This window comes from Rhinatrema bivittatum, chromosome 1 (genome assembly GCF_901001135.1).
Source record: "Rhinatrema bivittatum chromosome 1, aRhiBiv1.1, whole genome shotgun sequence".
Lineage (NCBI taxonomy): Eukaryota > Metazoa > Chordata > Amphibia > Gymnophiona > Rhinatrematidae > Rhinatrema > Rhinatrema bivittatum.
In genome coordinates this window covers 686271505-687392125 of record NC_042615.1, presented here as the reverse complement: position 1 = coordinate 687392125, position 1120621 = coordinate 686271505, and the positions used below count along the sequence as shown (strand labels likewise).

General features: G+C 43.5%; 5 protein-coding genes and 3 long non-coding RNA genes across 15 annotated transcripts; 4 read left to right on the top strand and 4 right to left on the bottom strand.

Moving 5' to 3' along the window:
• Positions 1–147727: 147727 nt before the first annotated feature.
• On the bottom strand, positions 147728–733476 carry ARHGEF28 (Rho guanine nucleotide exchange factor 28). Of its 6 annotated transcripts, none has more exons than XM_029574889.1 (38): positions 733113–733476; positions 621448–621491; positions 578264–578411; positions 564588–564881; positions 456282–456465; positions 437985–438165; positions 431608–431677; positions 408019–408071; positions 407159–407219; positions 345136–345263; positions 331739–332037; positions 330324–330531; positions 304087–304198; positions 292212–292292; positions 291142–291184; positions 281859–281982; positions 277448–277580; positions 276373–276428; positions 274080–274131; positions 268848–268995; positions 261733–261851; positions 259239–259376; positions 251443–251690; positions 250756–250878; positions 243775–243892; positions 241812–242066; positions 237662–237738; positions 231298–231476; positions 229621–229712; positions 226286–226468; positions 210717–210836; positions 209157–209285; positions 186146–186249; positions 174967–175014; positions 171447–171932; positions 162412–162724; positions 151784–151897; positions 147728–149680 (listed from the first exon to the last, which is right to left on the bottom strand). In XM_029574889.1, exons 2-38 carry the CDS (start codon positions 621478–621480, stop codon positions 149499–149501), a joined length of 5436 nt encoding a protein of 1811 aa, XP_029430749.1. In that variant the 5' UTR covers positions 621481–621491; positions 733113–733476; the 3' UTR covers positions 147728–149498. The 6 variants fall into 6 exon arrangements, with proteins under 6 accessions (XP_029430749.1, XP_029430756.1, XP_029430765.1 ...); XM_029574896.1 differs by having other exon boundaries at positions 162436–162724; positions 733113–733475; XM_029574905.1 differs by lacking the exon at positions 292212–292292 and having other exon boundaries at positions 733113–733475.
• LOC115074940 lies at positions 701562–719360 on the top strand. Its single transcript, XR_003852384.1, has 3 exons — positions 701562–701709; positions 711342–711468; positions 718982–719360. It is a non-coding gene; the product is annotated as an uncharacterized LOC115074940 (long non-coding RNA).
• A 42644-nt stretch (positions 733477–776120) lies between the features above and the next one.
• UTP15 (UTP15 small subunit processome component) lies at positions 776121–880918 on the bottom strand. Of its 2 annotated transcripts, XM_029574857.1 has the most exons (14): positions 880785–880916; positions 866807–866891; positions 860544–860709; positions 859185–859277; positions 858917–859101; positions 853053–853231; positions 847756–847881; positions 836139–836274; positions 831778–831862; positions 819764–819919; positions 815618–815719; positions 812059–812192; positions 793009–793067; positions 776121–777191 (listed from the first exon to the last, which is right to left on the bottom strand). In XM_029574857.1, exons 3-14 carry the CDS (start codon positions 860631–860633, stop codon positions 776959–776961), a joined length of 1578 nt encoding a protein of 525 aa, XP_029430717.1. In that variant the 5' UTR covers positions 860634–860709; positions 866807–866891; positions 880785–880916; the 3' UTR covers positions 776121–776958. The 2 variants fall into 2 exon arrangements, with proteins under 2 accessions (XP_029430717.1, XP_029430713.1); XM_029574853.1 differs by lacking the exon at positions 866807–866891 and having other exon boundaries at positions 880785–880918.
• Positions 880919–880992: 74 nt separating this feature from the next.
• On the top strand, positions 880993–930164 carry ANKRA2 (ankyrin repeat family A member 2). Of its 2 annotated transcripts, none has more exons than XM_029574877.1 (9): positions 880993–881128; positions 882678–883081; positions 888678–888836; positions 893940–894005; positions 901614–901711; positions 914511–914636; positions 919034–919100; positions 928803–928883; positions 929821–930164. In XM_029574877.1, exons 2-9 carry the CDS (start codon positions 882796–882798, stop codon positions 929874–929876), a joined length of 939 nt encoding a protein of 312 aa, XP_029430737.1. In that variant the 5' UTR covers positions 880993–881128; positions 882678–882795; the 3' UTR covers positions 929877–930164. The 2 variants fall into 2 exon arrangements, with proteins under 2 accessions (XP_029430737.1, XP_029430728.1); XM_029574868.1 differs by having other exon boundaries at positions 881048–881186.
• Positions 930165–944795: 14631 nt separating this feature from the next.
• BTF3 (basic transcription factor 3) lies at positions 944796–984135 on the bottom strand. The gene is made up of 6 exons (XM_029574840.1): positions 983979–984135; positions 978604–978672; positions 970140–970253; positions 966595–966796; positions 953263–953319; positions 944796–945103 (listed from the first exon to the last, which is right to left on the bottom strand). Exons 2-6 carry the CDS (start codon positions 978670–978672, stop codon positions 945057–945059), a joined length of 489 nt encoding a protein of 162 aa, XP_029430700.1. The 5' UTR covers positions 983979–984135; the 3' UTR covers positions 944796–945056.
• A 70416-nt stretch (positions 984136–1054551) lies between these two features.
• Positions 1054552–1056392, top strand: FOXD1 (forkhead box D1). Its single transcript, XM_029574826.1, has one exon. The coding sequence runs from the start codon at positions 1054841–1054843 to the stop codon at positions 1055846–1055848; it is 1008 nt and encodes a 335-aa protein (XP_029430686.1). The 5' UTR covers positions 1054552–1054840; the 3' UTR covers positions 1055849–1056392.
• A 2221-nt stretch (positions 1056393–1058613) lies between these two features.
• LOC115074871 lies at positions 1058614–1067093 on the top strand. Its single transcript, XR_003852355.1, has 3 exons — positions 1058614–1059582; positions 1061531–1061638; positions 1066837–1067093. It is a non-coding gene; the product is annotated as an uncharacterized LOC115074871 (long non-coding RNA).
• Positions 1067094–1080444: 13351 nt separating this feature from the next.
• On the bottom strand, positions 1080445–1100830 carry LOC115081958. Its single transcript, XR_003854046.1, has 3 exons — positions 1100678–1100830; positions 1096812–1096929; positions 1080445–1080626 (listed from the first exon to the last, which is right to left on the bottom strand). It is a non-coding gene; the product is annotated as an uncharacterized LOC115081958 (long non-coding RNA).
• Positions 1100831–1120621: the final 19791 nt, after the last annotated feature.

The following is a 1120621-nucleotide window of genomic DNA, read 5'->3' as shown; positions in this document are numbered from 1 at the left end:
TAAGGGTTTACAGAAGGCAGGACCGATGTCAAAGGTCCACATCAAAGGGCATGCCCCTTTGTGCGCCGCTTCGTGTGCAACTTTGGGAGCAACACGCAGTGTTCCTGCCCACATCCCCCTTTCCTCCCAGCCTGACTACCACTTAACTGGGAGTATTGGCCCAAAACATATTATTTGGTCCGCTCCCATGATCTTATGGCCCCTAGTTAACATTCTCTGCCTGACTTTCTCACACTCTCATCCTACCAACACCATACCACCTCTCCCAAAAAGTAGAGGCTGGACTGATTCTAGCAAGTGATCTTGCTAAACTTTAACAGCAAGGAAGTCTCCATCTTCTGTAATTTTCTTCCTGGGAAGGAGGTCCTGCCTGGTCTTGCAAAGACTTACTCTCATCATTAATGTTACATTACAATACAAGTTACAATTACAATACAAGTTACATAGGGCAGAAGAAACTCCTTACCATCCAAACACCTTGGATGTGTCCAAGCATGGGCAAAGTTCTCATTCCTCATTGCATCTGGGTCTCCTCAACACTCAGTCAGCAATGGAAGAGATGTTGCCATAATATATCAACACATCATCTCGCTTGTCCTTGCTGCCTAGTGCTATACTTGCAAGACAACAAAGGTCCTAAGATTGCCCTGATCTATTGACCACCTGATACCCATCCTGACTCCTTTCTGAAACTCTCAGAGTTCATCTGCGAGGTATCCACTAAGTCCCAAGGATGTAGATATTCAAAAGACATTTAGATGGATAAATGAAAAGTTATACATCAAAATATCTTACCCAGGGGCATTCCAGGGGCAGGCAGGAGGCATTCCAAGGAGGAGCAGAGTTAGCCAGTTAATTTATCCAGCTAACTCTGGTTGGGCTGTAAGGATGTCCTAAAGTTAGCTGGTTTCACATAACCAGTTAACTTTAAGATAATCAGGTATATTCAGCAGCGTGACCATGCTGCTGAATATACCCTGCTAGTTAGCCAAATATATTTATCCAGCTAACTAGCTGAGCTGCTCAGTGGCTGAATATTGCCCCCTGAATATCATAGTTCTAAGTGACTTCAACTAGCATACTGAGAATCCCCTCATGATACTGCATTCATCTTCTCTCAAAATATGGATGACTTGGGTCAAACATCATGGTCCCCATCCACACATACGGTCACACTCTAGACCTAATATTTCACTCTGTAAATATTAATATTAACACTGATACTATAATAGTGAACCCTATTTCATGGTCCGATCACTATCTGCTCCATGTCACCTTACCAATCCCAAAACAAACCCTTATCTTTCCCCCTCAAAAGCCTCCCTCGAGGAGCCTCTCATCCATTACAAATGAAGACTTACTTCAACTCCTCAACATGGGGCAGATTATCAAAGGGGTCTGTTGAAATATAACATTTGGAAACTTTTTAGCTTATGAGCCCTCTGACCTTCCCAAATCCTCTCTTTCTAGTCTTTAGCATGTCAAAAGATGTTGCTGCCTAATCCTTATTTGCACCAAAACTCATAATCACATTTCACGAAGCAACAGACAACTTCTCCCCCTGTCTTTCGGGAACCATTAAAAAGTATCCTTATTGAACTTCAAAATCCTCCAGAACATTTTTCCTGCATTCTTGTCCAAACTCATTGTGCACCGTTTCTGCATCTTACCCTTTATGCTCCATTCCACAGCCTTGCAAAACTCTTTTCCTCCTCTGCTCCAACTGTCAAAATCAGCCTCCCCTGGAATGATTATTTGCAAAATTTTAGTAATTTTATTGGTGTTGGAGAAAACTGCAATAATGTTTATTAGACAAACATGACAATTATCAAAAGCTGTTGCTATGCACCTTCAAGACGGCACAGGTTCCTTCTTAATATCTTTCAGTTTTCAAATCCCAGTTGAAAATGTATATTTTTCACTTTTTCTTTTGAGTCTTCTGATATTTAAAGTTTTGGTCATCCTGCCTTTTCTGCTGTCATTCTCTCCACACGCTTGACATATAGAGAGTCATTTTCAAAAGGACATCTGTGGCTAAAACAGTGTTTTACATGCAGAAACAGCCTTGTACAAAAATTGCCCACCCGTTATGCGGGTAAACTGCCATGCATATGCCATGTTTGCACATAGATTTACCCAGTCTAGGCAGAAGCATTGGGGAGTAGAGATGTGCATTCATTTTTGCCGAATTGGAAAATTGCAACGAAATTGTCCAATTCAGCATGTTTCAGGGAGCCCCGAAAAAAATCAGGATTTTCCCATTTTTTTTGCAAAAATTCGTTTTTCCGATTAGTGTGCACTAACGGGAGTCAGTGCGCGCTAACTCCCCGTTAGTGTGCGCTAACAAAAACTAACAAAAAGTAACAAATCTAATGGTTTTTGTTAGCGCGCACTAACGGGGAGTTAGCGCGCACTAACTAAAAATCGATTTTTCGCGAAAAAAAAGACCCGAACCGAAAAAAACCAACATTTTCCATGGCGGCCGAAAAACGAAGAACGACACGAACACAAAAAATGATGCACATCTCTATGATGGGGAGGGATTTGGACTTATGCATCTACTTTGAATTTTAAGAAGTATGTGCATGAATTTTCACAAAAAGTCTGTGTAACTTGTGCAGGTAAGAGCTGGTGGGATAATTTTCCAAGTAAATGTATGGGTTTAAGTGTGTGCTTTGAAAAACGTATGGCATTTCGTACAGTAACTGAGATACATTTGTATAAATAATGCTTTATGAATGGTATTTTTATTTTGTTTAAGGCAAATTTACACTTTTGTTTAATTACTGCCATAATGTCTGTCTTTATCATAATGATTCTGTTATTGAAATTTTTTTTCCATTTAGAATGATAAAGAGGACAAGGGGAGTTAGAGAAACACCTGGAGGGTGGCCAGTCAAACATAACTTTAGAGATACATTTCAGAACTTGGCATGATAAATATAGTAGCACAATTGGTATGTAAGCTTCTTGGCCCTTGAACTATCTCGCCACAATTACAGGCCTCAGTCCTCTCACCTCTGATAATTTGGCTTAAGTAGTATTATGCCTAAGGTATTAGCACTGACATATGCCCTTCCCTAGAGTTTAGCACAGATTATCTCCATTGGCTCATAACAGTTGTTTTGTTAATCTAATGAATGGCTCTTTCAGAAATAACAGTGTAAGGGCTTATTAAAGGTGAAGGCTTCATCTATTATAGAGCTCCGTGACAACACCCACCTCCCCCCAAAAGAGGTCAGAAAAGAGACTAAACGTGGTGGTGGTGGGGGGGGGGGGGGATTAGACTTTGAACATACCCATCTGTCTTAATTATTTGCTCTGTCAAATGCAGTTATCTTAAGGATTTGAATTTTCTATTCCCAAAACATTTCATTTCAACAAATAGAAGGGGCTTGGATTTTGCCAATCCTGGGCACACCAGAGGCAAGCCAGGTTATCATAGACGGGCATTGATTGACTTTTTGTCTGTTCTCCAGTTGTGGTCTTGCCCGCTGTTATTGAATTCTGAGTTTTCTGTACCAGTTAGAAATTGCCTGGCTTGCTTTGGTGCAGAGTTATAAGTGAGTCTTTTCAGAACTTTAATGGCAGGCAGTCAGCTTAGATATCTCTGGTGTGCCATGTGGAGGAGGCTGGGTAAAAAAGATTTCCTTGTGATCCAGCAACACTCCTATAACTTTTGGTAGCAATCTTACAGGTCTCTGATATTAGCATCTGATTTACAATTCAGGATTATCCAGAATTCTGAACAAGATCAAAACAAGTTCTTGGAGGAGAAGTCCATTACCTGCTATTAATTAAGTTGACTTAGAAAATAGCCACTGCTGTTACTAGCAACAGTAACATGGAATAGACTTAGTTTTGGGGTATTTGCCAGGTTCTTGTGGCTGGGATTGGTCACTGTTGGAAGCAGGATGCTGGGCTTGATGGACCCTTGGTCTGATCCAGTGTGGCAATTTCTTATGTTGTCAATACATGCGGACTACTGTTAATTTCTTAGATTATAATCTATTTTTCTTAACCCAGGGAATTAGTATCAGAATATGTGCTCAATCGTTCAGGCTCTTGCCCTATACAGGGCTACAACCACTCTCATGGTAACAATGGCACTCAGGTTTTACTTCATTTACCAATTCCCATTCAGTACTCCAGGGCATGCGGCCTCCAGCCACAAAGATGGCAAGGATGGCGGCAGCGGCTCCAGCCGCTGAGAGGAGCAGCATGGAGAAGTCCGCAGCTCTGGCAGCGGTGAAGAGGGACGTAAGGGCGGCCTCCAGGCCACATGAATCCGTGGTTCCGGCCATGGTGAAGGCCTGACTTCGGTGGCTCCGTGCCGCGATGAAGAATGCAGTAAAGGTGACAAGCCTGCTCACGGGGGACTGCGGGCAGGGTTCTTAACAATCTATTATGTTGAAAGATACAAAGAAACAAACTGAAAAGTAGCAGACCAAGAAGATGACACAGGAAAAAAAAAACTGAATATCATCCACATAGAGTCTATAATGCACGTCCATACAGCATTCGTTTTTGCCAAATTGGAAAATTTCAAAGAAATTCGGGGAAAATGCGTTGTTCAGGTTAGCACAAGGGAGAGGGGCACATTTATTAAAAAAAACAAACCACCACAAGCCTTCAAATTTAGTTAATTACAAACCCAGGGCCGGCGGAAGCACTAGGCGAACTAGGCGATCGCCTAGGGCGCTGAGCATTAGGGGGCGCCGAGCCGCTGATGGCCAATGGCTGCCGGTGGACGTCATCCCAATAGCGGCTGAGCGGTGAACTACTGCTATGCTGTGTGCCGGATACACACAGCAAGAAGATCGGCAGGACCGTGGTACAGTCGTGTCTAAACATGCTAGTGCTCCTCCTCCTTCCTGCCCGCGCGGCCCCGGAAGAAAAATGTTGCCGGGGCCGCGCGGGCAGGAAGGAGGAGAAGTTCCTGCATTGGCTGATGCTCCTCCTCCTTCCTGCCCGCGCGGCCCCGGAAGAAAAATGTTGCCGGAGCCGCGCGGGCAGGAAAGAGGAGGAGCATCAGCCGCGTGCCGGAAGGAGGAGGAGCATCAGCCACGTGCAGAAGAGGATCAGCGCGGCTCGAGAAGACCGGGGCCGCTGCAGAGCCCATCCTGCAGTGGCCCGTGAAGAGGAGGCCCAGAGGTGAGAGAGAGACTGAGGGTTTGTACAGAGTGCATGTGTGCGTGTATGAGATGAGTTGAGAGACTGTGTGTGTGTGTGTGGGAGTGAAGACCTGAATGTTTGCAGAGACAGCATGGGAGAGCCTCTGTGTGTGTGAGAGACAGCATGTGATAGTGAGAGCCTGTGCTTGAGCAAGACAGCATGTAGGAGTGAGAGAGAGCCTGTGTGTGTGTGTGTGTGTGTGTGTGTGTGTGTGTGAGTGAGTCAGCATGTAACAGTGAGAGCCTGTGTGTAGGAATGATTGTATGAGAGAGAGCATGTGACAGTGAGAGCCTGTGTGTAGGAATGATTGTATGAGAGAGAGCATGTGACAGTGAGAACCTGTGCTTGAGCAAGACAGCATGTGGGAGTGAGAGTTAGACAGCATGTGCAAGAGAGAGACTGTGTATAAATGATTGTATGAGGGACAGCATGTGAGAATGAGTGCCTGTGTATGTGTGAGAGAGAAAGCGTGTGAGAATGAGAACCTGACTGTGTGTTTGAGGGAAGCAGACAGATGGAGAGAAAAGAAATATGTTATAAAAGGAATTGGCAAAAAAATAAGAAAGGGAAGGTGGAAAAAAAAAAAAGCCTGTGACCAACCGATTAGAAAACTAAGATCAGACAGCAAATGTAAAAAGAAATAAATTACTTTTTACTGATTGGCACATGTAATCTTTGGGAATGTGCAAGAGTAGCACTTTCTCTATGCGGATCTCACAATGTACGAGATCAGCATAGAGGAACTGGAAGCCCATGGGGCCTGCACAGAGGAGGCAGCAGAATGTGCTTCAGTGCCAATAGCAGCAATCAGCACCTCCGCAATAGCCATACAGCAGCAGTGACAGTGGCAGCAGAAGAATGAGAGAGGCTCTGAGGTTGCTGGCAAAAGAAAGAGAGGGGGTCTCTGCCTTTAGTGTGTGCATGTGTATGAATGGGAGTCTGCCTGGCGGTGTATGTGTGTGAATGCATGGGTGCTTGTCTGAGGGTGTGTCTGTGAATGAGAATGTATGGGTGTCTTCCTGGGGTTTGTATGTGTGAGAATAGGTGCCTGCCTGTTTGTGGTGTATGTGTGTGTGTGAGAATAAATTGGTGCCTGCCTGGGGGTCTGTGTGTATGAGAATGAATGTGTGCATGCCTGGGGGATGGGGAGGGAGTGGTGTGAAAATGAATGGGAGCCTGCCTGGGGTTCAGTGTGAAAATGACTAGGAGCTTGCCTGTGTGTGTGTGTGTGTGTGTGTGTGTGTGTCTGTGTGAGAATGAGTGGGAGCTTGCCTGGCAGTGTGTGTTTGTGACGGAGCCAGTAAGAGTGAGAGCATGAGTGTGTATGAGAAAATCCAGGGGAGTAAGAGTTTGTGTGGGGGTGTGTGTGGAGGGGGAGAGAGTGCCTTAGAGCCTGAGTGTGTCAGTGTCTGTGAGAGCGAGAGGTTATGGTTGGGTATAAGAGCATGACTGTGTATGTATGTGACAGTGTATGTGTGAGAGAGAATGGACATGTGAGTATGTGTGAGAGAGAGAGGATAACCTCCTAATCCTCGACAATATCAGGGTGACTGGAAATCAAGAGCTCCCATGTATGGACAGCAGGGGCTTTTTAAAATCCTTATTAGTTTTAATTATTGTGTGTTATTTGATATATGTACTGTTTTGAAATATTTTATTGGTGTTTGGGAAATTGTAAAAAATGTATATGATTTTAATTAATAGAAATTCTATTTATCAGTAGTTTTAAAATATTTTATTAGTATGGTTTTACTATTATAACTGATGCTTTGTTTCTTGATTTTATTTGTTTTATGAGGAATGGTTGTTCTGTTTTTCCATTGCTAATACACAGAGTCTGGCTTCTTGGGGTTTCCATTTCAGTTTTTTCTAATTTGTGCTCCTTTATTTTGTATTCTGTATTTGGTGAGGGTCTGTCTCTGCTCTGTGTGTGTGACCATGATGAGAGATTCTGCTATCATATAGTGTCTGTATAGAGATCTATAGCAATTGGGTTTGTTTTGTTTCCTCAGTAGGTGGTGTATTGGTATTCTAGGACCCAGTGTAATATTTACCCTTGCTTATTCACAGGTAGGGTTATTGTTGTTTGAGTCCTTGGTGTTATTACTGTTATGTTATGATGGGATTGCAGTATAGATTTTGGGTGTCTTTTTTGCGGTGCTTTGTGTTAGTTCACAATGTGTCTGGCAGTGGAAGGTGTTTGTGCTGCTGTTGCTGTGAGGTGACACCAGAATTTGAAAATATCTTTTAGTATGATGAGCTGTAAGGGAAACATCCAAGCTCCATTGTTTGGGGGAATTTCAGTGGGTGCACAGAGATACAGAACTGGAGGTGCAGGATTTGTATTGACATTCTGTCCCTTCCTATATATTCCAGACTTCACTCTCATAATCCATATAGAATTAGTTGAATGAGGCTATCAAATAATTTTATAGTAGTTTTACTAGAAGTGTGAAACTGGCCAGCTTTTTAAAATAATGCAGAGGACCCTTTGAACTTTTTTTAACAACACTTTTTTTTATAACCAATTTTAAAGCAGGGTGTGATGAAGAAATGTCATTTTGGCTCCCCCCCACCCAAAACAAATTCTTCTGTCTAGAGATGCCACTGATTTTCTGTGGCACACAAATGCATTGGCCCCTGGGCACCGGAGACTCTTGGTACGCCACTGGGTGCGAGCCATATGGGACCGCAAGTGGTGGCAAAGAGGAGTGGAGATTTGGCGGGCCGCAAGCAGTGCCCAATCTGCTCGCGACCCAGAAAACCCCAGTCAGCGGGCGTGATTGAGAATGAGGTAGGAGTCTGGGCCGAGACCGGAGGGGGGGGGGCGCAAGGAAGAAGGCTCGCCTAGGGTGCCAAATCCCCTAGCACCGGCCCTGTACAAACCCCCACCCGCCTGACCCCCCTAAAACTTGCCTAAAGTCCCTGGTGGTCCAGCTGGGGTCCCAGGAGTGATCTTCCGCTCTCTGGCCGTCAGCCGTCAGTAAACAAAATGGCACTGGTGGCCCTTTTCCCTGACCATATGACAGGGGCTACCAGTGCCATTGGTTAGCCCCTGTCACATGGTAGGAGCGATGGATGGCCGGCGCCATCTCGTTTACTTGCAGCCGACGGCCTGAGAGCAGGAGATCGCTCCCGGATCTCCCGCTGGACCACCAGGGACTTTAGGCAAGTTTTGGGAGGGTAGAGAGGGTGTGGGGGTTGTAATTAACTCAATTTGAAGGGTTGGGGTGGGGGGGTTCCTTTTTTTTTTTTTGTGAAAATTGCCGAGAAAAAAAAATGACCCGTTGGAAAACAAAGTTTTCCACGGGTCACCCAACCCGAAGCCCGACCCGGCAGATAAAAATGAAGCCCATCCCTACATAATACATGACAGAGAGGGGGTCATATAAATATTAAAAAGAGTTGCTGAAAAGGCTGAACCCTGCAGTACCTCAGACTCAATTGGCTGTCAGGTAGAATACCAGATTATTGCGAATCTGTTGCTGATAATTTGATAAATAAGATGCGAACAAAGCTAGAACGTTCCCATAATTCCATATCCTCTCAAACATTTAATCAAAATATCATTATTTACGGTGTTGAATGCTGCCAAGATGTCTAATAAAGCCAGCATCAAATTGCTGCTGAATAATTTAGTTAGATTTTTATAGTCTGCTCTGCTTATCAACACTTCAAAGTGGATTACATTCAGGTACTGGAGGTATTTTCCCATCCCCACAGGCATTACACTCTAAGGCCTGGATTTATCAAAATGCACTAAATATTGCATGTGATAGGAAAAGGGGTGTGTTTTATGGTAACAGGCTGTTTATTGCAAAGTGTGCTATCTTAGTGCTTTGCATAGGTATTACTGCAAACTGTGATAACTTTTTCACACCTGCAACCACAGAGAGAGAGAGAAAGAGAAAGAGAGAGAGAGCACCTAGGTAGGTATTTATACCTCTATAGAAGGCCCACCTAGTTACTCGAGGTGAGGTTTAGGTATTAGTGTAGGGGTTAGGGGACACTTTGACATTCAGAGTGCGACGTACGAACAGAACAGTGCAGTCTTGTGAAGATTTGATGACTTTTGGAGTAAGGAAACTCACCCAAAGATGAGATTTGTGCAATGTTCTTTCAACCTAACTTGATGGACTCACAAAGCACAATAAAGCCATATCACACAACTTAACGCAAATGAAAAAGGTGTAGTTAAAGCCATGCAATATGGCTTCACAAATTACAAAGCCAGCCCACTTGGCCACAAATCCCACCCCAAACTCCTCCCCTTTTTCTAATTTGCATCAAGCTATGCATTTTGGCGTTTTCACATGCGTTAAAGGTGTTTTTTGCATGCGAAAACACCTTAGTGCATGCGAAAACACCATATAGCACTTTGATAAATGACCCCCTAAGTTTATACTTGAGGCAACAGAAGATAAAGTGACTTGCCCAACATCACAAGGAGCAACAGCAGGATTTGAAGTCTGGTTTCCCTGAGTCATAGCCCACAGCTCTAATACCTAGACTACTCCTCCACTTATATCTAAAGTCCCAATTAACAAGGTCTCAGTATTCAAGGATTTCCAAAATCCAAACTGATATGGGACAAGGATTGGGAAATCTTCCATAAAATCATTCAACTGTTTTAAAGCAACTGCCTCAATCAGTTTTGATAATAAAGGCAACAATGAAATTAATCAATTTTCAAAACAACTAGGGAGAAGATGAACAGAAGCATAATTGAGAATTAGGAAGATTTCCCTGTGGCAATCTTTTTCTTCACAGATTAAGAATTAACTAACATAGACCTAGATTAATCAAATCACTATAAATATAGCGAAAATAACGCCCACCATAAAAAAGGGAGTGGTTAGGCTAATTTGCAGCCTCCTGCATCACATAGGTAAATAATGCACGCCGTGTGGTGTCAGCACACAGAGCATTGCGTCACCACGTGCCACATCATTTTACGCGACTAGCATAAATTAGTGTGTGGTGCGTTATCTTTTCGGTTTATATATCCCAGCTTCCTATAGCTGCCTCCTTGACAGTGTGTCAGGCACGGGAGAGAGAGGAGAGGAGAGTTGGTGATTGGTTTAGTGGGAGTAGGAGCTTTTTCTGATTCGATTACCTGAGTGCATTGTCTGGTCTTCTGTTGCCGTTTGTTTCCTTTTACCTTGGTCTTTTGTCTTGTTTGTTGGAGTGAATGTTTTTGTATGTTGGTCCAGTTTGTCTGTCTGTCTTTTGGTGTGGAGGAGTGGTGGTGGAAGAGTGGAGGAGTGAGGAGGCATGGTGGTGGAGGAGTGTGGAAGAATGAGGAGGAGTGGAGTGCATGGAGGAGTGGTGTTGATGGAGGAGTGTGGAGGAGTGGTATTTGTGGTGGGGAAGAGTGAGGAGGATGGAGTGTAAGAGGCATGGGGAGAGAGGAGAGGAGAGGCATGAGGAGGGGAGGAGGAAGGAGAGGATGTGGGAAGACGAATGGAGGAGTGCTAGGGGAAGGAGGAGTAATAGGAGTAGGGATACGGACAGAAGTCAAGAGGCAGGAGGGAAGGGATAGGAGGAGGGGGAGGGGGAGGGGGGAGGGGATAGGCAGGCAAAGACAGAGGGAAGAGGATGGCAGGCTAGAGATAGAAAGAAAGGGCAGAAAGGAAGGGAGTTGGCAGAGCAGGGGCAGTAGAGGGGGGAAGAAGGGAGAGGAGTGGGAGGGGAGTGGGAGGGAGAGTGAGGAAAGGGAGGACACCTCTCTGAAAGCGGAAGTAGCATCCCCTTCTGGCAGCCATGAAGCAGGATACCCTCATATCAGGGCTATCAAGTTCAGTGTCCAGGATAATGAAATGATCATTGCAGGGGTTATGGAGCATTATGCCATGTTGTTTGGCAACTGGGCGGCCAAGACCTCAAAGGCATCCAAGGGCAGCGCAGGGCATCTCCAGGCACAGCAGAGTCCAACAAAGCAGGTAGTAAGTGGCCCACAGGTACCAGGACATCTAAAAGCCAAGGTGGCAGCCAGAAATAAATATATACAATGGACTGGAAGAGGAACCCCTTGTCCCATCATCCGCATCCCCCATGGAGGAGCACCTGGTGCAAAGGCTGGGATTGGATGTCTTCGAGGGCATGGCTGAGCAGCTGGACACCACGTGAGTCACAGCCGGTAAGTTCACCTCACCTGTAAATGGGCAGGCAGCAATGGGTGTACACATCATTTGGTATAAGAAGCTCACAATGCTAAGAAGCAAAGCACACCTCTGATGCCAAATGAAAAAAGGATACTTACTGCCGAATTATCCCAAACAACTGAAAAGCAGGTTGTTAAAACAAACAAAAAACACACTTTGAAATGTCTGTATGCCAATGCCAGAAGTCTAAGAAGTAAGATGGGAGAGTTAGAATGTATAGCAGCAAATGATGAGATTGACATAATTGGCATCACAGAAACTTGGTGGAAGGAGGATAACCAATGGGACAGTGCTATATCTGGGTACAAATTATATCGCAATGATAGGGAGGATCAACTTGGCGGGGGTGTGGCACTTTATGTCCGGGAGGGTATAGAGTCCAACAGGCTAAAGATCATACAAGAGACTAAATGCTCAGTAGAATCTATATGGGTAGAAATCCCATGTGTGTTAGGTAAGAGTATAGTGCTAGGAGTATACTACCGTCCACCTGGACAAAATGGTCAGACAGATGATGAAATGCTAAGAGAAATCAGGGAAGCAAACCAATTTGGCAGTGCAATAATAATGGGAGATTTCAATTACCCCAATATTGACTGGGTAAATGTAACATCAGGACTTGCTAGAGATATAAAGTTCCTGGATGTAATAAATGATTGTTTCATGGAGCAATTGGTTCAGAAACCAACAAGAGAGGGAGCTATTTTAGATTTAATTCTTAGTGGAACACAGGATTTGGTGAGAGAGGTAACGGTGGTGGGGCCACTTGGCAACAGTGATCATAACATGATCAAATTTAAACTAATAACTGGTAGGGGGACAATAAGTAAATCTGCAGCTCTAACACTAAACTTTCAAAAGGGAAACTTTGATAAAATGAGGAAAATAGTCAGAAAAAAACTGAAAGGTGCAGCTGCAAGGTTAAAAGTGTTCAACAGGCTTGGACATTGTTTAAAAATACAATCCTAGAGGCGCAGTCCATATGTATTCCACGCATTAAGAAAGGTGGAAGGAAGGCAAAACGATTACCGTCATGGTTAAAAGGTGAGGTGAAAGAGGCTATTTTAGCCAAAAAATCATCCTTCAAAAATTGGAAGAAAGATCCATCTGAAGAAAATAGGATAAAACATAAGCATTGTCAAGTTAAGTGTAAAACATTGATAAAACAAGCGAAGAGAGAATTTGAAATGAAGTTGGCCATAGAGGCAAAAACTCATAATAAAAACTTTTTTAAATATATCCAAAGCAAGAAACCTGTGAGGGAGTCGGTTGGACCATTAGATGACCGAGGGGTTAAAGGGGCTCTTAGGGAAGATAAGGCCATTGCAGAAAGACTAAATGAATTCTTTGCTTCCGTGTTTACTAGTGAGGATGTTGGGGAGATACCAGTTCCGGAGTTGGTTTTCAGGGGTGATGAGTCAGACGAACTGAACGAAATCACTGTCAACCTGGAAGATGTAGTAGGCCAGATTGACAAACTAAAGAGTAGCAAGTCACCTGGACCGGATGGTATGCATCCCAGAGTACTAAAGGAACTCAAAAATGAAATTTCTGACCTATTAGTTAAAATTTGTAACCTATCATTAAAATCATCCATTGTACCTGAAGACTGGAGGGTGGCCAATGTAACCCCAATATTTAAAAAAGGCTCCAGGGGTGATCCGGGTAACTATAGACCAGTGAGCCTAACTTCAGTGCCGGGAAAAATAGTGGAAACTATCCTCAAGATCAAAATTGTAGAGCATATAGAAAGACATGATTTAATGGGACACAGTCAACATGGATTTACCCAAGGGAAGTCTTGCCTAACAAACCTGCTTCATTTTTTTGAAGGGGTTAATAAACATGTGGATAAAGGTGAACCGGTAGATGTAGTGTATTTGGATTTTCAGAAGGCGTTTGACAAAGTCCCTCATGAGAGGCTTCTACGAAAACTAAAAAGTCATGGGATAGGAGGCGATGTCCTTTCGTGGATTACAAACTGGTTAAAAGACAGGAAACAGAGAGTAGGACTAAGTGGTCAATTTTCTCAGTGGAAAAGGGGTAAACAGTGGAGTGCCTCAGGGATCTGTACTTGGACCGGTGCTTTTTAATATATATATCAATGATCTGGAAAGGAATACGATGAGTGACGTTATCAAATTTGCGGATGATACAAAATTATTCAGAGTAGTTAAATCACAAGCAGACTGTGATACATTACAGGAGGACCTTGCAAGACTGGAAGATTGGGCATCCAAATGGCAGATGAAATTTAATGTGGACAAGTGCAAGGTGTTGCATATAGGGAAAAATAACCCTAGCTGTAGTTACACGATGTTAGGTTCCATATTAGGAGCTACCACCCAAGAAAGAGATCTAGGCGTCATAGTAGATAATACATTGAAATCGTCAGCTCAGTGTGCTGCAGCAGTCAAAAAAGCAAATAAAATGTTAGGAATTATTAGGAAGGGAATGGTTAATAAAACGGAAAATGTCATAATGCCTCTATATCGCTCCATGGTGAGACCACACCTTGAATACTGTGTACAATTCTGGTCGCCGTATCTCAAAAAAGATATAGTTGCAATGGAGAAGGTACAGAGAAGGGCAACCAAAATGATAAAGGGGATGGAACAGCTCCCCTATGAGGAAAGGCTGAAGAGGTTAGGGCTGTTCAGCTTGGAGAAGAGACGGCTGAGGGGGGATATCATAGAGGTCTTTAAGATCATGAGAGGTCTTGAACGAGTAGATGTGACTCGGTTATTTACACTTTCGAATAATAGAAGGACTAGGGGGCATTCCATGAAGTTAGCAAGTAGCACATTTAAGACTAATCGGAGAAAATTCTTTTTCACTCAACGCACAATAAATCTCTGGAATTTGTTGCCAGAGGATGTGGTTAGTGCAGTTAGTGTGGCACAATTAGTTAGTTAGTGTGGCACAATTAGTTAGTTAGTGTGGCACAATTAGTTAGTGTGGCACAATTAATAGCAGTGACTATTCCCTAAGTAAACTTGATTAATAGCAGTTAATGGACTTCTCTTCCATTAGCTTCTCTTCCATTAGCTGGGTTCAAAAAAGGTTTGGATAAGTTCTTGGAAGAGAAGTCCATTAACTGCTATTAATCAAGTTTACTTAGGGAATAGTCACTGCTATTAATTGCATCAGTAGCATGGGATCTTCTAGGTGTTTGGGTAATTGCCAGGTTCTTGTGGCCTGGTTTGGCCTCTGTTGGAAACAGGATGCTGGGCTTGATGGACCCTTGGTCTGACCCAGCATGGCAATTTCTTATGTTCTTATGTTCTTATGCCATCGGTACTTATATATTTTGTTTCCACAGTTCTCGCTCAAGAAGCTGCCAGTCCCAGTCAGGAAGCCCTAGGGACCAGCATCGCCGCAGCCCTTTTGCACAGGCCCTTCCTGATGGATGCCCAGAACTAGGTGAGCAAGGAGGAGGAGGAGGAGCAGCAGCAGCCATAGGCTCAGGAGCCATTGCAGATGCTGCAACCCCTAGGTTCACCCAGCTCACTTAATGAGTTCCTCACCTTCTCTGGCTTCATGGAGGAACCGAGCCTTGAGTGGGAGCCAATAGATTCATCACAATCTCAAGTCAGCACACCACAGCGCCAGCCTGCAGAAGCAGCCCTACAGCCCCATCATGCCACATTTGGATGCCCAAATTCCTGCCCTCCACACCACCATCACAACACCTCCACCAGCACTGGCACCAGGCCTGGCACCAGCACCAACAACATCCCCACCACCAACAGAGGAGTCCATGCATGAGCACCTGGACCAGCTGGAAAGGAGCCATAGGGTACACCACCAAAACATATGGGCAGAACTAGTGTGCCTCAGGTGCGCTGTCAACAGGTAGAAGCAGATCCTGCAAGATCAGACTGCCGCAAATATGCAGAATGTTATGACACTGGCCACAGCAGTCAATAGCATGATGAACGTGCCGACACAGATTCTGCAAAGGATGCCCAAGCAGCCATCTGAGTCTTCCCCAGCAACACAAGTGTCCACACCCCGCAGCAGGCCCCGGCCTGACAGACACCTGAGGGACAGGCCTCCAAAAGACATGCCCCTCAAGTGGCAAGCCATGACATGGCAAGGAGCCATAAAAGACCAAAGGTGGTGACATTGAATGGCAAATAAAAAGAGTTGTATCAACAATCCTATGCAGGTTCCTGTGCTGGCTAGATGGAAGAAGCCTGCTGGGCCCATCCTCACTACAGATTTCCTGTGCCAGCTAGATGGAAGAAGCCTGTTGGGCCCGGCCTCACTACAGAGTTCCTGTGCCAGTTAGATCGAAGAAGTCTACTGGGCCCATCCTCACTTCCTGCAGCATGCAGAAGGGATGGTCTACTATCAGCCATTGTGGTCCAGCAGCCTAACTCTAAAGCCCTCCTCGATGCTTTGCCCGTATTCCATCCTCCTTGATGTGGCCTCCAGTCATGGTCCAGCTGCTGCCTCTTCTCATCATGTCTCATTTCCTTTTCTGGATGCTGGTGTCTCATCTCATCTTAGCTCATGCTGCTGCGGTGTCTTCTCCTGGCCCTCCTACCTCCATGCTGCTGTGTCTTCTCCTGGTTCTGCTGCCTCCATGCTGTGTTCTTTGATCCTGGTCTGGCTACATTCACTTAAACTCTGCTGCTTTGGCCCTTAGGCTGTCCCCTTGGTAGTAGCCCTGGGAGACACATTCTCTGTGCGAGAAGAGAATGCACCACCTGGAGAGCAGGTCCTTGTTACAGGATCATTTCCTGCTGTAAAAGGTTGATGCTCTCTGATCATGAGACCTTCCTCCTCCAAGGCAGCACCAGGACTGCCAGACTGGAGTTGGGACTTGGCTACTGTGTCCCTGAAGGTTTCATCTATATACCTCTCTGTCTGCCTCAGCTCCTCCAGGTCTGCCACTCTAGCCTCCAGAGATTGGACTCGTTCTCTGAGAGACAGAAATTCTTTTCATTGGATACACACGTACAATTTCTCACTGGCAGGTAAAAAATCATACATGTGACACTCAATGCAGAAGACTGGGACTCCTCCCCCCCCCCCTTGCTGCTGGACTGCTGCCTTTATCTTAAATGTGTTCAGATCCTAGTTAGGTTTTAGGTTGCTATTTGTGTTGGATTGTGTACAATTAGGGTCCTCTAAATATATTAGTGTATTCATTATATATCCCGTAGTGACCTATAAGGGAATGATCAATTCTTGATAAGGTGTGGGGAAATTCTGAGTTTACGTTAAAAAGCTGATTTTAAAAAAAAAAATGTGGGAATTATTAGAAAGGGAATGGTGAATAAAATGGAAAATGTCATAATGCCTCTGTATTGCTCCATGGTGAGACCACACCTTGAATACTGTGTACAATTCTGGTCACTGCATCTAAAAAAAGATATAATTGCGATGGAGAAGGTACAGAGAAGGGCAACCAAAATGATAAGGGGAATGGAACAGCTCCCCTATGAGGAAAGACTAAAGAGGTTAGGACTGTTCAGCTTGGAGAAGAGACGGCTGAGGGGGGATATGATAGAGGTGTTTAAAATCATGAAAGGTCTAGAACGGGTAGATGTGAATCAGTTATTTACTCTTTCAGATAATAGAAAGATTAGGGGGCACTCCATGAAGTTAGCATGTGGCACATTTAAAACTAATCTGAGAAAGTTCTTTTTCACTCAACGCACAATTAAACTCTGGAATTTGTTGCCAGAGGATGTGGTTAGTGCAATTAGTATAGCTGTGTTTAAAAAAGGATTAGATATGTTCTTGGAGGAGAAGTCCATTACCTGCTATTAATTAAGTTGACATAGATAATAACCACCACTATTACTAGCAACAGTAACATGGAATAGACTTAGTTTTTGGGTACTTGCCAGGTTCTTATGGCCTGGATTGGCCACTGTTGGAAACAGGATGCTGGGCTTGATGGACCCTTGGTCTGACCCAGTATGGCATGTTCTTATGTTCTTATAATTTAAGTGTGAAAGTGACACCTGCCTATAAATTAAAAGATGAGCTGGGGTGGTGAGAGGGATGAGAAATAAAACACACAAACTTCTCTTTGTTGAAAGCCTTTCTGACTACCTATTTAAAACAAAACACACAACTTCTGTTTGTTGCCTGCCCTTCTGACTACCTATTTAAAACAAAAACACACAACTTCTGTATGTTGCCTGCACTTCTGACTACATATTTAAAACAAAACACACAAACACACTAAATAACATACCCCATTAGTTTACTTTTCCCCAATACTTTTAAGTTTCAAAAATTTCTCCAAGCAATACTTACTGATTCTTTCCAGCCTCCAGCAAGGTCATCCTCTCTTCTCAGTGTTATGTGACACGGGTATTTCGTGTGCCCTTGGGCCTCGGTCTGACCCAGATGGATCCAGGACCAAACCAAGGGTTGGCGATGTGTTCCAGCATGGCAGAGACACGGTCTTACCGTCTGCCAGGCCTGCAAGCTCCCAAGGCCAACAAGAAGATGTTGGGAGATAAACAGTCCTTTGACCGTTCCAAGCCCTTTCAGACCTGCTGCTTAGAATCGGCATGGAGCAGCAGGCCGGCCTGAGGATGAGGGCAGACGGAGGCCTTGACATGAAGACATGACACTAAGATTGATGCGACGGCATCACAGATGAGGGTTGAGGCGAAGACATGACATCAAGGTTGATGCGACGGCATCATAGACGAGGGTTGATGTGAAGACATGACACCAAGGTTGATGCGAAGACATGACATCAAGGCTGATGCGACGGCATCACAAACAAGATGAGGAACTTGACAAAGTCCAGACTAGATGAGAAGCTGGGAAGGTAGACATTGGCAGTGTTTCTCGGGGCGCCCTACTCAACCCACCTTCACGGGTGGACCCAATGGGCTGGTCGCGGACCACCCTGTCCCAATGTGCGCCCTACACAGCCCAACGAGGCTGGTCACAGACCACGCGGAGAGCGGGACAAGCGCAGGAGAGAATCCAGCAGAGGTGGGGCTTCGACAACGGAGCCGATGTCATCCGGAGCTCCACAAAGGCTGGCAGGACAGGACGGCTCAGGAGCACAGGACAGAAGTCCACTGCCGGTATCTCCCAAGATGGAGAAGCGTCACCTGGAGATCCACGGCCGGCAGAACAGAAGGCTCAAGAGCACAGGTGAAGAACAACAAGGAATCTGGAACATCAGGAAGTGGAACGTCAGACGACAAGACACCAGGACATCTGGATGGGGACCTCAGGCAATGAAGACATGGCAAGACGAGACGAGACAAGGAGCTCAACGAAGAACACCAAAGACCTATCGGAGCACTGGAAGGCAGAATCCTCCAGGATCGAAGTAACTCCGATGCAAGGCAAAGAGGAATTACAGGAACAGCCCTTTTATAGGGCTGACACAGGAAACAGTCTCTAGGTGGGGCCCAGGGCATATCCGGCTGTGGGCCCTTTAAATCTTGAAGAGAGGCGCGGCCGCGCGCCTAGGAGGAAGAAGCAGGAACTGTGCAGGACCGTGGACAGCGGCCCTGCACCAACGTCAGCGCGAGAAGTAGGGCTGGGCCTAGGAGCAGGCCACGACGACGGCAGCGGCTCCAGCCACCAATCCAGACCAGGGCTTGCGGCCTCCAGCCGCAAAGATGATGGAATGGCAGCGGTGGCTCCATGGGGGTTGATGGCAGAGAAGTCCGCGGCAAAACAGGACACAAAGGACGGCCTCCGGGCCGCAAGGGAAACAAAGTCCGCGGCACCGGCCGCGTGGGAAGGCCCGATTTCGGCAGCGTCCGGCCGCATCGGGAGAGCAGCAAAAGGTGAGGAGCCTGCTCGCGGGCAGCCACGGGCAGGGTTCATAACACTCAGTGCTCCCACTGTATTGCTGAATGTCATTTTTGCAGGATTTTGAGTTGAGTTATTTCACACAATATCTGACAGAAGAACATATTTGTGTTGTTGTTACAGGGGTGTGACTTTGTTTGAAACAAAAGTGTAAACGTAACAAATGAGCCCATTTTCATTTTGTTTCAAACAAACTAAAACATTTTTAAAAAAGGAAAAAAAATGTAAATATTTTGTTTTCAGGAAATAGTCTGCACTATTTACAAATAGGATGCACTAGTACCAAAATAGTGTATCTTATCTGCAAACAGGGTATGCTATTAGCAAATAGTGCGTGCTCTTTGTAAATGGTTGATGCTATTTTCAAACAGTGTACACTATTAGCAAATAGCACGCACTATTTGCAAATAGTACTCACCATTTGCCAAAAATGAAGAAACAACAAGAAAAAATCCTGAAAACAAAAAACAATAACAAAATCACTGAAAAATGAAAAAAACAAAACAAAGATGAAAAAAAGTTATGTGCAAATCCCTAGCTGTTGAGGTTTTCCCAGTCCTGCCTTTGCCCCCTGGAACATGTCAATGTTCACGTGGCAAGTTGCCATATGCATGTCCCTATGAGTATTAGCAGTACCTGGTAGGGATGTGAATCGGATGCCTGATCGTTCCCGCTTTCGGGATCGTCTGGCCGCGGGAAAAAATCATTTTCCCGCGTTTCCCCATTTTCTTTTTAGTGAAAAATCGTTTTTTTGGGTTAGTGCGTGCTAACTCATGTTAGCGCGCACTAACAAAAATAGCAAAAAATAACAAAAAGTAACAAAAATAAACATGAGTTAGCGCGCACTAACCCGAAAAATCGGGGGTAAAATTGATCGTTTCTTTCTTGTAACCGATTTCTAACGAATTTAGAAATATCGTACGAAATTTCAATTCGTTAGAAAAACGATTCACATCCCTAGTACCTGGGACTTTTCAAAGTGCCAATTTTACCTTTGGACTCACAGGACTCAAAGTACCCGCTCCATGTTCACAGTGCTGTGAACATGTAAGCTGCTTTTTAAATTATTAACAATAGTGATAATATCACAGCACAGTCTTTGGCCAGTTGATTGCTTAACATTATTTTCTGCTGCTGACTCTCCATACAGGAACTTTTCTTTTTCTGTCAAGAATCAGAAAGCTCTGGGAAGATAATTAATGTCCAAACTGAAGTCTGGGATATCAAGTTTTAATGAAACCTGAGGTCCTTCCCTTCCTCGATGTGCGGTTAAAGGTCAACGTATATTTTTTAACGAAAGTTCTCAGGAATTCAACTTTATTGAGCAAGGAAGAAAACTGGTGAAAAAAAAAATGCATTCCATCCTGTTTTAGGAATACATTTCAGCCTATTTTAAGAATAAATTTCCATGATTTTAAATCACTGGCAAATTGAAGAGCATATGCAAAAAATAGCAAATACTATATTCACTTAGGTTCATTTCTTGTGACTAAATCATGCAAAGTCAATAGATTACAAACAAACAACTGAAATACTGCATTTTATGTTAATAGTGATACGTGAGGTACTAGGCTAACAAAGCTCCAGAAATTAGATTAACGTTTCTGAAACAAAGGAGGAAAAAGGAAAAAAGTAGTAATGGAAACTATGTAGTAAAGATTTTCTTGTATTTTGAGGGTAATTGTGGTGCTTGCTGATTTTCAAAGTAAACTCCCTGTTATGGAGTCTCAATTTAGAGGAGCCTTGGGCCGACCTGCAGGAGACTGGGAAAGGTGGTCAATGTCTCTAGTATGTGTCAGGCTGGGAGGCAGATGTTCAGGCAGGACGTAGAGGTGCTCTTCGCCCGGGAAGCTGGTACGCCCCTGGGAGGAGCCCGTAGGAGCCCAGCTGCTGGGACTTAGGCGGCTTCACCCTTGGAAGCCGAAGCCCCCCCCGGGGAGGAGCCCATAGGGGCCCGGCCGCTGGGACTTAGGCAGGTTGTTGATCAGGACTGAGAACTGGAACCAGACTAGAATAGTAGATCAGAACTGTAACAGGGTTCGGGTACTAGAACCAGGCAGGAACAGTAGCAGGACTCGCGTAATGGAACCAGGCAGGAACTGTAGCAAGGCTCGGGTAATGGAACCAGGCAGGCAGGAACTGTAGCAAGACTCGGGTACTGGAACCAGGCAGGAACTGTAGCAGGTAAGCAGGAACGGAGCGAGTAGCAAGGCAGCTCACTCCGGGGCACGACGCAACAGGGAACTGGGAGGTAAACCCGTTGCAAGGCAAAGACTGAGTGTCCGCGGCCGGCTTATCAAGGCTGCGGCGTTTGACGTCAGGAACTGGGCGGAGTCAGCACTGGCGGGAAACGGCCTAGAAAAGCGCCCAAGTGATGCATGCGCGCGTGTGCCTAGCAGCAGGGCGTCCATGGGAAGCCTCCTGGTGGCATGGCGCGGCCCCGGCGGGGACGCCGCCAAACAGGCCGCAAACCAGGCCTCCAGAAGCGGGAACAGGTCCAGGAGCACGGACGTAAGGGTCTGGTCGCGGTGCTCGCGGCCAGAACTGCAACACTCCCTGCAGAGTTTTCCTTTGAAAATCATGGGACAGGACTGGCAAGGATTTTTTACTCCATTATCTCTGAGAGATTTTTATTTTAACAGGCCATTAAGAGGGCAATATGCAAAGCCATTTATGTAGGTAAAGAGCATTTCACCAGCATAAATCATCTATCTGAAAATTGCCTTTTCTCAATGCGGCTAAAAGTACATGAATTGTCCCACCACATACATACTTTAAGTATATTAAAGGGATGCGTGTTTTGGTTTGGAGAGAAAAATAATGCAGGAAAATTGTGTTTTCAGCTCATCCCGTATATGAAAAGCAGGTACAAATGTCCAAGTACCAGCAGGAAATTTCCAATACCAATATGTGCAGACTTTTCACTTTGAAACCTGGGGGTAAAAGTGCGCAGATAAAAAGTTTTTGTGAACGTTGTCTCAAAACAAACTGTTTAGAATTTGTCCCCTGAGGCTCAACGTGCATAGGTATAGGAACAATAAACACAAAACAAGTATGATGAAAACAGAGGATAACCTTCCTCCTCCACCTACATTCTGTGTGAACATGCAGGAGATCTTAGCAGATGTCAGACATGTCTAGCCTAGAGGTAACAAGAGAATATTTCTAGACAGCTAAGTGTATAAATAAGACCAATAGAGCCACAGCGTCCAGGCAGAACATCAAATGATTATGAATAATAAGGAAACATGGAGAACAGAGGTTATGTGAAGGCTAGGATTATTAAACCTGTAAGGATGGGGGTTTTACACGCTAGCTTTCGGAGGACAGAACTAATATATAGGTTCCAAGCTTCATAAAATGCATCAATTCTGTCTCTGCCTTGTAATTTAGTAGATAAATATTCCATGCAGATTATACTGCAGAGTACAATTGAATTTTCCATGAGGTTTCATCAGGGGGTAAAGGATCTAATCATTGAATCATAATGTAATTCCTAGCTAATAAATAAGCTTTGCCGAGAAATAAATCATGTCCTTCCCCAAAGAATACTTTCTACATTTATCCACGTGTTATCCCAACATTTTTTGCTAGCATCTTTAGAAAACTGTCTCAGAACAGCAATATTTTAGTGTAGGACCAAATGCAATGTAGAAAAGAGCCTTTGTGAATCACACATTTAGGGTACTGACTGGAATGCCTGCTTTATGCACCTATATTGGATATTTGAATTCCATGTAAAAACTTGAATTGTAACTCTCTTTAAAGAGATATTATCTACTAAATATTTAATCAGCAAAATCCTTTCCTCAAAGGTTCAATTAAAAGATCCATGTTTAAATCCGCCTGACTTTTAAGTAGAAGATTGCCCAAATGCTTTGCTGATAGCAAATCCCAAAGTTATATAATCTGGAGATAGAGAAATAGGAAAATACCACCTGCAAAAATGTCAAACCTATAAGAAAGGCCTTTACCTTGAATGCTCATTAGCTGGAAAAACTGAGCCAGATGATTTGGAGGCATTCCAAGAGTGTTCCGAGGAGGAGATAAGTTAGCCAGATAATTTATCCAGCTAACTCTAGTAGTGACATAGAGTAATCTTAAAGTTACTGTAGGGATATGCAGGAAAAACAATTTGTTTTTGTTTTTTGGTTCATTTTCGGAACCTTTTTTTCCCATGAATTTCGGTTTGTGGATTGCTTGATTCATTTCATTCATGTGAAAAAAAAAAATCAAGAATTAAAAAAATAACCCAAAATAGCCACAAATGAAACCGAGCCCTCCCTCCCACCCTCCTGTAAAGATTCCGGGGCCAGAATCTGCCCCAGGCACCACTAACCCAGTCCAGTGGGGTTCCGCCGGCTTGGTCTAGACCGAAGCCTCAGACTTAAATCGCCATGGCTTCAGCGTATGCAAGGTCGAGGCTTCGGCCTAGTCCTAGTCCCAATGCCTGGGCCTCAGCCAGGGCCCAGATCCAGTCTCAATGCTGCGGCCCGCCCGAAGGCTGGGGTCCCGACGCTGGAACTTCGGCCATATCCCAACACCAGAGCCACAGCCTGGCCAGGCCTGATGCCACGACCTAACATGGAGGTTGGGTCCCAATGCTGGGACCTAGGCCTGGACCCAGGCCTAAAGCTGGGGCCTTGGCCAGGAAGTTAGATCCTAACATCTGGGCCTCGGCCCAGGGTAAGGCCCAGGCCTCAGAGCCCAAGCCTGGAAGCTCCATGCATCCTCTTCCTTTTTCTTTCCAAAGCGCAAGGACTGCATCCACTGAGGTCATGCCAGAGGTAATTAACTCCAGTGCTTTCACCTCAGCAGAAGGCCCCATTTTGATGTACGGCAATTGTATGGTAGTTGTACGCAATTGCCATACATCAAATTGGTGCTGTCCACTGGGGTGAATGTGCTGGAGTTAATTAACTCCGGCATGACCCAGAAGATGCTTTCATTGTGTTTCGGGAAGAAGAAAGAAGAAGATTTGTGAAGAGGAACATTCAGGCCTGGCTCCAAGTCCTGACCCTGACCCTGTGCAGAGGCCCAGGCATTGGGACTCTGCATGTGGGTCGGGTCATAGCATTGGGCCTGAGTCTGGGCCGAGGCCCCAGTGTCAGGAACCAGCTTCCAGGTCAAGTCATCCATCGGGCCTGGGTCCAGGCTTAGCCCCTGGCATTGGGACCTGGACTCCGGGTTGGGTCGTGGCATCAGGTCTGGGTGTGAGCCCCAGCCTAGGCCAAGGCCCCAGCTTCTGGAAATGGCCTCTGAGTTGGGTAGCAGAGTCAGGCCCGAGTCCAATCCAAGAACCCGGCATCAGGACCCAGCTTCCGTGTTGGGTCACAGCATTGGGACTCGGCCCAGGCCCCAGCATCGGGACCTGGCCTCCAGGTTGGGTTATGGCATCAGACCTAGGTTTGGGCCAAGGTCCTGGTATTGGGACCTAGCGTTTGAAGAATACCTGACATATCAGGTGAGGTTTTTTGGGTTGTTTTTTAATTTTTGGGGGTCTTGGCCAAGGTGCAGGCCTTTGCCAGCTTCATGCTCGGGCCTAGGCCGTGATCCTTTCTTTGAGCTTTGACCTATGTCCGAGTGCAACACCGGTGCCTCAGCCTAGGCCCGAAGCCAGGGCCTCACCTAGGGTATAGGCCACATCCCCTGCTTTGGGCCTTGGTCTATGCAATAAGCGAAGCCCTGGCTTCAGGCCTAGACCTAGGCCAAATGCATTTGTTTAAAATGAAACAAATGAATTAGGTTTGTTTCATTTGGGGCAGTCCCTGATTCATTTCAGGGAGCCCCCCCAAATGAAACAAATTAGCTTTATTCATTGCGTTCTGCAATTTTGTTTAAACAAATATACATCCTTAAAAGTTAGTCAGAAAAACTTATCTGGCTATCTTTAAGACAGTTGGGTATATCCTGTGGTGATGCTGTATTGCTGAATATCCAGACAAAGCATGCCAGATAAGTTTATCAGACTAAATTTGCTGGCTGGACAGCAGCTGAAAATGGATTCCTTAGTGCAGAGTTTCCCAACCATTTTGCCGCAGCACACTAGTGTGCTGTGACTAGAGTGCAGGTGTGTTGAGGCAACAGTCTCATTTCCTGTTTCCCTCCTGGCCTGCAGAATGCCCTCCTACCAACAGGGGCATTAGAAAGCAGCACTTATTGGCAGCTGCTTTTTCTTTCTCCTCTGCTGGCTGTCCTGTGCAACAGAAAGTGTACAGAGCTCTGTAAGCTTGTGAGACCTGCTGGCCCAGTGCAGTTCAGATTGCAGAGGAAGGCTAGCAAAGGAGGAAGAAGCAGCACTTGGTAAGCCTGTTCCCAGATTTTTGCAGTTCAGGGATTGCAGGTGGAGTGGGGAAAGGCACAGATGAATGTGTCACAGTTGGTGGGGGAGATGGAAGGGAAGGTGATGATTCCAGGGGTTGAGGGAAAAGGGCAGAGGGAGAGGGAAAATGATGATGATTCAAGGGGATGGGGAGAAAAGGTAGAAGGAAAGGGAAGGTGATAATGATGCCAGGGAGTGAAGTTGAGGGAAGGTGATGCCAGGGTGTGGGGGAAATGGAAGATTGATGATGATGTCAGTGGGGAAGAAGAGTGGAGAGAGAGGAGTGGAGAGAGAGGGAAGATGATCATGCCAGGGGTAAGGGGAGGGATGATGTTGATCATGATGCCAGGAAGTGACAGGGAGGACAAGAGATGCCAGGGTTGAAGGAAAAGGGAACAGAATGTGATTGGCATGGGGAGTGGAGGGAGAAGGAAGTGTTATGGTTTTGTAGTAAATTGTGAACCCCGGGCCGAGATGAGAGATGTCTCCTCCCACAGGGAGGAGCCCCATTTAGCCTCACTGTCAGTGGGTTTGGTCTCAGTGATGTAGGACACAGCTGAGAGATATACTTTATTAGAGAGAAAAAGATAAGGCATAACCCGAGGAGCAGGAAATGCAATACATACAGTTCTTGGGCAATAAGATATACCAGGGTGATACTGTAGATGAGAAGATCTGGTAGTGGCCCGCAGTGCGGGGTATGCCGAGGATAACTGTACTGTAGGTGATGAGGTAGATGAAGTCTTGAGATAAAGGAACCAAGCAGAGGATCTTGAGTAGCTGCAGCAATACCCTGTAGCTCAGAATATGTAGAAGCGATAATGCTGAAGAACGGAAGTGGCCCGAGACATGGGGTACACCGTGGAGACTTCAGCAATGTTGGTATTGTAGGAAACTGAAGAAGGTACTCACACAAGGAAGTTCCAGGAGAGAGACCCAAGGAGCGGGTCAGGTGAAATCCAAGGCAGGAAGGCCCTCGGATAGCCAAGACGAGGAAGGGCCCCCATGGAGCAGTTACCCAGAGCATCCAAATGCCATGAGGAGATACCGGAACAGGAGATCCAAGAGTGGAGCAGATTTAACGAGAGAACTCCTTGCTAACTCATCGTAGCAGTGGGCCGGTCAGCTTAAGTACACCAGCGAATTGACGTCATCGGGAGGGGATGCCCCCGAGGTTCCCGCCATGACGTTAGAAAAGGAGGCCCTGCGCGCACGTCTAGGTGATTCCAGAAGTAAGATGGCGGTCGGCAGTGCCCAAGCCATCCCAGGGACACCGGGGAGGTCGACATTGGTTGGCGGAGGCTGCCATTCTTCCCATGATTGACGGTGTAGGGAAAAAAGAGGTGATAATGAGAGGTCGCAGCCGTCTGTGACCAACGGGCGCAACAGGAAGAGAAAGCAATGATGCCAGGGAATGAAGGGAGAAGGGTGGAGGCAAAGGGAAAGTGATGATGATGGAGGGTGAAGAGAGAAGGAAGGTGATGAAGATGCAAGGGGGTGGGAAAGAGGTGGTGGAAAGTGATGATGATGCCTGGGGATGGGGAAGAGGGATGAAGGGAGAGGGAAGGTGATGATGATGCCAAGGGGTGATGGAGAGGAATGGATGCAGAGGGAAAGAAATGATGCCAGGGGGTGAGGAGAAGAGGGAGAGAGAAGGTGATGATGATGGGGATGAAGGGAGAGGAAAGGTAATGATAATGTGAGGGCATGGGGAAGAGGTTGTGATGATGCCAGGGGGTGGGGGAGAGGGGTGGAAGGAAAGGGAAGGTGGTGATAATGCCAGGGGTGAGGAAGGGGGGAGAGAGAAGGTCATGTTGATGTCAAGGAGTGAGGGAGAGGGAAGGCGATGATAATACGAGGGAGGGGGAAGAGAATGTGGGAGAGGGAAGGTGATGGTGATGATGCCAAGGGGGTGGGGGATAGGGAAGAAGAAGATGATGATGCCAGGGGACAGGCACAATTATGATGCTGGGGGAAGAGGGAAGGGAGAAGGTCATGATTCCAAGGGGTAGGGGGAGAGGGAAGAGAAGAGAAGAGAAAGTGATGATGGGGAAGTGGTGGTGTGCCACAACAAAGTGACCCCTGTGCAGGTGTACCACAAAACAGAAAAGGTTGGGAACCACTGCCTTAGTGATTAACGTCTGTTTATTGCCTCATATATGACCTCCTGCACAGGGTAACTTAATCCCTAGCTTCTGCTTTGGTATACATACAGTCTGTGGACTCCTTTTTTTCCACAATTTAGGACTCTAATACAGCAGCCCTTCATGGCTGCTGATTAGTCCACTTGAATATGTAGAAATAAAGGTCAACAAACAAGCAATCAGTGATACCTTTTTGTTGAACTAACTCCGTACAACTGTGACTAGCTAGTTTGACTAAACAGACTACTAGAAGAAATATCTTTCCCTCTTAAGCCATTATCTTCATGGGCTATACCCTGCATGTGGGGGAGAGATTTGGGACCACTGGCACACTTCTCTGGTCTCTTCGCCTAAGCCAGTGATGGCGAACTCCAGTCTTCAAAAGGAACTGTTTAGGCCCAGGGGTGTGAACTCCAGTCCTCAAGTGCCACAAACAGGCCAGATTTTCAGGATATCCATAATAAATATGCATGAGATAGATCTGCATACAATGGAGGCAGTGCATGCAGATATTTCTCATGCATATTTATTGTAGCAATCCTGAAAACCTGGCCTGTTTGTGGCACTCGAGGACTGGAGTTCACACCCCTGGGCCTAAACAGTTCCTTTCTCCTCTTCGTAATGTGTTTACACAATCTCATGACTTGCCAGTTATTTGATTTGTGACTTTACAGGAATCTGATTCTTTTGCTCACAGCCTTAAGATGTTGCTTTCAGGTCCATAAGTTGCTCCAACTGGAGCTCATTCTCCTCCCCTTGAGCAAATGTGCCAGTTGGTTCTAATCCTCTCCTTGCCAAATGCTCCCCCCTGCATCTTGCAGCTGGGTCCAGAGTTCTCTCTCACACCATTTCTTCTCTTTCAGAAGGAAGAAAAACTCTGGATCATTCTGTCTGCTTTCACAACCTATGTCCTGGACCCAGTCACATAGGGTCTCACTCCAAGGCTGTTTTTGGGGCAGGCCATTACCTAACCACAGGGTTATACAAACACATAACAGAGACATTTCTTGGAAGGCTTCAGTTCTGAGAAAAGGAAAGAAAGATGATGTAATAATAGATGGAAGAGGAGATAGCCACATTAAGACAAGCCACTCCTTTTGCACACAAACAGCACAAGCCCTTTGGTGACATACACCCAAAACACAGAGTCGGAACTAGGACACAGCACATATATGCAAAGCACAGACATACTAGCAATGGCATGCAGAATAGTGGACTATGGACAAGACGGATCACAGACAGCAGAGAAAGAAACGGTAAAACAGATAAATAAAGATTCTGGAAAACAGAATCTAGAAATGGTAATACATCTTGTCTCTGAGTGTACCATCAGAAGGTCTATATGCAAAAAGGCATAATAAGGTGGCATGGCTCATCCACCAGAAACTGTGTAAATAAACACTATAACATCAGAAAAGCACTAGGATCATGAACCTAAGAAAACTATAGAGAATGAAAAAGTTGTAATCATCTGGAACATTTCTATTCCAACCAATAAAAACCCTGATGAAAAAAAAAAAAAAAAAAGAACCCAGACATTGTGATAATGGAAAAAAGCATAACAGCATTGATAAAAGAAATGTGAGTACCAAGTGACTATTCTATACAGAGTATTGGAAGGGAGAAGATCCTTAGGTATCAAAAGATGAAATTAGAGACTAAGAAAATGGCAGAAAAGATACAGAAATTGTCCCAGTTCTATTAGGTGTCACGAGCCTGATTAAAAGGAACTTCCAGGCACAGCTTGATATGCTGTCTTTATATGCATATTACAGCTTATGAACTCCAGAAGGAAGCTGTGTTGGGGACAATGCAAGTACTGAGGCGAGATCTACCAATAAATTTGAGAGATTGAGATAGTATTCACCCATGGGCATGAGTGACTGCTTAAGCTGATGGTACTCTAGAAAATTTGTTGATGCTGTGTGGCTCAAAAACAAATTAAGCACATGCTTATTATTGAAATGAGGCAGAGCCATAGTCTAGCAATTTGGCACTTATAGCCAAGTGAAAAGTGCACCTTCACCTTGTACACATCATATGACACCACAAGCTGGGAGTATCTATTAAAAATTTGGGGGGAGGTGGTGTTTAAAATATAACGCTATTATTATTTATAACTTATACGTAGACACAAGTGTGACCCTGGTCCCAAATATGTGACCCTTAGGTTTATATGGATGAGATCTTTAACCTCTATCAGAACTGACCCTTAACCTCAACCCAACTGATTAGTAACCTATATCTTGTTACACAGGAGGAATTGAAAACGGAGTCTGTTCCTTTAAGTCAGTTACTACCTTTAACAGAAGGCTTATGGGTTTCTACCCTAAAAATAAGACTTTCTCGGAAGACTTGCTGGACCATTTTGGTCTTTATCTGCAGTCATTTACTATGCTATTTCTATTGAATTATATAATTTTTTGTTGTATTAGACTAATTAGGTTTTAGATCTTATTAGCAGCAAAGCAAACTCCCTCCACTTCAAGACACATTGTGATGTACCACAAAACACACTCAGAACCTTTATAGTACCATTACAGTACTAACGCCCAGGACTCACACAGCCACAGCCTTCCTGCAGGGTCTGTGGCTCCTGCTAGCGAAATCCCTTTACACAACAAGCTCCTCTCCCCACCTACCTGGCTGGTCCACTTTCTAAACACTTTTCACAGCTTAGTCTCATATTAGATTTCTCTATTTGCCACAATTTCAACATATCTTGACAACTGTACTTTTCTCCTTCACAGCTGGTGAGGTTTCTAATCTAATCTCTTTTTCCTTTCTATGAACAGGAACGGCACTTACCCCCACTTTGGAGGACACTACCAGGCCTGCTTACATTTCCAGTACATGGTGTTCCTATGTAGTCTGAAACAGCAAACAATCCCTCCAACCCTTTCCCCACCTAGTCACCTCTTTGCGTATGTCATACGTGGGAACCTTTGAGTTGCGGTCACCCAGAAATTCAATATAAATTGGAGGAGGGTGCACGCATCGACTTTCTCTTTTCCACAGCCCCTAAACTCACACTCTTACCTTCCCTCTTTCAGGGATGACCCCCAAGCACTCCCCCTTCTGTCTCCAAGTCTAACTCCAGCACTCTCCCCTTCACTAGTCATGGGCACACAAGAGTGCTACAAAAAATCTCACACTGCAGAGAACAGCCTTCTGCTTCCTGCTCCAGCCCTTCCCCTACCATGCAGTCTGCAGGGAAGGAGCTGGGTGGGGCTGAAGTTATAACAGAGATGAAAAGTGCCATTCTGCTCCTAATCCAGCACTCCTCCCTCCCCCATCCCCATTTTGCAGGGAACACGAGGGAAAGGGGAGATATTGGAGTGGATAAAACAGAACAGAACAAAGAAGAGCTAATCTGCTCCCTAATGCAGCCTCTACCCTCCTATTGCTTTTCTTCCTCTGGACTGCAGCAGCAGGGTTCCCTTCTGGAAATGGTGCCTATGGGCCCAGGCTATATTGGAGTGGAGAAGTAGCCTAGTGATTAGAGCACTAGACTAAACATTAAGAAGAGTAGGGTTCTTAGCCAGATGGCAGTTACGCCAGAGTTATGAAGGAACTTAAACATGAAACTACATAACTATTTCTGGTGAGTTGCATCCTATCATTTAAAATAGCTATGGGACTAGAAGATGAGCAAGGTTCAAGAGGTGTCCAGGTTAAACTATAGATCGGTGAGCCTGACATTGGTTCCAGGCAAAATGGTAGAAGATATTCTTAAAAACAAAATTACTGACCACATAGATAGATATGGTTTAATGAGGTAGAGTAAACATAGTTTTGCAAAGGGAAGTTTCACTTTACCAATTTACTAGATTGTTTTGAAGATGTAAATAAATGTGTGATCCAGTTGATATAGTGTTTTGGATTTTCAGAAGGCATTTGATAAAATCCCTCATGAAAGACTCCTCAGGAAATTGGGAGGTCATAAGATCGTGGATTGTGGATTGGTAACTGGATAAAAGACAGGAAACAGAGGGTAGGACCAAATGGTCAGTTTTCTAAATGGAGAAAGGTGGAGTGGAGTGCCTCAAGGGTTTGCTATTTAGTATATTTATAAGGAACAAATTTTGAAGTAATCAAATTTGCAAATCACACAAAATTGTTTTGAGTCTTAAAAACAGCATCAGATTATGAAGAACTGCAGAAGGACCTTGTGAGACTAAAGGGTCGATTTTAAGAGGCGCACTTGCATATCCATGTGTACGCGGTTCCCGGCGCACGCACATGGATGCCCCAATTTTATAACATGCGTACATCAGTGCACGCATGTTATAAAATACATTTCCAGCGTGTACATGCGTGCTGGATTTTAATGTCCACGAGCGCAAGTACAGGCGGGTGGCCTCGGCGTACAGGACGGGGAGCTTTTTACAATTACGTGCTGCGGCGTGATTGGGCTTCTTCACAGTTCCCTCCCAGCCCGCTCCAATTAAGGAGCAGACTGGTAGGGAACTTCCCTACATGCCTAACTAACCTTCCTCCCTTTCCCCCCTCTCCACCCCGACCCCTAAATCTAGCCTGGCTAGCCCTAATTTATTTTATTTGCATACTTACTGCTCCTCGGAAGCAGAAGTAAACTCCAGTGTATGCTTCCCTGGGAGAGTGGTTAATGGTGCTGTCCTGGCCCACCCCACCCCTCCCAGACTATGCCTCCAGCCCACCCCTTTCGCAGGGCCCGACACTTCTGTGCATAATGGGGGTTACACGCGTAGTCAGGCCCAATCTAAAATGCATGCGGCGTGTGTAAGGCCCGGCTATTGTGAACGTGGACCCTTGGACCGGCTAGAGTGCTGGGTGGATCTGCTAGAGGAAGACCTACAGTGGGACTCGTAGGCGGAACTGGACCAGGAGACCGGACAGGACCTTCACCTATACCAGCCCTCGTTCCCCGCAGGTTGAGCACTTGGGTACTGGAGCCGGCAGGACATAGGCAAGGGTCCCCTGGCAATGAAGAAGCCAGTGAACAGTCCGGGTCGAGGCAGGCAGAAGCGTTGGAAAGACAAAGACGGTCCAGAGGTCGTGGCAGGCGGCAGCGGTGCAAGACGGAAAACCAAGCCAGAGGTCAAGGCAGGCTGAAGATTAGCAAAACCGGAGGATGAGCCAAGGGTCAGGACAGGCAGCAGACCGAGAGTACCAGAAGCCAAGCCGAAGTCAAAACCACGGAATCAAGCCGAAGCAGGAGCTGGACCAGGAACTCAGGACCAGGAGCGGAGCAGGAACAGGATCACGGAGGTAGGAACGGAGCTGGAACAGGATCACGGAGTCAGGAACACAAGAACTGGAACAGGAACTGGAGTATGCAGGGAGAGCAACTAGTTACTCAGAGAGTCGACCTGTTGCCAAGGCAGAGAACACTGATCCAAGCTGGGCTTAAATAGCCCGGGAGTCTGATGTCATCTTCGGGGGCCGGGCCAAGGTTTCCCGCCTGGTGCATGCATGCACGCGTAAGGGGTTGAGCCTGGACCAGGAAGTCGGCGGCGTCTCCCTCATGGGGAGAACGCCACGGGATGGCCCCTTTACTACCCGGAGCCGCGTGGAGCAGGCAGCAGCGAGAAACGGAGGGGGGGACCCAGCCGTGGTTGCCCACGGTCGTGGTTCCCAACACTGGCTACACACATAGGGGCGGATTTTCAGCGCCCTGCTCGCCTAAATCCGCCCAAAACCGGGCGGATTTAGGCGAGCAGGGCCCTGCGCGCCGGTAAGCCTATTTTACATAGGCCTACCGGCGCGCGCAGACCCCGGGACTCGCGTACGTCCCGGGGTTTTCGGAGGGGGGTGTGTCGGGGGCGTGTCGGGGAGCGGGCCCGGTCGACGCGGCGTTTCGGGGGCGTGTCGGCCGCGTTTTTGGGGCGGGTACGGGGCGTGGCTATGGCCCGGGGGCGTGGCCGCGCCCTCCGTACCCGCCCCCAGGTCGCGGCCCGGCGCACAGCAGGCCCGCTGGCGCGCGGGGATTTACGTCTCCCTCCGGGAGGCGTAAATCCCCCAACAACGGTAAGGGGGGGGTGTAGACAGGGCCGGGTGGGTGGGTTAGGTAGGGGAAGGGAGGGTAAGGTGAGGGGAGGGCAAAGGAAAGTTCCCTCCGAGGCCGCTCCGATTTCGGAGCGGCCTTGGAGGGAACGGGGGGAGGCAGCGCGGCTCGGCGCGCGCAGGCTATACAAAATCGATAGCCTTGCGCGCGCCGATCCAGGATTTTAGTGGATACGCGCGGCTCCGCACGTATCTACTAAAATCCAGCGTACTTTTGCTTGAGTCTGATGCGCAAGCAAAAGTAGGCTGTTCGCGCACCTCTTAAAATCTACCCCATAACCCCCAGTTTTTACATTCATGCCCCTTTTAAAATCGGGCCTTAAGAGACTGGGCATCTAAATGACAGATGCAATTAAATGTGCACAAGTGCAAAGTAATATGTGTAGGAAAAAAGATCTCAGCTACAGATACACAATGGGGTAGATTTTCAAAGAGATACACGTGTACCCCCCGAAAACCTACCCGAAACCCCCCCCCCCACGCGCCGAGCCTATTTTGCATAGGCTCGGCAGCGCGCGCAAGCCCCAGGACACACGTAAGTCCCGGGGCTTGCAAAAAGGGGCGGTCGGGGAGTGGCCAGGGGCGTGGTTATGGATCGGGGGCGTGTCCGGGGGCGTGTGGGCGGTCCGGGAGCGTGGCCGAGTGCCCCAACACAGGCCTGCCGCGCCGGCGCATGTAAGTTACTACTGCCCGGAGGCAGTAGTAACTTCTCCGATAAAGGTAGGGGGGATCTAGATAGGGCCGGGGGGGGGGGGGTGGGTTAAGTAGGGGAAGGGAAGGGAAGGTGCGGGGGGATAGAAAAAGGTTCCCTCCGAGGCCGCTCCGATTTCAGAGCGGCCTTGGAAGGAACGGGCAGCGTGCGCGGGGCTCGGTGCGCGCAAGTTGCACAAATGTGCACCCCCTTGCGCGCGCCGACCCCGGATTTTATAAGATACGCGCGTATCTTATAAAATCCAGCGTACTTTTGTTCGCGCCTGGTGCGCGAACAAAAGTACGCGCATAAGTTTTTTAAATCTTCCTCAATGCTGGGTTCTGTATTAGGAGTCTCCAACCAAGAAAAGGACCTTGAAATCTTCAGCTTAGTGTTCAGTGGCTGTCAAAAAGGCAACTAGAATGATATAAATTATTTGGAAAGGAGTATAGAACAAAACTGAGAATAGCATAATGCCTTTGCATGGGTCCAATGTGCAACTGCAGCTGAGTAGTGTGTGTAGGTCTGTTCACTTCATCTCCAAAAAGAGTGGGATAGAACTAGTAAATAGAGAATGGTTATTTACCCTTTTAAACATCACTAGGATTAGTGGATGCTCCATGAAACTGAAACCCAGCAGATTTAAAATAAGTCATAGGAAGTATTTTTTAACTCAGTGAAAAATCAAGCTATGCAATCTATTGCCAGAGGATGTAGTCAAGTTCCTGAAGGAAAAGTCCATAAGCAGTTTTTAGCCAGGCCAACTTGGGAAAGCCAGCGCTTATTCTTGGAAGTGAGATACAAGAAATAGATCAATTATTGGGGACCCACCAGGCCTTCACAATCATGATTTTAGAACAGTTCTGCAAGCACTCCTTTTCTCAAAAATAGACTACTGCAATGCTTTACTCTTAGGCCTTCCTGCTTCCACCATTAGACCCCTTCAACTCTTCCAAAACTCAGCTGCTAGAATTCTAACAAATACTAAACAAACAGAACACATAACCCCAATCTTAAAGGATCTACACTGGCTCCCAATCATATATCGTTCCCAGTTCAAAACACTATCATTAATTCATAAAACCCTGTACAACAATAAAATAGAATGACACACTGCAGCACTTCACCTTTCACACTCCACAGAGAACTACAAGATCTGCAAGCAATGGGTCTCTACCTATACCTTCCCCCAAATCAGCACACCTAAACGCTGTAAGACAAAGAGTCATATCAATTGCAGGTCCACAGTTATAGAATTCACTTCCGCAAGAGCTAAGAATGGAGCCAAATATCAGAACATTGAAGAAGTGCAATAAAACCTGGCTCTTTCAACAAGATTTCACTTAACATCTGGCGATACACTTAATTCCTCAATTGTCATGCCCATAACTCACTTAACCATTTTACAGGACCATTAAGAATTTTAGATAGTTTTTAATTGTATTTTATGATATTGAATTGTATTTTATGATATATTGAATTTTTTATTGTATTTAATGTTTGTTGTGATTAGTTTTACTGAATTGCATATCTTGTTTATTGTAAACCGATGTGATGTATCCTACGAACGTTGGTATATAAAAATAAATAAATAAATGGCACCCAGAATGGCTACTGTTTGAAACAGAATGATGGGCCTTGGTCTGACGCAGCATGGCACTTCTTATGTTCGTATGATCTTATCCCACTGCTGCTCCTTGTGACCTTGAGCAAGCCGCTTCATCCTCCATTGCCTCAATTACAAACTCAGAGCCTGATTTACTAAGGCTCATCTTCCATTCCGTGTCTATGGGAAAAATGCTTAGTAAATGAGGCCTCTGGGGATACGGATAATGCTTGCTGTACCTGAATGAAACTCACCTTGAGTTACCAATGAAAAGGTGTGAGCTATATACACAATACATTTTTTAAAAAATAGGTTAGCCACATAGTTGAGAGAAGATTAACCACATGGGGGGAGGGGAGGGAAAGGTAGGAAGGGAGACAGTGAAAAAGGCTAATGTGCTGACCCTGCATCTCAGCTTCAGCGTGTTATCCCACCCTTCTCCTGCCCAACACAAGATCATGCAGATACTGTTCTCCAATTGCCATGACAGAGCAAAAAGACTGCTTAGATTCTATCCCCTATATCTCTGCCAAAATAACTTGGAAGCCTACCCATCCCCTAGACTTCCCTGATCCTCCATACTCCTCTGCAGACAGAAAGTGAGGTGCTTACCTGCTGCTGTCTTGCCCAACACTATCAAAATCATGCTCATACTTTGACCATATGCACATCAAAGTGTGAAGCACTGAGCCAGCAGCATTTTTACAGCAATGGGCAAGACAGCAAAACATAAACACCTCACGTCCTGCCAGGGGGCAAGGGAAGGGGACAGCTTGGACCCTGGGGAAGTTGAAGGGACTCGGGTGGCCTTGTTACAGGCAGCCCAAGTTTGAATTGTATACTTTAGGGAGGTAAGGAGCTGAGGTAGGGTGGAACAGGCCTGTATTTGAGTTTAATTACTCACTTTTCCCAGTCCAAGCTCAAGGCAAGTGACATGTCAAGAAGTTCCCTGCCCCAGAGGGCTTACTGTGTCTATGGGGAAAAATCAGGTCCTACGTTTGTACCTGAGGTAATGAATGGTGATGCAATGAAAGTAATGGGGTTTGAATACTGGCTTTCCTACTTCTCTTCCCACTTGGTTAGTCCAAAGATTACAACACTCACAACACCCTTCTCTAGGCCAGGGAAAGAACTTTGACGTAGTGGTAGGGATTGTAGAGCTGAGAAGTGGGTGTAGATGGGCAGGCTAGATAGGCTGCAAGGTCTTTTTCTGCCATCATGTTTCTACGTAACCCTGCCATGCCACTTGCTTTTTTAAATTGTACAAATGCATATTCAGTTTTAATTAATCTAACTTAATATGCCCATACAGGTTTCCCATGTAAAAAAGAGTTACATAAGGACTAGCACAGCTTTAGTGAATCAGCTCATATCATCATATATAAGTTACTGATATGTATTCCTCAACATATAGAGATTTTCAAATTAAAGGGTAAAATGATATCTGATTTGTAATCATGTTTCCAATGTAAAAATAGTTGCTGATGTGAACCTCTTATATTAAGAAAAACCTTGACTCCCAAAAATTGTTTGACCTAAACCAGAGGTTCCAAGATCTGTCCTGAAGGACCCTTAACCAGTTGGGTTTTCAGGATCTCCACAATGAATATGCATGCGAATGCATGCAGATTTAATTCATGCATATTCATTGTGGAGATCCTGAAAACCCAACTGAGTGAAGGTCTCTCAGGATAGATTTGAGAACTGCCGCCCAAAACAAAATGCATTACAAATTCTGTCTTACTCAATTTGCCATGATTTTTTCTTTGAGTAAATGTGGTAAATTCTACATTAATTTACAAATATTTGAAAGCACCCAGACTTTAATTACTGCTGTAAACTCTAGTATATAAGTACAGTACAGCCCATCCCCTATCAAGTTCAGCTGCTTTGTTCTTTGTTTTTAACATTCTTTTCATGGCATCTTCTGACTTTGATGAATATTATCTGGGTAACTCAATACTACAGGCCAGATGTCATGTCCCTATTGAACTCATACCTACTGCACCCAAAAGCCCTTCTCTGTATCTTTTCCAGTCTTCTTTGTAACTTCTTTCTTTAAGTATTGAAATTGTTTTTTTATTGATGTAATTTGGTATGATAATCTACAGAAGTTTCATGCTCCTTTTTTTCTTTTTGCATTCACATCATATGGTAATTGCCCTGCTAATCCCCCAAAAATTGCCCCTAGTTTGACTACTTTAGTCAAGGGATCTGATCATTCCCTACGGTTTTTGCATTAGCTTCTAATCTTGGGACAGTGCAATTGTCCAAGTAATTTATATAGGTAAATTTCCCCATCTGAACATGTCCCTTCTCTATCCAGCTAGAAATATGGCAGGCTAAAAAGAGGTGCTCATGTAGGGATACGGAGGTTGCAGGAGGACTACAGGGCACGTACATGCTATTTTTCAAATGCACACTCATTCTTTTGCCCCCGGTAGTCCGTCTACAGGAATAGCAGGCGCAAATCACACGGGAGCTTTTAGCATGCTTATTTTACTCTAACTAACCTTCAAAGGGAGCAGGTTCCCATTGAAAATAAGTAACAAACTACACATGAGAAAAAAGTATGCCTGCTCTGTAATGATGCAAGCTTCTGAAAATTGCCCCTGTATAGATCAAGAAAGATGAAATGTGATACCTACAAAACAGAATTTTGTATCAAATTGAGTGCATGGAATAAAGTAAACCTGGGGCAGGTAAAGAGTGTGGTTTTCAAAACTGTCAATGCATGACTAATTCTCTTTCAATCAGCAGTCTTTGCAATTAAGTAGAATGAGTCTTTGCTATCCAGCTCCAAGGCATTCCATTTAAAGAAAATTACTTTTTTTTTTCAGATACGAGTTTTCAGTACTTTTTCATTATTGTAGCTGGCCTTTGATTACTTTGTTTTCAGTAAATAACTAAATATAGAGCAAATGCCCACTGTTTAATAATATAAATAAAAGTATTGAGGTTTCTAAGTTCTTCATGCTGCAATAAGCATGTTATCCTGTAACAGTGCCTGAGGCGTGCAAGTCAACGTCTAGTTTTTAATTTGTTTCTGTGTAGTTCAAAAAAATGTCTTCCTTCTCCTGTTACAAGGAAAAGAGGATGAGATGCTTTTCAGATTGACTTGCCAGAAGGATGGTTGAAATCAGTGAAGCTCCTGTTTTCCATTTCTGTCAGGGAGAACAGTATTATCACAAGCGAGGGAGCAACATGCCAGATAAAGGCCAACATTTATTACTTTCCTTTCAGTCTTGGAGACAATGAAGGTATTGCCTACCTAATGTTTATGTTATTGATTAGCAAAGAACAGATTTACTTGGAAATCTGACAGTGGCTGGGCACAATGACATTTTGCTGATGCTTTGAGACCACAGGCACAGAATTCTGCCTTAAATTCAAAGACTTTCAAAGACTATTAATAGAAAGGAGAAAACTGCTGTACCCAAAACATGGCTTTTGAAAAAGGTTCCATGAGTTTTAGATTAACACATATACCATCTGGTACAGAGAACATCTAAAAATGGTGACCGAAGGAAATGTTCCGTGGCTCAGTGATACTGCTGTGTACTGTCATGCGGGAGACCTAGATTTGATTCCTGGACCAGGCTTCGGCTCCCCAGGCTGGCCAGGGCTGGGGGCTCTGCAGAGGTAGTATTTAGAGCCCCCAGGGAAAGGGAGTCCCAGCAATTGTGCAACAGCACCACCTTGAGGCCAGACGCTGGGCCTGTATTAGGTGAGTTTTGGCAGAATCTGAAGCTTGTGGCACCCGACCAAGATCTGTCACGGCAATGGCTGGCAGGGGATGGGAGGGGGGTATGAAAATAGGAGAAACTCTCTGAATAGTTGCAAATAAAGTGCTCTAATGAGGGTCTAGACCAATAGAAACTTAGTCTAATTGAGCTGGAAAGCCAAGCAGCAGAAAGAGTCTGCTGGATCCAAAAACCAACATGATGAAAAAGGAAAGTCTAAGCCAAAACAATTACACATAATATTCATAGTCCTCATATGTGGACTTTTGTAATTTCTTCACATATTATTGTTTTCTATATTTTACTAGAAAGTGAAGAACACAAATTTAATTTGGACTATGTTTTCTGCAGAATATTTACACATAATATTATTATTATTATTATTTGATACTAACAATATTATTTACAATGCTATTGTTGTTCACAGTTCTAGAAATATTTTTATCACTTTTATAATGTCAATCCCCAAAGATTAATTAGGCTGGGTCTTCAATAATCCTCATTTTGCAGCTTTTCGGAGTGATGTTCCATTTCTTAACCCTTCCCAGAAACATACAAACATATACAAAGAGGAGGCGAAATATTCCGAGCTTGAAAAATCTTTTAAGGGTTTTCAGTGAAATTTGAAGGGCAATGTTATTTGAAAAAAAATCCAGAGTTGTAAAACACATAAATATTTGGTCATTCAAAAGCAAAATATGAACCAAACCTAACAAGCAGATCTAGCATCATTCTCCCTGTCTCCATACTGACCCCAAGTGGATGAAACACATGAAAGGAATTTTATTCAGGCACTGACAACAAGTTCTGTTAAATAACTGATCCCCCGAACATTTCAATTCTGGATCTACTTGCAAGTTATTTCTAAACTACAGGACCTACCACAGAATGAAATTACATAAGTACTCATAAGCAAGCATGTTTTCCACACATGTAAAGGGTTAATTTGATTTAAGTAATATACAAATTACTATCTGGATGCCCAGCTTTGAAAATTTTTATTTTCCTGGTTGAGTGACCACAATACAGATTTCTTTTCCGATAGCCTGCAGAAATGTAAAGTACATGAGTGCTTTTTGTATACATTCTATATGTACATTTTAAATTAACAGCATGAACATAAAGTATGACCAGCCCACACAACTGTGGCCACAAATTCATGACTAGGTTAGAGCATAAAACAATTACATGAGACACTTTCAAATTTGTAGCTCAGTTGGCCTTGATGCTTTCAACACAACTGCAACATTTTTCTCTGCTTTGACCGCGGGGGAATTGGATTCAGACGACAGCCAATGTTGGGCCCCAATTTCTATGGTCCAGAGTACCGATACGCAGACACTTGGGAAAAAGCACTATGCAACACAGGACTGTTTCTACAGCCAAATCCAAAGGCAAAGCATGTTCAAGCAACATTGTCTGAATTATCAAGAAGGCTGCTCGCCCTGTAAAAATGTTGCGATATGGCCAGCTGCACACTTTCGTCCCCTGCCCCTTTTTTCACCTCAACTCATCATTCCACTATATTTATAAAGAAATGATGAATCTAGACTTTCATTTGTCAGCATTTTTCTTTTCACTTTGTTTTGTTACAGTACACACTAAATCAAAACAAAAAAAAATGGCAGCTTTTTGTATACATTCTATATGTACATTTTAAATTAACAGAATGAACATAAAGTATGACCAGCCCACACAACTGTGGCCACAAATTCATGACTAGGTTAGAGCATAAAACAATTACATGAGACAATTTCAAATTTGTAGCTCAGTTGGCCTTGATGCTTTCAACACAACACAACTTTCAACACAACTGCAACCACACCTCGAATATTGTGTGCAGTTCTGGTCACCCCATCTCAAAAGGTTAAACAGCCTGGAAAAGAGATGGCTGAGGGAAGATATGAAAGAGGTCTATAAAAGTTTGAGTGGGGTGGAATACATAAACAGGGAGTGGTATCTACCCTTTCAAACAGTACTAGGACTAGAGGACATGCCATAAAGATAATTGGTAGCACATTTAAAACAAATCAGAGATAGCATTTTTTCACTCAGAGCAGAATTGAATTGTGGAATTTCTTGCTGGAGTAGGTGGTGAAAGCAGTTGAGGTAGCAGAGGTTTAAAAAGAGTTTTGTTATGTTTGGCGGTCTACAGGCTACCCCCATGGACCGCCAGACTTACCTCAGGTCTCGGCCCAGCTAAGTAACCCTGAAATGTTGCAGCACGCCATTAGCACATACTGTAGGATGCCACCAACAATTCCAGCCCTGGGCCGGCACATTGCTTCTCGATGCGGCAAGACACCGCCAATGATCCCCATGTGACAGGAAGCTGGCAACGACTCCTATGCACGGTGTCCTTCTTAAGCGTGCACTCGCATCTTATGCCATCTTTAGTCCCTAATGATGACATCAGCTCCCAGGCCCTATATATAAGGCAATGCTCCAGACGCACCTTGACTCAGCAACAGGTCCAGCTATATTTGTAGTGCATGTTGCTTCCCAGCGTCTAGTCTCCCCTTCAGTTCCAGTCCTGCTTGCCTTCAGTTCTGCTTCAATTGTCTCCTTCCATATGCCTGCTTGTTCCTTTCTTTGCCTGCCCTGCCTATTCATCCCTCCTGTCTTCTATCAAACAGATACCCAATTTTGACCTTGGCTTTAGACCTTTTCTATGCTTGACCGGCCTGTACTTAACCATTGCACAGATCCTGGACACCTCTGACTGTCGCCTGCCTACAACTCAGCTTGCTACAGACTCCTAGCACCCAAAGGCTTAATCCGAGGGGAGCAAGGGCTGGTATAAGTGAAGGTCCTGATGGGTCTCTGCTCCCCCTGGGACCATTTGCCAATGGTAGGTACCTGCAGGGCTCATCCCTGCAGGTAGAGTCAATCCTGCCTCAACCCAAGAGCCCACTGATACAACAAGTTTGGATAAGTTCCTGGAAGAAAAGTCAAATCCATAAACTATTATTATCCCAGAATTGTAAATGGACGACAAATCATTAAAACTATATCAAAGCTTTGAAAACAATAAATTAGGATAAACACAATGCCACCCTAGTGTAGGTTAGAGTTAGGAAAGAAAGCAAAGATACACATTTTCTCTCAGAAGCAAATTAAATTAAAAGGAAGTGCAAAAGAAAAAGCACCAGGTCCTACCAGGGTAAATATGTATGAAAGAGAAATGGGTGTGGCTTTTAGGTCATGTTAAGCTGGAACATTCTCCAATAAACAAGTGCTGATGATTGGCATAATCTAAAGGACACACAAATATCATTTCTGAGAGGATGATGGATAAAGTCCTCGGAGGAAGGTTAGCAAACATGGGTGATACAATTATCGTACTGGCATTTCCACTCTGAAGGAAAAGAAATCCTCCAGGCAGAGGAATCTGTTGGCTGTGACATCTTATAAGTGACCAACAAAGAGAACGTTAACGTGCATGAGCTTGCAGGCTTCTTCTTCACAGGTTTCACGGCCTATGCGGACTCCAGTCTCCTCCAGGATCAATTCGATTTCTAGAACACACTTGGAGGAACAGGAAAAAGGGTTTTAGTTTCAGGTTCTTATATATGTACACTGATTATGAATGTCAGTGAAACCCGATAACAATGAATGCTGCTTTTCTTTTCTGTCACCCAGCAGTTTCCTCCTGCTCTTCTGGGCATCCAACTCAGTCGGAACAGGATTGGGATCTGGCCCCATCAGCCTTCATTTGCAACTACCTGGGGATTTGTTTCCTGCCCACATAATATCCCCTTGCAACTTATTTTAGTCTCATCCTTGCAGTAACAGTCCTTGGCCAGGGGCCCTTCTGGAACCCTGCAATTAGGGGCCCTAAATGTGGCCACCAAGTGTCTCCGTTGCACGGTGACTACGGCACCCTCCCTCCCAGGCTCTGTGAACACGGCTTGCATGGCCTCCCCAGGCCTGGTGGATCCGAGGAATCTGAAGACCTGAGCCGCGAATCCACTTCGGATCCCTCTGCTTGGCAGTGTGCAGCGCTGCCACTGAGCCATGGGTGAACTCCTACAAAAGAAGTTGCTCCACTAAAAAGGTTTAGCACAGATTCAGCTTCCCTAACAGTGAGCGGGACTTTCAAAATTAATTAAAATTAACCATGTAAGCAGTGGAAGGTGCAAATGAGTTAATTGGGCCTTTTCTCTTCCACCCTCTCACAAGGAGGGACCTATACTTGTTGTCATTCAACCATGCATCATTTCAGTTTGCTATTTATTACTTGCAAGGGACATTTCATGACAAATACATATCTCTTATAAGAAAGAAGCTTTTAATGCTAAAGATCCTTGACCACCAAACTACATTCAATGCAAGCTGTCTGAAGTTAGTCAGCCACGTCTTACAAAATGTGAAATGAACTCATGCATTTCTTTTATACTATTTAGTGCTTGGAGAAAATCTCTCTCTGTTTCTCAACAAAAGCTTCTTTCCTGCAATTGGCAAACAGAATAGAAACAATGGTAACCCAAGCTATTTTTTCTTCTTTCTGTTTGAATGAGCATATGTATATTGTGCATCTTGTTGGCTGAGCTTTGGGCTGTAATCTGAAATGTCTCTATTGATTTTTTGTCCTTTGTTAAGTAATCCTTGTACAGTTTGCAAGAATACTATTTCTCACAGCTTTCTTTCTCTGTCATAGGGCTTCCTAGACATATTCTCTGATAGTCATTGAGTTGGGACAGCTTAATGGCCTTTACAGAGACTTATCTGCATCTTGCACAAATAGAGGCAATCTTCATCCATTTTCCCTTGAAAAGGTTTTGAAATGCATTTCATTTGAATTTTGAACACAGTTACTATGAGAACTGTTCTATGGGTGAACGGGGAATGTCTTTATGCAGAACGGTGAACAAAGAAATATGGATTTCTGTTGCTTATCATAGATTTTCATTATTTGCCTATTTTCTAAAGAAAAAGACGGCTTGCCAGGTACTTGTAGCCTGATTGGCCATTGTTAGAAATAGGATGCTGGGCTTGATGCACCCTCAGTCTGACCCATAGGGCAACTTTTTATGTTCTTATGTTCTTATCTTTGTTTGGTGTGTGTGTGTGTGTGTGTGTGTGTGTGTGTGTGTGCATGCATGCATGCATGTATATAGGTGTGTGGCCCCTTAAGAATTTTTGTGTTCTGTGTTCTATATCTACACCAAATTTTCAGGACATGTGGGGTCATGAATATTTTGATAGAAGTATTTTGGGGAGGAATACTTCTATTCCATGAATACACAGGTGATAATTGTTGTCCTCTAATCACTTTTGTGTTTTGTATCCAATACTCACCAAATTTTCAGATGGGGGATCCATGAAAATCATGAAAGGAGTATGTTTGTTTTGGGAGTGGGTGGGAAATCTATGTGCAGTTAAGCCATCAAATAATGTTTTAGGTTTGCATCTGGTTTATAGCATATTTTCAGGCGATATCAAGGGGGTGGGGGGGTGTCCATGAGGATTATGAAAGGGGAAGTCATGTATTCTACAAATACACATGATAAACTACATCACCTAATAACATTTTTGTTTTGCATTCAATCCACACCAAATGTTTCAGAGATTCAGTAGGGGGTTTCATGAGGATCATGACAGGTATTTTTTTTTAGTACACAAATACTAGAGATGTACAGCCCCAAAATTTTCAGTTTGTTTTGTTTTTTCATTTTGGATTTTCTTTTCACTTTGGTTTGTTTAATGTTTTGGTTTCTTTTTTTTTTCAGTTTGTTTGCCAAACTGAAAATAACCATTAAACAAGGAAAAAAAAAAATGAAATGATACAATAAAATAGGCCTTTGGTGGGCCTGACTGGGTCTTCCCAGGGAATAATACTGCCCAGATCCAGGCCAGGCACTGGGACCTAGCCCCAAGCTAGGATCTGCCTGGAGCCAGCCCAGGGACAAGGTTGGGGCCAGGTTCCTCCTCCCTATTGAAAAGTTTCAGATCTTGGTGATAAAGAGGCAGGAGCAATGCCCAGTCAATCCTGCCTGGGTCTCGGCACTTTAAAAATGGCAAAATCCGCCTGGAGGATGGTGCTGAAGTGGCGTCACTTTGGTACCCTCTTCTGGTGTAGCCAGTGCCATTTTGATGCCACAAATATGAAAATACCCATACATTTTTGGATATTTTCGTAGGAGTCTCTTATTGATTTATACCATTCAGAACAAACCAAAAATACTCTCATTCATTGCATTTTTGGCTTTTGAAAGAAACAAATGTATTTCTCTAGCATACGTGTTAATCCATGTATTCCACAAATACATATGAACAATTGCTTCCTCCCCCAAAGCAGGAAAATCAGCTGGCCTCTCCTGCTGCCATCGGCCTCCTGCTATCTTCAGGCCATATGGCCCACCGAACTTCCTGTTTGGGGGGGGGAGTGGAAGCGCAGCACAGAACTTCTGCTTCCTCCCCCTCCCCCCAAGCAGGAAGATTGGCGGGCCATACGGCCCGACGCCCGAAGATAGCAGGAGGCCGGTGGCAGCAGGAGAGGCCAGCTGATTTTCCTGCTTTGGGGGAAGGAAGCGAAAGATGTGCACGTGCTTGAATGTGTATGTGTCGATGAGAATGGGAGTCTGAGTGTGTGTGTGTGGGTGAAAATTGGAGCCTGGGTGTGTGTGTGGGTGAGAATGAAAGCTTGAATATGTGGGTGAATGGGAACTTGAATGTGTGTATGTGTGGGTGAGAATGGGAGCCTGGGTTTGTGTGTGGGTGAGAATGGGAGCTTGAATATGTGTATATATGAGTGAGAATGGGAGTCTGGATTTGTGTGGGTGGGTGAGAATGGAAGCTTGAATATGAGGGTAAGAATGGGTGCTTGAATGTGTGTATGTGTGGGTGAGAATGGGACCTTAAATGTGTGTATGTGTGGGTGAGAATGTGACCTTAAATGTGTGTATGTATGGATGAGAATGGGAGCTTGAATATGTGTATGTGTAGGTGAGACTGGGAGCATGGGTGTGTGGGTGACACTGGGAGCATGGGTTTGTGGGTGAGAATGGGAGCATGGGTTTGTGGGTGAGAATGAGAGTCTGGGTTTGTGTGTGTGGGTGAGAATGGGTGCCTGGATGTGCTTCTATGTGTGAATAAGAATATAAGCCTGGGGAGGGGTGAGAAAGTGAGAGCTTGTATGTGTGTCTGCAGAGAATGTGAACTTGTGTGAGGGGGGGGGAAGAGCATATGAGAGTGAGAGCATGAGTGTGTGAGGGGGAGTCTGTGAGAGAAAGCGTGTATGTGTGTGTGTGTGTGTGTGTGTGTGTGTGGAAGGGAAGAAGACAGTAATAGAAGAAAGACACTGAAAGGGAATTAGGAAATGAGCGAAAGGGAAAAAATGGGAAAAAGAGATCAGGACCAACTGATTAGAAAATTACAAAGATCAGACAACAAAGGTAAAAAAAAAAATTATTTTGAGATGTTAGCAATTTAAATGTAAGCAACACAACCGCTCTCTCAAAATTTATGGACAGGTAGGAGCCGTGTATAAAATCGTAATAATAAGAAGGCTAAAGTACCACAAATCACCGTGAATTATGTTTGTATCATTAAGTAGACCTCATACTTAGGCGTAGATGTGAATGCTATGCTGCATAACGTTTTACACCAGTAGTATAATCATGGGTCAGAAAAGAATTTTATATCCTTAGTGAGTCCAAAGTAAAAAGAATTCAAAGTTGATGTAGCAAGACATTTCCCATTATATTCATTGTTGCAGAATCATAGTATTGATTGACAACATTCAATTTCTTAAGATAATGTAGCTACTTAGCTTTTTTTGCATGTGAAGAAACACCTGAGAGTTAAAGATGTTACAAGGCTCGAGGTGTACTAGCCCGACACGGACCGTGTTTCGGCGTCTGCCTTCATTAAGGAGCCGAAAGTATGTGAGATGATTTTCGTGGCATTTTCACCAACATGGAAGTAATGTTTCCTCACATTTCTACATTATCTTAAGAAATTGAATGTTGATGCATTAAGAAATTCTGCAACAATGAATACAATGGGAAATGTCATGCTACATCAACTTTGAATTCTTTTCACTTTGGTCTCACTAAGCATATAAAATTCATTTCTGACCCATGATCTGTGGCATAGCTTATGTAGGCCCTAACCCAGACCTACATCAGCTATGCCACAGATCATTTACTAAGGCCTTCTAGTCAGTGCACGCCATCTCAGACAATGTAATTGATTTGTTATAGTTACCGAGTTACCTTTCTACTTCTGGCTTCTTCATCTTCCGAATTCCATTACCCTTTTTTATTGTAACTTTTGCCTCTTCTTCTATGTTAAGGTTAATGTTATAACCCCCTATTCCTTGTAAACTGTTATGATATGATCTGTATCATGCATGTCGGTATAAAAAAAAGTACTAAATAAATAAATTATACTACTGGTGTAAACCGTTATGCTGAATAGCATTCACATCTACGCCTATGTACGAGGTCTACTTAATGATACAAAAAAACGTAATTCACTGTGATTTGTTTTGTTGATAATCTGTTGTACTTTAGACTTATTATTATGAGCAATTTAAATATGTCATCTTTGGGAATGTGTATTTCTTATATTTTTGTATTTTGCTCTTTCTTAAGTATTCCACTGTTCAGAAATTTGAGTTTCTCAGGCTTTCTATTTTGGTTTTATCTGCATGTTTCTGTTTCTAATTTATAGTCTCTTATTTCTATCGGGCCGATTCAGTAAAAATGCGGGAGAGCAGACGAACGCATGTTGAGGGTGCTATTAGGTGCCGCGGGTTGGATGTGCATTTTCTGCCCCTTACTGAATAAGGGGTAAGGGAGAATGCGCGTTCAAGAGAAGGCTAACAGTGCGCTCCGTCGGAGTGTACTGTATCGGCCTGTATATTAGGTAAGAGTCGGTCTCAGTTTTGCCTGTGTGACAGAAATGCAGTATTTCTGCTAGTGTGTAGTTTCTCTGTAGTAGTAGTTCAGCTTGTTCTGTTATTTCTGTAGGTGATGTAATAATGTTCTAGGACCTGGTATAGTATTTGCATTGCTGCTTTTTCATAAGATTGCTGTTATTTGAATCCTGAGAGTCAGTGCTGTGACTGTATGGCAAGGTTTTAAATGCCTCTTTCTTTGCAAGAGTTTGTGTTACTTCACAAAATAGCAGTGGAGGGTTATTTTTTGCTGAGGTGACACCAGAATTTGAATTTTTTGTTTTCATGTTAGTTGTAATGTGAATTGCCCTAGCTCTGCGCTGCACCTGTTCTGATGATTAATTATATTTTATTGTATGAAACTTTTCAAATCAGAATTTTGGGTGATGAAAGTCTGAATTGGCTAAGTATTCTATTTTAACACAGTTGTTGGGTTTAAACAGTAGATGCCTAAATAAGAAGGTTGATGCCTCAATAAAATGGTGTTTGATTATTAGCAATTTAAAAATTTTTTTGAAAAAATGTTGTTATAGCAAGAGACAATAAATGATTATAAGAGAGCTGCTTACAAGGCTGAAGACTGCCTGAGGCCCATTGCGGGCGAGAGACAGTAGATTACAATCTTTGAGCACATGCCTGTGATATTGTCTCTTGTCTTTCATACAGTGTGGTAATAGGATTGAATTCTATTCCCTCTCATTTGGAGGTTTGGTAGTTGAATTACTTAAAGACTGTCATTCAAATTGTGTTATTTTGACCAATATAAAGTGTGCAGAATTTTGCAGAATTTTAAGTTTTTCTGCACAGAAGTTTACATTTTTTTGCGCAGAATTCTGCAAGGAGTTCTTGTTTGTTATGGTTTGGTTATGTTTTATTTTGAAATCATAACTGGATCATACCTGATCATATTCTGCTCTGCATGTCCACTTCTTTTGCTTGCACTGGCATTGTGGGAAATCAGGCTCCAGAAGGAAAGATAATCAAGGACTAAAACAAACCTGTTATACCCCAGTTTTATGCCAGAATATAATAAATTCCATAGTAAAGGAAATGGTAGACTGGAATCTCATTCCAATAAAGAAATCATCTTTCAAAACGGAATGTATCAAAGAAGATCTTCAAAATAAATACATTTATTTTTGTGCTGAGGATGGAAGGGAGCACTAGGGGGCACTCCCCAGCGCAGGACAAGTAGTGTGTACCCTTGCAGGGAGACATACCTCATCTGGAAACAAAGCAAACCAAGCCCTGTCAACCTGCACGCCTCGGTGAGGCCAACAATGCAATGTTGGTCTCTGAATGGTCCTCCGACAATTCCGAGCACTTTCTGACCTGCCACTGGGTAATGGCAGAGGCGGCAGGCCGAACATGGCATAGGTGGATGAGGACTGGAACATGAATGCTGATGGCGACAGGGTTCAGAAGTTGAAGGATGAGACGAGGACTCAGACATTGAAGGATGAGATGAGGACTCAGGTTCAGATGGATTCAGGTTCAGACAGACTCAGGTTTTATCTCAGGATAAAAACTTGAGATGGAGAAGAGTCCGTGTAGACTATTACACCCTCAGCCGGAGGGAACTACAGTGGCCAGACAGGCCCTCAGGCTATCCAGTGGAGCTTACCACCGGGGGCTAGGCGTAGCTGGAGTCCAGAGCATCGGAGGAGAGATAGGATGAGCCTCCAAGGCAAGGATCCAGGACATCTGGGACAGACTCTCTGGACACTCGGTGAAGAGCAGCCAGGACGAATGAAGCGGATATCCAGAAGACTCCAAACCCAGGAGGAAACAGACAGGAACATGGAGATCCTCAGCTCCGACGATGGAGAAGACCCACCAGTGCCCTACACACACCCCAGCAGGGGTGGTCGCGGACCACTGGGCCGCAGCACGCCCTACCAACTCAGCCGGGCTGGTCGCGGACCACGCTAGGATGGATCAATGAAGCCTGGGACATCAGACAGGTCGGACATCAAGACATCAGGTTGGATGAAGGAGACATCAGGAACAGATGGACATCAGCAAGGACCAAAACAGACAAACGATGTTGAGGGTTCCCATGAAGAAGATGGAAGCCAAGCAGGAGCAAAGAATACAGAGAAGTCCACAAGAAGACCAGCTCTAGGAGGACAGTTCCAGGAAGGAACTTGCTCCTTGTGAAGGTGAGGAGCTTTCTGTAGGCTGAAGGAGCAGATCCAGGAAGTGAGGTCATCCAGGGTCCACACCCTCACTGGCCCTTTAAAGCTGGTGAGGAGGTGCGGCCCCACACCTAAGAAGCAGGAAGAAGACTGCAGGATCATGGACAGCAGCCCTGCTGACGCTGAAGAGAGGAGGAGCCAGAGCAGGCCGCGACCATGCCCGATGGGGAGCGGCGGCGTCCTGCCGCTGGAAGAAGGCAGAGAAAAGCGGCTCCTGCTGTGAGAAGGCCAGCACGAGTGGCTCCTGCCACGAGACCACTTGGGTGGCCTCCGGGCCGCGAAGAGGAGCAAGCCAACGTCTGCGGCTCCCTGCTGCAGTGAAGAAGAAGCAGGGAGCAGCTCCTGCTGTGAAGAACAGGCCTCAGTCCTGCTGTAAGAAAACGTGGGCGGCACGTCCTGCCACAAGGATGAAGCCTGGCGCATATCCTGCCACGCCAGCACAATAGCAGACTCCTGCTGTTGCAGGGAACCCCAGCACGGCTCTTGCCATGCCGGTAAGATGACATCGGGGGTCGGGCCGGCTGGCCTGAAAAAGGTAAGAGCCTGCTCGCGGCCTTGCTGCGAGCAGGATCGCAACATTTATGAAACAATGTTTTATGTATTTTATTTATGTTATTTCATCCAGTTTATTTCCTGCACTCTCCCAAAGACTGAGACAGGTTACAAATTAACACATCCACTAAAACAATCAATTGACACATTAATCATACAAAATTTAAAGACAAAATTGAAAGAAAACCACTTAACTTAAAAATACTGGACTAAGTGAAAGCTTTGCGGAAGAGTTCTTTTTAAAATTGTTTCAAATCAGTGAGAAAATGAAGATGAGCAGGAAGAGAATTCCACATGGATGGGTCAGCCACAGAAAGGACCCAATCTCTAATCTTGATTAGATGAGCAAGCATTGGTTAGGGTATTTCTAATAAATCTGTGTTAGCCAATCAGAGAGAGCGAGATGGTCTATAAATTGGTCTATAAATTCTCAATATGGCATTGTACCAGGGAATCTCTGAATTATTGATTATCTAAAGCACCAAAGTCACAATTTTAAGTTTGATTCTCCATGTTATTGTTAACTAATGAAGGGTGGCCAGAACTGGAGAGATATGTTCAAATGTGGGTGCTCCAGATACAATATGGGCAACTGCATTTTGTACAAACATAAGAACATAAAAAGATAAGATTGCCCTGTATCCTGTTTTCATCAATGATCAATACAGGTCACAAGTACTTGGCTGGATGCCAAAAGATAAATAGTAAGGATGTGCAATCGTTTAGGATGAATTAGGCAATTTCAACAAAATTGCCTGATTCGTCCTGGTTCGGGGAACCCGAAAACCGAACTAAATTCTCCCCAAAATTTTGTGAAAATTTGGTTTTCTGGTTGGTGCGCACTAACCCAAAATTCGGGTCCCCCGAATTTCAAAGGCCCAAACTACGGGAAAAACGAAATTTCCCACGGTGGGCAGAAAACAAAGCCCGAACCAAAAGGTTCGGGCTTTGCACATCTCTAATAGATAGATTCCATGCTGCTTATCTCAGGGATAAGCAGTGGATTTCTGAAAATCCACCTTAATAATGTTTTATGGGTTTTTCCTCCAGGAACTTGTCTAAACCTTTTTTAAATGCAGCTACACTAATAGCTTAGCTTTCACCTCATCCTCTGACAACAAATTCCAGAGCTTAATTATGCGTTGAGTAAAAAATATATTTTCTCTTATTAGTTTTAAATATATCACTTAGTAATTTTATTATGTGTCCCTTAGTCTTTGTACTTTTTGAAAAAGTTGTAAATGGGGTAAATAAAATTAAAATAAATACCTGCCCGATTGTTGCTGAGGCCATGGGAGCCTGGGAAGCTCCTGGAAGCCAGAGAGAGCCCAGAAGTTCTGCGATGTTTTTTAAATATATAAATGCCACACTGCAGTAGCAGTGCTGGGAACACTGCCCCTACTAGCTTAAGCCAGAAGACAGAGTCAGGGTTGTAATCAAAGCCCCGGCATGATTACAATGCAGGCAAGGGGTCCTCACAGACTTGGGACAGTGATGGTAGTGAAAAGCTGCCTACACAGTACAAGTAGGAAAATTAAAGTTTAAAAGTTAATTAAAACCTGTCAGAAACTGGGGTTTGGTGGCTATGGTCACCAGGTGAAATCATATAAATAAGGATTTAACCCTTGGTTTGGGAAAAAATGTTTATTATCAGGCCGATTCAGTAAAGTCCGCGGGAGAACATAAGAACATAAGAAAATGCCATACTGGGTCAGACCAAGGGTCCATCAAGCCCAACATCCTGTTTCCAACAGTGGCCAATCCAGGCCATAAGAACCTGGCAAGAACCCAAAAACTAAGTCTATTCCATGTTACCATTGCTAATGGCAGTGGCTATTCTCTAAGTGAACTTAAATAGCAGGTAATGGACTTCTCCTCCAAGAACTTATCCAATCCTTTTTTAAACACAGCTATACTAACTGCACTAACCACATTCTCTGGCAACAAATTCCAGAGTTTAATTGTGCGTTGAGTAAAAAAGAACTTTCTCCGATTAGTTTTAAATGTGCCCCATGCTAACTTCATGGAGTGCCCCCTAGTCTTTCTACTATCCGAAAGAGTAAATAACCGATTCACATCTACCCGTTCTAGACCTCTCATGATTTTAAACACCTCTATCATATCCCCCCTCAGTCGTCTCTTCTCCAAGCTGAAAAGTCCTAACCTCTTTAGTCTTTCCTCATAGGGGAGTTGTTCCATTCCCCTTATCATTTTGGTAGCCCTTCTCTGTACCTTCTCCATCGCAATTATATCTTTTTTGAAATGCGGCGACCAGAATTGTACACAGTATTCAAGGTGTGGTCTCACCATGGAGCGATACAGAGGTATTATGACATTTTCTGTTTTATTCACCATTCCTTTTCTAATAATTCCCAACATACTTAATACGTCAAAAACAGAACTTTTGCTTATCACTCCAGATGAGAACCTTCAGCCTACCAACAACCTAACCTCACCACCAATGATCAATTCCACTCAAGTAAGAGACCTTGGGGTCACCTTAGACAAAAGGCTGAACCTCAAAGAATTTGTCAAGAACACAACGAAAGAATGCTATTATAAACTACATATTCTGAAAAAGCTGAAACCTCTCCTGCATTTTCAGGACTTCAGAACAGTCCTCCAAACAATACTATTTTCCAAAATCGATTACTGCAACTCTCTGCTTATAGACCTTCCAACCATAACCACAAAACCTCTACAAATGTTGCAGAACTCCGCCGCAAGGATTCTTACTAACACCAGCAGAAGTGAACACATAACACCCATACTAAAACACTTACACTGGCTCCCCATCAGATCCAGAATCATTTTCAAAGTGCTAACTATAACACACAAGAACATCCATTCACAAACGTCGCTAGATCTAAGCCTTCCACTTCGCCTACACGAGTCTTCACGACCAATCAGAAACAGATACTTAGGCACCTTACACGTACCTTCAGCCAAGTCCTCACTCAAGAAACGTGCATTCTCGACTGCCAGCCCCCTTCATTGGAATGCCCTCCCCACGGACATTCGCCTCGAAACGTGTACTCGAACATTCAAAAAGAAACTCAAGACCTGGCTCTTTACAAAAGCCTACACTTAAAGGTCTAGCTCAGAACCACATCCCAGAACTTGAATCATTCTCGCTTTTATAATCATATCAAACAACTCCTAATTTTATCCTTGGTCTCACAATTCCAAATCATTAAATATTTGAACATGCTACACCAATACCTCTTAATCCAGATGTAACCTTAGTTTTTGAAGTCTTCACTCCTATAGAAATAACCGCCAGTTCTTATTTACTTAACCCTATTCTGTAGACGTAAACTTTTCTTGAAGACTGTAATCTGTAAACACCTGTATTTATTATAAGAACTTGTATTTACTATTTATATTTATTATTTAGCTATTAACATTGTTCTATTACCACTTGGTACTATTTCTCTCCTTCACCTCTAACTCTAAGTTCCTACTAAGTTAGCCATGTTATTTATACCCAATTGTTGGATGTAATTGTATATTTGTTTAATTGTTCAATCTGTTTGATGTAATTTTCTGTTCCTTGTTCCGTGTAAACCGAAGTGGTATGCACTAGTGCATGAACTCCGGTATATAAAAGCCTTTAAATAAATAAATAAATAAATTCTGTTTGATTTTTTGACTGCTGCAGTACACTGAGCCGACGATTTTAAGGTATTATCCACTATGATGCCTAGATCTTTTTCCTGGGTGGTAGCTCCTAATATGGAACCTAACATTGTGTAACTACAGCAAAGCTTATTTTTCCCTATATGCCACACCATGCACTTGTCCACATTAAATTTCATCTGCCATATGGATGCCCAATCTTCCAGTCTTGCAAGGTCCTCCTGTAATGTATCACAATCCGATTGTGATTTAACTACTCTGAATAATTTTGTATCATCCGCAAATTTGATAACCTCACTCGTCGTATTCCTTTCCAGATCATTTATAAATATATTGAAAAGCACCGATCCAAGTACAGATCCCTGAGGCACTCCACTCTTTACCCTTTTCCACTGAGAAAATTGACTATTTAATGAATCATTTTTTTCTTAGCACATCCAAAATGGAGGAATGGGAATAAGAAAGAGAAGAACTGCAAGGCAGACTGAAAGAACTGGAGTGGGAAAACAGAGAACAGGCTGAAATATTGAGAAGAGCCAGAGAAGACAGGAGATTTTGAAGGTTCAAGTGCACTTGCCAAAGCAGTATTAGAGAAGGTGGGAGAGGCTACCAAATATCCTGCACTCTAGGTTCCAAGAGATAAAAGAATTACAGATTTTAGTGGACAACCTATAATATCCAGTGTTACAACAACTGAAGAATGGATTAATCAAACAAGGTCTGCTCTACACATCTTAAGAATCCCGCCCGAGGATCAGTGAAAAGTAATCAAGGACCATCTTAAAGGAACAGCTTGAGATATCCTTAAGCTGCATAAAAGAGAGAGAGGAAGGGATGTAGATGAGCTGTTTTACATTCTGACAAAAGAATTTAGAGATCAGGTGCCCTTGAATGTCAGGAAGCATGAATTTTATGAATGGATACAGCTGCCAGGAGATACTGTAAGTTTTATGCACAGGCTTGTGAACCCTTGGGCCAACGGGAGGATGGTATACCTTAGGAGGAAGATCCATAGGTTCTCCCGTTGGGTGGTGAGGCAGAACAGAAGATGCGACCAGCTGACTCTCGGCAAGGGAGACTGAGGCGACTGTGGAAGCAGATGAAGAGTCGTGATGTCAAGGAGAAGAATGGAGTCTTCACCACTGGAAGTTTGCAGTCCCCCCAGGAGGAACCCATAGGGACCAGGACCGCTGGGACTTAGGTGGGTCCTTGGAGACAATGGTCCAGAAGTCCGAGGTCTAGTGCCAGAGGGTCATCGCTTACCAGTCCGAGGTCTTATACTAAGGGATCGCCACTTGCCAGTCCGAAGACACACACCAGGAATCACCACTTGCCAGTCCGAAGTTAGGAACCAGGAACACCAAGACGAGATAGGAACAAGGATCCGAAGTACAAGAACTTACCGAAGCAAGCAGATGTGACTAAGTGGGACGTTGCCAAGTCGAGGAATGAGCAGAGGAAGCCTCCTTTTCTACTTCCTCTGCTCTGGCTCATAGGGAACAGCTGTAGATGGTTAAAGGGATAAGGTCCCTTTAAATCTAATGAGGAAGCGCAGCCTCGCCTAAAGATGGCGGCAGCCATCTTGGATTTCCTCCATACAGGAAAGGCTGCAGGACGCTGCGAGGGAGCAGCAGGGACGGCTCCCCACCTGATGGCCAGAATGGGGACCCGTGCCAGAGCAACGGGCACCGGGCACCGGGTTAGGGGTTTTCCCCGAAGCTGCCACGGCAGGTCGCCACCGCGGGTGAGGTAGGGGGCCATGCCTGTGGCCGTCCACGAGCGCGGGAGGAGCAGGGATGGCTCCCCACCCGGCGGCCAGAATAGGGACCCGTGCCGGAGCGACGGGCACCGGGTCAGGGGTTTTCCCCGAAGCTGCCGCAGCAGGTCACCACCATGGGTGAGGTAGGGGGCCGCGCCCATGGCCGTCCACGGGCGTGGAACACAATAGTACCCCCATCTTTAGGGTGCCTCCCCGGAGGAATTGCTGTAGCAAGCCCCGGTCTAAGATGTTGGCCAACGGATCCCAGGTGTTTTCTTTGGGGCCGAACCGCTCCCAAGCTAACAGGTACTCCCGTTTCTTCCTATGCTTTCTCATGTCCAAGTCCTCTCAGACTTGATAGGTGAGGTCATCTTCGGAGGCAATAAGTTGGGGAGTCAGAGGCATTTTGGAAGGCTATGATAACACATACACATCAGTCATCTCCCTGAGCAATCACTTTCATTGTCTCTCACATATACACACACACAAAAGCTCTGACCAGTTTCTCTCAATCACACACATGCTCTCAGTCACACATAGGCTGGCTGGCTGGCTGCTTCTCTCACTCACTTCCTCTTCCCCCGCCCCCCCCGAGCACAAATGGTAGCTGCAGCAGCCTCCTCCTCCAGAATCCCAATGGCTGTGGGAGGCTCATGCTGCTGTCTCCTTTCCCGATTCCCAGCTGCTTCGATTGCTCGGGGGCTGATGCTGCTGCTGCCGCTGCTATTTTTCCATGCGGCACGGCTCTTTCTCCTTCCCGCACACCACGTATCACTTCCTGTTCTGGGTCACGGGGGGGGGGGGGGGGTGCGCGGGAAGAAGAAAAGGCCAGCCGTAGGTTCTTCTACCACTGCTGCCATTCCCACTGGGCTTGAACGTACTGATAGCCCGGTGGCAATGGCAGCAGGGAAGGAAGAGCAGTGGGAGAGACCGGGAGCATGCGACACACCTGCCGGTGCTTGGCGACACACTGGTTGAGAAGTGCTGGTCTAAGGTAACATCGAACTTCTGGCAGAGGGCCCTCCAGAACCTGGCAGTAAATTGAAGGCCTCAATCTGAAAGGATACTTCTTGGTAGGTCATGTAGTCATGTAGTCTGAAGATATGCCGGACGAACAGCTGGGCCAGCTGAGGTGCAGACAGCAACGCTGGGAGTGGCACGAAGTGCGCCATTTTACTAAACCAGTCGACGACCTCCCATATGATCATGTTGCCACTGGATGACGGCAGGTCGACCATGATGTCTGTTGCCAGATGGGTCCATGGTTCTGAGGGGGCTGGTAAAGACTGAAGCAAGCCTGAAGTCGCCCCTGGGATCCTCTTGTGACAAGCACATGACTGACAGGACTCTATGTAAGCCCGGACATCTTTGTTGACCTTAGGCCACCAATAGTATCGGTGCAGGTTCTGTAAAGTCCGAGATTGTCCTGGATGGCCAGAGCACGGGAATCATGAGCCCACGCCAGGACTTGTTTCCGCAAGTGCGGCAGAACTAGAGTTTTCCCAGGAGGGATGGTCGTGGTGGTGGACAGCAAGATACGTGACAGTTCGATGATGAACTGTGGGTCATCAGAAGTCTCAGTAGACTTGAATACATGTGATAAGGCGTCGGCCTTGATATTCTTCCCGGCAGGTCTGTAACGAAGAATAAAATTGAATTGGGTGAAGAATAAGGCCCAACGTGCCTGTCGTGGGTTGAGTCATTGTGCCCGATGCAAGTACTCTAGGTTTTTATGGTCTGTGTAGACCGTAAACTGGTGTTGTGCCCCCTCTAGCCAAGGGCGCCACTCTTCTAAGGCTACCTTTATAGCTAAGAGTTCCTTGTCGCCTATGGCGTAGTTCCGCTGTGCCAGAGAGAACTGGCGGGAGAAGTCTGGTGGGAGAAGTCTGGCTCAGAATGGCCCCTACGCCTTCTGAGGATGCATCCACTTCGATGACAAACAACCGCTGCGGATCCGGATGCCAAAGGCACGGTTGTTGCAGGAAAACCTCCTTGAGGTGACGAAAGGCGGCCTCTGCTCCTGGAGGCCAGTTCTTGGGATCCACACCTTTCTGAGTCAGGGCTGTCATCGGGGCAACGATGGACGCATAATGAGGTATGAATGATCGGTAATAATTAGCGAAACCCAGGACCCATTGAAGTGCCTTTAGTCCGGACGGCTGCGACCATTCCCAAATGGCCTTCAGCTTCTGGGGGTCCATACGGAATCCCTCGCTGGAGACGATGTACCCCAGGAACGGAAGGGACTCCTGCTCAAAAAGGCACTTTTCAAGTTTCGCATACAGTCTGTGTTCTCGGAGGCGTTGCAATACTTGGACAACGTGCTGACGGTGAGTGGCCAGAGAGTCCGAGAATATCAAAATGTCGTCCAGGTACACGACCACACACTGATAAAAGAGGTCGCGGATTATCTCGTTCATGGTGTTCGCACATAACCCCGAAAACCTGCCCCTGCATGTGCCAAGCCTATTTTGCATAGGCTCGGTGGCGCGCGCAAACCCCGGGACGCGCATATGTCCCGGGGCTTTGAAAAAGGGGCAGGAAGGGGGTGGGGTCATGGGCATGGCACCAATCCGGGGGTGGTCCCGAGTCCTCCGGCACAGCCGGTTGGCGTGCGCAAGATATGCCTGCAAGAGGCAGGCGTAAAAAATAAAATAAGATAGGGGGGATTTAGGTAGGGTTGAGGGGTGGGTTAGATAGGGGAAGGGAGGGGAAGGTGGGGGGGGGGAGCGAAAGAAAAGTTCCCTCCAAGGCCGCTCTGATTTCAGAGTAACCTTGGAGGGAACGGGGAAAGCCATCGGGGCTCCCCTAGGGCAGCGCGCCCATGTTATAATATCGGGTGTACATTTGTGTGCGTCGGGTAGCGCGCACAAATGTACCCCGCGCGCGTAGGATTAAAAATCTGCCCCATTGCCCTCGTCACCTTTCATTTTCAATATACCACTTTGGGCCTCTCTCCTTTCTCTGATAGATCTGAAAAATGTTTTGTCTCCTCACGTTGCTTTTTTGGCAATCCTTTCCTTCGCTTGGCCTTTTGCTTTCCTGATTTCTTTCTTCGTCTCCCTCAGTTTCACCAGGTATTGTTCCCTGTGTTTATTTTTTGGGATCTTTTATACTTCCTGAATGCTGATCTTTTTGTGTTTATTTTTGCTGCTACCTCTTTTGAGAACCAAATTGGTTTCTTTTTCCTTGCATTTGTGTTTACTTATCTGTTGTGCCCTGCCTAGAATCATGAATAGTGCAGATATGAAATGTTTTAAAATAAATAAATTAAAGCAAAAAGAGCCAGTTAACAAGGGGGATTTCTCATCCCTTCCCCAGCTTATGAATAAATAAATAAATGTGATAAATTTGTCATATAATAGCACTCCATATGCTACTACAGTGGAATATCTGTAGGCAAGGCAAGTGTCTAGCAGGGATTTGGATCGTTCTGTCAGGGAGCATGATATATTGTTACATGGCCAAAGGTCTGGCTAGACAGGGACAGCACCAAGAATATCACCCTCCTAGAGCTTTTCCTATAGCATCTTAGTATACAGTGCTATAAAGGAACACTTTAAAAATTATAATTTGTAGTAGTAGCGGTAGTAGCTGTCACCTTGGTCATCTGTGGTTAGAAACTACTGGACAGGAAGGTGATATTATGGTGCAATAATTTTGCCATTGTGGCAATCAGCTAAATACACCCGAGTAGCCCAACTGTTGAGGGAATTTGTGTCATGTTGCCTGCAGATTAACATTATGGCGTGGGCAAAAATTGTTTTGGGATATCAAAAACGTATTGCTAATTTTCCTGATCCCATGAGAAACATAAAGATGGCATAGATCATAGATGGGAGTAAGAACAGCAATTACTTTACAAATCTTTCTTATTTTTATCACTCTAAGGTAGTAACATGCTTGTGAGACCTTCTTAGTGAAACAGCTGGGTCTCTGATGCAATTTGATAAACACATACAAGGGCCTATTTAATAAACAGCGTTAATGCTAATACAGGCATTTATTGTGCCTTCCACATACATTTTCTATATTTTCCATTACTGTCTCGAGATCCTATATGTATACATTATATAAGTCTGTGTTTCTATGAACTTAGGTGGAAAAATAAAATGCTAAATGATATGGGGTTTTAAAAATGAATAACATTGAATTGAAATCTCTCATTCCGTGCTTGCCTCACAATGACTTGTACATAATTAATATAGGCTTCTGTGAAATTCTATCATAGAATGTCACAGATGCTATAATTATCCTGCAGTGATAATCACCTCGTTATGAAAATGTCACAGCGATGCTACTTCAAGGTCTTGCAGAGATTAGCAATGAAATAATAAGGCTCTTCTTCCCTATGCTTTATACCTCAAATCATGATGAAGAGCAAAAGCAATTATCTTCTGACATGAATAAATTATTAAATTACATATATGAAACTTGTTTTCCTTTTCCCACCCTAAATTTACAGAATTTAATAGGGTTTCTCGCAGGACAATTTCTCTAATTGGGTTTGTTATGCACATACCTTGACAGGAATGAACATCATTCCTAAGCCATGGCATGTTGGGGATGACATCAATTCTCAAATTTACTGCTAATGCCCTACTTAGTACTTGCATTATGCCAAAGAAAGCCTCCTTCTGGAGTTCATGGGGTGTAATCTTCACAGGAAACATATCAAGATGCACTTGAAAATTCTTCTTAATCAGACCAGTGGCACCCCATATGAGTGGGACTATTTCTGTATTTCTCCAGTATGAGTATGCTTCTTATTTGCAATACAAATGAAATCATGTACTAGTTATATAATGTAAATATTTGAAAATATAGATAGGCAAAATGTTTGGTAGTAGGTAGTAGCACTAGTTTCACTGTCCAAAATAATACTTCATGAAAAAGCTTTTCATTTGGTCATATCTACAGAAGTTAACTGAATATGACTATCAGATTCAAGTGATATTACGATCATATTGGAATCATTTTTCAAATTACAGAAGAGTTCAAGATATGAAAAACCAGTTCACAATACATTAAAAGTAGTTCCTGACATGGCTCATGTTTCGCCACAGCTTTCTCAAGGGGGCATAAACAGGTATATTTATAAAAGAAAGAAAAAACAGAAAATCAAGTACAGTAGACAGTGAAAACACAAGCACCAAATGAGAAAGAAAAATCAAAATATCAGATACTGTCTCAAAAAGTTATCTTGCTCCTAAAGTGAAGAACTTGAACAAGCAAAAATTGAACAAACAGCCTTGTGATTGAAGTCTGGTGCCCAGACCTTAAACTAGTCATTTGATTAGGGCAAGGCCAGGTCAGCACCATTTTGGAAAATGGCGCCAACCAGGTCCAGGGATAGGAGGCACACCGGGCCCTTTCTTGTGCCTCATTTGGGGATTTAGATGTACTAGGTAGTGGGAGAGGGGAAGTCCCCCAACTAGAAATCTATGATTTTTTTGAGCTTGAACAGGCCATGAAGAAAGAGGGAAGGGAGGCCTACTATAGACCAAAGAGGTCTTTAATTTGGGAGTTGATGAGCAGGATTCCTGGGGATGGGGATCTATTGACCATGTATTGATGTGAAAGGAAAGATGGGGAGGTCCATTGGCCATAATGGCCTACTTGGTGATTGGGTTGGGAGTTAGGGAGCCCCTTCATTGCAAGACTACCAGCATTTTTTTTAAATTTGGTTGTCAGGGCCACCTCAAGTGGTGTGGTGAATTTCTGGATTCCAGGCTTGAAATCCCAGTTAGGTTATGCTAACTGTCATCATAAAGTGAGACAATGCATTTACGCCTAGCTAGTAACAGCTACAAGTCAGAAGTATTGAAGATGATGTAGCCACCACATGCTAGGAATTATATATTTATATAATCTTTAGTAGCAAAAGCTTAACCATACAGGGAGGCAGATAATGTTGTTTACTCTAAAATGTAATGGTTCTTTCTTAGGAAAAATGTAAGCATAAGCATAGGTATTAGTTACACCTAAATAGGTGTAAAATTCTTGGAATTTAACGCATATTCATGAAAAGCCATAAATATGCTTGTAGAGTATGATAAACTGACCACTAACTTGTCCAAAGTTTGTTATATCTGTCCTAAGATCATAGGGAAGGTTTGAAATATTACTGCTCTCATTATCTTTTGTTAGCAGTTGGTGGCATTTTTGTACGTACATGCAAAATCAGATAATAAAATAAGGAAGTAAGCTAATTACCACCTGTTTTCTTAGAGATAAAATATATCTTTTTAAAGCTTTTAAATTGGTATAAACAGAGGTACACAAAGCCAGGCTAAGGGGCCTCTCAGCTAAGTCCCAAAAAGGGATTTTCCAGAATGGAGGCCCTGGGATGAGGAGGGGGTCAGGTTTGACCCTGCACACTTTTTATATTTTAGACCTTTTTTTTTTTAGGGGTCTCAACCCTTTAAGGCAATAGTGGTCCCATGTTTTGGGATGATGCTGCGTTGCTTTGCCTTGTGGGTTTTTTTTGCCATGGGATAAAACAAAACAGTTAAACAGCTGCAATATTTTTGGAGGGAGGGGATCACTATCGCAGCTACACCGCCGACAATAGTGGGACCATTCCCGTGAAAAAACATCGCAGCTTGATGTTTCTAGGCTTAAAATGTCCTTGATGTTTCTAGGCTTAAAACGGTCCTCGTTTAATGTAACTTTGTTTTTCCTTTTACCTTAGTTTACCCCTGTTCGATGTAAACCGACCTGATATGGTATTTAACCATGAAGGTTGGTATAGAAAAAATGTTAAATAAATAAATAAATAAAATAACTCAAATTCTCTGAAAAATGAAGGGTTTTTTTTACCTAGCTCTTATGTTGAAGAAACCTCAAGTATCATTTGATTAATGCAAGTGCCTAACTGTTGGTTTATTTTCAATGCTGTTCCCTAGGAAGACTGGAGAAACGGGTGAGCTCATAAAATCTGCTCTGAGCCAATCTGATCTCACAATCAGAAGAGGGTAGCTGGATCTATTAACAGATGTAGGCAACAGTGGTGATTTTCTGCCAAGTCATCAAACTTTTGTCTCTGACCTGGAATGCTTTTGAACCTTTTTGATTCTGCTTCTTTTTCTCCATTGGAGCTGGAGTAGTAAGTGGAGGCCATGTCTGGCCGCCCCCCTCCCCCTACTTCCAGAAGACCCCCAAGGACCACACTTCAAGTTGCGACTTAAATATTTGCTATCCATTCCTATAGTTATATAATTGGATTGTCTATGGTTTCCTGATGGGGGGAAGATCTCTTCCTAGGTACTTAGTGTTGTTTAGATCTTACTTATACCTTAAACTCTCTCCTTGTGAACATAGTACTAATAACTATGCTGGATTAAATGAGTGGTTTCCAATCCAGTTCTAAACAGTGCTTTCCTGTGGCAGAGAGCTTTTCCCGCTGTCGTGCCCAAGGTTGGTGGGGTATGAAGTGTTTCTGTGTTGCAAGATCTCTAGGTGGAACTTCACAGGGCGTACTGTTTGATGCCCTCTTACCAACTGAGTGTCTGGTAATGAAAAGGGATCCAGAACCCACATAGCAAAGTCTCTCAGGGGTAGGGAGGAATAGCAGAGATGAAGTTAGGATAACCATCGGGAGTGAGGATGTTATCTCGAGAACCTCTGAAATAACCAATTGCTTAGTAATTGGTTTAACCATTTTAATTTTCTAAAAAGAAAAGGTTACATAAGAACATAACAACATAAGATATGCCATACTGGATCAGACCAAGGGTCCATCAAGCCCAGTATCCTGTTTCCAACAGTGGCCAGTCCAAGTCACAAGTACCTGGCAAGTACCCAAACATTAGATAAATCACAAGCTATTATTGCTTATTAATTACCGTAATAACAGTTTATGGATTTATCCTCTAGGAACTTATCCAAACCCAGTAACACTAACTTCTGTAATCACATCCTCTCTGGCAATGAATTCCAGAGCTTAACTATGCGCTGAGTGAAAAAGGGATTTTCTTTGATTTGTTTTAAATTAGTTACTTGCTAACTTCATGGAGTGCCTTCTAGTCCTTCTATTGTCTGAGAGTAAATGACCGATTTACATTAACTTGTTCAAGTCCTTTCAAGATTTTGTAGACTTCAATCATATCCCCCCCCCCCCCCCCTCAGTCATCTCTTCTCCAAACTGAAAAGTGCTAACTTCTTTAGCCTTTCCTCACAGGCAGCCATTCATTCCATGCCACTTATTTTGGTCTCCTTTCTCTGCACTTTCTCCAGTGCAGCTATATCCTTTTTGAAATGCGGTGACCAGAACTGCACACAGTATTCAAGGTGCGGTCTCACCATGGAACGATACAGAGGCATTATGACATCCTCCGATTTATTTTCCATTCCCTTCCTAATAATTCTTAACATTCTGTCTGCTTTTTTGACCGCCACAGCACACTGGGATGACGATTTCAATGTATTATCCACTATGACATCTAGATCTCAAGAAGTAATCTCGTCATAAATAAAATAATAAGTATTCAAGTATTTTAGCATGCTGTAATAATACTTCAAAACCTTTTACTAACAATAGACAATAATTAGACAACAATTTGAAATTGTTCCTTCTGTTTCTTGTAGGACTTTCTGCTGAATTCACCCCAAGAGTCGGATAAGTATTACTCTTTTTTTAAAATGTATTTTACCCTGATTTTGTCTAACCTTTGTGTGTTATATATTTCTCTTTTAGGCTTTGCTGAGATAGACTCCCTTTTATGGTAAGTATCTCTTTTTTTTCTTCTTCACTGCATGCTTTTTCATTTTCCAGTGTTGTCTGTTTCTTATATCTATAGCGGGGTCCCCTTTTGGATTGTTTGCTGCATCCAGAGAGCTACATTTACCACTGTCATCTGGCAAGGGGTGGGGGGAGGAAGATAAACTTCCAGGGTTCTAGGCGTGTCTAAGCTAAACTCCACTGTTCCAAGCCTCTGGGGTGCCACTTAGGGATAGGGGTAACCATAATAACCACTGAAAAACATCAAACGCAGGTGCCAGAAACAAAAATAAAAAGGCACAGTCCATGTTGGTGTTCAAAGTAAAAGGTTACTTGCAGTATGGAAATATCAAACTGCTTAAAAATCATAATAGTCAAAACTGTGGTTTCCGTGTCCCTGTTGCACCACCAGCCAGGCTTAATGATCCCTTCCCATTAGAGAGTAGAGTGCTGGGCAGCTCCAGCATAAACTAGGAAAATAGAAAGAACAAAAATCCAAACATAGAATCCATGACTATCCCTATAAACCTCCTTGCCCTTGCTTTTGCATTGCAGCGTGGGCTTAAAGATCAGCGACTCAGCCTTTCTAGATACGGGGCAGGGGGAACCCTACCTTTCAGACTGGTCAATTGAAAATCCAAAAATCTTCTTCAAATCTAATGCAGACGCCTCCTCTTCCGATCAAAACCCCAAGGGGTGAGGCTATGACCATTCACGAAATTCCACGCCCACCTCTCTCCCTCTCTTCTCCAGGCCTGAGGGGTCTAGACAGGGATCTCCACCCACTCCACACCCTCTCTTTAAGTATCAACTGCTCTCTGACTCTAAACATGTGCTATGACCATCGGCCGCAGACGTCCGCAGTCAACCCAACTTACTTCCTGCCATGCCTGGCCCTCCATTCCAGGGGAACTCACGGCTCTGGCCAGTCATTGTCGCCACACTGTTCCTGGCCCTCTTTGCATGGCAGCTGGGACGCCGCTGGCCTATGCTCCGACTCTGGGCCTTCCTAGGCGCATTCCATCCCTTCTCTGTTTAAAGGACCATTGGCGGGAATCTCTGGGCCATCCCCGACTGATGACATCATCACCTTGGGATATTTAAGCACCTCCTTTGGCCTACGGAAACTGACTTGGCAACGAGTTCCTTCACCTCACTGGTGCTTGTTCCTGTGTCTCTGGACCTGTGGTTCCTGCCTTGGATCTCTGCCTGCTATCTAGACTCTGGCTCGGGTACCCGCACCTCAGGGGCTTGTTTGCGCTTCCTTTGGGAGACCTGGTCTCCAGGCTTCCCCGCTCCTCGGGGTTGCCCCTGTGCTCCTCACTAGAGGTCCTGCCGATTCGCTTGTCTGCTCCTCGGGGTTGCCTCAGCACTGCCTTCAGAGATCCCATCTCTACGCTTCCCCACTCCTCGGGGCAGCCTCTACCTTACTACACCAGAGACTTTGACTCTATGCTACCCCGCTCCTCAGGGCAGCCCCTACCATCACTTCATCAGAGACTTTGATTCTACACTTCCCCGCTCCTCAGGGCAGTCTTCATGTCATTACACCAGTAGCTTTTCTCTAAGCTCCTTGCTTCTCGGGGCAGCCTATGTCACTACATCAGAGACTTGACTCTGTGCTTTTCCGCTCCTCGTGGCAGCCTCTACATCATCACCAGAGACTCTACTGCTGCTCTGACCCACCCCTCAGGACAATCTCCATATTACCTCTTCAGAGATCCTGTCTCCGCACTCCCCTCTCCTCAGGACCTGCCCAGAGCAACTCTGCCCAGGAACTTCCCTTCTGGTACATCATACCTTCAACCCTGCCTAGTACTGTGACTCCCTCAGACTGAGCCTCTCCGTCCCGCTCCTCAGGGCGCCTCACAGTATATCCCAGTGTAGGTACCTGCGATCACGTGGCAGTGACGCAGGACATTCTCACTTTTCTGAACTATAGTCGTGTCCCTGCTGCAGCTGACCTCACCTTCCAACTTCGTCAGGGGGCATTTCAATGGGCATGAATGCCCCCCTCACCAAAGGTAAAAATTTTAAATTTTTTTTGTATTTTTATTTATCAAGTTTCAATATATATAAAGAAATTCTTTACACAGAAACTTCATGAGTGAATAATATAGAAAATAAAATAAAGGAAACATATTAAATAAATAATCGATCAATCACTCATTATAGCATTCAGAAAATTCATGGGGGAGGAGAAAAAAAAAGGAGGAGAAAAGAACAATAACTAAAGAGGAAAAAGCATTTTCATTGAGCAAATTTAATATAATAGACGTAACAACTCAAGGCTCTAGATATTATGGCTCATTTCTATTTCTGCTATCAATGAACACTAAGCTGCTCAGAAAAAAAGGAGTCCGAATTTAGCTTCATAATGCACCTACAGGAAGCCCCCAAGGCCAAAACCTCCAGGTGCATACCCAGAAATCCCTTCCTTATCTCATGAGTTACCTTAGCCAGATCTGGATAAATTGGTATTAACACCCCCCCTAGGAAATTCTCATTCATATGGCGGAAATATTTTTTCATTACAAAGCTTAATTCTTGATCATATATAAGGGAAATTGACAGTGTTGATCTTTCAATAATTTCACAGGCAGAAGACTCCAAAAAAAGCAATAAGATTCCCAAGAATATCTACCATTTGAGAGACCTTAGGTTTAAAAGGTAAAAGGTAGACCTTATTCAAGGAAGGCATTTGTTCAGCTGAAATCTATAAAATCAAAGTTAGATATTTACGTAGATAAATCTGGGGCGTTCACCCATAACTCTAGGAAAGTTTGTAAATTTTAAATTCAAGTGACAAAATTGAGTTTACATATTCTGAACTCTCCTGGTGAGAGAGGCTTGCTCCCAAATAAAAGTAGCATTGACTTCCTTTAAATCATGAATATCTTTTTCCACATCTTGAATTTTCTGTGAATGCTCCTGGGAAATCTGTTCTTGATCTGAGGCCAAAAAAATCTAACCTTTGGGAAACAGCCTGGAAGTTCAAAGAAAAAGCCGAAAGGGACTGGGTTAAAGTAGTCATTAAGTCCCATAGAGCTTCAAGAGTCACCACCGCTGGCTTAGTGAAGGAAAAGGTATGGGGAGAAAATATCAACTCAACCACATCCACTTGTGAATCCAAGTGTCCACAGTTGGCTTCTTCATGTATGCCCACCAAAAAAGCCTCATACACTGCCTCTAAGAAGCAAGTTCTTACATCGCTGGGAACGCAGACAGCCCCCTCCATGTGGGCACTCAGGATGACATCATCTTCCCGCGTCCGAGGCTTATCAGCAGTGCACAGTTCCAATCCTGGCACTCGAACATCTGTAGGGCTGAGTGAGACTTCCCCAGGTGAAAGCAGAACTCTTCCAACCACTACACCAATGGGGCTTTGTACTGAATCAGACTGAGACTTGGGAGATGCGAACTTGTCAATGAAATGCTGGTCGGAAGGTGAAGAAGCCATGGTAGGAAATATTCTAATCTTCCCTATCCTCTTAGTAGCCATCTTGGTCAAGGGAAAATTGAAGAAAGGAAACAAAGGAATACCAGTGTTGAGAGTGAGAGCCGCATCTTGCTCAGTGCCGCCATCTTGCTCTGCCCCCCCCCCCCCCCCCAATTTAAGTTTTTTATACCTGCCCACACAATTTTACTGGCTTTATGAAAATTGATACAGTCTGTTTACAGCTTGTAGTATTTACATTGTCCGGCTTCGCAACTTTGGGGTATAATAAATTTGTGACTCTTCTAAGTTATTTGATTGGATGATTAAAGCCTCATTTTGATCTAGCCCACTTCTTACTGTAAAGTCATTTGTTAGCTTCCTTCCCAATTAATGATGGGAAAAGTATGTAATTTCCCAGGTCCCTATTTCATACCTTTTACTGCTGTTGCTCTGCTTTCTTCCGCATGTCCATATTGCAGTACCTGAAGGGGTACTCTCCAGATTTCTTTTCATCCTTTGTGAATCTCCTTGAGATGGTCCGGGTCTCTCTAACTGGTGCCACTGGTCTTCTTCTCTCAACATACTCCTTCCCCAAGGAATATAAATAGAATCATTCCTCATTGAGGACACAGATCTATGTGAAAGACACCAACTTCTCTAATGTTCTGAACCTAAGCCCCTGGGCCTTAGTACTAGGTTAACATATAAGAAAACTTCTCACTCAAAAAAACGGAGGCAGGAAGGGTGGAAAACTTCCTCCTTCAAAAGAAAGGAATCTAAACCATTGGTAAAATTGGTTAAAATAATTCTGTATCCTTTCCTTGCCCAGGTCTCAACCCCAGTGACCTCAAAGTCCTTTTCCAGCAAAAATAAACAGGGAACAACAAAAGATCATGTTGCCCTTAAAAGATCAACTGAAAATTCCACAAAATAAAATGGTAGGATAGTCTTCTACGTGCTTGGAGCTCATCATTTACAGCCCCACATGGAGGACGATAATCCCACTCTGGAGCTAACTCTGTTCCCCACATACTCAATGGATAATTCCTTCTGCTACTACTACTAATACTACTACTGCTGCTACTTAACATTTCTATAGCACTACATGACATACACAGAGCTGTACAAACATACAAAAAGACAGTTCCTGCTCAATAGAGCTTTCAATCTAATAAGACAAACATACAGGACAAGATACTTGGTTAAAAGAAAAGAAAGTTAGCCAAGACTAAAAGCAGACAATCAGGCATAAGATTTAAAAGTGGTTTCAAAAAGCTGGGTCTTTAGATGGGATTTAAACATGGCCAGAGAGGCACCATGATGCACCAGTTCAGGAAGAGTATTCCAAGCACATGGCACAGTCAATTGGAAAGCATGGAATCTGGAATTGGAAGTAGTGGAAAAGGGCATGGATAGGAGTGACTTATCCGATGAGTGGAGTGCACAAGGAAGGGTGTAGAGAGAGATAAGAGAGGAGAGGTAGTGAGGTGCTGCAGAGTGAAGGCATTTGTAAGTGAGAAAGAGGAGCTTGAACTGTATGCGGGAACAGATAGGGAGCCAATGCAGTGACTTCAGAAAAGGGGTTATGTGAGCATAGCAGTGGAGAGAGATGGCTTGCTGGGAGAGCGTTGAGGAGCAGGTTGCAATAGTCTAAGCGGGAGGAGATGAGAGAGTGGATAAGGGTTCTAGTAGAGATTCATTAGGATCTCTACACAAAATTACCATTGGATGTAGGCTACTTTGTCATCCAAACAGGCGGCCTACAAGAATACAGAAGACTGGCTAATGTCAGTTATGTCCCCAAGTTACTCTCTAAGGAAACATGGTACTTTCATGATTTTCACATCCATGGACAAGTTGTGGGGATTCTGGACGAGGGCCAATAGATGTAACTTCAGTTGCTAGCAAAGCACAGAATGGAGATACCTAAACTAGTGAACCCTATCCAAGTACTCTCTATATGAGCTTCTCAAAATCATTCCACATAATCATTTCAAAGAAGGTCTGACATACTCACGTATGCCCCAGTATTCAATCACTATAATTGGCATACAAATGAATAAGTAATGATAAGCTTTATTTCAGTTAATATCCTTCTCAGCTGTTGGGTTGAAGCTGGCAGCAGACCACAAGGAGATTTATTTTTATTGGCTTGGTTTAATCAACTTTGCTTTCCTGCTCTACAAATTATATTAATCCCTATGACAGGGAACATCTTATTGGGAGTCACTCCATAAATCATTTCTATTTGACTGGATTGTGATAACAATGTGAAATAAGTAAGCATAAAATAATGTAGTTCCCCCCACCACTACCAGCACCTCTCTGACTTATCTGTGCATTCTGTGTGGGAGAAAAGGTTAGAAGTATTTCCAGAGGACACTTTTTAAAAAAAAAATTTTAACACCCATTTATTTTTTCACTTTGTAGGTCTTTTAACTTATTATACTAAGAGGAATGTAAACAAGCAATTGACATACAAAAGGCATAAGAAACATCTGTCATCATTTTATAGCTCCTGTACACCTCTCTTCAGCTCAAAATACAGCAGGGTCCCTGCAACCGGCCTGTTTTTGATTGTTTGGTACACTGCAAAGTCCATATTCAAATGGACCTATTTGGGCAACTTTCACCAACAGTTACCTGGACAAAAACCTTTAATTGAACATTTCTTCACTCTCACTGGCTAAATTTTACTTGGCTACATTTTTATCCAGAGAAGTTTTAGCTGGATAAAAAGAGGGAGGGTGGAGCCAGGGCTGACGTTTTGCTGGGTAGTACTGATATTGAGCGCCACCCAACCAAGCTTAGACAGGTCACACTGGTTGAAAAAAATGTTGAGATTACTTACCTGATAATCTCCTTTCCCTTAGTGTAGACAGATGGACTCAGAACGAATGGGTATAGTATCCGCGTGCTAGCAGTTGGAGACGGATCTGACGTCAGCACGAGCGTATATATACCCCCACAGGAAGCGTAGCAACTTAGTAATCTTCCTTGCAAAAGCTGTTATGGATGTGTGTACTGACGCTCAGTGAAAAGTGAAACAGGATTCCCCTGACCGATTGATAGTAGCTGGAGACCGCCAGCATTCCCAACCGGAAGGCGTTGACACCTGGTAGAGTGTACGCTTTTATGTAAACAAATGACATGGCTTACCTTGAATTGGTGAAACCCATGTACACAGGCAGCTGGGCGGGATGCTGAGTCCATCTGTCTACACTAAGGAAAAGGAGATTATCAGGTAAGTAATCTCAACATTTCCTAGCGTGTAGCCAGATGGACTCAGAACGAATGGGATGTACAAAAGCTTTACTCCCAGCCTGGGCAGGAGGCTGCCTGAGGACCATGTAGGACCGCCCTCTCAAATGCTGAGTCCTCCCTAGCCTGGACATTCAAACGGTAGAACCTGGAGAAGGTATGGAGGGAGGACCATGTCGCCGCTTTACATATTTCTGCAGGCGACAGCATCCTGGATTCCGCCCAGGATGCCGCTTGTGCTCTGGTAGAATGAGCCTTGACTTGTAGAGGCGGAGACTTCCCAACCTCCACGTAAGCTGCTCTGATAACTTCTTTAATCCAGCGGGCGATGGTGGGCCGCGAGGCCGCTTCACCTTGCTTCTTCCCGCTGTGCAGGACGAACAGATGGTCCGTCTTTCGTAGTTCTTGTGTCACTTCCAGATATCTGGGCAGCAATCTGCCAATGTCGAGATAGCGTAATAAACGCCCTTCTTCAGATTTCTTCAAACCCGCCGTGGTAGGCAAGGATATGGTTTGGTTAAGATGAAACTGTGAAACCACTTTCGGTAGAAAGGAGGGAACAGTGCGAAGATGGATAGCCTCCGGAGTGATTCTGAGAAATGGATCCTGGCAGGACAGTGCTTGTAGCTCTGAGATAAGGCGTGCTGAACATACAGCCAGCAAGAACACCATCTTCAAGGTTAAAGAACGGAGAGACAGGCCCCGAAGGGGTCTGAAGGTGGATCCCGCGAGGAAATCCAAAACAAGGTTGAGGTTCCATAAGGGCACAGGCCACTTCAGTGGCAGACGAATATGCTTGACTCCTTGCAGGAAGCGAGAAACATCTGGGTGCTTGGCGATGGTCTTGCCATCCCTCCTGGGGCCATAGCAAGACAGCGCAGCCACCTGAACCTTGATGGAGCTGAGGGAGAGACCCTTCTGAAGTCCATCTTGCAGGAAATCCAACACAACAGGGATTGTGGTCGAATGTGGATTGGTGCCATGAGTGTCGCACCATGCTTCAAATATTCTCCAGATCCTTACATAGGTGAGGGATATGGAAAACTTGCGAGCTCGGAGGAGTGTAGCTATCACGGGCTCCGAGTAACCTCTTTTCTTCAGTCTAGCCCTCTCAATGGCCAGACCGTAAGAGAGAATTGAGCCGGATCCTTGTGGAGGATGGGACCTTGACGTAGAAGGTCCCGGAGAGGAGGCAGGGGAAGGGGCTCCCCTGCCAGTAGTCTTCTCATGTCCGCGTACCAGGGTATTCTTGGCCAGTCTGGTGCCACTAGAAGAACTAGGCCCCAGTGTTTCTGAATCTTGTGGATGATGGCGCCCAGCAGAGGCCACGGAGGAAAGGCGTATAGCAGAGTCTCTGGAGGCCACTGCTGAACCAGGGCATCGATTCCGTGGGAGAACGGGTCGCGCTTGCGGCTGAAGTATCTGGGTACTTGAGCATTGGACTTGTCCGCCAGTAAATCCATGTCCGGAATCCCAGAGTGATCCACAATCATCTGGAAGGCTGTGGGTGACAGCTGCCACTCTCCCGGATTTAGACGTTCTCTGCTGAGGAAGTCTGCCGTGGTGTTGTCCTTCCCGGCAATGTGGACGGCGGAGATGTCCTGAAGATTCGCCTCTGCCCAAACCATCAGTGGGGCGATCTCCAGAGATACTTGTCGCCTTCTGGTTCCGCCCTGACGGTTGATGTATGCCACCGTGGTGGCGTTGTCGGACATCACTCTGACTGCTCTGTTCTTCAGTTTGTGAGCAAATCGAAGGCATGCCAATCGGACTGCCCGAGCCTCTAGACAGTTGATGTTCCACGCTGACTCTTCTCCGCACCACCGCCCTTGTGCGGTGAGTCCTTCGCAGTGTGCTCCCCAGCCACTCAGGCTGGCATCTGTGGTGAGCAGGGTCCACGTGGGGGAGGACATCCTCGACCCCTTGCTCATGTGGTCGGACTGCAGCCACCACCGTAACTGTGTCCGGACTCTGGCAGGCAGAGGTAGGTGCGTGGAATAGTTCCGTAGACGAGGGCTCCAGCGAGAGAGCAGGGAGTGTTGTAAAGGTCTCATATGGGCCCTTGCCCAAGGCACCACTTCCAGGGTGGATGCCATGAGACCGAGAACCTGCAGATAATCCCAAGCTATGGGCCGACTGGCTCCCATCAAGTACTGGATACGCGTCTGAAGTTTCAACCTTCTCTTGGTAGTGAGACTGACGGTGTCTGCCTGCGTGTCAAACTGTACTCCCAGGTATTCCAGCGACTGAGAAGGCTGTAGGCAACTCTTGCTGAGGTTGATTACCCAGCCCAAGCTTTCCAGAAGGGCGATCACTCTGTCGGTTGTCCGATGACTCTCCTCTCGTGATTTCGCCCTGATCAGCCAATCGTCTAGGTAGGGATGGACCAGAATTCCTTCCCGCCTGAAGGCCGCTGCTACCACGACAACCACCTTGGGGAAGGTCCGCGGTGACGTGGCCAATCAGAAGGGCAGAGCCCGGAATTGAAAGTGGCGTCCTAGAACCTTGAAATGTAGGTAGCGCTGATGATCAGGATATGCAGGTAGGCTTCCGACAAGTCTAATGCCGTGAGGAATTCTCCTGGCTGTACTGCAGTCTTGACGGAGCGCAGAGTTTCCATGCGAAACCTTGGGACCCGTAAGTATCGACTGACGGACTTGAGGTCCAGTACAGGCCGAAAGGTGCCCCCTTTCTTGGGTACCATGAAATAAATTGGAATAGTGTCCAGAATTCACTTCCCAGGCAGGTACTGGGATGATAGCGTTCAAGGACAGGAGCCTCGCCAAGGTAGCTTCCAATGCTGCCTTCTTGTGTATGGGACATGACGATTCCACAAACTTGTCCGGATGAAAGTCCAGATAATATCCCTCTCGGATAATGGTGAGGACCCACTGGTCCGACATGATCTCGACCCATCTGGGGTAGAAGAGGGTTAACCTGCCCCCTATGGCTCCATCCCCCAGATGAATCGGCGGATTCTCATTGGGAGGCGCGGCCGGGACCTGAGCCCGGGCCTGCTCCCCTCTTGCGCTGCTTGGTCCGAAAGGACTGATTCCTGGCCTGAGGATGTGGTGCCTGGTAGCAACTCCTGTAAGGAACAAAGCGCTGGGAACTCCTGCCCCTGGAGGGCCTTGGAAAGGCGTGCTGGCCCCTTCTGAACCGATCTTCCGGCAGTCTAGGCACTGGAGAGGCACCCCATGTACTGGCCAGTTTATCAAGGTCGCTGCCAAATAGGAAAGAGCCCTTAAAGGGCAATCTGGTGAGGCGTGTCTTTGAAGGCGCATCAGCTGACCATCTCCGGATCCAGAGCTGCCTCCTGGCAGCTACGGAGGATGAGATCCCCTTAGCTGTTGTCCGGACTAGGTCTGATGCGGCATCCGTGAGGAACGAAAGAGCTGACTTCATGTCAGCTGCTGGAGCGTTGTTCCTTACCTGTGACAAACAGGCACGCGTCACCACTGTGCAGCAGGTCGCGATCTGCAAAGATAGAGCTGCCACCTCAAAGGTCTGTTTCAGAATGGCGTCCAGTCACCGGTCATGAGGCTCCTTGAGGGCCGTCCCCCCTTCAACTGGAATGGTAGTGCGCTTGACCACAGCGCTAATCAAGGCGTCCACCTGAGGGCACGCCAGCAGGTCCTGGATAGCTGGTGCCAATGGGTACATGCCCGTCAGGGCCCGGCCCCCTTTGAAGGAAGCCGCTGGTGCCGCCCATTCTAAATCTATCAGTTGTTGTGCTGCTTGCAAGAATGGAAAATGGCGGGCTGTAGGACGAAGACCTTCCAGCAGGGGGTTCTGCGCAGAGGGTACCGTAGCGCTAGGACCTGTAATATCCAACTCCGCCAGACACTGAGACACAAGGTCGGAGAGATCCTCCTTGGGGAAGAACCGCCTCATGGTTCTATATGGCTCAATCCCTGGGGGAAGCTCCCCCTCGTCCGGGAGTTTGGACTCGTCCGGTGAAACCTCCTGGTCCGACTGATCTGGACTGTCCAGCGGCGGAAGGTCCCGCTCACGATAAGGGCGTGAGGGTCCAGGAACAGGATCCGCAGGAGCCGCCACCGCGGCAGCCGCCGCAGCAGCTGCCGCAGTCACAGCCACTGCAGGAACCGCAGCAACCGCAGGAACAACAGGAACAGCAGGAACCGCAGGGCCCGGACGGGAAGCCGTTTGCATCTGTACAAAGGCATGAATTCCCTTAAAGAGATCCACCCAGGAAATGGAAGCAGCCTCTAATCGCCGGGGTACAAGATCCCCCGGGATTCCCGATTGGTCGAGACTGCCCACTAAATCCGGGGTAGCCCCTGGGGAACTGTCAGCAAATCGTGGCTGAGACTGGTCCTGGCCCGAGGGTCCCACGGCCTCCTCACATTGGGCACATAGGGAGTCTGGCTCTTCACTGTGCGTGGCTCTAAGCTGGCATGCAGAGCAGAGGCCAAGGGCTTTAATGCCTGAGCCAGGCGGCGCCGCCGCTGAAGACGCTGAGGCATTCTGTTCCATTGAAAAGTATGTGCTGAATGAGAAGCGGCAATGATATATGCTTAATAGAACAGGCGCACAATAATAGTATGCGGCAGCAATATGCGCTTAATACAACAGGCGCACAATAATAATAATATGCGACAGCAATATGCTCTCAGCAATAGGCGGCCATGAAAACAGCTCAATTGTATGCAATATGCTCTCAGCAATATGCAGTTAGCAATACACGCTCAATGGCATTCAATAAGCTCTCAGCAATAGGCGGTTAGCAATACACGCTCAATGGCATTCAATAAGCTCTCGGCAGTAAGCGGTTAGGAATACACGCTCAATGGCATTCAATAAGCTCTCAGCAACAAGCGGTTAGGAATACACGCTCAATGGCAATCAATAGGCTCTCAGCAATAAGCGGTTAGTAATACACGCTCTATGGCTTTCAATAGGCTCTCAGCAACAAGCGGTTAGCAATACACGCTCAATGGCATTAAATAGGCTCTCAGCAATATGCGGTTAGCAATACACGCTCTATGGCAGTCAATATGCTCTCAGCAATAGGCGGTTAGCAATACACGCTCAGTGGCATTCAATATGCTCTCAGCAATAGGCGGTTAGCAATACACGCTCAGTGGCATTCAATATGCTCTCAGCAATAAGGAAATATACGCACAAGGAGGAATAGAGCTGCGCCTATTACGGGCACTCAATACCTGAACAAGGCCCACAAAATGGAGCCCTCCACGGCGTGCCACGCCGCCGATCCTCTGTTCCTCGGAGACCAGAAATAAGAGATGTACGCCTTACCTGATCCTCGGCACTTCCCGGCTGGAACCCGGGCGGTCTCCGGCTGCGGGGGGAGAGGGCCAGTACCTTCACCGCCGCGTTTGAGGATATGCACCCGCTGCCTCGTCCACGCCGGGACCAAGGCGCCTCGTATGCCTCACCCGAGCCTCGCCCGGGGGCTATGTCCCTGCCACGATTCAGCCACCGGACCGAGGACTTAGACCTCTGGGGGATCACGGAAATCACCCCGGAAAACTCTACTGGGGGAGGGACCTTAGGGTATCACTGCAGGAGTGCGGGGCTCGATGTTGTAAAAAAGTAGAAAGTAGAAAGTAGATTTGGAAAACACGCTCAGCAAGCGTGCAGGCTCTCCAAACTGCTTTGGAGACAGAAATTACTAAGTTGCTACGCTTCCTGTGGGTGTATATATATGCCCGTGCTGACGTCAGATCCGTCTCCAACTGTTAGCACGCGGATACTATACCCATTCGTTCTGAGTCCATCTGGCTACACGCCAGGAAATGCTGTCCTAAAATTACCTGATGGGACACTCTTATTATTGTAATTTTTTTCCACTTTTTGGTACTTCAGATTGGATTACATGCAGGTAGTTTCCCGATCCCCATGCTGCTGGACATGGACCTCTTAGCATCTGACTAGTAAAGGCATTATCTATGCAACAAAGCAGTGACCTTTTCTTGATGTAGTATGCACGGAAGCCATACATAATGGATTACGACAGAGACATTAGTAAAGTTCGTTTCAGTTCTGGACTAAAAAACATTTCCAGCAGAAAGTTAATCGCAGATCAGATGAACAAAAATAATCATATCCTGCACTGGAAAAAGGCAGTCAAGAGGTCTTGAGCATCTTGGAGAAACTAAACGAAGCCCCTTGACAAAAATTGCAGGCCAGCCCTATTCAACAGCACACTATAAATTATCAGCTTCATCACAATGGGGGCAAGGCTGAATAGCCTGTTTTGTTTGTAAGCACTTTTGGCCTACATATTATTACGTGTGCCGCCTGCAGCAGACCCGCGGCATGGCCCCTTTACCTCTCTACAGTAACTCCAGTACCTGGTTTCTCATCTCTGGCGGCGGTGGGCCGCCAGCTCCATCCTCAGGCCTCCCCTGGTGCCTCCGGCTCAGCTACAGACCCTGGTGTTCCCAGTCCAGCCACCACTTCTGCTGCTCCACGTAGGGCCTTCTCCACGTGGCCCATGGAGAGATGCTGCTACTCGGCACCGTACCCCTCCCTAGGCGCTCGTGCGCGCATCACTAATGCTTAAGTAGGGCCTGCAGTGGGAACAGAGCCGCAGCCCCGGATGATGACGTCAGTGGTGTACCGGTACTTAAGCCCGGGCTCCGCTCCCTAGCTTTGCAACAGGTCCCCTCGCTGGTCGAGTACTCGTTGCCTCCTGAGAGATTCATCTCACTCCGTGTTCCTGTTCCTCGCTGATCCTGGTTCCTGATTCCTATGCTCCTACGTTCCTGCTCTTTACCTTCCCTCAGATTGCCTACACGGACTTTGCCTCTGCTTTGCTTGACCATGCCGTTGACTCTCTCCAAGCCTGGACCACTACTTTGCCTAACCACCCCGTCGACTCTCTCCAGACCCAGACCTCTGCATTGCCTGACTACATTGTTGCCTCTCTCCATACCCAAGCCCTCAGCAATATTTGACTACACTTGACTATCTCCGTGATCAGACCTCAGCCTTGCTTGCCACCGCTTCCAGATTGCCGCCAGCCCTGCTCAAACTTGTTGCACGAAGCCTCTTCAGCCTACATCCTGGACTTGGGCTATTCAGGCTTCGGTCTGCTCCTGCTCTGGCACCCCCTTTCTGTCTTCGTACCATTGGCGCCCAAGTCTCCGGGACACTACCTTGTCCAGTGCAAGACTGTACCATCTCTCTCCTGCTGTCTCTGGGCAGACCTTGATCTCCTCATTGACAACACATAGAGGCCCACCTAAGACCAGCCGGCCCCGGCACCCAAACGCTCAACCCGAGGGGAACGAGAGCTGGTATTGGTGAAGCTCCAGCCGGCCTCTGTTCATCAGCCCACTCCGCCTGCCAACGGTGGGGACCCGTAGGTCCCTACCTACGGGTTGCATCAACCTCACTTTGGCCCAAGGGTCCACTTCCGGCGCAACAGGTGCAAAGGCCATGGACTCAGCAGAGCCACGTGCCCTCCAGGCCATTCCCGGCCTGGCATCCAGAGTACAAGAACAGCAGCAGTTTCTTGAGGCACTGGCCTCTTCCATTGAGCGTCTCCACGCCCAGCTTGATGCCCTCACCAGCAATCTGGTTCCAGTACCGGCTCCTTCTCATCCACAGCCGTCACCTTCTACACCTAGAGCCTTGTTGGCCCTACCAGGGCCTCCGTGCTTCAACAGTGACTCCAAGTTCTGCAGAGGGTTCATCAACCAATGCTATATGCAGCTCGCTCTGCAGCTTTCCGTGTACCAGGATGAATTGACCAAGGTCACCTTTATCTTGTCTCATCTTGAAGGGAAGGCACTGGCCTGGACTTCTCCCCTGTGGGAGCGATCGGACTGTCTCCTAAAGGAGTTGTCTTGGTTCATGGCCATGTTCCAACAGACCTTTGATGATCCAGGGCAGCATGCCATGCAAGCACTAGTTTGTTACACCTTTGTCAAGGTCAAAGAAGTCTTTTTGACTACACTATTGAATTTCAGACTTTGGCTTCTGAAATTGCTTGGCAGGAAGACTGCCTGCGAGCTACCTACCTGGATGGGCTTTCCCCACAGTTGAAGATGAGCTGGCTGCATGGGAGCACCCTTCCTCTCTTAAGGACCTTATAGACTTGATGGGCCAAACAGATCATCATCTCCAAGAGCGTCATCGGGAGAGTCAGATGCCCAAGAGGCCCTCTCGGGTTCGATCCCATTCACCACCCACCACCAGCCCTGCCTGTGGTAGGGTCGCTATTGGGGCCAAGACGGAAGAGCCCATGCAGCTGGCCCATGTGCGGCTAACCCTGGAAGAGCGCCTCTGGTGGAGACAAACCGGTCTGTGTCTGTATTGCAGAGCACCCGGCCACCATCTACAAGCCTACCCCGTCCATCCGGGAAACTTCCTGGCCTAAGTTCGGTAGGGTTCCTGAACTTGGGCGCAACATCTCCGGCCCCTCAATTGTCTGTACCAGTTATCCTGATCTGTAACTCCCGGTCCTTTCCAGTTCTTGTTCTGGTGGATTCCGGAGCAGGAGGTAATTTTATCCTCAAGGATCTAGTTCAACTCCTGGGTACAAAGACCCATCGTCTGTAGACCTCCTTGTGCATTGCTTCCATTTATGGGGAACCACTACCTGGTCGTATATTCCTCACTACAGAGCAAGTTCAGTTATGCACTGGCGCCCTCCACACAGAAGAAATTGAGCTACTAGTACTGGAGAAATCCATTCATCCGGTGGTCTTAGGACTACCTTAGCTCCAATGTCACTCCCCTCAATTTGATTGGGGGTCACTCCAACTGATGGAATGGGGTTCCACCTGCCACCAGTCCTGTCTACGTAAAGTAGTACCGCCAACTGTGGTTCCTCTGGCTGCCACATCTTCAGGCATACCTGCTTCATATGCGGATTTCGAAGACATATTTTCCAAGCAAAAAGCAGACCTCCTCCCACCTCTTCAGAGGTTTGATTGTCCCATAGACCTCCTTCCTGGGACCATGCCTTCCCGAAGGCATACCTATCCTCTGTCTCTTCCCAAGACAAAGGCCATGATGGAGTACATTCAAGAAAACCTTGAGAAGGGGTTCATCCCCCCTCTACATCTCCTGCTGGAGCAGGATTCTTTTTCGTAACCAAGAAGGATGGGTCCCTCAGGCTGTGCATCGACTATCGCGGCCTGAATTCCATTACTCATAAAGACAAGTACCCTCTGCCGCTGATCTCAGAAATATTCGATCACCTGCATGGAGCATCCATATTTACAAAATTGGATTTACACAGGGCATACAACTTGGTACGAATCCGTCCTGATGATATTTGGAAAACAGCTTTTAACACCAGAGATGGGCATTACGAATACCCAATGATGCCCTTCATCCTCTGTAACGTGCACACAGTTTTATAGAAACATAGAAACATAGAAATGACGGCAGAAGAAGACCAAACGGCCCATCCAGTCTGCCCAGCAAGCTTCACATTTTTTTTTCTCATACTTATCTGTTTCTCTTAGCTCTTTGGTTCTATTTCCCTTCCACCCCCACCCCTTCCACCCCCACCCCTTCCACCCTCACCATTAATGTAGAGAGCAGTGATGGAGCTGCAACCAAGTGAAATATCAAGCTTGATTAGTTATGGGTAGTAGGGGAAGTAACCGCCGCAATAAGCAAGCTACACCCATGCTTATTTGTTTTACCCAGACTGTGTTATTCAGCCCTTATTGGTTGTTTTTCTTCTCCCCTGCCGTTGAAGCAGGGAGCTATGCTGGATATGCGTGTAGTATCAGTTTTTCTTCTCCCCTGCCGTTGAAGCAGAGAGCTATGCTGGATATGCGTGAAGTATCAGTTTTTCTTCTCCCCTGCCGTTGAAGCAGGATATGCATTGAAAGTGAAGTATCAGGCTTATTTGGTTTGGGGTAGTAACCGCCGTAACAAGCCAGCTACTCCCCGCTTTGTGAGTGCGAATCCTTTTTTCTTCTCCCCTGCTGTTGAAGCAGAGAGCTATGCTGGATATGCGTGAAGTATCAGTTTTTCTTCTCCCCTGCCGTTGAAGCAGAGAGCTATGCTGGATATGCATTGAAAGCGAAGTATCAGGCTTATTTGGTTTGGGGTAGTAACCGCCGTAACAAGCCAGCTACTCCCCACTTTGTGAGTGCGAATCCTTTTTTCCACATTTCCTCTTGCTGTTGTAGCTTAGAGCGATGTTGGAGTCACAGTAACCATGTGTATGTTTATTGAATAAGGGTATTATCTCCAGGCAGTAGCCGTCATTCTGGCGAGCCACCCACTCTTTGACGGCCTCTTGATTTTATGGATCCACAGTGTTTATCCCACGCCCCTTTGAAGTCCTTCACAGTTCTGGTCTTCACCACTTCCTTCGGAAGGGCATTCCAGGCATCCACCACCCTCTCCGTGAAGAAATACTTCCTGACATTGGTTCTGAATCTTCCTCCCTTGAGCTTCAAATCGTGACCCCTGGTTCTGCTGATTTATTTCCTACGGAAAAGGTTTGTCGTTGTCTTTGGATCATTAAAACCTTTCAAGTATCTGAAAGTCTGTATCATATCACCTCTGCTCCTCCTTTCCTCCAGGGTGTACATATTTAGATTCTTCAATCTCTCCTCATAAGTCATTTGATGAAGACCTTCCACCTTTTTGGTCGCCCTTCTCTGGACCGCCTCCATCTTGTCTCTGTCTCTTCGGAGATACGGTCTCCAGAACTGAACACAATACTCCAGGTGAGGTCTCACCAAGGACCTGTACAAGGGGATAATCACTTCCCTTTTCTTACTCGATATTCCTCTCTCTATGCAGCCCAGCATTCTTCTGGCTTTAGCTATCGCCTTGTCACATTGTTTCGCCGACTTCAGATCATTAGACACCATCACCCCAAGGTCTCTCTCCTGCTCCGTGCACATCAGCCTCTCTCCCCCCATCGAATACAGTTCATTTTACAACGAATGGTGAACAAAATTTTCAAAGATTTGCTGTATACGAAAGTCTTTTCTAAAGATCTGGCCACACACCGCACTGATGTCCGTACCATCCTCCAAAGCCTTCGAGAGAATCACTTATTTGCGAAGTTGGATAAGTGTTTGAGAAATCCAGTCTGCCTTTCCTTGGGTTCATTATTTCCCAACGAGGATTCTCTATGGACCCTGCCAAGTTAAAAGGAATCAAAGACTGGCCACATCCCGTGGGTCTTAAGGCTCTCCAGTGGTCCTTAGGTAAAAGAAGAGTAGATTTGTACTACATTCTCTCTACCTAGCTTGATGCACTCTCAAGCTAGGTAGAGAGTAAATGTTACAAATCTACTCTTCTTTAACATTTCATCACTACAAATCACATTAAGTCTTCACTGAAGGCAACTGTGCTGTTCCTACCTATGACTGTGCATGTAAAACTGGTCCCCAAAACCCACCCCAGGTTACTAGTGTCCCCTCTTACAGTGGTATAAATAGTTAACTTTTTTGTAAGCCTACATAGAGTCCCTCTCTCTCATTCACAATAAATACATTTTTTGGCTAGTAATGCAGCTGCAGTACATTAGTCAGTGTGCATTGCAGTAAATACCTATGTGATGCTGTATCAGGAAAATTAGCCTAACCATGCCCCTTTATCGCAGGTATTATTTTGCTATATTTATAGCAAAATCATGAATCTAGGTCTTCATTTGTCCTAAAGTTTTCTGGATGGTTCCTAACTGTCTAAGGTTCATCCAAAGTTCAGGGAGTTCTGTGTAAAGTGCAGAACTCTTGCCTTCTGCAAGCATCCTCTGTAGGGAGGGGTACTAAGGGGGATGAGGTAATGCTTGTTTGAAGAGTGAGAGATACCTGGAGAAGATTAGGATGATGTTAGGGGGAGGTACATTTCCTCCATGGGGAATGAGTTGGGGAGAAGTTATTTAAGCTACTGTGAAAGGCAGCTTAGTGTGGAGAAGAGGGAAGGAGTACTCTGGAATGGAAGGGCTCCTTAGCTGGTAGAATTCTGAAGTCTGCAGATATTGAAGATTCCTGTTAGCCATTCAGAGGAAGAAAGCTGTAGGAAAAAGGGTGGAATTCTTGCTGGAGAAGCTCAGGAAAGAAAAGATGTTGTTATTTGATCTGAAAGAATGTTGCCCTGAAAAAGCTTTGGAGCTGAATCTGAATTGGAGCCTCATCTTCAAAGAAATATTTGAAGGCAGGGAAGACATTTATTTGAGTTGATGAACTGTAACCTGTTACTACAAATTTAAGAAGCCTTTCTCTGAAGAAATTATCTGTTTTCGTGTGGATTTACAGAATAAAATCTTCTATTTGGAATTAACTAGAAGTGTGGACTTTGGACTTTGTGTTTTGGTAAAAGCCTTCCCTTCGGCCTTCCAGAGTCAGTCTGATCCCCAGTTGGTGATCTCGGGTGGACTCTCACTCTTCCTGGGACTGCAGCAGTGTAACTCATCACCTCTGCAGCACCTGAAAGTGACTCCCAAGAAAAGGGCTGCAGTGGTTACATCTAGTTAAGAGCAATTTACATGAGTAAAAAGCTTCAAAAATTGTCATCCCCCTGCATAAGTCTTACTATCCCTTTTTAGAAATGCTCTCCCGACATCACTAGCACCTAGGATTGAGTAACGGAGGCACAAGGAGCATGTTTTAAACTTAATTGTCTGGTTAAGTGAAGGAAAAAAAAAAAAAAGCGCAGCCAAATAGGCCTGAGGGCTCCCTCACTCCCAATATGAAAATAAACGACTTAGCTCTGGGGCCTCCCTTCTTCCCAGGCATGGAGCTTCCATTAAGCAAACTAAGTGGTTGACTAGAGCACCGAAATTTGGGGGTACTAAAATCCCACCAGCACAAGGCCCAGCGAGGGCTCTGTACGAGAAGGGAGGGCTGTTCTGCCGTCACTGCCGCCGGAAGGAGAGGGAGTGTGGTGCAGGAAGTACATTGAGGGAGGGAGGGAGATGCAGGACCTCTTGCACTGGCTCTGCTCCTGCCCCCCACCCTTTCCTTCCGCCCCGTCTGGATCCTCTGTCCCCTCGTTCATGCTCCACCCAGAACCCGTCAAGCCTCCAATGCTGAGCTGCAAGGGGGTACATTTTTAGTGCACTCCTGGCCACATCCAGGTAAGGTTTTGACAGCAATGATGGTTGATGGTACGCTATCTGCTTTACTGTCAGAACAATGCTGGATGAGGCTGGTAGCATGGGTGAGACTCTCCTGCCTCTGACTCTGCTTGGAACATTTTTTTTTTGGGGGGGGGGGGGAGGATTCTGGGTAGGGCAGGAGGATAGGTTGGGAGACAGGAGAACACCTGGAGCCAGCCCTTAGGATGTGGGTTCCACAGGCGATGTGGCCAGCAGCTTGTTTTGATTATTTTGGGACTTGTGGGGGGAATCGGGTGGCGGATAGGGCGTATTTTGGCTGCTGTTTTTTTGCAGTATGTATTTGAAATAGTAACAAATCAAAGCAAGAGGGTGCTGCACAATCAAACTATAGGGTCTGTAGATTCACTCTTGCTTTGATTATTTATATTTGGTGTGCTTTGCTTTTTGTTGTCCACATTCACTTTGAAATAGTAACAACATTAATAAGACATTTTTAAAACAAGTCATTTAAATTCAACAATACAAGAGCTTTTTATCCTGGTTATTTGCTGACATTTACAAGATATGATTGTTAACTTTCTTGCTTGGAGACAGTTGTACCCTGAGAAACAGGAACCCTGCAATGAATTGAAAATGGTTTCTCAAGGCACAGAACAATTCATACCCAAAAATGGCAAAACAATGAAGGATTATGACCTATTACTTAAGGAAAGAACTTACTTTGGCCGTCTCTATAGCTGGCTATAGTTTCTTCAATAATTTCCACACTTTGTGATGCTCTAGGTACTCCAGTACAATGGTACAGAATCCATGATGTGTTTCATCAGGTTTCTTGCTATTCTTTGGGTTATTTTCCCTTTCTTCTTTATTGTTTAACTCAATGGAAACCACATGAAGACAGACTCTGTATGCAATGCAAAACCAGAGAGATCGAAAATGAATGTTTTTCCTCCTGTGCTGTGTAAAATGCAGAGAGATCAGAGATGTACTTTTCCCAAAGCTGACAGAGAAAATCCAAGACTCCCTCAATTTTTTCCCTTCTTTTCCTACCTTTTTATTTTAATCATTTTGTCTACCGCTTTAAGGTGAATTTTCAAAACATTACGTGCATAAAATTTAGTATATGCACATGTAAGCCTCTACTCCGTATTCCAAATTTTATGACAGTCCAAAATACGCACCTATTTTCACATTCGCACGCTCAAACATGCATATAAAAAAGGGGCGGCCTAGAGGCATTCCAGGGCAGGGCCAACAATGGCGCACAGATAGGTTTCCATTTTAAAAGACACTTACATACATTTCCCAAGTTACTTGTGTATTTTTTACACCTGATAATTATCTGGGATAAGTGATATTAGACGTGATTAGTGTGTAGTAATGACTGGGTGGGAGGTCTGGGTATATGGAGGAAGAGTTCAGGCTGAAGAACCAGGAGGGTCTCAATGACCTGGAGAAGGATTGGGCAAACTGATGGACTAATTGGTTAAACTAGTAACCAATTGTGTATGTTTTACAAAACACTGGTTTCTGCATGCAAATCCTGACTTACATAAGTCCTTCTTTATTTTTGCACAAAAATATACATGCTTATATTTTTTTAAATAGGTGGGTAAAGTATGCAAGTCCAATACATTGTGTTGGTCTACATATGCATATTTTATAATAGACATGTAATTAAATGCTAAAGTAAAACTATGCATGGCCACATACCCGCGTATATGCCACTGCGTGCAGTAGTTTGAAAGTTATCCTTCCTTTCAACACATGTAAAACTGTCATGCCCTTAAATTTATCTGAATCTGATCATGTGGCACATTTTTTTTTACATCTGAGGCCTGATTTTTATTTTTTATTAGATGTTGCTTTTATTTTTCGAGAGAGAGGAGTGTTGCCATGTTGGATTACAGTATATTATATTTCAAATATCTTTTGAAAAGGTTGTCTCCCTCTCTCAAGGGGGTTTTTGTACCTCCATAAATCTTTTAAATGTGTCATGACATTTTTCAGTATTTTTTTCCTGCTCCAGTTAAGGGACATAATGGGCCAGATTTTCTAACATGCGTGCGGTTGTAGATTTGTGCGCGCAACCCGGGGCGCACAAATCTACGCCCGATTTTATAGCATGCACGTGCAGCCACACGCATGTTATAAAATCCAAGGTTGGCGTGCGCACGCTGAGCCCTAGGGGAGCCCCGATGGCTTTCCCCGTTCCCTCTGAGGCCGCTCCAAAATCGGAGCGGCCTCGGAGAGAACTTTCCTTCCGCTCCCCCCCCCCCATCTTCCCCTATCTAACCCACCCTCCAGCCCTACCTAAATCCCCCCCCCTATCTAACCCACCCTCCAGCCCTACCTAAATCCCTCCCTTTGTTACGCCTGCCAGAGGCAGTTACGCGTAACTTGCGCGTGCCGGCCAGCTGCCAGCGTGTGATCCTCCAGCACGGCCGCCGTGCCGGGGGCCTCGGTCCTGCCCCCCCCCCCCCCCCCCCCGGACTGCCCCCGGACCGGCGCCCCGCCCACGCCTCCTTCCCGCCCCTTTTCAAAGCCCCGGGACATATGCGTGTCATCGATCCTATGCAAAATAGGCTCGGCGCGCACAGGGGCATTTTCTCGGGGTTATGCACGTTAAGTTACGCGCGTAACCCTTTGAAAATCTGCCCCTAAATATTTAAGTGCCACTAGCATGAAAGTCTCCCCTTCCTTGCACTTAAATAACTAGCTAGCACACTGCTTCCCACTAGCAGTCATTCAAACATGGCATTAGTCAAACATGATACACTTGTCATTTTTTTTTTTCATTTTTTTTTTTAACATGTATGGTTCTCTTTCTTTCTTGCTACCTCCTTTTTGTTTTGCTTTTGTGCTATTGTTAAAAATAGCTATAGTTTATAGTTTATTAGATTTTTTATACCGCCGTATTGGCGTTAGCCTTCACATCGATTTACAATATACAAATTAAAGATAATACAGTAAAGCAATTCCTCTTTAGAATAATTTCCCCTGGCCACTGCTCTAAAAGTAATCCCAAGATTCCCTTAATAAATCCTCACTTTTTACAACCTAGAAGAAATAAATCCTGGCAAGATGCACTTTGCATACTGTAATTTAATACGAAACTCTTATCTTATGGGCGACTCTTCTAAGTGCTCTTCTAATAACTTTAATTGTTTAATGCAGTTGATTGATCACAACCTGAGGAACAAAAGCCCCCTTTCAGTGACGTTCAAAACCAGAGCAGAGGAATGCCAGGGACGCCACTGAAGAAAGGGCCAAATCTCAGCTGGTTTTATAGAAGGGGTCACCCCTTTATTATTTTCATATTGGGAACAAGGTTAGGGATATAACAGCATCAAACACAGTAGTACCAAGGCATTAGCAATTCATAAAATACAGTGTTATTAAGAGTTTAAATTTACACAGTTCTTTGTATCCAAACATGAACCCCCAACCAATTTTATCATCAAATTTTTCAGAAAAATCATATCTGGGGTGGATGACCTGCCAGTATTTTTCTGGCATCAAAACTGTATTAAAGTTTCCAAAGAGATGAGGGAAGAAGGAACTGCTATTAATAGTGATAAATTATGTTCCTGTAATAAGTAGAGTAAACCAAGGAGCAGGCAAAAGATTTGTCTGCCCTAGCAAGAGATGACTTGAGCTTGTATCAAAGAGGTTTTCCTCCGGCACTAATGTGTGCATATAAGGCCTTTCCCTGCTATCCACCCATCCCAAACAGACTTTGGGCCTCATTTTCCAAAGTTGCACTATTAACCCAATTTGGGGCCACTTAGCAATAGTGATCATAACATGATCAAATTTGAACTAATGACTGGAAGGGGGATAATATGTACATCTACAGCTTTAACACTAAATTTTCAAAAGGAAAACTTTGATAAAATGAGGTAAATAGTTAGAAAAAAACTGAAAGGTGCAGCTGCAAAGATTAAAAGTGTACAACAGGCATGGACATTGTTTAAAAATACAATCTTAGAAGCATAGTCCAGATGTATTTCATGCATTTAAAAAGGTAGAAGAAAGGCAAATAGATTACAGACATGGTTAAAAGGTGAGGTGAAAGAGGCTATTTTAGTCAAAAACACATCCTTCAAAAATTGGAAGAAGGATCTATATAAAGAAATTAGGAAAAAGCATAAGCATTGTCAAATTAAGTGTAAAACTTTGATTGATAAGGCAGGCTAAGAGACAATTTGAAATGAAGTTGGCCATAGAGGTGAAAACTCATAATAAAAACTTTTAAAAATATATCCAAAGCAACAAACCTGTGAGGGAGTTGGTTGGACCATTAGATGACTGAGGGGTTAAAGGGGCTCTTAGGGAAGATAAGACCAAATTAATTCTTTGCTTCTATGTTTACTAATGAGGATGCTGGGAAGACAACGGTTCTGGAGATGGTTTTCAAGGGTGCAGAGTCAGATGAACAGAACCAAATCACTGTGAACCTGGAAGATGTTGTAGGCCAGATTGACAAACTAAAGAGTAGCAAATCACTTGGGCCAGATGGTATCTACCCCAGAGTTCCAAAGGAACTCAGAAATGAAATTTCAGATCTATTAGTTAAAATTTGTAACCTATCATTAAAATCTTCCATTGTACCTGAAGACTGGAGAATGGCCAATGTATCCCCAATATTTAAAAAGGACTCAAGGGGAGATCCAGGAAACTATAGACAAGTGAACCTGAGTTCAGTGAGGGGAGCAATAGTGGAAACTATTCTAAAGATAAAAATCACAGAGCATATAGAAAGACTCAGTATAATGGAACACAGTCAGCATGGATTTACCCAAGGGAAGTCTTGCCTCACAAATCTTCATTTTTTTGAAGGGGTTAATAAACATGTGGATTAAGGTAAACCAGTAGATATAGGGGTAGATTTTATAATTTTGCGTGAGGGCGTACTTTTGTTCGCGCACCAGGCGTGAACAAAAGTACGCTGGATTTCATAAGATACGTGCGTAGCCGCACGTAACTTATAAAATCCAGGGTCGGTGCACGCAAGGGGGTGCACATTTCTGCAACCTGCGCGTGCCGAGCCCGGCTCGCGTTGCCTGTTCCCTCCGAGGCCGCTCCAAAATCGGAGCGGCCTCGGAGGGAACTTTCCTTCGCCCTTCCCCCACCTTCCCGTACCTAACCCACCCCCCCCCCCGGCCCTATCTAAACCCCCCCCCCACCTTTGTTGCCAGATTTACGCCTGCTTTCAGGGGTAAATCTGCGCGCGCCAGCGGGCTGCTGGCGTGCCATCACCCGACCCGGGGGCTGGTCCGGAGGCCTCGACCACGCCCCCGGGCCAGCGCCACGACCCCACCCCCAAAATGCCGCGTCACGCCCCCGAAACACCGCGTCACTTTCAGAAGGCCCCCGACACGCCCCTTTTACGAAGCCCCGGGACTTACGCACGTCCCGGGGCTCTGCGCGCTCCAACGGCCTATGCAAAATAGGCGCGCCGGCGCGCAGGGCATTTAAAATCCGGTCCATAGTGTATTTAGATTTTCAGAAGAAAACTAAAAATTCATGAGATAGGACGTGATGCCCTTTCATTAATTACAAACTGCTTAAAAGACAGGAAACAGAGAGTAGGATTAAATGATCAATTTTCTCGGTGGAAAAGTGGAATGCCACAAGGATCTGTACTTGGACCAGTGCTTTTCAATATATTTATAAATGATCTAGAAAGGAATATGACGAGTGAGGTAATCAAATTTATAGATGATACAAAATTATTCAGAGTAGTTCAATCATAAGCAGATTCTGATAAATTGCAGGAGGAACTTGCAAGACTGGAAGACTAGGCATCCAAATGGCAGATGAAATTTAATGTGTACAAGTGCAAGGTGATGCATATAGGGAAAAATAACCCATGCTGTAGTTACATGATGTTAGGTTCCATATTAGGAGCTACCACCCATGAAAAAGATCTAGGTTGTCATGTGGATAATATGTTGAAATCGTCAGTTCAGTGAACAGAACTCGGAGCGGTCTCGGAGAGAACGGGGAAAGCCATCGGAGCTCCCTTAGGGCTCAGCGCACGCAAGCGGGTAGATCTTTAAAAACTACGCGATCGCACCAGGCGCGAACAAAAGTACGCTGGATTTTATAAGATACGCGCGTATCTTATAAAATCCGGGGTCGGCGCGCGCAAGGGAGTGCACATTTGTGCAACCTGCGCGCGCAGAGCCCAGCCTGGCCTGCCTGTTCCCTCCGAGGCCGCTCCAATTTCGGAGCGGCCTCGGAGGGAACTTTTCTTCGCCCTCCCCCCACCTAACCCACCCCCCCGGCCCTATCTAAACCCCCCCTACCTTTGCGCACGTCAGCCCCGCTCCGTCCTCCGGTCCCGGGGGCTGGTCTGGAGGCCTCGACCACGCCCCTGGGCCGGCACCACGCCCCCCAGGCACGCCCCCAAAACGTCGCGGCACGCCCCCGAAACGCCGCGTCGTTTTGGGGGCGTGCCGGCCTTTTAAAATCCGCCCCGAGGTGCACAAGTGTGCACCCCCTTGCGCGAGCCAACCCCAGATTTTATAACCTGCGCACGCATGTTATAAAATTGGGCGTAGATTTGTACGCGCCGGGTTGCGCGCACAAATTTACACCCGCGCGCATGTTAGAAAATCTGGCCCTTAGCGAATAGCCACTGCTATTACTGGCACCAGTAGCATGGGATCTAATTAGTGTTTGGGTACTAGCTAGGTACTTGTATCCTGGATTGGCCACTGTTGGAAACAGGATGCTGGGCTTAATGGACTCTTGGTCTGACCCAGTATGGCAATTTCTCGTGTCTTTGTTATAACATAGGTAATGTGAATTTTGGATGTTAACAGTGTTTTTGTTATTGGCCTGCTTTGACAGTAATTTGTGTTCTTTTTTCAGATCTTCTCTTTTGAAGATGTGCCAGCTTCAAATCATGATCCCTTTTCCATTGAAAAATATTTGTATGTTATTAATACCTTTCAGATGTTTAAATGTCTCACTCCTCTTTCTCCCTTCCCATCCCCTATTTCTCCTCTGCTCTAGAATATACATATTTAGGTTCTTAAGTCTCATCATTTTGGTGCACACCACATACCATACCAATTTGATTGCCTCTCTCTGGATCTCTAGCCTAGCTATGTCCATTCTGAGATATGGCCTCCAGAACTGAGGCCACTGTATGTCACTGGAGCAGACTAGGGGATGAATGTGTTACTGGAGTAGACTGGTGCACATTGGAGGGTGGGTGTGTGCCACTTGGCCAGACTGATAGGGGTAGCAGAGAATTAAAGTTCTACATGAGTGCTCTAAGTGTAGACTCTCACTAGAACTCCTCTAACCAGACAGTACCATCAATGGGGTGGAGAAAAAGCATACCAAGTTGTTTTCAGCTCCCCCATGTAGGCTGTTGTGTTGTTTGCTTCTTGTTCATATAAAAAGTGGAACATCTAGAGATGATGTGAATTTTCATTTTATTTTTCCAAGATGGAGAAGTTTAGTTGTGATATTCCTGTTTTTTTTCTCATTCTAGTAAATCCTTTTTGGAAGTAGGAAAGTGTTTTTTGCTTTCAGTTAGTATTTTTTATTAATCCATTATGTCCCAAATTTTTTAAGAAACTATCCTCTAAATAGGACACTGGGAGTTTATATTTATGTAAACAACAAGAATTTTGAGAGATCACAGCAACTTTATGCAGATGATCTGAGCTCTTCCAAACCACCTGTTAAAGCCTTGAAAAAAACTGCTCTAACAACTAAAAAAGTAGCCTGTGCCTTTTTGGGTAAAGCAGCTTTGACTGAACCTGTTCTCTCACCCTGGCCCTGTTGTGAATAGCCTCAGGGGCTATGGGACAAACATATATACTTTTTAAACATTTGTGTTTGTTTTTTAAAGATACAAAAAACAACTAGCTATGTATAAGCTGTTGAAAACCACTACAATTCGATAATTTATTTCTGTTAAAAATGATTTAACTTTATTAATCTTAATTAACCAATTCTTTTTTATTTTTAGAGAAAAGACCTCAGTATTGGCAAGAGATCTGATATTTCAGAAACTGCTTTATAGCCAATGATCTCAATCACCGGTCTTGTATTCTCTTATTTTTAATTTTAATAAAATTACTCTTTGTCAAAATAGACTACTTTATTCTTTATAGTCTCTAATTTTATTCAAACTGCCAATTATTTTTAAAACATGTTAAATCTCAATATATTTTAAATCTTATTATAACAGTACTGTTGGATTTATTTTTAACTATTGCAATAGATGATGTCCATTTATATGGTAGATCTTCCTTCTAAATATATCTACGTTGAAAGGATTAATATCCTTATAGCTCAATCGCTGTTATCTTGTTCTCAATTATAACTTAATTACCAAAATTCTCTCTGCTTTTTAACATTATCATTTTTCTTCAGCTGTTGTAATCCTTATAACTTTATCATTTTTCTTCGGCTGTATTTTTTATGCCAGTATATTTGAATAACAGTTGTTGTAATTGCAAACTTATAGAAACATAGAAACATAGAAATGACGGCAGAAGACCAAACGGCCCATCCAGTCTGCCCAGCAAGCTACGCAGTTTATCCTTTTTTTTTTTAATCTTCCCCCCCCCCTTTTTTCTCCCTCCCACCCGTCACTATTGGCTTCCAGCACCCTCCGGCCCCAATTCCCTTCCACCCCTCCACCAATGCAGAGAGCAGCGCCGTATCCGCATCCCAGTGAACATCCAGCTCAATCAGGGGTAGCAACTGCCGCAATAAACGGCCACACCCCTGCCCCATACTCTTACCCACCTCTGTTTTGTTTGTTTGTTTTTTTTTTTTGGAGATGGCAGCCCTCCATCCTTCCACTCCGTGAAGGTGGAACACAAACCACTGGCATCCCGCTCCGTGAATGCCTCTGTGGATACTGCCGCTCCGTGCAGTGTTTTGCTGCCTGAAGGTGGAACACCAACTACTGGTCACTGGCATCCCGCTCCGTGAATGCCTCTGTGGCTACTGCCGCTCCGTGCAGTGTTTTGCTGCCTGAAGGTGGAACACCAACTACTGGCCACTGGCATCCCGCTCCGTGAATGCCTCTGTGGCTACTGCCGCTCCGTGCAGTGTTTTACTGCCTCCTCTATATTTACGCCCACTAGACTTGATGGATCCACAGTGTTTATCCCACGCCCCTTTGAAGTCTTTCACAGTTTTAGACTTCACCACTTCCTCCGGAAGGGCATTCCAGGCATCCACCACCCTTTCCGTGAAGAAATATTTCCTGACATTGGTTCTTAGTCTTCCTCCCTGGAGCCTCAGCTCATGACCTCTGGTTCTGCTGATTTTTTTCCGACGGAAAAGGTTTGTCGTTGTCTTTGGATCATTAAAGTTTTTCAAGTATCTGAAAGTCTGAATCATATCACCCCAGCTCCTCCTTTCCTCCAGGGTGTACATATTTAGATTCTTCAATCTCTCCTCGTATGTCATCCGATGAAGATCCTCCACCTTCTTGGTTGCCCTTCTCTGTACCACTTCCATCTTGTCTTTGTCTCTTTGTAGATACGGTCTCCAGAACTGAACACAGTACTCCAGGTGAGGCCTCACCAAGGACCTGTACAAGGGAATAATCACTTCCCTTTTCTTACTCGATATTCCTCTCTCTATGCAGCCCAGCATTCTTCTGGCTTTTGCTATCGCCTTGTCGCATTGTTTCGCAGACTTCATATCATTAGACACTATCACCCCAAGGTCCCTCTCCTGCTCCGTGCACATCAGCCTCCCCCCCCCCCCCCCCCCATCGAATACAGTTCATTCGGATTTCCACTCCGATATGCATGACTTTGCACTTTTTGGCATTGAATCTCAGCTGCCATATCTTTGACCACTCTTCCAGTTTCCTTAAATCCCGTCTCATTCTCTCCACTCCTTCCAGCGTGTCCACTCTGTTGCAGATCTTCGTGTCTTCCACAAAAAGACAAACCTTACCTTCTATCCCGTCCGCAATGTCGCTCACAAAGATATTGAACAGGACCGGTCCCAAAACCGATCCTTGCGGTACACCACTTAAAACCGCTCTCTCTTCAGAGAAAGTTCCGTTTACCATCACACATTGTCTTCTGTCCGTCAACCAATTTGCAATCCAGGTCACCACCTCGGCACTCACTCCAAAGCTTCTCGTTTTATTCACCAGTCTCCTGTGTGGAACCGTATCAAAAGCTTTGCTGAAATCCAAGTAGATGACATCGAGCGCTCTTCCTCGATCCAATTCCTTGGTTACCCAGTCAAAAAAGTCAATCAGATTTGTCTGACAGGATCTTCCCCTGGTGAATCCATGTTGCCTCTGGTCCATCAATTCTCCTGACTGTAGATAGTTCACTATTCTCTCTTTCAGCAGTGACTCCATTACTTTTCCCACCACCGAAGTGAGGCTAACTGGTCTGTAGTTGCCAGCCTCCTCCCTGTTCCCACTCTTGTGAAGCGGGACCACTACCGCTCTTCTCCAATCTCTTGGTACCACTCCTGTTTCTAGGGATCTATTGAACAGGTCACACAGCGGACCCGCCAGAACATCTCTGAGCTCCCTCAGTATCCTTGGATGAATCCCATCAGGCCCCATGGCTTTGTCCACTTTCAGATTCTTTAGCTCTTCCCATACATTTTCTACTGTAAAAGGATTTTCATCTATTCCACTTCCCTCCAGTTTCTTGTTGTGTAGAGATGGTCCTTCTCCAGGGTCTTCTTTAGTGAACACACAGCTGAAGTATTCGTTTAATATTTCTGCCATTTCTTCGTCTCTCTCCACACATTGATCATTACCACCTTTCAATTTCACTATACCACTTTGGACCTTTCTCTTTTCGCTGATGTATCTGAAAAATGTTTTGTCACCATTTTTTATCTCCTTGGCAATCCTCTCTTCCGCTTGACTTTTTGCCAACTTGATTAATTTCTTCGTCTCCCTCAGTTGAAACAAATATTCTTCTTTGTGCTCCTCCCTTTGGGATCTTTTATATTTCTTGAATGCTGTTCTTTTAGCTTTAATTTTGTCAGCCACCTCCTTTGAGAACCAGATAGGTTTCAATTTTCTTTTGCTTTTCTTTACATTTCTAACATATAGAGCAGTTGCCTTGGTGATCGCTCCTTTTAGATTGGTCCACTGCTGATCCACATCTCTCTCATTCTCCCATCCTTTTAGTTCTTCCTCCAGGTACTTCCCCATTTCCTCAAAGTCTGTGTTTTTGAACTGTAAAACTCGGGTCTTTGTGGTTCTTTTCCATATTCTTTTAGTGATATTAAACCATACCATTTGATGATCACTGGTGCTGAGGTGGGCACCCACCTGGACATCAGAGACATTATCTGCATTAGTGAGCACTAAGTCGAGTATAGTTCCTTCTCTCGTGGGTTCCAATACCATTTGTTTGAACAAAGATACTTGCATGGCATCCACTATCACTCTACTATTTTTAGTTTCTGCAGATGGGATTTTCCAGTCTACATCTGGCATATTAAAGTCACCAACGATCACCACTTCTCCCTTCTTACCTATCTTATGGATGTCTTCAACCAGATCTCTGTCCAGCTCTTCCTTTTGGTTTGGAGGCCTGTAAACCACTCCAATATAAATGGACGCTCCGTCATCTTTTTTTAGGTCGACCCATAGAGCTTCTTCCTTACCCCAACTTTTTTGCAGCTCAGATGCTTGGATGTTGTTTCTGACATAAAGAGCCACACCTCCCCCTTTTCTATCCTCTCTGTCCTTCCTTAACAAGTTATAGCCTGGTATTGTTGTATCCCATTCATGAGATTTTGTGAACCATGTTTCTGTGATAGCAACAATGTCCAATTCTGCCTCAGTCATTAGGGCCTGCAGATCTGGGATTTTATTTCCCAAACTATGAGCATTTGTGGTCATAGCCTTCCAGGTACTCTCTTTAAGGTTATTGCTTTTCCTGGACTCCTTATGAGACTTTAGTTGAGATTTGTTATTCACTTCACTCTTTCCTTTTGCAGTTGTGCCACTGTTGACAGAGTTATCCATCTCAATTAGATTTTTTTTTTGGTTATGGATCTTGAAATTCTGCATGCATTGTGTTTTTTTTCTCTTTTCTGGTAACACTTCAATGTTTTTCTCAAGAACTTCTTCAGTTTTTAATATAGAGAAGGCTTTTTGTTCTTTTTGCATTTGGTACATTGTGTGTCTCCTCATCACAGGTCTAATTCTACCAGAGCCCACTGTAATCCTGAATTTTAAAGAATTTCTTAATGACCTGTTTGAGTGGGGGGGTATACCTGTTGGCTGCCCATCTGTCAAGAATGGGTGACTGTGGGTCCTACCTGAGCCTAATGAATCTCCTTTTCTTGACTCTTGGTTTTTCTGTGATATTGGGGAATTATTTTCTGAGTAATGCAATGTGGGTGTAATACTTGTAATTGAAGCTAATTGAGCTTTAACCTCAGTCGACTCCTTTTTCAAGGAAGAGAGTTGTGCACAAATTGGGCAAGCTCTAAGTTTCCAGATGCTTTCCCTCAGAATACAGGCTCCACAGCAGTTACATTGGATAGTCCTCATTTTGGTAATATTTGATTTATATTTCCTTGACTTATCAATGTACTAATTTATCTTGCTGCTAATGTTAAGTTAGGCAGTCTTTATTAGAAAACAAGCCCCAGGGGTGGGTGGGTAGAGGGGTAGGGTGGGAGGGAGTCAAACAGTTTAACCTGGGACAAGCTGGGTAAAGCAGGGCACTTCCTGGAACATTAACTTTCTTAATTACTGCTACGTGAAGATGCCTTACTATTGCAATAGGATCTTTATGCTGTTATCTTTCATTCACAAAGTCCAAATAGTACCGTTTGGTGGTTTCCTCTCCAGCAATGTAAAAATTATTCGACCCTACTTTTCTTCTTTCCTTTTAAACTCTCGATGGGATACATTCACACCGTTCAACCAAACATGTCTTTACACATCTTTGAAAGAATACTCCATTTTGACAAAAGTCCCGACAATTTCTAAATTGTAAGCAGAGCACTTATCTGGCGCTTGCAATATGGAACATCTCTTTTGCCGCGCTGCCATGCCTCTGGCCTAGAATGGTCCGTTTGACCGTCAAACATGTGTAAAGACATGTTTGGTTGAACAGTGTGAATGTATCCCGTCAAGAGTTTAAAAAAAAAGAAGAAAAGTAGGGTTGAATAATTTTTACATTGCTGGAGAAGAAACCACCAAACGGTACTATTTGGACTTTGTGAATGAAAGATAACAGCATAAAGATCCTATTGCAATAGTAAGGCATCTTCACATAGCAGTAATTAAGAAAGTCTGCAATTATAACATCTGTTATTCAAATATACTGGCATAAAAAATACAGCCGAAGAAAAATGATAAAGTTATAAGGATTACAATAGCTGAAGAAAAATGATAATGTTAAAAAGCAGAGAGAATTTTGGTAATTAAGTTATAAATGAGAACAAGATAACAGCGATTGAGCTATAAGGATATTAAAGTAGTCTTTTTTGACAAAGAGTAATTTTATTAAAATTAAAAATAAGAGAATACAAGACCGGTGATTGAGATCATTGGCTATAAAGCAGTTTCTGAAATATCAGATCTCTTGCCAATACTGAGGTCTTTTCTCTATATTGAAAGAGACATTCTTCGGCATCTACTTTCTTACGTTTGCTCACGACTTTTCTAGATTGCCTACCTTGTTGCTTTTTGGGCCCTGTTGTGAATAACACACCCAGAGACTTCAACACTAATTGCTCCTACAGTCCAGTTCAGGAATCTGGTCCAGGCTGCTGTCCCGAAGAAATCTGACAAGTGCCTTTGTCTTCCCATCAAGAGACTTACCTCCTGACTATTCTGTGTTGTCTTCCCAACTTGAGGGATTAGTTTCTGAAATATCCCCACTACGAGCGATGCCGGTTTCTGCCATACCTCAGTATCAGATTGAGCCAGCTTGCTCTCCAAGAATTTTGCTCCAAATGGGACCCAGTCCAGCAGATTTGCTTCAGAGGGACTTCAGTACACTAATTCTGTTCCCAAGGGATTCTGGTTCAGCAGTCCCACTCCAGAGTGACTCCACTCCAGTGGCCCCACTCCGGGTGGACTCTGGTCCAGCAATTCAGCTCCAGATGGACCGTGGACCATCAACTCAGTTCCAAGGGACTCTAGTCCAGCAACTCAGCTCCAGATGCACTCTGGTCCAGCAACTCTGACCCAGATGGACTCTGGTTCAGTGACTCCATGACAGGTGGACCCTGTTCCAGTGATTCCAGCTTCTGCTGCTCATGCAGCACACCCCAAGACTCCAGTCCAAGCTGCATTTGGAGATGTAATCTATTACATCTCCAAAGTAAGTATCTGCTGGTCCCAGGCCTTGCCTCCTGTTCCAGCCCTGTCTCCAGCTTCTGCCTGCCTTCAGTACCTGCCTGTGCCTCTTGTTCCAATCTGTGTCTCTGATTCCAGCTCCTGCCTCCAGTTTCAGCTTTGTCTTTGGTTTCTGTCTTATCGCCTGTGTGTGCCTTGTCTTCAGCACCTGACCTGCCTCTAGACCCAGCTTGTCTCCAGTTCCAGCCTGCTGGCCACCAAAACCCTTGGACTCAACCTAAATGGGAGGTGGCTGATTAGGCAGAAGACCCTGACTGATTTGGAGCAGCAGTGGCATTAGTGGTACTGGTGATTATTAAAAATTGAAACAGAGAAGTAGTAAGACATTCTGTACACTGCTCCTGTGAAAAGAACATATGTTTTCACACCAACTTTACTTAGTACAGCTGCTTTAGAAAGTGTTGCCTTATAAGTGTTGATAAATAGTGCCAAAGCTGTGTAATTGAGTCAGTTTCATGTACTATTTGGAAAATATCTCTGCAGGCAAAAACATTTAGCATTCTTAGGGACTGCTTAGTTTATTTGAGATTATTTCTGATCCTGTGCCTTTTCAATAATGTTTTAAATGGGCATAGTATGGGAGCAAAATCTTAGCACTGCATTTAACCTTTTGACTACTAATCATTTTAGTAGCCACCCTCTGGACTGATTCTAACCAGAGTGTGAGGAGTGTGATGAATTGTAAATAGCACAAAAGCCTAGACACGCCTTGACAGCAAGACATAAACCCATAAAAGAGATGGCGTAGGAGGAGAAACTTGTATTTTTTGTCTTTTATTTTACATTTTTTTCTGATGACAAAACACCCAAGTAAAATCATCAACCAAACAAACATGATGGGAGAACTAAGCTGAGATCCAAACAACAACATGGAGGCACCAAACGTTCCATGCTAGTACATAGTAGGCATAGGAAGTAGGCATATTAACAGCATGACCCCAAGCTACTATCAATGACTAGTAGCAGCAAGTGATGCTGAGTAGATGAAAGACTCCTAAGGTAAAGGATAGGAAGGTATAGCAGCAAATCAGAATGAATTGGAAGCACTTGCCAAATTTAGTACAAGAGAATGATCTCTCGTCACTATCCTTTTTGTGACATAAGCTTTTATTTCTTTTCCTGCTTGAACTTGATCTTGCTAATGAGTGGCAGTTTGGATTTCTTGTGAAATTTACTTTCTGACAGAAAATTTAGTCTCAATCACAACATGAAAATAGTCTCTCTTCAATGTGGCTTTCCTGGCAATTTGTGAGTTTGTTTTATTAAGGAAACTTTTCCCATGTTCTGTAGCTGAACACAGGCTCTTCCATTTCTTGATTTTCTGATTTTTCACGAGATCCCTAAGGTGGTGTAAGGGGCATGGCAGGTAGTCAGAACAGCAGCAGCAAGGCCTCAATGGTGGCAGAGCGTTAACAGTAAGATCGCTGAGGTGGTCTATCAAAGAAAGGGTGCAGCCTCTTCCAACACAGACTGGCAAACCTACTGAGGAGAGCTTTAAAGTAGAATCATTAGGGATGGGTGAATAAAACCCAAAAGGTAAGTAAAACAAATACTTGTATAAAAATGGGATAAAAGGACAATATCTGGAAAGCTATGTACACTAATGCTCATAGTATGGGACATTAAGTCCTGGATCTAGAGGCAGCCATTGAAGAAGCTAATTTAGAAGTAGTGGCTGTCACAGAGAATTGGTACACAGAAAACCATGACTAGGATATAGTTATACCAGGCTACAATTTATTCAGGAAGGACTGTAGGAAGGAAGGAAGGAAGGAGGCATGACATTATGTACAAAAAATAATATTAAAGCAACAGAATTGTAGTGCTTACAAGGTAAAGAGGAGGCACTGTTGGTTAATTTGGAAAGAGGAAATGAAACATCGATTTATATTGTTGTAATATACAGACCTCCATCATAGACAGAAGAGATGGATAGACATTTAATGGAGGATATACAAAATTTGCTATGGAAGGGGAGGTGCTATTGTTAGGAGATTTCAATTTGCTGGATGTTGAGTGAGGCATCCCAGCTGTAGTGTTTTCAAGAAGCAAGGAGATCCTGGTTTCTCTCTGTTAACTGGTAATGGAACTCACACAGGAGGGAACGATACTGGATCTAGTGCTTACCAACAGGAACAGTAACTCTGATGTTGTAGTTGATGATCACCTGGGATCCAGTGATTGCTGGATGATGTGATTCAGTGGTATAGCACAAGAGATGAAGGTTCATTCAAAGACAAGAGTCCTAGACTTCAGGAAAACTAATTTTGTTAAAATGGGGGGGTACTTCAAGTAGTCGGTTACTAGTTGAGAAAATCAAGGGGAAGTAGAAGAATAGTGGGCAAAAATAAAAAGAGATATTATAAGGGCAACTAACTTTTTTGTTAGAAAAGTAAAGGAGAGAGGAGAAAGGAAAAAGACGGCACTGTGGCTTTCTAAAGAAGTAGCTGAAAAGGTAAGGGAGAAAAGGTTAACATTCATAAATTTAAAGAGATCACAGAAAGTGAAAGACAGGCAACAATATCTGGAAAAGCTATGAGAAGCTGGGAAAGTAGTCAGGAATGCAAAAATTCAAAAAGAAGAAAAAATAGCAAATATGGAATCAGATACGTTAGTGATAGAAGAAAGTGCATAAGTAGCATTGTGATCTTCAGAGGTGATGGGGAAGAATATGTAGAGGCTGATGAGGAAAATGCAAAATTGCTTAACAAATATTTCTGTTTGGTGTTCACTATGGAAGGGCGAGAAGCAGGACCATATAAAACAAACACAAATAAGATTAGAAGTGAGGTAAAACTAAATTGATTTTCAGAACAGTATGTTCGTGAAAAGCTAACTAAACTTAAAGTAAATAAGGTGATGTAGGCTGGATAGGATACATCCAAGTGTACTGAGGAAACTTAGAGAAGTCCTGGCAGCTCCACTGGCTGACATTTTCAATTAATATTTAGAATCAGGAGTAGTTCCAGAGGACTGGAATTGGGCAGATGTGGCTTCTATTCATAAAGGAGCAGATTTTCAAAGGGTTACATGCGTAACCCTGAAAACCTGCTCCTGCGCGCGCCAAGCCTATTTTGCATAGGCTCGGTGGCACGCGCAAGCCCCGGGATGTGCGTATGTCCCGGGGCTTTGAAAAAGGGGCGGGAAGGGGCAGAGGTGTGGGCGTGGCGCCGGTCCGGGGGTGATCTGGGGGGCGGGGAAAAGGCCTCCAGCACAATGGCTGTGCCGGGGGATGGTATTTTGGCAACTAGCCGGCAGGTGTAAATAATTGAAATAAGGTAAGTGGGATTTAGGTAGGGCTGGGGGGTGGGTTAGATAGGGGAAGGGAGGGGAAGGTGGGGGGAGCAGAAGAAAAGTTCCTTCCGAGGCCGCTCCGATTTCGCAGCGGCCTTGGAGGGAACGGGAAAAGCTATTTGGGGCTCCCCTAGGGCTCGGTGCACGCAAGGTGCACAAGTGTGCACCCCCTTGTGCGCGCCAATCCTGGATTTTATAACATGCGTGCGGCAGCACGCACATGTTATAAAATCGGGTGTACATTTGTGCGCACCGGGTAGCACGTACAAATGTACCCCGCGCGCACTTCTTTAAAAATCTACCCTAAAGTAGAAGTAAGAAGGAGGCTGTGAGGCTGCTTAGTCTGACCTCTGTGATGAGCAAATTAATGGAATTGTTGCTAAAGCAGAGGACAGTGCAGATTCTGGAATCCACTAGAGAGTATATACTATCAGACGAATTAGACCAGTTTCTTTGATTGGATGACCAGAGAGTTGGAACAAGGAAGAGTGCTAGACATAGTGACTTGGAGTTCATTAAGGCATTTGACATGGTTCAGCACAGGAGAATTAAAAATAGGGATGGCAAGTTTCAAACCAGTGTGTGGGCAATCTTTGGCACATGTGGGTCGGTACACACCCAGATATATGGCCATTTTATAACTTGCGCATGTATATGCACATATGCTATAAAATAGCCTGACTGTGTGCATATGTGCACCCAATTTTAAGTGGGCATGCACCTATGTGCATAAATCCTGCTTCTACCACGTAAGAGAATTTTAAAAGGGTGCGCATCAATGCCATTGCCAATTTCACCAGTTTGTCCAGTTAACAGCTAGGTCCTCCAAACACTCGTGGTTTGATAGTCTGCACTCCCCCAGTTAACCCAGACCCTATAAATCCCTGAGAAATGGCTCTGTTTATTTTTTCACTTACACCTCGTCCCTAGCAGAAGTAAACTTACATGTCACTGGACATGGGCATGCACCCAGGTGCATAAATATTTACGTACACATCTCCCGGCTATGCCCTGAAATGCCCATGCCCTGCCCCTTTTTGAAAACTTTTGAGATGTGCATGCAGCAGCAGATACGCGCATATCCGTGCAGCTTTTAACATTCGGTTGGCGTGCGTCAGCCCGACTTGTGCGTACATCCCCCAACTGATGCACTCACTAGGGTTTTTAAAATTCCCCTCAAATTGAGTATCCTTGGTATGGAACCCAGAGTGAGTGACTGGGTTTGAAGCTGCTTGAGTGGGAAGTGACAAAAGTAGTGAAAAATGGAATTTACTCTCTGGAGGGGGGGGGGGGTGTTAGTGGAGTGCCTCAGAGATCAGTCTTGGGACTGGTACTTTTCAACATTTTTGTGAGTGGCATAGCGGAAGGCTTGTCAGGAAAGGTTTGTCTTTTTGGCAGTGCTATTAAAATCTGCAACAGAGTAGACATGCAAAAAGGTATGAGAAATATGAGGAGGGATCTGAGGGTGATTGAATGTGATGATCTTAAGGTGGCAAAATAGGTAGATAAAGCGACAGCAAAAGCCAGAAAGATGCTAGGCTGTATAAGGAGAGGAATGGTCAGTAGAACATGGGAGGTGATATTGCACCTGTATAAGTCCCTGGTGAGACCTCATTTGGAATATTGTGTGCAATACTGGAGACAACACCTTCAGAAGGATATAAACTGGTTAGAGTTGCTCCAGAGTGTGGTTACTAAAATGATCAGTGTGAGATATGACAGCAACATTTAAATATCTCAACGGTTTTCATGCATAGGAGGCTAGCCTCTTTCAAAGGAAAGGATGCTCTAGAATAAGGGTCATGGGTTGAGGGTGAAAGGGGTAGACTCAGGAGTAATATTAGGAAATATTTCTTACGGAGATGGTGGTAGATACATGTAATGGCCTCCCAGTGGAGGCAAAAACAGTATCTGAATTCAAGAAAGCATGGAATAAATACAGGGGATCTCTGAGAGAGCAAAGAGAATTGTAAGGGCTAGATAAATTGGATAGATGGGCAGACTAGATGGGCCATATGGTCTTTTTCTGCTGTCATGTTTCTACGTTTCTATGGTATAAGGGGCATGGTAGGTAGGTGAGCAGCAGCAGCAAGACCCCTGTGGTGGTATAAAGGGCCTGGCAGGAAGGCACATTTATAGCAGTAAGACCCCTGGGGTGGTGAAAAGGGATTGGCAGACAGGCAGAGCGGTAAAGGTAAGACAACTGTGGTGGTATAAGAAGTATGGTAGAGTGGTAACATTAAAACCTCTGAGGTGGTATAAGGGTCATATCAGGTAGGCAGAGCAGCAGCAACAAGACCCCTGTGGTGGTGAAGAAGTGTGGCAGGCAGGCAGAGCAGTAGCATGAAGACTAAGGGGTATAGCAGGTAGGCAGAGTATTAACAACAAAACCCCTTGAGTGGTATAAGGGTCATAACAGGTAGGCAGAGCAGCATCAGTAAGGCCGCTGTGGTGGTGTAAGGGGCATGGCAGGCAGGCAGAGCAGTAAGACCCTGGAGGTTGTATTAGAGGCATTGTTTGACAGCTTTGTCATTTCTTATGTATTTGTATTTTGCTCTTTCTTTAGAGTTCTACTGATCAGAGTCTGTTTGTCAGGCTTTCTATTTTGGTTTTACCTGCATGTTTTGGTTTCTAACTTGCTGTCCCTCATTTCTGTATTAGGTAAGGGTCAGTCTGTGTTCTGCCAGTGTGTGACTGAGAGGCAGTATTTCTGTTAGTGTGAATTTTCTCTGAAGGGATTTGTACCAGTCCTGCTTGTTTTCCTTACCCAGTAGATGGTATATTAGTGTACTGGGGCCTGGTGTAATATTGGTATTGCTGCTTTTTATAAATAAGAGTGCTGTCTGATTCCTGAGCTTTAGTGTTGTGATTATATGGAATGGCAAGGTTCTAAGTGGGTTTTTTGTTTGTTTGTTTATTTTGCAGGGGTTTGTGTTCCTTCAAAAAGGGGAGGATTTTAAAAGGCCTTGTGCATAAATTCTGGGGTTTATGTGAGTAACTGGGCCTTGCGCGCGATGCGCAAATTTTCAAAGGGTCCCGGCCACGCACGTAAACCCCAGAACACGCACAAGTGCTGGGCCTCTTCAAAGGTGCAGGCCAGGGGGCAGGGGACGGGTAGGGAGGGGCAGGGGACGGGCTGGGACAGAGCCATGGTACGCTGCCTTAATGACTCGTGCGCCGGCAGCTCCAGACCTGAAGTAAGTTGCGAAACAAAAAAAATAGATCAGTAGGGTTTAGGGGGTGGGGAGGAAGAGGGGAAGAGGGAGGGAGCTTAGATAGGGGAATAGGGAAGGAGCAGACCGGGAGGGAACTGGGGAAGGCCAGATTGTGTCACCACGTGGAAATTGTAAAAGTTGAATGCGTGCGCCACCCACACATGCGCGTGCGGATTGTAAAATCCGGTGCACATGCGAGCGCGGCCACCCGAGTTTATAACATGCGCGTGCCGGTGCGCGCATGTTATAAAATCGGTGCATCTATCTGCGTGCGCCGGGAACCATGCGCACATGGACGCACGCTCCTATGTTTGAAAATCTACCCCAGTGTTTTAGCAGTGGAAGGATTTAGTTTTGCTGAGGTGATACCAGAATTTGAATTTTTGTTTTGTTTTGCTTGTTGGGTTATAATGTGAGCTGTCCTAGTTCTGCTCTGCACTCTCTCTCATGATTATTGCTATATTATTGTAATTATGATGATCTTTCCCTTTCTTGAAAGAGGATTCATGAAAGAATACATTAATATTTGTTTTATTACATGATTGATTGGGTCTGATGTTTGTGGTGTTTGCTTTTTACATGATATTCTTGTGTATTTATAAACAATAAAATCAATAAAGATTAATAAGGTTTATATAATGTTGGTAAGTGCTTGAAATAATTTAAAATATTTTAAAATTTCAGTCAGGATGTGTAACAGCTATTGTAGCGTACTTAGAAATTCTTTGTCAGATGCACACTAAGACATTATTTATGGATAAGAGTTCAACTAATAGCACTGAAATCTGTATGCCTTCTGCCCACCCATATTAACCTTTGCCCCCCCCCCCCCCTAAAAAGATCAGTTCTGGCTACGCCTCTGCTGTACTGTAAACATATTTCCTTGCTGTTATCTCAGTTACTTGGTAGTAGTGTGCCTGGGGCTAATAAATGTCTTTGCCCTGGAGATGGTTTCCAAGGATATGATTATTACATGTAAACATACATATTTCTGAGTTTAAAGCATAGAACCAACCGTTCTGTGCTAATATCAATACCACTATACACTTTTAAGATCACTCATGGTGCAAACAATTATTATTATTATTATAGATAGTAATTTATACCTGTTTTACAAAGAATATTAATAGTAAAACACATGCTCTGTAATTAAAGTATGTACTAAATTATATACGATATCAAGTATCAGAGATGGCAGTCATAGAACAGCCTCTGCTTTACTCTTTCATGCCTAGGCAATGGAGATGTGTTTTATTATGAGGACTCGAACAGCAGAGACATGCCATTTATACAAAAACCTAAATAAAATAAATCAAATTAATTTCTTTGACTGGCAGACTAGGGAATTAGATCAGGGGAGAACACTGGAGGCGGCAAACTTAGATTTCAGCAAACAAGGTGATTTGCATTATGTTTTAATTTAAACTACCTTGGGGTGACCAGGGAAAAGCGGTCAATTAAGATGAAACAAAACTTAAATCAAATAAATAAAAGCTTTGACAATACTGCACATAGGAAGGATGTTAGCAAGGCAGCTTGAGGGCGATTCTTAAGATGGTAAACTAGGTTAACAGCTGGTTTAATGCAGGCAAGACAGAGTGATGGTAAGCAGAGTTCATGTCAAGGAAAGGAAGGTAATTAGCAGAATACAACAGAAATCAGTAGTGGCCTAAGTGATATTGCAGAGGATCTGTTAGACAGCATACGGTATGTCTTTTTTTGCAGAACAAGTTTTGGAAATCAATGATTTCTTCCTTCTTTGTGTTATAGCTTCTTAGAAGCAGGACCATCACCAAGCTAAATAGTGCCCCAAGTAGTCACGGAAAGGGGTGATCATCTCCAAAGGTGCTGCAAGGCCGAATCTTGCCCTGGAAGACTCTCTGCTCTCTCAGTCCCCTAGTCCCCACACACCTTGCTTGTCCCTAGCTGGTGCTTCTAAACCTCTGCTCCTCTTACTGCTCAGCCAGTGCCTCTGCTCTTCCTCCTGCAGTCACATGGCTCACTGGTCACTGTTGAACCATGCCATGCTCTGTGTCAACAGAGCCTAGCACAGTTCAAACAACTGCTGAGTGAACTGCATGGGCCGCTCGAGGTACTGCTTTTTTCTTTTGGCATCCATTCTCCACTTCTTGCCCACTCCTTGTGGTGGCTCTACTTAGAAATAAAAACCCTCCAATTTAAGATTATCAGTAAGCTATACACATGAAAATATTACATTTTAAAGAAATACTGCTTGAGTAGATGATTGAAGGTTTAAAGAGGCACTTAGGGAAGATAAGGCTATCACTGAAAGACTAAATTAATTCTTTGCTTTGGTGTTTACTGAAGAGGATGTGGGGAAGATAACCATACCAGAAATGGTATTGAATGGCAATGATTCAGAAGAACTGAAACAAATCACCATGAAGCTGGAAGATGTAATAGAGCAGACTGACAAACTAAAGAGTAGCAAATCACCCAGCCTGGATAGTATACACCCCAGCATTCTGAAAGCACTCAAACGAAAGTTCAGATCTATTACCAGTAATTTGTAATCTGTCATTAAAATTGTTTATTGTATCTGATGATTGGAGGGTGGCCAATGCAACCCTGATCTTTAAAAAGGTCTCCAGGGGTGATTCAGGAAACTATAGACTGGTGAATCTGACGTTCATGCTGGGAAAAATCATGGAAACTAATCTAAAGAAGAAAATCAAAGAAAATATAGAAAGACATAGTTTAATGGGACACAGCCAGCGTGGATCTACACAAGTAAAATATTGCCTTACCAATCTACTACATTTTTTGGATGGAGTTAATAAACATGTAGATAACGGTGAGACAGTAGATATAGTGGGGGTCAATATTCAAATCCTGGGTAGCTTAGTAACTTAGCCGGATAACAATTATCTGGCTAAGTTACAAGGATATTCAGAGGTAAGGCTATGCCACTGAATATCCGCATATATATTGCAACTTAGTTGGATAAGTGATATTCATCCAAGTTTAGAAGTGCTTTTGAGCAGGTCTAACCTTTCCAGCTAAATATAAATATCGTTACTTATTCGGATAAGTTGGCTTATCCAGCTATCTAGTGGCCGCTGAATGTAAGTGGATATTCAGCAGCTGCTAGATAGCCATTTGAATATCAGAGTCAGTGTGGATTTTCAGAAGGTGATTGATAAAGTCCCCTTTGAGAAACTCCTGAGAAAATTAAGAAGTCATGGAATAGGAGGCATTGTCCTATTATGGATTGCAAAGTGGTTAAAAGATAGAAAAAAAGTGTTAGACTAGTGGTCAATTTTCTTGATGGAGAAAGGTAAACAGTGAAGTGCCTCAGGAAATATTGCTTTCTAATATATTTATAAACGATTTGGAAAGGGAAACAATGAGTGAGGTGATCAGCTTTGCAGACAATACAAAATTATTCCAAGTTGTTAAATCACAAGCGGATTGTGAAAAAGTGCAGGAGAGCCTTGTGAGACTGGAAGACTGGACATTCAAATGGCAGATGAAATTTAATGTGGACAAATACAATGTGATACACATAGAGAAAAGGATTCTGCACTGTAGTTACACGATGTTAAGTTCCACATTCAGAGTAACCTCCCAGGAAAAGGATCTGGGAATCATAGTGGACCATACTTTGAAATCCTTCGCTCAGTGTGTGGCGGCAGTCAAAAAATCAAACAATGTTTGGAATTATTAGGAAAGGAATGGAGATAAAAAGGAGAATGTCATAATACTTTTGCATTGTTTCATGGTGAGACCACACCTGAAATCCTGCGTGCAATTCTGGTCACTACATCTCAAAAAAAGATATAGTTGCACTGGAAAAGGTACAAAGAAGGGTATCCACAGGGCCGGTGGAAGCTCTAGGTGAAGTAGGCTTGGGTCTAGGGCGCCGACCATTAGGGGGCGCGAACCATGTGGGGTTGCTCACGGCAGCGCCACTCACAGTGCCACATGGCTCGTGCCCCCTAATAGGGGTGGCGGCGCAACTGGGGGTTGGCGGCGTGACTGGGGGGGGGGATGGGAGGGGGCAGTGCAACTAGGTGGTGGTGGTGGCACGATGGGGGGGGGGGGGGGCGGGAGCAAGGCAGAAGGTGCCTAGTGCACCTAATCCCCTTGCACTGGCCCCAGGTATCCAAAATGATAAAGGGGATGGAACAGTTCCCTTATGAGGAAAGGATAAAGTGGTTGGTTAGGGCTGTTCAGCTTGGAGAAAAGACTGTGAGGAGGGATATGATAGAGATCTATAAAATCATAAGTGGAATTTAATTGATAAATGTAAATCAGTTATTTACTCTTTCAAAAAATACAAAGACTATAGTTATTTATGTAAAGCAAATTGTAGAAAATTCTTTTTCACTCGATGCATATTTAAGCTCTGGAATTCATTGCCAGAGAATATAGTTAAGACTGTTAGCTTAACTGGGTTTAAAAAAAGTTTGGCCAAGTTCCTGGAGGAGAAGCTTATAAATTGTTACTAAGTAAACCTGGAGAACAGCCACTACTTATCCCTGACATTAGTAGAATGGGATGTGTTCGCTGTTTGGGATCTTGCCAGGAGCCTGTGACTTGGAGTGGCCACTGTTGGGGACAGGATGCCAAGCTTGATGGACCCTCAGTCTGACCCACCGTGGCAATTCTTATAGGTATCTTAACCAACAAACCACCACCACCAAGTGCAATGTAGGCTAACATTTTTAAGCCCATACCTGATTTAAGTGTCTGCATTTTGAAGCAGGAAAATAAGGCGATATCCTGTCTTTCTCAATAAAGCTCTCTGCTTTGTGAGCCACAGAGTGCGGTTTCACCTTTCTGGAAGGTCCCCTGCTCCTCCATTGTAAACCACACAATCAGACTCCAGAATGAATTACCATGAGAACCAAGTTCTATTTTTTGAGCATTTCCCGTGTTTTCTCATGTGAAAATGGGCAGTGAATCAGCATATTCCAAGCAGAATTACTGTTTTCTTTAAAACTGAATACATAAGCGCAAGGCTGGGAAGTAGAATTTTACTATCAGGTCCATTAGTTTAATACTGAGTGACTATGAGAAAAGACTTTGGCTTCTTTTGAACAAATTCATAGTTCACCTATGGAATATAAATGAATTTAACAAAGTTGAGCGATGTGCAAATTCACTGCCTTCTCGAGGCCTAAAGAAGGCATTAAGACCGTCAGTACCAGTACAACTTTTCTCAAACACAGGAGTACATGACTCTTGAGAGCAGTGTTTTTCATTTCCTTTTTCATATCGGAATCCAAATAGCAGGGAGAAAAAAAAAAGTTAGCAGACGGCATTCATTTTTTCCCTCAGTAAAACATAAAGGGTCTCCCCTGAGAGGAAATGGGTCTCCTTTGTTGGCTGTTTTTTCTGCATGATATTTGCTCCACCACTGTAATGAATCAGCAGGAAGCAAATATGGTCTGGCATCTCTCCACTGCTTTGTCTTATCAACTGACTGGATGAACAAAGGTACAGTTTGGTATTTTCCAATAACGCCCACTTCCCCAGAGTAGAAACAAGATGCAGAAAAACAGATGTGCTGCATGTTTACCATGCCCAACTAGTTTTTCTATTTTAAGACTGAATGTGAATGATTCACTGTTTCATGTTTAATGATTTTTGCAAGTATTTTTGCTGCATTCACTGTACCAGGGAGAGATAAAATAAGTATTGAAAATTGGATCATAGTGTTAGAGAATGGTTAAATAGCTATCAAATTATGGGGTGCATTTACTAAGTCGCAATAAGCGCTTAACGCATGAAAAACAGTGTTTATCACACGATAATTGCATACAATGGCAATATTGTGAGATATTTGCATAAAATACCATACCTATTGAAATTTACTTCTTTCCATAGATCTACATATAAAAAATTTACAAATACATGCAAAACAGCTTAAGAACATAAGAACATGCATACTGGGTTAGACCAAGGGTCCATCAAGCCCAGCATCCTGTCTCCAACAGTGGCCAATCCAGGCCATAAGAACCTGGCAAGTACCCAAAAACTAAGTCTATCCCATGTTACTGTTGCTAGAAATAGCAGCTTGCCTCAAAAAAATCAAACCACATTATTCTAATGCAATCTTAAGCGTTGTAGCTAACTGATCCCACAGGCATCGGGATATGAATACACATCCTGATATCTCTGGGATGCTTCTTAAAGGGCCTCGTGGCCAAAAAAAACCCCTGCCTAATGTTGGCAAACTCTGCCTGGGGGTCTAGTTAGACCCCAACTTACACCCTTCACCCGCTGCCTGTAGAGATGGTAAAGCTGTAAAAACAAAAGTGTTAAAAATTGTTTTTATAAATCAAGCGGCAACATCTCTGTCCTTCTACCCAAAGCCCTCTCATTTCTGAAATGCTTGAAGTTGATCATACACACTCTCATATACTGACACACACACACACACCTCTTCACATGCACAATGACACACACACACACACACCATCACAAGTTCACTGACTCACATAAATGCTCAGTTGCACACACTCTCATGAGCTCACTGACTTACATAGAGACTCTCACTAACTGCCCACCTACTCGCACACTTTCTCTATTCCTCTCTCCAGAGCGCAGAAGGGGCAGCAGTGCCTGTGATTAACTAAAAATGTTTTTACTCATGTTGGTGGTTAAGGGATCGAGCAAAGCCCCTGGATAACAGGATCTGGGGGAGCTGCCTGGTACTGTGGGAGGAGCTGTCCCTCGCCAAAGGAAGGGGTGGGCTGCAATGCCCCAGTACTCTTTATTTAGATTTTTTTTTTTTGTCACAACCCAAGGATGAGGGAAGCCCACAGCAGAGTATTGAGCCAGCAGAGGAGAGCATGAGGCATGGAGCTGGCAGCAAGGAGCCATGGGATGCCTACTGGCTGCCTCCTTCCAGGAGGGGAGAGGTAGAGCCAGGGGAAGGAGGAGACTGGATTGTTTCCTGCCTCCGCAGCTGAAGGTGGGGAGGGGTTCCAAGGGAGCAGCAGAGGAGTAATAGGAAACCGCCACCACAGGAAAAATCATTGAAAAAATAAAATCAGGAACTGTAACTTTTAAAACAGGCGTGCAGGCGCACATGAGTGCGCATACGTCAGCCCGCGCCCAGGGATGCAGGCATTTTATAACATACGCATGTATATGCACACATATTATAAAATAGCCTAAACACACAAACATGTGCATGCAATTTTAAGTGGACACGCACCTATGCATGCAAACGCCACTTCTACCACATAAGTGGGTGCATTTTAAAATACACGTGCACCGACGCCATTACCAGTTTGATCAGCTCAACCAAGTAAGGAATAGCACTTCCAAACCCCCTAGTTTAATAGTCTCCTTGTCCCCTGCTAGTCCCGACCCTTAAAACCCCACTGATGTGTTTAGTTGTTTTTGTTTTACGACTTCCACGCCATCCATAGCAGAAGTAAAGTTAGGAGGCAGGGGACCCCGGTGTGTGCCTATAAACGTAAGTGTTTACGCACAAATTTCAAGGTGAAATCCAGGAACGCCCATGCCCCGCCCCTTTTTTAAACTTTTCTTTTGTGCATGTAGTGTGAGATAAACGTGTACACGGGCAGCATTTAAAATCTGCTTGGCACGTGTTGGCCCAACTTGTGCATGGATCTCTCGGTTTTGGCACTCGTCGGGCTTTTAAAATTCACCTGAGTGAGTGACCCTCTCAGGGGAGGCTCCCATTGTGCGAAAGACCTGGCTGGGGGCCTGGTGCTGGTAGCAGCATCCCCAAGGGATGGGTTCACTGCAACCTACACTAACCACGTGATGGGCCGGATTGGCACACCGAGGCATGCCCAAAGCCTAATAGGTCCATTTGCCCTGGCCCTGAAGGCATAATGGAATGATTGACAAAGGTAAAATATCTGTCTTTGTGATATTAAGTCTGTCAAGTGCCTCTAATACTATTGATTATTTGGTGTTGTAGGAAAGGCTGCCAAGTTCACAGGATTAGATGACTGAATTTTTGTGAATGCATTCTTTTCCAGAGGGGTGTTCCAGTTGTCATGGTGAGAGAATGTTCTCATTGCATCAAAAAAGCCTCGATTATGGACCCCTGCTTTGCCCAGCATTATCACTGCTTTTATTCAATATGCATGTGAGACCATTAGTAAGTAAAACTGATTATATGACAAGGACTAGATTCCTGTCCACACATGAATGCTGCCCAGATGTATTTCACCAGAATATGAAATAGCACTATTTTAATGAAATCACTGATGAAATGAGGGACAAATGTCTGTATGTCTTCATCAGAAAAACAAGAGATACTACAGGATGATCTACAGCCAGGGCCATACCTGGAGGCACAAATTGAGGTAACTGTCCTAGTTCCCCCACTTTGGAGGGGAGCATGTGCTTTGATCCTCACCATCTTCCTTACCTCCCACCCACTGGCAGGAGAGCAATGATTCTTACCTAAAACTGTCTCCTTCTCTTCCAGCTTCAATCTGAAGTTTAAAGTGGGCACTGCCAGTGGGTCCTACAAGATTATGGAGCCCTGTGTGATTCAGACTTTGGACGGATACTGACAGAGGAGGAGGAGGCAGCCACAGGTGGGAGGGATGGAGAGGGTAAAGGGTGCACTGGTTGATGATGATATGAGGAGAGGGCATTGAAGAGGATTATGGAGGGGAGAGGAGGGAAGATCAGGCAACCCCACACATTCATTAGGCTGATTTGACCCAGAGCTCCCCTCAGTGGGGTCAGCCCTGTCTACAGCAATCTCTACAAGACATCATGCAAGCAATTCTCATTCTAATTATTGTAGCATGACAACCCAAAGTGTATGATAAAGTTCACAACTAAAAAACCATTTGAAATGAAGGATTCACTTGACTACAATACTTATAACTGTTGTGTGCTACAGCCATTTAATAGAGAAATTGTCGCATTTCCTTTCTGATGTGGATTTACAAAGTAGTTCTTGTCATATCATTAAGAAACATAAGAACATAAGAAAATGCCAAACTGGGTCAGACCAAGGGTCCATCAAGCCCAGCATCCTGTTTCCAATAGTGGCCAATCCAGGCCATAAGAACCTGGCAAGTACCCAAAAAGTCTATCCCTGGCAAGTACCCAAAAAGTCTATTCCATGTTACCATGTTACCAGTGAACTTAATAGCAGGTAATGGACTTCTCCTCCAAGAACTTATCCAATCCTTTTTTAAACACAGCTATACTAACTGCACTAACCACATCCTCTGGCAACAAATTCCAGAGTTTAATTGTGCGTTGAGTAAAAAAGAACTTTCTCCGATTAGTTTTAAATGTGCCCCATGCTAACTTCATGGAGTGCCCCCTAGTCTTTCTACTATCCGAAAGAGTAAATAACCGATTCACATCTACCCGTTCTAGACCTCTCATGATTTTAAACATCTCTATCATATCCCCCCTCAGCCGTCTCTTCTCCAAGCTGAGGGGGGATATGATAACCTCTTTAGTCTTTCCTCATAGGGGAGCTGTTCCATTCCCCTTATCATTTTGGTAGCCCATCTCTGTACCTTCTCCATCACAATTATATCTTTTTTGAGATGCGGCTACCAGAATTGTACACAGTATTCAAGGTGCGGTCTCACCATGGAGCGATACAGAGGCATTATGACATTTTCCGTTTTATTCCCCATTCCCTTTCTAATAATTCCCAACATTCTGTTTGCTTTTTTGACTGCAGCAGCACACTGTACCGACGATTTCAATGTGTTATCCACTACGGCGCCTAGATATCCTTCTTGGGTTGTAGCACCTAATATGGAACCCAACATTGTGTAATTATAGCATGGGTTATTTTTCCCTATATGCATCACCTTGCACTTATCCACATTAAATTTCATCTGCCATTTGGATGCCCAATTTTCCAGTCTCACAAGGTCTTCCTGCAATTTATCACAATCTGCTTGTGATTTAACTACTCTGAACAATTTTGTGTCACCTGCAAATTTGATTATCTCACTCGTCGAATTTCTTTCCAGATCATTTATAAATATATTGAAAAGTAAGGGTCCCAATACAGATCCCTGAGGCACTCCACTGTCCACTCCCTTCCATTGAGAAAATTGTCCATTTAATCCTACTCTCTGTTTCCTGTCTTTTAGCCAGTTTGCAATCCACAAAAGGACATCGCCACCTATCCCATGACTTTTTACTTTTCCTGGAAGCCTCTCATGAGGAACTCTGTCAAATGCCTTCTGATAATCCAAGTATACTACATCTACCGGTTCACCTTTATCCACATGTTTATTAACTCCTTCAAAAAAATGAAGCAGATTTGTGAGGCAAGACTTGCTCTGGGTAAAGCCATGCTGACTTTGTTCCATTAAACCATGTCTTTCTATATGTTCTGTGATTTTGATGTTTAGAACACTTTCCACTATTTTTCCTGGCACTGAAGTCAGGCTAACCGGTCTGTAGTTTCCCGGATCGCCCCTGGAGCCCTTTTTAAATATTGGGGTTACATTTGCTATCCTCCAGTCTTCAGGTACAATGGATGATTTTAATGATAGGTTACAAATCTTTACTAATAGGTCTGAAATTTCATTTTTTAGTTCCTTCAGAACTCTGGGGTGTATACCATCCGGTCCAGGTGATTTACTACTCTTCAGTTTGTCAATCAGGCCTACCACATCTTCTAGGTTCACCGTGATTTGATTCAGTCCATCTGAATCATTACCCATGAAAACCTTCTCCATTACGGGTACGTCCCCAACATCCTCTTCAGTAAACACCGAAGCAAAGAAATCATTTAATCTTTCCACGATGGCCTTATCTTCTCTAAGTGCCCCTTTAACCCCTCGATCATCTAACGGTCCAACTGACTCCCTCACAGGCTTTCTGCTTCGGATATATTTAAAAACGTTTTTACTGTGAGATTTTGCCTCTACAGCCAACTTCTTTTCAAATTCTCTCTTAGCCTGTCTTATCAATGTCTTACATTTAACTTGCCAACGTTTATGCTTTATCCTATTTTCTTCTGTTGGATCCTTCTTCCAATTTTTGAATGAAGATCTTTTGGCTAAAATAGCTTCTTTCACCTCCTCTTTTAACCATGCCGGTAATCGTTTTGCCTTCTTTCCACCTTTCTTAATGTTGTTTTTATGATTTTTTTTTATGTAAACCGTTGTGATGTTCTCTTCAAATGATGTATACAAAAGTTTTATAATAAATAAATAAATAGTAAGCTAGAAGAGAATAAGGCAATGTTCTTTATTTTGGTCTTATTTACAAAAGCATTCTTGAACTATTATTTTTATAGAACACAGCTACTAGATTCTTTTTACAAGGTTAGCAACTGATTCCTCTTACATGTTTATTCATATGTAGTGAAATTCAAGGTTTTATGATTAATATATAACATCACAAATATAAAATATCTGGCTTTTCTTGGACATCATATGGTGCCAAATGTTCTAGTCTACCATTTAAGATATTAAGGGCCGGATTTTCAAAAGGTTACATGCATAACCGGCCTTACGAGTGCCGGGCCTATTTTCAAAAGACTTGGCGATGCGCGTAAAGCCCCGAGACGCATGTAAGTCCTGGGGCTTTACAAAAGGGGCGGTCTGAGGGCAGGGCAGGGGCATGGCCAGAGGCCTCTGTATGGCAGCTCAGCCGGCGTGCACAACTTACTTTATTCCCAGGGCTGAAGTAAGTTTTGAAATAAAAAAAAGAAATCATCAGGTAGAGGGGGAAAGGCGGGGAGGTAGGGGAAGGGAAGGTGGGGTGGGGGGGTAAGGAAGTTCCCTCTGAGGCCGCTCCGATTTCGGAGCGGCCTGGGAGGGAACAGAGGAAGGCAGTGTGACTCGGAGCGGGCTCAGCGCGTGCAAGGTGCATAATTGTGAACCCCCTTGCGCACGCATGTTATAAAATCGGTCATACATGTGTGCGCACACATGTAGGCCGCATGCGTACACTATAAAATCTACCCCTAAATATATTAGTCATTTCAAAAGTCAGGCTACTTTTGAAAAGAGCAGGACCCTCTTCAGAGGAAGATCTCTCCTCTGGAAAGATGTCTTTAATAGGCTTGTGCAGAATAAAACATTTTGTTTCGGTTCATTCATTTGTTTCATAGGACACCTCCATTCAGTTCATTGGTTTAAAAGAAAAACAAAATTTTAATTTATTCATTTTACTCATTCATTCATTTATTATTAAAGCACTGCTGCATATTTTGGGCTCTAAAAATTGGGGTTTTCTCATCAATTCTAATAAAACTGGTAGGTAGATATCATTAGAAGGGTGAAGGCATAGCAACACATCAAAACTATGTGGCACCAAAAGTGGCTTGAATAGCCTAGGGCAGCGTAAAGGGGTATCAGCAGTAGCAGGAGTTCTCCAAGGCTTCCAAAGAAGGAACCAACAAGAGTGACATAAATCCTTAAAGTTAACATGAGAGGCAAAGTGGCACCAAAAGTGGCATCAATATCCTAAGGCATCATCAAAGAGGGAATGAAGCAAAAAAGGTGGCAGGAAATCCCCCATGGCACAAATAAAGGGACAAAGCATAACAAAGAATGGCATTAACACATCAAGGCACCAAGAGAGGTGCAAAGCAGCCCCCCACAGTGATAAGAAACACCCCAAGCTGTAGAGTCTGGCATATGGCAGCAAAGTAGACTGGCATGGGAGATGTCTGACTTCCTGTTGAAGCACTTGCCACTTGTTTGACAAGACCAATGCGTCCATTATGCAAACCAAGTGGTCGCTTACAGCGCCAAAATTTGGGGGGAGGGGGGCAGCAAAATCCAGGTAGTGTGAGGTCTAAAGGGGTGCTAAACCAGAGCCCATGCTGTCAAAGAAGAGAGCGTTGTGGTGGAGCCATTGCTGCCTCTAGTTAAATTGGGTGAGTAGGGATAAATGACCAAAGGTTCATCTAAGGCACCAAATATGCTTGCACCAGCCCTGAGGGGGAAAGGGGGAACGGAAGGTGGGTGAGTTAGAGGGAAGGGGGTGGGTGAGTGCATGAGAGGGAAGGGGATAAGGCCTGGCCTGTTATGCCTAGTTTTATTTTTATTCTTTTCGGGGGTAATATTCAGTAGGGCAGTTAATGAACAAGTTATCCAGCTAACTTTAACCAGATAACCTGTTCATTAACTGCCCTACTGAATATTTCCCTCAAAAAGAATAAAGGCAAAACCAAGCATAACATTAAATCATATACACCAATAAATTAATGAAAATCAATTATCCTCATGATAACTTTATTAATTAAAGGCCTTAACAAATAAACAAACTTTGCACTTTTTCCTGAATACTACATCAAAGTCAAGCATGAAGTTTTAACCTGAATATGGCAAATGAAAAACAAATGGTGGGAGGAAAAAGCCAGAGAACTGCAGGAAGCAGCAGAGAAATAACATCACATTTTTCTGTCAAGGCCTCTGGAAGTGTCTATAGCTCTACATTAATGGCAATGCATCCATTCATTCAGCAGATGGTGCTAAACTCCTGACAGAGAAGACCAAAATCCTGAACCATTGGGTAGAACATTTCAACTAGTTTGTAAATATCCCCTCCGGGATATCTTTAGAAGCTCTGAATATACAGTAAAATATACAGTAAAATGGATTGCGCTTCATGGACGCGCGTTGGACGCGGCTTGCATTTGAATGCAATTTAAATACAGTATCGAGCGGTAGGTGATGCAGACTGTGCATGCGGCAAACGCGGGTGCGCCCGGCACTAACGCACCTCTTTCTACCGCTCCTTACTGTATCAGCCTGTTTGCTAGTAGGCCATTTCAGGCCTTGCCACTTTCAATTATGCTTCTTACTAAATCAATATTTAAGTCAATTCCCAAACCTCTTTTTAGGTCTTATTACCAAGTATTACAATAATCCCCAATGCCATCAAGGTTAGTGATGCGTTGGTAAAAAACAAAATTTGCCCTCCCCATGCTCACTGAAGTTTGGGGATTAACCATGGCCCTTCATGCAGGCCATGATTCATCTTGGAAACCCAATGCTGTTGTACCACTGTTATGGTTATTGGTGTTTGGGTGGATCCTTGGACACTGTGGCAACTTACCACACCCACGGGGGGCAGTCCCGTGAAGGACCACAGTGTCAGGCTAAACTCTGGACAGACAAACACAGATTTGAATCTTTTATTAAACAGTATTTGGAACCACCAGAGGTGGCAGTAGTGAATAGTAGTTGTGGAGCCCGGTTGGGCGCGTCTCTCACAGAACGCTGGAACGGTTCCTCTGTAAGAAGTGCTGTAGTGGAAAGAGACAGAGTTATGAGCACACAACAGAATTAGCATTCAGAGTCCCAAGTAGAATAGGAGAGCTCCAAGACAGGGAGAGCAGGCCCTCGAGAAGCGAGTACCTGATCCCTTAGAGCAGAGAGACTCGGTAGCGTTGTACTCACTAGCAGTAGCCAAGATTCCACTAGACGAGAGGTCTGGCACCGGAGCAGAGGGCAGGCCCTCGAGGAGAGAGTTCCTGATTCCGGCAAAGCAGTACTGTAGAGAGAGATGTTTCTTGTACTCACAGATGATGACTGTAGTTAGTTCTTCCAAGTAGAAGGTAGAATTTGCAGGCAGCAACACAGGGAACATGGGCCCTCGAGGAGCGAGTACCGGTTTCCTGATAGCACCTGAATGAAGCAGAGAGGCCCCCAAGGAGTGGGTACCCCGTTAGTGACCCCGAAGGGTAGTAAGAGTTCCAGTAGAGCTGGAGTGGCAGAGTAGCTTAGTAACAGAGAGCGAATCCCATCCGTATAGTTTTGTTTGCTAATTCAATGAGCTAGCAAATGAAGTAAGCAGATATACCCTGGAGTCGTGACATCAGAACAGGGGGACGCCCATAAGGTTTGCGCCAACCTGGAAATAAAGATGAGGGTGGCGTTAGCACGTGCAAGCCCTAGAGGTACCTTGAAGGAGCATGGTGGGAGGCAGCACCAAAGCCGGTCCAGGGACACCGGAGAGGTCGGCAAACAGTCACCATCAGTCCAAGGTGAGCGGGAGGAGCCGCAAGTAGAAAGAGGTAGGCGGGGCAAAGCCGTCGAAGACCGACGGATGCAACAACCACTATTGTTTAGAGTTGTAACTGCTGCCCCATGCATATTTATTCCAAGGTTTATTGGAGGTCCAATGCAATTCTACCTCTGCTGTTTAAGGTTGTAACCACTGCTCTATACAGGTTCCTTCAGTGATTTCTTGGAGACCCAATGCAATCATACCACTGTTCTTAGGGGCTGAAATGCTGTTCTATGCAGGATACTTCCGTGCTTCATTACCATTTTCTAATCTCCAGAGATCCTTTGTAGTTTTCTTACTATTTTTAAACTATATTTCCATTTTTGTCTCCACTAGCTCCTCTGGAAGGGCATTCTAGGTATCTACCACTCTTTACATAGCAATGATTTCCTGACGTTCTCAAGTCTGCCCCCTTGGAGCATTAAATCATAATCCCTTGTTCTACAACTTCCTATACTTCAAAAAAGTTTGTTTCTTGTGCATCGCTAATACCTTTCAGGTACTCAACAAAAGTTTTTTTTCTGTTACTGGATGCTGAAATATAACCATGCACACAGTACATTGATAACACCCACTACCAATCAATAAATTGTGATGTGATACACTATATATTACTTCAATAAAAAATATTTGAATAAGGAAGGAGATGGCTTCATATATTGTTGAATAATCATTAACCACCTCCAACCTCGTTTTTGAAAGTCAGTGTAGTGTATCAAAAAACATAATAAACCATCAGTGCATCAAAGCTGTGATCTGAAATCAGTGTAATGCTTCATTAAATATAAAAATGCTTTTGCAAGTGGTCTAATTAGCCAATTTGTTTCCCGATGAAAGCCGAGTTTTGGAACAACTTTCCTTCTTCAGGGGACCTGACACGGACAGATAAACATTCTTTCATCAGGTTTCTGTTGAAGGCAATAGAAGCATGGCCAAATAACCAACAAAATGTCATTAAACTTCTTCTCAAATCAATCATGCGTCTGGTGTCATAGCTTACGGCTATGTTACTGACAACAGCTTTGTGGGTATAAATAATAATCATGGGAGTCAGAAACTCTCCAATCAAATTGAATAGTGTCACAGCAAGGACAGCCAATCACAGTTCTCATTTCATCTTGCAGGGGATATTGTGCGTAAAGTTAATATCCACAATTGTTCACGATAATTTAATCTCTTTGACAAATTGCCATCACATGAAATTGAATTTAGTTGTTCAAGAACTGTCTAAAATGGTGCTGATTGGTTATGCAGTGGAAACACTATAGGTGCCGTAAACACAGGTGTATTAAGTCGTGAATGATGCTCCATTAATCTGATCTTTACTGGATGAACTGTCCAACCCACATATACTTTAAGGCACAGACAAATAATAAGATTGTCATTAGGTTAAAAGATAGAAAAGCAAGAGAAGCGCCAAATGGTAAATTTTCCCAATGGAAAAAGGTGACGTGCCCCAGGGATCTGTTCTGGGTTCCACTGCTTTTAATATATTTATAAATGACCTAGAAAGAGAAAACAAGTGAGGTGTTCAAATTTGCAAATGACACAAAATTATTCAAAGTTGTTAAATCACAAGAAGATTTTGAAAAATTGGAAGAGGGCCTTGCAAAACTGGGAGACTGGGCATGCAAATGCAAATGAAATTTAATGTGGACAAGTACAGTGATGCACTTAGGGAAGAATAACCTAAATTAATTATAGCTACATAATGCAAGATTCCACATTAGGAGTCATCACTCAGGAAAATGATCTAGGTATCATCATTGAAAATACATTGAAATCTTCTGCTCAGTGTGCAGCAGCGCGGCCAAGAAATCAAATAGAATGCTAGGGATTATTAGGAAAGGAATGGAGAATAAAACAGAGAATATCATAATGTCTCTGGATCGCTGCATCGTGCAACCTCATCTTGAGTACAGTGTGCAGTTCTAGTCACCACATCTCAAGAAAAATAAAATGGAATTAGAAAAGATACAGAGAAGGGTAATCAAAATGATAAAGGTGATGGAACAATTCCCCTATGAAGAAAGGCTAAAGAGGTTAGGACTCTTCATCTTGGAGAAGAGACGGCTGAGGGAAGATATGAAAAAGGTCTATAAAATAATGAGTGGAATGGAACGAGTAAGCGTGAATCAAATGTTTACTCTTTCAAAAAGTACATAATTTTTAAAAAGTGCATAATTAAGCTCTGGAATTTGTTGCCAGAGGATTTGGTGAAAGCTGCATTTAAAAAAGGTTTAGACAAGTTCCTGGAGGGAAAGTCCTTTAACCATTATTAGGGTAGAGTTGCAGAAATCCACAGCTTATTCTTGAGATAAGCAGCTTGGAATCTATCTACCCCTTGGGATCCTGCCAGGTACTTGTGACCTGGCTTGGCCACTGTTGGAAAGAGGATACTGGGCTTGATGGACCTTTGGTCTAACTCAGTATGGCAAGTCTTATGTTCTTATGTTCTAACTGGAGCAGAGCTGGTGAGGGATCATTGATAAGAAACTAGTAGCATATCCCTGATTCTGTAACAATCAACCAATATGGTGGTTTATCCCCTTGACTCTTCCAGTGTGTGTTTGCCTTCGTAGTTGATGTGCATCGTAAGAATAGAAGGATCTCAGTTGTTATAGGATTGTTTAATGTTTTTCAGGATGGTAATCAGTGGGAAGAAGGGGCAAGGAAAGGAGGAGGGGATTATTATGATTGTTGAGTTTAATTATCAGAATCATGGGGTAAACCCCTATGGGCATGAGCCCGAATTGTTTAAGTTCCTAACAATGCCTCTGGTTGTGAGCACTGCCCCTCCCTTTTCCTACGTGGCCCACAGGAGGGCCAAAACCTGTGCTGCACTCCACTCCCTTCCTCCATATGTGATCCTTGCAATCCAGCCACCCTCCTCAATCTATTTTCCCCCTGGTGATAACTGTCTTCACTGCTCATTCAGGCTGGCAGGAGGACAGCAGTGGTGCCTTCTCTGCTGCCAGGGGCTGACTGTCACCTTGAACCAATGCAGACACTGTCGTGCTAGGCAGCTCTAAAACAGGTGTCGGATCCTGAGCAGCAGAGGGAAAACCAGATTTGGACCGAGGCACTATCATTGCTGTTCTCACATATCAGTCCTGGAGATGGAGGTATGAACTGGGGATGAGAGTAGGGGTGGGGGTGGACAGGAGGCTGCATCGGACTGTAATGGCTTGAATAAGAAAGCATGCATGTCCAGTCACTAATAGCTCCCGGATTATGGGGTGAGCTAAAAAGGCAGAAGGAGTTTAAAGTGGCAGCACTAACAAATGTGTAGCTTTTAAGATCATTTAGTTGGTACTTGGAGCAAAGGAAGTCATTAAGATCATCCTTTTTCATTCAAATTCATATTCCATTCCCAAGGAGATACTGGAATCTTGATTGTTTTTTCCACTTAAGCTTCTCCCACCATCAATAATCTAACTATATTTGGAAACCGCTGTGTGGATCTTCTTCAGAGCACCCCAGGCAGGTATTATACTAATAAATGCACAATACTGACAAATCAGCTCGGTGAAGCTGATTTTTTTCTTTTTTTTAAACCAGGGGGATGTATTTCATTTATTCCCAAAAAAGTATGACTACAAGATATACAATATGTTAGAGCAAAACAGAAAGGACATGGGGAATAAAAGCAAACTAGCATTCAGTAGAGCCAGGAAAAGGAGGGACATATAATTGTCAAAGCTGCGCACCCTTTGGCATGTGTGTCGTGCGCACCTAGATACGCGGACATTTTGTAACATGCGGACATGTTATAAAAGTCTGACTGCATGCACTTGTGGCACCGAATTTTAAGCGGGCACACGTCTATGTGATTAAATCTCGCTTCTACCGCGTGAATCAGGGAATTTTAAAAGGGGCAGGCATCCACACCATTGCCAGTTTCACAGTTCATCTACCAGTTCATCCAGTTAATAGCTAGGTCCTCAAACCCTCCTGGTTATATAGCTTACACTCCCCCCCCCCAGTTACCCCAGATCCTTAAAACCTTTCAGGTATGGCTAGTTTTTTATTTTTTTTAAACTTACACCTCGTCCCTAGCAGAAGTAAACTTATGCGGCAGGGGATCTGTGCAACACGCCCAGGCACGTAAGTATTTACATGCACATCTCTTGGCCTGTCCCCGAAATGCTCATGTCCTGCCCAGACCACGCCCTTTCGCCACCCCTTTTTTTTTTTAAACTTTTGAGTTGTGCACGCAGTGGGAGATGTGCGCACATCTGGGCAGCTTTTAAAATTCAGTGGGTGCACGTGAACCTGACTTGTGTGCATATCAGCTGAGTTGGGCGCCCACCAGGCTTTCAAAACTCATGTCAGCATATATTTTAATAATCTAGAAAGTGCTGTTTTAAGGGAGAGGGAAGGATGATCTCAGAGAAATAAGATGAATTTGGGATAAACTCAGGAAATTGTCTTTCTTTTTCTTTAAATGCTGGAAGGATACAACAAAAGGAGCTGAAGCTGGTGTGAGTCTAGAAAACCTCAAATCAGCAGCAAATCTGCACTGTGAGAAAATGAAAAGCACGGTTCTTTTAATACTCCTAATGGGCATGTATAACTGAAACATGTGAAGTGTGTTTCAGGTTTCCCAGAAACACTGTATGTTATGCATGTCAATTATAGCCTCCATGACAAACACTGCCAAATTACTATTGATGCAGAACATTAAAAAAAAAAGACGCAAGGCTGGTTTACAAACAGAGTTAATTAGGTTATTACAAACCAAAGACCATTCCAGGCTTGGGTTTTGAAAGATAAGAACATAAACTGTGTTGTAATTGCTGGTGATAGGATTTCTTGGTTCAGTGATTTCTTTTTCTTATTGAGGAACGGTCACACAAAGTTCTGCCACCGTTCCCTGCATTTCCAGCTAATAGACTGAGCTTCTGAACAACCGCTCGCTCTGCAGATTAATCATGCTCCCTAAACACTGTTGACAGAGGCTTGATTCTCATTAAACTGCCTGAAAGCAGATCCGCTGGCAGTCCTCAAGAGGGGATAAAGGAAGAAAGGTATTTGTTTTCAGACAGGACTCACAGACAGCAAGGGTAAGAACCACCAAAACAGAAACAATTACCAGCAATTCATTTTTCAAATGGACAGACAAAGATAAATTGCACAAGAGCATCCCAACAGACAAACCTTGAATGCATCTTATCCTGGTAGACTGTATTGTATTAAATACAAAAATAATTTACTGATTTAGTTTTGCCTGTATGTTCACTAAAGGCTTTTTGGAATAAAATGTATATGTTTTATTTTATTTTAGATATCTTATCTCCTATTCAACCAATATAACTTCTGCACAATAATAATGTTGAACTAATTGACTACCATACCTTTACATATCTTCTACAGTACTTGAATATATCCAGTTAGAGCAGCTGCATCACGGAAATATTTCTCTTCCAGGTTTCCTTCTGAGGATTCCTGTTAATAATTTGCTTCCTAAAATTGGTATTATTTTGCTTCCTACATCCTCCCCATCACAGGAATCTACGCATATCTTAGCTTATACCAGGGTCATCACAGTCTGAATGAAGACAGCCAAGAGATTTTGTTGGTTTCAATATTGAATTGAGATATTAATGAGGAAGAGAGGGATATTTTTCTTGGTCTCCTCTTAAAAGAGACAAAAAGGGCTTGAATTAGCACAAGTCTGAAACTTGCGTGCATCCTTCCTATGCATTTATAACCTAATCATTGTTTTTAAAAATCTATTTAAAATAGGAAGCATCTCTCACATTTACTTATCTCGAACTTGGATCCAAAATGCCTGAACAGCTTGGAGCCTGTAAACTCTTAAGGGGTTACCTTGGAAAATTTAAATATCAATAAATTGGGATGAGTGGTGTGAGAATGAACCGCTGTTGCTGCTGGTGAATGCGCCCTGAAGTGAGACAGACCGGAGCTTCGCCTATACCAACCACCTCCCCTGCAGGTTGAACTAAGGATTCTGGCAGCCAGCAGGACTTAGGTAGGTCCCTAGGGCAGTGGAGAGAGCAAGAGTCCTGAGGTATGCCAGAGTCAGGACAGGCAGCAGACTGGAGAGACTGGGAACAGGCCAACGATTGGGGCAGGCGGCAGGCAAGTGTATACAGGGTACAATGCAAGTGGTCAGGTCCAGGTGGCAGGCAGTTGTGGTCAGGTCCAAAGCAAAAGGTCAGGTCCATGAGATCGGGCCAAGGATGAAGACACACAGGAGACACTGGATGAGACAGCTGATTAGAGGAAGGCTGGACTAGACAGACTGGGCAGGGCAAGGCAAGGCTGGAGCACAGGAACACAGGGACGACCAGGAATGCAGGAGCAACACACACACTGCTCTAGGCAGGAGACCTATTGCTGATGCATTTGCTGCTCTTCGGAAGGGGCCTTAAGTAATGAGGAGCTGGTGATGTCATCAGAGGCACCGTGACTGAGTTCCCGCTGTGGGCCCTTTAAGAGTGGAGCCGTCAGGCATAAGCGTGTCTAAGAAAGTTAGGGAGAGTAGCAGCTGACAGCATCCCATGCTGCGCTGAACAGCATTTGCAGTGTGAGGCAACATCCTGGCCACGAAACAGAACTGGTGGCATCAGCGGTGAGTGAGGGAGCTCGCGGGGCCATCCCATGAGCTGCCAAATATAACATAGGCAGTTTTGTAGGTGGATGCAATTGTACAAGGAGCAGGGAGGAGGGCAGGGTGCTGGTAAAGAAACACACAAGAAAAGCAGCTGTGTTGCAGTCCTGGGGGCTAAGGACAGAATTCCAGCTACTTTTAAAACTTTGTTCTAATTCAACCCTTTTTGTGTCTGGTACCATATACCCAATATATGTGTATATATCTAATCATCATCATCATCTATTTATTTCATGCTGTTCCAACTAGAGAGCTCAAAACATGTTACAGTATGTCAACATTACATTCCTAACATCTCAAGTAAATGAAGAAAAGAACAAATTTAATTTGCAAATGGCAAATTAAATTTAATGTGTACAAGTGCAAAATGATGCACCTAGGGAAGAGTAACCCAAATTATAACGTCACAATGCAAGGTTCCACATTAGGATCCACCATTCAGGAAAAGGATTTATGCGTCATTGCTGATATGTTTAAATCTGCTCAGTATGCAACAGCAGCCAAGAAAGCAAATAGAATGCTAGGGATTATTGGGAAAGGAATGGAGAATAAAACAGAGAATATCATAATGCCATAAATCCATGGTGCAACCTCATCTTGAGTGTTCACTGTTCTGTGCAGTTCTGGTCACTAGACTTCAAAAAAGATAAAGCTGAATTAGATTAGGTACAGAGAAAGGCAACCAAAATGATAAAGGGCATGGAATGATTCTCATATGAGGAAAGGCTAAACAGGTTAGGACTCTTCAATTTGGAGAAGAGACGGCTTAGGGGAGATATTATAGAGGTCTATAAAATATTGAGTGAAGTGGAATGAGTAAATGTTAATCAGTTATTTACTTTTTCAAAAAGTACAGACTAAGGGACACATAATGAAGTTACTAGGCGATATATTTAAAACTAATAAGAGAAAATATTTTTTTACTCAATACATAATTAAGCTCTGGATTTCATTTCCAAAGGATGTGGTGAAAGCTAGTAGTGTAACTGCATTTAAAAAAAGGTTTGGACAAGTTCCTATAGGAAAAGCACATAATGCATTATTAAGGTGGAGTTGCAGAAATCCACTGCAATCTACCCCTGGGATCCTGCCAGGTACTTGTGATCCCGATTGGCTACCTTTGGAAACAGGGTACTGGGCTTGATTGACCTTTGGTCTGACCTAGTATGGCAAATCTTCTGTTCTTAGGACAAGAAAAAGTGGAGCTCCTAATGTATCACCTAGCAAAAGAGATTGGGAAGCCAGACATGAGAAAGCAAATAGAGGTGTTGGCAGAGTGGGGCAGAATGTTTATGTTGGAGAGTAGCCAGCTCAAACTTCCAAAAGGAATCAATGACAGATTAATGCTCATTTGCATAAACATTTCCATGGGTAAGCATGGCACAATTTTTTGTGCCTGTGCCCTTACAATGATTAAACGCTGATAATGTCAAGGATGCCTTCTCTGAGCAGCTGGATGGAGCCATAAAGGACATCTCTCACAATGATAAACTGATATTCATGGATGACTTCAATGCCAGAGATGACTGTGATGTAGCTTTCTGGAATAGAGTGCTGAGGTACCATGGCATTGGCAATGCCAACTCAAAAGAACTCTAGCTTCTGTTCAAATGCACTGAACATAAACTTATAATCACTAACACCATATTCCAGCAGTCAAACAAGTACAAGATTACTTGGATGCACCCCTGCTCCAAGCAGTGGCATCTTTGTGGATAACATCATTGTCAAACAGAGAGATTTTAATGATTTAAAGATTACCCCCACAATGAGAGATGCAACTTGACAGTCTCAAACTAGTCAGAAGCAAATGTTCTTCCATGTATAACTGAAAAAAGCAGAATCACAGACAAAAAAACCTTTAAAGAAATTAAACATTGCTAAACTTAATGATTGAAGAAATCAGGAGGAGTTATAATATAAGCTGGCTGCATAGATCCCAAGCTTTGACCACATATACAGACTGTGAAGTAACCTGGTGAAAGATTGTGTTGCAACCTGCTCTGCAAGTGCTGATGTTCTTGGCTTAGTTAAAAGAAAACACCAGGACTCATTTGATGAAAATGAGACAGAAACAATTCAAGTTCTAGACAACATATACACACTTCAAATTAAGAACATTGCTGACAAGTGTCCAGGACAGAAGGCTTGCTACATCAAAGTCAAGCATGAAGTTTTAACCTGAATATGGCAAATGAAAAACAAATGGTGGGAGGAAAAAGCCAGAGAACTGCAGGAACCAGCAGAGAAATAACATCACATTTTTCTGTCAAGGTCTCTGGAAGTGTCTATAGCTCTACATTAATGGCAATGCATCCATTCATTCAGCAGATGGTGCTAAAATCCTGACAGAGAAGACCAAAATCCTGAACCATTGGGTAGAACATTTCAACTAGTTTGTAAATATCCCCTCCAGGATATCTTTAGAAGCTCTGAATAAAATCCCCCAAAAAACAATACTGGCAGAGGTGAATATACCATCATCTTTGTACGAGATAAGTAAAACAATTATCCAGGTATGATGACATACTATCCGACATCTTCATACAAGGAGGTGATTACATGCTCCTGAAACTTACACAATTCTTCCAATGTATTTAAAAGCTTGCATCTGTGCTCGAAGATTTAAAACAATCATTAAACATCTCATCCAGCTACATAAGAGGAAGGGCAACAGAATCACCTGTGATAACCACCATGGAATTTCTCTGCTATCGATGGGAAAGTGCTGGCAAGGGTAATTCTCAATAGAATGATGGAGCAACTTGTGGACAGCATCTTCCTGGAATCATAATGTGAATTCAGTCCTTATGAGAGACCACATCATGGTGTTCTCATCCAAACAGATTTAGGAAAAGTGCATTAAGCAAAATCAAGATCTATATATATAGTTTATAACCTGACAATGGCCTGTGGAAAATTTTCCAGAAACTTGGCTGCCCAGAGAAGTTTGTGTCCATCATTAAAACTTTCCATGAAGAGATGCTGGCCAAAGGGCTGGAATGCAGTGAATCCCTTTTCAGTCTCAAATGGCACAAAACAGGGTTGGTGTACTAGCACCAACACTCTTCTCGATAATCTTCTCCATGATGCTTCTAGATGCCATCTAGGACATGCATCAGAGAGGTTACATCCAGTCACAAGCATATGGAGGATTGTTCAACTTGAGCTATCTACAGACTCACTCAAGTGGTAGAATCAGTGGTTAGGAGACTTGTTGTTTGCTATGATTGGAAACTAGTAGCCTATTCACTGGGATATATCCAGATCATCATATACTGGGCTTGCTCCAGCAGCTAAATGCTTCAGGCTCACCATCAGCCTAAATAACACAGATTATGTAACATTCAGCTCCATCTAAACCCAATATGAAGCCTACAGTTGAACCCTGGGCTGAGGTGAGCGATGTCTCCGCCCACAGGTAGGAGCCCTGTGAGCCTCACCACCGGTAGGCATGGTCTCAGTAGTATCAGACACAGCTGTGGAATAGAGTCTTTATTAAGAAAGAAGAAAGGCACAATCTGTGAAGCAGGAGGTGCAGTAAGTACAGTTCAGAGTAGAGGGGAATATCCCAGTGATGATACCTCCGATGAGAAGATCCGGTAGTGGCCCGCAGACTGGGGTACGCCAGGAAGTCTCACTGTAGTGACACTGAAGCTCAGACGTGTAGATCCGGTAGTGGCCCGCAGAGTGGTGTATGCTGAAGAGGTGTCTCAGTAGTGTTGTATAGACAGTAGTCTGAGGTGCAGGAACCCCGAGAGGATCCTGTAGCGATGGTAGGGTAATACCTGCAGTGCAGGGTATACCAGAGCAGCTCCTACTGGGGATGAAGCAGTAGTGGTCCGAGGTACAGGGTACACCAAAGAGGATCCCACAAGGAGGTTTAGGCATAGAAGATGCTCGTAGCAGAAAGGTACTCACAGTAGACAATTCCAGGAGAGATCCTGGGGAGCGGGATCAAAGCAGTCCAAGGCAGAAGGCCCTCTGAGGAGCAGATAGCCGGAGACGAGAAGGGCCCCCGAAGAGCAGGATCCCGGAGCGTCTCATGCCAAGTGAAGGATCTGGAACAGGAAGTCCAAGAACGGAGCGGAATTCAGCAACAAGGAAACTCCTTGCTAACTCATTGGAGTGTAGGCCCAGTCAGCTTAAGTACAGCAGATAGATGATGTCATCCGGAGGGGACGACCCCGAGGTTCCCGCCATGATGTGTACATAGGCGGCCCATGGGCGCATGCGTACCTAACTAACTCCTGATTCAAGATGGAGGTCGGCAGCACCCACGCCATCCCAGGAACGTCAGGCTGGTCGGCGGTGGTTGGCGGAGGCTGCCACTCTTCCAGGAAATGATAGGGCAGAACAAAAAGAGGTGAGCTTTAGTGGTCACAGCTGTCTGCGACCGACAGGTGTAACAGTACCCCCCTTCTTAGGGCCCCTCCCCTGGCGTTTCGGTTTCCTCGGATGGGAGATGTGGAATTGCCTGATGAACTCCTTATCGAGGATGTTGCTTGAAGGTTCCCAACTATTCTCCTTGGGACCAAATCCTTCCCAGGATATGATATACTCCCAGCGTCTTCCATGTTTTCTTACATCCAGTATATCCTTGAGCTGATAAGTGATGTCCTCTTCTGCCGAGAGAGGTTGAGGTTCAGGTATCTTGCTCAAGAATTCCGAGAGGATGAGTGACTTCAAAAGAGAGATGTGGAAGGCATTGTGGATTCGAAGTGAAGAGGGTAGCTGAAGGCTGTAAGTGACTGGACCCAGGCGGCGAAGTACTGGAAACAGTCCAATGTATCTGGCGCAAATCGAGCGGAAGGCAGTTTTAAGCGAATGAAGCGAGTGCTGAGCCACACTTTGTCTACTGGTTGCAACTGCGGGGATACTCTATGATGAGCGTCATAAACCTTTTAGCCTTTTGTCCAGCTTTTTGAAGGAGTTCTCTGGTGTACTCCCAGAGTTGGTGCAGTTCTTGCGCTGAAGCCTGTGCTGCAGGAGATGACACTGACAAAGGCACAGGAAGAGGAGGCAAGGGTTGTCGTCCATAGATGATCTGGAATGGTGATGATCCAGTTGAAGCAGACTGGTGTGAATTTAACTCAAATTCGGCCCAGGGAAGTAACTCGGACCAATCGCTCTGTCTGGAGTTGACGTATGCCCAGAGAAACTGTTTTAGCGAACGGTTTGTCCTCTCAGTTTGCCCATTGGCCTGCGGATGGTAGGCTGATGTGAGATCCAAAGAGATATCAAATGTTTTGTATAGGGATCTCCAGAATTTTGCTGTAAATTGGACTTCTCAATCAGAGAGGATGTGTTTTGGAAGGCCATGGAGGCAAAATACGTGACGAATGAATAGCTTCACTAATTCTGGAGCTGAAGGTAACACGGGTAGTGCCAAGAAATGAGCCATCTTTGAAAAGTGATCCACAGTGACCCAGATGGTATTGTTGCCATTGGATTCGGGTAATTCAACAACGAAGTCCGTGGCTATATGCGTCCACGGTTCGCTAGGTGCGGGGAGTGGCTGAAGAAGTCCCCAAGGATGACCGAACGGTGTATTTTGTCGAGCACATGTGGGACATGACTCTACGTAGGTCTGGACATCTTTCTTCATGGTGGGCCACCAGTAGAATCTTTCCGAGGTAGATAGTGTCCTGGCTTGCCAGGGTGACCTGCGAGCAGAGAGTCATGTGCCCATCTGAGTATCTTTCTCCTGAGAACTTGTGGAACCACCGTCTTCCCGGCCGGAACCATGTGGGTAGCAGAAAGAAGTACTCTTGTGGGGTCAATGATGTGACGCGGAGTATCAGGAACATCTTCTGTGGAAAAGGAATGGGAGAGTGCATCAGCGCTTGTGTTCTTGTCCGCGGGGCGATATTGCAAGAGAAAGTTGAAGCGATTAAAAAATAATGACCAGCGGGCCTGTCTGTGATTCAGACGTTGTGCCTGACGTAAGTATTCAAGGTTTTTATTGTCAGTGTAAACCGTGATTTGATGTTGGGCACCTTCGAGCCATGGGAGCCATTTATCTAATGCCAACTTAATTGCAAGTAACTCCTTGTCTTCAATCCCATAGTTTTGCTCGGCAGGGGAGAACCAACGAGAGAAAAAGGAGCAGGGAAGTAGGGTGTGTTTGTCCGAATGTTGACTAAGGACGGCACCAACCCCAATGTCAGAAGCATCCACCTTGATGATGAAGGGTCATCGGGGGTCTGGATGGTGTAGGCACAGCTCCTGAAGAAATACCTCTTTGAGTTGTGGGAAGGCGGCTACGGCTTCTGGAGACCAGTGTGAGGGATTGGCTCCTTTCCGAGTCTTGGCTGTAAGAGGCACGGTCAACGTCGAATAATGGTGACCGTCGGCCCCTATGACATAGTGAGGGCAAAGGTAGCGCCGGCGCCATTTTGAATACTGGCAATACGGCCCGAGTGCAGGAGGTCGCTCCCGGACCCCCGCTGGACTTTTGGCAAGTCTTGTGGGGGTCAGGAGGCCCCCCCAAGCTGGCCAAAAGTCCCTGGGGGTCCAGGGGGGGTCCAGGAGCGATCTCCTGCACTCAGGCCATATTGCCAATATTCAAAATGGTGCCGGCGCTACCTTTGCCCTGTCACATGGTAAGGGCAAAGGGCCATCGGCGCCATTTTTATTAACGCAGCCGATGGCCTGAGAGCAGGAGATCCTCCCTGCACTTCCGCTGGACCACCAGGTAATTTTTAAACCTTTTTTGGGGGTTTGGGAGGGTGTTTTGATTATCAGATCGGGCGCAGCCGATAATCAGAACTCAAATCAGGCTGGGCGATAAAAATTTTAAGATTTGGATCGGAACCGGAACCGATCAGATTACGGTTCCGATTCACATCTCTAATGACCACAGAGACATATCTTTATTGTACTGCAACGTAGATGGTAACCTGATGATCGGGTGAGGGTTCCAGCTAGGAGAGGAGAACCAGATGATAATATTCCATCTGTATGTTGCAGAGTGGAATGGCAGTTCCACAGTCTCACCAGGCCCTCAGTGCAGGGTAGATCGAGAGTCTATGGAGAGAGAGAGATGAGACAAAGCAAAACAGAACTGAAGCGGCAGTACTCACTCTGATGTTGGTAATTGTAGTAAGACAGAGCCCCGAGGAGCAGACGTCTCGGACGAGCAAGGCCCCCAAGGAGTGGGTACCATAGGCATCCTGGTAATAGGTAGGCAACCCCGGAAGGTAAACAGGAGCACTGCAAGGCCCCGAGGAGTGGGTGCCTTAGGTGTCCTTGTTGGTAGCAGATAACCCCAGAGGGTAAAGAAGAGTGAGGCAAGGCCCCCTTGGAGAAGGTATCTAAGTCGTCCTGGAGCAAGAGTACACAGAACGGGAGAGTCTGGTAACGTGGAGAGATCAGCATGGACGATTTCTTGCTAACTTGTAGTTGGAAATGTGAAATGGGTTTAAATATCCTGAGCCTGTGACGTCATGTGGTGGGGTCGCCCCCAAGGTTCCCGCCATGATGCACGTAAAGGACGGGGCTGCATGTGCAAGCGTGCCCTAGGTGATCCCGAGAGAAAGATGGCAAACGCACTTGTCCATGCCAGTCTGGGGACGCTGCAGGGGTCAGCATAGAGAAGCGGAGGCAGCCATCTTCCCAAGATGAACGGAGTCAGGCAGAAAAAATGTAAGCAACAGAGGGAGCAGACATCTGTGACCAATGGGCACAACAGTAATCCTACAATTCTCAGGTTCTTCCAGTGAAATCTGTGCTCGAGGTCATCTATTTTTTGTTCTTGTGCACATACTTCTTTCTCCAGTTTTGGCCATATCTGATGTCGTGTCCTCTGCCAGAGAAATCCTAGCTTCTACATTCTCCATTCATCTTCCAAAATCCAAGATAGTATCTTTCAGTTCCATAATGTTTTGATTTATTTTATCCAGTTTATGATCCAAAGCATTTACCATACCACTGCCAAGGTTAGTGTAGTGATAACTGCATCTTTGAGAGTCAGAGGTCCTGGTGAGTCCTGTCGGTCATTTTGTTCTTGGCCTGTTTTGGTTTGTCTTTTTCCTTCTTTTGTCCACAATTGGACATTTTTGGGTCAATTTAGTAGGCAAACTGATGTAGGAAATCTTTAGGATCCCAGACCATGAGAAAATAAGCGGTAGTAAAAGATATTAAGGAAGATAGGTAAGATTTCATAGGGTGGCGCCCAGAGCTCTTCTGCAATACAACCGCTCCATTCACTGTATCACGTGGTTTTCAATCTTCACCCTTTTATGTAGTCTTTGGGCGTCATCCTTGAGTATCCAGACCACTTCCTGTTTCAGACATTTGTCCACCATCCACCTGATGGGACAAGAGCTCCAAGAGCTATGAACAAAGACTCATCTTCTACTGGACAAGGCGTCTCCATCAAATGACTTATAAGGAGAGGTTGAAGGACCTAAATATGTATATTCTGGAGGAGAGTAGGTACAAGGGAGATATGATACAAATCTTCAGATAGCTGAAAGGTATTAATGAAGCCTTATCAACAAACATTTTCCATTGGAAAGAAATCAGTAGAAGTAGGGGTCATGTAATTAAACTCCAGGGAAGATGACTCAGAACCAATGTCAGGAAATATTTCTTCATGGAGAGGGTGGTCAATGCTTGGAATGTCCTGCCGGAGGAGGTGGTAAAGACAAAAACAATGAAAAATTTCAAGGGGGCATGGGATAAATACTGTGGATCCTTAAAGGCCAGAGGATGGAAATGAAGAAAAGAGTGCATGAAGGGAACTTGCTGGTGTGGCAGTTACTAACTTTAACCAATAAGCCTTCATACTATTGATGCAACTCCATTATTGCTCTCTGCTTCAATAGCAGGGGGAAAAGAGGAAAAGGGGAATTAGATTCAGATAGCAACCAAAATTGAATTTTACTGTCTGGGAAAACAATTAAGCATGGGGTAACTTGCTAATGTGGCTGTTACGACCCTTAACTAACCTGATACTTTTGATACAACTATCATTGCTCTATGCTTCAACGGCAAGAGGTAACGGACAGCAACCAACAAGTGCCCTGACTTTGACAGTCTGGGTGATAAGTATGGGGATAACCTGTATGGTGTGGCAGATACTACCATAAGGTTGGTGCACAGACTAGATGGACCATTTGGTCATTTTTTGCCGTCACTTGGCATCTCATTTTCACCCCTAATCTGGCTTAGTGCCAGCAATCTGAGGCTCAAGATGCTCTCTATGAAATTTGTTCCATGGTTCATTTAATTTTTTGCTACTGACTGCCAGTTGGGCCCTGTAGCATACAAACTCAGATTACACCATCCTTAAGGGTCCATGGTGTCTTCCACATCTCTCTACTGAAACTTGCCATTCTCTCCTGGCCGGGAAGACTGCCCCTTCAGACCACTGAAATTGAGGCAGAGGAACCACTTCATTTAAGGTCCAGGAAATCTTAGACTCTAAAAGAATTTGTAACCATTTGTAGTACCTTATTACTGGAAAAACTATGGCTCTGAAGAAAACTCTTGGGAGCTAACCTCCAAACTCTCCAACTTGTAACAGAATTCCACAAATATTTTCACAATAAACCCAATCCCAGGAAGTTGGGGATGGGGCTTTGCAGAGGAAGTACTGTTACGTTTGCCAGCTCACACCCGAATGCCGTAACAGCAAGCCTCACTCACAAGACATGGATGCCGACATCCTCACATTGGTTCTGCTCTCCTTAGGCGTGTGTGCACACTGGCCACTCAGATTTAAAGGGACCATGGCAGGAAATAGGACACCAACCAAACACACACAGTCAATGTTATGGAGGGATCTACAATATATATTATCCAATAAACTCAATTATATCACCTCACTTCTATAATTTCTCTTTGATCCTTACAATTCAATTCAATATAACTGCATAATCATGAACTATCCACCACCGACCGGGGCCGCATTTCAGACCAGCAGGAAAGACCCCCTGAGGAAAGACCTTATTAGGAAATAGGACACGGCATTCGTGGATGACATCATAGACTTCAGCCCTTAAAAGGGCTTTTTGGACATTCAGACCTCGCCTCTGCAATGGATCTCCTGTATTCCCTGCAGTGCATGTTGCCAGCAATTCTGATCCTTGTTCCTTCTTCCAGTCTTGCCTTGTCTTCCAGCCCAGCCTCATCTTGTCACCCGGTCCAGCCTCATCCAGCCTTGTTCCCATCCTCAATGTCTCCTGTGTATACACATCTCCCTTGGCTTGCTGCTCCTGACCTGACCTCTTGCTTAGACCTGACCACGTTTACTTGCCGCCTGGACCTGATCTCTAGCCTGGACCCGAATACTCTTGCTTGCTGCCTGACCTGCCCTTGGCTCTCCTCTGACTTCTGTAAGCCTGCTGTCTACCTTGTCTCTGAACTCTAGCCAACAACACTGCCCTAGGGATCTACTTGTCTTACTGGCTGCCAGAATCCAAGGGCCCAACCTGCAGAAAAGGTGGCTGGTAAAGGTGAAGCTCCAGACTGTCCCACTACAGGGCGCATTCACCAGCTGCCAGTATGTACCTCAGGGGCTTGCTCTCAAGGTTACGTCAACTGCGCCGCAGCACTAAGGGCTCACATACCCCATATCCTTTACAACTGGAAAACAGAAAATCTTCATCCAGCTTGTTGCTGCCTAGATCTTTGTCACCCTAGTCACAGGCATAGAGTGCCTATTGATAAACTCATGCCTGCATTAATGGGCACATAAATAAACTTAGTTAAAGGTAGTTGTTGAAAACTCACATCATCAACAGGAGACTACACCACCATCATCATCACCATTCACCATATAACTTAATCCTACTACATTTTAAATTTTCTTCAGCCACATGTTCTTCCCTCGTTTCAGCATTCATGCTTAAAACCAGTAGGTGCATATGAAAAAGTGAAAGTAACAAAAAAAAAAGGGGTAAAATCTATTGGGAATATTCAGTGGACAAAAATAATATCCAAACAATCCAAAGTCCACAGAAAGAACATTTTTCTTCATTCAAAATGAAATAGATGTATTATTTACATTTTTTTCTAATTTTCATAAATTTTAACTGCACAAAATTCTCATAAGAATTTTGCTAAACAAGCAAAACGTATATTCATAGATCACCTGACTTTCTTGATTATGTTTGAGCACTACAGATGACATTTCTAATCATTACATACATACAAAAACGCTTGTGACTGAGTGCGTGTATAAAAAAACCTCTATGAACTATAGCTGTGATTTCAAATGAGTAAGATAATCTTCTTCCCAAATTTAATAAACAAATGTTCATAAGTACAAATATATGGAAACCTTTATGAGATAGGTATGTGGTTAGCTTTCATAAGAACATAAGACTTGCTTTACTGGGTCAGACCAAGGGTCCATCAAGCCCAGCATCCTGTTTCCTATAGTGGCCAATCCAGGCCACAAGAACCTGGCAGGATTCCAAGGGGGAGATGGATTCCAAGCAGTGGATTTCTGAAACTCCACCTTAATAATGGTTTATGGACTTTTCCTCCAGGAACTTGTCCAAATTGTTTTCAAACCAGTGAGATGGTTGAGTTCCCATAAGAACATAAGAAAATGCCATACTGGGTCAGACCAAGGGTCCATCAAGCCCAGCATCCTGTTTCCAACAGTGGCCAATCCAGGCCATAAGAACCTGGCAAGTACCCAAAAACTAAGTCTATTCCATGTAACCATTGCTAGTAATAGCGGTGGTTATTATCTAAGTCAACTTAATTAATAGCAGGTAATGGACTTCTCGTCCAAGAACTTATCCAATCCTTTTTTAAACACAGCTATACTAACTGCACTAACCATATCCTCTGGCAACAAATTCCAGAGTTTAACTGTGCGTTCATGTTTTATGTTCTCTTTACAGTTCATAAATTAAACAATGTGAACTACTCAACTACAATGTAAGTAATTGTGAAATATTAAGGGTGTACAGACCTTTCTAATCAACTCATCATTTATTTTGTAATTCACAATAAAAAATGGTGCATCTTATTTGCATATTTTATTATTTGTAATATATTTTAAATGACACTCTTAGGGGCAGATTTTAAAAACTTGCGTGAAATCCAACGAACAAAAGTACGCTGGATTTTATAAGATACGCGCGTAGCCGCGCGTATCTTATAAAATCCGGGGTCGGCGCGCACAACAGGGTGCACATTTGTGCAACCTGCGAGCGCCGAGCCCAGCGCGCGCTGCCTGTTCCCTCCGAGGCCGCTCCGATTTCAGAGCGGCCTCGGAGGGAACTTTCTTTCGCCCTCCCCCCACATTCCCCTCCCTTCCCCTACCTAACCCACCCCCCTGGCCCTATCTAAACCCCCCCTTACCTTTGTTGGCAAAGTTACGCCTGCTTTCAGCAGGCGTAACTTTGCGCGTGTTGGCCGGCTGCCCCGCTCTGTGGTCCGGTCCCGGGGGCTGTTCCGGAGGCCGCGGCCACGCCCCCGGAACACCCCCGGGCCGAAACCACGTCCCCGAAATGCCGCGCCCCGCCCCCCAAACGCCGCGTTATCCCGACACGCCCCCAACAGGAAGCCCCGGGACTTACGCGCGTCCCGGGGCTTTAGGCACGCCAGCGCGTGAGGTCCCTGCGCGCGTAAATCCAGAAGGATTTACGCGCGTAGGCCTTTGAAAATCCGCCCCAAAGGGCCTGAAGTCTGATATAGTAAGGGGGATTTTCCCCTTAGAACCAGAGTGAAAAATAAAGCCTTACCAAAAGAGAACCTTATTTGTGATCCATTATCATTTATACCCAACAAACTATTTCATGGGGATTTTTTTTTTTTTTTTTAGTAATAAGCAAGTTTCATGGAACTTTTTGTAGGTGTAAGCAAGTTAGACATATGCAATCTCCTCTACATCCCTTTAATTTCAAATAGAGACAGTCCAATGCAGCGATCACAACAACAGCTGTGTGAATTTTAATGAATTCGATTGGAACACCGTTGTCATAGACACAGTGCTTAGGAGACCTTGGTTAATTGACTCGCTCAATAAAAGTCATTCAGGGCATGTTTTATTCAAGGTACAGTCATTAAAGAAAACTTTCTATATTGCTTTTATCAATCACCATATTGATCTAATCTGATTGCAACCTTGAAGTAATGCAATGCTGGAATGTATGTTGAATATAAAGTGCAAAATTGCACATTTTTTGTTTGGGGTATGTGGTGGGGGGGGGGGTTTGTTTATTGGAGTTTGGGGGATGTTTCTGTTTAAGAGGGGAACTGATGCTGCAGATTTTACCTTCTTGTCGCTCTCTCTTCAGCATAGGACTCATTCTTCAGACAGTGAGAAAACTACTGGACATTTTAACTAGTAAACTACAATTACTTTGTATCTTACCATAGTATGCTTTATTGGCAATGATACTTTCTTTTGGAAGAATTTAAGAGAGTTTAGTGTTTAAAATCTGTGGATTTATGGACCCCTCTCTCTCTCTCTCTGACAGAATTATTTAGTATCCTTGAATTCATTCCCACTTCATGCCTAAATACATGTAAAAGAAGCAAATTAAAGCTACCAAGGACTAGAAGCTCCAAGCTATACTGCAATGAGTAAGGACACATGGAGGAATGTCTGACAGTTCAGTTTAAACATGTGGCTCAAGGCACTGTGAGGCATGAGGCTTATGGTATTCTCTTGTGCAACTTCAGCCACTGGAAAAGTCCAAATAAATCTAAAAACGATGAAGGGTGTTCAAAAGCAAGAAGACTGAGACACTCTTGACCCAACTTCCACATCACACACTTCAAGATGAATCCTGACATCTGTAAAATGTCACAGGTAAAGAAAAGTAAAACTCTGGGAAATAGAGACTAAGTAGCAAAGGAAAGGAACAAAATACTCACCAAAAACCTGAAAAGCAAGGAAAAGTAAAAATAATCTCTCTCTTTGTCCTAAGCAAAAGTTAAATACAGCAAAAAAAAAACAAAAAAAAAACCCCAACTCAAAATGCTCTCAGACACGCTCCATAAATATATTTGTGAATTCATTGTTAAACCTTAACCTTACAATCAAATATAATTGGAAAGAAATTCAGTTCAAGGAACTCAGACTGTTTATTATTTAAATCTTTTTTTTTTTTTTTCATTTTCAACCAAACACAATGGAAAAAAATAGCAATTACAAAGAATCGAGCCCTATGGTTTATTCTGCCCATAGGCTCTCAGTTTCAGGCAGAGTATAAGCACAAACAGAACAAAACTCAATCTCCGTCCCACCCCCTGATCCCCTCAGGGAGCTCTGTTCTCCTTGCCCTCTCTCCAACCCCAGCAGTCTGTTTATGTGCAATAAGGGGATTAGCGCCTCCACAACGCGGGTCCAGCTGCGGGTTAAACAGTGCGCCTCCTTGACAATGCGACCCCTAATTTAAATATTGCATGGTGCCCCCAGGAGGGGTGTCTGGAGGCGTGTTAGGAAAACAGGTGCTGAACATTCAGCACTCGTTTTCAGAGCATTTGAATTGTATCGGCCCCACAAATAAGCCAAGTTTTCAGGATATCCATAATGAATATGCATAAGAGAGATTTGCATACAATGGAGGCAGTGTATGCAAATCTCTCCATGGCTCTTGAGGACCAGAGTTGGCCGACCCTGCAATATGACATTCCTCAGGGATCACATTTTAGAAACTGTATGCTTGCTTATTGCTGCATGCACTTTTGTGAAGAGCATTTAGGACAATCAAGGAGGATTGCTAGGTTAAGTTTTTTAATACTGGATGTTATTATTGTTTGAAATTAATAATGTAGAATGGCTTTGTCACCATGTAAAGAATCTAAATTAAATACATTTTAAATTATTTGACCAGTCTAATGAACTGCATATTAGCTCCTAAACTTAAAGATTTTGGAACAAAACATAACATGTTTGATTTGAAATACAATTATTTTGTACATCTTGTTTTGATTTAATGTTCAATTGTATTTTATGTTTATTATTGTAATCCACTAAGAAGTGGTGTTTGGACTGGTGGAATAGGAAAATTTTGAAATTAAATAAATAAATGAATAAATATAAAAAAAAATAGGAAGATAAGAGATACCCTGGGAGGGGCAGAAAAATGTTCTCTCCGAGGCCGCTCCAATTTCGGAGTGGCCTCAGTGGGAACGGAGGCAGGCTGCTCTGCGTGCGCAAGTTGCACAATTGTTCACCCCCCTGCACGCGCTGACCCTGGATTTTATAACATGCGCGCGGCAGCTCACGCATGTTATAAAATCAGGCATAGATTTGTTTGCTCTGGGTTGCGCGAACAAATCTTCGCCCGCGCATAGCTTTAAAAATCTACCCCAATTTGTGCAGAATTCCCCTCTGTGCAGAAAATGGCAGAGGAGACCCCAGCATGCCACAAACGGAGCATGTGCCATTCGCAGCAAAGATGAAAGCCCCAGTGCTGTTTTCAGTGAAGATGAAGGCCTCAGTGTGCCACGAATGGAGCATGCATCGTTCACGGTGAAGATGAAGGCCCCCGAGTGCCTCGGGACGTGCTCCATTCACGGTGAAAAAGAAGGCCCCAATGAGAGTGAATGTGTGAAGAGAGGTGTGTGTGTGTGTGTGAGAGAGAGGAGGGAGAGGGAGGTGTGAGAGAAGGGAGGAGAGGATGAGAGAGAAGAGAGGGGAAGGGTGTGAGAGAGGGGAGGGGGAGGGGTGTGAGAGAGAGCAGGGGGGAAGGTATGTGAGAGAGAGAGAAGGGGAGTGAGCAGGAGAGTGTGAGAGAGAGCAGGGAGGTGAGAGAGCAGGGGGATGTGAGAGAGCCCAGGGAGGGTAAGCAGGGATGTGTGAGAGAGAGCAGGGGGTGAGAGAGAGAGAGCAGAGGGGTGCTTGAGAGAGGAGATTGTGAAGGAGTGTGTTTGTGTGTGAGAGATTGGGAGCTGGTGTGTATGAAAAAAGGGATCGTGTGTATGTTAGGGTGATAGCCTGTGTGAAGGGATTGTGTTTGTGTGAGAGAGAGCTTGAGGGGTGAGGGGTGGGTGAGAGAGAGACATGGGTAGCCTGTGTGAGGGTGTATGCATGAGAGAGAAAGGGAGCTTGTGTGGGTGTGTATGCAAGAGAGAGGGACCCTGTCTGAGGGGCTGTGTGTGTATGAGAGTGTGAGGGAGCCTGTATGAGGATGTGTGAATGTGCACTAGAGAGAGGGAGCATGTGTGTGAGAGAGGGAGGGAGGGACAGAGGGAGCCTGTATGAGGGACAGTACTGAGAATGGAGTCAAACTCTGGGAGTGGCGATAGAGTGGAAGAGGTTGAGCCTAGAGGTGGAGCGGGGAGATACTGGCAGGTGGAGGAATTGGGACTTGAGAGGGCAAAGTGGCCATGGGAGTAGGGAGAGAGCAAGTGGAAGGGACACTCTTACAGTGAATTTCTAGGGAAATTCTGCTCAAAATATTTACAGTTCTGCATCTTTAAGTAATAACTTTTTTCTGTATTAATTTAAAATGTAATTACTTAAAGAGTATCATGTAAATTGTGTTATTTTGACCAATATAAAGTTTGCAGAATTTTAAGTTTTTGTATACAGAATTTTACATTTTTTTGCACAGAATTCCCCCAGGAGTACAGAAGGGATGCACCTATATTAAATAACTGAAAGATGAAAGTGCATCCATCCTTCCATGACTGCTTCACTAAGGCATAGCAGATGATGGAAATAGATGTTCTCACGCATAAATTGAAAATAGTCTCACACTGCATGCAGCCTGCTGATTTTATAAAATGCGTGCGCCAGCACTCGCATGTTATAAAATCGGCACGTCCATGTGTGCTCTCTGGGAAGCGGCACCTTGCAAAATCTACCCGTTAGTGCATTGGCCTCCATACGTTTGTATAAATGAAGACTGAACTTAGCTCATAAGAATGAGGGAAGTGCATAAGACTCCTAATATTTCTTAAGCTCTTAGGAGATAATGTTGTAACTGCCCACACTGGTGGGCACTTTTTATCTGCAAATTTTACACCAGTTTGCACATCAAAACTACCTACATACTTGCTAATGTGTGCGCATTGTTAATCTGGGCAAACATACTCACACTTTTGACAATGCATGCAATTCTAAAACCCTCCCAAACCTTATCCCAAGGAGTGCTTCTGCTCATTGTAAGTAGAGAACAAGCATGTAGGCCATATGCACATACTTTTGCCCACATATTAGGTAAAAGCCCATTTCTGTGAGGAAAGCACAGTTTTACCTACAGAAATGGCTGTGAAAATTACCCTCTCAATGACATAAAATTATAAAAGTTTTTACGTTCTCAACTCTAAAACAGTGCATTTTACATCGAAATAGTGAGTGCACTCTCATTATCATTTAACGATCCTTGGTCATTTGGTTTCATTCAAAACTATGATGCACATTATGAAACAACCAGCCTCTTACAACTGTGTCTGGACAGACACTGGGAGAAAATTGGGCATCCGATCAAATCTTATGAAACTGAGGAAAAAAAAAATTCCTATCTATATTTATATCTTCAACTACACGAGAAAGAGCATTTTCCATTGCTTCCCCCAAAATTTGGAACACCCTACCCAAAAACCTGAGGACCCAGCACAACCTGAAAACACTTAAGACCTAAAAACATTTTTATTCCGCAAATTCTATTCTATCAGACACCTGATCATCCCAGTTCTCAACCAAACTCGCAGACATAATCCTCTTTCTTCCTGCTCTCCTAATGTACCCCTTACCCTTCCCTTTTCACCCCTCCCTGATCTCTGACTTGTTACGTTAAGTTTTATGAAAATGTTCTCCTCACTCTACTGTTTCTCTTCTACTAAGAAAAAATGTTTATTTTTCACAAAATCTCTACTGTTCCCAACTACTATGATAATTGCATTTTATTGAATGATAATTGCATATTTTGTAAACCGTTATAATGGCTCTACCGAATAACGGTATATAAAACTCTACAAATAAATAAATAAATAAATGAGATAAGGTTGAGCAAAGAAGCTTAGAACATACACTAAAAGTGTGAGTATTTGGAAAAGGGGGCCTTTGGCAGGTAACCGCAAAGTAAAGCGTGCAGTTTGCTAAGTTTAACGTAAACATTACAGGAATGCCAGACACCTGCATATCAAGCTACAAAATTATATAACAGAGTAAGTGCTGCACTTTGAACTAGATGTCACCTGCAGCACGTGCAACAGGACAGACTGCAGAAGGGAGAGGACAGTTCTTTGAAATATAATGCGTAAGACGGCAAGCAGAAAAGTCCTTTATTATATTATGGACATGGGAAAAAAATGGGTCAGCTGTATTGCAATTCAGTATTGAAATTCAGTGATCGTCTCTGTAGGTTGTATATGCAGTCTGCTGATTTTCATTACATTTTCCATGTTTATGTTTGATTCAGTTAAACATCAGGAATGTCTGAATGATGGATGGCGCTCGAGACTTACAATGGATCCTATCTGAAAGGCCACCTGCTTATAGTTTGGTGGTCTCATTTTTCAACATCTGCTTCAATTAAGTTACATGAAGAAAGAGGCCACCTGTTTTCTACCTAATTTTTTTAATAGTCCCTTTGGTTTTACTGTGGACACAGGTGAGCCAAAACCACATTGCCGGATTCCAGTCATTTTAAGAATTTCTGCACTTGTATGTAGTTTTGGCCTAATGCCCAAGAGATATTTTTATACTTTGTGCCTTTGGATATTTAATTAGAGAATAAGAACTAGATTTTTAGCTTTATAACAAAGTTCTATAGTGCTTTTTTTTTTTGTTGTTGTTGCCTCTTTTAGCTTGCACAACTTATTTCCTTAGGCAAACTTGTACTATTTCAAAATTTTGCAATTGTGACATTGCATCATGGTTTGCTCCATTTCCTATTGTACGTTTATTTATAGGGGGATCTATGTTAAGCAGTTTGATAGGTTTAAACATACAGAGGTGAATTTTAAAAGTATTATTCGCCCTCAAATGCCCATATATGTCAGTATCTGGGCCATGCGTGAGCAACACGTATTTTAAAAGCTGGAATTGCGTGCGTATATACGCATGCGCGGATAAAGAAAAAGGGATGGAGTTGAAGGTGGGGCATGGGCATTTCAGGGCAGGGGCAACAACTACACACGTCATTCCCTATTTTAAAACTGGCCACTGCAGCACATGGCAGCCTGCTAGCTGCGTATTTTTACTGATGCTCCTGATGAAGTGTAAGTCTGCAGAAATTGCTGTTTAGGCCTAACACCAGGGTGAGAGGTTAGTGTTAACTGAAGGGGAGAGTGCAGGATAAAGAACCAGAGGGATCTGGACAGATGTTGGACAAACTGGGAAATCTGGCTATCTCCTTCGTGTCAGCATGTTTTAAAATCCACTTAACCTGTGAGGGTTAAAGCAATTTCTTAAGAAAGATACACAAAAGTATGCTTGCTCGAGTAACAGCTTAAAATTAAGACTATACATATGCGTGCTAGGCATATTTTAAATCTTACAAGCGTATATGCACGCAAGATCTAAATTTCCAGCGTATGTTTGCTTGTGCGCCTATACATGCTTGTATGGGCACCCACGCATTTGTTTTAAAGCTTCCATTATGGGTTTCGGTTGCAATTTTGGTGGCGCACACATTTATATAAGATTTAAGCTTTGGGCAAAGAACTGAGGCACCTATATATTTTTTCTTTTTTTGCACTTTTGTAAAGATGATATGATTCAACAGCTTGATAAACAGAATATTGAATTTTTCACTTTTTACGTTTTTGGTATGAAAATATCTCAGAAGACGGCAGAATGATTTCAACATATAATTACTTTTCAGAAAACAATTTTGTGACTTGCAGAAGTCAATATAACTTGGTGGGACTTGTTATATAAAAATAATTTGCCAACATGTACATACCAATATATACCTTCTAGAAAGATGCAAATCTAAAGCACAAAATAGGTTTTTGGTGGTTTTTAAGTAAAACCAATTTATTCATTGTTAATCATTAATATTATTGGGGAAATAGTGTTATAAACTCCACATTTACAATTTGTATGCTAATTTTAGATACTATGCCACCTGAAAGAAGCAACCATAATGAAAAACAGAAAAGTTTCAGTGGGAAAAGTTTATTTCTAAAATCTTAAATTGTAAAACAAAATTAGAACAAAACCTGAAAAAATGTACATATCCAGAAGTATTGAAGTCTGTACACAAAAGCCTAGCACAGTTTTATTTCACTATTTAAGTTGCAAATGTTTGTACAATTACTCAGGGGCAATGGAACACTTTTGTGGTGGTGGTGGGGGGGGCAAACGACACAACCTCTTCCCCTGCCTCTCCCACCCAAGCTACATAGCTGTTGATGCCATGTGGGGCCAAAAATTTGATTGGGCCATGGTCCCAGACACCCACCCTGTTCTACTGCCTATGCAATTACTATTTCAGTTCTGCACAGTCCTTCAATCTGGTTCTAAATGCAATTGCATGCCAACAAATAGAAGAGAATTTCTACTAACAATTGGTCCTCTTTGTGTAACTGATAGATGTTGAAAAACATTAGTATAAGTGACCAAACCATTAATAAATTTAAATAGCAGCAAATTTGCTTGTGGCAGTACACTAAATAAACTCGCCTCACGTTTACAGTAATTTTACAAATGTTCCATTGAAATGGGCATTAACAAGTGCCCTTTAATAATTGCTGTCAGTTTTTGTGCACGGAAGTGAGTACACAGGCTACTGCAGGGCATGAAAATTAAGGCCCACCACGACTGTCCCCAGTGCAGGTTTCCTGGTTTAAGAATGTATTGAACTGTGGACTGTGATGTTTGTGCAATAAAATAAGCACTCACTAAGACCTTCCATTTTACTTTCAGACCATGTTATTAAAATAAAAGAATCCTTTTCATCTATGTACAGCATTAAGTATCACCTTCCTTAGTGATTTATGTTTTCATTACAAATAAAAATCTGCCCCTTTGTTTATAATAGAAGTCTGTCATTTGGTACATGTGCTTGGTAGCAGCTGGTTGGCTTATTATGATAACCTGGTGGTTCATAGCACTATTTTCTTCATAACATTGAGCCTACCTTAGAGAAATGTGCAGCTCTGTTGGGGCTTGTGAGCACATTTTACAGTGCTTGTTTGAGGCCTCGGCCATGTTTGTTGCACATTGCATGTGCTCGATCCATTCACAGATGGCTGGAAAAGTTCCTATGTAGATCTCGTAGGACTTTCATTACTCTCTCTAATTCACTGATAATTACAAACTATACACATATCAAATAATGCAGAAATAATAATTTCAAAATATGTTACCATAACCAGCATATCTTAATTACACAGAACCACAAAGTTAAAGTTTTAAGTATGAGGTATCATAATTTATTGGACTAAAGTATGAAAATATGTCAGAAGAATGGGTGCTGAAAAATTTCTTGGCTTGTCCACAAACCTAGTGGAGCTGTATTTATTGAGTCATGTGACAGCTCTTTCATTCTTCCTTTAGGACAAAATAATTTGCTGAGTCATACTTCAAAATCACAAAGTCAAGGCACCGGAACTCTAGAAATGTAATTTTTACATCAATATCAAAATCTGGAGCTTCTAAAAAGCTTGAGAGAAATGCAACTATGTTGTCCCATTTGGAGAGTTATCATAGCTCAGAACAAAATGCTCTGAAAACAATTATAAGTTAAAGATTTTTTCAAATAACTTAACTGTTATATTTATTATAAGAAAAACAACTTTCAGTGAACATTAAATACTATAGTTTTATATAACTTGGACATGTAGATAACTATACACATGAGAGAAAGCAAGATGGATTTTAATAATTCAAAGTGCTAATGTTAGAGCACAAAAAAAAAAAGACAATTAGAGGTAAATAATATTTTCTTCAATGTCTCCATTTTCTGCATTCTGCAGGGTGTTGGACTGTGGATTCACGAGGCCCTCAGAGGAATGCTGCAGCTGAAAGTCTCCAGAGTTTGGACTGTGTCTTCCGGTCACCGGCGCCAACAATGCATCACAATAGATAACCTGTGATGCACTTAAGTCTGTAACACATATTTAAACAAGAGATATTTATGTCCATATTTCTTAATGTTTCTAGAGTGCCATCAGCGAATACGATGGACAATAAAACAGAGATGAAAACAAACTAGAATAGAATAAAATAATTAAGAAGCACTACTGTGTCAGGTGTATACTCGTCTCCTCCTTTCAAATCACATACGATATCTCCAATCCCACTCTCCCCACCTCCCCCCAAAAATTCCAGTTAGTTTTTCCGTGAATAACGCTCTCTGGCACATTATTCACAAAAGAAGATCTTTATTGGACGATTATGGCCACAGCAAAGGTCAAATTACAATACTAAATTCAAACATGAATTGAGTCCTAGAACATTATGCAATTCATTTAGGGTGACTAGGCCCTCGCCTAAGATGCATTTTATAAGGACTCACTATCATGCTAATGCAATATTCTGGTGCTGGGTATGAGGGCCGTCAAAGTCTAGGCCCTCTGATGATGACCTGGTCCATAGCAAGAGCAGGACTCACTTGTTCAGGATGCAGCTGAAGTATTGGTGGTGGTGGTGGTGGGGGGGGGGGGGGTGGGTGATCAGGCCAATCTCAGCCGTCGAAGCCGAAGTCTTTGACAAGCAACTCATCTACACTTTCACCCACCCATGCAACACAGTGGCAGGAGATACCCACTTGGTATTCATTACCTGACCAGCTTTCACATTGCACCTGCTGTGTGCAACATAGCAGCAGGATTTCCCACTTGGTATTCTCTGAACAACTTTAAAATAGCACTTGCTGTGCTATTTAGGGTGTGATCGATCCCACCACCCCCCATGCTGCTACTGTTGAGCACCCTGCTATGCCATCTTGAGATCTTAAATTCTGTCCTGAGATGGGCGGGCTGGGTGGAAAACTGCCGAAAGAAGAGGCTGGTGGGAGGATGGTTCCTGGCTTAAATTGAACTCACCAGCCCTCCCATCAGCCTCTGTATTCATCCCCAAAGGTGGAGCACCTCCACTGTTGATGCCTCTCCCCTTAACCTGGGATGGGGGTTGGCTCCTTAGTAAAAGTAGTTAAGAAGAATAATATATGGGGATGAGGAGTGCTCACTATAGTCCAGCACTGACAAAGCAGGTGGGAATATTGTGAGAATACCAGTATAAAAATTCTCATGGAAGCAGTGAAGTTTGAGGCAGGACTTTGAAGACAGAGAGAGAGAGGGGCTTAAATGAAGTACAACCTATGCCAAAACTGGATTCTTTATGACTGATTTCCAATAAGCCGATGAGCAGCATGTTTTAGCTAGCTAAATTTAAGCAGATTTTCAGCCGCAGCCTAGCCAGCTAGATTGTGACTGTAAATGTCCCTAATTGCAGCTGACTAAAATGTAGCCTGGTTTTTTTTTCTGTGCACAGGGCTAGCCATGTAACTTAGCCAACTAGCAGTGTAAATCAGTGCCAGCCAGCTAGACTATCTCCCATGACCTAACCATGAGTGATGCTTGGATTGCAGCTGGATGGAAAATAGGAGATAGAAGAGAGCAGGGAATTATAATGTTGTAGCAAGATCCTATTTACTTCTTTGAAAATAAAAATGTAGGCCTTTTTTAGGTATTTACACAGAAACAACAACAAAAATCCTGTCACAAAACTTCAATTCCATGTCATGACTTCTCAATTCAATCTACGGAGCAAACAAAACCAGACATTTGGAACTAAAAGCATGGCTGATAATTTCATGATATCATCAATGCACAGTGCTTCTGAAAATAACATGCACTTGTGGCTCAGATGAGTGTGGAAATCAGGTTTGTTGTGTGGTGCCAGTGGATATTCACAAGATGGGACAGAAAATATCTGTAATATTTCATTTCATCTACTTCTTGAGGTCAAAAGTTATTGAAATATATTAATGAAAAATAGTTAATCAGGAGCGATGAAAGTTTTATACCCATAACAAATTAGCTTGTCCAAAGAAAGCTATCTGAACATATATGATACACCTAACTTTCCCTGAGTTCTGAAAAGGCCATGCTGCTCATAGCTGGGTATGTGTATGTAAACACTTATGTAGAATGTTTAAAGATAAAGTACTTATCAAATTTCATAAATGACAGTAGAATAAAATGACCTTGATGTTTTGGAGCAGTATTCTTCAACAATTGGTCGGAGTAATCTTCTGGTTTAACAATTAGGTCATCACTCAGCAAATCATTTTTATAATTTTTATCTTCAGTGCAATCGCCTATGAAACAAACAAAAAACATACAAAAAAACCCCCATTTATATAGTTGCTAAGTTTTTTCTTGGTTAATCATCATATTGAGAGACACTGTGCCATGGTCAATTATTGGGGGAGGGAAAGGCGGAAGAGAAACATTATGGAACAAGTATCTTTGGTTCCTTACATAACAGCCAGATACTTTGAGGCTGGCAGGTTTTCTCTGGATACTTGATTCAAAAAAAAAGAACAAGATGGACAGGGTTGTTAAGAAGAAAAATATATAAATTGTACCAATGAGTCAGCATTAATTGGGGAGAGAAGGTATGGAGGATGAGGCTGAGGCATTATCATTTAACAAACATGGGGGACCTGACATTTCTAAGTTTCGAGAAAACCTTCTTTTTCAGGAGTCTCTTCCCAAGGAACTGACGGAAATTTCTGCTCATGTTCAGCAGCATTGTTCATTGGACAGTGACTTCTGAAGAAGATTTTTTCCAAATGTGGACACATCGGGCCCTCCATTTTGGTTAAAAGATTTTCTGAAGCTCTTTCAATTCAGTTGGGTACATTTTAAAAAAGAGTGTGCGCGCGTACTTTTGTTCGCGCACCAGGCGCGAACAAAAGTACACCAGATTTTATAAGATATGTTACTACTGCCTCCGGGCAGTAGTAACTTACGCGTGCCGGCTGTCTGCTGGCGTGGCAGGCCCCGCTGTGTCGGGGCACTCGGCCATGCCCCCGGACCGCCCACACGCCAACACCACGCCCCCTGGCCACGCCCCCGGCCGCCCCTTTTTGTGCGTGCCGCCGAGCCTATGCAAAATAGGCTCGGCGTGTGCAGGGCCGTATTAGAAGGGTTACGCACGTACCTTATGCATGTAACCCTTTTAAAATCCGGCCCAGTAAGTTTAAATTGCAGTATTTTCAAAAAAACCTCTTCAGCTACTGGGAGAAAAAGGTGGTGTTGATGATATTAAGGCACCCAAGAGACATCTGTCATAAGGTAGCTACCCCTTACCTTCTTTAACATTTTTAGATGAGCAGGAAAATTAATTTGGGGGTGATGCATGAACATTATCTATTTGAGGGAAGTTTGAGCTATTGTTTAAAGCAATGCACAGTATGACAGGATAAGTCAAGTAAACTAATTAAAATTCCTCCTACTTCCAATACACATTTGGGCGGAATTTAAATGCCCTGCTTGCGTAAATCCGCCCGGATTTACGCAAGCAGGGCCCTCGCGCACCGGCGCACCTATTTTCCATAGGCCGCCGGCACGCGCAGAGCCCTGGGACGCGCGTAAGTCCCGGGGTTTTTTAAGGGGGCGTGTCGGGGGGTGTCAGGGGCGGGGCCGAATGACGAGGCATTTCGGGCGGGACGCAGCGTGGCGCTGGCCCGGTGGCGTGGTCGAGGCCTCCGGACCAGCCCCCGGGTCGGATGACGGCGCGCCAGTAGTCCGCTGGCGCGCGAAGATTTACGTCTGCTTCTAGCAGGCGTAAATCGAGAGACAAAGGTAAGTGGGGGGGGGGGTTAGATAGGGCCGGGGGGGTGGGTTAGGTAGGGGAAGGGAGGGGAAGGTGAGGGGAGGGTGAAAGAAAGTTCCCTCTGAGGCCGCTCCGATTTCGGAGCGGCCTCGGAGGGAACAGAGGCAGGCTGCGCGGCTCGGCGGCGCAGGCTGCCCAAAATTGGCAGCCTTGCGCGCGCCGATCCAGGATTTTATAAGATACACGCATAGCCGCGCGTATCTTATAAAATCCAGCGTACTTTTGTTTGCGCCTGCTGCGAACAAAAGTACGCGATTGCGCTCTTTTTTAAAATCTACCCCATTGTGACTTTGGGCAAGTCATGTCATCATGCAACTCAGTTTACCAAACCATAGTTCAATAATAATATAATAACTAGTAAAAAGCTGCGCACACATGGAGTGTAAAGGCTGTAATAAAAATAAATTGGTTACTTTTATCAACTCTGCACTTTTAGTCTATTTTCTTCCTTTCTCCCTTTCCCCAGGCATTCACTTTCCTATCTCCTGATCTTTATAACGACAAGGAAATAAAGGTTAACAAAAAAAAATATGATGTGATACCTTTATATTGGAGTAACAATATATTTTTTTGATTAGCTTTTGGGAGTTAGCACTCCCTCCCTTCCTTGGTTCCAAAAGCGTAACTGATGGTAGTAAAGTGTGCATACAAAAAGCCCTTTCTGCAGCACCCACTGCTTTTTAGAGGCCCTCCATCCATATACAGGCCAGGTCTAACCCTGCTTGAAGTCTAGGATCTTACACAATCGCAGCCCAAGCTTGAATGAGTGCAAGCTAGTACCGAAATGTTATGGAGCTGACACACAAAGGCAATCCAAATGGTTTAATTTTATAACATGATGTTTATCACCTGGGGCCATTTTAACATTATGTGATTAAAAGGCAAACTAGATTCCTTTTCTTATCCTGTTTTAGCATGATCAATGGCATTCTTTCAGATGATTAAAGAATTGTTACCTCGGAGAATTTAACTTTTTCTAACACTCATGTTCTTTCCTACGCTGGGAGGTATGCACACACCTCTCACGTCACTCAAGTCTTTGTTATTCTGTCTCTGCGGAGGCTTTGTGGGAACAAGTCTGGAGATCTTGGTAAAATTCTTTTTCATACACAACACAATTGCACTGTACTGTTCATTTATTTCAGCAACGTGTACCTCATTTGGTCTGAAGAAGAAATCTTATGATCTAACCTTTAAATATCATTTAAGCAATTAGGGTATGATCTTTTCATCATTTCAATTTTCAGGTTATATTATTCCAGGCTGTACTATGCCTGCATATAAAATTACAGTGCAGTATATTTCTCAAAGATAATTTCTCAGTAGTATGATCTTCTTTAGCATAACTCCTGAACAGCTGCATAATTAACACAATTATACTTTGATCTAACGCAATCATAGATTTGGCTGGAATCGATCAGTTCATTAACAAGTATCACGATTGATTTCTCTTAAAACATAAGTGAAAAGTCTACTCAAGACCCGATTCACACTCTTTACTAATAAAGATAATCTAATCTTTTTTTTTTCTGGCAAAACCCCAACAGGTACAAGACAGACTTTCATGTGGAACTATATCCTTTTTAGGAGCCCTAAAGAGCTTTTACATTATTCTCCCTCGGTTTCCTGTATTCTGTGGTAAAATCTGAACTCCATTTTCTACTTACAAGTGGGAGTGTATCTGTGTTTGCTCTGCTTTCTGTAAGTAAAATGGAGCCCTGGTTTTAAAAATCCACAATTTTGCCTAGATCCTTTTCCTGAGTGCTGATTCCCAACATGGAACCTTGCATGGTATAGCTATAATTTTGGATGCTCTTCTTTACATGCATCACTTTGCCCTTCTCCACTTTACACCGGGCCCTAGAACATGAATACACCACCTAGTGGGCAAACAGAACAAGCCAAACTGCTTCAAATCCCTACATAGAGAAAATACATGCTAGCCAACATGCAGACAAAACTGAAATGGAAATACTGGAATACTGCAGAAATAACAAAATACACATTTATAAGAAATGCACATTCCCAAAGATGGCATATTCCAATCTTTGAAAGTCAAAATATTTTTTTTTTTTACCTTTGTTGTCTGATCTTATATTTCTAATCAGTTCGTCCCAGTCTCTTTGTTCCCCTTGTCTGTCTTTTCCTAATTCCTTTTTCAGGGTCTCTTATTCTGTTTCTTCTATCTCCTTTTGTCTTCTTTCTTTCCTCCTTCATACACACACATTGACTCTCACATGCATTCTGTCACAAACATGCTTTCTCTTACACAGGCTCCCACTCTTGCATGCTGTCTCACATACACACAAGCTCCCACTTCCACATACTTTCTCTCACTCAGGCTCCCACTCTCATATGCTCTCTCTCACATATAAGCTCTCACTCATACACACACATATACACACAGGCTCTCATTGTCACATGCAGGCTCCTATTACCCCAACAGACACACACAAGCTCTCACTCTCATATTCTCTCTCACACACAGATTCACATTCCCACACAAACACACAGGCTCTCACATGCAGGCTCCCACTCACACACAGGCTCTCATTCTCAAATGCTCTCGCAAACAGGCTGCCACTCCCACACACACAGAGGCTCCCACTCTCATGCTCTTTTACATGCAGGATCTCCACTCCCATATGCTCTCTTTCATACACACACCCTAGGCAAGCTCCCATTCATGGTCCCCCAAAAGCAGGCTTCATTCACTCCCACCCTAAGGCAGGCTCCCATTCACTAACTCCCAAGGCAGGCTCCCATTCGCCACCCCTCCCCCCTCCCCAGGCAGGCTCCTATTCATATACCCCTAAAGCAGGCTCCCATTCACTCACAAATACAAAACCTAGGCAGTCTCCCCACTGGCAGCCGAGAGAGCTGGTTCTCCTGTTTCACCTCTGGCTCCATAATGGCTGTATGGGATTAAAAACTCTTGCAGCTAGCACTTCCTCTCTGCTGATCTTGTGCACTGTGAGATCAGCATAGAGCATGTGCTCTGCAAGATTTTTGAATCCTGCAGAGTCAGTATGGAAGAGGTGAAGAAGGAGAACTGGCACTCTCCTAGCAAGGATCTTTCCTTAGCTGCTAGTGGGATGGGATCCATTAGTGGCCTATCAAGCCTCTTCTTTCTTTGACTGCTGGTGGGATGGGATCAACTGGCAGCCTCCTGGGTCTCATCTCTTCAGCCACCAGTGGGATGGGAGGGCTCCCAAGTCTCTTCCTCTCTATGGCTGCCGCTTCACTGGGTATGTATACCTGGCAGCACAGGCCTTTAAGCAGTGGCCCTGTGACAAGGCTTTTCTTCTCGGACTATCAGGCAACGATGATTGGGTGGGCCTGGGCCTAAAGTGGATGGGTCACGGCCCATCCGTGGCTACACTACTGATCTCATGATTTTTTAATTTCCTCAAGAGTCTCTCATGAGGTATTTTTCCAAATGCTCTCTGAAAATCCAGATACCCTATATCAACCGACTCACCTTAATGCACATGTTTATTCATGCCTTCAAAGGCAGTAGTGGGAGACAAGGGCTGGAACTGAAGGCAAGGACTGGCCAGGACAAGACTGGGACTGGACAGAACCACAGAAACAGGGCATGGAAAGTACAATCACAGGAACTAGGAACTATAAAGCACAGCAAGGTACAAATAAGTCAAAACAGGGGAGAAACAGATCAGGAGGCTTAAGCAGGCTGCAAGGCAAGGCAGATCAAGACTAGGAGACCCAAAGGCTACCAGGCCAGGCAAGAAGGCTGAGGAGACTGCAGGTCAAGACAGGGAAGTCGAAGAGGCTGCAGGGCACAGCAGGGAGTTCAAGGAGGCCATAAGGCTGAAACGAAGCAGTAGAAACTGTGATTAGAGACAGTACACTGTCTGAAGGTAAAGACAGTCTACTGTTGTGTATATGATTGAAGCTGTCAATAAAGATTATGTTTTAAGGAAGGCTGGAGTCAGACCAGTTTTGTCTCCAGGCCTGTGGGAATCATCGCTCGTTCCCACACTCCCTTTTGAAAGTTAAATGCTGTTGCAGTAGATTTCCTTAGTGTCCTCCCTCTAGTTATCAAGTCAAATTTGATCATGTCATGATCACTATTGCCAAGTGGCCCGAACACCATTACCTTATTTCACCAAATCATGGGTTCCACACTAAGGATTAGGTGTAAAATAGCACCCCTCCTTTGTCAGTTCTTCTACCAGCTGCTCCAAGAAGCAGTTATTTATTTCATCGAGAAACATTATCTGTGACATTTATCCAGTTACTACTAGGGTAACTGAAATTACCCATTGTTACTATGTTGCTATTTTTGTTAGCTTCTCTAATTTCTGTTAGCATTTCATCAATCTGGTCAGGTGGATGGTAGTACACCCCACTATTTTTCTATTGCCCTTCTAACATGGAATTTTTATCCATAAGAATTCTACAGTGCATTTTGTTTCCTGTAGAACTTTTATCCTTTTTTTTGACTCTATGCCCTCTTTAACATATAATGCCACTCCTCCACCAATTTGATCCATCCTATCATTGCAATATAACTTGTATCCAGGTATCAGAATGTCCTATTGGTAAACAGCCTTCCACCAGGTCTCTGAGATGTCAATTATATCTAGCTCTTCATTCAGTGCTATGCATTCTAACTTTCCCATATTATTTTTTAGACTTCTAGCATTTGTATAAATACATTTCAATGTATTTTGTTTGTATTAACAACCTGCTTGACAGGAGTAATTTGGAATCTTTCTGCTCTGTTTGCTCTTTACTTAAAGGCACCTGAGCTATTTTAGCATTTATTGCAACCGTTCTATCAAGATGCCATAAAATCCCTGTTTTGTTAGTGTCTTCAAAGACCCATCATTCCAAACCATGCGCTTCTAAGCAACTGTCTGCTTTCCCCTATTATCTGCTCTATTTCCTTTTTAAAGATTAGTGCCAGCAGCCTAGTTCCACTCTGATTAAGGCAGTGGCGTAGCCCTGGGTGGGACTGGGTGGGCCGTGGCCCACCTACTTTGCACTCAGGCCCACCCACTCAGAGTTACCCAGCGCCTGAGAAGAGAGGCCTGATACAAAGCCATCATGAAACTCATCCAGTGCAGCCTGACCTGACCTTCGCAGGGCTGTCATGGAGGTCATCCTGTGTGGCCCAAGAACAGGCCTGACCACTCAGGGCCATCACTGAGCTCATCCCACGTGGCCTGATGAGAGCCCCCGACCGTCGCAGGACCATCGTGAAGTTCATCCCACACGGCCCAATAAGAGAATCCCGACCATTGCAGGGCCGTCGCGGAGCTCATTCCACGCGACCTGAGGCCCGACCGAAGGGCCTTTGTGGAGCTCATCCCACGCGACCCGACACCCAAGAAGAGGCCTGACTGTTGCAGGGCCATCGCGGAGCTCATCCCGTATGGCCCAAGAAGAGGCCAGAGCATTACAGTGCCGCAACAGAGCTCATCCCAGGAGTCCATACGCCTGAGAAGAGCCCTGATCATCGCAGGGCTGTCGTGGAGCTCATCCCGCATGGCCCAAGAGATGCCCGACCATCAAAGGGCCATTGCAGAGCTCATCTTGTGTGGGCCAATGCCTGAGAAGAGGCCTGACAATACATGACCATTGCAGAGCTCATCCCACGTGGCCTGAGAAGAGGCCCAACCATCACAGGGCCACTGCGTAGCTCATCCCGTGCGGCCCGAGAAGAGAGGCCTGACCATCACAGTGCCGTCGTGGAGCTCAACATGCACAGCCAGAGACGAGGCCTTGCAGTGAGGAGGCCTGGAAGGGATGAAGAAGTCCTGATAGAGTGTGGGTGTGTATGTGCGCATGTATGAGAGAGAGACAGAATGGGAGTAAAAAGCATCTGTGTGAAAGAGCATGGGAGTGAGAAGCTGGTGTGTGGGGGGGTGTGTGTGTGTGTGTGTGTGTGCGTATGTATGTATGATAGAGAGATCATGATAGTGAGAAGCCTCTGTATGTATAAGAGAAAGCATGGGAGTGAGAAGGCTGTGTGTGTTTGTATGAGAGAGAGCATGGGAGTGAGAAGCCTGTGTGTGCATGTATAAGAGAGAGCATGGGAGTGAGAAGCTTGTGTGTTTGTATGAGAGAAAGCACTGGAGTGAAAAGCCTGTGTGTATGAGTTTATGAGAGAGAGCATGGGACCGAGAAGCCTGTGTGTTATGAAAGACATCATGGGAGCAAGAAGCCTGTCTGTGTATGTATGAGCAAGAGCATGGGAGTGGGAAGTGTGTGTGTGTGTGTGTGTGTATGAGAGAGAGCACGGGACCGAGAAGCCTGTGTGTTATGAAAGACATCATGGGAGCAAGAAGCCTGTCTGTGTATGTATGAGCAAGAGCATGGGAGTGGGAAGTGTGTGTGTGTGTGTGTGTGTATGAGAGAGAGCACGGGAATGAGAAGCCTACCTGTGAATGTATGAGAGCACGGGAGTCGAGAGCCTGTGTGTGTATATATGAAAGAAAGCATGTGGGTGTGAGAGACAGTTGAGGTGAGAGAGAGCATATGGGAGTGGAAGCCTGCATGTGGGAGAGAGCATGTAAAAGAGCCTGTGTGTGTGTGTGGGAGTAAAAACCTTCATGTGAGAGTGGAAACCTATGTGTGCGAGTGGGAGCCTGGATAAGAGAGAGTGTGTGGGAGTGGGAACCTGCGAGTGAGAGCCTGAATATGAAAGAGAGCATATGAGAGCGAGAGCCTGTATGTGAGAGAGAGCATATGAGAGTGGGAGCCTGTGTGAGAGAAAGCATTTGTTTAAGAGCACATGTGAGAGGGAATCTGTGTGTGTATATGAAGGAGGAAAGAAAGAAGACAAGAGGAGAGAGAAGAAAAAGAAAGAATAAAAGAGACCCTGAAAAGGGAACTAGGAAAAGACAGACAAGGAGAACAAAGAGATTGTGACCAACCAATTAGAAAAATAAGATCAGACAACGTACAAGGAAACTACAGAGCACTATGAAGTCTCCACTAGAAGACTCCTGCCTTTAGTTATCAGCTAAAAGGGAGATATCATCCCCACAGCACCTCTCCCAGAGGATGTCAGAGACGGTAGAATCCCAAACTAGTAAGGGGGAGCTAGCCTTGGGTATTTTGTAGTAGAGTAGGTTTGGTTTTCGAAGGAGAAGGAGCTGCTACAGTGTGCTCTCCAAGTTTAGACCCCCTGCCTAGATAAGGAAGGGAGAGACACTGCCCTGCCAGGTCTTGGTTAGAGACTGGAGTGGGGAAGAGTCCCAGAGATATTTTTTGCTAAGATTTTAAGTCTGAGACCTGTGCTTTCTAGAGATGTGAATTAGGTGCTGGAATCAGTTTTGGAATCATGGACCCGCAGGAAATTTCATTTCCCGCGGTCTAGACGATTTTGTTTTTTGGCTATCCCAAGCCAAACCCCCCCCCCCCATCCCGACCCTTTAAATCTAATTATTTACAATCCCCCCCAAAAAAAAACTTTTCAAAAGTACCTGGTGGTCCAGCAGAGCGATGGACTGCCGGCACCATCCTAAAAAATGGTGTGGGTCATCCAATGCTCCTACCATGTGATAGGGGCCAGCCAATGGCACTGATAGCCCCTGTCACATGGTAAGGGCAAAGGGCCATCGGCGCTATTTTGATTAGTGGCAGCAGGAGATCACTCCCGGGACACCCGCTGGACCACCAGGTACTTTAGGAAAGTTTTGGGGAGGGTCAGGAGGGTGAGGGATTGTAAATAATTAGATCTAAAGGGTTGAGATGGGTTTGGTGTTTATTTTTCTGTGTGTCCTTTCCCCCCCCAAAAAAAATGATAAGAAAATTTCATGGGGTTTTCCTATCATTTTCGGGGACTCCCAATACATGACTGATTAGAAAATATCGTACAATATTTTCATCCGTCAAAAAAACAATGCATGAAACACCCTCTCCAGGAGTTCAGGAGGGATCTTTTGTTACTCTTTGCCCAGTTCAAGAGGAGGTTGCAGTAACCATCTGAGAGAAGAAAGAATATTTTTTTTTTGTTTGACTTGAGATTGAAGATTTTTTTCTGCCCCCTTCCTTACCCAGATCTAAAATTAAGAACTGGTTCCAGCAAAAGGCCTTTCCTTCCGGAAAGTCTGCCTGCAATGTTGAAAAGAAATTCAAGGGAGAGGAATGAAGAACATCTGGAGACCTCCAAAAGAGTTTCCACCCTGGGGACACAGAACACAGACAGTATGAAGATAGGGAGAGAGCCTTTGGACCTCAGGAACCATGGGTAAAGGAGACATCCACTACTAGGAAAACCCCAGCCACTTTGGGACCTTTGTCTCTCCACCCCATGGAGGATAACCAAGTTCCAAGCCCCTGCCCTGAGGGAAACTTCCACAGAAGTAGAGGCATTAAAAATATATATTCCTGTATGGATAAGAAACCTGAATGTATTGGGACACTTTAATATTTGTTCATCTTAATTCTTTTGAAATCTTCCACAGTAAAATTTAATTTGAACACACATCCAGTGATTCCAGCTTATCTCGTCAGTGTGCCTTTGCTGAAGATCTATGGTATTCAACACACAAGGGAGTTCATTCCAACCCTGTGCCTAGAAGATTATTCCCCCCCCCCACAATAGAAAGGACCCACCCCTTGGGACATGGAGGAGGGGGGGGGGGGGGAAGGAAGAGGCTGTGGAGTGAGCCCCAAAGTATAAATTAGTTTATAGACCCTCAAGATAAATGCCATCCATGGAAAAAGGGTTACATATATATTAAATCATACTTTACATTCCTTTTGGTATTATTTTCTTCTTCTGCCAAAATGCAGGCATGCAATTGTGCCCAGAATACTGCCTCAGGTAATGGCAATGTTGCCAAGAACATTCTTTCAATGAAATTGCTCAAACATCACCTATTATCCAGTGGCATACCATCTGACCTTATTCTTATCCAAGTACACTTGACTTCCTTTTTAGGAGTAATCCCTTTAAAGAGTGTTTTCCCTGTCTGCCTTTCAAAGTAAACATTTTTAAAAATATGCTATTACCATTGTTGATCATATTTTTGCTACCTTTGCAGAAAGGAGGTGGATTTTCTGATATTTCATGGCAGAGTCTGATGCAGTTTAAAGGTTTATTAATGGCTGTTGAATAAGAAGACGCGTCCATCTGGTGACTGGACTGTATTTCCGTAGTCCTCGTTATATCAGAGCTTGAGTGAATATTCTCATTAACGTGATCTAGATGAGCTAAAGGCGAGTTTGATCTGTTGCAGTTGTTAAATGACATGTGTACCAAGGCTTCATTTATGTATACTGAATCTTCATCAAGTGAACTGTTTGATTGAGATTGGCCTATAACCTGTGCAACACAAAACAAAGAAAATATTTAGAAATACTATTTTCATTTCATTTTTTGTTGTTGTTGTTTCACAGAAATATCCCATTGGCAAGGTGGTCTCATCTTCTTCCCAAAGTGAGTTCCATCCATAACAAATATTCTCTTTATTCTACTGATTTCATGAAAGGCCTGACAAAGAGGATGAGCTTTCTGAAAACAGCACTAGAGAAGAAAGTCAGATGTCACTCAAATAGGCAACAAAGAGAAAAAAATCAATGCTTGACTTCCAAGGTGGAGAAGCACTATAGCCAAAATCAACCTCAGTGTGTTATAATGTCATATTTTCTGAGCACATTCAACTATTATCTCAAGACTTGTTGAAGTCGTGTCATATTTAATTAAATTCATTGCTAGTCAAAAATAGAGCCCTGAGAAATAAATATCAGACATGCCCCACAGTGTAGAAAATGTTCACTATTTTATCATAGTTCATTCTATTTGGAGTGTTGGCTCATTTTCAAGACTGCAGTATCTTTCTAACAGATTGAAATGGTGCAAGTACACCCAAAACAAAATATAGTAACAGACAAGGAAATGATATGTTAAAAAACATTAATGTTAAGCTTGACATACGGCTCGATCCAGTAAGGCCGCGGTAAAAACAGTGAGGTAGTGTCAGGCGCACCCTTCCTCCCCGCACGCACAGTTCTCTTCACTAACTCCCCGATACTCTCCTCTAATCGCATGCAAATGCATGCCGCGGCTGTGAAGCGTTAGGGAAGGGTTATGCCCGCGCAACCCATTTTACTGTATAGGCGCTGTAACAGCGCCTATACAGTAACCTGGGTGCGCTGGTACCTGTCATTTCAAATGACATTTGAAATGACAGGCACCAGGAAGTGTAAAAAAGTTTAAAAAGTGTAAAAAACAAAAAACCTGTGTGTTATATAAAAAAATAAAACAATTTTAAATACCTGTCGGAGGGCCGTGGGTCCAGGCGGCCGGTGGGCGGCGGGCAGCCATCAGCGGCATCCGGTAGTCCCTTCTCCCTTCCTCCCTCCCTCCCCTGCCTGGATGAGCGCCAAAATCGCACGGGCGGGTCGGCAGCGGGGGGGGGGGGGGGGGGGGGGGGAGGCAGCAGGAGCCGGGAGCGGCGGGTAGGCAGCAGCGGGGTCCGGGGGGGCAGGGGCAGCGGCAGCGGGGGGGGGGGGCAGCAGCAGGGGGGCGGCAGCAGGATCCGGGAGCGGCGGGTAGGCAGCAGCGGGGGTCCGGGGGTGGCAGCGAGATCCGGGGAGCCAGCAGCGGCAGCATGTTCGATCGCGCAGGCAGGTAGGTGGCAAAGTAAAGATGGCCGCCAGCACGGGAAAATCGTGCAATTGGCCGCTGAAGACGTGACGTCACACCCCGTGACGCCAAACGTCGTGACGTCACGTCTTCAGCGGCCAATTGCACGATTTTCCCGTGCAGGCGGCCATCTTTACTTTGCCACCTACCTGCCTGCGCGATCGAACATGCTGCCGCTGCTGGCTCCCCGGATCTCGCTGCCACCCCCGGACCCCGCTGCTGCCTACCCGCCACTCCCGGATCCTGCTGCCGCCCCCCGCCCCGCTGCCGCTGCCCCGGACCCCCCGGACCCCGCTGCTGCCTACCCGCCGCTCCCGGATCCTGCTGCCGCCCCCCCCCCCCCGCTGCCGACCCGCCCGTGCGATTTTGGCGCTCATCCAGGCAGGGGAGGAAGGGAGAAGGGACTACCGGATGCCGCTGATGGCTGCCCGCCGCCCACCGGCCGCCTGGACCCACGGCCCTCCGACAGGTATTTAAAATTGTTTTATTTTTTTATATAACACACAGGTTTTTGTTTTTTACACTTTTTACACTTACCATAGCAGGCCCGAGCCTTGCTACTTTTTCGTTTGTTTTTTTTGCCCTGGTCCCGTCCGGTCTCCTGCAGCCCCGTCCGGTCCGGACGGGGCTGCAGGAGACCGGACGGGACCAGGGCGGGTAAGCAATGTTTTTACCCTACACTACACTACACTAACTCCTACTAGGGGGAGGCGGTAAACTAGCAGGTTAAGGCCGCGGCAGAACAGCGGGTTACGGAGGAGATAATATCAGCGCCCGTTACAGTATCGCAGGGGAATAGCTAATTCCTTCATTATACAGCTTTTTCGTTCATTTACATGCCGGGTGCGGAAAGGGTTATGCGTCTGTTTTCAGAAGCGATACGGACGCGTGAAACTGGACACTGTATCGCCGAACTGCCTTGCGCGCCCGAATTGTGCGCTACGAGCACGTTACAGACGGGCAATCCTCGAGCGGACGATACTGGATCGAGCTGATAATTATTAATCATGACAACCAATAATGCAGTAGTGTACAAAGTAGGAAGCACCACAAGTTCAGAAAGGGGATTCCTCCATCTCCCTCTTATCGCTGCTGTGGAAGTCAGTATGGCAGTGGCTGCAGACATGGCTACTCCTTCCCTAAGCAAGAAGTATGCACCATGGTGGAAAGGGAGGAAAAAGGGCTGTCATGGGAACAGGAAGCACACACTCACTGTCCTCGTGTTGCTAGCCAAATTGTAGCAACTGTCATTTTAACCTTCATGCAGGGGAATAGGGGGACACTACACCTCCTGCTAAGCATACCTCTTCTTGCTATTTAAAGGGTCCGTGGCCCCTAGAGATGACATCACCAGCAGTCCCTGGAAGCAACTTGCCTCAGCAACAGGTCCAGCTACTCTCTAGTAGTGTGTGCTGCTTCCCTACATTCTAACCTGTTTTCAGTCTTCATCCTGCTTGTCTTTATTTTTGTTGTCCACTGGTTCTTGTCCTTGCCTGCCTGCCCTGGCTATTCATCCCTTTTCTCCTCTTTCAGACGGATAGCCAGTTTTGACCTTGGCCCAGACCTTGGATACATTTGATCACTGCCTGCCTCTGACCATTACCTGGAACTTGGATATGTCTGACTGCTGCCTGCCTACAACTCTAGCTAACTACGGTCCTTGTCTTCGCTTCCAGGAGAGACCCCACCTAAGTCCTGATGGCCCCAGAAGTCAAAGGCTCAATCCTGAGGCCATGGATTTGATGGACTTGACCTCACTGCAGGCTATCCCTGGAATAGCCCATAGGTTGCAAGACCATCAAGGTACCTTGGTGCTCCTAGCTGCAGCAAAGGAGTGACTTACCACTCACTTGGACACCCTGATCACTCCTGCAGCACCTTCTCCACCTACACCAGTACCTCTATCTCCTCCCATAACCAGTTGGCTGGTTCTTCAACCGCCAGCTCCACCCCAGTATGCCAGTGACCCCAAGCAGTGTTGGGGATTTCTCAACCCATGTGAAATGCACTTCCAGTTACAAGCTCCGCTATTCCCCAATGACCAAGCAAAGACCACATTCATCCTCTCCCTGCCTGATGGCACAGCATGGGCTTGGGCATCTCCCCCCCTGGGAACAAGCGAACCCACTCTTACTCGATCTGCAACAGTTCATGGAGCAGTTCCATACCATCTTTTAAGAGCCAGGTCATGCAGCAGCGATGGCTTCTGATCTGCTTCACCTCCGTCAAGGCTCCCAAACCTTAGCCGAATATGCTGTAGAATTTCAGACACAGGCTTCCAAGCTAAACTGGTGAGAAGATAGCCTAGTTGCTATTTTCTTAGAAGGTCTCTCAGAGAAGATCAAAGGCAAACTTGCCGCCTGATATCTTCCTACCTCACTCATTGCTTTAACTGGCAAAATAGATCGTCGTCGGCAGCAAAGGGCTCGAGAGACCTGTCCGGCATGAAAGAATATCTCCAAGGCCTCTGATTCCAGCATCTGCTCTTGCCCCCTGACTGCCACACTCTTGACTTCTCTTCCTTCAGAAGAGCTGATGCAGTTGGAACACTGCCACTTGGCCTTTGAAGAGAGAATCCATCGCAGTTAGTAAGGTCTCTGTCTGTCTCTACTGCATCTCTTGAGGCCATTTCTTGGCTCAATGTCCACAGAGGTCGAGAAACTTAAATGCTTAGGGCCCTGCGGGGATATGACCCTAAGCCTCACCGTTCTGGCTCCCCAACTACCCCTACCATTCACACTAGAACTGGACTCACATGTTTTTCCATCCAGGCCTTTGTAGACTCCAGCTCCAGAGGAAACTTCATCCTGCAAGAACTGATCAATCAACTTCAGATTCCTTTGCTTCAGATGACTTCTCTGATGATTTCCTCTGTCTATGGAGACCCACTTCCAGATCTGGATACCCTGACCACGATGCCTGTAGTCTTTTGCACTGGCCTCTTACACATACAGATCAGTTTTCAGTGATCTCCAGAGCCATTCATCCCATCATACTAAGCTCCAGCAACATCAACCACACTTCAACTGGTTTGCCTTACAACTTGTCCGCTGGGGCCAGGGATGTATGTTTTCCTAACTGGTGCCAGTAGAACCTCTTCATCCAGTAACTATGGCTTCCTTACATCCAGGGCTTCCTTCCCAATATATGGATTACAAGGATGGCTTCTCAAAAAGAATGCTGAAGTCCTGCCTCCTCATTGCATGTATGACTACGGCATTGAGCTTATCCCCGATGCCACGCCCCCGCATGGCCGGGTTTAGTCACTGTCCCCCCCCAGAAACTCAGGCGATGTCGGCTATATTCAGGAGAATCTAGAACATGGATTTATCTGCCCTTCCTCTTCCTCGGCAGGAGCTGGATTCTTCTTTGTCACGAAGGTCGAATCTCTCAGGTTGTGCATAGATTACCATGGCCTGAATGTTTTTACTAAGGACCGTTACCCACAACCTCATCTGTAGAAAGGCTGGTGAATGGAAAACCGCATTTAAAACTCATGATAGACACTATGAGTACTTGGTTTTGTCCTTGGACTTTGCATTTCCCCAGCGGTGTTCCAGAAAATGGTCAACAAGATCTTCCACAATCTGCTATACACCTGCAGGGTCATATACTTGGATGACATATTGATCTTTTCTCAAACCCTGAGTTCCCACCAGAGGAATGTCTGCATCATCCTACAACACCTCTTAGAGAATAATCTCTACACCAAATTGGAAAAATGTTTCTTTGAACAAGAGCTCCCCTTCCTTGGGCACATAGTCTCACGAGATGGATTCCGCATGGATCCTGCCAAGGAAAAAGCCATCATGGACTGGCCTCGCTTCCTGGGGCTCCAGGCCTTACAAACATTCCTGGGGTTTGCTAATTATTACTCCCAGTTTATTCCAAATTAATTCAACTTGGCAGCCCTCCTTACTGCCCTTACCCGCAAGGGCACCAACCCTAAAGAATGACCACCAGAGGCTATCCAGGCCTTACAGAAGTTAAAGAATGCCTTTGCTAACAAGCCTTGTCTAGTCATCCAGACTCCACATGACTCATTGCTGTAGAGGTAGATGCTACTACCCTGGGGTTAGAGAATGCCTCAGCCTGCACAATCCCGAAGGGGTACTATGACCAGGTTTCCTTCTTTTCTAAGAAGTTCTTCTCAGCTGAACGCAACTACAACATTGGAGACCAAGAGCTCCTGGCAGTCAAACTGGCTCTCTAGGAATGGTGCCATCTTCTCGAGGGGGCTCAACACCATGTCACTATATAAATGGACCACAAGAACCTCGAACATCTACATCAGGCTCAGCAGTTTAATGCAAGACAGGCTCGATGGTCTTTGTTCGCTTTAATTGTGAGTTACATTAATGTCAGCACAAGAATCTACAAACAGACACCCTCTGTTATTCCTTCCAGATTGAGGATGTCCCAGAACCTCTAAGCACATCATTGATCTCACTAAGATACTCCTGGATACTATGGTTCATGTTCCTCCAGGGAAGACGGTAGTATCTTCCAGACTGCATGGGAAAGTGTTGAAATGGGCCCATTGTCGCAGGGTACTCTGGGTGGGCACAAACCCTTGTATCAACGGCACTACTGATGGCCCCAAATGAAGCAAGATGTCAAGGCCTATATTGATTCATGTCCTACTTGTACATAGCAAAAAGCATTATATGGCTGGCCCTAGGGGCTGTTACAGCCATTGCCAGCCCCTAGGGTACTCTGGACCCACTTGTCCATGGATTTTATTGTGGACCTCCCTATCCCTAACGATGCCATTGTGATACGGGTGGTGATTGATCATTTTTCCAAGATGGCACACTTTGTCCAATTACCAGGCTGCACACTTTGTTCCATTACCAGACCTTCCTTACATGATAGAACTGGCATTCCTATATACCCTCCATATTTTTCGCCTACATGGATTACTGAAGCACATACTATCAGAAAGAGGGGTTCAGTTCTTGACATCGTACTAGTGCTCTCTTTGAAAAAAATGTGGGATCACACTCGATTACACAACAGCCTACCACCCACAAGGCAACAGGGAAGCAGAGCATACCAACCATACTCTTTAGACCTTACTCTGCTCCTTTGTCAACAACCAACAGGACAACTGAGCCACCCTTTTACGTTGGGCCAAATTCTTCCATTATAATCATATCAACGCAGTATCTGGCTCCTCTCCCTTCCAACTGGTTTACAGAAAACAACCTCTGCCTCCTCTACTACTGTCCATGACAGTTCCTTCACTGGTGAGTCAGCTCTCAGCCCAGGAATTGCATGAACTATAGGCATGGACCACCACTTGTTTGAGAAAGCTGCCACCCAGGCTATGAGAACAGCAGATACACATAGAAGGATAGCTCCCCAATTCAAGATAGGGGAGAAGGTCTGGCTAAGTACCATCACTTCCAACTATGAATTCCATCAATGCATTTGGCATCATGCTTTATTGGACCCTTTACCATACAGCGGCAGGTGGGCTCTGTCACATATCAATTAAGGCTACCACCCACGTTAAAGGTCCATAACGTGTTTCATGTGTCTTTGCTTAAGCCAGTGGTGCCTTCGTGGCCCTCCAGAGTGCTGCTTGAACCGCAGGTAGTCACTACTGATGGAAGTAGTATAAGTATACGAAGTGCAGGAAGTCCTGGATTCCTGTTGAAGAGGAAAAAGGTTCAAGTACCTAATTTCGTGGAAGAACTATAGCCCAAAAGAAAATTCATGGGAGCCATCCTCCAACAGCTTAAACACCAACCTCTTGAAGGACTTTCATCAATGATACTCCAGGAAATCCAGAACCTCAGGGAGGGGGGCTTAAGAGGAGAGTACTGTTGCATTTAGTGGTCCGAGGGCTGCTCCCTCGAACTGACCCACTCACTTCTCTCAGGCTGGGCCTTCTGCTCTACAATGTGGCAAATGCCACCAGCCAGCCACGCAGCAGGATGTCGCTCTTCAACACTATCAGCAGGACACTAACAGTACATACCACACCTTCCCCTAGGTAAACAAGCACACCATGTCCTGCTATTTAAAGGGACCATGGCGAGAAACTCCCCATGGCCCCTAGAGGTGACATCACCAGCACTGCCCTATATAAGGGCAGCTCCCTGGATGCAATTTGCCTCAGCAACAGGTATAGCTACTTTCTAGTAGTACGTGTCGTTTCCCTGCATTACAGCTTGTCTTCATCTTTGTTGCCCACTTGTTCTTGTCCTTGCCTGCCCTGCCTATCCGTCCTCCTTTTCCTCCTTCGTATGGATACCCAGTTTTGACCTTGGCATGGACCTCAGATACACTTGACCAGTGCCTGCCTCTGACTATTGACTGAACCTCGGATATGCTTGACCACTCCCTGAATCTGACCACTGCCTGGTAATACCAGACTGCCACTTGCCTATGACCCTAGCTAACCATGGACCTCCTCTTCTGCCTCTATTAGAGGCGCCACCTAAATCCTGCTGGCCTCTACACCCAAAGGCTCAACACAAGGGGAACATGGGCTGGTATAGGTGAAGGTCCTGATCAGGCTCTGCTTTGCCTGGGTCCGCCTGCAGGTAGAGCTAATCTCACCTTGGCCCAAGGTTCCACAGATGCAACACCCACTGCATTTATTGCAAATAAAGAACAAAATCTATTGGGCACAAATTATCATTATCAAACTGAGACTTCAATGACTGAACATAAACTCACTTATATTTTATCACATGATATGACAGAAAATGTTACTAGATAAGCAATCAGACTCACCTAGCAGGAAAAAATGTGTTTCTCTTCTCTAGGCACGCTTAGAAAAAATTGTCTAAGCATGAAAACATAGTGGTGTCTAATCTTTAGATTAATGTTTTTTCTTCAGATACAGTACAAAGTAAATTCTGCTTATAGTAATCAAAATTCAATCAACACATTAAACAATACTGATTCTGACTTCAAAGCTACCGGTATCATCTCTTAAAAAATGAGTTCTTCATTGTGTGTATTTACTGTATGTCAGCAGGAACAACTTAAAAATAAAACATTGGTTGTTTAAACATCCAATATGTGGAATAGAATTCTGGTAGATGTACTGGTTCAGGAGAAAACAAGATTATTTTATTGGATCAGTATAACATTTATACCAAGATGATAACTGTACATGGTTTCAAGACCACATAGGTCAATTCTGCAGATGACATCTGAAGAAGGCCCTTGCATGATGTCAAAATCTCTTGTAGATCATCATCTTTGGATAATTCTTAGATAAGCTGTCCCAATAAAAGATCTCACAACCTGCAAAGAAGTAATTTCTCTCATTCTGTCAACATTAGAGACTCTTAATAAATCAGCCCACTTGCGCATAAACAATACTGAATTTTAGGGTATAAATATTGGAAGAATACTTGTGAGAGGGAAAATTACCTACCTCATTTTTACTTAGAGAAAACGAGGTAGGTAAACTACTTTGGCGGTTGTGTTTCCAATATCGCAACAGCTTTTGCTGCACTTGATATTTTTCCATGTCCTTTTCTACTAGCCTCTGGCCTTTCCTAAGTCGCTCCATGTTTTGCTGGTGTTCTTGAAGCTGTATGTCCAGTTCTTCTCTGTTCCTTTGAAGGAGCTCTTCCTGATTCTGGCACTCTCTCTCTCTCTCCAGCAGTAAGGCCTCTTTCTCATCCTGCTCCCACTCTCTTTGCTCACACTCACGGTGCCAGCGCTGCAGGTCCTGCTGAAACTGGTGCTGAAGTTTATGTAGATTGGCCAAATCTTCCCTATGTTTTTTCAAACTGTGATACTTTTCCTGTTCTAGAAGCAGATTTGCATGACTACAGTGGCCTTTAGAGGTTTTATCATGATCCTGTAGAAGTGCCTCGTGGACTGCAATGTGGGTATCTTGTATGATTACAGCTGCCTAGTAATCACAAAATAAAACACAGAGATTTCTCTTAAGTTTACAGAGGTTTTTTTTTTTACTACTTTGATTTCTCAACATTTCATCAGCCAGGACCTCATATTAAAAAATTCTAGAACATGAGGTCACAGTATGATACTCTAATGCAGAGCTTTCCAAACTTTTCATGTTGGTGACACACTTTTTAGACAAACATAATTTCACGACACGGTAATTCAGTCTACTAGTAAACCAGAGGTTAAAGGTTAAACGAACGAAACATATTTTGACAATTTATGTATGTTTCCTTAAATATATACATAAATAAAATGTTTCACGACACAACCTATCTCATGAAAACCTTAAATTTATATTAAAAATATATATTCCAAGATTCATGTTATTGTTATAATTTATGAAAAACAATAATAAAACAAATTGTCTGTCCCCCACACACTCATCTCTCTCCTCCCCCAGCACATGTCTGGCCCCCACACACTCATCTCTCTCCTCCCCCAGCACATGTCTGGCCCCCACACACTCATATCTCTCCCCCTCAAGCACATGTCTGTCCCCCCAGCACGTTTGCCCCCCACTCACTCATCTCTCTCCCCCCAGCACATGTCTGGCCCCCACACTCATGTACCTCGTCTTTTTGATTGTTGCCAGTTAAGTGCTTCACTCCCTTCCATGATCACCAGACACTGCTGCTTGCAGTCAGTACTCCTCATGGCCAGGCCTCATCGGCAGCAGCAGCCAATGCAAGGATGGCTGGGCTCATTCCACCCACCAAGCCCCCCAAAAAAACGCGATTGACAGCAAAAATCACCCAATAATAAGCAACCCATAAACTGAAAAAAAAAAAGTGAATCTCTAGAAAAAAAAAAGCCCAAACTCGCATCAGAGTTGACCGGGCTTGCGCGACACACCTGCACACTGCAGGCGACACACTAACGTGTCCCGACACACAGTTTGGAAAGCTCTGCTCTAATTAGACAGAGTCAGGAGACACATCATAAAATAATACATTCAAAATAATACATTGCAGAAAGGGTGGTGGATACATGCTATGCCCCTTCCAGGGGAAGGGCTGGAGGCAAAAACAGAAATGGAATTCAAGAAGGCAAAGGATCCGTAGCTGCAAAAATTGTGAAGGGAAATGATAATCATCTGGGATCTCAGGCATTGTACCAGAAAAAAAGTGGGAGGACTAAATAAGCCTCACAATCCTCATCCGCCATCTGATTATTCTGTGTTTCTATGTAGAAATGCTATTTAATAAGGATGGTATTTCCTGGCATTTATTGTACCAGCTGGAGTAGTAGAAAGATTATGTAGGGTTTCTATGGTAGAGCTGCCTGCATTTAATGTGATGATGATGTTCTATCAAACACCATACCATGAAAATATTTTAAGAAATACTATTATAGCTTTGATTTTTCTGGGCCAATAAGCCCCAGGGATAATGGTGCGGCAAACCTGAATGTACTGGTGAAGTCAGCATGAATCAGTTTTTTCTAAATCTTCTACAAAGTTAATAATCCTGCAGAATTTGGACTAGTGCTGAGGCCAACACGGCTCTGGAGTTTGTGATCATCTAAGACTGCCAGATGGCTTCAGACCATCAGGAAGACAGTGCACTGCTTTATTGTGTGTATTTTTTAGTCTTATGCCAAAGAAAAGCAACAATCTGCAGTCCTGCTACACCCAAAGAAAGTAGGACAACTAATGTCAGAATTCATTAAGACAGATGTTTAAAAAAAACAAGGATTTCCTTAGTTTCGATTATATTCAACCTTTCCACAATTCCAAATCATGCAGTAACACTACAGCAGCCCCACTTCATCTTGCTTTTCAAACATTTGACTTTAGAGTCTGAACTCTCATCAGCGACTTTAGAACTTATTACATTTTGATAACAATTTGCTTTGTTTAAGATCTGAATAATCTTCACTAGCACTTATAAGTTTTCAGTAATGGGAAATATATTTTGGGGGTTTAAGTGACAAAGTGCAAGACACTTAGGACAGAGGGTTGGCAGCATAAAGAGGACTTTATTTTCAGCTGGGAGTTGCACCTTTTGAGTGCTAGGTACTTCATAGAGAACATTTAGCCAGGGGTGCCATACTTTCTCCATGACTAGTATCAGACCATATTTAAATAATACTTTTGTGCACACAGTTATGAAACACTAAAGTCCTGCTGAAAAAGCGATCATATGAAATCATTCATAGTGCTTAATGTATTTCTCTATTAGCTTTCATAGATGGCGTTAATTTTACACATTTGTAAATGAAATCAAATCAGAATCATCAGATGAATAAAAATCTACTGTGAAATACTGGTGCTCATCATTGACAATTAAAATGGGTCTCTGTAACCGGTCAAAACAAAATAAGAATTCATTTTTTGTTGAACTACCAATAAAACTGCTGAAGAGCAGTCCTAAAGTTAGCTAGATAAACTTTAAGATAGCCAGATATATTTACTGGTGTACCTGATAACTTTCCTAGCCAGCCGGTAGCTGAATATGGACCTCGGGATGCTCATAAAACATTCAGTACTGAGAGCACTGGAGGCTAAAGAACCATTTATTACGCAGAACAGATACAGCAGATGCAACAGCAAGTAAAAGCAGTATCCTTTGCATTATTCCTCAGTCCTACTCTAGAGGGATAACATCCATGGATAAGAAAGTATTTCAGTCCCCCGTGGCTGTGGAATCTATGACCTCTTGTGCTGTGAATATCTGCAAGGGTGCCAATTAGGTGGAAACTGTGATGACAGATCTTTTAGGGGATCTGTTCAGTTCACTGGGAATTGGATTGAGACCAGCAACTCACAGGTAAGTAAGAACTTACAACAGACTTTCAAACCATTTAAAAGGGGCACTTGAATAGGACATGCCCTTTAAATAACTTCCAGGTTACCGTTGCCAAAATAAAAAATGCAGTACAGCACGTAGTTAGCGTATAAACATAGTATTCTTAACTCAGCTGAAATAAAAAACAAAATAAGTTGCATGAACTGAAACAAGAGATCAGTAAATAGTTACCTGTATGCTGTATAAAAGACGGGTTAAGCTGTGTAGTGCTTGAATGATCTGAAACACAGAGTAATTCTCATGCTTAGGAACATATAAAGGCTGATGTGATACAAAAGTGAAATATCGATAATACAACCTGAGATTGGTTTGTAATGAAAGCTTTCACTAGGCTTGTGTAGTACCTGAGAAACTTGAGTAATCTGCCTGCAACCTACTGTAAATGAGGTCCATATTCAGAAGCATTTAGCTGGCTAACTCAGAAGTTAAAATTATCAACACCACCTAACAGTGATATGTAAATGATCAACGAATCAAGTCTTGGAACAGTGCTGTTCTATCACTGTGAACTATGAATTTTTAAATATAATTTGTCAACTTGCTCTTATGGGTTTAATTGGTATTATAATGATGAATTTCTGAGCCTACACATAAATTGGTATAAATGGCTTTTTATCTCACTTCAATTAATCCATCTTACAAACTTTATGAGAAAAAAAAGTTTTTGAAGAGGGTTGAAAGTTTCATATACTTGTATAGGCGTCCCTACACCTGGATGCAAATTATAATCATTAACTTCCAACCTCCTCCTTATGTGAATTCTTTAAACATTTTTGTTTTGTCTTTTTGTGCAATCTAATGTCCCAAAAGCGTTATGTGACATCCAAGGGGCAACATTGCTAATCTATGGCCCCCTGCCTTTTTTTGGCTGCAACTCTTCATTCCGATATATTTATAGCGGAATGAAAAATCTAGGCCTTAGTTAGCTGGCTAACTCCAATTTTCAGAGTTAGCTGGACAACTTAGCCGGCTAAGTCTGGTCAGGCCAAAAACGTGCCCTAAACTTAGCCGGCTATAGTTAGCCAGCTAACTTTAAGACAGCTGGCTATATTCAATAGTGCAGCTGCAACTTTGCTATCCGGACTGTGACTGAAAATGGACCTCAATATATTTTGGCATATATTAAAAAAATACATTTCATGAGAAAGATAGTGATACTGTATAATACTTAAATATACTATTATGTACAGCAGATTGGATGATTTGTTTTATTTTACCTATAAAATTAAAAGATCTCCAACTTCAAGAGGCTGGAACTGAATACCTTCAAAATCTTCACCAAAACAATAAAGGTATTATTTGACCTTTCAACAAAACAGAATAATTCCAAAATAAAAAAGTATAATTTGTTTGGTATCCTTGATTCTGGGAAAAGTCGCGCATAAGGTATGCACGTAACCCTTTTAAAACCCCCTGCGCGTGCCGAGCCTATTTTGCATAGGCTTGGCGGCGCACGCAAGCCCCGGGACGCACGTAAGTCCCAGGGCTTGCCTGGGGGGGCGTGTCGGGAGTGACGCAGCATTTTCGGAGCGTGTCCAGGGGCGTGTTTCCAGCTCGGGGGCGTTTCGGGGGCATGGCCGAGTGCCCCGACACAGCGGCCTGTGTCGGGGCCTGCCGAGCCGGCGCGCATAAGTTGCTACTGCCCGGAGGTAGTAGTAACTTTTAAGATAAAGGTAGGGAGGAGGTTTAGATAGGGCCAGGGGGGTGGGTTAGGTAGGGGAAGGTGCGGGAGGGTGAATGGAAAGTTCCCTCCGAGGCCGCTCCGATTTCGGAGCGGCCTCGGAGGGAACGGGCAGCGTGCGCCGGGCTCGGCGCGTGCTGCGTGCACAAATGTGCACCCCCTTGCGCACGCCGACCCCAGATTTTATAAGATACGCGTGGCTACGCATGTATCTTATAAAATCCCGCGTACTTTTGTTCACGCCTGGTGCGCGAACAAAAGTACGCGCGCGCGTAGATTTGTAAAATCTACCCCATTGTGTGTAAAGAGGTTAGAGGCTCAATTTACTAATGGTCACTATTGTAACTCAAGCAGTAGTGGCTTGGGAACAGCCAGAGGAAAAAGGAAGCAGAATCTAGTTGTTTCTTAAGTGCAGTTTACTTAAAGTTAAACAGAAAGAAATGCACAACAAAACAAATTAGGCAGCTCACCTTGAAGTTCAAGTGTCTCACAAATACCCAAAGGACAGTACAAGCAAAATTATCAATGTAGGCAGCTCACATTGACTTCAGGCAAGTCCCAAACTTAAACATAGCAGGTCTTAACTTAATGTCACTCTCAAACCTTAAACATAGCAGATCTTCTCATATGGTGCTGGGTCTCTGTCTGTTCCCCGGGACCTGCTTAACCCTTCTAGGCCCTGAGGTCTTACACTCTGGTGAAAGGCTCCTCTCTTCACTCAGGATTCCTTGTGGGTCTCGACCTTAAAGAAGACCGGATGGGACAGCTGTGCCCAGTCCTTTAAGAAAGACTGAGTGTGTTTTCTGTACACTCCCTCACAGTCACATATGGTTTGTGTAGCTTCTACGTTACAGAAGTTCTTGATGGCTTACTTCTGTAGCAGGTAAAAAAAAACCCCAGACTGCTTATGGCTTTCTTTCACCAATTTTCTTATCAAAGATACCTACATCCATCCAGTATCTCAATACTGAGCAGAAAAGGAGGGAGATTGAAAGAAGCTTCTAGGAAATAGCACATTTCCCTAAGAAGATAGGAGTTATTGATTGCATCCATGTGCTTAACTGCATTATATCTCCTGGTTTTTCTAAGAGCTCAGGAAGTAAACTACTGGAGCCATAGGGGTCGATTTTAAAACATCTGCTTGGTTCCCGGTGCATGCACATGGACGCAGCTATTTTATAATGTGTGCGTGCATTAGCACACGCATGTTATAAAATACGGTTTCCGCACGCACATGCGCACCAGATTTTAATGTCTGTGCGTTCATGTGTGGGCGGGTGGCCTTCTCCGCGCATGGGGGGGGGGGGGGGGCTGTTTTGAAAAATATGCACGGTGACACGATCGTCTGATTCCCAGTTGCATCCCAATCCATTCCAATTAAGGAGCCCATGACTTTTACGCATACCAGGCTTTTAAAATTCGGGCGATAAGTGTTATTACAGTCTGATCATTCAGGTATGCTAAAACCATTGTTTGCTGATCACAGATGTAGTGGCCAAGTTTCCTAGGTCCTGCCATAAATCCCATTTTGTAAGGCACAGTCCCTTCTGTGACTGTATGTGATAAAGATTAGGGATGTGAATCGTTTTTTGACGATTTAAAATATCGTCCGATATATTTTAAATCGTCAAAAATCGTTAGGGCCACGATACAATACCAATTCCCCCGATTTATCGTCAAAAAATCGTAAATCGGGGGAAGGGGGAGGGCAGGAAAACCGGCACACTAAAACACCCTAAAACCCACCCCCGACCCTTTAAATTAAATCCCCCACCCTCCCGAACCCCCCCCCCCAAATGCCTTAAATTACCTGGGGGTCCAGCGGCGGTCCGGAACGGCCTCCTGCAATTGAATCGTGTTGTCTTCAGCCGGCGCCATTCTGCGCCGCCATTTTGCAAAATGGTGGCGCAAAATGGCGGCGGCCATAGACCAACACGATTCGACTGCAGGAGGTCGTTCCGGACCCCCGCTGGACTTTTGGCAAGTCTTGTGGGGGTCAGGAGGCCCCCCCAAGCTGGCCAAAAGTCCCTGGGAGTCCAGCGGGGGTCCGGGAGCGATCTCCTGCCGCGAATCGTTTTCCGTACGGAAAATGGCGCCGGCAGGAGATCGACTGCAGGAGGTCGTTCAGCGGGGGTTCCGGACCATACGCGTATGGCCGGCGCCATTTTCCGTACGGAAAATGGCACCGGCAGGAGATCGACTGCAGGAGGTCGTTCAGCGGCGGTCCAGCGGCGGTCCGATTTAGCTACGGACCGCCGCTGGACCCCCAGGTAATTTAAGGCATTTGGGGGGGGGGGGGGTTTCGGGAGGGTGGGGGAGTTAATTTAAAGGGTCGGGGTGGGTTTTAGGGGGTTTTAGTGTGCCGGTTTTCCTGCCCTCCCCCTTCCCCCAATTTAGCTACAGACCGCCGCTGGACCCCCAGGTGATTTAAGGCATTTGGGGGGGGGGGGTTCGGGAGGGTGGAGGATTTAATTTAAAGGGTCGGGGGTGGGTTTTAGGGGGTTTTAGTGTGCCAGTTCACGATTTTAACGATTTTCACGATACTCTAAACACCCAAACGGCGACGATACGATTCCCTCCCCCTCCCAGCCGAAATCGATTGTTAAGACGATCGAGGACACGATTCACATCTCTAATAAAGATCTAGGGGACAGAGTTCTACTGGGTAAGTGCCAGAATCAATGCATACTTCAGTAGTGTTTGAGATGTCTTCATAACTTCTAGCATTTAATTGGTGTGCCATTTTCTTTTCTGAGTTTGTAGGTGATAACTGTTATACCCTGTTGGCCTGGCTGCTAACTCTCTTCCATCTTCTTCTGACTTTGATCTTCTGAAAAGCTGGTTTTGCATTCTAGGCCATACTGGAGCTTTCATTCCCCTTGCTCCACTCAAACTAAGCAAGATCTTTGTTGTATGCTACTTAGCATGCAGCATACAACATCTATCTTCCATGTGTAGAGACCCTGTTGGGATCTCCTCTAGACATTTAGCCTAGTTTTTGGGTTTTTTTATTTCTCAAATTTTTCAAATATACAATCAATAATAACTTGATTAGGATGTATAGCCATCAAACATAACACCATATTAACCACATATTTTTCTAAAGAAAAATTCATCACATCTTGAGGGAACTTGGACAAGAAACATTTATAAAGGCATTGTATTCACTAAACAATACAATTGAAATACACGATCTCACTGGGTTTGTCTATTTCTATCTCTTAGAGCCTAGTTTTAAGATCCATCAGTGTAAGTTAGATGGGCATAGCACTTTGCTACAATACCTCCATTGGAGGCTGTTGCAGTGGTAGGCGCTTGTCTGCTCAAGAGCAGAGGAGCCTTAAGGCTGCTGCAGCATTTTTTTTTTTTTGGTTAAATGTTATAGAGGATCTGTTTTGTGGTTTCTCTTGCCTCACTCAGTATTGGCTCCAAAACCACTGTAGAAGGGGTTGGTAAGTAAGAAATCCTCCATATTTTGACTCACTACCAGTGGCTAGAGTGGATCTCAGTGCTTTAGAGATTTTAAGTACATTTGTAGCCAAAGTTTTTTATTTCCTTGTCCACATTTCCTACTTGTGAGAGGGTAGTGGATCAGACTATGGATGTTTCCCTGTTTATATTTTGTTTTGGATCTTTTGCTTGTTTTCCTGGGACTGTGCTTGATTTTGCTTTTTTCAGATGCTTTTCTATAAAGGAATTCCATTGCATCTATTCGCATTTACCTTCCTTTTGGCCTGATTTAAGTCTTATGTCATGTCAACCAGCACTGAAAAAAGTGTAATGCTGTTTCTTTGGAGGATGAGAAAGGTGCTCTTTGCCATCTCAAGTGCAAATATTGCACATAGGGGTTAGAACTAGGAATGCTGGGGATACTGCTAACTTTACCTGGATATAAACTGTTGCTGAATATATCTGGATAAAGTTAAATTAGGTCTGCCCTTCACCTTGACCAGACATGTTCAGATATCTTTAGGATAAAGGCAAGGAATATCAGTGGTGTCCAGCTACAGTCTTACTGCACGCCTGGAATGCCTCCATCCCTACCTCTTCTTATGCAGCAAATTGCGTCCGGTCTACAATTTGCCTGGACAAAATTTACCTCCTGAACATAGGGAAATTTAAAAAAAAACAAAGTTTGGTCTGGGTAACTGCCGAAGTTACCCAGACAAAACTTTGGATTATCAACCTCAGTATAGACATGGACAAAGTACCGTATTTTGTCTTTTTTTGTTTAGGTTTTGGTTGGTCTTTCATGACCGCAGTCCTTCAAGCTTTCTAAGGTATTGTCAGTTTACTGTTTAAGGCTAATAGAGGTTTTCTACACGTGTCCTGCTGTGATGGAGCTTGTCTGAGCATTTCAGAGAGTATTTAGGAGATACAGTGAGCCAGTATGGGCAAGTGTTCTTTTGGCTTCATGCCCACACTGCGCATTAAAGTCAAGCTATAGCTTGACTTTAATGTTGCTAATGTCAGAGTGGCTTTGCATGTCCAAAAAGAGGTAATGCATCTAAATATGCTGTAATGAAGTAAACAATGTAGCATGTGCTGGAGAGGAGGGGCAGGCATAAAAGGTCCTGTAAATTAGATTTACTTGGGGTTGCTGAGATTAATGCATTTTTAAAAATATAGGATACAATTACATTTATTTGCTCAAGATGGTGAATAAAATTGTCAGAAATTCTTCTAACATCCCTTAATGATTTTATTGTAATCTGCTGGGATACTCTGGGAATGATGGGTGATCAAATTGGAATCAATTAAATCACCAGAAGGTGTATTGCTAAACATAACATAATTTAGAGAAATTTAACATTTAAAATAAACCCAAAATGTCAGAAGTAATCAAATATGTTAACATTTTGCTTGTCATAGACAGCCCTCTTGTGGTAAGTATGTATAGTGACACAGCAAGAAATGAAACCACTACACTTCACCTGAACAACGAAGATAGACAATTTGTCATTTTTAGCATTGAGATCCAGAGAGAAATATTTCAGGAAGATTCCGTCATCAGTCTTGTTCTGTCTGGCAATGAAGTCACTCCCTACTCTTATTATCTCCTTGGGCTACAGATTTAGCCTTAATTTCAGAGACACTAATGACCTGCCAGGGTAATACTGCACCTACTATTTGTAGACCATTTTTAAGCTTTATAGCTCCAGTGATAATCACGTGGCAGAACAACTCTGAATAGTGAAGAACCTCTTAGATGACATCATAATATTAGTGTTGGAATTCATAGGAGGGAGCGCTCCCGATTCCATGGAGGAGTGCCCATGGACCACGACGCAACTGTAGAGAGGAGCCCCGTAGAAGCGTCGTGGCAGGCAAGACGTGTCCTAGCTTGGGAGGAATGGACTGGCCACCATGCCCTAACCTCCGCTGAACCTGCACACACCGGTAGAGACCCAGCAATGCAATGCTGGTCTCTGGGGTAGCCCTCCGGCCACTCGATAGCCCTTTCGGACCTGCCACTAGGGAGTGGCAGATGCGGCAGGATGGACAGAGGTCAAGGACAGGTGATGGTACTAGAACTTGGAACTCAGACGAGGACTTGAAACTTGGAAGGACGCAGACGAGGACTTGGAACTTGGAAGGGCTCAGACAAGGACTTGGAAAGTCCGGGCAGTGCTCGAAGACAATCCTGCTGGAAGAGGACTCCAGCCACCTGGAAAGCGGACACCGGATAGGATGGAATTAATCCTAAGATTGGTCAGCTGAAGATGAGATCTGGGGCAAGTGAACTATATAGGATCGGGACCTGACAATGGACATCCGAACAGACGTCAGGGAAGAAGCAGCCCCAAGACCCTCTGAGGCCGGGACGGGAAACAAAGTTCAGGATTAAAAACTTAGAACTCAGAACTTGAAACTCTAAAAGCAAGGGCCTCCAGAGGCGCAGGCTGCTATGAAGGAGAACATCAGGACTAGGAACATCGGGACTTGGAACATCAGGGACTACTTGAAGACATGGACATCAGAAACATCAAGAGATGGAGGGATGCCAGGACATCGGGAGACATGGACATCAGAACATCGGGAGACATGGACCTCAGGACAACTGGAGATGAAAGGACATCAGGAACGTGGACATCCAGACAACTGGAGACGAGAGAACGGGATCTGTCGAGAGACCAGAACACAGAACAAAGACGACAATGGATGTACAGGAATCATGGACGAAAGCAACGAGGAACAGAATGCCTTGAAGAAGTAGAGAGGACATCATCAGAGACTCCTGGACCAAGGAGCTGGAATGGAGGATCCAGGAGCAGTCCAACTCAGGAACTCACTCCTTGCAAAGACAAAGCTAGAATGAAGACAGGCCCTCTTTATAGGGATGAAGAGGAACACCTTGATGACATCACTAGGAGGAGCTCTGAATAACTGGCTCTTTAAATACAGAAGAGAGGGCGACCTCCCGCCTAAGGAGAAGGGCAGGACCTGGGAGAGCGCACATGCTACACAGGGGAAGCAGGCCTGAAGCGGAGGCAGCTCCTGCTGTTGAAGTAAGAAGATGATGGCGGCTTCCAGGCTGCATGAAGAGGAGCTCCGGGCGGCCTCCTGGCCACAGAAGAGAACATGGATGGCGGCGGCCTCCAGGCCGCGTGGTGAGGAACTTCGAGGTGGCCTCCTAGCCGCGGAAGGTACGGCGGCTTCATCGGCTTCTGAGCTGCGAAGAGGAGCGGCTTTGGCGGCGGCTTCTAAGCCATGAAGAAGGCCTTGTCAGTGGCATCCTGCTGCGAGAAGCAGCGATGAGGGCGGATGTTCTGGGCCGTGGCATCAGCGCCACCTGCTGCGAAGAAGAGAGGACGTTGGTGGTGGCTTCCTGTCCGTGAGAGAGAGTGCGGCAGCGGCGGCTCCAGGCCGCAAAGGGAACGGCGGCCTCTCGGCCGCATGGAAGCAAGGCAGCAAGGCCCACCGTGTAGGATCGGCATGTGGGCGGTCTCCTGACCGCGAAGATGGTGTTAAGGAGCTGGCTGGCTGGCGGAGGTAAGAGGCTGCTCGCGGCTAGGCCCGCGGGCAGCATCGCAACAATTATACCTGGACAAATGTACAAAGGAAACCTTCCTTGGAAGAAAACTAAGTAAAACTGAAAACATCTCTCTGTCTTAAGACTGTAATATAATGGAACTTGAGCAAGAAGATGTACTTGTACCCTTGATGATCTTCTGCATCTCCAGCTGTAGAACAGAATAGTCGCTTGGCACTGGCACCTCTGTAATATTGATCTTGTATTTTCTCCTATGAATTTCATTGGGTTTATGAGTTTTAGACCTAGAATATTCCTGTAAATCAAGATTTTATAATACATTTCCTGGCTTTGAGTCCATAATACCCATATCATTCATCAACTGAAATATTTTTCCATCCGTGTACTGTATCACACTGTACCATTATGGACATCAACATTCATAATTAATCTGCATAGCAATACCAAATTATTATAATCAATGTCATCAATGTGGCCAACCATTGAACTACAGAACATCAAGATCTTTGGTAGCCCTCCCTGGCAGACATGGCTGAAGGCACAAGATAATGACCTACCTTTCTGTGATTAATGGGTTAGCATTCCTGCTGATGTATACCTCCATGGTGATATTGTATTGCTATAAACACCTTCATCAATATGCCCACTCTTATGACAATGAAAGATTAAAGCATTAGATAGCCCTTGTTGGAGGAAATGAAGTTCCTGTACTTTGCCTGGGCCTTTTAGCTGCATCAGGGCAGCAGGTACAACACTGGCATTTCATAGTTCATAGGTTACTATTTTTGTTGGCATGCCTGATAATGCTGACCAGTTTTACAAGGTGATATTCAATTGCAAAGAAAGCTGGCATGAATAATTAGCATGTATTTTTATGAATATTCATATCAATATTCATATTAGTATGAAGTCTTGTAAGACTCAAGAGTTAACTAGCCTTTACTAAACTGAGTGGAAGCAAAAGGGTTACCTAAAACCTGATATTCTATGAAAAAAAAGTTGCAATGAGTGTCAACATATAGAAATACTATATTACTAGGAACACCATCATTACATTAAGAAATACCATACAAGTCTGAATATCCACATTGATAAGCACACTATATACAGTACATTGCGCTTGATGATGGTACTGTGCCTGAAAATGACGACATTTCAGAATTTCACAGTCATTAAATTGCAATAATGTATTCCAACACATCTGCTGCCCTCATAAGATACACAAATTTTGATGATTCCTTCTGTACATGACTACAAGCTTCAGCAAACTAGATTGAGGGCTTTTTCTTTTGCTGGCCCCTCCTTTTGGAACAGCTTTACAACTAAAGTTTAGGTGCAAGGTGACAAAGATCTTCAAGAAGTGTGTAAAAGCTTTAGTTTTTAGGGGTGCTTTTAATTAATATGGTTTTATATTATTATGTGTTACAATTTTTATGTTTGTTGTATTTGTGTTTATATGCAGTAGACAAAATTTTTTAGAAGAAGCGAACTAGAAGGCATTTAAATAAATACATATATAATAGAGAGATCCATATTCAAATTATTTGTCTAGCTAAGGTCGGGACTTACCTGGGCAAACCATGGGGATCTGAATTTCCTGCTGTACCAACCTCCACTGATTTATCTGGGCAAGTTTTTAGGTGGATAAAACCTGATAAATCAAAGATCTTCCTGAGTGGGTCTAACTTATTTGGATAATACTGACATTCAGCATATCTGGGCAAGTTTTGTCATGCTTGAAGTGATAAAAGCTATCTGAACAACTTAAACTTTATCTGAGTTTATTCAGTGGAACACATAACCGGCTGTGTTCCACTGAATATCTGAGTAAAGTTAACTAGGCAACTATATAAATATAACCTACCTGCTCACTAGCTGTCTGAATATGGACCTCAGAGTTTATGAATGTGCCAATATGTTTTTATCATCGACTGAATCATTTTATCTGAAGTTTGGAACAAAGATAAGGACAGTTTCAGATGCTACATGTATCTACTTTTAGTATAAGGTAAGCTTTTTCTTAGCAAAACTGAGTGAATGACTATCACAATTCAACACAGACATGACATTACAGCCATATTTATGGTGGTGCTAGCACCGTACCATAATATACTGCTGCATATGCTATGACTGTGTGTTTCTGGGTAACTGCATTTGTATTCTTTTCAAAGATTTTGCAGAACTTTGTGGTCTATAATACGTCAGTACAAATAAGTTCATCATGTCACTGATATTCAGAACAGATTGTCTTCTACTTAAATGAATTCTTATTATGAGAATATTCTGTTTATAGGAGCATCAGCTCCCAACACATTTTTTCCTATTGAACTATTTCTAGTTATAAGAACATTTTTTTTTATAATAATTTCATCCTGTCACAGGGATGTTAAATCTGCTGTACTGCCTTTTGTAAGATAGGTAATTATCTGGCGTTATTTGCAATATATTATTTGTAGTTGTTCAACTATAATTAATATATACTGCAGGTTAGAAAACTAATTTAGTGTGATTATCTCAAATGGCCTGTCACAATTCCCTTCTGTTTCTGTTACATATCTGTATTGATGCACTTCATTTTCTTGAAGGTAGCAGTTGACTCAATTTGCAGCATCATTAACGATGGAAAGCATGTGGCCTATTCTATTGTGATGCACATTTTCACATACAACAGTTACCTTGTCTCCCAAATAAGATTCTTGCACTTCATTTAAAATGTGATCAAGGCTAGGATCAAAATCACAGATTTCTTCTCCATTTTCTTTTTCTTCTGTGATCAGTGCTGAAAAGTGTACAGATAAGGAATTAATAGACAAATGCACTACCAGAATGCATACAGTAAACCTTGTGTACATTAGAACAACAGTTCTCAACCGGTGTGTCACGGCACACTAGTGTGTCTCGAAGCACCGGCAGGTGTGTCACGCACCCGCTGCTCTTCCCCCCCCCCCCCTTTCACTTCAGCGAGACGAACAATGCTGCTGGTTCCTGCCTGGGCTATCTACACATTCAAGCCCAGAGGGGAACGGCAGCAGTGTTTGTGGAAGCCAGCAACAGGAACGTGACCTTTTCTTTTTCCCGCCCCTGTGGCCCAGAAGAGGAAGTGATGTTTACCGGGCACGCGGGAAGAAGAAAAGGCCATGTATGCTGCTGCTGCAGAAATCGCATTTGATGGTGGCTAGCCATTTTGCCAGGGCCTGCAGGAGTACGGCGCCGCTGCCCTCCCCCTGGCTCTGACCTCTCCTTCTCTCGCCAGCGCAACACCAGCAAGAAAATATAAAATGAATAATAATAATCAAACTGCAAAAAAAAAAAAGGCTTGGGTGGTGAGAAAAGCATAGAATTACATTCTCAGCTAATTGCTCTGAGGCGCAATCCATTGCAGCACAAACAAACAGCTGAGTGCTGCCTTTTTAGCGTTCTGGGGCTGGGGAGGTCACTCCTGCTGGTTTCCAGCCTGTCAGGACACTGCTTTTAATAGCAGCATACCGGCTACCTTGTGCTGTAGCTGCTGTGTGCTGTGGGTGGGGGTGAGGGCGACAGAGAGTGAGCCAGCATGTGTGTAAGTGTATGAAAGAATGTGTGTGTAAGTAAGAGAAATGTGTGAGAGAAAGAGACTGGTCAGGCAGGTGACTGTGTGTGTGTGTGAAAGAGAGAAACTGGTCAGGCAGGTGACTGTGTGTGTGTGTGTGTGAGAAAGAGAGAAACTGGTCAGGCAGGTGACTGTGTGTGTGTGTGTGAAAGAGAGAAACTGGTCAGGCAGGTGACTCTGTGTGTGTGTGTGTGTGTGTGTGAAAGAGAGAAACTGGTCAGGCAGGTGACTGTGTGTGTGTGTGTGTGTGTGAAAGAGAGAAACTGGTCAGGCAGGTGACTGTGTGTGTGTGTGTGTGTGTGAAAAAGAGAAACTGGTCAGGCAGGTGACTGTGTGTGTGTGAGAAAGAGAGAAACTGGTCAGGCAGGTGACTGTGTGTGTGTGTGAAAGAGAGAAACTGGTCAGGCAGGTGACTGTGTGTGTGTGAAAGAGAGAAACTGGTCAGGCAGGTGACTGACCAGTGTGTGTGTGAAAGAGAGAAACTGGTCAGGTGTGAGAGTGAGAGAGTATGAGTTGAGTGAGTGAGTGAGTGTGTGTGTGTGTGTATGTGTGTGTATGTGTGAAAGAGAGAAACTGGTCAGGCAGGTGACTCTGTGTGTGTGTGTGTGTGAAAAAGAGAAACTGGTCAGGCAGGTGACTGTGTGTGTGTGAGAAAGAGAGAAACTGGTCAGGCAGGTGACTGTGTGTGTGTGAAAGAGAGAAACTGGTCAGGCAGGTGACTGACCAGTGTGTGTGTGAAAGAGAGAAACTGGTCAGGTGTGAGAGTGAGAGAGTATGAGTTGAGTGAGTGAGTGAGTGTGTATGTGTGTGTATGTGTGAAAGAGAGAAACTGGTCAGGCAGGTGACTCTGTGTGTGTGTGTGTGTGAAAAAGAGAAACTGGTCAGGCAGGTGACTGTGTGTGTGTGAGAAAGAGAGAAACTGGTCAGGCAGGTGACTGTGTGTGTGTGTGAAAGAGAGAAACTGGTCAGGCAGGTGACTGTGTGTGTGTGAAAGAGAGAAACTGGTCAGGCAGGTGACTGACCAGTGTGTGTGTGAAAGAGAGAAACTGGTCAGGTGTGAGAGTGAGAGAGTATGAGTTGAGTGAGTGAGTGAGTGTGTGTGTGTGTGTGTGTGTGTGTGTGTGTGTGTGAGATAGACTAGTCATGAGCCCTAAGGAAGAAGAGCATGAGGACAGAGCTTCAGCAGCCCTTGCTGCTTCTGGTATGTGCTATTGGCCTACAAGGGAAAGGAGTAGGAGAGTTACTGGAGAGGGTAAGTAACGGTGGCTTTTTAAGTTTATCTTTCATGAATGACTGCCATTTTATTGGTGTTTGGAGAATTTTTAATAATTTTGAAAAATTTTTTTATCAGTTGTTTTGAACCATTTATTATATTCTAGTTTTAGAATTATTTTATATTTCTCGGGGAATGTATAAATAGAAATGTGGAGACAAAAACTGAACTGGAAACAACAAGAAGCCAAACTCTGTATGCAGTAAAACAATGCAAAAACAAAAACATTAGCTTTATGGTCACTTTATTCTGTATTTGGTGAGGGTCTGGCTGTGTTCTGCGTGTGTGACCCAGCTAAGGGTGTTCTGCGAGCTTGTAGTTTCTTGGTAGGGATCTATCGCAGCTTGGCTTGTTCTGTTTTCCCTCCATCATCGCGAAACCCCTGTCCGACATAATCAACTGCTCCCTCTCCCATGGCAAAGTCCCAGACCCCCTCAAACTTGCTATTGTCAAGCCTCTACTCAAAAAACCTACCTTGACCCCACCAACCCTTCAAACTACTGTCCTATCTCTAACCTTCCCTTCATATCTAAAATTATAGAAAAGATAGTCAATTCACAGCTCTCTGAGTATCTGGAAGACATTATATTCTCCATCCCTCTCAATTTGGCTTCCGGAAGTCTCGTAACACGGAAAGCCTATTACTTTCACTGACTGACACTCTCCTCAAGGGCATGGACCACGGACAATCCTTTATCCTTGCCCTTCTTGACATTTCATCTGCCTTCGACATTATCAGTCACAAAATCCTCCTCACCCGCCTAACTGAGATTGGCATCTCAGGCACAGCCATCCACTGGTTCTCTTCCTACCTCAATAATAGAGGCTACGCTGTAAAAATTGCAAATTCCGAATCATCACACATCCTCCTTACCCAAGGCGTCCCACAGGGCTCTTCACTATCCTCCATGCTCTTTAATATATTTCTGTTACCGCTGTGCCACCTCCTCTCCGACCTTGGTCTTAAGTTTTTCTTATATGCAGACGATGTCCAAATCCTCATCCCTATCCAAGAATCCCTCACCAAATCTCTTAAGTTTTGGGAAACTTGCCTCGTCTCCATTAACTCCCTACTCTCTAACCTCCACCTTGCTTTAAACTCCTCCAAAACTGAACTCCTCATCATTTCAAATCACCCTGACCAGACGCCACCATCTGCTTGTGACCTCACCCTTCCCTCAAATGCTTTTCCCTATTTCGTGTGAGATCTCGGTGTCTCCATAGATCACCAACTAAATTTCAAAAACCACATTAACACAATCATAAAGGGAGGATTTTTCAAGTACCATATCCTCAAACAACTTAAACCCCTACTCCATTCGCAAGACTTCCACACAGTCCTGCAAGCGACAATGTTATCAAAAATGGATTACTGCAATTCCTTACTTCTAGGCCTTCCGTACTCTATTAGACCCCTGCAAATGTTACAGAATGCTATGGCAAGAATCCTTACAAATACACACAAAGCCGACCACATCACCCCTATTCTTAAGGAACTCCATTGGCTTCCCATCTCCTCTCGCATCAGATACAAAACCCTCACCATTATTCACAACTCCCTGCACAACCACAATCACTCCTGGCTTGAGGATGCTCTTCGATTCCGCTCCTCCAATTGTCCTATTAGAACCGCACTTTCAGGAACCCTCTATACCCCTTCCCTTAAATGTGCTCACCATACCTCCACCAGAGAAAGCGCCCTATCCATTGCAGGCCCCTCCCTCTGGAACACTATGCCACTTGAGCTCCAACTAGAACCATGCATTCAGAAATTCAAAACAGGGGTTAAAAACATGGCTCTTTAAAATGGCCTACCCTGATCTGGATCCTACGTAGTCCCTCTGCTCCCTCTACTCCTTCAGAGAAAGAGCCTTTGTCATTAATGTACTCATAGCCTTCTCCTTTATTCCTTTAATTATACTCTGTTTTGTCTCCCATTTCTCTTCACCTCCTTATTTACCCCCATTTATACCCCTTTCCCCTGACCTTATACTCTACCTTTTTCCCTATAGTAACCCTTTTATACCCCTTTTATTTTACCCCCCTCCGCTATCCTTTAAACCTTACTTTTTCCTATAGCAACCCTGCTAGTCTATATATAGTTGCCTTTCTGAATGTATAATTTGTAATGTCATATATAGTGTCTCCTGTATGTACTAGTTAAAGATAATGTATATTATTGTATATAATACTTTTTGGAGTGTATAATTTATTATAAGGTAATCCACAGTGTATAAGGTTATACACAGTCCCTTACTGAGTGTATAATTTGCAATGCTACTTATTATGTTCTGTTTTCCATCAGGTACTGTTCCTTTTCCCCTCTTCCTGTTTTTCCCTCTCTTCTCTTGCCCCTTCTCTCTTCCTATCTGCTCCCTCTCCCCCCACCCTGGTTTTTTATAATTTCCTCCTTCGGTTATATTGTAAACCGGCATGATGTACCCACGAATGTCGATATATAAAAGCTAATAAATAAATAGATAAATAAAAATAAATAAATAATAGGAGATGTATTGGTGTTTAGGGCCTAGAGTAATTTTTGCAGTGCTGCCTTTTCATAGGTAGGGTTGTTACTGTTTGAGTTCCATAATGCAGGTGTAACTTTGTGCACATTTGTGTACATTATTTCAGATCCTGGAAATCTGACAGGTATTATATTTTTGTTTTGCACAGAATGCAGAGTGGATTTTTTATTCATTTTATTTATTTATTTATCAGATTTTATATATGGTCATTAAGAAAATATTCCATCGCAACGGTTTACAAAATACTTAAAATTCAAAAATAATAATAATAAAAGAATAAATACATTTTATCAATTACAGTATTTCATACAATTCAGACATATTAGGAATTAGAAATATAACAGATTTAAAAAAAACCATAAAAATAATCAAAATACAATAGTAAGACAGTTAAAAACTAAATGAAATAAAAGCAAAATAAAATAAGATTAATATCAGTACTTGGTGAAGGTTGATTCTATGGTGTGACCGAGGTGAAGTATTTTACTAGCATGTAGCTCTTTGTATCAATATTATTTGTCGTGTTTTCTCAATGGAACATGCATTGGTGGTAAATTACTGTTTTTTCATAAGGAGGGCTATTGCACCTGGTAGGCGAGAGTATTTATGTTGCTGTTATTGAGATGTCACCAGAAATATCTTTTTTTGTATGGTAAATTGAATGGGGAATGTCCTAGTTCTGCTCTGCACCCATTGTTGGGGGTTAAGGGGGTTCCTGTGGAATGCAGAGTGCATGTTTACATTTAGCCCCGTGATGGTCACATGTTCAGTGTGTCACGCATGTGAGAATCATCTGTCAGGTGTGTCCCGACAGAAAAAAGGTTGAGAACTACTGCATTCGAATATGCTCATTATGCCCTTCATACAATAGATGGTTATTCTAGTTAATATGCCTGTAAGAACCACTACCTTTATTCATCACTGATGTCATGAAAAACTCATATTTCAAAAGACATGATGCTGCTGTCATAAATTACAAGTTTTCAGCATATACTTATTATTTGAAACATAACTATGGCAATTATTTAATCAAACTTAACTAGATATATCAGAATTATCTAATGCAATGAATACTATTGGAAGGATTTAGATAAAATCTCTGTTTTAGGATTTAGATAAAATCTCTGTTGAGCAGTTCTTTGTTTTATGTAAACCGGAGTGATTTGTAGTCCCTACAAGAACTTCGGTATATAAAAATTAAAAATAAATAAATAAATAAATAAATAAATAAATAAATAAATAAAATGAAGGCTAACAAAATGGTGCAAGGTGTGCATCGAAAGTCCTTTGAGATGAGATTTAAGAACCTAAACCTGTATATCTTAAAAAGGAGAAGAGAGATATAGTAGAAACACTTATAAACAATTCAGGGGTTTGCTTATTGTAAATAGGGATCTCTGTAGAAAGCAGGATGAATTAGCCATGACACATAGTGATGTCATACAAAAGCACTGAATGGACCCATCTCTGTACTTAGTAAAGTTTTATTAATGAGTGTGCACTGGAGTTTCCATGCCTGCACTACCTCATGAGCCCTTCAATCGATTGCAGAGCTTAGCTTTAGCTAGGTAGAGGAATCTCCAGGAAGTTGGGAAGGTATTAAGCATGGCTAATTCATCCTGCTATCTATGGAGAATCCCATTTACAGCAAACAAACTCATTTTCTCTGTCAACAAGCAGGGTCGAAGTAGCCATGACAGATCAGGCAAATTGGTTCAGAGACCCTGACTGATACCAGATCGAGAAACACTTCCATTTAAAAGCATTCACTATTCTACTGGATGGTTTCCTAGCTGAGAACATAATGTCCTCAACCTCCTTTGATAGTAACAGTGAAGATACTACTGAGTACTCAACATCTATGCCATCAAGTTGAGGAAGGGGAGGTTCAGGTGACATAGAGGACCCTTCTCCTGTGTCAGCAATGCTAGATTAATTCCCAGGGGAATCAGAGGGCAGATCAACAACTTGACAAGATAAGAGAAGCACATTTGTCTAGCCATGCTAAAGCAATGAGGATGAGTCATTCCCAATCCTTGAACACCTTATGAACTATCCTCATCACTAACAAAAAGCAGAGGAAAAGCACACAGCAGATGTGCATCCTTCCTCAGCAGAAGAGTCCGGAGCAGATCTGAATTGCTTCAATGAATAAGAACATAAGATGACCTTGAATGAAGCAAAAGTTTTTGACCCTTCTATTATGGATGTACATTTGTTTAAAACAAATGCACAAAATGCGACATTAAGCACAATTTGTTTCATTTGGGGGAACCAAAAAGAATCAGTAGCTCTCAAATGAAACAAATTGATTCATTCCATTTATTTTAAATTAATGCATCAGGGCCTATACATAAGCTGGAGGCCGGGGCATCACCTAGAATACAGTCCAAGTCCAAAGCAGGGGCCGCAGCCTACACCTGAGTATGATACCAACGCCTCGGTCTAGGCCAAGTCCAAAGCTGGGGGACCTTGTCTAGGGCACAGAGTGAGGCCCAAAGCAGGGGCCATGGCCTAGGCCTGAATGCAACACTGGGGTCTTGGCCAAGGTCTACCTGACATCAGAGTGTTGGCTGATACCCCAGAAAAATTAAGATGAAATCACCTGATGAATCGGGTACACAACAAAGGCCAGGTCCCGAGGCCCAGGTGCAATGCCATGGCATGGCATGGAGGCTGGGTACCAATGCCTGGGTCTTGATCCAGATCCAAGCCCAATGCCAGGACCTGACCCAGAAGCTAGGTCCAGATGCCAGGGCCTCGGCCTAGGCCAGAGCCCAGACCCAGGCCCAATACCAGGTCCTGATGGCTGGGCCTCAGCAATTTTCTTCTGCTTCTTCTTTCTTTGGCTTTTCTATGTCAACTGACACCATGCACTGGAGTCATGCAGGAGTTAACTCCAGTGCATTCACCCCAGTGGACAGCACCATGTTGATGTATGGCATGGCCTCTGGGCTGGGTCACGTGTCAGACCTGGGCCTGGGCTCTGGCCGAAGCCCAGGCGTCAGGATCAGGCCTCTGGGGTGGGCCTGGACTCCGGCCTAGGCCAAAGCCTCGGCTTTGCATAGTTCGAGTCCAAGGTTGTGACACCCTAACATGACTTTGGCCTATGCAAGACTGAGGCTTTGGCCTGGGCCTAGGCTTCAGCCATGGCATTGGATCTGGGCCTGGGCTGCAGCCTATCCCAAAGTCTCAGCCTTGCGTTGGCTGAGGCCAAGGTTGGAATGACCTACCACGCACTTGGCCTATGCAAAGCTGAAGCTTCAGCTCAGGGCATAGGCCTCGCTGGCAGATCCCCACCGGACCAAGTAAATGGGGGCAGGGAGGGATCCTGACCATGGCATTTTTCTGGGTGGGAGAGAGGGGAGTGATGGAGCCAAGAAGCCCCGTTTTCATTTTTTCCTTCGTTTGGGGTTTTTTTTTTTGTTTGTTTCGTTTTAGTCATACAAATGAAATGAATCAAACATTCCACAAACAAAATTTGTGTGAAATAAACCTCCCAAAACTGAACTGAAAAACAAAAACACATTTTTTATCCCTGCACATCCCTACCTTCTATTGCCTTCTGATGTGAACAAGTTAATTTATGGTCAAACAACCTGTCTGCCATTCCTTGGTCCAGGAACCACTTTTGTGGATGAAACACCCTGCTGAGGCAATCTGCCAATATGTTGGAAATTCTGAGAAGATAAGTTGCTTGAAGTGAGACCCCATGACTGAGAATACATTCCCATATTCTTTGAGCTTCCTGACAGAGGGGGCTCATGACCCTGTGCCCCCTTATTCACCTAGAGCAGTAGGCAATGTAGGTTCTGGCGTGCCTCAACCAGGTCTGGGTTTTCAGGACGTCCTCAATGAATATGCATGAGGTCTATTTTCTTGCATTGCCTCCATTGTATGTAAATATATCTCATGCATATTCATTGTGGATGTCCTGAAAACCAGACCTGTTTGTGCCACTCCAAGACTGGTGTTGTCTACCTCTGATGTAGAATATTGCAGCTTATTATTGGTTTGGATCTCTCTCCTTGAAGCAGATGAGTGAACATCCTTAATGCATACCAAATAGCTCACAATTCCAAACGGTTTATCTGGAAAAGATGTTCCTTTGATGACCTTGACCCCTGAGTTCTAGAGGAAGTTGTGCAACCCACAATTGATCGATGCATCCATAGTCAGAGTCACTTAAAAAAGTTGAGCCCATCTCTAGGACCACTGAACTCAGATGTCGCTGAATGAATGTTTTCATCACTGGGTTTACCTTCACTGAATATGACAGTAGTTAACTCAGCTGATCCCACTGAGAACAGTGCCCCACTGAAAAGACTGCATATTGAGGTTTGTCAGAGCAACAACATGCACTGCAATCACTGGCAACCAGAATTGCTTGGACTGGGATCTGATCTTGCTGTGACAGTTTCTGGACTAGTGCACAAAGATAGAGTGCCATTTCCAATGGGAAGAATGCTTTCTCCTCTAGCAAGTCTATCCAAGTCCTGAAGAACATGATTGTCTTGGTGGGAATGAGGTCCAACTTGGTGAAATCGACTATGAAGCCAAAGGATTACTAGAGCTGAATCATCTTCTTCACAAACTCTAGCACCCCCACTTAAGATCTCGTCACCAGCCAGTCATTCAGTTTCAGAAAGACAAATCCCCTGGCAGCAAAGATGCATCGCCGCCGCTGCCACCAAGCATTTCGTGATAACCCTTGGGAATGTGTAGAGGCCAAAGGGAAGAACCTTGTATTGATACTGTGTCTCCTCTACTGTGAACCTGAGGTATTTCTAGTGGGCAGGATGAATGGAGAAGTGAACAAATACTCCTTCAAATCCAGAATGCATATCCAATCCTCCATGTGAACAAAAGGGACCCTATAACGGGACCTGCTTCTTATTTTTAATGTTCTGGATATGTGGAGGGGTCAGGGGGATGCCTAGGCTTGCGAGGGATGAGGAGAGCTTCTCTGAATCCCATTTATTTAAGTTCACACTTTTAGGGGGTCCTGGGAGGACACTATACCTCAACGCACTTAATGCGTCTATTCGGATTAGGAGGGTGGGGATGTACCCCTGAACTCCCAATGACTTTTATCTGAAACTTTGGAGTGGTGGAGGTAGAGGGGCCATCACTGGGGTCTTTTGTCCCATGGTGTTTGGCCATGAGACAAAAGAATAAGCCATAGAGCTGCAATCTTTTTTCAGGGGAGGGGCCTCATTATTATGGCAACACCTCCACGTGAGAAAGGAACCCCTCCCATGAATAAACATTGCAACTTAGTGGCTTCTAGGCCTGGGTATGGAGTCTTCAAGCACAGTGGCAGAGTTCCAGGCTAGAAACTTTGGACATCCAGAGGGAAGAAGGAGAACCCTGTTTGCAGCAAGGACCCCAGTGAGATTCGCTGCTGGAATCACTGTTTGGCCATGCTGTCGTCGAGTGGGAGAGAGAGAGAGGGGCGTGCCCTCTGGAGCTGATGTCATCAGGTGGAGCCCGGAAAATCTCTACAAAATCAGGGCTTAGCGGCGTGCAAAGCCGCGCACCAAAGGGGCACACCTCTGGGTAAAAAATGGGGAAGAAGAGGAAATCAAAGAACTGGACTTCTTCCCCATTGCCTCTATCATCTGTGAATATTGGGCGAAGGATGACCACGTATTGCATCTGGGTGAGTCATCCATGAGGGACTGCTCCGGGATTAATTCACCCTCAGGGATTTCTTTGAGTCCAGCTCCAGCAGCCACCTCTTCAACCAGCAATTTTGCAGTTGGACACTGGGACATTTTCTGGGGTGACTATGGGGGCAATCCCCTCCCCTAGTATCAATCCGCAGCTTACAGCTGATGGGGGGAGGGCTGGGGAGGAGAGGGATTTGGAATCTGAAAATGTTCATACTTTTTTACCTCTACCCTCCATAATCCCAGATATGTCTGATTTACCTGAGTGTGATATAGAACCTGAAACGGTTTCCTTAAAAGATGTATGGAAATTAGTAGCTAAAGTGGACAAAAAGGTGACAAGTTCTATATCCCAAATACATGATTTTTCTGTCCAGTCTAGAGCTAAGATAGAACAAGATAGTAGATTAAGAAATGTAGAAGTTTCTGTTTCTAAGTTTAATGCTCAATTAGCCCCATTGCAGATGGCAACTACATCTTTTATAAAGGATAAACTATTCCTTTATAATCAGATTGAGGTATTAGAAAATGAAACGAGATCTAATAACTTGCGATCGTTGAATTTCCCTCATACTAGATTGTTATCCCCCAGAGAAATTTTAAGAAAGTATTTGATGGAAATACTGTCCTTTGAGGAGGACAAAATCCCAGCAATCTCAAAAACCTATTATATTCCTTTTAGAAAAAAAATAGTAAATCAGGAGGGTGGGGGGGGGGGGGGGGATGGATGTTTTGGAAAGCCCTGGCATCACAACTTACTTGAGGATTCCCTGGATAATTTACCTACCAGAGCTACTTTGTTGGCATCTTTTTCTTTAAAATGCGACAAAGACTTATTGTTTCATAAATATTTCCGGAATAAACATCTGATTTTCTGTGGGCAGAAAGTTCAGATATTTCCAGACGTTTCTAGAGCCACACATGCTCGGAGGAAACTTTTCCTTGCTTACAAACAAAGGGCTTTGGATATTGGTGCCAGGTTTTGTTTTTTTTTTTAATATCCTTGTAAATGTTTAATAACATATCATAACAACAATTTTGTGTTTTTTGATCCTCTATATTTAGATCAATTTATTAGAGATAAAAGTATTACTTAATTGCAATGCTGCTTTGAAGGTTAGTAAAGGTTGTATAAGGATAAATGATGATTTTGCTAAAACAGGATATTCTCCTTCTTTCCTCATGATGTGGGCTGAATTAATACATATGTGGATAATATGTTGATTGTGTTTTTGTTGTATGATTATTCCTTTAAATACCTGATTATTTCATTGTAATAATGTTATAAATTCAATAAATAGAAACTTTGGACATCCAACCTCCAACAAGGCTCTAGCGAGCCTGGAGTTTGGGTGGAAAAGAAGATACAGACACAAGGGCATCTTCAGAGCAAGGAAGAATGAGGGCATAGAATCAGGGGCCGCACAAGACCTTACTGGTACTGATCATGCTGAAACATTCTGCACTCTTGTTAAGTGCATGAAAGGGGCCAAGGGTCTCTGCATTGACAGCTTGCATGTCAGTGGCATTGGGGACTGGTGTATTGATGACTAGGGATGTGAATCGTTTTTCTAACGAATTGAAATATCATACAATATTTCTAAATTCGTTAGTTATTGGGAAAAAAAAAAAAAAAGAAACAATCACTTTTCCCCCAGAATTTTCGTAAAAATCATTTTTCATGTTAGTGCACGCTAACTCATGTTGGCACGTACTAACAAAAAATTGTTTATTTTTGTTATTTTTTGTTACTTTTTGCTATTTTTTGTTAGTGTACACTAACTCATGTTAGCACGCACTAACCAGAAAACCGATTTTTCACGAAAAAAAGTGGGGATACACAGGAAAACAAGTTTTCCCGCAGCCAGATGAACCCAAAAGCAGGAACAATTGAGCACCCAGTTCACATCCCTATTGATGACACAGGCGAAGGTGCATTGTTGACTTTGGCAGTGCCAAGGGCTCCCACGCCAATGGTAATGATGGTGCCAAATGAGGCTTTTTTGGCTCCGATGAGCCTTGAGAAGATGATGAAGCTCAGGAGTTCAATGCTCAGTGCTTCTGTGCCTTGCTTGGCCCTGGTATAAAGGCAGTTCCAGAACTTGATGCCATAGTAGGAGGTGCTCTACTCAAGGAGCTCTTACTCAGCATGGAGGGAGCCAAATGGGTCCCTGCTCTGGGATGATGAATGGCTGTGCCTCTCCACTGATCTGAAGAGCTTCACTATCTTCCTGATTTTGCTGAGTCCTAGAGGACATTCTTACACAATTATAACAGTCTGCGAAGTCATGATCAGGGCTCAGACACTTGTAATAGATGATGAGGCCATTAGTAATGCACATCTTGTGGCCACATACAATTCTTAAACTCACAGGGAGTGGCTTTCTTTGAACTAGACATTGCTCGATCTCATCTTTCCTTATTTTTTATTTTTTTAGGAGACAGATTATCAAAAGCAGAATTTATTTAAAAACCACATCTGAGCTGTAGCATAGCATAAAGAGACATAGGGGCTCATAAGGCAGTGCAGGAACTCCTCCTGCTCATGCTCAGTAGTAAAAACTAGGGATGTGAATCATTTTTCTGACGATTGAAAATATCAGAAGATATTTTCAAACTCATCAGAATTTGGGGGGCCCCCGAACTGGATAGGAAAACCCCACAACATTTTTCGTGGGGTTCTCTTATCGTTTTGGGGGGGGGCAGGAAGAAAAGGCACTTAAAAATAAAACCCAAACCCAACCTGACCCTTTAAATTTAATTCTTTCGCATCCCCCACCCTCCCGACCCCCCCCCCCAAAAAAATTTTTTTTAAGTACCTGGTTGGCCAGCGGGGGTCCTGGGAGCGATCTCCCACTCTTGGGCCGTCGGCTGCCACTAATCAAAATGGCGCTGATGGCCCTTAGCATGTGACAGGGGCTGGCCAATGGCACAGATACCCTGTCACATGCTAAGGGCAAAGGGCCATCGGCGCCATTTTGATTAATGGCAGCCGACAGTCTGAGAGCGGGAGATTGCTTCTGCGACCCCCGCTGGACCACCAGGTACTTTAAAAAAAAATATTTTTTTTGGGGGGGGGGGGGGGGGGTCGGGAGAGTGGGGGATGCGACAGAATTACATTTAAAGGGTCAGGGTGGTTTTTTTTTCCAGCACGACACAACCGATTAAAATGGGTAAGAATCGAGGGAACGAAGATTTCCCGCGGTTTTTACCTGAACTCGATACCGGAAACGAGTCCGGTACAGATTCACATCCCTAGTAAAAACTATCATGCTAAAAAAAATGGGTCTGTTTGGCACCGTCAGATAACGTCATCACGTGTCATGGCTGTAAAATGCATGTGTAGATTTGAAAATTAAATATATGCACCTATTTTTCCTCCCTTGATCTCCCTTCTGCCTTTTACAATGCCATTTTTCTCCATGGGTGAATATACTGTAGCAGCCTAGTAAAACTTGGCAGTTATATTTAACCATTCAGTGGGGGACACATTTTTAGCCCTGCAAGCTAGCCAGATAATTCTTGAGTTAGCTGACTACATCCTTTTGAAAATAGTTCTCCTAAATCATAGCTAATAAAATAACACCACGTATACAAATCAATGTGTGTTCTTTTATGATTGTGTCTCTTTGGAGTTTTAACAATTTTCTACTAAGTAAAAGTAATTGAAAGAGAGGGCAGTACTTGGCAGTTAATGTCCTAGTAAGAGATGAAACTGAGAGAAAGTCAAGTGCCCTTCATCATCAATATTTAAAAGAAAATGGCCAATAGGTTGCTTTTTGGTTTTTTTTAACTGATTGACCAGGAAATCCATATTAAGACACATGCCATCTTTTCAACTCTGGAGCTGATGATTACTATTATAAACCTTCCTCTGGAGCTTTTTAAAATTAAAACAAACATTAATAAACTAATATAAATATTGTTTCATCATGAGTTTGGTGTTTACTCCAAGAATGGCATGCGGATCTCTAAATTCAACAGAATGTTGGCAGAAGTAAAAAATAAAGCAGACTTTCCCTTCTTGTGCAGTACATTATGTCCGTCAGACAATAGTTATAATTAAGAAATAAAGACCACAAGTTGTTACAGGGTATCCGTGCACCTCAGGCTTATTTGTGAGACACAAAGTCAAAGATCAAAAGTTCAGTCAACTTGTTACTTTAAGCTGAAAAATTCCAGGTATTTGAAACTTAGAAATATTTTCATGATTCTGGGAACCAAAATAAGATACCAAATGCTAAAGAAAACCCAAGTGAATTTTAAAAGTCGTTGAGGTCATAGTAACATACTGTAACATAGTAATGACGGCAAAAAAAGACCAAATGGTACATCCAGTCTGCACAGCAAGTTTCTTATGGTAGTAACTGCCACTATGTGCAGGTTACCCCATGTTTCTGTTAAGGGTAGTAACTGCCACTATGTGCAGGTTACCCCATGTTTCTGTTAAGGGTAGTAACTGCCACTATGTGCAGGTTACCCCATGTTTCTGTTAAGGGTAGTAACTGCCACCTCATGCAGGTTTACCTCCAAGCCTTATGTTAAAGGTAATATTATTACCAATCAAAATCAAGCAACTGACAAACTCATAACAAATTACTGCTAGCAACATTTTTACAGGGTGAGCAGACTTCTTGATAATGCAGACAATATTGTTTGAACATACGTTGCTTAGAAGCAGTCCTGCGCTTTTTCCCTAATGTCTGTGTATCAGTACCCTGGACCGTAAAAGTCAGGGCCCAGAGTTTGCTGTCGTCTGAATACAATTCTCCTTTCAACCCCACCATTGAAGCAGAGAGCGATGTTGCAGTTGCATCAAAATCATGAAAACTAATTGGTTAAGTATAGTAATCCCCAAGCCTTCTGTTAAGGGTAGTAGCTGCTTCTCCATGTATGTTACCCCATGTACCCTTTTCTTCATTTCCACCTCTAGCCTTTAGGGATCCTCAGTGTTTATCCCATGCCTTTTTGACTTTGTTTATTGTTTTCATCCTCTTCGCCTCTTCCGGATGGGCATTACAGGCATTCACCACCCTCTCCATGCAGAAATATTTCCTGATGTTGATTATGAGTCGTCTCTCCTGGAGTTTCATTGCTTGACCCCTAGAATTCAACTGTTTCCTTTCCAATGATAAAGGTTTGAAGATCGTGCATCATTAAAACTTTTCAGGTATCTGAAGGTCTGAATCATATCTCCCTTGTACCTCCTCTCTTACACATATTTAGATCCTTCAGCCTCTCCTCATAAATCTTCCAATACACACCCCACACCATTTTAGTTGCCCTTCTCTGGACCGCCTCCATCCTGTCTCTATCCATTTTGAGATACAGTCTCCAGAACCGAACACAGTACCCCAACATTTTTTCGTTTTAGCTATCACCTTGCCACATTGCTTCACCGCCTTCAGATCGCTAGATACCATTACTCCCACTATTACTCCAGTCTGTGCACATTAGTCTTTCACTCCCCATCACATACAGCTCTTTTGGATTACCACACCCCAGAGGCATGACTTCTTGGCATCGAATCCCAGCTACCAGTTCTTCAACCACTCTTCACGCTTTCTTGAATCTCATTTCATTCTCTCTACTCCTTCTAGCATGTCCTTTCTATTGCAGATCTTGGTATCATCTGCAAACAGACAAACTTTACCTTTTATTCCTTCTGCAATGTCGCTCACAAAGATATTGAACAGAACCAGTCCCAAAACTGATCATTGTGTATTCCACTTAACACTATTCTCTCTTCAGAGTAGGTTCCATTTACCATTAAATGTTGTCTCCTGTCAGTCAACCAATTTTTAATCCATTTCACCACCTTGGCTCAGATTTCCACGCTTCTCATTTTATTCATGCGCCTCCTATGTGGGACCATATCAAAAGCTTTGCTGAAATCCAAGTAAATCATATCTTCCTTGATCCAATTCTTCAGTCACCCAATCAGAAAAATCTATCAAATTTAACTGACAGGAACATCCCCTGGTGAATCTATGCTGCCTTGGTTCCAGCAACCCGCCAGTTTGAAGATAGTTCTGTTACGACTGTGGACCCCTGTGTGGTGGTGTGGTTGACTCAATCACATGGGTGAATCCATGCTGTCCACACTGACCATGGATGGAAGAGCCTAGATGGGACTAGCGGAAGCTACACTCATACCAACCGTAATTACCGCAGGTTAAGCCCTTGGTGCGGACAGCCAGCAGGACTCACATGGGACCTAGGGACAAAGGAAGGGAGAATGTACAGGTCCAAGCAAAGGTCAAGGCAGGCGACAAACAAGGAAGTCCAGGGAACAAAGCAAGGTCAGGGCTGGCAGCAGAAGGCAGAATTCGAGGGACGAACCAGGGTCAGAGCAGATGGCAGGCAAGCAGTAGTAAGGTCCAAAGCTGAAGTCAGGTCCAAAAAGTCAATCTGAAAGGGCAGGCAGGCAGAGAAAAAACAGATGCAGGACACACAAAAAAGACAAAAGATGGAAAAGGTGCGGACACCAGACAAACCAGGAGCTGGAACACAGGAGTGGAAACAGAGAGCACAAGGCAGGAACATGAATTAGCAACATGCACTGAAAAGCAGGCTACTCAAGAGAGCTGTTGCTGAGGTGCTGGCTGATTGAAGAGACTTCCTTATATACTCCACGAGGATGTGACATCATCTGCCAGTGCCACAGGAAGTCCCAGCCAGGGGTCCTATATAGGCCATACAAGTCTTGTGAGGATTCGGTGGTGAAACTCCTGGATTAACTGAGGAGCCTGTAGGTTGGAGGCTGGATCTGAGGAGTTCTCCTCTGGTCAACAGCCCTTCCAGGCTATGAGGTATTGAAATTTGTTCCTCACTCTTCTCATATCCAGGATCTCAGCTACCTCATATTGAGTGCCTTACTCCACCGTGATGTCCTCAGGTTGTGGTTTCAGAAGGGAGATGTGGAATACATCATGGATGTGAAGCACAGAGGGTAGTTCAGTTAATAGGAAATGCTCCCCGCTTGTAAGTAAATTTTAGAAGGAGCAGGCATTGCCCATAAACATACTTGATTTTATATTGTGCATGTAAGTACATGCGTACCATTTAAAATATTCTTTCCATGAGTATGTGTTGGAGCCTTTACACGAGAGAGAGAGAAAGAGAGACAGTTAATCTGAAACTCTCTATATATCCCACTGTAAAAGGGGCACTTTCAACTCAGGGTGGGTTTGGGGGGGGGGGGGGGAGTGTTACAAGGGTCTACAGACCTTTGTGCCCTAGATTTCGGGTATTTAGCCAAACTAGATCCCCCAAATTGTAGCTGGGGTGCAGGCCTTCATCTTTTGTCCTCTTGGAACTTGGTGCAGGGAGCAGCTCGCTCTAGAAGTTGGTGAGTGGCTTGCTACAAGTTGAGAAGTTCCTGCCCTTTCACATTAGCTGCAGACAGTCACAGAAGTGGCCAAGGGAATGTGTATCTTGGGATGCCTGCCATACACTAAGTAGAAAGGTGAAGATCCAGTAGCTTGATTGAAATGGTTGATGTGATAGGCCTCTGCCAGGGAAGAAGGGAGGCCCAGTCGTCCTGTCATTGATTGATGTAGGAACGGAGAAATGCCTTTAAGGATTGATGTGTCCTCTTGGTCTGTCCATTGGTCTGAGGATGGTAGGTGGATGAGAAGTCCAGCATGATTCCAAAAATTTTTGCATAGGGACTGCCAGTACCATGCAGTAAACTGGATCCCACTCAGGGGCGAATTGGCCTATCGGGGGATCGGGCTTCCCCCGGTGGGCCGGTCGCTCCCATCACGTGATTTTTTTTTTTTTAAACTTCCCGGCCAAAGACAAGAAGAGGGTCTGCTGGTGCTGTGGCCCGAAGAAAAACCTGCAGGGAGGGCTAGTGGAAGCACTAGGCCTGGGCCTGGGGTGCCGCGAGCAGTGGTATACCGAGGGGAGCCAATGCCCCCGGGCGCAGGGAGGCTCATGCGGAGCAACGACAGGCAGATCGGCAGGGCCGTGGTAAGGCTCACATCACCATGGCCCGAAGAAAAAGATCGCATTTAAACGCACTGACACTCCTCCTCCTTCCTGCCAGTGCGGCCCTGGAAGTAAACAGTGCCAGAGCTGCATGGGCAGGAAGGAGGAGGAGCATCAGCGCGTGCAGAAGAGAAGCAGCGCTTACGGGATGCCATGAATCCCAAGTCGCAGTGGCCCAAGAAGAGGAAGAGGCCCGGTATCAGGGCCATTGCAGAGTCCATCCTGCGGCAACCCGCGAAGAGGAGGCCCAGAGGTGAGAGAGAGGCTGAGGGTCTGTAGAGTGTGTGTGTGTGTGTGTGCGTGCATGTATAAGATGAGTTGAGAGATTGTGTGTGAGAGTGAGGACCTGAATGTTTGCAGAGACAGCATGTGAGAGCCTCTGTGTGTGAGAGAGAGACAGCATGTGACAGTGAGAGCCTGTGTGTATGAATGATTGTATGAGAGACAGCATGTGACAGTGAGAGCCTGTGCTTGAGCAAGACAGCATGTGGGATTGAGAGAGAGCCTGTGTGTGAGAGTCAGACAGCATGTGCCAGTGAGAGACTGTGTGTATGAATGATTTTATATGAGAGAGCATGTGACAGTGAGAGCCTGTGTGTGTGAGAGAGAGAGAAATGCATGTGAGAATGAGAACCTGACTGTGTGTTTGAGGGAAGAAGATGGAGAGAAAAGAAACAGAAAAAAAAGACAATATAAAAGGAATTGGCAAAAAAATAAGAAAGGGAAGGTGGAAAAAAAAAGCCTGTGACCAACCAATTAGAAAACTAAGATCAGACAGCAAAGGTAAAAAAAAATAAATAAATTACTTTTTAGTGATTGGCATATGTAATCTTTGGGAATGTGCAAGAATAGCAGGAGAAAGTGGAAGCCCACGGGGCCTGCACAGAGGAGGCAGCAGAATGGGCTTCAGTGTCAGTAGCAGCAATCGGCACCTCCCCAATAGCCATGCGGCAGCAGTAACAGTGGCAGCAGAGGAATGAGAGAGGTTCCGAGGTTGCTGGCAAAAGAGAGGAGGGGTCTGCCTTTAGTGTGTGCATGTGTATGAATAGGACTCTGGTGCGTGAATGCATGGGTGCCTGCCTGGGGGTCTGTGTGTGTGAGAATGAATGTGTGCATACCTGGGGGATGGGGAGGAAGTGGTGTGAAAATGAATGGGAGCCTGCCTGGGGGTCAGGGTGTGTGTGTGAGAATGACTGGAGCTTGCCTGGGTGTGTGTGTGTTTGTGTGTATGTGAGGGAGCCAGTGAGTGTGAGAGCATGAGTGTGTATGAGAAAATCCAAGGGAGTTTGTGTGTGGAGGGGGAGAGAGTGTCTTAGAGCCTGAGAGTATGCCAGTGTCAATGAGAGCGAGAGGTTATGGTGGGTATAAGAGCATGAATGTGTATGTATGTGACAGTGTATGTGAGAGAGAGAATGGACATGTGAGTATGTGTGAGAGTGGATAACCTCCTAATCCTTGACAATATCAGGGTGACTGGAAATCAAGAGCTCCCACAGAAAGGGACAGCAGGGGCTTTTTAAAATCCTTATTAGTTTTAATTATTGAATATTATTTGATGTCTGCTCTTTTTGAAATATTTTATTGGTGTTATATACAAATTTTTGAAAATTTCCCTGAGTTAAATTACTGGAGGTTCTATTCATCAGCAGTTTTGAAATATATATTTTTAGTATGATTTTCCTATTGTGATGTTTTATAGTTCTTAATGTTATTGTTTGATGTTTTATGAGGAATGATGGTATTTTCTGTTTTTCCATTGCTGCATTACATACAGTCTAACTTGTGATTTCCAGTTCAGTTTGTCTGTGCATTTCTGTGTATATTTTATGGTCCCTTTATTCTGTATTTGGTGACTCACCAAATTGTATGTATAATTGGGTACCCATGGGCCAGTATGGAGAAAAATCCCCTGAGCCACTATTTTCCCACAATCCACCCCTGATCCCACGGTCCAAAAAAATGTGGTGAGGGTGCCTTTGTAGGCGAAAGACATGTTGAATAAAAAATTCACATCCAGAAAGGAAATACTAACTTGATTATTGTTTAACCACAAGTGCCACTCACCAAGTTTTTGTCAAATACTGGAAAACAATTTTTGAAAATATTAAAATTAAATTATTTTGCCGCATCATCAAGCCTGACAGTGTGCCTACCTCACTTTCAAACGGAGGCCGCCCGGTCTTCTAATCATCTGCGGTCACAGTCTTTTTTTTATCATTCTTTTTCTTTTTTTACTTAAAAAATGTTTTTGAATATATGGTCACGGTAGTTGCTGTGTGTTAAACTTGCTTCAACGTCCACACTTAATTCACTCTCAGCTCGCATTTAAAGAGGCAAGTTAAGAAGTTAAAGCATTAACTTGCACAACAAAGGTAGAGGGGGGATGCGGAAGGAAAGTTCCCTCCGAGGCCGCTCCGATTTTGGAGCGGCCTCAGAGGGAATGGAGGCAGGCTGCGCGGCTCTGCGCGCGCAGGCTGCCGATTTTGCGCAGCCTTGCGCACGCCGACCCCGGATTTTATAAGATACGCGCGGCTACGCGCGTTATCTTATAAAATCCGGCATACTTTTGTTTATCTTGTCAGTCTATCTTGGCTATATTGTAGCCCAAAGACTGTCTTTACCAGGGCGAAGAAACCTCAGGCCTGAAGTGCCACAAACAGGTCTTGCTTTCAGGATATCGACAATGAATATGCATGAGGCATATTTGCATGCACTGCCTCTGTTGTATACAATTAGATTGTTTAGCCCTGTTCTATAAAAATCATAATAATAAATAGTCATTATAGCACAAGAACTCTTACCTAGATGTAATCTGTTATAAGTAATCTTCTCCTCAAGAAATAGATTTTGTATACTTTGACCTGAGCTATATTTCTCCCCAGCCAGAACATGCCCTCAGGAATGCCTTCTTTACATGTGGCTAGTAGTGTGTACACTTTGGAAGCCAGGCATACTTTTTTTTGCCACATTTGAGGAGAGCAATTTTCAGTTCTGTCACTTTGCCCACGTAAATGCCTGTGGCTTTGAAAATTGCCCTAAAAACATTTTATCTTGTGTCTTTCTGTTTTAAGCTTCCTTGCAATTAACATGAGTCTATAAAAGTAACTTTATTAAATTGCAAGCACTTTATTACTGTCTTTCATTATAATTTACCTGATACACAAACAAGTAGAATTCTAAGTTGAGAAGAATTTCTGATTTTGATAGGGACAGAATACCAAAGGCCTGATTTTCTCCCACTTTGTCACTACAGAAATAATTATTGATAGATTAGGCTTCTAGAGAGAGGAGTGGTTCTCAAACCTGTCCTAGGACATCCCCAGCCAGTCGGATTTTAAGGATATGTGCAATGAATATTCATGAGATAAATTTGCATGTGATGGAGGCCGTACATTCAAATCGACCTCATGCATATTCATTCTGGATATCCTGAAAACCCGACTGGCTGGGGGAATCCCAGGAAAGGTTTGGGAACTACTGTCTAAGAGTGGAAAAAGTTAATTTTAATGAACAGTTTCTATGCATCTTTATAATTTTAATACACAATATTGATGAAAGGAAAGTACTAAACAAGGGGTCATGAGCTGAAAAGTGAAGGATATAGACCCTCAGCATTTCTCCAGAGAAAGGATAGTGGATACATGGAACAGTCTCCTAGTAGAGGTGGGGCCTAAAGACATCAGAAATCAAGAAAGCGTGGGACAAGAACAGAGGATCTCTAGTGGTGGGAAAGTGAGAGTAAGGAGAAATCAAGCAGGATTTGCAGTATTGCCGTAGGTAAAGAAATGGTCAGGTTATATGAACCTGGCAGACTCTAGCTATCATCATATTATGCATTTATATTTGAAGAGGGCCTCATTTGGATACTTCAAAGCACCAGTGCTTGTGTTTTCTTATTGGAAGCATTTTCATAATAGCACATTGTTCAGTACATACTGCATATTTTCTGCATTTAAACATCTTGCCTCACTTATGGAACCTGTAGCACAAATTTCTAGTAGCCATAATGGTCCCGGAGAAAAACAGAATATTTGCAAGTTTTGATAACTTTATTGGGCCAAGAAAAAAGATCTTGTAGTAGCAGGTGAGCCTGTGGGGGTCTAGAAAGCTCACACACTTCAATATCTTTTTTGTTGCTCCAATAGAAGGTAGCCCAAGCTGCAACTATTCATGGAAATCTGACATTCATACCCCATAAGGTTTTCCTGATAGAAAGGATTAGATTTATTAATATAAAAGGTCAATACTGAGAAAGCCGGGGGGGGGGGGGGAGGAATTACCCTAATTTTACCTGAGTAACTTTACCCCTATATTTATTTTTTCAGCAAAACATACCCAAATAAGTGCTTCACTGAATACACCCAGCTAAAGGTACCCAGGTAATTTTAGGGCAGCGTTTTCTCCGACCAGACCAGTTTATCTAGATAGCATTGAATATTGGATACATTTTATCTGTGCTCCAGGAATGCCCCCCCACCCGCCTTTTTTATTCAATTAAGTTTTCACAATTTATCCACTTAGTAAGGCAGGAAATTTAAAACTTGGGCTGTTGTCCGGGTAATTCAAAAAGTTACCTGGACAAACCCTTTTAATATCAATCTCATTCGCAGAGTTGCTTCAGTTTACACTTACAGTCAGCTGATGATTCAGGAATTTCATCAAAACTTTCCAGAGTTAAACTTGATTTTTCAGAACTGTCCTCTAGCGATCTGCCTTCTGTGTTGTCCATTTGTGATGCTTCAGCCATGGGGAGACTTCCAACTGGACAGAAAATATGCTTTTTACAGAAAACGACATATGAAATACTTGATAACTAAGGGATCTACATTCAAAATGTTTAGCAGCCCATGTCATCAAACTGTGTAAACTAAGTGGACTATTTCTCCAACTAAAAAGAATCTGGGGTATCCAAGACCCCTGGTTACTATGCATCATTCAAGCTGCTCACTACCAATGTATTCTCTACCTAAAGAGTCATATGTGCTGTGCCCACAGGGTGGGTACAAGGGTATTAAGCACCTTAGGCAAACCTTCAATCTTGTGCCATTCCCCTTAAAAGCCTGCTTATCAATAGCAGCTCTAGCACACCATCCCTTCTCTTTTGCCACCTCTCATCTTCTGCAAAGTCTTGCATCCCCCCTCCCTTTGCCCTCTGTCCACAGTACCCAGCATCTCTTCTCTCTAATCCCCCTGTACAGCATCTCTCTCCTTCTAACCCCAAAATATCCTCTTCTGTTTCCCCTTCATGCTCTGCTCAGCATACCAGTATGACCACAATCTTTGTTCCCTTTTAGCCATACCTAGCATCCTCTCTCTCTACCCCTACCTGCCCAGAATCCTCTCTCTCACTACAGCCTAACCTCACATGCCCGAGATCCTCTCTACCCAACTCCTCCACCCACCTAGCTTCCTCTCATATCTAGCAAGCCATGCCTTAAAAGTGAATAGGCAGCACCTGGAGGTTGCCAGAGGTTTTGCTTGCGCCCCCCCCCCCCAAAAAAAAAAGTGGTACTGGTAAGTGATTGCCTAGTTCACCTAATGGAAGGAGTTGCAAAACATAAAGCATCTCTAAACATGCACAAGTTAATGGTGCAGACAGACAAAAAGAGAGACCATGAAAATCACAGTAATATAACTCCATATGTGCGGGTGGTTCAGGGCACAGAAGTCTTCTTGTGAGAAGAGAGCCTTATAAGATGTAATCTTGGCTACTTCTTAGAGGGTGCCTTTAAATGTTTTTCTAAAATGTTGCTACAGGGAGAAGAAACCACTTTGGGGCTTAGACAGCTGGTAATGTTTATTGATCCCTAAATAGTTGGGGAAACTGCTCCTTCTTAATACACTTGTTTTTCTATGAGCACTGAAATAGACACCAATATGGTTTGGGGGTGCTTTTACGGAAAAATCTCTTTATCATCGAAAAAATATAAATAATCCATTAAGCATTGTTTTATGTTTGTATTTTATCGAGTGATTTAATTTTAAATCAGCAAAGTGGTTTCTACATGTTATTAAATAAATAAGGAACATACAAACAGTTCATTTATCAAAGACATGCACAAATATACCATTTCTGTTTTTCCCCCTCCCAACCAGCCCCTCCATACCCCTCCTAGGGAAGTATATATTTCAAATTTCCCAAGAATTTCCGATTTCACTATGTACTCGAGATTGTAATGTATCAAGAAATACCTTCCAAACCTTCTTCCAGTGCGAGAGAGTGACTTGAACAGCTGACATTTTTTCCATGACCTTGAAAGTCTGCACTTAATTTTGCCTCATATTTACTGTACATGGATCTGAGCTCAGCCACTGTATTAAAATAAATGTTTTAATCATAAGACATGACTTCCTGATAAATAACAAAAACATCTCAACAGGTGAATCATAGGCATCATATATATCCAAAAGACAGCCTATTTGGAAATACTAGCAAATACAGCTTCCGAAAAGGGAAAAATATGTGCGCAACTCCAAATGCAGTGTTCATAAGTTCCTTCAGAACTATCATGTTTAAGACAATGGCTAGACAATGAAATATGTGCCTTATAAGCATGTCTGAGATAAATATACGTTCTGTGTAGAAATTTAAATTGCATTTCCCTAAGATCAGCACTTTCTAGTAGGTGGTATATATTATCTAGAGAATTTTTCAACATGTCTTCCTCTATATGAGCCCCTATATCCATTTTTGTACTATTGGTGAAATATGGTCTACTGCAAAAACATCCAGAAAATTTCTGTATAAATTGGAAACCAAATCTGCTTTTGAATTATAAGATTGCTTTCAAACTTGTCAGCTCTAAAAATAGCTTTATCAGTCTTCAGTAAAGAGCTGTAAATAAGCATAGAATCCCCTATTTTCCAGGCCATCTCTCTCTCTCAGACTTCAAAGATCACATATCAAGGCCTGCTTTAAAATCCAAAAAAAGAAAATAAGACCTAATTTCCTTAGTAAGTTCCGACAAAGAAGAATGCAACACGGAGGCAAAATGCAATGGATGTGACAAGCTTCCATCTAAATGAAAATCAGTAAATCTCTCTATTCCCAACAGCCAGTCCAGTATAACCCTAAATAGACAAACAGTGCTGAACACTCTAAGATTAAGGAAATTTAAACACCCTCTTTCCTAGGTAGCTGTATCTGAAGGAGTCATAACTAAGGCTTTTTGCCACACCAAATAAAATCAGAAACAATTTTATTCCATCTTTTAATTGTATGTTGCGTGAGCCAGATCGGTAATTGTTGTAGTATGTACAATTACTTGGGAAGGCCAATCATTTTGCCACTTATTTTTTCAAACCAAGATACAGTTATATTAATCCAACTACGCAGCATCTTAGCAATCATCACTATCAATGGCTCTACATTCATTTGGTATAGCTTAGATAAATCTCTTGGAATCTTCAGACTAAATAAATATTATAGTCACCTGCCCAACTTAAAGGAAAGGGGCCCCACCAACTATGTCACACTTGCCCAGAAACATCTAAAGCTAACGATGTTCCCATAATAATCTAAATACCCGAGATTCTTGCAAAAGAATTCAACAGGTCCATCAGTATGGTTAAAGAATCCACTAGTTGAGACAAACATACTAACAAGTCATCAGCAAAAAGTGCCGTTTAACATCTACTGTACCACCAACACAAATCTCTAATAATAATTTCTTGGCTAGTGGCTCCATTCTCAAAATAAACAATAAAGGTGACAGAGGGCAACTCTGTTCTGTATCCCTTTTAAGTGAAAAATAGTCTGACACTAGCCCATTACAAATTACCGCTACCCTAGGATTTTCATATAGAATCTTCACTGTGGAGAGAAAGGTACCAGTAAACCCAAACTTATCGAAAGTAAATTATAAATAGTCACAGGAAATCAGAGGCTTTTTCAATTTCAAAACAAATAAGAAGAGAGTCTGTTTTATCCAGATTTATCTGTTGTATAGCTGCCAAGATTCTACACACATTGATAGCTGCTAATCGATCTTGAATAAAACCCACCTGTTCTTTGCCTATCAAATTTGGCAAGATCCCTGTTTGCCACAATTTTTGCAAAGATTTTGACATCTATATTTAAGAACATAAGAGGTTACTATACTGGGTCAGTCCAAGAGTCTATCAAGTCCAGCATCCTGTTTCCAAAAGCAGACAATCCAGCATACAAGAAACAAATAACTGGCAAGTACCCAAACAGTAAATAAATGCTACTAATGCCAGTAATAAGCAGTGGCTATTCCCTAATTCAATTTGATTAATATCAGTTTATGGATTTCTCCCCCAGGAATTTGTCCAAACCTTTTTTAAACCCAGTTACTCTAACCACCTTAACCAGATCCTCTGACAAATAATTCCAGAGCTTAATTGAGTGTTGAGTGAAAAAGAATTTTCTCCAATTTGTTTTAAATGAGCTACTTACTAACTCCATAGCGTTCCCCCAGTCCTTGTGTTATCTGAAACAGTAAATAAATGATTCACATTTACCCATTCTAGCCTCCTCATAATTTTATAGACCTTTATCATATCCCCCCTCAGCCGTCTTTTCTCCAAACTGAAAAATCCTAACCTCTTTAGCCTTTTCTTATAGGGGAGCCATTCCATCCCTCCTCATCATTTTGGTTGCCCTTCTCTGAACTTTTTCCAGTGCAACTAATGTATATCTTTTTTGAGATATGGCAACCAGAACTGTACACAGTACTCAAAGTAAAGTCTCATCATGCAGCGATACAGAGGTATTATGACATTCTTAGTTTTATTCATCATTCCTTTCCTAATAATTCCTAATATTCTGTTTGATTTTTGACCGATGATTTCAATGTATTGCCCAGATCTTTTCGTGGGTGGTAACTCCTAATACTGAAAATAACATCATGTAACTACAGCATGGTTTACTTTTCCTTATATGCATCACTGCATTTGTCCACATTAAATTTCATCTGCCATTTGGATGCCCAATCTTCCAGTCTCACAAGATCCTCCAGCAATGTATCACAATCTGCTTGTGATTTAACAACTCTAAATAATTTTATGTCATCTGCAAATTTGATCACCTCACTCATCATTCCCCTTTCCAGATCATTTATAAATATATTAAAAAGAACCAGCTTCAGTACAGATCCCTGGGGCACTCCACTGTCTACCCTTCTCCACTGAGAAAAATGACCATTTAATCCTTCTCATGCACATACCAACTACTCTGGGTAATGGGAAATATGACGATCTTGCCATCAATTATCGAAGTTCTCATAGACTTGGTAAGTCATCTCTGATTACTATTACACCCACATTTAAAGTTTCCACAATACTAATTGCTTCTATTTCCCTCAATTTTTAATGCACGATCTATAAGAAAAAAGTACCAATTATCTATGATCTAATTTCTTCTCAATCCCCAGATGCTGTCATGATTACTGAAACATGGCTTTTTGAATACGATGTTATTCTAAACACCATATGTCCCCCAGGCTACATTCCCCTTTCAGAACCTCATCCCAATCGAGAGGAGGAGGAGGTTTGTTGATCATTGTTAAAGCCTCCCTACAACCTTGTAAGAAAACTTTACCATCAAACCACCCCTTTGAACTGATGCTTGTTTCCACAACCATTGCTAACCTCTGCACTGTATACTGCACACCCACTTTACTCAATAATATCTATCTCCACTTACAGAATCAATAACCACATTGCCAGTTGATTTAACAAAAACTATAATAGCAGGGGATTTCAATTTACATTTTAACCAAAATCCCCACTTCCCATAATGTTTCTTCTTCACTTAATATCATGTCCAGCTTAGGCTGGGAACAACTTCTGGACATGCCAACACTCATAAAAGGACACACCTTAGATCTAATTTTCTACAACACCACCCATCTCGATTTCTCTGCATTAACCCATCAAGTCCTTTTGTCTGACCACTTCCTAATATTTGCAAATGGTAAGCTCAAGAGTAAATTGCAGAACAGCACTTTTAGTCACAAAAAAAATTATAAAAGAAAACATTTTGACCCTGAAACTTTTGCAAATGTTCTGCTTCCCAAATCTTATCACAGCCCTTGGTAATGACATTGACCAGTCTATAAGTATCTGGAACTCTTCTATGATTAAATCCCTAGATTCAGTAGCTCCTAAAAATATATCAGATCCAAACCGAACTCTGCCTGGTTTTCATCAACTCTGCGATGATTGAAAACTACCTTAAAATGCCTCGAATGTCATTGCAGCAAGAACCCAACTCCAGAAAATAAAACTGCCTACATTATTCACTCAAAAAAATACAAAAAAGTAATTGACTCTGCTAAAAAAAATCTTATTATGCAAATAAAATAAAAATGGCCAATGGTAATCCAAAAATCTTATTTAACATTGAAAACACTTCTCACAACAAGATTTCAAATGATTTATGTAATAAAATTGCCTATCATTTCCAAGAAAAACTTGTTAAAATTTCCTCAGAATTCATACACAGACAAATTCCAAAAATAAATCTGCCTGCTTTTATCCTTTTCTTGGTTCACCTTTTCTGAAATTGATGCCTCTGTCTCACATTTGCTTACCAAGCAAAAGTATCAAATTCACTGCATAACTCATGCCCAGGTCAACTTTTAAAGGACAAACAAGACTTTATTTCCCTATCTAGAGTGCAACTAGTCAATTTATCCCTCAACTGTGGAAAATTTCCTGACATCCTCAAACAAACCTCTATAACAGCCATACCCAAAAAAACAACATCTGACATTTATGACCCTCTGAATCTTCATCCCATTGCCTCTTTACCAATTTTGGCCAAAGTAATTGAATTTATTGTTCTCCATCAATTAACTGAATATATCACAGATAATAATATCCTACATCCAAACCAACATGGTTTCAGGAAAGGGCATAGCACAGAAACTCTGCTTCTCTCGGCTTTTAACACAATCATCCATGGCTTTGACCCCAACATTGTTTATATCATTATCCTTCTTGATCTTACCACAGCTTTAGACACTTTAAACCATGAATTACTTCTTGCAAGTCTTCAATTTATAGGGCTCCAAGACACTGTCCTCCAATGGTTCAAATCTTTCATGTCTGACAGTCAACAACAAATTATTTTAGACTCTTATCATTTCGACTAGTACACCACCACTATTGGAGTCCCCAAGGCTCCTCATCAGCAATTTTATTTAATATCTACCCTTTACCACTATGTCATATTCTAACTGGACTGGGCATAGATTTTAAGATATATGTGGATGATATACAGCTACTTATTCCATATACCTCTTCTTGGATTCACACCTTTTCACTAATTACATTCTATTTAGCAAGTATAAAAATCTGGCTGTCCCACAATAGATTGAAATTAAATCCAACAAAAAACGAATTAATCCATCTATCAACCATCCCCAACTCTTTATGCAGCCCACCTTCGATTCTAACATTTGATAATCACACTATACCAACAGTAACTTATGCTCAAAACTTAGGTATTATTGGTGACTTCAAACTATCCATGACAGAAAATATATCAAACTTATAAAAACCTCATTTTATACACTGAATCTTCTAAAAAAAAAAAAAAAAAAGACTAAAACCTTTTCTTTTCCCAGCAGACTTTAGAACTGTACTTCAGGTACTCATCCTATCTGGTCAAGATTATTGTAACTCTCTATAGTCTGGTCACCCAGACTCAACAATTCGCCCATTACAACTCATACAAAACTCTATAGTTCACCTCCTCACAGACACCAAAATGAAAGAACATATCTGCCCCGTCCTTCTGGATCTCCACTGGTTACCTTATTAAACAACACATTCAATACAAAATTCTATTAATAATCTTCAACTTAATCCATAATCCATCCTCCATCTGGTTATGTACTTCACTATGCCTCTATCAGCCCCATCGTCATTTAAGATCAATTGACAAAAACCTCCTTGAGATCACTACAATCAAAACTGCCAGACTAGAAATTACCAGGAAACACACTTTCTCTGCGAAAAGTATGGTATCGCATAGCACGAATGCAAATTTTGTTTTGGGGGGGGGGGGGGGGATTTAGTTAAAATAGGGGCAATATCGCACCATGCACCTATTTATATCTCTATGAGTGAGGTGTTAGTGGTGGTTTAGGGTTTAGGGGCCAGTTTCACATGTAGAGTGAGACGTACGAACAGCACAGTACACCTTGGTGAAGATTTGACGTCATCTGGAGTGAGGAAAGTCTCAAAAAGATGAAATTTTTACTATGTCCTCCCACCCTAGTTTGATGGTCTCTCTCTCTCTCTCTCACTCCTTAGCACAGGGATTATCACAGGGCATGCTAAATTTACCACACCATCCCTATATGAAGTGATAACTTACAAATTTCCATAAACACACCCCTTTTTGTTATCAATGCATTAACTTTTTTTGATGAATCTAGGGGGAAGTTTGTTAATTTTATTAATGTCACATGTTCAATCATGCTTTTAATTATTTCTTTAATTTCTGGATTCTAAAAAGGTCCTTAGATCATTAGGAATTAAAAAAACAATGGCATCTTTTCTATCCTTAACATTACACTTACGAGGATAACGTAAAACAAAGGAATAGCACATAGAAATAACTTGAGAACATAAAGCAATAAAGCTTTTTCACCATTTCTGAGTAGAGCGAGCAAAATCAGGGAATATACTAATCACTTGACCAAGAAAATGAGAAGAAAGATGCCTAAAAAATCTTCTCATTACCTCATTAACATCTGGCTAATAAACAAAGGAAACCAACAGAGTGGAGCGCTCAACCACCTCAATCCCAGAACTTTCAAGAAATTCTGACAAATTATCAACAACATTAAAGGAAACTTGTTGAGGATACGGAGCACTCCCTCCTCGTTGAGGAAGAAAAATTGCTTTATTAAAAGAAGGAGTTTTCCCAAAATCAATGTTTCAATGCCCTGTATTCCTCGCTGTACCTGCATATCCAAAACCTGTTTATGGAAAACAGACTGATAGAAACACACTGTTACATGCTCAAAATTTTCATCCCAGAAAATTGATGGAAAACATTCCATATGGCCAATTCCTGAGATATCACAGACTTTGTTCCTCATTGGATATGTACAAATCGTCCACAAGAGATTGCTAAGCGCCCCACCCGCGGTCGTCCCGCGCAAGGGACCGCTCACCTTCAGGGTCACACGGCGGGTCCCAGTCCTGTCTCCCTCGTGGCCCTTGCAAGTCCAGCTAGGCCCTGGCATCCCGCGGTGGCGGTCACTGGGCCTTTGGTCGCAAGCCAGGCCTCACGCCACGCCCCTACGCGCACGCAGACCAGCCGCCCTGATGTAGGTTCCAGGACAGGGCCTAGTTCCACGGCGCACCCTGATTGAACTCATGTTAAAAGGAAGTCCCTGGCCTCATTTCCTTGCCTTGGCAATTGGGTCGGTTTGTTCCTAAGATTGCCCTTGCTTGTGTTCCTGCTTGCTTGTTCCTAGTCTCGTTCCAGGATCCTTCTGTTCCAGTTCTGTTCCTGCTTGTACCTGCTTCCTTGCTCATCTCCCTGGTCTTGCCCTGGACTAACTTACTGGTAAAGACCTCAGCTTGTTCCTGACCTACCTGCCTGCCTGCCATAGACCTCAGCTTGTTCCTGACCTGCCTGCCAAAGACCTCAGCTTGTTCCTGACCTGCCTGCCTGCCACCTCCAAAGACCTCAGCTTGTTCCTGACCTGCCTGCCTGCCACCTGCCAAAGACCTCAGCCTGCTCTTCGACCTTGCCTGACCTCTGGATCTTGACCCTTGCTTCATTGACCACTCCTTGGACTGATTCCTGGACTTTGACCTTGCTTGCCTGACCTCGCTTGATTCTGGCTCTGTCCCTAGCCTTGTCCTCGCCATCTCTGCTCTGGTTCGCTTTCCTCCAACCTGTTTCCAGCCTCAAACCCTATAGCGCTCCCCCAGTGTCTGTTGGCACACCAGACTCTTTATCTCCCAGGAGACCCTGCGAGGCCCACCTAAGTCCAAGTGGCCCGGGTCCCTACAGGCTCCTTCCAGGAGGACCTTGGGCTTCCAGTGGTGAAGCTCTACACTGCCTCTGTCTCCCTCCATGCACTGTCCCCTGTGGACAGTTCCTGTACTGCCACAGGACAGGGATCCACCCCTGAGCACAACAGAGATGTGTCAAAGGTTTATGAATAGGGGTCACAATTCTAAAATGGTGAGGAGGGCCTATAAACGGGGCCTTTACGCTAACTGTGAGAATTTGTTGAGAGTAGAACATAAGGAACCTGTATCCAGGATCATTTGTACATTGCCATATTCTACCAAGATGACACAAATTAAACAGAGTATAGTACACCATTGGGCAGTGCTGAAATCTTTGCCATGTTTCCAAGAGGGCCCTATTGTTGCCACTAAGAAAGGAAAAAATCTTAAGAATAGGTTAGTGAAACTTAGGGATAATCAAATTGAGGAGTCAGAGAAAGGTCAGTGGAGTTGTGGGCAGTGTGTCCACATGTATTAGTGATTCGCCAGTACATACATCCTACGTTGAAATGTCCCTACATTCTTCCGGGCCGGTTTACTTGTGCTAGCCAGAGAGTGGTATATGCAATAGTGTGTCCGTGTCCTATTAGGCCAAACTAATAGATCCATCAGACAGCGGATTTCGGAACACAAAAGTTATGTTAGAACTAATAAGGAGAATGTTCCTTTCGTATCCCATTGGAATCAGTCAGGTCATGTCATTGATGACAAAGTATTTTATTATTAAACAGTGTCATTGTGCAGATGGAGACACCTCACGGTTATTGAAACAATGGGAGCAGAGAAGCATTTTTGAGAGGCAAACTTTAGCCCCAAAAGGTTTAAACAGTGTAATTGAATGGACTGTGTTCATATAGTTACATTGTTTGGATAAGTGATGTGGTGGCCAGTTTCAGCTTTAAATAGTTTCTTTTGCTATACAAGGTATGGAACACTTTTTGGAGAGGTGGTAATAATACAGAACCTTGAATCTGTGGCCCCTTTATAGTGATGAACACATGTATGCATGTATTTTAAGCTGATATTGATATGCAGGGTAAAATTAATCAATGTAGGTAACTAGGCACATCTATGAGTTCTTTGTGAGGAGGCAATATTGTAAGTATTAGGCATAGCAGTTCCTTGATTTTTTGAAAACACTTTGAGATGCGATCTGCTCCATGTTTACTGAAGAAATAGAGGGTGACGTAATGAGCGTCATTTCATAGGACGACGTAATTTACATCCTTGGGTGGGGTTCAGGCCGCCCGGGCGTAATGGTGAGCACATTTTGTTTAAAAAGGAATCGATTTAGGAAAAGAATTCCGTTGCTTTCTGAAGGTGAAAGGAATGATTCTGCACTTGAAAACTGAGAGCAAGCAGGAACCCGTTTAAAAATTCCTTTGGGTAAGTTTTTGATTGTGGTTGTAGTTCATAAAAATTATTAAAGGAGCTTTTGGTTTTGTAAAAACGAGGGAGGTCGTGCAGTAGAGGGGTTTGATCAATATATAAAGAATATGTTCTAGGCTGAGCAAGAGAATATATACATGATTTGAGGATTAGAATGTGATAATTTTTCAAAACAAGTTGTGATTTTTGTGCTTTATAGGTGGTGAAGATCTGATTTATAACCCGAGAAGTTGAATTGAGAATTAAAACATTGGTTGGCCTCCAAATCGTCAGTTATAGTTGCAGCTGATTCAGTAATTACAATTTTTTGTGAAAATGTATTTAGCGAGAGTGTGGTTTGAGTAGTGTTTTATGGATTGAATTATGATTTTAACATATGAGGTCAGTGGTTCGATTGAGATAATATATGCTGGGTTTCATTATAGATGCTGTATGTCCCCTGATGAAGCCATAAGGGAGAAACAAGGGCCTCTTGTAGGATGATTGATGATTATATGAAGGGAGAATCGTTGTTAGTCAAGAGATGTGAAAAAAGATTTCAACATCAATAGTTGACTTGTGAATAACATATAGGGAGAATCGTTGCCAGTTGAAGATGTGGAAAGAATTCAGCACTGATGGCGGCAGTACAAAACATATATAGGAGTTGAGGAGAAATTGTTTGTTATTTAAATACTGAAGACACAATAGTCATTGACAGATGTTTTTTCTCTATTAGGGGTTATAAATGACATTATAGCCAATAAGGTGTACAATACAATTAGTAGTATGGTAATTGTTTGTTCAAATTATTCCCTGTATTAAGAGTTGTAAATGGCTTAAAAGCCGTAAGGGTGTTCAAGGTTGTTATTGATGAAAAAACAAATTTGAATATACTTGCCAGCTTGTACAATAGGGCTTGTCATGAATGAGTATTGTATCATTGTTTTAATATTGAAGAATGAATGTGTATGAGTGTATATGTGTATACGTGAGTGTTGTCATGCCATGTGAATACATTTTAAGGTAAAGGTTATGTAAATTTTGATAAGTTTGTATGCTCTCATTCACATGTATGTTTTACAACTCAGACGTTAGCCAGCTAAATTAATATTTGGGCACATATCTGGCTAAATTCTAGCCAGCTAGTAAGTTAGGTGACTAGAATTTAGCTGGATAAGTTAGGGGCGTTCTGGGGGTATAACTGGGAGGAGCTGAGTTAGCCGGCTAAGTTAACCAGCTAACTCCAATATCCAAAGTTAGCCAGCTATAATTAGCCAACTAAATTTAAGAAAGTCAGCTATAAGCAATAGTACAGCTGCACAATTGAATATACCTCCAAAGTTAGTTGAATAGGTTTATCCAGCTAACCAGGGAGTCTCTTCCAAAGGGATGGGCTCCACCTTAACCAGGGTGGAACCAGACTGCTGGCGCTAACCTTCAAAAAGGAGATAGAGCAGCTTTTAAACGAGAACAAAGGGGAAAGCTGACAGTCGCTCAGCAGCGCATGGTTCGGAGAGAGGTATCTTCAAAGGATACTAATGGTGCATTAGAATTAAGGCATCCTGACAGCGAGGTTCCAATAATAAGAAAAGTAGTCCAAGTGCCTGTAACTAAAAACTCACCTGAGCTAAAAAATTCTAATTTATCCCTATCAATTAAAAAGCAGAATGAAAATACAAACGAAAAAACAAACTTTGAAATGTTTGTATGCTAATGCCAGAAGTCTAAGAAGTAAGATGGGAGAATTAGAATGTATAGCAGTGAATGATGACAGACTTAATTGGCATCTCAGAGACATGGTGGAAGGAGGATAACCAATGGGACAGTGCTATACCAGGGAACAAATTATATCGCAATTACAGAGAGGAGCACCCGGGAGGCGGGGTGGCACTTTATGTCCGGGATGGCATAGAGTCCAACAGGATAAACATCCTGCATGAGACTAAATGCAAAATTGAATCTTTATGGGTAGAAATCCCTTGTGTGTCGAGGAAAACTATAGTGATAGGAGTATACTACCGTCAGTGAAATGACAGTGAAATGCTAAGAGAAATTAGGGAAGCTAACCAAATTGGTTGTGCAGTAATAATGGGAAGACTTCAATTACCCCAATATTGACTGGGTAAATGTATCATCAGGACACGCTAGAGAGATACAGTTACTGGATGGAATAAATGATAGCTTTATGGAGCAATTGGTTCAGGAACTGACGAGAGAGGGAGCAATTTTAGATCTAATTCTCAGTGGAGCACAGGATTTGGTGAGAGAGGTAACGGTGGTGGGGCCGCTTGGCAATAGTGATCATAATATGATCAAATTTGAATTAATGACTGGAAGGGGGACAGTAAGCAAATCCACGGCTCTCGTGCTAAACTTTCAAAAAGGAAACTTAGATAAAATGAGAAAAATATTTAGGAAAAAACTGAAAGGAGCAGCTACAAAAGTAAAAAGTGTGCAAGAGGCATGGTCATTGTTAAAAAAAATACCATCCTAGAAGCACAGTCCAGATGTATTCCATATATTAAGAAAGGTGGAAAGAAGGCAAAATGATTACCGGCATGGTTAAAAGGGAAGGTGAAAGAAGCTATATTAGCCAAAAGATCTTCATTCAAAAATTGGAAGAAGGATCCAACAGAAGAAAATAGGATAATGCATAAATGTTGGCAAGATAAACGTAAGACATTGATAAGACAGGCTAAGATAGAATTTGAAAAGAAGTTGGCCGTAGAGACAAAAACTCACAGTAAAAACTTTTTAAAATATATCGGAAGCAGAAATCCTGTGGGGGAGTCAGTTGGACCATTAGATGATTGAGGGATTAAAAGGGCCATTGCGGAAAGATTAAATGATTTCTTTGCTTCGGTGTTTACTGAAGAGGATGTTGGGGAGGTACCCGTACTGGAGAAGGTTTTCATGGGTAATGATTCAGATGGACTGAACCAAATCACAGTGAACCTAGAAGATGTGTTAGACCTGATTTACAAACTGAAGAGTAGTAAATCACCTGGACTGGATGGTATACACCCCAGAGTTCTGAAGGAACTAAAAAATGAAATTTCAGACCTATTAGTAAAAATTTGTAACTTATCATTAAAATCATCTATTGTACCTGAAGACTGGAGGATGGCTAATGTAACCCCAATATTTAAAAAGGGCTCCAGGGGTGATCCGGGAAACTACAGACCGGTTAGCCTGACTTCAGTGCCAGGAAAAATAGTGGAAAGTGTTCTAAACATCAAAATCACAGAATATATAGAAAGACATGGTTTAATGTAACAGTCAGCATGGCTTTATCCAAGGCAAGTCTTGCCTCACAAATCTGCTTCACTTTTTTGAAGGAGTTAATAAACATGTGGCTAAAGGTGAACGGGTAGATGTAGTGTACTTGGATTTTTAGAAGGCGTTTGACAAAGTTTCTCATGAGAGGCTTCTAGGAAAAGTAAAAAGTCATGGGACAGGTGGCGATGTCCTTTCGTGGATTACAAACTGGCTAAAAGACAGGAAACAGAGAGTAGGATTAAATGGACAATTTTCTCAGTGGAAGGGAGTGGGCAGTGGAGTGCCTTAGTGATCTGTATTGGGAACCTTACTTTTCAATATATTTATAAATGATCTGGAAAGAAATACGACAAGTGAGGTAATCAGATTTGCAGATGATACAAAATTCTTCAGAGTAGTTAAATCACAAGCAGATTGTGATAAATTGCAGGAAGACCTTGTGAGACTGGAAAATTGGGCATCAAAATGGCAGGTGAAATTTAATGTGGATAAGTGCAAGATGATGCATATAGGGAAAAATAACCCATGCCATAGTTACACAATATTAGGTTCCATATTAGGTGCTACTACCCAAGAAAGAGATCTAGGCGTCATAGTGGATAACACATTGAGATCGTCGGCTCAGTGTGCTGTGGCAGTCAAAAAACCAAACAGATTGTTGGGAATTATTAGAAAGGGAATGGTGAATAAAACAGAAAATGTCATAATGCCTCTGTATCGCTCCATGGTGAGACCGTACCTTGAATACTGTGTACAATTCTGGTCGCCGCATCTCAAAAAAGATATAATTGCGATGGAGAAGGTACAGAGAACGGCGACCAAAATGATAAGGAGAATGGAACAGCTCCCCTATGAGGAAAGAGTAAAGAGGTTAGGACTTTTCAGCTTGGAGAAGAGACAGCTGAGGGAGGATACGATAGAGGTGTTTAAAATCATGAGAGGTCTAGAACGGGTAGATGTGAATCGGTTATTTACGCTTTCGGATAATAGAAAGACTAGGGGGCACACCATGAAGTTAGCAAGTGGCACATTTAAAACTAATCGGAGAAAGTTCTTTTTCACTCAACGCACAATTAAACTCTGGAATTTGTTGCCAGAGGATGTGGTTAGTGCAGTTAGTATAGCTGTGTTTAGAAAAGGATTGAATAAGTTCTTGGAGGAGAAGTCCATTACCTGCTATTAATTAAGTTGACTTAGAAATAAGCCACTGCTATTACTAGCAACGGTAACATGGAATAGACTTAGTTTTTGGGTACTTGCCAGGTTCTTATGGCCTGGATTGGCCACTGTTGGAAACAGGATGCTGGGCTTGATGGACCCTTGGTCTGACCCAGTATGGCATGTTCTTATGTTCTTATCCAGACTGTGTCTGAATATGGACCTCAGTAATAGGAAAAAGATACCCTGAGCCACACCCTCCCTGCGCCCTCCCTCCCAGCACTCTATTATCCTTCCTTCAAAACTTACCTAAGCGACACTAGAGGGAAGGGAGAATGTTCCTGCTAGGTCAGCTGGAAGCCCCTTGTGGTGAGTTTGGAGCATTTGAAGGGTGCAGGTGAGGGCAGCAGGGAGAAGATGGAGAGGGATTGGAAAGGTGGGGGTTGCAAATCTGGCAGGGTTTTAAATGATAATGGAGTGCCAGGAGGGAGTAGGATCACGGCTTGTGGTGGGTGTTTAAAAATGCTTTTTTGTTTTTTTAAACTTACCCGGTTTGCATTGATTTTCAGCACTATCCAGCTAAGTCCGATTGGGTACCCCAGCCGCAGAGAGCTCTATTAAATCTAACTGGTTAAATTTTTACCAACTAGATTTAAGAAATTTTCAGCAGTAAATCTAGCTGGTGAATTCAGATGAAAAGTTTCCTTAAGATAACTGGTTAAAATTAACTGGTTATTTTATCTGCTCAACAGCTGTCTGAAAATTGCACTTTGAGTTACTTTGCAATTTTTTTTATAAAGAAACGCCTGTATTATTCTTCATTTCTTTTGTTAATTTTAAAATGTACATCAGAACTAATGTTTCTATATTCATATTTCTGGAGGTTCTTTAGTTAGGTTTAGGCTTGAAAGAAACCCAATATTTAATCCCTTAGGGGTAGATTTTAAAAGAAGCGCGAGGGATACATTTGTGCACGCTACCTGGAGCGCACAAATGTACACCCGATTTTATAACATGTGTGCGCTGCCGCGCGCATGTTATAAAATCCAGGGTCGACGCGCGTGCAAGAGGGTGCACCCTTGTGCACCTTGAGAGCGCTGAGCCCTAGGGGAGCCCCGATGGCTCTCCCTGTTCCCTCCAAGGCCACTCTGAAATCAGCCTTGGAGGGAACAAGGCGGCCTCGGAGGGAACTTTTCTTCTGCTCCCCCCACCTTTCCCTCCCTTCCCCTATCTAACCCACCCCCCAGCCCTACCTAAATCCCCCCCCACCTTGTTTCAAATATTTACTCCTACCTCTGGCAGGCGTATCTTGCGCACGCCGGCCAGTTGCTGGCGTGCCATCCCCCGGCACAGCCGCTGTGCCGGAGGCCTCGGTCCCACCCCTGGACCGCCCCCGAACTGGTGCCACACCCACGCCCCCTTCCCTCCCCTTTTTCAAAGCCCTGGGACATACGTGCATCCTGGAGCTTGTGCACGCAGGAGCAGGTTTTTGGAGTTACACGCGTAACCCTTTGAAAATCTACCACTCAGTTTGTAAATGGATTTCCTCAAGGAACTTGCAGCATGATCAAGAATTGCAAAAGTTTGAACCCTAAACCAGGCCAGCTCTGAAGAAGAGAAATATCTGTGCTACATTCAACTTTTGAGAGGAGACATCCCCATCCTCTTGCCTCTAACTCTGGAACAGTACAGCAGAACACAGAAATTTGTAAGCATCTTAAGATGAAAGGTAGTGGGTTAACTACAGCCTCTCTGATATCTGTATTACAGTCCCTTCTCGTTTTTCTGGTCAAAAAAAAAATAAAAACAGTTGACATAGAAGTTTCAAGTCTGTCTGTGTTAATTTGCATTTAGGTATAAAGATGGAACACCTGCAAGCCCTAGTTATAATTCAAACAGAAACCTCATTACTTTACTGTCTTCTTCTATAGAAGAAGTAAACTTACCTTCCCGAAGGGCAGCTGTCAGCAGTGGTGCAACTTGGGGAATTTCTCCTGTATCTGGTTTGATTAGTAGATGTGATTCTAGATGCACATCCTTTCTGCAATTCATTCTTGCAAGCTTTGCTTGGATAAGCAACTTCTCCTCCAAATAATTACATAGCTGCTGATCCTGGTTATGCAGACATTCTGTGAACCAGAGCCCCACTCAGCAGGTCAGCAAAGACATAATCCAATTGGTAAATCAATTCCACTAACAGTAGCATAAGTTCAAATTCCAAGCTCCCAAGCAAAAAAACGTCCTAGGCGGCCCTCCCCCCCCCCCCCCCCCACCCCCAAACTTAGAGCAGAAGATTACTGAGTGGCAGAGAGATGGGGGGATACCCTCTGTCCACTCCCAATGAGCCAGGAGTCTACAGCATGGGAAGAGGGGATCGACCCTTTCCGGCTCCTCTAACCACTTCTACACACTCCTATGCCCCCATCCCAGGTCCTTCTCCTGTTCCACTTTTCTCTTGCCATTCCCTTACTTGGACTGGTCCTAGGCACAAGGGCCTGGTCGTAGCCCACCCTCAGTACGGGTTCCCTAAGTACCCGAGGCAATAGGAAATAAAGCTCTGCATAGAGGTGCATCCATGTTATTATGTTTTTCATGTGTAATTTTTTTTTAATAGCAACAAGAAATTCCTGTGAATTAAACCAAGGCAAAGAGTAATTACCTGGAAATGCATAGCTTACCATGTCTTTGCAGGGGAGCCTTCAAGCGCTTCTCTATAGTCACAATCTCAACAAAACAGTAAGAGTTTTCCTCTCCAAGCAATAGTCAAGAGACAATGATATCTAAGTCTTTCATGCACCATGTCTGTATTACTGAACTGAATGGGTTTATATGATGCCTAATCCACTCTAAATATACAATTTTCAATTCGACTTCCCTTTTAAAGAGACTGAGCTAATACTCATAAATAACAAATCCATCAGGATGTGTAGCTAAAGAATTAACTATATGAACAGATTAGATTTTCTACTCAAAAACCTTTAAGTAGGAATTCATTTCAATGTTTCAAGATTTTTTTATATATATATATATATATATATATATATATATATATATATAGTTTCTTTAATGTTACCAAGAAATTTAAAGTAAGGGCAATTAAGAAAGGAAATGTAATGACATTTAATTTAATGGACCCAAAAAACAAATCGGAAGCCGATCCAAGATTGCTGTGTAGCAGTAATAAAAAAGTGGAGATCGGTGTATATAAAAAAAAAAAAGAGACCTTTATTGAATTCTGCCCAACTCTGGCCAAGTTTCACTCTTTGTCAAGAGCTGCCTCGGGGGCTATGCATGTCAACAGGGTAGATAGTACGAGTTCTACTCCCGCTCTTGTCTATGGAGCCGTGTAATTATAGTGTTTATGCTCAAAGTGTTCCTTCTTAGTATTGCAGCTGCCTGTGTGATCCGGTCAATGCATTATCCAGCTTGGAATATTGTGATCACAATCTTTAATTTATATTTCCGGAGTTTGAATGCATTTGTATTCCATCTGACTGCTTAGAAAGAAACCGCGGTATGCGTTCAAAGGATTCTGTGATCACAATATTCCCAGCTGGATAATGCATTGACTGGATCACACAGGCAGCTGCAATACTAAGAAGGAACAATTTGAGCATAAACGCTATAATTACACGGCTCCATAGACAAGAGCGGGAGTAGAACTCGTACTATCTACCCTGTTGACATGCATAGCCCCTGAGGCAGCTCTTGACAAAGAGCGAAACTCGGCCAGAGTCGGGCAGAATTCATTAAAGGTCTCTTTTTTTTTATATACACCAATCTCCACTTTTTTGTTACTGCTTCATGACATTTACTTTATACAGGTTTCTGTGCTCTTTTAAGGGGTAATTTTCAGTGGAACATCTGTGTGTAAAACTGTGTTTACAAAACTGCCTGCCTGATATGCAAGAAAACTTATGCATGTATGTCCTTTTCACATGGAAATTTACTCAGACAAAGTGGAGGAGTTCTTGTGGGTTTGGACATATTCGTATGCTTTGTAACATTTGATCATAGGTGCACAAATTCAGGAAACTTTGTGAGCACCAAATAGCAGGTGTAACGTAGAGGGTAAAATTGGTGGAACAATTTTCAAAGTGAATTTATGCACATAAGTCTCCTTTGAAAACGGGCGTAACTTATGTGTTTACTTGCATCACAAGTTATGTGTGATGTTTGAAAAGTATACTCCTTATGTACAAATGGTTTCCAAGTCATTCACTCCCAAAAATGATTCTTTGGGGAACTACACTCACCTCAGCTCACAAGTCCAGAGTCTAGGCTTCATATTAAATTTCCAACTTGCCACCAAAGCCCAGGTCCACGCTGTAACAAAAATGGCATCTCTGCCTACTGCTTGACAACTCAGCTTTCATTACTGTTATTCAAGCCTCTGTGATGTCTCTTCTAGACTACTGCAACTCTCTGATGCAGGAATCCCCTGCTATCTTAGACCACTGCTTACAGTTCATACAAAATGCTGCTACTCGCATGCTAGCGAGGGTACACAAGTTTGACTGAATAACCCCTATCTTGAATAATCTACATTGGCTACCAACACTATACTGCACTAAATTCAAGATCCAATAAATCGCTCAAAGAACTAACTCCAGCCTATTTCATTCAGCAGCTCCCCCACCCTTTAAATATCTTCACGCTAACTTTGGTCACTGTCTCAGGCCTGACTTGTGATCCCCTCACCAAGAACTATGTGCCTTGTGAACACCAGAAAGAGAACTTTTGCAGGCTCTGCCCCGCCCTATAGAACTCCCTACCCCCCCACATCAGACTTGCCCCCGACTTCCTGACTGTTAGAAAATTATTAAAAACTGGTTCTTTGAGGCAGCTTTCAGTCCTACTCGCTAAATCCTGAGTGCAGTCACCTAGTCACTTAAACCATTACGGACTTGCTGAATACTTCCTGAGGGATCTTGTATTTAAATACTAATGAACTATAGTGTTACCTGTATTTTGTGCAACCCACTGTACTTGACTCTGTCCTGACTGTCTAAACTATGATGACACCTGTCTTGTGATTGATCCATTGTATAGGCCTTCAGCCTGTTTGTAATTCGTTTTGAACTCTCTTGGTGGAAACATCTATGACAAATAAAACAATGATGGTGATGATGCATCCATATATTCCATGACTATATCCGTAGAACTGCAAAGCATGCCGTTGAATATCCCTTGAAACTTAGCCAGATACGCTGAATATCGAGCCCCATATGGTTAAATACAAAATCCCTTTTCATCATTTCCATATATCTGAGAGACCTACCTTCAATTTTTTTAATTTTAGCTACTCTGGCCTCAGTTATCCGTTTATCCTCATCAGATTCATACATTTTCCCTTCTTCCTCTTCCGGACAGCTATAATGATAAAAAAATTTATCAAGAAAGATAAAGTGTTACGTGTAAAGTATGACAGAAAAAGTAAAGATTGATTGAAGCTGAAAAACAATTCAGTGTCAAAGTTTATTTTATTTAACCCCACCCATCTTCTCCTGGCAAAACAAAATTATGCAATCAGTGTATTAATCAACATCAGCCGCAAATTTTCTTGCCAATTCATTCATTCCGAAATTCTTTAAACTGCTTTGCGGGTATTCCCCTAAGCCCTGGAGAGCACCATGTTCAAAATAGCATTATCAATTGCCTCATATGGAAAGGGGTCTGATTGGTTCATTCAGTTTGTGTGATGTCACTTATATCGTAACAAATATGGACCAATCAGACTAAATGAGCATATTCTGCAGAAGGGCCACTCACAGAGGCTCACGAGAACTGCGAGGGAACAGCTTATAAATTATTTTTTGGGGCAGTTTTCAAACAGATGTCATTGTTTTAACACACGCACTTTACACAAATTTTCAAAGAGAAACAGTTTCTCTTTGAAAGTTTGCAAATGTAAAATATGCACAATAAAAGTGCTCACGTGCTTTGCACCTGCTATTGGTGTAGGCAACGGGGGGGGGGGGGAGGAAAAAACAGCAAGTGTACATTTGAAAATCAATTACTATTTTTTGGGGGGAGAAAAATTATAACTCACCGTATCAGATACAAAATTCTGTCTACCATCCACAACTTACTTTACAATGCTGATTCAGTATGGCTCTGTTCCATGTTATGTATATATAAACCCTCAAGACAACTACGATCCATTAATAAATGTCTACTAGAAATACCAACAGTCAAAACAGTCAGCTTAGCTTTAATCCGTAAAAGAACTTTTTCAGTAGCCGGTCCAATCTTATGGAACTCTCTTCCTGAAAGCCTCCGACTTATATCAAACCGTAAAGAATTTAAGAAAATGCTAAAAACATATTTAATGATGCGTACAATATAACATAACTTCAATAATTATATTATAACTGATAGACTTTTACTTTGTTTAAACCTATATTGTGTTAGTTTGTTTTAACCTTATGTATGTATATTTGTAAACTGCCTAGACGGACATGTAAATGTCTTGTTGTTTGCGGTATATAAAAACTTTTAAATAAATAAATAGATAGATAGATAAATAAATAAATTATAGGTGGATAAATAAATACATGTGCATGCATTGCTTTTCTCCCCAACTGAAACATGCCGCAGGAATGCCTCTTTAAATGGGCTGAAAGTATGTGCACTATGAAACCTGTGCATACGTTTAGCTGCATTTGAGGGCGACAATTTTCAGTCAAGTAATTTTAGCCGGGTAAATGCCTTTGAAAATTGTTCTCTGTAATTATGTAGGCCTAGGCTGCAATGAACAGAGCTGAACAGTAAAATGGCTTTGTCCCTGGCAACAGTCCCTCCCTTCCCCTTTTTTTTGTCTAGAAGGTAAAATCTGAATCCTACCCTGGGGGTCATTACTTGTTGACAGAAAGGGGTTGGAGTTGGGTCCCAGAGCTGCTTTAAAGCAGCACAAATCCAAATGTATTCTTGTTGTACGTGCGGGGGGACAGATTACCTTTGCACTGCCTCTTGAATCTGCCTCATCCAGTTGTTTCGTTCTTCTTTGGAGCTGGTATGAATTTCATACATTTCCGGTCCAGCAGATGAAGCACTGATCAAGAACATTCCTCTCTCCTCATTGGCCACTTCCCTTACTATTAGCTTCTGAAGGGATATAACTGGAGGCTTCTGATCCTGCATAGAACAAAATAAGAATTGTTTTAAGTTCCCACCATCAAATGTAAAAATATCTATTTTTATCTTCAAAAAATGATTTAAATAGCAGTTTTTTTACTGTCATATTTCTCTTTCTTGCCCCAATAAAACAAAGAACACAGAACTGCACAAATTGCTATAATTCTATCATACCCAACTCAGATAAAATATGTCCTAATTATAATTATCGAACATCATGAGTACTTCGTAAAGTAAAATGAGACTGTATGCAAAGTGACTTTACAAACAAAACAAAAAAAAAACAAAAACCACAAGATTACTTTGATTTTTTTTTTTTTTTAAGTTTAACATGTTTTGGATTATAAGATAAATGTCAGCAAATGTGTATCAAAAATATAGGGAGATGCATCAAACCATGGCAGGGCTCTAACATGCATTAAATATCATATATTGCACGATATATGCTGTTTATCACATGATGTGGCGATAGCACGTAAAATATATGATATTCTGCACAGCCCTGCCCAGATTCCTATTACAATGAGCTGCCTTGCTTGACTTGGAGGGACTGGAGGGAGGGGGGTCAAAGGGTTCCAACTACAGACCAATCAGGGCTTTTATGGATTTTGGGGACAGCGACAACCCCCCCCCATGATAGTGGGACCCCCCCCTCCCCCCACACAAAACAACATTGCAGTTTGGAGCATCTAGATCATGGTTTACAATATTTGATTCAAATAACAGAGGGGCATACACTTGGGGTGAATTTTCAAAGCACTTACGCATGTAAAATTAGCATATGCGCATGCAAGTAGCTTGTGTTTGCGTAATCACTATTTTATAAACATCGAAAGTATGCACATACTTTTGGTTCCGTGTGCTCATGCACATGTGGGAAAAAGGTGCATTCCAAGGCAGGGCCAACAATTACGCGTGTAAGTTGCTATTTCATAAGACACCTGAGCGCATACATTTGGCAACTTATTCCCATAATTTTACACCTGCTAATTATCTGAAAAATTAGAGGCCTGTGAGAATGTAGTCTTTCAATTAAAGATTAAAGGTGAATTTCAAAAGCCCGGCGCACACCTTAATTATGGGACGTGCAAATAAATTGGGCTTGCGTTCGCCAAGCAGATTTTAAAAGCCGACCAGATATACCTGCATCTCCCGCAGCATGCACATCTCAAAACTTTTCAAAAAGGGGTGAGACATGAGCATGCGGGGGCCTGACCAGGAGATTTGCGCGTGCATGCTTACACGGTCCAGCGCGCACCAAAGTCCCGTGCCATGTAACTTTCCTTCTGCAATGGACGGCGTGTAAGTTTAAAAAAAAAAAAAAAAAAAAAGATCAAGTCATTTTGTAGGAGTTTAAAATGTCTGGGGTAACTGGGGGGAGCAAAGGCTATCAAACCAGAGAGGTCTGGAGGACCTACATGTTAACTGGCTGAACTGGTAAACTGATAATAGCATTGGTGTGCAGCCCTTTTAAAATCCCCCAACTTACATGGCAGATTTGCGTGCTCATGTGTGAGCCCACTTAAAATGTGGTGCGCATGTATGCGCTGCAAGACTATTTTATAATATAAGTGCATATACGCGCGTGCTTGTTACAAAATAGCCGAGTACCTGGGTGCGGTTTGACACACGCACACAAATGTGCACCTGCATTGCAATTTGAAAGTTACCATCCCTGTATTTGGTCTTACTTTATCAACCGCCAGATCTTTATAATTCTGACCTAGGAAATTATCTAATATCCTTAATTTTAAAGTCTACCAGCATTTTGACACTAGGAGAATTCAATATACATATTGATTGTACCCCAAAGGCTCTTTATCCTGAGTTTTTGCAGTGGCTGCACGTGTTTCAGCTAAAAGCTGTGATTAATATTCCCACTTATAAAGCAGATCACATTTTGGACCAATTGGTGAAATAAATTTCATTGCTCATTTGAGCATTGAAGAGATGTTATAGTCTGACCATCACCTAATTTCTTTCTTACTATCCCTGTCGACTGTAAAGCGATTAATCACAAAGGCCAGATCTGTGGAAATACTGCAGAAAACCTTTAGGCTCTGCTCAGTATTCCATGATCAATGGTTTGCTCGATCTGATACTCTGTTAAGGATTCAGTTGACTCTCTTGTTGACTTATTTAATACGTCATTACCATTACTATCTACAATAACTGAAGTAATTCTCACAACCTTTGAAAAAGCAAATACATCAAATTAGTCAGTTCCTTGGTTTGATGAACAGTTAATTGTTAAGAAACAAGTTATTCGTCAAGCAGAGAGAAAATGGTGTAAAGAAGATAGAATGCTGATCATTTTCATTTGGTTCAAAAAGAATATAGAAAATTATTTTATCAAGTTAAAAAAGATGATCAGAACCAATTAATCGGTTCAATTAACAGTTCTTATGAACTGTTTCATATTGTTCAATTTTCCACTTCTGCTCCATCTTCTCCCAGATGTTTTATCCTAAAACCCAGTTATTTGCAGACTACTGTAACGCCAAGATCAACTGTTTAATAGACACTGAATGACTCAACCACTACAGTTTCTTTAATAGAGAATAATGCCAATAAGTACATTATTGATTCTATTATAAATAATAATCAGAATGATGGACCCCCATGTGAGAGTTAAAAATTATGTAAATGTGGAAATGGAACTCATTTCAATACTATCCTCAGTAGAAGTGAAGCAGGTACTTCAGTCATTACGTAGATTTTATTGCCTTTTAGACTCCTGTCCAATTAGTATTTTCTTAATAGAAAATTTCCCTTTGTTAAAGATTCTGACCGAGACAGTTAATTTTTCATTGCAGGAAGGTATTTTACCAGCAGCCTTTAAAAAAGCAATAGCTCGTCCAGTATAGAATCATGGTCTAGACTAGAGCCTAATGGGATTTGTTCCCATTGTAGATCAATATCTAACCTTCTGACTATGGCAAAGGTTATAGAAAAACTTATCCTAAAACAATTAACTCTTCTTACTGAAAACAAATACTAAACAAGCATCAATGTGGATTCCTCAGTGGACACAGCAGAGAGACGTTATAAGTCTCTGTGTCTGAATATGTCCTATGGGAACTGGATATTAACCATTCTGTAATTGTCAAATTTTTGGAATTGGCATCAGTTTTTTACATTGTTTCTTATTCAATCCTATTGCAAAGACTAGAAAAGATTGGTATAGGTGGTCGGGTTTTTCAACGGTTTAAGTTTTAACAGGAAGAAAGATACAGGCTAAAATGGCTGATGAAGAGTCATGTTGGCAAGATGTCCCACATGGATCTAATTTTGTTGGCCACATTGTTTAATATTTATTTGTATCCCATCACATCAATTTTGGAACAATGTGTCCCATTTTTCAAGATCTACGCTGATATTCAGCTGTTTTTTCCAGTTAATTCGGATGTGAATACAACGGAGGTTCAAATTGATTTATACATGCATTACATTAAAGCCTGGATATCTAAGCATCAATTAGTACTTAACATTCGGAAGACAGAAACTACATGGATATCTTATTCACCAGTACCAGATAACCGGAATGGTCTTTTGATTGAGCATATGTATATACCGCTTGAACTGTTCGTAAATTGGGTTTTCAGTTTGATGGCCAGCCAATGATTTTAGAATGCTTGTTCAAGCATTCATTCTATCATTGATTATGAAAATGTGCAACTGATAGGTCTCCCTAAATATAGAATCAGGGCAATCCAACTGCTCCAAAACAGTGAGGCTTGTTTAATTACATGTGGAAAGCAATATGATCATGTTACACCTATGCTCATTAAACTACATTGGCTGCTAGGAATTCAATGTCTAAAACTTAAAAAGTGAATTTTAAAAGCACAGCGTGCACTTTAATTAGGGGATATGTGAATAAGTTGGGCTCGCACACTTTCGCATGTAAAATATCCTGCCTCCTGTAAATTATTTTTGTAACTTATTAAACAGGATTCTCCTGAGTTGCCCTCTTTGGTTAACTAGCTAGTCTAATCAATTTTGTTGAATTTACTCTTTTTGATCCCTTTTTGGAAACCTTCTCTGTAAGAGCCTTGGTACCCCTCAATAGAGGATATGGTTAGTCCCTGTGTAAGGTTAGACTAAGGGGGAGGGAAGATTCTGCTGCTGTTTATCTGGCCTCCAGAGAACAGATCAGTCATGTATTTCCAATCTATTGGGACAAAGAGGTGTCTTTAACCTAGGAAGAGCCTGAGGAGTGGAGGTTTTATCACAGAGGAATGGATTCCTATCCATTACAAAGGAAAGGAGTTAATGTTATTCTGCAAGGATTGTTGGGGGGGGGGTTTTCACTGACTCAAATGTGCTACACTTGAGAGGAGAATGGAGGGTGCCCACTGATGATTTCAGAAGGAGATCTAAGATATTAAGAAGTCTGCAGTTGAAGTATGAGAATTGAGACTAGCCGTATTCTGATAAGAAATTGGGACTACATTTTATCTATTCTATAGTGGGGAGCAGATTGAGATACATTTGGGAGTTGGAAGAAGGATTACACTTTCTTCAATCTCTGTAATTGAAAGGAGAAGGAGATCAATTATTAAGGAATTGGTTTCCATAAATTAAAAGACTTTACTAGAAGGGTAAGGTCAAAAATTTATTATTCTTCATTACTGTTTATCAATTTTTATTTGAAATCTAAAAGGGTGATGCATCAAGCAGCAGTAGGGCTGAAATGCATGTTAAACAGCATATATTGTGTGATTTACATATCTGCCTATTTTTGCCAAGGTTCCTACCCCTATGCCAATGAGCAGCTTTGCATTGGATTTGCATGCATGAATATAACATATCCATGCAAGGCAGCTAATGCATAAGTAATTCTATGTAACTAAATTAACACAGCCAACTTAGAAAGTTTTCAGTCATGTTAATTTAATTACATCTCCTGACAAAACCATCTAATGCAGGAGCATGGAAACCCTATCGTGGATCCCAATACTCCTGTGTTAGATTGAAAGGGGCAGGAAATAATAAAAGAAAAATATGGTTAAAATAGTAAAAAGGTGTGCAGGGGTCAAAGCTGCCCCAGGGTCACCTCGAGTGGTGGTCCTGTCATCCAAAGTAAAAAATAGAAATCAACTGTTCGTGTGATGATGGTCCCCCTAACACCCACTCCAATTTATAAGAAATGTATATCCCCTCATACTCCCTTTTAATAAAATATAGTTCCAGCAGATTTGACCCCAAAAATGATAAAAATAATAAACATTGGTGCATAGGGTACACCTCTAATCCTCTCCTCTCTCAGACCCCCCAAGATTATGAAAACCTCATTGGGTTTCAAATTGTGACCAAGCCCACCCTCCTGCACCCCATTACCTCCAAAATAAGATTAGTATCCAGCAGAGGGGCCTCAGGTACCCCCCTAGCCCCAGTTGGCGCCATTTTCTGAAATGGCACCGACTTGACCACTGGACCACAGCCACATGGCCCAGTATCATTGTTTTATGTTTTCACTGACCAGTTTGTACTATTCACCAGTTTCAATATGAAACTGAAAACAAAGAATTCAGCAAGGTGTTGCAACACGGCTCACTGTATGCTATCCTGCACTAGAGAAGAGGGTGAAACTGGGGGCTTACATTGCTCCTTCCAATAAAAGTTATGGTAAGTTCAATTCAAACTGCCTGAAATCACAGAACAGCTATTCAAATTACCCATCATGTGGATTCTTGAATGTGAAGCTAACTGGGTGTCCACAAGTATACATTTTGTTCAGTCTTGATATTTTTTGATGCAAAGATGATAGACAAAATAAAATATTGCACTACAGAGCAAATGCTTCAAACAGAGGGCAATGATTTAGTACATGCAGTCTCTTACAAAGTCATAGATGGCGAGGGACTCAAGCTTCAGTAAAGGGAGAAACTGAACAGTATTTACAGGAAGGATCGGTTTTAAGCCTGAGTATTGAAGCAAAAGGAAATTAAATGCAAGAATAAAAACAAAAAGAAATGACACTCCTTTAACCAGCTGAACTTGTGAGAAAAGTATAATAAATACATATTGGATTTGGTCACCAGAGTTCAGAATGAATGAAATTAATTGTATTAAAAAAAAAACATGTTCCTGCCATATCTATAGTTGCTTTGGAAAATACATACGTTAAAATGACAACTTATGAAATTAAAATGTTGCTCTGTTCTCGATCATGTACTCACAACAGCAGCAAAGGTGTATCTTTGGTCTTTTTCTTGTAAAAATAGCAAGACATCAGTCAGCAGCAGAGCCAGGATATCTATCAGTAAAAAAAGCAAAAAATGGCAGATTTGGTCGAACATATGAAAACAGTAAATCAGTTTAGGACTGAAAATAAATGTGCTGACTTATTCTATTTGCCTGAAGATATTTATGAGCTGCCCATGAACTTGGCTTGCTAAATTGCTTTCTTTTTTTTTTTTTTTGCATTTTTAATTTTAGTAATATAGGAGTAGATTTACTCAATTTAAGGCTACAATGGAGAGCAAAGCAAATAGTTACTCGGGCTGTCTGGAAAATAAAAATAATTGTTAATCACTGCTGAATGGGGTCTACCTGGGAACAGAGAAATTTTATGCAAATGACCATATAATGAAAGAAACTGTATCTGCCCTGCCTTTACCACTCACAGGGTAATTTTAAACATGCGTGCGCCCAAAAATGCGCGCATCTGCACACGAGTGGAGAGTCGCTGCAATTTTAAATTGTGCTCGCAAATACACACATATCATTTAAAGTACCTTTCCAGGGCATATTTCGGCTAGGGCTTTAGAGGCTTTTACGTACATTATGCAGGCGGATTTTAAAACATGCTTGTGCAAGGGAAAAAAAAAATCTTTTCCAAGTAGTCCACCAGTTTGCCCAGTTCATATCGAGGTCTTCAAGATATCTCTGGTTCTTCATCCTGAAAGCACCCCATTTGACCTCCAATCCTCATGTTGTGCTAACTGCCTAAACACCAGGCTCCACAAAAAACAGAAAGCCTGGAGGGCCCCCTCATGGCCATGTGGTATAACGCGTGCCTGAGCATTCTCAGGGATGCTTGGTCAAAAGTTTCTATGCCGGGCTCCATCAGATGATGTCACCCATGTGTGAGGACTGCCATCCTACTCGTCCTTGGAAAAACACCACTTCTCCAGGATCTAACTATGCCGCACACCAGCTAATGTCTGCATGTGTCGCCTGGACCAGTAAAACTCCCTTTACTTGTCCTTTCTCTCAAGCCTGCTCTTTATAATGGCCTTGGCTTTGAAGTGCCAAGAAGACGACTATAAATCAAATAAATAAATAAATAATAAGAGCGCAGCGTGCCTCTCAGCTGTACCTATCCAGACAGTCAAGGGATCCTTAAGAACACTGAAAGGTACTGACCACACCAGAGAAAGGGAGAAACATAACCATTTTTTTATTTATTTTTAGATTTTTATATACCGGTGTTCCTATATGAAATAAAGATCACATCGGTTTACATTGAAACAGAACATGAAAATTGCCAAAAGGCATTACATAGAACAAGGTTATGAAACTTGGAACAGAGTACATAAGTTCAAAATTTAACAATAACGTTGTAACATTGATGACCAAAAGATAAAGGAAAGAAAAAGACTTAAACAATTAAGTTGACAGGTCTTATTGAGCATAAAAATTATAACGTATAAGTGAGAAAGTCTCAAGTGTCCTGCAGCAAGAGATTAGATACCGAAGTAGGTAGTGGTATGGAAAATGGGGGTTTGTGAAGAAGATATGCTCTTGCTGGTTGGAGGGGAAAAAATGATGATCATGGTCCTGGAAAAGCTTGGCTAAAGAGCCAGGTTTTAAGTTTTTTTTTGAATGAAGAGTGGCAGAGCTCAAGCCGAATGTCTGGTGGGAGCGCATTCCATTGAATGGGGCCTGCTGTAGATATGGCACGTTTATAATGCGAGGATTTTGTTGAAGGTACATAGAGTGTGCCTTTATATGCTCCTCTGATGGGTCTAGAGGAGGAGTGAGGGCGTAGTTGGTTACATAATTGAAGAGGAGAGATATTGTGAATGGATTTATGAATTACGGTGAGTACTTTATATAGGATCCTTTGCTTTATAGGCAGCCAGTGGAGGAGCTTGAGAATGGGGGTGATGTGATCTCTTTTATTTGTATTGGTAAGGATTCTGGCTGCAGAGTTCTGTAGCATTTGGAGGGGTTTGATGGATGAATATGGAAGGCCAAAGAGAAGCGAATTGCAATAGTCGACTTTTGATAGAATAATGGCTTGTAGGACCATCCGAAAATCATTGAAATAAAGAAGAGGCTTCAATTTTTTTAAGACTTGTAACTTATAAAAACAGTCTTTGGTGGTTGTGCTTATGAATTTTTTAAAATTGAGCTGATTGTCTAGATCTCGAACATGTGGTGAGTGATTTAATATGGGAGTGGATGAGTTGAGTAGGTCAGCTGGGTTTAGAAGTTTGATGTTGATGTCTTGATTGATGATTAGGATCTCAGTTTTGTTATTGTTAAGAATGAGGCAAAGGCTGGAGAGAAGATGATTGATCTGTTGCAAACAATTGTTCCAGTGAGTCAAGGTTTTTTGTAAGGATTCTGAGATTGGGATGAGTATCTGGATGTCATCCGTGTAGAGATAGTGAGTTAGGTTTAGTTTAGTAAGTAGATGACATAGAGGTAAGAGGTAAATGTTGAAGAGGGTAGGGGAAAGGGAGGAACCCTGAGGGACCCCCCGGTTGGAAGGGATCGGTTGTGATTCTTTGTTGTTAATCTTTACTTTGAATTGTCTATTTGCTAAGAAGGATTTGAACCAGCTGAAGACTGTTCCTTTAATGCCTATATCTGCCAGACATTTTAATAGAGATGAATGATTGACAGTGTCAAAGGCTGCAGAGAGATCTAGTAGTATCAAAAGATGTGGTTGTTTTTTGTCCATATTAGATAGAATAGAATCGGTAAGAGAGATAAGGAGAGATTCAGTGCTTAACGATTTCCGAAAGCCATACTGGGAAGATACAAGAATGTTGTTTTCTTCCAAATATTCAGATAGTTGTTTATTGACTATCTTTTCCATAAGTTTGGCGATCAATGGCAGATTAGCTATTGGGCGGAAGTTAGCTGGATCTGTGGTTGGAAGGTTAGGTTTTTTAAGTAGAGGTTTGAGAATGGCTAATTTAAGTTGGTCAGGAACTAGACCCTGGGAGAGAGAGCAGTTAATGATGTCTGCAATTGGTTTTGATATGGAGTTTCTTATTGCGATGAGAAGGTTAGTAGGAATTGTGTCTAAGGGATGAGATGACGGTTTCATTTTTTTAAGTATGTTTTCTATCTCGTGCTGAAGTGGTCTCGAAAGTTTCCAGCGTTGTATTTAGTTGAGGTGAGGTAATGTGAGGGAATGGGGGATATGAAAAAGATGATGAGAAAGAGATAGTCAGTTTGTCAATTTTATCCTTAAAGTATTCTGCTAGTTCTGATGCTTTGTTGAGTGCTTGATCATCAGGAATGGTAGGAGGTGATGGTTTAGTGAGAGCTGAAACGTAGGAGAAAAGTGCTTTTGAATCAAATATGAAATGATGTATTTTTTTTGAGAAAAAATCTCTCTTTGTTCTCAGTATGGTGATCCTATAAGCATTGAGGGAGGTTTTATAAATAGCTAATGTTGTGGGGGATGGGTTTCTCCTCCAAGTGTGTTCTTTATTTCTTAGCTCTTGTTTAAGCAGCTTCAGTTCTGGGGTGAACCAGGGTTTCCTGTTGTCTGGCGAAGGTTGTACTACTTTTGTGATGGAAGGGCAGGTAATGTCTGCAATCTTTTTGGTGATGTTGCACCATGAGGTGGTGGCTGTAGATGCGTTGGAGAGATAACCATCATGCTCACTGCCTGACTGAAAATGACCCAAGCCAGAGTTGCTGCCACCAACACCCCAATCTGCCAGCCAAAATCACTGTTTATAGGTAGCAATGTCAATCCCTACAATGGAGAGTACAGACCGGCTCTGCCTCCTATACATTGTGAATATATTCAAAAGCAAATACAGGAACCTATCAGGCCACAAAAAAAAAAAAAAAAAGAAAGAAAAGGAGAGACTTCACAACCAATAAAATCTTTAGGGACTCGATGATTATGACCAGGTCTCTTTTTATTTACCCAAGATATGTTTTTTTGAGAGTCCATGTGCTATGAGTGTATGAATTGGTAACACCACTGTGCTTTGAATTGTGTGGTGTTTAAGTGCTGTCCAATACTCTGAGCTCTAGGGATGGGGCAATTAAAGAAACCTAAATAAATAAATCTTTTCCATCTGGATCTTATGACATTTTGCTGTGCAACTTTTTTGTGCTAAAATATTGTACCTTTAAAACGTCCTGTTGCGGTTTTCCAATACACCAAACCTTCATGCAACAGTATCCTCTCTTTGCTTAGCAGGTCCTGCTTCTTAAAGGCGTGGCCATTTTTCAGCTTGGTATAGGTTTTATTTTCAATCTTATTCAGGATCTCCAGCAATTTTTGTTCTTTCTCAAATTCGCTGACCCTTAAATCTACTGCCGCAATCATGTCCTTTATTAGAGAAAGGGCTTTACACAAGTCTTTGTGCTCCTCTGTCCATTCTGTGGGAAATAAAAGATAGTTGTCATAAAAATATCCACACTACTCAACAAAGGAAATGTGAACCAAAAAAAATGTAAGCTTGATTAATACAATTGCCAGTATAAAATCCTAAACGACATCCAAGTCATAATAAACTGTTTATGATATATTTAGATGATGTGAAGGGCTGGGGTGGGTTTTTTTTTTTTTTTAAATAAATGTGCCCCTCCCCCCCCCCCGCACTAACCCGAAAAATGAATTTTCCCCGAAATTCGTGGAAAATCCGTTTCGTGGTTCGGGTCCCCCGAACCACTACGAATTTCATCGAAGTTGCCTAATTCATGATAAACGAATGCACATCTCTAGTGGTCACTGCATCTCAAAAAAGATATAGCTGAACTGGAGAAAATGCAGAGAAGGGTGACCAAAATATTAAGGGGCATGGAACAGGTGCTCTATGAGGAAAGGCTAAAGAATTTAGCGCTGTTCAGTTTGGAGATGACTGAGGGGGGATATGTAAGAAGTCTACAAAATCATGAAAGGACTTGAACAAATTAATGTAAATTGGTTATTTACTCTCTCAGATAATAGAAGGACCAGGGGGCACTCCATGAAGTAAGAAAGTAGCTCATTTAAAACAAATCAAAGAAAATTCCTTTTCACTCAGTACATAATTAAACTCTGGAATTCATTGCCAGAGGATGTAGTTATAGCAGTTAATGTAACTAGGTTTAAAAAAGGTTTGGATAAGTTCATAGAGGATAAATCCATAAACTGCTATTACAGTAATTAATAAGCAATAGTAGCTTGCATCTATCTAATGTTTGGGTACTTGCCAGTTGTACTTTTGACTTGGATTGGCCACTGTTGGAAACAGGATATTGGGCTTGATGGACCCTTGGTCTGACCCAGTATGGCATTTCTTATGTTCTTATGTATCTTAGTAAGAGCTATAGGCTTCCATGGCCAAGACTGATCAAAGTGTGCATGTGTCAGCAATTCAAGATTTCACACTGTTAATAATTATCGAAACATAATTTTAATCTTTTTTGGACAGGAGATATTTATTCTTTAGACAGATCTACTGGGGACAGGAGTGGGGGGGGGGGATGATCATCATAACAGATATAAAAACAAACATTTTTTTAAAATTTAGAATCCAAACCAGTGTAGTTTTCAACTATGCTGACTTCAACTGTGAAATGACAACCCTGACAGTATCCTGGAAAAGAGCATCAATCTATTAATAAAGGCCTTTCTCCAATGATAAGTCAGTCTCCATGACCTCATGGAACAGTAGCATGGCTGGAGTATTAATTATAATTACATATACTTTCAAGCTTCTGCATAGTCATGACTCTGTGACTGTTGTCCAACACAAAATATCTAACATGATTTCATCCAGGAAGAAAAAATAAATGCTACTCTGTAGGAAGCATATTAAATACATTTGCATCCTCTTTATTTAATGATCATTGTAAATGGAAGGAGGGAAAAGATGGACAGGCGTGGGAGTCATTCTATCACCGATGGTGAAATGAGAGCTACCTTTTCAATGTCTTCAGCACAAACACACTTCAGGGACAAATCTATCTGTCAGACAGAGCACAATATGCAGAAAAGAATACAGTACACATTGGACAGAGCTAAACATAAAAAATGATTTAACTTGTGAGCAATAACTCAGCAAAGCTTCAGTCTTCAGCCAAGAAATATCCAAATCATTACCTTTTGAATACTGAAGAATCCTCTCCACCAAAACAGGGTATTTAGTGATGCGTTGAGTGACTAGCAGAATGCATTCTGGGATTTCTCGACGTCGAGTCAAAAGATTACTGTTCCGCAGCTTTGAAAAATATGTAAATAGTTAAGATGGACAAAACGGAGTAGGATTAAAACTTTTTACAAACCCAAACACTACCCGGAGAGACTTAAGGAATTCAAAATGTTCTCTCTAAAAGAAATAAGGGAAAGGTGGGCAATGATCAAAACATTCAAATATTAAACAGGGTTCAATAAAGTGCAAGGCGGAAGCATATCCCATAGAAAAAGAAAGTCAAGGATAGGGAGACATGGGGCCAGATTTTTAAACTTATGCGCGGGCATAGATTTGTTCATGCAACCCGGCACGAAAAAATCTACGCCTGATTTTATAACATGTACACGCTACCTCGCGCATGTTATAAAATCTGGGGTCGGCGCGCATGCAAGGGGGTGCACACATGTGCACCTTGCGTGCGCCAAGCCCAAGAGGAGCCCCGATGGCTTTCCCCGTTCCCTCTAAGGCCGCTCTGAAATCGGAGCATCCTTGGAGGGAACTTTTTCTCTGCCTCCACCTTCCCGTGCTTTCCCCTATCTAACCCACCCCCCAGCCCTAACTAAATCCCCCCCCCAACCTATGTTGAAAAAGTTATGCCTGCCCAAGGCAGGCGTAGCTTGCGCGCGCCGGCTCGCCATCCCCCGGCACAGACCGTTGTGCCGGAGGATTCAGCCCTGCCCCCGAACCGCTGTCATGCCCCGGCCCACTGCCACACCCCCGGCCCCACCTGCGAACCGCCCTTAAACCGCCAACACGCCCCTGGCCCCGCCCCGCCCATTTTTTAAAACCCCAGGACATACGTGCGTCCCAGGGCTTGTGCACGCCGCCGAGCATATGCAAGTTAGACTCGGTACACGCAGGGGCAGCTTTTCGGGGGTTACGCGTATAACCCTTTGAAAATCAGCCCCATGGTCTGAAATTTGAAAGAAGGCTCAGAGGAAACATTAGAAAACATTTCTTTATTGAATGGGTGATAAATGCTTGGAATAGTCTACCAGAAGTGGTAGCACCAATCCTATGCCAGAATTCAAACATGCTTGGGTCAGGTACAAAAAGCAAATGGAGAACAATTATTACCCAGGAAGACTTGGGGATCAACACAACTTAATTCTACGAGTGAGCATCAAGGAATGGATCTGCTGGTTGCTTCCAAGTGACCCATATTGGCCTCTCTCAGAGTCAGGATGCTAGGCTTCATAAGCCATTGGTCTGATGCTGCATGATGCTTATTTTATCTGCTATCATATTCTGTTTTTATGTTAAACCATATCACAGACCCCTCCCCCATTTCTGTAACCTCTTTTTCCATGACCTTGTCCTCCAGAAACCTCAATCATATCCTCTTCTTAGCTGTCTCTACTCCAAGCTGAAGAGCCCTAATCTATGAAGCCTTTATCTATTTGCTTGTTTATTAAAATGTATATATTGCTTCATTCATACAGAATGCTCGGAGTGGTTTACATAAGGGAATTATTCCATGCCATTTATCAATTCTGTTGCCCTTCTCTGTACCTTTTCTAGTGAAGCTATATCTTTTTTGAGTTGGGGTAATCAAAACTGTACACAGTAAGCAAAGTGTGGTTTACATCATGGATTTATACAAAATAATTATGATATTTGCAGATTTGTAGTCTATTCTTTTCCAAATATTTCCTAACATTCTATTTGCTTTTTTTTTGGCTAGTACTGCACACTAAGAGGTAAATTTTAAGACCTGCACGCGGGCACTCATGTGCGCACATTTGGCAGCTTGCGCACATGGATGTGGCAATTTTAAAACATACGCTCATATATGCAAGTATACATGCGTGTGTTTTAAAATCAGCTATTCTTGTGAACATGTGCACACAATTTCACACCAACACAGGGGTTTTATTAGACACATGTGCTGACACAATTACCTCTTTTCCCAGTTCGCCTCAGTAAAGGAGAGCACTTACTAACCCCCCCCTAGCTAACTTGCCTCCCTATTAGTCCCAACCCTTAAAACCCCGCTAACTACCCTATTTTTCTTTATTTTACGACTTACACGCCATCCATAGAAGAAGTAAAATTTCGCAGTAGGGAACCCGGCGCGTACTTGTGCACATAAAAGCTCATGTGCAGACTTCAGGGTACAGACCTGGCCGGCCCATACCTCGCCCATGCCCCGCCCCCTTTCGTGAAAACTATTTTTGTGCGCATACCAGGAGATACGCGCATACTTGCGTGTTTTTTTAAATCTGTATAGCATGCGCCAGGCCGATTCACGCATGTATCTCCTGGCTTTGGTACACGTAGGGCTCTTAAATCGACCAGCGAGATGAGGGTTTCAATGTATTATCAATGATGATTCCAATGTCCTATTTCTGAGTGGTAAATTCTGATGTAAAATTCAGTATTGTGTACATATAGTTGGGAATATTTTTTCCTATTGCTTAGCACTTGTCCACATTGAATTTCATCTGCCATTTAGATGCCCTATTCCCCAGTCTTGCAAGGTCCTGTCGCAATTCCCTGTTGTCTGCTTGTATTTTAACTACTTTAAATAATTTTGTATCATCTGCATATTTGATCAACTCATTCAATACTCTCTCTTCCAAATCATTAATGAATAAGTCAAACTACACTGATCCCTGGAGACCTCAGCTATTTAATGTTTTCCAATGGAAGAGCTGACCATTTAAGTCTTACTCTGTTTCCTATCATTTAATCTTTATTTATTTTATTTATTTAAAAATTTTTATATAATGCTTATACACAAAATAGTTGACTAGGCGGTTTACAGACTAAAAAATATACATAATTAATAAAACAGAGAACAAAATTTCAAAAAATGTAATAGTAACAAAATAAAATGATTAAACCGGAAGGAAAATACAATAAAAGGCAAGTATTAAGTTTCACACAAATATATAACAAATGACTAAAATTATCAAACTAAGGGGGTTATTTTCTAACCCTATTGCACACGAAAAGTCCCTTTTCGCATACGATAGCTAGATCGGGGTGGAGTCGGCACCGGAAGAAGAGGAGTCGGGGCAGCGTCGGGGCAGACGCTGCGGAAACTTCGCTGGCAGCGATAAGGTAAAACCCCTTATCGCTGCCAGTAGCGCGCCCAATAGCGCCATCTTTCACGATGGCGCTATTGGGCGCGAAAGCCGGCAGTGATAACACCGCGGTGGTGCGATCGCTGCCGGCTTTCGCAGGCCCGCCCCCACTTCGCCCCCCCACCCCCGTTACCGCGCGATTCACATACGTCTGCGATCTTAGAAAATCCAGCCCTAAGAGGAGAACAGGAACATCAGTCTGGGATATCGAGTCCAAAAGCACAGGTGCATAAGTAGGTTTTTAATTTTACATTGCTTCCTAGCCCATAACACTTTAATTTCTTCAGGAGTCTCTCAGAAGAGACTTTATCAAATGCCTTCTGAAAATCCAGACACTCTATATTAACAGGCTTGCCCTTATCCACATGCTTGTTTGTATCTTTAAAGTATTCTAATATATTAGTAAGACATGATTTTCCTTTGCTAAACTCATGTTGACTCTTCTCCTTTAAGATTTGTTTATCCACATGCCCAGTAATTCTATTCTTAACTATTGCTTCCACCATGTTGCCTAGCATCAATGTCAGGTTCACTGCTCTGAAGTTTCCTGGGTTATGCCTGGAGCACTTTTTAAAAACTGGTATTATACTGGCTATCTTCAGTTTTGAGCTACAGTGAATGATTTTAAGGATAGGTTACACACTACCAATGTCAGGTTTGTAATTTCATATTTGAGTTCCTTTAGAAATCTGGGGTGAAAGCCATCAAGTCTATTTAGTTCATCAAATTTCTCTAGCATATCTCCCAGATTCACAGTTCCATATTCAAAATTTATTTAGATGGATAACTGAAAGATTATCTGTCTAAATGACAAAATAAACAAACAAAACCTGTAACCCCTTCCACAATTTATACCTAGGCAACCTACTTTACTTCTACTTATATGCAACACAGATCAAATTTTAAAGTGAAACGGTGGTAGTTCCATATCATTCAACATTTACAAACCTGCCATCCAGACAGTTTATATGGTCTTGTGTTCACTTATAATCATTAACTTACCCACCTTCCACCATTTTATAGTGAGCAAAAAATCCCCAGTAAATACATTTTGGGGTTTTTTTTGTTTTTCTGCTTAAAACTCCTTGTGAAATTTCAGCTTATTTCAAACCCACCAAAGCCTTAACTTGTTTGACACCAGACAAGTCTCTCATAAAATCTAAGCACTTAGCTTCCAAAGTTTGTTTGAAGATTATGCCATGTGTAAATGTTCCATCAAAATATTAAACACCTCCCGACACAGCCATGTTTCGAAAATCAACCTTCCTTCTTCAGGGGAACGCTTAAACAAATTTCCCTCTCAGCTCAATCTGGCAATGCATTTCGTTTGGTACGGGTTTAAAACTACCACTACTATCCTATATATACTCCTCCAAACTTAACACAAGATCATATAAACTGTCTGGATGGCAGGTTTGTAAATGGTGAATGATATGAAACTACCACCGTTTCACTTTAAAATTTAATCTGTGTTGCATATAAGTAGAAGTAAAGTAGATCCCCTAGGTATAAATTGTGGAAGGGGTTACAGGTTTGTTAGTTTTGAATATGGTAATAATCCCATAGGTGGAGACTGATATTGGGGTAGATTTTAAAAGGGTGCACGTGGGCGTACATGTGCACATGCTATCCGGCACGCGCACATGTATACCCGCTTTAATAACTTGTGCGTGCAGATGTCCCAGCTACCCCAGAGGCACAGTCATGGCAAATCAAGGCCAAATGAAGGCGAGCTTGCCTCAAACCACAGCTGCGACAAACTTTGCTGCACTGCGCAGAAGTCGGCATGCTGGGACAGTGGGGCCTGCACATGCGGTCAGACCTATAATTAAACCCTGCCAATGTATTCGCTCCTGCCGCTGTCCGGTGCTGAAATTGGCCAGCACCCGGCCCTGGCAAAGGCAGGTAATTCAGCCCGGTCCCTCCTGCCTGCTTCCCGGCAGGAAACCAACACTTGCCCACTTCTCAACCCTGCTCACACGCTGCAGCTGCTTCACTGCACCTTTTTTTTTTTTTTTAAATTAAAAAAACAGGACTAAAAGAAAAGGGGAAAGAACTGCTTCCCTGCTTCTGGAGGCTACACGCTGAGGGGCCAGGCACACTGAGGTCCAGAGGGGGAGAGGGAACCAGGCCCCCTGGCTATCTACCCTCCCCTTGCCAAGAAGGACCAGACAGGGGTCACCAACTCCCCCCCCCCCACACCCCGGCTTGCTCTGCCCCACCCGAGGGGTGGCTTTTGAAGGAACCTAACACCTCAGGGGAACTGATTCTTCTTCTTACTCTAATCCTAATTTATTTATTTTTTTTTTTTTTACAAGTCCAGACTGCAGGTTTGCACCTTTGCCATCTGCTGGAGACAGAGAAATATTGAGAGACTGCAGGTGGCACTCTCAGTTAAGTAGCAGTGTCTCAAAGTTTTGATCTCTGCCTCCATCTGCTGGTAGGGATGCATAAACCCACTTGTCTGAACAGGAACTTGCCAACAGTCTCTGCAGAGAAGACCGAAGCAAATAATTTATTTGGTTTTCTGTCATGGCCTTATCCTCAAGTGTGCCTTTTATCTCCTGGTGATCTAATGGTTGAATAGACTCCCTCAGAGACTTCTTACTTTTTATGTACTTGCAAAACAATTTTTGGTAGTTTTTGACTCTTTGACAAGTTTCTCCTCAAATTCTCTCGTGACCTAACTTATTAATATGTTATAGGGATGTGAATTGTTTTTTGACGATTTAAAAAATCGTCCGATATTGTTTAAATCGTCAAAAATCGTTAGAGTGCGTGATACAATAGAAATTCCCCCCGACCATATTTAAAATGGCCGGTGCCATTTACACCTGCCAGAGGTAGGCGTAAATCTGCGCGCGCCAGCGGACTGCTGGCGCGCCATCACCCAACCAGGAGGCTGGTCCGGAGGCCTCGACCATGCCCTCAGGCCGGCATCACGCCCCCGACACACCTCCCGCCCCGCCCCAAAATTCGCGCTGCCCACCCGACACGCCCCCTTTGCAAAGCCCCGGGACTCACGCGCGTCGCGGGGCTTGCTCGGCGCGCGCAGGGGCCTTTTAAGAGGGTTACACGCATAACTTATGCGCGTAACCCTTTTAAAATCCGGCCCAATGTGCTTCAAACAGTATCAGTAGAGCACCGCTATTATCAAATCATTTACCAGAGATCTCTCTACTCAATTATACTAATCTATAGAAACATTTTTATTCACTCTTTAAATCATCACAAAATTATACTTGGCTTGGGTTATACTGAGCAAGCGCCAAGCACAATTCATAAAGACTCATAACATGACTCAACTTGGTCCAGGTCTCGGCATACACTGCCTTCTTCAGGAATTCAAAATCATTATTCAAACATCTTAATACTGTCTCAGTTACAAAACAAAATGGGGGTAACGTAATTTATCCCAGGCTGTGCAACCCCCAACAGTTGGAGGAGGCAAAGTACTATTAAGCCCTTGGCAGACAAAAAAAGCAAGGGAGGAGAAAGCTGCTGAACTGTTTCCTGTTTGGAGGATTTCTTGCTGCCGAGAGTGGTTTGACCAGCTAAAGCATAACTCTGGAACGTCCCCCATCAACACCTCTTTTTGTCAAGGCTAAATTTTGACCGGACAACAATTAGCTCAGGCAAATTTTAGCTGGTCAGCAGGGGATATGCTTCTAATGGAAAGTTCGTCTAGCTGAGTCCAAAGGTTAGTTGGACAAACACTTTGAGCATTGATTCCCATACTTCTTTCTAGATGGTTTATTTATAACTGGTAAGATTTATCAAGATAAGATACAAAAGACTTACTTTGATAAAATTCTGGAACTTTTTGTTTTGCTGTAACTCTTTGAAGAGATTCACTGCTTCTTTATGGTGGCTGCAAAATTCTCCATAGATTTGCTTCATTTTATGAGCATTTTCTCCTGAAAACTAAATTGAAAAGGAAATTGTAAGCAATTTTACAGGGTTTGATTCATCCCAAATGTTGGTTTTTTTTTTACTTTTGGACAGTGGATGGAGGAAAAATCGCACATAGCTTTTAAAATCCCCTCACTTACGCGATAGAAGAGGCATCTGCGCACACAGGTGTGCGCATCCCCTTAAAATTGCATGCACCTGTGCACACAGTCAGGCTATTTTATAACATGCGAGCACATAAGCAAAGATGTTATAAAATGGGCATGTCCCTGGGCTGACGGATGTGCGCATATGTGCATCCACATGCTGTTATGAAAGTTACTGTCTTAGAGGCCTATTTATTAAGGGTTTCTTCCATTTTATCAGCATGAGAAACATGCTTAGTAAATAGCGCCCTTAGATTGTGAGTCCTTTGAGGACAGGGAAAATATTTACTGTACCTGAATGTAACTTACCTTGAGCTACAATGAAAAGGCACTTAACTTAATATACAGTAAATAACTAACTAAATATACACAAACTCCTCACAAAGCAATAAGCTGTCATTACCATAAACATGTTAGCAGTTCACCGTACCTGTTGCACTAAGATGTCACCTATCCTGTTGATTACAACATTTCTGTCAGTTCCCTCAACAGATTCCTGTCTTCTCTCCTTCATCCTGGAGAAGAACTGCCTGTGAATCTCCAGCAGCTCATCTAAGCAGGGAAAGATTTTGTCCACAATGCTGTGGTCCAGTTGAAGTTCCTCCTTCATTCCTCTCCTGAATATTTCGGACATGATGAACAGGGTCTGAATGTGATGCAGCTCTGTTTGCATCAGCTCTATAATCAAAGACAGAAAGACAGGACAGTGAAAGTGGAAATCCTCCTCACACGCACTTTTGAATGAATTATCCGCCTTCACTTTTAAAATTCTTACATTCAAAATGTGTTACACCAGATCTATGGGTCAACAGAATCATTTTTCTGGCAAAGGTCAGGGTTGTCATTAAACTCAGTAGTGAATTTTACAGTTTACCAAAAAGGTAAAGTTCAAAGCCATTCAAGTGGGTAAATAGCGATGAACCCAAGTAAACTGCCTGTTTAATAACGTCCCGCCTCTACCCGGCCAAAAGTACATGCAAGCTCCCGTAGCATGCATACTTTTAGCTGGATTAACAGAAGTGTGCCTGGAGGTGTGTTTGGGTTAGGGGAGTAAAACAGTTCACATACGTGAGAGGATCAGTGAGAGTGGGAAAGGTATCCAGGTACCACTACCTCCTAGATACTCAGCGAACATACTTGGTAGGTGTTTTGCTGAATATACCTGGTGAAAGTTAGCCAGAGAATTTTAGGGCAGTGATTTCTTAGACCAGACTTATCCAGGTAAGTTTAACCAGGTAGCACTGAATGATATTCAGCATTACCCAGGTAAGTTTAAGCTACTTCCACCACTCTGCCTCTTTTTTTCGGGGTAAAGTTTGTCTGAGTAATGAGTTATCAAGACAAAGTTTTGTCTGGGGGTGGGGTAGGGAATTCCAATTCATGTTTTTTGTCTGGGTAAGCTGAAAAGTCACCTAGAAAAAAATGTTTGAATATGGGGATTTTAAAAAATATGTGTGCTATCTATTCTACCCTTCAGGCATAGTTCCCTCTAAGCCGAGTGCGTGAGCGATTGCTTATACATTTTGGTGCATCAATCACAAGTTTTACACGGTCACCCAGATCATTTTTCTTTGTGCTATATACAAAAATAATACGCTAATATTGGTGCTCAAAAATTTTTGGTTTGAAAAAATTGTTGCTCACACGAAAAAAAATTTGCTCATACCTAATGCCATTCCTTGGAGGGAAAATTGCCTCCAGGTAGGTTTTTTATTTAAATTAGCTATGACTACATGCAATAAAGGTACCCATGTGCTTTACAACTATGCAGCTTATTTTAAAATTCTCCGTTCTCCCTCCAAATATTAAATCCAAGGCATGGGAGTTATGTATTCTGTAGTTGTTCTCTAAGGTGAGATATTTTATTTGAGACTTATGAATGAGATGGTGAGACGATTTGTCTGGCCTGTCACATAATATAGCATGTATTGCTTACACTTTTGTAGGACTTCTCAGACTGTCTTGAATTATTTAGATATTATTTCTTCTTTTCATTGGCCTGGTAGTGTCTTTGAACTTTCAGCTTAATCAGAATCAGCTTCTAATTAGTCTACAATGCCATGAGCCTTCATTCACAACTACCTGATGTTTTCTTCCATTTTTTAACCTCCTCTGGCCTCCGCCTCCTCCCCCCCCCCCACCCCTTCCCATATCTAGCCCATTCATTACAACAATACTCTGCCAGAGCCCAGAGCCCAGACCATGGACCACGACACCTCAATGTATGTGCACACTGAGTCAGGACTGGAAATGATGCTGTTGAGCGATGTCTGGGACTTCCTTCCTCAAAGGGGTTGTGAGCACCACCTCGGCAACATGCCCAGCCCTGGTGAATCTCTCTGAGAAAAAAGTCCCATCAGCATTGCCCATCCATTACATCTCATCCTAAGCCAAAAGTACAGTGGAATATTAATGCATTTTCTTATCTAAGCACTAACTGATGATTTCATAAATACCTTTTGCACCTCTAAAGTATGAACACTGTTATACTAATGTCAAAATAGCTGATTGTATCACTGTCTGCACTGTCTGAGAGAGAGAGAGAGAGAGAACGAACCTCTGTAGAGGGTCACATATAAATTAACTATAAGAGGGGCTACTAGTAACTCGGAGTGAGGCTTTGGTGGTGAGCTAGATTTTGGGGGGCAGTTTTACGTGCATAGTCTCAGATACGAACACCACAGTTGCCATCAGTAAAGACTGCATGTGATTTGGAGTGATGAAAGGTACAAAAAGATGAGATCTGTACAATGTACTCTCTACGTAGCTCGATAGCAGCTAGGCAGAGCGTGCATCAAACTAGGTGGAGAGTACAATGTACAAATCACATCTTTTTATACCTTTCATCACTCCATATTACATAAAATATTTACTGATGGCAACTGTGCTGTTCATACCTCTGACTGTGCATGTAAAACTGACCCCCAAAACCTAGCCCACCATCATAACCTCACCCCGATATCATAATGCGCCTGAATCCCAGACAAGCTCGCTGGTCCTTGCTTTTTTAGTCGCTTCAGTTTCTCCTTACGGTACCAACCAGCATCAAAGAATCTTCGTGCAGATGTGCTCTCCTGTACCTCAGACTGAGGATTCAACTGTTACACCACAGTACATCCTAGATCCAGCTAAGGTTATTGTTGCTGACTCCGAGATAGTCTCCACAGGCAAGACGCTTGCGGAGGAAAGTCCTCTCATGGGCACACGACTCTCTAATGGCTGGGCATCCGGGCAGAGCCCGAAACTTAGAGATAATAATTTGTTACTACTGGTGGCCGCACGTCAATCGGGATGTCCAGGAGTATGTCAGCTCCTGCCCCACTTGTGCTAGACAAAAGCCCTTACCGGGTTGCCCCTGGGGGCTTTTGCAACCTCTTCCCATACCAGCGGAGCCTTGGACTCATATCTCTACAGATTTTATAGTAGATCTACCACTGTCCGAGGGGAAGCAAGTCATCTGGGTCACTGTAGATAGATTCTCAAAGATGGCTCACTTTGTGCCTCTCTCAAAGCTTCCTACCACACTGGAACTTGCCTAACTCTTTACACAGCATATCTTCCATCTACATGGACTACCACTGCACATCACTTCCGATCGTGGCTCACAATTTAAAGGTAAATACTGGAGAGCACTTTGCAAAAAGTTTGGGATCCACTTGGACTTCACGTCTGCTTTCCATCCTCAAGGCAACGAGCAAGCAGAACAGACCAACAATTATTTGAAAGCCTTTCTTCGCTCCTTTGTAGGAGATAAACAAGTCGATTGGGTGACCCTACTACCATGGGCAGAGTTCTCTTACAATCACCACATTCACTCAGCAACTGGAGCCTCGCCCTTCCAAGTTGTCTTTGGTAAACAGCTCAAGTCACCCTTGCCACTGCCACTAACAGTGCCTTTGCCTGCAGCCCAGCTCAACAGCTTCATTCTCTCTGGGACTCCACCCAAGCTAATTTGCGGTATGCGGCTGCCATCGCAAAGAGGGACACTGATAAACACCGTCACAGAGCTCCTGTCTTCAACCCTGGAGATCGGGTTTGGGTAAGCACCCAGCATATTCATCTACGGATTCCCTCCATGCGCTTAGCCCCCAAAAACATTGACCCCTTTGAGGTCACGGAACAAGTGGGTACAGTCTCCTACCGCTTACGTCTACCACCTAGCATACGGATACACAACTTATTCCATGTTTCTCTGCTGAAACCATTAGTATGTTCAACTTTTCACCGCAAACCACCCAAACATTTCAATACAGTAGCAGATGAAGAGACCATCTACCAAGTGCAAGATATTCTGGATGTACAATTCTATCATCGACGATGGGAGTACTTAATATCATGGGAAGGATGTGGTCCAGAGGAGAACACATGGGAACCCGCCTCCAACACCTGGATAAGTCTCTCATCCATCAATTCCACCAAGACCATCCCAGTAAGCCAAGACCCCCGGGGAGGGAGCATAGGGGGGGTACTGCTGGGAACCTCGGCCGCGGGCAACCACGGCCGGGTCCCCCCTCTCCTGCTCTCTCCAGTGCTTGCCGCAGCCTTCCTCGCTCCACTTCGGGCCGTGACGGGGCCTTCTCGTGGCGTCCTCCTGACGAGGGAAAAGCCACCGACTTTCTAGTGCGGCTCTGCCCCTTAGGCGCGCGCGTGCAACAACCTGGGATTTAAAAGGGCCGTGGCGGGAAACCTTGGTCCGGCCCCAAATCCCATGTCATCAGCCAAGGACTATTTAAGGGCCCTGCTGACCTTCCTGCTTTGCCTTGGCAACAGGTCGGCTCTGAATAGCTAGTTGCTGTCCCTGCATGTTCCAGTTTCAGCTCCTGTGTTCCTGTCTCAGTGTTCCTGCTTCCATGATCCTGGTCTAGCTCCGCTCCTGCTTACGTGATCCTGTTCCAGCTCCACTCCTGCTTGGCTCCTGGTATTCTCTGTCTGCTGCCCGTCCTGACCCTTGGCTCGTTCTCTGGCTTCACTAATTCTCTGCCTGCCCTGACCTTTGGCCTGGTTCCTCATCTTGCACCACTGCTGCCTGCCATGACTTCTGGATCATCTTCATCTGCCCAGTTCTTCTGCCAGCCTCGACTCGGACTGTTCACCGGACTCTTCTTCGCCAGGAGACCTTCGCCTAAGTCCTGTCAGCCCCGGTACTCAAGGGCTCAATCTGCGGGGAATGAGGGTTGGTATAGGTGAAGGTCCTGTCAGGTCTCCTGGTTCAGTTTCTCCTCCTGGCTACGAGTCCTACTGTAGGCCTTCCTTCAGCAAATCCTCCAAGCACTGTAGCTGGCCCAAGGGTCCACGTTCACAATATCTCCTGAATACACTTTGTTTTATAAAATGTTATTTCAACTATCCTCATAAACACATCAACCATAGCCGCTCTCATACAGTTTTGCTCTCTATCACAAGTAAAGCCTAATACACACCCACATCTATATTTCCCCCAAAATCCCGCAGCTTCCTATCTTCTACACACACACACACTCCCAAACTACACATCCTCCTGTCTCAAACACAGCCTCCTCTATCATACACACCAGTGATGTGATTCGGCCAAACCTTTTGGTTCGGCCTTCATTATCGGCCCGCAGCAGGAAATTTCATTTTCCCATGGTTCGGGCCGATTTTAATTCGGCTGCCCCCAAAACGATATCCTAAACCCACCCCGACCCTTCCAATTTAATTAATTAGAACGGGGTTGTAAAAAAAATAAATAAATAAATAAAAATAAAAACCTATACCCACCCCAACCCTTCAAATTTAATTAATTGCAAACCCCCCCACCCTCCTGACCCCCCCCCCCCCAAAAAAAACTTGCCGAAATTCCCTGGTGGTCCAGCGGGGGTCCCGGGAGCGATCTCCCACTCTTGGGCTGTTGGCTGCCAGTAATCAAAATGGCGCCGATGGCCTTTGCCCTTACCATGTGACAGGCTATTGGTGCCATTGGCCGGCCTCTGTCACATGGTAGAAGCAATGGACGGCCGGCGCCATCTTAAAAAATGGCACGGGTCATCCATTGCTCCTACCATGTGACAGGGGCCGACCAATGGCACCAATAGCCCTAGAACATAAATACATCACTTAACAGAACAAAGCCCTACAGAAAAACTACATGCCAGCAGAAATACTGCACCTCAGTTACACATGCAGAACATAGACAGACCCTTACCTAAAACAGAATAAGGGACTACAAAACAGAAACAGAAACATGCAGACAAAAATAAAATGGAAAGCCTGAAAAACCAGACTCTGAACAGTGGCATACTGAAGAAATAACAAAATACAAATATGTAATGTACATTCCCAAAGATAACATATGCCAATCACTAAAAATTAAAAATATATATAATCTGTTAGTCCTGATTTTTTCCACTTTTCCTTTGTCTTTTCCCAATTCCTTTTACATGGTTTTTTTTTCTGTTTTTTCTTTCTCCACCTGTCTTCTTCCCTTCCTCCCTCTATCCACACTCACAATCTGGCAGTCACACACAAAGGTTCTCACCCAGCCACTCACTCACTCCCACACACACACACACACACACAGGCTCTCAAATCCCAACTCCACATATACATAGCCTCTAGCACACAAACACAGCCTCTCACCCAACCTACAAATACACACCCAGACTCTCATCCACCCACAAACACACACCCAGACTCTTACCTACCCACAGGCTCTTACCCCCGCCCCCCCCCGCACACACACCCACAGGCAGACAAGCCACACATACACACCCACCCATAGGATCTCACTCAGCCACACACACTCATACACAGCCTCTCAATCACACTTTATCTTACTCACCTAGGTAGTCATCCACACAGAGGCAATTAACCCCCCTCCCACACACATACAGCCTGGCTCTCACCCCCACACTCACGTACTCCTCAACCCAACACACACACACAAGCAATGACCCCCACACACAGGCAGTCACCACCTCACCATCCAGGTTCTCGCCCAGCCACACACACATACACACACACACACACACACACAGGGCCTGGGCCTCATCTTCAGCCACCAGTGGGATGGGGTTTGCTGGTATCCATCGCATCCTCCTCCTCTTTTTGGTTGCCAGCAGGATGAGGTCCACTGGTGGCCTCTGCTTCCTCTTCCTCTTTTTGGCTGCCAGCGGGATGGGGTCCGCTGGCAGCCACTGCATCCTCTCTCTTCAGCCACCAAGGAGCAGTGTTGAGAGGTAGGTGGCAGCAGGAGTCACGTTTCTCAGAACATCATCTCCTGCTGCCACAGGGCTGATCTCATGGTAAGAGCTGCAAGATTGACCCTGCGGCAGCTGGAGATGACTTCTGGATAAACCCAACTCCTGCTGCCCAGAAGGAGTTATGATGCCACTGATCAGATTGGGCAGGGCTTTGGTTTATCCCTGCGCAGGGTGGCAAAAGCCGTTCGCAGTGCACATGTGCACACCTTAGAGGGAACAGTGTTCAGCAGGATGTTTATTCCCCTGAATATCCTTTTTTTTATTTTTTTAAACTGACCTGTTTTATCTGTATAAATTGGCTCAAACCTTTAGTTTCAGCCAATTTATAATGTACATAGAGATGAGGTAGAGTGATGCCTTTGTGACTAGCAATTTTTTCTACCATAGTCAAAATTCTGGGCTCTGTATGAAGTTTCTGACTGTGGTAATTGCTCTGAGGTCAAAGACTGGTTCAGTGGCCTTGTAACAATGCTAGTGCACTCTGGGAATAGTGTCCACAACCTCTTGAGAGTGAAGGAGATCCAGATGTCTCTCAACAGTATCACCTACTAACCAAAGTGCATACTAGTACTGGGTTCTTGAGTGAATACTAGTACTGGGTTCTTGAGGGAGTAGCAGCCTGTGTCTCTTGGATGATGGTGGTAGTAGGAGCTCTGAGGAAAATTGTTGTCTAGATGCAACCAAGGACCCATTGCCCATCAGCAGGACCGTGTCCTCTAACATGGTAGTAAGTGGGATTGGAGAACACTGTGAAGATTTGATAATCCCCTCCTCACAGTTACTTGTATCCCCTGTTCCTTGTATCGCCTCCGAGCGAATTTGCAGTTTCATTGTAAACCGGTGTGTTATGTATTTTATACAGGAACGTCGGTATAAAAAAGTTATAGATAAATAATAAATAAACAAACACTATGATTAAGCTGGATGCCAAATTATGTAGAGAAGAATAGGTGAGCAAAAATTGCTTGAATGATAATAAACTTACATTCAAACATACTGTACCCACCAAAAATAACATCCTGCCTTTTGACAACATCTTTTTCTTGCTTATTACAAAACGCTGGATCAACATTAAGGCTCCAAGAGTCTGCTTCAAACTCCAATGCATCTGCTCGGAGATCACTCCAGAGTGGTGTATCCACATCTGCAGCAGATAGATAAACATACATGGAAACTTTGACATTTCTAAGATATCAATGCATGACTAATAAGTTTGTTATGCATATGTTCATTCACACACCGAACATATTGTTGAACTGAAATAAGCTTCTGTAGTAAAGAATCTAATATTAAAGAAAGATTAAAACAAGAGGCTCTGTATCATCCCAACCACATCTCCATTAAAATTCAGAAAAATCAAATAGTGGAGGCTTTATATCAAGGAAAGGCAATTTCAAATTTCAGAACAAATAAAAAAGCTAAGGATCTAAAATTAAATTTGATGAAATATAATAAGATATACCTACAGTCTCTAAATTTAGACTAGGGCTACAAGTATGTATGCATTACTTTATTTTTAGTCCACCTAACAATCTTTGTGATTTCTTTATAGCTGTAACTAGAGAACTGGAGTGCCATGCATTGCCACCTGTAATAGCCTGGTACTGCCCAGTTATGATGGCCACCTTATGCTGTCTTGTATTCCCCTTCCATCAATTTCCATACATTGTGGTGGCTGCTTCTGGCCAAAAGGATAGGTCTACCACCAGAGCTTGTCCTGTGTCTCTTTAGACTGGCCAGCTGGTGATGCTAGACAAATTTTATCTGATACTCCCTTGTGGACAGCTCCCTACTTGGCCAACAAGTAGGGAGCTGTCCACAAGTATTAAGTACTTACTTAATACTTGTGTACCTGACTTTAGACCTTTCAGAGTCAAATTATAACCAAACTGCATTTGATTACAGAATATTTAAACATTTTATATTTTCACAGAAGATGGCAACTAATGACCCATCTCATTACCAACTTAGGCTTCTATTTCCCATGTTGGCCAAGTAGGGAGCTGTCCACAAGGGAGTATCAGATAAAATTTGTCTAGCATCACCAGCTGGCCAGTCTAAAGAGACACAGGACAAGCTCTGGTGGTAGACCTATCCTTTTGGCCAGAAGCAGCCACCACAATGTATGGAAATTGATGGAAGGGGAATACAAGACAGCATAAGGTGGCCATCATAACTGGGCAGTACCAGGCTATTACAGGTGGCAATGCATGGCACTCCAGTTCTCTAGTTACAGCTATAAAGAAATCACAAAGATTGTTAGGTGGACTAAAAATAAAGTAATGCATACATACTTGTAGCCCTAGTCTAAATTTAGAGACTGTAGGTATATCTTATTATATTTCATCTCTACTGCTTAACCTCTACCATTAGTCATCCTGGGTAGATATTTCTGCAGTACTGGATAACATTTGACTATTCCTTAAGTGAACGTGCTCAGAGAAATTACCTCTAGAGGAAGTATAGCCCTGATATATAAGTCTGAGTTCTGAATGTGAGAAGAAGGATCTATATTATCTGAGGAAGAGGGAGTTTGGAGTACAAGGGAACATGACCTGTGTCGGGCTCTGAATATATCCCTTATGGCCTGCTAGGTCCTTCCGTCTAAAAGGGCTTCTTTTGTTAAATGGATGCTGGCGTAACAGAAAATTACTCCTAAGCCCTGAAGCCTAGTGTCTTTTCAAGAGCCATGGGGGAATTATGAATACAGCTGTCTGCAAGAATAATTCCTTGCCAGGAAGACCCTTATGCTGATGGACCTAGAGATACTAAGAACTAAGGAGTACTACTTGGTTTGTCAATGAGTTTTCAAGGAACTGAGGAAGCTCTAAATGTATTTTTTTATTGCTAACAAAAGTTAAGATCATCTGTGTGTATACAAGGCTGTTAGTTAAGATTTCCACAGTTTGGATCCTTTGATGATTCCATTGTTAATTTTACTGCTGGTAACACAGAAGCATGAATAAAAGTTTAATAAGCTGGAACCTTAATCATATGGTGTGAAATTCCCTTTGTCAATCCCAATGATTTTATAAGGAACAGGCAACTGAGAGACACTAGCAAAAGTTCCACCGAGGGGGCAGTTCAATGATCACAGAAGGGAAAAAGGGTGAATTTTTTCCTTTTCCCTGTCCTGGGAAAAAAGGACACAATTGCCCTCTGAGCCTGGTCCAATCCAATATTTTACCCAATCACATTTTTTAATCCACAGTCTTGGTGCCAGGAGACAACCCCTTGGCACCAGGCCTTTTAATTTATTTTTCTCTACTAAGGGTTACATAATAAAACTGGATTTCATCAAGAGTTTTATTTTAATTAATATTAATTTATTTGGAAATGGTACAAAAGCATAAAACCTAATTATTTGGGACATTAATACATCCTTTAATAATTTCTCAAATAATTAATGCATCTTTTAACAATAATAAAATGAAATAGTACAACATACAAAGTCCAAAATCAGCCACAACAAATGGATGCTTTTTGAGCCGGCTTCCTACCTTCAATTGCAAATGAATCCACAGATGAAGAGATCCCTACAGACTGTAACAGCTCTTCTGAGTGAGATCGAGATCTCCAAGGGCCAGAGTCTACTTCTGTCTCCAAAGTCTGCAAGGATCTGAAACAAATTAAAAAAAAAAGCAAGCACATTCATATCACAACCCACTTACTAAAGCAGCAGTTTCACATGCTTGAAAATATTAACATAGCAACATGATAGCAGAAAAAGAATATACAGCCTATCTAGTCTGCCCGTCCACACCAACTACTCAGCTTTATGATCCCTCAGAGATCACCTGCGCCAGTCCCATGCTTTCCTGAATTCAGATACTGTCCTTGCCTCCACCACGTCCACTGGGAGACACTTCGTGTTCCAAGCATCCACCACCCTCTCTGTAAAGAAATCCTTTATTTATGTATTTAAAACACTTCATATTATGCCACAGTTTATCCTCTTTTATCCTCATCCCATGACGGAGTCCTTTCCCTGAAAGAGATCTGCCTCCTGCACATTGATACCTTGGAAGTTTTTAAATAATCTCATATCTTCCCTATCCTGCCTTTCCTCTAAGGTACACGTTTACATCTTTAAATCTGTCCCTATAAGCTTTACAGCGAAGACCACTGACCAGTTTAATAGCCAACCTCCTATAAAAGGTGAGGTGTACAGAATTTAACACAGTATTCTGAATAAAGTCTCACCAGGGATTTATAAGGGGAGATATCACTGCCTTTTTATTGTGCTATAATAGGACCACAGACACAGATATACTACATTTGCATAACCCTATTGCATCCAACATATAAGTCCATACCTGTTCAATAGGGTTATGCAAATACAGTATATTTGTGTCTGTGTTACTATTACAATATAACTGGAAACTCCTGTTTCCACAACTCTCCCCAGGAAATCCACGATCCCATTTGTGAAGCCCCAAGTACTAGCAGCACAGCCCCAGGTCTCAGTGGCCCCTTTCAAATGGATGCAGAGATGCAGTGGCGTGAGAAAGAGGAGGAGCAGCAGCAGCTACTTCAACCCCTTGAATCACCCCTACACCCCTTGATGCCAGCCTAAACCTCTCCATCTTTAAGAAGGGAACTGGCCAGCCATGGGAGGAACCAGCCCAGTTGCCACCTGCCTCCAACATGCCACGTGACCAGCGGGATGTACAAGAGAGCCAGACAGTTCAACCCATGAGCCCAGTGATGCCAGCATCGGAGCCAAAGACAGCACCTTAGTGGCCACCAACCCCACTACCTGCAGTATCAGCAGTGGATCCAACAGTGCAGGCCACACTAGACCACACTGTGAAGAGGCATAGGCTGCAACTTCACTATATATGGGTAGAGATGATCTATGGCCCATGTGATGCTATGCATTCAATGTACATGTGGATATATTCAGATGCACACGGATGTCAGCTAGGGAATCTGGCTTAACAGGTCGAGTCTGTGATTGTTGATTGTAACTGTCAATTTGTAGCTTCTGGCTTTGCCTTTAAGCAGCTGAGCTACTTGTGAATTATTTCACTTATAGAGCACTTAGCCTCCATGTCATAGGCCCTGCTGGAGTTCCATCACACCAATGCAACTATCTTGCCAACATGTGAAGGTAGGACAGAGTCCAAGGCATAGCCAAGGCTAGCAAAAAGGCACTAGCTATGCCAAGCTATGTACACTGTGTTGACAGTCTTACACAAATTCTATGGCAAGACATGACTCTTTTTGACTCACAATCAATATGAATACATTAGGACAACCACATTTATTTATTTTTATTTATTTAAAAGAATTTATATACCGCAAATTAAACAGGATATGCCTGGCTAAGCGGTTTACAAAAATAAACATACATAATAAAATACGCAAAAATTAAAACAGGCATAATGTATCAAATAAAACAATACATCCAAAAACATTAAATTGAACTAAAAAACTACTTCTTAAAAAGATTAACAAAATCAAAAATCTCTTTGATGTTAGGTTTATTTTGTCTACTACTAATTGCACCTATTGCTCTATTAAGGCTATGTTGCCTAACTAGGCCTAAGTGGTTTCTGTTACATACTGACCCAGGAGAGAACTGATGAGAAAAAAGAAAGATACAGATTAGGGATGTGCAGACAAAAAGTTTATGTTCATAAGTCCATAAGTCGAAAAGGGGGGTCAATTTCGGTCAATATGGACATATGGAGAATTCCATAAGTTGAGTCTATGTCCATACGTGCACCGGTTCCCTAAATACAAATTTAAACCCCTCACCCTCCTTAATCCCCCCCCCCAAGACTTACCAAAATTCCCTGGTGGTCCAGCGGGGAGTCAGGAAGCCATTCCTCTATTCCTTTGCGAGGAGCACGTGACGTCCGCGTCACGTCGGAGTGACGCGGCCGTCACGTGGTCCACCGCGGTTCCGCTCCCGGACCCCTCGTTGGACACAAACGGAACTTTTGGCCAGCTTGGGGGGGCCTCCTGACCTCCCCAAGCTGGCCAAAAGTTCCGTTTGTGTCCAACGAGGGGTCCGGGAGCGGAACCGGGTGGACCACGTGACGGCCGCGTCATCGACGTGATGCGGCCGTCACGTCGATGACGCGGCCGTCACGTGGTCCACCCGGTTCTGCTCCCGGACCCCTCGTTGGACACAAACGGAACTTTTGGCCAGCTTGGGGGGGCCTCCTGACCTCCCCAAGCTGGCCAAAAGTTCCATTTGTGTCCAACGAGGGGTCCGGGAGCGGAACCGCGGTGGACCACGTGACGGCCGCGTCACTCCGACGTGACGCGGACGTCACGTGCTCCTCGCAAAGGAATAGAGGAATGGCTTCCTGACTCCCCGCTGGACCACCAGGGAATTTTGGTAAGTCTTGGGGGGGATTAAGGAGGGTGAGGGGTTTAAATTTTTATTTAGGATCAACGATCGCGATTTCCAACGTATTCAACATAGCTATGTTGAATAAGTTGGAAATCCGATCGTTTTCGCCTCATCACTTTTTTAAGTTAAAAAAAAAAAAAAGTAGCGTTTTACATATAAGTTCAAAACGAATGCACACCCCTAATACAGATGTGAGAAGCCAGAACCACTGCCGGGCTCTCCTCCATGCAATGGGAAGGATTAGATGATGACCAGTAAAGTAGAGTTGTATGACACTTTGCCAAAGCTGGCTGCCAGACCATGTGGTCTCAAGGGCATGTGCAGCGGGACATGGGGGGATCCTCAGGTAGATCTGGAACAAAATCAACTGGAATGCCTTAACACAGAGCAAGATTATGAAAAACACAGCAGACAAGCATTATGTCTGCTACTCTGGGTGGGGCATACATGAAAGTTCCTCCCGTTTTGTCCAAACAGTGAAATCTACTGTTGAAAACTCCGAAGGTATGTTCAGTGACACAACAAGGAAGAACTAAGGCTTCGTTGTACCTGGTTTCTGCTGGTATGTTGGGAATAGCGACAGGTTTGAGAAGCTAGGGCTTACAACCATATCCCAAATCTCTTGCGCAAAGAGAGAATGGCTGCATCTTTCTCACCACCATGATCTTGTTATTTCACTGCCAACCCACTGCATGCTATTACATACTAGAAGCTGAGTTATAGCTTGACATGGGGCTTAAAAGGCTATTTCCAAACCCAAAGTCCATGCTGCCTTTTCCTGTAACACTATATGTACGCTATAGCACTTGTTTAAACTGTGTAAGATCTTGATGAATGAAAAAATGCATCTTGGGCTCTTATACAATGTGTCCATGGCACCTCCAACCAAGCTCTCTCTACCCATTTCTAGCACTCTTCTAACACTGAAGCTGTAAATCACAGCTGCCACATATGTCATTGAGAAAGACATCAACCTCGTTGAATGGTTGTGCATGTCCCTAGATGTTCTGCAGTATGTCCTCCAGAGATATACATTTGTCAGACATGACACAGTACTAGGACTGACCCAAAAGGCACAGCCCCCATCTTCAACTGAACCTATGAACCCCTGCAATGATCAAGACAAACTGTGACTGACAGAGCACTAACAGGGCACACCTGACCTGGGAATCCCTGCACTGTGGACACAAAAAGATTTTGGTTGACAAGTGACATTTCAACAGCTCCAGTAGGGAAGATCTGAACAGTAACTTGCTTAAGGTTAACAAGTTAAAAGTCTGTAGTGCTCGGTCACACACAGAAATTTGTGGCATCTGCATTGTATGGGCACATAACATTAGCAGGCCTCTATACATGGAGAGATAACCCTGCGCCCTAGCATTATGGCTTGTTGACCTAAATGTGCAAGCCATTTGTCATGTAACTGATGGTGTCGCATCCCTGACACCCCCCCCATGTCAGTGCCATTTGCTGTAAACACAAAGCTATAGAGGGATGATGGAAAGAAGCACTGCTCTTAGCCAGCCGTCACCATAGATGCCATCTTCTAATTTTTCAAACAGGCTAAACTGCTTATGTATAAAGGAATTGTGCGCAGCCCCCAGGTACCTGGCGACCACATCGAGGATGCACAGTCGAGCGTCACAGACTACTTGCACATTGATGGAGTGGAAGAGCTTTCTGTTGCGGTAGATCCCTCCTTCCTGAGCTGGCAGGGTGGAGGGCATTATGGCTTTGTGAGTGCAATCAATAGCTCCCAGAACATTTGGAAAGTATTATTGTAAACTTTAAGTCCAGCAAGTCCTGCCTTTCACGAGGGAATCTGATGGAACGATTAATGTGGCCACGTATAGCTCTTATGACCTGGCCCAGACAGCGGGAAAAAGATGTTTGTGACAGGTCCCCACTGACCCCAACTGTTGTTTGGAATGAGCCAGATGCTATAAAATGCAGGACGTTCAATAATTTGCTGAGATCTGAATAGCATGGCACCTTTCTGTGACAGGATCCAGGTTCCCTCTCAGTTCTTGATATCCTGAGAACTCAGATGATTCCTCTTAACTACGTGTTCCTCAGGCATCCCTAGCAATGCTGTACGGGGATGAAAGATGCGCTCCCTGTACTGCCTGTGTGCCCTCCTGCACGGCAAGACCCGATGGGGGCCATCCTGCTCCATCAGTGTGGATACTTCCCTAGGAGGTGTTAGAAACCCCCCTTCCCTGTTCTTGTGGTTGTTGTGAGCTGTTGCAGTTGTTGAGGAGCTTGAAGCAGCTATTATCCCACCACTAGTACACTTTCACCTAACACTGTAAGCTTTAGGAAGAGGGGGCAGGTAAGGAAAGGTGTTTTTATTGGCTCACCAGGGCTGTGTAGGTGTGTCTGAGAGAAGGTATTATTTTATTGTGCGTGATAATTACCACTATTCTGCGGTAACGGCTGCTACTGGGCGATAAAAACGTCTTTTGTGCCCCCCCCCCCCCCCCCACTGCAAATCAAAGAGGTGGTGTTATTTCCCACATTAAATCCGGCATTACTATGCGATATTATACCATAAAATGTGGTAGGAGTCCTTCATTTGCGTAATTTTCTGGATTTTGTGCACTTATTATCATATTTAAATACTAACACGCATTGTGATAAACATCACGCATCTATCGCACATTAGACTACTTTTAGGGGTAGATTTGAAAGAAATACGCAAATGGCCGCTGTACTGACTGCCTCCAGCCCCGCCCCTCCCCGCTCCTTTTAAATTGCGCGCGGCATGTGCAAGGCCCAGCCACGCGAGCAACCCCTGGTTTTTTACGCGCACGGGCCATTTAAAATCGGGCCCTTATTGCTCAATGAGGCCCTATCGTGGTTTGATGAATGACCCTATTAACATGCTAAAAAGTGGAATATAAATCAAATAAAGACAATTAAAAAATGCCCATATTTAATATGCTAGTGAGCAGCTACGTTGTCCAGGTAAAGTTAGCCACATAGTTTTAACTGAATTTTCAGCATGATAATTCTCCCAATGAACATTCTCAGCTAAATTTACTCAAATACAATTACCCAGTTAACTTTGTCAGCTTAGTGAATATGGACTTTCCTTTCCTAAACCTAGCTAGTTAGCTCTAAATATTAGTACTAACTGGCTAAGTTAAAAAACCTAGAGCATGAAGCCGAGTGCCTCAAACTCGCTCCTTCTCCCCTTCCCTGCACTACAAAACAGTTGTTTTCTGCCTCTGGAATCCCCCTCTATGCCCGAGTCCCATGCAAAATAAAAGAGTGGTCTGCTGCCCCCCCTCCCTCCCCGATCTCTGTGAAAAATGAAAAAGTGGTAGGTTGCCCACCTAAAATCATCCTATGCAATTCTTTAAAAAAAAACAAAAAAAACAACACAAAAAAAAAAAACCAACCCTCTGTTGCCTTTGGCATAAACCCCCTAACCCCATCCTGCTTTAAATAATCCTTCAAGTGCCTCCCAACCCTGAACCCTCCCCCCAAACACCCCCCCTCCAGACCTGTCCAATACTTGTCAGAGTCTTTCTGAAGCTGAACGGAGGAAGATGCAGGTAACGCATCAAGCTTCCCACTCGGCATCCTCCATTCCTCTGACAATAGGTCTTTCACTTTTCTGGATAACATTTAGTTGGTTAGAGGGAGGAAATATCCAATTCAAGGTTTTTCTGGGAAACTTGAAAGTTAACTGGACAAAACATTTTGAATATCAACCTCCTTATGTCTCTCTAATATAGTACATATGGTTGCACAATAAGATGGCAACCGGCAACGCCTTTCATAATGGTTTCTTGCCCCAATCCAGGCTATTTCCTGTAAATCTGCAGGAAATATTTTCAATACTCTAACAGGGATGTGCTGTCCTTTAAAACATACCAAATATCAATGATATTTCTTATGTAGTTTTGTGTCTTTTTTAAAAACATGACAAGATGTGAACAAAATGCTGGTGGGTTTTTGTTTTAATGCATGCTATTTACAAATAATGTATGTCAAAATAAATAAAAGGAAACAAAAAAAGGAATATAGATGAAATAAAAAAAAAAAAAAAGAAAATGAAACAGAAAATGTGGCATGTACACACCCCTATACTCAAATGCTGCCGAAACTGATGAGAGAAAAGTAATCTGGCAATTAAAATACACAAAATGGCATGCGGCATGAAATTTCAATTCACCCTGTTGGCTTTTTGGTGTGTGTGTATAGAGAGAATAAAACAACTAAAAAATATTTATCTTTTACCTTTCAAAACTGGCAGTTGGAACACTTTTGGACAAGGGGTACATTTGCTGGGAGGTTTCTTTTCTCAGAGCAGACAATCCAACAGGCAGTGAAGATGAAGGGTGCATTGATGAGAAAACTGGTTGTGGGATATCCCTATGTGACGAATCTGTGGAGAGCAGCACACAAACATACTTCAGCTGCCTTTTAGTAAATCTGATGAACAAGACCTGCATCGCCAAAGAATCCAGGGTTCAATATCAGTCTAGTGCTCCTTGTGTCTTTGAGCTAATATCTCACCCTACATTGATTCAGGTACAAATTTAGGCCTGGATTTATCAAAATGCACTAAATATCGCATGCGATAGAAAAAGGGGCTGTTTTATGATAATAGGCAGTTTATCGCAATTTGTGCTAATACCTATGCGAAGCGCTAAGTTATCACAAATTATGATAACTTTTTCGCACTTTGAGATAAGTGCCAGAATTGTGGTATTTCCTATATACCACCACTGGGGGGACCATGTTTACTATCGAGGCCACTGAGGAGGGAGAGAGAGAGAGAGAGCAAGCGAGCCTACCCCTAATGCTCTCACACTAGATAGGTATTTATATCTCTATGGAAGGCCCACCTAGTAACTTGAGGTGAGGTTTAGGTATTAGTGTAGGAGTTAGGGGCCATTTTGACATTCAAAGTGAGACGTATGAACAGAACAGTACTCTCTTGTGAAGATTTGATGACCTTCGGAGTGAGGAAACTCACTCAAAGATGAGATTTGTGCATTGTTCTCTCCACCTAGCTTGATGTTACCCAGGTAGAGAATCCATCAAGTTTTTCTGTACTTCTTCAGTAAAAAAACAAACCTCGGCAGACCACAGAGTTATGAAGACAGACGCCGGTAAACTCGGCATCGGTTTTCATAACCATCCGTCTGCCACGAATGAAAATGGACACCGAATATATCAGCGACCCTAGTGCCTCCTTCCTAGTATGACTCCCTAATTTGGATATTGCATGGTGCCCCCCTTGAGGGCACCATGCGTGCGTTAAGAAAGAGGGCACTGAAAAGTCAGCACCCACTTTCAGCAAAAATTATTGCATCGGCGCCAATGGGATGCATTCATCAAGGGTAAAAGCATTGAAAAATCAGAACCCTTCCCCCTTCAAAAACTAAGTCCAAAACAGAAATAGAAGAACTGAAACCAAAAAGATCTTGCTGTCGACACATTTGCAAGCAGGATTTTATTGGAATTAAGAAAATTGAAAATGAAGAAGATAAAGCATAGGAATCAAGACAGGAAGATGTCATAGAAAGATATATCAGCTAGACAATCATTATCATCTGTAGTACTGCCTGTTTGATTGCCATGACGGCAATGCTATTGCACTGTTTCTAATCATCTCGTCTGTAGTACTACTTGTGTGATTGTCATGACAGGAATGCTATTGCACTGTTTCTAATCATCAACTACATGCTCATAGATCATTGCAAGAATCTTAATAAGGTTTCCAAAAAGAAATCTTCCCTAGGCACAGAGTGCTATCTAGTGAGGATGGCACAGATGACTGTTTCTTTTCTTGGCAAACATTCTTTATGGAGGAGTCATGCAATTCATGTACTCAACTATTTTGTTGTTGATGCTGGAAAGCTGAGAGAGACCAGGAAAGAAATCAGGATGGCAAAAACACAAGTAGAGGAAAAGATAGCTAAAGAGGCAAAGTGTGGTGACAAGACTCAGAGGTAAATTTTAAAAGGGACGCTCTTGCGCCCATATTGGGCACACAAGCAAAGATACTCTTAATTTTATTTTGTGTGCAAGTACACATGTATCGTTTAAAATGTCCCTGCTGCATGTATGTGTGCAGCCTTTACATGCATATTTTAATAACATGCTCACACAAGAGAGAGAGCAAGAGAGAGAGAGGGAGAGAGAGAGAACACCTCTGTTAGAGAGATAATCTGACACTCCATATATCTCCCACTGTGAGAGGGACACTTTCAACTCAGGGTGGGGTTTTTTTTTTGGGGGGGGGATTACAAGGATCTACAGATGCTTGCACCCTAGGCAGATCAAACCGCTCCCCCAAAACCCACCCTGAGTTGAAAATGCCCGTCTTACAATGGGAGATATATAGTGTCATTGTCTCTCTCTCGCTCATCAGGACCAGCAGTAAAGTTATGCATGTTCCCCCTTTGCAAAATTTGGGGTTACGAGAGTAAGTCTTGGCCCCACCCCAGAAAGTCCATGCTCTGACCATTTTCTGCCTCCTTATTCTTGACGTGAGCACAGGTATGTACACGCGTACTTACCCGGCTTCTTAAACTTATGTTGCTTGCACACGGCCCACATACACATGTATGGGGCTATTTTAGCACGAGCAACACTTTTAAAATCTGTTACTTTATAATGTATGTCAGTGAATGAAGGACAGAGGTGGAATTGTAAGGCTGAAGAAGCAATATCTGAAAAGAGGCAAGGAAAAAGCAGAAATGTTAAACAAATGCTCTTGTTCAGTAGGGATGTGAATCGTGTCCTCAATCGTCTTAACGATCGATTTCGGCTGGGAGGGGGAGGGAATCGTATTGTTGCCGTTTGGGGGGGTAAAATATCGTGAAAAATCGTGAAAAATCTAAAAATCGAAAAATCGCAAAACCGGCACATTAAAACCCCCTAAAACCCACCCCCGACCCTTTAAATTAAATCCCCCACCCTCCCGAACCCCCCCCAAATGACTTAAATAACCTGCGGGTCCAGCGGCGGTCCGGAACGGCAGCGGTCCGGAACGGGCTCCTGCTCCTGAATCTTGTTGTCTTCAGCCGGCGCCATTTTCCAAAATGGTGCCGAAAAATGGCGGCGGCCATAGACGAACACGATTGGACGGCAGGAGGTCCTTCCGGACCCCCGCTGGACTTTTGGCAAGTCTCGTGGGGGTCAGGAGGCCCCCCACAAGCTGGCCAAAAGTTCCTGGAGGTCCAGCGGGGGTCAGGGAGCGATTTCCCGCCGCGAATCGTTTTCGTACGGAAAATGGCGCCGGCAGGAGATCGACTGCAGGAGGTCGTTCAGCGAGGGTTCCGGCGCCTCGCTGAACAACCTCCTGCAGTCGATCTCCTGCCGGCGCCATTTTCCGTACGAAAACGATTCACGGCGGGAAATCGCTCCCTGACCCCCGCTGGACCTCCAGGAACTTTTGGCCAGCTTGTGGGGGGCCTCCTGACCCCCACGAGACTTGCCAAAAGTCCAGCGGGGGTCCGGAAGGACCTCCTGCCGTCCAATCGTGTTCGTCTATGGCTGCCATTTTTCGGCGCCATTTTGGAAAATGGCGCCGGCTGAAGACAACAAGATTCAGGAGCAGGAGCCCGTTCCGGACTGCTGCCGTTCCGGACCGCCGCTGGACCCGCAGGTTATTTAAGTCATTTGGGGGGGGGTTCGGGAGGGTGGGGGATTTAATTTAAAGGGTCGGGGGTGGGTTTTAGGGGGTTTTAGTGTGCCGGCTCACGATTCTAACGATTTATAACGATAAATCGTTAGAATCTCTATTGTATTGTGTTCCATAACGGTTTAAGACGATATTAAAATTATCGGACGATAATTTTAATCGTCCTAAAACGATTCACATCCCTATTGTTCAGTATTCACTGAAGAAGAGTTTAGAGAAGGAATGCTAATGATTGGCAAGTGTACATGTGACAGAGGGACATATATGTCACCATTTATGGAAGTGTGTGTTTCTGTGGAACTAGCAAAAGGGTAAAGCCATGGAATGCATTCTACAATACTATGAGAGCTTAGAGAGGTTCGGCTGGTCTTCTGAAGGATCTGATCCATAGACTTTTGGAGATGGAAGTGATTCAATGGAATTGGAGAAAGGTGAATGCAGTCGCTTTTGATACAAGTGATAACATTGGGAAGGTCAGAAAATACAGGCCATTTAGTCCTTCTTCTGTGGTGGGAAATAAATAATAGAAGCTCTACTAAAGGAAAGGAGAGTGAACTATGCAGTTAATTATAGGATCTGAGGCAGCATGGTTTTGCCAGAGACAGATTGTGTCAAACAAATCTGATTATTTTGGATTAGGTGGCTAAAGAATTAAATTAAGGGTGTGCATTGGATATGGTTAACTTGGATTTTAGCAAAACTTTTGATACTGTTCTGCATAGCTGGCTCATTAATAAACTCAGCAGCTTGGCAGTGGGTCCAAAGTGGTAGACTAGATTAGAAACTGATTGAGTGATAGGCAACAGACGTTAGTGGCAAACGGAATTCCGCAGAGTGAAAGGTGATTATCAGTGTGTGTGTGTGTGTGTGTCAAACTTGAGTAGAGAGATAAGATTCTTATTAATGCGGATTTGCAGATTAATGTCATGCAAATGGCCTACAAGTTTAATATAGCATGTTTTTTTCCATTTAGTATACTTTTTTCATTCATTGGCCATAAGCATGCCATTAGTTTACTGCACACTGCAGTATCATTGGTTTCTTCCACATGAGTTAATCAAAACTCAGACTTAAAGTTTTTGGATTAGTGCTCTGCAGTTTCTAAAGCTGACGCCCTGTGAAGGGGGAGGGGTGGTTTACATATCTATTTATTTATTTGAAATTGTTTATAGCCCACTTATAGAGAACCAGTTGGGCTAAGTGGGTTACACTACATAACACATAAAGATGATACAAAAACAATAAAAAAGCCAAAATCATTTAATAAAACATCCTAAAAAGAAAATTGCATTACCTTGTCACCCCTTATTCAAGCTCCAATGTTTCTTGGAATAGGAGAGTTTCCAACTGTTTAGGAGAGTTTCCAACTGTTTACATATTATTTTGCTCTTTCTAGTATTTGGACTGATTTTGCTGTTTTTAAGCTGGAGGCCAATGAACTTGTTTATTATATCACCAAGGAATTTTTATGTGGGTTACCAGTATTATGAAAACCCCAATATCCTGATGATTTAATTTTCTAGCAGTGTAAGTTTTCTACAATATAGAGATATTTTTGGTTATATAACAATAATTTTTTTTCTCTTATCATTAGATCATACTATGTTCATTACATATTTATTAATATTTTTAAACAGGTTTGTAATTACAATATATTGTTTCCATTTACATTTATTAATCACATACTTATTTTAATAATTATTATTTAAAACATTACCCATTTTGATATTTTAGATAGGGTATCGTAACATTCACAGTATCCATACATAACATAAAACAATCTCTTAATAAATCATTCGACGTCTCCTACTTACTTGTTAGGACAGCTGATTGTCGGTTCTTAGTATGGGATCTCTCTTTGACTTTCTGATATAGAAGACAATTTATTAAGTTAAATTTCATAAAGAAAACGCAATAAACAATACTTGATGAATGCGTATGCCCCTGTACAAGCCATGGGTATGGAGAAGGAAATCATGAAAACTATCAGAAAGCAAAATGCAAGGAATTGAAGTTATATGTGAAAAATGATTAAATAAAGAAGCAGTTACTACTGGACAGTATGAGATAGGATCAAGATCACACACTTAATGAAATTGGGTTTTCCTGGCTTGCTAGCTAAAATAATCTTGAACATCTGAAAAGGCTTATATAGCTTTATAGCATGGAGGCCATTCCAGACAATGGGAGTTTTATAATCAAAACTCCCATTATCCAAAATTCTTTTATCACATAATGGATGACATGAAGCCAACCAATTTTCTGATAATATATGTTTTCCAGATAATGGATTATGACCCAGGGTCTATGATTTTTTTTCTGTACAATGAAAGTTCCCAGTTAATGGATCTTTGGGTGAATAGTGCTTTACTGTAATATAATCATTTACCTTTACTATTTTGATGACAGGCACAATACATTTTACAACTGTAATACTTCAGAAATACAGACCCTCCCCTCCGAGGGGGGAGGGGAGGGCAGAAAATCTGACCAGCAATCGTCGTGTCTGCTCTGTGATAGCACCCAAAGGGCATTATTGGAAAGGGGAGAAGATTCCTTTGTCGGTGTTCATGCAGAGAACACCGTGTCCTTGAGATATGCTGACATCAGTGACACATTTTAAAAGATGTTCTTGTTTCTACACGGATCAGTCCAGACAAGTATGTTTATTCATCCCTACCAGCAGATGGAGGCAGAGAACAAAACTTTGAGGCACTGCTACTTAACCAAGAGTGCCACCTGGAGTCCCTCAGTATTTCTCTGTCTCCAGCAGATGGGAGAGGTGCAAACCTGATTTCGCTTCTACTAGCCAATTGTCCAGGTATGGGTGCACCAGGATACCTTCCTTCCTGAGGGCCACCGCCATTACCAGCATCACCTTTGAGAATGTGTGTGGTGTCGTTAAACCAAATGGAAGTGCCCAAAACTAAAAATGTTCCCCCAGGACCATGAACCTCAGGAACTTCCGATGTTTGGCTTGAATGGGGATATGTAGATAGGATTCAGTCAAGTCCAATGCCAGAAACTCTCCTTTGTACACTGCCTCTATCACCATGCGCAATGTCTCCATCAGAAACTACGGCACCTGGAAAGTAGCATTGACCCTCTGCAGATCGAGAATGGGCTGAAAGGTCCCCTCTTTCTTTTGCACCATGAAGTACACAGAGTTCCTACCTTGTCCCTTCTCCAGAGGGGACACTGGAACTATGGCATGCAGGAACTGTAGCCTTTGTAATGTCTCCCACACCATCTCTCACTTGCCTCTAGAGACAAGTGGGAGATTACAAAGGCGTCCCTGAATTGATGAGAAAATTCTAAGGCGTAGCCATCTCTCATCATCTCCAGGACCCACTGAAGGCTGTCCCTCTTTTATGAGGAGTTGACTAAGGGACGCCTTTGTAATGTGGATATTTGTATAATAGATCTAGGACCGATGTGGGGTGTGAATAGTGCCCTGGAAAAAATAAATGTTGTATGGTATTGTCTTAGAATTTTGTGCTATGAATTTGGTGCCCATTGGATGAAACTTTTGATATGGGTATGCTAGAAGATAAAAAACAGCCCTCCCAAAGGGGTGAAGAAAAACAATGCAGTGAGGAGGATAACATGGTGATCCCTTGGTGTCAGCGCATAATTGTAATTATTCACACACTGTATGGAAGCCCATGATGTTTTCGGACTTGTTCAGTATCTTGGCTGGCTGGTTATACCAGAAAATAAAACTGTAAGTTTGTTTTGAAGTTGATACAGTGTGTCAGTGTCCATTATTGAGCCAACCTGATCTTATGGATGGAGCCCGAGATCATGGAGGGGAGTGAGGGTATGTCCTCCCTGTCCGTACAGTAATAACAAAGGATAGGGGTGTTTCAAGCATGCTGTCCCAATCAGATCAGCTTCACCATCTGCATGACTAATTGAAGAATCCACATAAAATCTAGAAGGGATGACTCAAACATTAGGGAATTCCCCTCTCATCATTTTATGTTCTTCATTAGGGGATTACAGAAAGGGCAGTCTTTTTTCTGCTTTTCTTAAATTGTATTTTCATTCATTACTAAAGCACATACAACATTTCACATCAGTTAAAAGTACTTTTGCTTACTTTACCTTCATGCATGGAGGTGCCGAATCCTTACAGTTTTTATGCACATTTCCATTACAATCTGAAAGCAAAACAATTTCAAAGAATCATGTAAAACTCTAGGATTTTATTAGCAGGCATCAGGTAAAGGCATTCCCAAACATAGCTCACCACCTTTCAGAAGCACCAGCTTGCAGCTATGATGCTAAGATACGGTGGCTCAGCAGATGTCCGAGCAAATATTGTGTAACGGAAGTCAAAGAGCATTTTGCCCTCCACTCCCAACATTAAGTACAGCTCTAGAGAAGGCAGAATCTTAAATTGTTGGGGGGGGGGGGGTCTTGAGGAACAGATTTGGGAATTCCTTTTCTAGACAGGACACTTCAATCACTTTCAATAACTTCCTCAATCTCCTCCACTTTATTTTTTTCTTTTTACAAACCTCTCTGGTGGCTAAAGGGAATGTTAACTTCTAGTGAACCAAGTAAGAGGCCAGGAGAGGTGTGCATTTGTGCACCAAAATATGCATTCATGCTGAGAACGCCAATAAAGCACTCTTGGTATGCTAAATGCATAGAAATGTGACCCTAAAATCTCCTTCCCCCAGCTTACTGCATACAACACTGTAGGTGGAAAGGGCTTGGAAAAATCTCTCATTCTTTCCGTTCATTTGTAAGCTATGCTCTTCCTTATTCAGTGCCGCGCACAGATATTTACAGGCTGATTTCCAAAAGAAGCTGAGCACCTGACCTAGGCACTTCCGTTTTAGGCGCCTAAAATTTGGTGAGGTTTCATCTGAAGTTACGCACCTCCATTTTAGACGGAAATGTCATGCAACTCAGGGTCCTAAAACGGAGGCACTTATTTTTACACCTGCTGTACGCTTAAACTTCGGTGCCCAGCCCTGAGTGCCTAACTTACTTTCCCCACCCTGGCCCTGCCCACTTTTTAAGCAGCTCAGTTTAGGCATCCAGTGAAAAAGGGGGCCCTTAAATTGAGAGGCTCGGCCCTAGCGATTGTGAAAAAGGGAAAAATGATCTTGCCTAAGCCCTCTGAAAAATGATTTCTAAGTTTCCATCGCAAAAAACATCAGCTACTTGCTTGCACACTGGAGAGCTTCTTTCCCGAGCAGGGCCTTTTCACACACCAAACATGGGGCAACTCCTGCGAACGTTCCCACTGCAAACTGGTGCCTGCTCAGTTTCTCTTTCTCTTTGCTGTCCTTGTTCTTTGTCTTCATATGGGACAGTTAAAGTGAAACCAAAAAACATGAAAAAAAGAATTGAAACCACAAACTTAAATACCCAAGTGTAAGGACAAAAAAAATCCCTGCACAGAGGTGGCAAACTTAGCAGGAAATTAGAGAGACAATTTGCTGGTCATCTTCATTCAGGTGCAAAGTATACAGGTACTTTCTACCCGCAGACTTTACACTAATTTTCAAAATAAAAGTTCATGTGTACTTTTGCTTTGAAAATCACCCCAGGATAAGTAGCCACACACATTTACACCTGCTAAAATGTTCACCTAGTTTTCTCAGGGAAATTTATGTACATACTTTTTTAAAATTGAAAAATATGCACGCACATGCTAAGTGCACCCAATCTCTCCCCTCTCCTCCCCCAGAATGCCTCTTTTATATGCAAACAGGGCACATGTGCATATTTCACCTGTGTAACCTTGGCTAAGATGTTTTCCGGAGGATTCCTGCTCTCCAGAGGACACAGACTTCCGTCACTGCAGAGCTATGCAAGATGCAAGATCCTTCCTGTATAGGAGGGTTTGGAAGGATTTACTTATAGCTAGTGTGAGTGATGGTAGGAGCTCTCCTTCCCCCAAAGGGGATGGGCTGAGGAGAGGTTATCCATGGTGCTGACATAGGTACTTGACAGAGATCAGAGGAGGGAAACAAAGAAAGGAGCTGAAGTACGTTAGTGCAAGATCTGACAGCCAATCAGAAGGATTTTGCCCTAGGATCCAGGAGGGCTGTCTTTGCTGGGGAAGCCCAAGTAGGATTGTTTTTCTATTGAAATGCTACCCCAAAGACCTCGGGGTTGAAGTTGATTTTTGTGTCTCTACCAAAGAAATTGTTTTATTTCTTTGAGAACTTGGACTGTATCCAGTTATCATTCGAGTGAATTATTTTGTAGATTTGGAAACCGTTCTTGGACTTTCAATAAAATTCTGCTCTTCTGGGAACCAACCAAACTGTATGGACATTGAGTTTCTTGGTGATTCTCCCTTTGGGGAGACTCCTCGAAGACTCCCAGAAGATTTCTGGTCCCCATTTGGCAATCCCTGGAGGACTAAGACTGTTTCCGGAGCTGCAGAATCATCCCCTGCGGAAAGGGGGGGGGGGTTGTACCCACATATCAAGGGGCAATTTGTGCAGGCAAAGCACCATTTTACCTGCAAAAATGCCTCTTAAAATTACCCTTCCTCTGTGCATGATAACTACAAACATATTGAAAACAAAAATGAAACACAATACATAAGTTTACCTCTGGTCTTAACAAGATCCAGGTCCCTATGCTCATTTTTATGACCCAAGTGTGCAGACAACTTCTGCTGTGCAATTTCTACCATTATTCTAAGTGGTGAAGTGGTTCTGCAGTACAGATAGGACTTCTGGTCTCAGGTGTTTATAAATAGTAAGCGTAGGCAGAGGCCGCAGAATGCCTTTTTGGTTGGGGGGGGGGGGGAGCTAAGCCAATCAAGTTCAGCCACTCTCTTTCTGTCCCTCTGCCTCACATGGTCTGCCATCCTCCACACCAATGAACTCTTTTTCTTCCCCCACCCCTCCATTTCTTTTTCTCTCTATGTCTCTTCCCCTGCTTCACCCCCTTTCTCTCCTTTCTCCCCTCCTATGATCCACTCCCTCCCATGCTGATCAATAGCAGAAGGAGAGCGGTGGTGCCTCGGGTAGCATCCTCCTCCTCTGCCTACTGGCTCGCCTGCTGCTTTGAACCACGCCAATCTACAGAGTGCCGTGCAGTTTGAAGCGGCAGTCAGGTTCAGAACTGCACAGGTGGAGGACGTGGCTGACGTAGCGCTGCTCACTTCTTTTCTTGCTGCCCGCCTAATGTGGCCCTGGATCACCCACAGCAATTCTGTGGGAAGGGACAGATTTTGGTCAGACCATAGCCCCTGTGGCCCACCCCCTTTCCAACACCTAAGGGACAGACAAAATAACTATACAATATTTTAGAGACCCATCTCCATCAAAATCATCCCTTAAAGAGACATCAGAGGCCTGCAAAAAGTTGAAGGCCTTCCACTTCTTTTTGAATAACTTATAACCTGGCTCTTTACAAATTTCTAAAGGAAGTGTGTTCCATAATGTAGGACCTACGACAGAGAATACTCGCCTACATGTTTCTTGTAAGTGAGCATTTATTACAGAAGCTGTGATTTGATGTTATCGTTATGCTTAACTGAAGCTGTGACCATTGCATCCACAGAAAAGGAGTATTTGAGCTTTAAACTGTGGAGTTTTCTTATTCAGCAGCTGAGAGTAATGGGGAATGGTAAAAAGAGGAGGGAGAAGAAACTGGAATGGGAATTGAAGAGCTGGAAGTTAATAGGTACAACATGCCAATGTTAAGTACGGCGATTTGACAGCAAGCGAAAGGGACCTTACAGCAGGACGTCCATTTAAAAACTCCGTACGGGCAATTCAACAACGTACCTGAAAGGAACCTTTCTCCTGGCAATAATACAACAACGCGGCATTCTACACAGAGAAGTTTCAACTCTGTTTACAAGCTAAGTATCCTACTAACTTTCAAGCTAAGCATATTTCTAGCTTAACAAGAGACTTTGTATTCCAAAGCAACTGATGATTAAGTTCAAAGCACATAGAAGCTTTTAAGCTCTTATGGGTTACCCGGCTCATATCCAGGAACCCTGTGCAGTATGATGGTTGCTGGATTAACACAGTTTTTCTAAAGACCTTAAGTCCACCATTTAGTGAGAAACTTGTGTAATCTTTTTGTAATGTTAAGTTCAGGCAGTAGAGAATAATGGTTGGGTTAAAATGTCAAAGAAGAAATGAAATGAGGTAAAATAAAACAAAGGGGGCCGATGCCAAAAATATGCACGGAAAGCGGGGGGTGCCATGCAATATTTAAATTAGGAGGTCGCATTAGCAAGGAGGTCCTAGGGTCGCTTGCACGCTCTTAGCGCCTCCTTACTAACAAGAACCCGATCGGCGTCAGCCGTCCACCGGTTAGGAAAACCTCCGCACAGCCAGGGGGGTTCAGGAAATGGGCGCTTGTCAGTTGAGTGTCCGTTTCCTGCACCCGACTGCCGGTGTTTTTGGGTTTTTTTTTTACTTTATTTTGTTTTATTTTTCCTCCTACTTAATATCGAAATGATATTAAGTAGGAGGCAGTAAAGAAAAGCAGTTTTTTCTGCTTTTCTGTATTAGTTTTAAGAGCACTCAGCTATTAACGCCTGCTCCAGGCAGGTGTTAATTTCTGATCGCTAAATGTGTGTCCTAGACACACATTGGGTTGTTTTTTTTGCGCATCGGGAGTAAATGACTAATAGCCTCAATCCCATGCATTGTAGAGGCGCTAATCTCCTTATTGCATTAGGAGATTAATTAGCACCTCTACAACCTGCGTCTAACTGCAGGTTATACAGTGCGCTCGGCTGAGCTCACTGTATTGCATCGGCCCCAAAGTAAGGTATTGATTGAGGGAGATATGGCTAAAGCACAGCGCTCCCGACCAGCATCTTATCTATCATTCCCTACTCCTGCATCTTATCTTTTCATCGGATTTTGTCGAATTAAGAATTGACTTTCTTCTTTCAACCACAGTGCTATATAACTTATCAAACAAGAAATAGCATTGCAGGTCATACAGAAATGATCAGTGGGCTATCTATGCAGAAACCAAAGAGATGGGAAAAAAAGGTTAAACTGCTTTTCCTACCCACAGCTTCCTTTACAAAGGATTAAGAGAAAAGAATTTCTGATGCAAATGAAATGCAGGGTCTAACTAAAAGAGTCTAGCTGCAGTGGTGTGCACCGTCGGGTGGGAAAACTGTTCTCAAGCCCAGTTGCTGTTGCTGAAGCAGGTCAGAAACGGGAAATGTTAAAAGAAGCAGCATTCACCGTCCCTGAGGAGGACAGTGTCCCAGATATCGGGCAACATCAGCACTAACTGGCCAAGCTCAGATGGCACTCAAGCTGGGTTCCAGATGATCCATGGCCCCTAGCTAAAGATAGTGCTAAGCTGGGGTTAGGTGAGATGAGAGGGGTTTAAAATGAGAAATGCCCATCCTCCAGGTAGCTTCAAATGAAGGCTCACTGAGATCTAGCCAGAGTAGGGGTAGTATGCAAATTGTTTGGAATAGAAAAAAAACTTTTGGGACAATAAATGTAAAAGTAAATTAATAAATAAATAAAAAAGATACAAATACAAATTAAAAATAAGCTCAGTGACTCTTCTGGTGATCTTCTGTTCACTTTGAAAGAGTTGTTACATGCTGGGACTTGGGTTACCTTATTCTTGTTGCGAGTGCTGCTCATCCTGCTCTTCAGGAAGCTGAAAGTGCGGCTCACTTTATACTTTTCAGACTCTGATTTTATAGGTGTAATGTATTTGTCCCATTCCTCCTCCTCAATCCTAAAGGGAGAAATTTGTGAATATGCCTCATCATATAAATCATAATAAACATAATCATAATATTTTATTTCCAGGCACTTTGTCATTTCTGTGCTCCATTTTTAAAAGATGTTTGTCACAGAGAGGGATGTATGTGTGTAAAAGGTAGACTCTCAGGATACATTCGTTTTTAACAATATATCATCAAAATGTTAGTATTGATTTGTTGCTTGCTTAAAAGAGATTAACATACTATAAATTCCTAAGCAACAATACTTACAGGGCTACAATTAATTGCCAGCATTAAAAGACATACTATGAAAGGGCCATCAGATCTAAAAGTCAAAATAAAGCAGTCCTAGATCAAGAGTATTAATTGCTGCACCAGCCTCTACCAAACTGAGCTAGGCAACTATTTCAGGCTGACTAAAGGAGCTTTTCTGCTGCAGTCTAGACAAAAGGTTTGGAGGGAGCTTCTAGAGGTGGCAGGGAGGATCACATAGGCAGGGGGGTTTTCACCAGACTTCTATTCTTGAGTGAGAAGAGGGGAGGAATCATAGAGGAGATAATGGATCCACGACCAGACTTTTACTACCAAGCAGGAAGGAGGGAAGATCACTGGTTGTCAGTTTCACATTTAAGATTGTATTCAGTTGTTTAGGCAGAATATCCTAATTCTAGCTAACTAGTTTTTAAGCAGTTAGATTTCAACTGATTTTCAGACAAAATCTTATTTGGATAGATTTGGCTGAAAATTATCCTATCTTGGCTTGGCAAAATTTGACTGGCTAAGTTTGGCACTCTGCCCTTTTCTTGAAGAGACCTTAGTGGTGGAGGAGAGGAGAAGATCACAGATCAAGTAAGACCTGTAACAGCAAAATAGGCAGATACAAACAGACAGCTGCGTGAACATAATGCCATCTTTTCGATTTCTATACTAATCTACTCATGATGGTAGAGTACCAAGAAAGAAGACAAAAGATTTACAGGTGGTCACACTCTGTGGCTTACAGCTGAGATGTGAACAGAATACTGAGCAGATTACATGGGTTAATTGGTCTTTTTCTGCTATTATTTACTATGAATACAAGTAACATAAGAACATAAGAAATTGCCATGCTGGGTCAGACCAAAGTTCCATCAAGCCCAGCATCCTGTTTCCAGCAGAGGCCAAACCAGGCCACAAGAACCTGGCAATTACCCAAACACTAAGAAGATCCCAATCTACCGATGCAATTAATAGCAGTGGCTATTCCCTAAGTAAACTTGATTAATAGCCATTAATGGACTCCTCCAAGAACTTATCCAAACCTTTTTTGAACCCAGCTACACTAACTGCACTAACCACATCCTCTGGCAACAAATTCCAGAGCTTTTATTGTGCGTTGAGTGAAAAAGAATTTTCTCCGATTAGTCTTAAATGTGCTACTTGCTAAGTTCATTGAATGCCCCCTAGTCCTTCTATTATTCGAAAGTGTAAATAACAGAGTCACATCTATTCGTTCAAGACCTCTCATGATCTTAAAGACCTCTATCATATCCCCCCTCAGCCGTCTCTTCTCCAAGCTGAACAGCCCTAACCTCTTCAGCCTTTCCTCATAGGGGAGCTGTTCCATCCCCTTTATCATTTTGGTTGCCCTTCTCTGTACCTTCTCCATCGCAACTATATCTTTTTTGAGATGCGGCGACCTGAATTGTACACAGTATTCAAGGTGCGGTCTCACCATGGAGCAATATAGAGGCATTATGACATTTTCTGTTCTATTAACCATTCCTTTCCTAATAATTCCTAACATTCTGTTTTCTTTTTTGACTGCTGCAGCACACTGAGCCAATGATTTTAAAGTATTATCCATAAGAACATGCCATACTGGGTTAAACCAAGGGTCCATCAAGCCCAGCATCCTGTTTCCAACAGTGGCCAATCCAGGCCATAAGAACCTGGCAAATACCCAAAAACTAAGTCTATTCCATGTTACCGTTGCTAGTAATAGCAGTGGCTATTTTCTAAGTCAACTTAAATAATAGCAGGTAATGGACTTCTCCTCCAAGAACTTATCCAATCCTTTTTTAAACACAGCTATACTAACTGCACTAACCACATCCTCTAGCAACAAATTCCAGAGTTTAATTGTGCGTTGAGTAAAAAAGAACTTTCTCCGATTAGTTTTAAATGTGCCCCCTAGTCTTTCTATTATCCGAAAGAGTAAATAACCGATTCACATTTACCCGTTCTCGACCTCTCATGATTTTAAACACCTCTATCATATCTCCCCTCAGCCATCTCTTCTCCAAGCTCAAAAGTCCTAACCTCTTTAGTCTTTCCTCATAGGGGAGCTATTCCATTCGCCTTATCATTTTGGTAGCCCTTCTCTGTACCTTCTCCATCGCAATTATATCTTTTTTGAGATGCGGCGACCAGAATTGTACACAGTATTCAAGGTGCGGTCTCACCATGGAGCGATACAGAGGCATTATGACATTTTCCGTTTTATTCACCATTCCCTTTCTAATAATTCCCAACATTCTGTTTGCTTTTTTGACTCCACTATGATGCCTAGATCTTTTTCCTGAGTGGTAGCTCCTAATATGGAACCTAACATCGTGTACCTACAGCAAGGGTTATTTTTCCCTATATGCAACACCTTGCACTTGTCCACATTAAATTTCATCTGCCATTAAACCTATCAGCTTAGATCAGTTCAAAGCAAATTAGATTGTGTATGCTCTGACAGACAAGGAATAACATGGGAATGTCTGTGTCTGGGATAGCCAGGTTGGCTCTGTTTGAGGACCTGCCTAGATGATGATCCTTCTCAGATTTAGGTTTCTCTTGAAAACATCAGGCACACAGATAACAGTGTGAGTGCTCTCTTAAATTCTTCTACTAGCCTGCCTGACATTTGGAGGATTTGCAGAGCCCATTATTTGGTACACTGCAGTCATATGCACATCTGTCTGTAAGTACTTGAAAACATCTCAAATTGTTCTTTCTCCTCTTCCTCCTTCTTTGTACAAGAATCCCATCTGTAACGTTTTTTCAATGTGATCCTTTGGCATGATAAAGGATTTATAATTTAATTGGCACTTCTTGACAGAAGTATTTCAGGTAGCATCGAGAAGCAAGCCAATTATGGAGGGGGACCTAGCCAAAGTGACATTTATACACATCACACACACACACACCCCAACCGCCATTGACTTGGCTATAAAAGTCCCAAGGTCCTTCTATGCAATAAAAAAAAAAAAATCCAGCCAGTTTCAACCTACCAATAACACAACCCTTAAAATTATTTAATAGCCGCATTCAACCATTTCTTCTATATGGATATGAGAATGAAATCTGAAATCTATACAAGGGATAGAATCTCAATATAAATTCTATGCCTGCAGTTCTGTAACACAATCTACATCCAGAGAAATCCCCCAACAACAGACCTAAGATTTTGATCCTTACAATTCATCATACAAAAAAAAACAACTTTCAAAAATGCTCTTTTCACTTCATTAACAGCAGCACAAGCACCTTTGACTGCTAGATTACTTTGGGGTAAATTTTAAAAGGGCCATGCCAATTTTATAACATCCACGTGCTGCCACCCGTATGTAATAAAATCAAATATCCGCGCACACGTTTGTGCAGATATAAAATCGGGCGTGCATGAGAGAGTTTCTTTGTTTAAAAGTGTGCAGTGACACAACCAGGTCCTTCCCCGGTTCCCTCCCAGTCCGCTCCAATTGAGGAGCGGACTGGGAGGGAAATTCCCTAATCCCCTAGCTACCTTTCCTCCCTTTTTCCCTCTCCACCCCGACCCCTAAACCCATCCTAACTAACCTAATTTTTTTGTTTTGGAACTTACCTGCTCTCCTGAGCAGAAGTACGTTTCACGTCCCTCATATATGCATACACAAATGCTCTCACGCTTAGTGGTTTTTGCTTCCTCACTCTCAAACACAGACAGGTCAATTTTCAAAGGCTTGTACTCACCAAAACCAGGAGATACACGCGTGACTCGGACCCATGCAGGCCGCGCAGATTTTAAAAGGCCCGTGGCCACGAATGTATTTCCCGGTACGTGCATAAAAACGTTTTCTGAAAAAGGGGTGGGGCATGGGTGTGGTCTGGGAAGGGCACAGGTGGGACATGGGCAGGCCGGGACTGCACCATGAAGTCAACACACAAGAAGTTATGTGCACAAGCGCGTGCTGAGTCCCCTACAGTGTAACTTTACTTCTGCTATAGATGGCATGTAAGTCGTGTAACAAAATAAATTAGGCTAGTCAGCGGGATTTTAAGGCTCAGAGATAATAGGGTAAAAGGGAGGCATTACCTTGATGGTTTAGGAAGTCCTCTCTATTACTGGGGCAAACTGGTAGCAAACTGGTAAAAAGGTCTATTGCGTCGCCGCATGTACATACTAAAATTCCCCCCACTTACACGCTTGAGACAGCATTTGCACGCACATGCGCACGTCAATATAAAATAGTGCACACATGTAAGCAGGCATATACTCACATATACGTGTGTATGTTATAAAATTGGTGCATCCATGTGCGCGTGCATGCACCTGAGTTTTAAATTTTAGTTCATATGCTCTCTCCCATTTAGTGACTCTTTCTCTTTCACACATGCACAAGCTCTCTCACACTTAGTGGCTCTCGCTCCCTCAAACACACACACAGGCTCTCTCTCCTTCACACACACACACACAGGCTCTCTCTCCTTCACACACACACACACACACAGACAGGCTCTCTCTCCTTCACACACACACACAGGTTCTCTCTCCTTCACACACACACATAGGTTCTCTTTCCTTCACACACACAGACACAGGCTCTCTCACACTCAGTGACTCTTGCTCCCTCACATACACAAAAGCACACATGCTCTCTTTCACACTCATTGGTTTTCTCTTCCTCTCTCTCACACACATACACAGGCACTTTCTCACATATACAGACTTTCTTTCTCACACACACAGACTCTCATGCACCCAGGCTCCTCTGTCTCATACACATGCAGGCTCTCACAAAAATAGGCTCATTCCCTCTCTCTTTCTTATACATGCAGGATCTCACACAAACAGGCTCACTCTCTCTCTCTCTTTTTCATACACATGCAGGCTCTCAGACTCACACAGGGTCATGCTCTCTCTCTCTCTCTTACATATACAAGCTCTCACATACACACAAAGGCTTGCTTTCACTCTCAAACACATGTAGGCTCGCTCTCTCTCTTCCTCAAACATACATGCAGACTCTCTCACAGACATGCAGACTCTCACATACACAGGCTATCTCTCTCTCACACACACACAAGCACATTCTCTCTCTCTCATACATATGCACAGAGGCGAACTCGTTCTCTCATATATATGCAGGTTCTCTCTCTCACACACACATACACACAAAGATATCTCTCTCACACACACATGCTCCAAGTCTCCCCTTCTCTTCTGGGACTTTTCAAATTGCTCTCCCCAGTCCTCTTCTTTGGCCGCCACAGGGTAGGGTCTATGGCAATCCAGCTGGGCCTCTTCTTGAGCCACTCTGGGATGAGGGTCTGTGGCAGCCTTACTGAATCCCTCCTTCTGCCACTGCAGGATGGGGTCCTTTTCTGTCTCTCCTGCATCAGATGACATTTGAACCATTCACCACAGTAGAGATAGAAGAGGCGCTGGCTTTGGTGGTGCAACAGCCAAAAGTTGGCATTGGAATCCCACCTGAAACTGGTATAGCAAAGGAATGGCAAGCCATTTTTGGGGGGTGGCAGCTGCCATCCAATAGTGACATCTATGCCTTTGGTAGGGTAACACTTACATATCTTTTACATAGTTGTCTTCAGACCACCAACTGCCTCCACAAACCCACTATCTCTATATACAACTACATTGAGACATTTAATTAAAAAATGTATAGCAGGGTGCTATAAAACACACACAAAATTAATAGCACAATTCAATATAATAATGATAAAAAAATACATAAAAATAAGGATAAAAAGCCAATATTAACAATTAAACCTAAAATCAGACCAGTAAAATACTATGTGCAACTACCTTAGGGGGTCATTTATCAAATCTTGTTAGGGCCTTTTCCATAATGCATGTGATAAATAATGCATCGTGAGATGTGTATGCTAATTTTAAAAACTTATTCAACTGGGAGGAGTTAGAGTGGAGTAAATGAAAATGAGGGTTGTTTATCATTGCATGCGTTAGTCTAACAAATGTTATCAGGGTTTTAATGCCGAAAATAACTACACCTTTTTTCCTGGCATTACGTGTTACTGCCAAAACGTGCGTTACTGCCAAAACGGGATTTGCAATTTTATCACAAATCCCATTTCAGGCAGGGAGGGGAGAGAGAGGGAAGAGAGTGCCTTTGGAAAGGCACACATATTAGTCAACTTTTTATACCACTGTAAGAGGGGCCATTTTGAACTCGGGGTGAGGTTTTGGTTGTGGGCTAGGTTTTAGGAGACAGTTTAGGAGACAGAGGTACAGATAGCACAGTTACCATCAGTAAAGATTTTATGTGATTTAGAGTGCTGAAAGAAATAAAAATAAGAGATTTGTACAATATACTCTCGTCCTAGTGTGATGCACTCTCTACCTAGCTGCTATCACAAGCTAGGCTGAGAGTACAATGTACAAATCTCATCTTTGTGTACCTTTCATCACTTCAAATCACATAAAATCTTTACTGATGTCTATTGTGCCCTTCATACTTCTGTCTATGTATGTATAACTGCCACCCCCTCCCCCAAAACCTAGCATACCACCAAAACCTCACCCCGAGTTACTAGTTGCTCCTCTTACAGTGGTGCAAATAGTTTACTTATATGAGAGCCTTATAAAAAGGCTCTCGCTCTCTCTCAAACATATATGGAACTGAGGCTAACTTATAAATGCCTGCTTCAACAATCAAGTTTTTAAGGCTGTCTTAATTTTTTTTTTTTTGACAGGTTATCATATATAACTATTCTGGTAACATATTCCACAGTATGGGACGGGTAACTGAGAAGGCCCGTCACAAGTTTCAACCAAATGGGCAAGTCGAGGGTAAGGCACTTCCAATAATCTGTTATTTGTGTATTTTAAAGCCTGAGACAGACTTGATGGACTCTCTACCTGGGTAACATCAAGCTAGGTTGAGACAACATTGCACAAATCTCATCTGTGTGTGAGTTTCCTCACTCCGAAGGTCATCAAATCTTCACAAGAGAGCACTGTTCTGTCCGTACGTGTCAAAGTGGCCCCTAACCCCTACACTAATATCTAAACCTCACCTCGAGTGACTAGGCAGGACTCATATAGAGGTATAAATACCTACCTAGTATGAGAGCCTTATGGCTAATCTCTCTCTCTCTCATTGTAGAAGGGCCCTGATAGCTAGGCTGGATCTCCAGGAGCTTAAAACTACTAAAAATGGCATTTGCGAAAACAGCGCATAGCGCGATAAAGCTCTATCACACATTTACACAAATGAAAAAAGTATAGTTAAAATCCCGCCCCAAACTCCTCCTCTTTTTCTAATTTGCATCGCACTATGCATTATGGAACTTTGATAAATGACCCACATAATTTGTTGTTTTCAGCACATAATGAATTTTTATCATCACATTTGTATTGTGATGATAAAAATTGGTTTTTTTTTACCAGTGCTAAATCATCAGCAACTTTCTCAAGGGCCTTATTCCAATCATTCACAGCATTATGGATCATTATAAGTTGGAATAGTTTTCTAAACATCCAGCTGATCTTGAAGATATCCTTAGTAGCCCAGATCTCAAAGCTAAATTAATTAAGATGCTCTATCAGTAAAGGATTACTAAAGTCTGAGTGACTTTATCCAGAGTCTCATCTGGACTTGGGACCAAGTGATTAACAATGCATTTTGTAGGATGTGTATGTCATAACAGTATGATTTAGGAAGAAATGTTATGTACTTATTATTGCATTATACATACAGATTCATACTTCCCTTTTCCATGCTTAGACCTAGTAAATTGTGCTAAATTGTATGCACACTACTGATTCTGTGTGCTAAATTGTGTGCACACTACTGATTCTGTACACTATTTTTCTATACACACAAGTGTACCCTGTACAAAAATACCATGTAAAATTTTGCTGTGCTAAATTTTGCAAAAAAGAAAAAACACAAAAACTTTCGCTTTATAGAGATGTAATTATATTTTTTGTTAAATTTAGTCTGTGAAGCAAATTTCAAATATAGTTTACCTATGTGCTAATAGTTAATGAGCAAATTTACATGATTTTGCATTGCAATAGCTGATTAACTATTAATTTGAATAACATTTTTCATGCAGAAAACTATGCACAAAACACAAACCAGCTTTACATGCTGGTTTGTGTTTTTAGCTGTATGTAGCATAAATGGAGAGTTAAAAAAATAATAATTTTCTTGCCCTTCACAGCAAAGCACACATTTTTACACAATGACAAAGCCAGAAATCCACTTTTGCAAAAGATTTAATGAAAATATTGCACTTTCAAATAGTTTGCTCTCCACAGACTTAAAAAAAAACTTTTTTAAAACACTAAGGCCTGGATTCACCATTCTATTGCAGAATGGTGAATCCAGCGAAAACGGGGGGCGGGCTTGCGAAAGCCAGCAGCCATCGCACCATCGCGGTGTTAACGCTGCCGGCTTTCGCACCCAATAGCTCCATTGTGAAAGGTAGTGCTATTGGGCATGATACTGACAATGATAAAGTGTCTTACCTTATTGCTGCCAGCGAAGACATTGCGGAGTCCGCCCCAACGCCACCCCGACTCCACCCCTATCAAGCTATCACACATGAAAAGGGACCTTTCACACGCGATGAGCCTTAGAAAATGACCCCCTAAGTCTGCAAATTACTATCCTGCCTGTCAGGTTTTAAAGATGTCCACAATGAATATGCATGAAATAAATCTGCATACATTGGAAACCCAGTGTATACAAATTTATCTCCTGCATATTCACTGCAGATATCCTGCAAACTTGATTGGCTGTGGGGTCCCCAGGACAGGTTTGGGAAGGCTTGGTATAATGAATATCAAATGAAATGACAAAGAAGACTACCAGAGGGTGATATAGTGTAATATATGATGCGTATCTATCAGCAAAAACTAGGTTTCAAAGATCCACCCTGGCAAATGACAATACCTTTCTCCTTCTGATGGATCTGGCAAGCTGTAGGCTCTTTGTTCTGCAACACACAAGTAACAAATGAAGTTCCATAATGCATAAACATATGTGATTATGAGTCTAAAACACAAATCCACCACCATGATGTATGTTCAACATTATGCTGACATGCTTGTTGGAAATTTTGAGAGGCAAAAATGATTTACAAACAGCATTGCCCAAGAGAATACCGATTCCTATAAAAGAGAAAGCAAGACAAAAATGTACATACATCTTTACCATTAATTCAAACTAGCAATAAATTTGAATCGTTTTCATATTGCGATATTTCATATTTTACCATACACCTAGCTACACAAACAGTCCTCTCCAGTGAATTATGAGGAATTTTCCTACAGAGGTACATTAGTGAATCTTACCTCTTATTTTCCAGTGTACTGAAAGACATTATTACAGCTACTGTAATAGGCATTGTTTTGCCCAAGAGCTGAAAGGGTCAATATTTACCTTCACTTCAGCCCTAAATCTCTCTTCCTCAAATCACTTTCCTTTGGTTAGTCTTTTATACCTAGCATTACTGGAAAGCTTCCCCACATTTTTAGTTTCATTTGATTTTTTAAAAAGTCTTCCATCAAAAGTCGACCAAAAGGGTTTCATGGCTTATGTGTTTGATCGCAATCACACCAGAGCTCTCTCAGGCAAGTTGATAGGGTTCAGGAGGCTTTCACTGATCTACTGTAAACCTGACATGCCCAGTATCAAATAGGCAGCAAAGCAGCCATGATCTAATGCCAATGCTGGGATTTATTTTTTTAAGAAATAATAATACAAAAGAAACTTTCCAGTAATCGATTATTTAAGAGATAACTGAAGGCATATGGGGAGGAGAGATGTGATAGGGATATTGCCCCTTTGCACTTTCACTTAATGAGGCTAAAATCCCTTTTCAGTTAATGTTTAGATCGTAGCAATGCAACAAGATGCCCGTGTCCTGACTTTACCTGAAAAGAAGACTGTCACCATGCCCAAAGCCCAGTAAAAAGAGTCTCATGCAGTCAGGGCTGGCTGGTTGCCATTGCAGTACTTACTACAGGGATGGAGCAGAGACACTGACTTAGACAGTGAAAGAGCGTGGAGAAGGGATCGACCACTGTTGATGAATACGCCATCTACAGAGCAGGAACACATTCTTTATAATTCATTATTAGTTACTTAATCATTATGATTTATCTGACATGGATTAGGCAACAGTGCCTGTCCTGTCTTCATGATAGATCACCGTAGAGCCATCTTTATCTTGGTTCGCCTGGATATCTTTTTTCCTATAGGTCACTAATAATAATAATAATATAACTGTAACAAAACCTTTTGCAAAATTGCATTTTGCTGGGATTTTTATGCAGCAGACTTGAATGCTTGCTTCTTAATAGTCTAAGACCTGCATACTATACTAGGTTTTAAAATGAAAATTTGTAAATTTTTCTGTGTGGTGAAGTCACAGTTTTACTGCCCAAATAACACAAATGTTGGAAGAAAGTAAAAAAAACCTTTGCAGCAGAGTCGGAGTTGACTAGAGATTTATCCATTGTTTCACAATATATATCACTGATAATATGTAACTTTAAATCTATGCGGAACCTATAAGAACTTTACAACAACAAATGTCAGCACGGTTGTGGAATGTGGCTGTCATTTTCTGCTTAGTACATTACACGGGGAGGTAGATCTTTAAACAATACACGATCGCGTACTTTTGTTGGCGCACCAGGCGCCAACAAAAGTACGCTGGATTTTATAAGATACGCATGTAGCCGCGCGTATCCTATAAAATCCGGGATCGGCGCGCGCAAGGCTGCCTATTTTGGGCAGCCTGCATGCACAGAGCCGCGCAGCCTGCCTCCGTTCCCTCCGAGGCCGCTCCGAACTTTCTTTTCGCCTGCCCTCCCCTTCCCCTCCCTTCCCCTGCCTAACCCACCCCTCGGCCCTATCTAAACCCCCCCCCTTACCTTTATTTCGTGATTTACGCCTGCCCAAAGCAGACGTAAATCAACGCGCGCCAGCAAACTGCTGGCGCGCCATCATCCGACCCGGGGGCTGGTCCGGAGGCCTCGGCCATGCCCCGGCCCCACCCCGAAACGCCGCGTCCCGCCCCGAAACGGCACGCCATTAGACCCCGCCCCCAACACGCCCCTTTCCAAAAACCCTGGGACTTACGCGAGTCCCGGGGCTCTGCGCGCGCCGGCGGCCTATGCAAAATAGGCGCGCCGGCGCGGGAAGGCCCTGCTCGCGTAAATCCGGCTGGATTTACGCGAGCAGGGGGTTTAAAATCCGCCCCAACATTTGTAGAACAGAAAACAGAATGTTAAGCAAGGCAAGAAAAAAATGTTGCATCGCTAGTCACAAATGTATCAAGTTAACCCTTATAAAAAGATATAATCTACAATTTATTTGTTGATTTTTATTTCTATATATAGGGCACAAAAATCTGTGTCTTTTTCTGTTTTTGCAAAGTGCCACAAGATGTTTATTTTCCATGGCATAAACAGGACTTCCCTAAAATATACTGTGTGGCAGTGCAATGCAGCACTTTTCATCAGTCATGCCCTATCGTGTCAGCATAGCGTATGAACTTTATATCTGATATGGGGTTGGAACCCTGAACATTGAGGTTTCATCATTTTCTGTGTGTTTCATTTACTATAGACTGGAGTTCAGATCTTGTGGTCCTCAACCAGTGGCCTAAGCATCAAAAGTAGCCCATGGAGGAATTACAAGGAATGACAATGATTTACCATTAGTGAAATGCAAGGCTTCTATTCTGGTTCTGATGATTGTATTCTAAACTTAAAGCAAATTACAAGTTCTAGTTATAGTATTATCTGAAAAAAGTTTTAGTTTTATAACATCCACTATGCAAAACTGTGGAACAAGGGAAATTGTGATATGGAGCAATCAGAATGCTGCTGTGGGATCAAGTAATTTTGTCATAGCTTTTAAGGATTCCCTGATGATTTCATGCCCCTTAAGTAGGTTTGAAACAAAAGTATATGGGGAAACAGCTTGTTCAGTCTGTAAGTGGTGTAGCAAAACGAACCCATTCAAGCAGCTTTATCACAGAGAGATTTTGTCAAAAATGTCCTTGCTAAGTACAGTGCAGGCTACCACAAAACTTGCAAATTCTTAAGGATGGCCTTAGGGGTAGCTCTGTATAGAGCAGTTGAGATTTTTTTTATAGGTTCCCAATGATTGCCTGCAGAAAGTTTAGTAATCTGCTCCTTAGAACATAATGCCCTAACAACAAATGGCAATCAGCAATGATTAAAGATCAGATTTAACATTTTTTTTTTAATTGGACTAAAAAAAAATATGCAAAAGGCCTATGAGTCAGTTGCTTGCACAATTTTGAAACAGTACACTTTTTTTTTTTTTTACTTTATACATTTTCAGAAAGATTACATCAAAATAAAGCTATACCACTGGCAAAACAAGAAGAAAGAAACACGTTTACAAAAGAAAACCAATCAGCATCATTCAACTTAGTCCACAAGCAGGGGAATCCTAGAATTAAAACCATGAGGGGATGGTATCCAGGAAAGTAAGAAAAAAGAAAATTAACATTGAAGCTCATTATTCAAAACTATAATGCTGCACAGAGAATACATACAAATCATCCAATACCCACACTTCCCAGCCACCTACCTTCTTAGCATCCAAAAAGGAACAAAATTGTGTTGGTTTGAAAAAAACAAGTAGCCCTACTTCAGTACTGGCTGTGGTACACCATTTGGGAGATTTATGCTAGTATTTTATCAATCATACAGCATAATTCTATACCTGCTAATTATCTGGTGGAAGTGATATTAAATGTGTTTATTGTGTAGTAATGACTGGTTAGGAGGTCTGGGTGGATTGGAGGGAGTTCAGGCTGAAGAACCAGGAAGGTTTTAAGGATCTGGAGGAGGAGTGGGTGAGCTGGTGGACTAAATGTTAAACTGGTTAATTTCCTTGAGGTGCACATGTTTTGAAATTGGCTGACATTAAGTCCTTCACACGTATATTTTTTAAATATGTGGGCAAAGTACATGCATTCAGTGCATTGAAATATGTGGTTTGACTGCATTGGATGTGTTCGCACATTGGCCTATATTATTTATTTAGACATCTTATATACCATTGTTCCATGTAATGATCACAATGGTTTACAAAATTAACATTCATAACTAAAATCAGCAATAATGAAGGGGTTACAGAGGTGCCTATTTTATAATATGTGACAGCAAACCACTTCCTATCCACAAAACGTGGAGGTAATCCCAATAATATCACCTAACGAACCCACACACAAAGTTAATTTATTAACAATTACTTAAATGTTTTTTTAAATGTATATTTTTTTTACCCTCATAAGTAGAAGTGAATAATTGAAAAATCTTCTTGAATCACGCTCATCACACACACTAAATGAGTCCCATGAGACTCTAGCACATACCTTTCAAAAAGAAAAAATATTTAAAGGGTGTAAGGCGATGCTTCATAAATTTTCAAAAACACCATCCCAGTGTATCATATTTGTTTTAATCATAAGCACCACCGTCCACCCAAAAGTCCTTTTTATTATTTTAACAAAAAACTATTTTCTTAAAAACATATCATGAACTTTTTAGTTGATTATATCTTCATGTGAAAATGCAACAAGCACATAAACAGAGAAATGCGATACGCCAAGTTCACCTCTCAAAAAGGGAGCGAAAGTAAATGTCACTTAACTTTGAATATTGATCCCAACATCCAGTGTAATCATTGGCGAAACTGTCGCTGACAAGGCCCCGTTTCGAAATTCTTCATCAGGAGGTGCCACTTGAACACTGTTCAGCTCAACACATATCAACTTGCACTGTTAACTTTGTATAAAGCTCGCAAAGCGCTGCTCGATGCTCCTTTCAAAAAATGGCGAACCCCATTTTTGTTAAAATAATAAAAAGGACTTTTGGGTGGACAGTGGTGCTTATGATTAAAACAAATATGATACACTGGGATGGTGTTTTTGAAAATTTATGAAGCATCGCCTTACACCCTTTAAATATTTTTACCTTTTGAAAGGTATGTGCTAGAGTCTCATGGGACTCATTTAGTGTGTGTGATGAGCGTGATTCAAGAAGATTTTTCAATTATTCACTTCTGTTTATGAGGGTAAAAAAATATATACATTTAAAAAAACATTTAAGTAATTGTTAATTAATTAACTTTGTGTGTGGGTTCGTTAGGTGATATTTTATAATATGAGCATATGTGATACATGCATTTTATAAAGTACTGTAGCAAAATTATGCAAGACCACATACATCCATATATTCCACCATGCGCAGTTTTTTTAAAAATTATCCTCCCAGTGCATATTCATGAACGAGCAGATTTTAAAAGCCCTGCTCGCGTAAATCCGCCCGGATTTACGTGAGCAGGGCCCTCGCGCGCCGGCGCACCTATTTTGCATAGGCCGCCGGCGCGCGCAGAGCCCCGGGACGCGCGTAAGTCCCGGGGTTTTTCTTAGGGGGCGTGTCGGGGGCGGGGCCGAACGATGCGGCGTTTTGAGGGCGGGACGCGGCGTTTCGGGGGTGGGCCTCCGGGAGGTGTAAATCCATGGATACAGGTAGGGGGGGCTTTAGATAGGGCTGGGGGGGTGGGTTAGGTAGGGGAAGGGAGGGGAAGGTGAGGGGAGGGCGAAAGAAAGTTCCCTCCGAGGCCGCTCCGATTTCGGAGCAGCCTCGGAGGGAACGGAGGCAGGCTGCGCGGCTCGGCGTGCACCGGCTGCCCAAAATTGGCAGCCTTGCGTGCGCCGATCCAGGATTTTATAAGATATGCGCGTATCTTATAAAATCCAGTGTATTTTTGTTTGCACCTGGTGCGCCAACAAAAGTACGCGATCGCGCTTTTTTTAAAAATCTACCCCGAAGTTTATAAAATAGTATACAGGCACATACATGCTACTTACACATTTATATGCAATTTTTACATGTGCAACCCCCACATAAGGTCCAGACTATTCAGAAATAAATCCTCATCACTCAGTTCCCCCTCTGACCTTCCCCCTTCTTGCAAGAGATAGATAAATGATAAAGAGAATGGAACAAGTACCCTATGAAGAAAGGCTTAAGAGGTTAGGACTCTTCAGCTTGGAGAAGAGATGGCTATGAGGTGATATGATAGAGGTCTATAAAATAATGAATGGAGTGGAACAAGTAAATGTTAATCGGTTAACTCTTTCAAAAAGTACAAAAACTAGGGGACACACAATGAAGTTTCTAGGTGATACATTTAAAACTAATAAGAAAAAATATGTTTTTATTTAACACATAATTAAGCTCTGGAATTCATTGCCAGAGGATGTGATGAAAGCTATTAGTGTAGCTGCATTTAAAAAAAAGGTTTGGACAAATTTCTGGAGTAAAAGTCCATAAACCATCATTAAGGTGGAGTTGTAGAAATCATGTCTTATTACTGGGATAAGCAGGATGGTATCTATCTACTCCTTGGAATCCTGCCAGGTACATGTGAACTGGATTGGCCACTGATGGAAATAGAATACTGGGCTTGATGGATCTTTGGTCTGACCCAGTATAGCAAGTCTTGTGTTTTTAGTAAATTTTACTAAGGAGAGGAACAGCCTTCTCTGGAAGCTTCAAAGTTTCAGTCAAAGATCTCTTAACAAGCCCCCAGCCATTCTTCACCCATCAATGCTCAATAAACATTGGTGGGTGAAGGACAACTGGGGGTTGAACATTGTTGGGGGCTGTGGATGGATCATTAAGGTAAGGAGGAGGAGGAGTCATCATTTAGAGAGAATGGGGCCCTTTCTCACTATCCCAAGTTCCCTCAGCCCCCCAATGATTTCACAAGTTATTCTCATCATCCCCCAGTGGTCATAGAGCACCCAGTCCCCCAATGGTCATTAATTCCGCCTTCTTAGAACATTATTCCCTCAGCACCTCTCCTCCTCTTTCACCTTGACCAGTAACGTTCAAGTCTCTTCTTTGAGCTGGAATCAGCTGGTTATCCCTGGGGGGGGGGGGGTGTGGAGATAAACTAGCATGCTTCACCTGCTCTTTTCAGCCTCCTCAAACAGGGGGGAGGGTCTGGAATTCAAAAGTACACCCTGCTTTTTACCTCCTCAGAGGAGGAAGTAAGGAAACAGCAACACGTTCTATCTTCATTAACTCTCCCTTCCCTCATTCACTTTTTCCCTTCCTCTTCTGATTGCTTCATTTACAGACTCCCCACTCGTATCTCACAATTCATCCAATCCTCTCACACACACTTGTTGATCCCCTCACTCACTCTCTCTCCCTCACAATTCACAGCGTCAATCTCTTCACTCAATTTCCCCACATCCTTGCCCTCCCCTTCTACTGATCTCCTCACTCATTTGTGCCCCCCTGTATCTCATTAACTTTTTTGCTTTTCCCCCACCCTCACTCTGCTGAGCCCTTCATTCACTCTCCTACTGCCCACCATCCCTCATTCATTCTCTTTCCCCTCTTTTCCTGTAATCATCAGCACAGTAAGCAGTAACCTGGCTAGAAAGATGACACACCCAGGAGCAGCAGAAGCAGTGGGGCTGACAGGCATTTACCTCATGTCTCTTTCACCTTGGCCATTATTCCTCAGGCCCTCCTGAACAGTACAAGGAAACTGCACAAACGTTAATGCCACTTGGCTGCTCCATCTCAGTGTAAGCAGCTCCAACACACTCTAATTTGATTCCTCTGGGGCTTGGGGAGGGCAGGAATGATAATCGCCACCACCCACTCTACTCCATTTCTGCAGGGGAGTTGGAACTGATTTATAGCACCATCTCTGTTCCATTTCTGTGGGGGAACCAGAACTGAATTATACGCAGACTCTACTCAACTTCCTTGGGTCCCAGAAAGAAAATGGCAGAATGACATTCTGAATTGTCTGTCCACTACAAATTAAAGCCAGGGTAACAGACACAAACAGGGTTTGAATTAGTACAAGTTAGAAACTTGTGAGTTATAGTGCTAAATCATTAAGGCCAAGGTTGAAGCCTTGATGACTGACACTCTTGCTTATAAGTTTCAAACTTGTGCTAATTCAAATCTTTTTGTGTCTTTCTCCTCTGCAGTTTCTGCTTCAGTAACAACCCCTCCCCCTTCCTATTGCCTGTAGAACTGGAGGGTGGCCTGAAATAGGGAGCAGAGTAGTGGCTGATCTCTGCTCTGTCAGCTTCAACTGAACCCTTCTCCTCTTCTTCCCTACAGATTGACTAAAGAAGGGGCTAGAGAAGAAACCCCCTGCTTTCCAGACCATTCCACCTCAAATTAAGCCCTGCTCCTACACTATGGATCCGTCGGACCTCAGGGGTAAATGCTGCATTAACTCTGTGATGTCTGGCTGGTGATCTCCAGAAAGGTTCAGTGGTTTGGGGAGACCGCCCCAAACCTTTGCATTTCTTATTTTCAAGAACCAATTAACTGGTAAATAGAGGAAAATAGTTGCCCCCCGGCCCTGGCAGAGCTCAAACTCAGCATGGCTTTTATTATGTTGCCATCTTGGGACCAGTTTTTGAAACACCACCAATTTTGCTTCAAGATTTTGACTATCTTTAAACCATGAGTGAAGAGCACTGTGGAACTTTTGTACAATCTTTAAATTTGCATTCCTCTGGTACAAATCCAACAGTGATCTTTTGGGGGAGGTTTCCCTTGCCTCATTTTTTCTATGGATTGTTTTCAGTTCCTGTAGCTTCTGAAAATTAAATCCCTTGGGGGAAAGATGCATTATTTCACTATCATGCAAGAAAACGTAATCACAAGCCTCCAGCACTTTTTTGCCCAACATTTGCCCAAGATATAAATCTGAACCCTTCAAATTTTTATCACTCAAAACTTAAATCTGGTCCAGACATTACTGTCCATATTTATGTGGCCAATAAAATCTTGTGAGAGTATGGAAACTTGTACTGTGAAAGGCTTGTCAGATGTGTGGACCCTTATTGCTGAGGCGTGGTTGGCATCGCCTAGTGAGCAACCATTAAGCCCACACCGTCAGCTGGCAGAGGGCCCTGTGGCGGGACTGGCTGAAGCTTCTCCTATACCTGCCGCCTTCCCTGCAGGTCAAGGCAGGCGGCAGACAGCAGGAACAAGGAGCAGGCAGAAGTCAGGGAAGGCAGCAGACTGCAAGAATGAAGGACAGACCAGAGGTCAGGGCAGGCGGCAGACAGAGCGAAGTCGAATCCAAGGCGAGGGGTCAAGTCCAGGCAGCAGTCAAATGAAGTCCAAATGCAAGCTAAGGTCAAACCAGGAAGACAAGAGGAGGAAACAAAGGGCAAGGCACAAGACAGACCAACCAGGTGGACTAAAGGCAAAAAGGCTCAGAGAGACAAAGGCAGGGCATGGACAAGACAAAAGCAACAAGGCAGGCAAGATACAACATACAAGGCAAAGAAGATCAAGTAATGAACAGAAGCAACAAGCACTGGAACAAGCACCAGGGGACCTGTTGCTGAGGGAAGGAAAGGCTGGCAGAAGGGCCCTTAGAAGGGCTATGGCTGGTGATGTCATCAATGGGCACCGTGGCTCTGTTCCTGCCACAGGCCCTTTAAGAGAGTGCATGGGGAGCGATGGCTGGTGGCATTTCATACTGCGTAGAGCGACATCAGAGGTAATTGCAGCGGCTCACGGGGCTGTCCCGTGGGCCACCAAACAAAACAGACTGCAATGTTAGAATGGGTTAATGTGAGGCTTGTGTTGTTACTGGCTAGAATAGTCTATCAACAAAAATAAAGCCATCACTCTGTAATGCATTCTGAAAGAAACTGCCAAACCAACCAATAGAAAAAAAAAATTCTCCATATTAACCATTTTTTTAATCAATAATCTTCTTCTATGATATCATTTTCTATTATAGAACGTCTTCAATCATTTCCTAACAAGGCACTATTATTGTCTTAATAATGATCAAACATTTCTGAGGTTTAAAGTGCAAAACATGTGTCATCTTAATGATTTCATAACCAAAAATCAGGATTGCTTTTAGGGGGCTCATGATGGGGCAAGCAGGACAACTGCCTGGGGCCACAGCACTACAAGAACCATCCTTAGTAAGGTTGAGTGATATCACTGAAAAAGAACGTCAGGATGCTTGGCACTTGCTGAGCCCCATCCTAAATTTCTACCCTGGGCCTCAATATGTCTAATACTGATCCTGCCAACAATGAACATTTGCATATTACTGGTGTCAGGCACTAGCAACTGATGTCACACAGTAAACGTCCAATCTGAGCTTTGCTCTTACAAGTATCTTATAATGCAGTCACCAGGATAAATCATGTATAGTGGTGTCATGGGATAAATGAAAACTTGTTATGGCACACTGTGACAAGAAGGCTGCAGTAAGTCTCAGGTTCACATAGCTAGATGCCATCATTCATTGTACAAAAAATTTCTTTCAGAAATTCCATTTAACATGACACCATAGAACAATGTGTAGAATATGTTGTTAAAAGAAGACAAGTAACCTCAGTGTATCAGAACTATACTTTGATTATATGTATACATATTGAACACACCTTGGAGCAGACATTCAGTGGAACTTAGCTGGGTAAGCGTTCCACTGAATATACCCAACTAAAATATACCCAACTAAAGTTACCCAGGTAACATTAGGACAATGACCTGACCAGACTTAACCAGGTAAGTTTATCTGGCTATTGCTGAATACTGGTGTGTCATGGGATTGCTTGAGCTAAATCTGACAAGCAGGCTTAGGATGTATTCAGAAGGTAGGCCTCCTTGGACTCAGCACTCTCACCACGGACACCTGCTTCACGTGACTGTACAATTGTGGGAAAAGTAGAAATAAACAATAGATGCACAGACTCTGTTTTTAGGGAGTTAGTTCTCTCCCAGGACTATGTTTTGGGAAATCGCTTGTCTCTCTCAAATCATGGCTTCAGATGTGCAGACGAAAAGGGTATAACTAACAGAGGCATGGGAGGCAGAGAGGGAGAGACAGGCAGAGAGACAGAGAATCCTGTACCTTCAGCCACCATCCTAATAACTGTAAGAAAAGTATTTCTACTACATTATTACAATGACCGTATTTGCTAATCTGGATACTTTCTTTGCTGCAGTGCTTTCTGGAGCATAATTTAGCATTAATAATAAAATACTGCTTATCCTGGCATCTACAATTGTACTGACTCAGGGTATAAGTGTAGCATGAAGTGCTTTGTGTACCAGATCCTGTCAGAAAGGGAGCCTACACGATACTGGCTTGCAGGCCGATATAGTAAAGTGCATCCGCGGTTACCCCGCTTCTAACCCGCTTTCTACTCACAATTTTGCCGCGTTAGCCCAACCTGCGATACACTATCCCTTTTAACCCATCCTTATCGCTTCTTTAAATCAACGGATAACCCTTTCCGCCCGCGGCATGTATATGAGATGTAAACGATCGGATTAGCTATTCCCCCCATTCAGTAACGTGCGCCCCGACCATCACCTTTTTAACCTGCAGTTTAGCCGCGCGTTTAACCTGCTAATTTACCGCCTACCCCTACCCCTGCATTAGAGGCAGGGTTAAGGGTAGACGGCAAACTTTCCCCCAAAAGAAAACCTAAAAACCTAAAATCCCCTCCTCCCGAAGCGACTGGACATGTAAAATATGTAAAACCTAAAATCCCCTCCTCCCGAAGCGACTGGACATGTAAAATATGTGAATAAGTGTAACCAACTTACTTTTTGTTTCTTTTTCAGCCCTTTCAGCCTTCTCTGCCGTCCTCCGGAGGGGGCAGCCGGCGGTGAAAGCGGCTTCCAGTGGCCCCCGCTGGCGAAGACGGACGAACGCACGCCCGTAGTGCACGGGCGCTCAAGCCACCAAAAGCTCATAGACGGGCGTGCGTGACGTACGCTGTGACGTCACGCACACGCATTCATGTGCTTTCATTGGCTTGAGCGCCCATCAATTTGGGCGCTCTAGCCAGCGAAGCGCATGACTTCACGCACGCCCGTCCATGTGCTTTCGGTGGCTTGAGCGCCCGTGCACTAGGGGCGTGCGTTCGTCCGTCTTCGCCAGCGGGGGCCACTGGAAGCCGCTTTCACCGCCAGCTCCCCCCTCCGGAGGACGGCAGAGAAGGCTGAAAGGGCTGAAAAAGAAACAAAAAGTAAGTTGGTTACACTTATTCACATATTTTACATGTCCAGTCGCTTCGGGAGGAGGGGATTTTAGGTTTTCTTTGGTTAAAGTTGGGATCCACTTCCTGGTGCCTGTCAGTTGAAATGACAGGTACCAGCGCACCCAGGATACTGTATAAGCGCTGTATAAAGCGCCTATACAGTAAAATGGATTGTGCTTCATGGGCGCGCGTTGGACGCGGCTTGAATTTGCATGCAGTTTTAATACAGTATCGAGCGGTAGGTGAGCCGGACTGTGCGTGCGGCAAACGCGGGTGCGCCCGGCACTAACGCAGCTCTTCCTACCGCTCCTTACTGCATCGGCCTGTCGGTTTGTGTTTCAGGGCACTGGAGAGAGAGAGGGAGAGAAAGAGCAGAGATCACAGAGAAGGTGAGAAAGGTACAGAGATAGAGAGAGAGTGTTGAGAGACTGTTTCAGAGCAGACGATATGTGTCTTACCACAGCCACTGAATGAATCTGTAATAAATTTGGCACTGGTGAGCAGTCTTCCAGCCAGATAACTTTTGGCATTACTGCCAAAATGCACCCCCCCCCCCCCCCCAAACCTGCTTCTTTATCTTGCTCAATTTTAGTCGGGTAATAACTTCCCCAGCAAAAGTTTTCCTGCTGAGAGGGGTGGAAAATGTAAAACTCGGGGTTTATCCAAGAAACTCAACATTTCCCAGGCAAACCCTTTTTAAAATCAAACTCTATGTTGTTACCCCTTTGGCAATTTCAGTCAGAATAAGATGTAACTAAAGCAATGCTCACCTTCACTTGAGTCGGAAGCCGTGTTGTCACGAAAGATGCGAGATTTGCCTGAAAAAGGCTTGGGTGAGGAATATGAGTAGGAACGCAATCTAACTCCAAAGGGTGAAAAATCCTGAGATAAATTAAAAATAATGAAATAAAAGTTTATTTCCTTAAAGCTACCATGCAACACTTTAAAAAAACCAAAAACTTTTGATTCATTTTAAACCATATGCTACACATGTAAATCTAAACAAGCTAGAGTCTGCAAATGACCTTAAAAAAATATATTGCTTTTGTAAAAGGAGGCGACCCGGGCTTGTCCCGCGGGTCGCCGAGAATAAAGCGGGATCGGGTGGGAGGAATAGGCAGACAGAAGGGAAGGGGTGGGGGGGGGGGGCGATTAGGAGAGCGGAGGATAGGGGGCCAATGGCAGCAGGCTTTTTGAAAAGCTGTGCTGCCATTGGACGGGGGAAGTAGGGCAAGGCGCAGGGCTAGTTGAGGGCAGTTAGTGAGGCATTCGGCAGCGAAGAAAGCGGAGGCGATTTTGCTTCCCCTTTGTTTGCTGTCCGAATACTCAGTAGGCCCGGAGGTCCCATAGCTGTTTTGTGGCTTGGCTCCTCGCATCATGCGGCGCGCGAAGTCCAGGGCGGCGAGCAGGCTGCCGACGGGATCGCAGGCACACCCGCCTGCGAGGTCCCGATCGGCTCGAGTCGCGGCTGCAACTGCTATCTCCAGCCCCATCCGCGTGAGTACTGCTGTATCTCAGGGTACCTCGACCTCCCCCTCACTCCCGGGGCCCCCTATTGCCTCGCTCCTCCCGTATCTCTCCGACTCGGGTGAGAGCGGGCCGGAGGCGGAAGCCGGGCCTTGCCCCAGCCCTCCTTCCTGCGTCCCGCCGCCCCCCCCCCCCCCCCCGGACCGGTCGCGAACGCACTAACTTTTTCTTTTCTGGACCGGGAGCAAGGTGCTCTGTCCAGTCCGGTTGCCGGCTGCGCTGCCTTCCCACTCCTGCGTGCGACTTCTGCTCCGGCCGTTCCTGCCGGCCCGCGGGTCTCACGTGGTCCGCTCCACCCTCTCGATACGCGCTCTCACCGGCCACCGGCGCCCCCGTGCGCGCGCGGTCGCGGAGCTGCTCGCGGTTCTGCATCCCGCGCTCGACCCCCTACTACCCCCCCCCCGTGGGTCCACGTGGCGCCACCGGGCGCCTAACACTGCCGTGCCGGGCAGCAGGCGCAGAGGCAGCATGGTGCGTGCAGGGCCGCGATCCTGGCGCTCCCGTGACCACACGGCCGACTTGATACCGCCCCTCCCCGGCCTACCCCCTCCTCGGGCCGCTGCACGTGCCCCCCTGCCACCTGACGCGCTTACAGTCCCCAGTACCCCCCTGCTCCTGGCCGGGTTTCCGGCCATCAGCGCCCCCCTGCCTCCTGGGGCGTCCGAGGCCTCAGGTGCCTCCTTGCTTCCTGCGGCATTTGCCAGCGAGCATGAGGCTGCTGCGGTATCCGCCTTTCTAGAGCGGATGGCCAGGGCTGGATATGGCTTCGTCCCTGTCACTGAGCCTCCCCAACGGGATAACCAGGGTTTCGGGACGTGGCACGCTGGACCTGCCCCCCCACCCTCGGGTGGCCTTCTGTTTCCTCCCTGCGAAGATGTTGACGGACCCGGTTCCCAAAGAGTTAGTCGGAGACGGGACGGTTGTCATGCGGGGGCCACTGGGGCTGCGGTCCACATGGAGGACGAACGCCCAGGTCCGTCCCGCCGAGAGGCCTGGCGGGACCATGAGCCGGTTGCAGCTCTCCTGCACCCCGACGGCAGCGTTCTTCGTGGAGGTCCATCGGCAGGTGTGTCAGGAGTGAACCCCGGCGTTTGGACCGGTGCTGGTGCCCAGGACGAGGTGGCTGCAGGTAAGGCCCTTACCCCCCCTAGGGTTTCCGGGGTCCGTGTCCGGAGTAAGAGGTCCCGTCCCACCTCTCTTTCCCCTTCCTCCTCATCGGCCTCTAGCTCTAGTGACCGCTCGACGCGCCCGAGGTTAGCTGTGGACGAGGGTCCGAAATGCGATGTTGTTCCACCCAGCTTTGGCATCCTTAACCGAATTATGGGAAGAGGTGCCCAGGCGGCTGGTCAAACGCATCCGAAAACGGAAATTTGTGAACATTTTCAAGTTGTTGGAGGGTCGTAGGGGGGGGAAGAAAGGCTCCAAGAAAGCCAAGAAACGGACCAGGCAGCGAGTTACTGGGCCTAGGATTGCCAAAAATATTGTTAACTGGGTACGCGGTTTCCTTCGGCTAGCCAGCGTGGTTAGTCATTTTGATGCTTCCCAGTACGGCTCCTTACTATCTTATGCTGATAGTATCCTCGGCGCCTTCAAGGACTACGATGGTTGGGCTTGGCTCAATTACGACGAGAAGTTCCGTGACAAAATGGCGGGTAACCGGTTCATGTCCTGGGGGTCCCAGGACATCCACTTATGGCTCACGCAAATGACTAACAAAGGCGTGCAGTCCAACCGGAGTGGCCTGAGGGTGGGGGGGGGGGGGGCGGGTGCTCCGGTGCATCAGGATTCCCCGGTTGTCGCGGCGGCGCAGTCCTTTCGGACCGGCCCCGGCAAAAAATCAACTGACCCTGGGATTAAAAGTTCGGGAGGGGGAGCCGACATATGTTGGTGGTTCAATAAGCTCACGTGTCTCTTTCCCAACTGCAAATTCCGGCATGCGTGCACCACGTGTGGCGGGGCTCATTCCGCTCTGCGATGCACCCAGGGGCAAAGCGCTGGGGCCGGTAAAGGCGCCAAATGATCGGTCCATCTTCAGCAAAGCCGATTCTCCGATCATCTTGGGAGCGGTGCTTGCATCATTACAACTTTACCCGAATCGTCGGGCGGCTCGGCTTCTTTCTGACGGTTTTCGTTATGGTTTTCGTATCCCGTATGTGGGTCCAGGTTATGGGGGGCGGGCGAGGAATTCACGTTCGGCATCTCGGTTGGCTTCGGTGGTTAGGGACAAGCTGGCGGACGAACTTGCGTTGGGCCGTATAGCTGGCCCCTTTTCCAGCCAGCCTTTCGAGGTCATGCATCTGTCGCCCTTGGCGGTTATACCCAAGAAGGCGCCGGGCAAATTCCGGCTCATTCTTAACCTGTCGGCCCCGGACGGTTCGTCCGTAAACGACTTTATCCCTTCGCAAGCCTGTGCCGTTACGTATGCCTCCTTTGACGATGCGGTCGCATTGGTTCGCGCTGCGGGTCCTGGGGCTCTTCTTGCAAAGGCTGACATCGAGTCAGCCTTTCGCTTGCTCCCCATTCATCCACTTAGTTTTCCGCTTCTCGGCTTTTACTTTGACAGTCACTACTTTGTGGATCGGTGCCTGCCCATGGGCTGTGCGGTATCCTGTGCATTTTTTGAAACCTTCAGTACGTTCGTCCATTGGGCTACGAACACGCACAACGCTTGCACGGCTTCCGTTCATTATTTAGATGATTTTCTTTTCGTCGGCCCGGGGAACGATGATGCCTGTCAGCGTCAACTGAACGGTTTCCTTCATACTGCAGAGCGCTTGGGCGTCCCTATTGCACATGACAAAACGGAAGGTCCGGTCACCCGCCTGACCTTTTTGGGTATAGAGTTGGATTCAGTGGCCATGGCTTGCCGATTGTCGGTTGAAAAGCTGGTGCAGCTGCAGGGTTTGGTTTCTACCGTTAAGGGGTCGGCGAAAGTCACGTTAACCCAGCTACAAGCCTTAATCGGCTCTCTCAATTTTGCCTGCCGGGTCATACCTATCGGCCGTGCGTTTATTCGCCGCCTTTCTGCGCGGACGGCTGGGGTTCGGGCTGGTCATCATTTTATCCGTGTTACCAAGGCGGTACGCGACGAGTTGACTATTTGGGATGAATTCCTTGCTTCCTTTAATGGGGTGTGCATTATGCAAGCTCCGGAGGTCTCCAATGCGGAACTGTCCCTCTATTCGGATGCTGCGGGCGCGTCGGGTCTTGGTCTCTATTTCCGGGGTAAATGGTGCGCTGAACGGTGGCCGGCGAGTTGGGTGGGGGACGGCACGGTCAAAAATATTACCTTTCTGGAACTCTTCCCCATCCTCGTGGCGTTGACACTGTGGGGCGCAGACTTGGCTAACAAACGCGTGGTGTGGTGGTGTGACAATTTGGGAGTACTGCAGGTGGTCAATAAGTTGTCGGCGAGGTGTCCGAAAGTGTCGGCCTTAGTGCGGGAATTAGTCATGCTATGCCTCCGCTGGAATGTTACTGTTAAAGCGCGACATGTGCCTGGCACGCTAAACACCATTGCTGATGCTTTATCTCATTTTAAGTGGGATGTCTTTCGAGCGGCGGCTCCTCACGCCCGACCTATTGGGGATCAGGTTCCGCCATCCCTTTGGAAGCTTGGCACGTCGTGACGTCGGACCTCCTACAGCGCTCTGTGGCTCCTGCTACGTGGAAGGCGTATCTCTCCGGCAACCGATATGTGACCAGTTTTCTGTTTTCTTCCGGGTGGCAAGGGGGTGCGGTGCGGGAAGGCGATGTCGTCCGCTTTATCCTCTGGGCTAAGCGGGCGGGATTCTCGGTCGCTTCGGTGCGGCGACAGTTGGCAGGCTTTGCCTTCTTCCGCAAGCTGGCGGGGTTCGATAGCCCATTGCGTAGTTTTTTGGTGCGCAAGCTCCTGGCCGGGTGGGGTAAGGGGGCGGGCCGCCAGCGGGATCGGCGCTGGCCCATTCGCCTCCCTGACCTGCTACAAATTGCTGTGGCATTGCCCAGGATCTGCAGTTCGGGATGCGAGCTAGCATTGTTCCGGCTAGCTTTCGCGTGGGCTTTCTTTGGAGCTTTTTGGATTGGGGAGCTCGTGGCGCGGTCCAAAGGAGATAGGGGAGAGGCGGGCCTGTTAGTTCAGGACGTCCGTTTGTACGAGCATTGTGTTACGCTCTGCCTTCGGCGCTCCAAAACGGATCAAGCGGGTTTCGGAGCGTGGGTTTCCTTACCACGCGCCTCCCACGCCCTGGTCTGTCCGGTCGGCGCGGCCCTGCGGTATGTGGTGTGGCGGCCTCCTACCGAGGGGCATTTTTTAGTGCATGCGGACGGGACTCCGCTCACGCGATACCAGTTCATGGCAGTCCTGCGGCAGGTCGTGACTTTCCTAGGGTGGGACGCGGGTCGCTATACCTCGCATTCCTTTCGCATCGGTGCTGCAACGGTGGCGGCTGAGTTGGGGTGGGCGCCGGCCCGCATTCAAGCCTTGGGCAGGTGGAAGTCGCCGGTGTTCCGCAGATACGTCCGGAGGGGCCGGGGGTGGGGGACAGCCGTTGGCGGCCTGGGGTGGTAATAGATGTTTTTTCTCTTTCAGACCCGACCGGTTTCATGGCTGCTGCGTTGCCCCAGGATTGTGCTTGGATCGTGGGCCACTCTTTTGTACATCGGGCTCAGCGCCGCGCTCGGTGGCGCCCTTATGGGGAGAACCTGCGCGTGGCTGCATGAGAGGATGGCGTGGTGCGATGGCTGGGAAAAGGGGGTTTGAAATGGGATGCACTCTGTGACTTCTTGCAAGGCGAGGTAGAATTATTTGGCCTCCCGCGCTAATTGGTTATTCATTTGGGTGGGAATGACATTGGGCGACTCACATGCCGTGAGTTTATTAAAATTATCCGCAAGGACCTTGCGTTTCTCCTGAATCGGTTACCTGGTACTAAACTGGGATGGTCGGACATTATCATTCGCCTGCGCAACCGGGAGGAGCCTATGTGGCGCCACGGTGTCAAAAAATTGAATCGCCAAATTGGCAAATGGTTGGTGCGGGAAGGAGGGTTTTGGATCAGACATGACTGGTCTTGGGAGGTTCTGGAGGGGTATTTCTTGAGCGACGGGGTTCATCTTTCTGATATTGGCCTGGACCTCTTTAATAATGCCTTGGAAGAAGCCATACATTTGCAGTTGCAATCTTGGCCGCAGTGGGGAACAAGGGCAGTTAATTGCCGTGTTGGTGGCGGCAATTAATTGCCTTGTTAGTGGCAGTAAACCCGAGCCCTATGGGATTATGTATTATTTGTATGTGGGGAAGGGCACGTTGGAGGGAGTGGTAATGCTCGTGCAGTTTGGGGCTGCTGCACGAGAAGGCCTAAAGAGCAAGAGGGGGCTGATGCTCAGGCCGCAAACTTACCCTCGCCGAGGATGAGGCGGGGTAGGTCAAAGGGGGGGGTGGGTCCCAAGATGCTTACCATTGGGCCGCGATGGTAGGCGAAGAACGGCATGCGGCACAGGAGGTGGAGGAGGGGGAGTTTAATTTTGATCAATGTTAAGTTTGGCTCGGGTTAGGTTAATAAACTGCGGCCATTATTTATTCCAATTTGTTGTTGTGTTCAATTTGTTTTGGAAATGATGTGAAATGTTGATGGGCGTGCCTGAACGACTGATCCCGAGTACTTGCGTTATGATTTATCATTCACACCATCCTTGATAAAACTCTTACATCCTGTTAACACTTTGGTTGCATCGTTCTCACCCATAACTTGAATTGATAATGATTCCTGTTGACTCACCTAATATCTTTGTCCTGCATCTCTCTATACAATAATCTTTTTACTATGATCTCAATAATATTTTTCAGTAACATTCAGAAAGACCTTTGCACTATCTTACACAGGAAACTCAAAAAAGCTGGGCAACTTGTGGGTAGATGGATCCTGAGAGATCAAAATTCAAATGGTTTGTCCACATAATTCATTCATTCAGCTGGAGGAGTTAATGATTTGTCTGTGTTATTAGTAACAAGTTGATTTTTGTGAGAACAAAATTAAGGCAGGTTTAGGGTCTTCTTTTTTTTTTTTTTTTAATAGTTAATGACTATGGGGTCAGAGGCTGGGAGGACACCAATTAAGGGGTCACTTTTGCCTATGTGGCCTCTACTAAAGTTGAATGGATTCTTGCTAAACTTAAGTCTTCACATTGTTCTCTAAATTCCTATCCTGCCTGGATCTTTTATCAGTTTAAGTCTGATTTTTTTGAGATCCTTACCAATTTTGTAAATCTTTCTTTAGGGGGAGGTTAAAATTCTGGCACAACTGAAACATGTTGCTCGCCCTGTCCTTAAGTGTTGCAATCTTAATCCTAGCATGTCAGATTCTTATCAACCTATTTCTAATCTTCCAGATTTATTGAGAAGGCTGTATTAATCCAGCTTTTTGAATATTTGGAAGAACATGACATTCTGGATGTTCATCAAGTGGGTTTTTGTAAAGACCATAGTAAAGAAACCTTGTTAGTTTCAGTGTATGATTTTTTTTGTTACATCATATTGATAAAGGAAGTTTCTGTCTTTTGAGATCAATCTGCCACCTTGGACATGGTTAGTCATGTTTTACTGTTTGATCAACTTGCTGCCATAGGAATTGATAGGCTAGAATTAGATTAGTTTGGTGACTTTCTGTCCAAATGAACCTGGCACAAGTCTCAACTAGGGATCATGTATCAACGTGGAGAAATAATCACTGGTGGAGTCCCTCAGGGCTCCATGATTTCATTATTATTGTTTAATATTTACATGCAGCCTCTATGCCATGTTATATCGAAATGGAGACTGGAATTTAAAATTTTGTAGATGACATTAAGATCATCTGCCCAGTGGAAAAAGGTAATAAAGATTCTTTAGATCGATTGTCAAATTGTTTCAATGATATATATATGTATATATATATATATATATATCATTGGCTGGGACAAAACTGCCAGTCCTTGAATATTAACATGTCAAAAGCCCTATTGGTATGCCATTGTCCTGGAAATTGTGGTATCACCGCTACTTATTAATGGGACACCTATTCAATATTGCCACAGGCCAGGCAGGCTGGGCTGGGATTTCTCCCATAAAGAATAGGGCCAACTTTGCGGTATGGCCGGACTGGATCTTCTGCCTATAACAGCCATCTCCTCCAAAGGCTGAGCCCTTGGGCTCTGGTGGCTGGCAGGTCTTAGCTGGAACATGGCACAGGCTGGGAACTGGAACAGGCTGGGAACTGGATCACAGCTGGTACTGTGGGTAGAAAGGAGCTGGATACAGGCAAGGCTGGTACTGAGGGCAGGCAGAAGCTGAGTGCAGGCAGGGCTGAAGACATGGACTGGAACCAAGGGCAAGGCTGGGGCTGGAGACAAGGCCTGGAACAGAAGACAATGCTGGGACTGAAGACAGGTAAACAAGGGCTTGAAGTGAGAGCAAGGCCTGGACTGGAAACAGGGAAAGGAAAGGACAAGGACTAGCCTGGGCAGGACAGGACCTGACAAGACAAAAGAAGACTAGACAAGGACAGGCCAAGAACAATCAACAAGAAGACCCAAACAGGCCACAGGGAGGCCCAAGAAGCCCCTGAACAAGACAGGAAGGCATGAAAGGCTGCAGAGCATGGCAGGGAGGCCTGGAAGGCTACAGAGTTAGGCAAAAAAGCCAGTAAGACAACAAGGCAAGGCAGGAGGGCAAGCTAGACCACAAGGCAAGAAAGAACAACAAGGATTACCAGATCAATTAGCTGAGGTGACTCGATGAAAACCAAGGAGAGAATGGACAAGCTAGGTAAAGTAGGGCTGGAGACACCACCTCATGGGATCAGCAAGAGGGCAACTAAAGCAGCTGTGAAGAAGGCTCACTGATGACCTCTCCTGGGGAGGGGGCTGCGTAGAGGCAAAATTGTGACAAGTATTCTCATTGTGTTTGGAATTTAGGGGTGTTTTTTTGAGTCACACTTTTCTTTGAAGCCTCAGATTCATTTGGTGTTTAAATCTACCTTCAACAAGCTAAGATTGGTTAGGCAGTTAAAATGTGTTACCAATTTTCGATTTCTAAACCCTTATTCAAGCAATTATTACTACTTTAGATTACTGTAATTATTTGCCTATGGCGCAATTACAAGTGTTACAGTTAATCCAAAATGCAGCAGCTCCCCACTTTGAATATGTTATACCTATGTTGAAGAATCTTTATTGGTTGCCAATTTAGTTTAGGGTCACTTTTAAGGTTTTAGTTTTAGTGTTCAAGGTGATTATGGTATGATAAGCCACACTATTTGAAATAAGTTATACACCCCTGTATTCCCACATGGTCTTTACAATACCAAAGTCAGGAACTACTTCTGGTGCCTGTGAGAGAGTGTATAGAAAACTCCCTCAGAATTCCTTAAGGGACCTACCACAGCTATCTGGCCCAGTCTTCCTTAAGAACCAGCCCCACAAGGGATTCTGGGTGATGGAAGGCTCCCCTTACCATAGTATAAGGAGTCAGGGCCCAGAAGGGTTAGAGGGACTCCATGGAACAGACAGGAAGCTGGCATACAGATGGACAACTTTTCAAGCTGCATTTAAGGACTGCTGACGTAAGCAGCCTGTGGTTTTTTTTTTTTGTTCTGTAAATAAACCTTTGTATATGTGAAACAGCCAGCATCTGCCTGCTTCCATTCCACTGACTGTTTCCCAGGCTAATGCCACTCCCAGCTACCACAGTGCCTTCAGTCAAAGAGGCAAAGTTAATGTTTATGCAAAACATGCTTTTTCAATCATTGGGCCCATTTTGTGGAATGACCTTCCCTTTGAGCATCAGGTTACTTCTGATTTGAAAGTATTTTGGAAACATTTGAAATGCCATTTGCTTTTACCCAATAATAGATTGTTGTCATGTCAATGGTTATAGGTTCTTATGACAATAGGATATGTGTCATTATATATGCTAATAAGTTTTCTGTTATTTTAAATGATAACAGGTTGTGTGTCATTCTTATTTATTATCTAACTGGATTAATGGGGGGGGGGGGGTTATAATTAACATTTTTATTACTTTTATCAAACAAGACATACAAAAGCATGAACAAAGACCGCCATGTCCAAAAAGAGGACAGCAGCAAACCATATGCTTAGCATATAAAATATATAGTACCCCTACTACCTCCCTCATCCCTCCCTGCCCCAAGGAGTTCACAAAATGATAATATACAAATGTAAGAAAATAAATATCAGAAGCATCTTCTCCAACAGGCACAAAATATTAAAATCTCCAGATACATACATTAATGCAAAAACTCTGGGAAAATATGTTATAGATACCTACACTCCCTCTTGCAACTTGTGCCCTTTTGTCTCCCTTTTTGAGTATAACTGGATTATTGCTTTGTTTTTAAAATGTTCATGTTCATTTTTACCCTGCCTAGAATGGTGAATTGCTTTGATGAGAGAGTTCTAAGTAATTTCAATAAATAAATACCTGGACAAAACTCGAGATTTGAATATTTCCCACTGCTGGCCAGTTACATTTGATCCAGGTAACTCTTTACCTGACAAACTTTAGCCATATAAAACAGTCAGTGAAGGAAGCACTCTGGGGACATAACTAAATTTTTGCCAGTGAGTGCTGATATTCAGCATTACCAGACTAAATTTAACCAGCTATTCTAAAGTTACCTAGGTAAGTTTATCCATGTATATTCTCCAGAACACTTATTCACTATGTTCCACTGAACATAAATCGGATAAATAACATTAATAATATCTGAATAAAGTTACCAGAGTAACTTTCCCATTTACTGGCCCACTGAATATTGACCTCTACGGTGCTATACTGGCTTAACAATTTGCAGGTAGATTTGAAAAGTCTTTCTCATACAAAAACGGCCCCAAACTTGTGTATGTGGGCAGTGTGTGAGCAACACGAATTTTAAGAAGCCAGGAAGTACACACGTACATGCCTGTGCGTGCATCCCGGGTAAACACGTGCATGTTTGCTTATCTGCACATCAGGCAGGTAATTTAATAACAAGCCATTTCCATGGATAAAGCACAGTTTTACATGTGGAAATGTCTTTCAACATTACCCTCAGAAATAGCAAGTGCAGACTATATGCATCATTTTTATACATTTATTTGTAGCTATTCTTAAAAAAAAAAAAAAAACCTATAGCCAAATTTCTGAACAGTCTGAGATAGCAGGAGTTACACTAGATCCCAGGGATATGTCCTTATATAGTCCAGCAACCTAGGGGCATGGATTCTCCAAATGGGGAGTTGGGGGGAGGCTACATCTCTAGGGCCCAAGGTGTTGGGAGTCAAACTGGCTGTGGATGCTATCAGTAGGTTCAAGTTGGATGAGTCTAGGTACTCATAATAAACAGGGGTGGACATAATAAACAGGTTGGAGACACTAGATGGATGTTCCAAAATTAAAAGCTACTGTAAATCTTCCATGCTAATTACCTGGCACCATACACACTTGATTTTGATTACATACAGGTTCCAAAGTTATTCTCAAACTGCTCCCCTATCTGTGAAAATGTTCCTTGGTATTAGGATCCTGAAATGGTCTCACTCTATAGGCATGGAATAGTAAGCCTCCCAGGTGGGCTAGGGGTCTCCCAAATGAAGTGAAATCCCCTCCCCAGACAGTACCTGAGCTCCAAATTTACTTCAGATTCTTTGCACGCCCAAGTCTCTCTTTCACTGGGGCAGAGTCTCTAGTGGGAGTCTCCAGATGGAAAACAGCTCTTACTCTCACTTCTCCTCTCCAGATGGTAACTGGGGATCTTTCAGAATGAAAGGTCCGGCCAGCAGGGGAAAATAAATCTTCTTTTCTCCCCACTCTTGGGCATGAAGGTTGACCACAAACTTTCTCTCAAAACAAAAGACAAACATTTCCACAAAAATACTCAATCACTAGAACAGAATCACCCACCCATCTACTGGGGTGAGGTGGAGCCAAAGAGCTTCTCTCATCTTAGTGCTTCCCAGAAGCATGGGAATTTTCCCTATAGGGAATCCAGAAAAATACTGTAAGAAGTGGTATTGCACCTTCTCAGAAAATTATATAGTGAACACAAAGAGTTGGTGAGACAATTTATTTCTTTATTTAATGAACTTGCAAGTACAGGTGTCCATACAGAAGAAGTAGGCACACCCACAAAGTGATAACAACTTACTATTGTACATTCGCTTATTTTACTCCTCCCCATCTCAGGATACTAAACCTATCTGATGCCTTCATTTCAGTGTTATCTCTGTTTCAGGCATTTCTCATGCGTTTCAGACTTCCCATGCTCCTTTCATTCTGCTTAGCCAACAGATTCTAATGCCAAGTTTCAACTTTCAATTTTAACCTAAAAACTGGATGTCATTCATCCTGTCTGCCTACATGCTGTTCCTAAATGGCAATTTTTCTTGTTAGTTTGTACTGCTATGAGAAAGTCTTTGTTAGAACTAGGCACAGAGAGGGATGTGGGAGGAGATACATTATTACACATTGCTTTCCTTCTCTGTAACTATATGCACCAGCCTCAGCCAGCCTCAGCATGACCACGTTTCAAACAAACTGACCTTCCTCAGGGGATATCGATCTGTGCTGTATAAAGGATGCTTATTCTAGCAGTCAGCTGATCTTGAATGGCATACACGTTGAACAAAATGGCGAATTAAGAGAAGATGTTTGGAAGAAATATGTTTTTTCAGAAAGGACCCGCTGATTACAGCACAGTTCGATATCCCCTGAGGAAGAACGGTTTGTTTGAAACGTGGTCACATTGGGACTGTTAACAACAATATGGGACAGTAAGCGGGGCTGTTTATAACAGTGTGAAAGATTATGGGATAAGGAACAATACCTTTAAAAGTTTTAGCCATTCTATTTAAATTACACTTGATATTGCACTTTAAGAAAAAATATATAAGGGAGGTGGTTGGAGGTTGATGATTATATATAACAGCTATAGTGCCGGGGGGCACAAATAATTATATGAAATTTAAAACCCCTTCCAAAAGATTTTTTTTATTAAGGTGCTTTGAAAAAGGTAAAAAAAATTGATATAAAATAATTAAATTATGCGGTAAGGAATAGGAACGATTGAAGACGTTTGCATAAGAACAAGAAAAAAGAATATATTTATAGTATACAAGCAGTGATGGGACATCTTTGTCCAGTTTGATTTATTTAACTTCAGAGTTAGCCAGATAATGCTTTTGAATATGGACCGCTTGACATCTAATGGGATATAAGTCAGATTATATGAGCATACCTCTATACTTCTATATTTATTTGATATATATACTTCTATATTTATTTGATATATATATAAAACAAAAAACACTCCCTTTGGAGTGGAGTAAAAGCACAATTATTGTTATTGTTATTTTTCAAATACCTCTTTTATTCAATCTTTGTGAAAAATTGCATACAACAAGTACAACAAGTAGCATAAATTTAGACTCTTATAAAATCCACATGTTACATCAATACATCATTACATTATTAAAATCTACACTCATTCATACTCATCCATACCACTCTTCTCCATACATACTCACACACTGTGCAAAAATTGCTTTTAAACCCTTCAAGTAGAATAGATATGATATTATCCACACCTTCTTTTGTTTTTTCACAGTTGTACAAATTTACCAATTAATGTAAATTTTTCTTATAATTACACTCTCAGCTCAAATAACCTGATACCAACAATTCTATTTGTAATTTTAATTTTAACTGATCCCAATCGGGCCCTAGTTTCCCCTTCCGGCTTCTTCAGGGGAAACTTAAACCATTAAATCGCAAATAATCTTGTTCACACAACAATCATAAATTCTTTGCTGGTTTACAAAAGGTACCGATGATCTTCATTAAATCTCCAATTATGAATTGTGCTTAACCAATTTCTGCATCTTAATCATCTGTGTTAAAAAAACAAATCATATTAAAAATCTCTTATAATTTGTATTACGTGGTAAATGTTTAGTATTTAAACTATTTTAAATATATTCAAAAAATATTTGTTAAGTGTGATTAATGTACCTCCACAAGATATTACCTGAACATTAGAGCTAGTGGATATCTTGGTGCAATAATTGAGAAAGAAGAGCTTGTAAATAGATAGCTATAGTTGCCTTCAGTGTTGGTAAGTACCATATCATGATAAAACAATCCCATCCATACTTCCATCAGTGATAGAGCTGATTGCTTCTTTATCCCATGTAATAATACCTTTTCTAGCATTACTGGATAATCAAAAGGATTAAACTACTATAAATACACTGAAGCATACTGTTGCGCTGGAGGTGGACCCTTGGCCTGGCGCAGGATTGGTACGGCCCTCAGGAAGGTCCCAGAGGGCGCCTACCGCCAGGAGGCAGAGCACACGAGGAGACAGAGGCAAGCTGAAGCTTCACCAATAACAGTCTGGGGTTCCCACGGGTTGGGCCCTTGGGTACCCGGACCGCCTGGGCTTAGGTGATGTTTTGCTTAGGTGATGTTTTGCAAACGTGCCTCGGTATATAAAAAAAAAAACCCTTAAATAGGTGGGCCTCAGAGGGTCTCCCAGAGAGGTAGCGGAGAGGTGTGCCCACCACGAGCAAGGGTGCGATGCTAGTGGAGAATAGGTGAGCTAGACCGGAGCAGAGTATACTGGAAACCACTGGAAAGGAACCGGAACTGGAGGTCCTCCAGACAGGATAGGCAGTGCCTAGTGGTCTAGCTTGTAGAAGACCGCGGTTAGCATCAAAGCAGGCGGACCTGGTGGTCATGGGAGAAGCAAAGAGAGTGTCCGAGTGGAGTGCAAGGGTCAAAGCCAGGCTATCCGTTCGAGGGTGGTCAGCCAAAGCAAAGGTCAGTTCCAGTTATCAGTCCGAGCTCAGTAGCAAGCAGACGTCAGTTCCAGGTATCAGTCCGAGCTCAGTAGCAAGCAGAGGTCAGTTCCAGGCAGCGGTCCAAACGTGGTCAGAGGCAAGCTGAGGTCAATACCGAGTATCAATTCGAGAAGGTACAACCTGGGAAGCAAAACAGGAACAGGAACAGGCGCTGCAGCACAGGAAGGACCATGGGAACACAGGAACGCAGGAGCATGGAAGACACAGGAACGCAGGAACAAGTACTGGAACAGGAACGCAGGAACAGTGGAACAGGCAAGGAACAAGGAACGCAGGAACACAGGACAGCAACTAGCTTCTCAACAATGAGACGACCCATTGCCAAAGCAAGGAACTCAAGCCTGAACCCTGCCTTATACACAGGGCTCAGGTGACATCATCGTTGCGTGCCGCGGAGGAGTTTCCTGCGCTTGACCCCTTAAAGGGTCGGGTGTTATGCACACGCGCGCCTAGGGGCGGACCAGATGCCAGCGAGGACGCCGAGCCTGGACGTGAGGAGTAGTGCGAGGTCGAAGGCCCGGGATAGGCCGCGGGATGCCACGGACGCCGGGGGCTGGCTGCGGCTGCGAGGAAGGATAGACCAGGCCTTGCGGAGGGGAGCCCGAGGTGAGTAGGGCCTTCCGTGGCACCAGTGCGGCCGGGACGCGCAACACATACAGAAGATCTAATGGAAATGAGGTGAAGGATTAATTTTGTAGACTAAATAAACAAAGCAAATCATGAACAGCAAAAAGTAGTTATAATACCGGGAAAAGGGATAATTAATCGCACATGTACAGTATCTATGGTATGCAAAACAGAAAATAAATAACAAGATCTTCCCTTTTAATGTGCCTGTCTTATTATAAAGATATAGTTTGTAGCACCAGATTCAAAGTCCAGATTCAAGGCTCTGAAAGGAACACATGTAGTGGATTCAGCTGATAGACTACATTGGATAGAAATTAACATAAAAAAAGTCAAGGGCTGCATTCTGTGCAACAGTCTGCTTCTTCTAATAAGAAGCCAAAGAGCGAGTTAGTGTTACATGAAGACTGAACTAATTTTCACCCTAGAGAAGCTGGTCCATCTGAGTTGCTGGAAAGCATCACATTACAAATGAAGGCTTCTTGCCTGGACTGAAAATAAATGCAGGACCTTTAACTGAAGAAATGCAGCAACAACCAAATTGTAAGCTTGAGGCTTATGAAATAAAATATTACCATCTTGGTATTGCCAAAAGAGTTACAAATCTGTTCTGAATAATATTATGAGGAGAATAGTCAAGATTCACATTATGCTTTCTTCAAATACAACAGAAATAAAGGTTAACAGCTAAGTTACAGGTGAAGTCTTGTTAGTAAACTAACACTGCATGGGTGACTGACCTAACAAAGGAAGCTCAATTTGCAAACCTTAGTCACAACTGTGCAAAACTACTCCGATGTAAAATATCACCTGTAACTTGTTTGTTGACCCTTTTTTAATATGTTAACTGAACTAACGTTCTTAATAAAATAATAGTAAAAGGAATAAAAACTAGTCCATGATTTTTTCCAGTGCACACTGTATTACCAATATATCACAAAGAAGAGGCTGGAGAGAAAAAATACATATTGTCACCGATTGCTATAGTCAGAGCTTCAGATCATCTCATTATGGAGAATCATATTAATTTACAGTGATTATACTGTTTCTGTTATTTTTTTTACGAATAAACTAAATACAAGCTTAATATACTTATTACCTCTGCTTTACTGGATACATTAACAAATAATGTAAGAATTTAGGGGTAGATTTTTTTTTTTTTTAATAACAATTTTTATTGGAGCAACTTGTATACAACTACAAACACAGTTGGGTACACCATACACTTTGCAAGTACAACCCCAATACGTTTTTTCATTTTCTGAGAAATGCTTACTTTGAGGTTACCCATACCACCCCCCTCCCACCCTCCCATAGAGAACCATAAGGAGCAATGCAACTTAAAAGGATAACAAATGTCAAATGTCAAACATCAGCGTAAGGATGGTTGATAGTAGTCTTAGTGGGACGGCCAAGAGCACTCACCAGGCCCCAAGAAAGCCCATGAAAGGAGACCAGTGAACCGACCCTCCCAGGTCTGTAATCCAAATCCAGGGCATCGCATAATCACAAGTCCACCAATGGAGCCGCTTTCCGTACTATAGACGAAAGAGTTAGATAGAATGGAAGCCAAAGCTCCCGAAATTGTTGTCTCCGCTTAGTTGTAAAGCATCTGTACATAGAGCCATATTCCAGCTGATAAAGCTCCGTCAGCGCGGAAAGCCACATGTTGTGAGTGGGAGGGCTCGAGTCAAGCCACTTGAGCAGAATGCACTTTTTGGCAATCAAACAGGCTTTAGAAATCAGGCCGATATTGTCCACATTTAAACTTTGATCACCCACATCGTTGTAGAGAAGGCAGAAAGAGGTCGCCCAGTGGACCTCCTTGTGAAGAATAGAAGATAAACAACCTCTTATGGCATCCCAGTAGGATTGTATACAAGGACAACTCCACAGGCAATGGAACAATGTAGCCGACAACTCCGGACATTTTAGGCATGCCGCCGATGGCGCACACCCCATGCGATGGGCTCGGACAGGAGAACATATGGTACGATGGAAAATCCGTTGCTGTAACTCTCGAAGTCCAACATTATTCGTTATTGAGGAAATAGCAGCATAAGAATTCTTAAGCATACAGGCCTGTATATCCTCACCACAGTCCCGAGACCACTTAGCAGACAAGTCATGATATATCCGATACGATTGCACAGTTACATAAAAAGAATAAAGACAGGACAAGGAACCCTTCCGCAATTGGAAACAGGACATCAAATCATCATATTGAGAACTACTCACCCTGCCCTCTTGTCCCCGGAGCAACATGCGAGACCTGGCTCGCAACTGCCCATACTGCAGAAAGTGACTAGGTCGAAATCCCAGATGAGCTTGACAATGAGTAAAGGAATACATTTGACCTGTGTTGGGATCCAGCAAACCACCCAGGGGCCAGGTAGCCGGTAGTGAGAGCGGGTCTGGAGGAGTGTTTGCAGACAAGGAGGCCAACAAAGAGCCCCGCATAGGAAATTGGGGAGAAACATCTACAGAGAGCTTTAGCATCTTGCGCAGAATTCTCCACACTTTCCGCATTGTTTGAACTAATATAAAGTGACTGAAAGACCTGTGGGAAAGATGAGATGAAGTATGCAGCAGAAAACTGGGAACATATGGAGTACAGAGCGTGCATATTAAGGGGTAGTCAGAATATTCCGAAGTTCCAAAGAACCAGTCTCCAAGAAAGCGAAGGTTAGCCGCCAGAGAGTACAGATGGAAATTAGGCAGCCCATATCCCCCTTGAGACCGTGGTGCCATTAAAGTGGCCAAAGACAATCTCGGCCTCCTACCCCTCCATAGGAATCTGCGGAGCTCAGTATTAAGCAATCGCCGATCCCGCGGGAGAAGCAGGAAAGGTAACATTAATAGCTTATATAATAATAAAGGTGCAATCACCATTTTAATTACCGCAATGCGCCCCTGGATAGAGAGGGGGAGAGATTGCCACCCATGCAACTTGTGCGTCATTTTGGTAATCGTGGGGGGAATATTAAGAGTATACCATTTTGTCGGGTCCGCATGTATGGTAATTCCCAGATATTTTATCGTACTCGCTGCCCATTTCACCGGGAAATGTTCCCATGTGTCCCGAAGGGATCCCGACAGGTCAAGAGCCTCCGTCTTATCAAGGTTCAATTTAAAGCCTGATAGGAGTTGGTAAAATTGAAAAATTGTCACCGCCGCTGGGAGAGCAACTCTAGCCTGGGATAACAATAGGAGAATATCGTCAGCAAACAATAGGGTGAGATAAGAATTCGCCCCCACAGGAATACCAGTAACTTCAGGGGTAATTTTTAATTTACACACAAGGGGCTCCACTGTTAAAATAAATAAAAGAGGGGATAGGGGGCATCCCTGCCGCGTGCCGCGTTGAAGCCGAAATTCTTCCGACAGTTCCCCATTAATCAAAATGCGGGCTGTGGGATTTGTATATAACAAGGTAATATAATCATAAATTCTACCCACAAACCCCAGTTTAGTCAGTACCTGTTTCAGAAAAGGCCAGGCCACCCTGTCAAATGCCTTCTCGGCATCACAGGTCACCAATAGAGGATCACAAACCTGAGCAGATGAACAAAGCTCCAGGGCAGCCAGAACCTTATGTATGTTAACGGTAGATCGCCTCCCAGTTACAAATCCCACCTGGTCCGGGGAGACCAACGAGGGCATAAGAGATTTTAAACGGGTTGCTAAAATTTTGGCATATATTTTGATGTCTAAGTTAAGAAGAGATATCGGCCTATATGAGGAGGGAAGCAACGGATCCCTTCCAGCCTTAGGTAGGACTACAATAGTGGCAGCTCGCATTGTCAGAGGCATCTCCTGATTATCTGTCATCCTTTCAAACACTGATTGGAGAAGGGAGCTAACCTCCGTTTTTAAAGCCTTATAAAAAACTGAGGTCAGACCATCCGGTCCCGGGGCTTTTTGATGAGGAAGCGAGTGTATCGCGTCCTGCACCTCTTCCTCCGCAATAGGTCGCTGCAAGTTTTGAAGCTGCATAGGGGATAGACTAGGCAAAGGCAAACCCTGCAAAAAGCGGAGTATCTCCTCTTCATTGACAGGGTCAGCAGCATAAAGAGACCGGTAATAGTCGGAAAAAATTTGTGCAATGTCCCTAGTGTTGGACTTTATCTCCCCCTGTGTATTTTTGAGGTTAGCAATAAACTTTGAGGCTTCCTGTGCCCTTAAAAGACGAGCCAGGAGACGGCCAGCCCTGTTACCATATTGAAAAAAATTGAATTGACGATAGCGCAGGGCACGTGCCGCCCTGGCATGTAATAAGTCATTAAGGGCTACCTGGATTTTCTTAAACTGGGCAGCTATTGTGGGATCCCCAGAGATGGACAATCGTCTTTTGACACTTCTTAATTTCTTCTCTAGGCTAACAATCTCATTATTGAGTTTTTTCTTTTTATAACTGGCATAGCTGAGAATATCGCCCCGCAGAACCGCCTTCGCGGTTTCCCATAAAAGAACCGGTTGATCCAAGTGTTGGGCATTATTTGCCAGAAAGTCCTGCCATTTACACTTCAGAAACTGCGGGAACTCCGGGTCAGAAGCTAGTGCGGCAGGAAGTCGCCATTGTCCCCCCCACACCAGGGCCACCCACTTGGAGAGTCCCTGACACCGGACTGTGATCAGATATCACCAGGGCTTCGATGTCAGATTTAGTGAATTTAGAAAAGAGAGATTCAGATATAAGGAGATAATCAATTCTAGATTGTGTCGGGTGCGCCTTCGACACATGGGTAAATTCTCGCACACCGGGGTGTAGAACACGCCATAGGTCCATAAGACCAAGATGGTTACAGAGAAATCCCGGCCCCTTTCTGAGACTGCATTGATGCCCCCCTCTGGCTGGTTGCCTATCAAGCTCAGGATCAATTGCAAAATTGAAATCTCCCCCCAGGATCATAGGGCAATCCCCCAGTTTGACCAAATGCGATAGTAAGGTAGTGTAAAATGTGTGGTCATAAACATTCGGGGCGTAAATGGAAGCAAGAAGTATGGGGGAGCCCAACAAGCACCCCTTCACTAACACATAACGACCCTGGGGATCTTCTATACATTCCTGTTTGGTAAAAGGAACAGATTGATGAATCATAATGGCAACCCCCCGGCTCTTCGAAGACCCCGTGGCATAATAAAGTTGGGAGACCCACTTCTTTTTTAGTTTCAATATTTCTTGGGACAACATATGAGTCTCCTGTAAAAATATAAGTTTGGCACCTAGTTTGTTTAATCGGGCAAAAACTTTTTCACGTTTTATGGGGGTACCCAAACCCGCCACATTCCATGTAACAACATTTATCGCCATAGCAAAGAGCAAAAGAACTGTCCAGGAGGAGGCAGTGCCAATTCAGAGCTCTCTGGCGAGATCCAAAAAACCGCATTCTGCTCTCCCAGGGGAATACTACTGATGTACCCCATCTGTCCCTGCGCAAAGAAAACTCCCATCCAAACCATCAACCATACATACATCCCACAAATCCCCAAATAACATAGGTTCTCTTTATGTCCCCCCCCCATCCCCCCCCCTTGAACTCTCAAGTAAGCTGGGCCCATCCGGAACCAAGCCCAGGTTCCCAACGCTTCAGCCCACCACACCCACTCCCCACTTTAGTAAACCTGATTTATATCAGGGATAGATCACGTAGACTAGATTTACAATGTGTTCAGCTGCCTCTCCAGCCCCACTACACAAAATGAAGGCAAAGAAAGCCCCTACAGTGAATCACAGCGTGGCAACATAAGCCAGTATACACCAGGTTAATACAGTAACATAAGATGTAAAGAACAAAACGCAAACAGCAAACAGGAACAACTACCAGATGCCAAGATACAGAGGTCCACGCCGAAAATAGAGGAGAAGACTGAGTTCTGCTATGGACCACCAAAGGAGTCCCCTTCGCCATCAAGGCTTGTAGATATTCCATAGCGCCTTTCTGAGCAAAAAGGTAGTCGTGGTCACATCGTTTTTTTTTTGGTTTTTTTTTTTTGTTTCTGTTGTTGTTTGTCTTCTTTGCGTGCCAGCGTAGTCTTTAGCCAACTGGGAATAATGTAGATATATTAAGCTTAGCGGTGCGTACGATCCCCGTCGCATTGGACCACACACCATTCTATGGACTGGCAACTCAAGTCCCATGGTATTTCGTTTTGTTTTGTTCCATAACAGCAAGCAGGTACACATTTAGCGCCCATCCTGAGACACGGCCTCGTGGGGGCTCGATCCGACTAGGCCATTGACAAACCCACGAGCCTCCGATGCAGAATCAAACATTTTGGTTTGCCCCTGGTGCATAATCTTAAACTTAGCGGGAAACATGAGCGCAAATTTGATTTGCTTGTTGACGAGTTCTGAGCAAACATCGTGAAAAGTTTTACGCTGCAGCGTCACCCGAGATGAAAAGTCCTGAAACACCAGGATCCGATGTGACTCATATGAGAACTCACGCACTTTCCGAAAGTGTTGGAGAACGAGGGATCGATGCACAAAGTGCAAGAAGCGAGCAATGACCACCCGGTGCCTGCGATCCGACTCGCCCTCCCCTCTCCGGCCCAGACGATGTGCTCTCTCAAAAAGCCCGCCCGAGGGCGAGGCCAAGGTAGGGACAAGCCCCAGCAGCCATGCTTCCAAGATACGCGGAAGGTCTGCCTCCGGAATCGCCTCTGGGAACCCGACAAACCTTAAGTTGTTTCTACGGGATCGGTTCTCCAGATCATCGATTCGGTCCTCACTCGCCGCTGCTTGTTTAGTCAGCTCCTCCACTCGTTTTTCCAGTGCGGTGATGTCGTCTTCGGCAAGGCCCACTCGCCCCTCAATTTTCTCGGCACGGGCATCAAATTCAGTCAAAGAGGCCCTCACATCAGCGATCTGATCGGACAATTGATTTAAACGCACATCCAAAGCGGTGACCACTGCGTGCGATATTTTCTCTTCCAAAGTTTCGCCATCTGCTGAGAGGGCCGCCGTCGCAGCCGCGGCCATTTTGTTGCCAGGAGCTAGTGATTTAGGTTTGTCCTTGCGGAGGGTCCGGGTAGCCATATACCCACTGCAAATTCAGAGGATGGTGTACTGCGGATCGCGCTGCACCCGAGGATGATTTTGGCAGCCAATCAGTTAGTCATTTGGGCCGGATGAGGATGGATAAGGCCAGAGAGGCAGCCGGAGTGTGGAGGAACACGTCCTACCAGACCCACCACATCACGTGGTCTCTCAGGGGTAGATTTTTAAAAACAGCGCGATCGCGTACTTTTGTTTGCGCAGCAGGCGCAAACAAAAGTACGCTGGATTTTATAAGATACACGCATAGCCACGCGTATCCTCTAAAATCCTGGATCGGCGCGCAAGGCTGCCGATTTTGGGCAGCCGGCGCGCGCCAAGCCGCGCAGCCTGCCTCAGAGGAAACTCTCTTTCGCCCTCCCCTCACCTTCCCCTCCCTTCCTCTACCTAACCCACCCCCCCGGCCCTATCTAAACTCCCCCCCTTACCTTTGTCCGTAGATTTACGCCTGCGAGAAGCAGACGTAAATCTACGCGCGCCAGCGGACTGCTGGCGTGCCGTCCTCCGACCCGGGGGCTGGTCCAGAGGCCTGGACCACGCCCCCGGTCCTGCCCCTGAAACACCACGCCCCGCCCCCGAAACGCAGCGTCATCGGGTCCCACCCCCCGACACGCCCCCTTCCAAAAACCCCGGGACCTACGCGCGTCCCGGGGCTCTGCGTGCGCCGGCGGCCTATGGAAAATAGGCGCACCGGCGAGCAAGGCTTTTAAAATCCACCTGTTAGTTAACAGTCATGGTAATGGGCTTAATAGCTACTGGGCAAAAATGAATGTACTGCAATGTCTCACTGGATACCTATCTTAATTTTGGCTTCAGAAAACACTGTGTCAGTATTAATTTTAGAAAGGGCTATGAAGTCTTTAACTGCTTGAATCCTATAGATAATGTACACTGTAGATATCAAGAACTGGACCTCCTAGGCCACACACACACTTCCTGTTCCTGGATTTGTCACATTAACAGCTCTATTTTCTTTTCACCTTCTACTGCTATGATCACCCAAAGCAATGCTACCTGCAACCAAGCACCATACACCACAAATGTAGCCTTGACCAAAAGGATATTGAGGAAGGAGAAGCTATATCTTGAGATAAAATGGCTTATCATTTACTACTTTTTTCTTTCCAATTCATTTAAGGGCAAGGACTTCAGAGACAAGTATTGTTCACAGAGGGCACTGAAATAACATAGGGCTAGAATGTAGTAAAGATTTTAAGTGAAAAAATAAAGTGTGAATTTTCTGTATAAGAGTGGTAAAATGTTCCACTCTATCTTCATGTACTGTCACTCCCTCCCACATCCCTGAGGTCATGCATTGTCTTTTATTCCCATTCGCTAGTTCCTACTTAAGTTACTTAAGCAATCTCCCCTCCTCTGCCTCTCTCCTCCCTCTCTGATGATCAAATCCAGGTTTATTTAGGATAACTATAATTTATTCTGCATATTGTGGTACTTTATTTTGCTAAGAGTACTTTATGGCAAAACCCCCACAAAACTATTTTAGTCCTTAGTAGTAATAAGTACTTTGGCAGTAAAAGGATTTTAAAAATGCCCCTCTTCTTCCTTTTCCCATCCCTTAGCAGACATACCAATTCAGTACCAGAGTAGGAATTCATGTTCAGTTTGGTCACGTCAGTTTCTAACTTCATGCACAACAGATGGGCAAAACTGGTCACATTCCTAGAATAATGTCTAACGTATTTGATGCCGTACGTGATGTGGTATATTATGAGTAGTGACAGATTGAAAATATATGTATTATGTGTCCCTGCGATTTCACTACAGTGTGGTCTAATATGGCTTAAAAACATACAAGCCTTTTGTTTATACAATGTGATGTGCCTCCCAACTTCACCATTCACACTCATGAAGTGAACTCTCAGAGGCATGCATTATATGCAATGAATCTTGCTCCAAAGCACCATGAAACAGATGCAAATATGTGTAGTATGTAATATCTGAGAACATCTGATTTAAAATTAAAACTATAAAGTAGCTCTACTTTCGATTTTGGATTCATATGATTTTTCTAGAAAATCAGTCAGATTAAAAGTTTCTGCAGCCTTTAAATTATTTTCCTCCTTAGCTTGTTGTAAATAGTAGGCCTTAGATAGTTTTGGCATTGAATTTTCTGGATATTTTAGAATATTTTTTAGATAACTATTAAACAGGTCTACTGGAGTAACTAGATGGACTTTTGGAAAATTTAATATTCTTAAATTCAATTTTCTACTCAAATTCTCTATCATCTCTATTCTCCCTTCATGTTCTTGTATTGATTTTATTAAGTTCACCTGCGTTTTCTGTATTCCTCCCATTTTTTCATCGATAATATTAACATTTTTCTCTAAGGTTTCAATTTTCCCTTGCACACATACATTTTTATTCAAAACTTCCTGCACATTTAAAGTTAAGTTATTGATCGATTTCTGCATTTTCATTATCATTAATCCCAATTCCTCTAAAGTGAGTTTCTTTGGTATTATCTCCATTATATCTTGCCCAATATTTCTCGAAACAACATCCCCAATCTGTTGAGGAGTTCCATTTCCACCCACTATGTCCGAGCCATCCCCGGTCTCCCAGGACTTTTGATCTTCATTATCCATTGAGACTCTTGTTGGTTCTCCAACTTCTCTAGAGAGATCGAGTGGGCCTCCAGATGTTATTATGGCTTTCTCAGATTCCATAATGGGAGGAGCCGGTTTCTCCGGGGCACAGTTTCTATCCCACTCGGAGAGAGATGAAGTGTTAAAACTTCATTTCAGACAACAAAAATTAGATTTTTATGATGCACCGGTAAGAATATTTCCAGATGTTACACGAATAACACAATTAAGGCGAAAAAACTTTATAGCACTCCGAAAGGAAGTACAAGATAGGGGTGCACAATTCTCTTTACGTTACCCTTGCAAATGTCATATAAAATATCAACAAAACTCATATATCTTTAAAGTTCCCGAACAATTACGAACATTTCTCGATACACACCTCTAAGGGCTGTAATTATGGGATTACAAGAAGTAAATGAGGGAGTACTAGGAAGATTATCAGTTCGGATTTATTCTTAAGTATGCTCCATATGTTTACTTATTGTCAATATAGTGGGAACACCTCCTGAGAAGGCCCTTTTCTGACCAGCTGGATCTGCGCATCCCCTGAATCTGAGGAGGCCAATTCAGCCAGTCAAAGGGAAATTTTCAAGCTCAGAGAATTACTCACTTATCTTCTGACATTACATTACATTACATTACATGACATTACATGCACTACCGCATATCACCCCCCTCACAACCACCCCCTCCTTTTCCCCCCCTATTCCCACCAGAACTAATCGTAATCGTAACCAATTCAAACTGTATATATTGTATATAGGTTAGATGCTACAAATTATACTCCCATTCATTTGTATTCATATGTTACAATGTTTTTTACTTCAATAGTTTAATCAATTGTTATCTTGTTAAATGTAAAATAGGGCAGATCTCGCCCTATTCAACCTGTTACCTGGAAACCGATGTGATATCTCGATCGAATGTCGGTATACAAAATAAATAAATAAATAAATAAATAAATAAATTAGCCAGGTAAACCTTTTCAAAAATTGACTTGAACTTTACAGTCCAATATTTTAAAAATAAAAATCAAGGAGTCTCCTCTTGGGCTGCTTATGCTATATTAATAGGTTATACCTATCACAAGCCTGCATGGCATTAGAAGCATCAGTACAGAAGAAATCCGATGGCTATGTAGGAGGAGCTTTCAAGAACAAAATACAAGCCAGAGCCAAAAAAAAAAAAAAAGAATGATGTCAATGAGTTTGTTTTATCTACCAAATATATTATCTAAAAGTATATTTTGTTGGCACTGAAGCTACAGTTTTATGAAAACAGCAACAAATTTGATTTTCTATACCTTTGACTGTAAACTGCTCGATAAAGAGAAGGAGTCACATCCAGCAAGGTTAGCATCTAAACCAGTGGTTCTCTCAAAAGAATTTAATTCATCCTCACTAGCAGTCAGTGGCCCAGAGGAATTCAGATTTGTCAGAGGATAAGAGATTCTAGGTTGGTTCGAATTTCCTTCCCCTTCACTGTCTGCATCAAGACCATCAAGACTGGAGCTAAAATAGAAAATGACAGTGATAAGAATATATTGTAAAAGAAAATCTACAGCAACAGGATACAGACAGGACAGTAAGTAAAAGTTATTGCAAATGGCATTCAACACTAGCATGACCCTTGTAGAGCTTAAGGGTTCTGTCAGTATCTCCATATCTTTATCATTTCTGTTTGGCCTGGCAGTTCCCTGTCACATCTTTAGGCTTCCAGCTATCTGAGACCATCCTCTACCAGAGCTATTAAACCATAACAGAAAACAGTCTGTCCAGCCTGTTTTCCGTCAAAACTGTTATATCGATTTTAGTATATGTAATACCTATTAATAATGTCAATGTAAAGCCTGTTGCTAAGTTATTGTTAAATGTAAACCGCGGTGATGTATTTCTTTACGTACTGCGGTATATAAAAACCCTTAAATAAATAAATAAATAAATAAATAAATAATCTTTCACTCAAAACTTCCCAGAGTTTTTAACCATTTTATTACCCTCACCCCATCTAACCCAGCCATTCTTGGCTCCTTCTGGAAGCAGATATGTGTGAACCTTGAGTCTGGTCACTAGGTGTCATCATTGAGACTCCCTCCCCAAAGGCAGCTGTGAGGTTCCTTTTTATTTATTTATTTGTTTTTACAAAATCTACTCCATCTACATTTTTTTTTATTTTTAGAAAGTCTAGCTGCCTTCAGAGTATAACGTAGGATTCCTCTGGCAAGTTACCCTAGAATTTCACTCTGCCACAGACAGAGAGCAAAATGTAAACAACTGAATAATAATATAAAAACAAAAGAAATAAATCCTAAACACATTTGACAAAGTAGACACTTGTCTTTAAAAGCTTATGCCTCAATAAATCTGTTTGTCTATAAGGTGCCACTATTTTCTGTATTGCTTTTGGATTGTGAATGCTGGCATTTAAAAACAGACCCATCTCTGTTAATAGTGTTATTCACCAAAGAAAATACATTTGAGTGCAGTCAGTTTTTGGCTTAACCATCCTGCGAAAGTGCTGAAGTCACAATATGCTTCAGGGAAATTGTGTGGTGATACAATCAGTTTATCATGAGTCACAGGAAAATGAAGTGTTCAAAGGTCAAAAACCAATAATAGAATTACTACCTACTTTGGCATGAGGTATATCTTTCATATATACTACTTATTCTTTGAAATGATTTTTTCTTTCCTGACTTTGAGGCACAAAGCTGCATACCTTCTTTTTTTAATGCTGCCATACGATGGATCTCTATGGATCCTAAATCCGCAGGGCCTCAACGGCAGATGTGGTGCTGCTGATGCAGGTAGTTTAAGAGACGAAAAGAAAGGCTGCTGGTCCTCTTGGCTTGCTGATATTCTGCTGTGATCAGCATCTGTGTGTGTGACCTGGTTTCCTTCCTTAGGCGAAGGAAAGGCACAGCTCTCAGAAGATGGGGTGGAGTCAGCGGGATCTGTACTTGAAGTGTCCGTCGTGACACAGTCCAGATTAATGTAGTTAATATCTAAATCACCAACCTGGAGGGGAAAACACAAATGTGAAAGCTCTGTGAAATCTGTGCTCAAGAAACCTCACTTTAAAGGAGACCCATCATCTAGTCAGCACATAAGCACGTGGAAGGCAACATATATATGAAACTGAATGAAAAATATTTTCCATTCTCAGAACTCTATGCAACATTCGAACACAAAATCTACTAATATGGAAAGAGAGAGTTTGTTTGCTAGTGATGATTTTGCTGATGTACTTTGCTGTTCACTCTGGTGAAACTCAGTAAAATAGCAACATTTTTATTTGTATTTGCTGTTTCCTTTAAAATGTAAATATGTTTAAAACATGTATAACAGTCAAAACATAAAATATTATTTTAGCTCCTTTTCTAGTAATGACTTAGTCCAGACAACATTTCTCCAAACCCTGGCATAGATTATCTGAATGGGATAGGTAAAACACCTCCAGGGGCCAAGGTATTATGCACAGGTCTCTGGGGTGCCAAGGTAGACACAATGGAAGCCTACCAAGAGATACTAAGTCTGCACCACTAACCCTCCATGGTGTAATTTAAGGAACCTAATATATGCAATCTAGAAAAGGATGGAAACAGGGATATGATTGAAACTTTAAAATACTTTAAAGGTAGAAGTCACACAGAATTTTGGCTAATGCAATGTCCTGGGTTCTGTGCTATATTAACGAATAACTAGTAACTCTTCCCCTAAGTCTTCCCATAAGTCCTGGGTTCTGTGCTATATTAACTAACTAGTAACCCTTCCCCTAAGTCTTCCCCTAACAGAACCCTCATCACAGATCTTCAAGAAATCACTTAAAACCTGGCTATTCCAAAAAGCCTACACAACTAACAATCATCCCACCAATACAGATACAAATCATAACCACACTTAACCCGACAAAGCATAACACTCTTTGCGAATACCCAATATGCTACAATCAAGCTCACTTCATGATGTTATAGCACTAAATGCAACGATGTACTGTTAACATAATTCCTTAAAAATCACACTATCATACTAAGATAATTCATTAAATGTCATGCCATACCGTTATTATAATCTGTGAAAATTCACGTTATACAGTTTCAGACAACTAGCTAAAATCATGTTATACTGTTAAGTCGTTCTACAATGTTTCAATGTAAAAGGATAAGATGACCTGTTGTCAAACTATCCCTCAAGTTACCATGTAAACCGATGTGATACTCGTTTAGAATGTCGGTATATAAAAACAAATAAATAAATAAATAAAATAAATATAAGTCTAGTGAAGGCAGCTAGCTAAACTTCAGTATATAAAAACACTTAAATAAAATAAATAAAAATAGTCAGTCCTCCAACATAGTTCCTTCATATAACGTCCACGCTCCATGCATACAGTGTGCATGTCCTGACACTCTACTCTTTTGCTGTTAACAGCTATTGGAAGTTTTCAGATAATTTCCTTGTCCTCTCACCCCATAGCTTGTATTCCACACACTGTCTCTCCTCTCAACAGTAATCCACACTCCAGATCCTTAATAGCAACTCAAGATGAAGCACTGGATGTTTTTCCTCCAACCCCCTTTGGCACGGAGCCTCCAGACTCAGCTCACAGACTCCCTTCCTCAGAAACCAGCACTTTCATACAGGAAACATTATTTTATACTCTGTCACCATACAATAAGGTCATACTTGCCACTCACAACTGTGGCACGCATCTACCAGACTGTCCTTGCCCACCACTCTGGAATTTTCCTAGTATAAAGAATAAGAGAAATATTTAACCCTTTTAGAAACATCACACAATACCCTCCCCCCCACCCCCTCCATGGGAAGGGCGACCTTCTAGCCACCCCCTTCCAGTAACCTTACGATGACTTTTTTGACTCAAAACATTCCCATTGTAAAGTATATGTGGCATCCCTACAGGTTGGCCATTAGATGTCACTAGGTCCTTGTAAGGAACTCTAATATCATGAGCTTTCCATCCCCCTCAGCTCCTCCCCACCCGGAGGGCTGTGGTTGGACAATGTGCCTTATTTAGCCCAGACATTTTAGAACTCAATGTGATCAGTTTTACAGAGCCTTCAAACAACAAGGATATTTTGGTTTTACTCTCTGGTGAAGCCTCCCAGCTTCACTCTGCACCTTCAGTTTGAAGTGATATCTCATCGTGCACTCCCTGCCAGAGGTTCCTTCTCATATTAATTACAGAGAATTGTGAGCCCACTCTATACCCTAGGTGAGGCAAGCACCAGTGACAGATCCTGCTGAGAGAGAAAGTGATGGCTGAAGGTGTATCCAGTTTTACCTTTTAGAAGTAATTTTTTGGACATTGGCAGTGTGGGGAGGGTTTTTTTTCTCATTCACCCCTCCCCATAGGGATGCAGTGCCAAGGTAGCCTGATCCCTTTCTGACTTTTCCCCCAAGAGAAGTTCCCCAACCACTGAACTACAGAGAATGTGCAAGATCAGGAGACTCCAACCGGATTCTCCACCTTTGGGACCAAGATGGGCTGGGTGTCCAGGAAGGGTATGGAGTCAGGTGGGAATTTTTGCTGTGAATGTGGGAACCCCGCCAACAGGATTCCAGGTTAGCCACTGGGTGAGCTTTGCGCAATAAAAACCACCATGGGAGCTCTACCCAGATGCCTGAAATTAGACACCTACCTACATATGTAGGGCAGTCAGATGTAATTTCAACATTATAGACAAACTGGCTTTTATTTAATCATTGCCAAATCAATAAACTTTATTTTAACTCCCAGAGCCTGGTCCTGTCTGATTTGTCCCAGCATCTCACCCCTTGGGATGAAGCTACCATCTGCACACACTGAAAGCAAGACTCCATGGTCTGGGCCATAATAGAGAGCTATCCACCATGGGATAGAGAGTCAAGCATGGGATGTTAATTGCTAGCCAGAGCAGCCCCAAAGAAAACAAATATGTTTGTGTGCCCTTGGGATTTAAACCCCTCAGTAAAGGTTACATATAGGACAACCTTTTGAACTTCCTTAATAATCATAACTCAGTAAACGCACAGCCCCAGTAAAAACAGAGTTATTTCGCCATCTAGTGACACTTTGGGGTTACAAAACTAAGTAAAGAAAACAAAGAGCAGGAGTAGAGTCCTGGGTAAAAAAAATAGTGGTCCTTGAAAAGTTGAGGAATGGCTAATCGATCGGCTTGTATGGTGTATAATAATGGAATCTGCTAATCAGAGTAATCTTTATGTCATTTACACATGATTTTGTAGCCAAGTACTATATCATTTAAAAGTTATTCTTTAGGTTCACTACAAAAGCAGAAGCTATTCAAAGAAAAGAAACAAGATAGTGAACTGCTGATGGGCATAATTTTCTCCAATAAAACATCTGCATATTATGGGGTAATTTTAAGACAGTCTGCATAAATGCAAAGTCTGCAGGTACTTTTTATCCATGGGCTTTGCACTAACTTTTAAAGGGAACGTATGTGCAGATTTTTCCTTTGAAAATAATCCAAAGAAATATACCCACTTACATTTTACTCCTGGGGGAATTCTGCGGTACTGTGGAGCACAGAATTCTCCTCTTGTGTGGAATTTCCATTTTCTGCACAGAATTTGCAGCAGTGTCTGGTGGGTCACAAGCAGAACCCATCTCGCTCATGGCAAAGAGGGTGCAGGTCCCAGCAGCCATGAGAGGAGTCCATCCTGCTCAAAGCAAAGAGGGCGCAGGTCCCAGCGGCTGTGAGTGGATCCCATCCCGTTCACGGTGAAGAGGGCGCAAGTCCCTGCAGATGCAACTGGAGTCCATCAGTGGGTGGGTGGGCCTATGTGAGGAGATTGTGAATGAGTGTGTATGTGTGTGAGAGATTGGGAGCTCGTTTGCATGAAAAAGGGATTGTGTGTAGATGAGAGAGTGAGGGTGCTTGTTTTGTGAGAGAAGGTGTGTGTAAAAGGGATGTGTGTGTGAGAGAGAGTGGGAGGGGGGGAGAGCCAGTGCGCAGGGGTGTAAGAAATTGATAATATATGTGAGGGATTGATGGTATATGAGAGAGAAAGCAGAATTACCCAGCATGCCCTATATTATGCATCCACATCAGGCCCCTTTTCAATCTCATAACATAGAATTACAATTAAAATAAAAAGAAGAAACCCAACTCCACAGGATGGCAGGCGGGTTTCGTGAGGACCAACATCCTACTGTTCTTGGAGAACACCTGTTACAAGTAAGCAGCTCTGCTTTCTCCAAGGACAAGCAGTATAGGTTATTAAGTAGCTCCAGGCCACTCCCAACAAGTGCAGCATAGAACAGGTGCCAATGTGCACAACAACTAGAGCTGCAAGAACCAGAGGTGCAGGCCTGCACCCACAGCTGGAGATTACAGAAGAAGAGCTGGGTTTTTATGGCTGAAATAGATTATGGAGGATTGACTGTATAAACCTACTGTCCCGCCAGCCATCCTTATCCAGACAATAATGAGAGATGAACATGTAGAGAGAACTCCAGGTCACCGCTCTGCAAATCTCATGAATGGGGACTGCACGAAAGGGAGCCACCAAGACCGACATGGCCCACACAGAGTGAGCCTTGACATGACCTTCAAGTCTCAAGCCCACTTGAGCGTAGAAGAAGGAAATACAGTCCGCAAGCAAATGGGACAAGGTCTGCTTGGATACTGCAACCCCAAATCTGTTTTTGTCGAAGGAGATAAAAAGCTGTGGATATGCGGTGAGATGCCGTCCATTCCAAGTAAAAGGCCAGGGTCCTTTTGCAATCCAAAGTGTGCAGCGCCCGCTCACCCTGATGAGCGTGTGGCCTTGGAAAAAAGGAAAGTAACACAATGGACTAATTGAGATGCAACTCTATGACTACCTTAGGAAGGAACTTCAGGTGCGTACGCAGAACCACCTTGTCATGACAAAATTTTGTCTAAGAGGGTATGACATCAGAGCTTGCAGTTCACTGACCCTGTGTACTAAAGTAACCGCAACCAAGAAGATGACCTTCCAGGAAAGGCACTTCAGGTCGCAGGAATGCAATGATTCAAATGGAGATTTCATGAGCTGAGACAGGACAACATGGAGATCCCAGGAAATTGTTGGTGGGTGAGTGGGGGGCTTATATTTGTAGCAAGCCTCTCATGAACCACCCCACAAGTGGATGGGTAGCAATTGAAGTACCATCTGTATCCTGATGATATGCCCCAATGGCACTCAGGTGAACCCTCACCGACATGGTCTGCAGACCAGACTCGGAGAGAAACAACAGGTAGTCTAAAAGTGCTGGTGGCGAACAAGAAAAGGGATCCAGACTGCGTCCCTCACACCAAGCCGAAAACCTTTTCCACTTCAGAATGTAAGATTTCCTCATGGAAGGTTTTCTGGACTCCAACAGGACTCGTGATACACCTTCCGAAAGGCCCAGAGCCTATACAGTTACCCGGTCAACATCCAAGCTGTGAGAACCAGGGCTTGGAGGTTGGGGTGGCAGAGCCTGCCCTGGTCCTGAGAGATTAGGTCCGGAGCAGTCCCCAACCAGATCAGGGGGCATGCGGCCAGCTCCCGTAGAGTCGGAAACCAGACCTGGCGGGGTCAAATGGGAGCGATCAGGATCATGGTGCCCCAGTCCTGCTGGAGCTTCTGCTGTGTTTTTGAAATGAGCGGAAGGGGAGGGTAAGCTTATAACAGCCTGGTGCCCCAGTGAATCAAAAAGGCAGCCATCATTGATCTGCTGCTCATCCGGCCTAGGAAGCAGAAGCGGTCCACCTTCCTGTTCCCTAAGGAAGCAAAGAGGTCTATGTCCAGGGTCCCCCACAAGTGAAAGATCTGGTTCGCTACCTCTTGGTTGAGGGACCACTCATGAAGTTGGAAGGCACAGCTTAAGAAGTCCACCAGAGTGTTTTCTACCCTGGAAGGTACACCACCCTGAGGAGGATGCCGTTCTCTATGGTCCATGAGCAGGTTTGGACTGCCTCCTGACAGTGAATGATGCTGTTCCCCCTTGCTTGTCAAGACATCACACAATTACCTGATTGTCGATCTGAACAAGGACCACCCTGTTGAGAAGTTGTTCTCTGAATACCTGTAGGGTGTAACGAATCGCTCGCAACTCCAGGAAGTTGATCTGGGACTGTGATTCTGTGAGGACCAAAGCCCCTGGGTGTGGAGGCCTGCAACATAGGCTCCCCAACCCATCTGAGATGTGTCTGTGGTGAGGATAACCTGGGCCTGTGGGCTCTAGAAGGGCATCCCTTGCTCCAGATTTGATGGGGTTGCCCACCACCTGAGGAACTGGCACAGCAGCATGGTGATTAGGACACAAGCTCGTAGGTCCTGGGTAGCTCGACACCACTGGGAACATAATGTCTACTGAGCCCTGCGCATGTGCAGATGAGCAAACAGTGTGACATGCACTGTGGCTACCATATGGCCCAGTAAATGGAGAAACTGGTGCGCCGAGAGATATGGGAGCAATCAGAGACCACTCGAGCGAGAGCCGCAAGGGTTTCTCTGCCCTATCCTGAGGCAAAAAAGCCCTCGCCTGGACGGTGTCCAGCCGAGTCCCAATGAAGTCCAGTTGCAAGGACTGTTGGAGATGGGATTTTGGATTGTTGATCAGAAACTCCAGAGTTTCCAAGTCTTGGACCGTGATTCGCAAGGCACTCTGTGCCCCTTGTCTGCAGTCGCTCTTGATAAGCCAATCGTCAAGGTACGGGAAAACATGAACCCCTCACCTCTGAAGATAGGCTCCGACCACTGCCAGGCACTTGGTGAAAACACGGGGTGTGGATGCAAGGCTGAAGGGCAGCACTCGATATTGATAGTGTTTCCCGTCAACTAGGAACCGCAGGTACTGCCAATCTGCCTGACAAATGGGGATATGGGCTTATACGTCCTTTAGATCAAGGGAGCAGAACTGGTCTCCCACTTTGAGAAGTGGAATCAAGGTACCCGACGAGACCATTTTGAACTTTTCTCTGACCAGAAGCCGGCTCAACGCCTGCAGGTCCAGAATGGGTCAAAGGCCACCAGTTTTCTTGGGAATCAGGAAATACCTGGAGTAGAACCCTTCACCCTGTTGACTTGGCGGAACAGGTTCAACTGTCCAGGCCACTACGAGGGTGGAAAGCTCTATGTGATGTATCTGCAAGTTCTCTGCTGCTCTCCACCAAGGAGAAGGAGGTAAGCAGGGTGGAACTTGTTGGAAATGCAACTTGTGGCCCTGATGCACAATGGACAAGACCCAGAGGTCCGATGTAATCGAAGTCCATCGGTCTGCGAATAGCTGTAGCTGACCCCCCCCGCCGGGGATTTGATGCCACACAGAGAGGGATGGATCATGCTTCCTGGCCGCCAGTCAAAACCTCATGGCAGGGTTTGCGGCAAGACTGGGGATGGAAGGGTATCAGAGGTTGTCCCGACCTCGGTCTGGCAGAGGTCATTGAGGTCTTGCCCTAGGTGCCAGCGGATAGTATTTGCACAGCCAGTAAAAGCCACCTCGGCTACTGCCGAGGGGGTTTCTTGGGCGATTGAGGGTCAGAAGTACTAGCTGACAGTTGCTGAAGGGTCTCATGATAGTCCTTCAGTTGCACAACCGTCTCCTTAATTCTGTCGCAATCCTGAACCTCAGGACACAGATCAGAGGCATGCAGCCATGCCATCCAGTGAGCCCCAATGCCCACTGCGGCGGTTCTCACGGCCATCTCGAAGATGTCATATGCAGTGTGGACTTGATGCTTATTGCACTCAAGGCCCTGCTGCACTACCCCGTGGAATTCCTCCTGGAATTACTTTGGGAGGCATTCTCTAAACTCCTGGGCCTGTTTCCATAGGTTCCTGCAGTACTGACCCATATATAATCAATAACAAGCAATCCTGGCTGTTAACATTGCGCCCTGAAACACCTGGCACCCAAGGGCATCAAGAGCTCTATGCTCCCACCCTGGGAAGGCTGAGACATGAGTGTGAAGCCTCTTCGCTTTTTCAAGGCTGTCTCTAACACTACCGACTGACGAGGGAGCTGTCGGCACTCGAAACCAGTAGTAGGCTGGACCAGGTAAACTGTATTTGTCTTGCGCTTCACTGGCGACAACGAGATGAGGTGCTCCCAGATGCAGGCTATCAGCTTCTTGAAGATGTCATGGACCGGAACCACCACTACCTCCTTCAGGGCATCCAGAAATTGCAAAATCTCGAGCATCTTGTGCCTAGAGTCTTGCTCCATTAAAAGCTGGAAAGGCACCGATTCTGCCATGGCCTTTACGAAGCCCACGAAGGAAAGATTCTCCAGGGGCAGTTCTGCCACTCTCCAGTGAAGAGGGCTCCAAAGGCAAATCCTCTGACTCCTTTGTGGAGGACATGGATGCCTTCCCTTCGCAGAAATCATAAAGGGCCTCCCCCTCACTGTGTCCATCTGGGGATGCAGGAGGCTGAGCACCCCAACTGTGCCCTAAGCAGAGGCCTCTTTGGAACCAAAGAGGGAACTGAGGGCATCAGCGGGCCTCAAGGCCGCAAAAGCACCAATAGGTCTAACAGCGTCAGGGGGACCAGGGGTACTGATGGTACCAAGGGCACTGATGCCAATGGCCCTGGGAGAGCCGGGAGGTGGCAGGGCGCCATGCATCTCCGAGGCACCACCGAACCCGATGGCCCTTCCTCTTCTGAGGAATCACTCACTGGAATGGGCGCCGGTGGTGGCAGCAGCGATGCTCCCTTCAGCGGCGAAAGGGCTTGGGACATCGGCGCCAGCTGCGTCGGTAGGAAACCAAGGAGCATAATGAGCCTCACATTTGTGAGGGTACTTTTCTAGACAAAAAATACATATATACTTTTGAAAGTTAAAAAATATGCACTTTATTCCAAACTCTGCTCCCAGGATCACCTCTCCGTAATGTGGGTGAAAGTATGCACAAAGAGACCTTGAACACATGCTTTTATGCATATATACAGCAGGAAAGTTTCAAAAAGCCCATTTTTGCCGATAAAGCACTGTTCTACCCACATTTATGGCTTTTAAAACTCACTCATAAGGAGATGCTTTCTAAGGCATAACATGCAGACGATGAATCATGAAATCCTGACTGGCAAATAATATAATGGAGGATGGAAGACTTTTAGCATACTTGCCAACACTCCAAATAAGAACTCTACAGGTGCTTCCTGTTCTTGTTTCTATAAATACTGAGATATTATTTTCCATTCCACTAGGCATACACTTACTGGACCTTGCCTTGAGCCTCTAAAGAAAGGGCACTAAATATAAAATAAACGAACAGGTAAATAAAAATAAATGAATACATTTGAATATATATGGAATCTTCTGAATTTCAAAAATTGTCGTGTGTCTGAAAGTAAGGCCAGAATTAGACGGCAACTGATGAATGCTGAGAGGTAGCACTTCAATGCAGCGGGGTCCCCACTGCAAAGGGCCTATGAGCTGGGTGCTTCCCTAGAGAGAAAACAACTGGCGCTGGAAGCAATCCATGCAGGATCAACTTACAGTATTCCCTGCCACAGTTGGCATACAGTAGCAAAATGTATCACTGAAAATCAACTAAATCATAGGACCCATACATCAGAAAATCAATTAAGAAATTAAAAAAAAAATACTATTTGATTTGATTTAAATTTTGGGAAACCTGTTCACTCTCAATCATTTATCTCTGAGATTTGATCATGCTGGAACTCTATTATCTGTAGGACATTAATCATCCATACCCCGCACACACACAAAATGAAGTCAATGAATGGCTAAATACATAAAACAAACATTGAATAACCCACCACATGCGTCAAGTGACATAGTGACATTGTAATGACGGCAGAAAAAGACCAAAAGGTCCATCCAGTCTGCCCAGCAAGTTTTTTATGGTAGAAACGGCCATTCCATGCAGGTTACCCCTTGCCTTATATTAAAGGTGATCTATTTTGACAAAAATATGTGAAAAATAATAAATAGTGCAGAAAAATAATAGTTTTAAAAGTACAACAGTGCCATTTGTACTTTGTCTTTTATATTTATATTTTAAAGCTGATCCCAGCTGCAACAGTCATCAACCACACTATAGGGTGAATTTTAAAACCCCAATGTGTGCCGAAATTAGGGGATGCATGAATGTCAGGCCTGTGTGCTGAGCGGATTAAAACCTGCCGGGATACATGCATAACTGCTGCTGTGTGCACAAATAAAAAGTTTCCAAAAGGAGGCGGGGGTATAGGCATGGTCTGGGCGCGGCATGGGCGTTCTGGGATTTAAACATGAAATTTATGCATAAATACTTACACGCACTGGCGCACGCCAGGATCCCCTGCCGCACAACTTTACTTCTGCTATGGATGACGTGTAAGTAGTAAAAGAAAAAACTATAGGCAGATCAGCAGGGTTTCAAAGGGAAGGGATAACAGGGGGGAAGGGAGGCTATTAAACTAGTGGGGTTTAGAAGTCCTGTTCCTTAAATGGGCGAAGTGGGAACAAACTGGGAAAACAGCATTGGTGCATGTGGCTTTTAAAATTCCCCCACTTGTTCAGCAGAAGCTGCGGATGCGCGCACAGGCGCATGTCCACTTAAAACTGCATGCACGTTTGCGTGTGGACAGACTATTTGATAAACATGCGCACATATATGCATGTATGTTATAAAATAGCCACATCCCCAGGTGCAGGCCGCCAAACGTGTGCACGTGAACCTATGCACCACTATGAAAATTACCATCCCGGACTGTAACTTTCAACGTGGCGCACGGGTGCACATTGCCACGTGTTAGCGCAAGCCCAGGGACACGGCGATTTGATAACTTCTCCATACCTAGGTGCACAAATCCCAATTCTACCACATAAGTCAGGGTATTTTATAATGGCTGCGCAAAACACCATTGCTAGTTTCACCAGTTCATCCTTCAATAAAAGAGATATTTTAAAAAATAAATAAATAAAGAGCTAGGTCTTCCAAATCCCCCCTCTGATTTGATAGCCTGCAGTCCCCCCAGTTACCCCAGACACTTTAAACCCCTCCAAAATAGATGGCCTTTTTTTTTTTTTTTTTTTTTTTACAATTTATACCTCCTTCATAGCAGAAGTAAACTTACGCGGCAGTGGACCTAGGCATGTGCCGAGATGCGTACGTATTTATGTGCACATCTTTTGACCACGACCTGAAATACCCATGCCCCGACCAGACCATGCCCCTTTTTGAAACTGAGCGATATGTGTGCGCACAGTGGACGATACATTCACATATGGGTAGTTTTCAAATTTGGTGGGCACGCACAAACCTAACTTATGCGTGCATCTCCCGATTTTGGCGTGCGCCAGGCTTTTAAAATTTACCTTTAAGAGACTCCATAGAAAAGGAAGACTGTATGTAAAGTATTTGGCAAAGAAAACTAAACTGGCTAATAGCATTAACTTTGTGAACTGTGAAACTTACCAAAACAGAACTACAGTTATAAAATAAACGTGTCCTAGATGAGTTCAGTCTTTGTGATTTCCTACTCACTATAATCTCTATTCTGCAAATTTCTTGAGCTGCATAAATGGGTAATCTGTAGATATTTGACTTATGGCATTCTCTCTTAGGCTGCAAAAATCTATTAGGGAGATTTATTTAGCCACAATAGTTTATTGCAGGAGGGGCCAAATAACGCAGGGTGGCATTCCCGCAATATGTGGCCCCTCCCTGACAAATGATTACGGTATGACCGCAGCATGATTTTGTTTCCCCAAAGGAAATAAAACAGCCTGGGGATTGCTGTCAACCCTCGTCCGTCTGTGCCCCCCCCCCCTCCCCTCCCCTCCCCTCCCCACCACCATGGCAGCCCTGGCCACCCTGAGATTAAAAATAAATACGTGGAACACACGTGGTGATGGCTCTTACCCTTCCGCCCCATCTTCAAAGGCCAAAAGCCCCTTGCACAGTAGATAGCCCCCAACCTCTGGTTCATCCCAGCTCCCCCTTCCAAATAATAAAAAATCCCTGGTGTTTAGTGTCCCCACCGCACAACCCCAAAAATGATTCCCCGGGTGGTCTGGGAGGGTAATGTGGTCCCCCACCCCACCCTCTAACCCCTCCGTACCTCGGCAATATTTTTTCAGTAGCTCGCTGGGGGCCCAGGGTGCTCCCTTGTCCCTAGACCAGCAGGGAAATATTTTGTGGGGTTGGGGTTTGGGGGGATACCAGACACCAGGGATAATTTATTATTTGGAAGGAGGTATTGGGATGGGCTGGAGGGGTGGGGGGCTTTCTAATGTGTAAAGGGCTTGTGGCCTTTGAAGGGGAAGATCCATCACTATGCGTATGCCATGTATTTATTTTTAATCTTGGGGAGGCCAGAGCCACCTTGCTAGGTTTATATTGACCTCCGAGGTGATTTGTTTTGGCTTTTAGTGGGGGTGCGCATCAGGCTCCTTAGTCCTTTCAATTTTCCCGAGGGAGCACTCAGGACCCACATTAGCAGCCCAAAGCTTCCTCAGGAAATTTATTTACACCTTCCTGAAATAGAAAAAAGTAAGCCCCATTATTTTATTGTAAGTCAGCTGCATTATTTCATTAGCATTGGATTGACTATGCATAAGCTGCTTTGCATGTATTATACAATTTTATGCATGCAAATACATGCAAAGCAGCTTATTTTCAAAAGGGAAGGAAATCTTTGGTTATATCGCAAAACAGTTTCGCGATATGGCGATATCACGCAATAAACAGCATTTAATGTGCATTACATATCGTGGCTTAGTAAATTCTAGCTCTATATTTGAGCTGGTACGGATCGATATTACTGCTGCACATACATTTTTGCATACCTGATTTAGCTAGAGGTCAGAGGGCAGTTTAAGCAATCACAAGGAATGCATTTCGGAATTAAACCTACTATAGCAAAATTTTGCATTTAGACTCATACAACATCAAAGCCACTCATTTACTTTTGTCATCATGAGCTGTTTGTCCAGCTCTGATTTCCTAACTCCTGTCCCAATGCAGAATGGCAGTTTCCTTGCAGAATACATTTGGATAGGAGTTAGACAACTAAGACTAAACTAACATCTAAGAGTTATGTTAGTAACTCTGAAAATAAATTTTCAAAATTTGTATAGTTTTCTCAGACACCAGCTAGCAAAACACAAACCCAATTATCCCTTACTTTATCCACCACCATGTGGTTTGCATAGACTTCATCTCTTCCATTCAGCATGGCAGTGAGTCTTGATGCAGCAAAGAAAGTAGATGGATTTTTTGATTTTTTGAAGACATCAAAAGAGTGTCGTTTCTCTGTAAGACAAAATTGGGTAGCTGAAATATGAAATGGCTCTTTCCTCTTCCACTATGTCATACATTAGGAGTAAGTTTTGCCCTATTATTTAAATGTATCGGCTCTTGAGATCAACCAAAATTAGTAGCAAATGTAATTATGAAAGCAGAAGAGCAGTTTCAAACTCCCACATTTGTAAAATCCCTCTTGAACAGTGAGGAAATAAAGAAGAGAAAAAGTCAAACAATCTTTCTCAGGGAATTTCATTGTAATTATGTATATTTCCAAGTTAAATTCCTTAACGTCAACAAATAAATCCTGCATGCATATATTGGAACAGTAAAATAGCTGAAGAGGATCGTTTCTGACTGAAGCATGGCATTGCAAACTATAACAACTGCATAATTCACATGAGCTGGTGCTAAATCATTAGTAATGAATTGCTGGTGACGAGTATCCTTCACAAATGAAAGATGAAAGCAAATAATAGAAGACAAGGATCATAACTCATTTACAAGTATCAATAAAATCTGTACTAATTTTTTTTACCATAAATTCCTAAAATATTTATATAAGGTGCACAAATCTCACATTGTGTCATTTTTTCCTAGGCTTAGAGTCATTTTTTTTTAAAACTTATCTAAAAATAAAAGAAGAATATTGTTTTCCAAGTTAGCTTCCAGCAAATAAATGAAAACACTTAAATTTGTGCATATAGCATCCAAGTAAAAATGTGTCCAGTTTTGGCTGCTGTAATATTTCTCTCAAGAGCATAGATTATGAGCTTGATTATTAAGTATATTTCTTCTTTTGTGCTTACAAGAAAGAACCTTAGACAAATTGGGCCCTCCAAGCATTAATCTTAAGCAAAGCTCTTGGAAGGCACATTTTTGTGGTGCATAACCATAAGATTTCAAGAAGATTTATGGAAAAGATTACTGTAACATTCTCACAGATATTCTCTTGTTCTCTCCAAGAGAAAAAATGCACACCTTAGAAGCATCAGTGTTAAAACACTTATGGGTAGATTTTCAAAAAGCTGCATGCGTTGAAAACAGGGGTGAGGCGCGCGGCCCGGCCACACACTTAACCCCTGTTATGTGCAGAACTGCCGGGCCACTTTGAAGTGGTGGGCCTGGGGGCAGGGAGGGGACGGGACGGGACAGCGCCATTCATTGCTTTCCCGGAGCATGCAACTTACTTCAGGTCGGACACTGAAAAAAGGCACAGCAATTATGAAATTGTTTTTATTTGATAATTATGTTTCCAGTCATGGAAATTATTCAGGAGTCTCCCAAGGACCAATCAATAAAAGCACAACAAGGAGACAAATACGTGGAAAACACACATTTTCCAGACAGCTGCTGAATCTTATCAAAACATTTTAATTACTTACGGGTCTATCCTGTAAAGTGCGGCCGCGTTTACCCTGCTCCTAAGCCGCTTTTTACTCACTTTCCGGCCGCGTTAGCCCTTCCTGCGATCCAGAATCCCCTTTAACCTACTCCTACCGCGTCCTAAATTCCCCGGGCAACCTCTTCCGCACGCGGCATTCATATTGCATGCAAACGAGCGAATTAGCTATTCCCTAGCATCCCGTAACCCGCGCCCCGACTATCGCTAGTTTTCCCTGCCGTTTTGAGGCACGTTTAACCTGCAAACTTACCGCCTACCCTGACCCCTGCGGTAGAGGCAGGGGTAAGGGTAGGTGGCAAGCTTTCCCCCAGCCCCCGCTCACTGGCCCCGGCCGCGATCATGGGTGCCAGTCTCCGTGACAGCCCCAGTCCTCTCCCCTGCTCCCAAAGCCAAAAAAAAAAAGCGAAAAAAACGTTGCAGCCCCCCTCCGATGTCCGGACTGGGGCTGCCACGGAGACTGCAACGGCGAAGCAACGGCGAAGCAAAAAAAACGGCGAAGCAAAAAAAAAAACCTAAAGCAAGAAGTAAGTCGCTTCGCCGCTTCCCTCCTCCCGGAGCAAGGCTGCTTTTCGCGCCCTGCTCCGGGAGGAGGGAAGAGTGAAGCGGCGAAGCGACTTACTTTTTGCTTTTGGTTTTTTTCGCTTTTTTTTTTGCTTCGCCGCTGTCATCTCTTCTCCACTCCTCCCTGGTATCTGTCATTTCAAATGACATTTGAAATGACAGATACCAGCGTGGCGTGAAGCCTTAGGCCCGCGCACCCAGGATACTGTATAGGCGCTCTATCCAGTAAAATGGGTTGCGCAGACCTAAGGCTTCACGGACGCGGTTTACATTTAAATAAAATTAGTGTTCAGGATCGAGCGGTAGGTGAGCTGCACTGTGCGTGCGGCAACCGCGGGTGCCGCAGGCACTAACGCAGCTCTTCCTACCGCTTGGTACTGGATAGACCTGTCAATAGGGTAACAAATAAGGGCCTGTTTCACATTAAGGCTTTTCTCCCACACTGTGTCTAGGGAGAAGAAAGCTTACCGGTGAATTTTCAGAGGAGAAATGCTTGTAAATGTAACATATCATTGCAATTTTCAAAAGCCCAGTTACATAGGTAAAGTGCATTTACACGTGTAAAACCCAGTTTGAATTTTAAGCATGTAAATGCTTTTGAAAATCAGATCCTAAGGAAGGTCCTAAAATATAAGGGTCATCTGCACATGCTCCGTAACCTGACCTGCAGCAGAATGAATGCATCAGACCAAGCTGGCCCCACTTTAATAGAAAGAGAGCGGCTGGTCACTTCCAGTACCGAGGACATTGACCAGCCTCAGGCTTTCCAAGGACTGGGGGAATACAGAGGATCCACTGATTACTGGAAAGAGAGGACCAAGAACAGGAAAGCCTGAAAAGCCAACTTACATCCTTGGGAATTGGAGGTCTTGGCTCACAAAGTGATTTTGCATTTCTCAAAACTGTATGCGAAGCACTCAAGAACTAGTGGCAATGTCACTATTCAACAGAACTGGAACCAAGACAAGACTTCTGTCAATAGCATTGGAAATGCACACAGGGAGGTGGGGGAACTCATTTACTGGGCACAGGTGGTTAGAAGGGAACCAGGACGAGGTGTCACACTAGAGGAACTGGAGAGGGGTTGCCTTTTCCAGAATAACAAATACCCCTGAAGGAGCTGACTGCTAAATATACCATTTCTGAAGGGCTTATTCAGGGGCTGCAAACAAGATATACACCTAATTCACAGGAGTGCACTATATTTTACCATATATACCCCTGAAAGCTGTTATGCCTAACTTCTAGCCCACAGTGAAGCACAGGTTAATGACCGAAATGAATGTGTTTTGCAAGTATGCGAAGCCACTGACAAAACAAATTCCATCGGCTTTCATCTGCTGTATATCCTATCCGCTGCACAGACCTCACCTCCCTGGGCAACACATGAGGTTAGAGGGGTGTGGGTGGGTGAGTGTGTATGTGGGGGTGTGTGCGTGTGTGTGTGTGTGTGTGTGGAGAGGGCATAGGTCATGCTTCTGGTAAGAGAAGGTCTCCCTATTTTCTCAAATTGCAAATTTCTCTTGCAGCATCTTCTGAGTCTATCCAAAAACAAAGAGAAGTTCCTGTAAGGCTGTCAGCCCTTGAGTGTAAAATCTTTAGCAGTTACTTGATAATTAGAGGAGAGGTGAAGGAAGTTTCAAGGTTCATCAGGACTAATATCCATCAAGCAGCCGAGAACTGAAATAGATCCAGTTCACAGACTATAGACACCATAGCTCCTGAAAAAATTTGAAACCTGGCACTCAATAAATCAGCTGCTTGGTTTAATGAGGAACTGTGGCTTTTAAGGAGAGAAGGCAGTAAACTAGAAGCCGTATCCCATTCATGAGACTCACTGAACCGCGAATCTGTAATGGCAACAATATCCCAGTCTGCCTCTGCCATTAGGGTCTGCAGATCTGACACGTTATGGCTCTGACTCTGGACATTTGTGCTCATAGCTTTCCTGCTGTTCTTCCTTGGCTTGCTATTTTGCCTGGTCTCCTCTTCCCACCTTTCGCTGAAAAGTGGACTATTCAGCTGTCATCTTTTATTTTCTCCACCCATGTCTGGGTTGGGTGGGGACAATTTTCCAAATCCATTACTTTTATCTGCTACCTCCCTTCCCATAATAAAATGACGGGGATGGGAGATGGAAGAAAAATAAAGATTGCATTTCAAAGAAAACCTTAGAAATGCACAATATACAGAAGCTATACTCTTCTATTTCAGCACAGTTCCTATTTTTTGTTACTGTCCTATTATGTTTCATTATAAATTATTATGTATGTGACCCTTGTTCTCGGCCTTGAATGATGTTGGAAATGAGCGGAACACAAGTTTTTATAAATAAATCCCAAAGCTGTTTTTGATACAATAAATAATATTAAAATCCTATGTGGTACTGAGATGAAGAAAATAGTGGCTATGCCAACTTAATTTTTCAAAATGAAATACAGCATAACTGGGATGAATTAAAGAATCTTTGCCTACTGAGCCCCAAGATTTTTCTCTTTATCTACTGAATAGCCTTATATTAAAATCAAAAACCATCTCTAAGCAGTTGATTTAATAACCTTTAAAAAAAAGTTAAGGGCATTGTGGCCAAAGCCAAGTCAAGTAATAGCCTTTTTGATTCTGGACATGGCTGATTTACAATTCTATTTGATAGCTTCATTAAAGCCATTGCAAAATTATCATAAATGTATCCCCACAATAGGGCACTCATCTAGAACTATCGAAGAAGACTAATTAAAATTAAGATTTAAAAAACTTAGGGGTGAATTTTAGAAGCCTGGCGCATGCCAACGCAGGGAGATATGCACAGACGTCGGGCCAGTGTGCGCCACGCGGATCATAAAAGGCACCCACATGCACGCATATCTCCCAGTACGCCCCCCCAAAAAAATGTTCTGAAAAAAATGTGGGACATGGGCGTTCCTGGATTTATTCATGAAACCAGTGCATAAATATGTAGGCACACAATGCCGGGTCTCCTACTGCATAAATTTACTTCTCCCGTGGATGGCATGTAAGTCCTAAAACAAAAAAAAAATAGGCTAGTCAGTGGGGTAGGGTTCATTCCCAGTTTGCCCTTTACTTGGGCAAACTGGGAATGAACTGGGGAAACTGGTAAATGCGTCAGCGTGCCTGTCTACCAACATCCCCCCACTTACGCAGTAGAGGCGGCATTTGCGTGCACATGCGCACATCCATACAAAATTGTGTGCAAATATATATGCATACCGCCTATTTTATACCATGTGCGCATATATGCACGTGTTATAATATGGCAGCGTGCTTTGGTGCGAGCCAGTAAACGCGCATACATGTGCGCCTGAACAGCCTGTTTAGATGCTACTTTAGTAGAAAACTATTGTCCAATATCTAACCTCTCTTTTTTGGTAAATTAGTTGAGAAAAAGACTGCTCTTCAACTCAGTGACTGGTTAATAAATAATATCTTAGATTGCTGCCCATCCAGATTCCGGACTGGTTTTAGTACAGAGACTGCTCTTGTTTCATTGCTTGATGATTTCTGCTAAAATTTAGATAAAGGCATAGACTCCCTAACTGTTTTTTGGATCTTTCAGCAGCCTTCAACAGTACGGACCACAATTTGTTATCACAATTGGTTGTTCACAGTATTCAAGGACATAATACTGAAATAGTTTAACTCTGCTCTTTTCTTTTTTTTTTTTTTTTTTTTACAGTGCAGAAGAGAGAGACCAAATTAAGGCTGAGATGTTTAACATCTAGAAACTTAAGCATGGGGTCCCACGAGGATCCATGCTTTTTCCCATCTTGCTCAATATTTTCATATTACCACTGGGTGAAATAATATGGAATTTTGGATTAAAATACCAACTTTATGCAGATCACATTCAGATTTGGGTGCTAACTGCAAAGAATGGTTAGAAAAACGAAATTCATGCTTGGTTGAAATCAGTAGATGAATGCATATTAATAAATTAAAGCTTAATGCAACAAAAATGAAGCTAATTTGTATTTTAAAGCCAGCGATTTAAATTTGGTTGCTCCCCATTTACGGCCCGATTTTAAAAGGGCCACGCACAAATTACTGGGGTTACACGCGTGACCAGGCCTTGCGCGCATTTTACAATAGGCCCAGCCCAGTCCCAGGGACGCGTGTGCTTGTATCCGGCTGGCATGCGGAGATTACATCTGCTCCAGAGAAGTACGCAAAAAAAATTGGGGGATAGTTAGAGTAGGTTTAGGGGGCGGGGAGGAGAGTGGAAGAGGGAGGAATGGTAGGGTTAGGGAAGTTCCCTCCCAGTCTGCTCCTTAATTGGAGCGGACTGGGAGGGAACTGAGGACTGGCCGATTGCATTGCCATGCATAGGTTTTAACATTTCCCCCACTGCACGCACGAATCGCGGGCCGTCCGCACATGCAGATTTTAAAATCCGGTGTGCATGGCTATCAGATTTTATAACATGCACATGCTGGCACGCACATTATAAAATTGGCACATGGCCGTGCATGCGCGAGTCTTAAAATCAACCTCATACTGATTAATGGTAAGTTTTTCCCAGTAAATAGGTAAGGGTCACATGGTAAGGGAAAAGGGCCACCGGCACCATTTTGTTTACTGGCGGCCGACAGCCTGAGAGCGGGAGATCGCTCCAGGGACCCCCACTGAACCACCACGGATTTTAGGCATGTTTGGGGGGGGGGTCCGGAGGGTGGGGACTTTGTAATAAACTAAATTTTAAGGGTTGGGGTGGGGTTGGTTTTTTTTAGTGAAAAATCGCCAAAAAAAAAAAAAATGACCCGTTGGAAATAAAGTTTTACACGGGTCGCCCGAGCCGAAGCCCGAGCCAACATGTAAAAACTAAACACATCTCTAATACTCAAGGTGCAGTCACACAATGGGCTCGATACAGTGGCAATGTGAGATTTTTTGTTTTATTCTTGTATTCTTTTTGGATCATTCCTATTATTCTATTTGGTTTTTTTTTTGTTTTTTGGTTTGTTTGTTTTTTGTTGGGGTTTTTTTTTTTTTTTTTTTTTTTTTTTAACTACTCTGGCACACTGAGCAGAGAATTTCAAGGTATTGTCCACAAGGACTCCAAGGTCCTTTTCCTGGGCAGCAATTCCCAATGTAGAACCCAATATCATGTACCTGTAGTTGGGATTATTTTTCCACATTACTTTGCACATTTACGTTTGAGCTGCCATCCAGTTACTCAGCCTATCTAACAAGGTCCTTCCGCAGTTCCTTGCAATCCATTGTCATTTTAACAAATTTTGTGTCATCTGCAAATTTGATCACCTCACTCATTCCCTTTTCCAGATCATTTATGAATATAGTAAACAGTCCAAGTACCAATCCCTGTGGTACTCTAATAACAACCTTTCTCCATTTCGAAAACTATTTAGTTCTACCATCTATTTCCTGCCTTTTAACCAGTTACAATCCACACACACATGTACGCCCGATTTTATAACATGCGCACACATGTTATAAAATCGGGGGTCAGCGCGTGCAAAGGGGTGCACAATTGTGCACCTTGCGCACTGAGCCGCGCTGCCTTCCCCCGTTCCCTCAAATTTGCAGATGACACTAAATTTCTCAAAGTCTCTCTTTACCTAACTACTGTTTTACATCTAACGTGTTTATGATTATACACTTGCTTATTTCCATCATTTGGGTCTGCTTTCCATTTTTTGAACAATGCCCTTTTAGATTTAACTGTCTCATTTCCCCTCACCCATTATACCACACTGATAGTTTGGTCTTCTTTGAACTTTTATTATGCAAAAAATACATTTTATCTGGACTTTTAAAATTAGTAGAAACCCAAAAAAAGAGCTTTTACTGCAGTGGTGCGATTTTATCTGGGCTTCTAAAATTAGTAGAAGCACAAAAAGGGATTATACCAATGTAGGGCCAAGTCTTTGAAATTTAGTACAAAAAAATCATCAGAGCAATTACAGATTTAATATTTAGAAGATAATTTAAGGCTTGATGGTTTTAATCTATTTTTATCACATCTGATCCTGATTCCATCAAGCTGAGCTAAAAAAAAAGTATATTATTAAATATAGTATGAAAATGGGAATGGTCTGGATTGCCCTGTTGGAATGACTTTTTCTGGTTTACTGTTACATTTACACTAAAGGTAATACTTCATGAAGAGGCTTGTAGGAATGGATAGGACATACCTAAGATTTGCCACTTGGCCTAATAGTTAGACCTCTAGTTATTTTTTATTATTGTATAATTATTGTTTTGTCTTCTTTTATTATTTTTATTTATAAATATTTAAATTTCACAAAGTATAAATAAACTTTGTCATAGCAATCAGGACAGAGATCATAAAAGGATAAAGTTATTGAAATGTAACATTATTAAAGGAAAAGGATAACCTGGCTTCTTATACGCTATTAGTATTCAATCTAAACTAAGGGGAAAAGCAAACAGCAACAGGAGAAAAAAAAAAAACAGAAAACAAAAACTCAAAGTAACTGGAATCTAAGCATGATCCATCCTGGAATATGAAATATAGTGAACTAACATGTATTACCCTTTTTAGGCTCTGGCAAAGATGTGGTAACTTTTCTGGATATCCAGGAAAACTCTTAACAAATCTAGAGTAAACAATCCACAATATGTTACCAAACATTTACAGGGTTTAAGGCAGTATAAAAGATGCCCCAAGAGGATGAGTCCCCTGCTGCATTGCCAAAAAAAGGCTTCTTCTCTTCTGTGTAAATTTTGCATAGTCTGGACAAATCCAGATTCTTAGCTCCAAAAATAACTCATTACAATATAGGCAGATAACCATGTTTAATTCAAACACAAGAGAGACCAGGAGGGGGGCCCTATTCTGATGTTCCAATTTTTACTGCTCTAAAAGGGCTGTCAGATCAAGACTATTGATTGTGAGCTGTTCCACATCCTGCTCTTCTTCCATGTTCCCTTTACATCTTCCAGCTGGAAAAATAGATCTCATTCATCAGTAGGATGACCTTAGCACACATATGGAGAACTTCTACAAGATATATTTTTAAAAAGGCTCTCAAGGCACCATCTCCATGACTTTAGGGAAATTTAACAAATGGAGATCCAAGTGTCTAATACGATTTTCCAAATACTTCATTTTCTGATGTAAAATACTCTTATCTTGGATTAGAGCAGAGGTCACATCTTTGATCTCTTTAATGATTGTGAACAAATGCTTCCCTATTTTGTGTTAGGCAACAAATATCAAAAGTTCACTTCAAAAATGATCTCACCGGAGTCCCTTCATAAGGCATCCAAGATAACCACAGGAGACTTAACGAGCAAGGAATGAGACTTACTGGGCTTTGACACTAGTGGATTCTGGAGCACTTGCTCCTGTTGACTTCTCAGCAGCGTTCTTGCCTCCCTCAGCAACAAACTAGCTCTCTCCTCCACTAGTCTTCCACTCTCTCTCTCTAATCCAAGGATCCCAGCCTACCTCTCCTACTACAGCCTGTGATGTTATGCAAGAAGTACAGTGGAACCCAGCTCTTTACACAGCGTAAACAGCGATAGCATGATCAGTCTGTGCTGAAAACACCATCTGGCTCAGAATGCACTTCTGGCAGTGGTGGTGGCTGATCAGGACGACTTGTGGACACTTCATGACCCAGCTGGTCTGACAATCTTCTGACAAAACCTGCAATGGATCTCGAGTCCTCCATAGCTCCATGGGTGCAGCAGTGAAGCAGTCGATTCTCTGTTGATCTGATGGAAGGGACAAGCTTTCAGAGGAATAAGCTCTGGCTGTTCCCTTCCTCTGCACTGACATTTTCAAGAAACAAAAGGTATGTAGGAAACAAATTCAAGGGTCTAGCAAGGACCAAAAGTGAAAGCTGCTCACACCATCATCTTGGCTCCACCCTTTTTACATTTTAATTGGCTACTGAATTTATGATTGATTAATCTTGCTTATATAGCAAAACAACTGCATTGCTTGCCTATGTATTTTTATATTTCATGTAACATATGTACATCGCCCTGAGCTGCATTTGAAAAAGTGGTATAAAAATACAATACATAAATACCATTTTAAATCTAGCAAAACTAAGTAAATTGGGGGGCTGCTGTGCTCACCCTTAATCTTAAAAAACCACATGCAAGCATCACACTGGCACATGTACAGCATGAATACAGGGTGAACATCTCAAGCATGGCTGTAGCGAAGAGGCTGCGGCTATAATAAAAAGGCATACACCTCTTACTCAAAAGTGTAAAAACAAAACCCCAAGAAATGAAAGAGATTATAATTTTAAAAAATGGAGACATCTATCTGCTTTTGGATCACATGCACTGGGTCGTTAACTTTTAAACTGATGCGCGTGTGCAAATGTGCGCGCGTTTGCCAGCGTGCGCACATGGATGCGATTTTATAACATGCGCGCGTCTATGCACACTACCTACATGCATACGCAAGCACAATTTTATATCGACGCGTGCATGTGCGCGTGAATACTGTCTCTCGCGCTTAAGTGGGGGGATTTTAGTAGATGAACGCGGCGACACATTAGGGCCTATTTCCCTGTTCACTCCCAGTTCACCCCTGTAAAGGAGCAGACTTCCTAAACCCCCTCCCTAATCTGCCTCCCTTTTACCCTACTAGCCCTGGCCCCTAATCCCCTGCTGATTACCCTAAATGTTTTTATTTTTCTCCTTACCCGCAGTCCATGGCAGCAGCAACTTACGCGGTCGTCAGATCCCGGCACACGCTTGTGCGCAACTCTGATTTAATGGCGCCGTCCTGGCCCGCCCATGCCCCACCCTCGGCCCACCCCTTTTGCGAAATGCTTTCCAATGCGGCTTACTGGGAGATACGCGCGTGGCTGCAGGCCTCTTAACATTCGCGTGGTCTGCGCACATCCTAGTCATGCACATATCTCCCAGATTTGCTGTGGGTAGGACTTCTTTAATTCGCCCTTCAGCATTTTCCACACAGCCCAAATGGGAGAAAGACTTTAGAACATCTGACCCATAGTAATAAACCCAAAGCAACAGTAACAGAGACAAGAAATAGACAAGCTGATATTTAGAAGAATGTAGCTAGTGCTGTTAGTGTAACTAATGCTTGATGGTATCATGGTGTGCTTTTGCCATCTTCATATTTCAATAAAGTCAATTGAACACACAATAAAGAATTAACAATTAGCATTTTCTCATTCTGAAAGGAGAATCTGCGATTATTGGGTCAAAATGATTTAGACATGAAAGGATTTTGGCACACTGTCAGGTGCTAAAGGCACTCTGATTCATAATACATTCAGGGCATGACATAGCTGTGATGCACGCCCTATCAGATGTTATTGCTTACATAATGCACAGTGCACCTTAACATGTGAAATAGCTTCATAAACATAAACACAATTGGAGCAACTGACTTGGCTAAAATGATTTCACATCAAAACCCAGGAACAGCAGAAATAAGAAAACCTCAAACACCTTTCTTAACTTATTTACACGTAATAGTATCAGAAACCTACTAGAATGCTTTAGATTAAAATCAATAACAATTACAACATTTCTTTAAAAGCACTAAATCATAAGCTGCTTTAATCAGGGACTTCTCTAGTTGTTTCATAATATTAACAAGTTATCACCTCCCCCACGCACAAAGAAGGGCACACCCTGGACCTCCTCTTTGTCAACTCCAGCATTAGCCTACCCTCTAAACCACACTGTACCCCCTTGTCCCATGGTCCGATCACGCTATTGTCAAATCCTCCATCTCTATAAAGATACCCAACCAACCATCCAAATCCCCCTCCACCACATCTTTTGCCTACAGAAAATCCTGCCCCAGTGAGGACCTCACTTCAGCCTTTGCCAGCTCTTCTCTGAAACTCAAACTGCCTCAACTCCAAACACAGCCCTAGACTCTTGGAGCCCAATCACCTTAGACAATCGCAAAAAAACTGTGCCCTATCACCACACATAAAACTAAACTATCTGCAAAAAAAACAAAACCCATGGTACTTCCCCCAGACCTCAAACTAATGAAATTATTATTATTATTTAACATTTTTATATACCGACCTTCATGAAAGAAAATTCATATCAGATCGGTTTACAAATAACATGAGGGGAATAACAAAGTCAACCATATAACAAGAAATGAAAGTTACATATAACAAGGGGTATTAACCTGGAGGGCTAGGATAGCCGGAGCGATAGAGAAGGCATAACTGAACAAGTTAGATAATACAATAATATGATGAGAGAGGCATAAGTGTATAGGCTACATTTGTCAGAGAGTTTAGGTAGGAGTCAGTGTCTGAATTAGTGAGGAATTGCTGGATCTGTAGGTTAAGTGAAGGCCTGGATGAAGAGCCATGTCTTAAGTTTTTTACGGAAGGTAAGCGGGCATAGTTCTAATCTGAGTTCTGTGGGCATCTTGTTCCAGATGGCTGGGCCAGCTGTAGAGAAGGTTCGTTCTTTGGTTGATGATAGACGAGTAGATTTCGTTGTAGGGGGTTGCAGGGTGCCTTTATATGCTTCTCGAATCGGTCTGTCTGATGAGTATAATTTGAGGGGAATCTGGAGGTCTAGTTGTTGTTGGTTGTGAATGACTTTGTGGATTATAGTGAGAGCCTTGTGTAATATTCTATATTTGATTGGCAGCCAGTGCAGGTTCTGTAGTATGGGAGTGATGTGTGTTCCTCTGTTGGTATTAGTCAGGATTCTTTGCCGCAGCATTTTGGAGCATCTGTAATGGTTTGATAGATGAAGTAGGGAGCCCGAGGAGAAGAGAGTTACAGTAATCTGTTTTGGAAAAGAGTGTGACTTGGAGCACTGTCCTGAAATCTTGGAAGTGGAGGAGGGGTTTGAGCCTTTTCATGACTTGTAATTTATAAAAGCAGTCCTTGGTAGTGTTATTGATGGCTTTCTTAAGATTCAGACGGTTATCAATGATTACTCCAAGGTCCCTTACTTGCGTGATCTGGGTGTTGCCTGCTGGTGGATTGATTAAGGCCGAGTGGTCCGAGGAGATGATTAGGAGTTCAGTCTTATTTGCATTCAGAACTAGATTCAAGTTGGTGAGCAGACTGTTTATAGATTTGAGGCAGATTTCCCAAAAGGCGAGAGATTTAGGGAGAGATTCTGTAATGGGAATCAGAATCTGTACGTCATCTGCATAGAGATAGAATTTTAATTTTAGGTCCGTAAGCAGTTGACAGGGGGGCAGGAGGTATATATTGAATAGTGTGGGTGACAAGGAAGAGCCTTGTGGTACTCCTAATGTTGATTTGACATCTGGGGATTCGTTGTTATTGATTTTTACTTTGAAGCTTCTGTTACTTAGAAAGGAGTTAAACCAGCTGTGTGCAGACCCTGTTAATCCGATTTCTGCTAGGCGATTTAGTAGGATGGAGTGGTTCACGGTGTCAAATGCGGATGAAATGTCCAGAAGGACTAGGATAAAAGATTGACCTTTGTCTAGGCCCATGAGGATGTGATCGGCAAGGGAGATAAGTAGGGTTTCTGTACTAACTGCTTTACGAAAGCCATATTGGGATGGGTGAAAGATATTGTGCTCTTCCAGGTATACAGAAAGTTGTGTATTAACAACTTTCTCCATGATTTTTTGCTAAAAAAGGGAGGTTGGATATGGGGCGGAAGATGGAGGGTTCATTTGTGTCGAGGTTAGGTTTCTTCAGGAGAGGTTTGAGGGATGCGGTTTTCAGCCTGTCCGGGTAGATTCCTTGGGTGAGTGAGCAATTTATAATGTTAGCCAATGCTCTGGAAATAGTATTCGGGATGAGAAGCAGTAGTTTAGTTGGAATGTGATCTGTTGGGTGGTTTGATGGTTTTAGTTTCTTAAGTATAGATTCGATTTCCAGTGGTGTTGTAGGTTCAAAGGAATCAAGGATGGCCCCAATATAAGTCCTGGAATTGAAAATTATGGAGGGTGGAGTTGCATTGTTTGGTAGGCGTGCTAATGTGTCTGCAGTTTTTTTCTGAAAGTAGAGTGCTAATTCATCTGCTTTGGTTTGTGCTTGGTCGTCTGGAATGGTGGGTGTAGGGGATTTTGTGAGTTGGGAGACGTAAGAGAATAGGGTCCTGGCATCAAATTGAAGGTTGTGTATTCTGTGGGCATAGAAGTCTCTTTTTGTCTTTAAGATGGTGATCCTGTAGTTGTGGAGGGTGCGTTTGTAATCTGATAAATTAGTGGAGTTGGGGATCTTACGCCATTCGTATTCTTTGTGTCTGAGATATGAGCTCAGGCAGAAAGAATGCACATGGCGTAAAGACCCATCCCTGCAAAAAACATCCATATTCAAATCCTCACTACATCTCTACAGGCTAGCCACCCTTAAAGCCAAACGAGACTACTACGCCCTAAGAATCCACGATTACAAATATAACCCCAATGCCCTCTTCACCTATGTTTCTTCCCTTACCAAACACACATCCCCCCCCCCATTCCTGACAGCGAAGCCAGCAGCAAATGTGAAGAACTGGGATGCTACTTTCATGACAAAATCGCAACCATCCTTCTCTGATTTCCCTCTACTCCCTCCTCGCTCCCAGCTGCTACAGGCACTGACCCCACCCTCGTCCTCCTTTAACGACCTTGAACTCGTTTCATCCACTGAAATAGCAAATGTTGCTTACCTGATGTAACAGGTGTTCTCACAGGACAGCAGGATGTTAGTCCTCACAAATGGGTGACATCGAGGATGGAGCCCACCACGGAAAACTTCTGTCAAAGTTTAAACAGAACTTTGACTGGCCCCTACTGGGCATGCCCAGCAAGGCACTGACCCTGCAGCCAGCAGGGGTCTCCCTTCAGTCTGGTTTTCAAAGCTACAGGCAGTGCCTAAAAAGTAAAAACAAAACGAACCCAACACCGCGGGGGTGGCGGGCAGGTTTCGTGAGGACTAACATCCTGCTGTCCTGTGAGAACACCTGTTACATCAGGTAAGCAACATTTGCTTTCTCACAGGACAAGCAGGATGGTTGTCCTCACAAATGGGTGAGTACCGAGCTGAGGATGTTCCTGACCTGCACCAAATGTACCCAACGATGTGCAACAGGCACAACAACTGGGGTGGAATTGGGAAAGGGCATCCGCACCCTACCGGGAAGGTGGAAGGGTGTTGGTACATCATGTTGGAAAAAGGTTACGCAAGACAGATTGGCCAAAGATGGAGTCTTGTCTTCCAGCTTTGTCCAAACAATAATGGGCTGCAAAGGTATGGAGAGAACTCCAGGTTGCAGCCTTACAGATGTCAGGAAGCGGCACCGATCGAAGGTGTGCTACTGAAGTCGCCATGGCCCCTCACAGAGTGTGCTTGACACGGTCTTGGAAAGGAATGCCAGCTTGCTGATAACAGAAGGAAATGCAGTCCGCCAACCAGGAGGAAAGAGCCTGCTTACCCACAGGTTGTCCTAACTTGTTAGGATGGAAGGAGACAAACAATTGAGTGCTCTTTCTGTGAGCAACTGTACGGTCTAGATAAAACGCTAGAGCTCGTTTACAGTCTAGGGTATGCAGAGTCTGTTCCCCAGAGTTGGAATGGGGCCTGGGAAAAAAGATAGGTAGTATGATGGATTGATTGATATGAAATTCAGAAACTACCTTGGGTAAAAATTTAGGGTGAGTGCGGAGTACCGCCCTGTCCTGCAGGAGTTTAGTGTAAGGCGGATAGGTGACTAAGGCCTGTAACTCACTAACCCTGCGAGCTGAAGTAATAGCCAACAGGAATAATACTTTCCATGTGAGATACTTCAATTCACAGGAGTGCAGAGGTTCGAAAGGTGGTTTCATAAGACGACCAAGAACCAGATTAAGGTCCCAAGATGGGGCCGGAGGACGTAAGGGTGGCTTCAGATGGAGCAAGCCTTTAAGAAAGCGTGTCACCAGGGGTTGTACTGAAATAGGGACACCCTCAATACCTTTATGGAAGGCGGCTACCGCACTGACATGCATCCTAATGGAAGAGGTTTTAAGACCTGATTCCGATAGATGCCATAAATAGTCCAAGAACTTAGAGATTGGACAGGAAAGGGGATCAAGGGACTGAGAAGTGCACCATGATGTGTACCTTTTCCATTTGTATGAGTAAGACTTTCTTGGGGAAGGCTTTCGTGAAGCTATCAGGACCCGAGAAAACTGAATCCGAAAGGTTAAATGGTTGAAGGACTAACCTTTCAACATCCATGCCGTCAGGGACAAGGCTTGGAGGTTGGGATGGAGGAGGCATCCGTCGTTTTTTGAGTGAGAAGATGCGGGTCCATTCCCAGAGGAATGTGCCTGCGGATGGAGAGATCCTGGAGTATTGGAAACCATTACTTGGCGTGGCCAGTAAGGCGCTATCAGGGATCATGGTTCCTCCGTCCTGGCGTAGCTTCACGAGAGTCTTTGACACAAGAGGAAGTGGAGGGAATGCATAGAGTAGACCGGTTGTCCACTTGAGGGAGAATGCATCCCTCGGCCGAGAGTGCTGGCTCCGAATGAGAGAGCAGTAATCGTCCACTTTGTGGTTCTGAGGGGACGCAAAGAGGTCTATGCGGGGAGAACCCCACTTGTGAAACAGAGAGGTCGCTACCAGAGGATCGAGTGACCACTCGTGTGGTTGGAAGACACGGCTCAGCTGGTCTGCCAATACATTGTCTACTCCCGGCAGTAAGGGCCCTGAGGTACATGGAGTGGGAGAGGGCTTCCGCCCAGATCTGCGCAGCTTCCTGACACAGAAGGAAGGAGCCTGTGCCTCCCTGCTTGTTTATGTACCACATGGCCACTTGGTTGTCCGTCTGGATTAAGATTATCTGATGGAATAGATGATCTTTGAAAGTTCGGAGCGCATAGCGGATTGCTCGAAGTTCCAGGAAATTGATCTGGTGTTCGGCTTCCTCTTTGGACCATAACCCTTGGGTTTGGAAGTCGTCCACATGGGCTCCCCAACCGATGTGAGAAGCGTCGGTGGTTAGGATACTTGCGGATCCGGTGAAGAAAGGGTAAGCCCCTGAAGGAGGTTGACCCGAGTCGTCCACCAGGTTAAGGATAGGCGTAGCGCCTGTGTGACTGTGATAATGGAGGACAGAGGCTGAAAAGCTTGAATCCATTGGTGTCGTAGAGTCCATTGCGTTACTCTCATGGCTAGTCGGGTCATGGGAGTGACTTGAACCGAGGATGCCATGTGTCCTAGGAGAATGAGGAACTGGCAAGCCTTGGCAGTGTGTTGCGACTGGAGCTGGCGAGCTAAGGACATGAGAGTGTGGACTCGTTGAATTGGAAGGTAGGCTTTTGCCTGTAAGGTGTCCAAGTCTGCCCCAATGAAGGATAAGGTCTGAGATGGGACCAAGCAAGATTTCTCGTAATTGACAAGAAACCCTAAGGAAAGGAGTGTGTGAATTGTCAATTTTAGGGAGGATTGAGCAAACTGAGGGGTAGAGGCCCTGATGAGCCAATCGTCCAGATAGGGGTAGACGTGGACACCTTCCTTCCTGAGAAATGCTGCTACTACTACGAGACACTTGGTAAAGACTCGTGGAGCAGATGCCAGACCGAAAGGTAGTACCCGGTATTGATAATGGTCGTGGCCTATCAGAAAACGCAGATACTTGCGATGAGATTGTGTTATCGCAATGTGGGTATAAGCGTCCTTGAGGTCGAGAGAGCACAGCCAATCCCCCTTTTGCAACAGAGGGAGCAAGGCGCCCAGGGTTACCATCTTGAACTTTTCTTTTTGCAGATACTTGTTGAGGGCTCGAAGGTCCAGAATTGGACGAAGCCCCCCTGATTTCTTTGGTATTAGGAAGTATCTGGAATAGAATCCTTTCCCTTGTTGAGAAGGAGGGACGGGTTCTATAGCATTTGATTGTAGAAGAAGGAATACTTCTTGTTGTAATTGAGTCAAATGGCTGGTTAGACTCCATGCCTGAAGGGGCGGGGAGTCTGGCGGAAGTGTTATAAAGTTGAGGTGGTAACCCTGTGCGATAATTGCTAGCACCCACTGATCTGAGGTGACCTGTTTCCAACGGTGTAAGAAGTGGTACAGACGACCTCCCACAGGGATGTGTGGAAGAGGGAGTTGGCTTGTGCTCAATACAGGGAAGTCAAAGGCCCGCCGCAGGCCCAGGAGGTGGGGCTACAGTAGGCCTTTGCTTTCGCGGCTGACGAGGCTGAGGCCTGTTAGAGGACCGTACAGGACGAGCCCTAGTTGACGGAGGGTAGTAGCGACGTGGTCGAAAGAACGACTTTTTAGAGTCCTTCTTTTGCGGTTGCTTGGAGGTCACCTCAGGTGGGATAGACGAGAGTTGTTTCAACGTCTCATGGTGGTCTTTTAACTCTGCCACAATCTGTTGAATTTGTTCTCCAAACAAATTGTCGCCTAAGCAGGGTAAATCAGCAAGACGATCTTGGACCTCTGGGCGAAGGTTGGATGACTTTAACCAAGCCCAACGTCTGGCTGAGATGGCTGTGGCTGAAACCTTCGTGGAAGCATCGAATATATCTTAGGCAGTCCTAATCTCGTGCTTCCCTGCCTCAAATCCCTTGTGAAGAAGGGCTTGAAGTTGCGGTTGGTACTGGTCCGGTAACGTGTCAGCGTAGTCTTGCATCTGCTTAAGGATAGCTCTGTTGTATTGAGTCATATAGAGCTGATATGAAGCTATGCGTGAAATCAACATAGCTCCATGGTACACTTTTCGTCCCACACTATCCAGGAACTTGTTGTCCCTGGTAGGTGGGGTAGAAGAGTGTGGCTTAAGACGCTTGGCCTTCTTCTGCGCAGACTCAACTACAACACAGCGATGATCCAGTTGAGGCTTTTGGAAACCTGGTGCTGACTGGACAAGGTATGTGGAGTCAGCTTTCTTATTAACTGGAGACACCGATGAAGGAGATTCCCAGTTTTTCTTGAGCAGATCCAAAAACACCTGGTGTATAGGGATGGAAGCGATGATTTTTTGGAGCATCCAGAAATTGAAGTAGTTCCATCATCTGGTGTCTATCATCGGCTTCAGATTGTAACTGAAAAGGTACAACTTCTGACATCTCTTTTACAAAATTAATGAAAGAGAGATCCTCAGGAGGAGATCTTTTTCTACTCTCTGTAGGAGATGGCGGCGAAGGCAAATCTGTGTCAGAAGATGTATCATCATCATCACCCCAGGTATCGTAGGGATCATGTGGGGCTTGTAGCCCCGATGGACCTGGCTGAGGTTCTGAGGGCATCGATGGAAACCGAGGTGGAATCGGTGCCGTAGGTGGAATCAGAAATGGCATCGATGGCTTCGGTGCTGCCGATGGAATCGGTGCCTGGCGCGGAATCGATGGAGCCGAAGGATATATCGGTGGAGATATGCCAGGAGGTACCGATGGAACCACCCCGGAAGGGGGAATCCGAAACGGTGTTTCTCCTGCCGATGAGAATCCAGTCGGAGACGGTGGTGTTGTCGATGGCACTGGAATCACCGATGGAAGGGCCGTCATGAGCGCCTCCATACGGCTGAGTAGCGGTGGCTAACGCTTGTACAACGGCTCGGTGGTCGGTTCCCTCCTCGGTGGCGAAGCCGGTGCCGGTGTCGGTGCTGGGGGCGGCACTGGAACCGGTGCCGGAGACGGTGCCGATGGAGATTGTAATTTCTTCATCGCCTTCTCGATGGCCTCCTGGACCAGCCGGTCCAGTTCTGCCCGGAGACCAGGGGTAACTATACCCGGCTCAACGGGAGAGGGAGGCTGAGGCAGGGCCGGAAGGACCACCGTAACCGGTGGGATCACGGCCCCCGCACCCCGGGAGGGTGGGGGGTTCCTCGATGCCGGCGAACGAGACGTGGAGGGTGTTCCGGTCTGTTCGGCGGCTTCTTGTCGGTGGCTCGGCTTGAACAGAGGTCGATGGCTGTGGATCCTCGACAGGCCGAGACTTGTGCCGTCGATGGCGATGCTTTTCTTTCCGATCCCCTCGCCCATCCGGGGAAGGGACGGGAGTCGACGGCCGAGAAGCGATCGATGGCGGACGGTCACCGGAGGGTTGGCGATGATGGTACAACTTCGACGGTGCCGGTTCCGATGACGTCGATGCTATCGATGGCGTTGGGGTGGGTGCATGGAAGAGGAGCCCCATCTTCTCCATCCTGGCTTTGCGACCCTTGGGTGTCATTAAGGCACATTTGGTGCAAGTCAGGACATCATGCTCACTACCCAAACACATTACACAAACCCTGTGGGGGTCTGTGATGGACATAGTCCGGGTACAATCCGGACAACGGCGGAACCCCGTTGCCATGGCTGAAAGCCAAAATTTAGGCTGGGGATCGGTAAGTGCCAACAGGCCTCAAGGGCCAAAATCGACGGCAGTCGATGGAAGAAGGCAAAAAACTTACCGGGTTCCGAAAGATGACTAAAAAATTTGTCGAAGGGAGACCCCTGAGGGGCAAATTTTCTTAGGAAATTAATTTCCAGATTCCTGTCAGGAACGTGGTTAGAGAGCTCCTTTCACCGCGTGGCAACTGCTGCGCGGAAAAAAGAAGACTGAAGGGAGACCCCTGCTGGCTGCAGGGTCAGTGCCTTGCTGGGCATGCCCAGTAGGGCCAGTCAAAGTTCTGTTTAAACTTTGACAGAAGTTTTCCGTGGTGGGCTCCATCCTCGATGTCACCCATTTGTGAGGACAACCATCCTGCTTGTCCTGTGAGAACACATCTATCCTCAAAAAGATGAAACCTGTGACTCATTCATCAGACACTATCCCCACCAAAGCCCTCCTCACCATACCTGACATCATTTCCAAACCCATTGCAGATGTTATCAATTACTCCCTCTCTTCAGGCATTGTCCCTGACCCACTCAAGCATGCTGTGGTCAAACCACTGCTCAAAAAACCTGCACTTGACCCCAAGGACCCCGCCAACTTTCGCCCTATCTCCAATCTCCCTTTCATCTCAAAAATCATGGAGAAGGTCGTCAACTCGCAACTTACAGAATTCCTTGAAACTCACAACCTTCTCCACCCCTCTCAATTTGGCTTCCGTAAACACCTCAACACTGAGACCCTCTTACTTTCCTTGACTGACTACTTACTCAGGGGAATGGATCAAGGTCACAGCTACCTTCTTGCTCTACTGGACATTTCAGCAGCTTTTGACACCATAAATCAAACCCACCTCCTTGCCCGCCTAACCGACATTGGCCTTTCTGGCACAGCCCTTAAGTGGTTCTCATCCTACCTCGACAATAGGAAATTCACCGTGAAAATAGGCAATGCTGAGTCTTCCCACTACGCCCTCGCCCAAGGAGTCCCCCAAGGCTCCTCCCTCTCTTCCACCCTCTTTAACATTTACCTCACCCCCTTGTGCAAACTCTTATCAGAACTTAGCCTCAAATTCTTTCTCTACGCTGATGATGTGCAAATCATCATACCCATTCAAGGCTCCCTATCTGACACCCTTGAATCCTGGGGAAACCATCTCGCTGCCATCAACTCCTTACTTACCAGCCTCCACCTTGCTCTAAACACTGCCAAAACTGAACTCCTCCTCATATCCCATCACCCCCCTACCAATCCCGCACTCTCAATTGACTCTATCAAGATTCCTCATGCACAGCCCTGCGCAAGGAACCTGGGGGTCCTAACGACCAACAACTGAACTTCAAAAAACATATCAGTGCCATACTCAAAGAGGGTTTCTTCAAACTTAAAGTCTTAAAAAACCTGAAACCTCTCCTTCACGCTAGTGACTTCCGCACTGTTGTCCAGGCTACACTGGCATCCAAGATGGATTACTGTAACTCCCTCTTTCTTGGCCTACCTTACTCCTCCTTAAAGCCCCTCCAAATGCTACAGAACACTGTAGCCAGAACCCTCTCCAACGCTCACAAATATGACCATATTTCCCCTATACTGAAGGACCTACACTGGCTCCCTATTCCCTCCTGCATCCTCTTTAAATCTCTGACCATTATACATAAAGCCTTATATTCCCATCACTCCAACTGGCTGGCAGATCCCCTCCAATTTGCCTGCTCGACTCGTCCGACAAGGACCACTAACAAAGGGTCTCTCCATGTGCCATCCCTAAAGAAAGCACACCTCACAGCTACAAGGGATCGGGCGCTCTCCATTGCTGAACCTATGCACTGGAACTCACTCCCAACCCACCTCAGACTTGAACCTTGCCTCACCAAATTCAGAGCCCAGCTCAAAACCTGGCTATTCAAACAAGCCTTTCCCCAACACCCTTGATGAATTTTGAATTGTGATGGATCATGACCTGAATTTGACCATGACCTTGTTCTTATGACATTATAGTTCACTTGTTGTTTGTTCCTATGCTTATCTGCTCTCCTTATGGTTTTTTGTACCCCTTACCTTTCCCCTGTTACTTGTAATTTCCATTGCTTTTGTTCCATGTAAACCGAGGTGATGTTTCGACTAACATCGGTATAGAAGACTTTTTAAATAAATAAATAAATAACAAGACACAGCAGATCTTGCATCGCATGGAAAATTATTGCTCTTTTCAGAGGGTTGAGGGCACAAGTTCAAGCTACAATGAAGGTTATAATAATCCATCCAAAAAGCATTATTTCAGAGATATGGTAGCCAAATCCCAACTCTAGTGTGGCAGCCCCTGTTCTGCCTTGGAAGAACAAAGTCACTTGATCAAAGAGTGTCACCTTGGTGTAGCAGGGGGTGATCCTGTGGAAGGGACCTGATCTCCAGGTGATGCATTGTTCTCTCACACAGAGGATGAGCCTCCAAGGGCTGGTGTGTCTGGAAGGAAGGGGTTAGGTCAACCATTGGGGTTGGTGGTTCAGTCATTGGGAGTGTAGATAGCTGGGTGGCAGGTGGATGTGAGAATCGCTTGGTAACTTGCCTGCCTTGTGTGAAGGTGGCAGACCTCACACGTCACCTAGATAGGATTTTAGATAGTGCTAGGGAGGAGTCAGCTGTCATGATACATGTAGGCACCAAAAACATAGGAAGGTGTAGAAGGTGTTTCTGGAAGCCAAATTCAGGCTTTTAGGTAGAAAGTTGAAATCCAGAACCTTCAGGGTAGAATTCACTTAAATGGTCCCTGTTCCACGCGCAGAACCCCAGAGGCAGGCATGGATGCATGGATGAGACGATAGTATAGGGAAGAGGGATTCAGTTTTGTAAGGAACTGGGTAACATTTTATGGAAGAGATGCCTATTTCGAAAGTTTGGGCATCACCATAACCAGGGTGGAATCAGGCTGCTGGTGCTAACCTTAACTAGGAAATAGAACAGTTTTTAAACTAGAACATGGGGAAAGCCAACAGTTGCTCAGCAGTATGTGGCTCAGAGGGAGGTATCTTCAAAGGATATCAAAAACACGCAGTGGCATACCGAGAGGGGGCAGGGAGCCAAGGCCCCCAGGCACTAGGCTGTAGGAAGCACCTGGGGGTCCTTTTGTGCAAGATGGCAAGAGAACCCGCAGTCTCTGGGGATCCTATCCTGCCCTGCAGCCCAACTTGAGCAAGCCCTGTGGTCACTGGGGGATCCCATCCTCCCAGCAGCCCAAGTCGTGGAGGCTCTGCACCTTCCAGGAGATCCCATCCTGCCCAGTGGCGCAACTGGAGGAGGTCTGAGGCTAGTGGGGATCCCATTCTGCCTAGCAGTCCAACTCAAGGAATACCCGTGGTCACCAAGGGATCTCATCCTGCCCCGTGGCCCAACTGGAGAAGGCCCCATGGCCACCGGAGGATCACATTCCAGCCGGCGAAGGAGGAGGGAGTCAGCATGTGTGTGTATATGTATATGTGAATGCTTGAATGAGGGAGCAAGTGTGTGTGTGTGCCTGAGCGAGAGGGAGCAAGAGTGTGTGTGTGTGTGTGTGTGTGTGTGTGTGTGTGTGTGTGTGTGTGTGTGTGCACGCCTGAGCGAGAGGGAGCAAGTGTGTGTGAGAGAGAAAGAGGAAGCCAGTGTGGGTGTGCGCCTGAGAGAAAGAGGAAGCCGGTGTGGGTGCGCGAGTGTGTGCATGTGTGCCAGAGAGAGAGAGAGAGGGAAGCCAGCCAACATGTGCCTGAACCATACTCATGAAGATCTGCTTCTCGCTCACTTCGAGGAACAAGCTTTTTCTGCATTAAACTGGATTTTGACCATTGTTGGAAGCAGGATACTGGGCTGGATGGACCCTCAGTCTTACCCAATATACAATTCTTATGTTATTACACATTAAAGGTTAAATTTCTGAATAAATACCATAGTAAACTTACATAATGGAATATCATTAATATATAGTATTACAGGCAGTCTGAACTGTGCTCATGAATATCTGCTTCTCACTCACTTTGAGGAACAAGCTTTTTCTGGATATTATGGATTTAAGATCTTACAAAGAAAGCCACCATAAATTATATACTTTCTTCTTTAATATAGTAACAGGAAATGAAGGGAGATAAAGACCAAAATGATCCATCCAGTCTGCCCGGTAAGATGCTTAGGGTAGTATCTGCTGCTCCATGCCATCTTCACTCCCCCCCCCCCTTCCTGGTCCGAGAGGTTGCCTTTTCCAGGCTGCCTTCTCAGCACCACTCATCACTATCAGAGGCTATTGCAATAGATGCAATGATCTTCCTTTCTCACTGGATGGGAACATACTATTTCCATGACACACCTACAACTAAGCAGACCTAATAGATGGTGGATCCAAACTCAGATCCTCCATGCCACAGCATTAATATTACTTTTTTCTTACATTTCTTATAACAATGTTACCACTCATGCTCTCAATGGCCTCTAATACCTCACTCCCCAGACATTCTTGCATGGGTGGCAAAGAAACTGCTTGCCAATTCTCAGAGCTGGAGGGGTGCCTCTTTTAAAGTACACCATAAGCGCTGCTGGCTGGCTGGCAGCAGCAGCTATCCTCCCCTCCCTCCTCAGGCCTAAACACATCCTCTCAATGATAGGCCCAAGCCTGACCATGCCCACTAGACAGGTGAATCAAACCTGAACCACTTATACTGCAGCACAGATGGTTGTACAGCAGAGGTGGGCAAACTCTGGCCTATGGACCCAAACCAAGCTATCTCCCTCTTTTTAGCAGCATTTTCTATTGTTTCCAGCCCACTGATGTACCACTGCTGTCCTCCTGAAGATCACCCAGGTTATCAGCGACTGCCCAGCATCACGTGCATCAGCATGTCATTACGGGCCATTATTGATGACATCATCAATACTGGAGACAGAAATGTAAGCACTTAGTTATGATTTGGTGGTTGAAGACTGGAAGAGGCCATCGTTGGAGCCCATCTGCATCTGTCAGCGCAGAAAGGATTTGTCAGAATTTGAACCAGAGTCTACTTGGTCAGAGCCTTGTGCCCTGCTAGTGAGGCCACAGGATGGCTCAAATTGAGGCAGCCTCAGATCAATAAGCCTGAAACACAGCCATGCCCCAAGGATCCCGCTTGGTCCTCAGAAGGTTCAAAAAGAGATTGCTGGAAAAAGCCCACTGTTAAGGTAACTTGGTCGTTGTGAGCTGCAGGTTGGAGCTGGAATCTTATTGGAATGCTGGTGAAGTAATTTAGCATGAACATACTTGGACAAATCATTCACAGTGAGTAGTGAGCTATTTGGACCAAGTTCAGTACTAATTGTAAATAAACCTGTGTCTCGTGAATGTATCCTCCCCCCCAATCTGGGAACCATGTGACAAAGGTGTCACACAGTTCCCAGAATTGTCCATTACTGTCGTGGACCTCTCTTTCACTTAAACATACCTCATAGCAGCTCCTGGGAATGCTGGCTAGGGAAGGTTCAACCTCCTGGTCCCCTGGTGCTATAGTGGGTAACAGTCTCTGGCATTAACTCTCACCCCACTCTCAGTAAATACACACAGTAGAAGAGTCTTTTTGAAGGAAATAAAATATGGAGTCCAATGGTGGTGTTCAACTGAAAAAACGTTAACTTAATGATCCAGGATAAGATAACAAAAATCATGACTAGCAGTCGAAAATCATGACAACAAAAGCTGGGTTTCTTTATCCATGGTGGACGTCTACTCTCTCTCCTTCCTGTAACTGAATCAGTGTCCTCTTCCAAAATCTTTTTACCTAAGGGTAGGGTAGTTCTCTTCAACAACCAGGATCCAAACAAGGGCAGAATGGAAAAATTCCCTTTGTTCAAAAATAGGTGTCTCCAAAAATGTTCTCCAAGCAGTCCTTACAAAAATCAGCAGCTTCACCGACTGTTTACCGGTCATGGTATAAAACAGCCAACTTCCAATTACTACAGCAAGGGGATAGTGGCCTTACTGCAAAACTGGTCTCATAATCTCCAAAACTTATTCTGAAAACGTATCCCCACAGATCTTCACCTTTTGCTGTTAACTGATCACAAACGTGAAAACCAGAAATCCAGCCCTCCAAGACCAGAAACCAGACTGCAAGGTTCCAACAACAAAACTCTTCACCCCAACATCTTCTTCAAATCTCCAAACTGCTCAAAAATACTTCAAACTCCTTTCTTGGCAATCCTGGAGTCTCACCAGACTCCTTGATCAATCCACTGGATAAGCAGAAAGACCCTTTGCTCATGCTCAAAAGGCAGTTTATACCTTTGAGACACATCCCAAAAGGGGGATGACAAAAAGTAGGGGAACGACCTCTAAAAATGCAAACCCTCAAAAGCAAAAATAGTAGCAGGGTCTACATGAATAAAAACCCTTCTTACACTCAAGTATGAAAGAGAAATGTGCTGCATTTAAAAGGGCCTTAACCTGAAAGCATCCTTCCAATTCACTGACCCATAAAGAGCCTTAATCTGTGTTCATCTGGAGATCCACCCAATTTGCATTGAAATGTGAATTTTTACATGTAACTCCCTAAGTTGCTAAGTGGATTTTAATGCAAGATGATTCAGATTTCAAGTGTAAACTAGCTCAGTTTTGCCAAAATCACCTGGAATGAGAGAACATGAAAGCATACGAGAGAGAGAGAGAAGTTTAAGGGGAAACCCCCCTCCCCTTGAAGAACTCCAAGGGGACCTTCTTTCCCCCTGGCACAGATGACAGCCAGTAACATAGCCCTGGTTAAACATGTTTGCCTACCCCTGTTGTATAGGTCCAGCCTATGAGTCAATTTAATCCACAAAGCCAATTTACAAAAGCATTTTCATGTCTACCAATTTATATATCTTACCCATTGCAGTAGTTTGCATGCCTTTTTGGTTAAGTAAACCCATTATAATATATTATGAAACTCTGAAATCCCCGTGCTCCCCTCCCATTGTAAATATAAATCAAAGTGGAATCCCTGGATTCTGCGGAACCCAGGTTGAAACACACTGTCCTATTGTATTTCGCATCTGAATACTCAAGGACCAACCAGTATTTATCACTCAAATACCGTTAATAAGTGACTGGGTTACTTTCTTTAGTGGTAGCCATTAATCACAAGTGCAAAGAACACAAAATAAAACTATCCTTCAGCCAGAGGCTTAAAGCTGGTTATCTTAATGATTCTGGAGAAAATGCTATGGATATTTTTGGTCTGACATCGCAACTCTTATTGATTTCATGATTAATTGGTACTAGAGAGGTTAGTAATCTAATGCACCCATACAAAATGAGAATAAGCTTCCACCCACAAGAAAACTTGCAAAGAAAGAAAGTTAGAGATGCATACTGGGATTGGGGTACAGAGTAAGAGTCAAAATAAAGTTGTTAATTGTGAGGAACAATATGTAAAACTTGCCCAGCATGCCTCGGTGGACGTAGTATTTTCTGATGATACGTCCTTTAATAAATTCTGTTCTGTGGGTACAGTTAAAACCCCAGGTGACTTTCAGACAACCTGCATGTTCAGCCAACCAGCATGAACTATTACCCATGCATGCTGGATAATGGGGCTTTTATTGTATTTGAATTAGCAAAAATATCCTTCAGGCTTAAAGACACAACTGCAGATTCATGTAACACAAGGCAAATTGCTGGGGATCAAACCTATTTCCCTTACTGCACATGGATGGTAAACTGCAAATGAGTCTAGACATCTGTTTTAAGAACAAATACCATTTGGAGACTTATTTGTGGACAAAGGTCTTTCCAAGTAGTATCTGTAGCATAATATCAGGGTTTTTTTTTTAATATTGAAGAAATGAATTTAAATTAAGAGGATTTATTTTTTCAAAGTTTAACAAATATTAATAAAATACATTATCCAATGGAGAACATTTATTTATTTATTTATTTATTTATACAATCACTTTTATACCACAAAGTCATAGTATATCAATGTGTTTTACAAACTTAAAATACAGACATAAAAGCTACAAAAAATAAAGGACAAACAGCTCAAGATGCTGTATAATCAGGGCTAATATCAGTTCCATTCTCTACTTCTGCCTATGACGCCATATGTCCAAAATATCTCAGAAATAGCCAGGTCTTATATATGCATAAATGTAACATTCTTAAATTTGGGAGTAGATAATTCATCTCTCTATGATTCTGGCATATTATTCCATAAGATAGGACTACCTATGGCGAACGTTCGGTCTCTAATCTCACCTATATGCGCTGTTCTGATTGAAGGGATTTCCAGCAGCCCCTTGTTCTGGGATCATAAAGATTGTGAGGGGATATACATTCTTACAGCTGCACCAAGCAATGGGGTGTTTACCTGACTGATTAATTTATGGAGGAGCATGAGGATTTTGTAATCAATTCTTAATGATATAGGAAACCAGTGTAATTTAGCAAGGACTGGGGTAATACATAGAAACAAAGAAATGACAGCAGAAGACCACCAAATGGCCCATACAGTCTGCCCAGCAAGTTTTCACACCTATTTGTTTTCATACTTATCTGTTACTCTGACCGCTGAGGTCAGGGCCCTTATTGGTAACTTTTTTGGTTCTAATTTTCTTCCACCCCTGCCATTGATGTAGCTCACTGCTTCAACAGCAGGGGTCAATGAAGAAATAGGATTTACATCCAGACAACATCTAACAAGGCATTGATCTGAGCAGTATGAGTATACAAACATCGGGGTAACTTGCTCGAATCGACGGTTACTACCCTCAAACATTAAGCCTTATACTTCACTTTGATGCAGCTCCAACACTGCTTCTCTGCATCAATGGCGGGGGTGGAAGGAAATTAGAATCAAAAAGTTACCAATAAGGGCCCTGAACTCAGTGGTCGGAGTAACAGACAAGTATGAGAAAATAAGTGTGAAAGCTTGCTGGGCAGACTGGATGGGCCTATTGGTCTTCTTCTGCCGACATTTCTATGTTTCATAAGGATACATTACCTCATAAGGAAACCGTGGGACCCTTACATTTGTATAAATATTGAATGTAAGGTGAACTGTGATTAAAATACACTTTTGCAGACTCACTCTCGAGACATATGTCCAACACTTTCCTGCTTTATGAGTGCCCCCATTCAGGCTATGTGAATGTTATTCACCAGTATTTACTTGTGTTTGGACTTACTGTGTCGTGCTGTTGGCTGGTTTTGTGACAAACATTTAAAATGCTACACGCCTATTAAAATTGCCTGTCCTCTATGATTTCCTAACATAGCAGAAGCCCAATTCACTATATTCAGGACAGACAGGAGCATATATTAATATTTATTTATTTAGATTCTTTTATATACCGAAGTATAGCAGGCTGCCTTCACTCCGGTTTACAATGTAACCAACATCATACATAGAAACATAGAAACATAGAAATGTCGACAGAAGACGACCAAACGGCCCATCCAGTCTGCCCAGCAAGCTTCCACACTTCTTTTTTCTCATACTTATCTATTACGGTTGGCCCTTATTAGTAACTTTTTTATTCTAATTACCTTCCACCCCAATCATTGATGTAGAGAGCAGTGCTGTAGCTGCTTCTAAGTGAAGTATCCAGCTTAATTGGTTAGGTGTAGTAACTGGTGCAATAAAAAAGCTACTCCCATGCTTATTTGTTTACCCAGCCTGTGCAATTCAGTCCTTGTTGGTTATTGTCTGAATATAAATCCTCTTTTCTTCATTCCCCCTGCCTTTGAAGCAGTGAGCTGCGCTGGATATGTATTCCAAGTGACGTATCAGGCTTAATTGATTTGGGGTAGTAACCGCCACAACAAGCAAGCTACTCCCACGCTTATTTGTTTACCCAGCCTGTGCCATTCAGTCCTTATTGGTTGTTGTTTGAATATAAATCCTCTTTTCTTCATTCCCCCTGTCGTTCAAGCAGATAGCTACGCTGGATATACATTGAAAGTGAAGTTCCCCTGTTTTGATTGTAACACCCGTGTCTCACATTCATAACGAACATATTGAAACGTGTATAGACACCTAGTAACAATTCGGCATATGTCAGAAATGTGAGGATAGGTATAACAGAGTAAGACTTACAAATTGGACTTGCAGTGGGAGAGCAAGTATAATTAAGCATTTAAATACATAACTAAACTGAAAACACGCTTGGGTGTGTTAAGGAGACTTATACAAAAGGGAAAAAGAGAAGTGGGAGGGAAAGGAGGAAAGGGTCCTAGGGGGCCATGGGAGGAAAAGATGTGCATGACATAATTTGAATAGAGGGGTAAAGGAGAAAAGGTATGGGGGGTTAGGAATAATAATTTTAGGTAGCATAATGCACGTCATCCACACAGAATCACAACATAGGGAGTAATTTCAAAGGGGATTTCTGTTTGCCTGCAGAAAAAGCCTCTTTGAAAACAGGCATTCCTTTCACTATCCTCTGATTATGCATGTATAAGTATACATGCTGTCCACGGTGCACATACTTATATCCATGGCAAAAAGGGGGCAGCACCAGGCACGAGGTATGTCTGGAAATTCATTTTGAAATCCAGGGGGAGGTTTCCTTTGAAAACTGACTGACAGGGCCGTGGAGTTTCAAAATTGTCCTCTTACTTAAGCTTAAGACTTCAGAAAACAGAAGCAGCCACATACGGGACTTTCTAAAAGTGAGAGGAAAGGAAAAACAATGTTTTTATTACTCTATTACAGTTGGGTAAATGACTCACAGTCTAGCTGTCCACCCTGACCTGTACATAAGTTAGCTATCCACCTCCCCCCCCCCCCCATTCCCCTCCCTCCTTATATTCTATATTTACATTTAATATCTATTTTATTACCCCTCCAACTCCCCCCTCCCCCTTAAGTCCCTCCTATATGTACAATCACTACCTTCTTATATTTGTAAAATATAATTCTTATACCTTGTTTTACATAACTAAGTTAATCTTATTCATATGTTATCGAACGTTATCAAATGTTCGTCTTTTGTTCTTTAAATGCTTTCAAATTTTCACTCATGCGTTCCATGTAACAGCTGTGCCTTTCCTCTGGCCTTCCACTTGTTCCTTGTAAACCGGTACGATGTGCAAACGGCTATCAGTATATAAAAATTGTTAAATAAAATAAAATAAATAAATGAGGTAATGGACCTGCCCACAGTCCTATAGAGGCCAATATTCAGCCAGATAACTTGTCCTGTATGTGTTCAGAGGGATAAACATAATACTGGAAGTGGCTGGGTGATCCCGGCATGCACAAGGGGCCTCTTCAGAAGGTGACGAGGGAGTGGGAAGGCGTTTGTCTGGGATGGGGGAGGGGTTATTTGGAGGGGGGGCAGAAGGGGTAATTTAAAGATTATTTTTAGTGGGGAGGGAGGGGGGGAGGTCTGGAGGCCCAGGCCAGTGGCCTTCTTCTTTTGTAAGTTTAAAAGCTTTATTTTAGGTTGAGGGCAGTTTTCTGGGACAGCAAAGGGAGAGGGGTAGAGACATTTGGTGGGGAAGGTGGGCATCAGGCCGGGAGGCCACAACATTTTTTTTTAAGATGCTCTACTTACCCAGATATCTCTGAAGGATAGTTATCTAGCCATACAAGACCGGATAGCTTTAAGACTGCTGTGAAACAGGCCTAAACTTATAACCTAGCCAGATGTATCCAATATTTGGCTAAGTTAGTCAGATAACTGAACCCTCCCCGGAATGCCCCTTTTATATCTGGATAAATTATAGCCAAGGAAGTAGTTATCTGGCTATAATTTAGCCAATTAAGTGGCTGAAATTGCCAAATTTGTCATTTCAACAAATAATTTTTCAGTTACCCATCTAAATGGATCTTGAATATGAACCTTACAGTACTTAGTTATGCATGGCCAAGTGTGGTCATTCATAATTTCTCCCAATTGCAATTCTCATGAGCAACAAACAAATTTGGTTTTCAGAATATTCAGAGTGAATATGCATGAAATATATTTGAAGGCTCTGTCTCTATTGTATGTACATATATGTCATATATATTCATTGTAGATATTCTGAAAATCAGACCTGTCTGGGGCCACTCCTACCACTCTCAATACTGAACCACACCTCCTTCCTTGTCCATGTCTACAATATGTATTCATGCTGATACATAGTGAAAAATATTGAGCCAATATTAAAATATATCCAGCTACATAAGTTTGCCAGATAAGATTTAAGAACATAAGAACATAAGAAAATGCCATACTGGGTCAGACCAAGGGTCCATCAAGCCCAGCATCCTGTTTCCAACAGTGGCCAATCCAGGCCATAAGAACCTGGCAAGTACCCAAAAACTAAGTCTATTCCATGTTACCATTGCTAATGGCAGTGGCTATTCTCTAAGTGAACTTAATAGCAGGTAATGGACTTCTCCTCCAAGAACTTATCCAATCCTTTTTTAAACACAGCTATACTAACTGAACTAACCACATCCTCTGGCAACAAATTCCAGAGTTTAATTGTGCGTTGAGTAAAAAAGAACTTTCTCCGATTAGTTTTAAATGTGCCCCATGCTAACTTCATGGAGTGCCCCCTAGTCTTTCTACTATCCGAAAGAGTAAATAACTGATTCACATCTACCCTTTCTAGACCTCTCATGATTTTAAACACCTCTATCATATCCCCCCCTCAGTCGTCTCTTCTCCAAGCTGAAAAGTCCTAACCTCTTTAGGCTGGCTAATCCATATGGGATATTCAGCGACATGGAATGCTGCTTTATATACCTAGATAAATATTAAAGTTAATCAGATAAGCTTATCTGGCTAACTTTGGACCTGCTATGGGCCATGTCTAATTTCTCCGGTTCGCTTAACCAGAGAGGGGTCAATATCACTACTTATCTGGCTACATTAACTGGATAGGTAGCGCTGCCCCAGTTACGCTCACTGCTCACCCACTGACTATATGGCTATTACCTGGATAAGTCACATATCTGGCTAAGTGGTATAGCTGGATATTCAGCAGCAGCCACTTAGGTGGATAAGTCCAATTTATCTGGCTTAGTAGCATTTGAATATCTACCCCATTATGTTTAAGAATTTGAAATAATTTGGAGCTTACTGTAAAACTTCTATGGAGATTTAGAAGTATCTTGACAAAGGATAATCTTCAAAATGACCAGTAATGACTAAAACTCAAAACGTGCAATCTATAAATATATGCACAGAAATTCATTCCTAGAACAAATAATGGATAAATAAAAACTCATCACCTCTACCATAAGTATCCGATGCCAACTAGATCAGTAAGACTAGTAGCTAAAAATATCAGAAAATCAGATAACATTTAAGCTCCCAATGACAAACAACAAACAAATCTAAATAGTCCTGATGCATATTGCAACATAAATGCCTTAAGCAAGAAAAAAAAAGCATCAACAGATTCCTTTCACCATACTCATCAAATAGTAGCCAGGCAATTCACAAAAATTACCTCCAGCAACGGGAATATGGGTTAATGAATAATGTGACTGAGTTACTAGGTAAAACAAAATAAGTATGGAAACTTTAACAAATGCTTCCACCATGCCTGCATCTTTCAAGGATGTCCACTGACTATTTTTCATAATTTTGTACTATGGAGGCACAGGAAGCAAATCTTTTTTGGAAGAAAGAATATTCTAGAACATGAGAACATGAGAACATGAGAACATGGTATAAAGCTCCAAGAAGGTACACGCAGGTACACTCATTATCCTTTCTTTGTGGAAAGGATAATGATGTATGGACCGGCCTTTCCAGTGGAGGTGGCTGTGAACAAAATGGTAATAGGAATTCAGGAAAGCATGAGATATCCCTAGTTATAAAGAAATAAGCGGAAAGCTAGAGATCACCTGGAGTCTATGGTATTCCACCAATAAAAAAACTGGGCAGACTAGATGGGCATAATGATCTCTATCTGTCATCACTGTTTATGTGTTTCAAAGAATATAATCCAGAGAAAACTAGATTACTAAAGAATTTTAAAATACAGGCCCAGCAGGCTGCAAATTGCAAAAAAGTTTATCTAGAAGCAATTTGATAAAGATAATAGAGAATATCACTTATAAAATCAAATACATCTGTGAACTCCATCTCTATTCTGATTGGTAGCATGAATTCCTCGTGGAGAGAAGCCATAAACATCAGACAATAAAATATTTATTACTTATATTGTACACTCCACATTATACTGTGAAATTCATACAGAGTTATACATACTTATTTCACCTGAGCATTAATAATTACCAAGATAGGCTAAAATGTATATCTTATAAGCTAAAAGGTTATCCCCTGAAATGCTGAGAATCTAGGTGTGAGAACAGGTTGGTTAAAGGATTTATGAAAGAGAAGGCTAAGAGGTCAACATTTACTTACAACTGAGCGTGTAAGATAAACCAGAGAACTTTACCCGCTTATCTTTATCTGGACATTCAGTGTCACTTAGACGGTTAAAAGTGCCATTGAATATTTCTCTCTGTCTAGCTTTACAAACTTAGGGCCTGATTTACGAAGGCTTTTCTCCCATTCTGCCTCTACAGGAAAAATGCTTAGTAAATGAGGCCCTTAACCGGTTACTTCTGAAAATCTGCACTAACCGGCTAAATCTTTTGAAACCAAGCCCTGGACCCTTTTTTTTTCCCTTCCAAGGCCTAAAGAATAACAAAAATATTTCTCCCCCCAAGTCTTGATCCCTTTCCCCTTGTCCTGACACCCAAAGTAATAAAAAAAGAAGAAAAGGAGTCCCCTCCTGGCAGAGCCGGCATGAGGGTTGTTGTATCCCTTTTGCCAGGGAAGAAGGGACCCTACGAATCAAAAGTACAGATTCTGGAGGACTGGTGGGTGGGAGGGAGATCCAAGCGAGGAGGGGACATTGAGAATTGAGAGGGAGTCGGAGAGGGAGATGCTGGGCTTTGGGAAATCAGAGGGGAATTTTACACAGTCAACATCAGGAATGGGATCAGGTTACGGGGGAAGGGAATCGGGACTTGGAAGAAAACGGTTTTTAAAAATTGGAAGTCAGGATGGAGGATAGGGTTGGGCATGGGGGAAATGGTTTTTTTTTATGTACAGGCTCATAAGGGATGGCTCCTGAACTTAGACTAGCCTGCTAAAGAAGTGCCTAGATTCGATCAGACAAGTTAGGCAGCTGCCAAACTCTCTATCCAGAATTTGGTTGGCTCGAATTAGCCGCTTAGTGAAATTTAGTGGACTAAATTTAGCAGTTTAAAATGGGTTTGACATAGTTGGCTAAGTCCCTTACTTAGCCAACTAGATCTCTTTTAAAATTAGTCTCTAAATTATTTGCTCATGTAGTAACAGATGAAAGAATCAAACCAAGACCTCCAAAATCACAAAGCTGAGCTCTTGCTACTACACTGAAAGCTCTGTCATCCAACAGCCATTTCTCGGCCTTCTATATTGTATAAAATTTACAATCAACCTTTATACTGGGTAAATATAAGAACTAAAATATACTTATTTCATGGAAATTTTACATTTTTTATTGGCCACAAACCAGTCCTTCAAATACAGTTTCAACTGTAAACATTTTATGTTAAAATTCATTAAAACTTCCCACAAAATAGGTTCTGCAGATACATAATTATCTAGAGAAGAAGCAAGACTAAGAAAAGAGCATAAAGGGAGACAGGGAATTAGGTACCCTAGTGTGAATCAAATGGTGTTCCAGGTTGTCAGTTTACACTGAAAAGTGTATGTTGTATACATTTTATTGCCTGATTTAAATTTTTTCTGCCGGTTGTAACTTTAAGGGTTATTGTACCTCTTATACCCATTATACTGTTGTAGATCCCCTACCTGTCTCTTGCATAACCTGTGGAGTTTACTTTGCAATCCTATACTTTCTAAGGTGAATTTTAAAAGCCTGGTGCGCACCAAAACCAGGAGATGCGCGCACAAGTCGGACCGGCGCGCACTGAGCGGATTTTAAAAGCCGCCTGCGTTCGCTCATATCTCCCACTAGGCGCACAAATGAAAAGTTCCAAAAAAAGGGGCAGGGCATGGTCTGGGTGGTGCATGGGCGTTCCTGGATTTTAACTTGAAATTAGCACGTAAATACTTCTGTGCACAGGCGTGCGCTGGGGTCCCTTGCCATGTAACTTTACTTCTGTTATGGATGACGTGAAAGTTATAAAACAAAGACAAGTAGGAAAATTGGTGGAGTTTTAAGGGTTGGGGCTACCAGGGGAGAAGGGAGGCTATTAAACTAGGGGGGAGTTGGAAGTCCTATTCCTTACCTGGGCAAACTGGGAACAAACTGGGAAAATCGATTACGGCGTCAGTGCACGTGCCTTTTAAAATCCCCCCACTTGCATGTAGCAGTGACATTTGCACGCATCCACTGAAAATTGCACACACGTGTGCACGTGGTCAGGCTATTTTATAACGTGCGCATATACACACGTATGGTATAACATGGCCACATCCCGGGGCAAGTGCCGACGAACACGCGCACTCTCATGCGCCGGTTTAAAAGTTGCCATCCCTGGATTACTTATGTTTATACTGCTTGCTTTCCCGAGTATCTACTTAAAAATACATCAGCTCCACAATAATTTGCACACAAATTAAAGCAGAATGTTTATTTTGCCCAGCATATTCTTATGTAATATTTATTTGCACACAATTAAATCTGCTTAGTGCCTGTCCCTGTGCAGATTATTAGGAAATCAGACATTTTTTTTTCATTAACGCAAAATCTGCTACGTACTCTTACTTGAAACCCTCCCCCCCCCAAAAAAAAAAAATATATATATATATATATATCTATTAATAATAGATTCAAAGTAGCAGTGATGGCCAGGTTTCATTAGTATCTCTACTCATGACATTAATCCTTTTAGTTACAAAAACTAAGTTGTGAGTTCAAAACAATAGAACAAATCAAAAAAGTTTATGAATTTTATCTGCTTGCTCACTGCTGGCAAGTGAAAAGCTCAAACATACTAAATGAGAAATGCAAGAAAATAAAGGAAGTTTGGAAAAAAAAAAAAAGCGAGAGCTTTTTCTACCTTGTTTGGATGTCCTCTTTCGAATCCTCATTTTAGGTAAGGAAGGCCAAGAGTAGTTAAAAGGTGAATCGGAGTCTGAATCCATTCTCTTTGTTAAACAAACAGAACAAACAGCTTTCGCTCAAGTGGGACTTGCTAGTGTTTAAAGGTAAGTCAGCTCTAAGAACGATGCAAAAGAAAGGAATGAACCAGGCCAGATCAAATTGCCCAGTAAGCTAGAGGAGGGAGAAGCAGTAAATGTTTGGTCTCTTCAGGCGCTTAGGCATGCAGACAAACCAGGCTGTGAATACAGAGGCAGAATGAAGAAAGAGGAGCAAGGGAGAAAAAAAAAAAAAGGCAAAAACAAGAGGTAAAAGTGAAGCAGCATCACAGTCCAGTTATTTGAAAGGTCAGCCTGAGTCAATGAATCATTAACTTACCTTTTCATTTCTATGTAAATGAAAACTACAGGAGTTAAACCAGGAATGAGAGAATGCATCAACCTAATAACATGATCCTAAACACTTAAAGAACAGTATTCGGGGCTATTGGTTTGGCAGTCAAGAATATATAATTTCTCATAATAGACTTTGTTAAAAATGTAATTTACTTAAGTTTCTGGACATATAATGTAGTCACAGGTAATTTTAGCACTTAGCTGTATATAGTAATCGTCAAGTTGAGCCATATATTCTTCAGGAATAGCAATCCCTCCCCTTCTCACATTCCAATTCTGGCAGACCTCCAGATATCGCGGCTGACAAAGCACTGATAACTCACTCAACAATTGCCCTCTCGCTTTCCCAACCACCAAAAACAGCAAAAAAAAAAATCCAAATGTTACCTAGGTAAAATATATAATAGCCATTTAAAAAGCTACTCTCTATTTTTTGTATCTGACATGCATTTATGCTTCATTGGCATTGTCCTTGAGCATTCATTAGACCCTCTGCGTTTTACGAGTCTGGCACCTTTGCAGCACTGCTCTAACCTTGCAGCAATGCACAATGGAAGCAGTGACTGATTTACAACAAATCCTCCATTCTTGCAGGGTCTCCCCAAACAACTTGCTGGCAATTAGTATTCAGTAAGAACTCCCTATTCCCTCCTCCTAACATCTTTACACCACACAAAACCCAGCTTTTTTTCTTTACTTGACCAAATATGGCAACGCACGGGCTGATACCAAATACCACATTCACTGTTTCTTCACTAAACTCCATTAAACATTCCTTTAAGCCACCCAGCAATGGTGTGTATGTTTTCGTAGACTGCATAAAGAGAGAACGTGAATGTGTGGATCAGCTTAAATGTCAGCTTTGAAAGAGGATGACATTTGAGCTTGTTAACATTCCTCACGTCACTTCAATTATTGTTCAAATCACTGGAGCCTACAGTAGCTCTTCTGTACTATATCTGAAATCATTCCCTAGTCAACATGTTTTCCGTGATACATTTGTTGGAACAAAATTAATCTTTCTAAATTATGACTCTAAAATGGTTGGTTGCCTCATTAGTCCAATAGATAAGATGTTTTAGAGTTTATAGGACAAATCAAAAGAAATTACACATATATGATGACCTTGTATATGAGCTCTAAGGTTTTCACACTTCTTCAGGGTCAGGATTCTATAAAGCATCTATCAACCTGCCAAGCACACCAGGAAAATAATATTTTGGAAAAATACTAAACTATTAAGTAAGAATTTTAAAAAAATGAAACAACCCTGTAATGTATTGTTGCACTGTTTATTTAAAAGAATTTCTCAAGACAATGAGAAACTAGTATTTTATCATTCCCTGAATATTGTGCACTCCCAAACTGTACTAACTACATTCATTGAATTGTGGGCTGTGCATTCAGCAGCTCAGGAAGCCGAGTACAAATGTTTATTATATTCACACAATGAAATCTGATATTTTTACATGCAATGTAAAAATGATTCATCTAACATTAAAGTCCCTGGCTTACCGAATAAGATTGAAATACAAGCTTTTAAATGCTATTAATTCTTAAACAAATTTAAATATGGAAACGACAAGTTTGCATAAAACATCTTCTTAAAATTCCTGTCTACTGAACTGAAGAGCTTTACTTATTAATGTATGTGCACAAATATTTTCAATACAGAACTCTACTGGCCCAATTCATCAAAGATTTTCCCCCATAAACACAGAACTGGTGAACAGCCCTAATGAATTAAGAGCCAGATACATACATTGTTGTGTCTGTGGACCCTTGGGCCGAGGCAAGATTGGCTCTACCTGCAGGTTCTCACTATCAACAGGCAGACCCAGGTGAAGCAGAGACTGGTCAGGAGTTTCATCTTTACCAGCTCACGTTCCCCTCGGGTTGAGCCTTTGGGTGCCAGGGCCAGCGGGCCTCAGGCAATGGTCTCTGTTGGTGATTGGAGAGGTTGTCCAAGGTCAGGCTAGGGTCGTAGGTAGGCAGCGGTTAGGCATATACGAAGTCCAGACAAGTCAGTAGCAGACAGCGGTCAGATGTATCCAGAATCCAGCTTAGGTTCAGTTGACAGGCAGTGGTCAGATGTATCCAAAGTCCAGACAAGGGTCAAAGGCAGGTTTCTGTCCGAGGGAAGAAAGAGCGGTGGATAGGGCAGGCAAGGCTGGAACCGGCTGAGACGAAGACAGGAATAGGCTTGGACGAAGACTGGTAGCAACACACACTACAGAGTAGCTGGAGCTGTTGCTGAGACAGTGAGGGAGAGGTAATGAGGGCCCTTTATAGGGCTAGGCTTCTAATGTCATCAAGGGGCACCGCAGGACCTTTAAGTAGGCCAACATCAGGCATGTGCATGCATAAGAAGAGGCGCAGTGAGTGCAGCTGGCAGCATCCTGCCACATGGAGCTCGGCGATGAGTCAGCAGCGTTCACCATGTCGGGAGGCAGCAGGGCCAGCCTGGCCAGGGAAGTAGGGGTGGTGGATCGCACCCCTCAATTAAAACAGCTAAACTAACCCAAGTAAGGGAAAGCGTGCTTTCCCTAGCAGGTCCTATGCTATGGAACTCCATGCCTGCCGAGATCCACTTACAAACAGACATCAAAACCTTCAGAAAACATTTAAAAACATGGTTATTTAAACAAGCGTACAACAAAGAGAAAGGAGAGTAGAACACAGGGAAAAAAAAAAGAAAGCAATCTGCAGAACACCCAAGCACACTACCCCAAACTATACTAGTATATATTCTATGTATTTCAAATTTTTTATGCACCACCGAAGGATAAGATTATATAAATTCTCTATTTTAAACCTGTTACAAAAAGAATGGACATGATATAAACACACCCAATTATGAATAATTATAACGATCTTTGTTACCGTAGAGTTTTGGCACATGTTTAGTGATAGAATTTATTATTTGTTTCCAATATTAATATTTGTGCCTTATTGTAAACCGTTATGATGGTACCTAACTTAATGACGGTATAGAAAATTTTTTAAATAAATAAGCAGCCCGCTGACCACCAAATGCAATATACATTTTAACACGTGATTTTGTTTTCAGTTATGCATTACTATTATTACTAAACATTTATAGCACTACAAAGCATACACAGAACTGCACAGATAACACATATAAGACAGTCTCTGCTCCATGGAGTTTACAATCTAATAAAGACAGACCAGATAAATATGTGTTTGGAAGAGGCAGGGATAAGATTTAAAGCCTAAAATGTAGTGAAGTTTAATTGAAGATAGAGGCCATGTTACCTAATTGGTTAAATCATTGTACAGAGACCCCTCCCCTTGGGATATCCCCTAGAATTAGGTCCTAGTCTAAGACCTGTAGGAAGGCACAAGTGGGCTACAGCACCTTCTTTGAGATCATTCAGTGGTGGGTTCCTGCCTGCTCAAGAACAGATGGCATTAGAGATCAGTGGAGTCTTTTTAGTTTGGCTGTTGAAGTAGAAAGATCAATTTTCTTTGTTCCCTTATTCCTATTTGGCAGGGCTTGACACCCCTGTCTGCACTCAAGAGGAAGGAGCTAGCACATTTCAGGTCCACAACCTGGCTGGTAAGTGAGTCTCAGTATTTTGACTTGTTTTAAGATTTTTCCTGGTTCCCCCATAGACCTGGTCAAAGAAGGAAACACTCTTGCACTGCAAAGGCAGCAACACCCAGACCTATTGTGGTATGCCTCTACCACTTTCAAGACAAACAAATCATAAGAACATAAGAAATTGCCATGCTGGGTCAGACCAAGGGTCCATCAAGCTCAGTATCCTGTTCCTAACAGAGACCAAACCAGGCCATAAGAACCTGGTAATTAACCAAACACCAAGAAGATCCCATGCTATTGATGCAATTAACAGCAGTGGCTATTCCCTAAGTAAACTTGATTAATAGCAGATTTCTCCTCCAAAAACGTATCCAAATCTTTTTTGAACCCAGCTACACTAATTGCACTAACCACATCCTCTGGCAACAAATTCCAGAGCTTAGTTGTGCATTGAGTGAAAAAGAATTTTCTCCGATTAGTCTTAAACGTGCTACTTGCTAACTTCATGGAATGCCCTCTAGTCGTCCTATTATCCGAAAGTGTAAATAACCAATTCACATCTACTCGTTCAAGACCTCTCATGATCCTAAAGACCTCTATCATATTCCCCTCTTAGCCGTCTCTTCTCCAAGCCCTAACCTCTTCAGCCTTTCCTCATAGGGGAGCTGTTCCATCCCCTTTATCATTTTGGTTGCCCTTCTCTTTACCTTCTCCATCACAACTATATCTTTTTTGAGATGCGGCGACCAGAATTGTACACAGTTTCAAGGTGCAGCCTCACCATGAACCGATACAGAGGCATTATGACATTTTCCGTTTTATTAACCATTCCCTTCCTAATAATTCCTAACATTCTGTTTGCTTTTTTGAATGTTGCAGCACACGAAGCCGACGATTCTAAAGTATTATCCACTATGATGCCTAGAACTTTTTCCTAAGTGGTAGCTCCTAATATGGAACCTAACATCGTGTAACTACAGCAAGGATTATTTTTCCCTATATGCAACACTTTGCAATTGTCCACAATAAATTTCATCTGCCATTTTGGATGCCCAATCTTCCAATCTTGCAATGTCCTCCTGGTGAGAACTGTTACGATTCCTCCTGTAGCTGTGCCACAGGAGGCCTCTCATCTTTTCTCTGGAGGCCGCACCGAAGCCGGGGCCTTACCTGGACAGTCTATCCCGGTTTTACTCCGTGGCCTGGGAGGCCTTCCTTGCCATCTGGGCCTGCCTGAGGCCTGCTCTACTTCTTCCTGGACTCTCTGGTTTGGGCCTCGCCCCGCCTTCCTAAGGGGCCAGCCCGCAGTTCTTCGCTTTAGTTATAGGGCCAGCCGGGTTTGGCCCATCTAAACTCCTCCCAGGGAGTTGCCTGCTTCCTGCACTAAAAAGGACTTTGCTTTCAGTTCTGCCTTGCTCCTGGATGACTAGCCTTCCAGCGCTCCGTCAGGCCTGTGTTCTTCGTTGGAGCTCCATGCCTCGTCTTGATGTCCATCGCCTGTTCCTGATGTCTGTGATCCAGTCCTGATGTTCCTCGCCTGTTCCTGATGTCCTGTACCCCAGGTTCCTCATTGCCACCCTTCTGGCATGCCATGTTGTGGTCCGTGAACAGCCCATGGGAAGTGGCTGTGTAGGGCGCTCATGATACAAGGCCATCTTCACCTACGCAAGTACAAGACCTCCGCTTCAGTCCTGAGTTGTCTTAGAATTCTTGCTTGCTTCGGAGTCCCTTGTACTGCGTCCATCCATGCCAAAGACTCTGAATGAACCTGTGCCATTCCTCCATGGTCCGCGACCAGCCTAGGATGTGCTGTGTAGGGCGCGCCTTGGTACAGGCTTCTACCGAATCTTTGCCATGTTCCAGCTTCAGTTATACCACACCTCGTCTGGAGCCTGCTTTGCATGCAAGCGTGGTCCGCGTCCAGCCCATGGGTAGTGGCTGTGTAGGGCGCACTGTGACGCAGTCTCAACCCAGTCCTTGATCCTGCTTCTGAATACCTTGCCTGCAGTACCTCGTTCCTGAGTCTTCTTCTGTGCACCCAAGTACCTCGTTCCTGAGTCTTCGTCTGTGCACCCAAGTACCTCATTCTTGAGTCTACGTCTTTGCACCCAAGTACCTTGTTCCTGAGTCTACTTCTAGAGTCTCTATGTTTCAGAGCCTCCATCTGCCCTCATCCTCAGTCCGGCCTGCTGCTTCTTGCCGATACCTTGTGGCAGGTCCGAAAGGGCTGGGAACGGTCGGAGGACTGTTCAATAACCAACACTATTGTGTTGGCTCCAGAAGCATGCAGATCCAGCAGAGGGTCAGGCCGTTCGTCTCCACCCATGCTGGGACACGCCTCACCTACCCTCAGTGCCGAGGCCCAAGGGCACACAATCCCCAAAGATGGGATCGCTCTCCTAGCGCTCCCCTTCTATAACAAAATGCAAGGCCTTCTTGAACAGGAAGGCCTTCTATAACAAGAACTCCCTCCCACCCGGACTGCGAGAGAGCTCTTACTCCTGAGCCCAGTGAGCCATGGTACACTCCCCGACCCCGATGACATCATCATCATCCATGGCCCGACAACTAGACAAAGCCCGAGGGACTGCGGCGTCCTTTGGAGGAATCTGGTGAGCACTCCCTCCCACCCGGGAGTCTGGCTGGAGGATGGCGGGAGGGCTCTTATACCTGAGCCCAGTGAGCCACGGGACACTCCCCAACCCCGACAACGTCATCATCCAGGGCCCAACAATTAGACAAAGCCTGAGGGGCTGCGGCCCGTAGTCACGGGCCTGCAGCCGTAGCCGCGTGCCCCTTCTAGCATTTTTTTTCCTATTTATATTATAGTAGATATATGGGAAGAAAAAGGAAGACAAAAGTTCTGATATCTTCGCCTGATTTGCCAGTCGTGAGAGGACCCATGGACTCACATGTGGCTCAAAGGGTGAGTCAATTTATGAGAAATTCTATTCCAGAGATTTCCTTTTCATCAGGGTCCTTAGAGAGACCTAGCCAACAGCCGTTACCTCACACATTGATGGATTCTCCTGAAACTAATCCTCAGATGCTACAACAAAATCAGGTCCCAGTAGATGTTTTTCCACAGGCTGGTATAACAAAAATTACTGAGCAACTGGGTACTCAAACGGATTCTAGATCTCAGCCATTAGGGATATCCCCTCAATCTGGAAATTTTGGTTCAAAGTCTATAGATCCCCAGAATGTAACCTTGGATGATGTGTGGAAGGTACTTATTAATTTGGAAAAGTCATTGTCATATTCTATATCTCAGTTTGGTAAATTCTCAGTTGAAACGAAAAATATTTTGGATGACTATAGTACTCATTTAAGACATTTAGAAGCTACAAAAACATCTAGAAAACTTGGAAAATGAGATTCGTATAAGAAATCTTCGTTTTCTAAATTTTCCTATATCAAGGTTACTATCAGCAACTGAGCTGCTTAAAAAATACTTTGGTGTCTATTTCTACTATAAAAGAAATGACTATTTCTAAATTGTATTATATTCCTAGGTCTTAGGCCTCAAGTGGGGAAGGAAGAACTGGATATATTGCAAGGGGATTCTCCTAATTTGACCTCCTTTTTGGAGGCTTCCATTGAAGATATACCCACCAGAGATACTCTATTGATATCACTTTGTGGTGAACAGGATAAAAACTTGGTACTTCAGAAATATTTTAAAAATAAAGATTTCCTTTTTTTGGGCCAAAAATTCAAATATTCCCTGATGTTGCTAGTAGTACTCAATTGAGGAGGAAACAATTTTTGTTATTAAAACCAAGAGTTTTATCCCTGGGAGCAGTTTTTTTTCCTAAAATTCCCCTGCAAATGTCTGCAAATAAGTTCATATTTCAAGACCCCACCCATCTTGAGACCTTTCTAATGGATAAGGGATTGTGATGAGGTGCATACACAATATGATTGTTTTGTAAGGTATAAACGGCACTTAATTGATATTATCTCTCATTTCTGTAATTTATTACAGTTTTTTCTTATTACCCTATTGGATTATTGCCTGAATTAACCTCCCATAATTATGGGGACTATTCTGTTGGAATATTCACTTTTTTCTTAGTGTATAGTGTATTTTTTATTTTTTCTTGGTGTATGTATAAGCTTGCCTGTATTCCAATATGTTTGCTTGTTGGATATTTTTAATGTATGACTAGTTGTTAAAATCCTAATAAAATATAAATTAAAAAAGAAAGTGAGAATTAAAGATCATATTGTCTACAAGGGAACACAGATACAATTCTTTGCTGATTAGCACAGAGTACATTTCTCAAGCAAAAGCAGGTCAAACCTTTCATGACTTGCTTGGCTTCTCATTCCATTAAGTACTGCCGGGATTTTCCCTTTTCTCTGAACTTCACAATATATAATAAGGAATATCATTTTACTGAACCATCAGAATGCTTGGAAGCTCTGGAAGGATTCACAGATGGAAGAAATAAAGGAGCCTCTACACTCATATATGATGATTCTGTTTGGAGAGCGATATGGGCAAAAGAAAAAGGAAGTCAAGCAAGGAGGGACTATCCTCAAGGGGGTCCAAGGAAAAAGAAAAAGAGAACAATGAAATGGAGTTGTTCATCCACTGCATAATTTTCTAGCTTTGAGTGCTCTGTCTACTAAGGTGGGCCGAGGACTCAGTCTTTTTTCCAGTATCCTAAATGGGATCCGAGGTCTATATCCTTTAATTGGGGGGGGGGGGGGGAGGATTCTTGATGTAGAGGGTAACAGAATATGTTTTTTGTGGGTGATGGGGTGAGTTAGATCTACAGCGCTGGGGAGTGGAGTGCAAAGTAATTATTGCTTTTGTTAAAGAATTTTTCTGTGCTGTTTTTTTACTTGGTTATATCTGAGGAGTACAATTAGGTCGGGGATTAGGGGCTATATAGGGTATGGGAGAGAGTGGGCTAAATGGGATAGCACCTGTATAGGAAGAGCATAGTACAGGATGTTTCTGTTCAAATGATTTTCTATTGAATGGGATATGTTATATATATATCGTTTGGGGGTTGGGTGGGAGTATCTGTGTTTGCCTTGAAGGTGGGAGGGGCCTTACTCAATCGTGTTGGGAGGATAGATGGGATGGGAATTTTTAACTGTTGGTGGTCTTCCAGATTTGTTAACCACTTATTGGTCTTGCACATTCCAGACAAAAGAGAATTCGTCAAGGCTCAGAACTTGTTTAGTGTATGAGGTATTAACGAAGGAGCTAAAAACTTGATCTGTGCAACACTCAATGTCAAAGGCCTTAACGCCCCAGAATAACAGATTATTGGTTAGAAAAACTTGTAATTATAAAGTAAATGTGATGTTCATATAGGAGGCCCATTTTAAGAGAGGGTTTGAATTTCCTTTCCATACTAACAGCTAAAGTTTTAATTCCCTGCACGCGGGGAAAACGGGGGGTTATGCGCACAAGAGCCAGGCCTCTATCAAGGGGCGGTCCAGGGGGCAGAGCAGAGCTGGAGGCCACCGGTACAGTGGCCATTTGCTGCTGTGCTGGGGGATCGCACGCCAGCAGCCTGCCAGCTGGAATAAGTTCAGAAAAAAAGAAAATAACAAAGGGTAGGGACTTCAAAGGGGTCGGGTAAGAGGGACATTCTTTTTTCATTGATTGGGTTAAAAAAAGGACCCAGAAAATAGATTCTTATTAAAGGGAAGACAGAAAAATCATACTTTAATGTGTGCTTCAATATATGCTCCAAATATAGATCAAAATGATTTTCTAAGGGTTATCAACAGCGGAAATATTCCATTCTTGGAGGGCAGTTTACTTCTCAGGGGAGATTTCAATCTTACATAAATCCAAATCTTGATAAAACTGGGAAGGTTTGCGATTCCATGCCTCTGCATGGAGGCTGCTATTTTTAAGGAACATATGGAAAGTTGGGGGCTGAATATGGAATATGGAGATCTGTTCATCCAGATGAGAAGGATTATACCTTCTACTCTAATGTCCACAATTCCCATGCTGTTTGGGATTACGATACCCATAAAGCTGAGACAGATGAGATCTGATCACGTTCCAGTAATGTTACTTGAGTGCCTTTCCCAAGCGCAGAAGAGATGGTCCTGGGGCCCCACTTTCTTTAGAAGCCCAAAGGTAATAAATAAGATTTGATAAGACCCTTAGGTTTTTTTTTCATTCTCAATGACACCACTGATGTGGTCTGGGACACCATGAACACAGTTTTTAAGGGGCAAATATATTTCCAGCAGTAGCTGGCATAGAAAACAGGCATGAAATATGGAAAATGATTTGAAGAGCCAATTAAGGACTTGGAAAGATTGAATAAAAGATGGCCTTTCATGAAGCGATACAGAGGCATCATGATATTCTCTGCTTCCGTCTCCATTCCTTTCCTAATAATGCCTAGCATTCTATTTGCTTTCTTGGCCGCTGCCACATACTGAGTAGAGGATTTGAACATATTATCCATGATGGTGACTCACTAGATCCTTTTCCTGGGTGGTGACTCCCAACTTGGAATCCTGCATAATGTAGCTATAATTTGGGTTGCTCTTCCCTGCATACATCATTTTGCGATTATCCACATTAAATGTCATTTGCTATTTGGATGTACAGTCTCCCAGTATCACAAGGTCCTCTTCAATTTCTCACAATCCTTTGAATAAATTTGCATCATCTGCAAATATGATCACCTCACTGGGGGGGGGGGGTGATTTTCAAAAGGAGTTACAAGTTTGTATTTCTTGTAAGGGCTCCTCCCAAATATTATTTATATGTTGCCTAGTTTACTATGTTATCTGTTATTTGTAAGGGCTCTGCCCAATGGTTTTTTGTTCACTGTAAACCGATGCGATGTGCGAACGGTCATCGGTATAAAAGAAACGTTAAATAAATAAATAAATAAATAAATAAATAAATAAATAAGTGTAAATGTCCACGCCTGATGTAAACTCGTAATCTTTGCAGTTGATCTTTTCTATTTTTTCTTAACCATTTTTCTCATTTCCGCATAGCTTCCCCTAGGAAAGTTAAATGCTAATACAGTAGATTTTCCCTCCAGTTATCAAGTCAAATTTGATCATGTTATGATCACTATTGCCAGTGGCCCCAACACTATTATCTCTTGCACCAAATCTCATATTCCACCAAGGATTAGGTCTAAAATAGCTATTCCTCTTGTCAGTTCTTTTACCAGCTGCTCTATTGAACAGTCATTTATTCCATCTAGAAACTTTAACTCCTTAGCATGCTCTGATGTGACATTTCCTCAGTCAATTCTGGGGTAATTAAAATCACCCTTTATTACTGTGTTGCTAATTTTGTTAGCTTCCCTAATTTCTGTTAGCATGTCATCATCTGTCTGTTCATTCCTGAAAGATGAATGGTAGTACACCCCTGCTGTTATTCTATTCCCCTTCTAACATTGAATTTCTATCCATAAAGATTCTATAGTTCATTTTGTTTCCTGTAGAACTTTTTATCCTGTTTGACTCTATGCCCTCTTTAACACACAGAGCCAATTTGATCAATCTTATTACTGCAATATAATTTGTACTCTGGTATGAGTGTCCCATTGGTTATACTCCTTCTACCAGGTCCCTGATATGCCAATTAATATTTGGGGGGAATTAGAGTAGGGCTGGGGGGGAAAGGTTAGGGGAAGGGGTGGGAAGGTTAGTTTAGGGGGGAGGGAACGGGGGAAGCCTGCGGGCGTCTGTGCTCGCGGTGCACCCCCTTGCGCGCGCTGACCCCTGATTTTATACTATGCGCACGCCTGCATGCACATGTTATAAAATCGGGCGTACATGTGCGCGCCCTGGGTAGCAAGTGCACATGTACGCCCGCGTGTACATTTGAAAATCTACCCCAATAATTTTTATATTGGTACCATGTCTAAAAAAGTGTTCCTCCCCAAAACCAGGGCTGGTTTTATTTCATGGGATTGAGTCCATCTGCTGAAAAAAAAATCACTCCTTGGTACTGCATGCACGTTCACTCCATATCTTTCATGCCTTTGTTCACTGATTTAAAAACATTTCCTAATCTCATCTGCTACCAAACTAATACTGTTGATACAATGCAAGCTATGTTCTACACCTCATTAAACACACAAGTACACAGATAACAAAATTCTCATTAAACTTCATACATGAAGGCAGGCCAGTTCTTAAATTTCATAAACATTTTTAGGAAATACAAAGTATAAAACACAGATCTTACAGGAGAATGAAATGAAGAATAACTGGAACAAATTCTCTGAACTGTGTTAAAAATGACTTGAGGCATTCTTTGAATACATAGCTGAACTAGGCGAAAAGGCAATGCTTTCTGTGAGTGTAAGAGAGATACACATAACATGAAGTTGTAAACAGCTGCTGGCTGAAAAGTGGGTTCTCTGAGACAGTGAAGTTAGAACTCCCATAATATATAACTTCCACTCTGGGCTTATACAATCAAATCAAAAGTTATAAATCTGTTTTGACAGCTAAATAAACTGTGCCTGCAAGTGCAATGTTTGATACAACCACTAGGTGGCAGCATAAAACAAAAGATTTACACGTGCACAGAACACAGAAAATAAAATTCCAATTTTAGAATGTTAGCTGTTTGTGATTATGTATAATGAGATTGATAATGAAAAGATTTGTCCAGGTAACCTTATGAAATAACTGGACAAATCTTCAGGGTTTAAAATACCACCTTCCCCCCCCCCCCCCCAGCAAATTGTTGCCCACACAAAATTTACCTGCAAATAAAGAAGTGGGGCTGGAGGTGGTCTGGGGGTGTGGTAAATATTTAGCCAGTAAGTGTTCCTAATCAGCACTGTCCAGCTAATGTTATGCTGGTAAACCTATCCTAAAATAATCTGGATGACTGAGGTGAGGGTAGGGAGCTAAGAGGAGAGGTCATTTTAAAGAGTCTAAGTAATACAGTTGACAGATCTGGCGTAGATGCATAACAGAAGATCTTACCACAGCTGAGATGTGGTAAATGGTAATCAAATTGTACCTATAGATTTCATTTTGAGTCTTTGGGTTATAAGGCGGTTCCTGATAGGGAGAGCAAGATTGATAGGGCGTGGTCTTCTCAATTTACAAAAGGAGCTCAGATTTGGTAGCTTAAATTTGTCCAGCCACTGGGCTACTGCTGTAAGGCAACTGTTAAAGATATCCAGTTAAGCTGCATGTCATCCAGCCACACAAGGCCAGATAACTTTAGATCTGCTCAGAAGCAGGTCTAATGTCATCCGGCTAACCTATACCCAATCAAGTAAATTTTCAAGGGCCACGCACGTAAAAAAAAACGGGGTTTATGCGCATGGCCGGGCCTTGTGGATGCTGCGTGCATTTTAGAACAGGCCCAGCCATGCGCGTAACCGCCGATACACGCAAAGTGCCAGGCCCTGGAAAAGGGACGGGTCGGGGGGAGGGGTCTGACTGAAGAGGGGCAGGGTGGGGCTGGTACAGAGGCCATTAGCCGCTGTCCCGGGGAAGCACGCGCCGGCACCCAAATGACACACGGAAAATAATTCTGCTCCGAAGGAGCAGTAAGTAGTGAAAAAAAAAATTTGGGGTAGCTAGGTAGGGGGTGGAGAGGGGAGAGGGAAGGAAGGTTAGGGAGGGGGGTTGGGAACTGGAAAAAAGGCCGATTGCATCGCCACACATAATTTGAAAATTTCCCCCCTCACGTGCACGAGTCGCAGTCCACCCGCACATGCACACTCGGCTGTTTAAATCCGGCATGCATGCAGGGCCGGCGGAACCACTAGGCGAGCTAGGCCTGTGCGCCGCGGCAGGCAGCAGAATTTTGAAAGGGCAAAAAGTGCCCTTTCAAAATTCTGCCAGCCTTCGACTCGCCTACATGGAAACCAAGCGTTGAGATTTAGGGGGCGCCGCGGCAGGCAGCCAGCTCCCGACTCGTCCTGCCGCCCCGCCAGTGCCACCCTCCCGACACCCCCCTAGTGGTCCAGCGAAGGTCCCGGGAGCGATCTGCCGCTCCCGGGGCTTCCGCTGCCAGTAAGCAAAATGGCGCCGGTGACCTTTAGCCCCTACCATGTGACAGGGGCTGAAGGCCACCGGCGCCATTTTGCTTAGTGGCAGCCGGTGGCTGCCACTAAGCAAGGTAGTGGATTTAAAGTTTAATATTTATGACCTGATTCATCAATATGTTTTTTCTACAGACATGGAATGAGAGCAAAGCCTTTGTGAATCAGGTCCTTAAATTGTTTTTATTATATAGATATATATAAAAGGGAGAAAAAAAATAAATTTACATAGGGCTGAGAAATCCGGAGAAGCACACCAATAACCATATTTAAAGTAGATTCTCTTAAATCTATTTAAAAAATTTCATACTAAATTGAAATTCAAGAGCCAGACAAGGGGAAACAATTAGCTGAAAACTCTAGGAGCACCAAAAGCTTCAATCTCAATTTTGCATATCAAATGTACTACGCTAAAAACAGACGTCCTCCATTAATCAATAAACAATTATACCCTTCCACACTGCTCTATAACTGCTTCAGAAAGAGGAAACAAAATTACTTCTCAGTTAGATTTTAGAGATGAGTATTTTTAAAAATCAGAGTTCCAAGACTTTTCACAATGTGTAAAACAAACAGCAGCTAATGAGCCAAACATTTTCATGCTGGAAAATTGTGGTGTGAGGAGGAACTGCAGCGCTTGTGCCTGGATGTCCAAAACTCTTCTGATTTCTATGTTTTCATTATTAGGGAATAGGTGGTGTTCCTCATCAAGACATAAAACAAAAAAAAAAAAAAGATGCTTAAGAAGGGACTTGCGAGATCTCAAAAGCTTGTGTACTACGACGGGTTTTTTTGTTGGGCCTTGAAAAGTTATCCCAGCCTACCGAAACGCCAGTTTTCCCCAGGGCCAGTACCACTCGCAGCCAGAACTTTGTACGTTCGTGAAGCAGGCAAAGTCCACGGTTTCTTTAACCAGCCTAAACTGCTCTGCATACTTTGTGACTAAAGCATTCCTTATTGAAGGAATGCCTCTCCCAAGCTGCAGGTAGTAAATATGTAACTCTTATTAGTCAACTTGCACGGGCTTCCTCAGAAAGCCAGGAACGAAGGACCAAGGCGGGATCTGCTATTGCAGTGGATTATTTTTTGGGGAAGGAGGTGGGGATTTGCCAGTGGCAAAAATACAGCGTCAGGACTAAGATGTGAATACAGATGCGTGACGCGAGACAACACATTCACATTTTTTGCCATGTTTCCTTAAAATAAACCATATTCAGTAGGGTTAAATCATGAGAGTTCCAGAGTATGCAACCTTTTCTTTTTTTTGACTGAGAGCAGGAATTGACCATCAATTTTCCTGTTTGAATTTGTTTACAATAATGAATATGTCCTGTCTGAACTGTAAACAAGCAAAATATAATCTTGATTTTTCTTTTTTAATGGAGGTACTGAAATGCAGAGATATTCCAGTGAGGGAAGCAAGTCAGGTGAGGAAGTTATCTGAGCTATCAATATTTATCTTGCTAGTTCTACTCTACTACTTTGCTGGTTTTCTTTTAATTAATTTCAAAAGCAAGTAAACAGAGAATTTACCAAAATCTTAAGGCCAGAAAGAAATCTTTTCCCCTCACACATAAAACCGGCCTCATTAATTGGTACCGCACAACAGATTTTAGAGAACAGCTGACGGACTGTGTTTTAACACTAATATTAAAAGTTGATGACATCATGCAAAGCAATTAGAGCTAACATAACCAGAGCAAATAAGTACAACTGGAACAGAGCCAAATGCCAAGCATACATCAGGCATTCCTGTTCTGTGTGTGTAGATCAGCATTTGAAAAATTATCCAAGAGGTTGTGTGGGGGGAACGTAGACGCACACCTCACTCACAGCAGGCGCTGCAGGGGGCAGAGCTGGGATAGGGAAAGCATTCCTGCACATTTCATTGTCAAAAAGTATGCACGTAAATGTACACAGGGGAAGTCAAAAAATCTCATGCACAAGAGTAAATTATCTGTGAGACAGTGCTGCATATGTCCTGAACCAGCCCCCAAAAAGCTGCTGGTCATATTTGGTGGACGAGAAATTCGGCAGATCACCGGTCGGCTCATTTTGGTTTCATGTGGATTACTGGGGCAGTTTTGAAACTTTGTACCCATGGATCTGCAAGCTGTGTTTCACAGGGGAAACTCCCCTTAGAGTTTTCTCTTTAAAATTTCAGGGCTGACAGGGACCCATGCAAGTACAAAGGGTGCACAGTAAAGTAATGGGTGTTGCCTAACCTTTGCCTCCCCCACTGCAGCAGCAACCTGAAATCTCATAGAAACATGCAATATACCTTTTTAATCGGCATTCAAAATGGAATGAAACATATAATTAATAGTTGGTAGGAGCAATGGATTTTGATTACTGGCAGCCTATAGCGAGATTGCTCCCGGACCCCCGCTGGACCACCAGGGACTTTTGGCAAGTCTTGTGGGGGACAGGAGGGTCCCTCAAGACTTGCCAAAAGTCCCTGGTGGTCCAGCGGGGGTCCGGGAGCGATCTCCTGCACTCGGGCCATCGGCTGCCAGTAATCAAAATGGCGCCGATAGCCTTTGCCCTTACTATGTCACAGGGGCTACCGGTGCCATTGGTCTGCCCCTGTCACATGGTAGGAGCACATGATGGCGCCGATGGCCATGTGACAGGGGTTGACCAATGGCACCGGTAGCCCCTGTGACATAGTAGGTCAAAGCCTATCAACGCCATTTTGATGCGAGGAAGGTCAGAAAGCCCAATGGCACGGAGGGAGAAATCCCTCGCGGGACCCCGCTGGACTACCAGGGATGTTAGTAAGTCTTGGGGAGGGATCGGGATGGTGGGGGGGGGAGGGTTTGTATTACAGTAAATTGTAATGCTTGGGGTGGTTTTTTTTATTTTAAAAAAATAAAATGAGCCCCTCCCCCCGTACAAACCCGAAAAACTAATTTTCCTCGTAGTTCGGGGAAAATCAGTTTCGGGGTTCGGGGCCCCCGACCCACGACGAATTAGGCAATTTCTTTGAAATTACCTAATTCGTGATAAACGAAGCACATCTCTATATAACATATGCACGTATATGCACATATGATATAAAACTGGCTGTACGTGTACAATTTTATATGGCATGCGCATATGCCGGCACTAACGTATTTTATTAGATACACGTGCAGACGCAATAGGCTTTTCACACTTCGCCCAGTTAATAGATCATATTTCCTAACCCCATTATTTCGCCTCCTTTTGACCCATTTAACTCCAACCCTTAAAACCCTGGTGACTCACATTTTTTTATTTGAACATTTATATGCTGTCCATAGCAGAAATAAACTTACGCGGTAGGGGACCTTGGCACGCACTTTTGCGCATTTCAAGGTACGTACTCACGGACTTTTTAAAATCTGCACGGCACATGCTGGCCCGAGACATGTGCATAGCTCCCAGCTTTGGCATGCATAGGGCTTTTAAAGTTGGCCTTTAAATGTAGGAAATTCTCTTCATCCCAATTTCGTAACCAATTCGCCAGCTAGAACCTATCTTGGATATGGGTTTCGGTTTTCAGTGGTTTCAAAATAATATGAAACCCCTGGATACCAGCCCTGACTCGATACCAATAAACTGTTTCTCTATCAACATTTTTCCTCCTCTCATCTGAAATCATTCATGCCATCTGGTAACAGCTTTTTTTCTGCTTGTTATTGGCATTTTCGATAATTTTTTGGCTTTTTGAGACAATTTTAGTGGCCGACCATCACCAAATTTCGTAAAACACTTCTCAGCAGTTTTGCCCCATCTCCTCAAATTCCAGCTTTCGATTATACCTCATGATATCCATTATACATCATAATTGGAGAGCATCAACCTGATGCAGCAGGAAAGGATCCTGTAAGCAAGGACCTGCTCTCCAGGTGATGCATTGTCCTTTTGCATCGAGGATATCTCCCCAAGGCCTAATGCCCAGGAAGGAAGGGTTAGGTCGGCCGTCATAGTTGGTGATTCGATTATTAGGAATGTAGACAGCTGGGTGGCTGGTGGGCATGAGGATCGCCTGGTAACATGCCTACCTGGTGCGAAGGTGGCGGACCTCACGCATCACCTAGATAAGATTTTAGACAGTGCTGGGGAGGAGCCGGCTGTCGTGGTACATGTGGGCACCAACGACATAGGAAAATATGGGAGGGAGGTTCTGGAAGCCAAATTTAGACTCTTAGGTAGAAAACTTAAATCCAGAACCTCCAGGGTAGCATTCTCTGAAATGCTCCCTGTTCCACGTGCAGGTCACCAGAGGCAGGCAGAGCTCTGGAGTCTCAAATGCGTGGATGAGACGATGGTGCAAAGAAGAGGGTTTCAGTTTTGTTAAGAACTGGGGAACCTTTTGGGGAAGGGGGAGTCTCTTCCGAAGGGATGGGCTCCACCTTACCAGGGTGGAACCAGACTGCTGGTGCTAACCTTTAAAAAGGAGATAGAGCAGCTTTTAAACTAGAACAAAGGGGAAAGCTGACAGTCGCTTAGCAGCGCATGGTTCGGAGAGAGGTATCTTCAAAGGATACTAATGATGCATTAGAATTAGGGCATCCCGACAGTGAGGATCCAATAATAAGAAAAGAAGTCCAAGTGCCAGTAACTAAAAACTCAGCTGCGCTAAAAAAAGTCTAACTTATCCCTATCAATTAAAAAGCAGAATGAAAATACAAACAAAAAACAAACTTTGAAATGTTTGTATGCTAATGCCAGAAGTCTAAGTAGTAAGATGGGAGAATCAGAATGTATAGCAGTGAATGATGACCTAGACTTAACTGGCATCTCAGAGACATGGTGGAAGGAGGATCACCAATGGGACAGTGCTATACCGGGGTACAAATTATATCGCAATGACAGAGAGAAGTATCCGGGAGGTGGTGTGGCGCTTTATGTCCGGGATGGCTTAGAGTCCAACAGGATAAACATCCTGCATGAGACTAAATGCACAATTGAATCTTTATGGGTAGAAATCCCTTGTGTGTCAGGGAAGACTATAGTGATAGGAGCATACTACTTTCCACCTGGTCAAGATGGTGAGACTGATAGTGAAATGCTAAGAGAAATTAGGGAAGCTAACCAAATTGGTAGTGCAGTAATAATGGGAGACTTCAATTACCTAATAGAAAACGATATGAAACTCGCTTTTTACTTTTACATGTGCAATATAAATATTATTTTTAATTTTTTAATTCTTTAAAGGACCATCATAACACCCGTGGGCTTACTGACTCATTTGTTATCATGTATAGCCTCTTCGGGTCATAATTAATCATAGGTCCGAGTCCATATCTTTTATTGCTTAACACTTTTATCTTCGTTTTATCTTATTTTTTCAAAAACCTTTTTACGATCTTTTCTTTAAAAATAGAGAGAGGCATGGTACCTTCCTTATATGAAGTTTCTTCAATGTGGTGCAACCGCACTCAACGCTTTTAATTCGGAAGATGATACAAGAATTATTTCCTTTTTCCAAGGGCGATTAGTCCCGCTCCAGCCCGACGTACGTTTCGCTAGATGCTTCTTCAGGGGCTGCAGTCAATGTGTTCTTCCGAACTGCTCACTGAAAGGTCCTCATATTCACTTACTCTGCTTTCACTGCAGACCTTACCGCCTTTTCCTCACTTGTCGGCGTTTTAGTGAGGAAAAGGCGGTAAGGTCTGCAGTGAAAGCAGAGTAAGTGAATATGAGGACCTTTCAGTGAGCAGTTCGGAAGAACACATTGTTGACTGCAGCCCCTGAAGCAGCATCTAGCGAAACGTACGTCGGGCTGGAGCGGGGCTAATCGCCCTTGGAAAAAGGAAATAATTCTTGTATCATCTTCCGAATTAAAAGCGTTGAGTGCGGTTGCACCACATTGAAGAAACTTCATATAAGGAAGGTACCATACCTCTCTCTATTTTTAAAGAAAAGATTGTAAAAATGTTTTTGAAAAAATAAGATAAAACGAAGATAAAAGTGTTCAGCAATAAAAGATATGGACTCGGACCTATGATTAATTATGACCCGAAGAGGCTATACATGATAACAAATGAGTCAGTAAGCCCACGGGTGTTATGATGGTCCTTTAAAGAATTAAAAAATTAAAAATAATATTTATATTGCACATGTAAAAGTAAAAAGCGAGTTTCATAACGTTTTCTATTAGATATTGTACTCGTTGTGACGAATATTAACTGTTTATTGCTTTGTGAGACTTCAATTACCCCAATATTGACTGGGTAAATGTATAATTGGTACATGCTAGAGTCAAAGTGAATGCATGGAATAAATAACATTTTTATGGAGCAATTGGTCTAGGAACTGACAAGAGAGAGAGCAATTTTAGATCTAATTCTCAGTGGAGGACAGGATTTGGTGAGAGAGGTAATGGTGGTGGGGCCGCTTGGCAATAGTGATCATAATATGATCAAATTTGAATTAATGACTGGAAGGAGGACAGTAAGCAAATCCACGGCTGTTGTGCTAAACTTTCAAAAGGGCAACTTTGATAAAATGAGAAAAATTGTAAGAAAAAAACTGAAAGGAGCAGCTACAAAGGTAAAAAGTGTGCAACAGGCGTGGTCATTGTTAAAAAATACCATCCTAGAAGCACAGTCCAGATGTATTCCACACCTTAAAAAAGGTGGAAAGAAGGCAAAACGATTACCGGCATGGTTAAAAGGGGAGGTGAAAGAAGCTATTTTAGCCAAAAGATCTTCATTCAAAAATTGGAAGAAGGATCCAACAGAAGAAAATAGGATAATGCATAAGCGTTGGCAAGTTAAATGTAAGACATTGATAAGACAGGCTAAGAGAGAATTTGAAAAGAAGTTGGCTGTAGAGGCAAAAACTCACAGTAAAAACTTTTTAAAATATATCCGAAGCAGAAAGCCTGTGAGGGAGTCAGTTGGACCATTAGATGATTGAGAGGTTAAAGGGGCACTTAGAGAAGATAAGGCTATCACGGAAAGATTAAATGATTTCTTTGATTCAGTGTTTACTAAAGAGTATGTTGGGGAGATACCCATTCCGGAGAAGGTTTTCATGGGTGATGAGATTCAGATGGACTGAACAAAATCACAGTGAACCTAGAAGATGTGGTAGGCCTGATTGATAAACTGAAGAGTAGTAAATCACCTAGACCTGATGGTATACACCCCAGGGTTCTGAAGGAACTCAAAAATGAAATTTCAGACCTATTAGTAAAAATTTGTAACCTATCATTAAAATCATCCATTGTACCTGAAGAATGGAGGATAGCTAATGTAACCCCAATATTTAAAAAGGGCTCCAGACGCGATCCGGGAAACTACAGACCAGTTAGCCTGACTTCAGTGCCAGGAAAAATAGTGGAAATTGTTCTAAACATTAAAATCACAGAACATATAGAAAGACATGGTTTAATGGAACAAAGTCAGCATGGCTTTACCCAAGGCAAGTCTTGCCTCACAAATCTGCTTCACATTTTTGAAGGAGTTAATAAACATGTGGATAAAGGTGAACCAGTAGATGTAGTGTACTTGGATTTTCAGAAGGCGTTTGATAAAGTTCCTCATGAGAGGCTTCTAGGAAAAGTAAAAAGTCATGGTATAGATGGCGATGTCCTTTCATGGATTACAAACTGGCTAAAAGACAGGAAACAGAAAGTATAAAGTTCCTCATGAGAGGCTTCTAGGAAAAGTAAAAAGTCATGGTATAGATGGCGATGTCCTTTCATGGATTACAAACTGGCTAAAAGACAGGAAACAGAAAGTATAAAGTTCCTCATGAGAGGCTTCTAGGAAAAGTAAAAAGTCATGGTATAGATGGCGATGTCCTTTCATGGATTACAAACTGGCTAAAAGACAGGAAACAGAAAGTATGATTAAATGGACAATTTTCTCAGTGGAAGGGAGTGGGCAGAGGAGTGCCTCAGGGATCTGTATTGGGACCCTTACTTTTCAATATATTTATAAATGATCTGGAAAGAAATAAGACGAGTGAGGTAGTCAAATTTGCAGATGATACAAAATTGTTCAGAGTAGTTAAATCACAAGCAGATTGTGATAAATTGCAGGAAGACCTTGTGAGACTGGAAACTTGGGCATCGAAACGGCAGATGAAATTTAATGTGGATAAGCGCAAGGTGATGCATATAGGGAAAAATAACCCATGCTATAGTTACACAATGTTAGGTTCCATATTAGGTGCTACCACCCAAGAAAGAGATCTAGGCATCATAGTGGATAAAACATTGAAATCGTCAGTTCAGTGTGCTGCGGCAGTCGAAAAAGCAAACAGAATGCTGGGAATTATTAGGAAAGGAATGGTGAATAAAACGGAAAATGTCATAATGCCTCTGTATCGCTCCATGGTAAGACCCCACCTTGAATACTGTGTACAATTCTGGTCGCCGCATCTCAAAAAAGATATAATTGCGATGGAGAAGGTACAGAAAGGGCGACCAACATGATATGGGGAATGAACAGCTCCCCTATGAGGAAAGACTAAAGAGGTTAGGACTTTTTAGCTTGGAGAAGAGACGGCTGAGGGGGGATATGATAGAGGTGTTTAAAATCATGAGAGGTCTAGAATGGGTAGATGTGAATCATTTATTTAGTCTTTCAGATAATAGAAAGACTAGGGGGCACGCCATGAAGTTAGCATGTGGCAAATTTAAAACTAATCGGAGAAAGTTCTTCTTCACTCAACACACAATTAAACTCTGGAATTTGCTGCCAGAGGATGTGGTTAGTTCAGTTAGTATAGCTGTGTTTAAAAAAGGATTGGATAGGTTCTTGGAGGAGAAGTCCATTACCTGCTATTAATTAAGTTGACTTAGAAAATAGCCACTGCTATTACTTGTAACAGTAACATGAAATAGATATATTTAATGTTTGGGTATTTGCCAGGTACTTGTAGCCTGGATTGACCACTGTTGGAAACAGGATGCTGGGCTTGATGGCCCCTTGGTCTGACCCAGTATGGCATGTTCTTATGTTCTTATCAACCTTTTCGTAATAAAGGATGCTCCAGCATCATGCGCCTAATGAAATGCAATACACAGTCAATCTGATGCTGTTTTTTTGCTATTGCACGTTCTGGCCATAAATAATAAATTTAAGTAATATGTAAGGTACTGTTAAATTCCAAAATTGCACAAAATGCTTACAAAATGGCACAAAAATTATATTACTGGGATAATCCAGTGGGGTGCTGGGGGGGGGGGGAGGTAAGGCAAAGATTATGCAATACCCGGTACACATGGACATTTCAAAATGAAATCCCCACACAATCTCCTGCACCTAACCTCTTTTCCCTGTGGATGAAAGTATCCATGCTCTTTCACGTGCTCGCTGAGGGGTAGCAATATTCAGCCTGGGGAATTTACCCAGGTAACTGCTTAATTATCCTATACCTATGTAATGGTAAAATCAATCGAGAACTATTGAGTATAACTTTAGAATAAATGTTCTCCATTCTTATTGGAAATGAAACACTGATTATGCTAAAGATATATCCTTTCCCCCATATTTCAGTGTAAGAAGAGCTGAATGTACAAAACTTACATGCATAAAGGATATGCTTTTCTCGTTCTCTTTATTACTTATAACATCCTTTGCACAGTGCTATCAGGCAGAAGAGCAATAAGAAATGTGAAAAAGCAGTCCATACTCACCAACATCTGACTGGACATCATTTCTCCTAGATGTACCCAGCCTCTTCTAGCTAACCTTAAAATTAATCCAACTTGTACGGTATGTTTACTAAGTAGTAAATAGCCTAGCTTCCACTACAGAGGTATTATAGTCCCCACCAACCTGAATACTGTATTTATGTCATAATGTTTGCACTGATCCCCAAATACAAAACTGTTGGTATATATCATTTTATAAAGCCAGAACATGTTGGATAACAATGCAATGAATGCGTTTGGCATTTGACACGCAGTCCATTCAATTTGGATATGTTCTGCTGTCCATGCACTATAGCACATATATACTAGAGCATGCAAACATGCCAGGAGATCCATGATCACAAGACCATGCTTATATTTTGTAACCAGCTCTTCAGTATAGCCATAAAGAAGCAGGAGACCCTCATTGAATAAGGTCTCATTTAGGAAGTTCAGATCTTGCATATTTCCTGGTAAAATACTAACCTTCTGAGTCATACATTTGAATTACAATACCAGACCTTATGCAAATTGAAGCTCAGCTTCTTCTGGCCAGCAGCCCAGCTACTAGCATCTTGGTCAGCTTGAATCTGTGTGTACTTCTTTCTTGTCCTTTGTCATTTCTGATGTTTGTCCTGTTTTTGCAAGGCATGTTGCCAAACATGCAAATAATGCTTACAATGCACTGCCTCTGATTGTTTCCCTTGTTAGATGCTGGACTTGCCCTCACTAATTTAGTTCATCTTTAACAAGTTTTTCTCATTAAAACAAGTTCTATCATTTCCTTTTCATTTTTTTTTCAGCCTTATTTTGCAATTCACTTCCATTCTGTTGAGCCCTTGCTGGCTGCCTTTTGCTCTCTGCTTTTCAAGGCAACACATTTGCCCTCACTGGCCTCTAAAGCAGACTGCTTTTCTCCAATTAAAGACATTGTCTTTCTGTTATTTATTTGGTTCTATAAAAGCATCTTTATTTAAAACCCCAATACTATTTGGAGTTTAAACAGTGAGAACAATTTAAAATGTCCTACCTGGATCCAGCTGCATCAGACCTTCATTCTCACTAGAGTGACCCACTGGTCCTTTAGAAAGCTATAAAATGAACAGGAAATGAAAAAGTCTATTTACCATATGGACTAAGTTACAAGGTTCGAAACAGTAATTCTAACAATTTGTATTAATGTTCTGCCTTTTCTTCAAATACATTCCCAGTAGTCCGAAGCACTTCAAAAATAAGCAAGCAGCAATGACTTCTGCAGTGATCATAAAATATTCCTTTCAGTTCCTGCAGACCGAATGACATCCTTAAATAGGATGACAGAACAAAGTTATTCCTTCATTCCCATTAGGTGCACTGAGACAGCAAGGTAAAACAGTTAAACAAGAATCCATTGGTCAGTTCTTCTCAGGATTTCCCGATTCCCTCGTCCTTTGCAGCATAAACTTGCTACGATTTAATACTCCAACATTTACATCATAACAACTGCAAAGCATTTAAGAAATGCCGAGTGGAATATTTGGTCTGTATTGATAAGACAGCACCAGGATCAGTGTACGGACTGCAGTACATTACAAGACTTTAGCACAAGTTACTCCCTGCTGTTCATCAATGGCTAGAAGAACTGTTTGCTCAAGAAAATAGTCACTGACCCCAGTAAACCAGGAATAAGGCAGTAAATTAATAAAAGTTCTTTTGGGCTAAGTCAGTTTCAATTAAACTCATCTCTAATTAAATTGCTACAAATACATTTTTGCTGAGAAATACTTAATACCAACAGCAATAAATTTACTTTTGCATAAAAAATCTGCAGTCCCACAAATGTTTGACCATCTGTGAGTATAAGAGAAATCACCATTGTCTTTTCCAGCCATGCGTACAAGGAAAACGTACCTTCACATCCTCAGTTTCCGGTGAGGACTCACTGGAGATCAAGCTGACTGTGTCTGTAAGAAAAACAGGTTTCAGCTGGTTTTGGAGTAAAATAACTGACAAGTGTTCAATAAAGAAAAGAAACCCAAAAACTAATAACTAATTAGACTTGTGATTTTAATATGTCAAAGTACAAAATCATACAATCAACCAAACCATTGTGTGATAGGTTGGCTTGCGTGTCAGGTTGAACAGGCACTCATATGTGCGCTTCATTTTGTAGCACTTATTAGTTTTGATTATTGCAGAGAACTAATATCTGTACTGGTCCTGGAGAAAGGTTGTGATACCCTTTAAAAGGCCAACAAGAAAAATAACTACATAAGCTTTCTGAGGCAGCATGAGCCCTTCTGCAACTTCTCCAACTTGAATCTCAAGGACCTCGACAATGTTAAGACAAGAGGGTCATTCACAGAGCCACCGATGTGCATATCAAAGATAAAGCTGTATTAGCTAGGATAGCTGAAGCCAGATTCCAACTCTTGGTCTTTGTCTATTAGCCATTCTTCACTGGAATCCATCATCTCATTCACAGCTGTAAAAATATATATACATGCGATAGTGAAATTTTCTGCACTTGAGTGCACAAAGAATAAAATTATAAGGGGGATTTACTCATTGAAGGAAGCTGATAGAGGGTTATACATCCATTCAGTTCTAGATCACTGGCTCAAACCCGGCTCAGGTCAGCAGAGACCAAGAGTCATTGCCATCTGAAAGGTAGTAGATTAATGGAGCAGGTGGTGGAAAGTAAAACAGTAATAGCTATGGGATAAGCACAGAGGATCCGTAGTAGCAAAAAGAAGAGTCAGCAGAAGCATGATCTAGTAACACTGATCTAGTAACACTGCAGGCTGTGGGGGAAGTTGGGCTGGTACAGTAGGCTACTACTCTCTAGAGATTAGCTGGGTCAGTGCAACAAGTTGGTGGTGACAGGGTGGAAGCCCAAGAGTGGAAGGCTAAGCTTGAGAAGGTCCACGGTAGGCCAGCAAATGTTAGTTTGGATCTCTGTCACTCAAAGTAGCGAGCAGTAAATAGGAGTTAGGGAAAATATATAAGATTAGAACCCAAAGGGGTACATGTGCACTGAATGGGAATATGTGTAATGAGATGGGATCAATTGACACCAACTTTAACAAGGAGGGAAAATCTACACCCTCTCCACATCTCATTTTGATTCACCAAGCTGTATCTGGAGACAATCTTGCAGCCTGCTAGGAAGGTCAAGCTTGAATCAAGAATTGGGAAAGACCTGGATAACAGGCTTTATTCCCCAAGCTAGGATCGCCTCATCAGATAGAAGAATATGAAGAAACAAAATAAGAATGAAAGAGATGGCATCATGAAAAAATTAAGTAAACTGGAAGAATCTAAACTTGTTCAGGAAGACTAACAAGGGATTTGGACATAGGATACAATGATAGAATTAAACTAGCAGCTAGATTTGTCTGTACAACAACTAGAAGTCCTAGTGGAAACTCCGGGGCTCACACAGATGGGTCTTCTCTGGCAGGCTACGCAGGAGATCTAGGAGGCCAGGTGTTTAAGTTTTGTGGTTGCTATGAGAAGAGAGGGGTACTGGGCATGAACTAAATAGGGGATTTTGCATGCACATCCACGCAAGATGGCGGAGCACAAAGAGAAAGATGACAAAATCTGTCCTGGAGAATAAGTTATATCTCTTATGAGAGGTCACACTCCGTGGCTGGTAGCTAGGATATATCCTTAACAGTGAACAGATATAACTGAAGAAGCTGGATGGGTCAATTGGTCTTTTTCTGCCATCACCTACCATGTTACTATGTTAATATGAAAGTTATTTGCCTATCACAAATGAGTTAGTGGTCTCAGTCCAGTCTCCAGCAGTCCAAATCAATAAAATCACATTCTCCCCTTTGGCATTACCTGGCAGCACTGATGACAGTCTCAGCAGACAGGCCAAAGACTGCACAGGCATAGAGCCTAAATTACCCTCTCACTGCTGCAGTTGCGGTGCAGCACAGGGAATGCCTGCATTATTGCTACGCATGCTGTATCCCTTCCGAAGGTAAAAGGAGAACTTCTAGTGCAGTACCTTTCACAACCACTGATGAACCCATCCGAAAAAAAATGAATACCAAATAGTACAAAAAAAATACCAAAAACCATAAATAAATCATGTGGATTATTTTTATTAGCGTTGGATTACAAATTCTGCATAAAGTCATTTTTCAAGTTACTAGGGCAATAGTCTGCTTCAGCTTTCTGTAGATGAGATGGGTCTAGAACTGTGTGTGTAAGGAGAGCAGAGGAAGGTAAGAACAACAAGAATGTAGCTTCAAATTTATCTATGATTAATCTTAAGGGAAAAATGCTAGCAAATGAATCCTGAAGTAATATTGCAGAGGCCCGAATTCCATCAATCTGTTAATTTGTGTAAAGCAACTGATTAACAAGCCTACATTTTTATTTTATTTTATTTAGCCTTTTCATTGGTAGTTCAAGACGAGTTGCATTCATGTCCTGAATGTATTTCCCTGTCCCCAGAAGGCTTACAATCTCAGGGATGAATTTTCAAAGAGTTGTGTGTGTAAAAATTAGCATATGCACACGTAAGAGACCTGTACTCATGCACATGCTGTTTTATGAATATCAAACATATGCACATATTTTTGCTTTTGCACACACATCTACATATGGAAAAAAAAGGTGGTCTAAAGGCATTCTGGGATGGGGCCAAGAGCTACGTGCGAAAGTTGCTATTTTATAAGTCTCGCGCAAGTGTATGTGGGAACTTATTCATGCATTTTATACCTGCTAATTAATCTCACACAATTAATATCAGACGGATCTGTTGCCAGTCATTGGTTGGATGGGAACTGAGAGGAGTTGAGGCTGAAGAACTTGGAGGGTCTCAATGATCTGGAGAAGGACTGGGTAAACTGGTGGAGGAATCAGAAAACTGATCATTTCAATTACGTGCAAAAGTTGAAAAATATACCAGCTTAAGGGGTAGATTTTTAAAAAGAAAGTGCACGCGTCCATGCGCACATGGACGCACGATTTTATAACATGCATGCACTGGTGGACGCATGTTACAAAATCCCAGTCAGCGCGCGCAAGGAGGGGTATAATTTTGCAAATATGTGCGGCGACACATCCTCGGGCTTCCCCGGTTCCCTACCTACTTCCCTACCCCCTACCCCCATGTTTTAACTTACGTTTTGCTCCTGCAAAGGAGCAGAAGCGGGTGCCTATGGGCGATCCCCTGGCACAGTGGCAAATGGCCGCTGTACCAGGCGCCTCTAGCCTCGCCCTCCAGACCACCCCACTTCCGAGGCCTGGTTCTTGTGAGCATAACAGGGGTTAAGCGTGTGGCCGAGCCTCTTTTGAAAAAATGCACACGGCGTAACCCCTGTGATTTACGTGTGCGGGCCTTAACCATGTAAATCAGGGTTTACCACAAGCAAGTCATTTTTTTGCACATATAATATATGCACATACATTATGCTCCTAAACAAGTAAGAACATAAGAACAAGAAATTGCCATACTGGTTCAGACCAAGGATCCATCAAGCCCAGCATCCTGTTTCCAACAGTGGCTAATTCAGGCTACAAGTACCTGGCAAGTACCAAAAGACTAAGTAGATCCCATGCTACTGATGCCAGTAATAGCAGTGGCTATTCTATAAGACAACTTGATTAGTAGAGGTTAATTGTCTTCTCTTCCAAGAACGTATCCAAACCTTTTTTAAACCTGGCTACATTAACTGCACTAACCACATCCTCTGGCAAGAAATTACAGAGCTTAATTGTACACTGAGTGAAAAAGTATTTTCTCTGATTAGTTTTAAATGTGCTACTTGCTAACTTCATGGAATGCCCCCTAGTCCTTCTATTATCCGAAAGCATAAATAACCGATTCACATCTACTCATTCAAGACCTCTATCATATCCCCCCTCAGCTGTCTCTTCTCCAAGCTTAACAGCACTAACCTCTTCAGCCTTTCCTCAAAGGGGAGTTGTTCCATCCCCTTTATCATTTTGGTTGCCCTTCTCTGTACCTTCTCCATCACAACTATATCTTTTTTTAGATGTGGCGACCAGAATTGTACACAGTATTCAAGGTGCGGTCTCACAATGGAGAGATACAGAGGCATTATGACATTTTCCGTTTTATTAACCCTTCCCTTTCTAAAAATTCCTGCTTTTTTGACTGCTGCAGCACACTGAGCCGATGATTTTAAAGTATTATCCACTATGATGCCTAGATCTTTTTCCTGGGTGGTAGCTCCTAAAATGGAACCTAACATCGTGTAACTACAGCAAGGGTTATTTTTCCCTATATGCATCACCTTGCACTTGTCCACATTAAATTTCATCTGCCATTTGGATGCCTAATCTTCCAGTCTCGCAAGGTACTCCTGTAATGTATCACAATCCGCTTGTGATTTAACTAATCTGAATAATTTTGTATCATCCGAAAATTTGATAATCTCACTCATTTTATTTCTTTCCAGATCATTTATAAATATATTGAAAAGCACCGGTCCAAGTACAGATCCCTGAGGCATTCCACTGTTTACTCTTTTCCACTGAGAAAACTGACCATTTAATCCTACTCTCTGTTTCCTATCTTTTAACCAGTTTGTAATCCACGAAAGGACATCGCCTCCTATCCCATGACTTTTTAGTTTTCTTAGAAGCCTCTCATGAGGGACTTTGTCAAAAGCCTTCTGAAAATCCAAATACACAATATCTACCAGTTCATATTTATCCACATGTTTATTAACTCCTTCAAAAAAATTAAGCAGATTTGTTAGGCAAGTCTTCCCTTGGGTAAATCCATGCTGATTTTGTTCCATTAAACCATGTCTTTCTATATGTTCTGTGATTTTGATATTTAGAACACTTTTCACTATTTTTCCTGGCACTGAAGTCAGGCTAACTGGTCTGTAGTTTCCCAGATCACCCCTGGAGCCTTTTTAAATATTGGGGTTACATTAGCCAACCTCCAGTCTTCAGGTACAATGGATGATTTTAATGATAGGTTACAAATTTTTACTAATAGATCTGAAATTTCATTTTTTAGTTCCTTCCGAATCCTGGGGTATATACCATCCGGTCCAGGTGATTTACTACTCTTCAGTTTGTCAATCAGATCTACCACATCTTCTAGGTTCACCATGATTTGGTTCAGTTCATCTGAATCATTACCCATGAAAACCTTCTCCGCAATGGGTATCTCCCCAACATCCTCTTCAGTAAACACCAAAGCAAAGAACTTGTTTAATCTTTACGTGATGGCCTTATCTTCTCTAAGTGCCCCTTTAACCCCTCGATCATCTAACGGTCCAATTGATTCCCTAGCAGGCTTTCTGCTTCGGATATATTTTAAAAAGTTTTTCCTGTGAGGTTTTGCCTCTACAGCCAACTTCTTTTCAAATTCTCTTAGCCTGTCTTATCAATGTCTTACATTTCACTTGCCAACGCTTATGCTTTATCCTATTTTCTTCTGTTGGATCCTTCTTCCAATTTTTGAATGAAGATCTTTTTGCTAAAATAGCCTCTTTCACCTCATCTTTTAACCATGCCGGTTATTATTTTGCCTCCTTCTTCCACACAATATATTCCACACAGTCCAAATGTGTGGAATACATTTGGACTGTGCTTCTAGGATGGTTTGTTTGTTTTTTTTAACAATGTCCATGCCTCTTGCACACTTTTTACCGTTGTAGCTGCTCCTTTCAGTTTTTTTCTAGTTTTCTCATTTTATCAAAGTTTCCCTTTTGAAAGTTTAGCACGAGAGCCGTGGATTTGCTTACTGTCCCCCCTTCCAGTCATTAATTCAAGTTTGATCATATTATGATCACTACTGCCAAGCGGCCCCACCACATTACCTCTCTCACCAAATCCTGTGCTCCACTGAGAATTAGATCTAAAATTGCTCCCTTTGGTTCCTGGACCAAGTGTTCCATAAAACTGTCATTTATTCCATCCAGGAACTTTATCTCTCTAGTACGTCCCAATGATACATTTACCCAGTCAATATTGGGGTAATTGAAATCTCCCATTATTACTGCACTACCAATTTGGTTAGCTTCACTAATTTCTCTTAGCATTTCATTGTCCATCTCACCCTCTTGGCCAGGTGTGTTGGGAAAGACTATAGTCTTCCCCAACACACAAGGGATATCTACCCATAAAGATTTGATTGTGTATTTAGTCTCATGCAGGATGTTTATCCTGTTGGACTCTTATGCCATCCCGGACATAAAGCGCCACACCACCTCTCGGATGCTCCTCTCTGTCATTGTGATATAATTTGTACCCGGTATAGCACTGTCCCATTGGTGATCCTCCTTCCACCATCTCTCTCAGATGCCAATTAAGTCCATGTCATCATTCACTGCTATACATTCTAATTCTCCCATTATACTACTTAGACTTCTGGCATTAGCATACAAACATTTCAAAGTGTGCTTTTTGTTTGTATTTTCATTCTGCTTTTTAATTGATAGGGATAAATTAGAATTTTTTAGCTCAGGCGAGTTTTTAGTTATAGGCACTTGGACTACTTTTCTTATTATTGGAACCTCACTGTTGGGATATCCTAATTCTAATGCATCATTAGTATCCTTTGAAGATACAGCCCTCCGAACCATGCGCTGCTGAGCGACTGTCGGCATTCCCCTTTGTTCTAGTTTAAAAGCTGCTCTCCTTTTTAAAGGTTAGCGCCAGCAGTCTGGTTCCACCCTTATTAAGGTGGAGTCCATCCCATCGGAAAAGACTCCCCCTTCCCCAAAAGGTTCCCAGTTCCTTACAAACCAAAAGGTTCCCCAGTTCTTGCTTCAGATATATTTTTAAGTTTTTATTATGAGTTTTTGCCTCTATGGCCAACTTCATTTCAAATTCTCTCTTAGTCTGCCTTATCAATCAATGTTTTACACTTAATTTGACAATGATTATGCTTTTTCCTATTTTCTTCAGATGGATCCTTCTTCTAATTTTTGAAGGATGGGGTTTTTTTTTGCTAAAATAGCCTCTTTCACCTCACCTTTTAACCATGCCGGTAATCGTTTTGCCTTCTTCCAACCTTTCTTAAAGCATGGAATACATCTGGACTGCACTTCTAAGATTGTGTTTTTAAACAATGTCCATGCCTGTTGTACACTTTTAATGTCTGCAGCTGCACCTTTCAGTTTTTTCTATTTTCCTCATTTTATTAAAGTTTCCCTTTTGAAAGTTTTTTGTTACAGCTGTTGATTTACATATTGCCCCCCTTCCAGTCATTAGTTCAAATTTGATCATGTTATGATCACTATTGCCAAGTGGCCCCACTACCATTACTTCTCTCACCAAATCCTACATTCTACTAAGAATTAAAACTAAAATAGCTTCCTCTCTCGTTGGTTCCTGAAACGATTGCTCAATGAAGCAGTCATTTATTCCATCCAGAAATTTTATGTCTCGAGCATGTCCTGTTACTCGAGACATAAAATACCCAGTCAATATTGGGGTAATTGAAATCTCCCATTATTTTTGCACTGCCAAATTGGTTAGATTCCCTGCTTTCTTAGCATTTCATTATCCCTCTGATCATTTTGGCCAGGTGGACGGTAGTATACTCCTATCACTATACTCTTACCCAACAAACATGGGATTTCTACCCATATAGATTCCACTGAGCATTTAGTCTGTTATATGATCTTTATCCTGTTGGGCTCTATACCCTCCTGGATATAAAGTGTTATACCCCCACCAAGTTGATCCTCCCTATCATTGCAGTATAATTTGTACCCTGATATAGCACTGTCCCATTTGTTATCCTCCTTCCACCAGGTCTCTGAGATGCCAATTACATATGTCAATCTCATCATTTACTGCTATATACTCTAACTCCCCCATCTTACTTCTTAGACTTCTGGCATTGGCAGACATTTCAAAGTGCATTTTTTGTTTCTATTAACAACCTTCTTTTCAGTTGATATGGATAATTTGTAATTCTTTAGTTTAGGGGATTCTTTACTTATAGGCACATGGACTATTTTTTGCATTTATTGGAACCTCTCTGTTGGGATGCCCTAACTCTCCTGTTTCATTAGTATCCTTCAAAGATATCTTCCTCCGAACCATGCACTGCTGAGTGACTGTCAGCTTTCCCCCTTATTCTAGTTTAAAAGCTGCTGTATCTCCTTTTTGAAAGTTAGCACCAGCAGCCTGGTTTAATTTTGATTAAAGTGGAGCCTGTCCTTTCAGAGAAGTCTCCCCCTTATCCCAAAAGTTTGTTGACTTCCTTGCAAAACAGAAACCTTCTTCCCTGCACCATCACCTCATCCATGTATTGAGACTCCGGAGCTCTGCCTACCTCTAGGGACCTGCACATAGTACAGGGAGCATTTCAGAGCATGCCACCTTGGAGGTTCTGGATTTCAGCTTTCTACCTAAAATCCTAAATTTGGCTTACAGAACCTCCCTCCCACATTGAAATATGCTTTTTGAATATACTAGAGGTAATTTGTGTGTGGGTCAACAAATATATATATTTATAATCTGCACATACCTGATATGTAGAGGTTTTAAAATATTTTAATAGATCTCCACATGGCCATATATGGGGCTGTGTGGAGTTTGAAAGTTATCCTCTAAGTTTGTACCTGAAGCCATGGAGGGTAAAGTGACTTGCCCAGGGTCACAAGGAGCATCAGCAGTCTTTGAACCCTGGCTTCCCAGCCTGCTGCTTCAACCACTAGGCTACTTCACTTCATATATTCCACTCATATTGGTTTAGGACAAATGTCAACCAGAAGTTTGTTGGTCTTCTTGGAATGCCCTTAACCATAGCTGTAATTGGGTCTTAGCTGACAGCCACCTTTGTGCCAGGCTCTCAGACAAAATATGTCATGTGCTAATACTGTAGCACAAAATGCTTTATAAATTGCTGGATCTGTCTTCTAATTTCATAAGTATTAATTTATTTTACTTCAGGTTACCTTATCAATATTCATAAATGTATTCATTTGACAAGTATTCAAATCTAGAATTTTTCTTTCAGTAAAATACTGCCCTCTGCTGAAATCCTCTTGAAGTTATATCCTTAAGGTATACATGACATTTGGATGAGCTTTTAACACTGAAATTTTCCCTTAATTTTGTAAGAATTTTGTAAGAATTTGTGTGACCCCCATGAAAATTACTATGAACCATATTTTCCAAGACTTATGGTTGGAATGCTTCTCCAGTCCTAAAGCACAAATACTGGGCTTGATATATGCAGGGAGCGGGAAATGACCCTCCAAAATCATCTCTCTCCCTTTAAGTGGTTCCCCATTTTCTTAGAAAGGAAAGGAAGGAAGGCACGGCACACAAGCACTACAATGTGCCCCACACAGAGGCAGCGATGAAGGCTGGCAGAACCAGTGTCAGTAATCCACTTGCAAGTGCATTGTTGAGAGCTGTCCCTCCCTGCAGACATGCCCTGATTATCAATATAGCCATGGAAGCTCGACTCTCTCTGCCTCCAGATAATGCCATCAGTACCGGCCTAGTAGGTCACTATTGGTGGCCCAATTAGGAGCTTTTTGGATCTTTTTGAGCCTATGCATTTATTGGGCAATCTGGGTTAATGGTTTATTAGATAGGCTAGGTTTGTAACAAGAGATGTGTTAAATTTTAAGAATCTATGAGTTAGTAGTTTCAGTTCCTTGGTGAGAGAGGGCAGCTGGGAAGGGTTTGTTATTATGAAGCTGTGGTTGGGTTATTTTATAACTGGGAGAAATATGGGATATTTCTGCAAATGCAATTGCTTATTTTCTGCTGAAATAATTTTGTATTTTTATGCTGTTATTGTATTTTGTACTGTGCTGTAAACTGCTCCGAGTCCTTGGAAAAGAATGGTATAGAAATTGACATTGTTGTTTAAGTGTTTCCATTTTATTTTGTATATCTCCCATCCCGTTCTGGTACTGGGCACAGGGACACATGGGGAAAGCCATGGACTATGTGAGGCCCAATGACCATGCTGGGGTTCCCAGACAGAGGGAAAAATAAGTTTTGAAGGTCCTTAGGGTTTGTTCTACTCACAGGGGTTCTTCTGCACTCCAGTCAGTCATCACAAAAGAACTCACTCTTCATGCTCCAAACTGCTCAAAATAAAATCTTTACTCAACACTACTAGTGGCAAAAACACAAGTTAAAAAAAAACAAAACCCACTGCACATAAGATAGTGCACCAATACTGCAACAAAATCTACAGCAGACAGTCCCTTTGATTCTCCATGAAACAGGCCCAGGTATCCTCTTCCTCCCTGGGCCTTCCCAGTACCTGTTTGGTAGCTGAAATCCTTTTTTCCAGACTCCTTTCCTCTTTCTCTCAACTTGGGAGTTTCAGACTGATGATGAATAAATTAGTCTGACTCTGGTGACTTCTCCAGGCAGGATGCCCTTTCCCTTTGGTTCCTCCCAATATAAAGGTTTACCATATTCTGCTAGAACTTCTTCTCTCTCTTTCTAGGAATTACCAGAACCTTCACCCCCTCCTGGAATTCTTCTCCTCCTCTTAAACCTCTTAGAACCCTCTCAGTGGGAACCAGGTCCTATGAAGTCCCTCGGTGGGAGAGGGCTCTAAGTGTACCAGGACTCCAGGCCTTGAAATCATCACAACAATCCACCTTTGTTGACCTCTCATATTCAAGTGGGAGAAGAGATTTTTATACCATTGTGTTAACCCACCCAATGGAGAGTGGTGCTCCTTATTTCCACTCTGACGCTACCCTGGTGAGACCTCTGTCCTAATGAAGGCACTCAGAGCATCTGAAGCCACATTCTGCATACTTGCAAAAGGCAAAATACCTACAGGGGCTGATTTTAACACTCTGTTAACATTTGTAAAGTGGAACAATCTACATTCCTCCAGTTGACAGATCAATTCAGATCTATCATGAAGGCTCCCTGGAACAGAGATGAACTGAAGGCATTATCAGATGATTTTCTCGTTTAGTCCAGGGACCCATATAATAAAGAGAGGGACAGTACCTTTAAAACAAGCACACGTGTGCCCATATACACTGGAATTTTACATCGTCTGCGCAAGTGCACATATACCATTTAAGAACATAAGAACATAAGACATGCCATACTGGATCAGACCAAGGGTCCATCAAACCTAGAATCCTGTCTTCAATGGTACTACTCCAAGACACAAGTACCTGGCATGTACCCAAACATTAAATAAATACTATGCTATTAATGCTGGCAACAAGCAGTGGCTATTCCCTATTGATTAATAGCAGTATATGGACTTCTCCAGTAACTTATCCAAACCATTTTTAAACCCAGCTATACTAGCCTCCTTAACCACATTCTGTGGCAATGAATTCCAGAGCTTAATTATGAGTTGAGCGAAAAAGAATCTTCTCCGATTTATTTTAAATGTGCTACTTGCTAACTTCATGGAGTGCCCCCTAGTCCTTGTAGTATCTGAAAGAATAAATAACACATTTACCCACTCAAGTCCTTTCATGATTTTGTAGGCCTCTATCATATCCCCCCTCAGCCGTCTCTTCTCCAAGCGGAACAGCCCTAATCTCTTTAGCCTTTCCTCATAGGGGAGCCATTCCATGCCCTTTATCATTTTGATCGTCCTTCTCTGCACTTTCTCCAGTGTAACTATATCTTTTTTGAGATGCAGCAACCAGAAACCACACAGTATTCAAGGTATCGTCTAACCATTGAGTTATTATGACATCCTCCATTTTTTGCCATTCCCTTCCTAATAATTTCTAACATTGTTTGCTTTATTGACCGCCATAGCACACTGAGCTGACAATTTTAATGTTATATCAACTATGACGCCTAGATCTTTTTCCGGGGTGGTAACTTCTAAAATGAAACCTAACATTGTGTAGCTACAGCATGGATTATTTTTCCCTATATGTATCACCTTGCACGTGCCACATTTCATCTGCCATATGGATGCTCAATCTTTCAGTCTCACAAGGTCCTCCTGCAATTTATCACAATCCACTTGTGATTTAACTACTCTGAATAATTTTGTGTCATCTGCAAATTTGATCACCTCACTCGTTGTACCTCTTTCCAGATTATTTATAAACGTATTAAACAATATTTAATATATTTAAAATATGCCTAGCGTGCATATGTGTGCTCCTAATGTTTAAGCATTTACACAAGGAAAAGTTATTCATGTTTCTTTCCTTAGGACTTGTTGGCTTTCACACGCTTAAGCACATTTTAAAACAAGCACGTTGGAAGGAAATAACCAGTTTGACCAAGAATGCCACCAGTTTGCCCAGTCTATCTTTGGGTCATCAAGAGCCCTCCGGTTCTTCAGCCTACATTCCCCCCCCCCCTCCCAGTTTATTCAGACCCCTCACCCATTCAGTTTTTGCCTATAACGAGGGGTTTTTTTTAGACATACCTTATCAAGAGCATGTGAGGTTGCTGAATGGGGCTTGAAGAGATTGGATTGTGATTGTGTGTGACTTAGCCCCAATCTCTTTTGTGCCTGATCCTGTGAATCTTATCGTTTGCCCCAGTTTTCTTCATCTCTAAATTTACCTTTGCACAAGGTGGAATAAGTGAAAATATAATAATATTTGGATATAACCAAAGGAAACACTATAATTCCTAACCACATCAGAACAAGTGCTTCCAGATATTCATATGTACTGAAAAAATGGAAAACATCCCCTAGCAAACACCTCATGAATGGTAATTAAGTATGTAGAGACTATGAAGTCTCCACTAGATGGCCCCAGCTCCCAACCCACGGTTAGTCATCTAGAGGGCCCTACCATTCCAAATAGCACCTCTCCCGGAGGCTTGCTAGAATGAGTAGCCTTATATCCATGAGGGGGGATTAGGAGTGAGGAGTGTTAGGCAGTGTAGTTTTGCTTTCCTGAAGGAAAGAGGCATGTCCAGTGTGCTCTCCAACAGGCCGATGGAGCGCACTGTTAACCTGCCCTTGGACGCACGTTTTCCCTTACCCCTTATTCAGTAAGGGGAGGAAAACGCACGTCCAACCTGCGGCACCTAATAGCGCCCTCAGCATGCAAATGCATGTTGATGGCCCTATTAGGTATGCCCGCGCGATACAGTAAGTAAAATGTGCAGCCAAGCCACACATTTTACTTTAAGAAATTAGCGCCTACCCAAAGGTAGGTGCTAGTTTCTGCCGGCACCGGGAAAGTGCACAGAAAAGCAGTAAAAACTGCTTTTCTGTGCACCCTCCATCTTAATATCATGGCGATATTAAGTCGGAGGTCCCGAAGTGTAAAAAAAAGTTAAAAAAAAAAAAAATTTAAAATGGGCCAGCGGCTGTCGGGCCAAAAACCGGATGCTCAATTTTGCTGGCGTCCGGTTTCCGACCCCGTGGCTGTCAGCGGGCTCGAGAACCGACGCTGGCAAAATTGAGCGTCGGCTGTCAAACCCGCTTACAGCCGCCACTCCGGGCTAAAAGGTGGCGCCATGGACGCGCTAGTGTCCCTGGCGCCTCCTTTTGCCCGTTTCTACCGCACCACCTAATTTGCATACTGAATCGCGCGCACCGGCAAGTGGCCGGTGCGCGCGCCGGGAGAACGGGCGTTCATCCGCTCTCCCGCGGACTTTACTGAATCGGCCTGCAAGTTAGGCCCCCCAGTCTAGTATAGAGAGGGAGAAAGACTGAAGGGAAGAGGGACCTAGGGAGTTTGTTTTTTGCATTTTGCTCAGAGAAATAAGATTTTTTGCTGTTTTAACCCTGTGCCTTCTGGGAGGCAGCAATTCCCTCTACAGAATTGCCGATGGGGATCTGTACACCATTTTGCCCCAGTAAGGAAGAGGTTGCACAGACCTGGGAGAGAAGATCCAGTGTGTTTTTAGCAATATAAATGTTTTTTTCATTTTTTGGGAAGGAATTATTTTGCTTCCTCCTTGCTTACCTAAGAACTGCTCCAGTAATGGTCCTGAATATAATCCAGTTTTGGCAGACTCAGACATACGTAAGTATATCGTAACCTATGGCCAGCTACCAGATACTTATCAACTCTAGCTGTTATAACGATGAAGAGAGACAGGATTCCCCCAATTTATTGTGGCAGATTCTTCTACTGGCTAAGCTTTGGGAGTCCCTACACTTTGTAGGAAATCCCTGGTGGTAAATTCTGTGTAGCTGCATTGCTCCTCTGCAGAACAGAAGCCTCTCCTCTTCCTTTCTTTTAAGTACAGCATTGGCACAGACTCCTTTTCTCTCCAATGCGAACAGCCTTATGTATTTTCTTATTATTTATTTACAATACTTATATGCCACCTGTCTGAAAAAAAGTCATTCCAAGTGGATTACTCAGAAAAACATAAAATGCAGTGTAAAAACATTTAAAACAAACCTAATGACAATACAAGTACACATGATTAAAACTCAAAAGACTAATTAAAAGCATCTAAAAATAAAATGATACATTTTTTCCTAGCCTTTTTGCTGGCACTTTGTTATAGTGACTAGACAAGTCAGTTCATATAATTCTCCTTCTCCCTTAAGAATCAAGATAGATTACTGTGTGGGTCCCAGATCCCATCTGGACTACCCCAAAGTCGGAACTCTACTGCTCCTAGAATAGAATTCCTTCCTTCCATGGAAAAGACAGCTTTCTTCTATTTCTTAGTAAACTCTCATTCATACTGTCCTCAACATTTGGATACTTAGAAGCGGTATGGAACTGGAAAGCTTCTGTTGAAACAAGAGGTGCTCTTACAAATGCTCCTTACTTCAAAATATGTCATTGTGAAGGGGGTCACACATTTATTAAGTGAGTAATCTAAGGGGTCGCGGACACGTGTGCACATACCTCTCTCTGTAATGACAGTTAGATATATTTTGTATCTGTACGGATTCAATGAAATGAGGTCCACCAAGCAATTTATATCATCAATCGGCCATGTCAGGAAATATTCTTTAAACTAACTTATACAGTCTAATAGCCTAAATGGAATTAGACCAGCTTGATCATTTATATATTTATTTATTTATTTTTTATTTTTATATACCAATGTTCCTGTAAAGAATACATATCGCACCGGTTTACAAGGAACTGAACAGTTGCCTCCAGGGCGGAAATACATTAAAACAGTCGCCTCAAGGCAGAATACATTAACACAAGTATACAGGAAAACTATTAAAGAAAACTTTCATAAACTCAATGAAATGTAACTGGGAACCATAAATCAGGAACATATGTACAGAGGTAGGTATATCGTCTGTCGCTTCACCAGATTTTAGCTCTCAGGGAAAGCTTGAGTGAATAGCCAAGTCTTTAGCTTCTTTTTGAATGTCGGAAGGCATGGTTCTTGGCGGAGGTCCGGTGGGAGCAGGTTCCAAAGATGGGGACCTGCAGTGGACAGAGCTCGTTTCCTCAATGAGGTTTTTGTTGGTTGGGTGTGAAGCATGTTCTGGTATGCACTTCTTTTTTTTTTTTTTTTTTTTAATTTTATGTTTGTTCGTTTTACAATTCAATTCAAGCATGATTATCTTAAATTATCACAAGTACACATTTAGAAACCCAATCCCAATTTAAAACAGAATATATCTTCCCCTTTTTATACAAATTCATTCAACCAATAACTTATTACATATATTCTTACATTCAAATGCATTAGGTTTCAAATGTCCTGTGCTTAGCCCACAAATGAATCCAAGGTACACTTTACCCAACAATTATCACCTTTCAGAAACTTGATTTAAACTATCTGGGATTACACCTAATTTATCTAAGAGAGATCACTTCATATCTCATAGGACTGTGATATATGGGTTTTGGGGTAGAGCTTGTGGTTAACTTCATTCTATTTTGAATAAATTGCATTAACTGTTCAGGTTGTAAAAATACATAGGTGTTACCTTCACATTTTATTAAACATTTGCAGGGATATTTCAAGATGAACAACATTCCCAGTTGTAATATTTGAGATTTTAATGCAAGAAAATGTTTTCTGCGCTTCTGTGTTATTGGTGCCAAGTCTGGAAATAATTGCACCTTACACCCCATGAACTCTTTAGTTCTATTTAAAAAGAATTTCTTAAAAATCCAATCTTTATCAGATTCTAGCATGAAAGTAGTTATCAATGTTGCCGGTTCTACAGTTTCTATATCTGTTTGTTCCAATAAATTTGAAACATCTAATTCTTTATTTTGAGAAGGCAAATTTTGTACTAATTCTTCTATTTTTAAATTACCAATATCTCTGATAATAGTTGATTTTTTCATTGGGGGTAAATAAAACAACTTAGACATTATAGGTAAAGCTGCTTCTGGAATACCCAAATTTTCCATCAAATATTTTCTCCATAAAAACAAAGGAGTCAAATTAGTTAATTTGGGAAAATTTATACATCGTATATTCTTCAACCTAGCTGCATTCTCTAATTTTTCTATTTTAAGCTGTAATATCAAATTCTCTTTAATCATCATGGTTTGTAATTCCCTTGATTTCCCCATTTCTTCCTGAACTTTTTTCAATTCATTCTTTACTATTTTTATTAACAACAAAGAAAAATGTCGAGGCTATTGAAACTGGTATGCACTTCTGATTGGTCTATTGGAGATGTGTTGCTGTAGTTGGAAGGATAGGTTGAGAGGGGAGATGTTGTGAAGAGCCTTGTGAATCATCATGAGGGATTTAAATTGTATCCTAAATTTTATAGGCAGCCAGTGAAGATTTTGGAGGATAGGGGTGATGTGATCCCATTTTTTGGTGTTAGTGAGAATTCTGGCCGTCACGTTCTGGACCATCTGAAGTGGTTTGATGGTGTTGGCTGGCAGGCCCAGGAGGAGTGAGTTGCAATAGTCCAGTTTAGGGAGGATGATAGATTGTAGTACCAAGCGGAAGTCTCGGAAGTGTAGAAGAGGTTTTAATTTTTTTAAGACTTGCAATTTGAAGAAGCAGTCTTTGGTAGTATTGTTTATGAACTTGGTGAAGTTGAGTTGGTTGTCCAGAAGTACACCAAGATCTCTTACTTGTGGCGTGTGGTCGATTGATGTGAAGGAGAGTTGGGTGGAACTAGTTGGGTTGAATAGAGAGCACTTGACTGGAGCTATTATGAGGATTTCAGTTTTGCTAGTATTTAGCACGAGGTTGAGGCTTGTTAGCATGTTTTTGATTGCCGAAAGGCAGCTGTTCCAGTAAGACCACGTTTTGTGGAGGGATTCCATTATCGGGATGAGGATCTGAATGTCATCCGCGTATAGGAAGTGTGTTAGCTTGAGGTTAGATAGTAGATGGCAGAGTGGAAGGAGATAAATATTGAATAGTGTAGGTGAAAGGGATGATCCTTGAGGTACCCCCAGCTTTGATCTGATAGGGAGTGATTCTTTGTTGTTAATCCTAACCTTGTATTGCCTATTTTCAAGGAAAGATTTGAACCAGTTGATCGCTGAACCTGTTATACCAATATCTGCTAGACGCTGAATGAGGCAGGAATGGTTCACAGTGTCGAACGCTGAGGAGAGGTCCAGTAAGACGAGAAGGAAAGGTTGACCATTTTCCAGGTTGATGAGGATGTTATCAGAAAGCGAGGCTAGTAGAGATTCAGTGTTCAATGACTTTCGAAATCCGAATTGATTGGAGGTTAGAATGTCATTCTCTTCTAGGAATTCGGATAGTAGTCTGTTTACTACCTTCTCCATGATTTTTGCAATCATTGGGAAGTTGGCAATTGGTCTGAAGTTAGCTGGGTCAGTGGGTGGAAGGTTAGGTTTTTTAAGGAGAGGCTTGAGAATAGCAAGCTTGAGTTGGTCAGGGACTTGACCTTGGGAGAGCGAGCAGTTTATGATGTCTGCTATCGGTTTGGCGATGATGTTAGGAATGGAGAACAGTAGATTGGATGGGATGTGGTCAAGAGGGTGGGGCGAGGGCTTCATCTTCCTAAGGATGTTTTCAATTTCTAAGGCGGACGTCTGCTCAAGGGAAGCCATCGAAGCTGTAGTTGCTTTGTATTGCATGTGGGTTGGGTGAGAGTGTTGTGTGCTGGTGGTGGGAGGGTAGTTCGGTTGAGGAGAGGGCCCCTTGAGAGGAGCGAGGAGGGTGTCTATTTTTTTCTCAAAGTAGACCGTCAGTTCGTTGGCTTTGTTGGATGCTTGTGCGTCTGGTATAAGAGGGGTAGTTGGTTTAGTGAGGGCTGACACATAGGAAAACAGAGCTCTAGAGTCGAAGATAAAGTGGTGGATCTTTTTTGAGAAGAATTCTTTCTTGGTTATATTGATGATGTTTCTGTAAGAGTTTAGGCAAGATTTATAAGCCAAGAGGGTAATAGTGGACGGGTTTTTTCGCCACCTGTGTTCCTTACATCTGAGCTCTTGTTTGAGCGACTTCAACTCCGGCGTGAACCAGGGTTTCCTGTTGTCCTTTTCAGGATGGAGCAATTTCGTGGTCATGGGGCATACTTGATCAGCCACCCTACTGGTGATGTTGATCCATGAGGTAGTGGCAGTGTTGACGTCTGAGAGGTTTAGTTGAGCTAGTTCTTTGGATAAATGAGAGCTAAGAATTTCTCCAGTACAAGGTTTTCTGATGGCGACTGAGGTTGCATGTGTAGTTTGGGGAGGGTGTTTCATGATCTCTAGAGCCGTGGAGATGATTCGGTGGTCCGTCCAAGGGACCTGTAGGCATGATGGATTGTTAACGGACGATATTCCTTCATTTACGAAAATGAGGTCTAACGTGTGACCTGCCTTGTGGGTGGGTTCGTTGACAATTTGCCTGAACCCCATGTGGCCGAGGGAGGAGAATAGGGTTTCACAGTTGGTGGAGCGAGGTAGGACGTCCACGTGCAGGTTGAAGTCTCCCATGAGGATCGCTGGTTTTCCTGCATTAAGATGTTTGGCGGCTAGTTCAATGATGGGGGATGGGTCTGCCTTGAGAATTCCTGGAGGAGCGTAAATCAATCCGATTAGAAGGTATTTTGATTTGAAGAGGGCAAATTCGAGGTTAGCTGTTTTAATTGTGGCTTGTAGGGTCAGGCCTAATCCTTTTTTGGCGGCTAGGAGCAGCCCTCCTCCTCTTTTTTTGATCCTGGGAATAGAGAGTAGGTCATAAACCTGGGTAGGTAGCTGATTTAGAAGTACTGTATCTGTAGTTTTTAACCAGGTTTCTGTGATAGCACAGATGTCTGGTTTAGTATCTTTAGGAGGTCGTTGAGGATGTGTGATTTTTTAGAGATGGACTGAGCATTGAATAAAGTCAGTGAGAAAAGTGCCAGGCCTAGTAGTTGTGTGCAAGGCGTTATAGAGATGGGGATGATCCTCTGTTGTCGGTTGCGTGAATGTGGGTAGGGCTTAGGGAGTCTCCTCAGACGGTTGTAGAAGATAGGAATGTTGAAGGAACGCATGGTGACTACTGGAACTACGGGCAGTGCTGGTAGATCGAGTGGGGCTGGAAAGGGAGGAGCCTGTGGCTATGATAGCTGGTGGAGCTCTGAGGCTTCTCAGAATGCTTGAACCACCAGGATGTGGTAGAAGAGGGCAGAATAAGCAATAATGGAGGCAAAGCAAATGTTGAGTCGTACTAGAGGCCGAGTCTCCACTTGGGGCTGCACGAAGGGGCGTGTAGCACTGCTGTGGTGGGGTAGTGTAGCGAAAGGAGGGCCTTTCGTCTGAATCCTCACAAAGGCTCACAAAGGAGCGCACTAAGGGGCAGGCCCCTTAGGTTGCGCTCCTTCAGGTGCGCGACGCCCCAGGGAGCGTCTGCAATTTAAACGCCTGAAAACAGTGCTGGGCTAGACGGCTGGGTTGGGGGTGGGAGCAGTATCACTCACCTCGTGGTCCTGCTGCTTCTCTTTATTTTGCAGGTTTCTGAGCCCTCTTCTCCCTTTTTTTCTCTTAATTTCCCGGTTCACTGTTCACTGCTGGCTCTCAGAAGGGAGGGGTGAGCGGGCTCTTGCCCCGACTGGGCTGTGCCCACCGACCGCACAAGCCCCTGCAGTGGAGGAGGAGAGAGACTGAGAGAGGATCGCGGCAGAAAGAGGGATGCCCAGGGAAGCGTCTGTAATTTAAACGCCTGAAAACAGTGCTGGGCTAGACGGCTGGGTTGGGGGTGGGAGCATTATCACTCACCACGTGGTCCTGCTGCTTCTCTTTATTTTGCAGGATGAAGACTGCGTTAGGATCTGTGGCAAAGTCTATTTTTATGATTTTAGCATTACTCACTAACAGGCCGATACAGTACAATGCGCTCCGGTGGAGCGCACTGTTAATCCGCGCTAGCTTTACCCCTTATTCAGTATAGCGCATCAAACACGCGGCCAACCCCCGAAACTAATAGCGCCTGCAACATGCAAATGCATGTTGATGGCGCTATTAGTTATTCCTGCGCGATTCAGTAAGTAAAATGTGCAGCCAAGCCGCACATTTTACTTTCAGAAATTAGCGCCTACCCAAAGGTACCGGAAAAGTGCACAGAAAAGCAGTAAAAACTGCTTTTCTGTGCACTCTCCGACTTAATATCATGGCGATATTGTCAGAGATCCCAAAAGTAAAAAATAATTAAAAAGTAAAAAAAAAAAAAAAGTAAAATCAGCCCACGGGTTGAAAACCGGACGCTCAATTTTGCTGGCGTCCAGTTTCCAAACCCGTGGCTGTCAGTGGGTTTGAGAACCGACGCCGGCAAAATTGAGCATCGGCTGTCAAACTCGCTGACAGCTGCCACTCCTGTCAAAAAAAGAGGCACTAGGGACGCGCTAGTGGCACTAGGGATGCGCTAGTGTCCCTAGCGCCTCTTTTTACCACGGGCCCTCATTTGAATACTGAATTGCGCGCACAGGAGAGTGGCCTGTGCACGTGCCGGGAGAGTGGGCACTCGCCCGCTCTCCCATGACTTTTACTGTATCAGCCTGTAAGTAAACATCTTTACTTTTTTTTCTCCCATAGCTATCTGTCCTCCCTCTACCTCCCTAGACAATCACATGCCTCTGCAAAGATGTGTGTCCCAGGCTCTGAATTTCTAGCCCTATTTGCCTGTATATGTAGGTCTACAGGTTTCACATAACTGCTTTAGTATTGACTTTCGTTCAGGTCACTGAACTTCAAACACTGCAAGGTTAATCTGAGACTTGTTATGATGTAATGCAGAGGAAAAAAAAAAAAAGATCTGCCCTCCAGAAGCTACAGACATAAGTTCTTCCAAATTAGAGCATGTCTTACATTCTAGGACCAATAAGAGGATTTTTTGATGGAGTGGATCCATAGAGGATTTTTGGCCTAAAGCAAGAGTTGCTCCTGCACTGCGGGGAGAAGAAAGGTTTTTTGCGCCCTTGAGGTTCTGGAGGGACAACAGGAGAGGAGGATCTACTCCAGTGGGGCAGAGGCAAGACCTGTGCCAGCTCCAGGAGTTTATTTGCAGATGCTTCACACCGGTAGCTGCACTGACTAGAGAGAGAGATAGAGACAGGAGCTATAATCAAGTTTGCTAGAAAAAGGTAAAGCTGTAACTAGAAGAATATCCTATCTGCTAGTGCAGCATACAGAGCAGAGTTGAGAAAAAGAACCGCTCCCTTGCCCTGCCTGGCTGAAGACAGTGTAAGGACATCGAAAGAGAGAGTTTGCACCGGACTACTGACAAACTTAAGTGAACAGTCCTACAAATGGAGGTTACAGGTAGAAAGCAGTGAGTTACAGACACTGCATTTTCACAGTTTGAGTCTGAGAGGAAAAAAATCATCCTCGGTAGCTCTGCATTTGTTTTTCCAGTATCCACTTAAGAGTCTGATATAGTAAGGTGCTCTTGGCACAGTGCACAGCTTTATCCGTAGTCGTACACATATTTTTTGTTTGCAAACATCCCGATGTAGCAAGGAGTTCTGCACACAAAGAATGAACACACAACAAATGTGCCTATAGGTTCGCATGCACTCATGCAAATCTCATGTTAATAATGGCATTAGCTGCTATTACCTTCCCTCCCCCCAAGGTGTGCTGGCTTAACCTATGTTCTTTTTACACTGGAAATGTTACGCCTGGTCAACAGTGGAGTAAAGTTTCCAGCACTAGTATTCGGCTATGGATTCAGGCTGCAGTGTGGTTGCCGAGCATCCTGCTTCTTTTCCCTGTCTTCTTTCTGCCTTCCTTTTTTACCTTCTTTTTTTTTTTATCTGTCATCCAGCTGTCACCTGCTGTTTTTCTTCAGGACCCTCCAACATTCTTCTCCCAGTCTTTTGATTTTGGATTGCTTCTTCCCATCCTGCTAACAAGCTCTGTTCTTCCCTCTCTGCCAGGTCCCCCACACCAGATGTTGCTACAGAGCTACGAGTTCCTGTTCCCTTTGACTATCCGAGTGTCAGGCAGCCCCTCCCGTGGGCTCCCTCTTCCCTCTCCTGCCTCTTGATTTATCAGAACAAAACAAATAAAAAAAAACAAGTTTTGTGTGCATAAATCATGGATCTGATAGACATGCCTGCCATCCCACCCAACTCAGCCTATGGAAAAGGCTTAAGTGCATGTTTTAACTTTGGTTTGTGGGCATGTTTTTAGGTTTGAACACTTTTTAAATTCCCAATAAATTAGCACACCAATTTCTTACTGCATCAGACGTTAAACATTTTTTGGCATGTGCATTAAGAAACTATTTGCTGAATTTTAGCACACATTAATACATGGTGTAATGCATTGGCCCCTGAGACTGCAAACTGTTTTTCCACAAGCCACTGTCTCTCAGTCTTAACAGGCTGCAGGACAAGTAGCCTATGTGGTCTACTGCAAATAGGCCCCCAATCAGTTCCACTTTTAACAGCACATAAAATAAAGCTAAAAGTTTTTCCACGGAGGGAATCAACACACTGAGTGCCAAGAACAGCCCAGAGTTTTAACATCTACGTTAGATGTTTTCATCTGATATTCAGTTGAACTGCTCCCACACATTTACCACTTTTCTGAAATGATGCATGCTTTCGATATTGCGTTAGGTTTATGTACTTTCTATTTTATGCATTTTGTTGTATTATTGAACATGCTGACCGACTAAGTTTTATGCTGCCGAACAAAAGGTTTTGCACATACTCCCTAAATCCAGTCAGGGGCGAACTTGTATCCAGAGCACCCCGGTGCAAAAAATCATGGTATGGTACCAAGCTGTGTTTGGAGCAAGGGGGTCCTCTAAGACCTTGCTTGGTCTCTTCTCTTCAGGTAAACAAATTCACAATCACTATTTCCTATTTAGGTTTGGAGAATGTATTTTTTTATTCTATATGAGACCCTTCTCCTTAGGCGGAAACTGTACAGATATCCACAGGGAGGTCACACATCTTTCCCCATCAATATTCATTTTACCTAAGGAGATTCCATAAGTGTCTGTAGCCAGAATGCCCAGTCCTTTCTTATGAGGTGAATGAATATAAAGATGTACTTTCACTTTTTTTTTTCTTTTTTTTTTTTTTTTTTTTTAAAGATAATTGAATTATGAATGTTTTTGAAAGATGCATGAATGGATAGTAGACAGGCCTGAGGCCTTGACAATTGATGCTAATACTCACAAGTTTCAAGCTTGTGCCAATTCAACCCCTAAATTATAGTAAATTAATTTAAACAGTACCTTCTTCAGTGCTTGTTGAATTGTAGTACATCTGCAGTCTCTCTTGTTGGACTTGCTGAGAATTTAAAATCTGAAAAATGACAAAGTCGTATTTTAGCAGTTTGTCTTCTTCACCCATTTTAAATATCAGATGCTTTCCTTATAGCTTTACAGGATTGTGTACTATTACACTACAGTTAAACAACTTTAATGTGTGGAGAGGCATTAGCAAACGGCCAAAAAGTAAAGCGAAGAAGAACAAAACATGTCCTTGGATATCTTACTACCCCTTCAAAGATGAATTTGTGCTTTTAAAAATTTGTGATTTTAAAAATCTGCTATATAATTGTAAGGGTGCTTGCCAAAAGAACTTTGGCAGGTAAAGCAGAAAAGGCCTTTTTGAAAATTGCCCAAGCAATATCTGCATAAAATGAGGTACATAACTCTATGGGGTAGATTTTGAAAGTTATGCGTGGGCGTAGAGTTTCAGGTGGATTTTTTTTTTAATTGAGGATAAATGTTAAAGCTTGGTTTTTCTCTTCAATTTTTAAATATTGTGTGATTTGGGCCTATACACCCTTAATAAAAAATATTTAACTTTTATAGTTTTTATAATTATTTGTCGTATGTGGTATTAGAAATTTTATGTAAGTTTTTTTTTTATTGTAAATCACACTGATTTTGTTAATTGCATAGTATATCAAATTAACCCCTAGATTCATCAAAATGTATTAATAATGCAGTGATAATGCCCACGGTAACAAAAAGGGGCATGTTTAGGGAAATTTTGGAGTTACCACACAGCTTACCGTTTTGCAACCTGCACTGAGAGAGAGAGAGCCTATCTAAAAGACCCTCAGAGTAGTTAAGTATTTAAATCTCTACAGGAGAGCCACCTAATAGATCGAGGTGAGGTGTTAAGAGGTGGTTTAGGATTTAGGGGCCAGTTTCGCAGGTACCTTGAGACGTACGAACAGCACAACATTTGGAGTGAGGAAAGTCTTAGGTACCATATCAAGCTAGGGTGAGAGAACATAGTACAAAATTTCATCTTTGTTAGACTTTCCTCACTCCAAATGATGGTAAATCTTCACCAAGGTGTACTGTGCTGTTCGTACATTGCGATGGAGAAGGTACAGAGAAGGGCAACCAAAATGATAAACGGGATGGAACAGCTCCCCTATGAGGAAAGGCTGAAGAGGTTAGGGCTGTTCAGCTTGGAGAAGAGACAGCTGAGGGGGGATATGATAGAAGTCTTTAAGATCATGAGAAGTCTAGAATGGGTAAATGTGAATCGGTTAGTTACTCTTTTGAATAATAGAAGGACTAGGGGGCATTCCATGAAATTAGCAAGTAGCACGTTTAAGACTAATCGGAGAAAATTCTTTTTCACTCAACGCACAATTAAGCTCTGAAATTTGTGCCAGAGGATGTGGTTAGTGAAGTTAGTGCAGCTGGGTTCAAAAAAGGTTTGGATACGTTCTTGGAGAAGTCCATTACCTGCTATTAATCAAGTTGATTTAAAAATAGCCACTACTATTACTAGCATCAGTAGCAAGGGATATACTTAGTTTTTGGGTACTTGCCAGGTACCTGTAACCTGGATTGGCCTCTGTTGGAAACAGGATGCTGGGCTTGATGGACCCTTGGTCTGACCCAGCATGGCAATTTCTTATGAAGAATGATGTGGTAAATGATAAACAATAAGCAATGGTCAGCCTCTCCTCTTGTCCTAGCAGGGTGAGAGCCAGGCGTGTTGGGGGACAGGGAAGAGAGGAAGAGCCCAGGTTCAAGAGGAAGGATGGAGAGAGAAAGGACCTAAGATTGGGGGGAGGATTGGAGGGGAAGGGAGACAGGACCTGAGATTGGGACAGAGAAAGGGAGCAAGAGGGAGAGATGTAGTAAAATAAATCCAAATATTTATCCATCACAATAATGAACAATTTTTATATCAATTTGTTTCACACTTTTTGTTATTACAATAAACACTGAGATTCCGATGAAAAATAAAATAAAACAGAGAATGAAGGACCCCCATGTATATGCTAATTTATGCAAATATGCAGGAGAATCACTACAGAATCTCAAAAACTGAGTTGCAGAATTTTCAAATCCCTGCTGAAGAATCTACCCCTGCACTGCTTCAGACATCAGTGACCTTGGGTTAACTTATATTGGGTTAGTTTCTATTTTGTCTCTGATGAAAAGAGCAAAGTTGAACTGGGCTGAAAATGATACACGCTTACTGCTCTTCACCAAATTTCTAAGCATACTGTAGCTTCCTGTGCTTTTAGGTAGAAAGAATGAGTTTGCTTTAAAACAGAAATCCTATCAATTAGAAAACTAATCAGCAATTAGAACAAATAAAGTAATTACAAGTTACTTTTAACTTTCTAGTTTTCATAGAAACATAGTAAATGTTGGCAGAAAAGGGCCAAACAGTCCATCCAGTCTGCTCAGCAAGCTTATGGTAGCATCTGCTGCGCCACACAAGTCACCCTCTTATTTAGTTTACCAAACCGTCAAAGTCAGGGCCTTTGTTGGTTGTTGTCCGAGTCCAATTCCCTGTTACCGCTTGCCGTTGAAGCAAAGAGCAATGCTGGAGTTTCATCCAAAGTATCAGGCATGTTGGTTAAGGGTAGTAACCACCCCATGCTTGTTTTCCCAGACCATAAAATCCAATGTCCTTATTGGTTGCTGTCTGAATCTAATTCCCCTTTTCCCCCTGCCATAAAAGCAGAGAGCAATAATGAAGTATCAACAGTATGAAGGCTTATTGATTAAGGGTAGTAACCGCCACACCATCAAGTTACCCACATGCACTCTTTTCTTCATTTCCATCCTCTAGCCTTTAGGGATCCACAGTGTTTATCCCATGCCCCTTTGAAATCTTTCACCATTTTTGTCTTCATCACCTCCTCCGGAAGGGCATTTCAGGCATCCATCACCCTCTCCATGAAGAAATATTTCCTGACGTTGGTTCTGAGTCTTCCTCCCTGGAGCTTCATTACATGACCCCTAGTTCTACTGATTCTTTCCAATGGAAAATATTTATTGGTTGTGCATCATTAAAACCTCTCAGGTATCTGAAGGTCTGTATCATATCTCCCCTGCACCTCCTCTCCTCCAGGGAATACATATTTGGGTCCTTCAACCTCTCCTCATAAGTCATTTGATGGAGACCCCCCCACCATTTTTGTCACCCTTCTCTGGACCACCTCCATCCTGTCTCTGTCCCTTTTGAGATACGGTCTTCAGAACTGAACACAATCTTCTCCAGGTTACGTGTTATAGGTTGTGCAAAGGTCTTCCTATTTAGGGAATCTCACCATTTTAAATTTATTATAAATCTATACAGGTGCTGGCTGATACCAGAATCCTCTGCTAATGCCACTCTGGTACACTTACAAGTGAATTAAAAAAAAAAATAGGGATGGTAAACTTTCAAACCACCACCCGGGAGCACATTTGCACATGTGCACCAGGAACACGGCCATTTTATAACTTGTGCGCATATATACGTGCATGTTCTAAAATGGCCTGGCCGCTCATACATGTGCACATGCATGGGTGCACAGATCCCATTTCTACTGCATAAGTCCAGGGGATTTTAAAAGGGGCACGTGCCTACAGCATTTCCAATTTATCAGTTCAGCCACCAGTTTACCCAATTAATACATAGGTCCTCCATTCCCTCCAGGTTTGATAGCCTACACTCCCCCCCCCCCCCCCCTCAGTTGCCCTAAACCTCTGAAACCTCTCAGAAATGGCTTGATCCTTTTATTTTATAACTTACAGGTCATGCATAGCAGAAGTAAAGTTACATGGCAGGGGATCTTTGCGATCACTGGGGTGTGTAAGTATTTACATGCACATCTCTTGGCCAGGCCCCGAAACATCCACACCCCACCCTTTTGGAAACTTGTGAGATGTGCGCACTGCATTTCCTCACACATATATGGCGGACCTGAGCCAGAATTCTTCACACATCCCTAATTGATGCACGTTGAGCTTTTAAAATTCACCTTTATGCGTGAATTTTTTCTTATGTTCTTACATAAATCCATAAGCTCTTATCACAGTAATTAATAAGCAATAATAGCTTGTGATCTGTCTAATATTTGGGTACTTGCCAGGTACTTGTAGCCTGGATTGGCCACTGTTGGAAACAGGATACTGGGCTTGATGGACCCTTGGTCTGACCCAGTATGGCATATTTATGTTCTTATGTGTAAAAATTAGCATATATATGTGTAGTTAGCCTCTACTCATGTATTTTATATTTTATAAAAGTCCAAAATGCACATGTATTTTCAATGCATTGACATAGTTTCAATGCATTGTATACATTTGCGCATTGGCCTATATATGCTTATTTTATAACACCCACATATGTGATATGCATAAGTTTTATATATATATATAAGTTCTTGAGTTCTTGAGTTTCCTACTGTTACAATGTAATAATATAAGTTTTTGAGTTTTTTATGGTTACAATGTAATAATAATAAGACACCTTCGTCTTATTATTCTCCGAGTTAACATGTAAACCAATGTGATATACCCCAATGAATGTCGGTATATAAAAGCAAATAAATAAAATAAATAAATTATAAAATAGAAAGGCAAATCTACTCTTGGCCACATATAAGTATATATAGCACTGTGTGCAGTTGTTTGAAAGTTTCCTTCCCTAACTGTAAGCACAGCACAAACAACTGAAGAGTGACATTTTTTTAAAAGGGTATGTCATTGTAATAAAGAAGTGCACAATGTTAATTGAAAGCAAATGTAAACATGTGACAAATGCAGTATTTTTCAGCAAAAAAAAGACAGAAGACCTAAGAGTAAAGCGTGGTCTACAGAATAAAACATGACAAGAAGTAGCAAACATGATGCTCTTAAGAAACTCAGGTCATGCTGCTGCTGGTCGTAATCTGTCCCCGGAGTCCCAGTTCCAGATCCTAGCAACAGCAGCTTTGAGACTGACTCCATGGAGCTCCAGTAAGTTTGAGCATTGTGGTATCCATATTCCTGTGCTCTTCTTATACTGTTCCCTGAATAGCATGGAAAAAGGGACACCTCGTGGCTCTAAGCCGACCACACCAAAAAGCAAGGAAAGGGGAACGAGTGAAGAGCAAAGTGAGCTTGTGGGCGAGAAGCAAAACAGTGAGTGAGGAAGTATGGGGGGAGGAATGAGCAGGGGAGGGTGGAGGGGTATGTCAGCAAAAGTGGGAGGAGAAGAAAGAATGAAGAAGGGGAGGGGCAAAGAAAGAATGTGAGGAAGGGATTGCGGGGGAAGAGCACGAGCAAGGAGTATGAAGGATGAGAAAGAGTGAGGAGTGTGAGAAACTGAACAAGGGGGGAAACTGAGAAAGGGGGGAAGAAGCACTGAGAAAGAGAGAGGAACACTCGACAGTACAGCAGATACACCGGTAGAATTTTCATCTTTTCATCCAGACTGGAAGGAGATCATGAACAATAGGCAGGCCCATCCAGCACATTCAACGTAAGTGAAACTCAACTAGATGAGAGTTTGGGGATTTTTTTTTTTACTATATTTATAAATTAATACTGTTCACACGTAACATCCATGTCAAGTTGTAGTTATTTCTTGAAGTGAAGTGGTTAGAGCTAGCCCTTGTTATGACAACTCAAGTCAGAAGATATTCCGGTTTGGGTCAAGGAGATACGTCTTGTTCTTCCAGTGGGTCCCATTAAAAAAAGTTTGAAAATACAACAATACCCACGTATGTGATACGCACATGTTATAAAATAGAATGGTAAAACTACGCTCGGCCCCATATAAGTATATTTATTTATTTATTTATTTATTAACTTTTATTTACCGACATTCGTGAAGCACATCATGCCGGTTTACAAAGAACTCAGGTGGGAGATACAATGAAACAATATAACAATATAATATAATATAACAATAAAACAATGGAACATTATAACAAAGTGAACAAATAAAACAGTACAGAAAAAAGTGAAGCCATGGGAGCCGAATTGGGGGGGGGGGGGGAAAAGGGGGGGAGGGGAGGGGGAGGGTGGGCAAGGGGTAGGAGGGGAAGGGGAAAGCATAGTTATATATATATATATATATACATATATAGCACTATGCGCAGTTGTTTGAAAATTATCCTCCCTAATTGTAAGCACAGCACAAACAAGGGTCCACAATATGTTCCAGAAAACAATCAAATAGCTGAGAAAAAGAGAAAATATGTTAGCAGGAGAAATAGGGGGAAAGTATCTCTGAGCTAAAGGTTTACTAAAGTCAGTAGAGTTTTTGTTGGACAATAAAAAAAAAAAAGTGCCAGTGAAAACTATCAAACAACCATACAACACTGCAGTAAGTGATGAGGCTTGGCCATGGTACAGGTAGCACATACCTTAGAAAGAAAGGCTGCATCTCCCAGGCACCTTCTGAGCAGCTGTATGTCAGATTCCAGTGAATTTTCCGGCGTATGATTAAACGACAGCGCTAGAACTCCCAAATCGCGGCGGAAATGCAGTACAGCACGTTCGTTGATCACAGCTCTACGAAAGGCAGGGGAAGGCGTGTCCTGAGAACTGAAACAACACAGTATTTAATACCAGACACATTCGCGCATGCACCGGTCATCAAATCGCATGTTCCCAGTGGCCCCCATTCTGGCCCATGAGTATTCCAGCCTAGAAAAGAATTAATCATGAAGTATCCAACCACATTTGAAAATGAATTGCCACTGCTCAACTACTGGAGCTTCTCGACAGAAAACTGGCTATTTTCGACCCACATGATTCAAGGCAAAATAATCGTCAGTTCTTAACATTATAATTGAAGTAGAACAGTACTGCATTACCTGCAGAACTAGTTTCCTTTTGTGTAACTCACCGTGCTTCATGTTAATGTAGCCGCAGTACTTACACAAGCAGGAACGGACTGGCAACTAAGAGGTTTATTTGCCTATCACTGAGAAAAACAGACTATGCCTCAAGGGAGCTCTGCATTGTTTCAGATGTTACAAACAAATGAGACATTCATAACAAAATGTGCCATATTAGAAAGCCTTTGTTTCATGTACACTGAAGTATGCATAATTCCAATAAATTGGATGTCCATGAAAATCCAGACACAAAAGTAAAACACCCCCAACGCAAAATGCACATGATTTTTTTTGTTTGAGGGGGGGGGGTGCAGTGGCGAATATATTTCGGGATTATTTTCTGGCACATGGGGGGAGATAATATTAGCAAATTCAGTCAGAGTCGGGGATCCCTTGTACAGCAATGCCAGTATATAACAGTGATGGGAAAACATGAAGATTTGTTGGATATTATTGCGCAGTAAATTCATGCAAAGACAAACAGGGGATCATGTAGTCAAATCTTGTGCCAGTTTTCCTTTACTTCAAAAACTGCACCAGATTTATCAACAAAAATGCCCCTTTATTTCCAATGAGGAAAACACTAGTGCAGCAGAACTAATATCTGACCGTCAAAGAGTTTGAAAACAGGAAAAACAATTAAACCTCCTCCTTTACTAATACAAATTTCAGGGCTAGGTTCACATATTACTGTAATAAATTAGTACCTTTCATGCTAGAAATTAGTTACATTCAGATCAACAAATTTATAGGTATGCTTCCTGATTCTGAATTTTCAGGAATCAGTATAATTTATGTTCTGTACTAGTTTAATTTGAGTAACAACTATAAGAAAAATCATATATGACTATCAGACATGCCCTAATGTCCTGTAATCCACTTGTATGCTTACTGCAGTGCGGCACATCCAGCCTAACAGGATAGTGACATCATCTGTTGTGCTGTTTCTTTCATCCTGAGTCTTTTTCCCTTGGGACTTTAACATCTCTCATGGTAAACTGTTTATTTTTAGTTCCACCCCTTTCGTAAAGGAAAAAGAGAACAAGCTTGTGAGGGCACACAAAGATATCTGAGAGAGAGTGGAAATGGTCATTCTGAACAAAGTCAGTCGGGGTGCATGAAATAAGTATGAGAAAGCAGCTCTGTGCCACAAGATATACCGGAGGCTGGAGAGGAAGAGTGTCTGTAACAGAACAGATTTATATATAGTGTCATAATCAAGCATCATTGCTTACCTCAGCTAAATGATTCTATAGAAAAATTGGTCTGCCCACCTGCCCTAACACATACATATAGACATACATAAGGAGAGAGACACACACACACACACACAATACATGACTACTGTTCCTTCACCTAGGGTGGGTACAACATAAACAGGTATGCTTCTTCTCATGAAGAATGTTTACTGTCTCAGAATAAATTCTCCCTTGTAACAGAGGCAAACTCCCTCTGCTTTTCATATTCAAATCACATTCTTCCACTCTACCTAATAACCTTGCCAGAAGAGAATTTACAATAAAATGCCCTTAATATGTTATCATATATCAATTATTTGCCTGATCAAGGGACTGGAAACTGGAAATGATCTGTTAAAGTAGTGGTATTCGCTCCCAAACCTTGAGGGCCACCTACAGGTGCAGTTTTCAGGAAATCCCTAATGAATGTACATGAAATAGATTTGTATGCACACTGCTTCCCTGCATGCAATTCAATCTCATGCATATCCATTAGAAGTATCCTGAAAACCTGACTTGTTGGTGGCTCTCAAGTGCTAGGAGTGAATACAACATGTTAATGATTTGAAATGCAAAATAAAATCCATCATATAGTAACCATGTCCTCCTTCTCTTAGCTCACTTTCTCTTCATTACCAAGATAGGGAAATGCATAACAAATAATGATTGAATAATCACTCCTGTGGGGGATTATTTTTTGTACAAGGAAATTTAGCTCTAAAGAAGAGAGCGTCAACATTCATACTAATGAGGATGTTGGGGAGATACCGGTTCCGGAGATGGTTTTCAAGAGTGAGGAGTCAGATGAACTGAACCAAATCACTGTGGAAGATATAGTAGGCCAGATTGACAAACTAAAGAGTAGCAAATCATCTGGACCGGATGGCATGCACCCCAGGGTTCTGAAGTAACTAAAAAATGAAATTTCAGACCGATTAGTTAAAATTTGTAACCTATCATTAAAATCATCCATTGTACTTGAAGACTGGAGGGTGGGCCAATGCAACCCCAATATTTAAAAAGGGCTCCAGGGGCGATCCAGGAAACTGTAGACCAATGAGCCTGACTTCAGTGCCGGGAAAAATAGTGGAAACTATTCTAAAGATCAAAATCACAGAGCATATAGAAAGACATGGTTTAATTGAACACAGTCAGCATACATTTACCCAAGGGAGGTCTTGTCTCACAAATCTTCATTTTTTTGAAGGGGTTAATAAACATGTGGATAAAGGTGCACCAGTAGATATAGTGTATTTGGATATTCAGAAGGCATTTGATAAAATCTCTCATGAAAGGCGTCCAAGAAAATTAAAATGTCAAGGGATAGGAGGCAATGTCCTTGTCCTTTTGTGGACTGTAAACTGATTACAAGACAGGATAACAGAGTAGGATTAAATGGTCAATATTCTTAGTGGAAAAGGATAAACAGTGGAGTACCTCAGGGATCTGTACTTGGACCAGTGCTTTATAATATACTTATAAATGATCTAGAAAAAGGTATGAAGAGTCAGGTGATCAAATTTGCAGATGATACAAAATTATTCATAGTTAAACCACAAGCGCATTGTGATAAATTGCAGAAGGACCTTGCGAGACTGGCAGATGGGGCATCCAAATGTCAAATGAAATTTATTGTGGACAAGGTGATGCATATAGGGAAAAATACTCATGCTGTAGTTAAATGATGTTAAGTTCCATATTAGAAGCTAACACCAGGAAAGACATCTAAGCATCATAACAGATAATACATTGAAATCGTCAGCTGTGGTAATCAAAAAAGCAAACGGAATGTTAGGAATTATTAAGGAAGGGAATGGTGAATAAAACAGAAAATGTCATAATGTCTCTGTATCGCTCCATAGTGAGACACACCTTGAGTACTGAGTACAATTCTGGTTGCCGCAACTTAAAAAAGATATAGTTGCAGTGGAGACGGTACAGAGAAGGGTGACCAAAATGATAAAGGGGATGGAACAGTTCCCCTATGAGGAAAGGCTAAAGAGGTTAGGGCTGTTCAGCCTGGAGAAAAGATGTCTGAGGGGGGATATGATAGAGGTCTTTAAAAACATGAAAGGTCTAGAACGGGTAAATGTGAATCGGTTATTTACTCTTTCAGATAATAGAAGGACTAGAGGGCATGCCATTAAGTTAGCAAGTAGCACATTTAAAACTAATTGGAGATAATTCTTTTTCACTCAACGCACAATTAAGCTCTAGAATTTGCAGCCAGAGGATGTGGTTAGTGCAGTTAGTGTAGCTGGGTTTAAAAAAAGGTTTGGATAAGTTCTTGGAGAAGTCCATTAACTGCTACTAATTAAGCTGACTTAGGGAATAGCCAATGCTATTACTAGTATCAGTAGCACGGGATCTAATTAGTATTTGGGTACTTGCCAGGTTCTTATAGCCTGGATTGGCCACTGTTGGAAACAGGATGCTGGGCTTGATGGACCCTGGGTCTGACCCAGTATGGCAAATTCTTATGTTCTTATGGATAACTCACAAGTTATCTGTCTAAATGGTAAGTTTTGCCATATTCTGCCACTCATCCAGCTAAATTCTAACCAAATAAATCATTAGCTGACTATAATTTAGCTGGATAAAAAAAAGATGTTCAAGGAGAGTTTTGGGATGTAATTAACTTATCCCATTTTCAATTATAATCGGCTAAGTTATCCGTCCTTGTGTGGCTGGATTACTTGCTGCTTATCTGGACATCTTGAGAAAGTATCCAGGAAAGTAGTGCTTTGAAATTAAAATTTTTAAACACGTGAACGGGCCTGTGGCCCCCTTTCCTCCCTCCCCCCCGCCCCCATGAAGTTTAATCTATGGCCCTGTCAGGCTTTGACCCTCCCCCCCCCCCATTCCACAGTGCGTCCGATACAAAAAAACTGTTCATAGGTCCACAGGTAAAGCCCCCTCTACAACTTCCTTTCTCCCATTCTCATTAAAAATATAAAAAATAAAAAAATCCAGGACCCCACCCCAGACCACTTCCACCCACCTATTGTGAAGTAATAGACCCACCAACCCCCTCCTGTCCCCCTGAAACTTACAATCCCCTGTCGGGAACAAGTATGTATACCCTAGAAGAGAGGAGGTATACAGGAGATATGATTCAGACCTTCAGATACCTGAAAGGTTTTCATGATGTACAAACTTCGAGTCTTTTCTAACAGAAAGGAAACAGTAGAACTAGGGGTCAGGAAATGAAACTCCAGGGGGGACAACTCAGAACCAACATCAGGAAATATTTCTTCACAGAGAAGGTGGTGGATGCTTGGAATGCCCTTCTGGAGGAAATAGCGAAGAAGAAAACAGTCAACAAATTCAAAAGGGCATGGGATAAATACTGTGATCCCTAAAGGCTAGAGGACATTACCTGCTGTCTCCTGTCAGTCAACCAGTTTGTAATCCACTCCACCACCTTGGCACCGACTTGCAAGCTTCTCATTTTATACACAGGCCTCCTATGCAGTACCATATCAAAAGCTTTGCTGAAATCCAAGTAAATCACATCAGGGCGCTCTTCTGCAATCCAATTCTCTAGTCACCCAATGAGAAAAATCAATCAGATTTGTCTGACAGGAATTTCCCCTGGTGAATCCATGCTGCTTTGGATCCAGCACTGGATTGTAGATAGTTCACTAATCTTTTTTTCAGCAGAGTCTCTATTGATTTTCCCACCCCCGAGGTGAGGCTAGTTGGTCTGTAATTTCCATCCTTCTCTCTGTGAAAAGGGACGACAGCCACTTTTCTCCAGTCTTGTGGCACCACTCCCATTTCCAGGGATCTACTGAACAGATCTTTCAGTGCACCTACCAGGACATCTCTAAGTTCCTGAGGTATCCTGGGTTGAACCTCATCTGGCCCCATGGTCTTGTCCACTTTCTATTTTCCTAGCTCTTCCTATTCATTCTCTTCTGTAAAAGGAGTTGTGTCTACTAATTCCCAACCACAGTCTTGTCAACCAGCAGCGATCCTCCTTCAGGGTCTTCTTTAGTGAACACCGAACTGACATATTTGTTTAATATTTCTGCCATTTCTTCATCTGTCTCTACACCTTGCTCCTTGTTACCTTTCAATTTCGCTATACCACTTCGAGCCTTCCTTCTTTCTCTGATATATCTGAAAAATGTTTTTGTCACCTCTCTCTACCTCTTTGGCAATCCTTTCTTGCACTTGACTTTTTGCTTTCCTGATTTCTTTCTTCATCTCCCTCAGGCTCACCAAGTTTTCTTCCCTGTGTTCCTCTTTTTGGGATCCTTTATACTCCCTGAACACTATTCTTTTTGCTTTTATTTTTTCAGCCACCTCCTCTGAAAACCAAATCAGTTTCTTTTTCCATGTACATTTGTTTACTTTTCTAACATATAGATTTGTTACTTTTGCAACAGCTCCTTTTAATTTGGCCCACTGTTGTTTCACCTCACCCATTTTCTCCCAGCCTTCTAGTTCTTCCTCCAGGTGTATCCCCAGTTTGTCAAAGTCTGTATTTTTGAAATTCAGAACTTGGTTCTTCGTGTGACTTCTCTGTATCTTATTTCCAATATCAAACCATATCGTCTGAACACTGGTACTCAGGTGGGTACCCACAGTGTACTAATGTAACCTGCTATATATCTGCAAGTTGGTACTGTTCAGTTCTCCTTTAGGCCAAGAAAAGATATGGGTGCAGCCTAACACTGCACATTCTGAGAATATGTCAGGAGTCTCTAGTATGTAAAAGAAGAAGAGAAAGCAAGAAGTAGTCTATGTGCTAACATGGAATGGGCTCACTGACACCCTTCCACTATGTTAATCTACCGTCGGCCCCAGGCTGCAAGATTCATGCATAGACTAAAATGAAAAGCACTTGAAGACCATCATGGATGGATGTCCACATGAAATATGTTCAATCCAGAGTCCAAAAAATACCTCACAACTAGTCCAGATTCCAAATTTCTGAGAGTCAGAAGATGTCAAACTGGAAGAAGGCTGCTAGTAAATCAGTGAATCAATTCTTTTCAGGCACAGCAGACAGGCTGGAAAGGAGGAAAGTCATGCAGACCCGATAACACAGGCCTGCATAGTCTCCTATGGCTCTATTTAAGGCAGATATTTCAAAAATGGGTAGTGTGTTGGGAGGCAGGCCCTAGCCACCAGAAAAACTGCAATTGCTGGTGAAAGCTGGGATCAAACTGCATTTGGAAACCTGGGCACCAGCTGCAGGAAAGCCAAGTCCTGGATTCCAGATGGGCCTGAATCAAAAGTAGCCCAAATACTAGTTTCTTCTGGAGGGATTCACCTCAAGCAAAAGAATAGAGTCCATGTGAAGCCTGGAAGAAAAAGGACCAGGGCTCCTTGTAAACCAGTTGAGACTGGTGCAAACTTTGCCATGCAGGAGCTGGGGGGTGACATGGAAGCTAAGATGAAAACATAAGATATGCTGTGCTGGGTCAAACAAAGTTCCATCCAGCCCAGTATCCTGTCTCTCACAGTCAGGATCTCAAGTACCCAGCAGATCCCAAAAAGTAAATCTATTTCTTGTTACTCACTCCCAGACATAGCAATGGCTTTCCCTAGTCTACCTGGCTAATAATATTTTATGAACTTTTTCCTCCAGGAACTGGTCCAAACCTCTTTTAAACCCCGCTATGCTAGTTGCCTTGACTATGTCGTCTGGCAACAGATTCCACAGTTTGATTGTGCATTGAGTAAAAATGTGTGTTCTAAGGTTTGTTTTAAATCTGTTGGTTTTTAGTTTGATGGCGTGTCCCCTTGTTTTAATATTATTTAAAAAGATAAAGATCCGCCCTTTATTTATCTGTTTCACCCCACTCATGATTTTATAAAGTTCTATCATGTCCCCTTCTCAGCCTTTTTTTCCTTTTTAAAAAAAAAATGACTTGTTTTATTATGACATCAGAGGAGAACATTACAACATGTACACATAGGTAAAGAATCATAAGCAAGATTTGTCTTACTAAACTTCATTCACTTTAAGACATTGTAAAGCTATGGTAATGTGTGCCTCTGGGCCTTTTTTCCCCCCTCACAAATATACACACATCCATATTCATTCATATATAGAACTACTTCCATTGTACCTACTACTTAAAATTTCTATATTGCAACAAGACATACTTAGCGCTGTACAAACAACACATAAGAGAAAATCTCTGCTCAATGTAGTTTACGATTTAATCAAGACAAACATACAGCTCAAAAGACTTGGGGAATTTCCTATAAGACAATGGTAAATTAGTTAATGAGTCTGAAGACAGACAGTCATGCTTAAGATTTAAAAGCAGCCTCAAAAAGGTGGGTTTTTAGGTGGGATTAAAACAAGGTGAGAGAGGGAACATGACGCACCAGCTCAGGAAGTCTATTCCAAGCACATGGTGCAGCCAGGCGGAAAACACGGAGTCTGGAATTGGCAGTAGAGGAGACGGGCATGGATAGGAGTGACTTGTCTGATGAGCAGAGTGCACAAGTTGGGGTGTAGAGAGAGATAAGAAAAGAGAAGTACTACTGCTTATAAGATATCCAACTGTACTACATTTAAGCCGAAGCAAAACAAGTTGACTATATTATTCATATAGCTTGCTGCAGCAATACATTCTCCATCAAATAGACAGTATCTTGCTACAAGTGAAGAAACTAAGAATAAATGTACATTTATCAGTGTCATTTAGTATAAATATCTGATTCCATAAATCCCATCCAATAAAGCATATCTTTGTCCATACAGGCAGAGCAGAGGACTTTAAATGAATCTCTCTAATAGGCATATTCATTGACACTATATGTGCTTGAGTATAATAGCAGATAATATCCTCTACCAACATTTCAACTTACAGGTTATCCACCCAATGATTACTCTGTGATTCTTTTTTTTTCTTACAATAACAATTTTATTGTATCAATAATCCACATACACTGTAATCAAAACATTCTTAGTGACAAAACGCCAACATGATATATAGCCAGACAGTATAGAGTGAACACCTTACAACCGTTGATATTATAGATAACATCTGAACTCCCCTTGCCCCCCCCCCAGCCTTTCCCACCAATATTTCTATTAATCTGAAATCAACCCTCTAGTGCCGTCTGTTGAATTGATGCTAGATATCCATTATAGCAAAGGTGGTGCATACATATCTACAAATATATAACAATTAAACAATATAGATATCACTTATGACTGATATTTGGTAGCATCTGGTCCTGCCATCCATATTTCAAATGTATGCCAATTCAGTTCAAACTTATAACTCTTCTGTTTTTTTCATCACAGTTAACTTATCTTATGTACTTGGAATAATCTCCGAACACATGATACAGAAGGGGCTTCCAAATGCCTCCAGCAACTTGTGAATACATGTACTGCCTGCCTGATGAAGTTATGGGTGCTCTTCTAGAACGGGGCGGCCAGTAAAATGACCTGGCAAGTGTTCTAGAACATGAATGTGAATATTTTCCTGCCCTTCAAGTATCCAGCTTGCCAACCTGGTTAGTATTTAGCTTGCATCTATGATAATTCCTGGTGCATTGACCTTATCTACGAAGTCATTTTACTGACCACTTTGTAGAGACAACTGTTGGGCTCCAGAAGAGCACATTATTTCTACCCTTGATGCACCATAACAACTTCATCAGGCAGGCAGTCCACTTTGTCATACACTGATGGGACATTCAAAAGGCAGTTTAAGCATCATTTGCATGTGTGAATGCACTATGTTAAAAAGAGCCATCTTTGGCACCCAACTGTGAAACATGCAAATAAGCTAGAGATGTGAAATTTTACAATGCAGCTCAGTTTACTGTGCTTTCCACACTTTTAGCTTTTGACGCATATTTGTTTAGACATATTTTCATAAATTTGTCATCAAAATCAGTGCAAAACTTTGTATATAGTTACCTTGCATTGGTCAGTGGTAGCTGAGTCACTGCCAGTTCAGCAGAATTGACAACCCCATTGCCTCGGGGCCACTCCAGACAGCCAAAGTACTAGCCACAGGTTTCCAAACTTTTATTTAAGCACAAAACAAGAAAAGGCAAGACACTACATATGAGAATTGCTTAAACTTAAAAAAAAATTCACTTAGTCTTTTTTCCTGCCTTTTGAATGTCCCATCAGTGTGTGACAAAGTGGCTTGTGTTCTGCCTGCCTGATGAAGTTGTTATGGTGCATCAAGGGTAGAAATAATGTGCTCTTCTGGAGCCTCTGTCTTTCACCTTTTAAAAGATCCCTTGGGTAGACATGGAGTAAATGTGTTATTATGAAAAATACTTGTAGTAAAGAAGTATTCACTTCTACCACTAAAAGCAACCCTCCATCTACACCATACATTTAGAGTATTTGATGTACTTGGCGCCCCTCCCCAGCAAACCGCCATGTATGTTTTGATTGCCACGTCATCACACTCAATGGCATTTCTCCCACCCATCTGCAACCCATTGCTTCATATCCTGAGTTCTATGCCACTCTACAACCACTTTCAATCGGGACACTACATACTACCATGCAAGATTGGTAACACTAAGACCACCCTTTAATTTCGTCTGGTACATAACACTCCATTTCACCCTTGGTGGGCTTCGTCTCCATATGTTATCAAGCAATCTTTTTTGCCACAAATTAAGCATATGGTTGGGTATGTCAATTGGCAATGTCTAGAACAAGTAGCTTAATCTAAGTAGAAAATGGAATTTAGGCTTCAAAGTTAGCTCTATTTCTGGATTTTTGCTAATATTTAGAATCTCCAATGTATCCCAATTTATCTTAAACCCAGAGACCTTGCTACATTCCCCCATTTCTTTCTCCACTTCTTCCAGCAAGGTTCAGGGTTCTGTCATTGTGAATAGTACATTGTCTGCAAAAAGTGATAACTTATAATTAACTCCACACACCCCCTTCCCAATGAGAACTTCCTAATCCTCCTGTTTTCTCTTATCCTAGAAGCAAAGGATTCTAAAAATATTGCAAATAGAAAGGGTGAAAGTGGACATCCCTGCCTGTTTCCTTAACCTATTGGAAATTTATTGGAATACTCCCCATTAACTTTAATGCAAGCACATAGCAAAGAATATAATTTTTTTAATCAATCTCAAAATATGTTCTCTAAATCCCATTTTTTCCACTGTTTTAAATAATAAAGGCCAGTCCACCAATTCAAAAGCTTTTTCTGTGTCAACAGTTAGTAACACTATTTTTTTCTTTTTTTTGCCCACCATATAATGTCTATTATTTTCTATACATTATCCACTGCTAGTCTGCACAGGATAAATCCAGCTTGGTCTTTTATGAATTAGATATCCCATCATCCTATTCATTTTTTCTACCAACACTCTAGGAAGAATTTTAGATCAAGACGGATAAGAGATATTGGGCAGTATGAATCGCATACAGCTGGATCTTTCCCCGGTTTGGCACATATAATTATACCAGCCATGTTGGAGTTTGGCAGTATGAAACCATCCTTCCTAAGTAGGTTAAACATGTCAGCCAGTGGTTTTGCCAACTCTGTTGTAAATTATCTATAAAATGGGCTACATAGCCATCCAAACTAGGTGACTTATTAAACTTGAGATTCTTAATTACTGAAGCAATCTCTAAGGTAGAAATCTCTTTATCCAACTAATGCTGGTCTCTTTTTGATAAGTGAGATAGGGAAATGCCAGGTAGAAAATCCTCTATTCCCGCAGATGTTATCACCCACTCAACTACACAGTTCTTGATAAAACTGGAGAAAGCGTTCCCATAACCTCCTCATTAGTAGTTAAAAGAGATCCAGCTTTATCCTTCAATTTTAAAACATTATTCCCGAGTACACAACTGTTTTAACCTACATGCCAGGAGTCACCCTACCTTGTTCCTACCCTCAAAATATGTTTGCTTCATCATCTCCAATTGGGGTGCCAAAGTATGACCATCCTGCAGTTGGAACTCCTCTCTTGCTGTTAGCAGCTGCTGTAAAACCTTGTTGGACCTACTTAATTTATGTCCCTATTCTAAAACTCTTATTTTATTCCTTAACTCTTTAATTCTAATTTTCTTTCTTCTTTTTCAGAAAAGCAGCTCTAGAGATCAAGTGAGCTTTCAAAAATGCCTTCAAGCAGTCCCATATTATTACAGGAGAAAATTCACCCGTATTGTTAAATTCCAAGTATTCCTGAATTGTTTCTGAAAGCTGGGCACAAAAAAAGTTTGTCTTCTAATAAAGTATTATTCATTTTCCAGAATCTGTGTTGTGTCAATATTGTGAAGGTCAATTTCTATCCATATGGGTGCATGATCAGATCAAATGTTTACATAAATATCTGTTTTTAAAATTCTATTAGTCAATCCTTTATCTATTAGGAAAAAATCGCTTCTGAGTAGGAGTTAAGTGGTGCTGAATAAAAGGTGTAATTTTTAGTATATGGAAATCTCAAACACAAACTATCTATCAAATTCCATGTCTCTATAATGTGCTTAAATTTATTTCTATGTGTGGCTGATCCCATACTCCCACTATATGAACTATCCATAGATGGAGTTCTCACCAAGATAAAATCAACTCCCAAAGTAAGATATCCATCAACACGCTCCCTAAGTAAACTATGGAGCTGATCATAGAAACTACTCTGTTCCTTGATAGGTACATAAACATTAAGTAAAGAATATACTTCCCTCCCCCTAATTGAACCTGCAAAAAGATATACCTTCCCAGAGGTCCCTAATGCATAACTTAAGTTCAACAGTAACATCATTGGAAATAAGACTACCCACTCCAGCGTACTTTCCCCCTTTGAACAAGGCACAAAGTACTGATGAATCTACTGATATGATAGCATTAAATACTAATATCTTGCTTTCAGATGAGTTTCCTGAAGGAATACTGCGGATTGAAATGCAATCAAATCTTTATAAAGTAATTTTCTTTTCCTATGTGAATTCAAGCCTTTGACGTTTAAAGAGAAAGGGCCGGATTTTAGGAGGTACGCGTGGGCGTACATTTGCGCGTGCAACCCGGCAAGCACAAATGTACGCCTGATTTTATAACATGCGCGTGCAGCTGCGCGCATGTTATAAAATCCGGGGTCGGCACACGCAAGGGGGTGCACACTTGTGCACCTTGTACGCGCCGAGCCCTAGAGGAGCCCCGATGGCTTTCCCTGTTCCCTCAGAGGCCGCTCCGAAATTGGAGCGGCCTCGGAGAGAACTTTCCTTCCACCCCCCCCCCCCCCCTTCCCCTACCTAACCCGCCCCCCAGCCCTACCTAAAACCCCCCTAACCTTTATTGCATAAGTTGCACCTGCCTCTAGGCAGGCGTAGGTTGCGCGCGCCGGCCAAGTGTTGGCGAGCGATCCCCCGGCACAGCCGCTGTACCGGAGGCCTCGGTCCCACCCCCGATTTGGCACGCCCCGCCCCTGCCCCGCTCACAAAGCCCCGGGACATATGCAAAATAGGCTCGGCGTGCGTAGGGCTTTTAAAATCTGCCCCAAAATCTGCAATTTAGCCATTAGGAGTTATTTGGAAACAAACACACACTCACCAATCAAACCCCCAATCACTTAATTGGAGTCTTTGCATCTCTGCCCCCCACCCCCGAACAAAAGATTTCAGCCCCCAGCCATGCATCAAAAGTCCCTTTTGATAAGATACCTCTCACATATATACCATCCAGAACCTTAAAGGTAGATTGTAAAAGCCTCACACGCGCAAAAATGGCCATTTACGCGCGCATGTGGCCCAAGCAAATTTTTAAATGGCCGGGAAGGGCGCATGTACATCTATCTATGCGCACCCAGAAAAACTGGGCAGAAAAGGGGCAGGGCATGGGCATTCCGAGGCGGAGCCAGCACTGACACACATAGCCTCTAATTTTCCTCATCCGGCACTGAGAAAGAGAAAGAGAGAGAGAGAGCACGCCTCTTTATAGGGCTCTGTCCGATACTCTATCAGTTACATTTTTCAAAGGGCCACGCACGTAAATTTTGCCGGGCCTTGTGCACGCCGCACACATTTCACAACAGGCCCGGCCACACGTGTAAACCCCGGCCACACGTGTAAACCCCGATACACTCACAAATGCCGGGCCTGTCAGAAGGGGCAGGCAGGACAGCACTATTAGCTGCTATCCCGGGGAAACACGCACCGGCAGCCAACTGGCGAGTGGAAGTTGCTTCTGTTCTAATGGAGCAGTAAGTAAAAAAACAAAAAAAAAATGGGGATAGTTAGGGTTAGGTTAGGCATAGAGGAGGAGAAGGGAAGAGGTAGGAAGGGTAGGGTTAGGGATAGGAAAGTTCCTTCCCAATCCACTCCTTATTTGGAGCAGACTGGGAGGGATCTGGGGGAGGCCCAATTGCGTCGCCACGCATAGTTTACTAAAATTCACCCCGTGCCACCTGCATTCACGCACATGGATTTAAAATCCAGTGCGCATGGCTATGAAATTTTATAACATGCATGCACACATTATAAAATCAGCGTGTCCATGTGCGCGCGCCGGGAACCGCACACACATGGACGAGCACTCGCTCCTTTTAAAATCGACCCCTATATATGGACCATTGCAAAGGGGCACTGATTCGAGATGAGTTTTCGGGAGGTGGGTTGGCGTTAGGGCGGTGTTACAGATACATTCAGAGGTATCCATTGTAAAATTGACCTTATTAAAGAATGTTTGACCTTATGAGTGATGAAAAGGAGTTGATTTGTATAATGCAGCTAGCAGAGACATGCAACTCTAACCCAAATATCAAAAAAGTCAGAACAGAGTCAGTATCTGTAGAAAAAAGGGGAAAATGACATAACAGTTCTATGATCCATAATAACTGTGAAATGTCACTGGTGGCATTAAAATAAGATGATAAAAAATGTAATCCTCTTGGTGATCAACAAATCCAATATGTTTTTCAAAGAAAACGTTAATAGTTAACTTTACTCTAAATTCAACATCTATTTTTTTTTACTGTTTGCCCCAAAAGATATTTATTATTTTTAAATTGTATTCATTTTTTCACTTTTTCTGGGACCTTCATAATACCCCACGGATAGAGAGCAATACTACTCCATTTTTTCACCGCATAGGGTCATTTTTAATCATTTGGTCCGTAATGTCCACACATAGGCCAGATTTTAAAAGGGTTACGCGCGTAAATCTGATCCTACGCGCCGGCCTATTTTCAAAAGGCCCGGCGACACGTGTAAGTCCCGGGGCTTTACAAAAGGGGCGGTCCGGGGGCAGGAAGGGGGCAGGAAGGGGCCAGAGGCCTCCGCACGGCCGCTGGGCCGGGGATCGCGTGCCGGCAGTTGGCCGGCATGTGCAACCTACTTCAGCCCCAGGGGTGGGGGGGTAGGGAAGTCCCCTCATCAGAGGCTGCTCTGATTTTGGAGCGGCCTGGGAGGGAACGGGAGAAGGCAGCGCAGCTATGGGTGGGATAATTTGTAAAGGAGAATATTCCCCAAACAGAGTTGATAATACCGGAGGTGTTCCTGACGAAGCGGGAAGCGAAACATGATCATGTCGGACTAGACTCTGGACTGGATAACTGAATATTCACCCATAAAGTAAAATACTTTAAATAATATCTAACAAAGCTAGTGAAAGCGTTTTTTAGTTATAAAGAAAAAAAATATTCAAAAAATTATGTGTGGACATTACAGACCAAATGATTAAAAATGACCCTATGCAATGAAAAAATGTAGTATTGTTCTCTATCTGCGGGGTGTTATGAAGGTCCCAGAAAAAGTGAAAAAATGAATAAAATTTAAAAATATTAAATATCTTTTGGGGCAAACAGTAAAGATAACTATCAATGTTTTGATTAAAATAAGATGAATAGAGTTTGTGTGATTTTTCAAGTGGCTGCTCCAGAAGGTATCATGCCACTAGACTGTTTCTGCAATTGGCTACTCCCGGTCCCCACACTTTACCATCTTGCAATGTCACCTTGGGCGCTGCTTGATGTTGTCCATTAGCTATAAAACCCTTAGGACTGAGAAGTAACTCCGCTTCTTCTGCCATTTTGATCCACACAGATGTGCCATCAATGGTAGCAACTAGGCCAAATGGGTGTAACCATCTGTATTTTGTTATCTTTTCTCAAAAATAGGGTGGCCTCACTCAACTCTTGCCTGTTTTGCACCATCACGATTGATAAATCAGGGAATACCACCAAATTTTGCCCTTCCCACTGGCACTGAAGGATTTTCCGTGCAGCATTGAAGATCCACTCTTTTATTTGGTAACCATGAAAGCAATTGATAATATCCTGGGTTCTATTATTAACCCACTGCTCGAGAGCTCAATGTGCTTGATCGAGCTTCACTGATGCAGTGCTCATAGTTGCTTGTCTGTCTTGCACCAACAGAAGATATGCACAAAATCTCTGCACAATTTTTAAATTCCTCAATTTCAGCAATTCCACGAAATCTCAGGTTGCCCTAATGTGACTGCTTTTCTATATCAGCCATTTTCTCATCATGCAATGACTGGCAATGAGAGTGTAATTGTAGAATTTCCTCCGCCTCCATATCAGTCTTATCAATTTTATTGACCCGTCAATTATCCTTGATATCTTTCCTCAGCTTGCAAATCAGATCTCTGAATTCTGCTCTTGTTGGCATATCGAGCCTGATTGTTCTCTGCGCTATTTGGGCCTACTTCCGATCGCAGGTTAGCAGGGGCCTCCCCCTCATCGTGATTCCCATCATCATTCTAATTCATTTTAGAATATGAAAACTGTTTAAAGTCCATATCTTTCTTTTTAGCCATTATTACCACTCAGCAGTGGTAATAAGCTCACCAGTGCACATATATTTGTGAGGATAGCTTCTTCTCCTGAACATCCCAAGGCTGTGGCTAAGTAGAGCAAAACGTGTCTATTGAGCATTCACTATATGTATCCCTGTTATTTTATCTGTTGCTGATTGTGAATTAAATCTTTTTTCTGTCCACTGTTCTTGCGATTTGTTAATAAATGTTTACTTTGTTAGTTATGTCCTGTGACTGATGGATGATCCCAGTATTGTTTATATTTGGTCTGTAGGTGCATTTCTAAGAAACATATGACTGTTGGGTTGTGTAGGGTCTCAGTGTCCCTAGAAACCATCAGGAAATAGCTTATGGTCAGGGCACTTGCCCAGAGATGGGGGTATTTTGGTTTTTTTTCTAATGATCAACTAGTGGCTGATTCTATAGGGGAGGGAAAGAAAAAGAAAGTGATGTTTTTTGGGGGATTTTTTCAGTGATCAACTGGTAGCTGGCTGAGAAGGAGAGAGAAGTATGTTTTTTTTTCTTTTCTGAGGACATTACTGTTAGTTGGCTGGGAGAGGGAAGGGGGGAAGAGAAAGTGGGTTTTGTTTTAATATGATCAACTTGTTTTTAGAAAACTTGTTTTTTTGTTTTTTTAAATGAGCTAAGTTACCTTTTTAAAATGACACAAACCAGCTGCAGAGCTGACCCATAATATTAAAAATCAGGGGAGGAGAAAGATTATCCTCTACCATCTTTCTAATTTTCTGAGGTCCCCCTCCCCATCACTGCTTATCAGCACTGCAACCAGTCTAATTAATTTAAGGAAGGTAGCTAGCATCCAAAAGGCTGAGAAGCACTGGTCTATGGCAGTTGTTCCAGATGCATCATTATTTAAAACTTCTGTTCAGACAAAAAACTATGCCTGATATAGCCTGCTGCAGGCACTGAAAGGGTTAAAGCTACAAAATGGCAAATATGCATAATTGCTTTTATAAGTGTCATGTCATTTTAAACTACAAAAACTGAAATCAAACACAACAAAAAGAAATAGTGCAAGACGTACACCCATTGCATACAACCTTGCAATGCTGCCAAGCTATTTACTCCAAAGTGGAAGAGCACAGACAAGGGATCTCTACTTTAATGCTATGGCCACAGGTTTCAGACTTGTGCCAATTCAACCCTTTTTTATACTTTGTGAGGCCAATTGGAAAAACCATTTATGCGGGTAAATCGGCTGTCTGAAAATTGCTCTTCCTTAATATAATACAAGAGTTCACAGTGTGCCAGAACATGCAGACTTTTACCCGCATTTAGAGATGATCCTGAGGGATTAGGCAGGGAGAGGAAAATAAAACATGTAGATTGCATTTTCACCTCTGCGCTTAATTTCAAGGAAAAAGATATTCAGAGAAAGAATAGGTGCAAATGTTTAAAGCACCTGAGGCAAACGGTAAGGTGAAAGTGCATGCAGATTTTCACTTTGAAATTGGGGCAAAGTCCGAGGGGTAGAAGGGACCTGTGGACTTTGTCCCAAAATGCTTAGTTGCAAATGGACCCCCATATTGCCTTAGATTTTCTCTTCGGAAGTGCTAGGTGAGAGAAGATGGCTGCTGCCGTGGTGCCTAGCAAGCCATGTCGGAGGGGGCCTCCTCCAGCTGTCAGACCAAGAGAGGTATCTGGAGCTGTCCAGGCATGCTGTCGGCAAGGGGTGGCACAGAGACACCCCCCTCCCCCTCCCCCACCCTGAGAGGAAAAAACGGATGTAATGACCAAAAGGAAAACATAAAAGAGTACAAGGCACTGAAGCAACCCAAAACAGCCGGCAAATGCTAACCTGGACATCTACTCACTTTGTCAAGATTTCAACAAGTTCAGTGTGTCCATTCTGTGCAGCCAAGTGCACAGGCGTTGCTCCCTCTTCATTTGTCACAGTCACTGCTTCTGTTCCTCCAGGTTGGGATAAGAGAAAGTGAGAAAGCTGTGACAGGCCCAGTCTTGCTGTCAAGTGAAGGAGAGATTCTTTGCAAGCAGTCTCTTTAAAAAAAAAAAAAAAAAAAATCAATTAGTTTATTTTCAAAATGCAATATAGCTCATTTATTTCTTGCAAAACATTTGTGATGTCCTACTCCTTTCTATTCCAGTGTTTGGCCCTGCCAACTGCCAAGGAGAGGGACCATGGCACAGGTCAGCATGATTTTACCCTGATCCTGTCAGTTATAATGGAGCCCTGCAGGCTGATGATGTTTCACCACCTCTCCAGACAGACCTGTGACACAGATAACCTGGTTCTTCTACTAACATACATTTAATCCTGCTCCAAATAATCCACTACCTACAGCAATGCAAACAATAACAAGAGAGATGTGTGAGCATTTCATGATGCTTACTTAGTTTCTTATTTGGTACAAGCGAAAATAAAGATCAGATGGACTAACACAGAAACACAAATACTTCTTTGGATCTAGAAATTTGCATGTGGTTATTACAATCTTTGATGTCTGAAACTGGGTGTAATAATTGGAACATCATTAAACAGGGGAGATGTCATCCCCTCTGGGAAATTAGGTAAGAAACAGAATCTGCCAGGGACCCCCAAACACTGACCAATCGCAGAGCAGCTTTCAAAATGTTCTGCGACATCACAATGTGCTCTGAGCTACCTGAGATTTCAACTGACCTGACCTGCTTCCTTCTAGGAAATAAAAAGAAAACTGAATTCTAACTGATGAGGGTGCCAAAGGTGCGTGAAAGGTATGAGCTGGGGTGATTTGGTGTTCTTCCATCTGTGGCAGATATTTGAATGAAATTGGGCAAAGGTTCGTAAGTTATTAGGAGGGGAACAGAAAGATCCCACTTATGGCCTTTTTTTTTCCATTCTGTATCTATAGGATAACAGCTTAGTACATGAGACCCTTGGCGAGTCATAGACACATGGATACGATGATCTTATACGGCTAGTTTCCCTACAGGAATATAGGGAAAAACATTTTTCTAAATGATACTGTTCCAAATATTATTAGAACTACAGGTAACATCAATGTGGATAAAAGAACTTTACAAAAAAAAAGCATTACAAGAGTATGTGGAAAAAATAACCATAATAATTTGTACTTTAATAGCAGCTAACCAATATTTTCATGCATCTGTGTCATAGCTTACAACTTTGTTGATTTAGGTTAACAAAGGAAATGTTTTGTTAGCCTTATTTCTTTATTATTTTTCAGGGCACCTTACAAGAATAAGATTGCCTAACTGATTTGTATAGAGTGAAAAATAAAAAAACCCAGAAAAGCTTTCAGCATAGATGTAAAAGGATTACAGTCAGAGGTATTCTGAATGTCTGGGGGGAGATGGCTCTAAAGAGAAGGGTCAAGGAGAGAGATGGCCCAAAAAGCAGGAATGAACCTGTTTCAGATCTTTTTGCAATAAGCAGCATGCAATTTCTGAAACAGAGTAAGCAAGAACTGATAATATTTGATAAGGGAATAAATAAATAGGATTCATCATAACAGGCTTCCCTTTAATAGATTATATTTCACCCAAACTTCAGGCACTTTATTGGCTGCCCGAGGCCATTAGGCTTAAGCTAGTTTCCCTGTATTCAAAGCGTTACACAATAATGCACCAAGCTATTTAACTAACTTGGTTTACAACTATGTATCTTAGGCCTGGATTTATCAAAATGCACTAAATATCACCTGGGATAGAAAAAGGAGGGGGACCATGTTTACTATGAAAGAGAGAGAGACTAGCCATAATGCCCTAACCCTAGATAGGTATTTATATCTCTATAGGAGGCCCACCTAGTAACTCAAGGTGAGGTTTAGGTATTAGTGTAGGGGTTAGGCGCTACTTTGACATTCAAAGTGAGACGTACGAACAGAACAGTGCTCTCTTGTGAAGATTTGATGACCCTCGGAGTGAGGAAACTCACCCAAAGATGAGATTTGTGCAATGTTCTCTCAACCTAGCTTGATGGACTCTCTACCTGGGTAACATACAGGCCGATACAGTAAGGAGCGGTAGGAAGAGCTGCGTTAGTGCCGGGCGCACCCACGGTTGCCGCACGCACAGTGCAGCTCACCTACCGCTCGATACTGTATGTAAATAGCTTGCAAATGCAAGCTGCGTCTAAGAAGCATCCGTGAAGCATTAGGCCCGCGCAACCCATTTTACTGTACAGAGCGCTATACAGTATCCTGAGTGCGCTGGCCTAACACTTCACGGACACACTGGTATCTGTCATTTCAAATGACATTTGAAATGACAGGTACCAGGAAGTGGACGGTTCTCCTACGCTCGGGATTGCCAGTCCTCTCTCCCCTCCTCCCGAAGCAAGCAACGAAAGCGGAAAAAAATCGAAAAAATGGAAGAAAAAAAAAAGCGAAAAAAAAAAAAAGTAGCAAGAGAGAGAGGGGAGAGAGGATGGGCAATCCTACGCTCAGGATTGCCAGTCCTCTCTCCCCTCCTCCCAAAGCAAGGCGCGAAAAGCAGCCTTGCTTCGGGAGGAGGGGAGAGAGGACGGGCGAAAGCAGCCCCTGTGCGTGCAATTGGGCCGCTCAAGACGTGATGTCACGATGTTTGGCGTCACGGCATGTGACTTCAAGTCTTCAGCGGCCCAATTGCACGCCCAGGGGCCGCTTTCGCCCGTGCGATGTGTCCATCTTCGCGGGCAGCTGGAGGCAGGGGAGCCGCGGTCGTCGTCACCGATGTCCGTCTCCGGAGGGGGGGCTGCAAAAAAAGTATGTCATAGGAAACGATCTATCAGAAAGTACGATTGCCCGATCTATCAGAAAGTACGATTGCCCGTCCTCTCTCCCCTCTCTCTCTTGCAACTTTTTTTTTCCGCTTTTTCGCTTTTTTCTGCTTTTGTTGCTTCGGGAGGAGGGGAGAGGACTGGGGCTGCCCCGGAGACCAGCACCCATGGACGCGGCCAGGGCAGGTGAGCGGGGGCTGGGGGAAAGTTTGCCGCCTACCCTTACCCCTGCCTCTAACACAGGGGTAAGGGTAGGCGGTAAGTTAGCAGGTTAAACGCGCGGCAAAACGGCAGGGTAAAAAAGCGATAGTCGGGGCGCGCATTACTGTATGGGAGGGAGGCAAAGAAAAAGTCTCTCCTAAGAGGAGATGACAAAGTCTGGCTCAAGGACTCCATGTAATGTCTGGCTCAAGGACTCCATGTAATGGTAAATTCTGTTAATGAATCTTTGCAACCTTCTAATTCCATAAACTGGTTTATGTTCTATTTTTTGTGTGTGATGGTATTTTGGACTGACTAAAGGAAGAGAGATGGGCTGTGGGGCCCAGAGGAAGTTGCGGTTGCAAAGCCTTGGAGGATTGACTGGCAGCTTCTTCCTGCTTCTTTGGGCTTCCAACTCAGTTGGAACAGAGCTAAGATTCATCATCATGAGCCTTCACTCATAACCACCTGCTGATCTTCCTCCTATTTTATATCCTCTTCCCAACTCAATTAGCCCGGTCATTGCAGTGACAGTCCACAGCCAGGAGACCCTCCTTCTGAAACTCTGCAATTATGGGCACAAAATCCAGCCATGAGGTGTCTCAGTTACATGATAACAGGCTCCAGCACTGGTCAGCCGAGAGAGCAGAAGACTTGAGCTAGCATTCAAACCCAGGAACCAACATGACAGCAACACAGCATTGCAACTAAGTCACTAGGCTAGCCCTGTAGATGGCCATTCTAACTGAGCTGGAAGTCAGAAGGAACATACCGGTAAGTAGAGGGAAGGTTGGGGGGAAAGAAAGCATTTCATTTCTCACAGACTATATCGTATACTGATGACGAATTCTCAACTTCCATAAGAACATAAGAAAATGCCATACTGGGTCAGACCAAGGGTCAGACCAAGTGTTTCCAACAGTATTCCCAAACAAGTCCTCTATTCTTAGCTCACTCACAATCAGAGATTCCATTGTGGGCAAAGGAAACACAATTGGAAGATTATCTCTACTAGGCAAGTGTGAATATCATACGCTGGGAAGAAGAAGCCTTGGCCTTTAAGTTGGAGAGCGAGAAGAGAAGAAAGGAAAAGAAATCCAGGTAAGCGTGTTATTATGCCACAAGGAGGCATTTGTAGCATATGCTGGCGAGTTTACTACTCCTGACTCAGAACCCATACGGAAATCTGAGGAAGAGATCATTCTGATCAATGCCGCCATCACCACCATAAGTCTGTCAATGTAAATTACTTTTGCAATAAGCTTTTGAGATCCATTGTCCTTCCATCAGATCAATGAAGAATGAGTTACGGGTAACGCTTCAAACAGAAACTTAAAAAGAAGAAAATGGCACAAACCCATGCAAAATACCATGCTGCAAACTGTATCAGCATGTATCACAGGGCCTACAGTTACCTACACCAGAAAGACATGCAGAATATAGAGATCATATTCATGCTCCTCTACAAATGTAATATATAATTACAGAAAATCTGAAGATGGGTACTACACTAGTGGAATGGATCAGTAGTTAAAAGACAAGAATAAACATACATAGATAATGCATTGCAGACAAAAAGGAAGGTGACACTCCTGTTGGGGAACATTCTTCTAGGCCAGAACACAATAACAATGACCATATAAACAGGATACCAACAAAGAGCTGAAAATGCTCATATACTTTGAAATAAATACAAAGAGATTTAGGGAGCATTTTCAAACCCTCTGCCTTGGTGCAAAGTCTACAGGTAATTTGTATCCGCAACCTTGTACCTAATTTTCAAAAGGTAAAGTAGGCATGTACCGTACTTTGCCTTTGAAAATTACCATGGATACAAAAGTGCCCACAGTCCTTTGTACCTACTTTTTCTGCTGATAAAATTTCTGTGCAAAATAGCATGCGTAGATTTGAAAATACACTCTACATGCATCATTTTCTGATCCCACTTAAATCATTCCGTGCCCCACTCCTCCTCCCACTCAGTTTGATTAAAAATACGTAGACAATGGAACCTGCCTTGAGCCTGTGGAAATATTGCTTATAAGGGCCCAGCAATGGGTCCTGCAGTACTATTCTTCCCCCCGGGGTTATTCTGCAAATCAACTTAGTGGACTGTTTGAATTTTTAATAGTAATGTCTTTGAGATTTAATAGGTTGCTTATTGTAGGGGATTTTAATGTCCACTTTGATGAAAACATATTTACTCAGGTTATTGATTTCCTGTCCGCTATGAATATTGTACAGTTAGTCCAGTTAGTAAATAAACCAACACATGATGCTGGACATCTTCTGGATGCTATATTTTCCAGTATTGGTTTCAAGGAACAAGTCTCTACTTCTCATGTTGAGGAACTTTTATGGTTTGATCATAATTTAATCATATTTCAATTGTAGTATCACAATAAAGTTAATGAAGAAATTGCTCAGGCTGGAACGAAACGTTGCTCAATTAATGTAGATTAGTTTAGACAGAAATAGACGGCATCAATTTCCAATGTTGATCAAACTAACATGTCGTGTGAGGAAATGGTTGATATATAGCACACACACTGTCTGAGGTTTATGAATCTTTAGCTCCTCCCCAAGAAGTACGGGTTAGTGAGAAGCTTATGCCAGCCCCTTGGTTTTCTAAACAGATTTTATATCATCGCAGAACCTTGCGAAGAGCCGAGAGGCAATGGCGCAAGGAGGAGGATAAGGAATCTAAAACGGTTTATAGAAATTTGTTGCATGAACATAAAACCTTGTGTCACAAGGCAAAAGGTGAATACTTTAAAGATAAACTTACATTTGCAATCAATAGACCATAGATGGTGTTTTCTACCATGAAGTTTTCGACAATTTATTTAACGTTTTTATATACCGACGTTCGTTTGCACATCACATCGGTTTACATAATAACATTAGAAATATGAAAGGAAGTTACAACAAACGATTGAATTAATCATTTAATGAATCAGGTACCCTAGTTAGATAGGATGATCTCATGTGATGCATCAGTGGACCATTTAAATTAGCAAACAAATCAGCTTTCAGAATGCTGTGACTACTTTTGCTCTGCCTCCTAGTTATACAGTGGAAGTTTCTGTCAAAACAGTGGATGTCTGGACTCATTTTGGCCCATTTCCTTGAAAGAACTGGGCTAAAATGATACACGTTCATCTTTGAGATCTACTATATCTCCCTTAGACCTGTGTCATTTTAATTTGATTAGAGCCTCCAAGTGTTGCGCCCATCAGTCGCAGAAGGCTGCGACCTCTGTGGCTTACCTCATTTTGCCCTGCAGCTCCGATTCTGTCTAAATTGGCCGCCTCTGCCTCTACACGCCGACCTCCCTGGCGTTCCCGGGATGGCATGGGTGATCCTGGTCGCCATCTTGAATTTGGTGTGACCTAGGGCGGGTACGCACATGCACCTACCTCCTTATCCACGTCATGGCGAGAACCTTGGGGGCGTCCCCTCCGCATGATGTCACTGCCTACATGTACTTAAGCCTACCGGACCTTCCTACCTATGAGTTAGCAGGCTATCCGCTCCTCAGAGAGCCTTCTCTGAGAGTCTCACATTCTCCAGCCTTGTGTGTACTTCTCGTTGCTACTACGGATGAACCCTCCAGTGTGCCCATGCCTCTGGTTTCCATTGTGACTACGACAGTAGTGTATCTGCTACACTTTGGAGTGAGTGCAAGATCTGCTCTACTCTCCTCCTCTCTGTACGCTGTGTGCATTCTCGGCTTACCCCGCTCTGTGGACCACTACCGGATCCATGCTGTCTTGTGCCTACTTCCAACACCAGTCTCCAGCCTACCCCAGCTTTGGACCACTACTGGAGATACCTTGCACAGAGACTATCAGGAGGAAGTATTCCCTGGGTTACTACTGGAGAATCCAGCTTGAGACTCTTCTACTCTGGACTGTGTTTAATAACCTGCTCCTCAGCTTATTTCTGCTGTATAATAAAAACCTCTTGCCTCTCGTGTCCATCACTGCTAAGACCCTGCCTGTCGTGGTGAGTCCCCACAGGGCTCCTCCCTGTGGGTGGAGTCAGCTCTCACCACAAATCAAGGGCCCACTACCAAATACAAACATAACACCAAGGAACTAACTTATGTGTCGATGAGCCAGATAGTAAATAGATCTTTAATGGAGAGACATGTGCCTCTAATATTAAAAAAGGCCTCTGTTAGACCTATGGTAAAGGACTTAAATAAGCCTGCTTATGATGTAGACAATTATCGGCCAGTATCTAATTTGCCAGTTATGACAAAAATTGAAGAGAATGCATTATAACAGTTGACGAGAAAGAATATGTTAGATGCCCACCAATATGAGTTTCAAAGGGAAAGAACACAGAATCATTCATTTCATTATTTGATTCTTTGCTGGGAAGCCTAGACTGTGGCAAAACAGAAATATTAATACATTGATGTTGCTGTACCTTTCAGTAGTGTTAATCATGATATTTTTGAGTTCTATGCTTCAGGCCCTTGGCATAAGTGGACAAATGTTGTCCTATTTGTATCATTTCTACATGACAGAGAGCAGAGAGTCCAGGTGGGTACTGATTTCTTATCGTGGAAATCATTGGGGATCGGTGTCTCACAAGGCTCCTCTGTGTTGTTTAATTTGTATTTGGCTCCATTGGGTACCAGATTGAGATCATTAGGCATTTTGTACTATATGTATGCCGACAATGTTCAGAATGCAATGCCGGATGTATTACTTCTGTACAGTTCTGTGAACGCATGACACAGGTGAGATCCTGGCTTATTGAAAATGGTCTTTTACTTAAGACTAGAGATCTGTGGATTGGTAAAAAAAAATGTTGAGTGGAGGTCAATGTAACATACAATATACTGCAGAAACAATTGGAGTACTCACAGAGTACGGGATTCAGCTGGATTCCGTTTCAACAATGAAGCCTTATTTGAAACATTTATCTAAAATGTTTAATGTATCAATAATAAGACCTCCACAGTCTTACTATTCCAATAGTTATAATGTGAACCGATGTGATGTACTCCAATGAATGTCGGTATACAAAAACAATAAAATAAATAAATAAATGTTTTTTCAAACTAAAAATGCTGAGGCCTCTGCGTTCCTACTTGACTCCATCAATGTTCAAGACAGTCCTCCAAATCCTGGCGCTTGGCCATATACAGTAGATTATTGCGCCACTCTGTTCATGGGTTTCCCAATAAGATGTTTAAAGCTGCACAATTAATCAAGAATGCTTCAGTTTGTATATTGTCTGAAACACCTCGATGGGACCATATAAATCCCATTTTGCAACAACTGCATTGGCTTCCAGTCAAATGGAGAGTGAAACAAACTCTGCCCTCTAACAACTAAAAAAATCCCACCCAAACTCCTCCAAAAAACAACCATGGTTCACTAACGAACTCAGAAGGCTCAAACAAAATTTAAGACAAAAGGAATCCAACTGGAGAAAAATCCCAAACGCCAACACACTCTCAACTTACAAATTCACGCTTCATCAGTACAAGGCCTCCACCTACAAATCAAAAAGAGACTTTTATGCTTCCAAAATTCACAACTTGGTCTTTGACGCCAAAGCCCTATTCAACTATGTATCCACCCTCACCCAAATACCCTCACCAGAGTGCCCTAGTAACCAAGCTCAATCTAAAGCTGAAGAACTTGCACTATTTTTTCAAAATAAAATTACGAATCTTCTTACCCAACTTCCTTCCAAAATCGCCCCCCTTCCATCATCTCTACTGCCTCCCATCAAAAATAATCACCTCGAATTCTTTGAACCTACCACAGCTGCCGAAATCCAAACTATCCTTAGAAGAATGAAACCTTCTTCGCACCCAGCGGACCATATTCCTACCAAACTTCTTCTTGCAATCCCAGACACCATATCCAAAACACTGGCAGACATCATCAACTGTTCACTCTCCCAAGGTTCCTTCCCTGAAGACCTCAAACAGGCCTCACTCAAACCACTCTTAAAAAAAACAAACTTGGAACCAAATGACCCCAACAATTACCGACCTATTGCCAATCTTCCTTTCATTGCCAAGATTATGGAAAGGCTGGTGAATTCCCAACTATCAGACTACATTGAAGATAACAAACTGCTATCCGCCTCGCAATATGGATTCCGCAAGAACCTAGGTACAGAATCCCTCCTCACCTCCCTCACAGACCTCACTATTCTTGGCATAGACAAAGGCCAATCCTTCATATTGGTCCTTCTAGATCTTTCAGCAGCCTTTGATACCGTCAATCATTCTATACTCTTAAACCAATTATCTACAATAGGAATTTCTGGATTGGCGCTCTCCTGGTTCAAATCATTTCTCACTAACAGAGGTTATAAAGTTAAAATCCAAAACAAAGAGTCATCACGTTTCGACTCGACCATTGGAGTCCCTCAAGGCTCCTCTTTATCCCCTACACTCTTTAATATTTACCTCATGCCTCTTTGTCAACTCCTCACCAACCTCAACTTAAATCACTTTCTTTATGCAGACGACATACAAATATTGATCCCCATCAAAGAATCATACTCAAAAACACTCGATTTCTGGGAGTCCTGTCATCAAGAAATCAAAAACCTCCTCAACAGCCCTGTACATATTTTTTCCTCATGTATCTGTTCTCACCCCCCCTTACCCCCTCCTTTGTCGCAATCACCCCCACCCCTCCCTCCCTTAGTTATCAACTTATTTACTCTGTTACTATTGTTTGTTACACACTGTTCCTTGTAAAGGCTTTGCCTATATATTTTTTGGTTTGTAAGTTATCTGTAAACCGGCACGATGTGCAAACGGCTGTCGGTATATAAAATTAAATAAATAAATTAAATAAATAAATAAATCTGGTACTTAACTCCAATAAAACAGAACTATTACTCATTTCTCCTGAGAACAACAATCCTTCAACTTGTCTTCCAACCAACCTACAAACTACTCAAGTAAGAGATCTAGGTGTTATAATCGACAATAAACTTAACTTCAAAGCCCACATAAACAAAATAACCAAAGACTGCTTCTATAAGCTGCATGTTTTAAAAAGGATAAGACCCCTCTTCCACACCAAAGACTTCAGAACCATCCTCCAAGCTCTCATATTCTCCAAATTAGACTATTGTAACTCTACGTTACTTGGCCTCCCCTCCTCCTACACCAAACCGCTACAAATGGTTCAAAACGCAGCAGCCAGACTACTAACTAACACCAGGAAGAGAGACCATATCTCCCCAGTCCTAAAAGACCTCCACTGGTTACCAATTCATTTCAGAGTAATTTACAAATCTATCACCTTAATATACAAAATCATTCACCAACACACCACAATTGACCTACAAATTCCTATACGTTCACACATATCCACAAGACCGACCAGAGAAGCTTACAAAGGATGCCTCATTGTTCCACCTACCAAAACCACTAACCACAGTACCTTAAGACACCGAGCCTTCTCCACAGCAGGCCCACAATTATGGAACACCATCCCACCAGATCTCAGAAATGAGCCATGCCTACTAACTTTTAGGAAAAGACTTAAGACATGGCTGTTTAGGCAAGCCTTCCCGAACTCCACTTAACACGCCCACCATTAAAGACTCCACTCAGCAACTGTATATTTCGGATTGTGTATATATACTGTACTATTGTATATAATTAACCTCCTCTTTCTCTTTCTATTTTCACCTCCCAGTTATCAGCCTCTGTTAATTGTAACTGCATCTCTTCTTCACGTTTATTTATGTTCTTGGTTGTTTCTTCACACCCCTGTTTCATGTAAACCGGCATGATGTGAATGCTTTCATGAATGCCGGTATAGAAAAACCTTAAATAAAATAAATAAATAAATAAATTTAGAATGCTGATTGCTGTACATAATCTACTGTGTGCAGAGGATTCTTGTTCTCTAAAGACAAAGCTTTCCCAGTATGTGCCAACAAGATCTTTATGTTCTGAGAGTGCCAATTTACTGGAACTTCTCCCTACTAGGAGCAGGCAGGGCCAGTGCAAGGGTAATAGGCGCCCTAGGCAACCCTTGCGCTGCCGCCCCTGCCACGGTTGCACACCCCCCCCCCCCCCCCCCCCCCTACCTGTTTCGGCCCTGAGAAGCACACAGTCTCTATTTCTTTTTGCTCTTCAGCGCCCCCTACAGCTCGGCACCCTAAGCGACCGCCGAAGTTCGCCTAATGGACGCGCCAGCCCTGGGAGCAGGGAGAGTTGTAACACATGCTAGAGCCTTTTCATGGGCTACTCCAGCACTATGGAATCCCATCCCTGTGCAACTCAGAAGCAAAGTTGATATCTGTGTGTTCAGGAAGCAGTTAAAAAGCATTATTTTTTAAAGTTGCTTATGGATGAGCAGTGTTTGTGTCTTTGTTATTTATGACTGTTTCAATTTTATTTTTGTATTTTTATCGCGTTTATAAAGATGTTTATGGATATTTTATGTGATCCACACTGGACTGAAATATTTGGGAAGCTGCAGAATATAAAATTTGAAATAAATAAACCGGCAGATTAAAAATCTAAACAATCAATAAAATAAAACTTCACACATGTTTCTAGCTAGCCAGTTTCCCTGAGTAAATCAGCAATTATCTGGGTAAATGGCTTTGAGAACTGCTCTCCTACTAGGCATAGTGGTTTCCTCAACCATTACCAGAACAGATCCTCTCAAATCTGTAAATTCTGCTTTGTGCCTTCCCGAGTTTTCTCTCTCTTCTGCAAACACATCACCCTCTCTTCTCCATCCTTTTATTTTACAACTCTTCAGAGCTTTCAAATCAAACATTATAAGTGTGATACAACCTTTAATTTACTTTTATACTCGAGCACAATTGTCTGTACTGTAGATATTCTGCACTGCCCTTATTAAGGGAGCAGAACTCGAGATAGTCATGAATGCATTGTTAGTTCAATAAAAAATCACCACTTACAACTTGTTTGTTGACATTTATTTACACGTATCCAAGTGGACCAACACAGCAACCACACTATTTTATTCTTTGTTCCACTAATGTTTAAGAATTCGATGAAGAATTAGTAACAAATGTTGTATGACAAGTTTTGCATGAAAGGCGTGGCTGGCAAGTTTTGACAGTGTTGCTTGTTCATGTGCATAATGTAATTCAAAATTTTTTTTGCAAAATCCTATCTTTGATATGTGAATATTATAGCTTGCAAACAGCAGATGGTGCTAATGTATGAATGAAAGTCTCAGAATGAAAAAAAACAAAAAAGCACTCTTGGCATAGGATAGGAATCTAAGTGACCGAGAGTAATAATCTTTCCTTGTATTTGGGTCAGGACAAAGCAAAAACAGAAAAGTACAGCTTGGAATAAAGCAAGATGGCAAGTCAGAAAGAACAAATTAAGTCAGTTTTAGTTTTTCTCTACCACATGTATGGATTTATAATACTGATTAGCCCAGATAGCAGGGCATAACCAGAATTAGTTCATTGTTTATTAGGCTGTGGCATTATCTGATAACGCTACAGGCACAAACAGTAGATTCAGACATCTATTGACAAACTCAACCATATTTGCAAATCCTTATTTGTGGCCTTGGATTATTTCATGTGTAAAATAATTAGGGCTTCTAATTTTAGGTTTTAACTGATAAACCCCAATAAAACACCCCTAATACAAAAACATAAAATGTGTTTATTAGATAAATACCAGAAAACCACCACTTCCCCTACTACTCTCTCACCCCTTGTTTGCCTACCCTGGATCCTCCACTTTGTTTTGGTGCCTTTTCCATGCCAGTGACTCGTCAGCTGCACAAATGTATGTATTTGATTCAATTGGAAAAGGTACCCAACAATAGTACTTGCGCTACAAAAACACCGATTTTTGCTACCCCCAAAGAACCCCTTATTATAAACACCTAAAATGAGAAGCCCTAAGAATAAGTGACGAAGCAAAGAGCCATTTATTGTCAATGTAATAAATGTCTTGTAACATAACCTTCCAAATCGCACTGGATTGAGGAGATGCCTCCTCCTTATGATAGTGGAGTACTACATCTGTTTCTTCACTCTTTCGCTTCCCATTCTTAGAATCCTGTCCTTCCCCTATTGCCCTCATTTTTTTTTTTAGCTTTTTTTTTTGTTTGTTTGTATTTTAGCTTACTCTACTTAGCCATCAAGCTTCCACAGCAAGCAGCTGGGTAATATCCTTAGCAAATTGGACCGGAATAATTGGCAGACCAGCTGGGTCAATTGGTCTTTTTCTGCCATCATCTACTATGTTACTGTGTTACCAGGCAATGTTCGATTTCCTTTCTTGAGACAGAAATAGGGTTTTAAATAAATTGTGATTTCAGACAAAAAAAAATCCTTACACTAAATTTGGAAACATTTTTATGTTTTTGGAAGTCAAAATAATAATGATTACTTCAAAAATAAAAGGAATGTCTGAAACAATTACATTTCCTTAATTTTGGAGATTTTGGAAGTTAACAAATGGATAGAGGTGTACTCGCTGTGCATGCAAGCAGTAATAATGGTGACCTATAGATTCCAGTGAAGACAATAAGCGTGATGATGCCAGTTCAAAACTGACTGGAAGAGAGTCATATTCTAAATTACTGGTTCTCAACCCAGTACTTGGGACACACCTAGCCAGGTGGGTTTTGTAGGATATACACAATGAATACGCATGAGATAGATTTGCATGCACGGCCTCCATTGGATATCCTGAAAATCTGACTGGCGAGGTGTGTACCAAGGACTGGATTGAGAACTCCTGTTCTAAATAACCACGAACAAGACCTAGAACACTCAATATTAATCACAAATAGAATGAGCAGCCTGGGAGTGAGCCCCAATGTGGTGGAATAGATTAGCAATTAATTGATTGAGAAAAACAGACATAAGAGATGAGATTTGAGAACCTCAATATGTATACCCTAAAGCAGAGGAAAGATGGTGAGGGCAATATGATATAGACTTAAATACCTGAAGGTATTAAAAATGTACAGGAAAAAAAAAAACAATGGAAAGGAAACTGTAGAATTAGGGGTCATGTTAGGAAGCTCCAGGGTAGTAGTCTCAGGAACGTCAGGAAAAATGTTTTCACTGAGGATGCCTGGAATGCCCTCTCGGAGAAAGCGATGAAGACAAAAATGGTGATGGAATTCCAAAGGGCATGAGATAAACACAGAGGATCCCTAATGGATGGAAATGAAGCACTGAGGTAACCTGTGGTAATTTTTCAGTATGGAGGTAACCTGCACTGAGTGGCAGTTACAACCCTAAACAAAAGATGTATCCTATTCAGGATTATGTTCTCTGTCAATTGGATAGGAATATTTCAGTAACAGCTGTATACCTGGACATAACAGCAGCCTATGACTATTTCCCATCAGATTTTGTTGTGGCGTTTGAGAGTTGGGTATAAATGGCCTTGTCATTCAATGCTTTCAATCCAGTCTCTTGGACAGGAAACAAATCTGTTTCAAGGGTCTTGTTCTGATTGGTATTTTACTACTACTACTACTACAACTACTTAACATTTCTATACCACTACATGACAAACGCAGGGCTATACAAACATACAAAAATGAAACAACCAAAATGGAGAAATAAAATAATAAATACCAAACTCTGGTGTCTGGTACTGTATTAGTGGGTAATAACCATTTTATAGGTTATGACTCAGATTGTGCTCCATTTTTACTTTATGTAATGTTAAATTATATTTTCTGATTTTTTATTTTTATGCAATTAAAATCCTTCATATCTTTAAATTAGTCAGTTTTTCAAATACAATAACACTTCCAGTGTGCGCTTACTTGATCACACCTGAGTATTTTAGACTTATCTTGTAAACTGCTGTGAGCGGTAGTGATTTTCAGCGATAACGTCTTTATTCGAGTTATAGCTCATGCTCGCCCAACATTGTCAGTGTTTCGTCCCTTGCCATCTGCTTTAGGGGCTGGAGAGTTAATTATTGCATTGTCTTCCTCTCTTGGCCACTGCCTTCTATTGGGGGATTTATAAGAGAGGCACAGTTCCATTATAGTTTCCAAAATACAAAAAGACAGTCCCTGCTCTATAGAGCTTACAATCTAATAAAACAAAAACCAAACATATAGGACAAGAGACTTCAAAGAGGGGTGCCTCAAGGCTGCATCTTATTGGCTGCCGTGTTCAATGATTATTTACATCCTCTTTGCGATTTAATTGAAAAACTAGGGAATTACTTCCCTAGGGAGTATGCTGATGACTTGCACATGTATTTTCCAGTAACTGATGTTCTATCTGTAACTGTAAACAGGGTGTCCATGTATTTCTATGATTAATGCTTGGATGGAGGAAAATCATTTATGTTTAACTTTAAAGAAAACTGAGTTTATGTGCTTTTCATGTACATCCTTAAGACCTTAGTAATTGTCCTATTTTGGTTAATGGAATTATAATTCCTGTAAATACAATAGTTAGGAATTTGGGGATCTTATTTGACCTTCATTTAACTTTTAAACCTCAGCTTCAAACCATTTTGAAATCAGGATTTTTTTAAATTAAGAACTCTGAATCATGTATGTTACATTTTTTACAAAAATGATTTCCGCACTTTAGTTCAATCATTTGTTTTATCTTGGATTGACCACTGTAATATTTTATATATTGGTCTTCCAAATTCCTGACTTCGGGTTTTGCAAGCATTACAGAATTCCACAGCCTTGTTGATACTGAGAAGAATCCTTAGGGATCATGTCACCACGACACTGCGTGAATTATATTGGCTGCCTTTATAACAGTGATTTGAATTTAACAGGTTTTTGTTCATTTTTAAAATTATTAAATTGAATAGTCCCAGTTATTTAGCAAAACTGTTACAATCTTATGAACCTGGTAGAACCCTCTGTTCCCAAGACTTGGAATATCTTGAAATTCCATCTTTTAAAAGTCGTTCATTTTTCAGAAGATAGGAAAAAAGTATTTTCTGTAAGAGGACCTCTGATATGGAATTTATTACCCTAGAACATAAGAGCATAAGATATGCCATACTGGGTCAGACCAAGAGTCCATCAAGCCCAGCATCCTGTTTCCAACAGTGACCAATCCAAGTCACAAGTATCTGGCACGTACCCAAACATTAGGTAGATCTCAAGATACTATTGCTTATTAATTAATAGCAGTTTAGGGATTTTTCCTCTAGGTGCTTCTCCAACCCAGTTATACTAGCTGCCATAACCACATCATCTGGCAATGAATTCCAGCACTTAACTATGCACTGAGTGAAAAAGAAGTTTCTTTGATTTATTTTAAATGAGCTACTTGTTAACTTCATGGAGTGCCCCCTAGTCCTTCCATTATCTGAGAGAGTAAATAACCGATTTACATTAACCTGTTCAAGCCATTTCATGATTTTATAGACCTCTATCATATTCCCCCCCTCAGTTGTCTCTTCTCCAAACTGAACAGCTCTAACTTCTTTAGCCTTTCCTCATAGAGAAGACTTCTATGCCCCTTATCATTTTGGTCACCCTTCTCTGCACTTTCTCCAGCACAGGCTATTTTAGATATAAAGGTTTTTAGAAAACAAATGAAAGCCTGTTTATTTCAGACAGCTTTTGGTGATGCAGTCAGTAGCTGATAGAAAGTGTAATGTGTTTGCTATATATATTGTCTTTTATGATATTTTCTATTTATAAGCTTTTTGTATGATTTTAATGTATTGTAACCTACTTAGCATGATAGATTTGGTATAAATATTTTTAAATAAATAAATAATGGAAGGGGGTAACCTATATATACTGAGAAGCAGTTACAACCCTGAACACACTGCTGAGCAGACTGGAAGGATCATTTTGGTCTATCTGTGATCATTTACTATGTTACTACCTAAAAATCAAACCATTTAAAGCCTGTTCTTTTATAGATTCCCAGAGATTAATGTACACAAAACGAAACATCAGGACTCACTGAGCAAATGCAGCAGAGCTAGCACCTCTGCTAGTCATGGCTGGTACATATTCTGCAGCTCTGTACATAAAAAATTGATGAGCCAATAAGTGTTGAATTGTTGAAAATTGTTGAAATTGTTGAAAAAAAAATCTCAGAAAACACAAATATGTGCCTATTTGGTGGGTTACTCACTTTAAAAAGTTTTATCTTTTAACAGCATCAGCATCATGAACCCAATTATAATCTTTAGTTCACGGTGGGGATTGCAGCTAATCAGCTAAATTGGATTACCTGGCAGCCTGAAAAATAGGGAATATATAATTAGACATAAAGCGCCTTGGGAATTAAAGAACCCATGAAAAATACTTACAAAAGAACAAGTTCTGTAGCATAATGTACATTACACTCAAAATGGAAAACAAATCCATGGTCCTTTTAGGGACTAGTACAACGTGATAGCAGACTACAAATTTGTACATTATGGCACAACTTGTAACCTTTTTTTGTGTGAAATCTTCATTCGATATTTAAAGTAGTGTGGTATTTAAAATTAGTATGGAATATTTTTCATTAATGCCCCACAGTCACACGTTTGCTGCAGTCCTGAGTGAAATCATTTTTGTAATCTGCTTGCCTCCTATTTCCTGTGTTTTATCTAAAGAAAAACATACTGTTATGGTAGATTTTTTATAAATAAAACATGCACACGAAAGCAAGCATTTTGTCTGTTGCCGAGCTGTACCAAATTGTTCACTAAAACAAAAGATAGCAATAGGCCTTTCCATATTTACAGGCTAACAAAAGGAAAGGAGTAAAAGTATTCTTTTACTGCCAACTGAATTCCCTCAGTTCTTAAATAATACCTCCGAATGCATACTGTATGTTTATAGATATAAAAACATTTCCAGATATTTAGCATTACTAATACTCAATAAATTAAGGCTTCAAAATACCTAAAAGAAAACACACAGACGTCTATTCACTAAAACTCATGCTAAAAAGATGTTATCAGGGGCACGATATAAGTTTTACCATGACTGCAAAAGGCAACACCCAAGAGGTGTGATTGCTTTGAATGTATTGACTGTTTAATGAGACACTGCAGTTCTTTTAAGATGCTATTATTTTGTTTACAATGTTTTCATATAAGTGTGATTATTTTTTATTATATTTTACAAATAACAGATTATGAAACTAGAATAAAATAAAGTAAATGCACTAAACTTTTTGGGGTAAGTACTTAAGCTTGGCATAGACGTAGGTGAATTTCTAAAAGCCCTACGTGTGCCAAAGCCAGGAGATACGCACACAAGTGGTGCCGGCATGCACTGCACAGATTTTTAAAAGGTGTCCATGTACGCGCAAATCTCCTGGCACAAATCAACAGATCAGAAAAAGGGGTGGGCAGGGGCATGACCTGGGCAGGGCAAGGGCATGACCGAGGAAGGTAAACACCTATGTGCACAGGTGTGCCGGGGTACCCTGCCGCATAACTGTACTACTTCTATGGATGGCATGTAAGTATAAAACAAAAAAATCTAGGCTAGTCAGCGGGGTTTTAAGGGTTGGGGTTAACAGGGGGAAAGCCAGGCTAACAAATTAGAAGGGTTTGGAAGTACTATCCCTAAACTTGGCAAACTAGGAAGGAACTTGAAAAACATGGTATGGTGTCAGCTTGCGTCCCTTATAAAATTCCCTCCACTTAACGCGGTAGAGGCAGTATTTGCATGCACATGCTGTGCATCCATATAAAACTGGGGCACGTGTATGCGCGGTCAGCCTATTTTATACCATGCGCACATATACACACACGTTATAAAATGGCCACGTCCACTGGTGCAACCCGGCATACACACATACATGTATGCCCACACGGCTGTTTAAAAGTTACCACCCCCATGCACACACAAATGAAAAAGTATAGGGTCTGCATTCTGCATCCAGCAGAGTGCTAAATAATATGTAGACTCTACACAAAATAGAAAGCACACACTAAAGGGTAGATTTTTAAAAAACACACGTGTGCCTCCATGTACGATTTTATAACATACGCACGCCAGTGTGCACATGTTATAAAATTGGGGGGCCTCACACGCGCAATGGGGCGGGTTTTAAAAGGGTTACACGCGTAACCGCTCCTGCGAGCGCCAAGCCTATTTTGCATAAGCCCTTCGACGCGTGCAAAGCCCCAGGACGTGTGTATGTCCCGGAGCTTTGTGAAAGGGGCAGGGGTGGGACCGAGGCCTCCGGCACAGCCGTCGTGCTAGGAGATCGCACGCCAGCAGCTGGCCGGCGCGCGCAAGTTACAAAATAAAGGTGGGGGGATTTAGGTAGGGCTGGGGGATGGGCTAGATAGGGGAAGGAAGGGGAAGGTGGGGGGAGGGCCGAAGGAAACATCCTTCCGAGGCCGCTTCCCTTGGAGGGAACGGGGAAAGCCATCGGGGCTCCCCTAGGGCTCGGCGCAAGCAAGGTGCACTAGTGTGCACCCCCTTGTGCGCACCAACCCTGGATTTTATAACATGCGCATGTTATAAAATCGCTTGTACATTTGTGCGCGACAGGTAGCACGTACAAATGTACCCCGCGCGCATATGTTTAAAAATCTGGCCCAATAGGGGTAGATTTTAGCTAGTTTCGCACGGCGATGCATCGTAGCCTTCCCCAGTTCCCTCCCAGTCCGCTTCAATTAAGGAGTGGACTGGGAGGGAACTTCCCTACCCCCTACCCTAGCCTCCCTTCCCCTTTCCCTCTCCTCCCCACCCCCTAAACCTAATCTGCCTTACTTTTTTTTTTTGTTTTTTAAGTTGCAGCCCTGCCCCTCCCCACACCCAGACCGCCCCCTTTTCAGGCCCCAGCAATTAATCGCGTACCGGGGTTTACGAGCGTGGCCAGGCCCGTTTGAAAATTGGCCCAATGCACATAAGGCCCAGCCACGCGTGTAAACCCTGGGATTTACGCACGCCGGGGTTTAAAAATTTACCCTTAAATGGGGTGTGCATAATCTTCTTGTCCTTATGGCTCTGCACCTTGTAGTAAACCTGTATAAAAGTAAGCTTGGTACCTAGGGTTGGATGTCAGTATTGAGGGCAAAAGCTGGAGAGCATCTGGAAGCAGGAGAGAGGCGAAACAAAAGAAGAGACTTCCATGAAAAGCAAATCAGACCAAAAGCACATGCCTCAGATGTGTTTCAAGGTGGTAGAGTAAGTAGGTAGAGAAAGTAGAAGTGGAGGAGAAAGTGGTGAAGAATTGGAACAGAAAGACGATGGCATCAACCAAGGTTCTGTGCAAAACACACTCAGGATGCACAACCCATATCCTCACAAATCAACAATGCTTGAACATGAGTTGTCATGTGTTAGCTTTTTGTTGGAAAAGACATTTGATGGTTTAACATACTGGTGTCATTTCTTTCCCAAAGACAAGTGCAGAAAGATGTATTATAGGTCAAGGGCCTGTGGCTAAATCTTTACAGAGTCATCTCTTGCACATCTACTCTGTCTGTAAGCACCAATGCTTGCAGATTTTGTGTTCTTGAAGTACCATGCACACTAAAAAGTTAACACATGGTCCAAGTCAGGAGCTGAATTGTAGGCCCTAGCAAGTGTGAGCTAAATAGCGTGTGGAGAGTGCTTCACTCTATTTCATGTGCACCCACCAAAGCCTAATTTGCATCTGATATTCCTTCATTTGCATGCATGCCCATACATACTAGTTTTAACACCTATTAATGTCATCGGGGACCAGTTTAGTGCGCATGCAAAGACCTTGGTGCATAACACATTATTCTACATGCATGCTACATGGCCTTAATGTGCATACTAAACATGTTACACAGGCCTCACAGAGATCTATATGCAAAATGGTTTGTCCTGCTAACTTAAGTTTTGAAATTCATACTTCTGTCACTGATGACATTTTACCCAGTAAGTCATACCCTGGCTAAAATTTAGTCAGATAAAAAGAGGTAGGGCAGGTGGCATTCAGGGGCGTGGCTAAAACATTTCCAGCTAGTACCAATATTCAGCACTAGCTGAGTAAACTTAACCAGGCAAATTTGTTCAGAGAAAGTGCTGTATAAAGATTATTGGATAGATTTTAAAAGGGCTGTAGTATCAGACTGAGCCTTATAAAGAGTCTCTCTCATGTTCACCAGACTCCTATGCCTAACAAGTTGCTGTAGCAGAGTGGTGTGCATATGCTACACTGGCTGAGGAAAATTAGAGGTTGTGCTGGAATGTCCATGCACTCTTTCTGGGCACACGTTCATCGATGTACATACATCCTTCCCGGCTATTTAAAATTCACATTGCTCCCACGTGACCCACATACATATGTGGTCGTTTTTGTGCTCGCAAGGCTTTTAAAATCTACCTCAATATAAAGATTAACCTCCATTAAAACTATCATACATAACTTGGTGTACGTGTTCTCACACTACTTATATTATAATGCAAAAACATGCTCCCATAGTTGATCCCATTATTTCATATATCCCCAAACGGTCTTTTGAAGCCATGGGGTGTCTGTTTACCAAAACACATTAACGTGCATGATCAGTAAATAGGCCCCATTAATCTCAATGAGGCCTATTTACTAAAAACACATTTTAGTGCACCGATGCATTTTGGTTAATAAGCTCCATGGGTTGTTGGTAAAACGCATTGCTTTAATATTTAAAGTTATTATTATTTATTATTTAATAGCATTTCTGAATGGCTTTACAGATAAAAATTATGGTCCAAAGTTAAATGAAGTATGAAAACATACATGCAAGATTTCTATATAGATAGATTCTATGATGCATTCTCTGCATGCCCATTCCATTTCACAGAAAATCCCTAAAAGATTTTTCATATTGCATAATGGCACTATAGGACTCCATTTTGTTTTTATAGAACCGTCAGACTTCACAACAAATCTGCCTGCAGACTCAAAACTCTCCAACTAAACATGCTCCACATAACCAACTCACAGTTATTCCTCCTATGCTTCTCAGTAGAGAATTCCAAGCTCAGTAATTTCGTTTCAGGGGTAGAGAGTTTTTCAGTTTGGCTCATGTCCCAAAACGAAATAAACATTAACCCCCCCCCCCCCCCCCCCCCCAAAAAAAATGAAACAGGTCACCCTGAGGCCTTCCAACTCCCCTCCCACCCTTCAACAAAGCCTCAGGGCTCAGGCCAGACCAAACCAGGTCCTGCCCAGGCTCCTCTGACCCTCTTCCTGCCCTACAAAAACAGGCTTGGGGACCCAGGCCTACCTGACTGAACCGAACCAAGCCAACCACAGAACCCCAGGCTCCTCCAATCCCCTTCTCCCCTAGAACTTGCAGAGACCATGGATCTTCCAGGCCCCCATTTACCCCTTCCATGAGGGAGGTTGACCAAGAAAGGGGCAGGAGTGATGTCTGTTGCTCCAGCCCACACAGATTCCTTAAAAAAAAAAAAAAAAAAAAAGCACTAGCCATCCTGAGAACAGCACCAAAGTGACATCACATCAGTGGCTGTCTCAGGTACAGCCAGACCATTATGTCATATAGATGTTGAACAGTCAACATAAGGCCAGTGCTATGGGGGGGAAGAAGCGAATAAGCATCACTCTTGCTTCCCAACCCCCCCCCCCCCCCCACGGAAGGGGTAAGCGGAGTCAGAGAGGCCCCCGGCAATCTATTGAAGGGAATCAGAGGGTCCCAGGTGCCTCACATCTGGGCTAGGCTCAGCCCTGCCAGGTAGGTGCAGGCCCTTGAGTCTTATTTTGTGAGTCAAGAGAGGGGTCAGAGGGGCCCAGGGAGGTCCCAGCCCAGGCTCCAAGGCTTTATCGAGGGTCAAGAGGCTTTTTATTTTTGTAAAAATAAATATATATATATACCCAAAAATGTTTAGATATTTTCATGAAAGTCCATTTTTGATTCATTAAGAACCTTCCTTAAACTTGAACCCACATGCAGACTCTTGCTTGAATTATAACAGTGAAAATGTAAAATCAGCACATAGTCCAAGGCTTCCTAAGCTTGCCAGTCAATTAGGTTTTTGAGATACACTCAATGAATATGAATGAGATCAATTTGCATATACTAAGTCTCCAAGGTATGTAAATATATCTCATGCATATTCATTATGGATATCCTGAAAACCAATGAGGTCCCAAGGACATGTTTGGGAAGCTTGATGCCTCTTAGCTAGGATTACAGTACATAAAACTTACTATCTCACTCTCCTATTTTCCTTTTGTCTCCTTCCACACACGACTTAGTTTTATTTTCTGAAAAAGAATTGTTTTGTTTGTGGCATCGTGTGGACCCTTGGTTGCTGTGGAGATGACTCCTCCCATGGGGAGGGGCCCCATGGGGAACCACAGCGATAGGCTAAACTCAGATAGCAGACACTTAGTAGGTGGAAGACTTTATTGTACTGCTGTAGATAGATGGTATGAAGCAGGAAGGCAAGGCACTGATGTCCGCGAGGTGCCAATATGTTCTGACAGTCTCAGATGTAGAAGTCTCACCCAGATGTTCACGATAGGTGGGAGCCCGCAGTGCGGGTAAAGCCGAGCCTGGTGGGTGGAGTTGGAGCACCGGATCGTAGAGGTACTCACAGGAGCGTAGTGCGGACGTCTTCCTGGCAATAGAGTTGATGGGACCAAAGGTCCATGGTGCAGGATACACAGACTGGTAGGCTCTCGAGGAGCGAGTACCTGATAGTCCAGAAGATCCTGAAAATAGAAAAAGAGAGAGACCCCCGAGGAGCGGTTGTCTAGTTAGTAGAGACTACGAAGGGGGGTTGGAAAGCGAGAGACCCTGAGGAGCGGGTGCCTGGAGCTTCGTAAGGAGCAAGGGCCCGGAGAGTAGAGAGGCGTCTAAGCGTGCAGCTTAGAGCGGTCAGAGTAGCTAAATCGAAGTCCTTGCTAACTCAATAATGGTAGTGAAACGGAGGTTTTAAATACCCGGAGGTATTGACGTCATGCGGTGGAGACGCCCCTGAGGTTCCCGCCATGACGTGTATTTGAGCGTAGGCAACGTGCGTGCACGCGCGCCCTAAGAGGCCATGGGAAGGAGCATGGTGGACTAAAACGCCCATGCTGAGCTGGAGACGCCGAGGCCCTCGGCATTTGGCACCGGAGGCAGCCATCTTGCCCAAGCAGGAGGAAAAGGGAAGAAAAGAGGTAAGGCAGAGCGGTCGCAGCTGTCTGTGACCGACGGACGCAACAAGAATCAATATAATCTTGTAGTTCAAGATTCTCAAACATTTTAGTCTTATTCTTTACAGCGACTTTCATCCTTGCTGGACAGAACAAGCCAAACCTTGCTTTTGTATTTTGTAGTTGCTCTTGCATTGTCATAAACCTCCTCCTTTTGTGCTATGAAATGTGATTTTATTCAGGTCTATGTCAAAGTTTCCTTTCCTTCCCATACCACAGGCAGCCATGCCTTGCCTTTTTTCAGAATTTCCAATAATTGAAGGTCTCTCAAGATACTCAGGTCATTTTTGTTGCTGATGCTATGAGAAGGTATTCTGTGCGCTCCATGAAGAAACCACTATTTATCCCTGGGTGTAAGCAGCATGGGGTCTAGCTACTATTTGGGATCCTGCCAAGTAAGTGTGACCTGGATTGGCCACCGCTGGAAACAGAATACTGGGCTTCATGGACCCTTGCTCTGATCTAGTATGGCAGTTCTTAAGTTCTCTTTCAGTCTCAAAGTCCTTCATAAACTGAATTTCCAGTAGCTTTGGCAGAAATGGCTCTAAAACGTTCACTATCTACTTTCATCCACTCTGGAACTCCCAAAATTCTAAGACTGTTTCTTCAACTCTTATTAGCTGCATCTTCAAAGGACCTTTTTGGTTCGGCATGGATTTTGACTTTATTCTGTACCAATGTCACAATATCTTCCCACAAGGAAAGGCTTTCCTTCAATTCATCCATTCTCTTTTGAAATAACTAGAAATGTGTTCTAAGGAATGCCATGTGTATGACTTTCCGTCATTAGAATCATTAAGTATTGTAGCTCCTTCATGATCATGGTAAGAAAGGTTTCAGTTTCAGATTCTTTTCCAGCAGCCATTTTCTGTGGTGACTGTTAAGGAGGGGGTGCCATTGTCAAGTTTTGACTCCATGTGATGCCATGAAAGCCATTGCTATTTTGCCCAATTCACCATTGACCATGACTTATCTCTTGGGATAAGTATTTGGAAGAAACAGAAATTTTACTGGAAATTTTGTCTTGTTCTTCAGAAAGATCTCTCACACCTCTATCCAATAGCAAGCATTCTAGCAGCTGCTTTCCCCCCAGCTTAAGAACCTAATATTAAGGCGAAGACTTTCAGGAAATCTCTATTTTTCATTTTCTAGGCCTGTCGGTTACCTCTTGCTCCTTTGGGGTTCCAGACCAATCTCAACCAATTTCTATAGGAGATGTGGAGCCAGGAGCTTTCATTCACAAAATCCCAGGGTTTTTCACCCATTTTTTATCCACTATGTTATTTAGACAAACACTGCAGGAGCTACCCAGCATCACTACTGCACGAAGGTTGGGACTCCCATCCCCAGCAGCCGAAGCCAGATTCAGGAACCAAACCCTAATCTTCCACATGGCATCATTCACTAATATCATACACTCATCAAGGCGACCCAGATCTCTTTTTTTTTTTTTTTTTTTTAATGTACTTTGTAATTTTAGGCTACCACTTTTTCAAGTCCAACCAGAGTGGCAAAGTAAAATTCCAAAACATGTTTTGTTTCAAACAGGAGGTATGAACTTGTTTAGAAAAGAAAAATCTGATAGCCCTGAAACGGGAACAAATGAAACATAATCCTGCCATCTGTAATCAGACCCAATATCGCCTGCTACGATTCAGCATGTGTGTGTCCTTGTTAATGAAAAATAATGACTCCCACCTCTTCTCTCCCCTCCCCAGTTTTGTTTTTTTTTTTAACAGTTGAAGTAATTCTGAATTGGCATTACAGAGCTTTAGAAATGTGTACAGTACTGTAGCAAAAGCTTTAGTTAATGTCACACTAACACAACAGCAGCTCGAATGAAAAGGAAGTTAATTCTATTTACAAAAAATATAATAAATCACTGGCTTTGAAACAGTATACGTATAACCTAGGACATAATTATGTTTTTCTCATTCATTAAAAGTGAGAGGTTTCAATGCCTCCGAGCCAGACCACCATGTGCAGTACTGGATTTCTTGTAAGAGGCAAAGCAAAAGCGAGGGGAATGCAGGGATTGATTTACATGTCATGGGAGAACGAGCTAATAATCACTCTAAGAGAGAGAGATCATCAGATGCTTGTACAGCTTTCAGTGGCTTCATTATATTGATTTGGTGATGGCTGGCAAAGTGTATTAAATGCGCGAGTTATTTCTGTTATCAATATACTCTATCATCTTAAAATTCCATACAAAATTGTTCCATGAACATTAAAGGGACAGGTACTCTGGGGCAGATTTTCAAAGGGATATGCACGTAATCCCCGAAAAGCTGCCCCAAGCTGCCCCTGCGCGCACCGAGCCTATCTTGCATAGGCTTGGCGGCGCGCGCAAGCCCCGGGACACGTGTATGTCCCAGGGCTTCGAAAAAGGGGCGGGTCCAGGGGGCAGTCCTGAGGCCTCCTTCGTGCAGCCGGCCGGCACTCACAAGATACGCCTGCTTTGGGCAGGCGTAAGAAATAAAAAAAGGTAGGAAGGGGGGATTTAGGTAGGGCTGGGGAGGGGGGGGGTTAGATAGGGGAAGGGAGGGGGGACCGAAAAAAAAGTTCCCTCCAAGGCCGCTCTGATTTTGGAGCGGCCTTGGAGGGAACGGGGAAAGCCATCAGGGGTCCCCTCGGGCTCGGCGCACGCAAGGTGCACGTGTGCACCCCCTTGCGCACGCCGACCCCAGATTTTATAACATGCGCTCAGCAGCGCGTGCATGTTATAAAATCAGGCGTAGATTTGTTCGCTCAGGGTTGCGCAAACAAATCTACGCTCGCGCATAAGTTTTAAAATCTGCCCCTCTGTATTCATGGATCTTGTACCTAATTTTCAAAGGGAGAATATGCACGTCCTTACCCTTTGTAAACTGAGTACTTGAGTACAAAGTACTTGCAGACTTCTGTATCTAATTTTTACTTGGGTAAAGTTTCAATGAAAAACAACATATGTAGGTTTAAAAATATAACCTACATGTGTTATTTTCCGATCCCGCCCAAAATACATATCCAAAGATGGTCTCCCCTAAATGGAACTAAAAGAATACTTTTAAATTACTATCTACCTGGGTAAATGGCTTTGAAAATTTCTCTCTATGCACCTTCTGATCCCAAATAAGGAAGTAATAAAGTCATTACCATCTGAAAGTCATTCTGTGCTCCATACAGAATAAGTTGATAGCTTTGGATAATTTCCTACTACACATGTGCAACGATTTTGTCTGCTGTGTAGCCTCATCTGATTCTGACTACCACGAAGCCTCCCTGCCTGCAGAGGCCTCCAGTGAGCTCTATTTAGAGCTATACAAGACAGCTCCTCAATGGCCTTACTCAGCCTGTCTTGCAGCTTCCACCCCACCAGAAGTCCTCATTGAGTTTGACTCTAGCCTTGCTAAGCTTCTCCTCACTGCCTGCACCACACCCAAGCTCAAGACCTATGTAAATCAGCCTCTCCAGTATAACCTTACCTTCTAATAGAGTCACCCTGGGCTCTCTGACTTGGCCCTTGTTCCTTTGTTCTATGCCTTGTTGCCTACAGGCCTTCTTGTTCCTTGCTCCTTGCCTTGTTGTTTATCCCAGCCTCACCTTGCCTTGTGGCCTCCAGGCTTTCTTGCTCTTTTTACCTTATCTTGTGGCCTATTCAGGTCTTACCCTGCCTTGCCTTACCTTACCTTTCCCTGTTCTTGCTCTGTGGCCTGCTCTAGGCCTACCCTTGCCTTGTAGCCCTCAGGCCTCCTCTTTCCTTTTATCTTACCTGGTGACATATCTAGGCCTCTTCCTGTACCTAGTGGCCTAAGGGTCTATAGCCTTGCTGTCTACGGGTATCTATGTTCTTTCTTCTGTATCATCTTGCCTTGTCCTTGTCTGGTCCTGTCCTGGCTTGTCTTGACCAGTCCTGTCCCAGCCTGTATATAATTCCTTGCTTTGGTCCTGTCTATTTGCAGCTCCAGTCCTTGCTCTGTGTTCAGATCCAGTGTCCAGACCAACCCTGTAACCAGCCTTGCCTCACCTAGCCTGTTCAAGCCTTCCTGCGGTCTATCTAGCCTTTTGAAGCTCTGCTCCAGACTATCCAGCCTGTCCTAACCTTGCTGCAGACTATCCAGCCTGTCCTAGGCTGTCCAGCCTTGTTCCAGTCTGATCAGTCTCTCTATAGACTTTCTCCCACCAGCACAGACTCACCATAATGTCAAGTTGATGCAGCCGAGCCCTTCTGGCCCCCAGAACCTAAGGGCTCAACTTGCAGGGTAGGAGGCTGGCTAGGCAGAAGACCAATCCAGGTCTAGCCCTGCAGTATTGTACTGCTCCGCGGGTGGTGTACCCTGAGTTCAGCCAAGCATCCTGTGACAAAATGCATCCAAATCACTAAACCACTATAATTGGCACTGATTGGTACTCCTCTTGGCAGGGGCCATGGAGACTAAATTATTCTCTCACCTTAGAGGTGGTACTTCTGAAAAAGGGTATAGCATTATTGAGGGAACCTAGGTAAGTTTCCACTGCCATGGATCATGCTGTAGATTTTCTGCAAACAAATGAAAGACTTTGGCTTCCAGATTGCTATTCCATTCACCTTTTATCTGCAGCATGTTTAATTTAAAATTTTTAGAAAATATAACTGGATCCTAAGAGTTGGAACTCAATATTGTACCCTAAGGGGTAGCATTTCCACTTTGCACGTGCCTGTCCATGTGCACGCGCTTCCTGGCGCACACACATGGATGCACCAGTGCACCCATGGTGGAACATCCTTGGGCTGCGCACACGTACGTCGGATTTTATAATCCGCGCTTGTATATGTTGGCGGCGCGCGCTCGGGGAGGGGGGGGACGGACGACTTCTGCAATTTCTGCGCGGCGATGCAATCTGGTCTTCCCCAGTTCCCTCCCAGTCCGCTCCAATTAAGGACTGGCAAGGAACTTCCCTACCCTCCTCCCTAACCTCCCCACCCCCTAAAACCCTACCTTTTTCTTTTTTTTTTTCCGTTATTTCACAACTTACTTCAGCTCCTTAGCTGAAGTAAACTGTACGCGCTGGAAGCCAAGTCTTTGGGACAGCGTCATTGTTCGCTGTCCAGGTCAGCCCCCCAGCCCGCCCCTTGTTCACATTCCGGGGTTTACGCGCATGGCCGGGCCTCTTCGAAAATTCGTCCGGCACACACGAGGCCCGGTCATGCACGTAAATTCCGGGATTTACGGGCGCGGGCAGTTGAAAATCTACTCTTAAGAGTTGTAACGCTATATTACCCTACTGTAAAAATAATCCAACCCACAAAGCACCAGTGATACGGCATAAGTACCCTGCCTGCAGTATCCTTAGAATAACCGAAGAACTCTTGTCTGCACTGCTTCTTTTGCATTTCAGTCTGAAAAATTACAATTAGAAATTCACAGAATAAGAGCCAAGGTTTTACATATTTGACCATCTGATACTGGGAATGGGTTGCATATCCTAGTCCAATTTTTGGTCACCTACAGATAGGTTGCATGCCTTCTGATAATTTAACACAGAATAGTTTCTACCAATGGAGCTGTACGGACTAATTCTAAATGTAACAGGAGATGCAAAATATAAATCCAGCCAAAAGACTCGCCTTACTGGATACAAGTCTGGTAGCCAAAAAGGAAACAGTATTTATTTGTTTTAAAATAAATGGGCATAGTACCACATACTGGAAGCAAAAATTACATTTTTTGATTTGCACTTCAGCTTGTAGAGTTTTACAGATAAACAAGACGTTAAAAATTCAGCCCACCCACTCACTCACTCCCATCAGAATTAAAAAAAAAAAAAAAGCATTTCAAAATAGCCAGCTAGAGAGGAACCTACATTGAAATTCTGCCATCAGAATGTACATTATTATTATACAAAACCATATGTCTATCAAATATTCTTTCAAAAAAAAAAGTTACTTTTCCTTTTTAACTAATGCTGTGTTATATGAGGTACTGTTTTTTCTGTTTCTGATGATCTCCAAGACTCTGCTAGAGGATAATATTGATAGCCTTTAGCACAGGCCCAGGCATCAAATCAGATACAATGGCATCCTGCCACAGAAGAGTTCTGAGTCATTTCTGCTTCATAAGTAGTGTTTTGCCTGGAGGCGCAGGAGCCCCTGCTGCAAATCCCCAATTTTGAGCCTGAACAAGTAGATTGGGCCAGACTGATACCAAGAAGAACATTTTTCAGGTTATAGGCCCAAAGAAGTCTGCAGATCCAGAGACAAAGGATCTGAATCAAGTTGTGCTGAGAACTGATACAAGCCTGAAGTAAGCAGAAAAAGCAGGCACTCTGCTGAAGGAACTCACTCTGAGGAGAGAAGGATGATTAGTAGAGTGCCTCAAGAATCAGTTCTAGGACCAGTTTTGTTCAATATCTTTGTGAGCAATACTGTGGAGCAGTTAGAAGGAAAGATTTGTCTTTTTGTAAATGACACTAAGATGTGCAACAGAGTGGACACTCCTGAAGGAGTAGAGAGGATTACAAGTGATCTAAAAAAGCTTGAGAGCAGTTGAAAGTTTGGCAGCTAGGATTCAATACCAAGAATTGTTAAGTCATGTAGTTGGTGTGCAGCAATCCAGAGAAGTTGTATGTGATGGTGGGAGGGGCTACAGACCTCAGGGTGATAGTGTCTGATGATCTGAAGATGGTGAAGCAATGTGACTAGAGCCAGAGGGATGCTAGGCTGCACAGAGACTGGAATAATCAGCAGGAAAAAGGAGGTGATACAGATCATTGGTGAGGTTTCACCTGTGTAATGTGTTCAGTTCTAGAGCCATATCTCAAAAAGGATAAAGGTAGGTTAGAAGTGGTCCAAAAACAGACAACTAAAATCATGTGGGGTCTGCACCAAAAGACATATAAGGGCTCCAGGGGCGATCCGGGAAACTACAGACCGGTTAGCCTGAATTCAGTGCCAGGAAAAATAGTGGAAAGTGTTCTAAACATCAAAATCACAGAACCTATAGAAAGACATGGTTTAATGGAACAAAGTCAGCATGGCTTTACCCAAGGCAAGTCTTGCCTCACAAATCTGCTTCCCTTTTTTGAAGGAGTTAATAAACATGTGGATAAAGGTGAACCGGTAGTTGTAGTATACTTGGATTTTCAGAAGGCGTTTGACAAAGTTCCTCATGAAAGGTTTCTAGGAAAAGTAAAAAGTCATGGGATAGGTGGCGATGTCCTTTCGTGGACTGCAAACTGGCTAAAAGACAGGAACCAGAGAGTAGGATTAAATGGACAATTTTCTCAGTGGAAGGGAGTGGGCAGTGGAGTGCCTCAGGGATCTTTATTGGGACCCTTACTTTTCAATATATTTATAAATGATCTGGAAAGAAATACGACGAGTGAGATAATCAAATTTGCAGATGATACAAAATTGTTCAGAGTAGTTAAATCACAAGCAGATTGTCATAAATTGCAGGAAGACCTTGTGAGACTGGAAAATTGGGCATCAAAATGGCAGATGAAATTTAATGTGGATAAGTGCAAGGTGATGCATATAGGGAAAAATAACCCATGCTATAGTTACATAATGTTAGTTCCATATTAGGTGCTACCACCCAAGAAAGAGATCTAGGCATCATAGTGGATAACACATTGAAATCGTCGGTTCAGTGTGCTGCGGCAGTCAAAAAAGCAAACAGAATGTTGGGAATTATTAGAAAGGGAATGGTGAATAAAACAGAAATGTCGTAATGCCTCTGTATCGCTCAATGGTGAGACCGCACCTTGAATACTGTGTACAATTCTGGTCGCCGCATCTAAAAAAAATATAATTGCGTTGGAGAAGGTACAGAGAAGGGCTACCAAAATGATAAGAGGAATGGAACAGCTCCCCTATGAAGAAAGACTAAAGAGGTTAGGACATTTCAGCTTGGAGAAGAGATGGCTGAGGGGGGATATGATAGAGGTGTTTAAAATCATGAGAGGTCTAGAATGGGTAGATGTGAATCAGTTAGTTACTCTTTCGGATAATAGAAAGACTAGGGGGCACTCCATGAAGTTAGCATGTGGCACATTTAAAACTAATCTGAGAAAGTTCTTTTTCACTCAACGCACAATTAAACTCTGGAATTTGTTGCCAGAGGATGTGGTTAGTGCAATTAGTATAGCTGTGTTTAAAAAAGGATTGGATAAGTTCTTGGAGGAGAAGTCCATTACTTGCTATTAATTAAGTTGACTTAGAAAATAGCCACTACTATTACTAGCAACGGTAACATGGAATAGACTTAGTTTTTGGGTACGTGCCAGGTTCTTATGGCCTGGATTGGCCACTGTTGGAAACAGGATGTTGGGCTTGATGGACCCTTGGTCTGCCCCAGTATGGCATGTTCTTATGTTCTTATGAGATTTGAGAACCTAAATATGTAAACTCTAGAAGAAAGGAGAAACAGGGGGTATATAATATAGGGGGTCATTTATCAAAGTGCTATATGGCGTTTTTGCATGCGTTAAGACTTGATGTTACCCAGGTAGAGAGTCCATCAAGCTAGGTTGAGAGAACATTGCACGATTCTCATCTTTGGGTGAGTTTCCTCACTCCAAAGGTCATCAAATCTTCACAAGAGAGCACTGTTTTGTTCGTACGTCTCACTTTGAATGTCAAAGTGGTCCCTAACCCCTACACTAATACCTAAACCTCACCTCGAGTTACTAGGTGGGCCTCCTATAGAGATTAAATACCTACCTAGGATGAGGGCATTATGGCTAGTGTCTGTCTCTCTCTCTCTCTCTCTCTCTCACTTTCACTCGTTGTTGTAGAAGGGCCTTAACAGCTAGGCTGGCTCACAAAGTGCAAAGAAGTTACAGCAATTTGCGCTCTTAGCGCTTCGCATAAGTATTAGCACAAATTGTGATAAACTGCCTATTACCATAAAACATACCCCTTTTCCTATCATATGCGATATTTAGTGCATTTTGATAAATCCAGGCCATAGATTTTTAAATACATTAAGGGTATTAATAATATACAGGATTAAACTTTTTCAAATGGCAAGGAAGCTGTAGGACAAGGAGCCCTCATAAGGTAGACTCAGGAACAATGACATGAAATACATTTTCAGAGAAAGGGTAGTGGATACCTGGAATGCATTCCTGGAAGAGGCAGCGAATACAAGAACACTAACAGAATTCAAAAGGCATAGGATAAATACAGAGAATCCCTAGTGGCTGGGGCAAGGAAAAGAAGAACCAAGATAACTGGTGGAAATTTTGGTGTAACATTTCTGCACAGGGGTAACCTGCACAGAGTGGCAGTGACAACCCTAAACAGAAGGCACAAATGGAACCTGTACGGAGTGGAAGTTACAACTCTAATCACCTTGCTGGGCAGACTGGCCGGACCATTTTGGTCTTTTTCTGCCATCATTTACTATGTGATCCCAGTGGAAAATATTAAATAATACATATAAAGCCAGCTAGGAATCACTAGTGTGTAACTTGAGGACATAAGAGGGAAGGTTCAGGAGATCTTAGTGTTTGGGATGAATGATAGAAGGTCCAGCCCCAAATGAGTGGCTGAGCCACAGTCACTGAGGAGTGTCAGTAGTGGCTCGGAGTTCTGATCAAGATGTGATGTCAGGAGCTTGGGAGAGGCAACCAAAAGGGTTGTGCTCTGCCTTGGGTGCTTAAGTTTCTCAAGACAGAAGGGCTCCTTCTCTTGCAAATGTTCACAGGTGGTTGTGGAAGGTTCTTCCAAGGAAGGAAGGATTGTTCTATGACTGTCTGCAGCCAGTCATTGTAGGTAGAAAATGATGAGGATTTTCATGCTTTTCATCTGGACCTTGAGGAAGAAAGGGCTTTTGAGAAGTAAAGGGAATGCCCTTCTGGTATCCAGCACTCTAACTTGAAAAGATTAAGGGCCAAATTTTAAAAAGCAATTGCAAGCTTAAAATTGGGTTTTACACAATGTGAATGCACTTTACACATGTAAGTCAGCTTTTGAAAATTGCTACAATATATGCCATTGAATTGTCCATAGGATATTCACATGTAAGTACATTTTACACATGTAAATGGCTTTTGAAAATTGCTACAATAGTCTGTTACATTTACACTTGTAACTTCTTTTAAAATTTACCTGTGTAGATAGTACATTTTTGGACTGTTTTCTCTTTTGATTTTTCCTGAACTGTTTTTTCTGCAGTCATCTGTCCTATTGAAAAACATGTAAACTTTATTTTGACTGGACCATAGCACATGATGTGGACTGTTTTTTTTTGGTCTTGGTGATCCTTGGGCCTTGCTGGTGAATCCTGCTCTGCACAGCATAAATTTAGTCTCTGCCCTGACAAACAGCTCAGCAGTCTCTGATGATGACACCCTTGATAAGGTGTGTGTGGGGGGGGGGGGAGGGGAAATATTACATCCATAATGCAAGTCTAACAGTACATATACCACAAATGTATTTAGCAAGATTTCAGAAGTTATCAGCATTCATTTACAATGGTATTGTGTTGCTCTTTATTTGTTTACTTACTAATGTAATTCATTTCTGAATATTCCTACAGAGAATTCATGAGTTTAATGGTTGTATTATTAAGATCTTTAATAAACCGGGGCTAGCATAAGCATTTTAAAAAATGTGTGGTAGAAACTGTTAGAGATGTGTGGCACAATGCACTTAGTTTAGATAATAAACAAGGTTAAAATGAATATATATGTAATTTTGAATAGAATTTAAAATTCCAGGTATTACATTGCAATTATGATAGCAGCACTGGTCCTAGAGAAAACTAGAGTTTTAATACTGTCTAAATAATAAAAAAATAATAAGTTATACCTAAGATTACCAGAAAACTAACAGCTGAAGGGATGGGTGGAAAGCTCACGGATTACCATATTTTTCTTTAAATGCCTTTAAATGTCTCATAGCCTACTAAAACTAAAATCTACTACTATCACAATTATTTATCACTTCTGAAGTGCTACTAGACGTACCCAGCACTGTACAGTATACACATAACAGACAGTCCCTCCTCCATGGAGTTTACAATCTAGTCACAAAAAACATATCACAAACAAAAGTCTATGGGTAGTGTGACTGAGTATACTGTACAGAAATGCTTAGGACTTAAAAGCAGCTTTAAAAAGGTGAGTTTCTAAACTGTATTTGAACACAGCCAGAGAGGGAGCATGACATACCGACTCGGGAAGTTTATTCCAGGCATATGGCACAGCAAGATGAAAGCGCAGAGTCTGGAGTTGGCATTGGAGGACCCAGGTAAAGATAAGAGCAATTTGCCTGATGAGCAGAGTTAATGACTAAGAGTGTAGAGGGAGAGAAGTGAACATAAATAATGAGTTCCTGCAGCGTGAATACATTTGTAGATGAGTAAAAGAAGATTGAACTGCATGTGGAAGCAGACATGGAGCCAAAGCAGTAACCTGAGAAAAGGTGTTATTATATAGTCATAGCAACGTTGAACAAGGATAAGTCATGCAACTGAATTTTGAATACACTGCAGTGGAGAAGGGGGTTCAGTGGAGGCCTGCACAAAGTAAGTTGCAGTAGTCTAAGTAGGAGGTGATCAGCATTTTGGTAGCATGTTAAGAAAGGAAGGGACAGGTTGTAGCAATGTCACACAGGAAAAAAATGGCATGCTTTAGAAGTGTTTTGGATGTACATAGAGAAGGAGAGAGAGGCAAAGATGATGTCAAGGTTACAGGCCAAGGGAACTGGGAGGATGAGAGCACCATCCTCAGAGATAGAAAAAGGGAGAAGCCAGATTGGGGGGGGGGGGGAGACAGGAAGTTACATCTTGACCAAGCTAAGTTTAAGGTGGTGGCAATGTCAGACAAGCAGGCTAAGATTTGGGACAGGATTCTTGGTAAAGTTTGATATTCGGCCATGTGCACTGTTTAACCTGGGTTTGGCCACGTATTTTTGAGGGGGCGTCTATTACCCTTTCTACTGTAAGGGGTTTAGCGCCTTGAAAACGTGCGACCAAACCCCCTGAAAACTAATAGCGCTCATCACATGCAAATAAATATTGTTGAGGCTATTAGTCAGTCACCCAGGATTCAGAAAGTAAAATGTGCGGCCAATCCGCTCATTTTATGCTTATAAATTAATGCCTAATCAAAGGCAGGCGTTAAATTATGAGCAGCCTGGAAAAGTGAAAATACTGCTTTTCTGTATACCCTCGGACTCAATATCCTAGCGATATTAAGTCAGAGGAACCAAAAATGTAGAGAAAAACTTTTTTTTTTTTTTTTAAATGTGCCAGCCGGTCCAGTTAGGAGAGCAGACACTCAATTTTACCGGCGTACGTTTCCCTAACCGATCACTGTCAGCGGGTTCAAAAAACCAACGCTGGTAGAATTGAACGTTGGTTTTCTTAACCCGCTGCCACAGCCACCTCCCCTGGGCAAAGCAGGCGCTAGGGGCATGTAATCGTCCCTAGCGCCTCCTTTTAGTGCAACCCCTCATTTAAATATAGGATCACCTGCCCAGGTGGGGTGGCTGGGCGCGCGTTGAGAGAGCGGGCGCTCAACACGGAGTGCCCGTTCTCCCATGATCGGTTCTGTATCGGGCTGTCAGAGAGGTAGATCTGTGAGTCATCAGTGTAAAAACGGTAATGAAACCCATGGAAGGAGATCAGATCACTGAGGGAAGAAGTCTAGAGAGAAAAGAGAAGAGGGCCCAAAACAGCACCTTGTGGCACACGGACCGAAAAGAGGAATCGCGGTGGAGGAAGAACCACCAGAGGATTCCCTAAAATATGGTGGGAGAGGTAAGTACCCAGCAGATTGCAAAAGGCAGATCTATTTCTTGTCACTCGCTACCAGAATTAACAATAGTTTTCTCTAGCTGGTTGTTAATGTTTTATGGACTTTTCTGCCTGGAACTTATACAAAACTCTTTTAAACCCTGCTATGCCAGTCACCTTGACCATGTCCTCTGGCAACAGATTCCATAGCTTGAGTGTGCATTGAATGAAGAAGTACTTTCTATGATATTTTTTAAATCTGCTGGTTATTAGTTTCATGAAGTATCCTCTTGTTTTAGTGTTATTTTAAATTATAAATAACTATCCTTTATTTAATATTTATGTGTTCCATCCCACTCATATTTTTATAAATTTCTGTCATTTCCCCTCTCAGCTGTCTCTTTTCCAATATGAAGAGCTCTAACTTGTGTAGCCTCTCATCACAGAGGAACCATCCTGCTACTACTACTTATTTCCATAGCGCTACACGACATATGCAGCGCTGTACAAACATACAAAAAGATAGTCCCTTCTCAAGACAGCTTACAATCTAATAAGATAAACATATAGCGCAAGAGATGGAGTATTTCATAAAAAAAGACAATGGTTAAAAAGAAAAGAAAATGAGTTAACAAGACTAAAAGCAAACAATCAGGTATAAGATATAAAAGCGGTTTCAAAAAGGTGAGTCTTTAGATGAAATTTAAACATGGTGAGAGAGACAGCATGATGCAACAGTTCAGGAAGACTATTCCAAGCACATGGCAAAGTCAGATGGAAAGCACGGAGTCGTGAATTGGCTGTAGAGGAGAAGGGCACAGACAGGAGTGGCTTTCCAATGAGTGGAGTGCACGAGGAGGGATGTAGAGAGAGATAAGAGAGGAGAGATAGTGAGGTGCTGCAGAGTGAAGGCATTTGTAGGTGAGAAAGAGGAGCTTGAACTGTGTGCGGGAATGGACAGGGAGCCAATGCAGTGGCTTCAGAAGATCAATTATGTGAGTATAGTGACTTTGACAAAAGATGAGTCATGCAGTTGAATTTAGTATAGATTGCAGTGGAGAGAGATGGCTTGCCAGGAGACCTGTGAGCAGTTATGTGAGGAGCAGGTTGCAATAATCAGTCTAAGCAGGAGGAAATGAGAGAGTGGATAAGGGTTCTGGTAGTGTGTTCAGAAAGGAAAGATGGATTTTGGCAATGTTGTAAAAAAGAAACGGCACATTTTAGTAGAGTTTTATATATGCATAGAGAAGGAGAAAGAGTAAGCAGTCAAAGAGGACTTCAAGGTCCTCTGACTGCTGATGGGACCGGGATGATGACTGTGTTATCCACAGAAAAAAGGGAGAGTGGAGGTGGACTTGAGGGGAAAGATAAGTAACTCTGACTTGGCCATGTTGAGTTTAAAGTGGCAGCAGAACATCTAGGCAGCAATGTCAGACAAGCAGACAGAGATCTGGGACTGGATTTCTAGTGAAATGTTTGGTGTAGAAAGGTAGATCTGGAAGACATCAGCATAAAAATGATAATGAAAGCCATGAGAGGAAATCAGAACACCAAGGGAATTAGTATATAGTGAGAGGGAGAAGAGAAGAGGACCAAGGACAGAATCCTGAGGCACACCAATTGATAGTGGAATGGCAGTAGAGGAGGAACCACCAGAGGAAATGCTAAAAGTGTGATGGAACAGGTAAAAAAGAACTAAGACAGAGCAAAGTCCCGAAATCTAAGTGAAGACAAAGTATCTGTTGCGATGCTGCTTGCGTCTAGGCCACAAGCAGCCTCTTACCTTTCCACTGCCAGCCTTCTGAAGCCTTTCCTCGTGGCCCGGAGGCTGCCACTACTGCTTCCGCAGCCTGGAGGCCGCCGCCAGCACCATCTCTTCCATGGCCAGGAGGCCGCCCTTGATGCTCCTCTTCATGGCCTGGAGACTGCTGCTGACTCCGCTGCTTCCTCTGTGGCCGGGGCACCGCCTCCTCTGGTTCTTCAAGGCTAGGCCACCACCAACGTTCTTCTTCCGTGGCCTGGAGGCCACACCAAAGCTCCTCTTCCACAGCCCAGAGGGTGCCATCATCTGGGTCCTCTTCACACGGCCTGGAAGCCACCATCATCTTCAGTTCTTCGCGGCAGGGAGCCACTCTCATCAAGGCCTACCTCCTCCTTCTCTGCAGGATGTCGCTTTCCATGGTCCTGCCTCCTTAGGCATGGGGCCATGCCTCGCCTCAACATTTAAAGGGCCAGTCCTTCTGGCTCCTCCTCGTGATGTCATCCTGGGTGTTCCTCTTCAGCCCTACAAAAGGGCTCAGCCTTCAGTTCCTCTTCGCCTTCACAAGGAGTTGGTCATGGAGTCAGACCTCTCCTGGACCTTCAGTTCCAGCTCTTCATTCCAGCAGTCCTCCGTGATCCTTCTTCACTTCAAGGCACTCTGTTCTTCGTTGGTCCTCTTTGTCTTCATCCATGGTTCTTGAACGTCTTTCATCATCTTCATTCCATGTTCTGGTCTCTCGTCAGATCCCGTCCTCTTGTCTTCAGATATCTTCTCGTCTTCAGGTGTCCTGACGTCTCCCTATCTCCAGATGTCCTGACGTCCCCTTGTCTTCAGATGTCCAGAAGTTTCAGTCTCCTGATGTCTTCATCCGTCATGTTCCAGTCATCCCTGTGGTCCTCCTCTCTAGAAGTCCCCTGATGTCCCGAGGTACCGGTGTCCATTGATATCCAATGTCCTACATTCCAACCCTGATGTTCCAAGTCTCGCCTCTGATGTCCTTTGTCCAGTCCTGATCCTGAAGTACCGTCAATCCTCAAGCTCCGGGGGTTCAGCTTCTCCTCGTCCTGGTCCTCGTCTTCAGCTGACCTTCCTGGGAGTAAATCCATTCCTCTCTGGTGTCTGAGTTTGGTGGCTGGAGCCCTCTTCTAGTTGGATCTGTCTTCGAGCACTGCCCGGATTCCTCCTAGTTCCTAAGCCTCTGTCTTCGTCTGAATATCCTGAGTCCTTATCCTTCCCCAGTTCCAAATCCTCATCAGAGTATCCAGAATCCTTGCCCGACTTTCTAGAATCCACTTCTGATCTCCACCTACGCCTGAGCGTCATACATCTGTTCCAAGCCATCTCACGTCCTCATCTTGTCTGAGTCTTCAAGTGTCCTCATCTCATCTGAGACCCAACCTCCACGTGTCCTCATTTCATCTGAGCCTCCGAGCTTCCTCTCCTTCTTCAAGCAGTCAGCCTAGTCTAAGGCCGAGGTTTCGTCTTGTTCCAGTACCATCATCTGTCCTCGACCTCTGTCCATCCTGCTGCATCTGCCGCTACCCAGTGGCAGGTCCGTAAGGGCTATCCCAGAGACCAGCATTGTGTTGCTGGGTCTCTACCAGTGCATGCAGGTTCAGCAGAGGTTAGGGCAGTGATCAGCCTGCTCCTCCCATGCTGGGACACGTCTTGCATGCCACGGCGCTTCCACGGAGCTCCTCTCTGCAGTTGTGTCGTGGTCCAAGGGCACACATCTCCCCGGAATCGGGAGCGCTCCCTAGTACTCCCTCCCACAGATTCCAACAATATCAAGGAGTAGATGGTGATCAACAGTGTCAAAGGAGGAGAAGAACAGAGTAAAGACTTTTGGCTTTAGCCATAAATAGGTCATTGGAAATTTGGCAAGGACTGTTTCAGATGAATCTAGTGGGCAAAAACCAGACTGGAGAGGATCAAGAATGACTTGAGATATAAATACTGATACATGTGGTACTCCACTAATGGCTTTAAAAACAACCACCACCACCATCCCCTTTTTCTACATATGGAGGACTTTTTCCATTTAGAAAACTATTTAGTGCTACCCTCTGTTTCCTGCCTTTTAATTAGTTACCAGTCTATAATAGGACACTGTCTCCTATCCCATCAATTCTTAAATTCCTGAGGAGTCTCATGAGGGATTTTATCAAAAGCCTTCTAAAAATCCAAATATATTATATCAACTGGCTCATCTTTTTCAACAGGTTTATTTACACCTTCAAACATTCTAATAGGTTTGTAAGACAAGGCATCTCTTTGTTAAAACCATGTTGACCCTTCCTCATTCAACCATGTTTACCTACCATGGGCTGTGATAGATATCACTTTTATCCAATAAGCCTTGAGCAGAAAACACAAAGAAATAGTTGGTTTTTCAAAGGAAAACAAGAAATTAGTCATAAAACACTTTTGTTGGACTAGATTCTAGCATATAAAAATATATGAACAACATTTTTTTTAAAAAGTGCAGATGCCAAGAAAGACAACAACAAAGTACTTAAATCTGAATTTTTTAAAAAAAGTATTTTATGGTACTTTCCCTTTAAAAAGCTCTTTTTGACTTGAATTGCTCCTTTACCTCTAGACAGTTTAAAAGTTACCTTCAACAGTCTATTGCAATAAAAAAAAAAAAAAAAAGATTTCTGAGAAGCTTAATTGTTTGCAAGAAAGTACAAAACACTCCCAAAAAATTACTAAAGCATAAGCAAGCTGGGCATTCATAGCATAACTGGTTAAGAGTATTTTGAGTCTGCAATAAAACCCAAGATCCTTTGCAAAGTCTCTCTGTTTCATTTCAGTTTCTCTTAAGGTCAGTCAGTTTTAACAGCATATAAAATGAAGAAAGAAGAACCTGTCTAGTTTACAGAAGAGTGCTAGGGCATAGAAACCGAAGGTAGCATGAAAGAAAAGATTCAGAAAGTGTTTAGCAAAAAGCATTAGTCAAAAACAAAAGAAAGAGGAAAGGTCCTGGAGAAGAATTCATTCCAACAGGTTGGTAATCCTGGGGGGCTGAGAGAAGAAAATCTTGCTGAATAGCAGTTCAACAATCCCCTACTGATATGAAACTTGAGAAATGGAGAGAATGTGACACCTGGAGGTTGCAGGATGCCCTTCCCTCTACACAGCACATTGTATCTGACTGAAAAGTTCCTCTGAGCTACACCTGTATGTATACTGTAGCTTGAAACATAATGAGGGATTATCGCCATGAAACTGAATGAAGCTGAGCAAATAAGAGGGAAGATCAAAAGGGAACAATATTTGTTAAGTTTATAGCAGAGAGTGGGAAAACAGTAGAAAAAGAAATGCCAGGCTTATTCTTTCAAACTGGGCTATCTCTGGACACCTGCCTTTGATGATAGGAAGGGAACGGTACGTGTTGATGGTTCAGGAGTTTCTGTCTTATTTTTTCCTTTACCTCTTCAATTTTAACTTTACCCTAAGAACAAGCAACAAGATGACAACTTCTGGCTATAAACATTATAATCAGATTAAAAGAATGGGAATGTTTTAGCAAGCTGTGATGCCTAGTAACCACTGGCATGCAAGGCCACCATGTATCCAAAGTTAAAAAAAACACTTTCCACATCTACACATTCTTTATTCTCCATCCTTCACTCATTGCTGTCCTATCCATAAAGGGACTGCACTGACAGGGCACTAGCCACATACCTTTCCCTTGAAAATACCATGTAATCCTCAATCTCGGTATTACTGTTATTGCCTTACAACCCCATTCCATTCGTCAACACAGGCCAGCAAAACTAGGGGCACTGGGGATTGAAGCTTCATCTTTCACACATAAAAGACCCATCATTACATCACTTCCTGTGCAGCTCCAGCAGTTATGTCATAATATTTATTTATTATTAGCTTTTATATATTGACATTCGTGGATACATCATGCCAGTTTACAATAAAACTGAAGGAGGAAATTACAAAAAAACTAGGGTGGGGGGAGAGGGAGCAGATAGGAAGAGAGAAGGGGCGAGAGAAGAGAGGGAAAAACAGGAAGAGGAGAAAGGAACAGTACCTGATGGAAAACCAAAGAAGAACATAAGTAGTATTGCAAATTATACACTCAGTAAGGGACTGTGTATAACCTTATATAAATTATACACTCTGAAAAGTATTATATACAATAATAAAAAGTATTATATACAATAATATACATTATCTTTAACTAGTACATACAGGAGACACTATATATGACATTACAAATTATGTGTTCAGAAAGGCAACTATATATAGACTAGCAGGGTTGCTATAGGGAAAAGTAAGGTTTAAAGGATAGTGGAGGCGGATAAATAAAAGGGGTATAAAACGGTTACTATAGGGAAAAAGGTAGGGATTAAGGACAGGTGAAGGGGAAAGGGGTATAAATGGGGGTATATAAGGGGGTGCCGAGAAATGGCAGACAAAACAGAGTATAATTAAAGGAATAAAGGAGAAGGCTATGAGTACGTTAATGACAAGGGCTCTTTCTCTGAAGGAGTAGAGGGAGCAAGGGGACTACGAAGGATCCGGATCAGGGTAGGCCATTTTAAAGAGCCATGTTTTAACCCCTGTTTTGAATTTCCGAATGCATGGTTCTAGTCGGAGCTCAAGTGGCATAGTGTTCCAGAGGGAGGGATTCCTGCAAGTACCCTGTCACTTTCTACAAATCATCCCTCATACATATTTGCTGACATGGTGCTTTCTAAACTATGATGCCCTGCAAACTGCCTACTGTCACTCCTGTGAATAGGGATGTATGTGAGCATTCATGGAGGAAGACCATATGGCTGCCAGCATGGATAGTGCTATGAAAGAGGCATCTTTTAAAAATGGAAACCAAGTTCAATGAGGAAAATTGGAAAAAGCATAAGAACTAGCAAGTTAGATGTAAAAAGGGAGGACAAGACCATAGCCATCTAAATGAATTATTTTCCTCAGTCTTTACTAAAGAGGATATAATGGAGATATCTAAACTGGAGCCATTCTTTGAAGATGTTTCAGAGGAGCTGAGGCAAATCACTATGAAACTGGAAGATATATTAGAGAAAATTGATAAGCTAAATTGCAGCAAATCACCAGGACCTGATGGTATTCATTCAGAAAGAACTCTAATATGAAACTGCAGGGCTGCTACTAATTATAATAGTAATCTATTAACCTATCAATAAAATCTGCCATTATACTTGAGGATTGAAGGGTAGCCAATGTACCATCAATTTTAAGAAGGGCTCCAGGTGATCCAGAAAATTACAGACTAGTAAACCCGATGTCTGTGCCAGGCAAAATGGCAGAAGCTATTGTTAAGAATAGAATTACCAGACTTATGGATATTGTTTGATGGGAAAAGCCAACATGGATTTAGCAAAGGGAAGTTATGCCTTACCAATCTCTTGGAATTTTTTGCAAGTATCTTGACAAAGAGTAACCTTTGATTTCAATACTAAAGCTGTGAGTAACCCTTGGACTAAGAAGGACTAGGGGGCACTCCATGAAGTTAGCATGTAGTACATTTAAAACTAATTGGAAAAAAATCTTTTTCACTTAACGCATAATTAAACTCTGGAATGTGTTATTGTAAATGGAACTTACTCTGAAGAGAGAGCGGTGTTAAGTGGAGTGCCGCAAGGATTGGTGTTGGGACTGGTCCTGTTCAATCTTTGTGAGCGACATTGTGGACGGGATAGAAGATAAAGTTTGTCTTTTTGCGGATGATACTAAGATCTGCAACAGAGTGGACATGCCAGAAGGAGTGGAGAGAATGAAATGGTTGGCAGCTAAGATTCAATGCCAAGAAGTGCAGAGTCATGCATATGGGGGTGTGGAAATCTTAAAAAACTGTATTTGATGTGGGGTGAAGGGCTGATGTGCACGGAGCAGGAGAGAGACCTTGGGGGTGATAGTGATCTAAAGTCGGCGAAACAATGTGATAAGGCGATAGCTAAAGCCAGAAGAATGCTGGGCTGCGTAGAGAGAGAAATATCTAGTAAGAGAAAGGAAGTGATGATCCCCTTGTACAGAGCCTTGGTGAGACCTCACCTGGAGTACTGTGTTCAGTTCTGGAGACCATATCTCCAAAGGAACAGAGACAGGATGGAGGCAGTCCAGAGAAGGATGACCAAAAAGGTGGATGGTCTTCATAAAATGACTTATGAAGAGAGATTGAAGAACCTAAATATGTATACCCTGGAGGAGAGGAGGAGCAGTGGTGATATGATACAAACTTTCAGATACTTGAAAGGTTTTAATGATCCATGGTCAACAACAAACCTTTTATGTTGGGAAAAAAATCAGTAGAACTAGGGGTCATGATTTGAAACTCCAGGGAGGAACACTCAGACCAATGTCAGGAAGTATTTCTTCATGGAGAGGGTGGTGGATGCCTGGAATGCCCTTCCAGAGGAAGTGGTGAAGACTAAAACTGTGAAGGATTTCAAAGGGGCATGGGATAAACACTGTGGATCCATAAAGGCTAGAGGATGGAAATGAAGAGAAAAGCCATGGGGGTGGCTTGCTGGAATAGAGGCTACTACCTGGTGATTACTACCCCTAACTCAATAAGACTTTGCACGGTTAATGCAACTCCAACATTGCTCTCTGCTTCAATGGCAAGGGGAAATGTGGAAAAGAGGATTTGCATTCAGATAACAACTAACAAGGACTGAACTTCACAGTCTGGGTAAACAAATAAGCATGGGGGTAGCTTGCTTATTACGGCAGTGACTACCCTAAACCAATTAAGCCTGATACATGACTTTAAATGCATATACAGCATTGCTCTCTGCTTCCACGGCAGGGGGAAATGTGGAAAAGAGGATTTACATTCAGACAACATTCCAACAAAGCATTGATCTGTGCAGTCTGGGTAAACAAGCATCAGGGTAACTTGCTTGATGCGGCAGTTACTACTCTTAACCATTAAGCCTTATGCTCACCTTTGATGCAACTCCAACATTACTCTCTGTACCAATGGCAGGGGATGGCAGGAAATTTGAATCAAAGAGTTACCAACAAGGTCCCTGAACTTGGTGATTGGTGAAACAGATAAGTATGGAAAATAAGTGTGGGAGCTTGCTGGGCAAACTGGATGGGCCGATTGGTCTTTTTCTGCCATCATTTCTATGTTTCTATATGTTTCTATGGAATTTGTTGCCAGGGGATGTGGTTAGTGCAGTTAGTGTAGCTGGGTTTAAGAAAGGTTTGGATACGTTCTTGTTGGAGAAGTCCATTACCTAATATTAATAAAGTTGACTTAGAAAATAGTCACTGCTATTATTAGCAACAGTAGCATGGGATATACTTAGTTTTTGGGTACTTGCCAGGTACTTGTAGCATGGATTGGTCACTGTTAGAAACAGGATGCTGGGTTTGATGGACCCTTGGTCTGACCCAGTATGGAAATTTCTTATGTTCTTAATATTGTAGTTAGGAAGTGGATTCCCCTCAACAAGGAGGCTGTTTTAAATCCTGAGTACTTAAATACCTGTAATGATTCCAAGATCTTAGGCACAGTAAGCGAGCCTTATGATTATATCTGAGGGTTCAGTGTTTAATTAGAATCCTATCTGTGTTTCCAAAATAGTTGATTTCTGCTGTTGTTCCATGTCTTCTATTATTTAAGTAAGTGTGTAACCCATGTGGTGCCTGTGGATGTAGACTTGTAAATATCTTTTTCTAACTTACTGGTATAAAAAATCAGAACTGCTTTGGAACCACAGTTTAAGCATCAGTGTGAATTTTGTGATTGGTTCTCTCAATGTAAGGATATAGTCACAGATTCAGGAGGACTTCTGACAGTATATAGGGAAGAAAACGATATCCCATCTCCAGAGAGATCTGGTCAACCTTTCTACAGTGGAGTTTCACCCCAGGACCACTATACCATCTTACTGACTACCAACAACTATAGCCAGAACAGGATATCTCCTTGAATATCCAGTTTCAAAAGTTTTCAGAGGACAGGTAAATTAACAGTTATTAACTAAGCAGACTTGGGTGTCTCCACCCCTTATTTCTGGGTGTGAGCAACATGGAATGGACTTTCCTATTAGGATCTGCCAGATATTTCCATATAACCCAAGCTGGCTACTACTGAAGACAGGATGCTAAACTCAATGGATCACTGGTCTGACCCAACATGGCATCTCTTATGTTCTTAAATAAATGAATAAATCTGGAGGCCTAAGCAGGACTCTTGACACTCACTCTTCTTGTTCCTTTTCTAAAGTTTGCAATTTATGATCATCAAAGATGACAGAATACCGATCAGCTGTGCCTAGGCAACACAAACAGATTTCCCTTATAATGCAAATTGGAGGCTGCTGTGAGAGGAGACGGATGTAGATCTCTCTCTCTTGGACCTGCCCTCTTCCAATCCACCCCAATCGTGAGATCAGCACATTTCTTCTCCGGCATGTTGGCAAGAGGTGCAAAAATAGAGAAGGAAAAGAAGAAGACTAAGACAATCGACACAAAGATGGAGGAGGGGAACACTGCTATGGAACAAAAAGGACTTCCATCTCCAGCAATCACAGACTTCAAAACAGCAGTTGTCGAAGCATTAGAACCGGAGGCTAAGGAAATCATGGATAAGCTGAAGGAGGTTTCAGAGACAGTAATGGGCTTTGAGCGCTACTTTCAGGAGGTAGAGCAGAGAATATCCAGTGTTCATGATGACCTGCATAGCACCCAGTCAGAACTTGTCTTATTGAAGATGGCGGTGCAGAAGCAAGGAAGAGAGGCTTGAAGACCTGGAAAACAGATCCCGCAATAACATCTGATTTTTGAGCTTTCCTGAAACACTAGCAGAGGGAGAACTGTGAGGATTTCTTGAATCATGGATTCACCAAGAATATGGGGCTTGTGAGTATGCGAGGCAGCATACGCATTGAAAGGGTGCACCAGATAGGCCCCCAGTAAAGAAAACGCAGATAGACTACACGTGGTCATCGCATGTGTGCTTGATTTCTTTCAAAAAACTGAAATAATGCGAGCACTTAGAGGAGGAAACCAATTTACTTATAAAGGATAAAAAGTGTTGGCTTTTCAAGACTACTCCGTGAAACTTTTGGCTTGGCATAGTGAATTTGGCCCTCTCTGCTCTAAACTATTTGCAATGGGTATTCGCTTGGCATTGCTGTATCCGGCAAAACTCCATGTACAATACTCTGATGGGACTCACTCGTTTTTCTCAGTCCAGGAGGCGAAGAAATATATAGATGAAAATGAGTCAAAAAAATAGATGAGAAGAATGCCCTCATCTTTTGGTGGGTGGGGGGGGGGGTGGAATGAGTATGTGAGCAAGATATAAGAAGATGTCATGTGTGTGATGGGATGATTTTTCTTTTGGAGATGGGATGATTTCCAGATATCACCGCTTATGTTTTCTTTTGCTTTATTATATGGAAGGAACACTCTTATTGTTGGCATGACCAACAATGATGCAATTAAGAGAAATTCTGCTTACAATTGCAGAAGTTGCTTCAACCTTCATCTCAGACAAAGTTAAATCATCTAGTTTTACTGTTGCAGATTATCTGGTTATAGTTTTCTTAAAGACTGGGATCCCCCCTACATAAGGCAGTATGGGGGCTGTTTTGGGGTATATTTCTAAAATCTGTAGATGGAAATTAGTACGACAAGTTCTCAGCAGCATTGATAATTAGAATCACAGCAGATATAGAGGTGGGAGGGTGGCAGGCACAAAGCCTTAGCAAATAGTATGGTTTCTGACAGGAGAGACGTGGAGGTTTGTAGTGGAGGGTGGGGAGAAAGGAAGGAAGGGAGAAGGGAGTGGGTGGTAATAAAGGGCGGGTGGGGGGAAGTAATTGGTATAGATTTATATGTCTGGTATTAAGATGCTTCAGTCCTACACAAAGAGCAGATAGGAGGAGAGGATATAATATCTGTGTGCAGGGGCGGATCGGGCATCCCCCAGTGGGCCGGTTATTCTAGTCACGTGGTCTGCCGAGCTCCGCAGTAACAGAGCCGTGCTCGGCAGACCACGTGGTATCTCCTGGGCCGGCCTGGGCGGTGAATCCCTGGGTCGGTCGTCATCGGGAATCTGCCCCTGTCTGTGTGAGCTTTACAGCTGGGAGAGCTCACACAGTGGGATATGATTATGTTATTGTTTGTGTGCCATTTTGAATTATGTGTGTTGAACTATGATTTCTCCTAATGTGAAGATCATATCTTGGAATATTTATGGTACTTGTTCAGTGATTAAGCGGGCTAAAATTCTCAAAATTTATGGTGGCAAAAGGCTGATATTGTGTTTTTTGCAGGAAACACATTTGAGCGATGTTGAACATCAGAATTGAAGAAATGGTGGGTGGGAGATGTGTGATATGCCTCAGCAACCATTAGATCTGAGGAGAGGCCATTTTAATACACAAAAGCCTTCCACTGGTAGTAGAGAAGGAAATTACTGATCCTTTGGGATGTTATGTTTATTTGGTTGATGAATTATATTGGCAATCTGTGGTCTTATGTAACGTCTATGCTCCTGAGTATGATCATAATTTTGCAAAATTACATAGCATCTTACTTCCCTGTGCCGATGATGGGCTGGCAATGGGGAGTGATTTCAATACATTATGAGATTCAGTGTTTGATAAATCCCATCATACTTCGAGAGACAAGATTCAATGGAGCATGGGGATTTATTTCTTGGAAGATGGTCTAAAAGTGTTAGAGATTCTTGGCAATTATTACACCACTTGGAGAAGGACTTTACCCATTTATCTTGAGCTCATTCTTCTTACTCTAGATTGGATTATATACTAGTCCCACAAAATATTTTTGCCAAGATCACAAAAACAGGTATAGGTGATATCATCCTTTCTGACCATGCCCATGTATGGATACAGATAGTATGAGGAGATGGTGGAGGGACATGTTATACTTGATTCCCTTACTTTTTGGCTAGAGCCCAACAATTCCAAGAATATCTAAAAAAAAAAAATATCAAGGGATTTTATTTATTATTTAAAATCTTTTCTATACCGTCGTTAAGTTATATACCATCACAACTGTTTATATACAGGCACATAAATTAAAATTGTTAAATGTGTACAGTAGTACATTCTAAGAAGTGCCAATAGATATGGTTACATCATGTCGTAAAAAATGTTATTTGTTGAATGAGGTAAATCTTGACCATATATATACATGTAAGTTACTTATTTACAGGTTTAATTCTCGTGCTCTGTTTAATTCTATTAAGTTAGCCGTGAGATAAACTAGTAAGTTACTACAACGCACATGTTGAGAACAGTGCTGTGTGCTGGTGATCTTCTGCCTGATCCTGCATACTTTCTATTCTCCTTTCTCTTTGTAAAAAGCTTGTTTAAAAAGCCAGGTTTTTAAACTCTTTTTGAAGGTTTTGAGGTCTTTTTGTAATCTGACCTCTAGTGGCATTGTGTTCCACAGTGTAGGGCCTGCTAATGATAATGCCCTTTCTCCAACTTGGGTTAGTCGCGCTGTCCTAACTGAAGGAATGGTTAGGAGCACTTTGTTGGCTGATCTCAGGTTTCTGTGTGGGACATGTACCCGTAGTGTTGTGTTCAGCCAGTCTGCCTTTTCATCGTGTATTAATTTATGTATTGTACATAGGGTTTTGTATTGTATTCTGTGTTATATTGGTAACCAGTGTAACTCTACTAGAGTTTTAGTGATGTGGTCCCTCCTTCTTTTACCAGTCAATATTCTTGCTGCAGTGTTTTGTAGTATTTGAAGTGGTCTTAACGTTGTATGTGTGAGTCCTAGTAAGAGGGAAGATCTTATTTTATTTTGATATACAGCTAAGGCAGTTCTAAGGGGTGATGTCATTGCTTTTGTGGCAAGGAGGAGAAGAAAGGAGCTGGAAAAACAACTTATATAATTGGAAAATCAGCTCCATAACTTAAATAAAAAAGGTACTGCGTCAAATAAAGAAAATAGGGAGGCAAATTTGGCTGTGCACATTGTGCTGAACTCATTGGTGCATCAAAGAATGAAGAAGTCCATCACTTATTATAAATATAAACTGTATCAATTTAGTAATAAAACAGGTACATTTTTGGGCAATTTGATTAGAACACATTTGTGTGTCAGATATATTGCCTCCCTTAAAACAAAGATGGGAACATTAGCAAACTCAAATAAAGAGATTGTTAAAACCTTAGAGCAGTTTTATAAAGATATATATACTACAGAGGGGAGTGATGTGGAGGAATGTAAGTTTGTTTTTTTTTTAGAGAAGGTGAAAATGCCTAAGTTTACAGAGGAAAGTCTGTCATGGTTGAATAGGCCAATCACATTGATGGAAATCCAAGGGGGTATCTGTAGAGCGAAGTCTTTAAAGACCCCCGGCCCTGATGACTATAACGCCAAATTTTACAAAATTTTACTAGACCAAATTGCATCCCCTCTGAAAGTGGCATACCAAGCTTTACTGGAGTGAGGTGAATATACACGAGATACTAATCGGGCCCATATTATGGTTATACATAAAGCAGGGATGGATCCTATCCTACCTGATTCATATTGCCCCAGTTCCCTGCTAAATTTTGATCAAAAGTTGCTGGCCAAAATAATGGCAGATAGATTGGCTCTCATACTGCCTAAACTTATCAAGCCTGGTCAGGTGGGGTTTGTCTGAGGGAGATATGCATTGAGGAATGTAAGTCTTCTGCTTGCTGCTATGATTATGGGCCAGCATAGAAATACTCCATTTCTGATGGTCAGCTGTGATGCCGAAAAGGCATTTGACAGAGTAGAGTGGCGTTACTTATTTTGCCTTTTGGATCATATGGGTTTAGAGGGGTTATGTAGGCAGCCAGTTCAGCAATTATACTTTAATCCTAGAGCATTGGTGGTGGCAAATGGCACACAATCAGTTTCATTCACCATAGAGAGAGAAACCCGTCAGGGTTGTCCTCTTTCTCCATCTTTATTTTTACTATCACTGGAGCCCTTTTTGTATTCCATACAGATGGCTGAGGAAATAGCGGGAATGAAGATGGGCTCTAAGAATTCAAATATGTAGCATTTGCTGATGACATTTTGTTTTCTGGGGTTTTTTTGACCCAACTGGTAACTTCTCTCTCAGCCCTTATGTGTATGTTCAGAAAGTTTGGGAAGTTATCTGCCTTGAAGGTAAATACAGATAAATCAGAGGCCTTGACTTCTTTGATTTCTCTGAGGGAACATTGGCCTAGGAGATTTCTGCTCAAATGGGCAACGGGACCTATTATATATTTGGGTATAAAGATCTCTTTCCATTAAGGAAATATTTACAATCTTAATGCTTCCCATCTTCTAAATCATACTAAACACAAATTTCTGATATGGCAGGGATTACCATTGTTAATGGGGGGAGAAATGGTTATTTTTCCCAAATGGCTCTACACTCTTCAAAACCTTCCACTTCAACTGTTACAAAAAGATTTGAAGACCTTCAATACATTCTTATTATCTTTTATTGGGCAAGATAAGAAGGCACATATACCTCTTATATGTCTCAAAACATCTTGGGATGATGACAATTTGGGATTCCCTGATATGGAGTTTTACAACTGGGCGAGCTTATTTCGTATTTTACGAGACTGGTTATATGATAAATCTTTTTATGTGAATTTAGGTGGAGAGCAGGCGTTGTTACAACCTCTAGACTTGAGAAATGTTCTTCATGCCCCTTATAACAAGCTACCAAAAGGTTGGTTAAAGAGCATAATGATATCACCCCTTAAATGGGCATGGGTCAAATTGCTAAACTGCTCAAGCAGTCACCGTCTTGCACTCTTTTTCTACCAATCCAAGGAAATCCAGAATTTGTTCCTGGAAATACTATTGCTGATTTCCGCAGATCGAAGGGATATGCTATAAGTCAGGAACAACATGTGATGGGTGTAGGGGATAAGATGTTATCTTTTCAGGAACTGAAACAGTATGGTTTGAATGAGAATAGCTATTTTTCTTATTTACAATTAGCACATTATATCTCCTCTCTACCTGCAAATGATTTGAATTCCTCCTTTGTGGAACACATGGAAGACTTATTCAACTCGGATGTAGCCAAAAAGATATCCCTGTCAAGACTCTGTAAGGGACTGGGAAAATTTACTTCGCGGAGAGTTTTGAGCCTCTACTCAACAGATGGAAGATGACAATTTTGTAATTACAGAGATAATGTTGAGATCCTGTTTCAAACGCCTGAAAGAACTCTCCTCTAATATGTATATTAGAGAAATACAATACAAGATTTTGAGAAGGGTGTACATTTCGCAGGCTCAAGCATATAGAGCTGGACTTTCTCCAATGAATCTATTGGCCTTTGTGGAGTTGAAGTGGGAACTTTTTCACATGTTTTTTGGTCATGTTTGCAAATACAATGACTTTTGGTCCAGATAGCCGTTTATATGTCAAATATTATTGGCTATCACATCCCACATACCCCAGAGACCCTGCTATTTGACCAGTTCCCCCCTAAGTTTTTTAAGACAAGGGGTGATAGATTGTTCGCAAAGCCTATACTGTGGGTAAAAGAGCTATCCTTGCATGCTAGAAAAATTAAAGTGCAATATCCTTTCACAATGGAAAAACTGGTTCCATGATATGATACAATTATACTTTTCATTGCTGGAATTTGTTTATGACTGTTTGGGAGAAATATATTCAGACACTACCTCCTAGAACACCGAGCCTGATATTAAATAGTGGACCATGACAGCATTTACCCATACATACATCTATACATCAAGAAATCTCGGAGTGGCCCTGGACTTATTGACTGATAGTTTTAACAACTGGGAATTATAGATATGGAGTAGGGAATTTAGTATTTTCTAGGGCCTTATGATAACACAGAGAGGGTGAGTTTGGGGGGGGGAGAGAAGGGAGAACATATATGTATTGGAAAATATTTGTCTGTATGTAAATGCCTTCCACATGCCTAAAACCCAAGGTACAGGAGGGATGTATTGGCAGCTGTTTTGTTTTTATGCATCTAATAAAGAAATTGAAACAAAAAAAGCAAATTGGAAGATCCAGATCAATATGTTCCTACTCTAGGGGTTCCATTGAGTAATTTCTCTTCTTAACTTGTTTTCTCTAATAGCTATCGAGTGAATGGTTGATTCGATGGGATCTAGGACATACCCACTGGACCCATTATGTACCAAAATGCTTTAAAAAACTGATTTTTGTCCTCCTATCTTCCCTCCATTATAAACACTAGCCTGTCTAAATGTTATATTGCATCACCACTAAAGCTAGCACAAATTCTATCAATCTTACAGAAGGATTCTCTAGATCAGTGGTTCTCAACCTTTTTTCTGTCGGGACACAACTGACAGATGGTTCTCACATGTGTGACACGCTGAACATGTGACCATCACGGGGCTAAATGTAAACAAACACTCTGCATTCCACAGGAACCCCCTTAACCCCCAACAATGGGTGCAGAGCAGAACTAGGACATTCCCCATTCAATTTACCATACAAAAAAAGATATTTCTGGTGACATCTCAATAACAGCAACATAAACACTCTCGCCTACCAGGTGCAATACCCCTCCTTATGAAAAAACAGTAATTTACCACCAATGCATGTTCTATTGAGAAAACACAACAAATAATACTGATACAAATGCCTACATGCTAGTAAAATACTTTACCAAGTACTGAAAGACCACAAATTAAAATATGGAAACAGAAACTGGAATGGAAACCCAAAAAAGCCACTCTGCATTCTGTGCAAAACAGAAATATAGCACCTATCAGACCTCCAGGATCTGCAATAATGTACACAAACTAAGGCGCACAAAGTTACACCTGCATTATGGAACTCAAACAGTAACAACCCTACCTATGAAAAGGCAGCACTGCAAAAATTACACCAGGCCCTAAACACCAATACACCTCCAATTAGGAAAACAGAACAAGCCAAGCTGCTATAGATCCCTACCAAGAAACTACAAGCTCGCAGAACACCCTTAGCTGGGTCACACATGCAGAACACAGACAGACCCTCACCAAATACAGAATAAAGTGACCATAAAGCTAATGTTTTTGTTTTTGCGTTGTTTTACTGCATACAGAGTTTGGCTTCTTGCTGTTCCCAGTTCAATTTTTGTCTCCACATTTCTATTTATACATTCCCCGAGAAATATAAAATAATTCTAAAACCAGAATATAATAAATGTTTCAAAACAACTGATAAATGGAACATCCAATCATTAAATGTTTTCAAAATTATTAAAAATTCTCCAAACACCAATAAAATATTTCTAACAGCAGACACATCACATAATACCCAATAATTAAAATGGCAGTCAATCAAGAAAGATAAACTTAAAAAGCCATCTTTACTTACCCTCTCCAGTAACTCTCCTACTCCTTTCCCTTGTAGGCTAATAGCACATACCAGAAACAGCAAGGGCTGCTGAAGCTATCATCATGCTCTTCCTTAGGGCCCATGACTAGTCTATCTCACACACACACACACACCAATCACTTGTCTGACCAATTTCTCTTTCTCTCTCACACACACACACACCAGTCACCTGCCTGACCAATCTCTCTCTCTCTCTCATACACACACCAGTCACGTCCCTGACCAATCTCTTTCTCTCACACACACCATTGACTTTCTTGAGCACTCTCTTGCTCTCACACATTTCTCTTACTTACACACACATTCTCTCATACACTTACACACATGCTGGCTCATTATCTGTCTCACTCACCCCCACCCACAGCACACATAGCAGCTACAGCACAAGGTGGCTGGTATGCTGCTATTAAAAGCAGAATCCTGACAGGCTGGAAACCAGCAGGAGTGACCTCCCCAGCCCCACAGCGCTAAGAAGGCAGCACTCAGCTGTTTGCTTGTGCTGCAATCGATCGCGGCACAGAGCAATCAGCTGAGAATATAATTCTATGCTTTTCTTCCCACCCCAGCCTTTTTTTTTTGCAGTTTGATTCTTATTATTAATTTTATATTTTTTTTGCTGGTGTCACACTGGCAAGAGAAGGAGAGGTCAGAGCCGGGGGGGGGGGGGGGGGCAGAGGCGCCGTACTCCTGCAGGCCCTGGCAAAGTGGCCAGCCGCCCTGGCAAAGTGGCCAGCCAGCATCGAATGCGATTTCTGCAGCAGCAGCATGCAGGCATGGCCTTTTCTTCTTCCCGCGTGCCCGGTAAACATCACTTCCTCTTCCGGGCCACAGGGGCGGGAAGAAGAAAAGGTCATGCTCCTGTTGCTGGCTTCCACAAACACTGCTGCCGTTCCCCTCGGAGCTTGAGTGTGCTGATAGCCCGGGCAGGAATGGCACCAGTGTTCATCTCGCTGAGGTGAAGGGGGGGTGGGGGGAGTGCAACGGGTGTGCGACAAACTTGCTGGTGCTTCGCAACACACTAATGTGCCGTGACACACTGGTTGAGAACCACTGATCTAAACCACAGAGCTATCTTGTGGTGTACCACAGGGTTCTATAGATGCATCCCTACTTTTCATAATTTTTTTGGCCCCACTGGCTACATTAATTCAAAAGCTAAGTTATAACATCTTTTTATATGTGGACAATATACAAGTTATTGCATACTTTGATTCAAAATAGGTGGTAGAATTATCATCATTTAGCAATTGGTTAGACTGAATTGCCAAATGGCAATGCAACATAAAAATTAAAAGTTAATCTGCAGAAATCTGAGACTCTTTGAGTTAATATATATTTCAATTTGGTGTCTTTGGTTCCTTTGATGGCAGATACTGAAATACCAGTTAAGGAGGTGGTTTTATCTCATGCTGTTCAGTTGAACTCTAAACTCTCTACATGTGCTAGTCTCATCTCAAATTGATTACTGCCTTGTGCCAGGATCTATCTCAGATTCAAATTAAACAATTATAGGTCCTACAAAATACTACTGCTAAATTTATTAGAACAAATATACAACTCCTTTGCTGGAGGATTTCCATTAACTTCCTATTTGCCACATTTGGTTTAAAATTTTATGTTTAGCCTTTTATGCTCTGAATAGAAGTCTGCCAAAATCTCTCTCAGACCTGTTATTGTATTGCCCCGCGAGGTGCTTACACTCTTCTCAGCAGCATCTCCTAAGACTTCCTCCACTCGCACATTCACTTGCTCAACAGATTCCTTTTAGTTATCAAGCTCCTTTGTTGTGGAACTCACTTCCAGATGAAATTAAAGCAGAGCTAGATTATAAAATTACGAAAAATATGTAAAAAGGCCAAGCTATTCTCTCAAGCTTAATGACTGACTAAATATTTTGTCTAGACACTTTAATTTTATTACTTTGTAAGGAACCTTTGGTTTCCCCTTACTAAAGGAGTGTACCATTAAGCTGGGGAAGTTCAATGAGGAAAAAGTGAGAGAAGTTTGGGTTTTGCTCCCCCATGTGGGAACATGCAGATGGTGGGTCCTAACTGTTTATCATCCCAGCGCACCTCTATCCTTGTGGATTTTTAGTTTGGGGCTTGAGTTAACAGGGTATGGATTTTTAGTTACTCTTAAGGAGATAGATTATCTCTGTCTCTGCTTTAATTTTTCCTTATTTATGGGACAGAAGTAAGGAGGTTTTCCCATTTAGGGAGCCAGCCTCCGCTGACTCATTCAACCTTTAAGCTTGTTTTTGAACCTTTCTTAAGCCAATTTTTGGGCATTCCCTGTGAGAGCCTTGGCATCCCTTCACAGCCTGATGTGAAGGTTAGATCATGTGTAAGGGAAGACTTTGGCAGTCTTGTCTCTCCTCCAAAGGATTTAAGCTGTCTGGCGACCTGATGCAGAGGAATTATATTTTTGTATTAACTGTCTTTTTGCTCTATCTCCTCTGCTTGGAGGCAAGGAAGTTTTAGTCCACCTATCTGGCTTCTTGCTTGATATTTCCTTTTTCTTTGTTCAACTAATATTTTATCCACTTGGAGCTGCTAACCTATGGTACACCGAACCTTTGGAAGATAGAAGTCTTTCATCCAAAAAGATACAGAGGTGTTACAAATTCCATCTAAGGCAAAGGGATCCCAGTAAAATGCATTGCCAGGAGGAACAAAGAAGATACAATGTAAAGGTAACAAGAACTTTGTTGCTATTGAGTGAAGTCTTACATGGAGAAGTGAGAACTGAGAAGTGCCACCAGGCACTGCCTGAGGAGGAATCAAATAAAGAGGGGTGTATCCTTCTGGTGCTGCCTGAGGAGTTAAAGGATGTTGAAAGGATTTCTTGGAAGATATTAAATCTGGGACTACATTCTGATTAAATATTGGGTCTGTATACATTCTAAACACTTTCCGTGTAAAGATTTAGGAGGTAAAGGAGGGCTGAACTAACTTCAATCTACATACTGTTAGGAAATTGAGTAAGTGGGAGAACAAGAAATTTCAGTGTAAATAAGGAGTGCGTCCAAAGTGAGTAAGAGAATTTGCTAGAAGATGTAGTCATAAGAACATAAATTGCCATACTGGGTCAGACCAAGGGTCCATCAAGCCAGCATCCTGTTTCCAACAGTGGCCAATCCAGCCTACAAGTACCCAAACACTAAGTAGTTCCCATGCTACTGATGCCAGTAATAGCAGTGGCTATTCTCTAAGACAACTTGATTAATAGCAGTTAATGGACCTCTCCTCCAACTTATCCAAATCTTTTTTAAACCCAACTACACTAACTGCACTAACCATATCCTCTGGCAACAAATTCCAGAGCTTAATTGTGCATTGAGTGAAAAAGAATTTGCTCCGATTAGTTTTAAATGTGCCCCATGCTAACTTCATGGAGTGCCCTCTAGTCCTTCTATTATCTGAAAGAGTAAATTACCGATTCACATTTACCCATTCTAGACCTCTCATGATTTTAAAGACCTCTATCATATCCCCCCTCAGCCGTCTCTTCTCCAAGCTGAAAAGTCCTAACCTCTTTAGTCTTTCCTCATAGGGGAGCTGTTCCATTCCCCTTATCATTTTGGTAGCCCTTATCTGTACCTTCTCCATCGCAATTATATCTTGTTTGAGATCCGGTGACCAGAACTGTATACAGTACTCAAGGTGCGGTCTCACCATGGAGCGATATAGAGGCATTATGACATTTTCCGTTTTATTCACCATTCCCTTCCTAATAATTCCTAACATTGTTTTCTTTTTTGACAGCCGCAGCACACTGAACCGATGATTTCAATGTGTTACCCACAAGTTTATTCTATCTGCAGTTTTATTATTTACTGCTGCTAATCAATCAAATAAGAGAAGTATAAATATTATTCAATCATCTGATCAAACTCTCAGTACAGAAGTTGGAAACTACCATTCTTCTCACGTGTGTTTACTGGATTCAAAGACAGTCTAATTTGGCAGTACTGTGAACCAAAGGAAGGAGATAGAGCTTGATTGTAAAGAAGCAAGGTATAAGAGCTATGGTTCATCCCCACAACTGGGAGCCTGGCCTCAGAGATTAAAGCTATCCATGGAGTGGGGAGAGGTATACAGAAATTGTGGCGGTGTTTTCACAGAAAGGGTCCATCCTTTATCCGTTTCATGTGCCCCTGGGTGCCAAGTGAAGGATCTGTTCTGCCCAAGGGTTATATATTATTTTATCTTAGGAGTTTATCCATCTGTTCTACTCTTGTTTTTCAATATTTTACATTTTTATTAGTATGGTTTTACTATTATATTTTATATTTCTTGGTTTCATTATTTGATATTAAATTGCAAATGGTGACATTTTAGTTTTTCCATTGTTGCACTGCACACAGAATCTGGCTTGTTGAGTTTCTAGTTCACCTTTTTGTCTGCACGTTTCTACTTGTACCTTACGGTCACTTTATTCTGTATTTAATGAGGGTCCATCAGCATTCTGCAGGTGTGACTGAGGTGAGGTATTCTACTAACATGTAGCTTGTGTGTAGTTATCTAAAGAAGCATGGCTTGTTCTGTTTCCCTAATAGGAGGTATATTTGTGTTTTAGGGCCTGATGTAACGTTTGCAGTTTTGCATTTTCAGAGGTAGGGTTGTTTATGCTTTGACTACTGGAAGTTAGTGCTGTTTTGGTATGCTATATTGTAATTGTAATTTAGTTTACTCATGGCTTTCTGAGGGCTAAGCCTATACTCAACATGTATTACAAAAGGCCTAATATCATGTGGGCTCCAACTGTCTTGTTTAACTTTATTACAGAGTTCTCTGCTCAGCACCACATCAGTATATATAATTATAATATACATATTGTTTCTGTCTAAGAAGACTGTACTTTGAATCCCCTTTTTCATTTAAAATCTATTATAACTACAGGGAGGCCAATATTCAGCGCTACTTAGCTGGATAAAAAGCCACTTACTCAGCAAAATGGTGACCGCTAAATATCCAGCTATATTTAGTGGTTGCCACTTAGCTGGATAAGTACTTACATAGATTTTGGATATCAGACTGTACGATTTTTTTTTTAAGTTTTAAATTATGCATTATTTTAATTTGTTTTAAAAATTGTGTATGTAATAGCTGACAATTAACACTGCTCTAATCTAATTAGCACTCTCTCGTGGCTAGATTCTACTTTATACATTTTTATTTATGGTGGGAAAGGGTATGTTTGGGAATAGGCAGCTATTAAGGGACATAGAGGATGAGTAAGAGAATGAGAGAGGTCCCAAGGAAAACAAGATGAAAACGTGAGAGGAAAAATGAGGGATATCTTTATTTATTTATTTATTTATTTATTATTTTTGTTATACCGAATTTCATGACAGGAATCACATCAACCCGGTTTACAATTAACAATGTGTGTAAAGCAGAGGGTAACATAACATAGTAATCAATATTCCAAATTCAAACTTCAAAAACAGTAAACAATAGAATGGATGTGAGAAAGTTACAATAAAACAGGGAGAATTAACTTGGATCTGGAAAAGGGCAATTGATCAAAAGGAAGCAATGGGTAAAGACAAAATTGTAGATGAAGGGGTGGGAAGGGAAACTCTGAAAAATGGGAGGGGTAAGACATGGAGCAATAAATATTTATTTATAAGGTGGTTTTTTTTACACTGCCTATAGCAGAAAACCTGTGCTAAATGGTGAACAATAAAACATGTAATACAATATCACATTACAAGGACACCAACACAATCGACAAAACAAAATATAAAAACACTTGTCTATCTAAAGAAGGACATCAAGAAAAGGCCAAATGAAAGCAATGTGCTTTCAGCTGTTTTCTGAAGAATTTGTGATCAGTGAGATTTCTCAACTCCATGGGTAGTTCATTCCACAGAGTGGGACCAGAGTCTGCAAAAACCCTAATGCGAATTGTCTGGAGTTGACAGGTTTTAGCAGTAGGAACGATGAGTAAACCCATCTGGAGATCTTAGGGACCATGGAAGGACATACCTCACCAGTTTATTAGCCAGAGAAGCTAGACTGGAAGAGTAAAGTGCTTTGTGTACAAGGGTAATTAAAAAACTGAATCCTGTACTTGATAGGAAGCCAGTGAAGTCAGCAAAGTGCAGGAAAGATATGTTCCCTGAAAGGGCAGGAGATAATTAAATGAGAGGCTGCATTTTGTACCAACTGAAGGAACCCTATCATATACTTTGGCAGCCCTGCATACAGCAAATTGCAATATCCTAGTGTGGTCAAGATGAACACTTGCATTACTGTGAGGAAATCGGAAATGGGTAGGAGATTTTTTAAGGGACAGAGGGACCAAAGCTTAAAGAATGCAGACTTGATTACATCTTAAATCTAGGGCTTTAAACCAAAAGCAGAGTCTAGAAGGAAGCCCAGATCTCGAATTACAGCAGAGAATGTGAGAGGTGTCCCTTCCCTGATAATAACTGGCAAATTCGACAATAGTGGATGCCTACTCAGTGAAAGAGTTTCAGTTTTGGCAAGATTAAGTATTAGGCCATGTTGCATGAACCATTGCTTGATGGCAGAAATGCAGTTAGCTATAGTTTCACAGATCTTGGCTATAGGGGCCATTGACTGGAAAAATAAGCCATATGTCATCAGAACAGATTATTAAATTCTTCCACGAAGGAGTAGATAATGTGACACAGAGGCATCAAGTACAAGTTGAACAACATGAAAGACAACACAGATCCCTGTGGAACCCCCCTTAATATGGGGTTTCCATAATGAAAATAATGGATCTGCCTTAACTTGAAATCAATTCCCCAACAGATATCATTGAAACCAGAAGATGACACCTCCAATGCAAATGATTGCAGTTGACCCAAGAGAATGGAATGATCCACACATTCAAATGCGGCTGAGATGTCTAAAGAAACCAAAAACAAAAGATTGCCTTGGTCGAACTGCAACAAAATATAAACTGATTTAGACAACAGCAGTGTTTCAGGACTATGATTAGCACGAAAGCCATACTGATTTTAATGTAAAATATGATTGTCCTCTACAAACTTAGAGATAGATTCATCATTTTGCTATAAATTTCACATGCATAGTGCCCGCGATAGCAAAGGGGCATGGTTAGGGTAATTTTTTAATTACCACAATGCACACTATTTTACTGTAATGTGCGTTAAATTTATTGCACCCACGATATTTTCCCCTTTGCAAGCTGTGAAGTGCCTAGACAAGCATTTCCATGTTTTGGGCTGCTCCTGGTGAGAGGGAGGGAGAGAGAGAGAGAGAGAGAGAGAAACAGGCTCTTTATAAGGTTCTCATATAAGTAAATTATTTATACCACAAGGAGGGTCAACTAGTAACTCAAAGTAAAGTTTTAGTGGTGGTCTAGGATTTGGGGAGCAGTTTTACATGCACAGTCAGAGGTACGAACAGCACAGTACACATCAGTGAAGATCTGATGTGATTTGGACCGAGGAAAGGTACACAAAGATGAGATTTGTACATTGTTGTTCTCTCAACCTAGTTTGATGCACTCTCTACCTAGCTACTATCAAGCTAGTTATTTCCGGCGTTAAAACGTGTGTTACACTATTGCACACAATGTTAATCACCCCTCATTTACATAAATTCCACCCAAACTCCTCCCCTTTGACGAAATTTTGAAAATTTGCATACACATCTTGTGATGCAAAAAATAACGCATGTGTTAGGGCCCTAATGCCTGTGATAATGCCCTAATGCATTCTGATGAATGACCCTGTTAGTGAGTTGTATCAAGACCAACTTTTCCAAGAGTTTGGTGAGGGAAGGGAGATTAGAGATGGGTCTATAATTGCTAACTGACTCAATGGGCAAGTTGGACTTCTTTAAACTGGGGTCACTAATATTTATTAAGGATGTGCATTTGTTTGAAATGAATGGGTAAAACATAACAAATGAGTCCATATTTGTTTAATTTGTGGACCTAAAATACATGGATGGGGTCTCACAAAATTAAACAAAAAATCGTTGATTCTTTCGTTTGTGTTTCCCAGTAGGAGCACTGTTTCCAGTGGGAGCACTGAGAGGAGAGGATCACCTTGCTGGTGGCTGAAAGGAATCAGTAAGTTTTTGCTTGGGACATTGTCTTTTTTAAAAGTATTGGGGCAAAGTTAACTATTTAGGAATATTATTTAGTGTGTTTGTGCTTTTAATAGTCAGTAAGGCAGTGAATAAACAAGTTAGACTGTATTTTTAAATAGTCAGTCAGGAAGGCAGCTAGTAAGCAGTAGTTAGTGTGTTTGTATACAAAAAAAAAAAAAGTAGCCAGAAGCTAGAAATAAGCTAGGAGCAGTGTATACCTAAGTAAAAAGGTTGAAAAGTTCAGTTCAGTTCAGTTCAGTTACTCACCTTGGAAAAGTGTTGAGGTAGTGTGATTTGGTTTGATTAGGTACCAACATTTGTTAATCAAGAGAGCAGTGAGTTACTCTGGCTGACTAACTGTAGTTAGACTGTATTTCCCAATCCTCCCATCCCTCGCCCACCCACCCCTAACACATCCTTTAATTTATAGGCAGGTGCCACTTTCACACAAAAAAACAAACAAGAACAAAACTGAGAGTTTGATCAGTCCCTTGTAGGCCACTACCAGACATATAGTGAATTCACTAATACATTTAAAGGACGTTAATTAGAGACATTCCTACTCCCATAGCAACCTAAAACTTAACTAGGAACTGAACAAAATTGAGATGAAGGCAGCAGCCCAGCAGCAAGAGGGGGGCTTCCCAGTCTTTTGCATCGAGTGTCACATGTATGATTTTTTTTTACCAGCCAGTGAGAAGTTGTACATGTGCATGCGATGCAAAGAGCTCCTGGCTCTCAGAGAACGAGTCCGATCTCTGGAGGCTAGATTGGCAGTCCTGGTGGAGCTGAGGCAGACAGAGAGGTATATAGATGAGACCTTCAGGGACATAGTAGCCAAGTCCCAACTTCAGACTGGCAGCCCTGGTGCTGCCTTGGAGGAAGAAGGTCTCATGATTGGAGAGCATCAACCTGGTGCAGTAGGAAAGGATCCTGTAGCAAGTTCCTGCTCTCCAGGTGATGCATTGTCCTTTCGCACCAAGGATACCTCCCCAAGGCCTACTGCCCAGGAGGGAAGGGTTAGGTCGGCCGTCATAATTGGTGATTCGATTATTAGGAATGTAGATAGCTGGGTGGCTGGTGGGCGTGAGGATCGCCTGGTAACATGCCTACCTGGTGCGAAGGTGGCGGACCTCACGTGTCACCTAGATAGGATTTTAGAGAGTGCTGGGGAGGAGCCGGCTGTCGTGGTACATGTGGCACCAACGACATAGGAAAATGGTGGGAGGGAGGTTCTGGAAGCCAAATTTAGGCTCTTAGGTAGAAAGCTTAAATCCAGAACCTTCAGGGTAACATTCTCTGAAATGCTCCCTGTTCCACGCACAGGTCACCAGAGGCAGGCAGAGCTCCGGAGTCTCAATGCGTGGATGAGACGATGGTGCAAGGAAGAGGGATTCAGTTTTGTTAGGAACTGGGGAACCTTTTGGGGAAGGGGGGAGTCTCTTCCGAAGAGATGGACTCCAACTTAACCAGGGTGGAACCAGACTGCTGGCGCTAACCTTTAAAAAGGAGATAGAGCAGTTTTTAAACTAGAACAAAGGGGAAAGCCAACAGTCGCTCAGCAGCGAATGGTTCGGAGAGAGGTATCTTCAAAGGATACTAATGATGCATTAGAATTAGGGCATCCCGACAGTGAGGTTCCAATAATAAGAAAAGTGGTCCAAGTGCCTGTAACTAAAAAGTCACCTGAGCTAAAAAATTCTAACTTATCCCTATCAATTAAAAAGCAGAATGAAAATACAATCAAAAAAACAAACTTTGAAATGTTTGTATGCTAATGCCAGAAGTCTAAGAAGTAAGATGGGAGAATTAGAATGTATAGCAGTGAATAATGACATAGACTTAATTAGCATCTCAGAGACATGGTGGAAGGAGGATCACCAATGGGACAGTGCTATACCGGGGTACAAATTATATCACAATGACAGAGAGGAGCACCTGGGAGGCAGTGTGGCGCTTTATGTCCAGGATGGTATAGAGTCCAACAGGATTAACATCCTGCATGAGACTAAATGCAAAATTGAATCTTTATGGGTAGAAATCCCATGTGTGTTGGGGAAGACTAAAGTGATAGGAGTATACTACCGTCCACCTGGTCAAGATGGTGAGACTGACAGTGAAAATGCTAAGAGAAATTAGGGAAGCTAACCAAATTGGTAGTGCGGTAATAATGGGAGACTTCAATTACCCCAATATTGACTGGGTAAAGTATCATTGGGACACGCTAGAGAGATAACGTTCCTGGATGGAATAAATGATAGCTTTATGGGGCAATTGCTTCAGGAACAGACGAGAGAGGGAGCAATTTTAGATCTAATTCTCAGTGGAGCACAGGATTTGGTGAGAGAGGTAACAGTGGTGGGGCCGCTTGGCAATAGTGATCATAATCTGATCAAATTTGAATTAATGACTGGAAGGGGGACAGTAAGCAAATCCACGGCTCTTGTGCTAAACTTTCAAAAGGGAAACTTTGATAAAATGAGAAAAATTGTTAGAAAAAAAACTGAAAGGAGCAGCTACAAAAGTAAAAAGTGTGCAAGAGGCGTGGTCATTGTTAAAAATTACCATCCTAGAAGCACAGTCCAGATGTATTCCACACATTAAGAAAGGTGGAAAGAAGGGCAAAACGATTACCGGCATGGTTAAAAGGGGAGGTGAAAGAATTTGAAAAGAAGTTGGCCGTAGAGCCAAAAACTCACAGTAAAAACTTTTTAAAATATATCTGAAGCAGAAATCCTGTGAGGGAGTCAGTTGGACCATTAGATGATCGAGGAGTTAAAGGGGCACTTAGAGAAGATAAGGTCATCGCGGAAAGATTAAATGATTTCTTTGCTTCGGTGTTTACTGAAGAGGATGTTGGGGAGGTATCCGTACTGGAGAAGGTTCTCATGGGTAATAATTCAGAGGAACCAAATCACGGTGAACCTAGAAGATGTGGTAGGCCTGATTGACAAACTGAAGAGTAGTAAATCACCTGGACCAGATGGTATACACCCCAAAGTTCTGAAGGACCTAAAAAATGAAATTTCAGACCTATTAGTAAAAATTTGTAACCTATCATTAAAATCATCCATTGTACCTGAAGACTGGAGGATAGCTAATGTAACCCCAATATTTAAAAAGGGCTCCAGGGGCGATCCGGGAAACTACAGACCGGTTAGCCTGACTTCAGTGCCAGCAAAAATAGTGGAAAGTGTTCTAAACATCAAAAATCACAGAACATATAGAAAGACATGGTTTAATGGAACAAAGTCAGCATGGCTTTACCCAAGGCAAGTCTTGCCTCACAAATATGCTTCACTTTTTTGAAGGAGTTAATAAACATGCGGATAAAGTTGAACCGGTAGATGTAGTGTACTTGGATTTTCAGAAGGCGTTTGACAAAATTCCTCATGAGAGGCTCCTAAGAAAAGTAAAAGGTCATGGAATAGGTGGTGATGTCCTTTCGTGGATTACAAACTGGCTAAAAGACAGGAAACAGAGTAGGATTAAATGGACAATTTTCTCAGTGGAAGGGAGTGGGCAGTGAAGTGCCTCAGGGATCTGTATTGGGACCCTTAATTTTCAATATATTTATAAATGATCTGGAAAGAAATACGACGAGTGAGGTAATCAAGTTTGCAGATGATACAAAATTGTTCAGAATAGTTAAATCACAAGCAGATTGTGATAAATTGCAGGAAGACCTTGTGAGACTAGAAAATTGGGCATCAAAATGGCAGATGAAATTTAATGTGGATAAGTGCAAGGTGATGCATATAGGGAAAAATAACCCATGTTATAGTTATACAATGTTAGGTTCCATATTAGATGCTACAACCCAAGAAAGAGGAGATCTGGGGCGTCATAGTGGATAACACATTGAAATTGTCGGTTCAGTGTGCTGCGGCAGTCAAAAAAGCAAACAGAATGTTGGGAATTATTAGAAGGGGAATGGTGAATAAAACAGAAAATGTCATAATGCCTCTGTATCGCTCCATGGTGAGACCGCACCTTGAATACTATGTACAATTCTGGTCGCCGCATCTCAAAAAAGATATAATTGCGATGGAGAAGGTACAGAGAACGGCTACCAAAATGGTAAGGGGAATGGAACGGCTCCCCTATGACGAAAGACTAAAGAGGTTAGGACTTTTCAGCTTGGAGAAGAGACGGATGAGGGGGGGATATGATAGAGGTGTTTAAAATCATGAGAGGTCTAGAATGGGTAGATGTGAATCGGTTATTTACTCTTTCGGATAATAGAAAGACTAGGGGGCACTCCATGAAGTTAGCATGTGGCATATTTAAAACTAATCGGAGAAAGTTCTTTTTCACTCAACGCACAATTAAACTCTGGAATTTGTTGCCAGAGGATGTGGTTAGTGCAGTTAGTATATCTGTGTTTAAAAAAGGATTGGATAAGTTCTTGGAGGAGAAGTCCATTACCTGCTATTAATTGAGTTGACTTAGAAAATAGCCACTGCTATTACTAGCAATGGAATAGATTTAGTTTTTGGGTACTTGCCAGGTTCTTATGGCCTGGATTGGCCATTGTTGGAAACAGGATGCTGGACTTGATGGACCCTTGGTCTGACTCAGTATGGCATGTTCTTATGTTCTTATAACCATGGCCCATTGAAGTATATGGCTCTGCTCTAAATAAATAAACAGGTGTGGGTAACTAAGCAACTAGCTCTTGCCTGCGCGACCTCAATGCCTTGTCAGAACCAAGACACGACAAGTTAGCAAGGAGACTAGTCTGAGGACAAATCATGGTGCAGCATCTTTTTAAATAGCTTATAACTGCTATCTAGTAGAAGGTCTCAGAGAGTTAGTTAGTAGAAGGTCTCAGAGAGTTTTCTAAAAGCTTAGCTTTTGGATTTGACACTGGTAAAATACTGTTTCTAATCTTCTCTGTGCCACAGTGGTCTCTCACTGTGCCAGGAAAAGAGGCAGTGGACTGCTGCTGACTTTGATTTTTATCTGGTCACTACCATCCTGATTTAAAAAAGCATAACTGATAAAAAGCTTGATGCAAGCAAACTGGACATTGTAAGTAAAGGAGAAAAACACAAGAATAGCATTGCTGATAGAAACATCAGTACCAAGCAAGTAATGTGCTGCATATGGAGAGAGATCATTAATTAATAGAGATGTGCTTTGAATGAACCTTTTGGTTCGGCCTTCGTTATTGGCCCTCCGCAGGATATTTCGGTTTCCCACGGTTCAGGCCTTTTTTTTTTTGGCTGCCCTGAAATATTAGTGCGCGCTAACCCCAAAAAACAAAATTTCCTGAAATTCCAGGAAATTTTCCTTCATTTTTCAGGGTGGCAAAAACAGGACAAATTAGACAATTTCACTGTCTAATTCGTCCTAGACGAATGCACATCCCTATTAATTACCAAGAGGTACAAGTCAGAGACCCCAAAAAAAGGTCATACAAAGCTACAAAAATGGTCCACTTGTACTGGTTACTACCATCCTGATTTAAAAAGAATGTCCAAGTGTACCTGACAGAATTGAGAGACCGAAGAAATTGTGATCACTTGAGGCATTCCCATTCCAACTGATAAAATGCTTGATGCAAGCAAAATGGACATTGTAGTAAAGGAGTAAAATACAAGAATGTTCTCATTTCTTCTATTAGCAATGCCAAGCACCTACACTGCGTTATGTATGGAAAGAGATCATCAAGTACCAATCGGAAACAAAAAAAAAGGTTGTAGAAAAATATAGAAATAATCACATTTTTATATCTCCACCAACTTGGTTATAAAGAATTTCTAAGAACACTTGGATATGTTGCCTGTACATATTTACATTCTGTGAAGTCCAGGAGACAGCTCACTTGGCACAATGCACGTATTAAGAAAAGAACAAGTAGTAAATCTGAGAGACTGAAATCATATCCTGCACACCCTGAGACGTGTGAGTGTTAAGTTTATTCCTGCCAGTAACAGGTGCGAATATTATGTTTCTTTTAAAACTGATGCTACTGATGCTCTCCTCACCATGTGGGAGTGCAGGAAAGGAGGTTGGAGATGCTGGGCAGGGAGATGTAGAAGACAGAGTATGGGGGCTGCTGAGCAGGAATGGGTCGGAAAAGGGGTTGGGAGGAGCTGGGCAGGGAGAGTTGAGAAGGGGAGAGAGTGAGCACAGGAGAGGATGTGGAGAGGTGAGGGAAAGTTGGGCAGATACGTGAATGAGGGAGGAAGTGACGTCAGCCACATAGATGGCTGCATAACCCTCGAGCTCCCGACACCAACCCGTAAAGATCGCTTTTAAAGTGGAGCTAACCGACGTCTAAAAATATTTTTTAGTAGCGTGTGCCTGTGAGAACAATACGGCATGGCAGCGAAACGAAGAACTGTGGACTTTCAGTGCTTTTCCTATCAAAAAGGGGGAGACCCCGAGGCTGAACCCCGGGAGCTAGAAGCCACAGCATCGATGGCAGTGCAGCAGGAGTCGGATGATGAATTTCGTGTGGCTGAGGAGGGGACGCCCTCGAGATCTGAATTTCGATCTTGGTTTTGTAGCTTACGCCAAGACTTAAAAACTTACAAAAAGGAGATTCACGAGATGATGGAGGACTTCAGAGAGGAGCTGCACTCGGTGGGGAGGAGAGTGGATGAATTAGATGGCAAAATGGATGGCCAGTCTGCCCTTACCGCACAATTGCAAGAGGTTTATGGTGAATTGCAGGAAGAAAACGCTGCCATGCGGGCCAAGATGGCCGACCTCGAGAATCGTGCGAGGAGAGGGAATCTGCGTTTTAGAGGCTTCATGGAGAACGCGGAAAACGCTGACTGTGAGACTCTTGTGGCCCGCTTTTGCGCGCATTTATTATCCCTTGGGGGCGGCGACCCTCCCGTTCTGCCGGCAGACATTAAAATAGATCGGGCTCACCGGGCACTGCGGGCAGCACGCGCAAATCTACCTAGAGATGTAATTGTCTGTTTCCACAACTATACCCAGAAGGAGCGCATAGCAGCGGCAGCGAGACGGCAAAACCAGTGGACGTGGGAAGCCCAAGATATATCTATCTATGCTGATCTCTCCCAAGCAACTCTGCAAAGTAGATTTGAATTTCGGGACGTCACGCAGTTTCTTCGAGAGAAGAATGTAAATACCGTTGGTTGCACCCTTTTGGCCTCATCTACACGTGGGAAGGAACATCCACTCAACTTCGCACAGTGGAGGAAGCGGCGAGCGTGCTCAAGGAGAAGGGATATCGTCCTGTAGCACGACTGGAGCAGAAAAAACGCCCGCCCCTGATCAAAGAGCAACTACCTCGATGGCAGAGAGCTACCTCCAGGAACAGCAGGCTCAAAAGGAATTCAGACACTGCCAAGACGGCGAGAGAGACAACCTAAAGAGGGTCACTGGTGGACTGTCATAGTTTTCTCAAACCATTTCTATGCCACTATACGGGTATAGGGATGCAATGCCATTGCAGTATGTATTCAGGTTGGCCAGGTTTCTTTGTTCTTAAGTTATAACGTTGTTCTATATTTATAGAGGGTTGGTTCTCTGTGTTTTTCTATTTGCTGGGGAAGGTGGGGGAGCGTTGATAGTTATTATATTCCTCCTTAGCTGATGGATCTGCCTGGAGGTATACGCAGATCTGAGCAGGGGTTTGGGAGGGAGGAGGGAGGGTGGGGGGTGCGGGGGGGGGGAAGTTTCGGGGAGAAGGCAGTAATTGGAAACTTAATGTTTGGCTTCAATACTCAATGTGTGAGGGTGCGTGAATGTTTGCTACGGGAGTCCTATGGTAGGGTGGGGATGTGGGTTCAGTTTAGTGAATTTGCCCTATGTTCGACCGCTGGCAGCTCAATTCCGCTGCTCTCATGGCGTCTATTCGCATTGTTTCCCTTAATGTGAAGGGACTGAACTCCCCACAGAAGCGACGACATTTGTATAAGGAACTGGGCTACTTACGGGCTGATATTGCCTTTATACAAGAGACCCACTTGAAGGCCAGACATGAATCCCTAATGTCGTCCACTAATTATCCCTACCAATATTATGCTGCTTGTATGCGTAGCTCCAAATATACAGGGGTGGGTATCTTGCTGGCACGCTCTTTAGTATTCGAGTTTAGGAGCTGTGTGCGCGATCCACTGGGGAGATACCTTATTCTTACCCTTGCTGTTAATGGAGTTTTATACACTTTAATTAATATCTATGCTCCTAACAGAGACCAGGGCATTTTTTTTTGAACAGTTGAATACCCTGCTCCATACCCATGCCCAGGGCTCCATTCTGGTAGGAGGTGATTTTAACTTGGTCAGGCATCCGTCTCTGGATGCCTCGCGGGGTTATGTTTCAACTCCTGGATTCCATAGAGCACGTTTAAACGAATTGATGGAGAATTGGTCATTATTGGATGTATGGCGCACATTCAACCCCAGAACACGCTCATACACCTTCTATTCCCCATCTCATGCATTATACAGCAGAATTGACTATTTCCTATCAGATAAGGGACTTTTTAATCATATAAAAAAAGCTGAGATCTCTCCGGTCGTGTGGTCGGATCATGCTGCCGTATGTATGGAGGTTGAGCTTATTGGGTACGATGCCGGTATCAAATTCTGGCGCCTAAATGAAACCTTGCTGGGAGATGAGGATTATAATAAGACTCTTATTCCACAGATTAAGTCTTTTTTCGAGCTCAATGACACCGGGGAGGTTTCACCGCCAGTGGTTTGGGAAGCATTCAAGGCCTATCTCCGGGGTTTACTGATTGCCCGAGGGGCATACGTTAAGAAAAGGGACACTAAGGCGGCTCAAGAGCTGAGAGATACTATAACGCTGTTGACCCGACAACATCAGAACACGGGAGCGGGGAACGCCTTAACAAGACTTAATAAGGCACGGGAAGATCTGTTGAGATTGGAGTCACATAAAATAAATCACCATATGCTCTTAACGAAGCAAGACTATTTCGAGGGTGGTAATAAAGCGGGGAAATACTTGGCCAATAAGTTAAAGAAGCTACAATATCAGAACAATATTGCTAAGATTAAGACCGCTAATGATACCATACTGACCACTAACACTGCTATTCGTAAACGCTTTCTGGAGTTTTATGCAAATCTTTACAGAGCCAATATAGATATAGACCAGGCACACGTAGAGGAATATCTAGTGGGTATGCCTTTGCCCTGCCTATCTGGTGAGGCTCAAAGGGAGCTAGAAGCCGAGATCACCCCAGTAGAGATATTGGAAGGTATTAAATCCATGAAATCCGGGAAATCTCCTGGTCCGGATGGCCTGACAGCCAAGTTCTACAAACGATTTGGCCCTTATCTCGTGGCTCATCTACAAAAAGTCTATAATTCCCTACGGGGAGAGGAGTCCATAGGGGCCCAAGGGAATCTAGCGGGTATTACGGTGTTACCTAAACCGGGGAGGGATCCTACGAATTGCAGCTCTTACCGCCCAATTTCTCTAATTAATTTGGATCTTAAACTACTAGCGAGGATCCTAGCGGGACGATTGAACAAATTTATTCTTACTATTATTCATCAGGATCAAGCGGGCTTTATGCCTGGAAGGATGGCTGGAGACAACATCCGCAAATTGGTTAATTTATTATGGTTGGCCCATGCGCGAAGGGACGATTCTCTATTTCTCTCGATGGATGCGGAAAAGGCATTCGATATGGTGCACTGGCCCTTTCTATTTGGGGTCTTGCGGCAAATGGGGTTTGGCCCTTCTTTCTGTGGGTGGATACAAAAGTTGTATGAACATCCTAGGGCGTGCCTCAAGATAAATGGCGGGTATTCCGATAGCTTTGAAGTGGAAAGGGGGACGAGGCAGGGTTGCCCCCTATCTCCCCTGCTATTTGCCATCTTTCTAGAACCGTTGGCGATTCGGATTCGGAACAATGTTGATATTAGGGGCTTCGAGGTGGATGGGCATCACTATAAACTCTGCCTATTTGCAGACGATATTATATTTACAATTCGAGACCCCCATACCTCATTACTGATGATAGAACGGGAAATTAAGTTGTTTAGTGAGGCCTCGGGATACAAAGTAAACTGGGATAAGTCAGAAATATTGAATGTTTCATGCACTCAGGAGACGGTGCAGATTTTGCAACCTTTACATCCCTTCCGATGGGCTAATCAAACACTTAAATATCTGGGAGTGCATTTAACATCGCATCCCAAGGATTTGTACACTTTTAATTACCCTCCTCTCCTCAAAAAGATTTTCTTCGACTTGGATATATGGCACCGGTTGCCGCTCTCGTGGCTGGGCAGAATATCCACCATCAAGATGCACACCTTACCCAAACTTTTATACTTGTTTCAATCCCTTCCCATACCCATACCTGAAGCGGCTATAAAGTATTGGCAACGTCGGTTCTTTGGGTTTATATGGCATAGACGTCCTCCTAGAGTAAGCAGAAGTGTGATGTATCAATTTAAGTTGGAGGGGGGATTAGCTGTACCCAACATACTTCACTATTACATCGCAGGGCAACTGAGACCAATAGTGGCGTGGCATGATAGTACGGATCCTAGACACTGGGCCTTGATTGAGCAGCAGAGGCTGGGGAGAATGAGTCTTGCCGCTCTACCATGGCAGCCTACTAACACGTGGAGGGCATGTCTGGATATGTTGCCCACCACCAGGCATACGTTGACCTTATGGAAGAAATGGAAATCTAAAGTTGTGGGCGCCAAGTCCTACCACTACCTTACTAGCCTTTATCATAACACCTTATTCCCGTCTGGTTTACCTGAGTTAGCCTTTACGGCTTGGAAACTGAGGGGCCTCTCACGTCTGGAGCACCTCTGGGGGGACGCTGATTTTCTCTCCTTTACTCAACTCAGGGAGAGATCTCATCTCCCTGCTACGGAGTTCCTCTCTTATAAGCAGATTTCCCACTTTTGCCAAGCCCATGCTGTGTCTACGGATTTGCGGGTGGGGAAGACGCTTTTTGAGGGATACTGCTCTGAACCACATAAGTATAAAGGCATGCTTTCTAAAATATATAAAATCTTAAACATCAAAATGGCGGCTGGCCCCTTCCATATCAGGGCCTGGCACAGCGACTTAGGCGAGCAGGCAGTAGAATGTGATTGGGAACAGATCTATCTCAATATCAGCAAAGCATCTGTGTCCTCACTTGTGATAGAAAATGGGTATAAAATGTTGTACCGCTGGTATTTAACACCAGATCGCTTGAGAAAAATGATACCTAATTATGAGGGGCTCTGCTGGAGGGGGTGTAACGTCCGAGGGTCTTTCCTCCATATGTGGTGGGAGGGTGCTTGTATTCGACCGTTGTGGAAGCGGCTGGAGCAATGGCTTGCAACAGTACTGGCAACTTCAGTGTGTCTTTCTATGGCTGGTGCCTTGTTGAACTCTCCCTTGGATGCCGATTTCTCCTTTGCATCGGAGTTTTGTGTCCAAGCCTGCATAGCTACAAGATTGGAGATAGCAAGGACATGGAAGGATAAAACGGGACCGCCGTTTGCATCCGTGTTGTACAGGTTGGATCACCTTTGCACCATGTACCACCTCACAGCGGTCAAACACCACAGAATGGAGAAATACCACCGGATTTGGGACTCCTATATTGGTTGGAGACGGACCTGGGATACATAGCCACTGGGATCTGGTGGATGGGGACACCCTAGCACTCACACACCCAAGATGCACAAATATAAGTCTGATTCTTGGAATGCTATTGACATTCATCGTTTTGCATTTGTTTTATGCACTGCCTGAAGGGGAGGGAGGGGGATTTCTTGGGGGATAAATGTAACATAACTGTCTTGGTGGTCCATTTGCATATGGAGTCACAGTTTGTGTGTGGTTTATGAGCTGAGATCATCAATAAAAATTATAAATCAAAAAAAAAAAAAGATACGTGAATGAGAGGGAGTAATTAATTTGGAGAAGTGAAGGATGATGGGAGCATGCAGGAGTGACAGGGTGCAAGATCCATAATATGACAGTTTTGGGAATGTCCATTTCTTCTATCTTTGTACTTTGCTTAGTGCAGGAGGAAGTATATTTCTGTTTCCATTTCTCCAGTTTTACACTGCATGCAGAGTGGCTTTTTGGGATTTCCATTCCAGCTTTTGTCTCCACATTGGTGAAAGTCGGTTGTGTGTGTGTGTGTATGTGACCAAGGTGAGTTCTTTTACTAGCACGTAGGGATGTGTATCACTCTTATTTGTGGTGTTTTCTCAAAAGAACATACATTACTGGTGATCTGCTGCTTTTTCATAAGTAGAGCTATTGTGCCTGGTGGCAGAGGGAATTTGTATTGCTGTTACTGGCATGATACCAGAATATCTTTTGTTTGTATGCTGAGTTGTACAGGGAATGTCGTCCTAGGCCTGCTCTGCACCCATTGTTGGGAGGATTCCTGTGAAGGCAGAGTCTATGTTTATATTTAGCCCTGTGACTGTCATGTGTTCAGTTTGTCACGCCTGTCAGGTGTGTCCCATCAGAAAAGAGGTTGAGAACCACTGCCTTAAGGGTAGATTTTAAAAGGTGTGCACGAGCTACCTGGCGCGTGCACATGGACTTGCTGATTTTATAACATGCGTGTTCATGTTATAAAATCGCTGGGCCGCGCGCGCAAGGGGGAGTAGATTTTTGCAAACCTCGCACGGCGACGCATTTCGACTTTCCCTACCCCCCTCCCCACCCCTTAAAAATGCTAGATTTTTATTTTTTTTTACCTTGTTTCAGCAACTTACTTCAGCTCCCGAGCTGAAGTAAGTTGCGCGTGCCGGGAGCCGGGTCTTCAGGATAGCGAACAATGGCGCTGTCCCGGCCCACCCCTCCACGCCCCCCAGCCTTCCCCTTTCAAGAAGGCCCACACTTATGCACATACCGGCCTTTATGCATGTGGCCGGGCCTTTTTGAAAATAGGCTCGGCACGCAAGGCCCGGCCACAAGCATAAAGGCCGGATTTTACGCGCGCGGCCTTTTTAAAATCTACCCTTTAGAGTGCTTATGCCACTCTTTGTGCTGTTTTGTCTCTTGCAGTTTTTCCTGCCACTTTTTCTGCTTTGCTCCCCCCCTTCATGGTGTCACAGGATGTTGATGCCACTCTACCTCCTGTGTTACCTTCATGGGTTCATGCCACTGTTGTTGGTGCCCTCATTTGAAACCTTGGGGTGTTCTTTCCACTCTTGATGCCTGTTTTCTCTTCTCATAGTGCCTTGAAGAACTCCTGCCACTGCTGGTACCCCTTTTTCCTCTTGCTACTGTTGTATCCAATGAAAATTTCTATTTACATTCCCTTATGTAGTGATGTGTTAGGGTTGGCAATCTTGAGGCTGTGCAGTACAGATTAATATAATTTTATATAAATGGCAGAAACAGCTTAATGCAGGACAAGAGATAAAGTGGGCTAAAGGCAAAGCATATAAGAGCCGTAAGCTTAAACTAGATATAACCAGCAGTTGTTTACTCTTAAAAGAACATTATATAATATCAATAAAAGAGGAAGTTCCAAACTGCAGCAAATTTGGGTAAGACTGTATCATTTTTCAATCTAATAAATGGAGTAAAAGGGATCTTTTGGATTCCCATAATTTCATGGGATCACACGCTACGTTTGGTGTCATTTTGCCATAGTCTAGATACACTGTAGTTCTTTCCCCCTTCTAATGATTTCTTCCCACAGGTTTCATTAGAATTGATCAGAAAACCCCAATTTTTATGCCCAAAATAGACTGCAGTACTTTCCCCAGTAAATGAACATATAAAAAGAACAAATTATTTTTTTTTTCGTTTGAAACTAGTAAAACAAATGGAAGTGCACATCCTTAATATTTATTGTGATGCTGCTGACCCATTCCCTAGTGAATAAAGAGATGGAGTTCAGCAGGATGCTAGAGATGTTTATTTTTTTAATTTTATTATTTATTTCTTGGAAATCCTGTAGTCCGCAGAATTCTGTTCATTCTGGATAACAAATGTCATACATAAAACAATTACAACTCAAAAATAAACCCAGCAAATAAAAATGATTAATATCCCAAAACTTCCTTAAATAATATAACTTTAATCAGTCATCTGAATTACTTTCGATCCCTTTCTTTTCTCAGGTATTCTGGAAACATATTCCACAGAGTAGGAGCAGCAAATGAGAATTATGCAATTATATACTCTAGTACCTAGTATTAGCTTTTTGATTGGTATTTATATATTGTTCTTACAGTACCTTTTATGAATTTTATCATAAGCCACTCTGAACAATTCTTTGAATTGATAAAGGCAGGATAAAAGTGCAACAGAAATAGAAAAATAAGGATGTGTGATGAAGAGAATGTGGAGTATTAAGTGAGAACTAATGGTGGGGTTAAAGAAACAGAGGAGAGACAGAAGGGTGAAAGAGAAAACAGGAATATGGAGGAGTGGGTGGTGTTAATCTCATTCTCTGTTGACTCAGCACCTTGAAGTGTGTATGAACTAGCCTATATCTAAATAGACTATGTAAACAGCTTTCCGCCCAATACACTAGATAGAATCAGCAGTAATTTGAAAATGTTGCTGTTTGTGTGTGTATACATATACAGTGTTTCTGCAGATGATATTTAGTTGGTGATCTAAACCTAAATCAATCAGGAATGAGCTATTATAAACTCGATTTAAATGTAAGAGCTGTCTCCAATTGGCTTAAGCAGAACAAAATGGTCTTGAATAATCTTAAAACTTAGATTGCAAAAACTTGGGTGAGGAAGAGAAATAATGCATTAAGCCATCTGCCTTTTCCAGGTGGTTTGTTTTTTTTTTGCAAAATTAAAAGCAGTCAGAAAATGTTGTCCTTTTTTAGGAACATCTATTTAGAATGAATGTTCTATTGGTTGTGGTTTCCCAACTTCACTATTGTAACAGACTGTACAATGGCCTTTCTCAGAGGCTCATGTGTTAACTGCATGTAGTCCAAAAGGCAGCATCCAGAAAAAAATGTTTATATCTAAATGAATAGTAGCAATAGTACTGCTACGTTCCCTTCACTGGTTACCTATCAATTTACGTATACAAGATTTTATGCTCTATTTTTCCATCAATATGAAACAATGGCCCAGTCCAGTTCAGAAATAAATTAGAGTTGATTACGATCTAGCCAGGATGCAATTTTTAAATATTTTGAAATTTAAAAAGATTGGCAGAGCCCATTCTAGGACACAATCCTTCTTAGTAAGTGGTCCCTAAAACTTCCTAAGGCACTTACAGGGTGATACAGTACAGTGCGCTCCAGTGGAGCGTACTGTTAACTGGCATTTGGACGTGCGTTTGACACGCTAGCATTACCCCTTATTCAGTAAGGGGTAATAGCGTATCGAAAATGCACGTCCAACACCCCCCCCCCCCCCGAGACTAATAGCACCCGCAACATGCAAATGCATGTTGATGGCCTTTTAGTCATTCCCACACGAAACAGTAAGTAAAATGTGCAGCCAAGCTGCACATTTTACTTTAAGAAATTAGCGCCTATCCAAAAGTGGCATTAATTTCTGCCGGCGCTGGGGAAATGTACAGAAAAGCAGTAAAAACTGCTTTTCTGTGCACCCTCCAACTTAATATCATGGCGATATTAAGTCGGAGGTCCCAAAACTTAAAAGTAAAAAAAAAATTTGAAATGGGCCCGCAGCTTGAAAACCCGACGCTCAATTTTGCCGGCATCGGGTTTCCGAACCCGTGGCTGTCAGCGGGTTTGAGAACAGATGCCAGCAAAATTGAGCGTCGGCTGTCAAACTCACCGACAGCGGCCGCTCCTGTCCAAAAAGAGGCGCTAGGGACGTGCTAGTGTCCCTAGCGCCTCTTTTTACCGCGGGCCCTAATTTAAATAAATTAACTTACTGAATCGCGTGCACAGGAGAGTGGCCTGTGCGCGTGCCGGGAGATCGGGCGCTCGCCCGCTTTCCCGCAATTTTTACTGTATCGGCCCGTTAGACAGGAACCTTCTTTTCTGTCTTTTAGAAAATAGCTTAAGACACATTTTTTTTCTGGAATTTGAATTCTACTTCAGGTGACTATTGCTTAAATATTCTAATTTGCACTATAAGGTATATATCGCTAAAGATCTTTTGAGCGATTTCGATTTTGTATGTTTTAATTTTACTGCTTTTATTGTATACTGTTATGATTTTTGTTTTTGATGCTGTATACCATTTTGCATGACCTGTTGAAGGCCAGGAAGTGGGTCTATAAATACGTTAAATAAATACACACACATGTAACATACATAGCAGGAATAAAATATTTTGCCAGAAATATTTATTGTAACACTTCACATATTTGGAATTTTTCCTAATCAGTATGTACTTCCCCTTTATGTAAAGAGTACAAACAAAAGATTTCCATTATTGCATCTGTGAGCTGGCAAGAATATGTGCTGTATCTTTATTGCAGGATTTCCTGCTTTTTGAGAGCGCAAGACTTACACCACGCACACAAAAAAAAAAAAAAAAAAAAAACTCACCAGGTCATGTAAAATGATCATTTAATTTCATTTGGTATCTTGCAAAATCTTCTAGCACTCAAGATTTGGTGATATTTAGCACTTTGAAAGTGCCTGAAAAGTGTAATAAAAATCAAATAAATAAATAGAAATAAGTAAAATAAACTGTGTCTCACTCCCTAGAACTCCTACATAAGCAAGGTAGAATATCTTATCTCAGATGTTGTTGATTTAACTTGTGTTTTTTATTACCAAATTTCATGTTATGTCCAGAATACAACGTTAAATAATGCCTGTTAGTACAGACACTGATAGCCTTATATTCCCCTGAAGTTACACACATACCCTGCCCCTGCTTTCTCTAAACTTCAAAGCACAGATTTACAAACACTGAAGTTAACAAGCTGGACCCACAAGTTTATTATGACAATGAAACTTTCTTCATTAATGACATTTTGAAATCACAAAAAGCCACTGCACTTAAGCAAGAGATATGAATGAACTGTATCTGTAAGACTCCCTATCTGAGACAGCAAGACTGGTTCAACCGTTTGATAACAGTCTGGTCTTACAGGATGTTTGCAATAACTAATAATTAACCTCCTAGAAGCAAAGCCAGCAGCAAGCTCTTTGTGTCTCTCAAATAGATCCAGAGATGAAGTCTAAGGCCCAAGATACAGTGTTTTAGGAGGTGAGAAGTTTTTCAGAACCAGGCAAGTGATGGCAAAACAATTGTCATGGCCCAAGTCAAAACACCTGCTATGTTTGTGTAGTGCTGGCTAGGCCTTCCCATAGAGTGCATAGAGGAAAACTCCAGCAATACGAGGTTCAAGGGTTGTAGTGGTTTGCGTAATAATGAGGGACCATCCCTTAAAGAGTATATCACTTCTAGCAGGTTATACAGGTGACTTAGTGAGTCACTAGAGGGAGTTATGGTTGGAGCTGGAAGAGGTGCCTTCCAGGGTGAATGAAAGGCAGCCAAGGAGTTGTGTTTTCAGGATTCCCAGGCAGGGAGAAAGTAGTTTTCCTCTTTTCCATGTGAAGGTTGGACTGGTTTCAGCAAGGAAGCCCTAAAGTAACATAATAAATGATGGCAAAAAAAGACCCAAGTGGTCCATCCAGTCTGCCCAGCAAGTTTGTTTATTTCTCTGTGCAGATTACTCTATCCCTTTTGTTAAGGGTTCAAACTGCCACTCTAAACAGGTCATCCCCATGCAATGTTGGTTACCCCTTTCTTCAATTCCCCCCATTAGCCACTAGGGATCTTCTGTATTTATTCCAAGCCCTTTGAATTCTCTAAAGAGAGAACCGCGTTAAGTGGAGGGCCACAGGGATTGGTACCGGGGCCGGTTCTGTTCAATATCTTTGTGAGTGAAATTGTGTAAGGAATAAGAAGGTAAAATGTGTCTGTTTGCAGATGATATTAAGATCTGCAATAGGAGTGGACACGCCTGAAGGAGTGGAGAGAATGAAAAGTGATTTAAGAAAGCTGAAAGAGTGGTTGAAGATTTGGCAGCTGGGATTCAATGCCAAGAACTGCAGAGTCGTGTATATGGGATGCAGTAATCCAAAAGACCCATAAGCAATAGGAGATGTAAGACTGATGTGCACGGACCAGGAAAGAGGTCTTGGGGTAATAATGTTTGGAGATCTGAAGATGGCGAAACAATGTGACAAGGCAAGGCAACAGCTAAAGTCAGAAGAATGCTGGGCTGCACAGAGAGAGGAATAAAGAGTAAGAAAAAGAAGGTGATAATTCCCTTGTACAGGACCTCGGTGAGGCCTCATTTGGAGTTCAGCTCTGGAGTCTGTATCTGAAGAGGAATAAAGACAGGGTGGAGGCGGTCCAGAGAAGAGTGATCAAAATGGTGTGGGGTCTGTATCAGAGGAGAGACTGAAGGATCTAAATATGAATACCCTGGAAGAGAGGAGGTGCAGGGGAGTTATGATACAGACCTTCAGATACCTGAAAGGTTTTAATGATGCACAATCGTCTAACCTTTTCCACTGGAAAGAAATCAGTAGAACTAGGGGTCACGAAATGAAACTTCAGGGAGGACGACTCAGAACCAATGGCAGGAAATATTTCTTCAAAGAGAGGGTGCTGGATGCATGGAACACTCTTCCAGAAGAGGTGGTGAAGACAAAAACAGTGAAATAATTCAAAGGAACATAGGATAAACACTGTGGATCCCTAAAACTAGAGCATGGAAATGAAGAAATGAGTGCATGGGGGTAACTTGCTGTTGTGGTGGTTACTACCGTTAACCAATAAGTCTACATACTGTTACTGAAACTCCATTGGTGCTCTCTGCTTTAATGGCAAGAAGTTACAGTGAATGGGATTCAGATAGCAACCAATGAGGGCTCCGACTTTTACGGTCTGGGCAAACAAACATGGGAGTAACTTGCTGTTGTGGCGTTTACTACCCTTAACCAATAAGCCTACATACTGTTAACAGAACTCCATTATTGCTCTCTGCTTCAATGGCAAGAAGTTACAGTGAATATGATTCAGACAGTAATCAACGAAAGCCCTGAACTTTACAGTTTGGGAAACTGATAAGCATGGGGGTATCCTGCACGGCACGGCAGATACTACCATAAGCTTGCTGGGCAGAATGGATGGACCATTTGGTCCTTTTCTGCCGCTATTTCTATGTTTCTATGATTACCATTCTTAGTACCTGATTCACTAAGGGCCGGATTCTAAGAATTGTGCGCGAGCGTAGATTTGTGCGCGCATCCCGGCGTGCACAAATCTACGCCCGATTTTATAACATGCACATGCAGCCATGCACATGTTATAAAATCCAGGGTCGGTGCGCGCAAGGGGGTGCACAATTGTGCAACTTGCGCGCGCGCGCCAAGCCGCACAGCCTTCCTCTGTTCCCTCCGAGGCTGCTCCGAAATCGCGTCACCAGGCAAAATAGGCTCGGCGCGCGCAGGAGGGTTTTAAAAGGGTTACGCGCATAACCCTTTTAAAATCCGCCCCTAAGGGTTTTTGTTATAGACACAAAATGGGAGAAAAGTTATTTAAAATATTTATAGCCTGCCTAGTCACTATGCTAGGTAAGTTACATAATTAACATCCATAAAATAAGCAAATTACAACAGACAATAAATCAAAATCATAGAGAGAAATAAAACATCAAAATCAACACACACTCTAAAATCAAAACTATGGTAGAAGTAAAAACACACACATCACAACCAAAAAAACCATAAAAACCTACATTTCTATAACTTCACAGCCTTTGTGCCAATCAGATAAAAGCCCCAGCCACATGTGGCTCCACAGATCAAATTCATACTCTAGCAAGTCTACCACTTCATGCTATTGTATTACCAACTCACCACTCATAACAAGTATCCCTTTTTCACCCTCTTACAATGCCAACTACATCTTTTGTCCTGTTACAATGCCAACTATTCATAAGCCTGTTGAAACAAATTGGCTTTCAACATATTACAAAATCTGCCCAAGGATGTTTTAGTTTTCATTTCATCATACAACTCATTCCAAAAATTGGGTCCTACTATATAAAATAGATGTTCCTGGATTTGGCCAATCTCACTTGCCTCAGTGAAGGGTCAGCTAAATAATATTGGGAAGAAGTCTTGACTGTTTGTGCAAGCTGATAGATTTAAGATCACATTAAAACAAGGGGCAAGGCCATGAATGACTTTAAATTCCAACATAATCATTTTAAATTTAATCAGAAAACTAATTGGCAACCAGTGTAGATGCACATGAATAGGGATAACATCTTCACGAATGCTTAGGCCAGAAACAATTCTGATGGCAGAAAGTTTAAAAAAAATTCTATTTATGACACTTCAATTTATAAACAAAGCACAAAACTTTGTAGAGAAACAAGGACTAGAGATGAAAAAAGAGAAACCAGTTTCAAGCATTAACAAAGAATAAATACTTTCAAGAAAAACTACAGAAAGAGGCAGAGAAAATTTCCTGGGAGAAAATAAGAAATCACAAAAGAGAAACAGCAATAGCTAGAGGTAATATGTTCTTAACATTTATGCAAGAATATTAAGACGCTGTAGGCACAGGAGATGATGTCAGACTCAGGAGAAAAGAATACATAAAATTCAGAGCGAAATTTAATAAAACATTTATAAGGATAGCGTAAAGCAAAAGTGGCTGCTAGTTACAAAGTTTCCTTCCTTAACACCAGGAACCCCCTCCTCCTCTCTTGGGTAACCCTGCATTTATCTTGAAAAATTCTAACTTTGATCATGAAATAAAAAATCCAAATTACAAAAATATGAGGACATCACTAAACCAATGTCAGCTTTAGTTACAAAAGAAACTACAAGAGTAGATCATTCAATACTTTCTAAGACTGACGTCTCCAAGAAATCAGTCAGACTAGATGGAATTCCACCACCAGGATCCTTCTGAGCAAGAGAAGCAGATAAAGAAGAAAGAAAAAATCTTATTTATTAGCAGAAACCTCTCTGGAAAAATCTGTAAAACTTCTTGGGCTGAAGGGCCAGGAGAGTTCAAACAAGCCGCGTTGATATGATGCAGAGGCACAGCAACCTCCTCAGCCCCCTCTTGCATGGATGCTGAAGACACATCATCATCCAGAGCCACTACTGCATCACCAGAGGCATCAACCCTCTTCAACGTTGGTAGGTCTTGCTCCCAGGGGCTGAGAGAAACCTCCTCCCCTGGCTGGAGCATTGCTCCCTCAATGACACCAGCAGTGGGTGAATCAGTCATGGCAGACATGAAAGACAGGATGAATTGCTCACCAGGTGAGAGGACTCGGCAGGGAAAATCCTCACTTTACCCTTCCTCTTAAGAGCCATTGTTGAAAGAAAAAAAAGAAAGAAGAAATAAGGTACAGGGACAGCGTCTTCCAATCTCGAGCAGCCTTCTTGCTCCGCCTCTCTATCTGGCGGCAGAATTTTAAATAACTTGCAGCGCTTTGAGTATTGAGTGTAGTAACGCCACATATAAGGAGTTACAATAATCATTAACTGAAGTAACCAAAGCATGCAATACTGTTTTTAAATCATGCTCTGAAAGATATGGCTTTAGCTGTTTAATCATATGGATTACCTACATTCTTATGGGAGTGCATTCCACGCAACCATCACCCTTTCTGAGAAGAAATATTGCCCATTTATTTATATTCTGCTTTGTTGGCAATGGATAACATTCAGGCATTTCCCTATCCCCAAAGGCTTACAATCTAAGGCCTGGATACATTTAGCGATTATGACGATATCGTGAATTAAACAGCATATAACGTGTTAAATGCAGTTTATCACGTGATATCACCATATCGCAACAGTATCATGCAATGGAACAAAAGATTTTCTCCCCCTATGGAAACAAGCTGTTTTATATGCATAAAATTGCCTACTGTGTGTTAGCCTCAGAGGAAACATGAAGAGTACTTCTTTGCTGGGAGGGGAGAAGGGGGGAGAGGAATACCTGGAATGGTTTACCAGTGGAGATAGTGGAGGCCAGTGCTCTGTTGGAGTGTGAACATGCTTGGGATGGAAATAGAGTGCAGTGGTGATCACAGGGTTGTGAGTGTGGGTGAAAGAAACGGATGAGGGGAACAAGTGTTGATTTATATGTTTGGCAAAATGGCAGAGGAGGAGAAACTGGGCATACTGGATGGTCAATTGGTCCCTATCTGCTATCATCTACTATATTGCTCTGTTACTAAAGATGCTGTTTTCAGAATCACAGTACCTTAATGTTTGATTTCAGCTTTTGTGGTGGAAGCCATAGAGTGTACTTTAGGCTCCAAACAACAGAAGGGAAATTACCACTCTTCTTCAGCGTATACTGGAGGTCAGTATTTTACTGCAGCTTCTACTGGCTCCTCAGCACACCTGCTACTGCCAGCAATGCTGCTGCACCTGGCTGATCATTTTCTATAACATCCCTGGATGCTTCAGAGCCACCCCGTTCATCAAACCAACCAGGATGATGCTCTTTCTGAGGGTTTCTGAGCAAAGCAAATACACTGCATGCTTCAATGGGATTTTGATGGGGTAAGCAACATGGAAGAAAAGTTTCACCGAAGAGTGCAAGAGTGGTAAAGCAGCAGATTGTTTCTTTCTTTTCTATTGGCCCAACAGTTTCTTCCTTCACTTTTGAGCTTCCAGCTCAATTGGAACGGACCTCTACTAGGCTTTGGCACGTAAGCCTTCATTTGCAGAATTCAGCTAACATGGACCATGACTCTAGCCACTAGGTGGCACCATTGAATGTCGACAAACTCCTTCCCCTTGCAGGAGCTCTAAAACATTCCCTCTGCAGGATCTCCAGCCCCAGCCAGCCTAGGGAGAAGGGTCCTGGCTTGGGAATCTAACCTAGATCTTTTGCATGGCTATGCACAGCACTGCTGTTAAGCCATCGGGCCAAACCTGCAGCATATTATTTCTAATTATTATACAGACCTAGAAAAGTGAGCCAGCATCATCATGGGCACTAGATGTAATTATTTCAAGTAAGGAACTATATATCTAATATAACTTATTTTGTTACCTAAGGTCTCTTAGGTAAGTCTGAAGGCAAACCCAACACATACACCACACACTTCTACTCCAATTCCTCTTTTCTTTCTGCTCCCCCACCTGCACCCCAGTACATGCATTTGCTTGGCCTACCACTATCACTCCCTCTTCTCTTCTCCCCCAACACAGGTTACCACCATCACTTTTCCACTCACACTAACATGGGCTGCCCCCACCATCACTCCTACTTTCCCACCCTTTCATGCCATCACCATCACACTCCTCTTCCCTTCCCTCCCATTCTGGCCACCACCATCATCATTGCAATCACATCTTTCCACACGAGCTGCCATCGCTTGTTCTTCCCCGCCCTGTCAAAACACACACACACTGACTACTACTGCCATCACTCATCCTCCCCCCTCAGGCCACATCCACAATCACGTCTCCTTTCATGGGCTACTACCATCATTCCTTCATTCCTCTTCAAAGCCATCATCCTCTTCAAAGACATCGTCCTGCCCCCCATATCCCTGGGCCCCAGCTGTTTCCATCAGTCCTCCTCACCCCCTAAGCTGTCAACAAACATAATGGGCCAGATTTTAAAATCCCAATGTGCGTGGGGGGGTTACGCATGCCGGGCCTATTTTATAAAGGCCCAGTGACACGCGTAAAGCCTCGGGACGCGTCTAAGTCCCGGGGCTTTACTAAAGGGGTGGGGCGGGACCAGAGGTTACCGGCACAGCGGCCATTTGCTGCTGTGCCGGCGCACGCAACTTACTTCAGCCCCAGGACTGAAGTAAGTTTTGTAATAAAAGAAAATTGAAGAGAAAGGTAGGGGGCAAAGGGCGGGGGAGGTAGGAGAAGGGAGGGAAGGTGGGGTGGGGGGATAGGAAAGTTCCCTCGAAGGCCACATGTTATAAAATTGCGAGTCCATGTGTGCACACCGGGTAGCACATGCACATGGACGCGCTCGTGTAAGTTTAAAAATCTACCCAAATATTAGAAAGACAAACAGTTTTTACCAATTTCTCACATTTGTTCAAACTTTTTTTTTTTTTACACAATAATGTGTATTTTGGAGATTCTATGGATAACGAATTTTATATTAATGATTCATTGTCAGTAATATTATTTATTATTATTTAAAAGTTTTTATATACCGCCTATACAATAACAGTGTTTGAACTAGGCGGTTTACAATAATATCACATAAATGGAAATAACATTAAAATACAATGGGTAAAAAATATGAAAATAAAAGTAGAAAATAAAACAAAAATAAAATTGACATTGAAGGAATATCAATAAAATATAGACAAATAAAGGAGGTAAAATAAAAATAAACATGAATGAAAAGTTTAGAAGTTTAAGGCTGCTTATGATCCTCAAAAAGTTCTGTTACAACTATGTATTATAATATAATAGAAAAATGTATTTTTATTTATTTTAAAAGATTTATAGCCCGCCTCGCCAATGTTCAAAGCGGACTTTTCTACCAGCCTACTGACATAATGCACGTTGAATGATTTACATTTATATTATTTCAGTAGATGGTCTAAACAGAGAATTTGTGTGCACACCAGATATATTCCATGCAAGTGACTAGTGTTATCATTAACAATATTTTCCTGCATGTAACAGATACTTAAAAGTGATAATTCTAGTACTGCAACATTTCTTTTTAGTGTATTACATAACACTGTCTATTCTTTGAATTGTTTGCTTTATAATTACTCATTCTAAATGTTTCATCTGGTTGAAATAAAGGTGGGGACACTGTCTCTTCTTTATAATTTCATAGTTATTGTTACGATTACTGGCTCACGGTAAGTCCCCAACAGCCAGGGCACTTACTCCTGATGCCGCAGTGACACTCCACAGCTGGGCTGCCATGGACAGTTAGGACCATTCTGCGTGGGACAGATGCTGCCACCATGGCCCCTCCCCATGTTCTCCTTAGATGCATGCATGCACCAAGTCCTCAACTTGGTGCATACATGCACCAGGTTGCAGCAGGAAAGGGCCGTGGCATCCACTGATGACATCTGTGTTCAGCCCTATACAAGGGTCCCTCTGATTCTCCCAATACCTCAACAACAGGTCTTCTACATCCAGTTTGGTGTGTGTTGCTGATTCCTGTTTCCTGCGTTCCTGGTCCTGTTCCTTACCTTGTCTTTCAGCCTGTCCAGCCTCATCTTCTCCAACCCTTACCCTCCTGCCTACCCTGCTTTATCAGTCCTTCTCCTCCTCTCCCCAGCCTGCACTCAGACTGACTTCTAGATCTGATCCTCGCCTGGACATTGACTATTCTTGCTTGCCACCTGCCATTGACCATTCTCGCTTGCCGCCTGCCTCTGACCTTTGCCTGGCCCTGAACCTACACATTCGCTACTTCCATTGAGACTCTCGCCTAAGATCTGCCATCTCCTGGAACCTGACGGCTCAACCGAAGGAAAAGGGGTTGGTATAGGTGAAGCTCCTGTCTAGTCTCTTCCTTGCATAGCTCTGCCAGCTGTTGGTGAAAACCTACGGGGCCTACACCATAGGCTGCATCAATCTCACCACAATAGCAAGGGTCCACAAATCTTACAGACTGCTGAGGCCAAGGACTCAGCAGACTTGACATCACTCCAAGCTATACCAGGCCTAGCCCAATGGGTTCAAGAACAGCTGTACTAGAAAGACTCACACTCCGAATGGACACCCTGATGGCAGTAAATAATTCACCTCTGGTGACTTTCTAGCCAGTGGCTCTGCCTCCTTTGAATTCCACCTCTCATCACAGCCCAGTTCCATAACTATCGGCAGCTCCATATTAGCATGGGGATCCCAAGGACTGCTGCAGCATCATCAACAAATGCTGCATGCATTTTCAGATGCAGACCATGCTCTTCCCTACTGACCATTCCAAAGTCACCTATATCTTGTGTTTCTGGATTGCACTCCATTAGTGTGTGTTTCACCCCTATGGGAGTGTGATGATCCTCTACTTCAGCGACTCCCAGATTTTTTCCAGAAGTTCCAGTTTGTCTTTGAGGAGCCAGGTCAGAACTCTTCCCTAGCAGTAAAGCTCCTCCGGATTCGGCAGGGCCCCCAAATTCTTGGAGAATATGCCTTCACATCAAACTGCACTGGAGAGAGAACAATCTCACCACTATATTTTGGCAAGACCATTCAGGCAGAATAAAAGATGAGCTGGCTGGCTAGAACATTCCTACTTCGCTGGGTGCTTTAATTGATTGCCATTTCCAAGAAAGGGCCCAGTAGCCTTGGCCCCCTTGCTTTCAGCACCCTCTTGTCCAGATGCCATCTCCGGAATCTAAGACCTTAGATTAACCGATGCAGCTGGGCCAAGTTAAACTTTATCCCAAAGAGAAGCTTCAAAGAAGACAATTGGGCTTGTGCTTGAATTGTGCTGATCGTGGGCATCTGGCATCCCAGTGCCCAGAGAAATCGGGAAACTCCTGTCCCTAGGGTTGACCAGGGACGCAACACTAGGTTGGACACTCTCCTCCCTCCAACTATTGGTTCCCATCTCTATCTTCTCCAAACATGGCCACTTCGAGACAGAGGAATTCCTAGATTCAGGATCAGGTGGGAACATCATTGATCACGCTCTGGTTTGATACCATCAGATCCCAACTATCATTCTGGAACATCCAGTAATCATTTCCTCAGTTTAGGAGGACCCTCCTCCAGGCCAACTCATTGAAATGACAGTTCCACTCTTTCTGAACACTGATCATCTTCATAAGAAAACCATCACTTTTCAACAAGCCATGAATCCAGTTATCCTGGGCCTGACCTGGCTTGAACAGAAGATGGGCACGTTACGTATGGGTGTGGTTGAGTTACGTGAGGAATGGTATTGTTGAAGCTATGTTGTGAATGGGTACGTTGATACACGTCATGAGGTAGTGGAGATGGTTTCGTCCTTATTGGTTGGTTGTGTGTGTGTTGGATGTGGGGTGGAGTTACTGGGTGTGGTTGATGAATGCTCTCTTATAACTGTTAGACACCATTTGGTTACCTTCACCATGAATTGAATTATTCTGATTCGCTGTATCGAGAGACGGGTTCTGGTCAGAGTGAGATACTGGTTGGTATAGTGAAAAGTGAATCCAGGGAAGTTGTGAAGGTAAGATTGGAATAACGAAGTCTAGAATTTTGTGTCAACTTGAGCTTTTTGGAAGTTTTTGTAGTGGATGTTATTTTGTGTACCTTGTTTTTGAATAGGTACACGTGAGTTGGATAGTGAAACGGAGGATGTGGAGATATTATTCCAAGATTTTTTGAGTAATGTTACAGGATCATGGAAGGTTAGAGCTCATTATATACATTAATTGCGAATCATGATGTTTGCAAAAGAATTTTAATATACTGTCTTTATCATAGGTTGAATTGAAGTTAAGCTGGTGAATAGAAGCCGCTGTTTTGAGAATATTGGAGGAAGTGAGTAGTGAACTGAATAAGGGTATTTTGTTACTTTTGGGAATGATTGTTTTTTAATTGTTCTTCAATTTTGTCTCTGCAATTGAGGTTCTTGGGGAGAAAGGAGACGCTGATTTATTTTCTGGCTTGACTCTAAGCCGTCCCTTGAAGAAGCGGGAGAAAGGAGTCGCTGATTTATTTTCTGGCTTGGGTCTGAGCTGTCCCCTGAAGAAGCTGAGGCAAAACAAGGGACGCATTGGAGTGATCCTGTGTGGATGTAGATATATGAGAAGACCCTGGGTGATAAAGTGACAGAATATAGTGTGGGGAATTGACAATAGGGTTGAGAAGACCCTGGTGAATATAGTGAGAGAATTTAGTGTAGGGAATTATAATAGGGTATCTAGATAAAGTTTTAAAAAAAAGGGTGGTGGTATGTAATCAACATGGGATTAGTTATAATCATGTTGAGATGAATTAAAAAGATAGGCATTTAATACTAATATGGCAGTGTAGTCTTTAGATCTGTTCAGAAGAACATAAGAACATGCCATAATGGGTCAGACCAAGGGTCCATCAAGCCCAGCATCCTGTTTCCAACAGTGGCCAATCCAGGCCATAAGAACCTCGCAAGTACCCAAAAACTAAGGTTGATACATGATTATTTTATATTGGGTGGGGGTGTGTTTGATGAATGAATAAGTATGCGTGTAGAAGGCGTATTTTAGTACATTGATTCTGAATAGATAAAATTTGCCTGTGCTTTTTGGGATATCTATGGTGATAAAATATTCTTGCTCGGATTATTCTATTTTGCACATGTTTGTACTGATGTTATTATTGATTAATAGGTGTATTTTTTGATACCATATTTATGAATAAAAATATATATGTAAGATGACAATTTATGATGTAAGTTTATATCATTGAAGAAAACATTGTTCATGCTGGAATGAATATAAATACTAAAGTATTCATAATTAGTATATAGATTCCCTACATACATGTTTATTTGAACAGAACTAGCCAGTAATTGTTTGGAACTCTTTAGGCGTTGCTACAATGGGATCCTACTTTTCCAATTCTTGTCTCACCACTGTTCCCAAGATGCCCCATCTGACACTGGCTGCCGCATTACCAGGACTACCCCCACAGTATGCTGCCTTCTCTAATGTGTTTTCAAAACAGGCAGAGATTCTGCCTCCATACCAGGCTTACAACTGTAGCATTGACCTTCTCCCAGTCAAGGTACCACCACAGGGTAGACTCTATCCATTATTGGTTCCTGAGACCGAGGCCATGAGTTAGTATATCAAGGAGAACTTGGCAAGGGGCTTTATCAGACCATCTTCCTCCCCCACAGGAGCAAGCTTTTTCTTCATGGACAAGAATGATGGTACCCTTAGGCCCTGTATTGATTACAGACGCCTCAACACCATTGCAATGAAGAAAAGATATCTGCTACCTATCTAGGTGTCATCTCTCCAGCCCAGCCCAGCCTGCCTTGTCTCTCCAGCTAAGTCTCACCTTGTCTATCAGCCTTCTCAGTCTTGTCTTATCCAACCCTTACCCTCCTGCCTGCCCTGCCAGTCTTTCTCATCTCCCCAGCCTGTCCTTGGGCTGACTTCTGGATATGACCCTCGCCTGGACATTGACCACTCTTGCTTGCCGCCTGTCATTGACCCTTGGCTGGATACTGACTATTCTTGCTTGCTTTCCTCCTCGCATTTACCCTTCCCTGAACTTTGACCCTTCTTACTTGCCACCTGCCTCTGACCTTGGCCTAGCCCTGAACCTACGCATTCACTACTTCCATAGAGAATCTCACCTAAGACCTGACAACCCCCCGAATCCAAGGGCTCAACCCAAGGGGAAAGGATTAGTATAGATAAATTTCCTATCCAGTCTTTTCTTGCATAGCTCCTCCAGCTATCAGTGAGAACCTATGGGTCCTACTACATAGGCTGCATCAATCTCACCACATCAGCAAAGATCCACAAATCTTATAGTTATCATTCCGCTCTTTCACCAGCTGAAGAAATTTATTGTAACATAGGCTTTAACTGAAATGTATTAGAGCTTGTAAAAGCCTGTATCGAAATCTCACTTTACAACAAGAGTTATTTTATAAAATATTAAGTGAATTTATAGTGCAGTATTAATTGGTACATTGTCTCGTTCACTAATAAAACTTGAATCACTTTAATTCTAAATTCGGGAAGTCCCTTTGTTTAAAACGAATAGACAAAACATAATGAATGTGCCTATATTTGTTCAACTTGGGACCCCCAAAACAAATATTCTTTATCCCATTTGCTCATGTTTTCCATTCATTTATATGGCCCATTGAAGTCTACAGCTGTGTATTGCAGAGAAAAAAAACAGTTAAGTATAGTAACCAGCTCTTGCCTATGTGACTTCAACACCTTGTCAGAGTCAAGGCAAGTCAAGTAACACAAGGAGACTATCCAACGGACAAATCAAAATGAAGCATCTTTAGCCTATAGCTGCTCTCTGGATCAGGTAACACTGATGTCCTCCCATAATAAAGTCTGAGCAAATAAAGCAGAAGTTTGTATTTCCTCTCTAGCTGTTTGCAGAAAAGCACTGGCAAAGGGATGCTTCTAATCTTCTCTGTGATGCACTGGTCTCACTCACTGTGCCAGGAAGAGAGGCTATGCACTGCTGCTGATTTTGACGTTTCTCTTCACTGGGGGAGGGATAGGTTGGGACACAGTGTGGAGATAGCATTTGCAGCAATGATAGTGATTTTTTTGTCTCTGTCTGGACACTAGTGAGGTGAGCAATGCACATTCAGATTGAAGAGAAGTGTCTTTCCAGACTGCCAGTTTTTGGGGGGTTTTCCTCTTAGTGGTTAGCTATTTTTTTGTAAGTGAAGTCAGTCAGCACCTCTGCCACAGCATAGCACACATACAGGGCTTGATTTTCAAAAGTATTTACACACTTAAAACTGGATTTTACACGTGTAAATGCACTTTACCCGTGTAAGTACAATTTTGAAAATTGTTACAATATATACCATTGAATTCTCTATAGGATTTACTCATGTAAGTGTAATTTATGCATGTAATTGGCTTTTGAAAATTGCTACAATAATATGTTACATTTACACACATAATTCCTTTGAAGATTCACCTGACACTCTATATGTGTCTGTGTGTGTGTGTGTATTTGTGACACAGTTCTCCATACAATGAGTGGTAAATGTGAGTGGGGGTACAGTTACCATATCAATAAATTCTTTTGATATATCCAAACGCCCAGTACACAGTGCACTTCAACAAATTCCATCATGTCAGGAAAAGAAAGAGGAAGAGATGTTGGGAGGGGCAGCAATAAAAAAAAAAGGCAGTCTTGCATCAAACTTTAGAGGGACATGTTTTAGGTCAGGAATGGCAAGTGAAGAAGGCAGCTCAATGCAGAAGAAATTGAAATTCAGAGAGCATGTGCCACCATCACATATTCCTTTCCCTATTGTTTGGAGTAGAGGCACAAGATGGAAGAGTTATCCTCTATTGGCATTGCAGAGCAAACCCAAGAACTAGAAGCAAGCTCCTCTTTAGTTCCTATTTCTTAGGCAGTGAAGACAGTATTTCCACCAGATGATTCAGAGGAACTTTCTGGGATTCTCTGAATCAAAAAATATTGAAGATAGTATCTGAAGAGAATTTGCAAAGTTTAGACAATAGTGTCTTAGTCTCCAGTTCAGTGATGGGGAGAGGTTAGAGGATACAGATGTTGAGATCAACCCCTCCCAGGAAAAAGAGGAAGCATTGGTAGAGATCATAAGCGATGCCCCTAGCATTTTTCTTCAGGGTCCATCCTCTACCTCAACTCCAGTGCCAGCATCAGCACCCAAGGGTGTAGAGAAGGGATTATGAAAGAAATCCATGATCTAGAGGCATTTTAAAATGAGGGATGACCTGCATTTTGCCCAGTATATTCACTGCAGGAAGGATATCAGTAGAAGGAAGAAAGTGGGGCATCTCACAAATGCTGGTATGCAGTATCACTTGCAGAAGCAGAACCCACTGGCATTTGCATCAGGGGAGAGTGGCAGTACTAGACTGGTGTCCCTTTTTGCCACTCCAAGTAAAAGCCAGAGGAAAGAGGTTGAAAAGGGGAAGGCTTTTTCCCCAAGCTGATCCTACAGCCCCTTCCTGCAGTCAAGTGGCAGGCTAGCAGTCCCCAGCCATACATCTGAAGTGGCAACCTACCATAGAGGAAATAAGATGATGTTCTGTAGCGCTATCCTAGGGTAAGAGGCAGACAGCATCTAAAATAGTAACAAGAAGCATCGAGGAAATGATTGCCCTTGAGGACCAGCCCATGCAGATAATGGAGAACATTGGCTTTAAGCATCTGCTGCATGTGTTAGCCCCCATTTACAAAATGCCCCCAGTACTACACTTAGTAGGAAGGTTATCCCAACCCTGTATAACCAGTGGTATAGTTGCATGCAGGCACGGTTGACTAAGGCAGAGAGGATTTCACCAGCAGTATCTGGACCAGCAGGAATGCTACGCACTCTTACCTCTCCCTGATGGCAAACTGGTGGGACCTGGCTGATGCAAGGCCTGGCAGCAGCTCTAGCAGGGCCGGAGCATCAAGGTGCAAGTTGGCACATGCAATATTATAACATCCATAAGAAAGATGCTAGAGGGTTGGCAACTAGCTTGGAGAGGCAGGAGTCTTCAGGTAGGTTTTTTATGATAGACTGTGGTGCAATATGGTAAAGGCAATAGAAGATTGGGGGCTTATAGGGTATCTATTGCTTTGTACACTTGCTGAACCTGGCAGTTAGAGAGGGCCTGAGGCTGGGGCTCAATGACAACAGGAATCCATTCTTGAAGAACCTGATAGAAAGATGCAGGAAAGTACCATGTCATTTTCCTTAGAAACTTGAAGGCTTATCTATAAGAGACAGGAAGAATTCCGGATGAATCCAATATCTAATTTAAGATATTGGCACCCGCTGGAATTCTACCTACATGATGCTACAGAGGTTAGTGCAGCAGCAGATACCCATTCATAATCTGTCTTTGGAAACATGAGCTAGGTGAGCATTTCCTCCTTAGACATCATGATTCGGTGGTGATGAGGCAACTGATACAAATCCCAAGGCCCTTCAAGGATGCCATGGCGGATATGAGTTCCATAAACACCCTGGAAGGGGTCATCCCTATAGTAAACATTCTGAAGGAAAAGTTGGCTTCCATGAACAAGAGGGAATGGAAGCAGTGGTGTTGCAGTTTCTGGACTCTTTGCATAAGCAGGTACAAGAGAGACTGAAACCTCTCATATACAACATTACATACATGCTTGCTACACTTTGTGATCCACAGGTGAAAGGGAGTCTTGCCCTCAAGTTTCAGCATCTCACATTCATGAAGGAGGTGCTGGTAGATAATATGTCTAAACAGAAGCATTAGATGCAAAGAGAGAGTGGGTATCTAGCACAGGAAAGAGTGCCCCCTCAGAAAGTGGTGCAAGCAGGAGCAGTACCCTGTCAGTACCCTTCCACCCCACCTCAATATACTATAACCATGTTGCTGAAAAATAATTATTTCTTCTAAAATAGGCCATAGCGAAAGCAGCTGGCAAGAGAGACTCCTGACCCACCCAGGAAAGGAGACCTCAACACAAATGTATGTGACAGGCCATCTAGCAAAGCCCATTGAATACATGGACACAGATGCATTGGCATATTGGACACATAAGTCGGCAGTCTTGCCAGACCTAGCTAAAGTGGCTCAGCACTGTCCACCAACTAGTATGCCCAGTGAAGGTATCTTGTCAATGACAAGTGACAATATGAGCCCTCATCACTCAAGGCTGATGCTAGAGTTGATGGAAAAAATGGTCTTTTTGAAAAGGAATCTGACTCTGCTTAGGTTTCCAGAATTTCCATGTCCATGGCAAGATGACAGAAAGCACCTTAAAGACTGTGGTACTGCTCTACCTACCTGCCCATGCCCCAGGTGTACCTCCTTAGGGATCTTGCTGCTACTGCTCTGTTTACGTCATGCCCTAGATATACCACCTTAAGGAGGCACAAGGCAAGGTAAGGCCTGAGTAGGCCACAGAGCAAGGTACAAGGAAAGAGAAGGCCCGGAGGCCATAAGGCATGGAGAAAAGACTGCACTGCAGCAAGAGGCAGTTAGCAGACCTCCTGCTTTCCTCCAGCCCCTCTCCTCCTGCTCTCAGGATCAGCCTAAGTAGAGCCAGAGAAATTGTTTTTGGGGGGGGGAGGGGGAAGAGGGTCAGAATGAGAATCTGATGATGATGGTAGGGGAGGGGTTTGGGAGGAATAAGAGAAACTTGAGATCAGTCAGAGTGTGTGTGTGTATGTGAAAGAAGACCTGAAGGGCAGGGTGTGGGTGTGAAAGTGAGGATGAAATGTGTGAAAATGAAACTGAGGAGCTGGGAGGCTGTAAAAGAGATGCCAGTGAATGGGGATTTGTGTGAAAGAGGGGATGGAGTATGAAAAAGACTGAGGCAATGGGGGGTGGACCAGTTAAGCAAAAGGGGGTGTGTGCACTTGTGGGCATATTTGTCCTTAGACCATAGAGAGGACGGGAAAAAACAAGGTCTAGAAGAGATGGGTGGGAAGAGTGAGTGATGGAATCTCAAGTGTTGTGGGGAGAAGAAGAGTGAATGATCAGTGCTGGGGGACTGGAGGGGAGGAAAGGAATGAGTGAGAAGGCAGGGAGGCAAGAATGAGTGAAGAGACATGAAGGATTATAAGGAGGACAGTGAGGGGTGCAGGGGGCACGAGTGAAATGTGTGAGGATAGAGCAGCGGCGGATTCCAGATGAAGACCGGCCCAGGGTTTCACCGCCCAGGCCGGCCCAGGAGATACCACGTGGTCTGTCGAGCGCGGCTCTGTCACGGCCGCGCTCGGCAGACCACATGACTAGCACGACCGGCCCACTGGGGGATGCCCGATCCCCAGATAGGCCAATCCGCCCCTGGGATAGAGGAAGTGTGAGTGAGGGTATCTGAGGGTTGTGGATAGAGGGAGCATAAGTGAAGGGTACAAGATGGATTGGAGGAGAGGGAGAAAGGGGATCAGAGCGGATGCAGGGGGTTAAAGAATGAAGGGATCAGAGGTGCTATGGGATGTGAGTGAGGTATCAGATGGGCTGTGCTGTTTACTGAGGAGATTAGAGGGGTGTGTTTGGAGAGACAGTGAGTGAGAGGACTAGAGGGAGTGTGAGTAAAAGTTGAAAGGAGTGTGAGTGAAAGAGAAGATCAATGCCTGCGGAGTGGTGTGAGTGGATCATTCCTTCCTCTCCTGACTCTAAACCCCCTTCTCAGATCCCCTCTTTCTCTTCCTCCTCCCTGATTCCCCATCCTTTCCTCCCTCTGTGTTTCTATCTTCCTCCACTCCTTATCCTTCCTGCCTGAGATCCCTCCTATTCCCATCTCCAGATCCCTTCCAGTTTCTCTCCAGTATTGATCAATAAGATCCCTTTTCCTCTAATAGCCACAGAAATGTCAGAAAATTATTTTATTTTTATAAAGCAAAAAAAACAAACATCATTGTGCTGCAGAATCTTGAAAAAACCTGTCGCAAGAAACAGAGGCTCTGCTTACATCCATTGTATTTGGTTGTGCTCTAAGAGGATTTTTGTGATCACATTAAACACGAATTAAGTACCATGGTTAAGTGATCACTCACTAAATCACTACAACTATATGCGGGAAATACCACATACTAACTTAACTAATGAAAAACGTGTTAACCTTTTCCTTCAAAAATGTCTTCTGGCAGGTAGAAAACACATATTGTGCAAACTGCTAGATGATATGGCATCTGATCATACAATGTGGAGAATGCAATTGCATCAGATGATGGCAATGGAATGTTTTTCTGGACAAGATGGCAAACCACAGAGTTGGTAGAAGTTTTTTGCATCTTTGGCAACCTTATATTAATACTCTGCCAACTAAAACCTGCAATATGATCCTTAATATGTATCCAATGAAAAAGATAAAATAAATTAAATCCTAGGATTTATTAACTAATAGTGATTGGGTTTTGTTTTTTTTTAATAGAAATTATTTCCAAGTTCTTATATACTTGCTGTAGTTACACGATGTTAGGTTCCATATTAGGAACTACCACCCAGGAAAACGTTCTAGGCATCATAGTGGATAATACTTTAAAATCGTCAGCTCAGTGTGCTGCAGCAGTCAAAAAAGCAAACAGAATGGTAGGAATTATTAGGAAGGGAATGGTTAACAAAACGGAAAATGTCATAATGCTTCTATATCGCTCCATGGTGAGACCACACCTTGAATTCTGTGTACAATTCTGGTCACCGCATCTCAAAAAAGATATAATTGCGATGGAGAAGGTACAGAGAAGGGCAACCAAAATGATAAAGGGGATGGAACAGCTCCCCTATGAGGAAAGGCTGAAGAGGTTAGGCCTGTTCAGCTTGGAGAAGAGACGGCTGAGGGAGGATATGATAGAAGTCTTTAAAATCATGAGAGGTCTTGAACAAGTAGATATGAATTGGTTATTTACACGTTCGGATAATAGAAGGACCAGGGGGCATTCCATGAAGTTAGCAAGTAGCACATTTAAGACTAATCGGAGAAAATTATTTTTCACTCAACGCACAATTAAGCTCTGGAATTTGTTTCCAGAGGATGTGGTTAGTGCAGTTAGTGTAGCTGGGTTCAAGAAAGGTTTGGATGGTTCTTGGAGGAGAAGGCCATAAACTGCTATTAATCAAGTTTACTTAGGGAATAGTCACTGCTATTTATTGCATCAGTAGCATGGGATCTTCTTGGGTAATTTGCCAGGTTCTTGTGGCCTGGTTTGGCCACTGTTGGAAACAGGATGCTGGGCTTGATGGACCCTTGGTCTGACCCAGCATGGCAATTTCTTATGTTCTTATGTTACTGTGTTTATAGTAATGATTAGCATTTACATTGTTAAGCGTAGTCAATTTTCTGGCATTTTTCATACGCTACTCTTTTTTTTCAAGAATGAAGGGAGGGGAGAGGATGGAGGAGAAGTATGGAGGCAGATTATTAACATTTTTATTTGTTACTGTACTAATAATTAATGTTAGTATTATTTGAGATAGAACCTGAAGAAGAGAAGGTCGATAGAATAGTTGAGATTAACTGCATAACTCTCATACATTTTGATATAAGAGTAAATACTGATAACTGTATGTTGTATTTATCGCCTGCTCATTGTAAGTTGTAACAGTTAATGCTGTTATATTTAAATACCAATAAAAAATGACTGAACATAAAGAAAACATTAACAAACATAAAAAACACTAAGCTCATGTAAATGAAAATTTAAATGAAAATTGGTCTCACAGCTACCCCTATTAGACCTCACCGACCCGAACACTGCCATTCGCTCCTGGAACAACATAACAGAAAACATAGCCAACAAGCTCTGTCCTTCAACTACAAAAAGATCTCACACCAATGCATCCAACAGACAACCGTGGTTCACTAATGAACTCAGAAAACTAAAACAAAGTTTAAGAAAAAAAGAAGCGACTTGGCGCAAAACCCCTTGTGACATCACCATTTTTTCATACAAATCCACACTTTACCAGTACAAATCTCTCACCTCAAAATCAAAAAAAGACTATTATGCATCTAAGATTCACAACCTGGTTTTTGACGCCAAAGCCCTCTTCGCTTATGTCTCCAGCCTCACTCAAACCATTCCGCGAGAAATCCCAGGCAACATGGCACAACCCAAAGCGGAAGAACTCGCTCAGTTTTTCCAAAATAAAATCACCAATCTCTTAACACAACTGCCTTCCAATACAGCCGACCTCCAGACATATCAACAACCTGCCCACAAAAACGTCAGCTTAAACACCTTTGAACCCGTCTCTTCCACGGAGATACAAACCATCCTGAGAAGAATGAAACCTTCGTCTCATCCTGCAGACCACATCCCCTCCAAACTTCTTCTATCTATTCCAGACACAATAGCCACTTCATTGAAAAATATCATCAACTGCTCTCTAGCCCAAGGAACCTTCCCAGATGATCTTAAAATGGCCTCAATCTCACCGCTCCTAAAGAAACCCAACCTAGACCCGAAGGACCCTAACAACTTCCGCCCCATAGCTAACCTCCCATTCATCGCCAAGATCATGGAAAAACTAGTGAACTCTCAACTCTCAGATTTCATCGAAGACAACAATCTTCTCTTCATCCCACAACACGGCTTCCGTAAAAATCGAGGCACAGAATCCCTCCTCACTTCGTTGACAGACCATATCTTACTGGGCCTCGACAAAGGAAACTCTTTTCTATTGATCTTGTTAGACCTATCAGCAGCGTTCGACACGGTCAACCACACCATCCTCTTAAACCAGTTATCGTCCATAGGAATCTGCGGCACCGTCCTATCTTGGTTCAAAACCTCTCTCAACAACAGAGGTTACAAAGTTAAACTCCAAAACAAGGAATCCTCAAGATTTGACTCTGCCATAGGAGTCCCACAAGGTTCTTCATTATCTCCGACTCTATTCAATATTTACCTGCTTCCTCTTTGCCAACTTCTCACTGACCTCAATCTAAAGTACTTCCTATATGCAGATGATATTCAAATCATCATCCCCGTCAAAGACACATACTCTAAAACTCTTGACTACTGGGAATCATGCCACCAAAAAATCAAACAACTTCTCAACAGCCTTCACCTCATCTTAAATTCCTCCAAGACAGAAATCCTACTCATCTCTCCCGAGAACAATACACCTAACATTACTCTTCCCACCAACCTACCTACTGCACAAGTTAGAGACTTAGGAGTGTTATTGGACAACCGGCTAAACTTCAAGGCACACATCAACAAAACAACCAAAGACTGCTTCTATAAACTCCAGGTTTTGAAAAGGATAAGACCTCTCTTCCATGCTCAAGACTTCAGAACGATCATCCAGGCAGTCATTTTTTCAAAATTAGACTATTGCAACTCCCTATTGTTAGGTCTGCCTTCTTCCTATTCCAAACCATTACAGATGGTGCAAAATTCAGCAGCCCGACTACTAACTGGCACAAGAAAAAGAGACCACATATCTCCCATCCTGAAAGAGCTACATTGGCTACCCGTATACTTCCGTATCATGTACAAAACCATATGTATCATTTTCAAAACTATACATCAATGCACTTCCCTCGATCTTCAATTTCCTCTCCAAGTATACAACTCGACAAGACCTACCAGAGATGTTTATAGAGGCACACTCCAAGTTCCCCCTGCAAAAACGACTAGACACATTACCCTAAGAGATCGCGCCACCTCCACAGCTGGCCCCCTTCTGTGGAATTCATTGCCCACAGATCTCAGACTGGAACCTTGCCTCCCAACTTTTAGGAAAAGACTTAAGACTTGGTTATTCAAGCAAGCTTTCCAAGACACAATTTAATGACACAATCCAAGGACACAACCCAAGGACTCCTCAAAACATTCAGCCATTAATCATGCCATTTGTACATAACTTGTAATGTGACTTGTATATCGTTTAACCATTTATTCTTTCCTTTTTCTTCCTCTTCACCAAGTTCTGCCACCCTTGTTAATTGTAACTGTACTTTCGGTCACCTGAGTTCTAGTTTGATGTATTTAATGCACTCCCGTTTCATGTAAACCAGCAAGATATGTTCTCATGACTGCCGGTATATAAAAACCTTAAATAAATAAATAAATAAATAAATAAATAAAATAAAATAAATAGTACAAAGAATAAAAATTCTATAGAATTCAAGCCATTGCAGGTAGTGCTAGAAAACACAGCATACTGTCCAACTGCATTAATCTGATCAGTACAGTATCACACCAGATTCAAAGCATGTGCCTGTTTGTACTGAATTATTTGCCCACTGCTTAAGAATGGGCCTCCACACCAAGTGGGATCTCACTGAGGCCAATTCATGAATGCTGAAAATGTGCTCAGCAATGGAAAGAAATAGGACTTCTGTGGATGAACACGAAAAGATCTGAGACACCTGACAATCATAGTATTAGGAAAGGAAGGTGGGAAAAGGCAATAGTTAAAAAAAAAGGATATTTCCATAAATGTGTCCCATATGTAACCCCTTTTCCTCAGGGATCACCTTCAGAGCACTGTGATTGCCACTGCTGCAACTCTGGAAACAGCTAAAAGGCCTCCAGGGATCACCAACTGGGGACCAAACTATTTCTGAGAAGCCGAAGGGAAGACGTTCCAAATGCACAAAGTCCAATGTCCACACTTCTAGTTGGTTCCAAAATAGAGAATTTTATTTTGTAAATCCAAATGAAAATAGATACTTTCTTCATGAAAAGGCTTCTTAAATTGGTAGTAATAGGATTCAGTTCAGCAACTCAAATAAATTTGTCCCTTGTCTTCAACTATTTCTTTGAAGATGAGGCTCCAATTCAGACTTCAGCCCCTAGGCCTTCGGGGCAACATTTTTTCAGAATTAAAAAAAAAAACCCAACAAAAATCTTTTCTTTCCTGAGCTTCTCCAGCAAGAATTCCACCCTTTTTCCTAGGGCTTTCGTCCTCTGAATGTCTAACAGGAATCTCCAATATCTGCAGACTTCAGAATTCTACCAGCTAAGGAGCCCTTCCATTCCAGAGTACTCCTTCCCTCTTCTCCACACTAAGCTGCCTTTCACAGCATCTTAAATAACTTCTCCCCAACTCATTCCCCCTGGAGGAAATGTACCTCCCCCTAACATCATCCTAATCTTCTCCAGGTATCTCTCACTCTTCAAACAAGCATTACCTCATCCCCCTTAGTACCCCTCCTTACAGAGGGCAAGAGTTCTGCACTTTACACAGAACTCCCTGAGTGCACCCTGTGCAGCGAGAACCATCCAGAAAATGTTAGAACCTTTGGAGCAGGTTAGTGACCCTTGGTAGGGTTACACATTCAAAACACATATGAAGGGCAACAGGTTCTATATCCCTGTACGATCCCAAATTATCATTTAATCTTATTGCATTTTTTTCTTTAATGTTATCCCCCCAAAGTCTCCCTCTTTTTGTAGACCTCCACTCTAGGTGACATGGCTGGGCAATATGTTTGCCCTCAACTGACCAGAATGGCAGTCTCTTCCAAGGTTTACCCTCAGCGCCACGCGTCTGGTCTGCAGGAGTTGCTGCTGTAGTGGAAACATCTTTTCACCCTCCCCAGGACTGCACATGTCATTTCTGTGGGTGCTATGCCCCATCTGACCCCGCTGGGCAGATAATGTTAATCTAAGTATTCTGTGCTGCGGTGCACAGGACAGCAACCTAAGCCACAGAGGCAATCCGTTCACAGTCAAAGTTTTTAAAATAGCAGAATTGCACCCTCAAACATCAGTTTCCAAAAAAATCAAATTGCAATACAGTAGACAATATTCTTCTGAAATGTATGAAAACCAATACAGAAAACCCAACTGTGATGTAATCAGTTACACAATTAATTTAATCACAGTAGGGGCAGTCCTTGACATTATGGTGATAAACATGCAGGAACATGCCCAAACACCAAATCTATGACAAAATATCATAGATAGTGATAGAGGACATCCCCATTGATGCAAATGGTCACAGGGATACAGTATCACTACGCAGTGAGCTTACTGTGTGTCTATAGTGGGTCATTATTGCAAGTAGAAATTATTAGCATTAATGCCAAGCAGAGAAGCATGGCTGGCCAAGGCTTTGTTTACCCATTGTTTTACTATGGTTAAGAGAAATAGGAAGGCAAAGGCAAAGTCAAAGCAGAACTGCTTTACTTGATATCAAGTTTTCTATTTGGGACTTGATGTTCATAGCAATAAATAGAATATCGCTGTGGAGATGGGTGTTATTACGATGGAAATAGACATGGACATAGATGTTCAACACAGACAAATGTTACTAATGATAGAATATTATTTTAGAGACAGAAAATAATGTTTAACATAGATGTTCATAGTGGAGTGGCCTAGTAGTTAGATCAGCAGGCTGAAAACCAGAAAAGCCAGGGTTCAAATCCTGCAGACTTTCCTTGTGACCTTGGGTAAATCATTTCACTTTCCATTGCCTTAAGTACTGAACAAACGTAGATTGTAAGCCTTCTGAAGACAGGGAAATACCTACATACCTGCATGTAATTCGCCTTGAGCTACCAATGAAAAGGCATGACCGAAACAAACAAAATAGCAGAATTCTGCTGCTATGAAGAGCTAAATGTAGACTGAATACAAATATATTAAAATTCTGCACAGAAAACTGCTGTTGCTGAACTAAAACAAATGACAGAACTTTAAGAGACTAACAGCTTGACGCAATACCAATGCGCTAAAAACATGCGTCCAAACTGGATGCACTTTGGTTTAGTGCGCCACAATCACTTCTCCTGGGCATGTGATGTAATAGGCAAATGAGCTGCCACACTAAAAAGGATGCGCTAGGGATAAATTGTGTGTCCCTACCACATCCATGGCATCGGGTGCCCAGGAAAAGTGTCAGTGAGCAGGTTAGGACAACAGACGCTCAATTTTACAAGCACAGCCACGGGTTAGGAAAAATGGACGCTCGGAAATTGAGCATCTGTTTTCCTAACCTGACTGCCAGCAACACATTTTTCTTTTCACATTGCTGCTTTCTGTGGTTCCTCAGACTTAATACTGCCACGATATTAAGTCAGAGGAACCACAGAAAAGTAGTATTTTCTGTTTTTCTATAAACCTTTGGGGCTTCTCAAGACTTGCCAGCTTTAGGGCTGGCATTATTTTTTGAGCGTAAAAATGTACATGTCAGCCATCTATTTTTTACGTAAGGGGGTACTAGCTCATAACCTCATCAACATGGCATTTACATGTGATGAGCGCTATTAGCTATCCGCTGGTTTGGACGCGCATTTTGGACACGCTAATCCCTTTGTTGCATAAGGGGTTATAGACGTGCATCCAAAATGCACATCCAACCGTGGGTTAACCTGTGCACTAGCCTGAGCGCATGGTATTGCATCGGCCTGTGTGTATTTTTCTCTTTTAGGGGTCTATTTACTAATATGTGGTATTTGTACCACAGGGAAAACTGCCATTGGGATTTACTAAACAGCAATACCAAGAACTATAGTTTACTGAATCTCATGAGCTTTTCGCACATTTCTGGCCGCCACAATACACTTTGACAGCTCCCCACCCCAAAGCTGCCATGTTTTAAAGCAACCACACGAGCCCAGAAATGTCCCCCACCAGAATGTCTGAAAAATCCTCAAGGGTCTTGGGACCCTCTCGCCCAACCTCCCTCCTCCACCCAACCTGTTAAAAAAAAATATATATATGAGAAACCTCCATAGCCCCTCACCCCACCCAGTTAAGATGTCCTACTCCCTTAAGAAAATGCCCTGAATCCCTCCCACAGGTTACTTGAAATTCTTGTGGTCTAGGGGGGCAGGAGCAACCCCAATTTCTCCTGACCTTACAGCGCCATTTTTCAAAATGGCACCAGCTGACCTCAGGTGTTCCTTTGCCTCTCCCATAGGAGCACCTGGGGTCAGCTGGCATCATGTAGAAAAATGACACCGATGGAGCAGGAGCATATGAAAGTCACTCCTGCATTCAATACACCACAAAGATTTCACATAAGCTTTGAGACAATGGAGCTTCTTAACTGTGGGGAGCAGAGCCTTATGTGATTTTAAGTATCGAGATGCATGGGTGAAGGCAGTATGGGAGAGGGGATCCCACTAGACCCCAAAGGATTTTTCAAACATTTTCATGGGAGGACTTTTCTGATATCATGTGGCCCTTTAAATTCCCTAATTTGCGTTCTTAGGCTCCCAGGCAAAAGGTAATTACATCTCTTGAGGTGCAGTCAACATACAGTAAATAACATGTCCTGAGAAGTTTAACACAAACCACGTTATCAATATCCATAGAAATGAGCTGTGTTGCATGCATTTGCTCATTACCATGCCTGCATTGGCCTGGTTTATGGGCCAGGAAATAATGCGAGACAATTGCACATTTCATGCATTATTTCTGCGCTATTTCTTTTATTGTGCAGAAAATGCTGTTTACTGTGTATTAACACATTAGTGCAGCTTAGCAAATAGGCTCCTTAACCTGTGGAACACTTCAAGTCTCTCCCACTCCTAGAGTGGATAATAGATGAAGCACTCTCAGACCATGGGAGTAGAAACCTAGCTCCATTGATGTCAAGTTTAAGTGCACCTATCATTCTTGTTAGAAGAACTTTTAAGGCTCCCCTCTCTCTTCAACTGAGGGCAGCCTTAGAAATAAACATATTAACTTGGAAACAGATCTGCTATTGATCTACCTCAAGATGTCCAGATCCCTTTGAGGAAAGTTAAAGCCTAAACAAAGTTGACAACCCAACATAGCTTGATGTTATCTATAAAAAAATGGTATGCTCTTTAAGATTACTTGTGAATAGTTAAATAAGAACACACATCACCCACCCTTGGTCACATCACTCCACTTAAAATAATTTTGATTGATCACTTTTCACAGGAGCCTGCCCACCAATCTAGGGAAGGGGTGAGAGTGTGGAGATCGCCTGGGAAGTGGATGAGAGGTGAAAAGAAGGAGATTTAAGACAGATGAATGACAGGAGGAGAAAAGAGAGGTGAAATCTAGCTAAGAACGGATAAAGAGGCAGAAAAAGAAACCTAGAAAAGAGATCAAATGGAAACATCAATGTCAGATAGATGTAAGAGAGGAAACGAAGACAATAGGAGAGAGAAAAATATAAATGGGCATGAGACATTACCTGGGTTTCTTTGTTGAATTTTTTTTATTTATTTATTTATTTATTTATTTGGAGATCTTTATATACCGCGGTACGTAAAGGTCTACATCACCTCGGTTTACAGAAAACAATAACATAGCACAATGCTTTACAAGCAACAAGTTATACAGTAAGAAAACAATAAATAGCAACAGGTTTTGCATACAACAGTTAATAGGAATGTGAACAATTAACTTCAACAGTAGTTGACAACTTTATACAGAAAAACTGATTTTCAATTAAAACTAATTTTCAAGTTAAACATTGATCATCTATGGTATGCTTGTTCAAACAACCATGTTTTGAGGTTTTGTTTGAACGTTTTGTGGCAGGGTTCACAATGTAAGTCCAATGGCATATTGATCCATAAGTTGATACCAGCAATAGAGAAGGAACGTTCTCTTGTGGATACGTGCTTGATGTGTTTGAGTGGATGAGCAGCTAATTTGGCTTTGTGGATATTCCTAATTGGTCTATTAGATGTGTGGAAAATAAACTGATCAGAGAACCATAGCATCTCTTGGTTGTGTATTGATTTATGGATGAGAGAGAGCACTTTAAAAGTGATCCTGAACGTTACAGGAAGCCAATGTAGAAACATTAGGGCAGGGGTGATGTGTTCGTGTCTTCAGGTATTAGTTAGTATGCGAGCAGCTGGCTACAAATGCCACCAACATGCACAACTTGCACCTCCTAGCAATGGTGCAAAAACATTTGCTGCAGTTCCTCCTGCTTTATTAGTTTAAATGCTCTCTTCTGTTACTACTGTAGTAAGCTACCTTTGACCCTTTTTATGCTTTATTTTGTTTTCTTTGTGGGCACATATTTAGCCTGTGCATCCAGCAGTATAATCTTAGACATATCTATTTTCTCTCAATACTCACATCTCTAAAATCCTTCCACTTAATCATAATGAGCAGGAGAGTTAAAAAAAAAAGCTTTATATTAAATCCTACCTCCTTCTGAATATTTTCCAAGGACATTCCAAGTAGTTGGCAAGGATAAGTGAGCCATGGCCATCATCACATCATGATCTAGTAAATGCAGATCCTCGTCCGATAGTCCAAACTGATCACACATGGTCTGGTGACTGGCTGAAGTAATGTAATCAACTTGGCCAACTAGGAAGTTTGACAGCTTACATGCCATATCCTGTATGTATGTTACAGAACCACCGCCAACTATCACTGGTGAATACCGCTTAGTATACATGCAGACTGAGACAGACACTGTTTCCAGGGAATCATGTCCTGCAAATAAGGAAACAGTAATCATTTGATATATTTCTAACAGAAAAGATTTTTCACATGAATTACTGCTTTAACAGCACAACATTTACAACTGTCTCAATGAATAATTCTTTTATACCAGTGAAAGGATGCACATTGCATGACTGTAATTTTATGTCAATAGATGTTCAGGTTTTCTTTTCAAACCAGATGTATTACAATTATTTTAACACTGACTTGTTGATTTTATTGAATTTCATTATAATCTGCAATATACAAGCTGACCCAAAAGTTATGTACTGGAAACACTACACCTTCATGCTGAGGAGCAAGAGCCCAAAATGAGACTGTGAAAGGATGGACAATTTCTTCCCTTAGAATGGAAATAAGATATGTCTAAAACCTGCATTATCCACACAGATTTTGAGTGGGTTATGTTCTTTGAAAAGGACTGAATTTGGAAAGAATTGTGTATGAGATTTATATGTGATTATTTATATGTGATTAATTACAGAGGGAGTTTTTTTGAAAATTAAATGCACCTGTCCCAGATAATGAGATATTTTGCGCTATTAGTAACATAGAAACATAGAAATGTCGGCAGAAGACGGCCAAATGGCCCATCCAGTCTGCCCAGCAAGCTTCCACACATTTTTTCTCATACTTATCTGTTACTCTTGGCCCTTTATTAGTAACTTTTTAGTTCTAGTTACCTTCCACCCCCACCACTGATATAGAGAGCAGTGCTAGAGCTGCATCTAAGTGAAGTATCAAGCTTAATTGGTTAGGGGTAGTAACCACCGCAATAAGCAAGCTACTCCCATGCTTATTTGTTTACCCAACCTGTGCAATTCAGTCCTTGTTGGTTGTTGTCTGAATATGAATCCTCTTTTCTTCATTCCCCTCTGCCTTTGAAGCAGAGAACTATGCTGGATATGCACTGAAAGTGAAGTATCAGGCTTATTTGGTTTGAGGTAGTAACCATTGCAACAAGCAAGCTACTCCCCCGCTTTTTTGTGAATGCAAATCCTTTTCCTCATTTCCTCTTGCCGTTGAAGCATAGAGCAATGTTGGAGTCACATTAACCATGTGTATGTTTATTGAAAAAGGGTATTAATCACCAGGTAGTAGCTGTCATTCCCGCAAGCCCCCCTATACCTCTTCTCTTCATTCACATCCTCTAGACTTTATGGCTCCACAGTGTTTATCCCACACCCCTTTGAAATCCTTCACAGTTTTGGTTTTCACCACTTCCTCCGGAAGGGCGTTCCAGGCATCCACCACCCTCGCCATGAAGAGATACTTCCTGACATTGGTTCTGAGTCTTCCTCCCTGAAGTTTTAAATCGTGACCCCTGGTTCTGCTGATTTTTTTCCAACAGAAAATGATTGTCGTTGACTTTGGATCATTAAAACCTTTCAAGTATCTTAAAGTCTGTATCATAACACCCCTGGCTCCTCCTTTCCTCCAGGGTGTACATATTTAGATTCTTCAATCTCTCCTCATAAATCATTTGATGAAGACCATCCACCTTTTTGGTCGCCCTTCTCTGGACCACCTCCATCCTGTCTCTGTCCCTTCGGAGATACAGTCTCCAGATCTGAGCACAGTACTCCAAGTGAGGCCTCACCAAGGACCTGTACAAGGGGATAATCACTTCCCTTTTCTTACTCAATATTCCTCTCTCTATGCAGCCCAGCATTCTTCTGGCTTTAGCTATCGTCTAGTCACATTGTTTCGCCGACTTCAGATTGTTAGACACTATCACCCCAAGGTCTCTCTCCTGCTCTGTGCACATCAGCACTTCACCCCCCATCGAATACAGTTCTTTCGGATTTCCACACCCCATATGCATGACACTGCACATCTTGGCACTGAATCTCAGCTACCATATCTTTGACCACTCTTCCAGCTTACTTAAATCCCATCTCATTCTCTCCACTCCTTCTGGCGTGTTCACTCTTTTGCAGATCTTAGTGTCATCCACAAAAAGACAAACCTTACCTTCTATCCCGTCCACAATGTCGCTCACAAAGATATTAATCAGGACTGGTCCCAACACCAATCCTTGCGGCACTCCACTTAACACCACTCTCTCTTCAGAGTAAGTTCCATTTACCATCATACATCGTCTTCTGTCCGTCAACCAGTTTGCAATCCAGGCCACCACTTCGGCACTCACTCCTATGCTTCTCATTTTATTCACAAGCCTCCTGTGCGGTACAGTATCAAAAGCTTTGCTAAAATCGAAGTAGATGACATCGAGCGCTCTTCCTCGATCTAATACCTACAGTATCTGAATGTAAACCGATGTGATATCTCAGATCGAATGTCAGTATATAAAAATAAATTAATTAATAAATTCCCTAGTCACCCAGTCAAAAAAGTCAATCAGATTTGTCTGACAGGACCTTCCCTTGGTGAATCCATGCTGCCTCTGGTCCAGCAATTCTTCTGACTGTAGATATTTCACTATTCTTTCTTTCAGCAGTGACTCCATTACTTTTCCCACCACCGAGGTGAGGCTAACCGGCCTGTAGTTTCCAGCCTCCTCTCTGCTCCCACTCTTGTGAAGCGGGACCACCACTGCTCTTCTCCAATCACTCGGCACCACACCCATTTCTAGGGATCTATTGAACAGGTCAACAGCGGACCTGCCAGCACATCTCATGAACGATGAACGATGACTATGGCACTTCATGAACGATGGACTATGGCACTTCTAGGTTAAAGCACCTTAAGCTTTAACCCGTATCCTCTATTGTATTTTCTGGATTACCACCACCTTTTACTTCCTTCCAGCTACATAAGCATCCAAGTTCTTTCTCCTTGTTGAATGTAACTTTGCCTTATTCACCTCTATTGTTTAACTTACTTTAGTTATGCGCCAGTTATACCCTTGTTAAATGTAAACCGATCCGATATGGTTATTAATATGGTCGGTATAAAAAAGTGTTAAATAAATAAATAAAATAAATAAATCTCTGAACTCCCTCAGTATCCTCTCTGCTTCAACGGCAGGGGAGATGATAGCTCTCTGCTTCAACGGCAGGGGAGAAAGACTGATACTTCACGCATATCCAGCATAGCTCTCTGCTTCAACGGCAGGGGGAATGAAGAAAAGTGGATCTATATACAGACAACAACCAATAAGGACTGAATTACATAGTCTGGGTAAACAAATAAGCATGGGTGTAGCTTGCTAATTGCGGTGATTACTACCCCTAACTAGTTAAGCTAGATATTTCACTTAGATGCAGCTCCAACACTGCTCTAAGAGCCAAGAGTAACAGATAAGTATGAAAAAAAAAAGTGCGAAGCTTGCTGGGCAGACTGGATAGGCCGTTTGGTCTTCTTCTGCCGTCATTTCTATGTTTCTATACTTGGATGAACCTCATCAGGCCCCATGGCTTTGTCCACTTTCAGTTTCCCCAGCTCTTCCCATACACACTCTACTGTAAACGGAGTTACATCTACTCCTCTTCCTTCCAGTTTCTTGTTAACTAGCGATGGTCCTTCTCCAGGGTCCTCTTTAGTGAACACCGAACTGAAGCATTCGTTTAATATTTCTGCCATTTCTTCGTCTCTTTCCACACATTGATCCTTTTCACCTTTCAACTTCACTATACCACTTCGAACTTTTCTCCTTGCTCTGATGAATCTGAAAAATGTTTTGTCACCTCGCTTTACCTCTTTGGCTATCCTGCTTGACATTTTGCCTCTTGATTACTTTCTTCATCTCCTTCAGTTCCACCAGATATTCTTCTTTGTGCTCCTCCCTTTGGGATCCTTTATATTTTTTGAACGCTGTTTTTTTAGCTTCTATTTTGTCAGCCACCTCTTTTGAAAACCAGATAGATTTCATTTATCTTTTGCTTTTCTTTACTTTTCTAACATTTAGATTAATTGCCTTGGTAATTGCTCCTTTTATTTTGGACTGATGAAGCAGGAGGGTAAGTTGTCTAAAAACGCTGTTTGGGCAATATGGATTAGACACCAAAATAGTCCAAAAATAACCTTTTGAGTGGAGACATATATTCATACATTAGAGACATTATCTCCATTAGTGAGCACTAAATCGAGTATAGCTCCCTCCCTCATGGGTTCCATTACCATTTGTTTGAACAGAGCCCCTTGCAGGGCACCCACTATCTCTCTACCTTTGTTAGATTCTGCAGAAGGGATTCTCCAGTCTACATCCGGCAGATTAAAGTCTCCAACAATCACCACTTCTCCCTTCCTTCCCATCTTCTGGATGTCTTCAACCAGATCTCTGTCAAGCTCTTCCTTTTGATTTGGAGGCCTGTAAACCACTCCAATAAAAATGGATGCCCCATCATCTTTTTTTTAGGTCGGCCCATAGTGCTTCTCTTTGCCCCAAGTTCCTTGCAGCTCAGATGCTTGGATATTGTTTTTGACATAAAGAGCCACTCCTCCCCCTTTCTTGTCCTCTCTGTCCTTCCTTAACAAGTTATAGCCCAGTACTGCCATATCCCAATCATGAGATTCCATGAACCACGTCTCCATGACAGCAACAACGTCCAAAGTCCACCTCCACCGTTAGGGCTTGCAGATCTGGGATTTTATTGCCCAAACTATGAGCATTTGTGCTCATAGCTTTCCAGATTTTCTCGTTCAGGTTATTGGAAGGCTTAAATTAGGGAAAACACCAGGGACAGACAGGTCGAGTCATGAATTGTATAAAATTCTTAAGTTCTTTGAAGGCTATGTTCAATCATGCTTTGCAATTTGGATTTTTTACTCCAAGAATGAATCAAGCTATTATTATAGTGCTGCCTAAAAAGGGAAGAGATCTGGTAAATCCTTCTGATTTCCATCCAATATCACTTTTAATGTGATTGTGAAAATACTGGCTTCTATATTGGTGGCTCAATTGGATAAAGTTATCCCTATGCTAGTGGAGCTGATCAAACGGGATTTGTATCCAGTAGATATGGAGTTAATAATGTGCATAAATTGCTTACAGTTTTGGGAATCACAAGTTGAGACGAGACACAGGAATGGTCCTAAGTCTTGATGCTGAAAAACCTTTTGATAAGGTGACTTGGACTTATATGTTTTGGGTGTTAGCTAAATATGGCATTACAGGACCATCGTGGATTGGATCAAATTGTTATATATAACTCCCAAGGCTTGAATTATGGCCAATGGATCTCTTTCTAGGGAATTTGAACTTTGAGGGGGAACACATCAGGTTTGTTCTTTGTTGCTGCTTCTTTTTGTATTAACATTAGAACCCTTAACAATTAAATTGCAGAACTGTGCAGATATCCAGGGTATTAATGTGAGACAAAAGGAAATAAAAATAAGTCTTTTTGCAGATATCATCTTACTCTTCATGGAAAAGGCTGAGACAGTCATAGAACCAATTTTGGACCTGTTTTCAGCCTTCAAATTCTTTGCAGGCTGGAAAATTAACTTTGATAAGTCAAGAGGCCTTGCCTCTATACCCTTCCTTAACAGAGTTGTGGCGAGAGTCATTTTTTTTTTTATGGTCTCCCTTAAAAATGAAATATTTAGAGGGTGGGGCCCTAGTGATCTCTCTCTTTTATACTGTGTGAATTTTAGAGATATGTTAAATGGGTTTGCAACTCAGCTGAGAACATTGAGTGAGTTGCCTGTCTCACTTATAGGTAGAAATGTGCTTTTCAAAATGATTTTTTCCCATTTATTATCAGACCCAGCACTACCAGGTGTAAAAACCGTGCAATTGCACAGGGTGGCACATCCTGGGGGGTAGTGTCGGGAGCAGGGAGAGAGACCCCTGTGGCCACTGGTGGACCCAATACCACTGGTGGCAGAAGCAGAAGACGACCCACCAGCAGCAGATGAAGCAGGAAGCCGGCAGGCCACATCCCAGTACGCAAGAGGAAGCCCATCCTGCAGTTTCTCATGTGCCAGCCCCACAGTATTCAACACTCATGGTGCTAGCATGTCCTCTATGATCTCTCGCGATGCACGAGATGAGCATAGAGGAAGTGCTAGCACCGCGAGTGTTGAATACCGGTGCTGGTCTGCGAGAGGAGCCACAGAATGGCTGCTCTCCCCAATGAAAGAGCTACAGCTCCATGCAGCAACAGCAGAGGAAGAATAAGAGGCCCCCATGGGCCCTGCCTGCCTGGAGAAAAGGCACAAGATGAATTTTCTTGGGGTTTGTTTGGTCCCATTTGTGAGACTGACATTGTTCTGAATGATTCAGAAACAAGAAAAATGGCAAAAATCAAAACTGAAGATGGGAAAGTAGAAACACTTTTTATTTATGATGGTGAATCAGTTGCAGGAAAGGTTGCAAGCAAAGGTCAAAAGGATGCATATGTGTGTAAGTGAATGTGAGCCTGCATGGGATGGGTGGGTGAATGGGAGCATGATTGGCAGGCCGATGCAATACAGTGTACTCAGCCGAGCGCACTGGTTAACCAGTGATTGGACGCACATTTTGGATGTGCATCCACAACCCCTTATGCTATAAGGGGATTAGCTTGTCCAAAACACGCGTCCAATCCCCCGCAAAGCTGATAGCGCTCATCACAGGTAAATTCATCTTGATGAGCCTATTAGCTATTCTCCCCCCCGATGGAAAAAAATGTGCACCCGACGGGCATATATTTATCCTCAGAAATTAACACCTGCCCGGAGCAGGCGTTAAATTTTTGAGCAGCCCAAAAAGTGTACAAAAAAAAAAAAAAACAGAAAAAAATACTGCTTTTCTGTATTTCCTCCGATTTAATATCATGGCACTATTAAGTCAGAGGAACAAAGAGGAGGAGAATGTTAAAAAAAAATAAATATTTTTTTTAAAGTGTAACAGCAGTCAGGTTAGGAAAAGGGGTGCTCAAAAAACAAGTATCCATTTTTCTAGCCTATGGCTGTGCACAGGTTAGGAAATCAGACACTCGTAAAATTGAACATCCATTTTCCTTACCCACTGACAGTCACCTCTCCTGGGCACCAGTTGCCGAGGAAGCGCAAGGGGCACACAATTTCCCCTAGCGCCTCCCTTTTACTGCAGCAGCCGATTTAAATATTAAATCATGAGGCCCGGAGGGGTCAATCGGCGCACATTAGGAGAACATGCGCTCAGTCATGAGTGCCCGTTTTTCCCACGTCAAAATTGCATCGGTCTGTGGGATGGGTGTGAATGGGTTTCTGGTTCGGGTGGATTGGTGGGGGGGGGGGGGGGGGGGGGGTGTGTGTGTGTGAGTGTGCATGCGCATGCATGCATGGAAGCCTTCTTGGGATGGGTGAATGTGTGTGCATGGGAGCCTGCTGGGGATGGATGGATGGATAGGTGGATGTGAATGGGAGCCTACCAGAGTTTTGGGTGGAAATAGATGGGAGACTGCCTGGGATAGGTGAGTCTGTGTGCGTGTGTGCGTGTGTGTTAGTGTATGTGTGTGCGCATGCATGCAAGCCATTCTCGGAATGGTGGGGCATGTGTATGAGAATGGAAAACTACCTGAGATGGGCGAGTGTGTGTAAATGGCTAACTTATAAACCATGGCTAACTTATAAACCAAACCTATTTCGTGCCTTAATGTAAACCGTTGTGATAGTACATTACTAAACGACGGTATAGAAAAGCTTTTAAATAAATAAATAAATAAATGGGAGTCTGTCTGGGTGGGCGTGAATGGGAGCCTCCCTGAAATTTGAGTGGGTAAGGATATGTGATTGGGAGCCTGCATTGCATGTGTGTGTGAGAGAGAGAATGGGACTGCAGGTGGATCCTCACCTGCCAGCAGGTGAAATGAAGAGGAGGGCTTGGGGCTGCTGGCATATCCCAATCAAAGAAGAGCTGCAGACACCTGAGTGTGTGAAGAAAAGATACATGTGTGTGTGAGCTTGTGTATGTATATACAGTGTATAAGAAAGAGAAGAGAAAGTTTGTGCACCCCACTCCCACTAATCCACGACAATCTCAGAATGACTAGAAATCAAAAGTTCCCAGGTATGGAGAGCACGAATTTTTTTAAATCCTTTTTAGTTTTATTTTTCGGATGTTATTTGATGTGTCGGCTGTTTTGAAATATGTTATTGGTGTTTGGGACACTAAAAAAAAAATGTATATGAGTTTTTGATTATTCAATCTTTTATGTCATCTCTTTTTACTATTATGATTATGCATTTAATTTATTTCTTGATTTTGTTTGATGTTTGAGGAATGATGATGGTTCTGGTTTTTTATTGTTGCACTGCATACAGAGTCTGGCTTCTTGGGGTTTCCAGTTTAGATTTTGTCACATTTGAATTTCTACTTTATGGTTGCTTTATGCTGTATTTGGTGACGGTTTGTTTATGTTCTGCATGTGTGAATGAGGTGATGCATTCTCCTAACAGGAAGTGTATTAGTGTTTTAGCTTTCGGAGAGTCAAGCCCACACGCAACACACAACAGGCATATACCATATAATACCATAATACCAACAGGCAAAAACCTTCAATTGGGTTTTTTGCAGGGATTTCTGGTTGGCATCATAGCAGTGCATGTAACTATAATGTAAGTGATATTTTTCTCTTAGAATACTGTACTTTGATATTTTTCATGTACACTGTTGCTTTAAATGCATAACTTAACTGTATGTGGAGTGGGCCGGGTGGGGTGGCAGGAGGAAGGGGGTGCATTGTGCAAAGCTATAAGGTTTGCCTAGGGCATCTAATATCCTTGCACTGGCCATGTATTTCCTGGCAGGAGGTAAAGACCTGTGGCTTGGGAGAGGTTTCAGGTTTGAGAGTTTGCATTGCTGGAGGGAGCTGGGCTTTTTTTTTTTATATATATATATATATATATATATATATATATATATATATATGTGTCCGGGACAGAGACTGAATGAACCGGGAAGGGTGTGGGAGGTAGTACAGTAATTGTTTGCACACGGCAGCAAAAAGCTAGCAGTGGCCCAGATTATTATATAAGATGCAGATACTTCCATGCTGGTTGTTACAACCCGATTTGACATACCTTAAATCCATGCTCATTCATTTTTTGTGGAGAGGACAACAGACAAAAATCGAGTATGATAAATTGGTACAAAGTAAGCTCTGGCGAGATATAGATGCTCCTAGTTTAAAATTCTACAATTTGGCTTGTCAGATGAAATACATAAATGTGTTTATTCTGGTAAATTTAAAAATAACCCCATGTAATTTTTAAAAGAAATGGTGTTCTCTATATCCCCTGTCAGTTTGATTCATCTTTCAGGTAACTCACTCCCTGTGGATATCAAAGAGAATATTTTATTGCATTCTTTGATATCCAATTGGAGGTTTTTGCGTAAAAAGCTGGGGTTGTCACTTAATTTTTCTCTATTTCTTCCTATTTTGGGTAATATTGATTTTCTACCAGGGATGGATAATCAGGTTTTTCAGTTGTGGGCTGATAGAAGGCTTGTCACTTTCAGACAACTGATAAATGAAGAAACAGGATGCAAGTTCAGTTTTCAGCAGTTACAATGCCTGATTCAGATCCCCAAACAACACGTCTATGGATTTCTGCAGAAACGACATTACCTTTCATCTCTGGGTTTTTCATTGGATCTCATTAGGATGGAAGTTGAGATGGAGCAAATAGGGGAAAGAATTCTATTTCACAGTAAAATGTATTCTATAAAAGAAATATGGGACAAGATAAGCTGACTGGGTTGGTGGAGTACTGGCAAAATGAAATTGGAGTAAAAAACAAACACACCGGATAAAATGAATACATTATTTCTGGAGACTCATATAAGCATCCAGTCGATGTCAACTATAAAAAGAAGCAATCCAAAATCCTGCATTGCTATGTGGACAGAGGACATTTGAGAAAGATGGGGATTGTGGAACTTGATGACTATCATAAATGCAAACTGGAAAAGGATATTTTAGATCACCTTTTTCTTTGGTCATAAAAACTATCCATTCTGGCAAGAGGTATTCACATACTTGAATAAGTGTATAATAACATTACCTTTTCAGGGAGACATTTTACTTTTGGGTGATGTTGAGGCTTTAGAGACCTCTCCTCAGATAACTACAGAACACTCCTATTTTATTAGGATGGCTCTTATGGTAGAGTGCAAATGTGTTTTATTAGAATGGATTACTGAAAATCCCCTTTCCTTTGGGGTATGGCATTCATGTATGTCAACCCTGATGCAAAGAGAGTGCTATGATGTAAGTTTCCTAGCCTGTAAGCTCCCTACTAAATATGTACTGGCATTTAAAAGATTTTATGAACTGCTGCCACAGAGTGATCAAGATGCATTAGACTGTGGTCTATTCACCGATGTGGAGGATGAAAGGTCGCTCTGCTGATAAATCCTGGACTAAATAGCTTAATGGGCAAAAGGTAGACAGGGAAATGAGGGTAATATGGGTAATTGATGTGACTGTAAGGGGGGAGGGCAGGCGAAGGGAAGGGGGGTATCTTATCACATATATAGATACATGGCAAAAAGACAAAAAAACCCAAAACAAATAACCATCAGAATACAGAGTATTCAGAGTTTTCAGTGATACTAGAAGATGTTTGGCTGTTTTGCTAGCAGATATTGATGCTCTGAATTCTGATGGTTATTTGTTTTGGGTTTTTTTGTCTTTTTGCCATGTTCATAATAAAGAGATTTTGAAAAAAAAAAAAATGAGATTATTTCATTCTTCTTGGGAACTTGCTATATATATAGTAACTGAATTATGTGCTAAAGAACTGTATAAGAGAAGTTCTCAAGCTAGCAGGGCAAACTTAGGCCTAGATTTACTAAGCTGTGATAAGTCTATAACACGTGTTAAACAGAGTTTCTCATGCAATAGAGCCCTATTGCCGTGATATTGTGCAATATCCATGATATCACGCGATAATGAGGGTCCAAACAGACCCCTATTCCAATTAGCTGCTTTGCATATCATTTCCATGCATACATTTTGCAAATCGATGCAAAGCGGATAATTCAATGCAAATAAAATAACATGGCTGACTTTGAAACAAAATAGCTCCGTTATTTTTCCCCCCAGGAGCAGTGGAATTCTAGTGCAGGACTAAGAGCTCCCATGGGAATGTGTAAATGACCCAAAACCAGATGCAACCCCACCTCCCCCCCCAATGAAGTGTAAGACATTCTTAGAGGTGCCCCTCCTAGGATCTCCACCAGATGGTCCTAGGTTATAACATGAGGTATAGGAGTTAGAAGAGGAGTGCACCATTTTCTTAACAGCATTCCCTTCTGAGGCTGCTGAAGTGGCAAGCTCCTGTCTGGCTTGGTAGGCTAGGCATCACCATCTGGTGTCCCAGTATAGGAAGGAGGCAGTATTCCTCTTACCTGGATGGTGGGTTTGCCTCCAAAGGTTTCTTTCAGTTTATCTAATGGATTTTGGATTTTTAATTTTTTTTATAGTTTTCTGGATTCCCTAGCTCTGGTCTGGGAGGGAAAACTCCACCTGCCTCAGGGTTAGGCAGGAAGACGATTTGCTGATTCCATCTCACACCCAGTGGATGAACAGTGGAAACTCTAGTTAAAGTGACACCATATTTTTTTGTGGAGATTTTAGCCTTTTTGTTTCAGGAGTAAGTTTGCTGTCACCCTTCCTGCTCAAGAGTAGGGGAAAGGAGAATAGTTTAGTTTTTCCCTTCTGCACTGGATATTTCATCCAGAAAAAATCCCAAATTACCATTTGGACAGAAGTGAAAGTCTGAAGATTTCTTAATCTGGACTCTCTACACTGGGAAATGAGAAGAGGATTGGGAGTTTGGAGAATGTATGCTGGACTCTGAGCTCAGTATGAAAACTTCTGTGAAGGCTATCCTAAAAGACGGGTTTCACAAGTTACGAGTGCTAAGGAGATTAAAGCCATTATTGCACTCAAACGATTTCCGAATTGTAGTCCAGGCACTAATTTTACCTAAGTTAGATTATTGTAACGCCCTATGGTTAGGTTTGCCTTCATCGACCATTCGTCCGCTGCAGTTGCTGCAGAACGCCGCCGCACGGCTACTGTCTGACACAAAAAAATTCGATCATGTTTCTCCGGTTTTGATGGGATTACATTGGTTGCCAGTTCAGTTCCGCATACAATACAAGTGCCTAACTTTAATACATAAAGCAATTTATGGCATGAATTCGGAATGGCTAAATGCCTCCTTACGTATTCATGTTCCATCACGAAACTTGAGGTCCCTTGGTCAGGCCTTGCTGACCATTCCATCGCCCAAACTGGCTCACCTTAGCTCAGTGAGGGAGAGGTCTTTATCCTTAGCAGGGCCAAAAATGTGGAATTCCTTACCTGCTGAGATCCGGACAGAGGAGGATATCAATAGTTTTAGGAAGCAGATAAAAACCTGGTTATTCGAACAGGCTTTTAGTTTAAAGAATTGATCCCGTTCACCATAAGTAGTATAGCTGATAAGATATAATAAGGGACACCAGGGGAAGAAGGATATGAGAGTTGAGGAGGGGAAGGAGGAGAGATGGGTGGGTGGGGGGGGGGGGAGGGTAGATGGAAGGGTGGAGGGAAGGGGGGTAAATTTGGGAAGACGTGGTAGAAGTGTTGGCTATCACTATGGGACTTGAAAGAGTAGTTTAATGCATTTTTAGCCAGGTAGCTTTTTTAGTTCTAATGTATTTTAGTCATGTAATATGTACAATGATATGTTTTTAGTATATATGTGTTTGGATGTTGCTATTGCAATTTCAATCAATGTAAACCGCCTTGAAATGAATTTGAAAGCCGGTATATAAGGTTGAATAAATAAATAAAATAAATAAATACCATCTGGACCTCAGGTATTGCTTGGGAAGGGATTCTGCTACATCTAGGATATTTACTGTTTCAAGCTCTGAAAAATGAAATCATGTCAGGAGGCCAATACTGAAAGGTACTTGCACACATAGGGCCGGATTTTCAGAGGATTTACGGGCGAAGGGGGGGTTACGCGCACCGAGCCTATTATAAAAAGGCCTGGCGACATGCGTAAAGCCCCGGGACGCGTGTAGGTCCTGGGGATTTACTAAAGGGGTGGTCCGGGGGCAGGGCGGGGTCAGAGGCCGCTGTGTCGGAGGATTGTGTGCTGGCAGGCTGCCGGCAGGCGCAAAAGGTAAGGCAAAGGTCGGGGGGGGGGTAAAGGTTAGGGGAAGGGGTGGGAAGGTCAGGCTAGGTGGAAGGGATGTTCCCTCACAGGCCATGCCGATTTCGGAGCGGCCTGGGAGGGAACGGGGGAAGGCAGTGCGGGTTGGTGCAGGCTCGACGTGCGCAAGATGCACGATTGTGCACCCCCTTCAGCGCGCCAACCCCCAATTTTATAACTTGCGCACGTCACATGATTTTGGGGATTCTCAGCAACCATGACAGCAAACAGTGTGTGCCTCAAGGAGAAAGACAAGGAAGCGCATCGCCCATGGCAGCTGTGCTCACCTGGAAGAGTGGACTGCAGAGTGTTATCGTTGAGTCGCTGTGCATGCACGACATGCCTCTGACTGGATCCTCTGTAAACAAAGTAGAACTCGGCATCCTCAGGAAGGTAGACAGCTTCTTCAAACTTGGCAAGCACAGTCTTCTGTCCCTGAAATATGAACAGCATTTCGTCTGCGTTCAGTTATGCATCAAGCTGCACAGTCGCCGAACATCAGGGGTTTCGTTTGCTCATGTTACCAGTACTAATCCCAAACATTATTTCACTGCCTATAAAAACCCACTGCCTTACTCACTATCAAATGCTGGAGCCCATTCTAGGTACACAAAGGGACGGTAACTTTCAAACCGGCGCACGGGTGCTCTTTGGTGCACGTGCGTCACCGCCTGCCCAGATACATGGCCATTTTATAACTTGCACACGGTTATGCGCGCATGTTATAAAATAGCATAGGTGCACCCCAATTTTAAGTGAGCGAGCGCCTGTGTGCGTAAATCCCACTTCTACCGCATAAGTCAGGGAATTTTAAAAGGGACGTGTGTCCACGCCCTTACCAGTTTCACCAGTTCTTCCACCCAGTTCGCCAGGTTCACAGCTAGGTCCTCCAAACCCCCCTGGTTTGATAGTCTGCACTCCTCCCAGTTACCCCAGACCCTTTAAACCCCAGAGAAATGGCTCTTTTTATTTATTTATTTATTTATTTTAACTTACACCTCATCCCTAGCAGAAATAAATGGTCTGGACTGAAGGAACACCACCAGAGGAGTGGCACGAAACAGCAGGTCAGGACTAGGACCCATCTTCCACCTAGCCAGCCGCCTCCCCCACGGGTTGAGCCCTTGGGATCTGGGGACCAGTAGGGCTTGGCTGTAGCATCGGTACATCTTGTTGAATGCTGGCAAAGGCAGGAGCTGATACTGTAATAGAGTGCGGGTAAGGACTGGAACTGGGTTTGAATTCAGGCAAGGACTGGCACTGGATCTTGAATGCAGGAAAGTACTGAAATAGGATCTTGAATGCATTGTCAGGGACCGGAACAGGATCTTGAATGTAGGCAAGGACTGAGGCAGGGCACAGGCTGAGGCTGGGCAAGACAAGGACAGGACACATGAACAAAGAATTCTGATCACAAAGGCTCGAAGGCTACCTAGGCAAGAAGATATTAGGAGGCCCAGAGGTATAAGGTAAGCAGAAGGCCTGAAAGGCCACAGAACTAGGCTAGGCAGGCTTGAGAAGGCCACAAGGTTCTTGTGGCCTGGTTTGGCCTCTGTTGGAAACAGGATGCTGGGCTTGATGGACCCTTGGTCTGACCCAGCATGGCAATTTCTTATGTTCTTACAAGGCTATGGCTGAGACAAGGCAGAAAGCCTGAGAAGGCCACAAGGCTAAGGCTGAGGCAAGGCATGAGACCACAAGGCTAAGGCAAAGTGCGAGAAGGCCCAGAGGCCACAAGGTAAGGTGTCAGGGCAAGAAGCCAAGGCAGACTCGATTTGAAGACATAGAAGAAGGGAACAGACAGGGTTATGAAGGGCTGAGGCTTGGGTGTGGTGCAGGCAAGGAGGAGGAGGAGCTTGGTGAGTTTAGAGACAAGGTTCGCCAAGGACACCTGGTGGCTAGGAGGCTGCACCACAGGCTAAATTGGATAAGCTGTGAGGAGCTGACATGGAAAGCATGGAACGGAGCTCTGAGGAGACCTCTGCTGGTGGGGTGGTGTCAGTCAGAATGTGATGAGGCTGCATAGCAGGTGAAATTGTAACTGTAAACTTACATGGCAGGGGATCTAGGCATGTGCCCAGGTGTGTAAGTATTTACACGCACATCTCTTGGCCACAATCTGAAATGCCCCTGTCCCACCCAGACTATGCCCACTCCCCGCCCCTTTTTGAAAACTTTTGAGATGTGCCGCTGCAGGTGATAGGCACACATCTGAGCAGCTTTTACAATTTGGTGGGTGCATAAGCCCAACTTGTGTGCATATCTCCCTATGTTGGCACATGCTGGGCTTCTAAAATTCACATCTTTGCATGCAAATGAATGAACAAAGGGATGATCATTTTCAAAGGGAATTCTGCAGGTAAAACTGTGCTCTATGCACAGAAATGGCCTTTTACAAAATTCCCCGCCCAGTATGTGTGCAAACATATGCACGTCAGTCATCTTCACCCATAAGTTCACCAGCACTGACTGGCGGCATTCCCAGGAACAAGGCTGGGGAAGAGTTTGGACTTGTGAGTGTGCATTTCTAGTTTAAAAAGTACGTACACAAATGTTCAGGAAAAATCTGTGGCAATGTTTTAGCAGGTGCATCTTCTGTGGGTAGATTTGGTGAGATAATTTTCAAAGTACACTTTATGGGTTTTCAAAGCTGGTGTAACTTATACCCATTTTGCCAACATTCTTATGCAAGCAGTTTGAAAAATGTAACCCCAAATAAAGTAATTTTTAAAGCCATTTGCACAGGCAAAATCATGCTTTACCCACAGAAATGTTTTTTTTGTTTTATCCATATGTGGATAAAAATATGCACGCAGTGCCACTAAGCAGGTTCTCTTACCCATATAGGAGGCGGCGATATTCTTGCGGGCAGGACTTGCAATCAAAAGTATGCACATTTTTCTGACTAAAACTGACCTGTACAACAGCAGGTGTAAATGTTTGCTGACTATTTCTCTCAAGCAATTTCAAGGTGAAAGGATGCGCACACTTTCATTTTGAAAATTAGTGAAAAATCTATGGGTAAAAAGTAAGCACAGACACTGCGGAGAGGAGGCTGCTCTAAAGATTGCCCCACTAGCTGTACTGGAATAAAGATCTCCATTTCCCAAAAAGTAGAGGTGAACAGAATACACCAACCTTCTGATCACACATTATCCTAGACAAAATGAATGACATAAACAAGGTGGCTATAAAAAGTGTACAAAAATCAGAATTTGCAGATGCTGCTTAAGTAGACAAACTATAAAACATTGCATGCATTCATCCTGTCTGAACGCTCCAAGTAAACTTTCACTGCCAGAAATTCAGCTTAATGCAGTGCACTAAAGCTATTACATGAGATTTACAACTTCCCCCCCCCCCAGAATTATGAAATAAATATAGTTAATATTGGATAGATCATTTCATAACGTGCAAATTGTATCAACTGGTTGCACAATTATCTTAATTTGTTTCAGTGCCCTTCATCTAATCTAAAACACACACATACAACCTGTGACAACATCCTTGTTCCCTGAAAGATTATTTATGAAGGGCTTTTGTTTTATATATTTTGGAGGGGGTTTTTACAATAATCAAACAACAAGCTACAGGCCAAAGGAAAGATAACTTAGATGAGTTTCAGAAAAGCACAGGAAAGGGATCTACAGAGCAGAAAACAATAACAAAATGTCCATCATGATTGAAGGAGGAAGTTTAGATGAAATTCCATTTCCTAAAGAAAAAAAAAAAAAGCAGCTGCTTTATTCAGTTCCAGGTTGCCACAGTTACTAGTAATTAGCTGCAGACAGAATCCTCCTGACATTGGGCTGAATAGAATTTTATGGGAAACAAATTGCTGAGAAAGATCAGAGTCTCTCCCTATAGTTCACATGGATATCCAATCTGCATCCACTGAAAGCATTTCTCATGTTACTCTTTTGCCCAGAGGAGTGAATAAATGCAGGGCTTTCAAAAGAGTTTGATTACACATGCACTTGTGGAAAGGTAATTGCAAAGGCTTAATCAAGAATGGCGTATGTTTTAGTGTCTAAGTAGCTCACAGCAAGAAGACAACAAGGCCAGGGGACTTTGCTATTAGAAGTTGAGTTTGGCGTTTGCTCACTAGCGAACTTCCTGCACGTCCGTCTCTGTAAGGTGCAGAGACTGCAGCTGGCAAAAAAAAAAAGAGGGTAACACAAACAAACCTCTCTCAGTACAATGGCAGCGCCCTTTCATAAGGAAAGCCTTGCAAAGATACATTCTTTAAAGAACCTGGGGAAGACAAGTTTTAGACGGATCAGCCAGGTCACCAGGGGGTCAACCTGGCTAGATCTGTGGGGCTGAAAACTGTTCCCTGTTGGGCAGGAAAATACCCACCAAAATAATTTTCAAATATAAAGCATGGTTTTGGCCAGATATAGCAGGTACTAGGTCCATGGGTGCACTTGTACTGACATCTACTATTGTAGCTCATTTTGAAAGGCAAACTGCCCCATTTGAGTAATGGCCATGTGCTTTTTTTTTTTTTTTTTTTAATCCAGACTTTCTGATATTTCTTCTGTCTTAGCACAACCTCTGTTCAGCAAATATCTGCAGCTGAAAATGTTTAGAAAAATGTGCTTGCTATTGTAACCCCATTCTCAAAGCCTCACTGGAAAAAAAGAGGGAGCCTTTGGATTCTCATGCCACTGTTGTTGGGGCCCTTTGCCCCTCTCTTGGTGCCATGGGGTGATTATGTCCCATTTTGCCCAGGGGTCTTCATGTAATTATCTGTGCTCGTTCCCCCTTATTTTTGGTGCCTAGGCCTACGCATGACCGAGGCTTCCGCCTGGGCCTAGGCATCGCCAGTGGATACCCACCAGACTGGGTAAGTGGGGGCTGGAGGGCCGATGGGGACGGGAGAGCCCATTTCATTTTTTTTTCTTTTTTTTTTGGGGGGGGGGGGGGATAATGTTTGATTCTTTTATTAAATGAAAGAAACAGATTAATCATGAAAGAAAGCAAAATTCATGCGAAAATACCCCCCTGAGAACAAATCAAAAAACGGAACTTTTTTTTTCCCACTGCACACCCCTATCTTAGAAGAGATAAACAGAAAAAAAATCAATAAATTTATTTTTTTTTATTACAATGCTTTCCTGGTCAATAAGTCTATTCAAAGTGGTGAAAAAAAGTGAACCAACTGGAACAGTAAAACATAAATCGTCAACTAGACCAACAACAATTTTAAAAAACAAAATTATTCCAAGTACAGTTCACATTATGGGCCGGATTTTAAAAGCCCTGCGCGCGTAAATCCGGCTGGATTTACCCGCGCCAGCGCACCTATTTTGCATAGGCCGCCGGCGCGCGCATAGCCCCGGGACGCGCGTAAGTCCCAGGGCTTCGTAAAAGGGGCGGGAGAGGGCGTGTCTGGGGTCAGGGGCGGGAGAGGGCGGGCCCGGGGGCATGGCGCCGGCCCGGGGGCGTGGCCGAGGCCTCTGGACCAGCCCCTGGGTCGGATGATGGTGCGCCAGCAGCCCGCTGGCAAGCGCAGATTTACGCCTGCCTTGGGCAGGCGTAAATCTGCTGACAAAGGTGGGGGGGGGTTTAGATAGGGCTGGGGGGGGGTGGGTTAGGTAGGAAAAGGGAGGGGAAGGTGAGGGGAGGTGGAGGGAACAGGCAGCGCGCGCCGAGCTCGGCGCGCGCAGGTTGCACAAATGTGCACCTCCTTGCGCGCGCCAACCCCGGATTTTATAAGATACACGCGTATCTTATAAAATCCAGCGTACTTTTGTTCACGCGTGGTGCGCGAACAAAAGTACGCGCGCGCGCTGTTTTTGAAAATGTACCCCATGTGTAGATAACATTTTAAACTAATACAACAACAAATATCTTTTTAAATTAGCACTAAGAAATAAAATAAAAATTAAGAAAAACCTGTGCCATACCATTCCTGACCCAGCAAATAATTAAAGAAAACAATCTGAAAGATGTTTAGAGACTAATTAACCCTACTAATGAGGATTTTTCCTTCTCAAGTTGTCAGGGCTCCTGTTCCAGAAATTATTTTTCCTTGATATAATTTCCTATGGCCCATATATTAGAAAAGGCTGTGAATGGTCCTGTAATCAATTCTCACTATGCTCCTGCTTATTCCCTATGTGAAACAGGAAAATATAAACAAACCTAAAACTTGAATGCATAGTTCATAAACAATAGGAATTACTAACCAGGATAAAATCTAAATGTAAACTTTATCTAAAAAGAAACCAAGGTGTCATCTGAGAGAACTGAAAAACAGTAATTAAGAGAGGCTCTTGTTCCTAAAAGCTTTTTTTTTTTTTTAAACGTGAATTATTGAGGATTTATAAATTAAGACTTGCGAATGTAAATGGCTGTTTTTTTCTTTATTATTATTTCTCTGGCTGTTCCATCTTGCTCCTTTTGGGCTCCTAGATGATTGAACTGGCCCCTACTGGAGCTGTAGGTCCGTGAACCTTTTTCATAGCTACACAGGGGGCGGATTTTAATACCCACGTGCGCACGTACATTTGTGCGTGCAACCCGGTGCGCACAAATGTACGTGCGCATGTTATAAAATCCGGGGTCGGCGCACGCAAAAGGGTGCACAATGGTGCACCTTGCGCGTGCCAAGCCCTTGGGGAGCCCTGCTGGCTTTCCCTGTTCCCTCCGAGGCCGCTCCGAAATCGGAGCGGCCTCGGAGGGAACTTTCCTTCCGCCTGCCCCCCCACCTTCCCCTACCTAACCCGCCCCTCCCCCAGCCCTACCTAAACTCCCCCAACCTTCATTTTATAATTTGTGCCTGCCTCCGGGCAGGCGTAGATTGTGCGCACCGGCCGATGGCCGGCCCATGATCCCGGGCACAACAGCAAATGGCCGAAATGCCTGGAGGCCATGCCCCGGCCCTGCCCATTCCCCGCCCCTTTTTCAAGCCCCAGGACTTACACACGTCCCAGGGCTTTATGCGCGCCGCCGGGCCTTTTGAAAATAGGCCTTATGCGCGTAGGGCTTTGAAAATCTGCCCCAGGGTGTGTTTCCCCATTTTTTCCTCCCCTTCCCTCTTCTGTCTAACCAAAGCAGTGATGATCCTGTGGTCAGGAGCTCCCTCTTGAACCTAGTAAACACACACCCTGAGTTCGACCACTATATATCATGGTTGCTTAATGACTGGGACCATTTTCCCCCAAGGAGCTGTGAACACTACAGAACTAACACACTCGAACAAAAGTTTGATAGCAGAGGAACATCAGTAGAAGACTGACAGGGGCCGATTTTAAATTTTAAGTGGCGGAGTACATTTGTGCGCACTCCCCAGCGTGCACAAATGTACACCCTATTTTATAACATGCGCGCGCTGCCGCGTGCATGTTATAAAATCCAGGGTCGGCGCGCGCAAAGGAGTGCGCACTTGTGCACCTTGCGTGCGCCGAGCCCAAGGGGAGCCCTGATGGCTTTCCCCATTCCCTCCAAGGCCGCTCCAAAATCGGAGCGGCCTTGGAGGGAACTTTTTTTTTTGCTCCCCCCACCTTTCCCTCCCTTCCATTATCTAACCCACTCCCCAGCCCTACCTAAATCCCCCCCCCCCCAACCTTATCTCGTCGAGTTACGCCCGTCTCTGGCACAGACCGCTGTGCCGGAGGATTCGGCCCCGCCCCTGGACCGCCACCATGCACCTGGACTGCCCCCGAACCGCCGCCATGCCCCCGGGCCACCCATTTTTTTAAAGCTCCGGGACATACGCGCCGCCGAGCCTATGCAAAATAGGCTCGGCGCGCACAGGGATATGTTTTTGGGGGTTATTCACATAACCCTTTGAAAATCTACCCCTTAATTCTTAAATATCCATGACGATAACTCTCACTAGTTCCAAGTTGTTTAAAATATTTTACACTCAGGACAACGGCATAAAACTGACAATTCGTTATACTTTTCAACAATATTCGTTTCTCATGGATGTCATCTAAAATAATGATTCTCAACCTTGTCCCAGAAACACACCTAACCAGTCTGGTTTTCAGAATAACCACAATGAATATGCATGAGACAGATTTGCATATAGTGGAACCCACTCTAAGCAAGTCCATCTTATGCATTTTCACCATGCCACTTCCCCCTCCACACTACCTGCAGGACAGGATTGAGAACGGGAGGGGGGGGGGTCCTACAAAATCAAACAGCCCAGCAAACAAATCAGGGGGGTGGGGGAGGAATTGTTCCGTTTTGTTTGTTTTTAGGGGACAGCAATGATTTCCTTTGTAGAGAGCATGTGTATGTTTGTGCCTGTTATGCAAGTGGCAGGTTGCTACTTGGTACAAAATCTGATAGCATGCTGGTTGTATAGAACTGTGGGATGAAATTTCACTGCAACAGAGACTTTTCATCGTTACCTTGACGAGGGAGTCATAAGGATAACAATCAAGTTTAAGGCTATGGCTGGAGGAAGGGATTGCCTTTCCTAAAGTATCTGGACCTGTATTCACAAGCTGGTTCACAAGGTCAACAGGCAACCTGTATAACAGCCCCTCTTTTGACTCTATCTTGTATGACTAAGCATTTTCAGGGCTTATCTGGAGACTGCACACTAATATGGTTGTGCCTTCAAATTCTTTTTTATTATAACATTGACCATTTTATGTGGAACCTTCTCTCTCCCTCCCTCGGCATTCAGCACAGTAATATCTTAAAGCATGGTTACAGTGCAGGAGGATTTAGAGATTTCTGTAACATCCATTTCATAAATTAGTTGCAGTGCTCGATTACCCAAAGCTACAATGGCAGCAAGAGAGGAAATTAATGTGGAAGCTGATTTCTCTACTGTTTGTTTCTGTCTTGTCTACTGAGCTTTCACTGAAGCAGCAGCCTGATCTTCACAGCTGGCATGCTATCAGGTATGGAAACCAGTAAAGTGAAAAGACTGGCCCGAGGCACTCAAATTAGAAAGTATATGTAATAATATATTAAGAATGTAATTTAAAAAAATGGTCACATTATTAAATATTCGCAGGAGCTCAGAAAAAAACAAACCTGCCTTTATATGCCACATTATGCATACTAGGTTTCCCCAGGAAACTTGAAGTATTTTTATGTCATAATTTTACAAAATTATTTTGCATTGGTTAGAATTTAATTTACAAATCCGTTCATTATATAACACTTGTATACTTTACAGTACCTCAGAATATTTGAGATTTAAATTAAACTGGATTTATTTTATTTAAGTCAGCCTCTAGTAAAGATTCCGTTTGTAATTATGAGTGCCAGCAACTTTTCTTTTGAGAGCATTCACCATGAAAGCTTTGGTTATGCAAGACACTGCAATAAATAGCTTGTGGGGGATAACATTTCTTCTGTGGTCCTCAGATCTAGCAGGCTCATAGTTACAGAATTATATAGCTGGGAGGGTTCAAGGTGCACATTCATAGCTACAGTAAGATAATCAACGGCCAGGTGAAATTAACAGGTTCGAGGCAATGTTTGAATCCTGCTTCCTGAAGGTTAAGCATGCTCAGTACTGCTTGACAGAGTATCTGGAAAACTTCTGTTCATGCTCTTTCACATTGCATGGTATACTTTATATGATAATAGCTTGTAACTAGATATATCAAGGTTAAACAGGTACTAAAGCAAATAAAAACTCATACACATAACAGATAGGGTTTGATGTGGCAAAGGCTTTTACATAAGGAACAGAAGAAAAACAAATCTATTGATATAGGAAGGACAAAATCTTTGTTTACATTCAAGATCAAGTCTAATTATTCCTCAAAAAAGGCCTCAGAGCTGAAAACAAACATAAGAAAAATCTAAACATATGAAGAGTCTATAAATTACATTACAGAAGATGAAGTGTATTAGAAAATACACACAGGGTGCTGGGAACCTGATACAGTTATGAGTAATTGATGACCTTTATTAACTGAAAAGTGATAGAGCAACATAAGGCCATGGACAAGCTATGAGTAAAAGTGTTGGAAGTATATCTTCAGATATCTCCATGTGATACGTTGTTTAAATTTTATTGCTACTATTTTGCTTTTTCCAATCAGCTAGTATATTTAAGACTAGGGGCCTGATTTCCTAAATTTTTTCCCCATTGACAGAATAGAAAAAAAAGCTTTACTAAATCCAGGCTTAAGTGGTGGTGATCCTGCTTTATAAGAGTGGTAGCAGAGAGGAGGCTGGAAAATACAGGCCGGTTAGCCTCACCTCGGTGATGGGAAAATTAATGGAGACTCTGCTGAAGGAAAGGATAGTGAACTATCTATAATTCAGTGGGTTGCTGGACCCACGGCAGCTTGGATTCACCAGGGGAAGGTCCTGTCAGATAAATCTTATTGATTTTTTTGACTGCATAACTAGAGAACTGGCTCATAAAAGAGTGCTCAATTTGATTTAGTTGGATTTAAGAAAAGCTTTTGATACGGGCCCACATAGGAGGCTCGTAAATAAAATGAGAAGCTTGGGAATCGGCACCAAGGCAGTGGAGTGGATTGCAAGCTGGTTGACTGACAGGAGACAGCATGTAATGGTAAATGGAACCTATTCTGAAGAGAAAATGGTTTTAAGTGAAGTGCAACAGGGATCGGTTTTGGGACTGGTTCTGTTCAATATCTTTGTGAGCGACATTGCAGAAGGGATAGAAGGTAAAGTTTGTCTATTTGTGGATGATACTAAGATATTCAAACAGAGATGAAATGCCTGAGAGTATAGAGAATGAAAAATGATTTAAGAAAGCTTGAAAAGTGGTCAAAGATTGGCAGCTAGGATTCAATGCCAAGAAGTGCAGATTCATGCATCTAGCATGTATGTGATGGGGGTGAATGGTTAATGTGCATGGACTGGGAGAGGGTCCTTGGTGTAATAGTTTCTGGCAATCTGAAGGCAGCGAAGCAATGAGACAAGGCGATAGCTATAGCCAGAAGTATGCTGGGCTACATAGAGAGAGGAATGACTAGCAAGAAAAAGGAGGTGATAATGCCCTCGTACAGGTCCTTGGTGAGGCCTCACCTGGCGTACTGTGTTCCGTTCTGGAGCCCATATTTCAAAAAGGACAAGGATAGGATGGAGGTGATCCAGAGAAGGGCGACCAAAATGGTGTGGGGTCTATTTAAAAAAGTTTATGAGAGGAGGCTGAAACATCTAAATACGTATACCCTGGAAGAGAGGAGGTGCAGGGAAGATAAGATACAGACCTTCAGATACCTGAAAGGTTTTAATGATGCACAATCTTCAAATCTTTTTTGTTGGAAAGGAAACTGTAGAACTAGGGGTCATAAAATGAAACTCCAGGGGTACGACTCAGAACCAACATCAGGAAATACTTCTTCATGGAGAGGGTGGTGAATTCCTGGAATGCCCTTCCAGAAGAGAGGGTGAGGACAAAAACAGTAAATGAATTCAAAAGGGCATGGGATAATTCTGTGGATCCCTAAAGACTAGAAGTTTGAAATAAAGAAAAGGGAGCATGGGAGTAACCGGCATGGAGTGCAGTAACTACCCTTAATAGAAAGCCACAGGGATTCCTACCCTTAACCAATTAGCCTGATGTTTGTGACATAACTGCAATATTGCTCTCTGCTTTGGCGATGGGGGGAGAGGAATTAGATTCAGACAGCCAACACTAGGCCCTGACCTCTACGGTCCGGGGTACTGATATGCAGACAATTGGGATACAGCACAGGACTGCTTCTCTGGCCAAGTCCAAAAAGTAAAGCATGTTTAAGCAGCATCAAAATTATCATGAAGGCTGCTTACCCTATTAGAAAAAATTTGCAATCTGTTTGACAATTGCTTGGTTTAGATTGTAAATATTGCTATCCTTAACATAAAGCTTGTGGGTAACTTGCATAAGAAACTTGCTGGGCAGACTATCTGGTCTTTTTCTGCCATCATCACTATGTTACTATGTAAGTTTTTTCGATAATGCCAGGAACATAAAATCCTGAGGAGGGAAAAAGCATAGTTTGCACCTTCATAAGAAAATAATAGCATTAAAGCATCCCTAAGCTTTTAATTGAAAGAACTAACAAGTGATGGAGGATAATTCATTGTTGATTTTAAGTGAATTTAACACACCACACTGGCTTCCAAATCCTACCAACACTTTGTTTGCAAACCACCAGACGGAGAATAAAGTGCAGAACAGTCAGTCCTAATTTCCCACAGAAGTCTACTGGGAATATTATCCTATAACACACAAAGTAAATTGTTTAATACACCATCCTTTGTCCAATAATAAAAAATAATTAACTTTAGGCAATAGATGCACCCAGAAATTAAATAAGAAAATACAAAATGAACACTCTCTCCAAGAAAAAAAATAACCAGAAATATCTTAATGTAGGGCTAAAGAGAGCTGCACTTATATAAGAGCTAAACGTTTGAATAGTTTTATTCCTAGCAAACACCTCCCCTGGTATATGTCCTCACTTACCCTGAGACTCAATTGCCAGTTCTCTCCTATATGTGGTTTTCATATCACTTTCACACGACCCCCTTCAGTTCAGACTCCATTTTTTCAAAATGCACCTTGTCAGCATCGACCCTCAATGCATCCTGCACCTTAATGTTGGCTAGGTGAGAATTTGAAGGGAAAAAAAACAGAAAGTGACCTCTTCAAGAGAAGATAAAAGCTATAAAAGCTTTGTTCATGTGCTTGGTCATGTTACTGGAATCAGGACTGCCCTGACCCAGTGTGTTAGATGTGCACTTGCACAGGGCAACAACTACAAGGGGATGATCTCACACAGTTGAATTGGCCCCTAGAGTCTAAGCAATGCAAAACCTGCCTTATCCTCTCCAATACCACTACACCCCTCCCCCACCCCCAACTGTCAGTAGGAGTGATGCTTACACAGAGTCAACTTCCTGTGCTATGAAGGGCCAGTCTCATGGAGAGTGGGAAAGATTTTAATCCTTATTAGTTTTATTGTATTGAAATATTATATTGATTTTTTGGAAATGTTTAAAACTAAATAAAACTATCCTAAACTATATAGCAATAATTATATAGTAAACGTCCCATACAAAAACAGCACTCAAACAGGAACAACCCTATCTATGAAAGGAAACACTGCAAATATTACACCAGGCCTTAAAATACCAACACATGACCTGTGGGGGAAAACAGAACAAACAAAGCTGCTATAAATCCCTACACAGAAACTACAAACTAGCAGAATACCCCATCTAAGTTAAACATGCAGAACACAGACCCTACCTCACCAAATACAGAATAAAGACCCTATAAAGTATAAACAGAAACATATAGACAGAAATTGAACTGGAAATTGCAACAAGTCAGACTCTGTATGTAATGAAGCAATGGTGAAACAATCAATCAGCAGTCCTCATAAGTCAAACAATAAAATCAAGGAATATAAATTAATCCTATTAGTAAAACAATACTAATAAAAAGAATATTTCCAACAAGCTAAGGAACAGAATAACATCCAATAATTAAGAGCTCATACAAAATTTAAACAATTTTCCAAACAGTAATAAAATATTTCAAAATGGAAGATAAGACGACCAATAATTAAAATAACAAGGATGGAAAATTCACCACTCTCCATACCTGAAAAGTTCATTTCCAGTCACCCTGACCATATCTTGAATTAGTGGGGCAGCACAAACTTTCTTCAAACTCACAGAGGCAGGCTCCCATTCACACACACACACACACACATTTCAGACAGATTCCCATTTGCACACCCACCCCAGGCAGGTTCCCAATCAAGTTCCATTCACCCACACACACAAGCAGTTTCCCATTCACACACTCACATAAAGTCAGGTTCCCATTCACACACACACACACACACACACACAGTCAAGTTCCCATTCACATACACACACTCAGCGAGGTTCTCATTCATATACTACACACACCCAGGCAGATTCCCATTCATGCACACATATCCAGTCAGTGTCTCATTCATTCACACACATACATATACCACTGAAAGCAGATAGGGGAACTCATTCTGCTGCTTCTCCTCATATGCTGGTCCTTGCATTAGTCAAATCTTGCGAGGCTAGCATTTCCTCTATGCTGATCTCATGCATTGCGAGCTCTGCATAGAAAAGTGCTAGCTGGAAGTGGTTTGGCTGCTGAACACCAGCACAGTAAAGGAGCAGAACGGGTACCCTTCTCGCCGCCAATGGGATGGGGTCCACCAGTGCCTTGCTGGCCGCCTCCTCTTCTTGGCTCCCAGGATGAAGGGGGGGGGGGGGGGTAAAGAGAGACCCAGGGACTAAGGGAGAAAGGACTGGGAATCGGAGATCAGGGGCCAGAGAGAACTAGAGACTGAGGGAGAAAGTACCCTGACTAAGGGGAAATGTCAGGGAGAAAAGAATAAGGATGCAGGGAGAGGAAAAGGGGATTGGTTATTGGATGGAGGGAGAAAGGACCCATGATGGGGGAGAGGAGGGAAACAGAGACAATTGGAGATGGGGCTAACAGAGAACTCTGGATTTGATGGGTGGTGGGGGATCCAGGAATATAATGTGGGGAGAGGAATGGAGGAAACTGCATATGAGCAAGAGAGAAAAGGAAAACAGGCAGGAAAAATCTGGAGAGGAGTCAAGAAGGAAGAGAAGAAAGAGAAGAAGGAATAAGGCAGGAGACGAGAGCAGAAAGAGGAAAGCTAAAGTATTAAAATATCCACGCTGAAGGAAAACAACCAATAAAGCAAAGAACTTAGAAAAGAAAAAAAGGACACCAGAGAGAGAAAACAAAAAAAGGATCTGATAAGAGAATATTAATAGTAACAGTTTCAAAAATCCTGGGGCCCATTTGAAAGTCTCTGACCTTCATATACTGTATCTCTCTACAGGCTTTAAGTGTTAACAGCTAGATTTTGTTGCCTGATTTGATTTGGTTTCTAATACATAATTAATTTTCATGTGTGCAGGACATACCCACCAGCCCTGAGGCTTTTGTACTGGATTTGAAATATTTTGAGGTGACAAAATGTTAAAGAGCACATGCCCTTACTTATATTTTGAGAGATTACTCCAATTTTTTTTATAGGGACAGTAACTACCCCCCTCATACCCCATCCTGCTTGCTCACTACTTGCACTATGGTGAACAAATGTCCCAGAGCTGCTTACCAGAAATCTGGTAACCTTACTCTAATCAGGCAATGCTGGGGGCAACCAGCAGAAGGCAGAGAATAAGCTGACAGCTGTGTTATATTAGAGATTTCAAGCTTTTCCCTTGAGTGCCAGTGCAGACTTCTTCAAGAACAACCCCGTCCCAACTGGACCCCCCCCCCCTCCCCAGTCCAACACCACAACAGTGATATAACAAGGAGGAGAAATCACTGGCAGACAGAGATCTTTAATATCATTATTTCATGGCTTTCCAATTTTCATTACTCTGTTACCAGTGACTAAAATAACAATGGGATAGATTTTTTTTTTAAAGGTGCTCGCTGATTTTATAACATGCTTGCGCCAGCGCGCGCATGTTATAAAGTCCGTGGGCCGCGCGCACATCTGCGGGCGGCGCGCGTGAGGGGAGGGGAGACTTATGCAATTTCCGCACAGCGACGCATCCCGGCCTTCCCCAGTTCTCTCCCAGTCCGCTCTAATTAAGGAACGGACTGGGAGGGAACTTCCCTACCCCCTACCTAACCTCCCTTCCCCTCTTCTCCCCACCCCCTAAACCCTTTTTCCAACCTTTTTTTTTTTTTTTGCTTTCTGCTCCATTGGAGTAGAAGCAACTTGCGCACGCCGGCCAACTGCCGGCACAAGCTTCCCCGGCACAGCAGCAGATGGCTGCTGTGCCGACTGCCTCCAGCCCCACCCCTCCCCGCCCACCGGACAGCCCCTTTCCTTGGGCCCGGCACTTCTGCGCATAAAGGGGGTTATTGTGCGTGGTCGGGCCCCTTTGAAAATGTCCGCAGCGCGAGCACAAGGCCCGGCCACGTGCGTAACCCCGGTTTTTTACGTGTGGCCCATTTAAAATTCACCCGTATATGTGCCTGATAATCACTGTTCTGTTCTAAGCTCAAATGCCAGTATTGCCATATTTAGAACTTGATCCCATATGACTGTTGCCATTTTGTATCACAGCAAAATCTTCACATTTTATATATAGAAAACCATGTGGATTCCTACTGAGGAATGTCCCATTATAGGAGGGAAGACAGAAGTAGTAGTGTGTTGGTAGCTCCCCCCATGTGGGAGACTGAGATGGTAGAGTCCCTAGACTATAAATCACAAACAAGATCTTAGGGTTTGCATTTTGAGTTAGCCTTTGCAGGACTGAAGCCTGGGTATGGACTAGAAGAAAGGATGTATTTTTCCATTTTAAAGAATGTCATTTTTGTCCCTTTGAGTTTGGGTAAAAGGGATTTTCCTGTTTTCTAAAGATCTTTTATTTTTTCAACTGACCTAAGCCAAGGACTCAGGGTAGTAATATCCTAAGGAGTTGGGAGTCTCTTCACAGAGAGAAATCTAATGGACTGTTGGAAGTCCTGCAGGAGAATGAATCTTCATTCATTCCTGGGGGAGAAGGTGAAATGAGGCGTACAGAGGAGACCTGTGGCTCCCATCCATTGCCATATCACCATGATATTGAAGGAAGGAGTGAGAAGGTATCTTCCTGGTACCAAAAGCGAAATAAGGAGAAAGAACTTTGTGTCGAGCAACTGGACTAAAGGTATATGAAATGGGACTTGATTTTATGTTATCTAAACTAGGAGTTATCATCCTACCCACCAAATTCTGGGAGGAAGCTTCAAAACTACCCCATTAATTGGACAGGAAAAGGAGTAAGAGAAATCATTTGGCTTAAGTAAATCAAGTCTGTGCTTAAATTGGGAGAGGGAATCTTCTCACCCCACTTTCTAGAAAGTCCACAGCTAGATCTTTGTTGAAACCTCTGAACAACAAGTACTTTAGTTCTTCATATGCTTTTCAATGGACTACCCTGCCTCAGCCTTTGATCTCTACCTTGAGTGCCTAGACAGTTTCAGATACCAGAGGACTCAGTTCTTGAATACCAGACATGTATTAGAATGATGAAACAGTTTAACGCTCACTGTAAAAGGCAAGACAAAGAATAGCCTTATGGACCGTAGTGTCTGATTCAGCTGTTACAAGTCTCTGGAAGTCTAGTAGTTAGAGAAAGCTGTAGACGAAGCTGTAGAAAGTAGTGAATAGTGTGAATAGGAATAGGTGGAAAGCGCTGTTTCATAGGAACTTGTAGAAAAAGATTCAGTTTGAGCCGTTAGATTTCCAAGAGCCTTTTTGCAACTGAAAGCCCCTCTAGGCAGTAAACAGTCCCAGCATGCCTTAGGGTCAAGGACCAATAAGAAGAGGAGCGAGAGCAAAACAGGAACAGATCCAATAGGAAATTCTGAAATATTCAAACAATAACCAAATCAGGAAAAAGAGCTGAACACCTTACCAGACTCTAAGCTATGTAAAATCATAAGATGACACAGGGTGGCAGGATAATAAACAAATAATAAACTGTGGAGCTAGAATAGAAGTAATCTTACCTACCCCCTCTCCCTGGACAAGTAATCTTGTACTTCAGAGAGGCTTACTATAAAGAGAGGAAAGTTACACACACGTACGCCAATAATTGAAGTGTGGTCTTTGGGATCCTGGAATGGGATATTAGCCCAGGAGTTTATATACAAAATGGATTACTACAATCTCTGTGTACAAATGGTCCCAGGAAGGTTAATTTTATTATTTTACACTTTTATTGACAAAAAGATACAATGACAAAACACTTGACATGCCTGGGACTCCTTAGGCATACCAAGCAATACAGATGACATCAATCATTATCCCAAAAAGCAAGTTACAAATAACAAGAAGGAAAAATAACAATACTTTAGTGTCCCTTCCCCCCCCCCCCCCCCCCCCCAAGAGGATCTAGCCTCATTCACATCAAATTAACCCAAACTTAATAAACTACCCATTTAATACTAAGCTACGTGTTCTATGAGAGAGGGAATGAATGTAAGGTCCCCAAGTCGACATTAAAAAAAAAAAAAAAGCCAGACATTTTAAGAAATGTCTTTATTGAATTTTAACAGAGTTAAAGACCAAATTATACAATAGCCGTTCACAGTAGTCAATAACAACCCTAACTTCCCGAACTTCCCACCCCCACCCACCTTCCCATACATCCAGGCTTTTGAAGGAGAGACAGGATTAAAAAGTATCCAATTGCATCATTTTATGAAAAAGATTCCTCCAATGCCAAAAGGAAGGGGCCTCAGTATCCCTCCAATATAATAAAATCAAATTTTTCCCCACTGCACTGGTTTTCCACGCCAACATATGGTTGCCAGTTTCCCAAACTGACAATACTGGAAAACTATCAAAAAGCAGGACCTGTGGGGTTAACGAAATGGACACATACATGAAACATTCCACCTTTCCCCAATATCTCTAAATTAAAGAACAATCCCAAAAAGCATGAGACATATTGCTAACATATTGATTGCATTTTATACAAATATATGTATTGAGCAATTTGGCTTTAAAGGCTACGTGTTGTGTCACATAGGCTCGAGGGATAAGCTTGTATTGCATTTCTCGATAATACATATTAACAGATCTCTCAGATAAATGTTTAAAATTATGCTGCAGGGCTCATGGTTGTACCTGAAACACCCCCTCCTTATTCCATCGAGCCGCTGAGATGGACCAAATGTCTTCCACCTCAAGGTACAAAAGCGCCTTATGAATTTTAGATAAAGATTATCACTTTACATCATCAAAAAGAAAGAAATCCTCAAATGTATCCATTATTGAGGATTTTAAAGCTGAAGAGGGCAGCATCTGAATACAATGCTGTAGTTGGACATAAGAAAAAAAATGGTTGTCATGTAACCCAAAACACTCCTTCAACTCTGCAAAAGAAAGTAAATGACCCTTTGCATCCAACACATGAGATAAAAGCATGAGCCCCTTATCCCGAAACTGGCAAAACCCAACTGATTCCAACCCTGGTTTAAACACTAAATTGCCCTGAATTGGTAAAAAGGGGGAACAATGCAGGTCAGTACCTAACAACTGCGATAAATGAGCCCAAGCCCACTATATGCGTATAATTAAAGAATTTTGTGAGAGATGTTTGGGAAGTTGATTCCGCCTCACCTGTAATAAATAATGCAGGTCCAAGGGTGCCCTAAAGGGTTTTCCCCCTGGATGTTCACATAGCAAGATTTATCAGTCAACCAATCCCTAATAATTCTCAACAGGCTGGCATGATTATAAGATTCTAGGTCCAGGAGCCCCCATACCCCCCTGGGGCCACTTCCGCTTTAACCATTGTAAGGGTATTCTGGGCTTCTTACCCCGCCAAAGAAAAAGCCTTAAAAGCGCATCCAAAAGCTTCTTATCCTTAACTCTCAACTGCATTGGGAGGTGCTGAAAAACGTAAAGCCATTTGGGGAAAAGAACCATCTTAAAGATATTAATGCGCCCTCCCAGAGAGAGTGGCAAATCATGCCATGCTCGTAACTTAACCCTCGAGGCATCCAGTAGTTTTAAAAAAGTTCAAGTCATAAAGAGTGGATAAATCCAAGGAAATTACAATTCCTAAATACCTAAACGTTTTATCTGCCCACTGCAAGGGAAAGTAGTCCCATGTGGCCAATAACATGGCAGGGTAAGCTAGAGCTTCAGATATATCCATGTTCAGCTTTCAGCCTGAGAACGTCCCAAAGTCCTCGAACATGCCCTATAACCCAGTGAGAGAGGGAAGGGGGTCCCGTAAGGAAAGTCAGAAAGTCATCTGCGAAGGCTGCAGACTTAAATTCCTGGGCCCCCAGTAGTCTCCCTTTTACCTGTGCAGAATTTTCAATAAAGTCCAATAACGGTTCCAAGGGCACGAAGAATAAAAGAGGAGATAAGGAGCAGCTCTACCTAGTTCCCCTGGCTATGGTAAGGATTTCCAAATGCAATACCATTCGCCACAATCTTAGCCTCGGGTTGGGAACACAAAAAGCATACCGCTTTCAAAAAAAGGCCATTCAACCCCATCCGGTCTAGAATGAAACAGGAAGGCTATTTTTTATATTGTGCATGGTGGGATAAACTTTGTGCTTACTTTTTGCACACAAACTTTACCTTGAAGTTTCAAAGCAAAGTTATGCACATATATTCTCTCTGAAAATCTGCCCGTAAATGCTCAGGTATGCGCATAGATTAACACACGTAAAGTTACACCTCTTCGGAGAGAGTAGCTTATGTGGGTAAACTAGCACACATTCTCTGTAAAATCAAAACGTATGCAGGTAAGGTCCAATTTCCGTCACTCTCCCCCCTCCAACAGGGGTTACACCTTACTGTGCCTGAATGTAACTCGCCTTGCACTACCAACGTAAAGGCGTGAGCTAAAATAAATAAATCAAACACGTCTGCAGTTTTCATAAAAATGCTTACTCACATTGAGCCCCAAGCTAAGTATCTTATAGAAGCCAGTTTTATGCAAATAAATGGCTTTGAAAATCAGGTCCTAAATGTATCTCTTTGGGATCCAAGCATCAAAATATGACAAAATTACTTCACCCTAGATTATTGGAATTTTTCAAATTATGATAGTCAGTACCGATTCACAGTTCTATAATGATTTTTTCATAGTTGTAATTTCATATAAGTGATCAAGTGACTCTCATACCATCCCGTGAACTTTTTTGGCATATCTGCTCCCAAGCCGCATTAGGAATCATCTTTAATCATTGGTCACTACTTCACCCATATGCTTTTTGATTTTTTACTTTTTGTTTGTTAAACATTTTACTTAAAAGAAAATTAAAGACAGAAATACTTCCCTTTCGGGGATCACTGTTCATGGAGGGTGCAACCCTTCCAGGAGAATTCAAAGTGCAGTTCAGAGTGCAGTGCACTCTGAACTCAAATTCAAAGTGAACTGCATTCAAATTCAAAGTGAACTGCAAATTCAAAGTGAACTGCACTTTGAATTCTCCTGGAAGGGTTGCACCCTCCATGAACAGTGATCCCCGAAAGGGAAGTATTTCTGCCTTAAACATTTTACTTAAAAGAAAATTAAACAAACAAAAAGTAAAAAATCAAAAAACATATGGGTGAAGTAGTGACCAATGATTAAAGATGATCCCTAATGCGGCATGAGAGCAGATATGCCAAAAACGTTCACGGAATGGTATGAGAGTCACTTGATCACTTATATGAAATTACAACTATGAAAAAATCATTATAGAACTGTGAATCGGTACTGACTATCATAATTTGAAAAATTCCAATAATCTAACGTATTATATATTATTATTGTTGTGTTCGTTGGTTCTAAAAACAAGGTTTGAGTCTAGTAAATAAAATTACTTCACCCACCAGAAAAATAAAATCCATCAAACAAATCCATTTTGTTGTTTTGGAGTTTTTTTGTTTTTATTTATTTATTTTTTTTAACATTGTACCAAACTTCCCTGGGGAGCGATAGTGGAAATAGGCTGTTGTTGAGCTGGATTTGCTTGCTGTCAGTACAAAAGACACCCGCATGTGGGGATAAATGCAAAAATGAAACTAAGTTAGCACAAGCGGTTTCAGGCTTTGTCAAGTGCTTTATTTACAGTGCAGAAAATACCAAAATCTGCTTACTCTCTCAGCAAAACAACTTCAGGTTAAAACATTTGCATTCAGTCTTCTCAGTAGAAGCAGGCTAGCTATGTTCTGGCTCATGTTTAGGACAGAAATGCTACAAGAGCGGCCTTCTCCTGGAGTTCCTGGGGCATTATACTTTTTAAGGTGGACCAGGCCAAGTGCTTTGTCCAACACTGGTTAAGGAGGATTTTAAGGGACACTCCTTCACAAGAACTTTATATAGAACTGTGGAAATGGTAGGTACAACAGGGCTGCACAAAGCGATGATTAAGAACATAAGAAATTGCCATGCTGGGTCAGACCAAGGGTCCATCAAACCCAGCATCCTGTTTCCAACAGAGGCCAAAACCAGGCCACAAGAACCTGGCAATTACCCAAACACTAAGAAGAACCCATGTTACTAATGCAATTAATAGCAGTGGCTATTCCTTAAGTATAATTGATTAATAGCCATTAATGGACTTCTCCTCCTTCAGTTTTAGAACATATAGAGCTGCTTCCCCCTCATTTCTCCCTCTAGGCTCATGTGTTCATATCGGTTAAATGGGAAATCCCAGTGAATCACAGTCTGAGGTGCAATTTACCAGTGAACTGCTGGGGTGTTCTGCTTCTCCAGTCAGACTGAATATATTGCTCTGTAGTTTGGCTGGGTGAGCTTCACAGCAGATCCTGGGGCCTTCTCTCACCAAGCCTGGCCTCAAGCAGCCTGCTACCTACCACAGCACTAAGATTTCTGGATATCTCCCACTCAAACCCTCCTGGATCTTCAATTAGTCACCCTTGTGGCATCCCCTCCCGGTCTGGCCACCAGATGTCACTGTCCCTGTATTATAACACTCTAGTTTAGTAAGAACTCATCTATACTCCTCCTCAGTCCCTCCTACCTGGAGGGTCTGGATTGGATGCCTCAACACTATTTAGCCCAGCCATTTTAGAACACTTTGGGATCAGTTTGAGGAAGCAAATGAAGATAAGGATGTCTGATCTGTACACTCTGCTGAGGCCTCCCAGCTTCACCCAAAAGGAGTTTCATTTAGAAGTGACACCTCATCATGCACTCCCTGCCAGAGAGTCCTCCTTCTAATAATTTGCAGAGAGAGATTTTTAAGCCTGATACCCTTTAGGGGCAAAAAGGCTCTCATCAGGGGATCAAAGACCTGTCAGCCTACTCTAAACCCTAGGTGGGCAAGCACCAGGGATGGATCCTGCTGTGAGAGGCAGTGAGGGCAGAAGATGTATCGAGTCTAACTTTTGAAGTATGTTGTGGACTTGAGCAGCGTGGGGAGGTTTTTGGATCCCCCCTCCCCACTGGGATTGCAGAGCTGAGAACTAGTCTCATCTCACTGACTTTTCCCCAAGAGAAGTACCCTAGAAATATTAATAAATAAAGGATGGAAGAACAAGAACAAGAGACCCCCAATTGGATCTCCACACACCAAGGGAACCAGGACAGGCTAGGTGTCTGTGGAGAAGATGTCCAAAGGTAGGATTTTGTAGTAAAAGTTAGGGACCCTTCCACTAGGATTCCTTCATAGCTGCTGGATACACTGCTGTGTGTTAAAAATCACCATGGGGTTACCCAGATGCCTGGAAAAATGACACCCATCTACCTAGTGCCACGCATTACCAACATTTAGGTGTAACTTCATGATAATAGATAGATGGACTTTAATTTATGAATATTAATCAGTAAACTTTTATTTAACACCAAGACCTGGCCCTGTCTGAGTTATTGCAGCCTCTCACCTCATGTTAGGCACCAATATAGTATACACACACTGGGAACCTTTTAACATTGTCTGGGCCACAAGCAAAAGCTTACCCCCATAAAAGGAATCCCCTCCCCCAGGGACTGACAGTCAAAGTGGGATGGAAACTGCTAGCTAGAGCAGCCCCAGAATATAAATAAATTACTTTCTGTGCTCTTGGGATTAACACAACCAGCTGAGGGTTACACTCTACTTCCAGATCTCATGTGCTTCATCGTGGTTTTGATACTCTGCCCTCTCCTAGACCACACACTGCTGCTTTTCAGATCTCCAGGACACAAACCACTTCCTAGTCTTTCTCCTAAAGCCTCAAAATTCCTCCAACTAGCACAGCATGGTGATCCTTCTCCCACCTGGAGCCTTTCTTCTCTCAAACTGAGCTTGGCTCATCTCTGGCTGTCCCAACAGATCCATCTGCAGGCCGAGCCTCCACCAACCATCACCAGTCTTACCCATTCTCTTGCCTTTCACACCAGTTTGCTGTTAGCCTCTCATTCCACTCAGGCCATCTTCATTCTTTAACTGACCCAGCTCCTACTGACTGCTCTCAGGTCTCCTGCCAGCAGCTCATACCTTATTTTCTCTTTTGGTGTCAAAATGTCACTATTTAAAGTGCTGTAGGAGCATATTTGTTCCTACCTGTCTCAGACCTCAGTAGGCTGCTCCTGCACTGACCCAGTTAGTTGGCCCTGGTTGAAACTGCCAGCCTCCCTTCCCCTGGAGCCAAGTACAGAATCCCATTAAGTTTATTACAACTTGCAATATTAAATGGAAACTGATTAGCCACTTTTAACCTGCTTCTGAGCAAGTCTAAAGTCATGCGGCCTAGTGTGGCATGATAACATGGTACTTAGCTTTTCAAGATATTTGGTTCTCTGGCTAAGTAGCGCTCTGTCATCAGCAAAAGATTCAGAGGGCTAATCCCCTCCTCCCCTCCCAATGCTTACTACAAAGGCTCTCAGGCCATACTCTCCATCCCAAACCTTTGTTAAGACTTAGACATGAGATCTGGAAGTAGAGTGTAACCCTCAGCTGGTTGTGTTAATCCCAAGAGCACAGAAAGTAATTTATTTATATTCTGGGGCTGCTCTAGCTAGCAGTTTTTCAGAGACCTTGGGGTTATACTTGATAACCGTCTTAACCTAAAGAGTATGATTAACACTATAACCAAAGACTGCTTCTTCAGACTACAGGTATTAAAAAGACTCAAACCCCTTTTATATTTCCACGACTTTAGGACAGTTCTTCAATCATTGATTTTTGCCAAAATAGACTACTGCAGCGCGCTCTTCACAGGATTACCCAACTCATCCATCAGGCCTCTCCAGATGATACAGAATGCTGCAGCTAGAATCCTGACAAGCACCAACCGGAATGATCATATTACACCCATCCTCCGAAATCTACACTGGTTACCAGTCAATTACAGAGTCCTTCACAAATCTTTAACATTAATACACAAATTCATCTATAATCTCCTTTATCTCGACCTTGAAATTCCATTAAAACTCCATACTTCTAACAGGCCAATGAGAGAAATATCCAAAGGAACGCTACAAGCCCCTCCAACCAAAGCCACACGACTCATCGCATCCAGGGACCGAGCATTTTCGACAGCAGGCCCAGCCATCTGGAACAACCTCCCTGCAGAACTTAGGCTGGAACCTTGCCTGCTAACTTTTAAGAAAAAACTCAAAACGTGGCTGTTCCGCCAAGCCTTCCCAGAACCCTGGGATACACATTAGGCGTTATCTACCCATGATTAATGGATCCTCCCCTCCTCTGAATACCTTGACAGCATGGATACCGACTCTAACATGTGGACTATCTCTAGTCTGGACTACCTCTAGTCCGGAATTTGTTTCTCTCCCTTTAACTTAACTTTATATTTCTCTTCTAGCTTCCTAAGCTTCCAAGTTCACAGTCCTCGTTGTAATGTAACTTTGTTTTTCTTCCTTTATCTAGTTATTTTACCCCTGTTCGATGTAAACCGTCCTGATATGGTATTTTAACCATGAAGGTCGGTATAGAAAAAATGTTAAATAAATAAATAAATAAATGTAGCAAAACTGAAAATTCTCAGCCAACATACTTATTTTGAGACACTAATTTTTTTTCTCTTGATTGATTTGAGTATCATTAACTCTATTCAGTCATAGTCCTGCTCAAGGGCAGAACATCTCATAGTGGGAACTTAGAAAATGCAACAGCTTACTCTGGCCTTCTGCCATACAGGGGCATTGCTGGGTACTTAAAACATCCGGGGCATGAGCCCAGAGGTGCCGGCTCAGATCTAAAAGATACTGGGGGAGACTGGGGAGGGTCGAAATGATGGAGGGGGGGATAGGAAGGGAGGCAGCCTGAGCCTCTTTAATGGAAAATCGGGACCAGGGCCGGCATCCTAAGTCTTAACAAAGGTTTGGGATGGAGAGTATGGCCTGAGAGCCTTTGTAGTAAGCATTGGGAGGGGAGGAGGGGATTAGCCCTCTGAATCTTTTGCTGATGACAGAGCGCTACTTAGCCAGAGAACCAAATATCTTGAAAAGCTAAGTACCATGTTATCATGCCACACTAGGCCGCATGACTTTAGACTTGCTCAGAAGCAGGTTAAAAGTGGCTAATCTAGCCTGACAGAGCCGATATTTCGCTAGGTTAGCCGGATAACTGAACCCCTCATAGGAAAGCCCATGAAATGCCCCTTTTTTATCCGGATACATTTTATAGTTATCCGGCTATAATTTAGCCGAGCAAGTGGCTGAATATGCCACATTTGCCATTTAGACGGATAACTTGGGAATCATCTGTCTAAATGGCTTTTGAATATGGTCCTCTATGATTTTAAGCCTTCTGGGGACAGGGAAATACCTACAGTACCTGAATGTAATCCACTTTGAAGTGCCTGAACAGCAGTATATAAATCAAATAAATAATAAATATCATTTAAATTATTTGATAACTTTATTCAAGCAATTCTTCTATATAGATATGGAAATGAAGTCTGCAAGCTACATAGGAAGACACAGAATTTCAACAAACATCCTGCACCTCCAGTTCTGTAACACACACTCTGCATCCACAGAAATTCTCTCAACAATGGACATAGGAATTTCCCCTTACAACTCACCATGTCCCCTCAGTAACAGCAATATAAACACTTTTCACTGTCAGACATGTTTTTGAAGTAACACAAAATCCTGCAAAAAAGACACAGAAGCTATGCAGCAAACCTGCTATACTATAATAGCCCCGACTCCAAAAACTCAAATAGCAACAACTCTGCCTAAGAAAGGGCAGTGATACAAACATTACTACAGGCCCTAGAACACCAATACGCCAAAGAGACTGCTATAGATCCCGACATAAACACTACCTGCTAGCAGAATCCCTCACCTCAGTCACACATGCAGAACTCGGACCAACCCCTCATAATACAAAATGAGAGACAACAAATTAAAAACAGAAACATGCAGACGTGAAATGGAAACCCCCAAGAAGCTGGACTCTGCGTGCAGCGTAACACCAGAGAATGGGAAACAAAGTATTTTCCCCTAGCAAAGAACAAAGATATAAGAAATGCACGTTCCCAAAACTGACATATTCCATTTTTAAAAAACAGAAAATAAAATATTTTTTCTATTTTTTGTTGTCTGGGCATTTTATTTTTTAGATTGGGTTGGTCTTGGTGTCTTTTTGTCTTCTGCTATGTTCTTTTCTAGAGTCATGTTTCCATTTCTTCTGTCTTCTTCCCTCCCTGTTTCTGACTTTAATCTTTCCTTTTCATCTTTTTTCTCCAGTTCTCTCTTCTCTGCCTCTCTAGCCATTCATAGCTAAATTTCACCCCCTCCCCCTCCCCATTTAATCCTCTAGCCCTGTCTTCTTTTTACCCCTCACTTACCTACCAGCTTTCCATCTCCCCTACTCACCCCTCCCATTCCCCCTGTCTCTCACTCCTTCCTCAGCCTCCTATTTCCCCTGTATCTTTTACCCACTCCCTAGACCTCCATTTCTGACCACTCTACTCACCCCTCCCAACTCATCTACTTTTCTGTCCCTCTCATCCATTCACCAGCTGTCACTCCTTCCCTCTCTGGCCTCCAGACTGTTCTTCTGTCACTCACCACCTACCCAGCCTTCTTTTATTCCTCTTTCACCCATTCCCACCCTCTCTCACAGCATCCCCATTCCTTTTCATGGGTTGTCACCCTTTCTTCTGTCCTCCAGGTAATTCACAGCACCTATGAACACCATCCTACCCTTCAACCTCCTCTTCTTACCCCATCTCATACCCTTCAATCCATCTAACAACCCCCACATACCCATCCACTTGCTGAGCTCCCACTGTCCCCAATAATCCCTGCTCTGTACCCCACTATCTCCAAGTCTCCATTTTCCCACTCAGTCTCAGTCCCTGCTCTCCCAGACTCAGTCTCCATTCTTCGATTGCTCTCCCCAATTCCTGAGTCCTTACCCTCACCCCAGTCAGACTCCTATCCTTTCCCTGCTCTCCCCAGAGTGTCCATTTTCCCCTGCTCTTCCCCAATTCCTGAGTCCTATTCGTCCCCAAGTCCCTTTCTCTTCCAGATTCCTACCCAATCCCAATTCCTTTTCTGCTCTCCCTAGTCCCTGAATCTTATCCTTCCTTTGTTCTTCCCCAATACCCATCCGTTTCTTTCTTTGCAATGCCCCAATGCCTGAGTCCCCATTGTTCCCCTATTACCCCACTCAGAGTCCCCATTCTCCCAAATTCCCCTCTTCCCACAAGTCTTCATTCTTACTGCCCTCATGTCCCCTACTCTCCTCCTAGTTCTGAATCCTATTCTTCCCCTGTTCTCTCCCCTAATCCTCAAGTCCCTGACCTCCCAGTACCCGTTCACTGCCCAATACCCATTCTTCCCATTCTAACCTCCCCTAGGTCCTCCAGTTCTTGCTCTCCTACCCAGTCCCTGCTCTTATCTCACAGTCCCAGTTTTCTCCTGCTTTTATCCCCTCTCAAACCATTTTCTCAGTCCCTGCTACACCCACGTTCACTAACGGACCGATTCAGTAAAGTCCGCGGGCGAGTGGGCAAACGCCCGCTCTCCCGGCGCGCACACAGGCCACTCGCCTGTGCGCGCGATTCAGTATTTAAATTAGGTCCGGCGGTAGAAATGAGCAAAAGGAGGCGCTAGGGACACTAGCGCCTCCTTTTGGCCTGGAGCAGCGGCTGTCAGCGGGTTTGACAGCAGACGCTCAATTTTGCCGGCATCAGTTCTTGAGCCCGCTGACAGCCACGGGCTCGGAAACCGGATGCTGGCAAAATTGAGCGTCCGGTTTTCGACTCGACAGCCGCCAGCCGACTTCAAATTATTATTTTTTTTTTACCCTTTGGGACCTCCAACTTAATATCACCATGATATTAAGTCACAGGGTGCAGAGAAAAGCAGTTTTTACTGTTTTTCTGTGCACTTTCCCGGTGCCCGGAGAAATTAGCGCCTACCTTTGGATAGGCGCTAATTTCTGAAAGTAAAATGTGCGGCTTTGGCTGCACATTTTACTTACTGAATCGTGCGCGAATACCTAATAGGGCCGTCAACATGCATTTGCATGTTGAGGGCGCTATTAGGTTCGGCGGGTTGGACGTGCGTTTTCCGCCCCTTACTGAATAAGGGGTAAGGGAAAACGCGCGTCCAATTGCAGGTTACCAGTGCGCTCCATCGGAGCGCACTGTACTGTATCGGCCCGTAAGTGCTTCTGTCAAACCTGCAGCCAGCACCTATAAGCAGGTACAGTTGCATTTCCTTCTACCTTCCTGCAGCCCCTGCAGTGGAAATAGAAGCTGTTTGAACCACAAGGCTCCTGTAACTATGGAGCCCCACACATTTCAAACATCAGCTGTTTGAACTGCACAGTACATGCAAATGATGCTTGAACCATCTCATAACAGACACTCTCTCTCTCTCTCTCTCTATCAATGGTGGAATTCAAATTCCATGTGTCCACCAAAATTTTAACAAGTAGCTAATTTTTCTGAACTTATTACTTACCTTTGACTCCAATTAAAAAAAAAACCAAAAAAACACTTCCACAGAATGGTAAGCCTGTCCTCTCTGTGCTCAGCTTCAGTGGCTTTCTGGCACTTTAGAGCAGTCTCTGAAGAGATAAGATCTAACACCTTCTGCTCCCTCACTAGATCAAAGCCAGACTGACATTTCAAATGCCACTCCATAGTGAGATCAGTACTCTAGGATGACCTCAGTTTAAATAGTTCCCAAGGGCGCTTTAGAGCAAGTTTTAATCTACAGTTAGTCCATAAAAAGCCCCCTTCTTTGTATGAAGTTGTAGGAATTGTGGGAATGTGGGAATTTTTTAACCTAATAGCACATCTGGATGAGGTTTGAATTTACTCAATTAGTGGGAACTCAAATTTGTTATTCCACCAGGCTCTTCACAGCATCTTTATAGCACGTGCAAGCAAGAAGGTAGAGGCTATCTCATTTACATAAACCCTGGCAGGAATTTTCCACAGCTCTAGTATTACCAGCCCTGAATTTGTAAAATGAAAGTAAAAATCCCAGAAGCTCTGTTCTTCCTTAACTGCATAGAGAGGAGAAAAGAAATCTTGCAGCTGCCTGCACACCTCCCCCAAGGTCTTCTAAGTTCCCTGGATCTTTTTTTTTTCTGCCAGTACTGACATCAGGACTAGGGGGCACTCCATGAAGTTTGCAAGTGGCACATTTAAAACAAATCTGAGAAAATTCTTTTTCACTCAACAAGCAATTATGCTCTGGAATTGGTTGCCAGATAATGTGGTTAGGGCAGTTAGTGTAGCTGGGTTTAAAAAAGATTTGGATAATTTCCTGGAGGAGAAGTCCATTCCTTTCAGGATGAGAAAACACAATACAATAGGCTCACTGACAAATATATTCGGGGTGGACCGGAAAGGGGTTAACTACAATTCATCAAGTTGATGCCTTAGGATATTGATGCCGTTTTTTGTGCTACTTTACCTCTCGTGCCACCTTAGAGGGTTCATGCCACTGTTGGTGCCCTCTTTGGAAGCCTTGGAGTATTCTTCCCACTCTTGCTGCTTCTTTGCCTCTCTGATGATACCTTGGAGAACTCTTGGCACTACTGGTACCTCTTTGCTCTTTACGGTGCCTTAGGCTATTAATGCCACTTTTGGTTCCACGACATAGCCCCAATGCATTGGCTTGCCTTCACCCTACTGATTATGTCTACCCATCAGTTTTATTAGAACTGATGAGAAACCCCAATTTTGGAGACCAAAATAGGCTGCAGTGCTTCCCCCATAGTCTTAAATTTTAAACAAATTAACGAACAAAAACAAAAGTTGTTCCTCTGTGTTACAATTGGCGGTATGCCAGCTATTCCCACGGACTGCCACTCTCACCTCCAGGTCCGAGCCCGCCATGTCACGTCCCAATTCGGAGATGCTTCTCCAGCCCAACCTGCCACCTCCTGGCACAGAGACCTCCATCAGTCATGCACACAGGAGGATGCCACTGGCTTCTCCTTAGGCATGTGAACCCCTTGCCACTATTTAAAGGGACCATGGCGGGAAATTCCCTGCGGCCCCTATTGATGATGTCAGTATCTAGACCCTATAAAAAGGGCAACAATCCAGTCTCAACGTACCTCAGCAACAGGTCCCTCTACTTCTGAGTAGTGTGTGTTGGTTCCAGAATTTTCTACCCTCATCCAGCTTGTCTTCAATTCTTCATCCAGGTGTCTCCATTTCCTTCATGCCGCCTGCCTGTTCTTCTCCTCGCCTGCCTTCTCTGCCTATCCGTCCTTCCTCCTCCCTTGGATGCAGACCCATTTTTTATCTCAGCTTGACCCCGGATACTTGTGACCACTGCCTGTCTCTGACCATCGCCTGGATCTCTGAATCGCCTAACTGCCTGCTTGCCTACGACCCAAGACATCCACGGACCTCCACTTCTGCCACCATCAGAGATCCCACCTAAGTCCTGCCAGCCCCGGCACCCAAAGGCTCTACCCAAGAGAATCAAGGGCTGCTGTAAGCGAAGGTCCCACTGGATTTCTGCTTTGCCCAGGTCTGCCCGCCATAGTTGGGAACCTGCAGGGCTCCTCCCTGCAAGTAGCACCAATCCTGCCTTGAACCAAGGGTCCACAGATGCAACACAGCATACTCCTATTAGCCAGATAATTTTATCCAGCTAATTTAGTTGGATGCCCCACAGCTCATTATTGCTCTCATTATTCCTTCTTTACTCTGATTTAAAATGGTGAATAACTTTTCCTGTGTATGTTTGTACCATTCTTTAAAAAATTATTTTAAGCCCCCAATTTTTTTGTATATTGATTTACTATAAAGTAAAAACATTATTTCATGTTTGCAGTAGCTATCCTAGACTTCTTTCCATCATCATGCTCAGTTAAGAACTCACCAATATCCCCCGGTCATCGACCTCTACGTTGTGAAATGAGATAGGGATCAATTATAATAACTGCAAAATATGGGAAAAGATGCACAAAAAACGCTGGGAGCCATGATGAGCCTGATATGAATTCTTGCCCTCGAGGAAGGACGACGCACGTCCGAAACCCTGTACAGTGTCGGGCACAGACACCGGAGAAGCGATGTGAGATTGGTCGCATTGCTACGGACCATCTGTGAGGAGAGTCTCGGGCTAATAACATGCAAAGAAATTACATCTAAGTCAAGATAAGTATCAACAAAAAGACTGCAAGTTTTGTACTAATGAAGTTAACGTTTTAATACACGGAGCACTAGCACACGGAAAATATTATAAAAAATGGACTGACCAATGATTAAGCATAAGGCAGAGTGACAAAATGGTAAGAATTACCACACTATGACGCCTATTATGAAGGTCATATCACTATAGCGCTATCTAATACCTAACATTTGGAGTAGGGGATTTGACATATTTTACAGTTAAGAACTCAAACATCTATTGATTTGCAAAACCACCCACAGAGTCAACATGCTCATGTCACCTTAATTCTCTTTGGCTTCTGAAGGACAACTAGCTAGAAATAGGTCCTCCTATTCCAAGATTTAAATTTTATTAGGATTCTCATGAGGTCTTTTATCAAATGGTTCTGAAAACTTAGTGTTACGCTTGGGCTCCGGTCAGGAGGCGTGAACACCACCCAGCAGGGTGGCTCCAGGTGGAGAGAGACAGGAAGCTTAGAAACAGTGTCTGGTTCCAGGCTGGGTCAGGGCAGGCAGCAATAAGCAGTGTCTAGTTCAGGCTGGGTCAGGGCAGGCGGCAAGGAGCAGAGTCTAAGTTCAGGCTGGGTCAGGGCAGGCGGCAATAAGCAGTGTCTGGGTCCAGGCTGGGTCAGGGCACAGTAAGCAGGGCAAGGCAGGTCAGAAGGCCCGTAGGCCACACACACACAGAAGGCCCGTAGGCCACACACCATAAGCGGGGCAAGGCAGGTCAGAAGGCCCGTAGGCCACACACACACAGAAGGCCCGTAGGCCACACACCATAAGCGGGGCAAGGCAGGTCAGAAGGCCCGTAGGCCACACACACACAGAAGGCCCGTAGGCCACACACCATAAGCGGGGCAAGGCAGGTCAGAAGGCCCGTAGGCCACACACAGACAGAAGGCCCGTAGGCCACACACCATAAGCGGGGCAAGGCAGGTCAGAAGGCCCGTAGGCCACACACACACAGACAGAAGGCCCGTAGGCCACACACCATAAGCAGAGCAGGGCAGGTCAGAAGGCCCGTAGGCCACACACACACAGAAGGCCCGTAGGCCACACACCATAAGTAGAGCAGGCAGGTCAGAAGGCCCGTAGGCCACACATACACAGAAGGCCCGTAGGCCACACACCGTAGTCAGGGCAAGCAGGTCAGAAGGCCCATAGGCCACACATACACAGAAGGCCCGTAGGCCACACACCGTAAGCAGAGCAGGCAGGTCAGAAGGCCCGTAGGCCAGGTGAGAACAGCGAGGAAGGAGGCCCGAAGGCCGCGCAAGGCAAGGAAAGGCCCGAAGGCCGCGCAGGGCAGGGCAAGGCAAGGCAAGGAAAGGCCCGAAGGCCGCGCAAGGCTAGAGCAGGGAGCCCAGGTGAGCTCGATGCCGAAGCACCGAGGCAACTGTCAGGCAGGGTTATAAGGGCACACCCAGAGCATAGAGTGGACATAGGAGATGGACTGAGCCTGTCAGGAGAGCCAGCACTAGAGGGACCCCTGGTGGTGAGGCGGTAGCACTGCAGCCAAAACTGTAACACTTAGATATACTCTAGCATCATTCTTATCCATATGTTTATTTATATCTTGAAAGAATCCTAGTAGATTTAGGAAGGTAATATTTCCCTTTGGTAAATCTATGCTGGCTCTTCCTCATTAAGCCATGTTTATCCATATGCCCAGTATTTCTGTTCTTAACAATAGTTTTCACCATTTTGCCCAGCTTTAATGTCAGATTCAGATGGTCTGTAGTTTCTTTAGTTATTCCTAGAACCCATTTCAAAAATTGGTGTTATATTGACCACCATCCTAGATTTGACATTAACTTATATTGCTACTTTATATTGAAAACATCTCTGACAAATATACAGTAGCTGACAGTCAGGACCCAAGGCACCAGAACAGAATCAGGAGGCAAGGTTGAGGCAGGCAGAGTTCGAGCAACATCAGGAGGCAGGCCAAGGTTAGGGCAGGCAGAGTTCATGCAAGGTAAAAGGCAATAAACAGTTAGGGTAGGCAGCAAACAAGCCAGAGTCAGGAATCAAGCCAGTCACAGGAGAAAGACAGCAAAAGCACAGGAATGCACAGGAACCAAACCTGCTGCTCAGGCATCGGCTGAGAAGACTAAGCTTCTTTTGTAGGAAAGCAGTGATGGCGACTTCAGGGTGCGCCCCACTGGAAATCCTGTGCGCTGGGCCTATAAAACTGCTGTGTTGATGAGGCCCCTTAGACAGAGCTACAAATTGCATCAGACAATCAAGATGCCAAGAACTATGCTGGATTTAGGGTCCTGAGGAACAGAATGTGTAGCACATTGCTATCAGCAGCATATTACACCTGCTTTCTTCCTCCTTATAGTTATCAGTCAGTTAGTTATGGATAGCCCAAGTCTACCAGATAATCCAGGAGACTCCCAGGCTGCTAGCTATCTCTCTTGCTTCCTGGATGTCTTGCCAGGTCTCCAAGCATCAGAGCTGTCATGTGGCTATAACTCCTGCTTGCAGTTTGCTTAAGTGCAGGGGCACACAGAGTCCTTGGGGCCATGTATCCACTTCTCACCTCTCACAATTCTCTTGGGCCTCAGGGCAGGGGTTTTTTTCTGGCGAGGGAGGAATCTCTCCTCTTAGGACCAAGGTAGTGGGATGAATTAGTTCTCAAACCTGGGAGAGGTATCAGTCTTTCTTTCTGCCCTTTGAAGATGTGAGTGCTAAAAGAAAAACACTCAGGAGGCTATGATTAAGTGTCCAAAATTAAAGCTTTAATATACTGTGCCTAGCTATCATCATACTTTTCAAGGTAAATAACATTGCATGTTGATCACAAACAGAGATATCAATTATATAACCAAGCACACATGGCAGCAAGTATATTCAATCTTAGCAGTTTTGATAGAAAATCTAACACTTTGCCACAAAACTTCTGCACCATTGGACATTCCCATAAGCCATGGAATAATGAAGCATTATGCATTTTATATTTCAGACATCTCGCCGAATTAAAAAGCTTTGCTTTAAAATCTCTACATGCTGAAAAAAAAAAATAAAACGATACATAAATTTCATATGTTGCTCTTTCACTATGGCAGATTCTGTTGTCTTATATACCATACTTATACCTGCCAATAACTGATTGATCTTCAGTAACTTCTTTATTCATATTCTTCCTCCATCTGTCACACTCTTATGTATGTATAATCAGAATGTAAATATTTATATAACAATTAATAGTAATTGCTTCCCCACCTTATAGAGTTGTATTAACCTTGGGAAAGCCACCAACATATACACTCCAGAGGACAATCCAATCTTTACTTTTATAACTTCCACAATTTGCATATAAACTCTTTCATGCCCAGATGTAACTGACAATACTGAAAAGAGTACAGTTTAGACATGCCCATATCCAAGAAGTTTTGACAAGTTCCAACCCCATTGCGCCAATTCTCTAAAACATTTTCTAGCCCCCCCCCCCCCCTAAAAACTCTGGATTTCCAATCAAAGACAGCCAATAGGAAGCATCCCAGGAAAGCGACAATAAACCCATGACAAACGTCTAAGGCCTGGATTTATCAAAATGCACTAAATATCACATGCAATAAGAAAAGGGGCATGTTTTATGGTAATAGGCTGTTTATTGCAAAGTGCGCTATCTTAGTGCAGGTATTACTGCAGACTGTGATAACTTTTTTGCACTTTGCGGTAAGTACCACAATTGTTGCAATTCCTACCTGCAACCACTGTGGGAGGGGGGAAGAGAGAGAGAGAGAGAGAGAGAGGGGGGGGGAGAGGGGGAGAGGGAGGGAGAGAGAGAGAGACATTAGCTATAAGGCCCTCATACTAGGTAGGTATTTATACCTCTATATGAGGCCCACCTAGTTACTAGAGGTGAGGTTTAGGTAGGAGTGTAGGGGTTAGGGGCCACTTTGACATTCAAAGTGAGACGTACGAACAGAACAATACTCACTTGTGAAGATTTGATGACCTTCGGAGTGAGGAAACTCAACCAAAGATGAGATTTATGCAATGTTCTCTCAACCTAGCTTGATGTTACCCAGGTAGAGAGTCCATCAAGCTAGGTTGAGAGAACACTGCACAAATCTCATCTTTGGTTGAGTTTCCTCACTCCGAAGGTCATCAAATCCTCACAAGTGAGCACTATTCTGTTCGTACATCTCACTTTGAATGTCAAAGTGGCCCCTAACCCCTACACTCCTACCTAAACCTCAAGTAACTAGGTGGGCTTCTTATAGAGGTATAAATACCTACCTAGTATGAGGGCCTTATAGCTAGTCAGTCAGTCTCTCTGTTGCAGTCCCGGTCGCTGGACTTGTGACCGGGTCCTTACCTTCCTCTGCCCTGGGGTCCCGCGACGGAGTCCAGCATTTTTCAGGCCTTCTTGGCCCTCTCCGTGGCAGCGTCTCCACAAGGGAGACACCACCGACCTCTACTTCGGAGCTCCACCCCCCTTAAGCACGTGCGGACGCAAGGGGAAGGCAGTTGGAGGTGCAGGGGCGCGAAACCGAGGCCGGCCCCTGAGATGACGTCAGACGCCGGCAGGATATTTAAACCCGGCGTCTGACTGAAGACGTTGCCTTGCAACAGACTTCATTCTAAGGAGTTGCTGTTGCTTTCCTCGTTCCTGTGCTCCTGATTCAGCTTTCTCACCTGTTCCAGCCTCCGCTCCTGATCCAGCTTCCTTGCCTGTTCCAGCCTCCGCTTCAGTTTCAGTTTCCCAGCCCTCGAACTGACTTCCTGGTTCTTGATTTTGGTTCGTATACTGTTCTCTTTGCCTGCTGCCAGTCCAGATCCTCGGACTGTTCTCCACTCAGGTGGACTTCTGCTCCGGGAGACCGCTCCTAAGTCCCAGCAGCCCAGGTCCTCACGGGCTCCTCCCGGGGGGATCGCGGGCTTCCAGTGGCGAAGCTCCTGCTTGGTCTCCTGGCTCCGTGCCGCCTCCCAGCCTTTTCATCTCTGCGGAGTTCTCTTCTCATCCAATCTTCATCCGCACGGTCGGTCCAAGGGTCCACTAACCCCAGCGATAACAGTAAAACGCTGGACCCCATCGCAGGACCCCAGGGCAGAGGAAGGTAAGGACCCGGTCGCAAGTCCAGCGACCGAGACTTCAACAGTACCCCCCCCCCCTTACGCCCCCTCCTCGGAAGCCCCGGCTTACCAGGATAGTCCGTGTGGAACTGCTGCAGAAGGGCCTTGTCCAAGATGTTACTAGCTGTTCCCAGCTATTCTCCTCTGACCCACATCCCTCCCAGGCCAGCAAGTACTCCCACCATCGATGGTGGAAGCAGACGTGTGTTACTTCCCGCACCTGGTACGTTGTCTCAGCTGTAACGGGAGTCTCCGTAGGGTCTAGTGGTTTGTGATGAAACTTGGAAAGAATCACAGGTTTGAGTAATGACACATGGAATACATTATGAATTCGCAAAGTAGTGGGAAGACGTAGGCGATAAGATACCATCCCCACCCCCCACTCTCTCTGCCACTCTGAAGGGACCGCAGAATTTAGGAACCAGATGTCGAGACAGTAACCGAAGGTAGATATTCTTGGTGCTTAACCAGACCTTATCACCTGATAGGTACACCAGGGCCGGTCGGCAATGTCTATCGGTACACTTCTTTGCAGTGGCTGCAGCACTTAGTAGTTTCTTCTGAATTGAGTTCCAAGAGCATGGAGCTGTTGTGCAGTTAGCTGGGCTGCCGGAGATGGAATGGTTACTGGAAGAGGTAACGGTGGCTTGAGTTGCATTCCATAAACTAATTGAAAGGAAGACTTCCCGGTGGCAGAATGAGTGTGATTATTATATGAAAATTCAGCCCAAGGTAATAATGTTACTCAATTATCTTGTCTTTCAGTTGCAAAAGTTCGGAAAAAGGTCTTTAAAGAGCGATTCATTCGTTCAGTTTGTCCATTACTTTGAGGATGGAAGGCAGTGTTCATTATGGCTACACTGGCCCGTGACAGAGAGGTCAGGCAATTTGAAAAACAGTATGAACTCCATCTTGCCACTTGTAAAGTGTCCCAATGAATAACCGGGGAGTGCTGTGGCAGCCAGGGTAACCCTAGTACTATAGGGTGTACTGCTTTCTCCAAAACCAGAAAGGAAATCTTCTCAGAATGGAGTACTCCAGTCCGGAGCATGATGGGGGCGGTAGAGATTGAGATACTTCCTGGCAATAAGGTGTCCTGAATGGAGGTGATCTGAAGTGGAAGAACACGGGGAAGAACCAGTAACTGAAGTTGTTGTACCAAATCATACAGGATAAAGTTCCCTCCTGCTCCGGAGTCAATGAAAGCGAGTGTGGAAAAGGACCCTCTAGAGTACTCTAGGGTCACTGGGACGGTACACGTTGAGGAGCGGAATTAACACAGCCTAGGAACAGCTCCCCTGTGGCACCTAGGCTTTGGCATTTTCAGAACGCTCCTTACATTGGGCCAGGAAGTGGCCTTTGCTGCCAGAGTACAGACAGAGGCCCAAAGCGCGACGTCGTCGTCTCTCCTCTGCAGTCAGAGGAGTCCTTCCCAGCTGCATAGGTTCCTCTGCAGGGAGCTCTGAATGAGAAGTTGAATGAGATGAAGGAGACATTAGAGGCCTAGAAAAAGCAAGAGCCAATGATACTTGCCTCCGCGGTGGACGATCCTCCTTAGCCCTTTGCTACAGACGGCAGTTAATTCACCCAGCCAACTCAGACTGTTTAGATCATCTGGAAGGTCTCTAGCTGCCAGCTCATCCTTGATGCGTACGGATAGCCCTTCCAGAAAAACACCACGCAAGCTGTCCTCTCGCCATCCCACCTCCGTGGCCAGCGTGCAAAACTATCGCATAATCAGCTAAGGACTCCGGTCCCTGTCGCAGCTGTAATAGTTCCGAAGTAGCGGTAGACTGACGTGCGGGCTCATCGAAGATTATTCAAAAGAGGGTCATTGCGCTCCCACATTGGTGAAGCCCAGCTCAGCGCTTTTCCATCCAATAAGGACAGGATGTAAGCCACCTTCACCAAATCAGAAGGGAACTGGTTTGGTAGGAGTGAAAATCTTATATAGCACTGGTTCAAGAATCCTCGACAGCTTTTGGCCTCGCCCGAATAGCAAGGCAGAGCCAGTAACTGAGTGGATGTGGTAGGCCCCAGAACCTGGTCTGGAAGATGCACTGGAGGCATCTTTGGAGGAATGGTATCCAAACGGTTGGCCAACCCTTCGACGGTAGCTGCCAGGACGTCCAGACAGTGTTGTTGTTGTTGCAGACGTTGTGCCATTCCTGGAATGGCCTGGAGTCCTGAAATGTCTGCTGGGTCCATGGCCTTGCAAACTGTTATTGCTAGGGTTAGTAGACCCTTGGGCCGGCCATGCAGATGAAGATTGTATGAGAAGAGAACTCCACAGAGACGATAAGGCCGGGAGGCGGCACGGAGCCGGGAGACCAAGCAGGAGCTTCGCCACTGGAAGCCCGCGATCCCCCCGGGAGGAGCCTGTGAGGACCCGGGCCGCTGGGACTTAGGAGCGGTCTCCCGGAGCAGAAGTCCAGCTGAGTGGAGAACAGTCCGAGGATCTGGACTGGCAGCAGGCAAAGAGAACAGTATACGAACCAAAGTCAAGAACCAGGAAGTCGGTCTGAGGGCTGGGAAGCTGAAACTGAAGCGGAGGCTGGAACAGGCGAGGAAGCTGGATCAGGAGCGGAGGCTGGAACAGGCGAGATAGCTGAATCAGGAGCACAGGAATCAGGAATGTGGAAAGCAACAGCAACTCCTTAGAATGAAGTCTGTTGCAAGACGTCTTCAGTCAGACACCGGGTTTAAATATCCTGCCGGCGTCTGACGTCATCTCGGGGGCCGGCCTTCGTTTCCTGCCCCTGCGCCTCCCAACTGCCTTCTCCCGTTGCGTCCGCGCGTGCCTAAGGGGGGCGGAGCTCTGAAGCGGAGCTCGGTGGCATCTCCCTCATGGAGATGCTGTCACGGAGAAGGCTGAGAAGGCCTGAAAAATGCCGGACCCCTTCGCGGGACCCCAGGGCGGACGAAGTTAAGGACCCGGTCGTAAGTCCAGCAACCGGGACCGCAAAACTCTCTCTCTCTCTCTCTAAATACTGAAAACACTAAAGTGCAATAAAGCTATATCACTCGGTTTAACGCAAATGAAAAAGGTGTAGTTAAAATCCATGTTAAAGCTGTGCAATTTGCAAAGCCAGCCCACTTGGCCACAAATCCCACCCCAAACTCCTTCCCCTTTTCCTAATTTACATCGCACCTTGCGTTATGGCATTTTTGCATGCTTTAAAAACCGTTTTTCGCACTTAGATAAATGACCCCTAAGTTTGTAGCATAGCGGTAACCAACAAGGAATGCCGAACCTCAATAGGTAGCTCCTTATTCCAAGAATGCAATATATATCGAGAATCTAAGGAAGGTAGCAAAAGCTTTTCCATATTGATATCAGAATAATAATTAGTATGCCATATCCAATCACCAAACGATCTAATGAGACATGCTACATTATAAAACTTGAAATCTGGACAACCCCAATCCCCTTCTGACCTTGGTATAGATATTTTGATAATGAAATTCTGGGCCTTCTCTCTTTTCATATAAACAGAGCAAATTCTGTTTAATTTTACAATATCTGTTTTCCTCAGCCATATCCGCAACATTTAAGAACATAAGAACATAACCATACTGGGTCAGACCAAGGGTCCATCAAGCCCAGAATCCTGTTTCCAACAGTGGCCAATCCAGGCTACAAGTACCTGGCAAGTATCCAAACACTAAATAGATCCCATGCTATTGATGCCAATAATAGCAGTGGCTATTCCTTAAGTGAGTGAAAAATAATTTTCTCCAGTTAGTTTTAAATATGCTACTTGCTAACTTCATGGAGTGCCCCCTAGTGCTTCTATTATCTGAATGATTCTCATTTACCCATGCTAGACCTCTCATGATTTTAAAGACCTCTATTATATCCCCCCCTTAGCAGCCTTCTCCAAGCTGAACAGCCCTAACCTTTTTAGTCTTTCTTCATAAGGAAGCTGTTCCATCCCCCGTATCATTTTGGTCGCCCTTCTCTATACCTTCTTCAGTACAACTATATCTTTTTTGAGATGCGACAACCAGAATTGTACACAGTACTCAAGGTACAGTTTCACCATGGAGCAATAAAGAGGCATTATGGCATTTTCTGTTTTATTCACCATTCCCTTCCTAATAATTCCTAACATTGTTTGCTTTTTTGACTGCCACAGCACACTGAGCAGACAATTTCAATGCATTATCCACTATGATGCCTAAATCTTTTTCCTGGGTGGTACTCCTAATATGTATATATATGGCAAGAGAACCATTTTTGCAAGCACCAATCTTCCAACCAATAATATGGGGAAGTTCATCCAGCTTTGTTTTTATTGCTGAAAAACCTGAATAATTTTAGGAATATCAGATTGATACCACTTTTCTGGCAATCTATGTATTTGCACACCCAAATATTTTATCTTTTCACCCACCCATTGTAAAAGAAAATCAGACTGACTATTGCAAATTCTCTGTAAGATACAAAGCTTCTGATTTCTCCAGGTTAAGTTTTAAATCTCAAAAGCTACCATATGTGTGAAAAAATAAGAACCCACCCAATCTACTTCTAGCATCTGGGAGAAATAGCTGGATATCATCTTCAAAGAGCATAGCTTTGGAAGGCTGCACGTTGCCCTTCTCCAAAGCATCCTTTAACTGGTGTTCCAAATTATTAAATGCTCCAAAGTCAAAATAAACAGCAAAGGTGACAATGGACACACTTGGAGGTTGTCTTTTCTAAGGGAAAATGTGTTGGATAGAGTATTATTAACTTTAATTCGCCTCTGGTTTAGAATATAATATTTTAATAGCTTCAGAAAAGACTCCAACAAACCCAAATGCATTGAAAACATTTGCCAAGAAAAGTCCAGGACACCCGATCAAAAGCTTTTTCAGCATCAAAACCAATTATTAAAGAGTCTTTATAACCTTAGACCTTATTAAGTTCCACACGATGGACGTTTATACTAGGTTTCCTTCCTTGAACAAAACCTGCTTGCCCATTAGATATAAGATCCAGCAGAATATCCTTGTCTATTAGCCAGAAGCTTAGCATAAAGATATTGGACGATACGATCATTTCTGCTAGGTTTGGGTAAAAGTACTATATTCGCTATTTTCATGGAGTTTTGCATTTTGCCATTAATATTCATAGCTTGCAATAAGCTCTTAAGAATTTCTGCTACAAGTGGCTTTAGAGTTTTATAAAAATGAGCTGTCAGGCCATATGGCCCTGGAGACTTAAAATGCTTAAGGTCTGAAATATCAGCAATTTCAACATTTTGGAAGGGACAGTTAAGATATTCTAGCTTTTGCGGACTGATCTGCGGCAATGTTGTTTGTGCCAAAAAAAAATGCATCTTTATTTATTTTATTTAAAATCTTTTCTATACCGTCATTAAGTTATTCACCATCACAACGGTTTACAAAAAGGCACATATAATAAGAAATCGTTCATACTTTACAGAAGTGCCAATAGGTATTCGGTAACATATAATTCATACAAAGGCTACTTGATTTATGTCGTGTATTGTCCTTTTGATACATGTCACATGGTTGGATTACATGTGATTCATTCTAGCACTTTCAAGTGTTCTCTACGTTTATCAGTAAGAGTAAAATAATTACCAGGAGATTGTGTGCTGGGTGCTGATTTATTTTATGCCCGCTTTTCCTAACTTACTTTCTCCGTTCCCTTTATAAAATGCCTGTTTGAAAAGCCAGGTTTTCAGATTTATTTTGAACAGTTTGAATTTTCTCTGTAATCTTATTTCAAGGGGCATTGTATTCCATAAGATGGGTCCAGCTAGTGATGATGCTCGCTCCCTGACCTGGGTTAGTCGTGCTGTTTTAACCAATGGAACAGTTAAAACCCCCTTCAAAACGTCATCATTAGCTGCAGTATATAAAAGTGTTTTGTTTTGGGGGGTTTTAAGAGTTTTATGTATTTTGTTTTGCCTGTTGTCTGTTTTATGAATGTATTTTTCCGAGCAATTTAAGACCTAGGATAATGTGGCATATAAACGGTTTTAAATAAATACATTTTAAAATGTCATTCAGAATATTATGAACTAAGGTAACTCAATTTCAAGTCATTTCTAGTATATTCATGTAGAATTACAACACACATACATGTCGAGACTAAAAAGAACAGTCAGGGCTTCAAGAATGTTTACAAAAATTATTATTCAAATTATTTGGATAGGCAGTGACAAGTGATCACCTAAAAGCCTCAGAGTCGTAAAACAGAGTTCTGTTACATCATTCTACCCTTCAACGTGCCAACAGTAACAAGAGAGGGCCTTCTCAGTGCAGTTTCCCAGTGGCGCACAACTTACGTAAAGAGGTACTTCAGTGCAGCTCAGCTCCATCGTTTCGACATCTAAAAGCAGAATAAATGAATCTAATTACTTCACAGAGTCACGAGACACCGGCTCTGCACAGAGCAATGCAAAACAGATCAGCAAACGTTTCACAATCCGGCTTTTACTGACTGGGGAAGAAGCACCAGGACTGGTTGCTTGGCCTGCCACTTCATGATTTACGCTGCCAGCATTAGTGTCAGATTCCTATGGCGTAGGAGCTGTTGCTACAGTGCAGCAGTGTAAATCATGCAGCAACAGTGTCCGACTCCTATAGCGCAGGGCCAAACTCCTACATTGGGTCTTATTCATACAGTGATCGGCTCTTACAGTAACGCTGCTTGTTATAACTTTTTATGAAGGTAATTTTCAGCAGAAAATGATAAATTATAATCACATGTACATTCGAGGACTAGAATACATATTTATTTATTTTAAAAAGTTATCGTCCGTTCTAGCATAGACCCCAGGCGGCTTATAGTATTTTCTCGTAGAATCCATCTATTTGCTTGGTTTCCCCTCCTCCAAAGCTTTGCAACATTTTTAGAACTGTTCTCTCCGGGTTTTAAAGCAAATCGTTCTAACGCTGCTATACTAGTCCTGGAGGCCAAACTACTACCCAGTGAGATTTCCTGCAGGTTTTCAACCATTTATATGTCCGTGTTGTACCTGCTTTGAAGGCTTTACCCTGGCTTCCTGTACCTTTCAGAATCCAGTTTCAGTTTCTCTCTCTTTGTGGCAGGGCCCTCCAGTCCAGCACTTTATGCCCTTAATTCCATCTCTAGATATTAAACACCTCTGGAGCTTTCCATCCCCCTCTTACCCTCCTCCCACCTACTGAGAATGAACCGCATGGAATCACCCAAGAGAGGTGTATAAAAGGACAATTTAAGTCAGAAATCAAATAGTCTCTAATGAATTGTTTGTTACCAGTTATGAATGGCACCTTTTGTAAAGTTTAAGCTATTACATGTGCCTTTTTGTAAACCATGATGGTAAATAATGGTATAGAAAAACTTTAAAATAAATAAATAAATAGGAGAGCTGGGACTGGTTGTTCCTTTCTTTATAACCCAGCCATTTTGTAAGTTCAGGCTATGACTAGAATCAGTTCAGGAGAGACACAGAGCAGTAAAAATGTAGGTTTTGCCTCCCTGCCTCATCAGGTTTTTGCTTTTCTGAGGGGGAGCCTCCTCTGCGCACACCCTGCCAGAGGGTCTCAGGAAGTTCAGCTACAGGAAGGACTTCTTTGTGCTGGAACCCCCGCTCCAGTTCTGAAGACCAGTGAGCCCATTCACTCCCCGAAAGAGGCAAGCTCCTGTGACAGGTTTGGCAGCATGAGGCGTCTGAAGGCTAAGAGATACCTATTTTTGGAAGGGACTGTGTTTAACTCTGCTCCTTTGAAGAAAGTCATCCTCATTGGCTGGACTCAGAGGTCAGGGGCTGAAGGCCAGCGAGCCCAGCCATTCTATGAATGTAGCAAGCACCGGTGACAGCAGAACGTCAGTCTAGGAAGATTTTGACTAAGGAAAGTAATCTCTCTCGTTTGTGAGGACAGTTTTTCTATACTAGAAGGGGGACCCCTAACCTAGGAATCCCAGATAGGCCTCTGGGAGAGCTTTAGTGCACATTCTACACCACCATGAAAAGCATGGCCCGTTTGCTGAAGAAAAGGACACCTATCCAAGCTGAGACACCCTAACTGTAATAAATTCAACTGTAACTGCACACATTTTAAAGATGGACTTTAAATTGCCTTTTACCAATCAGTAAAATGATATTTAATACCCACTGCCTGTTTTGTCACAGCATCTCCCTTCAACACACAGAGAATGTTCATACCACTGTCTGGGCCATAAATATGGCCTGAAAGAATAATCTACTTTCAGGAAAGGGGTTACATCTTGTTTTTAAATCACTGAATAGATTAGGAGTATAACATAGTTCTGGACACTAGGTGTCACTATAGTTAATGCAGCTATAGAGTTCTGGAATTGGCTGGTAGGAAAGAGTTAAGGGAGTCATTTTGTGTTCTGCAGTTTCAGTTATTAATTTACATCTCACAGCCAGTTACATGCTAAACACATAAAATAATGCATGGTATCAGAAGCCGAAAGAGTTTGCAGTACATAGATTTATAAGCAATCGCAATGAGTTACAGAATTTTCATATGATCATGGAGTTTGCAGGCATGCAGCTGCCCAACATGGACCGGGACATCATCACTATTCCAGAGGAGGGAAAAGGTTCAAACAAAACCTGAGCTCATCTTTATGGGACCTCTCAAGTCAAAGGAAGAAGCAGATAAGGGCTGTTGTGTGCTATTATGGGCTGGAGAGGAAACTGCTCTATTATCAAGAACTAGCTGAAAACCCATCAAAAAATGAGAGGGAAAGAGGGATTTATATTTTGCAGGTTATTTTGTTGGTGTGATCTGCATTTACTTTTGTACAGTGTATGAAGTTAAGAATGTGACTGTAGTGGGTTTATGTATGTGGATGATGGTGTTGGAGCTTGAAGAATTTGTGGAGTTATGTTTGCTTATGATGGGGCTGGAAGTGTGCAAGAGGTGGGCTGCAGAATAATGTCATGAGTGTCATGATGAAGATATTATGGTAGAAACAAAATGGTAACAACAATTACTTGAGTGTATGTGTGTGTAAGATGTTGCTTTGGAGTATGAAATACCAAATATTAATGATTCACCTAAGAGTATAGCTGAAACAAAAGTGCTATGCGGACATATAATGACAACTGATAAACCTTATATTATATTAGCCTTATGACCATCATCCAGATATGCGAGAATCACTCAAAACAAAGATTAGGAAAGTCTCCAAGTGGACCACATTTGTTTTGTAATCATTAGTCATGCAAAAGTCCATTCTTTATAGAAGCTATTTTTTATAATGCAAATAAAATCACTTAGCTTCATGTTTGTGGTTCAGATCTTGAAGACAATGTGTCAGTGTTTCGATTTACTAGGTGAGCAAATCTTCCGTGCATTTCAGTGTCTCTGCTCACCTGGAAAATCAAAACACTGGCACAGTGTCTTCAAGATTTCAACCACAAACATGAAACTAAGTGATTTTATTTGCATTATAAAAAATAGCTTCTGGAATTGATTTTTGCATGACCAATGATTAAAAAACAAACATGGTTCACTTGGAGACTTTCCTAACCTTTGTTTTGAGTAATTCTGGCATGTCTGTATGATGGTCATAAGGATATCATAATTTGTGTTTTATGAGTTATCATTATATGTCCACAGAGCACTTTGTTTCAGCTACACTCTTAGGTGAATCATTAATATTTGGTATTTCATACTTCACCTTTTTGGGTTCTGTTTTACCAGTATTGTCACTAGGAGTGGGCAACAGCAGATGAGGAGCTGGAGTGTGGAGTGGGATGGGTCAGGAATTTATGCTTCTGAGGCATTGACACAGGCTAGCAAGGTGCAGAAAGAGCAACGCAGCCAGGATGCAGTGTAGAAGAGCGAGGGGCAGGTGAATAGAGGCAGTGCCGGGCCACAGTGTGTGAGGATGACGCCTGCGGCTGTGGTTGGGTGGGGGGAGGGGTGCTGCTGAAGTGCCGGACAGTGGCAGAGCTGAGCCACAGTGTGAGCGGAGGGTGTATGCAGCTGTGGTGGGGGCCACTGAAATGCCGGACAGTGGCAGAGCTGAGCCACACTGTGAGCGGAGGGTGTGTGCAGCTGTGGTTGGAAGGGGTGTTGCCAAAGTGCCAGAACAGTGGAGGAGCCTAGCTATGATGCAATAGATGGACATAAACAGTGCTATTAGAGGGAGAGTGGCAGGACAGGAAGTATCATCAGGACAAAACAAATGTCATTCAGTGTTGTAGGAAGCAGTTGCGGCTGGGGCTTAGAAACATATAGAAATATAGAAACATAGAAATGACGGCAGAAAAAGACCAATTGGCCCATCCAGTCTGCCCAGCAAGCTCCCACACTTATTTTCCCAAACTTATCTGTTTCACTGACCGCCAGGTTCAGGGCCCTTGTTGGTAACTGTTTGATTCAAATTTGCTGCCATTCCCTGTAATTGATGCAGAGAGTAATGTTAGAGTTGCATCAAAGGTGAGCATAAGGCTTAATGGTTACTGGTAGTAACCGCTGCATCAAGTAAGTTACCCCGATGCTTGTTTACCCAGACTGCACAGATCAATGCCTTGTTGGATGTTGTCTGAATGTAAAACCTCTTTTCCAAACTTCTCCCTGCCTTTGAAGCAGAGAGCAACGCTGTATATGCATTCAAAGTGAAGTATCAGGCTTAATTGGTTTAGGGTAGTAACCACCGCAATAAGCAAGCTAGCCCCACACATATTTATTTACCCAGACTGTGTAGTTCAGTTCTTGTTGGTTGTTGTGTGAATGCAAATCCTCTTTTCCACATTTCCCCTTGCCGTTGAAGCAGAGAGCAATGTTGGAGTTGCATTAACCGTGTGAAGGCTTATTGAGTAAGGGTAGTAATCACCAGGTAGTAGCCTCCATTCCAGCAAGCCACCCCCATGGCTCTTCTCTTCATTCCCATCCTCTAGCCTTTATGGATCCACAGTGTTTATCCCTTGCCCCTTTGAAATCCTTCAGTTTTAGTCTTCACCACTTCCTCCGGAAGGGCATTCCAGGCATCCACCATCCTCTCCGTGAAGAAATACTTCCTGACATTGGTTCTGAGTCTTTCTCCCTGGAGTTTCAAATTGTGACCCCTAGTTCTACTGATTTTTTTCCCAACGTAAAAGGTTTGTTGTTGACCATGGATCATTAAAACCTTTCAAGTATCTGAAAGTCTGTATCATATCACCCCTGCTCCTCCTCTCCTCCAGGGTATACATATTTAGTAGGGATGTGAATCGTTTTTCTGACGGATTAAAATATCGAACGGTATTTTCTAATCCGTCAAGTATCAGGGGGTTCCCGAAAGCGATAGGAAAACCCCACAAAATTTTTGTGTGGTTTTCTTATCATTTGGGGGGGAAAGAAAGGGCACACAGAAAAAAAACCCAAACCCACCCCAACCCTTTAAATCTAATTATTTAGAATCCCCCACCCTCCCGACCCCCCCAAAACTTTCCTAAAGTACCTGGTGGTCCAGTGGGGGTCCCGGGAGCGATCTCCTGCTCTCGGGCCATCGGCTGCCACTACTCAAAATGGTGCCGATGTCTTTTTGCCCTTACCATGTGACAGGGGCTATCGGTGCCATTGGCTGGCCCCTGTCACATGGTAGGAGCAATGGATGGCCAGCGCCATTTTTTAAGATGGCGCCAGCCGTCCATTGCTCCTACCATGTGACAGGGGCCAGCCAATGGCACCGATAGCCCCTGTCACATGGTAAGGGCAAAGGGCCATCGGCGACATTTTGTTTACTGGCAGCCGACGGCCCAAGAGTGGGAGATCGCTCCCGGGACCCCTGCTGGACCACCAGGTACTTTAGAAAAGTTTGGGGGGGGGATTCTAAATAATTAGATTTAAAGGGTCAGGGTTTTTTTTTTTTGGCTTGTGACAGCCGGAAAAAAAAAAATGGTCAGAACCGCGGGAAACAAAGATTTCCTGCGGTTCTACGAACACAATACCAGAAATGATTCCAGAACCGATTCACATCTCTAATATTTAGGTTCTTCAATCTCTCCTCATAAGTCATTTTATGAAGACCATCCACCTTTTTGGTCGCCCTTCTCTGGACTGCCTCCATCCTGTCTCCGTCCCTTTAGAGATACGGTCTCCAGAACTGAACACAGTACTCCAGGTGAGGCCTCACCAAGGCCCTGTACAAGGGGATCATCACTTCCTTTCTCTTACTAGATATTCCTCTCTCTATGCAGCCCAGCATTCTTAGGGTGGGAATGGGCATCAGAGGCAATGCCAGCTGCAATGTGAAGAAACATCAGGAGATGTGGCTACATATGTGGGGCTGTTGATTTATGAGGCAGATGGCCAGAGCATGTTTCAGGAGTGTGCTGCTGTGTTGGATACATACTCTTTTCACCTCAGCAACACAAACACCACCCAAACATACACACTGCATTTTATACATAGGGAAAAAATGCATACATGATTTAAAAATCTCATGAATGCCCTATGAATGAGTCTGTTAGGACTCAATAGATCCTTTTCAGCTATCACTGGAGCTCCATCCAGCTTGAATAAGTAATCTGAAAGGCACAGATGCACCTCCAAATACACACAACACACCATTGAATTTATTTAAACAAGTCCACAGCTTATAACCTGTCAAATATATAGACAACCTGAACCCAAAATACAAATTACAATGTGATCCGCTTTGAAGAGCCAAAAGGCAGAATATTATATATAATTATATATATATATATATATATATATATATATATATATATAAAATAAATACAAATGAACAGTAGATGAAAAGCTTTCATGACTAATAGTCCACCCTCAACAATACGAGATTTTTATTTAGCAGAGAAAAATAATGTGTTTTAAAAAGCTAGGGGCAAAATGACAAACTAAACAGTAACAAATTATCAGGATCAGTTTAAAAAACATATATAATGTGTTTCCCTGGTTTCTGCTAAAATGGTCCTGGGGAAAAGAAAAGCAAGACTTTATTTGCTCTGTAGAGATCCCAGTTTGTTTGTTTTTTGTTGTTGTTTTGTTTTTTCTTAATTATTGCTGATGAAGGAAGGAAATATAAATAGAAAGAGCAGGTTGGCAGGAAAGAAACATAGAAATGGCTGCAGAAAAGGACCAATGGTCCATCCAGACTGCCCAGCAAACTTCTTATGGTAGTATCTGCCACACCATGCAGGTTACCCCCATGTATCAGTCAGTGCTGTTTGACGTGCTTTGCTTATGTATGGACTTGGCTGTAGATGCAGTCCTGTGTTTTTTCCTTAATGTCTGTGCATCAGTATCCCAGACTGTAAAAAAAGTCATGGCTTGTTTTGATTGTCTCTGAATCCCAATTCCTCTTTCCCTTCACCCCCCCCCCCCCCCCTCCTTCTAAAGGGAGAGTGATGTTGCAGTTGTGTCAAAAACATCAAGGCTTATTGGTTAAGGGTAGTCTTTCACCCCCATCACATGCAGCTTTTTTGGATTATCGCATTCCAGATGCATTACTCTGCATTTATTGGCACTGAATCCCAGCTGCCAAATCTTCGACCACTCTTCAAGCTTTCTTAAATCACTTTTCATTCTCTCTACTCCTTCAGGTGTGTCCCCTCTGTTGCAGATCTCAGTATCATCTGCAAATAGACAAACTTTACCTTCTATCCCATCCACAATGTCGCTCACAGAGATATTGAACAGAACCGGTCCCAACACCGATCTCTGTGGCACTCCGCTTGACATGGCTCTCTCTTCAGAGTAGATTCCATTCACCATTACATGCTGTCTCCTCTAGATCAACCAGTTTGTAATCCACACTACCATCTTGGCGCTCACTCCCAAGCTTCTCATTTTATTCACAAGCCTTCTACGGGGGACCGTATCAAAAGCTTTACTGAAATCCATGTAGATCACATAGAGTGCTCTTCCTTGATCAATTCTTTAGTCACCCAATCAAACAAAAATCAATCATGTTTGTCTGACAGGACCTTTCCCTGATGAATCTATGCTGTCTCAGGTCCAGAAACCCATTAGATTGTAGATAGTCCATTATCCTTCAGCAGTGTCTCCATTAATTTTTCCACCACCGATGTGAGAATAACCAGCTTGTGGTTTCCAGCCTCCTCTCTGCTACCACTGTTATGAAGCGAGACCACCATCGCTCTTCTTCAATCCCTCGGCACCACTCCCATTTCCATGGATCTTTTAAAAAGTTCCTTCAGCGGACCCTCAAGCACATCTCTGAGCTCCCTCAGTATCCTGGGATGTAGCTCATCCAGCCCCATGGCCTTGTCCACTTTCAGTTTGCCTAGTTCTTCCCATACATTCTGTTCCATAAACAAAGTTTTGTCAACCCCTTCCCCATTTACGATCTTGTCTACCAGCAATGGTCCTTCTTCAGGGTCTTCTTTAGAGAACACTGTACTGAAGTATTTGTTTAATATTTCTGCCATTTCTTTGTCTCTCTCCACACATTGTTTCTTGTCACCTTTCAATTTCACTATATTACTTCGGACCTTCCTTCTTTCTCTGATATATCTGAAAAAGAAAGAAGGAAGGTCTGAAGTGGTATAGTGGAAAGTAAACAGCAATCCTTAAAACTGAGCAGTGCTCATGCTTGCTGATTTCCTCATGTGGAGGAAGAATATTTTGGAGCCAGATTGCAAGGAGATTGGAAGAGGATCAGATGCATTGATGTCTAGCTATAGCCAGAGAGAGAAAAAGCAGTGGTTTTTAATGAGAGAAAAAGAAGATTTTGCTAAGGAAAGTCCTCAACCTGGGCAGACGTGGGTTGCCTTTCTAACCCAGTGTTTCTCTGAGACCTGCAGTGTGTGTATGATTGAATTAAATCTCCTAGCTAAAAGCTGGAGAGAAAATTTTAGGAAAACTCCTCTGATATACAACAATATATTTAAAAAAATATCCCTCTCTCAGAGCTGTATACCAGTAAGGCTGACAGATACCAAAGCTGAGAGAAAAGCAAATTAGAGTAGCAAACAGCAATTACATAATGACACACACGCTTTATGATTTTTTATTTAGCTAGTTCACAATAATTTAAAGTGGTTCCAGTGAATGAGGCATACGCAAACCTAGCTTCTGTCAGAAGATATCTTACATCCAGAACAGAGAGTCTGCTTTTTGATTTGTTATAGCTCAGCTCAGTAGATGCAGCTGGATGGAACCAGAGGACCAGATTGAAGATTTCAAGAAGAAGAAAGCATGGCAACACACTCCAGCAGCACAAGGCAGGACTGAAGAACAGTGAGCTATTTTTTTAAACATCTGTTTTAAAGTCAGCACATTTCTGGTCAGAAACATGGGGAAATACAGTCATAAAAGAAAAAAATACACACATAGAGATACTCAGACACACAGAATGTGATACAAGGAGTGGGTCACAAAGAAGGACTGACGGTAATCTAGTGTCCTTATCTTTGGAGTACAGAAGATAATGGTTTTAATGATTCATGGTCAACAACAAACCTTTTATAATGGAAAAAAATCAGTAGAACAAGGGGTCACGATTTGAAGCTCCAGGGAGGAAGACTCAGAACCAATGTCAGGAAGTATTTCTTCACGGAGATGGTAGTGGATGCCTGGAATGCCCTTCTGAGGAAGAGGTGAAGACTAAAACTGCAAAAGATTTCAAAGTGGCATGGGATAAACACTGTGGATCCATAAAGGCTAGAGGATGTGAATGAAGAGCCATGGGGATGGAGTACTAGAATGGAGACTACTACTTGATTATTACCCTTACTCAATAAGCCTTCACAACTCCAACATTGCTCTCTGCTTCAATGGCAAAGGGAAATGTGGAAAAGAGGATTTGCATTCAGATAACAACCAAAAAGGACTGAACTTCACAATCTGGGTAAACAAATAAGAGTGGGGGTAGCTTGCTTATTACAGCGGTTACTACCCTAAACCAATTAAGCCTGATACATCACTTTGAATGCATATACAGCGTTGCTCTCTGCTTCTACGGCAGGGGGAAATGTGGAAAAGAAGATTAGCATTCAGACAACAACCAACAGGGACTGAACTTCACAATCTGGGTAAACAAATAAGAGTGGGGGTAGCTTGCTTATTACGGCGGTTACTACCCTAAACTAATTAAGCCTGATACATCACTTTGAATACATATACAGTGCTGCTCTTTGCTTCTACGGCAGGGGGAAAGTGGAAAACAGGATTTACATTCAGACATCTTCCAAAAAGGCATCGATCTGTGCAATCTGGGTAAACAAGCATCGGGGTAACTTGCTTGATGCAGCGGTTACAACCCTTAACCATAAGCCTTATGCTCACCTTTGATGCAACTCCAACATTACTCTCTGCATCAATGACAGGGGATGGCAGGAAATTTGAATCAAACAGTTACCAACATGAGCCCTGAAGTTGGTGGTTGGTGAAACAGATTATGGGAAAATAAGTGTGGAAACTTGCTGGGCAGACTAGATAGGCCACTTGGTCTTTTTCTGCCATCATGTCATGTCTATGTACAATCACCTGCAATTTGTTTGTTTTTTAAAATAAGAACTGAACCCTTCAAGAAACAAAATGTGAATCCGTTTTTGAGAAAATAATCACCAACTTGGTTTAAAAAATCTGGGATTAGCCATTTGAACTGAGGTTTACCTGTTTTGTTCTTATTGGAAATATTGTACCTACTGAATATTCCACTGAAAGCAGTTAAAGTGGTTTTTTTCCAGCAAGCATTTAAATAATTTTTAATTGTTTCCAAAATAAGTTTTTCTTCAACTTGGCTCTTTAAAAATAAATCTTATTGAATTTGAATATTTCAGTCAAGATAGTTATTGCTATGTACTAACCTCCTCCTTCTACAAACTGTGCCTGCTACGTCACCTCAAGCCCCTTCTCGAATATTTAGATTTCAGGTCAGTCCTTTGAATCCCTACTATTCTCAGGGATATATTACTGCAACCCCCTCCTGACAGGCCTCCTCCATACGCCACCCGCCCACTACAGATCATACAAAACTCGCCAGCGAGACTCCTTATCAGCACTCCCATCAAATCTCTCCACTTGCTCTCTATCTCCAGTGAATAAAATATAAGCTTGCTATGATCATCCATTCCTTGATCCATAACTTAAACTCCCCACAACTCTCCTCAACAATAAAAATCCACGCCCCTCCTAACTACTCAGATCGTCTAACCAGTTGCTACTTGATGCTTTGCCTACAAAGCTCAAGCATCTCGAGGAAACCAGAGAATGCACGTTCTTCTCTGCCGCAACATTCCTATGGAATAGCCTACCTAAGGCAATAAGATGTCTCCAAGAAAGAACTTTCTTCAAAAAAGCCCCCAAAACTTTCCTCTTCTAGAGAGCATTCCCCAACCTAGATGACAACAGACTACCCTCAACTTGCCCCCCTTCAGAGGATGCTGCCTAATCTTCTGCTCCCCTCTCCTCTGACACCCTAGCACAACCGAACTCACTCCCTCGATGTTTGTCTGTTTTCTCCCCCCCCAATAAGATTTTGCATTGCCCTTTCCCTCCTTCGCTATTGTCTGTACATGTTTTATATTGTACCCCGCTCTGAACGTAGGAAGGGCGGGCAATAAGTGCTTTTAAATAAATAAATAAAAAAATCGCTGCATTTCAGGTTTTGTGATTGTGTTTCTTCCAACCAAATTTTATGGCACTTACTTCTCTCCCCTACCTCTAGGGAAATTGTGTTGTTTATAACTGCAGTACAAAAAATAAGTGGTTTTTGTATGTGACAGATTTGGAGGAAAAGTGGGGGAAAGAGATTTTTCCGGTTTTGGCTCCATGACTGGTACTGAAGCTTTTCTCTCTCTGCTCAAGGAGGTTACATTAGGAATGATTAAGAAAGGAAATGAAAATAAAACAAGAGACTTATAATGCCTCTGTATCAATACATAGTGTGCCTTCTGCACCTTGAGTATTGCGTACAGCTCTGGTTGCCCCATCTGAAAATAGATAAAGTGGAACTAGAAAAGGTACAGAGAAGGACAACACATGATAAAGGGCTCCCATATGAAGATTAGGACTCTTCAGCTTGGAGAAGAGGTGACTTGAGAGGGGAGATGATAGAGGTTTATAAAATCATAAGTGGGGTAAAACAGGTAAACAGGGGATGATTGTTTACCCTTTCAAATAGTATTAAGACTAGTGGAGGCAGTAGATGTAAAATCTGAGAAAATATTTCACTCAACACACAGTCAAGCTATGGAATTTGTTGCCTGAAGAAGTGGTCAAGGAATCTAACAAAGCAAGGTTTAAAAGGAGTTTGGACAAGTCCTTTGAGGAGAAGTCCATAGGCAGGTAGATTTGGGAAAACCATCACTTATTGCTGGGAGTGAGAAACAAGAAATAAATCTACTTTTTGGGATCTGCTGGGTACTTGCAACCCAGACTGGCCACTGTTAGTGGCAGGATGCTAGGCTCAATGGACCTTTTGTCTGACATAGCAAGGGATCTCATATATTCTCATGTTCTACGGCATGTGTGCTGTTCTCAAACACGATCTCTAGCTTGTGCTGCCAAACAGCCAGTTAAACCCTTTTCTCAGCTTCAGATGCCAGAGAAAGTATGTTCTTAAATACCAAACTTTTATTAGAATGAGGAACACTTCAACACTCACTGTGAATGACTAGGCATCAAGGACAGCCACACAGATTGTACAGCCTGATGCAACTATAATAATCTCCCTGGAAGCCCAATTAATCTGAAGGAAGCAAACTGCAGCTGTGACAAACTGTAGGATGATGATTGGGAAGATGAAAAAGGGAAAATAAGAGGTGAAAAAGCATTGGGGTCCCAGGAGTTTATAGAAGGACTCAAAAGGAGCTGTTACTTACAGGAGCCTTTCTCCAATTGGAAAAACCCTCCAGGAAATAAACAGTCCCAGGCTGCTTTGAGACAAGGGGCCAATAGGAAAGGAGGAAGAACAGAGAGAGAGAGAGAGAGAGAGAGAGAGAGAGAGAGAGGGGGGGGCAAGGCTGGAACAGGTAGGAAGTTTGAAACAATCAAACAGCAATTAACAATAACCAGTCAGCTTTATACCCTGTGTACCCTACACAAAAATTGTACTTCTTTGAAAATATACAAGTGAAATTATTTCTGTTTGTGAAATTTTTGTATGAATTTCTTTATTGTATAGTAATGGAAACTTTTTTTGTTCCAGTGCAAATATTCGGTCTGCACACAACTTATTTAGAAATTGGTGTATGAGTGGAGAGGAAGTATTGCAGGGGATTGTTTTACTTATTTAAATCTAGCCCTCAGGCTTTGATTTATGATTTCACTATTTAATCCATCCTCTTGCACTTTTCTGTCTGCCTCACTTTTTACTTTTCCAGAAAATGCAGAATGAATTTCTTGTAATTTATCCATTTTTGTATTTCTTGATTTGTAGTTTTGCAGTCTACCACCAAAAATCACAGATAACATATTCATCAAACACTGACATGATTTCTGAAACAGAGCTGAATATTTAAAAGCATGATATCTAATTATGTGTTTTAACAAGATGGCTCTGGGAGGGGTGGTGATTGTTGTTTAATTATCAAAACAACAAGGGGATGGTGCGCAAGGCTGAAGGCTCACTGGGGTGCTTAATTCCCTTACACAAGCCCTGTCCTTTCCTTTCTCATTCTGCCCACTTCACAAATTTTATCCCCATCCCCACCCTACCTGTCTCTCTGCCTGCTCCTTGAAGATGTTTCTCCTTTTCCCTTCCTTAGCTCAATCTCCCCCTTTACTCAACCCAGTATATCTCTTTGCCTCCTCTGCAACTTGTCTCTTTATCCCTTCCTCCATTCCCTTCTCAGTTCAGTTTGTAATCTTAGCTTTTCTCCAAACTCATCCCATTCCCTAGTTTCTCCTCCCCTCCCAAAAAGGGATCTTTCTCTCACTCCTTTGTTCTCTCCCATTGTTTATCTTCCTTCTTCTCCTCCCCTAATTCTCCTAACATATTTCTCCTTTGTCAATAGTCCGTCTCCTCTCCCTTCTCTGAGGGCCAGCAGCCCCTTTTTGTCTGCTCCGTTCCCTTCCTCCCCTCGGGTTCTCTCCCTACCTCTGGTATAACATGACAACTACTTGGGGCAGCTAAGCGTAGTGCTCGCATCAGACGAGCAGAGGTGCAGGTTTGTTGGGGAAGGGGAGAGAGGCAGCACTCCCCACTAGCATTTGGTTAACCCCCAAATTATGGCTGTTTGCAAATTCTTTACTGCACTGCATCTGTTCAACATTCCATTTCCCAAGAATCTTTTGTGCCTGTTTGGGGGGGAGGTGGTTTGCTGATTATGTTGTAAATAATAATGTATTAAGCTAGTTGTCATCTATTATCTGTTTGGATGTAGACATACACACACACAATGCTATGAGCATTGATGATGCCTTATAAATCATATAACAATATTGTTTTCTGCAGATTACGCAAATTGCAGATTTCCTTTCAAGATCACTATAAACTCACTTTCAAGACCTTCTAAATAATGGCCTCGACAATGATATGCAGGTATCCTCTTCACCAAGTAAAGATCAGATCACCCTCAGTAGCATGGCAGCTAGTATTTTTCCATCCCAAAGCCCTCATCGCTGTTTTCATTCTTTTAAATCTGCCTCTCTTGTACCTTAAATGTTTTATAAATATGTCAAAGCAGACCAGCTGCTTACATCAGAAAAACCTGTTTATGAGCAATGTGTTATCTAACCATTCTTGGATTACACTGCCTGAATGGAAAGATGTATGCATGAGCCCAACTGCAGCCACAACTGTGTGTTACACATTTGTGCGAAAGCTGAAAATTTGTCAGTAGGATGCCGCTTTATAGCTGGTCATCTAATAAGGCATTTATAAGGTGATTTTGAAATCTGCATATACTCTAGTACTAAAATTCTCCTCTTTATCCCATTCATATTCGGCTCTTACTCGGAATGCATAAGGCAGACAGTAATACAGGTTTCTCTTGATCAGTGGTTCTCAACCCTGTCCTGGGGACCCCCCCCAGCCAGTCGGGTTTTCAGGATACCCACAATGAATATGCATGAGAAAATTTGCATACACTGCCTCCATAACATGCAAATTTTCTCTCATGCATATTCATTGTGGATATCCTGAAAACCCGACTGGCTGGGGGGGTCCCCAGGACAGGGTTGAGAACCACTGCTCTTGATGATCAGCACAGCAGCGCCCACTGAATACAAAATGGCATTCTGGAAAAAATAAAAGCACTGAAAGAACTGCAGTTACTCCTCATTAGAAATGACATTTACAGAAAAGGAACATTGTGACAGTTTATCTTATTAACTCAATTATCTAACACAAAGTCCCTTATCTGGTTCCTTTTAATTCCTTCCTGTGCTATTTCTTAGAAATTTACATTTAAATAAACCAAAAAAAAAAAGATATTAATCTTTCATTCTAGCCATATGAATAATTTTTATACATCTCCTCTAATGCAAGCCATTCACAAATTTTTCATGCTGTATATAGAATATGACTGCAACCAACTACATAACAAGGTAACTGCTCGTTATGAGGATATTTGTGCGGGTGCCGATCCTGAAGCAGCCTTGTGTTCTGACTGCCCCCCTAGGACAGCTCCTGTGTTTTATTCTTTATTTGTTTATTCAAACCAATTTTTATATCAATTTTTCTTTTTACTTTTTTACTACATTGTCCATTGCTCCATTGCTCAATTCTCCCATCAGTTTACCCGTCTAGCGGACTGACCCTTTACCTTCTATTTCTTGCAAGCTTATGTTCAATTGCTACATAAGTTTTTTGCGGCTGGGTGCGGCTAGGTTCGGGTCTGTTCCGCCGGCCCGACACGGTCCATGTTTCGGCGTGTGCCTGCTTCAGGGGCTGCGGGAACTGGGATGGAACCGAGTCTGCCTATGGACCTGAAAATACCGCTATTATTAAATCTTATTAAAAACTCATCAATTACTGTTTAAAAATGTTGATGCCCCATCCACTAAGCTATAACAATACTTACTGTTTTTCGTAGTTAACTCATTACCGTGAGCGGCGCCTTCACTTGCAAATCCGGCGTCTCTCTCTACACAGCTGTTAATAAACCCATTGACGTCATACCGCGGGCCAATCACTCTGTCTCCCTACGATCCTAAGTGTTAGCACCCTAGGGTGCTCTGCTACCATGAGGATGTGACGTCACCTATAAGCGAAATTCAAGTGGATTCAAAGTAACCAATACAGTGATAACATCAGGTTATGGAAGAGGTACATAGACGATATTTTTATGATCTGGCAAGGAGAAGAATATCGATTACAAGAGTTCTTCATATGGCTGAACACCTGCAACTCTCATTTGCAATTCACATATCACTTTCACAAACAGACGGTGTCCTACTTGGACATCCAAATCCAGATTGAAGAGGGTAAATTCAATTTCTCGATCTTTCGAAAACCCACAGACAGGAATATGCTGCTTCATTACACCTCATACCATCCCGACCATTTAAAGAATAACCTACCGGTGGGTCAATTCCTACATCTGAGGAGGTTGTGCTCCACAGTACAAGAATCCCAGCAACAAGCAGTGAACATGAAGGAGAGATTTCTCCAAAGGGGATACCCGTCACCCATCATAAACAAAGCATACAAACGAGCCAGATGGGCCAACAGAGATTTACTGTTACAAACAAAACAGGCACAACCGAAAACCAGACTGGTATGTGTTTTACCACACACACCTCAAACTAATCATCTCAAGAAAAGCATTTTGAAATATTGGCATCTTTTACAGATGTATCCTGTCTTTAAAGAAAAGCCGATGTTTGCCTTGACACGAGCTAAAAATCTCAAAGACCTAGTGGTCCATTCAAACCTACGGGTACAGGACGAAGGGAATATACCTGACCAAGTGGGACACGGCACATGTAAAAATTGTAATGTATGTAGTCACATGCACCAAGGCAGCCAATTAAACATTCCTGGACGGAGGGTGTTCCGTTTCAAGGAATACTTCACATGTGATTCCATGAATGTCGTCTATGCATTATGGTGCCCGTGCAACCTGGTGTATATTGGAAAGACCACAAGAAAAATCAAGACAAGGGTCCAGGAACATTTGAGCCAGTTGCGGCACCAGACTGAAGGGGCACCACTAGTAGACCACTGGCAAGAAATCGGTCATTCCATACAGGAATTTAAAGTGGCAGTCATTTTTCAAATTAAAAGTCATCCAAGGGGAGGTGACCTCAACTTGAAATTGATGCAGATGGAACAGCGGTTTATCTACACATGGGGAACAGTTGCCCCCCAGGGATTAAATAAAGAAATAAACTGGTCCATCTTAGGGTGATGTAAAAAATGGTTTTAAACGGACATTGACAACAGCACATAGCTTACAACACGGCTAGAGATCCTAGTGCACCACGCAACATAGATAAATGGGGTTATAGTCTCTTCCGAGACTAATAGGATTCACCTATAAAAGGCTGGGGACTATCTTGATACAGTCTAAAAACAAGGTCATAAATAAAAAGAAGTAAACACATAGATAGATTGCACATATTCTGACCAGGTTAGTATTTATATCCCCGGCCATAGTTAGACAACATTTTCCACAATTCTCATTGATTCTAAGTATGTAGAGAGCCAGCAACCATTACGGGAAATAGAAAAGCAGTAAAAACAAAGGATCGGTCAGCTGCTGACTAAGGAGTAAAACTAAAATAGATGGAGTTCCAGTAAGGTGAGAACGTCCATAAATTCCTTTAAACCCGAATTAAACAGCAGTGGCACGTCCATAACCATACATACTTAGATAGCCTCTATGAAGTGAGACACTTGAATTTCGCTTATAGGTGACGTCACATCCCCATGGTAGCAGAGCACCCTAGGGTGCTAACACTTAGGATCGTAGGGAGACAGAGTGATTGGCCCGCGGTATGACGTCAATGGGTTTATTAACAGCTGTGTAGAGAGAGACGCCGGATTTGCAAGTGAAGGCGCCGCTCACGGTAATGAGTTAACTACGAAAAACAGTAAGTATTGTTATAGCTTAGTGGATGGGGCATCAACATTTTTAAACAGTAATTGATGAGTTTTTAATAAGATTTAATAATAGCGGTATTTTCAGGTCCATAGGCAGACTCGGTTCCATCCCAGTTCCCGCAGCCCCTGAAGCAGGCACACGCCGAAACATGGACCGTGTCAGGCCGGCGGAACAGACCCGAACCTAGCCGCACCCAGCCGCAAAAAACTTATGTAGCAATTGAACATAAGCTTGCAAGAAATAGAAGGTAAAAGGTCGGTCCGCTAGAAGGGTAAACTGATGGGAGAATTGAGCAATGGAGCAATGGACAATATAGTAAAAAAGTAAAAAGAAAAATTGATATAAAAATTGGTTTGAATAAACAAATAAAGAATAAAACACGGGACCCGTCCTAGGGGGGCAGTCAGAACACAAGGCTGCTTCAGGATCGGCACCCGCACAAATATCCTCATAACGAGCAGTTACCTTGTTATGTAGTTGGTTGCAGTGGTATAGTACAAGGCAACGAGGTTAGTTGATATATAGTATATAGAATATGAGCAAACACCATCTTTGGACTGCTTCCACAGTGCATGCTGGGATTTGCATTCCTAAGATGCCATCTTGCATGTATTTACGGGTGGAAGAAGTAAACCAGGTAACACATTTAAGGTAAAGAAGGTCACTTTTCCTTCTATATTGCTTCTTCAATAAAATATATAAAAAATCCCTCTCCTGCTACATTTGCCTACAATATGAAAACTGAAATTTCAGTGCCAGAAATGCAAGAATTAAGGATAGGAAAGCATCCACTGGTCTAGTTCCAGGTTCTTGGTTCCAAACCAGGCTCAGATTTTCAGATCTTTGCCTCAATTTACTTGGATAATTAAAGTCAGGTCAGCCTGGTTTGATTCCAATTTTGAATATTTCTTTGAAAGATCTCAATTTACTCAAATCGGTACAAATTTATGGTCATATCTGCAGAGTCAAAGTAATTAGCACAGCACAACCTTTACAGTACTTCAAAAACAAGTACAGATCCTTAAATATTCACAGCTAAACTAGTTCAGAGATCCAAACCAGGGCAAATATGGAGATTGTAGCCAAGTTGTAAATGTCTCCAATTAATTTGGGTTGATTCACAATCTGTTCCGGTTTGATTCAGATAATACAAACCCCCTTCCCTTCCCATTTCCTTGGTTTGTTCACCCATCCCTAAAAAGAACATCCCCAGGGTGCTCATCCTTACTAGATTTCTACTCTAGGAGACAGGCATTGGGGATAACACAACCTAACTCCCATCATTCATTGAGCATCTCAGACCGAGTTTGGAAAAGAAGCATGGATTTCTCTTCCTAAATGAAATGAAAAATAATCTGAAAGAAGACAGCATTTGTGTGATAAATGTGTTTGGTTTCATTGCAAGGAGCTGACTCAATATGAGAACTACTCTCACCTTAGCAATGAAAAAAAAAAAATCAGAAACACAAATTTGTGTACTGTAATTCAAAGGGCAGAATTAATTCTTTAACATTAATAATCTAGCTCATTTACTTTAAATGCAAAAGAGGCACATTTTGTAAACAACATGGACAATACTGGGCAGAATAGAAAAGAAAGTAAAGTAGAACTGACCCTAGTATATATCTGATCTATAAAAGTCTCAGAAGTGATCCACGCCGCATCACAGTGTAAGTGCATAGGGTACAGGCTGCTCTGTGAGTCAGGATCCTTACACCCATGTGGATCCCCGAGGCTGTTGAAAGAGGTTTAAGATAAAGTTTCTAGTTAGCTTTCTGAACTCGTTATAGGTTTTATAGTGCAAATTAGGGCACCAGCTTCACAATAACATTGCAATCAGGCCAATTTTGTGACTCAGCTGTAGGACTGCAACACAGGAAAGGCAGGGCTCCAGCGTGTCCATGGACATCAGTGCTCGGGCTCAAGGAAGGCAACTGCTTTTGCAGACGTTTGCCCTGCCAGTGCAAAAGTCAAAAGGAGTTCTGAGGCTTCTCCTTCAGCCCTTAGTCAGCAAACAAACCAGATTCATTCCAGTCAGTCATCTCAGGGAGTAAAAGAAAGGGGGGGGGAAAAGGAGGAACCCCTCCCAAAACGAATTCTCAGTCCCGAGCATAAAAGCAAAGATGGTGAAGATGTGCATAAAGCTAGTAGGAGCCAATAGCACTGGGGACATTGTAGAAGAAAGAAAGAAAAAACAAAGGCTGGGAGGGGAGCTGCAGCCCAATTTCCTGGCTTCAGGCAGAGCCAGTACCCAGTTAAAGGCATGACCTTATGTAAAAGTCAGCCTGGACCAGACTCCCATGCCACTGTTTTTCCACATGCTGGTGTTTTTCTATAAACAATCCTCCTGATATCCACCAAATCATAACAGTGCTTCTTGAAAACAAAGGGGGCACTTTATTGATCCTTTTTCTCTTCCTGCACAGGAACTTGTTAGCATCAACATGCAATACCAGGAGAGTACCTGAGCAGTTCACTTTAAAAAAGAGTAACTCATGATTTTCTATTCTTCAAGCCAAATAGCTGTCCCTATATTGAAGCAGTGTTTTAAATGAACCAAAAGCTTACAAAAAGTGTATATGGTGCTACTGGTTACATAGTTCTACCTACTGTCTATGTGGATTTAAGTACACGAGGACTGGTCAAGCAGCGAGGGCACTGATACAATTCCTAGGAACAGACAGGAAACAAGAAAGGGAGCTGGAAAAGCAACTTGGAAAGTCATGTACAAATGCTTATAATCTATCCAACAGAATCAATGTCCTAGAAGCCACCAGGGTGTAAGAGAACATTAATGTGGCTGCAGTAATTGAAGCATGGTTCTGTTATAATGAATATTTTAGGTTTCTTAAGACAACTTATAGCAATCTTGTTCCTGTGGCTCATTTGGGGGGAGGGTTGTTTCTTTTCCCATTTTTTTTGTTTTATGTTGCTTCTTTTTAGGGTGCGCTAATTTGATTTAATTAAGTGTGCACTAGATGAAACAAATGACAGGACATCCACCCTGTTCACTTGGCTCCTCAGTGGCTTTTATTTTGTCCCTAATACAAAAGTGGTAACCTTCCTCGCCCATACTCTGTCCTTTCGGAACAAAATTTATTCTTGTGTATTCATATCCCCCTCCAAGTCCTGAGTATCTACACAAGCATAGTCTATAGAGTGCCATCAAAACATCAAAAAAATTCAAAAGGGGAAATAGGAAATTGCTCAAAGGATTTGACAACGGCCACAGCTACCTTCTAGTCCTACTAGACCTATCAGCAGCCTTCGACACGGTAAACCATACAATACTGATTGACCGTCTCTCCGAAATCGGTGTAAATGAAAAAACCCTACAATGGTTCGCATCCTATCACAAAGGACCTACCAGGTGTCAATCAGCGACACCCTCTCAAAGAAAATAAACCTTGACACTGGAGTTCCCCAAGGCTCCGCACTATCGGCGACACTCTTCAACATTTATCTTCTCCCGATATGCCACTTCCTCTCAAACCTAAAACTAACTCACTTCATATATGCTGACGACATCCAAATACTTATCCCAATGCACAACTCTCTGGAAGACACCTACAAAAAAACAGCCAACTATCTCACCAAAATAAAGCAACTACTAACCAACATGAGACTTATCCTAAACATTGATAAAACAGAAATAATCATGCTGGATAGAAAGAACAACCCTACACACATACCCCCACTCAACATAATGAATCAAAAGACAACAATCTCCCCTGTGACCCATGCTCACAGCCTAGGAATCATAATTGACAAGGAACTATCCTTCAAGAACCACATCTCCGCAAAAATCAAAAACAGATATCACAAACTCCTAACCCTACGACACCTGAAACCTTTCCTTGCCCCCAACGACTTCAGATCTGTCCTCCAACTGCTCATTTCCTCCAACCTGGATTACTGCAACTCCCTGCTATTCAACTTACCTCTCACCACCATCCGTCTTCTCCAAATCCTTCAAAATATAGCCGACAGAATACTCACAGGAACAAAAAATACGATCACATTACTCCAACTCTCATTTCACTACACTGGCTCCCAATAAAATACAGGGTAGATTACAAAATACTATCCATAATACATAAAATAATATATGAAAAACAAACAAACTGGCTAAGTGCATCCATAAAACTCCACTCACCAAACCAAAATCTCCGTTCAGCTAACAAAGGTCTATTAAAAATTCCATCTGCTCGCCACAAACGACTTACTTCAACTCGGAAGACAGCCATATCCCTAAGAAGCCCTGAACTCTGGAATACCCTCCCAACCAAAACTGAGAACAAAATTTAAAAACCTTCAAAAAAGAACTAAAAACCTGAATGTTCCCCAAAGCCTACCAAAACACCCAATGACTCTTTGCTACAACTTCCCTCCCTACCAGCCCATATAAACATGCTGAACCAATCAAAAGCATGTAATTTAAACCGTACAATTTAACAACCAAACTATGTTTATAACGACTAAGATAACTTTAACAAGCACATGAATTTTTGAACACTCTGTTAAACATCGAAACTTTGTAAACCGTTGTGATGGCGAAACCGAACGACAGTATATAAAACTCGATAAATAAATAGTAACTATAGATATGGCAGATGCAAAGGTGAGGGAGACCAGGAGATCCAAATCTACCAGATATAGATTGGAGAGTACCAGCTGCTGGATTGACTACAAACAGGGGGGATAGTGAAATCCATGCAAAAATTCTCTCTCAAGCAACTTCTTGAGGAGTCCACCCATGGGTAAGGTAATAGGGGAGCTGATACTGTCAAGCAGAGACAATATCACCAAGGTTATTGCAGGGGCCGACCTGTGATCCAGAGATCACCATATTGTGTGGTTTAATGTAAATAAACACCGGATTAGAACCAAACAACACTAGAACAAGGGTCCTAGATTTCAGAAGAGATGACTTAGAAAATGATTATGTTAAGTAAGCCGTGCTAGGAATAAGGGATCTAAAAGAAACAGAGGAACTAGGGCCAAAAAGGGCATTGAAATGCCAACAAGTCATTGTGTTGGGCAAGGTAGCAATGGGAAGAGAAAGAAGAGACCACTATAGCTCACCAAAGAAGTAGGAGATAAAGAAGAGCAAAAAATAGCATTCGGGAAATACAAATGGCCACAGGAGGAGGACAGGTAAAATTACCAAAAGGAATAAAGGGAGGCAGGAAAGGCAACTAGATTGGCTAAGACTTAAAGAGAGGAATAAATTGCCCAATCAGTAAAGACGGGCATTAAGTTTCTTTAGATCTATAAATGAAAAGAGGAAAATCAAAAAGGGAATAGTAAGAACTAAAAGGGAAGATGGGTTTAGCAAACAGGATCAGAAGAAAGATGATAAGTAAGGCTAAGAGACCTGATGAGATAGGTCCCAGAGAATATTGATGCTAACCGTACCCCTCACATCTCTGTGAAACTCGTGTCCTAAAGCAGGAGAGAGGCTGAGACAAGCAGACTTAGTACTGCTTCACCAGAGTGGGAACAAGGAGGAAATGGAAAACTACACACCTGTTAATTTAACATCCACGGCGAGCAAAGTAATGAAAGCATTAATGAATGCAATATCCTGAAAAATCCAAGATCGTACCAGATCAGCCCCAGCTTGACTCCATTTGATGAATATATATATATATATATATATATATATATATATATTTTTTTTTTTTTTTTTTTTTTTTTTTTTTTTAACATAAGCTTTTCTGTGTAATCGCAGTGAAATGGAAAGGGAAGGTTAGAACTTTGCCTGCGGAGTCATCAGACAAATGTACATTGATTGGTTTATACTTCAGAGACCTAGCACTGGGACCTTGGAGGGTTCCTTAGCTAGGCAGTTTGGAGCAACTCTTCAGCTGGATTTAGATATCACTCTAAGTCCTGAGGAGCAATTGCAGTGTCTTGCTTCAGGCAGCATGATGAATGCCTATCTCAGGAACAGTATTTGCCAGTGTATCTATTGGTAGGGAGATTTTGATGGTTTTGGCCTCCAGATCTCAAGGACCAAGAAGAGAGAGCTCGTCTTTGACCTGACAGCCACACCAGTGAGTGAACCAAGTCCAGGATTGTGATGGGGAATGGTTTGATCAAGGTAGATTCGAGTCCAGGTACTGAAAGTGGCATTCTCTTCTGTTTGGGCCATTTGGATGGCCACAACCACTTTGAAGGAGTCTGTGGTAAATCCTATGAAAGACTTAGCAGCTTTTTCTTTGGCTTTATTGGCTAAGGCTCAGACCTAGAAAGGGAACGTGAAGATTATGCTGGCAAACTGGTACTATTGGACCAACAAATTAGCACACTCCACATCAATAGTGCAGCTGTGGCTACAGACAACCTATTTATCCATAACAAGCTGGAAGCACTACAAAGCCACAAAAATGTTGAACACGTATCTCTGGGAAGTGTTCTAGATGCCAACGGAGGAGACTCCCCCAATTACCAGGGCATACTATATACCATGTAAAAGGTAGGGAGGAATGCAGATGGGAAAACATGTCAATGGCGTTCTGTTTATGGACAGTTTCATTTCATTTCTTACCTTTTTACACTGCCTTACCGGTTCATTTATATCAACCGCAGTATTTTGAAAAACCACTAGAAGAAGTGTTGTGCATTAAGCTTCCTCGTTTCCTTTACCCTCGAGTCAGACAGGGACTGTACCTTAAGACTTTTCTTTTGTTGTAGCAAGAACATGTTTTGGGGACACAAAATCTGGGTTTTGCCAGATATTTATTGTTTATTTTTATTATGCATTTAGATTACTGTATATTTGCATTAAGTTATGTACTGTATTATCTTTATGAATATTTTCTTGTATATCTTAGACTTTTTTTTTTTTTTTTTTTTTTAATAGTGTTAAGCGATTCATAAATCCTAATAAATGTAAATGTAAAAAATATTTCAAAAATACAACAATCTAAGAGGAAATTATTTCTGTGTGTCAGAAAGTTTTGTTAAGTGTTGCTTAAGTATAGTAATAACAGCTATGTTTTTTGTGACCCAAATCATCTGAGAGCTTTTCTTGATAGTAAAAGTTCCCAAAGCTGCTTGTAGGATGGAATTTCACCTATCTTGTATGTATTTGTTTCTATCTAGGTACAATGAATTTTAACTGTTTTGACTTGATTGTCTTTATCCTCTTGTCATTCTTTTCTTGTACAGGTCATCTGCATTGGAGGCATTGACATTGAAGGGTCCAGGAGCTGCACCAGATGCATCACACGTCATCATGTTTGAGCACTGACACAGGTCATGCAGGTGGCCCTGGCCCACACATGCTCAGTAGAGCATGATGAAAGCTCTAGAAGCTATGTGACAATCTGGGCTCCATCAGATGACATCACCTAACTGTGTGTAGATAATTTTTTGTTTGTGCTTGGAGAAACAGTATGTCAAAATGAGTGAACGCTTTTCAGACCACATAACTTGGAACTCTACATCACAATACAGTACTATTAGGTGGTATGTCACTTGTACATATTTAGGAAAGTTACATGTTACTGCTACTAGCAATTTATTTCAAAGCACTGCATTCAAAATTTGACAGTCAATTTGATAAATATGAATGAGCAGTGTGGTTTAAAGTATCATTACTAAAAAGGCAGTCACATTATTAGCCAGGTAGACTAAAGAAGGCTATTCCTATTCCTGGGAGTGAGCAACAGGAATTAGATCTACTAATGTGCCCTGCCAGAAACCTACAAACTGGATTGGCCACTATAGGAGAGAGGATGCTGGACTCGATGGACCTTGGTCTGACCCAGCATGGTAATTCCTATGTTCTTATGTCATTTAGAAAACAAAGAAAGGAAAGGAAATCATCAGGGGAACGCAAATTCTTAAACCTGCTTTAAAAGCTTTATTTTTAGACTGTCTACAGTACTTGAGTGATGCTATACAAAAAGCAGTACTGCTAACTGGCACACTTCCTATTATCTGAAAACATTTTTGGCCCTCATTGTGTGCTACATAAATAACTTCATTTTCATCAGGGACACGAAACGAGAACCCACAGTAAAGAGGAGTTATTATTACACATCGATTTATATATTGTAAGTCAAAACAGACTAAATAATTACAACTAGTGATTGCAATTTGGGGCCATTCAGTGTCCCTTGCCAACAACAATTAATGGAAACATTGCTGAGCTGCCACTTGGAAGCTTTCTTCTGCAGAGGTTTATGTACACTCCTGTTAAGCCTCGGTGAGCCCCCAGTGTCACTAGTGGCACAGCTACTTTAAATCACAGCTGTGATTATCTATACATCTTTTCTGTTGCCTGAAAAACAAAACCTCTAGTACATCAGGGCCAGTGCAAGGGAATTAAGCGCCCTCCCCCTTCCACTGATATTTTGATAATTAAACTCAACAATCATGACAACTCCCAAACCACCACCCCTTCCAGAGCGATCCTGTAAACACACATATGTGGACATCATGCTTTTAAATATTCCACTTTGTTTTAAAATTTATGTCAAACTCTGATGAAGGTGTGATCTGTAATTTCTTTGGGGGGAGATCGACTTTACAAAAAAAATAAATAAAGAATACATAGATTCATAAAGTAAAAGAAATCCATACTGCATTAGTTGAAGATAATCTCTGAAATGATTGACTGAGCTGAACGCGAATGATTCCTCTTACTACTCAGCACACAAAAATATTCAATTTATCTGCAATGACACAAACTCCTTCCAATACCTGGCACTGCGTAAGTAACACAAGATACCGCAGATCTCCCACACCATAAGAGCATTAACATCCAGAACTCAAACTGCAACAACCCAACCCATGAAAAAGCAACACGAAAATATTATTCCAGGCTCTGGAACACCAATATTACTACTTCTACTATTATCAAATATTTAAGTAGCACTACAAAGTATATACAGTGCTGAACAGATAAGTGTAAGAGTGCCTGCTCAATAGAGCTTATAATCTAATCAAGACAAATAAGTGTTTGGGAAGAATGGGGGAAATGTTCAGAGGATCATTTTCTGTGGCATTCCGTGGTTAAAACAGTGCTTTACTGGTTGAAACAACCAGTTATAAAATTTTCTGTCTAATATGTGGGTAAACTCATGCGCATACGTCATGCATTTGTGTGCAAGTTTATCCAAACTAAAGGGAGGCCTTCCCGGGATGGGGAGGAATTTGCATTTATGAGTATACTTTTGCATCTTCAAAAGTGTGCATGTAAAATTTCCTGCATTGTTTGCAGGTGGTTTTGGTGAAATGATTTTCAAATCAAAACATAGGCATGTTAGTTTGGAATCCACTGGCAGACACATTCTCTCTCAAACACACGCACACAACCCAGGCAGGTTCTCATACGCTCTCTCTCTCTCACACACACACACGCAACCCAGGCAGGCTCCCATTTCTCTCTCTCACACACACAACCCAGGCAGGCCCCTCATTCTCTCAAACACACACATATACCCAGGCAGGCTCCCATACTCTCTCACATACAAAACCCAAGCAGGCTTCCATGCTCACACACACATAACCCAGATAGGCACCAATGCTGTCTCACACACCCCCAGGCAGGCTCCCATGCTCTCTCACACAACTCAGGCAGACTCCAGTGCTCTCTGATGCACACACACACAACCCAGACAGGTTTCCATGCTCACAAACACAACCCAGGCTGGTTCCCATGCTCTCCCACACACATAACCCAGGCAGGCTCCCTTGCTCACACACACAACCCAGGCTGACTCCCATGCTCACAAATAAACACACACACTCATACATCAGCAGGCCCACCAGTGCCTGTTCTTACTCCTCCACTCCTCAAAGATTATACAAGAAGAAAAGAAGAGGCTCTGCCAGCAGCACAAGGCTTGCTCTCCTCCTCTTCCTGCTGCCAATGGGATGGGCTCCATATGCAGCACAAGGTCTACTGAACTCCTGCCGCTGACAGGATGGGCTCTGCTGGTGTTGCAAGGCCTGCCCTCCTCCTCCTATCACTGACGAGATGGGCTCCACCAGCAGAGCAAGGCCTGCTCTCCTCTTCCTGTAACCGACAGGATGGGCTCCATCGGTGACCCAAGGTCTGCTCTCCTCCTCCTGCCACCAATGGCATGGGCTCCACTAGCAGTGCAAGCCTGCTCTCCTCCTCCTCCTCTTGCTGCAATGGGATGTGCTCCGCCAGCAGCATAAGGCTTGCTCTCCTCCTGCCACTGCCGAAGCCTCCTTTTTCGGTCACCAGCAGGGGTTGGGAACTATTCCAACATTTAACTAATCATTTAATCTGGTTGCAAGGTGAGGGGGGGGGCACTTCTTGCTACTCCAAAATTTTGCCGCCTCCTCTGCACACAAAAAGTGGACTCTTTATTGATCTTACAGCTGTTCCAGCCTCAGCCTCCTCGCCTGTTCTCTGCAGGTGCTTGGGAGAGGAGGGGAAGAGCTGAATTAAAGGGCACAGTAACTCTTCCCTATTCTGTCTGCTCCAGTCCCCTCCTGTTTCCTACACCACAGGCTAAACCCTGGAAACAAGGCCGGAAGCTCCCATCCTGTCAGGAGTGTAGACGCAAGTCAAACCACTTAAACACAAAAGTGAAGCCATGGTGAAAAGCAGTATTTGGTGTGGCTGTTTATTTGTGCACATGAAAAATATGAAGGCAAAATAATTAAAAGTGCTGATGACTTGGTGAGTTTGTATGGCTGTCAGGACTTGTTGTTTTGCTTTGACTGCAGCTTCTTTCTCATCATCACAGACTGGGTTATAAATGTTAAAACTCTATGGGACAGATATCCAAATGCTACTTAGCCGAATAAGTAGGATTTATCTGGTTAAATGGCAGCCGGTGAATATCCATGTTCAGTGGCTGCCCTTCAGCCGGATAAGTATTTATTCGGTTAAGTAGATAGCCGGATATCTTGGGGTCAGGCAATGAGCGGATCAAGGCGGGGAAATTTATCCAGATATTATAATCAGAAAATTGCCTACATTCAGCCGTATCCGGTTACCTGAATAGCAGGTCTAATATTAATCTGGTTATAACTTATCCGGTTAACTAGCACTTATCCATTCTAAGTTAACCAGATTGTGATAGAGTATATGACAGAGAGCCTCAGACTGCCTTAACGGACCGGGTACAACTATCTGGCCCGGTCCACCTTAAGACAAACAGGAAAGGGATCCTCGGGTAGGGGCGTTTCCCTGAGGTATGGGATACAAAGGTGAGGCCCTGAGAGAGTTAGATAGGCCCCAGGGAGAAGAAGGATGCTGTAATGGACTGCTGTGTCCTTTTGAAAGTGTTCTTGCATTGTGAGTCTGCTGAGGTAAGCAGCCATTTTACTTCTGCCTTGTTGGACTTTTTGCAATAAACCTGATGAAAAGCAGAACAGACTCCAGCCTGGTCTGTTCTCCGGTTTTCCCTAGTCTTAGACCGCTCCAATGGTATCACATATGGTGGCAGAAGTGGGATTACCTGGTCTAAGCATCTGCACAGACAGGAACCCACACTAGCAGAAAATTTTTTTTTTTGGGCCTGGCTGCAACGGCAGTCACACAGGATTGTTTTGTTGTTTATTTTGTACCGGCTAAGGAGAGAAGCTCCGCCAGAGGGAGGAACCAGAAGAAGTGAGTCAGAGCTGGAGAAGCAGGCTTTTCTTTTGTTTGGTGATGTTCTTGAAAGAAGGGGAAAGGTTCCAGTATTGAAGGGGCAGGAGCTCAGAATAGCCTTTTCAGGAACCTCCCTGAGAAATGGAGCAGTTACTGCAAGCCCTGGTGGAGGGACAACAGCAGCTCCGGGCAGCCGCTCAGACCCAGTATGTGCAGCACCAGCAGCTACTGCAACAATTGCAGCAACACCTGGAGGCCCAAGCACAGCTTAACGGCCAATTACTATGAAGGACACCAGCGCCAGGGACCGATGGGGTACACACCAGAATGGAACGGAATCCAATCCCACCAACACTGGAAATTCAGCTGACGAAGATGGGGCCCCAAGATGACCTGGAAGCATTCCTGGTCACCTTTGAAAGGGTGGCGGAGGCCATGACCTGGCCTAGGTCCCAGTGGGCCATGAGAGTGGCTCCACATTTAACCGGTGAGGCCCAGGCCGCATACCGGGCCCTTGACAACCAGCAAGCCCAAGACTATCAGGAGGTCAAGGCTGCCATATTCGATAGACTGGGACTGTCTAAGGAGTCTTATCGGAAAAGTTTCTGGGGCTTAATCTTTGTAACCGTACAACACTGGCACCCTATGGATAAGTTAGAAACCAAACCATACCTATTTGTGCCTAACTGTAAACCGTTGTGATGGTGCTCTACTAAACGACGGTATAGAAAAGTTTTAAATAAACAAAAATAAATCTTTACACCAGGAGAGAGACCCCGGGTTCTGGCTCAGAAATTAAAGGATCGGTGCTGGCGGTGGCTAGAACCCGATAATAAAATGGGAGTTGAAGTTGCGGAGACTGTCGTGGCAGAACAGTTTGTGGACGTTCTCCCCTCCCAAGTGCGTGAATGGGTGCGGCGACAGACAGCGGTGACCCTGAAGCTTGTGGTTTCCCTAGTAGAGCGTTATTTGGATGCTGCAGACACAGCCCGTGGGCTTACTCCAGCAGAGAAGAATTCCCGAATAAAGGGCTTGGAGAAAGGAACGAGAGAACCCTAAGCTGCTATATCGACCAAGAAGTGAAGAGTCTCCCTACCTCACGAGACCCCGATAACGCATTAGAGGGGCCTGAGGGCAGAACGCTTAAACACCCAGTGACGCCAAAAGGTACCTGCTTCAACCGTGGAGAGAGGGGGCACTATGCTCGAGACTGCTATCGAGTGGAGGATGAATTTATGGATGTCAATTTGGTGGACCCTTACTCCTGCTCGTTTGTGGACATTCCCCGCTCGGGGTTTACAACCTTTGTGGTTCCGGTGGAGCTAGATGGCGACCCGACCCAACCCAAGCCTTAATAGACTCGGGAAGTGTAAAAACTCTCATTCAGAGGGAACTGGTCAAAAGAACACAGATTGATTATGAACAGACAGTGACCCTCGCTTGCATACCTGGAGACCAGAGACAATACCTGACCAGTCAGGTCCTATTGAAGACTCCAGTGGGACAAGCGACAGTAGAAGTGGGAGTGCTCCCCTGGATACCATATCCGGTGATACTGCGACGAGATTATCCAGACTTTGGGGCTCTTTGGGCCCGGCTCATGAGGGGCCCAGATGACTTCAGTGAGGAAGAGACCTCATTTCCGGAGGTCTTTCCATTAGAAGACCTGGGCTTGTATATTAATAATCCTAAGACACCCAAGCCTCATAGACAATGTAGGATAGAAAAGTATAATTATTCCCAAGGTTTAGAGGCAGTCGTGGAGTTAGAGGGGGCTCCCCAACCGATAGAGATTCCCTCAGACTGGATAGGCGAGGGAAACCCCAGGAATTTTAGGCGGGCCCAACAAGAAGATGGGACACTAAAAGGGGCCCTGGAGAATATACAGATAATAGATGGGGAATTAATCTCTGGGGTGCAGGGTCAAAAGCCAACCCCCCTTTTTTGTACTCAAGAAAAATCTAGTATACAGAGTAGCAAAGGGGAAGCTGGAGGGCGAAACGGTTGAGCAACTTCTAGTTCCCCAGTAGTATCGTCAGCAAGTGTTACGGCTCACCCATAGTCACCTTCTGGGGGGCCACCTAGGGAAGAGAAAACACGAGAAAAGATTTTAGCCCAGTTCTATTGGCCTGCCTTGTATAGACACATTCAGGACTACTGTCAGTCCTGCCCTACCTGTCAGCTGACCAGACCGGCAGCAATGCACATAGCTCCCCTAGTGCCTATGCCAATTATAGAGACACCTTTTGAGGGACGCTATGGACTTGGTAGGCCCCTTAGAGAGGTCTAGCCGTGGAAACAAATATATCCTGGTCATTCTCGACTATGCAACCAGGTATCCAGAAGCTATTCCCCTATGAGATATGAAGACTCAAACAATAGCTATGGCCTTGGTGGAGGTGATTTCCTGGGTGGGGTTACCCAAAGAGATATTAACCGACCAAGGGACTCTGTTTGTCTCTAAAGTGATGAAACAAGTTTGCACATTACTGCAAGTAAAAACCCTGTGGACATCACAAACTGATGGGCTCGTGGAGCATCACAAACTGATGGGCTCGTGGAGCATTTTAACAAAACTCTCAAACAGATATTGAGGAAGTTCATCGCGGAAGATGGCAAGAATTGGGACTTACTTTTGCCATTATATATTGTTCACCATTCGAGAGGTCCCTCAAAGTTCGACCGGGTTTTCCCCGTTCTAATTATTGTATGGTAGAAGACCACGGGGAATCCTGGATGTAGTACAAGAGACCTGGGAGAAGGAACCCAACTCTGGATGGAATTTGGCCGACTATGTGATCCAGATGCAGGACCGACTGGGGAGGGCAGGAGAGGCTGCCCGATTATGCCTGGAAAAGGCCCAGGCTACCCAAGCCTGGCAATATAACCAGTCCACTGTTCCTCGGGTCTTCCAGCCAGGAGACCGCGTACTAGCGCTACTACTGATATCGGAAAGTAAATTGCTGTCCCATTGGCAAGGTCCATATGAGGTACTGGAGAAGATGGGCCAGGTGGATTATAAAGTGGCCCAACCTGACAAACGGAAGAAGGCCCAGATCTTCCACGTGAATCTACTAAAAAAATGTGTTGCTCTGACTTGCAGTCTGATCCAAGAAGACGACTTTGGTCCAGACGTTTCATAAACTTCCGAGTCCCAGATGATCCCATATGGGGACAAACTTTCCACAATGCAGAAAGTGGACCTGGATAAACTAGTAACTCAGAATAAAGATGTCTTTTTGACTATGCCTGGGAGAACTCACTTAACTTGTCACAATATTATTACAACCCCAGGAGTAATAGTTAAGCAACGGCCCTACCAGATTCCTGAAGCCAGGAGGCAGGTGGTAGAAGCTGAGGTGAAAGAAATGCTTCAACTTGGAGTAATAGAGGAATCCAATAGTGATTTGTCCTCGCCTATTGTAATGGTATCTAAACCGGATGGTAGTATCCGGTTCTGTATTGACTTTCGGAAGGTCAATGAGGCTTCAAAGCTGGATGCATACCCGATGCCCCGCATGGATGAACTCATTGAATGCTTGGGAACTGCCCAGGTCATCTCCACGCTGGATTTGACAAAGGGTTACTGGCAAGTTCTCCTGGTGCTAACTGCAATGGAGAAGACGGCTTTTTCAACACCGAAGGGACATTTCGAGTTTACGGTCCTGCCATTCGAACTTCATGGGGCTCCAGCTACCTTCCAGTGCTTGGCAGACTGCTTACTACACCCACATCAGGATTATGCAGCGGCCTATCTTGACGACATCGTCATTTACAGTGGAGACTGGGAGACACACCTAAGGCAATTACAGGCCGTACTTTCAAGTCTACGAAAGGCTGGATTGACAGCCAACCCCAAGAAATGTAAATTAGGGGGTCAAGAGTACAATATCTGGGATACTCCCTTGGGAGAGGGAAAGTCCACCCACAGGGACGGAAAATAGAAGCAATTACCCAAGTCCCAGTCCCACAGACAAAGAGTAAGGTGAGAGCCTTTTTAAGTCTCATCGGTTACTATCGACTGTTCTTACCAAACTTTTCAGAAAAAGCGGAGCCCCTCACATGCCTATTACAAAAGAAAGCCTCAGAGAAGGTTAGATGGTCTGCAGAGGTGCAGGAAGCCTTCCAGGGTTTAAAGAAAGACATATGCTCTACTAAGTCCGGACTTTACCAAGCCCTTTATAGTGCAGACAGACGCATCAGAGGTGGGGCTACAAGCCATCCTCTCACAAGAGAAAGGAGACGAAGAACACCCAGTAGCCTTCATTAGCAGGAAGCTATTACCCCGAGAGAGATGCTACTCAACGATAGAGAAAGAGGCCTTAGCTGTCAAATGGGCCTTGGAGGCTTTTCGTTATTGCCTACTGGGCCGCCAGTTCATACTGGTAATGGATCACCAACCCCTTGTCTGGGTCATTCAGAATAAGGAGTCCAATGGACGAGCATTGAGGTGGTTTCTGGCACTCCAACCATTTGACTTTAAAGTCGGACATAGAGCAGGGAAGGCAAATATAAATGCAGACTTCCTGTCTAGAGAAGTCTCTCTTGTACAGCAGGCACTCAAATAAGGAAGATTGAGCTGAGGGGGAGGGAATGTGATAGAGTATATGACAGAGAGCCTCAGACTGCCTTAACGGACTGGCTCCAGCTATCTGGCCAGGTCCACCTTAAGACAGACAGGAAAGGGATCCTCGGGTGGGGGCATTTTCCTGAGGTAAGGGATACAAAGGTGAGGCCCTGAGAGAGTTAGATAGGCCCCAGGAAGAAGAAGGAAGCTGTAATGGAGTGCTGTGTCCTTTTGAAAGTGTTCTTGCATTGTGAGTCTGCTGAAGTAAGCTGTAATGGAGTGCTGTATCCTTTTGAAAGTGTTCTTGCATTGTGAGTCTGCTGAGGTAAGCAGCCATTTTACTTCTGTCTTGTTGGACTTTTTGCAATAAACCTGATGAAAAACAGAACAGACTCCAACCTGGTCTGTTCTCCGGTTTTCCCTAGTCTTAGACCGCTCCAATGTTATCACACAGATAATATCCAGATAACTTAAATAACCGGATATCTTTGAATGTTGGGCCCTATTTGTCTCCCTGAAGTCATAAGAGTACTTCCCAATACCAGCTTCAAAAATGCTAAGATCCAGGCTTGAGTAAATTAGTGCATCCTGTGCCTTATACGAAAGAAACATGGAGGACTCGAATCACGATGGGAAATATAGGCATCTCGTGCTAGAACATTTTGCCAGCAGCAATGCAATGCCATAACATTTTTGAGCACTTTATTTCTGACCTGATGAAGAGAGGGTAACTCTTAAAAGCTTGTCACAAATATATTACGTTAATACAGTAAAAAGATTATTACCTACAACTTGTTTGTTAAAGTAGTTTGTCTGCCATGTCAGTCCACTTGAATTCACAGAAGTAAAGGTTAACAAATAAAAACAAAAACTAAAAAAGTTATATAAGGTAAACTTGTTTGTTGACAATTTCACATGTCTTCCAAGGAAAACACTTGGTGCACTTATGTAAACAGGATAAGACAGGACTTAGTTTATAGACAAAAAGGAAGTGGAACTGTATGTAACCAGGAGTCATTTTTGGTTACCATTAAGGCCTGGGTGAGCCCTTTAGTAAGAGCACAGGTTAGTGCATGGGGGGGGGGGGGGGGGGAGGATCCATTCAAATTCAGCCCCTCCCTTTGTGGGGTCTGGAATGGCCGTCCTCCTGAGAGGCTTTATAACAGCTATTTCCGGATAGTCTGTGGGCAGTCACTTGTGGTTTTTGGAGAGTTAGGAGGTAGTGAAGGAGCTTCACCTGCTTTGAAATTTTTCAGGCCCAGTCAGAGGAAGCAGGCTAACCCAGCCTGAGGATCCTAACCAGGAATGGGAGGGTTTTCCTTTTTGTCTACTCACTAGCTGATTGGGATTATCCCACTGGGTTGTTTTCGAGTTTATGATTTTAAGTGGCAGGAGCCTTGCGAGACACCTGGGCCTTTCCTGGATTCAGGGCCCGGGGAACCCTGTGTTCAGGATGCCCATGGACAGGGAAGACCAGCCCATTTGAGATGGTGACCCGCTGCAAGGAGGAACTCCAGTGTTGTTTTGGGTTAAATGGGAAAAGATCCATGAAGAAGACTGATGAACCGCCCCTTCCTTCCTGCACTGGAAGAGAATAAGTCTCCTGCATCCAGGGATCCCTCCCATCAGAAGGCCAGAAGAGAGACTGAGATTGTGACAAACCTAAAAGCCATTTGAAAAGCTGCTAACCACAAGTAAAAGAACCGTAAAGATCTTTGGGGATGTCCATCATGCCCCGGGGAGCGTGTAACAAGGAAAGGGGGAGCAAGGGCAAGTGTGACCTGTGAGGGGACAGGACCAGAGCTGGGTGCAAACTCCCTTTCTCTCCCACAAATATAAACATGGACACACACTTCCTCCTTATCCCAATGACCCTCCATCCCTGCCCCCCCCCCCCCCCCCCCATCATCAGTGCTCAACCCCTAGCCATTCTTTGCTTAATGAGCACTGCTGGGGGCTAGGAATGGAGGAGGAAGAGGATAGAGAATGAGGCCCTCTCTCTCTCTCTGCCCTGGGAATTTTAGTCCTCCATCCCCTCCCCCCATAAATCCCCAAGTGGTCCTAGGGCCTCCAAGTCTCAATCCAAATGTATAGTAATCCTCAAGCCCCCTCTCCCCAGGAAAGTTACCCAATCTAGCAACTCTCTTCCTCTCCCTTCTTAGCAGGTAAGGCACAAGACTCCTCTCTGTTCAGCTTGGAGAAGAGATGGTTGAGGGGTATATGATGGAGGTCTTCAAAATCATGAGAGAACTAGACCAGGTAAATGTGAGTTGGTTGTTTACTCATTCAAGTAATAGGACTAGGGGGGCACGAAATGAAGTTAGCAAATAGCACATTTAAAGCAAATCAGAGGAAAAATCTGTGATGTTTGGGGGTCCGTGGGCTACTCCTGTGAACCCTCGCACTCACCTCCCTGGCCAGGCCATCTCCGCTGGCTCCCAATGCATCCAAATGCCACCAGCCCTCCATGCAGTGGGACACCGCACTTTAATGCAGCAAGATGTTGCCAGCTGTTCACGCGGCAGGATGCCACTGGCCCCATCTATCCATGCTCTTCCTTAGTGTGAGGTTGTGTGTGTGCCTATTTAAAGGGCCTGCAGAAGGAAAAGCCTCGCAGCACCTACTGATGACCTCACACACCAAGCCCTGTAAAGGGCTCTCTCAGTCCTTCCCTCACTGCCTCAGCAACAGGTCCAGCTACTCCATAGTAGTGCGTATTGCATCCCAGAGTTTCAGTCTTCATCCAGCTTACCTTCAGTCTTTGTCCAACTTATCTTCGTTACATCCTCTGCTGCCCGCCTATGCCAGCCCTATCCATCTCTCTTCCTCTCCTTCGGACAGATACCTGGTTTAACCCTTGCATGGGCTTCAGATACGCTTGACCATGGCCTTCCTCTTAGTCTGCTAAACTTCGTATATGTCTGCTTGCCGTCTGCCCTCAACCTAGGTGGCTTCGGACCTTCCCTTCTCTAATCTGCAGAGACCCCGCTGAAGTCCCGTCAGCCCTGGCATCCAAAGGCTCAACCAGAGGGGAACGTGGGCTGGTATAACTGAAGGTCCTGACTGGTCTCTGCCTTTGCCTGGGGCCGCCTGCCGACGGTAAGAACCTGCAGATAGAGACAATCTCACCTCGGCCCAAGGGTCCACAGACAGAACAAATTATTTTTCGCTCAATTCCCAATTGAGCTCTGCAATACATTGTCAGAGGATATGGTTAAATCAGTTAGCTTAGCTGAGAAAAAAAAGGTTTGGACAAGTTCCTGGAGAAGAAGTCCATAAACTGCTATTAGACAAGTTAACTTAAGTAATAGCCACTGCTTATTATTGGCATTAGTAGCATGGGATCTACTTAATGTTTGGTTACTTACCGGGTACTTGTGACTTGGATTGGCCACTGTTGGAAACAGGATGCTAGGTTTGATGAACTCTCAGTCTGACACAGTAATGACAACTTCTTATGTTCTTATGGCTTTCCTCTGCCTTGGGGCATGACAGCAGACTGGCATGTGATGTCCACTTTTCTAAGCTTCCTTGAGCTGGGGGAACTTATAATTCAAAAGAGGAGCTAGGTTTTTTGCCTCCTTGGGGGAGAGATGAAAGAAGGGAGCAGCACCATATACTCTCCTCACTCACACTTTATCCAACCCTCCAACAGCCTCACTCACAGACCATCCCTCCTACTCTGATCATCTCACTCACACTTCATCCCTCCAGTCCCCTCACTCACTCTCTCCCCATCTCCTCCACTTATCCCATAGCCCCTACAATCTTCTTACTCATTTTTTTGCCCTCCCACATCTTATCATACACCCTCCCCTCCCTCTGATCGCCTCACTCACTCTTTTGCTTCCCCCTCCCTCTCTTTTATCTGTAACTCCTCCCATCCACATCTCCTCACTCTTGCCCTTTCCTCCTCCTCCTCCAGTGTGGTCACCAGGGACAGAGATGAGAGGGCCCAGGAAGCCAGCACTGGGGTTAGTAAACCAGCACCCCAGTAACAGCAGAAGCAGTGGGGCTGACGGGCATTCAATCTAAGTGTCTTCAGCCTTGGCTGCTCTCTCTCACAGCCTCCTTTATTGTGCTGAGAAACAGCATAGAAATCAAGGCCAAGTGGCTGCCCCCATCTGTGGATAAACAGCTCCAGCCCCCTCTGCTCTGCTTCCTCCAGAGGCTGGAGGGCCAGAAATGTTCTGTGACGCTACTGGCGCGGCTCGGTTTCTGAGGCGAATGCAGTAAGAGGCCCGTGCACAGCGCTGTTCTCTGGGCACCCGAAGCAATAGGTACATGAGCTGCTGCTGCATTAAAAAGGATGCGCTAGGGATGAATTATGCATCCCAGGCACTCAAAGTCCTCGGGCACCCAGAAGATGTGGCTGTGAGCCCACAATACAAGCGTCTGTTTTATCCCGCCTCAATTGACTTTGTCCAATATACATGCCTGGAACATGTATATTGTGCGTCCAGAATTTTTTTTTTATTTTTTTTTAGAAGATTCCTTTAATCTTGAACAACGCAGGCAGTAAATCGAAGTATTGCAATGATATTTAGGAGGAACCACACAGAACAGTATTTTTGCATTTTCTCATGAGCCCTTGACTGGCTAAATGACTTAATGCCAGCTCTGGGGGCTGGAGTTAAATTTGCCACGAAAAAGTGCGTGTTGGGCACCTGGCATCAGGGGGGTAATAGCTAATAGCCTCGTCTACATGGAATTTACATGTGATGAACGCAATCGGCTATGCAGGGGGGTAATAGCTAATAGCCTCGTCTACATGGAATTTACATGTGATGAACGCAATCGGCTATGCAGTTATTTGGGTGTGCGTTTTGGTCACTCTAATCCCCTTATTGCAATGGGTGCTAGTCTAATGCGTCCAAAATGCACTTCCAACCACACTTTACTGCATCGGCCTGTCCATGGGGGAGCCAGAACAGATTTACATTGCCAACTGTACTCTACTTATTTTGGTCATGGAAAAAAAGTGGCAGAATGCTATTCTGGGTCATTCCACAAGAAATTAAGTCCCAGGTATCATAAGAACATGCCATACTGGGTCAGACTAAGGGTCCATCAAGCCCAGCATCCTGTTCCCAACAGTGGCCAATCCAGGCTACAACTACCTGGCAAGTACCCAAACACTAAATAGATCCCATACTATTGATGCCGGTAATAGCAGTGGCTATTCTCTAAGTCAACTTGATTAACAACAGTTAATGGACTTCCCCTCCAAGAACTTATCCAAATCGCTTTTAAACCCAGTTACACTAACTACATTAACCACATCCTCTGGCAACAAATTCCAGAGCTTAATTGTGCATTGAGTGAAAAAGATTGTTCTCCCATTAGTTTTACATGTGCTACTTGCTAACTTCATGGAGTGCCCCCTAGTCTTTCTACTATCCGAAAGAGTAAATAACCGATTCACGTTTACCCATTCTAGACCTCTCATGATTTTATAGACCTCTATCATATCCCACCTCAGCCATCTCTTCTCCAAGCTGAACAGCCCTAACCTCTTTAGTCTTTCCTCATAGGGGAGCTGTTCCATCCCCTTTATCATTTTGGTTGCCCTTCTCTGTACCTTCTCCATCGCAACTATATCTTTTTTGAGATGCGGTGACCAGAATTGTACACAGTATTCAAGGTGTGGTCTCACCATGGAGCGATATAGAGGCATTATGACATTTTCCGTTTTATTCACCATTCCCTTCCTAATAATTCCTAATATTCTAATATGTAAAAAGACATTGAATTAACTTAGCACAAGTGTGAAACTTAAGAGCAGTAGTGCCGCTCATCAAGGCCAGAGCTGAAGCCTTGACAATTGGCACTACTGGTACAAACTAATTTAATCCATTTTTGTGTCTATTTCAGGATTACCCTTCCTCTCCTGTTCCCTATAGAACAGAAGGGGGTTGGGTTCGTGAGCAGAGTGGCTGTCCTCTTCTCAGTCTGCTCCAGGTTCACCCCCTCCTCTCTTCTTCCCAACAGGCCGCCTGGATGGAAGGGGCTGGAGCAGAATACCCCTGCAGCTCTGTTAAGTCTGAAAATAAGTGATGGAACTGAGGTCCAAATTGCTCCCCCACAAATTAAACCCTGGGATAAGAACATAAGTTTTGCCATGCTGGATCAGACAAAAGGTCTATCAAGCCCAGCATTCCTGTTTCCAACAGTGGCCTTTCCAGCTTAGACGTACCTTGCAGGATTCCTAAGTTCAACACATTCCATGCCGCTTATCCCAGGGTCAAGGAACAGATTTCCCCAAGTCTATCTTAATACTGGTTTATGGACTTGTCCAAGCCTTTTTTAAACCCAGCTAGACTAACAGCTTTTACCACATCTTCCAGCAACGAATTCCAGAATTTAATTATGTGTTGAGTAAAAAAGTATTTCTCTAGTAACTTCACTGCATATCCTCTAGTCTTTGTACTTTTTGAAAACAACCAATTCACAGTTACATTTTCAATCCACTCAATTATTTTACAGACCTCAGTCATATCCCCCCTCAGCCATCTCTTCTCCAAGCTAAAGAGCCCTAACCTCTTTAGCCTTTCCCTCATAGGGATTTGTTCCATTCCCCTTATTTTGATCTCCCTTCTCTGTACCTTTTCTAATTCCCCTGTAACTTTTTTTTAAGATGTAGTGACCAGAACTACACACAATATTCAAGGTATGGTCCAAGCCATGGAGCGATAAAGAAGCATTATGATATTCTCTCTTTTATTCTCCATTCCTTTCCTAATAATTCCAGGCATTCTATCTGTTTTCTTGGCTGTGTAGAGAATTTCAAGATATCATCCATGATGACACCTAGATCTTTTTCCTAGCTGGTGACTGCCAATGCAGAACCTGTAGTGTAGCTATTAATTTGGGTTCCTCTTTCCTGTGTGCATCACTTTGCACTTGTCTCTATTAAATGCCATTTGGATGCCCAGTCTCCTCTTGCACTTTTCTCATAATCCTCTTGTGAATTAAGAATTTTGATTCAGCAGCAAATTAACCCTGGGATTCATCTTTCCACTATAAATTTATTTATTTATTTAGGGCTTTATTTATTTATTTAGGGCTTTTTTATACAGACATTTTTATACAGACATTCATGATACCAATCATCAGCATGAACAATAGGCTTGTGAATTAAGAATTTTGATTCAGCAGCAAATTAACCCTGGGATTCATCTTTCCACTATAAATTTATTTATTTATTTAGGGCTTTATTTATTTATTTAGGGCTTTTTTATACAGACATTTTTATACAGACATTCATGATACCAATCATCAGCATGAACAATAGGCGAAGAGTGAACAAAGTGAACAAAAGTTACAATAAAACAGGGGCACTTGAACTGGGAGGAGGAAGAGCCAGAGGCATGGCTAACTCAGAAATAAATAATATCTAGTCATATACTCAGGACTATAATAACATGTACTCAGGACTGAATACTATCAAATATATAAATAATATCATATACTTAGGGCTGTAATAATAATATCATATGTTCCTGACTAAATAGTATCAGTTCATAAAACTCGGAACTGATTAAAATAGAGTCAGAAGCCATGTCAGGGATGGGGAACGTCGACTGGAAGACCATGGCGAGTTATTGTAGTTGGGGCGGTCATAGATCAGGGAAGGCTTGTAGAAATAGCCAAGTCTTGAGTTTCTTTCTGAATGTCTGCGTGCAAGGTTCTTGTCTAAGGTCAGTGGGCATGGTGTTCCAGATGGTTGGCGCCGCTGTTGAGAAGGCTCGATCTTTGGTGGATGAGAGATGTGTGGATTTGGCTGGGGGGGTGTGTGTGGCGAGCCCTTGTATGCTTCTCTGATGGGTCTAGAAGAGAAGTGCAGCATGAGTGGGTAGTGTATATTGATGGGTGTTCTGTTGTAAATAGCGGTATAATGGCCCGCGGGGAGAAAAGGGGCGAAGGGGCAAAAGAATGCAGTCGGACGCTTAGCAGCAGTGCATTTTCGCCCGTCGCAGATACAGCCGGGCCACACACACTTTCGCCCTCATAGCGTCATGGGAAAAGGTGTTATTGCCCGCGGTACTGCTGGTGATAATGTGGAAAGCATTATCGCCCGTAGCCCATAAACCCTGTCCAAACCCCACCCACACTCCTCCCCTTCCCCTGATTTAAATTATACCGCTGCGATCACGAGCGATAAGGCCCTAACACTTGCGATAATGGCACATTGCAATTTAAAGAATGGCCCTGTTAGGCAGGGGACATTGTATTTTATTTTTATCCTAGCTTTCACAGATTTCAAAGCATTTAAGGCATTTTCTCTGTCCCAGAGGGCTCACAATCTAAGTCTGTACCCAAAGGCACAGCAGCAGGATTTGAATTCTGGCTTGCAGCCCATTACTCTAATCACCAGGTTATCCTTCACTCCATGGTGCGAGATGGAAAAAAAAAAGTCTTTTTTTTTTTTTTTTATTGCTAATGTTATCTGTCTCATGGAAGAATTACATACCTAGCTTCTGGTTTTAGCTTACTGTTTTGTACACAGAAAAAGAATTTAGACAAAAGATAGTGGGAAGGGAAAATCTAAGCTATGCTATTTGCTTAGCTGGAGAAGGTGACCTTCAGACTGTCTAACCTGCTTCCTTCTTTTACTGTATTTCCCACACTATGTACGCATTTGCACATTAGAGTAATGGCATAGCAATTCATGAATGAATTTCCTGCTCTGGAAACAAGTGAATTAAGATAGCAAATTCATTACACCACTGATAGCAACAGTACTTGTCTGGATCCCAATTAAATAGTCTTGTTCTATACTTTCCAGACCCCTGGTTGGTATTCTGCAATAATCCTGCTAACAGAGGCTTAAAGCATTTCCAATAAATATCCAGAGAATAGAAATTCAAAGGCTTAATGCCTGATTTCACTTTCTGATCACCACCATAATGACAAGTTCATTTTATTTCAATTTCTTCCTTTGTGTTTTTGGACATATATTTGCATCCAACATAATGCAGGCACACATCCAACCTAGTACAGATAGGTACAATTAAAATGTAGGTGCTGATTCTGCTGAAAGAGGAACTGCCATCTCTAGGAACACCGATGAGGTTATGAGTAAATCATAGATTTGCTGGTGGGTGGAACCCGGCTGCTGGCACTAACATTTTAAAATGAGATACAGCAACTTTTACAAGACCATAGGGAAAAGCCAATAGTTGACTCAGAGGCATACAGGTCAGAGGGAGGTATCTTCCAAGGATACCTGCAAAACAGGGAAGTTGGAAAATTCCAATACGAGGCTATAATAATCGTTAAAGTAGTCTAAATTGGAAAAACAATCAATATGCCTGGTGTGGCGAATTACAGTGCAATCATATGAAAGGCCACTACCTATCAAAATGTTATCTAATTTTAAGGCAACCTATTCAAATCCTTTTCAAATAAAGTTATCTTAATAAGGGTAGTTACTTCACAATTAACTTTTCTCTAAATATCTAAATTACAGTAAAGATATCTAAATTACATTTGAATAAATATTAAAATGTAAATTTAACAAAAATTTTCCAAAGAATTTTTGGGCTCACAAGAGCATATTTAAGCTTTATTTATACCTCATTCAAACATCATCATCATCTGATATGACAGGACCAGTCCTGAAGCTATACTATTTCCACTCATCTAAAGGGCACCCTTCCCTGGTCTGTACGGGGCCTTTAACAAAGCTTCCCATTCAATTTCAATGTTCAGTTCTCAAGAATATATTTCCACCTCTGTATTGAGGATATACATGAACTGTAACAAAAAAAATGTAACTCTTCTATCATGTGTTTCTCATTGGATTTGCAGCACTCAAGCAACTTTTATGTTCAATAATCTGCGTTCCAACAGACTTAATGGTTTTCCCTACATATGGTAACTTACACAGGCAAAAATTCATATACAGTACATATTAATATATATGTTTATTATACATAATGGGGTAGATTTTCAAAGGGTTGCACGCGTATCGAAAACTTACCCCTACCTCCCCCTGTGCGCGCCGAGCCTATTTTGCATAGGCTCAGCGGCACGCACAAGCCCCGAGACGCACGTATGTCTTGGGGCTTGCAAAAAGGGGCGTGGCGGGGGCGGTCCGGGGCGGGGCGGGGCGTGGCCTGAGCCTCCAGGCCCAGCGGCCATTTGCCGCTGTGCCCGGTATTGCGGGCTGGCCGTCGGCTGGTGTGCATAAGTTACACCTACCAGGAGGCAGGTGTAACTTCTTCAACAAAGGTAAGGGGGGCTTCTAGGTAGGGCTGGGGGGGCAGAAGGAAAGTTCCCTCCGAGGCCGCTCCGATTTGGGAGCGGCCTTGGAGGGAACAGAGGCAGGCTGCGCGGCTCGGCGCGCGCAAGTTGCACAATTGTGCACCCCCTTGCGCGCACCAACCCTGGATTTTATAACATGTGCGCGGCTGCGTGCGTATGTTATAAAATTGGGCGTTCGCGCCAGGTTACGCGAACAAACCTGCGTGCCAGCACGCAGGTTTTAAAATCTGCCCCATAATTTGTTAACTATTAACATCTGAGAGCTAAGAGTTATTGTGTTGATGATAAAAATTGTATTTGTATATTTGTTTATATATTGATGTGTGGAATATTATTATTGAGATATTGTGTTTATATGGTTTTTGTATAGGCTTTTGTTAGCCAAATGTTCTCTGGAAAACTTTTGTTAAATGTTGCGGTCCCAGTCGCGGCAGCCGCGACTAGGCCCTTACCTCCTTGGTCCTAGCCCGTCTCCGAGGGTCTGCGGTCTGTTTCGTGGCATCCCCGCGGGGGGGGGGGGGGGGACGCCGCCAAGAAGCCCTGCCTGGATGCCTTCTCCCTAGGCGTGCGCGCGCATTCCGCGCTTATGAAGGCCATTTCCCGCCACTGGAAGCGCCGCCCTACCCATGACATCAGACGCCGCGGCCTATATAAGGCCGCCGGGGAGACCAGGACTTTGCCTTGCAACGGGGTTCCTTGCGGTTCTCTGTTGCTCCGTGCCCCAGAGTGTGCTATTGCGTTAGCAACTCCGTTCCTGCCTGAGACTTGTTTCACTCCGTGCCCAAGTCTTGCTTTAGTCTGGCTTGCTTGCAGTAACCTGTTCTGCTTCAGTTCCAGCTAGGTTCCAGGTTCTAGTAGCCAGTCCTGCTTCAGCGCCTGTCTGGTTCCAGTAGCCAGTCCTGCTTCAGCTCCAGCTTGGTTCCAGTAGCCAGTCCTGCTTCAGCTCATGTCTGGTTCCAGTAGCCAGTCCTGCTTCAGCTCCTGTCTGGTTCCAGTAGCCAGCCCTGCTTCAGTCCTAGCCTGCTTCAGTTCCTGCCTGTCTCCTGATCCCTGCCTGCCTGCTCCAGCTCCAGCTTCCGGGCTCCTATGGGCCCCTCCCGGGAAAGTACCGGCTTCCAGGGGGAAGCTCAAGTCCAGCTCTTGCCTGGTATCCGCCTCCCGACCTGTCACTCACCAGAAACTATAGTACCCCTCTCCCCAGTCTCTCACAGGTCGGCCCAAGGGTCCACTAAACAGTTCACTCACAACAAAATAAATTTACATTTTAATATTTATTCAAAAGTAATTTAGATTTGTCCTAACTGTATTTATAATTTAAAGGAGGAATTGTGAAATAATCATTATTAGGATAAATATATTGTAGAGGATTTTAACAGACTGTCTTACAGTTAGATAATATTGTGAAAAGATTAAAGAAGCCCAGATGCATTTAAATAAGGAGCATACAGATATATATGAATGACTTCAAACTGCCTGTATCATCCGCTAATAAGCTGACTGTGAAGACAAATAAAATTAGAAAAACAAATTTAAAAAAACAATTAAAAATGTCTGTATGTGAACTCCATCAGTCTGAAAAATACGACTGATGAGTTAGAATGTTTGGCTTTATATGAGGATATAATAGACATCTCAGATGTGCTAGAAGGAGGATAACCAATGGGACACAGGTATAAATTATAACTGACATGACAGGACAGGTAGAATTGGTGGAGGGATGGCACAGAGTCCTGCAAGAAACAAAATGCACTTTGGAATCCTTATGGATAGAAATTCCGTGCATGATGGGTAAGAGTATAACACTGTATCTACTGTCTACCTGGTCAAGATGAAGAAACAACCACTGAAATACTAGCAGAGATTATGAAGGCAAATAAAACTGAGAACACAAAAAAGGCCAAACTTTCAAAGGCTTACGCACGTAAAAACCGGGATTCAAGCGCGTGGCCGGACCTTGTGCGCACAGGACGTATTTTATGACGGGCCCAGCCACGCGCATAAACTCCGGTATGCGCACAAGCGCCGGGCCCTGAAAAAGGGGCGGGACGGAGGCTGGCTGGGACAGCAACTATTAGCCGCTGTTCCAGGGAAGCGTGCGCCGGCAGCCGACCAGCGCGTGTAACTTGCCTCTGTTCCGGAGGAGCAGTAAGTAATAAAATAAAAAGATTTAGGGAAAGGTAGGTCAGGTTTAGGGGGTGGGGAGGAGAGGGGAAGAGGGAGGAAGTGTAGGTAGGGGGGAGGGAACTGGGGAAGACCAGATTGCATCGCCGTTCATATTGTATGAAAATTTGACACACACCCCCCCCCCCCCCGACGCACGCAGCCACCGCTTTCACGCATGTTATAAAATCGATGCGTGCTGGGAAAAGCGTGCACGCGCTGCTTTCAAAATCTACCCCTAATAATGGAAGATTTCTGTTACTTCAGTATTTATTGGGTCAACGTCTCATGAGGACATGCTAGCGAGGTTCAGTTTTTTTTAGAGGCCATAAATGACTGCTTCATGAAATAGCTGGTCGTAGAGCCAACGAAAGGGGCAGCTACTTTAGATCTAGGTCTCAATGAAACAATAAAGAAATTAAACAAAGATCAAACAAAATTAACAAAGAAAGTGAAAAATCCATTAGGGAAAGACAAGTGGCGAGGAGAGAGACAAAAAAACCCATCCTTTCCTGCTAGTGGAAGAAAAATGTGGCGGCTGTGTGGGAACATCATAAGGTTTTTCTGAGCTCAGAGAGAGAGAGCTTTCCTGTCTCAGTATCGTCAGATGACCTCACCCAGTTGTGTGGCCATTCTCTGTCCTGCTTTTCCATGGAGAATACAGTTTATGCGCATAAAAAAGCGTATGCAAATTGGTTTTTTGCACAGATGACATTATTTGTATGCAGAAGTTCTTTGCAAGCTAAGCATGTCTTCAGCACACATTTTCGGGTTAGCATGTTTTTTTTTTTAAACCCCCAGTGCATTAGCATACCCATTAGGAGTTAACCCAAGACTAAAGAGAATGTGAGCTATAACCGAGCTCACCTTTTATTACATCGGACCCTATGTTACCCAAAGCTCACTATAATGATTTGGCATCTACCTTTCTCCAATAGCTAAGACTGATATAAGCAGGCTAGAACAGAATGAACTTTTATAATTTCATGCCAACTAGGCGATGCCAAATCATGAAAAAAAAAAATGTACTGACAATTTAACTGCTTTTTGTAGATGCGTATTTTACATAATGTGAAAGCAAGAAAAACACTTCCCAAAAAATCAAAAGTTAACTTTTCAATACTCTGATTAGTCTTTCCACTATCTCCCATGTTCTTACTATAGACATGTTTTCTGCACAATCTGGTTATTGCAAACCAATATTTGGCAAACCCTACAAATAAATCCTTTTAAACCACTGCGTGAAACTTTTTCTTTACTATGTGAACAGCGCAGAAAAGTACAGAACTGAAGAAACACTGCGCCGAAACATTTACAGACATTTTTGCTCATTGTTTACTGACACTCAGTAAGTTTACTGACAGTCGGCAACCCTGCTGCTACCCAGTCAGTTTCACCCTCTCTTAGCTGAGGGAGGCAGAAGCCAAAACAATATCCTTTTGGATATGGTGCTGAGTTTTAATACTAAATGTACACACACAAGCTGGATGCAACTGCAATTTAAAATTGCATGACGATACATATTTAATCAAATGGAAAAATGGGAAGCAATGAAATCTGCAAAACTGTTTGATGAACACATACACACACGTGTTTCTTTGCAGTGGCTCACCTTCCTCCACACTGAAGCTTTAAATCCAGATGGAGCCTGCATCAAGTCTGCCCACTGACATGTACAATGGGAGTGGGAATCCAAAGCTAAGGCACCATGGGCCCTCGTTAATGGCTGCCAGAGGTTTTCCCCAACAGAGGCCCACCTTCCTGCCTCTATAGATCCAGCCACTGAGGGAAGTTCTTGGCAGGAACACACAGAGCCCGGTTCCCTTTGGGATCCGGTCCGCGTGGACCCTGAATTCCACTGACAGGTGCCACTGTTGGGTAAGGGCTGGGACTCCCTCCTTACAAGGCTATGAATGCTGCATCTGCAGTGCTCTCAGACCCTGCAAGGCTTTGACATCAGCCGAAATAACTACAATTACTTAGCCTGAATGCCAGCAGCAAAGCAGGCTTCATGATACTTAAAAAGCATAACAATCTGGTGTACTATAATCAAAAACGGTTAAAGAATACTCCTGTTAATAACTACCCGAGTTGCCCTCGCTCTGATCTGTGGAACAGGCCTGCTCCTAAAGTGCTCGATTCCATGGTGCATGGTTTAATAAGTTCAGCATATGATGGACCATAGAAAGATTAACTGCCATGCTACACCAAAGATATAAAAAGAATACATATTATGGTCATGATATTATAATATTATACATAATGGTAGCAAGCAATGAAGAATGACCTTCGCTCTATGTCTCATTTTCCTTTCAGGTGAAAGCAGGATTGGTGCAAGGGTATCAGATGCCCTAGAAAAACGTCAATCGTGCACCCTTCCCCCCCCCCCCCAACCCAGCCCTTGGAGCATTCCCTTTTACTCTCCCCACCCCAATCCCAGCAACATTTCTCTTGCTCCCACCATGCCCTCGCCTCCCCCATCCCTAGGCCCTGAGGCCTGCTGACAGAGCCTCAGGGAGAGTTTCCGCTGGCTCCTGCCACTACAGGTGAGGTCCCGGAAGCATAGCCAGCGCTTTCAGTGCTGCCACTAAACTGGGAGGGACGCTGGGTCACAGCACTGCTGAAAGCCACTGCCACTGGGAACAGCTGCCAGAACAAGGAAGACAGAGGAAGCAGGAGGGAGCACATTGGCAAGCTCCAGCCACTATGATAAGGCTTGGTCCCTAAATCAATGCTGGCCCAGTCTAGTCCTGTCACCACCCACCCCCAAAACCGTGGCACTCTAGGTCAGTGGTTCTCAACCTTTTTTCTGTCGGGACACACCTGACAGATGATTCTCACATGCGTGACACACTGAACACGTGACCTTCACCAGGCTAAATGTAAACATGCACTCTGCATCCACAGGAACCCCCTTGACCCCCAACAATGGGTGCAGAGCAGAACTAGGACATTCCCCGTTCAATTTACCATCCAGAAAAAGATATTTCTGGTGACATCTCAATAACAGCAACATAAACACTCTCTCCTACCAGGAGCAATACCCCTCCTTATGAAAAAACAGTAATTTACCATCAATGCATGTTCCATTGAGAAAACACAACAAATAATATTGATACAAATGCCTACATGCTAGTAAAATACCTCACCTCGGTCACACACAGAATCAACCTTCACCAAGTACAGAAAGACCACAAATTACAAATATGGAGACAGAAACTGGAATGGAAACCCAAAAAAGCCACTCTGCATTCTGTGCAAAACAAAAATATAGCACCTAACAGACTTCCAGGATCTGAAATAATGTACACAAAGTAATGTGCACAAAGTTACACCTGCATTATGGAACTCAAACAGTAACAACCCTACCTATGAAAAGGCAGCACTGCAAAAATTACACCAGGCCCTAAACACCAATACACCTCCTATTAGGAAAACAGAACAAGCCAAGCTGCTATAGATCCCTACCAAGAAACTACAAGCTCGCAGAACACCCTTAGCTGGGTCACACATGCAGAACACAGACAGACCCTCACCAAATACAGAATAAAGTGACCATAAAGCTAATGTTTTTGTGTTTTACTGCTTACAGAGTTTGGCTTCTTGCTGTTTCCAGTTCAGTTTTTGTCTCCACATTTCTATTTATACATTCCCCGAGAAATATAAAATAATTCTAAAACTAGAATATAATAAATGTTTCAAAACTAATAAATGGAACATCCAATCAATAAATTTTTTCAAAACTATTAAAATTTCTCCAAACACCAATAAAATATTTCTAACAGCAGACACGTCACATAATACCTAATAATTAAAATGGCAGTCAATCAAGAAAGATAAACTTAAAAAGCCATCTTTACTTACCCTCTCCAGTAACTCTCCTACTCCTTTTCCTTGTAGGCCAATAGCACATACCAGAAGCAGCAAGGGCTGCTGAAGCTCTGTCCATGTCCATCTCACACACACACACCAGTCACCTGCCTGACCAATCTCTCTTTCTCTCTCTCTCACACACACACACACACACACACACACACACACACACACACCAGTCACCTGCCTGACCAATCTCTCTTTCTCTCTCTCTCACACACACACACACACACACACACACACACACCAGTCACCTGCCTGACCAATCTCTCTTTCTCTCTCTCTCACACACACACACACACCAGTCACCTGCCTGACCAATCTCTCTTTCTCTCTCTCTCACACACACACCCCAGTCACCTTCCTGACCAATCTCTCTCTCACACACCAGTCACATGCCTGAACAATCTCTCTCACTCTCACACACACACCAGTCATGTCCCTGACCAATCTCTCTCACACACACCTGTGACTTTCCTGAGCAGTCTCTTGCTCTCACACATTTCTCTTAATCACACACACATTCTCATATACACTTACACATATGCTGGCTCACTCTCTGTCTCACTCACCCCCACCCAGAGCACATATAGCGGCTAAGGTAGCTGGTATGCTGCTATTAAAAGCAGTGTCCTGACAGGCTGGAAATCAGCAGGAGTGACCTCCCCAGCCCCACAGCGCTAAGAAGGCAGCACTCAGCTGTTTGCTTGTGCTGCGATCAATTGCAGCACAGAGCAATCAGCTGAGAATGTAATTTTATGCTTTTCTCCCTACCCCAGCCTTTTTTTTTTTTGCAGTTTGATTATTATTAATTTTATATTTTCTTGCTAGTGTTGCGCTGATGAGAGAAGGAGAGGTCGGAGATGGGGGAGGGGGGGCACCGGCACTGTGCTCCTTCTGCAGCGCAACAGGCATGGCCTTTTCTTCTTCCCGCGTGCCTGGTAGACATCACTTCCTCTTCCGGGCCACAGGGTCAAGAAGAAGAAAAGGTCACGTTCCTGTTGCCGGCTTCCACAAAACACTGCTGCCGTTCCCCTCGGGGCTTGAATGTGCTGATAGCCCGAGCAGGAACAGCAGCAGTATTCGTCTCGCTGAGGTGAAAGGGGGGGGAGGGAAGAGCACTGGGTGCACGACACACCTGCTGGTGCTTCGCGACACAAGGTTGAGAACCGCTGCTCTAGGTGACCACTTAGCCCGCCTATTGCTTCCTCTGGCTCTGTGTGAAAGTATATAAAAGATTGTTATACATTACCAGTTTGTCACTTCATCACGCTATTTTTTTTTTTTTTTTTTTATCTTTTAGCATGACATATCTTTAGTATATCTATGACCATGTAACCCATCTTCTCAAGTTGCTACACCGACTCCCTGCCTGCTTCCACATACAGTTCAAGCCCATAAATTCATTCTCTCTGCAGCTCTCATCACCTATCTTCTCTTTTCTCTCCCTCCAGCTTTCCTTGTGAACTATGTTCATTAAGTAAGCCGTGCTCTTTTCCTCCACCACCAACTCTTGACTCTGTGCTTTTCACCTTGCTGCACTGTATGCCTGGAATAAACGTCTTGAGTCAGTGCATCATGTTACCTGTTTGGTCTGGCCATATTCAAATCCAGTTTAAAAACTCACCTTTTTGAAGCCACTTTTAAATCCTAACCCCTTGGGCTGCTGTTCCTTTCTTTCTCTTGTCTGGTACTGTTGAGTCCCTACTGGCTGTGTCCCGATTGGTCCAACAGGGCCTAGCCTTTAACAGGCTGGGTATTTCATTTCGATCTCAAGGTAGCTTCCCTGCTGGGTAATTGATTTTCATTCTTGATTCCAATTCTTGATCTTGATTCTGATGATGAATGTGTCCTGCTGTGAGTTTTTGCTATTAGATATCTTGTCTTGCATTTGCTGAACTGTCTAGCTTTTTTTTTACTGTAAGGGATCAGTATCATCCATAGTCCTGCACTGTTATCATACGTGTTCAGTGTGCAAATGTGGTCTAATGTTTTGTAGTGTATGTGTTTTACATTTGCTGAATCACAGACACTACAAAACATGTAAGCAGGTATCGTGCTTTTATTTTTACATTGTCCAACATATACATTTTTTTATAAGTTGGTTTTTTTATAGTAAAGATACTCAGTTTTCATCATTTTTACAGATGTCAAAGTTTGAAACCATTAGACGAATACATTTGCACACTGAACATGTATACAGGTAATACCATTTAATCACAAAAGTTAATACAAATTAATAATCCTTTGTCCATGCCATTGTTTTTGAATACATGAATTCTTTTTAAACAGTATATTACATTTATGTGCTGTTTTATCAATGTCTCCTGCACTGTTTACATTTTTATGTTACCAATATATATGTATGTCAGTCATCATGAGATATTATTTGTCATTCTTAGTACAATATTTTGCTTACTATTTATCGATGTTCATGTTTCAATGTTTTTGTTTTATAGCCCCTGAGGCAGCCACATAGTGGCGAAACTCGGCCGGAGTCAGACTACTTTTATATAATTATTTATTGATAACACACCTGGACATCTGGCATCTATTACATTTTTTCCCAACTTAAAAAAAAAGAAAGAAAGAAAACCTTTCAGTGGATACAGAAGGCTGTCAGCAATAGCTATCCAACAGAAAGGTTAATGGAGGCAATTTGTCATGGATTTATTTTACTATGAATGTTTACTTGTCACCTGACGAGTAAGTTGGATTCCTTGCCTATCTATATTTACCACACAGCAAAAGGGTGAGAAATAAGTGGAATTCAAATTTCTAGATATTCAATATATTTCCTCATAAAACATAAGATTAAGTGTAAAGTGGTATCACACAACGTGCTAAGCAAGTGGAACGTTCTCAGATTGCAGTCATAAAAATACTGCTCCACTCAAACAACACCAGAAACATACGGTAATCACATATCACTTGACCGTGCAATCTATAAAACTGGCAAAACACACATTTTTTAAAGTTTTACAAAGCAATCTATAGTGTTGTTAAAGGAAAACCAAAAATGTATCTGAGTACTAGAGAACAGAGAAAGTCCCGGAGTCTATGAGTTAAAAAAAAATCTCAAAATCCAAATCCTTGGTAACAATTTCACGGTCCGCGATGTCTAAAGGCAAGTTCCACAGTCCAAAAACACTCACTGATACCATGAAACGTAAGTGGCAGTGGGAGCACATATTGCTAAACCTACCTCTGTAAAGAAACTTGTAACGTCCAATAATAAGAGACGCTTTAGGAGCAGACTGTGCTCATTTTGCATGCTTTTAGTGGTGGAACACTACGTACGTGCACAGTACACTTCGTGGTATGTGACGTACTGTACAGCAATAGCCACATTTCCTAAGTAATTAAGACATTCCCTGGGGGTGGCTATTAGAGCACAAACAATATATCGAGTGTCACCTTGCTCTAAACAGATGCAATACATTATGTTACCTGCAAGCATGTCAGAAACTGAAAATAAGCCATTAACTTTGCTACACGAAAAGCACATAGCAAAGAATATCTCCAATAAAGCAGAGATGGATTTCCTACAATGCCACAAATTTAAAAATTTAATGATTTTTCTTACTTTGAGAAAATTATAAATGCGAGGCATTATTGCGTGTGTTAAAGCAGCTCTTATCTGAAGGGAAGTCTTAGTTTACGGAAAATCACATCACTTCCATGAAAAGCAGCTACAAAAAAAGGAAGCGTCTAATCAAGTCATTCACAATACCATTATCCAATCAGCTTTGATTCAATCATTCAACTTCATATAGTGCCTTTTGTCCAAAAAAAAAAAAGGGTTCAAAACTGCTGACATTAAAATGCTTTGGGAAGATGAAATGCAGCCTCCCTCAGCTAAGAGACAATGAAGCTGACTGTGCACTATCAGGCTTGGAACTACCAATAAACTTACTGACAACTGGTTAAAAAAAAAAAAAAAAAGGAGCAAAAAAATGACATCTGTAAAAATCATCTCATATCCATAAAAACATCAACTTGCTGTTCCTTCAGTGCTGCACTTTTCTACGCTGTTCACAGGGTAAAAAAAAAAAAATAGTTTTCCCATTATGTTTTAAAAGAAGTTGTTTACAGAGTGTACCAAATACTGGGATTTCAGGCCTGAACTAAACTATAACTTCCTAAGTGGAGGGCAGAGAAGAGCAATGATTGCTGTGTAAAATGAGGCAAACAGGCGGTTGTGTACCCCAGATTCATAGCTTGGTGGCTTTACCACTATAACGATTTCCTCTCTCCACTGCATATGTAGAAAGCCAGAGGATAAAAACAAAAATTTTACAATATTAAGTTAGCTAATTACCAAGACATACAGACAAACCTTACTGATTCAACAGTAGAAATTAATCAGATAGTAATCCTGTTCTGGTCTCTCACACCTCATATCCTAATGGAGGGATTCATCAGCTGAAAGTCAGTTAACGGTCAACGGCTACATTTACTTTTGCTAAATTAAATGAAGTAATATTAGCAACGACAACATTCAGACTGGCCTCTGATGCAGACAATGCTCAGGAAGGGTGTCATTTCCTCCTGCCATAGCTCGTAATCGTGCTCTACGGTGTGCACATTCCAAACTATTCTCAGGAATGAAATTTCAAATTTGGAGCTGGATGTTCTGAAGGTCGTTGTCTATACAGGAATGTTTTTCAGGATTCAGTGTTGCGGCCTAGTAGTACTGGGTCACAGTGTGCCAGTGAATAGGTTGTGAGCGTCTCTTATCCACCCCCAGTACCACCACAGAGTCCTACTGCTGGGGAAAGGAAGCAGCGCAACAGCCCAGCTACCTGGTACAGCCCCCCCCCTCCCCCGACTTCCTCCTCTGCAGCCAACTCGCGACTTTGTAAGGATCTCGATAAGCCTGAGCCGTGCAGTATCCAGAGTCCTGCACGGTCATCATGATGGTGTTCGCTGAGAACCATGCAGGATTAGAAGCATTGCAAGGCTCAAAGTCACCAAGAGCCCTGTGGAATGATGCATGTCAGCTTCACAGTGTGGGAAGAGAGAGAAGCACCAGGAAAGATTTTAATGGAAAAAGAAAATAAATAAATTGAGGGTGGGGAGAGGAGAATGAGCTCGGACAAGAGAGAAAAATTGAAAGAAAGGAAGGAAGAAATACACTCAATAGCATGTTATATATAACATATATAACATATATGTTATATATAACATATATGTTATATATAACATATATAACATATATAACATATATGTTATATATAACATATATAACATATATGTTATATATAACATATATAACATATATAACATATATAACATATATGTTATATGTTTGAACAAGCATTCACTCTATGAATCATATCTAACCTATAATTCAGCTATCCAATATTATCACTTACCTTCACCAGGTTCTTATCCTAGCCAGTTTTATTTATCATACTGCTAATCCATACACCCCTTCTGTTATTCAATCCTGGCTATTGACGTTAATGAGACTTTGGTCCTTCCTTGGACAGTTAATTTACTCCTGCATAATACTTGATTATTAATATTTTATGGTTATTATAGTTAATGATGTTAACATATTACCCATGAACCCAATGTTTCTGTAAAGCCTGTTGCGGTTAAATGTTTACTGTTGAAACTGTTATATGTAAAGCCTGTTGCTAATTTATTGTTTCACTGTAAACCGAGGTGATGTATAACTATACGTACCGCGGATAAAATAATCTATCTATAAATAAATAAATAAATAAATAAATAAATAGTGTGGGTAATGCTTTCATTTTGTGATCCATAGTGTAAGGAAATTAACAGGCAGGATCACCTGTCACATTTAAAGAAGCTGAAATTCAATACATTTTAAAAAATAAATAAAATGCCATGAGGGCGATATTATTTAGTGCTACTTAGCTAGATAAATAGAGACATCCAGCTAAGTGGCAGCCACTGAATATTCGACTATGCACAGCAGCCGCCACTTAGCCAGAGAATTATTTATCCAGCTAAGAATATAACTGGATATCTTGGGGACGGGCAGTGGGCAGATCGATGTGGGGTAACTTACCGGGTTATCTTAACTAGATAAGTGCCTATATTCAGCCTTACCCAATTAAGATAAGAACAAAAGAAATTGCCATGCTGGGTCAGACCAAGGGTCCATCAACCCCAGTATCCTGTTTCCAACAGAGGCCAAACCAGGCCACAAGAACCTGGCAAGTACCCAAACATCAAGATCATCCCATGCTACTGATGTGATTAAAAGCAGTGGCTATTCCCTAAGTCAACTTGATTAATAGCAGTTAATGGACTTCTCCTCCAAGAACTTATCTAAACCTTTTTTGAACCCAGCTACACTAACTGCACTAACCACATCCTCTGGCATCAAATTCCAGAGGTTAATTGTGCGTTGAGTGAAAAATAATTTTCTCCGATTAGTCAAATGTGCTACTTGCTAACTTCATGGAATGCCTCCATAGCTGGTATCAACATCTGGAATAAAATGCCCATGGACTTGCGTCTCGAATCCTGCCATAAAACATTCAAAAAAAACCTCAAAACTTGGTTGTTCGAACAAGCTTTCACACTATGATCATCGATTAATCTGAAATGCCGTTTTCTTGTTTACGTTTCATGAGTTTCCTGTTACTATTCTCTCCCTTATGTTTGATTCAATCTGCTAATTTATCTGTTCTCCATTTACGCCTGCTATCCCTATTTGCAATATTTGTGACTTGACATTAACTATTGGAATAGGCCTGTAGCAGGTTAATCGCATATATTGCTCTTCTGCTTCGTTATTGAATTAGAATATGCATTTGTTCTTAATAGTTAAAGTAGTTATATTAGGCACTCCTGAATTCCGTTATTTATGTAAAGCCTGTTGCTGTCAATTGTTTACTTCCTGTAAAGCCTGTTGTATGTAAAGCCTGTTGCTAATTTATTGTTTACTGTAAACCGAGGTGATGTATATCTTTACGTGCCGCGGTATATAAAAATCACTAAATAAATAAATAAATAGATAAGTTAGACCTGCTCCAAAGTTATCCAGATATAATTTATTCAGCTAACTAGAACTTATCCAATTACATTCAGCAGCATAACCGTGCTGCTAAATATCCCTTCTAAGTTAACTGGATAAGTCACATCCAGATAACTTAGATAACCAAATATCTGAATATTGGGCCCCATATATTTTAGTTTATTTTACATCTAGTTTTAGTTAGACTTGAAATGGTTATTACTAGCGGATATTGACCTTTATTTTATGACCACAAGTCAGAAGATATTCTTGCTTGGATCACAGGGACATGTGTTTTTCTTGCACTAGGTCCCGAGAAAAATAACATTTTAAAAACACTGGTCCATAGCTTTACACCTGTAAAGAAGCCATTTAGACCTCAGTTAAGCAGCCTCTTACTGCAGTCAGAAACCAGTTGGAGAGAAGCAGAAAATAAAGGAAATTGACTTTTCCATCTAGAATGTTGCTATGCTTTCCTACATTTCTTTCTTCTTTATTTTATTTAAAAATGTTGTCTATGCCGCCTTATTAATCAAAGTGGTTCACAATATAACATTCATAAAATAATGACAGAATAATAAACAATGAACAAATGAGAAAATAAAATACATTATCAATATAAGGCAACATAACACATGACATGATACTTCACAGGGCCATGCAATATACATGAAACCGCATACTACATAAAACAAAAATTATACAGAGCCTTCAGGCTACAACACTATGTTTAAAAAAAGGATTGGATAAGTTCTTGGAGGAGAAGTCCATTACCTGCTATTAATTAAGTTGACTTAGAAAATAGCCACTGTTATTACTAGCAACGGTAACATGGAATAGACTTAGTTTTTGGGTACTTGCCAGGTTCTTATGGCCTGGATTGGCCACTGTTGGAAACAGGATGCTGGGCTTTGTGGACCCTTGGTCTGACCCAGTATGGCATGTTCTTATGTTCTTAACACGCAATTAGATTCCTGTTGGCAATTCACTAAATGCCTGCTCAAGTAACCAGATTTTGAGCCCTTTTTTAAACAATATTTTTGTCTGCTGCAAGCCTCAATGTTTCTGTTGAATAGTAGGGCCAGGTGATGGACCTTTATTTGCCAATCGAAGGTTTCTAGATGTTACGTACAGGTGTAATCTGGTACCTAGCCACGACTCTTCACTGTTGTAGTTTGTGCAATGGAGAAAAGTGAGTACTTTATATAATATCCTATATTGTATCGGTAGCCAATGTCATTTAAGTAGCACTGGTGTTATATGGTCATGTTTGCATATGCCTGTCGGGATTCTTGCTGCTGAGTTCTGCAATAATTGAAGGGGTCTGATGGCATTGTTTGGAACTCTTAAGAAATAAAGAGTTACAAAAATCTAGGCCAGCAAAAATCAAAAGTTTGAAGTACTAGCCTAAAGTCATCTGGTTGTAGAAAAGGTTTTAGTATTCTTAGCATTCTCAGTTTATAATAGCCGGACTGGACTCATTTTTGTGCCTGAGGTTTCATTGAAAGTCTGGTGTCTAAAGAGACACCCAAAGCACGTACCACTGCCCGAATAAGTAACTTTTGATTCTCAAAGTGAAAGGCAGGTAGTACTTCCATCTTTGTTTGCTTTGAAATAAGGATTATTTCAGGTTTGTTTGTTTTTTTATATTTAGGGCTAATCGGTTATGATGTAACCATCTCATGAGAGCTGCCATGTATATCACTATTTCCTGTATGGCTATGGAAGACAAAATCAGAAAGGGAAACTGTATGTCATCTGAATAAATCCAGAAATTTATACCTAAAACCTCAAGTTTATAGTCGGGCTAGGTATGTGTTAAATAACGTTGCGGAAAGACTAAATCCCTGAGGAACCCCGGTTTTAATATCTACCCAAGTGGAGCAGTTAAACACCATTCTAACAGCAAATTTTCTTTTTTTTTTTTAGGAATGATCAAAACCAGCAGACATCAGTACTTTCGAGGCCAAACTCGGACAGATGGGTCAACAGGAAATTATGATTTCTCTCCAGAGCACTGCAGTATTTGTGAAAATCATAGATGTTGGAACAGGGTGGACCCTGGCCCATCCAGCGTTTTGAGTTCCCACTGTTGTGAGAGACCTCATCTGCTGCCGTGCATGCCCCAGCCCTGGAGAGGAGCAGCAGGTTAACCAACTCTCCATTTGTACCGGTCATGATGAATGAGATCAGCCTACAGTAAACGCTGCCTGCTCGCTGGCAGCTCAGACCGAGAAGTGCAGGAACAGCAGCACAGGTAGCAGATAGGGTAGCCGGGGAGCAAACAGAAGGCAAATAGAAGCAGCTTTAAGTTGAGAGGGAAAAAAGAAAGTGAAAAGGCAGGAGGGGAGGACAAAACCGATGGAGCTGGGGAGGAGGAGGGAAGAGAGAAATTGGTAGGACTGGGGGAGGGGCAGAAGAGGGAAACTGGTAGGGGAATAATGAGGCTAAGAAGAGAGGGGAGGAGAGAGACCTATGGGGAACTGAGGGGGCTGGGAGGAAGAGAGGAGAGAAATCGGTGGGCTGGGGGAAGGAAGAGAGGAGAGGAAAGAAACTGGTGGGGGGACTGATGGGGCAGGGAGAGGGGGAAGAGACACACTAATGGGGAAAAGATGGAGCTGGGAGAGGGGGGGGAAGAGAGAACCTGATGGGCTGGAGGGGTATACGGTAGTCAAGAAGGAAGAGATTACTGGATCAAGGCTTTTAGGCCACCATATGCTGCTGCCCCCTCTCGCCCAAAATCAACAAAGTGACCAAGGTGTATGTATGTGGGAGGTGGGTACTACTATGTTAGAGCCTTAAATATCCAGACACCAGAAACAGAAAAGAAGCATTTGATTTACGTTTACTGATCGGAATGTGTTAGCTTTGGGAATGGGAATCTCTATCTTTATTTATTGTTCAGACCAGGAAGAAACATTTTCGTTGCTATTTCTCCAGTGTTGCACTGCATACAGAGCCTGGCTTCGAAGGGATTACGGTTTCTGTCAGTGCGTTTCTATTACTATTATTTTGTATTCGTTAGTGGTCTGTATGCGTTCTGTGTCCCCTGAGGTGCGGGATTCTGTTAGCATGAAACTTCTGTGTGGGATCCATAGCAGTCCAACTAGTTTTGTTTTCCCAACAGGAGGTACACCTGGGTTCTAGGGCCCAGTGTAATATTTGCAGTGCGGCCTTTTCATAGGTCGGGTTCTTAACTTTTCTAGTCCTGTAAGTTCATGCTGCTGTAGTATGGCAGCTTTGCTATATTTGTGCTGAATGTTTTTTGGAGGGTTTTTTTTGTAGAATTTTGTAGTATTTCACAAAGTGCCAAATAGTGGAGGACGTTTGTGTTTCTGTTACTTAGATGAAACCAGAATTGTCTTGTATGGTAAGCTGTAGGGGAAAATATCCTGTTCTGCCACCATTGTTAGAGAAGTGTGTGTGGGGGGGGGGGGGGGGGAGTTTCTGTGGATACAGAGTATATATTTACAGAACTGGGGTCCAGGATTTATAGTGGGGGGGGGGGGTTCTGCTGATACAGAGTATCTATTTACAGAACTGGGGTCCAGGATTTATAGTGGGGGGGGTTCCTGCGGATACAGATTATATATTTACAGAACTGGGGTACAGGATTTATAGTTGGGGGGGTTCCTGCGGATACAGAGTATACATTTACAGAACTGGGGTACAGGATTTATAGCGGGGGGGGGTCCTGCAGATACAGAGTATCTATTTACAGAACTGGGGTACAGGATTTATAGTGGGGGGGGTTCCTGCGGATACAGAGTATATATTTACAGAACTGGGGTCCAGGATTTATAGTGGGTATGTCTTGCACATACACTGACAAGCAAGAACCTCATTCTTAAGCCAGAGTACTTTATGTCGGGTATGATCTCAAGCTCTCAAAGTTACTGGAAGCGCTCTTCTTAATACTTGCATTGTGCCAAGCAGCTTGTATCATGTAATATATGCAGGCAACCTACTGAGATGAGCGTGGAAGTCTTTTAATCGGATGAGTGGTGCCCAAACAATTAGGGCTGTTACTGCAGTTTTAGGCCACATTTGCTCTGTCTCCGATTACATTTCTCTCTCTCTCTCCATACACTTAGTACTGACTTTTCCATTAGTAATGCTGTTTTGTTAGTTTCTCCTTTGCCACTATGGCTGGTTTTCTAGCATCAATAAGCATTTTATTGGCTGGTCTAGGATTGAATAATTATACTCTACGATTTATGCAAAGTATGTAGGTAAGCAAGAATGATATTGACTGTAAACAAAGATTAAAAAAAAAACAGGCAGTGGGAGTGGAGGTGGAGGGTGAGGTCAGAGCTAGGGGCGAAGTTTGGGCAGAGCTTCACTGCTCCCTCCCCATCCCCAATCCAAAAGGCGTGCCCCTGCTTTGTTCTAGTGTTTGTTGATATTTCTGCTTTTTTTCTATTTACAATCCTACAGAGCCGACCTGGTACTGAAAACCAAAAAGGTAAGTTTGTGTTTCTCATTTGTCATCCTCTGCTTCTTAAGTTATGCACGGTCTGATCTAGAACTGGCAGCTCTGCTCAGCCTGACATCTGTGAGCACAAAAGAGCTGGTAGACAGGAGACGATATAATAATTAAAGAGAGGAGAATAATTTCCCACCCTACAAGCCTTTTGTCTTTGGCTCTACTTACCCCACAGAAAATTAGCAGACAATGCCTTCTCAAAAAAGCAATCATTCCAAAAAGTAAACTTGAGTTTGGTACCATGATATTAATAAAGCACCAGCCATGCATCGGTTGCCAGCTCACCTTATAAAATTGTTTCTAAAGCTACATGACTGGAGATTTTAAAATGCTGAACGTTTATTTTTTGGCCGGTTTCACAATATTAGCATATTTATCCATAACAAAATGTTGAATGTCTAATATTTCTACAAGCATACAGACCGATACAGAAAAACGCGCAGGAGAGCTGGCGAGCGCCCGCTCTCCTGGCGCGCACACAGGCCACTCTCCTGGGCATGCGATTCAGGAGGGTAGCCTATGCAAATTAGGGCTCGCAGTAAAAGGAGGCGCTAGGGACACTAGCGCGTCCCTAGCGCCTCCTTTTTGACAGGTGCAGCGGCTGTCAGCGGGTTTGACAGCAGACGCTCAATTTTGCCGGCGGTTCTCAAACCCGCTGACAGCCTCGGGTTCGGAAAACGGATGCCAGCAAAATTGAGCGGTCGTCTTCCGACCCACGGGCCGATTTTTTATTTTTTTTAATTTTAATTTTTTTTTTACTTTTGGGGCCTCCGACTTAATATCGCCTTGATATTAAGTCGGAGGCCCCGGTGCCGGCCTAAATTAACGACTACCTTTGGGTAGGCGCTAATTTCTGAAAGTAAAATGTGCGGCTTGGCTGCACATTTTACTTTCTGTATCGCACGGGAATAACTAATAAGGCCATCAACATGCATTTGCATGCTGCGGGCGCTATTATTTTTTTTTGGGGGGGGGGTTGGACGCGCATTTTGGACGTGTTATTACCCTTTCCTGTATAAGGGGTAAAGCTAGCGCGTCAAAACGTGCGTCTAAACCTGGGCTAACAGTGCGCTCCACCGGAACGCACTGTCCTGTATCGGCCTGATAGTAAGTTCAAGCGAATAAATAGCACAAACTCTCTCAATATTTTTGTGTCATGGAATGCCTGATGTGTACTTCAGATCTGTGGGAATATTGATTTACAGGCAGCTCCCTATATCTTGATTCTTTGCTAAAATATTTTCCATTGACAAAAGCTACAAAGTGCCCTTGCTACTCTGATCTCTTCCCATGGCTTTCATTACCATCTTTATGCTGATTCTCAAATCTACACCAGAAATGTCATCATGAATCCAGTCCCAAATCTCAGCCTGCTAGTCTGATGTTGCTGACAGAATGTTCCATCACCACCTTAAATTCAACATAGCTATGACAGAACTCCTTATCTTCCCCCCCACCCCCCCCCCCCCCCCCCCCTTCTCTATTTCAGTGGATAAAATTGTCATCCTCCCAGTCCTCTCAGCCCATAACTTTGAGGTAATTTTCAATTCATCTCTCCCCTTCTCTACATATCCAAACCACTACTAAAATGTGTTGTTTCTCTATAATCACCAAAATCTGTCCGATCCATTATGACCACATTCCCAGAACCCATATCCATTCTCTCATTAGCTCCTGCTTAGATTACTGCAACTTGCTCCTCACAGGTCTCCCAGTGAACCATCTCTCTCTACTACAAAACTATCCAAAATTCAGCCTTACAACATCTTTTGCCAGTCACTACACCCATGTAATGCCTCCTTTCAAGTCACTAACTGGCTCTCTGTTTCCACATACAGTTCAAGCTCCTCTTACTCGCCTACAAGAACCTTCACTCTGCAGCTCCTCGCTACCTCTCCTCTCATATCTCTCCCAACACACCTCCATCAGACAAGTCAATCCTATGTGTCCTTCTCCTTCACCGCCAACTCCCAACTCCGCACTTTCCATCTTGCTGCTCAATTTGCTTGGAATAGACTTCCCAAGTTGCTATGTGATGCTCCCTCTCTGGCCTCATTCAAATCCAATCTCAAAACCCACCTTTTTGAGACTGCTTTTAAATCTTAACACCGGATTACCCCGCTTACAGCCTTATTGATTTTAACCATTTTCTTGTGTTGCCAAGACCCCCATTTTGGTGCTTTATTCTAGATTAGAGGGTTCTACAGGTCCAGGTTCATTCTGGACAGGGAGGAAGATTTCTTTTCTGGGGCCCCTAGTGCTACCTATCACTATTCTCCATGACCATTTCATATTCTAGTTCAGATAGGTCCAGGAAGTGCCAGACAGTGAAAAGTAACAGCAGGGAAGCCAAAATTACCAACACAGGAAGAAACCAGGCATCACAAAAAAGTCCATCCATTCTCCAGTAAATCCACACTTGGGTAAAACTCAATGAAAACACTGGAGTCTGCAGTTGGTGTTTAAATAAAAGATAGTCTTTACTGTAACTTAAAGAAGAGATCCAGGTCAAGATGACAAAAATAATTTTCAACATACATCCAATGATCAATAAAAAAAACAAATGGTTTCTCTGTTCACTTCCCTTCTTGCTCTTGAAACCTTCATCATGATTGAAAATAACCTCACCAATAAGATTGGGATTACTAGAGCATAGTTCTAGTTCTGGCACGAACTAGCCTGGAAAAATATCCCCAAACAACATATCCAAAAGAGGATTCCAACAAGTTAAAATCTTCAACTGTAAGTCAACAGTCAAAAATACAAATCTCTTGAAGCACTGGCTCAAAAGTCTATATCCTATTCTTCACCCAATCTGTTAACTGGTTGAATGGGCAAACCAATCTCCTTCCCAGTCCTTTGGGATACCAGGTGTATGTCCTTCCCTCATACACAGTCAGTCAAAATCCAAAAAATAAAGTCTTCTCAAAAATCTCTTCCTCAAAACCTCCTTGCCAAATGCTTGCATTGCCTTCTGAGATCCCAGGGAAATCTCTTGCTCTCCAACGTTCTCTTCTCTTGAACCCCTGGGAAAATTTTCAGTTCCTCACTCTTCCTCTGTCTCCTATCCTGTTGCCATCTCTAGCCTCCTTCCTTCTTTTTAGCTTCTGACCCACTCTTGCTGTGAGATCCTGGTGGGATCTTGAGCTGTGACTCCTATCTCTTCCTCTGTCGCTTTCCCACTGAAGCACTGGGCATATTCCATAGGTCTTTATACCTCAACAAGCCTATCCCCCAAAAAGATGGGGATTATAGCAATGGGAGAAATCAAAATTATCAAAATCCTTCCCACTTCCTCTAAATAAAAAAAAAAAAAATCACAAATAGAAAATGTTAGTGACTGGCATAGCCCATCTCAAATATGAGGTCAGCTTTCTGGGATTTTTTTCGTTTTACAACCCTCTGTTCCACGGATTGCATATGTATGAGATTTACTGCATCTTACTTTATTACAGCAGATTACAGAAATATAACCATCATAGCCGCTTGTTATTGCAGATATTTCGGCACTATACAAACATACTGCAAGATTCCATTCTTTTAATCATAAATTTAACTTTAAGCAAACAAGGTTTCTCAAATCAACAAAGAAAAATTAATAACCAATTAGTATCAATAGCATTACTGAAGAATTATTTTATGTTTGGAGAAGACTTCTTTCAACAAATTAGGACAGCATTGGGTCTTCTAAGTAGCTTGTTTATATCTGGATGCCTTTGAACAACATAACATATCTATCATCTTTTTGGTGAAATAATGTATTTTAGAAAAGATTCATAGATGACATGGGTACTTATAGAATTACTGGAGGCTTTTGCAACATGGATGTTAATCTGCAGTTTACTGTACAACATCATGAAAACTTCATTTCTTTTCTGGACATTATGTTTTATAAGACATCTGAAGGCTTTCTTTTATCTATCTATAGAAAGTCAACTGATAAAAATTATTTGTTACACTATATGAGATTTCATCCATGATCACTTAGGAAGAACATCCTTGTTGGGCAATTCATGCATTTGTGTAGATTCGACTGGAGGAGAATGTAAACAAGCACATGATATGGCACAAATGTTTCTTGATCATGGATATACTCCAGTTTCCATTAAGTCTGTGCGATTCCATATTCAGATCAATCAGCAGCTATTAAACAATTTATTCTTAAACATTGGCAGGTGCTGGAAGCACAATGGATTTTCTCAGATATATATTTTTTGCACTGAAAAGAGGCAAGAGTATAAAGGATCATTTCATCTATGCTAATAACATTAACTAGCTACGGGCAGAATAAAGGCCAATATGCATGCAGTAAATGTTCCATGCATTCTCATATATGGAGAATTTCTGAGTTTGTGTACTGATCACTGAAAGCACCATATAAACTGCCTGGACCTTTTCATTGCAACGTCCATCAAGTAGTTTATGCAGTGAAAGATAAATCAGATGCCAAATATTAGAGTATAATAATTGTATATGAACTCTAAAATTTCAGCTTCCTTTAGTGCAACATGGGATATCAAATAAACAAAGTGGATGATTTCAATTTTTATTATTTGTCAAGTTATATTAAAACAAACATCCCTTGAATATTATCGCAGTGGGAACAATGGATCATTTTCACTTGTCAAACTTTAAATCAGGAAACTGAAGTTCCTTTCTATAAAAGTGTTCAATATAATGGGGCAGATTTTCAAAGGGGTACGTGCGTAACCCCCGAAAAGCTGCCCCTTCCACCCCCTGCGCGTGCCGAGCCTATGTTGCATAGGCTCGGCGGCGCACACAAGCCCTGGGACGCGCATAAGTCCCGGGGCTTTCCTGGGGCGGGGGTTATGTCGGCGGGCATGTCACGGCCGGTGCGTCATCGGGGTCGTTCCGGGGGGGGCGTGGCCACGGCATCATCGGGGGCATTCCGGGGGCGTGGCTGCGGCCTCCAGACCAGCCCCCGGACTGGAACATGGAGCGCCGGGGAGGGGGGGGGAAGGAAAGGGAAGGTGGGGGGCACTGGAAAGAACGGCACGTGCAGCCTTGCGCGCGCCGACCCCGGATTTTAAAAGATACGCGCAGCTATGCGCGTATCTATTAAAATCCGGCATACTCTTGTTTGCGCCGGGTGCGCGAACAAAAGTACACACGCGCGTACTTTTTTAAAATCTGCCCCAATGAGTGTTGCAGACATATCTTATGATGTGGTCTTCATGAGGTATTTAATTAAGGTGGAATAACCTAATATGCACAAATATCATTGAAAGGATCGCAGCTTCTTCTGAAAACTGGTATGAGAACTGGTTAAAAAAAATAGAAAACAGAGAGTAGGGCTAAATGGTAAATTTTCCCAATAGGAGAAAGGTGAATAGTGGAATGCCCCAGCAATCTTTTCTGGGACCACTGCTTTTAAATATATTTATAAACAACCTGAAAAAGGGAACAATGAGTGAGCTGATCAAATTTGCCAATGACACCAAATTATTCAAAGTTGTTAAATCACATGAGAATTGTGAAGAATTGCAAGAAAACCTTTAGAACTAGAAGACTAGGCATGCAAATGACAAATGAAATTTAATGTGGACAAGTGCAAATTGATGCCCTTAGGGAAGAGTAACCCAAATTATAGTTACACAATGCAAGGATCCACTTTACGAGTCACCATTCAAGAAAAGGATCTAGGTGTCATCGTTGATAATAAGCTGAATCTTCTGTTCAGTGTGCAGTGGCAGTCAAGAAAGCAAATAGAATGTTAGGGATTATTAGGAAAGGAATGGAGAATAAAACAGAGAATATCATAATGCCTCTATATCGCAGTGTGCAGTTCTGGTCACCACATCTCAAAAAAGCTATAGCAGAATTAAAAAGATACAGAGAAGGGCTACCAAAATGACAAAAAGGAATGGAATGACTCTCCTATGATGAAAGGCTAAAGAGTTTAGGACTCTTCAGCTTGGAGAAGAGACAACTGAGGGGAGATACGATAGAGGTCTATAAAATAATGAGGGGAGTGGAACTAGTAAATGTTTATCAGTTGTTTAGTAGAGATGTGCATCGTTTTTTGTGTTCGTGTCGTTCTTCGTTTTTCAGCCGCCATGGAAAATGTCAGTTTTTTCCGGTTCGGGTCTTTTTCCGCGAAAAATCAATTTTTAGTTAGTGCGCGCTAACAAAAACCGTTAGATTTTGTTACTTTTTGTTAGTTTTTGTTAGCGCGCACTAATCGTAAAAACGAATTTTTGCGAAAAAACAGGAAAATCCTGATTTTTTTCAGGCTCCCTGAAATATGCTGAATTGGACAATTTCGTTGCAATTTTCCAATTTGGCAAAAACGAATGCACATCTCTATTGTTTAGTCTTTCAAAAAGTAGAAAGACCAGAGAGACTCACAATGAAGCTACTAGGTGATACACTTAAAACTAATAAAAGAAAATATTTTTTTACTCAATGCATAATTAAGCTATGGAATTCATTGCCAGAGGTTGTGATGGAAGATATTAGTGCAACTGCTTTTTAAAAAGGTTTGGGCAAGTTCCTGGAGGAAAAGTCCATAAACCATTATTAAGGTGGAGTTGCAGAAATCCACTGCTTATTCCTGAGATAAGCAGCTTGGAATCTATCTACTCCTGGCTTGGCCAATGTTGGAAACAGGATACTGGGTTTGCTGGACCTTTGGTCTAATCCAATATGGCAAATCTTCTGTTCTTATGAGTCAAACAATATATGACTTATGTAAAAGTGGTCAAGCGAGTAAGAAGTTAATGGACCTAAAGAGACAGAAGATTAGTTAAAGTTTTTTAATGTAACAGATATGGTTCCATTCCTTAGATGACAGCCAAGGAGCCCACAATGATTAGTGCACAGAGGATAATAGGGATGCCGTCTACTTTTATCTTACTGAAAAGACAGTGAAGTTCAATGTGCCGCTGAGGAAGCCACGGTGGTGGTGAAACAAGGGCCCCTTGTTGGGAATATTAATGAAATATATAGCAAGGAACTTTGTTACCAAATTATTAAAAGATTGATCAACTCTATTGAAATTATTTTGTAGAGACATACATGAGATTTACATTTTTTTTTTTTTTTACTGTGGGTTTGGAAACATTGTAAGCAGTAAGAGTTTATAAAGGTTACTTTTTATCATCATTTGTTACCTTTCTGCAGTTTGCAGAGCATATATGAACATACTGGTTTTCACTCACTTTTTCAAATGAATTATTTTCATAAAAATGTGTTATAAATCTAGTAAAAAAAAATTTAGTGTAGTAAAACAAAAGATTTTTGTGATAAATCATTGTCTGAAGTGTGGTACACTACATTACTTTAGGATTATCTATTACTTGGTGGTTATTTGTATTCATCTTCCTCATTTGTTACCAAGAGGTTACCCATCATGAAACCAAGAACTCATAATCACTACATGAATAAAATAATGGAGCCAATGTTCTAATTCATGATAAATAATCACATTCCTTGTCTATTCTTTTTAATGTGTTCAAAACTAACAAATTGAACAGGTTTTCTAATCCTTGCTTGAAAGGAATGCAGAGTCCTAATAGTCAGGGCAAAACGTTTTGTGGAAGGGTGGGGGCCTGTCAGATATGCTAATTCACCAATTTCCAACTGGGGTGCTCAGGTAGGGTAGCAAAATTTTGCCCCAGTAAGTCAGGCACCGCCCGGCAGAGAGGAGAGCAAAAGAAAGCCAGAGCTGCCACCACCCACAGAATTCTGTCTGTCCTCCCCCCACTCCCTGTGCATTGCCCTCCAGCCAGCAGGAGTCACCGATGAGCAGTGCCTTCTTACCTGCTGCCTCCTCCCAGGCTGGAAACACCCCCCCACCTACCAGAGCTGCAGTCTCACGAGAGCCACTAGCCCCAAGCACAGGTATCCAAATTAGACTCCAAGTAAAATGAGCTTTGTATACTTGAACGGCTGATTTCCCTACACGAACCATGCAGTGTTAAGAAGAAAACTATAATTTCATGGTTAAATTGGGCTGAGTAGCCGGGACTGTGTATAAAGAAAATGGTGATGTATTTCTCCTTTAATAAAACTGTGTGACTGGTCGGTGCTGTCATGCAAGTTTGCTAGAGTTTTGATTTCAGTAGGTTATGAATTCCCCAGGCTTTGGTGTGCCTCCTGTTTGGCTTTCCCGCAGGTGCTGTCCTTGGTTAATACAAACACGGTCTTGTTGACTGGAGCCCTCAGGCCAGTGACACAGACAGGGAGGGGTAGGTAGTTTCCTAGTTGTATGTAGTGAGAGTCCTCAACGGCTGCATAAGCAAGGTCATCACTGACAGTGGAGTTTTGGGATTTTTTGGTAATTCAACTCACTACATAAAGTTTAAAAGTCCTACAATAATATTTCAGGCATTGAAAACGGTAGAAAGGGTTTATTTTGTTTTAGTTTCTTTTATGAAACAATACTGCCCACAGTATTTTGTTGTGGTTGCTTGGTCTGTATCACAATAGCATCCAAGTGCCTTGGCCAGGAACAGCTTTGCAATGGTTTACCTTTTAACTCTGGTTCAAATGCAGAATAACATGGACGACGTTGCTGTGATGTGGTGGTAAAAGTAGTTACTTCCTAAACTTCCAAAATCTACATTTCTAAATCCCAAGGAGTAAAAGTATTGCAAAGCTGAGGAAGTCATAGCCTCACTTGAGCGTACAAAGCTGGCACAGATAATAAGCGGGATCTCAGACATGCCCAGTTCTCCAGCAACACTAAGGGTCCGGAAAAGTATTTGGGGGAGGGGTTTCTCCACAAGGCACTGGCAATAAATTCTGTTTTTACTTCTTGCTGGTCTCACTGTTCACTTGTAATTTGGGATTTTCGTCACACTGCAGATATAGAATCCCCCTTCCTTTGTAACTTGGGAGAGATTTTTTTTTTTTTTTTTTGTGGCGATGTCTAGCAAAATGCTTCATGCAATGCACATCAGCCGTTTGGCAGGTTTTTCCCATTCTTTGGATCTGGTACCTGGCACTGCCGTTCTGCTGTATCATCCAGCACAGGAATAGTCCTTTGAAAGTTAATGGAGGTGTAGCTTATGCACACTTATTTACTGAGAACAAAAATGCAGGTTTTGTTGTATTTTGGGGGCTGCAGTCCAACTTTACTTAGGCAGATACACTGGCCCCTTCTTCCCAGAAGCCCTGAATGAGATGACAAGCTGCAGCCCCTCCCCCCTTCAATCGTCATCCAATTATTCTCTCCTACCCCTCTTTTTTCCAGGAGTTTAACAGCCATGTCAGCCATTAGGACAAACAGCAGGCAGCTCCTGTCCATGAGTGCCAGCATTAGGCAAGATTTCAGGTTTGTCAAGGAATAAGCACATTAGCTCCAGGCTCATTAAATTTAGATCAACACTGTCCACATTTATCTTACACAGTGCAACCTGGGTATTCAGAAATGGATTTATAGAATCTCCCACTGCTTGCCAAGTTATTTATAAATGTGACAAACAGAATCTCCTAGTGTGGTGCAAAAGAAAAATATAATATACATAATTACAACATTTAAAATAAAAATAAAATAAAAACCATACGTAATTATATAGAAACATACAAACTGATAGCAGAAGACAGACCATATGGCCCATCTAGTTACCCCATTCAGGCCAACAAAATATCATAAAATTCATAAGGCAAAGCACAAATTAACACATAGTGAAACTAAAATAAGTCACATGCATGTTGCAGGCACTATTAGTTATTCCCGCGCAATTCACTAAGTAACATGTGCAGCCAAGCCGCACATTTTACTTTCAGAAATTAGCGCCTAGCCAAAGGTAGGCGTTAATTTCTGCCGGTGCCGGGGAAGTGCACAGAAAAGCAGTAAAAACTGCTTTTCTGTGCACCCTCCGACTTAATATCATGGCGATATTAAGTCGGAGGTCCCAAAGTAAAAAATAATTTAAAATATTTTAAAAAAATGTAAAAATCGGCCCATGGCTCGCAGGTTGAAAACCGGACGCTCAATTTTGCCGGCATCCGGTTTCTGAACCCGTGGCTGTCAGCAGGTTTGAGAACAGACGCCAGCAAAATTGAGCGTCAGCTGTCAAATTCACTGACAGCTGCCGCCTCTTTTTACCGCGGGCCCTAATTTGAATATTTTTGTTTTGTGAATCGCGCGCACAGGAGAATGGCCTCTGCGCGCACTCGCCCGCTCTCCCGCGAACTTTACTGTATCGGCCTGTAGGTGGGTGAGATCCTGTGTATGAGTGATTCAGAGGCTGTGTGAATATGTGTGTGTGTTCGAGAGAGGCTGTGTGTATGGGGATGGATGGGTGGGTGGGTGAGTGTATGTGTAACTGCATGAGGTGGGGAGGCAAGAGCCTGTTGGTGGGTGAGAGCCCTAGGTGTGTGTGTGTGTGTGTGTGTGTGTGTGTGTGTGTGTGTGTGTGTGTGTAAGTGGATTTGAGAGCCTGTGAGGGGGGGGGGGGGAATGGGTGGCTGAGTGAGAGCCTGAGTGTGTGTGTGGCTGGATGAGAGCCTTTCTGTGTGACTGCCAGTGTGTGGGTGTGGATGGAGGGAGAAATGGAAGAAGACAGGTGGAGAAAGAAAAAAAAAGAGAGAGACCCTGTAAAAGGAATTGGGAAAAGACCAAGAAAGGAAACGTGGGAAAAAAAAATCAGGACTAACAGATTAGAAAATAAGATCAAAGGTAAAAAAAAATATATTTTGAAGTTTTAGTGATTGTCATATGTTATCTTTGTGGATGACATTACATATTTGTATTTTGTTATTTCTTCCGTATGCCACTGTTCACAGTCTGGTTTCTTGGACCTTCCATTTATTTTTGTCTGCATGTTTCTGTTTCTAATATGTAGCCCCTTATTCTGTATTAGGTAAGGTTCTGTCTATGTTCTGCATGTGTAACTGAGGTGCAGTTTTTCTGTAGGGTTTTGTAGCAGTCTGGCTTGTTCCGTTAACCCCAGTAGGTGGTGTATTAGTGTTCTAGGGTATGGTAGAATATTTGCATTGCTGCCTGTCCTAGATAAGGCTGCTGCTGTTTGAGTCCTGAGGAGTTTGTGTTACTTCTCAAAGAGTTTGCAGTTACTGAGATGAGTGTGTGTGTAGCAGAGGAGAATTGAATGAGTGTGCGTGAGAGTCTGGGGAGTGAATGAGAATGAGAGTGAGTGAGTGAGTGTGTGTGTTTGTGAGAATGAGCATGTATGCATGAGAGTGAATAGGCATGTATGTTAGTGTGTGTTTGTATGTGAGAAAGTTTGTGTGCATGCTACTCCAACATTCCCTCTAAGGATCGGGATGCTGTATGCATAAAATTGATAGGCTTTTTGCATCAAAGAAAAGAGTGCACATAGGGTAATGCTCAGGAGCAAAACGTTTTGCACATAGCAACCCAGTCCTTACAGGGACCATTTTTAGAGAGCTGTCTGTGCGCAGCTCCAATTTTCTAGTAGGCTAATGCACTTGTTGATTTCCAGCCTATCCTATTACACAGGTTCTCCTCTCCAATGTCAGAGCCACAAATGCAAGCCCAGCACCAACAGGAGCGTGTGAAATCCCCACTAGCACACCTGCCAGTGGCAGGTAAACAAGCAACGTCCGTAGGTTTAACGTTTCACCACCTGCCTTCTGTGTTAGGTGTCACTCCCAGGCCTCCTCTTTCTGCCTTTCAAGAAGAGCCTCGCCACAACTGGATCTCTCCAGCAGCAACAGCGAAACGTGTGACAGCTCTCAAGTTTGGCGGCGAAGCTCCAGTCCAAGAGAGCTATCTATCCACCTTCCCACACTTGGAAATCAGCATCACAGTTTGCCAAAACTCTCCCTCTAGGAAAAAAAAACAAAAAACTGAGGTCCCTCCTGGGGCGTTCGAACGAAGACGGCCCCCTTACCTTTCCCCTCAAGCACCTGACACCACAGAGACATCAGCAGGGAGCATAAGGGGTAAGGCAGTATTTGGAAAAATAGAGAGGGGGGGGGGGGGGGGCGTGCCAAATAGGCAGCTTTTGTAGGAAAGAAGTAAAAAAAAAAAAAAAAAAGATAGTTAACTGGTTAACCAATAAAAAGTATAGTCTTACCGGAGACCCCCTGTGGAGGGAGTACAGGCAAGTATTCATTTTTGGTTTTTATTTTTTTTGTATTTTAATGTTTATTTCGATTTGGTAAACAAACCAAAATCTGAAACTGCCCCCTCCCCCCCCCCCCCCCCCCCCCCACTCCAAACCAAAAAAAATTACAAAATGAACATTTTTCCCATGCATATCCTTAAAAAAAAAAAAAAAAAATTACTGGTTAGGTTGCCTAATAGAAAGTACTTGGATAAAATGGGAGATCATTTAGTAAACATTATTCATGAACCGAATCTCGCCTCTTACTTTCTCCCCAAGTCTCATGTCCCCCCTCCCTGCCAGCTTTCATTGTTTCTCCGGAGTGAAAAGCGCCACTGGCTGACTTCAAAACAAGATTTTAAAAGCCTGTTAGAGCGGGGATCCTGGAGGGCCTCAAGCTCTGGACTGGGGCCCTGGCAGTGGGATCAGCGTGTTTATCGTACACCAAAGGAAATTTGGATCTGCTGATATACATTTTTATAAGCAAACAAACAAACAACTCTGCTAAGCCTCAGACAGGAGGAATAAGCGGCTGCTGCTTCTCCTCCCCCTGCCTCTGCCGCCGGGCTCAGAGACCTGCTCTGCTCTGGCACTGCATCCTCCAGTCCCCCTGCTCCGTGTTTGTCACCTCTTCAATTGCATACTTTTTACCAAATATATTCACATCCCTATTTTGCATCTGACACCTGCAGCATTAGGAAGGTCAGTGTTCACTCTTCTGCCATAAGGGATGTGCATTGGTTCGAAATGAAAATCGTTTCCAAAAGGGAATGAAAGAAAAAACAAAAAACAAATGAAACTGGATTGGTTTTCCTTTACTTTCATTTGGAGAGGAAAGGCTGCGCAATTTTAAAGAAAAGATTTTAAAAGTCTGTCCCCGGTCCACAGGAAAGCTGCCAGGGGCCAGGATCTCCCCTGGGCCCTCTAAAAAAAAAAAAAAAAAAACCTACCCCACCTCCCGCAAAAAAAACTTGTCAGGACGGGGAACCTGCCCCGGCCTGGACTTTCTCCTTTCCTGGGGGTTCTGGTAAGTGAAAGAGGCCGAAGGGATGCCCACTCGCCCCCGCCCCTCTAAAATTGGCACGGGCTGGCCCTGAGTGATGAGAAATGGCGCCAATCTCAGGGCCGGCTGGTGCCATTTTGTTATCTATGATTGTACGGCCGTACTGCAAACTGGCACAGACGGGCCCTCGAACCGGCACCATTTCCACGCAATGCCAGGGGAGCCAGAGGCGAGGGGCATTCTTCCGTTCACTAACGAGTCTCCCCCATGGAAGGGGAACGTGGGAGGGAGGGGGGGTGTCAGGGAGTTCCCCAGCTCCAGCAATTCTTTTTTTTTTGTGGGGGGCCAAATAAACATTAAAACAAATTGAAGCCCAACCCCCTCCCCCGAAGAAATAAACAAGCAACTGAAATAAACATTTAGGGGCCTGCACACCCCTAGAATTCTGTAGCTCATGCTCCATTTCTAAAACATATAACAGCCTGGCTACCCCTAGAGGAAAGAAATATTGGTTGCTCTTTGCTGGGGTAGGGGAGGGGGAAGGTCAGTTACTTTTGCTAACTAAAAGCTAAGGTTTTGTTGCAATGCAAAATCTTCCACATGCATCTGTGATATTATAAACAAGGAGAGGCCACAGTGAGGCTCGCTCCCTTGGGCACATTTACAGCTCCACAGGCTGTTTTTATTTTGGCTTTAAAAGTGTATTCTCAACCTTGTACTGCTATCAGTGCATTTATTATGGGTTTGGCTCTGCTTATGTCACATGGCTGTATGTTTAGTTTTATAAATACACTGCCATTCGATAGTTCTAGAAATTAAGATTACAGAACTACTGTTAAAGGAAATCACCAGGTTGCAACGCAAACCACCTATATACAGCTAAAATGTTAATACACCATCCCTGAGAAGCTGATCTAACTTCTCTCTACAAAGATCTGAATATTTTCAAAGTGGCGGTGACTCAGTCCAGGTAGTGGCGTCATTCCCGCAAGCCACCCGCTCTTCAATCACGTCCTCTAGACTTTATGAATCCACAGTGTGGATGCCCCTTTGAATATGCCAGATGTAGACTGGAGAATCCCATCTGCAAAATCTAATAATAGTAGAGAAATAGTGGATGCCCTGCAAGTAGCTTTGTTCAAACAAATGGTAATGGAACCCACAAGAGAAGGAGCTATTCTCGACTTAGTGCTCACTAATGGAGATAATGTCTCTGATGTCCAGGTGGGCACCCACCTCTTGGGCAAGTCACTTTACCCTCCATTGCCTCAGGTACAAACTTAGATTGTAAGCCCTCTGGGATAGGGAAATACCTACAGTACCTGAATGTAAACCAATGTGATACCTCAGATTGAATGTTGATATATAAAAATAAATAAATAAATAACGATAAAAATGTTAACTGCTTTCCCAAGCTTGGACCTGTACTTTTGAGTTGGTTAGAGCTGGACAACTGCAGAGGCAACCCACTCATTCCCATCTCCTGATGAAGAGGGCTGCTAAGCCCTACACTTAGATAATCATCCACAGCCCTCTTTATGGAGCAGCATAGTTGTAGCTCTACAGGAAACTGCGTCCTACTCACTCTACCAAAGGCGTGAGCTGACTATAGATATGCTCAGGCATTTATTGAGTGGAGTGGAGCAGTTTCAGGTCTAGAGAGTGACAGGAGTCTAAAACATGTTCCCATTCATGTCATTAAGCTCCATTAAGGCAGCAGCACTGGTATAAGGAAAATGTACACAATGCAGTTGGACGTTTAAAACAAAACAAAATTATTAGGACCCCTATACTCCTTTCCAATGTGTATTTCATTTCTAAGAAGACAGTTTGAGGATTTCTTGAATGCTCCTCCTGTTCAGCAACCCTCAGGCAAGGTACAGATATGTATATAGTATAAATATTGTGCAAAAAGCTGATGAGCTCACATGAGAAAGAATTTTAAAAGAATCTAGCTAATGTTTTCAAAGAACACTACTACTATATATATATTTTTTTGTTGTTAAGAATGTTACTGTCAGTCACAGCCACCCTCACTTGGAAGACATTTTTTTAACATCATCTTCTTACAATCAATCCCTCTACTACTAACAAATATAGTGTGTGTAATGGACTGCAACCATCCCGCCTGACTTCTGATGTCACTGCAGGAACACAGCTGCACACGAAGCAATGTTATTGCATGCACTAGCATCAGAAGCCAAATTCATGTTATCAGAGAGCCAAGCATATCCCCTCTTCTAGTGGTGGCTGTGAAGGAAACAGTCACACTCAGTACCAGGTCTCAGTCTGGGCAAAGTCCTTCCAAACCATGTCATGTATTCTCTGAAGGGGTGGGGAAGGTGCTCTGTACCTCAAGGGCCCGAGGCATTGCGCAAAAAGGTCTCACTCTGGAGAAGAAACTCAGACTCTGTGATTCCCCTGCCAAACATAAGACAGACCGGACACTCAAGTAGAGTGTTCCAAAATAAAATGCTTAGTCTCACTTGCTCAGTGGTCATCTGATGGCACCAAACATTTTCTTCTGGTTACATCCATAATCACTCCAACAAATCAAATCCAAATGTTACTCAGTGTCTGTGGTCCCTTGATATTTTCCCCATGGGTTTCCTTTCTTTCCGAGAAGAGGATATTAGGCTACCCAGTGTGGAATGGCACGGATCCCCTATCCCTTGCAAATGCCTGTGGTCCATTGCTTGAACCAGATATCTCCAAAACACTCTTCCTTCCTGTTCTCTGGGCTGAAACTAAGGTGTGGAGCCTCCGTTCTCTCCTCCGTCTTCCTTGTCACTTTTCCAAACTCTTCTCAGATGTCACTGGGATCCTTCAGACTGAAGGATCAAACCTATTACAGCACTGGGGAAAAAAAATTCTCTTCCCCCCCCCCTCCCCTCTCAGGCAGGAAAGGTGAACCCAAATCTTCCTCCCAACATAAAAATCCTAACACATCAAAAATACTCAAAAACCAAGACCACAGTCACCGGCCACCGGATGAGGGCCAGTCAACCAATCGCGAACAGGGGGAACGACAAAACTCAGATCCTTCTCCTCCTAAATCCAATACAAAAATCAACTTAGAGGTCACCTGAACACAAGAGCAGCCTCCTGTGCAGGTGCAGTGGCAAAATGTTGTACTTTATACCTACACTGCTGTGTCCTAACACTAAGTCATCACACATGCTAAAAAGAAAGCGAACTCACACACAAAGAAACATAGAAATGATGACAGCAGAAAAGGACCAAATGATCCACCCAGCAAGCTTATGCCAGTCTCTGCTGCACTGTGCAGGTTACCCCCATGCTTATCAGTTTCCCAGGCCTTAAAAGTCAGGGCCCTCGGATGCTTTTTGAATCCGATTTCCCTTAGCCGTTGCCAGGAAAGCAGACAGCAATGTTGGAGTTGCATCAAAAGATTAAGGCTTAGGGGTCGAGCGATTATGCGTGCTGAAAGTTATAACTCGGCGGTTTGCAGAGTTTGTTTGGTTTTTTTTTAACTTTAAAAATAAAAAAAAAGTACAGAAAAGCATTTTTTTTTTCTGCTTTTCTGTACTTCTTTTCAATGCGATCAGCTATTAACGCCTGCTCCAGGCAGGCGTTACTATCTGAGTGATAAATGTGCTTCTGAGACGCACATTTATTTTTTTGCATTCGGAGTGAATGAGTAATAGCGCTCATTCACATGCATTTGCACGTGATGAGCGCTATCCCATTCACTCCGCTTTGGACACACGTTAAATAGGCGGTAATCCCCCTTTTGCATTAGGGGGTAGATTAGCGCCTATCTAACCCGCGTCCGACAGCGGGTTAAACAGTGCGCTCGGCTGAGCGCACCATAATGAATCAGCCCGTTAGTGATTAAGGGTAGTTAGTGCCACATCAACAAGTTACCCCCATGTTTATTTGTTCCCCAAACCGTAAAAGGCGAGGCCCTCGTTGGTTACTGTCTGAATCCAGTTCCCCTTTTCTCACTGCCGTTGAAGCAAAGAGCAACGATGGCATTGCATTAACACTATCAAGGCTTAATTGTTAAGGGTAGCAACTGGCACACCAGCAAGTTACTCCCCAGTTACCTCCATGCTCTCCTTCCTTTATTTCCAACCTCTAGACTTCAGGGATCCACAGTGTTTATCCCATGCCCCTTTGAATTCCTTCACTGTTTTTGTCTTCACCACTTCCTCTGGAAGGGCTTTCCAGGCATCCACCACCCTCTCCGTGAAGAAATATTTCCTGACATTGGTTCTGAGCCGTCCTCCCTGGAGTTTCATTTCACATACGACAAAATAGAAGAACTGATATCTAAGACAGAAGCAGTCTCCAATATCAGAGTCGGCTAAGTAATTAAGTAATTACAGCATCCGATTCCAGTAATAATCTTTAACAAATCTGCAGCATTGCTTTGAAATACACACATTCACTTAGAGGGTTTACATTTGACAGCGTTCTAATGTTTTGTCCACCTAGCAATTGCTGTTTATAATTAGTTATGAATAAGATGGGGGTACCCGCTGAAGAGAGGCATCTGTGAAGTACTAAATTTGCTTCCTGTCACACACATGAGATATTCGGTTCTTGAGAATCAGAATTTTCTATTGCTTCCTCAAAAGGTAAAAGCTGTATAGGTTTCCCCGAGGTCGATGGTATCGTGCTCATTAAGCCAAATAAAATAAAAGCTAAATCGTGCTCATTAAGCCAAATAAAATAAAAGCCAAATAAATAAAAGCTAAATCATGTTACAAGTTATCATGAGGACGGCTCCTTGCCTCCCTCACATACTCTCTTGTATATTGTACTCTATATTCGTTCCCCCTTTCTTATTTCCTACTCCCAGTTAAGGCATCCTTGTTATAATGTAACTTTATACTCCTTCAAATTGTCTCTTGTTGATTATAGTTGGTTATAGTTGATTATAGTTACTGCCTAGTTCGATGTAAACCGAGTTGATTTGATTTGTATCAAGAAAGTCGGTATATAAAAGCCTTTATTAATAATAATAATAATAATAATAATAATAATAATTAAGCATCGGGAGAATCAGCGTCTGATCAGAGAGCTGTCTGTGTACGTCCTCACTTTTCTTGTACCTCAATATTATGCAAACAGCCTCCACAGTGACGGTTATAAAAGGAGGAGCATACTTTCAGATCATGAGCTACCGATCCTACAGCTTAAGAACAGCTCTCGGCTACTGCTCTGCTCAGTGAAGAGGAGAAGCTATGGGTGACATTTTTAAAGACTATCTGTGGGCCTGCAAGCTCATTTTCAAATCAGAATCTCCTCAACCCCAGAGTTTCACTTTGGAAAATTCAGGCCTAATTTGAAGCAGATGCCAAGCACCCAAATGAAAGTAAACACAGGGATTTCAAAATCAAATCAAGCATAGCTCCCCCTCCTTTTTTTTTTTTTTATCTATACTAAGGGCAGGGTAATTTTCAGACCAGTTTTTTGGTTTTTTTTTTAAACAGGTAACAACTTCTGATTATTGCTCTCATTAAGGTGAAACTGAGTGTGCCTGAATATCTGGGGTGCCATCGGGCATGACGCTGGAAATGGAAATGAAAGACACGGAGACACAGAGGGTGCTCTCATCTATCCTTCCAGTCAAGGGGAAAGGCGTGGTAAGTGACAAACATGGACAGTGGTGTCGATGACAGGGCTTTGGTTTCTTGGATCATGATACCATATTCCAAGAAAAAAAAAAAAGGTCTGCAGAGTAGAAAAGGGATACTCTTACCATTCCTTGTAAAAGTACATGTTTTCCCATATACCTACCAACCTACGGGCCGCGCGCGTTAAAGGGGCGCTCATGATTGAGCGCCCGCTCCCTTAACGCGCGCCGAGCCTCCTCTCCGGGGCGCCCAATGCTAAATGCAAATGGGCTGCCGCAGTAAAAAGGAGGCGCTAGGGGAAACTGCGTGGCCCCTAGCACCTCCTCGGCAGCGGGCGCCCAGGAGAGGTGGCTGTCAGCCCCTTAGGAAACGGACTCTCAGTTTTAGTGTGTCTGTTTTCCTAACCTGACCGTGGCACACTTTTGTTTGGGGGGGGGGGGAGGGAGGGGTGGAACATTTCTAATTTTTCAGTTCCTCCGACTTAATAGTGCCACGATATTGTCTGAAAAAGTGCAGAAAAGCAGTATTTTCTGCTTTTCTGGACACTTTTTGGGATCCTCCTCATTTGCATGTGATGAGCGCTATTACCTACGTGCACACCCCCATTTTGCATCGGGGGTTATGAAGGCGCGTCCAATCGCAGGTTGAGCCTTGCGCTGCAGCCAGAGCACGGTATAGCATCGACCTGTTTATGCTTCTAATTTTCCAGTGTTGTCTGTCTCTTATATTTATAGCGGGGTCCCCATTTGGGTTGTTAGCTGCGTCCAGGGAGCTACATCTGGCTGGGGGTGGGGGAAGATAAACTTTCAGGGTTCTAGGCGTATCTAAGGCTCTGTACTCTGGAGTGCCAGTTAGGTACAGGGGTAACCATAATAACCACTAAAAAAAACACCAATCACAGGTGCCAGAAGCACAAGTAAAAGGGCAGAGTCCACTTTGGTGTTCAAAGTAAAAGTTTACTTGCAGATAAAAGTCCCAACCAGAATGGAAACATCAAACTGCATAAAAATAATAATAATAATCTAAACTGTGGTTTCCATGTCCCTGTTGCACCACCAGCCAGGCTTAATGATCCCTTCCCATTAGAGAGTAGAGTGCTGGGTAGCTCCAAACAAACTAGGAAAACAGGAAGCACCAAAATGCAAAAATAGAATCCATGATTATCACAATCCCTATAAACCTCCTTGCCCTTGCTTTTGCATTGCAGCGTGGGCTTAAAGATTAACGACTCAGCCTTTCTAGATACGGGGCAGGGGGAACCCTACCTTCCAGTCTGGTGAATTGAAAGTCCAAAAATCTTCTTCAAATCTAATGCAGATCCTGCCTCTTCCGATCAAAACCCCAAGGGGTGAGGCTAATGACCATTCACGAAATTCCACGCCCACCTCTCTCCCTCTCTTCTCCAGGCCTGCGGGGTCTAGACAGGGATCTCCACCCACTCCACACCCTCTCTCTACCAGTATCGCCTGCCCTCTGACTCTGAGCAGGCTCAGTATCCCACACAAGCCTCCCACAGAACGGTGGGGCTAATGCAAGGGGAGGGTCCAAAAATGCAAACACTGCTCCCACTGCCCATAGGTGAGGATTGAAATAGTGCCGGGCCTAGCCCCGTCACACTGGCCTCATAGTTAGCTTCATGACGCAAATGCACTTACATGGACTATTGCCCTGCTATAACAATCTAGCCCCCTCATTAACAGACGACCCTGTTCTACGTGGGTTTGAAGCTGAAGAATCTTATTTTCTTGTGCTAATTGATTTAACAGCCGCCTTCGACACTGTGGACCATATGGAATCAGCTAAGCAATACTGGCATTGACAGTAGCGCTCTCAGCTGGTTCTCTTCCTTCCTATCTAACAGGACATTCCAAGGCAGATTGGGCAGTCACACATCTGACCCCTTCCATACTGATACAGGTGTCCCCCAAGGTTCAGCACGCTCGGCAACGCTATTCAATATTTATAGGCTCCCTCTGTGCAAACTACTGGTGGATTTAGGAACTACCTTCTTCATTTGCCCCAGCAGTGACATTCTCAACCCACATGAAAGTAACACAGCAAGAACTCTCTCAACTTTAACATTAAACACAAAAAAAAACCCCTGAAATCATTTGGTTAAGAAGAAATCCTTCTATAGTTAAACCCCCGTCGCTAGACCTGGGTAATCTTCACATTACTCCCTCAGATCAAGTACGGGACTTAGGGATTCGGTTGGATGAAAACCTTACTCTGAAAAGGCACGTTCATTAATTAATGCAGGCTACGCCAAGCTGCGTATATTACATCGCTTGAAACCTTTACTAACTTCCATACTGTTTTACAAACTTTCATTTTCTCAAAGATAGACTACTGTAAGTCCCTACTTCTCGGCTTTCCTGCATGTCTCTTAAAACCTTTACAGTTATTACAAAATGCCTCCACAAGACTATTATTAGGAACAAGGAAATATGATCACATCACACCCTCGCTGATATCACTGCACTGGCTGCCAGTACAATCCCAAATATTCAAAATAATCCACTCCAGTAATCCCAGCCTGATAGGCGCGATACTACAACCATACACACCTCAGCAAACACTAAGATCACAAAACAAAGGACTATTGAGTGTGCCTACAATACGAAGTGCACATCTGACGCAAGTCAGAGACCCTGTGTTTTCATAGCGGGCCTAAAGCTTTGGAACTCCCTACCTGAGACGTTACGTTTGATACCAGAAATAAGAGATTTAAATGTGAGCTGAAAACATGGCTATTCAAAAATGCATATAACCTAACCTAAAACATCAGAATGCAGAGAAGTACAATAAGAATGACAAAAGATAATAACTGATGAATGAGTAATGAACTATTGAGAGGATGTAAGTAGCATAAGGCAATGTACTGACTTCTATGTAAAAACTGTTAAATTATAATTCCTGAACTAAAGCCCGTCTTAGAACTTTAGTTAAAATATATCATTACATCCTAGTAGGTTTATTTCAGTTGCTGTTCTGTTGATGTATAGTATGAATGTTAGTTTTGTAAACCATTGTGATCTTTATTTGGAATGATGGTATATAAAATGTCTAAATAAATAAATAATGGATAACCTGAAGCAGTTTCTGGCAGTGAAGTCACTAATAGTAGATTGTCATGGGAAGCATGTTACGGACCAGAAAACACAATATGCCATGGAATATCAATGGCTTGTGCTGTGCACCAGTTGGTGCTTGCATTACAGGTGGTGGCCTAGGCTGGGAGGATTAATAATGACCCACTGACTTGAACCCTCCACAGTCACTGGATTTGTTGATTTCCGTGTGTGCCAAGATAAGTACTTCTCTGAACAGGCATAGGAGAAAAGTAGAGAATCAGCTCCTGTGTCCATGTGTGCTAATTTAGAAGGACAACCTAAAGCAAATGGGCAGCTCTAAAATACACCTGTCAGAAGTACAAAAAAAAAAGTAACTGACAACAGAGCAATTGTGCCTCTACACGTTTAACTCTTGTACCATCAGAACTATAGGATAGGGTCTGATTCAGGTCTTCCACAGATGTTGCAGGAAGCAGAGTATTGTCTAACCACATCTGTTCCTGGGCACGAGTGCCACATCTAACTGTAGCAATTCAGCTGCTGTGGGCCCCATGGTGAAGTGCGCCAGGAGGGACTTGTTATCCTGAAGCATCTTTGAGTTTCATGGGTATAAAACTGTAACCCAACAACATCCGTGTACTACAGCAATGTCTAACAGCTCTCTAAAGAATTAATGGATCAGTCCTTTCTTCAGGACTTGCCGTTATGGAAACAATTCCAATTTGTTTTTAATGTGCCACAAAACTTTTCCAGCGCAGACAGATTGGATAGAAGAAAGTCAGTGGACAAGTCCTGATCTCTCTCTCTTCTCCCCATCCTCTCTGGTTGGCAGGGGGAGTCAGCAAGCAGTACATCTTACTTGCTGATGCCTCCTTCCTTCTGCATCAGAAATGTGTGTGTGATCTTGTGAGACTTTGGCCTCCTGGTATTCTTATTTCAGAGGGCAGACAGCAAGCAGCACTGCTCCCCCAAATCCTCTTGCCGGTTGATGGTAACCCTGAGAGAGGGAGGAAAGGTAGGTAGATACCTTTGGGTAGAAGGAAAAGGGAGATGGTGATGCCACAGAGTAGGGTGGAAGCAAGAGGAAAGTGAAGGTAATTTGCGGGGGGAATGGATGGTGGGCAGGCGAGAAGGGAAGGAGATGGTGTGCCGCTAACAAAGTGAACCTAATGCTGGGAGTGTCAAAACACAACAAAAGGTCGGGAACCACTGATTTATAGTGACAATTAAGTGCAATGCAATCAAAATGAACATAACATCCAACAAGTGTAATAAAAACAAAGTGAAAAAAAGGTAGAGAAATACAAAAATGTCAATGACTACCAACAAACTCCCAACGAAATTCTGAGGTCTTATTTAGACCTAATACCGTCCCCTCATTTCCTACCATCTTAAGGATCACCTGGCTCAGGCTACATGACTCTCACACTAATTGAGAAACTAAAAAAAAACAAACCTATGTACCTTTCTTTTTTCTTTTTTTTTTTTTAAATTTCTCTCATCAACATCACTGCCCACATCACAGTCCCTCTGGTATTCACTGGGACAAAGTAATTCAAATTTCAGTCGTACGTGAAGGGTTTCTGCAGCTACATTTACAATAACTAGGTGAAATTTACTATGTTCTGAATTTGCATACACAATTAGCCTCAGGGCAATAAACCAGACCCTATTTTTCAACGATAATCTGCTGCACACCCTGTTGATGTCTACAGTCACAGATTATGCCACCTAACTGCATGACGCTAAGACAGTGGAACCACCTTGACAATGCAAAATACTTACAGAGATTGCCCTTGTCAGGGCTATCAGAAGTTGGGAGTCACGTGATGCTTTAGTTGGAGAAGCAGCGGTGCCGAGGAGCTCCTGCCAGCTACCCTGAATAATCCAGCTTTCAAAAACCTAGGCTGGCAAAAACTGAAACAAAGATGTCTGAAGCAAATATTAGAGGATCTATTGATAAAACTGCAAACATGGTTATAGCAGAAGAATAGATTTCCCTGGAGAAGCATAACTCGTGCCCAGCAGAGAAATCTTCCTCAAGAAAAGAGGACTGGACTTCACCAGACCTGGCAATGGAAACTATGGGCACGATCCTGCAGATTTGGGGAAATATTTCAGAGAAGCTGACAAAAAAATATTGATACTCAATTAGAGATTGTTGTGTATAAAGTGATGCAGCTTGTCTCCCTGATTCGTGAGCACAAGGAACAACTTGACAGTGTAAAGGGCCAGGAGAGCAATTTAGAAAATTTGCTTACAGTGTGCAGCCAGAACACATGTCCTGAAGAGAAAATATAAGGCGCTTGGTGACAGGCAGGAGGACCTAAAGAACTGGAACATACTAAACTGTATTGTGGGCCTCCCAGGGAAGGTTGAAGGCCAAAGCGCTGTTGAATTTCTGTCAAGATGGCTGCTGAAGCTTCCTGAACTGCAGATTAAAAGGGAGCTGGATTAAAATCGGCAGCACACACCCCCCGCACCTTTGCTCCAGCCCTAAGACTGACAGGGAAATCACAGGGCTATATAACATTGGTGATAATATGGAGGCAGCACAGGAAAAAGGAGAATTATATTATAAGCAGGATATACATTTTGTAAAACTTCTCCCCAGCTGTCCAATCAAAAATGGCAGAGCTCTGCAGAGATGAAGTATCAGCTCAAAGAGAAGGGGCATTGCATACGCTATGTTATATCCTGCAAAGCTAAAGCTGCTTAACTCAGGCAAATTGGAAGCGTTTGATTTTCCTAAAGAGGTGCAAGGGGTTTGTGGAAAAACGCACATTGCTTCCTCAGCAAAGTATACATGCCTGCATATGTTTATATTTCAAGGCCCTGGAGGACCTTCGATTCAAAACGACAACTTAGGGGCTGGCGGGGTCTCGAATAGTGTCTTAATGAACATGTGGGGCATTTCTTCTCCAGTTAAGAGAACTTGAGTTATTCAGTTTTTCAAAAGACAGAAGGCTCATATAGCATTCCTGCTAGAAACACATTTAACTGAAGAAGAATCTGAGAAATCAGTTTGAGATTGGGTTAGAAGGGCGTACTTTACATCATTTAATTTTAAAAGCTGGGGAGGGGTGTATTCTGGTTCACTCAGTGCTCCCTTTAGAAATTCACAGCTCATTCTTAGACCCAGAGTTGTGGTTTGTGCTATTAAAATGTAGTTTGTATGGGGTGAATATCACATTGGTTAAATACAGAGAGTCCAAACATGAATCATAATGAGTTTTACAAAAATTTAACACATATACTGGTTAAGTACAACACAGCGTCATTAATTATTGGAAAAGGACGGAATATCTGTATTAATCCTAATCTGGACAAATCTGGCTCTAGTGCAGAAAATTTGCCTATTCATGAGCTTCAGAATGCAAATGATATTTAGAGGGAATGGAACCTTAGTGGTAGAGATTGTTCATATTACTCTCCCAGGCATAATTCTTCTAGTAGAATTGATTTTTTTCTTGGGTACTGCAAATCTAATGACCAAATTGCATACCTGTGATATATTAACATGTCATATCTCTGATCACCATCCCATTAAATGTATCTTAGATCTGCACAAATATGAAACGGTAAAGGGTAATTGCAGACATAATTTATCACTTCTCAAAGATAAAATAAAGGTAATTAATGAATCAGTTGATGACCTTTTAGAGCATCACCCAGCAGACACTTATGATTCAGTTCTTAGATAGAAAACACCGAAAGCAGTGTTAAGGGGCAAGGTAACGTCATATACAAGTCACTTGAAAAGTAGCAGGGACAAGAGACAAAATGAGTAGGAGAAGACTAGAGAAGAATCATAAAATTGTTTGAAAATTTAACACGTAGAGAACTAACTCTAGCTAAAGACAAATTAAATTACTCAAAGTTTTCACAGATTGAAAGAGTCTTTAGATTCAGTAAACAAAAATTCTACGAACAGGGAACAAGTCTGGTGCTTTGCTTGCTAAAATTACTAGGCAGAGGACAACTGGCACAATTAGTGGTATTAAGGACAACATGGGAGCTATGAAACATCTCCCTATGTAGATCAATAAGCTATTTTCTGATTTGTATTCGAATCTCTATACATCATCTAGAGAAGCTCCTGAAGGTTTTTACAGGAGCTTAAGCTTCCACTATTAGCATTATCTATAATGGAAATGCTAGCGGCTCCAGTTACAGAACTAGAAATTTATACGGCGATATTCTCCCTCTCCTTACGGACGAGGACTGCCCTAGATGGAGATTTCTTAGATTTTTATTAGTCGTTTTACAGAAAATGTTTACCACTGTTTAAAGATCTATTTAATGGAATGAGAAATCCAAATAGTTTTGGGAGCACCATAACAGATACAATAATAACATTAATACATAAAAAGACAAAGATCCAACTAATTGTACCTCCTACAGGCCAATCTCTTTAATGAACACAAATGTGGAAAATACTAGCAAAGGTCTTGCAGTTGAGACCAAAAAGAATATTACAGATGATAAATAAAAATCAGACTGGTTTTCTAAAAGGTAAATCTTTGGTTAATACCACCAGATGACTTTCAATATAATACATTCAGTAAAACAACACTGCATCTCCTAGTCTAGTTATATAGTTGGATGCAGAGAAAACATTCGATAAGGTATCCTGGAAATTTTTTTATTTACAGTTTTGAAGGGATATGGATTTCTAGACAAATTTATATTTTGGATCAAAGCACATCACAGGAAACCTAGGGCCATAGTACTCACAAATGGTGTTCAATCTTCGTTTTTCCATATACTTCAAGGGACAAGAAAGGAGTGCTTCTCACCTTTATTATTTAATTTGGCCCTAGAGCCGTTAGTGCATATGGTGAGTCACTCTCCAGATCATGCTTTGAATTTGGAAGATTATTCCATGAGATTGCATTATATGCTGATAATGTTCTTTTGTTCCTCAAAACTATTTCTAAATCTGCACCAGAGCTAATTTGTTTATTGGACAAATATAGAGATCTGTCTGGGAATAAAACCACATATTTTACAGATAGGCCCCAAATGTAAGATACCAGAATATTTGTCTAATTTTGAAAGAGTAGAAGCTAGTTTCAGATATCTAGGCATTCAGATATCAAACAACTTTAAAAGATCTGCATCACCTGAACTACCTACCTGTACTTTGAAAGTTTAAAGCTGATTTAGACAGATGGAATGTCATACCTATATCACTCTTTAAATGAGTTAATTTATTTAAAATGGTAATTCTGTCAAGGTTGCTGTACCTATTCCAGCAGATACCCTGTAAAATCACTAATAATGTACAGTAATTGGGATATTGAGAGGTCAGGCATCGACCTTTATATGGAACAAAAAGGTATCACAGATTAATGCGGCCACTCTATAGCTTCCTAGAGATTATGGTGAGTAAGAGTTGTTCAATTTTTAAGTGCATTAACTTGCAGCCAGATTAATAAATTTATGTGGCTTACTGGGTCCTGACAAAGAGCAGAGCTGGGATGAATTACAGGGTGCCCAGGCACATGGCCATAGTCAGCTGCACTATTACTTTTCCATCTGGTTCAAATAAACAGAATTTGCAGATCTAACCCTATTATCTCGCATACACTAAGGGTGTGGCCACTCATATTTAGGTTCTAACGAAGAGAAATATTCTCTTATTACATTCTTGATGATGAACTCATTTATCACCTGTAACTTTTTTGCCAGATATCAGTAACTGGTACAATGCCGAATTCAAGTTTCTTGGACAAATCTGGACAGACTCAATCTTTACTTCTTTAGACGAGACAAGAAGTCAATACAATCTACCGAGCTATATACTATCAGGTGAATTTTCAAAGGAGTTCTGCATGTAAATGCAACATACTATTGTAACATTTTTCAAAAGCCTTTTACCTGCTTTAAGTGTACTTAATGCAGGTAAAACCCATTGATAGTTGAATGACATATATCGTAGCAATTTTCAGAAGCCCACTTACATGGGTAAAGGGCATTTACACAGGTAAAACCCAATTTTAAGCCTATAAATGCTTTTGAAAATCAGGCCCATTATATTTATTTTCAGATCAGAAAAGCCACATACAGAGAGAATAACTCTATGAATGCCTAAGACAAATTAACCTTCTTGAGAAAATAACAACAACTGAAACAATAAAGAAAGTTCTCACGCGTTTATTGTTACTTGGCAACAGAGGGCAAAGAAACAGAAACAAGCAGTACATTGAGAGAACGCTGGAACCATGATCTCCAGCTGCACCTAGATGCCCAGCTTTGGCAATGAATCTGGTGCTCGAGTTCCAAAATCTCCCAGCAAATGTCAAGAGCTGTCATAAAATTTGTTCCATATGGCTTACAGATTTTTGTTTTGTGTATTTCCCCAAATTTAGTACATCTAGTCCTTTATGTTGGCAAGAAAATCGAAAGATTGGAAACTATATGAATATGTGGTGGTATTGCAGAGAGGTAACAATTTTCCCAGGCAGCTGAAGGGAAAATAACTTCTCGTCAACGCTCACATTACTTTGTCCCCGTTACAGAGCTCTAGGAAATGGGTTTGTCCTTTTTCCCTCTCTCCCACAGGAAACGGTGCATGGCGTGTGCAGGTTCCATCTTGTTGTAATTCTCGGGTGTTTTCCTGGGCAGGAGAATCCAGGCTCAGGTAGGATCGCCTGATGCCCTCCACTTGGAAGGAAACTTCACTGTCATGGTAGGGATCCTGCCATTGTGTGTCACTGCTATAGTTCTTCGTTGTAGGAAACACTGCTCTGTATATACTTCACAATTTTTCTTTTTCAGGAGGGGGGAGAGATGTTACACCTGTGTGTGCTTCAGAAAGTGTGCAGGGTTTAATATAATGAGAATGAGTCGTGGGAAGGTAGAGATTTCCCTCCTAAGGGAAACCCCTTTAGGGATGTGCTAATGTGAGCTGGGAAGGCTCCGGTGACTAAAGGTCATCCTTTGGTCAAAGGATGTTCCACACACTTTTTGACAGACAGTTTGGTATGGCCCCCTATGGCCTTGGGTTTAGGAGAAGGTTATAAAAACCCTGGCTACACTTGTTCTGGGGCTTCTCCAGAAGGAACAGGCAAGCAGGAGGATGTAGCTGGGATCCTCTCTCCTGGGATTTCAGGAGTCAGGCAGAGATACTCATCCAGTGTCTCAGGAAGCCTGAGGGGGAAAAAGCACATCTATGGTCAGTGTCGAAGAGTGAAAAAAAGAGAGTATTTTAACTGTGGTGGAAAGTTGCTGGGAACAGGATATAAACTGTGCCAGCCAGGAACTTCTTATGGGGCTCGGTTAATTGCTGACTGCAGAATCAGAGGGATTTCTTCCTTGAGCTGCGCAGGACACCGAGTAACTAAATCAGAATACGGGGCATTAAGAGGGCCAGGGTAGGCCGAAGAAAAGATTGTTAAATGGAATATGAAGTCAGAGAAACTGATGCAACAAGTATTTTCTGTTTTTTGTTAATTGAAGATTTATTTTTTTTTTTTTTACAATAAACTATTTTTCTAGTTTGGAGCACAAGGGTCTTATTTGCTGGGGAAGGAGTGTGAGGGTCCTTGGCCCAGTTTGGCCCTGCAAGTTATCCTGGCCCCCGGCCCAAGACAAACTTTGGTTTTCCAGCCTTTGGGCGGGTTCATCCCATGCCCTCCAGCGCTGAGAAAGTGGCCCCAATGGCCCAAGGGTTACCCACACAACTATATTTATTGGGAATGTGGGAAGAAGAAAGAGTTCTTAATAAGTTTCAAGAGTTTGTAAATCGTCGTCTGCACGTGGCTAGACTTGACATTGCATGTTTTTGGAATAGTAGAATAATGTGCTGAGTAACACTGCATTGTTAGGCAGGAGTACCTACGCTTTAAGAGGCAAGACAGAGGAATATGAGAGAGGTCTTTGTTAGAATTGGAGAATATCCATTGGTTGAAAAATACGATGTTGTGAGAGTAAGGTGGTGTCATCTCAGTTTAGTAAATGCTAATTTTATTATTGTGCTTTCTTAACATGGGTATATAATTTGTCTCACATCATCTGATTTTCCTCTGTACTTGCACAAATTTGACCTGGAATTTTGTGTTGTGTTATTAAAAATAAAAAGTTTAAAAAAAAAAAAAAAGATTAAAAAAAAATGTGGTAAAAAAACAAAACAAAAAACAACCCCTTGATTCTGGTGCATTACTTAATGGTGGTATGGGAGGGGCATGGACTGGAGGTATATACTGTACATGAGGATGGCTTGAATATCTTCATGACACTAAACTAGTTAGTGCTTTTCATTAGGCCATTCCATAAGTCTTCACCTTGGACTCAGAGGTACTCTCAAAAGTCAGGAGTCAGTAATGTTAAAGGCACCTGGTTCTGAACTAGTGACTGGTGATCTGCAGTACTAATCTCTTATGCTGGGAGCTACCCTATCTGGTGATTCTGAACGAACCTGCACTGTGTGTTCACCTTTTGTGAATCCTCTTCAGATTTGTCAATGAAAAAACTATCTAATAACATTCGCCATACCCAAAGGTATGGCGAATGGTCCATAATGTCCAGTATCCTGTTTCCAAAAGTGGCCAATCCAGGTCACAAGTAACTGGCAGGATCCCAAAAGGTCAACAGATTTCATGCTGCTTATCCCAGGGATAAAAAAAGAAGTGGATTTCCCCAGCTCCACCTTAATAATGGTGGAGGGTTTCCAAAGACACCTAATAGCTGCAGATTATCCCTTCTTATGACTATTCGCCTCCTGTCAAATCAACCATATTATGAATAAAAAATAATGACAAACACGCCCCAGTGGAAGTCTTTTGTATTAAAATCCAATATGAAATGTATTGCTTGAAGCAAATTCTTAGGTGAAGGTTTGTAAGGATGTCTTGCATTTCTTAAATCAATCCCGAGCACATAATCAATAAAAGCAGATCATTTAATCATAGAACTCATAAGTACACCCTAGTGCAGCTGTATCCAGGGCCGGTGGAAGCACTAGGCGAACTAGGCGGTCGCCTAGGGCGCCAGCTTCCCGGGGGCGGCACTGCCCCGGTAAAATTAAGAGAGCCGTAGCCTGCCCCGGTAAAAATAAAAGAGCTGCATTAAGCCGCCGCCCCCCCGATAAAAATAAAAGAGCCGCTGCCGGCAGCCCGCCCCTGCCCCGCGGTGCAAAAAAAAAAAAAAAAAAAGCTGTTGCATCCGCGGCTGCCCTTTTCTTCTTCCCGCCCCCCCGACCCGGAACAGGAAGTGATGCGCGGGAAGCAGTGGCGTAGCCACGGGTGGGCCTGGGTGGGCAGGTGCCCACCCAACTTAGACCCAGGCCCACCCAACTGGCACCGGAACTGCAAGGCTGTCGCGGGATCCCATCCCCGCGACAGCGAACAAGAGAACCCACGCCTCGCGCGCCATCACGGCACACATGGGGAAGCGCTGCTGCGCCGTATGGCCAACCGGTCTTCCTGTTCGGGGGGGGGAGCGGAAGCGCCGCACGCAGCTTCCGCTTCCTCCCCCCAATGCAGGAAGATCAGTTGCCTCTCCTGCTGCCACCCGTTCTCCTGCTATCTTCGGACCAAACGGCCCGCCGAACTTCCTGTTTGGGGGAGCAGAAGCGCCGCGCACAGCTTCCGCTTTCTCCCCCAAAGCAGGAAGATCAGCTGCCTCTCCTGCTGCCACCGGCCTCCTGCTATCTTCGGGCGTCGGGCCGTACTGCACGCCGATCTTCCTGCTTGGGGGGGGGGAGGGAGGAAGCAGACGTTGTGCGCTGCGCTTCCGCTCCCCCCCCCCCCCGACAGGAAGTTCGGCGGGCAGTACGGCCCGACGCCCGAAGATAGCAGGAGGCCGGTGGCAGCAGGAGAGGCAGCTGATCTTCCTGCTCTGGGGGAGAAAGCGGAAGCTGTGCACGTGCTTGAATGTGTATGTGTGGATGAGAATGGGAGTGTGTGTGGGTGAAAACTGGAGCCTGGGTGTGTATGTGGGTGAGAATGGAAGCTTGAATATGTGGGTGAATGGGAGCTCGAATGTGTGTATGTGTGGTTGAGAATGGGAGCCTGGGTTTGTGGGTGGGTGAGAATGGGAGCTTGAATGTGTGTATATATGGGTGAGAATGAGAGCCTGGGTTTGTGTGGGTGGGTGAGAATGGGTGCTTGAATGTGTGTATGTGTGGGTGAGAATAGGACCTTAAATGTGTATATGTATGGATGAGAATGGGAGCTTGAATATGTGTGGGTGAGACTGGGAGCATGGGTTTGTGGGTGAGAATGGGAGTCTGGGTTTATGTGTGTGGGTGAGAATGGGTGCCTGGATGTGCGTCTGTGTGTGCATAAGAATATAAGCCTGGGGAGGGGTGAGAAAGTGAGAACTTGTATGTGTGTCTGCAGAGAATGTGAGCTTGTGGTGGGGGGGGGGAGAGCATATGAGAGTGAGAGCTTGAGTGTGTGAGAGGGAGTCTGTGAGAGAAAGTGTGTGTGTGTGTGTGTGTGTGTGTGTGTGTGTGGAAGGGAAGAAGACAGTCATTGAAGAAAGACACTGAAAAGGAATTAGGAAATGAGCTATAAGGGAAAAAATGGGAAAAAGAGACCAGGACCAACTGATTAGAAAAATACAAAGATCAGACAACAAAGGTAAAAATATATATCTATATTTTGAGATGTTAGCAATTTAAATATAAGCAACACAACCGCTCTCTCAAAATTTATGGACAGGTAGGAGCCGTGTATAAAATCGTAATAATAAGAAGGCTAAAGTACCACAAATCACCGTGAATTATGTTTGTATCATTAAGTAAACCTCATACTTAGGCGTAGATGTGAATGCTATGCTGCATAATTTGGCATTATTTATCAGTAAAAAAACATCTAGTAGACCTGCATGCCTACAGTCCACCCATGTTAACCTTGTGCCCACCCAAAAAATCAATTCTGGCTACGCCACTGGCGGGAAGGAGAAAGAGCCGTGCCGCATGAAAAAAATAGCGGCGACAGCAGCATCGGCCCCTGAGCAATTGAAGCAGCCGGTAATCGGGAAAGGAGTCAGCAGCACGAGCCTCCTGCGGCCGATGGGATTCTTCCTTCTTGGCCTGTGGGGGCTGGAGGAGGCTGCGGCAGCTACCATTTGTTCTCGGGGGGGGGGGGGGGGGGGAGTGAGTGAGAGAAAGAGAGAGAAGCAGCCAGCTAGCCTGTGTGTGATTGAGAGCCTGTGTGTAAGTGAGAGAATGTATTTGATCGAGAGCATGTGTGTGTGATTGAGAGAAACTGGTCAGAGAGCTGATGTATGTGTATATGTGAGAGACAATGAAAGTGACTGCTCAGAGAGATGACTGATGTGTGAGAGTGTGAGACAGTCAGGGATGTGACTGATGTGTGTGTGTGTGTGTGAAAGAGAGAAAAAGCATGGAAGTGAGAACTCTGGGTATGTGTGTGAGAAAGAGAAAGTGATTATGGGAATGAGAAGCCTGTGCATGTGGAGAGAACAAGCATGGGCGTGAGAGACTGGTGAGTGTGTGTGTGAGAAAGAGAAAGTGATTATGAGAGTGAGAAGCCCATATATGTAAGTGGAACACGGGCGTGGGAAGCCTGTGTGTGTATGGCATGAGAGAAACTGTTCAGGAAGGTGACTGGTGTGTTTGTCAAAGACTGTTTGGGAGGTGATTGGTGTGTGAGAGACAGAAACTGGTCATGGGGGCATGACTGATATGGTGTGTGTGTGAGCGACATGGGCCCTAAGGAAGAGGACCATGAGTATAGAGCTTAGCCACTACTGCTGCTTCTGGTGTGTACTACAGCCTGCATGGAAGAGGAGTAAGAGAGCTGCTGGAGGGGGTAAGTAAAGATGGCTTTTTAAGTTTATTTTTCTTGATTGACTGCCATTTTAATTATTTAATATTATGTGATGTGTCTGCTTTTTTTGTTTGAGCAACAAGTATAGCTTTGGTTTATGTTTATTTTATTTATTTTTATTTATTTATTTATAAAAGAGTTTCTATACCGTCGATAAGACAAATCATCTCAATGGTTTACATGGCATAAAAATGTCAAATAAGTGTTCTGTTATAAATACAGACTTCGTTATTTTCATTAATGCACAATGTAAGTTAATTGTGTGTGGAGGCGGGGGGGGGGGGGGGCGGCATAGCTGACGTTTCGCCTAGGGCGCCTAATACCCTTGAACCGGCCCTGGCTGTATCCCATTATGAATTGTAGCAAAACACAAGCTTCTTAGAACTTGTTAAAAATGGGCTCAGACCAGTAACATATATTGTAAAAACATGTGGGAAAGGTCACATAAAGTGGGTAGTAGTCACAGAGTTCTGCTTGCAAGCCTAGCATGTTATGTTTCCACTTAAAACCTTCCTTTACACAATAAAAATACTAGTGTGGTTGCTATGTTAGTCCACTGGGATACATAAGAAAGAAAAAACGATCAACAAACAAGTCATAACTGTATTGTTACTCCAGCAAAAAGGTCTTACCTACTACCTAGACCTTGTTTGTTGATCTTTGTTTTCAGCGAAATGCTGGAAGTGCCAGAAGTGGGTAAGAGGAGACTTCACTCCCGGCTGGGGCTTGCATGATCCGGGGAAGGGTAACAAAGAAGTGGAGAGTGCATGGAGGATGGGGAGTGGCAGGAGGGAACCACATTAAAGATTAAGAAAAACCCAGAGAAGGGGTTACAGGACCCTGACCCGTGGACCATACAACATTTTCTTTTTAACAATTTGGAGCGGTCTGGTAGGGCTGCTCGGCCTGGCAGGGCCATTTGTGAAATTTGGGAGCTTGCGGGAGAAAGGAATTGGGACACGGGCTCTCATAACACCTTTAAAAAAATACAAACACTTCTATAGTCATCCAATCAGATTTGTCTGGCAGGTCCTTCCCCTGGTGTATCCATACTGCCTCAGGTCCTGCAACCCACTGGATTGTAAATAGCTCACTATCCTTTCCTTCAGTAGAATCTCCATTAATTTTCCCACCACCGACGTGAGGTTAACCGGCCTGTAGTTTCCCTCCTCCTCTCTGCTACCACGCTTGTGTAGTGGGACCACTACCACTCTTCTGCAATCATGCACCGCCTCCTATTTCCAGGGTTCTATTGAACAAGAAACGGGATGGTGCCGCATGATTGGAGAAAAGTGCTGGTGGTCCCGCTTCACAAGCATGGTAGCAGTGAGAAGGATGGTTAGCTTCACCTCAAGGCTAGCCTACAGACTGGTTAGCCATCACTGCGCTAGCCTAAGTACATTGGTTAATTTTGTCCCAGTCTAAACTTTACAGACATAGGCTTACCACTTAGGTGTTTGGAAGCAAAAGAGTGAAAGAATTCAAGCATGCTCAAGACAGATACAAAAGGGAACTTGGAAAGAAAGAAGGGGACTAGAGATCAAGCAGCACAATAGGCAGAGTGAGTGGACCAAAAGGTCTTTATCTTTTGACATCTTCTATGTTTCCATGTTCTTCGTCAGCTTAAGTACAACTTTGGGCCTAAGGAGCTACAAACAGTTCTTGTTTTCAGGGTAACCAAAAGGTGAAATGTAAATGTACTTGTTAGTTTCCTCTCCATTACTTCTTCCAGACCAGTCCAGAAAGTGGGATATATATTCCTATCAGCAGATGGAGACAAATAAAAAAAAAAAAAAAAAGCTCAAAGCTGACTTCAGTGCCCCTATAAAGATCTGATGCTGCCTTCAGCTCTTTAATATCATATATTAAAGCTAAGACAACCAAACGCAATAGTTTGTTTTGATTTCCCAATCACCACGTCAACCAATACTTGACAGAGCCCAAAACAATTTTACTCCATAGTTGTTAACCCAGGAATAACAGTCTCTGCACCAAGCTCACAATTAGGCCCGCTGTCTTCAGAGTACGCAACAATGTGCTTGCTGTTAGGTTTCTGAAACAATCAGACTGAGAGCCCCTAATCACCATGGATTCTTTTGATGGGTTCCAGATTGGTCTGGCAGGACTAAAGGAGAGGAAATTAACAGGTAAGTTTAAATTTCACCCTCAATCCATACCAAGTGGGAGCAAGCCACAATAGCTCGCAGGACTCCTGCCTACATGCCTGGATGTGCCCTGCTACAATAATAACTCCATAGCGAACTAGAGCCATGCAGACTCTGCTGTGCCTGAGGGGGAATCTGTAGCCCCTATGGAACTTCTCTCTTCCCTCTGATAGTTGAATGGAGAGGTAAAGAACCTGGCATGCTTGACATTTATATAATTTTTTTTTTTCCTTTTTAGGTTCCTGCTCTACCAGGGAACAACAGCCCAAAGACTGTTGCCCTATGAACCCTGTCAGTAGTTCCTGCTACTGGACCCACCAAGGGAACAAAGTCACTGGGGACCACCTGGTGCTAGACCTATTGGTGTGAGAACTCGGACCCCAACTGAGTTGGTTCCCAAGGGGGAGGGAGAATCAGTCCAACAGAACCATGGCCCGGAACACCCTCAGGTCTCAGCCTACGCTCCACTTGGAACCCGGCCCTAAAGCTTTCCCAGGAGCAGCTTATTCCTAGGTGAAGCACCAGTCCATGTCTGCTCCATCTGCTAGAGCAGAGCTTTCCAAACTTTTCATGTTGGTGACACACTTTTTAGACAAACATAATTTCGGGACACAGTAATTCAGTCTACTAGCAACCAGAGGTTAAAGGTTAAATGAACGAAAAGTATTTCGAAAATTTATGTATGTTTCTTAAATATATACATAATAAAATGTTTCACAACACAACCTATCTTGTGAAAACCTTTCATTTTTATTAAAAATATATCATATTCCAAGATTAATGTTATTGTTCTAATTTATGAATAACAATAATAAAACAAAGTTATTGTGTTATTCAATTTACCTCTTTAATGAGATATATGAGCTTGATGGGATGAACACAGCGTTTGAATATTTGGTGTTAATAAAAAAAAAAGTCCATAAGAACATAAGAAAATGCCATACTGGGTCAGACCAAGGGTCCATCAAGCCCAGCATCCTGTTTCCAACAGTGGCCAATCCAGGCCATAAGAACCTGGCAAGTACCCAAACACTAAGTCTATTCCATGTTACCATTGCTAGTCAGTGGCAATTCTCTAAGTGAACTTAATAGCAGATAATGGACTTCTCCTCCAAGAACTTATCCAATCCTTTTTTAAACACAGCTATACTAACTGCACTAACCACATCCTCTGGCAACAAATTCCAGAGTTTAATTGTGCATTGAGTAAAAAAGAACTTTCTCCGATTAGTTTTAAATGTGCCCCATGCTAACTTCATGGACTGCCCCCTAGTCTTTCTACTATCCGAAAGAGTAAATAACCGATTCACATCTACCCGTTCTAGACCTCTCATGATTTTAAACACCTCTATCATATCCCCCCTCAGTCGTCTCTTCTCCAAGCTGAAAAGTCCTAACCTCTTTAGTCTTTCCTCATAGGGGAGCTGTTCCATTCCCCTTATCATTTTGGTAGCCCTTCTCTGTACCTTCTCCATCGCAATTATATCTTTTTTGAGATGCGGCGACCAGAATTGTACACAGTATTCAAGATGCGGTCTCACCATGGAGCGATACAGAGTCATTATGGCATTTTCCATTTTATTCACCATTCCCTTTCTAATAATTCCCAACATTCTGTTTGCTTTTTTGACTGCTGCAGCACACTGTACCGACAAATACCAATACACCAAAGGGTCTTCTGCGTAATTTTAAAAAGCTGGCCAGTTTCACACTATATAATTATTTGATAGCCTCATTCAACTAATTCTATATGACTTTGAGAGTGAAGTCTGGAATTTATAGGAAGGGACAGAATGTCAATATAAATCCTGCACCTCCAGTTCTATAACTCTGTGCATCCACTGAAATTCCCCCAAACAATGGAACTTGGATGTTTCCCTTACAGCTCATCATACTAAAAGATATTTTCAAATTCTGGTGTCACCTCACAGTAACAGCAGCACAAACACCTTCCACTGCCAGGCACATTGTGAACTAACACAAAACCCCGCAAAAAAGACACTCAAAATCTATACTGGAATCCCATCATAACATAACAGTAATAACCCCAAGGACTCAAACAACAATAACCCTACCTGTGAAAAAGCAAGGGTAAATATTACACTGGGTCCTAGAATACCAATACACCACCTACTGAGGAAACAAAACAAACCATATTGCTATAGATCCCTATGCTAGCAGAATCTCTCATCATGGTCACACACACAGAGCAGAGACAAACCCTCACCAAATACAGAATACAAAATAAAGAAGCACAAATTAGACAAAAACTGAAATGGAAACCCCAAGAAGCCAGACTCTGTATATTAACAATGGAAAAACAGAACCACCATTCCTCATAAAACAAATAAAATCAAGAATCATAAAGCATCAGTTATAATAGTAAAACCATACTAATAAAAGAATATTTTAAAACTACTAATAAATAGAATTTCTATTAATTAAAATCATATACATTTTTTACAATTTCCCAAACACCAATAAAATATTTCAAAACAGCACATATATCAAAAAACACCCAATAATTAAAACTAATAAGGATTTTAAAAAGCCCCTGCTGTCCATACGTGGGAGCTCTTGATTTGCAGTCACCCTGATATTGTCAAGGATTAGGAGGTTATCCTCTCTCTCTCACACAGACTCACATGTCCATTCTCTCTCACACATACACTGTCACATACATACACATTCATGCTCTTATACCCACCATAACCTCTCGCTCTCACAGACACTGACACACTCTCAGGCTCTAAGACACACTCTCCCCCTCCACACACACCCACCACACAAATTCTTACTCCCCTGGATTTTCTCATACACACTCATGCTCTCACTCTCTCTGGCTCCCTCACATACACACAAACACACACACCCAGGCAAGCTCCCAGTCACTCACACACTGAAACTGACCCCCAGGCAGGCTCCCATTCATTTTCACACCACTCCCTCACCATCCCCCAGGCATGCACACAAATAGACCCCCAGGCAGGCACCAATTAATTCTCACACACACAGACCCCCACGCAGGCATCAAGTAATTCTCACACACACACACCCCCAGGCAGGCACCAAGTAATTCTCACACACACACACATACACCACACACAGGCAGGCACCTATTCTCACACATACAAACCCCAGGAAGACACCCATTCGTTCTCATACACAGACACACCCTCGGGCAGGCACCCATGCATTCACACATATACACCCCCAGGCAGACTCCCATTCATTCACATGCACACTAAAGACAGACCCCCTCTCTTTCTTTTGCCAGCAACCTCGGAGCCTCTCTCATTCCTCTGCTGCCACTGTCACTGATGCCGCATGGCTATTGGGGAGGCGCTGATTGCTGCTATTGGCACTGAAGCCCATTCTGCTGCCTCCTCTGTGCAGGCCCCGTGGGTTTCCACTTCCTCCATGTTGATCTCGTACATTGTGAGATCCGCATAGAGAAAGTGCTACTCTTGCACATTACCAAAGATTACATGTTCCAATCAGTAAAAAGTATTTTATTTTTTTTTACCTTTGCTGTCTGATCTTAGTTTTCTAATTGGTTGGTCACAGGCTTTTTTGTTCCACCTCCCCTTTCTTATTTTTTTGCCAATTCCTATTTCTTTTCTCTCCATCTATCTTCTTCCCTCAAACATATAGTCAGGTTCTCATTCTCACATGCTTTCTCTCTCTCTCTCTCACACACACACACACACACACACACACACACACAGGCTCTCACTCTCACATGCTCTCTTCTCATACAATCATTCATACACAGTCTCTCTCTTGCACATGCTGTCTGACTCTCACACACCCAGGCTCTCTCTCACTCCCACATGCTGTCTTGCTCAAGCACAGACTCTCACTCTCACATGCTCTCTCTCATACAATCATTCATACAGTCTCTCTCTCTTGCACATGCTGTCTGACTCACACACCCAGGCTCTCTCTCACTCCCACATGCTGTCTTGCTCAAGCACATGCTTGCTCAAGCTTGCTCAAGCACATGCACGAGCTCAAGCACATGCACATGCTCTCTCTCATACAATCATTCATACACATAGGCTCTGTCACATGCTGTCTCTCTCACACACACACAGGCTCTCACATGCTGTCTCTGCAAACATTCAGGTCCTCACTCCCACACACAATCTCTCAACTCATCTCATACACGCACTCTACGGGCCCTCAGCCTCTCTCTCACCTCTGGGCCTCCTCTTCACGGGTCGCTGCAGGATGGGCTCTGCAGTGGCCCTGATCTTCTCGGGACGATCTGCGGTGGGGAGCCTGCTACCGGGCCTCCTCCTCTTCTCAGCCCGCTGCAAAACACTGCTCCTCTTCTGCACATGGCAGATGCTCCTCCTCCTTCCTGCCCGTGCGGCTCCGGCAACATTTTTCTTCCGGGGCCGCTTGGGCAGGAAGGAGGCAGAGCACCTGCACGTTTAGACGTGACCTTTTTCTTCGGGCCGTGGTGACGTGAGCTCCACCACGGCCCTGACAGTCTTCCTACTGTGTGTCTCCGGCACACAGCACAGCCCAGCCCAGCGAAACTTCACTGCTCAGCCGCCAGTGGGATGAGGTCCACCGGCGGCCACATTGGCTCCCACTTGCCGGTGTGTCACGTGCACCGGGCTTGCGCGACACACCGGCACACCTCAGGCGACACAGTAAAGTGTCGCGACACACACTTTGGAAACCTCTGTGCTAGAGACAGAGAAATAGTAAAGAGTTGAAGGCAGCACCAGACCTTTAGAAGCGTAGTGAAGTCAGCTATGAGCTGTTTTATTTCTCTGTCTCAATCTCTACAATAAAACTACAGCATTGAATATACGTATTCTTTATTTGTAAATTTCTATATACAATTTGAGATTATGTTATCCTCTCTCCTCGTTCACACCGAGGAACCATGTTAATGTTACTGTTATTTCTCGTCTATACTATTTAATTATTTACCCTCCTCCCAGTTTCTAATTCCCTGTTAAAATGTAATTTCCATACTTTACCAGTTTTGATGTAAACCGGCATGATGTCCACAACTAATGCCGGTATATAAAAATGTTTAAATAAATAAATAAATAAATAAATAAATAAAATGTTTCTAGAGAGAACAGCAAATTCTATATAGCAAATTCTCTTCTCTTGAACTTGTTTCAAGGTTTTCCATTTCCATTTGAAATGTTTCCGCACACATCCTCTTCCTGGAAATGTAATTAGTGGTACACCAGTTTCATCATCCTTAAGTTATATCTCCTAATGATGCTTATCCTGTTCAAATTCTCTTAACAAAGAGTAATTTACTTTATTTAAAAAAAAAAAAAAAAGATGGATACAAAATGTAGCAAATACAGAGCTAACTGTCCTTCTCATAGGCACAAAATGGGAAAACATCTATTCAGGACCACAGTGATTTGTGTTTGAATGGCTTACAGCAAACAACTGTAGAACAAATATTATTCCCAAAACCATAAACAGATATAAAGATAAATGATGGTAAAAATGTATTCAAGTCTGTTTAACCTCACCCATTTGCATACCATGAACAGATTAATCAACAGTATATACAATATCAATTTGAGTGCACTGATACTATACAATTACTCACAAATCTTGGTGTTAATATATAGGAACATAAGTATAAAAATTCATTTCCCCGCCCCCTTGCCAGGGGTTACCTTCCAGCCCTGGAGAGCTCTAGTCTGCTCAGCCAGGAAGGGGGAACAATTCCGAAGCCTCGTGGAATGGGGTCAGGACACTCCTGCAAGACCACTGAGAGGAAGATGCTTCCAGAAAAAAAACACAGTCCACACAAAGATGTGATCCAAACAGAGGTTGTTCACTAAAAATAATACCCTCAAGTTTCAGCAAGTACAAATAAAACAGATGTTCGAAAGGCTTCAAAAAATATTTCCTCACTCAAGAGTCTTTGGCAAAATAAGTCTTTTCAAACACAACCCTGGCTCCTTCTCCCACAGGGCAAAAAAGGGAGTTACAGAATTCCTCTGGAACTTGCTCACAGTACTCACACTCAATAGGTGGCCTCCAGAACATCCTCCCACTTGCTTCTAGTGGGACCGATGTTCCTAGTACAACTTCTTGACTCTCCACAGAAGGGTCCTCTTCCTTTCCAAGAAAATCCAGGTACTGGAAGTTTTAGGCACCTTCACCTTGTTGCTCCTCTGCCTCCCAATTCTTTCAACACTTCAGAACAGCTTCTCTTTCTCTCAGCATAACTCCTTACAAAATCTTCAATAATTCACACCAGCTCCAACTTTGACTCCTCTTTGTGCCACATAGGAGAAGCATTTTTATAGACCCCTTACTGACCCATCCCCTGGGGAGAAAAATCATGTCATTCACCAAACTTCACCCACCCTCTGAACTCCCAGTGAACCTTCTATTGCTATAAGATTCTCACTGATATACAGTGCACATCATGAAACCTCTGGTATGACCTAAGCTACCCTACACATAAGAGTTGCCATGCTGAAACAGATCGATGGTCCATCAAGCCAAGCATCCTGTCTCCATCATTTGCCAGTCTAGGTCTCTTGAAAGAACCAGCAGATCCTAAACCTTGGACAAAGAAATTTTAAATATCATATCAACACACTGATAAAAGAAGGTTTCTACAAACTACACATCCTTAAGAAACTCCAACCCCTGCTACAACCTCCAGATTACCGGACAGTGCATCAATCCCTCCTCTTCGCCAAGTTAGATTACTGCAACACCCTACTAATAGGCCTGCCCGCTGCCACCCTCAAGCCCCTCCAGCTCCTTCAGAATGCAGCCACAAGATCACTAACAGCAGAAAAACAGATCACATCACGCCCCAACTCAAACAACTTCACTGGCTGCCTGTCCCATTCAGATCCCAATACAAGATCTTCATGCTCATCCACAAAGCAGTTTTCTTTTTTCTGTTAAATTTCTTTCGCCTTTTCACCGTTCCAAGTTGTATTACGTCCCTGTTTTATTGTAACTGCTACTTTTTCTGTTGCACCTGTTAATGTAATTATTATTTTTCCTTTCAGCACACCTTGTTAATTGTAAACCGGCATGATGCGATTCCATCACGAATGCCGGTATAGAAAAAACTCAAATAAATAAATAAAAATAAAGCAGTCCACAATGACGGCTCCAAGAACCCCTGCACCCCCACAAGGAACCTTCGCTCATCCTACACAGGCTTACTTATAACTCCCTCCATTAAGGAGGTTCATCGAGTCTCCACAAGAGAACGCACTGCATCAATAGCAGGGCCCCCACATCTGGAACACCCTCCCAGCTCCTCTCACAACTGACCCCTCAACGCCTTCCTTCAGAGTCTCAAAACTTGGCTCTTTAGGAAAGCATTCCCTCCAATTAATCCCCCCTCCCTGCCATTGTACATAGTAAGTTAAATTCAGTACATATTTTCAGTTAAGATAGTTATTACGTAAAGCAAGCTCTCTTTATATTTTCTCAGTTAATCTGTTATAATGTATCATGTCACCAAAAGGCTTGCCTTTAGACATCCTGTTATATGTAAACCGGTGTGATATCTCGAATCGAATGTCAGTATAGAAAACCAAATAAATAAATAAATAGGAAAGTCAATTTCCTATTGCTTACTTCCAGAAGTATGAAGTGGAGATGCCCAAGTGTCCCTGGCTAATGCACAAGTATGTACACATCCAAAATCTCTGTACTCTATAACTCCCTGGCTACACACTGTATAGCCTAGTACCATCCTACAGCAGCTTGGCTTCTCCAGTAGAATCCAGTGAGTATTAGGAACACTCCTGGGGAGAGAATGTGATATTTCTAGCACCCACTGCTGTTAACATTAAGTAGCTTATAACAATTGTTTAAAGGGCTAATTTTGCCTAAAAGAGTAAATAGCACTATAATTAATCATGGCACAAAGCACTCCCATGACTAAGCAGCTCAACATATTCCAACTCTTTTCCACTAAACTACCAACCCAAACCTACGAAGGAATGCAGTGAAAGGAAAATCTAGCATAAAACAGAAGCCTATACCTCTGCTATCAAGTAAATGAAAAAGGAATAAATTACTAAAGAGAATTAGAGGGAAGAATAACTACAATAAAGATATTTTGATATGGAAGGTATAATTATATCACTGTACTCCAAAATTGAGTATTGTTCACAAGTTCATAATTAATATGTCATTGGTGTACAAAGTAGCTCTGAATCATATCAACAAGATAAGTGCACTTAACAAGCACTTAGAAAGTTTCAGTCATTTGTCAAGTGCTTACACTCAGTATTTTAATTCCTATGCTTATCCTTTTATTGATATTACACATAGATTACAATAGTAAACTAACTATATATGAAAAAGTACTGGCAGTGCTTATACATTATCTGTATCCTTGCCTTAATTCTTGGCTATAGCATATAACAAGACTACAGCAGATACTTTTTCAGTTCTCTCTAAAGATTTTATGGGAAAAAAAAATTCTACAATTTGTTTTAAATCTGCTACTTGTAAGTTTCATGCAGCATTCCTGTGTACTTGCCAGGTTCTTGTGGCCTGGTTTGGCTTCTGTTATAAACAGGATGCTGGGCTTGATGGACCCTTGGTCTGACCCAGCATGACAATTTCATACGTTCTTATGTTTAAGTACTATTTGAAAGAGTAACTACCCATTCCCTCTCTGTTTCATCCCCTCAAGATTTTATAAATCTCTATCATATCTCAGTTCTCTCTTTGTCAAGCTTAAGAACCCTAACCAGCTTAGCCTCTCTTCACAAGGGAGTTGCCCTTCTCTGTACCTGTTCTAGTTCCGTTATATGTTGAACGAGAGCTTGGCAGTATCTCTCCTCACTCTCTTTACCATGGGTCCTAGGCACCACGCTACTTCTTGACTCTAAGATAGCAGCTGATATCTGGCAAAGGGCCATCTGGGCCTGCCCCTTCTCTCCTTGTTACTCCACCTCCAATATCTGTCTTTTTCAGGGCTAAACTTCCATCTTCTGTGGTTCTTTCCCCTGCTAAGGTCTTCTAGCTCTGTCCTCTCACTTCAAACCTCTCAGCAATATTCCACCTGCCTCCACACCTTCACCTCTAAATTTCTGTTTCACTCTTGAACCTCCTGTAGGCTAAGGAGATGGAGCTCTCTCTCTCTGCCAGAGCTCTAAACTAGGGAGACCTTTTTTCCCCCTCTTCCTTTTCTTTGTACAACTTTATTTGTATCTCTTTGTTTTCTTTCCCTGGGGCACAGTCTTCTCTCCTGAACTTCCTGACAGGTTTGCCTCTAGGGTTTGGTCATTCACTATGATCATAGGCTCCGAATAAGATTTTCCTGATGCAACACTTCTGTCTTCTTCATGTTAATTATGAGACCAAGTTTTCAAAAGTTGAAAGGAAAAATCCCAGACACAGTTTTGACATTCATGGAACAGCTGTCGGCCAACAGCAGATAATGGACAATTATTTCCTATAGCTTCATTTTTGCCTGTAAGCTCCTCAAATTGACCACGAGTCCGGTAAGTGATGTCAATTCCAACATCACAGCCACAAAAGGCATTTGTAGAAGCATGACAGAGATCAGCAAACTAAAGAAAGTTGAGCTTACACACAGCTTTGTTCAACTCTATTAGTGAATGAAAAAAGAGCAGATAATCAGGCCGATGCAATATCGGCGCGCGGAAAATGGGCACCTCTCCAGGGCGCCTGATTTTATATTTAAACGGGCCGCCACAGCAAACAGGAGCCACTATGGGAAATTCTGCGCCCCTAGCACCTCAGCAGCGGGCACCCAGGAGAGGAGGCTGTCAGTGGGTTAGGAAAACGGGTGATCGATTTTACGAACGCCCCTTTTCCTAACCTGTGCACAGCCATGGGTTAGGAAAATGGATGCTTGCGAATTGAGTGTCCCTTTTCCTAACCTGACTGCCGGCACACTTTTTTTTGTTTTTATTTTTAGGGATATTCTTTTTCGGTTCCTCAGACTTAATAGTGCCATGATATTAAGTCGGAGGAACTTCAGAAAAGCAGTTATTTTCTGCTTTTCTGTATTCTTTTTGGGCTCAAGAATTAACGCCTGCTCCGGGGCAGGCATTAATTTTTTAGGTCAAAAATGCATGCATCGGGTGCACTTTTTTCTTTTTTTCATTGGGGGGGGGAGAATAGCCAATAGCCCCATCAACATGAATTTACATGTGATGAGCGCTATTAGCTACGCGCTTGGTTGGACGTGCATTTTGGACACACTGACCCTCGTTTTGCATCAGAGGTTATAGACACACATCCAAAACGCGCATCCAATCGTGTGTTGAGCCGTGCGTGGCATCCAGTGCACGGTTTTGCATCGGCCTGAATGAGTGTTAGAAGTCCCAGTGGAAAATGTAGGCGACCCCATGGCCAGATCTGTTTGGAAGGCTGTAATGAAAGAATTAAGTAGCAGCTGGGTTAGTCTGGCAGGCTGCAAGTACTGTAAACACTGAAGGTCATAGAAGAAATCCTACCTTTTCCTTGTCTATCCACAAAGCTTTGTAATATCAGTATTATTGCTGTTCGAGTATCCAGCCTCCCAGGTCCCCTATGTAGCCTGCCAGACAGATCCAGCTACGTATCTGTGTGTTGGTCCATGACTATAAATTGACTACACATATTATAAATTGCGGAAAACAACAAAAACTGGCCTGGAGATTTTATAAGTCATATTCTATGTCTGACTGCTGGGATCTATCCTTGCAATGTGAACAGGAATAACTGGGCAGGCTGGATGGTCTTTTTCTGCCATTACCTACAAGGTTACTATGTCAGGTTAATGAAATAAAAGTGTCAGCTGATCACCCACAATCTTGTACATAGAATATATTTCCATCTTTGATAGGGCAAGTGAGCTGGAGGTAGCATTACACCCCTTACCCTTCCTGCCGTACAAAGCTTTTATTTAAAACATGTCCAGCTAGCCTCTCACCTCTTTTGGCCCAACTTTGACAGGACCCTCTGTTGTCAGAAGCAGACATAAGAAAAAGATGCCCTGAAAAACAGAGGATCCCCAAACCCTGAAAAAGATGCACCTGGAAAAGGGGGGGGGGAGGGGGGAAACAGTTCTGTTTTCATTTTTTTAAACCATTGTAAAATGTGTTGCTTTTGGTACCTTTTATGTTCTCTATCTATTTTATATAGATTCAGTGGTGGGCGAGTTCAGGCATACAGCTGCATTATCGGTACAAACAGCATGTAAGCATGAGAGGGCATGAGTTAGGCATGCCTGGCAAGAGAGTGTGTGGGCATATGCATCCAGCAGAAGGGTCTGGAAAGCCGGTTCTGTCAGATTAGAGACAGAATGGAAAGGATTAGTGGAGAGTTTATGGCGGCTCCGCCTCCTGCATGCCCTGAATTTCTGTTCTCTCGCTGTGCACATGGATTTGCTTGCCCCAAACTGCTCTGAATAATTCTTATGACAGGTACTATTCAGCAAACCTAAATATCTGGTGCCATTCATTTTATTTTAAATATTTATTAGCTGCCCCTCCAGCAAGACCTTTGGAGCAGGGTAACTATAACACACACACACAATAAGCATAAGAATTAAAACAGGCAATAAATTGGACCAGGGTACATAGCAAACATGAGTGTCAACGCAAACAAGAATACAAATGAAAAACAGAACATGAGAGCGGCTGCAATAAAATAATTCAGAGATGCTTAACCAATATTGGCAAAGGCCTCATTAAACAGGTGGGTTTTTAAAAGCTTTTTATACGTTTTTGAATGTTGAGTAAGACGCATTGCTAGGGGATGTGAATTCCACAAACTGGGCCAAAAAAAAAGAAAAGGGGCGCTCTCTAGTGTCACACAATCTTGCAGGTCTCGGAGAAGGGACATCAAGCAAAAACTGACTGGAAGAGTGAAGAGTACGAATTGGGGCATGAATCTGTAATGTGGAAGTAATCTATGGAGAAGAAATATCAATGACGACGGATGTCTTATATTGAATTATACAATGTACAAGCAGCCAATGTAATGATTTAAGAACAACAGGAGTAATATGGTCTCGAAGATGTAATCCAAAAAAGAAGATGAGCGGTGGAATTTGTCATAATTTTAAGTGGTCAGAATATTTTGAGGGAAACCGTAATAGAGAGAGTTACAATAACCGATATCCTTTACAATGAAAGCTTGAAGGACTGTACAAAAAAATCCAGATTTAAGAGAGGTTTTATATGCCATAGAAGTTTTAACTTTATGAAAGAATTCTGAACTACTTCACCTGGGGGTATCATCAACAATTTAGGGTTGATGACTTCACCTAGGGTATCATCAACAATTTAGGGTTGATGATTACACTTAAATTGCAATCACTCAGATATAGGGATAGCGTTCCCATCAAACTGAAATGAAGATGGGATAGCATATTGAAATGGCTGCCCGAGGATAATTGCTTCTGTTTTATTAACTTTAAAAGAGAGTCTATTTATAGTTAAGCCATTTCCTGATTGTGCTTAAACATAGAAAAACAAATTGCAGTGTGGATGCCCATAACAACAGAGATGAACTGAGCACCCTTTGAAAATCCTGCATACTTTGAGAGTCTAAAGAATGCAGATTAAACAATGTACAGGGATTTCCAAATGAAATCCCCGCCCATACCCGAGCAGGCTTGCCCTGGGCCCATCCCTTTTCTTCATCCCCCATAGCGACGGAGCTTTTGAGAGTTATATGTCATTCATCAGATCAGTGCAAAATGATACGGGGCACATCGCTAAACAGAACTGCTGTGCAGCATTGCTACTACTTAATTCTATAGCACAACTAGGCATATACAGGGCTGTACAAACATTCGTAAGAGACCATCCCTGCTAGATAAATCTTATAGTCTAGTCAAGACAAACATAAGGGACAAAAGAGACTTTGGAAATTCCAGTTAAGAAAATGGTTAAAACCAACAAAGCAGTGATCAGGAGAACCAGGCATTAAATGTAAAAGCAGCCTCAAAAGGTGAGTTTTTAGACTGAATATGAGAGGAAGGTCTGATGCACAGGAAAACTATTCCAAGCACAGACTGTCCACTAATTCTTCTTCCTAATTCTCATTCTCTAGCTTTACTGAATTTATTTGCTGAATTTCTTGATTTAGTTTTGTTTTTGTTTTTTTTTAAATGGTGATTTAAACTTCAAAAAGAAGAAGAGTGGTTGATTTGTTTTCCTGATCATCACCTGCTATGGCCTATTTTTTTATTTCTGAGATTACCTGACTGTTGCTGGCGATTCTCTTGCTAGAGAATTGCTTGGAGGGTTACAGAAGAAATTTTATTTTCCAGAAAGTTGACACTATGACAGGTAGTATTAACCTCCTTGAAGGTCATAATTTTCCACAGTACTAAGAATCTTTACTGTAGTCCTCAAAAAGTCAATTTTCTCTGTTCATTAAACCATGAATGGACTAGCCAAAAATGTGGTTTACACTCTGAATAAAGTAGAGCCATGAGTGTAAGATGATATCTGCATAATGTCAGTAAGTTGATAGAGGTGTGGTTTCAGTTTTTTCCAAATGTCACTTGAATGCCCATCAAGACTATAATACTTGTCCTTATTATTTAACTGGCCCTTTATCTTCCTTTCTCATGAACAACAAATGATCGACCATTTTTTCTCTAGAAGTACTGTAACGACTTTTATCAAGCAACATTAAAGCTTCTGCTGGGCATTAAGCCCAGAAGAATGACTGCAGTTTCCAACGGTCATTACAGATGTGATTATATAAGAGAGCTCTCAGACAACCATAAGAGTTTGTTCTAGGCTATTTAAGCAGCCACGGTGTAATGAAAAAAAAAAATCTTAACACAATGAAACTATACTATCATGTGAATTCTACTATTATATATATGATGATTTTATTTAATTAACGGAGGTGGGGGGGAGGGGGTTGAATTTGTTCACGACAATCCAGTAACTTTGCAGGAAGTCGAGACCAACAGAGAGTAAAACGAAATATTAATAATAAATCCTGTCAGATCCGGAATCACCCCAATACAATCCGCGCTACACGTTCCCTGCCACGGCCGTGACCCGTCAGCAGAGATCTGAAAAGGTGACTGCCGGGCGCCTTTATGCCATCACCGAGGACACCGCGCCCCCTCCCTCCGCTCAGCGACGGAGGACAGAGCGGCGAGCGAGCTCCGGAGAAGCGAGCGAGAGGCAGGGGAGGATGCTCGGAAAAGTTTCCAGCGACCGCCGCGCCGGGGCTCACAGAGCTGCCTCCGGGGCGCCCCCTGGCGGGCAGGCCGGGCGGCGCCCGTAACGTAGCGTCGCCGCGGGAACCGGGGGGGGGGGGCAGAGAAAGTCCTACCCGTGCCCGCTGGAGAGGGGGGAGAGGGATCAGGGGGAGCGAGGAGAAACCGCGCTTACCTGAAGGCGTGGAGGAGCACCGAAGCAGGCTGTGCGGAGGCGGTGGCTGCACTGAGGAGGAGGAGGAGGCGGCGGCGGCCGAGCGGCTGGGACGAGAGCTGGCACCGCCCCTCGCTGCCGGTGACTTCGCGTCCGCCCCTCCCTAACACCTCTCCGATCCGGATCTCTGCTTTGGGGTTTGCGCTTCCTTGTGCAGGGAAACAGAAATAAGTTCTTGAGTAGAGCTTGTCTGCCTAGGTTGCAGCTGTTCGACGGTGTCAGTAGTGCTAACAGCGGCAATCTAACACTACTAGCACTGAGGTGTGTCTGAGCCTCACGCTGGGTTGGGGATGCGCAGGGCGCTCCTGGGAGCTCCCCACTGGGGCTTCTGTTTTTTTAAGCAGAGAAGATTTCCGAATTTTCTTCCCACCTCACCAGAATCCAGGTCCGGAAGCCGCGGGAAGACTGGAAGGAACAGCGTCTCTGCGTGAGACTCAACCCTAATGCTGTCAAACCCCGCCTGGCATAGAAATAGCACACCAAACAGATCTAGAGCAGCAGCCAGGCAATTTGGCACCTATGGCCAAGTGAAAAACTGTGCCCTCCAACATTACTCAACACATGACACCAGGAGTTGGGAGACTCTGTTCAATGTCTGTACAGCAATGCCCGTGGCTAGTGGAAGGGTAGGTATTAGGGGTTCTAGGAAGACTTTACAGCCTTGAACTCCACCCCCACCCATCACACCCTCCTCACACACAACTAAAAATTATGCATTTATAATAACAGATTTTACATGAAAAAGAATATTCAAAGCACACTCTTCTGAGGTAAAAATATCACTTACAATATGTATATTATATTTACATGCACTGCTGAGGTGCCAACCAAAAAATCTTGCAAAAAAGCAAGAGACACTTGGAACCAATGGTATTGGGCCTACTGTTATGTGTCTTGGATTGGGCATGACCTTCAGAGAGCCACAAGAATAAAATAATTTCTATATCAAAACAGCACTAACTGCCAGCACTCAAACAGCAACAACCCTACCTATGAAAGTTAATACTATAAATATTACACCAGGACTAAAATAGTAATAAACCCCCTATTAGGAAAACAGAACAATCCAAGCTGCTATAGATCCTAGGGGTGTGCATTCATTTGCAATGTATTGGTAATCTGCAACATATAGGGCCATATTCATTGTATTCGTGGGGAAGCGAAACATTTTGCGATTCCCCACGAATACAACAAATCTTCACCAAATTATTCGGCCGTCTAAAGGAGCGAATTTAAACAAACACCCCCCCCCCCCCCCCCAAGACTTACCAAACCTCCCTGGTGGTCCAGCAGGGGTTCCGGGAGCCATCTACTGCACTCATGCTGTCGGCTGCCGGTATTCAAAATGGCGCCGATAGCCTTTGACCTTACTATGTCCCGGGCTACCGGTGCCATTGGTCGGCCCCTGTCACATGGTAGGAGCAATGGACGGCCGGTGCCTCCTTCAGTCATTTAAAGGGCCTGTGGCGGGAAAATGCTGCCAGCCCTCCCTGATGACATCAGCTCTTCCGCCTATATAAGGCTGCACCTTGCCGCTAGCGAGTGCCTTGGCAATAGGTCTCCTCGCTCTTGTGAAGTGCATTGCCCTGAGTTCCTCCTTGTTGTTTATCTTGACCGACTTTGGCTTGATCCTTGCCTGGATGCCGACCACGAGACATGCCGCCTGCCACAACCCTTGCCTGGATACTGACCACGAGATACGCTGCCTGCCAAGACCCTTGCCTGGACATTGTCTGTTGGTCCGCCACCATTCCGATCCTTGCATGGATCACTGCAGGCTTCCTTCTCAACTTCTTCTGACTTGGCATGTATTGCTGCTTCGCATCGCTCTTCTGGACATCCATCTTCTCAGAGGCCCCCACGTAAGTCCAGCCGGCCCCGGCACCCGAGGGCTCAACCTAAGAGGAATGCGGGCTGGTAATAGTGCTCCTTGTCCTCCTCGCCTACTGACAGTGGGGGCCTGTGGGGATCCTCCCCACAGGCAGCACCAGCTCCCCTCGGTCCAAGGGTCCACCTCCATAACACTGATAGTAGAGTTTTCCTCTGCTTTTCATCCTTTGCTGGTTTAACGATAAATTTTGATAAATCTGAGGTTCTCCCTTTGCATAGTGAATTAAAGGAAATTCGGGATGGTGACTTTCCTCTCAGATGGGCCCCTCAAAAACTTAAATATCTAGGTGTTAGGATCCCTAAGGATCTGACCCATTTACATGAGTGTAATTTTAAAGACTTACTAGAGGGTTTTCAACATCAATTGAAGACTTGAATGAATCTTCCAATCTCAATGATGGGAAGAAATGCTCTATTTAAAATGATTATGTTACCAAAGCTACTGTATAGACTCCAAATGCTTCTGTGTTGGCTTACATGTCAAGACTTAGCACGTCTAGGAGCTAGGTTTATAAGCTTTCTGTGGCGAGGTAGACAACCAAAATAGCCTAAAGCAATTTAATGTGACCCAAAGAAAAGGGTGGTATAGATGCTCCAAATTCTTTTCTATATAACTAGCATGTCATATGCCATATCTAGGAGAGTTTATGGGGAATACATTTAAATCTGATGTTTTTCAGCTAACAGAAGAAATAGCTATACAGTACTCTCCACCGAGTCTGATTCACCTTTCTAAAGTCTCCATGCCAAGAGATATTGTGGGGGAAATCTTCCTGCATCCACTTTTATAAACCTGGAGACATTTACAGAAAAGATTGGGGATGCTGATCAATGTGACTTTGTTTTTACCAATTCAAAATAATGCTAATTTCCCACTGGGTGATGAGAACAAAATCTTTGACATGTGGAGGTCGACAGGTTTATTACCTTGACACAGCTAACAGATGAAGAGTCTGGGGTGCTGCAACTATCTTTCAATATACCTACAACTCATGTTTTTGGATATCTACAAGTTCGTCATTATTTCTTTTCATTGGGAATGAAGGCTGAAGAGATTAAAAAAGGAACTCAAATGGGCGATTGGGATGGAACAAATTGCACATGGGAAAACATCTATTGCTAATCGACATCATTATTGCAAAACTCACGGAGACTATAATCTGTTGATAAATTTAGAAAAATATTGGCAACAGGAATTGGGACCGGGAGTAATGGCAAAGGGGCTGGGGAAAATCTTTTGGGAGATCCATAAGTTACCTATCTCAGTACAACTAAAGGAAATGCACTACAAAATACTACATCATGGTCAAGTGAACAGAATACATTTGTGTAAAATGGGTATGATTGACAGTGATGAATGCCATAAATGTCAAATGGAAGTGGGATATTGAACCCTCAGCAATGAAGAGTCAATATGTTTTTATATCTCTTGCTTTGATCTTGGCATAGAAATCTATCTTAAAGGAATGGATTAATGATGCTGCTCCTTTTTTATATTAGAAAGAAGAAATGGTAGTTTCTATGCAAATGGAGCGCCAGGATATGCGTTTTCATATCCGTTCAGTTCCAGCTACATAATTTGTTGCGGTCTCGGTCGCCAGTCCGGCAACAGAGCCCTTACCTCCTTCCTCGGGCCATGGCCGGTGGGGTCCGGTTCCGGGTAGGCCGCTCCCGTGGGGGTCGCACCGGCTCGGGCCTGGTCGGGTGGTGCCGCGGCGGCGTCTCCACGAGGGAGACGCCGCCGACTCGCGGAACGTAGCCCCTCCCCTCCTAGGCGTGCGCAAGGAGCAGGAATTTAAAGGACACTTCCCGCCAAGCCGCGGGTCAGCCCCCAAAGTGACGTCAGACGCCGGGGGGTATTTAAACCCGGCGTCTGATCACAGCAGATCGCCTTGCAACGAGGTTCCTGCCTGACCCTCGTTGTGCTGTGCTGCTTCAGGTACTTCCAGCCTGTGCTGATTCTTGTTCCTGAGGATTCCTTTCCTGTGTGGGCCCTGTGACTCAGTTCCTGTCCTGGGACCTTTTGCTTGACTTCCTGGTTCCTGACTTCGGCCTTGTCCTTGACTCTTCTGCCTGCCTTGACCCTGGTCAGTCTTCGGTTTCTCTTCAGCATCCTAGATCTCCTAAATCCCAGCGGCTCAGACTTCATGGGCTCCTCCCGGGGGGGTCGCAGGCTTCCAGGGTGACGCCATCTCTTCAACATCCTAAGTCTCCTAAGTCCCAGCAGCTCGGACCTCACGGGCTCCTCCCAGGGGGTCGCGGGCTTCCAGGGTGAAGCCATCTCTTCAGCATCCTAGTCTCCTCAGTCCCAGCGGCTCGGCCTCACGGGCTTCTCCCGGGGGAATCGCAGACTTCCACGGCCAAGTTCCACATCTTTGTTTGCTTGACACCATCTTCTGGCCTCGCTCATCTCAGCGGAGTGCTTCCATCTTCTCCGCAAGGCCGGTCCAAGAGTACACCAATCCACTCGCCCCATAATTAGCAATATGGAAGTGCTTTTATGATTCATTACTCAAGACAGAACAGAAAAAGTTGTAGGATATGGGCTGATAACCGACAAGGGAGGACATTGAACTCCAATTATACACTACATTTTATTGATTATTGAAAATGGGTCATGATGAAGGTATAACTGAGGTCAGGATGAGGTTGGCTGATGGATGGATGAGAGGAAGGGGGGTGGGGAGATGGTAGTTCTATGTTAAGGAAAACAATGAGGCTTCAGCAGAGGCTAAATTATATATTGTAAAGGATGCCTAAAACATTTTTTTTTCTTTTTTTATTTCAATTCTTAATGTGGATTCATACATGCTGTTGAATGTTTATTATTTATGGGTTATACTGTTGCATTGTGTCAATAAAAATGATTTTTTAAAAACTCATAAAAATCTTCCAAACATCATATATTTCAAAATAGACACATCAAATAACACCCAGCAATTAAAATAAGGATTTTTAATTTATTCCCCATTATCCATACCTTGGAACTTTTGATTTCCCGATGCCCTGAAATTGTCATGGATTAGCAGGCAGAGAGTAAGAACATAAGAAAATGCCATACTGGGTCAGACCAAGGGTCCATCAAGCCCAGCATCCTGTTTCCAACAGTGGCCAATCCAGGCCAAAAGAACCTGGCAAGTACCCAAAAACTAAGTCTATTCCATGTTACCATTGCTAATGGCAGTGGCTATTCTCTAAGTGAACTTAATAGCAGGTAATGGACTTCTCCTCCAAGAACTTATCCAATCCTTTTTTAAACACAGCTATACTAACTGCACTAACCACATCCTCTGGCAACAAATTCCAGAGTTTAATTGTGCGTTGAGTGAAAAAGAACTTTATCCGATTTGTTTTAAATGTGCCCCATGCTAACTTCATGGAGTGCCCCCTAGTCTTTCTACTATCCGAAAGAGTAAATAACCGATTCACATCTACCTGTTCTAGACCTCTCATGATTTTAAACATCTCTATCATATCCCCCCTCAGTCGTCTCTTCTCCAAGCTGAAAAGTCCTAACCTCTTTAGTCTTTCCTCATAGGGGAGTTGTTCCATTCCCCTTATCATTTTGGTAGCCCTTCTCTGTACCTTCTCCATAGCAATTATATCTTTTTTGAGATGCGGCGACCAGAATTGTACACAGTATTCAAGGTGTGGTCTCACCATGAAGCGATACAGAGGCATTATGACATTTTCCATTTTATTCACCATTCCCTTTCTAATAATTCCCAACATTCTGTTTGCTTTTTTGACTGCCGCAGCACACTGAACCGATGATTTCAATGTGTTATCCACTATGACACCTAGATCTCTTTCTTGGGTTGTAGCACCTAATATGGAACCCAACATTGTGTAATTATAGCATGGGTTATTTTTCCCTATATGCATCATCTTTCACTTATCCACATTAAATTTCATCTGCCATTTGGAAGCCCAGTTTTCCAGTCTCACAAGGTCTTCCTGCAATTTATCACAATCTGCTTGTGATTTAACTACTCTGAACAATTTTGTGTCATTTATTTATTTATTTATTTATAATTTTTATATACGGAAGTTCTTGTAAGAACTACAAATCACTCCGGTTTACATAAAACGATGAACTGCCCAAAAGAGAAAGGGGCTTTACATGGAACCATAGAACAGATGGAACAATATAACCGGATATCAATTTAACATAGTAATAAAATAAATATAATATATACAATTTGACTATTTAACGTAGAAATAATGACATGTTAAAGCTACAATATAAATACAATAAAAATATAATGAATTATTGGACTCAAAGATTGATAGAACAGTTGCAGAGTCCTGATAGTAGAACTTGGTGAGGTGTCCATAATTTGGGGATACCTAATATTTAGGAAGTCCTCCCGTCTAAGTAGCATTGAGAGTCTGGGAAGGCTTGTTGGAAAAGCCAGGTCTTCAGTCTTTTTTTGAACTCTTGATGACTGGGTTCTAGTCTTAGATCTGGGGGGAGCGTGTTCCACTGGTGGGGGCCTGCTGAAGATAGTGCTCATTTGCTCAATGCTGATTTTACTTGTGGGACATGCAGTGTTCCTTTGTATGCGCTTCTAATTGGTCTGGAAGATGTATGCGGTTGAAGTTGAGAGCTTAGCATGATAGGAGCCAGTCATCTGCAAATTTGATTATCTCACTCGTCATATTTCTTTCCAGATCATTTATAAATATATTGAAAAGTAAGAGTCCCAATACAGATCCCTGAGGCACTCCACTGTCCATTCCCTTCCACTGAGAAAATTGTCCATTTAATCCTACTCTCTGTTTCCTGTCTTTTAGCCAGTTTGCAATCCATGAAAGGACATCGCCACCTATCCCATGACTTTTTACTTTTCCTAGAAGCCTCTCATGAGGAACTTTGTCAAACGCCTTCTGAAAATCCAAATACACTACATCTACCGGTTCACCTTTATCCAAAGCAAAGCAAAGCAAAATGGCGCCGGCCATATGGTCATATTGCCATACAACAAAATGGCGCCGGCCATACGGCAACACGATTCGAGTGCAGGAGGTCATTCCCGGACCCCCGCTGGACTTTTGGCAAGTCTTGTGGGGGTCAGGAGGCCCCCCCACCTGGCCAAAAGTCCCTGGGGGTCCAGCGGGGGTCCGGGAGCGATCTCCTACGCTCGTGACGTCGGGGAACAGGAACCAAAATGGCGCCGGCGCTACCTTTGCCCTGTCATATGACAGGGCAAAGGTAGCGCCTGCGCCATTTTCTATCAACGCGCCCAACGCCCGAGAGTGGAAGATCACAACGGGACCCCCCCACTGGACCCCAGGTAATTTAAGACATTTTGGGGGGGTTCGGGAGGGTGGGGGATTTATTTTAAAGGGTCGGGGTGGGTTTTAGGGATGTTTTAGTTTGCCAGTTTTCCCGCCCTCCCCCTTCCCCTCCCCCTTCCCCCGATTTATCGTCAAAAATAGTAAATCGGGGGAATTCCTATTAAATATCGCCTCTAACGATTTTTGACGATTTAAAATATATCGGACGATATTTTAAATCATCAAAAAACGATTCACATCCCTATTATTAACTCCTTCAAAAAAGTGAAGCAGATTTGTGAGGCAAGACTTGCCTTGGGTAAAGCCATGCTGACTTTGTTCCATTAAACCATGTCTTTCTATATGTTCTGTGATTTTGATGTTTAGAACACTTTCCACTATTTTTCCTGGCACTGAAGTCAGGCTAACTGGTCTGTAGTTTCCTGGATCACCCCTGGAGCCCTTTTTAAATATTGGGGTTACATTTGCTATCCTCCAGTCTTCAGGTACAATGGATGATTTTAATGATAAGTTACAAATTTTTACTAATAGGTCTGAAATTTCATTTTTTAGTTCCTTCAGAACTCTGGGGTGTATACCATCCGGTCCGGGTGATTTACTACTCTTCAGTTTGTCAATCAGGCCTACCACATCTTCTAGGTTCACCGTGATTTGATTCAGTCCATCTGAACGGACTGGGGTAGTTATGCACACACATGATCTCACTCCCCCACAGACATACCCACATACTGTCTTCTCACTCTCCCACACAAGCACACATGCTCTCTCTCACTCACTTCCCTCCTTGACTTAGCAGGCAGCAACAGTCTCCTTCAGCCCCTGTGGGCAAGGAGACAACTTCCAGCTATGGGACCGAGCCTGCTCTAGCATTGGACTACTTCCGGCAGGGCGAGCTCCTCCTTCTCCTCTGAAGCAGCATGGCCCCGCTGAAATCAAAGGTGTGGTAAGCATGGCTCACCAGAATCAATAGCGTTGCCAGCGGGGCTGCACTGCTTTTCCACTTACTAAGGCCACGCTGCACGGACCACGCTGTCTATTTTGACAGGGCCGCACTGCTTTTTTTTTTTTTTTACTGAGGACCTGCCGGCCACTCTGTTTTCCTTGGCACATGGCAGCGCTATTAGCACGTTTTGGTAGCAGCGCCTATGGGCATGGCCATATTGGCCATAGGCATGCTATGCCTCTGTAGAGCAGTGAAACTGATCTTGAAGTATACCTCAAATAGTTGGGTTTTCAGGATATCCACAATGAATAGGCCTATTAAGGATGTGCATTTGTTTTAAACAAATGTGCAAACATGACAAATAAGGGTAATTTGTTTCATTCGGGGACCCCAAAACAAATTGAGGGTCCTCCCAAATGAAACAAACTTTATTCATTGCATTCATTTAAAAAGAATGCATCCGGCCTTATCCCGAGGCCGGGACTCGCCTAGGGCATACGCCAAGGCCAAAAGTAAGGGCTGTGGCCTATGCCCGAGCAGACGGGACTTAGGATCTCGGCCTAGATCCGAACAGATACCGGGGCCTCGGCAGAGTTCCGAGCCTCCCAAAAATTACACTTACCTGATCTGTCAAGTATGTGATGAAGCTGCCAAGCCGGGTCCTGATGCTGAGGCCTCAAATTGAACCCAAGCCCAATGCTGGAGCCTCGGCCCAGACCCAGGCCCAACACCCAATGCCAAACACCAAAAATGGCATGTCCACTGGGGTGAATGCACTGAAGTTAATTCCCAGCAGACAGCATCAGTTTACAAAGAAAGAAAACGCCGTTGTTGCTGACCCTAGGCTCGGGCCTGACTAAGGTGTCAGGCCTGAGCCCAAGCCCTGTCCTTAGCCGAGGCCCAGGCATCAGGACCTGGTCTCCAGGCTAGGGCACAGCATCGGGCCTGAGCCTAGGACCTGGCCTAGGCCGAGGCCCTGGTGTTGGGTCCCAGCTTCTGGGTTCGAGTCCGGGCTCCAGGCTAGGCTGAGACCCATACATCAGGACCCTGGGCTCTAGTCAAGGTGGTGGCCTTCCATAAGCCGAGGCTGAGGTCGCAGCAACCTACCACATCCTTGGCCCACACAAGGCCAAGGCTTTGGCCTGGACCTAGGCCTCACAGGCAAATCCCTACCGGATCAGGTAAGTGTGGGCCTGGAGGATCCTGGCCCTGGCGTTTTTCTGGGTGAGTGATGGGGACTGGAGGCCTTGGGAGGCCCCATTTTCTTTTTTTGGTTCGTTTTTGATTTGGGTTTTTTTTTTAATGTTTAATTCATTTTTATCACACAAATGAAACAAATCAAACATTCCACAAACAAAAATTCACGGGAGAAAAACCTGAAAATGAAACGAAAAATGGAAATTAAATTTTTATCCCTGCACACCCCTAATTCCTTAGATAGATTTTCATGCAATGGAAGCAGTGCATATAAATCTACCTTATTTTAATTTACTTCATAGATATTCATTGTGGATATTCTAAAAAGCAGACTGGCTGGTTCTGTCCCAAGGACTTGGTTGAGAACCTCTGGGCTAAGGGTACTCCAGGATAGGCTTGAATAATACTTTACAATAGAGTTCCCAAATCCAATCCCTGAGTGTTGCGGTTCTGGCTGTGAGCGCCGCGACCAGACCCTTACCTCCGTGTTTCTGGACCTGTTCCCGCTTTCACAGGCCTAGGTTCCTGTCTTGTTCGGCGGCGTCCCGGCGAGGCCCGCGCCGCCGGGAAGCCTTCCATGGACGCCCTGTCTCTAGGCATGCGCGCCACTTGGGCGCTTTTCTAGGCCGTTTCCCGCCAGTGGTGACTCCGCCCAAATCCTGATGTCATACGCCGCGACCTTGATAAGCCGGCCGCGGCCACCCAGTCTTTGCCTTGAAACAGGCTTACCTACCGGACCCCTGTTGCGCTGTGCCCCGGAGCGTCCTGCTTTGCTAATCGCTCCGTTCCTGCTTGCCTGCTACAGTACCTGCTTGGTTCCTGCCTGCCTGCTACAGTACCTGCCTGGTTCCTGTTTACCTGCTACAGTTCCTGCCTGGTTCCAGTACCCGAGTCCTGCTACAGTTCCTGCCTGGTTCCAGTACCCGAGTCTTGCTACAGTTCCTGCCTGGTTCCAGAGCCTGAGCCCCGTTACAGTACTGACCTACTGTTCTAGTCTGGTTCCAGTTTCCAGTCCTGATCCACTACCGCCTAAGTCCCAGTGGCCGGGCCCCTATGGGCTCCTCCCGGGGGGCTTCAGCTTCCAAGGGTGAAGCCACCTAAGTCCCAGCGGTTGGGCTCCTACAGGCTTCTCCCGGGGGAGTACCGGCTTCCAGGGTGAAGAGCATCTCTACGTCCAGCCTGAACATCTGCCTCCCGGCCTGTGGTATACTAGAGACTTTTGAATACCTTTCCCAGTCTTCTGCAGGTCGGCCCAAGGGTCCACTAAACTGTCATTCCCTAACAGATTGCAAGGCGTTGAACTCAGTTGATGTGTCTGCTCCCTCGGACCTGCCCAGCAGATGCTACAGCACCAGAGTTGCATTGATACACTGGCAGCCACAGTGGAACGGCTATCCTCGCGCCTGGAGTCCCTGCCTCCTCCTGGCAGGGTCCCCGAGGGACACAGCTCTTCTGTGACTCAGCTACCCGCACCCTCCCGCTACGCTGGAGATTTAAGGACCTGCCCCGGCTATCTGAACCAATGTTTTGTACGGTTCTCTCTGCTGCCTCTGCAGTTCCCCTCAGATGCAGTGAAAGTGGCTTTCATCCTGTCCCTGCTTGATGGGAAAGCCTTAATATGGGCTTCTCCCCTTTGGGAAAACAATGATCCTTCGCTAACGAACTTACAACAGTTCATCTCGAACTTTCATCAGGCCTTTGATGAGCCCGCCTGAGTAGCCATGGCTACGTCTGATCTGCTGCAACTCCGACAGGGGGCGCGCTCCTTGGCAGATTATGCTATGGAGTTTTGGACTTTAGCCCAAGAAGTAGGTTGGCAGGATGGTAGTCTTAAGGCCATCTTCTTGGAAGGTCTGTCCGGACGCATAAAGGATGAGATTGCCGCTCGAGATCTGCCAGAGGACCTCAACGCCTTGATTGAGATGGCTGCTCGCATTGACCGTCGCCTACAACAATGGGCCAAGGAGCAGCGCTCCTCTCACCATAGTCCTGCCCGTGGGCCATCGAGACCTGTATCCTCTCCCAAGATTTCTCGTCCAGATGTTCCCACCTGCGAACCTATGCAGCTGGGACGGGCCCCGCTTTCTGCTGAAGAAAGGCAACCTCGCCGTTTGTTGAAGTTGTGTTTATATTGTGGTCTGAAGGGCCACTTCTTGGCATGCTGCCAGGAGCGTGCGGAAAACGCCAAAGCCTAGGAGGTCCGGAGGAGCTCCTCCTAGGCTGTTCTACAGCTCCTCAATGTACCGTCCCTGTTACCCTGGAATATCCTGGAGGATCGTTTGAGACGATGGCGTTCCCAGACTCGGGAGCCGGAGGTAATTTCATCCTGCAGGACCTAGTCTCTCAGTTGTGCATCCCTACGCAAAGATGGGAGGTCCCGTTATGAATTACCTCTATCCAGGGGACGCTCCTTCCAGGACCTGTCCTGATGTCCATGGCACCCGTTACTGTCCGCACTGGGGCGATGCATTCGGAGGAGATAGCCTTCCTAGTCTTGGATAAGGCTGTCCACCCTGTGGTGCTAGGGTTGCCGTGGTTACAGAAGCACTCCCCCACGATTCAGTGGGATACATTACAGATTGTCAAGTGGAGTCCTTTCTGCTTAGCTAATTGTATGAAAGTTCCTAATATGTCCGCATTTCCGTTGATGCACTCTGCCTTAGGTCCCCCTGCACCTTATGAGGACTTTACGGACGTATTTTCCAAGACCAAGGCAGAGATCCTTCCGCAGCACCGTCCGTATGACTGCACTATAGACTTGTTACCTGGTACTATGCCTCCCCGAGGAAGGGTGTATCCCTTTATCCTTACCTGAGACCCGGGCCATATCCGAGTACATTGCAGAGAATTTGGCCAAGGGGTTTATTCGCCCGTCCAAGTCGCCTGCAGGGGCAGGCTTCTTTTTTGTCAGCAAGAAGGACGGCTCGCTGAGACCGTGCATAGACTATCGAGGCCTAAATTCCATTACTAAGCGAGACCATTACCAGCTCCCGTTAATCCCGGAGCTCCTCGATCGGTTCGAGGGAGCGAAGATTTTCACAAAGTTGGACTTACGAGGAGCGTACAACTTAGTCAGAATCCGTCCCGGAGATGAGTGGAAAACCGCGTTTAATACCAGAGATGGGCATTACGAGTATCTTGTGATGCCTTTTGGCTTATGTAATGCCCCGGTGGTGTTCCAGCACCTTATGAATGAGGTGTTGCGGGACTTTCTGAATACCTGCGTAATCGTTTACCTCGACGATGTGTTAATCTACTCCCAGGACCTGCCTTCACATTGTCAGCAGGTCCGCCAAGTGCTCCAAATACTTAGGGAGCATGGTCTGTACGCGAAACTGGAAAACTGCAGCTTTGAAAAGACGTCCCTGCCATTCCTGGGCTACATAGTCTCTGCAACAGGTTTTCAAATGGATCCTGAGAAAGTGGCGGCAATTAAGAATTGGCCCCGACCTAAGGGCCTAAAAGCGTTGCAATGCTTCCTCGGTTTTTCCAATTTCTACCGTCACTTTATTCCTCACTACTCTCGTATTGTGGACCCATTGACTGCTCTCACTCGAAAGGGGGCCAACGCGGTGGATTGGCCTGTTCCCACCTGCCAAGCCTTCGAGGCCCTTAAGGAAGCCTTCTTGTTAGACACCTGCCTTCGTCATCCGGATCCCAGCCGGCCCTTTGTGGTGGAAGTGGATGCCTCCAACGTGGCCGTGGGGGCCGTGCTGAGCCAGTACTCCGATTCTGGACAATTGCTACCCTGTTCTTATTTCTCGAAAAAATTCTCTCCGGCGGAGAGCAACTATTGTGTTGAAGATAAAGAGTTCCTAGCCGTGAAACTTACCCTGGAAGAATGGAGACAGTGGTTGGAAGGAGCCAACCATCCGGTTACGATTTACACCGATCACAAAAACCTAGCATTCTTGAAGCAAGCCCAACGCCTGAACCCAAGACAAGCCCGGTGGTCGCTGTTTTTTGACCGGTTCGACTTTACCTTACGCTATCGACCCGGCTCTAAGAATGTTCGAGCCGACGCGCTCTCGCGCTCTTCTGAGGTCGAAGAGACCCCTGACACACCTCAGTTTATTTTGGATCCTGTGAAAGTCAGGCTAGCAACAACCTTGGTGTCCTCCCAAGGGAAGACCGTCATTCCACTTCGCTCCCGGAGAGAAGTTCTCACTTGGGCCCATGACTCCCTCACAGGGGGCCATGCTGGCTGCAAAGGGACCTTAGACTTGTTGAACAGATTCTACTGGTGGCCGACAGTGAGACAGACGTCCAAGCTTTTGTGAGCTCGTGCCCGACCTGCGCTGTGCAGAAGCCGCTCATCGGGAAGCCCAGAGGCCTGTTGCAACCATTGCCCATCCCGGTGGAACCTTGGACACACATCTCCACCGACTTCGTCGTGGCTCTTCCCATCTCAGCAGGTAATTCGGTCATTTGGGTAACGTAGACCGATTCTCCAAGATGGTGCACTTTGTCCCCCTGCCAAAGTTGCCTTCTGCACCTGACCTAGCTAACCTTTTCGCCCAGCATATCTTCAGACTTCACGGTCTCCCACAGGATATAGTCTCCAACCGAGGACCACAGTTTACTGCTCGTTATTGGAAGGCAGTTTGCAAACGCTTCAATGTGCAACTTAGTCTTTCGTCTGCGTTCCATCCTCAAAGTAATGGGCAAACGGAATGAACTAATCGAACCTTGAAGACTTTTCTCCGTTCGTTCGTGAACGAACACCAAGATAATTGGGCCCAGCTACTCCCATGGGCGGAGTTCTCGTACAATAATCACACGCATGCTGCTACTGGAAGTTCGCCTTTCCTGGTCGTCTATGGGAAGCAACTTTGACCGCCCTTGCCTTCACCTGAACCTAGTGCACTCCCGGCAGTGCAACTTTCAGCCCGCCAGCTTCTTTCCTTGTGGATGTCTATCCAGGGAAAGATCCATAAAGCCGCCCAGTCCGCCAAGAAATGGGCGGATAGGCATCGTCAGCCAGCAGCTATCTTCCTCCCAGGAGATCGTGTCTGGCTAAGTACCAAAAATCTTCAGCTACGTATTCCGTCTCGAAGACTAGCTCCAAGATTCTGTGGGCCTTTTCGCCGAACGAGTGGGAGCAGTCTCATACCGACTATGCCTACCCTCCTCCATGCGCATACACAACGTGTTCCATGTGTCATTGCTGAAGCCTCTTGTTTTATCCAGGTACCACTCCCGGGCTCCTGAACTTTTGGACCCTTCAGTACCGGACGAGGTCACGTATCAAGTACGTGAGGTCTTGGATGTCCGGTTTCACCAACGCTGATGGGAGTACCTGCTTGCCTGAGAGGGTTGCAGACCCGAGGATAATTCTTGGGAACTGGCCCGTAACATTCTTGACAAGGACTTATTATGGCAGTTCCATCTGGACCACCTGAGTAAACCCGGACCGGCTAAGAGGGGGCGTAAGAGGGGAGGTACTATTGCGGTTCTGGCCGCGAGCGCCGCGACCAGACCCTTACCTCCATGTTTCTGGACCTGTTCCCGCTTTCACCGGCCTAGTTCCTGTCTTGTTCGGCGACGTCCCGGCGAGGCCCGCGCCGCCGGGAAGCCTTCCATGGATGCCCTGTCTCTAGGCGCGCGCGCCACTTGGGTGCTTTTCTAGGCCATTTCCCGCCAGTGGTGACCGCCCAAATCCTGACGTCAGACGCCGCGGCCTTGATAAGCCGGCCGCGGCCACCCAGTCTTTGCCTTGCAACGGGCTTACCTATCGGACCCCTGTTGTGCTGTGCCCCGGAGCATCCTGCTTTGCTAATCGCTCTGTTCCTGCTTGCCTGCTACAGTACCTGACTGGTTCCTGTTTACCTGCTACAGTTCCTGCCTGGTTCCAGTACCCGAGTCCTGCTACAGTTCCTGCCTGGTTCCAGTAGAGTCTTGCTACAGTTCCTGCCTGAAAGCAGGCGTAAATCTAGCAACAAAGGTAGGGGGGGAGGGTTTAGATAGGGCCGGGGGGGGGTGGGTTAGGTAGGGGAAGGGAGGGGAAGGTGGGGGAAGGGCGAAGGAAAATTCCCTCCGAGGCTGCTCCGAAATCGGAGCGGCCTCGGAGGGAACAGGCAACGCGCCGGGCTCGGCGCACACAGGTTGCACAAATGTGCACCCCCTTGCGCGCGCCGACCCCAGATTTTATAAGATACGCGCGGCTATGCATGTATCTTATAAAATCCAGTGTACTTTTGTTCGCGCCTGGTGCGCGAACAAAAGTACGCACTTGCGCAAATTTATAAAATCTACCCCAAAGTAAAAAATTGGCTGTGGGAACATGGGCAGAGTTGGGGCAGAGCTTGAATGCACTCCCCTCAGCCACACAAACAGAAAGGCTTTCTGCTGCCTGCTGCCCCTGCTCAGCATGCAGTGAAGCTCTGGAATTCATTGCTGGAGGATGTGGTAAAGGCAGTTAGCGCAACTGGGTTTATAAAAGATTTGGATAGGTTCCTGGAGGAGAAGTCTATAAACTGTTATTAACCGGGGGAAAGCCATTACTTATCCCTGGGCATTAGCAGCATGTGATCTATCTATCGTTTGGGATCTTGCCAGCTACTTGTGACCTGGATTGGCCACTGTTGGAACAGGATACTGAGCTTGCACCCTTGCTCTGACCCATTATGGCAGTTCTTACGTTATGTTCTTATCTCTGTAGTCTTTTTTTTTTTTTTAACTTTTCCTCTCAACACCTTTTTGTTCATTATGTTTTCTGATTAGTGGGTTATTCTGCAGAACCTGTTTTACTCTTTTTTTTTTTCTTCTTTGTGCTTCTTGTTGCTTCTACACCAAAAGTCAAATGATCTCCAAGCCTTTGAGTATAATGCAGGGGGAAAATGAACAAATCTGTTACTCTTTTGAACAGGATCCTCGTGTTTCTGAAACACAGGGAAGAAGCCTCATGATTATCTGAACCTTGTTTTCATTGTACACTTTCATGAAGGAGATTAACATGGGATAATGGCATAAATTGTAAAGGAGGTGTGGTGCAATATTAACTGACTTTTCAGGTGTGTCTTGAGGTGCTCAGTTTCACTGCAAGAGGAAGGCAAGGTTAACACAAAGACAAAAATAGCTACAACTCAGCCTGCTTGTTTTGGAAACTTTATAAAACCTCTTCAGAAATATGTTAGGTGTATGCAAAATGCAGAGGGTGCATGCATGAGTCTGTCTCTAAGATAATGATAGGAATTTTCATTGTAGAGACATTGACAACCTCACTCTTTAGAAAGTAAACTTTTAATTGCATACTACAGGATCATACTGAATCACCAAAGTGGCAGCATAATTAGATTCTTTACTATCTATAAAAAAAATACCTTATCTGCCTGCAAGCTATGGAAAGCATAGATTTCATTAGATATTATAAAACCATTTTAACTGAGTTAAGATAACTGTATTGGTATTCTCTCCTCTCTTAGGGCCAGATTTGCAAAAGCATTTAACATGCTTAAAACTGGGTTTTACATGTGTAAATGCATTTTACCCATGTAAGAGAGCTTTTGAAAATTGCTACAAAATAAATGCCATTTATTTGTCAATAGGTTTTATTTACATTAATTGCACTTAATGTGGGTAAATGGCTTTTGAAAATTGCTATGATAGTATGTTACATTTACATGTTTAACTCCTCTGAAAATTCACTTGTTAGGATGTAATTTAAGCTCTACCAAATATTTTTCTGGAATTTTGCTGGTGGTCTGGCATTCTGCTGTTTAGATGAATGCTGAAAACACTATAAAAATGCATAGTAATATAGTATATAATGGCAGAACAAATCCAATTGGCTCATCGGTCTACTACTACTTAACATAAACTGCTATTAATTAATAAGCAATAGTAGCTTGAGATTTATTTAATGTTCGGGTACTTGTGACTTGGATTGGCCACTGTTGGAAACAGAATACTGGGCTTGATGGCCCTTGATCTGACCCAGTATGGCATATCTTATGTTCCTATGACCCTCTGAAAGCCCTAAAACAATAATACACTTCCTATTAGGAGAATGCTTCACCTCAGTCACACATGCAAAACTTAAACAGACCCTCACCAAATACAGAATAGAGCAACCATAAAGCAGAAATACAAATGCGAGACAAAAACTGAACTGGAAACCGCAAGAAGCCAGACACTCTATGCAGTCCAACAATGAAAAAACAACCATCACCATTCGTCAAACATCAAACAATAAAATCAAGAAATAAAATAAATACATAATCATAATACTAAAAACGTATTAATATTTAAAAATAAATTATGAATAAAAGATCAAATAATAAAAATCGTATATACATGGTTTTTTAAAGGTCCCAAACACCAATAAAATATTTCAAAACACCCTCACCCCCACCCCAGACAAATTCCCATTTACACCCTCGCACCCCAGGCAGGCAACCATTCTCACACAAACAGACCCCAGAAAGGCACCCATTCATTCTCATATATAGCCACACCACCAGGCAGACTCCCATTCATACACATGCACACACTGAAGTCAAACCCCCTCTCTTTTGCCAGCAACCTCAGACCCTCTTTTGTTCCTCTGCTGCCACTGTCACTGCTGCCACGTGGTTATTGGGGAGGTGCTGATTGCTGCATCTGGCACTGAAGCCCTTTTAGCTGCCTCCTCTGTGCAGGCCCCATAGTATTAAAAATTTGCGGGGCTTCCAGTTCCCATACATCAGCATAGAGCATGCTACTCTTGCACAGTCCCAAAGATAACATATGCCAATCACTAAAAATTAAAAAATTATTATTTTTTTATCTTTGCTGTCTGATCTTTTTTTTACCTTTGCTGTCTGATCTTAGTTTTCTAATCAGTTGGTCATAGGCTTTTTTTCCCACCTTCCCTTTCTTGGTCTTTTGCCAATTCCTTTTACAGGGTCTCTTTTTTTTCTATTTCTTCTCTATCCACCTGTCTTCTTTCCTTCTTCCCTCAAACATACACTCAGGTTCTCATTCTCTCATGCTGTCTCTTTCTCACATATACATACACACACAGGCTCTTACATTCATATGCAGTCACACACTCTCACACAGCTCTCACTCTAAAATGCTCTCTCTTTCAAATGCTGTCTCACTCACACACACACAGGCTCTCATGTTGTCTCACACAAACACACACACAGAGAGAGGCTCTCACATGCTGTCTCTCTGATCATACAGGCTCTCACTCCCACACAGTCACTTGCTATGTCGGCCCTGAATCAATTTTTTTAGGGCACACCGCTGCCTGCATGCACAATCTGTGACTGTTTCTGCTCCCCCCCCCCCACTCAGCCTTCTCCAGGTCACCAGCCAGCTGATCTAGCACTGCTACCCCCCCTAAGTGTGCCCCCCAGTGCAAATGCACGGTATGCACACCCTATTGTGGCCGGCCTGGAGAGAATATCAGAGTAGGTGGTGATCAACAGTGTGAAAATCAGCAGATAAATCAAGGAGGATAAGGATTGAGTAAAGGCCTTTGGCTTTAGCCATAAACAGGTCATTGGAGACTGTGGGATAGCTAAGTAAACTTCAGGCGGGAGACACAAGCCACATTGACTCCAGCCTTCCTTTCTTAAAGATTCCACTTTATTTATAACACTAGCATTCACAATATGTAAATTGCTTACCTCCAGCATATAACTTACAATCTTCATCTTAGGACAGAGATGTGTTAGGAGCTGTCATCTGATTGATACAAAGGTCAACAGCTTGGAGATTCCTGAAGGTGCAGGTGGTGACTGGACGAGTCTGTATGAGAGGGTGGTCTGAGATAAGAGGAACTGAGGTGGAGAAGTCTGAGAGATAGCAGAGATAGCAGTTAGAACGTGGTGCTGAGACCAGCAGCAGAGCCTAAAGCTGCTCCCAACCATCCCCAGGGACGATGCAAGGAGGGAGCCGGGGCTGGGAATCCTGCTCTGTAGCAGGGCCAGGAGAATGGCTGCAGGGCTTTCTGCTCAGCAGGTGCCAGTGATGTTTCAGGACATCGCTGTCTCTTTCTCCCAGGAGGAGTGGGGGTATTTAGATGAAGGGCAGAAGGAGCTTTACAGGGAGGTGATGAAGGAGAAATATGAGACCCTGATCTCCCTAGCAAGTGATGAGGTCACACAGCACATAAAGGAGGAGAATCAAGAAGAACATCCTATGGAAGAAGGACTGATCCCAAGAGAATCAGGAAATGTCTTTGAGAATGTTTCACAGGGGACTGAGAGGAACAACATAAGGAATAGTCAGCAGGAGTCGGAGAAGAAGCAGAGAGATCCTGCAGGAGACTCGCGGGATGGAGTCACTGCAGGTGAGATGGAGGTCAAAGTCATCCCTGAGCAGCAGAGACATGTGAGCACAGAGAGACCCTTCCAGAACAATAACAGTGATCAGAAGACTTCTGACCTTCACCAGAGGGAGGGGAAGGGAAGAAATCCTTTCTGTGTGACTCCTGTGGTAAAAGCTTTGGTAAGGAATCACATTTAATATTGCACCAGAAACCTCACCCACTCCAAACACTATTTCTATGCAATAAATGTGGGAAAAGCTTCAGTCAGAAGAAAAATCTAAGCCAGAGAAAACCCTTCCCCTGCAGTGAGCGGAGGAAAAGTTTAATTAGTAAGTATAAGCTAAAATTACATTACAAAATCCACACCGGAGAGAGACCATTCTCGTGCACTAAAGGTGGAAAATGTTTTGTTAGGAAGAAAAACCACACACACAACTCTAGCATATCCACATTGGAAACAAACCACTTACCTGCAGTGAGTGTGGGAAAAGCTTCCGTTGTAAGGCTAGGCTAATGTTGCACCAGTGCATCCACACAGGAGAGAGACCATTCTCCTGTACTGAATGTGGAAAACATTTCATTAGCAAAACACACCTCTCTGAACACCAGAAAATCCACAAAGGTGAAAGACCATACATATGTATCCTTCCTGTTACCTGAAAACCGATGTGATATATCTATGAACGTAGGTATATAAAAGTTTTAAATAAATAAATAAATAAATAAATAAGAAGAAAAGACTAGATCAAGGCAGTGTCATGCCAGGGAGTAGCAGCAGTAGAGCAGAGTTAGAGATCAAATGAGGAGGTTAAGGACAGAAGTTTTGAGGCATAAGAGTTAGAGGGGTCATAAACATGGTGGTTAAAGTCACCAAGTACAAGGGAAGAGGACAATGAAGAAGGAAAGCCATGAATCAAAGTTGGTGAGAAAGGAGGAGGGGAATTTATCAAGAGGTCAATAGATGACAGCTACCCAGAGAACTAGGTGAGTGAATAAGCGGATGGTGCGTGTTTTACAGGAAGAAAAAGAGTGGGATTGAGGTAGAAGAAAGAGTTGAAACCTACAGGAGCGGGACATCAGCAGTCTGATACCACCACCACCACCACAACCAAATAGATAACCGCCATGACAGAGAGCGGTAACTGAAGCAGAATCCTCAGAGAAAGCCAGGTCTTAGTTAAGGCAAGAAGATGACAAGAACGAGAGATAAAATGGTCATAAATATAGACAAGCTTCTTGGAGATAGAGTTTGCAGTCCACAGGGAGCCCAAGAAAGGAAGAGAAGAGGGAGGGAGAAAGGGCATAGTGATAAAATTGGAGGGGTAACACCTTGATATGTGACAATGGGGTGAAAGCTGCTTTGGAGGGTCAGGATTGGGATTGATAACCCCGAAAGAGAGTAAGAGGAGGAGCAGGAGAATATGGAGGATACAGATATTATTTACAAAAACTTATAACCTGCCTCCTCTAATGCAATTGTTTGGTGCGGCTATCATCATAGCATTCATAATTAATAAACAAATCACACACAACATTAAACTTCACAGCCTAAAATCAGCCTAATAAAATTCAGCTATTTAAAAGCATCCTGAAACAATATAGTTTTCAGGCCCTTCCTAAAATGTTTCAGATCAGTCATATTCCATAGTTTTGCAGGAAGTGAATTCCACGCGGCAGGAGCTGCCCAAGAGAAGGCTTCTCCTACTTGTAATCTGCAGTCAGTAGTCAGCGACAGAAGGCAGCACAAGTAACCCTGACCCTACCGACCGTAATGGATGAATCGGCTCATGCCATTTCAGCCTGGTTGATACCACCCACTTATTTATGCAAAATAAATATCATTTTAAAATAATCTCAACTTCTCACTGGGAGGCAGGGTAAGTCAATCAATACCAGTGCTATATGATCAAACTTCCTGTTCGTACTGACTAGCCTGGCCGCTGCATTTTGCACTAACTGCGGTACCTCTAACAATTTTTCTGGCAAACCTATCCACAGACTGCTACAATAATCTAATCGTCCAAGCACTAACACCTGACTCAGTGTCCTAAACAGTCCCAGGAAATAGGGTTCTTAATGGTCTCAGCAATTTAAGCTTAGACAATGCCCTTCTTGCTAATTTTTGAACATGAGGCTTCATTGCCAGGTTTTGTGTCCAAATCCATACACAAATTCTTCACCGGTAACGTATTTCCTTCATAGGTTATTACCAAGAAGAGCTTATCTGACATTAACAAGGACGAGATGTCAGGGACCGTGGAAATGGCAGGATGAGGGGAAGAAAACTCTGAAGTGGACAGTGCAGACAGAGGTATTACTCTGTCTAGTTATTCCTGTCCATACTGCTAAGGATAGATCCTCGTTACCAGCGGTAGAAACTTTCAGCACCTATAGGAAATTGTTCCTCGTCCAAGTCAGTTTTTGTTGTCTCCCTTTTTGCAGGGGTATGCTGTCATATAGAACATAAGAAATATCAACAGTACTTCTTGTGTCATTTAAAAACAAAAAAAGACAACGTCAAATGAAAATATTTGGGGGTTTTTTTTGTTTTTGTTTTTTTTTGCTTTAATGCATACTATTTGCAAACAGGGGGGTAAATTTTCAAAACATTTATGAGTGAAAAATTAGCAGATATGTGCATAAGCAGCTTGGACTTGTGTATACGCTATTTAAAAAAAAAAAAAACCACATCAAAAGTACATGCATTCTTTAGGTCTCGTGTACACATCTACCCACTGAAAAAGGGGCAGAGGAAGGGCGTTCTGGAGCGGGGCCAAGAGCTACACACGCAGGTTGCTATTTTAGAAAAGACTTACATGAGCACATTTGACAGCTTATTCGCGTAATTTGCAACTGCTGATTATTTTGTGCAATTGATATCAGACTCGTCTGTTATTTACCAGTGATTGGGTGGAAGGTCTGGGTAAACAGTGGGAGGAGTTCAGAGTATAGAACTAGGAGGGTCTCCATGGCCTGGAGAAGGACTGGGTGAACTAGTGGAGGCTTTGGCAACCTGGTGATTACAGTTATGCACGCACAGACTTCCATGCATAAATAAGGTTTTAACACAAGCAAGTCACATTTTTTTTTTCATGTGTAAAATATACATGCATGTATTTTTAAAATAGGTAGGAAAAGTATGTGTTTTCAGTGCACTGCAGGTATCCGTGTGAAACCATACATACATACATGTGTGTTTGGGGATAGACATCCATGTATTTTATAAATTTGCACATACGGTAATTTGGATCTCCATGCGGCCATATACACACATATAGGCAGCCATTGCTTGAAAGTTACCCTCAGTGTGTATTAAAATATGTTAGTGCATTCTATATGCAAATAGCATGCACAAAGATGTTTTAACATGTTTAAAACAAAAAGCAATTAAAAAAAGAATCACAAATGAAAAGAGCAAAGAGAAATGAAATGAAAGAAGAAAATGAAATGAAAAAATTTGGCATAGCCTCTTGGCGGATGAGCAAATTCCCACATTTAATCCAATACTTATTTCCAATCCCATGTCTTTTACTACAAAGCTTTGTAATAATCTAAACAGCTACCAGAACTAGTGAAGCTATTGCCCCAACATTTGGCCTGCTAGGTCCTCATAGCCTTGCTGGAGGGCTCCCAGCTGTCTCCAACTTGCCCTCACTGCCCTAGTTGGTTTTTGGGGTGTTAAAGTCTGCCCATTCAAACCCCAGTTGCCCAAGGGTCAAAATGTTTCTAATTTGCTGATTGGAAAAGTCAGATTAAATGAACACTGTCCCAGAAGAATGAGGCGATAAAGAGGCTTATTTACTAAGGCTTTTCTTCCATTCTGTGTCTAAACTGTCTATAGAAAAAAGCTTAGTTAAAATCAGGCCCAAAGTGACTTGTCACTCATGTTTATTTTATTTATTTATTTATTTTTATATACCAACATTCAATCTGAGATATTTCCCTGTCCCCAGAGGGCTTATAATCTAAGTTTGTACCTGGGGCAATACAGGGTAAAGTGACTTGCCCAAGGTCACAAGGAGCAACAGCAGGACTTGAACCCTGGTCTCCTGGTTTGTAGCCCACTGTTCCAGAACTTCTCTTGATTTAAGGTCCATCATTCTAACCACCACCAGACCGCTCCTTCATATGTCAGAATATATGGGACAAAAATGTTGGAAGGCTTGCTTTACTAATTTATATATATATATATATATATATATATATATATATATATATATATATATATATATATATATATATATATATATATATATATATATATATATATATATAAAAGAAAAACCCTTCCTGAACAAGGCCCTTACACCTAGTACCAGGACCAATATCATAATATGCTGTGCCATACTTAAAGAACATGGAAATGGTAAAGGCAGCAGAGAGCAAAAAGGTTTTTGCATTAGCAATATATAAAAAATATACATTTGGTCACCTAAAGTTTAACTTTAAGAATTATGAAGCCAATTTTCAAAGAGGTAGATCTTCAAAAGATACGCGAGCGCGTACTTTTGTTCGCGCAGCAGGCGTGAACAAAAGTACGCTGGATTTTATAAGATACGCGCGTATCTTATAAAATCCGGGGTCGGCGAGCGCAAGGGGGTGCACATTTGTGCAACCTGCGCGCGCCGAGCCCAGAGCGGCCTGCCTGTTCCCTCCGAGGCCGCTCCGATTTCGGAGCGGCCTCAGAGGGAACTTTTCTTCGCCCTCCCCCCACCTTCCCCTCCCTTCCCCTACCTAACCCACCCCCCCTTACCTTTGTTGGCAAAGTTACACCTGCTTTCAGCAGGCATAACTTTGCGTGCGTCGCCGGCAGCCCCGCTCCGTCCTCCGGTCCCGGGGGCTGGTCCGGAGGCCTCGACCACGCCCCCGGGCCCGCCCCCGAAACGCTGCGTAGTTTCGGGGACGCCCCCGGACACGCCCCCTCCCGCCCCTTTTCGAAAGCCCCGGGACTTACGCGCGTCCCGGGGCTTTAGGCGTGCCGGTGCGCGAGGGCCCTGTGCGCGTAAATCCAGAAGGATTTACGCGCGCGGCACTTTTAAAATCCGCCCCAAAGAGTTTAGGATCCTAAATTTTGGAGTTAGGAATCTAAATAGGTCCTTTTGAAAACTTACTAGGGCTGAGTGTCTAAATATAGGCTCCTCATTTCAGTAGGCCTCTAAGTCTATGCACCTAAAAAGTGGGTGGCTACAGGGGCAGATAAAGGGTGGGGAAACAAAGTTAGGAACTTAGCACTGATTTTCAGAGTTAGGCATCTAACTTAGGGGCCTAAATCTAGGAAAATGAAGAGCAGGCCTAAATTTAAGATTCTAAGTTTTCTATTCTTAAATGTGCATGAGTTTTCAGCTGAAAATTTAGGCCCATAAGTATGGCTGAAAATAAGCGCCTAACTTAGAACCCTAGATTTAAGAGTTCATTTTTGTATTTTTAAATATTGACCTCTCTATCTTCTGATTAAGTAAGATTTAATCCATTCCCATTTTGCTTTGTGTCTTGGAAATACAGCTGACCTTGGGTACTTGCCAGGTTCTTATGGCCTGGATTGGCCACTGTTGAAAGCAGGATGCTGGGCTTGATGGACCCTTGGTCTGACCCAGTATGGCATGTTCTTATATCAGAACTCAAGTGTCTTTTGTCAATGGTGAAATGCCACACATTGTGGTAAAGAACAACAAAATTTACTTTGTACAACTCAGAACTGTGATACTTTATTTATTTATTTTATTTATTTAAAGGCTTTTTCTATGCCGACATTCGTAAGGCACATCATGCCGGCTTACATTGAACTGAAAAAGTAAATACAAAGAACAAAAACCGAATCATGGTCATAGCAAAACAAAGAAAGGTATAACAAAGGCGAAATAAATATAAAGGAGGCATTATAAAACAGAAAAACTTTATGTTGTGTGAAGAGAGTTTGCAATTTGTAATTGGAAATTGCTTTATTATCTTTGACATTTTTGAGTCCTATGCTTGAAAATATTAGGGCGATTCCTAAATTTAGAAGTCTGAAAAGTGGATAGCTATGAGATGGAGTTAGGGTGCAGAAAATAAAAAGTTAGGTGCATAGCACTAATTTTCAGGACAAGGCACCAAACAGAACACTTAGGCGCACATTGGCGCATGTACTTCGATCCGCACCCAGGGACGCGGCCATTTTATAACATATGCGCGTTGTTATAAAATAGCCTGGCTGCACGCATTTTAAGTAGGCACATGCAAGTGCATGCACATGCTGCTTCTACTGAATAAATCAAGGTATTTTAAAAGGGGCGCAAGCAGATGTCAGTGACAGTTTGTCCCCAGTTCACTTACTTAAAAGAGAGGTCTTTCAAACCCCTGCAGTTTAAAAGCCTTCATGCTCCCCCAGTTAGCCCTGATCCTTAAAACTCTGCAGATCTGCCTAGTTTTCTTTATTTTTTTTAGCTTATACGTCATCCATAGCAGAAGTAAAGTTACGCGGCAGGGAACCTCTGCGTGTGCCAGGGTTTGTAAGTATTTACCACACACATCTCTGGTTCACACCCCGCAATGCCCATTTCCCGTCCCTTTTTGAAATCTTTGGAGATGTGCGCTACGGGAGATACGCATGTATCTGGGTGGCTTTTAAAATCCGCTCTGCGTGCGCAATCCTGATTTATTTGCACATCCCTTAATTAATGCACGTGCCGGGCTTTTTAAATTCACCTCTAAATAAATAGTAGACCTAAATTTAGGTTGCTACATTTTAGGTGAATTTTCATCCAAAATTTTATACTCCTAGGTTTGACTGAAAATAAGCACCTAACTTAGGTGCCTAAACGTAGGCGTTCCACTTTTCTGAATGACTCCCGAGTTGTCAAGTAGTCCTGCTGGCTCTAGCCCTCTATGACTAATATGTGGAAGAAAGGTTTCAGAGGTGCCCATTTCTTTATATTGCCTGCATGGTGCTCTATAATTACCTTCTGTCCTCCACAGTATTTATTTATTTATTTATTTATTTATTTTCTTTTTTATACCGAAATATAGCAGAGTGCCTTCATTCCGGTTTACAGTGTAACAGTGAAACAAATTTATACAGAGAACAGTTATAACATTATACAAGGAGAGAATATATATATTTATAACATCTCAGCAAAAGCAGAGTATAACAAGTTAGCATGAGACAGTAATTGTCCAACACTTACATAGTAGTGAATAATATGTAATGGTAGGCAGCGTTGTTCTACTTATAGTTTAGGAGCAAGAAGAGAACTGTTTTGTGATTTCAACACCTGCCTTCACATATCAATGTTGAGGATGAAAGTGGAGATCCATTATACGATATTGCAAATATAAATCACTAGTGAATATGACCATCAGTACTTGGTGGCTACAGGAGCTGTTGCAGTCTCTGCTGTGCCTCAGTATCTCTGTTCCCCTCCCCTCTCATACAGAACATTTCTACGTATCTGATTAGAAATGATAGTGTGATGAATAAGTAGTCATGGATAACAAAGAGAAAGTAGGTAGTGTGACAGAGCATGTCCCTCAGTAAGCTCTTAAAAACGCAGGAACTTGACTTCTCTCTCTCTCTCCCAGAGATGTGGCGTGACACGCAGGCAAGGCTCTTATTTACACATCACAAACTCTGTTCACTAGCCTCAAACATCAAGGCATTCTGGGCATGCATACAAGCGTTAATGCAAGGTAACAGAAACCCCCCCATGCAGCACCAAAAGCCTGGCTCCTCCGCCTGTATTCCTAAGCTGCTGGCTGTCACAGGTTTCTTATGGAACTTTCCTACTGGCCTTACAGCTTTTGGATTCTAATCTCAAATGTACATTTTCTACCAGGTTAATAGCTTTCAGATTCTATGGGCCCCATCCAGGGCTTGGCCTCTCTCTCAATCTCCTGGCCCCCTGCTCCTTTCTGTCTCATTATTGCTCAGTTGGCTTTCCTTTGAGCCTTTAATTTCCCCAATTACTTCCACTTGACGTTGCAGGCCAGATTCCTTTTGACAATAGAAATCCCAAGAGAATTTGCACCAGAGAGCCATGATTTCCTCCCTTGCTGATAACTCCTTTAGAGCACCCTCTAATGGCCAGCTTCCCATATTTCAGAAAGGTGACAGATTGAGGATATGCAGGTATTTTTACAAAGAAAATTCTTCTGTGGTTTCTCGCTCAAACTATATTTCTGGTTACCCCCCTTGTATATACTTTTTAAGATCCTGTTCTGATTTTTGAAAATAATAAAAGAACTGCATCATCAAACTAATCCCCAGTCTCCCAAGACTCTAAGAGATGGTTTATAGTTCCAGGTTCATTCATTAGGACACACTAGCTATCATCTTGAAATGAGAATACCTGTTCAGCTAGTGGGTAGGATGGCTTTATTTCAGGAAAAGTAATCAAACATTCCAATGTAAATAGGTTACAATAAACTAAACCACAAGGCACATCATCCATCCAACAGCATAGTATGTTATACCTTCTTTTCCCACTTTTGCTTATTTATTTTATTTTATTTATTTATTTTTAATTTTTATATACCGATGTTCCTGTAAAGAATACATATCGCACCGGTTTACAAGGAACTGAACAGTCGCCTCCAGGGCAGAAATACATTAAAACAGTCGCCTCCAGGGCAGAATACATTAACACAAGTATACAGGAAAACTATTAAAGAGAACTTTCATAAACTCAATTAAATGTAACTGGGAACCATATCAGGAACATATGTACAGAGGTAGGTATATCATCTGTCGCTTCACCAGATTTTAGCTCTCAGGGAAAGCTTGAGTGAATAGCCAAGTCTTTAGCTTCTTTTTGAATGTCGGAAGGCATGGTTCTTGGCGGAGGTCCGGTGGGAGCAGGTTCCAAAGATGGGGACCTGCAGTGGACAGAGCTCGTTTCCTCAATGAGGTTTTTGTTGGCTGGGTGTGAAGCATGTTCTGGTATGCACTTCTGATTGGTCTATTGGAGATGTGTTGCTGTAGTTGGAAGGATAGGTTGAGGGGGGAGATGTTGTGAAGAGCCTTGTGAATCATCATGAGGGATTTAAATTGTATCCTAAATTTTATAGGCAGCCAGTGAAGATTTTGGAGGATAGGGGTGATGTGATCCCATTTTTTGGTGTTAGTGAGAATTCTGGCCGTCGCGTTCTGGACCATCTGAAGTGGTTTGATGGTGTTGGCTGGCAGGCCCAGGAGGAGTAAGTTGCAATAGTCCAGTTTAGGGAGGATGATAGATTGTAGTACCAAGCGGAAGTCTCGGAAGTGTAGAAGAGGTTTTAATTTTTTTAAGACTTGTAATTTGAAGAAGCAGTCTTTGGTAGTATTGTTTATGAACTTGGTGAAGTTGAGTTGGTTGTCCAGAAGTACACCAAGATCTCTTACTTGTGGTGTGTGGTCGATTGATGTGAAGGAGAGTTGGGTGGAACTAGTTGGGTTGAATAGAGAGCACTTGTCTGGAGCTATTATGAGGATTTCAGTTTTGCTAGTATTTAGCACGAGGTTGAGGCTTGTTAGCATGTTTTTGATTGCCGAAAGGCAGCTGTTCCAGTAAGACCACATTTTGTGGAGGGATTCCATTATCGGGATGAGGATCTGAATGTCATCCGCGTATAGGAAGTGTGTTAGCTTGAGGTTAGATAGTAGATGGCAGAGTGGAAGGAGATAAATATTGAATAGTGTAGGTGAAAGGGATGATCCTTGAGGTACCCCCAGCTTTGATCTGATAGAGAGTGATTCTTTGTTGTTAATCCTAACCTTGTATTGCCTGTTTTCAAGGAAAGATTTGAACCAGTTGAGCGCTGAACCTGTTATACCAATATCTGCTAGACGCTGAATGAGGCAGGAATGGTTCACAGTGTCGAACGCTGAGGAGAAGTCCAGTAAGACGAGAAGGAAAGGTTGACCATTTTCCAGGTTGATGAGGATGTTATCAGAAAGCGAGGCTAATAGAGATTCAGTGTTCAGTGACTTTCGAAATCCGAATTGATTGGAGGTTAGAATATCATTCTCTTCTAGGAATTCAGATAGTTGTCTGTTTACTACCTTCTCCATGATTTTTGCAATCATTGGGAGGTTGGCAATTGGTCTGAAGTTATCTGGGTCAGTGGGTGGAAGGTTAGGTTTTTTAAGGAGAGGCTTGAGAATAGCAAGCTTGAGTTGGTCAAGGACTTGACCTTGGGAGAGTGAGCAGTTTATGATGTCAGGAATGGAGAACAGTAGATTGGATAGGATGTGGTCAAGTGGGTGGGACGAGGGCTTCATCTTCCTAAAGATGTTTTCAATTTCTAAGGCGGACGTCTGCTCAAGGGAAGTCATCGAAGCTGTAGTTGCTTTGTATTGCATGTGGGTTGGGTGAGAGTGTTGTGTGCTGGTGGTGGGAGGGTAGTTCGGTTGAGGAGAGGGCCCCTTGAGAGGAGCGAGGAGGGTGTCTATTTTTTTCTCAAAGTAGACCGCCAGTTCGTTGGCTTTGTTGGATGCTTGTACGTCTGGTATAAGAGGGGTAGTTGGTTTAGTGAGGGCTGACACATAGGAAAACAGAGCTCTAGAGTTGAAGATAAAGTGGTGGATCTTTTTTGAGAAGAATTCTTTCTTGGTTATATTGATGATGTTTCTGTAAGAGTTTAGGCAAGATTTATAAGCCAAGAGGGTAATAGTGGACGGGTTTTTTCGCCACCTGTGTTCATTACATCTGAGCTCTTGTTTGAGCGACTTCAACTCCGGCGTGAATCAGGGATTCCTTTTGTCCTTTTCAGGATGGAGCAATTTCGTGGTCATGGGGCATACTTGATCAGCCACCCTATTGGTGATGTTGATCCATGAGGTAGTGGCAGTGTTGACGTCTGAGAGGTTTAGTTGAGCTAGTTCTTTGGATAAATGAGAGCTGAGGATTTCTCCAGTACAAGGTTTTCTGATGGCGACTGAGGTTGCATGTGTAGTTTGGGGAGGGTGTTCCATGATCTCTAGAGCCGTGGAGATGATTCGGTGGTCCGTCCAAGGGACCTGTAGGCATGATGGATTGTTAACGGACGATATTCCTTCATTTACGAAAATGAGGTCTAACGTGTGACCTGCCTTGTGGGTGGGTTCGTTGACAATTTGCCTGAACCCCATGTGGCCGAGGGAGGAGAGTAGGGTTTTGCAGTTGGTGGAGCGAGGTAGGACGTCCACGTGCAGGTTGAAGTCTCCCATGAGGATCGCTGGTTTTCCTGCATTAAGATGTTTGGCAGCTAGTTCAATGATGGGGGATGGGTCTGCCTCGAGAATTCCTGGGGGAGCGTAAATCAATCCGATTAGAAGATGTTTTGATTTGAAGAGGGCAAATTCGAGGTTAGCTGTTGTAATTGTGGCTTGTAGGGTCAGGCCTAATCCTTTTTTGGCGGCTAGGAGCAGCCCTCCTCCTCTTTTTTGATCCTGGGAATAGAGAGTAGGTCATAAGCCTGGGTAGGTAGCTGATTTAGAAGTACTGCTTAGGTAAATATGGATTGGTACCAGTATTGTGCTCATATTATGGTTTCTTAAAAACAATTTCACTCTATAGCTTTGGAGCTATGTACCCGTATATGGCATGTTGTCCAATTTAACCTTTCACCTAGGGTCTAAAGCTTTGTACATACCCATACATAGCCTGTGGTTCAGTCCTTCAACTGACTGCTTCTAGAGCCGCATTGTCAAGTCACTCCCATGGCCTCATTTTTATTTCATTCTGTATGCAGTTTGTCAGTTATTGTCAGAACAGACCACGCTTCTCCCTCAGAAGTCTTTTGAATTCAACCATGAGCAGGCGTGTTAGGCTTGCAACCATTCTTGCGTATGCCCATTAGACAGATGCTCCCACATCGATTACACTGCCTATATGAAAATCAATGTGAGAAAAATATGAGATACTGTCATCTTTAAATTCAGAGGTAAATATCCCATAAATTAAAAAAAAAAAAGATCCAGCAGAATTTTAAATATTTGTTGTCCTTTGAGTATAATGGATATGGGAAAGGCTTTGTAGGCCACTGGGTGCGACTTTAAAAAATATCATTTGAAGACCTTCCTTTTAATGGACCTTTTCCCCGTATATGCAGCCCAATTTCCTAAGGGAATGAAGGCTTATAAGGGATGCATCTATCTGAGTCCTATCCACACCAAATTTTCAGGAAATGTCAGGGAGGGTCATGAGGACTGTGGCAGGGGTTGATTTGTTTTCTTTTGGAATCCAGGCATATCTGCAGACAGTGTCGAGCTTTTCCCTTTACTCTATTTTGATAGTCTCCTAAATCCAGCATGACTGTTTTAGGTAGAGCTTTGACTGTGTCTCAAGGCATTAATGCCAATTTGATCTGATAGATCCAGTGGGGCAATGTTTCATTCTACACAGAATCAACCATTTCTGTTACCAACAACATTAAATAGATTCATCTTTCAGAAATATCAGGTTGGCAGATGTTCCTTTCTCAACAGACGTCTATACTAGAGATCTGTAGATATCGATGGCTGCTCATGGCCATATTGTGTGGATATATATATTTTTTAATTCTGCACGGGGGGCTTGCTGAATGGCCCACTGGAAGCTTATGACACTTTTGTGTTTGAAACCTAGGCTAAATTCCCAGAAATGGCTTAAACTCATTGGGTCAGTAGGGGTTGAGCACATAATTTTATGTATTTATTTGTAGTTTCTTATATACTGATAACTGTTTTCACATCGTATCGGTTTACATGGAACATAGAAATAGAGCATCAATTGCATGGTGCACTGGTACATGGAGCACAAACGAATAAAATTAATCGATAGAATGCCAATTGCATGGCACAACAAGTACATGGAGCACAAACGAATAAAATAAACTTCATTATATAGTAATCAATAACCTGGACCATATGGGAAACAGGAAGTATAAACAGGAGACTGGGTAATCAGGTAGCATAGAGAAGGGTATTAACATATGGCGTGCATTAAGTAAAATTGGGAGGGGGGGAAAAGGGGAGGGAGACCCAACTAAGTACCATTTGGGAGACGGAGTTTAGAGGAGGATTAGTTCTGAATCCGGTGGAGGTGGAGTGTAGAAGGGTTAGGAGAGGGGAGAAGAGAATCTCAGTAACTATGTCCAACAATGACTGGGATTCAGGATGTCCTTGCACCATGTTCTGAAGGCAGCAATGGTCTGTAAGCCTCTCCTGAGGATGATTGTTGTGATGGCTGGGAAAGACTGCAGATGACTATAAAGGAAGGCAGCTTTGAATTTCATGTCAGACACAGCAATGAGCAGGGCTAGAACATGTACCGCTGTACCAATTTTATCACATACTGTACATGCAATGCATTGAAATCACATATCAATGCACTGAACACATATACTTTTCCAACATATTTTTAACATATACATGCATATAGTTTGTGTGTAAAAGTAAAGTAGGACTTATGTTAGTCCCAATATATGTGTGCAAGTCAGCCAATTTTAAAACATTTGCATATAAATGAAATGAAGCAGTTTACCAATTATTCCACTAGCTCTTCTCCAGAATTTGAAGACCTGCCTGCTTTTTCAGCCTGAGCTTCCCCCCCCCCCCCCCCCCCCCCAGGTCACCCAGACCTCCCTCCCAGTCACTGATGTTTAATATCACTTATGCCAGATAATTAGCAGGTGTAAAATCTACTAGTAGGTTGGCAAATATATGCACTTTTTTTTTAAAAAATAGCAAAAAAAAAAACCCCTCCACCTAAGTCTCTGCATATTTAAGCTTACCAGAGCTCAGCCTTTCCCAGCTGAGTACAGAGACAGTCTTCAGCTGCGGGGAGAAAGGGCTTGTGCTGTCACCCCCACGCTTGGCTTCCTGCACCCACTGCCTTTCAGCTGGTTAAGCAGCTAAGTCCACGCTGGCTGAAAAACCATCTACCGGACCAAGGGACCATGGAAATCACCTCAGGAATTCTCAACTGTGGGAAGGACCATTTGGTATCACTGCAGGAGAGTGGGGCAAATTTCCTTAATGCTCCTTTTCTCTAAAATGAAGCAGTCTCCAGTGGGGAGAAACATGTCTACCATCTGCTGGAGACGAAGAATACTGGCAGGCTGATGACACTGCAGGAGTTATATATAGTGTGATGTCAGCTTGCTCTTTTGCCATCTGCTGCTAGAGGTGCAAAACCCACTTGTTCTGGATTCATCTGACTGGACATTAAGAAAGTTCAGATTATGAGGAAAGAATCTTATTGGAGTGAGAGAAAAAGCTCACCACAATGAGTAATAACATGTCTTCACATTCTGCATAGTGGCTCTTTGGGAATCTTACCTTATGGAAAACATTTGTAAGATGATTTTGTTATGAATGTATGCAAAAGATGCACAAATGGACAGTATTGATGGTAGTGTTCACACTTCAGACTTGTGCTTATTTAAACATTTTTTTGTGTCTGTTATATGTCACATAAGAACTTGCCATGCTGGGTCAGACCAAGGGTCCATCAAGCCCAGCATCCTGTTTCCAACAGAGGCCAAACCAGGCTACAAGAACCTGGCAATTACCCAAACACTAAGATCATGCCATGCTACTGCTGCAATTAATAGCAGTGGTTATTCCCTAAGTAAACTTGATTAACAGCAGTTAATGGACTTCTCCAAGAACTTTTCCAAACCTTTTTTGAACCCAGCTACACTAACTGCACTAACCACATCCTCTGGCAACAAATAGAACTTAACTGTTTTTTGTTTTTTTTTATTTAAAAACTCTTCTATACCGTCAAGTTGGAGAACCATCACAACGGTTTACATATAGGCACGATAATTATGATTGGTATAGCTTACAACTTGAACATGTGCCATCATAGTACGGGGTAACAATAAAGTGCAATAAGCTATGAGTTTAAGTAAACTAATCAGTTTGGTATGACAATTTCTCAACGGTACAAAATTAACATTACTGTGGGTTTGTTCGGTGCATCCATCTTAATCAATTGTTTTTTTCCTTCTTTGTCCTTCTCGAAAGCTTGTATACAGAGCCAGGTTTTCAGGTTAGATTTAAAGATTTTCAGATTTCTCTGGAGCCTTAGTTCAAGAGGCATGGTGTTCCATAGTACAGGGCCAGCCAGTGACAGTGCTCTTTCCCTTGCTTGAGTGAGCCGAGCTGATTTGACTGAGGGGACAGTTAGTAGGGCCTTATTTGCAGATCTTAGGTTTCTGTGAGGGACATGTAAGTGCAGTGCTGTGTTGAGCCAGTCGGCTTTTTCCTCATGTATTAGCTTATGAATTATACATAGAACTTTGTATTGTATTCTTTGTTCGATTGGGAGCCAATGTAGTTCGGCAAGTGTTCCAGTTATGTGGTCCCTTCTTTTTTTGCCAGTTAAAATTCTTGCAGCAGAGTTTTGTAGTATTTGCAGTGGTCTACGTGTAGATTGTGGTAGCCCTAGTAATAGTGCATTACAATAGTCCTTGCTAGCGAATATCAGTGCCTGTAGGATTGTGCGAAAGTCATTTAGTGTTATGAGGGGTTTCAATCTTCTAAGTGTCATTAGTTTACCGTATCCTTCTTTTATTTTCTGTGAGATGTGGTGTTTCATGCATAACTCAGGGTCCACTATAACCCCAAGATTCCGTACTTTTGTTGCTAGTTGAGTGAAAAAGAATTTGCTCCACGTAGTCTTAAATGTGCTACTTGCTAACTTAATGGAATGCCCCCTAGTCCTTCTATTATCCGAAAGTGTAAATAACCAATTCACATCTACTCATTCAAGACCTCTCATGATCTTAAAGACCTCTATCATATCCCCCCCTCAGCTGTCTCTGCTTCAAGCTGAACAGCCCTAACCTCTTCAGCCTTTCCTCATAGGGGAGCTGTTCCATCCCTTTATCATTTTGGTTGCCCTTCTCTGTATCTTCTCCATCGCAACTCTAACTTTTTTGAGATGCGGCAACCAGAATTGTACACAGTATTCAAGGGGCGGTTTCACCATGGAGCGATGTAGAGGCATTATGACATTTTCTGTTTTATTAACCATTCCCTTCCTAATAATTTCTAACATTGTTTGCTTTTCTGATTGCTGCAGCACACTGAGCCAACAATTTTAAAGTATCATCCACTATGATGCCTAGAGCTATTTCCTGGGTGGTAGCTCCTAATATGGAACCTAACATTGCGTAACTACAGCAAGCATTATTTTTCCCTATATGCAACACCTTGCACTGCCATTTGGATGCCCAATCTTCCAGTCTTGCAAGGTCCTCCTGTAATGTATCACAATCCGCTTGTGATTTAACCACTCTGAATAATTTTGTATCATCCGCAACTTTGATAACCTCACTCATTGAACTCCTTGCCAGATATATATAGATCTGGACTTGGACCGGTCCAAGTACAGATCCCTGAGGCACTCCACTGTTTACCCTTTTCCACTGAGAAAATTGACCATTTAATCCTACTCTGTTTCCTGTCTTTTAACCAGTTTGTAATCTTTGAAAGGACATCACCTCCTATCCCATGACTTTTTAGTTTTCTTAGAAGCTTCTCATGAGGGATTTTGTCAAATACCTTCTGAAAATCCAAATACACTGCATCTACCAGTTCACCTTTATCCACATTTATTAACCCCTTCAAAAAAAAAAAGAAGATTTGTTAGGCAAGACTTCCCATGTTGACTGTGTTCCATATCACCATGTCTTTCTAAATGCTCTATGATTTTGATCTTTAGAATAGTTTCCACTATTTTTCCCAGCACTGAAGTCAGGGTCACTGGTCTATAGTTAGCTGGATGGCCCCTGGAGCCCTTTTTAAATATTGGGGTTATATTGGCCACCCTCCAGTCTTCAGGTACAATGGATGATTTTAATGATAGGTTACAAATTTTAACTAATGGATCAGAAATTTCATTTTTTAGTTCCTTCAGTACCCTAGGATTCATACCAGGGTAAACAGTGGAGTGCCTCAGGGATCTGTACTTGGACCAGTCCAAGTCCAGATATATATATATCTGGAAACCATCCAGTACAGGTGGATTTGCTACTCTTTAGTTTGTCAATCTGGCCTACTACATCTTCCCCAGTCAGAGTGATTTGGTTCAGTTTGTCTGACTCATCACCCTTCAAAACCATCTCCAGAACTGGTATCTCCCCACCATCCTCATTAGTAAACACGGAAGCAAATAATTCATTTAGTCTTTCTGCAATGGCCTTATCTTCCCTAAGAGCCACTTTAACCCCTCTGTCATCTAATGGTCCAACCAACTCCCTCACAGGTTTCTTTCTTTGGATATATTTAAAAAAGTTTTTATTATGAGTTTTTGCCTCCATGGCCAACTTCATTTCAAATTCTCTCTTTGCCTGTCTCATCAATGTTTTACATTTAACTTGACAATGCTTATGTTTTATCCTATTTTCTTCAGATGGATCCTTCTTCCAATTTTTTTTGGCTAAAATAGCCTCTTTCACCTCACAAGTATGTTTCTGTGTAATTACAGTTTGGTAGAATTATATATACCAAGGATACTCTCTTTACAGGTCCACAGCAACAGATGCTGTTTGTCACTAAGATCATCATGTTGTTGCAAGCATACCAGGGGTGCTTTTAATTTAATTAGACAGCATAAAAGGTTAGAAATTTATACAGTAAGAGGATTATGGCAATGTATGAGTCTTGCTATTTTTTGGTAATTTTTGCTCCATTCACCTAAGACTACATATCAGCTAATTTTTAAAAAATCATGCACTTGTCACCCCGACTCCTTCCCCCCCTCTTCCCTGGGTAATCACATCCACCTACAAACTGTTCCTCAATTGCTTTTAAATTTCTTAAGGCAATTCCTTAAGAGTTACAATCTAAAGGCTGTTCATTCATTTCAGATTCAAGCACGGAGGTAAGTAAATGTGACATACTTTCCACTTTGAAACATTTTTTAAATGACAGAATTATGAATGTGAAAGATACACAGATGGGCGATACCTACTGGGGTTGAAGCCTTAAAAATTGGTGCTACTGCTCATAAGTTTCAAACTTGTATTAATTCAGTTTCTTTTTGTGTCCATTACCAAGTGCCCACTATGGTGAAATTAGTTCTTATCTGATAATTTCCTTTCCTTTAGTTCAGTCAGATGGGTTATCACTACCAACCAGCAGATGGAAACAGAGACCAATAGTTTTGCAGATCCCTATAGACATCAGCCTGCCAGTATTTTTTGTAGCAAGCTTACAATAGACATGCTAGATAAAAAAAAACCAAAAAAAAACTTGTGTAACAGACTTCCAGAGGGAACAAAGATGCTGAGATTAGAAAGAACACAGTAATCAGAAGAGAGATATTCACTTACATAGCGGCTCAAGGCAAGGGATACACAGACCAGCTAGGCCACTGCGAGATCTAGACCCACAGGCAAGAAGGGCCACTGGGTAATCCAAGAAAGCAGAAGGGCCACAAGAAGGCCCAGACAGGACAAGACAAAGACAAAGACAGGACAGAAACAAAAGAATAGGGCAAACAGGAACAAATGGCAAGACAAGGTGGGCTACTGCAAGGCCCAGACAGGAACTAGGAAACAAACAGGGGCAAAACAAGTCCAGACAAGAAGGTCTAAACAGACCACGCTAGGAACAAGGTAAGGCAAAAATGCCATTAAGGCCATACAGAAACAAGGCAAAGCAAGAAGGCCACACACAAACAAGAACAAGTGCAAGTTTGGGCAGAGCAAGGATGGAGGTGACTCGATAAGGCACTGAGTAACCTGTGAGGGAGGTTCTTATAGAGCTGGTCTTGCTGTTTCATGCAGCTTTCAAGGCAGAGGCTACAGCAGGTCCAGGCTTTGCCCAGTGAGGAACCCTACTGGCAGGGGGGCTGTCAAGCAACCAGATTCCTGACACCCTGGTCTGCAGTGTGATCTCCAGCTTTGAATACATATACAGCACTGCTCTTTGCTTCAACGGTAGGGGGAAATGTCAAAAACAGGTTTTACATTCAGACAACATCCAACAAAGCATTGATCTGTGCAGTCTGGGTAACCAAGCATCGGGGTAACTTGCTTGATGCGGCGGTTACTACCCTTAACCATTAAGCCTTATGCTCACCTTTGATGCAACTCCAACATTACTCTCTGCATCAATGACAGGGGATGGCAGGAAATTTAAATCAAACAGTTACCAAAAGGACCCTGAACTTGCTGGTAGATAAAACAGATAAGTATGGGAAAATAAGTGTGGGAGCTTGCTGGGCAGACTGGATGGGCCGATTGGTCTTTTTCTGCCGTCATTTCTATGTTTCTATTGTCGCCACCACCCATTCTGGAGTTTCCAGGTTTATGCTTCCCACTAAGTTCACAGGGACTCAGTCAGCAATACAGACTTATTTGCAACGCATCTGGGATCGGAAGCTGTATGGAATAGTGCTGCAAATGAGGATTCCACCTGGACAGCAGTGCCCTCTCAAGGGGCCTCATGTGTGCTCTTGAACTATGGCATCAAATCCAGGGCAAATGCCATGGAGCCCAGAAGTTAAGATAAGACCACACTGTCTGACTCCTTGTTGCCAGAAGTGTTTGCACCTGGCAACATATTTCTGCATCCTCTCCTCCATCAACTAAACATGGCCCATCTTTGTGTCAAAACAAGATCTGAGATAATTCCAAGGTCTGGGATGGCTGTAGAAGGCTCTTGGAAATGTTGACAATCCAACAACTTTTTCAGCTATTGAACCACTCACTGGGTGACCTGAAGTCTTCACCCTGCTCAATCAGTCATCCAAGTAAGGATGAACCAATATTCCCTCCTTCCACAAGCCGCTGTTACCACCACCTTGAGTTTTGAAAAGGTTCTCGGAGCTGTCGTCAAACCAAATATCAGGTCCTGAAACTGGAAATGTTGACCTAGGACCATAAACCGCAGAAAGCACTGATGATCAGCCTGTATCCGGATGTGAAGATAAACCTCCATTAGGTCCAGAGCAGTTAAGAATGCTCCCTTTTAAACTGTCAGAATCACTGTCCTCAAAGTCTCCATCTGAAAAATAAGCTATTTTCAGGAACTGGTTCACTTGTTTTAAATCCAGAATGGGAGGGAAAGATCCATTCTTCTTAAGAACATAAGAAATTGCCATGCTGGGTCAGACCAAGGGTCCATGAAGCCCAGCATCCTGTTTCCAACAGAGGCCAAACCAGGCCACAAGAACCTTGCAATTACCCAAACACCAAGAAGATCCCATATGCTGAAAAGTAAGACATCTTGCAAGTTAAGGTTGAGTGAATTGCAATCACACTCCCTTCTCTACCTCCCGAAAGTCTATTGCATCAAACCTATGCAAGCATCTATCACACATGGTATATATCTGTGTGCATGTAAATATAAAACCAAAACATAGATAAATGTGACCATTTCTATTGCTCCAACATGTATCTTTTTTAAGGTAGTAAAACAAATGTGCTTATCTGTAAACAGGGTTCTCTACAGAAAGTAGAATGAATCAGCCATAACATGCAAGTTATGTAATTTGATGGTGCCAACACAGACCCAGCGCTCAGAGTTCAGTAAAGACTTTACTGAGCATGCAAGGAAGTTAATGTATGAGCCCCTTGGTCTTTTCCAAAGCTTACGAGTGAAAAAAATGTTCTTCAATTTGTTTTAAATGAGCTACTTGCTAACTTCATGCAGTACCCCCTTGGTCCTATCTGAGAGAGCAAATAACCAATTTGCATTAACTTATTCAAGTCCTTTCATGATTTTCTAGAATTCTTTCTTATCCTCCCCCCCCCCCCCCCCCCCCTCAGTCATCTCTTCTCCAAACTGAACAGCCCTAACTTCTTTAGCCTTTCCTCATGGGCAGTTGTTCTATGCCCCTTATTTTGGTCTCCCTTCTCTGCACTTTCTCCAGTGCAGCTATATCCTTTTTGAGATGCGGTGACCAGAACTGCACACATTATTCAAGGTGCGGTCTCACCATGGAGCGATACAGAGGCATTATAACATCCTCCATTTTATTTTCCATTCCTGTCTTAATAATTCCTAACATTGTTTGCTTTTTTGATTGCCACAGCACATTTATCAATGATTTCAAAATATTATCCACTATGATGCCTAGATCTCTTTCCTGGGGGGTAACTCCTAAGATAGAACCTAACATTGTGCAACTTCAGCAAGGGTTATTTTTCCCTATAAGCATCACTTTGTCCTTCTCCATGTTAAATTTCATCTGCCATTTGGAAGCCCAATCTTCCAGTTTCACAAGATCCTCCTGCAATTCCTCCCAATCTGCTTGAGATTTAACTACTCTGCATAATTTGTGTCATCCGCAAATTTAATCACCTCACTCGTTGTACTCCTTTCCAGATCATTTAGAAATATATTAAAAAGCACCAATCCAAGTACACAGCTCTGCCTGCCTCCAGGGACCTGTGTATGGAACAGGGAGCATTTCAGAGAATGTTTCCTGTTCTAATAATGCTAAGGATTATTAGAAAAGGAATGGAGAATATCATAATGCCTCTGTATCGCTGTGTTACAACCTCATCTTGAGTTCCATGTGCAGTTCTGGTCATATCTAAAAAAAAAAACCCCAGCAAAATTAGAAAAATTACAGAGAAGGGTGACCAAAATGATAAAAGGGGATGGAACATTTCCCCTATGAAGAAAGGCTAAAGAGGTTATGACTTTTCAGCTTGGAGAAGAGACAGCTGAGGGGAGATGTGTCTATAAAATAATGACTGGAATGAAACAAACAATCAGTTTACTATTTCAAAAAGTATAGCGACCAAGGGACATACAATGAAGTTATTAAATAATACATTTAAAACTAATAAGAGAAAATATTTTTTCACTCAATGCACAATTAAGCTCTGGAATTTGTTGCCAGAGGATATGGTGAAAGTTATTAGTGTAACTGCGATTAAAAAAGGTTTGGACAAGTTCTTGGAGGAAAAGTCCATTAACCATTAAGGTAGAGGTACAGAAAAATACACTGCTTATTCTTGGTTTAAGCAGCTTGGAATCTATCTACCCCTCGGGATCCTGCCAGACACTTGTGACCTGGCTTGGCCACTATTGGAAACAGGATATTGGGCTTGATGGACCTCTGGTCCGACCCAGTATGGCAAGTCTTATATGAGTCTGGGATATGTCTGTGCAGTAGCTCAGATGAAGACTGAGGGGATCACAAGGCAGTGTGTGCATGTGGAAACATCTGTACAATCTTTACTTTGCTCAGAGAGTTGGGTCCATTCGGTGCCATCAGATGACATCACCCATGTCTTATGGCTAATTCTTGCCTGCTTGTCGAAGAACAGCTCTAGAATGCCTTTAGAATTACAATACAGTAGCAGAAGACACCACCAATAATTTTGTTAAAGCAAAACCTTTTCTCAAAGGAGTTTCAAACAACTCTCCTCCCTTCATTTCAACTGTCCTCTTAAAAGACTTCACTTACCTTGTCTAACATGGCACTTTATTTAAAAATCTAAAATCTGTCGTTTCATTTCAAAATGACAATTTATAGTATTTCTTTTAAATTGTTCCTGATGCTTGCTTACTTATTCTTAGGTCTGCCACACTGAGAATACCACACTCTATAATCAATTATTGCAAATGTACCCTTGATGCATGTGAAAGCGCTCATTAACCACTATAGAAGATGAGCCTCTCTCCTTTGGCAATAGCTACAAAAAATATTCTTATTGAAACAGTATGCCTGCCGTTACAAGAAAGTTAGTTTTGTCTTTTTTCAATTTTGGTTTAGTAAAATTACAGTTAAATTAGTAAAACAGATAAGGGGGCTCATCATTTTTATGTACTTTTGTATTACTTTTATTGACTAACATACAAGAACATTTACGTTTTTTCTCTCTTAAAGTCCTCTTGCCTGTGAGAAATGGAGAAACTGGTCAAGAGCAGGGCATTTCTTCATGTGTGTACAGAACACATTGTACTACTAAAATCAGGTTTTGGATAATATATTGTGTATGGACTGGAGGCAAAGTTAAAAAGATATCTAGAAATTGAATGTTCTACTTATTTCTACATTTTTTTTGATAAGGGACATGGATATATAGTTTGCTGGTTTGTTTTAACTTCGCCCCCATTTCCTCCCATTTTTGAAGCTAGAGAGTGTTTAATTGAAACAAATAAAAGGGAAATGCGGGCCCGTATGCAAAAGTATATGTATTTCTGATAGGACTTGGCCATGGAGATATGAAGAAATCCACCCTGCAAATCCAGGAAACCAAAGAAATGTCCTGGGTTAGAAAGCTAAGAGACTCCACCTTGAAGTGACAGGCCATCATGTGATGATTCCAGGCTTCCAGGTTCTAGATGGACCAATTTCCTCTTGATATTTCGGGCATGAAGAAATATTTTCAATACACCGCTGGGAATTTTTCTTTTGGGGAAATGAGAGATCACTCACCCCTTCCAAATGCTATAATGTAGGTTTGAAGGCAAGCGCAAATTATGAACATTTTAAACTGGATCATTTTATTTTTCTTGATGCTGTTTTTGTCCATATTTGATTTCTCCCATCATCAATATTTTTAGGTACTCAGAAAAGTACACTGTTATAACCATTCAAGTGAGATGCATTTTGACTGGTTAATGTGGCTATAAAGAGTTTAGAAAATGCATGTGGTAGCTAACAAAGTGCACCGGCATCATTTAGAGATGGTCTTTCAATGATAAATGTATATTTTATTCAAGAGCTTCAGAAAAAAAGTTTTTTAAGAAGTGAGCAAATCAGTATGTTCCCCAACATGGACCCATGATTCGCCCAAAGGCTACAATGGGACTAGGAGGCAGACGGCTCAGACTGATGCCAGTTGCAGCCTTCAGGCGAAACATAGGTCCATGTCGGGGGACATACTGATTTGCTCACTTCTTAAAAAAACACAACTTTCTTTCTGAAGCTCTTGAATAAATTATACATTTATCATTGAAAAAGCATCTCTAAATGATTCCAATGGACATTGTTAGCTACCACATGCATTTTCTCTGTGCTTTCATCCTTTGGTTGCATGTACTGTAACTCCCGATAATGGATTTCCTTATAAAGTTAAGCAAAATAATCTTTGCATGAAACAGATCTTATTAAATGCACCCAAGAACAAGCACGAGGTTTAAAAAGCCCTGTTTTCGGTGAATGGTCGTAGTCTCTTTAACACAATGGAATTTACACCAATTTCTTCCTGGGCCATACCACATTATGAACATAGCCATAGAAAAATAATTCTCTTATGAAGAGTTCAAAAAGCTAAATGTTCAACAGGAATTGTTAGAAAGTATTTCCTATGTGGAAACATTAGGGAGAAGTGCTGTTCGAGTCCTGTGCAAGGCCCTGGGAAGCACCATTGGCCTGGTCCTTTTGTGTGGTGGCGCTCTTTTTGGTTGTCATGGTAGCAAACAACATGTCCATCATGCCCAGAACCTCTAGCAGCTCCTGCTCATAATCCATTTCATTTTCTAGAAGTTCCTGGAGCTTTAAAAACTGCTTGTCGATCACAGTTGACTGTCCAACAACAGGTAGGTAGATATCTGGGAACAAAGGGAAAAAAATATATAAATATTTCAAAACATAGTCTGTTAGGATGTTGCCCTCATTTTTCACCTATCTTATTTTTCAAAACTTTATGAACTTAATATTCTGGTTTTATCTCCAATTATATTTCTTATTGCTTAACTGATCACTCAGCTGTAATAATTATATTTTAATAATATTTTAACATTAACGAAAAAAACTGATCTAAACACAACTCCACAAGTAGGAACAAACACTATAGTAGATTTTATTTAAATGTAATTAATTGCTTACTAAAAGCTTAAGTTGATGTATATTAAGCAGAATTTGTTTTTTACAATATCATCAAAATAGCAATTCAACCAAAACAAATTAAAATAGCCACATTATGACACTATTACAATGTAAAACTAAAACTGCTTAATAGCAAGACGGAATGCAAAAACCCCAACCCTCAGACTGAAAATTCTGTAAAAAGCTTTAAAAAAATGTGGACTTTCACACATTTTCAAAACATAAGAACATAATTAAACTCTGGAATTTTTGTCAAGAGGATGTGGCAAAAGCTTTTAGTGTAGCTGGGTTTAAAAAAAGATTTGGACAAGTTCCTGGAAGAAAAGCCTACAAAGCATTAAGGTAGATTTGGTGAAATCCACTGCTTATCCCTGGGATATGCAGCATGAAATATATCAACCTTGTGGGATCTTGCCAGGTACTTGTGACTTGGATTAGCCACTGCTGGAAACAGGATACTGGGCTTGATGGATATTTGGTCTGACCCAGTATGGCAAATAATAAGTTCTTATGTAAAAGAAAACTGGAAAAAGAAAATCTGACTGGGAACAGTAAAGCTACAAACGATCGGCACATCACTAAAAACTGAGGCCATGAGACCTTATGATTTCCAAAAGAGGGTAGAGATACATTTTAAAAAGAACTGGCAACAGAATTGCCCGTTAAGGCACACTACAGTTCAGTTTAGTAAGAGCAGAAACATAGAAAATATCGGCAGAAAAGGACCAAACGATTCATCCAGTCTGCTCAGCAAGCTTATGGTAGCATCTGCTGCGCCACACAAGTCACCCCCTTACTTAGTTTCCCAAACTGTCAAAGTCAGGGCCCTTGTTGGTTGCTGTCTGAGTCCAACTCCCTGTTATCTCTTGTCGTTGAAGCAGTGAGCAATGTTGGAGTTTCATCCAAAGTATCAGGCATGTTGGTTAAGGGTAGTAACCACCCCATGCTTGTTTTCCCAGACCATAAAATCCAATGTCCTTATTGGTTGCTGTGTGAATCTAATTCCCCCTGCCACAAAAGCAGAGAGCAATAATGAAGTTGTATCAACAGTATGAAGGCTTATTGATTAAGGGTAGTAACCGCCACACCTTCCATTCCAAAAGGCAGACTGGAGACCGCACCTTCAAAAGGATATAAACTGGTTGGTCAAGAAGGTGGCTCCTACATTCTAAAACATAAGGGGAAAGATTTAAAGATCTAAACATATATACCTTAGAGGAAAGGCAAGACAGAGATATTTAAATATCATATTTCACCTGTCTCAAAGATTTTCATGCACAGATGGTGAGCCTCTCTCAGTAGAAAGGAGGCTCTAGAACAATGGGTTATGAGATGAAGGTGAAAGAGAGGTAGACAAGAGTAATCTTAAGAAATATTTCTTTACAGAGAGGGTAGTAGATGCAAACAGCCTCCCAGTGGAGGTGATGGAGACAAAACGGTATCTGAATTCAAGAAAGCATGGGATAAAGACAGGGGATCTATGAGGAAGGGATGGGAACTATAAAGCTAAATTAGTTGGGTAGATGGGCAGACTAGATAGAAATATGATAGCAGAAAGAGACTATATGGCCTATTTGATAAAAAGTTCTGAAACCACTGGGGGACCCTGCCTCTGACACCTATGTCATTTAACTTTGATAATATGATCTCAAGATCAATGGTGGCAAATGCAACTATCAACTCCAGAAGAATCAATAGGGAAGACTTTCCCCTACGGAGGCTCAACCTCAGATAACCAACCAGGACCAGTAAAGCTGTCTCTGTGCTGTAACCATGGCAGAAGCCAGACTGATAAGGATCCAAATTGTCCTGTAAAAATGTCTCAAGCTGTCCCAACACTCTGCTCAATCACCTTAGTGAGAAAAGGTAAATTAGTGACAGACATCCACAGACATCTGAGGCTCTCCATTGCCTGCCTGCGGCAGCAACCGCTGGACCAGTAAACACCGCGCTTCACCGTTCCCTCCTCGGCTGCTGCCACGGACGTCATCAAAGCGCGCCGAGGGGGTCATAAGCGAAGCACAGGGCCTGGAGTTGCTGCACACCAGGCGTCGCACAACAAAGGGGTAGGCCCCTTTGTACGATCCTTCATACAGCACTTTCATCATCTACTACACCGAAGTAAGTGATTGAACAATGTCATGTAATAATCAATCTGCAATGCCAATCCCTATATGCATAAATCAAGGAATATACAGTAATCACTACTCAAGTAAAAAAGATACAGAATCGCACTAAGGAAAAAAATAAGAGTAATTTAATATCCATCAACACTAAGGGACCTGCTTTCATCGGTAATATGTTATTAATATTTCTCCTAGTAAATGTACAATCAATTGCAAAAAGGTGGCCAATTATCTCAAATTTACTACAAGATGACAAACCAGACCATCCTTGCAATTATTGAAACATGGTTAAAGAGTACAGACTCTTATCATAAATCAAATTGCGCTAGGAAATTATGAGACCTTCCCAATACCAAGAGAACATCGCAGAGGAGGTGGACTTATGCTCACTGCAAAAAAAGAACTCTGTTTTAAACTTCTCCCTCAATGTTTCTCAAAATTATGAAATTGCTTTATTTGATGCACTTAATCTACAACTATGTCTTTGATATTGCCCTCTCGGATTACTTGATCTGAATATATCACCTCTTATGGAATTTGCTGTATCTAATCTTAACCCGGACAAACCTACAATAATTGCTGGTGATTTTAACTTGCACGTGGATGTTAAACCTCTTTCCAATACCTATCATACACTTATAGAAGCACTCTCAGCATTAGGTTTTGACTTAATCAGTACTGAAGCCACCTGCCACTGGATCTTATTTTATTAATTCAAAAATAAGAAGCAATGCAAACTAACAGTACCTACCAACTCCATGGTCAGAACATCTCTTAATTCACACTAAACTAACTCTAGTTGATAGCTCAGATACAGAAGCCAAACATTCCACTAAATTTAAATTTTGCCCTCCATTTAAAACTGAGGAATTAGAAGATGAAATCCGTGAGAAAATCAATGTATTAGGCATATCTAACACAAGTGATGCAGCTAGTGAATGGCTTCATATGACATCAAATATAGCAGATAGGATAAATCCGATAAAAACTATATGTTTATAGGGTTCAAAAAACCAGCAGCCCTGGTATAATAATCAAGGGAGTTAAACGAATCTTAAGAAAAAACTGAAGAAAAAGTAAAACCATGGAAACATTAGCTAGCTATCGTTCTTTTCTTGCTTACTATAAAAAAATTATTAAATAAAAAAATATATATTATAGCTCTAAAATTAATAAATTTGCTCACAACCCTAAGACACTATTCAATATAGTAGAGAAACTTACTAAAGACTGTGCCCACACACCTCATGACCTCCTAGAAAATCGCTGCAATGAAATAGCAATGTTTTTTCAGGATAAAATTGATAATTTACTAGTAGGTATTACGAATAAAGAAAAACAAGAGATTAAGATGTGCTCCAGAAAATTAACTAAATGGACTCAATTGAACGAAGTCTCTATCCCTGAGACAGAAGGCTTGATAAAAAAATCTAAACCCCCACAAATCATCTTTATTGATGCTATACTTTTCAACTGCAGCAACACATCGCTAAGAGACCGATTAGAAGTGCATACCAGAACATGCTTCACATCCAGCAGGCAAAAACCTCACTGAGGAAACGCGCTCTTTCCACTGCGGGTCCCCCACTCTGGAATTCGCTCCCGCTGGACTTGCGCCAAGAACCTTGCGCTATGACTTTCAAAAAGAAGCTTAAGACTTGGCTTTTCGCCCAAGCTTTCCTGGAGAACTTATACCCGAGGAATACAATGACGTTAGAGTCCCAGGTCCCCTATCCCCCCGTACTCATGTTTTTGAGTAGTACTAGTTCACAGTTAAATTAGGCCTTTTATTTTATTTATCTATAAGTTCTTTATTGTTACTTTGTTACAATGTATTTTGCCCCTGAGGCAACAATTTTAGTTACTTGTAAACCGTTGTGATATGTATTTTATACAGGAACATCGGTATATAAAAATCAAAAAATAAATAAATAAATATACCAACATTAGCACTTAAACCTTTAGCTCATATTGTTGCACCCCGTATAGCCAATATCATAAATTTGTCTCCAAAGGACGGATCGTTTCCTGATATTTTAAAAGGGGCCATAATAAAACCAATTAAAAAAAAAGAAAAGTTTGGATTCGACAGTACTAAATAATTACAGGCCAGTCTCTAACTTAGCTTTCCTGGCCAAATTAATTGAAAAAACAGTTCAAACACAATTAACAGATCATCTGGAAGCTAATAATATCATATATCCATCACAACATGGTTTCCGAAAGCATTTCAGTATGGAAACATTATTATTATCATCCTCATTAACTGATACAATACTTAAGAGGCTTTGATAATGGACAGCATTACTTACTAATTTTACTCAACCTCTCGGCTGCATTCGACACAATGAACCATGATATTTTACTACAAAGGCTAGATGAAATAAGACTTAGTGAAACTACCCTCCAATGATTTAAATCTTACTTGAAGAATAGATTTTTTATCAGGTGCAAATTAATAATAGGATTTCTGAAAAAATTGCGTTAAAAAAAGGAGCCCCTCAGGGCTCCGCCCTATCAGCCACGCTTTTTATATTTTATATATGCTGCCTTTATGCCATCTTTTAGCAGGGCTGGGAATTATTAATTATCTGTCTATCCAGCATAGCTCTCTGCTTCAACGGCAGGGGAGAAGAAAAACTGATACTTCACGCATATCCAGCATAGCTCTCTGCTTCAACGGCAGGGGAGAAGAAAAACTGATACTTCACGCATATCCAGCATAGCTCTCTGCTTCAATGGCAGGGGAGAAGAAAAACAATCAATAAGGGCTGAATAACATAGTCTGGGTAAACAAATAAGCATGGGTGTAGCTTGCTTACTGTGGCGGTTACTACCCCTACTACCCCTAACTAATCAAGCTTGATATTTCACTTGGATGCAGCTCCATCACTGCTCTCTACATTAATGGTGGGGGTGGAAGGGAAATAGAACCAAATAGCTAAGAGAAACAGATAAGTATGAGAAAAAAATGTGTGAAGCTTGCTGGGCAGACTGGATGGGCCGTTTGGTCTTCTTCTGCCGTCATTTCTATGTTTCTATGTATGCAGATGATATCCAAATAATTACCAATAAAAGATACCCTAGAGAACACTCTTAAACTTGCAGCAATGTATTTGGATATAATTAAACAGCTCCTGACACAAATGGAATTAATCATAAACATTGACAAAACAGAATTTATTCATCTAGAAAGAAAGTCTTCAAATATCGTTCATACATCAATAAAAATTAATGATAATCTTACAGTTAAACTTTCCAACAACATGCGTGACTTTGGAATCATAATCGATTGCAAACAATCTAAAACATATAGCACTTAAAGTAAGAGAAGGATATGGAAAATTAATGGTATTAAAATGACAAACCATTATTAAATAAAAATGATTTTAAAACTATTTTACAGTCCTTAATTTTTGCAAGTACCGATTACTGCAACTCTATTACTTGGCTTACCATCCTGTACTATCAGACCATTCCAAATTTTACAGAATGTAGCAGAATTACATTGGCTTCCAATTGAATATCGAATACAGTATAAAACACTCAGTACGCGTCTCAAATGAATATACGATGAGCATGCAGACTGGCTTAATACAACAATTTGTCTTCACACACCCCATAGGAATCTAAGATCCGCAAATATAGGCCTTTTACAGATACCATCAGTGAAAACAGCATATCTAACTCAGGTTAGAGATAGAGCAATCTCACTCGCCGGGTCTAAAATTTGGAATGCCATGCCCGTGAAACTCAGACTTCAACATGACCTCAGGCAATTTAAGGAGGATTTGAAAACATGGCTATATACATAGGCTTTTACACCAAGAAAGGTGATTCTTAGAGTAGTTATTTGTTGTCTATTTCTTCTTTTATTTGGATTTTAGTATTTATGTATTTAACATTATTAATGTTTTATGCTCTTATTGATTTTTATAAAATTTTAATTTGAGTAATTTGATGTATTTCATTATCTGATTATTAATACTTATTATGCTATTATGTTACAGTGTATGAATTGTAAACCGTTGTGATGGTCCCACTTAACGACGGTATATAAAAGCTGTTAAATACATAAATAAATAAACATTATATTAATAGAAGGACTAGGGGGCACTCTATGAAGTTAGCATGTAACATTTAAAACTAATCTGAGAAAGTTCTTTTTCACTCAACGCACAATTAAACTCTGGAATTTGTTGCCAGGAGATGTGGTTAGTGCAGTTAGTGTAGCTGGGTTTAAAAAAGGTTTGGATAAGTTCTTGGTGGAGAAGTCCATTACCTGCTATTAATCAAACTGACTTAGAAAATAGCCACTGCTATTAGCATCAGTAGCATGGGAGATTTAGTTTTTGGGTACTTGCCAGGTACTTATAAGCCTGGATTGGCCACTGTTGGAAACAGGATGCTGGGCTTGATGGACTCTTGGTCTGACCCTGTATGGCATGTTTTTATGTTCTTAAGTTACAAATTACTTGAAATAGGTTTCAAATATTTTTTGAGTTCTTTCAGAACCCTGGGATGTATACCATCTGGTCCAAGTGATTTGGTACTCTTCAGTTTGTCACTCCGGCCTACTACATTCCTCAAGGTTCACCATGAATTGTGTCAGTTCATCTGAATAGTCACCCTTGAAAACTATCTCCAGAACAGGGATCTCCCCAACATCCTTCTCAGTAAACATCAAAGCAAGCTTGAAGGGACAATATGGGCGCAAGTCAGTAGATTCCACTCTGCTGCACTCTGTTACCTCTGATATCAGCTTTCTTGCATTGCTATGGCTCTAAAAAGGAAAGGGAAACTCAGGGTTTTTCCCGCTGAACCCCATTGCTACTTGGTTAGCAGACCGACAATTACAATCTTTATGTCTTCTGGAGACCCTGTATTGCTTGGGGGTGAGTTCCCATTGAAGTTGCCAGTGAGGGAGCATCAGGGCTTCCTGGAGACTAAGTTTCCCTCAGTCCCCATGAATTGATTCCTCCACCTCCTGAATGACGCGTCTCCTCTACTGCGGCTGCAGAGATGATGGCAGATTTACTGTTGTCAGCATTCACGCCAGTGGGAGCCAATGAGGTTACGGCATCTTCCGTTCCAGCTTCAATGGCGTCTGATGGTTTGACTGTGGCTGGTTTAGCTTCTCCTTCTCCTTCTGAAGGCTTTGTACCGGTAAGAGGGTTGGGGATTCTAAATCGCTATGTAGCCTCCTCATCAGCACTTCCAACTTCACAGAAATTTTTTCAAGTGCCTCAAAAGCCGGCGATTATTAAACTTGAATATCTGTAGGAACTAATGGAAAACCTTTCAGAGATTTTGTCTCTATCTGTTCTTAAAGTGGACTCTTTGGTTTCCAAATTAAATCCTTTGGTGGATCAGCATGAAAATATTCTAAATCAGTGGCCCCCAACCCTGTCCTGGGGGCCCACCAGCCAGTTGGATTTTCAAGATACCAACAATGAATATGCATGAGAGAAAATTTGCATGTTATGGAGGCAGTGCATGCAAGAAAGTCAGGGGTCCTTTTATTCACTATGTTTCCTATAACTTCCATATATTTCTATTCTCCCTCTTATTTTGTTTTCTTTTGGGATAATATTACATAAATGTTTCTTAGATAGATGTTTTGGATTTAAGTATAAGTACAATGGGATGCTGAATTTATTGTATTGTTTCTTTTTATTTTCTTTGTCTTTTTGTTATCCTCTTGTTTCCATAACAAAGTTATGTATATGCTTTGTGTTAAAAAAAATTGAAGGAAGAATTCATTTAGACTTTCCACGATGGCCTATTCTTCCCTAAGTGCCCTTTTAACCATTTTGATCATCTAATAGTACAACCAACTCCCTCGCACACTTCGTGCTTTGGATATATTTTTAAAAAGTTTTTATTATGAGTTTTTGCATGTATGACCAACTTCTTTTCAATTCTCTTTTAGCCTGTCTTACAAATGTTTTACATTTAACTTGCCAATGCTTTCGCTTTTTTCTATTTTCTTTAGATGGATCCTTCTTCAAATTTTTGAAGGAAGATCTTTTGGCTAAAATAGCCTCTTTCACTTCATCTTTTAACCATGCCGGTAATTGTTTGTCCTTCCTTCCACCTTTCTTAATGTGTGGACTACATCTGAACTACATTGTCCACACCTGTTGTATGCTCTCAACCTTTGTTGATGCACCCTTCAGTTTTTTTCTAATTATTTTCTCATTTTATTAAAGTTTTCCTTTTGAAAGTTTTGTGCTGGAGCCGTGGATTTACTTAGCCTCACTTCCAGTCATTAATTCAAATTTGATCATGTTATGATCATTACCATCAAGTGGCTCCACCACCCTTAACTCTCTCACCAAATCCTGAGCTCCACTACAAATTAGATCTAAGATAGCTCCCTCTCTTGTCTGTTCCTGAACCAAATACTCCATGAAAGACTCATTTATTCCATCCAGGAACTTTACCTCTCTAGCATGTCCTAATATTATATTTACCCAGTCAATATTGGGGTATTTGAAATCTACAACTCGAAAAAAGAGAGTCAATAGGTAGACCACAGTGACCAAATATACACAAAAAAATGTGGAACCCAAAGCAATATTAAAATATTGTTAGCCTAAAAAGGTGTCAGCAAGCCTGATGATGTGTGACTTTAAACAAGACACCAACTGGTCTTCTAATCATTGACCTTCATCATACTTTAATGCTTCAAAAAAAAAAAAAATTTTTTTAATATTTTTATATTTTCTTAAATAGTCCTCCATCCTAAAAGCGATGTTAATGGATAGACTCTTTAAATCCACGTGTAATATGGCCCAACACGGCCAGTGTTTCGCTTAAAAAAGCTTCTTCAGGGGCATACAGAAATCATGGACACGGAGTCTTTATCCATTTAAAGAGGACCGTACGTCTCAAACATCACAGCATGGAACCAGAGGAGGATGTTTTTAGGATGGAGGACTATTTTTAAGAAAACATAAAAATTATATAAAAAAAATTTTTTTTGAAGCATTAAAGTATGATGAAGGTGAATGATTAGAAGACCGGTTGGTGTCTTGTTTAAAGTCACACAATGTCAGGCTTGCTGACACCTTCTTCGGCTAACTATTTTAATATTGCTTTGGGTTTCACATTTTTTTGTGGGTATTTGAAATCTCCCATTTTTACTACACTACTAATTTGGTTACCTTCCCTAATTTCTCTTAGCATTTCATCGTCCATCTCATCATTTTGGCCAGGTGGACAGCAGTATACTCCTATCGCTATACTCTTCCCCAGTACACATGGGATTTCTACCCATAAAGATTCTATTGTGCATTTAGTCTCTTCCTAAGTCAAAACCTTCATCATCACCTTCAAGTGTATTTATATTCCTGCACCTTCCTAACTTTGCTCATATTTATTATGTTGCCTTTTATATTCCCAGTGCTAGACTATGTCCTGTTCCATAGGAGCCTCATCACACTTTTGCAGCTCTCTCTTGCCCCATCCTTTGGATTAACCTCCCTCCATAATTCCAAGATCCTTTATCTCTGTTCATCTTCTGTTCACATTTAAATATACATGTCTTCAAACTTACTTTTTCCAACTTCCTCAGTTCATGTCCACATTTACCAGATTAGCATCCAAATTTTTCTTTGTACTGCATATCCCATTTCACACATTGTCTGTACAGCACTTCAAGCCAATAACAAACAAATAGATAATACCAGAGCTACTAATCAAGTTTCCCTCACTGTGTGTCCATAGACAAATGCTCTGTAGCTCTCATGCCAAAATTTATTTTCATCTTGGTATAGCAGTTTCCTCCTGCTCCTTTTAGGCTTCCAGTTGAAATTGAACTGGCCTCTACTAAGCTATGGTACCATGAGCCCCCTATTTTATAACTCCCCTGTGATGAATCAAGGGGCTCACACACATTAAACCAAACTGAAAAGACAGGGCAATTAGGGTCTCCAGCAGAAAGGAGCTCTGATGGCAGGCTTATAGAGCACTCTGTTCTTGGAGGAGAAAAAGCTGAGCCAGAGTTGCCTGGTGAAGATAAAACCTGAAACAACAAGAAATACAGGGTTATTGGGAAAGGTGTCTGCTGAGCTCTTAGAAGGGACCAATCAGGATTAGGATAGCTACTGCAGAGAGCCCTGCCACTGATTGGGAAGCACAGCTGGAAGTAATTAAGAAGCTGCTAGAAGTCTGTGCTTTTTAAGCAAAGCAGTAACTACTTTTTACTAGAGCCGGGTGGGAGTTCAAAGAACTCGCCCAAACTTAGGAGCAGCAGTGCTACTATGGTGGGTGTTCAGTACACGGAAGCTGCAAGAGGTACTGTGGGAAAGTAAGCATTAGGGAGACCAAGTGGGGCAGGTGCTGGCTTATTATTACCCAAATACTAGAGAGTAAACCCGGTGACTCAACAAAAGACTGGAAAGCTGGAAAGGTAAAGCAATCCTTGGCACTTAAAATAGAATAGTTTTTCATTGTAAACAGCTGCCTGTGGGCATGTATCCTGGAGAACGTCAGCAGGATGTGCAGCACTCAGGCAGTACAGAACTCTTCCTGAGTATCCTGCACTAGATGCAGCCCAGATCTCGCTACAATAAAATAACAGGCAGAGTTAAGAAGAGCCGTGCTCATAGCCCCAAAAGCCTGTTCAAGCACAGACTCTATTCTTCTGTCCTGTGCATCCTTAAGAGCTGCCCCACCTTCTACTACTGCGATGGTGGTGCATTTAGTTACCAAACATACCAAGGCATCTAGCATGGGAAAAGAAAATGTTTTCTTCACCTGTGGATCCAGCTTGGTGAGGAAACAGTTCCCTTTAAAATTAGCTTTTGGAGCCGCCATTTCTAAATCCATTAAGTCTGGCACTGCCTAGTGAAGACAAGTCTTCTTTAAATTGACCATAATAAGATCCTCCTTGGAAGTGAGTCTCTCTTCTTTTTTGTCATTAGCAATATGTAATGTGCGCAGGGACTGAGAAATCAGGGACTTCAATTCACCCCTATGAAAGAGGCGCAATAGAGAAGCTTGATCCTCTCCCTCAGGAGGAACCTTCCTCCAATTCTCTCTTACTATCTCCCCCAGAGAATCTCTTAAAATCTTCCAGGGAGTCCTCTGAGGCAGACAATTCCTCCTATGGAACTCCCTTTCCTACAACCAGCCTGGCTCTCTTTTTTCACCAGGGGGATCTGCATAGAAACATGACGGAAGAAAAAGATCATATGGTCCATCCAGTCTGCCCATCCATCCAATTAAATTAGCATATGATTCATCACGTCCTTAAAGATCTCCTGTTTTAATACCATGCTTTCTTGAATTCAGAAACTGTTTTTGTCTCCACCACTTCCACTAGGAAGATGTTCCATACATCCACCACCCTCACTGTAAAGAAATATTTCCTAAGATTACTCTTGGGTCTACTGCCTTTCAGCTTTATCTCATGACCCCTCGTTTTAGAACCTCTGAGCCACTGAAAGACTCACCTCCTATACATGGATATCTTTGAATGTCTCTTATCATATCTCCTCTATTTCGCCTTTCCTCTAGGATATACATGTTTAGATTTTTAAGTCTATACCCATATACTTTAGAATGAAGACCACTCGCCATTTTAGTAGCCATCTTCTGGACAGATGCCATCCTGTTCATATCCTTTTGAAGGTGCGGTCTCCAAACCTGTACACAATATTCCAAGTGAGGTCTCACCAGGGACCTATAAAAGGGCAATATCACCTCCCTTTTTTCTGCTGACCATTCCCTCTCCCTATGCAGCCAAGCATCTTTCTGGCTTTTATAATCGCTTTACCCACCTGTTTGGCCACCTTAAGATCATCAGATACAGTTACCCCCAGACCCCACTCTTCCTTTGTGCTTGGAAGAATTTCATCTCCCATACTGTACCTTTCTCTTGGGTTTTTGCATCCTAAACGCATTACTCTGCATTTTTTAGCATTAAATTTTAGCTGCCAGACCTTAGACCATTCCTTGAGCTTTGTTAGATCCCTCCTATGTTTTCCACTCCTTCTTTGGCTGCCCACCCTGTTACAGATGTTGGCATCAGCAAAAAGACAAACCTTTCCCAACAACCCTTCTGTTATGTCGCTTACAAAAATGATGAAAAGAAGCAGTCCAAGGACAGATCCCAGAGGCACACCACTAGGAACAACCTCCTCCTCAGAGAAAACTATTTACTACTACTCCTCCAATTGACCTACAAATCCCCCTCCGATTACATAACTCTTCAAGACAGACTAGTTTCAGGAATTTGTAATAAACCCCTTACTTAGTCAACATATTGTCACATTGTCAACATATTTCCCTCAATCTTACTAGTTTCAGGAATTTGTATTTAACCCCTCACTTAGTCAACATAGTTCTCTCAGCCAGTCTAGTTGCTGAAATCTGTAATTATCTCACCGACGTTATCCTTTCCTGCTATTTCTCTCTTCGCCCAGTTCAATCACCCTTGTTATTTGTAACTGCTTTTCTCCACACCTTAAATACAGTTAGAAGTTATTTGCACCCCTGTTATACTGTAAACCAGCATGATGTGATTGTATCATGAATGCCGGTATATAAAAAACCTAAATAAATAAATAAATCTCTGTCGCCTCCCACTCAACCAGTTTCTAACCCAGTCAACTCTAGGAGCCATACCAAGGAAGAACAATTTATTTATAAGTCTTCCATGAGGAACCGTGTCAAAGGCCTTGCTGAAATCCAATTACACTAAGTCTAGCATTCTTCCTTGATCCAACTCTCTGGTCACGCAATCAAAGAAATTGATATTTGTCTGAGAAGATTTACCTCTGGTAAAAAAAAACACCAAAACAAAACGCTATCTCAGATCTTGCAATCCACTAGATTCCAAAAACTGCACTATCCTCTGTTTTAGCAGCAATTCTATTAGTTTTCTTACCACAGAGGTCAGACTAACTGGCCGGTAGTTCCCAGCCTCCTCCTTACAGCCACATTTTATGAATAGGAACCACATCCTACCTTTTTCAGTCATCCGGAACTACTCCAGACTCTAAAGATGCATTGAAAATTCAGCTCGTGGAGCTCGTGGACATCTCTAAGTTCACCAAGTGCCCTCAGATGTATCCCATTCGTTCCATCACCTTATCTACTTTAAGTTTAGTTAGCTCCTCACGACCACACTGTTCTGAAAATTGATTGAGGTTTACTTCACTTCCAATCTTATTTGTTTTTATGTGGTCTTGCTCCAGACACTTCCATAGTGAACACAGAACAGAAATATTTGTTCAACAATTTTGCTTTTCCCTTATCAGCCTCTACATATTTCTACCCTTCACCTTTGATGCCACTTTTACACTCTCTTCTATCACTACCATATCTTTAAAAAAAAAATAAAAAAAAAGTCTCTCCCCCCCCCGTTTTACCATGTTTGTTATTTTTTCTTCTATTGGAATTTTCGCATTTAACTAGTTTCCCAGCTTCTCTTAATTTTTACAGATATTGTTGCCTGTCTTCCTCTTTCTGCAATCTCTTGTAGTTTATGAATGCTAACCTTTTCTCCCTTACCTTTTCAGCTACGTCTTTAGAAAACCATAACAGTCTCTTTTTCCTCTTCCCTTTATTTACTTTCCTAACAAAAAGATTAGTTGCCCTTTTGATATCTCCTTTTAGTTTTGCCCACTGCTCTTCTACTTCCCCTACATTTTCCCATCCAGCTAGAAAGTTAATTTTCCTGAAGTCTAGGACCCTCGCCCTAGAACGAACCTTCATCTCTTGCATCCTAATATGAAACTACACCATCTCGTGGGTCACTGGTTCCCAGAAGATCATCCACTGCAATATCAGAAATACTGTTCCCATTGGTAAGCACCAGATCCAGTATTGCTCCCGCTCGTGTGGGCTCTCTTACAAATTGACCCAACAGTTCTCCTTGCAGAGAATCCAGGATCTCCCTGCTTCTAGAAAACACTGCAACTGGGATGTCTCAATCAACATCTGGAAGATTAAAATCCCCTAGCAGCAGCACCTCCCCCCCTTTCACAGCAATCCTACAAATATCTTCCATTAAATCTCTATCCATCTCCTTTGTCTGTGATGGAGGTCTGTGTATTTCACCCATATAAACAGATGTTCCATTTCCTTTTCCCAGATTAACCCACAGTGCCTCCTCCTCATCTCATAAGCCCAGCAATGCTGTTGCTTTAATACTGTTCTTTATATATATGCCACACCTCTTTCTTTTCTTCCTACCCACTTTGCACTTCTCCACATTAAATTTAATCTACCATTCATTTGCCCTTCTGCAGTTCCTTGCAATCTACTGCTTTTCTTTTTTTAAACTAATTTGAATAAATTGTCTGCAAATTTGATCACCTCATTATTTATTTATTTATTTAAAGAATTTTTATATACCGGGGCACTTAAAAAAAATCACCACCTCGGTTCACAGTGTAACATAACATATTCCTTTTCCCAGATCATTTATGAGTATGTTAAACAGCGTAGGTTCCAGTACCAATCCCTGCAGTACTCCACTAAATTTTTCTCCATTTGTAAAGTGACCATTTAGTCTTGCCCTCTGTTTCCGGCCTTTTAACCAGTTACTATAGAATACTGTCTCCTATCCCCATGGCTTTGTAATTTCCTGAGGAATCTTTCATCGGGGAAATTTTATGTGCTGTTGTCCACTTGTAACTAGATTGATTTAACTCATTTTATATAGACTATACAGTTTTTAAGAAGTCAGGACTTTTAGTCACTAACAAGCTAAACCTTGTTTTGAACTGGTGAACCGATCCATTATCAACTGTGTCAATTCTCAATCATCTCCCACCTTCCACCAGGTAATGCAAAACACTGCTGAGCTTTACAACTCATTATGAATAGTGTATCTGCAACTGTTATACAACCTCTTGTTAATTAGATGGAAAACAAGTCATTTGCATGGCATATAGTTCATCTTTATTGTCTGAGTAGTGCTCAGTGAACTGCGACGAAATTTGTAGGGGGATGGGTTACTCCCGAGGGGTAAACTTAAGGAGGTTACCCCTTTGGGAGCTCCTTCAGAAGCAACTGGGGGCTAGCATTATTTAGGGGTGCTGGATGGGCTGAGGGTATTGGGATATAGTTGGGTGGGCTATTACAGTATTAAATGGAAATTTCGTTAGCTAGTTTATGGCTTAGCCTCCCAAATGAGAGGTTTGGTTTAAGTAGTTTCCAGTTTGCTATATTGATGCATTTTTCATGAATTAACTCAATTTATTTTATTGATTTAGTAGTTTCTTGATGTACTAATGTTTATTAAAATTGCTTTGGGTTGTATATTAGTACAAGGAAGGCATTCTAGAAATGTTCTCTGCCCCAAAATATATTTCAGTTTTAAATATATGAAATCAAGCTTAATAAATAGAGAAATAAAAAGCAAACAGTATAATCAAGAAAATATAGGATTACTTACCAATAATCAGTTCTGCAACATGTATCAGAACAGGAGCAAACCTCGGCTCAATGAAATTCCTACAGAAGGGAAAAAAAAACAAGGCTTATTTCACCTTGCCAATTCTTCATTTCTTCCAGTAGCTTAAAACAAGACTCCATGCTGCGAGAGCTCATCTATTTACAATTCATTCATAAAGACTGGATATAAAGTTCTTACAGATTTCACACTTAACAGGGAGAGAGGCAGCAGAAGTTGATGCAAGACCAACTACTAACAGCTGCAGGCAGTCATAATTCAGGCAGGGAGCTTTAGTTAAAATGGCATGCATCTGATTTTTGTGACCACCCAAATGACAGGAGTCCAAAATGAATGCAACATCTAGACCAGGGGGATAGGCAACTCTAGTCCTGATGTGTCACAAACCGGTCTGGTTTTCAGGATATCCACAATGAATGTGCATGAGATACTGTATATCTGCATACCCTGGAGGCAGTGCATACAAATATGCTTCATGCATATTCACTGTGACTATCCTAAAAACCAAACCCATTTGTGACACACCAGGACCAGAGTTGCCTACCCCTCATCTTACTATTAACCAATTATGTCCCACATTTTTTAAGAAGCTGTCCTCTAAATAGGACGCTGGGACATAATGGGCTAAAATGTTAGGAGTAGCCTAGTGGTTAGAGCAGTGGGCTATGAACCAGGAGACCAGGGTTCGAGTCCTGCTGTCGCTCCTTGTGACCTTGGGCAAGTCACTTTACCCTCCATTGCCTCAGGTATGAACTTAGATTGTAAGCCCTCTGGGGATAGGGAAATACCTACAGTACCTGAATGTAAAATGTCAGATTGAATGTCGGTATATTTAAAAAAAAAAAGTGTTGCTCAGTAATAGGTTCTGTCTTTAAAGTTCAAGTGCAATTTTCTTAAGATAGGATGAAATTCCTAGAATGGAGGTCTTCTATAAACAATCTCTCTCCTCAAAACTGTGGCATAATAGGAATGCTGTTTTTTCAGCTACTGCTTTAAAGCCACAGTAACCCATTCATATATATCAGGAGTCTTTGTATATTTTTTAAAATTAAAAACATATGAAAAATGTCAGTGATGCATCAGTATCACTGAGGATGTTCTCTTGTAAGACCTGCTTTGACTCACCAGCGATATCTCACTGAATCTCTTACAAGGCAGGTTCATAGTGGTGATAAAATGTCAGTTGACTGTACTAGAAAATTCATTAAGCTATGCCAGTGCACCGAGGGGTTGAAAAACCCTAGGTCGCATGTCCATTGGAAAAGGTGTCCCTCACAAGCATCAACTCAAACATGGGAAGTTCATCTCCCATTTGCTAATACGGTAGCATAACCAATTCTGCAGCAAGTTATGTTACCGGAAGAACATTTAGCACTTTATTTTACAATGGAGAGATTACTTACCTGATAATCTCGTTTTCCTTAGTGTAGGCAGATGGACTCAGAACAAATGGGTATAGTGTGCTCGTGCTAGCAGTTGGAGACGGATCTGACGTCAGCACGTAGTACATATACCCCTGCAGGAAGTGCAGAAGCTCAGTAATCTTCCTTGCAAAAGCATTATGGATATATGTGTGACTGACCGATTGATCAACTTAACAGGATTAACCTGACCGATTGACAGTAGCTGGAGACCGCCAGTGTTCTCAACCGAAAGGCGTCGACACCCGGCAGGGTGGATGCCCTATGTAAGAAAAACATGGCTTACCTTGAATGGATGAATCCCCATGTATATCGGCAGCCGGGTGGGATGCTGAGTCCATCTGCCTACACTAAGGAAAACGAGATTATCAGGTAAGTAATCTCTCCATTTCCTAGCGTGTAGCAGATGGACTCAGAACAAATGGGATGTACAAAAGCTACTCCCGGACTGGGTGGGAGGCTGCCCGAGGTCCGTTTAGGATTGCCCTCGCAAATGCTGTGTCCTCCCTAGCCTGGACGTCCAGACGGTAGAATCTGGAGAAGGTATGGATGGAGGACCACGTTGCCGCTTTACATATCTCTGCAGGCGACAGCATCCTAGTTTCTGCCCAGGAGGCCGCTTGTGCTCTGGTAGAGTGAGTCTTGACCCGTAGAGGTGGTGGTTTTCCCGCGTCTACGTAGGCCGCCTTGATAACTTCTTTGATCCAGTGAGCAATAGTCGCCCATGAAGCTGCTTCTCCTTGCCTCTTCCCACTGTGAAGGACGAACAGGAGGTCCGTCTTTCGCACTGCTTCCGACATTTCCAGGTATCTGGACAGCAGCCTACCAATGTCGAGACGACGCAGTATTCGACCTGCTTCCAATTTCTTCAACCCTTCCATGGTTGGCAAGGATATGGTTTGGTTGAGGTGGAAGTGTGAGACAACTTTGGGTAAGAAGGAAGGAATCGTGCGAAGATGGACAGCCCCTGGGGTGATTCTGAGGAATGGATCGCGGCAGGACAGCGCTTGTAGCTCTGAGATGCGGCGTGCTGAGCATACGGCCAGCAAGAACACCATCTTCAAGGTTAATAAGCAGAGGGACAGGCCTCGGAGGGGTCTGAAGGCGGGTCCCGCTAGGAATTCCAAAACTAGGTTGAGGTTCCACAGGGGCACTGGCCACTTCAGTGGCGGGCGAATGTGTTTGACTCCTTTCAGGAAACGTGAAACGTCTGGGTGTGTGGCAATGCTGTTGCCGTTACTCCTGGGGCCGTAGCAGGATAGCGCTGCCACCTGAACCTTGATTGAATTGAGGGACAGACCCTTCTGCAGCCCATCTTGCAGGAAATCCAAAATGATGGGGATCCTAGCGGCATGTGGATTGGTGCTACGAGTTTCGCACCAAGCTTCAAATACTCTCCAGATCCTTATATAAGTTAGTGATGTGGAGAACTTTTGTGCTCGGAGGAGTGTATCGATTACCGACCCCGAGTATCCCCTCTTCTTCAGTCGGGCCCTCTCAAGGGCCAGACCATAAGAGAGAATTGAGCTGGATCCTCGTGGAGGATGGGACCTTGTCACAGCAGGTCCCTGTGAGGGGGCAGGGGTAATGGCTTCCCTGCCAGTAGTCTTCTCATGTCTGCGTACCAGGGTCTTCTTGGCCAGTCCGGGGCCACCAGAAGAATTAGGCCTCTGTGCCCCTGAATCTTGTGTATAATGGCGCCCAGCAGGGGCCATGGGGGAAAGGCATATAGCAGGACCCCCTGAGGCCATGGCTGTACCAGGGCGTCGATCCCGTGGGATAGAGCAGTGATTTTCAACCAGTGTGCCGCGACACATGGTCGGGTGTGCCGCGGGGAAAGTTCCCCAAACTATAGTGCCCCCTGTGTTTTGTTCCCCTACGACAGGGGTCGGGAACCCATGGCTCTTTTGAGGGCTGCATCTGGCTCGCAGACAGTCGCCACACTTTCCCACTGACCCAGCTGCTCCCCGGTCCTCCTCCGCCCGGGCTTAAAATGCTGTCAGCCCGGGCGGAACGCGGCAGGACAGCTGGAGTCAGCGGCACCGGCGTGCTCTCTTCGCCCCCCCTCCCGGCCCGGAAGAGGAAGTGAAGAGTATCGGGTGCCTGCGCGGCAAGAAGAGGCCACGCTAGTGCGCTCGGCATCGGCCCGAAGAAAAGAAGACTGCAGCGCGGCTCGGAGGAAAATGAAGAGGTTCAACCGCGGTCGATGGGACTCCGCCTCCGCGAGGGCTGTAAGTAAGAGGTGAGCGTTGGGAGGAGGCTGCTGCTGCCGCGCGTTCCCGGGGTGGGGGAGAGAGAGCGTGAACTCGCTCATTCACTCTCTCTCTCCCCCACCCCGGAAACTCGCGAGCAGCAGCAGCAGCCTCCTCCCAACGCTCACCTCTTACTTACAGCCCTCGTGGAGGCGGAGTCCCATCGGCCGCGGTTGAACCTCTTCATTTTCCTCCGAGCCGCGCTGCAGTCTTCTTTTCTTCGGGCCGATGCCGAGCGCACTAGCGTGGCCTCTTCTTGCCGCGCAGGCACCCGATACTCTTCACTTCCTCTTCCGGGCTGCGGGGGGGCCTCTGTGTGTGTGTGTGTGTGTGTGTGTGTGTGTGTGTGTGAGTGAGAGATTGTATGTATGTGAATGATTAAGAGCCTGTACATGTGAAAGAGAGTATGTCTGATTGAGAGCCTGCCTGTGAGAGAGAGAGAGAGAGAGCATGAATGTAAGTTTACCATTGGGAACCTGTATGTGTAAGTTTGTGATTGAAAACCTGTTTGTGTGAAAGAGTATGTGTGTATGATTGAGATCCTTTGTGTGTGAGAGAAATCATGTGTATGTATGATTAAGAGCCTGTGTGTATAAGTAAGAGAGAGATCATGTGTGTCTGTGTGTGATTGAGAGCTGGTTTAGGTGATGGAGCATGTGAGTATGTGATTGAGAGCCTGTGTTTAAATGAGAGAGAGACCATGTGTGTCTGTGTGTGATTGAGAGCTGGTTTAGGTGATGGAGCATGTGAGTATGTGATTGAGAGCCTTTGTGTAAATGAGAGAAAGAGAGGACATGTTTGTAAGCATGTGAATGAGAGTCTGTGTGTGAGAGAAAAAGACAGCATGTATTTATGTGATTGAAAGCCTGTGTGTGTGTGTAAGCGTGAAAAGATAGACAGCATGTGTGTAAATGTGTAATTAAGAGCCTATATAAGTGAGTGAGAAAAAACATGTGTATATGTGAGTACTGAGAGCATGTGTGTATAGGTGTGTCATTGAGAGCCAGTGTGAGAGAGAGCGCTGGTATGTGACTGAGAGAGGAGAAAGTTCCAAGCAAACCACCCCACCTCCTGCTAATTCAGAACAATCTCAGGCACCTGGATATCAAACGTTCCCAGGTATGCAGAGCAAAAAAATTTTTGTATACTTATTATTTTTCATTACTGGGTCTTTGTGTCTGCTATTTTGAAATATTTTGTTGGTATCTGGAAATGTTTTATATGTGTTTTTAATTATTGGATATTCCACTCATTAGCTGTTTCGAAATATGTTCTTTTTGTTAGTACAGTTTTACTGCTGATGATTTTATATTTCTTGATTTGTTTTATAAGGATGGATGATGTTTCTTTTTTCCTTTGTTACACTGCATACAGAGACTCTGGCTTGTTGCAGTTTCCAATTCATTTTTTTCTGTATGCTTCTTGTTATGCGTTTTGGTCTCTTTATTCTATGTTAGGTGAGGGACAGCACGTGATTCAGGTGAGGTTTTCTGCTGGCGTGTAGTTTCTGTGTAGGACTCTATAGCAGCCTGACTTGGTCCATTTTCCTAATAGGAGATGTATTGGTGTCTTAAGGCCTGGTGTAATATTTTCAGAGACTTATTGTACTTTAAAAGTGTGATCTTACATAAAATGCACACATTTACTTATATTTAGTTTTAAACATATTATATGGCTCTCATGGAATTACATTTTAAAATATGTGGCGTTTATGGCTCTCTCAGCCAAAAGGTTCCTGACCCCTGCCCTACGATGCGCAGTCACGCTTCCTACAGTGTAGGAGCCGTGTACAATAACACATGCGCGAGCTTTGAACGCTCGCGCGACTTAATGACATCACCGAGCTGGTACTTGTACTCTGGCCTCATGACCATAGTATTTCTCATTGTACCCCTTTATATTGCAGTATATGCTTGGCAGAGGTCCTTTAAGTGTGGCAGATAATGTAATACTCTTCTATTTTAGTGTGTGGCTGCGCACACTATCTCAGCAGTGATGGAGAAGTATTTGAGAATGGAAAAGGCAAATGCCGAACAGGACCCTGGACACAATTCTGACCTAGATGAAGGCCCTAGTATGAGAGGTCGACAAAAGAAAAAAGACAAGACGGTGAGCTCAAGGCAATACAGTGAAAGCTATCTTTCATTTGGATTTACTTTCACTGGGGATGCGACAGCACCAACACCACTGTGCTTGGTGTGTGGTGAGAAGCTATCCAATAGCGCCATGGTGCCAAGCAAGCTTAAACGCCATCTCCAAACGAAACACTCTTCCGTTCAAAACAAGCCGATGGAGTATTTTGTACGCTTACGTACAAACAATGAGAAAGAAGCAACTTTTTTGAGAAAAAGCACACAGGTAAATGAGAGAGCCCTCAAAGCTAGCTACCTTGTTGCTGAACTCATAGCTAAATCAAAAAAGTCTCACACTGTGGCAGAAACATTAATACTACCAGCTTGTAAAGCTATTGTAAATGAGATGCTTGGCCCTGACACAGCCAAAGAGATAGCTAAAGTGCCTCTCTCTGATAACACAATTTCCAGACGGATTGATGACATGTCTGCTGACATTGAAACAGTTGTTTTGGAAAAGGTGCGCATCAGTAAGAAATTTGCCTTGCAACTTGATGAGTCGACGGATATCAGTGGACATTGTCAGCTGTTGGCCAATGTGCGTTTTGTGGATGGAGAAGCCATTAGAGAAAACTTCCTATTTTGCAAGGCACTGCCAGAAAAATCAACAGGAGAGGTAATATTCCAGGTCACATCGGAATATCTTGATAAAAGTGGGCTTACATGGGAAAACTGCACAGGTGTCTGCACTGATGGAGCCGCAGCCATGGTCGGGCGCATCAAAGGCTTTGTAAGTAGGGTTAAAGAAAGAAACCCAGATGTTCTTGTTACCCACTGTTTCTTGCACCGTGAGGCCCTCGTTGCAAAGACCTTACCAGCAGATCTAGTTCCTGTGTTGGATGATGTTGTGCGCATAGTGAACTTTGTGAAGATGCGACCTTTGCGATGTCGCTTATTTGCGTCTTTGTGTACAGAAATGGAAGCGGAACATAAAATCTTATTGCTCCACACGGAGGTCCGGTGGCTGTCACGCGGCAAAGTGCTGGCCCGTGTGTATGAGTTGCGAGAGGAACTTAAAATATTTCTGACAAACGAGAGGTCCGATTTTTCAAAGCTGCTTGCAAGTGATGAGTGGTGTACAAAGCTGGCATACCTGGCTGATATATTTCAATATCTGAATGAACTGAACACACGGATGCAAGGCCGAAATGAAAACCTGCTTACAAGCACTGATAAAATGAACGGATTCCGTTTAAAGGTGCAGCTCTGGCAACAACATGTTCAGGGTGGCAACCTTCAGATGTTCCCGCTCACCGAGAAACTGCATGATGGCAACACTGCTGCAATGTGCGAGGTGATTGGCAGACATTTGAAAACTCTTGAGGAGAAATTGTCGTTTTATTTCTCTTCAGCCTTCTCAGAATGCCTTGACTGGGTTAGGGACCCATACAGTTCATTATCCGTTGCTGGAAAGGACATGACTTTAAAGGAGCAAGAGGAACTCATTGAACTGAAGCAAGATCGCGGTTTAAAGCTAAAGTTTGCTGATCTTCCTTTAGACAGTTTTTGGTTATCTGTTGCCAAGGAGTTCCCCATTCTGGCCAACAAAGCTATTTTGACATTGCTCCCATTTTCAACCACATATCTATGTGAGCTGGGCTTCTCAAGCTTGACTGCCATAAAAACTAAAAACAGGGAGAGACTGAGAACTGTTGAGGAAGAGCTTCGTGTGTGTCTTTCCACCATTCCTGCCAGGATATCCCTTTTGTGTTCATCGAAACAGGCCCAGGTTTCACACTGAATGAGTATAGATACATTTAGAATCTATATTTTTAAACATATGTATAATATGTACTGTTTTAGTGTCATTTTGTGCCATTTTGGTTGGTGGTGTGCCCCGGGATTTTTTAAGTGTAAAAAGTGTGCCGCGGCTCAAAAAAGGTTGAAAATCACTGGGATAGAGGATCTCGCCTGCGACTGAAGTATCTGGGTACTTGAGCGTTGGACCTGTCTGCTAGTAGGTCCATGTCCGGAGTCCCCCACTGATCCACAATCATCTGGAAGGCCGTGGATGACAGCTGCCATTCCCCCGGGTTTAGGCTTTCTCTGCTGAGGAAGTCTGCCGTGGTGTTGTCCTTCCCGGCGATGTGGACGGCGGAGATGTCCTGGAGATTTGCTTCCGCCCAAGCCATCAGGGGGGCTATTTCTAAGGATACCTGTCGGCTTCTGGTTCCGCCCTGTCAGTTGATGTATGCCACCATGGTGGCGTTGTCCGCCATCACTCTGACTGCTCTGTTTCGAAGTCTGTAGGCAAATCGCAGGCAGGCTAACCTGACTGCCCGTGCCTCCAGTCTGTTGATGTTCCACCCCGACTCTTCTGTGTTCCATCACCCTTGGGCGGTTAGCTCTTTGCATTGTGCTCCCCAGCCGCTCAGGCTGGCATCTGTGGTGAGCAGTGTCCAGGTTGGAGAGGACATTTTTGACCCCCGGCTCGTATGGCCGGGCTGTAACCACCACCATAGCTGATTCCGCACTCTGGCCGGTAGAGGTAGATGCACGGTGTAGTTCCGTAACCGTGGGCTCCACCGAGATAGGTGGGCGCGTTGTAACGGCCTCATATGAGCCCGTGCCCATGGTACCACTTCCAGAGTGGACGCCATTAGGCTGAGGACCTGTAGGTAATCCCAAGCTGTGGGCCGGGTGGTGCTTAGCAGAGTCTGTAAACGATTCTGGAGTTTTGATCTCCTCTTGGAGGTCAGGCTGACTTTGTCTCCCTGGGTGTCGAATCAGACTCCCAGGTATTCCAGTGACTGAGAAGGCTGTAGTGAACTCTTGTTTGTGTTGACTACCCATCCTAGGCTTTCCAGAAGAGATATAACTCTGTTGGTTGCCCGGTGGCTCTCCTCCGGTGACTTTGCCCTAATCAGCCAATCGTCCAGGTAGGGATGGACGAGAATTCCTTCCTTCCTGAGTGATGCCGCCACCACTACTATTACCTTGGTAAAGGTCCGCAGCGCGGTGGCCAACCCGAAGGGTAAAGCCCGGAACTGAAAGTGTTGGTTCAGGACTTTGAAGCGTAAGTAGCGCTGGTGATCCCGATGAATTGGGATATGCAAGTAGGCCTCTGACAGATCCAGGGAGGTGAGATACTCCCCTGGCTGTATTGCATTTCTGACTGACCGCAGAGTTTCCATACGAAATCCTGGGACTTTTAAGTGTCTGTTGACTGACTTGAGGTCCAGGACGGGCCTGAAAGTGCCCCCCTTCTTGGGTACGATGAAATAAATGGAGTAATGCCCCGAATTTATCTCCCATGCAGGCACTGGGATTATGGCTTATAGGGACAGGAGCCTCCACAAGGTAGCTTCCAGTGCCGCCCTCTTGCGGGGTGGACAAGGAGATTCCACAAACTTGTCCGGAGGGAAGTCCAGGTAATACCCTTCTCGGATGTTGGCGAGGACCCACTGGTCCGAAGTAATCTCGACCCATCTGCAGTAGAATAGGGTTAGCCTGCCCCCTATGGCTTCTTCCCTCGGATGGGTCGGCTGATTTTCATTGTGGGGTGCGGCCGGGACCCGGACCCGAGCCAGTTCCCCTCTTGTTGCGCCTGGTCCGAAAGGACCGATTCCTGGTCTGAGAACGAGGTGCTTGGTAGCTATTCCTGTAGGGGTTGAAGCGTTGGGAGCTTCTACCTCTGGATGGCCTAGGAAAAGGGCGCTGGTTCCTCCTCGACTTGTCCTCTGGCAGACGGGTTAAGAGGCGCCCCATTTGTTAGCCAGGTTCTTGAGGTCGCTGCCGAACAGGAGGGACCCCTTAAAGGGCATTCTTGTAAGGTGTGTCTTGGAGGAGGAGTCTCCTGGCTGCCACTGAGGATGATACTCCCTTGGCTGCCGTACGGACTAGGTCGGATGCAGCGTCAGTGTGGAATGAGAGAGCTGATTCCATTTCTTCCCCCGGGGTGTTGTTCCTGGCTTTTGATAAACAGGAACGCGTCACCACGGTGCAGAAGGTCGCGATTCGTAAGGACATAGCTGCCACCTCAAAGGCTTGTTTCAGAATGGCATCCAGGCGCCGGTCATGTGCATCCTTGAGGGCCGCCCCTCCCTCCACTGGAATGGTGGTGCGCTTCACAATTGCGCAAACTATGGCGTCTACCTTGGGGCACGCCAGCAGCTCCTTGGTTGCCGGGTCCAGGGGGTACATGCTAGATAAGGCCCGACCCCCTTTGAATGAGGCCTCCGGCGCATTCCACTCCAGATCGATTAGCTGCTGTGCTGCTTGCAGGAGGGGAAAATGGTGAGCCGTTTGACAAAGGCCCTCTAGCAGGGGGTTCATTCTAGGTTCCCCTGGGGTGCCTTGGCCTGGGATAGCCAGCTCCGACAGGCATTGAGAGACCAGGTCTGGGAGATCCTCCTTAAGGAAGAAGCATCTCATGGTTCTTTACGGCTCTATCCCCGAGGGAAGCTCTCCCTCCTCGAGGAGCTCACCTTCTTCTTCCTCAGAACAATCTGAATCCCCACAAGTGGGGCTTCCGGGTGGCGGGGGTCCATGCCTAGGTCTTGAGGGCCCAGGGGCAGGGTCATCCGGTACGTATGGGTCCGTTCGGGGATCAGTCTGCATCTTAACAAAGGCATGAATCCCCTTGAATAATTCCACCCAGGAGAGCGAAGCAGGTTCTAGCCTTAGGGGCACCAGGTCTCTGGGGTTCCCCGGCTGCTCGCCTCGGCCTGCTAGGTCCAGGGTTTTCCCTGAGGAACTGGCAATTAATCTGGGCTGAGACCGGCCCTGGCCTGGAACTCCCAGGGCCTCCTCACATTGGGCACATAGGGAGTCTGCTTCCTCGCTCTGTGTGGCTCTGAGGTGGCATGCTGAGCAGAGGCCTAGAGCTCTTATGCCTGATTCTGGAGGTGCCGGCTCTGTGGATGCATGGGCTCTCATACGCTCCATCGCGTCTGTTACCTCTATGCGCGAGGCTTATGCGCGGAAGATGTGCACCTATTAAGGTGCGCCCAGCAATGTGCGCCTGTCAATGTGCGCCTCTATATATGCCCAACTATTTTCGGGCACCTAACATACGCGCCCGTTGCCTGTGCGCTTAATCTGATCTGAGCGCTCGATTGCAGTGGCGACCCAGGGTGGATGGCGACGGCGAGCAGGCAGGCAAGATGGCAACCTCCTTGGCGGGTCTCCACGTAGGCAGAACCCGCTAATCCTCGCTCTTCAGAGACCAGAAAGTAAGGATGTACGCCTTACCTGATCTTCGGCGCTTCCCGGCTGCGACCCGGGCGGTCTCCGGCTGCGGGGGGAGAGGGTGATTACCGTCACCGCCGCACTCGAGGAAGTGCGCCCGCTACCTCTAAGCCGCGCCCGAACTCGTCTCGCTCGGGGGCCAAGTCCTCACCGTGAACGGATCGGGACCGAGGCTGCCTCTGTGCCGCGCCCGAGCCCTTCTCACTCGGGGGCTAGGTCCCTGCCGCGATTTGGCCACCGGACCGAGGTTCTTACCTCCGAGGGACCACGGAAATCACCTCGGGAAACTCAACTGGGGGAGGGACCCGAGGGTATCACCGCAGGAGTGCAGGGCTCGTCTTCAGGTATTCTACTATGAATTTAGTCGTTAGAATTTGGAAAAACGCTCAGCGAGCTTAAGGTAGCTCCAAACTGCTTTGGAGACTGAAATTACTGAGCTTCTGCACTTCCTGCAGGGGTATATGTACTATGTGCTGACGTCAGATCCATCTCCAACTGCTAGCACGAACACACTATACCCATTTGTTCTGAGTCCATCTGCTACATGCTAGGAAATGAGGAATTACAATGCATCCTTATGAAAAAGTCACATCACAGACATATGGACCTCTCCCATCAGGAAAACCTCCCCCTCCTCCAAGGCACTATCCTCGTCAGCTCAAGGATACAGAGGAAAATCATCCAGGAAATTCCACCCGGGAAAGCGAAGACATCTCCATCCCGGGGACAGGTGGGAGGAGGCCCAATCAGGAAAGGAAGTCAGTAGAGCAGGCTCGCTCTCTTGATCAGGGCTTCTCTGCTCCAACAGAGCCGCTAGGTTCCGCTTTGAGACAGAGGCATTGGCCCCGGAGCCCATTGTCATGGAGCCACTGGCTGACAAATTTGCAAGTATGCATGTTCCCCATGGCCACCGAACACTCAGAGTAGAGTTTGGGGGCAGGTCTAGCCAGCACCACACGGATGTTGCAGATGCAGCACTGTGCAGTCCTTCTCCTGTGCTGAGATAAGAAAATTATTACTTACCTGCTAATTTTCGTTCCTGTAGTACCATGGATCAGTCCAGACAGTGGGTTATGTCCCCAATCCAGCAGATGGAGTCAGCACAAGCTTTGAGGGGGCATATTCATATATACTACTACCCTCTCTGCAGGAGTTCAGTATCGAGTATATCAAAGCCCGAGTAGAAACCCCCGAAGGATCAAGTTTGTGGAAACAGATAATTAAAACAATTGTAACCGCAACAAGTAACTGCAAACATCCTACCAACTTGTAGGGAGCTGTGAAAAACAGCAAAAAAGAAACGACTGTGAAGACACAGAACACTGTGAGTAAGAAGTAGCGCAGAGCTGAGCAGGATCAAGAACCCAAACGCGGTGGGCGTCTGGACTGATCCATGGTACTACAGGAACGAAAATTAGCAGGTAAGTAATAATTTTCTTTTCCCTGTACGTACCTGGATCAGTCCAGACAGTGGGATGTACCCAAGCTTCCCTAAATCGGGTGGGGTCCTGCGAGGCCTGCTCGGAGAACCTGCTCGCCAAAGTGTCCAGAGACCGAAGAGGCGAGGTGCAGACGATAGTGCCTCGAGAACGTGTGTAACGATTTCCAGGTGGCTGCTCTACAAATTTCTAGAGAGGATACCGAGCGATCCTCCGCCCAGGAAGCCGCCTGAGAACGTGTAGAATGCGCTACGATGCCGGGTGGGGGAGTCCGTCCCGCCCCAATGTAGGAAGCAGCAATGCCGGCCTTCAGCCATCTGGCAATGGTAGTCTTCGAGGCCTGAGACCCCTTCTTAGGACCGGACCAGAGTACGAAGAGATGGTCAGAGATCCGGAACTCATTTGTAGCCTCCAGATAGAGGCGCAGAGTGCGCTTGACATCCAAGAGACGGAGAGACTTCGGCTCTGAGGAGGAGAAGGACGGCAACTCCACCGTCTGGTTCACATGGAATGCAGAAACCACCTTCGGAAGGAAGGAGGGAACGGTGCGAAGCGAAACTCCAGTCTCGGAGAAACGGAGATAGGGCTCTCTACACGACAGAGCCTGCAGCTCCGAGATGCGTCGAGCGGAACAGATGGCCACAAGAAATACAGTCTTGAGAGTGAGATCCTTTATCGTTGCGCTGCGCAGCGGCTCAAACGGTGGTCCCGACAGGGAGCGAAGCACAAGGTTAAGACTCCAGGAGGGACAAGGGTCCCGTAACGGAGGACGCATATGCTTGACACCCTTGAGAAAACGAGCAATGTCAGGATGCTGTAGAAGAGAGCCCCCATCGCTCAACAGCGAACCAAGGGCGGCCACCTGAACCCGTAGTGAATTATAGGCGAGCCCTTTTTCCACTCCCGCCTGTAGAAACTGAAGGATCTGAGGTACAGAAGCCTTAGCGGGTCTCGTGGCCTGGCTGGTACACCACAGCTCGAACACCTTCCAGACTCGAACGTAGGCCGCCGACTTCGATGTCTTTCGTGCCCGCAATAGCGTGGATACTACCGCCTCCGGGTAGCCCCGACGCCGGAGGCGGCGCCTCTCAAAAGCCAGGCCGCAAGACAGAAGAGTTCTGCCTGCTCGAAAAATACCAGGCCCTGATGTAGGAGCTGGGGGAGGTGCCCCAGCCGGATTGGCCCGATCACCAGCTGTAGCAGGTCTGCAAACCAGGGTCACCTGGGCCATTCTGGAGCGACGAAGACCACGGTCCCCTGATGGCTTTCTATTCTGCAGAGCATCCTGCCCACCAGGGGCCACAGTGGAAAAGCGTAGAGCAGAAGATGTGGGGGCCACGGAAGGACCAGGGCATCCACTCCCTCCGCGCCACGCTCTCTCCGGCGACTGAAGAAGCGTGGAGCCTTGGCGTTGAGAGCGGACGCCATCAGATCCAAGTGGGGGGCTCCCCACCGATGGACGAGAAGTTGCATCGCTTTGTCGGAGAGAGACCACTCTCCTGGGTCCAGCAGTTGACGACTGAGGAAGTCCGCCTGGACGTTGTCCACCCCGGCGATGTGCGAGGCCGCTAGCCGGACGAGATGACTCTGCCCATTGCATCAGCAGCGCCGCCTCGAGCGCGACCTGCGGGCTGCGCATGCCTCCTTGTCGGTTGATGTAGGCCACGGTGGTAGCGTTGTCAGATAGGATTCTGACTTCCCGGTTCCGAAGAAGCGGGAGGAAATGTCGCAGAGCTAGCCGGACCGCTCTGGTTTCCAGACGGTTGATTGACCACTTCGCCTCCACCGTGGACCACGTCCCCTGCGTGGCGCTTCGATCGCAGACTGCACCCCAGCCTGCTAGACTGGCATCGGTAGTCACCACCACCCAATTTGGCAGATCGAGGGACACGCCACGGGCCAGGTTCGGCAGATCCAACCACCAGCACAGACTGTCCCTGGCATTCTGCGGGAGCGGGAGAATCATCTGGTAGTCCTGCGATACTGGTTTCCAACGGGAGAGGAGCGCCCACTGTAAGGTCCTGAGGTGCGCGAAAACCCAAGGTACAAGGTCGATGGTGGACCCCCATCACTCCCAGGAGTTGTAGGCAGTCCCAGGAGGTGGGCTCTGGTAACGCAGAGAACCGTCGTGTGTGATCCCGCAAGGATTGAGCCTTGTCCTGGCGCAGAAAAACCTTGCCCAGTAGGGTGTCGAAGGTCGCCCCCAAAAAATCCAAGCGTTGCGAGGGCATGAGGGAGCTCTTGGAGAAGTTCACTACCCATCCCAGGGAGCGTAGAAACCGTACTACTCGAGTCACCGCTGAGCGTCCGTGATCGAATGACTTCGCCCGGATGAGTCAATCGTCCAGATAAGGATGAACCAGAATGCCCTCCTTCCGGAGAGCTGCAGCCACGACTACCATGATCTTGGTGAAGGTGCGCGGCGCCGTCGCCAATCCGAACTGGAGAGCCGTGAACTGAAAATGCTGGGCCAGGATTTTGAAACGAAGGAAACGGTGGTGGTCCGGGCGGATGGGAATGTGCAGGTAGGCCTCCGTTAAGTCCAGGGAGGCGAGGAACTCCCCCCCGATGTACCGCCGCAATCACTGATCGGAGCGTTTCCATGCGGAGCCGAACGACTCGAAGGATAGGCCGGAAGGAACTGTCCTTCTTTGGCACGACGAAATAGATGGAATAGTGGCCCGAGCCCACCTCTCCGAAGGGCACGGGCGCAATAGCGCCTATCTCCCGGAGTCTGTCCAGAGTCAGCTGCACCGCTCTTCTCTTGAGGTCCGAGCCACAGGGAAAAAAGATGAACCTTCCCTGCGGGGGGCGGACAAATTCCAATGTGTAGCCGTGTTTTATGGTATCCAGGACCCACTGGTCCGAGGTGATCCGCTCCCACTCCGCGTAGAAATACGTTAGCCGGCCCCCAATCCTGGGGACAGGGGAGTGGGCGAGACTGGCATCAGTGTGAAGACTTGGTAGAGGGGTTCCCGGGTCCGGGAGCAGTGCGTGCGGGCCGACGCCCGCGAAAGGAGCGCGACCAGGGCTGAGACCTGGGGGCGGATGGCCGGGAGCCCGCCTGTCTGTATCCCCTGTAGCGCCGTTGCGCTCTGGCTCTGGTCCAAGAAGAAGAAAACACTCTGGATGGTCGAAACCTATCCTCCGGCAGCCGATGAACAGCGTTCTCCCCCAGGGACTTGATGATCTGGTCCAAATCCTCCCCAAAGAGGAACTTGCCCCTGAAGGGAAGAGAGCCCAGACTGGACTTGGAGGACGTATCAGCCGCCCAGTTGTGTAGCCACAGTAGCAGTCGTGCTGCCACTACCGAAACCATGGATCTTGCGAGGACCCGAAAGAGATCGTACGAGGCGTCCGCCCCATACGCCACTGCAGCTTCTAGTCGAGCTGCCTGGGCAGCCTCATCGGCTGGCAGGACCTGAGATGTGAGGAGTTGTTGCACCCAAAGGAGACTAGCCCGCTGGGCAAGCGAACTGAACATCACCGCCCGCATACCCAGTGCGGAGACCTCAAAGACCCGCTTAAGGAAAACTTCCAACTTACGATCCTGTGTGTCCCGCAACGCCGCACCTCCCGTTACTGGGATAGTCGTCCTCTTCGTGACCGCCGACACTGCGGAGTCCACCTTTGGGACCTTGATGAGGTCCAGAAAATCTTCGGGGAGCGGGTACAGCTTTTCCATGGCCTGGCTGCTCTTCAGGGAGGCCTCCGGGGTGTCCCATTCCCTGGTGAGAAGTTGTAAAAACCGAGTCATGAATGGGAAAGGCCCGAGCCCTCGGCCGGAGTGCCGCCAGGACTGGATCTCCCTTCTTTGAAGAAGTGACGACAGCGGGAGCTACTGGGGCAGGCGGGTCTGGTGGCGGGTCCAAATCTAATTCCTGAATGATCTGCGGGATGAGGTCGTCCAGCTCTTCCCTCTGGTACGCGGATCATCCCCGTCCTGCGTGCCGTCCCCTTGTCCCCCATCCGGGAGGTCAGGTCCATGTCCCGCTGGGTCTGGCACCGCCCCCACTGCCACGGACACAGAGCGGACTTGGGTGGGAGGCCCCCGCTCCCGGAGGGTCGGGGGGGGGCCGGTGTCGAGGGCGACATCCGTGGGATCTTAGGAGGAGGGGGTCCCACAGGCGCTTCCAGCCCCTGCAGATAAGCGGTATGCATGAGCAGGATAAACTCCGGAGAGAACCCTGGCCTGCTCGGGTGCGCTTCGAGGAGCGGCGTGGTTCCTGCTCCCTGGCTCTGGGTGCTTGGTTCCTGCACCAAAATCGGGGGAGCACCCCCGCTTGTAGAATCCTCCTGGGATCCGTTCTCCCTCGTGGCCTGCGCCTCAGGGCGCTCAGAGTGTAAAATGGCCGCCGTTCCCGCCAAAAATGACGGAGTGGCCGGCCCGCACCGCCCGGGCAAAAAAGAGAAATCAGTCAGGGACTGTGAGGTACCTTCCCCCCCCTGGGAAGGCATCGCGCGCAGATGCCCTCCCGGGAAATCCGGGACCCCGGGTCGCCGCAGGCCGCACAGCGTGACGGCCGCGGCATCGGGATCACTGTGGGAGACAAGAAAACGGCTCCAAAAATGAGAAAAAGCCTCGGGGGGGGGCGCCACGCGCACAAAAGCGCCGCTGCGGGGGGGCCCGGTCGGCCCGCACTGCCCGCTGACCGAAAATAGAGGAGGGTGCCGCGGGGGGGCCTTCCCGGCCACACAACCCGCCCCAGATGTCTTTTCCTAAGCGCCGCAGCAGCCCATGAGGAGCTGTAAAATGGCCGCGGGTGAGGGAGTACAAGCGAAGAGGCCGGGTCCACCGGCTTTCGCGGGCACCGGGGGCTGAGCTGTGAAGGGAAAAACTGCAAAGGAAAACCAACTTACCCCTGGCTGCAACGAGAAATAAACAACAAGGCCGCAGAGAAGAGACAAGGAAGAGAAGCCACTCCCCAGAAGTTGAAAGGCCCCTGCCTTACTATTCTTTTTTTTTTTTTTTACTTAGTACAAAATTGATACAAACTTGATCCACAAGAAAAAGAGCAACAAGCCAGATAATCAAGCAAGAAAATGAGAAAGAAGGAAAAAGAGGGGAAGCCTGATTCCCCTACTCGCATCTGTTGGAGTCAGAAGATACTGAACTCCTGCAGAGAGGGTAGTAGTATATATGAATACGCCCCCTCAAAGCTTGTGCTGACTCCATCTGCTGGATTGGGGACATAACCCACTGTCTGGACTGATCCAGGTACGTACAGGGAATGGCGCCATCTTGACCACGCCATGTGGGTCCCTCAGCCACATTCCTGCTGAAATCGCTGCTAGCTCACTCAACCCCAAAAACATCCCCAAAGGCCTTCCCAATGCACCTCCAAATCTTGCTGCAGTCCTGCCTGTGAAAAAAAAAAAAAACAGGCACCCCATCGGCTGTCATATAGACTACCCTCCCCCCCCCAGCCTTTTTTTTTTTTTTAAATTGTTCCACTGGAGACAAACAATCCTCTTAAAGGCACAGAGGCAAGGGGCGCAAGGGGAAGCAAAGAAGAGAGGGGGAATGGGGAGTTCAGCAAGCTGCTGCAGGGAGGAAAAAAGGGAAGGAGGAGGAAAACTGCTAGTTTTTCCCTTCTGGAAGCCCTCCCAGAAGCTGTTTGATCCACCATGGGAGAGAGCTACAAGCCATCACCTCTGAGGTGCCCCCTGCTCAGTCAATGTCATCCTACAGCCGCTTAGCTGAGGGAGGCAGCTTTAGCTGTCACCTCAGGAGTGCCAAAGCCCATCCTGTCTCTTAGGCCTAAGTCCACAGCATGGTTTGCAAGTCCACCGGCTGCTGGAGACAGGCTGGTATCATCACAAGTGTATATAAGAGTGACATCAGTGAGCATGTTGATCTCGGTCTCCACCTGCTGGTTGGAGTGCATAACCCGTTTATATGGACTAGTCTGACTGGATGAAGAGGAAGTTTGATTTTTTTGCCATACTATGATCTTGGTGATTATATTCCTTTTCACGATGTGTTTTTCTTTAGTGGTATATCAAGTACAATAAATAATACTAGTAGTATAAACTGCTTTAAGGCAAGTAGGCACTTATTGAAGCCTAACTCCTATCCAATTCAACCATGGAATTACAGATTACTTCAATTTAAGTTTAAGTAGTTCAGCTGAAAAGGGACATTTGTGACACACCAACAGGTGAGGTGCCGTTGAAGCCTTGTAGCACTAGTTCCTCTTTAGTAGCCATCTTTGCTGCACTACAGTGATCAGAGTTTAGTCCATGGAATGGAGGTGGACTTCATTCCCAAGGTACCCAGGTTCTACTGCTACCACCTGAAGATTGCAGAACTCTGAGCTCCACAGTTTGGTCCACAATTCTCATTAGGCATAACCCTGATGGCATGATAGGTGCTCCACACTGCCCACAAAGCATACAAAAAAGTATGGTAGCAAGACACCAATAAAAACAAAAAAAATACATGACAAAAAGTCTGGTAGCACCTTCTAGACTAATCGATTTATTGAGGCATGAGCTTTTGAGGAGAAGAACCCACTTCATCAGATGTCATTTTTGCTGCTATCCACCAAAATGGCTTCCCCTCGGAAGTTTTCATAAAAATAAATGCAAATCATACCGCAGCAAGAAGGTAAGTAGAACTGAAAGCTGTTTTTCATCTCGTCCAGCAAGTGCATTTTTAAGTGTTCCTCGGCGATTTAATTCTTGCATTACTGCAACTGCAACTTCTGGAGTCTTCGCTCGTAGATGAGGCTAATTAAAAACATTTCAAAAAAAGAAACACAAAACATGTGAATTAAAGCTAAAATTAAGTTTAGTTAGAACAAAGTAAATGGACAGAAAATATACCTTGACAAGCTAAAAAATATTAAAAAGTTCAAGCTTGCAAGATTTCGCGATCTTTGACACAGCAATGCCTTCCTACTTGCTAAAATACAGAAGAATGTATGTGACATGAAGATTGAAGATCTAAAACAAAATGTTTATTCTTCTTCTAATATATTTCTTTAATTATTCACTCCTCTCCTTTGTCTCTAGGTAAGGTTTCCCATAAGCCACAGGCACAACTCATATTTGTGGCAGCTTAGAACCTGAAATATGTATCGTAATTTGGTTTTAGCTTGTATGATGTCACCTGAGGAAGAGCATAAAGCATGCCATGCTACCGTATGTCTAACCCAAGACCCTTCAAATCAAGCATCCTATCTCTGAGAGTGGCCAGTCTACATTGCAAGGACCTGGCAGATCCCAGAAAGTGTTACTTTCTTTAGGAATAGAAATAGCTTTCTTTAGTCAAGCTGACAAAACATTTTATGGACTTTCCCTCCAGGAACTTGTCCAAACCAGTTTTAAATCCTGCTATGCTAGTCACCTTGACCACATCCTCTGGCAATAGGCTCTCTCTCATCTATGGCATTTCTGAGCCAAGACAGTAACATTGTAAATGAGGCAATAAAACCAAAATGGCCCATCTGGTCTGCCCAGCAAGGTATTTACAGTTAACAACTACCACTCTGTGCAGGTTACCACCATGTTGTCCATTCAGAGTTCTTTTTTTTTTTTTTTTAATTCTTTATTTATTAATTTTTCATTTATACAAACAGGAAAGTTTACATCACATCTTAACTCTAACTTAGAGAAAAGAACAAAGAAAAAAAAAGAAAAGAAATTTAACATACATATTTCTAAGTTTGTTTCAGTAAACTTATTTTCCTACTTAAAGAAACAAAAGGATTTCTGGAAAAAATGGAACACCTCAAAGATAGACAAATAAAGAGGATTTTATCAGCTCTTATATCTAAATTGCACCTGAATGGGTTAGGTAATGCTAGCTTCTCTTCTACAATTATCTAGATAACTTTTCATTTGTAAAGATGTAACTTTTTCCTTTATGGTGCAACAAACATTTATAAGGATACCTAATAATCTAGCTTCTTGCCACAGTCCCACAAAAATTTTCCTACAAATTTGTGTATCTTTCATAATGTCTGGGTAAATCCAGAGCTTTTGTCTAAAATACAATTTATTATGATTTTTTAGGAACAATCTTAAGGCTAAGTCTCTATCTGCTGGATAAGTAAAGGATACTAATAAGGTTCCCCGATGTTCTAGCTGTTCTTCAGTTGGAGCTTCTAAAAAAGCAGTAAGATCAGTTTCCAGATTCAAATTAGGGACAGCTGTTCTCACCTCACTCACATTTTTTAATGTTGGGACAAAATAAATTTTTTATATTATTGGTAATGTATCAGAGGGTAACAGTAAAATATCTTTGAGATTTTTTTAAATTGTTCTTTAGGGGAGATTAGCTTAATACTTGAGAAATTTAAAATTCTCAAATTTAAATACCGCATCTTATTCTCCATATTTTCTAGTCTCCTCCTCAACATAGTGTCTGACTGAATCAATGTAGTCTGTACCTCTTATACTGATGTTATCTTATCTGAGAGATCCTTAATTTTTTCCTCATGATTATTTACTTTAGGCTCCATAACTTGTATCATGTTTTGTGAAATATTAATTGAGCTAGCTAATGATGAAATTGACTTCTCCAATGTTGTTATCGCATGCCAGATCGAATCTAATATTAGATTTAACTAATTTTTGTATTGTGAAGTCAGCATTCACCCCCCCCTGCTCGGCAGGCTTCAGAAATCAGTTGGATTTCACCAGCAGATTCAACCCCCCTCTCATGTTCATTCACATTATTAGATATTTCAATTTTTGCATGTTCACTTAACACTATTTTCCCCATTTACATTAACATTGATCATTTCAAAACCATTCACGTGCAAAGAATCCCTTGCACCCCCTCAAGTCCTCCCTCTGCTTCTGGGACTCCTCCGGCAGGTAGCAGAGTATCCTGGATGAGTTCTTGAGGGTTGCCTTGGGTAGGAGGGGGAGGAATTTCAGGTGCACCTGGACTCAAAGATGTTTGATTGTCCATGAGGGACAGGCTATGTTCCCCTCCTTAGTCCCTCTGCAGACTTTCCGCCAGGTGTTGAGGCTGCAGCCGGAGCAAAAAAGCCTTCAATTCGCAATTATGAAGGAGTGTTTGGAGCTGAGGCAGAGGACTCAAGCCGTAAACGCCCCTTTCGCTTTGTATGAGACATGCTTAATCTTAAAAATAATAATTGAAGGCTTACCAACACGGCCTCTCCTTTAAAAACCCTTCGATCCTTTTGGTTCGTTCAGAGTTCTAACTGCCGCTCCATGCAATTACCCCTGTGCCTTTCTTAGAGCACAATACCATTGTTTCAATACAATTTTGGGTTGAACCATCGCTATGTGCAGGTTACCCCGGTGTTTTGTTTTCCATCTTCTTGCCAATAAGGAATTCTCCGTGTTTTTCTTATGCTTTTTGAATTCTACTATTATTTTTGTCTTCACTAGGGGAGGGTTATGCCATACATTTACCACTCTTTCCCAGAAAAACTATTGTCTGATGTTGTTTGAGTCCACCTCCTTGTAGCGTCAACTGGACTTCTACATCTTCCTTTCCACTGGAAAAGGGGGTCTGAGTGTTAATATCTTTCAGGTAAGAACAGAAGAACTTAAGTTGCCATACTGGGTCAGACCGAGGGTCCATCAAGCCCAGCATCCTGTTTCCAACAGTGGCCAATCCAGGATACAACAGTTTTCCATGGAAATACAACATGTACATCTATGACCCACTCGTCAAGGGTTGATAAGGTCTTTCTTGCCCAAGTTATGGTTATTCTCAAAATTGTAGTCTATCTTTAAAACCTTTTATATAGCACAAAGTATACATCATAGCACTCCTGTCCCAAGCCCCCTCCACTTCTATAGCACTATCAATTCTAGCCCGCTCCTCTTCCACAGCACACCCAACCCCATGCCTTCCCCTCCTCCTAAAGCATTTTCAGCCAGAGTCCAATTCTCTTCCATAATACTCCCCCCATCCAAGTCCTGTCCATTTTTTATAGCAATTCCCAACCTAAGCCTTCCCTTCACAGCACTTCTGGCCCATGCTCTTCCTCCATCCATAGCACTTCATGCTCAAGCAGGAAGAGGGAAGAACGCCAAGCCACTGCTGAACCCCGGTTGTCTAACTGGACACACACAACATTAATCATTAGGCCCAGCTCATTTCATATCAATTAAAAACAAAAAAACCTCTTAGTCAGCACTGCATAAGCAGCAGCAAAATCTCATCTTACCTCAAGGGCTGCATCAAGCGCCAGTGACACCTGGAAACCTTTGAGTAGCTTGTCATACTTCTGCAAATGATTCTTTACAGGCTTACTGACAAAAATGTCCTCCTAAAATTAATACAAAGAAGTTTAGTTGAAAAAAGCAAACAAGAGCTGCCTCACAAGCTTATCTATTTATTTATTACTCCACTTTGCCAGACTGGAATAATCCAATCATGGTTCCACAAAAGCCAATCCACAAAAATACCTAGGGGCGCCCATGCAGTCGGATCATGAGCAGTGCAAGCTGATTTCCAGCTCGCACTGCTGGAAATCAGACGGCAGAAAGAATTTAGTGCTTTAATTGCCCATACACTATTTTGGAGTAATTTTATATCAGGATGCATAAATCTGTGGGCGGTTATACTGGAGTTACACCAATTTTACATGTGCAGGTTTGCTTTCAAAATTATCCCAGCAAAGCTACACACATACGCACACAATTACACCTGCTAGTTGGTATACAGTTTTGGCAAAATAATTTATATGCATTCTGTTTTTATAATTAAAAGGTATTAGGCGGAAGCGGCTTTACAGGCACTTGGATGCGCATTTTGGACACATGACCAAAACCCTTCATGTAATAAGGGGATTATGGCATCCAAAATGTGTCCAAACCAGCATGAAGCTAATACCGCTCATGTGTTGATTCATGTTGATGAGGCTATTAGCTATTACCTCCCAATGCAAAAAAAATAAAATAAAGTGCGCCAAATGCGCAGCACATTTTTACTTTCAAAAATTAATGCCTGCCCCAGAGCAGGCGTTAATTCTTGAAGAGCCCCAAAAGTTTACAGAGGAATTGCAGAAAAGGATAATCATAAAATTGAGTGTCTGCTTTCCTAATCCGCTGACAGTCACCTCTCCTGGACGCCCGATGCCGAGGAGGTGCTAGGGTTGCAAACTTTTCTCTAGTGCCTCCTTTTTACCATGGCAGCCCATTTATATATTAAATTGGGAGCCTAGGAGAAGTGGATCAGTGCCCGGTGAGAGCGGGTGCTCAATTATGAGTGCCCATTTAACGCACAGCAATATTGCATCGGCCAGTATCAGTGCAAGTTCCAATCATGGCCTGTCTCCATCACATGGGAACATTTCTCCCCTATTACGTAACGTCACATGCCTATCAGATGCACAATTTTCTAAAAGGCCATTTCTGCCAGTAAAGCACTACTTTACCTGCAGAAGTTCCCTTGAAAAATATCATCCCTTGAATGGTTAACTTGACAAATTTTGCTTAGAATTTTAGAAAAAGCAAATGTGAACACACAAGGCAGGGAATGAGCTCCCAGTGGCGGCAAAGGAGGGGGGGGAGGGGATCAGCTAAACATTTTTCATTATTAAGTCTTGGGTTTTCTTTCAGTTAAAAGTCATTCTGGAATCTGTTACTTTTTTATTTAGCAACATAGCTGAAGCCTACACCTATGTTTAGGTCATCAGACTGGGTACAGCGCATGCCCCTGTTGGCAAAAAAGTGTCACTGATGGGCTCTGTCTCAGAGGAGACTTCCCCTCCAGCCAGAGAGTAACAGGTGTTCTCCAGTGTCCTCAGAGAACACCTATTACAGGTAAGCAACTCTACTTTCTCCGAAGACAAGCAGGATGGCAGTCCTCACACATGGGTGAATCCCTAGCTACAGGTAGTCCCCCAAACAAAAAAGTGGGCCAACAAAGCAGGTGCCAATGGGCATCACAACAATAAGTTTTGTTGGTAACAGGAGTGGGGCAGCCTGAACAGAAAGAATGGGCCCTAGGAAGGAACAGAGTTGGGTTCTACATTGCTAACAGGTTCCAAAGGACAGACTGGCTAAAACATGCTGTTGCTTCGGCAATCCCTATCCAGACAGTAGTGAGATGTGAATGAGTGGATGGAACTGCAGATCTCCTCTATGGGGACTGCTTGCAAGTGGGCCACCGATGCTGCCATGGCTCAAACAGAGTGTGCCTTGACCTTGTCCCCAAGATGCAATTCCTCCTGGACATAACAAAAGGAGATGCAGTCTGCTAGCCAATTGGAAAGCGTGTGCATGGCATCGGGGATCCCCAACTTCTTCTGGTCAAAAGAAACAAAAAGCTGGATGGACTGTCTATGGGCTTCTATCCACTCCAAATAGAAGGCCAACGATCTCTTGCAGTCCAAACCATGCAAGGCTTGTTTTTGTTGGTGCAAATGGGTCCTGGGAAAGAATGTTGGAAGGATGGAGGATTGGTTAAGATGAAAGTCCTTAGGTAAGGTGGTCTTCCTTTTGCACCCTATCATGAAAAACTTAGTTTAAGGTGGATAAGTCACTAAGACCTAAAACTCACTGATCCTGCATGCTGAAGTGACCATCACCAAAATTATGTCCCAGGTCAGGTACATCAAGTCACAGGAGCGCAGTAGCTCAAAAAGAGCTTTCATCAGCTGAGCCAACCCCCATGTTAAGGTCCCAAGACACAGCAGGAGGCCTTAGGGGAGGCTTCAATTGAAGCAGATCTCCCATAAAATGTACAAACATACGCTGTAGAGAGATGGGCTTAACCTCTACACCGTGGTGATAATCACCAATCGCACTCAGATGAACCCTAACTGAGTTGGTCTTCAGACCAGCTTCCGAAAGGTGTAGAAGGTAGTTAAGCAGTTTTTGTGGTGAGGGGAAAGAATCTAGGGCCTTTTGCTCACACCACATGGAAAACCTCCTCCACTTTAGTCTGGACCACTGTACTTATCACTGGCTTTTATGGCATTATGGTCCTCTCTTTCTCATTTCTATTTTAAAGAGAAGTTTGCTCTTTATTAATTTCATTTGCATGCAGAAAAATGATTTTGAATGCTTGTGCAGAAAATATTTTTTTCATTCACATATTTTATTGCAACTGATATTAGATAGTAGATAAGGCGATTATTTTAAGGGATGGCTTTAGCTAATTTTCCTTCTAAGAATTGGGTTGCTATAAGCATAAAACTGACAGGCTTTTTGCATCAAAGTAGTGCTCATAAAGTAATGTAAGAGAGTGGACTGTGTTCTAGGGTACCTGACAGCAGCAAATTTTGTGGTGCACCAGCAACTTCAGTAGTGACCCTACCTGCCTCTGCTAGAGCAGACAGCTGCTGGACAAGCTCCACAGGACCCTGCAGCATTACTGGGTGCATCTCAAGCCATGAATTATGAAGAAAACTTCATTTAAAAGTTATTTTCTTGCATATTGGAACAATCATTCACATCCTGTTATAAGAATATTAAGGAGCTTTTGTTTAATATGGATATAAAAGAACTGCAATATACATTTTTGCACAGGGCCTATGCCTCCCAAGTACAAGCCTTTAAAGCCGGTATATAACATATGAAAATTTGTATTAAATGCGATTTGGAAGAGGGCACTTTGACACTGTTTTTGGACTTGTACGACGATTCAATTCTTCTGGACCAAGATAATGAATTACATTTCAACTATCTTAGGCTATGAAGTGTTGAAAACTCCTGAAGCACTGCTATTTGAACAGTTCCTCCTGAAGACATTTCGGAACAAGGGTGAAGGCTCATTTAAAGACAATGATATGGTTAATATTGTTAAAAAAAAAAAATGGTGATGACAGAAGGGATTGGAGAGATATTTATTGGGTTATGAATGTGGAAAAAACTTTCTGGGAAGCATTGAGTTATATCCTGCATTGCGATTTGTGGTTTCTAGTGGCATGTGAATATGTTTTGTGAACAATGTGAGGGTCTGTGGAATTATTATGCATGCTTGGGAAAAGGAAGGGGAAGAAGGGAAGGGGTCTTCCAATAACTGGTATAGACAGGTAAAATGTTAACACTGTACAGATACCTTTGGAGTGCATAAGAAAACCTGTGCTCTGCAGGTCTACATGTTCTGATATTATGTTATGCCTGGTAATAAACAGTTTAAATTAAAAAGTTATTGTCTCCATTAACCGATATATACAGTTAGTAACTGCTCTGTTGAACTCAAGTATCAAATTTAACCTTATATTCACTTAAAAATATCTATGAAGTTTTAGCACCTAAAACTTCAAGGAAGTACTTCAGGTTCTTTTACTTAAGCTGAAAACGAGACCACTGGTGAGCGAGCAGAGGCGGCGGGCCATGGTCCCTGCCTATAGGCAGTGTACCTGCTTGGGCATGTAATCCTTCCCTTTCATGAAGAACCGGTAGGCCGGCCGCCGCTGCCTCCTCTTAGACATGGGCTCCTTCCTTTCTTCTTGTTTTCTGTGCCGAACGTTCAACACACTATTGGTCATTCCCACTACAATTGTTTCATCTTCAGGCTAAGGAGACAAATGAAAGCAAACATTCTCTTCCTTCAACCTTAATTACAAGACATTAACAAAGTACTTCAACAAAGTTAAATCAACAAAGAGGTTGATTAATGTGATGCAGTGTTTCCTAGCCCTCTCCTGGAAGCATTACCTATGCAAACAGGTTTTCAGCACTACCATAAAATAAGTTTGCTTGCAATGGACTCTCAGTGTATGCAAATCTCTCTCAAGCATATTCATTACAGATATCCCGATGGATTAGGTGTGCCTCCAAGGAGAGGGTCAGGGAAACACTGACTTAATAAATAAATGGATAAAAACAGTTCCATAATCATGGAAAGACGACCAGAGGGATAAGCATTTCCTAGAAGTTAATGACCCCTGGTCTGAAGGCAAAACTTGAGGATTTTAAAACTTCCACAGTACTGAAAACAAGGAATGCACAACTAGGAGATACTTTCCAATAAGGGAACACAGCTCTGCTACTTTATGTATCAAAATGAGAAAAGACAGGAGGGAAAGTGAAATTTGAGCTTAAGGACACAGATGTGCTCCAAGTGGTTTTCTTCCTAATGCAGTCTATACAAAAGCTGCATAGGAACGGAGTGAATGAGAGCACATAAGGATCATTTGGAACAAGAATTTGCCCAGTTTGCACTTATCTACATCAGTCATCTCCCTTCTTTGCCCTCTACAGCAAAGAAGATTTCCCAGCTGTCCAAGTTTGACTACATGCAGGTAGTCAAACAAACAATCTATTTGCCGTTAGCTGAAGGATGTAGCCAAGCTATCCTGCCACCCCCATTAGGTAAACTACTTCCCCCCCCTGTTAGCAATGCATTTCATATACCTGTGCTGGACTGTATTAAGTTAACAAGTCCTGAACTGTTTTGAGCTACTAGGACTTTTGTGTTTTTCTGTACGTGTATATACTTGTTTCTGTGCAAAGGGAAAATTAGTTCTTACATAAGAACATAAGAAAATGCCATACTGGGTCAGACCAAGGGTCCATCAAGCCCAGCATCCTGTTTCCAACAGTGGCCAATCCAGGCCATAAGAACCTGGCAAGTACCCAAAAACTAAGTCTATTCCATGTTACCATTGCTAATGGCAGTGGCTATTCTCTAAGTGAACTTAATAGCAAGTAATGGACTTCTCCTCCAAGAACTTATCCAATCCTTTTTTAAACACAGCTATACTAACTGCCCGAACCACATTCTCTGGCAACAAATTCCAGAGTTTAATTGTGCGTTGAGTAAAAAAGAACTCTCTCAGATTAGTTTTAAATGTGCCCCATGCTAACTTCATGGAGTGCCCCCTAGTCTTTCTACTATCCGAAAGAGTAAATAACCGATTCACATCTACCCGTTCTAGACCTCTCATGATTTTAAACATCTCTATCATATCTCCCCTCAGTAGTCTCTTCTCCAAGCTGAAAAGTCCTAACCTCTTTAGTCTTTCCTCATAGGGGAGTTGTTCCATTCCCTTTATCATTTTGGTAGCCCTTCTCTGTACCTTCTCCATCGCAATTATATCTTTTTTGAGATGCGGCGACCAGAATTGTACACAGTATTCAAGGTGCGGTCTTCACCATGGAGCGATACAGAGGCATTATGACATTTTCCGTTTTATTCATCATTCCTTTTCTAATAATTCCCAACATTCTGTTTGCTTTTTTGACTGCCGCAGCACACTGCACCGACGATTTCAATGTGTTATCCACTATGACACCTAGATCTCTTTCTTGGGTTGTAGCACCTAATATGGAACCCAACATTGTGTAATTATAGCATGGGTTATTTTTCCCTATATGCATCACCTTGCACTTATCCACATTAAATTTCATCTGCCATTTGGATGCCCAATTTTCCAGTCTCACAAGGTCTTCCTGCAATTTATCACAATCTGCTTGTGATTTAACTACTCTGAACAATTTTGTGTCATCTGCAAATTTGATTATCTCACTCGTCGTATTTCTTTCCAGATCATTTATAAATATATTGAACAGTAAGGGTCCCAATACAGATCCCTGAGGCACTCCACTGTCCACTCCCTTCCACTGAGAAAATTGCCCATTTAATCCTACTCTCTGTTTCCTGTCTTTTAGCCAGTTTGCAATCCACGAAAGGACATCACCACCTATCCCATGACTTTTTACTTTTCCTAGAAGCCTCTCATGAGGAACTTTGTCAAACGCCTTCTGAAAATCCAAGTATACTATATCTACTGGTTCACCTTTATCCACATGTTTATTAACTCCTTCAAAAAAGTGAAGCAGATTTGTGAGGCAAGACTTGCCCTGAGTAAAGCCATGCTGACTTTGTTCCATTAAACCATGTCTTTCTATATGTTCTGTGATTTTGATGTTTAGAACACTTTCCACTATTTTTCCTGGCACTGAAGTCAGGCTAACCGGTCTGTAGTTTCCCGGATCGCCCTTGGAGCCCTTTTTAAATATTGGGGTTACATTTGCTATCCTCCAGTCTTCAGGTACAATGGATGATTTTAATGATAAGTTACAAATTTTTACTAATAGGTCTGAAATTTCATTTTTTAGTTCCTTCAGAACTCTGGGGTGTATACCATCCGGTCCAGGTGATTTACTACTCTTCAGTTTGTCAATCAGGCCTACCACATCTTCTAGGTTCACCGTGATTTGATTCAGTCCATCTGAATCATTACCCATGAAAACCTTCTCCATTACGGGTACCTCCCCAACATCCTGTAGTACCACAGATCAGTCCAGGCTCCTAGGTTTTGCCTCCCTTCCAGCAGATGGAGACGGGGGACGTTTTACTGACACTGCTACTTAACCACATGTGCTACCTGCAGGTCCTCAGTATTAATCTATACCCAAGCCAATCACAACAAAATTTAAAAATGTCCAAACTTTCAAAAAACTTATAAACTATGAAAATATACTCTGCCATAAAAAACAGAATAAGCGGACACTCTCCCCCTCAACAGAATGGGTGGGCTCTGGAATGATCTGTAGTACTACAGGAATGAAAATTATCAGGTAAGAACCAATTTTCCTTTCCTTGTACGTACCTGGATCAGTTCAGAACTCCTGGGATGTACCAAAGCTCCCTAAATGGGGTGGGACCTGGAGAGTGCCGCTCGTAGAACACTTTCGCTAAAAGATGGGAAGCCCGTATCTCCCACATCCAGATGATAGTGTCTAGCAAGAGTATGTAGTGACTTCAAGTAGCTGCTCTGCAAATCTCCTGTGCAGAAACAAGCTGAGCCTCCGCCCATGAGGCGGCTTGAGAACACGTAGAATTAGCATGCAATCCATCCGGAACCGGACGACCACGAATAACATAAGAGGAACCCTGCTCCACAGAACAAAAAGGTGGCTTGACCTCCTGAAGTCATTCGTTACTTTGAGATACCTAAGCAAAGCTCTTCTCACATCTAACAACTTGAGCTCCCTCACATGAGGTGCAGACGCGTCCACCGTAGGAAAGGCTGGAAGCTCCACTGTGTGATTAACGTGAAATGCCAAACCACTTTTGGCAAAAAGGAAGGTATCGTCCTCAACGAGACCCCCGAATCCAAAATCTGAAGGAATGGGTCACAATACGACAGAGCCTGCAACTCCGAAATCCTCCTAGCTGAACATATGGCCACCAGAAAAACAAGCTTAAGAGTCAAGTCCTTCACAACATTGCTCTCCAAAGTGGTTCAAAAGGAGCCTCACATAAACCAGAGGACAAGATTAAGATTCCAGGATGGATAAACCCGCCAAAGCGGAAGACACAAATTCTTTGTCTCCCTAAGAAACCAAATAAAGTCCGGGTGTGCAGAAATAGGGGACCCATCTATCTTGCCACAAAGAGACAACATAGTGCTGCCACTTGAACTTTAAAAGAGCTAAGAAACAAGCCTTTGGCAAAGCCTTCTTGCAGGAAGAACAAAATGTCAGCAACTGAAGACCTGAGAGGATGAATGCCTTTCGTGGAGCACCAGGAGTCAAAACCCTTACATACCCTTACGTGGGAAATATTAGTAGATCTTCTCCTGGCTTGCAACAATGTAGTAAGAACTGCCTCTGGATAACCCCTATGTCTCAAACACTGCCTCTCAAAAGCCATGCCACTAGACAAAAGTGAGCAGCCTAGTCGGAAAATATGGGTCCCTGATGCAGAAGACCCTTCAGATGACCAAACCGAATCGGCCCATCCACAGCCAAGTTGACCAGATCCACGAACCACGGACGCCGCGGCCATTCTGGAGCCACCAAGACCACTTTTCCTGATGCTTTTCTATGCAATGCAACACTTTGCCCACGAGCGGCCAGGGAGGAAAGAAAGTAGGACTCCCCGCGGCCAAGGCAGAACCAGAGCATTGATGCCCTCAGCCCCAAGCTCTCGCCTCAGACTGAAAAAGCGAAAGGCCTTGTCATTCAGATGAGTTGCCATTAAGTCCACATGGGGAGAGCCCCATAGCTCGTGAATCAGCTGCATCGTGGACTCTGACAATTCCCACTCACTCGGATTCAACACCGTCAGACTCAAGTAATCTGCTTGAAAATGTTCGACCCTGGGTATCTGGGATGCCGCTGTCCACTCCAGTTGCTGCTCTGCCCAAAGAATTAACTCTTGTGCCTCCTGGGCCACTGCTTGACTCTTGGTTCTGCCTTGACGATTGATATAAGCCACCGTTGACGCATTGTCCGTGAGAATCCTCACCGATCGACCTCTCATCAATGGTAGAAACTCCAACAAGGCTAAGCGAACTACTCTGGTCTCTAGCCAGTTGATAGACCAAGCAGACTCCTTCACGGACCATCCACCCTGAGCTGAATGGTATTGACACACTGCTCCCCAACCAGAGCGATTGGCATTGGTAGTAACTACCACTCAATCCGGAACTTTGAGATCCACACCCCGAATGAGACTGGAAATTAGAAGCCACCAAGAAAGGCTCTCCCATGTGATGCCCTCAAGTGCCAACGGGAGCTGAAACTCCTCCAAGACTAGAATCCATCGAACCAAAACTGCCCTCTGCAAAGGTCTCATGTGAACAAAGACCCACGGCCCTAACTCCAGGGTCGAGGCCATAGAGCCCAAAGCTTGCAAATAATACCATACTTTGGGCACCTGCAACAACTTGCAATCCTGAACACGTCCTTTAATGCCTTGGAGCCTACCACAGAGATAGTCCATCCTCTTCGTAACTGCTGAAACCGCAGCATCAACTTTAGGGAGAGCAAACAGTTCCAGTGCCTGCTCAGGCAATGGATAAAGCTTCACCATGGCCCTTCCCACCTTTAATCCAGAATCAGGGACTCCCCATTCTGCTTCCACCAGCTTCTTTACTGACTTGTGAAATGGGAAGGCCATTTGGGGACCCCACATCCCATCCAAAACCGATCTGCCCCCTCCAAATCAGGGTCTTCCTGGGGGGGGGGGGGGGGAGATCTTAACCCCCAGAACCTGAAAAGCCAAAAGCAGCAAGGCATCAAGCTCTTTGTCTTTTTAGAAGAGAACTATCTTCGGGTCATCCCCTTCAGGAACTGGGATTAATGGAACATAGTCTTGACCGGCACTTCCGGCAACCAGACCTACAAGAACATAGAAGACTGTAACCTCCTCTGCCCCCATGGGAGCCTTGCCAGTCTCACTGGACCCATCTTCCCCTGGGCCAGAACCCAAAGGGGGGACCCAGCAACCTCTGCACTGAAGAAACCAGTTGTCTCCCAGAGCGAATCTGTTTCGGGTCTACCGTATGCTCCTCAGTTAACTGGGCTGGTTGGGACTGCGAACCCTTAGCTGCACAAGCTGCTAAGCCAGATAAGCCTCATGCAACAGCAGCACAAAATCTGTAGAGAAAGGCCTAAAAGCCCCAGACTCCCCAGGGAAGGAGCTAGAACCCAGCAGCATAAGGCCCTCTTCCTCCTCAAAATGCCCCGATCGCGGCTGGAGATCGAATGGGCCAGAGACAAACCCGAGGGAGCATACCCCTATCCCCCCGGCAGTGCAGGAACGGCCAACAGCGAATCCAAGATGGCCGCCATTTCCACGCTGCTCAGGAAAGGATCAGCACCTTCGTCAGGGCCCCGGAGTGATGCCAAAACAGGAGCAAGGGGCTTCTGACGCTGCTTCGCGGCAGAGGGATGAGCAGATGAACTCTCTCCTGTCCTCAGAGCGCCTGATGCATAGCCTGAGCAGACTAAGCCGCGACTGCGTTGAGCCACATACGCGGTATGCTGAACTGTGGCCCATCGTACCCGGATAGAAGCTCCTGCTGCCCATCACTGAAGCCGAAGAAAAAAAACAAGATCAAAAATTGGAGAACTTACTTACCTGATAATTTCGTTTTCCTTAGTGTAGACAGATGGACTCAGAACCAGAGGGTTATGTGCTCTTCTGCTAGCAGATGGGAGAAGTAGTCAGATTTCAAAAGCTGACGTCACTCTAGATATACCCCTGCAATGATCTCAGCTCCTCAGTATTGTTCTCGAAAAGCCATTGTGGACATATCACTTAAACAACTGGATTAAAAACTGATTAAACTTAACTGATTCAACTGATTTTAAAAACTGGAGACCACCAGTTACCTCAATCAAGTTAACGCCGACACCAGTCTAACTGCGGGTGTCCTGAACTACATGTAGGCAATGGCTTACCCATATTTAATTAATCTCGAGGTTCGCTTTCCAAGGTCCTCCTTCTCTGGGGGCAGCCGTGGGCAGGATGCTGAGCCCATCTGTCTACACTAAGGAAAACAAAATTGTCAGGTAAGTAATTTCTCCATTTCCTAGCGTGTAGCCAGATGGACCAGTGGGATATACAAAAGCTACTCCCAGATAGGGCGGGAGGCTGCCTGTGGCCCACTTAGTACTGCGCTTGCGAAGGCTGCATCTTTTTGGGCCTGGATATCCAGGTGGTAGAACCTGGAGAAGGTGTCTAGGGAGGACCACATCGCCGCTCGACAGATCTCGGCGGGAGACAGCAGTTTGGCTTCTGCCCAAGATACTGCCTGGGCCCTAGTAGAATGATCCTTAACCTGTGTGGGTAAGGGCTTTCCTGCCTCTATGTAAGCTGCCTTGATTACTTCCTTGATCCAGTGAGCTATGGTCGCTCGCGAGGCCACTTCGCCTTGATTCTTCCCGCTGTGGAGAATCAACAAGAGATCCGTTTCGCGCACCGGTTCCAATTGTTCCAGGTATCATACCAGGAGTCTGCCGACATTTAGATGGCGAAGAAGGCGGGAGTCTTCAGAGTCCTTATGTTCATCTGGAGATGGTAGGGAGATGGCTTGGTTCAAGTGAAACTCGGACACCACTGTCGGTAGGAAGGAGGGGACGGTGCGAAGCTGTATCGTACCAGAAGTGAAGCTAAGGAATGGATTCCAACAGGATAGTGCCTGTTGCTCAGAGATGCGATGGGCAGAACATATAGACACCAGGAATACAGTCTTCAATGTCAAGAGGCGTAATGACAGACCGCACATTGGTATGAAGGAAGCTCCCGCTAGAAAGTCCAATACCAGATTGAGGTTCCGTAGGGGAACCGGACACTTTAGGGGTGGTCAAAGTTGCTTAACCCACAAAAGAGTACGGTAAGCGGTCTAGAAAAGCCACGGATGTGAAAAAACAAAGCAAGAACGGAGCCTTGGAAAGAAGATTTAATGATTGATTATAACCAGCCCGACTCTGGCCAAAGTTTTGCCTTTTATGGTTGCATCAGGGGTTCTTGATTCAAGTAAAATAAAGAGTATATGTCCGAGCACCATATATGATCATGGTATGTATTCACTTGTTTAATCACTTGTTGTATGATTTGGTGGCTAGTCCTTCAAAGACTGAAGCATACATCCCATAATCATATATGGTGCCCGGACAAATACTCTTTATTTTACTTGAATCAAGAACCCCTGATGCAGCTATAAAAGGCGAAACTTTCCAAGGCTCCGGTCTTGCTTTGTTTTTTCACAAAGTTGCTTAACTCCTTTTAGGAAACGGGCCAAGTCCGGATGAGCTGATAGACAGATTCCGTTCACTTCGGTTCTGAAGCAGGAGAGGGCTGCTACTTGAACCTTGAGGAAGTTGAGTGACAATCCTTTCTTCATACTGTCCTGTAGAAACTCCAGAATCATGGGAATCTTGGCCGTTCTTGGGGATACCCTGCGGTCCTCGCACCAGGCTTCTAATATTCTCCAGATCCGTACGTATGCCAGAGATGTTGAGAATTTCCGCACGCGGAGCAGGTGTCAATCACAGCCTTCGAGTAGCCGCGCTTCTTCAGGCGAGTCCTCTCAAGGGCCAGACCGTAAGAGAGAATCAAGACGGATATTCGTGAAGAATCGGGCCCTGCTGGAGAAAGTCCCTGTGTGGCGATAGGCACAGAGGCTCCCTGCAAGGAGTCTTTGCATGTCTGCGTACCATGAGCGTCTTGGCCAATCTGGGGCCACTAGTAGAACTAGCATTCTATCTTGCGGATGATCTTGCCCAGTAGCGGCCATGGGGGAAGGCATACAGTACGTCCTCCTCTGGCCAGGTCTGGACAAGGGTGTTGATCCCTTGGGAGTGTGGCTCTCGTCTGCGGCTGAAGAACCTGGAGACTTGGGCACTGAGAGAGGTGGCCAGTAGGTCCATGGCTGGGAGGCCCCAGCAATTTACTATCAGTTGGGATGTTCTGGTCGACAGCGCCCATTCCCCTGGGGCCAGGCTTTCTCTGCTGAGGAAGTCCGCTGAGACGTCGTTTTTCCCTGCGATGTGGGAGGCCGAGATCCCTTGTAGGAACGTGCTACCAGCTTGCAGCAGGAAGCAATTTGCAGTGTCATAGCTGTTGCTTCAAAGGCTTGCTTAAGGATGGATTCTAATTGTCTATCCCGAGTATCCTTCAATGCCGCCCCTCCCTCCATGGGAATGGTTGTTCGCTTCGAGATGGCGCAGACCATGGCATCCACTTTCTGGAAATGCAGGCGTTCCTTGGTCGCTGGTTCCAAAGAGTACAAGGCTTCCAAGGCCTGACCTCCTTTAAAGTTTGCTTCCGGGGTATCCCACTCCAGGTCAATCAGTTCCTGGATGGCTTCCATCATTGGGAAATAGCATGAGGCCTTACGAAGGGATACCAAGATGGGGTTCTTCTTTGGTTCCGCCATAGGATCAGTGCCTGGAATCCCCAGAGTCTGGGAAACAAGGGATGGTAATTCATCCTTGTGGAAGAAGTGAAGCATGGTTCTGTATGATTCCAGACCTGGAGGGATTTCCCCTTCCTCCAGTGAGCCCCCATCATCGTCTGAGGTGTCTGGATCCCTGTCAGGAAAATTGTTGGTGAGGCGAAGCATGTCTTGAGGCACCCAAGCAGGGCCGGGAGGGTCAGGTGCTCCTGGCTGGGGTTCGACCCGGGTCGCAGCCGGGGCTGATTGCACCTGAACGAAGGCTTGCAGTCCCTGGAAAAGTTCTAACCAGGAGAAGGCCCCTGGGTCCATGTTAACCCCAGGGGGAGTCTGAGTAGGGGCCCCTGAAATGCCCTCTTGTGGAGATGCCATTTCGGAGTTGCAAGGGTCCGGGGTGCTATCGTATGGAGTAGTTCCGGACCCATCCTCAGATTGTGAGGGACCAGGCTTTGGTAGCCCCTGGGTTTCTTCGCAATGATGACAAAGGCAGGACTCCAGTTCAGGCTGTGCGGCTCTGATGTGGCAGGGTGTGCAAAGGGAGTACCTTCTGAGCTTCTTGGACGCCGGTGCCATTGCCTCTGTATAGATGCACAGGTAATGTGCTTCGATATGCATGCAGTTATGCACGCTGCAATATGATCGCGTGTTTTGAGTGCAGCTGTGCATATAGTTATGCGCGCAGCTGTGCGCGCGTCCATGTTAGAGGCGCACAAGTTGGGTGCATTGACTGTCCGGCCTGCCCCGCGTGTACCAACAGCCGAGAAGGGAAGATGGCACCAATGCCCCCGCACGCAAGATGGCGCCCCCAAGGGTCTCCACGTGTCTGGACCCCTGCACCGGACCGGGGCCTAGTCAAATCAAGGCTGCTCAACCCAATTGGTGCTCCCTTCTACCTCGCCAGATGAAGAAACTGAGTCGGTACGGCACTCAGAGCCCCAGAGACCATAGACCTTAAGTTAAAGTTTCCTGCTTACCTGGTCTCAGCGCTTACCGGTCGCGTGCAGGAATAGTCCCCAGCTGCAAGAGGAGAGGGCTTAACATTCCCCACTGTGCTCGGATATGCACCCACTGCCTTTCAACCACTCTAGGGGCTAAGTCCATGCTGGGAGCCAGCTGCCAGACCAAGGCACACCTCTGAGGGATATCGACAATCACCTCAGGAATTCTCAGCTGGGGGAGGGACCCTTAGGTATCGCAGGAGAGCGGGTCTCGATCCTCTCTAAGGTAAAATTTTCTTCTTTGCAATTTCTCTAACGCTGCTAATGTGTGGGATAGCGTCCACATCTGCTAGGAGACTGAGAGATACTGAGGAGCTGAGGTCACTGCAGGGGTATATCTAGGGTGACGTCAGCTTTGAATCTGACTCCATCTCCCATCTGCTAGCAGAAGAGAACATAACCCACTGGTCCTGAGTCCATCTGGCTACACACTAGGAAATAACCTATTTCAGCAGAGGAGGAAGCTGCCCGCACAGCAGAGCCATGCTTCTGCCCTTCAGTTACTTGCCTTTTGCTTTCCTTTTTTTTTTAAACTTTACTCAGCACTCAAAACTGAGGCAAACAATCTAAAAAGAAAAGATTGCCTCAGAAACAAAGGGATATCTGGAGCCTGAGCAGCCTAGTGAAGGAGAGGAATCTGGACCACCAGATTTACACCCCACAGGCGCACAGTATGAGCACACACAAGGTTCACCAACCCCCGGCTCGTCCACCTTGACCAGACAGGGAAGAACCCACCAGAATTCAAAAACCCCCAGGCGGAAGGCTTAAAAAGAATGTTTTTCTTTAGAATACATTCTCTTATCTAAATAGACTCCATTGTGCCACAAATCTCTTAACACCCTCCCAGATATACCTGAGAGTGTATCTAAACCTTATTGCTGCTTTGAGTTATTTGATCCTGGCCACATCTCCCTGGGAGCTCAACACAGCCATACCACCACTCCACACAGTAGGCTTTATTGTTTCCCCTTCTGGCCCTCTACTGTTCCACGTACATGAGCATAAGTTTCCATACCAAAAGCAGAACACAGTCTCCACCTCCCACCTTATTTCTTCACCTTACTTCTCCCCCTTATCTTACCGCATGCTGACGTTCTGCCATGCTTTTAGTTATTGCCACTCCTGCTGGAAGGCCGAGAAATCTTTTATTGGATCAATGTAAGAACTATCCAAAAAGGAGTGGAGGAATAACCTAGTGGTTAGAACAGCAAGCTGCAAACCAGGAAAGACAAGATTCAAATCCTGCTGCTACTTCTTATGACTGGGCAAATCTCATCACCCTCCGTTGCCTCAGGTATAAACTCAGATTGTAAGTCCTCTGGGGACAGTGAAATACCTCCAGTACCTGAATGTAACCTATTTTGAAGTGGCTGACCAGGGACAATTGGCAGAATATAAATAAGTCAATTACATGAAATGTCAAGATGACAGAGCAAGACAACTAATGAAGGAGCTTTATGTGGTCTTGACAGTTCATGTATATTATCTTCTTTAGATAATAAATATACTGAGACAAAAAAAAATTATCATAACCTGTGAAAAATCTAGTTTTCTCCAGGACCAATGCAATTATTTCAAAATGGAAAAGAAATTTAGATTCTCAAAAAACCACCCAAAAAGCAAAAAACGTGATGCAAATATAAAAATGCATTCTTAATTCTTTCTTATATCCCTTTGCAAGATAGCAAACCATCATAAGAATAGTCATGAGAAAAGTTTTAATGCTGGACTTACCGCCAATGCTAGGCTAAGAACAGATGCCGCATAATCAAAGCTGTGTACAACTTTGTAGTTAGTGGTGCTGTATACCTTCACATGCCTGTCAAAGAAAGAATTTCCCATTACCTATCACAGTAAGCAAACTTGTTTTCTCAGTCGACAAGCAGGGTTGAATTAGCCATGACATGTGGGGAGTCCCAGGCTGAGAAATGCAGCAGAGCACTTACTGAAAAAAACAACCTGGATCCCATCCCTCTCTGCTCCCCGCCCCCCCCTCCCCTCCCTTGGAGAGTGGACTACTGGGTGAACAGGCTGTGCAAAACTGCTTGCTAAACTTGACACTCCCTGATAGGCTGTCCGGACAGTAATGGGATGTGAAGGTGTGAACTGATGACCAAGTTGCAGCTTTGCAGATGTCTTCAACTCTTAGGTGAACATATGAAGCAGCCATGGCTTTTTACCTGATGAGCCTTATCAGAGTCTGTGATCTGAAGGCCAGCTAGATCATAGCAATATGCAATAAAGTCTGTTAGCCAGTTAGACGATGTACGCTTGGCAATAGTTAGTCTCACTCTGTTGCGTTTGTAAGAGATGAAAAGTTGAGAAGGTTGACAATGTGCCCAAGTTCTCTTCTGACACTAAGCCAAGGCCTTTTTACAGTCCAATGAACAGAAGGCCTTCTCTCCTTTATGCACATGAGGTTTTGGAAAAAGCGTGGGAAAACAATGGCTTAATTCAAATGAAATGCTGAAACCACTTTTGGCAGAATCTTAAAGGCGAGTGCAGCGCACTACTCTATTATGGAAGAACTGTATATACGGAGAATAATGAACCACTCCTTGTAACTCACTGATTCTTCTAACCGAAATGGTGGCGACTAGAAATACCACCTTCCAGATAAGAAACCTTTAGGAAACAAACTCCAATGATTCATAGGAAGACGTCACCAATCGTGCCAAAACACTAAGATCCCATGGCACTGATTGTCTTGCAACCTGAGGTCTTGCATGCCACAAACCCTTCATAAAAACTTTGATACCAAAGGATGGATGGAGAACAGGTTTCCCTCCATCTGAGGGTCATACAAGGCAATGGCACTGAGATGCACTTTCACCAACGAAGCACTGAGGTCTGATCTTTCAGCAGCACATAGACAAACAGGTTCAAGGAGCCTGTATAATACCAAAAGGAAAAACATTTCCATTTGGAACTATATGCTCATCTGGTGGATATCTTCCTGGCCAATATCATGATTTCCTCAACCTCCTTAGATAGTTACGATGAGAGTATTGCGTGCTCAACATCCATGCCATCAAACTGAGGGAGGGGAGGTTTGTATAATATAGATAACCCCTCTCTTGAATTAGTAGAGAAAAATTGGAACCCGAAGGGATCGGTGGTCGGTGTGAATCTGATAAGGTAAGCAAACCGCACTTGCCTGGGCTAAGCTGGAGTGATGAGGATAAGATGCATATGGTCTTTGAGTACCTTCTGTACTGTTCTTGCCACCAACAGACATGGAGGAAAGGCATACAACAGATCTGCACCCACTTTAGCAGAAAAGCATCAGGAGCGGATCTGAACTTGCTTTGAAAAATGAAGCAAAATTTGTCAACTTTCCTGTTGTGTTCTGATGTGAACAAGTCAATGGACAGATGACCTCAAAGACCAAATAGTGCCACACTCTGGTGCAGGGACCACACATGGGGATGAAAAACCCTGCTGAGATGATCCACCAATGCACTGGATATTCTGGGAAGATAAGTTGCTTGGCGTAAAACACTGTGATTGTGAGTCCATTCCCAATTTTCAAAGATTCTTAGCAGAGGGTCCAGGACCCTGTTGCCCCCTTGCTTGTTTACAAAAAACATTGCCACTTAGTTGTTGGTTTGGATTAGAATTCTCTTTCCCTGAAGGAGTTGGGAGAATATTCTTAACACATGAAAATTGGCTCATGTCTCCAAGAGGTTGATCTGAAAAAGATGTCCCATTGAAAACTAGAACCCTTGAGTTCAGAAAGGGCCCATGTGCACATCTGTCACTGTTACCAGTTGAGGTAGAATTTGAAGAGGAACAGGTAGTTCCAGGACTTGTCGATCTAGCCACCACAGCAGAGGAGTTTTCATCTCTTAGGTAACCTTTAAGGGCACAACAAGGGCTAGAGGAGCTGATCCCACTGGATGCGGAGGCTCCACTGGAGAACAGTCATGTGAGGCATGTCAAGGGGAGCATATACACTTCTGTCGCCATGTGCTCAAGGACTACTAGGATTGTTTAGGCTGGGGACTTGATCCTGAACTAGTGTTCAAAGACATGAGGCTACCCAACCTACTGGAAGGCATGCTTTTCATCCAATGAATATATCCACACCCTGATGAACTTTATTTTTTTGGGTAGGAATGAGGTTTGACTTGGCAAAGTTGATAATGAGCCCTAGCGACTGACAGAGCTGTATTGTCTTCTGCAGAGTGTCCATTACCCCTGACTGAGAAGGTCCTGTCACTAGCCAGTCATCCAAGTAATGAAAGATCCAAATCCACTGGCATTGAAGGTATTCTGCTGTTACTGTTGGTAAAGATCCCTGGGGTCACTGAAAGCATGAAGGGAAGAACCTTGTACTAGTAGTGAGAGGAATCCACCACAAACTTGAAGATGTGTATTTCCAAAGAGCCTAATGGATGCATATGTGAGCATATACATCTTTCAGATCCAAGGTGCACATCCAGTCTCCTGCCGGATGAAGGGCAGGATGGTGTGAAGGGAGTTTATTTTGAACTTTTTCCATAACGGTTTTCAAACTTTGTAAATCCAGGTTGTGTCTCAATCCCTCTGACTTATTGAGAATATGGAAATAACAAGAGTAGAACCCCATGTCATGATATTTGGGAGGGACAGATTCTATTGCACACTGATTGAGAAGTGACTCCATTTCCAGATGGAGCGGTGTTGAGTGAGACAGATTGGTTTGTAGTCTAAATACTGATGAAGCACAGAGAGATGAGAGAAATGCAAAGGATACCCAGACTACTCAGTTTTGAGGATACAACAGTCCTTGATGATCTTCCGCCATACTTTGAGGAACAGGAATTCATTCCCCTACTGGAGGGGTCTAGGTCTAAGGGTTGAGACTTGTCAAAAACTTGAGCCGGGCATGTACACTTTAGGCTGTCTCTCATTCTGACATCCAAAAGCTGGAAGGTGCTGCTGCAGAAGCACAGGTGGGGTATGATGCCATTGGAACTGGCAGAAGCAGTGTCTCTGGAAGAAGGAATGATTATAAAAGTAGTAAGGACGATAAATGAAGGCACTAAACTCCTGTTGATAAGGACAGAATAGCCTCATGCTACTCCTTGTCCCCAGAACATGGAACACTAGCCAGTTTTTCATGAACGCCTTCATATAGCTCTCAGCCAGGCCATCCAGGGTGCTCCAATTGCTGCAATAGATCTTGCCACAGTATCACGATTCACACTAAATGAAAGATGATATTCGCGCTCTTTTGCACCCAGAATGGCCCTGCTGATAATTCTCTTGTTCCTGGTCGAGGAATTCTATGGGAGAACTGCTACAAATTGTTTCGTTGGTATATGACTCCAGCTAAGTAGCACCGCATGTTTTGTGCTTGATATTTGCCGGAGAAATTGTGGCAACACTGGCACTTTTATGCATATTTGGTGGCACTGTAAGATGGTTTCTACTTTCTGAAAGCAAATTACAGATTGGGTATCTCATAACTTGGGAGTGGAAGATGTTTATGATGCCCGATACATTTTGCTTAACATTCCCATAAGCAGGTCTTGCTAAATACTAACAACAACTCGCCATCAGGTATTTATTGAAGCCCGCTGTGAATTGCCTATATTTAGGAAACGATCGGATGTGCCGTCTTCAGATGGTAATCCACTGTTTGCATAACCACTATCGTTTGGTTTATCTCACTGCCTTATGCCATAACAGTTTATCACCCTTTGAGAGAATATGGGAACCCTTTGGCACCTGGCGGAACTCTCAGGGTTTAGTTGATTAGTAAAGTATAAGCCTCTTTATTTGTCTCCCCGCTTGTCAATTCTCTTCCTCTCTAACTGTGCATGGTCTGTTGGGAGGTGTTAGCCCTACAGTTGAGATTTCTTTTAGAGGGTATTTTCGCAGTGCTTTGTAACTAATTATGGGCGCTCAGTGCGATGATGTCCGATTGTTACTGTATATAACGGTGTCATATGCTTTATTTCTCCATATGTGTTTGTCTTGCTTTTGCTTTGTGTGGATTGAAAGAGGGTGGGGCTTGGGAACTAAGGATGTTTGCTTACTTTTACGCTGTATTTGTATTAATGCAACATCCAATAAAAATATTTAAATATAAAAATAAAGATACCAACCTATCTAATGAACCTGAGAGCAGTCTCTGCCCTGAGCTGCTCAGACAGAGACAAGTCACAGTTTTATGGTGGTTTCTTAATGACACCAGCAGCTGTCCGCCCTTCAGCATGTCCCATACCTTGACATAGCGACCACCTTTATGGAAAAGGAACAAAAAAACACACATTGATATTTTGCTTCATCCATATGTGAAGAGATCTTTCTTCTCTTGTAAATTCTTGGTCTGCATATTTTCAGTCTATAACCTGTGCTACATTTTTTGGGGGACTCATGGAATCAGCATTCTCTGCTGGATCCCCCCCAATTTCTGATGGCTAAACATTCCTCCTCCTTTCCATTCCCAATGCCAAAATGAAGTTAGCCGAGCAGGTGCTCTAGTAGTGACCAGCTAATTCTCTCTCCCAGAAATATGGAAGAATTATGTAAAGTTCATCCAGGTCATTCCAAAGAAAGAAGATTCTTGGCACAGAATCCATTAATTCTAGTCATTAGAACAATTATTATAAACAATATTTTTAAAAAATCCAGATATTCATACTCAAAGACTTTGCCTGTGTTTAAACAAACTGGTTAGTTCCTTTGCTGTTCTTCACGCCACCAACAGTGGAATCTCCCCTCCTCATTTTTTAAATAATATTTTGGAAAGAAATGCCTCCCACCAGATAACTATTTCAGTGACACAAAAACTTTTTCTTGAATTCTAGGACACGCATTTCATAAAGGGGGTAACAAACACAAAGAGCGTGAAGCACATAAGAAGTGTCATGTTGGGTCAGACCAAAGGCCCATCGAGAACAGCATCCTATCTCTGATAGTGACCAATCCAGGCCACAAGTACCCAGCAGATCCCCAAAAAGTAGATCCATTCCTTGTTGCTCACTCTTAGGGATAAGTGGTGATTTTCCTAAATCTAATTAATAATAGTTTATGGACTTTTTAACCAGGAACTTGTCCAAACCCTTTTTAAACCCAGCTATGCTAGATGCCTTGACCATGTACTCCAGCAATAAATTCCACAGCTTGACTGTGGGCTGAGTGAAAAAAACACTCTCTCTGATTTGCTTTAAACCATCTACTTGTTAGTTTCAAGGAGTGTCCTCTAGTCTTACTACAATTTGACAGGGTAAATAACTGTTCCCTAATTATTTCACCCCACTCATGATTTTATAAACCTTTAGTATATCATCTGTCGACTCTTATCCAAATTAAAGAGCCCTATATCATGTTTAACTTTTCTTCATAAGAATTGTTCCATTCCCTTTATCATTTTTGTTGCTTTTCTCTGTACTTTTTCTTGTTTTGGTTTATCTTTTTTACAATGGGGGTGACCAAAACTGAACATAATACTCAAGGTGGATTGTACCATGGATAGATACAGAGGTATGATATTTTCATCTTTATTTTCTATTGCTTTCTAAATCATTCCTAACATTCTACTTGCTTTATTGACCGCTACCGCACATTGATCTGAGAATTTCAACATATTGTCCATAGTAATTCCAAGATCCTTTTTGTGGGTGATTTTTCCCTCTGGGCATCACGTTGCACTTGTCCACATTAAATTTTATCTGTCATCTGATGCCCATTCCCCCAATCTTGCAAAGTTTTTCTGCAGTTCTTCACAATCCACTCATTTTTTTTTAACAACTTTGAATAATTGTGATCATCTCATTCACTGCATCCATGCTGACCACAGGAAGCAAAAAACAGCACCACATAGGATCATCTCACATCTCTCAATTAGCATCACAGGGTCTGTCACTACTGCCTGTCAAAAAATTTATATCCCACTAACTATTCATGCAGGAATAAGCAGACCATTATCTTCTATACATAAATTCCACTATAAGCTGAATTTTAGCATGTTCTGATCCTGGCACCTCCCATAGCAGCCTGACTTATAGTTTGCTATCCTGACAGACACATTATAATTTCTATCAGCATCACATTCACTCACTGCTTATCCAATGGCAAGGCTATTTCACCATCTGTTCACTGTCAAACTTTGGAATACAGTTGGACCCTGAAATTCCACTACAACACAGACTTCAACAACATACAGCATGGAGGCATTTTCCACAGAAAATGAAATTCAAGGAAAAGGGGTCTTAATGTGAATTGGCAGGGATAAAGGTTCATAGGAAAGCTGATAAAATACTTCTTTACCGAGAGGGTAGCAGATGCCCAGCACAGCCTACTGGCAGAGGAAGTAGCAATCAAAACCATGACAATTTAAATATTCTTGGGAAGGGCAGGTGGGAGAAATAAGTAGAAGAAAGGAAGAAAGAGGCTTACATGTTTACTCAGGGTACAAATTTTAAGGGGTCAAAGAGAAGAGATTACAAGCCAATGTGCAGAGAGAGGTGGTATGGCTGCATCAAGCTTCCAAGAAGGCTAGGGTAACCCGCAAGGAGTGGCCAAGGTTACAACCCCAATATCAAAAGCATGGGGCAGCCTGCTGTTCAGATTACCACCTCACTAATACTGGCAGCTGTCTAAATTATTACAGTGTTTTTGATGGTAAAATATGGGAAGGGGCCTGGGTGTTGGATTAAGTATGGGATTTGCAAGAATTGAAGAGGAAGATGACAATGCCAGAAATGACCTTCAAGTGGAGAAGGTGGCAGCAGTCAGTACTGTCATGGAATTTAAACATGCTTGGGACAAATATAAAGTGCAGTGGTGAGAACAAGGTTGAGAGACTGAGTACAAGGCAAAGAGGAGACTAGTAAAAGGAAAGGGTGTTGGTTTAAGTTTGGGAATTTATAAAACTCATCTATTCAAAGTAGTAGAGACTTAGAAGAGAAAGATAACTGCAAGACTGGGTGTGCCAATTGGCCCTTATCTGCTCTCTCTCTTTTCAGTCTTACTCCAGTCTCTTATTTTCTACTCTTCAAAATAAAAGCAAGAAGGGAACCTCAAAGATCAGGCGTGCTAAAAGACGACTTTGCACATCAGTAAATGTGTTACTCTTTCACACTTCCACAGACTTATTTCTGCCAATATAAAGTTACTCAACACAATTCAATGGCATGGAGGCCACACTGTGTGACACATGAATGTAAACTGATGTAAAACAGAGAAGAATAAGACTAAATGTGTAAATATTGTTGAATGTATAATGGAGAAATTACTTACTTAATAATTTCGTTTTCCTTAGCGTAGACAGATGGACTCAGGACCAATGGGTATTGTGCTCTTCTGCTAGCAGATGGGAGACGGAGTCAGATTTCAAAGCTGACGTCACTCTAGATATACCCCTGCAGTAACTGCAGTTCTTTAGTATTCTCTTCAAAAAGCCATTGTTGGATATATCTTTGCTTAAATAACTTGATTAAACTTGAGTAAAACTTGAACTGGTTCAACTAATTTCCAAACCGGAGACCGCCAGTGCACTCAACCAATTAACGCTGACACTGGACAAACTGTGGGTGTCTTGAAATAGGGGTAGGTCGCGGCTTACCCGTATTTGCTTAGTTTCGAGGGTCTCCTTTTCCGGGGCAGCCGTGGACAGGATGCTGAGTGTTTCTGTCTATACTAAGGAAATCGAAATTATCAGGTAAGTCATTTCCTATCGTGTAGCCAGATGGACTCAGGACCAATGGGATGTACAAAAGCTACTCCTGGACAGGGCGGGAGGCTGCCCATGGCCCACTTAATACTGCCCTTGCGAAGGCTGCGTCTTCTCGGGCCAGAACATCCAGGTGGTAGAACCTGGAGAAAGTGTGTATGGAGGACCACGTCGCCGCCCGACAGATCTCGGCAGGCGATAGCAACTTGGTTTCTGCCTAAGAGACTGCCTGGGACCTCGTAGAATGAGCCTTAACCTGTAGAGGTAAGGGCTTTCCTGCCTCTATGTAGGCTGCCTTGATTACTTCTTTGATTCAGCAGGCTATGGTCCTCCACGAAGCCACTTCTCCTTGTTTCTTTCCGCTGTGAAGAACGAACAAGCGGTCCATTTTGCGCACCGGTTCCGATCTTTCCAGGATCTTTCTAGGAGTCTGCCAAGGTTTAGATGGCGAAAAAGGCACGAGTCTTCCAAATTCTTATGTTCATTCGGAGATGGTAGCGAGATGGTTTGGTTGAAGTGAAATTCGTAAACCACTTTCGGTAGGAAGGAGGGGACAATGCGCAGTTGTATGATTCCAGGCATGAACCTAAGGAACGGTTCCCGACAGGATAGTGCCTGTAGTACGGAGATGCGACGAGTGGAACAGATTGCCACCAGGAATACCATCTTCAATGTTAAGAGGCGTAGTGACAGACTGTGTGTTGGTCTGAAGGAAGCCCCAGCTAGGAAGTCTAATATTAGATTGAGATTCCATAGAGGCACTGTCCACTTTAGGGGTGGTCGTAGTTGTTTAACCCCTTTCAGGAAGCGGGACAAGTCCGGATGGGTTGACAGCCGGAAACCGTCCACTTCAGATCCGAAGCAGGCCAGTGCAGCTACCTGGACCTTGAGGGAGTTGAGTGGCAACCCCTTCTTCATACCATCCTGTAGGAAATCCAGAATCATGGGAATCTTGGCTGTCCGCGGAGAATCCTGCGGTCCTCACACCAGGCTGTATGTATTTTTATTTTATTTATTTATTTAACATTTTTTATATACCGAGGTTCTGGTAACAATGTTACTAATCACTTCGATTTACATATAACATTAGGATGACTTAACATATGAGTCTTACATAGAACAGGAAAATAAACTTGGAGAAAATTGAATTAAATAAGACATAATAAGACAACAAATAAATAACAACAATCTTATAGACAGGCGATTAGAATGAATCAGTCGAGTATCTAGTATTTGAAACTTGACAAGATGGATTTGCAATTAATTCTAGTATTATTGAATAAAGTGGTATGAAATGAAATTGTCCAGGAGGGAGGGTATTGTGAAGATCAGCTCAGGCGTAGGCTTGAGTGAAAAGCCAAGTTTTAAGTCTTTTTTTGAATGTGATGGGGCATTGTTCAAGCCTAAGATCAGATGGTAGAGAGTTCCAGAGGATAGGACCTGCTGTGGATAGGGCTCTTTTGTTTGACGAAATTTTGAGTGGAGGGGTTTTTAGAGAGCCTTTTTGCGCTGATCTCAATGGACGGGAGGATGAATGTAGCTGGAATGGGATCCTGAGGTCGAGGTGTGTAGCTTTGTAAATAGATTTATGGATGGATGGAGAGGGTTTTGTAGAGGATCCTATATTTTATAGGGAGCCAATGGAGATTCTTTAAGATTGGAGTTATGTGGTCCCTTTTTTTTGCTTTGGTTAAAATCCTGGCAGTGGCATTTTGGAGCATTTGTAGAGGTTTTAGGGAGATAGCTGGGAGCCCAAGTAACAGAGAGTTGCAGTAATCAATTTTGGAAAATATGATTGCTTGCAAGACTGATCTTAAATCCTGGGGGTGTAAGTAAGGGTCTGAGTCTTTTTAGAACCTGGAGTTTGAAGAAGCATTCTTTCACGGTGTTACTGATAAAGCTTTTGAAATTCAGATGGCTATCCATAGTGACTCCTAGGTTTCTGACCCGGGGAGATAGTGGTAGTGATGCCAAAGGAAGAGTGTTGGAGAGTTGGTAGTTGCCTTCTTGGGTGATTAGGAGGAATTCAGTTTTGTTGGTATTGAGAATTAGGCAGAGATCAGCAAGGAGATTTAATATGGAGAGGAAGCAAGAATTCCAAAAGTGAAGAGTTTCTTGCAAGGATTTGGTGATAGGAATGAGAATTTGGACATCGTCGGCGTAAAGGTAATGGATTAGATTTAGCTTGGAAAGTAGGTTACAGAGAGGGAGCAAGTAAATGTTAAATAAGGTCGGAGACAATGAGGATCCTTGAGGGACGCCAAGGTTAGAACTGATCGGTTGAGATTCATAGTTGTTGATCTTAACTTTATAGAACCTGTCTTGTAAGAAGGATTTAAACCAATTGAATGTGGTGTTTTTGATACCAATCTCTGCTAGTCGGTCTAAGAGGATCTTGTGGTTTACAGTGTCAAATGCCGCTGATAGATCAAGGAGGATCAGAAGGCAAGGTTGTTTTTTCTCTAGGTTGAAAAGAATGTTGTCGGTTAGTGAAATGAGCAGGGATTCAGTGCTTCGGGATTTGCGGAAGCCAAATTGTGCTGTGGCGAGAATGTTGTTGTCGTCTAAGAATTCGCAGAGTTGATGGTTGACTAGTCTTTCCAGGATTTTAGCTATAAAAGAGAGTTTGGCTATTGGCCGAAAGTTGGCTGGATTTTCTGGAGAGAGATTTGGCTTTTTTAGAAGGGGTTTTAGGATAGCGAGTTTGAGTGGAGATGGCACTAAGCCCTGTGTAAGGGAGGCATTGATGATTTGAGCAATAGGCTTTACAATAGCTTTGGCACTAGCTATGAGCAGATTAGCAGGAATCGAATCAAGCGGGTGGGATGCAGGTTTAAGTTTTTTTTAGAATATTTTCAATCTCTAGAGAGGATGCTGGATCGAAGGCTTCCAGGCTTGAAGTCTGAAGTGGAGTTGATGTTGAGAGAGGTAGTTGAGGAGAAGTATTTTTATGATTCCGGAGTGGTTTCAGAAGGTTGGATATTTTCTCCTTGAAGAAGATTGCAAGCTCCTCGGCTTTGTTTGCAGATTTTTCGTCCGGAATGATGGTAGTGGGTGGTTTAGTGAGGGATGAGACCAGGGAGAAAAGGGCTTTTGGATCATAGATGAAGTGGTGGATTTTTCGAGAGTAGAAATCTTTTTTTTTCTGTAGGATGGCGATCCGGTATTGGTGCATGCTGGTTTTGAAGGCTGAGTTGTTTTCTGAAGTAGGATTTTTTCTCCAGATGTGTTCTTTGTTTCTCAGTTCCCGCTTTAAATGTCTAAGTTCAGGGGTAAACCATGGCTTTTTCTTATCTTTATTAGAGTTGATGGATTTGGAGATAAGAGGGCATGTCTGATCTGCAACTTTTTTAGTTATAGAGGACCAGGATGCGAGGGCTGAGTCAGCGTCCGATATGTTAATGTGTTTTAGTTCCTCTGATAGATGAGTAATGAGGGTTTCCTGGTTGCATAGTTTTCTGAATTGAACCGATGTTTTTAGTGAGGTAGTAGTGCTTGGGAGGTGAATTGTTAAAGAGGTGTGGATTAACTTGTGATCCGACCATGGGATTGGCAAGCAAACTGCTGGAGCCGAGAGGGATAAACCTTGATTTATAAAGATTAGATCTAGGGTATGACCAGCTTTATGATGTATGACAGGGATGTGCAGGACTTGCGTGCTCGGAGCAGGGTGTCAATCACGGCCTTTGAGTAATCGAGTTTCTTCAGGCGCGTCCTCTCAAGTGCCAGACCGTAAGAGAATCGAGACGGATCTTCGTGGAGAATTGGGCCCTGTCTGAGAAGGTCCCTGTGTGGAGGTAGGCACAGAGGGTTCCCCGCAAGGAGTTTTTGCATGTCTGCGTACCATGGTCACCTTGGCTAATCCGAGGCCACTAGTAGAACTAATCCCCTGTGATGTTCTATCTTGCGGATGACCTTGCCCAGTAGTGGCCTGGGGGGAAAGCGTACAGTACGTCCTCCTCTGGCCAGGTCTGGACGAGGGTGTCGATCCCTTGGGAGTGTGGCTCTCGTCTGCGGCTGAAGAACCTGGAGAGGCCCCAGCAATTTACTATAAGTTGGAAGGCTGTGGTCAGCGTCCATGCCCCCAGGTCCAGGTTCTCTCTGTGAGGAAGTCTGCTGAGACGTTGTCTTTTCCTGTGATGTGGGAGGCCGAGATCCCTTGTGGGTTTACCTCCGCCCATGCCATGAGAGGGTCTATCTCCAGAGACACTGTCTGGCATCTTGGTTCCTCCCTGGTGGTTGTTATAAGCAACCATTGTCGCATTCTCAGACATTACTCAAATTGTTTTGCCTCGGGAGTCTGTGGTTGAATCGCAGGCACACTAGTCTGACTGCTCGAGCTTCCAGGCGGTTTATTTTCCATTCCGCCTCTTCCTTGTTCCATTGTCCCTGGGCAGTCAGTTCCTGACAGTGGGCTCCCCACCCTCGCAGGCTCGCATCAGTGGTGAGTAAGATCCAGTTTATAGGCTTACTCCTCTGCATAGGTGGTCTTTCTACAGCCACCACTGGAGCTGAGAACGTTCCTCTGCTGGTAGCTGGAGGTGAATTGAGTAGTCCTGGGACAGTGGGTTCCATTGTGACAGTAAGGAACGCTGGAGCGGTCACATATGGGCCCCTGTTCATGACCCAACTGAGTTCCTGCAGTAAGCTCGACTCTGCTGGTCACCTGCCGGCTCTCCTCCGAAGACTTTGCCCTGATTAGCCAATCGTCCAGGTAAGGGTGTACCCAAGACCTCTTCCTTCCTCAGTGTTGCCGCCACAACCACCAAGATTTTGGTGAAAGTTCTGGGAGCGGTTGCTAGGCCGAAGGGTAGCGCTCTGAACTGGTAATGGTGACCCAGTATCGCAAAGCGCAGGAAGCGCTGGTGATCCTGATGGACTGGGATGTGAAGGTAGGCTTAGGAAAGGTCCAGGGAAGTTAGAAACTCTCCCGGTTGTACTGCCATTATTACGGAATGAAGAGTTTCCATGCGGAAGTGTAGAACCCGCAGATGAAGGTTGACGTTCTTGAGATCCAAGATGGGCCGGAAAGATCCTTCCTTCTTGGGAACGATAAAATTAATGGAATAGTGCCCCATATTTTGTTGGGGCGTGGGAACTGGAGTTATTGCCTTCAGACTGAGTAGTTTTGTTAGAGTGGTTTCTACTGCCAGTCTCTTGGAGTGGGAGTGGCAGGGTGACATCAAATTTGTCTCGAGGGATGCTGAAGAACTCCAGAGAGTAACCTTCTCAAATGATGATTAGAACCCATTTGTCCGACGTTATCTCGACCCATCTTTGGTAGAAGAGGGCAAGTCAACCCCCTATATCCTCTTCCTATGGATGGGTCGGCCCATTCTCATTGTGGAGCATGGCTGGAGCCTGCCCCGGGGCCTGCTCCTCTCTTGGTCTGTCGGTTCCAAAAGAGCTGGGACCTTCCGGAGGGATGAGGTACCTGGAACTGCGAGTTCCTGTAGGGTCTAAAGCACTGCGATCCTCTGCCCTTTGTTCTTCTGGAGGAGGGAGGGACGCTGAGATCTTTTACTCCTATCTTCTGGTAGCCAAGGTACTGGGAATTCGTCCCATTTGCTGGTTAACTTCTCCAATTCACTTCCAAACAAGAGATCCTTTAAAAGGCATTCTTGTGAGATTTGCTTTAGATGTCGCGTCCGCAGACCAATTCCGTAGCCATAGTTGTGTTCTGGCTGCCACTACCAAGGCAACGCCCCTGGCTGAAGTGCGCACCAAGTCTGAGCTTGCGTCCATGAGGGAGGCTGCTGCAGGTTCCATCGTCTCACCGTTATACATTCCGGAGTTATTTGCTTCTGTCGAGAGGAGCAAGCAGGAACGTGCCATCAGTGCGCAGCAGGAAGCAATCTGCATGTCATTGCTGTTGCGTCGAAGGCTTGCTTAAAGATGGATTCCAATCATCTGTCCTGAGTGTACTTCAATGCAGCGCCTCCGTCAACGGGAATAGTTGTTCGCTTTGAGACGGCACAGACCATAGAGTCCACTTTCAGGAAATGCAGGCATTCCTTGGTTGCTGGTTCTAGAGGGTATAGGGCTTCCAAGGCCCGACCCCCTTTGAAGCTGGCCTCCGGGGCATCCCATTCCAGGTTAATCAGTTCCTGGATGGCTTCCATCATTGGAAAGTATCATGAGGCCTTTCGAAGGGACACCAAGATGGGGTTCTTCTTTGGTTCCGCCATAGGGTCTGTGCCTGGAATACCCAGTGTCTTCAGAGTCTGGGAAACAAGGGCTGGTAATTCGTCCTTGTGGAAGAAGTGAAGCATGGTTCAGTATGGTTCCATTCCTGGAGGGATTTTTCTTTCTTCCAGGGAGTCACTCATCTGAGGTGTCTGGGTCTTTGTTAGGGAAGTTCTTGGTTAGGCGAGGCATCCAAGCCGGGTGGATCTTGTGCTTCCAGCAGGGGTTGAGCCTGGGGCACAGCCGGGGCTGATTGCGCCTGAACGAAGGCTTGCAGGCCTTGGAAAAATTCCAAGCAGGAGAAGGTCTCTGGGTCCATGTTAATCCCAGGGGGAGTCGGAGTAGGGGCCCCAGAGGTGCCCTCCTGTGGGGAAGCCATCTCGGAGATGTACCGGGGAGCTATCGTCAGTAGTTCCGGAACCATCTCCCGACAGTAAGGGACCAGGCTTTGGTTCCCCCCGGGCTTCTTCGCAATGTTGACACAGGCAGGACTCCAATTCAGGCTGCACGGCTCTTATGTGGCAGGCTGTACAAAGAGAGTGCCTTCTGGCCTTCTTGGGTGCCAGCGCCATTCTCTCTATGTGTTTGTGCGCATGCAGTTGTAAACGTGGCTGTAGTTGTGCGTGCGGGGCGCACTCAGTTGTGTGCGCTTCTGTGTGCATAGCTGTGCTCGCAGCTTTGCACGCAAGTTAAGCGCATCGGCCGCCCGGCCTGCCCCACGCGTACTGCCGGCCAAGAAGGGAAGATGGCACCAATGACCCCAGTGCTTAAGATGGCACCCCCCGAGGGTCTCCGTGTGTGGACCCTTGTACCGGATCGGTGCCTAGCCCAACCAAGGCTGCTCAACCCGATCGGTACTCCCTTCTAACCTTGCCGGGGACGGATTCGGTACGGCAATCTGAGCTCTGGAAACTGGAGACCTGAATTTAAAGATTTTTTCTTATGTGGTCTTGGCGCTTACAGATTGTGTGCCGGATGGTCTCCAGCTGCGGGGGGAGAGGGGATTACCTTCACTGCTGCGCTCGTTTCTGCACCTGCTGCCTTTCAGTCACACTGGGGACTAAGTCCATGCTGGGAACCGGCTATCGGACCAAGACACACCTCTGAGGGATATCTGAGATCACCTCAGGAATTCTTGACTGGGGGAGGGACCCTTAGGTGTCAGAGGAGAGCGGGGCTTGATCTTCCTTAAGGTAAATTTTGTTTCTTCTTTGCTGTAATTCTTAACATTATTCTAGTGTGTGGGATAGTGTCCGCATCTGCTAGGAGACGGAGAGATACTGAAGAGCTGAGGTTACTGCAGGGGTATACCTAGAGTGACATCAGCTTTGAAATCTGACTCAGTTTCCCATCTGCTAGCAGAAGAGCACAATACCCATTGGTCTTGAGTCCATTTGGCTACACAATAGGAAATGACCAATAAACCACAATTTATCCGGTGTTTACAGTATAAGCTATACATTCGTCAGCCCAACATTTATTGAATTTTTGGGTCTCTGAATATTCAAGAGTAAACTGAATACAGAACACCCAATGCTGTAAACATTTTTCACAATTAATTTTTATCTATTTGGTTTCTAATCCACCTTTCAGACACTTCAAAGTGGATTAAATTCAATGAATTCAAGGAGAAGGATACCTTGGGAAAGCGGAGGTAAAACAAGGACAATAATCAGACAAACATTAAGCATGCTACAAAATCACTCCTATACGAGACTAATGAAACAGAATAATAATGGACTGAATCTGTCACATGAGATGGCATTAATCAATCAAAAAAAAAAATACAAAAACATATTCAGACAGACAGAAGGATGCTTCTCTCTGTGAGGAACAGAGAGCAGCATAGACTGAAATACCTGCTGAGACAAGCAGTGCCTCGGATGGGTAGAGCAGCACACTCTCCACAGGCTGCCCATGCTCCATGCTCATCACACCTTTCTCCATCCGTGCATCAAACACTTTCACTGTGTGATCATAGGAACCTGCCAAACAGCCACAGGAAGGAGTGAATTATTATTTTACTGTGTTGTGCCATATGTGCCATAAAAACAAATCTGCAGCACCACCAAGAGCTAAAAAGAGTGCTACCTTGCTCAGACCAATGACACTGAATACTCAGTTATCCTAAATACAATTAATTCATTTAAAAAAATAGGCTAACCCAAAAAGATGGTTTAGGTCAATGAGAAAGTGACACTATAGGCAGGGCCGGTGCAAGGGGATTGGGTGCCATAGGCACCTTCAGCCTTGCCCTGCCCCCGGTCGCAGCCCCCGACTCTAGGTGCGAGGACCACATGCTGCCACTCCCTCACTCTCCCAAACCTCTGCAAAACTCATAAAATCACCTGTGGTCTAGCGGGGGGGGGGGGGGCCTGGGAGCGATCTGCTGCTCCCGGGCCGTCAGCTGCCAGTAACTAAAATGGTGCTGGTGCCCTTCAGCCCCTACCATGTGACAGGGGCTACCGGTGCCATTGGTTGGCCCCTGTCACATGGTAGGGAGCTAAAGGCCACAAGCACCATTTTGGTTAGTGGCAGCCAAGGCCCCGGGAGTGGCAGATCGCTCCTGAGCCCTCCGCTGGACTACCAAGGGGGTGTCGGGAGGGTAGCACACAGAATTTTGAAGGGGCACTTTTTGCCCTTTCATAATTCTGCCGCCTGAAGCACCCTAGGCACAGGCCTAGCTCGCTTAGTGCTTCCACCGGCCCTGACTTTAGGCCTTCACATTTATACTCAAACATGCATAACTGCCTGTTAAATCGCATATCTGAAATTTTGAGCATTTCTAATTCATGTGCACCCTGACAGAGGTTAAGCAGCAAGTTCATGACGTCTTAGTGCATTGGTGAGAGATTCACGTTAGCCTAATCAGGCTAGGGTTAGGAAGGAGAAAACATGAGAAAGGGAAAAAAAGCCAAAGATGTGAGGGAAAAAAAAATGCCCTTGAGAAGCACAAATTGTGAAGGAGCATACTAGTGGTTAGAGCAGTGGGTTGAGAACCAGGGAAGCCAGGGTTCAAATCTCACTGATGCTCCTTGGGACCTTGGGTAAGTAATTTCACTCTCCATTGCCTCAGGTACAACCATAGATTGTAAGTTCTCTAGGGATAGGTAAATACCTACAGTATGTGAATGTAACTTGCCTTGAGCTATCAATGAAAAGGCATGAGATATATTTAAATAAATAAAATAGGGAGCAAAGCTATTTATATATTTAACCAAATTTGTAACCCGCCTTGCCACAAAAGTGGTCAAGCTGAGGAACATCATCATAAGCACTAAAAATAAACACCACATAAATAACAATAGCATATCAAGCAAATCTGCTTACCAGTGAATGGGGTTCTCCATAAACAGCAGGATGGATTAGCCAAGCCACACGGGTGACCATCTGACAGTACCTACATGGACCTCTCTCTCAAAGCTCAATATAACTTTATTGAGCATGTGCGGTAGTTCTTGCACGGATATGCTGCCTCAGTCCCTCAGTCTCTTGGAAAGCTTAAGCATTAGGGAGGCGGGTAGGTATTATTCATGGCTATTTCATCCTGTCTATAGAGAACCCTGGTTACAGGTAAACAAACTTGCTTTCTCCATTGACAAATAGGATTGAATTAGTCAGGACACGTGGGGAATGCCAAGCTGAGAGTTGAACAGTGGAAGCATTTATTAAAGCAACACAGCCCCACAGGTAGAAAGTGGACTACTGAGAGAAGAGGCTGCACAGAACTGCTTTCCCAAAGTTACTGTAATTCTGGGAAATGCTGTCCAGACAGTGGTGGGATGTGAAGATGTGCACAGATGACCAAGCAACAGTTTTGCAAACATTTTCAATGGAAATGACCCTGAGAAGAGCCACTAAAGCCATCATGGCTCTCACTCACTGAGCCTTAACAGTCTGAAATCTGTAATCCAGCCAGTGCATAAAAGATTTTGTTTGACAGCTTCCCTTCTTAATCTGTTGGGATCAATGGACATGAATAGTTGAGAAGCTTGATGATGGCCAAGTCCTTCTCAAATAATACACTAGAGGTTGCAGTCCAAATGGGAAAAAAAAAAACAACTTTTCTCCTTTGTGCATTGTGGTATTGGAAAGAAAGTAGGCAGACAATAGTATGGTTAATGAGGCATGCAGATACAATTTTTGGAAGATACTAACGGGCTGATACAGTAAAAATTGCAGGAGAGCAGGCGAGCGCCCACTCTCCTGTACGTGTGTGTGGACCCTTGCACCGAATCAGGGCCTAGCCCAACCTAGGTTGCTCAACCCGATCGGCAGTCCAAGCTCTGGAGACCGGAAACCCGAATTTAGAGATTTTCTTCTTACCTGGTCTCGGCACTTACCGATCGTGTGCCGGACGGTCTCCAGCTGCGGGGAGAGGGAATTACCTTCACCACCACGCTCTGTTCTGCACCCACTGCCTTTCAGCTACACTAGGGGCTAAGTGTAGCTGAAAGGCCAAGGACCAAGGCACACCTCTGAGGTATATCTGAGATCACCTCAGAATTCTCGACTGGAGGAGGGACCCTTAGGTATCAACGCAGGAGAGTGGGGCTTGATCTTCTTTAAGGTAAATTTTGTTTCTTCTTTGCTGTAATTCTTAACACTATTCTAGTGTGTGGGACAGTGTCCGCATCTGCTAGGAGATGGAGCGATACTGAAGACCTGAGGTTACTGCAGGGGTATATCTTGAATGATGTCAGCTTTGAAATCTGACTCTGTCTCTCCCATCTGCTAGCAGAAGAGCACAATACCCACTGGTCCCGAGTCCATCTGGCTACATGCTAGGAAGGTAAAGTTCGAAAAAAGGAGAGATGGTGCAAAGTTAAATTTTCCAGTGGAAAAAGCAAACTTGAAAAAATGCATCCAACAATAGGTTCGGTGATCAGTTGAATGTATTCCATCATGCAGGTCATTCTGAACAATGAAAATTTGAAATAAAAGAATTCACACAAGTCTGGCCCGTGACACATACATGTTTCTCGTATAGTGTGCCCTGAATAAATGATTTAAAACAGGAATTCAGCAAACTTAGAATGACACAAACTCAGAATGGACAGAGTCCACTTAATCCCCTTCCGACTCCTGAGAGGATTCTCCTGGATGAGGCGAATTCACCACCTTATGGTGAGGACTTATTCCTGATTCCAGAAGCTCTTGAGGAGTAGCATGCACCGTTGTGGGACTTTGGGCAGCCCCACTATGTGGGAAAATCACCTCCATCTTGGACAAGAGAGGTTTAATTTCCCTCTGTAGTCTCTAGGGCTTATGGAGGTGAAGAAATTCTTTACTACCTCTGACAGCCTGGCTCTCTCAGACTAGAAGACCTTCTTGCTGGAGTTGGAAGAGAGACATCCTCTTTCTAAACCAAGGCTGGTTCATCATCGAGGGCTGTCTGTACAGTCATGGAGAAACTCTGCACCACAGAAGTGGCTCTAAGACACACTGTTTTGGATGAATTTGCATTTCCCAGTCCTTGGATAGCACTGGCTGCAGCTCCTGCCATGCTGTAGCTTCAGTGGTGGGAAACCTGGGCGTAGGCGCCATAGTGCTCTGCTCCAATACAACTCATGGTGCCTTAGGCTGCGGCACTGAGTGGGACAACTGTCTTACAATGTGAGCTCCACACAGAGGACATGGTCAAAACCCTGGCTGTCCCCGGTCTGGGTAAAACAAATGACATAAGAACATAAAGATATGCCATACTGGGTCAGTGTAGCCCAGTATCCTGTTTCCAACAGTGACCAATCCAAGTCACAAGTAGCCGGCAAGTACCCAAAGTTTAAACAGATCTCAAGCTACTATCCTTTATTGATTAATAGCATTTTATGGATTTTTCCTCTAGGAACTTATCCAAAATTTTTTTTAAACTCATTTACACTAACTGCAGTAACCACATCCTCTGGCAATGAACTCCACAGCTTAACTATGCAATGATTGAAAAAGAATTTTAATTTGTTTTAAATGAGCTATTTGCTAACTTCATGGAGTGCCCCCTGGTCCTTGTATTATTTGAGAGTGTAAATAACAGATTTATAATAACCTGTTCAAGTCCTTTCTGGATTCTGTAGACCTCTATCATATTTCGCCCCCCCCCCCCCCCCCCCCCGTCCGTCGTTTCTTCTCCAAATTGAACAGCCCTTCCCTCTGGTGAAGCCCTGTGCTGATGGCACAGACTTTTTCTCCGTCTCTGAGAGGCTTGATCCTGAAGAAGGTCCCTCGTGTCATTTGAACACTCTTATTGGCTCAATGTCTGATGCCTCAGGCTTCTGCCTGGATCCTGGGGGGGGGGGGGGGGGGGGAGAACCTTCCCATGCTTGCCGTATTAAGAAGGGGAGGAGATCCACCTCAACTTCCTGTTTCTTGAGCGAGACATCTCGCTCTTAGACAAGGAACAGCTCCTCTATTCAGGCTGTGGGCTCTTATCCATCAGGGCATTCTTTAGGGCCTCCATCTTCCAGGTGCAGCATTGCTACACCCAAGACGACATCCAACCACAGCTATAGCAGTTGGAGGGGGTCATGCAATAGCAGGTGGAATGTGTACACTGTATCTGTGAGTGCCAGATGTCCATCACAGTCTTGACAAAAGTGAATATGGGCTTCTTGGCCTTAGACTTTTCCATACTCATCTTTGACTTTTCATTTTATTATTTTTTTTTAAATTAAAAATAAATTGTTTGAGGGGCTGCCAAGGCAGCAGAAAAAGAAAATAGAGGAATGGATGGGCCATACAATCTTTTTCTGCCATTATATTTCCCTATGTTTCTTCTAAGAAGCAACAAGAAGAAACAAGGCCCAAGGCCAAAATGTTGAAAGACTGAGGGGTTCGTGAGGCAGCATGTGCAAGCGGGAACTCTTGCACATGCTGAGCGTGTGGTGCCATTGTATGACATCAACCCACGCTTAATGGCTAATTCATTCCTGTTTGTCAATGGAGAAAAGTACTTGCCCTGGAACAGCAGTAACTTTGTAAAAATATTGGGTGCTCCTTCAATATCAGTTTCAAAAGTGTTTTGGATTAATGTTCACAAACATACACTGCCAAATAATAAAGGCAATTGTCAGTTACCCAATTATGAAGAGAGTTAATTTTCATAAATATCTTTCCATAAATTCCATTTTGGCAAAATAACTGTTCTTCAAAAGCAACATACCTGTTACAAAGAGATCTGCATTTAGTTTGCTGGTACAACCACACCTGATGTAATCCGTATGTTCCCTGTACGACACTATTTCCGTTGCATTCGGAATATCCCACAGCCTGGATGTATGATCATCCGAGCCAGATACTATCCGATATTTATCGGATGTGAAGCCTACCACATGAACTGCCCTGGAAACAAACAAAAAAAAAAAAAGAAGAAAAAAGGCATAAAGATACAAAATTACAAAAATAGAAAAAAAAAAAAAGACAAGAGAAAATGTGGAGGTCCATATTCAAAGGCATTCAGCCAGCTAGCTCAGAAGTTAGCTGGCTAAATGAATATTTGGATACATATCTGGCTAAGTTCTGAAAGGCTAATAAGTTAGGTGGGTAGAAGTTAGCCGGATAAGTTAAGAACGCTTCAGGGTGTAACTGGGAGAAGTTGAGTTAGCCAGCTAAATTAACTGGCTAACTCCAATATTCAGAGTTAACTGGATGACGTAGCCGGCTAAGCCTGGTCAGGGCAAAACGTTGTTCTAAAGTAAGACAGCTATAGTTAGCTGGCTTTTTAAGACAGCCAACAATATTCAATAGAGTGACTGCATTGTTCAATAGGCCTCCAAAATTAGCCAGATAACTTTATCTGGCTAACTTTACTATCGAGACTGTTTGAATAAGGACCTCAAAGAGCAAAAAAGTCTTCAGGTAGAGAAGAGGGCATTACTGAAGCATCTATGGTGGCTCCGCATCCAGCATGCCCCAAATATCTTTTTTCAGACTGTGATATATATATATATATATATATACACACATATATTATACATATACATTTTATTTTTGCCGAATCACAATTGTTGTTCTGAGGAGGAAGGGAGAGAGATGTTTTCCAATATTGCCCTCTAGAGACCAAAAAGAATTGTGTGCCTCAAGCCCATTGTGCATAGACAGAAAGCTGTTGTCAGCCTGTGAGCAGTGCTGGGGCATACAAAATCCGCTGAAAGTTTCTCAAACCTTTAGGCCATGAAAGAGAGGTAGCAAGCAGGTTGGTGAAAAACAGAAGAATCAAATTTACCTCTATAGATCTCTGGTGAAATCTCACCTTGAGAACTGTGTTCAGTTCTGCAGATCACATGACATGGATAAGTAGAGGCAATTCAAAAGAGTGCCCCTAGAACGGTGCATGCCATACATAAAGAGAATTAAGGTGCTAAAGATACACTCTCTAGAAGAAAGAAGGGAAAGGGGAGGTGTGACAAACTTTCACATATCTAGAAGGCAGCATGTTGAAAAGTTCAAGGCCAAGGGGGTCATAATATGAAGCTAATACTTTTACCAAGAGCCTATGGACTCCTGGTACAGACTTCTAGTAGAGGTTATAGAAGCAGAATTCAAGCATGCATGTGACAAATACAAAGAGACCTTAGCAACAGAGAGGGAGAATACCAGAATGAAGACGACCAGTATCAGCACAGTGAGTGAGTGCAAATGAGCTGACGCGGTGGAGCACTTGGTCCTTTTTTGCCAACATCTTCCATGTTTGTTTTGTTTGAACTAACAAATAATACTTCGCTGGTGTTACTGTTTGACCGACTGCAATGTTGAGAAATTACAAGTTCTGATTTTGGACTATTGGTTATCTATAATTTTATAGACTATTTTTATTTTTCATGATGAATACCCAAAATTAAGTAAAATTTGATTCCATCTAATTATCGTCCAGCTTAAATCCTTAAATGATTTTGCCAAGGGGAAGAATAAAGGAACACATTTTTCCTGACAAGAACTTTCTTTCTACATGTCATCTCTCTCTTTATGCAGTGAAACATTCAACAGAGCTGCTTACCTGTAATAGGTGTTCTAGGACAGCAGGATGTTAGTCCTCATACATGGGTGACATCATCGGGTGGAGCCTGGCACGGAAAACTGATGTCAAAGTTTCTGGAACTTTGAGCGTGGCCTATTCCACACATTCATGCGGGGTCCCTCTTCAGTCTTGTAACAAAGAATCATGGTCAAAATTAAAACAAAAATTAGGAGAAGCCCAACTCCGCGGGGTGGCGTGTGGGTACCGTGAGGACTAAAATCCTGCTGTCCTAGGGGAACACCTGTTACAGGTAAGCAACTCTGCATTCTCCTAGGAGTAGCAGGATGGTAGTCCTCACACATGGGTGAATCCCTAACTACAGGCTGCTCCCCAACACAAAAGGGGACCAACAAGCACCAACCAGGTGCCAACACATACAACCACCACAGTGCTGTCGGTAACAGAGGGGGAGGCAGCCTGAACCCAAACAATGGGCAATAGGCAGGGAGAGTTGGGTTCTACACCTCAAAAGAGATTCCGAATGACAGACTGGTCGAACCTACTGTCACGTCGGCCATCCCTATCTGGGCTCCCCGGTATCACCCCCGGCTGGGCTGTCAAGAGACAAAAATCAGGGTCCTCAACCCTTAGCACCAGCAACCTGCAGAACCAGGGGTGATGGTCCCCTCAGGACCTGCCAACTCCCTGGGAGGATAAGACCGTCGCTGGACGCTCCGGGACTCTCTGCCTTCTCAGTCATCTTATGATTTTCTTTTTTTTTTTTTTTTTTTTTTTTTTTAAACTTAATAAAAGAAACCAAACAAAGCTCTGCAAGGCTATTTTTTTTTAATTTTTTTTTTTTAAGGATCAGCTCAGACTATGAGTAAAGCCACCCAGACCATCTGCAGGAGACAGAGTAATACTGGCAGACTGTGGGTGGCACCCTGGTATTTATGACAGAGCCAGTCAAATCTTGCTCTGTCTCCCATCTGCTGGTGCGGAGGCAAAACCCAGGAGTCTGGACTGATCCGGTACGTACAGGGAAAAGAGATTCCGAATGACAGACTGGTCGAACCTACTGTCACGTCGGCCATCCCTACCCAGACAGTACTGAAATGCGAATGTGTGGCGAGAACTCCAAGTCGCAGCCTTGCAGATCTCCTCCACGGGAACTGCTCGCAAGTGGCCCACTGACGTGGCCATGGTTCTGACAGAATAAAGCCTTGACATGACCCCCAAGATGCAGTCCCGCCTGGGCATACTAGGCAGTCCAGTTTCGGACCTGAATTTAATACAGAAACATCTTTGGAAGTATTAATCAATGAGATCCTTACAAAGACAGATCACAATTCATTATTTCTCTGCATTTTTTGCAAAAGTATTCAACCCTTTCAGACTAGTACTTGGGAGAATCACCTTTTGCTGCAATAACAGCTTTTAAGTCTGTTGGGGTAAGTTTCTACCAGCTTTGCACACTGTTTGGGAGTGATTTTTTGGCCATTCTTTGACAGATTTGCTCCAGGTTGGTTAGATGATGCTTATGGCCTATTTTCAAACAGTGTCACAGATTCTAGAGTGCGGCATCGGCTGAGGAACCTGACGCAATTAGGCCAGTCCTCTGGTGCTCAGAAGCTGGCTTCCAGTAAGCCAAGAGGTACACTGGCCTGGGAATTAGGGGAGAACTCCCTGTAGCTTAGGTCCTCATTGCTCAGAAAGCTTGGTATATTAGCAGCACAAAACTGGGGGGGGGGGGGGGGGGGAACCCCCAAGATCCTATAGGGCTAGCTATGTGTGGTTTGCGAGCCCCAACTCCTAGCAGGAGAGGCTTTGTGCCCTGCTTCCTGGCAGAGGAGGGCATAGCTCCAAGCCACCCTTAGTGGCTTGGAGCTATGCGCTTCTGCGTCATCTTGCAGGGTGAGACTCCTGTGCTACCTAGATACATCAGCTCCATTTCCCTATCTCAAGTCAGGCAAAATGAGTCCATGACATTGAGGAGATGTTTGTTGCCACAGACCTCAAAACCTGTGGCCACGATTTACCTACTTTTTTTTTTTTAACGAGTGCACTCCATGGCTCCACAGAGAAGCCCCTGCCATTGGTACCACTGAAAGAGGTAGCTTTGCAGCTCCCTTCCCTCCTTCAACAAGGTCCTTTTTATATGCTCAATCTCATGGGTTAGCAGCACAGCTTGCTTTCCCTTGGCATCCGGCTTTTACTGCTGCTTCTCCCAAGTCGGCTCTTTATTTTATTTTTTTTTTTAAACAGATAATAGGGGAGGAAGAGTAAGAGATGGGAAGAGTAAGAGACAGGATGAGCAAGAGACAGGGAAACTCGAGCACCTCCTGGGCTAAGGATAGCTGTCTGTTTCTCAGGTTGAGCACCACTGGAAACCACCCCTCCCCCACCAGGGTAATCAACCAGACCCCTCAGGGAACTGGTATCAACCCTGAGGGCGCCTGTGACCAGGGAACTCTTGGGAGGCACCACTCAATGGGAAAATCAGCCCTACAGAGCTGTTGTCTCGGAAGGCGTCGCTCACATTTACACATGCAGCACAAAAAAAATATGTCGACACTGTGAACCCGGATTGGACACAGTAGATTTCTCTCCCGCAGTCCCTGAAGCAGGCACATGCTGCCGAAACATGGCCAATGTCGGGCAGGCAGATCCGAACCCATAAGAAGAGACAAGGGCGGCAGCCTTGATAAGTATATGACAATAAGAACAGACAAGTGGGTCGGACAAGCAGCTAGGGAGAAGGGATTTTATAAGTAAAAAGTGAAAATAAGAAAAAAAGAATAAAGAAAAATAAGAAACATTAAAGCATGAATAATAAAGAGTAATACACGGGGCAAACGAGAAGGATAACTAAAAATTGGTTATCCTTGAACAGAGCCACCGTACAAAAAAAGACCACCAAGCAAGGTTTCCCTCGAATCAGTGGATGTTGGAGAATTGTTTGTGAAGGGAAATAGTTGGTATATGGAGAAAGAGAATACTGGCAGGCTGGTGTCAGCACGGATGCACACAAGTAGTGACATCAATGAGCCTATAAATCTGTCTCCATCTGCTGTTTGCCATGCATAATCCAACTGTCTGGACTGGTCGGACTGGATGAAGAGGAAAGGAATAATATATTTGAACAAAAAAGAAAGAAGTCAACGGAATAGTATCCAGAGGAAAAAAAAATGGAGTGTCAAGGAACAGGCACATTCATACTTTAGGAAATTTAACTGCTACTACTGCTTTAAGACCAAAAAAAAAAAAAAAAGGAATCGGCCCGAGGAAACACATAGCAAAGTGAATTTCAAACTGAAACAGAGATGCAGTTTTATGGTCAAACACTGCAGAATACATAAGCACTATAAAAGCTATTTTGTTCTCAATAGTGCTCAGTTGGGAGAGCGGAGGACTGTAGAGGTAATTCACTAACTGCTGATATTCTTAGGTCACTGGTTCGATTCCGGTCCGAAGGAGGAATTTTCTTAACAGAAACATGGGGGTAACCTGCACGGAGGAACGGCAGTTACTACCCTTAACAGAATCACGAGGATAACCTGCGTGGAGCGGCATTTACTATCATGGGGAGCTTGCTGGGCAGACTGAATGGACCATTTGGTCTTTTTCTGCCCTCATTACTATGTAAGAAAAAATGCTTCAGCTTAAAATGTTAAATATTCAATACAGTGTACCAACTCTTCAGTTATATGCTTGCTTTACTCTTCAGATCATCTGGTAACTAAATGATGAATAATTTTCCGTGATCACTAGGTGGCTGTGTGTGAGGAAGGACAGACAAGAAATGGATATGCCACCCCGACTCTCAACATGCTTCTGGTAAAGTCAGCCTCAGGATCAGCAGGTGAACGAGAATAAGATTCAGAAGCTGTCATGCAGTGTGCATGGCTGGACATCCTATCAGTAGATGCATGCACATTTCCAGAGCACTGTGACTGTAAAGTACATTAGGATACTTTCTAAACAAAAGTTGCTACAGAAATCCAATACTTATTTGCATGTGCGCAGTGTCTTAGCGGCACACCTACAAAGGCAAGAAAGCATAACCTTACTTGTTGTGACCATCAAACTGCCTTAATGCTGCTTTCCCACCAATATCAAAAAGCCGAACGGCACAATCCTCACTGCCAGCAACCAGCAGTCTTCCATCATCTCGAAATGAGCCGCAGTATGCTGTGTCTTTGAAGCGGGAGAAGGTTTTTATTGGTTCCTGAGAGTATCGACTGTAAATATGGATCTGCAAGAAGAATGGGCTGTTATCCCATCAGTTCGTGCTCACAGAAAGGCTAGAAACACACGGAAGGGTCTGCTCAAACTCACCCTTGTGGAAGCTGTGACTGCATAGTTATAGGGAGCAAGTGGAGAGAAGTCAACTTTGGTCACTGCACCAAACTCCTTGATCTGAATGGGAGTCTAAAGAAAGTGCAATACAATAACCATTAGCTTATTCTTCTGCACAGAATTAAGAGGCACAACAAACCTAAGTATTTGAGCTGAAAAACAAGCTTTCAAGCAAAAATTCTACGCTTTGCTATGGAGAAGCAAGTTATGACTTCATTTACCCTTCTTAATTGTAAACTGAACATGAGTGACATCCCTACTAGCATCACATGAACAGACATGAAGCCTTTAGCAAGTTAAAAAAAAAAAAAAAAAGGAAAACCGCATGCTGGCCATCTGAGCAGAAATTAGGCACTTTCACATGGTGCACACCTGACTTAGGCATACAGATGGAGAGATGCACAGATACGGCAATGCTAACAGAATCGGTCACTGTGAAATACACCTTAAAAAAAAAAATAATCCTTCAGTGTAGCTAAGTGCAAAGCTGGAATGGCTAATAACAGCACACAACAGAAGTCTTCAAGTACTGCCAGATAAGAGATGCACTCAACCTAGATTCAAAAGGAGATGGCCCAGGCTTGAAGAGGAAGCTTCTGCAGGAAAGAGGACTTGAATGACTTAACATATTAACTACTGTGTGCTCTGGAAATACTGTTACCCACGCTGAATCCTTGCTATGCTTCACTATCTTTATATGGGGATTCTGGTATATAAGATGCCTTATATCATCAATCAACAGGGGACAACTTCATCTGACCTTTCCACTATTCAACTGATGCCAACATCAAAAAATATCTAAGACATTTTGGTTTAAACCATAAGGGTCTCTGCTGTAGGTGCAGCTTAGATTTACCAGGGACTCTGGCCTAATAAAATGGTGCCAAGGGTTAATACAGACTTTTGGCTACAGCCGTCAAGCACTTAAGAGGTTAGACTGGCAAGGGTCTATGCTACACACCCATGGTAACTGACAGACAGCTCTTTCATCGTTTCTCAAGAAGTCCCCCAAATTGTAGAATTTTGTGATGTCCTCCCCACAGCATTAATCATATTGTATAAGCCCCTCAGTGAGACAGAGGGGACACAACTTATTTTAACACTATAAAGGCAAGTTTAATATATCCAAACACCTATCAAAGTGCACCACGTGCTAGTCCCTCTCTCAGAAGTGCCAGCAGTAGGCACCAGTCTTTGGTACAGAAATACTTAATGTGTTTCCCTGCACCATATTCCTAACCATGCTTCTTGCACAATAAATTCAAAATGCATCTTACACTGGACAGTCATTTCTTCTTTATGTGAAGTGAGTAAAATGCATACAGATACACTCCTTACCTTGTAACTCTTCCAGTACAAAGTGTCCTGTGTGATTTTCTCACCAAGTTTAGGGTAAGACTGAATAACTACAGGCTTGTAGCTAGCCATTTCTCAGAATGATTGAGTCTCCAAAACAAAACATGGGGCAGTCCTTTCATGCAAAACAATACAGTCCAAGCACACCCTAAAACAAAACGATAATGTTAGCAAAAAGCTAAATATATTGTTTCACATTTTAGTATAAAGCCAAATATCTTAAATTATGACTGCATGCAAACAAAAATATACACATCTAAGATATACTGATGCCAGCCTTTGTTGTGCATCAACAGTGTCTTGAAAGCAGCATTTACATTTAAAAAAAGCTATTACTAGAAGAATGGACCAGTGGGAACCCTACAATGAAAGTCAATATTTTTGCAAGTACAAGTAGATGCAAAAAACTCTCTCAAGCCCAATTAAGGATCTCAGTGCCAACACTCACACATTCTATATAGAGGTGATTTATGTGCTGGAAAAAAACGTCACTGGATCGCACAATCAATTTGGATGATTCAGACTTTTTCTGTATGTAAATCTCCCCTCTATGTAGAACACATGCATGAGGTGAGCCCTGCAAGACTGAATCAGGAGTAAAGTGAAACACACTGTGCCATAGCTTGGCACATCTCCTTCCTACTGTCTTTTGAATGCCCTCCATGTCTCACAATACACAGCCACCAGTGTAAAAACCCAAATCAGAGCAAGCTTTGGCAAGAAGTGGTTTTTAAAAAAAATATATTTTTAAATTAATTTAAAAGAAAAAAGTTTGTTTATTTTTTCTTTCAAACAAAATAACATGCATTCATACCAGGGGTCACAAACTCTGGTTCTTGAGAGTAGTAAACATTTTCAGGATATCCCTAATGAATATACATGAGATATTTGCATGCACACTACCTCAATTGTATGCAAATCAACATCATGCAGATTGATTAGGGGTATCCTGAAAACCTGACTGGTTTATTTAGTGTATTTAGCTCACTCCTTTTCATTGTAGCTCAAGATGAGTTACATTCAGGTGCAGTAGGCAATTTCCTTGTTCCCAGAGGGCTCACAATGTACCTGTAGCAACGGAGGGTGAAGTGACTTGCCCAAGGTCACAAGGAGTGGCAGTGGGATTTGAACCCTGGCCTCCCTAGTTCTCAGCCTAGGCTATTCCTAGCCCTTGAGGACAGGAGTTTGAGACCCCAGATTTATACAGTGATGTCATGTTTCCATTTCTTCTCACATTTCTGATTTTCTCAACTATTTCCTATGCTATCCCAGAGTCTCCCCTCCCCCATGCACTATACTTATATGTATCCTAATCCAGGGGTGGCCAAATCTGGTCCTCAAGAGCCACAAACAGACCTAGTTTTCAGGATATCCACAATGATTATGCATTGGATAGATTTGCATACAATGTAGGTGGTGCACGCAAACCTCTCTCATGCATGTTCATTGTGGATATCCTGAAAACCTGACTTGTTTGTGGCTCTCGAGGACCAGAGTTAGCCACCCCTGTCATAACCTTTTTGGCAGCAGGGCATGGCATCTCTCTGCTCTTACTCCCATACAACATACAAAGATAACTAAGATACATAAGCAATAGTTTACAGTTGACAGCACCCCAACACTCCAAACCTAACCCTCAATTCCCCCCTATCCCCCTTGAGCCACAGAATGTAAAGCATGGACACCATCCCTGAATAGGACCATTAAATTATCAGCTGGCAGATCACACAGAAGCATCTGAGGTTTATTTGCCATGGTATTATCAAGATCCATCCATGAAATTCACTGTCCCTTTATGGGCAAAAGTCCTAAGCCACATCCTCATTCTCTTTCACGCCTTGTAATCCAGCCGGGATGTCAAACCGTTTCCCTCTCTCATAAATTTGACAATACCTCAAGTGTCTATTCACCTGCCACATTCAATGTAAGCGTCTCTTCCTCTTTGAAGATCTTCCTCCTATTTGATGATTTCTTGGTACAATTTCTACTACAAAGGTCTCTTTGCTCCCACTCTCTCTGAAGTTCATTCTGATCTTTAAAACTAGGGCTTCCGTAAACTGTCATGGTGACCCCATACAAACAGTCTGGTTTCTAGGGTATCCACAATTAATATGTATAAGATATATTTGCATATACTTGGGTCTCAAATATATGCACAGGGCCCACAAGACTGTTGTGAGTGAGCAAAATGTACAAGTATCGAAAGAGGAAACAGGTACATTTAGGGATATAGGAAACGTGCTTTGTGATTGATCCTCCACCCCCCAGCCCTGTGTTCCTAGGTGGTAACTGGATTGGTCAAGCAGGACTCAAGGAAAGAAAATTATCAGGTAAGAATAATTTTAACCTTCCTTTTCTTCCTGCTAGACTAATCATCTCGTATGGGAGTTACAAAAGCTACTTCTTGCTTGGGCGGGCAGAAGCCAGGGCTGCCTAGATAATTCCTGCTACAAGACAGTATCTGCTTTGGCCTATGAGTCTGACCTGTAATGTTTATTTATTTATTTATTTATTTTTAATTTTTATATACCGGAATTCCTGTATGCAATACAAATCAATCCGGTTTACAAGTAACAAAAAAGGTTGCCCTGGTCTGGGAGGTTAGACCGGGGTTATTTACATAGAACATTGAACAGTAACAATCAACCATTGAACATTATTACATTATTACAAGGAACATTGCAAGTAACTATAAATATTTAACAAATGACAAATAACCTTTAATGAAAGAATGCAAGGATGGCCAGGCAGCTGACTTACAAATTTCCTTCTTGGCGGCTGCCTCTGCCCAGGACGATGCTTGCACCCTTGTAGAATGAGCCTGATGCCCTGCCGGGATCTGCAATTGCTTCCCTAACCCAACAGGCTATGGTGGCTGCCTCTTCCTTCCAGGCACTGCCAAACAAGACATATATATCCCTGTGTGCTTTCCTAAAGGAATTTGTCACATTCAGATATCTCAACAAAATCTGACATGCATCTAATAGATAAGACACCTGTCCTTTCTCCGACAGTCCTCACTATTGAAGAGTGGAAGGGATAGCACCTGATTTATATGAAATGCTAAGACCATTTAGGGTAGGAATGAGATACCTGGCCAAAAGGTGACCAAATCCTACGAAAATACTAAATAAGGATTCCTGCATGATAGAACCTGAAGCTCTGAGATGCACCTGGTCCAGCAGATTGCCACAAAGAAGGAAGCCTTCAGTGACAGGTCCTTAATAGATGGCTGTTTTAGTGGCACGAAGGCAGAAAGCTTATTCAATAAACAGGTTGGAAACAGCCATCAGGCTGGTTCTGCAGCATTTCTTTCCTCTAGTAAGAGGGGAAGGTAGTCTGGGTTCAGTCAGACAATGCCATGGCAGTAACTTATATTATTAGCATAGGAGGCAACCTGGCTGCTTGAGTGGGCAGAGAAGCATCTTGCCTTGTTCAGTTCCGTTGGGTCCTCTCTCTCTGGCAATGAGCACTCTACCCTCTCAGGCTGGCATCTGTTATGACCATCATGCGGGGGGGGGGGGGGGGGGGGAAGGAGGGAGGGAGGGGGCTTCCAGGGTTATGTCCTTTTGGAGGTTTAAATGTTATGCCTACCAATCCAGTCTGCTCTTGATCCTGGAGGGGAGTGAGTGCCAGCGCTGGTAGTCCTGGAATGCAGGTGACCAACGTGCAAGCTGGGTCTTTTGGAGAAGCTGCATATGGGCTCTGGCCCATGGAAACACTTCCAGCATTGCTGCCAGAAGACCTAGAAGATGGAGGTAAACCCATGCTCTGGGACCCTCCTGTGTCTGAAACTCTTAAACACCCAGTCTATTATAGTTTGGACATTCTGGTGGAAGTCGCCTCTGTCCTATGTTGAAACAGGCCCCTAGAAACTCCAGTGTTTGTGATGGGTCTAAGTTGCTCTTTGAGAAGTTTACCACCCAGCCCAACTGCTGAAGGAGGTGGTAACTACTTTGGAGGTTTGTCTGCCTTCTTAAGAAGACTTGGTTCTTATAAGCCAATCATCCAAATACGGGTGCACCATAAAGCCTTGCACTCACAGGGCTGCCACCACTACCACCATGACCTTGGTAAAGGTCCTGGGAGCAGCTGCCGGACTGAAGGGCAAAGCTTAAAACCGAAAATGCTCACACAACACACAGAACCTTAGTGAGACTGCAGGATGGGAGTATTGCTACGTATTCTCCTGGCCTTATTGATGCCATCACCGACTGCAGAGTCTCCATTTGGAAATGGGGTACATACAAACATCTGTTGACCTCTTTGAGGGCCAACACTGAGCAGAAGGATTCATCTTTATTTAGCACCACGAAAGAGTAAGTTCAGTGACCCCCTCTCTTATGATTGCTTATAGATGCTGCAATTTCATTAATGCCCCTTGACTGCTTCTATTTTGAGAGGGAAAGCGTAGGGGGAGATTACAAAGACATCTGGGGCAAGTTTTCTGCACTCAGGGGTATATCCCCTTCGCACAATGTCCAGGACCCACTGGTCTGAAGTGATTCAGGTCCACTCTGTAGTACCTCAGCAGGCATCCTCCTACTGGGACTATCTCCAGGGGGATCATCTGGGAGTCATTGAGTTGAAAGGTTGCCAGCTGCAGGTGGCTCTGCCTTCACCTTTCTTGTACCCTGAAAGGTTCACCCCTACTTTGAACATCCGAAGAGGGCCGCCTTGTGATTTTATACCTGCGCCAATCTCAGAAGCGTCGAGTCCTGAAACTCCGTGCCCCTGTGCGAGTCCTATCCTTTACCAGTGCCCTCGTGAGAGTCCTATCCTTCACCAGTTTTTCTAAGTACTCTCCAAAAAGGAGATTACCCTTGAAAGTTAATTTGCAAAGGTGTGACTTCGATACTAAGTCTGCTGCCCAGCTGTGCAGCCATAGAAGCCTTCTGGACTCTAATCCTGAGGCCAGAGCCCAAAAGGACACTCTCACTAAGCTGTATATATAATCAGCCAAAAATGCTATGGCTGATTTAGGTGGGATAATTCTGGCCTATCAGGGTTGCTGGATCCAATGAAAGGCATTTCAGGCCACATAGACCCCACAAATGGAGGAATGCAGGGCCACTGCACCTGTTGTAAAAGCCCATTGAACAGTTGCCTCTATTTTACTATCTTGGGGATCCTTGAGCACTAACCCCACTTCTATGGGAATGGTCATCTTCTATATGACTGCTGCAATTGGTGCTGTGACACAAGAGATTCTCGGGAGGCTGTTATTTTCCTCCAGTTGCAGAGGGTAAATCTTACTCAGAGTTCTTTCCCCTTTTAACACCCCTCCTCTCCCATGTAGGGTGTTCCATTCCATAAGAGCTATACGCCTTAGAGCGCTGTGCAATGGGAATGCCCTTGACAGCCTTCTAATGCTCTGAAGAATAGGATCTCCCTCAACCGGTTCTTTCATGGAAGCATCTGACATCCTCAGTTATACCAAAAGTAAGGGCTGCCCGCTCTTCTTTCTGGAATAAGTGGACTACGGTGGCATCTTCGTCCTCTTCTGAGAACTCCCTTTCTTCTTGTGAATCCTCTGGAGAGCCCAGAGAAGAGTTCACATTAGACCATGAAACTTCTCTAAAGGCATGGGTGCTCAAATGCCCCATAGGTAGAGGTTCTGAGCCTTCCCTAGGCCTCTTGGCAGATGCTGCCAGGGGGCAAAAGGTGTCCCTTGGGGATTCAGTTCTGCAGGTCTGTACATGGACATACATGTGTTATGATGGCCATAATAAAGTCTGTAGAAAAAATTTCCTGCCAGGGTTCAAGTGCCCCTTTGGGCTCTTTGAGGGGGTGAGCTCTTTCCCATCAGTGATCCCCCATTGGGGCTACCAACCAACATGGCTTCAAAGGGAAGAGGGCTATCCCCCACACCTCCAGAAAGACAGGGCTGTCTTGCTCCAATGGCAGCTGTCCTGGCTCAAATCAGGGAATTTGCTCTCAATTGCTCTTCCCTTGGCCAAGGGGCTGCATCTCCATTCGGGATCTACTTGGCCCTGCACACTGCATACATCCTCCCTCTATGCACAGCTGCAAAACCCTAGTGAGCCCACAGGAAAGAAGGCAAATGCTGCTGCGGTGAGTAAACTTCCCCTTCCCTGCAGCAAATGAGCAATTCTTTCTCCTGCCCTCTCAGCTGTGCCGCAGCAAGCTGAGAATGCTTTCAATTCTCAGTGTTGTCACTGAAACAATATTTCCAGCAATAGACTGCCCTTCTCCATGTAACAAAAAGCACAGTCACTACTCACCACTTCCAGGGATGTCTCTGCAGGCTAATGCAGTCCCAGTTTTCTCTCACTTTTGCTCACTGAGCTAGCAAGCTTGGGTGGTTAGCTGAGAAAGGAGGATTGGGGGAGGAGAAAGAGCAAAATTACTGACCTTTTTTCTTAGTTTACGAGTACTGAGGGATCTGTGGGAGTTTGTAACCCAAAAGCATGGATGCTTTCGCAGCAATCACTATTAGCAGCAACATGGGCTGCTTACAGGAGGGGGTTAAAAAAGAATGAGGTAGTTGGTAACAGACACCATATTAATACAGATTTAGGGCATGCTGGCTGTCATATGCAATTAACTATTTGGAGGTTAGATTGTTTAGAGTAGCTTGCACTTTTGCCTTCTTTGGGGCATTCTACATTGGCAAACTAGCCCCAACAGCCTTTTACTCAGCAATATTCCCATCCTGGATGGCAAAATTTGTATTTACCAGATAATTTCCTTTCCTTTAGTCCTAGCAGACAAGTCCACACCTGCAGGATTCTCCTGTGTATCAGTAGGTGGAGGCAGAGAATGCTCCCATGTTTCTTTATGTCACTCATGCTATATATCCCTGGATAACTGGGTAGTTCCCTCAGTAGCCTCTTGCCATATCCTATTAGGCTGAAGTTCCACATTCCTTAGTCTCCCCTTCTTTCTCCATTTTTTTTTGAAGAGTACTTGGACTGCTTTGCTAGGACTAAAGGAAAGGAAATTATCTGGTAAGTACAAATTTCACTTTCCTTTTCATCCTGCAGACCAGTCCACACCTGTAGGATGTACCCGAGCAGTATCTAGTTTGAGTAGGACATGGCCTGTGGCCCCCAGCATCATTTTACTAAACTTCAATTACTATTCTACCTGCAGGTCTAGCTTGTAATATTTTGCCAATATATCCCAGGAGGACCAAGTAGCTGTACTATAGACATTCTGAGGTGTTGCCGCCTTGCTCTCTGCCCAAGAGTTTGCTTATGCCTTTGTAGAATAAGCACACAAAGACCTCGGGGCCTGCTTCCCCTGTCCAATATATGCTACTACTATCGCTTCTCCTTAATCCAGCGTGCAATTGAGGGTTTAGATACTACCTGGCCCCTTCTTTGGCCTTCTAACAGGACAGGTATCCTGTCTGTCTTTCTGAACTTATTGGTAACCCTTAAGTAATGTAACAGCACCCTTTGATCATCTAGTGGGTGAGGTTCCCCCCTGTCTTTCCCACCTCAGTTCTTGACAGAGCTGGTAAAACAATTTCTTGGTTTGAGTGAAACTCTGACAGTACCTTAGCCTAATGACTATCTTGTCCCTGTGAATCAACAGGTAGGACTCCCTACAGAATAGGGCCTGGATTTCCGAAACCCTTCTAGCTGAGCATATTGCTACTAGAAAGACTGCCTTTAATGCAAGGTTTTTAGTGATGCCACTCCGAGCGGTTCAAAGGGTGCCTTGGATAAAGGTCTTTAGCATCACGTTAAGATCCTATGTGGGTATCACCTGGTACTTCGGCAGCCCCATGTACTATGTCAGGGTGAGGCCGTAGCAAGCTTCCTTGCACTCAGTCCCTAAAACAATCCAACACTGTCACCTGCACTTTGAGAGCAAGTTCAGAGCCAATCCTTTCTCCAGGCCATCCTGCAGAAATTGCAAGATCTCCCTTATTTGTGCTGCTTCCAGGGAGATCTCTCCTTTTGCACCATTCTTGAAAAACCTTCCAGACTCTATCATATGCCCAGAAGGTGGAATGCTTTCTAGACCTCAAAATGTTGGCCATTACTGCCCCTGAACAGCCTTTTTTCTCTGGTCTATCCCTCGCAAGAGCTAAGTTGTAAGATATGGATCTGAATTTCCACAAGCAACTGGGCCCTGCCTGAGTAGATTCTTGGCCTTCCCCAGTGTGTTTCTATTTAACCTCACTAGGTCTGCAAACCACGGTCTTCTGGGCCAGTCTGGTGATACTAGATTGATCCAGCTCTCATGTTACTCCGCTTTCCTCAGTATCCTTGATATCAAGAACCATTGTGGGAACATGTACAGTAGCTGGTCTACTGGCCATGGCTGGACTAGGGCATCTATTCCTTTTGACCCCTGTTCCTGATGCCTGCTGAAAAACAAACATTGCCTTGGCATTCCTCCTGGTTGCCATCAAGTCCCATTCTGACCTTCCCCATCTTCCCACCACTCTTGTGAATGCCTCTTCCACTAGTTCCCTAGTGTGCCTGCTGAGGTAGTCTGCTTTCACATTCTCCTTCCCTACTATGTAACTGGCCGTCAGCCCCATCAAGGTTTGATTCTGCCCAGTTCATTAGCTGTTTCACCTCTTTCTCTAACTGCCAACTCCATGTACCTCCTTGCCTGTTTATTTAGGACATTGCTGTGGTGCTGACAGAACTCTTACTGGCCTTGCTCTCACCCTGGGGCTTAAATCCCCAAGCTCTCAACTCCAACAGGTCTGTTGAGGCCTCCCTCTCCTTGGATGACCATTTGCCTTGCACCGCCTGCACTTCGAAGTGTGCTCCCCAGCCTAACCTGCTGGCATCTAAGAACATAAGAATATGCCATACTGGGTCAGACCAAGGGCCCATCAAGCCCAGCATCCTGTCTCCAACAGTGGCCAATCCAGGGCAGAAGAACCTGCAAGTACCCAAAAACTAAGTCTACTCCATGTTACCGCTGCCAGTAATAGCAGCGGCCACCCTGGTGGGACTAGGCTGACCCCTGCCAATAAGTTATCTTCTACCAGCCACCAGTGTAAGCTGGCCTTGGCCTCGCCGGTCAGTCTGAGCCTTTTCCCATATTTTTAACTGATGGGGTTCCATCATGAGCGTAGTGCTCTCTGTAGCGGGCGCATATGAGCTTTCGTCCATGGTGCTCTCTCTATGGTTGCTGAAAGATTCCTTACCTGGTATCTTAGCTTGTCTGCCATTTCCTGCATTAAGAATACCTTTGCCTACTCAGTGTCGAACAGGGTTCCTAGGTAGACCAATCTCTGGGATGGCTGCAAGTTGTTCTTGAGTTCATTTTCTAACCTAACACCTTGAGGAGCACCCTCACTCTCCTTGTGAAGCTCCTGCTTTTCTCCTCTGACCTAGGTGCACTGGAATACCTTCCCTCCTTAGCGTTGCTGCCACTACCACCATCACCTTCGTGAAGATTCTTGGCACTGTAGCTAGTCCAAAGGGTGGTGCTTTGAACTGACAGTGGTCTCCAAGCACTACAAACCTCAAATACTTCCAATGTGTCTCTCTCATAGATATATGGATAAGCCTCTGACAGGTCCAGAGCAGTCAGGAATTCTCCCTTCCTGACTGCCACTATGGCTGACCTCAATGTTTCCATCCTGAGCCTTCGAACTTTGAAGGCTCTGTTTACTCTCTTCAGATCTAACACTGGGCAAAAAGTCCCTTCTTTTTTGGGGACCAGAAAGTATAGGGAGTTGCAACCTGCTCCCTCTCCAAGGCTGGTACTGGCACTATCACATCTACTGCTACCAGCTTGTCTAAGGTTTCCCTAATTGCTTTGCGCTTCTCTTGGGACCTACATGGTGATATTAGAAAACATTTCTGGTACTGGGGTGGCCAACTCCAGGGCACCCCCCTAGGCGGATTACCTCCAGGATCCACCTGTCCCTGGGTGACTTGGCTGCCTCTGTTGGGGGTCTACATCCTTTATTACTTGGCAACCTCGCCAGTCTACACCCTCTAAACTCCTTGGTTTTTAACCTGAATGGTCTTGTTGGTCACCTAGTCCTATCCTCTGGAAGTCTCTGTGGCTTTATGTCGACTAGACTTTTCATTAAGGTGACTAGCTCCTTTCCAAACAGGAGGTGTCCTTTAAAGGGCAAGATTCTAAGCCTCGCTTTTGAGGGCACATCTGCCACCCAATTCCTAAGCCACAAGAACCTCCTTGCCAATACCACAGACGCCATCTGCTTGACAGAGGTTCTAAATAAATCATAAAATGTATCTGCTAAGAAGGCTGTCCCTGACCCTATTCTGGCCATATTCTCCCCCTGGGCTCTCTTCCATGCCTAGCATTTCCTCTTGGAGCTGCTGAAGCCATTTGACTATTGCTCTGGCTATATAGTCTCCACAAACAGCTGCTTGCAGAGACAAAGGGGAAATTATTACTTACCTGATAATTTTGTTTTCCTTAATGTAGATAGTAGGACTCAGGTCCAGTGGGTTATACACCTCTGCCAGCAGATGGAGCAAACTGACAACACAGTATATCTACTTCTGCAGTGACATCAGCCTGCCAGTATTCTCTTCAAAAGCAACTGTGGACAGACTAGCAAAAAACTTGATTAAAAACAGTCAACTATTATTGTACTCAAACAAGAAACACTGAACCCTAATCCAAGAACTGGATGAATTTACCAGTAATTCCAGGAACACGTAGCTCCACAGGAGGATCATTAACACAATCATTCAGCAGCCAAAGGCAGGAAGCTGGGTCCATCTGTCTACACTAAGGAAAAAATGAAATTATCAGGTAAATGGTAATTTCTCCTTTCCTAGTATGTAGACAGTTGGACTCAGGACCAGTGGGATATTCCCAAGTTACTTCCGAATAGGGTGGGAAGCTGCCCGCAGTCCAATCAACACCGCATGTGCAAAGGCTGCATCCTTCCGGGTCTGCACATCCAAACGATAATACCTAGAAAAAATGTGTAAGGAGGGCCACATCGCAGCTTGACTAATGTCGACAGCAGACAACAATCTAACCTCTGCCCATGACACTGCCTGAGCCCTAGTGAAATGAGCCTAACCTAAGTAGGCAACGGCTTTTCAGCATCCACATATGCAGCCGTGACTACCTCCTTAATCCAGCAAACTATTGTAGCCCGCAAACCTGGCTTGCCGTGCTTTCCTCCACCATGAAGAACAGACTATCTGTCTTTCGAAAGGTTTAGAAACCTCCAGATACCACACAACATGTCTCTTGACAGCCAAGGGACACAAGCAGCAATACACTTCTGCATCTCTGTCCTTATCCAAGGACAGCAAGGAAATTAACTGATTTAAGTAAAATCTGAGACCACTTTAGGCAAGAAAGAGGGAACAGTATGCAACTGTATTGATCCTGAAGTCACCCAAAGGAACGGCTCCCAGCAAGACAAGGCCTGCAACTCAGAAATTTGATGCACAGAACATATCGCCACCAGAAACACTGTTTTCAAGGTCAATAACCACAAGGAAAGGCTACACAGCAGTTGAAATGTAGGACCTGCCAAGAAATCCAACACCAGGTTAAGACTCCACAAGGGAACCAGTAACCACAAGGGAGGACGAAGATGTTTCACTCCCTTCAAGAAACGGCCCACATCAGGATGAGATAAGGATTCACCATTCACCTGGCCCCTGAAACAGGCAAGAGCCGCAACTCTTTATTTAACCCATCCTGCAAAAATTCCAAAATGAGCGGGATCTTAACTGATTGAGGAAAAACACCTCGATCCTCACACCAAGCCTCAAACACTCGCCAAACCTGCACATAGGCTAAGGAAGTAGAGAACTTTCAAGCTCGTAGCAAGGTGGTAATCACCACAAAAGAATATCCACGCTTCACCAAGCGAGCCCTCTCAAAGGCCAAACCATAAGTCAAATCCAGAGTCGGATCTTCTGACCAGACCTGCCCAAGAGCATCGATACCCAAGGACCTCTGATCTCTCCTGCGACTGAAGAATCAAGGAACCTCTTCATTGCGAGAAGTCGCTAGCAGGTCTAAGAACAGAAAGCCCCAGCAATCCACCATCAGCTGAAATGTCTCGTCCGACAATACCCATTCTCCTGGCTCTAGATTCTCCTGCTGAGAAAGTCTGCTCTTATGTTGCTTTTCCTGCAGTGTGAGAGGCCAAGATCACATGGAGATGCCCTTCCACCCATTCTATAAGTTAGTATATTTCCTGTGATACCTGCTGGCTCTTGATTCCTCCCTGCCAATTTATGTAAGCCACCATTGTTGTATTGTCCGACATTACTCAAACCGCTTGACCCTGCAGCCTGACTCTGAAATGCAAGCATGCCAACTGGACCACCCAGGCTTCTAGGTGATTAATGCTCCAGAGGGACTCTTCGGTATTCCAGCGACCTTGCGCCATTAGCTGACAGTGAGCTCCCCAACCCTGAAAACTTGCATCTGTCGCGAGTATCAACCAGTCCGACAAAGTCAGGGAAACTACCTCTCTCAAATGATCCTCCTGCAGCCACCACTGGAGGTAAGAGCAGGACTATTCGGTTCGGCAAGTGGAGCTGAATCAATAGTCCTGAGACTGTGGGCTCCAAAGAGACAGCAGGGAGTGCTGAAGAGGACACATATACACTCTCACTCATGGCTCTACTTCCAGAGTTGCAACCAGCAGAGTACCTGCAGATAGGCCCACACTGTTGGGCGTATAGTGTTCATCAAAAGACGCACCTGCGACATCAACTTCTGAATCCGAACTGTTTCCTGCTTCCTGTCAAACCGAACACCCAGATACTTCAATGATTAGGATGGCTGAAGGCTGCTCTTGGTTAGGTTCACCACACAACCAAGCTCCTGCAACAAGGTGATCAACTCACGGGTCACCAGGCAGCTCTCTTCCAGAGACTTGGCTCGAATCAGACAGACATCCAAATTCAGGTATACTAAGATTCCATCATCTCTCAATTCTGCTGTCACCACCATCGTAACCTTGGCGAGTGTTCTGGGAGCGGTGTCTAAACCAAAAGGCAGCGCCCAAAACTGAAAATGGCACCCCAACACCGCAAAACGCAGAAAACGTCAGTGTTCCAATCGGATGGGGATGTGGAGGTAGGCTTCTGACAGATCCAGGAAGGTCAGAAATTCCACCAACTGCACAGCCATTATCACTGAGCCCAAGGTTTCCATGAGAAAATAAGTCACCCGCAAATGACGGTTGATTCCTTTGAGATCCAGGACACGACAAAAGGAGCCTGCCTTCTTTGGCACAACAAACTAAATGGAATATTGCCCCATACTTTCTTGAGACGTAGGAACTGGAACCACAGACCTCAGACTGAGGAGTCTTGACAGCGTAGATTCCATTGCCTGCTTCTTCTGCAGGGAGTGGCAAGGAGACATCATAAACACATCCCAAGGGACGCTGCGAAATTCCAGCGCATATCCTTCTCATATCATCTCTAGGACACACTGATCCGATGTGATCTCGACCCACCTCTGATAAAAGAGAAAGCGACGTCCCCCTATCTCTTGTTCTCGAGGGTGGGTCAACAAACCTTCATTGTGAGGATCTGCTACCCGAGCCCATGCCTCACTTAGGCTGTCTGGGACAAAAAGGACTGAGACCTGCTGAAAGGACAAGTCCTCTGCAGGAACAAAACCACTTTGAATCCCTGAGATGACCCCTCATACCAAAGGGGCACTGCAACTGCTTCTTATCCTCCAGCAACTGATGAACCAGTAATATGCCCCACTTACTGGCCATTTTCTCCAACTCGCTCCCAAACAAGAGCGAGCTTTTAAAAGGCAATTTCCTAAGATTAGCCTTGGAGGTCACATCAGCCAATCAATTTCGTAGCCATAATGGATGCCTGGCTGCTAATATTGAAGCCACTCTTCTAGCCAAAGTATGGCCCAAATCGCAGCCCGCATCTGCTTAAAAGGAGGCAGCGGATTCCATAACTGCCCTGGAATTCACTCCAGAATCATCAACTTCTTGAGAGAGAAATAGACAAGAGCAAGCCACTAGGACACAACAGGAAGCTATCTGCAATGTCATTGCCACTGCTTTAAATGTTTGCTTAAGGATGGCCTTAATCCTATCATGCACATCCTTCTAGGCCACTCCTCCTCCACGGAGATAGTCATCTATTTAGAGACGATACAGACAAGTGCATCCACTTTCGGAAAACACAGACACTTTCTCACCACTAGATACAGGAGGTACAGGGCTTCCAATGTCCCACCCCCTTTGAAATTTGCCTCCGGAGCGTCCAATTCAAGATCAATCAATTCCTGAATGGCTTCCACAACAGGGAAAAAAGAAAAGGCTTTATGCAAGGAAACCAAAATGCAACCTTCCCCAGGTGCTCCCAGCATCTTCAAAGACTGGGAAATCAGGGCTGGCAGTTCATCTCTAGGAAAGAATCACAACATAGTCCTATTCGGTTCCAGTCCCGGAGGAATTTCCCCATCTTCCAGAGAGTCAGGATCTGCCTCATCAGTGCTATCCAAATTCCTGTCAGAAATACCCACAGCTAACCAAGGTGTGCTTCAGTGCTTAAACATAGTTCCGGAAGAGGGAGGGGCCACTGCCTGAGGAATCTGACCTGACAGGATTGAGCAGGCTGAGGACTGCACCTGAAGAAAAGATTGCAATCCTTGAAAAAATTTTTACCCAAGAAAAGGCAGAAGGAACCATGCCAAAACCAGAAGCTACTAGTATGGGGCCCACTGAGCTGCCTTCCCCTGCGGAGGAACCAATCAAGGGAGTTCCAGGGTCAGGCATTCCTCCGGACAAGTCCTTAACCTGGCCATCATCAGGCTGGGAAGAACCACACATAGCAAAATCAGAAGAAGATAATTCCCCCTGAGCCTCTAAGCAGCGCTGACACATTAGAGGGCACTCCAGGCTGAGATGCCCGAATATGACAGGCAACACAGAGAGAAAGGCGCTTAGGTTTCTGGCACCGTTAATTCGTCAGTACGCTTAACATGTAACTGAAGATGTGCATTCAGCTGAGTCACGCTGAAAAAATTTAAGCACACAAAAAGTTAGGCGCCCCACGTCTATGCGCCACAAAACTAAACACACTGACAATGCCAAACCTGGGCGCACAACTGTATATTTTAGAATGTGCACATAGGTAGCGCACCCAAAGGAAACTGGGCGCATAATTCGGACGCACTACACACAGCAACGGTCCTGTAGAAGGCAGTCAAATACACATAAAAGCACGTGAAAACGCTGTTGTGGCCTACCACACAGCTCACAGGAAAAAGCCTAACAGTGGGGCCTAGCCCACCCAGGCTGCTCAACCCGCCAGGCTGCCCAATTCCCTTAACCCCAACAGGAGCAGGAAAGAATGTCGGAACGGCTCTCCGAGCACGGAGACCGGAGGAAGTCCTACACAACTCCTCTACTCTGTCTCTGAATTTTTTTTTTTAAACTTACCTGAGCTCAGTTCTTCCCAGCTGAGTACAGAAGGTCTCTGGCTGTGGGGAGAGAAGGCATCTGCCGTCACTGCCGCGCTGTACAATCAGCTAAGCCCAGTGGAGCACAGGACTTGGTGAGAGAGGTAACGGTGGTGGGGCCGCTTGGCAATAGTGATCATAATATGATCAAATTTGATTTAATGACTGGAAAAGGAACAGTGTGCAAATCCAAGGCTCTCGTGCTAAACTTTCAAAAGGGAAATTTTGATAAAATGAGAAAAATTGTTAGAAAAAAACTGAAAGGAGCAGCTACAAAAGTAAAAAATGTCCAAGAGGCGTGGTCATTGTTAAAAAATACCATTCTAGAAGCACAGTCCAGATGTATTCCACACATTAAGAAAGGTGGAAAGAAGGCAAAGCGATTACCGGCATGGTTAAAAGGGGAGGTGAAAGAAGCTATTTTAGCCAAAAGATCTTCATTCAAAAATTGGAAGAAGGATCCAACAGAAGAAAATAGAATAAAGCATAAACATTGGCAAGTTAAATGTAAGACATTGATAAGACAGGCTAAGAGAGAATTTGAAAAGAAGTTGGCTGTAGAGGCAAAAACTCACAGTAAAAACTTTTTTAAATATATCCGAAGCAGAAAGCCTGTGAGGGAGTCAGTTGGACCATTAGATGATCGAGGGGTTAAAGGGGCACTTAGAGAAGATAAGGCCATCGCGGAGAGATTAAATGATTTCTTTGCTTCGGTGTTTACTGAAGAGGATGTTGGGGAGGTACCCGTAATGGAGAAGGTTTTCATGGGTAATGATTCAGATGGACTGAATCAAATCACGGTGAACCTAGAAGATGTGGTAGGCCTGATTGACAAACTGAAGAGTAGTAAATCACCTGGACCGGATGGTATACACCCCAGAGTTCTGAAGGAACTAAAAAATGAAATTTCAGACCTATTAGTAAAAGTTTGTAACTTATCATTAAAATCATCCATTGTACCTGAAGACTGGAGGATAGCAAATGTAACCCCAATATTTAAAAAGGGCTCCAGGGGCGATCCGGGAAACTACAGACCGGTTAGCCTGACTTCAGTGCCAGGAAAAATAGTGGAAAGTGTTCTAAACATCAAAATCACAGAACATATAGAAAGACATGGTTTAATGGAACAAAGTCAGCATGGCTTTACCCAGGGCAAGTCTTGCATCACAAATCTGCTTCACGTTTTTGAAGGAGTTAATAAACATGTGGATAAAGGTGAACCGGTAGATATAGTATACTTGGATTTTCAGAAGGCGTTTGACAAAGTTCCTCAAGAGAGGCTTCTAGGAAAAGTAAAAAGTCATGGGATAGGTGGCGATGTCCTTTCGTGGATTGCAAACTGGCTAAAAGACAGGAAACAGAGAGTAGGATTAAATGGGCAATTTTCTCAGTGGAAGGGAGTGGACAGTGGAGTGCCTCAGGGATCTGTATTGGGACCCTTACTTTTCAATATATTTATAAATGATCTGGAAAGAAATACGACGAGTGAGATAATCAAATTTGCAGATGACACAAAATTGTTCAGAGTAGTTAAATCACAAGCAGATTGTGATAAATTGCAGGAAGACCTTGTGAGACTGGAAAATTGGGCATCCAAATGGCAGATGAAATTTAATGTGGATAAGTGCAAGGTGATGCATATAGGGAAAAATAACCCATGCTATAATTACACAATGTTGGGTTCCATATTAGGTGCTACAACCCAAGAAAGAGATCTAGGTGTCATAGTGGATAACACATTGAAATCGTCGGTACAGTGTGCTGCGGCAGTCAAAAAAGCAAACAGAATGTTGGGAATTATTAGAAAGGGAATGGTGAATAAAACGGAAAATGTCATAATGCTTCTGTATCGCTCCATGGTGAGACCGCACCTTGAATATTGTGTACAATTCTGGTCGCCGCATCTCAAAAAAGATATAATTGCGATGGAGAAGGTACAGAGAAGGGTTACCAAAATGATAAGGGGAATGGAACAACTCCCCTATGAGGAAAGACTAAAGAGGTTAGGACTTTTCAGCTTGGAGAAGAGACGACTGAGGGGGATATGATAGAGGTGTTTAAAATCATGAGAGGTCTAGAACGGGTAGATGTGAATCGGTTATTTACTCTTTCGGATAGTAGAAAGACTAGGGGGCACTCCATGAAGTTAGCATGGGGCACATTTAAAACTAATTGGAGAAAGTTCTTTTTTACTCAACGCACAATTAAACTCTGGAATTTGTTGCCAGAGGATGTGGTTAGTGCAGTTAGTATAGCTGTGTTTAAAAAAGGATTGGATAGGTTCTTGGAGGAGAAGTCCATTACCTGCTATTAAGTTCACTTAGAGAATAGCCACTGCCATTAGCAATGGTTACATGGAATAGACTTAGTTTTTGGGTACTTGCCAGGTTCTTATGGCCTGGATTGGCCACTGTTGGAAACAGGATGCTGGGCTTGATGGACCCTTGGTCTGACCCAGTATGGCATTTTCTTATGTTCTTACCAGGCCAGGGCACACATCTGAGGGATCACAGAAATCACCTCAGTAATTCTCAACTGGGGGAGGGACCATTTGGTATCACCGCAGGAGAGCGGGGCTTTTTCTTTATAAAAAGTTCTCCTTCTAAAATCTGAAGCATTCCCCAGTAGGATATGCATGTCCAGCATCTGCTGCAGATGAAGAAAACTGGCAGGTTGATGTCACAGTATATATACTCCTGCAGAGACGTCAGTTTGCTCTGTCTCCATCTGCTGGCAGAGGTGCATAACCCACGGGTCCTGAGTCCATCTGTCTACTTGCTAGGAAACTGGCTGTTTCAAATGCTTTCTTCAGAAAGGCTTCTACCTTTCTATCTTGTGCATCTTCTACCAGAATAGTTGTCTTTTTTGACATTGCTGCCAGTGGCACATCTACATTCTGCACCTTCAGTAACTTATCTACTTCTCTCTGTGGAACAGGTACTGTGTGCTCATTAAGAATCTTGATTTCAGGGCTGAATCTGACATGACCCATTCTCCCTGATGATCATTTCCTGTGTGACCTGGTGGAGGGAAAAAGCCTTTGAGGGTCTCCTGATACCACTAAGGATTGCATCCCCTTGCAACTCCCTTTTCCTTGCCTTCCTTTTGCAGGCTTAACGCTTGCATTACCTTTACTATTAAGAGGCTCAGTTCTTCCTTACTAAATAGCCTCACCACTACATCCCCCCCCCCTTCAGCCCTCCTTCATAGCTGATTCATTTGGGAGTTCCAAATTTCCTGAAACACTATCAAATTCCTGAGGGAAAGGTGAGGGGTGCTCCCTCCATCCTAGATTTCTTTAATCCTGAAGTGTGCTGCAACCCTGCAGGGAAAATGCCCCCCAGGTCCCCCTCCAGAACAGCCTCACAGCCTCTTTGGCTTTCATATTCTTATAGGCCTGGTGCATTAGCAAAATAAATTCCTTGGAAAACTCTGTTTCCTGCACTGCATCACCCTGTTTTCTTGCCACTGGGGCCTGCCTGCACTTCAGCTGCATCCCCCTATGGCGAGCCTTTGGCTCGCTCTGATTGTTCTTGCAATTCCCTCTGAGCCAGCATCAGCAGCGTGTCTGCTTGTATCCCACCCCTCCCCTCCTTTCTGCTTTTTATTTTCCAGAGTCTCAAGGCCATCACAGCAGGGGCAGAAAGAGCCCACAATGGAGCACTGCCTCCTTGTTCCACATTGAGTGCATTTCTGGCCTCTTTCATCCATACTTCGCGCCACTGGAGGAGGAGGAGGAAATGGATTCAGCACCTATGTTCTATCTCAGACTGCTCCCCCTCCTGGAACTGCCCTATGAAGACAGTGGCTTCATGAGGATACACCTGGAGGCAGAGAACTACTGAGGAACCAGCCAGCTTTCTCATGATATATATCATGAATGACGTAAAGAAACATGGCAGAGTTCTCTGCCTCCACCTACTGGTACACAGGGAATCCCACAGGTGTGGACTGGTCTACAGGATGTAAAGGAAGATAGATTGTCCGTTCACATACACAAGTCTAAAACACACCAAGAGGCAAAGGGCAAATACTGGTCCAGAGTGAGCTGGACAATATTGACACATGCTTAGTACAAACTATCAGGGCTTACTGGGCAGTAAGATTTCCAGGTGGGAATGTCTGATTCATCTCATTTACCACCATTAACTCGTTACCGGTTCACTGAAATGCATAAACGTTTCCTGAGAAGTGCTGGCCTTGATATAAAGAAATGTGGTACATATTCATTTTGAATAGGGGCAGCAATTAGTGCTGCACTGGCTGGGTTGCCTGAAAGGATTATTTAGCAAATACAGTCATGACAGTAGGCAGAATTATAGATTAAAATTAAAAGAAGCAACTGAAAACAGAAAATATATAAATATGAAAAACATCTCACCCTGAAATAAGTTTTATTTTAAACTGCGAATACTAGATGCCTTCACTTTATTTTTTATAAATTTCTATGCTCAAAAAGAAAAAAAAAGCATAAAATGAAATCAAACTCTGACCCCCATGGGGTTAAGGAGACAAGTTTACTGTTGCTGATCTTATTACCACCACAGAGAGAGCAGCGACATGCTGCTAAGTTTCAAGAACGCGAATATAAGCTATTTTTTGCTGCCAATTTTGTACGGAAAATAGAAGACGTCGTGCAAGAGTTTTACTCCCGAGGAATCCAAGTCTCCATACACCGCCAAAACAAAATAAATAAAAATCCCAAAGACGGCACTATTTATCAAGCAAAAGAGCCTAAGGATCGACTTTTCTTGCCTGGTGTACAGCGTTGGTAATGACCAGCGGCTCTAGGAATACATTTGAGAATCTTTAGCGCAGTACCTGGTACAGGGAGCAAACACTCAGCCAGAGTAACCCCACCGTTTTCCAAGGATCAGGCACTCGTTACCCAGCGCACGCTGAGCCGCAGTCCGCTGCGCGCCGCCATCTTGCTTCCGGTTGCGTCGCTTCTGAATGGCATCACGAAGCGACACATGAAGGCGTTGGCCGAAAAAAAGCGACTCTGGATGTTCAGGGCTGAAATGTACTAGTGAGATGGTGGGCAAAGAGATAATGGCAAGGAGACTACGATCCCCTGGGGATCGATAGTGCTCTGGCTCTGAAGTGTCTCAGCCTCCTTTTCCGGACTTGGTTGTATGGAGCAGCGAGACAAAACAGGAAGTGACGTGAGTGGTAGCGTTGTGATATCTTTAATAGTACTGATAGCTGGGAGCCGCTGATCGGGTGAGTGCGGAAATCTGCCTGTACACAAATAGGTTTTCCAACCGTGCTGATCTTTTTGGACTGTACGGGTAGAAAGGGGTGGGGCCTAAATTGTTCGGAAATTTTCTGATTTTAATCCTGCAGGTGCATTTTAGCATCCTGTCCGTCCCTGTGATTATACAATTCTGTGTGTTCTTTGGTAGCCACACTATATTCAATATATGTTGATACGTTTATTTTCTGTAACTTACATAGATTTCAGTCCACGATTTAATCAGAGACCTAAAAAATTAACAAAACAATAGGTTGGCCTCTGGGTTGGTAAAAGCAAATCTTTTTCAGAGTAAAATCTAGAGCTAATGGTCATAATATGAGGCTCCAAAGGGGAGTAACATCAGAAATATTTCTTCCAAGGAAGGCTGGTGGATGAATGGAACAACCTCCCAGTGGAGAGTTAAAAACAATAATAGTTCAAGAAAGCACCAGACAAATTAGCAGATATGGGCATCTAGATGCCTATATATGCTATTATATTCTATGAGGTTGATATTCAGTGCCACTTACCCAGATAAGTAAGGCAGTGACTATTTACTTAGATTAAGTACTTAGCAGGCTAAGTGGTAAGTGGGAAATGAACTTTTTGGGGAGGAGCTACTTATCCTGTTAACATAGCTGGATAAGCAGCAATTTTCAAGCTTATTTGTCAATGTTAACTGGATGAATTAGATGTGCTCAGTAGGAGGTCTAAAGTTAGCCAGATAAGACTTCTAAGGCTAACTAGCAATTTATCCAAGGCTATTCAGTAGCATAGCTCTGCTGCTGAAATATCCCATGTGAGGTAGCCAGATGGCTTTGAATATCGAGCCCTATGTTTCTGTATTTTTCTAATGGTGAACAGTGGCAAAAGTCACATGCAAAACCCCCATCAATAAAGATATTAAACAACATTTCCAAGTGTTCAAAAATTTGATGGTTGAAAGTTGACATATCTGTACATGGACTGGAAAAAAAATCTATTTCTGGAGAATTCCAAAACAAGTGCTGCCTTAGTACGTCACCCAGCACTTCCTTACCTCCTCTGTCCATCTGTTCCCCCAACCATCATCCTTTTGCTGTGTCCCCTTTCCATCACTATTGTGTATCCCTCTTTATTTTGGGGGAAGTCAGCTCCAGTCTTTCAGTTTGGAGCCCTCTAGTCATTTTAGCAGGCAGCTGAAAATCATACGTGAAAATGCAGCGATCCCTTTAGCTAAAACTTAGGTTAAAGAGCAGAGTGCTTCAAGGCTGTCAAGCAGGTTGTCCTATTATAATGGTCTTAGTTTATTTAATGTTTGCTTGTCTGTTGCTATATCTCTGAAACCTCTAAATTAGTCTTCTGGTCAGTTCAGAGGTTTTATGTACAGCCATAAAGCATCCTACGTGGATGTTATCTATGCTAGTATTAAGCCCTTAGAAGATTAGGATTCTCCTTCTTGAAAGCTCAGAATATGCTAAAAGTGCCTTCTCTTTTAGTTCACTTTCAGATGAGCATTGAGACAACTTCTCCTCGAGGAAGGTCCTGCTGATGTAAAGACTGAGAAATAAGGTTGAATGCCATGAGGAGGCGCTTGAAGTAGCTGAACTTGACTCCATGGCTTCATTAAAGGATCTGGATGTTGGATCTCAGTCCGTTATTGAGGAGAGTGTCAGCTACAGTCTCCCAAGCATGCCAGACATTAAAGTGGAACATGCAATGGACTCAAATCAAGAGGAGGGTCCAGCCCAGAGTGTGGGGATGGGAATGAAATTTATCTTGCCCAATCGCTTTGATATGAATGTGTGTTCTCGGTTTGTGAAGTCCCTGAATGAAGAGGACAGTAAAAATATTCAAGACCAGGTCAACTCTGATTTGGAAGTGGAATCTGTCCTATTTAAAGGTTGAACTTTATGGTAGACCTTGTCATTTGTTATTCTGTGCAGTTTGTTGTAATATGGCAGGGGGATTTTGGGAGGAGATACAGAGAGAGATGTTAGATGGAACAAAACTCAGGCTTGGCCTAGCAAAATTTTCTGGTTATAGTCACGTCCCACAAGTTGCTCTCTGTTTCAGTACATGTTTTACCCAACTTTAACTGCTGACTTGCACATCTCTTTCACCACTTACTATAACATTTCTGCATTGCAGTTCAGGCCTTGCTCACTTAGCCTAACGTATGAAGCCTGAGCAGAGGTGGGGGAACATAAGATATGCCATATTGGGTCAGACCAAGGGTCCATCAAGGCCCAGTATCTTGTCCAGCAGGGGCCAACCAAGTCACAAGTTCCTGGCAAGTACCCAACATTACATTAATAGATCCCAGCTACTGATCCTTATTGATTAATAGCAGTTTATGGATTTCTCCTCCAAGAACTTATCCAAACCTTTTTAAACCCAGCTACATAACTGCACTAACCACATCCTCTAGCAACAAATTCCAGAGTTTAATTATGTGTTGAGTGAAAAATAAATTTCTCCTATTTGTTTTTAAATGAGCTACTTGCTAACTTCATGGAGTGCCCCCTAGTTCTTGTATTATCCAAAAGAGTAAATAACTGATTTACATTTACGTGTTCAAGTCCTTTCATGATTTTGTAGACCTCTATCATATCCCCCTCAACCATCTCTTCTCCAAGCTGAACAGCCCTAACTTCTTTAGCCTTTCCTCATAGGGGAACTTTATCATTTTGGTCACTCTTTTCTGTACTTTCTCCAGTGCAACTATATCTTTTTTGAGATGATGTGACCAGATCTGCAAACGGTATTCAAAGTGCAGATTCACCATGGAACGATACAGAGGCATTATGACCTCTTCCATTTTATTCACCATTCCTTTCCTAATAATTCCTAACATTCTGTTTGCTTTTTTTGATTGCCACAGCACACTGAGCTGATTATTTCAATGTATTATCCACTATGACACGTAGATCTCTTTCCTGGGTGGTAACTCCTAATAGGATCCTAACCTCGTGTAACTACAGCAAGGGTTATTTTTCCCTATATGCAACACCTTGCACTTGACCACATTAATTTTCATCTGCCATTTGGATGCCCAGTCTTCCAGTCTTTACAATGTTACGGGCTAATTGTCTACCAGCCTTGTTTCCCCCCCTCATAATATAGCAGCTTAATGCATTCTAGTTGGTGGGCTAGCTGGGCCGCTTCAATTTCTGCCAGATGATGACGCTGTTTGTCCATTTGTGCCAAAAGGCGATTATCCCCTGTGGCCGAGTATACGAACCCCAATCGCTGCAATTGCTGGATTGTGTCCATCTTATCCCGCTGTTTACGCTTCTTTACATGGGCCCCCCTAGCTATAAATTTACCCCTCAGTACTGCTTTGAGACAGTTCCACAATGTTATAGGAGAAATATCAGGAGTATCATTAATCTGGAAGTATTCCTGAATATCAGATTGTAACTGCGTACAAAATTCCTCATCTTCAAGGAGGCTATCATTAAGCTTCCAATATTGCTGCCCTTTATCGTACCCAGAGATAGTACTGCATAAAAATTGGACCATGATCCGACCAAGTAATAGGTCCCATAGACGGGTGGGCAACCTGGTTGGAATAACTTTTAGCCACAAAAAGATAGTCAATTCTGGAGTAAGTTTTATGTGCCCTGGAAAAGAAAGTGTAATTCCTTAATTTAGGGTGCCAAACTCTCCATGTGTCAATTAGGCCATGGCGTTGCACAAATCTATGGAAGATTTGGCGGTCTTTCCACTTCGTTTGAATGTTTCCGTGTGAATTATCCAATCTAGGGTTAACTGTCATATTGAAATCACCACACAGTATCAGACGACCCTCAGCACAGTGATCAATAACCTGGGATAAACATTCCAAGTAATAACCCTGTGCAGTGTTTGGAGCATAGGAGCTTATCAGTGAGTATTTCTCCCCACCAATAGCAATGACTAGGAGCAGGTATCTACCCTCTGGATCTGGGTGACATTAGTTCTTCATAGATCAAGTCTTTATGCAGTAATATTCCTACCCCTAAGTATTTATGAGATATAGGTCTAGCAGCCCAATATTGCTTAGGGTAGTGAGGACGCTTAAGTAAACGTTCATATCTCTTCTTCAGGTGGGTTTCCTGAACAAGGGCTATCATAACATGATGCTGAGTCAGCTCATCGAAAAGAGATTGCCGTTTTAAAGGCATGTTCAGTCCCTTAACATTAAGGGACATAATGTTTAAGGTCGTCATAATAATTTGATATGTGGCAATATTGACAAGGCCGTCAATCTCGCCTGCTCTATAGTGCGTACATGCCTATATAGTAGGAATTCCAAACCTTTCCCATACCAAATAGCAAGTAAAATAGTCTAACCTCTATATCCCCCCCAGCTTTCCCATCTCCCCCACAGCATGCTCCTTTTCCCAAGGCCATACTGTCTGAACAGGGGAGGAGTCAATCATCCCAACAGTAGCCTTCCCCATCCGACTGCTTGTAATCTAAAATGTTAATAAACTCTAACATACAAAACACTCCATATTCACAAATGAAACCAGCCTAAAGCCTTATAGCATTAGAACTCTAGCTCTGTAGACAGGAATTAATAATACAGAGTAATGATTGTTATGCGTCCCTGTCAAGTAGCAACTTTTAACTGTATACTTATGATCATTTGCAGCTCCGTCTTTGTGTGTCTTGAACAGTTCACTTACTGCCGCGCAAAAAACCTTTGAGTACTCAAATAACCATGTCATGCTTGTTCTCATCCCTGAGAAGCAGAATCAGGATGCCGGCGCAGCCTTTTATCCCCCTCTATTCACCCTTTGCCATCATAGGGGAACTTCTTTTCGAATAGATGGCTTTGAGATTCCTGGCAGCTCTGCTATCTCCGGGTAACCCGCCTCCCACAGTACTTGAGAGGCCTCTGCAGGTGTTTTCGCGCGATGAGCATCTCCCTTCACTGTAAAACTGATCCCGAATGGAAAGAGCCATCTGTATCTGTTATCCTTGCGTAGGAGATCCGTAATGGGTTTGAAGTCCCTCCGCTTCTTGATTGTCATCGGGGAGAGATCTATAAAAATCATGATCTCGTGTCCCTGCCACTGCCACGAAAGTTGTTGTCTCGCTATCCTGGCTATTTTTTCTTTGATGGCAAATTTGTGGTAGCAAGCTATAATGTTTTTTGGTAGGTTATTGACCCGAGGACCCAACACTCTATGGGCTCGAGCTATTTTCACCTCCACATCCTGTTCTGATGTCGATGTGACCGCACCTTCTCTGAGCAGCATGGCGCTGATCTGAACCACTACTGTCGTGCAATTCAAATATTTGGGCAGCTCTGGGATGCCTCGAAAACGGAGATTGTGGCGTGTAGATCTATTTTCGAGGTCTTCTACCTTTTCCTGAAGGCGCTCCATCTCAGCTTGAATAATATTCAGTTTTTCCTGATTCGCTTTGATATCTTCGCCATTTTCTTCCGCCCTAGTTTCAACTTCAAATATACGGCGGCCATTTTCGGCTATGTCCCCTTTAAGCTCCTTTATCGAGGTCATGTTGTCGGCGGTATTAGCTGTTATTTCTTTTTTCAGTTCGGCAAACCAGCTTTTCATTTCCGCCTTCATAGGCAGTACATTTTCATCTGAAAGCGAGCCGAATGCATCCTCGATCGACTCCGCCGATTCTTCGCGTGCAGCCGCCATGTTAGCTCCTGGGGGCTCACCTTCCAGTGCTAGTTTGTGGTAAGAATACTTCTTTAAATCAAGCGTTTTCTGCCAATTCGACATCTGCTAATGATCAGGCTGCCATTGGAAATTATTGGATAAAATGTTGCCCGCTGAAGTGCTCGATGTTAGGAGATTTTGTCGGGTGTCGGGGGAGACTCAGGTTTAGGCAGCCATCTGCTGGGATGACATCACTTCCTCTCCCCAATCTTCCAGTCTTGCAAGGTCCTCCTGTAATGTATCACAGTCCGCTTGTGATTTAACTACTCTAAATAATTTTGTATCATCCGCAAATTTGATAACCTCACTCGTTGTATTCCTTTCCAGATCATTTATATATATATATATATATATATATATATATATATATATATTGAAAAGCACCGGTCCAAGTACATATCCCTGAGGCACTCCACTGTTTACCCTTTTCCACTGTGAAAACTGACCATTTAATCCTACTCTCTGTTTCCTGTCTTGTAACCAGTTTGCAATCCACAAAAGGACAGCGCCTCCTATCCCATGACTTTTTAGTTTTCTTAGAAACCTCTCATGAGGGACTTTGTCAAACACCATCTGAAAATCCAAATACACTACATCAACCGGTTCACCTTTGTTCACATCTTTATTCACCCTTTCATAAAAATGTAGGAGATTTTGTGAGGCAGGACTTCCCTTGGGTAAAATCCATGCTGGTTGTGTCTATCTAAATGTTCTATGATTTTATTCTTTATGACAGTTTCCACGATTGTTCCTGGCACTGGTCAGGCTCAGGGAAACACTTCTTTTCTTTGTGTGGGTTTCAGTGCATTTTCATGGCAGGCTAATCTTGCACTGCTTTCCCTTTTCAGGTTTGCACATTTTGTTACAAGGTATATTGCATCATGGTATAGAGAAGCAAAAAGAAGAATCTTTATAGGATCAGTGTTTTTCCACTTTGCTGTTTGTTTCTTTCCCTATTTTCTATTTCGATTACAACAGCAGAAGAATTAGCATCTCCCAGATGTTGCTTTCCGTGCCTGGTTTTCATATATGCCTTCTCCGGTACTGGGAGGTATAACATTCGTCTGCACTAAATCATCATAGATACTGAGATACCACCTTCCTGTCACTCTCTCATTTAAATGTAGCAAGATGCTCATCGAAGAAATTATTAAAAATGGTAAAAATATCAGTGCAGAGCTCTAGAATCCATCTTGATCCTTGATTAGACATGTGAAGGCCCAGAAAAAAAAAACCTAGAAAAATTGAGAGAGAAAAATCATTTTTTCCCCTCCTAAGATTAAAAGAGGAAATATGGGAAATTTTGAAACCTTTCTAGTATTTCCAGGTTTAAACCTGGGGGGGAGGGGGGAACAGAAAAAAAAAAAGATTCTGTATTTTTTTTCCAGGCCTTCACATCCTCATCTATTTTTTTTACTGGAACTTGAGGTTTTCCAAACATTTGCTGGCTATAAACATCAAGATCTCACAGGCCCTTGTCTTCAGATGAAGAAGGGACATCAGAGTTGCTTTATGCATGCTTAGGTCAATGTGTCCCAAAACCCCTCTCCTGTAGACACACCTTAACAGTTGGATTTTCAGGATAGCCATAATGAATATGCATGAGATAGATTTACATACATTTGAGACCCAGGGTCTACAAATCTATCTCAAGGATACTCATGACTGTTTAGGTGTACTTCTAGGTGGGAGTGGGGAAACACTGTTCTAAGTTATATTAAAGTCATCAAAGTGCCAACGTGACTAAACAGCTGTGGTTTGATCATCTTCAGGGTTACTGAAGCATGTTTTTTTTTCTTTCTCTGCTTAACATAGCTGAATACAATATCCATACCTCTCCTTCCCCTGGGATTCAAGTCCGACATGTCTACACGCCCTCAACAACAAAGCATTTCTCCCCCATCAAACAGTCAACGACTTTAACCAATAAGCACCGAGGGAACGAAGTCTCCACAACACCTCTGCTCGTAAATTGTAAGTCATCCTAGTTGTACCACATAACCTTTGTCAGATTGTGAAAGACTGAATTTCTTTGCCTAGCTGAGTTTGTTAATTTGAAGTAGTTCAGGACTTTCCGTGCAGTACCACAGGATAGATACTCATATCTATTTAATCTGCTCAAGGGCACAAATGTAAAATGTGTCTTTCTCTACAGTTAGGACAGGAGTTGCAGATGTATTCATTTCTGCTATGTGTCTTCTCGTATACTGCAGCTTTTAAGGTAGTTTACATTTATCAAAGCTATGCCATATTAAAATAAGAAATATCTTATTAAATTGACAAATGCATTAGGGCAGGGGTCAGGAACCTTTTTGGCTGAGAGAGCCATAAACGCCACATATTTTAAAATGTAATTCCATGAGAGCCATACAATATGTTTAAAACTAAATACAAGTAAATGTGTGCATTTTATGTAAGATCACACTTTTAAAGTACAATAAGTCTCTGAAAATATTACACCAGGCCTTAAGACACCAATACATCTCCTATTAGGAAAACGGACCAAGTCAGGCTGCTATAGAGTCCTACACAGAAAGTACACGCCAGCAGAAAACCTCACCTGAATCACGTGCTGTCCCTCACCTAACATAGAATAAAGAGACCAAAACGCATAACAAGAAGCATGCAGAAAAAACTGAATTGGAAACTGCAACAAGCCAGAGTCTCTGTATGCAGTGTAACAAAGGAAAAAAGAAACATCACCCATCCTTATAAAACAAATCAAGAAATATAAAATCATCAGCAGTAAAACTGTACTAACAAAAAGAACATATTTCGAAACAGCTGATGAGTGGAATATCCAATATTTAAAAACTCATATAAAACATTTCCAGATACCAACAAAATATTTCAAAATAGCAGACACAAAGACCCAGTAATGAAAAATAATAAGGATACAAAATTTTTTTGCTCTGCATACCTGGGAACGTTTGATATCCAGGTGTCCTGAGATTGTTCTGAATTAGCAGGAGGCGGGGTGGTTTGCTTGGAACTTTCTCCTCTCTCAGTCACATACCAGCGCTCTCTCTCACACTGGCTCTCAATGACACACCTATACACACATGCTCTCAGTACTCACATATACACATGTTTTTTCTCTCTCACTTATATAGGCTCTTAATTACACATTTACACACATGCTGTCTATCTTTTCACGCTTACACACACACAGGCTTTCAATCACATAAATACATGCTGTCTTTTTCTCTCACACACAGACTCTCATTCACATGCTTACAAACATGTCCTCTCTTTCTCTCATTTACACACAGGCTCTCAATCACATACTCACATGCTCCATCACCTAAATCAGCTCTCAATCACACACAGACACACATGCTCTCTCTTACTTATACACACAGGCTCTTAATCATACATGCACATGATTTCTCTCACACACAAAGGATCTCAATCATACACACATACTCTTTCACACAAACAGGTTTTCAATCACAAACTTACACATACAGGTTCCCAATGGTAAACTTACATTCATGCTCTCTCTCTCACAGGCAGGCTCTCAATCACAGACATACTCTCTTTCACATGTACAGGCTCTCAATCATTCACATACATCCAATCTCTCACTCACACACACAAGATCTCAAACACACATGCTTGCTCGCTCATTCACTCTCTCTCTCCCCCACCCCCACCCCGGGAACTCGCGGCAGCAGCAGCCTCCTCCCAACGCTAACCTCCTTCATTTTCAGCCCTCGCGGAGGCGGAGTCCCATCGGCCGCGGTTGAAGCTCTTCATTTTCCTCCGAGCCGCGCTGCAGTCTTCTTTTCGTCGGACACTAGCATGGCCTCTTCTTGCCGCGCAGGAACCCGATGCTCTCCACTTCTTCTTCCGGGCCGCGGGGGGGGGGGGGGCGGGAAGAAGAGACCACACTAGCGTGGTCTCTTCTTCCCGCGCACGCACCTGATGCTCACCCTCTTCTGGGCCGCGGGGGGGGGGGGCGGGAAGAAGAGAGCACGCCGGTGCCGCTGACTCCAGCTGTCCTGCCGCGTTCCGCCCGGGCTGACAGCATTTTAAGCCCGGGCGGAGGAGGACCGGGGAGCAGCTGGGTCAGCGGGGGACTGGAAAGTGTGGCGACACTTGTCTGCGAGCCAGATGCAGCCCTCAAAAGAGCCATATCTGGCTCGCGAGCCATGGGTTCCCGACCCCTGCATTAGGTGTGCAATATGATTTAAGACACTAATGGAAGATTTTATAAGTAGAAATAGTTGCCTTTTAAAGTGTACTATCACATTGTCACAATGAAACAAACTCACGAGTAACTGATAACATCTTGGTGTGTATTTGCTGCATTGGCTTCCATCACGTAATTCAAAGCATGATCTCAGCAGCAGGGGACAGTTTGTTCCCTGTTGAAGGACTGGCTGTCTCTCTTTATGTATTTATTTATTGTCAATACAAAACATGATGCTACAACTAATTAGGAACAAGTAGGCCAACCATTAGGCCAGTAGTTCTCAGCTGGTAAGGCAGGGTAGACTTGCAAGGATGAGACACCACGGGCCTGATTCATCAAGGTGCCTTAGTGAATCGGGTCTCAAGTGTACACCATCCCGTGGCCTAGCTCCTGCATGCTACATGATGCTCACTGCCATGGGACTGCTGAGGCGGGTGCTTGCATTTGCCATGTTCTTGCAGTGGGCCTGGCTAGTAAATTCCACTGACCCCTGCTGGATGTATCTCAGTATCAGCACTAGAGCCAGGATGGAGGGAAGGGGAGAGAGGTATCCCAGCGGGAAGAGGAGGAGACATACTATATGTGCATAATTTTTGGAACAGTAAGGAACCAGGGCAAGTGAGATGCTGAGCTGAAGAAAAGCGAGAGAAACCTTGTAATCTGACCCTTTTTCAAATTTGTCTCCTGGGATACTGTTTTATTTGAAACATCTTCTAGCATAAACCCTGCACACCACTAATAAAAGCAAAAGGAAAACAGAAGATTGCTGTCTTGTTTTAAAGTTTACAAAAAACAAAAGAACCAAAACTAGTCTTGTTACCGTAAACCAAGCAAACAAAAAAGACTGTGAAGTCTGATGTCAAACTGTGTGCACCCAGTATAATGCAAAGTGCTGCAGAAATCTTAATGAAATTTTTAATGAAATTTTTGTGAAACCGCATCAGCAAGCCTGACAACGGCCGTGAAAACACCTGCCGTTCGGACCACTCGTCATTTGCGGTGTTGGTAAGTCCATGCAAATTACTTGTTTTCAAAGAATTATAAACATTATCTGTTCCTCCATAGAAAATTCATGAGCCCGACAGCGGCCGGTGTTTCGCGATCGATATCGCTTCTTCAGGAGTCAATTGCAACAGATCATGGAACAGATGCTATATAAGAACAGAAACATTGCATGAAACAAAAGTAAGTTTATAAAGTACTTAACCGAAGGTGTCACAGCACGCAAACCTTTATCCCGGACGATTCCGTCTCCCAAAATCGATAAATTCCAGCGGGACAGAGTAACGCTGAAAAACCTACCCTTTAAAAAGCCCGCGTTTTTGAGCACGTTGTGACGTCAAAACGTCATCAAAGAACCATTGCTATAGCAACGAAACAGCTGTGAGATAGATCTGAAACAGAAAAATCAGACGTGATGACGTTTTTTTGAATTGACGCAACAAATTCAAGGATGTCTTGTGCTGAACAGGTAATATACTTAGGTTTTAACCCAAGTATATTGGGTTAAATATACCTGTTCAGCACAAGACATCCTTGAATTTGTTGCGTCAATTCAAAAAAACGTCATCACGTCTGATTTTTCTGTTTCAGATCTATCTCACAGCTGTTTCGTTGCTATAGCAATGGTTCTTTGATGACGTTTTGACGTCACAATGTGCTCAAAAACGCGGGCTTTTTAAAGGGTAGGTTTTTCAGCGTTACTGTCCCGCTGGAATTTATCGATTTTGGGAGACGGAATCGTCCGGGATAAAGGTTTGCGTGCTGTGACACCTTCGGTTAAGTACTTTATAAAATTACTTTTGTTTCATGCAATGTTTCTGTTCTTATATAACATCTGTTCCATGATCTGTTGCAATTGACTCCTGAAGAAGCGATATCGATCGCGAAACACCGGCCGCTGTCGGGCTCATGAATTTTCTATGGAGGAACAGATAATGTTTATAATTCTTTGAAAACAAGTAATTTGCATGGACTTACCAACACCGCAAATGACGAGTGGTCCGAACGGCAAGTGTTTTCACGGCCGTTGTCAGGCTTGCTGATGCGGTTTCACAAAAATTTCATTAAAAATTTCATTAAGATTTCTGCAGCACTTTGCATTATACTGGGTGCACACTGTTTGACATCAGACTTCACAGTCTTTTTTGTTTGCTTGTTTTAAAGTTTCACAGCATTAAGATAGCGTGGTTGCTGTGTTAGCCTGCTTAGATACATAGAAATAAAGGTCAACAAACAAGCTGTAGGTGATTTCTATTTTATCGGACTAACCTAACGCGTTTATGACTAGCTTTCAAGGGCTCTGCTCCTTTCATCACATCCATGCAAAGTGAGCTAAGGATGCTGTTGCTTGAATGTACGAGTAAATTACAGGTTGCATTACAATAGTGGGTTTAAAATCTTCAGAAGGATAGCCGTGTTAGTCTTGTGGAGCAAAAATAACAGGAGTCGGGAGGCACCTTATAGACTAACCAATTTAATGAAGTATCAGCTTTCGCTGACAAAGTGGACTCTGTCCTCGAAAGCTCATGCTTCAATAAATTGGTTAGTCTATAAGGTACCACCCGACTCCTGTCAATAGTGGGTTTGTTTTGAAAGCTGTAAAGAGTTGTATTTAACAGGATGGTAGGAGAATGTTGTTGCTAAAGGAAAGAACCAGAAGAGCACAATAAAGTGCTGTCAGTGAGCTGGAGGAATGTAAGAATGTGAAGAGCTAGACGGGTAGTACTGGCTGAGACCTGGAGGGGTGACTCGTCTGAAGGGATTGATTTTTTAAATTGTGTTCTAAGAAACCAGATTGGAGTGCATAGGTGAGATACAAAGATGAAGGAAGACTTTCCAATAGACCCCCAAGTGATTCCCATGTCCTTTGCTTGCAGCACTCTCCGTTCACCAGCTGGCAGCGCAAGGAGAAATGTTGTATTTGGCAAGCCGCATTGAGCAAGGTAAAAGTGGACAGATACAGAAAATCTTGAAAGAACTGGCTGAGCTCTAAAATGAATTCTCAGTCAGATGTGGGGCCAGATGCCCTCATTTTGAAAGTGGTGTGTATTGTACCTTTGTTTTGTTCTGTACAGCCGGTGGTTTTTATGGCCTGTTAGGCTTGACCTTGGTTCCTGTGCCATCCAGCTATCACCGCAGGACAGAACACCCACTCCCCTGAACAGTGAGGATGTATTTTCATTTCTAAGTTTTGCCAACTTTCAAATGTCCTAGTTTAGGAAGTTTCTCTAGTTACTCTTGTTGGCATTTTTCCACTGTTCTTATTCATCTTAGTAAGAACTGTTCCTCCCTCCTCTAAATGTGTTTTTATTAGCTAGTGTGAAACAAGTGCTAATAACTGTGGCGTTCTTGCTTAGATTATTGGAAGTAGTGCACAGGGTATGGTTATTCTTACAATCTGGATAACCGAGCAGATTCTGCAGAGATTTTTCTCATAGGCCAGACTGAAAGTTTACCTCCCCTGGTTCTGTATGTATTATGCTTGCATTGATGTTGTAGAAGTAAAGTTTCCTTACTGCTCGTTGATGCGCATTATGAAAACCCGGGCAGTGTGTTGGTGTTCTACAGTATCTTTTGCCATTATAGTTCAACTTCTTTGTTAGTTTCCATGCCATAATGAACTTTTTTTTCTGCAATAAAGCAAAATTGTAAAATACAATTGTCTTTGTCTCCCTACTTTAATCACATTCATATAACTTGGATTTATATAGAGCTTTTAATCTTGCAAGAAGCTTTGTAGTTTAAAGCAAAAGGACTTCCTCTTTGCTAGAAATGTAATTTTTGCAACTAGAAGAATTATCAAATAAGAAACTTTCCCCGGTCCTTGTTTTATAGACAGGCTTGGAAAGTTAAATGTTGAAGGCTGGATGGTAATTCCCACTCCCATGGGCCCCTTTCCTAGGACTTGTCGATGGCCATGGGTGCTTTTTTTTTTTTTTTTGTGAAAGATTGTGAAAGATTGCATGGGAGGTGCTCTGAAGCAGTGACAAATTATCCAGGAAGGGCTCTGAAGGAGCGGCCCGGCCATAGACTCTGGGTTGGGAGTGTAATGGGTTTATTTCTGCCCATCGGTAACACATTTGCTGCTGGTCTAGTATTTCCATGAACTAGGAGGCCCTTCTTTAAAGCTTCAGAAGCATGGGATACATATTTAGTAAATCAGTTCCTAAATAACTTGTCTAAAGTCACACATAGTCAGTGGTCAAGGGGAGACTGAGATATGACTGTTGACTCAGAATTGGAAACATTAATTGCTAGATTGCATCTTCTCCCCTTTTGTTGAACAGAAAAGTTTTTAGGTTCTGTATCTTCCCGTAACTCTCTCTAAATCTGTTTAAGTGTAAGCTGAGCACTAATAACATCTTCTGTCATGACCTGTGCAGACCAGTGACAAATGTGTGACCATCTGCCCCAGAGACAGCTGCATGTGTAAAGTGTTTCTTTTTATGACTGTGCAAATGCAAGTTCTGATTCTTATAGGAAAATTGGTTTTTATCAGCTATTTTTTGTTCCTGAAGTACCATGGATCAGTACACACAAGTGGGTTTATGCATCCCTACCAGCAGATGGAGGCAGAGAACAAAACTTTTGAGCATTGCTACTTAACCGAGAGTGCCACCTGCAGTCCCTCAGTATTGACCTGTAACCAAGCCAAGATGTCTACGTTAACAAACCTTCACCCACACTAAGGGCGAAGAAAGACTTAAAATTGGAGCCCCTGGAACTAGGCTCTCTTGATTTAACATAAAGCATATATCCAACTATGTACACTGCTCATCACTCTGACTATATCAAACATTAGCTCAGCAACATCCAGAAGTGAAGAAGTCTTTTGAAAGATGGGGATGGGTCTCTTGACTGATCCGTGGTACTTCAGGAACAAAAATTGACAGGTAAGAATCAAATTGTCTTTCCTGTTTGTACCCCGGATCAGTCCAGACAAGTGGGATGTACCCAAGCCCCTCTATTTTGGGCGGGAACTTGAAAGACCTGCTCGCAAAACACTTTCCCCAAATGAAACCTCATTTGGAGTCTGCACATCCAAGTGGTAATGTCTGGTAAACATGTGTAGAGAAGATCATGTCGCTGCATGATAGATCTCCTGCAGAGAAAGCAGTTGACACTCCGCCCATGAGGTCACCTGCACTCTCAAGCCCTCCAGCACCGACCAGTCTTTACAGATATAAGCTGAAGCTATCTCTTCCTTCAACCATCTTACAATAGTGCCCTTGGAAGCGTTACTCCCCTTCTTTGTTTCACTGAAGAGAACAAACAGATGATCAGACATCTGAAAGACATACGTTACCTTAAGATAGCGCAAAAGAATAGGCGTATATCTAACAAGTGAAGCTTCCTTGTCATTGGAGCCTCCGCCAACAAATTTGGAAAGGCAGGTAACCCAACAACCTGATTAAGGTGAAAAGAGGACACCACCTTAGACCAAAGGGAAGGCACCATACGTAAGGAAACACCATCCTTCAAAAAACGCAGAAAAGGATCCCTGTAGCTCAGAAATTTGCCTAGCCGAACAGATAGCCATCAGGAAAACAGCCTTCAGGGTTAGATCCTTTAACGAAGCCCTCCGCATAGGTTCAAAAGGAGGACCACACCGCAACCTAAGTACTAAATTAAGGTTCCAAGCTGGACACATTCTCCACACTAGAGGACGCAGATGCTTCGCCCCTTTGAGGAAACGAACCACATCCAGATGAGACCAGTCTTCTGTGAATCCTACCTCGAAGGGGGTCCCTAAGGCTGCTACCTGAACTCAAAGGGAATTATAGGCCAAACTCTTCACCAAACCACTTTGCAAAAAGGCCAGGATATGCAGAATGTCCACCTTCATAGGCTGCACCTTATTGTCAAAACACCATGATTCGAACACCTTCCACGCCCAAACATAAACCATTGATGTGGACAGTCTCCTTGCCTGAAGTAAAGTCACAATCACAGGCTCTGAATAACCCCTCAAATGGAGCCGTCGCCTTTCAAAAGCCAAACCGTTAAACAGAAGCAATCTTCCCATCTGAAAATACGAGTCCCTGCCGCAACAGCCCTACTAGATGGGTCAAGCGAACGGGACTGTCCAGCAAACCACGGCTTCAGCCACTCAGGTGCCACCAGAACCACCCCACCTGGATAATGCTCGATTCGGCGCAGCACTCGACCTATAAGAGGCCACAGCGGGAAGACACACAGGAGCTGTCATGTTAGCCACGGTTGAACTAGAGCATCAATGCCATCTGATCAGACCTCCCTTCTGCGACTGAAAAACCAAGCTGCCATTGCATGTCCCAGAGTTGCCATGAGGTCCACCACTGACCTGCCCCACCTTGCTTGAAGCAAGGCGAAGGCTTCCACAGACAACTCTCACTCTCCGGGGTCCAGGCATTCTCTGCTGAGGAAGTCCACTTCCACACTGTCCACCCCCATGCCATGGGAAGCCGCTATTCTCGCCAGATGTTTCTCCGCCCAGATGAACAGCTCTTTTGTCTCCCGCGCAACTGTACGACTCTTCATACCGCCCTGGCGATTGATGTATGCCACTGTCATTGCGTTGTCCAAGAACACTTGCACCGACTTGCCTTGAATGAGTGGAAGAAAAGCCAGTAAGGCCTTGCGCACTGCCCTAGTCTCCAGGTTGATGGATCAGGTCGCCTCCTCTGGCAACCACCAACCCTGGGCTGATCTCCCTTGACAAACCACCCCGCCAACCAGAGAGGCTGACATCCGTGGTCACCAAGTCCCAGTCAGCATCTCCAGATCCATTCCCTTTTCCAGATTGTGCCGAGACAGCCACCACAAGAGACTGGACCTGGTATCCTCCAGAAAAGGTAAAGGAAGCTGAAATTCCTCCAAAAGCAGATTCCAATAGGATAGCAGGGCCTCCCATAGGCGACACGTGAGCATACGCCCATGGAACTAATTCCAGCGTAGATGCCATGGAACCCAGAGCCTGCAAAAGTAATCCCAGACCTTGGGCACCGATAGGCACAGCAGCCACAGGACCTGATCCTGCAACTTGACTACCCTCTCTGTAATCAGAAACACTTTCCCTAACCGGATATCGAAGCGTGCCCCCAGATATTCCAACGACTGGGTTGGCATCAACTGACACTTTGCTAGGTTCATCACCCAGCCCAACGATTCCAGAAGCTGCAGTACCCTCTGGACTGAATGAACGAACACAATCCGCCTCTGACTTTGCTTGAATCAACTAATTGCCCAACTACGGATGCACCAGGATACCTTCCTTCCTGAGTGCCACCGACACTACCACCATTACTTTTGTAAACGTGCGCAAAGCTGTTGCCAATCCAAAGGGAAGAGCCTGGAATTGGAAATGTTGTCCCCAAACCATAAACCTCAGAAACTGCTAGTGATCGGCCCAAATGGGGATATGAAGATAAGGTTCCATCAAGTCCAAAGGTGCCAGAAACTCCCCTTTGCGCATCGCTGCTATGACGGTACGCAACGTCTCCATCCAAAATCGTGGCACCTGGAGGGCAGCATTGACCTTCTGCAAATCAAGAATGGGCCAAAAAGTCCCTTCCTTCTTTGGAACCATGAAGTATATGGCATACCGACCCTGCCTCCTCTCTTGAGGGGTCACTGGTACAATGGCAGATAGGAGTTGTAACTGATCCAGAGTATCCCCACACTGATTCTCATTTGCACTGGGAGATGCAGTGGGAGACCACAAAGGCATCTCTGAGCAGATGAGAAAATTCTAAGGCGTAGCCATCTTTTACCACCTCCAGGACCCCACTAGTCCGATGTGATTTTGGTCCACTCCTCGTAAAAGAGGGATAGCTGCCCTCCAATGGCCACTGGAGAGGAGCGGAGCAACATACCTTCATTGCCCAATTTTGCTGCCGCCACCTCCTTGAGAACCGGCGTCCCTCTGGGGTCTGTGCTGGCTTCGAAAAGGTTGCTGCCTGCCAGAACTCTGCTTGTGTGACGCTGGTCCAGGGCTTCTGCCCGCACAAAACCAACTTGCTTCTCAAAAATGAGCTTGCAGCAGAAAGGATTTTTTAGGGCCTTTTCTGTCCTCAGGCAACTTATTACCCTTTGACTCTCCCAATTGCTTCATGAGCTGCTCCAGGTCCTCCCCAAAGAGCAGCTTTTCCTTGAAGGGGAGATTTGACAGTTGTGCCTTAGACCACACATCCGCCAACCAATTTTGCAGTCATAGGAGTCTCCATGCCGCCACCACAGAGATCATACTCCTGGAGGAAGTCCAGATTATGTCGTACAGAGCATCGGCCACATAGGCCACTCCCGCCTCCAAGCAGGATGCCTTCGCTGCTTCAACCACAGTCCCCGACCTCTGACCATGTTCCTTCTGCATCCGGTCCAAACAGGCTCTCTGCATCAAACTTCCGCACACCGCGGCATGAAGACTCAAAACTAAAACCTCAAACAATCTTTTGAGCAGGCTTTCCAGTTTCCGATCCTAGCCATCCTTTAAAGATGCTGCTCCGGCTACCGGAATGGTTGTCTTCTTAGTGCCCGCCAACATGGCTGCATCCACCTTGGGAATTCTCCAGGACTCTAAGATCTGCTTCGGCAAGAGTTATAGCTTTGCCATAGCTCTCACCAACTTAAGGCCCGCCTCGGGAGACTCCCACTCCCAACCTACCAGCTTCTTCATTGTCTTTGGCAACGGAAAGGCATTAGGGGATCTCCTTAATCCCCTTCTAGGACCGGGTTCACCCTTTCATTATGCAAGTCTTCCTGGGTGACTTTAATTCCCATCTCCTCTATCACCCGGGGAATCAACAGACTCAGCTCCTCCTTGCGGAACAGGCGGACCACTCGCGGGTCATCACCCTCCTCGATCGGAACCACATCCGGATTCTGCATTGGATCCCCCAATGCATCCACTGTGTCCTGGTGCGGATCTTGAAGCAGAAATCCCACGACATCAGCAGGGTCCTTGTCTGGATCTACTGGACTCCCTTGTAACTCATCCAGATCATCCGATCCTTCTGACAACTCTTCCTCCACCATGGACCGCCTGAGTCCCAGCGTGCTTAGGATCCCTCCTGACTTCACAGGTCTTCTAGCCTTCTTGAATGGCTGGGACTTTCTGGGGCAGGGTCTTTTGGACCCCGAATTCTTCCTGGTTAGATAAGCCTTATGAAGGAGCAGCACAAAATCTGTAGAAAATGCCTCCAGATCCGAGGAGGAAAAGTCCTAAGCAGCAACATCCATAGCCTTTGCCCAGCATTGTCCTTCTTCACTGGAAACAGGGTGGGAGGGGAGTCCTGAGGCCTTGAAATGGCAGACTGAATCTCAGCACGTGCTGCCAAAATGGCTGCCGGCTCCCCCAGCGCACCCTCCCCCCCCCCCCCCCCCCCCCCCCGGGGATTCCAGAGCCAGTCCAGCTGCCTTCACATTCCCGCTGGGCCATCTCTCTCCCCTGAGGCACAGTTGTGGCACAAGGCCAAATCGAGGTGAGCTCGCCTCAAACCGCAGCCACTACAAAGTTTGCTACGCTGCACAGGAATCAACATGTCAGGGTGGTCAGGCCTGCACATGTGGTCAGACCTGAAAATAAACCTTGCCGATGCTATCGCTTGCACCACTGTCTGGTGCTGAAATCGGCAATTCAGCCTGCTTCCTCCTGCCAGCCTCCTGGCAGGAAACAAACACTTACCCACTCTTTAGCCCAGCTCACACACACTGCTGCTGCTTCACTGTGCTTTTTTGTTTTGTTATTGTTGTTTAAATTAAAGAAACAGGACCAAAAGAAAAGGTGAAAGAACTACCAGGCACACCAAGGGAGTGAAGGGCCCAGAGGGGGAGAGGGAACCAGCCCCCCCCCCTGGCTATCTATGCCCCTTGCCAAGAAGGGCTGAGTCCGGACAGGGGTCACCAACCCCCCCCAGCTTGCCCTGCTCCACCCAAGGGATGGCCCTCGAAGGAATCTAACACTTTGGGGAGCCGAATCCTTTTCTTACTTTAATCCTATATTTTTTCTTTTTCTTTTTTTACAACTCCAGACTGAGGGTTTGCACCTCTGCTATCTCTGGAGAGAAATAGGGACTGCAGGTGGCACTCTCAGTTAAGTAGCAGTGCCTCAAATTTTTGTTCTCTGCCTCCATCTGATGGTAGGGATGCATAAACCCACTTATCTGGACTGATCCGGGGTATGAACAGGAATTGCAGTTTTATGCATTTGATTTGTTTTAATAAAGCTTTTCAAGGGAACCACAGGTAAGACTAAAGAGACACTGGAAAATTACAGTAAGTGATCATAGAGCCCTGCCCTAGCACAGGTACTGCAGGTGGGATTTATTGGATTAGTGATCACAGATCACAATAAGAACCCAGGAAACTGGAAGAAAAATGACAGTGTTGCAAGCGCCCTGCACATCCTTACTAACCCTGAGCCACTTCCCAGGAATAGTGCGATTTTTCCAAGATGGTCCCTGGGCTTCAGCCCTCTGAAAATATCCGAGCAGTGTGAGAGGTGTGTCTGTAATATAGCAGCCCTCTTGGAGAGCTCCAGACAAGACTGAGCTGTCTCTTCTTCTCTTTATTAGAGAATGTGATTAACCTGAATGATGAGGAAGGCTTTACACCACTCATGTGGGCTGCAGCTCATGGGCAGATCGCAGTGGTGGAGTTTCTGCTTCAGAACGTAAGGAAAGAAATGATACAAGTTGTGTTTATAACATTTTCTTTTAATTGTTCCTTTATATTATGGTGCTCAAGGTATAGAATGCTAGTTTTGGCTGTATCATTTTGCTTGATTGGGGACTGTGATAACTTTTAAATCCCAGAGATCTACTAGCTGGGAAGGTGACTGCAGATGTTGAAGGCTTCAGAGTTGTTCACTGTTGTAAAAGTTCCCCTCTGGCTAGCAGGCAGTGCTCCATACTGAAACATTATTTCTCCTCACTTCAGGAGCTGTTTTGTGTCTCTAAAACTCTCACTTATCCTGAAGCAAAGATGAATTCAAACCTAGGGCTCTGGAGTTAGATGAGGATGTAGTAACTGGAAGCACCTGACTTACATTTATAAAACTTGACTAGAATGCATAAAGTGCCAGTAGATATTTGGGTCCAGAAGAAGAAGAACTGAACCATTTTATTCTGAGCCCAAATGAACAGTAAAATATCCAGGCTTCCATGTCACCTGCTAGACCATGTTTTGCACTGTAAAATACTAAAAAGTGCTTATGAACAGATGGATATGTGAACTATAGTTATGCCAGTATTTCTACAGTGAAAAAGTAAACAACTGATACCAAAGTCTGGGAGAGGGAGGATTTACAGAACACACAGACACACAGATGTGCTTGGAACTGATAACAGGGGAAATTCTACCTATCCCAAAGAATTGCCAATTTTTTAGTGTATAAAAAGGGAGAATAGCTAGGAGGGGAGAGACATTGCTTCCTGGATGTGATAAAGTAGACTGATTCTTTGGAAGTATGTGTGTGTGTATGCATATAGATATATCTAGAGATGTGCATTCGTTTTAAACAAATTAAACAATTTCAATGAAACGAACCACGAAACGAAAAAAAAACCGATACACATGTCTAGATATATTTATCTCTATCTATCTATCTATATATATATATACATATATATATATACACATATACAACCGTATATATATATATATAGATCTATAGATATATAGATATCGATATAGATACTGTATACAAACAAAAAAGAAAACACTCATGTATCACATTTCACAATCATTATCTAGGCAAATTTATTTAAATATCTTAATATAAACTAAGTCTAAACATTTTTTTACAATGAAGATCCATATACAAAACGTCACTTGTGCAAAAATATATCTAAATCACATAATGAGACTTTAAAACCTCAAGGTGCCTCTATCAGAGGAAAAAAACTGTAAATAAGTTTTTCTTTTCTCAGCTCATAATGATGTTTTGGTAGCAAAAAAGTGGAATCCAAGGGGATAGTGACCTGATTTTGCCTAACACAGGTTCAGGCTCCAGTGGGGACTCCCATCCAGGTTTTGGATGTGCAAGATATGAGAAAGAAGGGGAGTTCACCTAGGAATGAAGCCAGTTTGGTGACAGCCCAAAGAATAGGGGTAGCCAAGATGGGGCACAATATCGACAGGAGTCTGGGCACCTTCATGACGTATGGCAAGGTCCTTCAGAGGCCACGACTAAAGAGCAGAGGATATTAGCAAGCAGTAATCGCCACAAAGCTGAAGGTGTGCAAGACTTCAACTTCCTTAGCCTGCATTAGAGTCTGGAGGTTGTTTGAGGTAGACTGTCAAGAGAAGGGCATTTTGTCATGAAAGCTGAGATATCGCAAATCTTTGACTTCCTGCAGAAAGACTTGGACAAGGACCTAGCCCTCCGTTCACTAAAAGGTGAATTTTAAAAGCTGGACGCATGCTGAAATCGGGAGAAGGGCGTGCATCTGGCACTTGCGTGTGTCCACCCGATTTTATAAGGCGGGCTAATGGGCGCACACGTGCCAGTGCACAAATATCTTGCATCGGCCAAGAAAGGGGCATGGTGTGGTCAAGGCATAGGCATTCCAGGGCAGAGCCAAGAAATATGTGCTCAAGTACCTATGTGCCTGAGCATGCGCCCAGCACTGCCGCATAACTTTACTTCTGCTATGGAGGAGGTGTAAGTTTAAAAAAAAAGTTAAAGGTATCTATGAGGTGTTTGGTGGGGGGGTCTAGGTTAACTGGGGGGGAGTGCAGGCTAAAGAACCAGTAGGGTTTGGAGGACCAAGCTATAGACTGGGCAAACTGGTTGACGAACTGGTGAAACTGGTCCTAAGCCGGTCTTGCATCTGTTATAAAATACAGGCAGTTGCGTATCCATAAGCCAGTTTGCGCTGCTGGATGCCACAAGCTTAAAATTAGGCGCACAAATACATGCACCTAAGCTGTGTGCATGTATATTATAAAATTGCCGTGTCTCTGGGCACACTTTCCGAATTGCAGGTCCTCTCCTCTAGAGAGCCCTATTTGGTGATATCACAACATGCAAGCACCTTTAAGCTGGTGCCTTCCTTTCTCCCAAAGGTGGTGTCTCCTTTCCATCTGAATCAATCAGTGGTTCTACCAGCCTTCAAGAAAGAGGAATGCAAAGGCAAGGAGAGCACTCTGCACCTACTGAGTGCACATCGATGATGCTAGATACCTAAAGTGACAAACCCCTTCAGGAAAACCGATAGACTATTCATTCTGTTTGGTGGGCCACAAAAGGGAGATGCAGCTTCGAAATCCACGATAGTGAAATAGATCAAAGAAGTCTCCTCAGCACACTTACTCAAGGGCAAACAGGCACTATTGGCACTACGCACACATTCTACAAGAGCACAGTCGCCTACTGGGCAGAAGCTTCATCAGTCTCCCCCAGGGGAGATCTGCAGGGCCGCCATTGGTCATCCCTGCATTTGTTCTCCAAGCAATATAGGCTGGACATACAGGGGAGGGAAGATATGGCCTTTGAGTTTGGGGTTCTCAGGGCAGTCCTGTCTTCCCTCTCGCTGTACTTAGAGGATAGCTTTTGTATTTCCCAAGGGTAGTGGACTGGTCTAACAGGTGAAAAGGAAAATAAAATTATTCTTACCTTTCCTACTAGACCAGTCTAGTCCCACCCAGGAATACAGAGGCCATAAACTGAGCCAAGCAAGTGGCTAAGCTCCTGCCCTCTCTCTCTCGCCTCATCTTTCTCATTATCTCTACTCTTTCATTTTGCCCTGAAAGAAGGGGATGACCTTGAGGGATCCAAATATAGATAAAAAAAATATATATTTCCTCTGCTCTCAGGCAGGCCATTCCACACTGGTGGGTTATGCACTCCTACCAGAAGATGAAGATGGAGAAAACTGACTCGCTGACATCAGTGCCCCAACAACAGCCTGCCAGTATTTGCCATCTCCAGCAATGGCGGGTATGCATCTCCCTAGAGGGGATTGCTTGTTCTAAAAAAAAAAAAAAAAAGATAAGGAGAAAAAAAAGAAGAATAGAACAAAGAGGTTGAGCTCCTGAGGTGACACCCAACTGGTCCCTCCTTCAATTGAGCCGATTAAGTCTCATTGCTTGGCCAGGCTTAGACTTAAGGATGAGGGAGTGCTCAGCGGTGAAGGCTTGTGCCCTCTTCCCCCATAGCCAGTGACCCAATCGTGCTCTCAGCCAGGGAAGGGCTGAGCTCAGGTAAAAAAGAAAAAGGGAAATGTTAGGGCACCCCCCCCCCCTTTATTCCTTACTGGGTCATGTCTCTCCCTCGCGTTTACTACCCTTCTCCCCCCCTTACCTCCGGGGAGTTAGTTGAAAGTGGAGATGGCATGGGTTGGCAGGTAGAGCAGCTTTCAATAGGCCCTGCATCGTAGGCTTGGTCAGTCAGCCGTGTTGTGGGCCGCGGCGGGCAGTTTTTCCTGTGTGCTCAGGCATATGTGCGCTTACAATACGGCAGTGGCATAATGTCAGTGCGCGTGTGCATGTATGTGTGCAAACCTACAGCCTACATTTAGTCACATAATTGCGTGGGTATGATCATGCGTGCGTTAATGTGCATGCAGGGGACTGCGTGGAAAGAGAGTGACCTTTTTGGTGATGGATAATTGTGCTGGGAACCAAAATGTCGTAAGTACCATCCTATATGTGCAGCTTTCCATAGGCGGGCAATTCAGCCATCGCTGTCTGGAGGCTCAAGGCGAGTTGCCTCCCAAGGATTTTGCCACCGTTGGGGCATCACCTCCACCAATGGAGGCTTCTGAAGGGAGGGAATCCCTGGGGAAGGGATCAGAGAGTGCCATGTCCAGTCCAATGGGCCCTGGTATGGACTCATTATCTTTCTCCTGGGTGGAGTTTTTCCAGGGGTTACAGGCCTTTCTAAAAGGGAGTCCAGCGGAGGTGAAGCAGCCCAGTAAGAAGTGGGCTTATCATAGGGCGTCCACTTGGCGTCCAAGTTGGGCAAGCGCTGTAGAGAGGCTGCCCCTGGGGAAGTTGAGGAGGATGAGGATCTCTGGTGGAGATTTGGATTTTGTGCCTCTGGAAGAAGGAGAAATTCCACCTGACTTAGAACCATATAGGACTCTACCCTGCTTCTTTCACAAAGACAAAGTTGTTTGGTGTGTTGACTCAAACCTTGAAAACACTCTGAGTAGATGGAAGTGATGCTACGGAATCACAAAAGAAAGATCCCATCTTGGTTACCTTATGCAAGGCGTCCTGTTTCTTTCCACTCCTGGAACCAGTTTAAGGGTTAATTGACCTTGAGTGGAATGCCCCAGAAGTGAGCTTTAAAGGGGGTCGTATTTTGGTGGGCCTTTACCCCTTGGAACCGAAGGCAAGTGAACAGCAGCGATTCCGGAAAGTTGATGCCTTGGTGTGCTCTGTTACCAAGCAAACCATCATCTCAGTCAGAGGGGAAGCAGTTCTGAAGGATGCCTAGAATAAGAAGATTGAGGCCATTCTCAAGCAGGTGTTTGAAGCCATGATATTGAATTTGCAAATAGCTTCTTGTTGCTGCTTGCTGGCCCAAGCAGATTTGCATCTCTCTCAGAAGACTCATGGAGTGGGAGCCTATAGCGGGCCGGTGTTGGAACCAGAAACCACATTTCTAGATAATATGGGCTGTGATTTGGTGCATATGGCTGCTAAAGGTGTAGCTTCCATAATAGCGGCAAGGCACATGTTGTGCCTGTGGAACTGGTCAGCAGATACTATTTCTAAGTTGAATTTGATAAGGTTACCCTTTAAGGGTTCTCTCTTGTTCAGGAAGGAGTTGGAGAAGATGGCAAATAGATGGGGTGAATCCAAACTTTCAAGATTGACGGAGGACAAGAAAGCAGCATTGTGTTTTTTGGGGGGAAAAAGCCCGCTCCAGGGATTCCCATTGGTTTCATCCTTACAGAGGAGCAGCATCTCAAAGGTCATGTCCCTTTGGAATATCTTAGTTCTTTCGACTTAAGCCACATAAGGACATGGGCTCCAGGCCTGAAGCATCTCAATCTTTCCAATGAAGGTGCAGGGGACTACCTATTGAATCCAGAGATAGACAACCTCCTATCTCGTTTTTATCAAAAGTGGGCCCAGATTATGATGGACCAGTGGGTCCTGAAGGTGATAAGAGATGCCTACGCTCTACAATTTCTCCAAATTCCTCTGGATGCCTTTATGGTCTCTCCCTGCAACTCATTAGCAAAGAGAGTGACAGTGGAGGCTATGTTGAGACAGCTGCTAAATCTGAAGGCTGTAATTCCAGTTCCTAGATTGCAAGAAAATATGGGGCACTATTCGATTAATTTTATTGACCCAAGAAGGAAGAGGGTTCCTTTCAACCGATCCTGGATCTGAAGGGAGTCAGTCGGAATTTGTGTGACTCACTTCAGAATGGAAACTTGACATGCTGTAATTATGGCAGTACAGAGAGGGGAATTTCTCACATCTCACGATCTGACGGAAGCCGATCTACATATTCCCGTTCGACAGGAGCATCAATGTTTTGTTTCGCTGTTCTAGGGCACCATTATCAGTTTCCAGTCTTACAGTTCAGTCTGGCTACAGTGCCCAGGACCTTCTCCAAGATCATGGTGGTGGCTCTGCGCAAGGAGGGCATACTAGTGTATATATATATATATATATTTATTTATTTATTTATATTTATTTATTTATTTAAAGTTCCTTATATACACCTTATACATAGCATGGTCTAAGCGGTTTACAATTTAGATAGCACATACATAATTCAGAATATAAAAACATAGACATTGAAAATAAAATACATTTAAATAAAAACAAGGCAAATAAAAACAATGTTAATACAGGGGAAAAATAGCATAGAAGGGATGGTAATATTAGTCTGTACAAGTTAAATTGAAAGCAATGCAACAGAGAGGTTTTCAATTTTTTCTTAAATTCCTTTGGATTAGATATGGTTCTAAGAGAAGATGGGAGGGAATTTCAAAGTAGAGGGCCTGCCACTGAAAAAGCACTTTTCCTTGTCATTTCTAGTCTTGCGATTTTAACTGTTGGAACCTCAAGGAGGATTTTGTCTAATGACTGTAAGTGATGCGGGGGTTGATATAAACGAAGGGTTGTACATAGCCAGATAGCCAATGGGTTATGGATTGAATTGAATATTAAAGTTAAAATGTTATAGTGGATTCATTGTTTGATGAGTAAGCAGTGAAGATTTAGCAAAACAGGGGTTATGTGATCTTTAAATTTGGAACCAGTTAAGGGTCGAGCAGCAGAATTTTGAATAAGTTGAAGCAGACGAAGTATTGAATCTGGAAGGCCATTATATAAGGAATTACAATAATCTAATCCTGAAAGTATAAGTGCTTGGAGTACAAGTGTAAAATCGTCCTGAAATAGTAAAGGTTTAAGTCTTTTCAGAAGGTTGAGTTTGTAGAGTGAGGTTTTTGTTAATTTTGATAAATTTTCTGACATTGATAGTTTTGAGTCCATAATAACACCTAAGTTGCGTGCTTATGTAGCAATTGGAATGGAGTGTGAGTTAAATGTAAAATGTGACAGAGGTGAGCATGAAGAATTTGGAACACAGTCAACATGGGTTTACCCAAGGGAAGTCTTGCCTAACAAATCTGCTTCATTTTTTTTAAGGGGTTAATAAACATGTGGATAAAGGTGAACCGGTAGATGTAGTGTATTTGGATTTTCAGAAGGCGTTTGACAAAGTCCCTCATGAGAGGCTTCTACGAAAACTAAAAAGTCATGGGATAGGAGGCGATGTCCTTTCGTGAATTACAATCTGGTTAAAAGACAGGAAACAGAGAGTAGGATTAAATGGTCAATTTTCTCAGTGGAAAAGGGTAAACAGTGGAGTACCTCAGGGATCTGTACTTGGACCGGTGCTTTTCAATATATTTATAAATGATCTGGAAGGAATACGACGAATGAGGTTATCAAATTTGCGGATGATACAAAATTATTCAGAGTAGTTAAATCACAAGCGGATTGTGATACATTACAGGAGGACCTTGCAAGGCTGGAAGATTGGGCATCCAAATGGCAGATGAAATTTCATGTGGACAAGTGCAAGGTGTTGCATATAGGGAAAAATAACCCTTGTGTAGTTACACGATGTTAGGTTCCATATTAGGAGCTACCACCCAGGAAAAAGATCTAGGCATCATAGTGGATAATACTTTAAAATCGTCGGCTCAGTGTGCTGCAGCAGTCAAGAAAGCAAACAGAATGTTAGGAATTAATTAGGAAGGGAATGGATAATAAAATGGAAAATGTCATAATGCCTCTATATCGCTTCATGGTGAGACCGCACCTTGGATACTGTGTACAATTCTGGTCGCCGCATCTCAAAAAAGATATAGTTGCGATGGAGAAGGTACAGAGAAGGGCAACCAAAATGATAAAGGGGATGGAACAGCTCCCCTATGAGGAAAGGCTGAAGAGGTTAGGGCTGTTCAGCTTGGGGAAGAGACGGCTGAGGGGGCATATGATAGAGGTCTTTAAGATCATGAGAGATCTTGAACGAGTAGATGTGAATCGGTTATTTACACTTTCAAATAATAGAAGGACTAGGGGGCATTCCATGAAGTTAGCAAGTAGCACATTTAAGACTAATCAAAGAAAATCCTTTTTCACTCAACGTACAATAAAGCTCTGGAATTTGTTGCCAGAGGATGTGGTTAATACAGTTATTGTAGCTGGGTTCAAAAAAGATTTAGATAAGTTCTTGGAGGAGAAGTCCATTAATGGCTATTAATCAAGTTTACTTAGGGAGTAGCCACTGCTATTAATTGCATCAGTAGCATGGAATCTTCTTAGTGTTTGGGTAATTGCCAGGTTCCTGTGGCCTGGTTTGGCCTCTGTTGGAAACAGGATGCTGGGCTTGATGGACCCTTGGTCTGACCCAGCATGGCAATTTCTTATGTTCTTAGTTCCGTTTTTGCATCATTAAATTTTAGTCTATTATGTGTGAGCCAGGTTTTTATTGTATTCATGTATATGGTGATTAATGAAAAAGTGTGTGCCCAGGATGAAGTGTACGGAATGAGTAGCTGTATATCGTCAGCATAGATTTTGAAATCTATGCCCAAACCTGATAGTATATGACACAACGGAAGAAGATAAATATTGAACATGGCGGATAATGGGGAGCCTTGTGGTGGTAATCCAGTTGTTGTGGTGTACCAGTCCGAATGGTGGAAGTTAAGGTTTATCTGCTGAGAGCGATTTGATATAAAGGAAGTGAACCAGTTAAGCACAGTGTCTTGAATACCAATAAATTGTAAACTAGAGAGAAGAATTTCATGATTCAGCGTATCAAATGCCGGGTGAGATCAAGGAGAATGATAATGAAATCAGTGTTAGTGTCAAAACCACAAATTATTGTGTCAAAAGCATTGAGTAATAAAGTTTCAGTACTATGACCCTTATGAAATCCATGTTGATTTGTATGTAAAATGTTATTGTTATTTATGTATTCAGTAAGTTGGTGTAATACAGTTGATTCAATTATTTTGGCTAATGAGCTTAAACATGCTATGGGTTGGAGATTTGAAGGTTCATATAAATCTGGTATACTTTTCTTGGGTATTGGAGTTATAGATGTTTTTTTGAGTGTCTGGAAAACTACAGGTAGTAAGTGATATATTTGCTATCCTTCTTAAGCTGACAGCTGACATTTTGATGGTCTCTGTTCCTCTGCTCAGAAGGTTTTTTGAGACAAGGATTGTCTGTATGAAAGGTTGGACCATATGCTGACACAAGATAAGTAATTTCATATATAAAGATGATGCATACTGATAATAAATGTTTGTTTGAATATAGGAATATGAATATAAAAAGAAGCGGTGATATAGTCATTGAGATGCCTTTCAGCTCATAGTGTCTCGTTGGGGGGTTGGCTGTATCTGGACTTAATCGCGAGCTCCAACAACACGAAGGTGCCATGATTTTACAGTCCCAGAAGGGATCCGAGACCACTGGGAATCGATGCTTTTGTTCAGGTGTGGCCACGGAGCAGGCTGTTATATTTTTTCCCGCCCTGGCCAATGATCAGCAGGGTAATTCAGATGATCAAGAGGCACACTGAGACCATGCTTCTGGTTGCTCCAGAGGCTCTGGATTGGCCATGGAGACCATGGTACTCTGATCTTCAGGGATTCCTGGTGGACAGTCCTCTCAGGCTGCCAGTCAGGGACCTTCAGCGGTGATTTCCACATTGCTTAACGCTAGAAAGTTTTCTACATTTCTGGCTTACATTAGAGTTTGGAGATTATTCGAGAGTTGGTGTGGGTTGAGAGGTTCTCACCTTCTTAAAGTAGAGATTCCACTAATTTTGGAATTTTTACAGGAAGGTTTGGTTAAGGGCTTGGCCTTAAACACTCTAAAGGTGCAGATAGCAGCTCTTGCATGCTATAAGGGGCAGATCATTGGTAGGCCCTTGTCTTCCCATCCGGCTGTGTCCAGATTCTTGCAAGGGAGTCAAGCATCTACATCCTCCTTTGCGTCTACTGGGGCCTCTTTTGGGATCTTAATCTGGTATTGGGTTTCTTGGTGGGCCCTATGTTTCAGCCGCTACATTGTCTTTTCTTGCGGCTGCTAATCTTGAAAATGTTTTTTTTGGTGGCGATCTTTCATTGAGGCATATTTCTGAGCTACAGGCTCTTTCTTGCCATGAGCCATTTCTGCAAATAACTCCGAAGGCGGTACAGCTTTAGACACCATCATTTTACCAAAAGTGGTATCGGAGTTTCATTTGAATCATTGTAGTTTCCTACCCACACTGGTCAGGGTTAGAGATGAGCAGGATTATTTGTTGTTGCATGCCTTGGATGCCAAGCAGCATCTGATGCGGTACTTGAAGGTTACTCACCCCTGAGGAAGTCTGATCGACTGTTTGTTCTTCATGGTGGAGGTAAACAAGGAGAACCGATGTCGCAGGCTACAGTAGCCTGTTGGGTTAATCATCGCGGCTGCATATGTGGATGCAGATGTCCCATTGCCTAGACAAGTCAGGGCGCATTCCACTAGGGCTCAGGCGGTTTCATGGGTGGAGATTTGGTTATTGTCTCCTGTCGAGATTTGCTGGGCAGCAACGTGGTCCTCCTTACATACTTTTTCCAAGCATTACTTCTTGGATGTTAAGGCTCAAGAGGATGCGGCCTTCACGTATGCAATGTCGACAGGAGCACAGGCAGCCTCCCACCCATTTCGGGAGTAACTTTGGTACATCCCACCGGTGTGGATTGGCCTGCCTGAGTGCAAAGGAAGGTGAAATTAGTTCTTACCTGATAATTTCCTTTCCTCTAAGGCCAATCCATAACCTGTCCTGAGCTGCCTACCTGATTTTGGTTTCAGTTTGTCCCTTATTCGGGGATGATGCAGAGTGTTCCTGGATATGAGTCATTTGAAGGACTGGTAAGTGGAAAACCAGCCCCTAAGATCAGTTGATGATAATTGTTTAGTGATCTCAGTGCTTCCCAGTTGGCTGGAAGTAATGAGTTGTTGACTGTTAGTAGTCATATTTTAAGTATAATCAGTTTGTCCACAGTTTGGCTTTTCTAGAGATACTGGCAGGCTGATGTCTGGGCAGGGCTATATGTCAGTAAGTCAGTTTTCTCTGTCTCCATCTGCTGATAGGAGTTCATAACTGGTGTGGGTTGGCCTGCTTTCCTTAGAGGGAAGGAAATTATCAGGTAAGAAGTAATTTCACCATATAGGACGTAATGGAGGTTTCTTATCCTGTTGCTCTGGTAGAAGACTACTGGCAAGGGCCTCCGACCTCTCCCCATTCTTAAAATGCAAAAATAAATCTCAGAGAGCTTAATGCTCAGTTATTCTTACCTAGTAATGTTCTTTCCTTGAGTCCTGCTAGACCTGTCTTTGGGATTTCCCTGCTCCTCATCTGCCGTAGACAAAGGCTACAGCCCTCTTATGGCTTCCCTCTTGCATAGAGTCCAGCTGGTAGAGGCTGCTCCACAGCACATAGATTTACTTGAGATGGTGCTCAGGCACTGGCACTAGCAGGCACAGTTAGATGCCACTGGCTACCTGGGTATAGATGCCTCTCTTGCTTCTCTGACTTGCTGGGCTTTCCAGCCTACATAGAAACAGAAATGTAATGGCAGAAAAAAAACATATGGCCTATCTAATCTGCCCAGTCACCCAGCTAATTCAGCTTTATAGTCCCTACCACTCCCTCCGAGATCTCCTGCGCTTGTCTCATGCATTCTTGAATTCAGATACTGTTTTTGTCTCCACCACCACCAGTTTTTTGTTCCATACATAGACTATCCACACTGTAAAAAAATATACTTCTTAGTCTGCCTCCTTTCACCTTCATCCCATGACTCCTTGTTCTACAGCCTTCTTTCCTTTGAAAGAGACTCACCTCCTGTGCATGGAAACCTTGGAGGTATTTAAATGTCTCTATCAAATCTCCCCTATCTTGCCTTTCCTCTAGGATATACATGTTTAGATCTTTGAGGTATTTCCTGCTGAAGCTGTAAAAAGCTCAGCTACTTTTCAGTAACCATAGGGCAGGGTTTTCCACACCAGTCCTGGTGACTCCACAGCCAGTTGGGGTTTCAGGATATCCATAATGAATATGTATGAGATACATTTGCATATAATAAGTCTCCACTGTGTGCAGATTTATCTTACAAATACTCATTTTGGATATCCTGAAAATCCAGGATTTTCAAAATTTGAGGAATTTTTTTCCCATTCCCTAAAAGAAAGTAAATAAATGGAGAAAATGATACATTAATGATGTTGCCTTCTCCATCTTAAAGGACTTGGATGGTCCTGCATGCAGTATTTGCCCATTCTTTCTGTGGCACTAAGAATCTGAGCTGTACAGGACTGTGCACTGACACTGCAGGATCACAGCCAGGGTGGACAGAAACCTGTGCGCCACAGGAGGAGCGCACACTGATAACTGCAGGCCAGTATCCCCCACTCACATCTCTCATCTCTTCCCTTGCCCATGCTGACTCTTTCTAGGGCCTCAGGGAGGAGAAGGAGGTCATCTGGCTAAGAGTCAAGTGTAGAATCTGAGTAATGAGGTGAGGATGGCCCCTTCTTGACTTTTGGGCTGAGATTTGAGAACCTGAACAAGATGGGGTGTTACTGCTCTGCCACCCAGCAGTGGGGGACACAACTGCATTACAACCACTGCCGAAAACCCCAAGCAAACTCCTGTTCAATTTGTGGTCCTAATCCTTTGCTGTAATAGAAATAATGTCAAGGAAAAAGCACTTTATGGTGGGGTGGTCTCTTCCTTTATCAATAAATGGTTTACCTTTGCAATGATGTGTTTCACTTGACAGCTCTCTTTGTTTTGTATTTGTAGCATTCTGCTATTGGTATTCCACAGCTAATAACTTGTTTCATATTTCTTATTCTGTAATGCACGTTCTAGTAAAGGCATGCTCTGATGTGCTGCTGCCCCATTTCAGTGACTTCTGCGGTTTTCTCACCAGGGTGCAGACCCTCAGGTTCTGGGCAAAGGTCGGGAAAGTGCTCTGTCCCTCGCTTGCAGTAAAGGATATACCGATATTGTCAAAATGCTGCTGGACTGTGGAGTTGATGTCAATGAGTATGACTGGGTAAGTCTGCCCTTGCCATTCAGATGTTTTTAGTGAGTCTTTTTTAATTTTGCAAAGATCTTCTTCCTACTTTTAGCCACCACACTTTTGTATGTGGTTAGATATGAAGAAATGCAGATGTAGGGGATTAGAGGTACTGAAGCACAATAGTGAAAGCAGCATCTCCTTTAGGCACAGAGTACTAGTGGATATATTTAATCGTATATGTTCTAAAATCTAGTGTCAGCAATGGCTCAGTCAAGAGTGTGAAAAGTCTTGATTCTGGTAGCCTGGGGCAAATAAACCTGAGAGAAACTGTGCTAGAAGTAGCCCATTGACGCTCAGCTCGCTCCTGTTGTAGCCTGTGGAGCTGCCTTGCTCTCAACATAACTCACTTGTACTGACATTGGGCCCTTCTGTCTGATATAGTAATCATCAGCAAATAAAAATCTTTTAGCTCACTCCATCTACCCGTTTGCCACTGTGTCACTGCAGATCTTGCTCAATCTCCAGTCTTCTCTCTCCCTTGCCCTCACTAGGCATCCCATGCACACTTGGATTCTGCCCTTCCAACGCCACAGTCTGGTTTCGCGTGTGCCCTCCAACTCTCTCTCAGGATTTATCCTGCACTTACTTGTATTTGTTTTCCTGATGTTATCAGCATTTGCAGTAATAGAGATTTAATTGGATGAATGTTTGAATATATGACTGCAGAAGGGCATTTACAGTTGTGATGTGTGGAGTAATCTTTGACAATAGTTTGAAACAGCTCCACATGTAAGCCCTCTCACCAAACCAGGGGTACAAAAAGGAGAGATGCAAATCACAATGCAGCTAGTTGTTTCTTTACCTTGCTTAGAAAAAAAGATTCCTGGCCAGAGTTTCATGCAGCCTCCCATGCTGGTCAAACCCAGCTCCCAACCAGACCATAAACCATTAATGCCTGTGGGAATTCTATCCCCACCAATTAAAGTAACTTCCACATCATATGTCTGTGTATTCAGCTTACATTCCTGCTGCCTTCAATAGCAATCTTGCCCCTTTCTAAACTAAGCTGTAGGCAACAACCTCACAGTCATATTTAAAGCAAAATCTTCTCTAAAACTGGCCGTAGCCTTGATTAGGGTTCTCTGTTATCTGTGTCAGTGGCCCTGGAATTTTCTTTCTCCGAGCTGTCCCTTCATACAAGTTCAGTTCCTCAGCTGCATTTAGTGCAAACTTGACCTGATGGGGCTGTGGTTTTCTCTTATATTCCACTCAAAACTAAGGGAAACACCAGTATCTTATTAAAAATGTACAAAAAAAACTAGCTGGTGCAACCATGAATAGTTGCTGATGTTTAATTACTGTTGGTCTTTAACATTAATACTTTGTATCACAGAGGAAAAGACCTCAGCACAGGTACCGACTGAATTTAAGAACATAAGAAATTGCTAAGTTGGGTCAGACCAAGGGTCCATCAAGCCCAGCATCCTGTTTCCAACAGAGGCCAAGCCAGGCCACAAGAACCTGGCCATTATCCAAACACCAAGAAGATCCCATGCTACTGATGCAATTAATAGCAGTGGCTATTCCCTAAGTAAACTTGATTAATAGCAGTTAATGGACTTATCCAAACCTTTTTTGAACCCAGCTACACTAACTGCACTAACCACATCCTCTGGCAACAGATTCCAGAGCTTAATTGTGCGTTGAGTGAAAAAGAATTTTCTCCGATTAGTCTTAAATGTGCTACTTGCTAACTTCATGGAATGCCCCCTAGTCCTTCTATTATCCGAAAGTGTAAATAACCGATTCACATCTACTCGTTCAAGACCTCTCATTATCTTAAAGACCTCTATCATATCCCCCCTCCGCCGTCTCTTCTCCAAGCTAAACAGCCCTAACCTCTTCAGCCTTTCTTCATAGGGGAGCTGTTCCATCCCCTTTATTATTTTGGTTGCCCTTCTCTGTACCTTCTCCATCGCAACTGTATCTTTTTTGAGATGCAGCGACCAGAATTGTACACAGTATTCCAGGTGCAGTCTCACCACGGAGCGATACAGAGGCATTATGACATTTTCCGTTTTATTAACCATTCCCTTCCTAATAATTCCTAACATTCTGTTTGCTTTTTTGACTGCTGCAGCACACTGAGCTGACGATTTTAAAGTATTATCCACTATGATGCCTAGATCTTTTTCCTGGGTGGTAATTCCTAATATGGAACCGAACATCGTATAACTACAGCAAGGGTTATTTTTCCCTATGTGCAACACCTTGCACTTGTCCACATTAAATTTCATCTGCCATTTGGATGCCCAACCTGTGCCGTCAGTTTTTATTGAAACCAGTAGTTGCAATCATGGGTCATAAAAAAACCTCTCTTTTTTTATAGTTTTCTGAAAAAAAAAATAAATTGTATTTTTTAATTTTGTTAAAATTCTTCTTAGACTGGTTTCTATATTATGTTTATGCCTGTTAATGTTACGTTACTCTGTCCTTCCACTCTGCGCCTTGTTATCCCCCTCCCAGTTCACTCTCCCTATTAATATGTAATTTCAAGCCTTCCTTGTTCAAATGTAAACCGGTATGATGTCTCCACTAATACCGGTATATAAAAGTTTCTAAATAAATAAATAAAATAAATATATTATCTGTTTAGATGTAGCTATGTACCTTATCTCTCATTGGTTATAGCTTAAAAAACAAAACCAGATTCAATGCCTTATGGTATAAGCAACATGATCGCCTGATAGAAACTGCTTTTCAAACTCATCTTATTGTGGTGATCTCTTGATTGGATTTTTCAACAATGCTTTGGAAAACCGTTTTTTCTGATACTCAGCCAGCGCTAAGACAGCTGCTGTCCAAGACGCCGACGTTTCGCCAATGCTGCGTCAGGGCGATTTAGTCATAATATTCTCACATGTTTCTTCCAAAAGTTCTATCGGAACTTGACAAAGTTCCTGACAAAGGCTGACAAAGGCTGGCCATTTAAACTCTATGCAGCCACTCGTAATGTGTCACGTCATCGCGTATCAGTACTTATTTCTAATAAACCATTGCTGTTATGATTAAAGTAAACTGTTCAACTCTATTTTTACTGTTCATCCCATATGGTTCCTCTGTTTTAACTTAAATATCCACTGTTGTTCTCGTAAATAAGGCACACAAAGCCTCTTTACAGCTCTACTCCACCTCCATACATTCCCCTAGTTGGCCAACTGTCTTCTAGGCAATAGGTTTAGATGACAGGCTTAGCTTAAAGGATGAAAACGTACATCTGGCTCTGATTTTGTCTCTTCTTCAGTATTGCTTCCCATGGTTTGCCCAGGTGCTGTTCTCTGTCTCTCTCTCTCTCTCCACCTCTCAGCAGTATCTCCCAAACAGTAGGCTGTTCCAATTATTCTAGATGTCACCTACTGCTAGGAACAGAGGTGGATTCCACCATGTCCCCAACTGTTCCCTAATCAGATCCTCCCTGGAAGCTAACTTCTAGGGATTCTGGGACTTGGAGTTCACAGGCCCAAACAAGTCTGACCAATGCAAATTTTACAGAATTCATTTTTTTTTTTTAAAATGCAGGGCAGATCTGTCAACTCACTACAATAGTATTAAACCTTTGATTATGTCATGTAACTTGTGATGATGGCCATATGATAATCAGTGTCTTTGGGCCTAAATGGAGACCTAGTTTCGGTAGCACCCCTTGGTCTTTTGTTGGTCTAGCTGATCTGTGCAGAGAATGCTACAGATGATCAGAGCCCCTTGGGAGGGACTGAGCTCATACTAGTCCAGGTTTTCTCGCTTGCTGGCTGAAAGTACTTTATTCCTATACCTAGGTTCATTGCAAATGTGGAACAGGTTAATAGAGAAAGGAGAGAGAAGGCCCCTGTCTGACAGCAAAATTTTGGAGCATTTGCTGCACAGGACTTGAAGTACAAATGCCTCCAGCTATATCTGCCTCCAGTTGGCCATGCTCTATTGTGGGGTCTAAGCCATGGTGTAACTTTCCTCTCCCCTCCCTACAATCGTCAATGTAATGGCACTAGAGGCAGTAGTACACACTTCCAAGTTGGAAACTCAGATTCGTTTCTGTGCTTATATTCCAGTTCCTCAGGTTAGTTAGGGTTACAAGAAATGGAAAACAATTTTGGAGAATGCCTTTCAGGGCAATATAGCAGCTGAAAATTGTAAAAGTTCATTAGGAGAGGGGTGCACGTGTAAGAAAAGGAAATGTTAACTTGCCTGACTGATGGCGTTACCAGATCAGTTTTCTGTCGATGCTCTTACCATAGCTTCGTATGGTCTAGGCATATATGCTAGTCTTATCCTTTGCTGTATAAATCTAGCGATAGTTTGTGTAAAGACTGAAGCAGATGAAGTAACTGCAGCCTCTGCAGGTTGTCAGAGATGTTCTTTCTTCATGTTTGCAGAATGGAGGGACGCCGCTGCTCTATGCTGTACATGGAAATCATGTAAAATGTGTCAAAATCCTCCTAGGTAAGCACTGTGGGACCGGTTGTAAAGTGATTTCTGAAAGCAAATAAAAGTCTGTAACCACTCTAAGAAAGGTGAAAAGGAGGATTGTCCTTTACCCATGATACATAGTAAAAGGATAGTATGTTGCTGTTAATGGCATGCTCCTGTTCATACCTGGATCAGTCCAGACTCCAGAGTTTTGCCCTCCTTCCAGTGATGGAAACAGAGAAAGTTTTACTGACACTGCCATTTAGGTGGTGTGCCACCTGCTATCCTCAGTATTTCTCTGTCTCCAGCAGATGATATAGGTGCAAATCCTTCAGTCTATAAGAAAAAGGAGGTACATTTTTAAGATTCCTCCCAGGAGGTTGCTAGGCACTGGTGGGGGCTATCCCTCCTGGTAGTGAGGTGGACAAGCCTTGCCTGGCTCGGTCTTTTTACCACCAGTGGTGGACAACTGGTGGTGCCAGTTCCCTCCCTCCCAGGAGAACTCTTGCCGTCTTGCAGCACTTCAGCCACACAGGGAAGTACCTTTTTTTTCTTCTAAGTAAAGTTAAAAGAAAGGTAGAAGACAAGCCTGTTGGCAGCGGCAGGCAGAGCAGCAGTTGTTTTAGAGCTGCGAAAAGTACTGACTTAGTTGTTTAAGTGGAGTTCTCTGGCGGTAGTATTTGTCAGCCACGCGGACAGGCCTTCTTGTCCGTTGTGGTGCTGCTTCTCTGTTGGCGTGCGGCAATGCATGCATGTGACTCTCGTGCACCGGACTCTAATCCCAGTGACTCTGGTGGGAAGGGCGGGTCGAGGCAGGAGGAGGAGGTGGTGTTGGAGCGACTGGCAAGCAAAAAAAACAGGCGCTGGAGTGCCTCAGAAAGACACGAGTGACCTCCCATTGGGTGTGGGAACGGCGGCCATGTTTGCTTCAGCTGAAGGAGCTTCAGTGCTTTTGGGGGGGATTGGAGGATTTTCCTCCTCCATTATCCCTGGCAGTTCAGAGCTCTGTGAACAGAAGGAAGCCTGTTTCAGATGAAGAGGGGGACCTCCTCACGGATGAGGCTGAGGACCCCGCAGTGTTCTCCTCCGAGTTTGTGCTACTTGTGCAACAAGGCATGCTTGGCCAGGAAAGCAGCTGGGAGGCAAGCAGCTCGGTCTTATTGATCCCTTGGACTGCGTCCTGGTAAGAGACCCAGGAGTTTGAGGGATCAGATGTCTAGGCAGGCTCACAGGGTCCTCGGTATGATGGCACATCCTGGTAGTCCAGACAAAGGCTCTGAGGAGTCAGAGAAAATAGTACCATCAGTAACTACCTCTCCTGATCCTACTGCGGTTGATACTAGCCCGGATATGGCTGGGCTAGATACCTGGCACTGAAGGGGACAATCCAAAAATGGGGCATCTCTTCCCTAAGGAGGAGCTGTGGCCCCAGATCCCTCATGTTCTGGAAGAGTTGGGGATCAAAGTTCCCCAAGAGGAGTTTGATCAAGAAGGGGTGGACCCGGCCATGTATGGTCTACGGTGTCCAGCAAAACCTTCCTTTTTCATAAATCAGTGAAGAAGTTGGTGGTCAGGGAGTGGGATACTCCAGAGACAGGCCTGAAGGTAGGGAAAGCAATGGTAAAATTATACCCGTTGCTTGAGGACACCTAGCTTTTGGTGCTCCTGAAGGTGGATGTGTCAGTGTCAGCAGTCACTAAGAAGACAACCATTCCTGAAGGATATGCAGGACAGAAAATTGGAAATTCACCTCATAAAGATTTTTGAGGTGTCTGCTTTAGGAATATGAGCTGCCATTTGCAGGAGCTTCATGCAGAGGGCTAGCCTGCACTGAGTGCAGCAATTGCAGGCTATGAGAACTTCTTCGAGAATTATGATGTTGGCGGTCTCAGCTAAGCATCTCCTTTGGTTAAGGAACTGGTCGGTGGATGTTTAAGAGCATTGCCTTTCAAGGGAAAGCTGCTATTTGGAGAGGACTTGGAAGAGCTTGTCAAACGTCTCAGAGAGAAAAAGGGGCATAGGTTGCCAGAGAATAAGCCTAAAGGAAGCAAAGGTTCCTTTGCAGGGCAGGCTCGTTTCAGGCCAAATAGAAGATTTCATCAGAGTAGGCCCTTGACAGGAGCCCAGAGACCTTTTGAGGGGGTAGAAAACCAAACACAGATAGCCTTGGCCAGGGATCTGGTGGAGCTAAGTCCTAGCAATGAATCAAGGCCGGTCCACTTCACTGTTCCACCTATTGGAGGGCTTCTGACTCTGTTTTATGAGGAGTGGGCCAAAACCACAACAGACCAGTGGGTCTTAAGCATGATAAGAGATGGTTACACATTAGAATTCTCTCGACTGCTTCACGATTTGTTCATGGTCTCCCCTTTCACTCCATTCTGCAAAAGGAAAGTGGTCCAAGAAACCGTAGATCGTTTACAGAGACTGGGAGCTATTGTTCCCATACTAGTAGGGGAGCTAAGAACAAGAAGGTATTACATATATTTCGTGGTACCAAAAAAAGAAGGCTTTTTCTGTCCGATTTTGGATTTGAAAAAGGTGAATGTCATTCTCAGGGTTCCTCATTTTCACAAGGAAACCCTGCGCTCGGTCATTGCAGTAGTGCAAAAAGGGGAGGTTCTGACTTCCCTAGATTTGACTAAGGCATATCTGCACATTGTAATCTGCCCAGATCACCAATGATTCCTGAAATACATGATCCTTGGGAGGCATTTTCAGTTTTCTGCCCTTCCTTTTAGTTTGGCAACGGCTCTGTGTACATTCACCAAGGTGATGGTGGTTGTGGCAGCGGCGCTCAGAAAGAAAGACATTCTGTTTCATCCATATCTGGACAACTGGCTCATTCTGGCAAAGTCAGAAGTCCTCTGCAGTCAAGCGGTGTCTCAAAACCTGCAACAGTTGAGGTCCCTAGGCTAGGTGGTAAAACTGGCAAAAAGTCACCTCACTCCGTCTCAGGTTCTGGAGTTCTTAGGAGCTCACTTCGATACCAGGATAGGGAAGGTTTTTCTCTCCAAGGGTCGCATTCTCAAACTGCAGACGCAGTAGTAGTCCTGGGACTACCTTCAGATTCTAGGCTCTGTGGCATCGACGTTGGAGCTAGTTCCTTGGGCTTTTGCACACATGCGACCTTTGCAAATGTCTCTTCTTTCCCGGTGGATCCTTTGTCAGAGCAGTTTCATCTTCCACTGTCTATCGAAGAGGCTGCCAGGTCAGTCTTTCATGGTGGCTTGGTCGGTTCCATCTAAGTCACGGAGTGCACTTGGATATTCCAGACTGGGTGGTAATCATTACCGATGCCATTCTCACCAGATGGGGTGCAGTGTGCCAGATTCAGTCAGCCCAGGAGCAATGGTCCAAGGAATCCTGGTCTATAAATTAATTGGAAATGAGGGCGGTGCATTTCACCTTGCTTGCCTTTCTGCCTCTATTAAGCCCAATGAGCATCTTGTCAGACAATACGATCACCGTGGCTTATATCAACCGGCAAGGAAGAAACCAAGAGTCGGGCGGTGGCCCAGGAGTTATTTCTTTGGGTGGAACTGCACCTGGTGTTGCTAGCGGCGTCCCACATAGCCAGAGTGGACAATGTTTAAGCAGATTTTCTCAGTCCCCAGAGGCTGGATCCCGGGGAATGGGAGCTATTGAAGGAGACAATGGCTCTTCTATATCGTAGATGGGGCATTCCCCACCTGGATTTAATGGCATCTCAACAGAATGCCAAGGCACCCCACTTCTTTAGTCACAGAAGAGAACACGGGGCAGAAGGGGTCAATGCCCTGGTTCTTCCTTGGCCTTGAGGGATTCTTCTTTATGTGTTCCTACTATGGTCGCTGGTGAGCAAAGTGATACAGTGGATAGAAAATCATCCGGAAGAAGTGATTCTGGTGGCACTGGAGTGGCCACTGCAGCCATAGTTTGCGGACCTGATCAATCTGGCAGTAGATGGTGCGTTGCGGCTCGCACATCTACCAAGACTCCTCCTTCAGGTCCTAATATTTTCCGATCAGGCACTTTTGTCTTGCGGCTTGGCTTTTGAGAGGAAGCATTTGAGGGAGAAAGGATATTTGGAGGATGTCATTTCCACCTTGTTGCAGTCTAGAAGGCCTTCCACTTCCTTATCTTATGTGAGGATTTGGAGAGTCTTTGAGGCCTGGTGTACAGATCAGGGAGTAAGTCCTACTCAGGCATCGGTAGCACATATCTTAACCTTTTTTACAGAAAGAGTTGGTGAAAGGCTTGGCCTTTAACTCTCTCAAGGTGCAGGTGGCGGCCTTGGGCTGTCTCCATGGCAAGGTGCATGGCATGTTCTTGGCCACTCATCTGGATGTGGTGCATTTTTTTTCAGGGAGCAAAATATCTACGTCCTCTGGTGTGAAAAATATGTCCTTCCTGGAATCTTAGCTTGGTCCCAAGAGGGATGTGTGGGGCTCCTTTTGAGCCTTTAAGAAGGGCAACTATAAAGGATATATTCTCACTTGGGCCCCCATCACCACTCTTGCCTCGCTGCCGGACCGAGTTGCACCACTCTCGCCGCCCGCACAGACCCTGCCTGCGGTTGATCCCCTCCGGAACCCTCACTTGCCTGCAGCGACTACAGACTGCCCCAGAGCAACATCCGACATGGCTCCTCCCTCCGCGGATCACCCCGCCCACAGCCACATCATCCAGGGCGACAAGGGGAATTTAAACCCTCGCACAGGCCGCCATCACCACCTCTGCCACGCTGCCAGACCGAATCGTGCCGCTCTTGCCGCCCGCAAAGACCCTGCCTGCGGCTGATCCCCTCCAGAACCCTCACCTGCCTGTGACTACAGACGGCCCCAGAGCGACATCTAACACGGCTCCTCCCTCCACGGATAACCCCACCTACAGCCATATCATATTGTTTTAGTTCTGAGATACCTTCTGCCACTGGCTCCTCTTCTCCCCAGTTCTAAATCCCCTGTTATATTGTAACTTTCTACTTTCCTTTATATTTACGTTTAACGTTATTACCCCTTGTTCCATGTAAACCGATGTGATTTGATCTGTATCATGAATGTCGGTATAGAAAAGCTCTAAATAAATAAATAAATAAATATCATCCAAGGCGACGAAGGGAATTTAAACCCTCGCACAGGCGTCGCACGCCAAAGGTGCGCGACAAAGGGGCATGCCCTTTAGTGCGCCCCTTTGTGCTGCCCCGATTGACTATCGACTGAACCACAAATCATAACACCAAATACCAACCCATATCTGTCCTTCCCTCATCTCTACCTACAGTGACCAGGACCTCCAGAGACATCTCTAACAGCAATTAACCACCTTAGATTTCTGTTATCTGTATCAACTTCCTTGCAAATCAGAACCCCCAACATGGAACCAGAACAAAACATTCCAATACTATTCAGGAACAGGAATACCAAAAGTAAAAAAATCAAAAAGCCCAAACAGAAAGCAGACCCTTACTGCCATACCCATCAATCCTAATAATGACATGACAGCCCTGATGGTCTTAACCCTGATCTTACTTAATGCACAGTCAGTAGAAAAAAATATCCCTATACTTCACAACCTATTACTTGACAATCTGCCAGATTTATGCTGTATAACCGAATCATGGCTAAAGGCACAGATGTAACATTAATCAACCAATTACCCAAAACAATCTATGATATCTATTCCCTACCGAGATCAAACAGAAAAGGAGGCAGTTTACTATTCATAGCATTAAAGAAATTTAAATTTAAAAGTCACACCATTAATGTACCCTCTCCAGTCGAAATATTTTTTTCAAATCAAAAAAATCTACAAATCATGCTACTCTATGCCCCGCCAGGGCTCCTTGAACACAACATGTCTCCACTAATTGAAGCAATAACAAACATCAACATGGACATCCCTGCAATAATTATGGGCAATTTTAACCTACACATTGATAAAACACCTCTTTCAATCGCTAGCAAACTCTTGCTGGACACCATGACAGCAATCAGCTTCAAACAAACATTAAAGACCCCCACTCAAAGATCAGGTCACACACTGGACCTCATTTTCATCAATGATAAAATTTCATACAAAGACCCACCCTCAGCTTCTACAATCCCCTGGTCAGACCACAAACTTATAGAAACAAACTATGTCTGGAATATACCCACAACGTGCAAAATAATCAAAACAAATTCATTGAATTTAACAAACCATGTTCAACCGATGATCTAATTGAAATACTACCTGATACATTGAATCTCCTAAACAAAACTGACAAACTCTGTAGTAAAATCCTGGATTATTACATCGGAAATAGCAAACAGTAAATGCCCACTCATCAGGAAAGAAATCAAATCATCCACTAAGTACAAAGCTCCCTGGTATACCCCAGAATTAAAAAAAAATCAAAAGCATATTAAGATCAGCTGAAAAAAAATGGAGAAGAAACCCAACTGACTAAAAGACAAATACAAAACCATCCTCTACATCTACAGAACAGACATCAACAAGGCCAAATGAGAATTCTACACAAAAAAAATACATGACTACCAATTTAATTCCATAGTATTTGCATACATTAAAGACCTCACACAACCCAGTCAAAACCCATGCCCACCTATCAAACAAAAACATGTGATGAATTTGCTGAATTTTTCAGAGACAAAATACTAAACTTAATTAAAAATAACCCAACTCTGAACGAGGAAACCATAAAGCTTCCAAGTAAACCAGAAGCCAGATGGACAAATTTTGAAAATGAGCTTCAACTGAAGTCGAGGTCATCAGCCTAAAAATGAACCCTGCCGCACACCCCCTTGATGCTATTCCAATAAAAATACTGAAACAACTATCTAAGGTCATTGCCAAACCCATTGCTGATATAATCAACCTCATTAAACCAAGGCATTTTCCCAGACACATTAAAATGTGCCGCAATTAAGCCAATACTCAAAAATCCACAGATAGATGAATCCATTCTCACCAATTTCAGACCAATCTCCAATTTACCCTTCATAGCTAAAATCCTAGAAAAAGTTGTTAATCAAAAACTCTGAACATCTAGAGAACCACAACATACTATTCCCAGCACAACAATGATTCAGGAAGTTTCAGCACAGAAACATTACTACTCTCCCTCTCAGACACTCCTTAGAGGCCTAGATAGTGGTCAATTCCATCTGCTGATACTACTAGATATCTCTGCGGCGTTTGACACTATCAACCACAAAACTCTCCTATCTAGACTAAGGGAAATTGGGTTATGTGACACCACGATTAACTGGTTCGCATCATACCTATCAGACAACCACACAGAATCTAAACATATGGTGTTCCGGAAGGCTCATCTCTATCATCCATACTCTTCAACATCTATATGTTGCCTCTCTGTACACTCCTGACTGGACTAAGCCTATCTCACTATGTCGATGCTGATGATGTCCAAATTCTACTCCCCATAAAAGGCACCATTGAAGACACCCTAAAACTTTGGGACATCTATCTATCAGCAATAAGGCAACTACTTTCACAAATGGCTCTCTCACTCAATCAAAACAAAACTGAAATACTTTACATATGTAACAAACTTACCTCAGTACTTAACCCTGATTTCAAAACATGCCAGACAAAGAATCAGATCGTTCACACAGTAAAAGACCTAGGAATCCTCCTAGATAGTGTACCAAATTTAAAAAAATACATTAACACCTTGATAAGAGAAGGTTACTACAAACTTCAGGTCTTAAAATAAACTCAAACCACTCTTATTTACTCAAGACTACCAGACAGTACTACAAGCGCTACTGTTTTCAAAAATAGATTACTGCAACGCCATCCTCTTGGGCCTCCCGGCGTCCACCCTAAGACCGATGCAGCTCCTGCAAAACGCAGCAGCAAGAACACTCACAAACAGTAAAACAATGGATCATATCATGCCAATCCTCAAAGAGCTGCACTGGTTACCTATCTCATACAGAATCCAATATAAAGCCTTAACCCTCATTCACAAAACACTCTACAATAATAAAATAGACTGGTTAAATGCCACACTACATTTCCATACCTCTCAAAGGAACCTACGCTCCACAAATACTGGGCTTCTCCCAATCCCCTCTCCAAAACTAACCCACCTGAACACAGTCAGGGAGCGTGCATTATCATTGGCAGGCCCAGCCCTATGGAACAACCTCCCAATAGAATTAAGGCTGGAACCCATATTAACATTCAAAAAATAATAATCTAAAAACATGGCTATTTCAGAAAGCCTTTGCAACAATACTATATTGCCCAATAGCTACTGAAGTTATTACAATGACCTACTACTTGTGACCTCTATAAAACCATCTTAACGAGAAGTAATTATACCCGTAAAGTTGCTTACCTACGTTATGTTTATTTTAGATAGAATTATGTTTATTTTAAATAGAAACGTTTATTATGATAATTTTCTCTTCTCTCATTTATACTCTCAATATACTGACTTCTGTTAACAATATTAGTTTGAGTAATATCATGTAATCATTGTAAACAACCTCATTTGTTCCTTGTAAACTGATGTGATATCTTGGCTTGAATGTCGGTATATAAAAACAAATAAATAAATAAATAAAATAAATATTACTCTGAAGGTAGTTTTCTGGTGGCAATTTGTTCAGCCAGAATAATTTCTGAGCCTCGAGCATTGTCGTGTAGAGAGCCCTTTTTGAAGATCTCGAATTCCAGGATCTCATTGTGTACGGTGCCCTCCCTTCTCCCGAAGGTTGTGTTGGCGTTGCATTTGAGTCAGACGGTGGAGCTTCCAGCTTTCCCAAATTTGGATGCCTCAGCACTGCACGTGAAGGATCTGCGGTATTTGGATGTAAAGCGAGCTCTGCTGCGTTACCTAAAGGTCACCAATAGCTTCCGGATATCTGACCATCTCTTTGTGCTGTGGAGTGGGCCAAAGAAGGGGCAGAAAGCCTCAAAATCCATGATTGCGCTATGGTTAAAGAAGGCTATAGGCTCGGCTTATATCTGTAAGGGCCATCGTGTCTCTGTGGGATTGAGGGCTCACTCTGTTCAGTCGCAAGCGGCTTCTTGGGCTGAATGCCAGCAGGTGTCGCCGCAGGAGATTTGTCGAGTGGCCACTTGGAAGTCGTTGCACACTTTCGCCAGACATTATCATTTGGATGTCCATGCTCCAGAGGCCATGGGCTTTGGTGAGAGTGTTCTTCGAGCAGGACCCTCACAGTCCCACCCTAATTAGGGAAGCTTGGGTACATCCCAGGAGACTGGACCAATTCAGGTATGAACAGGAAAGGAAAACTGGTTCTTTTCTGCTAATTTTCATTCCTGGAATACCATGGATCAGTCCAGAGTCCCACCCTGGTTGGAGGAGAGTCCGCTCATACTTCTTTTGTATATATGCTGCAGAGTTGCTCAGGACTTCAGGATGATTCTTCTGTTCTGTGGTTGGTAAGAAAGGATTTGTTACATTATGGGGTTCCATTTTTTCCTCCTGCTCATGGGAATTTGTTTATAGAGTTTTTTAATTGTTAGGGTTTTTGAGTATGCATCTTGGCTTGAGTACAGGTCAATACTGAGGGACTTCAGGTGGCGTACCCAGTTATATGGCAGTTTCAGTAAAACTTTCTCTGTCTCCATCTGTTGGAAGGGAGGCAAAACCCAGGAGTCTGGACTGATCTATGGTATTCCAGGAATGAAAATTAGCAGGTAAGAACCAATTTTCCTTTTGTTATTAATCTCTTGGGTTGTTTTGCACAGAAAATGGTGCAGATCCGACCACTGAGACTGATTCGGGATACAACTCCATGGATTTGGCTGTAGCTTTGGGTCATCGAAGTGGTAAGTATTTGTAGAACCAAAAAGGCTTCTGATTCTGCCACCCCACACATGCATGCAATGCATAAAATACCGGTAGCTCACATTGTGAGAACCTTCTCTTTGTGCAACATCCGCTTCTGACTGTTAGAAGAATGTTCACTTGTCACAGAAGAAAGGCACACAGAGATCTGCAAGATGGAAAGGGAAGTGAAGAAAAAACTCTCCACACAATGCCAAAAAGCAGAGCAGCACCCATCCCTACAGCAGGGTATAGAAACGCTTAGGAATTCCTTTCCCTCCCCCACCACGTTCCCGTCCAGATCCAGTTTTCTATCATGTGGAAAAACACATAAAAGGAGGTTGCATCCTGCCCAGATTATGTACTGTGCACTAAAAACTTCGCTCGTGGGCTGGAACTCCAGACCCAGAACCTGTGCTATTCCTAGCACTCCACTGCAGGTGAGGACCTCAGAAGCTACTAGAACATTCAGTGAATTCAAGTTAAGATTTTTAGTTCAACTTAAAGCAGAAACAGTAGGTTTGTAATAGACCTGCAGAGAGACATTTCCTGGTAGTTCTCTGGATCATCTCTTCAGACATAAAATAGTCTCCTCATCAGTCATAAATGGAAAACGTTTTACAGCACGCAGAGCTTCATACAAACTAACTTATCCCCATCAATTTGTCATCTTACTCTATCATGACATAATTCTCCCTTAATGGAACATTTTACATGTGTGTTTTATGTAATTTCATAATGGGAACTGCTGCTGTTGCTTTCAGTAATAAACAGCAGAACATTCCAGTACTTCATGACCCCCAAGTTGACCTTGTGGGCTCTTCGGTTAACAAGCACAGGCCTCTGTTTGCCATTGCTTTATGTGTGCTTGCAGATGAAAATAATGTTTAAAATGCTTACAGTAGTGGGACATAACCAAACCTTTTTTTATTTTTTTAGTTCAACAGGTTATTGAAACTCACCTGTTGAGGCTCCTACAAAGTATCAAGGAGTAGCGAACTGGTCTTTAAAAATGTATCCCGGCTGATGGTTCAGACTGGCTGATTTAGCCACCAGCGACCATGATAGAGCATCATGTCACTTCACTGAAGCACTTATTGACCTGAGAAATCTTAATTGATTGTGTTGTCACTATTTGGCTTCTGTTTTAATGTCTCTGTAGGTACGTTTGTAAATGTGTTTTTATTATGGGTCTTCAAAAAGAAGTTAATATGTATTAGATTCTTGTATGGAGGCCAGTGTTGTATATATTATTCCACAAGAGAGTAAATTATTAAGTAGCAGGAGGAAGTGTGGTCTCTGATTAAAGCAATGAATTTCCATGGAGGAGAGCTTCTGAGGCCATGAGTTTTAAGTCCTGCTTTCTCTCTCGTTCTTTCTGAGCTTAGGCAAGTCTCTTTTCCAGACTTAGGGGTGAACTTGTATGGGTTCAGAGTTACTTGGGATGGTACTTAATCTCGTACCACTAGCACTGAGGCCTCCCAGAAGAGTGATGAGTCTGTTGTACTGAAGAACTCTACTTGGACAATGCTGACTGTGTGTCAGAGACTTTTTCCAGATCCAGGTCATTACAATACACTTATAGTTTTGAAAAGACCTGGATATAAGAAACATCTTTTGTCTCCCTGTATCTATGCTTCTACACCTGTAGCATTGTCTTTTCTAATTCCACACTTTGGAAGATATCATACAGATTAGTCACCACAACTATGAGCCAGATTTTCCACCCTGGAAGTGGCTGTTAAGTTTCTAAAGCAATGAAATGGTCAAAGCGGGCTGCTGCCTTGTTTGACTGAAAGACACATTTGTATTAGCATTGTTAGCTATTAATGAAGAAGCCACGTATAGTGAGATTATACATAGTGATGTTTTCCTAATCACCCTTATAAAACCAGTCCAGACCCATGGGGTTTTCTCCCCTACCACAAATGGCAACAGAAAAAAACGCTTCACTGAAACCTTAACTAACTGTGCCATCTGCAGCTCCTCTGTATTCTCTATCTCCAGCAGATGAGGGAGGTGCCAAACCCGCAAACCGTGGTTTTGGTAGACTGAATCCCAGAGGGGTACTGTGGTTAGTTAACTTTATTTGATAAACTGCCTTTATAATATAACATTTTCCAGTTAATTCCCTCTGGTGGAGAAAGGGTGAGTATCGAGGTCGGTGACTCTTTTTTCTTGGCTGGACCTTTATACTGGAGAGGAACTGAAAACCAGTGCTGCTGATTCCCTCATCCCCCCCTCCCCCTTCTTTGGTGGCATGGTCTTGAGACCTCTGGTTCTGAGAAGACTTCAGATCAGAAAAACACCCATTCCCTTTTTGCTCTCTGGGGAAATTTCTGCTTCTTTTCTAATTTAATGGCATATCTCTTGAAGCTAACCCCCCCCCCCCCCCCCCCGAGGTGCTCTCTAAGGCAGCTGCGTCAACAGCATGGTCATCTTTAGAAGCATAGGGCTGGGATTGGATGCTCGCATGGGGAATACGTTTGGCCATTTTGGGGGAGGCAGCTTTTGGAGTATTTTTTTTTCCTCTGATCATTTGCATGTGAGGTAGGCAATATGGCTGCCACGGAATGTGGAGAAAAAGTGCATAGCTTGTGCAGGGTGCCACAGCAGCGTCCTGGCCTCAGGTCTTTGCCAAGCCATGTACAGGGTGAAGCAGCAAGGCTCACTCGGAAGAGCCCCTGGAGACTGGAAAACACCAGATTCAGCAGACCTCTGGGGGAATTTTCTTCCGGGGGGGGGGGGGGTAAGATGCTGCAATCTACTATTGGTACCTTTGAGGAATCTGCTCTGAGCCCTTGGGCTGCTGTCAGGTTGGCATACAGTGGTTCGTGCTAGCATGGATGAGGCTCCAACAGGCAGTAATTGAGGTGTTGCAGGCTGCGGTTGGTGTGAACAGAGACGAGGAGCAGGCCAAAGTTGGGGCTAGCAGAGTTCAGATAGAGATGAAGGCAAGCTATGGGCAAGGATGGCAGAGATGAAGGCAGGCTAAGGTCAGGGCTGGCAGAGTTCAGAGACAAAGGCAAGATAGGGTTAGTGTTGGCAGAATTCAGGTGAGACAAAAGGCAGGCTGTTGTCAGGCTGGGTGAGCAATGAGGAGTCAGTCCAAGCTGGATGAAAAGCAGGGCAGGCACAGGAAGGAAAAGGAAACGAACATAGCAAGGTGAAAAGCAGGTAAGGTCTGGAACAGAGGCAGAAATCAGGATCAATAACACCTAAGCAGAGGTATCTAGAAAGATCTGTTTTTGAGGCCCTGGCTCACTGCACTGGACTCCCTTATATCCAGGAAGAGTGGTGATGTCATCAGCCAGCACCCACAGGAAGTCTCAAATGCAGGGCTCAAGTCTACTTCCTAGTCAGAGCCACTAGATGTTGCTCAATTCAAGAAGCTATGTTAGGGGAGCCTGCAGTTGGGGAGGGTTGCCGCTGGACAGATAAGGGGCATTATATGCAACCTCACTTGAGAGCAAGACTTTCACAGTCCCTTCACTGGTTAAGGGGTGGCTTGGGTATATCTCATGTGTCTGGACTGGTCTGGTAAGGACAATTTGGAAGGTAAAATTAGGTTTCTTACCTGCTAATTTCTTTCAGACCGGTCCAGCAACCCACTCATTGTGCTGCTGATCTATAAATATTCTCTTAAGGTTTGTTAAGGGGTAGTGATCTGGTTTGTTGGTGGCCCTTTTTAGAGTAGGCTTTCATTTGATTAAAAGGTTCACCGATGGTATTTTTTGTATTTTACCCCGCTCGGGGGGGGGGAAGGGAAGAGTTGTTTTGAGAAGGTAATACTGAGGGAGCTGCAGCTGGCACAGTTCCTTATAAAGGTGTTTCAGCAAAGCTGTATTTTTTCTGTCTCCATCTGTTGGTAGGGAGGAGAAAAACTCATGCATCTCAACTAGTAGGGTAGGATTCAAGGAAAGAAAATTAGCAAGTAAGAAAGCTAATTTTTCAATTGCAGTCTTCCTGTTTAGTTATACATGTTAAAGAGTGCTCAGGTTCACTCTTTAAGATGTGAGCTGCAGAAAGGACAGTGCTTTATTACTGGGGGAGGACGATAAAACAGTGTTGTACCCATAGAAATGGGCTATTAGAGCAGATAAATGTATGCATGTTGGGCAACAACATGCATACTTTAATTTGTACTGTTTTGAGGCATTCCAGAGGGTGGAGTTGGGGGAGGGGGGGGGAAATCAAGTTTAAATAAATAATTGAAACTGTGTTGTTTCCAATAGGAAAATTACCTGCAGAGAAGGCAGCAACAAATCTGTGGATAATTTTTCTGGGGACAATTTAAAGCAAAACTACCCACATAATTTTGCTTTATTAATAAAAACCCTTTAGGTTAAAACTTCCCATGGGGTTTATAACAACACAGGTAGTATGATTTACTCTTCCAAGCATATACAGAAAATCTATATGAACTGTGGTATTTTGCAAAAATGCAGTTGCAACTAAACTACTTCGTTTGGGAACAGTATCTGAATAAATCTTTTGTACTAATTAAGTAATGGGATTGCTATGTATTTCCAATTAGATCATAGAAGCAAAGATCAACAAACAAGTTGTAGGGGATACCTTCGTAGAAGCAAAGATCAACAAACAAGTTGTAGGGGATACCTTTTTATTAGCCTCACTTAATACATTTGTGAGTAGCTTTTGAACCCTGTACTTTCTTCATCACGTCAAAGCAGAATGAGCTAAAGATGGGAATATCCCAATATACAAAAAAAAAACTGTGGGACTGGATTATAGCATTAGTGTTTGCTTTCAGAGCCCTAAAGGACGTGTAAAATAAAAGGATGGGATGGGGATGAAGGGGAGGGCCTGGATGTCCTTTTAGCCTATTGTCTGGCAACCATATTGAGCCGTATCCAAAAAAAGAATCTGTCACTAGGGGGTTCCCAGCCTTCTCCCCATTCCCTTCCTCTCTCAAAGAGAATGAGCTGCGCCTATCCTCAAACAGGCTGCTGTCTGCCGAATGCCAGCACTATGAGTAATTTAAGAACTTGCTGGCTGTGCATTTCCAGATTAGCATAATTTTGAAAAACAGCTTGTGGGGCCGGCGTTCAGCAGAGAGCAGCATGCCTAGCGGGAAGGTTGCAGTGGCATGGGCCAGGGAGGGCTGATTTCTTTTTTAGCTCTTACATGTGTTTGTTATTTAGATGTGTAATGGATTGAGAGAGACACGCTCAACAGAAGCTCCAGTTCAAGGAGCTACTACCCAATAGAAGCATAGGTTGATAGGTCATAAAAAGGTAAAGATGATTATCTCACAATAAAATGCAACAGCAACCTCAGAGATTTGTTGGCACCAACATTCAGATCACAGACAGGTCTTAAATGAGGGCTCATGGCCTACACAAAAAAAGCAACACAACCATTTCTCACTGGGGAGAGATCTTTGATGAGCAGATGTGTGTGTCAATGCACTGCTGGAGCTGGCTTACTGCATTTAAATACTTAATCTGGTTATTGAAACAGCATGTCATACAGATTTTATGACCTTTGTGGCCTCCATCTGTTTCGCAGCAGCCTCTTAAGAGTGAAGCATGGCGAAAGGTGTAGATGAGATTGAGGATGGGTTTCAAATGGCATGACTTCACCGAGTATGTCTGGATGGAATGCCAAGGTGTTCACTGACCCTTAATGTTATTGCCACAGGCTTGCTAAATGTGAGCTGTCTTTATTGTATGCCATTAAAACAAAAATGACATCTGAAATGAACAAGTTAGGCTACCTAAATATACTTGCACAATAAAAAAAAACAAACCTGTATCTAAAAACATTGTACAAAAGCGTTTAAAACTACATAGGTCCCTTCAGATCAGAGACATTGGCATCTAAAAACAGATTCTATATTTTCTCAGTAGCTCACATACAGTATTTGTGAATAATACTCATTTAGATTCAATAAAAGTATCACAGCCTGCCATGAAGACAGTTACAAACAAAAGATACATCTACCGCATCAAAACAGCACTGAGATTTAGGACTCAAACAGCAACAACACTAACCAGGAAAAAGAAGCACCACAATTACACAGGGTCTTGGAAGACCACCTCCTATTGAAAACAAAACAAACTGGCTCATTATAGACTGAAAGACCACCTCCTATTGAAAACAAAACAAACTGGCCCATTGTAGACCCCTAGAAAGAAAGCAGACACTAGCACAATTCCCCACCTCAATCACTCATGCAGAACATAGGCAAATACAGAATAAAGAACCACAAATTAGAAACAGAAACATGCAAACAAAAATTACACTAGAAAGTCAAAGAAGCTAGCCTCTGCAATGCAGCAGTGGAAAAACAAAAAAAATCAGCACTCCAACATTGGCAAGTTAAATGTAAGACATTGATAAGACAGGCTAAGAGAGAATTTGAAATGAAGATGGCCATAGAGGCAAAAACTCATAAAAAAAACTTTTTAAAAATATATCCGAAGCAAGAAACTTGTGAGGGAGTTGGTTGGACCATTAGATGACAGAGGGATTTAAGGGGCTCTTAGGGAAGATAAAGGCCATTACAAAAAGACTAAATGAATTCTTTTCTTCTGTGTTTACTAATGAGGATGTTGGGGAGATATTGGTTCCAGAGATGGTTTTCAAGGGTGATTATTCAGATGAACTAAACCAAATCACTGTGGACCTGGAAGAGTAGTAGGCCAGACTGACAAACTAAAGAGTAGCAAATCACCTGGACCGGATGCAGTGTCATAGCTGTTGCGTCGATTGCTTGCTTAAGGATGGATTCTAATAGTCTAGCTTGAGTACCCTTCAATGCCGCCCCCTTCCTCCACAGGAATGGTTGTTCGCTTCGAGATGGCGCAGACCATGGCATCCACTTTCGGGAAACACAGGCGTTCCTTGATCGCTGGTTCCAGAGGGTACAAGGCTTCCAAGGCCCGACCTCCTTTAAAGCTTGCCTCCGGGGCATCCCACTCCAGGTCAATCAGTTCCTGGATGGATTCCATCACTGGGAAATATCATGAGGCCTTACGAAGGGACACCAAGATGGGGTTCTTTTTTGGTTCCGCCATAGGGTCCGTGCCTGGGATCCCCACAGTCTTCAGGGTGTGTGAAACAAGGGCCGGTAATTCTTCCCTGTGGAAGAAGCAAAGCATTGTTCTGTATGGTTCCAGGCCTGGAGGGATTTCCCCTTCCTCCAGTGAGGCACCATCATCATCTGAAGTGTCCAGGTCCCTGTCAGTAAATCTCTTGGTGAGGCGAGGCATGTCTTGTGGCACCCGAGCAGGGCTGGGTCACGTACTCCTGGCTGGGGTTGGACCTGGGTCACAGCCGGGGCTGATTGCGCCTGAACGAAGGCTTGCAGTTCCTGGAAAAATTCTAACCAGGAGAAGGCCCATGTTAACCCCAGGGGGAGTCGGAGCAGAAGCCCCTGAAATGCTCTCTTGTGGAGATGCCATTTCAGAGTTATATAGGTCCGGACCCATCCTCAGACTGTGAGGGACCAGGCTGTGGTACCCCTTGGGCTTCTTCGGAATGACGGCACAGACAGGATTCTAGTTCAGGCTGCGCGGCTCTGATGTGGCAGGCTGTGCAGAGAATGCCTTCTGAGCTGCTTAGATGCTGGTGCCATTGCCTCTGTTTATAGACGCACAGGTAATGCATTTCAATATATGAGCAATTATGCGCGTGCATCTATATTGGATGCGCACAAGTTGGGCACATCAGCCGTCTGGCCTGCCCTACACGTACCGCCGCTAGAGAAGGGAAGATGGCCGGAGGGTCTCCACGCGTCTGGACCTCTGCACCGGCTCGGGGCCTAACCCAACCAAGGCTGCTCAACCCGATCTGTGCTCCCTTTTTACCTCACCGGAAGAAAAAACGGAATCAATAGGCAATCTGAGCCCCGGAGACCGGAATTTAAAGTTTTCTGCTTACCTGGTCTCGGCCCTTACCCATCACATGCCAGAGCAGTCTCCAGCTGCAGGGGGAGAGGGCTTTACCTTCACCGCCACGCTCGGTTGTGAACCCACTGCCTTTCAGCCACGCCGGGGGCTAAGTCCACAGCGGGAACCGGCTACTAGACCAAGGCACACCTCTGAGGGTGTGCCTTGGTCTAGTAGCCGGTCTTCCACCTCAGGAATTCTCAACTTGGGGAGGGACCCTTAGGTATCACTGCAGGAGAGTGGGGCTCGATCTTCAAGGTAAAAAAAAATTTCTTCTTTGCTGTAATTCTTAACACTGTTCTAATACGTGGGATAGCGTCCGCATTTGCTAGGAGACGAAGAGATACTGAGGAGCTGAGGTCACTGCAGGGGTATATCTAGGGTGACGTCAGCTTAGAAATCTGACTCAGTCTCCCATCTGCTAGCAGAAAAGCACATAACCCACTGGTCCTGAGTCCATCTGGCTACACGCTAGGAAAGTAAAAATTATAAAAGAAAAAATTCTTTGAATCAAGTTAAGAATAGTTTTTAATAAAATGGAAAAGTATATGATGTAAATTATATGCATACACAAATGATACTGGTTGAAGCCCATTGCGGGCAAGAGCCTGTGGATTAGTTTGATCGCACAGATAAATCTGATACATATTCCTGTTTTAGTTGTTTGTTTTGGTCCTATATTGCTGTGTGATTTTTGTGGTATGAATAGGACTGATTAGCTCATTTCTTACTTCTGAACAGATAGATGTAAGCCATCTTTACTATTTAGCCTTTTACTGTTCTATACCTGCCCCCAATAAGATATATCCAAAACCTTCAAGATACCATTTTTTGAGTAATATATTGAAATTGTGTGTATAGCTTAGCCTTTCCTTTTCCATGACCAGGTAATACTTCTGAAAAGGCAATAGTCTTTGGGATGTGCCCATTCTGCTTCCCCAGAATATGGAAAACTATCTACTTTTGGTTAAGCTAACTCCTCATAAACATGATCTGCTGAAAGCTGTTTTGCGGTTTACTTCACTTCTGATCTTGTGTTTGCCTATTCTCTGAGTTCTAGCCAGATGACCAAGTTCCTGTCAGAAAAGGTCATAAACAATTATTAGTAAGTTAGATTGGGGAAAACCACGGCTTATCCCGAGGGGGAGCAACCAGAACCCTTATCCATGCTCTCCTTACCATCCATTTAGACTATTGCAATCTGCTTAGTAAACCATCTCTCTCCACTTCAATCCATCCAAAATTCAGGTACGTGATTTCTTTCACCTAAGTTGCTACACCCATATAAGCTCTCCATTCACTATGTTGGCTCCCTACCCATTTCCACATACAGTTCAAGCATATGTTTTTGCTGGTGGCACAGACTCCTGGGACACATTCTCGGCTCATTCAACCTTGTTTCTATGTTCCCACCCAAGTGCTAGAGCTGCATGCTTAAGACATGTTTTTACCAGCCTTGGTTGCTCTGCAGGGACTGGCGCTGGACTCCCTCCTTGTGGATGAACCTCCCGTTCAAACTACAACCTGCATCTGGCTATCCAGCCTCTTCAGGCACACCTTTGCTGAACGTTTCATTCATCAGACATACTCGGACAGCTATTTCTTTTCTTCTGCTCTCACCACAGTAAATAATGAAAATAGGGGTTGCAGTTCATCACAGCTTTACTTAACAGGATATATTGTCATTTAACCATAAAACATGTACAAAACATACAGAAAACAAAAATATCAAGAATCCTTAAAATAAAGTCACTTTAAAGGAAAGAGTCAATCAAGTTAATCCCGAAAACAAAACAAACAAAAAACACAACAATTCAAAGAGCTATCATTTACATACTTTTACCCCTGGCTCCAAGAAATAAAACTGGTAAACCTCCACTCTTTAGATTTGGCCTGACCAGATCACTGGCTTCTAGGTGAAACCCACAATTGGTTTTATACCCTCTGAAGACAGGGTTCTCCTTGCAGTTTCAGGACTGAAATCACAATTTCATTTTCAACCGCTTTATTGTCCTAGTCACAACATGAACATACCTAAAAGAGCACACAGAACCTGAATCTCTGCCAGTCCAAGTCCTTAAAATATCGGACTTCCTGCAGTTTTAAACTCCAAAGTTAAATTTCTTGTGGAAGTAGAAAAATCACTTACCAGCAGTTGAAACTAGATTCAGCTGTCTGAAGAATTCTCTTGTAGAGCAATGCAAGATGGGGCAGCTGTTTCTGCTCCCTCACTATGGGGCTGATGCAATAAACTGCACCCAGCCTAGCACACGGGTTTGCATGCAATTGGACATGCATTTTGGATGTGCTAGACTAGCACCCGATGCAGTAAGATTTGCATGCTCAAAATGCTCTTCCTAACAAATGCATAGCCAATAGCACCTATCACATAAATTCCACATAGATGAGGCTCATCTATTACCCTGATGCAGGAAAGCGCTGGGCACGCAACATGCACTTTTTAACATGGCAAATTTAACTCCAGCCCAGGACATAAGAAATTGCCATGCTGGGTCAGACCAAGGGTCCATCAAGCCCAGCATCCTGTTTCCAACAGAGGCCAAACCAGGCCACAAGAACCTGGCAATTATCCAAACACTAAGAAGACCCCATGCTGCTGATGCAATTAATAGCAGTGGCTATTCCCTAAGTAAACTTGATTAATAGCCGTTAATGGACTTCTCCTCCAAGAACTTATCCAAACCTTTTTTGAACCCAGCAAGGTGGAGTAAAGTCAAATCGCGAGTCAAGGGCTCATAAGTGTTTCCCCCTACTTAGTATCACTGTGACACTTTAATGCTTGCAATGGAGAAAACTAAATGTATATTAGATATTTAAAAAAAAAAATCAGCTTAAATGAAGGATGAAAACAGGCATGTATTGTGGACACCTGATGCAATTGAGTGCTACGGCTGTGCATTTTTCTCCTAGTGTGCTCCTCATTTACATATTGCATCAGGCACCCAGGAGATGTGGCGGTGTGCATGTTAGGAAACAGGCGCTCAACCCAAGTGTCCAGCCTGTTTTATTGCATTGGCCCCTGCCATTTTCCCTCCCCCACCCAGCTTCCTAAACCAGATGAGGACTACTTCTGTATTTTCACTCCTGATGGGATGAGGACTCAATAGGTTGCATTTTACTTAGGTAAGTCTGAACTTTGAGATTAACTCAATATGTGCTGTACAAAACTACTGGCAACCATTTCCAACTTTTGGATGCAAAGAAGGGAAACCACATTCTATACCTACAGAATATGAGATAGGGACTATGCTAACTTACTTTTCTTTTAGCCATGTGCAAAGTTGCCTTCCCCCTAAAGGTTCAAGTGTGGGGAAAAGACCTGCAAACAAATTGGCATAGCAGGTTGCACCCGAACCCTCTGGCCACACCCACAATAGATAATGTCTACCCAGCTATCTCTTAAGGCTGGAAATGCTCTATGCCTTAAAATTCAAAGTTAAAGACAAAAAGGGAAAGCAGCAAAGAGATTAAGTTTAAGGGCTTCAATTAGTCTTTCCAACAAGGACTGCCCCCTTTTCCCCCAAACAAACTGCAGTTAAAATATTGGGATCTATTTGAATCTTAACTCTGAATTTCCAGAAAGAATATAAAACATCTGCTAGGTGGAACTGATCTGCAATAGAGTGGATTATACACTTAACTTTTTGTTAATATAAGGAAAAGGGGAAGTTGACTGTTATGGTGCTTGCGAGTAATTTAAAAAATGTAAGTGGATTAAAATGAAACAGGTTATAATTATGAAAAGCAAGTTTCTTTACCATAGTGTTCACTATAGACAAAATTAATTAGCCATGACACAAGTGACTTATTCCAGCTTTTATTCTGAGCATATGCTGGAATTCCCACACAGGCATTACCTCAGGAATACCTCAGTAGATCGGTTGGCTCTCTAGGGAGGTGCATAGTTATTTAGCATGGCAATTGATCCTGTCTATGGAGACCATTTATGGTTTAAAAAAGAAAAGAATTTGCTTTCTCTGTCATTATGCAAGGCTGAATTAGTCAGATGTTGGGAGACCAAAGCTGAGAGTTGCAGCAGAGCACTTGCTGAAAAAATTAACTCAGAGCCCACCATGGAGCATAGATTACTGAGTGAACAGGCTATACAAAAATGCTTGTCCAAATTTGTCACTTTTTGATAAATTGTCCAGACAGTAAAGAGACATTAAGGTTGCACTGCCAAACAAGTTGAAGCTTTGCAGCTGTCTTCAATACATACTGCTCTGAGATGAGCTACTCATATAGCCTTGGCTTTCGCTTGATAAGCCTTGATAGAACCTATAATCTGGAGGCCTGCTGGGGCATAAACGTGCAATGCAATCTGTCAGCCAACTGGACAATGTTCATTTGGCAACTGCTATGCAAGTTGGTTAGGATCGTTAGGAGATGAATAATTGAGACCCAATAATGTGATGGGAGTTCTTTTGCCATAGTAAGCCAATGCTCTTTTACAGTCTAAGGAATGAAGGGCCTTTTCACCTTCATGTGCACATGGCCTCAGAAAAAAACATAAGTAATAAGATAGCTTGATTAATATGGAAAGTTGAGACCACCTTTGGTGGAAACTTTGGATGGGTGCCAAGCACCACCTTGGTGTTATAATTGCATATAATAGTAATTAACCAAAGCTCAAAGCTCACAGACTCTACTGGCTGATGCAACTGCAGGTGAGAAGTTAGAGCAGCAGACTGCACTAGCTTCGTAAGCTGTGCCAGAACCATGATAAGGTCCCATGGATCAGGTGGTTTGACAACTGGAGGCTTGGTATGCCATAAGCCTTTCATGAATTTCAATAACATCTACACTCAGTCTGAGTATGGTAGACCGCTATGGGACTGAGATGCACTCTCACTGCCAAGACACTAAGACCTTAGGATGAAAGGGCAAGTACCAAAGCAGCACTCATGGCTCACATTCAAATGTATCAAAGGAGCTTTGACACCAGGAGAATGGTTTCCATTTAAAGCCATAAATTCTTTTAAGTGAGGGTTTTCTGGTGGATACTATTATGTCCTCAATTTCTCTGGCCAAGGAAAACAGTGATCAGCAAGCACTCAACATCCAAGCTGTCAAGTTGAGTGAAGGAAGGTTAGGAGGATATAGATGTCCCTCGACTTAATGAGTTGCCTCCAGGCAGATGGATAGTTGCTTCAAGCACATGAACCACACGTGTTTGGGCCTCGCAGGTACAATAGAAGTCAGATGGGCCCAGTCTGAACATTTTTTGTATAGTCCTGGCTATCTGTGGAAAAACATGAGATCTAGATGCTGAGTGGATCTGAGTTCACAGGGAAGAAAGGTACAAAATCTTTCCACATTTCTGTTTTCCTCTAATGCAAAGAGATGAGGGATGACACTAAAGGCAGAACAGTGTTGGCTGTTGACTATCGCAGGGACCATTTATGCAGACAAAATACCCTGCAGTGGAAGTCTTGCTAATGTGTTGGTCCCCAGAAAGTAGGTTGCTTGAAGAACAGCTTGATGATGGCATGCCCACTCATGTTTAATGCCTCTTTGCAGAGTGTCCCATACCCCTCTCATTTGAAGACAGAACATGGCTAGTTGATTGCTGGTTTGAATGAGAATGGTCTTTCCCTTCAAAATGTGAGAAAGTAGTTCAGGTGTTTGATTGCTCACTCTAGAAGACTGATCTGAAATTGCCTTTCTGCTAATGACCAAGTCCCATGGGTGTGAAAGTGACATGTGGGTTCCCTATTCTTTGATGGAGGTATCACTAATGTCACCTGATGAGAAAGTAGACTGAGCAGTGCTCTCTTGAAAGATGCAGAGGTGTAGCCAACAAGCAAAGCTTTTGCTTCATTTCCTGCCAGACATTTCCTGAGGTTGTCCCATTGGGAGCAGAGGACCCACTACAGGAGCCACATGTGGAAATGGCATAGTGATACTACACCGCCATATGGCCAGAACAACTAACATAGCTATGGCTATTATCTGATCTTTGTTCAGCAATCAAACAAGGGACCTGAGAGCACTCAGTCGCTCTGTTGGAAGAAACATTTTCCTCCTGTATCTATCCATGCCCACATGAATTTGATTTTCTGAGATAGAAACAGGATAGATTTCTTTGAAATTTGAGAAATCCCAGTGATTGTAGGAATTGGATTAGGGAGGTCAGCACTCTTTCCTAGGAACTAAGTCACTAGCCAGTCATCCAGATAAGGGAAGGCACAGATGCCTTGATGGAGATGTGCTGCTACTACAGCTAGGCATTTAAGAAAGACTCCTTTGTGCCACAGACCGAAATGGAGCATCCAATACTGATAGTGAGAGGATTCCACTACAAAGTGTAGATATTGCCAGTGGTAGGGATGGATAGGTATGTGAACATAAGCATCCTTCAGATCCAGGACAGAAATTCACCTAAAGAGAAGAATTGTGTGGTAGGAGTTTAACTTTAATTTGTCCCAAAGTAAATTCTTTTTTCAGACTTCTTAAATCCAGGATGGTCTCAATCCCCCAGATTTATTGGGCATAATAAAACAGAAGAACCCTTTGCCATGTTGATCGGATGGGACAGGTTCTATTGCCCGCTGTGTGAGGAGCGACTCCACCTCCAGGCAGAGGTGTGCTGAGACAGATCTGGGAAGGCTGAGCAATGCATAAGCATGGGAAGTCAGCAGATATTTAAGAACCAGACTCTACAGTTGACACCCTCTGAGCTTTGGTGATTTTGTGCCATTCCTCCAGGTAGAGGCAAATGCTCCACGCACTAGAGAGGATGAGTGCTGAGTTTGGAGACTGGTCAAAAATTTGGTCCAAGTTTGGGCTGGACTTGCTGTATCGCTTTTGGCTGTCTTCATGATGCCAGCTTTAAACTAGAAACTGTTGCTCCTACCAGCTGGAACTGCTGGTAGGAGCATCTCAAAGTACAACCACTTACAAGTTAAGTAAGGTCACCTTGAAGTGGACTGTTGCTCGGAGAGAGTTGAGAGTGACTGGACTGTCTGATGTTGCTCTTTGATTTGAGCAATTGTTTGAGTTTATTTCCAAAGAAATGATCTCCCAGACAGGGGACGTCCATTAACTTATTGTGGACAGTCACGCTAACTGCTGGTTCTAAACCAAGCTCTTCGGCATGCTCTGACTGAGGCTGAGAAATGAGCCATTGTACAAAAACACCTTGTAAATTGACTGAATAAAATGTATACACTCTTCCACTTCTAAGAGCAGCTGTGAGTATGCAGAACCATGATCTACTGGAGAAATGGCTTCAAATTTTTAATAAATCATCTAAGTACTGCACCATGTAAAATTGGTCCCAGAGGAATGAAGCATTTTTTTTTAAACCAAAATCTAGGAACCTGGGATCTTTCCCAGGTAGTGAATATTTTCTTCTTTGCCCTTTACTTTCAACTCCATTACAGATGAATGATGAAATCAGTTGCACTACTCCTAAACGTGGAGTCTTCTGGATTGACTGTGAAACAAGAGGCTGTCAAAGCTTATATTTGTTTTTAGCTTTCAGCATATCATGCAATTTATTATTACTAGTTTATGGTTCTGTGACAAGGATGACAAAGCCATAATCAAACAGTAGCATCTACTGCACTGCCTTAAATCCCTCTAGTAAATAAAGATAATCAATGCTGTCCCATTTCAAATCTGCTGCAACTTGCCCATATCAAAAAGCAATAGCAGGCAGTGAGCATAATACAATAAAAAAAAAGCTTATGGTTTATTTGTAGACTAAAAATACCTAATCAAACAGAATTACTTTAGCTTTATACATGACTTTTCAGTGGTTTAAAAAAAGGGTTTCCTTAAAATATATGAACTAGAATATTTGCCAAATGATAAGAATGCTTCTGCAGCCTTGATGCTCAAAAGTTTCAAAATATGATTTTGTTTGTAAATATAAGCTATTTGGCAATTTTAAAAAGTGTTCTAATAAGTCAAAACTGAAGAGGGCAACGTTTCAGTGCAAAATAAAATACATAATTTAATACTGATTGGCAATGCAGAACAAAAAGCAAATGGTTTATTTCATTTTATTTCAAACTTTAGTTCCAGGCTTGTTTAATTTAATCAGACTGCAAAGATTATGCAAATTCTCTGTACAAGCAATGACAATGAGCTGCAATGTTCAAAGACTTTCAAAAATAGTACAGATTCAGACTAGTAAGTAAACAAAATATAAAAAGAAAAAAAAGCCACAATATAAAACAGCAGCTCTATTCAGTGGGTTCAAGTTTGGTGGGTCTTCAGGATCATGCTTATTCAGATTGCCTCATTCTTTGAAGCCTCATCAAAATTCTCAACAAGATCTATGGAAAAAATGGTTAAAATAGCATGAAACCACTCAACATTTAAAGACAAAATAAAGTTAGTTTTTCACACTGCAAGTTCATCGAATCTTAGCTTTAGATTTCCTTGCTTGAAAACACCAAGCTTCAAGATTTCTACATTTATTCAGCTTTCAAAATATATTTTCTTCTTTAGTGTCGACACAAACCAATGCACCCATTAGAAAGGAAAATTGGTACTTACCTGCTAATTTTCATTCATGCAATACCACAGATCAGTCCAGACAAATGGGTTTTATTCATCCCTACCAGCAGATGGAGGTAGAGAACAAAAAAAAAAAACCAAAAAACCCCCAAACTTTGGGCACTGCCACATACGAGAGTGCCACCTGCAGTCCCTCAGTATTAATAGATACCCAAGCCAAGATGAGTAAAACCTAATTTAAAAAGGCAAGTGAGGTTCCAACTGGATATCCCTGACCAACTGGTAAAACACAATTTCAGACCAGCAAACAACAACTCTGCTTTGCAGTCAATATACAGCAGTCTTTCAGCATAGATCCTCAGGATGGGCCACTGGACTGATCTGTGGTATTACAGGAATGAAAATTAGCAGGCAAGAACCAATTTTCCTTTCCTGAACATACCCAGATCAGTCCAGACAAAATGGGATGTACCAAAGCCTCCCTATAGTGGGCGGAAACCCGAAAGACCCGCTCGCAGAACACCCTCCCCAAAAGGGGTCGTCTCCGGAGCCCACACATCCAAAACGGTAATGCTTGGTGAAAGTGTGCAACAAAGACCATACTGCGGCCCTTCAGATCTCCTGAGGAGACACCAACGGACACTCAGCCCACTACGTCGCCTGAGCTCAAGTCGAATGCACTCTAAGACCCACCAGAACTGTTCTTCCCTTGGATACATAAGCCACCGAGATAGTTTGTTTCAGCCATCGCGATAACAAGGATTTGGACGCCTTCTCTCCCATTTTTGTTCCCCCGAAAAGAACAAAAATGATCAGAGCGACGGATAGAGTTAGTAACCTTCAAGTACCGCAACACGACCCATCTCACATCCAAAAGATGAAGCTCACGTCCAATCGAGGGATCCTGAGCCCAATTCAGAAAACCAGGCAACTCCACTGTTTGGTTTACATGAAAACGCGACACCCCCTTGGGGAGAATGGAAGGCACCGTTCGCAAAGACACCTTTGTCTGACGCAATCTGTAGAAAAGGATCTCAGCAAGAAAGCGCCTGCAATTCTGAAATCCTCCTAGCCTAACATATCGCAACCAAGAAGACAGTTTTCAGCGTAAGGATCTTCAAAGACATGCGACTCAGAGGCTCGAAAGGATCCTCGCACAGAGCCTTCATACACTAGATAGAGATTTCATTCCGGCCAAATGCTACGCAGAGGGGGGACAGAGATGCTTGGCTCCTCGTAGAAACCAAACTACATCTGAATGGTAGGCCAAGGCCTTCCCCTGTACCTTACCTCAGACAACTTAAGGCTGAAACCTGGACACGAAGAGAACTGTGGGCCAACCCTTTGGACAAGCCCACCTGCAAGAGAGACAAAATGTGGGAAACAGAAGCCTGAAGAGGCTCTAGGCCCCTCTGCCTACACCAGGTCTCAAATACCTTCCATATCCTAGAATAGGCCAAAGAGTTAGGACACCACGCTTGCAGAATTGTAGCAATCACTGAATCAGAACACCCTTTCACACACAATCTCCTCCTCTCAGAAGCCAGGCCACAAGACAGAAGTGATCCTCCCGATCCGAAAATATGGAACCCTGCCGCAGAATATTCTGCAAATGGTTCAGACGCACCGGACAGTCTACCGCCAGATGAAGCAGATCCGCGAACCACGGACGACGAGGCCACTCCGGCACCACCACTACCACAGATCCCGGATGAGCTTCTATCCGAGTACTCTTGCTATCAGTGGCCAAGGAGGGAAGACTTACAGCAGAATGCCAGTCGGCCACGGACACACCAGGGCATCTAAGTCCCACCACTCTCGTTTCCCTCCGACGGCTGAAGAATCTCTGTTTTGGCATTGAGACTTGTGGCCATGAGATCAAACTGAGGAGTCCCCCAGCGATCGCAAAGGATATTCCAGGTTTCAGGAGAGAGCTCCCTCTCCCCTGGATCCAACTGTTGCCGGCTGAGATAATCCACCTGGACGTTGTAGACTCCAGCCACATGTGAAGTGGCGATCCCCTCGAGATGAAGCTCTGCCCACTCGAACACTTGAGCGTCCTGTGCTACCGCCGGACTCTTTGTTCCGGCCTGGTGGTTAATGTAAGCCACCGTGGTTGAGTTGTCCGAGAACTCACCATCCGATGTTGGACTAAGGACAGAAACTCCAGAGCCCTGCGCACTGCTCTCGTCTCCAGTCGATTGGACCACGCCTGCTCCTCTGTCGACCATAGACCCTGTGCAGATTTACCTAGACAAACCGCCCCCCAGCCCCGAAGACTGGCATCCATGGTCACCACCACCCAATTTGGAGCCTCGAGCGGCATGCCCTTCTCCAGGTTGCTGCTCATCTACCAGGCTAGACTGGCCCTTGCCGCCTCAGAGGTAGAGACCGAAAGTACTGCTGCGACAGAGGACTCCAACGGGTTTATCCTGTCACTGAGAAAAACTCTGCCCTGCTGGTTGTCGAAACGGGCCCCCATGTACTCCAGGGACAGAGAGGGCGCCAGATGACTTCTGCACATTGCCATCCCAGCGACTCCAGGAGGGACCGCACCGTCTACCGCTCGTACACCCTCTTCCAGAGACTTCATCCAGATCAGCCAGTTGTTCAAGTAAGGGTGCACCAACAATCCCCTCCTGCTGCAGCCACCAGCACCATCATCTTTGTGAAGGTGCGGGGAGCAGTGGCCAGACCGAAGGGCAGCACCTGGAACTGATAGTGCTGCCCCAGTACCATGAACCAGAGGAACTTCTGATGTTCCCGGATGGGAATATGGAGATAAGCCTCTGAGATCCAGGGACGCCAAAAACTTTCCTTACTGCCGCAATTACTGTTCGCAACATCTCCAATCTGAAGTGCTGTACCTTCAAATTCTGGTTTAATCTTTTCAGATCCAGTATAGGCCGGAAGGTGCCCCCCTTCTTTGGCACCATGAAATACCAACCTAGCCCCTGCTCGGACGCCGGCTCAACCACCTCCAGACTTAACCGATGAAGCGTTTCCAGGATAGCTGCCCGTCTGCTTCGAGAAAGACAACGCGACTCCAGAAAGGCGGGCCTCAGGGGACGAGAAAACTCTAAGACGTACCTTCGCTCACTACACAACACCCAGCGGTCTGACATAATCTTGGTCCACTCCTCGTAAAAACGGGCCAGCCGGCCCCCGATGACCAGAGACAAAGAGCGGACCCGCCGGATCTCATTGGGAGGACTTATTGCCACCCGCTCCCTGGGCGGATCTGCCTCTTGAAGACCATCCAGTCCCCCGAAAGGACTGCTGTCTATGTGAAGTCTGTCGTGCCGCTGAGCTTCCTGAAGCTCGGACGAAAACATCTGACCTCCTGAAAGCGAGGTAGAGGGGAAGAGGGCTTACGTCCCGACTTCTGATCTTCCAGCAGCCGATTGCCTTTTGTCTCACCCAATGATTTCATCAAATGGTCCAGGTCCTCCCCGAACAACAATTTCCCCTGAAAAGGCAAATTACAGAGCTGAGACTTAGACGAAAGATCAGCCGACCAATTACGCAGCCACAAGTGACATCTAGCTGCCACCACAGGTCATACAAGGCATCAGCTCCATAGGCAATCCCAGCCTCCAGGTGGGCCGCCTGGAGCGGGGACAGAGTACCAGAGTCCGACTGCTGCTGTGGCTTCTGAATCCAACACAAACAGGCTAGATGCATGAGACTCGCACAGACCGCCGCACGCAGGCCTAGACCCAGCACCTCAAAGGCTCGCTTGAGGTGCACCTCCAACTTTCGATCCTGAACATCTTTCAGAGCGGAGGCTCCTGCCACTGGGATGGTAGTCTTCTTGGTAACCACCGAATCCACCTTCGGGACTTTGAGGGCATCTATTTCCTGCAGCAGCGGATAAAGCTTGGGCATTGCCCTACCGACTCGCAGTCCCGAGTCAGGGGAGCCCCACTCTCTGGTAATCAATTTCTGGATCTTCTTTGGAATGGGAAAAGCACTGGAAGGTTTCAGAAGGCCATCCAGCACCGGATTAACTCCCTCCGCATCCAAATCCTCCAGAGTAAGCTTGACTCCCAATTCCTCCAACACCTGGGGAATAAGTGGACGAAGCTCCTCTCTTGAACAGGCTAACCACACATGGATCATCACCTTCTGCCTTCGGAATCTCCACTACCTCCTGATCCAATCTAGTATCTAGGATGTCCAGAGGAGGGTCCCCTGCCGGCTCCGCATCCTGATAGTCTCCCAAGGACAGGACATCCTCTTCCTGGGAGTCTTCCGAATCAGACATCCTGCACCGGACGGTCCCCCCAGGACAGTATGAGTGAGCCTCTAGAGCAGTGGTTTTCAACCTTTTTCGGTCGAGACACACCTCACAAATGGTTCTCACATGTGTGACACTGAACATGTGATCATCACCAGGCTAAATGTAAACACTCTGCATTCCACAGGAACCCCCTCGACCCCCAAAATGGGTGCAGAGCAAGAACTTGGACATTCCCCGTTCAATTTACCATACAAAAAAAAAAATAAGATATTTCTGGTGACATCTCAATAACAGCAACAAACACTCTACCAGGTGCAATAGACCTCCTTATGAAAAAAAACAAAAAACAGTAATTTACCACCAATACATGTTCTATTAAGAAAACAACAAATAATACTGATACAAATGCCTACATGCTAGTAAAATACTTCCTTGGTCACACACAGAATCAACCTTCACCAAGTACAGAAAGACCACAAATTACAAATATGGAAACAGAAACTGGAATGGAAACCCAAAAAAGCCACTCTGCATTCTGTGCAAAACAAAAATATAGCACCTAACAGACTTCCAGGATCTGAAATAATGTACACAAACTAATGTGCACAAAGTTACACCTGCATTATGGAACTCAAACAGTAACAACCTTACCTATGAAAAGGCAGCACTGCAAAAGTTACACCAGGGCCTAAACACCAATACATCACCTATTAGGAAAACAGAACAAGCCAAACTGCTATAGATCTCTACCAAGAATCTATAAGCTCGCAGAACACCCTTAGCAGTGCCGTGCTCCTTCTGCAGAAGCAGCATACAGGCATGGCGTTTTCTTCTTCCCGCGAGCCCGGTAGACATCACTTCCTCTTCCGGGCCACAGGGGCGGGAAGAAGAAAAGGTCACGTTCCTGTTGCCGACTTCCACAAGACACTGCTGCCGTTCCCCCTCGGGGCTTGTAGGTGCTGATAGGCCGGGCAGGAAAGGCAGCAGTGTTCGTCTCGCTGAGGTGAAAGGGAGGGGGAAGAGCAGCGGGTGCGCGACTCACCGGTTGAGAACCGCTGCTCTAGAGAGACCCTGCTTTTGCTTCACCGCTTTCACATGGTCAGCCTTCCGACCGCAAGTGCCTGCCTGCCTAGCCAGGAAACATCATGGAGGAGCAGCACAAATTCAGGTGAACCCCCCCCCCCCCCCCCCCCCGGAGTGCCCAAAGGACTTTTAGGGCTGCTGGGACCCAAAACACCCTGATCCTCAGAGTTTGGCCTTGATCTGGGTGCCACAGCTGGCGCAAACCCTCCCTGAACCCTGGGGCGACTGTCTGCTATCTGGTGCCACCTCAGCAGCCATCGCTACTCCCTTCCTGAACTCCCAGACCCCCTGCCGCAGGTCTGGAATGTCTTTGCGGCTTTAACTTGTGCTCAGTTGCCCCATCCTGCACAATCTGTGCAGAGGCGGAGGTCATCGAGAAAAGCCACCCAGCTTCCACAAGATCGGCAGGATTCCCCTTGCTGTGAATCTGCCATTTGCACTTTTTCTCACTAAAAAAACCCAGCAGGGCCTGCTTAGCAAACGTGGCCGAACCACGTGGGGGAGGGGCGCACCACGCAGCAGAGAACCAAGCAGAAGAGGGCACACTACCCCCTGCAACTCCCACCGGCGCGACAGACTGTCTTCTGAGCCGGCAGAAAAAACTGCGCGCTGCAACGGCCGTGCAGCCCGGTCTGCTGAAATGGCAAAAACACGGCAACTCAAACACCCCCCCCCCCCCCCCAGGGGAGATATTGCCTCTGCAAGTCGTCCCCAAACCTCCGCTTACCTCAGGGCCTGCCCGTGACGAACCCCGAGGCTCCTGCACTCAAGAGGCAGCTCAGCTAAACCCGAGCTGCCTCAGCCACAAAGCAGGTCTTTTTTTTTTTTTTTAAATTTAAAGGCACAGACATCCCAGCATAAGTCCCCATACAAAAAGGTTGGGTACTTCCCTGAAAGTGCTCTGGCTGGCAGAGAGGGGCTTCAGGTCTCACTGAGGGAGCCAGACCTCTGGCTATGCGGGTCCTGGAGATGCGGGCTGAACTAGGCAGGGGTATCCAACCCCCCAGTCGTCCGGCTCCACCCAAGGGATGGCCCTTGTCCAGGAACCTGGCACCTCGGGGAGAAAGCTTTCCTCAACACCTCAGTCAAGACTGCAGGTTTAGCACCTCTACCATCTGCTGGAGGTAGAGAAATACTGAGGGGCTGCATGCAGGTAGCACTCTCGTATATGTGGCAGTGCCCAAAGTTTGTTCTCTACCTCCATCTGCTGGTAGGGATGAATAAAACCCATTTGTCTGGACTGATCTGGGTATGTTCAGGAATGTTAAGCTATCACTATTTTCAGTAAGGGAGGGGTTTACTGTTTAGTATCTATACTTAAGTTTCCTACTTCATGGAGAAGGTGAAGTCTAGTGGTCAAAAATGCTATTTCCTCTATTTTAAATTAAAAATGGGAAGGTAATCAGAATGTAATTTGCCAGATTTGAAAAAGTTTAAAAAAAAAAAAGTTGTGTGCATTCTGAACACTGGCTTTTAGATATAATTACAACCTACGCAGGTCTGTCACTGAATCATATCATAATGCACGTTTTGTGTATCAGTTGCAGCAGCAGACTAAAGCTAGCATTGGAAGTAAGCAACTGGGATACATCAATGGTTAAATTCCTTTATGAATTAAAAAAGGAATCAACACCACAGCTGCCCTATAGCAGTTTGTCAGCTCTTCTGTACTTCCATCTCAATCTGAACTGGCCTCTGCTGGGCTACAGCACATGAGAATTTATTTACAACTACCCATGTTTCCCCCCCATGCCTTATCTTTATACTCCTTCCAACTTAACCCACCCATCATGCCATGGGCCATAAAATCTTTGGCTCCCTTCAGAATCCAATTAAAGTGGACCCTAAGTCTGCTCACTAGGTGCTATTATGGAGCAATAGCCAAGACTCCTCTCTATCCCCCACCAGATGCCATAAATGCTGCTCTGCAACAACCCTAGTATCAGCGAACCTGAGAAGCAGAAGCCTGGTTCAGGAATCAAACTTAGGTCTTCCACATGGCTGTATAAAACACTTGTTAGAGACACAGATGACATTTTTCCCCCCATCATCTCCCACTGAGGCCACCCTCAGTGGCCTAAAGGTTAGAGGGAAACCATTTTAACATATAGGCTAAGGAAGGGGGGAGGAATCTGCCACAGAAGCAGCCACCATCTTCCTACCCTCTCAAACATCTTTGGTGGAAAAGGAGATCCAAACTCAGATCCCCTGTACCACAGCACTATGGCCTGAAGGACATCTTAAGGAGCAAATCAGACATATTTCAACCGAAGAAATCCCAATGATCACCACCTGCCAAAACTTCCACTTGAGACCAATTTTTTGAAAATTTTTACAAAATGTATTCAAGTATTTGAATTTTTTTTTTTAAACTCCATGTAATGTCCAATATTTTAGATATCCAATAGAATATCTATGTACAGAACAATGTATTTTGACAATTTTATAATTATTCACTTTCTGGGGCTTGACAAAACATCAATGAGTTCAGTTTGACATATGACAATTTGTTCCAGAGAATGAAATAGGGTGTTTTCTAAGCTGTAACTGAGAAAGTAGGTAACAGAATAGCAACAACTGAGCATATTCTGAAGATTAGAAATTAAAGCAAAACAAGGGATCTATTTATCTTTTAATGTATAATCTTACCTGGAACTTCATCATCGTCCTCATCCCCAGTAGCAAGTGGAGCTTTCCCATCTACCGCTGAAAGCACAAGAACACTGAATTATCAATATATCAGTGCTATTTTTGTATTATTGGCAGATTAGGAGTGAAAAAACATTTCTATAAAGGATCAAGTATAGTAGAAATGTCAACACAAAACTGGAGTGGGGATTGTAAGGTAAGTGAAAGTCAATGGAAGAGAAAAAAATCTGAAATGAGGACCTTTTAACTTATAAAAGCCTTAGTGTAAGGATGACAGAGAAAGCTTACTAGTCTTTACTGGGCTGTTACCAGGTCTGCATATTTTTTCTGCAATCACATGCCATCTCATCCGTCCTGACAATTGAGTTCTCTTTTCCTACCAGCATATGGAGGTACAATATACAGATTTCTACTGTGACATCACAGCCACTGTTTAAAGAGGTGGTGCTAGCAGCAGAAAATCCAGTAGCCTGAATTTTCTGCCTCCAGATGGTAGGGCTGGTTGGTGCAGCAGCTTGATGCTGGATTTGAGATAAGACCCCTAGGCCAGGCCACTGGCTTAGGCCAGCAGTATGAGGCCATTGATACACTCCCAGCTCCTAAGGTGGGTGTTTGGTTGAGCAAGGTCAGAGAAGTAGCATTAAAAAAAAAAAACCCCACACAAAACACAAACTTCAGCCTTTACTCAGGGCAATGGTTAGTGGGAGTCTGCAGAGGGAAGCAGGTATTCTATGCCTAACCCTGGAACAGTCAGGTGGTCCATCTCCTTTTGGTGGACAGGCAGGAAGGGGAAGCCCAGCCAGGGTACATGGCACTGCAAGCTACTGCAGACAGGGGGCAGATGTGTCTGCAGTGCGCATCTACTGAAGAGGTCCGTGGCGAGTGTTCGGTGGCGGGCCTTGCTCCCACCTCCCTCCCCGCTTTCTTTTTTGGCATGCTGTGCTGATAGGGGCTTGACAAGCAATCTGATAATATGCAGCCATTGAGAAGGTGGCCATCTTGGGATCTCCCATGTGATTGGGTCCTGGACCTGAACAGTCACTACAAGTGGGTGAGAACAGAGCCAGGATCAAGGTTGGGCCCTTGACGTAAGTGTGGGGTAAAGTTTTTCCCGATTTCTTTTTTTTTTTGCGCCAGGCCTTTTGTGCCTTCGCAAGACTGGGGGGCTGGCCCCAGAGAACCTGAGGGCCTTATTATGGCTCCTCCCAAGAGAGTCATTGAGGTACCAGGCCCTCAGAGGACTCTGTGGATGTGGGAGAGTTCAGGAACATAGACAGTTTGGCATCCATTGAGGAAGGGGGCACCCCCATCTCAGAAGGCGATTCAGTCATTCAAATGTTTCACAGAGCTGAAATAGCTGCTTTCATGCTGGAATCAGAGCCACAGGAGACCTAGATGTAGGACTCCATTAAGGGGAAGTGCAAATTACCACCTTTCCACCCTAAGGTGGAAGAGATGATGGCAGAATAGAAATCCCCTGAGACAAGCCTGAAGGGAGTCAATCTCCTACACTGGTTCTATCCCCTTCCACCTACTGTGTTAGAGAAGTTCTTTCAAGTACTGATGGTCGATGCGTTGGTCACTGCAGTGACCAGGTGAACCACTATTCTAGTGGAAGGGGTGCATCACTTAAAGATCTCAGGACAGGAAAATGGAGCTCTGATGATCCAGGTTCTCCTTTGCTGGATACAACAGCTTCGAGAGTGAGAAGATGGCCAGGATGGAGTCTGCAGCAGCCTTCCTGGAGGACACCCAGCATGACTTGTTGTGGAACTCAGCCAGGTCGGTGGCCCTATCAGTCAGTGCATATCATCTCTTGTGGTTGCGCATTGGGCAGCTGATTCCTGGTCTAAGACGTGCCTGGAGAAGTTGCCTGTTAAGGGTTGTCTCTCTTTGGGGAGAACATCGACCAGTTAAGAATCTCAGAGACCCCAAACCCCAGCGCCTGCCAGAGGATAAGGGTCAAGTTTTCTATAAACCTGATAGAGGTAGCGGAAAGCTTCGGGCTTCACAGCAGTACCGGCCAGGTAGACAGCTTTTCTGGGGCTGATTCCACTTCATTCTGGCCTCAGGTGATGGGGTCAGTCCTTTCGAAAAGCTAGAAAGCAGAGGGGAGACTTCACTCACTCTTAGGGGCTGGTAGAGCCTCCATATGAGGTCTCTGGGTTCACTCATTCTGGACAATGGTAGGAGGCTGCCTACAGGGAGTAGACCCTTAATCGCCAATTAAGGGTCTACTCCCTGGTGAGTTTTGGAGATAATCTGTTTTGGTTAAGGCCTGGAACCACACTGTCCCATTTAGGATACTTTCATGGTTTCCCCTTGTGCTGCTCCAGTCAAGCAGTGGGCAGTCTGCAAGAGTTGTAGCTTTAGGAGATTTTTGCGAACAGTAGTGCCAGTGTTCCCAATGGAGCAAGGTCAAGGACATTACTCCATTTCATTATTCAAGAAGGATGAGTCCTTTCATCCTATTTTGGATCTCAAAGAACTGTCTTAGAATCCCACATTTTCTCATGGAGTTGCTGCCGTCCGTCCTTTTATCAGGGGAAGTTTCAATGCTAGTTGGACCTGTTGGAAGTCTATCTGCATATTCCTATTTGTGTTATGCAAAAACATTTTCAGTTCCAAGTTTTACCTTTTGTCTTGCAACCACACCACAGGTCTTCACCAAGGTGGTCATGGTAGCGACAGCCCTGCAGTCCAAAAGAATCATGGTCCACCCATATCTTGATAATTTGTTAATTTGAGCACAGTCTCACAAAAAGGCAGAGCAGATGACTCTTTGGGTGGTTCAGTTTTTAGAAGACTTGAGTAATCAATTTTGCAAAAAAGTTCTTTACAGGCCAGGCAGTCCGTGGGAGTACTTAGGTGGACACTTAGACATGCAGACAGGCCAAGTGTTTCACATGAATGAGCAAGTGCGCAAGATACTCAGTTATGTGCAGGACCTTCTGGATTTATCAATCCCCTCAGCATAGGACTATCTGCAGTTACTCAGGCTAATGGCAGTAACTCTGGATCTGGTGTCATGGCTAGGGCTCACACAGTCATTGCAGGCATCACTTCTAGCTCTGCGGTCCCCACATTTGCAAGACCTTGGAGTCCGGCTTCCACAGAGTCAGTTGGTGTGTCAGTCACTTCTTTCGTGAATGGATCCCTCTAATTTGGTGAAAGGAGTCAGTCTTACTATGCTGACCGATTCTGGTGTCCACGCATGCGAGCCTCTGGCTGGGGGCTCATTGTCAGACTCAGGTGGCTCAGGGGAGTTATTCCCCAGAGGAGAGCTTGTGGTCCAACCAGTTAGAGACCAGGACAATTCGTTTGGGGGAGGGTCATTTGGGTCCTCTCAGATAACACTCCATGTATGTAAATTAGTAGGGGGAAACAAAAGCCATGGGTGGAGAGGCACCTTGGCCTACTGTTAGCAGTTCATATTGCTGGCCATGAGAATGTTCAGGACTGTTTTCTTGGCCGAAAATATTTAGATCCTGGGGAATGCGAGCTGTGCACAGATAAATATCTTACGATTTGTCACAAATGGGGTTGTCTGCAGCTAGATCTAATGGCAACCCAGTGGAACACACAGGTAGATTATTTCTTCAGCTGACTGAAGGAGCAAGGATAGAGGGGAATCTATGTTCTGGTACAGCTATGGCTGGAGGGGGAGCTTCTGAATGTCTTCCCTTCGTGGGTGCTCATAGGCAGGCTACTGTGGTGGATGGAGGTGGAGCATAACTGGGTGATTCTGATTGCACCAGATTGGCCATACAGGCATTGGTATACGGATCTACTCCGGCTCCAGGTGACATGATCCTTGTGATGGCTCAGGGGCCATGGTCATGGAGGATCCAGCTCCATTCTCGCTTATGGCCTAGCTCTTGAGCAGAGACAGCGCTGCAAGAAGGAGTATTCTTCCACAGTGATCGCCACATTTCTGAAGTCCCAGAAATGGTCTACTTCCTTGGCTTATATCTATTTCTGCCACCTGTTTGAATTCTGTCCCAACAAGTCGGAGTCCCCCTGGTGGGCTACAGTTTCCTGCATCTTGGCCTTCCTTCAAAGCGGTGTAAAGAACTGGCCCTGAACTCCTTAAAAGTACAGGTGAAAGCTATTGCATGTTATCGAGGTAACAAAGGATTCTTCTACTGCCGCTCACCGGGATGTGTCCCACTTCTTGAGAGATGTGGAAAGACTATGGCTGCCTTTCTGGTCTGTTTCCTCATGGGACCTCAATCTAGTTCTGAGAGCTCTAATGGGGGCCCCTTTAGAGTGATTAAACACAGCTCTCAAGTATCTGTTGAAGACAACTTTTTGTTTGTGATCTGTTCAGTAGGTCTGTGCTTGAGGCCCTCTAATCAGGACCCTTTCCTAGTGATCTCATTGGACACAGTGGTTTTTCAATCAGTGCCATCCTTCCTCCTGAAGGTCAATTCGGCATTTCACATCAGGTGATTTTCTCCTTTTCTTGGGAGGCATACAGACCTGAGTTTCATTCTCTCAGGTTCTTGAATGTGAGAAGGCTTATACTGCGCTATCTGGATGTCATGAATGATTTTTGTAATTCGGACAAGTTATTTGTCTTTTTTGGGGGTGCATGTAAAGGAGAAGCAGCCTCTAAGGCTAGTTTGGTTAGCTAGATAAGACGATTGAGTTGGCTTACCTTCTGAAGGTTAAGTGGCATCTGGAATTGGTTTGGGCACACTCCACCAGGGCGCAGACTGCGTCCTGGGCTGAGTTGCAGGTGCTAGCACCTATTTGCAGAGCAAACCCTTGGTCCTCTCTGCATACCTTTGTGAAGCACTATTGGCTGGATGTCATGGTGCAGGATACGGTGCAGTCTAGGACCTCCCCAGGAAGAGAGGATCTGTCCTTAGGGCATGGTGCAGGATATGGTGCAGTCTAGGACCTCCCCAGGAAGAGAGGATCTGTCCTTAGGGCATGGTGCAGGATATGGTGCAGTCTAGGACCTCCCCAGGAAGAGAGGATCTGTCCTTAGGGCAGCCTTCACTTCCTCTCACCCAGGTAGATGAAACTTTGGTACTTCCCACTTGTCTGGGCTGGTGTAGCAGGCCAAGGAAGGAGAAATTTCCTTATCTGTTAAATTTTTCTTCATTAGTCCTGTTACACCAGTCTAGGACCTCCCCAGGAAGAGAGGATCTGTTTGCAGGATCTCTAAGATTGATTGGGATTATTCTTTTCCTTTTGCTGTGTTCTGGTTCCTTCCCTCATTTGTTGTAGGTAAAATTCTTCTCAGAATTTGAGTTAAACAATTACTTGTCACTAATGGGAGTCTGTTCTAAAGCTTTGTCAAGAGGATACTGGATCTCTGCTGCTAGTACCACCTCTTAAGTAGTGCCTGTGATGTCACAGTAGAAACCTATATAGTCTGCCTCCATCCACTGGTAGGGGGAGATAATCCACTTGTCAGGGCTGGACTGGTATAGCAGGACTAATGGAAAGTAAATGTTTCCTGTTGTCTCTTAGGTATGATCCAAATGAATATTAAAAAAAAAAAAAAAAAAAATTAAGATGCAGAGATTCTGAAAATAAACTATTTTGAAATCCCTATAACAATGCGCACAGTTCAACTGGAGATGAGCTCTTTTTTTGGCTGTTTTTGAATGAAGTTTGTCAGGCAAAGGTAACTGCCCCAATAGCACCAGTTTCATATAGTGAAAGCTGGACCATAAGCTTAAATAAGCAATGCTGGCTTTGTCTCCCAAGGTAGGGCTATGGATGAAACAAGCACCAGAGCTGAAATGGTTCACATTGCTGCTATACAACAGAAGTATTAAATGACTGCTTGAACTTATCTGCAATCCTTCCAAACATCTGACAAACAAAAGTGGCAGAAATTTTTTGCAAACATAGTTGCTATTTGGGGCAGGAACCATCAGTGCCATGATGAGATGCATACAGGTTCATTCATGTCCTGAATATTAACTTTCAGATCATGAGAAGCATTTAATCTCACTCAATAGGAATTCTACATTTTATGTCACAGGAAAGCAAAATTGCTTACCTGTAATAGATGTTATCCCAGGACAGCAGGATGTAGTCCTCACATACGAGTGACATCATTGGACGGAGCCCTATCACGGAAAACTGTCAGTTTCTAGAAACTTTTGACTAGCACACTAAGCATGCCATGATACCTCGAACCACAGGGGTCTCTCTTCAGTCTCATCTGTAGCAATAAGCGTTAGCAAAAAATAAAATAAAAATGTGTGAACCGACTCCGTGGGGTGGCGGGTGGGATTTGTGAGGACTACATCCTGTCCTGGGATAACACTTATTACAGGTAAGCAATTTTGCTTTATCCCAGGACAAGCAGGATGGTAGTCCTCACATATGGGTGGATTAGCAAGCTACAGGCCGAGTTATCTTTGTTTTGGACCAACAGTGTACAACTTGTGCAACAGGAACAACTGGTGTACTGTTGGAAAAAAATGAGGCAGCCTGAAATCACAGTAGGTTGGATGTGGAAGGAGTTAGGATTATACTAGAAATAAGTTCTTTAAAACAGATTGTCCAAAGGCTGAATCTTGTTGTCCTTCCTTGTACAGGCAGTAATGAGCTGCAAATGTGTGGAGAGCTCCATGTTGCAGCCTTGCAGATGTCAGCAATTGGTATTGAACGATAGAGCAATGGCAACCTCCATAGCACACTGAGCGTGCCTTTACTCGTCCCTGGAGAGAAAGGTCTGCTTTTTCATAGCAGAAGGCTATACAATCTGCTAGCCAGTTAGAGAGTGTTTGTTTTCCCACTGCTTTACCAGGTTTGTTTTTGTCAAAAGAAACAAAAAGCTGGGTAGAGTTCCTATAGACTTTAGTGCGTGTTTACAGTCTAAGGTATATACACTCTTTCGCCGTGGTGCGATTGAGGTCTGGGAAAGAATGTGGGCAAATTTATAGTCTGATTCAAGTGGAAGTCAGAAGATAACTTGGGAAGGAATTTAGGGTGAGTACGGAGTCCCACTCAGTCATGTAGAAACCTGGTATAAGGTGAGTATGTTACAAGTGCTTGTAACTCACTAACTCTTCTAGCAGATGTAATAGCCACTAGGAAGAGAACTTTCCATGTAAAATTTAGTATCGCATTAATCTATGGGTTCAAAAGAAGAATGCATGAGTCTTGCTAGTACCACGTTAAGTTCCCATTTTGTGACTGGTGGCCGCAAAGGGGGTTTAAGCTTAAAACCTCTCATTGACAAGGGGTTGCGCTGATATCGGGGCATCCCCTACTCCCTTGTGGTAAGCTGAGACAGCACTCAGGTGTACCCTTACTGACGAAGTCTGGAAACCAGAGTCTGAAAGGTGCCAGATATAATCTAGTAAAGATGTGGGGCAGGAAAAGGGGTCAATACATGTATGCTCCACGTAGTAAATTTCTTCCACTTGCAATGATAGGATTTTCGTGTGGAAGGCTTTTGTGAAGCTAAAAGCACTTGAGATACATTAGTTGAAAGATTGAGTGGTTGAAGGATTATGCTTTCAACATCCAGGCTGTGAGGGATAGGGATTGAAGGTTGAGGTGGCACAACCTGCCCTGATCCTGAGTTATGAGAGTGGGTGCCGTGCCCAGGTGAATTGGTTCTCTGATCGAGAGGTCGAGAAGTATGGGAACCATATTCTCGTCGAGGCCAATACGGAGCTATGAGCATCATTGACCCTTAGTCCTGTTGTAGTTTTACCAGAGTTTGGTTATTAGTTGCATCAGAGGATACGTGTAGAGAAGGCCGGAGTTCCAGGGGTGAGCAAAGGCGATCTTGGTAACTGGTTTTTCTGTTTGAGCAGGGAGCAGAACCTGTCCACTTTGTGATTCAGTTCGGATACAAAGAGGTCCATTGTTGGCTGACCCCAACGTTGAAATAACTTGGTTGCTACTAAAGGATCCAGGGACCACTTGTGGGGCTGGAATTAGTGTCTGAGGCGATCTATCACTACATTGTGTGTGCCTGCTAGATAACTGGCCCGAAGAAACATGGAATGTGTCAGGGCCCAGTCCCAAATTTGTGCGGCTTCTTGGCAAAGGAGATAAGAGTCCATACCGCCTTGTTTGTTCAGGTACCACATGGCAACTGGTCGCCACACTGGAGAAAATACAGAGAAGGGTGACCAAAGTGATACCTATCAACAAGGGGAGCACCCATTCTACCCTGCCTGTCAGTATCTTAGCCAAAATCTTGTTATAGTTTAAAAGTGAGGTTGGTCTGCAGGAGCTGCAGTTTACTGGGTCCTTACCTGTCTTATAAAGCACAGAAATACAAGCTAAAAGAGAATCCCTTACCATAATCCACAAAACGATCCATAAGCAACAACCGTTGGACCTCCAATTCCCCCTCAAACTTCATTCCTCATCCAGGCCCATCAGAGAATCATATAAAGGATCTCTCCATGTACCTCCTAACAAAACTTCACGCCACACCGCAACCAAAGAAAGAGCATTCTCTATAGCGGGACCCACTATTTGGAACAATTTACCGCCAGACCTCAGACAGGAACCCTGCCTACAAACATTTTGAAAAAGACTTAAAACCTGGCTATTTAGCCAAGCTTTCCCTTAATCTATTCAATTTCAGAACTCCACATCTCAAGCCTACTGGACAACTTACTTAGTGATACCTTTTATCACAATGGTTATTCCTCTGTCCTTCTCTTTCTTCTTCTCCCAAGTTCGATCTCCTTGTTATATGTAACTTTATTACCTCCTCTGATTATTTTACTGTTAAATGGTTGATAAGAATGTTTACCCCCTTGTTACATGTAAACCGATTTGATATGACACCTGTCATGAAGGTCGGTATATAAAAGAATTAAATAAATAAGTCTGCCAAAGACTCCCCAGCAACCTTAAAAACAAAAAGAATCCAAAAAATGTCTTATAAAAGTGAAAAACCTTCACCTGGACTCTTACCCCCCTTTCAAAGTTCCAATCACATTCTTAACCTCCTGAATTACAATTAATGCCTCAAGAATCCCCACCATTTCAACCTTACTGGCTACACACAACATAATTAACCACTTGACTTAACTAATATCACTGACAATTATATGACAGATAACGGTTAACTCTATTTAAAATGTTGATATTCTATATTTATTCATAGGTTTAATTGGCGTCGATACTTTAAGCTGGCTATAAACAACTCGCTACCAGTGTCATAATCTGCCTCTCTTACCTTCCTGTTACACTGTTCTACCAGCTGTTACTAAAATTGGAATATGTTCCATAACTTGTTTTACTATGTTCTATCAATTGTTCCATAACATAATTTGTTTCTATCAGTTGCTTCCCAAATTGTAATATATTTTACTTGTAAACTGGAGTGAAGGCATCTAGCTAAACTTCGGTATATAAAAAAACCTATAAATAAAATAAAAATAAATAAATACTGGCTAACTCAGAAGAATACAAGGTGAGAGTTCTCTCCAAATGAGTCTCAGATCTTCCTGACATCACAGGAAGGGGTCTGGATCCCCTTAATCAGATTATAGCATGCTGTGGCCTTAGGGAGCTTAGTTTCTTTTTTTTTTTTTTAATTTTACTTTGCCTGGGAATTTCAATGATATAACAAAGTCAATGGAAAAGTGACTGATAATGTGCAGGAGAAAAATCAGTGGAAGTAATTTTTCTACAGATTTCTTTTTTATTCTAACATTGAAATTCCCATTCAAAATAAAACGAACTGAAAAGAAAGGTCCCTATGTGGCCTTCAACTTGTAAGCCAACAGTATATCTGCCTTATTTTCCTTATTATAGAACTGCTTAGTATGATGGAGTTTTGTCAACTTTCTGAACAGAATGCAAATTAATCTTTATTCAATGCCACTTTATGTAGAGGAGTAATATCCAATTTGCAGTCTCAATCTTCAACTCCATCCCGACCTTGTTTTTTTAAAAGGGAAAATGACCTCCTTACACTCAAAGCTATCAACCTCCCTCAGATAATGCCTTGGCCACCTCCCATAAAGTGGCCCCTGAGACCTCACTATTATAATTCAGGTCATAAAAACACAGATATCATGCCTCTATCACTCCATGGTGAGACACACCTTGTGTGCAATTCTGGTCGCCACACTGGAGAAAATACAGAGAAGGGTGCCCAAAGTGATAAAGGGCATGGAACTGCTCCCCTCTGAGGAAAGGCTAAACAGATTAGGGCTGTTCAGCTTAGAGAAGAAATGGCCGAGGGGGGGATATGATAAGTGGTCTACAAAATCATGAAAGGATTTGAAAGGGGATATGTGAATCAGTTATTTACTCTTTTGGATACTACATGGCCTAGGGGACACTCCATGAAGTTAGCAAGTAGCATATTTAAAACAAGCCAGAACATTCTTTTTCACTCAATGCACAATTAAAGCTCTGGAATCCATTGCCAGAGGATGTGGTTAAGGCAGTTAGTGTAGCTGAGTTTAAAAAAAGGTATGGATAAGTTCCTGGAGAAGAAGTCCATAAACTGCTAATCAATCGAGAATAGCCACTGCTTGTTGCAGCATAGGATCTAATTCATGTTTGGGTACTTGTGACTTGCATTGGCCAGTGTAGGAAGCAGGATACTGGGCTTGATGAACCCTTGATCTGATCCAGCATTGCATATTTTATGTTCTTATGTGTCCGAAGAGCATACTTCCTATCCTTCAGCAAACAGTCATCTAGCTTCCAACTTCATGAAAAGCTCTAATGTCCAAATAGCATTGCAAGAGACTGGGTCATGATCAGACCACTCAGTAACACCCACATCTACTGAAGAGAGGAATCCCAATACCCTCTTACTAAAAAATAAATAAAAATCAATCCTCAATTACAAATTATGAGAAATAGAAAAAGAATATCTCCGTGGATCCACCAGACCATGGCTCAGCAAGCAACTGCTCAAACTACTGAGCCTTATGATGCAGATCCTTAGTAACTGGACTAGTGTTCTCTAACAATAGAAGGGATCAAATTAAAGTCCCCTCTGACAAAAATCCTCCCCTCTGAAAAAGCAGAAAGCTCAGCAAAACACAATGAACTAAATGAAGTTTGATCAAACATTTGAGGAGGAGTAAACTAAGGCCAGCTTTGTGGAACACCCTGGCATCCTATGTTTTGATATAAATATATTTAAAATCCCCTTGTATCCTTCCAGACTTTACTTGCTGCAAAATCAAAGCGCCTGGCAAAAAGAATGCCCACCCCTCCCCGACATCAGAAGCAAAAGAAAGAAAAGGCAATATTTGCTTCTCAGGCAAAAGTTCTGTCTTTTTTTGAAATGTGCTTCTTGAACAAAATAGACCCGAGCCTTTTTCCTAGCTACCTCCCTAAGAAGCAAACCCCTTGGTTGGGGAGTTCAGCGACTTCATATTTAATGAACAGCATGAAATTTAGAAAGCTGGAACATGAGAGCACAGTAAAACGATTCCATCAATAGGGACAAAGTTACCCAGCAATTACATATATGAAAAATGTACAACAGATCGCAATGCAGAGAAAAAAAAAAGCCACACACAAAAGGAACCTCCCACAAGAAATACCCCCCAGCAGAATTAGTGCCAGGAACCAGCCGAAGGTTAGTGGCTTATAACTCAAGATCAAGAAGAGAAACCACCCCCATATACTTTTCTCAACATGAAAGATTACCAACCCATAAGTAGATCCTAACAGAGCTGAAAGCCTGACACCCAAAGAATCCTGTCGCACCATTCTAGTGAATGTCCACCATCTTCTTGGTTCATTTAGTTTAAAAGGCTGATTTTATAATGCAGACTAATGATGGTGGATCCAGGAGACAAGCTCCACACACTGTTGAACCACATTTCATTCAAGTTTCTATTGATGAATAGGAATAACACAATGTATTGTTTTAGGTTATTAAGACTGTTTGGTTGATTTTATGAGTTTTTGATATTAAATGTTTTTTATTCACAGTGTAATACCAAATTAGTAATATGTTAAACATAGCCCCTGAAGAAGCACCAAGACATGATTTGTGTTGGGCTGGTGTTTATGAAGTCTTGCAGCGATTGTTCCTCTCTTTTCAGAAAAACTTATTTGCAAAAAAAGATTTTGTAAAAGGGCACAGAGACCTATGATTAAATCTGTTTAGTATTGTACCATTTAGGTGGTAAACACAATGTCTGCATATCCACTAGTGAAAGATATTCACATGCTCATATTGATATGGTGGTCTCAAATTATTTAATATGATCTGTGTTTCATATTAGATGAAATTCCTGTGGGCTTTTTTACTATTGATATATATTGCCACAGATCAGGTTCTCTTTATCACTGTTCACCATCTTCTGGAGACAAAGAAATATTGGTCATTGTTTGTGGTGCACCAGCTTATATACAAGGAGGTAATGTCACTGAAAAAAGGTGTGTCCTCTTGTCTCCAGGTGCTAGTAGGCTGTGATAACCCGTGTGCCTGGACTGGTACAGCAGGACAAGGAAATTTAGATTTTTGAATAGTGAAGTTTGTTTCCTAGTTTTTTTTCACCAAGTTATTTCTCTGCCTCTTATATTTTATGATTACAGTTGGGGTAAAACAAAAGATCTCTTTTAGTAATGCAATGCTGCAGTACTAAAAGAAATCTCTCAGCCACACTGCAGCTTTGAGACTAATCAAAAACCTGTTCTAACCTCTTTCTGTTGCCATTTATGACAGATGAGGTCTGAAGTCAAAGTGCCATGGGCATTCCTCCTCTCCAACAATAACCCAACCACCAAGGTAACAATCCTCAATAAGAGGTCAGAGAATAACTTCCTTTGGAATCCGGAACATGTGCACTCTGATTCCCACCCCCAGGTATTACTCCACAGTACTAGCCCTTACTATATTAGTTTTGCTGCTTACATCATTATCTGGATAACCAGTCAATTCTAATATTAAAAAGATCAAGAGATCTGGCAGAAAAAGCACAGTCACCCCTTCTGAAGCAGAAACCATCCATAACAAAACATACAGTATCATTATTCTACCTCACATATGACCTGTTTCTTTCAAAGCTTAACTGCCACAGTTTAGTTTGTCTTCTCTATCTGTATCTGCAGCCCAGCAAATGGATGAAGGGAGCAACAGTGAGTGGTGGCTTTAGGGCCAGTTTGCTTGGGTTTTGTAGTAGCTGCTGAATAATGGTAAACTGGGGGCCCTGAGTAACCTAGTGGTTAGTGCAGTGGGCTACAAACCAGGGTTCAAATCCCACTGTCACTCCTTGTCACCTTGGGCAAGTCACTTTACCCACTGTTTTGAAATGCGAAAAAGTGGAATAAAAATAAAATACTAAAGTTGCTTGTTTAGTACAACATCCCAGTCACATACAACACTCACAAAAGTGTACTACTTACGTTGTCTGGGCAATGCCTCTGCCAGCCTCCTTAAACTGGTTAGACTGTCAGCTCCAAGCTGATTCAAGATACTGGGCAGCATTTCTGTTAGCTGCTTTGTTTCAGCATGTCCTGTGATGGTGAATGTGTTGGCAGCCAGGGAAGCCTGTACTTTAGGGTTGTTGAAGTGGATGACTGTTCCTTGGTTAGTAAACATATTTACCTGCCAAAATAAATATTTTCAAGAGCTTTTATGCTGAAACAATTTTCAGCGAAAAAAAGATAATCCATTTCAAGATCAAGCCTTCATAAAAGTGAGAAGTCATAGCCATTTGTTTGCAGATATTGACTGAAAAAGCAGAACTGCTTACTTGTAATGGATGTTTGGAGGGTGGGCGGACTAGATAGGCAGTATGGTCTTTTCTGCTGTCGTATTTCTACATTTCCATGAAAGGATAAATAGTCCTCACACACTGGTGATGTCAGCTCATAGAGCCTGGGCTGGAGCTTTTAATCAAGCTCTAACTTTTTAAATGCTCTAAAATACATGCAGGACCCTCTCAGTTCAGTATAAAAAAATACAGAATTTTTGAACTAACTCCTAGGGGAAGATGTGAGGACTATGTATCCTATGAGAGGACACCTATTACATGTAGGCAATTCTGTTTTCTCCAAAGACAAGCAGGACATGACAATTCTCATGCATGGGAATCCATAGCTACAAGATGACTTGAGATGAAAAGGAGACAATGCTTTGCTGCAACAGGCCATTTTGGATTTTTTTTTTTTTTTAAGGCAACATGAAAATCAAAACAGGCCCTCAGAGGGACAGAGGTAGATGCTAAACCCAAATAAACCATGCAAGACAGGTTTGACCAAACAGACCTGGCCAGAAATCCCTATCCAAAACGGTAATGAGATATGAACATGTGGCCAGAACTCTACACCACAGTTTTCCAGATCTTTCACAATCTCAAGTGGGCCACTGACACACCACAACTGTGACATGCCTGTAAAGAGTCAACTTGCCATCCAATTAGACCGTGTGCATTTGGCTATGGCAATTCCAGGTCTAATAGTATAAGAAAAACCAAAAAAACCCCAACAAAATGCCGAGTGAATTAAGGACTTCAATATGCGTGGAAGAAGATCCCTAGGGAGAAAGAAGATGAGACCCACTAAGGCTCCCGGATGCCAACACTCAAGAACTAACCCCCTCTCCCTCTTTTTTTTTTGCTGCCCAAGTTGTGTTAAGCGCCAAGATTGAGACTCAAGGAATCCGAGGGAGAAACAAGCAGTATTTTACACTTTGGGCCCAGGAGCTTTCCCACAAGCACACCAAAAATGTGTGATTAAGACAGGACCCTCTGTGCATGGCTTAAATGGCAGGTCTTCATAACTCCTTTAACATGATGCCCTCTGAAAATGAGCCCTGTATTGACAGTGGTTTAGCTAGGTTCACACTGCCTGTGCACGTGTAAACATAAAAAGACCTTCACTGCTCATGACCATCCACTCAGGCCCAAGGGCCTCTTTAAACCGGTATCATTATGAGTGGCGAATGTGTGGCCACATGGGATAAACCAAACTGCTAGTGTGGACTACAGAGGTAGCTGTGTTTCCCCTCTGCCTTGCAGCTTTTCCCATGCTTGGGATAAACTACTGAAAGCACTGACTCTGAATAGCCGCAGAGCCCACTACCAAAAATACTTCTATCATGCTGCAGAGATCCCCCTTTTAAGGGCTGGTTGTCTCCACAACAGCAGTGGCTCCCTTTCAAACATACCTCGGAGTGGAAAAGCTAGAGGCGTTTGACTTTATGCAGGTCCTACCATGAAAGTGAATACTTATGCCTGCTCAGCCCTTTCCCTGCTTGTTGCTTTGTAAATTCTCTGCCATGGCAGCTACTGAAGGACTGCAGCCAGTTATACTATTTTTTATTTATTACTATTATTATTATTATTTTTTTTAATAAAAGCAGCTTTACTACTGCTGCCTAGGCCAGTTAGCCCAAAGTTAAGGGAATTAAACCTGAAAGCGAGGGGAGGGCCCACACCCACAAGCCTGGGGGGGGGGGGGGGGGGCGGAGAGAGATAAAGACTTACCAAAGGCTTCTCAAGTCTCAACCTGGTTCAGCTGGAGGCCTGGGAGCCACCAACAAGGTCCTGAGTCACTTAACAGATGTTCAAACAGGCTCAAAAGAAGAGAACCCAGGAGTCATGATCAGGCCTCTGCTTAAGCAGGCCCAAAAAGGATTCCTGGGAGTTATGATCCAGTAACTCCTAATTTTTATCCTTGGTCTCACAATTCCAAATCATTAAATATTTGAGCATGCTACCCCAATACCTCTTAATCCAGATGTAACCTCAGTTTTTGAAGTCTTCACTCCTATAGAAATAACCGCCAGTTCTTATTTACTTAACCCTATTCTGTAGACGTAAACTTTTCATGAAGACTGTAATCTGTAAGCACCTGTATTTATTATAAGAATTTGTATTTACTATTTATATTTATTATTTAGCTATTAACATTGTTCTGTTACCACTTGGTACTATTTCTCTCCTTTACCTCAAACTCTAAGTTCCTACTAAGTTAGCCATGTTATTTATACCCATCGTTGGATGTAATTGTATATTTGTTTAATTGTTCAATCTGTTTGATGTAATTTTCTGTTCCTTGTTCTGTGTAAACCGAAGTGGTATGCACTAGTGCATGAACTCCGGTATATAAAAGCCTTTAAATAAATAAATAAATAAATTAGGGGGAACAATCACAAGAATTGTTGCCTTAGGAGCTGAGGTCATATTTCACTAGGAAAAACAACATGCAAGCTGTTGCCATGGGATCAAGTTCTACCAGGGACTGGGCTCGAAAGCCAGGGACCTGGGATCCAAGAAATCCTACTGCACCAGTCCAACATGTGTTCCCCCATCTGCTTGAGGCAGAGAAATACTGGATTACTGTCACAGCAGCACCAGCCTATATACCAAAGTGAGGTCACTGAAAATGGATGCATCCTCTGTCTCTGCTTGGTAGCATGCAGAAATAATCCACTAGTTTGGACTGGTGAGGCAGAAAAAGGAAGTATCAAATGCAACAAAAATAAAGAGGCAGCATAAGCTCTTTAGGCAGAAAGGACAGGGGAAAAAACCCTACACCACTCTTCAAAAAACCTCACCAGTATCGACAGAGAATAAAATGAGGCACCAGAGATCAAAAAACGATTTTACAGTAATCTCGATTACTCCATGGAGCAGACAAAAAATGATCACTGGTTCTGCAGGAAAAACCAGAACTAAGAGGGACCCCGCAAGTGCTCAGTAGAGCATTCAAAAAAAAAGTTAGAGCTTGAGTAAAAGCTTTGAAATGGGCTCTCAGCTGACATCACTCATGCACATGGGCTATTGTGTTTCTCAGAGGACAGGCACAATATATCTAACATATAGCTTGTTATTAACTTGACTGGTATGAATCAGCTGAAAGAAAGCTAAGCTGATGACTAAGGAAGAACCTTATCTACGAGCATCTTCATGTTATTTGCTTTCATCAAAAATGAAGCTTGCTACCTCTTCAATTCCGGAAATATTATTGACACCCAATTTCTTCAGGGAGAACTGAAGTTTCTTGTCATCCGCTGTAGCTGTTCTATGGACAACCTTCTTCTTTCTGCGGGCAGTACCCTTTGGGGGTGGGGGAAAAACAAACAAACATCTATAGTTAGCAGAAAATTCAGAATGTGCCTTAAGTAGCACACACTAATTCATTCTCATTTCATGCTTGCCCACTGGCCAAACTAACATGTGCCATGCTGAGTCTGACCAAGGGTCCATTGATAGCATTCCGGTTGACAGTAACCAATCCTAATTACAAGGAATTATCTGGCAGATTCATGTCCCCCCCGGCTAATTGTTTATGGACTTTTCCCTCAAGGAATTTATCCAACTTCTTTTTAGAGCCAGCTAAGCTAGATTTCTTAACCACGTCATCTAGCAACAAATTCCACATCTTGACTGGAGAAAGTATTTTTTCACTCTGCTCACAATTTGCTTTGAATCTGCTATCATTTTCATGGAGCAACCCCCTAGTCCTAGTTACCTATTTATCTGTTCCACCCCCCCCCCCCCCCCAGCTTTTTAGGTTCTCTTCATAATGAAACTGTTTCACCCCTTTAATCATTCTTATTGTCCTTCTCTGTACCTTTTCCAGCTCCGCTATATATATATTTTTTTTTATTGGGGCCATCAAAGCAACACAAACTCAAGGTGCAGTTGCATCATGGATCTATAAAAGTAAGAAGTTTTTAGTTTTGTCCTCCATTCCTTTCTAAATAACACTGAAAGTCCTATTTGCTTTTTTGGCAGGCATTATACACTGGGCTGATTTCAACGTATCATCCATATTGACTACAAGATCCTTTTCCTGGGTGGTGACATCTAATACGGAACCCAGCATTGTGTATCTATAGGTTGATACATTGGGAAAAATAAATCTACTTTGCACTTATCCACATTAAATTTCATCTGCCATTTAGATGCTCATTTCCCTAGTCTGGAAAGATCTTTCTGTAGTTCCTTATGATTTGCTTGTATTTTAACTGAATATTTGACTCACCTGCAAAATTTGATCACTTGTTGCTCTTTTCCAAATCATTAATCCAAGTTAAACACTGGTCCCCATACAGATTTCCATTGGGAGAACTAACCATTTAGTTCTACTCAGTTTCCTGTTTTAACCTGTTACCAGTCCACAGTAAGGCATCCCTTTCTATCCCATGGCTAATTTCCTGAGGAAATGTGTGTGAAGAGAAGCCCATGTGGCTGCTTTGCAAATGTCTACTGGTGGAATATGCTTTAGGTGAGCCAAGGAGGTTGCTACTGCTAGTGTTTGATGAGCTGTGGGTCGAGATGGTAGTTTGGACTGACGTTTCTCATAACAGAATTGTATACACTACGTAATCCAGCTAGAAATTGTGCATTTTGTTACTAGAAGACCCGGGGCATTCGGGTTGAAAGACACGAACAGTTGTGATGCCCTGTTGGATGAATGGGTTCTGTTTATAGTAGGCTAATGCTCTTTTACAGTCTAATGTAGGCAGTAGCTTTTCTCTTTCGTTTTTGTAAGGTTTGAGACAAAATGTAGGCAACTCAATTGATTGGTTAAGATGAAATTGGTATATCACCTTCGGTAGGAACGATGGATGTGTATGCAGGAGTACCTTGTGATGGTAGAATTGGAGATATGGGCTATAGTGAACCAACTCGCCCTGCCGAAGTCACTGCGGTGAGGAATACACTTTTCCAGGTGAGAAGTTTTTGATGGGAGAACTCCATCAGTTCAAAAAGGGGGTACCATCAGTTGTTAGAGAACAAGGTTCAGATTCCACGGCACTGGTGGTTTTGTGACGGGGGGGGGGGGGGGGGGGGTGTCTAAGGTGTGTGAGTCCTCTGATGAATCGAGATACCAGATAAACAGAGATAGGTTGGCCATCGCACTGAGATGAACCCGGACTGAAGCCGTAGCGAGGCCTGCCACATACAACGTGTGTAGGTAGTCCAGTAAAACATCCGGTGTACAGTTGAGTGGATCAACTCTTGGATTCGCACCATGTTGCATAACGCTTCCACTTGAAGTTATAGTTTTTCCTCGTGGAAGGTTTGCGGGATGCCAAGATTACGTCTTGCACAGCGATGGAAAATCCTTGTTCCGACAGAAGGCACTGTTGAATCTCCAAGCTGTGAGATGCAGGGAAGAGTGTAACGGGTGGAGGAGAGTTCCTTCCTTTTGTGACAGGAGATTTTCTTGATTGGGTAACCGAAATGGTGTGTACACCATGGGTGGCGGGGCCACGCCGGCACCACTAGGATTAATTGCACCTCGTCCTACATGCACTTTTGCAGCGACTGTGATGAGGGAAATCGGAGGAAATGTGTACACATTAGTGGTTCTGTCCATGGAATGAGAAAAGCATACTGGGCGACTCTGCATGGGGGTCGGCCATATGGAGCAGAAGCAAGTCACCTTCTTGTTGAACTCTGTGGTGAAAAGGTCTATGAATGACCATCCCCATCGTTGGAAGATGGCCTCTGCTATGTCGTGGTTGAGGGACCATTCGTGGGGATAGAATTTCCGACTTAGTTTGTCTGCTTCAGTATTGGCGATGCCCGGCAGTTAAGTGGCTTGCAACTAAATGGAATGGCAGTTTGCCCACTGCAGAATGGTGAGGGCTTTGCAACAGACTCCATGAGCCCGAGCTTCCTTGTTTGATATAAAACATGGCCACTTGGTTGTCCGTGTAAACCATGACCCGGTGACCTTGAAGGTGAGATACAAAAGTTCGTAGCATGTAATGGATGGCTCTCAATTCTAGTAGATTGATGTGGAGGGACTGCTCTCGCTGGGTCCAGAGGCTTTGCATTTGGAGATGATTGAGATGCGCCCCCCATCTTTTGTGGGAGGCATCTGTGGCAAGGACTGCATTGTGTGGCAGAAGAATAAAAGGAGCTCCCTTGGTGAGTGTTTGCGTAGCCAACAATCTAAATCTGCTATCATGGTCTTTGTCAAGGACACTCTGCATTGTAGTGGTTGAGAATGTTGCTTCCATTGTTGCTTGAGACCCCATTATATGTGTCTTATGCGTAGCCTTGTATTGTAGACTGTGTGAATCAAGGCATCCATATATGTCCCAACACTGTCAAGATTTGATGTGCCGACGCGATCTGGTCGATTTGAGTTGTCTGAAGAGGAGCCTCATGGTGTGTCTCCTGCGTGTCGGTAGAAAAACTCTGTATCTGATGGTGTCCAGATGAGCTCCTATGAACTGTATCATTTGTGTAGGTTGGCTTTTTGATAATTGATGATCAAGCCCAATTTGTCGAGGCAATCAATTGTGTCCCGGAGATGATGTTGCAGAGTGTCCGGGCTGGAGGCCACAATCAACCAGTCGTCGAGGTAGGGGAAATCATGATCCCCCGCTGAAGGAGGAATGCCACCACCACTACCATACACTTGGTGAAAACCCAAGGCGCTGTCGACAGGCTGAAGGGAAGGACTTTGTATTGAAAGTGTTGGCCATGCACTTGAAAAGAAAGGTATTGCCAGGAGGAAGGATGCACAGGAATGTGAGTGTACGCATCCTTGAGATCTATGGAGCATATCCAAGCTTTGGGCTGGATCAGGGGTAGCAGAGATTTGAGAGATCATTTTGAATTTTTGACTATGAATTTGTTCAGTTCTCTGAGGTCTAAGATTGGACGAAGATCCCCCGACTTCTTGAGAATGAGGAGTAGGGGGGAGTAGAACCCTGTAAGATGGTCGGTTGGAGGGATGTGGCGAATTGCTTGTTGTAATAAGGCAGCCACCTCCAATCAGGTTTGGTGGGGTCTGGTCCCTCGTAGCGCTAAGTGAGGGAACAGTGGTGGGCACATGAAGTGGATTTTGTAACCGTGACGAACAATGTCCAGTACACATTGGTCGGTTCTGATCTCTTCCCATTCCTGGATGTGTGCAGTGATTCCCCCCGCTAGCACCATCTGCGGTGGTGGCAGGGCTATGTTCAAAAAGACTGATTAGGCTTGGGGGATCAGAAGGTTGTTGAGCCTGTGGTCGCTGGGTCCACGGTCGTCCCCTGCGGTTTTGGTTCTGCGGACCGGGAGTCATTTGATAGGACGGGGAACAATAAGGCTGGCGTTGAAAGATTTGTCTCCGGGGCAGTGTAGAATATCGGCGTGAAGTAGAGTAGGTTTGAGGAGTGGCTAGGGATTGTACGGCTACAGACTGCTTCTTTAGTTGAGCCACTGTTTCCTGAAACCGTGTCCCAAACAGGTTGTCACCCTTACAGGGCAAGTTGGCCAACTTGTCATAGACGTCTTCGCTAATGGAGCTGGCTCTCAGCCAGGCCACACGCAGGGCTGCAATAGCGGCTGACGCACAGGAGGTCTCGAAACCTTCATATACCTTTTTTGTTATTTGTTATATGTAACGCTCCTAAGCGAATTTTGTTATGTAAACCGGTGTGATCTGTATTCGTACAGGAACTTCAGTATAGAAAAATAATAAATAAAAAATAAATATATCGTGCGCAACAGATGTCTTATGCCTTCTTCCAGGTCCTGAACAGCGTGAACATCCCCGAAGTTGGGTGGGCGAGCTCCGGGTTGTCCTTCAGCTGTTGCACACACTCAGAGGTACTGAACAATGTAAAATTGATGGTGGTTAATGCGGGCAACTAGCATAGAAGCCTGGAATATGCGCTTCGTGAATTCGTCCAATGACTGAAGGTCCCTGCCCGGAGGAGCCGTTGAATGTAATCTGGATTTCCTTGTTCTCGCCATTGCAGATTCAACGACCAGAGAAGCATGAGGCAGTTGTGGCACCGTATATTAGGGCGACTTTTGCATCTTCTATTTTAGGTCGGTCTTTCTGGAGACCGCCAGAAGTGTAAAGGGGTGTCCCAAAAGTATTCCAGAACTGTGACCAGTACTGCATGGGCAGGCAGAGAGGTCGGCTCTGCCGGAAGGTCGAAGATCTTTAATAAACCTAGTGTTTCAGATCTCGGATCAGGCACCTTCTGAATGTTCAGGTTGAGGAAGGAACCCATCTTTTCTAAAAATTTCGGATAGGTCAGATCTTCCGGAGAGTAAGGTTTCGCTGGTTGGTCCCCTGGCTCCGAAGGGTACCCGAAGTGTCCGGCGACGTTGTTGGAAGATCCGGAGACCTGGGGCTAAGTGGTCGTTCCAGAGGTTGTTGCGACTGCTTTGGGATCAGGGAGGCTGTGGGTGCTGTGGAGACGAATGCACCGATGGTTGTGGAGACTCCACTACTGGGTGAGGAGTCTGCTAACTGGTAGGATGTTTGCACGACCTCAAAAAAAAACCCAGATAGTGCTTACGAGATGTTAAATAAAGTGTCTTTCGTCTTTGGCGGCATGAGTGGCCAAGATAGTGCCTATGGGTGCCCCGCCGGAATTGCTGCCAGCAGAATATCAGAATCTGGTGCTTTGGCATTGTGGTTATGAGTGTGCAGCACCTCTGCTCCCTTGTGCTTCTTTACCAGCGGTTCCTGCAGTACATCACCCCAGGAGCAGCATTTAGAGGCAGAGGATAAGTCTGAGAATACAGGAGCTGAGGAAGCAGATGACGCTGACAAAGAAGAAAGGAGTATCTGGCCCTCTTCCGTTTCTGATCTGGACGAAGAGGCCAGTGAAAAATGTTCCAGGGATAGTGGTTCACGTCTGGATGCCCTTGAAATTGTGGGGATAGCAGACAGTGGCAACAGATGAGACCCCTCTCTCTTTGCCTTAGCGGGTTCCGGGAGTTGAGATGTCTCGAACGATTTCTTCTTTTTTCGTGCCGTTGGCGTCGTTACTTGTTCCGATGGCGTTGTGGCATATACTGGTTTGCTTCGGTGTTCCGACACTGTAACTTAATGCGTCTACGGCATTTCCACTTGCGTCTTGTACAGTGTGCGGTCGATGTACCTGTGTCGCAGTCGACGCATGGGGTTTGTGCGTCGGATATTCTGGTGTCGCGATCCGAGTCCCTTGCGCCACAGCGCTGTGTCAGTGCCTCTTGCACCGGTTGCTTAGACGCATGAGACACTCCATGGGCAGGCTTTCCCTGCCGCCCCGACTCATGTGACTCCTCCCAGCTTCGATCCCGACCTCTGGAGGCCTGCGCCTTAACTTTCCCTTGACGCTCCACGCCAGGTCTGGAGGTAGGTGGCTCCATGGAAGCTGCCCAATGCTGCGGAGTTGGAGCGGTCATGGTGGGCCCCGGGGAAGAGTGGGCTTACAAACTGGCTCTTGCTATTTTTAGCAACTCGATTTTTTCCCCTCTCTGGCGCCTAGTCCTCGGGGACATCTGGCCGCAATGTGGGCATGACTCTAGCGGGTAGTCAGGGCCCAGACATCTATAACAGCGGTCATGTCCATCTGTAATGGACATGACCTTACCACAGAGGCAGGGTTTGAACCCTGAGGGCCGGGGGGGGGGGCATTTTTTCTACCGTGTCCCTTCATGAAGATCGATTTTTTTAGCTGCACTTCCCTTGTTAGAAAAAGTTTAGCTGAAGCTCCGCATGCGATCCCACGCGTGGAAAAACAGGAGAATTGTTATCAGTGCGGGAAACCATGTGCAGCCTCAGAGCAAAGCTCTGACATCACTTAGGACGTTCCGCCTCCCAGGCCTGATGGACAGTTCCTATGACAGCATGGCTAATTCAGCCCTGCTATCGACAGGAAAAAGATACTCATTCTGTCTGAACAGAAGTTGCATAAATAGTAAACATCCCATACCAAAACAGCACCAATTTCCAGTTCTCAAACAGTAAACACCTTATCTAAGAAAAGCAACACTGAAAACATTACACCAGCACTTAAGATACCAATACATGTATTAGGAAAATAGAACAAGCCAGGCTGCTATAGAGCCCTACCACGCCAGCAGAAAACCTCACCTGAATCACATGTGCTGACCTTCACCTAACAAAGAATAAAGAGACCAAAACGCATAACTAGAAGCATGCAGACAAAAACTGAATTGGAAACCGCAACAAGCCAAAGGAAAAAAAAGAAACACCACCAGTCCTTATAAAACAAATCAAGAAATATAAAATTAATAGCAACAAAACCATACTAACAAAAACAAACATATTTCAAAACAGCTGATGAATGGAATATCCAATAATTAAAAACTCATAAAAAGTTTCTAGATACCAATATAAACATGCTTTTTCTCTCACTTATATAGGCTCTTAATTACAAATTTACACACATGCTGTCTTTTCACACTTACACACAGGCATGCTGTCTTCTCTCACACACAGACTTTCATTCATATACTTACACATTTGCTCTATTTACACACAGGCTATCACACTCACATGCTCCCTCACCTAAACCAGCTCTCAATCACACACAGACACATGCTCTCTTCCTTATAACACACAGGCTCTTAATCATACATATACACATGATCTCACACACACACTTTCATGCAAACAGGTTTTCAATCACAAACTTACACATACAGGTTCTCAATCATACACTTCCATTCACGCTCTCAATCATTCACATACATGCTGTGTCACACACAGGATCTCAGACACATGCTTGCTCATTCACTCACTTCCACCCCCCCCCCTCCCCAAACTAGTGGCAGCAGCAGCCTCTTCCACTTCCAATCCTAAAGGCAGCAGCAACCTCCTTCACTTTCAGCCCTCACAGAAAAAGGAGTCCCATCAGCCACGGGGGTTGACTTAGTTCCTTGTTTTACTTCAAGCCATGACTCTCCTCTTTTTCGGGCTGATGCTGCCCACATTAGCATGGTCTCTTCTTCCTGCGCATGCACCTGCTGCTCACCACTTCCTCTTCCAGGCCACAGGGGGGGGGGAGCGGCGTGCCAGAAGAAGAGGGCATGCCAGTACCGCTGACTCCAGCTGTCCTGCTGCGTTCTGCCCGGGCGGAGGACATATTTCGCTCAGGTAAGGGGAACAGTGGAGACACACCGGTTGAGAACCACTGGATTAGAGCAACCTACTTGATAAAGAGTTCAAGAAGGATGAAAGGAAAGATAAGAGATGATAGATGAGGACCTCCAGAATGAATGCACTAGTGAGCAAGAATAACTTGAAATGTATATGCAGGCCCAGAGAGCCAATGTAGTGGCTTGAGAAGAGGGGTGTAGTGACATTGGTAAATGTGGTGCATTTGAATACTGAATAGACTGTAATGAAGAAATATGACTGTGGGATAGCTATGAGGAACAGATTGCAATGTAACAGAGCGGATAAGGGCTTTGATGTTCAAAAAGGAGCAGCCATTTTGGAGACTTTTTAGAGAAAAGAAAATCACAGATAGCAGGCACTTTTAGCTCACATTTTTTGAAAATTGGTAGCCACAAAGACACTAATTAAATGATTGGGGTGAAGGAAAAATACCTGAACATGGCAATCTCATAAGCCTACTTTCTTTCTTTGGAAAGCAGGGTAAAACTATGCCCACATTATTAAAATTACAGGAAAAAATATTCTTACCTTGCCACCAATGCGCACTTGAGCCTGAAGTTTGGCTAATTTTTCTTGATTCATGATGGTTTCTTTCATCTAAAATTAAAAAACAGTATAAGCAATTTCAGACTTCTGTATTTAATAACTGTTCTTTGATGCTCACTTTCAGGCTGATACAGAAAGATGCGTTCTGGCCAACGCATTGTTTTACCTGCATTTAAAAGCTCATTTCTGCACGTAAACTTTACTGCCAATGCAGCAAGGAGTTTATATGTTCAAAAAATAGAATAATAGTTCCCATGAATGGAAATTCCATGCAAATGAGAACATTAAGCATTACTCCCCAATGCAGAGAGGCATACTGGCCAGGCCGGCATTTTCTTAGCTTTGGAAATTTAACCCCAGTGTCAGAGATGGGAGTTAAGTTTCCAGCACTTCTGCGCTGGCAATTAAAACTAGTAAAAAAAAATAAAAAAAAAAATTTCACAGATAAGTACTGTCTTATTTGGGTAAGAAGCAGCCTGTGCCAAATGCACATTTTACATGCAGCCCACTTTTTTTTTTTTTTTTAACTCCTGATGCATTAGCATAACATTAGCTTTCTGCATCAGGACTTAAAAAATATATATTAACCTGTACATTAGAAAACCATGCACTGAATTGCACCGCAGTTTTAACATTCAGGTTTCTGCATTGGCTTATTTGTGTTTTTTAATCTTCAGGTATTTAATATCAGTAAAGGAACTGCTTAATATTTTGCCCAAGATAATTAGTGAATTGCAAACTGGTTAAAAAACAGTAAACAGTAGGATTAAATGGTCCATTTTCTCAGTGGAAAAAGGTAAACAGAGGAGTGCTTCAGGGATTTGTACTTGGTCTGGTGCATTTTAATATATTTATAAAAGATTTGGAAATGGATACGAGTGAGGTGAACAAATTTGCAGATGACAAAATTATTCAGAGTAGTTGAATCACATGCAGATTGTTATAAATTGCAGGAAGACCTTGCAAGACTGGAAGATTGGGTGTCCAAATGGCAAATGAAATTTAATGTGGACAACTGCAAGGTGATGCATATAGGGAAAAAACTCATGCTGTAGTTACACGATATTAGTTGCCATATTGGGAGTTACCATTCAGGAAAATGATTTAGGTGTCATGAAATCATCAGCTTGGTATGCTGCAGCACTCAAAAAAAGTAAACAATGTTAGGAATTATTAGGAAGAAAATGGTGAACAAAACGGAAATTCATGCAAGTGCTTGCTGGCTCACAGGCCAAGATTCTGATTTCTACTACTAATGCTGCTGGTGCTGGCACCTGAAGAGTGCTGCCATGTGAAACAAGCCCAACTGAACATTTTGAGAGCCCATTTGTGGTCCCAACCCACAGTTTGGGCAGCCTTACTCTAGATTCTTCTGGCATATTTAAAACAGTTTGAAATTATAAATCCAAAACCTCTCCACAAGAAAGCAGTTCTTGGCCCTGGTCCTAGATTCTTATGACATAGTTATGCAGTTTTATTAGAATAAATGTATCCACTCTTATCACCTCCTGTTTAGACTACTGCAACTTGCTCTTCACAGCAATCCCAGTGAACTCTTTTGCCACTGCAATCTAATCAAAATTTGGCTGCATGACCTTTCTTCAATTTGAAGAAAGGTCATGAACGATTTGAAGCTCCAGGGAGGAAGACTCAGAACCAATGTCAGGAAGTATTTCTTCACGGAGAGGGTGGTGGATGCCTGGAATGCCCTTCCGGAGGAAGTGGTGAAGACCAGAAGTGTGAAAGACTTCAAAGGGGCATGGGATAAACACTGTGGATCCATAAAGTCTAGAGGACATAAATGAATGTTGGGGAAAAAAAAAAAAAAAAAGATTTGCATTCACAAAAAAGCAGGGAGTAGCTTGCTTTTTATGGCAGTTACTACCCCAAATCAAATAAGTCTGATACTTCACTTTCAATGCATATCCAGCATAGCTCTCTGCTTCAACGGCAGGGGAGAAAGTCTGACACTTCAAGCATTTCCAGCATAGCTCTCTGCTTCAACGGCAGGGGGAATGAAGAAAAGTGGATCTATATACAGACAACCAACAAGGATTGAATTACATAGTCGGGGTAAACAAATAAGCATGGGTGTAGCTTGCTTATTGCTGCGACTGTTACTATCCCTAACTAGTTAAGCTAGATATTTCATTTAGATGCAGCTTCAACACTGCTCTCTACATTAATGGTGGGGGTGGAAGAGTAATAGAACCAAAAGGTTACTAAGAGCCAAGAGAAACAGATAATTATGAAAAAAAAAAAAAAAGTGTGAAACTTGCTGGGCAGACTGGATGGGCCGTTTGGTCTTCTTCTGCCGTCATTTCTATGTTTCAACATTGCTATGTCCATGTAACCTCTCTTCTCAAGTCTCTACATTAGGTCCCCATTCACTTCCACATACAGTTCAAGTTTTTCTTACTTGTAGCTGTTCATTACCTACCTTCTCTCTCCCTACATCCTTCCTTGTGAACTCTTTTCATGGAGCAAGAGTTAGCCGTGTCCTTCACTATTAAATCACAACTCCATGCTTTCTATCTTTCAGTGCCAAATGTCTGTAATATTTGGCATTATTCTCACTCTATGGTCATATTCAAATGCAGTCTAAAAAATTACTTTTTTGGAGACTATTACAGCCCAACTTCTCTACAATGAAGACAGGTCCCATAGATTATTTGTAATGTAGGTTTGACTAGACCAGAGCTTTCCAAACTTTTCATGTTGGTGACACACTTTTTAGACAAACATAATTTCGGGACACAGTAATTCAGTCTACTAGCAAACCAGAGGTTGTATGCAGTGTAACAAAGGAAAAAAGAAACATCACCCATCCTTATAAAACAAATCAAGAAATATAAAATCATCAGCAGTAAAACTGTACTAACAAAAAGAACATATTTCTAAACAGCTGATGAGTGGAATATCCAATAATTAAAAACTCATATAAAACATTTCCAGATACCAACAAAATATTTCAAAATAGCAGACACAAAGACCCAGTAATGAAAAATAATAAGGATACAAACATTTTTTTGCTCTGCATACCTGGGAACGTTTGATATCCAGGTCTCCTGAGATTGTTCTGAATTAGCAGGAGGAGGGGTGGTTTGCTTGGAACTTTCTCCTCTCAGTCACATACCAGCGCTCTCTCTCACACTGGCTCTCAATGACACACCTATACACACATGTTCTCAGTACTCACATATACACGTTTTTTCTCTCTCACTTATATAGGCTCTTAATTACACATTTACACACATGCTGTCTATCTTTTCACGCTTACACACACACAGGCTTTCAATCACACACATACATGCTGTCTTTTTCTCTCACACACAGACTCTCATTCACATGCTTACAAACATGTCCTCTCTTTCTCTCAGTTACACACAGGCTCTCAATGACATACTCACATGCTCCATCACCTGAACCAGCTCTCAATCACACACAGACACACATGGTCTCTCTCTCTCATTTAAACACAGGCTCTCAATCACATACTCACATGCTCCATCACCTGAACCAGCTCTCAATCACACACAGACACACATGGTCTCTCTCTCTCATTTAAACACAGGCTCTTAATCATACATACACATGATTTCTCTCACACACAAAGGATTTCAATCATACACACATACTCTTTCACACAAACAGGTTTTCAATCACAAACTTACACATACAGGTTCCCAATGGTAAACTTACATTCATGCTCTCTCTCTCAGGCAGGCTCTCAATCACAGACATACTCTCTTTCACATGTACAGGCTCTCAATCATTCACATACATGCAATCTCTCACTCTCTCATACACACACACAGGGCCCCGCGGCCCGGAAGAGGAAGTGGAGAGTATCGGGTGCCTGCGCGGCAAGAAGAGGCCACGCTAGTGCGCTCGGCATCGGCCTGAAGAAAAGAAGACTGCAGCGCGGCTCGGAGGAAAATGAAGAGGTTCAACCGCGGCCGATGGGACTCCGCCTCCGCGAGGGCTGAAAATGAAGAGGTTAGCGTTGGGAGGAGGCTGCTGCTGCCGCAAGTTCCCGGGGTGGGGGGGAGAGAGAGAGAGTGAATGAGCCCCCCCACCCCCACTCCGGGAACTTGCGGCAGCAGCAGCCTCCTCCCAACGCTAACCTCTTCATTTTCAGCCCTCGCGGAGGCGGAGTCCCATCGGCCGCGGTTGAACCTCTTCATTTTCCTCCGAGCCGCGCTGCAGTCTTCTTTTCTTCGGGCCGATGCCGAGCGCACTAGCGTGGCCTCTTCTTGCCGCGCAGGCACCCGATACTCTCCACTTCCTCTTCCGGGCCGCGGGGGGGGGGGGGCGGGAAGAAGAGAGCACGCCGGTGCCGCTGACTCCAGCTGTCCTGCCGCGTTCCGCCCGGGCGGAGGAGGACCGGGGAGCAGCTGGGTCAGCGGGAAAGTGTGGCGATACTTGTCTGCGAGCCAGATGCAGCCCTCAAAAGAGCCATATCTGGCTCGGAGCCATGGGTTCCCGGCCCCTGCACTTGCCGGTGTGTCACGTGCACCGGGCTTGCGCGACACACCGGCACACCTCAGGCGACACAGTAAAGTGTCGCGACACACACTTTGGAAAGCTCTGGACTAGACTATAAACTCCATGGAACAGAGACTCTCTCCTGTGTATCTGCATGTCACTAGTAGTGCTTTAAAAATTGACAGCAGTTATCCTTCACTCTGCCTTATTTCCTCCTACTGCTGCATATCTAGCATGTTTTTAAAATAAATATTAAGTCCAGATAGCTGACTTTTCTCATTATATGCTAAAAGCCTGCTGCACTCATCTCAATTCACAACAAAAATTTTCCGGTAATGCCCTTCTCCCCTCCAAAAAAAATAATAGGAGCTCCAAAAGACCAAATAAGTACAGTAGCATTCTTTTATAAGAAATTGAAAACTAGTACAATAAAACTACTTGAGTAATAAAAGAAAACAGAATGCGTAAAAGTCGAACACCAGTCGCTTCTCTTGTTTAAGCCGTTGGGGGTGACTGGCCAATGCTCCCCACTAAGGGTTCAAAAGTAAAGCCATCACCTGAAACTCAACCAACCAACGTTCCGTTTTCAGAAGGGCCCATCGCCACCATCACGGAGTCGAGTTGTCTCAGTAACCATAACAACAACACAAAACGTATTTATAAGCAGCATAAAGAAGCGGCTTCCCCGATGAAGCCGTACCAGCGGCAGGAGGGCAGGTCCCATACCCACCTCTGCGCGTGACACAAGGGCTGGGGCCCCACACAGCAATAACAGCCCTAACCGCAGGTCGCGCGGCTACCAAGTCAGAGACCTAGACCCGTCCCCTGGCCGTATCCCCTCCCCAGCCTCCCGCGGGCCCGCTTCCTACCTTCAGCAGCGTAGAGAGGTCGGCGGGGCGCGGACTTAAAAGCTGCACGCTGAGCCACAGCAGACAGGCGCGTTCATGCGCACCGAAGATGGCAGCCAGAGGAAGGGCCGGAAGTGACGCGCTGCGCCACCTGAGTTGCGGTCCCACTGGGGCGGGCGCGTAAGCCGCGGCGAGAGGGCGGGGCTCTCGTAATTGGACTGGGGTCTGTTTTGTGTTCAGGCACAGTCTGATGCGAGGTGGGCTCGGTTGCAGGACACTTTTAAACAAATGAAAGAACCATTTTTTTAAATTTGTAATTATTTAACAGCTTGAAAATGTCAACGTGAGATCTGAATCATCTTGCACGCGGCGCTTTCATCATTTAGCCTCTCGATCGTTTGTGTTGATGAAGCAGGCAACATCTTGGAATGCTAGGGTTGAAGCCTTGACGATTGGGAATGCTACTCACAAGTGTCAAACTTGTGCAACTTAAATCCCCCTTTTTTGTGTCTTTTACCATGTGTCCAATATATGCAGCAAAGCACATGTATTTCTCTGTTGGCGAGGCAGCGGAACTCCTTTTTGTTTGGGGAGCCAACCAAGCTCCGCTCCCACAGATAATTTTGTACTTTATGTTTACAGTTAATGTCATTCTTTCTTTTATACATTCTTTGGATAGATCATAGATTAAAATTATTTATTCCCGGGCCTACTAATAAAGTAAACTGCTAGGGTCTTTTTTTCTGCCTGTGGGCAGGGATGGCCTGCCCCTGAAAGTTGGATGGGCTAGGGCCTGGTTTGCCCACTCTGTTTTTATTTATTTATTTAGCGTTTTTTATATACCGAGGTATAGCAGAGTTGCCTTCACTCCGGTTTACATTATAACAACCAGTTACATTGAAATTTGACAAATTACATTAAACAGACTGAGAAACTGACATATAAAATTAGTCTAAACAAAAACAAGATATCGTATAAGTTAGGTATACTGAAAAAACAGGGTTCATAGATAATAGGAGATATCTGTAGTAAGCAGGATAAATTGTCCTCTGACAATTTCTGACTCTGTTCTGACACCTGTGCAGTGTTGCCAACTCCTAGTTGAAGAAAGTTACCAGATCCACCATGAAAAGTCTCCAGATTGAGTAAAAAGTAGCTAAAACCATGTTGTTGCCAAGTGGTGTCAGCTCAGCTGGTGAGCCTAAGATTGGTGGGGAAAGAGGGGTGATGCACATACACACACCTTTGCTGTCTCAGAAACTGACACACGCATATTTGCATTCTCTCAGTCAAAAAAAAATTCTGAAGCTCAAGATACTGACACATTCTTGCAGTCTCTTAGGCACAGACACTATGGCATATACATGCCTTTTGGGGAGGAGGGAGGGAACATGTGATTAACGTCCTGCTGTCCAAGGAAAAACCTCACCTGTTACAGATGAGCAACTTTACTTTTTCTGTGGACAAGCAGGACTGCAGTCAGACTACTGGGATTGCCCAGCTGAAAACCAGGCAGGTCAAGCAAAAATACAGGAGCAGACAAGCTGAATATGTAAAGAAGGCACAATCATAGTGAAAATAAAGATGGTGTGCCCATAATAATGAAACAAGCACTCATCAAAATTATTGGAGGCCTGTTTTGCTCCCCAATCCCCCTTCCTTCTTATTCAGTAATTACCTTTTTTTTTTGTAAGGAAAGGATACAATTAGAAGGCTGCTGGAGAACAGAACGACCAATTGAACAGTCAGAGAACTCTCTGTCCAAACAATTGTAAAGAGCACGAGTATGCCGAGTAGTCCTTGTGGCTGCCTTGCAAATGTCCAAAAGAGAGACTGCATTATTGAAGGCAAATGAGGCCCATGCATGAACCTGATGCATTTTTATATGGGATGGAGCAAGAGCGCCCATGCTGGTATAACAAAAGGAAATGCAGCTGGAAATTCAGCGAGAGATAGTCTGTTTAAGAACCGGACCATCAGGTTGATTCAAGTCATAGGTAACAAAAAGCTGAGATGTGACACGTGAAGATTGGGTGTGGCCTAAGTAAATGCGCAAGGCATGAACGCAGTCTAAGGTATGCAACCTCGCCACTTCTGGAGTCTGATGAGGTGGAGAGAAAGAAGGTAAAACAATAGACTGGATGACATGAAATGAAGAAACCACCTTGGGCAGAAACTTTGGATGTGTCCTGAGAAAACTTTGTCAGGGAAGAGTTGAAGAAAAGGTGGATAAATAACCAGAGCCTGCCATTCAATGACCTGACGGACAGAAGTGACAGCTATCAAAAAGCCACTTTCCAGGAGAGGAGACGAAGGACAAAGCATCGAGATGCTCAAATGGTCCTTGTGTCAGGCGATCAAGGACAAATGTTAGATCCCACTGAGCAGAAGTAATAATCACTGGAGGCTTCAGGTTGAAAAGGCCATTCATGAACTGCGAGACCAAAGCGAATTGGTAGATCAGCTGACTGTCCATGAAAGTATGAAATGCTGAGATGGTGGAAAGGTGGACCTTAACCGGTGAGGTTTTGAGACCAGAGTCCAACAGAGGTAGGAGATAACGCAGAAATGTGGATGGAGCAGGTCACAGGGGAAAGTCCTTGAGATGTACAACAGATAGAAAAATACATCCACTTGCAAGCATACAATTTCCAGGTGGAAGATCTGCGAGCTGCCAAAATGACCTCCTGCAAGCCAGGTGGAAGCACAGAGTCCCCATTCAAGTCCTCTGGAGGAGCCAGGCTGTCAGAGCCAGCATGGGAAGATTGGGATGAATGAGGGTGCCCTCGTGTTGTGTGAGAAGATCCTGACAAACTAGCAGAGAGAAAGAAGGATGAACCAACGGGCGAATAAGCCAGGGAAACCAGAGCTGATGGGGCCAATGTGGAACAATGAAAATCACTTGAGCATCATTGGTGCGGATCATCGGGAGTGTCTTTGAAATGAGGGGGATAGGAGGAAATGTGTAGAGAAGCCCCAGTCCCCAGTGATTCAGAAATGCATCAGACGCCAGAGCTTGGGACGAAGGAAGTTTGGAGCAGAAGTGGAGAAACTTGTGATTTGCAGGCAATGGGAAAAGATCCCTAGTCGGGGTCCCCCATTGAGCAAAGACAAGATGGACTGTATCCCAATGTAGAGACCGCTTGTGAGGCTTCAGTCTGTGGCTCAGCAAATCGGCCAATTGGTTTGAGGCACTGGGCAGGTAAACCTCGGTGAGACAGATGTTGCGAGGAATGGCCCAAAGCCACAGATGCCATGCCTCCTGACATAAGCGCTGTCTAAAAAGTCAGGCAAAACAGTTTTAAAATATACATAATAAAAGTTATGTAAAAACAAACAATAAAACAGGTATCAATAAAAAACCGTGGAAAGATAAAGAGAGAAGGAGAGAAGGAAAACAAATAAAAGTGAAGGCTCCAGAAATAGTAGTTTGAGGCTAATTGTCAGCTGATAATGGTGTCAGGGAGTGTTAAAGGCCAAAGCAAAGAGGAATGTTTTTAGTAATGATGTGCATTTGTTTGCGCCCCTTAATGTAAGTGGTGAATCCTTGGGCCGATGGCAGATGACAGCACCCCCAGGAGGATATCCTGAGAGGGACCACCGGCTAGGCTGGAGTATGGAGACAAACACAGATAGTTCTTTATTAGACAGGAAATAGAACCACCAGAGGTGGCAGTATTGAGCTGATGTGTACAGCAGGGCTGAAGTCCTTCAGATACTGGAATTGTGATCTCTGGGTTGCTGAGATGTAGAGAGAAACTATAGGTAGTAAGTAGACAGGGTATGCTGGATGCATAACCAGTAGTAGATGATACACTCACAATTGTAGATATCTGTAATAGCTTCAGTGCAACAGAGAGTCTTCAATATATTCAGGAACAGGAGCTGTAGGCGAGTACTGGTTCCTATATGCAGTCTGGAATAAGAACTCACAATATCTGTGTATGAGATGGCTTCTGGAATAGAAGAGAGTCTTTGGAGGGTTTTAGGAACATAGGCCCTCGTGGAGTGAGTACTGGTTCCTGTCTGCAATCTGTAATAGTAATTCACAAGATATAGGTATGCGATAGCTTCTGAGATAGAAGAGAGTTGGTGAAGGGTTTTAGGAACATGGGCCCTCGTGGAGCGAGTACCGGTTCCTGTCTGCAATATGAAACAGTAATATACCAGATATAGGTATTCGATAACTTCTGAGATAGAAGAGAGTCTGTGAAGGGTTTTAGATACATGGGCCCTCGTGGAGCAAGTACCGGTTCCTATCTGCAATCTGCAATAACAACTCACGATCTCCGTACCTGAGATAACGTCTTAGAAAGAAGGGAGTCTTCAGAGATTGGGAACATAGGCCCTCGTGGAGTGAGTACCAGTTCCTATCTGTAATAGAACTCACAGTGTTAACGCATGCGATCGCTTCCAGGCAGTAAGGAGTCTTCTGAGCATTCAGGGACGTAGGCCCTCGAGGAGCGAGTACCGGATCCCGTCTTAGCAGTCTGAAATCAAGAAGAGAGAGCGGGGTCCCCGAGGAGCGGGTACCCCTTAGTAAGTTTGTAGAGGCAGAGCTGCAGAGAAAGAATTCCCCTTGCTAACTCGATTCGTAGTAGCAAACAAAGACCTTTTAAGTTGGAAGCGGATGATGTCACTACGGGGGGACGCCCCCGAGGTTCGCTCCCTTGCCGGAACAAACTCTGGAGCGCACACCCTTACATCATCAGGAACATGGCGGATCCACAGCATCAGGCCAGCCCGGGGATTCTGGGGAGAAGCGGCTAGGAGAAGCTGTGGCAGCATCTGTCCATCAGACCCGAAGGGAGTCGCCACAAAGGTAGGGTGGAGCGAGGACGAGAACAGGCACGAATGCAACAGTTGGGTAGAACAGGATTATCTGCTGGATATGGAAGCACAGTCTCATCACTGGAATTTGAGGAATCTGTAAGTGTTTGGGAGCAAGCCTTCCACTTAAGCTGCTCCTGAAAAGCAAGCTCCGATTCCATGAGTGGTTCAATGGAAAAAAAAGGAGGGAGGTGAGGTGCAGGGGGTAATGAGGAAGATTTATGGCCAGCTTCGTGAGAACTGTAGCCGAGGACATAGCCTTAGAGGTCTTAGATGCTTTCTGCGGAGGAATGGCCGGATTAGTAGCAGACAGAGAACAGCCAGAAGCAGCAGAAGTCAAGAGAGCCGCTGTTCCAACAATGTCTGTTGAAGAATATGCTTTAGTAGACTTATGTGCATTGGCCTTAGCAGAGTCACTAGACACCTAGCCCGACTTCCACTCCATAGCCTCAGCGCTGTCTGTCGACACCGAGTGTGGCTTCCATGCCTTATCCATGGCGCCATGGTCATTCGCACCATGAGATGGCACCATCCTGAACTTGGATGGCTTAATATCAGCACTAAGGTAATACTCACTGAGGGTAAATCATACAATAGGTTCCCTATACCTATACAATAACAGCTACATAAGAGAACACACAAATCTTATATTCATGAGACCACATGATAAAAATTCTAACTAGACAATAAATACTATCTAGCTCATACATTCATTCACATCCACACCATTCAATCACAACCACTAAAATACCACATAATGTATTACATAATACCCACAAATATTTAGTTCCATATTAATCCATTAATCAAAAAATGTACATGGACATGCAGTTCAAAAATGCAGTAAATATCGCTAGATTGTAAACAATATCATGTGCAAATAGCCTAGGTAATCTAAACAAAAAATCAAATAAATCACATCATCAAAAACTTATTATGGACCACTGGGTCTACAATATATATCATCTCTTAAAGGTATTTATTTATTTATTTAAAAAATTTTCTATACCGTCGCTAAGTTATATACCATCGCAACGGTTCACAAATAGGCACAAATAATGTATATATAGGTGGGTATCGTACATTCTAACAAGTGCCAGCTACAAACGGTAACAATATCATTAATAAATATACATTTTTGGGTAGTGATGAAATAGTTGTGGGAAGGTTTATTGTGGTACTTTCCTTTGGTCTGTTTCTCTACTGTACTATGTATTTATAATATTGTGGTGCCATTTATTTTGGCTTGCGATTTCCTGTATTTTTCGTTCTCTCTCTACCCCACTGTAGACACATTCAGTAGAAACTTCCAATGTCCAGTGTCCAAATGTAGAATCAGCACTGTCCAATGGACACTGGACATTGGAAGTTTCTACTGAATGGGGCGGATTTTCAGAGCCCTGCTCGCGTAAATCCGCCCAAAACCGGGCGGATTTACGCGAGCAGGGCCCTGCGCGCCGGTAAGCCTATTTTACATAGGCCTACCGGCACGCGCAGAGCCCCGGGACTCGCGTAAGTCCCGGGGTTTTCGGAGGGGGCGTGTCGGGGGGGCGTGTCGGGGGCGGGCCCGAACCGCGCGGCGTTTTCGGGGCGTGTCGGGAGCGTTCCGGGGCGTGGCTACGGCCCGGGGCAGCCCGGGGGCATGGCCGCGCCCTCCGGACCCGCCCCCAGGTCGCGTCCCGGCACGCAGGAGGCCCGCTGACGCGCGGGGATTTACGCCTCCCTCCGGGAGGCGTAAATCCCCCGACAAAGGTAAGGGGGGGGTTTAGACAGGGCCGGGCGGGTGGGTTAGGTAGGGGAAGGGAGGGGAAGGTGAGGGGAGGGCAAAGGAAAGTTCCCTCCGAGGCCGCTCCGATTTCGGAGCGGCCTTGGAGGGAACGGGGGTAGGCTGCGCGGCTCGGCGCGCGCCGGCTATACAAAATCCATAGCCTTGCGCGCGCCGATCCAGGTTTTTAGCAGATACGCGCGGCTCCGTGCGTATCTACTAAAATCCAGCGTACTTTTGTTTGCGCCTGGAGCGCAAACAAAAGTAGGCTATTCGCGCTCCTTTTAAAATCCGCCCCAATGTGTCTACCTTTAAGAGATGATATATGTTGTAGACCCAGTGGTCCATAATAAGTTTTTGATGATGTGATTTATTTGATTTTTTGTTTAGATTACCTAGGCTATTTGCACATGATATTGTTTACAATCTAGCGATATTTACTGCATTTTTGAACTGCATGTCCATGTACATTTTTTGATTAATGGATTAATATGGAACTAAATATTTGTGGGTATTATGTAATACATTATGTGGTATTTTAGTGGTTGTGATTGAATGGTGTGGATGTGAATGAGTGTATGAGCTAGATAGTATTTATTGTCTAGTTAGAATTTTTATCATGTGGTCTCATGAATAAAAAATGTTTGCACAGATTGATGTGTGATGTGGTATAAGATTTGTGTGTTCTCTTATGTAGATGTTATTAATATCAGCACTGACAGGAGAAGAGGGTTTCTGCACCTTGATATGGCAGCATTTTTTGGCGCTTTGGACTTCTGTGCCTTGGTAACAGCGTCCATGATTGGAGCCGTAGATGAACTTTGGCACTATGTCAGCCTGGGTATCTGCTCTGCGCACCTTGGATTTGGTGCTGTGGGGACTCACTGAGTTACTGGCATCTGACTTACTGCACAAGGAAAACCGCTCTGCCAGTTTCAGGGTGGAAGAACAAGATGCTGAACCCAGGTCACTCTCAGCTACTCCTACACAAGAGGAAGAAGGATCATAGAATCTGGAAGGACTTTAGGTGAGATCCACTCTGGAGAAAGAGTCGGGGGACAGCAAGATGAAGCAGTGTCCTTGCTAGATAAACAACGAGACTTGAGACGCCGTGATGAAGGAGAATCTGAAAGGCAATGTTTATATTTCAATTTTGCTTTGAGAATTTCATATTTGAGTTTAAGGTCCCTGTAGCAGCAAGCACGAGGAGATATGCGGCTGCATACCTTACAGACAGCAGAGTCTAGACCAAGATAAAGTAAGCAGAGAGAATGCTGGTCTCTGATAGACATTTTCTTTGAACAACAGAAACAAAGTTTGAAAGGGCAAATACCCTTCCTGGAGCGACCGTTGTCGGACATAGCAGTGGCAAACAACAGAGAAAAGAAGTACCCAACTGTTCACATAGGCAGACAAAAAGAGAGTGAGGGGAATGGGCGAGGCTGTGCAGTGGCTTTTGGCGTGAATACACTGTGCATGTGTGAGAACATTCTAGAAGATCAGCTTGAGAGATTAGTTTCCAACTTGGCGCCATTGGATGACATCACCCAGTAGTGTGACTGTAGTCCTGCTTGTCCAAGGAAAAAGAGCTCACTTGTGATGTCATCTGATTCTCCGAGGTGAGGTGGGAAAGACAACCAACAGAGCCTGTTCTGAGGAGGGATGAGGCAGGACCAGCAAGATGAGACCTCTAGCCAGAGGTCTCACTCTCTTGCATGGTCCTGCAGCACTCTAGCCAGAGAAGTCTCATTGTCTTGCACTTTTCAGCATCCAGATCTGCTTAGTAAGTAGGGAGCCTAATGGAAATTTAGGAGAAGGGGAGGAGGAAGTAGTTGCTGCCTGTGGTGGCCCAAATTTTGGGGGGCCACGGCCCCTGAGGGCCCCCCTTTCTGCTATGTCTATTGGAATGTGTGGAAATTATTACAATGTTGTCTTTGCTAGGAAGGCTGGCAACTATGATACATGAGTTTCAGCTGGGTTCAGCTTTCCTCCATACTTCACTCATGTTTCCAGATTTTAGCATTCTTTAATGTCATCTAACCAGACTACTTTCTTTTTTCTTCTCTTTCTCTCTCTTACCCTCTATTAGCTAATTTGCCACCAGAAACCTCTATGTACTATGCTTCTACCTTCTATCATCTCATGCAATCTTTCATTTGAGATCATGCTTTTCCCAATAATCTTCAAAAACTTTCTCTAGTAGCATGTTTTAAGTGCATGTATTTTCTTTATGAATGATACATTTACATAAATTCATGCTTCACGTCCCTATCCTACCTCTGAGAAAAGGTAATCACTTAGTAATAATTTCTTCAGCTTTAAATCTAAATTCCTTCTAAGAAACTCCGTACAGTCCCCAAAATCTTTTTTTGCTTTCCTGATTCTTCATTTTTACTTCTGGTAAATATTTTTCACCTTCTGTGATCCACCTTCTGTGTTTCATTCCTTCAGCAAATATTTATATATTGATATTCTTTTTGCTGATTATCATAATTCTCATCTTGGTGTTCTACTTCTTTCCTTAGATCTTATGGGTTACACATAATCTATTTATCTGTCTTGTAGGCCATCTTTTTTAGATGTTGGTAGTACTGTATCATCAGCCTATCAAATGTTCGATAAGTTTATGCCATTGATGTTTGTATATTCCCATTCTTAAAGAGCTTTCAAGATTAAAAATGTACTATATAAATTGAATAGAAATAGGGAGAGTATGCACCTTGTCTTATTCCTTTTCTTCTTTCCATGTTCTTTGAATTGTTGATATTCTAACTGTAAAAGTCATGATTCAGCATAAATGCATGATTAACTTGATACCAGCTGTAGCCAGTTTGCTGTGATTTACTCTATCAAAAGCCTTGGCATAGTCAATATAGGGCCTGTTTTACTAAGGTTTTTCTCCCATTCTGTCTATGAAAAAAATGCTTAGTAAATGAGGCCCATAGATCTTTCTTCTTGAATCATTCTCTCAATTATCATTAGTGTGAGTAAATACTATTTGCTCAACCATTCTGATATTACTTCTCTGGAGCTCGCCATCTATTTTTGTCTTGTAGCTTTCTCACTTGAAGCTGCCATCTGAATTTTTAATGAATCAGCATCATGTACTCGCACACTGATCTCTGCAGAGTGCTTCTCACATTGCATCTTTGGTTCACCGCTACGCTCATTCGGCTGTTTCCGCCTTTGTGTTAGCACATGGGTCTTTGACCCACGTCGCTCACTTTTGTGTTCCTGCAATATACTTTCATGTAGTGCTCCTTTACTACCTGTGCCATTTTAACTTTGTTTCATTCATTGTTCATTGACCCTGCATTATTTTCACTGTTCTTGAAGTCTGTAGACTGCCTTTGTTTTTCATTCATTAAGAAACATTTGTTCTGTATTAGCCACCAACTATAATTATCCATATTCCATTCATGGCCATTTTTCCTCAGTTTTTATGTATTTCAAATTATTCTCCCAGTTTTCTCATCTTTGGGGGGATGGAAGGTTCAGATTCCCCTGCACATTTTCAAATGTTAGAAGTTTATTGCAGTTTAAACATCTGGGCAGGATGAGCATTCAGTAGCCAGAGGAGGAAGAAAAGTGTATCTCGGTTCTCCATTTTTAATTTTATTTATTAATTTTATTTATTTAACAGCTTTTTTATACCGACATTAAAATACACATCATATCGGTTTACATCATAATGAAAGGTTGAAATTACATTGAACGGGGAGGGGGGAAACAAGAGAACCAAGAACAAAAGAATTGGGGCTCTACGGAAGAGCCAGAGAATCAAGCGAGGATAAGAGGAGGGGAGGGGATATGACTAAATTTACAATTGAAAATGATAATGCATAACAACATATTTACAAAGTTGAGGATGGAAAAGAGAAATGGACATATTTACAACGAGAAAAAGAGGGGGTCGAGGATGGAAGGAGGGGTGAGGGCGGAGGGCTAGTCAGGAAAGGCCTGGTGGAAAAGCCATGTTTTGAGCATTTTTCTGAACTTCAGGGGGCATGGCTCAAGGCGGAGGTGGGCGGGCAGGGCATTCCATTGGGTTGGACCGGCGATAGATAGGGCACGGTCCCTGGTTGCGGAGAGGCGGGCCTTCCTGAGGGGTGGAACTTGAAGGGTGCAGGTGAGTTTTGCTCTGGTAGGGCGTGCAGATTGGGAGAGTCGGAATGGTTCACTGAGCCATGAGGAGTCATTCTTGTGAATAGATTTGTGAACTATGGTGAGGGTTTTGAACAGAATACGGAATGAGATGGGGAGCCAGTGCAGGTCCTTAAGGACAGGGGTTATGTGGTCAGTTCTACATGTGTTGCTGAGGAGTCTCGCCGTAGCATTTTGAAGAATCTGGAGGGGTTTGATGGTGGAGTGAGGGAGACCAAGGTATAGGGAGTTGCAGTAGTCCAGCTTGGATGAGAGGGTGGCTTGGACGACTTTTCAGGTTGTGAATGTGAAGTAGTGGCTTGAGCTTTTTGATGATGTTAAGTTTGTAAAAACCTCCTTTGAGGACAGAGCTGATGTGAGTTTTTAGGTTCAGGAGGGGGTCGATTAGGACACCAAGGTTTCAGACAGCGGGCTGTGCAGTTAAGGAGAGGGTGTTAGGGTCGTTTGGGGGTAGGAGCTTAAAGGTTTGATGGTTGTGGATGAGGAGGAGCTCGGTTTTGGAGGCGTTGAGGGCTAGCTGTAGGGTGGTGAGTAGAGAGTTGATGGATGAGAGGCATTCCTCCCAGTAGCTTAGGGTAGCAGAGACAGTTTCATGGAGGGGTATGATGATCTGGACATCATCAGCATAGATGTAGAATTTGAGACCAAGGTCTGAGAGAAGGTGACAGAGAGGAAGGAGGTAGATGTTAAAGAGGGTGGAGGAGAGAGAGGAGCCTTGGGGTACTCCCTGAGCGAGAGAGAGATGAGTAGGTACAAGTGCAAATTACTACAGTTCATATCATTGTTATATATTTATCATCTCTCTGGTGTTGTGCTCAGGGGTGGACCCTTGTCCTGTGGTAGTAGAGGTACTGTCCACAGGGGGCGGAGCACGGAAGGAGACAGAGGCAGTGTAGAGCTTCATCACTGGAAACCCGAGGTCCCCCCTGGAGGATACCAAAGGAGTCCGCTTGGACTTAGGTGGGCCTCGCAGGGTCTCCTGGGAGAGTGTAAGTCCGGCGTGCCCACAGATGCTAGAGGAGCGCTATCGGGTTCGAGGCTGGAAACAGGTTGAAGCAGAGTGAACAGAATAGAGATGTGATGACAAGGCTAGGGACAGAGCTAGAATCAAACAAGGTCAGGCAAGCAAGGTCAGAGTCCAGAAGTCAGTCTGAGGAATGGTCAATGAAGCAAGGGTCAGGATCCAGAGGTCAGGCAAGGTCAAAGAGCAAGCTGAGGTCTTGGGCAGGTGGCAGGCAGGCAGGTCAGGAACAAGCTGAGGTCTTGGGCAAGCGACAGGCAGGCAGGCAGGTCAGGAACAAGCAGGGGTCTTTATCAGAAGGTCAGTCTGAGATAAGACCAGCGAGATGAACAACGAACACTGGAACAAGCAGGGCTAGGAAGCAGGAACAAGCAGGAACAGAACTGGAACAGAAGGATCCTGGAACGAGGCTAGGAACAAGCAAGCAGGAACACAAGCAAGGGCAATCTCAGGAACAAACCGACCTGATTGCCAAGGCAAGGAAGTGAGGCGAGGAACTTCCTTTTTTTTATTTTCTCTTTATTAAGCTTTTATAATAATATCAAAGCAATTACTTTGTTAAAGAAAAAATGGTGTAGTACAACAAAGACAATTAATAAAACAGAAATATTATTCTCAACATATCTCAACTTGAAATATCTACACACACTAGACCTCAAACTAGGGGGGGAGGGGGGGGAGTGCTGCAATACAAAGGGAGAATCAGAAGTAACAATAATCATTTGGAAAATAGGTGCCCTGTTTATCGGATTCTTACTATTTGGACTTCATTAACTACCACCCATTTGCTTTTCTACTTTTTGGCCTCAACAAAGCTTTTTAGCTGGTCTGGATGGAAAAATATATAATTATCTTTCCCATACTTAAGGACACATTTACATGGGAACCTTAGTATGAAAGAGGCACCCACTGCTAAAACTTCCTGCTTTAAAGCTAAAAAGTTTTTCCTTTTTTGCTGCGTCTCTTTTGTTAAATCAGTGAAGATTCTGATAACAGATCCCATAAATGGAACATTAATTTTTTTAAAGTAAGCACGCATTATTTCTCCCGTATCATTTTCATTATGAAAAGACATTAATAATGTTGCTTTCTCAGCAATCTCAAGCGATGAAGATTCTAGGAAGTCCATTAGATTTTCTAATACATTGGGAATTGGTTGTATTTGCTGATTTCTCCTTGTTGGAAGAAAATAAACTTTTTCTAGGGGTGGAGTCTTTTCAGGGGGAATCTCCAAAATCTCTTGAAAATACCGCTTCACAGTCATTCTGGGAAATTCTCCAACAACCCTTGGAAAGTTTATTATTCTCAAGTTTAGATGCCTCAGCATATTTTCTATATTTTCAATTTTCCTTTTAGCTGCTCCACAATCTTGAATCAATATTGTTTGAACTTCTTTAACCTGTTTTTTATCATTTTCCAGACTTATAAATTTCTCAGTCACTTCCAACTTATGACCCTCAAAGTTCTTATTCCGCATATCCAATTGGCATGAAACAGTATTAATTTTAGTCGAACATTCAGCTATCGACTTTGCCATTGCCAATGACAATTTCCATAGGCAGTCCAAAGTGACTACTTCAGGCTTTTTAAAAGTTATCTCACCATCGGTTTGGAGAAGAGGCTCCTGCCCATGAGTTTCCTCTCCTGGGCTCCGCCACTCTTCTCCTCCTCGATCATTCCCACCGAGTGAGTTCTCTCCATATTCTATGGAGGTCTGCAGTATGCCCTCCAACGGCGTCGCCCCTTCAGGCTGCTGCACAGGGACATCCACTTTGGGGCTCCCAGAGAGCCGTGGCGTCGAGGTGGCGCGCGCAGCCGGTGGAAGTTGGTTGTCCAATGGGCTGAGGGAAATCTCTTCCGAGGTTGGGTCACATTCTCCCCTCTGTGACCCGACAGCCGGACCTCTCAGCTCCTTCCCTTCCAATTTAGAGACACACTGGTCGATCGTCTTCTGCCCTGCTGGAATCACTGAAGCAGAAGGGTAGGTTCTCAGCTTTCCTTTACATTTTGGAGGCATTTTTCTTAGGAAAATTCAACTTAACAGGGAAAAAAATGGCAGAGCAGTTTTCAGCGCGTCTGGTCAGGGCGCCATCTTGACTCCACCCCCAGGAACTTCCTTTTAACATGAGTTCAATCAGGGTGCGCCGTGGAACTAGGCCCCGCCCTGGAACCTACATCAGGGCGGCTTGGCGGATGGTTTGAGACATGGATTGTGCTGCAGGAGATGGAACCATCACTGGGACAGGAAGAGGCAGACGGGGCTGCCTTCCGAAGACCACTGAAAAGGAGACACGTTGGTGGCTGCTGCAAGATGAGTATTATGTGACAGCTCGGCCCAGGGGAGAAGGTCTGACCAATCATTCTGTTGGTAGTTGACGTATGAACTTAGGAACGTTTTCAAGGTACGATTAGTTCTCTCAGCCTGCCCATTGGCCTGAGGGTGATAGGCCGAGGTATAATTCAAGGAAATACTGAATTTCTGACATAGGGAGCGCCAGTACTTAGCGGCGAACTGTGGTCCCCAATCAGAAACAATCTCCTTGGGAAGTCCGTGAAGTCGAAAGATGTTTCTCAAGAAAAGTTTTGCTAATTCTGGGGCTGACGGAAGACCCGGCAATGGGATGAAGTGCCCCATCTTCGAGAAGCAGTCGATTACGACCCAAATCACCGTGTTGCCTTGCGATGGGGGAAGATCCGTGATGAAATCTGTTGAAATTCTGGACCAAGGTTCAGTAGGTACTGGGAGTGGCTGTAGCAAGCCCCAAGGCTTTCCTGTTGGCGGATTTTGTTGTGCACAAGTGGGACAGGAGTCCACATAGCTCCGAGAGTCCTGTACCATGGTGGGCCACCAATAGTGTCAGTGCAGCATCTCCAGCATTCTGGCACGGCCAGGGTGACCAGCCAGCTTTGAATCATGGACCCACCTTAAGACCCACTCTCGTAGTCGGCGAGGGACAACAGTCTTCCCGACTGGAACAGTAGTGGTTGCTGCTAGTGATATTCAGGCAAGATTGATGATATAACTAGGAACGTCCGGAAGATCCTCGGGCTCAAAGGATCGAAACAGTGCATTAGCTCGCTGATTCTTGGAACCAGGACGGAAACAGAGATTAAAGTTGAATCTCTCAAAAAACATGGCCCAGCGGGCCTGATGGGGATTTAGAAGCTGAGCCTTTTTGAGGTGCTCTAAGTTCTTGTGATCTGTGAATATAGTGAATTTGTACTGCGCCCCTTCCAACCAGGGGTGCCATTCCTGAAGAGCTAACTTCACTGCTAGTAGTTCACGATTGCCAACTGTGTAGCATTGTTCCGTGGGGGTGAACTTGTGTGAATAGAAGGAACAAGGAATTAACTTGCCCGTGGGTGAGTGTTGACTTAGGACAGCCCCAGCTCCGATTGCTGAGGCATCTACCTCCACTACAAATGGACGTTTGCGATCCGGATGATGGAGACATGGACCGGATCTGAAGGCCTCCTTGAGCCTCTGGAAGGCTGCAATGGCTCTAGGTGTCCAGACTCAGGTATTGGCCCCTTTCTTAGTCATCACTGTAAGTGGGGCGACCATGGAGGAGTAGTTGGCAATGAAGCTTCGATAATAGTTAGTGAAGCCTAGGAACCATTGCAAGGCTCGAAGCCCGACTGGCTGGGGCCGGTCACGGATTCCTTGGACTTTCTCCGGGTCCATGGAAAAGCCACGGTCAGATATTATATATCCTAGGAAAGGTAGACGAGTGCGTTCAAACAAACATTTCTCTAATTTAGTGTACAGGTGATTCTCTCTTAATCGTTGGAGGACAGTACGAACATGTTCACAGTGGCTTTCGATGTCCTTGGAGAATATCAGAATGTCGTCAAGGTAGATGACAACAAAATTGTACAGGAGGTCCCTGAAGATCTCATTCATGAGACACTGAAAGACTGCTGGGGTGTTACATAACCCGAAGGGCATGACTACGTATTTGTAGTGGCCATCCCTAGTATTAAATGCTGTCTTCTAGATGTCATCAGGTTGGATACGTATTAAATTGTATGCACCTCTCAAATCCAACTTGGAAAATACTCGGGTGCCTTCAAGGCGGTCAGATAATTCACTGATAAGGGGCAGTGGGTAATGGTCCATGCTCATTATAGCGTTGAGACCCCGATAGTCAATGCAAGGACGAAGTCCACCATCTTTTTTCTTCACAAAGAAGAACCCCGCTCCTGCGGGCAAATCAGATGGTCAAATAAACCCCTTCTTCAAGTTTTCTTTTATGTATGTATATATTTATTTATTTATTTAAATTCTTTTAATATACCGATACTCAAGACAAGGTCTTATCGTACCGGTTTACAATAAACTAGGGGGAACCAGTTAACAAAGAAAGCAAAAAGTTACATTATAACAGGGAAAGTGGAACTAGGCTGTTAGAAGAGGATAGGTTAAACAATTTCTAACTGGAGAGAAGGGCATATAAGCAGGAGAAAGTGCTTACAAGGTAGGAATTATATACAAATTTACATTGTGTCTACGATTAGGCAAATTTTATCAAAGTGCAATAAGACGAAAAACAGTTCCTTTGAGTTGCGAAAAGGGACGCAACCGTGAGGTATGTGACTGTGTGGGTGACCCTGAGGCTTCTTCAAGGGTATGCTTGGGCGAACAGCCAAGTTTTTAATTTTTTTCTGAAAGTGATATGGCAATGTTCCTGGCGGAGATCTGGCGGGAGAGAGTTCCAGTGATGCGGCCCAGCAGTTGATAGTGCTCGTTTTTGAATAGTGTTGTGCAGAATGGATTTTTTTGGGGGAATCTGGAGGGAGTCTCTGTATGCAGATCTGGTGGGTCTTGCAGAGGAGTGTGGTTTGAGGGGTATGGTAAGTTGGAGCGAGGATTCCTGAAATAAGGTTTTGTGGATAATAGTAAGTGTCTTGAAGAGAATTCTGTAGCGAATGGGTAGCCAGTGAAGTATTTTTAGAATCGGGGTGATGTGGTCCATGCGGCGGGAGTTTGAGAGGATCCAACATAACCTGAGTCTCAGGCTGTGACAAAGGATAGGTTTTGCCTTTGGGAGGCGTCATGCCCGGCAGAAGTTCAATGGGACAGTTGAACTTACTTAAAGGAGGCAGAGTGTCTGCTTTCTGTTTCGAGAATACATCACTGAATTCCACATTCTGTGGAGGGAGACCAGGAAGCGTTGTAGACTTCAAAACCAGTATCACGGGGGACACCGGCCAGAGACAAGTAGTTTGGCATTTCGGACCCCACTGCACCAGCTGCAGGGATTGCCAATCGAGCTGGCAATCCCTGCAGCTGGTGAGTCTGGAAGCAAGGCAACCCCAGAATTACCGGAAGTGTTGAGCATTTCAACACGTAGAAGGATGTTTCTTCTTCATGGAGGGTACTAGGGATCTGAATCGTTTTTGAACGATTAAAATTATCGTCAGATAATTTTAAAATCGTCCAAAATCGTTAGTGTGCAGATACAATACAAATGCCCCCGATTTATCGTCAGGGGCATTTGTATTGTATCGTTAAATAGGGTGCGAGAAAACCGGCACACCAAAAAAACCCTAAAACCCACCCTGAACCTTTAAAAGAAATCCCCCACCCTCCCAAACCCCCCCAAAATGTTTTAAATTACCTGGGGTCCAGTGGGGGGGTCCCGACGTGATCTCCCTCTCTCTCTCTCTCTCTCTGGCCACGGCTGCGTTGAGAAATGGCGCCGGTGGCCCTTTGCCCTTATCATGTGACAGGGCAAAGGTAGCGCCGGTGCCATTTTGTTTCCTGGCTCCCAACGTCACGCCTGCTGGAGATCGCCCCGCTGGACCCCCAGGGACTTTTGGCCAGCTTGGGGGGGCCTCCTGACCCCCACAAGACTTGCCAAAAGTCCCTGGGGGTCCAGCGGGGCGATCTCCAGCAGGCGTGACGTTGGGAGCCAGGAAACAAAATGGCGCCGGCGCTACCTTTGCCCTGTCACATGATAAGGCAAAGGGCCACCGGCGCCATTTCTCAATGCAGCCGTGGCCAGAGAGGGAGATCGCGTCGGGACCCCCCCACTGGACCCCAGGTAATTTAAAACATTTTGGGGGGGTTCGGGAGGGTGGGGGATTTCTTTTAAAGGTTCGGGGTGGGTTTTAGGGTTTTTTTGGTGTGCCGGTTTTCCTGCCCTCCCCCGATTTACGATTTTTAACGATTTTTTAAAACAAAAAAACCCGACGATAAGATTTCCCTTCCCCCCCAGCCAAAATCGATCGTTAAGACGATTGATCACATGATTCACACCTCTAGAGGGTACCCACTGTAAGGTGAATAGCCACGATCTGATGGGTAATTAGACCGGGAAGATGTTCTCCTTGAATGGAGGCAATACGAAGACTCACCTCCATGGTTGAAAGGGTATTCCCAGGAGTTTGACGATATCATCCATAATGAAACTGCCACTCGCTCCGGTATCGATGAGAACAGTGGTGGCGAATGTGTGGGCCTTGATGCCCAGGGATACCGGAAGCAAAAGTTGAGGGCCAGAAACAGTTGCGCCCAAGCTCAGGACCCCCGCCGGGCTCAGGCGTTGCAGTTTCCCGGACGGACCGGGCAGAATTGCAGACGATGTCCAGAGGTGCCACAGTAAAGACAAAGCCCCTCTTTTCTATGGCGGAGATGTTCTGTGGGAGACAACCATCCACGGTTCACCTCCATAGGTTCCACCGTGGAGGTAGGTGGTGGTGCTACGCTCCTTGCAGGAGTGCAGGGTGCACTTGCAGGGCATACTGAAGAAGAGCATGGAGTCTTTACTTCTAGGCGTCTTTGCCGGAGATGATAATCGATCCTTCCGGCAAGGGAGATCAGGTCCTCTAGAGACGTGGGAGTCTCACGGATGGAGAGCTCATCCTTTAGAGCAGATGAGAGTGCATCTAGAAAGATGGCTTGCAGGCAATCTTCTTGCCACCCAAGTTCTGTGGCTAAGGTTCGGAACTCCACCGTGTATTCAGAGGGTCCTTGACCCTTGATGAAGGTGGAGAAGATTATGACTGGCGATAGCCATCCGACCAGGATCTCCAAAGATCTGCTTGAAGAGAGCAATGAAGTCAGACATCTTGGAGAGGATGGGATCAGAATGTTCCCATAAAGGAGAGACCTATGCCAGAGCCTTCCCTTCCAACCGGGACAGGATGAAGGTGACCCTAGTGATCTCCTTCAAAAACAAGGAGGGTTGGAGAGCAAATTGCATAAAGCACTGATCAAGGAAGCCATGGCAGGAGCATGGATCCCCATTGTATCTTGGAGGTGCAGGAAGTGCCAGAGTTGCTCTAGGAAGCATAGTGGCCGGGAGGCCCACAGGGTTGGCCATAGCAGTCTCTTGTAGCTGGAAGCATAGCTCCTCTACTGAAGAAGCCAGCATCTCCAGAGCTTGGTGATGTTGCTTTACTGTAGTGGCCAGTCCTGGGAGGGCCCTGGAGGTGGGAGACTCCGCCGAGTCCATGGTCTTAGCAGCCTGTTGCGCTCGGGGGTGGACCGTTGTTCTGTGGTAGTACGGGGACTGTCCACAGGGGGTGGAGCAGGGAAGGAGACAGAGGCAGTGTAGAGCTTCACCACTGGAAGCCCGAGGTCTCCCCGGGAGGAGCCTGTAGGGACCCGGGCCACTTGGACTTAGGTGGGCCTCGCAGGGTCTCCTGGGAGAGTGTAAGTCCTGCGTGCCCACAGATGCTAGAGGAGCGCTATCTGGTTCGAGGCTGGAAACAGGTTGAAGCAGAGCGAACCAGAATAGAAATGGCGATGACAAGGCTAGAGACAGAGCCAGAATCAAACAAGGTCAGGCAAGCAAGGTCAGAGTCCAGAAGTCAGTCCGAGGAATGGTCAACGAAGAAAGTGTCAAGATCCAGAGGTCAGGCAAGGTCGAAGAGCAAGCTGAGGTCTTGGGTAGGTGGCAGGCAGGCAGGTCAGGAACAAGCTGAGGTCTTGGGCAGGCGGCAGGAAGGTCAGGAACAAGCTGGGGTCTTTATCAGAAGGTCAGTCCGAGGTAAGATCGGAGAGACGAACAGCAAACACTGGAACAAGCAGGGCTAGGAAGCAGGAACAAGCAGGAACGGAACTGGAACAGAAGGATCCTGGAACGAGACTAGGAACAAGCAAGCAGGAGCACAAGCAAGGGCAATCTCAGGAACAAACCGACCCGATTGCCAAGGCAAGGAAGTGAGGCCAGGAATTTCCTTTTAACTTGAGTTCAATCAGGGTGCGCTGTGGAACATACATCAGGGTGGCTATTCCGCGCGCGCGTATGGACGTGGCTAGCTGCTGCAACGTCTAGGTCCGGCATGAGGCCGGGCTTGCAGCCAAAGGCCCGGCAACCGCCACCGAGGGACGCTGGGGCCTAGCCGGACTTGCAAGGGCCGCGAGGGAGACAGGACCAGGACCCGCTGTGGAACCCCGAAGGTGAGCGGTCCCGTCCGCGGGACGACCGCGAGTGGGGCGCATACCATCTGGCTCCTCAAGATTTGCTACTCGGCGTCTTGACAAATTCCTGCTCTTCCTTTTTTCTTTCTTTTCTCCCTAGGAAACTACTATTAACCATGCCAGGAAATGTAGTGAGAACTTTAACTCTTTATTACCATTTTTTCTAAAAAAAAAAAATTGTTTATATATTCACTTTAGGGTAGATTTTAAAAGGCCTGTGCGCATAAATTACTGGGTTTACGCAAGTGGTCAGGCCTTGCGTGCACGGGGCAAATTTTCAAAGGGGCCCGGCCATACGCGTAAACCCCGGTATGTGCATAAGTCCCCGGCCTCTTCAAAAGGGCGGGCTGGGGGGTGGGGAGGAGTGGAAGGTGGGCCGGGACAGCACCATTGATTGCCGTCCCGAAGACTTGCTCGCTGGCAGCTGGCTGGGGCATGCAACTTACTTCCGCTCAGGAGCTGAAATAAGTTATAAAACAAAACAAAAAGGAAAGATAAGGTAGGGTTTAGGGGGTGGGAAGGCGAGGGGAAGAGGGAGGGAGTATAGGTAGGGGGTAGGGAACTGTGGAAGGCCAGAATGCGTCGCCGTGCGGAAAGTGAAAATGTCCCCTCACCTTGCACACACCGCCCGTACATACGTGCACAGATTATAAAATCCGGCATGCATGTGCGCGGCCCAAGGAATTTATAACATGCGTGTGCTGGCGCGCGCATGTTATAAAATCAGCACATCCATTTGTAAATCTACCCCTTTGGCTGTTTGTCTGTCTGTGTATATATTATCTCCTGACCATTTTACCTATAGCAAAGCTGGAAACCCAAATAATGGTTCTCAGAAAAGTTGTGGATCTAATCCAAAATGTAAAAAAAGTGACATTTTCTCATTAAGCCAAGAATTGCTGCGTAATTCTTTTCATATTCTGCAATTGCTCTGCAATTCTTTTCTTGTTTATACAGCTGCATACAATAGAGCATAAGTGCCTTTTGGCTGGTGTAAGATTTGCATCTATTTGAGAGAAGTTTGAAGCTAACCCAGAAGATCTATTTCTAATAATCATTTGTCAGTGTACATTTCTGTTTATTTAATTTCCCCACTCTTCTCAACAAGCATCACAATCCAGCAGTAGGACACAGGCCAAGGTTTCACTGGAAAGGTGCACAAGTGTGACTTTCGACCAGTAGATGTCTCTGTTTAACAACAGATAGCTTTGATGCTGCCTTCGCTTTGCGGCCAGCAGCTTTTAGCTGGAAATAACAAACCCATATAGAGAAATCAGTGCTTACTGCTATATCAGGTAGGAGATGGCATCCTAGGGCAATATCAAGGAAAAAAATAATATAATTTTTGCATAATGTAAAAGTTTAAAATTCCTAAATATGTTCAAAACCAAAGAATTTTGAAAGATTGTATAATCGTATATATGTGTAACCCTTGGATATTCATTTCTCCCATGCAGAGAGTGATCATGGTGTTGTCTGAGGAGTGTACAGAGCATGTTCAAGATTGCATGAAGGGCAGTGGTATGTTGTGGGAGAGGAGGGAATTAAAAGATACATCAGCAAGTGCAGAGTATGGAGAGTACCAGTGAATACCCAGTTCTCTAATAGAGCATCTCAGTGGCTGCTGGAGAGGACTATAGTATATACAAAACCTTGGAAACGCCAGCTGGGAGAAATCTTATTGAAGAGGCAAGCTGTGAGTATTAGATCTATGAGTGCAAGTTAACTCTGAGGTACCATGTCAAATGATTATGTGAGAAGGATTGAATCGAGCATAACATCTGATAATAATGTGCAGACAATGAATGAATGATCTAAGGATCAATAAAGGGTCAATAAACTGCAGGCAAATGCCTATGGAAATAATTCTGTGCTGTGTAAATAAAGCTAGTTAGTTTTGGAGAAAGTTAAGAAGTTTGGGCATTGCTTTATTACGTTACACCATCTAGAGAGGACAGCAGCCTCGGGGTTCATCATATGATCCCCTGTGGAGCGTTCACCACTGAAAGAAAGTGCCAAAGTGTCTGCCATGAGCAAAGGCGGATTATTATTGTATTGACCCAGCTACATAAGTTTGTACATGCTACTCATTTTTTTTTTTAATTGAAATATTCATTTAACCAGTATGAGTAATACAGCCAACAAATCCAAGCAAAAAACATTATATAAAAAATGGCAACAGACCAAAGTTTCACAGAATTTTCCAGAAATACCCCCTCCCCTTCCAACCCCCCTCCCAACAAAGTCACCCACATAGGTAAATAGAGGTATAATCGTTCAACTTATATACAAATTTAAGAACCCACAGCATTCCAGAGTTCGAATGGTCACCAAATTGCCTGGAATTTATCAACCTTATCATGTTTAATTGCTGTTAGATGAGACATAAAATGAACTTTCCAAATTCAGCATTGTAAAAATGTCTTGCCTAGGGGTTCAGGTTTTCTCCAAAATAAAGCTATTTCACATCTAACCTCTATAATTATTTGAAAAATCAATTGCTACTTTCTAGTAGGGATAATTATATTAGGTGAATAAAATACCCAAGAGCAATATTTTAGGTACCTTGGTTACAACACATCCCATTATATCTAGAATTAATGGAAACTCTGCATTCTAATAAACTTGTATGTTTGGATTGTTGGGAATCTGCCCGCGGCATGTGGACAGACTCCCCACCTACATCTATGAATCGCCATGCTGCTGTTGAGACGGCCGCTCCTCCGTGGCCCGAATCGCCACTGACTCCTCCCTCGTTGCGGCCTAGTGCCGTTGCTGCCGCCAGTGCCATCTTTGTTGCGGCCCTGATCCGCCGCCGAGACCCGCAGGAGGCCGCACCCGACGCCATCTTCCGTGCAGCCTGTGCCGCCGCCGAAGCACTGTTCTTGCGGCATGGTGGTGCCGCTGCCAAGATCCTCCTCGAGTGGCAGGGGAAGCTGCTGCTGCCCCAATGTGGTCCCGCGGCCTGGAGGCTGCTCCGAAGCCTGCCTGCTTCTTCCTCTGCCCCTGTGCAGGAAGACGCCGCTGTCCATGGTCCTGCCTTTCTCCAGGCCCTTCTCTAGGTGCCGGCGTGCGCCTCTTCTAAGATATTTAAAGGGCCCGTGGCGGGACATGCCTGAGGCCCTACAGGAAGTCCTCTTCAGCTTGTTTCCTGTGTTTGCCCTATAAAAGGGCTCCTCTTCAGTTACTCCAGGCCTTCGGATCAGGTTCCACAGTTGTCTGTGTCTTCTCTTCAGTCCAGGTCCTCCGTGGTCTTCTCCTGCTTTGACAGCTTTGTCTTCATGTTCCTGATGTCCTTCGTTTGTGCCTCCAGTTGTCTTCATGTTCCTGATGCCCTTTGTCCGTGCCTCCAGATGTCTTCAGGTTCCTGATGCCCTTCGTCTGTGCTTCCAGATGTCTTTGTGTTCCTGATGCCCTTCGTGATGCCGTTGCCTTCACCTCTGCCTCCATGCCTTGGTTCCTTGATGTCCACTTTCCCAGCATGCTGTTGTCATGGTCCACGACCAGTCCCGCGGGTGGACTGTGTAGGGCGCCTCATGGTACAAGGCCATCTTCTCCTGCGTAGTGCAAGCCTCTGGAAGACTTCTGCTTGTCTCCTGAAGTCTTGAATCCTGAGTTGTCTTTGAATCCTTGAGAATCTTGAATCCTGTGCTTGATTCTTGCCCCAGAGTTCCTTTGAATCCATCCATGCCACAGACTCTGTTCGTACCTGCTCCACATCAGCGTGGTCCGCGACCAGTCCCGCGGCTGGACTGTGTAGGGCATGCCCCAGTGCAGGCCTCTTCAGTATCTTTGCCATGTTCCAGTATCAGCTTTCATTATCTCTCCTAGAGTCTGCTTTGAGCCCAGTGTGGTCCGCGAACAGTCTCACGGGTGGACTGTGAAGGGTGCGCTACGTCGCAGTCTTGACCCAGCACTTTGATCCTATGCTTTGATTCTTCGTCTACAGTGCCTTGATCCTATGCCTTGAGTCTACGTCTACAGTGTCTTGATCTTTGCCTTCATATCCATGTCCTCGCCTGAGTCTTCGTCTACAGTGTCCTCACCTGAGTCTTCGTCTACAGTCTTTTCGCCTGAGTCTTCATCCACGTCCTCGCCTGAGACTTCGTCTACAGTGTCCTCACCTGAGTCTTCGTCTAAAGTCTACCATGTTCCAAGGACTCTGTCTGCCCTCGTCCTCTGTCCGGCCTGCCGCCTATTGCCGTTACCCAGCGGCAGGTCCGAAAGGGCTTGGAACGGTCGGAGGACTATCATTGATCAACATTGCGTTGTTGGTCATCCTGGGGCATGCAGGTCCGGTAGAGGGTCCTCGTCTCCTTGTCTTCGCTCCAGTCTTGTCTTGCTCCTTGCTACCCGTGCTCGCACCAGCTCACCTCCTGTGGTGTATCTTGGGCTCCTCCCTGAGTCGGGCTGTGGTCCAAGGACTCACATTTCCTGTTCCAGAAATGACCGCGCCTCCGCGCTCGTAACAGTATCCAAAGGCCGCACTCGTAACATGGACATTCCCACTATATGTGAAAAAAAGAACCATCACTCCACAGTATCTCTAGCACACATTCTGTACTCAAGGATAGATCCGATGTATAAGAACATAAGATTTGCCATACTGGGTCAGACCAAAGGTCCATCAAGTCAAGTATCCTCTTTCCAACAGTGGCCAAGCCAGGACACAATTCCCTGGCAGGATCCCAAGGGGTAGATGGATTCCAAGCTGCTATCCAAGAATAAACAGTGGATTTCTGCAACTCTACTTTAATAACGGTTAATGGACTTTTCCTCCAGGAAGTTGCTTAAACCATTTTTAAACACAGCTGCATTAATAGCTTTCACCACATCTTCTGGCAATGAATTGCAGAGCTCATTTATGAGTTGAGTAAAAACAATATTTTATTAGTTTTAAATGTATTACCTAGTAACTTCATTGTGTGTCCCCTGGTTTTTGTACTTTGCAAAAGAGTAAACAACTGATTAACGTTTACTCGTTCCATTCCACTTATTATTTTATAAACCTCTCTCATATCTCCCCTCAGCTGTCTCTTCTCCAGGCTGAAGAATCCTAACCTCTTTAGCCTTTCTTCATAGGGGAAATGTTTCTGTTATGAACCCTCCTGTAGCGGTGCTACGGGAGGCTCCTTACCTCTTCCTGGAGGCCGCTCCGAAGCCAGGGCCTCACCTGCGAACTGTCCAGGATTTGCTCCAAGGCCTGGGAAGCCTCGATGTCCTTGGGGCCAGCCTGAGGCTGCTTGTGCTTGCATGGACTTCCTGGTTTGAGCCACACCCTTCTCCCTAGGGGCCGGCCCGCAGCACTTCTCCGTAGTTATAGGGACAGCTAGGTGTGGGCCTGCCAAACTCCTCCCAGGGAGTCGCCAGTCTGCAGCCCTATAAAAGAACTTCAATTTCATTCTGTCTTTGCCTTGCATCAGAGTGACTTCCCTATGGAGGCTCCTGCCTGCCAGAGCCTTGTAAGGTCTTCTGTTCTTCGTGGAGCTCCTCATCTTGTCTGCCTTCGTACCACGTCTTAATGTCTTGATGTCTTGCCTGAGGTCTCTGACCATGTTCTGATGTTCCAGCATGATTTTCCTTGTCCTGATGTGTCTGCCTGCCATGATGTTCTTCCCTGCGTCTTCGTCTGGTGCTCCTGAGCCTTCCATTCCTGCAAAGCCATGGTTCTCGGATGATGCCGTGCCCGAGAATGGAGTGGCCTGCAGGTGGGATTCATCCCCGTGCTCCTGAGCCTCTGTTCCCGCCAGCCATGGGGGAAGCTTCGGATGACATCGGCTTCGTCATTGGAGTTCTTCCTTGCCTGGGTCTTCCTTGCGCTTGTCCCGCTCTCCTCGTGGTCTGTGACCAGCCTCTTAGGGCTGTTTAGGGTGCGCAGTGGGACAGGGTGGTCCGCGACTCAGTCCCGCGGGTGGGCTGAGTAGGGCACCCTGAGAGACAGTGCCAATGTCCTCCTGCCTTATGTCTTATCTTGTTTGGATCAAGTTCCTCGTCATGCTTGTGATGCCGTCGCATCAACCCAGTGTCGTCTGAGATGCTGTCGCATCAATCATAGTTCTGTCTACGTGCCAAGGCCTCTGTCTGCCCTCAACATCAGGCCAGCCTGCTGCTCCTTGCCGATTCAAGCGGCAGGTCCGAAAGGGCTCGGAACAGTCGGAGGACCGTTCCCCTACCAACATCATCTGTTGTTGGCTCTGGGAGCTTGCAGGCCTGGCAGAGGGTAAGACCGTGTTTAGCCATGCTAGGACACACCGTCACCCCTCGGTTCAGCCCTGGATTCGTCTGGGGTCGGGCTGAGGCCCAAGGGCACACTAAACACCTCTTTCGTAACAGAATGCAAGGCCTTTCGAGGCCTTTCTCAACAGAATGTGAGGCCTTTAGAGGCTGTCATTCTCAATAGTTTCTTCCCCTTTATTATTCTGGTTACCCTTCTCTGTACCTTTTATAATTCTGCTATATTTTTTTGAGATGTGGTGACCAGAACTGCACACAATACTAAAGATGAGGTTGCACTATGGAATGATACAGAGACAATATGACATTCTCTGTTTTATTCTCCATTCCTTTCCTACTAATCCTAAGCATTCTATTTCCTACTAATCCTAAGCATTCTATTTGTAGCAGCAGCAGCCAGAATATTCTTGGCTGCTGCTGCTACACACTGAGCAGAAGATTTCAATGTATTTTCAACTATGACACCTACGGTAGATCCTTTTCCCGAGTGGTGACTCCTAATGTGGAGCATTGCATTATGTAGCTATAATTTGGGTTTCTCTTCCCCAAGTACATCACTTTGCATTTGTCCACATTAAATTTCATTTTCCATTTGCATGCTCAGTCTCTCAGTTTTGCAATGTCCTCTTGCAATTTCTCACAAATCTCTTGCGATTTAACAACTTTGCATAAATTTGTATCATTGGCATTTGGAGTGTCATACAGTTTCCTTACCCACATAATAAAATTATCATCCAACCCAAATTTATTCAATACCTTAAACATAAATGGCCAATGGCATCAATAGTCAATACTAAAGAATATTGTCGGAGGAAAAAAAACTTAAAGAAAGTTAAAGAACAGAAACCCCCCCCCCCACCACCACCACTGGCAGTCTGGTGCAGGAAACAGATGCTTGAATGACAAGAGTCATTCAAGCTGTGCGGCGTTTAGGAAAACCGATGCTGATAAACTCGGCGTCGGTTTCCCTAACCGGCGGACTGCCGAAGCCAATCAGGTTCACGTTAACAAGGTGGCACTAGGGGCGCGCAAGCAACCCTAGCGCCTCCTTACTAATGCGACCCCCTAATTTAAATATTGCATGGCACCCCCCTTGGGGGCATCTGGGGCGCATTAATAAAGCCGGCGCTGACTGTTCAGCGCCCGCTTTCTATGCAAATTTATTGCATCGGCCCCAAAAAGGGTTGAATTAGCACAAGTTTGAAATTTGTGAGTAGTAATGTCTATTTTTAAAAGCTTCAACCCTGACCTTGATGAATGGCACTACTGCTCACAACTTTCAAACTTATGCTAATTCAACCCTTTTTTGTGTCCATTACTGAAGGCTTAATTTCTGGCAGAGCAGCGTTCTGCCACCTTTTTTCTGGGACCCAAGAAAATGGAGCAGAACTGGCAATGTTTATCAGTTCTGGATCGCCTGAGGAAACAGAACAGACCCAGTATTTGCAGGGATCACTTATGTCTCCCCAGCCCTTGGAGGAAGCAGAGCTGCTTACCCTGAAACAAGGATAGTCACATGGCTTCAATTCAGGTATGTGTATGTATGAGAGAGAGAGTTCACACCTTGTCCTGTCCCACCTATTTCACCCCTTCCACAGATTCACTTCCTTTCTGACTACAAATTAAACCCTGTCTGTAACTATCGATTCCCCAGTATATAGGTCTCTATAGAACTGAGCAAACCTATCCCTAATTGCTGCACTCTTCCATAATATATCATCCTGCTTCTCCTTTATTTTCACCAGTTGAGCCATTTGGGCCCTTCAGTTGAAATGCTAATAATTTGCTTGCCTTATTTCCAAATTCAAAATACCTTTGATGAACCTGAGGCCTTAAGATCGAGCCTCAAAAGCCCTGAATTTAGTCTTTTTTTTTTTTTTTTTGTAACTGCTTCTTTGCTGCAACCGACAACTTTACCATACATACTTTGAAAAACACCGGCAACACATCTTCAATAAGTGACAATTATCAATTGCATTTTACAGTTTGTAATGTTCCTCCCGATGAAGCCATGGTGAAACACAGACCCATGTCGGGGAACAAAGGAAATTTGAGATTTTGTCTCACACTGCTATGCAATTGTCACATATTAAATTTTGCTGACCATCACCTGAGAATACTCGTTTATTCACTTCGTTTTGAGTTCAACAGACCTTGGAACTGTCTACAACACACCTCTTAGTTTTGATTCTCATTTGATATAGGTGTGGATTTGCATCCTTTCCACATCCATAAGTGGTGATCAGCTTTTTAAGAAAAGTCACACTACCTTCCAGACCCCAGCCCATTAAATGCACGGTTAAAACACAACATGACATTCATACATCTGTCTCTCTATATAATATGCTTAGCCTTCTAACTCAGGATATCCCTCTGACTGTTTACACTGTTCCAGCCTTGACCACAAGGGGCCACCCTCAGCTGTATAAAATGCATACTCTGCCAAAAACTGAGGAGGTGACGAGCCACATCTCTTCCACTGAATTTTCAATGGATTGCAGCTAATAAAAGGTAATACATTAAGTAGTAAATAGCTTCCTCTGGATAGGGGCAGGGACTTGTTTGTATGTAAGCAGTTAGGATTCAGTAGCCTAGTGTGATTAGCAGCTGGAGCTCAGTGTGAGCAGTGTTTGTCACTCTGTGCTCTCTCTTGAGAAAGCGTACAGAGAGAAACAGGAAGAAAATCCTGGGCTTGTTTTCAGATGTTTCTGCTGTCTGGACTTTAATCCCTTTCACCCTAGGGTCTGTCTTTCTTAAATAATTTTCCAAGGGCATAGGTCAAATATCACCCAGTTAAACTGTGGTAATCTACAAGATTCTTGGGAGTCCTTAAAAATAATACAGCTGTTCCACATAGAAACTAATAAAAATAATGACGATTATTCAGTTTAATAACTGTGGTGCTCTAGTCCTAAGGCAGACCATATGGGGGCTTAGAGCTTGTCCCAGCTGTCTTTAGCTCTTAGAAATGAAAAAGATGACTTGCATTAAATTGACTTCTTTTCAGGGGATCCAAGATGGCCGCATTAGCACGCCATGGCTAAGGCTCTCTCTTACCTACTTTTCTTCTAACTGGATATGCCTCATTCTGCCCAAAGGTTGAGAGCCAGGGTGCATGAAGTCCCAGTTGCCTCCTCCCTAGGCCCTGCTATCGAACGTATGGATTCCCACATGAGACGGGGGATCTCAACTCCGGGAGTGGACTCGCTGGAGAGCCCTCTAGAAGAAGCTGCTCTCGACTCTCTCTCTCTGACTCATTACTTTCTCTGTACCCGAAGGATTGGATTGCGCCCTCGAATCCTGCCCAGGCTATGACGCTGGATGTGCGATGACACCCAGCACTGGCTGATGACACGGCAATTGCCAAGTCGAGTCTTGGAACCGCAAGCCTAGCTGAAGTTGTCCTGGAACTGACCTACACTCTCAGTATTGACGGGCAGTTGGCTGGGAGAGAAGCAGTGTGGCAAAGAGGAGAGGAGATTGTTAATTCTGAGAGAAAAACAACTTTACAACCTTTATCTTTGGTAACAGCTGCTACATTTTCCCTTGAAACGATTTGGGAGGCAATTAAGACGCTGAATAACAATATATGTGTCCAAATTAATCCTGCTGTTCATCGTTTAAATGAATTAGATATCCAAGTGGGGATTTTGGAAACAGAAAGCAAATCTTTAAAAGAAACAAATGCCTCCCTTAAATTGAAGTGGTTAAGTCATTTGTTGCGCTGGAGGTGGACCCTTGGCCTGGTGCAGGATTGGTACGGCCCTCTGGACGGACCCAGAGAGTGCCTGCCACCAGGACGTGGAGCACAAGAGGAGACAGAGGCTAGCTGGAGCTTCGCCAATAGCAACCCAGGGTTTCCGCAGGTTGAGCCCTTGGGTACCCGGGCCGCCTGGTCTTAGGTGGGCCTCGCAGGGTCTCCTAGAGAGGAAGCGCAGGGGAGTGCCCACAACGAACAAGGGTGCGCGGTCAGTGTCCAAGCAAGAATGTCCAGAGGTTGCAGGAGGTCAGAAAAGAGTGTCCGAGTGAGGATCAAGGCCAGAGTATCAGTCCAGAATGGTCAGCCGAAGCAGGGGTCAGTACCTGTAGTCAGTCTGGGAGTAGTCAGGTCAGGCAAAGGTCAAGTTCCAGGCAGTGGTCAGATGTGGTCAGTTGACAGGCAGAGGTCAGTTCCAGGCAGCGGTCAGATGTGGTCAGTGGATAGGCAGAGGTCAGATCCAGGCAGCGGTCAGACATGGTCAATGAACAGGCAGAGGTCAGATTCAGGCAGCAGTCAGACAAGGTCAGGAGCAAGCAAAGGTCAGTACCGTGAGATCAGTCCGAAGGGTACTACCAGGAATGGAGAGACGCTGGAACAGGAGAGGCTGGAACAGGCAAACAAACTACATCGGAGTGTATGACCCGATTGTCAAGGCGAGGAACAGGAAGCAGGGCCTCGCCTTAAGTATCCATCCTATGTGACATCATCGGGAGGTGCCCCTGCGGGTTTCCCTGCCGTTGGCCGCGCGTGACTAGGGGCGGGGCCGAGGACGCGGAGCCCCAACAGGAGCTCCACTGTGAGGTCTGCACGGGAGACTGTGAACGGGGGAGCCGGGGATGCTGCAAACTGGTTGCGGCTGCTGCGGAGGAGAGCCCGGAGCTCGTGGACGGGAGAGTGAGGTGAGCAGGGCTGGCCGCGGAGCAGACGCAGCTGGGACGCGCAACATCACACTGCTTTGCAACAAAATTTACTTGAAGAAAATCAATACCTTTCATCTCGATTGGAACAGCTTGAAAACCAAGTTAAAGGGAAAAACCTTTGGTTTATTAATTTTCCCAAGGACCCTGAATTATCTCTTAAGGATATGTTGAGAAAATACTTTATAGATGTTTTAAAAATACACAAACAAACTTTGCCTATTACCTCGAGGGTTTATTATCTACCTCCTTATAAAAAGGTTTTCAAATGATAAGAACATGCAGGCCTTGTCTCCAAATTAGATCACCGGATTTGAACTTGACTACTGTTCTTGAATCCTCTGTGGCTGAAGTGGCTACATCAGCTACTTTAATTTCTGTTTTTCTTTTAAAATCAGATTATTCTTTCATCATCATATGGAACTACTTTTGAACTTTAAAGTTCGAGTTTATCCTTACATTTCCAGACAAACCCAGAAGAAGATGAGGCAATTTTTGTTAAGACCTCGGGTTTTGGAATTAGGTGCCTTTTTTGTTCTTAAGTTTCCTTGTAAATGGCTTATAAAATATCAGAATTCACAGAGAGCACCAAAATACTTTAGAGAGATTCCTAAAAATCAATTGAATAACCACCATACGAATCCTCCGTCATAATATGCTTATAGAAGAATTATTTATGAAAAAGCTCTAAACCTTTTAAATCCCAAACAAGGGTAAAAAAGTTTAAAAATCCTTCTGAATATATGCAAGAATGTGTTCAAAAAAATATGGAAGAGTTCTGAAGAAAGAGTTCTGAAGAAAGAGTTCTGAAGAAAGATTGACAGCTTTTTTTGATTGGATAAATTTACAAGATCCAAATCTTCAGTTTACTAAACAACAATCAACTCATCAAATTCCGTTTTTGGATGTATTGGTGATTTTGAATAAAGGGCAATTTAGCACTACAATATATCACAAACCGACTGATAAAAACAATCTTCTGAAATACCACAGTCATCACCCACCATCTTTCAAGCGTGGCTTACCTGTCAGTCAGTTCTTTAGAATCAAACGAATTTGTTCTGATTCAAGTGAATTTGAAATACAGGCACAACTTTTGCGTGCAAGGTTTTTGGAACGAGGATATTCTAAGTCCGTTGTACAACGGGCTTATAAACGGGCTAAATATTCTGATAGGTCATCTCTGCTCACTTATAAACCAAGGAAGCAAGATCCTGCATTAGTCTGTGTATTGAATCAATCTGTTGCCACCTCTGCTATCACGTCATCAATCCGCCAACACTGGCCTGTGTTAGCTTTACATGAAGTTTTTAAAGAACCTCCTTTAATTGTTACCACACGAGGCTTCAATATTCGTGATAAGCTCATTCACGCTGTCACAGACCACCGATTGGACAAGCCTAGTGGCAGTCATAAACAGTGCGGACATTGTTCACACTGTCAAAACAGCATAGAAGGTGAAATATGGACTGAACCCATTACTGGGTATAAGGTTGTTCGAAAGTCTCATACCACCTGTGATTCAGAATTTGTTGTATATGCCATTATGTGCATCTGCCCAAAGATATACATTGGAAGAACTACCAGGAAAATCAGGATACGCTTAAATGAGCATAAGTCCAAATTGAATACAGAGACAATGACAGCTCCTATCGTTCCACATTGCGTTCAACAGCGCCACGCGTTTATCGACTTGAAATGGACGATCCTTGATTAGGTGTTGATCTCCCCTCGCGGTGTGGATCGAATCAGGCTTTTGAATAAGCGGGAGGCCTTTTGGATTTTTACATTAAAATCGCAAGTCCCACGAGGCATGAATGAATTATTGGATTGGAATTCCATATTGTAAATCAGGGTGTTTAAATAACTAAGCGAACCAGCATTAAAAGCAGCGTGTTTTTCTCATTGGTGTGTTTAGATCTGTACGTTGTGACATCAGAGCTCAGCATGGATTGGTTACGTGGCTAATCCTTCATCAAGTTTAAAAAGGCAAATCTGTTGAACCTTAGCGTTGTCACACCCGGAGAGAGTCCATTGAGATCCATGTGCGAGACCTGAACAGGCAACAATTCAACACCCACCGACTGAGCGTGGAAGGAGGTTTAAACCCCTGATGAAAGGTCCTTGGACGGACCTGAAACGTGGCTGCGTCGGTGACCTACTACAGACATCAGATAAGTCGGGATGTTGAAAGAGCTTATTGTTTAAGCCTTATTGAAAATCTTTCATGCCTATGGGGTTGATCACAATCATCAACATTATCGATTAATACCCGTTTTTCGGGATGATTATTCTGCCGGGACATTCACAATTGCTATTTTATAGTCTGTGGAGGAAAATTTTTCACCATTGGTAACAGTGAAAAATATTTAAAAAAAAAATACACACTTTAAAAGTTCAGCACTTGGTGTTCATCACATATATAAAAAAAAAAAAAAAAACATTGGACGGAGGGGGTCCATTTATGATTATAATTCATAGTCACATTACCCCGGGAGGGGATTTATGACAAATATGAAACGTTCCTCCTTTTGTCTTTAATATTTTTTTGAACACATTCTTGCATATATTCAGAAGGATTTTTAAACTTTTTTACCCTTGTTTGGGATTTAAAAGGTTTAGAGCTTTTTCATAAATAATTCTTCTATAAGCATATTATGACGGAGGATTCGTATGGTGGTTATAAAATATCAGAGCATTTCATATGTCTTTTTTCATTCATCACAATTGGTTTCCTTTTTGAGTGATAAATCTCCTCAATCAGCGGATTCTTCCCCCTTATTAGCCGGGAATGCTTCAGAATTCCAGCCATGATCCATATTAATTATTTAATATCCCTCTGTTGCTAGTCTGTTTCTACATATTATGATTGGAATTTTTATTCCTTTCTTTCCCTACAGTAATGATAGGATCCTCCTTATTGAGGACTAAGAATGTAATGAGCCAGGAGAAATGTTTTTCTTATCTTTTATTGTGTGTTCTCACTGTCTCATTGTTTACTGATTCAAGTTTAACCTTGATATATATTTGAAAATTAATAAATAAAGAATTTAAAAAGAAATGAAAAAGGAGTTGACTCAACTTAAAGAGGAAGTGGCCAAAATTAGAAGTGTCTCCTCAACTATATAGCATCCAGAAAATCTGCCTCATTCCCACAAAGGATTTGCAAAAAACGGTAATAGCGGAGATCACGTGATGTGGTGGGCCTGGTAGGACGCGTTCCTCCACGCTCCAGCTGCCTCTCTGGCTTTATCCACCTCCATCCAGCCCTAATGACTCTCTGACTGGCTGTCAAACCCACCCTTAGGTGCGGCGAGATCTGTGCTACGCCATTCTTTGCCTTTGCAGTGGGTATATGGCTACCCGGACTCTCCGTAAGGACAAACCTAAAACACTAGCTCCTGGTAACAAAATGGCCGCGGCTGCGTCGGCGACCCCCGCTGCAGATGGCGAAACCTTGGAAGAAAAAATATCGCATGCAGTGGTCAACGCTTTGGATGTCCGTTTACATCAACTATCCGACCAAATTGCTGATGTGAGGGCCTCCCTGACGGAATTTGATGCCCGTGCCGAAAAATTGGAAGGTCGCGTGGGCCTAGCCGAAGACGACATCACTGCACTGGAAAAGCGGGTAGAGGAGCTGACTAAACAAGCAGCAGCGAGCGAGGACCGAATCGATGATCTGGAGAACCGGTCACGAAGAAATAACTTACGGTTTATCGGGTTCCCAGAGGCGCTACCGGAGGTAGATCTTCCGCGGATCCTGGAGGCATGGCTGCTGGGGCTTGTCCCTACCTTGGCCTCGCCCTCCGGAGGGCTTTTTGAGAGAGCGCACCGTCTGGGCCGGAGAGGGGAGGCCGAAACGGATCGACGGCCCAGGGTGGTAATAGCTCGCTTTTTGCATTTTGTGCATCGATCCCTTGTGCTTCAACATTTTCGGAAGGTACGTGAGTTCTCTTATGAGTCGCACCGGATTTTGGTATTTCAAGATTTTTCCTCTCGAGTGACGCTACAGCGCAAAACTTTCCATGCTGTTTGCTCTGAACTGGTAAATAAACAGATAAAATTTGCGCTCATGTTTCCTGCCACGCTTAAGATTATGCACCAGGGACAAACCAAAGTGTTTAACTCTGCGGCGGAAGCACGGGAGTTTGTTAACGGCCTCACAGGATCGGGCCCTCACGCAGCGGTGTCCTAAGATGGGGATCAAGTTGTACAGAATCGCTGTTGCGGAACGAATGGAATCGCCGTTGTGTATTGCTGCATGAAGTCAAGGGACTGAGTTGTTTGCTGCGACGGAGGTCGTAGTGTATTGCTAAGTCACAATTACCTGGTTCCTTACCTACTCATGCATGAAACAGCCAAAACAACATTAACCGTGACAACAGACCAAATGCCGTCGTCAACAACGGACAGATCAAGCATTTTGTTTCGTGCAGGATCACTGATTCGAATCATCCCGAGACAGCGAAGGGAGTTTGTATGCCGGTCCCCAGCAGACCTTGGTATTCTCCTTTGTTTTCGCCGTTGAATTCTGCCTATCGGTAGTGGGTTTTTTGGTTACAGTTTGCTGTTACAAGTTCTGCTTTCTGTTTCTTATGTTTCTGTTATAATCTGATGTGTACTGGCCTATTGTGGGCTCATTGTGTATTAATGTATGGGCATAACCTGTCTTTTTTCCGTACCTTAGGGCTAGAGAGGCAGCTGAACACATTACAATAAAGAACCTACGTGGCCTCTCCCCTGATATTATTCAGGTTTACTAACGTGGGGTGTGTGAGTGATGCGGGTCGTTATGTTGGGAACCTGGCTATGGTTCCTGATGGGCCCAGCTTATTTGAGTGTTCAGGGGGGGGGGGGGGAGGGGGATGGGGGGTACTAGAATAGAGAATCTATGTTTTTTTTGAGGACATTTGGGATACATATATGGTTGATGGTCTGGGTACAATTTCTACTCGCACGGGAACAGTTGGGACATCTGGGTGCTGTTCCCCTGGGGGCACAGAGGGTTGTCTTTTGGATCCCTCTAGAGCTCTTGGAGTTGCCTCCTCCTCGTGACCCTTTGTGCTTATTCATATGGCGGTAAATGTTGTTACATGGAATGTGGCGGGATTGGGTACCCCCATAAAGCGTGAAAAAGTTTTTGCCCGGTTAACCAAACTAGGTGCTAAAATCGCATTTTTACAAGAGACTCATATGCTGTCTTCAGAAATACTAAAATTGAAAAAGAAGTGGGTTTCCCAACTCTATTATGCCACGGGGTCTTCGAAGAGCCGGGGGGTTGCTATTATGATCCATCAGTCTGTTCCCTTTACCAAATTGGATTGTATAGAGGATCCTCAGGGTCGTTATGTGTTAGTGAAGGGGTGCTTGATGGGCTCCCCTATACTTCTTGCCTCTATTTATGCCCCGAATGTTTATGATCATACTTTCTACACTACCCTACTATCTCATCTGGCCAAACTCGGGGACTGTCCTATGGTTTTGGGGGGTGACTTCAATTTTGCCATTGATCCGGAGCTGGATAGGCAACCAGCCAGAGGGGGGCATCAAAGTAGTCTTAGAAAAGGACCGGTATTTCTTTGCAACCATCTAGGTCTTATGGATTTATGGCGTGTGTTACACCCCGGGGTTCGGGAATTCACCCATGTGGCGAAGGCGCACCCGGCGCAATCTAGGATCGATTATCTGCTGGTTTCGGAATCTCTCTTTCCTAAATTTATCAAATCTGAAATCGAAGCACTGGTGATATCAGACCACTGTCCTGTGTCGGGGTCCCTTCAAGTGAGTAGCCCGGGAGTGGGGGGGCAATGGCGACTTCCTGCCTCTTTGGCTAAGGATCCGGACTTCCCGCAGTTTCTGAAAGAGAAATGGCAGACTTTTATGGCAAATAATGCCCAGCATTGGGATCAGCCGGTTCTGCTATGGGAAACCGCGAAAGCGGTCCTGAGGGGCGATATTTTAAGCTATACTAGTTATAAAAAGAAAAAACTAAATAATGAGATAGTCAGCCTGGAAAAGAAACTAAGAAGTGTCAAGAGACGCTTGTCTATTTCGGGGGATCCCACTATAGCTGCCCAGTTTAAGGAAATTCAGGTGGCCCTAAATGAATTATTACATGTAAGAGCGGCACATGCACTACGCCATCGCCAATTTAATTTTTTCAAATATGGAAATAAGACTGGCCGTCTCTTGGCCTGCCTTTTAAGAGCACAGGAGGCCTCAAAGTTTATTCCTAACCTTCAAAACCCGCAAGGGGAGATAAAATCCAACACTGGGGATATTGCCCATATTTTTTCAGACTATTACAGGTCTTTATATGCTGCTGATCTTGTAGATGAGGAAAAGATTCTCAGTTTTTTGCAAGATCTGCCTTTGCCTAGTCTATCCCCCCCACTGCTTCAGGCTCTGCAACGCCCTATTGCGGAGGGGGAGGTGCTGGAAGCGATACACTCGCTTCCTCATCAAAAAGCCCTGGAACCGGACGGTCTGACTTCAGTTTTTTATAAGGCTTTAAAAGTGGAGGTTAGTCCCCTTCTTCAATCAGTGTTTGAGAGGATGACAGATAATCAGGAGATGCCTACGTCTATGAGAGCAGCTACTATTGTGGTCCTTCCTAAGGCTGGCAGGGATCCGTTGCTTCCTTCATCATATAGGCCAATATCCCTTCTCAATTTAGACATCAAAATTTTTGCAAAAATTTTAGCTACCCGTTTAAAATTCATTATGCCCTCCCTGGTCTCCCCAGACCAGGTGGGATTTGTATCTGGCCGACGCTCTACAGTCAACATACATAAAGTACTTGCTGCCCTGGAGCTTTGTTCTGTATCTAAGATTTGTGACCCTTTGTTGGTAACATGCGATGCCGAAAAGGCATTTGACAGGGTGGCATGGCCCTTTCTGAAACGGGTATTGACTAAACTGGGGTTCGTGGGAAGAATTTATGATTATATTACCTTATTATATACTAACCCCACAGCCCGCATCTTGGTTAATGGGGCACTATCGGAAGAATTTAGGCTTCAACGTGGCACTCGACAAGGCTGCCCCCTGTCCCCGCTCTTATTCATTCTAACAGTGGAGCCCCTTGTGTGTAAATTAAAACTCACCCCTGAAGTTACTGGTATTCCTGTGGGGGCGGCTTCTTATCTCACCCTTTTATTTGCTGATGATATCCTCCTATTGTTATCCAATGCTCGTGTAGCTCTTCCAGCTGCGGTGGCGATTTTTCAAGTCTACCAACTCATATCGGGCTTTAAATTGAACCTGGATAAGACAGAGGCGCTTGATTTGTCGGGTGGTCTCAGGGACACATGGGATAATTTCCCGGTGAAATGGGCAGTGAGTACGATAAAATATCTGGGTATTACCATCCACGCTAACCCGGCTAAATGGTATGCACTCAATATACCCCCCACTATTGCCAAAATGACTCACAAAATGCAGGGGTGGCAACCTCTTCCCCTTTCTATTCAGGGGCGAATTGCCGTAGTTAAAATGGTGATTGCACCTTTATTATTATATAAATTGTTAATGTTGCCGTTTCTGCTTCTCTTGAGGGATCGACGATTGCTTCACTCTGAACTTCGTCGATTCTTGTGGAGGGGGAGGAGGCCGAGATTGTCTCTAACTACTTTGATGGCGCCTGTATCACAGGGGGGCTATGGGTTGCCTAATTTTCATTTGTACGCTTTGGCGGCTAATCTTCGTTTTCTCGGAGATTGGTTTTTTGGGTCTTCGGAATATACTGATTACTCCTTAATATGCACGCTGTGTACACCCTATGCTCCAAGTTTTCTTCTGCATACCGCACTTCCTCTCGCCCACCGGCTCTCCACACACTTTGTATTAGTTCAAACAATGCGGAAAGTGTGGAGAATTATGCGCAAAATGCTCAATCTCTCTGTAGAGGTTTCTCCCCAATTTCCTATGAGGGACCCCTTATTAGCCTCCCTCTCTGCCAACATTTCCCAATACCCACCTACACTCCCTGATACTTTGCCCCTGGGTGCCTTACTGGATCCAAATACAGGTCACCTGTATTCCTTTACTCACTGTCAAACTCACCTGGGCTTTCGACCTGGCCATTTTCTTTTATATGGGCAGTTGCGAGCTAGATCTCGTGTGTTGCTCCGGGGCCACGAGGGAAGGGTGAGTAATTCTAAGTATGATGATTTGATGTCATGTTTTCAAATGCGGAAGGGATCCTTGTCCTGTCTCTATTCCTTTTATGTCACTGTGCAATCGTATCGGATCTATTCCGACCTATCTGTTAAGTGGTCCCGGGACTGTGGTGAGGATTTGCAACCCTGTATGCTTAAGAACTCCTATGCTGCTATTTTTACCATAACGAACAATGTGGGTCTCCGAGAGTTACAGCAGAGGATTTTCCATCGTACCATCTGTTCTCCTGCCAGAGCACATCGCATAGGTTGTGCACCTTCGGCAGCATGCCTCAAATGTCCTGAATTGTCGGCGACTTTGTACCATTGCTTGTGGAGCTGTCCTTGTATACAAACCTTTTGGGACTCCATACGAGGATGTTTATCTTCGATTCTTCATACGGAGGTCAAATGGGCGCCTTCTTTTTGCCTTTTGAACAATGATGTTGGCGAACAAAGTTTAAATGTGGACAATATAGGGCTTATTTCCAAGGCCTGTTTGATTGCTAGAAAGTGTATTATGCTCAAATGGCTCGATTTGGCACCTCCCACCCAGGCCATGTGGATCTCAGCGCTGACGGAGCTTTATCAGCTGGAGTATGGCTCCATGTACAAGTGCTATACAGCCAAGCGGCAACGGTACTTTAGTGAACTATGGCTTCCATACTATCGGACTCTTTCACCGACAGTGCGTAAAGTAGCCCCCTTGGAGGCCTTGTGACTGTGAGTTGATCTAAGACTGAGTTGTTGGTGAGGGGGAGCGTGTATTTTGGAACTTTTCAAGGACTCTTCTGGGCGGGGGACATGCTCTAGCCTGTGTCGAGTAGAACACTGTCAATCATATGTTGTGTGGTCGTTTAGCATCTGATATCCCTTTTCAGTTGTACGAATTTTTTTATGGTTCTCTAGGGAGGGGGGAGGGGGGGTGGGGAGGGGGACCTCAAATTAAGCATTTTCAGAAAATGGAAAATCCAGATTGGGGTTGTACTTGAAATATGCAATTTGTACCGCATTGTCTCGATGATTGTATTCAGGTTGCTCCAATAAAAAAATGTTATACACAAAAACGGTAATAGCTGGGTCTCTGCAGATCTGTTTGTATTAACAGTTGAGCCCTCAGATGCTTGTGGCTGGCAGGACTTGGACGGGTGCAGACATACACACATGGGAGAGGGACAAAAGAACACTCACAAAGCCAAAACTGAGCTGCAGAACTAGGGCAAGGTACAGGAAGGAGCTCACTAAAAAGACAGGACACCAGAAGCAAGACAAGACTAAAACTAAACAAACAAGAACAGGACAGAACAAATATTGGAAGACCTCAGATTAGGAATGTACATAAGGCCACAGCAAGGACCAGATTTGGCCCAAGGTAAGGTATTTACTGTGAGATAGCACCAAACATGGCTACCAGCTCTACCTCCAATCCATAGAGCTTGGAAGACTAAGCAGCTGGGATTCAAGGCCCACTGAGAGCCTCTGCTGGCAGAAAGCAAGAACTGCCTACAGCCCTTGACAGATGGAAAGAGATAGGTGAAGTGGAACCATAAAAATGACAACAAATCCTTATGTCAAAAAACAAAAATAAGAGGCAAAGGAAACCAATATGTTTCTCCAAAGAAGTGGCTGAAAAAATAAAGGCAATAGATCAACGTTCAAAAAGTACAAAAGCTCTCAGAACAACACAAGGAAGAATGTCTAATAAAACTGAGACAAAGAGAGAAATTAGAATGGTAAAGGCATAAACAGAAAAAAAAGATAGCTAAAGAAATTAAGGTCAGTGACAAGACATTTTTCAGGTATATTGGAGAAAAGAGGAAGACTACATGTGGAACTGTAAGACTGAAATGTGACAAGGAACAGATAAGAGAGCAATAAGGACAAAGCAGAAATGCTAAACAAATATTTCTTTTTTATATTCACTGAGAAGACTTTGGACAAGGAACATGGATTGTTGACAAGAATGCATATGGGAGTGGGTGTATACAACTCCCTTTACTGATCGGAGTGTGTAAAATTAGCAAAACTGAAAGCCATGGGGCTGGATGGGATGCATCCTAGAGTATTAAAGCCATGGGGCTGGATGGGATGCATTCTAGAGTATTAAAGGCACTCAGAGAGGTTCTGGTGAGTCCAGAGAAAGACCTGTTCAGTAGATCTTTGAAGAAGGGAGTGAGTCTACAAGACTAGAGAAGGTTGAATCTAGTCCTTCATAAAAGTGGTAGTAGAGAGGAGGTTGGAAACTACAGGCTGGTTAGGCTTACTTTGATAGTGGGAAAATTAATGGTGACTCTCCTGAAGGAAAAGATAGTGAGCTATCTTCAGTGCAATGGATTGCAGGATTCAAGGCAGAATGGTTTTACCAGAGGCCAGTCATGTCAAATTAACCTGATTGATTTCTTCAACTGGGTGACAAAAGAATTATATCAAGGAATGACATGCACTGATTTTCTTGGATTTCAGCAAAGCTTTTGATATTGACCCACGTAGGAGGGTGGGTCCTAAAGTAGAGGATTGGATTAAAAATTGGTTGAGTGATAGATGACAAAGAGGGGCAGTAAATGGAATTCACTCTGAGGAGGGAGCAGTGATTAGTGGAGTGCCTCAGATTGAGCGTGGGATTTGGTTCTGTTCAATATTTTTGTGAGCAATATTGTGAAAGGGTTAGGGGGAAAAGTGTCTTTTTGCATATGACATTAAAATCTGCAAAATAGACACACTCAAGGGAGTAACGAAAATGAGAAGTGATCTAAGAAAGCTTGAAGAGTGGTCGAGTTCTTGGCAGTTGAGATTCAATACAAAAAAAGTGCAAAGTCATGCATTTAGTTTGTAGAAATCTGAAGAAACTGTATGAGATGGTGGGAGAGAAGCTGATGTGAGCGAGACCTTGGGGTGATAGTGTCAGAGGATCTCAAGGCAGCAAAACAATCTGACAAGGCTAGAGTCAGAATGACAGGATGCATAGACAAAGGCATAACCAAAAGAATAATAGAGGTGGTGATGTCCTATACAGGTCATTAGTGCAGCCTCACCTGGAATACTGTGTTCAGTTCTAGAGACCATATCTCAGAAAGGGTAGAGAGAAGCTGGAGCCAATCCAGAGAAAAAGGGCAACCAAACTGGTGTTGGGTCTGCATCAGAAGCCATATGACCTGGGGGGGGCAAGATGGCTGACCATTGAGATGCACGCTGAGAAGCTCTCCTGTGCTATTGCCTTTTTGCTCTTTTCTTTCTTTGCTGCTATGTCTCAAAGTAAGCGCAAAGCAAAATTATGGGAGAACATTGTTAGTTCTCCCTTACCTAGTCTGGAACAGCTAAAAATTGAGGAGTTTTTCAGCGTGTCGCCAGTTTGAACTCCCAGTGCGGTAGCCACTGCGGAGGGGGCCATTGGACAGAATCCCCCTCCATTGGCCGATGAAATCTCCTTGAGCCCTGGAGCACCAGACACACCATCTCCCCCTAGGATGGAAGCGGTAGCTTCGAGTGAATCCCGGGGCGACTTCCGGGGGACACTGCCTGGAACTAAACCACAGCAGGAGATGGGGAGAGCAGGAACCTCGAGTGCCGCGGAGGCAGTGGAGAAGTCCTCAATGAGAGAGGGCCCTGCTGGCTCCATTTTCGAACCTGCAGGAGCGGAACAGACATCGACCTTGAAGCAAGCTAAGTCAGACCCTTGGATGACTGGAGAAATAACAAATGTGCAGGTTGGCATTTCAAAAATTTCTAAACCATGCAATATTACCTTAGAATCCCTCTGGAATGTTTTGGTCAACCTAGATTCTTCCATTTTCTCATTAGCTTCTTTAATTAAAGAAACTAATAATGCAGTGAAACAAAACTCTACAGAATTGATGTTACAAGGAAATAAGATTGGGAAAATAGATCTTCAAGTGGAGAAAATGGAAAAGGTTCAACACCAGCTGGTTCAATCTGAGACTGTAAATTTGAAGAAGATTGAGAACACTGAGAACAGTTTACGTTCCTTAAATTTGAGGATAATAAATTTCCCCATTATAAAACAACTATCTCCATTGGAACTGTTTAGGAATTACCTATCTCAGATATTGAAGATTCCGGAAACCGCTATGCCAGTTATAATTAAAGCTTACATGATTTCTAAACCACAGACAGAAGGGTCTCAAGAAAATTTAAGTCCTGGAGCATCATTGGACAACAGAATTTTTACAATCATCACAGGATTTTGAAATTACATATAGAGGGACACTTTTGGTTAAATTTGCGTCTTTTTCTTCGTAATAGATCTCTTTTGTTTTATAAACAAAAGATTTGGATATATCCTGATTTAACAAGGGTAACTCAAATTAGAAGAAAAGATTTCCTATTATTGCTTGCTGAGATACAAGCTAAGGGGGGACAGTTTCAGCTTCGTTACCCATGTAAATGCAAGGTTAGATATAGAAATGGAAACTATATATTCTTTGAACCTTCCCAACTGCGCATATTGTTAGACTCTCCAGAGGGTTAACCGGTAAATGGAAGGCAACTGGTGGTTCTCATTGGTTAATTTTATTTTATTTCTTGAAATCTGCTCATTAATGTAAACCCCCCCCCTCCCTTTTCTTTTTAATAATGGAGGTTGGATGACCATTTCTGGAATTTAACTGTTTAGATTTTTCCTTTGTTAATCTTTAATTGTACAACCTATTGCATAACAAGGTGTTGCTTGTGATAATTTTTGAAATGTATAAAAAAAAAAAAAAGCCATATGACCTGAGACTTTTGGATACAAAAATGTATATCCTGGAGGAGAGGAGAAAGGGGGGAGGGAAATGTGATACAGACTCTTAAATACCTGAAAGGCATTTTTCATTGGAGCTAGGGGGCATGATATGTAATGCCAAGGAGGTAGACTCAGGACCAATGTCAAAAATATTTTTTCAAGGAAAGAGTAATAGGTACCTGGAATGTCCTTCCAGTAGAGGTGGTGGAGAAAAAAACAGTACAAAAAGACATGGAATAAACCCAAAGGATCCCTAGGATGGTAAAGATGCACCGAGGTAACATGCATGGAGTGTTACGAATCCCGGCCACAGGACTCCACGGCCGGGCTCTCACCTCCTCTTCTGTTGGCTCCGGGCTGCTCACGGCATTTCCCGCTCTTCACTGGGCCGCACTGGGCCTCTCCATGGGTGTCCCCACGAGGGAGATGCCGCCGAGCTCCATCCCCACGAGGGAGACACGAGCTCCATATGCAGACTCCGCCCCCTAGGCGCATGCGTGAGCAGGAGGCTGAAATTTAAAGGGGCTGCGGCGGGAAACTTCAGCCCAGCCCCTTGAGTGACATCAGATGCTGGCAAGTATTTAAACCCAGCACCACCCTTCTGTTCCTTGCCTTGCAACAGGGTTCACTCTCCGGAGTTGCCAGTTGCTCTTCTTCAGTTCCTGCGTTCCTGATCCAGTTCCTGCTTGCTCCTGCCTCCGTGTTCCTGATCCAGTTCCTGCCTGCTCCTGCCTCCGTGATCCTGATCCAGTTCCTGCTCCGTTCTCCAGTTCCTGCTTCTTCCTCGGCTTGTCTTCTTGGTTCCTGACTTCAGCTTGGCTCCTGATATCTCGCTGGTCTGCTGCTTGCCCTGACTAACCCCTACTGGCTACACTACCATATCAGAGCCTAGAGTATATCGTAGAGGTGGAGGCCTTTTAGCTATCATTAAATCCTCCTTGAAACCAATAAAAAAACAAATAACCTTTTCTGGTTCCTTTGAAATTCTATTAGTTACCACTACATTACTAAACATAGGCATTATTTACTGCCCACCTGGATGTCTCAACTCTGAGCTTTCCAATTTTCTAGAAACCATCACAACACTCCCTGTAGATTTAAGCAAAACCATTCTACTTGGTGATTTCAATGCGCACATCACTACACCATCTTGTTATGCTCAGGCTTGTGGACCCTTGGGCCGACGAGGGGATGTTACACCTTGCGGAGGATCCGTAGGTTCTCTCATCAGGTGGCGAGGCAGGACAGAGGAGGAGAGCAGCTGACCCTTGGTACTGAAGACAGAAGCTACTGTGGAGTCAGACGAGGGGGTGAGCGGATGGACGGTCTTCACCACTGGTGGTCTGCGGTCCTCCCAGGAGGAGCCCGTAGGGACCCGACCGCTGGGACTTAAGTGGGCCCTTGGAGACGGTGGTCTTGAAGGAGTCCTAGGTCAAGTGCCAGAGGGTCAACGCTCACCAGTCCGAAGTCGTGTGCCAGAGAATCACCGCTTGCCAATCCGAAGTCAGGAACCAGAGAATCACCGTAAGCCAATCCGAAGTCAGGAACCAGGAACACCAAGATGAAACAGGAATCAGAGTCCGAGCACAGGGAACTCACCGAAGCAAGCAGACTAGACAGCATTGGAGTACGTTGCCAAGTTGAAGAATGAGCAGAGGAAGCCTCCTTAAATACTTCCTCTGCTCTGGATCATTGGAAGCAGGTGAGCATCATTAAAGGGATCAGGTCCCTTTAATTTCAGTGAGGGGGCGCGGCCTCGCGCCTAGATGGCGGCGGCCATCTTGGATTCCATGGCGCGGCCATCTTGAATCCCTTCCGCGGGAAGAAGCTTTGGTGCTGCGCTGGGGAGGCTAGGACGGTGGACCTAGAGAGGTCAGGGTATCGGTGCAAAGGCCAACTGGAGCTTCGCCCTGGAAGCCCGCGGTCCCCCCAGGAGGAGCCCGTAGGGACCCGGGCCGCTGGGACTTAGGTGGGCCCTTGGAGACGGTGGTCTTGAAGGAGTCCTAGGTCAAGTGCCAGAGGGTCAACACTCACCAGTCCGAAGTTGTGTGCCAGAGAATCACCGCTTGCCAATCCGGTCAGGAACCAGAGAATCACCGTAAGCCAATCCAAAGTCAGGAACCAGGAACACCAAGATGAAACAGGAACCAGAGTCCGAGCACAGGGCACTCACCGAAGCAAGCAGACTAGACAGCGTTGGAGTACATTGCCAAGTTGAGGAATGAGCAGAGGAAGCCTCCTTAAATACTTCCTCTGCTCTGGATCATTGGAAGCAGGTGAGCATCATTAAAGGGATCAGGTCCCTTTAATTTCAGTGAGGGGGCGCGGCCTCGCGCCTAGATGGTGGCGGCCATCTTGGATTCCATGGCGGCGGCCATCTTGAATCCCCTCCGTGGGAAGAAGCTGTGGTGCCACGCTGGGGAGGCTAGGATGGCTCTCCAGAGTGTGGGCACCCCGAGGGCCTGCGCCCACGCGCGGGGGCATCAGCGCCGGGCCCGGGCTCCTCTGGACATTTGCCATGGCGGGTCGCCGCCACGGTCAGGTAGGGGGGGCACGGCACACAACACATCTATAGTTACAAACTCATTTCTAGATTCCCTGACTGGCCTTGGGTGGGAACAACTCATTGACCCCAACTCATACAAAAGGTCAAATTCTGGATCTTGTGTTCTTCAATCCACTCCTTTTCACACCAATTCTGAAAGATACTACAGTTATCCCTATTCCTTGGTCAGATCATCCCAGAATTCATTTCTCCTTTAATATAGAGCACAATAAACATACATCCAGAAAACAATCCTCAATCTAGACTCATTTGTAGAGGCGGTTACACCTAACCTACCCATCTCTATATCATCAAACATAGAATACTCAGTATCAAATTGGAATTCAGCTATCATATCAACGTTAGATTCAATTGCCTCTTTTAAACAATATTGAATAAATAACAAGAAAAAGAAATCAAACGCCCCCTGGTATACAAAATCTCTACATCTACTCAAAACACATCTCAGAAAACTAGAACGAAAATGGCGACATAAGAGAACAACTGAAACAAAAAATGCATATCGCTGTACCCTTCGGCGCTATAACAAAGAAATAAATCAAGCCAAAAAACTCTATTATGCAAATATAATCTCCAAAGCCAATGGAAACCCTAATACTTTGTTCAACATAGTAAAAACATTGATTACTCCACATAATGAAAACTTCGTAGACTGTGACACAAATTTCTGTAATAAAATTGCTAATCATTTTAAAACAAAAGTAACCAACATTTCCATAGAATTTTCACAATTACCTTATCCCACTTGTGTTAAGAAAGAACCTAATCATTTATGGTCTAAATTTACCCCGGTATCTGATAGTACCATTCAAACTATAATCAGCAAACAAAAACCTTCAAATTCATCCTACAATCCCTGTTCGGGAGTCCTTTTTAAAGCTATTGGTCATCACGCTTGCTCCTTTTTTGGTCTTTTAGTCAAGCAATCTTTAGAAACAGGACAATTTCCACATAGTCTGAAAAAAACATCTATTTTACCTATTTTGAAATCAAAAACAAAAGACACGGCAGATCTTAATAATTACAGACCTATTGCTACTCTCACTTCACTAGCTAAACTAATAGAGTCTGCAGTACTGCGTCAACTTTCCGATTTTTTTATCTGAAAACAATATCCTCCATATCAACCAACACGGATTCAGAAAGGGACATTCTACCGAAACACTTCTCCTATCCACTTTTTGTTGCGGTCTCTACCGCTTCCCCCTTGCTAGCCGTGTTCAGGGCTCACCTCCGAGGCCGGGAACGCCGCCTCCGCGGCTCTGCTGAGCATTCAGGGCATCCGCCATTGCTGGGCCATCTCGCTGCCGCCCCGTGCGCACGCGGGGACGCGCGTTATGGACGTACGCTCACCGGAAGCCTGACCCCGCCTGAGCTGACCACGCCACGCCCCAAGCCCGATATAACCGGCGTCCCTCAGTCCTCTCATTGCCTTGCAACGAGGGTCGCTACTGTGTGTGTAGTTCTTAGTTGCACTTCCGTTGTTCTGCTTCAGCTACCGACCGCTGCTTGTTCCTGACTCTGCTTCTGCCTGCCGCCAGCCACCGACCTCTGCTCATTCCTGACTCTGCTTCTGCCTGCCGCCAGCCACCGACCTCTGCTCGTTCCTGACTCTGCTTCTGCCTGCCGCCAGCCACCGACCTCTGCTTGTTCCTGACTCTGCTTCTGCCTGCCGCCTGCCGCCAGCCACCGACCTCTGCTCGTTCCTGACTCTGCTTCTGCCAGCCGCCAGCCACCGACCTCTGCTCGTTCCTGACTCGACCGCTGCCTGCCGCCTGCCTCAGCCCACGGCTTCTCTGCCGCAGCTGCTACACTCCTGTCCTCCGGACAGTGCCTCCTGCAGGCCTGGGCTGGAACTAATGCCAGACTGTCTTGGGTTCCGAGACCTTCTACTTCCTGCCAGGCTCTGGCCTACTCGCTGCTGGCTCCCATCTTGCACCCTGCAAGTTCCAGTCCAGACATTACTGACTCTGATCCTGCTTCCGCTTGCTCTGTGCTCCCTGGCCTATTGGCTCTTGCTACTGGACTCTGTGCTTACTCCTTGCCCGGGCTTTCCTAGAGAGACTACACTGGGCAGAAGTCCCAAGGGACTAGGACCCTACGGGCTCCTCCTGGGGGGTCCCGGTTCCCGGGTGAAGAGCTTAGCTGCACTCCCAAGTCCCAAGGTTCTGGGACCCTACGGGCTCCTCCTGGGGGGGTCCCCAGTTCCCGGGTGAAGACCCCTACGTGTGTCTCCTGTCCCAAGGCTCCAGGACCCTACGGGCTCCTCCTGGGGGGTTCCTGGTTCCCGGGTGAAGACCTGTGCCTGTGGCTCCGCCTCCCGAGCTACTCTACCCAGGGTGGTTCGGCTCAAGGGTCCACTCTCGAACCGCAGCTTCCCAGACTGCAACACATTTGACACATTATTCCGTGCATTCGACAGATTACATCATAGTATTTCTAGATATTTCAGCAGCATTCGACACGGTTGATCATCAAATCCTCATTTCAGGTCTTCAAGCTATAGGCAGCACTGGTACAGTATTAAATTGGTTTTCATCCTTTCTCACTGATCGCCCTCAACAAGTTAATATTAACTATCAATCCTCCATTTCATATACAATTCCGTCTGGCGTTCCCCAAGGTTCATCATTATCTCCCATATTATTCAATATATATCTCCTTCCTCTCTGTCATATTTTATCCTTGCTCAATCTACAATTCAAAATTTATGCAGACGATATTCAATTTCTTGTCCCTTATAAAACATCCTTTTCTGATACTCTATCATTGGTCTCACTCTTCTTATCCACTATTAACTCTTGGTTATCTCATAATCGTCTAAAACTGAACCCATCAAAAACTGAACTAGTACATTTAACATCCATTACAGACACTTCTATAGGTCCACCATCACATTTTACATTTAACGGTTTAACAATCCCAATAACACATCATGCCACAAATCTGGGAGTAATTATAAATACAGATCTATCTATGAAACAACAAATCTCCTCTTTAACAAAGAAATCATTTTACAAACTACAACTTCTAAAACGTCTCCGCCCTCTTCTTTTCTACTGTGATTTCAGAACTGTTCTTCAATCTCTAATTTTTTCTGGCTTAGACTATTGCAATGCACTTTACTTAGGTCTATCTGATTCTTCAGTTCATTCATTACAATTAGTTCAAAACAGTGCAGCACGTTTATTATCTGGTATTCCTCTTCGCAACCACGTTACTCCCACCCTACAATCTCTTCATTGGTTACCCATAAAATATAGGATAAAAGTACTCTCAATCATTCACAGTTTAATTCACAATTCTACCTCCACCGGGCTATGTACTTTACTCAGTATTTACAAACCCACTCGACATTTAAGATCACTTACTCAAAATCTTTTAGACATTCCATCACCACGACAGGCCAGATTAGACATTACCAGAAAGAGAGCATTCTCGGTAGCAGGACCATCTCTTTGGAATTCATTACCTAATCCTCTTCGTTTAATATCAAATCCTCATCACTTTAAAAAAGCTTTAAAAACATACCTTTTTCAATCCGCATTTAATATTCCATTTAATCATTCCTCTTCCAAAATCGAAACTCTCACTATTTCATCTTCACCCATTTGATATATATGGTTTAGGTTCTCCATTTTCAACCACCATATTTACTCTCATCTTCACGATACATGCATTTGACAATTCATCTCATTTGTCATATTCACTCTTCTATTCTTACCCCGTCTCCCACTATTTCATCTGGTTAATCTTTCCACATTCTCTTTTTCCCTCCCCTTCCCCCCTTCCCCTATTCCCTCTGTTAATTTTTCTAAAGTACCCACGGCATATCTCCTTTCTTTATTTTAAAAAGAAATTTTTGTTTAAGCTAGTATTTATCTAGCTATTTTAGTTAAATTTATGTACATTTTACCCTCGATTTTAATTTTTATCCATGCCCTACTTTTTATTTTAATTTTCTGTAAACCGTTTTGACAAAATTTTATTTTAAAAAACGGTATATAAATACTTTTAAATAAATAAATACTAGTCTGCTTCCTCAATTTGCACCTCTGCTGCCTGCCACGAACTCTGGACTTCCTCTGACTCCGTTCCTCCTCCACCTGCCTCGACCCGGACAGTTTATCTACTCTCCGTCAACAGGAGACTCTGCTTAGTCCTGCTGGTCCCCTGGCTCTGATCCGCCTCCCGGCTACGGACTCCGCTGCGGGCCATCCTTCAGCAGTCTCTCTCCATCTTCTATCCGGCTCAAGGGTCCACTACCATAACATGGAGAGGCAGTTGCAAACTTAAACAGAAGGCATGGGGGTAACCTGCACAAAGCAGCAATTGCAACCCTGAAAAATCATGCTAGGCAGACTGGATGGGTCACTTATGCCTTTTTCTGCACTCATTTACTATCAGGCCGCGCGTTTTTGATGCGCTAGCTTTACCCCTTATTCAGTAAGGGGTAATAGCGCGTCAAAAACGCACGTCCACCCCCCCCCCCCCCCCCGAGACTAATAGCGCCCGCAACATGCAAATGCATGTTGATGGCCCTATTATTCATTCCCACGCGATATAGTAAGTAAAATGTGCAGCCAAGCCACACATTTTACTTTAAGAAATTAGCGCCAACCCAAAGGTAGGCGTTAATTTCTGCCGGCGCTGGGGAAGTGCACAGAAAAGCAGTAAAAACCCCTATTGCACTCACAAGATTTCCACCTGGTTCTACAATCATCCTTACCAAAGTTGACTACTGCAACTCTTTGCTGCTCAGTCTACCAGCTACCACCATTAAGCCTCTACAGATGTTACAGAACTCTGGGGCCAGGATCTTGACTAACTCTAATAAGAGAGACCACATCACGCCCATCCTCTACAACCTCCACTGGCTTCCGATCAAATACAGAATTCTCTACAAAGTTTTGACCATCATGCACAAATCCTTAAACAACTTAGCCCCAACTGATCTTACCTATCAGCTGCGCACCAACAAATCCACAAAACCGATTAGAAAAGCATACCAAGGCACCCTTTTTGTCCCTCAAGCCAAAACCTCGCTAAGGAATAGGGCACTATCCACTGCAGGTCCTACCCACTGGAACACACTCCCACCAGACCTCAGACAAGACCCCTGCCAGCATTCCTTCAAGAAAAAACTGAAAACATGGCTATTCAGCCTAGCGTTTCCCAGATGGCTCACAGTTTACTTCCCTTGGCAACTATGATTTGTTCTATATGTTATCAATCCACCCTTAAACCCTCCCCTAAATTCCACCAATTCTGGATCCACTGTTTCTCTTATCCTCCATCCCTGTGTCCTCCCTCCGACGTCCTCCCCCCTGCACTCTAGCCCAAATTCATTCGATGCATCCAACTGCTTGTTTACTTTTAATTTTAATGGCTTTTTGCAAGGCATCTAGTATAAGATGTATACTTCAATACCATGTTACTTAAAGTTTTTTTTTATATGTTCTTCGTTCTATGTAATGCTCTCAAGCAAGTTTAATTGTTTCACTGTAAACCGGTTTGATTTGTATCCAATGCAAGAAGATAGGTATATAAAAAAAACAAAAAATAAATAAATAAATAAAAACTGCTTTTCTGTGCACCCTCTGACTTAATATCATGGCGATATTAAGTCGGAGGCCCCAAACTTTAAAAAAAGTAAAAAATAAAAACAATAAAAAATTTAAAATGGGCCCGCGGCTCGCGGGTCGAAAACTGGACGCTCAATTTTTACCGGCATCCGGTTTCCAAACCCGTGGCTGTCAGTGGGCTTGAGAACCGACGCCGGCAAAATTGAGCATCGGCTGTCAAACCCACTGACAGCCTCCGCTCCCAGTCCTTACCTGCACTCTGTTCCAGTTCAAGCTCCAGTCCTTACCTGTACTCTCCATGATGTACTGCCGCTGCAGCCAAGCCCTACTGGCCCACAGATCCCAAGGGTTCAACCTGTGGGGGAGGAGGCTGGCTAGGAGGAAAACAAGGCCATGCCCTGATCTGCTGTCCCAAGCAACTCCTTGGGTGGTGTATGCCGAGTCCAGTCCAGCCATTCATGACAAAAAGGTTTTGAGCCAAAGCTGTGCTGATCTAGGGAGATGCTGAAAACTAACTACAAGCCCAGAGAACTGACACAAGCCTGAAGCAAGAGGCAGAGCAAACTTGGTGCTGAGGGGAGACAAAGGATCTGAAACAGGCACCCTGATGAGATCTGACCAAAAAGAAAATGTGAGTGCAAAAAAGGAAAGTTAACTCAGAAAGCATGGCTTGTAACATAGATGCCAGAGCAGCTGTAACTATTATTTATTTATTTAAATTTATAACCCACATGTTTCATGGACAGGACATGGTGGTTTACGTCAACACACGCATAACCTTAGTCTCACATATACAGTATGAACAGAATAACAATACAGCATCAATAAAAGCATAAAAACTGATTAATTAACCAGAACTCATGTTGGCTTGATAAGCCTGGAAAAAAGGAAAGTCTGCAACACTTTCTTAAAGGATTTCTGAGGTGAAATTGTGCGAATAGATTCAGGCAGAGAGTTCCAAAGGCATGGTCCTGCTATTGAGAACGCTCTGTTTCTGGTGGCATCGAGACCTGCTAATTTTGGAGTTGGAACTTCCAGAGATTTTTCTCTGCCAAGCGGGGCTGAGTAGGCTTACTGTATATAAATGAAGTGTAGATGCAAGCCTGGTGGTGGATTCTTCATTTAATAGTTTATGAATAGCCAATGCAACTTCATGAATGTAGGATTTATATGATCTTTCATTCTTGTCTCGCTTAGCAGCCTGGCAGCAGAGATTTGCACAAGTTGTAAGGGATGACTTGTATTTGCTGGCAGACCCAAATAATAAGTTGCAGTAGTCCAGTGCAACCAAAACTAGTGCTTTCAATACCGCTTGGAAATCTTCTTTTGCCAGCAAAGGGTTCATTTTCTTTAAAGATACTTTGTAAAATGAGGACTTAACAATTGAAGAGATGTGTTGTTTCATTGATAACCCACATTCCAAAATACACCTAAATTTTTAACAGCAGTCTTAATTGGTAATTGTAGGTTTTGAAATGATAAAGTGAAAGGAAAGTGATGTGTGGAATTATTTTTTATTAATGATAAGATTATAAGTTCTGGTTTTGCAATGTTAAGTTTCAATAATGATTTAACCACTGTTTAACTGAATTGATGCAAAGTGATGCATGTTCCATTGTGTTAGACTATGAACAGAAATATGGAATAAAGAATTGAATGTCATCTGCATGTAACTTATAATTGACACCTAAACAAGAAAGTAACTTGCATAAAGGGGCAAGATAAATTTTGAACAATGTAGAGGAAAGTGCTGAGCTTTGGGGACTCCTGAAGTGATCCTAAACCAAGAAGAGTGGGATGAACCAAGTCTAATTTGCTCTTTGCGATCTGTTAAATATGAGGTAAAACATTGTAAAAAGGTCCCGGTTATACCTATGGATGTTAGTTGACTTATGGAGTGAACTACTGTCTCAAATGCAGATGATATGTCAAGTAGAGGTGGCAAGAAGAAAAAAATGTTGTTTTGTTTTTTGTTTGTTTTGGGGGAGTGGTTTGCCATGAATTTCATTTCACCTAATGTTTATTTTGTTAAAAACTTAAATAAACATTACACCCCCTCCTCCTAAAAAAAACTCAATAAAAAAAAAAGAAACAGTACCTTCTAAGGCCTTCCATGCCCCGCCCCCACCACTCCCACCCAAGAAAATGTAGGGGCCAGGATCCTCCTGGCCCCTACTTACGCGGTTTGGGGGAGGATGTGACGAGAAGTCCTTGGCCTAGGTCCCGATGCCTGGGCCTTGTCCCAGGACTGATGCAGCAGCCTGGTTCAAAGACCAGGTCACGATACCAGGGCCTGACCCGGAGGCTGGGTCCTGATGTCGGGCCTGGGCCCTGGCCAAGTCCCAGGCATTGGGACCTGGCTTCAGGGTCGGACACCAGTATCGGGCCTGGGTCCAGACCCAGGCCCAGGCATTGGGACCTGGTCTCTGGACCAGGCCACGGCATCAGGACTGGGTCTGGGCTCTGGCCAAGGCTGAGACCTATGTGTTGGGACCTGGTTTCTGGACCAGGCCGCAACATCGGGTATGGGCCCGGGCACTAGTTTAGACCAAGGCCCAGGAGTCAGGACCCAGCATCTGGGTTGGGCACCAGCATTGGGCCTGGGTCCAGGCCAAAGCCCAGGCATCTGAACCCGGCCTGGGTCCTGGGCGCTGACCTAGGCTAAGGCCCAGGTGATGGGACCCAGTCTCTGGACTAGGCCCCAGTATCAGGCCTGGGCCTGGGCCCTGGCCTGGGCCAGGACAGTGATGCTGGATCCCTGATGGAGCAGGTAAGTTTGTTCAATTTTTGGGGTCTTGGCCAAGGCCCCAGTGTCGTGCTCGGGCTTAGGCTGAGGCCCTTGCTTTGATCCTTGGCCTATTCCATAATCAAGGCCCTGGCTTTGGGCCTGGGCCTAGGCCCAACTGAGCAATTTTTTTGTTTTCAAAACGAAATGTGAAAACCAACAAAATTTCATAGGATTTTCAATCTGTCGCTTTGAGAACAAAATTAAATGAAATAGGAAATTTTGTCTCATTTCCTATTTCATTTCTCCTAAATGCCCATCCCTAATATCTACTTGTACTAGGATATAGTCTATAATTGTGTCGAAACCGTGCAGAATTGTGTCAAAGGATGATAACAATAGAGTTTCTGTACTGTAACCTTTATGACATCCATTATGGGGTGAGCCTAGATATTCAATTGCATCAAGATAGTGAGAAAGCTGATGCAATACAACAGATTTGATCAGTTTTGCCAGAATAGGAAAGGAAGATATTGGATGATAATTAGCAAAATCATATGGGTCTGGTGAAGGTTTTTTTGGCAAACAGAAAAGGAACAGTGAAAACAAAATTAGTGATAGTGAAATACGTACACAGTTATTTATATGAAGGGTGTCCACAAGCCGGGTAAGCATGTAAGGCCACCTAAAACTGGTGGTAGCCCGGACCTCTCTATCATTCACCCAAACAATACATATAGGGGTAGATTTTAAAAAGGTGCACACACTACCCGGCGCGCGCACATGTATACCCGATTTTATAACTTGTGGGCACACCAAGTTATAAAATCAGGGGTCGGCACGCGCAAGGGTGTGCACAATTGTGCACCTTGCGCGCACCGAGCTGTGCTGCTTCCCCCATCCCTTCCCCTAACCTTTCTTCCCCCTAGCTATACTCTAACCCCCCCCCCAAAAAATTTTTTTACCTTTTACGCCTGGCTCCAGGCAGGCGCAAGTTGCGCGTGCCGGCAGGCTGCCAGCACACGATCTTTCGACACAGCAGCAATGGCCGCTATGTTGCAGGCCTCTGGCCACGCCCCTGCCCCCAGACCGCCCCTTTTGTAAAGCCCCGGATTTACATGCGTCCCGGGGCTTTATGCGCGTCGCCGGGCCTTTTAAAATCTGGCCCATAGAGTTTAGTCGTATTCTTTCTTTTTTAAGCACTTTTTTTTACTGCACATAAAAACGCCTATAGGCATAAGAACATAAGAAATTGCCATGCTGGGTCAGACCAAGGGTCCATCAAGCCCAGCATCCTGTTTCCAACAGAGGCCAAAACCAGGCCACAAGAACCTGGCAATTACCCAAACAGTAAGAAGATCCCATGCTACTGATGCAATTAATAGCAGTGGCTATTCCCTAAGTAAAATTGATTAATAGCCATTATGGACTTCTCCTCCAAGAACTTATCCAAACCTTTTTTGAACCCAGCTACACTAACTGCACTAACCACATCCTCTGGGAACAAATTCCAGAGCTTTATTGTGCATTGAGTAAAAAAGAATTTTCTCCGATTAATCTTAAATGTGCTACTTGCTAACTTCATGGAATGCCCCCTAGTCCTTCTATTATTTGAAAGTGTAAATAACCGAGTCACATCTACTCATTCAAGACCTCTCATGATCTTAAAGACCTCTATCATATCCCCCTCAGCCATCTCTTCTCCAAGCTGAACAGCCCTAACCTCTTCAGCCTTTCCTCATAGGGGAGCTGTTCCATCTCCTTTATCATTTTGGTTGCCCTTCTCTGTACCTTCTCCATCGCAACTATATCTTTTTTGAGATGCGGCAACCAGAATTGTACACAGTATTCAAGGTGCGGTCTCTGTTATGAACCCTCCTGTAGCAGGGCTACGGGAGGCACCTTACCTCTTCCTGGAGGCTGCTCCAAGCCAGGGTCTCGCCTGCGAACTGTCCAGGATTTGCTCCAGGGCCTGGGAGGCCTCGATGTCCTTGGGGCCTGCCTGAGGCTGCTTGTGTTTGCATGGACTTCCTGGTTTGAGCCACGCCCTTCCCTAGGGGCCAGCCAGCAGCACTTCTCCATAGTTATAGGGCCAGCTAGGTGTGGGCCTGCCAAACTCCTCCCAGGGAGTCGCCGGTCTGCAGCCCTATAAAAGGACTTCAACTTAATTCTGTCTTGGCCTTGCATCATCGTGACTTCCCTCTGGAGGCTCCTGCCTGCCAGAGCCTTGTAAGGTCTTCTGTTCTTTGTGGAGCTCCTCGTCTCGTCTGCTTTTATACCATGTCTTGGTGTCTTGATGTTTTGCCTGAGGTCCCTGACCATGTCCTGATGTTCCGCCATGATCCTCCTTATCCTGATGTGTCCGCCTGCCAGGATGTTCTTCCCTGCGTCTTCGTCTGGTGCTCTCAAGCCTTCTGTTCCTGTAAGCCGGTGCTCTCGGATGGTGTATGCCCGAGAATGAGGTGGCTTGCAGGTGGGAAGTGTCCCTGTGCTCCTGAGCCTCCATTCCTGCCAGCCTTGGGGGGAAACTTCGGATGACACCGGCTTCATCATTGGAGTTCCTCCTTGCCTGGGTCTTCCCTGTGCTGTCCCGTTCTCCTCGTGGTCCGTGACCAGCTGCTAGGGCTGTGTAGGGCGCGAAGTGGGACAGGGTAGTCCGCAACTCAGTCCCGCGGGTGGGCTGAGTAGGGCGCCCTGAGAGACAGTGCCAATATCCATGCCTTGTGTTTGCCTGTTTGGATGTCAAGTTCCTTGTCATGTCCGTGATGCCGATGCATCAACCCAGCTGTTGTCAAGTTCCTCGTCCGGGATGCCGATGCATCAACCCAGCTGTTGTCAAGTGTCTTGTCTGCGATGCTGCCGAATCGACCTCAGTCCTGTCTACGTGTCGCCTCCGTCTGCCCTCAACCTCAGGCCAGGCCTGCTGCTCCATTCTGTTCGCAGCAGGTCCGAAAGGGCTCGGAATGGTCGGAGGACCATTCAACCAACATCCTTGGGTGCTGGCCTTGGGAGGTTGCAGGCCTGGCAGAGGGTCAGCCATGCAGAGCCACCGTCAACCCTCGGCTCGGCCTTGAAGGTCTGGGCCCGGGCTGAGGCCCAAGGGCACACTAAACACCCCGTTTCACAACAGTCTCACCATGGAGCGATACAGAGGCATTATGACATTTTCCGTTCTATTAACCATTCCCTTCCTAATAATTCTTAACATTCTATTTGCTTTTTTGACTGCTGCAGCACACTGAGCCGACGATTTTAAAGTATTATCCACTATGATGCCTAGATCTTTTTCCTGGGTGGTAGCTCCTAATATGGAACCTAACAGTTTGTAACTACAACCTAACATCGTGTAACTACAGCAAGGGTTATTTTTCCCTATATGCAACACCTTGCACTTGTCCACATTAAATTTCATCTGCCATTTGGATGCCCAATCTTCCAGTCTTGCAAGGTCTTCCTGTAATGTATCACAGTCTGCTTGTGATTTAACTACTCAGAATAATTTTGTATCATCCGCAAATTTGATAACCTCACTCGTCGTATTCCTTTCCAGATCATTTATATATATATATATATATATATATATATATATATATATATATATATATATATATTGAAAAAGCACCGGTCCAAGTACAGATCCCTGAGGCACTCCACTGTTTACCCTTTTTCACTGAGAAAATTGACCATTTAATCCTACTCTCTGTTTCCTATCTTTTAACCAGTTTGTAATCCACGAAAGGACATCGCCTCTTATCCCATGACTTTTTAGTTTTCATAGAAGCCTCTCATGAGGGACTTTGTCAAACGCCTTCTGAAAATCCAAATACACTATATCTACCGGTTCACCTTTATCCACATGTTTATTAACCCCTTCAAAAAAATGAAGCAGATTTGTTAGGCAAGACTTCCCTTGGGTAAATCCAAGTTGACTGTGTCCCATTAAATCATGTCTTTCTATATGCTCTACGATTTTGATCTTTAGAATAGTTTCCACTATTTTTCCCGGCACTGAAGTCAGGCTCACTGGTCTATAGTTACCCGGATCGCCCCTGGAGCCTTTTTTAAATATTGGGGTTACATTGGCCACCCTCCAGTCTTCAGGTACAATGGATGAGTTTAATGATAGGTTACAAATTTTAACTAATAGATCAGAAATTTCATTTTTTAGTTCCTTGAGAACCCTAGGATGCATACCACCCGGTCCAGGTGATTTGCTACTCTTTAGTTTGTCAATCTGGCCTACTACATCTTTCAGGTTCACAGTGATTTCGTTCAGTTTGTCTGAGTCATCACCCCTGAAAACCATCTCCGGAACTGGTATTTCCCCAACATCCTCATTAGTAAACACGGAGGCAAAGAATTCATTTAGTCTTTCTGCAATGGCTTTGCCTTCCCTAAGAGCCCCTTCAACCCCTCTGTCATCTAATGGTCCAACTGACTCCCTCACAGGTTTCTTGCTTTGGATATATTTTAAAAAGTTTTTATTATGAGTTTTTGCCTCTATGGCCAACTTCATTTCAAATTCTCTCTTCGCCTGTCTTATCAATGTTTTACACTTACCTTGACAATGCTTATGTTTTATCCTATTTTCTTCAGATGGATCCTTCTTCCAATTTTTGAAGGATGTTTTTTTGGCTAAAATAGCCTCTTTCACCTCACCTTTTAACCATGATGGTAATCGTTTTACCTTCCTTCCACCTTTCTTAATGTGCGGAATACATATGGACTGCGCCTCTAGGATTGTATTTTTAAACAATGTCCAAGCCTGTTGAACACTTTTAACCTTTGCAGCTGCACCTTTCAGTTTTTTTCTAACTATTTTCCTCATTTTACCAAAGTTTCCCTTTTTAAAATGTAGTGTTAGAGCTGCAGATTTACTTATTGTCCCCCTTCCAGTTATTAGTTTAAATATGATCACTGTTGCCAAGTGGCCCCACCACCATTACTTCTCTCACCAAATCTTGCGTTCTACTAAGTATTAAATCTAAAATAGCTCCCTCTCTTGTTGGTTCCTGAACCAATTGCTCCATGAAGCAATCATTTATTACATCCAGGAACTTTATGTCTCTAGCAAGTCCTGATGTTACATTTACCCAGTCAATATTGGGGTAATTGAAATCTCCCATTATTATTGCACTGCCAAATTGGTTTGCTTCCCTGATTTTTCTTAGCATTTCATCATCTGTCTGACCATTTTGTCCAGGTGGATGGTAGATACTCCTATCACTATACTCTTACCCAATACACATGGGATTTCTACCCATATAGATTCTACTGAGCATTTACTCTCTTGTATGATCTTTATTCTGTTGGACTCTATACCCTCCCGGACATAAAGTGCCACACCCCCACCAAGTTGATCCTCCCTATCATTGAGATATAATTTGTACCCTGATATAGCACTGTCCCATTGGTTATCCTCCTTCCACCAAGTCTCTGATGCCAATTATGTCAGTCTCATCATTTGCTGCTATACACTCTAACTCTCCCATCTTACTTCTTAGACTTCTGGCATTGGCATACAGACATTTCAAAGTGTGGTTTTTGCTTGTTTTAAAACCTGCTTTTCAGTTGTTTGGGATAATTCGGAAATCATTAGCTTTGGTGATTTTTTACATATAGGCATATGAACTATGTTTGCTTTTAATGAAACCTCTCTGTTGGGATGCCCTAACTCTCCTGTTTCATTAGTATCCTTCAAGGATACATTTCTCCGAACCATGCACTGCTGAGTGACTGTCGGCTTTCCCCCTTGTTCTAGTTTAAAAGCGGCTCTATCTCCTTTTTGAAAGTTAGTGCCAGCAGCTTGGTTCCACTCTGGTTAAGGTGGAGCCCATCCTTTCGGAAAAGTCTCCCCTTTCCCCAAAAGTTTCCCCAGTTCCTTACAAAGCTGAATCCCTCTTCCCTGCACCATCGTCTCATCCATGCATTGAAACTCTGGAGCTCTGCCTGCCTCTGGGGACCTGCACGTGGAACAGGAAGCATTTCAGAGAATGCCACCCTGGAGGTTCTGGATTTCAGCTTCCTACCTAAAATCCTAAATTTGGCTTCCAGAACCTCTCTCCCACATTTTCCTTTGTCGTTGGTGCCCACATGTACCATGACAGCCGGCTCCTCTCCAGCACTGTCTATAATCCTATCTAGGTGACGAGTGAGGTCTGCCACCTTCTCACCAGGCAGGCAAGTTACCAGGTGGTCCTCATGTCCACCAGCCACCCTGCTATCTACATTTCTAATAATCGAATCACCAACTATGATGGCCGGCCTAACCCTTCCCTCCTGGGCAGTAGCCCTGGGAGATTTGTCCTCAGTGCGAGAGGACAATACATCACCTGGAGAGCAGGTCCTTGCTACAGGATCACTTCCTGCTACACCAGGGTGATGTTCTCCTACTGGGAGACCTTTCTGATCCAAGGCAGCACTGGGGCTACCTGAATGGGTTTGGGACTTGGCTACTATGTCCCTGAAGGTCTCGTCAATGTACCTCTCTGCCTCCCTCAGCTCCTCCAAGTCTGCTACTCTAGACTCCAGAGATCAGACTTGTTCCCTGAGAGCCAGGAGCTCTTTGCACTGAGTGCACACATACAATCTCTCACCGGCGGGTAAAAAATCATACATGTGACACTCAATGCAAAAGACTGGAAAGCCCCCCTCTTGCTGCTGGACTGCTGCCTTCATCTTAGTTTTACTGAGTTCCTAGTTAAGTTTAGGATACTAAGGGAGTTGGAATGAGAGTACTTTAAATTTACAGGTGAATTTAGTAATTAATCAGCTAGTGTCCTACAAGGGGATGATTAAACTTTCAATAAGGGCTGGTACAATATTATGTTTTAGATAAGACCCTGATTGATTTTTAATGAGAAAGTGTCTTGTGCCTAAAAATCAGTGTAATAAAGGAGAAAAACAAAACCCTGACGACAGCTGGCATTTCGAATCTCCTGGATCAGGGGCACTTATCTTAAGCAAAGAGTCTTCTCAGTCAATAGCTCAATCTGGATCAATCGATCTCCAATGAGACACAAAGAGAGGCATACCAATTCAACCGCTAGGCACTTTTAAAGATGGATGTACATCCGATGATGACGTGTTTCACTTTTGACATCACTACCTGAAATGGAAAACTTGATTAGCATAATAACAGACCAGAGGCTAATGTAAATGGTAGAGAGGTCCGGGCTACCAAGCTTGCCCAGCTTGTAGGCAGTCTTCATATAAGCAATTGTATACATATTTAGCTAACACTGATTTTGGTTTCACTGTTCCTTTTCTGTTTGCTATACCGTATTTCATTTGAGGACTGTATCATGGGTGCCTTAATTCAGATTACTCGGAAGGTTTTTTTTGGTACAGGTGCCACTAAGGCTTACTTTAAAGTAAGCCTGTTGTGAGTGAAAGATTAATAACTGTTGCAAGGTATTGTGAGATGGCCTCACAAACATATTTTAATAGTGCAATTGGACAAGACTGTTGTGGACACAAAGTATTTTTCATTTTTTAAAGTATGCGTTGGATGATGTTGGCATTTAATGGAGAAAATCTTTATCTGTTGGTGGCATAGGGAGAATACTGACATTGTTCCTCTCAGCTCTAAAACAGAGCTGTTTCTCCTTCAAACGTTGCCTGTCTCTTTCTCCCCAAACTGTAATCTGTGTGTGCTCTGAACTGCTTGCTTGCAGCTTGTTAAGGGCTATTTCTTCAACCCCCTCCCCCCCCCCCCAGCTCACTATGACAGCTCCCAGCTGTTTGTTTGCTTTTGTCCTCCTGGCTCTGTGCTGCATTGTTTACTGTTCCCCTCTGCAAAGATCCAGGGAGGGGGAACCACTATTACTACTGCCCCTGTTTCCTCTCAGACAGCTTGTATTCCCAGCAGCAGCAGCAGCAGGACCTTACCTTACTCTCTCTGGGAGGTGGAGGGGGGAGGAGTAATTAGCCTCAGTTTACAATGCTTTATTTTACAATCAGTGAGGGAGTTAAGATTTTACTGCCCCTAACCACCGGTTTAGTGCTGTCACCTCCCCTCCACCCCTCCCCCTGTAACCTGTAAGGTTGGATGAACAACAGGAAGCAGAAGGTCTAAGGCACAACTGCACAGTTTCCTACGGCAGCTCTGGAGTTTATTCTATGGCAACAATTTGCAAAGTCTGAAGCACACTGATAACATCTTTTATTTTATTTAAATAAGGTAGTTTTTCAACCTTGCTTTTGTCTGTATAGTTTCTTTTCTTTTTATTGGGAGAGGGTGAGAGGATTGGGGATGGGGAGAAGAAGGGAGGAGGACTAGGAATGGAGTGGAAAGAAGGTGAGACGGCTGTGAATGTGAGGAAAGAAGAGGGAGATAGGGAATATTGAGGAAGAAGGGGAGATCAGGAATCTGGGATGGGAGAACAAGAGGAAGAGGAAAGAGGATGCAAGAGAGGCTGAAGGCAAGTATCCCTTCTGTGCTTTGGTCCTGACCCCCGTTGCATCATCTTTCTAACTTCCCACCTGATCTGGCATATATACACACAGCTGACATCAATCCTTTCTCTCTCACACACTCAGAAATGCTGCCCCTCTCCTCGTTCCTTTCTCACACACAGATACACAGCCAGAGCCAACCCTCTCTCATCCCCCAGCCTCTCACTTCACTCCCAATGATCCCACATTCAGCCCCTTCTAACTCTCCCAAAATAATCCCCCTGTGCTCTATCTGCTCCCCTTCTGTCCTGAATGTTAGGAAGGGAGGAGCTGGATTAGGAAGCAGAGTAGCGGGTTTTTTGTTTTTTTTGTTCTGCAATGTCTGCTCCAGGTTCAGTCCCTCTACTCCAATTCCCTGCATGCTGCCTGAAGCAGTAGGGGATCAGGGAGCAGAGGCCTGTTTTCTGCTAAGTGAGATTTAACACAGCTGACAGACAGCAAACCTTCAGGCAGCCTGCTGCTCCCAGCTTTTTGCCACCCTAAGCATAGGCCTAGCAAGCCTAATCACAAATCCAGGTCTGTTTATAATTTTTGTTTAAGATAAAGTTGCAATTAATAATGGTTGATCAGGAATAAAAATAAAGATGGGTTTGCTGTTTGAACTGCTATTTCACATATTCATTTATTATTAATTCCTATTTTGAAAGTAAACGTTCAAGTCTGTGTACAATGGTATAAGCTACTGGTACATCTATTATAAATGGTACACATGAAAATAAATAACATTGGTGCATTTAAATTGACTGACTATATAGGAGGGCATTTCACACAATTCTGAGGATGTTGATGCACACGAATGGTATATTAGTGTAACAGAGTTTAACATCATGACTGCAGATGCACCACGCGCACCGCCGCTCTCCTGTACCTTCTGTATCTTGCCACAATTTATTCAAACATATGAGTTTCAGTCTTCTTGTGGTGTAAAAAGGCTGCAGCTTTATTATTTAATTAACAATAACATTGTGATGCAGGAGTCGCCCTTCTTATCTGTATATAATCGCCAGTCCAGGGTGCCACCCGCCGTGTCTCCTAGCAAGGCGGTCCCTTCCACCGACCCCCCCCCCCCCGCCATGCTCCTCCTAGCAAGGGGGTTCCCATCCGGGCCTACCAAATCCGGCCCCGACTCGCGCATCCGCCTGAAGCTGCAACGTGTGTTTCAACAGTTGAATATTGCGATGATTAACAAAGAGAATAAGTAATGAACAAACTAATCGTATAACAGAATGTCGTTAACAATAACATACATTATTCTTGTAACCCCATAATTAAAGTCCACCCTCTAGTCGTAAATGTCATTGTTGCTGATAAATCTCGGCAGCTTAGCTGGGGGCTGGGTGGGTGGGCTTTTTTTGTCGCCGCCGCCACCACCGCTGCAAAAGAGAGCGATGGCGGCGACCCGTCCTTTTATCCTGGCCGCGACGCGCACTGATCGCACGCCGCGGGCCGATGACGTCAGGAGGGGGCACGTCAGTCGGGGCAGCGCTCTCGCGAGAGGCCCCGGCCGACGTGCCCCTGGAAGCCCTCTCTCTGCCGGAGGGGAGCAGGGCGCACTCCTAGTGCCCAGCGGTGTCGCCGTTAGCGGCGGGCTCGCACACGGGGCGCAAGCCCTTGTATAAATCAGAGCTATTCTGTGGCCAGAGAAAGGGAGGGAGGCAGAGCTTGTGTTTTTTCTTTTTAACTAACTGCTGACCTGAAGAGCCATCTGCACGAAGAAAATGCAAAAAAGGAAACACACAGCCAGCAGAGGAAAAAAAAAACAAACCACATGGACAAAGCCTGAGGACATGGAAAACGTATGCAAGCAATTGAGCTGGGAAATAGCTCTGGCCTGCAAAATTTTAGGGAGAAGTAGTTTGGGGCATAAGAGAGAGATGGAAGGAAGGAAGAAGAAGCATTTCAGGGTAGCTGCAGTTATTTGAAAAAGCAATAGAGAGAAAAAAAGAAACCTTGGCAGACGTAGGTATAGCTCTATTAGAAAAAGAACCTTTAAGAGAGGATAAGCAAAAGCAGAAATTTCTGTGAAAGGAAATTTAGTTTAATATCAGTAGAGATGTGTAGAAAAATAGTAATCTGCAGTAATTAAAAGGTAGGGTGAAGGAAAAGCTTGAACTGATTCAGTTTAATTGTGAATTTGGACACCAGATTAAAAGATGTATTTGTTCAATCAGAGGCTGATATTAAAACCAGAAACTGTAAACGTTGACTGAAATGCAGTTTTCAAGCACTGATTCTGCACAAATACCCTAGCAAAATGAACTGCTGTTGTAAAAGAGCAGTTTTTGTGAGACCTGTACAGTTTGGGGTTTTTTTTTAATTTTGGATTGGAACTTAATCTCCTAGTTAGTACTATAGATTAATTTAAGGAAGGGAGATAAAATTAAGGAAGATTTCTCAGTTAACTAAAACCATTCTTTATTAGATCTGTATACCAGTAAGATTGACATACATAATCAGAGCAAGAAAAGTAAATTTGGGTAACTGGCAAAAATTAGGTAAGGATACACATTTGTTTATTGTTTATTTTTATTAGCTAGTGCACAACTCAGTTCACTGGTTCCAGTGAATGAGGCACACGCATACATGGATTTTGACAGAAGATATCTTGCGTAAAGTATAGATAGTCTCTCTTTTTGCTTTTGGTAAAGCTCAGGATAGTAGGTGCTGTGTTGTGGTTGGACAAGGACCAGAGAAACAAAAAGTTCAAGAAAGCATGCCTATACTCTCCAGCCAAGACTGCAACACTGTGAGCTATATTTTGCACACCTGCAACAGAAACATACAGAGCACCTGGTGCACAGAATGAGACAGAGGTGAAAAGACTGACAGAAAGTTAGTACTCTCACCTGTTGAGAACTGAAATTCTTTATACTTACCTGGTGATTTTGTGAGAACTGAAACCTGTACTGCACAAAAATATTTTGAGAAAAGAAACATTCTTGGTTTAAGAAATGTGTGCTAATTATTAAACTAAAACATATGATATATATTTTTTTGTTGGTGAATCTGTATACCTGCAAGATACCAGAAAAAGAAAGCTTAATATTTGAAGTTTAAAAAAAAACCAAATCTGAAAAATGAAAAGAAAGTAGTTAATAGTGAAAGACAAACAGTTACCTTGTTGAATTTTTCACTTGAAATTGGAAAAGGTACTCCTGGAAAGTGCTTAAAGAAATTTAATTTTACTTGTTAACAAAAGAAGTTTCTTTCATTAATATTCTTTTAAAAATAAATTCTTTTGAATTTGAGAATTTGAGTCTTAAGTAATTATTATTGTGAATTAACATCTATTGTATTCAGAATGTTGTCACTGATTATTTTCAAAAACCAATTTTATGGCACTTCTCTTCCCTTCCTCCAGCGAAACCACTTATATGGTTAATGGTCATGTTCTTTTATGTGTGACCGCCACTGGAAGAAAAGTGAGGGGGAGAGATTATTCACTTTGGCCCTCTGACAATACAAAAGCTCTCCCTTTTCTGTTCCGCCCTTGGGGGTTACATTAGGCCTTAGCCACTGATGGACAGATGAGATTGATACATATCTTCACATCTTCAGTCAGACAGGCAGGAGAAGACATTAAAACAATCTGTAATTGTACAGATGATGGATAAAATAAATCCAGCCATAGATATAAATATAAATTGTCATAGACAGTGTAAGAATTTCTTCTCAATATTTATCAGTCATAAGAATTTTGCAAAGTTATCCTAAAGACTAGGATAACTTTATATAAAACAAGAAATGGAATGGCTTTCCCCACCACTATTTAAGACATAAATCTTACAAACATGGCTTAGAAATAGATTGCAGCAATGCGAAAGGATACCCTGTGGATATCTTATTCAAGCTCCTGCACTCACGCGCTGCCCCCCTTCGCCGGTAGGTGGCGTTCTGTGTCTTCCTAGAATCGCAACCATATAAAAGTTTTGAAAAGAGAAACCAAAGGTCGAAGATCTGTTTCACATTTGATGAACAAAAATATACCTTAAGTTGCGTTTAAGACAAATTGAAATTATATTTTAGAAATATTCACGTATTTAGGTATAGAAGGTCCCTCTCTGTCATATACACAGACTGGTCCGCTTGGAGGGCAGAATGTTTTCGCTGTGTGTGTGTGTGTTTGAAATGATTCCCTTCCCTAACGTTTAGTGCTACCTGCAGGGTTGAACTTTGCTTTGTCCTTACCTGCTGTTTCATTTCCTGCACCAGTGCAGCCAAGAAATGGAACAGCTGTCCAAGAAGTGTAAGTTATGGCCACATTCCTTCATCGGCTTCCAGTTGCCTCTGCGTGCTCTGCATTGCCCGATCATGCATCTTTTATTACTTTTGTCAGAAAGAATTTTTGAGTGTTCTTTTAGGACTTTAGGACGCAAGGAAGAAGGAGCCAAATTCTTCGAGGAAGAACGCGCCAAGCTCTATTTATTTAGTTATTTATTTTTTGTAAACATTGGAGGGAGATCATAAACCATATCTTAACTATCTGGGTAGAACCGATTCACTGACCTTTAACAAAGACCCGGACTTCTACCTGTCACGACAGATAGTGATTTGCTAAAATCTCCAAAGAAAGCAAGTGTAACCGCCCAAGAGCAGGCATCCAGGGAGCTACAAATTGAGATCTGAGTGCTTTCATCGTCCAGGGCAGGGGTGAGGCTGACATCTCACTTCTGCGAGCGCCTGCCGCTTTAGAATAGAAAAGGTCATTTACATAATTATTCTACCTTCCTTCAGTGTGTTATGGATTCTTCCCACCTGTCATTTGCTTTCACCAAATTAGATTGTTTAATTCTGTTTTTAAGTCTTATAACCTACTATTCTCATTTATTGAAATACTACATTTGAAGTGAACATTAGAAAACGCGTGGAGAACTTTACAGAGTAAAAATAGAAATGCCTTTGCCAGACGACTTGTACATAGGCAAATGATTCGCTTTGTCAAGTTAATGTGTTACTGAAATAGTCATTGCTCAGTTAGACAGGATTCCAGAGTAAAGTTGCCTCAGCAAAAGTGAAAATGTCTATTAAACATAATCAGGTCTTCAGTTTACCGCTTTTTTGGGTGGCAATCTCGTTTATTTTGCAGCTTGCAGATTTATTCAATAGTCCAAAAATGATTGAACTCCCTGAGTCTATTCGCATTCCCTGTGAGACACCTGAACAGAGCTGAGAAGTATTTGGAAAATGTCATAGCGAGGATTATGTTAACTGAGTATTGAGAAAAAAAAAAAGGTCTGGGCACTCCCTCGTTTGTTTATTATTATTATTATTATTATTATTATTATTATTTTTGAAACTAATTTAAAAAAAAAGGAAATGGTGCAGACGGGAGAAACGCTGTTTTGTTGTCAGAGTAAACGGGTGAGGTCTGGGATTCCTCGTAGATTTGGGAGAAGGCGTCTGGTTGGAGACGGAGGTTAGGAACGGGCGTGTTCCTGCCGCAAAGGGCTCCCAGCCCTGGATTAACCATTAAACAAACTGAGCACCTGCATAGAGCACCGAGGGAAGGGGGGCACCAGAGGGTTGAAAAATACATTTTTTTTCTGTTGCCCCCTACTTGTAAGTAAATAATTTACTTATATTGCTTACTACTATTTAGTGTTAAATAAATAAAATTTAAAAAATTATATTTAATGTAGTTGTGAGGTCTGGCCTGGAAGAAAACTGAATGCTTAATCTATTTAACCTTCAGAACTTAAAAGTCTTAATGTCTTGTCAGTTAGGCAATGAAAGAGGGGAGGGGGTATCATTATTGAGCTGTGCCTTAATCCAGTCCGGTGCTAATTCTTGGAGCTGAAAATCTTTGCAGGATATTACTTCAGGGATTTGATAACAACTAATACTCAGAGTCTGTGTACTGTCTTCAGGGAAAAGGATCCCCTTTATTCGGAGAGCTCAGGAACTTAAATGTATGGCCTGTTTTAAGTGCAAGGGGCTCTTTCTGGGTGTCCTCTAAATGTGAGGGGGTAGCAGGAGGGCAGTCAATACTCAATAGCATTGTTTTGTGGATTCCTTGATCTGCTTTAATGCTGCTTAAGACGAAATGAGTGACATTACAACCCTGCTTGTCTTCCCTTTTCTTAAACACACAGATGGATCTCCATTTTCAGCGTTTTGAGAAGCCTTGTCCTTTGAAATGTTCATGGTCTGGAGGGTGCTTCTCATCCGCAGGCAGCAATCTTTGACGCTTACAGTTATTTTTTTTTCTTCCCCAGAGAAACGCAGAATCAGAGCCCTGCTTATGAAGATTGTTCCTGGTGATACAGAATGGAGGAAAACCTTTGAAAATTGAGCCTATATGTAACGTGGAGGGAGGGGGAAGGGGGAAGGGTTGTCGCTATGTTAAACACCAACACATCCGCTTAAGTTTATCAATAGCACTAGAATTTTGTTTGAAATGTGTTTTTGTAATGTTAGAAGCGATCCCTTTTCAAACACAATACACGTGTTATTTCTAATGTGCTAATGCGAAACCTGGAAACCTGTAACATGATAATAATGTCCTTCTTCTATTCTGTTGATTCCATTTCATTTAGCCGAAATCTAATACGATGATGTTACAAGAGTCTTGATCAATAAGGATTTTTTTTTTTTAATGCTTCCTAACCTTCACATCTGGAAGGTAGGAAAATGAAAACGAGTTCGTGTACTGCCCTTCTAAATAAGCTAAAGTGTTCCTAGTGGAGTTTTTCTTAGTTGCATAGGGCAGGTCAGGCGCAGGCTGCACGCCCAGGGAGCCCTTGCAGTGTTGCACGGCTGGAGAAACCACCATTTATTATTGCTTCACATTTGAACGCAACGATCCCCCCCCCCCCCCTGTTTCAGCGGGCATTGGTGTCATTTCATTTTATTGTAAAAAGCACAAATGAATCGTAAAAAAAACCCCAAAACAACATTTTTAAATAAATCATATAATCTATAGATTTTATTTTCGTGGTTTTGCAGAGGCCACGTGCAGAGGGGCGGTCCGGCCAAGCGCTGGGAGGCTGCCGGAGCAGGACCCGGGCTCTGGCCGGATGACCTGACCCGTCCGGGTAGCGTTTGGTGCTTGTTGGGAGGGGGGGGGGGGGAGAGAGAGCTTCTCCCCGCGTTGACGTTTGGCGCCACGTGATGGACCCCGCTCCCGCTATAAGGAGACGGGCAGGCCCGCCCCCTTTCGGACCGAAAGCCAGCCTCTCCTTTCAAGATCCTGCTCAAGACTCGCCCTCCGCCGCCTCCGTCCCTTTTTCTGGATCCCCCCCCCCCACCCCCTTTTCCACCCCCTCCCATGCCAGAGGTCTGATCGCATGCGAGAGATCTGCGCGGGCAGAACGCGGCGCTGCGCCGGAGGCGGGGTGGGGGGTGCCCGCCCGTCCGCCCGTCCGTCGCTTCCCCTCCCGCCTCCCGCCCGCCGCCGGGGCAGCCTGGAGGATTTCCCCCCGCGTGGCTTCCCTGCCCGCAGGAGGCGGAGAGGAGGCGTGGAGGAGGACACCTCTCGGCGCGGAGGATTCAGCCCTGCCGCCCGAGGATCTGCCTATGACAAGCCATGACTTTGAGCTCCGAGATGTCCGATGCCTCCCTTCCCGCTGAGGACCCCGACATAGACGTGGTGGGAGAGGGGGAGGAGGAAGGGGAGCCCCGGAGACGCTCCTGCGGCGAGGAGGAGGAGGAGGAGGGGGCGGCGGCCGAGGAGCTGCGGGATGGCATCCTGATGGCCGGCTCGCCCTCCAAGGAGCCCTGCAAGCCGGCCGGCAAGAGCGCCCTGGTGAAGCCGCCCTACTCCTACATCGCCCTGATCACCATGGCCATCCTGCAGAGCCCCAAGAAGCGGCTCACCCTCAGCGAGATCTGCGAGTTCATCAGCAGCCGCTTCCCCTACTACCGGGAGAAGTTCCCCGCCTGGCAGAACTCCATCCGCCACAACCTCTCCCTCAACGACTGCTTCGTCAAGATCCCCCGGGAGCCCGGCAACCCGGGCAAGGGCAACTACTGGACCCTGGACCCGGAGTCCGCCGACATGTTCGACAACGGCAGCTTCCTGCGGCGGAGGAAGCGCTTCAAGAGGCAGCCCGGGCCCGACCTGCTGCTCCGGGACCCGGCCCACTTCCTGCCGGCGGCCGCCGCCTACGGCTACGGGGCGTACGGCTACGGCCTCCAGCTGCCGCCCTGCCACCCGCACCCGGCGCTCTTCCCTTTCCCGGCGCAGGCCCGGCAGCCCCCCGGCGGCGCCGCCCCCGCCCTGCTGCCGCCCGCCGCGGACCTGCCCCGGACCTGCGCCTTCTACCCCCACCCCCACCACCACCAGCAGCAGCTGAGCCCCGGCCTCGCCCCCTCCCGGACTGCCAAGCCCTGCTCAGCCCTGGCCAGGTCGCCCTTCTCCATCGAAAGCATCATGGGCGGCCCTGCCGGCTGTGCCTCCGGCGCCGGGGGCTTGCCGGCTCTCTCCCGGGCGCTCTTCTCCTCCGCTAGCGCTTCGCCAGCTGCCGCCTTAGCGGGGAGCCTGCACCCGGGCACGGGACTGGAAAACTTTACAGCCCGGATCTCAAACTGTTAGCCTTGCAAGCCGAGCTCCCAAGGTAGGATCTCCCTTTCTGGGGGTTTGTCTTCCTGAATCCAGACTCAGCCTTCCTCCAGCCCCCTTGCCTGGTAACAGCTCCTCTGTACGATATTTATGCAAAGCGAACTCCAGCTGCAAAAGGGTTTGCTTTCCTTCACACGTTTCGCTTTAAAATGGTTTAGGGGATCCACAAGTTCTCAGGTCTGGTGATTCAGATGTACCAGTGCACAGAAAACGTCTCTCATTTTTTTTTTTTTTTGGAAGAAATCAAGGCAATACTTTTCTCCTTTTCGGAGGCGAGTTTCGTGTCTATATTCAAAATGATGCACATGTTTACATCGACAAAGCAAGATTCTCGTTTCTTATTTTTAACCTGTGTTTTGTATTATAATAGACTGGTTTTTTTATTTTGTACTTTATGCGTATTTCTTTCTAAAGAATATTGCAAAATTACTGGCAAGCATCGTTGTACCATTCTAATGTAAGATTTTTACACTTTTTTAAATAAAAGTTTAATTTTCAAAAAATGTACGTGCTTGCCTTGTTTCCTCTTCTTAAATGAAATGCAAAAGTAGCATAAATGTATATTTATATTGCACGTTATACTGTTTCTGACTACAGTATGGAACTGGGTGATGCACTATCGCACAAGTGACAACATTTTACAGCTATACAGATCAGAAGGAGCAGTAAGACTTTCACATGATTGTATTAGCCTAAGCTTAAATAATACGAATCTATTTATTTTTCCCAAGGTTGTTTTTTTTTTTCTATAGAGACCGAAGGGAAGTAAACCTTTGGAGGGGGGAAACTTGAGTCCTGAGCAAAAACAATCAGGAAGAAAAGTGAACTACATACAAGAATGTATGTATACGAAAACGTATATATATGTTATGCTATTTTATTTTTGCATGGGTTTTATGTGTTACACTTTTATATCAAAAGCATGCAGGCAAACGAGTGCTTTGCCTTGCCTCTACCTAGAAGTCGCCATTATCCTGCTATTACCACAGTACTGTAGTGTTTTATGTTTGTAAATCAAGTTCTTCCAGGAAAGCGATGGACTGAAATAAACTTCTGTCCAACCTTTTTACTTTCTCACTTATATGACGTGAATACTTACCGATTATAACTAAAGATGTCTTCACAATTATTAAATATCCCCACCCATAGGCTATATTTAAATCGTAAAGCATAGGAAGCGCAACCCCTTTCTGTAATGTAAAATCTGTTTCTACACATTTGGCTTTCTTTTCTGGATGTTTTGTTTTCTTTAAGAGCTGTTAGGCCTGTTTCTAGAGCATCTCATTCTATGTCAAATAGGAGAGATTCGTTTGAATTCACGAGTATTGTAATGTCGAAGAAGAAAAAGACCAGTTTGACAGTAATATCGGTTTAGATGAAAGAAAAATAACCATAATAACTCAGACAGCCCGAAAATGGACTGTAAAGGTAACAAAAGAAGAGGAGAAGACAACTCACAATTGAAAATCACTTGCAGAATATGCCAATAACCATCATATAAATCATTTCATGTACTCATATAATCATAGGTCTAATTACCAAATACTTTTTGAAAAAAAAAATTATATGCCAAAAGTGAAGAAGTTTATAAAGTGCAAAAATACAAACTAAAAAAAATTATATATATACTTCATAGTACCAAGGAGCAAATCTCGAAATTAGGTCAGCCCATGGCCATCGGGAGCATACATTCAGGAATGGCTGTTGCTTTCTTATCTTTCTTAGGAGATATGTATATATATACTCACCGTTTGCATATTTTTGTATTTTTGCGCTTTACTTGGCGAGAAAAATTGTTTGCAAAAATATCAGGTTACATGATATAATGATTTTATACCCTCGATGGTCTTTTATATCAACAGAGTCTTATAGTTTATAATATCAGCTTGCTAGTAGGCTATGGCTGTCTCATATTCGATAAAACAGTATGTCCAGTTAACTCTAAAATTAATAATACTGGGCCGGATGCATTTGATGGGAGGCCAGCAATGGTGAGGAGGAAAGGCCTGTAGGACTCCAGAAATCCTTCCTATCGGTCAACTTTTTTAGAAGCCATATTTAATCTTCCAGACCACCTATGGCCTGGATTCTGTGCCTGTGGCCTGGATTCTGTGCCTGTGGACATAACTTCAGAAAACAGGACTCTGCAACGGGAGAGAAATTACAACCGGGAGATTTAGATCGCAAACAAATTGAAAATTATTTTCGGTTACACTTTTTTTTTTTTTTTTGTAATTCCAAGCATTGTATATTCATATTCACGGAATTTCTATTATTCTTTAGTAAGCTTCTATGCTTCCCATGAAACTTTGTTTGTCCTATTTGTTTAAATGTTTTGTGGAATTTAAATTTCAATAAAGAAGCTTGGACTTAGAAAATAAAAATGCTATTTATGGGAAGAGTTTAACACATTGTAGTGGTGTCCTGGAGACAGATACGTGATTAGCGGTTACAGTCTATCTGCTGTAGGAATTTCATTCAACAGAGTTCAAGTACGAAAACAGCTTTGACAACTTCTGACAACAAATGTTCCCGACAAAAGTGAAAAGCACAGGGCAGCAAGCTATAGATCAGGAAACCAAACCATAAAACTTAAAAACTACTAACGAAAGAATTAGCATGAAGATTAAGAAATATATATGGTTTATGCCTATCATAGAAAAAGTTTTTCTAGGTTTATTGATGGATTAATAATATTTACATATCATTGAAGTTTGTATAAATGACCGTGTTAGTAATATACATACACTTCTTTAACTTCTTTACACTTTTTTTTAACTTATTTAATATTTACGTTAGAAAACAAAGTATAAACTAATTTAATTTTTGTATATCGCTTTAAACCTCTACCTTTGCTCTTAAAGGACTGCCTCCCTCCTGCCAACATCAGGATCAGGAAAATAATTTAAAAAAGATCATAAATGACCTCTTCAGTCCTACAAAAAATATCTTTGCATTTTTCCCCCCTTTGACCGTCCTAACGTGTCTAAAATCGTCTGCAGTTCCGTAAGCTGCACTGTCAACAGTGCCGGCCCAGTGCAGTGTGCGCTAGACTTGCTACCCCTGACGTGTGGGGGACCTTTTCGTTTTGCCGAAGAGGTAGTGGATTGCGCGTGATCATTTGTCACACTTTTCCTAGGATGTGCTGCTGCTGTGCTGTTTGCTACCGCGTGCTGAAGCGTCGCCGGGCAGGGTGTGTCTAGATGCTGCTGCTGGTGCTGCTGCGCTGTTTGCTACTGCGTGTGCCGGTGCCGGCGCCGTCGGTCACGATGTGCGTGTGTACGTGCTGCTGCGCCTCCGCTGGAGGTACCGGGGGGATCCCCCCTTTAGCGGAGCAGGTGCTGGAACAAAGCCCCCAGCCTTTGGCTCGGGAGACCCCCATTGGCATGCTAATGCTCCCCCGTGCCCTTTCCTTTCAGGGCAGACAGAAGGATGTTTGTACGATTGGAGCTGGAGCTAAACGAACAAGGCTTCGCAAATAAAGGTTGACCGTTAAAAACAAACTGCTGGCCGGCATCTTCGGCTCCCCTCCCCTCCACAAAGTGTGGATTTACTACAACTCATTAACCCTGCTCCTTTTTCTGGACCCAGAGAAAGAGGGGGGAAGAAAGAGAAGCACAAATTACTGCAAGGGAATTGCTGTTAATAGGCGGGGACGAATATAGGGCCAATGTTTCAATCAGTTGCTGCACAAGGACCACACAAAAGTAAATTCCCATTTTCTGCTGCTATTATGTCGAGTTTTTATCTATGGGTAGATTAGGCAAATGTTAGAAATTGGAAATGTAATGAAATCCTGATGAATTTTTTTTGTGTTGTTTGTTTTATACCACACACAGTGTCACTGTGCAAAAATAATTTCTTCCAATTGTAAGGTTTATTCTGGTTTGATTTATTATCTTCGTTTACATGAGCCGTTTCTGATTTTCACGTTTTTGAGGATTTAAAAGTGATCTATTCCTTTCTGATCACCGTTTTATAAGTTTGTGCTGCAAAACCTGCTTAGTAATTTTATTTGATAACTATTGTGTGTGTAATGTTCTCTTTTATCGTCTAAACTGTTGCATTCTTTAAAATAGAAAATAACTTTTGGAAGCATTTTTTAACTATTTTATTTTTTACTTTTCTTGTTACAGACATGGTTCAGATGTATTTGTGTTCCTTTCTTTCACTAGTATATTCCCGAAAAAGTCAGGTGTTTTCTTAATCTAAATGTGTATGTTATCTAGCAATAATGTAAAGTTTCATTTTCAGTTTTTATTTTATTTTTCCTTAGAATTTAAATGTTTTAACTGAAAAAAGGTGGAAACATGACTTTTCCACTGATTTTTCTTCTATTATAACAGTCATTTTTTCACTGATTTTTTATTTTTTGTTATAGCATTGAAATTCCCAGGAAAAATAAAATAAAAATGGAAAATGAAGGACCCTAATAATATGATAATGTGGTTTAGTTGTGCTGTTTTCTTCTAATTTCCCATTCACTTGATCCCTTCTTCTCCCCTCCCTATTAAACTGAATTTTCATGTATATGTAATCTTGATTTATTCACAGATTACACACATTTTCTTAAACTATCATTTAAATACTTGTATGTTTACAATTGTTGCAATTTTTTGTTTTTAAGAAAATTTAAAACCTGAAAACAACTCTCTTTTATATTCTCTGTCTCTCTTCTCCCGTTGCAGTCTCTCTGGCTCTTTCCTGTACCATTTCCTCTCTCCCTGCAGTCTCTCTTTGATATCCTCTTGTTTCTTTTACTCCATCCTGTCCCCTTGCAGTCTCTCTCTTTCTTTTATCCCTTCCTTTCCCCTGCAGTCTCTCTTTTATTCCTTCCTTTTGCAGTCTCTCTCTCTCTTTGATATTCTCTCCCTTTCTTTACCCCTTCCTGTCCCTTTGCAGTCTTTCTATTGTTTATGGTTGCCATTCAGACAGAAGCTACTGGTGCCCCTGTTTTCTTGCCCGGAGGTGGCTAATTAAGGTCCCCGAGAGATTGATTTTATCCCTTGTTGCTTATTCTTACTTGCATCCTTTAGCACTGCCTAGCCGTCCCTGGGTTAGGCAGGAGAATGTATCCGTCATTGTTTATTTTCGGAACAACGCAAGCAATGCCGCTCCATCCTAAGGCTTGTAGCTTATTCTTCGCCAATTCCCAAATAAAGCCACTGGGGTAACATATACTCATGTTTTGATGTCACATTTTACGTTTCCCTGTCGTTTCTAGCGGCGAATAAATCAACGAGCCTCGTGTTTGACCGAAACAAGGGAAACTGGGACCGCGACATACTCTTGACTACAGGCTCTGTTACAAGTGGATTCACCTTTCGGGTCCTCCTAATACCTTCCCCGCTTCCTAGTGCGTTTGCTCAGACTCTGCATGAATGCCGATGCCGACTGGGTTGCCCTGCATTTTCATAGCTTTGAGTCAAATGTAGTGCACTATGGGGTCCCCCCTCCCCCTTTTTTTGTCTGTTGGAAAGTGATTCCACCTGGCTCCTCAAAGCTTGCTTCCAGATAATAACCTGCGCTCACCTAATCCACTTCCCTTCCCTTTTCAGACCCGTTTTACAGACCTTCTTCGATACTTTATTATTATTATTATTATTATTATTATTATTATTATTATTATTATTTTGTAAGCTTTATGTTTTGCAGAGCTTTGTAATTCGGGATGATCCGGAGGAAGCCCCGCTGCTGCTCAGCATTGCCTTCCCTGCTTGTTGTCCCGGACGTGCACGCGGCCTTTTCTACAGTGTCAGTCAGGTACAGCCCAAATCATGATTTCCTTTTCTATTAACCCGTCTTTCATTTAATTTGCCTTCAGCTAAGCCCCAGATCAGGCTGTCAGACTGATGAGAGGGGGTGCCTGGGACCAGCCGCCGAAATGGCCTGGCTCTTCCCGGAACCTCTTCTCCTGCTGTACAGGACCCGGGGGCAGACGAGGCAGCGCTTATCAATCGCCGAGAACGAGAGCACCGACGTTCCGTACACGTTCCCGCCACGCACTCCAGGCCAAGGCGAAGCCTTCCCGCATTCAGACGGCCACTGCCCTTCTCTTTTCACCTCATTTTCTGAAACCCTTTCTCCCTCCCGGGGTCACGGTAAACCCGTGATTACTGTACCGACCTCTCGGCAGGCCGCTACCTTCCCAGATCCTGTGATTATGCTCCTGGTGGTCTCCTATTCAGCAGCTGTCAACTGGGTCATTATCTCATCTTGTTATTATTTTTAATATATGTCCCACACCCATGAGATCGTTTAGATGTACCCTCATATAATTTTAGCGGAAATCCGCAAATCCTTCCCTGGAGCGTTTCCTGTTTGCTGCTGTAGCTACAGTGCAGCGGTTCTTTCTTTGCATCTCTTCCAGGTGCGTTTTACAGGCTTATGGCACAGGCCAGATGCCCCAGACCTTGCCCTTCTCCTAGGGGGACCTTTGGAGTCAAATGCTGACAAGGGCAAAGCCCCCTCCCGGTTGTTTCAAGTTTTCTCTAGAAAGGGCATTTAAAAGAGACAGTCGTATTTTTTATTTATTTATTTATTTTTAGCATTTTGTCAGAAACTTAAAGCCTAAATCATTTACAAAATGTCGTCTTTCCATTCCTTCATAACTCGAAAAACGGTTTCTTGAAGAATTATTCTGTTTAGTAGGGCGCACATTGTAGACCATTAACATACTACCAGATGGAAAAGAAGGCCTCGTCCGGCTGACACACCTTTCTGCAATCGTGTTTAAAGAAGTCAGGTAAAAAGCTGCTTGGAACTGTAACTATTGCCTTTTTTTTTTGGGCAGTTAATGAGAATGGCTGGCGGCTGTCCAGAAATATGAATATTACTCGAGAGCATTAAAGAGAGAGGGACTTTTTTTTTCTTGGGGGTTGGGAGGGTGGAGGAAATCTCAGATGGAAGGTACTTCAATTGGGATCCAATTATTTTTAAGAAGACAATTTGCAGCTCAGGTCTAAAGCACGCGAAAAAAAAAAAACCCAACAAAAAACTGGAAATGGGCGGAAAGGGACCTGTCAACAGCTCTTCTCGCAGGGATCAGCGCCTTCCGCACCCGCGAGCCGGCGCGCTGCCTCCAGCGCGCTCTCCCGAGCTGATGTGGGCGCGGATCCGAAGCTGACTTCTCCAAAAGGGGGAGCCTTCCTTGGCCCCTTCCTAACTCGACATCCCTGGCCTGCTCCTTATCGTCTGAAACTGCTTACATGACAGGAGCAGGGGGGGTTCTGAGCTCGAAGCAATGGCCGGTGTTACACTGCCACGATGCCATCCCTTTTTTCCAGTCTCTTCATTTTAATGTGGTGTCCGCTTAAGAAAATAATCCGGGGTGTGAAGCACCCGGAAACGAACGAACTCCAAAAACATTCTCTTGCCTGATTTCGAGTTTCCTCACAGCAAAGCGCAATTTTTTTTTTTGTGCACAGGGCAATGCTTCCCACAGCCCCCCCCCCCCCCCGCTCCTCTACCCCCTCGATAAATCAGTGCCTGGATACAGCGCCCTCACTGTTGTGGAAGGGTAGTGCAGGGATTCGTCTTCTGACCCGGCCTCCACGTTTGGATCGCAGGCCCAGAGCTGGCAGCAGGGCCAGGCAGTACAAAATGATTTTTTGGAGCATCGGGCTGTGCTTGTAAAAGTGGCTTATTTTACTTTTCGTTTTCTTATGGCCTGTTCTTCTGTTCCTTGCACATATTATTTACTGAAAAAAAAACAACCAACCCCTGTTTTGAGATTATCAGAATAAACCAGCTGCAGAGTTTACTTAATCTCTTAACCCTGTAGCTACGTGGGCATAAAATAAACACAGGTAAGAATGCCAGACTTTAGTTGATATATTATTTTGTGCTGCCTTCTGTGGGCACTGGACCCTGGACAGGGATTGTAAAAGTAATCCCTGGTTTGATATTTTAAAAAGACTTCTCTATAGTAGGATGATGAGGACTTCTCTGTAATATATGCAAAATAATTTTTTTTTAAAGTTGATTAAAAAGAATTAAGGAACAAACTTTCCATGTCATCGATATATTTCCACTGCACAGTTTAAAGATTAATCAGTCTGACTAGGGTTACTACAATGTGGTGCTTGCATCTTACCCACGAGTACAACAGATTATTTTTATTATTATTATTACGCATTTTCGTATGTAGACCTTAATTAGAATATTATTATTATTATTATTATTATTATTATACTTCGCAGTAACAAAGTGTAAGTACTTCTAAATAACACTAGAATCAATTGTTTATTATTGCTAAGGGCTAATCTAAATTACTGAAGTCAGTCAGGTTTACCCGCATTCTCACCCAAAGAGATAGTTAAAACGGGAAAGACAATAGAAAAAGAAAAGTGTCTTCTAGCCGATTTCTTTGCATTTTGTAAATTGCTTGGGTGTAACTCTTCTTATTTATTATTTATCATCGCTAATATTTTTTCCCCCACAAAGTTTAATTTTTGCCACTCCCAGTAGAAGTGCAATCATTTGGCTGTTCAGACAATTTAGAGGAGGACGAAATGCCAACATATATCCTCCTTACGTCCAAACGGCGGAAGGGTCAAGCGGCGGTGAATCTTTGGTACCCTGATGCTAGAAGCAAGCTTTTTCCCAGAAGGCGGTTTATTTCATGGATTTCCAGTTCTGCGCTCCCTGTCCCGCAGTGATGGGAAGAAGCAGTCACAGTCCTGCCTGCAGCATCCATCTTTTTGTGAAAGCAGCAAGGATCTGTAGAGGAGAGCAGGAGGGCACTTTTATTCTGTTTGCTGAACCTGTTGGCAATTTTCTTGTAGAAAAAAAACAACCCACATCGTCACCGGGAACAGCGAGATAAGAAAGAGGTTTATAAGAGCATTCGAGTTGCAAGTAAAAAAAAAAAAAGGCATTTCGTCTTCTGTTTGCTCTTTTCCTTGTATAACTCCTTTAACTGATCTGTGCCGCCTCGCCTGTCTTTCATTTCCCCGTGCAGTAAAAAGAAGCCATAAAGTAAACTCTCCGGATTTCTTTCGTGCACAGCTCTGTAATCAGAAGGCGAGCGTGACAAGATTTTCAATACAGTTTAGCAGGTTTTAATTCATAATTCACCTTCCCAAAGGTCGTGCAGATCACGGACCTCGTTCCATTAGACTTCTGATCTTTGATTAAAAAAGAAATTAAAAAAAATAATCCTTGGATTCCGTATGTGGCAACAGTCGACAGGAATCTATAAAGGATTAATTGCATGTCAGACGGGATCGTTTTATATATTTATTTTTTTACTGTTAACATTTTGAAACTCTTACTTCGTTCCGATCATAAATCAAAGTCCAGATAAAAAATAGCTAACTCCAGTTATTGCTTTTTCGTTTCTATGATTCCTTCTACCACTTTTTCCAAAGTTTTGATGGATTCTTTGACGGGATTTCTCGTTTTCCCCCCACGTTTTCTATTTATCCTTCCAGTACAAGTAATTTGAATTTTGTTCAAACCTGCTGATTTACTGTGATAGTTTTTTTTTTTTTAAACAATGAGCTTTGTTCTAATAAGAAATATCTGGTAGAAAATAAAAAGTAAATCAGTGGAGCTGTAGAGGGAAAGGGGTGAAACAGGAATATGGGTAGGAGAAAGGTGTGTGTGGGGGCAGTTGTTTATGATTTAATGTTTGATGAGCTTACATCCCTCGGATAAATTTGTTTAAGATTTTCATGATTTTTATCTTTCATTTGAAAATGTGAATATGCACTGCATGGGTAAGTGATGCTAAGGAGGTCATTTTCAAAAGGTTTTACCAGCCTCCATGGGCTCTTGAAAACTGCTGCTTTTACACATGTAACTCCTTTGAAATTTCACTCCTAAAAATGTGAGTTGTTTTTCAAAATGTAATAAAATATAATGAAATAAAAAGTAATCTAGTTCTGCTTTTAAAAGGTGACAAGAGATCACAAAAATATCTATTAAGTAAATGCACACCCTATGTTTAGCAAAGGGATTCCACAATGTAAGACTTATCTGCAAGGTAAGTGAAAACCAGTGCATGTACTAATGAATAATACTCCCCCCACCCCCAACACACACACACACACACACACCACACACACACACACACAACCACACACACACACACACACACACTTTGTTTTATCTACCACTCTAAAGAGAAAATATACTGTTCCATAGTTTTAAATTCACTGCGAGAATGGAGACTGGCTTTCTCAGGAGTGATGGGCACGGGGCAGCTTCTCCTTTAAATATTTCTTCCTGCCTTTGCCAGTTAAAGTTGGTGAGCTGAAAGCTGAGAACCGCGGCTGAAAATATGCTACCTCTGGTGCCACAACGTCTCTCTTTTCCTCCATCTCTGTTTTGTTTATTTTCCTGTCAGTTGACTAATCAAGGTGACAGGTTGGGGAGGTTTTGACCTGCCTCTGCAACATTCGCTGAACGGGTACAAACATTGCCTCTGTTTTTACACCTGCACTTGCTACCTAGCTCTGCTTTCTGATTTATAGCTCAATTACATGCTCAGTCTTTTCAAACCACTGGCACTGTCTCACTTCACTACCTTATGCCCTTCTCCTAGCGTGAGCTTGTGCCAGAGTGTCGACAATGGCAGGACAATTAAGTCCAGACCAGGGCATGATTTAGGCATGATTGAAATATATATATATACAGGCACAGGCCTGGGGCACCAAATTCTGAACCTATCCAAAAACTGGGACTGCCCCTGCTGCTCTCTGCTTTCTTATGGGCGCTGTCATCTTGAATCCAGCCCTGGTCCAGACACAATGATCTTGCATTACTCCAGCTTCTTCTGTCTCCTATACATTAAGAATCATACCAGAAATGCTACTGGAAAGAGTTCTGCAAAGGGAGCCTTGTTTACCAACTCTTTGATTTACAATGCTTGCTTATGCAGTCAATAAACCAAAGGTAACGTGCAACTGGACATAATAATAATGCATATTGAAATTCTTGTTTTAATCATTACCTAGGCTTCACAGAAGATGTTTATATATTTCCATCGTGAATTGGCACAGAGAAATTCCTTTTGTTTCAACACACCTCCTGATTTCCAGATTCCCTACAAGCAAGGGCCCTACATTCCTGTAACAGATGATGGGGAGATTCTGCAGCCAGGATTAAGAATCATGGAGGGGAGGAGTAGTCTAGTGGCTAGGAAAGATGTGCATCTGTCTGAAACGAAATGAGAAATGTTAATGAAATTTCCCATTTACTTTCAGTTTTTGATTAAAATGAAATAAAACCAAACAAAATCCTTAATTTCATTTAAAAAAAAAGGCCATCCCTACAGCAAAAACCCCCCAAAGGTTCTCAGGCCCTCCCCAGCTGTCCCTTGGACCCCTTTTTTTCCTGAAAAATTCTTTACAGAGTCACTCCTACTCCACCAATATGACTATTACAAAAAGCACCGGTAGACTAGGGTCAGTGCCATTGTTAATTTTTGCTGTATGATGGCAGCCGAGCTCAGGCTGTACGGTACAAAATTAACAGAAACCCCTGCTTATTGGGCGTGAATCTCCATCCATTCACACCACAGAGAACTGTAAGACCGCAAAACAAAGGGCTATTAACTGTTGTACTCTATCAAACGCAAATAAGAGACCAAATGTTTTCCATAGCAGGACCCAGGTTGTGGAATTCTCTTCCAGAGACGTTACTTCTAATAACAGACAGAAACAGCTTCAAAAGTGCACTGAAAACCATGGCTCTTCAAAAAAACATAAAATATCAAGATGCAGAAAACTACAGGATTATAAACACTGTAAATATTAGAAGAATGAACGACAAGTATTGGGTGATGTAAAGAGCATTATGACAACTCTATGACTAATATATGAAGAAATTATGGGGCAGATTTTCAAAGGGTTACGCGCGTAACTTACACGCGTAACCCCGAAAACCTGCTTCTGCGTGCATCAAGCCTATTTTGCATAGGCTTGGTGACGTGTGCAAGCCCCGGGATGCGCGTATGTCCCAGGGCTTGGGAAGGGGGGGGGGGGGGTGCTGGTCCGGGGGCAGGACCGAGTCCTCCGGCACAGCGGCCGTGCCGGGGGATGGCAGGCATAACTCCTGAAATAAAGGTGGGGGTGATTTAGGTAGGGCTGGGGGTGGGTTAGATAGGGGAAGGGAGGGGAAGGTGGGGGGGGGGGGGGAGCGGAAGGAAAGTTCCCTCCAAGGCCACTCCAATTTCGGACAAATGTACGCCCAATTTTATAACATGCGCACGCAGCCACACGCATGTTATAAAATCCGGGGTCAGCGCACGCAAGGGGGTGCACACTTGTGCACCTTGCGCGCGCTGAGCCCCAGGGGAGCCCCGATGGCTTTCCCCGTTCCCTCCGAGGCCGCTCAGAAATGCGCGCGGCTACGTGCGCATGCTATAAAATCGGGCATCTGTGCGCTCCGGGTAGCACGCACAAATGTAGGCTGCGCGCTCGGGTTATAAAATCTGCCCCCCATGTATCACAAATGACCTTCCTAGCCTTCTAGTTAACATGTTTGTGTTTACCTAGAATATGAATGTCGCTTTTGTAAACCATTGTGATCTTTTTTTTTTGAACAATGGTATATAAAATTCGTAAATAAGGAAATAAATGACCACAGCACCAGCCTTGGTCTGCTGGCGCTATTTGTAATAGCTGTATCGGCCGGGGATTGCGCCTGCCCTCTGAAGACATTTTCAAGAAATGAAGAAAGAAAAAAGGGTCTAGGAGATCTGGAGGAGAGGGGCTGATAGCAGGATTATTTTTTTTTTTTGGCTACAGACCCACATTTTTTAAGATTTCATTTAAAATGAAATGAAATATAAAAAGAAAACCAAACCAAAATGAAAAAAAAAAATGTCTGTGCATGCCTCTAGTGGTTAGAGCAGCCAGGGTTCAAATCCTGCTCCTCCCACTGCGACTTCCCCTCCCTTGCCTCAGGTACTAACTTAGGGCCCGAGTTGCTTGAGCTTTTCTTTCCATAGCGCAGAATGGGAGAAAGGCCTTAGTAAATGAGGTCCTTAGACTGCAAGCCCTGCAGGGCAGGGACAGACCTGCTGTTCCTGCTCTATTTCATTTACATTCTGCCTTTCAGGAACTTTAACGTGAATTTGTAACTTACCTTGAGTTTGGATTTGGAAACAGAGATTAATTGAATCCAATAAATTATTTTTTTTGGGGGGGGGGGGGGGGGGCAGAAGTTTCCTTTTGTTCCCTTGGGTTATGGTTCAGCTGAAAGCAGTGCTGGGATCCTGGCACCGTAAGCCTTCATTTGCAACTACTCGAGGATTTCTTCACCTATTTTATATTTTTTATACCTCTCAACATAACCAGTCTGGCCATTGGAGCAACAGACCTTTGAATGGGAGCCATACTCCATCCACCCTGCAGTCAGATGCCTTGGCTCTGGACCCTAAGTGTCACTCATGAGCAACAACCACGACTCCCTTCCTGCCCAGGGCTGTGAGCGCTACCTCTGCAACATCCCCAGGTTTAGCCAACATGTGGAACTGAAGATGAGGTAAGGAGAGGCAGCCACAGCAGGAAGGAGAAAGCCACACTTCTGTTCTCCTTTCTGGGCTATGTCCAAGGAAGCTGCCCCCCCCCCCCCCCAGCTCCACCAAGCTACCAGCACAAATAGCGTGTGGAAAACGCGCGGCCAATCCCCCTGAAACTAATAGCACTCGACTCGGAGCGCCGGCTTTCCTGCACCTCTTATTGCATCGGCCTGATAGTCTCTGTCACAGCCCCAACCACCACATCACATATTATTCATCCTCCTCCTTTGTGCTGGTAGCTCCTACAAGGCCACAGCTGGTAGCTCCTGTTGGCTGCATCTCCTCCAAAGTTCCTTTCATGATTAATGCCCATAGATTTTCCAGACCCTAAGCTCCTCGGTGCAGGCCACAGCTCCACCAAGCCCCGGTTCTTTATATGAATGGTTCTTACAGTTGTTCTGGCCATGGGTGTTCCTCTCGTGTGCAGTACAGGCTGCATATCCTCTGAACCCAGAACTCCCCAATGGGTGGTGGTATTGGGATAAATGGGGCAGGGTGAGTGTGTGTGTGTGTGTGGGGTGGGGGGGGGGGGGGGGCAGCTTCCTTGGACATAGCCCAGAAAGGAGAACAGAAGTGTGGCTTTCTCCTTCCTGCTGTGGCTGCCTCTCCTTACCTCATCTTCAGTTCCACATGTTGGCTAAACCCGGGGATGATGCAGAGGTAGCGCTCACAGCCCTGGGCAGGAAGGGAGTCGTGGTTGTTGCTCATGAGTGACACTTAGGGTCCAGAGTCAAGGCATCTGACTGTAGGGTGGATGGGGTATGGCTCCCATTAAAAGGTCTGTTGCTACAATGACCAGACTGGTTATGTTGTGAGGTATAAAAAATATAAAATAGGTGAAGAAATCAAGTAGTTGCAAATGAAGACTTACAGTATAAGGGGTAATAATAGCACGTCTAAAACGTGCGGCCAAACGGGGGCTACATGGTGTGCTCGGCTGAGCGCACCATTCTGTATCGACCTGTATGTGTGTGTGTGTGTGTGCGTGCACGACAGAGAGCATGTATCTGTGCGCTTAGGCTGGATGTGTGCATTTGAAGTTGAGTTGCATGTGTGAGCTTCAGGCTGGATGCAGGGTTGCCAGCTTTCAACTGTGAAAATTCCAAACACTTGGATAAAATTTTCACTTAGATCCTTTCACACAGCTATCTATTTATTTTACATTTTTATTATTAGCCGTATTTCTAGAAAACTGTGCACAAAGTGCTGTACAACCAAATGATCTCAAATATAAAGGTACCGATTACATTCCATAAGAACAGTCAGGAAAACTACGGTTACCTAACAACTGCCACACCCACCATTAGGAAAACATGCATTTGATCTGAAGAATCACAAATACTTGTCATTTATCAGGTCACACAAAATTTCTATTAAATCTGTTTTACTCCATTACTGTTGCTTATCCCATAAGCCAGTGATCAGTCTCATAGTAAAATACAGAAGATGATCTAAACTGTCCCTCTGCTCTGCCCAGTTGAGATTTCTCTGCTTTGGGTAGATGAGCATTCAAATTCCCACATGCATCCCAACACAAACCTCCCGCCATAATCTTTTCTTTTGTTCCTTGATATCACACCCCTTTACCCACCACTCCCATTCCAGGGCTGGAGCAAGGGTATTAGGTTCACTAGGGAAAGCTTACAGCCTTGCATGCCCCTTCCCCACACACAATTACAAATGATGTGGTTATAACAGATTTTATATGGAAAAGGATATTTAAAACATACTGAGATAACAATAGCAAAACATGTATATTATAGTTATATGAACTTCTGTGATGCAAACTAGAAAACCCTACAAAAAAGAACCCCAAATGGAATTAGGCCTATTGTAACGTGCTGGGTGTGGGCTTGCATGTCAGAAAGCCACGAGTGAACTGAATTACAATATAGTAAACTTCCCAAACCAAAACAGCACTAATTAATTGCCAGTACTCAAACAGTAAAAACTCTCCCTAAGAAAAGGCAACATTGCAAACACTACACCAGGACCTAAAACATCAATACACCTCCTAGTAGGAAAACAGAGCGAGCCAGGCTGCTATTGATCCCTACACAGAATCTACATGGTAGCAGAATACCTCACCTCAGTCACATATGCAGAACACAGATAGATCCTCATCAAATACAGAAAAAAGTGACCATAAAGTATAAATAGAAACATGCAGCTGGCAACTGCAACAAACCAGACTCTGTATATCGTGCAAGAATAGAAAAACAGAAACATAACTGTTCTGCACAAAACAAACAATAAAACCATGAAATATAAAACATCATAATAGTAAAATCATACTAATAAAAATACATTTTTCAAAACAGCTGACAAATAGAATAGCATCCAATAATTAATAATTCATATTAACATTTTTAAAAATTTACCACAGTAACATATTTCAAAACAGCAGAGACATCACATAAAGTCTAATAATTAAAACAGAGGTAAAAAATATCCATCGTGTTCCATACTGGGGAACTTATGATTTCCACTCACCCTGAGATTGTCATGGATTAGCTGGGGAAAGGAAGGGTGCATACTTTATCCTCTCTCTCTCATATACACACTTCCTGAGACACACCTTCGTTCATTCTCTATTTCTCAAACACAAACACATGTTCATTCTCATGCACACTCCCTTTCACAGACAAACAGACAAACAGACACACACACACACACACACACACACACACACAAAAGGCTCTCACTCACTGGCTCTTTCTTCCTCATTCTCACATACACAGGCTATCTCATATTCACTGGTTCTCTTCCCTTCTCTCTCTCACACACTGGATCTCTGTCTCCCAATCTCTCTCTCTCTCTCTCTCATATACACACAAACACAGACAGGCTCTCTCACACTCACTGGTATTCTCTTCCTCACTGTTACACATACCCATAATTTCTCACTCACTGGCACTCTCTTTCTCACACATTATGGGAGACCCGCGACCAGTCCCCCTCTCTTACCAGTGTGGCCAGCTCCGCCTCATTGGACCCGGAAGCCTCGCCACGGCCGAGAACCATTGCAGATGCGCTCCGCCACTGCCTCTCTCCCGGGCCGCCATGCCGACGCCGCACGCCCACCAGCATGCAGTCGGGCTCTGCTCAGACCTCCCTGCTGACCCCCGATCTCCCAGGTATGTGCGTGCACCACGTGATCCCTTTTCAGGGGTCACCGTGGGAGGGGCCAGGATTCTTCATCCCAAGCCTCAAAGTATTTAAGGCAAGGCCTGAGGAGCAGGTCTTGCCTTGGCTACTCCTGGCTCCCACTTGCTTTTGGAACCTCCGTTCGTCTGTTCCTGTGTTCCTGAATTTCTGCCTGCTTTGGCAAAGACCCTTGCCTGCCTGACCACAAGATACGCCACCTGCCAAGACCCTTGCCTGTTTGACTACGAAGTACGCCGCCTGCCTGAGACCTCACATAAGTCCAGCTGGCCCCAGAACCCAAGGGCTCAAGCTGAGGTGAACGAGGGCTGGTATTGGTGAAGCCTCAGCGGGGTCTCAGGTCTCTCCAGCCTCGTCTGCCGACGGCGGTCACCCATGGGGCTCCTCCCTACTGGTGGTACCAACTGCCCGTCGGCCCAAGGATCCTTGTCCGTAAAACACACACACACACACACACACACACACACACACACACACACACACACACAAACTTTCTCTTATTCACTGGCACTCTCTCCCTGACACACACTCACACACCAGCTTTTTATCACTAATTGGTGCTCTCTCCCTCACTCTCACACATACACACACACATGCTCTCCCACACTCAATGGTGCTCTCTCCCCCACTCTCTCTCTCACACACACACACACACATACACTACAAGCTCTCTTTCATTCGCTGGCACTCTCACACTATGGGTGACTGCTTCAGCACACCGAAGGTTCTGCTGGGCATTTTCTGTGCAACATGGGCAGGAGGGGAAGTGCCAGTGGTCCCACTGGGCCTTTTCTTGTTTACTAAGAGTGGGAGGGGAGGTGCTAACGGCCTTGTTAAGCCTTTACTCGTGCACCACAGGCGAGCGGGGGAGCACTGTCAGCCCCGCTGGGCCTTTAGTTGTTGTACAGTGGAAGGAAGGGGAGGTACCCCACTGGGTTTTTCCTTGTGTGCCATGGGTGGGAGGGGAGAAGAGGTGCCAACAGCCCATCTTGGCCTCTTACTATTTTGCAGCAGGCAGGAGGGGATCCACTAGTGGCCCAAAAAAAGGGACTCCGGGGCGCAGGCTGTTTGCTGCAGCAGGGAAAGGGGGAGCATGCAGGCAATTTCCCAGTCATAGTGCAGTGCTACCTTAGGCTGTAAGAGTTAAACCATCTCCTTCAGGCTAGGTTAGGAGATGCGGGTGTCAACATAGCTGCTGCACTAGACTGGAGGGTTAAAATCCAGCCAGTTTTTTTTTTTTTTTAGAAAGTTTAGCCCTCATCTGGTTTCTGGACACTGCCTTGAAATTCTGTACTGTCCAGAGAAAATCCGGACAGTTGGCAACCCTGGCTGGATGTTTGGCTGAGGATGTGTTGGAGATTGATGAGTGTTTGCGTAACTGAAGTGCTCTCTGTTTGTGTGTGTTGGATGTGTTTGAGTCTTGTACATGTGTTTGAGGAGAAAGAAAAAAAGACGGACCTGAGGAAGAGAAGGCCTGGGAGGGGGAATGAGTTGAGAAAGGGGAAGTGAAACTGACAGGCTGGCTAGAGGCTCTGAGAGAAAGGAGGGGCCACAGGGCAGGGATAAAAGAAAAGAGACAAGCTTGGGGGGAAAAAAAAGGCAGCTGAAGAGAATAAATAATGATGAGGGAAACCAATTGAATGGTGATGGCATGAGGGAAAAGAGAAAGGAAAGAAGCAGGAAGAGCTGCTGAGGGCTGAGGGTATAACAAAAAAAAACCAAAACGAAAAGTGCTTGGGTAGAGGGTGAGGAAGAAAGACAGATGTTGCACAAAGTGAACAAAATTTGTGCCAGTTTTTCCCTGTTAACAATAATGTGATGTTTTTTCTCTTCTCATCCTCATCCCCCTTTCAGGGCTTTGCTCCATCCTCCTGAAAGGCCAACATAATCCTGTGCATTTAAAGCATGTGCTGAAATTCGGCACACAATTTTCTTACTGCATGTACAAAAAAAAATGTAACTCCTGATGTACTAAGCTAAGGGTATGCTAATACATCAAGAGTTTAAAACAACTCACTAACCCAAAAATGTATGCAGAAGACATCATGCTTAGCACGCATAAAATACGATTTATGCATATAATGGAAAACATGTTTTCTGCACAGAAAACATATTTTGTGTGCACAGATAGTATCTTCTGCACACAAAGCATGATTTGTGCATTTACAGGTGAACTTTCAAAAGAGTTATACCATTGTAGCTATTTTCCAAAGCTATTTTATACCTCTTTTAGACAGCATTTGCAGCAAGAGACAATAGTAATCATAACGTGATCAAATTTGACTTAATAACTGGAGGGAGGAGAGTGAAGAAAACTGTGTCTCTAGCATTACATTTAAAAAGGGATACTATGATAAAAGAAGGAAAATAGAAAACTAAAAGGTGAAGTTGCAAAGGTTAAGTGTTTACATCAGGCATGAAAGTTGTTTAAAATACCATCTTGGAAGCCCAGACCAGATGTGTTCCTTGCATTAAAAAAGGCCGAAGGAAAGCCAAACTACTGCCAGAATGGTTAAAAGGTGAAATAAAAGAAGCTATTATAGCCAAAAGAACATCTTTCAAAAAATGCAAAGAGGATCCAAATGAAGAAAAGAGCAAAAAATAAAAAAACAAACCAAAAAGAAAACATAAGCACTGGCAAGATAGATGCAAAACAGTGATAAATCAGGCAAAAAGAGAATTTGAAAAGAAGCTTGCCATAGAGGCATAAGCTCATAATAAAAGCTTTATCAAATACATTTGAAGCAGGAAGCATGTGAGGGAGTGGGGTGGATCATTAGATGATCAAGAATTAAAAGGGGCACTAAGGTAAGCAAGGCTATAGTGGAAAGACTCAATTGATTCTTTACTTCAGGGTTTATTGAGGAGGATTTTGGGGAGATACCCATGCTAGAAACAGTATTTAATGGTGATGATTCAGAGGAATTGAAACAAATCACGAGGAAGCTAGAAAATGTAATAGGGCAAACTGACAACAAAGAGTAGAAAAATCACCTGGACTAGATTGTATTCATCCCAGAGTTCTCAAAGAACTAAAAAATGAAATTGCAGACCTATTACTACTTACTAATAATTTGTAACCTATCATTAAAATCATCTATTGTACTTGAAGATTGGAGGATGGCCAATGTAATGCCAATCTTTAAAAAGGGTCATATGTCAGTGCCGGGAAAAATCATAGAAACTATTCCAAAGAACAAAATTACAGAACATATAGATAGACATGGTTTAATGGGACACAGCCACATGGATATACATAAGATAAGTCTTTCCACACCAAGCTGCTATATGTTTTGAAGGGATTAATAAACATGTAGATAATGGTGAGCCAGTGGATATAGTGCATCTGGATTTTCTGAAGGTGTTTGACAAAATCTCTCCTGAGAGACACCTCAGAAAATGAATAATTCATAGGACAGAAGGCAATGTCTTATTGTGGCTATAAGATAGGAAACTGAGAGAAGGACTAATAGCTGGCTTGTTACGGCGGTTACTACCCCAAACCAAATGTACCTGATACTTCACTCTCGACGCATATCCAGCATGGCTCTCTACTTCAACGGCATGGGAGAAAGACTGATACATCACGAATTTCCAGCATAGCTCTCTGCTTCAACGGCAGGGGAAAAGAAAAACTGATACTTCACGCATATCCAGCATAACTTCAACGGCAGGGGAGAAGAAAAAAGGATTCACACTCACAAAGCGGGGAGTAGCTGGCTTGTCACGGCGGTTACTACCCCAAACCAAATGTGCCTGATACTTCACTTTCGATGCATATCCAGCATAGCTCTCTGCTTCAACGGCAGGGGAGAAGAAAAAAACTGATACCTCACGCATATCCAGCATAGCTCCCTGCTTCAACGGCAGGGGAGAAGATAAACAACCAATAAGGGCTGTATAACATAATCTGGGTAAAAACAAATAAGCATGGGTGTAGCTTGCTTATTGCGGCGGTTACTACTCCTACTACCTCTAACTAATCAAGCTAGATATTTCACTTGGATGCAGCTCCTCCACCGCTCTCTACATTAATGGCGGGGGTGGAAGGGAATTAGAACAAAGAGCTAAGAGAAACAGATAAGTATGGGAGAAGAAATGAGGGAAGCTTGCTGGGCAGACTGGATGGGCCATTTGGTCTTCTTCTGCCGTCATTTCTATGTTTCTATGTTTCTATGTTTTCTCAATGGAAGAATGTAACTAGTGGAATACCCCAGTGCATTTAAATATATTTATAAATGATCTGGAGAAGGGAACAATGTGTGAGGTGATCAAATTTGGAGACAACACAAAATTATTCTAAGTTGTTACCATATATATTAGTGTATAAGCCAATCATGTGGATAAGTCAAGGGCAATTTATGGCTCAAAAATTAAGAAATTTGCTATGATTCATGGAAAGTTGCGGCTATGCTCAGTCATTCACTCCTTCCCTCCCTCCTCCATGGCTATCCCTGATCATTCACTCCTTCCTTCCCTCCTCCATGGCTATCCCTGGTCTGTTCATTCCTTCCCTCCCCTCCTACATGGCTTTCCCTGGTCTGTTTATGCGTGGGCTGAAGACATAACTGAAGCAGCTAGTATGAGGCTGGTGGCAATAGGACAGCTTCTCCCTCACTCCCCCTCCCGATCCCTTATCTTACCTGCTGCTAGCAAAACAATGACAGGAGTTGTGGTTCCTCGGGTGTGTCGCCTCTCCTCTCCTGCGGGGTCCCAGTGTCACACTTTGAATCACAAGTGTGCCAATCAGGTCCTGGCAAGGGAGGAGGTAGGATGTGCCTGAGCAACTGCAATTCCCGTCATTCTCCTGCTAGCAGTGGGTGAGTTAAGGGATCAGGAGGGGGAGCAGGGGAGAATCTGTCCTACTGCCACCAGTATCTTTCTAGCTGCGTCTGTTGTGTTTTCCGCCCGTGGGTGAATGGACTGGGGCTAGCCATGGGGAAGGGGAGGGGGGGAGAGGGAAGGAGTGAATGGACCATTAACCCATGGATAAGGTAACCCTGTTTTTAAAGATGAATTTTGAGACTTAAATTTCTCGATTTATACTCGAGTATATACCGTAAATCACAAACAGTTCGTGAGAAAGTACAGGAGGACTTTGCAAGAGACTGGGCATCCAAATGGCAGATTAAATTTAAATTGGACAAGTGCAAAGTGATGCACATAGGGAAAAATAATCCCAATTGTAGTTACACGATGTTAGGTTGCATATTTGAAGTCATCATCTAGGAAAAGGTTCTGTGCATCATCATGGACAATACATTGAATCATTTGGCTCAGTGCATGGTGGTGTCAAAAAAGCAAACAGAATATTAGGAATTATTGGGAAAGGAATGGAGAATAAAACAGAGAATATCATAATACATCTGTATCTCTCCATGGTGCAACTGCACCTAGAACACTGTATGTAATTCTTGTCACTACATATGAAAAAGGTACAGAGGTGGCCAAAATGATATTGGGGATAGAATGGCTCTGCTATTTGGAAAGGCTAAAGAGTTTAGGGCTTTTTAGCTTGGAGAAGAGACAGCTGAGGGGAGATATGAATGAAGTTTATAAAATCATGCACGGAGTGGAACAGGTAAATGCAAATCAATTGTTTAATCTTTCAAAAAATAAAAAGGTTAGAGGACCTCAATGAAGTTAATAAGCAGCACATTTAAAATGGAGAAAATATTTTTTCACTAATGCACAATTAAGTTCTGGAATTCATTGCTGAATGATATGGTAAATATTGTTAACATAGGAAAAGTCAATAAACTATTATTATTAACCAGGTAGACTTGGGGAAAACTATTGCTTATCCCTGGGTGTGAGCAGCATGGAGTCTATCTGGTATTTGGGATCTTGCCAGGTACGTGTGTCCTGGATTGGCTGCTACTGGAAACAGGATACTGGGCTTAATGAACCCTGGGTCTAATCCAGTATGACGGCTCCTATGTTCTTATGTATATTGGAACTTAAATTCCACTTTAACGTCCATGATAAAATTGGCAGTTAATGCATGTTATCCACTGCTTTTAAGGTGGGTTAGTACATAGACTCCATAGACACATTTCCCCCAAGAAACTAAAAATCATTTCTCAAAGGCCAATAAACGGGTCAAGGAAGTCATGCGATAACTGTGAGTTGTACATCTCCACAATGGGCATGACGCATTCACATAGTTCATGGAAAATAAATATTGGATTGATTTCTTTTCTATCAAGACCACATTCTGCTGATTCAGCTTTTGATAGCCTAAAAGTTTATTCTTTTATTTGCATCATTCTTTCAACCACACTGTTTTTAGCAGAGCTGCTTTGCATTGCAACATGGTCCTGACTCTCAGTGTCCTGGGCAGATGAACTTTACGTATAGAAGGGGGTGAAATTCTTCAACACTGTTGGCTTCTGGTGCCTCTTTCCTAATAGTTCTGGAACATAAAGGGAGGGAGCGGGAGCAGCCCAGTATGTGGTGAGTCCTGCATAGGGTATGGCATTCAGAGTTCTGTTTTTATCTTTGCAGGTGACAAAAAAGGTTGGAAGAACTTGCTAGTGTTTTAACATTTTACTGCTTATACTCACAGTGTATTGCACTAATACATTGCAAATGACAATATCTCATTTGAAATATTTTTAATTACTTTTATTTTTAAATTTTCTAATGTTATGCTTTTTTCATTTTTCATTTTTAATTTTTTAAGAATTTTTTTTTTACTATAGAGAGGAAAAGACCTCAGCACTGGTTGTAAACTTTACTTGTTGAATCCACACCAGTTGTTGCAATCATGGGTCCAAAAACCTCTCTTCTTCTTTTACGTTAAACGTCCTCTTTAATTTTGCATGTTAAAAGTCCTTTTGTATTCGTAACAATCATTGATCCTCATCATCTTATATTTTTGGGGGGTTTTAGTTCCATGGAATAATGCAACCTGGTTAAACCAATCACCTCATATATTAAGCAGTAATTCGCCCAGCAGGATTTGAACCACATTTCATAATGTTGTAAAGTTGTCATTTGCAATTTATTAGGGAAATACACTTTGAGTATAAGCAGTAAAATTTAAAACACTAGCAAGTTCTCCTAGACAAAAAAAGGTTGGATCTGAACTAAAATAAACTCAAGAAAAAAAGCCCAACTAAAAGAGAACAGAAATGTTTTTCTTGAACCAGCAAGGATATAAGTTTTACCTTCTTATAGTGTCATGTTTAAAGGAGAGAGCGGGAAGACGTGAAGCAGCTTTTGTTTTCACATAACTAAAAAGGATCTTGTAAAAAAGATATCTGCTTTTTTTGAGTCTCAGAATTCATTACCCTGCCTTTCAGTCTTGTTGCATGGTGTCAGACTCCTCTACCTTTTATTCACCAGGAATAACGGCTGCCAAGTTTAGATTGGCATCTCCCTAACTTCTTACCATCTACAGATCCACTTCTCTAATCAGACTAATTAGAAGATATTTGGAGTGTTGTTGGGCCTAGAGACTATAAGAAGTAAAACAGCTTAGAGTTTTATGAAAAGAAACCTTGAATACACCCCATGGGAGGCAGGAGGAACCTTTACAATCTGCCTGTCAGTCACCGTATAGTTGCTACACTTACCCCAGTCACTGAAAAGAGCTCTAGTTAAATCTTGGTTCAAACATTTGGGAAGTAATACCACCCTGGATACATCTCTAATGAGCAGGTCTAAATCATTCTGAGCACTTAAAAACCCCCCCCAAAAAACCGCTTATGCTCCCCTGCATAACTTGGTACTTCATTTAGGGAGAAAGTCTCAGGAAAATAGGATGCATCTTGAATTTTATTTTAAATACATTCATTTGTAAAAAGAATTCAATGAGTGTGATAAAGCAAACAAGGCAGGAAAATATCAGATATGGCTTTATTTCTGAGCTAATCTTAACATACAGGATGAATGACTCTTTAAATTGTAATGCAGACAATGTATGGCTTTAAAGTGAGACCAAGCATAATTTCCAGCTACTGTAGAAGTCTTTTCGGTGACCTTCAGTCCTCATGATAGCACCTTCATCGGCTTCTTTGTTCCACTAATACTTAAATGCATTTTCAGGAGCTGGCAAAGGATAAAATAACAAAAGAAGGTCATACCTGTAATCTGAAAGAAATGACCCAAACAGGGGCACTTAAAAATGAAGTGTTTTTTCCCATGCCAACTTCTTGTGTGGCAAGCAAGTTTAACATTTTTAGAGCTCCTGCTACACCTCTTAATGTTTCAGTCTTAATTAAAACCAAGGTGAAGAGAAAGCGGAGGACATGCACAAATGACAGGAGCTTCTGAAACTGATGCAGAAATAGAGGGGTCAATATTCAGACAGCTTGTTCGGCTAGGTTTCCGACTTAGCTGGACAAACTGTGAGTGAATTCTAGTTGTCAAAATTTTGACCATTTCTTTTTCTTAGATTACTTCTCATTTTTTTTCCCATCATATCTGAAGTGTCCACCTTGTTGCATCTCTTAAGTTTCATCCATGTAAACTTTTCCTACTAGCCCCTCTGTAATATCACTTATAAATATAAGCAAAATCAGACTGGAGTTCTCTTTTCCTTAGAGTGAACTCCATTTCCCACTATCCTCTGTTGCTTATGACTCAACCAATTTCTTACCCAGTTTAGCAGCTTAGGACCCACCTCCAGGTTGCTCACTTGGCATTGATACAAATAATGCACTACAGCTTAATTATTATTTGACTTTAAATTTAGTTTTATCTTACCAAAATGGGACAAAATGTTCCATTTGTACAGGTGAGACTGAGTGTAAGACTTCCAAGAATGAAAGTTATAGTAATGAATAAACCGAATTGATATGTAACTTTGCTACATGAATTCCGGTATATAAAAATGTTAAATAAATAAAATGAATATGTCAGATACACACACACAAGTGTCATTAGGTCATTGCTCCTAATCTCATTACTTTAGAAAATGGAATGCAGTCAAAAGACAGGGTTTTACTTAATGGCAGCCCTTAGTACTAAGAAATATTAGAAGATATGAATATATACAAATGAAAGAAAAGGGGGGAGGGGTTGGGGGGGGGGGGGGAGGAGAAAGAATAAGAACCAATTCATGCTGAGATCTCAAAGGCAGACACTTTATTAACCAGGTTTTGCTGTAGTTTTCATGATATTTTATCACTTACAGCAAAGGTCTACTGGTATAGTGAAGCAGACAAACCCACAATAAGGAACTGATAATTATTTCATTGTTTTAAATACAAGGAAAATATGAAAAAAGAAATGCCATTGTGTGTCTCTTGGACTTTCAGAAACAATGTAAGTATGCTTGAAACTTATGTCAGTAGAATTGTGATGCGAGCAACAATTTAGGTTTGAATCCCACAGATTTTAAAGTGTTCTTAGATATATTATAAACGTGACTGTGTAAAACTGAGGAATCCAGCTGCATTGAAACAGAGACTATGACAGAAGGTAAAGCCCATCTAACCTGTCAATTTACTTTCCTGTGCAATGTCATAGACTCCAGGCAGGGCTGTCACAAGGGATGGGCAAGAAGGGCAATCACCCTGGATGCCAAGCCAAGGGGGTGCTATGCCATCCTTTTGAGTCCGTGTGCGAGTACACAACCCCAAAAGGGAAAGGGGAAGTACAAAAGCAACCCTTACTCAAGGCACTGCTTTGTCCACTGACTACCCTGACTCCAGTTCAGTTCTGGGGGTCATCTCTCAGAAAGGATATAAAGAGGCTAGTTATGGTCCAGAGAAAGACAACCAAAATTGTGCAGGGTTTGTACCAAAAGCCCTATCAGATGAGGCTGAAGGATGGCGGGGATATAATACAGACATTGAAATGCCTAAAAGGTATTAATGCACAGGCTTTTCAATGGAAAGGAAGCTGTACACCTAGGGATCACAATATGAATTCCCAAGAGGGTAGATCCAAAATAATGTCAGGAAATACTTTTTCATAGAGTGGGTGCTGGATTCCTGAAATGCCCTCCCAGAGGAGGTGATGAAGACAAAAAAGCCTGGGATAAACACAGAGGATCCCTAATGGCACGAGAATAGTAATAAAGAACTGGAATAATCTGAATGGAGCAGCAATTACAGCCCAAAACAGCAGTGATAAAACTTTATTGTGCTTCCTAGAAGGCATGGGGTAACCTGCACAGAGTGGCAGCTGCAACCCTATAAAAGACACACAGCAGGAGCTGATATGGGAATTTGGTCTGCTTTGGGTAGATGCTTATAGAATCACTACTGGGCAGATTGGATGGACTATTTTAATCTTTATCTGTTTTCATTTACTATGTTACTATGTAAGTTGATCTCTGACTTTTCTTTCACTTCTCCATAAGAGCATAAGATATGCCATACTGGGTCAGACCAAGGGTCCATCAAGCCCAATATCCTGTTTCAAACCATGGTCAATCCAGGCCATAAGAACCTGGCAAGTACCCACACATTAAACAGATCCCAAGCTACTAATGCTGGCAACAAGCAGTGGCTATTCCCTATTGATTAATAGCAATTTATGGATTTCTCCTCCAGGAACTTATCTAAACTTTTTCTAAACCCAGCTACAATAACTGCCTTAACCACATCCTCTGGCAATTAATTCCAGAGCTCAATTGTACGTTGAGTGAAAAGGAATTTTCTCCAATTTGTTTTAAATGTGCTACTTGTTAATTTCATGGTATGCCCCTAGTCCTTCTATTATCTGAGAGAGTAAATAACCAGCAAACAAAGCACTACTAACAATCCCCTCGGTAAAGTCAGCAAAATTAACCCAAGTGAGAGAAAGGGCTTTATCATTGGCTGGGCCCATACTATGGAACACGATGCCCTCTGAACTCAGATTACAGAGTAATCTCAAAACTTTTAAGAAAAATTTAAAAACATGGCTCTTTAAAAAAGCCTTCACTAAAGAGTCTGGAGGGTAGAGAATGAAAGTACAGGGTAATGCAGATGAGAATGAATTTACTCAATCCTACATTTAAGAAGTAATATCTCAAAGAGATAGTAACTTAATAATATACCTGGACTTGACCAACAATACTCAAATAATGATTTTATTTATGAAATTGTAACTGAACTTTATTGGCACCTGTTAGAATGTACGATAACCTACATTTACTTACCTTAGTCTATGTGCCTATTTGTAAACCGTTGCGATGGTATATAACTTAGCGACGGTATAGAAAAGGTTTTAAATAAATAAATAAATAAATTCACATTTATCTGTTCAAGTCCTTTCATGATTTTGTAGACCTCTATCATATCCCTCCTCAGCCATCTCTTCTCCAAGCTGAACAGCCCTAACCTCTTTAGCCTGTCCTCCTAGGAGAGCCATTCTATGCCCTTTATTATTTTGGTACTTTATCCAATGCAATTAAATCTTTTTTGGGATGCGGTGACCAGAACTGCACACAGTATTCATGGTGCCATCTCACCATGGAGTGATACAGAAGCATTATGACATCCTCCCTTTTATTCACCATTCCTTTCCTAATAATTCCTAACATTCTGTTTGCTTTTTTGACTGCCACAGCACACTGAGCCAACAATTTCAATGTACTATCAACTATGATGACCAGATCTTTTTTGCGGGTGGTAACTCCTAAAATGGAGCCTAACATCATGTAGCTACAGCATGGTTTATTTTTCGCTATATGCACTTGTCCACATAATGCACTTGTCCACATAATATTTCATCTTCCATATGGATGCCCAATCTTCCAGTCTCACAAGGACCTCCTGCATTTTATCACAATCCACATGTGATTTAACTATTCTGCATAATTTTGTGTCATCTGCAAATGTGATCACCTCACTCGTCATACCTCTTTCCAGAACATTTATAAATATATTAAAAAGCATCCACCCAAGTACAGATCCCGGAGGCACTCCACTGTTTACGTTTTTTTTTACTGTGAAAACAGACCATTTAATCCTACTCTCTGTTTCCTGTCTTTTAACCAGTTTGCAATCTACAAAAGGACATTGCCTCCTATTCCATTACTTTTTAGTTTTCTTAGAAGCTTCTCATGAGGAACTTTGTTAAATGCCTTCTAAAAATTCAAATACACCACGTCTACTGGTAGTTATGGTCTCCATAACTAAGGATATTCTTTATTTATCCCATGCTTTCTTCAATTCTATTACTATTCTTGTTTTCGGCATCTCCTTTTGGAAGCTGTTCCATGCCATCCACCACCTTTTCTGTAAAGAAAAGCAAGTTTGCTTACCGTAAACGGTGTTTCCGTAGATAGAAGGATGAATTAGCCATGCTGTCATGGGAGTCCCAAGCTCCCGATCACGTTGTTTATGATATATATATGTTTGTACGTGATCATTAACAGTGTGGCAGTCATCGTGAATAAGAGGATAGAGATTGCAGAATTGCTTGCCCCATCTTCGCATCAGTGGCTGCTTGTTGATCAAGGCAGTAGTGAGATGTGAAGGTATGGAGCGATGACCATGTAGCTGCCTTACAAATGTCAATGGGCTGTACATTTTTAAGATGTGCCAAGGAGGCCGCCACTGCTCTGACTTGGTGAGCGTTAGGAACAGAATGTAACTGTAGTTTCTGCTTGTCGTAGCAGAATGTGATACATTGTGTTATCCAGCTGGAGATGGTGCGTTTAGCTACTGGTAGTCCAGGTGCTTTTGGGTCAAAAGAGACAAAGAGTTGAGAAACCCGGGAGTCCGAGTTTGTTCTCTCTTTGTAGTATGCCAATGCTCTTTTGCAATCTAGTGTATGCAGTAATTTTTCCCTATCATTTGCATGTGGTTTAGGGAAAAAGATGGGTAGTTCTATGGTTTGATTGAGATGAAACTGAGAAACCACTTTTGGTAAGAAGGACAGGTGTGTTCGGAGAACCACCTTCTGGTGATGAAACTGTAAATATGGGGAGTAATGGACCAAGGCTTGTAATTCACTGACTTGTCGTGCTGATGTTACTGCAACCAGGAACACCACCTTCCATCTGAGGTATTAAATGTGTGCTGAGTCCATGGGTTCAAACGGGGAAAGTATGAGCTGTTCCAGAACTATGTTGAGGTTCCACAGAACTGGAGGCTTCGAGATCGGAGGAAGAAGGTGAGTTAACCCCTTAATGAAACGTGATAGTAAGGGGTGATTGGATATAGAAATATTGTTAACTGGTCTATGAAGTGCCCCTATGGCACTGAGATGAACTCTAATGGAGGAAGTAGCAAGACCAGCCACGTAAAGTGTATGAAGATAATCCATGAGTAGCTCAGGGGAGCAATCCAATGGTGGCACGCCTTTGGAAATGCACCAGGTAGAATAGTGCTTCCATTTATAGCTATAATTTTTCCTTGTTGAGAGTTTCCTGGATTCTAACAAGATGAATTGTGCCGAAGTGGAAACTCCCTGCTCTGTTAGAAGGAACCTTGCAATCTCCATGCTGTCAAATGGAGATATGAGTGTAGTGGATGTAGGAGTGTCCCTTGATCCTGGCAGAGAAGATCTGGGTGATTTGGTAATCGAATTGGGTTTGTGACTGACAGTCTGAGAAGGAAACTGTACCACGGTTGTCTCGGCCAAGCCGGGGCTACAAGTATCAGTTGAGCTCTGTCTGCTATGCATTTTTGAATTGTCCTTGTTATGAGTGGTATGGCAGGAAAGGCATACAGGAGGCATGTCGTCCACGGAATGAGGAAAGTGTCCTGAGCAATCCTGAACTGGCTCGGTCTGATCGAGCAAAATTTGGGAACTTGAGCATTGATCTCTGTTGCAAATAGATCTATCGCAGGCGTCCCTCACTGTATGAAGATGTCTTGGGCTACCTCTGAATTGAGTGCCCATTCGTGAGGATGAAAGATGCGGCTTAGCCTGTCTGCTCTTGTATTTGCCACTCCTGGTAGGTAAGTTGCTTGTAGATGTATGCAATTCTTGTGAACATGTTCAAAGATTTGCAGGGTTTCCTTGCAAAGGGACCATGAACCGGACCCTCCTTGTTTGTTTATATAAAACATCGCTACTTGATTGTCCATGTATATCATGACCTTGCGACCTTTCAGATGATCTTGAAACGCATTTAATGCATTTTGAATCGCTCTGAGTTCTAATACAGGGTCTGCTCGGAGATTGTCCATAACCCTTGCATTTCATAAATCTCGAGATGTGCTCCCCATCCCTTGCGAGATGCATCCGTGGTTAAGACTGCATTGTGCGGAGGGGAACTGAATAATGCCCCTTTTGATAGGGTGGAGTCTAGGAGCCATCATGTTATGTCCTGTTTCATCTGGGCGGTCAATGAAACCTTCTGTGTCAACGGTTGTGAGTGTTGTTTCCATTGACGTTTTAGTACCCATTGCAGGCGTCTCATATGTAGCCTGGTGTTGGGAACTGTGAAAATAGCTGTTGCCATGTGGCCTAGGACTACTAGAACTTGTCTCGCCGAAGGTCTCTGAGTATGATTCAACACATGGAGAAGATGACGCAGTTGTGTTATTCTCTCGGTTGGGAGGTATGCCCGGTTGCGAGTGGTGTCCAGGCATGCTCCTATAAACTGTAATGTTTGTGTTGGCTGTAGATGTGATTTTTGGAAATTGATCACTAGTCCCAACTCCTGTAGGCACTGTATCACTTGTCGGAGGTGGTCGATCAAGATTTCCGGAGTCAAGGCGATTATCAGTCAATCGTCCAGATATGGAAATATGGTTATTCCTTGTTGTCTGAGATGAGCCACCACCACAACCATGCATTTGGTGAAAACCCTGGGGGCAGCCGACAGTCCAAAGGGAAGAACTTTGTACTGGTTGTGGTGATGCGAAAGCACAGGTATCTCCACGAGGATGGATGGATTGGAATATGTGTGTAAGCATCCTTGAGATCGATAGAACACATCCAGTCTTTGGGTTGAATCAGGGGTAGGATCGATTTCAATGATACCATTTTGAATTTTTGTTTGGTTAGGAATTTGTTCAATTCTCACAGGTCTAGTATAGGATGAAGGCCACCCAACGTTTTGGGTATGAGAAAGTATGGCGAATAAAATCTCGCCTGTTGGGTTTCCGGAAAAATTTGTCGAATGGCCTGCTGTTTGTGAAGCAAAGCAATTTCCTCCCCCAGTTGTGGTTGGAAGCTTTGAATCTTTAGTGTGGCCAGGTGAGGGAGCATTGGTTTTCTGGTGAACTGGAGTTAGTACGACAGGGGTACCATCTCTAAAACCCATTGATCGGTTGTTATTCTCTCCCAGACTGCCAGGCAAGAATGAATTCTGCCAGGTGGTGCTTGGTGCTGTGGTGGTGGCTGGGTTACTAAAAAGATGGTGTTGATTTTACTGCAGCTGCCGGTTGTTGCGTCTGCTGCCTTTGGTTACGTGCTTTGCCCCTACGTTGGTTTGAGGTATGCTGTTGCGGTATAGAACGCTGGTAAGATGGATATAATTGTGTACGAAAGGACTGGTAAGACCTGTAAGGTCTTCAGGCATATGATTGTCAACGAATAGATCAGACATAACGACGTGTAGTTGGATAGTAAAGTTGTGATGTTAAGGATTGAACTGCTAAAGCTTCCTCTTTCAATTTGCCCACTGTGTCCTGAAAACGTTCTCCAAACAGGTTGTCTCTCATACATGGGAGGTTTGCCAGTTTCTTGTGCAAGTCTTCTCGTATCGTACTGGAACATAACCATGCCATTCTATGGGCTGCGATGGCTGTTGCAGATGCCCTAGAACAGTGGTTCTCAACCTTTTTTCGGCCGGGACACACCTGACAGATGGTTCTCAAGTGCGTGACACACTGAACATGTGACCGTCATGGGACAAAATGTAAATATACATTCTGCATCCTCAGGAACCACGTCAACCCCCAAAAATGGGTGCAGAGCAGAACTAGGGCATTATCCGTACAGCTCACCATACAAAAAAAGATATTCTGGATCTGATGACATCTCAGTAAAAGCAAAACAAACTCTTTTTACTGGCAGGCACAATACCCCTCCTTATGAAAAGACAGTAATTTACCACTACAAATATTTAACCAGGCCCTAAACACTAATACACCTCCTATTGGGAAAACAGAGCAAGCCAAGCTTCAATAGATACCCACTTAGAAATAATTGTAAAACTATACTAATAAATGTTACAAAACAGCTGATGAACAGAATAACATCCAACAATTAAAAACTTATAAAAATTAATAAAAATTGTCTAAATATAAAAATATTTCAAAACAGCAGACACATCACATAATACCCAATAATTAAAATGGCAGTCAATCAAGAAAAATAAACTTAAAAAGCTGCCTTTACTTACCCTCTCCAGCAACTCTCCTACTCCTTTCCCTTGCAGACCAATAGCAATCACCAGAAGCAGCAGTGGCTGCTGAAGCTCTGTCCTCACAGTCCTCTTCCTTAAGGCCCACAACCAGTCACAACCAGCCTCTGTCTCATACAGACTAGTAACTTCCCTAACTACTATCTCTTCCTCACACACACACACCAGTCACCTCCCTGACCAGTCTCTGTCTCTCACACACACACCAGTCACCTCCCTGACCAGTCTTTGTCTCACACACACACACAAACACACACACACACACACACACACACACACCAGTCACCTCCCTGACCAGTCTCTCTCAATCACACACATGCTCTGTCACTTACATACAATCTCCACATACTCTGTCACTTACAACCACACACACTGCCACTCATGCACCCATTGTACCACACACACACACAAGCTCTCAATCATGCACCCAGGCACCCATTCTACCACACACACACACTGCCACTCATGCACCCATTGTATCACACACACAAGCTCTCACTCATGCACCCAGGCACCCATTCTACCACACACACACAAAGCTGCCACTCACCACCCAGGCACCCATTCTACCACAGGCACACACACAAAGCTGCCACTCACCACCCAGGCACCCATTCTACCACAGGCACACAAGCTCTCACTCATGCAACCAGGCATGCATTCCAACACACACACACACACACACACACACACAAAGCTGCCACTCACGCACCCAGGCACCCATTCTAACACACACACAAAGCTGCCACTCACGCACCCAGGCACCCATTCTAACACACACATACACAAAGCTGTCACTCACGCACCCAGGCACCCATTCTAACACATACATAAAGCTGCCACTCACGCACCCAGGAACCCATTCTAACACACGCACACACACACACAAAGTTGGCACTCACGCACCCAGGCACCCATTTTACCACATACACACAAAGCTCCCACTCATGCACCCAGACACCCATTCTACCACACACACACACAAGCTCTCACTCACACACTCAGGCACCCATTCTACCACAGGCACACAAGCTCTCACTCATGCACCCAAGCACCCATTCTACCACAGGCACACAAGCTCTCACTCATGCACCCATTCTACCACAGGCACACAAGCTCACATGGAGCCTCTTCTCATTGTTTGGCCCAATAAGCCTGGCCTCCACTTCTCAGCTGCCTCTGGCCTGACCTCCTGCGGTGCACAATGTCTCTCCAGCTGCCTCCCGCGGTGCACAGGGTCTCTCCGCTCTTCAGCCGTCGGCAGCAGCGCACAGCATCTCTACATTCTTCGGCCCCGCTGGCATCAGCGCGCAGGTCTCTTCATTCTTCGGCCCTGCTGGCGTCGGCGCGCAGTGTCTCTTCATTCTTCGGCCCTGCTGGCGTCGGCGCGCAGGTCTCTCCGCTCTTCAGCCGCCGCCGGTGGTGCGCAGGTTTCTTCATTCTTTGGCCCCGCTGGCATCGGCGCACAGGTCTGTCCGCTCTTCAGCCGCCGCCGGCGGTGCGCAGGTCTCTTCATTTTTTGGCCCCGCTGGCGTTGGCGCGCAGGTCTCTCCGCTCTTCAGCCGCCGCTGGCGGCGCGCAGGTCTCTTCATTCTTCGGCCCCACTGGCGTCGGCGTGCAGGTCTCTCCATTCTTCAGCCACTGCCGGTGGCACGCATGTCTCTTCATTTTTTGGCCCCACTGGCGTCGGGGCGCAGGTCTCTCCGCTCTTCAGCCGCTGGCAGCGGCGCGCAGCGTCTCTTCTTTCTTCGGCCCCACCGGCCTGGCCTCCAGCGGTGGCGCGCAGCATCTCTCCATTCTTCAGCCCCGCGCCTGGGGAGAAGGGAAGCACAAGCGGGGCAGTGGAACACCAGGAGCCGCGACACACCTGCCGGTGCTTGGCGACACACTGGTGTGTCGCGACACACCGGTTGAGAACCACTGCCCTAGAAGATGTTTCGAAACTCTCATATATTGACTGTAGAAGGTGACGAGAACACTCTTCCATATCGTGAAGAGGCTGTGGTACCTGATCTGCCGTCGAGGAAAGCATATCTTTCGTGGCTTGTATGCATTCATACAGGTATTGTACCATGTAAAATTGATGGTGTATAATGCGGGCATTCAAGATGGAGTTGTGGTACATCTTCCTGCCAAATTCATCTAAATATCTGTTATCTTTTCCTGGTGGATATGAGGTGTGCGATTTTGTTTTCTTATATCTTTGCATCGTAGACTCCATCACAATTGAAGCATGGTGCAATTGTGGCATAGAGTAAGGTGATGTTTTTCGCATACAAAATTTGATATCCGTTTTCCTTGAGACTGCTGACAGAGAGTAAGGTGTTTCCCACGATATCTTTAAGCCTGTATATAGGATTTCTTGTGGTGGAAGAGATGTTGGTTCTCCTGGAGTATCAAAAATCTTTAGGAGATCAAGGGTCTCTGATCTAGGGTCTGTCTCCTTTTGGACCTCTAGGTGTAATATGGTACCCAATTTCTCCAAACATTTGGGGTATGCAAGGTCTTCTGGAGGGGAATACAGTTCCTGTGGTTGTTCCTGTGGGTCCGATGGAAACCCAGTAGATGATGATGGGGAAGTCTGTGGCGATGGGGAATCGATAGGTGTATTTTGATTTTGAATTGGAGAAACTGGTTGTTTTGTTATTGGGGATGCCGGAGGCTCCACCGACTGTTCCCTAGAGGTATGATTATTATGTTCTGGGGAACTCATAGATTGATCATGAGGCATCTTAAAGGATGATTGAAGAGTTTCATAAAATCCTGCCAATGATTGTGATAATTGTAGAAATGCCTCTTTTGTGTGAGGAGGCATCGTTGAACGAACAGATGGTTTTGGTAAGTCACATGAGTTAGGATGCATCATAGGTACTTGGGGTAAAGTACTTGGCACATTGTATTCTCTCCCCATCTTGTTGTCTACTGTTCCCATAGAATCATCTGAGATATTAGAATCATCAGAGGAAGTGACCTGTATTATCTCTCTATGAGATAAGGGTCTTGTAGTTTGTGTCTGTGACGTCGCAGAAGTAGAAGGGCTTACTTCTCATCTTTCACTCGCCTTCTTAGGTTTACTATGATGCGAGTGATGTGTATGTCTATGGTGATGGTGTGATGAGGATCCTGAATGGTCCTTCTGTGAAGACGGCGATCGTTTTCTATGTTTTGTTGCCAAGCTCGAAGAGTGGGAGGAACTCAAGCGGTTTGATGTAACAGCTGGAGAGGTTGGACGAGACACCTCTGAGGACTCATGTCGTCGTTTTAAGCCATGTTTTATTGAATGAGATGTCTTCTGCGTTGTATGCGCTGATGTTTCCGGAGCTATGCGCGCAGATTTTGACTTGTGCGCATATCTTTTTGGCGCCGTGCGCGTAGTTGTCTCCGGCGCCGCGTGCACATCTGGTGCCGCACGCACATCCAGTGCTGTGTGCGCAGGCATCTTCGGTGCCATGTGCGCAGACATCTTTGGTGACATGCGCACAAACATCTTTGGCGCCCTGCGAGCAGATGTCTTCAGCACTGTGCGCACCAATGTCTTCGGCGCCGTATGCACAGATATCTTCAGCGCCTTAGACGCAGTAGTTTTGTGCACCAATAAAGTCTTAGGCACAGACGTTGTGTGCACCGATGGTGAGTTAGGTGCAGAAGGCATCTTGGGCGCACAAGTTTTAGGCGTCGGATTTTTAGGCGCCTTTGCTTCCTGCTCCGATAGTTCTGGCACTGTTGGTTCATTCGAATCCGATGGCCTATGCCTTCGTGGTGAGTCCTTACCTCCTAGAATGGAGGAGTGGGGATCCCATGAAGATGCCCGTTTCTGTATCGGAGGCGTTGTTTTCGACGGGACAGGTGACGAATGAGCCTCCGATGGCTGCGATGGGCTGAACAGTTCTTTTATTCGATATGCTCGTTGTTTCTGTGCTCTTGGTGACATTCGGGCACAGAACTGACAGGCTTGGAGATCGTGATTTGGCCCAAGGCATCGGTAACATCGGTCATGGCCATCGGTGACCGACATTACCTTGCCGCCCCAAGTGCAGGGTTTAAACCCCGATTTTTTAGACATTTTAGTGTGAAACAAAAAAACGTTGACGAGAAAAACAGCTTCGCGTGTGATACCGTGCACGGAAAAAAACAGACTGAGGAGAATCCTTTACTTTCCTGCGTGGGAACACACGAGCAGCCGCAGAGAGCTAAAATCTAATCTCTGCTTTGACAAGCTCCACCTCCCAGGTCTGAATGACAGATCCCATGACAGCATGGCTAATTCAGCCCTGCTATCAATGGGAAAATATTTTCTTATGTTACTCCTGATTATCTAGCCCCTTTAGCCTCATAACATGACTTCTTGTTCTAGAACTTCCTTTCCCATGAAAAATGTTTCCTTCCTGTGCATTATTTATAATGTTGAGATATCTGAATGTTTCTATCATGTGCCCCTATCCTGTTTAGGGTTTACACATTAAGATGCTTACATCTAATTTTAGAGGTTTATAGTGCAGCATCTGCAATATTTTGGAAGCCTTTCTCTGGAGTGTTTCTAATCTCTGTGGGGCAGTTTTGAAACTACCCAGATTGCTTGCTGTCAGGTTCCTGGTCTGGAGGCCTTCCCTTGGTTATGGGGGGTGTGAGATAGTTCTAGGCCTCTCATGATTCAGAGTCAGCTCAAGGCTGGTTTAGCAATCCTAAAACGTAGCAGCTGAGTTTATCATTAACTAGTTCAATTCAACTCAGTAGCTGAATGTGTTGCTCTGGCTTCAGAATACACCACCTCTCTGCGGAGGATGCACCTGGGTTCCAAGCATACAGCCAGGTAGCCTTCAAGTTGCCATGAACAGCTTCCTGGTTTCCAGCTACCCCGTTTCAAGGCCAAAGACCCAGTAAGGTTCCTTGAAGGCATGGTTATTGGTCCCAGTATCAAACTCATTTATTTGACACCTCAGTTTTCCCCATACTGAAGCTTTAGCATCATGGCCACAACATTGGTGTGCTTTCCTGAGCTTTCCCTGGCTCAAACTCGACCAGCTGCCAGAGCTAATGTTACTCCCACTCTTATGCCAATGGGTCCCATTCAAGGTGGGGTATCACAGAAAGTATATATCTTGCACATTTAAACTCCATAGTTTGCTTTAGAGCAGGGGTCGGGAACCCATGGCTCGCGAGCCAGATATGGCTCTTTTGAGGGCTGCATCTGGCTCGCAGACAAGTGTCGCCATACTTCGCGGTTCCCCGCTGACCCAGCTGCTCCCTGGTCCTCCGCCGCCCGGGCTTAAAATGCTGTCAGCCCGGGCGGAACGCGGCAGGACAGCTGGAGTCAGCGGCACCGGCGTGCTCTCTTCTCCTCCCCCCGCGGCCCGGAAGAGGAAGTGGAGAGCATCGGGTGCCTGCGCGGGAAGAAGAGACCACACTAGCGTGGTCTCTTCTTCCGCGCAGGCACCCGATGCTCACCACTTCCTCTTCCGGGCCGCGGGGGGGGGGGGGGGGGAGGGAGAAGAGAGCACGCCGACTGGAGTCATCCGGGTACCTGCGCGGGAGTCATCGGGTGTCAGCCGGGTGCCAGCGCTGGAGTCATCGGGTGCCTGCGCGGGTCTTCCCGCGCAGGCACCCGATGCTCTCCACTTCCTCTTCCGGGCCGCGGGAAGAAGAGAGCACGCCGCATCGGGTGCCTGCGCGGGAAGACCCGCGCAGGCACCCGGCTGACACCCGATGACTCCCGCGCAGGCACCCGGATGACTCCAGTCGGCGTGCTCTCTTCTCCTCCCCCCCGCGGCCCGGAAGAGGAAGTGGAGAGCATCGGGTGCCTGCGCGGGAAGACCCGCGCAGGCACGCTAGTGTCCGACGGGAAGAAGACTGCAGCGCGGCTCGGAGGAAAATGAAAATCTTCAACCGCGGCCGATGGGACTCCGCCTTCGCCTCCGCGAGGGCTGAAAATGAAGGAGGTTAGCGTTGGGAGGAGGCTGCTGCTGCCGCGAGTCCCGGGGGGGGGGGGGGGGGGGAAGGGGGAGAGAGAGAGTGAATGAATGAGCGAGCAAGCATGTGTGTTTGAGATCCTGTGTGTGTGAGTGAGAGATTGCATGTATGTGAATGATTGAGAGCCTGTATATGTGAAAGAGAGTATGTCTGTGATTGAGATCCTGCCTGTGAGAGAGAGAGCATTAATGTAAGTTTACCATTGGGAACCTGTATGTGTAAGTTTGTAATTGAAAACCTGTTTGTTTGAAAGAGTATGTGTGTATGATTGAGATCCTTTGTGTGTGAGAGAGATCATGTGTATGTATGATTAAGAGCCTGTGTGTATAAGTAAGAGAGAGATCATGTGTGTCTGTGTCTGACTGACAGCTGGTTTAGGTGATGGAGCATGTGAGTATGTGATTGAGAGCCTGTGTTTAAATGAGAGAGAGAGACCATGTGTGTCTGTGTGATTGAGAGCTGATTTAGGTGAGGGAGCATGTGAGTATGTGATTGAGAGCCTGTGTGTAAATGAGAGAAGAGAGGACATGTTTGTAAGCATGTGAATGAGAGTCTGTGTGTGAGAGAAAAAGACAGCATGTATTTATGTGATTGAAAGCCTGTGTGTGTGTAAGCGTGAAAAGATAGACAGCATGTGTGTAAATGTGTAATTAAGAGCCTATATAAGTGAGAGAGAAAAAACATTTGTATATGTGAGTGACTGAGAGCATGTGTGTATAGGTGTGTCATTGAGAGCCAGTGTGAGAGAGAGCGCTGGTATGTGACTGAGAGAGGAGAAAGTTCCAAGCAAACCACCCCACCTCCTGCTAATTCAGAACAATCTCAGGACACCTGGATATCAAACGTTCCCAGGTATGCAGAGCAAAAACATTTTTGTATCCTTATTATTTTTCATTACTGGATCTTTGTGTCTGCTATTTTGAAATATTTTGTTGGTATCTGGAAATGTTTTATATGAGTTTTTAATTATTGGATATTCCACTCATCAGCTGTTTCGAAATATGTTCTTTTTGTTAGTACAGTTTTACTGCTGATGATTTTATATTTCTTGATTTGTTTTATAAGGATGTGTGATGTTTCTTTTTTCCTTTGTTACACTGCATACAGAGACTCTGGCTTGTTGCAGTTTCCAATTCAGTTTTTGTCTGCATGCTTCTTGTTATGCGTTTTGGTCTCTTTATTCTATGTTAGGTGAGGGACAGCACGGGATTCAGGTGAGGTTTTCTGCTGGCGTGTAGTTTCTGTGTAGGACTCTATAGCAGCCTGACTTGGTCCGTTTTCCTAATAGGAGATGTATTGGTGTCTTAAGGCCTGGTGTAATATTTTCAGAGACTTATTGTATTTTAAAAGTGTGATCTTACATAAAATGCACACATTTACTTGTATTTAGTTTTAAACATATTGTATGGCTCTCATGGAATTACATTTTAAAATATGTGGCGTTTATGGCTCTCTCAGCCAAAAAGGTTCCTGACCCCTGCTTTAGAGTATACAAATTGCAGGCAGACAGGTCAGGTTGGGTCCCCTTCATTTATGGGGTGAGGGCTACTCTCATTCTGATAGGGTAAAGTCTGTTTCATCTGAGTCCACATCTTCAAGGTCCCTTTCATTGTTGTCTGTGAAGTACAGAATTAGTATGATCTAGTGGATAGTCCAGGCTGGGGGTCTCTATCTCTTGTGCCCCACGTCTGACAGTACCAGCAGTGTGGGACTCTAGTTTTGATTTTTAAGAGCAGTTTCTATATGGAATACAGGTTCTCTAAAAGATACTTCTGCCTTTAGTAGGTCTCCAGCCTCAGTTTCTGAAATCAGGCCTTTCACGTCCAAGCTTGTTCAAGAATCATCAAATGCTTGGTCATATCCCTAAATGTTTGGTGTAAATTTTTTCTTATCTTTCTTTTATATAGATATCCCCAGTATAAAGGGGGACAGACAGATTGTCAATGGAGAAATCCAAGTCAGTGGTATTCCCAATGAGTTCCTCCTGTAATTTAGTCAGTACCTACCTGAGTTTTCACAGCAGCTCATTTTCATGTTGTTCTTGTTGATTCTGAATCTCTGGGTCTCCCAATCCCTCAATTCCTGATTTTGCTGTTGAAAATCCCTCTGGATTGCTGTAATTCCCTTATTTATTCATTAAAAAAAACGTATATTCCATTTAAATGGAACAGCCATCTTAAGTGGATTACATAAAACAAATATTTTATAGACCCACAACAAACATAACACAAAATTAATCCAACTACAGTGTAATCATAGCAGCAGGGTTTATGCTCTAAACTAAATTATGAAAAACCTACTTAGGAAGAAATGCTTCTAAAAACAACAGAGACTAACTTTTTCCTGAATAGGACATAATTGGACATCAACTGCAATTCAACTGTCAAAGCATTCCAGATTATAGGCCTGATTACTGAGAAAGCCAGACTTCTCGTCTCCTGAAGACATGCTTCTTTTACCGATGGTACTGCCAGAAGTTCCTACTTTTCAAGCAAAACCCCATCCAGGATTATAAGTAACTAAAATATTAGATAAATAACTAGGCCCATCTCTTTTGAAATCTTCTTCCCTTCCCTTTTTCCAGTGGTTCAGGCCTGAATGATTTCAACCAACCTTCTCTATTTCCCCAAGACCACCCCCTAGTGTCCAAGGCCCTTCAGTTTGGGGTGCCTTTATGATGCTCTGGGTCACTGCTTTCCCTGATTAAGGCCAACTTGACTGATTTTAGGGGCACACTGTAATATGGTGCCCAGGGCCTCTGCTATACTGGCACAGATTCCAGTCTTGCTGTCGTTTGCTTTTATCCCATGATAACTGAGGGCAGTTCAAATCCACTTGCATGCATTCAGGTGCTGAAACCTCAGCAACCTCAGATATGGGAGCCATGAACATGGGTCCAGGTAGTCCAGGGGTTCCTCACCTTTCTTCATGATGTTCACACAGATAGGAGTCTACCTTTTTTACAGGTCTCTGAACAGGTCCACCCAGGCTTTTTCATCTTTGATATTATCTCTTAGTCCTGTGTGTAAATGGTGCCACTGGATGGTTTTGCTCTAGGCTGCTATTTGGTGGAAACAGATGACATAAGTACTCATTGAGCCAGGCCCCTGTCTCAGCCATTGCAATTGCCTTTTGGCCATGCAAATCCAGTGTGGGTCATCAAATGCCTGGGTAAAGGCACACAGGAAGGTTTTTCATCTCAACAGGAGAGGGCAGTTCTGTTCTAGCAAAGAAGACACCTAGTTTAGGGTGTTGCCCTTGAGTAGACCCAATACCAGGGCCTCCTTGGCACTCCCTTGGCCAACATCATAAATTGAAGTCAAAATTAATTAATAAACCCACAGAAATGCCCTTGGGTTCTATCAAAATGCTCTGTAGGTGACAGTGTGGGACCTCGAGTCACTACTACCCATGATGACTGCAAGCCGTGTTTTTGTCCCATGGTTGGTTTAATTGTTGTGCAGGTTCTGAATTTCTGCAGCCAGAGCACTGACCTACCCAAGAGGAATTTAAATAACTGCAATAGGGAAGCTTCTTCCAGTCTGCATTGCTGGAAAACATTGGAGGCAGAACGTGGTTCCTGGCAAAACTGTGAGGTTCCTGGCCTAGAGGCCTCTCTCTGGACGAGGGGGTCAGAGATAGTTCTAGGCCTTTGACAGTTCAGAACCAGCTTGGGGCTGGTCTAGCAATTCTATGGAGTAGCAGCTGAGTTTACCAGTCCAGTTCAAGTCAAGGTAGCAGTAGCTGAAATGTGTTGATCTGGTTTCAGAATAAACCATCTCTGTTCAGAGCTAAGGCTTGGGTTCGAAGCAGGGCCAGGTAGCCTTCAAGTTGCCAGGAACAGCTAGCTGGTTCCCATCTCCCCTTTTTCAAGATCAAAGACCTAATGAGATTCCTCAGGGCATGATTATGGGTCCCGGAATCAGACTTATTCCTTTCATCGTCTCAATTTTCTCCATGCTGACGCTTTAGTCTAACAGCAAAGCATTGGCATGCTTCCTCAAGCAATCCCTGGTACAAACCCAACCAATTGTCAGAGCTAACACTTATAGGTCCACAGTACAAAATTAGGGGCTAGCAGGGATTTTGCTTCCCTCATCATTAGCATGCCCTGACCTCACAGATTTCCCCTGCAGCTAAAAGTATGTGTGCTGAGGGGATGGCTACGTTCAATCTAGTGGATTTACTTGGCTAACTGCTTATTCGCCCAGGTAAAAATCTCTTTGAAAATCGTCCTCCCTATTTTTTAGAAGATATATGGCTTCCAGAACTGAATATAATATTTCACATACATTTATGAAGGATTTAAGTTCTTGCCACCCCTAGGCATTGTTGGTGCTGTTGCCTCCTCCGCCTGAGCCAAGAGACAATAATGCAGAAGGCACAGCCTTCTTTGTTCTGCTCTATCTGCTCCAGGCTCACTTCTTCCTCTTATGTCCCTGAATGACAGGAGGGGAAGGGCTGGATTAGGGAGCAGAGTGACTTTTCTTTGCTCCCTGCTGTGCGCTGTGGCCTCACCTCCCTCCTCTTGCTTTCTTACAGGACAGGAAGGGAGGGAGTGAAATAGGAAGTAGAGCAGTTTTTCTTTGCCCTGTCCCTTCCAGCCTTACCCGTCCCTTCCTGTTCTCTGCCCTGGGAGGGGAGGGGTGGAGCAGGAAGCAGAAGGCGCTTCTCCGCCAAGTGAGATTCAGCAGAACTGGGAGGCAGCAAATCTTCAATTGGTCTCCTGCCCCCCCCCCCCCCCCCCAAGATTTTTGTCACTCCAGGCACAGGCCTAGTGTGCCATCAATGACTTGTGCAACCACTTTGGTGGACTTTCCTGAACCGTGCTTTCTGGAAGAATAAGGAAGTGGCTGTGCAGTTAGTAGTGACTGAATACACAGACTGGGATCTCTGGAGAAGGAAGCTCCCCCCCCCCCCAAGAGATCTCTTGTCATCAATTAAGGTGCAGGATCTATTGTGAAAACCAAAACATATGTGAGCACAGCATATAGCATGTGTCTTAGCCACATACACAGAGGTCAGTTTTCAAAAGGGATTTTGGCTCAGGTAAAAACATTTTTTAGTCACATAAAATTTTTTGAAAATTGCCCTACAAATGTTTGCATGATGTTTTTCCCCTCCTAACCCAAACGCCCAGAGGAATGCCCCCCTTTTCACACGGTTAAAAGAACGCGTGCTCTGGAACATTGGTGTACTTTTATCCACATTTGAAGAGGTCAATTTTCAATCAGGTCATTGCCTTTCTTCTGTGATTACTGCTACATTTCTTCAGTGTTCTATACATTGTTCTTGGCCGTATGCTTGTTCAGTCATTATTTTAATTAATACAAGAAATTTGTAATCCTAGAAGCCCTTGAGAGCCACAAATCTTGATTATGGTCCTCAGTTTCATTCTCCTCCAACTAGTACTTTAACACATACGGTGAGAGCTATTAAATAAATGAGTTAGTAAAAATAAATAAATAAATAAAAAATCCAAGAAATACCAGTCATATGGTAAGGAAAATGTAATTTTGGCTTAGCATTTCATATAATTTTAGGCAGACAAATCAATTTATCCCCTGCTCCATCCATCATCTCTCCTTTGAAAAGGGTACCTTTTTACAGTATTAAGCTAATTTTCAAATCTGTTCACAAATTAAATAATATGACAGCTGAAAGAGTATTTGACAAAAGAATGCTAGAAATCAAGTTAGCAATCTATGCTTATTTGCAGTCATGTATGTGAAAAGAAACTTTGTATTACCTCCATAAGTGTACTAGAAGATGGAGAAAGAAATAACCACCAAGGACTTAATTCAAGCAAATTTGGACAAATAAGTCCAGCATAAAGTTATTTGTCAACATCAATAAACAAAAATATTCTTACCTTATACTAAGAAAGTACTGCTCAGAGGACCTCACTAAAATGGAATAACTTCCCCTTTTCTTTCTCAGATTGGCTTCCAATTAGTTTATTATCAGCTTTCCAATGGAATACATGAGCCTCATCACCTTTTTCCGTATTTACAGTAATTTTCTGGAAGACAGAATAGATGGGTTATACCCACCGGCTGTGGCAACCCGCGGCCGGCACAACTCACCCTGTGCCTTGCCTTGTTCCTTGCTCCTGGTGCTTTCACGGCCCAGCCAGTCACTGCCGCCACGCCCCGCTATGCCTCCGGGACTCCATGTGGCGGCCGGGATGCCGTTGACCAGCGCTCCGACTTGGGAGCTCCCTAGGCATGTGCACGCACCGCCAGTCCTCCTTTTAAAGGGCCAACGGCGGGAACCTCAGGGCCGTCCCCTGCTGATGACATCAGACCCCCTGGATATTTAAGGACGGCCTCTCTCCTCCACTAACTGACTTGGCAATGAGTTCCTGGGTTCCTGCTTTGGTGACTTTGCCTTAGTGTTCCTCACCTGTTGTTCCTGCTCTACGGGTTCCTGCTTCTGCTTCCTACTCTACGGAATCCGGCTACTGCACTCCTGTTCCACGGGGTCTGCCTCCGAGCTCCTATTTCACGGGATCCTGCTACCGCGCTCCTGCTCTGCGGGGCCTGTCTCAGCGCTTCTACACCACAGGATCCTGCTACTGTGCTCCTGCCCCACGGGGCCTGTCTCATCGCGCCATCACGTGATCCTGCTACAGTGCTCCTGCCCCACAGAGACCTCTTCAGCACTCTATCCCCCAGGGACTGCTGCAGCACCCCGCTCCTCAGTGCCTGCTTCACGCTCTCCTCGAGGGCACCACGACCTCGGACTGGACCCAACCCTCACTTCTTGCCGCTTGCCCTTGACCTCGGACCGGACCTGAGTTCTCTGATTCTCCCTGTCTTCATCCAGCCATCTCTCCGGGACCTGCCATACAGAGGCCCACCTAAGACCAGCCGGCCCTGGCCCTCAAGGGCTCAACCTGCGGGGAACATGGGCTGGTACTGGCGAAGTTCCTGTTAGCCTCTGCTTCCCGGCCGGCCTCGCCTACCGATGGTGGGGATCTACGGGACTCAACCTCACAGGTCGCGCCAACCCCACCTCGGGTCAAGGGTCCACAATTCCTAACAAGATGTGCCTTATGGTCTTTATCTGTAGGGACTTTCATTTTCATTTTTTATTTTATTTTTTGCCTGGGAATTTTAATATTATAACAAAAAAATATCAGTGGAAAAATGACTTTATTATAACACTCACGAGACAATTCAGTAGAAAAATAATTTTTCCACTGACTTTTTTTTTTGTTATAACATTGAAATTCCCAGGCAAAATAAAATAAAAATTGAAAACAAAAGGGCCCTATTTATTTGTCATCATATTCTATGTTTTTATCTGAAACTGTATGGAGAAAATAGACTTGGCACACTTGCCATGATGCCTGCTTGAACCTTTATGGCATTGCATGGCTAGGGACTGGGTTTGTTGCAGTTAGCTTTTTCAATTTCCCAAAACATAGAAATTTTAAAATTCCAAAACCACTCCCATAGGAAGTGAAAGGATTGTGAAACTGCCAGTATTCCAACCCAGACTATGCTAGCCTCAGTGGATTTGGAGACTCCTGAAGTGAGTAAGTGTTAGGAAGCGCTAGGAGAGCGGTTCCACTTCCGAGGAGAATGTGTGTTCTTGGACCACTGCTCGACCCCAGAGGAACTCCGAAGAGGTGCCGAGGCAGGCGAGACATGCCCGAGCATGGGCAGGACAGCAACAAGACTGAAGTGAAGGCAAGCGATGGAATCCAGAACAGGAACCAGGCTGGGCCTGGCCTCCGCTGGGCCTGCATGCACCAGTGTGACCCAACAATGCAATGTTGGCCACGAGAGTAGCCCTCTGGACCTGCCGCTTGGGAATGACGAATGCATGAGGCCAGACGGAGGCTGAGGAAGGAACATGAAGACATCGATGATGACTTGGGAACTCAGAGGTTTCAGACGTAAACTCGGATACTAGATGAGGACTTGGATACTCAGACAAAGACTCAGGCGAGGGCTTGGATACTCAGACGAAGACTCAGGTGAGGACTCAAGGATACTCTGAAGACTCGGACAAGGATTCAAGGTATTTGGATCATTCAGAGGTTGAAGCAGGGATTCAGGAGTCAGGCAAAGTACTGGGTGAGCACTGCATCGCAGTGTGCTCTACACAGCCATTCCATGGGCTGGTCGCGGACCACACTGTACTCGAAGCAGACTCCAGATGAGGTAAATGGAAGATGAGACTGGAACATGGCAGAGATACTGAAGAGGCCTGCACGGGGCGCACCCTACAGAGCCACCTGTGGCTGGTCGCGGACCACGCTGAAGCGGGGCAGGTTCTGACAGAGTCCCAGACATGGACGGAGCAGAAGCAAGGGGACTCCGTAGACCAGGAACAAGGGACACAGGAACAAGGCTTCAAGACAGAAGTCTCCCGGAGGCTTGCACTACAGCAGAGAAGGAGGCCTTGTACCTCGAAGTGCCCTACACAGCCATCCCGTGGGCTGGTCATGGACCATGACGTGGAATGCCAGGAAAGGTGGGTACAAGGAACCTGGGACTGGATGCAGAAGAGAGGACAAAGACGTCAGGAACAAGACAACAGGAACACGGAGCGTCTGGAACATCAGGATGAGGAACAACAGGACTTTCAGGACCGGAACCACTAACAACAGGACAACTGGAACATCAAGGCTTTCAGGAATGAACTCACAGGATGACGGGACCTCTGGACATGGAACATAAGGAACGAAGGCTCAGACGAAGACAGAGGAGCTCCAACAAGAAACACTGGACCTTGAAGAAGAGATGGACCACAAACGACTCCTGGAGCAAAGGACAGGAACATCCAGGAGTAGACTGGCTCCTTGCGAAGGCAAAGATGGACTGGCACAGGGCCCCTTTTATAGGGTTGAAACAGGACTGGTTGATGACATCATCTCTAAGGGCTGAGGGGCTTTTCCTGCTGCTGGCCCTTTAAAAGTTGCAGAGAGGCCCGCACCAGCACCTATGCGGAGGCAGGAAGAAGCAGGAGGAGATGGACATGCTGGAAGCGTCTCCTGCCACAAAGACTGAAGAGAAGAAGCAGGCATCGGCAGGGACAGCTTCCCTGTTGCGAAGGTCGGAGCAGGAGCGGCAGCGGCGGCCCCAGCCGCAGAGGAAGGCTCCTGGCGGGGCATAGCCCCGCCGTGCAGGGCAAGAGACTGCCGCAGCCTCTGGGCCGCGGAGGACGGCAGTGGTCTGCTGCGTCAGCTGAGAGGTAGGTGGAGGGACCTCCCGCAGCAGTGGGCAGAATTGCAACAGTAAGAGATATGCATTTATTGAGTGAATCAGTGTTTGTAGGCAAATTTGTGGGTGGAGTGGAACATGTAAATTGAGTATCTATAGTGAGTAGACACTGCTGTGCTCTCAAAGTACATTTTTTTCAGGCTGTGAATAATAATTTAGTTTTTCAAATATCTCCAAAATATCAACTTTTACATTAGTTGCTATTCAGATTTTTTGGCTTCATTTGCCATACTGAGGTAAAAATGTTTTTGAGTTAATTGAGGCTCTAATCTGTATTTATTTGAAAGCTGTTTTGCCTGCCGTATGCATTCTATAATTCTTTCTTTTAACTATATCTCTGCATCCTCCCAGTGCAAAATATTTAAGGATTCCAATTAGTGCTAAGTCACCAGGGACAAGTCAGAAACTTCAGAGTTTACAGTCTCATCCCGTTGAATACTAGAATTTATATTCCCATTTTGTTAAATAAATCATGACTACAAACTTCAGAATGTGAATAGATTGGATTTTAGTAAAGAAAACAGCGTGTCTCAGCTATTCACACCCTTCTGACCTGTAGCTAGCTGACTGGTGAATGGAAAACATTATTTCATGATTTTACCAGGAGAAAGGGTGCCTGCTAACATGGGTACTAAGATATATATATAAAAATATTATTTATTTATCAATCACCACAGTCAGTAGATGGGTGTGTCCTGGCTCAATATGTTTTTTTATTTGTTGACTTGAAACCTTGATCAAGATAAATACTTTGAGATCCATATTCAAAGGGTTTGTCCAGCTGACTTTTGGAGTGAGCTGGACAAACTCTGACATTTTACATTCCTCTCCCCCAGGTCACTGGCTAAGTTTTGTCTAGGCCAATTGTTGCCTGGACAAAATTTATCAGGACAAAAAGAGGCAGCACTGTGTTGCGTCCGTCGGTCTCAGATGGCTTCGACCTCTGTGCCTCACCTTTCTTCCTTCTCTCTCCTCAAGCCTTGGGAAGATGGCTGCTGCCGCGTCTTCATGCCGCTCTCTCCGGCGTCCCCGGAATGGCAATGGCGACAGCGTTCGCCATGATTTCCTGAGGGCCTCCTAGGGTGCGCACGCGCATGCCACCCACATCCTTATCCACATCATGGCTGGAACCTTGGGGACGTCCCCTCCGAGTGATGTCACACCATCCAGGTATTTAGCCTGCCCTTTGTTTGCTAACAAACTGAGTTAGCAAGGATTGGGATGCCTCCAGTCTAAGCTACTCTGCTGCTTCCTTGCTGCTGCTGGAAGCTCTCTCTGCCCTTCAGGGTCTTTCATATCTAACCTGGGTACCCTATGCTTTCTTTCAGGTTCCTATCTGGGATACCGGATACTCGCTCCTCGAGGGCCTGCTCTCCCTGCCTTGGTGCCTACAATTCAACTACTTCTGCCTGCCAGGAGATCCACCATTATAGCTATCTACTTCTGTGAGTAATCTAACCTTGTCAGTCTGTGTCACCTTCAGCTCAGTGCTGGGAACCTGCATCCGGGACTTCCTCTACTACTCTGTGCTATCTACCATCTATTCAAGTGTGGGACTACTGGTCTCCTCTGTTGAGGACCCCTGGACACTGCTACTGGGTTACCTCACTGTTGCCACCTCCTGGGCAGTACCATCAAGCTGTATAATAAATACCAATTCTCTCTGTCTGCGTGTATAGAGTCTAGCCTAGTACTGCGGTTCCTCACGGGACTCCTCCCCGTGGGAGTGGCCATCTTCGCAATACCCAAGAATCCACTCCAACACCTCAAAACTGTAACACACTGAGAGTGTTCCCGAGGAATGGTTTTACTTTGTCAAGCAGGTCTGATATTCTGCGCTGGCCAGAGTTACCTGGATAATTCTGCCTAGGTAAACTGATGTCCTAAATTTGCTCAGATAACTGGGTAATTTTACCCTGGCTGAACATTCGGATAAAGCTAAACAGATAAAGTTTCCCGATTAACTATACTTGGTAAATGCCAGATGAATATGGACAACTCTGTTCTCAATTGGAGGAAGATAATAAACATGTGGATAAAAGTGAACTGGCAGATGAAGTGTATTTGGATTTTCAGAAGGCGTTTGACATAGTCCCTCATGAGAGGGTTCTAAGAAAACTAAAAAGTCATGGGATAAGAGGCAATGTCCTTTTGTAGATTGCAAACTGGTTAAAAGACAGGAAACAGAGTGTAGGATTAAACGGTCTGTTTTCATAGTAAAAAAAGGTAAACAGCGGAGTGCCTCAGGGATCTGTACTTGGACCTGTGCTTTTTAATATATTTATAAATGATCTGGAAAGAATTATAATGAGTGAGATAATCAAATTTGCAGATGATACAAAATTATTCAGAGTAGTTAAATCACAAGTGGATTGTGATAAATTGCAGGAGGTCCTTGCGAGATTGAAAGACTGTGCATACAAATGCCAGATGAAATTTAATGTGGACAAGTGTGAAGTGATGCATACATATAGGGAAAAATAACCCATGCTGTAGTTTCACAATGTTTGATTCCATATTAGGAGTTACCACCCAGGAAAAAGATCTGGGCATGATAGTGGATAATACATTGAAATTATCAGCTCAGGGTGCAGCGGTGGTCAAAAAAGCAAACAGTAAGTTAGGAATTATTAGGAAGTGAATGGTGAATAAAATGGGGAATGTCATAATGCCTCTGTATCACTCCATGGTGAGACTTCACCTTGAATACTGTGTGCAATTCTGATCGTCGCATCTCAAAAAGAATATAGTTGCACTGGAGAAAGTACAGAGAATGGCAACCAAAATGATAAAGGGGATGGAAATGGCTCTCCTATGAGGACAGTTTAAAGAGGATGGGGCTGATCAGCTTAGAGAAGAGATTTATGAAAGGGGATATGATAGAGGTCTATAAAGTGGTGAAAGGACAACTCAGTGTGCTGTGGCAATCAAAAAAGCAAACAGAATGTTTGGAATTATTAGGAACGGAATTTCAAATAAAACGGAGGATGTCATAATGCTTCTATATCACACCAAGGTGAGATCGCACCATGAATACTGTGTGTAATTCTGGTCACCACATACCAAAAAAAGATATAATTGCATTGGATAAAGTACAAAAATAATAAAGGGCATGGAATGGATCTCCTATGAGGACAGGCTAAAGAGGTTAGGGCTGTTCAGCTTGGAGAAGAGACAGCTGAGGTGGGATATGACAGAGGTCTATAAAGTGATGAAAGGACTTGAACGGGTAAACGTCAATCGGTTATTTACTCTTTCAGATAATAGAAGGATTAGGGGGTACTCCTTGAAGTTAGCAAGTAGCACATTTAAAACAAATCAGAAAAAAGTCTTTTTCACTCAATGCACAATTAAAGCTCTGGAATTAATTGCCCGAAGATGTGGTTAAGGCAGTTAGGGGTAGATTTTCAAACCCCGGCGCACGGTGCGCATAAAAGCCCAGGGTTTATGCGCGTGGCCAGGCCTTACGCGTGCCGGGCCAATTTTCAAATGGCCCGGCTATGGGAGGCTTGAAAAAGGGGCGGTCTGGGGGGCGGGGTGGGGTTAGAGGCGCCCAGCACAGCGGCCATTTGCTGCTGTGCTGGGGGATCACGCGCTGGCAGGGTGCTGGCGCACGCAACTTGCTCCTGTTCCAAGGCAGGAGCAAAAGGTAAAACAACAAAATTTGGGCTACTTAGGATAGGAATAGTGGGAGGGCAGGACAGGGGAAGGGGAAGGGAGGTTAGAGTAAGGGGTAGGGAAGTTCCCTCCCAGTCTGCTCCTTAATTGGAGCGGATTGGGAGGGAACTGGGGAAGGCCCTGATGCGTCGCCGCACGTATTTGTAAAAATTGTCCCTCCTTGCGCGCGCTGACCTGGCATTTTATAACATGTGCGCGCCAGCATGTGTGCTATAAATAACACACGTCCATGTGTGTGCGCTGGGTAGCACACGCACATGGATGCGCGTGCGTAAGTTTTGAAAATCTACCCCTTAGTGTAGCTGTATTTAAAAAAAGGTTTGGATAAGTTCTTGGAGGAGAAGTCCATAAACTGCTATTAATCAAGTTGACAGGGAATAGGCACTGCTTATTACCAGCATTAGTAGCATGGGATCTATTTAATGTTTGGTTACTTGCCAGGTACTTTTATCCTGGATTGGCCACTGTTGGAAACAGGATGCTGGGCTTGATGGACCCCAGGTCTGACCCTGTATGGCAACTTCTAACTATAGAAACATAAAATATGATGGAAGATAAAAACAGCAAGGTCCATCTGGTCTTCCTGTTTTCTTTTTCTTTTTCTTTTTCAAAATAGCAGATCCACCTGATCTCTGGCTTTACCTTTCCTTCTCCCCAACTGAGGATCCTCTGTTATTTGTTCAATGCTTTCTTGAATTCTGATACTTTTTTTGCCTTTATAACTAGAAGGCAGTTCCATGCATCCGCCATCCTTTCTATGAAGAAATGGTTTCCAATGTTTCTGAGTCTACCCACCTTGGAGCTTCATACGGTGATCTCTTGTTTTAGATCTTCTTTCCCTTTGAAAAATACCTGCTTCTTGAACATTATTTATATCTTTGAGATATTTAAATAACTTCCCTTTCTAGGTAAATTAATTTGCCCAAGGTCACATAGAAACTCCTTGGCAGAGGAACTCATGTCTCAGGATATCTCTTAAATCATAGTCTAATGCTCTAGCCACTAGTCCTCAATTCCCATGGGGGCTGGTTCTGTTTCTCCTAATTAGCCAGGTGGCGCTTGGGTAGGAAGATTTATTTTGATCTAAGATATTCTCCTATCTCATCCCAGTGTTACAGCAGTTACACAGGAAGAAGCCAATTCATGCTGTTTCTTCATGCAGCCACATGCTGGGTGCCTATCTTGGAGCTAATCACCTAAAATAGCTGAACTGAGTATCTTTCTGTTGAATATCACTGAGATCTCAATCACAAATCTTACCCCAACACCAATGTATTCCAGTCACCCAAATGTATATCCACAACTCAAAAACAGTGGTTCAAATTGTAATTTTGAATTGGCTAGGGTATTGTGTGAAATTGATAACAAACCAGTTGAACCACTGTTTTTGAGTTGTGAATATCACTGAGAAACATTGACAACATATAGTTACACAGATGTTAAGAAGCCACTCCAATCTGATGATCAGATCAGTTACCCAGGTCCCCCCAAATAATCCTGATTTTGTCCCTTGGCTCTTCTTCATTATCATCTTATGATAAAACATGACAATGTGCTAAAATTTACTGTGCATTATTTTTGCTTAAGTTATCTCACTATATAGAATACAATGTGGTCAGTTTTAATGCACAATAACTTTGATAAACTATCAAAATTATTTAATATAGTGCTCATACCCCTATAATCACCTAAGCAAGAAAAGAACTACAAAGCAATTCATATGAACATTTTTTTCTAATCACCCACCCCCTTCCCCTGATTGTAAGGCAGGTTATAAATAGGTTTAAGTCAAGTCTCACTGCTACGTCTGTGAGGGCTGTCTGTGGGGGGAAGCTTTGGGGTGAGGAGGAAGAGGGCTCTGCCCTCTCATGGTTGCCCTGCTACCAATGTTTAACATCATTTCCTGTTCCTTGAGTGTCCCAGTGGGGCAGGAAATACAGCGGCCTGTGGGTGGAGACATCTCCACCGTGCCAGAAGTTACAGTGCCTGCTTTCCCACTGCTCTTCAATCTCAGGGAACCCCCCCCCCCCCCTCTCCCCACTCTTCAATATCCCAGGGATTGAGCAGGAAAAGGTTCCTGGGTTCAACTGCTCCAGATCCTGGGCCCTTCTAAGTCAGCCCTGCCCTCAGGACACAGGCCCAGTCCAGAACTGAACTGATATCGATTATATTAGAGCTTTCATGAATAAAAAAACATTTTTGGCCTCAATATATAGGAATTCCAGTTTTACAAACTAATTTATGAGGTCCACTGATGTTGGGTGAGCTGAGGAACTCTGTTGGATAGAAAAATTAATTAATTTTTAATTTTGCTTTATTGTTTACATTTTTACAGTTTTGGACTAGATCCATAAGTTTAATGGGGAAAAGTTATTTTTTTCAATTTTGGGCTAGAGCTATAACAATTTTTTCATTTTGCCAATTTTGGGTTAGATCTAGAAGTTTTAATAAAAAACATTCTTTCAGTTTCTAGTTTTTATGTAGGTGGGCGGGGCTAGGTAGAGGGACAAAGTTAGACAGATACAGTAGCTCTGATTTTCAAAACTAGCTAACTTGGGGGGGGGGGGGGTCATTCTTTAAAACGCGATGTGACCTTATCGTATCACAATATTAAAATTTAAATGAGGGAAAGAGGAGGGATTAGGGCAGGGTTTGGAAAACAATTTCCGGTACCGCTGCGGGCGATAATGTTTTAGACATTATTGCCAGCATTAGCGCTGGAAATAACACTACCTTTTACGGTGGCGCTATGGGGGCGATAGCGTGTACCGCTATATTTATAGCAACTATATCTATAGCCGCTAAATCTAGGCCTAAGCCAGCCAAAACTACTTGCTACAATACTAGGCCTAAATTAGCTCATCCAAGGCTCAACCATCCTCCCTGGCAACCTAAATATCCCCCCAGTCCTGATGTTGGAAAATTGTACCCCATTACCTCAATCTCTCCTCACCACTACCTGAAGTCTGAAGATAGAAATAAATCCCTCCTCCATCATCGTCCCCTATTGTCCTGATGTTGAAAAATGTCTTCCTGTTGCACCAGTCTTCCTCCCTTCAAATCTCAATGTTGCAAAAACGTCTCTGCGGCTGTGATCTCTTTCCTGTGAATTAGAATAAAAAATGCGTTCGCTCATTGGTTGGCAGTAGCCAATGCTGCTGCGTTGTCCCTTTAAGAGGAAAAGAAGATTTGGCAGCCATAGAGACGGAGGAGCTGGGCTTGTGCTGCATTGCTAGGCAACAGAGAAGCTTGTGAGGGGAGAGTGGTCAGAGTGAGTGGCAGTTTTTTTTAATGACAGTGGCAGGTGGGGACTGCACACTAAAGAGGACAGAGGCAACTGATGGAAGCTGTATGTCTCAGGGGGTTGGGCTGGGGTATGGTGAGGTGAGGTGGGAGAGGCAATTTAAAAAGAAAATATTGCTAAAAGTGACTGAGATAGCTTGGTAAAAGATGGTCTGTCTGAGAAGCTCTGTCTGCTTCCACAGAAACATGTCAGTGGCCCGAGTGGAGGTAAGGAATGGCAGAGGTTAATTTTACTGTTGGCAGAACTGCAGAATTTAAATTTCTGCAACAGGCGCGGCAGATAGATTGATTGCAAATCTGCAAGGGGCCACAGACAAACAAAGAGGCTGATGCAAGAAGATGCGTTTGGCAGAGCGCACAGTTTAACGCTCAGTTGTGCGCACATTTTTTGTGCATTAACTTTACTGCTGATGCAGCAAGGGGTTTTGTGCACAAAAATGTGTCATGGCAATGTGCATTTAATTTAGTGTCCATGCATGGAAATTCCATGCTAATGATGGCATTAGTTATTACCTCCCAATGCAGAGAGGTGCTTTGGCTTACCTACTGTTTTCTTTTTTTTAACAAGTCAATCAAACTTGATTGGAAAAAGCACATAGAGATCAAAATACAATAAAAAGAAACACATTTTTAGAAGAAATAATAGATCTCAAGTACTTTATCAGACAACAAAAATGGGGAATCCAATATAAAATAAAGAAGAAATAAAATACAAAGAAATCAGACGAATGCTAAGGGAGAATCTTCAAATTATTTGAGTGCCCTAAGCCATGACATTCAGACTGATTGAAGGGGGAACGGTATCTTGTCTGCATCTATCATCGAGGAAAACATTCAATTGGGAGGGATCAAAGAAGACATATTTAATTACCTACTGTTTTCTTAGCGCTGGAATTTATACTCCTAGTCCGAAGTTGAGTAAAGCTTCCAGGGCTAATGTTAGTCTATGGGCAGAAGTGGGAACTCTAGTTCTGGGACTTCTATTTGGTATTTTATGTGCAAAAAACACAATTTGTGCACAAAAAGCATGCCTTCCATGCATAAAATATGATTTACGAACACAAAAAATGCTTTCTGAGCTGAAAATATTTTTTGTGCACATAACATATTTTATGAGCAGAAAACATGGTTTTATGTGCACAGGAAGGTCAGACATAACTGGCTAAGGCCTGGATTCACCATTCTATCGCAGGTTCAACAGAGAGGGGGGGGGATAGGCCTGCGAAAGCCGGTAGCCTTCCCACCACCGCAGTGTTTTCGCTGCCGGATTTCGAACCCAATAGCACCACCATGAAAGGTGGTCCTATTGGGCGTGCTACTGGCGACGATAACGTAGCTTACCTTATCGGTGCCAGCGAAGACACCGCGGAGTCTGCCTCCTCGCCGCTCCGACTCCGCCCCCAGCATGCGATAAGCATTTGAAAATGACCCCCTAAGTCATGTGAGCAACAATGTTTTTAATAATTTTTGAGCACCAGTATTGGCGTTGCATTTCTGTATATAATAGAAGAAAATACGCATGTGAGTGCCCTTGTAAAACCTGTAAGCGATCCTCCAAAATGTATGAGCAATTGCTCATGCCCTCAGCTTAGAGGGAACTATGCTGGTGAGTAGGGGAGTTAGAGCAGAGTTGGAGATCAAGTGAAGAGATTAAGTGTAACCCCTTTTTTGAGAGTGGTAATTCCCTTAAGGGCACACATCTAATTTATACTCTCTGGGACTGCTTTGGCTAGCTGACTCCATACCAAGCTTGGCTCTTGCTCCCTGGGGGGGATTCTTTTTATGGGGGGAACTCTCATCAACATTTCATCGTTAGACGCCATGGGCCTTACCCAAATTATCCACTCCCCTACCCACAAAGCAGGTCATACCCTTGACCTCATTTTCACCAATGCACTCATCAATGTCATCCGCCCCCCCACATGCCTCCCCGTCCCATGGTCCGACCACTCCATCATTAACACTACCCTCTCTCTACAAACCTCACCGACCTCCTCTCCCTCCCAGCCTAAATCTTTCCAATATCGTAAAACCTGCTCTATTGATACCCTTACTTCCGCCTGCTCCAACATCCCAAATCACCTTGACCTGGAGACAGCAGACCGGGCTATATCCTCCTGGACAGAAACTACACAGAAAATCGCCAACAATCTTTGCCCAATCATCCACAAAACAATCACACAAACCAAATCATCCAAAAAACCCTGGTACACCCAGACACTCAAAACCCAAAAAATCCAGCTTAGAGCAGCAGAAAGACACTGGCGCAACTTTCCCACTACCGCCACAAAAACTATCTATTACCAACTCATGCATGCTTATAGAAACGCCATTCAAACAACAAAAAAAGAATACTATGCCAAGAAAATTCACCACCTCCAATTCAACCCTAAAGCTTTATTCACTCTAGTTTCAAATCTCACCAAACCCAACGTGTCCGCAACCCAAGTCCCCTCCACACAAACCCGGTGCAATGAAATTGCCATGTTCTTTAAGGACAAAATTTCCAACATTACTGCTAAATTTACCCCCAATACCAAAAACTCCCCCCCTCACCAGCTACATTACCCCTCCCACCCCTCTTACACCCACCATCCTCTCCTCTTTTGAACCCTCCTCATCTCTTGAAATAGAAAACATCTTAAAAAAAATGAGACCCTCCTCCCACCCCTCAGAAACTATCCCCACTAAACTACTCCTCTCTATCCCCAAAACCATAGCCACCTCACTCTCCAAAATCGTTAACTGCTCCCTGGAACACGGCCTAGTACCTACCTCCCTGAAACAAGCCGTGGTCAAACCCATCTTAAAAAAACCCTCCCTTGACCCCTCCAACCTTTCCAACCTCCGTCCCATCTCCAACCTCCCCTTCCTCTCCAAAATCATTGAAAAACTAGTAAACTCCCGTCTCTCCGACTACCTCGAACAATCCAATATACTCCCACCATCACAATATGGCTTCCGTAAACTCCTCAGCACTGAATCCCTACTCCTCTCCCTTACCGACACCATCATCAAAGGAATGGACGCTGGCAACTCCTATCTCCTTGCTATGCTTGATATCTCCGCTGCCTTTGACACTGTAGATCACAACATCCTCATCAACATACTCATTGGTATAGGAATATCAGGTACTGCTCTCTCCTGGGTAAAATCCTTCCTCCAAAACCGTACCTACACAGTCCTCACCGACAACTTCACCTCCCCCCCTATTAATCTCAACTGTGGCGTCCCCCAAGGATCCTCCCTCTCTTCCACATTGTTTAACATCTACATGCTCCCCCTTACTTACCTCCTCTCCAACCTTGGGATTACACACTTCATCTACGCAGATGATGTGCAGATCCTCATTCCTTTTACTAATTCTGCTTCCACTGCTCTCCAAAAATGGAACACTATTCTCGCCTCCATAAACCAACTCCTCACAGACATGCACCTAGCACTCAACCCGCAAAAAACTGAACTCCTCCTCATCTCCTCTAGACATGCCTCCACACCCTCCCCCTCCACCCTCCAACCCTCTAACTTTCTCTCTGATACAAGAAATCTAGGTGTCATACTTGACAACCAACTTACCTTCAAACCATTTATCAAATCCATCCTTAGCAGCTGCTACTTTAAATTACAAACCCTCAAAAAACTCAAACCCCTCCTCTACTTCTCGGACTTTCGTACAGTACTCCAATCTATAATCTTCTCAAAAATTGATTACTGTAACGCACTCCTACTGGGACTCCCTGCGACCTACATCAAACCTCTACAACTCCTTCAAAACGCTACCGCACGCATCCTCACCAATGCCAAAAAGAAAGACCATATCACTCCCACCCTCTGTAACCTCCACTGGCTTCCTATCCACTCACGAATTCTATACAAAACCCTCACCCTCATCCACAAAAGTATAATTAATGAACACTACAACTGGCTAAACCCACCCTTCACCCTTCGTACCTCCACAAGACCCACCCGCTCCTCCCTCCGTGGAACCCTTATCCCTCCCTCCACAAAATCCTCCAGACTCATCTCCACCACGAACAGAGCCCTCTCCCTCGCAGGCCCTCCCCTCTGGAACTCTATGCCTCTTGACCTACGCATTGAAACCTCCACACCCACCTTCAAAAAGAAACTCAAAACCTGGCTCTTCCTCCAAGCTTACCCCCAATCGTCTTCTTTATCTACTAACACCTTAACTTTACCTACTAACACCTTAACCCTACCACCTCCCCGTACTAACACCCCCTCCTCTGGACCTACCCCCACACCCTCTAATGACTTACAAACCCCACTCCCAACTTCTAGCACATAATATATTGACACATAGCTCTACCGTTCCCATTTTCTCACCTGAATCTCTTATTTTCTACATGCCTATACAGTTTTGTATATAACCTATGTATATTTCAAGAATATAACCTATGTCAATTTGCCAATGTATATAGATGTCAATAATATAACCTATGTATACGTCAATAATCTCTCGACCCCTGTACATATTACTCCTTTTGTACCTGTACATATTACTCCTTTTGTACCTGTTTTTCACCCACCCACCCTCCCCCCCGCCCCCTCCCCTGTCTCGACCACCCCTACCCCTCTTTCCACAAGTTTGCTAGTTTTGCTCTGTTTCTGAGCTATGTTTTAAACACTGTTCCTTGTAAAGGCTCTGCCTACATATCTTTGTTTGTAAGTTATCTGTAAACCGGCACGATGTGCAAACGGTTGCCGGTATATAAAATTAAATAAATAAATAAAATAAATAAATCTATGGCCCAGACAGTGGTGTAAATGATTTCCTTGTGTGAATGTGTTGGTAGCTGGGACATCCCCTGGAGAGAGATGCTATAATGAAACAGGCAGGACCAGGCACTGGGTGTTTTTAGTAATAATTTACTGATTAGTTAAGGCAAATTAAATTCCATTTCTGAATAAGTGTGCAGATGATTCTTGTACAGTTAGGATGTTTCACTCTAGGTAGGTATCCATTCTTTCAGCAAACTGGTTGAGCTTCCCAATTAGTGATGTGGAATGCGCACTAAAGCTTTCCCAGTGGCTTAACCCAGGATTCCTATGTCAGGGGTCCCCTTCTAGCACAGAAAAAATTCATCCTACCTGATGCTTCAGCGATTTCCCGAACATCCAGCCCTGTATCCTGGTTCCATATTTGTGGAGATCCAGATGGGGTCTCTCGGCTCTTACTCGACCTCTTTAGTTATTCTGCATAGGTGACTCCTCGGTTTGAAAGGTCAGTGGGCAGGAAACCTGCTGATCCAGCTAAGCTCCCAGTGAGGAGGGATGGCTAAAAAGCCTCCTCACAACAAAAGATATATACCTTCTTCTACAAAGCCTTCCTAGACTGGTGTTCTGCTGTCACAGGTGCTTGCCACATTCATGGAGTGAATGGGCTCACTGGTCTTCAGCCCCTGCCCTCTGAGTACAGCTAGTGAGGATGACCTTTCCCAAATGAGCAGGGTGAACCACAGTGTTCAAGCGCCTTCAACCGCCTCACACAGCCAAGCCTGTCACAGGTGCTTGCCTCATTCAGGGAGTGAACGGGCTCACTGATCTTCCATCAAGGAGTGGAAGATCCAAATGGATTCAGGCCAGAAATACTTCTAGTGAAACTAAATACCTAGGATCCACTGGAGATTGTGCACAGTGAACCCCCTCCAAAAAGGGACACTGATGAGGCAGGGTGGCCTCACCAGGGAGGGACAAAACCTACATGTTTCCTGTTCTGTGTCTGCTCTGATCTGAAACTTGCCACACCTTAAAATGTAAAATGGCTGGTTATAAAGGGCCTGGGCAACCAATCCCAGCTCTCCTAGTTGGGAGGAGGGCAAAGGGGATGGATAGCTCCATAATTATTACATCTCTGGAAATGGAACTAGGGCATACAGTGACGGACTGGAGGATCCGGTCACATAAAGAAAGGAATTTTGAGGCATAAGCGTCAGAAGGTTCATCAATAAGGAGATTAAAGACACCAAGAATAAGGGAAGGGGAAGATGGATCAAGGAAGAAGGAAAGCTAGAGGACTCAAAGTCTGTGAGAAAGGAGGAAGGGGATTTTATCAGGGAGTTGCTCCCTAAGAGAAAAGTTATGGCTCTTTATCCTGAAGAAGATGAGGTGTGCAGCCCTAAAATGTCATTTTATTCTCTTTTTTTTTTTTTTTGGGGAGGGGGGGGGGGGTGTTGGATTCTTTAATGTTTATTTTAGTTTGTGTCATTTACAAAAGCAAACTAAACCTTAAGAAACAAAAAAAAAAAACCAACCCTGAAATGGGGCCTCTCTGAACCCTCTCCCACCCCCTCCAAAAAAAAAAAAAAAAAGAAGATGACGCAGTCATGGTCCTCTCTAGCCTCCACTTACTAGTCTTATTAGTGAAAGGGGTAGGAGGGATGTCTACTCACCTCCTGCTCCTCAGACATCTCTTCAAAATGGCACCAGCCAGCTCTAAGCATTTTATGGTCACTAAGGTTCCAGAGTAAGCCTGCACCATTTTTAAAAGGATGTCTGGAGGCAGACATTCAAATGAATTCACATCTCTCAAAGAGGTCTATAAAATCATAAGTGGGGTGGAACATCTAAATAGGGAATGGTTATTTATCCTTTCAAATAGTACTAGGATAAAGAAACACTCCATGAAGATAATAGGTTTAACTTCTAAAAGAAATTGGAGAACGTGTTTTTTCACTAAGCACACAATTAAATTGTGAAATTGGTTGCCAGAGGATGTGGTGAAAGCATTTTGCATAGCTGGGTGTAAAAAGGTTTAGAGAAGTTCTGCATATCACTACTAGCTAGGTAGACTTGGGAAAGCCATTGGATTGGACTTATTCTTTGGGATGCTACCGGATACTTGTTCCTAGCTTACCACTGTCAGAGACAGGAAGATGGGCCTTTGGTCTGACCCAGTATGGCAATTCTTATGTTCTTATGTGAATCTTTTAGACCTTAAAAAGTCCTAGATCTTAGGACCTAGATACGTAACCTGGGGACAGGAAGTTTCAGTAAATTATTCCCTCAGCTGTTGCCTATACAACAAAAAAGAGACCACTGACAAGCCTCTTCCTTTGGGTAAGTTTCTACTTTTAGGACACAATACAGATCCATCACTGTCTCTGCCCTCCTGCAGCTTGATGAAGGGAAGATAGTTAAAACTGCACTCTCTCCATGCAATCCAATTCAGTCTGGCACACACAATGATTCTAGAATACTCTAGAGGCCACTATTATTTGCTGGAATGATCCATTATGGCAACATGGGCTGTTTTGGTAAATGGTTCAGTTCACCTATCTACGCTGCCAAGATATGGCCTTTCTAACAGAGACAAGTTGTTTAGTAAGGATCCCATGGGTCCTTACATACAATTTTTATTAAGAGCAAAATGATGTTTGGAACAACTTGCATTAAACGTTTTATGGGCTTCTGAAAAATGACATAAGCTAATGAGATGGCAAAGATAAAAGATATGAATTGTCAAAACTCGAGAGTAGTAATGATAATGAACAACCACAGGAGTTTGTGTAAAATGTAAATTTTAATATTTGTGACTCATACAATTTAGTTTAGGTCTTACCAGTATTGCCAACAGGCTAACAGATTTAATGAAGGCATGCGTGTCACAGTGTTGAAAGTTAGTTGACTGCAGGGACCACAGGAGAAGATCAATCAGAAACTGCACATGACTGATGACTTCAGTATTCTTAATACTGAATAGCTCTGTTTTTGCCTTATCTCTCAATACCTGTGGGTCCTGGCTGAAAGCTGATAAATAGTTTTGCTTTAATTTTGTATTCTAGGTTTGGTTTACCTCCTTCTTAAATACCTCTGCAGTATCACTCGTCTTGTAGTACCTGAGAGCAGACTGCAATAAATTAATCCTGTTTCATTCTAGATGAGCTAACCAGTCTCTCCCCAAAAGGCTCTGCCCTGCTTCTTCCATAACAGCTACACAGCTTCTTTTAATTATACTGCCAGCTTATCATGGCCTAAAAGTCCCATAACTTCTGATAAAAAATGTTTCTAAAATTACAATATTCCATGAATTGTTCCTGCATCTGGCTGATAAATTTGACTACCTGGATAGTCTGGGAATACCAATGGAAATGTTTTTACCAGATCTAGAAGGACTAATTAGTTCAAGTCTCTTAGGGAGTCTGGAGTTGCCAAGTTGTTAGTCAAAGTATACCTCTGTCTCTCACATGGACTAAGTAGAATTGCCTTGCACAGTAAAAGATGCTGGAATGCACAAGTAACCACCATCTTGCCCAGACAACTTCCTGGTGGGGGTGAGAGGGAGGGGGGGGGGAATGATGGTAATGGGTAATGGAGGCGATGGATTAGGGAGCAGAGTAACTTTTCTCTGCTGTGCTCTGTCCTTTCCTGTATTGCATCTTCCCTTCCTGTTCTCCATAAGAGACAGGAAGGAAGGGAAAGGAAGATGATAGGAAGGGAAGGACTGGATTGGGAGCAGAGTAGTTTATCTCTGCAGTGCTCTATGCTCTGTCTGCTCTGGTATAACCTCCTCCCCCTCCTATTCTCTGTGTAGAGTTGTACTAAAACTGCCCCTTAATAATAGGTATCAATGTCTCCACATAACATTGCATGATGTATGTGATGTCAGAGTAGAGCAGGAATGATAAAAGAGGCTTGACACTCCCTAGTGGAAGGTGTCGTGAGTTTGACAAAAACTGTGGTCTTCATGTTTCAGGGTTCTTGTGGTCTCTCCCTTTGAGGGGCGAGGTTGTTCTTTAGGGGTACTTCTCTCAAGGTAACTGGAGAGTTCCTCCTATCCTAGGAAGGTGGCTGGGGCCCAAGGTTGGGGTGCCCAAGCCTTCAGGATTAGGGAGGTCTTGGCTTGGGGTCCAAGAGTGGATTCCTGAGATTTTGAAGGTAAGAGGACGAGGTCACTGAGAAGAGTGGCGTTAAGCTTATACTCCTTATTCTGTCTGAGAAGGGTTTCCTCAGAGGCTGAATACTGAAGAGATTGTCCTTTGTGGGAGTCGGAGGAAAGACTGCCTAACAGGGGAAGGTCCCCAGATCTGCTTTTTGAGGAAAACATAAGCCAGAGGATCATCTGTTTTTGGATATTGGAAGAGAAAGACAGTGAGCTGCATCCAGAGGAGCAAGTACCAGGGGATGCACAGCATGTACTAGGATGCACAGCATTTATTTTGCTTGAGACCATGATTTTTGTTGGTGGACTTTGTTTTCTGTACTGACTGTGCATTAAACCTTAGTTTGTCTGCTGTAGACTTGTGTTTCCTAAGGTCGAGTGACCTGTGAAGGATTTTATTTTTTGAACAAACAGCTACAGTGTGGAGTGTTTGTTCCTTTGCTGGACTATTTCAGAGTTGCTCCAACTGAAAAAAAAAACACCTTAAGGGCCTTAAAAAGACTGACTCCCCACTATGTAGGAAGCACCTGGGAGCATGGGTACTGCTTTGGCCCATGGCCTCCCTCATGAGCCCCTACATTCCAGGATATGTTGAGGCAGGGACTATGCCTGCAATAGACAGGAGGGGAGGGAGGGTAGAGGAGGCGAAATGACAGGAAGCAGATGGCTCTCAGGTAACTGGCATATTTACCTGTTACCC

Excerpts from the sequence above, each read along its gene's own strand:
- ARHGEF28 (XM_029574889.1), bottom strand. The coding sequence starts at position 621,480 with ATGGAGCTGAGCTGCACTGAAGTACCTCTTTAC. Across the intron at positions 332,038-345,135 it reads ACCACATGGTGGTGGATAAA|GTTGGTGATTTAGATATTAA; the intron begins GTAAGGGATAAT and ends TTTCCCCTCCAG. Across the intron at positions 304,199-330,323 it reads CGAGCAGTTTACAGTCAAAG|GATTTTTCACCCTTTGGAGT; the intron begins GTATAGAAAATC and ends AATTTATCTCAG.
- FOXD1 (XM_029574826.1), top strand. The coding sequence starts at position 1,054,841 with ATGACTTTGAGCTCCGAGATGTCCGATGCCTCCCTTCCCGCTGAGGAC.
- UTP15 (XM_029574853.1), bottom strand. The coding sequence starts at position 860,633 with ATGGCTAGCTACAAGCCTGTAGTTATTCAGTCTTACCCTAAACTTGGT. Across the intron at positions 859,102-859,184 it reads CAGTCACAGCTTCCACAAGG|ATCCATATTTACAGTCGATA; the intron begins GTGAGTTTGAGC and ends TTCTTCTTGCAG. Across the intron at positions 836,275-847,755 it reads GGCACTGCTTGTCTCAGCAG|GTGGTCGCTATGTCAAGGTA; the intron begins GTATTTCAGTCT and ends TTTTCCATAAAG.
- BTF3 (XM_029574840.1), bottom strand. The coding sequence starts at position 978,672 with ATGAAAGAAACCATCATGAATCAAGAAAAATTAGCCAAACTTCAGGCT. Across the intron at positions 953,320-966,594 it reads AGAGGCATTGCCCAGACAAC|CGGTAGATGGGAAAGCTCCA; the intron begins GTAAGTAGTACA and ends TTGTGCTTTCAG. Across the intron at positions 945,104-953,262 it reads GGACGATGATGAAGTTCCAG|ATCTTGTTGAGAATTTTGAT; the intron begins GTAAGATTATAC and ends TTTTTTCCATAG.
- ANKRA2 (XM_029574877.1), top strand. The coding sequence starts at position 882,796 with ATGGCTTCATTAAAGGATCTGGATGTTGGATCTCAGTCCGTTATTGAG. Across the intron at positions 914,637-919,033 it reads ATGTCAATGAGTATGACTGG|AATGGAGGGACGCCGCTGCT; the intron begins GTAAGTCTGCCC and ends TCATGTTTGCAG. Across the intron at positions 919,101-928,802 it reads ATGTGTCAAAATCCTCCTAG|AAAATGGTGCAGATCCGACC; the intron begins GTAAGCACTGTG and ends TGTTTTGCACAG.